This window comes from Pelodiscus sinensis, chromosome 6 (genome assembly GCF_049634645.1).
Source record: "Pelodiscus sinensis isolate JC-2024 chromosome 6, ASM4963464v1, whole genome shotgun sequence".
In the NCBI taxonomy this organism is placed as follows: Eukaryota; Metazoa; Chordata; order Testudines; family Trionychidae; genus Pelodiscus; species Pelodiscus sinensis.
The window spans coordinates 83850583-84930680 of record NC_134716.1 but is presented as its reverse complement, the minus strand read 5'-3'; the positions used below and the strand labels follow the sequence as shown (position 1 = coordinate 84930680).

Genomic DNA, 1080098 nt, shown 5'->3' with positions numbered 1-1080098 from the left:
GGTCTCTTACCTCTCATTTGGCGCCCTGGGGGTAAAGGGGGATGGTCTGCAGCCGCTGTCGCTGTCTTCAGTCGGGCATTGCTATCCGAGTCACGGCACCAAATTGTGGAAGAAAACATTGTCCTCACTCTGAGTTTGTAAGCAACAAGTAGCCAGAGGCAGTTTTATTACGAGCTGCAGCAAGGGAAAAACTGGTTCGGACGGGGGGAAGCCCCCCCCTCTGAGGCAGATCTTCGAATACAAGCAATTATGAAGCAGTTTATATACTGTCTATTAAATATAATAACAATAACAATTAGTCTCTTTCTTATTACAAACACTAATGGCTAACAGTTATTTAGTTCTACCCAGATGCTCTTTATCTCAAGGTCCTTACCAGAGTCAGCATTCTATCCTTATCTCCGTATGGAGGCGAGAAGCGAAGGCAGCATCTAATTACAGATCTCGCGTTGTCAGGCCACATACTTAGCTTGACTCTTGCTCTCTTGTTAACAAGACTAAGATGGCTGCACACAAATTCCTTTATTCCTTTTTCCTGCTTCCACAGGGCCTAAAACACATGGCGAGCAGGCGGGTCACTGTCATGGCATGTTGAAGACGCAGTCGGGCAGGTTACTGCCAGGGATGTATGTGCTGAAGCCGTGGCTGGACGTGGTTGAGATGTGGTTGAGAAGTTTCCTCCTGCCTTGCAAGAGGGCAGGTGCCTAGAGGGAAGCTCCAGCTGTTCAGAACAGCTGGCAGTTCTCTCTAGGTGGGGAGAAGGCAGGGCAAAGACTTCACGTGGTCCCCCGCCCCCAGACCAATCAGGGTCTGTGGGAGGAGGAGCATGGAAGTGTCCTGACCTTACCCCTTCTGCCAGAGGCCCCACCCCTTCTGGGGCAGCATGGGGGCCACTTCAAAAATTAATGAAGTGGCTCCCCATCTAAAATTATTCTCCACCCCTGCCCCAAGGAGAAACCTTGAGAAGGAGTCTTGCTGCTCCAAAGCCATGGGAGTCTCTGAAGCTGCCTCTGCCTTGCACCTCTATCCTACCTGCCTGATGTCAGGATCTCTCTATGAGGTCACCACCTCCCCACCACCTTTCTCTAATAGGCTGTCCTGCAATAGGCCTTTGTGATGTCACTGAGACACAAACTCCTCCCTTGACTCTGGCTAGCCTCTTTGGATGTTTGAGTGGCTTTCTGGGGATCAAACTGGCTGTACCATGAAGCCCCAGAGGCTGCTCCCTATGCCATGCTTAATTTTCCATTAATTAGAAAATTTTAAGGCCTGAAGGGACCATTAGAGCATCAAATCTTACCCCTACAGATCTCAGCCCTCCTGGTCAGCATAGTAACTCCAAGAACACACCAAAAGGCATCTAGTCTTCATTAGAAGACATCAAGAAATGGAGAACTCATCACTGGGTTTGGTAGTTTGTTCCAATGGTGAAACAGCCTCACTGTGAAATATTTGTGCCTTAGTTCCAAGATGAATCTGTCTATTTTCACCTTCCCAGCCACTGGTCTTGTTCTGCATAAACAACGAGAAGTCCTGTGGCACTGTATAGACTAACAGATTTATTGGAGCATAAGCTTTCGTGCGCAAAGAACCACTTCGGCAGACACATCACTTCATCAGATGGTCTTGCTCTACCTTTTTCTGTGATGTTAAACAGCCCTGGCATTTTCTCAGCAGGAAGGCACTCAGACACTTCAATAGACACCTTTCACCGACTGGGCTCCTTGCTGCCCCATCTCCAATTTGTCAACATCTTTTTAAAATGTGGCCCTAACATAGGCTGTAGTATGCCAATCTCAGTCTCGCTTATACTGTCACCTCCCTGCCCTACTCACTCGTCTGCTCAGATGCCTAATGATGGCTTTAGCCATATTCACCACAGCATTGCCCTAGAGCAGGAGTGGGCAAAAGGGCCTCCGCAGGCCGGATCTGGCCCACCAAGCCCTGTCGCGACCCACAGAAGCCCTGTCGCTTCCTCCCGCCCTGTGAGCAGCACACAATGCTTTGAAGCGCTGCACACAACTCGCAGGGTGGTAGGAGAGGACACGTGCTCCCCTGCACCCAAGCCCTTTGCGCTGGGGATAGGAGGAGCGTGCAAAGATCCCTCTGCCCTCCCCCCCCACCCTGCGAGGAGCACACAGCACTTCAAAGTGCTGTAAGCTCGTGCAGGGCAAGAGCAGGGCAAGGGAAGCTTCGTACAGCTCCCCCACCCTCAGGCCAATCAGGACTTGGGGACGGGGGAGGTTGTGATGGCTCCTCCTGCTCTGTGAGGAGCGTGGCGCTTTGAATCAGGGGCCTGCCAGGGGCATGGGTGCCTAGTGGGAAGGGGGGTATAGGGGTTTCCCCACCCCCAGACCAATTATGGTCTGGGAGTTGGGAAGCCCAGAAGCATTCTGGCCCCACCCCTTCCAGATTAGACCCCGTCCCTTCTGGCCCAGCCCGCGGCCACTTCAAAAATTTTTGAAGTGATCCCTGGCCCAAAATATTGCCCACCCCTGCCCTAGAAGCTCCTCTTTAGTGGCTTGCCCAGCATGACCCTAAATCCTTCTCAGAGCTTGCCTGGGTATAGTTCACCATTCCAGGGGCACGGCCTGCATGCGTTGAGGCTAGGGTAGAAACTTTCATTTGGCTCCGTGGAAATCTGTTTGGTTCTCATGGTCCAGCTTCCCAAGGGATCTAGATTGTGATATATCACTGCCCAGGCCTCAGCCTTATTTACCACTCTGCTTGTATTTTGTCACCCACGCATTATCGGCAGTGATGTCATATTTTGTTCCAGTTCAGTGATAATTATTTAAACAGTTAGTTCTTGAGAGCCTCTTTAGACTCCCTACTACCAATACCTGCCTTTCTCTGAATCGTTTCCATTTCCACTATCTGCTTTTTGAGATGTGTCACTGCAAACTGGACAGAGACAAACAAACAAACAAAACCCAATCAACCCCAAACCCTCACTGACACGAGAAGAAGAAAGACGCTCCACACATTCCCCTCACACACCAGAGCCCAGGCTAGATTTTGTGTGCTCCTGCCCTGTGGTTGGGCAGCGGGGGAACTGGAGCACCAGTGAGGGCTCCTCAGTGCTGGGGGAGGGGACTCTGAGCCTTGGGGGCTGGATCCAGGCAAGTCAGGGGCCACATCTGGACCCCAGGCCTTAGGTTCCCTACCTCTGATTTATATAGTGGCACAATGGAATTTTCTTTTATTTTCTATTCTGTTCTTAACATATCAATAGTCTTTGTGATTGCTGCTGCACTAGAAGCTTTCAGAGAATTGTCCATGGTGACTCCAAGATCTCTTTCTGGCATGGTATCAGCTGATTTAGAACCCATCATTGTACATGAATAACTGGGATTATCTTTCCCAAGGAGTGTTATTTTTGGACTTCTTAATGTTGAATTTCATTTGCCATTTTGTTGCCCACCCTTTGTAGCTCTTCACAATCTGCTTGGACTTAACATTCTTGAGGATCTTTGTATTACCTGCAAACTGCCACATCTCTGTTCAGTATATTCATTAATAATCTAGAAAAGTAGGTGAAGAGCACAGATCCCAGTACCAGAGCCATCCTCTCCCATAGGACTGTTCAGGGTGGACACTCTGGCTTTGGGGGTCCCCCACAGCAGTTCACCATGATTTCCTATGGACAGGATGATCCTCCATATGGAGGCTAGCTTGTGGGGGGCAGGGCAATCCAGTGGATTACCTGGGAGGCCTGGGACTGGCACTACGGGTTGGGCCACCATGCACTCACTACAGTGGCAGGAGCCACGGGAAGAAGAGTGACCCATGCATCAGTCTGCTCCACTCCATCGCCATCTTACAACTGGGTTGTCCTGTTTCACTGCAGTGGCAGGAAGCAAATTGATCCAGATCCACCAGGTTCCATTCCCCCAAGTGACACAGTCTTCTGATTTGTATTGATTGCTCTCTGCTTCCTTTTTTTTCCATGCGTGTGGGGAGGGGAGGGGGGATTGGCTTTCACTCACAGCTGTTTCCTCTTTCTTGACTACCAAAAAGCCACAATTCGAAACTTCCTTAAAGAACACTCAATTTTTTCAGTTTAAATTAATGTTTTTCTCAATCTAGAGAAATTAGCCCTTTTAAGCACCAAGGGTGTATGTGTGTATATATAAACTAATTGGCACAGTCTTCTGTTTACTCCTATCAAATGTAATCAGGTAACAATCACTGGTCCCTGGGCAACCACCAATTTCAAACCCCACTGATTAATTCATCTTTATCATAAGATGGCATACCACCAGGAATCTGATTTTCAGAAAGTATTGCAAACCCCTGCCTTCTGAAAATCAGGGCCTTTTACAGTGCTTCAAATTAAAAGCCAAAAAACTGAGCCAAATCATGACACTTCTAAAACTTTGGTCTAAATTCTTAGATACAGAACCAGTTTCAGCATGAAGTTTAAGAAGCATGCTCAAGTCAGAGAAGAACCCTGAAGAATGGAATGCAGCCAAAATGCAGATTCAAGATGGATCTAAAAATACAACTACTTTTTTTTTTTTAATTTCAGTAATGGGCAAAGTCATCAGAATTATTTTAAGAGATTAAATATATATCCAAGGAAGGTCACACTTTCTTAATTTGTTTAAAAGATTGAACTGCCACAGCAGATTTACAGACTGTAATAAACATCATGTTCTCTACACTCCAACCTTGTTATAGTATTTTTGGATTTAAAGCAACTGGGCATTGACGCACATTAGAGGGATAACTTTTTGCAATGCTTTCTTTTTTTAAGCACTCAATAGTAGTGTAAAATACAGGCTGATTTTCGGAAACATACCCAGGAGCTTACATTCAGGAATCATCAGGCATTCTAGAAGTCTTTATTCTGTCCCAATTGTTGTGACCAGTCAAAAGAACAGGAATGTGCACACGTGCATAGATTATTATGCATTGAATAGATGTTCAATCTCTGACCATTATACCACCCCCCAAGAGTGAATGGTGTCTTATACCGCCTAATTGGAAGCAGTTGGTTTTCCATTTTCGATTTGAGACGTGGGTACTATCAGATATCCATACAGCTGATATGAAAAAGACTGCTTTTACTTGTACTCTGATTCTACAGATTTCAACAGCTGTTCCAGGGAATATTTAGAGCCATGGTCACATTTCAGAAATTCACAGAGCAGATAATTTGTGACATGAACTTTCTGAAAGACCTAGTGTATCTGGATGACTTGCTCTCTTTGTGACCAGACTAGACCATAAAGAGAGAGACAAATGACATCTGCATTGCCGCCAATTCCTGCTAAATCCCAATCACCACCTAAATTGATTGTTTGTCATACACCTTCCTCCCGCTTTCTTGTGTGTTTTTTCCCTTCCCATACTGAGTTCTTATGTTTCTTATTACACAGAAGGAAAAAGGAAAGTGATAGGAGTCTGACTTAGTTAGCCATTACTGTGTATTTTGCAACACTGCTGTAAACCTGTGACCAGAAGGAGGCAAGTAAATGTGATGTCCTAAATTGCATGATGCTAATACATGCTAGCTCAATGTGAGCTAGTGTGCGTAGAAATGAGCTGTGCAGCCATGAAAACATGGGTAGTATGTGTTCAGAAGGTTCAGGTTCAGGCAGGTTTGTCCTCCATATAGCCATGCTATTGCTGCCCGTGCTACCATGGCTACACTATTATTTATATTCATGCTAGTATGTGTACGCAAGCTAAGGTTCACAACCCTAACACAGCATAGATGTAGCCTCAGAGTCAACATCAAAGATGACAGAAGCTGTGTTTTCCATCTTTCTATTCTTTTCCTCACCCTCCTTTTTTGTGCATTCATTTTGTTTGGTCTTTTAGAAAACAGGACTGGACTTTGGCAACAGCAGGAACTACCACAGCCACAGCCCATTTCAACTGCTTCTCTCCCCTTCCCCCCTCCCAAGGAGAAGTATTATAATCTAAAGTTTGCTAGGGGTTATTTCTAAACAGTAGGGGTTATTTCTAAAAAGTCTCCTCAACTAAACAGACAGGGAACAAGAGATATTTTTAAATGGCAGCCTTATGTAATGCTTTGTATTTCAACTTTAGCTGGTTTTCTCTGGTTTCTGTATCTTCAAACAAAAGTTAAGGTGGATTTTAATGGTGTGTTCACCATGCTACTCATTAAGCTGAGGTCTCTATATCAAACCCCAAACCTTTTAAAAATTCTATTGTCCAACAGTTTGGGGATCAGTTTCTCTCTTTGGGCCCCTTCTTCCATCTCAATTAGTACCATACCTCTGTGTCTGAACCATCTGGCTCCCTCCTCAGAAAGGGTGATGCCTACTCACCCCACCTCTTCCCAACAGCTGGCCTGGTTCACTACAGCTCAGATCAACATTCTTCCCTTTCACCAAATTCTGCCCCCACTTCTGGCGTCCCTGAGGCAAAAGACCACAAAAAGCTGTTCTTCTTCAACAATAGTTTATGCATAGGTGTAGTTAGTGCCCTATCAAATTCACAGCCATGCAAAATACATCACGGCCCATATAATCTGGTGTCCTCCCATGAGATCTGAGCTTTTGTGTGCTTTTACCATGTGGTATATAGATTTTGTGGTGGAAGATCAGAGTTTCTGAAATTGGGGGCCCTGACCCAAAAGAGAGTGGGGGGGGGGGGGAAATCACAAGGTTATTTTAGAAGGATCACATTTTGCCACCCTTATTTCTGCACTGCCTTCAGAGCTGGGCAACCAAACAGCGGAAGTTATAACGTTGACCATGTGACCAGCTCTGAAGGCAGCACTCTGGCAGCAGCAATGCAGAAATAAGGGTAGCAATAACATATCCATGTTGTCCTTACTTCTTTGCTGCTGCTGTCAGAGCTGGGTGCTGCTGCTGCTGCTGGTAGCTCTGCCTTCAGAGCTGGATTCCTGGCCAGCAGCCAACGCTCTCCAACTGCCCATCTCTGAAGGCAATACTACTGCTAGCAGCGTATGTGCAGAAGTAAGGGTAGAAATAACACAATCCCAGTACAATATCCTTGCAAACCCCCTCTCCTCCCACCCACCCACACAACTTCTTTTTGGGTCAGGACTCCTACAATTATAACACTGAAATTTCAGATTTAAATAGCGAAAATCATGACATTTACCATTTAAAAAATTATATGACCATGAAATTGACCACAATGTACTGTGAATGTGTTAGGGCCATTCACATAGCATCTACCTGCACCATGAAGAGGTCAGTTAATTTTCTTGGTAAACAAATCTAACAAAAATAATAATACCATAATATAATATTGGATTGTGACTTCTGTGGGCAAACAATGAGAATAGTTGCAATATAGAAGCCCTTTACAAGGCACAGAATTAACTTTTCTGTGAAGTTACAACAGATATACAACTATGATCAAAAATATTTAAGAACCTTAGGGGAGTGGATACTTTGGATTTATATAAACAAATACTGCCATGAACATGTTATTTAAAGGCAGTCAATGAAACACACTCGCCCTTATGTCAGTTGCACAGAATTGTGGTAAAATACAAATGCTGTATGAGGAGAAGAATTACAGACATCCACTCAAAAATCAGGTTAGCAGGAAAAATGAGAACCCTAATACTTTTTACTCCAATTAGTCACTATAGCATACCCTTGCTGGTTACTTCAAACATCTATGGTTTTAGATTTTTTCACATTAATATGAAAATGCAGAATAAAATGCTAGAAAGCCACAATGAACAAAGCCCCATATTTTCATTAGTTTTCTGCTGCTGTTACTTTTTGGGAGTAAAAAGATCTAATTGAAATTTCAAACATGCTCTTTTGAACAGTCTAACACAAAGCACAGTTGAATATTAACTTTATTATGTCTTTCCTGGATGTTCCTTTATAGAACTCATCGGTAAAGAAAAAGGCAATGATATAATGTAAATAGCTTGAGTTTACATGCAGAAAATATTTAATCGTCTCAGAGCCATTTCACAAGCTATTAGGATGCTGCACAAATGCAAAAGGATTTAATTCCAAATTCTCTTCCTGTCAACAGTACCAAGTATATACTGCACATTCTCTAGGTTTTGCTATGAGCATTGAAATTGTTTTTACGTGTTCTTAAAAGAAAAGGCACTTGTGCACTGACATTAGAATAAATTGCCATTCCCAGTACTTTGATTTTCATTAAGACAACTAATTTGTAGATATTAAAAGGAACATTTTGCATTATTTATTTTTTCCAAATTAGCAGCATATTTTTATATTAATGTTAATCCTTTCAGAACTATCAATCAGTTAACCATATTCAGAAAGCTTAGATTTTGAATGGATTTGTCTTAATCTTCATATATGTGATAAATATGCTAATCTAACCTAACAATCCCACAAGATGGTAAAATCATCCTTTTCATGTACAGAAGTAAGAGGAAATGAAACCACTTAGAAAATCTCTCAGTTTATCACTATGCCTTTATTATTTTTATGGCCTTCACTATGGTATATCACCATGGAAACAGAGTTCGTAGGTCAAACAAGCCTAACATTCCCTTCAGAATTAAAGGACTCTAATCATCAAGATGTCTGGAAAGAAGTGATTGCAGCAAATCCGAAGAGTAGTACTTCAGAAACTTAAATTCATCTTTTCTGTGATTACAGAACTTGGACATCAGACTTGCCAGGGCTCTCAAAGCTTTACATAACACCACCCTGAATCATGTGGATATTTTCTAGTTTCTAGCTGTGTTAGTTTCTGTTAATAGACACACTGAGACCTATTTATATTTCATGGTGATCACAGGCCTAACAAAATTGAATGTCATTGATTGAATGTCAGTGCCTGCATGGCCCAATAACTGAAGAGAGATGGGTAAAGCCATCCTTCTTCCTCTTCTCTACTACCAGTTTCTTTTTATGGTCTACTACTTTATGACTACTTTATAAGCAGTCTAGAAATATGGCATGTAAGCAGGAGTCATCACGTTGGTTTCATATGTTATGCAAAATGCAGCAAGCAACTACTATAATTATTATATTTGTCATTGAATTGTTGTTGATCTGACATCTCCACTTTGCTTTCATGTTTTTTTAAGGCACATGCTGTCAACATCCCACACCTGCTAAGTGCATAGATTAATTGGGTCTCAATGGCTTTGTGTAATCAGGGAATGGTTCGTTATCAACAGATAAAGAGGGTATGGTATGTAGGCTCACCTAGGACCACAGTGCAGATGGAAACATCATTAGCATCAATGTAAATTGTTGGGAACAGATTCAGATTCCTCCATCCTGTCAATTTGTGTTAAATGGTTCAAAGTTTTTTGAAAATTTGAGCTTCATGTGCTTTGTCTGGACAACTTACGTATGCCACAATAATTCTGGAATATCTACATCAGTGTTTCTCAATCAGTGTACCAGTATTCTTAGGGGTACTCGAGAGAAGTCCGGGGGGGGGGGTATGTCAACACAACTGAAATTTGGAGAAAACTGAATATTTGTTTTAAGTTTTACAGCATTTTATTATTTTTGTACTTGTAACACCCAAAAATTTCATTGCCTGCCTGGCTATGTTTAAGTTGATTAAACAAATGTGTTTCAATGGTAGAAAAAAAATGTGTGTGTATGAAAACTATAGGTACTGGGGGTACTTACAATTTTTTTTTAAAAGAGGTACTTTATAAAAAAAAAGGTTGAGAAACACTGGTCTACATCACCACTGAGCAGTACTCCTTCCTGTCCTCTTTCCGATGGGTAGGGTGGAAAAGGGAGAGGTCACAGAGAGCTCTATTTCAATTGTTTAAATACCTTATACACACAAACCCTGCAATATTCTATGCAGTGCCATACAAACCTCCAAGACACAGTAAATCCCAGGATGGGTGGCAGACACAAAAATAATATCCAACTCACAAGTAAGTCTCCAGGGTAGCTAGCCACCAGATATTCATAGTGATCAAAGCTCTCATCTTCCTGGGGCTACACTGCAATATCAGGACCATTAACCATTTAGAGGTATAGAAAAGTTTTTCTTTATTTTAAAGCTATGTATCTATTGCTGCTTGTTCTACATTTATTACCTGTATGAAGAACATTACCACCTTGTAGCTATGGGTCAATTCCAAGACTTTGCAGTACCTATTTACTTAAAAGGCATCCGATATTTCATACATTCAGAATGCCAAAATTAGATATGTGGCATGAGGGGGTAGATTTTAAGTCCCCTTGCTCCACTGTGCATATTGTACTGCCTCATGCAACATGTGTAAATCAGGAGTTACACCTATATCTTCATACTCACGTTCTCCCCAACCCTCCATAGGCCTGTCTGTGGGGGTTCCAGCTCTATGGAGTTGTAAGATGCAAGTAAGCTCCTTAAGAGTCTCCCCTACAATCTCCACAATAATAGAAGCAGTTGAGTGGCTAATTAATAAGCCAAGGACTCATAAAATCTGGTTCATGTCCTTGCTCTGCCACAGGCTTCCTGTGTAACTTAGTTTTACAGTTAAGAACTGAAGTCCAACTTCACTATTCCACAGAGAAGTTGTTAGGATACATACAGAAATGACTGTGATGGGCTCAGCTGCTGCAGTGATGGGGGCCATAAGCAGATAGGGGAACACACAAGAAGTTCATACAGCTAGGACTGTATTCACTTGTACTGCTTCAGCCTCTGAACTGTGAGAGAAGCTCCAGGGAAACTGCAGGAGCAGTACTGTCCCATACCCATTCAGTGCTTGGGCAGGACAATACTAACTGAATAAGCAGTGAGGCAATATTTTATCCTCAGTGTTCAATGCAGGCCCCGTGCCTTATTTATTCTACATTATTCAGAACCTTCTCTGAAGACAGAATTATTATTTTTCCCAGACTTTTTGATGCCACTCCTCACCATAGCATCTGGGGGCTTCACAAACATTAATTTATCATCACAACACACCTGTGAGCTGAAGAGGTGCTATTATCCACATTATACAGATTGAGAGCTAAGGCACAACGAGAGATTAAGATCAAAAGTGTCTTTTAATTTTAGGTGCCCAGTTTGAGATACCTAGAAACAGATTTTTCACAGTGTGTAGCATTATAGAGCACATATGTTCAAAGGATGCTCCCTTAACCTTCAACTGAAGCTGTGAGTACAAAATACTTTAGCAAATCAGACACCCAGGTTAAGTTGGGCACTCAGAAATTAAGAAACGCACAATTAGCAATCAGCCTTGGAAAGTCTAAACAAAATTACTAGCATCACACATGAACTCTGGGGCAGAGGTAGGGATAGAATCCAGTTCTCATGGAGAGCATTCCACTGCCTTAACCATGAGACTGCCATTTCTCTTCCTGCATTCCCCTAGCTGATTCACCACAGACCTTCCAACTTTGGCAACAAGTAAGGCTAAGACCCTATAGGCAATAGCCTCCTTTCCTACACAACCCAGAGCAAGTCTAACATGTGCACTGACTCAGACAGGGGTCCTGTGGGGAAAAAATGTATGCAATCGTGTAGTTAAAAACTATAGCAAAATACATGCATATGCAGGTGGGAGATGAGAGGGAAGAACATTAACCATAGGAGCTATGAGAGGATGGAGCATTTTTTCCCTCTAATCTGATTGCTGGAATTGGTTGGACAATTTTAGCTGAAACTTAACAGAAATGTAGAGGGATGTGTTGGGCAAACCCAACTATAGCTAGCAACACTTGTACTGCCTCTAGTCAGACAAGTGATTAAAAAACATGGGGATGTGAGCTAACTGGACTACCTCGCTGTAGTTAATATACTAACTGCAATTTAGCATTTGAATGGAACAGCACCATATTTTGCCCACCACAAACATTTTCTGACTTCAATATCAAGTACAAAAAGAAAATGACAAGCTTTTGCATCTGTTCACCAACAATGACTATTTTGGGACAAATAATTGAGGACAGGTTTTTTTTAAGTATTGTGTTTACTTTTATATTTGAAATTACAAATGAGATATAAGGTGCTTTGTTGAATCACAGTCTAGTAGTGCTTGATCAAGTGACAACAATAAAAATTCTGGTCTTGATCTCACAACACAGACAACATGGTTAAGTCTGCCCACTTAGCTCTGCCAATGTGCCTCCAATCTGATCTCAATAAGTGACTTCAGATAGGTTATAGTTTAATACAATCTCTCATGCCTACCAAGTCCAGGGTCTCTCATGGCACTGTCAACAAAAGTGCCGTTGATGGTGATATGGCAATTTGTTGTCATAGTTTGTGTGTCACACTTCCCCATTAGCACCTAGAAAGGGGCCACTAAATAATTTCACATATATCTACCAATAGCCATCAGATGATCACTTGGTAACTACCATGCTGGAATTAAATTGACAACCTAGAGTGGTAAGTTTGTTACCCTAAATTCACCCAGATCCACTAGGGTAATTGGTATTGCTCACCATCAAACAGATGGTGCTTGGTTTGGGACACTTACTTAATAGGACCACAAGTACCTACAGAACAATGCATCCTGGTTCTGTGCTGTGGTAACCAAAGTGCCTCCCCTTAAAGTGTGTGTCACACAAGGAGTTTTTGTAGCTTAAGCTTTAAAATGAATATTTTACTATTAAGACTGTTAAAGGTTTCCATTTTACATGAGAAAGATAACAAATTCCTAGTATTCTCACTGCTTTTATAGCAACATACTTTAAAGCGGTGACAGCAATGATGTCTGGGTGTGAGTCATATGTGAATGGCAGATAATTGAACAGCTGTGATGCCACTGTTAGTTCATTTTTCTGACAGGATTGAGCCCATATTTATAATTAAGCAAAATGCAACTCTCCTCCTCTCCTAATTTTTGTTTTCCAATCTACAGAGATAAATTAGTGTAGAGTGGTAAGGGAATATGGTAATAGACAGCTGCTTCAATGATAATTGGATGTATTTTGTTAAATTTAGATTTAATGCAGATTAAACTCATTACTCTCTTACCTAGAATCATTGAATATCACTAAATATTTGAACCAACTGGTGGAAAAGGAAAGCTTTGTTTTCAAACTTTATTACAACAACAGCTACCCCATTTACTCATCTCAATTCTTTATTGACCCATTCCAGAGATCTGTTAGAATTGCACCCAGTTTCAGAATACATTAATTTAATTGTTAATATATTAATTTAATTGTATTGATTATTCAAATATTTGAGGAGAATATATTTGATATATATGCAGAAATACTAAAGAAATGAGGATGACTAAATCCACAGTTTAAATGGAAATTAGACTTAAAGGTTTAACTTTGGTTACATCCAGAATGATGCGGACTTCTCACTCCACATGAAACATTTCCAAAAATAGTTGAGAAAATAGTTTTGGAAACCTCTTAGTATTGCTTCCCCCTTGGAAGACTGTGAAAAATGGTCTCCACAAGATTTGTGAATTTGTTTGGCCACTCCAGTGAATACATTTATTAACAGAGAACAGATTGGTTTAGCACAATGGCCTATGAAGGACAGATGAGAAATCCAGAGAAACTACAAGACATGAATAAAATTTATAACCATTTTTGGAAGATTCAGCCTTAATATTTATTATTTAATCCTGGGTTTCTAACAGATGAACTATTGAGACTATCAATAATAAATTGACATGAAAATCAAGAATGTATTTTGCAATTAAAGAGAAAGCTGAGAATCTCTTCCAAAATGTGATTCTTATAACAGTTCCATTAAGTCTCTAAAAATAAAAGTGGAGCAGACAGGACATTTTGAGTTTTATGATTCACATATGTATGTTCCATGAGCTGGCATGTCTGACTTTAGACTACAAGTTTTGAGAACTTGCTTTTAATAGCAATTCCAAAAAATATTCAAATATTATATCTGTGTAATGCAAACTCTCTCCTGCAGTGTGTAAGGTATAGCAGTAATTACTGTGAAGGTATTTGGAATGTCCCCTACTGGCAGTTGTATGTATCATGTCACAGGCACTGAGGGAGGTAGTTAGATGTGTAACTTTGAGCATATGGATAGTCCCATTAATACCAATAAAAACAATGGAATTGCTCATGTACTTAAAAACTTATGCACTTGCTTAAGTACCTTGCTGAATAGGGGCCTTAATACAGTGATCCCAGAAATATTCCAACATTATTTTCCAAATAAGCTTTCCTAAAATATTCACATTTGGACTGAGAACAAGTATGGACAGCTTCAGTCCAAAAGGAATTAAAATCTAACAAACACATCTGGGGAATCAACAAAAGTTCCTTCTCTCCTGTAATGTACTATGAATTATTCTGTGTTGGTATCACAGGGCATGATATTGTTTTAGCCTGAGAAAAGCATACAGATGCCCTAATGATAAGAGAGCAACCAGAAAGCAAAGACTGATGATGTCACACTTCCTTCCCTGTAGAGAGATTTGTGCAGAAGTAAAACAATCATTTACAGTCTAGCTAGGCGTGTGTGAGAGAGATTGTGATGATCGGTGGGAACTGAGTGTTATTTGCACTTGTGTGCAGAATCTGGATCATAGATTTTTCTGTGCTTTTTAGTCTCTCATCTGTCATGGTCTGTTCACAGACAGACTTACACTATGTGCTTGAAGGGCACCAGAAAATAACAACAACAAGGTCTATAGTGACTTCTCTCACCCATAAAAAAAAAGCTTACACAAATACTCTTTGTAAATAGCATCCATGCTTTTGCAGTCAGTCTTTAGAAGCTATGGATTTCCATGCTTGTACTGCACACTTAATCAAAGAGAAGTGGGAGCAAAGCTGTGACAGCTACTCAGTCTCAATGCAGCTTGTCCAATGAACACCATGCCGCTGTCTGCACAGTGATCATTCCACACTGGAATAGCTGAGCCTGCAATCACCTGCTTCCATTTCGCCTCTCCCTTGCTGTCTTTGTCCATATTAATCCATGGCCTGAGACATACTATTAATAGAGGAATTATGGAGATTCTCACACCAAAGAGGGCATGGCAGAGAACAAGAAGAAGTGAGCAAGCAAATCATTGGTTACCTGCAGCTGTGGGATATGTCAGTCATATGACTTTGCAGTTCAGAGACAGTGGCAACTCAGCAGTCCCCAGTCTACATGATGGGTGCTATAAAAGTGACGAGAAAAGAAGTGTGAGATCCCATGAAACCAAAGCAAGTAGGGTTGACATTTACATTTCAGGGGAGTTTCTACTTTTTAAAATTTATTTTCGATTGTGATAAAATAGAATCACTAAAGTCACCATGCCATCTACTAAATTATCTATGGCTAAGGCATGTGCCCGCAACTAATAGGACTCAGGAATTTGTACTCATCTGGGTCTATGAGAGGCCTTAGGGATTGCACTCACTCATTTGAACCATCTTTGCTGTTTAATGAAGTGAATATATCTTGTGCAGCACACCTGCTAAACTGGTGAGGAGACACTTGAATGGGGACATTTAGCAATATAAGACGGTAAACTCTTTTGGAGCATCCACACTATCCTTTTTGCACAAGAGCTCTTGCGCAAAAAGGCTTATTCCTCATGAGGAGAGGACTAACTCTTGCTCAAAAAGCCTTCTCTTCTGATGCTTTACTGTAAACTTTCTTGCGCAAGAATGGGCGTGTAGTGTGGATGCTCTGCAAGTTTTTGCACAAGAACATCTGTTCTTGCGCAAGAAGCCTGCAGTGTAGATGTAGCCTTTGGGGATAGAGATTATCTATTTGTTCTGTGTCTGTATAGCACTTAGCACAATGGGTTTTGGCTCATCACTGACTCCCAGGCACTACTACAATAAAAATCATAAATATGAATAAAAATAACCTCCTTGCCACAGCTGTTAAGTATTCACAGCTATTCCTGCAAAGAAAGGGAGATACAACAGGCTCAAGATAAACCTTCAGCATTGCCTCTCTCTTGCATATTCACTGTTATCATATTGACTAAAAGGTGTAGCCAATGTATAGTTGTGGTACAGTCTTAAAAATGTTTAAGAGACCAAATAACCAAACTTAGCTACATGTATTATCTAAGGATAGAAATACAATATGAAAAGTGACCTACCTACCCTCCTTTCAGGAAGCAACTCTTATCTACTAGCATGTTCACCTTACACAGGTGTGCTTCAAAGACACTAAAATGCTACTGGCTGAAATGTGTATGCTTTTACATTTATACAACCCTCGACACATTACAATTCACAACTGTTCCTTATCTTGTTTTCTTCCTTATTTGTCTCATCTTTATTTTGGACACAATATTTCAAACCAACTGGGGATAGCGGCAACATTCCAACCTATGCTAATACACACCATTGGCATATCTTGGCTTTGATATGGTTCCTATTTTCTAATGCCGAATTTGCTTTCAGCTCTGCAGATTATTGTAGGATATTTTCTGGGGATTAACAAAATTGTGGGGAAAGCACAAAGCATTCAGTTAACCTACCAACATTATATATTAGTGCACATAACACCCATTAGTATTAATATGCCTAACATATAACTTTTGGCTAACAATCATGATGGCATCTTAATATTTTATAGTAAAGGATCTTCTTTTGTCTAGACACACTCTTGCAGCAGGCACTGTTTGTTTGGGAAGGTTTGTTATTGTGGGATCAGATATATCTGTTTTTAGATTTTAAGACAAAGGCAGAGGTTCAGCATGGAAAGGTTCAGCCAAAGAAGAATTTCTGAGAAAGATCTGAGCATGTGAAAGCAGGGGGCTACCATAATGAAAGCTGAGTTATTAGCTGCATTACAGCAGAGTCTAGATGCCACGATTGGTATCTTATTGTGCCAGGCAGTGTGTGTACGCACACACACTCCTCCACTCTGATGAGCTTACCCTAGCCATTGGCATCACTGTGCAAAAAGCTGGGAGGACATACAGTATACACACATAAAAGGTACATTTTAGTGGTAATAGCAGATTTTTATTTGTTTGTTACCATTTCTATCCCTGTTCCTTCTACTTGGTATCACATAATTCTAAGTTCTATTGTTTTACTTTTACAAAAAAGCAGCTCTGTGTGTTTAAAGTGTAAAGTCCTCTGCTTATATAGCAGGCTGGTGTGTATTTTGTCTCTTTGGAACATGGTAACTTCTGTGAGGGTCCAGTGAGAGGGCCTAATCATACAGGGGAGCCTGGAAGGGCCGTTGGGAAATCTGGCAAGCAGTAACCAGGCTGGTACAAGCCAGAGTGGAGCCATAGTGTTGTAAGCAGGATGCTTGCATCAGGGCTCTGAGCCAAACCTGCCCAGCAGAGAAGCACCCAAGGATATAGAGTAGGTGGTGGCAAAATCCCTTTCTGGTCTGGGTGGAACCCCAAACCATGACAGTGGCTCCATCTGGAACTCCTAATTACCTGATAATCAAAAAAGAACCCTACAAAAATGGAAACAGACAAATTGCAAAGGAGGAATACAAAAGAGTAGCACACACATAGAGGCAAAATCAGAAGGCTAAGGCACAAAATGAGTTACACCCAATAAGTGCCATGAAAGGCAGTAAGAAGAGGCTCTTTAAACTACACCCAGGGGTGGCTAGTGCCTGTGGGAGGAGGGGAGGGACTGCAGGAAGGGCCACCCAAGGGGGCAGAGGAGTCATGTGGAATTCTAATATTTAACAGTGCAATTAAAATAGTCATTAATCATATTTGTTTTTAAATTGTGATAGCCCAGTGGTTCTCAAAGTGTGGTCCTTGGCTGCCTCCTAGGTGGTACATGGTTTGAGTTCAGCCCCCCCGCTGCCCCCTCTCCCATTCCCCCATGAGGCAGGGAGCCTGCGCTGCCTTCCCACTGTGTGTGGGGGGGGATGAGTTCTTTCCCCCTACACCTGGTCAGTCTCGGCAGCGCTCAGCGAAATAGCAACAGCCTGTGTACCACAGCACTGCTGGGAGCCCTCTAGCACTGCCACAGCCCAGCATCCAACCCAGCCCCAGGGAGCCCGCTCTGCGAGATGGAGATCTGCATCCACCTCCCCCTGGTGTGCTGGCTGCTGGAGAAGCCTTGGAAGCGGCAGGGCTGGCATCGTCACACTGTGGGGCTGGGGAAACATCCAGAGGAGCCCGGAGGCCTTTTCCCTGTGGGACCTGCCCATCCCACCTTCTACTCAGCAGTGCAGACAGCTGCATTTCCGAGGCAGGGAGGGCTGCTCTGTAGGGCAGAAGCGCTGAGCAGGGATCCTTCAGAAACTAGGGGAGGGGCTGCCTGTCTCTCCAGGAGGTCAGGTGGGTACAGCCAGAAGGAGCAGGGTCACTAGGAGCTCTGTCCCCCACCTTCACCGAAGAGCTGGTGTAAACCAAGAAATGCTTCTGTACTGCACTGGGTCCAGAGCACCCCACACCCTGGCTTGCTCTGTACACTGTGAAAAACTATCCGGAATCTCAGGATTTCCTGTGTTGACAAGGTGCCATTTGGGTTGCCATAAACAAAAAGCCAGTGCTGAGGACAACAGAGGAGCCCCCAGTGCTGAAATGGGTAGCAATTCTAAACATTTGGTTTTCTGGTTAGAAACAATAGCCTGTAGGATTATGCTACTTTGGGTATCAATATAGTATAGGAGCAATTCCTACTACCAACTACAGTCTTACAAGGGAGCAGCTCTCTACGGACTACCGGCCAAAGGGAACAGGGGTAAAAAGCCAGATAAGCATCCCCCCTCATGTCCAGACCCCCACACCCTAATCCCTCTCACTCACTCCCCTCTCCATTCTCCTTCCAAGTCCTTGCACCCCCATCTTGCTCCCACACCCCCCCTTGTTCCTGAACCCTCCCTCCTCACCAGACACCCTACCTCTTGTACACTCATGCACCCTCTCTCCTGGCCACACTCTGCACCCTCCCGTGCTCCTGCACACTCCCGTCTGGCCAGACACCCTCCCCACAGCCTGCTCCTGCACCCTCCTTCCCTACTGGCCAGACACCAATCCCAAGCCCCCTCCTGCACCCTCCTTTGCTCCTGCACTGCCCCTTGGCCAGACACTCACCCTGCTCCTGCATCCACTGTTGCTCCTGCACCTTCCCTGCTGGACACACACTGCACTCTCCCTTGCCCTTGCTCCCTTCCTGCTGGCCAGACTCCCAGCCTGCTTCTGCCCCCGACCTCCTGCCCAGATCCTGCACCCCAGTCCCTATCCCATTCTCTGGCATCTCTGTTCCACATACTGAACCCCTCATTTTTGTCCCCACCCCAGAACCTAAGGGGGTCCACAAAATCCACTAATTCCAGAAGGCCAAACAAGTAAATCTGGCCTATGGGAAGCCCTGAACTTCAGTCCTTCCTGTATCTTCCCCTTGCCCTATGTGGCTGGAGCGCCAAAGGAGTGAGGTGTCACAGTTGAAGGCCATATCAGTGAGGGTGGGGGGTGTTTTTGTAGGAGTTTTTTTGCTTCTCACTTGTGTGGTCCCTAACTGATTTTTCTACATGTCGGTGGCCTCCGACCCAAAAAAGTTTCCCCATTCCTGCCATAAATAAAACATTGAAACCTTTTTTGTTGGACATATATTAATATTTTACTTTATTAAAAATGAAGTTTGATAAACTAACATGAGAAAATTAAAATGTTTAATCTGTTTAATAATTTAAATTAAACCAGTCTCCCTAGATGGAGAAGCTAGACTCACTAGCAAAATGGCCTGGGCATAATTATGTAATTAATGGTGACTTTCCATTAGCAACCGGTGGTGTGTGGAAAGATTTGCATTGAGCCAGGTGGCCAAAAAGTTTGAGAAACTCTGTGATAGCCCTACATTAAAACAACACATAGGTACAACAACAACAAAATGAAGGGAAGCGTATGTTCTCTGTGCAGTGGGGAAGGAGAGGTAATGACTGATGGCATCAAGAATGCTGGGATGTTTAATCTCTATTTTGTTTCAGTCTTCACTAAAAAAGGTGATCGGTGACCAAATACTCAACAAAATTATATTAACAACAAGGGGGAAGGAAAGGAATGCAAGCCAAAACAGAGAAAGAACAGAATGAAGAATTTTTCAGTAAATTATATGTATTGAAGTTGGCAGGGTCTAATGAAATTCATTCTGCAGCACTTAAAGAACCAGCTGAAGCAGTCTCAGAACCATTAGCAATTATCTTTGAAAACTCAGAGGACAGAGAAGCTCCCAGAGGACTGGAGAAGGGCAAATATAGTACAAAGACAACCCAGGGAATTATAGAACATTCAGTCTAACTCTGATACCTGGAAAGATTCTGCATACAAACTGATTGTTTAATTTTTTGCACCTAGAGAAGAATAAAGTTGCAACAGCCAGCATGGATTTATTAGGAATAAATTATGCAAAATGAACGTGATTTCCTCTTTTTTATGAAGTTTCTGGCCTAGTGAATAGGGGAAGCCGAAGATGTGGTCAATCTTGCATTTAATAAAACTTTTCACACAACCCCACATGACAGTCTCATAAGAAAACTAGGGAAATGTGATTTAGGTGAAATTTTAAGGTTTACAACTGATTGCAAGACCATCCTCGAAAAGCAGTTAGCTGTCAATGGTTTACAGTCAAAACAGGGAAGGCATAATTAGTGGGGTCCTGCAATGGCCAGTCTTGGGTCCTACTATTCAATATTTCTGTTAATGACTTGGATAATGGAGCAGTGAGTATGTGTATAAAATTTGCAGATGACAGCAAGCTGGGAGCAGCTGCAAAAACTTTGGACTACATGAGAAATTCATAATAACGTTGTCAAATTAGGGTATATCTACACTACAGAGCTTTTTCCAGGAAAACGGCCATTTTTCCGAAAAAATTTCATTTACGTCCACACTGCAATTGCATTCTTTCGAAAGAAAATCAAAAGAACTGAAGAAGCCTTTTTCCGAAAGAGCTCTTTCAGAAAAAAGCGTGTGTAGACAGGGATGAGAGAGTTCTTTTGCAAGAAGAGGAAAGAGGAAAAAGCACAGATGCCCTAGTGGTCATTCCACCCATAGTTACCACAGCTTACATGTGAGATAGCATCCATTGAGTGTGGATGCTATCTTTAGAAAAAGCAGATCACTTTTTCTATGTGCTTTGGTAGTGCGGACACTCTCTTTTGGAAGAAATTTTTTCAGAAGCAAGATGAAATTCAACAAATAAAAGAGCAAATTACTATACTTAAGATGGGGAAAAAAATCACACACACAGGATACAAAACAGGAAGTAACTGGCTATTTAGTACTAATGATGAAGAGGATCCAGAGATTATAGTGGATGACAAATTTAATGAGGGTTATCAATGTGATGCAGACATACTCATACCATTCTGGGGTGTATTAACAGGCATGTTGTATGTAATTATCCTAGTCTACCCTGCTTTAATGAGGCCTCAGCTGGAGTAGTGCATATTGAACCTGGCTTCTGTCTCAGTTTTAAGCTGAAGACCCCCTTCTGTCCATCAGTCTGACTTGGGAAGGAATTCCCCTGGACTCCAGCCTCCAGTCCTGCTGTGGATTGGTCAAAGCCCAGATTGCAGTATGCATCCAGCTCAAGTGGAGAGTCAACTGCTAATATTGCATAATCCCTGGGGGCAGTATGGCCCAGCAATTCCATTCCAAAGCTTTTTAATCTCTTCCCAGGACCAGAAGCAACTCCTAGTTCAAATACAATTTCTTTCATGGCTTAATGGCAATGTGTAATCCCTACTTCTCCCATTTACATGTGGACTCAGCTGGAAATCCACTTAACCCTGGGGTATTTACTATGGTCAACTCTGCACCAAAGCACACATTCAGATTCTGGCTAACCTCTGATGTGAAGCAAACAAGACACTTGCCTTCAGCAAGAGCCCAAGAACTTATCACATCTGCAAACTTATGTGCAAGAAGCTGCAGCACTGGACATTGACTGGACCATGGAATAATGCAGAGAACAAATCAAGCAGCTGCAAACAGATTACTTCAAAGTCAAAGATTCTAACAGTGTCTCTGGGAATACCCTATGTTTCTGCCCCTTTTGTGAGAAATTGATCAGGTAGCAAGAACCCACGGTGGTTCATGACAATGGGCTGAGCAGAAACGACACCCTTATAACTCCCCAGTCTGGCTCTGCGCCTCAGTTCAGAAAACCAGCATGGTTTTGAATCTAGTCTTAGCAAAAAGGTTTCCCCTTCTGCTGGCAGACATTGTGCAGGATACAATAGGTCACAATAAATGCAGACTGCATTGATGAGCATGGCATACACTTTTTTTAAGGTGATGCCAATGGATTTCAATCTGTCAAATGCACATTCACCACCATCCTACAGCTACTGAGTGTTTAGACAAACTTTATTTTGCCAAATCTTCTGAAGTTAACATATGGTTACAAAGGCCACAGCAACAGGGAGTAAGCAGAGTCCCACAGAACAACAGTGAGGACAGCAACTCCATTTATAACAATGTAATTCAGTGGGAATGATGTCCCAGCTTCCCCATGAAGGTAAAAGTCCTGATCAATGGAACACTTTGGCATCATGTACCTTGCCAGCACATTTGTCAATAGTGTCCTTGAATCTGCACTCATGGTGGATTAGGACCTAAGTAATAATGAATTAATACCCTCTAAGGTTAATGTAATTCTTGCAGAGGGCAAACTATAGACTCATTTGTCCCAACAGTGACCCCATCACATATGGCCCGCGGCCCATTTGTTTGCAGCCCACAGGGCAGTTTGGGTTTATGCAGGGCTCAACACGAGGCTCACGGGTGTGATCCTTTGAACATGGCCTCCCCTGGGAACATGCTCCACAACGGCTAGGCATCTCTCAGGCGAGGTGAGCATTGAAAGACACAAGTAGACGGATTGGCTGGAATGGACGGGTACAGGATGTCAGCATTTCTAGCCAGGGAGGAGGTGATGGAAGCACCGGGGCATTGTGGGAAGTGCAGTACTTTGGGATAGTTAGCTTCCAGATGGATGTAGTGGTTTACTTCTGGCCCAGCATAGTGTCGTGGAGTTGGAAAGTTGGGGCAAGCTGATCATAAACCTTCAGGAATATCTGCTTCTTCATGTGAAAGTTCTGGATCCACTGCTGGTCATCCCAGGCCTGCACAACAATGTGGTTTTGCCCATCCCCACACCTAGTATGTGCTTGTGCCTCTGCTGCAGATGTGCCAGTCTACACAAGGGGGATCTGTGATTAAGGCAACAGTCATAAGCAGCACCAGCTGGCAAGTCAGTATTCCTTTTGAAGAGGGGCGAAAACTTCTGCCAGTAACTCACAAGCATCTCATGGATGCTGTGCTTGCCTGATTCTCAAAATAGAACTGACTGTGAGGTGGAGAAGTTCTTCCACGTGGCCAGGATCTGCATTAATGACTCTGGATCTTGGGAATGTGTGGACACAACATGGCTTGGCTGGATGTGTTGGAGGTCTAAAACCACTGAAAACATTTCCAGTCAACTCCCTTAGGACAGACACACAAGTTCTCTTTCTACCCAATGGTACACAGTGGATTTGGGTAGAGGGAGCACTCTGGATAAATTTCTCCTTCCCTGTAACTGGAAAGACGTATTTTGCTTTAAGTAAATTCTTTTAAAGGAAGAAAGAAAAATAACCAACAACTCATCAATCAACTCCCAGAGATCAGCCAATGACAGATATGCCTGGTCCCATTAGGCTAAAAGGGTTTCATAGTGTAGCTGTTCTATGAGATTAAGTAGCCTGGCTGACTTCAGACTAAAGAACATGAATTAAAATTATGATGTTCATTGATATAAAAGTGACGAACAACAAGCTGCAGATTTATTTCACAGGCAAGCTCTATATCCTGCCCTGATGTAAAGGCAATGCAATAGACCAATGACCAGAGAATTGGATTTAAAGATACAAATCTGCACGTCTGAACTAGATTAGAATATAAGATTTGATTTTCCAATGGCAATATACAAAAAGGATATTCTCTGCCCATGGTGTCTCAGTTTACATCAACAAAACCTGACAATCCTAAAATCACTCCAATTCTTCATGTAATAGATCATTTCTTTTTGTTGTCTCAAAGAATGAAACTAGGTCTGTTTGACCAGGCCTATTTTCCTTAAAGCCCTGTTCAATGGACATTAAATACATTCCAAACATTAAATTGGGGAATGCTAGATTTGAGGGTACTAGGGTAGAGGGCAGGCGGTAAAAACGATGAGAGGCTTCACTGGGTACAAAAAAGAATTAAGTAGGTTCATGGAAAATAGGTCCATCAATGGCTGTTACCTAAGATGGTCAGGGACACGACCCCATGCTCTAGCTGCCCCTATGCCTCTGACTGCCAGAATCTGGGACTGGACGACATGGGATGGATCACTTGATAAATGCCCTATTCTGTTTATTCTCTCTGAAATATCTGGCACCATCCACTGTGAGAAGACAGAACACTGGGTTAGCTGGTTCATTGGTCTAACTTAGTAGGGCTGTTCTTATGTCCCCACCCATATTTCCCAGAAATGCCAACCTAGCATAGAACGCCTAAATGAGAGTAACTGTACACACCAAGCTTCAACCTGACACCATAACACTTCATTCCAGGCCAAAGAATCCTGCATTTATTATCCACACACACTCTCCCCACCCCCACACATGTACATATGCATTAAGTACCAGTAACATTAAGCACAAATATTATAGCCTAAACTGGCCTATACCATAATCCTGTCTACTTATACTGTTTCCCATAGAAACTTGCATTTGCTGAAGCAAGTATTTGGTCCAAGCAGCTAGGAAACTTATCAAAATCAAGATACATTTGTCCTATATCTTAGTCACAGACCAGTATTTGGAATACTAATAACCAAAACAAAGAAAAAGAAGAAAGAGAACAAGTTAGGAACTGGGTCAAATGGATAGGTTGGATTTTAGTGGCATGGTAAGAAATGTGTAACTTATAAAATCATTGTATAAACAATGCCAACAGAAATGTGTAACTTTGGACAACTCCTTGTGTGTCAAGTGAATGTAACATCACTGCACAAGACTGTTTCCTGGAGACTGGCATTTTATTGAAACTTTTCCCTATACTACATTATTGGCTTAGTGCAATACACCCAAAAGACATTGGCTATTTGGCCTCTTGAGAATATCATAATAAACCAAGGTGTGGTCAAGCATCTGATCACATAATTTATCACCACCATGTTCTGAGGGAAGGCTGCGTCTTATATTTCCTGTCATTCATTCTCAGCACGCCTTGCTGCAGTCTACAATTCCCAGTTAGGGCTCCTTATTCTCATGTTAGATCAATTCTTACCCTGTCACAGGATAGAGCAATACAGAGACTTCTAGAAGACTCAAAGAAAGCTATGTACTAATATTTAAAAATGGTAAATGGAATGACCAAGGTGTTTATATTCCTGCTGATCTGCCATCAAACACAGACAAGCTCACGGACCAAGTGATACAGGATTCCATTAATGAATGACAATCAACATGGTTTTATGCAAAATAGATCCTATTAAGCTAATTTGTTTTATTAGTTTACAAGTTTGATTGATAAAGGTCATAGTTTTTATATAATATATTTAGACCTCAATAAGGCAAGTCACTTGATATAATGTAACATTGTGCTTAAAAAATTAGAAAGATAAAATTAACCTAGCCAGCTTTTAAACCATTTAATGTATGTTATCAGATAGGTCTCAAAATGTAATTGTAAATGGGGAATCATCCATGCAGGTATGTTTCTGGTGAGTTCCAAGGGATCAGTTCTAGGCCCTTAGTCTAATTAAAATATTTACTAATAACCTGGAAGAAAATATAAAATCATTGCCGATCAAATCTGCAGATGACACAAAAATAGGGGGAGTGGTAAATAATGAGCACATTGTCAGAAGTTAAGTCCCCTGCCTACACTAATACACAGTGACCATTGCTTGGTAGGCTGGATGCAAGCAAAAAATATACTTTTAATATGACTAAAAGGTACAAAATTAGGTACAAAGAATGTAGGTTATAATTACTGGGTTGGGGCTATCATGGGAAGGAGGTGGGCAGCCCTCAGTGGACAAAGAACAGGTTAAGAACTATTTAGAAAAGATGGACATACTTAAATCCATGGGGCCAGATCTAATGCATCTGAGGGTGCTAAGAGAGTTATAATTTCAGAGCCATTATCTTTGAAAACCTGTGGAGACTAGGGAAGGTCCCAGATGACTGGAAAAGGGCAAATATAGTGCTCATCTTTTAAAAAGGAAAGATGGACAATCCAGGGATCTACAGACTGGTCAGCCTCACCTCAGTCCCTGGAAAAATCATGGGCAGGATGCTAAAGGAATCAATTTTGAAGCACTTGGAAGAGAGGAAAGTAATCAAGAAGGCTATGTCTAGACTGGCCTCTTCTCCGGAAGAGGCATGCTAATTTCGAACTTTGGAATAGGGAAATCCGCGGGGGATTTAAATATCCCCCACGGGATTTAAATAAACATGGCCGCCGCTTTTTTTCTGGCTTGGGGAAAAGCCGGAAAAGAGCGTCCAGACTGGTGCGATCCTCCGAAATAAAGCCCTTTTCCAGAGGATCTCTTATTCCTACTTGAAAGTATTCCTACTTGAAAGGAATAAGAGATCCTCCGGAAAAGGGCGGCCATGTTTATTTAAATCCCACGGGGGATATTTAAATCCCCCGCGGATTTCCCTATTCCAAAGTTCAAAATTAGCATGCCCCTTCCGGACAAGGGGCCAGTCTAGACGTAGCCAAATAGTCAACCTGGATTTGCCAAGGGCAAGTCATGCCTGACCAATCTCATTCCCTTCTATGATGAGGTAACTGGCTCTGTGAGTATGGGGAAGACAGAGGACGTGTTATAACTTGGCTTTAGCAAAGCTTTTGATATGGTCTCCCACAGTATTCTTGCAAGCACGTTAAAGAAGTAAGGATTGGATAAATAGATTGTAAGCTGGATAGAAAGATGGCTAGATTGTCATGCTCAATGGGTAGTGATCAATGTCTCGATGTCTGGCTGGCAGCTGATATCAAGCAGAGTGCCTGAAGAGTCTGTTCTGAGGCCAATTTTGTTCAACATCTTTATTAATTACTTGGATGATGGGATGGATTGCACCCTCAGCAAGTTTTCAGATGACACTAAATTGGGGGGAGATATAGATATGCTGGAGGGTAGAGATAGGGTCCAGAGTAACCTAGACAAATTGGAGGATTGGGCCAAAAGAAACCTGATGAGGTTCAACAAAAACAAGTACAGAGTCCTGCACTTGGGACAGAAGAATCCCAAGCACTACTACACATGGGACGGAAGGCTGGGGACTAACTGGCTAAGCAGCAGATCTGCAGAAAAGAACCTGGGTATTACAGTGGATGAGAAGCTGGAGATGAGTCAACAGTGTACCCTTGTAGCCAAAAAGGCTAACACCATATTGAACTGCATTAGTAGAAGCATTGCCAGCAGATCTAGGGAAGTGATTACTCCCTTTTCAGCACTGGTGAGGCCACATCTGGATTACTCCACTTCTGGGCTCCCCATTACATAAGGGATGTGGACGAATTGGAGAAAATCCAATGGATGACAACTAAAATGATTAGGGGGCTGGAGCATGTGACTTATGAGTGGAAGCTGAGGGATTTGGGCTTATTTAGTCTACAGAAGAGAAAAGTGAGGAGGGATTTGATAGCAGCCTCCAAATTACTGTAGGAAGGTTCCAAAGAGGATGGAGAAAGGCTATTCTCAGCAGTGACAGATGGCAGAACAAGTAGTAATGGTCTCAAGTTACAGTGGGGGAGGTCTAGGTTGGATATTAGGAAAAACTATTTCACTAGGAGGGTGGTGAAGTACTGGAATGGGTTACTTAGTTAGGTGGTGTAATCTCCATCCCTAGAGGTTTTTAAGTCTCGGCTTGACAAAGTCCTGGATAGGTTGATTTAGTTGGGATTGGTCCTGCTTTGGGCAGGGTTCTGGACTTTATGACCTCCTGAAGTCTCTTCCAGCCCTATGACTCTATGCAAAGCAGTGACTCCAGAAAATATTTGGGGAGATAGTGAAGGATCAGCTGAACATGAACTTCCATTGTAAACAGGTAATTGTACAGTATCTCTGTATTTGGCACCAGTGAGACTGCCATTAGAAGATTACTTCTATTCACAACACACTGCATTCGATATTAAGGAGTGAAGGGCAGAATAGGCGTGGTTTGAGTCGAGAGATGAACTGAGTGTATCCCTGTGCCAAGTCCTGTAATCCCAATGTAATTAAAATGAAGGCTGCATTGGACATCAGACATAGTCCACCCATACAAAAGATTAAGTGGTGTGCAATTACCATGCAGAAATATGGCTGCTGAAGAGATGGACAGGCTTACCCAATTGTTAAGCCACACTGACAATCTGCTAATGGAGGAGTTACCAAAAAGCAAATTAAAACAAAACAAAACAAAACAAAAAACAGCAGACAAGAACACCAAATAGATACTCTTCAGAGGTTATATCTCCTATGGTTTATGAATTAATTTGGCAGCTAGTGACAGGTAACAGTTCAGATCCTAAATATTGTACACAAGACAATAGGGAAAACAGACACAAAATTTTCACATCAGTAGGCAAAAATGTAAAAAAAAAACCATCTGTCAGTAGAAAGACACTCAAACACAGCAGAACAACATGACTGATTCATCAATGAAATATTCATGCCTCAGTGAGGAGCCAGATGGGGGACATGGTGCATGGTGACTATCTCATTCACAATGTGTAAAGGAACCATGACAGATGCCATTCACAACATAAGAGTTTTGTGGCAGGCTAGTTGGCAAATTGTCCTGGCTTGCATTATAATCGTATAAAGAGAGATTTCTCCCTTGTGCCATGTTTGACATAAAGAATGTTATTTAGCTTATAATATCAAAAGTCCTGGATCTGTAAACTGCCTCCTGTCTTGCAGAAAAAGTGTCTTTAAAAAGAGACAAAACGTTAATCCCCAAACAACCCACTGCAGAACTGATGGCATTTGTTAAGGCTCTAGGAACTGTATGAAAATTAGGATGGATTTTGCATTTTTGCTGCCATTCCACCTTTGTTTTAATAAAGTCAATAAATTACTGTTACTTTGTACACTATTTGATAGCATTGAGTCATACTAATGGACAATCTTATACTATTGTATAGTATTTGCCTATTCTGGTAAACTAGCCAATTAGCCCATCATAAGACGGGATTTTCAGGTCTTTCCTTCATGTCGGTCTTCTCTCCTGAGCCTCCGGTCTCTCGCTCTGTCTCTCTTTCTCTCCTCCTCCTACTGCCTCCCCTTCTCTCTCTCAGCTCTCCTTCGCTTCCTGCCTATCTCTCTGTCTCTCTCTTTCTCTTCTCCCCCTCCTGCCTCTCACTCTCGCTCTGTTCTCCTCTGTCACTGTCGGGGATGCATGTTCGTCCAGGCCCCACCCCCTGGCCATGTACGTCACTGCCCCATCCCCCTTTGCCTCCCACCATGGCACTCAGCTGACTTCTGTGCCACTCAGTCAGGCTTTTGCAGGGGAGCAAGCAGAGCAAGTGGCCATTTGGGCTTCCCTGCGGTGGCCCAGCTGGGCGGCGCAGAAGTCAGCCGAGCGCCATGGCAGGAGGCGAAGAACATGACTCAGGCAACAGCGTCGCCCAGAGGGAACAGCCAGGGAGACAACAGCGCCACCCACAGGGAACAGCCAGCATTCAGGCAACAGCGCCACCCAGAGGAAACAGCCAGCATTTCAGCAACAGCACCGCCTAGAGGGAATAGCCAGCATTTCAGGCAACAGCACCCCCTACAGGGAACAGCCAGCATTTCAGCGTTACAGACTCTCAGACACTGGGCTACTATATATATGATTACTAGAGATAGATACATTTTTTGCCATATCATATCTATCATACTAGTTAGCAGAAAGCCTGTGCAGTCACATACATATGGCAGTTGGGTAATCCACTATCCATGCATTGTACCTCATATATACTTGGACTGAGCCATCGATTGATGGCATCTTCTAAGACGCCATTGATGAGCAACTTTGCCAGCCAAGGATTGGCAAATCTGATTACTGATTTGCATATCACCATGAGATACGCCATATGACTTCATATTGGCTTTTAAGATACTTTATAATGCTTATACTGACCATGACTAATAGAGTGATTTTCATGAACAAACTGGCCTTAGAAGACTGTCCGCAGGATCCATTTTTCATCCATCCTCATAACATGATCAATTCAGCGCTCTAAAGGCCTGTTCAGTGTAATGGTTGTTTTAACTATGTTTTTATGTGAAGTTCCTTGCGATGAATACATAACAGATGCTATAAAATAAAGATTGGATTAAACTAGCAGGAGGACAGTGACAGAAGCCTCATACTGCAGTTGTCTTGAATCAGACCATTATAGCAAATGGTCTGAGCATTGCCATTGTCACTAGTATCAGACCCTTCATGAATTTGAACACAAATGATTAACTCAAATGCACATAAAAACACCATCAGAAATACTACAGTGGGTTTTTTCTTTCATGAGTAAGAATTCAGTAAACATGATTGTGTCAATGAACTATTTGTGACCTCTCACTTAAAAAGATCTCACTGCAAAAATAAGAGCAATTTTTAAAATGCCCATTTAAATAACTCCTTTGAAGATCAGGCTTTTTGTGAGAGGAGAAAACTCTTCTGGATTCCACTTTGTCTATGGAATTCATGTGGGTGCAGCAGAGACTGGATTTACTGACCCTTGAGGACAAGCTGCAAGACTCATTTGTTTTGCCTGCTGATTGATGAGGGGAGATTGTTTTGGTGCTTGGATGGTTTTTCAGGATTGGTTATATTTTTGGCTGCCTTCAAATGATTTAGATGAAATTTGTATATAGAATTGTACATTGCCTATAGAATCTGAGAGATGCAACTGAAAAAAAAGGTTTTTTTAAAGTCTTTGCAAAGCAATGAATTGGTGCCCAATTGTGCTATAATGATTTATGTATCTTTTATCCCTCTTCATTTAAAAAGACAGCCAGATTTCTAAGGCCCCTATTTGTCCTTCCAACAGAAATGCCAGCCATCCAGTGAAATGGGAGTGTGCATTCATGATTCTAACAATACTGGGGTTTACACCTGTACAGTGCCATGGCTTTATAAGGTATATGAGGATAATTGTTTTCACAGTCAGAAAATTAAACTGATTTATTACAAAGGAACTAGAGGATTCTGGTTTCACAGAAAAAAGGAGGAAGGAGGATTTCAAGCTATTCATCAGCTAGATCATCAATTTCCAAATTTCCTTTATAATGAGATTGAGGTATTATATGCAGTTCAGTAGCAATGCAATACAATGTTTTCACTGAGTGGATTTCCCTAATGCTTTCAGTAGCTCATTAATGTAAGGAGTTCTGTGTGTGTGTGGGCAAAACTACCCTGCCTCACTTTATTTTTGGCTCCAATCCTGCATCTGCACAGGCAACTTCCTATGCAAAATTTGCAGGGTTCAGTCCTTGGTTGACTTTGAATCTTCTAAAGGCATTTTCACCTAAAGAGGGCAGCCAGTCCATCTGTGTTAGGTACATTTCTGTGGACCTATGCTTAAATTCTCTTTCACTGTGTAGGATATGGGAGACAGATAGGGTTCCAATGCCTTGAATTGCTAGTGAAATCTAGGGCAAATTGATCTCTGAGAGACCTGCCACTTAGTTCCTGATTCCTGACAGGACAGCAGACCCCGCTGAGAAATGCCAATATTTGCCCATCTGTGTTGGGGTATCTACACCTCATGCACTTCCAATGGTCAATATAGATCCCTAGGAGAGAAAGGAAGTGGGCCAGCTGAACTCAGATGTGGCTGCTGCTATAAAAAGGTTCTGATTTCAGAGACTTCAGGTCAGGTGTTAGGAGAAGGAAGATTCCATTGAGGGAAGAGTGCTGTTGCAACCGACAGCCAATGCAGCTGAAACAGAGCCAAAATTAGAGCATGTGGGATAAAATGACATTGAATTAACACGTGTGCTATTGAATTTATTACCATTTGGGGTCCTGAAATGGATGTAAGGTCAAATCAGGGAAATGAGACAGCAGTCTCCTTGTCTCGGACATTCACAGCTACAGAAAATCCAGACAGTCACATGGGATGCACACCCATTGGGTTGGCATCTCTGTATTTCTTTTGGAAAATTTGACAGCCCAGCAGAATCTGATCACAGTGCTGAATATATGCATCAAATTACTTTACTTAAATAAGTGAGATGGAACCCCACAGAAGGGCTTAACAGCAGAGGCATAATTTCAATAAAATGCAGGGGGGGGGGAGGCAAAGTTATGACAGCAAATATAATATCACATGGAATGTTCTGCAAATTTTATTTGGGGGGAGTGATGGAAAACTTTGATTAGCAGACACCTGAACCCTTGTTTTCTAATAAGTCATCCTAGTTCACAGAAACATATATTGATTTCATTAGTCCAAAAAAATACCTACCTTGAGGTTAGGGTTACTAGATAATTTTAAAAAAATACCGGACACACTTGATCTCAGATGGAGGGGGCGAAGAAGGGGGACTGGCCAGGAAGGGAGTGGGGCTGGACAGGAGCGGGTTGTGGGGAGCAGGGCTGGCTGGGGAAGATTGGGGATAGGGAGAACTGGCTGGCAGGAAGCTGGGCTGGCTGAGAAGGGGTTGGGGGGACTGGCCAGAGGAGATTGTGGGGGGGACGACTGACCGGCAGAAAGCAGGACTGGCCGGGATGGGGTTAGGGGAAGCGGGGCTGTCGTGGGGGGAGAGCAGAAGGGGGGAACCAGCCACCAGGGAGCCAGGCTGGCCGGGGGAAGCAGAAGAGGGAACCGGCCGGCAGGAAGAGAGGCTGTCCCAAGCACATCCTGATCCCGGCATGCTGCCCATCCCGCGCACGGTCCCAGCAGGGCACATGGGCAAGTCTGGCCCCAGAGATTCCATCCCGCCCTGGCTCCGCCCCCACCCCTTCTCTCTACTGTATAGTTGCGTACTGCCTGGCTGGTAGACACACTCATGCAGCGAGAGCTCGTCTACCAGCCAAGCAGTATGCAACTGCGTACTGATACTCATGATAATAATAAAACTTACTTAATTAGAAAATACTGAACATTTATAAGTCCGGTATTTTCTCAATTTGTTTCCCATACAGAAAGCTCAAATACTGGACTGCCCGGTTCAAAACCGGACACCTGGCAACCCTACTTGAGGTATGAAAGTCAGGCCTATGCTAGGATTCAGAGGGGTCGCCTACAATAGTTGTTGAATGCCTGCAGCTCTTATTGATTTTAACTGGAGCTGTGGATGCCCAACACTTCTGAAAGTCAAGCCTTGTTGTTGTTGTTTTTTAGTTTGGGCATCCCAAAACCCATCTTGGTAAAATATTTGTGTACTATCCATGAAAAGCCAGAATTTGATCTTGATTATTTGATTGTAAATCAGGAATATTTTAATGAAGTTAATGGAATTAGGCCAATATTAAACTGACAAAAGTTGGATGAGATTGCTGCTAGAAGAAAACTATATGCATGCAGAGTATTATCTTAAAGCTTTTCATAAAAAGTACACTACACAAATCCCTGTGACCTAAGGAAATAGCATTATCTCCATTACACAGAAGGCACATAGAGGTAAAGTGACTTTCCCCAAGGTGAAAAAGAAATGAGAAACAGAAACAGAAATTGCAAAGTAAGAAAGAATGGAAAAAATAAAGAATTCAAGAAACTCCTCGCAACTGCTGCTTACATGTTTAGTCCATCTGCCTCAGGAGGGCAAAATACTTAGTAAAACAAAAATCACGACTAGACTAAATCTTGTTTCTGAGAAACTGCGACCATTTCCCTTTCATATTCTACAATCCTGTTTGCCCATGAAAACCAATCTTCATTACTTGCAATTTTCTGGACTACCGGTAATATGTAATCCAGTGGTATATGCAAAATACATCTGTACCCAACCAGCTCCGGCTTGAATCACTCAGTGAGAATTAGAACCCATTTATCCATCAAAGTCATGAAGAATTATTACTGTTTGCAGAATCCATATAACTAAGGCTAATGTATACATGACCCGATGACATTCAGTTTGAACCTGTAGTGTCACCTTGCAACTCAACAAAACAACAATGGTATTTAGTCTATTCATTTTCCTCAGATCTGAAGTCCCCACAGATAACATGAATCAGAGAACCTGGGAGCTCCCCCACCCCTCCATAAAGCTTTCTTTAGCAAAGTAACATTACATAAAACTACAGGTATTTCACTTTTAAACTCTCAAAGTCAATTTAGTGCTATCAGTTTCCTAGCTAAAAATCTTCTCAACGTGTGAATTAGTAGCTAATGGAAGTTTTAACCCTCAGTCTTGGCTGGCTTCCTGGACAATAATGGAACATGAAAGCTCTAAGATTTATTTAAAAGGAGACTTCAGAGTCAACTGCTAAGGATTTCTGTGCACAGGATAATAGAATGGAAAGAAGGGCAGTTTTTTTCAATCATGTTAAAAATTGTATTATACTGCTATGTATTGTTCTGTTTCTGTGAGCACTATTCTATCATACATAAGATGCATTATAAATATTAACACTTTTTTATGTAAACATACCAATATATATATAAAACACATCAGGCTTTCACAAAGTCTGTTAGCACTTATCCCCACACTGACATTGTCTCCTCACCATCTTCTGTTTGAATTGTTTTCCTATTTCATTTGTCTGTTTGTATAGGGTACATCTAGACTGCAGGCTTCTTTCACAAGCTTTTCTGGAAGAGCTCTTCGGAAAAAACTTCTTCTGAAAGAGCGTCCACAGTGCCAAAGCACATCGAAAAAACAATCTGCTTTTTTGAAAGATAGCGTCTACACTGAATGGATGCTAGCTCACATTACACGCTGTGATTGCTATGGATGGAGTGGCCACCAGGGCACCCCGTGCTTTCTCCTCTTTCCGCTTCTTGAGAAAGAACTCCCTCTTTCCCATCCGCACACACATTCTTCTGAAAGAGCTCTTCCAGAAAAGGCATTCTTCCTCGTAAAATGAGGTTTACCAATATCAGAAAAACTTCTGTGTTCTTTCGATTTTCTTTCGAAAGAACTCGATAGCAGTGTGGATATAAGTGAAGTTTTTTTTCAGAAAAACGGACGTTTGAGAGCCAAATCCTGTACCCACTGACATCTATAGGAAAACTCCCACTGACTTTCACGGGAGCAGGAACAGTTCGTTAGATTGCAAGGGACTTGAGAGAGTAGACATTTTTTGACAAAATTTCTCAGCAAAATACAGTTGTCCATTAAAATAATTTTCTCTGGGAAAATATCAAAATTGTGCATGTTGTCATTTCCAACAACGTTTTTCAGACCTTTTCTTTTAGTGATAATTTAATTTTTCAACTTTTTGTCCTTTTTTGAGCTGAAAGCAAATGTTAAAATATCAGTATTTCCCACAGGATGGAAGTTTACTATTTCAAACAGCTCTGCAAGGTACCATGCTTCTTATGCAACTGTAATATATGCATAAATCATAATAAAATACATGATATGTAACCACATACACTATACATCTTCTTGCTGGTAGGGATATACACACTTTAGATTTACTAGTATCTTGTCTAGTCAAATTTTAAAGTACTGAGTGATAGATCTTACACTATATCTCTTGGGAGTTTTTTCTTACAGGCCAATAGGTATCATACTCTCTATAAATGTATACAAATTTATTTCAGGAGTGAGGAACATAATGTGATAGCAGGGTACCCAGCTTTTACTGGCATGAATATGGCAGCGTACCCAGCTTTTACTGGCATGAATTTGTGAGGAACATGTGTTGAGTTATATAAAGGCACAAATGGTTTACATTGGCCAGCGCAAAAGAGCACCAATAAAAGCTTTATATTGCATTATATCAAGCTGGATTTCCTTTGTGCCGAATTGTGGACAAACAGCTATTTTAGAATTCCTTTGGGGAAAAAAAGCATGGATGTGTTTCTTCATAGCACTCCATCCATTAAGACAAGAGTCCAAGTGTAGAAATGTAACAGAAAGCAAAATGTTAATTAAAAAATTAAAAACCTCAATAAATGATCAGAAATAGCTTTTCTGTTATTTGGTATGATTTGTAAGAGCTGGTATCTTTTGCTCTCATAGGACTAGAAAAAGTGCTGCAGCCACCTGTTAAAAAGGATGGGATTCCTAGCATTCCATATCCATTCCTAGCTCTGATGATTAAGAAGCTAGTGATACTTAAAACTGCAACCAGTCCAGAAACGATCCTGCATTTCAGAGCATTGTGATTTGATTGTTGCTCCTCACTTTAGTGTGTGTGTATAGGGATGGGGATAATAACACAAGTCTACATTTGTGATTTTTATAATAACTCTTTGAAAGCTGCTCAGTGACTTGCAAGGTTATTAATACTGCCTGATGGAGGCAGGCAGATGGATTAGTGAACAAACTACAATATTCAGCTTCAGTCAATGACAGGCCCAAAGTCCAGTGTCTCACAACCACTCAAGCCAACTGAAGAAAAAAAAGTGTTCTGAGGACTTGTCCCTGGGCAGCTGAGATTTAATGGCACAATAAGAAAGCATAGTTCTCCGAATTTTCAAGCTCAGGTCTCATACTCTCAGGTAGCTTAAAATGATATAAAATTGTTGTTGCAATTATCTCAAGGCATATCTCTGCAGTCTGCATTATCCAGCATAGTGTGCCATGCCAGGGGCTTTCAGTCTTGTTCTCTTGTTTTTCATGTGACTGACATGCACAGCGTGCTTTATGTTTAGTTTGGTCCTCTAACGTACATTGAAAGGCCACTGGCTCCACAAGTCAGAGAGTATAAATGAAAGCTAAGACTAGATCACAATTATGTTCATGTTCAAATAAAAGTTGGAATAGTTAAGTAAGAAAAATACAATCACGTCCATCTGGTTGGAAATCTACGTCTGACCATACATTACAGCAGTGACTATACCGTCACTAACATTATCTGTTGTTGCTCGGTATGATAAGGTCAATGAATATGCTTTGTATTTGGCCTGTCTCGCATATTTTAAAAAAAATACTGCAGTTTGCCTTACTACATACAGTATATAAACTTGTTTTACCTTAAATTAGTCATAATCTATTATTGCATATTTCCCAAAGAAAGAACTTTGTGCTCTAACATTAATTGTGAATTTCATGGTCGTTAAGACCTGTTCCAAACACAGAGTTCCATCAGTTTAACTGAAGCTATGGTCCTGAAACCCAGTTTATTTAAATCAATGTAAAATAAACATAGAAGCTCTTACATCACTTTAATTCCGACTGTTCTAGATTTATAGCAGTTTAGCTGTCATTGGTAAGCATACAAGTGCAAGCCTAAGATGATATAGCCAGCTTTAACTGTAAGCATGGCTCAGTCTAGGATTGGTGATATAAAATCTGGAACTGGGGCAAAACCATGTAGCATGGTGGGTACATCCTATAATTTAATGAATTATTCCCTAGTATATCAGCCTTACTAACAAAAGATTATACTTAATTTATGTTTCTTATGATAGCCAAAGGAACCAGAAAAGATCAGCAGGATCTGTTGGTTTTTAAATCTGGTACTTTTTGAAATCCAGGAGAGTCAAAATTGTGTTTTTTGAGTGTTAAAAACAATTACTGTGATGTCAAATGCTATTAATTATATTTTGTTCAATTATAATATTTTGTTCAATTATAATGCTCAACTTTGTGGCAATTTTGCATCGCTGACAGCTTGCAGTGTGGAAGCTTATTGTCTACAGAGGATTTAATATGGAAATATCAATCTTGTGTCATTCTTTTGCAGTGAACAGTTTGACAGTTGCTTGAATCTGCAACAAAATTGATTATTCTTGTTTTCGCTTTATAATCATAGAGGTAATCTTCCAGCACAGCAGTGGCTACAGTATTCTGCTTTTTCTTGTATCCCTAGCAACACAACTCCAGTTCCCTTAATCAAAGAGTTCAGGCTAATATAAATGTGTCACATCCCTCCTGAAGGCATATGAATCAAGGCATTTTCCACAGTATGCAAATACAACTAGGAGCATAGTCATTTGAGAGGCTGAGTGATATAATAATTGTGGGCCTGGGCCTATCCACTTTGGAAGCAAGGTTCAAACAAAGCCAGGTTCATAGGGAAATTAATTTGATGGTCTCATCTCTGTTATCAATGACTGATTGCTACAGCCTTAGTAAAAAACACCAAACAAATTAAAAGCACCCATTGTTTCTATTCAGGATTGGGTCACTTTGAAAATTACAGGAGTCAATGACTGAGCAGGCTGATTGACTGCAGGGTCAGCTCTGAGACGATTCACGGGGTAATGCTAGTGTCAATGCCCTGTCAAATATGCAGGCCCCATTCATGCTGTTTTCATACAAATATCCAAAGTGACAGGCAGGAGAGCATGGGTGGCAAAAGCAGATGATACTGGAATTTTGTATTCATTTTAATCCACCAGGATACTGTTTCCAATAAGAAAAATCACACCACCATATCAATATATGAAACAGCATAGGTGTTATTAATTTTATGTAAGATAAAAGATAAATAAGCTTCATGGAATAAATGTCTACGTTTTCTGGACAATCTCATGGGGTAATTTCCCCCATCTCACTAGCACAAAAAGGCATATTTTACTTTGTGTAAAGGTCAACATGAAAATACTAATTTAATCTAGTTCAGCCTACTGACCCTTGGTAATTTGTTTCCTGATATATAGAAAATTATTCAGGGAAAGAGAAAAAAGATTACATATAGCTGTTAAACATTAAGGTGACTGTAAGGTTGTTCTCATGTAATCATAATCTGTTTAAGTATTTAGCCCTCTACCGCTCCCATCCCCTCCCCACTTAGAGGTTGTGAACATTTTTTAGAGATGCATAGAGAGAGACACTCTGTACAGTTTGAATGCACTGAAAAGCTGGTTGACAAAATGGTGTCACCAGGAGAGCTTTGGCTTCCTTGACCACAATATGCTGGTCCAGAAAGAAGGACTGCTATGCAGAGATGATGTCATCTGTTGAGGAAGGGAAAAAGTGTATTAGGACATGGATTGGCTAACCTAGTGAGGAAGTTTTTAAACTAGGCTGACGGGTGACCAAAGCCCACAGGTAATTAAAAAACATGGAGACCTGGAAGACAAATCAGAAATTTGGAGGGGGGGGGGAAGGAAGTATAGGCTGTAAAGATAAAAGAAAGAAAAGACAGAACTGGCGAGTGAAAACAAACTAGTATCGTAATTATTTGTATGTTGTTGCAACTATGACATAGTGGTATCACAGAGACCTGGTGGGGTAATATGGATGGCTAGAATATCAGTATAGAGAGTACAATACCAAACTGGGAGGGGTAGCAAGTGTTTTGGACGATAGGATTATAATTCAAAATAGTCTGGACAACCTGGAGAATTGGTCTGAGGTAAACAAAATGAAATTCAACAAGGACAAATTCCACTTAGGAAGGAACAATCAGTTTCACACATACAAAATGGGAAACAACTGTCTAGGAAGAAATACTGCAGAAATATCTAGGGATAATTGTGGACCAGAAGCTAAATATGAGTCAATAGGGTAATACTGTTGCAAATAATAATAATAATAATAATAATAATAATAAAGCAAATATAATCATTGCATGTATTAACAAAATTGTTGTAAGCGAGACACAAGAAGTCATTCTTCCCCTCTACTCTGTGCTTATTAGGCCTCGACTGGAATGTTTTGTCCAGTTCTGGGTACTGCATGTGGATAAATTGGAGAAGCCCCAGAAAGAAGCAACAAAAATGATTAAAGGTCTAGAAAACATGACCTATGAGGGAAGATTGAAAGTCCTGGGTTTATTTAGTCTAGAAAAGAGAAGACTTTGAGGGAACATTATTACAGCTTTCTAGGGTGTTATAAGGAGAAGGGAGACATTTTTTTTTATCTGAGGACAGGACAAGAAGCAATGGGCTTAAATTATAGTATGGGAGGTTTAGGTTGAACAATAGGAAAAACTGGTCTGCAGGGAGATGGGGAGCAAAGCCTTGGAGCACGCCCGCAGCGGGACAGCCCAGGCACGCTTGGGCTATCCCGCTGCGGGCGTGCTCCAAGGCTTTGCTCCCCGTCTCCCTGGTCTGACCAGCAGACCAGGGAGATGGGGAGCAAAGCCTCGGAGCACGCCAGCAGTGGGACAGCCGCAGCGCGCCTGGACTGTCCCGCTGCCCGCGTGCTCTGCGGCTTTGCTCCGCGTCTCCCAGGTCAGCAGACCAGGGAGACGGAGCAAAGCCGTGGAGGACTTGGGCAGTCCCACCACCCCCGTCTCCCTGGTCTGCTGGGGGGAGGTGCAGCTAGTGCCCCCCCCACAGCAGACCAGGCTTTTCTTGCCTACCCCTGGGGTAGAGCAGCTGGGGGCTGCTGGGTTGGTCCCGCAGCGCCGCTCCGGACCAACCCGGCAGCACCCCAGCTGCTCTGCCCCAGGCGTCCCCAAGTCAGCCGCTGCTGAAACTGACCAGCAGCTGACTACAGGAAGCCCGAGGCAGAGTTGCTCTGCCCCAGGCTTCCTGGAATCAGCCGCTAATCAGTTTCAGCAGCAGCTGACTTGGGGACGCCTGGGGTTCTTAAGTTGAACCTGTATGTAAGTTAGAACTGGCATCCAGATTCAGCCGCGGTTGAAACTGATCAGTTTCAGCAGCGGCTGACGCCAGTTCCGACTTACATACAAATTCAACTTAAGAACAAACCTACAGTCCCTATCTTGTACGTAACCCGGGGACTGCCTGTATATCTGTATCTTAATAAAGGCTCTCCCTCTTCCCTGCCCTGTTTCTTCTGAGTCCATGGAAGTTTGGTGGGAATTTTTTAGTTAACTTCAAGGGGCTCTGGTCTGGCCCTGTGTGCTATTTTTGAATTCATAATCTGTTGCCATAGGGATGATTGTGATCTCAGAGTTCCAGCATTATGACTTCACTGGTGGATTGGAGGATGGTTGTGTATATGCGTGAGAAGTGGGGGCTTAAACATAATCTTTTTGAGAAGTGATAAGCAATTTGAGAATAAATGGATTCACTGTGGATTTGGTTTATATTTGTAAATATTCCTCCTGGAGAATGTGCCCTTTTCTGTAAAATTATCTTAGAGCGTTTTCAGACCAAGTAGAAGTCGTATTATTCTTTCAAGGAATCTAATTTGTAGTTGGTTAATTTAAAGAACAAATTAACACAAGGGGAACAGAATAATGGATGATTCAGAAAGCCAGCAGCAAAGCAAATAATCTAGTTCAGAAATAACTATCCTAGCCTAAAGAAAATAAGGAGGCACCTATGATTTAACATTCTTTCTGTATTTCTGTGAAAACAGCAATGGGACAAATAGAAAACTATATTTGTGTCTATATAGAGATATATAACATGCTCTGTGGGCTGAGAGAGATACTTTTTTTTACATTTCCCATTTGTGATAGATTGGCAAGGAGGTGGCCTCCGATTTTCATCTCAGCAACATTATGTTGTTCATGTGATTCAAAGTCACACTTTAGTAATCACCTTCCTCACTCTGAGGCCTACATCCTTTAGCTTTCCCTATGCTCTTTGGTAATGTAAAGGGGCTGGAAACTACCCAGACCAACCCAGGTGGAGGTTCCCCTTATGAGGTAAGTGTCAGTGGACACATTTGTGGCATATCAGACTCATGTCTACTCCTTATAGTGCCTGCCATAGGCAGGCCCACCAAAGGTGCGGCAAAGGGGGCAATTGCCCAGGGCCCAGCCATTTAAAGGAGCCCAGAGCCCCAGGCCCCTTTGAATTGCTGCTGGAGCACTGAGCTTTGAGGGCTTGGAGGGAGGAGGCAGCACCACAATGTGGCCAGGGCTGACAGCTGACTACCATCAGCCCTGCCCTTGGCACTACCCCTTCCACTCCAGCTCTGCCTCTTCCAGGGTGCAGAGCCACACCCCCCGCCCATGGGTGGTAGGTGACCCCATGGCTTGGGGAGGCAATCCCTCAGCCCTGTCCAGTCTGGTCAAGGCCCTGCCCCCACAATGTTTACCAAAGTCCAGTCACTGCTGGCTCCTACCCAGCCTCCTTGCCCCCCAATGTGGCCGCTGGCCCTTGCTTCCTGCCCCAGGGTAGTGCCTCATCCAGCCCGCCCCAGGAGCTCTGGAAAGGTGATGGCCACGGCCTCCCCTAACCCCCGAGGTCTGGTGAGCAGTGTGGCTCCAGTCTTCCCTGGGCCTGAATGCCAGAGAGGAGATCTGGGAAGAGTGATTCCAGGCAAGACCCATAACCAGGAAGTCCCACACACACACCACGGCTGAGCCACCATCTCCAGCACAGAGTGGCCACAGTGGCCTTAGCGTTGGGAAGGCAAGCGGCATTGCACAGCCCCCTGCCTGCTTACCCCACAGCCTCTGACATCACAACAGCAGGCTGGGGAACTCCGTGAAGGATGGGTGGGGCCAAGTAAGGTAGCTTGGGAAGGTAATGCCTTCGCCTGCCTAGGATACCCCCATGCCGCCCCCCCACTCTCACACCTTGACTCACGGCCCGCAGCGGCTGTTGGTTCCATTGGCCACAGGGTTTGTGTCCGGACTAAGCAGGTGCAGCCATAACATTCTGTGCACTGGCTATTCCTCGCTAGCATGTTGCCATCTGCCAGCCAAGAAGGTTAAGTGACCCCATACTACAAGCTGTTGGAAGGTTTCAGGAATGTAGCATTCAGGGGGTGCCAAGAATGAGTGTAAACTACAATACTTTGTGGAGTACCAGTTTTCTTACCAATTTAATCCTGATATGTTCCTGGCCTCACCATCTTACACCACCACTGAGACTACATTTACACTGCAACACTATATCAGGATATGGGAGTATCCTGAAATAGCTATCCTGCATCTTCACAGCAAACCGATTATTTTGAGCTCGCTCTTCCAACATCCCTGTAAATCTCATTCCACAAGGAGTAAGGGACATTTCAGAATAACAGGTTATTTCGAAATTTGGTACTGTGTACAGCATTAAATTACAAAATAAGCTATTTCAAAATAAGATTGAAATAAGATATGCAATTTGCATAGCTCAAATTGCATATCTTATTTCAAACTATGGTCCAGTGTAGACACACTGAGTAAATTTGGAGTAGACACTTCCATTGGCATTGCCTCCACTATATGCAGCATGTATTTGGACCTTTGCCTTAAATGGTATGAATTTAAATTCATAAATTATTAGAGTGGTTTGGAGCAGAGCTGCCCAACCTCTGGTTTGGTGTCTCTGGCCCCATCACTGTGGAGTCACTGCAGCTCCAACATGAGTGTGCTATAGAACTAGTGATATTATAACACACTGGCTATGTCTACACTCGAGGCTTCTTGCGCAAGTGTTCTTGTGCAAGCAGTCTTGTGCAAGAAAAGCAAGAAAATGTCCACACTGCCATGTGCCAGCTGTGCTTTTGCACAAGAGCATCCATGGCAGTGTTGACGCTCTCTTGTGTAAGAAAGCACCCATTTTAGCCATAGGGCTTTCTTGCTCAAGAAATCCCTGCCAAACATCCACACTTCCCTCTTGCACAAGAGCTCCTGCGCAAGAGGGCTTACACCTGTTAAAAAAGAGCGTAGCTCTTGTGCAAGAAGCCCTCTCTTACTAAGCAGTATTATACATTTCCTTTCGCAAGAGAGGCGGGCAGTGTGGATGCTCTTGCAGATTCTTGTGCAAGAACGGCCATACTTGCACAAGAAGCCTCGAGTATAGACATAGCCATACAGTGTAGATGCAGTGTGATGTTAGGCTATATTAGGAAAATACAGAAGGAAGGAGGAGGTGTTGCTTGCTGTAATGCCAACCAAGCACAGTCTTGTGGGCCCATGAAAGCCATGTAGGCACTTAACTCCTGTTGAAACTATGGGAATTAGGTACGTAAATATTTTTGAAAATCCAGGCCTGTATGCTTCATCTCCTCCTTCCATGTGCAAAATGGTATTGTTGTAGCCTCAGTGCAATTGGGTGATGGCAGAGCTTCAGCTGGAAGAATGAAGTGGCTGAGCTGCTGCAGCAACACAGGCTTCGCCCTGTCTATTTCTGCCTCTTCCTTGCAAAGAGTCCCACAAAGTGATAGTCCACCATGTGGTTATAGTGTATAAAGAGCCTTGTAGCAGGGTGAAAAGCATGACATTGAAATCAGTGGATGTTAGAAACCTAAAACATACCTTTGAAGATGGGCCTTAGTTTCTACTTCCAAATCTTAAATCCAGTTTCTTCTTGCAGCATGTGATATTTAGAAGAAGTAATACTGTTAAAGTCAACCCCACACCTTTAAAAAATGCTATGGCTGCTTCCCTCCAACATACAGTGCCAACAAGGCCTGTTTGTTGCAGGAAAGCGGCCATGGCGTTTTTGAAAGGTGAGGGGTTGACATTCACAGTATTGCTTCTTCTGAAGTATCACATGCTGCAAGAAGAAACTGGATTCAAGATTTGGAAGTAGCAACTATTGTAGTTATCACTGCATAAAATCCCCTTAAACAAAGACTTACAATAATAACTGATTTAATTTCTCAAAAGCAGATGGATCATGGTTAGGATTGGAAAATGTCCCAAACCAAGGAATACCAAAGGATAATCTCCAGATGAGTGAGCATTTTTAATATCTATCATATTAGCTCTGAGTAGTAATCCTTCTGAAAACAAACGGAAGGAAAAAAATCAATGTTTTTTAAATGATTTATGTAGTTTGGAACACAAGCTAGAATTCTATTGAAATGGATATGAAGCCCCCAAATCTCAGTGAGTTATAAATCAGAAAATCAATTTATGCCAGAATCCAAATTTTAATGAAGTGCCAAAGCCTTGACTGAGATCCAAAAGAATTTAACAAAATCCTTTCTAGCGTTTAAAAATGTTAATGTGACTACTTCTTTTTAAAGAGTCTACTTAAATGCATCAATATAAAGAATAAATTTGGTACTGCATGGAAATCTCCAGAAATCAATGCTAGTCTGTCTCCTAAATCAATATACATTATGGTAGCTCCCAAAGACTGAGGATTATGTACTGAAATAACTGCACCTCTCTGACACAGGTCAAAGTGACCAAAAAAACCCATCCATCTCATTCTCTTCTGAGATTCAAGTTTAGTTCCAGCTCTGAAAGCTACATCTCTGGGATAAAAAATATTTGTAAAAGACAAAAAAGATTTTTTTTTCTTTTAAGAGGAGAATAAATATCATGAACTTGGAAGGTGAACTTAGTGCTTGAAAGGAAGCGGATACACAAATCTGAAACAGTGAAGTTCATTCTGTGCCTATAAACTGGCTGGATTTTTCATCAGCCGGTCCAAACACAGTTTGGGGGTATGTGTGTTATATTGCTTTGTCAGCTGAAAAATGACCTGCCCGCTTTCTCTCTGAAGTGACACTCTACCATGCACAATGTTACCAGGCCACTGTGGAATCCAGCAGGGGACTGGTGATGGCTGACCATCACTTTGGGATCCCGTAGCAGCTTAGGGCTGTGTCTAGCCTACATGCTTCTGTCGGCAGAGGCATGTAGATTAGACAGATCGGCAGAGGGAAATGAAGCCGCGATTTAAATAATCGCAGCTTCATTTAAATTTAAATGGCTGCCCCACTCTGCCGATCAGCTGTTTGTCGGCAGAGCGGGACAGTCTAGACGTTCCCCTGTCGACAGAAAACCCTTTTGTCGTCCACCCCGTTATGCCTCGTGGGATGAGGTTTACCGGGGCAGTCGACAAAAGGGTTTTCTGTCGACAGGGGAACGTCTAGACTGCCCCGCTCTGCCAACAAACAGCTGATCTGCAGAGCGGGGCAGCCATTTACATTTAAATGAAGCTGTGATTATTTAAATCGCGGCTTCATTTCCCTCTGCCGATCTGTCTAATCTACATGCCTCTGCCGACAGAGGCATGTAGTCTAGACACAGCCTAAAATGTGGGAAAACAGGACAATTTAAAAATCTCTTTTGAGCTGAATGGCACTCATTAATATTTTCTCCTCAAGAAATTCTAGGTTCTGATTCAGCAAAGTATCAAACATGATTATTATTATGTATAAGTTATTGGTATTACTGTAGCTCCTTGGAGCCCTAGCCATGAACAAAGTCCCCATTGTGTTAGGCAGCATATAAACACAATATGAAGAGACATTTGCCCCCACATATTTTCTTAATACTAAGTAGACAATTCTGTCCCTAGCCATAAGTTTATTGCTGAATTAGAGCTTTAGCACATCATCTGACAGTGAAATAAAATGTCAGGGAGAATTACAGCTGCCAAGAAAGCCAAATATTTTTTGGGTTTGAGCTTTTCCCTTTTTTTTTTTTGTTAGAGAGATGCACAATTTGGTTTGCACTAACTACATCAATGGCATGATCTCAGCTTCCACTAAACTAGCATGTTTGGCATATAATGATTATTGTAGTGCCTTAGTTTTAATATACCAACCTTCATATTTCTAGAAGTCATCTCTCTTTGGTAGAAGAAGCAGCATTTTATATTCAGTCCAGATGCAACCCATTACAGAGGAGAAACCCATTCATTTTTTCCTCATGAAGACTTTTTTGTTCTCTCATTTCCTAGTTTTCTTTTAATCTACAATGGAAAAATCAGTCAAACTAAAAGTACAAGGTTGTTGTTTGTTTATGGAAAAAGGTATAGATCCAAACAGGGAACAATAAAACAAATCATGGCATTTAGTTACATCAAAATGAAGCTAAGATAAGGAAAAGCTATCTCCTATGTAATGGTCTCATAACCACAGACCGGTAACAGCTGCTAGAATGCTCTCACATTTTTAGTAAAACTTGCTTGCTCTGTTATTGCTGTACTATGTTATTTTTAAGCGTCACAAGTAAGCAGCGTGTACTAGATTTGAATCCAGTCTTCCAGATATTCTTGTTATTACTATTTGGGTCTCATGATTTAAGTACTTGAAAATATATATATATATATATATATATATATATATATATATATATATATATATATATATATAGTAAGATTTCATACTGAAATAGCACTGTAACAAAATCCCATTTCTGAGCAATTGATGCTGTATTTAAACCTCCAGTTAATAAAATGCTGAATTTTCATTCTAAAGTGACAATGAAATGTTATGTTTTGTGGCTGCATTACAAGAGGTTAGTCTTCATTATTAAAGTATTCTAGAATTTCCTCAGTTAAAAGAGAAGGTACCATAAGCTTTTCAAACTGCAATACATCTGGGGGCTTTCCTCTCTCACCTTGAAGTCAATCTCTAGATTCTTTATTTGGCAATACATGTCTACAAGGAAGATTCATGACTAGCATGTTAGGTTAAAAAATGTTTAATGATGTCTCCAAAGACTTACGTAGCAGCTGGATCTGATATTCTACACTGAAACTTCAGTGCAACTTGGAAGACAATTACTTATATAGGAAAAAGGATAAACCAAAAACATTTGCTCAAAGCCTTTTTATTAAACTAAAATATACTGCAAGAATAAACCAGGCAATTTTCTAGACTCACTCTCTTGTTGTCAGGCAATGGAAAAAAAGAAAGCAGTCAGGCAGTGATCTCCCAGTTCAGTGACCTGGGAGGGCCTCATAACCCAGAGATTTAATCCCAGTTTTCTTATGTTGTGTTTTATATGTGTGTATAAAAGAAAAGTGTTTTTAGTAAAATAAAAACAAATGAACGTATGCATCCTATTTTGTTTCACAAATAATTATAAAAGGGATGAGGGGGTCAGATTTTACAGTTTTCTTTATATACTCAGTTGTGGGTCAAGGCTATTATAAATAGTTCATAATAAACAGAATGACTGCATTAGTAGCTAAGGAGAAGAAAGGTTCCATCACAGGGCTTAGATTTCACTAATCAACTGAATAGAGCCATGAAACAAAGTGCAGAAAATAAAACTGTGTGAGCTGAACAACATTGTAGCCTGAAGCACTGATACATCCCCAAACTTCTGGAAGTCTCTGAGGTGGCTCATCCTTTGAGGCATTGGCCAATGTCTTATTAACATTTAAAACAAATCCAAAGCAAATAAACACTCACAAAAGTGGGAATTTTGTACATGTAAATACCCTGCCTGATTACAGGAAAAAAGCAGGAGGAGTAGAGGAACGGATATAGTCAATCCTACACCCCAAAAACAGGGATGGTGGCGGGCCAGGGACTCCTTTGAATTATAGATTATAATTTATGTAAACATTTTAACCAGTAAGCTCTAAAGCATGTAGTTATGCACATAGCTGGTCTATGTAAACATGCTGCCCTCCTGCACCTCCTTGTTTCATCTAGCTTTATATTATATTGTAAGCTCTTTGGGATGTACACTGCATTAGCACAGCATGCATCACAAATGGGCTCCAAACCCATTTGGCTCTGTAGAAACTACTAATAAGAATCAAGCCTGGTATATCTAGGTTAAGGTTAGAGGCCTTGATGGTATTCCTTTTAAATAAATAAGTCATACAATTCACTTTTAAAATACCATGCACGTATATGCTTCTACATTTAAAATACGATAGAGGGAAATGTCAATGAAACAAAGCTGATTATCGAAGAGCCATAAGGGAGCTTGCTAAGTTTGCAACACAATTCCTGTCCCTTTGCCTAATACTCTCCATTAGAAAAGGGAAACAGTTCAAAGAGTAACAAGGAGTCCCATTTATTAAACACTGGTCCTTCAAACACATACACACAATTAACTTCATGCACAATGGGACTACCCATGTGTAAAACCAAGTATGCACATATATATTTGCAAGGATAGGACCTAAGACAAAGCCACAATATATAGTTTGCAACATCTATAAGCTGTTCCAGGTGTTTCTAGCAGATTCAGACACGAGTTTTATTACTCCATTTGGAATGGATTTGTTTTAATAGAAGTTTGTCAGATACATTAGTATTTAGCTGTGACAGGTGAAGCCAAGTAATCTCCCCAACACTTCATTGCAGCTTGTGAATATTTTCTTGCAAAGCATCACGCTTTAAGACATGACTCACAATAATTTACTGCATTCAAAGCCAAATAATTACGTAGCTGACCTTTGTAAATCATGCGATTACTAAACTCTGTGGATATTAAGGTAACCTGCAGTTGAGTGAAAAAGGGGGCATCAGATGTCCCCTCACTGTTTTTGTTCAGGGGAAAGAAGAGGCTATGTTTTCTACAAGGCTGTCCTCAGGGGGAAGTTTTGGGGGGACACTGATGATGAGGGTACTTGGAGGAGGCAGAGAATGAGGCTTAGCTGAGAGGGAGGGGAAATGGCAGGGGTCTTTTTTCTCCCCCTCCTCCAGAGCTGCAGTCAAAGGCCGGGGAGGGGGTAAAGGTTTGAGGCAGGGAGGCTACTTCTCAGTGTGCTGGAAAGATGGCAGAGCCCCAGCCCTCCTGGACACTCCCTTGGTGATACAGATGTTCCCGGTGGACACTCTGCAGGAAAGTTCTCCCCTGTGGGCTTACTGCCCCCCGTGGTTAATCTCATATCATGTCCCTCCAAACAGCAGCCCCTCCCTTTGCATGTTCAGGAAAACTGTCCTTTTCCCAGGGCTTCTGACTGTCCAGGCACAACCAAACCCTGACCTTTTTTACCCTAGGAGAAAAGGATGCTGAGTGCCAGATTTGGTGGCCTAGCTCTTACTGTTTAGGAGGAGTTCTTGAACAAATGGACTCTCAGACACACAGACAGATGCACTTAAAAATACATACATAGATTTACTTTCTCCACAGCAGTCATAATTTTATAGACCTCTATCATATCCCCCTTAGTCTCTTCTTTTCTAAAATGAAAAGTCCCAGTCTTAATCTCTCCTCTCACGGCAGCCGTTCCAAGTCCCTAATCATTCTTGTTGCCCTTTTCTGAACTTTTTCCAGTGCTAAGATATTTTTGAGATGAGGTGACCACATCTGCACACAGTATTCAAGGTGTGGGTATACTATAGATTTATACAGAGGCAATAAAATATTCTCTGTCTTATTCTCTAGCACTCTCAAAGATTCTCGATATTCTGTTTGCTTTTTTTTTGACAATCATTGTACATTGAGTGGATATTTGCAGAGAACTATCCACAATGACTCCAAGATCTCTCTAAATTAGTCCCCATTATTTTATACATATAGTTGGGATTGTTTTTCCCCCGTGTGCATTACTTTGCATTTATCAACATTAAAATTAATCTGTTGTTTTGTTGCCCTGTCACCTAATTCTGTGAGATCCTTCTGAAGTTCTTCACAGTCTGCTCAAGATATTTAACTCCAAAGCAGTTTAGTATAATCTGCAAATTTTGCCACCTCACTGTTTATCCTTTTCTCCAGATAATTTGTAAATATATTTAATAGGATTTGTCTTGTTCTCTATTATAGGTTCAACAATTTCGTCCGAAAAGCACATAAGTGGGAGGAGTGAGCTGCCCAGGATTGTTAAAAGGGAGGTGACAGAGCAGATACTCACAGCCTAGTCCTTCCCACCCTCTCTGTCAGAGAAGGGGTGGGGAGTGTCATTTTCTCTACACAGAAGGAAGAGGAGAAATGTATGTCTGTGTTTGGAGCATAGGGGTAGTCTCCCTACCCAAATCATTGGTCCTCTGAAGGAAAAGTAACTTGGTTATAAAGTCTCAGTCCAAAACAAAGTTTCCAGACTTCTTTTGAAAAAATTGTCCATCTCAGGCAGCAATGGAAACCACTGGCCAGGCCCAAGAACTTTTTTGGCCTGATTTTCCAAGGAGGCTAATGAAAGTTGGATCCTCAGTTCTGTTCTCCATTGAAGGGAAAATCAGCTTGGAAAGGTAGCATATTGCTTAATAGATGTGTCCCCCTCCCCCACTGCAAATAACTTTTTAAAATATGTATCATTTCTCGTTACAAAGTATGTGCATCTGGGGTTTACAAGAGAATCTCAGAATAGGCTCCCAACTCCCATCACATTTCAATAGGAGTTGGAAACGTCTCCTGAGAAAATTCCAGCCAAAAATAACTAGAACATATTAAGCACAAAAGATAGATATTACAGCAAAATAGCCAAAGTAATACTTTACTATTAATGCCATTTGTGTCTAACTCAGGTATTAACAAGGCACCTCTACGATTCATATCCAATCTTAGAAACTATTTATGCACGTGTATGCTGAAAAGCCCTAGACAAATGTCTATATTCTAATGTGAACATGGGCAGAAAAGAAAGAAGATATATTTTAAAATAATTGAAGTGTCATAAAGTACTTTCTGGAGTAGGCATAAGCACAGGAATATAGATGGGGGAGCTCTGCATCAGAGTATGCTATGTCACTTTATCTGGGAAAAATGGAACTCAAAGTATAGCTACATTTTTAATAAGATTAATGTAAAATAGTATACAGATAAAACTACCTTGGAGAGCCTTGGATTCTGAAGTGATGTATAGTTGACTGGTAGGAGGAAGAAAAAAAAAAAACATTGCATGGATTTCAAAAGCCAATACTTTTCTATTTTAAAAGTCTTTACAAATATATGCATCCATGTGTGATTTAATCAGATACTGGAAAACTAAAACGGTGCATCACTGGCCCACTGACGTTGTGTTCTTCACAAATTAGCCATTTTATTGATGCAAAAAATTAGATATTTAAAACACTAACGGGTTGAGGGGAAAGCCTAGTGGTCCGAGCACAGGATAAAGAGACAAAAAATTCTAATCATGACTCTTAAATTCCTTCCCTTTGTGGCCCAAGGCAATTTATTTAACTTCTCCATTACTTGGTTTTCCGGTCCCTTAAATACCTACTTTGCTGATTGATGTACTGTGAGAATTAACTTTTTATTTTTTGTAAAACACTTTTTAAATGTGGCATTAAAAAAACCAGTTTAAGTATTGCTTCTAGGTATTTGGATCAAATGCAGCCTAAACATAGCATTTTCAATTCCTAATGAACTTAGGAATATAAGTACCATTTTCAAAAGAAATGCCTAATTCTCTGGTGGTTTTTAAATGAGACTGATGCTCCTAAATCACTTAGGTGCCTTTAAAATGTGACAAAAAATCTATTAAGAATGAAACCAAGTCTTCTGTCTTCTCCTTTACATGAGAGGATAAGGATTTATTAACTCTGTCCTGGATGAATGGCTGTCAGCCTACTGGGGAAGCACTATAATGAATATGTCATCTGAAGTTTGTTGGGTTCATTCTCAGCAGCAAGATTTGTCCTCCTGAGTGAATATTCATAAGAACTGCCATACTGGGTCAGACCAAAGGTCCACCTAGCCCAGCATGCTGTCTCCCAACAGCAGCCAATGCCAGGTGCCCCAGAGTGAATAAATAGAACAAGTAATCATGAAGTGATCCACCTCCTGTTGCCCATTCCTAGCTTCTGATGAACAGAGGCTAGGGACCCCATTCCTGCCCATTCAAGGTAATGGGCATTGATGGATCTATCCTCCATGAATTTAACAAGCTCTTTTTTGGAACTCTGTTAAAATCTGGGCCTTCACAACATCTTCTGTCAAGGAGTTCCACAGGTTGACTGTGCATTGCATGAAAAAAGACTTCTTTTTGTTTGTTTTAAATCTGCTACATATTAATTTCATTTGGTGACCCCTCATTTTTGTGTAATGGGAATAAGTAAATATTTTTTCTTTATTTATGTTCTCCAAACCTGTCATGATTTTATAGACCTCTGTCATATCCCTCCTTAGTCTCCTCTTTTCTAAGATGAAAAGTCCCAATCTTATTAATCTCTCCTCATATGGCAGCCATTCCAAACTCCTAATCTTTTTGTAGCCCTTATCTGAACTTTTTCCAATGCCAAGGTATCTTTTTTAAGAAGAGGCAACCATATCTGCATGCACTATTCAAGATGTGAGAATTCCATGGGTTTACACAGAGGCAAGAAGATATTTTCTGTCCTATTCTCTATCACTTTCTTAATGATTCCTAACATTGATTACTTTTTAGATGACCACTGCACACTAAGTGGATGTTTTCATTTTGCTGCCCAGACACTTAGTTTTGTGAGATCCTTTTGAAGCTCTTCACAGTCTGCTTTGGTCGTAACAAATATTACCACCTCACTGTTTAGCCCCTTTCTCCAGATCATTTGAGAAAACACTGAATAGGATTGGTCCCAATATGGACCCTGTGGGACACCAATTAGTTAGGCTCTAACATTCTGAGTCCCTCCCTTAACCTTTCCACTTCTCTTTTTAGTACCAGTGCACCACAGCAGTTGTTCTTGGGAACAGTTCAGAGATCACAGTTGCACTACAGCCCTTTCTTTTCATGGAAATGGTACTCCAGACCAGGACCAGCTCTGTAGTTCTTTCCCAGCATCATTCCCCTCCTTCCCGCTAAATATCCATTTAGAAAACGGTCAATTTGGAAAGAGGGAGGGGAAAAAAAAAAATCACATGAAGTCAACGGTTTGCTACAGTTTCTTCCAGCAGTGCCCAATTTTCTCTGAGTCACAGTAACAAAACACTTCTTTGCTACAAAATTGCTCTCAGCAAATTTGAACTCCTATTCCTCCTCCCCTCCCCCATAGATATGCTTAGAACCAAAATAGAGCATTAATATGTGTAGAGAGCTGAGACTACAAGCCAGTGTTAAGTGTAAAGAGGTGATTGAAAAAACTATATATTTGCCTTTTATAGTTCATATGAGGTAGATTAAAGCACGTTCTCTAAGGTCTTCCTGCTAAATACATGAACACAGACACCAGGCATTTGAGTTGTCTTTTCCGAGCATTCAGGTGAAGTACATGAGCATTCAACAACTTCATCTCAAAACTGTGGCAAATATTAAGGGAACCCTTTTTACTCTTTCTATCCTCCTATGTTTCTAAGAACCCTTCAGTGCCAGCTGGCAAAGGGTTCACTGTTTTGCTAGCAACTTCTATTAGGCATGCCAAACTCTTTACACCTAACATGCTGCTGTCTTTAGCATTTATCTGTAACAATATCTTGTGAGGTATCAGATGAAATGCAGTGACACTGTTCATTGATATAATTGCAAAGTATAGTTATTAACACTGTGAAGAATTATGTATACCTACTAACAGAGCTTAAACTCAACTGGAGCTGTTCAGAGAGGAACTCCTGTAAATTTAATCAAATGCCTGGAGTTTTTATAGTATGTTGTGGGGGATGTGATGTGCAACCTAGTGAAATGAGCCAGCTGCATGAGTGGCCCTACATCTCAGTGGGCTGCAAGACTGTCATAATTAAGACAGTCTCCCAGAATAGGGTAGTATTGCTAACTATGCTTGCGTACCTAGAATTGGCAGGATATGCCAATTGTACCCTACCAGCACTTTGATTTGATGCAGAGTGAGTGCATGACTCTCCAGTCAATGTTGTGTGCAATCAGTTCCTGTGTCCTTGCTTTATGCGTGTGTCAGTAAAACCAGTAGGGAAAAAAAACTGCTACGTGGATGGAAGCCAGCAGAATCTGGAAACCCTGAGCATGGGAAACAGTAAAGAAAATACCTTGCGGGCCACACATAGTGCCCTGATGGGCCCCAGAATGGGTTACAGGCCATAGGTTACCTACCACCGATGTATGCCCTGCCTCTAATTGTAAGCAGGGGGATGGTTCCGCTGTTGTGGTGAATTTTCCTGGTTCCTATGCTACCCCAGAGTATGATAGAGTCCTCATAAACCAAAAAATGCTTGGCCCAGCACTCCAAGAGTTTTGACCCCCAACCTTGCTGTGGTCCTGAGGGCAGGTACTAGGGTGTCCTGACTCCACGGTGCTCTGTCTGCACTGGACATTTCTCTGACCTACTGATCATTACATGCAATTTAAACAAAACCAATTTATTAAACAGCAATCAATGTTTTTAAAATAAGGCAAATAGAAAAGATTAAAAGGAAAACACACCACTCAGCTCTGCGGCATGGGGATATCACAAACAAGAGTCTTTGGAATCCAAGGGCAGTTCACTCTGTTCCTCACACATCCCAGGGCACCTTCCCAGGCCCTGGCTCTACTGCCCTGGCTCTTGCTCTGGCAATGGCCACACACCTTCAGTCTCTTGGGGGAGGGTCTGAAATTGGGAAGAAAGGGCCTGCCACCTAGAGCCTGAAGATGTCTGGTTCCCTCTGGCTGGCACAGCTCTGCTCTTCAGCTAACCTTGGCCCCTGCTGTCTCCTTAGCTCAGCCCCACTATGTCTAACCCAGGCAACACAATATATGGGCTGCTGCTGACCTCCTGGCTCCCTCGTTAGTCTACCTATCCTGTCAATCAAGCTGACTTGGAGCTTTGTTTTCTCTACATTGTTCCTGGGCACTATTGGTCTCAAGTTCCTGATTTCCCTATCAACCCTTTCTTTTGCCACCCCTCTCATCGAATACTGGGAGCTAGCCAACCAAGAAACTCCCACAGAGATTTAGTAATGGGTTAACAGTCCCCTTATATAAAATTAGGCTTTAAAGTCTGTAACTAAACCAAAGGAGAAGCAAATTTCTTCTAAACCTGGGGGAAGGTCGTTATCTCTCTGCAGCTGTAGATTAAGCCTTGTGAGTCAAAAAAACAAAAGTCATTAGGAAAAACAGGTTGGTGGAGGGGGTGGGGGGAGGATGTGAACTCGACATGGTACCAGCACTCCAGGGAACACACAACAGGACTATATTTCAAAAAGTCTATTGGACTATAAGAGGGGGTGCAAGGACACCCTCGCTCCCCTTTATCCATTTCCCTGAGAAACACGCTTATAGGAGGGAGGTGATTAGTAAATAAACTGGATTGGGTGAAAACTAGAAAGCTCTTCAGAAAGCCTTAGAGGGTGAGAAACTGTTTTAGACAAGGACTGTAACATATTAAATTAGTCAGTGTTAAATCTAGAAAGCATTTCATTCCTTTGTTTTATTTGTAGTCATTTCTGTTTCCATTCTTTTTCAATACTCACTGGAATCAACAAATCTCTGTTCTTTGTTTATAAACTTATATTTGTTTCCATTATAAATAAATTACAGTGCTGTACTGGTATAAAGGATCCAAAACAAGAGTTGTAACCTTCCTGCAGTATGTAGACCAGTGATTGGCAACCTGGAGCAGAGAGTGGGCCACATGAGTGGCCTTCCTTCATCTCAGTGGGCTGCAAGATTGTCGTGATCAAGACGGTCTCCCAGGATAGAGTAATTTTGCTAACTACACTTGCTCACAGAGTTTGTGCTCATTGCATCTAATCAATGTGCTGCTATGATTCAGAGGGAGCACGTGGCTCTCACAGTCAATGTTGTGTGCAATAAGCATGCACCTCACTTGACATGTCCTTGCTTTACGTGTGTGTCAGTTTAGTAATATTGGTAGGGAAAAAAAACTACATGGAGAGAAACCAATGGAATCTGGTAGCCCTGCATATAGGCAATGGTAAACAAAGATGTCTCATGGACCACACATAAAACCCTGATGGAACACATGTGATGCGTGGGCCACAGGTTAGCCATTACTGATGTATGCTGTCTCTTTAGCAGGCAACTTACCATGTAATTTCTTTGAGTGTCCAGTGACAATGTTTGGATGCTACAGGGAAACACTCTTCAAAGGAGGTTCAAGGATTGGGGTGCATCTACCATTAACCTGCAAAGCAAAATATTGACTCTGCCAGTTGTATGTGAGTGCTTGAATGGCTGACAGTGTACAAAACCGAATACCCAGTCGATAAAGTCATGCATGATGGAGAAGGAAGGTAACAAGGTGACTCACAGTCCTAAATGCCCCAAGTAAGCGTTCCCCGCCTACTGTCAGTCATGTGACATTGGCAGATAAGCTCAGAAAAACTTATCTGAGTGGGAGTTAAGGGCATCCTAGGATAAGGTGCATAACACTTCAGAGTGCACAAAATGCTCTTTCATCTGAGAAATTAGTAGCAAATTCTGGGAAAGTAAAGAAAGCTGGAGGCCAGGGTTCTGTAAAGGCAATTTCCTTGTCAATGCATTGGCGTATGGTACCACACTTGTGACAAGGTGCAATGCTTTATGTTTTGGTAAAAGCTCAGATGAACATACTGTGCAGACCAAATAGCACTTTAAAGTTTTCAGTGGGTGAAATGCCAGCTCCAAAGCAGAAGATGTCAGCAGAAAACTGTGAAGGTGCCCCAAGCAAATTTTGAAGACTGAGCCTAAGATTTATGTACTTCTGCAGAACAGTGTAGTGAAGCTTAAAATTCTCCTGCTTGTGTTCTAACGGACTCACCTTCAAAGCTGACACTGCCTCAGCTTGAAACCATAGGGGGAAAACAGCATGGGGGATTTTTGGTGAGTATTTTATTGCCATTGTTTGAAACAGTAACACTCATGTTGAAAAATAGCTTTTGGAGCAATTGATGTGCAGCTCCTCCAGTATAAATCTGACATAGAAAAGGTTCCTCTCACATAGTTTCTGGAGCCAGACTAACGCAGCCCCATGAACCAGCAAAATCTCATCAGTGGGCCACTCAGCATTACTTCATTCTTGTTCTAAACAGGAAAAATGGTTCCTAACCTGTTCCATAATTGCTGTCGTCTGAGATGTATTGCACATGTGCATTCCACGCTTGGTGCATATGCAAACAGCACATGGCTGAGGAAACATTTTCCCCTCAGCAATACCCATCTGGGTGTCTCGGGCGCCCTCTGCTGTCATGTACAGTGCATTCAGGTATAAGGAGCAGAGCCCCTCTGCCCCCCTGTTCTTTCTTCACACAACTCCAATGCAGATGGCCAGGAGAGCAGGTTGTAGAAAGAACAACAGTTACAGAACTGGTTAGTAACCATTTTTTCTTTGTGTGATCACATATGTGCAGTCCACACGTGGTGACTCATAAGCCATGAAACAGAAGGTGGGCTTGACATCTAATTGAGCAAAGACTGGAGAACAGCCCATCCAAATTTATCATCGTCTTTTAAGCCCTTAGTGCCTGGCATAATATGAGACATGGATGTGCAATGAGGAACAAGTTACTATTCTACAGTTGTCTAGAATTTCAGTTTGCACTAGAAATGCTGGAGAAGGCCCTTGAGATCTTATTGAAGGATCTGTGACTCTGATCTTAATTGGCAGGTTGACAATAGCTAGCAGATGCATGAGACAATCCAAGAAGAAATTCTTTGAGCAACAACTTGCTTTCATTCTCTCTGAATAGTTTAGAGGATTTACACAACTGCTTAGCTATCAAAAAAGAATGCCACCAATACTCTTACCGCATGGCGGGGGGGGGGGGGGGGGGGGGTAACGTACACTGCTTTCCCCTGCTTGAGTGTGGTTTCATGAAGAACAAAAAGTAAGAAAATTGGTTTTTGGACATAGAACATAGAGATCACCTTTTGGGACAAACTTCAGATGAGGGTGTAGGTAACCCTTGTCCCATACAAAGATTGTACAGGGAGGTCCAGGTTCCTATTCTTCTAGCAGAAGTGATGGCTACTGACAGTGCTACCTTACTGAGAGATGTAAAAGCAAGCAAGTAGACAGAGGCTCAAGCAGCAGAGCCATAAGTCTTGATAACACTAAGCTGAGGTGCCATGGGGAAACAATTATGCACTTGAGTAGATGTTTATAGGTTCCAGTATGGTACAATTGGCTTTAAACACAGCACATTTTGGTTTTAGTGTGTCATACAAGACAAATGAAAAGCTATTTGACCCCATTATCTTTAAAGTTTTGCTTTTACATCGCCTCTTACCTTTGCTCAACAGTCACCACTGTTCTTTGTCCTGTACCAATATAAACCTAACCTTGTTAAGGTCAGTGACAGGTACTGCAGCAATTTCCTCTCAGTGAAAAGGAGAGCTAATAAAACAGAGCAAGGAGAAGAAACAAGCATTTTAATCGTGCAAGTTTTCTCAAGCCACACCAAATAAAGCAGATGCTTATATAAGACCTACTTTGGATGTATTTCACATGGAGCAGCAGTGACATACACAATTGTGTATAATGTGTCAACCACTTAGAAATGCGTGGTTTTTGTAATAGCCAACACATAGATTTGGGGGAATCCTCTAGTAATGTGTGGAAAGGATGAGAAACAGACACTTTGGACCTAATACAGTACTCATTATATTTAGTGGAAAGTCTCCCACGGTCTTCAGCAAGTGATGGATCAGCCCCAGAATCAACAATTTCAGTGTATAGTCCATTATAGGAGTGCCTCCTGGGCTGTGTCTACACTGGGCCACTTATTCCGGAAAATCAGCCGCTTTTCCGGAATAAGCTGCGAGCTGTCTACACTGGCCCTTGAATTTCCGGAAAAGCAACGATGCTCTACTGTACAAAATCAGCCGCTATTCCGGAAGAACTATTCTGCTCCCGCTCGGGCATAAGTCCTTATTCCGGAACACTGTTCCGGAAAAGGGTCAGTCTGGGGCTGAAACTATGATGGAGACAGACTGAGGTTGCTGGGGCTGAGGGCTAGGGGTGATGGGCTCTAACACAAGGGGTCTGAACCACCCTGGCCTCGAATCCTGTAAACACACCACGTCTGTGCTGTGCTGCGTTGTATCCTGGAGGAGCAATAAAACCTCGCTATTCTACTGCTGGCAGAACCTGTTCTTGCTGCTACGGGGGATCAGGGGAACCCCGACTGCATCATCACATCTACACCTGAAATTCACCCAATGAGTCCCTGGCCATCCAGGTCCCCCATTGATCAACCCACAACCAGATTGTCCCACACAGAAATCCTCCCCCACACCTGGATCCTGTACACTAAGCCACCTCATACTTGGATCCTGGCTGAGCTGAGCCTGCTTCAGAAACACCCCAGCACCTTTCCCTTCTATGCTATCACCTGGTATAGAGGTATAAGGCCCTGGGGTGTTTCTGGAGCAGCCTCACCACCAAATCCATGTCTTGAAGTGTTTGAGTGCTTTAGGGTCATCTCCAACCATCGGGGCAGCCATTGGCTTGTGCTCCCCCCTTGCAGCACCGGAGGCACCACATTTATTTATTGACAAATAAAATGTGTGGGATTTTAAGGTGCGTGCAGAATTTAAAATCAACACAAACACAGAATTCCCTCAGGCCTAGCCTATGCACATGTACCCATGCCCAGCTTAACATGCATGGACACGCTGCATGAGTCTGGGGTACATAATGGTAGCAATATTCTGACAAGTATTCAAGGAAGAACACACATGTGTAGACAGTCTCAAGATGCATCTACACTGCACCTTTACACACACACACACACACACACACAGTCTTTGTTCATTTCACACACACTGTCTTTGTTCATTTGCACCGTACTTGCACTGTTCTTTATTGTGTTACAGAAAACCACACACCCACAACTACAGACGATAACAGAACTCATCCAACCACTGCGTACTCTCTACTTGCCAGTCAAGATTCGAGCGACTCTATCACCAATTCCACCATTGCACAAAGCAGGCCTGCGCATTGCTATCATGCATCATTGCGCATTGCACATCGCACGTCCGTTCCGTTGATTTCAACCGTAAGACAACGTCATTCACTTTGGTGCCAGAGAAACCAAGGCTGAGCCAGTGCAGCAGCCCATACCCGACCACACACACATACACACACGGCCTCAGCCGCCTCAGATTTATTCAGAAACATTTTGAATTTTGGTATTGTAGATTTTTTGGTATTAGAACAGTGGTCTCCAACCTTTGTACACCCAAGATCACTTTTTAAATGTCAGAACAAGCCAAGATCTACCACCCCATCCTTCCCCCAAGACCACACCCCTTCCTTGAAGCCCCGCCCTCTCTATTCTCCTCCTCTCCATCACTTGCTATCCTCAGCCCTTATATACTCTACACTGCCACTTTTTTTTAATTCTTCTGTAGAAAGAGGTTTTTCCAACATTTGGCCTGTTTGGATGGGACCAAATGTCAGAAAAACCCCTTCTTTCAGAAGCCCCCTTATTCCTCGTGGAATGAGGAGTACAGGGCTTGCTGAAAGAATACATTTGCTCTTCCACTAAAAAAAATGGAAGAACAAATGCATCCATGGATGCGGAAGAGTTTTTCCAGGATCTCTCTGGAATTCTGGAAAAACTCCTGCAGTTTAGCCATACCTTCACTGGCTTGAGACAGGATATGTGGGCTCTGGGGTAGGAATAAGGGATTTGGGTGTGGGGAGGGGTGAGAGGTGCAAGCTCTGGGAGGAAATTTGGATGCAGGAGGAGGTCGAGAAGGAGACGCTGGCTCAGGGAGGGAGCTCCAGGCTGGGGAGTGTTGGGGTCAGATGGAGGGTTGTGGTACTAAGACAGACACAGGCTTGTGGATGTGAGGGTGCAGGAATTTGGATTGGAGTATGTCAGGGGCTCAGGGCAGAGGGCTCAGATCTAGCATCTGGGGGTAGAGGGTGCAGCTGTGTTATGATGCTGCGGCCAGATTGGGGCTTGGCCCCAGTTGGGGGTTTGTTGGCCAGGCTTCATTTTTAAATAAAATACTGTGTCAAACACAAAAAGTTTCTGCATTGTCTTTATTTATGACAAGGGCAGGGAACCTGTTTTGAATCAGGGGTCATGGACTCACAAAAAAAGTCAGTTGGGGCCACACAAGTGAGATGCAAAAAAAAATACCCCCCCCCCCACAACCCCCCCCCCCCCCAAGCCTCACTAATGTGGTCCCAGCTGTACTGGTGGGAGCAGGAGACATGGTGATAGGGAAGGGTGCCAGTGGATGCTGCGGCAGGGTACCAGTGGGGGAGAGGGGGCAGGGTGCTGGTGGGGCGGGGGTGGGGGCAGAGTTCCACACCAGGGGGCAGGGGGCCAGAGGGGGCAGGGAGTACCCCGCACCCGCCTACTCCCAGGACTCCTCTCCCCCGTCCCCTTCCCCGCAGAGGAGAGAAAGCCCTGGTGCACACCTTCTCTGTAGACAACTCCCCCACTCCCTGCCCCACAGAGGAGGGAAAGCCCTGGCACGTGCCTCCTCCAGGGACATCCCCCCTGCCATGCCACACCAGTTCCTAGCATGCCATATACCTGGGGGAGGGGAGTAGCCACTGCACTTCCAGAGCCCCTGGAAGTGGTGCGCAGCTTCCAGACTTCTGTCCACCCCACAGGAAGCCGCCACTACCTCCATTGTCACTGGAGGTAGGCAATGGGGCTTCTTGGGGGTGGTGGAAAATCGGAGGTGGGGCCCCCCGAATGCCTCGCGATCGACCAGTCGATCGCGAGCAACAGTTTGGTGACCATGGTATGAGAAGCTTTATGGTGGGTAGCATGGTCCATTCAGTGGATGGCCCACCGGGAAATTCCCGGTATCCCGCTGGGCCAATCCACTTCTGACAGGACCCAAGACAACCACCTTTCTTGCCTTGCCCTAAGGCTGGGCCTGCTGTAAGGAGTGGGAGAGCATCATCTTAGCACTATTGAATAGGGACCAGCAGATGCCTTCAACGAGTGTGTCACAGGGTGACAGGACCCTCAAGCTTATTCTTCTTGATTGAGTGACCTAACGTCCACCATGGCTATTTTCAAAATGTCCCAACAGCCTCAGTTCCTATACCCTTCTCTTCAGGATATTACAGCCTAGCAGCCTCAGTTAATATATAAGCCCTTCTAGTCAGGGAATTATAGCCAAAAGGCCTAAGTCCATATATACCAGGAAAACTTCCCCACGTGGGGGTATGTAAGGAGTGAGTATGGGTACCCGGGCCCTCCCTCTCCATCAGGTCCCAGCCCAGGGCCCTGTTGGCAATGGCATGATCCACTGTTCACTCAGCGGGGAACCCTGCAGCAACACACTGAGTGCTCGTGGAATAATTCCTCACACTGGGCTGCTGTTAAATATCAGTTAATTGACTAGTCGAGTAATCAATGAAATTTCCATCAACTACTCAACTAGTCAGTAGGCACTTCCACATTCCTCCTTTGAAACGTACAAGAGACCCAGTGGGGAGGAATGTGGAACTCCGTGTGCAGCCCGGGGCCAGTGGGAAGTCCCGCTGACTCTGGGCTGCACATGGTGTGCCAGCTTTGAAACATACAAGAGTCCCCAGCGGACTCAGAGTCCCCCGCTGACCCCAGGCTCCATGCTGCACTGCAAGTTTGAAATGCCGCACGGAGCTGGGGTCAGCTGGGGACTGCCCAGCTGATCCCAGGCTCCCCCGCAGCATTTCAGCATAACCCAGGATCAGCTGGGGACTCCCCAGTTGATCCCAGGTTCTTAAGAAGTGGCGCGGAGCCCGGAATCAGCTGGGCAGTCCCCAGCTGACCCTAGGCTCCTCAGTGTTTCAAAGGGGCAGCCCCGCACCGCTGAATCTGGGCTCAGTGGTGCGGTGCTGCCCCTTTGAAGTGCCCGCTTCCTCCCCCTTTGCTGCCTCTCTCTGATAGCGGCATCAAGGGAGGGTGGGGGGAATAGCTTATCGGATAGTCAGTCATCTAGTCCTTAACATCCTTACTTCCTACAGGTACCTAGTAGCAGTCTTCTTTCTATGCTCACTCTCAATCTGCCACTGTTGTGGTAACCGCTCTCGGCCAGGCTGCTGCTCCTTGCTCTGGCTGCACTTCCTGCTCTGGAGCTCCCTCAGCACCTCCTTTCCCTTTGGCATTAGGCCTGACTGAGCTGCTCCAGAGGCTTTATAGTCACTCTCCAGTTGGAGCATGCCCAACATGGCTGTGGGAGTGGGGCTTTCTCTGCCAGCTACGCCAGTGTAACTCCGTCAGCTTCAGTGCAGTGTTGATACACCCTATCGAAGAGGGTCTGCTCATATGTAGGTCATTGCAGAATTGCTATTTGTCCCTTTCTCCCCTCCCACTGAAATATGTTGAAATTTTAGATCAGCTGCATAGCCAAAAAAGTATAACAGTAACGAACAACTATAAATTATCTTGTTGTGTCTTTCTGTTACCTTTGACAAGTGTTTCGAATCAGGTGTGCCACAAACAAAATGTATTACAATACCATGAAATATATGTTTACAAGTGGTAGAATTCGTGTGCAAGTAAAGATGTTGTCCAGAATTTCACAGTGCTTCTGAAAAATAAGGCACATACAAATTCATTTTAGAACTAACCTCAGGTTCACTACCACAAAACACTGATAAATCTAGCCAGGATCCAACAAAGCCACATGCTTAACTTTAAGCACAAAAGTAGTTCCATGATCATGCCCCATTAAAGGAAGTTAACTATTTGGGACTGATTTTCAAAGGTAATCAGCTACCTAAATTGCAGACAGGTCCCTCAGGGGATTTTCAAAGTTTTGAGTCAGGTACCATTTCAAGTTGCCACTATGAGTGAGCAGAAAGGATCATTGTTCAGTAGAAAAGACATAGCAGTTAGCAATCATTCCCCTACAGGTTCTGTAGCTATTGTCAGAGCTGTTCATGAAAAACCCAGTCCGGCCAGGCATTGAATACCACACCTTCTATAAGGTAGGACTTGGTGAGCTGGACTAAGCAAACTGTCTGTGTTTCAGTAGGACTAAATGTAAAGTCATGCATATAGGAACCAGGGCTACGTCTACACTGCATTGTAGTTAGAAATAAGATACGCAAATTGTGTATCCTATTTCAATCTTATTTCGAAATAGCTTGTTTCATAATTTGGCACTGTCTACACAGGGATGTAGGAATAACGAGCCTGAAATAACGGGCTTGCTGTTAAGATACAGGATAGCTATTTCAAGATACTCCAGTATCCTGAAATAGCATTGCAATGTAGATGTAGTCCAAGTGCACAGGCCATAGTTACAGGATGTGAGGGTCTCTATCCGGGCAAGTAGTGATTCTGAAAAAGGATTTGGAGGTCATGGTGGATATGACCTCTCAGTGTAAATAAATAAATAGCATCATGACCTAATGCAACCCTTGGATGTATAAATAGGGGTCTATTGAGTAAGAGAAGGGAAGTTATATTACCACCATATTTGGTGCTGGTGCAACTGCTGCTAGAATATTGTGCCCAGTGCAGTGTCCACAATTCAAGAAAGATGTTGATATATTGGAGAGGGTTCAGAGGAGAGTCAGGAGTGTGCTTTAACGATCAGAGAAAATCTAACTTAATGAGAAGGTGAAGGGGTGACTTGATCACAGTCTAAGGACCTACCTGGGAAACAGAAATTTGAAAACAGAGCACTACAATCTGCTAGACAATGGTATAACAAGATCTAATGGCTAGAAGTTGAATCTAGCCAAATTTAGACCAGAAATAAGGGGCACATTTTTAACAGGGAATAATTAACCATTGGAATAATTTCCCAAGTGTAATAGAATTTATGCCAGGACATTTTTAAAGTGAGAGTGTGCTTTTCTGAATGTTCAAACAGTAACTAAGTCAAAGAAGACGTTATGCAGGATGTCAAGCTAGATGGTCATAATCCCTTTGACTTTAAAGGGTATCAGACTAAAACAGACTTAAATGAGAGTTGAGGACATTTAACAACTTGCAGGAGGTATTCACAACCTCATAGGATCTGGTCCCTTATCAGTAGGTGTGCAATTGGATCATGAGTTAAGGGATGCAAAGTACTGTACTACATTTTTCTAAATTCCTCTGTTTATAAACCTCAAATGAAGCCTAGTACAAGAGATGGAAATACTTCAAACACACCTGCAGTAAGCATATTACGTGGGGGAAATCCCCAAATCCTGATGTTAAATAAAGTCACGGCTTCAGGTGTCCAGGTATTAAAAATTGTCTGAAGTTTATAGTTGAAGGAACAGTGCTTTTTCATGCTCAAATAACTCAAAATCATCTGAACATGTTCTTTTCAAAATTTCCATTAAAAATGGGCCAAGAACAAGCATGAGAAATGTCAGGTGAAAAAGTAATTGAGGAGGAAGTCATAAATCACTGCAAGTAAGGTCTTAGAATGAAAGCACCATCTGACCCATAACTATAGCACTGCTAGCACAGTGTTCTAACAAAATAACCCAACCCAGCACAACTATAGCAACTTGTTGTTCACACTGCTGCTGAAGCCATTAATTATGTAACTCCTGCAAACAGATGTTTTGCTTTCCGTGCACATCCACAGTTCCTCAACAGGAATAAGTTCTTGTTCTGTATTCCTACAATTAGCCAGTCAAAGAGATTATGTGTATCCATTCTGTTCTGCCAGCTAGATACAATGGCTCTATAAATGTATCCACTAATGGGCCAAAGGAGACTTTCCTTAGTAGCTGCAATTCCAGTAAGATTTTATGAGAGCTCCAACATATGAATAGATTCATGGAAGTTAGAGATAGAAAATACATGTTAAATCACAGAGATTGTGCCTCTGAAAGTGAAGGACATAGTATCCAGTATTAAATAGACTGTACGTGAAAAGGGCAATTCAGCCACCCATGTGTGCTATGGGAATTTACCCCTTTTGCTTGGTAAATAGTCTTTCCAAGTCCCTGTGTGATGGATAGGAGTGTTGACCAGCATTCGGTAACTAAAGGGTTAAACTTGGGTAACTAGAGAGTGTTGGCAGGGAGCCAGGAGAGCTAATGGGAAAGGATGAAAATTTTGAATTGAAAAGATATTCCTGCCTGCTGTTTTCTTTGTCAGAGTTTTAAGTTAGGAGCTGGGGAAACAAGATTAATTGAACCAGGCAGAACTACCATGCCTACAATGAATACTGGGAATGGAAATGAACTGTACCTTGAAGTACGGATTATGAGTAGATAGGAAAATGTCTATTTAGTTGAGATCAGGATATTTTCTTTTTTGTTGTTGTTTGGTTAAACTTCTCCTTGCTAAGTCCATGTGCCTCCCACCCCTACACTGTACCTAAGCTGTAGCCAAGATACCATTTTTCTCTGTGTTTTAATCTGCTCTTTGTTCTGTTGCTCTGTAACACCTAGCAACCAAGTATGCTTTATCAAGTAAAGCTTTTTGTTTGGTTACTAAAATCACCTCTTTAAGACTGAGGATAGAGGCATCAGTAGTGTTACTGAGCATGCTCATTATAAGCCAAGCGCCAAATGATGGGGGGGGGGGGACCAACCCCATCTGCCTCCCCTCCACAATCTCTATTCAGGGGCTACTAAGGCACTGGAAAACTCTACTTATTTTGGCACACAACTTAGCAGTTAGATACAGTGCTTTTGTCAGCTAATTCCTATCTAAAAGAAAGAAAATCAAATAAATATTAGACCCACACATCTAACACTAACATAGTCTGACATCTTTTGGCAAGTTATTTAAGGGACACAGGTTAGCCTTAAAATTTTAATGTATATTCTTACTTTGTTACTAACTCTGTGGAGAGAGAGAAAGAAAGTCAGGATTCATGGGCTCTATCTCACCTGTGAAAGAAGAGTGGGGTGTAGTGGCTTATAGCAAGGGGCAGATACATGTCAGCTCTAAGAACATCAGAATGCCCATACTGGGTCAGACCAATGGTCCTTTTATCTCTGTGTCCTGTCTTCCAACAGTAGTCAATGCCAAGTGCTTCAGAAGGAATAAACTAAAGAGGCTATCATCATTCATTCCCTGTCACCTATTTTGTTTGTTTTAAATCTGCTATCTATAAGTTTAATTGGGTCAACTTCTTCTGTTATGTTAGTGAAGGAATAAATAATGCTTCCTTATTCTATTTTTCCACACCATTCATGATCTTCTAGACCTCTAAACATACCCCCCACCCTTTAGTCATTTCTTTTCCAAGATGAAAAGTCCCAGTCTTGTTAATCTCTCCTCCTATCGAAGCTGTGCTTTACCTCTAATCATTTCTGTTGCCCCTTCTGTACCTTTTCCAAATACAATTCATCTCTTTTTAGACAGGGTGACCACAGTATTCAAGATGTGGGCATACAATTACTTTATATAGCAGCAATATGATATTTTGTCTTATCTATTTCTTTCCTAATGATTCCAAATATTGCTAGCTTTTTAGTTTTTAGACTGCCACTGCACACTGAACAGATGTTTTCAGGGAACTATCCACAAAGATTCTAAGATCTCTTTATTGAGCAATAACAGCTATTTTAGACCCCATCATTTTTGTATGTATAGGTGGGATTATATTTTTCCATTTGCATTTATCATCACTGAATTCTATCTGCCCTAGTGTTGTCCAATCATCCTGTTTTGCAAGATCCCTTTGTAACTCTTTGCAGTCAGTCATTGTTTACCCCTTTTTCTAGAACTTTTATGAGAAGTTTAACACTAGTGGTCCAAATGCAGATCCCTGCAGCACAACATTCATTCCTACTCTTTTCTCCCCAATGCTTTCATGATGAGCTCACAATCTTTCAGTTGCTTGAATGCCCAGACTTTCATTTTTCTTATTCACCCTGCCTCCCTCTCTTTAAAACAAACTTCCTGCTCCAAAGGCAAAGCTGCAAGCAGCTCAAACTCTGTTGCATTTAAGAGCAGCTTCTGGAGTCAGGACATGAGCTTTAAGTATAAAATCCAGGGGTTCAAACTTGGGGGCGGGACTGTTGTCTCCTTACCCTCTGATAAATTGTGCCCTTGCTTCCTACCTTGAATAAAAAACAAACAAAAACCAAGAAGTTCTGTCCTGTCCTATTGTGACAGGTCAGAATATTTGATTAATATTTGCTTGCTATTATAAGATATTTTAGGATTTGAGAAAATTACTTGTTTTTCTATTGAATATTTTAAAGGAATCCAGAATTGGAATTTTTCTTAAACATACCAAGTCACTCTGAATACAAAGTTTGTAAGATATTTGCATCTTTGTGCCCTTTAGCATATAATTTAACCTATACCTTTGGTGGTTCAAGAGGAGTTGGAGAAGGCTGTTTATACAGTTCAGAATCTGTCAAATTGCCCAATTATCATCTAGCCTCCCCAAGACCACCCCAAATCTTTGTCTTTCAAATCTTTCCTTAAAATCCACATCTTCAAACAATCCTTCCAGCTACCTCCTCATGGTAAACAATTCCCTTCTCACAATCCAAGCTCACAAGTGTTGCTCTGTGTTTGTTTAGTCATTTCTAGGGCTTTGATCACTCACACTTACTCATGTGAGTTGTGACATTCAGTTTCATACTTGAAATATGGGACTAGTCACATAAGAGAAGGCTGCCAAGATCAAGTCCCTAGAATGTAAATTCTTCAAGTTCTTCAAGTCAATAGCACTAGCTCCATGAGTAACTGTTGCCAATAGGAGTTTGATTGTATGTGTATGAGGCTATGTCTACACTGCAAAGAAAAGTCGGAAAAAGATACGCAAATTGCAAACCGCAATTTGCATATCTTTTTTTTTTTCCTTAAAGAGACTTTTCCTAAATTTGGCCCAGCTACACAGGGCCATATTTCAGAAAAAACTCCTCTTTTGAAACATCCCTTATTCCTCTCACTGAGAGAAATACAAGGATGCTGAAAGAATACGTCTGCTTTCTCAGAAACTGTTCAGAAAAAGCGGACATGTTCCTTGGACATGGCAGTGCTTTTCCTGGATACCTCCGGTATCCCCGAAAAGCTTTGCATGTAGACATAGCCTTAGGCACTGCATAGGCAAAAGCAAGGATGCAAGGCCCCTGAGCCAGAGAGTTTACAACAGAAGGGCTAGGTTCTATTTAGACCTGATATGTCTGTGCAGAGAAGTAAGGTTTCCTCCTATTTCCCTGCATGGTAGGGCCTGGGCAGGAGAAGAGCAGAGATTGCACAACCATATATTCCCTGTGAACAAGTGGACAGGGAGGGTGACAGTGGGTGAAACCACCACTCCATTGTGGTACACACCATCCAGTAAAACTCAGCTGATGTGAGGGAGGAGTGAGCTGCATCTCACAGAACAATTGGTTGGGCCTCAGAAGCCCCACTCCTGCTTACTCCATCCCTCCCCCATCCTTCCTCACTTTTACCAGGTTGGCATAGAGGGTTGAGGAGCAGGCTCTGGCCTTGGATTAAGGGATCTGGAGTGTGAAAGAGGCTCAAAGATGAGCTTGGGGGCAGGCAGTTGTGGTATCAGAGCAGGTTCTAGGTGCAGGCTCTGGGAGACTGGATGCAGGGGTGCTCAGGGCTAGGACAAGGACTTGAGGTACAGGAGGGGGTTCAGGATGTGGGCACCAACTGGGCACTGCTTACCCTCAGGCTCCTCCTGGATGATGGTGCAGTGGGGCTAAGGCAGGCTCACCTCTGCCCTGCCCCACTCCCAAAAGCAGCCAGCAAACTCCCTCCATCCCAAGCCCTGTTGTTTCCCCCTCTCTGCTCTGTGAAGCTAGAATACAGGGTGGGAGAAGGGGCCTCTTGACATCAGTGTTTCTCTTCTCCCTCCCCTGACCTGCACAGCAAGCAGGAGGCTCCCGGGGGTGGGGAGAGGCAGCTCCAAGGCAAAGGGCAGGAGAGGTGCAGCAGTAGGGGGAAGGGGCAGTTGATAGCCTCTTGGCCAAACCAGTCAGGATCACCTTTCAGAGGCTCCAAGATCTACTAGTAGATCCTGATCTACTGGCTGGTGACGACTGAGTTAGTACAAAACATACAGTCTTAACATGTTAAGAGCTTCCTCTTTTTTCCTCACAAGCCTATTACATTTAAGTAGAATGCATTTTAAAGTAACTACTAACACAACTTGTTTCTGCCCCACCATGCATTGTCAAAATTTCCCAAAATGTGTGGGATGATGGGAGACTGCACACTGGGATACCTATCCATGGTGCACAAGTACTTCTTATGATTATGATCAGTACCAGCACAAGGCACCTAATGTGTATAGGCATAAGTCATACACTAATTGTGGCAACTTTCTGCTGACATAACTTACATCAGCAAATGTTTGTAAAGCAGGTATGGTTTAGGTGTGCAAGACAGACACCACAAAAAATTACATTTAAAACATTTTTATTCAGAGCACTCTGCTTACTTCAGTGGGTCAGCACCATAATCTTCCACAAATATCAGGTCGGATCTCAGTGCAAAACCCCTAGCCAGTTGTAAAAGTAGATTAATATTGCCAGTTTGAAGAAAAATATAAAATACAGTGAGAATAACAATTACAGCAGTCAAAAGGAATCACAGTTGAAAGAAGGATTCATGGCATATTACTTTCTCCAGCAGGCATGCCTGTAAAAAAATGCCCAATGCAGGAAACAAAGGTGATAATGGAGTCAAGTGAGGAAAATAAATTCAAAAGCTCGAAGAATATTTTGCTCTGCAACTACTTTTTGAAAGTCATTTGTCTAGACAAATGAATACCAGGTAAAAATAAAAGCTAATTGATCCATCTTTCATGCACCTAAACCATACTCCTAAAACTGGAACGTCTATATGCATTGGAAAAAACGAATGGCTAAATACACAACAGCAAGCTGAGGAAGCTACTGTGCAAAATTTTGCTCAGTCGCATCCATATGAAAGTCCCGATTTTGCACCAGCATGTCAGTGTGGAATTTGGCTCAAATCTTGAAAAGCAATGTTAGGACCTGTTTGCTGAATATACATGGCTTGTTTCATCTAGGAAAAAACAAATTGAGAATAAATATGTAAGCAGGGTCAGGATAAGCTCTACCCTGAAATCTGGTGGTGAATTGTGGCAAATGGTGCAAAAAGACTTCAGGGGCTGATCTCATTTGCATAGGCACACCCACCCCGCCTAGTATGTGCTCACAGCAGCCCAAATGGTCATTTTGGCCACTGTGGGATCCCCAGTCTCTCTGTTATTGAGGCAGGGGGGATAAAGTGTTGTTACCCTGATTATGTGGATCACGGACAGTGGAACAGTGGAACTGTTTTATGACAGAGAGATTCACCATAAACTAAGTAGCACTCGCTAGACAAGGGGCATGGGTTCCAAACCTAGTCAAGCTGAGAGAGGCTAGGGACAGGTATTTGTAACTGGTGGTGGGACCCTATCTGAGGGTCTAAAACACACCGGTTGTATCCCCTCCTCTCTCCACTGTGGAATATCAGAATTAATTTGGATTCTATTAGGAGTCTAGTTGCCTAGTCAGAGTGTGGAGTTAAATCGTTCTCTCCTCTCTTTGTCTTCCTTCCCTTTGGCCTCTCGTAACCTGCAAAGGAATCCTTCATTCATTCCACACACACACCTTTGACCCTTCTTAAATGCCCTGCGATGCTTGCAACAGCATTAGCAATATACAATGCTGACCTGCGTCCCCAGGGGGACCCCTTGAGGGAGGGGTCATTAGGGTGTGACATGGGGTCCTCATTCTAATTACTATCTTATTGCAACAGCGGATCTAATTACTATCTTATTGCAACAGCGGATCAGTCCTCTCAAAGCACTGCATGTTATACTAAAGTGAACTCCCAAATTGTAGAAGCAGCTACACCCCCCAGACTAACAGGATGGTTCAGGGTCCTTTTTCTATTGCCCATCACCCTCAGCTACCCAAGGATCAAGAGTATGGCTATGGTTAACTATATCATTCCCAAATCGGTGACATTCAGCACTCCAAATAATATACAAGTTTCAGGGGGTAGTCGTGTTAGTCTGTAATAGAAAAAAACTTTTAAAGACAATGAATAGTCCTGCAGCATATTAGAGACAACAAAACACGTAGATGGTATGAGCTTTCATGGGCACAACCCACTTCTTCAGATGAATGGAGTTTAAGGGGTCCAAGTTCCAAATAAATAGCAAAGAAAGAGAATATAAGGTCATACATAGCCAGATACAGATTTTGATGCATCCCCCATTGGTTCCAATAGGAAGCTCACAATATAATATTTAGCACTTTATACTTGTTAACAAAATGGTGGATAATCTTCCTTCCATGTACTCAGCCCTAACCCTAACTGCCACCACTTAATATGTAGAGGCAGAATGGTCTGGTGGAGAGGACACTAGACTAGCTGTCAGAAGACCTGGTACCATTGAAATCAGTGATAAGAGTTCCTATGGAATTCGCTTGTGCCAGTATTCACTCCTGGTTTCTACTGCCAGTCTCACTGATCCTCCTTGAGCAAATCACTTGACCTCTCTTTATCATCCTGCATTTTGGCTGTTTTGTCCACATAGCATGTAAGCCCCACTGATCAGAGATGTGTTTGTAGAACAGCTAGCACAATAGGCTCCCCAATCTCAGTTGGAGCCTGTTGGCACTAAAGTAATATGAAAAACAACCACCATTGTTTTGAAAACAGGGCAGGGACTGTTTTAAAATCCATCTGTTTTCACAGAAGCTGAAAGTGGTTGCTGATGAAACATTACTGTTACCTTTTCTGACTTCTTTGATTTGCTTCCCTTTCAGTAAGGCTGAAAATGTCTTTCCATATTGTGCACCACACCCAAATCCTATATATGTTTTTAAACAGAAATTTTACATCTTTACAAAAAAAGATTTAATGGTTAGAAAAATCTAACAGTGAGTGGTAAAGAGAGTTGGTCAATTTCCTATAATGGGAGGGTCCTTCATGGACTCTTATTACCTACCAATATTTAGTGTTGCTCCATAAAGTTTCCAATATACATATATGAAGTTAAAATAGGATGTTCATGAAGATATTGGAAAGCCTAATTTTAAATTTTCAACTTTGGATAATTAATTTGTTCAATAATAGCTTTCTGTCAACTGTAGTCCCAATGTAGAAATACTTCTTGCCATAATTTGCCAATTGACATGTTGAATGGAGTGAATCTAACAATAGTAAACTTTACAGTGAAACTTTTATTTAAATCATTAGTTTTTTAAACGAACCTGAAAGATACATATGCCCACCTGGAAACAAGATCTTGAGATATTTAATGTTTCACCATCCCCTTCATTACTATGATTTTGAGGTGCCACAATAAGCTAGTGACAGAGCCTCATTTAGATCTCAAGAATGAAAACGCTCTACATTTCTCTTGATCCCTTTACAAAGTATCTGTCAGGCACCCCAGTATCCATCCTAACCAGTTCTTCCTCCTGGCTCATTTAGTGTGAAATAAGACTTGAACCTGCTTCTTTCTTCCAAGAGAGATGCAGGCAATAAACACTGTGCTATTTGATTTTGACAAAGCATCTGTTTTATGTATCAATGGAGACAAGTCAATTTAATAACTGACTGAGGGGTTTACTTCAGTCACACAATTTATCCTGAAGTTTTCTGTCACTCATCTTAGACTGCTACAGGAAATAAAAATGATCAGCAGCCCCAGTCCCCCATCCCACCAAAACCAATCTTCCAGCCCCATATCCCCTGCTCTTCCTCCCAGCCCTGATGTACTCAATCCCCTAACCCTTGATCGCCTTGCCCCAGTCCTCCATCACCACCCACTAGCTGCCAGTCTGCAGTTTTGGCAAGTTGCTCCACCTAATTTGCTTCCCGGTCCTCAGCACCAGTGGGCTTTGCCACTCAGGGTATGTCTACATTGCAGAGGTTTTCTGGAAAAACATCCATTTTTCCAGAAAAACTACACTAACATCCACACTGCAATTGGGTTCTTTTGACAGAAAGTTGAAAGAAAAGAGGGGTTTTTCTGACAGTGGTAAACTTCTTTCTACGAGGAAGAAGCCTTTCTCCAAAAGAGCTCTTTTGTGTGGACAAGGAAGAGAGGGGTTGTTCGAAAGAAGAGGCCTTCAGGAAAAAGCACAGGTGCCCTGGTGGCCACTCCATCCATAGTAATCACAGCTTAAATGCGAGAGAGCGTCCAATCAATGAGGACATTCTCTTTCGAAAAAGCAGATCACTTTTTCTATGCGCTTTTGCTGTGTGGACGCTCTCTTTTGAAAGAAGTTATTCTGGAAGCTCTCTTCGGGAAAAACTTCTTCAGAAAGAAGCCTGCAGTCTAGACATTGCCTCAATTAGCCTGCTCCCCCACCAGCCTTCTTAGCTTCCTCCTGCCCCCACTCCTAACTCCTGCCCCTGAACTCACCCTGGGGGAGGGGAAGCATGGTGCAGGTGCCAGGCTGTGCAGGGCACCAAAAATCTTAAGGATAGCCCTGTATGTACTGTTGTGGACCGCAGCCAAAGTGCCTAGATTGTACTTAATTGGATATCTACTGTGATCATGGGTTGGCTGCAGTGTCTGTTCACACAAAGGTTCTAAGGAGATTGGTCTCCTATATAACACAGGCCAATGGACTCAGGTTTGTCCCTTCCCTCCACTGAACGTGTTTACGTCTGTTTCACAGAGACTCTTGCAAATGTTGGCATTGTGAATTGCTATGCAATTTGGACAAGGCACATTTAAAAAATGCATCCTTCTTAAAGTTGGTCCTATCTGAGACCAGCTGTGTGCACTGTTCTGAAACGAAAGCAGGCAACTGAATCATCTCATCTCTAGCCTGTAGTAGATAGCATCTGTTTGAACAAAGTCTTTTAAACCGGCAATACTAGAGTTCTCCAGAATTCATACTGCATATTGGCTGCTGCCAACTCTTCCCAGAGATTTGTAGAATTCCTCTGGATCATGTGGAAACCCATTTCCACCCTCCCGGTCTGTTCAAGCAGAATAACTCTGATTATCTCTATTTTAGGGCCTGATCCAGAACCTAGTGAAATCAGTGGAGATCTCTGACAAACAAGTTTTGGATTAGGCTCTTAATTTGTAGAAGGTAATATTCCATAGAGTAGTTCTACTTGGTATGAGGTTCTAGATCTCAGGTAAGTGAGATAAGTGTTTCTTTCTTTGGCTGTCAAAAGCAATAAAAGAAGAATTTTTGAACTCTGAACACCGGGTGTAATAATTAAAGAACCACTTTTATAAATCACTTACAATTTCAAAGAAAAATCCTCTAGGGCAGATTTACCAATCCTGAGGTTTCTATTACTTTTTTTTTTTTTGTAAAGCTCAGAGACAGGACAAAAATTGTGTAACTGAATTTCTTCTATAAAATACATTCTTAATTCTAGATTGACTGTTCCATAATATAGCAGTCCCTTTGGAGGGAAGCCAGATACAGCTTCTAAATCTCTAAAACCAGTGAGGGATTTTAGCTTTAATAGTATTCTTAAAAGCACTTGCACACTGAGTAGACAATGGCACCGCTAGTACTAACCTCAAAAGAACAAAAGAGGAATACTTCAGCAACTCCGCCTTTCTTCCTCCACATTCCTTATCATTGCTTCTGGGATCTTTGTGCTATTAAGAGACAATATATGTATACAGAACTTGCAAAAAGCAGAAGAAAAGCATTACAGATATTTTGCGGTGCCTGTCAAGATTACATTGTACAGAGCAGAAGCTTGGTACATATAATTAAACCCTCCTGCCTTTATGATTACTAATTCCGCCTACAAAAGATCTCTAAGGGAATCACTTTTTTATTATCACAAATATAATCCATTTTCAACAGGGCCATCTTTCAGAAAGTGTCTACCCACCCCCAACAACCTCTACAGCATTTCCACACCAAAAACAAAACAAAAAATGTTTTAAAGAACACTTTATGGAGAACAAAAAACTTCAGTTATTTGATTATATAGTTGATTTATAGATGATCATTGCAAATGGGAGAGTAAAGGGGTTTGACACGTAATCTACACCTCCAGAGCATCGCTCTTGGTAAATACAGGTCTCCATCAATGTTCCCTCTAAGATTTTCAATTTATGTGTGGAACAAATATTGCTATGTGCACCCAGGCATGTGAAGATGTGCACCACCAATAGAAACACATGCTGCCTTCTGTGGTCAGCTGTGGGCACTCTGCCAATCATCTGAGCAGCACTGGAATCTCTCCTGGGTGGCCGCCCAAGTGCTCCTCTTACAGGGAGCACTGGTTTCCATTATCCTATTGCAGTCCAAACATTTTGAAGTTTGCTCTCTCCTTTGCATGCCAGTCTGGTGAAGAGGGAACATGAAAGGACTATAATGAATCCATGTTCTTGTACATACAGAGGGTGAAAAATAAAAGCTGTCATCTAAACTTTAGACATGCAATTTGCAGATCAGAAGTCTGTTTGGTAGGAAATACAGAGCTCTGTCAAATGAAGGCCTTTCCATTCAAGATAGTTAGTACACTCTGCAAGCCTGCCCCTAGAAGGTGACTTAGAGTGCAGTGTTAGCACCTCTGGTGAGATGCAGCATGTTCTCATCTTTCAGCTTGCCCATCGCCTCCTGCTGAAGTATCAGAGAATTACAAATTTTGAATAGATCTGGTTCCAGCAAGCAGTGCACACATTACGCTGTATATGACATAATGTTATGTCTTCTCAAAACTCATGAAGGTTCCAAAGTTCCCTCTAATTTTTTCCATCCATGGGTGGAATAAATGTTGTTATATGCAGCAAGGCATTTGCAAATGCACACGAGGAATAGAAACATATGCTGCCAGCTGTGTGCTCTCTGCCAATCAGCTGGGCGGCATTTGAATATCTCTTGGGTGACTACCCAAATGCATAATTAGAGGGAAAACTGGGTACCACTATGTCAGTTGTTTTTGTAACCACAAGATGGTGGTAAGTTGGTGAAGGGTAGCACATATGAACATCAAATTTACTCCTAACGAGTCAGGTTTTGTGGTAGTTTCTGGTTGTGGTGAGCAAACCATGCTTCCGGCAGATCAACATAACAGTGGCATTGGTGACTAAGATTCTAGGCTGCAAATTGCTAGTGAAATGAGAGAGTTAAAGCAGAACATGGACTGAGGAAAAGAATCATCAGTCAATGACAGCTATGAGAAATACTCTGCATTAGTCGTGAGATCTTTAGACCACTCATAACTGGTCTTCAGCCCATTCGCTCATTGCTGAATACTACAATTTGTCTAAATTTAATCATTGTAATTACATGACATTTTTCCTTTTTGTGGGGTTTTTAAACTAAACCGTGTGGTTATTTTTGTTGGGTTTTTCCTTTTGAAGTGATTTTTTGTTGAAAAGTCTGTTTCTGCCAATATATTTATTCTTATCCTAAGTGAAAATATGTAAATGCTAGACATTATTTTGTTTTGCATTACTTTTTTTCCTGAGCTGCTGTGCTGGATAGGTTTTTCTTCAATCCACAGTCCCTCCCCTTCTTTGTTACTCTTCTGATCAACACATCTGGCTTTTCTATGTCTAGTACCCATAATTTTGTTGCTTATCCCGTAATTGAGTTTAACATTCATCTGGCACTTTTTAGAATGTGCCAAGATCACCAGTATTTTCACTGGCAGTTTTAAGCTCAGTAAAGAACAGAATTGAGGCTCTCTCTCCAAGAAGTTTCACTACAATGTTGTAAAAGTTATAAGTAGCAAATCTGAAACATTATTTTATGGGGCCAAATGCTCTCCTCAACGGAGGGAAGCAAAAAACAGGGGTTCTAAATAGGAAGAGATCACAGAAAGAGAAGAACCAGTTTTGCACCTTCTTTGAGCCTCACCTCTCCATGTGAAATGCACGGACTTGGAGGAGGAAGACTAAGGACTGGAAAAAGCAAAGATAAGAGAACGTTGTGTAGTATTTCCCTTTATCCCCAAGAGGCAAGTTATTCTTTTCACATATGCGGTTTCTCACCTTACAGAAAACCCAAGAGCAGCAGCCATCTAGGATGTCCATAGGAGTATGACTTCTGCAAAAAGCATGCTACTAGAGATCAGGAGTCTAGGAGGTAATGCAGGAGCATGGAGACTCTCAACAGAGACACAAGTTTTGAGTTGAACCCGCCTTGCCTGTTCTGCTGGGGGAAGAGGCACTCTTACCCCCAAGAAGGAAAGATCAGCTCTACTGAACTCCATGTCCTGCGTAGAGGAACCCCCCGTAATTTGGCGCAAAGGCAGTGAAAGCTGAAGACGTTTCGGCCACATCTACATTGTAATCAGCTACTGTCATCATTGACTGTAAACATAATTCGTGTCCAGGCATCAGCGATTACATTTCTTTTAATAACCCATGGTAACATATTCACCTTTGTCTAATATCCTGGGACCAACATTGCTACAGCTACACTGCAACAACAGTAATCACGGTGACCCAATGAGCTTTGCTCCTGTAAGAGGCCTATGCTGGCACATGGTTGTTAGTGTGACATGATTACCTGTGTTTCCATTCACTTCTAAATAAAATCATGGTCCATGTAACTGAGGCTTTACATTATGTTTTTTTTTCTGCTTATATACAATTATTCAGAACAAGTGATGCATTATCCTTCTACTTACTAGACCTCATTGGTGTAACAGAGAAAGAACGAACAGTTCTAAGGGATGAAAGATTAAACTGTTCCTTGGAGAGGGCTAGAAGCCAGTCAAGACTGATAAAATCTGGATCGAAATTGGGAAGGATTCTCCAAAATGAGAAAGGTAAAGGAAGAGATTACTGTTTGTGTCAGGTCAGGCTGATTGAAGTAGAAATGTATTATGGTTACAAAGAATGCATTAGCTCCTAAACATTCATGATTTGTGAAATCCATCTTAGAAAAACAACTAGTTTGTAGGCAGAAAAGATGAGAAAAAAGTTAGATATCCATGGCTGGATTTGCATTAGGGAAATAACTAATACATTTTTGGCTTTGACCTGTTTTGGAATTTTATAGATAACTTCCCAGTCTTTTCTATTTCAGATTTTACTGATGACTTTCCACGTTCAGATCCTGTGTACACACACACACTCACACACACGTTAGCAGGAACAGGGCCTCTGGCGCTTGGAAATATTTCTTTATTATATAACTTCACCTACGAAACCCTGTATGTGATACCAAATTATATAATGGAATCCAAGTAATTTCAAAACAAAGAGTTCAAAATATTTGTTTCCAAAATGTCAAAATGGGTTATTTCAACATTATTAAAACTCTTTTCTGATTTTTCTCCACAATTAATTATTGCCAAAACCAACACAATTTCACAAAGCATTGCTGAACTGCATTCTATCAGAAACTGGGCTTAAGATGGTCAAGCCTTGTGGTCAGAAGCAGAATCAGGCATCTGGCAGTGGGTGCAAGCTAGACTAGGAGCAAGGGAATAGCAAGAACAGAGCTGAAGCAAGAGTAGGAGCAAGTGTACCTATGTAGTAGTAATATGTACTTGGTTCAAATTCCTCAGTGTGATAGTACCTTCATTGAAGGTCCCTCTGACTTTTAGACGCATGTCACAGGCTGACTGCTCAGTCTTGCTTGTAATCTAGCGGGTAGGGCAGCTTAATGAGTTAGTGACCTCAGCTACAGGAGATCAGGAATGCTTAAGTAGAGTTGGGAAGTCAGATTAAAGAAAGACTCCAGAAAAAACATAACTCTCCTGTAGGTAAGAGAAACTCAGGAATCTTAGACTTCAGTGGGAGAAAACTCTGAGCTAGGGCCAACAAAGAAGCAGGGAGATCCTTAAGGAAATTGCCAGAATCCCTGGGGAACAGCGACAGCATTAGCCTGATAAGGAGTCTTGAGTTAAAGACCTCAGGTCCTGAGAATCTACCAAATCACTAGCTAAGTTTTTTCCCCCAGTGGTTAATTACCGACACAGCTGAAACTCAGCATCTTAATTCTTATGATTCCATTAATATTATTATGAACACTGCTCTCTAATTTACAATTTTACCAACCATTATTTTATGCTCCCACTTTTTATGCAAACAGAATGTAAGAAATCATTAAAAAAGGGATAGAGTATCTTTTTTGCCTCTATACAAGTCCGTGGTACACCCACATCTTGAATATCACATACAGATGTGGTCCCCTTGTCTCAAAAAAGATACCTTAGCATTGGAAAAAGTTCAGAAGAGGGCAACTAAAATGATTAGGGATTTGAAACAGCTGCCATATGAAGAGAGATTATAAAGACTGAGACTTTTCATCTTAGAAAAGAGGAGACTAAGGGGGGATATGATAGAGGTCTATAAAATCATGACAAGTATGAAGAAAGCGAATAAGGAAAAGTTATTGACTTGTTCCTATAAGAACTAGGTGAAACAAAATACAGGACTATGTAGCACTTTAAAGACTAACAAGATGGTTTATTAGATGATGAGTTTTCGTGGGCCAGACCCACTTCCTCAGATCAAATAGTGGAAGAAAATAGTCACAGCCATATATCTGAGGAAGTGGGTCAGGCCCATGAAAGCTCATCATCTAATAAACCATCTTGTTAGTCTTTAAAGTGCTACATAGTCCTGTATTTTGTTTCAGCTACACCAGACTAACATGGCTACATTTCTATCACTATAAGAACTAGGTGTCACCAAAGGAAATGACTAGGCAGCAGGTTTAAAACAAACAAAAGGAAATTTTTCTTCATACAACATACAGTCAACCAGAGGACGTTGTGAAGACCAGGACTGTAACAGGGTTTAAAAAAGAGCTAGTTACATTCATTGAAATTAGGTCCATCAATGCTTATTAGCAGGGTTCGACAATTAGTGTAATCTACTCGCCTGTGGCGAGTAGATTACAAGCCGGCACAGCTGCGCAGCACAGTAAGCGCATGCACAGCGCGGTCTGCACACGCGCAGCGTGCCAAACTGCGCGGCTCGCTGCTGCTTGGCAAGCCCTGCTTATTAGGCAGGATGGGTAGGATTGGTCTCCCTAGCCTCTGTTTGTCAGAGACTGGAATTGGGTAACGGAGAGGGATCGCTTGAGGTTTACCTGTTCTGTTCACTCCCTCTGGGGCATCTGGCATTGGCCACTGTCAGAAGGCAGAATACTGGCCTAGATGGACCTTTGGTCTGACCCAGTATGGCTGTTCTTATGTTCACTATTTTGAACTCGCTCTACCAATAGTTGTAAAAAGGTAGCTATATAGAGCAAAAAAAACCCCAAACACCAGAACGTGTGGGTATATTTGCATATACTGGTACCGTGAGCTAAAACCAGAGTTAAGAAAATGTTTGACTAGTACACAAGAGGGACATTTTGGAAATGCCATAACTTTTCTGAATTTTACCAGCCTTCCTTGTAATGAAAAGTCTCATAGAAATGTTAGGAAACTTATTTTTAGGGGGGAAAATTAGGTTTGTTTTTTTAATAGCAATAGCCTATAGTGAAACATTAATTTCAGCTTTAACTAACAGCTTTCAAGTCTCCATAATTACTGTTAACTAAGGTTTATGGTTAATTGTAATCAGACCCAATTATGGTAATCTTGTACAGTGTTTTATCAATACAAAAATGCGTTATTTGTTGTTAGAATTAAAATAGCCTTTAATCATGCACAGCTTGATTCAATGACATAAAAAAGTTACCATGTAATCATGCAAAACAATATAGCTGACAGTCTCCATTTATTTCCTAAAATACCACTTTTCCAAGAGTCATGCATTTAGTAATTTAGTAAAACCATAAGACCAAACTAGACATTCACTATCCCCTTTAATACATCTGAAAGCCTTTTATTTAAAAATGGTGAGTATGATCAATTCATTGTCAGTTCCTTCAGTGTCTTTTTAACCTAATAACTGTAATAAACACATAACTGTTGTGGATCCTAACTGATCATTTTTGTCTTTGATCTAATTTTATATAGCTCAATACAATAAACTCCCTTCCCTATCAAAAAAGGCAACTTATATTGAAGGGGGGGAAAAAACTTCAATTTGTATTCCCTAAATATTAAAAAAGATACTGTAAATATACAGTTTATGTGGAAGATAAGGATCTATACCATGTGAGATAAAAGGAAAGTGAGAAAATTTTAGAATGAACTATAACTGGGTGAATAGGCAAAAACTTCTAATTTTCGAGGATTCTTACAGGCAATGTTCTATCAGCGATGTGTTTTTTTTACAGATCAATACATTTTAAGAATCAATAATGAATAGTGCATTCCTAGCCTACATTAATATGAAACCTATATTCCTACATATAGTGCTTAAAAGTTAATTTAAAGTGGTAGGAGATTTGTAGTAGATACTCCCCTTACACAGGGGAAGTTATCTGTCAGTGTAAAGATGGAAGAGGTTACTCCATTACCTCCTTGCCGGAACCTCTCCTTCATGCATCATGGGACAAAACAGCATACCAGAAAAAGACTCCACTATATCCAGGTTTCCACTGGCATAATTTATTGTTCCTCAAGTTCTTCACATCACAGGTGTAAATTGAACTCCATCCAACCCCCAACTTTAAATTATACTAGGGTCAGGCAGCTGAGAATCAGGGAGCAGCAATCCCCAATTATCACCTCTAATACCATTAGCTAACAAACATCCCACTCTCCCCACCTCTAATATCATCAATTCACAGACACTTACCTTCCTTCCTCCCCCCGCCCGCATTCCCCTCGTGTTCTGAAATGTGATTTGTCCTTTTCATATGTGTTCATTTTTTTAAATTGTATCCTTTGGTATATATGGTTGTGACTATTTTCTTCCACTATTTGATCTGAGGAAGTGGGTCTGGCCCACGAAAGCTCATCATCTAATAAACCATCTTGTTAGTCTTTAAAGTGCTACATTGTCCTGCATTTTGCTTCAGCTACCCCAGACTAACACGGCTACATTTCTATCACTGGCTTCCTAACAGTATCTGCTGAAAGGAGAATACACACAGTAGAGCATCAAGGTAACAATTACTGGACGAGAAAATGCTAGCTCTCTCAAACAACCTAGGACAGTTATTTGAGCTACATATAAAATGTGTTATTTTTGTTTTAATATCTTTCCTTTCCCATACACTTTGGCCTTTTTGCAGGTACCTCCTGCTACCTGCCTGGTCTGACACCCAAATTCTGGAGTCCTCAGGGAGTATTTTAAATAATAAACTTCATTAAAGAAAATAAAACCATAAGCACAGGAGCTCTGTTGGTCAGGCAGAGTCACAATGGGGCAAACAACACACTCTTAGGATAGCCTACTTGCAGATTGCCAAAGAATTGGCAACAGTGCACTATAAACAATTGTTCAATCAGTACAGAGAAATCAGGTAAATAAATCAGAAAGTGTTGCTGGGGAAAGCAAGAGAATGATGATAGGCAGAGCAGGACTAGTAATCTTCATCTGGATCACAATCGCAAGGCTTGGAGACCTGCATGCCTCCATCCAGGAGTTCCTTCTGCACATGTGCAGATCTGCACAGATCATATGGTGGACACCATGATTTATAGCACTGAGGTTGCACTCACTGCACTGGCCCTATGCTGATGGCACAGCTTAATAAGAGAGCAATAGCTATGCCCCAATCATCCACAATTGAATTACTTGAGCAGCACTCTACTGTGGGTGATCCCCCTATGTCTAGCTAGGACAGCTTTAGGGGTAAAGCAATGTGGGGCATAGAAAAGTAACATTAAGATCGATAAAAAAAAAAAGAACAGTGAGAAATGGTGTAAGGTATGAATGCACAAGGAATATTTTGAGCCTGCATTAGTAGACATTCCTGACTGGAGAACTATGAAATCTCATTTAACAACATTTTGAACTGTAGCATCCAGAAAATGATCAAGACTCTTGATAATGGCATACCAGTCTAGATCTTCTTTTTTTTAAAAAAGTCAAAGACCCGAGAGACACTAAAAATACAAGCAATGCAGAAAAAGCATCCATCATATTGTCAGTTTTATCTGCAAATAAGTCATTGATGCAAGTGCTACGCATTGAGTTATCAGACAAGAAACTGGGAAAAGGCATTATATGCATTTAGCATTGCTAGGACCCTATGGTGGAAATAAATCAGTGCTGAATAGAGTTAGTCTTATTTCATTATATGTTACAATACTACATGCAACAACAATACAGCTTTTCTAGCACTGACTGATTCATAAGCATAGGTTCCTCTACACAACAAGGCTTTAACTCAAAATAAACTATGCAAAATGAGTTACATCAGTTGTGTAGTTTATTTCGAAACTGGGAGCATCTACACAGTACCTATTTCAAAATAGAGGACTCTTCCTCCAACTTCCCTTATTTCTCACACAATGAGGGTTATAAGAGTTGGAGTAAGAAGTCCTCCAGTTTGCCAGCATTGTGACATTATTTCGAAATAACTGCCTTCTGTGTAGTTGAGGACTAAGTTATTTTGAAATAATGTTGCTGTGTAGACATACCCTAAGAAATGTCCAAAGTTGATTAGATATTTTTTAAAACAATATACAAAAGTGAACAGAGTGTATAAACACATAGGCTGTCAACACTGACCCCTCTTGTGCAAAAATACGCAAATGAGGAGAAGTGTGGAATATTGCTATGCCACATTTGCATAATTAATGAGGCTCCATTTTTCTCAAGAGACTTTCGCCCAAAAAGGAGCCATCTACATGGCTCCTTTTTGTGCAAAAAACCCCTCTTGCACAAGAGCTGTTCTTCCTGGGGTGGAAAAAAAGGAAAGACGGGGTTTTTGAACAAAAACAGAGCCAATTATGCAATTATGCGGCGATATTCCACACTTCACCTCATTTGCATTTTTTGCCCAAGAGCAGGCAGTGTAGACATAGCTATATTGTGTCTACAGATACTGACAAACTTTTCAGAAATATGTAAAATAAACGTAAAAAAATACAGTTGGATCAATTCTTTTCTAAATGAGAATATGGTTACTATACTCATCCAGAGGGCAGAAAACTAATTACATTAGATGAAAGTACTGTATCATAAGTAAAAATATGAAAAAAAAATCTGGTTTGAGACCATGGAACATAATCTAAGATGAATTTATAAATCAGTTGTTCACATGTAGAAGCTGAATCTTTTGTTGAACTTGAAAACAAAGTGTTCCCCGATGTTGTTCCATTATTTAGGTTTTTGCATCATTTGGCATTCCCGGAAACCTTTAAACATGGGCCTCCCTTGAGAACCAGGCAGATCCTCCACCTAGGGGTAACTGCAGGAAAGGTTGTGCAGTGGAAGGTATGCAGACAGAGTGTGAACATTGCAAGATGACCATGATTCAGCAAAGGATTTAAACTCTTATGTGAGGATACAGTTAAGCACATACTTAAATCCCACTCACTTCAATGGGATCATCTTTGCCTTTGAAAATCTCCCTATAAGCAAGAGTGAACCCTGAATCAGAATTCACGTCGTGTCTAGACGGCAGAGCCAGTGCTAGGCATAAGAAGACAAAGCAATTGCTTAGGGCCCCGAGCAGTTATTAGTTAAGATGTGTTAGGGAGCAGCAAAATGTTCCTGCTGAGGACTCAGTGGGCTAGCACCACCTCTGCTGGAAGATGCTCCCTCCACACACCAGAGAGATAGGCCAACTCCATGACTCATGCAGAGGAGGAAGCAACCTATGGCCTAATATCCTCCTTATCGCCTTTGGGCCTACTTAGACCCCCCATGTCACTGCATTTGAGCATTCCCTATGCTACTGTGTCTGCTCAGGATGTGTAAGAAGGGGAAGCTATGCTGATGCATTTTTGTATTTCTTGGCACCCACCTTACAAAGCTTTGCACAGACTGTATTTTAAAATGCTTTCTACGTAGACGTTTATTCAAATCAGAATGCTGGGACTGGGTTGTTTGGGATATTTAGCATTTTACTGCAATTTATATTTCTAAAGTGCTGTGTTTATTAAACTCAATTACATCTAATAAAACTTAATTACCCATCTCCCAGGGGGTGGAGTGGTTTAATCAGTTAATGTATATGTGATGCTTTGAGATTCAACCCAGACCAGTAAAGGCCTGTGTCAGAGCCTGCCCTGCAACTCTGTGCGTCTCACATGTGATGCTGCTGTGGCTCGCAGCCCTGACACCCATAGCCACATTTAATGTCAGCCCCTTCCAGTTGCTGCTCTGCCTAGCAGCTGCCTGAAAAAGCCTGGCTGGGGAGGAGACAGCTTCCGCTCCCAGCCCTGGTTCAGCTGCCAGGGGCCTCAGCACCCAAGCCAGGGATGGGAGTGGAAGTCACCTCTCTCACCCAGCCACCAGGCAGGGCTTCAGAGCGGAGTCTCAGCATCTGGAAGGGCCTGGCCCCACCCCTTCCACTCTTGGCATCTGAGCCATGCATCTCCCAAGGCCTGCCTCCTGCTTCTCTCCTCCTCCCATACCTCCAGCGTGCTGCCATCAGTTCAGATATCTGGTGGAGCTGTGAGCAGGAGTCAGTGTCTCTGTTCTTAGGTACTATGTAACACAAATAATGAATAAAATAATCTGAAAATGTAGTTTTGATTTCATTAGATGGAAATAAGGCTTCCCCTGATTGGCATATAAATTCCATGGAGTGCCCTTGGCCTGTTACTTGTGTGTGTGTACTAAGTGTAGAGGAAAATAAGGTGACAGACATCAGGGTATCCAAAGAGAAGTATCCGACCATGAGCCTCCAGAGGCAGGGCCGGCTTTAGGCCAATTTGCCCTAATCGGGCCCTGCGCCCTAAAGCCGGAAGTGTGCTGGCGTGCTGGGCGCACTGTGGGAGGGGGCGTCAGCCCTGGAGGAGGAGCATGGCGGCTTACCTGTGCTGCAGGAGAAGTAAGTCGAGAACAGGGAAGGTGGGACTCTCGCCTGTAGCTGGGTATTTAAAGGGGCTGTGACTTTTGTGTGTGTGCTGGTTTGGTTTTGGTTTCCCCCCTCCCAACAAAAAAATCCTGGATGCTGGGGCCCCGTCGAAACTGTTTGAATTGGGCCCCGCACTTCCTAAAGCCGGCCCTGTCCAGAAGCCAGCTACACAGAGGCAGTATTCCAGGCCATGGAACTGACCTGCTCCAGCTTCCAAGACAGTGAGGCAGTTTCCTTGTTGGCTAACGAGGTGTGACTTCTTACAAATCACGTATCCAGTGAAAAGAAAATGATTTTTTTCCGCTAGTACTTGAAACTGCATAAAGTATTTGCAGTTATTCTGATCCTTGAGAGAATGCCCATGCAAGCAATATTACCACCTTATCCATTGCATTTCATCCACTATTTCAAGCTCATCAGCTAACGCTTCATCCAGATGCCAATTAGGTTTCAAAATCAATATATCCATTCTGATTAGTAATTTGCCAAAACATTGCTATTCAGAGGGAGTTACAAGTGTGCAGCATTCTACAGGGCTGGGCACAATTTCTCCTCTTCCTTCAAATATTCATCATGTATCACGTCCCTCTCCACATCATCTATAATGTTCAAATGATTGAATTAGCAGAGCTCTATTGGAATCCATTATATTTATCCTAAATTAGAACATTACAATTCATTGACCAACAAAGAAATCGTCTCCACAGTGAGATACATAACTCTTCCAGTTGGAGTATTGTCAACTTTTTCCTCAGTTCCTCCAACATCTGAATCAGTTTTTCTTGGTCTCTTCTGAATTCATATACCCAGGCCATTACTCAACATAGGCATTTTCCCTACATTTACAATAAGGTCACAGATTTTAATCTTTGACTTAGATGCCCATACCAACATTCAAATAGGTAGTAGATAGATAAGGAAGTATGACATGGGCAGGAAGGGGAAAATGCACATTTGAAATAATGTTCTTTTTATGTAAGGGTTGATTCAAACTGTAAAACTCACTCATTTTGGAATTTTAATATATTCGTGATGAATATACTGATTGCTTAGACAAGTGCTTTCAAAAAGTGTATGGGGGGAACCTGATTACTATAGCAACTCACATTCTCTCTACCCCTAATACTATTAGGTGAATTACCTGAAAAATACCCTGAAAATTAAATAACTTGAAATTTGAACCTTTTTCCATTTTGTTTACTGAGATGTTCCGGGAGATTAAATGCAAATTTGTTTCCTCGACATCAAAAGAAATGAAACTGATCTGTGTTTTTCTGGCAGAGAAGCAATTACATTTAAGAAAGTTTTAAAAGCTGGTTACCAAGCAACTACATTCAGCCTACATATATTGTCTATTCATAATCTCCAGCAAAGTACAGAAAATGACAGGTTGTCACTAAAGAACAGGGACACACAGAATTATAGCATTCTTACTCTGTGTTCTTCCTACAAGAGAAAGTTCAATTATATCGTGCATACAGTGATGAGGTTGAATAACTGCAGTAAGTATAAAATGTTAGGGTGTCTCAGAAGGAACATGAAAGGCTGAAAGAAGCTTCAGAAAAATACCTCTAAAGCAATTCTACTGTGTCAGACTTTCTGAACAAGTGTTCTAAACAAGCCTCTCTAGGTAGAGATGGGGCTGGCGTTTTCCCAGAGTTTTGGAGAAGGACCATGCTTGTTTGTCATTCACAAACGAGTCCTGATTTTGCACTGAACATCACGAAGTCTGGCTACTGCACCCATATTAACTCAGCAAAACTCCCCTCGCTGTAGTCATCTGCCCATGTGATGTAAACTGCAGGACTGAGCCTATGATTTTTCCTGGGCTTCCAAAATAAAAACAACAGCAACCACCACAACCCAGCACAATCACATTCTTCGTTAATATGCTTTCCTGAAAGTCCATCCTTGGTTAAATTTCAAATTCCTGATGAAATCCAGGTCCCACAGAAGGCAATGGGAGTTTTGCCATTGACATCAGTGGAGCCAAAGTCTCAATTTGGATCTGTATGTCTAAAAGGGTGATGGCTGCAGAGCCTGATGAACAGACATTCCTGTCTTAAAAAAAATGTAAAGGGGTATATTTAACTATAAAAGTCTCTTACAAAAATACGGAAAATTGAAAACGGATATATCCGCAGGTTCAACAGAGACAGGAATTTAAGAACCAGTGAGTTACTCTGTTGAAGTAACAACAATGAGTAAGTGACAGAACCTGTAAATATTCAGCAGGTAATGCAGAATAAATGTTAGGGTTATCAGAAAATGTTACACTTGAATTGACAGTCTCTATTCTCTTTTCTGCTTGTTGAAGTCCCTCCTCATTTTCCCATGTATATTCCCTTTTGACTCATGTCTTATTCCAAGTGGTGAATTGTTGCACAACTTTGAACAAAATTTGTTGTACATTTTAAACTCAAACACGGCACAAGAGTTGGAAAACATAACACACACTTTTCTCATATGTCCCAGTAAAACAGTGTGATTGGATAACGCAAAACATCTGAAGATAAAAGCTTTAAAACTGTCTGTTTTAATGTTATAAGGGCCATATGTTCCATTCTCATTGAACTAGGGTTATGTCTAGACAGCAACTTTATTTTGAAATAACTAGCATTATTTTGAAATAACTTAGTCCATGTCTACACAGCAGGCAGTTATTTCGAAATAATGTTGAAATACTGTCAAGCTGGAGAACTTCTTACTCCGACTCTTGTAACCCTCAGGCTACATCTATAGACTGCAGGCTTGTTGCACAAGAAACTTTTTTCTGAAGAGATCTTCCAGAAAAACTTCCGAAAAAGAGCGTCCACACTACAAAAGCGCTCTCACAAAAGACTACCTGGATGCTAATTGCTATGGACAGAATGGCCGCCAGGACACCTGTGCTTTTCCTGTTCCCTCTTCTTCCAAAAAAACTCCCTCTTCCCTGTCCACACACGCCTTTTTGCGAAAGAGTTCTTTCACAAAAAGGCTTCTTTCTTGTAGAATGAGGATTACCAATTGCGCAAAAAAAGCCCTCTGTTCTTTCGATATACTATAGAAAGAACGCACTTGCAATGTGGATGTAACTCTGGTTTTGTCAGAAAAATTGCCATTTTTCCAGCAAAACTCTGTAGTCTAGACATACCATCATTGTATGAGGAGCAAGAGAAGTCAGAGGAAGAGAGTGCTCTATTTCAAAGTAAGTGCTGTGTAGATACTCTCAATTTTGAAATAAGCTATTTCGAAATAAGCTATTCATTTTACGTAGCTCAATTTGCGTAGCTTATTTTGAGTTAAGCCCTGATGTGTAGATGCACCCTAGTTTTCTGCCAATGTGACCCCGATTCAAGTTTTTAGTGGTTGGTTTCTTAACCTTACTGCTTTATGCAAGTTTTTCTCGGGAAGGGACAAAAATCATGATGCCTCCTCTACAAGTGCAGAGATCCTACATAGCATGCAAGACTTGGGACAACATGTCTCACCAGCAGTGCACTGCCTCGTTGTTGGGCACAGCACTATCAGCTTTGTTTCTCACCGTAAGCTTACTGACCAGCCTTGCTGCTGGTGGACATCCTTTGTCCTGTCTCTTGGTCCTCCAGAGGTGTCACTTTTTAGTCTAATAGCTATCAGGGTAAATAAGAGTCCAGTCTAGTAACAATCCAATAGCCTTGTGCCAGACCTTTAGCCCAGCTCTAAGCCCACTAGGCCTTATGACCCTGCTTCTTCCTGGACTTCTTCCTTCTGTGACCTGTCTCTAGGCCTTCCTCCCCAGCCCTCCAAGGAAAGGTAACAAAGAAAAGTCCCCTCCATCCCCCCAAAAATAATCAAAGTGTATTCCTGGCCTTCCTTCTTCGGAAAGTACTTGGTGAGCCATAGGATGGTATGCTGACAGCTATCATAAAGTGTTCACAGGAACCCTCTGCCAGACTCATCTTTTGCAATGGCTCTCCTTGGGAGCCAGAGCGAGAGATCAGTCCATCACCAAGGTCTGGTTCCCTTTTGAATGGGTCCTATCCATTTTATGACTCAATCCAAGATTGACATGGTTCACAAGCAGGCCCTAACGGGCGGAGGTGGGCTGGGGCCAGGAGGGCCATTTGGCCAAGACCTCAGGAGACAAAGGGGCCTCAAATTAAAGTTGTAATGAATTCTGTTACTGTAAAGTGATTTTTCTTGGTCTGAGGGGGAGTTTAAACCTTTAAAATTAGATATTTCTCTCTGCATAGGAGATTTTCATATTCCTATTTTTTCTTATGTGTCTTCGTATACAATAACCATATCAGGCTCAGCTATAAGCTACCTCTTCATCCAGTTTTAAAGATTAATCTAAAGGCTTTTTTGGTGGTAATACACTTTTAATTCTAGTTGTTTAATAAACTTTATAACTAAGCTGGCAATTGCCCAGTGTTCATATTCATAACACACCAGTAAGAGGAATTTAATAATGGGAACATGTTAGCAGATGAAATTTCAAGACTTTGAAATAAGGCTATCAGGACTGTAGTAAACAACACCCCCCAAACCATTATTATAGAATATTCATTGTGAAGTATATACAAATAAAAGTTTTGTATAACCAATAGCCTTTAGCAAGTTAATTTATTATGTGCTCCTGTGTTTTAAGAGAACCCCTTTATAAAAATGAAGTGAAAATTTTAAAAAGTGGTGCAATTAAGAGATGGCAAAAGCAACATAGTGAAACAGCAGTTAAGTGTTTAAATCCAATAACATCATTTCTCATAGAAATGACGCCTCAGCCATTGGACAGTGACCATACTGATAGTGACACTTCCAGTTCTGATAATGAAAACTTTGTACCCACAAATGACATTTCAATGCCACTGCCTCAAAATGAGGTGGTCATTAATCAAGACACAGAAATGCCATCAGTAGCGATAAACACAGAAACTGATAACTAGAAAAAACTCCTTGAGCACATATTGAATGTCATTCTTTCTCTCTCTGAACAGGGATTGGCTTTATTTGATTCTAGTCAATGTAACGGTAACCGAACAAATGGAAACGTTCTTAATATACTTGAGCTTCTTAGCAAGTATGACCCATTTATCAGGCCATGTTAAAAGTGTTCATGAATCACAAGAAAGTGGAAAATGCGCACAGTCCATTATCTGTCTACCAGAATACAAAACGAGTTTATTGAGCTGTATGGGACAACTGCAAACAACAATTCTTGAAGAGATAAGACACGTGAAGTACTTCTCAATTATTACTGATGTAACTCCAGACTGTTTTCATAGAAGAACAGATGACCTTGGTTATTCAATATGTTAAAATTGAAAGAACTTCAAAGATTTCAACTGAAGAACGATTCATTTTGTTTGATAATTTCACCTCAAAAAATGGAAAAGAAATCAGTGCTCATACATTAGAAATTCAGGAAGGCTTCAAATTAAGTTTTCAAGACTGTATTGGCCAAGCCTATGACAATGGATTCAGTATGGCTGGGAAGTACAATAGGCAGTCCTTCTTGGGCAAAATCCAAACTATATTTTCTCCAGTTGTGGCAATCACACACTAAATCTGGTCAGATTTGATTGTGCTGAATCATGCAAGGAAGCAATAACATATTTTGGAACAATCTAGCAATTAAATAACCTCTTCAGTAACAGTTCTCGAAGGTGGGAAATTCTGAAGCAGCATCTACCAGTTTCCCTTCATGGCATGTAGACAATGAGATGTTCAGCTTGAATTGATGGTGTAAGCCAGTTGCACAGCATTTGGACTCTGTGATAAAGGCTTTAACTGAGCTTAAATCTCTTGCTCTCATAGCACAGGCTCGCACTGAACATGTTAGACTGCGATTGGTGGAAAACTCAGATGAAATGTCAATACCTGTACTACTGAGTTTTCCACCAATCGCAGCCTAACATCTCAATCTGATGTAGAAAGGCAGTATTGGAGTAAATGTTTGCTGTTATTATTGACTCCATCAAATCTGGTCCTATAGTCAATTTGAAAAATGTGTTACTATTTATCTATCTGTCTGCCATTTCCTGGTGTGTTAGACTCTTTTTTATTTGATAGTTTCTCATCTGATCTTACCCATACTTCATCTTCCATCCTCTCCTCCTGGCTAGACCATAGAGAATTTCTATTAACAGAGCCTCTGCTAACCAATATCTCTGTCCAATCTATGTGCTCTTCCTCACTCATCGACTTTCCCCCAGCCCTTAGTTTAAAAACTGCTCTACGACATTTTTAATGTTCAGTACTATAGTCTGGTTCCATTTTGGTTTTGGTGGATCCCATCCTTCCTGTATAGGCTCCCGCTATCCCAAAAGTTTCCCCAGTTCTTAATAAATCTAAACCTCTCCTCTCTACACCATTGTCTCATCCACATATTGACTTAATTGTTAAAAAATAAATGTCTCAAGTGTTCATTTTCACATTCTTTTGGTGTTAGTGTGACCCTGTGGATGAGACATTAGATACTTTGGAGTCCTAGAATCATAGAACCATAGAACTGGAAGAGACCTCAGAAGGTCATCAAGTCCAGCCCCCTGCTCTAGGCAGGACCAATTCCAACTAAATCAACCCGGCCAGGGCTTTGTCAAGCCAAGACTTAAACACCTCTAGGGATGGAAACTCCACTACTTCCCTAGGTAACCCATTCCAGTGCTTCACCACCCTCCTAGTGAAATAATTTTTCCTAATATCCAACCTGGACATCTCCCACCACAACTTGAGACCATAGCTCCTTGTTCTGCCATCTGTCACTACTGAGAACAGCCTCTCTCCATCCTCTTTGGAACCTCCCTTCAGGAAGTTGAAGGCTGCTATCAAATCCCCCCTCACTCTTCACTTCTGCAGACTAAACAGGCCCAAATCCCTCAGCCTCTCCTCATAAGTCATATGCTCCAGCCCCCTAATCATTTTGGTTGCACTCCACTGGACCTCTCCAATGCGTCCAAGTTTTTTTTGTAGTGGGGGGCCCAGAACTGGACACAATACTCCAGATGTGGCCTCACCAAAGCTGAATAAAGGGGAATAATGACATCCCTGGATCTGCTGGCAATGCTCCTCTTAATGCAACCTAATATGCCATTAGCCTTCTTGGCTACAAGGGCACACTGTTGACTCATATCCAGCTTCTCATCCACTGTAACCCCTGCTCCCTTTCTGCAGAACTACTACTTAACTGGTTGGTCCCCAGCTTGTAACTATGCTCGGGATTCTTCTGTCCCAGGTGCAGGACTCTACACTTGTCCTTGTTGAACCTCAGATTTCTTGTAGCCCAATCCTCCAATCTGTCTAAGTCATTCTTGGCCCTATCTCTGCCCTTAAGCGTATCTACCTCTCCCCCCAGCTTAGTGTCATCCGCAAACTTGCTGAGGGTGCGATCCATCCCCTCATCCAGGTCATTAATAAAGATATTGAACAAAACCTGTCCTAGAACCGAACCTTGTGGCACTCCACTAGAAACCGACCGCCATCCTCACATCGAGCCATTGATCACTACCTGCTGGGCCCGGCCTTCTAGCCATCTTTCTATCCGTCTTACCGTCCATTTATCCAATCCACATTCTCTTAACGTGCTGGCAAGAATATTGTGGGAGACCGTATCAAAAGCCTTGCTAAAGTCAAGGTATATAACATCCACTGACTTTCCCATGTCCACCGAGCCAGTTACCTCATCATAGAAGCGAATCAGATTGGTCAGGTATGACTTGCCCTTTGTGAATCCATGCTGACTATTCCTAATCATTTTCGTCTCATCCAAGTGCCTCAAAATGGATTCCTTAAGGATCCCTTCCATGATTTTTCCAGGAACCGTCCTTCTTCCCTTTTTTGAAGATGGGCACTACATTTGCCTTTTTCCAATCATCCGGGATTTCTCCCGATCTCCATGACTTTTCAAAGATAATAGCCAAAGGTTCCGCAATGACATTTGCCAAATCCCTCAGTCCCCTCGGATGCATTAAATCTGGGCCAATGGATTTGTGTACGTTTAGCTTTTCTAAATAGTTCCTAACTTGTTCTTCACCAACCACGGGCTGTCCATCTTCATCCCATCTTGCGTCACTTAGCGCAGAAAGTCCAGGAGCCGACCTTGTCCATGAATACAGAGGCAAAGAAAGCATTGAGTACTTCAGCTTTCCCTGCATCATCTGTCACTAGGTTACCTCCTTCATCCAGTAGGGGCCGCACACCCTCTCTGATCACCTTCTTCTTGTTAACATGCCTGTAGAAACATCTCTTGTTATCCTTCACATCCTTAGCCACTCGCAATTCCAATTGCGCTTTCGCCTTCCTGATAACCCCCCCGGCATTCTCAAGCTATACATTTAAACTCCTCCCTGGTCATTTGTCAAAGTTTCCACTTTTTGTAAGCTTCCTTTTTGTGCTTAAGTTCAGCAAGGATTTCCCCTGTAAGCCAATCCGGTCTCCTACCACGTTTGCCTCTCTTGCTAGGCGTCGGGATGGTTTCTTTCTGTGCCTTCAATAAGGCTTCTTTAAAATACTGCCAGCTGTCCTGGACTCCTTTCCCCTTCATGTTAGCATCCCAGGGGATTCTGCCCATCATATCTCAGAGGGAGTCAAAAAATCTGCTTTTTTGAAGTCCAAGGTGTGTATTTTACTACTCTCTTTTCTTCCTTTGGTCAGGATCCTGAAATCTACCATCTCATGATCACTGCTTCCCAGGTTGTCACCCACCTCCACTTCCTCTATTAGTTCCTTCCTGTTTGTGAGCAGAAGGTCAAGCTGTGCACGGCCCCTGGTCGGATCCTTCACCACTTGTGTCAAGAAGTTATCCCCAACATTCTCCAAAAATTTCCTGGATTGCCTGTGTACTGCTGTATTAGTTTCCCAACAGATGTCAGGGTGATTAAAGTCCCCCAGAAGAACCAGGGCCTGCGATCTGGAAGCTTCACTTAGTTGTCCGAAGAAAGCCTCATCTACCTCATCCACCTGATTTGGTGGCCTGTAACAGACACCAACCACAACATCGCTGCTGTTGTTTGCCCCTTTAAACCTAACCCATAGACTCTCAACAGGTTTTTCTCCCTCTTTATACTGGGGCTGCGCTGGAGCCTCTGTTATTCTCTGCGAGGGCCTATTCACAAGTGCCCCAGATCAGAGTCACCTGAGCCCAAAGTTGCTCTTTAGTCCCTTTTTGCCTGGTGTACATCCCATCACAGAGCTGCTGCACATTAGCATGCATGTGATTTGGGGTGGGATGGGATAGAGGGGAGAGGACATTGGATCTACATAGGGGAGCCATGAGGCTGTTTTAGCCCCAACTCCAAAGTAGCATCTGCAGAACAACCCCATCTTATTCTGGGCTGAAGGAAGAATTCCTCCCTTATTCCATCTACAGATTTCCCCAACACCAGATGAGTTACTCAGGCTTAGCACTGGGGGCAAAAGTGTTCTCTGGAATTCACTGCATGTTCTGAAAAACACTCAGCAATTTAAATTGTGTTACTAATGGTGTTGGAAATAATAAAACAAACAGCTCATACGATGCAGACAGATCAAATGGTGAGAATTAGATTTTTCGGTTGAATGAGAAAGCATCAATTTCATTCTGCTAAGCTCCTGAAATAAATCTAAGGTGAATGCAGCTGAGAAGTTCTGTTTTACAGGTGGGTAAAATACTTCTAGCCCTAGCAGCATTCCCAATACAAGTATAGGGATAACCTGCTCAAACCAAAAATCTTTCCTAAAGGCATGAGAAAAAAAATTAACTGTATGTGTTACACTGTAGCGCACATGCTTGGTCCTTCTCTCTATATGGGTGGTGAGTGTACACATAGGGTATGTCTACACTACAACGTTAATTCGAACTAACTTAATTCGAATTAGTTAATTCGATCTAAGCTAATTCGAACTAACGGATCCAGACTGGAAAAACTAGTTCGAATTAGCGTTTTGCCAATTTGAACTAGCATGTCCACATTAAGTGGACCCTGAACCAGGCTTAAGGATGGCCGGAAGCAGTGCTGGCAGGGCATCAGAGAACATAGAGCGTGGAGATGCTGTCTCAGGCTAGCCGAGGGCTGTGCTTAAAGGGTCCCGACCCCCACCCTGGACAGACAGTTCTCAGGGGTGCCCCGCTTGCAAAGCAGTCCTGGCTTGGAGTGCCCGGACTACCCACACTGGGCACATCACACCACTCAGCCATTAGCCTGGCTGCACTTGCCGCAGGCTGCAATCTGGGGAGAGGGGGCAATTGGGGGGCTGCAGGAGAGCTTCCACCCTCAGGAGCCCGCAGAGCCAGCCCAGTCCTCCCCATCGGGGGCTCGTGCCCCATTCCTCCCTCACCTCCTTCCACTTACCCTTTCCTAGCCCCTCTTCTTGAAGTACAAAATAAAGATAACGTGTCTTCCAAAATGGAATCTGTCTTTATTGAACAAAACTGGGGGAGACTGGGAAAAGGAGGTGGGAGAGGGGAAGAGAGGGGCTGGAAGAGGGGAGGGCAACTACAATGATCAGGGGTTGGGAACAGGTCCCGTATGAAGAGAGGCTAAAGAGACTGGGACTTTTCAGCTTAGAAAAGAGGAGACGGAGGGGGGACAGGATAGAGGTCTCTAAAAGCAGGAGTTGGGTGGAGAGGGTGCATACAGAAAAGTTCTTCATTAGTTCCCATAAAGAAGGACTAGAGGACACCAAAGGAAAGGAATGGGTAGCAGGCTTCAAACTAGTAACAGAAAGTTGTTCTTCACAAAGCAAAGAGTGGAACTCCTTGCTGCAGGAGGCTGTGAAGGCTAGAACTAGAACAGAGTTTAAAGGGAAGCGAGATCAAGTCATGGAGGTTGGGTCCATGGAGTGGTATTAGCCAGGGGGTAGGAGTGGTGTCCCTGCCCAAGGTTTGTGGAAGGCTGGAGAGGGATGGCACGAGACAAATGGCTTGGTCACTGTCTTCGGTCCATCCCCTCCAGGGTCCCTAGGGTCGGCCACTGTCGGCAGACAGGCTACTGGGCTAGATGGACCTTTGGTCTGACCCAGGATGGCCATTGTAAACTCAGGGCTCAGGGTCGGGGGTCTCAGTGGACCCCCTTGATTTTCTTGCACATCTGCTCCTGGGTGGCTAGGCTGGCAGCTCTCCTGCCCTAGCCGGCCACTTTCCTGTGCCTAGTGCGGAGATCGTGGAAGAGGTCCACGATGTCTGCACTAGCCCAGGAGGGTGCCCGCCTCTTGCGATCCTGGGCAAGCTCCCGGGAGCTGCCAGCCTGGTCCCGTGAAGAGGGGGAGAGCTGGGGGGATCGGGTGGGTGGCTCGATCCATGCCAGGTGCAGGGTCTGCTGGCTGGGTGCTGGCAGGCTTGCACCTGGCATGGGCACCGTAGCCAGCCCGTGCCCCTTTAATGGGTCCGGGGCCGGGAGGGGGGCAGACGAGTTTCCCTGGTGTTGGCCAGAGTGGCCACCAGGGAAACCTGGGCAGGGCTAGCCTCCCACTAGTTCGAATTAAGGGGCTACACACCCCTTAATTCAAACTAGCTTGTTCGAACTAGGCTTAATCCTCGTAAAATGAGGTTTTCCTAGTTTGAACTAAGCGCTCCACTAGTTCGATTTAAATTCGAACTAGCGGAGCGCTAGTGTAGCGCCTATTAAAGTTAATTCGAACTAACGTCCGTTAGTTCAAATTAACTTCGTAGTGTAGACATACCCATAAAGACAAATGGGATCCAAGCCAGCATTTCTTGAACACTGATAACTTTCAGGAAATTGGCTTAGCAAGAGCTGCAGGTTCAATCCTGTGCTGTTCACTTGTGCAAACAAGCAACATGCAAAACACACACAACAAAACATAATTATAGTTGCAAAGTCAAACACTCAAAAGTTAGGAAATGCCAGAATTAAGGTTGCCCATGAAACCCAGACCAAACTAGCACAGAGCAACCCAGAGTGGCAGTTGTAGAGGTGCATGCCCAGTATAGGCTCAATCTTTGGAGACTTTAGCTACTACTACCACCATCAAAGAAGCTTCTACTGAGCAAGTGTGAGATGTGGATACATAACCCATTTTGGCTGAAACTGCTGAAGAAAAAATTCCACCTGACGTAGACTCCCACCTTGGAAAGTTTCAGCCCAAACAGATCAAGCTTGCCCAAGTTATAAGCATCTGAAGATGGGGGCTTATAAAGGGAAATGTTGTTGGGCAGCCTTAGTAATATGTGACCCTATGTATATATAATAAGAGCAAACTAAAAAAAAAAAAAAATTAGTACATTTAGCACCAAATCATCAGCTGCCGTAAATCCATATAACTGCACGTAGTCTGTGGAACTATGCTGATTGACATTGGTTAAGTATCTGGCACTCAGCTTGGAAAATAATCTATGCATTCCAACGCCTTTTCAAAAATTGTTAGCACTTTTTGAATTTCTTACATCTTGAGCCTGTTCTTTCTAGATTTCCAGTACTTCAAGCTTCCAGTGAAGCTAAAAGCACACCATAAGAACCATTTCTCTCCTAGTTTTTTCATTTCAGACTAGTCAGAAATTAGCAAAACATGAAAAATTAAGGCAAGTTTGTCTGCCATTAACAGCAAAAGACCATCACATATCATCAGTGCATGCTGGAGAGGTGCAGTGATTTAGCAGGAGTTCTGGGAGGTGCATATGTAACCCACACACTTAGGCTATGTCTACACTGCCGGCTTTTGACTGCAGATCATATGCAAATGAAGCACTGATTAGCATTTTGTTGAGCTTCATTTGCATAATCGATTTGAGCCATTTTTGCATAAGGTTTTTTGCACAAAAACAAACAGTAAGGACATTTCCTTTTTGTGCAAAAAAACCCTTTTTGTGCAAGATCCTTATCCCTCTCCGGGGAGGGGGGGGGGGAAAAGGAGGAGAAAAAGGTGTGTGCTTAATAATTTCTTTGTTTTGGTCTTCACCAAGAAGTCTGACAAAGGAATACCTAACATAGTAAATGATAGTGGGAATGGGGTAGGTTTAGGAGATAAAATTTAAAAAAAGTTAAAAATCACTTAGAAAAGTTAGATGTCTGCAAGTCACCAGGGCCTGATGAAATACATCCTAGAATACTCAAGGAGCTGATAGAGCAGCCTTTAGCTATCATCTTTGAAAAATCATGGAAGTTGGGAGAGATTCCAGAAGACTGGAAAAGGGCAAATCTAGTGCCTATCTATAAAAAGCAAAATAAGAATAATCCAGGGAACTACAGACCAGTCAGTTTAACTTCTGTGCCAGGAAAGATAATGGACCAAGTAATTAAGGAAAGGAATTCATTTGCAAACATCTGGAAGAAAATAAAGTGATAGGTAACAGCCAGAATGCATTTGTAAAGAGCAAATCATGTCAAACCCATCTGACATCTTTGATAGGATAATGAGTCTTGTGAATAAGGGAGAAGCAGTGAATGTGGTATGCTTAGACTTTAGTAAGGCATTTAACACTGTATCGCATGACCTTTTCAATAAGCTAGGGAAGTACAACCTAGATGTGGCTACTATAAAATGGGTGCATAACTAGCTGGATAACCATTCTCAAAGTAGTTATTAACTGTTCACTATCCTGCTGGAAAGGCATAACAAGTGGGGTTCCGCAGGGGTCTGTTTTGGGACCAGTTCTGTTCAACAGGTCCATCAACTATTTAGATATTGGCATAGAGAGTACGCTTATTAAGTTTGCCGATGATACCATGCTGGGAGGGGTTGCAACTGCTTTGGAGGATAGGGTCAGAATTCAAAATGATCTGGACAAACTGGAGAAATGGTCTGCGGTAAATAGGATGACGTTTAATACGGACAAATGCAAAGTACTCCACTTAGAAAGGAGCGATCCATTTCACACTTACAGACTGGGAAGCGACTGACTAGGAAGGGGTACTTCTGAAAGCAATTTAGGGATCATAGCTACCACAAGCTAAATATGAGTCAACAGTGTGATGCTGTTGCAAAAAAAGCAAACATCATTCTGGGATACATTAACAGGAGCGTTGTGAGCAAGACACAAGAAGTCATTCTTCCACTCTACTCTGCGCTGATTAGGCCTCAGTTGGAGTACTGTGTCTAGTGCTGGGCACCACATTTCAAGAAAGATGTAGAGAAATTGGAGAAGGTTCAGAGAAGAGCAACAAGAATAATTAAAGGTCTAGAGAACATGACCTATGAGTGGTGAACACTGAAAGAATTGGGGTTAGTTTGGAAAGGAGAAGACAGAGGGGACAGGATAGTGGTCTTCAGGAATCTAAAAGGGTGTCACGAAGAGGAGGGAGACCAATTGTTCTCCTTGGCCTCTGAGGACAGAACAAGAAGCAATGGGCTTAAACTGCAGCAAGAGAGGTTTACGTTGGACATTAGGAAAAACTTCCTGTCGGGGTGGTTAAACACCGGAATAAATTGCCTAGGGAGGTTGTAGAATCTCCATCTCTGGAGATATTTCAGAGCAGATTAGATAGACATCTATCAGGGATGGTCTAGATGGTACTGGGTCCTGCCATGAAGGCAGGGGACTGGACTTGATGGCCTCGAGAACCTTTCTAGTTCTAGTTTTCTATGATTTTATGATCACAATCCTTTGCAGAAATCAGCTATTATGCTGTGAAGTCCTTATACTGCCTCAGTGCAAGGATTCTTATTGTTCCTGGCTATTAATCAACTGGAGGAGGGGAGAGGTGGGAAAACATGACCCATTTTGCAAACTTACATGCATGTTCTAAGTATTTATATGAATTTGTCTTATGTGTGTATGAAAAAAATCCTATAAGAGGTTGAGATAGTGGAAATGTATGTATGAGCTAATTGATTAATGCTCTAAATAGACTCTTATAATTCATTATGTAAATAAAGAGCCTTTAAATAATGGCCTTTGTTATAAAAAATAGTTGTCCTAGAATTTTACTTGAGACTTAAAAAAAATTTAAAGACAGTGGATGATGTCAAAAGAATGCGCGTGTATCTATTTTTGTTCCATAAGAAGAATAGGAGTAGAGTCCAGAGGAGAAAAAGACAGCACAGAAAAAGCTGGTAGAGGAAACCTTACATAGGGATGGTTATGGTATAAATTGAAATGTTCAGGTCAGGCAAAGACAGCGATAAGTGATCAGAGAGGAAAAGAGCCTATTACTAGGGACATGGAGTAGTTTGAATAATTACCCATAGGATGAAATACAAATAAATAATAACAATGTGACTCTTCTTGTAGGAACAAAAAGGTGTGTGGCTATTACTGAAAACTCTCATAAGATAGCCTTTTTACCTGTATTAAAATATTCATGTTTTACAATATATCAAGTTTTAAATATAACAAACCAAATATTCACAGTGCAACTTTTTAAATTATTTCTCTTATATTACTGGCAGTGCTTCCCAGTCTGTTTCATGTTATCATTATTAGACACACATAGCACTTTACAAATCAGAGAGCAAGACACAGTCCCTGTGTTGAAATGCTTCATCTGAGTCCATGGTGTTGACCTCACCTGTCCTTTGCATGACAGAGTTCAACAACACAGTAATTCTAGCACCCTTCAATTAGCAAGCATATTCTTGAGTGCACTAAGGTACATCATAGTGTACACAATGTTTTCTCAAATGAGGGCATACTTAATAAAAACAAAGATGCATTATCTTGCTAGGTAGCTTGTGACTTGAAGTTGCCCGAGATACTGTACAGCGAGTTAATGCAGCCAACCTGTCCATAATAGCTGCTTCATAATAAAGAACAGTCAAAAACAAATGCTGGAACTAGGGGTGCTCCATTATATACAGGGTTTACAGTTTAGTTCAATGGATCTCAGCAGCCCCACTATACAAATTGTTCCAGCCCCCCTGCTGTCAGAGCTGCATGGTGTCTTTATAGTGTCAGCAAGTTTTCCATTCAAGTGTTAATAAAATAAGTCCTACTTGCTTTCTTCCATATAAACGGCACTTAATATAGGTAATAATATAGCTTAAAAATGAAGAACTTTCAGCACTGTAGCCAATGCAGCTACCCTGCCTTGGAGTTGTCGCTGGTCAGGCAGAGGCCATCCTGAGGGGTTCCTGATAGGTGGTCTTCTCCATCAATCATGATAAATTTTCAGCTGCACACATGCATGCATGTGTTCTCCTGTCTAACATGTTAACCACGAGCAATTAGTCAACGTGAGAGACTCCTGAGAGAGCTCCCAGAGACCACAAATCAGATAAGGATAAAAAAAAAAAAAAAAACACCCAAGTAGGTTTATTGCCAAGCGATGTACAATAATAGTTGTCAGCGAACAGACTCACCACATCCATTTACGTCATGACAATGGGCCCAACTCAAACACTCTGGACTATAGTATGTCTCCCACGGTCAGCCAACGGTCACCCTTTGGGGTGCCCTTTTATACACAGGTACAACCAAGTTACACATCACTGACGTATCAGGTTGCCACCCTCTGTCAGCTAGTTACCACCCCTTACCTCACTGAAGGGAGGTGAGGGGGTTCCATTACTATCCATCATTCTGTTTACTCAGACCCAGTCCTGAACCTGGGTCAGCGTGTCTGTTATTTGTGAGGGGGGATGTGTTGGTACCAAGATGTTTCCTAATGAGGTGTTCTGTTACAACCCCTCTGGAATGTGCTTCCAGCCTGTGCCTAGTACCTCCTAGGTATGAGTGTTTCTGCAACATCAGCCCTGTTCTTGCCAATTTCTGTGAGTAGGGCCTGCCTCTTGCTCAGAGCATCTCTTCGCTTTATATTAGCAAAGTCTTGACCACTGCTGTCTAGGCCTAAGGCCTCATACCCACCTGATACGTGGGCTTAAGTTTCAGACCCTCTTCTTACTACAGGAGTAAATTACATTATAGGAGGGCAACTAACTTTAAGTAGGTCTGACAGAATACAATTTAACATGATTACAACAGCTATTGATATTTAATTTTAAGCATTTAAATGTTCATAGTTGTAGGAATTTTATTGAGAAGGCAACACAATCATGATTTAATGACAGCAGACATTGAAATTCAAAATTTAAAGTTTTATAGTTATTAAAACACAAATTGTTATTACTTGTCAAAATATAATAGTAAATATCCTTAAATCTAATAAGCTCTCAAAAAAGCATTGTATTACTTTGTCTGCATATTAGAACTGGTCCAAAAATGCAACATCTACTGTGTCTTGTTGGATAAACTCATTCTTCTCAATATACAATGTACAGGAATTGGGAAATGTGATAGAATCTGATGAGCTTCCCATTTATGAGTAATTGATTACTGTTCTGAGTGTTTTGCCTTAATAAATATTTGTTAGACCCAGCTGCTGAGTAGGCAAACCTTAGTACAATACCATTATACTTACCTACATGCCTCTAGCTTTCATCCAGGACACATCACATGTTCCATTATTCACTGCCAGGCCCTAAAATACAACCAGATTTGCTCCAATCCCACAGACAGAGACAAACTCCTATAGGATCTCTATCAAGCATTCTTAAAATGTAAATACCCACCTGGGGAAGTGAAAAAACAGATTGACAGAGTCTGGTGAGCACCCAGGCATCAGCTTCTTCAAGATAGACCCAACAAACTAAACAACAGAACACTACGAGTCACCACTACAGCCCTCAGCTTAAAGTCTGCCAGTGCATCATTAACAATCTACATCCTATTCTGGAAAATGATCCCTCACTGTTGCAGGCCTTAGGGAACAGGCCAATCCTCACCTATAGACAACACCCTAACCTCAAATAAATTATTTCCAGCAACCACACATCACATCTCAAATACACTCACCCAGCAACCCACCCCTGCAATAAACCCCAGTGCCAACTCTGTCCACACATCTACACAAGCGACATCATCACAAGGCCTAATCACATAAGCCATCATATCAGAGGCTCATACAACGGCACATCCTCTAATGTGATATATGCTATCAAGTGCCAGCAATGACTCTGTGCCATGTCTATTCAACAAACTGGATGGTCTCTATGACAAAGAATTAATGGACACAAATCAGCTATCTGAAAAGGCAACACACAGAAACCTGTGGGAGAACATTTCAACTTGCCCCAGCACACATTAATGGATTTAAAGGCAGCTATTCTCTTTCAAAAGAATTTCAGGAATCAGTTAGGGAGCATCTGTGGAACTAGCCTTTATATGCAAATTTGATACGATCTCGCAGGTCCTGAACAAAGTCATGAACTAGATGGGTCACTGAATATACTCAAACCCCCATATGACAAAGGCATGGATACTTGAATTGACACATTTTTTCTCTCTTCCTTCTTTTCCCTCCTTTTGCATTTTGTATTTCAAATTCTGTGCCCTTTCCTCCACATTTGTCAACTGAAGAAGAGAGTTGTGCCCATGAAAGCTCATGATGCTATTTATATATTTTTGTTAGTCTCTAAGATGCTACAGGACCATTGTTGTTTAAATTTTCTTAATACAACAGTGCTCATTATTACTGAAACAACATGAGACGCTGTGTTATAGTAGCTCTGTGAGATCAATCTTTAGTGACACTAAAACCGCAACATGTTAAGTCCTCTCAGTCTTCACAAATCTATTATATATTTTGAAGAGTTTGTGGATTTGTTTGTGCAAAATAAAGTCATACTTCACAATTATCTACAGATACCAAATTTTACATAAACAGTCTTGACAGTTAAATTAGATGAATGCACTACAGATTGGACCTCCCTGGTCCGGCATCCTCAGGACCTGATTGGTCCTGGATGAGGGATTTTTCCCAGACCAGGGAAGGTCATTTCAGGTCCCCTGCTGCTGCCCTCCCACCACTACTCCTCTCCCACCAGGCTTCCTGGCTCCCCCTGCAATCCAGGTGAGCCATGCACTGGCTCCCTACCCTCACCCCTGTCACAGCCCAACTAACGTGCATGCCAGCTCTCCCCTGCAACCCACAGCCCAACTGAGCCACACACCACCTCCCAGACCCCACTCCCCTGTAGTATGCCAGAACTCTGATCTTGAAACATCCATGGTCATGCTGGACCAGAGATGTAGCCAGACCAGAGAATCACAGATTTTAGAGGTGCAACCTGTACTTTTTACACCAGACTACGCTGAGTGAAAGGTTTAAAATAATTATTTTTGTTTTTCTTAGGAAAAAAGTCATGACTATTCTGATTAGAGTTCATAAAAATATTTGCTAACAAAATTAAAATAGAGTCACCTATTCTACTATCATTTTAGTGATAAGAAAATTTTTACTGTTACAATCATAAAATAATTCAAATTAGTTACGCAAAGAGTAATGGAAGCTTTACGAGTTTCTGATTCTGATTTACTATGTATGGCAATTATTTAATAAAATGAATAATGTTTCAAGTTGAAATCCTACCAATTTAAAACTGTTCTTTTACTTCTCTTTTGGAAGCACATTAAAAACAATTCATTGTGTTTAATTTCTTAAACTTTCCTATAAGTGTAATTTATGCAAAATGACTTTGCCCGGTCAATGACAGGCTTCACCTGCTAGTTATAAATACGCTGTAGTAGGTGGGAGAGAGGAAGAAGGTTATCTAACTTGGTCATAAATATTTGTTTGTAACTGAAAATTAACATTCAGCGTTTTCCCCTCTTGCAAGTTTTAAAAGGCAATAGGTTGCAAAGTGTGCACATCTCTGGCTGACTCAAGAACTATTTATGGTTCACCCATGTGACTCAGACAACCACTGCCCCCAATCTCTATCTCAAGCTCACCTTTCCATTCAGCTATCCCAACTTCCCCAGTAATTGGTATGGGGGCATAGCTGCTGATCAATTGCTTCTAGGGAGATGATGATCATGGAATATTTCCTACGAATGACAAAACTACTGGTTAACACATTACAAAGGTAATTTCCCCTCTGGATATTCACATCTCCACACTAAGGCTACGTCTAGACTACATGCCTCTGAGGCTACCAGGCATAGGAAAATGAAGCAGCAATTTAAATAATCGCCGCTTCATTTAAATTTAAATGGCTGCCATGCTGAGCCGATCAGCTGTTTGTCGGCTCAGCGCTGTAGTCTGGACACGCGGGTGTCGACATCAAAGGCATTTGTTGACCACCCAGGTATGCCTCCTGGGATGAGGTTTACCTGGGTCGTCGACAAATGCCTTTGATGTCGACACCCGCGCGTCCAGACTACCGCGCTGAGCCGACAAACAGCTGATCGGCTCAGCGCGGCAGCCATTTAAATTTAAATGAAGTGGCAATTATTTAAATCGCCGCTTCATTTTCCTATGTCTGGTAGCCTCATCTACATGCCTCTGTTGCCAGAGGCATGTAGTCTAGACGTAGCCTAAATGCTGTGAATGACCCACTTCCACCCGGACTTGATTAGCTCCACTAACACAAGCAACTTCTTCCCTGCTTCTGTAACTTGCACTTCAATTCATCTAATGAAGTTGGTTTTACCACAAACCTTATGCCCTAATAAATCTGTTAGTCTCTAATGTGGCATAGACTCCTTATTGTTTTTACAGATACCATAGCCACCCCTCAGACAGCTAGTGAAGTAATATTATCAAAGATTTCTTTACAGAATGGAATAATTCAGGAGTACACAAAGGAATCCATGCAAGAGTAGATAGCAGGACATTTGTTCATTCAGTGCTTTCATTATTCTTAACGTTGTTGCATATTTACTGCTGCTGAGAAAGCTTTTTGTTCTAATTATAACAAGTTAGTGGTGTGCATCAACAACAGCTGCTGCTGAGTGAGTTTTTTTGCTATTAGTTACTAGTCCTGTATGCATTGTGAAAAACCCAGCTTCCCAGAAAGGGCTTCCATGTTCTCCTTTTCTGTCTCTGCACTCATGTCATATTTCCAAAAACAAAGCAATGTTTTTACTATTGTTTGCCATTGACAATAAGCATTTACAAAGTACCATACATGTACCAGGTCTACAGATATGTACTTAGGATGATCACAGCCTTGTGATCAGAGAATTAATTAACTCTTCCCGCATGGAGTCAGGGCTCATTTTTGCTCCTGTCCGTGAAGGGAATGTATTTTGCTGGTCTTCCTTGACATACTCATTGATCAGAGTATTTTTGATTTCTTCAAGGAATAATATGAACCAGGGGTCAATTGGCCCTGTAAGATAGATTTTACTCTCTAGGGGTATGTCTACACAGCAAAGTTATTTCAAAATAACAGCCGTTATTTCGAAATAACTTTCCTAGCATCTACATAGCCAAACCGCTATTTCGCAGTGCTGGGAGATAGGTGGGCCAGCAAGAGCCCCAACCCTGAGCTTCTCCTTCCCCTTCCTCCCCTCACCTCCCCCTTCCAGCTCCTTCCTCACAGGTTTCCCCCTCTCCTCCCCCCCTTCTTGCCTCTCCTCCCCCCACCCCAGTTATGTTCAATAAACAGAGTTTGTGTTTTGACAACACGTCTTTATTTAATGGGAAGAAGGGTTAGGGAGGAGTCAGTGAAAGGATGTGAGGGTGAAATGAAGCACAAGCCCCGAGTGGGGCACACCAGGGAGACTTTAGTCTTCCTCCGGGTGGAAGCTCTCCTGCAGGGCCTCCCAGATACAGACAGCCCCCCAATGGGCCTCCCAGCTGGCAGCCATGTGGGGCTGCGCATACAGGTGAGCCAAGTGGTCAGCCTCTGCAATCCATCCAGCAGCAAAGTCTCTCTTTCTCGCACAAATTATGCGGCACAACACACTGTCACCACGTGCGGAATATTCCGCTTCGATAGGTCCTGGTGGGTGAGGAGGCATCTAAAACGGGCCTTCAACCAGCTGAACGCCCCCTCCACCACGATGTGGGCCCTGCTGAATTTGGCATTAAAGGCCTGTCGGGAGGGGTTGAGGTTTCCCGTGTAGGACTTCATCAGCCAGGGTTGTAGGGGATAGGCCACATCCCCCACCAGGCACGTCCACATCTCCGACCCTGATGTGGCAGACGGGAAAGAAAGTCCCGGTATGTTGCCTTTGGCACATGGAGGAGTTGCGGTAAACCTGTGAGTTGTTTGCTTTGCCGGACCACCCCACGTTAATGTTCACAAATTGGCCCCGGTGGTCAGATGCAGCCTGCAGGTTGACTGAGAAGTATCCCTTCTGGTTGATATAGAGGGAGGCCTGGTGATCCAGGGCATGGATGAGGATGTACATCCTGTCAATTGTCCCCTCCACCCCCCACAGTTGGGGAAGCCCAGGGCGCCAAACCCCTCCATCATTGCATCCATATCACCGGTAGTGTGGGTGAGACAGATCAAACCCTCCTGTAGAGGGCACTTGCACCCCCTTCCCTCCTTTTCCCTAGGGCAGCCCATCTCCTCCTGGCACAGTGGCTGGAGGTTGCCATACCTACATGAGCACTGCTCCAATGGTAGGTCTCCCCACGCCTGTGAAAGTGAGGGATCATTCTCCAGGATGGGTTGTAAGTCACTGATGATGTGTTGGAGAGGTTTTAGCTGAGGACTGTAGGTAATGGCCATTGGTGTTCTGTTGGTTTCTTTCTTGGGAGGCAGGCCAGTCCTCGCCCACAGACAACCCACCAACCAGCAACTATACACCGCACCATAATAACGCTAACTCAGGAACCAATTCATTCAATAAACCTCGGTGGCAACTCTGCCCACATATATACACCAGCAACACTATCACAGGACCTAACCAGATCAGCCACACCATCACTGGTTCATTCACCTGCACATCTACTAATGTAATATACACTATCATGTGCCAACAATGCCCCTCTGCTATATACACATCGGCCAAACTGGACAGTCCCTACGTAAAAGAATAAAGGGACACAAATCAGATATTAGGAATGGCAATATATAAAATCCAGTAGGAGAACACTTCAATCTCCCGGGACACACAATTGCAGATCTAAAGGTAGCCATCCTGAAGCAAAAAAACTTCAAGACCAGACTTCAAAGAGAAACCACTGAGCTACAGTTCATCTTCAAGTTTGACACCACCAACTCAGGATTAAACAAAGACTGTGAATTGTAGTTAGCTAGCCAAAGCAGCTTCTCCTCTCTTGGTATTCACACCTCCAGATCAGCTACTAGAAGTGGGCCTCATCCTCCCTGATAGGATTCACCTCTTTATCTCTAGCCTGATTCTGGCCTGCATATTTATACCTGCCTCTGGAAATTTCCACTGCATGCATCTGATGAAGTGGGTCTTTGCCCATGAAAGCTTATGCTCCAACACTTCTGTTAGTCTAGAAGGTGCCATAGGACTCCTCACCGCTTCTGCAGTAGGTTATCTTTCGGCTGTATCTTCCTATATAAATTCCTCATTGGTGACCTAACGCATCCATCCTATTCTCAGGATCTTTCTATAACAGCTCCCCTCAAATGCTAATATTCTTCTCTTCGAATCTTTAATTCTCTCCCGTGTCTCACATCCGTACAACATGCTCCTAAATACACACATTTTCAAGATGCTCAGCTTCGTTCCTAAGCTAATGGCTTTGCTTTTCCAGATCTTATCCACCACCTTCAAACTAACTCTTGCTTTCGCTAATCTAGTCACTATTTCCTTCTTGCAGTCTAGATCATACGTCATGTTGCTCCCCAGATACGTGAACCTCTCTACGTTCTCTAGTGTGATCCGATCTACACTGATCTTCCTTCCTATTTCCTTATCTCCAAATACCATAGTCTTAGAATCACGTTAGATGAGGAGTGATACCTAAATTTTGTGAAGCTATCTCCCCATATTTCCCATCTTTATTATTTTTCCTCTCCTCAGCCTCTCTTTGTTCCTACCATGGAGGAGTTATAGAGAATGGCACCATTGGTGGAGTAGGGAGAGGGGTGGTTAAGGCTCAGATGCATCAATTGCAGTAAAACTCTCTCAGCCAGGACCATGCTGCTTGAGTCCAGGACACACTACTCCCAATGCCAAAGAGGTTCTGTTAGCTGCAGCATCCACATGGATTTTTGCTGTCTCCGCAATCTGTGGGTGGAGAAATGGCGTTGCACCAACCAATACAGGAGGCTCATTGGTATCAAGAAGTGACTTTCAGCTGGCCTGACCAAATGAATGTACCCCCAGCTCATTAGTATCATGTAAGATATTAACTGGAAGCTAATAACTTATTGATTATTACTAGTATTGTATAGTATGCATATGAAAGACAAATTCAAAACTAAAAACATATTAGAAACTACAATTACCAAACTGTATCATCCAGGATCTCAGATGCTCCCACACACACACCAGAGTGTGGCAGTGGTGGAACAAACAGGTTGCTAAAAATCAGAACTACAGAACCAGAGCTGCTCAACACCCAGGCACTCAGTGCTTGTTTGTAGGTTAGATGAAAGCATACAGTCCCAAAAAAAGAGTCCTAGAGCAGAGTATTTTGAGGCACTCAGTGTTGCAGGGCAGTGTTGCACCCCATGAGGTGACAAATGGTGTTGAAAGTTGCTGTTGAGTTCATTCAAAGCTTTGTAAGGATACGAACACTGATTACAGTCTACAAGCAGTCAAGGAAACAATCTCCCTAAGGGTGTGTCTAGACTACTGAGTTTTGTCGACAAAAGTGGACTTTTGTCGACAAAACTATACCTGCGTCTACACTACTGCTGAGTTCTGTCGACATAATGTCGACAGAACTCAGCAGTTTTGTCGATGCTGGTAAACCTCATTTTACGAGGCACAACACCTTCTGTCAACAGAGTTCTGTCGACAGAAGGTGTTATTGCCTGTAGGGTTGCGTCTAGACTACACGGTTTTGTTGACAAAGCAGCTTGCTTTGTCGACAGAACTGAATGTGTCTAGATGCTCTATGTCGACAGAAGTTTTGTTGACAGATACTGTCAACAAAACTTCTGTCGACAAAACCCTGTAGTCTAGACATATCCTAAGTACTGAACAAGGTCTGAACCACTGCTTCCAATGCAGCCAGCTGAAAGGGGAGAGCAGTCCTAGGTGTGGTTATGCTCCTTCAGTTGTTTAGCCCTGCAAGATAATCAACTGTTGATATGTAAATACAGCTCATGCTGTAATGGGAAAGGAATCCGGGGTGTGGTTGTGTAAATCCAGTTCAGCCAGTGCTATAGGCCTGATGGATGGTCAATTGTTGGAATGGAACGTAGTGTGGTTTAACTAAATTTTGCTGCTGTGGGGTCAGAAACCATGTTAACCCGAAATGTAGGAATTGTAAAATATGACCACCAGTGCTTGCAGGTGAGACACTGTCATTGTAAAGAGTCTCAGATGGACAAGACTTCTCCTTCCAGACTCAAGTGGACTAGACTGGGGGGGGGGAGCTTGAACCAGTAGACTATATGCCCTCCAGGTGTGAGCTTAAGACTGGTTCAACCTGTCTTTCTTCCCCCACCCCACCCTCTGTACTAAGGATAGACCTAAAACAAACTCTATAAGGAGTCTGTTATTTTGAATTATTATTCCAGTGGGGGCTGGAATCTTTTGGCCAGCCTAGGTGGTGGGCAAAGAGCTGAAATCACTGAGGAAACTGACAAAAAGCTGAAATCGCTAGGTTTGGCCCAGAGCCAGACCTATCCGAAGCAGCAGCTGGCAGGAGCAAGCGGTCAACAGGTGGCTGATAGGAATATAAGCAGGTGGCTGGCAGGGGCAGGCAGCCAACAGATGGCTGGCGGGAGCTGACAGTGGGCAGCCGATAGGAGCAGCGGCAGGTAACTAGCAGGGCAGCCAGCAGGAGCAGGCAGCCAGCTGGTGGGCGGCTGGTAGGAGCAGTGGCAGGCAGCCAGTGGGGCGGCTGGCAGGAGCAGAGGCAAGTGGTCAACGGAGGTAAGCTCTGAAAAAAAAAATCACTTCTGAGCTTTTATCTGCCCTGACTAAGGGCAGCAACTGTGAGTGGGGTATGGAGAAAGTTTGGGCATGCAAATGGGACACTGACATTGCTGGATTTGTGAGTCTGAGAGGCAAAGGACATTGCTCAATCCATTTGAGCTGGGACATTTACTCGTGATCTGGTTATGAAATCTGTTTGTGGTATTTTCCCAAGTTAATGCCATGTTACTTCTCTCCCTCTGTCATTAAAAGTTTCTTTTCTATGCTCAGACTCTGTGCTTGTGAGTGGGGAAGCATTGCCTCTCACAGGCACCCGGGGGGGGGGTGGAATTCTCACAGGCTACTGGGTGGGGGCTCGAGCCAGTTTTGTGAGAGATGGCTCAAAAAGGAACCCCTAGATATTGAACCTGGCCCTGGCTGCTGCTGAAGCTACCTGGCAGAAGGGTTACATAAGTTTAAAACAATATTATGTTTTGGAGGAGCTAGTGAACAGGAACATCTAATGGGATTTTCGCAGAAGAGTTTAGAGAGGGAGTTTGAAGGGAGCTAGATCCACTTGGATTCTTTAAACTCAACTAAAACCATAACCATCTGATTTTAAAAAAAACTATTAAGGAACTAATTAGATCTAGGAATAAAAAAAGAGAATGCAAGCAGAAGCCTAGCTGCCGAGTGGGGACTATCCATTTTTTTGCACACAATGTAATATGTATGATTATCTGCCCTCTGGACAGGCGGTATATGCCTGCATTTGGTGAAAGAAGCTCCTGGCCCTTAGAAACCATGTTCAGACTTTGGAGGCCAGGGTGACTGAATTGAAGGAGATAAGTGAGGCAGAGAGGTACATAGATAAGTCTTTCCAGGACACAGTAGATTGGTCCCACCTCTGGTCCAACAGCCTCTGTGTTGAGGAGGGTGAAAAGCTCAGGGAAGGAGACCATCCAATTAGAGTAGTGGGAAATGATCCCATAGTTGGAACCCTACTTCCAGATGATGTTGTGGTACCTTCTCGAACTCAGGACACCTCTCTGGGGGAGGGAACTCCAGTTATTAGTAATGGGCAATTCAATCATTACAAAGATAGACAAGTGGATTTGTGATGATCAGGAGAACCGTATGGTGACTTGACTGCTTGATGCAAAGGTTGCAGATCTCACATCTAGATAGAAACTTATGTGTAGTGCTGAAGAGAAGCTGGTGGTCATGGTACCAATGACAAGGAGAAGGATAGGAGAGAGGTCCTGGAGGCCAAATTTAGACTACTAGGAAAGAGACTGAAATCCAGGACCTCAAAGGTAGCATTCTCTGAAATGCTTCCAGTTCAACAGGCAATGGCCAAGTGAACAGGCAGAATTGCAGGGTCTCAATGCGTGGATTGACTGTGACTGGGACAGTGACTGAAATGCTGAAGGGTGAACCCATCCCCTCTCGTGGGCTGGAGCAATCCCGAGGCCCTAGACCCGGGGATAGACACGAGTGGCCCTTTCCCCGGCGGTGCTGTGAACGCCTCTGAGCCGTGAGCCGCATTCAAAAGCAGCGCCAGCCCAGCTGGCAGGGGAGAGCAGCACCGGCACAGCTGACCGGGGTGAGAGTGGCCAGAGATGCCAGGGCCGGGACACAGGCAGCAGGAGAGGCCAGGGCCAGCTGGAGACCATCCAGGGAAGCGGTCAAGAGCACAAGGGCCAACGCCAAGGCAAACGGAGACACCAAGGCCGGGAGGTCAGCAGCCAGCACGGCCGAGCCTGGGTCCCAAGCCCCAGGACAAGAACAGCACCCATGGGCGCCGGAACGGACCCTTCCAACCCACGGGGGGCGCACCCGGCAGAGGAGCCTTTGAAAGCTGTATTCCCAGGAAGTAGTCCTAGGATGGGGATGCCGACACGGACGGCAACCAAAACCCCCGAGAGGGGTGGTGAGTGACCTGCGTCTAACTCACCATTCGAGTGAGGTCAGTGTGGCCTCACCTTAGGGACCTGGGGCCAGAGCTCGGGAAGGCCTGAGTTCCCCTACCGCACATGAACCAAACGCTGTAAAGATAGTGAAGATCATCCTTTAGGAAGGATTTTCTTCCTACAGGACTCTTGTGAGTGGGAGAGGGAAAAAGATGCCCCAAAGTGGGTACGTACTATCCCCCACCCTCTTGTCCGCCGTGAGGGGACGGTCGGCTTGCAGGGAAAATATGCTACCCTACTTCGGGCTCGCCCTTTTATAGGGGAACGCCTATCACCTAGGACTTACAAGCCCAGATTAAACCAGGGATCAGGGCCTCCATGCCATTAACGTGGGTGCCCCAATCTCATATACCCTGGGAGTGGGGGTGGGCACATGACAGAGAGACTATAAACATTTTTAAAAAACCTTAGTAACAGGGGATTTTAATTAACTCCATATTCACTAGGTGTATGTGACTGTAGAAGAAACACCTTAAATGATTGTTTCTTGGAACAGCTGGTTCTAGAACTCACAAGAGGAGAGGCAATTCTTGATTTAGTCTTAAGTGAAGCACAGAGTCTGGTCCAAGAAGTTACTATTTCTGGAGCACTTGGAAATAGCAACCATAATATAATTCAATTTAATATCCCTGTTGTGGGAAAAACCCACAGCAGTCCAACACTGTGGCATTTAATTTCAGAAAGGAGAACTAACCTTGGGGATGTCTACACTACAGCACTAATTCGAACTAATTTAGTTAACTAATTCGAATTAGCTCATCTAGACTTAAAAACTAGTTCAAAGTAGCGTTTTGCTAATTCAAACTAGCATGTCCACACTGAGTGGACCCTGAACCGGGGTTAAGGATGGCCGGAAGCAGTGCCAGCAGGGCATCAGATTAGGACTTGGAGCGTGGAGCTGCTGTCTCAGGCTAGCCGAGGACAGTTCTTAAAGGGACCCAACCCCCACCCTGGACAGACAGTTCTCAGGGGTTCCCCGCTTGCAAAGCAGTCCTGGCTTGGAATGCCCTGAGTGCCCACACTCGGCACATCACAGCACTCGGCCATCAGCCCAGCTGCACTTGCCGCAGGCTGCCATCTGGAGGGGGGGGGGGGGGTCAATCAAGGGGCTTCAGGAGAGCTTCCACCCTGAGGAGCCCGCAGAGCCAGCCCAGTCCTCTCCATCGGGGGCTCGTACTCCAGTTCTCCCTCACCTCCTTCCACTTACCCCTCCCTAGCTCCCCTTCCTGATGTACAAAATAAAGGACACGTGTATTCAAAAATAGAAACTCTCTATTTAACAAAACTCAGGGAGACTGGGAAAAGGAGGTGGGAGAGGGAAAGAGAGAGGGTGGGAGAGAGGAGGGCAACTAAAATGATTAGGGGTTTGGAACAGGTCCCATATGAAGAGAGGCTAAAGAGACTGGGACTTCTCACCTTAGAAAAGAGGAGACTGAGGGGGGATATGATAGAGGTCTATAAAAGCATGAGTGGTGTGGAGAGGGTGCATAAAGAAAAGTTCTTCATTAGTTCCCATAATATAAGGGCTAAAGGACACCAAATGAAATGAATGGGTAGCAAGCTTCAAACTAACAGAAAGTTCTTCTTCACAAAGCAAATAGTCAACCTGTGGAACTCCTTGCTGCAGGAGGCTGTGAAGGCTAGAACTAGAACAGAGTTTAAAGAGAAGTGAGATAAAGTCATGGAGGTTGGGTCCATGGAGTGCTATTAGCCAGGGGGTAGAAATGGTGTCCCTGGCCTCTGTTTGTGGAAGGCTGCAGATGGATGGCACGAGACAAATGGCTTGGTCATTGTCTTCGGTCCATCCCTCCAGGGTCCCTAGCGTTGGCCGCTGTCGGCAGACAGGCTACTGGGCTAGATGGACCTTTGGTCTGACCCAGTACGGCCATTCTAAGCTCAGGGCTCGGGTCGGGGGTCTCAGTGGACCACCTTGATTTTCATGCAAACCTGCTCCTGGGTGGCCAGGCTGGCAGCTCTCCTGCCCTAGATGGCCACTTTCCTGTGCCTAGTGCGGAGGTCATGGATGAGGTCCATGATGTCTGCACTAGACCAGGCGGGCGCCCACCTCTTGCGGACCTGGGCAGGCTCCTGGGAGCCGCCAACATGGTCCCGGGAAGAGGCAGAGGGCTGGGTGGCAGCGGGTGGCTGGCTCAAGCCGTGCCAGGTGCAGGGTCTGCTGGCTGGGTGTTGGCAGGCTTGCACCTGGCACGGGCACCGTAGTCAGACTGTGCCCCTTTAAGGGCTCCGGGGCTGGGAGGGGGGCAGAAGAGTTTCCCTGGTGGTGCCCAGAGTGGCCACCAGGGAAAGCTGGGGAGGGCTAGCCTCCCACTAGTTCAAATTAAGTGGCTACACAGCCCTTAATTCGAACTAGTTAATTTGAACTAGGCGTTAGTCCTTGTGGAATGAGGTTTACCTAGTTCGAATTAAGCGCTCCATTAAGTTCGAACTAGCGGTTCGCGTGTGTAGCGCCTATCAAAGTTAATTCGAACTAATGTCTGGTTAGCTCGAATTAACTTTGTAATGTAGACATACTCCTCCTCATTTTGTGTAAACAGAAATTAAAAAGGTACAGTGCCAAAAGTAAAATCCCTGCAAGCTGCATGGAAACTTCTCAAAGACAAAATAATAGATGCTCAAGTGAAATGTATACCCCAAGTTAAAAAACACAATAAGAGAATCAAAAAAGTGCCACCACATGGCTTAACCACCAAGTGAAAGAAGCAGAGAAATAAAAAGGCATTTAAGAAGTGGAAGTTACATCCTAGTGAGCAAAATAGAAAGAAGCCTAAACTCTGGCAAATGAAGTGCAAAAATATAATAAAATAGAATTAGGAAGGCCAAAAAGGAATGTGAAAAACAGCTAGCCAAAAACTCAAAAAGATAATAGCAAATGTAAGTGCATCAGAAGCGAGAAGCCTGCTAAACAGCCAGTGGGACCAGCCCATGGGACAATCAAGATACTAAAGGAGCACTCAAAATATTCATCTCACTCAGACAAATGAATTGTGAATGTTAGGGCAAAATAAATCCCTGGATATACACACAGGAACAGGCTGGCCCTTAAAGTGATAAACACTCACTTCATCTGTTTGTCCAAGATTCTGCACTTCTCAAAATTACTTGGCAAATGAAGTTGACTAGCTCTACTTTCACACAAAAGTGTTCTGAAAGAAGTTACACGTAGAATTCTCACCTTCCACTATGTGTGAAAAGAATTATAAAACTCAATTATTTATATTCTAATTAAAACACCATTATCAGGAGCTGGAAGTGACCAGTATTTTTCCCTGGTGGCTGCCACTTTGTGCTCTGGAATCAAGTTTTTTTTCCTATAATTATTTTTTTAAATCTTCAAAGTTGTGAACAAAATCTTCAGCACGTTAATTGCCTAAGAGTCTGCCTCAGTCTAGAACTATTAATCTAAGGCAGTGCTTAACAACTAGGGGTACTCTTACCCCTGAGGTTACACACAGGTCTTTCAGGGGCTATAACTCCTCTAGATACTTTAGAAGAGGATACAGAAAAAGCACTTGCAAAGACAGCACAAATTAAAATTCCATTCAGACAAGGACTTGTTTATACTGTTCTATATACTATACACTGAAATATAAGTAATGTATTTATATTCCAGTTGATTTATTTTATAATTATATGGTAACAGTGAGAAACTCAGCAATTTTCCAGTAATAGCATGCTGTGACACTTTGGTATTTTTATGTCTGACTTTGTAAATAAGTAGTTTTAAAGTGAGCTGAAACTTGCATGTACACAAGACTCATCAGCCTACTGAAAAGGGAAGGGTAGTCTGGAAAGACTGAGACACTGTTCTGAGAAGTAGACACTGCCCCATTTATCTCACTGGTGTGTTCACTGTGAAGACTAATGATAGTAATTTAAATAACTGCATTGTTAACTATTTCAAAATGATCAAAGTATAAAGAGGAAATGTAACCTACTCATGTATCTTAGAAGTTTCTTAATTAATAGCATCAGCTCAAGAAACAGACCTTGGTGATACTGTAGACAGCTCATTAAAAACAGTTCAATGTGGAGCTGCCATTAAAAAGACAAATAATATAATAGGATGAATAAGAAGCGGAATAGTGAATAATCTGGAGATTATAACATCTTTATGCTTTAAACATGGGACTTAATTATACCTTATAATCCATGATACATCCTCATTTGGAATACTGTGTGCAATAGTCACCCCATGTCAAAAGGTTATTACAAAACTCATGGAAGTTCAGAGAAGGGTGAGAAGAATGATCAATAGCCTGAACAACACTTATATGAAGTGACAACAAGGAGTCCTGTGGCACCTTAAAGACTAACTGATTTATTTGGACATAAATTTTGGTGGGGAAAGATCCACTTTGTCAGATGCTTATGCCCAAATAAATCTGTAAGTCTTTAATGTGATCTAAGATACCACATTATATTTGCCGATACAGACCAACATAGCTACCTGTCTGATACATATAAGTAGAGATTGCAAAGATTGCAATTGTTTCTATGGAAAGAGAGAGAAACAAGTGGAGACATGGGGAAGTATATAAAATATAGTCTCAAGAAAGTAGATTGGGGATTCCTTAAACTAATGTGGGGCCAGATTATCCCATATCTGTTATGGAAGGGTTCTTTCTTCCTTCGCAGCATCTGCATCTGGCCAGTGTTGGAGACAGAATACTGGACTAGCTGGACCTCAGTCAAATCCCAATTCCTATGATGCTACAAGAAAGTAGGTTAATCATATGCCGATTTCTACAAGTTACTCTGAGAATCATCTTCCTTTAGTGTCTCGAATAGGTAGAAATTATATTTATTGTTTTCCACTCTGATGCTCATTATCATGAACGTGTTGTCTAGGATTTTGTGAATGGAAATAAAAACACATCAGTAACACGGGGATAATTATACAACTTCCTTTGCACAGTTCTTTGAGATCTGTGGATGAAAAGTACTATGTAAGAGCTATAGAAGAGTCATGGGATTTATCCTGGTATCCAAATGACCTCTAGCCGAGTCATACTCTTGTGTGGACAATTCTGGACCACAGTGCCTCAGGGCATCTATTCCTTGGTCACAAATGTGAGCCAAATGGCCACCACAGAGGCACACTGTAAGTAATAAGGACTGATTTATTTTCTGACACGTTCTCACCCTACAGACAGATATCCTATTTTATGTCCTGTTCATCAATTTTCACCTTACAAAAATCACCTCCTGTTCAACAGACAAGTAGTGGTAGCCTAATATATTTTAAAAAGTGTTTTTGGATGAGTCATACCTTTGGTGAACAAAATGTCACCAACAGTATACACAGAAAGAGAGAATAAATGTATTCCTTAGTCATTGCGGCAGTCACCGTTCATGAAAAAACAATTCATCTGACAAGAGGAAACATCTGGGAAATGAGTATCAGGCAAGAAGATTGAAACCCAATTAAAAAAAAAGGGAACTTCACCTTAAGCTTCTGTTGCATTTGCATCTTAGTATGATGAGAAAACAGAGCTTGGACCACAACTGTGATGTACAAGAGTAACTATGTCACTGAAATAAAATATAAAAAAAAAAAAAGACAAAGCCAACAATGACAGTTTAAAATCAGAACTGTGGACAAGTTAACAACTACAGATATCAAGCCCCAACAAAGTAGACTGAAGAAATGGAACTGTCTAAAGTAAAAGCAGTTACTGAACTACAATATTTATAGGGGAAATCCAAGTGCTCCCATATGAGGTAATAAACTTGGATGAGCAACTTTATCTGAACAAGTCTTCATGGGATTTTTAGAAACAATTTAAGATGACTCTACTGAAACTCCAGGCTGGTTTTCTTCTGTTTTGTTAAATTCTGCACAATGACGGAGAGCCAGGGTCTCCCAACCCCTCCTTTTTGGTCCCATGTCTTGATTTTTGAGGAGCATGTGTTTTTCAGAAAAAAGTAAATTAAGTGCTTAATGTCCACTATACACAAGAATGTTTACAGTGCAGCTCTCAAGTGAAGAAGTTAACTTTTTAAGAATTGCTTGTTATGGCAGCTTCCCCCTTCTGCAGCATTAGCTCTAATTACCTGGTGAGTGAGACTGCCAACATTGTTATAAACAGCTTGCTATTCTACCATAGCAGCAGAGCATGACAATGGGCATGATGAAAAGAAAGCTAAAAACATTAAAATGGCTACACAGCTTGGAAGAGATCTCTGGAAAAAGCGAAACGGTTCATTTATTTTATGGAACCACTCATCTGCACTCTAATTTCCATTCTGCTGCTTCATGGGTAATGAGATAGCCCCAGACACCATCCAGAACCTCATTGGTACTGCAGAGGTGGTCCTGTCAATTGGACACTTTTTGATACAGCTGTCTAAAATTGGAAACCCTGGCACACAACACACAATCAGCCTGAGAGGGAAAAAGTCCATAGCTTCACAGACAGCTTGTGCACAGTATCTGCTGCAGAATCAACCTACCCTCCCATGTCAACATCCCAATTAAATCATTCGGGAAGAACACGGATGGCACTGCCCTCAAAATGAAAAGTGCTTAGGACTTCATTTTTTTCTGGGCTATAGAAATCAACACCCTTGCTCTGTTAGTAAGAGCTTTATTGTTCGCATAAATCACATGAGAATATTAAAGTGTCCGAGTGTGTAAAGCGCCTTCACGTGGACTACTATATTCCTAATCCTGAAAGAGCCAAAAAGCAGCCTGTGATAGATAGCCCAATCAAATAGAAATGAGTTAGTTTTCTTAGTGGAAAAAATTACCCTATTCTTTTCAAGTAAAAAACAGGTAGAGCTTCTCACACATGTAAACAATGAGAGTAGAAGTATATACTGCCTAGACACCATGAAACGATCAGGCTGAAGTATATAGAGCCTGATTCTCCCGTTGCATTACAATTCTTAGACTATTGAAATCCTATTGAATCCGGGAGAGCTACCACTGAATTGCACGGGTGACTGCAGACTCAGGCCTGTACATTATTTCCTCAATGAAGTGGTTTGCCTTTCATTAATGGACAGCTATGGATAATGTCCAAAAAGGTTTCCATCGTCTTTCCATTCAGATAGATCAGCCAACAGCTAAGCACACTACAGCAGTAACTCCAGAATTGAATTTCCTGGTATTAACTGTCAACAGTAACATATCAGTTACATCAGTTCTTCAACAGCAACAATGATGGGAACAAACATTTTACATCCTACCTTCTTGTACAGCTAAATGGATGGAATTACACTGGAATCTCTGTAATCCACCAGACAAGGCATGACAAAGATGAGAGTGGCGTGCTTACCTGACACTCTGCATCCCCCACCACTCCCAGGCACCGCCCCCCTCCTCTATGGGAGCAGAAGGGAAAAGGCTTCATCTAGGAGATTAGGGAGCGGCAGTGTTCAGGCTTGCTTCCTCCACCCCCTGCCAAGGTCTGTACCAAGGGTGTTCCCAAATTAGGGACATCTGGAGTACAGAAGTTATATTATATTAGGTACCAAAAAGCCTTCCCTCCAAAAGAATAAGTAGGTAGAATCTTTCTCCATGATTTACCTCAGTCTCCTCATGTCCATTCATGAGTGAAATGTGATGGTCCCCCCTTTCCTGCACAATTAATACTAGATCTTTAAGGTATGAGGGAAGACTGAAAAAACTGGGCTTGTTTAGTTTAGAAAAGAGAAGACTGAGAAGGGACATGATAACAGTTTTCAACTACCTAAAAGGGAGTTACAAGAAGAGGGAGAAAAATTGTTCTCCTTGACCACTGAGGATAGGACTAGAAGCAATGAGCTTAAATTTCAGCAAGGGAGGTTTAGGTTGGACATCAGGAAAAACTTCCTATTGGGGTGGTTAAACATTGGAATAAGTTGCCTAGGGAGGTTTGTGGAATTTCCATCTCTGGGAGATATTTAAGAGCTGGTTAGATAGACATCTCACAGGGATGGTCTACATGGTGCTTGGCCCTGCCATGAGGGGAAGGGACTGGACTTGATGACTTCAAGGTCCCTTTCCAGTTCTAGAATTCTATGGTTTATTATCTTCAACAGATTGCATAACCCTTAAGATGCAAAGTGTCCCTAGACATATGCTTTCTTGCACATATGGGCTTACTGCAAGTTTTACATATTGGAAAATTTAGCCATAATGGAACTAAAAAGGTGCAGATGCCAGTCTACTAATAGCTGACTATGCAACGAGAGTAAGGTAATGTCTTTTAGTGGACCAACTTGCATTAACTCAAAATAATTTTGTGAAGTAGACATGGCCTAAGTTAGATTGGCATAAAGCTGCCACAGTTAGTAAATTGCTTATGTGCACAGACTTGGATCCTTTTGTTGGAGATGAGCATACTCCCCAGAAGTGCTTGTATTGATGCACCATCGCGAGGTACCACCACTGTCCAGTCTGGTGTCTTTTCAGAGGTTCTGACAATGTGAATGCCAGAGAGATAATTGCCTTTGTAGTGATTTTCCCTCTCTTGGTAATTACACCTCCCAATAAGCTACTGTGTGTGAATCATATCCACCCTGACTTAACAATGGTCCTACCCTTGATAAATATCGTAGAATCATAGAGTTGAAAGAGACCTCAGTGCATCACTGAGTCCAACCCCCTGCTAAAAGCAGAATCAACCCCAGTTAAATAATCCCAGACAAGGCTTTGTCAAGCCAGGACGTAAAAACCTCTAGGGATGGGGATTCCACCACCTCCCTGTGTAACCCATTCCAGTATTTCACCACCCTCCCAGAAAAATAATTGTTCCTAATATCCAACTTAGACCTCCCACACTGCAACTTGAGACCATTGTTTCTCGTTCTGTCATCTGCCAACACTGAGAACAGCATCTCTCCACCCTGTTTTGAACCCCTCTTCAAAGAAGAAGAGGGCTTCCAAATACCCTAAATAAGCCCAAATCCCTCAGCCTCTCAGCATAATGTTCCATAGAATCTCTATGGATAGTAATTCCATGCTCTAATAATAAGATAAGCAGTAGAGATATATTATCAACCACCTCACCAGGACAGTGATAGTGACTGTGAAATGCTAAGGGAAATGAGAGGCAGGGAGAGATGGAGGGGAGGGAGAGGCAGGAGGAGGAGGAGGAGAATACAAAGGGAGAGTGAGAGGCAGGAGGCAGAGAAGAGAAAGAAAGAGACGGAGAAAGAGGCAGAAGGCAAGAGAGGCAGGAGGTGGAGGAGAGCGGAGACAGAGAGGGGGAGGAAGTATGAGGAGAGAGAGACAGACACACAGCGCGAGAGACCAGACGCTCAGGAGAGAAGACCAAGGTGGATGAGAGACCTGAAAATCCCATCTTATGACGGGCTAATTGGCTAGTATAATAAGAAAAGCCAAAAAGGAGTTTGAAGAACAGCTAGCCAAAAACTCAAAAAGTAATAGCAAAATATTTAAATATCATGATTTTTTTTAAAAAAAAATCATGATATGCCCACATCTTAAATACTGTGTACAAATGTGGTCACCTCATCTCAAAAAGGATATATTGGCATTGGAAAATATTCAGAAAAGGGCAATACAAATTATTGGGGGTTTGAAATGGGTCCCATCTGAAGAGAGAATAGAGACACTTGGACTTTTCAGCTTAGAAAAGAGGAGTCTAAGGGGGGATATGATAGGACTCTATGAAATCATGAAAAGTATGAAGAAAGTGAATAAGGAAAAGTTATTTACTTGTTCCCATAAGAACTAGGGGGTCACCAAATGAAATTAATAGGCAGCAAGTTTAAAACAAACAAACAAAACGTTTTTCTTCACAGTACTCAAGACCCAATGCTGACTAAAGGGGAATCATTTCTGTAGATCTGCTGGCAATGCTCCTACTAATGTATCCCAATATGCTGTTGGCCTTCTTGGCTACAAGGGCACAATTGACTCACATCCAGCTTCTCAGCCACTGTAATCCCCAGGTCCTTTTCTGCAGAACTGCTGCTTTGCCTTTTGTCTTCAGCCTGTAGCAGAGCTTGAGATTCTTCCATCCCAAGTTCAGGATTCTGCACTTGTCCTTGTTGAACCTTATCATATTTCTTTTGGCCCAATCCTCCAATTCAGTGGTCACCAACCAGTAGATCGGGATCTACCGGTAGATCTTGGAGCCTCTGGACAGGTGATCCTAACTAGTTTGGCCAGGAAGCTCTCAGCCGCTGGCACTTCAGTTGCCCTTACACCTACTGTCATGCTGCTCCTGCCCTCTCCCTTGGAGCTGCCTCTCTGGGAGCCTCCTGCTTGCTGTGCAGGGTGTGGAAGGGAGAAGAGGGGTGGCACTTACGTCATGTTGTCCTTCCTCCCGCAACTTCTGTACCCTATCTCCATACAGAGAGAAGGGATTGGAGGGAGCTTGGCAATGCAAATCTCTGTCACTCTCACAAATACATACGTGGGGGGTTGTTGTTACTTCTCTTACTGCTAGCAAAGTGGTTAGTTTTGAGTTTTAACTGGTCTGTGCATTTCATCATTTCCATTTCTCTCTTACATGTAAATGTAATCCTTTGAGCAGCTCCCATTGATCAGTAATGGGGAACCGGGGCCAGTAGAAACTGTGAGCTCAGTGCCCTGTAGATGAGGGGCAGCACATGGTGCTATGGAGCATTGTTGTACATGCCAGCTGCTTTCAGGAGCGGTGCAGAGCCAGGGCAGGAGTAAGCCTGACTTAACCCCACTGCTCCACCACCCAAAAGCCATCTCAGTAAACGATGCTCAACTAGAACCCCAGAACACCTGTCCCAGCTGTGAACCTCCTCCTGCCCCAGACATGAGTCCCCCTGCAAACAAACTCCTTCCCAGAGCTTGCACCCTGAAACCCCTCCTACACCCCAATCCCCTACCTTGGACTAAACCTAGAGCCCCTCCCTCACTCACTCCAAACTCCTTGACCCAAGACCAGAGCCTGCACCCCAACCCCCTACCTAGTGAAAGTGAGTGAAAATGGGGGAGGAGAGGGGAATGGAGTGAGCAGGGTAAGGCCTCAGAGAAAGAGTAGAGCAGGTCAGGACCTCAAAGAAAGTGCAGGAAGGAAGTAGGCATGGATATTTGGGTGGGAGGTAGATCTTAGATTGCACTTAATTTGAAAAAATGATCTTCTGGTTAAAAAGGTTGGAGACCACTGCTCTAATTAGTCAAGGTCACTCTGGACCCTATTCCTACCCTCCAAAGTATCTACCTCTCCCCCTAGCTTAATGTCATGTGCAAACTTGATGAGGATACAATCCATCCCCTCATTCAGATAATTAATAAAGATGTTGAACAAAACCATCCCCAAAATTGACTTTTGGGGTACTGCACTTGATTCTGGCCGCCAACCAGAAATTTTGCCATTGATCACTACCCACTGATCTAGCCAGTTTTCTATCCACCTTACAATCCATTTATCCAAGCCATACTTCCTTAACTTGCTCACAGTACTTTGCCAGCAACTTGAAGTATGGATTGGATAAATGGACTGTAAGATGGATAGAAAACTGGCTAGATTGGGCTCAGTGGGTAGTGATTAACAGTATGGTGTGTGGATGACAGTCTGTTTGATACTGAGTGCCCCAAGGGTCAGTTCTGGGGCACTTTTTGTTTAACATCTTTATTAGTGACCTGGATGAGGGGATGGGTTGCACCCTCAGCAAGTTCATGGATAACACTAGGCTAGGGAGTACCTAGGGGACACTAAGCTACATAACTCCCTTTTTTGGTAATACTAGTACATATTATACATCTGTGCCTCTGCAATTTCTTTTCCAATTCATCTGATGATGAAGTGGGTTTTACCCACTAAAGCTTATGCCCCAACAGTCTATTAGGCTACGTCTACACTATATGCTTCTTGAGCAAGAAGTCTTTTGCACAAGAGTTTTTGTGCAAAAACTTCTTGCACAATAGCATGTCCACACCTCAAAGCACATTGCAAAAGTGATGTGATTTTGCACAAGAGAGCGTTCACACTGCATGGACATCCTTGTGCAAGAAAGTTCTGATGATCATTCACAGAATGGCCATCAGAGCACCTTTGCTTTTTCCCATAGGGAAACCCTTGAGCAAGAAACCCTTCTGGAGCATCCACACTTGCCTTTTTGCACAATAGCTGTAGCGCAAAAGGGAGTTATGCCTCATAAAAGGAGTCTTACCTACACTAGCAAAAGCCCTCTCTTCTTCCGTGTAACTGCTGATTTACTTGCGCAAATGCTCATCTGAGGTGTGGATGCTCTGCAGGTTTTTGCATAAAAACCTTGCAGTGTAGACATAGCCTTAGTCTTTAAGATGCCACGTGATTCTTCATTTTTGCAGATACAGACCAACCCAGTTACCTACCCCTCAGTGACTACATAACAGTGGTATCTCTATGTAAAGATGCAGAAGTCACTCCTCTGGCTTTCCTAAAGCTTTAAGCACTACCGGCTCATTCTCACTGCTACTTAGGATTGCTTGTGCACTGCCCCAGTCACAGCATCAGACGGAGGGTGTACGGCCTACTGGGGGTTACAGAAATTGGGAGGGAATTACTTGGTTGCATGAAATCAGTAGCATTGGCACTGAATGCTTTTCACAGGCGGTGGAGATTTTAGCTGATCTCTCACTCCTGAGAGTAACATGCACAGTGAGCACTGCTGCTGTTGGCATCCCAAAGCCACCTGGGTCCATATACTGCAAGACTGCATACTGCAATGATGCCTGTTGAAGTTATCACTGGGTGCCGTGAGAAAGCAAAAGAAATAAGGCTGCCATCCCTAAAAACCCTGTGTCAGAGGATTGCAGGAGTACTCCATGAAAGTTTCATCAAGATCTCTAAGGGGATTAGGGATATCCTTGTGTACATCTACACCCCTGCCCACAAACTTGAGAGGGGATTGAAAAATGGATAGCATTTCCCCCGCTCTTTTTGTACTACTACCTTTGCTAGATTGAGCAAATTAACAAAAAATAAAAAGCTGCGTCTTGCTCCACCCTGTAATGGAAAAATTTATGTGTACCCTCAACTGAGATTCCTAAACTCCTAGGCATGTCTTTTGAAGGTTTTGAGGTTTCCTCAGGATGAAGACAGAGCGATTGCTTTGTGAAGTGTATGCCCATAGAGGATATGATGTTTGTCTTGTTTTTCCTATCTGAGTTTATTCAAGAGCATAGTGCATTGGATGAAATACACCATGTGTTGTGATGGAACCAACCGCCAGTCATTTTGAACAGCTGGAGTTCCCTCTAGTATTGCACACTCCGGTGAGGGGAGGTGACTTCACATGCTCCCCCAAACCCGAACTGACCTGGTGGTGGGGGCACAGCCACGTGAGCCACATCAGACACTTTGACAGGCTAGATCCAGCCCACCAATGATATCTTACCCAACGCTGGTATAGGACCTTTCCTATCTTGAGAGGTGACTGGTGGGTGGGGGGAGTCCATCCCCTAGATCATCATAGCAGTGAAGACATGTCTGCAGGTTTTACATTTGTTGTTTCTGCAGGGGCTGGTGTCGCTGAGTTGGCGTGTCCTGTTCTGTGCGAAGCTTGATTCTGATCATGAGCTTGGCGAGGCAGAGGCATTGTTTCAAGGCCAGAAGAGGGGGTGTAGGAAGATTTCATTTAGGATGTGACCTCCATCAAGCATGGTTTATAATTGTTTGATGATACCCCACATGGGTTGCAATGATGTACAGCAAGAGGCGAGGATGTTGCCCTATACTGAAGCAGATTCTCTCATGGTATCTAGATGGCCCATTGCACAATGCAAGGTACTTCTCTTGTGGAGTGTCCTTGTTTGGTGAAGGCTGTTTTGAGTGTATTTAAGGTGGTATTTGAGTGCCTAAATGTAGGTAACTGATTTCTTCGTGTGACTGGGATGATTACTGGTTCTGTGAAAGTAGGTGAGGTGAGGTGACTGGTGGATTCATCAATATCATCTGTAGGATTCCACTGTTGAAGCGGTTTTTGTTATTGTAGACGTGCCCTCCGTCACCCTCTGGGGTCTGTCCGTTATCCCCCCTCGGTTACCCTTGTCTCGTGATCCCAACACCCCCAAGATCGCCTCCTGGCGTCCAAGTTAATTATATTGTCACTCCCCCAGGTCTCCACCGAAACGCCGGAGGCTTCGCTGCTCGCGATGGGGAGAGGGGGGTCCAGGCCCGCCCCCTCTCATGGACCCCAGCCCAAGGCCCTAAGGACTCGGACGTGATTCTCGTCCGGTCTAACTGGCGAGGCCGTAGCCGAAACACGCCAGTCCACAGGCTCCCTTCGCCCGCCCTGGGCTGCTTCCTCTCCCCACGCAGGTCTGGCCAGCCGCATCGGGGCTTACCTCCTCAGCTTGGGGCCCATCCATCGGCAGCCCTGGGGGGGGAGGGGGATGCTCTCGGCTCTCCCGCCCGCCCCCCCCCGGTCTCGCTCCCAACAGGCGTTTAAATTCCTGCACAGTGTCCCACTGGCGTGGCCCCTCCCGGCGTGGCGGGGGCGCGTTTCTGGGCCGGTGCCACGCCTCGCCGGTGACATCACCATCCTGGTGACATCTCGGGGGATCCTTGGCGTTCCCGGCCGGCGCGCTGCCGCCGAACAGCTGGGGCAGCGGTTTGCGGCTTGTGCGGGTGCCGCACAGGCAGCCGTTCGCGGCTTGCTCCGCTCAGGGCTCCCTGGCTTTCCCCCGAGAGCCGCCAAACAGGCGGTCAACCGGGGGCCCTTAGTGCGGGGCGCCTCTGCCCCATCACAGTTATCCTAATAATGGATGCTGATGCTGGGGTTTTCATTTGTCCAGCATTGAGGTAATGGATGGCATTTTATAAGTAATATGTAATACAATATGGAAACTACACTTACTTAGGAACAGCAAGGACAACTCACGTTAGGTTAAGAAGGTCAAAATATTATTATTCTGTAGTAGCATCTAGGAACCCTAGCTACAGCTCAGGACCCTATTATGCAAGCCACTATACTAAGAACAAAAAGCAGTATCATTATCAGCTGCATAGTAAGAAAATACTTAAATAAATGGAGATCAAATAGTTCTCGTTTTTCAGCCAAAGTCAGTTTTCCTACGAACATTTTGTGCCTAATGAAAACACGAAAAAATGCAATGAGGCCATTCTACCATTAGAATAGAATTCTACTCCCATATCTAGGAAGGCTAAACACAAAATGTTTTCTTTGTTTCCTCTTTTCCTTTATACTGGAACATTTCTAAATGTTTTATAAAAAGGGTTTGTGCCAGACTGATCCAAATTCATTGCTAGCAGAACGCCACTGAGTTATACCAGAGATAAATTTGGCCCATTATGTTGTATCTTTTGTCTGAGTTGGCAGCAGCAGCTCTCCCTTGTCACAGTTCTGTGCTTTTCAAAATTCAGTTTCAGTTCACTTATCCCCTAAGGCCCATGCCTTAGATAGACTTAGGTTAACTTGGTTTTACCTTGTGTGCTATGAAAAAATCCACTTACAGTCTAAGCAAGTAACATGCCAAAGTCAAGCAAACAATGTATTGGCCTGGCAGAAAAAGGCAAACTGCAATAGTATTTATGAAAAGATCTAGGGAAATTGCAATGTAAGGAAACATGCTGCAAACTGAAGGAACAAGTGCTGTTAACAGAATTGGAAAATCCTGTACGATTTGATAACCCACACTGTTTTTCAGCAGACTTACCAATACACAGATCTCCAAAAATGATAAAGACAAATTTTTCAGAGAAACTGGATATTAAAGCTATTACTTTATTATTACTATTTAAGAGTCATGAGGAAGAATTAGGATATCACCAGCTCATGTAGCCTAATGCCTATTCTGGCTTAAGTATCTGATATCAAAAGAAAGCCTTTATGTAAATATTGTTAAGAGAGGTATCTAAAACACACACACACACACACACACACACACACACACACTTCTGAAGTGGGTTGTGCCCATGACAACTGATGATACCGTCCACATATTTTGTTAGCCTTTTAAGTGCTGCAAGATTATTCGTTGTTCAAGGTTTTTCTTATAAAAAAAATAGGTTTACCAAACAAATTAAGAGCAACTGCTATTGAATGATATTAAATCTTATATCACCAGCTAGCCCAGAAGTAGACAAATACCAGCCTGCAGGCTGGATCCAGACCACCAGTGTTAAACTGGTGGCGACCTGCCAGGAGTCATTTATCTGAGCCTCCACGGGTACTGGTTATTCTAGCTCCCATCGGCTGTGGCTCACTGTTCCTCGCCAATGGGAGCTGTGGGAAGCAGTGTCCTAGTTTGCACCGCTTGCCACTGTGCTCATTGGCTAGGAACCATTATCCACAGCCAACAGGAGCTGCAAATCACTGGAATTTGCAAAGGCACAGGTAACTATAGCAGCAGCGGCCCACCAAGGGCTAACCCTAGTGAACTGCCACCATTTTATTGCTAACCCCTGAGCTAGCCCCCATACCAATAAGAAATAAAGTAGAAGCCTTCAAGAACAGTGTCAAGAAGAGCACTTCAGAATCAGCAGTGGGACTATTACAACAATAGTAAAAGTTGATCTTCATACCATCAAGGAAGTTGAACACGTTTACAATGCAATGATTTTTCCTGAACTACAGTGAGGAGACATCTTAATTTCAGAGACCAGTTTATGAAAGAGATATACATCTTTTGTCCTTAGCAATAACTATTGCTATTACAGACTTTTAAGATATCCAGGAACAATCACGTGTGCTATGGAGATTTGCATTGTAGAAATCTGTTTTAGGTATATTTAGTCAATAAACCTAGCCAGCATATAGAGAAGTATTTGAGAATATTTTTAAATAAAAAAACATTAAAAAAATAGAGATTTAATATATTAGGAATTGATTTTCAAAATTAGGGACATGGAAAAATAAGCATTTGATTGTGTGTAAATCCTTATCAGATATTCTGCACACTAATGGCCAGCAGTACATCTGACTGGCCTGTTATTTATGTAAATACCCAATTATTCCTGCTAATTAAGCATGCAATTGCATGGACTTTTTTTTTTTTAAATCACATAGGAATTTGAGAAAATGTACCCTTAGAACCAAGTTTTGTAAAACAAACCCATTTTCAATCTGTGCAATACAACATTTATATGTATATTAGCAGGTAATTTTGATGATGATTTTTGGTATGTGTTTATGCATATCCTTCCCATGTCATTCCATCCATAAGATGAGTTGGGGCAGCTACCCTAGGCCTCATGGTTTTGGGGGGCCCGTAGCATCTGCCCCAATCATCCTATGGACATGAGACCCAAGGGATTACAGGGGCCTGGTATGGGGTGACAGCAGGGGTCCCACACACACACGGTGGGAGCCTGAGTGGCCCAGCAGCCTGTGCTACCTTGCTGCACTGCTCTCCTGGCCCACTGTGCTCTGCTTTGCAACAGTGGTGGGATGCAGAGCACCCCAGCCGCAGGACACTCCAATTTCCGCTACCCTAGAGAAGTGGAGTACAGAAAGCCAGAAGGGTGGCACAGCAGGGAGGAGCAGGCTGCTGAGCTGCTCTGGCTCCCACCGCCCACGTGGTAAGTGGGGGGGGGGGGGACCACCCCTGCTGCCACCATGCTAGGCCTCCCCATACATCCCCAGGCCATGTTGCTTTGGGGAGGGGGAAGAACAGAGCAGGGGCAGGGCTTGGGGATGGGGATGGGGTGGAGCAGAGTGGTTGCACTGGGTCCCACACCTGGGGGGTTGGGGCTATTGCCTCAGGCCCTGCACCCTCCCCCGCCTTGGGAAGGCCCTGTTCCCATGCAGTTATATGTTTGCACAATAGATACATGTTCAAGTGTTTAACTTTCGGAAATGTGGCTGTCTTTAGAGGTTTTTCTGTTAGTAGGGTTATGTGCTTCCTGAGGTACCAGTTTTCAGCTTAGTACAACAGAACTATATCTTTCTATCAGTCCTGTTCCATGCCACTTTAACACACGGGACTATTACAAAATGCATTCAGCAACACAAGGTTAAGTTAAAAAATAGCTAAATGCCATTCAAAGCATGTACTCTTTCAGACTTAGAAGACCTAAAAATCAAACTGCAGTGGAAAAGAATCTTAACCTGCAAAGACTTTCCAGCATAATCAGCAAAAATGCTAATTAAGATCTCAGTGACAGTTTTTAGAGCCATGCTACTTCTGGATATAAATGTACGATTAATCAGTTATCAGGTGCATTCAGTTTGGCTAGAACTTTTAAATCAGGGTTGGTTCTGTTAATCCAGTTACCCTTTCTGTCAATTAATGAAAATTGTGTGGTTAGAATCTTTACAATATTTGGAAAAAAAAATCTCACCCAAAGTTTTGAAATCCCCTGTTGACCAAACCTACAAAATTGTTATTGCATTATTCACCTGATTTTTAAAATCTGAAGTAAAATAAAAGATCTGGGAAACTACTTCATCTAAATATATTTCTCCAGTGCTTAAACAAGGGAATAAACAAAACATGTCAATGTTGACTTCAGGTTCCACTAGAAAAGCACCACTGGAGTGTGGATAAGTGTTTTTCCTCTGTAAGTCTGATTTTCATTTAGAAATTATATTCAAGCATCTAATGTGCATGCAGATATGGGCCTCTATTCAGCAAATGACTTGTTCAGCCAAGAAAATGGTTTTTGCAAACTAGACAAACAAACAAACAAACCCCACCACTTAGAATGAGATGGATTTCAGCAGATTTGGAGTCCTTATTCAAAAAGCACCTCAAGTACAATGGGCAAGATTCTGGCCCGGCTGAAGTCAACAGGAAAAGTAAATTATAAGGAAAATGAGGAAAAACACTGTGGTGTTAATATGCCCAAACACACAGCAGACAAGAACTTTGCCTAACGGTACAATTCAAAGGGATCCATTTCAAAGGGTTTCTGGATCATAAGCAGGAGGAAATAGAACCCCATAGTTATCCATCTTTTACAGAGTAAAGGGAAGTCTGAGCGCCATGAAAGCTAGATCCTGGGGGGCTGGTAATGCTAAGAGATTGCTTTAAGTGAGAAACTTAGCTTAGAGGTTTTTAGCTTGCTAGCATTATGCATGGTCTCTGTTTTATTTGTAGCCATATCAGTTTCCACTGTCTTTTCTCAGTCTTACATTTCTACTTTCATTAATAAATGCCACTGTGTTTTGTCCTAAGTATATCTGAGGGCTGTAATATTAAGTAAAGTGTGAATGCCTAATTGAATCAAATAACTAGTGTGTACATGGTCTCTTTGGAGATCTCAAACATGGTAATTTCTGTGAATATTCAGTGGCAGGGGCTGGATGCTCCAGAAGGATGTTTTTCCAGAGGACTCAGGAACTGTGATAAACTTGCGAGTCAAAGCAAGGGCTGGCAGAAAGCTGAGGAGTTGTCTATAGTAGTTAATAAACTAGAGTGACAAGGAGCTATCACCAAGTCTAGGTCCAGCAAGTCTTTTTTTTTTTTTTTTTTTGCGCTAAGGCAGAGGGATAAGCAGGTCACCTAGAGATTGTCACACAGATATATGAAATATTGGGTTACCTAGTTATCCCATAACAAGGGGCTGGGTCTTGCACCATTACCTCAAAGCAGCCTGGGCTCAGGAAATCATAGTCACCCACCTGGCCTTCCCACTGCTCTGAGAAGAGAGCAAACATGTCAAACCACATGCTACCTTACTGGCCCACTAAAAGGCTCCATCCACTTTCAACTCCCTCCTGCCCACCTTCCCAAATGGTTAATATAGTTGCTTCACCAAGACGACTGTGCCGAATGCAGTGGGAAAGCCAACCTGAGCAATGGGAGTCCTCAATTTCTTGCTCCCCGTTTAGACCAGGTGTGCCAGTAGGGCTGGGAAGAAAAGCTGCTTCTAAGAGGATAAATTAGAGCATGGTGTGTAATGCTCATTCAACTGAGGAGTCCATGACAGTTTCATCCAGAACTCAACAATGAGCTGACAAATTAATACCTACTCCATATCATGCTCAAGCTTAATTTCTTGATTCTAAAACCTTACTGCCATTATAGTCAATCCTTTATAAACAATATAAAACTAGCCAATTAGCCCGTCGTAAGATGGGATTTTCAGGTCTCTCCTCCACTTTGGTCTTTTCTCCTGAGCCTCCGGTCTCTCGTGCTGCCTCCCCCTCTCTGTCTCAGCTTTCCTCCGCCTCCTGCCTCTCTCTCGGTCTCTTTCTTTCTCTTCTCCCCCTCCTGCCTCTCCCACTCCTCCGTCCCTCCCCACCCCCTTTCTCCTTCACCTTCCCCTCCCGCCGTAGTGCTTAGCTGAGTGTTGCCTGCTCAACCACGCTGCTGTGGGGGGGGGGGGGGGCGGTGACGTACATGGTCCCACCCCCTGGCCTTCTATGTCTCCACCCAACCCCCCCTTTCCCTCCCGCCGCTGGGGAGCCCAAATGGCCCCTTGCGCTGCTGGTTCCCCCGCGGCGGCCCCACTGAGAGGCGCAGCACTCAGCTAAGTGCCACAGCGGGAGGCGAGGGGGGGGGGGAACGTGGTGACATACACGGCCCCGCCCCTTGGTCGTGTACATCACCGCCCTGCCCCCTTTCCCTCCCTCTGTGGCAGCTCAGCTGAGTGTTGCGTGCTCAGCCGGGCCACCATTGGGGAGGAGGGGCGGGTAGGGTTGCCAGGGGTCTGGCATTGTACCAGACAGTCTGGTATTTGCACGCTCTGTCCGGAAAAAAAACAGAAGATACCGGACATGTGCAATGTCCGGTATTTTCTGATTTTTCTGGCTGTGCATTGGACAGAAACCTGGCATGGGCGGGGGGGAACGGCTGGGAGTAGGAGGCGGGGCCACAATTGCCACCGGGAGCCCTCAGTTGGTTGAGTGTGCGGAGGACGGGAAGCCTCCCCCTCACTCGTGCGCTGCTGGGACCCTGTGCGGGACAGACAGCAAGCGCCCAGGTCAGTCCTGCTCCCTGCCGGCCAATTTGCTCACCCTCCCCCCCCCCCCTTCCTGGCTGGCCGGCCAGTTCTCCCCTCCTGATCTTCCCCGGCCATCCCCCTTGCACACCCCCCAGCTCTGCTTCCCGCCAGCCCATTCCTCTTCCTCATCTCCCCGGCCAGCACTGCTGCACCTCTGCTCGCCCCCGCCAGCTCTGCTTCCCGACCTCCTTCCTCCCGGACAGCACCACTGCCCCCCCCAGCTGTGCTTCCTGCTCCTCCTTCCTCCTGGCCACCCTTCCGGCCCCCAATCCCTCCCAGCTGTGCTTCCCACTTCCCCCCCTTACTCCCAGTCAGCCCTTCTCCCTCCCGGCCGGTCCCCCCCGATATCCCGCGGCCAGCCCCCTTCCGCCCGACCCCCCCCATGACCAGCCCTGCTTCCTGTTACCCCCCCATCTCCCCCAGCCAGCCCCACTGCCCCCCCCCCCGTTAGCTGTTTCCAGGCCCCCCCCTTCCCGGCCCGCACCACTCCCTTCCTGGCCATTCTCCTCCCTCCCCCCCAAATGAAGCAGGTCGCCACTTGCTCCCCGTCGCTGCTTGCGCCCCGTCACTGCCCAGCTGAGCGGCACAGTGCTCAGCCGAGGTGCCATGGAGGGAGGGGAAGGGGGGGACGGGCTGCTGACGTACACAGCCAGGGGGTGTGGCCGTGTACATCAAAGTTACAGACTCACAGACATTGGGCTACTATCGATATGATGAGGTAGCTTGCTACATGCTAGGACTGAACATACATTTACAGCATGTAACATCTAACTGGGGGCTGAATTTCAAATGCCAGTAATATAAAGGGAGTGAAGGCAGATGCACCTTGGATATCACAATTTCACCATGCAATTTTTGCCTTTTATTCAAAGCAGCCACATTCACTTTGGCATATTGATGATTTTTCCTCTTTTCACCAAAGGAAGCAAAGCTAGGAGCAATAGGAGGGCAGAAGGAAGGTGATTTTAACTCTTACATGCTCTTTCTTGGTCTTAATGATTTTTCTACTGCTTCACTCCCACTGGTGTCTTTCACTCACATAGATGATCATGAACTCAGACTGTCATGGACTTACTAAAGCCTGTCCACAGTCTGCCTTAAACAGTAACCCACCAATCACCTTCAAACCCTTTAAAATGTAGATTTGATTGAAAACCTGCACCTTTAGCTTCGGACCTGTTTGAAGCCATGTGTTATACTTAACTGACCTCTCCTTTATTTTATCCCTGCCCCATCTGTTCATCATGGGTCAGGCCTTTAAGGCAACCCATTTTGGTTTTCACAATTCTGAATCCTTATAGATGACATTTTGTTTTCTCTCAGGTGTCAGCTTAAGACAATCTTTAACCATTTAAACTTTCATAATTACTAAACAACTTGCATATTTATATATACCTTATTGTGTTGCAGTGTCACTGCTCCTATTTCACTAGTTCACATAAACCCAAATCTCAATCTTTTCCTTGTTTCAGCCAGTAGTGACGTATCAGCACCATTGATGCTGGACAGCACCTATTGCTGACAAGCATTTTCAGTACACAGAGAACAGCTGTATGAGTTTGATAGTCCTGGTACTTGTTCAGAGGGACAATTCCCATACCTGGGTTCACAATTTAGAACAAACATTTTCAAAATTATATAGCAAAACATTTTATCGCATGGAATACCAACATCACAGTTTACAAGCATGTTAGTCTAACCACTAAATACATTCTCATCAGAAAAAGCACTCATCTTAACAAAACTAACATTAGGTGAACTCAATTGGTTTCCACCTGTAAGTTTGTCAGTTTAGATAAGATCTGTAGCCTGGACCAGAGTTGGGACTTGATTTACTGGCATCACAATACCATTTTGTACTTTAACTGTTAGGACATCAACCCATAATCATTCAAGACCATTTTCTTCCAACTTACCAGCATCTCTGAAATAGGTGATGCCATTTTTGCCACTGCCCCTCCCTTTGTGCCCATTTTATCCTTACTAAATAGGTTATAATAACCACTGATTTTAATATTCCCTTCATCATCAGATACCAATGGGTAAGGAATACAGCCTGCACTCTACTAATATACATTGGCCACAGTAGCTAAACCAGCACTGAATGGTCAGTTATTTAGTTACAATATAGGCCATCAGTAAACTTCCACACTCAGAGGTGCATCTGAGTCATAATGCTTTCTGGGGTTACTTGTGGATTGTTGTAGTTTAAACACCTTCGTTATTCAAGGCTGTGCCTAATTGCTTGTACAGCCTTTAATTGCTTGTACAGCACTTTGAAATTGTGACATGCTATAAGTATTATTACATAGAAATATGTTTGTGGTGGTCCTCAGGGACCAAGATACAATGACATGTGCCATATCAGAGACAGCACAATCTGCCTCCCCCGTGTGCTTCCATACTGCCCTAAACACCAATGCAAAGCCTTTCCGCCACCCCTATTGCACTACCTTGGTCTCACCTACATTTACAGATACTGCTAATGAACATTTATTTTTCTCATATTAAATAGTGGGTAAGTGCAATCTTTTCTGCCCTGCTACTGGGGGATTTGAAGGACAAGGCAAAAGAACTAATTTGGGCTCCTTTTGCATTTCTGCCTAGTGTCTGGAGGAGGCTAAGTAAGAAGAATACAGATCCCTCCATACTTCTTTTCAGCACCAATGCCAAAAGGGTCTGCCTTGTTTCCAAAGGATAGAGACTGATCATCCCTATAAGTGCCAAGCAAAGGGAACTTCAGGCTGAATGTAACTACTCAGACAGGCTTTCTGTCCACCAAGCAACAAAAAGTTATCCATTCACTCTAGTTTTTCATGAATTTCTGCAAATGTATCATTTCCCTTCTCAGCTCCCCAACACACATTAAAATACTTTTAACCTCTTACATCTGAACTTCTTATGTCAACCTTGCCTTGGTCAGTAATTGTCACATTTTCAAAAGATGTCTTTAATGTGTTTGCAGGCAATTTAAAGGATTGAATAGGCCAGTGAGAAGCTGGGCATTGCCACTGGAGTACATGACAGAATGTACACGTGTAAAATCCCATTAGGGTTCCCTTCGTCCATTTTTTACCTGCAACTAGTAAGCTGCTTCAAGAATATATCCATCTCTGATAGTCAAGAGTCAGATCCCTAAAAGGAATGCCAATCTCGGACATCTCATTTTTAAGAAGGGTATATGTGCCATCTCCATATCTTAAAAGGATCCCAACAACTGCTATATTAGAATAATGTATGGAGTATTTTTTTGTCAAGGATGTTTTACTACAACATACAACAGAGCTCAAAGACAGTCTTAAAAAAGATTGTAGTATTAAAATTATTCCATATTACAGCTCAGCGACTCGTTTCAATAGCATTTGAGTGAAGATTTCAGCAGCATGTTGAGCATGTTGTATTCAGAGGAAGGGATGATTTCCAGTTCCTGAGATGTTTTATGGGGTATGTGTGCACACACTGAAGATTAATTTCTGGAACAGAGAATGGCAGGATGGAGAAAACAGCCTTTGTTCCCTGAAGCTGGCTCATGCTGTTGCAATCAGTGCTGGCATTCATAACACACACACTCCTACATACACACTGCTGTGAGAAAAGCTTTTAGCATTCTAGTCCCTCTGTTTGATTCCCAACTGGAAGTGATCAAGCAACAGAAAAAGAGAGAGAAGACAACGAAAGGAAACTGAGATTAATGTATTATTTGCAATTTACATTCAATTGTTTTTATGTTTATAATAATTCAAAAACAAGGATGCCATGTTGCCAGTGAAAATAAAATAGTGTCTCTGGTCCAGGCAATAGGTCAGATCCTAAACCTTTCCTGCTCTGGCCCTTCGGTGCATGTTAGATGATACCTGGGGAGTCCACTAGGTTAAAGGGAGACCCTGGTCGATAGAGCTGACATAGCTATCACTATATCAGCCCTGCCCAGGCATGGAGGGCATGTTGGTCATGACAATGGGGCTTGAGTGCTGCTATACTTGAGAGATCATTATCTATTTCAATGTCAAAGGAGTTGTAGCAGCTACACCTGACTTAGAACATCTCTGAGACCACTAAGTTGGCTCTCTAGCCATTTGGTCTCCAGCACAATCTCAGAATTGAGGCAGGAGGACTCAAGCCACTCACCAGCTGTTCTGGTGCAACATCACTGCAGCTGAGAATCTAAGCCTATGTTTTTAACCTTAGGTTTGCCTCATGCACAAAATAGGATTCAATATTTCATTTCCTGATCACGTACTGTAGAATTTGAACAAGAATTTCTATCAAACTGCATTTTTCCTGCCAATTTAGATGGATATATAGTATCTGTATTTTTTTCTTTTATTTACATCTAAAAGGTCTAGCAGATCTTTACTGATTAAAGCTTATAATGGAGTGTGAGGGGGAGGGTGGTTCTGATCTTGTGCAAAGGAAGAGGTTGGCAAACAAGTTCCATGGAGCCCTACAATTTTCTTTAAAAAAAAAAAAAAAAAAAAGCAGCAAACTCCATTCCCAGGAATTCTCAGGGCAGTGGTGCAGAGAGCAGAACCTTCCATGATGCTCCCTGGATACTCCTCTTCCATCTGGCAGCATAGCTCCCTCAGGAAGTAGGCTGCAAAAATCTTCCCCCTGCAATTGCAGTCACTTTTTCCTGGAGAGAAGTACTGAGGACATAGAGGGAGTTAAGCCTGTCTGATGCAACATTAACTCCTTCATATTTACTTTTAACACCTGCTATGATCAGAAGAGTCAACAACACTAAAGCAGTTGCTCCAAGGCCCTGCCTCCAACATGACATACTACTGATCCTCAGGTACCAGACAGAGAATAAGGGTTTGAGCCTACAAACTGCCGAGTACTCTGGCCCTAGTCCAAGAAAACACATAAGCACTTCAATTTTAAGCATGTGACAACACATGCGCTTCAACTTAAGCACATGTTTAAGGGATCGCATTTGGGGATCAGGGCCAAAGCTTTTGGAGGACTGAGCCCCAAGAAACAGAGGATCTTCTGTGATTTAGACATCGGGCATCAGTTCAGGTTGCTGCTGTCCCTGCTCTGTGCCTTATTTTCACTTGATATTGCTCCCCTTCATTAACATGTAGACGTTACATGGACTTTTCAAAAGAAAATACAGTTTGAAAGGGTGCAGCTACATTTTGAGCAAACTATAATTCTTTCAGCCTGGCTTACAAACACCTGTCTAGATCTCTCTAGGGCATATAGAATACTCCACCATTTTCAGAGCTTGGTATATATCAAAGGAATGTGTGTTCTCTCCCCTGTAGCTCCCTGCAGTGCTGAGCCAGGCCAGGCTACTTGATTGACTTGCTTCCTCTCGTCCTTTTGGCAGCTGCATCCCACATTCACAAAGCAGTGGTCTTAAATCTATTCCAAAAAGAAAATGGTTGGTTGCAGCTTTAATCTAATGACCCCTAGTTCCTTTACACATGATTCATAATCTATACAATGCCTGCTGCCAAGAAGTTTAATAAGTGCCCAATTCTGATCTCCTGCCAGTGTAAGTCAGGAGCTGCTCCACTGAAATTAATGGCATTAGAAAAATGTAAAACTTGCTTAAGTGCCTGGGGAATATCAGGCCTGAAGTTTTAGAGGCAATGTTTTACATTATGAGCTCAGTTAACATGTATTTTAAACACAAAGGAATAAGTTTAGTCAGTGTCTGTTAGAGAAACACAGTTTTTGGCATATACAATTTATATACTGCACACAGATTAACCTGATAATCGATACAACTAAAAGACTTATAGTACAGTGCTAACAATTCTGTCAACACAGCCCTGCAAAATTCTATTCATCCAGGTGGATTTTTTTTTTTTTTTAAGGGAATGCAAAATATCTTCAGTTTTTTTAATGTAATTTTCATCCTGTTTGCACCTGGGCTGGTAAATTCTCACAACAATTTTGAAAGACTGCTTAAATATGTGTGTGCGCGCGCACACACGGGCACACATTCATACACCCAAGCCCTGGGCATTCACAGACACACATATATAGTTACAGCAGTGGATGCAACTAGGAACAAAGGCTACAGGGAACAGCGTTTAATGGATTGTGCTTACTGTTCTGGAACAGATTGAACCTCTCCGTGGCCTATGAGAAGACAATGTGAACTGAATTCAAACAAAGAACTGACAAAAGGTTTTACTGCAAGCTACATGGATAAAATAGAAGCTCTCAATTTACAGCTATAGATCATATTTCCAACTAAAGAATGATATTTCCAACTAAAGAAAGATTTAAAACAAACAAGGCATGTCTAGAAAAAGAAAATCTAGCTTATTTATTTTCCCCTAATATAGCATGCTACCTCACATGAAAGCAATAACCTACTTATTTTTATTTTAAGTGTTACTATTATGGTCTGTTTATTTTGTACTAACACAGTAAATTTCTTGTCATTCACAGAAGCTGCTATTCAGGTCTCTGCCCAGCACAAGTCCTTGCTGCTGCGGAACCAAATCAATTGTACTTATACCAGTGCTTGAAAATGAAGCATTCTGTATCAGCAAGTCTGTTTTGTTCTCTTTTACTCCAAATCAGCTATTCAGACATTTTTTCCTTCCCCTATAAAACAGACAGGTAAGGGAAAGATGTTTTCAGAGTTATTCATAATGGTCCTTTATAGCTCATGGCATGGGGGAAGAAGAGACACCTCATCCCTATCTAGGTTCCTCCCTTTGAGGCAAGGTATGTCAGCTCAGCTGTGGCTTATTGCATTGTATCTGATATCTCCCCAAGTAGTAGAGGAACATGAGACCCCACTTCTTCATAGTCAAATGACTCCTGCATTCTAGTAAGAGAATGAGCAAATTAACACACACACTACAGTATGGAAGCAACTCTCTCACTTTGCCATTCCACTCTGATACAGAAACCCCTCTCACACCAGAACATGACTGATCACATTTCTTACCAACCGAGGCTGCCAGATGAAAGCTGCGGTTTGGGGGACTGAAAAGGTTGAGGAGTTAACCCTTAAAAACGCACCCACATGACTAGGAACCTGATGGCAATTTGTCTCACACCAATGTAATTCAGGAGCCATTTCACTAAGATAATGGAGTTACACAAGCATAAAAGGGGACGAGAGATCAGAATCAAATGCCAGTTCTCTACAGATACAATTCTTTCCTGGATTCCTTGAATTCCAGCAGGTCTGTTCTATGTACAAACAGCCATAGCTGTCAACTCTGAGTGCTCTGAAGCACCCCTGGGAGAAGGGAAATAGTGGATGCTGAGCAGTCACAGGCAGCCAGCCATCACCTCCCACCTGCCAGTGGGCCCTGTAGATCACCTCTTCCCTTTCCAACCCTGCACCTTCCACCCAGCCACGATCAGCTGTTATGCAGTGTTCTAAAGGGAAGGGGGAGGAGCGAGGATCTGGCTCTCTTGGGAGAGGGAACTGAGCTGAGTGGGAAGGGGTGGGACATGGATGGGGGGGGGGTGGGAAAAGGTACGGTGAGATCTCGAGGAAAGAGTGGACTGGGGGTAGAGCCGGTGGTTGAGCATCCTCCTCCCTGAGCATTTTAGAGAGTCTGGGCCTGTGCTAACAGTTTTCACATCTTGAATTATCATCTGTAAACTGTGACACTAGAAATACTAGTGAGTTTTTCAGACTCAAGCTCAAGTCAAAAAAGTTATTGCTGTAGAACAGGACTGGGTATTTTTTATTCTAAGTCTGATTCCTCCCACCAGACACCCACATGCTAGTCATTTTGTACTGCCTGCACAACACATCCCCAGCAGAAAGACTCAAACAATTACCTAATGGTGCAGAACAAGCACGACAGCCCTCTCTGCTGTGCCCCCATTTCAATGAGGATATGTGCTGTATGACTCAGAATGAATCAGACTGAAGAAACACAACTGCAGCCTCAGAAATAATAATGACAGTGTACAATTTGGAACAAAGATTCTATGCTGTCTAATCATTGCCTGACCCCTAATTGCATTGCATATTGTATGCCTAATAGAATATACATGCATACTCATGGTCATGTTTTTAATAAAATAAATGCTGTTGCTTAAAAATACCCAGTCAAAAAAATCGAATTGTAATTTGATGTTTAGTGCATTATCAAATTAAAATAGTGAGGGATATGATGAAATCCCTTCCCCCAACACCATTTGGGCTAAATTCTGCCTAGTTCTGCATGGGAGTGTAGCCGTGACATAGTCCAAGTGATAAGGGGACGACATTGTCCTAGGCAGGATGGGGTGGCCCACTTTGTCCTTATTGCACTTCTCCCCACCCTTCTTCTCCCCAGCCAGTGCCTCTATTTTCACCCCAGTCTGTTTATTCCCTCTGCCTTCAAGCCCCAGGGTGCAGCCTATATTTTGCCCCTACTGACAGGACAGCCCCACCCAATAGTCAACCCTTGGGTCACTTTGGGAGAAGCCTGAAGCTCACCCACTTTTGGCAGGGCAGCTCAGTTCAATAGTCCCACAGTAACCCAAGGCAGAAGTCTGTTGAAGAGTCAGTAGATGGGGGATGTAAACTTTTCCCCTAACGGGGGGGGGGGTTGTCCAGGCCCTCCAACTCAATTGGACCCCAGCCCAGGGTCCGTTAGTGGCTTGCTCTCGCCACTCAGTCAGTAGGGAAATGCTAACTATAACACACGGACTCCAACAGTGGCTCACTCACCCAGTGACCATTGCTGCTCCTGGGCTGCTTCCTGCTTCCCTGAGTCTGTTTCACCACCTCCCTCTGCATTCTGACTACTTCGCCTCTCCGAATCTAGTGTGGTTCCCTAGATGCATCCAGTCTCAGTCTCCAGCCTATATGGTAGCATCCTGGCCTTAGGTAGTTGCTGGGGTTTTCAGTGAGCTGGCTCAGCACATCCTCTCCCTCCAGCTGCCCACCCCAACTGAGTTGACATGCTTCCTTTTATAGTAGTGCAGACCAAGCATGCCCAGTAAGATACAGGGAGTGTGGCCTCCTCTGCTCTCAGGGCTGAATTAATCACCTCCTGCTCAGTGCGGGGGTTGGGTGGGTTACACCCCATCACAGACCGATTATTACTTAGAATGATAGACTTCAAGGTCAGAAAGGACCAACATGACCATCTACTCTGCAACATGACACATTGCAGGTCATAGAGCATTCCCCCCCCCCCCCCAACCTACTCCTGCAACAAACCCCTAACCACCATCTGAATTACTCAAGTACTCAAATCATGCATAGCAACCTGGTATGACTAGGCTGTGGATTGCAGGTTCCCATGAACTCACCCTCCTTCCAGTGGTCTGCAGAGTCTACTTGACAATGAGCCGAGTGCCCGGTGCACCTTTTGGTAGGTTAGTAAGTCTAACTCCAGCACATGCTGCTAATCCTGTGGAAATGCTCCTCTCCCAGTTCCCCTCCAGCATAAACCACTGCTCAGAACCCAACTCTGGCTCTTCAAGCACAGATTTGGTAACTTTAAATAAAAAAAAAAAAAAACTATTCCCTTTAATAAAGTTTTATTAGAAGATAAAAGATTATCTTGGGTATTACAACTTAATAATAGAATCATTACATCCCTGTCTCAGGCTCCTATTCAGTGTCATCCTCAGTATCTATGTTCTGGTTTGTTTTTCTAAAGCTAGCCCTCTTGAATACACTGATGCATCTTATTACAGTGACTAGTCTGCACAATTCTTTCATGTATTTCTATTAAGTTCTATGTTTATATACTCCCATGTTTGCATTATATCCTCTTGTTTTCCTATATTTGTCACAATAAAGAGTTAATTAGTTCAAATTTTAACAATCTACTGTGAAAGGGTAATTAATCTTCATAAGGTCACTATTAAATAAATCTGTTTTTTCACTACTAGGAGGAAGTCCAATCTCCTAAGTCATTGCACATAACACAAAACCTTGAGATGTCCTACACTACACCATCTCACGACCAACTGCATCTTTTCAAAAGCATTAAAGTTAATGCAGTGCTTACCAGCACTTCTACACAGGGAAATGTTCCCTGGGGACAGTTATACTGGACCACTGCAGCTTCCCATTTTCAATCAAGAACATTTTTATTTGTTGTTTCAGTTTGTTACACATGGTAAATACCAGCATTTCACTTCTCCCTAAATGAAGGGCTCCCTCAGAAAGATTTTGGAGTTCTGCTCTGCAGGGCAGGAGAAGAAAGCATCCTTGCGCTCTCACCAACTCTATTTCATCATTTTCTTACCACTAAAAAGAGACTAAGTTGATTGTGAAGAACATGGATTCCTCAGCAGTCATCTGCTACAGCTTTCCTTTGTTTCACAGTTTCTTGATCTGCTCTGTTCCCTCCTTCAAGGATGACTACTGGGCTTTGCTTTCTTATTCAGCTGCTATGCTGCATCGGAGATAGGAGTGCCAGAAACTGATCAGAGACTGCAAGTTTATTCAGTCTCCTTCCTGCCTAATCCCAAAGTCATTTTCACATGGGGAGGGAGGAAAGACAAAGGATTATGACAGAACAAACCAACTCTGAATCTTCAGAAGTGTTTATTCTGCCACTTTTTTCCTTCCATCTTCCCCTCACACCAGTCCTCCTCTCTGGGTGCACGAAGCCCCTTGAAGTGCCATTTTCCAGCAGAAACAGGGGCAGAAATGAGGTGGTTACATGAAAAGTTAACCCCAACCCTTCCCTATCCCTTGTACTGCCCAGGCTCAGAACTGTACAGAAAGCAAGCTTCCCGTACTTCCAAAGGCACCAGGCAGTAAGACTGCAACCCTGGCCATAGGGAGGAAAATTCTGGCAGTCAGCCAGCAGGCACAAACATCGATGGGGCAGCAGAAAGCTCAGACATCCCTAGTTTTTATACTAGGCTTGCCTTCCCATGCTGACTGACGTCTTGCTCCAACCCCAACATCCCTGCTCCATTTCCCAAAATGGACACACACACACACACACACACACACACACAAAACCATCCCTCTTCAATCTAGCCTCACTCCTTCTGCCCTCCATGCACCTCCCTCTGCCTTCCTGCCCCCTTTCTTCTCCCTTATCCTCTTAATAATGTTGAAGGGAAATTAATAAAAAGCTCCATGTAAAAAAGAGCCAGAGAAAGCCATTTATGGTGCAAAGCGGGTCCTATAAATCCCAGGAAATATGCTACTTATTCTTAAGTGCCATCTACTGGCATCCTAGATATTAACTAATACTTACAGAAGCCTTGTGTCTGTGGTAACAAACATCCCCCTTCTTCTCTTTTAGCTAGTCCCTTCCTTAATCCCTCACCCCAAAATTCAACAAAAATCCCATGAAACTAGTTTGACATTAGAAAGCATTATCAACATCACACTGTTTAGTCTGCTGGTACATAGAGGTGACAGATGAATTGAGGCAGTGCAGAAGTGAACCCTAGTTAGAGTTCAGGAGACACAAACATTTATTTTACCTTTACAAAGCTCCTGGTTGAGTAGTTACAGATCCCAAAGCTTTGGTTTTACTACTTGGAAAACTAGAGCTAAAGCTAAAAAACAGCCATCACAACTAGAAGGAGGGAGATAGAAAAAGGAAAGCATGATGATAGCGATGGCACGCAAGCCTGGCAAAACAATAACCTAGAGATTATTTGTCTAGACATTAATTGTGCAACAATTAAAATTTCCACCAGCGAAGGCATATCTTACAGTTTCAAAGTTATCTTCTCAAATACTAATGATGAGATTTTCTTCAACTATATCAGTACAAACATGGAATAACTCCATTGACTTTAGTGGAATTACACTGAAATTTACATTGTTGTAACTGAGAACAGAGTGTGGACCTACATTTTAGGTGATTAGAGAGACCAATGAAGGAGATCATTTCTCCTGTTTTGGGTTCTTAAAAGGCTAATTTTTGTAGCATGTGAGCACCTCAGCACCTTTAGTGTACTAAATTCCATAACAGCTCTGCAAGACAGAGAGTATCATTCTCCTTGTTTTATAACTAGGGACCTCAAGCACACAAAGGCAGTGTGACTTTTTATGGATCACACCAGGAACCTGTGTGAGAATATGAACCCAAGTCTCCATTGGGTCCCTAAATGCTGGACCATTATTCCTCTGTAATTAAGTACACAAATATGCACAGCACAGATACCCTCAAAACTAAGTCAATGGGTTATTTAAAAAGGAAATTCTATGTTCTACAATGGCAACTCAAATATTTCAGAAGATCTTAATTTATTAAGCAGCACTACAATAATGCTAACTGTGTAATATAGACTATGGCACATTCACTGAGATTTAATACAGGCTTAATATCTATTGAGAGAGAAGTCTTCCCCCTCCCACCACCAGCACCCCCCACCCACACTAGATAAAAAAAAAATGTTAAGTTTTAGGGTCAGAATGGAACATTATGATCATCTGTTTGGACTTTCTGCATAACATCAGCAATAGATTATAATTCAATATTTCCTACTGCATCAAACCCATAACAGATCTTGGAATTACCAGCCATGTTTTAGAAAGCCATCCAGATAAGTAGAGTTAACAGAAATCTTACACATTATGCCCCGTGGTTAACTCATAAAGGAGAGCCTATAGAGAGGTTATTTTAGTCCTTAAAGTCACCATGGATTCTTATGGAACACTGCAAAGTAGTCATTATCCATTTGTATAAATCAACAAGTAGTCTAGATTTCCCTCAATAGCAGTGGTGTCAATCCACATCTTTAACAGATTGTTTATTCACAGTGTAAGCAATTCAATTAGAGTTCAATCAGACAGTAATCCACCTTTTAATGTTCAAGCCTTTGTTTATTTTGCATTTTAAATATAACTTGCACACAGAAAGCCACCACCACACTGCCACAGGAAATGGAATGGAGGGGGAGGTGTTGAAAAAAATCAAGACTGCTGCAATGTATCCAAACAATTCTAATAGGAAAAAAAGCATTACATGACTCTAAGGTAATGCAGTTCGGGAACAACTTCAGTTAACAGGGGACACTGGTTTAATGATTAAACTAGTCGTAATAAACATCTTGAAATCTTAAATATACCATTCATTGGTGCTCAAATTAAAAAAAAAAAAGATTAAGAAAAAGTCAAGCAAACTGTAGATTCTAAGAGGCAGGAAATACATTCACTTTGATAACTGTCACACAGTATAAAATCCTAGCTCTACGGAGGTCAACAGCAAAAGATTCATTGTTATCAGTGTGGCCATGATTGCACCCCTGGAATGGGTAAAACAATCTCTTCATATTGCATGACTTTCACACCTGCACAAAGCCCAGGTAAGATTTATTTTAAGTAGTGTTTAAATAGGTACAAAAGCCTAATGGTGACTTTCTACAAAGGTCAGTTTCACCCAGTGAGGATTCCCATTTAACCCTCTCTCACTAGGGGTAACAGAAAAGGAAAGGGTACATGATAACCACAGAAGGATATGGGAGAAAAGCAACTAGAAATTCACCTATTTCAAAAGGATCTGTTTAGACAGTGAATTGTCTGGCACGGGGAGAGGCTTTTTAATACCTATACGAACAGCATCTAGCTGCACAGTGGTCCCAGTCCCCGAGATAAATCTTTACATTACTGCAATTCTGGTGCCTATTTTGGAAGGCACCATGAGAAAGCCAGGAAGACATGAATGCATTTCAAAATAATGTTTGAAGACCAGGTCTCTGTAAAAAGATGTGTTCGCAATAGCCAAAAGAGATTAATACAATGACTTTAAGAACTGGCTGCCTAAGTGCACCATCAGTCAAAAGTACAATTTCCTGCTGAGTGGAAAGACCCATGGCTCCTAAGTCACTGAACAGAACATAGATCCTTACTCCATTTTAACTTCAAGTATTAAAGGATTTTCATTTTAAACAAGAAACTGAACTCTGTATCAACTGATTTTTGTAATAAGCTAAAGCAGAACTTTACAGAGGTTATTTTTTCATGAAAGGATCACAAAATCCAATGCAGAGTTGCAAGCCAATCAACTGCAGTTATACTTCTACTGAATCATTTCTTAAATCATAAGGATTTCCCTCACTAGTGTTTCTGCATTAAATATTCATAGGATGTATTTCATAGCTTTTCAAAAGCCAAAAGGCATAGTAAAGCAGAATTTTTGCTCATTTATCCAGAATGGAATCTTTTAAGAACAAAAATTACTTTCTGGGTCTTTTTGCTAAGGTATCCAGTATGGCAGTGTGCTAAGAAGCTTCAGTTTCCACCAGAGGAATTAAAAGTGATTCAATGGGACAACAATATGCAGAACCTCACAGGGAATCAACCTCTCAGTTCATATGAACTACTGTAGTGTATTCATGTCCTATTGAACTTGCAAAGGACAGATAAAGAGGAGTAACCAATTAAGCAGAAACCTGAACCATGCTGGACAGTAGCTTTGAAAAAAAAAAAAAATCTGCCAATACAGTTCCTAGTCTTTCCTCTCTTCCAGTACTCCAGCATTACCAGAGTTTCAAAAGATTTAAAAATCATAGTTTATGCTAAATTTCCAGAATGCTAAATTGGCAGTAAAACTACATGCACTAATAAAAATTAGTTTGACTTAAAGTACTTCATCTCACTGACAGGACATCCTGCCTTATGAATGGATGAGCCAGCAGAATCCAGGAACAGAACAACAAACATGAGCTGCAGCAGCAAGTTCTTCTGTCAGTGAATTTGTTTAATTATATTTAATTGATTTTCAGTTCTGAGAGATGTACACTCTATTAGTTAGGGTGATTATTGGCAGATATACCTCAACAATAAAAACAGACTCACGTGAACAGGAATTTCCCTCAAATTCAAAGCAGCAGGAGGAGGGTCCTACGCTATATTTTTCAGTTTTAAACAAAATAAGACAAAACAAAAGGATAAAGCATAACACACAGTAATATTGTCCCATTTTGCAAGACATTTCAACAGGAAATCCTTCAGATGAGACATCAGTAAAGAATTATCCCCAACACACGTACAAAAATGTCTGCATAGGCATCAACAGCAGAGATGCTGCCATATAAATGTACCATTTGCAAATTTAAAGGGCATATAAATTTACACATTAAAAACATGGATAACATATTTCCATCTACATTTTCCTATAGAAAGCACTAACTTTCTCCTTGGCTGAAGCAGTGAATAATTTGTTTTTCAACAACAAAAAGTGTGGCCACGTTACAAGGCTAGATATCCCATCTAAGAACCCTGTGAAGCAAGAGGAAAGGCAGTGGTTTTGCAACATTTTCTCTGTTTGACACCCCAGAGAACCCTCTGCAGGGGGGCCTCGGGCAAAAGGCACTCTGAGCCAGCATTAACCGGAGTCCTCCTCATTTCAAATTAGCTTTCTTAACTAGACTGATAATTCAAACTCTGGAAGATCGACAGCAGAAGCTTCAATCTTCCTCCGTTATGTAGACATACCCTTAGAGAAAGGTGTAAAAATAATGAAGATGCTACTAAAAAAAGTGAAAGCATCAACTTCAGATCCTTACTTGGCATTGCTTATCTATAGGGCAGCACTTCTGAGATGTGGGGTTATCTCCAGAAAGTCTGTTAACCAGAAAACTAAAAACCAAGACTGCCTCATTTTGTAGAAAATGCTGTTAACAATAACCATGCTGTAAAAGGGTTGAAGAAAGCTGATAAGAAAAAACAAAAAATGCACAACAACAGAGGTTCACAAGAATCAGAGCCTCTACAGGTTCAGGATGTTGTGTGTGTTTGCGATGGAAATCATTGGGAACAAAAGCCAATAGTTTCCCATGTAGTGGCTCATAGGGCATATGAAGCAGTTACTCCTGAAGAAAAGAATAACTGAAGGAACAGGGTAAATCTACAATACATTCCCAAAGAAAGGGAGGAGGATAAGGAAGAAACTTCAGTAACAGAAATGAACTTCAGTAACAGAAACAGGAAGGGAAATGGAGCATGTGACTAAACCTGCTAATCCAGAGGCAGTCCCATTTTCCACACAGATCAACTGGACTGCATAGAAAACCTCAGGAACTAATTGACAATAGTTTTAGCAAGTCAAGTTCATTATAGAGTGATAGAAACAAACTGTCATTCTGATTAATGATGAATAAGTTCTTCAACAGAAAATACGGAGCAATGAGAATATGTCCCTTTAAGGCAGGGGACATAGCCTCTGGGCAGACAGGCTGCACGTGCATCATCAGGGTTAGCCTGCTGGTAGGCTGCAAGATGGTTTGTTTACTGAGTGTCCACAAGCACAGAGCCCTGCAGCTCCCAGTTGGCATGATTCAACATTCCTGGCTAATGGGAACTGTAGGAAGTGGTGGCCTGGCCTGCAGATTCCCCACCTCTGCCTTAGCCAAAGCGATACATTAGAGGGAGCCACAAGCAGTTCTGACAGAGCCACATACACAGTAACACCACATTCAGAGTTCCTGAGCTAAATCTACAGTAAATAATACATTCTGGTCTTCCTATAGTCCTGACCTCCAAACCCCACCACAATGTGGCAAGTTAACAGGTTTGTTATAGGAATTACTGGGTGAAGTTTCATGGCTGTATTATGAGTAGGCCCTACCAAATGCACAGTCCACTTGGATCAGTTTCATGGTCGAAGAATTTTAAAAATAATAAATGTCATTATTTCAGATATTTACATTTGAAAGTTCGATGTTGTTATTGTAGGAGTCCTGATCCAAAAATAAGTTTGGGAGCAGGAGGTTGGTGTTCACAGGATTATTATGGGGGAAGCTTGCAGTACTACTATTCTGACTTCTGCATTGCTGCTGGTAGCACACTGCCTTCAAAGCTGGGCAGCTGGAGAGCAATGGCTACTGGCCAGGAGGCCAGCTTTAAAAACAGAGCCAACAGCAGCAAAAGTGCAGAAGTAAAGATAGCAGGATATGGTAATGCCATTCTTACTTTTGCACTGCTGCTGGGAGAATGCTGCTTTTAGAGCTGGGTACCCAGCAACAGCCACTGCTCTCCAACCACCCAGCTCTGAAGGAAATATAGAAATAAGGATGATATGACCACCCCTAAAATAACCTCGCAACATCTCTGAAACTCCTTTTTGGCAGGGCCCACAATTTGAGAACCATGGCGACAGACTCTCCCTGATGAAATCTGTACGGTACAGGGTAAAAAACACAAAAAAGACCAGATTTAATGGGGGAAGAGACCAGATTTCATGGTGTACAATGCATTTTTCATGGCCATGAATTTGGTAGGGCTTTTCGGTCAGAGGGAAGACAGACTTAAGTCACAATGGTCTTATTGGGTCTTAAAACATAAAATCTGTGACTTAAAAAGAAAATTAGTCACTATGGCTACATCTACACTGTAGACTTCTTGCAGAAAAGCTTATGCAAATGAAGCGCAGCGTGAAATACTGCCGCACTTCATTTGCGCAATTAATTAGCAGCCGCTTTTGTGCAAGAGGCTTTTGCGCAAAAAGGAGCCATCTACACAGCTCCTTTTTGCGCAAAAGCCTCTTGCACAAAGCGGCTGCTAATTAATTATGCAAATGAAGCATGGCAATATTCCACGCCATGCTTCATTTGCATAAGCTTTTCCGCAAGAAAGCTACAGTGTAGACATAGCCTATGTATATTATCTATATTGCAATGTAACAAGGCTGCAATTTGCAGTATATTGTTTACTTGTCCCATCATTAGGCCAAAAGTATTTTTTAAAACCAAAAAGACAGCTTTATACTTCTGGTTTTGCAAACAAAACTCCAGTAATTAGGCAATTTGACAATCAATATTATGTACCAACAAGTGAAAATATTTGGTGAGTGTTTAAGATGTGCTTTCTTCAAAGTAGTAAGACAACAAATTGACTATGCACAGAAATTATAGTCTTGTATATCTTGTCTTCTTTAATAAAAAAACAATCAAGAAGTTCAGTCCAGATTATCTGGGTTTATTGTTCCATTTTTTAAATGAAGCTGCTTTTAATGTTATAATGGAGTGGAAAAGCTCAAAGTTTTATGGCAGGCTTATGGCTTTAAAATGTGAAAATTTATCTGAAAAAATAAAGTTTATGAAAATCTTTGAACCCATACTTGAATAGTGAACACATGAATAGTGAAACAGATCTTAAAGGGTTCATATAACCTAATTAGAAGAAAAAAGATAAAGATACACATTTGATTCCTGCTATACCACACAATGGCCTCTTTTCAGAGAAAAAAAGCCTATTGTTTCCAGCTTGTTATTAAGTTAACACTCTGTCTTCATAGAATCTGCTCCTATTACACCTCTAGAACATTGTACTTGCTTCACACAGAAAATTCTGTTGGTGTTTTCTAAATTATTATCCATAATGTCTTTTGCATTTTTCTTGTCTGCCCTTAGAGAACAGCAACATGCCAAGAGAGTCCCAGAAGTCGGCATTAATGAACCATGACCTTTCTTTCCTAAAAATTTTATTTGCAGTCTTCAATCAAGCTGCTATTTTTAGATATGTTCTCCCCTAGATCCCTTAATAGTTACCAAGTCTCAGCAGATGTGAAACTAAGTGCTCTTTAATATTTGGTTGTATCCTTAGGCCCTATTTTAAATAATGAGGTTGCCATGCTAAATTGTCACAGACTACAAGAGTCTCACCAGAAATAAACAAATTTCTCAGAATTGCAATAAAGCATCTCTAACAACTTACTTTACTATTACTTACGGGCATAATAGAGCCCTGCCTGCTGTAAGCGGCTACACTCCATAGTAGTAGGTAGAGCATAGCAGAACTAGCTGCATGGTGGACACTAAAACATTCTATCAGCAGAGGATATGCTGCTGGTCTACAGCAGGCCCACTGACAGGGGAAAGACAAAGCAGGCAATTGGTCCCAAGAGTCAAAGGGGCCCAGACACCACTACTGTGGCAGCCACCAGAGCCCTAGCCTGTTTGCATTGCCACTAGAGTGACACTCTGAATGGCTCTGAGGTTTGGGTGGGGAAGGTACCTCAATCTGGGCAGCACTAAAGGCTGACTGCCCTTGGTTCCTCCCCTTTTGCCAAAGGCCCCATAGCCACCGTCCCCACACACCTTGACCTGGAGCTCTCTGTGGCAGTGGACCAGCAGGACCCACAGCCAATATGTATCAGGAAAAATTGCACCTAACTGTATGTTACAGATCCTTGAAGCAACATGTAATCCCTTCTCATGTGCACAACTGACCATACCATACACAAAGCAGAACAGGACTCACCATAACCCCTACTTAAACTGTGCCTCCTATAGACTGATCTCCCAATGTAATGTTCTCTAGTAGTAGGTTTGGAATACAACAGAATCTCAGTTACAAACACCAGAGTTATGAACTGACCAGTCAACCACTCACCTCATTTGGAGTCGTAAATACAAAAATCAAGGAGCAGCAAAGACCAAAAAAAAAAAAACACCACACCCCACAACATGAACAATACAGTACCATGTTAAATGTAAACTACTAAAATAATAAAAGGAAAGAAGTATATTTCTTCTGCATAAAAAGTTCAAAACTTTTGAAAAAACAGCCATAAAGTTTTCTTCAAAGTTACAAATATTTCAGTTACAATCAGCCTCCATTCCCCAAGAATTCAGACCTCTGAGGTTCTACTGTATTGTGCATTGCACTCATTATCTGACCGGAATGGAAAAAAAACCCCAGACCTCCCTGTGACCTCTTCCCCAACTACAACTAGATAGCAAAGAGCATCAAAATCATTACTCAATAAATGAAACAGTAAACTCTGGGTAACGGGCATGCCCCTTCTCACTTCTCTGCATGGATCTCTAATTCACTATCCAAATTAACTGCTAATTTTTTTTCAGGGATTTCCAGGGCGCTCTATTCCATCTATCCTCATACTTTTTCTCCTCTATTCCTCAACACTCTATATCAGAGATGGTCTTTCCCCTGAGAGACCTGTGCTGACCTTCCTCTTAAGTCTATTAATGTCATTAATTTATATCCCCCCCCCACACACACACACCACAAGAAAAATACTATTTGCCTCAATAATTGATCAGTTTAAAAATGACAGTTAGATTTCCTACTACAGTCAGCCTTTAGCCTTTTGACATTAACTATAATATACAGGGGAATAAAGACTAGAGAAATCTGACGTTCAGAGGATTTAACTATTACTGTACAGATATTTAATCAGGCACTTACCTCTGATATACCTCTGAGTGGCAAGTTACAGTATCATAGCTTTTTTTCTTTCCTCTGGTACCCTCTCTAGGCTTCTGACCAGCTTGGTGGATCTTCAGTGGCTTGGGCCCAGGGGTGAAAGTAAATTAAAATTTCTTACAGGTACTTTCCTATTACATTCCTGGTCCCTGCCAGCTCTTTAAATAGCTCCTTGCTGTCTTTTGCTGCAGCTCAGCCAGCTCTTGCAAGAACTGTGCACCAGGACACATCCCCTTACTTTCACCTCTGCTTGAGCCTCTGGCCAACTCAGAAAGTCCAAATGAACCCCTTAACAGGTATTAGACCTTCCAGGGTATAGACTTTTTCATAGGCGCAGCTTTGGTCTATTTGAAACCATGGGAAGGTGGGCAGGCAAAGCCCACCCCCATTCTAAAAGCCCCTCCCCAATAGGCTCAGCTTTGGGCTCTTTAAATTCAGCCCTTTATTCTAACTCCCAGAGCCTTGAAGCCTGGAGCAAACTTGATAAATGAGTGAACTAGAGACATCTGGTATGGAAAAGGAATTGCAAGCAGCTGAAGCAGTTGTTTGAGGAAGTTGAGTCTGGAAAGTCTACAGCGGAGTCAGCTCTAAGCCTCCCAGATGCAAGCTGAGCCCAGAGGAAGGTCACCCCCTAACAACTTATAAATAAAAAAATAACTCTTTCATTCAGCTAATCTCTGAGTAAGAATTATGCCTTGGAACAGATTTTTAGGAGTTTTACCTTTGTATTATTGTCAAAGTAAACCTATATCCCCGTAAGTGTGGCAGTTGGAAAAGAAAGTGTGTGGAATCTCTGTAAAAGATCCTGGAACAGGAAGAATAAAGGACAGATCAGAAGCATTTTGGCCACAAGAGGACAAATGGATACAGACCATCAGTCACAGGATTTATGCAACTTTACCTGAGGCTGCTAAGTAAACCCAGAACCACCCAATACACTAGCTTCTAGATTCCTATATAAACAGCGCTTCTCAATTCAGTTAGTTGCTGCTTCTTCCCTGGACCTCTTCCAATATTGTCCCTTCATCTTTATCTTCACCCTTACCTCAGGATTAAGGTTTCTTAGGTTTTCTAACCCTGAAAACCTTGTTATACAAAATGCAAGCAAAAAACAAACTCTGTGCCTTTCCATTCAGTGAGGTCAGTGAGACACATCTGTTTTAGAAATTTGTCCTAAATTTGAGGATAAATGTATATTTAATAGCTATGATAGAAAAAGTTATGTAACTATATTTACAATCATAGCTAGTCATTATAATCTGAATTTTAGCTTATATTTACTAAACAAACACAAAAGTGGGTTGTTTAATACATGCAAAGTCCAAGAAACAGTTGCGTATTTGCTATAGCAATGCAGAGAGATTCTTTATGAAGAACTGAGATGCCTCAAAGTAAAAGAAAACAGTCTGATAGGACTAGTGAGAGTTCTGGCAAAGTAGGGTAGCATAAAAAAAAGCTTAACTTTTTAAGAATACTTGACTGAGTGAGAGGATATAGATTTTTTTATTTTATTTACGTGAAAACTGTGGTAGGTGACAGTCACAGCTTCATATGCTATGTTACTAGAGAAATGCTCCAGCTTCTTTTTTGTCTGCCTGATCTCTATTCTGAACAAGCAGGAACTAGTACTTTAGAACTGGAGCTGCTAGTCTATCTACTGAGAGAGGGTGAAAAGTTTAGTCCATTAGCAGAAACCCAAAATTTCCAAAATGGTAACTTGGCAAAAGACCAAGTGTGTACATAAGGGTTGGCAGAATCATAACTCTGAGGTAAACAACAGTAGTGAGCATGTTAATAATTACTAACCATGTTGCAATACAGAGTGAAAGGGCGTGTCTACATCACACCCGAAGCTCAAAATAAGCTACACAATTTGAGCTACGCAAATTGTGTAGCTTATTTCGAGTCAATTTCGAAACAGATTATTTTGAAATGTGGTACTGCCACCAAATTTATTTTGGAAAAAAATCACTATTCCAAAACATCCCCTTCTCCTCATGGAATGAGTTTTACAGGGATGTTGGAATACCAAGCCCATTATATTTCAAAAGTAACAGGTACACTCAAAAGATGTGGAATGGCTATTTCAGGATACCTTTGGTATCCCAAAATAATGCTACAGTGTAGACATAGCCAAAGAGAAGTCAGCTAGCTGACTAGCTACCTGGTCACAGCACCCTCATGGAGGGCATTGGTCGTAATTCATGTTGCACTCCCCTTTAGTGCCAATGCCAGGGAAGCTAATAATCCAACCAGCAGACCAAATTCAATGATGAATCCTAGTCACATTGTGCATATACTAAGAAAAAGTGCCCTCATATCTGTTACAACTTTTCCTAAAGGTCAGTAGTATCAATCATAGCTCTGAGGTAAAGGTTGATATTTCATGCGTGCAAATGGGGTAATTGCTTAAAGAAAGATATACTCAGGGACAGAGTGCAGCAGGCAGAATTGGCTTTGGAGAAAGAGAGAGCAGAGGAAAAGGATGGCTGTAGAGGAGCTGCTACAGAGAAAAATGAAGAAAACCAGAGAAGAGCAAAGCTGACTGATCAGCAGTAGCAATGTCAGACAGCAGCTGTAACTTAAAGGGATACCAACGGATATATAAAGGAAGCCTTCTATTTTTAATTATAGCATAACTATAATGTAGAAATGTATATAGCTTTAGCATGTGTATACTTATAAGAATGCACAAAAATCTGATATTAATTGCAATTTACCTATGTAAATTTCAAAGCACCTTAAGTACTGCCCTCAGTGGTTTGTTGCAAACTGGCTATTTGTGACAAAATGCTTGAGTTGCAACAATTTAAATTATATGCTGTAGTTTGAATGCTTTTTAAAACTTGCATTAAGAAATTTGTCTAAGGGATTTTGTACCTTATTTAGGATTTGTAGAATATCTGTATTATGGATCATTAGGTACATGAATAAAAAGATGCTTTGTTTTATTACATTTATTATTAACAACATAGGAAACTTAGACCTCAGGAAGAGCAGATTAAGGAGAAATAGGAAAATCATTCTCTAGGGTGCCCAAAAATCCATTTTTCAGGGGGTAACAGCTGAGGTTGCTGCACCATAAAACAGGTGAGCAAAGATTTCTTTAGCTTCCAAGTTGGCTGGTCCATGGAGGCTACTATTGGTAAGCTTGGCAGACCCACCTGTGCTGCTCTTTTCCTCTGATCTTGTCGTTTTCAGGGGTAGAGTATAACAGAGCAGCAGCATCTCCAGCAGGAGCCATGAAGGCCTGGTAAATCTGTCACAAGGTCATGTCATAGAAGTACTCTCTTTTTGTTCTCTCAGGCTATGTCTATATTACAGAGTTTTTTCAGAAAAAAGGCTGTTTTTCCAAAAAAAACTTCACTTATGCCCACACTGCAATCATGTTCTTTCGCAAAAAAATCAAAAGAACAGAGCGTTTTTTCAACATTGGTAAACAGCTTTCTACATGGAAGAAACCTTTTTCTGAAAGAGCTCTTTCAGAAAAAGGCATGTGTGGAAGGCGAAAAGATAGTACTTTCGAAAGAAGAGGAAAGAGGAAAAAGCACAAGTGCCTTGGTGGCCACTCCATCCATAGTAATCTCTGCTTACATGCAAGATAGCATCCATTCAGAGTGGATGCTATCTTTTGAAAAAGCAGGTTGCTTTTTTTATGCACTTGGGCAGTGTGGATGCTCTTTTTTCAAAAGATCTCTTTCAGAAAAGCTTCTTCCAAAAGAAGTCTACCATCTAAACGTAGCCTCAGAAAATAAGTTTTGTCCAATACTCGTGCAATTAATTTGTAAATCTCAGGTTCTGTTTTTTCTAAACAACTCCTTTATCTGTCTGCTAATGTTTTGAACAGGTAGGCTCTCTTTATTTTGAATAAATTCACACATTTTTAAAGAGTAATAATCTCCATCTAAACTCTAAAGTACTTTTTAAAATAATGTAGAACTTTTGTCACTTGTGTGACTTCATTGCAAACCCAAGCTCCATATTTATTAAAAAAAAAGAATAGTTTCATTCTTCATTTTCAGCTAGCACAGTGGAGATGTCATTAGCACACAGTTGCATCTGTCAATGGAGAGACTAGATTACTTAAAATAAGTAATCTAGGCAGTAAATAAAAGTCCACAGAGAAAATCTAGTTGCTAGTTAATTTAGAGGTCTGTAGTGCAAACCCAACAGAAACACTAGCAAGAGAATTTAACCACAAATAGCCATGTAATTTCTTAAGACTAGAAGTTAAAGCTCTGTAATCAATGAGGGGTAATAAAGGAAAAGGTCCCAGACAGTGAGCGCCACAGTTCTGCACTTTAGAAAAAGATGCCATTTAGAACGCCATCATAATTACAGCTGCTAGTGAGAACTGAAGATATGTATTAATGGAGCTGTTTCTATCTACAAGGGAAAAAGAAATCCTAGGGTGCAAGTGAAAGGAACTCCCTTTATGGAGATGGAGAAAAAACTGTGTGCCAATCTTTAGAGAAGCAATTACTGTCAGAGTAGGAAGCAATAGGGCCACATATGGCAGATAAAGAGGAACATATTGTAAATTACAAGGGACCTCGGTCAGGTACTTGAAAAAATACTGTGAACAAGAAAAAGTCTTGCAGCCAGTAGCAGGGAAGTGGAAAAGATAATGGGCGGGGAGGGGGCAGATTAGCAATCAACTGCATTAGCAATCAACTGGGAGTCCCAGATCACAATGTTCTAGGGCAGAAGCTTACCACAAATGACAGTAAAGACCCAGTTAGCATTGGAATGCCATAGCTAGTAACAGCAGGCTCTGGAAGAACTCTTCCATTAAAGCTGTATTTTATCAATTTATTCTTGCCAGGGAGATTATGATCAAGACAAAAGTGAGAAATGCTATTCTTAGATCAGGTAGGACTGTTATGATATGGGAAAATATATCTACATTTAAATTTCTGGGACACTTATTTCATTAGGAACGCCCATAGGAGGAATCCTTATATCTGAAAAAGGCTCTGTATTCATAATCCAAAATAAATGTTTTTAAAACTGCCTGGGGGGAAATATTTGTTTTGACTTAATTGTGAATTATCATTAATTATGTAAGATGGAAAAGGAACTGGGGAAAGCATTCATGCCTGTCTCTAGATGGATGATATATCTATGCATGCTGTGAAGGGAATTCCCACATGCTGATGTTCTTTGGGCTCCTGTGACTAGATGCTGAGTGAGAGGAGAATTAAATACTGTCATAGGAGTTTAACACTGTAATCTTTATAGTTAATTAATAGAACAGAAATAGTTCCCCTCCAACTGAATGCTAGCTTTCCCAATGTATTTTCTCCTTCCTGAATCTTAGCAGACTCAATAGAATTGGAAATACTCACTACATTTATTTTCACAGCATTTAAGTTTCAATTCAGAGTAAAATGACATGGAATGCTTACACTGCTCCCCATCTCTTCCCTTTGCTGTTAGCATAGCAAGCAGCTGCACTTTTTCTTACTTCTTCTCCTTGGCCAGTGTTTCTCAAACTGTGCTTCACGGAGCCCGAGACATCTCCAGGGGTTCCGTGAGGTTGACAAACTGGAAACATCAATAGGTCTGCAAACAGGGGGGACAAAGTGGGGCACTTGCTGTGGGCACTCTTCATGGCTGTGAGATCTGGACGGGAGTGTGCTGTTGTCTGGGTGGTACTAAAGGCTGACTGCCCTCGATGCTGCTCCTTCTGTCTTCAACCCTGCCTCTTCCAGGGGTGCTGAGCTGGGCCCCTGCATACACATGGCCCTGGGGCCCAGCAAAACTGTTGGTCCTGCTGAGCATAGTCTTGATTCATAGCCAGAAATCTGGTGTTAAGTCTTACAGAGAAAAGGAGCTTCTCTGCATAAATAGGTAGAATTGTTCCATTAATTAGATGGCAAGTTTTAAGGAAAGACTTAGAATACTTAAAAAGGGGATCATCTAATTAAATCTTTTGACTTTGAGATAGTAATCTTACAGCAGGATTTAATCAATCTTAATCCACATTTCCATCATATTAGTTTTTGGGGACCACTTTACTTGATTTCATTTGTAAAGAAAGAAAGGATGGCAAACCTGAGAATCTAACACAGAGATGAGGAACCTAAGCCAGATGCAGCTCCTGGCTTGCCTAGATGTGGCCCCTGAAGCTTGGGGATCCCCCCCCCACCATCAGGGAGCCCTCATTGGTGCTCCAGCCCCTGCCCTCTGTCATCTCCCTGTGGTGCTAGAGCAACAAAATCTACTAGCCTGTGGACCTCCCGTTCCCCCCGCCTCCAGGCTCTGGTTTGTGAGCAGACTGTGAGGAGTGTCTCTTTCCTTCTCAGTCAGGGGCCACATCAGTGAGGGTTTGTTGGCTTCTCACTTGTGGGCAATTCCCAATTGATTTATCTGTGGTTAGCGGCTCCTAACCCCCAAAAGGTTCCCCACCGCTGATCTAACATGTTCACCACCACACCAGTAATAAAGACAACTTACTCCCCTGGAGACATACTGTGGCTGCAAGCTCTTCAAAATACTTCCCTCTTCTCACCAGCATCACCTCTGACTGGCCTGTATTCAGCTTCAGCCATCTGTTCTTCATTCAAACAGTGGGCCACCTTGGTGGTAGTGGTGGAGTCGTACATGATGTGGTCATATGTGGTGAAAGATAGGTAGAATTGTGTAGTATCTGCATATTGCTGGCATTTGAGTCTGTGTTGTCTGATCAGTTCATGTAGTAGTTGCATGTAGATGTTGAAAAGGACCAGAGAGGAACTGGTCCTTGTGGGGCTTTACAAGTGAGGTATATAGATATGGAGTTTTCTCAACACTACTTTTTGAGAGTGTCCATCTAGGAGGGACTCAACCATTTTATTGCATTACCTTGGATTCCTGCCACTTCTTTTCAGGCAACACAGAAGAATCTCAGGGTTAACAGTATTGAATGCTGCAGCGAAGTCTGGTAAGGTAAAAATGGTTATCTGTCATCAGTCCACTGACATGAGAAGATAATCCATCAGTACTGTTAAAGTGGAATTGAAAAAATTCCATGTCCTGGCCTGAATTCAGATTGTGTTGGGTAGGACTAGAATGTGAGCTTCAGTTAGGGCATGTCTACATAGCAGCATTATTTTGGAATAACACATTATTCTGAAATAACTTTGCAAGTGTCTACACAGCAAGCCTGTTATTTTGAAATAATTTCAAAATAACAGGTGGCTTATTTCAGATTCTGTAACCCTCATTCTACAAGGAATAATGACTATTCCAAAATCACTATTTTTGGGCTTGTTAAAGGATCCTGGAAAAGTAGTCTCATAGCTGTATGCCATGGCACCTGAGCTAGGAAAATCATTCCGTCTAGATGCAAAGCTTCTGGGGCCTTTTAAAACACTGCAGCCCTTTTATGAAGAACAAAGAAGCCAGGGAGGGTATGTGGGGAAAGGGCAGACAGCAAAGAATGTATTCAGAGGAGTATATGGAATGCTCCTGCTTATCCTACATAGTTTTGCTCATCAATAGTGTATATCCACAGGCCAGAAGTGCTTTTTTGGTGATGGTACTGCCCAGTACACAGTACCGGCACCTCCAGTCAGAGCTCAACAACTTTTCCCCTGGAGTACCAGCACCATTTTTTTTAACAAAAAAAGCACTGTGCAGAACCCAAGAGGGATGGGAGCAGTAGATCACAACTGTTCCTTCTACATATATACTTATTAGGTGGCCATGGGCCATCTGTAATAATACCATAGTTATTTGGATCTGGGGGGTTTCAAACCTGAGCTCTGCAATATTTTCTGTGAAGAGCAAAATCAATGTATTTGGGTTTGGCTAACATTACCAGGATTTGACCCCAATTACTAATTCCAAGAAATTGTGAAGATAGAGGGCATTTTCTTTGCCTGTCTGACCCTAGTACAGATTTCAGCAAGTCATGTATTTTGCCACTACCATAAATAAAACCCAGACAAACTATCTCCCCTCCTATGATGTGTGGATTACAGTAACTCTCATATATTGGAAGAACTTGTTCACAAATACAGCTTCATGACAGTGGTATATTGTGTTGCCACCTGGCATAGATGTGGTGTAAAAAAATCTTTCACTCCAAAGAGTATGTCTACACTATGGAACAAAGTCGAATTAAGATACACACCTTCTGCTAAATTAATTGCATAGCTGAAGTCAAAGTAGTGTAACTCGACTTTTGGCACTGTCTAAACTGCAGGAAGTTGAAGGGAGAACACTGTTCCTTCAACTTCTCTTACTCCTTGTAAAAGTAGGGTTACTGGCATCGACTGGATTACCCCTTTCACTTGGAATTAACTGTATTAACTAGACCACTGATTTGAACCCAGGAAGATCAACAGTCTCAGCTTCAATCTTCCGCTGTAGTGTAGATGTACCCTTTAAGTGAGCAAAGCCTGCCCAATTGCAAAGGCAAATTTCTCAGAAAAAAAGAAATCTCATAGGTGAAGTCAGCCTCCCAACCAGCTGACTCATGCAGTGGACTGAAGTTAGTTCTGATGGAAAAGACTGTCCTCCAATTTGTGATCTAATCCTGTGTTGAATTCCCCAGCTAGAGGATTTGACAAGGGGAAAAGTTAATGTGGTAGGCCAGGAAGTTACAGCACTCAAACTGAAAGGAAAAATGTACAGATCTACAATTGTCGATAACTAGAACTACAATCCTCCACAAGGTGCCAGAGAGATCCAAAAACATTGTGTGCCACACAATCACTCGTCTAAATAGGATATTGTGAAAGGAAGGATGAAGGACTGTTTCAGATTAATCATTTACATTTTTCTTTTCTTCCTTATCAGTTTCCAAACAGATCTGTACTTTTTCTAGTCAGAGATTATACTTAATATTCCTTTGCACAAAGAAACACTTAAAAGCAGTAATGTAAACAGTATGAATATAGTTTGTAAAGAAAGAAGACAGATAATAATGGAAGCAATTGTTATTTCTAAACAGTTTTTTATTGGTGAACAAAACAGGAAGTTAATATAATTGAGGTTTAAAAGTTTGTGTTCACAAAAAAAGAGTTGAATTGTTCTTTGCAGAGTCCAAAAAGTAATGTTATAGACTAGTGTAAACAAGAATTAAAACAATAAAAATTAAGTCTGATTTTCTGAAAGATGTTGATACCGTGCATTTTATAGTCATTAAATATTATACAGTTACAATAGAATTCTATGTCTGTGAAGGACAATGACACCATAAATACATTGTACATATACATACTACCATTAAGAGGTTTCAGGAGATGTTGATCTTTTAATCTCATATCAGAACTGACTTAATTAGTTGTGCTCTTCACAGTTTAAAAAACTAAAGTATCTTTACCACAGAAATACTTCGGTGCCTATTTAGCAAAATTCTTAATGAATGATGTTTAGACTCATAGACTCATAGACTTTAAGGTCAGAAGGGACCATTATGATCATCTAGTCTGACCCCCTGCACAGTGCAGGCCACAGAATCTCGCCCACCCCTCTTAGAATAATCCTCTCACCTATGTCTCAGATATTGAAGCCTTCAAATACTTTGAAGGCCCCAACATGCAGAGAGTCCTTCAGCTGTGATCTGTGCCCAATGCTACAGAGGAAGGCGAAAAACCTCCAGGGCCTCTGCCAATCTACCCTGGAGGAAAATTCCTTCCTGACCCCAAATATGGCAATCAGCTAAACCCTGAGCATGTGGGCAAGACTCACCAGCCAGACACCCAGAAAGTTCCCTAGACTACACTGAAGACTATTTGCTGCAGCAGAAATATCTTGGTTAACTGGTACGTCTAGACTACATGCCTCTGTTGCCAGAGGCATGTAGATTAGGCTACCCGACACAGTAAAATGAAGCGGCGCCAAGCTAGGTCATTCTACAGTACAAACTTCCTCCTACCAGACCTCTCTCTTTCCATTTTCCATTTCCCTTTTCCTGTGTGTGTGGGGTGGGGGACAATGGTTCCTCTCTCCCACTGGTCCATTGCTGTGGCCGTGTAGACAGCTGGCAAGTTTTTCCGGAAAAACAGCTGATTTTCCGGAAAAACTGGCCAGTCTAGACACAGCCATGTAGGGAAGCCCAGAAAGTAGATGCAAGGGGCAAACAAGGAAGCCCTAGATGCCCATGCAGTAGCTTGCTACCCATGTGGGACAGAAGGTGCATAAAAAGAGACTTTGCCTTCACAGACTGTAGGATTGCAGAGTTCTGTGCATGGACAGGTATAAAAGGAGACCCTGGGATAAGGATGATTCCTGTCAGCAGGATGAAGGATGACAAAGGGCATTGTGGATTCAATATTAGCCTTGTACAAAGCACCTTGATTAAGTCATAGTAGGGATAGGAGGGGCTGACAATAACTATTATATACATGAAGGTGGGGAGAGCACTTACTCTGTAGCAATTATCCACTTGGAAGTAGAAGGGAAGTTTAGATAGCAGCAAGCAGTGAGAGCGAAGTCATTGCCTTACTCAGTAATGCTAGGAAGTGACTGGACCTGATTTCCCCTTATGTAAAATATGTGAAGAATATGGAGGACAAGAACCCAACTGGTGGATTCATGTAAGAAGTTTACAAGTGTAGACTCTTAAATGTGTGCTCTGAGGCTAGTGGGTGATAACTCTAGATATACAGTTATAAGCTCAGAAAGATGCAACACACTGTGGCTGTGTCTAGACTGCATCCCTTTTCCGTAAAAGGGATGCAAATTAGACACATTGCAATTGCAAATGAAGCAGGGATTTAAATCCCCCCCTTCAGTTGCATAAACATGGCTGCCGCTTTTTTCCGACTTGGAGCTTTGCCGGAAAAAAGCACCAGTCTAGACGGGGATCTTTCAGAAAATAAAGCCTTTTCCGAAAGATCCCGTATTCCTTTTATTAAGAGGAATAAGGGATCTTTCGGAAAAGGCTTTATTTTCCGAAAGATGCCTGTCTAGACTGGCGCTTTTTTCCGGCAAAGGTCCGAGCCGGAAAAATGCGGCAGCCATGTTTATGCAAATGAAGTGGGGGAATTTAAATCCCCGCTTCATTTGCAATTGCAATGTGTCTAATTTGCATCCCTTTTACGGAAAAGGGATGCAGTCTAGACACACCCTGTAAGACTTGAGGAGGGGAAGAGAGAAACATGAGAAGGGGGCAGTGGACACCTTGAGAAGGAGGGCAGAAGTCTGACTAATTCCCAGGAAGAAGAAGGCCTGGATAGGCACGGGATAGAGAACGTGCTAAAGAGGGAAGAAAGGTGAGAGAGAAAGAAAGGGAGAGGTTCTGTCAAAGAAGTGGGCAAACCTACCCACTAGTCCAAAATATGGGCAAGATAAGTCAGGATACAGCTAGACTGGCGGGCGGGGGGCTGTGTTCAAGATACCAAAGTGATCCTGAAAAAACTCTGCTGCATCCAGGGAACACATTTGCTCTTCTGCTTTTTTTTGCAGAAGAGCAAATGTACTTTCGGAAGCCCTTTCACTGTTCATTGTACGAGGAAGAAGGGGGCTTTTGAAATAGGGGTTTTTTCCAACATCTGGCCCAGTCTAGATGGGCCAAATGTCAGAAAAGCCTCTTCTGACAAAAGAATCTGAAAAATTGAGTACCTTTTTCCAACAAAAACTTGTAGTCTAGCCGTATCCTTAGGGGAAGAGAGGGATCCCAAGATTGATGCACTAGACTAGAGGGACAATTCATGTAGGTTGATATGAGCCTGCAACCAAGTAAACTAGAGGAGAGATTTTTTGGGGTATAATCAATGGACAGAGATGGAAATGTGTGAAAACCTGCACCCTCAAATTGTACATTTTGTGAGTGAAAGGGAGGAGATCTTCACCAGTGTTACATGGAAGCCTAGCTCCAAAGAGAACAGTCCACTAGTAGAATCCCATTTCCATTAAGAGGTTGGGGGTGGACAGCAAAGAAGACTTCTTCTGAAGGCAAGAGAAGACCTCAGTTGAAATAAGCAGGGGAGGTCTGTGACAGGGCATTACTAGAAGCACTCTGGTCATAGATCTTGATGAAGCATGAAGAAGGCTACAGGCTCAGCTATAAGCAATTAAACTTTTTCTGTTAGGGAAGGAGTGGGCAATAGTTTTCACGGGAGGGGGGGCACTTAATGAATTTTGGCAGGTAGTCATTAGCGGGCTCCAACCCAGAAGGGGTGGGACCAGGGATTAGCCTCCTTCCAGAGTTGTCTGCAGCTGGAGGCCTTGATTTAAAAGGGCTCGCAGCTCCTGGTCCCACTGCTACCATAGGATCTTACTGCCCTAGCCACCATCTCTAAATTTGGTAGCACGGGCTGCAGGCTAAAAGTAGAAAGCAGCCATATAGAAAGCAGATGTCTTATGCAAATATAGTATTAATAAGTTACAGAGCAGCTTCTCTTACACTAGGAAAGACTCACTTATTAGGTTCCAAATTCCAGGGAAACTTATTGAGTATTACAATAACTAGTTTGTGTAACATAATTCAGACCAAACTTGACAAAAATGAAAATTTCATGCAGATGACACATCTTTTGAAGAAAAGGGGGTTCTGTTAGTACTAAAATGATTAAATCTGTGCAAAAACACAAACAAAAGCATAGAAAAATAAGAGCTACAGTGCTTAGACTTGTTAACTTTTCCTATATGGTTCAGTTTGTACAGATACTTTTTCTGGCTCCAAACCACTATTGTGACTCTTGTTTGACTAGAAAAGCCAGTAGTTGCAAAGGTCTAGTATAATTATCTTCACTCAGTGAAAATATCTGTACAAGCTACATGGCTATAGAAGTTAACAATGAAGACGATTAGTATTTTTGATTCACAGTAGGAATCAACAAGTTTCAATAGAAGTCGTCATTTGACAAAACCCAACGTGTGGGAGGAGAATAATTATTGTCATTTTCTCACACTCTAGGCATCTACAATTATCCCTTTCATTGTAGTAATCAGCTTCATACCCTTTGATCTCCTTTGCCTTTTATCCACCTAATTACGAAGTGATGGTGAAGGTTTGCACAATAAAGATTGGCTTGAGTAATCACTGTGAGCCTCCCTCAATTTTCAAATGCTTGCATCTCCTCAACTAAAAGCAGTCTTGTGTTGAAAAATTGACATCCCCATATTTTCTTAAAGGCCAAATATTGCCCTGATTGGTGAGAATCATATTACAATTTATTATTATTTATTATGGACCATTAAGTTTCCAAACCATTCTGTGAAGACATACACGGTTGCTTTAGTAAAGGAGCAACGTGCACTTCTTGCTGCCAACACAACATAGGCAGTAACTGGGAGCTTGATTATGTTGCTAGGTAGCAGCATGTGCCCATTAGGTATTCTGGCCTGAGGCAAGATAGCTTGATCCTGTCTTAATATTCAAATACTGAACAGGCAACCTTCCCTGCAATGAAGGTATTGTTGAGAGGGTAGATGGTGAAAAGCCTTGTAATTCCTTTACCCTCAACTGTCCACAAGGACTGATATAGACTTTAAATGGATGGGGATTTGTTACACTCAAATGGTTTTAGCATTTATGAATTAATCAGGGCACACTGAGGGGGAATAGTGTTTTATCCATGGTAATAATTTACTATATGTAGTTGGAAGTGTGGGGATGACCATGTGTCCTGGATTGGATTTTTCTTGAGGGTTGTAGATAGTTCCAGAGCACAGTGCCCTGGTGGTGCCAAGCACTGTAACCCTCATACAACCTGGGCTTGTAAAATCTTACCTTTCCAGCAAAGTGAGTATTTTCCATTCATAAATCTTACCCATGGCTTATGCAAACTTCACATAAGAATACAAGGCTGGCCATACTAGGTGAGACGAAAGGTCCACCTAGCCCAATATCCTGTATTCCAACAGTGGCCAATGCCAGGTGCCCCAGAGGGAATGATTGGAGCAGGTAATCAACAAAGGCTCCATCTCCTGTTGCCTAGTCCGAGCTTCTACAAAACAGGCTAGGTATACTATCTCTGCCCATCCTGACTACGAGCCGTTGATGGACCTATCCTCCATGAACTTATCTAGTTTTCTTTCGAATCATGTTATAGTACAGGCAGTCCCCGGGTTACGTACAAGATAGGGTCTGTAGGTTTGTTCTTAAGTTGAATTTGTATGTAAGTCGGAACTGGTACATATTTTCCGGGGGGACGGGGGCTGGAGTTAGGTGGAAAAGACCCTGATTCTCATACAACTTCCTTATTCTAAGAAAAACACATACTGTTTTGATATGAAGGTTTTTTTGGTTGATATTTTAATTAAAAATTGATCATAAGTTTCAGTGTTTCATGCTATATCCAAATCTTCCTTTTGGGGTACCTGAAAGATCCCAGTTATTCATTTAATAGTCAGAATCTTTGTTTTTTATAACCAAAAAAAGTTTATTCAATGCATATTACTGTTCCAAATAGAATTTGCTACAGATGGTTCAGAGAAATGGGTATTAAGTGTAATCAATAGTCATTGGAGAGCACAGTGAAATATTGATACAATCAAAGCCGTTGTTGTATTCTGCTGAGCAGAAAATGGAAATCCCTTCCTGTGAAGTGTGTATGTGAATTTATCCACAGGATTAATTTTAAAGAAAAATTCTGTGTTGGGAACAGGAGTTTAGCCACTGGTCCAGATGTTGCCATACCAAAGAGTCCTGGACCACAGAAGTTCAACCTGTAGTAGCTTTAGTTTGTAATATATCATTTAAATCAGTTTTTGTACAAAATGACTGGATAATAGCTAATGTGATGCCAATTTTTAAGAAGGGTTCCAGAGGTGATCCCAACAATCATAGGCCAGTAAGCCTGACTTCAGTATCAGAACAACTGGTTGAAATTATAGTAAAGAACAGAATGGTCAGACACATAGGTGATCATAATTTGTTGGAGAAAAGTCAACATGATTTCTGTGAAGGAAAATCATACCTCAACGATATAGTAGAAGTCTCTGAAGGGGTTCAACAATCGTGGAAAAGAGGGATCCAGTGGATACAGTTTACTTACCAGAAAGCCCCAGCCACAGAAGTTGCCAGCGGCTGAGAGCTCAGACAGTGGCTGGCAGCTGGAAAAGGGCTGGGCAGGGAGCCCTGCCAGCCAAGGGCAGAGCTCCATCGGCTGGAGACAGGGAAGCCCCAGCAGCCGGGGACACTGAACCACTGCTGGCCGAGGGCAGGGAGATGCTCCAGCCAGGGAAAAGGAGCAGCATTGGCTGGAGTACGGCAGAAGCCGGGAGTGGAGTCCCATCAGTGGCTGGGGCAGCACACTAGATGGGCTGGTGGCCATGTGGGGAGCCCTAGGTGGCCTCCCTGGTCCAGAAAACTTCCTCCTTTGGGACCACTCAGATCCCAAGGGTGCTGGACTAGAGAGGTCCAACCTATAATTCTTCAATTTCACAACTGAGTTTCTTCAGGGCTCTTGGGTGAATACCATCTGATCCTGGTGACTGTTTGTCAATTTGTTCCAAAATCTCCTTTAATGACAGCTCAGCATGGGACAGTTTCTCTGATTTGCCACCTAAAAAGAATACCTCAGGTTTGGGAATCTCCCTCACATCTTTAGTCATGAAGACGGATGCAAAAAATGTATTTAGTTTCTCCATAATGGCCTTATTGTCCTTGAGTGCTCCTTTTAGTGCTCTCCATCATGCTGTGGCCCCAGTGGTTGCTTAGCAGCCTTCCTGATTCTGATGTACTTAAAAAAATTATTGCTATCACTTTTTGAGTTTTTTGTTATTTGTTCTTTAAATTCTTTTTTGGCCTTCCTAATTATATTTTTACATTTTGCTTGTGGGAGTTTATGCTTCTGTTTTTCTCACTAGGATTTAACTTCCACTTTTTAAATGCCTTTTTGTCTCTCACTGCTTCTTTTACTTTGTTTAGTCACAGCAGCACTTTTTTGGTTCTCTTATTATGTTTTTAAATGTAGTGCATACATTTTAAATTGAGCCTCTATTATAGTGTCTTTAAAAGGTTTCCCTGCAGCTTGCAGGGGTTTCTGTTTAACTTTCTCATTTTGGTATAGTCCCCCTTTCTGAAACTGGGCTGCTGTGGTGTTTCCCCTGACACAGGGATGTTAAATTTAATTATATTATAGTCACTATTACCAAGCAGGCTGTCTATATTCACCTCTTGGACCAGACCTGTGCACCATGTAGGACCAAATCAAGAATTGCCTCTCCTCTTGTTTGTTCCAAGACTTACTTCTCCAAGAAGCAATCATTTAAGATGGCAAGAAACTTTATCTCTGCGCCCCATCCTGAGGTGATATGTATCCAGGCAATATAGTGATAGTTGACATTCCCCATTGAGTTCTTTATTTTAATAGCCTCTCTAATCTCCTTGAGCATTTCACAGTCACTATCACCACCCTGGTCAAGTAGATAGTAGTATATCCCTTCTGCTGTATTCTTATTATTCAAGCATGGAATTATCAGAGATTTTACAGTACTGTTTGATTCATGTAAGAGTTTTACTTTATTTGATTTTACACTTTTTTTCACATGTAGTGCCACTTCCCCAAGAGCATAATCTGTTCTCTCCTGATACATTTTGTACCCTGGTATTATTGGGTCCCATTGATTATCTTCATTCCACCAAGTTTCTGTGATGTCTATTATATCAATATCCTCATATAATATGAGGCACTCTAGTTCACCCATCTTATTATTTGGACTTCTATATAAGCACTTTTAAAAATTGCCCCTTTTTAGGTTTCTGCCATTGCATGAGGTAACTGAGTGAGATTTTTTTTTCATTTGACTGTTTTTCATCAGATCCTACATGAATTTTATCATCTTTTGCCTATTCAGACATAAAGAGCCAAGTTCATTAACAGATCCTCCTCTAAGGGATGTCTCTGTACAAACCTACTGTTCCTCCACACCTGTTGACTTTCCCACAACCTTTTAAATATTAAGAGCCAGCAAGCTGGTTCCATTTTGGTCTAGTTGGAGCCCATTCTTCCTGTATAAGCCCCTCCTGTCCCAAAAGTGTATCCCCTTCCTAATAAATCTAGATCCTTCTCCCTACACCATTGTCTAATCCACATAATGAAAATAGTAGTTTGAAAACATTAGTTTGCAACTACTATTTATACATTTTTCTGGAAGGAAAAAACCCCTTATAGCAAAAACATTTAAAATCTGCAGCTGCCCTAGTATTAAATAAAATATAACTAATACAGCAATAGAATCCTTGAATCTCTTTAGTCAGGATTTTGATGATGACATGGCAAAGAAATGTACCGGGTCTCAATAACCCTGAATGTGCCTTGGTAAAAAAAAGTTCCATTCCCATTGACCAGCTAAAAGAAGCATTTATTGAAAGGAAACTTTCCGATTGTTATTCCACATGAGAGGGACACTGTAATTTTTTGCTACTTGAGACGTGGCAGGTCTGTGGTTCAGCTCAAGCTGTGTTTGGCACAGGACCAGAGGCAGGTGGAAGCAAAGGTGTATGTGTCTGGCCTCCATGGAGACACTCTTGCAGCCAAGGAACACTTGCCACACACCAATCTGTGTGGGATGAAAACTTTATTTTGGGAGGGAGACTATGTATTGTTGGGAATAACATTTTTTGGTGGTTTGGTTGCTTCCATTTTAAGAGGTGTTAAAAACATTTAGAAATAATAGAAGGGTTTAAATAAAAAATCTCAAATACAATATATTCCATATTTGCCCTAATTTGTATATTGTGATGCTACCTTCTGCCATTACAGTAGGGTCAGGCTACATCTCAGGTTTATGTGGTAAGCTCTCTGAGCTAGACTTTGTGGGAAAGGTGACAGTTGTACCGCAGATGGTGTGGGTGTTACTAGTGTAACCTGAGGCCGCTCACCCTGTCCTACCACACGCATGATTTAAATGGTGTAACGGAGAGAAAGGGTCAAATATTCCCTATTTGTACGCAGGCCTAGACCTACAATCTGGGGCTGCCTTTCTGTTCATTATAGCCCCGGCACTTCGTGCTCCGAGCCAGCGCCGGGCTTCAGTGCACATGCCAGAGGCTACGAACCAGAGCGGCCCCAGCTGGGGGGGGGGGAAGGAGGCTCATCACTGATTTCCGCAAAGGACACCGGCCTACCAGGCAGCTGGGCCGGAGCATCAGCCACGCGCACCACTTGCCTGAGCCCAACCCTGCTCACGTGACACCCTCACGCCCAACTGCCCGTTCGCTACCCGCCTTACCGGCCCGGGCAGCATGACTGGCCAATCGGCGGGCGGAAGCATCTCTGCCCTGCCCACGGGGCACATGACGCCCATCAGAGACGGGCAGAGTGGAGACTGCATGCCCGCGAGGCCGCTAACCCCTGCACGCCCATTGGGGAGGCAGTTTCAGAATTAGTTGCGCACGCACTGATTGGCTGTGCTACGAAACGGCTCTCCAATGATAGGCTGCGTTACAAAAGCACTCGGAACCAATCTCAGTGGCTTTGGCTTATACCGATTGCAGTTTGAAACTGTCACGCTCCGGAGTCAGTCGGGGCCGCGCCGGGGGAGGCTGAGCCCGTAGGCGGGGGCTGCGCAGGTAGGGGGAGGTCGCGGGGGTCCTGCAGGGAGATTGAGGCCTCGCCAACGCCTGGGGCAGACACGAGGCGCTGCCTGGAGGAGGAGCAGCAGGAGGAGGGTGTACAGGGGAGAGACTCCGTGAGCGTGCAGACCCCCCGCCCTCCCCCTGGCCACGGCCCCCTCCCGGCTACTGCCCAAAGGCCTGTCCCGTCCTCTAGCCGCGGCCTCTCCTGCCTTTTTTGCCCCATGCCCACGGCTCCTCTAGCCCCATAGCCTCTGTCTCGCTGCCCCATAACTATCACTTCCCCGTCCCCACTAACCCACAGCTCCTACTGATTCCCCTGCGTCCCCGAGAATTGCAGCCCCCTACTAACTGCCCTGCCTGACCCATCATCACTGTGCCCCCCCCAGTAGCTGCTGTTCTTGCTGAACTTCCTTGTCCATTATTCAGTCACAACCCAACCCCCACTGAACTCTTTCCCATGTATGATTGTGCCTGAACACCATTAGCATATTTGTAACTTTTTTCTGAATTTCCATGTCCATTTGTGACTGATTTTCATTGAAATCCTGAAACTCGCTCCCCTGCAAACTTGTGCATAAATGAGTATCCCCCTTGATTCTACACTCCTGCCACTTCTTCCCTTACCTTGTTGTCCCCCAACAATATTATCCATGGCCATATATAGTTAGCTTTGTGGGTGCCACTTGCAATTATTGGCAATGCCCTGAGCATTACTATCTGTGCGCTTATCCACCACCTTTATGGAACATGTAACCTACATCAATATTTCAAATACAGTAGTAATCTCCTTCCCCAGTGGAAGTCCACAACCTCTCAGTTATATGTCCCTGTGTTTCCCCTCCCCTCCATGCACAGACTTTTGAAGATTCAGTAGCTTCTTCCTACCAGCATATCTTAGCAGTATTATTATTCAGTCTGATCTTGCTCTCACTAGTGCCCTTTGTAGCACTTGTTCACCTGCCATTGGAGCAATTCTACTAATAGTGGAAGCTGTAAAATGGATATTAATTCGACAAGCAAAGTACAAAATTCAGGTGAGGTGAGGTAAGGTGGTGGTGGGAGAGGGGGAAATGAGGTGACTCCTGGTTTATATGGAGGGAAGACAGATTTTTTTTCTCTCCTACAGAAAGACTCCACTATTAGAGCTGTTGTCAATACCACAGCACATTACACTTAAGTAAACATTGAACTGATCTCAAATCTTCACTTAAAAGTCAAGTGCTTTGCCCAATGAAATCAAACAAATAAATAATTCCCTGCCCTAGTTTCTCACTTTGAAAACAACAATGGATATATAGTTACTTAAAGCAGGTTGCTTTCTGCCAGTTTAATGATAAAATTTAAAAGGACCACTGGCAAACTAAAAACTATATTTGTTTGAAAATATCTACCCTGTATTTAAAAATTAGATTGCACACATTAAAAAATGAATTTTTTCTTCTGTTTTCTTTCTGTACTTTTAACTTGTATAAACAGCTAGTTTTTCCTGTTATCAGTCTGGTTCTTTTTATAAAAAACAAACAAACAAAAAAAAACCTTTCCCTTGCTTATAAAGTCACTCTTGTGAATGTACTTTAGACCAAAACCAAAAAAAACAACCCTGTCCTGTTCTCTTTTGCTCAGGTATAATGCTAATAACCATTCTCATAAATACACCAGATAATCACATTGACATGCCATACATTCACTAATCATTCCTAGCTCTCAAATTCATTTTCTCATACTTGACTCAATCGTTTGTTGCTTCACCCCATTCTCTTCTGCATACCCCGAAAATAATCAGTTTTCTTCTGTGCCCCACAAAGTTTCTTATCTCTCAGCAGGACTCTTGAAAGCTGCAATAGGTCAACACCTTTCTTCCCTTTGGGCCTCAAGTCCTTTGACTGCTCCATGTCCCAAGAACCTAGATAAGGTCTAACCTACCCATTTCCTTGTTTAAGAAAGGTCTCCAATCATTTTTTTTTTGTAATTAAAAAATGAAGTTCAGCTTCTGCTATTTTATAGAATTGTCTTTGTGCAGAATGTCATCAGATGAGGAGAAAAGCACAAGTCCAGTTTTGCCAAAAGACTCAGATCGAGGCAGTTCTGTCTCTTCAGATCTTCAGGTAGGACAGAAGCAATTGCATTTGAACCTCTTTTATGGCACTTTATTTGACAGAATGTAATTGTGAAGAAATGCAGTGAGTAACTTTCAGCGTTTTCTAATTTGTATTTATTTTAGGCATTATAATAGAGAAATAAGAATGCTAATGGAATGAAGCAAAATAGAGAATACAAGCACAATTTTAGTTTTTATAACAAATGTAACATTGCTAGTTTTTGTTCAGTAAAGATTCAAACTTGATGTAATTGCACAAAACATTTAATATATAGAGTATGTGTTTTGACTTAAGTTTAAAAGACGGCACATTTATCCCAGAAGTAAAAGACTTCTGCTTTCTTACAACTATTCACATTGGTGTGCATAACTAAATTAAAGGAATAAAACTGATATTAAGGCTAGAAAACATCATTATGTCTCTTGATGCTAGTGATTAACCAGTATTCAAGATCTTGAATGTTGTTTCTGTTAGGAGGAAAGAACAATGCTTGTAGTTTCTTTGGTGCAATCCTGTTTATTTACAAAGGATGTACAGTAAACTTCCGATAATCTGGCACCTTTCGGGCCCAGGGGGTGCCGGATTATCAGATATGCCGGACTATCGAAAGTGGGGGCTATGAGGAGTCCGGGGTGGGGTGGGGTGGGGGGTGCCACCCCAGACCCCTCATAGTCCCCCCTTCCAATAGTCTAGTTCTGCCCCAGGCGTCCCCGATTGAGCCACTGCTGGTCAGTTTCAGCAGCGGCTGAATTGGGGGTGCCTGGGGCAGAGCAGCTTGGGTGCTGCCGGGTTGGTCCAGCAGCGCTGAGGGGTGGCGCTATGGGACCAACCCGGCAGCACCCCAGCTGCTTTGCCCCAGGCATCCCCGATTCAGCCGCTGCTGAAACTGACCAGCGGTTGATTCCAGGAAGCCCGGGGCAGAGCAGCTCTGACATAAGAGCGGCACTATGGGACCAACCCAGCAGCACCCCAGCTGCTCTGCCCCAGGCGTCCCCAAGTCAGCCACTGCTGAAACTGATCAGCGGCTGACTCCAGGAAGCCCGGGGCAGAGCTGCCCTGGAATCAGCTGCTGGTCAGTTTCAGCAGCGGCTGAATCGGGGACGCCTGGGGCAGGGCAGCTGGGGAGCTGCCGGGTTGGTCCCGTAGCGCCGCCCCTTGGCGCTGAGTGACCAACCCGGCAGCACTCCAGCTGCTCTGCCCCAGGCGTCCCCAAGAGCAGCTGGGGTGCTGCCGGCTTGGTCCTGCAGCCCCGAGGGGCAGTGCTACAGTACCAATTCGGCAGCATGCCAGCTGCTCTGTCCCCGGCTTTCCCGATTCAGCTGTTGGTCAGTTTCAGCAGCGGCTGAATAAGGGAAGCTGGGTGCAGAGCAGCTCCAATTGTCCGGCAGCCCTGCCCTTCCGGGTTCCCGATGGTGCCGTACCATCAGGAGTGCCGGAGCATTGGATGCTGGACCAATGGAGTTTTACTGTACATAATTTCCTGTTTATCTGAACACAGTAGGAATCAAGTAGAAGGCAGTTTCTTTGCTTGATATTCTAAGTCTTTTTCTAGCCAGCTCTCTATCCAGAAAGTTCCCTTTGCTTTCTTTCAGAGTTATGCTGCAAATATTTCTCTGGTTATCCTTAGCTTTCTGTTGCCTTCTCTTTCTGATTCTGCCCCCCTAATCCTCATGCTCCCCCTAAATACCCAGTCTTCTGTATTTGCATTCTGGCACCAGTGAAACCTCTGTGCCCACATAGCTCAATTCCTAATTAATCTTTCCTGTAGTACAGGCAGTCCCGGGGTTACGTACAAGATAGGGACTATAGGTTTGTTCTTAAGTTGAATTTGTATGTAAGTCGGAACTGGCTCCAGATTCAGCCGTTGCTGCTGAAACTGACCAGGGGCTGACTACAGGAAGCTGGAGGCAGAATTGCTCTGCCCCCAGCTTCCTGGAATCAGCCACTGATCAGTTTCAACAGCGGCTGAATCTCGAGCCTGGGACAGAACAGCTGGGCTGCCAGGTAGGTCCCTGCAGGACCAACCCGGCAGCACCCCAGCTGCTCCTACCCCAGGGTCCACAACAAAAGCCTGGTCTGCTGGCGGGGGGGCGGAGGGGGCGAAGGGCGCACTAGCTGCGCCACCCCCCCCCCCAGCAGACCAGGGACACGGGGAGCAAAGCCGCAGCGGCGGTGGGGTGCCGCCCCTCTGAGGCTTTGCTCTGGCAAAGCCTCAGAGGCGCGGGACCCTGCCGCTGCTGTGGCTTTGCTCCTGGTGCTGGGGAGACGGTCCCCAGCAGACCAGGGGCACTGGGAGCAAAGCCGCAGCGGCGGCGGGGTCCCGCGCCTCTGAGGCTTTGCTCTGGCAAAGCCTCAGAGGCGCGGGACCCCGCTGCCGCTTTGCTCCCGGTGCCTCTGGTCTGCTGGAGACGGTCCCCAGCAGACCAGGGGCACCCGGAGCAGCTTTTCTCGCCCCGGAGGTCGAGGTGGCGGGACCGCTGCGCTCTGGGCGGTCCCGCTGCTTGCAAGCTCCGGGGCGAGAAAGCCCCGTTCGTAAATGCGGATCCGACATAAGTCGGATCCGCGTAAGTCGGGGACTGCCTGTATATGTTTCAGATGGTTGTTTTTATTATTTCAGCTATCTAAAAAAAGGGCTTCAGCTACACTGGCGTGTTCTCACGCAAAAACTCTTGCAGAAGAGTTCTTCTGCAAAAACTCTTTCAGAGGACAACGTCTACACTGGCATGTGCTTTTGTGCAAGTGATGTGCTTTTGCGCAAGAGCATCCATGCCAGTGTAGATACTCTCTTGCGCAAGAAAGCTCTGATGGCCATTTTAACCATAGGGTTCTCTTGCGCAAGAAATTCATGTTGCCTGTCTACACTGGCCTCTTCTGGAAAAGCTCTTGTGCAAGAGGGCTTATTCCTGAGCGGGAGCGTCAGAGTTCTCGCGCAAGAAGCCCTGATTTTATACATTAGAAAGTCAGTTTACTTGCGCAAGAACACGCGGCCAGTGTAGACAGGCAGCAAGTTTTTGTGCAAGAGCAGCCACTTTTGAAGGAGATCGCGCCAGTGTAGACACAGCCTAATTGTTTTCTGCATTTATCCTGAATGAAGGATAGATGAGTGAAACCTTAGTTCTCTCTTATGTCAGTGGCAACATTTCACCCCTCATCTCTGGCCTGTCTGATGGACAACTCAGAAAAATAAAGTACATTAATTTTTTTTATACGTAATATCTTCTGCTGCCTTGAGGATTTTAACAGAAATTTTTATGGTGGTGTTTATTCTTCTTTCCTGTTTACACATAGGAAATCTGTAGCGCCTTTCAACAAAAATACTCTCCTTAGTAATATCAATTTTATTCCTATAAAAGGAGATTGTTACAGATCTGGTTGGACACTCTTTGATGGCACATCAAATTGATGTGAGGGAATCCAGGCCCTTAATCCACTGTGTGCTATAATCTTCCTTCAGCCTCAGGCAGCTGGAGCACTATTTCCTCCTTTGGCTTCACTAGCATGCTTCCTGCACACTGTCTGCCACCCCTGCATGGAAATTGAGCTCTGCAGCTCACTTGCCTTAGGCCCTCCAAGACAAGCACTGACCCATAAAATACCTTAGTAACATAGAGATACCTCTCTTTCAGAATTCTACTGGCACTGAGGCTTCCTGTTTCCATTGTTATGAAGCCAAATGGTAGATATGGCACATAACAGATACTTTGCTGAGAATTGTATTCTGATTAACAAATATTGCACAAGAGTTCTTATCATTTAGAAAATAACAACAATCTACAACCTATCCTGGAAAATGACCCCTCGCTCTCAGAAAAAAAATATTCACTGTCTTTTTTTTTCTCCTTTTTTTTTCCTCCTGCCCCCCGCCCCTTCTCTTACTTATTCTTGGATCTGGACTTTTAATACTCTAGTCATCTGAAGAAGTGGGTTGGGCCCATGAAAGCTACATACCATCTACATGTTTTGTTAGTCTTTAAGGTGCTACTAGACTAGTTGTTTTTTAAGTTATTCTAAATGCAGTGCTGCTCATTAGCTCATGCTTCCCATTGAGTCATTAGGGTCCAACTCAGTTCAGGAAATCAGGATTCTTCTTGCATCATCAGGCTCCTACATGCCTGAGCTGGTGAAAAAACAAGTGAAGAGTTACGGGATCTGCTCCTGTGGGTGTTTTTTTTTTTTTTTTTTTTAAACCTTCTAGCCCCTCTCTCAAGTGACTTCTTGGTCATTACAAACTGTTGACCTTGTTGCTAGGGGATTTCTCCCTTGGCAAACTAGTTCTCTGGGTTGAAAGCCAGTTTTGGTAGAGCAATTACATTTGAGTGATCAAGTTAATGAGTTAGTAGCCCTATTTTGTTATCCCTTTGCCACCCACTTTAAAAATTTCAGTCCAGTGTGAAGGCAAAGGTGTCAAGAGAAACTGCTACCTTCAAAAAGGAGTATGCAGCTTGATAAAGAGTTCAAAATCTCATAAATCTACTAAACTGTACAAAAAAAATCTCAGATTATCACAGGTATACCCATGGGTGAAGGTGGATCAATTTTATTTGGAAAGCTTAGAAGGGAATGCTTTTGAGCTCTCACCTGGATATTCAATTCCTCCAGTCTTTCTCATTGACAAGAATTATTTTCATTAAAGAACTTGTTTGTTTTGAATGGGCTGTGGGTTTGTTTGTTTTTTGGGTTTTTTGTATTCTTAATTTTTCAATCTTTTCAGCATCAATAACATCAGTCCAATACTAACAAAGATTTATCTTTCTTCCATCCCTGGTCAGCAATGATGCATACTCATGCCACCTTGTCCTGCACAAAGTACAACAGGAAAAGAGTCATATCTTCACCCACAAAATAGAATTAATGTATTTTAAAGATTAAGAGCCCTGTTTTTTCCTGCTGTACCTTGTGTGGATGGCATGAGTAGGTATCATTGACAATCAGGATGAAATTGTGGCACACTGAAGTCTAGCAGAACTCTCATTAATATTTATTGGGTCAGGATTTCACTTTGGAGGTCAGTGGTTTAAAGATATCAGCCCATTCAAGTGGTACTATACTTACTTACTCCACATTTTTTGTACACTTTACTGATATATCTTGGAGAAAGCATCTGCATCCTCTCAGAAAAGGAGGCTGAAATGACTGGCTTTTGGAATACTTCAGTATCCATTCAAAAACCAGAATCATATTATGCCTATTTTAGCTTGCACACATGCTTTCATCCCCTTAATTTTTCCTTCAATGCAACAATTGCACAATTACCCAGGACTAAGTTTGTTCACACAGAAGTTTTACAATACAAGTGTTCTGTCAAAAAACTTAAGTTCCAGAAACCTTATATCTGAACTTGTCTTTAATTGTCCCAAGCTATGGATCTTACATCATATTCTTTGAGAATCTATTCTACAGGCAGCTATATCTTAGCTCTGGGGAGTTAATCCTGATTAGAAAAATTTCATTTTCTTTTCTTAAAGTAATCCCATTATTTCTAATTGTACAAATCTGTGTTGCTCCATCTCCAGAGTTAATATTTAAAAAATATCTATAGACTTACATACTCAGCCAAACAGGAATTTATTGTTTCAGAAACCTTTAAAACAGGTCAGCTAGACAGCCCACCTAGTTTTTCAGTTGATATGAGCTATTGAAGATGTTTGTAAAGCACTTTAAAAGGCGAAAAGTGCTGTATACGTTTTAAACATTAGTAAATTCAACCTAGTAGCATCTCATTCCTCACCAGAATTTGGACTATAGTACATGCTTAGTCCTTAATGTAGCTCTTGGTTCTTAAAGCCACTAGAAACCACAATTGATTGATGGAGTTTAAATAGATATTTCTGCTGACAGAAATCTACCGAAAATACAGGCAGTCCCCGGGTTACGTACAAGATAGGGACTATAGGTTTGTTCTTAAGTTGAATTTATATGTAAGTCGGAACTGGCTCCAGATTCAGCTGCTGCCACTGAAACTGACCAGGGGCTGACTACAGGAAGCCTGAGGCAGAGTTGCTCTGCCCCCAGCTTCCTGGAATCAGCCTGATCAGTTTCAACAGCTGCTGAATCTGGAGCCTGGGACAGAACAGCTGGGGCGCTGCCCGATAGGTTCCCACAGGACCAACCCGGCAGCACCCCAGCTGCTCTACCTGAGGCGTCCCGCAACAAAAGCCTGGTCTGCTGGGGGGGGGCGCACTAGCTGCGCCCCCTCCCCCCCAGCAGACCAGGGAGACCCGAGCAAAGCCGCCCAGGCGGCGGGACCCCCGCCGCCTGGGCGGTTTTGCTCCTGTCCCCCTGGTCTGCTGGGGGGGTCCAGCGGCTTTGCTGGACCCCCCCCCCCAGCAGACCAGGGGGACAGGAGCAAAGCCGCCCAGGTGGCGGGGTCCTGCTGCCTGGGCGGCTTTGCTTCTGGGCAAACGATCAAAGCCGCCCAGGCGGCGGCTTTACTCTAGTGTCCCTGGTCTGCTGGGGGGGGGTCCAGCGGCTTTGCTGGACCCCCCCAGCAGACCAGGGAGACCTGGAGAAGATTTTCTCGCCCCGGAGGACATGGGTGGCGACCCGCCGCCCGTGAGCTCTGGGGCGAGAAAAGCCCCGTTCGTAAGTGCGGATCCGACAGAAGTCGGATCCGCATAAGTCGGAGACTGCCTGTAGGCTAATTTTGGCAGCAAAAGAAAGTTTTGCCGGTTGATGCCTTTTAGCTTTCAGTCACTCAGTGGAATAAGTGAGCAATAATATTGATATATGATTATGGCTCTTGTTGAATCCACCATCAGAAAGCCTATCTACAAGAGCAATTCATCCATATTTCTAACACTGAAGTCACATAATGCACAGTCAGTCTGTGGAACTCCTTGCCAGAGTATGATGTGAAGGCCAGGACTATCACTGGGTTCAATAAGAGCTAGATAAATTAATGGAGGATGATAGTGCCATCAATGGCTATTAGCCAGGATGGACAGGAATGGTGTCCCTAGCCTTTGTGTATCAGAAGCTGAAAATGGCAACAAAAGATGGGTCACTTGATGATTACCTGTTCTGTTCATTCTCTCAGTGGTACTTGGCATTGGCCACTATCAGAAGACAGGATACTGAGCTAGCTGGACCTTTGATCTCACCCAGTATGGCCATTCTTAGGTTCTAAGTCAGAGGATAAGACAAAGGCATTGCCATATAAGAAGTTCAGAAAATAGACAGGACTATGTCTGTATTAAATTGTTACTGAATATCAGGCAAGTCCTGAGGTTAGCATGCAGATAGATAATAGTCCTCCTTACAGTTGGTTCAAAGTCTAGTCTAGTGTGGCATAATCACTATAGGTCAGACTTACAGAGGTACTTAATATGTATAAACTGCTGCTGCTTTTCTTAGAACTGTTAGTTTTTGCTTTTTTTTTAATTTTACCTTGTAATAATAGAATCCTGGAAACAGGACTCGATAGGTCATCTAGTTCAGTCCTCTGCACTATTACCTAGAATATCCCTGAAAGATGTTAGTCTAATCTGTTCTTAAGTCTCCACTGATGGAGATCCATAGCCTCCCTAGGTGATTACAGTGCTCATGTACACTGATAGTTAGGAAGATTTTTCCTAATTAACCTAAATATCCCTTGCTGCAATTTAAACCCCTTGCTACTTTTCCTGTCCTCAGTGGATAGAGAGAACAGTGTATCACTTCCCTTTTTATAACAGTTTTCAAGTATGTAGAAAGCTGTTACCCTGTACCCCTCAGTCTTCTCTTTAGACTAAACAAAACAAGATTTTTTTCTTTTATTCTAGACCTATAATCATTTTTGTTCTTCTTCAATTTGTCCACGACTTTCCTGAAGTGTGGTACACAGAGCTAGACACAATACTCCAGCTGAAGCCTTATCAGTGCTGAGTAGAATGGAAGAATTACTACTTGAGTCTTGTTTGCAAGACTCCTTCTGATACCATCCCAGAATAATGATGTTTGCTTTCTTTCCTTTTTTTTCCAACAGTATTACATTGTTGATGTGTGTTTGGTTCATGACCCAATATAACCCCCACCTTCCCAGGTCCTTTACAATGCTACTCCTTTCTAGGCAATCACTTCCCATTTTGTATTTGTGCAACTGATTAGTCCTTTCTGACAGTATTTTGCATTTCCCTTATTGAATTTAGGGATGTAATTGGTTAATAGGTAAGCATCATCCTCAACCGTTAATCAGTTAATGGGTGGTGCTTACTGGTTCTAGTTCACCAGTGGGGGCTAGGACAGATCCCTGCTTGCCACAGTTCACCAGTGGGGGCTGCTCCTACCCTGTGGTACCCACCCTGGACAGAGGAGTTTCAGCCCAGCTGTAGCAGCCCCTGTCTATGGCGGGCCTGTTCCACCCAGGCGGGTGAACTTCCTGCTTGAAGTGGGGTGCTGCTTCAGCTCCATTGTGCCAGGGGTTGAGGGAAGAAAAGCCCCCCCATCAGTTAACTTATTAAACATTATGTTTAACCAGTTAACCAATTAAACAGGATTTTGCATCCCTAATTGAATTTCATCCTATTCATTTCTCCAGTTTGACAGGATCATTTTGAATTCTAATCCTGTTCTCCAAAATGAGTGCACTACCTCACAGCTTAGTGTTGTCTACAAAAATATAAGTATATTCTCTCTGCCATTATCCATATCATTTATGAAAATAATTAATAGACCCAGATTCCGGACAGATCTCTGCAGAACCCCACTTGATATGACTGTCTAGCTTGGTAGTGAATCACTGAGAAGTATTCTGAGTATAGTTTTTCAATCAGTTTTGAACCCACCTTATATTAGTTTTGTCTAGGCTATATTTTTCTAGTTTGCTTATGAGAAGGTCATGCAAAACAGTATCAAAAGCCTCACTAGAGTTGAGATATATGACACCTACTATTTCCTACCTCCTATAGAACTTCTTATCCTGTTAAATAAGGATATTAGATTGATTTGATTTGTTCTTGATGAATCCATAGTGATAGCTACTTATCTCCTTATGTCTAGGTGCTTACAAGTTGATCGCTCCATTTTCTTTCTGGGTACCAAAGTTAAGGTAATTCCCTGGGTTTTTCTTACCCCCCCCCCCCTTTTTTTTTAAATAGATGAGTACTATATTTGCCTGTTTCTAGTCCACTGGCGTCAATTTTATGCTTAAACAAAGCACGCGAGATCTTTTATAGGGGAAAAGGCAGTACGCTGCATTTATTGAGAATATAACAGTTGCATATGCTTTTCAGTCACTCAAACACACAAACACCATGCACACACAGTCCTGCCAGATGATGTTATAGTTACCAGTCCAGAGACTGAGTCAATCTAGTGGCCAGCCAGATTGATCACAAGGGGAAGCAGGGCCTTTTGTCAGTCGTGGTCCGATGCTCTCCTGGAGTTGGTAGCAAGACGAACACAAAGTTCCATAGCAAGGCACCCTGCTTTTATTATCTTCCTTCCTCTGTTGAAGTCTATGGATTTCGCTCTGTCAGTTTGTGACCAGTTACTGTTATCTTGTTGATGTTAATCATTCCCAAAACATCTCCAAGAGGCTCATCCTGTCCTGGATTGTTAATCAGTTGGTTTTAGGGATGCCTTCACCTTTAGAGCCGTCAATCTGCAATCTGATCAATTCTTGACTGTGGGTACACACTGATGGTTCTTCTGATGCCGATATGTCTTTTCTCAGACTGTTTTTTACATTTTGTCTTCACCCGCATTGCCCCTCCTTTCTTGGCAATCTGGCTCTAATGGTGGCCTTCACGCCTTCATCTTTATGATGATACATTTCTTATTCACACACACAGTCTTTCACAGAAACCTTCAAAGGTAAACAGTACTGTTTTATATTAAGCAAAAGCAAAATCAAAACAATTCACATCGGAGGCCTGGGCCTTCAATATCTCTAATCTCATTAACATAGACACAATACCAAAATCCTGTCTCTTTACTTACTAAACTTTAAAATAAATATATATATATCTTACTAAAGGGCTTAGTTTAATAAAATATCAAATGTGTATGTTACCTTACATTGCTATGTTATTAATCCTAAAATACAAATATAAAAAGAATAAAACTTTCAATCCCAACATCAATCCCATCCTCTATGAGTTTTTATAGATAATTGCTAATGGCTCAGATTTCTTCAGCCAATTTCTTAAGTATTGTAAGATGTATTCCATCAGGCCCTGCTGACTTGAAGACATCTAGCTCTCTGAGTAATTCTTATCATCTTCTTTCCCTATATTAACTTTAGATCCTACCCATTTACTCTAATGGTCACTGGATGTGTCATCTGATCACACTAACTTTTTTGATGAAATCTGAAATAAAAAAGCATTTAATACTTCAGTCATTGCTGAGTTTTCTGGTATAGTATTTCCTATTTCATAGAATAATGGGTGTATTTGTGTTCTCAGAAATACTAATGTGGGGTTTTTTAATACTGCAAAACTAGGTGGCATAGGTTAAATAATTCCATCCTCTTTGTCTTCAAGTTCCCAATATTTTACCTCTAGAGGTCAGTGAAATTTTGTAGTTGATATTGCCGCACTGAAATAGCATGGGAGTGATATTTAGAGTATGGGTGTGCATTGGGGAAATATTACTTTATATCCACGTGACCATTAAACCATTGGATTTATTTTTATTCTTCACGTTTGTTGTCGGCCTCTCCAGTTCAACTGATGGGTTGCTGAAAGTTTTTGGGGGAAGGAGGAGGTTGTTATTCTTTTAATAGGATAGATATTTCTCCTTTTGGTGAACCACTTACAATGTTCATAGGACACATTAAATCTCAGTTTAATCTTCTTTGCTTGCTTCAATTAAAAAAAATACACAAATTCGCTTTCTGTCAGCAGTTGCCCTGTAACTTTTATGGCAAAGTTTCATGCCATCAATTTGACAGTTTTAATTACATGAGCAATACTTCTGTGATCTTGCATGTTAGATCAGTTTGGATATACCATCATATGTGTTCTTGCAAGTAGTGAATGGATTTTTCTCAGAAAGGAGAATTTCAGAGGGCTATCTATATACTCTACTTTTCCCTTGAGTTTGGTCTGAATTTTTTGAGTGCTCAGGATGTACATACAGTAAACTTCCAATAATACGGCACCTTTAGGACCCAGGGGGTGCCGGATTATCAGATATGCCGGACAATCGGAAGGGGGGGCTATGAGGAGTCTGGGGTGGGATGGAGGGGGATGCCACCCCACACCCCTCATAGCCTCCCCTTCGATAGTCCGGCTCTGCCCCAGGCGTCCCCAATTCAGCTGCTGCTAGTCAGTTTCAGCAGCGGCTGAATCAGGGATGCCTGGGGCAGAGCAGCTGGGGTGCTGCTGGATTGGTCTGGTAGCGCCGCCCTTCGGTGCTGTGAGACCAACCCAGCAGCACCCCAGCTACTCTTCCCCAGGCGTCCCCAAGAGCAGCTAGGGTGCTGCCGGGTTGGTCCTGTAGCCCCAAGGAGCAGCACTACAGGACCAACCTGGCAGCACCCTAGCTGCTGCCCCCGGCTTCCCCGATTTAGCTGCTGGTCAGTTTCAGCAGCGGCAGAATTGGGGAAGCTGGTCGCAGAGCAGCTCCAATTGTCCGGCAGCCGGAGCACTTCCGGGTTCCTGATGGTGCCGGACCATCAGGAGTGCCGGAGCATTGGATGCTGGACCAATGGAATTTTACTATATAAGCAGCATGATAGTGAAAAGAGGAGTGTGGCTAAGGCACATGATTGGAAATGAAAACATCTACATTGCATTTGTGAGTCTTGCCCCCTTCTTATTGTTGGCTTTTGAGCAGATGCATTAACCTTTATCAAATAATTAATCCTTTAACTCACCGTGCAGGGTTGCTAAGAAACTTAATTAATGGCTTGTATTGTGTAGTACCTTGATGTTCTAAAATAGAAAGGACAGTAGGAGTAAATAGTAATGCTGTATTAATTCACTAACAACTTTGAGCTATTGGTTGGATTTTCATTTCCTTGACAAATCACTGTACTCTGGTGCTTTTCTATTCCCAGAGATTACTGATATTTAACCGTCTCTGCTGTTGCAGCCGTTGTCATATTCTTAAAAAGAGATGAGAGGAAAGTAACCAGAAATCTTCTGTACAATAAATATCTGTTTGTCTATCTACATGAGCTAAGACTTGCTGTTAGCTATAATGACTGAGAGGAACTCTGTACTCTTTTGCTTTCTGTACCATTGATCAATCTATACTATGTTGGTGAAAATACCAATGGCTTTTAATTTTGTGGCTCTGATGTGAGTATATCTATGTTTGGTCCCCTACAATGTATGTGAGCAAAAGGAAGAATTTCAGTACAGAATTGTGTGAGTGAAAGGTAGGGTAAGATATTATCACAGATATTTTTACTAAAAGTCACAGTAAAGTCATGTGTGATAAAGAATAATTCACAGATTCCCATGACATATCTGAGATTTCTTATTAAAAATATCTGGCAAAATGAGAAGCTGGAAGCAGCAGCAGAGGCAGGTTGGGTGCTATGGGGGCTCCCACCGCCTATTGGGTTCAGAGCTCCAGCATCCCCCTCTACTGTGTCTCAAAACAGTCAGGGATCCCCCGCTGCCTGTGGTAGCAAGGAGTTCTGGGGGTACCTCACAGCTCCCTTTCTTCACTGGAAACATCAGGACCTTGCAATTCCTAGCCACTTAGGCTCACGGAACAGAAGTCTTTGAAAGTCACAGATTCCATGACTTCCGCAACTTTTCCATGACTTTTCTGGATTAGGAGGTTGCAGAATCACTCAGAATGCGCACACAGGTAACCCTTGTAGTGCACACACATTTTCCCCACATTAGGGTACCCGTGCTACCAATTCCAAACCTCCACACTGTTTTTTGGAAGCACCACATTAATCTGTTCCAAGATCTGGCAATAGCCACTTCAAGCTAGTGAAATACATTTTTCCCCCTCAAATAACTTATCTAAGGCATTTCTACCACGTGTTCAATGTGCCCAACCCTGCCACAGCTACACACTTTTCCCCCACCCTTCTCCAAATCCTGTCTCTTCACCTCCTGACATGATGTGACAATTTGGGCTAGAATTATTGCTGACCATTCTGCTGTGAACACAGCAAGCCACCCCATAAAATAAAAATGTACTATATAATAAACTTGTAACAAGCAACATGAGTTATTAAATCTTCATTGCACATGTACAAAGATTATGTTTAAGAATGTCAGTATGGTGGTCATTGAAGCAGTGTTGGTGCATTCATTTGAACTACTCAGGCAAGCATAAAATGGCTCCACAGAATTCCTCTGATTTCCCCCCCCATTTCCTCTCTTTATTGGTGCATGCACATTGTAGTAGTTCTACACTGCATACCTACACAAGGGAATAACATTCACAATTTGGGTCCCCCAAAGACTTTAGTGAGTGCCATGCAGTACCTTGGGTAAAAAATGGACCAGTTCAGTTTATTCAGACATGCATCACAGCAATAGTTTAATCTCTAGTTTGGTACAAAAAATCTCTACGTAGAAACTTTTTTTGGAAAACGGTTATTTTTGGAAGAGCTTATGTCTCTACCACCTGTAGCTCAAATGGCCACAAATTTGGGTCACTAAACCTACGTTATACCTTCCCTGAGGCATAACAAATTTCAAAGGAATCTAACTAAGCATTTCATTTTTAGAGAACTTTAAAAGCTCAACCTATCAATGATCGTCATGATATGATTTCAACTAGGGTGGTGGTGCAATGTTGCTATAATACAGGACAGATTTCTGAACACAGAGTTTACCTATAGATGCTTTCATACTACAGTGTATCTAAAATGGTACAACCCATTTCCAGTATGCCGTAAGAACACACATTGAAAATTACAGAATCCAAGATGTGGAGATTGCGATGGTGATGGGAAGCTGGATTGGTCTTTGATTTTATAATATGGTGTATAAAACACATAAAAAGTTAATACTTCAATGTCTTCCCATCTAAATTTGATTTGAACACTCTCACCAACTTTAAACAAAACCAAATCTCTCACCATAGCCATATTTGTAATTTCTCCCAAATATATTTTCATTATACAAACATTGAAACCTGATTTACTCTTCTAGTGTCTATGTGATGGGAATAAAACTGTATTTCTTCTTATACAATAAGATGTTGCACAAAAGCAGTAGCAGGCCATCTGATAACTTAAGTGATTTAAAGAAACATTTGTCCAACTCAAGCAGTTTTTAGAAGGCATTCAGAGAGCTTCCTAAAATAGCTGTAATTTTAGTTCAGCTACCAAAGAACTAGAATGTGTACTGTGTGCTCATTATAATGTATTAACTAGAATACAGTATGGGCTTTCTAAAATAGGAAATAAAAAAGAGCTAAAACGTTAACTCTGCCAATTAAATTGAAGTGAAACAGCTGAGCCATGAAAACATAAGTAATATTATTATTCTACCATGTAATACAAAACACTAATTTAAAAGCGAACATATCCATTTTCATTCCTTTCTTCTTGTGTTTGTGTTTAAAATCCACGACAGTAGCTTTATAATTATTTATCATCCTTTTGTGACAGGATGAATATGAAGAGCTGCTTCGTTATGCTGTTGTGACTCCAAAGTTTGAACCATGTGTCCTAAGGCAGTCTGAGCCTGCTGCAGAACTGACAGCACATGACAGGTTTTCGTGTTTAATGGATGAAGTCATCAGTCACCCTAAGACTCCAGGTAGTCTGTGAGCAGTGAGGGGAATGAGAAATGTGTTTATATGTCTGAATATAAATAGTATTCATAACATAAATAGATATTACCTGAGCGTCTGGTGATTGTATCATTTGAATTGCACTGGCTGATTATAATATGCAAACTTTGTTACTTTAAGAAACTCATTGTGATAAAGGGTTCTTTTAAATATTTGTTATTCTGGAGTTCAAAGCGTAGGTGTTGTAAAGTAGTTAAATCCTGTAGCATTGTTTGTTTAGTCTTAAGTTTTGTATGGAATTTTGATCTTTTTTTCTTAAAAGTACTCTTTCTGCTTTGTGTCTTTCTTTAGATTAAACCTACCTTGTGTTAGAAAATAAGCTAAGGCTGCTGCTAACAGTGATCCCAGAACCACTTTCTGTGGAGCACTCCTATTTGTCTGTGGAAAGCTGGCTGATTACATAGTGCTGGTGGTTTTCTTAATTTGTAATTGCTAAATCACAAAAAAAGAACTAAATATACATGAATAGTTTTTGTTTTCCTTTTAGATGATTGCCAGTTTCTATAGGGGTATTTTGCAATATGGAATGGGAGGGAAAGCATACAGGCAAATTACATGAAAATAATATAAAATTCTCCTTTTCACTTGCATCCATGTGCATATATGATTTGCTCTGATGCAAGTAATGGAGCACTGCCACTTGGTAAAACCATTCCATTGATGTCTTTGAACTGACAACTTTTAAACACATGAAACCAGTGCTATGTGTTACTTCAAAGTACCCTGGATAATTTTCCCTTTCATCTTATTAATAACATATATTAACTTCTCCTAAGAACATAGCTGTTTGTGTTGGAGAGCTGTTGTGAGAGTAGTTTGATCAAGAATAAGCATCATAAGATGAAGCAAAGCATTTTGTGTCTTGTCTAATGTGAAAAGATGCTCCAATTTAGAGCATTAAGATGCATTTTTAGTAGTAGTAATTTGCTGGATGTAAATAATGTTTGAATGGTATTATTGTTTTTACATTTTCAAGCAGTAACAACAATTTGTTGGATGTTCCAGGCCATAAGTCAATGCATTTCAGGGCAGTGATAGTAGCTGTGTCCCTCGTACTTTCTCTTCTACAGAGGTTTGGCTAGTTAATCTGTGTAGTGCCAGCCACATTCATGCACTCTGGCCAATAACAACCTTGCTTCTAGTTGCTCCTTCCCCTCCAAACACACAGATGCCACTTGAAGCAATCATTCATTTATAAGAGGAGATCAGTCTCATTAGTGCACCATTTCCAAAACGTCTCTCCAGTACTCTCTGACCATGGGAAGGAGTAGAAGGCAAATTTTTACCCTCAGTAAGAGTACAAGAGTGTCGGGGACATTGAAATGTGGACACATGAGGAATTTGAAAACTGATATTTGAGAACAATTAATGCTATCATGGAAAGGTTTAAGTGCAGTGAGTGTGTAGTTCTGTGCTTATGAAGAATATAGAGCATGAAGTGACCTTTTTGGAAAGAAAAGAGGTGATGAGGATGTCTGTGTATCCTGTATGGGAAGTGTATCAGTGCTGTGTAATAACATGTCTGTGCCAACAGTCACGGGTCTGTTCCAGTCATAGAATCCATGACCTTCATTACCAAATCGTATCCTTTGTCATAGAGTACTACATCTCTGACTCGAAGGCTGCGTCTACACTGGCCCCTTTTCCGAAAGGGGCATGCTAATTTTAAACTTCGTAATAGGGAAATCCGCGGGGGATTTAACTATCCCCCGCAGGATTTAAATAAAGATGTCCGCCGCTTTTTTCCGGCTTGTAGAAAAGCCGGAAAAGAGCATCTAGACTGGCCCGATCCTCCGGAATAAAGCCCTATTCCGGAGGATCTCTTATTCCTACTTCGGAAAAGGGGCCAGTGTAGACGTAGCCCTAGAGTGAGAGTAGATATATCTGGGAACAGGAGCCACGATGGCACAAGTGATCAAAATTCAATAGAATTTTTTTCTCTAGGCTACTTATCTCCCAGCACAATAATAGGGATGGTGAGGAAAACATTAACTGGTTGGTTTTATGTATTTTTTCAGTTTCCCTTTTTATAAAATGGGAATAATGAGACTCATCCCATTGGAAAACATTTTGCTATCTATGGATAAAAAGCATTATGAAAGAGCTAGGTGCTATTAACATGGTGATAGATAGGATTCAAAAACAATTGCAAAACTCTAGAATTCTAGGACAGTTCTAGAACAAGTTACTGGAAACCACCAAGTTGCTGAGCCTTTGAAGGTAAATGGGAAATGTCTCAGTTCTGTATCAGTTTTGAACAATATTACATAACAAATTCCAGTCCAAAAATACTACTGGTGCTGACTAGAGATTTCAAATCCAGCTATGGTGAAATCAGCCTCTGTGGATAGAGTTTTCTGGTTCATTGTATAATTTTCTTCAGAATTGAACAAATACAGTGCTTGATGCTGCCCTATGTTTGGAAGCTGAAGTTTGTATAGTCACTCCAGACCATGTAATTCCCCTCGTCAAATCCTCAGGATTAGTTCAGGGCTTTTTGCTTTTGGTGATGCATGTGTTTTCACATCTTTATTTTCAAATGTGTACTTTTTAGAATTCAATAAATAGAACTCTGTTTAATCTGGGTTGCAAATCCTCAGGTCCAGATAACAGAAGTGGCATTTGGGTGAGTGCCTTGTCAGGATTGTTTTCTCCTACAACACACTCAAATATATACTGCCTGTTTTCTTTTCAGAAATCTAGATTTGCAAATAAACCAGGGTAAGTCTTTTTACTTCAGTGCAGGCTGACTGCTTTAAAATGGATAATTTAATACCTCTGAATATTTATGGTTTATTTATTGTAATGATTTAGGCTCATTTGGTGAGTAGCAGTTCACCTATCACCCTCACCCAATTAATTTCTGCACATACTACAGTTAAAATTTGTCCCCTTAAGGAATCATTTATCTTTACGCTTGAATATAGAATTGCTCCACCTTAGCAGACTTAAGCTTAATTCTTACTAGACTCATCTTTCCACCATTTAAGTCTGCTAGGGACTATGCCTTATCTTATACTACCTCTAAAGTTTTGTTTGTAGTTATTTCAACTGATAGAATAAGTGAAATTTAGGTGCTTGTTGATCCTTGTTTCATAGTGGGGGGTGTTTTTGTTTTGATTTTTAAACACAAGCATAAGCTGACATTACATTATTCTCAGAGAAAACCTTCCAATTTATTAACCTGACGGTCTTCTTATCCTTGTGCAATTTTCATGGGGAAGCCAGACTATGTAATTGCAAGGCCAGAATTACCAATATGATTTTGTAGTCTGGCTCCATATAACACAGGCCATAGAATTTCCCTAAAACCATTCTTAGGGCATATCTCTTAGAAAAAATTCAATTCTGATTTTAAAAATTGTTGGTGATTGAGAATCCACCATGATCCTTGGTAAATTTTTCTAAGTTTATTACTTTTACCATCAAAAACATATGCCTTATTTCTAGTCTGAATTTGTGTAGCTTCAGCTTCCGGTCATGAATTGTGTTATATGTTTCTCAACTTGAAGAACATGTTTCTAAATATTTGTTCCCCATGGACTTGTAGGACTCCTTACCTTTTTTAAATCTGTTGTTCTCCGCGGCACACCTCTGACTGCCTCGCGGCATACCAGTTTAAGAAATACTGCTGTAAGGCATCTTTTCTGAATCCTCTCCAGTTTTTCAATATCCTTCTTGAATTGTTGACACTGGACCTAGAAACAGAACTCCAGCAGCAGTCACAGCAGTACCAAATATAGAGGTAAAAATAACCTCACTCCTCCTCCAAAATCCCCCATTTATGTATCCAAGGATCATTGCATCAGCCCTTGTGGCCACAGCATCACAGTGCTCACTTTTAGCTGATTATCCACTAACAGCCCAGATCTTTTACAGGGACACTGCTTCCCAAATTAGTCCCCCATCCTGTAAATATGGTCTGCATTGTTTGTATGTTTATATTTCACCATGTTAAAACACACATGGCTTGCTTGCATTCATCTTACAAGATGATCAAAATTCCTCCAAGTCAGTCACCTCTTTACTTCATTATTTACTACTTCCCCAATTTGTGTATTCTCTGCAAGCTTTATCAGTGTGTTTTATTTTCTTCCATGTCAGTTGATAAAAATATTAAATAGTGTAGTCCCTGCTGGACCCCATTGGAAATAGAGCTGCTCAATGATAGTTCATCATTTACAGTTACATTGAAACAAGTCAATCAGCCACTTTTCCTCCATTAAATGTGCCCTGTGTTCATTATATATTCTAGTTTTTTAATTAGTGTCATGTAGTACAAGTCAAACTGCTTCATTATCTTGTCCAAAATATGTCAGACTAACAGTCCTATTTTTGTTCACTTTAAAAAAAAAAATAGCACAACATTAGCGTTCTTCTATCTTGTAGACATTCCTCAGTGCTCCAAGGTGTACTGAAGATGAAATTATCAGTCTGAGCTCATAAGCCAGCTCTCTGAAAACTCTTGAATGCAAGTTATACAGACCTGCTGATTTAAAAATGTGTAACTCTACGAGCTTCTGCTTACCATCCTCCAAATATGCTAATGAATGGAAAGAATATTATCACTACCACATGAGGAGAATATAGCATCTGTTTTTCTCCAAATCCAGGAAGAATATTTAATGAGTCTTTCTGACTTTTCTCCATTATTATTGATGGTTCTACCATTTCCATATAATAATGGACCAGTACCATTGTTGGGATTCTTTTTGTTCCTACTATATTTCAAGAATTCCTTTTGTCCTTATCTCTGCTAGGTTTCCTTTACCAATTTTCTACAGTTCCTAACTTCTGTTTTATATTCCTCATTATCAACTTCCTCTTTCTTTCATTTTATCTCTCTCTATATATAAAAGATTTTCCTGCCAGGCGACAGAGTGACATTGGCCAGAGAGAGGGGGGTGGGGGAGGGGGCTGGTGAGCATAGCGAGCAGGTTGCAGTCCTCTAGTATATAATACATTTTGGTTTTTTTAATCCCATGTAGCCTTCTCCCTTAATTGCGGGTTTGTGATTGTTTGTGGGGATGAGTGTATCTGATGTTTTTAAGTGATTCCCATTTACTCACACTTTTTTCTGGTTTAAATTCTTCCTCTTAGGAGATTTGCCCTATATTTTTTTCAGCTTTGTGAAATTAGCTGTATTAAAGCACTAAGTATATAAAATACCAGTCTGGGTATTATTTTGCTTGCACATTATAAATGTGATAGAGTTATGATCACTTATTGCATAAAGGTTATTGTTCAAATCTGTAGGTAGTTTGCTAGAACTTACTAAAGAGTAAAATCTAAAATAGTTGAGATTCTTGTAGAGGTTGTAGACTTAAGTTAACTTACAATTATTTATATTAAAGAACAAAAGGGGGATCTTTGATATGAAATATTACTATTTAGCCTTTTACCATTGGTCCAGCTGTCTGTTGCAGTGAGGATTCTATAGTTTCCTTGTGATTTCATTCAAATCTAGAGTCTCCCTTGTGGGGGTGTATATATAGTTTTATATATATACCTGAATTTCAGAGCTCGTTGGAGGTGGCCATCTTTGATCTCTATTGGTCACATGTTAATTAAGTGCTTAGCTTTGAGTTGTTTCTCTGCTGCTTCCATCAATATCCAGTAGATGGCATTGATGTATAACAAATTTCTTCAATCATTTTCTTATCAGAAACAAAAAACAGGACTGTGTAGCACTTTAAAGACTAACAAGATGGTTTATTAGGTGATGAGCTTTTGTGGGCCAGACCCACTTCCTCAGATCAAATTGTGGAAGAAAATTGTCACAACCATATATACCAAAGGATACAATTAAAAAAAATGAACACATATGAAAAGGACAAATCAAATTTAATTGTATCCTTTGGTATATATGGTTGTGACAGTTTTCTTCCACTATTTGATCTGAGGAAGTAGGTCTGGCCCACGAAAGCTCATCACCTAATAAACCATCTTGTTAGTCTTTAAAGTGCTACATAGTCCTGTTTTTTGTTTCAGCTAGACCAGACTAACACGGCTACGTTTCTATCACTTTTCTTATCAGAGACTCGGATTCATTTCAAGGATTATATTTCAGTACTGATCCTCATTATTGGAATTTCCCCCCTTTTAGCAATTTCTTTTAATAATAAAAAATATCCTGATTTATATTTTTAAATATTCCTTCTTCCGTGTGCCATTCAAGTCCTATTACTTCTAGAGTGCCCCAAGTATTTACTATGAAAACCAACAGAATCCCTTCTCTTCCAGATTTTGATAGAATTTTCTTTGATTGTACAGAAGCATTTCCTGTTTCTTAGGGTTTGCAATAGAATAAGAGAGATTATCCACATGTAAAAAGATGTAGTTATGATTGATAAGGTAAGCAAATGTGCAAATTTGGGGTGAAACATTGGCAGGTCAAAAATAGATTTCCATGGTATATTGATTTACAGTGCAAACAAATTTGAGGTGGAAACTTGCAATTTGACTCTTTTGACAACACCCTACTCCCCCCGTCTCCCGTCCCGTCTCTCTCTCTTTGCAAGTTATTTCTTGTTTGGTTAACTTACAGCTCTCACATCTATCTCTTGATCTATTCACAGTGTACATAGGAAAATAAGGAGTTACCAGGCTAGGATTAGTTCTTGGAGTTTTCGCCTTCCCAACCAGGCTAGCAGAGATTTTATCCATATACAAAATTATGAGAGAATCTTCTCTGAAGAGTATCCCTGTTGGTGCTCCCCTATAGGTGCTTCAGCACCCTATACTTACATTTGAAGATTTTGTAGCAGCAGTACTCCAGATGGCACCACGTGTGCAGTTTCAGTCTTGCACTATGGCGAGAAGTTAACTAGCACACGCTGTCAACCATTCCCCAGTTCCTTCTCTACCACCTTTGGCTTAAGACAGAACACTAGCATCTCCTCTCCCTTTGTTTCTTGCTCCTTTTAACAAAACCCTTACCTTTTTGGTTTTTTCTCTCCTTTTTTGTACTCTTTTTAAAAATGTCTGGTATTTTGGCCCTCTTGACAGACTCGTCTTGGAACACGTTCCCTTCAATGTTCCAGGTTCCCTCAGTTTTAAAAGATGCTTAAAAGCCGGTTCCCCCGGCTCCAGCTCTGTGGGAGGGGGCAGAGGCACAGTGGCAGTGTTCCACCTTTGAAATGTAAAAGATTGAAATGCCATGTGGAGCCCTTGGCTAGCAGGGGACTTAAGTCCCCCACTGGCTCCAGACTCTGTGGCGCTTCCACTCTGAAATGTATGTTTCCAAGGCAGAATGCTGCGCGCCACTTCCACCTTTGAAATGTAGCAACAGCCGGGTGGTTTCTTGCTACATTTCAAAATGGAAGCGCCCTTATCGACTAATGAAATAGTCGATGGAAATTCCATCGACTATTCCATTAATTGATTAATCTAATTTTAACATCCCTAGTGTGCCTTTGCTCATACAGAGTGCACCTACCTGGCTGGCCGAGACCAATGTGGTTTCTTTAACTCGACCAAATGGCAATGGCACCATCTATAATTTCCCACAAAAGCTTATGCTTTTGCAGATACAAACTAACACAATTACCCTTCTGAGACTTGTGAATTTTATTTTTTGGAAAATAAAATTAAAATGTGCATGCTTCATTTGAATCATTATTCTGGGAATGAGGGGTTCAGTATGCAGGGTGCTCCAGGAAGAGAGGACAACCTCAGTCCTCGTACCACAGCAGTTTGGGGCCAGGTGAGAAGCTTCAGTGGGCACAGCTGGAGAAGCAATGCATGTGTCCCAGCTGGGGCACATACAGGTTTGTCTCTCCCCTGCGCTCCCCAGCTAGAGTAAGGAATGCAACAACAAACTGTGCACTTCCATTCACCCCCTGATGAAGGGGAACAGCCAGCATTGTTCATATGGGGGGGGAGGGAGTAACTTCAGCCTCCACCTTCCCTAAAGGATACATAGGGGAGAGGCTTGGGACTGGGGCAGTCCTAAATGAGGGGGAGCATGCCTCTAGCTATACCCTTCCACCATCCTTGTGATTATCTCTTTTCTGTATGGTTTTATGAGAAGCAATCCCTCTCCAGGCACATTCCATTTTCCTGGCACAACCAAAACCTTACTTTGCTTTAAGTTTTGATAGGAGGAAACTGTATATTGAATTTGGTGGTTGTAGCTTTTACTGTTTAGTAGGACTTCTTGAACAAACAGACTCTCAAACTCTCTCATATAGTAAATTTAAGCCCTTTAAAGACTCAGGAATCAACTTGTAACATTTTTGTTTTATCTTTAGTTTTAACGTCTGTAAAGGAGCCTTCACAGGCAGACATGGAAGGACTTTGCCCTGTTCGTTCAGGAGAGACTTCTTCACAAGGGTCCTCATCTGGTCCAAGAGAGATTGATGAGACTATAGTGACTGAGTTAACTCTTGCAGATGAAAAAGTGACCCAGATAGAAAGCATACTTGATCTCTGGAGTGGAAGTCTTAAGGTATTGAATTTCTACTAAACGTATTATCTTTATATTGAATGGTTGGCTATTGTGGCATTGGTAGAAACACGGCAGAAAATAGAATCTAAGGGCATGTCTACACTGCACAGTTATTTCAAAATAAGATATTCTGGAATAGTTATTCTGAAGTAGCACGTCCACAATGCAGAGAAGCCTCAAAATTAGTCCAAGACAGGCTTCCCTAATGTAGACGTGCTATCTCAATTTAGAGCCACAGGAGACACTGGGGAGGAATAACTTAGAATGGCCCTGGTGAGGGGCTGTTTAGAAATAGCAGCAGTGGAGCATCTATACACCCCTTATTTCGAAATAGCCATTTTGGAATAGGCATTATTCCTCGTAGAATGAGGTTTACAGATTTCGGAATAAGCTGTCTGTTAATTCAAAATAACGCAAGTTATCTCGAAATAAAGATGCAGAGTAGATGCACCCTAAGTAATTAGCTAACTTAACTCCTGCTACTTGATTGCTAAGTAGTTGAAAACATACTGAACTTGCACAGAGATGGTCTAATGATCTGTTTGCCTTTTGACTAGTGAACACTAAATACTCCAAGAATCTATTTTGTTCATGCAGTGGCAGCCGTAAGTGTTACTGTATCTGTGCTCCCAGAAATTTCCCCTTAAATTTCAAACCTGATGCATGTGCCACTGTCAGGATGAAAACTGTCTGTCAAGAACATTTATCAAATGGGAATATTCTTCCAGCCTCCCACCAGTGACCAAACTCCACATGTGTGAGACTCCAGTCACAGTAGAATAGTCATATTTTGAACATCTGCACATTCATGTTCTATTGGATTTCTCAGGATCAGCACCCTTTCAGTGGAATTTGTAACAACAGTGGGCTCTGCTGGACTCCTTGGAGTTTGGCTCCCTCTGAATGGAGCTGGATGTCTTGTAGGAGTGGCTTCCTCTTAATTACCTAAAGTACCTGATTTTTGCTCTTCTCCTCTTTCTTGCTGGCTTGATCATTCAAATTAAAATGGTACTTTCCCAAGTGTCACTGACATTGGCACCAAAATAAAATATTTTTAGATTATGATTGGATTCTCCTCCTTTCTTACACACTTTTAATAGCAGTATAATTATTAAATATTGTATGTGATCATAACTAGATGTCTCAGTCCATCTTGTAACGGGACAGAGATGTACATGCAAGATTCAGTGTAAATTTTGATGTCTGATTAACTGCTGTAAATTTCTAGGATTAAAAGAGTTGGGGAGAATAATTTTCCTAGTTTCATTAGTGTTACTTGCTCTTTTCAGACAAATGTTCTGACTGAACTAAGAAAATGGAAAATGGCTTTCATTGAACATCACAAGCTAGAAATGAGACAAGAAAAAGAGAAACATTCTGCGCACATGAGACAACTGAACAATCAGATGGAGAATTTGAGAGAGCTGCTACATACTTACGAAATCTCCATTGGTAGAAAGGATGAGGTAAGTTTTCTTATTTTGTTCTGTCTTCTATATTTAGAATTCTCTGAGATTGAATGCTTGTCTCTCTTAATTGTACTTTCACATCAGGAACTCAGTTTGCAACAGATAATGTAAGCAAATAAATAACTTTAGATTGCATTCCCAGAAAAGAAGTATCAGAGTAGCCATTGGGATGAAATTTAGCAATAGGAGAATCAAACCACATTGTCAGTAAACCATTCCTGTAATGCTTGTGTGTTCTCTAATGCCAATGGCAACAATTTATTTTTATCTCTAATTTATAGTTTCTCTTTCATGAAAACCACACTGTTTTGGACTGGTAATTACTAGAGGGCTTTGCTCCCTGTTCACTGTGCTTTCCAATCCTCCTCTTACAGGGGGGTAGGCAACCCCGGCTCTCCTCCCTTCCCCCGGCCACCGGGGAGGGCTAAGCTGTGGCTGTGCCAGCCCAGGTCTCTTTTCCCTCCACACCCCATCTCCAGCATGGGTCCCTTTTCTCCCTGATGCACCAGCCTGGGCCCCTTTTCCCCTCCTCCTCCACCCTGCCAGCCAGGGTCCCTTCTCCCTGTCCCCACCACTAGTCTGGACTCTTTCTCCCTGCCCCCCAACTCTAATACCCCCCCCCCACCCCTCACGGATGCGACCTGTGCCAGGCCTGGCTCTAACCTCCGTGGCCAGGGAGGTACAGATATGCCTGCCAGGCGCAGGGAGACGCAGGTAGCGCCGTGTGTATGCAGTGCTCCATGGCACTTGAGCCTGTTAATGTTTAAAAACTAAAGAAGGATCAGCCTTACTTAAGATATTTTTAATAGTATCTTTGAAATAAATGTAGCCTCTCTCAAAAAGCAAAATTTTCTTAAATATATTTTCCACAAACATCCATCACTACTGCATGATTTAAATTATGCATTGAGGTATAGGAATATTGCACTAATCATTAGCTAATTGCTTTGATTATAGAGTAACTCTATTCTGTTTATTCTACGATAAATGTATATTAATGGAATAAATCATGGAAATGTAGGAGTAGAAGGTACTTTCTGCAGGTCATCCAATCCATTGCCCTGTGATGAGGTGACCAAGTATACAAGACCATCCCTGACAAAGTGTTTATCTAACCTGTTCTGAAAATCTTCTAGTAATGGGAATTTCTCAGCCTGCCTTGGAAACTTATTCCAGTACTTGACTAACTTCTTAGATTTTCCATATCTTAGTATGAACAAAATTGGACACACTACTCCATGTGAGGCCTTACCATTGTCAGGCAGAGCAGAAGACATGGAAAGTGATTTCTTACTGACAATACTCTTGTTAATAAACTCGCCATAATATTTGTTGTGTTCATAACAGCATTACAATTGTGGCTCATTTATTTTATGGTCCACTATAAACCCCCGAACTTTTTCTGCAGTTCCACTGCGTAGCCACTTATTCCCAATTTTGATTTTTCCTTCTAAGGTTTAGTAGTTTGCACGTCTGCACAGAATTTCATCTTATTGATTTTAGGCATGTAAAAGATTTAACCAGTTACCAAGTAAGCATTAGGTTTTCCAGAATGCTTATTGGGTAACCAGCTAACTGGGCTGCCAGCCATGTCCAGTCAGCTGGCAGGAATCTGGCCATGTCATAGAATCATAGAATACTAGCACTGGAAGGGACCTCGAGAGGTCATCAAGTCCACTCCCCTGCCCTCATGGCAGGACCAAATACTGTCTAGACCATCCCTGATAGACATTTATCTAATCTACTCTTAAATATCTCCAGAGATGGAGATTCCACAACCTCCCTGGGCAATTTCTGCCAGTGTTTGACTACCCTGACAGTTAGGAACTTTTTCCTAATGTCCAACCTAATGTCCAATCTAAGCGATACTTATGTAGCAAATTATTAATAGCACAGTGTTTCCCAAGTGGTGGGTCCTACGGTATTAACATATTTGCCCTGTTTATATAATCTAAATTAACATTAACCCAGTTACTGTTCAGTATTAAACAGTGTTAAACACGGTCTGGGGTTTGTATACAGAGACCTCAGCCTTCTTAGTATCCAGGCAAACACATCATTAAATATCTTTTTAATCTTTTATTACAGATTAAGTGAGGTTTTCTGTTTAACAAAAGTTTTTGTTCCCTTCCCCTTTAGCTGAAAAGAGTTTTAGAAGGAAAACACCCTGTGTTTAACTGTCTCTCTTAAATGGTATCAAAGATGGTAACATTAATACATTTTGGAGAAAAGAGAAAGTAGTTGAGTTGGGCTGGAGTTGCTTCTGATGTTGTAGACTAATCCCATTTCCTCTCGAGTGATGGCTGGAATTAAGATGGAGCTGGTAGGGGTGGCCATGTCATTTCGATCTCTCTCTGGTTTGCTGTGATTAGGATATCCCTCAAGACAAAGATATGAAAGGCCTGTGCCCAAGAAGAGGGTGGTAGGGTGGCAACCATAATGATGAAGCTTGCTTAAGTAGCCTTCATCTGACTTTTCATTTTGCCTCCCAAACTTTCCTTTAAGGACCCGAAAAGGGAGTGAAGGATGAAATAGCCCCCGTCCTGGGCAAAGAGCCAAGATAGCAATGGATCCAGCGGGAAAAGCTGGGGCAAAGTTGTCGAGGGGAAAAAAAAAAAGGGAATTGCCCATTTAAAAGGAGCCCCCGGTTGGGTTTGGTCGAACAACAACAACAACAAAAAAACCCACATTTAGAGGCTTTTTGGCCACATTAGGCTCCTGCTGGCTGACACCATCTTTAATTCTACATCTTTCCTGGCCGCGCCGGACAGCTCCCCTGCCCAGGTCAGCACAGGGAGCTGGGAGGAGAGGGCCATTTTTGGGGGCGCAAGGGCGGCTTATGAGCCACGAGGGGAGGGAGGGCTTCGTGAGCCGCACCCTGGGGCGTGGGGAGGAAGAACTCATGAGCCTCGGTTTGGCCACGGCTGAAATAATCCATTCCCTCAATATTTTGTCCACCACTTAGGGTTAATATCTGGTACACCAGTTTTGGTTTATTACTTTCCGGTGCCACATCTTCTGTTTTTATGAAGCATAGTCCTTGAATCGTATCAACTTGGCCTTTCTTTTAGGACCAATTTGTTTTGGTTTTTTGTTTGTTTTTTTTTTGTCTCATCCTCTTCAACCTGTTTATAGCATTCATGATAGAAAGTAGATCAGGTTGCTTTCAGTAAACATTTGTTATGGATTATTGTAATATCCTATGAACTTTCATATATTCACAATTATGGTAAGTTTGTCAGCTCAGTTATTACAATCCCAAGATGGGTTATACACTCTGGTGTGGAGGAGGCTTGGGGCCATGGGTGTTGGAAAGCAAACCCACCTTGCACTTACCTTGCAGTGACAGCTCCTGTGTTGTGGGACTTGGCCTGGTGTACGGGGTCACAGCACTAATGAGGTCTGGCCTTGATTTTGGACCCTAGGTGGGTTGCGAAATTGTATTTTTATATTACTGGTTAAAAAGACACCCCTTCTGTTAGCTCACTGCGTTTAAGGGGCTGGGTGTAAGAAGGTGCTTTGAAAGGTCTGGGAGGTATAAACACTATCAGGTACAAAAAGAAAGGGCCTGAGGTAAAGAAGTCCTGGGAGGACTGTTTGGAAATGAGCCAGGGAATTGTAGCTGTCATGTAGCTAATGGTGGAGACATTACAGGCAGAACCATAGATCTTAGTTTGATGTTTAGTTCTTAATAGTTCTTCAGCAGATTAATTATCTTTGGCTAGAATGTAGTAAAACTTTTTAGAGACCAGCAGTTTTTCTGACCATCACACTAAGAACTAACATTACACTTAAGACAGACTTTCAATAAAACAAATCATAACTGTTTTTGATTTGCTGTGTTGTGTTTGAGTAAGATAAAGTCTGTGTATCCTTCAAAGTCTTTGCTTTCTTTTAATTCAGTTATTCCACAGTGTAGCATTCATGACATAAGTTTGCAGATGGAGGGGGAAATAACCATTTAATTTTGCTAAGTTACACAGTTTAAAAACTTAGTGGTGTGTAAGTGTCACTTAATGATGAATTTGAGTTAATTTTAGTCATAATCTGAACTTTAAATTATTGTTCTTCTTCTTGACATATTAAGGAAAAGACATAGTAGAAGACATAGTATTTCATTAAAACGATAAGTAACCCATCCAGCTAGAATACTTTCATTCACTCACCAAAGAGCATAAAAATATCTATCTAAATCTTCTGTTAATAAATATTTTGGCAGGTAATCACTAACTTATCCCATGCGCTAGATAAACAAAAGGAGAGGATAGAGTTAATGAAAAAATTTACCCGGTGGCGGATTCAGCATGTGGAGGCCAGACAAGAGGTATGTGTGCAAAACAGAAGGTATGATGATAAGCCTCTGAACTGAAAAGGGTCAGAGTTAGTGCAGCTCTTACTGCAATCAAAAGGAAGGAGACCTTTTCTATTTTGGTTTTGTGACAAAAAAATTTAGAAAGTTCAAGAGTACCCAGTCAAAAAAGAACTTGGTACTTAAGGAAATGCTTAAGGTAGGGACAAGTGAATCAGAAATCTGCTCTTTTTATTACTAATTACAAAAATATACTGTAGCTGATCACACTGTCAATTACCTATATATTAGTAAGGATGATATCTTCCCAGTATCTGCAGGAGCACTAATAGAAACATTCACTCTAAAATCCTGTCATTGAAGCCATTGCTTGTCTGTGAAATGTGAAAAATGCATTTCTTATTACCGGTTGATTTTGGTGCTGGTTTTGCAAGTAAGGTCTCTGTTGTCCTCTCCTCCTCTATATTTTGTGTCTCCACACTTCTTACTTAGCATCTTTGTCAGCTACTCTCCTGTAGACCTTGGAAGTTCTGTTAGCCAGGCAAACTAAACATACTAGCCCTACTATTCAGGGTCAGTGCCCAAACCCCTCTCACACTAAGCTGTTAATAAGGACTTTCTGGGTTCAAATTTTCAATAATGTTTTGGATGGTGTCTGAGCAGTCTGAAGCTCCACTTCACACACAACATCTCTGGCTGCTATAAGGGAGGATCATTTTCTTTCTTCTCCCTTCCCACGTAGTCTGCTGGTAGCTGTGAGGTTGGTTTGGACATATTTTGGCTACTTAGTCTTTCTTCAGCTTGTTCCTTTTGTTTTAATATCAAGTGGATAAGTGGATTTCCTGTTACCACTTTAGAAAATATTTTGAGTGTCAGGTACTTTACAATTTGTTTTTTTTTTTTTTTTAAAGGTACGAGTTTTAAGCCTTCAAAGCGCATGCTCTCTTTCTCTAGTAAAACTTGATTTTAACAATGACAACTGATACACATGACTCTAGTTACCATTATGACTGCAGGTGCTATGCAGTTCTTGCAGTAACTCCGTACAAATACCTTACACATCTAAAGCAGGGATGTTAAGTAGCAATTAATTTGCTAGTTGAGTAGTTGATGGAATTTCCATCAACTACTCAACTAGTCGTTAAGGGCTATTAAAGTGCTCACTTCCGGCTCATGCTGGATCTCAACTCCTGGCTGCTGCTGTGTGCTCTTAAAGGGACAGGGAGGAGCCACCGCGCAAGGACACTGGCTCAATCTCTGGTCCCCTACCGGGTCTCAGGACAGTCCTCCTCCCAACCCCACTGCCACTCTGCATTCTGAAAGGGACAGAGTATCCATCCCACCTGTCTCCACATAAGCCTCCTCTCCTTCCCCTCACGCCCCTTCCCTGCTGCCGCTCTGCTTTCTGTAAGGAACAGAGCAGCTGGTCCCAGGTCTCAGCACAAGGGCCCCTCCTTCTCCCCACTGCCTTCTGCATTATTAGGGACAGGGGAGCCAGCAGCGAAAGTACGCTGGTTCAGTGTGTTGGACCCACACGCTGCAAATGCTGCAGATCAGCGCCCTGTGGAAAAAAGCAAACCTTTCTTGATTTCACTGCATTTCACAGAGACAGACATAGTAGGCTTACTAAGAAACCTTTCCCTCCTGCCAAAGGAAACAAAGCACTTTAACACATTGCTGTGGAGATTGCTTGTAATGTAAATAAGGTCTTCATCCTGCAAATCCTGATTGCAGTTGTGCTTGTTACTTTACTTATGGGTCACTGAGGCACTCTGAAGAACCAAGAAACTACACTAGAAAACAAAAACCTGGTGACCGCCCTTATTGACTTTCAAAGCTTGGCCCTGTCCCCAAACAAATTGTAAAACCTAATGGTAGTCACTTGTCTGGAACCCATAGAAATTGTCTGGGAATAGGCAACTCTCCTAGTCACAGTGTCACGGCAGCCCTTAAGCTGGGGCTCAGAGTGTCAGGTTACAAATACTCCAATTCCTTTTGGAAAGGACACTCTAGTTGCTGAAGTTCTTGTCCAGCCAGAACTTACCTCTCTTCTCCCAGCCCCCTCCTCCCACAGCCCTCTGGGGCTCAAAGGGAATCCCACTCCCTTCTCATGCTGCCCAGTGCAGCTGGAGATCAGACTTTCTGTCTCTCCCAGCCCTCCCTCCCAAGGTGGGCTGAAATTGAGGTAGACTGTCCACTGCCTGCTGTCTCTTAGCACAGCTACAGCTATCACTTCCAGTGTCTCCCAGTCCCTGGCCAGCCTAGTTGGGGCTGCATGGAATGGAATGCTCCTCTGCCAATGTAGCAGTGGGGACTTCCCTTGGCTGTCAGGCTGGGATGCTATAGGTGGGCAACCAGTACTGAGCCAGGATCTTTGCACACAGGCTCCCCTGTCCCTAATAATGCAGAGCAGCAAAGGGATGGCTTCTGCTGAGACCTGTGGGACTGGTTGCTCTGTCTCTTTAAGAATGCAGAATGGCAGCAGGGAGGAGTCTTGTGCTGAGACCCACGGGACCAGCTGCTCTGTTCCTTTCAGAATGTGGTGATGCGGCGGGGGAGAGTTGTCCTAAAACCTGGCAGTGGACCAGAGATTGAACCAGCATCTTTGTCCCTTTAAGAGTGCAGAGTGGTTTGGGGGGGGTGGGGGAAATAGTGATCAAGTAGACAATAGTGCTACCCGAAAAGCTCCTGCTTATCAGATTGTCAACTACTCATGCACATCCTTAGTCTAAAGTGGTAGCGGTATATGTAGTGGTTTGTCAGCTAAAGTATATTTAAACCTCACGCATTTAAACTACAATATTTCATATGTTACACTATAATCCATTTAATATTACAAAACAACTTACCACATTCTATGTAAAGATCAAGGTGCTCATTAAAAGAAACGTAAATTTGGCAATATTTTACTATTTAAGGCATATGCAAATAAATTGGCGGACAGACAGTTCCAGACAGCTTTGATGAAGAGGGTTTGGGCAGCTTGGCGCTCTCTTAGTGAAGCAAGATGGAAAGAAAAAGTAGCAAAAGCATGTCAGTTAAGGGCTGAGGAAGTCTGTGTTCAGCTTTCCAATGATTATGAAGCTAAAATTGCAGAGGTAAGGATTTTGTGTGTGTTTGTTTTGTTTTGTTTTAATGCCAAATAATGCTTTGCTTTTCCTTCAGAGTGCCAGAAAAGCTCTACCAATTGCAGGATGGAATCAGGAGATCTGGGTTATGTAGGTAGCAGTGTTAGGGTATGTTTCGACTATATGCCTCTGCCGACAGAGGCATGTAAAATAGGCTACCCAATTTGGTCAATGAAGCGGGGATTTAAATATCCCCGGCTTCATTAAAATAAAAATGGCCACCACGCTGTGCCGTCTCAGCTGATCGTCGGCACAGTGCGCGAGTCAAGACGTGGATTGGTTGACGGGAAGCATTTGTTGACTGCTCCCTTATGCCTTGTGGAACGAGGTTCACAGGAGCGGTCGACAAAGGCTTCCCCTGTCGACCGATCGGTGTCTTGACTCGCACGCGCTGTGCCGATGATCAGCTGAGCCGGCACTGCGTGACAGCCATTTTTATTTTAATGAAGCCGGGGATATTTAAATCCCCGCTTCACTGACTACATTGGGTAGCCTATTTTACATGCCTCTGTTGGCAGAGGCATGTAGTCTAGACATACCCTTAGATTCCAACTTTCCAAGCCTAAGTCAGCTGTCACTTATGCTAGTTATATACCAATATAAAAGAAGTTTCTTACTGTGAATGGGTAGTTCTGTCATGTCATGTCATCATATAAATGGAAACCTATGTATAATTGTTTTTCTGTTGAAAGTGGATAGATAATTTTTCCCTGCAACTTTCAATTTCACACTAATGAAGATGCGTGAAAATTTAAACTAAGAGCTTTCACACATCAGACCACTAGGATATTCATTTTCAAGATGGTTACAGTTTAAAAAGAACTGAAAGAACAGTTAGAGAGGACTTAGGGTATGTCTGACCACATGGCTCGGTCAACGGAGCCATGTAGATGAGGTTTCTAGACATAGGAAAATGAAGTGGCAATTTAAATAATCGCTGCTTCATTTACATCAAAATGGCTGCCGCGCTGTGCCAATCAGCTGTTTGGCGGCACAGCCCGGTAGTCTGGACGCTCTGCGGGCGGAAGCCCTTGTCAACCGCCCCGGTAAACCACATTCCATGAGGCATAATGGGGCGGTCGACAAAGGCTTCCCTTGTCTGGAAGCTCCACAGTCAACTACTGTGCTGTGCCGCCAAACAGCTGATCAGCACAGCACGGCAACCATTTTGATGTAAATGAAGCAGCGATTATTTAAATCGCCGCTTCATTTCCCTATGTCTAGAAACCTCATCTACATGGCCCCACTGACGGAGCCATGTAGTCTAGAAATACCCTTATAAGCTTATGAAAACTTTGCCTGAAAACAGTTAATTTTGAAAATGTAACTTATGAAAAAATATCAGAATCCCTTGTTTTGCAGGTGTATAACTTGGTCTGTCTTTAACCAACATAGATCATGTTTTTCAAATGTTTGTTAAAATTATATATTTGTGGATGTAGTTAAAGAAGTTCATGAAAGTATGCCTTTCATGCTAAAGTTGCATACAGTGGCAAAAATAAAATTACAGATGCAATAAGACCGTCGAGGTGGGGTCAGGAAGAAGTATTAGCTATATTTCTTTCTGCCTCACCAGGGGATGGTATAGCAGTTAAATGAATTACAAGGATTTGACTTGGAAGTGACTAGTTTTTTGAATTTGGGGAAAGAACAGTGGCTTGCACAGACTTCTGGTCTGTTTGGGTATGGTAGCATCTGTTTCCTTCCTTGCCATGTACTTATCAGAAGTATCCAAAGAATTATGTTTCAGAGATCTATACTTAATCTTGTTTCTAAAACAATAAAGACTTGGAAGGAAAATACTACTCTGACAAATAGTTAAATGTTTTTTAAAGCTAAATATGGTAATTTTATGTATTCACAGATGCCTAAAATCTTTTTTTTCCTTTACTGTAGTTAAATGTTGCTCTAGAAGAGGCAAAAGCTGATGTCCTGAGACTGCATAGTGAAAGGGAACAGTATGAAGACACTATGAAAAAAGCCTTTATGCGTGGTGTCTGTGCCCTGAATCTGGAAGCAATGACCATGTTTCAGGGCAAAGAAAGTAGGACAGACCATGGTTAGTATTAAAAGTAAAATAAAAATATAGCACTGAATGGCATTGCTCACTTTAATTTACTCTTAATTAATTAGTTTACTCTTTAATTGGGGGATTTAAATAGGAGTATGACAACACCAGTGTTTCCTTTAAGCTGCCGGGCACCATAGTATCACAGGTGATAAATCAGACCAACCCAGGCTTAGGGCTCCATGCATAGAGCTGACTGATTGGGTGGGGCTGATTAATCTCTGCACAGCTTTGTTCCCAACCTTTTCCAGATGGGGATTCATTTTGACAATTCAGGAAGACTTGATAAGCCAGGGCAATTCAAAAAAATGTGTGAATGTGTCCTTAAGAGCCACCTGGGGAGACACCTGGTGACCCTTTTAAAATGTAATAGTGACCCATATTTGGGTCCCGACCCATAGGTTGGGAAACTCTGGAGACTTCAGAAGGAACACTGGACAACACTACACTTATCATGGATCAGCTTTGTTAAATTAAAAATGCACTGAATATATACATCAGCTGCCAGCTGGAGAGAGAGAAATAACAAATACCCTTGTGGCTGGCTGATGCTTCAACAAAATATTGCAGGATTGGAGACTGTAGCAAGTACGTAGACAATAATATTGGTCATATACACTCTCCATCCAGCTCTTCTTCCCCACCCCCACTCCTTCCTAATCTCACTTATTTGTTCTGCAGGGTGTTAATGTCTCTTAGAGATGTATATAGTGTCACTTACAAAAGTTGAGTATCAGAAGGGTAGCCATGTTAGTCTGGATCTGCAAAAGCGACAAGGAATCTTGTGACATCTTATAGACTAACAGATGTATTGGAGCATAAGCTTTTGTGGGCAAAGACCCACTTGGTCAGATGCATGTAGTGGAAATTTCCAGAGGCAGGTATAAATATGCAGGCCAGAATAAGGCTAGAGATAACCAGGTTAATTCAGTCAGGGAGGGTGAGGCCCACTTCTAGCAGCTGATGTGGAGGTGTGAACACCAAGAGAGGAGAAACTGCTTTTGTACTTGGTTAGCCATTCATAGTCTTTGTTTAATCCTAAACTGATGGTGTCAAATTTGCAGATGAACTGTAGTTTAGCGGTTTCTCTTTGAAGTCTGGTCTTGAAGTTTTTTTGCTGCAGGATGGCTACCTTTAAATCTGCTACTGTGTGTCAGATGTGTTTATTAGTAGTTTTATTTTTGAGTATTGAAAAGTGTGCTAGCTCTCATCATAGAAATTAGCAAAAACCTAGTCCCTGCTCCGAACAGCTTATACTTGAGTGTAGATGGAGATGTGATACAACAAATTAGGAAAAGAAGGGGGAAAAAGCGAGTGTATGTAGTAGCCATGGTACTAAGTTTTCAGTATCTAGAGGAGCTACCTTATCTTCCTTTTTTATTTGCTCTGGGAGCTGCTCAGTTTCAAGCACAGAGCAGCTCCATTTAGCTGCTTGCTTAGCAAGAGCAGGTCCCTCCCCCCACCAGTCAACTGAGCTCCCTGTCTGCATAGGAGCTTTGCACTTCTGAGTGGAGCTCAGAAACACACATCTTACAGGGAACTTAGTGTTTGAGATACTTCATTTAGCTTTGTCCCAGAACAGTAGAAAGAGATTCTCTTGAAGACCTGACTATAACACTTCTGCTATTAGGCAACCATTTTTTTAACTATTGGAGCATTGTGTTTCCACCAATGTCTTCATTATCTTCACAGCTGTACGCAGAATTCTTGGAATGGCATTTAACACTCAAACTGTGTATACTAATTAGTTAGCAACATAGTGGTGGATTTAATTTTAAAAACACTAAATATTTGAAGCTAGAGAACATTCCCTGCTAAAATAAGACACTAGAGGTTGGGGGGAATGTGAGAGAATTAATTTTTAAAGAATTAATGTTGTACAATAATTGGCCTTTATAGATCCTGCTGGTGCACACTAAAAGTTCCATAGTGAGCTTTAAAATAGTAATAAAAGAAAAGCTACTATGTTAATATGCAATAAGGAACTTTTAGTGCACACTAACAGGCTCCTGGTGTGATTTTTAACATACCAGCATTTTTCCTTATTTTTTTAGTACTAAGTTAAAAGTTACTTGGGAACCTTGGTGTGTGAACCAGCAGAATCTACTCAGACCAATCCGTGCACAGTTGTGTAGACAAGCCCTAGGTTTATAATTTGGAACCTTTAACTACTTTTTATTACTATTCTCATGATGAAAACCAAATTGGTTGTCACAAATAAAGAAACTAAACTTCTATAATGCATTATTATTTGATTACTTACTATTTTGCAAAATATTGTAGTTCAGCAGGTCTCCCAGTCGTTAGTGAGGGTGTATTTACACACCTGTGATATATACAGTTTCTCTAAAACTACAGCAGGAGGCCAACCAGAAAGGGGCTGAAGAAGGTTTTAAGCAGAAGCTCTACAGCTGTGGTCACCAACTGGTAGATCTTGGCACCTCTGACAGGTGATCCTGCCTGGTTTGGCCAGGAAGCAATCAAGTACTAGCACTTCAGTTGCCCCTCTACCCACTGTCATGCTTTTCCTGTGCTCTACCTTGGACCTGCTGCCCTGGGAGCCTCCTGCTTGCTTTGTAAGATCTGGGAGGGAGAAGTGGGAGGTGCTGAAGTCAGGGTATCTCCACACAGAGAGAAGGGGATGGAGGGAGCTTAGCAATGCAAAACTCCATCACCCACACACTGTGTGTGTCTGTCATTCTCACAAACACACATTGTTCTTCCCTCTCATCTCGCAACCCAACACATAAGCGGGGGTTGTTACTACTTTTACTGCTTTCAAAGTGTTATTTTGGGTTTTGACTGGTCTGTGCATTTCATCATTTTCATTTCTCTCTTTGCTTACATTTAATTATTTGAATAGTGAGTTCTAAAATGCCTAACCTGTCGTGGCTGAAGTAATTATCCCTGTGGTAATTGCTGCCCTGGAAGTGGTTGGCATGTCCCTGCAGCCCATGAGAAAGCAGGGGGTGTCCGTGTGCTGTCCTTGCCTGCAGACACCACTCCTGCAGCTCCCATTGATCAGTAATGGGGAACAGTGGCCAGTAGAAGCTGTGGGCTCCGTGCCTGTAGATCAGGGGCAGCACATGGCACCAGGAGCCACTGCTGTATGTGCCAGCTGCTTTCCGGAGTGGTGCAGGGCCAGGGCAGGAGTAAGCCTGCCTTAACCCCACTGCTCCACCACCCAGAAACTGTCTCAGTTAAATGGTGCCCAGCCAGAGCCTGCTTCCTGAACCCCTGTCCCAGCCCTGAACCTCCTTCTTACACCCAACCTCCTGCTCCAAACATGAGTCCCCTTGCACCCAAACTCCTTCCCAGAGCTTGCACACTGAAACCCCTCCTGGACCCCAGTCACCCCACCCTGGGCTATGCCGCTCCCACACTCCAGACTCCTTGGCCCAAGATTAGAGCCTGCCCCCCTCAACCTCTTACCCCAGCCTGGTGAATGAGGATGAGGGAGGAAGGGAGATGGAGTGAGCAGGGTGAGGCTTCGGAGAAGGGGTAGTGCTGGGGCAGGGCCTCAGAGAAGGGGCAGGAAGGAAGTGGGGCAAGGGTATTTGGGTTAGAGGTAGATCTTACATTGCACTTAAATTGAAAAAATGTTCTTGTGGTAAAAGAGGTTGGAGACCACTGCTCTACAGTGAAACAGGGAGTGGCAGAATAGCATTGGGGATTACCATACTCCTTTAGGAGGGCAGACTAAATGGTCAGTGCAGTGTCCCTTCTGGCTTTATAATCTATGAATTGGAAAATTTCACAATCCATAGGCCAAAATCAGTGATGACAACTCCTGTTTGAAGATTGCAACTGTGTGCCTGTGCGTGTCTCAAAGCAGAATTTGGCCACAATTCATTTCATTTTGGGAAGTGACTTACTTTTAAAAATGTCTAATTCAAATGCCTCTCCTTCCCCTTGCCATGGATGTATGGCACTAAGATCTGTGAATCCATCCAAATTTTATATTTTCTCTCTGTATATTTGAAGAAAAAGAAGTCAAAGCATGAACTCATGAATATCATTACAAAAACATGTTACTTTTTGTAACTAACATACACTTGTCCTATGTTCATACACTAGCCTTTTTATACCTTAAAAGTAATCCTTGTATATTTTTATTCCTTCTTCTGACATCTGACCTGCATATTGACTGTTGTTTTATCTAGATCTAGATTTAAATTAACCCATCATAAAAACAAAGCAAATATTATTAAATTGAAACATACATCAAGAGATTAAAGCAGAAATTTTAGGTTGTAAAAACTTGGAGTGATGAAAATTTAACTGCCACATGAGGTCACTGTAGTCTATGGAATGATCAGTCTCGATATCTCTTTTAGAGAGGGTAAGGAAGTAAACAAACATATTCTTGGCACTTGCTGTATTAAAGAAACTGTGTGTTCTGAAAGGGACAAAATGGGTTTGGAGAAGGTACTGGACTCAATTCTCCCTGACCTCTGCTTTGTGCAGAGTGTTGGGAGCTGGTTATGGCTTCCTGAATCTGTAGCAGACCAGTTCTCATGTCATTTTGTTACTTTGCTGATGCAGTATCCCTAAGTAATCTCGCAACAGTGCAGAAGGGCTCCAACATGTTGCCTTCTGCTTCCTGCACTAGGGTTGTAGTGGGGGAGTGTAGTGTAGGAGCCCCTCTGACCCTGGAATTCTCCATTGGCAAGGTAGGTCCCGAATCCTACCTATTTGCATAAGGGCTTTGGCTGTAACGGAGGATCTGGCCCTTGGTATATGCAAGCTTCTGAGAGAGGCATTCTAACACAGGAAAGCTAAATAAAATCATATGAAATAATAGCTGGATTCTTTTAATAAGATTATACACACATTTCAAAGGAACAGATAGGTTTTACTGTGACTCATCTCTCCTTCAGGCTTGCTGGTATTCGTTGGGTTTACCAGGTTATGTGCTGAGTGCTTTAATCTGTATTTTCCAATAATAGATCCAGTAAGTAGGAGAGAAGATCCTAGTACTAATGCCTCTGGTAGGCTCCCTCCTTCCCAGTTTGATCCTCCCTCACCACTACCTCCAACAGCAGCCACAAGTCCACAAGAGGAAATTGTAAGTACTATAGCAGGAATAGAATTTTAAAATATGCTATTAGAAAAAAGTAATTCATTAAGCTATTTAGGCATCAGGGTTTTTTCATTGAACAAACTGTGTATCTCAAGCACTGAGGGTATGTCTACACTACCCCGCTAGTTCGAACTAGCGGGGTAATGTAGGCATACCGCACTTGCAAATGAAGCCCGGGATTTGAATTTCCTGGGCTTCATTTGCATAAGCGGGGTGCCGCCATTTTTAAAACCCCGCTCGTTCGAACCCCGTGAAGCGCGGCTACACGGGGCACGAACTAGGTAGTTCGAACTACCGTTACTCCTCGTGGAATGAGGAGTAACGGTAGTTCGAACTAGGAAGCCTAGTTCGAACTACCTAGTTCGTGCCCCGTGTAGCCGCGCTGCACGGGGTTCGAACCAGCGGGGTTTTAAAAATGGCGGCGCCCCGCTTATGCAAATGAAGCCCGGGAAATTCAAATCCCGGGCTTCATTTGCAAGTGCGGTATGCCTACATTACCCTCCTAGTTCGAACTAGGAGGGTAGGGTAGACATACCCTGAGAGAACTGTTAGTGCTGTTTTTGAATTTGGATTATTTACAAATAATTCTTAAATTTTAGAAAAAAACTTGGATGTAAAAGCATGTACTATAGCATAAAGCACTGAATGCGCAGAGTTGTGAGGTTATGACTGCTATGTCAATTTTTCTCCCTCCCCCTCCACACAAGGCTCTAATTTTGTAAGTAGAAAATTTGTGAACTAGTTTCTTAGGACGAAGAAGGTCACATTCTTAAGCAGAATTGGCTTTCCAAGGTACTTTTATAGAAAACAGTTGCTGAGACTTAGTAAGAAATATATCTGAACTTGATTTAGTTTGAGAAAATAGAGTTTACATTAACTTCAAGGCTAGTTTTCAGCAATGTATTATTTATAAGGGATAGTGTCAACGTGGAATGTAGTCATTTTCAAAACCTAGGTTAAAAATATTTTCAGGTACAACCTCTGCCCTTAGGTCCCACTGAGAATTTGTGGTGCGTACCAATCACATTTTTCTAGTTTATTAAAGACCTGCACAAGCAGGGAAACAGTAAAATTGACTAAAAACAAAATAGTCAAACTGAAAAAATGTTGACATATTTTCCTTCTGATCTTTGTTACTGAATCTTGGATATTATAGACACTCATCTTTCTGACAATGTGTTAGTTTTTAAGTTGACTATGACTTTGCTTACTTACAGAATAAAATGTACCGGATAATTGAAGTGTCAGACTAATCAAATAATATAACTGCATTTTCAGTAAAGGATTAAGTATGATCCAAACTACAATTCCTCTATAAACCCTTTGATTTATTTACAGTTTTCATCCCATCTGGGCCACGCAAGTACTTCTCAGACCAGATTAGAATCAAATTCTCCAGTAATAGTCGCTAGTGCAGCTGTAGGATCTGGCATTACATCTGCTCAAAAACTGGTAACAAACTAGAATTAATGGATTAATGTTTTAAGTCATTGTAGGTGTACTAAAATCTGTCTTGGATCCTTTCTTGTATTTGGGGTAATATATAGAATTATAGGGGAGTTTGTCCAAGAGTTTAGGTAAAGGCATGGGCAGAAACTTGAAAATGCATCGGTTCATTTTAAATGGATTATTTGTTGTATATTAAGATAAAAATGAGAAAGACTCTTAGGAAAAGTAATGTGTGGGGTTAGGAAATAAAATGGTGACAATTTGATAAAAGTTTATACAAAATTATATATAGCACATCATGAGCAATTAACATTTCAACAACTGAAAGGTTGGTTTTTTTTAAATGAAATCTGCATTTTTTCACCAACTAGCTTAAATCTTTTCCTCATTCCTTCCTCTGCTCTTGTATCTAACCTAGTCCTTTTTTTCTTCCTTCTCCATATTCTCTGTCGCTAAGCTCCCTCCTTGTCCCATCTGATATTTTGCTCCCTCCTTGTCCCATCTGAACTTCTCTGGGGAAGGATGGAAGAGTGAAAAATTGCCGTGCCTTAGTTTAATTGTGTGTAACCTTTTTTCTGCCTGGTATATTATTGATTCAAGGACTGTGCTGGGCTGATGTGGGTGTCTACAGCTATCACTAGCTTACAGCCAGAAAGCAAAGCTACTATTGTTCTATACTGCTAGATTTGTCAAAAGAGCTGACAGAGGGCCCTTTCATGAGTAAGGTTTGCTATGCTTCTGCACAACAGTCATTAGCCACATGACAGTACTTACTATCATCATGATAGTGTCTTTATTTAGAATGGGAAATACCATAGTAAATGTAACTGCAGGTAATAAATACCTAATTTTAATTGTGCCCAATGTACAGAATTCCAAAGTTTATATACAATTATAGAGACTAGTTTACCTATAGTACCAATAAATTGTTAATATCTATAGCTAATACATCAAAGCAGCTGCTTCAGTGAGTTGCAAATATTGTATGTAGGCTTCTCTAATGAGTGTGTCTTGTTTATTTGTAGCCAATGGCAAGAGTAGTGACATCTGCTCAGCAGAAGGCAGGAAGAACAATCACTGCTCGAATCACAGGCCGATCTGATTTGGGACCAAAGAACAGAATTTGTAGTAGTTTAGCTGTAATGGGAGTCTCACCACCCATGAGTTCAGTTGTTGTTGAAAAGCATCATCCAGTCACTCAGGTAGGTCCAACTGATATTAGGCTGTAACAAGATAATTATTATCCTATCTACTAGTAGGTTAAAACTTGTCAAGATAAATAAGCGCTGTTAGAGTCAATAAGTATTTTTTTCCCGTTGGATGTGTGTCCTAAAAAAGACTTACATCAGAACGATGAGGGTAGGAAATAAATAATCCCACTTAAACTACCCCATTCTTTCCTTCTGGTTGTAATAATAGTTTAGAAGCCTTTGTAGTTGCTGTCCGTACCCTCTACACAACTGAGGTAAATTGCTTTTTTGGAAGTAATGATTGTGGAGATAGAGCTTGTGTATGAACTTGATTTAATGAGTGAGAAATGTGACTGGGCCAAAGGCAGCAGTTACAGCGTAAACCGACGAGCTTAAGGCATGGATCACTTAGTGTCAGGCCTTAACCAAAGAACTGTGTGGATGGCAACAAAGCAGGAGTGGAACCTGCTTTGTGCTGTACTTGGTTCTTGCTCCCCCCTTCACCATTGTGCACACATCCCTTTCCTATGCAGTGTGTTGTGTGATGGTAATGGAATGACCGTATTAATAAGATATTTGATAACCAGTATTAACAAGAAAAGAAGGTTTTGAGCAGTGGCTTTATTAACATAAAAAGATCATTCAAAGTCCTTTCTACAGCTAATTAGGCTGACCACGGTCAGAGCAAGAATCTTTGATCACATAGGATGTATATGAAGGAGACATCTAGCTTTTGAGTCTGGGTGCATGAAAGACTGGGCCTCCTTCAATGGTACTTGCCATAACAACTCAGCAGAGGTGCTTGAGCTCCCTTGATATAAACAGCTGGGTTGACAACAGAGCATTTGGACTCTACGTTGGTTTTTCCAACTCCTGTGGTTAACAGGGCTTGGATTTAACCTTCTAGCTTGAGGCGAGACACTTTTTCCAATGCACATTTGGGAAAGATACAAGCTCCTTAGCAATGGTGTTGTGTGCCCTGGGGCTCCTGAGGCCCGCTGTTAGCTTTATTTTTCTGAAGATGAGGATTGCATATAGATGGTCTTAGACAGGGAGTAGAATCTCAAAATTAGAGATGGCCGAAGCTTGGGAAAGGAACTTAAAAAATGCTAGTCTCCGACTAGCAAGGAAACAGCTTACCCCTTGGAGCTTTCTGAACCAAGGGATGTTTCAGGGTTCTGTCTGCATACCTTCCCACTTCTCATGTACAATTAGTAATAAATACATAATGCAGCATCAGCTGTAGGGCAGTGATGTTATGATTGAATTAATCTTTGGTTATTTAAAGTAGGGGTGTAATAGTGTAGTAGTTTAACTGATAAGCAAAAGCTTATATGTTAATGCTGTAGATGACACATTCTCTGCCTCCCCCCCCCCCCCCCCCCGCGCGCGCGCACACTTGCCAGTACATTTTTTAGCAGGCTGGCCAGCAGCTCGGCTCAGTCCTGGCTCACACTGGATCTGGGACTTGCCTCTGTTGCAGCTCTGCGTTTAAAGTGAGGAGCTGGGTGAGCAGGCAGCCCAGCTCGGTTCCGGCTTGTGCCAGGTCCGGGAGCTCAGAGTCCTCCTGGACCAGGCTGTTGCCATCCTGTGCTGCTGTCGCTCTGTATCAGACGCAGCAGCACGGGGCGGCAAGCAGCCAGTCCACAAGGGGTGCTAATTTTTAAATTGGCTTCCCTCACAGACCAGCTCCCGCCTGGCACCCCACTCTGCTGCCTCTGATACAGAGGCAGCAGCACAGGGCGGCAAGGGGGCTCCTCAGGAGAGGGGTCATACGTAGCACACTGGCTGCCACCTCTGCCCCCAGGGACTATAGGGTAGTCATCTAACTGATAAGAATTCATGAGGTTACTTGACTATTCAGTTAACCAATATTTAACATCCCTAATTTAAAGATTGTGTCTCGCTGATCATTTTAAATATGACTTAAGAGAGAATAACCAGTTACTGCAATAGGGAGGCCATCTGCCTGGTAGTGAATAACCTTAAGCATCTTAACAAAACATTTGCATCACAAGAGTAACTTTTCTTCCTAAGTGCAATTGGCATCTGAATGTTTTCAGGGAAGGAAGCCATCTTGATTTATTCACAAAGTATCCTTTAAAGGAATGTTGCTGTAACTAAATAAGGAGTTTGAACTAAACTGCCTGATCTTTTTCTCCGCTAATTACAAAAGCTTAGTACTGTTGTCTGTACTGTTTATTAAAACCTCAAAGCTAAGAGCAAACTTACTTTAAAAAGAATTGAAGCATAGATGGTGATGAATGGTCAAAGAATAAGAGAAAGTGAGGTCAGTGAACTATATTATTCCCCATCTGGCACCAGTTGTTTCTAGGGTTGTCAATGTGTTCCCCTGTATGCGGTTACACACAGCACCCTCTCCCCCACCCCACCGCCTCTATTGCAGAGGGGGTGTGTCTAGACTGGCAAGATTTTGTGCAAAAGCAATTGATTTTGCGCTAAATCTTGCTGCCTGTCTACACTGGCCGCAAGTATTTGCGCAAGAACACTGACTTTGTACTGTACAAAATCAGTGCTTCTTGCACAAATACTCCAACGCTCCTGCTCAGGGATAAGCCCTCTTGCGCAAGTATTCTTGCGCAAGAGGACCAGTGTAGACAGGCATGTTAATTTCTTGCGCAAGAAAGCCTGATGGCTAAAATGGCCATTGGAGCTTTCTTGCGCAAGAGAGTGTCTACACTGGCATGGATGCTTTTGTGCAAAAGCATCCGTGCCAGTGTAGATGCTCTTTTGTGCAAATACTTTTAATGGAAAAACTTTTCTGTTAAAAGTATTTGTGCAAAATCATGCCAGTGTAGACGCAGCCAGGGGATAGAGAGGTGGGACCTAGTGTACATGGAGAGCCAGCTTCCCATTGAGCCACCTGCCCTCCCACCAGGATGCTGCCTGCCCCCAACCTGTAAACATTTAGCCGCTGAAATTTTCAACTGCTACAATGTTTACAAAAATAAACACATTTTAACATCCCTGATTGTTTTTTCTGTTTATAGGTTCACGTTCACTGCATTCCAGCTAATTTAATGGGGAATTCAGTTTCTAGAAATTCTATTTATATCTTCATATTAAGAAGGCATCTTCTTTTATTTTTCAGCAAACTATATCCCAAGCCACTGCTGCTAAATACCCTCGAACTGTGCACCATGTTTCTAGTGCCACGAGTGTGAGACCTACTGGACACAATGGACGAATACCTCATAGCCAGTCTCATATTAACGTTCAGTCAATAAAAGTTGTGGACTAAGGAATAGTTTGAAATGCTTGAACTGTTCCTTCCAGGTGGACCGTTTTACCAAGTTGCAGAGTAAAGCTCTTCCCAGTGTGTTCAGATTGATGAAGCAAGGCTCAAATATACATCATGTTTTTTACCTTTTAAAAATCAAATTGTAGATACTCAAATGTTCTGAGGGTAAATAACCAGCAATTTGACTTGACAATGTAGCTCTTTAAGTGCAAGCTATGCCTGTTTGAGAGAACCCATTTTATAACATGTATACTTTATTTAAGAAAGTTGTTGGATGTGGTTTTTAATAAAGGATTAAAATAGATGTTTTTTCAGGGTTTTTTGTATAAAATGTTAATTACAGGTAGATTTAAGAAAATCGATGGAAGTGAATTCAGACAATGAAATTTAAGACTGTAGTACTGTACCATGTGAAATTGTGTTGGGATTAATACCAAGGAAAGAGTACAAAGCAAACAGCCAAGCTAATACAAGAAAGAAAATTATTCAACATAACCTCCTACCTTCTTCTGTAATCAATTTGGGGGTTCTTTCTATTTTTAAAACACTCATTTGGGTGGGTCTTAAACTCATGTTACAACATAGCCACTGTTCGTTTAGTGCCTTAGAGAAAGGGAATCTGGTTCTACTGTCCTTCGTGGGTGCAATGCAGGACAGTAACCCCATGGGGGGTTACATTGAAGACTGCAGAATGCTACTAATTCAGTGTATTACCACTTTTACCAAAGCACCAGTCAGACTGCTGGGAGATTTTTAAATGTACTCAGCTGTAAAAAAAAAATTGTCATTAGAATTTAATAAATGAACAAGTCAAGCATCGTCTGTAGCACCAAATGTAAGTTTGTTAAAATGGCCACATAGAGCTCATGACAAATGTTCAGTGCTCTCATTAGACAGAAGTTACCAGCAAGTATTACAGTAAAATATGTATTCACAAATAAAGCTGTTTTTAGGAAAAGTAGCACTACAGTTGCATCCACTTTCGATTCACACGAAGAGTGAGTAATCAGTATATGGTATTACATGTCCTTTTGCTGGATAAGTGTATCCCTATTATGAGACACCTGCCTATGTTATACTGAAACTGTATCTTGTATCTTTGTCCTGTGTAATCAAAAAATCTTTAAGAACAAACATCCACCCAGATAATGTCACTGAACAAGACAAAGCCAAGAAACTGTAATCCTCTTTGGAATTTACCTTAAAATGAGCTACATCTCAAGTTAGGCTGGGAGCTAGCCCATTTACAGACAAGATGTTGATTATTTATCCACATAATCCTCACTTTTGAAATACATGTGCTCTGCTTCTTGGCTGACAGGAAGTACATTCAATATCAAGCATAAACTGGTTTAAGCACAGTTCCAATATGGAATTATTGTAAGTCACATACAAAAACACTGTAGCATGTTCTATCACTTGGTGGAAGTCACAGAATGACAGTGTAATTGTATTTATTTTTATATGGGAGAGAATTACTGTTAGTGTAATTTCTTTCAAAGGTGAAATGTCCAAAAAAGGCAGAGTATGGAACTAACCAGGTGTAGAAATTTGTGTTGTAGCACTAATAATCCTTAAATAAAGAATTTTGAAAAAACTTCACAGGAGGTGAACTACATTTTGCAAACACAACAGAACTTGAGAATTACAAACACCAGAACTAAAAACTGACCAGACAATATCATGCAGGAACAGAGGACCAAAATAAAAGAAAGTAACATACTGTGTTAAACTACTAAAAAAAATAAAGGCTAGCAGCATTTTTCTTCTGCATACTAAAGTTTCAAAGTTGTATAAATCAATTTCCAGTTGTAAATTAACTCTTGAAAGAACAGCCTTTATGTTTTGTTCAAAGTTACAAACAACCTCCAGTCCCAAGTGGTTAGTAACTGAAGTTCTACTATAAGATCTTTTCTGGAAAGATTACTTATTTAGTCCATAGCCTATCCCAGCTGCTGCTGAAGAGTTCATGAAACAGCACACTTCTTAGACTCTGTCTCAGTGCTCCTTTCAGCTCTGATCTTCTCTGTAAAGAAAGGAAAAATGTTCTTACCAGACAGACAGTGCTTCTTCCCAGATCTAGTTAGACAGGTTTCCTCATGTCAGGCATGTCACTGCAATTGGAACTAGATTTGTTATAAAACAAGTCTCTCTCTTCCTCCTCCACCCTCCCCCAAACCCTCATGTAACTAATTGTTTTGCCCTACCCAATCAAGCCCAAAATCCCAGTAAATACAGATCAAATGGGGAGTCTTATTCTTTTGCAGGACTGCACTTATGATCCATCTCCCTCCATGTAGCTTGGTCCTGCATATTAAACAATAGCTTACCAGCTTCTTGTTGAAATCCTACATTCACCAGATCTTCATATATATGTTTGACTGGATTCCGGTGAGCCAGCAATATACCATGTAACCAGATGAGCAGCATTCGGTGTCCATGTTCCTTATAGCTCTTTTTTCCTATGCAATATACAACATACATGTCTGTTATATGCTTGGAGTAAAATACCCTGATACCAGCTGCTTTGGTAAAGAGATACCAATTGGTACAGCATTCCTCCAACTCTACTCATGTACTCATTTCCTTTCTGACCTAGAAGCAAGATGGAAACTAAGATGTCTAAAGATGAAAGACCAGCTTTTTAAAATAAATGTATTCCTTTATTATTAATGTGTGGAAATACAGTGTGGTGGACTAGTACAGAATCATCATGTGCTATAGAAATAATGAACTCAACACGATATGGTTACAGCCATGTCTATTTATATACTATTATACTTGGCCAAAGCCTTTCATTACCTGTCCACTGTTCTTCAATTGCTTTTATTTGTGCCTCTGTAAAATTCCAGAACAGGGCCAGCTTCTTCCATTCTTGAGGTTTTAACTGATTGTAAGCCAGATTCCAGAGACAGAAACGAATTTGCTTAGTCTGTGCACTGTGATCCTGTTTAAAGGATAAAATAAAATCTGGCACATCAACATGGTTTTCTGGATGCTCCTAAAAAACAAAAACAAAGATATTAAATAAGCTGCATAAATTTTAACTACAAATTCAGAACCAGTGATGAACATTTGTACTTGACTATCCTGGCAGTTAAACCATGTTCAGCTGTATACTTTGATATTCTCTGTCAGCAAGAAGTAACTTTCTTGGTGTATACATAATAGGCTACATCTAGACTAGCATGATTTTCCGCAAATGCTTTTAACGGAAAAGTTTTCCATTAAAAGCATTTGCGGAAAAGAGCGTCTAGATTGGCACGGACGCTTTTCCGCAAAAGCACTTTTTGCGGAAAAGCGTCAGTACCAATCTAGACGCGCTTTTCCTTAAAAAAGCCCCGATCGCCATTTTTGCGATCGGGGCTTTTTTGCGCAAAACAAATCTGAGCTGTCTACACTGGCCCTTTTGTGCAAAAGCTTTGTCTAGACACAGCCAATAAAGAATAGACTTTTACCCTGGTTTCCTAGCAGAGCTTTCAGGAGAGAAAAAATATTTGTTTTTGCTGACTGCTTATGGAAAGTGCTACTAATCTCAAAGTGTAGCTGACTACAGTTAACTGTAGATTGGACAGCATCTATATCCTATTGTTGTATGAGTTAAATGGAAATTAATATACTTGTAAAATTAAATGCTGCTTTCACCAGGAATCTTGCTATAGAATTACTATTAATGGTGGGCCCTGTCTATGCTACAAAAATGATTGTGCTTAAACAATTGTGACTAAGCCGCATAAGATTTTCTCTTGCCTCTGTGGACAGAGAAAACATGTTCAAACTACGTTTTAGGAGCTGTCTACATTAGGCACTTTTGGCAAATTTGCCATCATTGCTACTTTGATAAGGGCACTAGTGTAGCAAGTGAGCTGGTTGCTGGGCAGTTAACCACAGCAACATGTAGACTGTCTCTCAGAGTTAAATGACAGAACTCAGTGAGTCCTTGGAGCCCTTACTGCATTGAGGTTCTTATGACAGGAGCAGCTTCAATAGGAAATCTTGAAAGGATGGGGGGAGAATAAGGGAGTTGTGTCATTGATTTCAAAGGACCAGAATTATACCTCTACTGCAAACATCCATTAAGCATCTAAGCATGCGAATTCAATGGAACTGAAGTATATACTTAACTCTGCTCATAGATGGAGTGGGATGAGTGTTGTAAATCCCAGAACATTGTGCAGGAGAATAAGATATTAGCTGTGTAAAGCATCCATGGTATAGGATAGGCTTCTAGGAAATTTTAATTTAAACAATTTTTTCTAAAATAATGGTTCAAGACAATAGTTAAAATATTATAATACCTCCACTTTATTTCCTAGCAGGTTACATTGCAGGACAGTAAGAATTTTAGAATCTCCACCCTAGAGGTTTGTAAGGCCCGGCTTGACAAAGCCCTGGCTGGGATGATTAAAAGTTAGGGTTGGTCCTGCTTTGAGCAAGGGGATGGACTTGATCTCCTGATGGCTCTTCCAACCCTATGATTCAATACTCTACTCCAATGCCCTTGTCCATCTGTATTGATACTTAACCACAGATAGAATTGTAGTGCATCTGTTCAACTGTTTCACAAACACATGATTAAACATCTTTTCTGTCCTCAGACAGTTAAGAGAATGCATCGGAGGAGTATATTCCTTAATATTAGCTCAGGAATCATTTTCTCTGGGAATGAAAGGACTGACATTCAATTCCCTTTTAAGATGAAAGGAACAAGAATGTACATGACAACGATCCCAGCTGAACCAAACCCAGACACGCAGAAATTATGCAGCCTGTGGACTTGTTTTTCCCAAGAACTCAGCCTAACCTGCACTAATTCCCTGCAGCATTTGTTATCAGAAAGTATGAAGAAAGGACAAGTAATTTATTGTGTAGAAGCTTAGCATTGATAGGCAGAGGTAAAGTAGAGAAAAGACGGCAGAGTTACACCCTAAAGTACAACAAGGAGGCAAGCAACTGAATTCCTTAGTCTATTTATAGTTTCAAGGAACTAGTAAGAAACAGCAAACATTGTCAAAAGGCAAGTGGGTCCATTGTCTGACGGTGTGTCTACTGGAAGTAGTGGTGTAAGTCCACTTCTGATACACACCTAATGCTTAGGCTCTTATCCAACTCTATGGAGGTACCAACCCCTCAGTATGACGCCCCGCAGCCACCTAGTCTGCCACCTTCCTAAACAACTGCTGGCTGCTCTTTCAGCCCCAGTCTATGCCTAAGGGCTTTGTGGAACCAGTTGAGTGTGCCCCACACTCTTCCACCTCTGCTCTCAACGTGTCTATGTTCTGGCTTCCGGGACATACTCCAGACTCCTGATTCCTAACCTACAGCATTACAATAACACCTCAGCTTCCTTCTTCCCAATATTCAATACCACATGGAAATAGCCAAGATAACCCAGTTAGAATCTGCTTCTTTGGCTACTGGTCCCTTTAGGGCAGGGCTACTCAACATGTGGCCCACGGCCTATTTGTTTGCGGTCCATGGTGTGGTTTAGATTTACACAGGGCTCAACACACGGCCCGCAGGTAGGATCCTTTGAACATGGCCTCCACTGGGAACATGCTCCCAGGCGGGATGAGCATTGAAAGACGCAAGCAGACGGGCTGGCTGGAACAGGCGGGTACAGGGTGTTGGTGTTTCTAGCTCCCAGAGAGGAGGTGCTGGGAGTGCCGGGGCATCATGGGAAGTGCTTTGTATTCATGCCCATCAGTGTGAAAGGAGCTATTTGCATATATTTGCATATGAATTTGCATGTATATGCAACCACACTTAAGTTGCAGCCCTCGGCATGTGCTATCATTGTGGCCCCGGGGCTTCCACAGTTGAATAGCCCTGCTTTAGGGAGACAAAGCTATTTCATACCTGTTTAAAGGTGTAATACCTTTCTGCTTTAATAATCATATCAATGACGAGAGCATGGTTGCTCCTGGATGCAACAGCCAGTGCAGTTTTTCCTTGCTGAAAGCAGAGACAGAGTGTCAGCATGTTGTCCAACTGACAGGAGACTGATGAAATAGCAGGAATTTAGAATCTCTTTCTGAACTCTGATATTTGCAAAGAAAATGTTTCAATATGATATTTTATCTCCAAAGCATCAGGAAGTAAAGCTCCTTGCTTGTTCAGTGTTTTCCAGCTGCCCGCAAATGGACCCGTGGAATGTTTCAGGTATATGTGGTTGCTAAGGGTTAACAAGCATAAAGGATAACCATAGCATAAAGGATAAGCTTATGCCCAGAACCCTGACACACCGCGGCTGCTCACCTCTCATTCACTACTATGTGCCTAGCCTATAAGGACCCGGCTTGTTTGATGACATCATGCAGCAACTCCTTAGCTAGTTGAAGCGTATACACCTGACTAGAAGCTGGGGCTCAAAGTCTGGTATAGCCACCCAAAACATGTAAGAATCACTGCTTTAATTCTGGCCACAGAGCACTGTGTAATAGATCTGAATACATCTCTGCTACAAACAGTTCAAGGCCATGTAAATACTTCTGAGACTTTAGTGGTTTATCTCTGTAATCCGTTTATGTCATTGGATTTGCATTGAGCACAGCTGTCCCAGACATAAGCATTCTAGACATTTTCCACCTCTTTAGAGTTTAGGAGATCTTTCACATTAGAGGCTGATTTTCTTTCAGTCATAATTATAGGGCTCAGAAATTAAATTACAAAGCACTTTAACGCTCCCGCTATTATAAGTTTGCTAATATATACCTTCAGAATTCTAGCTCCCTGCTCCATTCAAGATCATTATAATTAGCCCATTTTTAGAGAGCATCATATTGGGAGCCCAAGAATTTACATCTCACAACATCCTTATCAGACAGAGCAAGTAGTCTGGAAAAGGGAAAAGACAAAAGACTTTAAGAATTTCCTGGAGCCCAGATCTGCCTGGTCACTCCCTGTTCACAGGAGAGCAATTCTGCCTTCTCTAACAAATGCTCATGCCATTAGGACACCTCTGACTATATTCAAGTTAGGTGACATCCTGACAAATGAGGGAGGAGGCATTCTTTCCTGGTCACTGCAGTGTCCAATAACCACGGCAGAATTTTAATGACTCTGGAGAGAGAAGCAAGTCCAAATTCTCACTTGTGCACTAAGCAGCAACTACATGCATCCAGGAGCATCCCATCGCCTCCTTTCTAGCCAGAAAAACTGAAGATTCAAGGTGCAGGAGGAGAGAGGGGCCTGGCAACAACACAATGTCAATCCAAACAGGCTGCCTTTTCCCCAACGCACACTAGTGAGCATGGACGGGAGTGCCCCGACCCACTCACCCTATTCCAACCCTATCCAGGCCCCAGACCTTCCCATGTCCTCAGTCAGTTCCACTCGCCCCACCCACAGACTGGGGAGCTGCAATTAGCCAAGGAATTTGTCACCCAAACAGGGTCTAATCTTGGTTTAAGCCTGGTATGGGAACCACAATTTTTGGCTCATTGTAGACAGGCCACTAATCGTATTGAAGGCTGCATCTCACACTAGTATGGGGCGTGGGGGGTGAGGGAATGGGCAGGACTGATTTTCGATGGGGGAAGGGGGATACTCCAAGAATTTGATAAGTGGTCAGGGAGGGAAAGGGCTGGGACAGGATTGGGGTACAAAAAGGGGTGTAGGTTCTGTGAGGGAGTTTGGGTTCAGGTGAGGGGTTCTGATATGGGGAAGGAGTGTAGGGGGGGAATTATGACATGAGGTTGGGGTGTAGGGTGCCAGGCATAGGCAGTGGCCGGGAGGCACTTAGTGTAGGGAGCACCCGGCTGACAGCCCAGTGGACCCTCAGGCAAACTCCCTGGCCGCTGCAGCCTCACATGCAGCTTAAAGTGGCCAGCTGCTGAGGTCAGCATGTGTGTTGGTGCATATACCTTGGTGGTAGGAGGGCAGCAGGTCTCTGTGTGCTGCATGCACCCGCAAGCACTGCACCTGCATCACCCATTGGCCAATTTCCGGCCAATGGGAGCAATCAGGATTATGAGGGGGGCAGGGACAGGTCACAAAGCATCTTGTGAGGCTGTAATAACCAGGGAGCCTGCCCAAGGGTCCTGTGGTTGGTGGACTGAATCCAGCCCGGGGGCTGCATTTTGCCCACCCCTGTAACTACCATCTTACCGCAACCTCAGCCATGTTACTGCCCTTTGAGTCATGGGTCTCTTCTCACATGGGGAACAAGTGGCTTTGTAGAATCAATATTGGCTTTTTGTTTTTTGCCAAGCTGCCTCAGTTTCAAACTGTTTATGTGAGGGCAGGTTTATGTAAGAAAATAACTTGTACAGTCAACAATTCAATTTATTCTTAATTTTTTAAAAAAGCTGCTAAAGAGTGACATTGGCTTGCCAGATACTTTAGAAGCGGCGAGGAGTCCTGTGGCACCTTATAGACTAACTGAAGTGTAGGAGCATAAGCTTTCGTGGGCAAAGACCCACTTCATCAGATACTTTAGGGCTCTATAGATGGCAGTGTATCCAGCTGAATCACCAAATTAATAACAGGACAAGAACATATTTGATGCTTTCCTCTTACTATGGGATTTTTCCATAGATTGTTTTGGTGCTTGCAGAAATCATTACAAATTATGGCTCTCTCTTTCCATCACATGAGGCACTAGCAAGGTAAGCAGGCACAACGCCACTGAAATTAACAGAGAAGCACATGCCTTTATTAGCTGTGAACCTGGCTCCAGATGTGTAGCTATATAACATCTGCAAACTGTTATTTTGTCCTGTTAGCCTTGTATTTTTCCAGCAGTGCTCTTTGATAGCAAGGTCAGTAACACAAACCCCATAACAGAGTAGGCCTTTTAATGTGATCCTCAGTGGAATTAGTTTTTAAGCACACTGAGTTTAGTCACATTTGACCTCACAAATAGCTTTCATGAAAACAAATGCAGATTTCTGTGAGTTGTAGCCACCTGACAGAGTTAAAGGGAAACTTTCTTCATAACAGCCACATTCTAACTATGCTCATTTTATGAGGAATGTTTGGAAACTCTGACTTCTACACCTCTTCAGAAAGAAGGACATAAAAGCAATGATCACATAACTGCAGCACCACGTGAATAATGCAGCATACCTTATCGGCAATCTTGAGATCACAGCCTGCCTTTAGCAGCAGTTCCACTAGTTCCACATTGCCCTGATCAGCTGCCAGGTGGAGAGGGGTTTGTTGCCTCTGCAGGAATGAATATAAAAAGGTGCAATAAAATAGTGTCCTCTTGAGAATAAAACACACCCAATTAAAATCAAAAGGGTTTCTGATGAGAGCATGCACTTGACTGGAAAACCCTGAGCAGAATGAAGGCATGTAGAAGCTGAATGATCAAACTATCAATTTTTTTTTATACAAACGAAAGAATGAGTGGAGCCTCTAAAACAAGGAATGTCATATGTTCAGAAATTTTTTGGCTTGTGCTTACATAGGTGAAAACTGGCAAAAGAGAAAAGCCTAAAATGTCTTGCCTTAGAAAGGTTTGTTTCAAAGTATCACCCATGTCATCCTTTCTTTGCCTGTTTAATTAACAAGCTTCATGGAGGGTACATTTTCTAAGAGAATTACAAGCAGATTCCATTTTGTTTACTGACTGTTCATATGGAATGAGGATCTAGATTGCACAGTTTAAGTACCATTGAAGAGTAAATGGGGGTGAAATTCACCCTGGGAGGAGGCTTTGTTTGGCCTGTAATGGAAGCCCTGTAGTGAAGCTATGCAGAGAGAAAGCAGTGGGACAGTCTTGGTGGAGTCCTCATATATTAAGGCCAGAAGGATGGCCTTAAACACTTTTATTAGTGCCACTTTATTGCAAATAAGGAATGTTATTTATGGGTCTGACATAGTAGAATCAGTGTATCTTTACACCAACCTTTGGCTTGTCACCGATCATGCTGCCCACTGGGTCCTTGCAAATTCAAGATTGTTTAATTCTCCTGTCTAATTTAGGAAATGTATGGGTCTGCTTAGAGTGATTTGTATGTCTTTAGAGACTAACAAAACATGTAGCTGGTATCATGAGTTTTCATGGGCACAGCCCACTTCTTCAGATGCGCATGATACCATCTACACATTTTGTTAGTCTTTAAAGTGCTAGCAGAGTATTTGTTGTTTTTTAAGTTTATCCTGTACAGACTAACTCAGCTACCCCTCTGAAGCTTTTATGTCTTTGTAGATCCATTATAAAAATAGCATAAAAGAATGTCAAGATTGCATGGCTAAATGCTCACAAATCAGGAAATGCCAGAGTTACAATTCCATATGCAACCTTATCTCTACCTTCTTGTATTTATGCACCGTGATACAGTCTTTGATTACATGATCACTTACTCTTTTTCATTAACTGTTGCAACTTTTTCCACAGTCTTAAAAATACAGGTGTAGAATAGTATCTCTTACTATCATGTATTTATCTGAGTGTGCCAGAGACAATAAAAGTAATTGATACATAAGATGAGCCAGAAAATTTTGCAGATGTGTTTATCTCTTTTACTACTTGAAAAATAGCATGGATCATGTTATTAAATTGTATATTATTTTTAATGTTTAGATTTAAATATATGCAAAATGCTGCCTCTTTCCAATTCTCAGTGTCCTGTAATATACTACAAATACCATCTGAGAGTTATAATAGAAAAAAAGCAGCAAATCCCACAAAACCCAATTATTCTTCAGAAAATCACATATTCACAAAGAGGTAGAGCAATCTTAAGTCTTATTCTTGAATCTTTCATTGGGCAATTTTAATTTTCTCTTGATGTAGTTTGGATGGAATTCCTTCATTGTGTTGCGTGGTTTAGTTTGTAAAGGAGAGAGAATACCTAATTTGGAACTATTTGGCTGGACCTGCACAAGGCTCCCATTAACCAAGGGTCAGATCAAAACTTTATGAATCGCATCAAGTTTTCAACTGTGTGGGTTAACTGGAGCATGACTGAGGCTGGGATCCTGCCAGCCTATGCCTCATACACCCTAGAAGATCACTTTAAAAGAAAAGGGGGGAAAACAGGATTTAGATTTTTTTTCTTCAAGGAAATAAATGTTCTTCCAATTAGCTAATATGCTGTGGTGGATCTGTCTTTTGTACTTAATATATTGCTAAAGCGCATCGCTCTTCTTGAGACAAAACTGAATATTCAAACAGGAATTAATTAAAGCATTTTCTGGATAGGTATCACATTGCTAAAACAATTCTAGCAGAATGTGTGAAATGAATAATACACTCATGAATAAATGGGAGGCAACTTCCCTCTTTTTGTAATTTGACCTCATAAAATGATATGTAAAACCAATACACGCTCCTATTTCAAGTGAAGAAAATGCATTGTCTTTTTTCAGTCTCTGATTCAGTATGCTTACGTGATTCAAGGCGTTTATATTGTAATTAACCTCCAAGAGGCTAATTACTACTGGAAAGTTTTTATTGAGGACAGCCAAATGCAGAGGAGAATTCTGCTGTAAAGAGAGAAAAAAAATGGACTGTAAGACTAGGACCATTTCATTAACAACAGCGTTCAGGTAACAGAGAAGCTCCATTAAAACCTGCCACTCAGATTAGAAACTTATTACATTGATCCAGTAATAATTTTTCCTAATTGTATTTTTTCATTTTGAAGAATCATCTGCTCTCGCAGCCCTAGAAGAAAGTCAGATTCACTAAAAAGCTTTTAGTTGCAAATAAACCTATTTGTTTTTTCACTCAAAATGTATCTCCTTGGCATCCAAATGCTTTACACCAGTGGTTCTTAACCGGGGTACACGTACACCTTGGGTACACAGGACTTCCAGGTATTACACGTTCATCTACACATTTGCCTAGTTTTACAACAGGCTGCATAAAACGTGCTAAGTCAGTACAAACTAAAATTTCATATACTGCTTCTTTATACACTGAAACATACGCACAATATTTATATTCCAATTGACTGGTATGGTAAAAATGAGAAAGGAAGTGATTTTTTCAGAGATAGTGTACTGTTATATTTTTATGTTTGATTTTGTAAGCAAGCAGTTTTTTAAGTGAGGTGAAACTTGGGGGTACACAGAAAAATCAATACTCTGGAAAAGCTGAGAGCCACTGCTTCACACAGTGAATGGAAAGGGGCCACAAAAGAAAAGAACTGCTTGAATTCTGCCTCAGGAATTAAGCATTCCCTGCTATATATTTAAAATAAAACTTTTCTAATTAATGATTGTTTCCCCCATATCACTGTAATGCTTAAAAAGTCCCTTTAGGCTTGCCAGGAAAGATATTAAGCAACTATTCAAAATCATTTGAACTATCATCTGCACTTAAAGCAAAGTGACTATTTTGCTTCAGAGAAAAGATATTTCACACATTTGCGCCCTGATCCACAACAGGATGCAGGCCACCAAAAGAGGTGCAGAGTTTCTGGGGTAGATCTAGTCACAAGGCTTAGTTTCTAGCTTCTTCCCACTTACTAATGACCCAAAAGCAGCTTACAGAGCAAACAGAATAGAGAAAAATATAATTATTCACTCCATAAAGCCTATGAATAATTCTTGGTCTGCAGATTGTCTGCAAGCAGTTCATAATAAGTATTTCATATTAAGGAAGTGCTGATATAGTTTTGATTGAACCCATAGGTCACATGGCATTATTTCTGTTTGCCCTAGCAACATGATTTGAGGATGCACCCGTCCAATCAAACTGGATGAACTGTGCATAACTGTGAATTACGTTTCTGGGAGAATACTCAAGTATACGCATTCAAAATCCACTCTCAAGGAATATTCTCTAACATTAATTTAAATATTACTACTTCAGTGAACATTCTTGCCAGTGAACTTGTTTGCTAACAATATCTGTGGAAAGTGAACGCAGCCGGAAGTGTGTTCAGTTTTATTATCCAAGAGATTATTAGTGGAAAAAATTATGAGGCATTTGCCCAGCTCTAATCACAGAGAGAAAGATGAGAACAGTTTGTATGTTGAACCTCTAAACCAGGAAGGTTTCTTGTAAAATAGCTTTAAAAAATCAGCCCCAGTTCCAGTTCATTCTTCTTTTTATAAAAATACCCCTTTTCTTCAAGTTTGTAGAAAAATAAAGCTCTTATCAAGCTTTTCACTAAAAACACTTTAAAGACCCCCCCCACACACACACAAACACACTGATTTTAACATTGTATAAGTTACTGTAGCCACAGAGAATCAATGCAAATAAGCTATGCTACTATGGCTGACTGATTTTTTAAATAATAAAATAAACTGTTTCTAAGACTTTAATGTTATCTATATAATTTCATCTCCTCCACAATGAAAAATAAACAGACAGCTAATAGTCAGTAGGGAGCATAGCTGTAACCATGTCAGTCCCAGATATGAGAGAGAGAAAGGTGGATGAGATAATATTTTATCTTGGGCCTATGATAGCAGGTGATCTGATGGTCCCTTCTGGCTTTACACTCTGACTCTACCAATAGCAGGTAAATTACAACAAATCTCAGAAAAGGCATTCAAGACAGATAAAACATACTTGACCACGATGGAAGTAACACTAAAATCGTAACTGCAATAGACTCACCTCTGATTTAGGAACAAGATCAATATTTTCACTGATAAGAAATGTGACTAAGGATGTATGTCCATTCTGTATTGCGACGTGCAAAGCATTACTATTGTGCTGAAAAACACATTGTAAGAAAATACTTTTTTACTACTGGAAAGAATTCAGGAACTTTAAAAAACCTGTTCTATTAAAACATCAATTGAAACAGATGAACTTTCATTTTAATTTGTGTTACTGTCAAAATTAGTCCCTTTAGTAAAATGATGAAGTTGGATATAAATTCACACATTTTATGACTGTCTCAAGCACTGTACATCATTATCAGACTTAAACACAGGTAGCTGGCAAAATACTTATCCAGCAATGCTAATAATTTACTGCTACTTTTTAATCTACCATTTAAAAAAAAAAGGAAGAATCAGTTTTATCAGCCACCTGTGCCATTGAAAATTAGGATTTCAATCTATCTCCTAGCCTTAGAGCTTGGTATGACCTTTATCAAGTAATTACATTCACATTTACACACTTTGAAAATCACTGAAGAATTTTCCTTCAATACTTCTGCTAACAGCAGCAAAGATGAAAACTTGAGGATCAAAACTAGTCATTCGTGCTGCAGGCAAGAAGAATTCACCCTGCTGATGACTTATCAAACACTGTAATTATTAATAGTTTCCAAGTCAAATATATCAAAATATGAAAGAGTTTTTGATAAATGTAACAGAGACTGTTCTGTTTGTTATCAGCACATGGTTCTGTTTTCAATTTGGTAGGGACCAAAAGGTTCACCTAAAATTCCTACAGCATATAAGCCATAAAACAAATCAAACTTAAACTTAAATACAGGAACCAGATGTGAAAAAACGGGCTTATTATTAGCTTAGTTATATAACCTGCCAAACATGCAGATTTTTCAAGTACTTCTCTTGGTTACATTTCCAAGCCATGTGTTATATTCTTGCATACATGTTAATTAAAAAAGCTCCAACACAATACTATATCAAGTAAACCTAGGTTATAATTTTCTTTTTCCATCTAATTTTAAAAACATTACAGTTCTCCATATTCTTAGCTATTATACTTATTATACAATGAATGCTACATCTGCCTTTAATATATAGGGAATAGACAGGATGTGGATTTTGTAGAGTCTAGGTTGTCCAGATAATATGTCTGAGGAATACTAAGTCCGTACTTTGTTTGAAATGTTGATATCACTTCCTGCTTCCAGTAACAGCTTAGCACATTTTTCATGACCTCCTTCAACAGCCAAATAAAAGGGTGTCTCTCCGTTCTGGCCCAACAAACACAATGAAAGAAAAAAATGTCAGTTCAAACTGTGCAATAGTAAAGTTGACGACTTATTATGCTATATTTGGTATAGACAGTATGCAAGCGTAGCCAGACTGATACAATGTAAAGGCAAAAAAACCTGTGGTCACAAATGTAAGCAATCTTTCAATATTAGCATTCGCATACAATGGTAATTAACAGCAAACATTTCTAACACAAATGTGCTCCTATCTAATGTGGCAAAAACACAGGCCAGCTATTTCTTAACATTTTTAATGTGCTCTTGGTTTTCTTTAACCAACATGCAAATACAGGGTTATATAAACTATGACAACAGATTGCAGGGACTGACATCCTACAATAAAACATTACTGTTACTGTGTAAACCATCCATTGCAGATGATACATGTCAGAAAGTACAGTTTTGGTCAATCCAATTTCATGAGTTTGTCCCCCCTTAATTTTGGAACCAGTTAAACAGAGCAGTAATCTACAGGACATTCTTAAATAAAAACCACCACCACCTCCACCAAGCCTTAATGGGTCTTCAACATAAATTACATTGGCTGCAAGAACACTTAATCCCTGCTTCTGATCTTTTATGGTCTATCTATGCTTATTGAAGATCACAGTATTCACTGCAGTATTAACAATTTCTAATACTCTTATACTTGAACTCTTGGTGATTTGTTGTTGTTGTTTTAGAAAATGTGGTGTTTGTGAAAGGAACCATGCCGACAACCTTAGGGGCTGAAATTCTCTGTATATCCACAGAACAAAACAGGCAATTACAACACAGGAAGCAGTACTACATTCACACTCATCTGCCAATCAAACTCAATTTTGGTCTACACTAAGAAGTTAGGTTGACATAACTGTTTTGGTCAGAGCTGTGAAAAAAATAAAATACACAATCCCTAGTCAGCATAGCTATGTCGACCTTATCCCCAGTGCAGACACAGATATGCTGATGGAAGAATGCTTCCATCAACCTACCTATGCTATTGTCCTTTGGGAAGGTAGTATTCTACATCAAAAGGGATCACTTTTAGGAATGAAGTCTCTGAGTCTGTTTCATCTATGACCTTGCCGCTGAGGCTACAAAATAGAGTTCAAGCTGTTAGAGATTGTTGTGATGCACTTTCCATTAGATATTGGAGTGATCCAACCAATTCATTTCAGAAATACTGAAGATTGGCCAACAGATTATAGTGTCTTTCAGACACAACTGACCTGAGCTGGATTCAAAGGGTGTGTCTACACAGTGGCACTAGCTCGAAATAAGTGACACAATTTGAGCTACGCAATTTGCGTAGCTTATTTCAAACTTATTTTGAGATAGTGCTACACAGCGCCAAATTTCAAAATAGACCGCTATTCTGACAAGTACCTTAATCCTCATGGAATGAGGTTTACTGGGACATTGGAATAGCAAGCCCGTTATTTTGATTGCATTTCAAAATAATGGGCATGCTGTTAAGACACAGAAAACATTATTTCGGGATACCGGACATATTCCAAAATAGTGCCATTATCTAGTCTAGACATACCCAAACAGTGATTTTGAGAAAGACTACAGCTTACTATTCATTCCCCTTCATCAACGAAGCTCTAGGTTTAAAGGTACTTTGATGAATTCAAGCTTTGGGCTGACCAGCTTGACCACAATAGAAATGAGATTATTTTTATGGATATTTGTTGATTCTAGATATTTTAATACTTAGTTTTCACTTGTCTTGTGTACCTTTTACCTTTATTCTTTATCTCCCTCAGCAGCTTTATCCTCACCTGATTGAGTTCATTTTTTTCTTCCCATTTTTGTAGCAGAACTTTTAGCACCTTCTGGTGACCATTTTTAGCAGCTAAATGCAGTGCTGTGTTTCCTTCCTGTAAATTAAAAAACCCAGAAACATACTGTAAACCCAAAATTAAGCAGAACATGCTGAAATTAATAAAAACTACTATCAATGGACTGTAGATAAGTAGTTTAATACAAAGCCCTATGGTCTCTTCCTCCAGCATACACAGAAAGGATTCAAAGCTAGTGGAATCAATTTCTCATGCAACAAAAAAGGAAGCAGCAACTTTACAGAATGTTCTGATGCAACCTTAATTCCAGCTTCCAGGTGTACACAGAGGAAGCCATACTAACAAGGGAGAGAGGGAAGCTCTGAGGATTTAATGGATGTCTCAATATGTCTTCAATTTCCCTGCAGTTCTCAGGACATCCATTCACTTAAAGGCCTGAAATTCCTTCCTATTCTGCAAGATGACAAAATCCCAATCCCCACAGGGACAATTCAGAGGAAAACCTATAAAGTAAATCTTGGAATGTCCAGTGGGATTTTTTTAACCCTTTCCATAGGTTTTTCTATGGAAGGGGACTGGGTCTAGCCCAAAAAGTGTCTTAAAAACAAAGTAAAGATTAAGGGTCAAAACCTCATCTAGTGAAAACTGGCAATAGTTCCACTCAAGTTAACATAGTCATCTTCCCCCTTCTGATGCCATCCCCTGATATGTAATTTAAAAAAAGAAAACAACAAAAAGCATCTCACGGAGCCATCCTAGCATTGGCCATCTGTTACCCTGCTTGCATGTTGCATATTGCCTTCTCCTCCTCCACCATTACAGCCTTTTCTGTTTGGAATGCAAGCCAATGGACACTTATTTCTCACAGAGCCCCCATTTCCATAGTATCTGAGAACCTCATTGTTAACGTATTTATTCTTGAAACTCCACTATAAAATAGGGAAGTGCTGATACCCCATTCTACAGATGGGAAACGGAGGCACACGGGGACGAAGAGCCAGATTTTTTAAGTTATTTGGGCCTCTAAAAATGCAGATTGGCATCTAGTCAGTTTCCAAAAGTTAAATCAATGAGGGTTATGCTCTTAGAGCCTCTCTACTTCATTAAGTACCTAAATGTCTTGAAAAACTGGCCCTATGGGACCTGCCCAAGGTCAAATAGAAAGTCTGAAGCAGCACAAAACTGAACCAAGGTTTCTCAAGTCCTAGGCTATGCATTACATCATCTTGCTCTCCAAGTATAAGAAACCTCGTTCCATGAAGTTTAACTGGTAATTTGAAGTAAGGGGTTTATTTCGGAATCGCCCTTCTCTGCCGCGTGTAGACGCGGGCAGTTCTTCCGGGCTAGTCAATTTCCAAAATGGCGACCACCTGGGAACATGCTAATGAAGCGCGGGATATTTAAATCCCACGCTTCATTTGCAATTTCGGTCGCCCTCATTAGCCTCCCTAGTTCGAACTAGGGGGCTAGTGTAGACATACCCTCAGTTATGCAAGTAACTCTACATTGGGCTCAACGTTATAACTTGTAAGTACCCTTTATCTGGATTTCAATGAAAAGAGGAGGCTTACCTTGTCTTTTTCAGAGGTGAACAGCTTCAGAGAAATCAGACTGTTTATCATTTCAACATGGCCTTTTTCAGCTGCCAGAAGAAATGGCCTTTTACCTTTCTTATAGAAAACAATCAATGCAGTTTTATTATTAAAAAGGTGACATTATCACAAAAATTTCACCAGGTATTAGAACCATGCTTATTTATTCATAATATATACATGTCATATGCAGAGGCACACAAAAACCTTGAGTACAGCTCCACACTTGAAAGGGAAAAACAATAACATGTCTTCAGTATACAATTTGGATTAAATACTTTGAACAAAACATGTGTAAACGGACCAGAAATCTTGAAATAGTAGTATTAGAAACTGAAGCTGATCTTCAAATATTTAATATCTAATTTTTTCACTGGTGTCTGTACAGCATTTTTGAGCTACTCAGAAAGGGACAGTTTAAAGATCCAAAAATTATTTTTATTAAATGTGCATTCGACAAGAATTTTGAAAACAGAGCCAGTTCTAGATACCTCTGAAAATCAAAAGAGAAGTGGAGAGGGAACTAGAGGAGCTATATTTTTATTCATCTTAACTCACCATAGTATTTTCAACCAAGTGCTAGCAAGCTCTCCTGTAACAATACTGTGGGAATTGCCTCTCCAGATCAGGCCATCTAGCCAGCCACCAAAAAGATAGCTAGATGCTTTAGAGGAAGATGCATGAAACTCCACAACAGACAATTATGAAATAATCTACCCAAAGATACCTCAGTGCAAACTAAGGGTGCATAGAAACTTGCGCAATTAGATTATTATGGCCCGCCACTGGCTTCAAAGGCAGATGTGGGAGTCCAGCTCCCTACATGATCAAATCCTAGATGACTACATTCCTGTGTGCAATTCAAAGAATTCACCACTTGCTAGATAAACCCTCAGGCTGTGTCTACACTGGCACCCTTTTCCGGAAATGCTTAAAACGGAACAGTTTTTCCATTATAAGTATTTCTGAAAAAGCGCATCTACATTGGCAGGATGCTTTTCCGGAAAAGCACTTTTTCCGGAAAAGCGTCCGTGCCAATGTAGACGCGCTTTTCCGCAAAAAAGCCCTGATCATCATTTTCGCGATCGGGGCTTTTTTGCGTAAAAGACTACTGTGCTGTCTACACTAGCCCTTTTCCGGAACAGTTTTTCCGGAATAAGTGGCCCAGTGTAGAGACAGCCTCGGAGTGGGACTCTGACAGCCAGGCAAAAGACTAACTGGAGAAAGCTCAGGTCAGCCCCTGATTCTCCAGAAAATCCAGGGAGTCTCTGTGTGATGAAGGTGATATTGTACTTCACTTCACAACGTGAAGGAAACAAGTGCCTATATTTTTTTAGGTAATTAAACACATGTTATACCTCATCCAGCTTGTTTAGGTCCATTAGCTGAAGTTCCTGGAGAAGATAATTCACTATTTCCACATTATTGTTCAGAGCTGCAAAATGCAGGACATTCAGTCCCTCCTAGGGAAAACACAAGCCAATTCTGTTAAACTAGAAAATTAGCCCGTCATAAGACGGCATTTTCAGGTCTGTCCTCTATGTTGGTCTTCTTTCCTGGGTCTCTCACTCCATCTCTCTCTCTTTCTCCCCTCCTCCTACTGCCTCCCCCCCTCAGCTCTCCTCAGCCTTCTGCCTCTCTCTCCGTCTCTCTCTTTCTCTTCTCCCCCTCCTGCCTCTCACTCTCTCTCCGCTCTCCTCTGTCTCCATCAGGTATGTATGCTTGTCCAGGCCCCGTCCCCTGGCATGTACGTCACCGCCCTGCCACCCTTTGCCTCCCGCCATGGCGCTTGGCAGACTTGTGCACTGCTCAGCCAGGCCGCCACGGGGGAGCAACCGGCCATTTGGACCCCACACTCCCCATGCAGCATAGTCCGCCCAGAGGGAACAGCCAGCATTTCAGGCAACAGCGCCGCCCAGAGGGAACAGCCAGCATTTCAGCGTTACAGACTCTCAGACACTGGGCTACTATATATATGATGACATTACATTTCTTCTCAAGATGAATATGTTTATTGTTGGTTAAAATTTGTCATCAACAAACCTGGTCCGTAGCCTTTTGGTCAGCACCTGCTTTAACTAACATTCGCATAATATCTAGGTTTCCCGACCAACTTGCAAGATGAATCGCCATCAGCCCATGCTTCAAATAAAAATGAACAAGGCAGAAATTACCATTCAAATACCTCAAACTACCATTCAAATACCACTATCTGATCTAATATGATTAATGGGATGAGCTGACTCAGTGACACAGGCTCCAGGACACCCTTGTTAACATTATTCCCAGACACTGAGGGACTAATGGTGGATAATATGGCCATAATTTTTCCAGGTGAACAGAACAGTTATCTCCTTTCGTTTTCATTTGTTTTTCCTGGATTTTTTCATCTCTGTTAAACCTCTTTAAGCTTGCTTTCTCTTTGTGCCTCTCCCCCCCCCGCCCACTCTTGCCAAAGGGATATGCATTAGGAGCTCATAATCTCCTTCTCTGCTCCAGCCTCATAGGTATTCTGTCTCTTGTTCTCCTAGGGTCCCCCATCTCTCTTCCTTTATCGTGAGTATTATTTATACAGAAGCTTCAGTCATGGACAAGGGCCCCATTGTTCTAGGCGCTAGACAGACACACAGCGAAAAGACAGCCCCTGCCAGTTTATAATCTAAGAAGGAGACAAGACACAACCAGTGGATACAGGCAGATGGGGGAATATGCATACACAATAAAGCAAATGGCTTAACAACCATATCCTGCCACCAACATTCTTCTGTTCAATCCTACCCCTTGCTCCCTGTCATAATCCCACTTCATCTCCTCTTTGCAAAGCAGCCTAGCTACTTGTTCCTCGATCTGTGATCCTCGTTTTCTGAAATCAGTGAGAAGTAGGCTACACTAGAGCCACTCAGCCAAGGAACTAACAGATTAAACAAGTCTGTTGCAGCAGTACAAGTGAATATGACAGAGGGACCTATCTACAGGATGGCACGGGGAAAAACCCCATCAGAATCAAGGGATCTGCTGTGGAAGCCTCTGGACACAGAACACTGAACAGACATGTGCTATTTGCTATTACGTTTCCCTGGTGATCAAGGATCACCTCCAAATTGAAAAATCCCACTTCTATCTGAAAATATTGTGCCTGCCTCAGCTACAGGCAATACTGAAAAAGGCTAGTGTGGAAGCCAGAAAAAAAGCAATTATTTTCCTCTTATTTTTTTCAGTTTACCAACTTAGTACATTTGTGTGTAGTCAGTTTCACTGTAGTGTTGACCCTCTTCCCCAGACTCTACAATAAGATGCAGGGACTGTGTCTTTATACACATTGGTAGAATGTTCAGCCTAATAGGGCTTTGTGACTGGGGCTTCAGGATGCTGCTCTAATATAAATATTAAACAATGAACATCCGCAACAGAGCTGAAAGTGAATGTGAAAGCTACATTGCCATTTAAAGAAAGAAGGTGGAAGGGTGGGATTGTGGCTCAGAGGCCTTCTCTACAGGACGTTTCTAAACAAACATGGGAGCACAAGACAGATTTATTTATTTGTTAAGGAGAGATTCACTTTCACACAATACTTTTCAAAAGGAGCTCAGTAAGAATACAGGCTTATGTAAGAATATCCATAATGGGTCAAACCAAAGGTCCATCTAGCTCTGTAGCCTGTCTTCCAACAATGGCCAAAGCTAGGTGCCCAGAGGAAATTAACAGAATGGGCAATCACCAAGTGATCCCTCCCCTATCGCCCACTCCAAGTATCTAGCAAAGAGATGCTAGGGACACCATCCATGCTTAAAGAAAAGTCACTTTTATGATTAAAGCTCCCATCCTTACAACCTCTGTGTAGGTGCTTAACTTCAGCAAGATTACATAAGCACTTAGAGTTAAACATGTGATTAAATGTTTGCAAGATGGGTTCCTTAAAATGTGTCTTCAATCATTTCTAAAACCTACCTCTCTGAACACTGCAGTACATTAGAGGTGGTTGGTGTAATTTCAGAAACATTAACCTGCCAGTGGCATTATTCCCCATACCTGCAACAATACTTTCTAGATGTACAATTCCAGGAATAAAGCCAAAACACAATGTATTATCTCCACAGATACAGTTTTAGACGTTATTTCCAAAGACCAACATGGACAGATAAGTAGAATAAAAAGGAAAAAATGCTTTTACATATAGTTCAGCAATTATGCTGAAAATTAAGAATATGTTTATTTCCAGGGTTTTAACTTTTATTAACTTAAATTTTACACCAATTTAAGAACCCCATGTGCTTTCAGTTATTTATTTGGAAAGTTATTTACGTGGAAAGGAATGAAGATGAAATTCATACCAGAATCAGAAAGAGAAAAAATGTTTGATATATCATAGCGTTTCTTATTAATTGCAAAGACAACTGATTGCTGAAGAGTGATTTATCTTCAAGCACATTATATTACTGTATGTGGATACTAAATTTCTATCTGTAAAGTTCAATTAACAGATATTTCCAGGGGGTTTTGGGTGGAGGGAGAACCAGGGGATCACCAACATTTACTAATTACATTAAAATCTTATCCTATCAAGACTAATTATAATCAAAACAAGATGCTGAGGAGAATGTCTAATGAGGCTTCTACCACACACCTTTGTAATTCTCAGCCTTATGATGCACCTAAAAATGTTAATGGTCCCAGTGAAATATATTAGGGATCATCTACATGAACTCAGGGAGGGCGTGAGACCCCAGCAGCAGAGTGGCATATATAGATGTGCCTGAGTCAGCTTTGATCTGGCTAGATCACAACTAGCTTAACAATAGCAGGGTAGCTGTAGTGCACCAGACTAGCCATTTAAGTATATATCCTGGGTCCTGGGCAGAGTTGTATTCAGGAGGCTAGCCTATGCCACCATCTCTGTTGCGGCAGCTAGTCTGCTGCTGTACTTGAGCTGTCATCTAGGATAATATGATTACATGGATAGTCCTGGGCCCAGAATACTCACTGAGTCCAGTCTTTCAATCAGTTGTGCACTCGCCTTATAGAAATGTCTCTTGAACCATATTTTCCTAGTTTGCTTATGAGAATGTGATTGTGTGAAAACCCCTACGCAATTCAGATATACCACAACCCTCTGCCACTATGCCAAACCTGACAAAGGAGGAAATTAGGTTGGTTTGTCATGATTTGTGCCTTGTTAATCCTTGATATCCTCTAGGTGTTTGCAGTCTGATTGTTTAAATTTTGGCTCTGGAATCTTTCCATGTATAGGAGTCAGGGTGACTGGTCTATAATTTTCCCAGGTCCTCTTTTTTCCCTTTTTCAAGATAGGTCCTATGTTTGCCCTTCCCCGGTGCTCTGGGACCTCTATATATGCTACACTTCATGGCTGCAGTGTAGACAGACCCTTAGTCATTGGTATCAAATGACTACAGTCCAAAGCCAGTTATCACTTATAAAACTGATCTGTTAATGTTATATATTATAGCTGTATAATGGGACGGCCCGAGACTAGCTGCCAGCAACTGGAGCCCTAGATGAACCATACAATTAGTGCCCCCACCTCCAAACCCCTCAATGATATTGCGCCACCATTTGGTGCCCCAGTTAATCTGGCGCCCTAGGTGACTGCCTAGTTTGCCTATATGGACAGGCCACCCCTGGCTATATTCATTTTAGAACACTTCATAGCTTTCATACGCATGGTTTCAGTTTGTCAGACAGAAAAAGGTACAATCACATGGCTAATTTGCTGTGAACTTTCTGAGCTCATAATAAGACAAGACTTACTTGTGTTTTCTTATTCTATAAATATTTAAGCTTCTGAAAGGCAAATCTGTTCACTTTCTCAGTCTTGCGTGCAAGTGGTTCACAATAAGAAAATCTCTGAACTGGTAGAGAAGTCAAAATTTCTGGGATGTACAAAAGTTAGCTAAGAAGCAGACCCAGGGCAATATTGCTCAGATGATTCATTTCTGCCTATCAAAAAGACCCCTGAAGATAGTCTAAGCCAGGGCTATTGAACATGCGGCCTGTGGCCTGTTTGTTTGAACACCATGATTTGGATTTATGTGGGGCTCAACATGCGGCACATGGGCGGGATCCTTTGAACATGGCTTCCACTGGGAACACGCTCCACAACGGTGAGGCATCTCCCAGGCGGGGTGAGCACTGAAAGACTCAAGTGGATGGGTTGGCTGGAACAGACAGGTACAGAGTGTCGGCATTTCTAGCCCCTAAGGAGGAAGTGCTGGGAGTGCTGGGGCATTGTGGGAAGTGCTGGCAACTTAGCCTTGTGGGCAGACCTTGAGAGGTGCTGACTGGCTCACGCTGGCCACATTTGGGTTCGGTGCTGCGGCTTAAGGCCTAATCTTTGTATTAATGTGTGAAAGAAGCTATTTGCATATTTTTGCAACCACACTTGAGTTGCAGCCCTTGGCATGAGCTGTGAGTATCACGGTGGTCCCCGGGAATTCCAAAGTTGAATAACCCTGCTCTAGGCTAATTGCTCCACCATGCTAAGGTCTCTTTCACCTGGGGCTCTGTAAGATGTTATTCTGTCTCACTTCTCTTGCTTTGTATGTACACTGACTGGGGCAAGAGGGACAGTTGTAAGTGCAGAGATCAGTATGCAGATGACATGGAATACTCTGCTGGGGTACAACCCCACTCTTCCCAGTGGGAAAGACTATAGCCACTCTGTGGGGAGACTTTCATGGTTCCTCTAAGCAACAGCTCTCCAGCAACAAGACACCAATGAGGCATTTCCTCTGTAGCACTCCCTTTCTTCAGCCCTTCTAAACCCTTGATTCCAGCCCTCTGCTGTATAGCCAGCAGGATCTCACTCTGTTGCTTCTCCTGCCTTTAACACTCTCCAGCTCTGTCTCTCTGTCTTGAGAATGCTGGACACGAATCCCCTAGCTTGATCTCCTACCTTCAGTCTCTGACAGCTCTTCGCTCTTGCTGACCAAGTCTGTCTGCTCAAACACTGCATCTCACCAGACCTCTTAGATCTGTGGTCAGCAACCTGTCAATTGCGATCGACTGGTTGATTGTGGCAGCACAACCAGTCGATTGTGAGGTGTTCAAGCCCGCCCTTATTACTCCCTCACCCCCAAGAAGGAGCCCACGCTGGTGCTACAACCTCCTGGGAAAATGGAGGTAGCTCTGACTTCCTGCGGCATGGAGGGGGAAGTCCCTCCCCAAAACCGCCGTTGCGCTTCCTGAGAAGTTGGATCTGGCGCGCAGCCACAGGACTTCCTTCCCTGTGCTACCTGCCTTCTTTTCTGCATGGGGGGGTGGAAAAGTCCCAGGGTTGCACGCCAGATTTGGCTTCTCAGAAAGTGTGCCTGCTGTTGTGGGGAGGAGAGGAGCAGCATGTTCACTTCCTGAGATGCTGGATCTGGCGCGCAGCTGCAGGACCTCCAGGTACTGGCTGAGCTGTCCCTGCCCCCTCCCCCTACCCAGATCCCCAGAAGTACCCTGCTCCCTGCCCAGGACCCTACCAGCACCTGGCTCCTGGCCAGACTCCCACTTGCACCTAGCCCAGTCCCTCACCAGCACCCTGCTCCTGCCCTGACTCCCACCAGAACCCTTCCCACTACCCACCAGCACCCTGATCCTGCCTCTCCTTCCTGGCCAGACATCTACCCCCAGCTTGCTCCTGTACCTATTTTCCACCCAGATTCTGCACCGCCATCCCTATCCCATTCACTGGCAGCCCTGTCCTGCATACTGGATCCTCATTTTTGGTCCTACCTCAGAGTATAGAGGGGCCCACAAATTCCACTAACCCTGGAACTCAGAGGAGTTAATCTGGCTGGAAGCCTTGAACCTCAGTCCTACCTACCCTCCCCCATATGGGGTTGGAGTGTCAGGGGAGTAAGGTGTCATAGTTGGGAGCCACAACAGTGAGGCTTTTGGGGGGTTTTGGAGGGTTTTTTTGCATCTCACTTGTGTGGTCTCTGACTGATTTTTCTGTGGATCAGTGACCCCTGACCCAAAACAGGTTCCCCGTCCCTCCCATAAATAAAGACAATGTTGAAACATTTTGTGTTGGACATAATATTTTATTTTAAAATGGAGCCCAGCCAGCAAGCCCCCAATTGGGGCCACGCCCCCATCTGGCCACAGCATCAGAACACTCCTGCACCCCCCACAGACCCCAACTCTGAGCCCATCATACACCAGAAACCCGTCCTGAGCCTCTCACATCCCCAAACTCCTGTACCCTCATCTCCCTAGTCTTCTGCCACAACACTCCTGCACCATCCACACTTTGCAAATCTGTGTCCTAGCCCATCATTCTCCCAGCCTCCCTGCCCTGAGCCCCTCATACAGCCCAACCCAAATTCCTGCACCCTCAGAGTCACAAGCTTGTGGCTTGCTCAGCACCCAACCCTCCACCTGACCCCCACAATCTCCAGCCTGGAGCCCCCTCCCTGAGCCAGCATCCCCTTCTCCAACTGCTGTACCCAAATTCCCACCCAAGAGCTCGCACCTCCTGTCTCAATCGAGTGAGGGCTGGGGACAGCAAATGATGGAGAGGAGGGGAATGGAAAGGGCGGGGCCTCAAGGAAGGGGTGGGGTCTTGGTAAGGGAGGAGGTACATCTTAGCTTGCTCAGACATTTTAAAAAGTGATCTTAGGTGTAAAAAGTTTGGAGACCACTGCTGTAGAGAACAGTAGGTGCTGCCCTACCCTCTTTAGTGGCCCAACGAGCCACAGGTTTGCTAAGCCCCTGCTCCTTTTAACGGGTCACACACCCTGCTACTCTATAATCAGGATTTACACAGCAAGTCCTTTTTAGCAATAGTTTAGTTTTAATCTAGAAAAAAAATGAAACAGGACAAAGTCTTGCATGAAAAGTGTATAAATATTTCTAGATATTTCACAAAAACATCTCTAATGTAATGTTTTTAAGAACTCCAAAACCTGTATTGGGCCCATAATGAGAAATTCTAAAAGGGGGGCTAGACGCAGGGGTGTAACACGTTGGATACATATTTTTTTAAATTTCAACACCTAATTATTCATGGAAATATTTTTATGAATTAAGGGCCATATAACTCAATCCAGCTATTTGGATCAACAGATTTCCCTTCAGTGCTTGTAAGTCAAACCTTGCAGCTCTGTGTTAGTGTAGGGAAGACAGTGACACAAAGAGAAACAAAACTGAAAATGGCTAATCTATTTTCACTCTATCCCAGCAGAGCGAAGCTCAAAATGGAAACAAACAGGATATTTGGTAAAAAGTGAATTACATTTTTTAAATTCTTTTTGTTTGAGATCTGTTCATTCTTAGCAACCCATAAGAAGTTTGCTTCATTAATATACCAGCCGGCTCTCCCACTGTGCTACAGCCACTCTACCTCATAATGCTGGCCAAAGTGGCTCTAAAGCTGACATAGTCTAGCCAGCCACCCCAGTGCAAGGAGTCTGTTGATGGCACTGAGACAACATAGTGATTTGATAGCACTGAGACAACATACTTCTCCCCTCTTAGCAGCCAGACTAGTGGGGTGTGCTGGAGAAAAGGGGACGTGGCCAGTGGGTCTCCAGTGATCCCTGCTTGCTCTGTCAGCCCACTGGGTGTAAATTAGAGCAGTCTCACAGCTGCTCTAAGTTAGACAGTAATCCAAACTCGTACACGCCCATCCCAGGATTGGGGAGCCGCACTGGTGGCATTAAATCACCTTTACACAGAAATTCCTCGTGCACTGTACAGCTGCGACTGCAGCAGACAAGGCTTTGGATCTTTTATTTTTTACCTGAGAGTAGTGGTGTACTTACCTTATCTGCAACATCCACTCTAGCTTTGTGATGGAGCAGGAAATCCACAGCAGAGATATGATTTCCTGCAACAGCAAAATGGAGAGCTGTGCGCCGCAGCTGAAATAAAACAAGCCTGGGCTGACAGGTATGTAATAGTTCTTTTCGCTACACAAATAATCAGGATTTCTGAATCCTCTGATCAAAATTACCAGCACATATTCATTTGCACAGTCTCACTTTACAATTGCCAAAATGTGCCATTGTCTGTATTTTTGTTGCCTTGTATTGAAAACAAATATGGTCTTCAATGAAATTTAGTTGAACCAGAGTCTATTAGGTATTTACGTGCCAAACTAATCCCTTCATTGCAGCAGGGTGTAAGAAATCACACATTGCTTAGAGAATGGAAATATGCTATGCCAGTGGTGGGCAAAAGGACCTCAGCGGGCCGGATCCAGGTGGGATCCGGGGCAAGGGAGAGTGTGAAACTTCCTCTCGTCTTGCCAGGAACACGTGGCACTTTTAAGAACGACGCACTGCTCGCAGGGTGGGGGCAGAGCAGAGGAGGCTTCACATGCTCCCCCTCCTCAGGCTCTAATTGGCCTGGGGGCAGGAGAGTGTGGGAAGTCACACACTCGGGGGAATGTGTGTGTGTGGGGGGGGAAGGTGCTCCCTCCCCCCTAGACCAATCATTGTCTGAGGGTGGGAAACCCGGAACTATCTTGGCCCCGCCCCTTCCGCTTGATGCCCCACCCCTTCCTGTGCAGCCCGGGGCCACTCCAAAAATTTCCCAAGTGACTGCTAGCAAAAAATTATTGCCCACCCCTGTGCTATGCTGAAAACATTCATTTTCACAATTTCCATTTTACGGTTTAATTTTAAAAGCAAAGGTTTAGGCTATTTCTATACTATAAGTGCTATGCCGCAGCTGTAGACCAGACCTAAGACTTATGTAATTAGACTTGTTTCTTGGTGATATCCTGATTTCTGCATATTTGTTTTTGATTTTATCTCTGTAATGCATGACTCAAATTCTCTTACTCAATATTAGTCACCTTTTCAATTCAACCTATGCAAACAAAGGTTTCCATCCTCCAACCCTATATGAGTAACTTTGCATACATGAATAATCTGAGTTCAAGGAGTCTACCCTTATGAAATAGGTGTGGTCCACACTTTGAAATGAGAACTGCTTAGTTACATTGCTCAGAGCTGTGAAAAATGTCATGCTCTGAGTACCATGAATAGCACTATGCATTTATGGAAACGCACAATATTCTCATTCAAAAGAATGTAATTTTAAAAGGATCCTTTTTTCTCTTTTCTGAAGGACGACTCAGGAATCCAGCTGTAGGCTACCCATATTTCCCCAGTTCAAAGCTGAGCATGTGTAAAAGGAGGCACATTTTTTTCAGAACTTGTGATGATTAAGTATTAGTTCAAACTAAATCAGACAGATTACACCTCAAAATTTGTTGCAGACTGGTGACCATCTGGGCTTCCCAAAGGGACAGAAATGCTGTGGATCAGGCGCCAAAAGGGACAGAGGCCCACTCCCTGTTACTGAGGCTTGCCTTGGGCTCAGGCCCATCCATAAGAGAATGGAAGGCAGGGGGCACCTCTCAGTTACAAGGCCCAGGACATGCCCCCCCTTTTCTCAAGTCCCTGGGCTGTGCCCCTTCCCGCCCACATGCCTCCTTTCTCATTTAACACAAGTCGGGGGATTACTAGAGGGCTGGCACAGGGCAGCAGCAGGGACTGCCCTCCCTCCATCTTACCGCGGTGGTGAGAGACAGAGCATTCCAGCAGCCTGTTCTGCCCCTCTCTGTTGCCCTATGTCCTCTCCATGGTGACAGGAAGCAGAGCACCCTGGGGCTGAGGTGTTCTGCTTCTTGCTGCTGCAAGAAGCAGATTGCAGCAGGCCAGGAAATGGCAGCAGGGCGGAGCAGAGCAAGCTGCCAGGTCACTTTGGATCCCACCACTGCGCTGTGTGTGTGTGTGTTTGTTGGGGGGGGGGGGAAGGGACACTGCTGCTGCCCCCTGCCAGACCTCCAACTCCAAGTAATCCCTTGAGTCCTATCCATAGGACTGTTGAGGTGGCCACTGTGGGGCCCCTGAAAGCACAGTGCCTGTGGCAGCCATCTTGAACCATCCTATGGATGGGACTGCTCTGCCTGGGCTAATATTCTTCTCCATGAAATGCTGCAATACCTACGGAGAACAGGGTTCTCAACAACATTTTTGGTGGCCTTAGAGCATGGTTACCAACTCTTTCTGGTGGCCACTCTGACAATTTTTCCTAAAATACTTTAACTTTAGAGAAAAAATAAATATGCACATATGCATGCCCATATCACTCTAATGTATTTAGGCAGGGTTTGGTTTGCAGACTCAATAGTAAAAATAATGTACAGTTGTGTCTGTTCTTTATTGGACCTACACACGCTAGAAATACAAGTTGCATGTATTTCTTTGGTTATTTCTTTTGCTTTTTTGTTCCTCCCCTTTTTCTCCCCAGCATGCTACCGAGTGGTAAGTCTGAAAGCTAGCTGCGAGGCTGTGAAAAGCGATATTAACAAACATACAAATATTACTTTTTGCAGCAGATTTACTTAGCCCCGGGAAGCCGGGAGACACATGGAGTCTGGATGGCAATGTGGGTAGGCAGGTAACGGGGGGGAGGGGAGGGGAGGAGTCAATGGATAGGGGGTTGGAGGAGACAGTGGGGGATAAGGAGGAGGCATGAGCATAGATCCAGTGCCTGAAGTCCCTGGGGTCACGGCTGTTGACCCGCATAGCTGCTGATGTCAGCCCTGTGCCCGGGGTTTGCTCCCGGCCTCAGGTTGATGGGGGAGAGGAGCATCAACAAGAATAAGGGGTTTGGATTTCAGCACACCACTCTTAAAAATGTTTCAGTGCCACTGAATAGACCCATTTTACATATGAGGATACTGAAGCAGAAGTTAAACTAATTGCCCAATGTCACAGAGTGCCAAGTTTGTAACTCAGAAGTTCCTTGTCCCACTCTTATACACTGATCTCTAGACCGTGAATTACAGAGCATCATGCACTCTCATTAAGCACAAGTGGAGGGCACTCTTCACCTGGCAACATTTGGGTACTCAACTGAACACCTGAAATATCTGTTCAGAGAATTTTCTACTAGGGGACATTTACCCTCCTCTTGCAGTCAAATACTTCGTATTTTTGAGATTTTCAATCTTATACAAAGCACATTTCTGACAATTAAACTGTCATACAGTATTTTATACTCACAGTATTTACAGCATTAATGTTAACATTCTTCCTAAGTAAATTCTCCATGGTTTCCAAATTATTCATTTTAGCAGCATGATGAAATTCTCTCTCATTTGGTAACACTGTAGAAAATGTGACAAGGTGGTTTATGATAAGTAAGAAATAGATACAAAAAACTTAAAATGACAACCCTTCTCCCCTTATCATTGGTTGTTTGGGATATGCACATCTCAGTTCAATACTGTATGTGAATTATTTGCTTTTTTATCATGGAATTGTTGTTACAAAATTACATTTTTCCCCCCTAAGCATCTGGTTGATCTCTCTCTAGTTCCAGTCCTTTAAGGACAAAAATAAATAGAATTTTCATTACATCTTTAATTGCACTGCTCAGAACAACAGTAATGCACGTATAAGTTCCTGTCACCCAAATGTGTCCCATCCCAAGGTCCTTTACAAACGTAATAACCGTCAGTATCAACTACAGGAATTATTTTACTCATTCTTTAAATATAGCCACTTCAGGAGTATAACCCAGCAATTATTTGAGAGACACGGTGCATGAGGTAATATCTTTTATTGGACCAACTTCTGCTGGCAAAAGAAAGAAACTTTTGAGTGGTATGCCAGCTTGCTTCTTTCACCAGCAGAAGTTGGTCTACTAAAAGATATTACCTCATACACCTTGTCTAATACCCTAGGACTGGCACAGCTACAACACCATTGCCTACAATAACTACATCACCCATCTCCATAATAATATAGGGCAAGAACTGTCAGATACATACATCCAAGCAAAACTGCTGGAGTAATTTAGACAAAAAGAAGGTGATTGGCTACATAGGAATTTGGCTGGAATACCTGAGAAAACAGAATTCTGATTTCTGGAAAGTTCAGATTTTTAGCGCGTTGGGCTTTGGTTTCATGCCTCACTCAAAGAGAAAGCACTTCTAGCACCAAAGTAACTTGGGGAAGCTGGCTTTTATTGAGTATTATCAGAACACAGCTGTAACAAAAGCTATTAATGTTTACTTAACTCAGAAAAGAGATTTCAAAAGAGATTTCAAAGAGTGAACACTAAACATTAGTCTAGCTAAAACAGAAATTTAAGGGCATATATACACTTAAAAGCTTAAAGTGCACAGCTGTAAGGTCTCTTGTATAGCCATGTTATGCCAGGAGAGAACTCTCCTGCTGACATTATAAAACCAGCACTTTACAACAAGTGCTTATGCCAGCAAAACTTGTGTCTCTCCGGAGGAGGGTGGGGAGGGGGTTATTTCACACACCCTACCTGAGAGACAAAAGTTTTGCCAACAGAAGTGTTAGTGTAAACATGGCCTTATACACTTCTCTATCAGCATACGGGGCTACTCCAGCTGGCCAGGGTCTGGCTATGCCGCAGATGAGGGGCTGCTCTGGCCAGCTGCAGTGGGAGGAGAACTATCCCCCTCCACCAGTTAACAGGTTACTGGGTAAGCGTACCAGTAAGGCTAATGCTTACCAGGTAACCAGTTAACTGGTTAATCTTGTGCTTCCCTACCGCAGATGTAGATGCAGACAGCTCATTTTTGCAGATACAGAGTGTACACAAATTTTATATCTAGAACCCAGCAAACCTGGGTACAGTAATTCCTCATTTAACACATGCCCGCTTAATACGTTTTCATGATAGCACGATTTTTTTTAGGGAACATTTTTTGAATTACATAACTGTCCCTGGAATAACACGATTTCCCCAGCCGACCCGTTGCCGGCGGCTGCGCAGGGCTTCCCCTGCCTCCCTGCAAAGCGGCAGAGGGTTCACTACTCGTCGTACCGTTCCCCAGGGACCCCCCCCCCCCTCGCCAGACGCAGTGCCGGTCCTGGCAGACCCGTCAGAGGGGCATACTCCCAACCCAATACCCCTCCCCCTTCCTTCCCCAGAGCTAAACACCTCCCCTCCCTGCTGTAACCCAGTCCCCTTTCTCCCCCAACCTTATGACCCGGTTCCAACAGACACCACCGCCTGAAATGCAACCCCCACCTTTTCCATTATTTTCAATGGGAAAACTGACCCTGCATAACACGTTTTCACTTAACACGATCATTTTCTGAAACATATCTATAGTGTTAAATGAGGAATTACTGTATCCACGGATATCTGCATCTGCAGATGTGAATGCAGAGATCTGCAGTTCATTTTGCAACTATAGAAGCAAACTTTGCATCCATACAGGGCTCTACCCATCAGATCCTAACACTATGATTAATGATGAATATAACACTATTTGTAACTTGTACATAGGTCAGTATAGAATTTCTATGCGCCTAGGTAATCATATCTTCAATTGTAACTTTGATAAAACCTGTAAAACTGATGTACCTTGTACTTGTGATGTATGTGTGGTCACTATCCTTGGTTTTTATGGGTATGTCTAGACTAGATGCCTCTGTCGACAGAGGTATGTAAACTAGACTACCCGACATAGTCGAAGAAGCTGAGATTTAAATATCCCCGGCTTCATTAAAATAAACATGGCCGCCGCACTGTGCCGGCTCAGTTGATCGTTGGCACAGCACGCGAATCAAGACGCAGATCAGTCGACAAGGGAAGCCCAACCCCTAGGTTTCACTGGGATGAGCAAGCAAGCAAACATACACAAACATCCTCCCCCCCCCCCAACCAAATCTGATGGTATGGGAAAAAATTCCTTCCCAGCAATGGCGCTGGACCTGCAATCTGCAAGGGCCCTGGCACCTGGACTGTGGCCTGTTCCCACTCGACCTCTTTCCCCTGAAGCCAGACCTTGCACCTGGCAGAAAAGAGCGAGCAGAGAAGTGGGCGAGGGTTTGAGGGACCAGGCCACATGGGATTGAGGTCATTTCAGGGCAGAGGGAGGGGCAGGACAACAACAAAGCAACAACTAATGCAGCCCACACCACAACGACCTAGTAGTGGAGGGAGAGTGAATGGACTGCTGGAAACCATCAGCAAACAGGGAGTTGCTCCAAGCACATGACTTTTATCTACTCCAAATATAATGCCAAATCCTATCAGATTGTATGGCTTGAAATCATTTACCAAAACCCATGAGATCTCAACCTATCCAAAAGCCCTAATGGGGCTGGAAAAAACACACTCCTGAATCTTTCCATGTTTTTCTTACTTCTAGCTTCCTACCATGTTATCCACAAAGTCTCATTACTCCGCAAGAAATACATGTTGCAGACTGAACAGAGTTGAGCTGGTTAAATAGTGGGGGAGGGGGAGGTTCCAAAAAGATATAATTTTTCATTTGCTCAAATTTTTGATGATTTTTTTCTTTTCTTTTTCTTTCCTTTGTCATTTTTTCCTCTCCCCTTTTTCCTCTTTGTGGGAGGAGGATGGGAAAATGAAAAATATGAAAAAAACCCCAATTAACAAAATTTCCACTGTCTAAAAAAGATCATTTACCTATTAAAATAATCCCCTTGAAATTTTTCTTCCAGCTCTGAATTTATGAACTATAGGTTATTCTCTAGCATCCATTCCCACTAGCCTCAAAAATGCTCTCTGTATGAGCTGCATGCAAGTAGGATACTACACCACTAGTCAGCAAGGCTACGTCTACACTGGTCCCTTTTCCGAAAGGGGCATGCTAATTTTCAACTTCAGAATAGGGAAATCCGCGGGGGATTTAAATATCCCCCGCGGGATTTAAATAAAGATGTCCGCCGCTTTTTTCCGGCTTGGGGAAAAGCCGGAAAAAAGCGTCTAAACTGGCCTGATCCTCCGGAATAAAGCCCTATTCCGGAGGATCTCTTATTCCTACTTCAAAGTAGGAATAAGAGCTCCTCCGGATCTCTTATTCCTTCAAAGTAGGAATAAGAGCTCCTCCGGAATAGGGCTTTATTCCGGAGGATCGGGCCAGTCTAGACGCTTTTTTCCGGCTTTTCCCCAAGCCAGAAAAAAGCGGTGGACATCTTTATTTAAATCCCGCGGGGGATATTTAAATCCCCCGTGGATTTCCCTATTCTGAAGTTGAAAATTAGCATGCCCCTTTCGGAAAAGGGGCCAGTGTAGACGTAGCCCAAAAGTTTTACTACTGACTGAAATGGGGCCAGACCTTCACCCAGGCTGTGTCTACATTGAAAATATTTTGCGCAAAAGCGGCTGCTTTTGTGCAAAAACTTGCTGCCTGTCTACACTGGCTGCGAGTTCTTGAGCAAGAACACTAACGTTGTAATGTAAGAAATCAGTGCTTCTTGCGCAAGAACTATGCATAAGAGGCCAGTGTAGACAGGCAACATGCATTTCTTGAGCAAGAAAGCCCGATGGCTAAAATGGCCATCAGAGCTTTCTTGCGTAAGAGAGCGTCTATGCTGGCACGGATGCTTTTGCGCAAAAGCACATATCTTGCACAAAAGCACATGCCAGTGTAGACAGACGCTGTCATGCTCAAATACTTTAATGCAAAAACTTTTTGAGTTAAAAATATTTGCGCAAAATCTTGCCAATGTAGACATAGCCCCAGTGTCCTGTCAGAGTTGTTTTGGGCCCTGATTCTGCTAAATGGATGTATGTGCTTACCTTCACATGTGAGTAGTCCCATTGAAATCAGTGGAAAATGTGTTTCCAATTAAGTGTGTGCACAAGTGTTTACAGTCTAAGACCCTGAACCTGCAAAAGGGGCCAAAACCAATGCCTCTGTTTCTCATCTTACCAGACTTGTAAAGATTGAGAGGTTCCAACAGATACTTGATGTGCATTATTTTTGAGACCTACATAACGTTTTATATACTGATCACGTCCTTCACAGCCACCATTGGTATGATCCAAAACAAAAACCCAGACCAAACCACCTGACCTCTTTTCTTCCACGTGGGATCTTGTTCCCCCACCCTTTGTCTGCTCCTCTTCTAGGTTAGAAGACAAACTCTCTAGGCAAGGGCTGTCTGTGTCAGAGACTCAAGGCCCCCTAATTAGACGTAACAGAAATGAATAATAAAACCTTCAAAGCTGTATGCGTGTGTGTCCTTGTATCCAAAGTAACTTTATAGCTTCCCTCCAATTTCCGTAGTGGACCAACCCAGAAGTTCAGGTCCAAACACGCCTGCCCCGGGGGAAGTCTGGGTCACCCTGTGCAGCTTGAGGCCCCGTCTAGAGCAGAGCAGACACCGCCCCGCTAGCCTGCGGTCAGGTGGCTCCGGTTTCTCTCAGTCCCGACTCACGAAAACACCCCTACGCCCATGTCAAAGTCCTGCCTCTCCCGGCCCGCAGCGGCACCACGTTGCCCTTCCGTGGTCAGCCCGCGCTCCCCGCTCCCCCCGGCAGCTGGGTTTGTGCAGCGCCGAGCCGCAGTCCTGCCTCACTCACGCGTCTCCTCGTCGGCTGCAAGTGCCTCCGCCGCCTGCGTCCCGTCCTGCCTGGGAATCAGTGCGCCCACCAAATCGCTCAGCGCCTTCATAGCGAGGCCCCAGCTCCTCTCCTTTACCCCCCGGAGACGCAGCCACCTTCAGGCAGGGCTGTGGGGCGAGCTGGCAGCCAGATCTACTCCCCAGGCTGCGAGGAGGGAGGTGCCCGCCGGCGGCAGCGCCCTGTGTGCGCAGGAGAAGCGTTTGCCTTTGATTTAAGTACAGCGAAAAACCGGTTCGTTGGGGTTGTAAGCTGTTATTGTGGGCAGTAACCGAGGCAGGCAGAAGAAATAGGCCCCTCTGCCTTCCCTTCCCCGCCCAGCCAGGCTGGGGGGGGGGGGGGCACACAGCAATGTACCCAAAACCATGCCATCAAAATACAATGCCCATCACTCCCCTGACCTCGCACCAGCTTTATTGACAGCTTGACAAAAGGAAAAGATTTTAAAGTAATTTTAATAAGGCACCGAGGAATAGCCACACACTTGATTTTGCTAGGTACAAGAGTCCATCTAATTGCTGCTTACTGTACAAAGCATGTCTCACTTTATCTAAACCTCCCATTAGTCTCTTTTCATACATTAAGATTGTAAACTGTTTGGAATGGGCACAGACTTTTATGGTACAGCTACATGAATACAACTAAATCAATGGTATACATTCAGTGTCTAATACAATAGGGTCCTGAAGGTACTCTACACTGCAAAGCTGGCCTATGTGGGTTGACTCAGGCCGAGGAGGCCACAAAACTGCAGTGTAAACATTCCACCTGGGATCCACCCTGTGCAGGAACACAAAACAATTTTATATTTCCACACTTTGAATCAGCTGATCAGGGCCATCCACAAATGTTTTGTTGCACTGAAGCCAATGCTGTGCTACTACGGTACAAATATATTTGTGTGCAAATACCTATTTGCACATGTAAATGGCTTTGCACATGCCACACCAGTATGCTTCTGTTGTCAAGGTGTGGCAGCACCATCAAACTTGGTCCACTCCCCACACTTATTTTAATATACAGCATATTAGCCACTTTTTATATATTAGTTCTAGAGGTAAGTAACCTTATTCTCTTTCAATGTGACCTTCTAAATACATTAATATAGTATTGTGCAATATTAATATTGTTTGATATTGGAAAACTACCTTAACCTATGCAAAAATATCATCCACCCACCTTGTGTTGTTGAAGATACTTTTAAATTAATTATTTTTGTCTCTGGCTATTAAGCTAAGTGCAAACACTTAAATTTTTTAATTCTTTAAAAAAATATCAGGAATTTACGTAGCATGTTTTCATCTGTTATTCTCACAGTGGTTTACAAATTAAGTGGAGTGGAATATATAGAATTCTGCAGTCTTGGCTACTAGTTTCAGGTTCTAATCACTGTGCATTGCGCTATTTTGCAGTTTTCTGTCACCTGGCTTAAATCTTGCCTATATAGTCATGATGAAGTACATAATCTTTAAGTACGATAACCTAGGCTTAATAATTTTATGGAAGGCAACAGCATCAATGTACATTCATAGACAATAAAAATGTATCAGTGTGAAAGTAAACATCTAAATATGAGAACAGGTGACTTACCATGTCACTGCTGAATCACAGATTTTGCTTTCAGTTGCTTATAATTCCTATGAGTCAGGTGTTCCAGAATAGTTTGAGTTGCAGATTTTTGAATAGTTACCTAGCACTGGTCACATCATACAGGTCTTAGTATTCCTTTTCCATAGTAAAATCCAAAGGATAACTACTTTCTACCTTGTGAAATTGGCACCATTGCTTCATAAAGAACCAGGGAAGTTGAGTATAAAATCCAGGAGTACTGGCTCCTAGTCCAAGGTTCTAATCAGTATCATATAGCACATCTTAACCTCTCTGCCATCTAACTTAATGCTTCCATTACAGCCATGACATCAGTGCTCAAACTCTGAAAATGATTAATCAGAACATCAGAGGAGGTGAACTCACCATGGAATTCACTAGCCTAGTGACCATTTCAGAACGGCATTTTCCAAAAGATAGTGTTGCCAGCTACTGAACTTACCAGGAAGCAGGGCAAAGGGGAAGCTGTAAGCCTCCCTCATTCTGTCCCCCTATGGGACTTTGCAGCTCATAGCTCCAGCAGTAAGGTTCATCTATGCGAGTTGAAGGCATTCATTTCTATTACAAAATGGTAGCCAAACCAGTAATATTAGGCAGGAGGTGGTTTATAGGCAATTAAAAAAGGGAACGGAACAATATAAAACTGAATCTTGGGTTGCTTTTTATAGGGATTAGGAAATTGAAGCAAACATTGCAGGAGCACAGATTATTAGATTTTAATAAGGAAATGAAAACATTAAAGTGTACATGATTCAGAACCCTCACATTATGCACATTCTATTAGCCTGTGTAACTACAGGACCTTGTTATTCCGGTTATTGTTACTCTTCTCCTTCCTCCTCACCCCTTGTCTCCTATTATTTGTTATGCCCGTTTGTTGTGTCTTGTCTTTAATCAGAATACAAGATCCTTGGTGCTGGGAAAATCTCAACAAAGGTATTTAAAAACAATGTAGCACAAAGGAGTCTGTTCCCACCTGGTGCTGCTGTACTATATATACAGGCAGTTCCCGGGTTACATACAAGATAGGGACTGTAGGTTTGTTCTTAAGTTGAATTTGTATGTAAGTCAGAACTGGTACATATTGTAGGGGGAAACTCTAGCAAAACATTTCCCCAGAGCTCAGTTTTATTCTCCCACACCTCACTTCCCTCAGTCCTTTATTCTCAAGCTGAGGTGTCTACTGAGAAAAGCCGCTCCGCGTCTCCCTGGTCTGCTGGGGGGAAGCAGCTAGTGCGGGGTTGCCTCACCCCATTTGTAAGTAGGGATCCGATGTAAGTCAGATCCATGTAACCCGGGGACTGCCTGTATAGCAATGTAACGTGGGGGCATGGCTGGGAGATCACTCACAGAACGCAAGCATGCAAGAGGAAATCTGTTCCCAGCCCCAAGGCATCTGTGAGGTATTGACCTGGCCCTCTCTCTTGGCAGAAAGTCCTGAGAGACATCTTCTACATTAGCCTCCTTTGGAATAGAAGGCAGAAGGATTCTAGTTGATTAGTAAGTATTGCAATAATTTCAATGTACGCGACTGCAGTAGTTCAGGAGTGGAACTGTAGAATTGCTGCCCATATTCTGCCCCTGCTGTCTACACCTTTGGAGCTACCACCAATAAGAGTAGCTTTTGGCCTGGGGGAAAAAAAACAAACCAGTGGTTGGAATATCACTTCTGGAGAATGGGAACGTGTAAGGCTGCCATGCCATCTAGTGGTCACCAAAGAGAACACCTGCTTCTGGTCCTATATGTTGGTTGTTCTGTTAATACAGAGTGCCAAATAATGGAGGCTCAGATAAAAGGGATTCTATTGTAATGGACTCTGGGCAATTAAAAGAAACTATCAAAATTAGTCACAGTAGTATCAAATGATGGTAAGATATTCTTTTGGTAAGATTAGTATAACACCCCAGAATTGAAAAATAAAAAGCAGATGACAAAATTACTGCAGATAATTTAAATTGATTCAATACTGTTACAGTGGCTTTGTACTCAGTTATTTGTTTCTGTTAATTTACATAATACAGGCAGTCCCCGGGTTACGTACAAGATAGGGACTGTAGGTTTGTCCTTAAGTTGAATTTGTATGTAAGTCGGAATTGGTACAGATTGTAGGGGAAACTCTAGCCAAACATTTCTCCAGAGCTCAGTTTTATTCTCCCACACCTCACTTTCCTCAGTCCTTTATTCTCAAGCTGAGGTGTCTGCTGCGAAAAGCCGCTTCGCGTCTCCCTGGTCTGCTGGGGTGGAGGGGTGCTAGCTTCGCATCTCCCTGGTCTGCTGGGGGGAAGCAGCTAGTGCAGGGTTGCCTCACCCCCGTTTGTAAGTAGGGATCCGATGTAAGTCGGATCCATGTAACCCGGGGACTGCCTGTAATTGAAAACAATTATTTTACACATGGATAGAAAAGATTAGAGCAAACAGTGGTAGTAACTGAAGTTCTTGACCTGAAATGTGTTTTTATTAACATCTAGAAAGTCCAGGTTTTTTTTTAAACTTTTCCTCATAGATCATGTTTTCTTAATCTTTTATCATTTTTGTTGCCATCCGCTGCACTTTCATTAGTATCTCCACATATTTTTTAAAGTGTGGCTGCCAGAATTGGACATGGGACTCTTCCCAGAGAGGCATAAGGATCTTGCACAAAAAGGTTTTGTGCAAAACGTCCACGGCCACACTGCTTGTTTTTGTGCAAAATCCCCTTGTGCAAAAACGGCTCAGAATAGATTATGCAAATGAAGCATGACAAAATGCTAATCAGCGCTTCATTTGCGTTGCCTCTTCTAACAAAAGCCATAGTGTAGACAAAGCTGAAGAGTTTATACTTTGCACTACTGCTTCTGAGGGAAAATAAACATTGCTGGCTAGGAGAAATTTGTTGGAGAAAGCAAATACTTAGTATGTCTAGCACAAACATAAGGGGAGATCATCTTAAGCACAACGCAGTTTCTATATGCACTGAGACGTGCAAATGTGCACCACCAGAAGAAACAAACATTTAGCTGTGAGCGCTCTGCTAATAAGCTGGGCAGCATATGAATGTCTCCTGGGCAGCCACACAAACACACAATTTACTGGGGACACTGGTACTACCTGTATACAAATTATTTAATCTAAATACATAGTTATACAAAGAAAAGTGTGTGTGTGTGTGTGTGTGTGTGTGTGTGTGTGTGTGTGAGAGAGTTATTAAAGTGGAAAAATGAAATTTATAGGCATCTTTTCTTCACAGTATTACCACACTGAATTTTTTAAAATGTGAATCTGTAAGAGGCTACAATCTTGCAAATGACTTCCCTTAAAAAAATAAAAGCAAAATATCCTGGCTGTGCCAATATATAGCCAACTCTGTGCTGTTTGTGTGTGCATAAATTAAAAGTCTTAAACAAAAATACTCCCCTGCATATATTTCTCTTTCTGGAGAAAAGACAAGAAAACAAAAGCAACAGATGTTATTCACATTGCTTATTGCACTATTACACTATATGAACCTATATAAAATAAAATGGAAAATATGTTGTATTTCAGACTAAATAGTCAGCAATATAGTGTGTGTGCATGTATATATATATCTATATATCTATATATAAAAAGCATTAAAAGCATCAAGCTATGCTTCTTGAAATATATAATCTATTTTCTAATGGCAGTTGAATTTTACATGTACACCAAAGAATAGCTCACTACATTTCCAGATATGAAGGAAACTCACTAATTTTGCAATAGTATTGTATTTTATCTATAGAAATAATGTTTACAAAATGCTTCTATGTCAACTGCAATGACACATTTGTATGGATGATGAAATAATTGCCAGTGCCAAAACAAACTTATTTCATCTGTTCAAATAATTATGGCTCTTTCCTTCTTTAACATGCTGCATATGTAAAACCTATTTCTAAATAAGATAGCCTCAGAAAAAAATGCACTTGCTTTCTTCCTTTTTTTTTAATATCCCTATTAACACGAAATAAAGTAATCAAGCAATCTAGATAAAAGTTTATTATACTGTTTTTAGAGAAATATAAATTGACACGGCCAAATTCATAAAATAGGAGTAGATGTATTTTTTTAAAGGAAAAAGTCTTCACATAGCTAACACACACATGCATTATTTGTGGTAAATATTTTCTTTTGAGATGCCATTTTACTTCATATTTTAATGATTAAAAACTTACATGTATTCATAAAAACCTGGTATATAACAAACTACAAGAAGTATTTTCATCATCTGTGTGTCTCCAAAGAGAATATAGGTGTGAACAATAGGAGAGCTATTTCCTTTCTTATATATTCAGGATTATTATTTCAATGTCATACATATTTGCTCATCAGTCACACTACACTGCATTAGTTTATCCTTAACTTTTCTTAAAGTGAATTTAGTGCTTTTGAAAAGTGCTGGGTTGACAACTGCATAGCCATCTGAAGCTCTCTATATCTCCACAAAACCAGTGAGGCAGAGTCAGTATATCCCAGAACTATTCTGGGGCTCTCTCACACTCTAGGCTTGTTTAAGGGATTGATTCTGCAAAGTTTTTGTAGTCAGTGGGTGTTGAGGTCACTCAGCGTACCACAAGAGTGCCCATGCACTGTTTAGACCTGAGTCCTATAAGCCTGACCCACCAGTTCCCATAGAAGTCAGTGGCACTTTTCACTAACTTTAACGAGAGTTAGATTTAGGGCCTAAACCTCTTGAGAATATCAGCACAGACATTGATGAGTACCAATTAATTGTTTTGTGCTGTGAATAGCTGGCCACTACAAACTAAATTCAGTCAAACTCATTTCACACTAACCAACTATCAGTCACTAATAACATAAGCTGAATTGCTAGTGATTTCCATATCCTGAGTTTTCATTATGTCAAGATAGAATAAAACCCATTCTTAGCATGCTCTTTTTTCCACAGGTACAATTTAGACAAAAACTACTGAGAAAAAATTATTTGAGTGAAAAATTAATTTCAAGCTCTGGTCTCTGCTAGATCACTTATTCTTTTGTCTCAAAAGTTTTCCTCTAATGGAGGTTTACAGTGGTTCTAAAGTGGGAGGTATCAGAGTCCAATCCTTCATCTACACCAAACGAATGTGAATAATAAAATGCTGATTATGAAATTCTTCATATATGATAAAGTGTTACACAATCATTTTAAAAATGTTTCAATTGTTTGTTTGGAATTGCTTTGTTTGGCTTTCTTTGATGTTGACTGTGGTGTCGTTAGTCCAGGCCTAAAAGAAAAAAATAAAACATTAGAAAAAAACAAACAGAAACACCCACCAAAAAGCCAAAACCAAATATAAAACCATCTGAAGTAACTTTTGCAACATTAATTAGACTATTAGCTTGACTTTCAAATACAAGTACATATACACTTGAGATCTATTGTACCTTTTTATTCCTGTTGTAGGATTCATATACTGATGTCCTCTGCCCATGCTTCCTAAAGAACAATTACAAACATCCAAAATGAATTCTTTAAACATAGACTGAACATAGCAGGCAGCTGCATGACTAGCAGAACTTTTAGGAGAAAAGTTCTAAGTGAAAAATTTCCTTCTTATTATTTTCTGAAGCAGTTGGATTGAATCTCTTACGAAGCAGATAACATTTGATCATATTTGTTATCCTGATCATACTGTCAGTTGTATTCAAAATAAGTAAAAACAAAAAAGCCTTTCAGCCCAACACCAAATTAAATACATTTGAATGTGATCACAGATTTCTGTATCATCAAAATGTAATACTTTTGAGTTTCAATATGGTCTACTAAAATTCATGTTTGTTTTACATTGTCTGTCTTTCTGGGAAAAAATATTGAAAAACCTTCACTAATATGCAGCATTTATTTTATACCACAGCTTGCCTGCACAGCTAGGAAGATCTACATCACTATTTTAGGAAATCATCTTTGTAAAGAGTCACATTCAGTATAATGCTGTTATTGTTGCTTTACTAATATGCTTAGAAATTTTCTCATGTTGGATCTAAAAGGAAGCACTTTTAACAGTTTCTTAAATATTAGTGCTAGGTCTCTAATCTTGTCCAACTGATTGAGCCAATTCCAAAGTTAAGTCTCTATAATAAAAAAGACAAAGTACAAAAGTAAGCCAGTTAATTGCAAACTAATACACAAATTGGTTCATGTCATACAAAGGAATATGGTATTTTTCAGATGCAAATAGCCAACCCCTTTATACCGGTCTTGTTAAAGTTCAAAAGCTGCATCAAACTCAGAAACCTAAAATGTACAAAACATTCCTTAAAATTCCTATTGCATATTGGATGGGGTAGTTTAAAAAGCTAACATTTTAAATGTAAATACTCACCAACTTGACTCTTAATGGGACAAACTATTTGCTCGGTCAACTCCTGGATAATGCCTTTATTTAAACAAATATCCACATGCCTGTTGAACAATGAAAGGTCAGTTGTTTTTTGTTCTGTATTACAGACTGGACAAACCAGAACATTGTCTTCGATGGCTCCAGAGGAGTGGGAAGGCTCAGTTTCTTGAGTATATTCAGGCTTTTCAACCTGTTCTGTATTTTCCAATGAAGTAATTTTGGAAGAAAAATTCTGTTCTAGGTATGTGTTACTAGCAGTTTCACTAAGCAGACTATGCTCTCTTTCCTTGCCAGTATTAGCTACTACTTTAGGGAATGCTTCTGTGCTAATGCTAGTGAAACTGTCAGCTACTTTTGTTGACTCGATCATATCCACTGATTTGTTCATTTTATTTTTTTGACATATTTCAGACATTTTCTTTTTACTGTCAGGAGAAAAATGATGTGAATTCTCCCATGAATTCTCACTCGCTGATATTTCTGCATTATCTTTTTCCAGTATCCCATTGAGGCACTTATCTATATGTCTGTTAAGTGCCTCTAAATTACTGCTTCTTTGCTCCTCAAAGCAAACAGGGCAAGTGAGGCTCTGACACTCATTCAAATTCTTTGAGCCTATGGTGTCATTTGTTTCTTCCACAGGATTTATCAATGACTTTATATCATGCAAGTTCTGCTTGTTTGCAGGTTTGTTTATAAGAAGCTCTTGGTTGCTTTCTTGCCTTGCAGCTCGCTTTTTATCAAAAAAACTCTCTCTGTGAGTTGTTTCGGAGGCTTTTGTAAAATGTTCATGGCTGGATTTCCCTGACTGAAGCAGAGCAGTATCTGTTTGTTTTCCTGGCTTTAAGAAATTGATAATGCTCCTCTGTTGGTATTTCTTTTCTTCTTCGTTTAGAAATCCTGATACTCGTACACCTGAACATGACAAACAAGACAAATAAAAAATGTAATTGTAACTGATCAGTAAAACTAAAACTTAATTAACACTAATGGGTATTAAAAAGTTTTGAGATACAAAGACACTCAATGCAAGTAGGTATTCGTTAGCTGATCATAAAGCAATTGCAATGTTACTACCAGTCCTGAAGATTTAAGAGCTATGTTAATTTTGTGTGGAATTTCAGTGCCATTAAAACACCATGTTGCCACATCATGTGATGCCATAAACTTCAGGTAGTCATGTAGAAAATGTTACAATCTGAAATTTAAAAAAATGTAGAAAACAACGAGTGGTCCTGTAGCACCTTAGAGTGTAGCAAATATATATAGTAGCATGAGATTTCATGGGCAAAAACCACTTTTTCAAGTAAGTGCAGCGAAAGGCATAGAACCCCCAAATTTAAAGCAGAAAAAGAAGGGAGAGGGGGAGGAAAAAACCTGTCAAATATAGTGCCCATGCTAATTGAGGCTAATAGAGTGGGCTGTAAGTGTCCCATATTTAGCTGTTGATGTCATTGAGTGTTAAATATGATGGTGTATCCAGTTCATGTCTTTGTTCAGTCCCTGGGAGATAATGTCAAATTTGCATATGAAGGTCAGTTCCTTAGTCTCTCTCTGCAGTTGGTTCCTGAAATTACTTTGTAAAAGAATGGCTACTTTTAATTCAATTAATGAGTGCCAAGGCAGGTTAAAATTAAGGATGTTAAATTCAAATCAATCAACTAATCAAATAGTCAATGTAGACCACCTTTGCCTTTGAAATGTAGTAAGAGCCCTGCTGGTGCTAGCTACATTTCAAAGGTGGAAGCGCTGCAGGGAGCACGGCTAGCAGAGGACTCAAACAGACCCCCGCTGGCCCCGCACTTCCTGCTTTTTAAATGTATAAGAGCCTTGGGAGGGCTCTTGCTATATTTCAAAGGCAGAAGTACTGCGGGGAGCATGGCCAGCGTACAATTCAAACAGTCCCCAGTGGCCCCACACTTCCTGCTTTTGAAATGTACAAGAGCCTGGAAGGGCTCTTGTACATTTCAAAAGCAGGGAGCACAGGGCCAGTGGGTGACTGTTTCTGCTTTAAATTTGGGGGTTCTGTCTCTTTTGCTCCACTCATCTGAAGAAGTAAGTTGTGCTCATGAAAGCTCGTGATACTATACACGCACACACACACTTCTTGTTAGTCTCTAAGGTGCTACAGGACCACTCATTTTTAAAGTTTTTTTAAGTTACAGGCTGACATGGCTACCCCCTCAGACTTTTAAACATTCTGAAATTGTTAATTAAATGAACAATCATGTTTATTGAAGCAGTGCCTAAAAGGTGAACCAAGAATGAGGCCCGATCATGTTAGGGACTACACAAAGAGCAGCAGATGGGCCTTACCTACATGACCTTACAATTTAAAAACAAGGCAGAGACATGATGGAGGAATAAGTTTAACACAGAGGCAGAGTGATCAATATGACAGATGATGTCATGTTAGGTCCACAGCTTTTTTTTTTGAGGGGGTTGGAAGAGTGAATTTAGGAAGGAAGAGGATTGACTAAATGGGAAAGAAAGGAAGTTCAGGAGAGCACGGAAGAATTGAGTAAGAGGGGTAGGTATGGACTGAAGCTGAGGTGAAGAGACTGTGACAAAGGGAAATACTGGAGCAAAACGCCAATCAGAAAATAAATCCCCACAAAACTGTAGAAAGTTCTCAATGTTCACATGTCCCTGCTTCAGCTGTTTCTGCTCCTAGAGGCTGGAGTATCTGGATGGCTACTATCTACCATATGGCATGGGAAGAAAGAAGGGGTGGCACCTTATAGATCCCAGTGGTCCCAAAATGTATGTGGGGTCTCACCTTCAAAAATGTGGATCTAGCTAGGGAGAGGCATAGGCCCAATTGGGCTCCATTTTACCATGCTCTCTCTGCTCCTTTTCCTACTAGCTGGAATGTCTGGCATGAAATTTGCCATTAAAATATTTATTCTTTGAACTTTTTCTTTAAACTGGGACATTATGTTTTAAAATTATGCCCAGTGGACTGTTTAGACTTAGAACAAAAATATTATTAATTCAGCAAGAAATCTTAACTTCAGACAAAATTTGATACTACCAAGTTATAATATTATCATTTAGGCCATTCTTCTGTCAAAAATGATAGAGCCACATACTCAACTTTTTCCTCCTACAGTGCAAAGGGGATTTATAGCTACTTGAAAGGAGGCAAAGCTGCGGATTTCCATGTCACAGAATGCCACCTCAATATTAGCAGAAGGGTGTTCCAGGACAGGGAGAGTTGGTAGAAAACAATCTCCACAGTGGAGCATAAGAACATAAGAATGGCCATACTAGGTCAGACCAACGGTCCATACAGCCCAGTATCCTTTCAGTATCCCTGGGACCCACTATCCACTAGTGCAAGTTAAAGTAACTTTGAAACTGCTCTAACTTGCACCAGGGGCTTTGCCCTCAACAGCTCTGAAGATTATATGGGGGGTAGGGTAAATCCAGCTATGCCACCTGTTCCCAGATATGCAGCATGCTTGCCCTAAGGGACTAGAGAAATCAGCCTAAAAAGGAAAAAAAAAAAAAAGTTAGAAACATTTTACCCATAAGTCTTAGCCGCAAAGGGAGAGGGGCAACACCATCAATTTCTGTCCTTAACATATCTTTAGCAAGAACAAATATTTCTTCTTCAGTAGAAACAGCAGCAAGCACAGTGGAAGCTCTTGTTTTTACTTCAAAACTCACATTCTTCAGTTTCAGGGTAACAGTTTTACCCTAGAAACCAAATTTTAAAAAGTTAACACATATGGTACAGAAGAATTTTTACAGTATAGTCATTTTTCACCTAGCTGAAATCTACTTCATTGTCAAAGCAAGGCTTAGAAGCAGGAGGCCAGATTCACTGCTGCATCCAACTTATGCTGGGCATAGCATGGGTGGTGGGCTGTAAAGGAGGCTGTTATCATAAGGTTTTCTACCGGGCTATAGCCTCCTGCCTGAGATGAGTAGCTTGGGGCTGCTCTGACCTGCACCCACTGGCAATCTGCATCTATCAGCTGCATATTACTAACGTACTCTGGCCAATTCCCCAGTCTCTACCCATTTCCCACATATCGCCTGGAATGGGAGTTGCCAGGCAGATGCCAACTATGCCTACATCTACTGGGGACTCTTCTGTACTTATGAGATGTCCAGTTACAGGCCTCCAATGTCTTTGCTCCCTTTAGATCACTCGAATTGTACAAAGGGAGCAAAACGGAGTAGAGAATCTGCCCTAATATTTGTGCAGGCAAATATGCATGTGCAATTCAGTAAGTGCACTCTAAATCCCAACAATTTGAAAATATGATTGTAAAGTGATAAAAGTAGTTACCATATCTCTCTTTCAACTCAAACAGTTTGGGTAGTGCTTTCAAAAGCACCTAAGCACTTACGAGCACTGCAATCAGTGGGATACAGGTCAAGTCACTTAAGAGTTTTAAACAAATTTACCTTTGTTATTTATCACAATAGAGGATTTTTCTCCAGGTTGTCACCTCATGTCTTTGCGTCACAACAACCTTCCATGGCTAAAGAGGACTGATTGGTATTTTTACGAATCTTTGAATGCTACTTTTTGCTTTACCATTAAAGATCTCTGTTGAATAATCTGAGGTGCTCCTTCCAGAAAATAAGTTAAAAATCCCTATATATAGTAGATTATGTTCATCAAAGCTATACTATCTCTCAGGAACTATATAGTCAGTAAAAATAAGACACAGGAATAAATCCTTTTATTGCTTTACAGTTGACATGCTTGGCCACAGTAAGGCTCCAGGAAATCAATTTTTTTATGCCACTTGATTGCTACTTTTGTTAATTAACACAGCTTTTAGAACAACACGTACAATATGCTAAATAACTTGGTGAATTAGTTTAATTTTAAAAGGATCTCACAAGATAGCCTCCTGAAGCTAAATGCAATTTTGATCTAAATATTCTAATAACCAATGAACAAAACAACAGAATCCTTTGAAGCCAGAAGGTAGGGCATGATAATGAAAAATGCTTTACTGCTAACAGCATACTGCAGCCCTGAGGCCTGACAGTACAAGAGGCTGATTTTATTTTTAAATCAGAAGAGAATGATTTAAATACCTTAAGTCCTTCTTTTTGCAGATCCTGGGCAAGATCTCTGCAAAGTTCTTGACATAAGCTGTACTGTTCTTCAGCTGTGTTAATTTCACTGAATGTCCTAAATAAACATAAAGATTAGTCATCCCCACATTTGCATTGTGGAATTATGCATCCTTTAGATTCAAATTTGTTCATGAACAGTTTAACAAGAAAAAAATTTTGTGGGTTGGAGGGTTTTTTTTTCAAGTCAGGGCATTAAATGAAAACATATGCACATTTAACAACTGAACAAAAGAGGTTTGCAAATCCCAGCTAACGAAGAAATAGAGTGTTGTAGTTACACTTCTCATTCAGTGTTTGAAAACATAATGAGATTTAGGTTGATGAATCCTTAAATGTTTACAAGAGAGAAAGCTAATACCAACTGAATTCATGGAGCCAGCCAAACATTTGTATGTAAGTCTCTCTGCAGTGTTGTGTAACATCAGAAGGAAGAGAGGATTAGGAAATAAATCCAAAAGCCAAGTATCAGATATAAATACTGCAACACCGGTTCTACGAAACAGATGTTATGGTAATTATGGCTAGTACCAGTGAAGAAAAAACTAGCTTTTTGCCAAAATTAATTAATTAATTCTGTCTTTGCTATACTATGCCAGGGAAAGGGAAATACCTTTTCTAGTGTGAATCTGGCCTCTCAGTGATCATAAGAAAGAAAGGCTGGTCTTGCAATTATAAAAGGTGACACTTATAGTTGTCTAATGCTTTCAATAATGTAACTTTTTTTCTGTTGAGAAGCTCTTACAACTCCGTTATTTGCAATAGGCTTTTGCTATTTGGCAGTGAGAAAGCCCCTGTGCTAGAGATGTTCCTGTTTCTTGTCCAATTTCTGTTCAAGGTTTGGCTGTGATTTGAATTGCTAAAAATTGCCATTTCCCTGTTGTAGCTTACATTCCTCAGAAAAATGGCATGTTGCCACAATAACTGAACCTGAATATTCTAATGTTGGGCCTGCAATGTTGCCAAAGCAGCTGCAGCAGTAGCACAGACAGCAATGGGAACACCAAATTGTTGCTAGAGCTGTAGCAGCATGAGGGGGATGGACAGGGAGAATGCTGGCCTCAGACACTTTCTCTTCCCTAACCCAATCAAGCACATGCTCCAGTAGCTCCTCTCTCCCTCAATTTTGGGAGCACTCCATGGAGCAGGAGATAAACTGGAGGAGAGGGCCATGTGAGTTGAGCTACCCTAGGGTATGTCTACACTACCCTCCTAGTTCGAACTAGGAGGGTAATGTAGGCATACCGCACTTGCAAATGAAGCCCTGGATTTGAATTTCCCGGGCTTCATTTGCATAAGCGGGGAGCCGCCATTTTTAAAACCCCGCTGGTTCGAACCCCGTGCAGCACGGCTACACGGGGCATGAACTAGGTAGGAAACTACCTAGTTCGTGCCCCGTGTAGCCGTGCTGCACGGGGTTCGAACCAGCGGGGTTTTAAAAATGGCGGCTCCCCGCTTATGCAAATGAAGCCCGGGAAATTCAAATCCCGGGCTTCATTTGCAAGTGCGGTATGCCTACATTACCCTCCTAGTTCGAACTAGCGGGGTAGTGTAGACATACCCCTACTTATCTCTCCCTGCCCCAGATAGCACATGGCCACATTTCTCCACATAGAAAAGGAGGAGTCCCTCCCCCCCTCACCTCGGGAGTCTGCACCAAGCTCTCCATGGCTACTCAGATCCAGAAATGTACAGTAGCTGCCAATAGCCTGTTCCCCCTGTGGGATAATCATTTTCTCCTGCTGATAGCTAACATGGTTAATCCTGTACCTGAAACTGTGTAGAAGTTTCAAAATTCTAACACAGAAGATGATGCATAACAGGGTGTTTGTTACAGTTGTACAATACAGATTTTGTTGTTTTCCCTTTAAACAACAAACCCCAGGAAGATGCACACAAAATGCCCCAACCTTTGCTAAAAGATTTTTTTTCATAGCAAAATTAAGCACGAGTTAGGAAATGCCACATTTACAATTACTTGTGCTATCTTAATCTTTCCAACTCGTGTGTACTGTAATACAGTGTTTAATTACATGATCAAAAACTATTTTTTCTGTAGGACCCATAGGCAAGGGAACTGATGGGAAAAAATAGACAAGAAATCTTGGTGTGGATATCAGGGAAAGAGGAGAGAATAAAAGGAAGGAAAGGAAAGGCCAGGTCAAATTTTGTCAGTTTTACCTTTGAAAAAAATCAGATCCAGAGCAGAAAGTGAACTGGGGGCAGGAAAAGGGAAAGTTTAAGAAAGGTGCCAAAGATTGCGAATATGTGGATGAGATTCCAGATATGGGATTATACCAGAGTGGAAGAGTTAAACTGATCTGCTTGGAGACTAGCAGAATTTAAAGAGAAGAGAACAGAAGTGACTGGTCTGGGACTTAGTCCATAACTGCATATCTACACTGGTGCACAATTCCCTAATGAAGCCAAGACCCAAGACACTTTTACAGATTTTATCACTGTTCACATATAATTCTGTGGAAGGTCACACAGCCTATAACGTACATCTGGAGAAATTACATCAGATCAGCATAAAGAGAAAAACATTGCTGCTGATGCTGATTTTATGGGACTAAAGGTAAATCATTTGTAGAATATAGTCAGAACAGTTCAGTAGAAAAGTAAGTAATTCAGATGCTCCACTGAAGCACAAAACTTATCCATATATACTTCCATATCTATTAAGACCAGTAGCTGCTTGCAGAACTGTTTACATAAATTTCCTCCTCATTACTTCTTAGATAATCAAAAGCCCCACACTTTCTCCCTAGATTATGTCCTAAGAAAAATGATGCTTTCTTCTCATTTAAAGCAATCAAGTGGAATGGAGAATGATGAGAAAAAAAGATGGAAAACTGAGAAGAGAAAAGTTATACAGTATCCCAAAGGCAAGGAGAGGAAGCTTGACTCTTACATAGTGAAGTCTAACTAGCTGTCCTAATATACATTAAATATCAACGAATACTTATAAAATTGTCCTGTCTGATGTCTTAGGTACTGGTGGCCAGTCTATAGCAGTGTTTCTTAAACTTTTTAAGACCAAGGAACACCAAACAATATTTTTTTTATGAGGAACACCAAGGATTATTTTGTTGGGGTGGGGAGGGGGAAAGTTGGGGGGAAAGAAGTTATTGAGCAGCAAAAAAAAAGAAGAAAAAAAGGGCGGGGGGAAATTTGCCTTTAAGGGCTGCCATTTTGAACTCTGTTGTTCTCTGCGGCACACCTTCGACTGCCGCAAAACACATTTAAGAAACACTGGTCTATAGGTATTTGCTAGGCAAGGTATTGACATATGTTAAGGGAGTAATGTAATGATCCTGCAAAGCTAATAGCCTAGCTAAACAAGACAGAAGGTCCAAATGCCTTAGCATATGCAGCTAACTAGAAGTAAAATTAAATCCTAATGTATCACAAAAATGAATGATATAATGATGCAACTGCGACAGGTAACCACAAGATGCTAGTTTATACCACCTTGGGATATTGTAAATTAGGAACATCAGCAAATGTCTGACCACAAGCATGCCATGGTAACTAACTGATGCATCTGCTAATGAGCTTGAGGTAAACAGATTGGTAACATATGGAAGAAAAGCACCCAACATTAGTAGTGTGAGAAAATACAAATAAGAAAAAGGGGAGAAGCCCCTACTGAATATGCATTAGGCCTAGTACATTATATCTCAGTCGGTGTGCCTTGGGAATTGTAACTTTTGGGAGGTGCCAGGATGATGACTATTGGTAATGATGGTGATAATGATAACCAACACTTTGGATTCTTTTGCAAGGGATGGTGAAAGTATACGGCTGCTCAGAAGCACATTCTGTATTATCTTGATTTACCTTGGTAGGTTGGAGTATTTGTGACTTAACTCATTGTGTTAATAATTTAAAATAATTCACATTCAAAAGGCTTTTCCTAAGTATGCATATTGCAACTGTGCACATCAAAGTTCCCAACTGAACAGCAATTCTGGGCCTGATGTTGGGACAAGAACCTACCAAGCCTCAGAATGATAATAGGCAATTAGTAAAGTAATCAATATAATTAATACACAATCAGTAGATCAGCGAACAAGTCAAACAAATGTGATGACTCTAATACATTATTTTACATTGATTTGTTTTAGTTAGTTATTAATGTTATCAATTTTTTGAATACTAATATAATCATACATACCTTTCAATACTCATACTTTTCCTTTCTCCATATCTTGGAAAAAAAGAAAAGTGTTTTTATGAATGTCAGTCATTTTCATACAGAATTTTTAATAATCTTTTCATAATTAACCAAGATTTCAGGATATAAATGTAATATTTTCAATTGGATTTGATTAACATTTGTGAGAACCATCCATAAATCAATACTGCAAGGAAATGGAAAACTGGGAGTTTTTCTTCCTCTTGAAATTGAGTTTATCACAGATGAAGTAAAAAACTGTAGCTCAGTAATGGCTGTTAATACAATTAACAATTTACACGATGCGTCAGCCATACCCATTAGTGGCCAGAAGGTCTTTGGGGTTTTAAAAACAATATATTACATAAAGTTCTTCCACTGTCCTGCCTCACTATCTCCTGCAAATTCCACTAAAATCATGAACATATCAGGCTTTTTTTTTTTTAAAGAAGAAAATCCTCTTTTCATTTGAATCAGATTCATCCTTTTTAAAAGTGATCTGAAAAGGATTTGTTAAAAATTAGGCTTGTGCAACTTTCAAGATAGATACAGACTTTATAAAGAACTATTTTGGCTTGTATTTGCCTGGATTATGAACATCAAGTTGGTACTCCAAAAAAATTAAGCATAATCATCTGGGAGGTCTCAGGAATATTTACCTGAAACTCAAACTTCTTTTGAAGGAACAAGTGTTGAAACTTTAACAAATGTTTGCTTTCTCCAAAATGTTCATCACTCAAGTTAAAAAGGTGTTTAAAAGACCAAAGAAAAAAACTAAGTTTTAAACAAACAGTCTGACCAAAAATCTTTTCCCTTTTTGATGACTGAATGTTTAGGCTCTTATAAATGTCCCTATTGTTTTAAGTTTTCCCATTCATTATGAAGTCCTCCAAACTAAGGATATTGAGGAGACAGGTAAGTGGCTAATCAGGAAGTCAATACATTCTGTATCAACTACACGATTAGTCAATAAGGTCCAGGAGCTACTCCCACTGCAGCTCTGCAGTTTAAATGGAGTAGGAGCTGGGCGAGCAGGCAGCAGATGAGCTGGCGCAAGCCAGGACTGAGGAAGCCCAGCTCAGTTCCAGTTCACGCTGGATCCAGGAGCAACTCCTGCTGTGGCTCTGCATTTTAAATGTAGTAAAAGCCAGGCTGGCATGTAAAATGCAGAGACTAAGTGGCCCCAGACCCAGCGCAAACCGGGACTGAGCCTGGCTTGCTCAGTCCTGGCTCGTGTTGGGTGCAACAGCCCCTGTCCACATGGAGACCTCCTCCTCCCACCCCCCCCTCACGGACAAGGGCTGCTCCTCAGGATGCAGAGCATCTTCTGCTCAGGGCAAGCGTGGACCCGCTGCAGGCAGAGGCTTCTTCGTGGCAGCCACCGTTGCCCCCCTCCCCCAACACTGCTGCCTCTGATAGAGGCAGCAACGTGGAGGGGCGGCGGCAGGTGGCACCAAAGAGATAGTGCTGGGGGAATTAGCTTTTGAGCCGGCTCCCCCCAGCACCGGCTCCTGAGTCTCCCCTTTTGCTGCCTCTGATACAGAGGTCATAAGGGAGGGAGGAAATGCGAGTAGTGGAGTAGTCGACTCAACTACACCCATACATCCCTACTCCAAACCAGTCAGGACTTTGATTTCTAATGTAATTAAAAACAAGAATTCAGACTTTCTTTATCCATCATACAGTAAATCTAGACAAGCTATGTTATCCTTCACAAATTACCTTTGAAGATATACATTTACGTTGTATTTTGGAAAAAATACAAATATTTGTGTTTGTACATATTGAGTAAGCTTTTGTGATATAAAGACTTTATTTTTCTTTTTTTAAATAAGTGATAGCTTACATTTATACTGTGCTTTTCAAGCCTAAAGGGTCCCCAAAATTGTTGCTGTTAAACAGTTGTTATTCTTTTGACTACAAATGAGATTATATTACAATCTTAAAGGAAGGATTTCTCATTCTGCTAATACCAGACATTCTGCTAATACCAGAGAAGCAATGGTTAGAACAAGAGGTGGTAATTTCACAAGTGCTTACGAAGCTTCGGAACTTAAGTCCTAGTGACTTTCAGTGAGATTTAGGCTAAGTGACAATGGTTTTAGGCTCCAAAATCTCTTTGGGTAAATCTCGTAGCAAATAGAGGAAAAAAAAACAAAATCAACAGCAGGGAGTCTCAGAGCCGAGGTTAACTGACTTAGGCTCCTGGGGCTTGCACTACAAGCTACAAATAGCAATGCAGATGTTCCTGCTTGGTCTGGAGTGCAGGCTGTGAAACCACAGCCCAACACGGCATGTCTACACTGTTATTTTAAGCCTTATCATGTGAGCCTTGTGACCCTGAATCATTTGACCCAGGCTCTAAGACTTGCTGTCGTAGGTTCCCTGCCACCCCCTTTCAATGAAAACGTACTGTCAAATGCTTCTGAAAATGTTACCCAAAAGCAACAGCTGGACAAACTTAAAAGAAATGGTTCCAGAATCTTTAAGTAGGGCTCATAAGTAGCATGGAAAAATATTAAGTTGAGGTTTTGAAATGATGGGAGGTATGTGCTGATAGGTTCCTAATGGAGAAAAAAGAGGGGCCAGTATTTGCTCAGAAACTATCAGGACAGCATTTAGAGCCCATGATAGGAAGAGCTTCAGAAAGATATGAAGAACGAACACTGATTTTGGGTTCTATCCCAACAAATTCAGTCAATAATACTTCCGCCATATTTAGAGAAGATACAGAAACTAGGGACAGATCTTCAACTGGTATAATCAAATTTAAGTCAATGGAGCTGTGACAATTTACAGCAGCTGAAGATTGGGCACTATGGGCTCGTCTACACTGGCCCCTTTTCCGGAAGGGGCATGTTAATTTCAGAGATCGTAATAGGGAAATCCGCGGGGGATTTAAATATCCCCCGCGGCATTTAAATAAAAATGTCCGCCGCTTTTTTCCGGCTTTTAGAAAAGCCGGAAAAGAGCGTCTACACTGGCCCCGATCCTCCGGATAAAGCGCCCTTTTCCGGAGGATCTTATTCCTACTTCAAAGTAGGAATAAGATCCTCCGGAAAAGGGCGCTTTTTCCGGAGGATCGGGGCCAGTGTAGACGCTCTTTTCCGGCTTTTCTAAAAGCCGGAAAAAAGCGGCGGACATTTTTATTTAAATGCCGCGGGGGATATTTAAATCCCCCGCGGATTTCCCTATTACGATCTCTGAAATTAACATGCCCCTTCCGGAAAAGGGGCCAGTGTAGACGCAGCCTATGTGTTTGTTTTGTGATCACATAGGAATATGAATAGTAAAAGCCTGTTAACGGCTTGGAAGAATACTTGTGAATTTCTTTGATTAAGAAATTGCAGCCACTTTTCTGTACGGCATGCGGGGCAAGCTGGGGGGCCTGCCTGGGGCTCCCCGCCGCTGGCCTGCAGGCCATATTTTGCCCAGGCCTTTGTTAAGATGATGCTTACCAGATACTGGTTAACCAGTACTGGGAACAGCCCCACAGGGTCAAAAGCAGGTGGGACCACATAGTGGAGCAGAAGCTGACCACTATGTGGTCCCACTAATCTGTGCTTGTCTTCAGAACCACTGTTCCACTGTGTCCAGAGGATTCAATGCTGGAAGCATTTGCTGGTCATTCTACTCATGTACTTCACAGAAAAGTATGTTGATGGCCTCCTGAGATTCTCTCATTCTAGAAGATCCTGAATACGCTCTGGATATATTCCAGCTTAAGGTGCACCATGGTTAATATGATTACCATAATGCTTTAATGCTCAATGGATCCATAATGGGTTCCATGCTTATGCTGCTATGGCGTCTGCACAGATAACCAGGGAAATAAAGAACATGAAAAGACTGTTTTATGTTGCTTTCAAGTGGAGAGGGGGGAGGGGGGGGAAGAGGAGACAAATGCATTATGGGATGCTGAAAACATATACCCAGAGCCACCTGTTACACAGTTTTGGGCCCAGTGTGCACTAAGAGCATAACCAAGAATACAAAGGGGTGCAGGAACTGCAGGATAGTTACCCATAGTGATTCATTCTCAGAGTTGATGGCAGCCACCTTACTAGGGACATGCTACTTCAAATTGTGTCATATTCTTGCACACAGTGGGAACACGCAACTTCAATTTTAAAAAATTGGGTGCTTAAAAAAAAAATCTACCTGATTAAATTTGACCTTATTTCAGTGTAAACAGACCTAAATTAACATTTGGTACAGTAATAAAGCAGGTATTTGTGTAAAATATTACTAATAGTCGCATTTTTTATATACGTGAAATCAAACAAATCTATCTTAGAATGTTCACAATGGGTAAGATGTAACAAACTTTTGGAAACATTTAATAAAATGTAAAGTACACACTGTAAAACATATACTAAGACATACTTTTCCAACTCTGTTGAACCCAAACCAAGTGAGACATCCAAGAAATTATGCCAAGATGTTTCAGAAAAAAGAAGGGAAAGTAGTGCTCTCTGCTGGTAAAGTTCTGTGCAAGTCAGAATTCCAAGCGCTTTTAGCATTTTCTCTGTTACTTTTCCTATACCAGGTACCTGAAGAACAAGAATTAATGGGTCTCAATGAAGTTGGAATTTTTGGATAAATGCTTACTGTTTAACATTCAGCAGAATTCAAACGAAACACAATTTTAGAAATAGGTTGATACTGAAGAAGTGAAATTATCTTTCAGATATCTTTTAGAATACTATCATTTACATAAGGAGGACATGAATATCTAGTAAATTTGATAATATTCTTACCTTTCTAATGGGCAGATCTTTAATGAAGTCCATTACAGACTGCCTATCAGGGGAGATTCTGTACTGTCCATTAGGTTTATTCTGATCACTGCACATTTTTGCTAACATCATATTTGGAGCAATTCCTTAAAAGCAAAACAAAGCAAAAGACATTTTAACCACAAGTCACAATTTTCCATTTCAATCTTCCTAGATTTAACAGTGTAAAATAAGTCATCCTATGCGTGGCAAAGACCAAACAAGAACAGGAAAGGAGATGACAGATGTAAAACAGAGATTTTCACCCATTTTTGTTATTATAGTCCTCTGGCACTTTTTGAAAATGTATGCATCTGAGAACTGCTGTGTATCACTTTAGCTATGCAGTAGTGGCACATTGTGTATAGTTTGTAGATCAGGTTAGGTATATAAAATGGACTACATATACATGCTACATATGTAATGAAGTGACAAGAGGTTAATTTTCTTTAAACAAAGTTTTCTACAACTTGATACATGATTACACATTAGCATGATAGTAAATTCAGTACAAGAGAACACTTGCTGCAGAAGTGAAGTTAAGTTTGAATCTAAATACGAATGAGGAATCTCAATTATAGTTCAGAGATATGGCAAATAGTTATGACACATTTAGCAATCTAACCCTTTTAGTAGAGCTTCACCAATGATGAGGAAGGGTAGTCTAGTGGTTAGGACACTACCTAGAACCTGGGAGACTAGGGCTCAAAACCTTGTGCCACATCTGGTCTTCTGTGGCATCCTTGGCAAGTCACTTAGCTTCTCTGTGCCTCAGTTCTCCCACCTTTAAAAAGTGATAATAATGTTCCCCTACTTCTGGAGGATGTTGTGAAAATAATTACATTAAAAACTGTGAGGTGCTCACTCAAGTGCTATAGTAATGGGTATCATGTAAATATCTATGAGAGATGGAATAGCTCTCTGTTCTTGAGAATGAAGGATGATATATAGTTTTTATTGATCTGTGTGTCTTTTTTGTTCTTTTTAGTAACTAAAGTGTCACAGATCCAGCCAGGCACTCCTTCCAGCCAAACCCAGGACTGCTGGGAATGGTGTTCAAGCCTCTGGCTCCCTGGATGTTTTAAGCTTCCAAAGTCGCAGCAGGCTGCAGCTCTGTTTTTTCTCTTGGCCCCTAGCACACAGCTTGGACACTGAATCTCAATCTGCTACCCGTTCATAGAGCTCCTGAGCCCATTTGTGCCTTTCGTTCCAGGGCTAGAGGCACTTGATCCCCAAGATACCTCCTCTTAGCCATACCTGTCCCCAAAATGACACCCCAAAGATGTAAAGCTTCTGCTTACAGTTTAGAACTCTCAAGAGATTACTGTAGTTGTATAGCATAAGACATATGCCCACACTCTACGCAGAGCACAGATCCTGCAGAACAACAAGTATTTAACCACAATGCCACTTCCTAGCTCACAATTCCCTTGTAAGTAGGCAGGCATTTCAGGCCTCATGCAGGCCGTTACATGCTAGGTGGTTTCCCTCTGTCATATGGGTACGTCTACACTGCAACACTATTTTGAAATAAATAGCATTATTCCGAAATAACTTCGTCCACGTCTACACAGCAGGCAGTTATTTCGAAATAATGTCAAAATATTGTCAAGCTGGAGGACTTCTTACTCCGACTCCTGTAATCCTCATTGTACAAGTAATAAGGGAAGTCAGAAGAAGAGTGCTCTATTTCGAAATAAGTGCTATGCAGATGCTCAATTTGCATAGCTCAATTTGCATAGCTTATTTTGAGTTAAGCCCTGCAGAGTAGACACACCCATAGAGTCCTTTTCCCACTTAGGAGACAGTGGTGTAGCCAGGGGCATGGGGTGGGGAGTTGCGCCAGGGCGCCATGCTAGAGAGGTGCCAATTTAGCAACGGAGGGAAGGACAGTGCTAGGAGTCCTAGGACCCCATGGGTGCCAGCTGGACAGCAGAGGAAGGGATAACACTAGGACCCCGCAGGCGCCATCCACTTCCATACCTGCAGGAAATCAAAACTGAGTGCAAAGCACCCGGCAGGGGCAGTGCACAGGGAAGAGGTTCAGGCTGAGCATGCACAGAATGCAGCTAGTGCACAGGCTCCATCTGCAACTACAACCCCCACAATCCCCTTCACCACCAGTCAGTCTGAGGTGCCTCCCATTGGGCCGCAGCATTTGGGGTCCTCACCTGTAGCCCGCCTCCCCCTCCCCCCCCCGAGAAACCGCAGCCCGCCGATTGGCCAGAGGGCATGTCAGTCTGGCTGGAAGGAGAATGACCCCATGCGGCAGCAGGATAGGCAAGGAGGGAATGGGGGGAGGGGCGCAAATTCTTCTTTTGCCCCCAGGCACTTAACACCCTTGTTACGCTTCGGATGGGAGATCTTACTTTCACCTGTCCCACACTTTTTTCCCCCTCTCTCATTCTTCCTCTGTTCCTTGTGAAGTATGCTATTTAACTCCTTCCCTACTAACTTCCTTTGTTTTGTCTTTTGGGCAACTTTACATTGTTCCTGCCTTCCCCTGCTGTCCAGCTGGATATATGTTAAAACTCATGTAACATGTACATATAACTTTCGAGTAGCAAAAGTACCATTGTTAACTTTAGCATTCCCCATTGTCCCTCCTGCAGAACCTATCAATAATGGCTGATTCACATACATACATACAGGCAGGCTCTCAAGATACAGCAGTTTTTCATAAATTGTATTGACAGAGCCTTAAATTGTCACACAAAATAACTAGGTTTTTACAGATGAACCTTATTGGTACCAACAGCTGAATAGCAGGTGCAAATAGAGCGATTCTTCTCTATAACCTTGATTGTTTAAAACTGACTGCTGTTTACAGTGATTATCATTTATATGTGCTGCTGATAGGAATCGTTCTGTATATCGCTTCTTACTAATACCATCCAATTAGCCTTCTTGATTGTCAGATTATTAATCAGTAATCACTTTTCATTTTTGTTAATCAAATCTCTAGCATACTTAAGAGGCCCACACCCCTATTTTAAACTGTGACTCAACCAGAAGAGGATGACATTTTAGAGAAATGAAACTTAGACTGTTTTTTTTGTAGTCGAGCAATACCGCTCCTGAATTTTGCAGGGCTCTATTCGAAGTACAAGCAGTCCCCGGGTTTCGTACAAGATAGGGACTGTAGGTTTGTTCTTAAGTTGAATTTGTATGTAAGTTGGAACTGGTACATATTGTAGGGGAAACTCTAGCCAAACATTTCTCCAGAGCTCAGTTTTATTCTCCCACACCTCACTTCCCTCAGTCCTTTATTCTCAAGCTGAGGTGTCTGCTGAGAAAAGCCGCTCCGCGTCTCCCTGGTCTGCTGGTTAAGTTGGGATCCGATGTAAGTCGGATCCATGTAACCCGGGGACTGCCTGTAATATGCTGGGTCTCATGAAGCTGTGTCCCATTCTATTACTTTCTTCTCTACCTGTACTTACATGTGACATTTCCCATGCCTATACGTGACCCCTTACCTGTGCTCCAAGCTCTGGAAGCTCTGATAACTTCTATACACAGATCAGCAAGTCATTAAGAGGTCAAAGAACATCTATCTGAACAAATGGGCGGAATACAGTTTGGGAGTTTAATCTCTGACACAGCCTAATAGGATTGATTCAGAGGGGATATCATAGATTGAGTTCCAACTGGCATGCTCAGTTGGGCAGGTACAAGCTGCACTGATTTAAAACTGGCACTGCTTTCAAAAGTAAATACTAACATATCTAGTAAACAGGGTTTTTTTTAACCTGTCACTGACAAAGAAAGCTCGAGCAAGGCATAGTGTGGAGAACTGTTGGAACATGCTTCTCTACATAGCTCTGCTAACATGTCTGTGTCATAAAAAGTAGCAACTACAGCATTTCCATGTTAAATCTATCTTTGATTAACGACTTCCAAAATCAGTAGCACAAGTTAAGATTTAAATGCAGCTGTCCACAGGTATAAGACAACTCGGTCATTTTTCTACATTAGCAGAGGGGTTATGACTGAAAAAGAAATCAGGAAGCAAAGTGATCTTGTGACTGCTATCATTAACCAAAATTATACAAGATCAGCAATAGGATTTCATTAAAGAAAAAAGTTTTCTTGTGGTTAAATAAAGAACAAGATTGGGTTCTATTTTTAACTCTGGAAGAGATTTCTTGTGTGAGCTTAAGCAAGTCACAAGCTTGTTGCTTCTGTTTACACATCTGTAAATGAGGTATACTTCCTTACATCAAAGAGGTGATCCAAGGCTAATTTTTTAAAGCTTGTAATGTACTGTGAGATCACTGGGCGAAAGGCACTACAAACATTCAAAATATGATTATTTATGTATGACTGTACCTGCACTGGCAGTCAATCCAGTTTTTTGCTCAATCCGAAAGCGAATTTCCTTCACAACTTCTTCAGCTGAAGTTCCAAAGACCACTGAATTTAGCAACAGTTCTTTATCTCTCTGTTCTTCATTGCACAACTGGGAAGTAGCAACAAGCTGTTCCTCTGTTATGGAAATGTTATCTTCAAACAATATTGGTGAGACAGAGTGTGCAGCTTCATTTGACTTTAGTTCATCAGTTGCAGTTACATCTTGTTTACCTACATTATAAAAGGGTACACAGATTAAGAATTCAACCTTCTTAATAAGCAACATACATTTTGTGAATTTATTCTTCTACACGGCTCCTGACAAAAGCAGGTTTAGCTATTTTACTTTTTTCCCCCATTTGCAAAGTTCAAATAATTATGTAGCTGAAATAATTTCAATTATCCCCTTTTATTAAAATATAAAAAATGTTACTTGTGGTTGGCCCAGGATTACATTTGGCCAGGAAATTTGAATTTCACTTTGGTGGGAAGCCATATTGAGATTTTTAGAAATGTTTTTGTCCAAAATTTAGATAAAAAGTTAAAACCTTTTAATTTTTAGTAGAAATGAAATTCTGCAATATTTTGTTTAAAAACACTAAAATGTTATCTCTGTGGGAATATTCTGGTGTTTCTAAAACAAGAGTGTCTAGACGTTCTAGTTCTGCAGCAGCCTGTGAGGTGGCCCCCCAACCAGGATACAGGAGATCCCAAGTTGCCTGGTACCTCAGCTGGTCTGTTGTAGCAGAATTCAGTCTCCCGGGGTTCCCAGCAGCAAGAACTACCCAGCCTTCCACGCAGCTCACTTGCTGGGCTACCAAGGAGACCAGGTTCATACTGCTGGGTAGGCTGTAGGAGAGCCAGGGAGCTTGTGAGCCCAGGTTCCCAAATTTCTTGTCATGTGGGCTGCTGAGGAACCTGGAAGAGTAGGTTACTCACCTTGTTCGTAACTGATGTTATTTGAGATGAGCATCCCCGTGGGTGCTCCACATTAGGTTGGTGCGCCACCACCGAGCCTCAGAACAGAGATTTCATAGCAGTGTCCCTGGGGCCACACACGTTAGGCTGCAGGCATCACGTATGCGCGTGCCCTGCCTCCCATTCCTCAGTTCCTTCTCTAGTCTGAAATAATGGCTTGAGAAGGCCAAGATCCTAAAGCAGAAGGAACGAAGGGAGGGTTGTGGAGCACCCATAGGTACATTCATTTCGAAGAACGTCGGTTACTATCGAGGTGAGTAATCTCTTCAAGAGAGAGATGTCCCCATGGGTGCTCCACATTAGGTGACTACAAAGAAATTTCCCTTTAGGGAGGTAGGGACTTCGGATCTGGCAGAAAAGCAGTGAAAAGAACGGCCTTAGCTAGTTTCAGGTTGGAAAGAGATCCATGTAAATGCACAGTGCTTTGCAAATGTGTGGTGAACTTTAATGGAGCTTATTGTGAGGCCCACTTGTTTAAGGTGCAGAAGTTGATGATGGTAGGTAAGGAGGATGTTGAGGGAACCAGCTGGTAACAAGGAAGGGAAATCATGGCTGGCGTGGCCATGCTGGAGCTATAAGTATGAGATGGGTCCTGTTCCTCCTTAGGAGGAAACACATAGGATAGGTGGGACATCCATGCGATGAGGAAGGCATCTCCCATTGATCCCTTGCCTATTCCTGCCCTGGATCAGAATAGGGGGCATTGACTGCTGGACTGTGTGGCAAACAAGTCTATGATAGGGTGACTCCACAGGCAGAAGATGTCCGTCAATATGTGTGGATTCATTTGCCACTTGTGTTCCATCGGGAGGGCTCTGCTGAGTGCATCTGCCACTGTATTCAGGGGGCCTGGAAGATGCACTGCAGTGATAATTGTGTTGTATTTCAGGCACCAGTTCCAAAGTCTTAAGGCCTTTGTGCAAAGTGCTCGAGATCAGGCTCCACCCTGATGATTTATATAAAGCACTGCAGCGACATTGTCTATGTACAGTCTGATGTGGCTGCTGGCAATTAATAGGAGGAATTTGATGCATGCATTCCTGACTGCCCACAGTTCCAGGACGTTTCTGTGCAAGTTCTTGTTGGTGCTGGACCACGGGCCCTGGCAGGTGTGACATTGTAAGTGGGCACCCTATCCTGTATGAGATGTATCTGTCATCATGGAGATAGATGGTTCTGGTGCATGCCAGGGGACTCCAGAACAAAGGTTCCATAGGCTCAGCCACCAGCGTAAGGATTCCTTTGCTATTTCTGGAAGGACTAGGGATTTGGATAGCGGACGGACATTGGGTTTGTACATCTGTCCCAGCCAGCTCTGTAAACATCTCGTGTGCAGATGCACATTGCTGACTATCAAGTTGCATCCTGCAATGTGCCCCAACAGCCAATGACATTTGAGTGCTGCTGTGCGGGGGCTGGATCGTAAGGTATTTACTGAGGCCACAATTTTTTGAAAATGGTCTGTAGATAGGGATGTGGTGGCCATTTTCGAATCGAGGCATGCTCTTATAAACTGTATTTTTTGTGTAGGAAAGAGCGTTGATTTGGTTTTGTTCACCTGAAGGCCCAGGTGTCAGAATAGGTGTCTTGTGACTGACAGAGAACAGCAGGAATTGTTGTGTAAGCGCGACTTGAGAAGCCAGTCGTCTAGGTAAGGAAATATGATAACACTTTGTTTCCACAGGTACGCTTTGACAACTGCCAGCACATTTGCCATAGATCGTCCGAATGGAAGCATTTTGTATTGGTAATGTTGAGAATCTACAATGAAATGAAGAAAACGCCTGTGAGCAGGGTGGATGGCAATGTGAAAGTATGTATCTTGCAAGTCGATGAACGAGAACCAAAAATCCTGTTCCAATGCTGGTAATATGGTAGCAAGCGTTACCATCTTAAATTTTTGTTTCTGAACAAATTTATTGAGGGCTCGAAGGTCTAGAATGGCCCCTAGTCCCCCGACCTTTTTTCAGTCATGAAGTAATGGGAGTAGAACCCTTGCCCCTAAATTGTGTGGGGACTGGTTCAATTGCCCCTATGTGTAAGAGGTGCTCTACTTCTTGTTGAAGAAGGATCTTGAGAGAGTGGTCCCTGAAAAGGGCCGGGGAAGTGCGTGGAGAGGGAGTATGGACACAAAGGGAATAAGATAGCCTTTTTCAATTATCTGCAGGACCCATCTATCAGAGGTTACATGTTCCCAGTTGTTGAAGAAGGGCAACAATCAATGATGGGAAGAGATTAGCTTGTGTTGCTGGTGTTAGAATAGGTGAGAGGCTCTCCAGACCCTTGACCTGATGATCAAATTTGCTTGTTGGACTGCTGCGACTGTTGGGAATTGGTAGAGGGAGGGAGGCAGCATTGGTTTCTGCCTCTGCCTCTGTTCTGTTGCTGCTGGTTTTGTCTATTGTAGTGTTGTGCATATGGAGGGGATCAATGTTTCGGGTAGGGCTGATACCTGTATTGCCTTTTTCTAGGTACTTGGTTGTAATTCTCCAAAGATCGAAGGATCACTCTGGAGTCTTTCATGGAGTGGAGAATTTCGTTTGTGTTCGCTTCAAACAACTTCTGGCGGTCGAAAGGCAGATCTACTGTAGATTGAATCTCTCTAGGGAATGGAGTGGAGCTAAACCATGATGCCCTCCTCATTACTACCACTGTTGCTGTAGAACGTATAGCCATGTCAGTGGCGTCTAAAGCAGCCTGTAATACTGTTCTTGCAATCGTGTGACCCTCGGGGTATGTCTAGACTATATGGCTCCGTCAACGGAGCCATGTAGATGAGTTTAGTAGACATAGGAAAATGAAGTGGCGATTTAAATAATCGTCGTTTCATTTACATCAAAATGGCCGCTGCGATGTGCCAGTCAGCCATTGTCAACCGCTCCGGTATGCCTCATGAAAGGACATTTACCGGAACAGTCGAAAAAGTCTTCCCTTGTCAACCATGGCGCGTCCAGACTGCCCCGCTTTGCCGCCAAACAGCTGACTGGCACAGCGCGGTGGCCATTTTGATGTAAATGAAGCGGTGATTGCTTCATTTTCCTATGTCTAGTAAACTCATCTACCTGGCTCCGTCGATGGAGTCATGTAGTCTAGACATACCCTCGGATACTAGAGCTTTGTAGTGTTGCCTTTTAGCTTCAAGAACGTCTACAACAAAGTCATTCAGCTTGGTGTAATTCCTGTAATCATGTTTGCTCAATAAAGCTGCGTAATTTGAAATGCGAAATTATAAAGTAGAAGTAGTAAATATTTTGCCCCCAAATGCGTCAAGCCTTTTGCAATCGCGGTCTGTTGGGGTAGACCAGTATTGTTACTGCTTGGATTTCTGTTGTACAGCTTCCACCACAAGAGAATTAGGTGCTGGGTGAGAAAAAAGAAATTCCAAACCTTTGAGTGGGACATAATATTTCTTATCAGTTCTCTTAGCCATAAAAGGGATTGAAGCTGGAGTTTGCACACCATCCTTGCCAGTTCTATTAATACTGGATTAATTGGCAATGCTATGTTTGATGGTGTTACTGAGTCCAGTATGTTTGTTAGCTCATGCTGATTTTCCACAATCTCTTGAAGAGGACTATTTAATTCAGCAGCTACGAGCTTAAAAAGGTCTTGGAAACGTGCAGCATCATTAGAAGTCATTGAAGCTGGGGCCAGAGACCCTCCCTCCACTGGAGGGGGGGGCTCTTTGGGTCAGGAGGGGTTGCTGCCTCCTGTGTAAGTTGGTCCCCTTCTTGTATTTGTTTGGAGGCGAAATACTGCACTCTGTGTCATTTCAGGCCATGCTGGTATTTCTGATAATATTGCCATTTATCCCAGTATTGGCAGTAGGGGTAAGGCTAAGGTGGAGGTACCTAGGGATTGCCATAATATGAAGGCATATTCCCAAAACTAGAAGAGTAAATACTCTGAGCTGGGTAAGGAGAATTCTCTGGTAAAAAAATCCCTAGAGAAGTCATCATCCGATTCGGATGAAGATCTTTCCTGGGAGAGTGATCTCTGTGATACTAACACAGTGGGAGAGCTCTCAGGTTGTAAAAATGGTGAGTTAAACGTGGATGAGACTACTAAGTCTCTGTGTTGAGTGTAATGCCCAATAGGTGTTGTCGGTGATGTAGTGGGGAGCACGGAGGATGAGGTGCTGAATTATGCCGAGGGCAGTTGTGCCGCATTAGGTGACTCTGTGGTGGCAGCTGAGGTGCCTGTTAACGTGATTGGCTCCACGTTCTCGTGCTGTGTTGGCAAGATCGTATCAGTGCTGGATGGTGCTGCAGCTAATGAGGCAAGCAATTTGAAGCCTGTCACCTTAGAGTGCATGCATGCTGTTTGTCTCTGCTGGGGGCTCCAGAGACGCCAGCAACATCATACATGCTGAGGCGCGGTGCTGCCACTGCTCTCAGCACTGGCTGTGAGGGAGATGACCACTTCAGTGCTGTAGCCCCTTGAGGTGCTGAGGTGACTCGCTTTTTGGCGGGCTTTTTGGATCCCCGCTGCTTGAGATCCTCAGTCTGCTGGCCCAGATCAGAGGCTGGTCGAAGCGAGTTTTCCAATAAAAATAACTTGAGGGGGAGGTCTCTGTCTTCCTGCGCAATATGGGCATTTCTGAGAGATATGCTGCTCTCCGAGGCAGAGGACACATTGTGAGTGACCATCCGATATTGGGATATGCTCTTTACATGAGATGAAGCACTTAAATCCCGGTGAGCCAGGCATGCCTATGGAAGGAGTCAGAGACTGCAGGAAGGGATTAACTGGGAGAAAGAAAAAAAACCCTTATACTAATAAATATTTTTAACTAACAAAGTAATTAACTATTTAAAACTCACTAACTAATTAATGAATTTAACTGGTTTTATGAAGCATAATCATGTAGACACGAAGCTAGGAAGTACTGCTGAGTCCATCTGTAGATGGAGGTAGTAGAGAAGGAACTGCAGAGTGGGGGCGGGGAGTTCGCATATGCATGATGCCTGCAACCTAACAGCGCATGGCTGCTGGTGCGTGTGTATAAAGCCCCAGGGACACTGCTATGAAATCTCCGTTCTGAGGCTAAACAGCGACGCACCAACCTAATGTGGAGCACCTACGGGGATATCTCTCTTTCAAAGCCTTAGTAATCTGTGCTGCTGAGGAGGTGAGGGGTTGCCAATGCAAGAGTTGTAAAAAGATACACATACAGAACACATAGCTTTTGATGAATATACATTTTTAACAGAAAAATATCCCATTGAAAATTTCTGATTAGCTCTATTCAACATCTTCTAGATGTACCCAAACGCATGAAATTCAGTGTGAGGCCCTGCAGTGCAGCTCGCAAAAGCACCAAAACTGGGAAGGTAAACAGAAAAATATTATGTACTTAGATAATATGGAAAATATTACCATATTAGAACAGCTAAGAGACTTGTTAAAAAGAAAACAGTAAAAGAGTGGAAAGAACAAGTGGGAATAGATGTGTTTGTGAGATCAAGTGTAAATTATACAGCATCGTGGGGAATACTCAAGCCCACTGTGTCTTTGAGGGAGAAAAAGAAAAAGAAAGGCTTTTTATGCTGATTATGGCCCATGGCAAGAGCAAAATAGCAATTCCACGTGTACTCATCACCTGAAGTTTGGGGAAGGGAATGTATGTGTGGGAAGAGCAGGGAAGGAGAGGCCACATAATAACATGTCCTCTCCTCCCCACAATTAAAGCACTTATGTCATTAAGGAAAAGGATTTCACTGTCAAGGTTCTAAAGGCTTATTCTAACATCAAAGAAATATACTGTGAAAGTGTCTTTTTTAATAATAATTTTTCTCCATAATAGTTGGAAGGAATTTTTATGTTAAAAACCATAATTTAAAAAACCAAATATATGCTACTATTGCAGCATATTAAAACTGATTATTAAAAATCCAATTATTAAAACAAAATTTAAACATTTTTTAAATTGTGATTATTTACTTTTGTGGACTTCACTTGACTTGGAAATTAAAATAGACTAGTCAGTCAGTTTCATGAAGTAGCAGAATGTTGCCATATCTGGGTTGCAAACACTGAAAAGAAATATTAACATCCAAAACAAAAAAAATTGTTCATTGAACTGTTTATAAAGTTCCTACAATATTTCTATTAGTACAGCTTTCAATTATTTTCTTTTAAATACACAAAGTCTAATACAAATTTAGGGGCAAATTACTTTAAAGATTCCCTTAAAAACATAACCTCAGTGTAAAAAAAAGCTTTGCTTATAATCTTATTTTAAAATATCTAAACCATTTGCCCTAAGTTCTCCTCTGAAAGAAAATTCTTTAAATAGACTTCTTTGCCAATGTCAACAAGAGATCTGCTATGTAAAGTTTGTAAGTCATTGCAAAATGGTAGATAAGATCCCAGGGGACACAAGTAAAAGACAAAAAAAGTTCAGGAGATTTTTGCAGTTTTTAAAAAAGAGATGTTATTAAGGCCAAAAGAGAAAACTATACTGATGCATAGGAAAGACAGGAAGTGAGGACACCCTGGCTTTCCCAGAAGATTTTCAGTGATCTGAAACTGAAACCATCATACAAGAAGTGGAAATTACATCAAACTATAAAGAATTAATATAAAAACAAAAGAAAACAAAAACAGAATCAAGCTGGAAGGGCATATTGAGTGGGATTTGGCACTGAGTCTGGTTCCATTCAATATTTTCACAAATGAGTTGAATAATGGCATAGGGAGTACACTTATAAAGGTAGAAGATGATACCAAGCTGAGAGGGGTTGCAGTCACTTAGGAAGACATCATTAGAATTCAAAATGATCTTAAACTAGAGAAACAGTCTGAAATAAATAAGATGAAATTCAATAGCAAATGCAAAGTATTACAACACTCAGTAAAGAATAATCAATTGAACAAATACAAAATGGAAATGACTGTCTATAAAGAAGTACTGTACAAAAGGAGTCAAGGGTGATAGTGGGTCACAAACTAAATAAGAATCAACAACGTAATACTATTGAAAAAAGCAAACATTGTTTTGGGACGTATTAGCAGGAGTGTTGTAAACAGGACACAAGAAGTAATTCTTTCACTTTATTCCATGCTAATTAGGCCTCAACTGGACTACTGTGTCTAGTTCTGGGTGCCACATTTCATGAAAGATGTGGATAAACTGGAGAAGATAAATAAAAATGATTAAAGATCTAGAAAGATCTTCCTGGCCTATTAGGAAGACTGAAAGAATTGGATTTGTTTAGTCTGGAAAAGAGAAAACTGAGAGGGAACTTGATAACAGCTTTCAATTACCTAAAAGGCTGTTTTAAGGAGGAGGAAGAAAAAATATTTTCCTTAACCTCTGCAGAATAGGACAAGAAGCAATGGGCTTAAACTGCAACAAAGGAAGTTTAGGTTGGACATTAGGAAAACCAAACAGTTAGTGTAGTTAACTACTGGAATAAATTGCCTAGGAAGGTTATAGAATCTCCATCACTGGAGATTTTTTAAGAGTGAGGTAGACAAACCCCTGTCAGGGATGATCTAAATGGTTCTTGATCCTGCAGGGGACTCGACTTGATGACCTCTTGAGGGTCTTTCCAATTCTAAGACTCGATGATCATTCTGGGACGTATTAGCAGGAGTGTTGGAAACAAGACACAAGAAATAATTCTTCTACTCCACTTCACGCAGATAATGTGTCAGATGGACTACTGTCCAGTTTGGGGCACTATACTTCACACAGGGAAGAGATGGTCAAATTGGAGAAAATCCAGGAGGAGAGCAACACAAATGACTGAACTCTAGAAAACATGACCTATGAGGAAAGACTGAAGAAACTGATGTTATTTGATAATAATTAGTTCTGCCTCAGAGCAGGTAACTGGACTAATTAACCTGTTGAGGTCGATTCCAGTCCTATAGTTGTATGGTTCTCAGTATCTGACTCTACAAACCTTTAACATATGGAACCACCACTGACTTCAATGCGAATTCCATGTCCTGAGGGTTTGCAAGTAGTATTAAAAAATGTAACCTGTTCATTTAAGCATAAACTGAGTTATTTTGAAGACAGACATGCCTAAGTGAACACTTGCCAATATGCAACACGTCTATAATGCCTACTTCATTACATCTCTGTTCTGATAGAAGATGGGCCAGTGTTTTTCAGTAGAATTGAAAGATTTGTTCTTGTTTATCTCCTCAGTGACCTTCTTGATATTTTTCAAATACTGAGAGATGGAAATGATGCCATTTTTGCAAAAAGTCAATAACTAGCACAAGACTTTGTCACAAAACTTTTTAATTGCCTCAATGGTAAATCCAGCCGTGGGAATTTGCCTCTCCACATTCAAATAGCAAATTCAGATATAATCATCTTTTAATCATTCTTTATTTTTGAAGAGTTATTTTCTGATGTATTTTTTTTCTTACACTTTAATGGAGCATGCCTCTGCAACATGGTTTCTCACACTTCTAAAATGAAGTTAGGGCTTACATACTATGGAGCTGATTGCATTGTGCTATAAAAGACTTATTCAGAGAAGAGATCCTCTATGATAGGGAACAGATTTGTTTAGATGTGAGAACTGACTACAAAGCCATAAACAATTTCATATCTATCTATCTAATTTCAAATTTACTATGCTAAATTGTAAAAGATAAATATCTATAATATTTAGTCATTTGGTTACCATTTTTTGCAATGTTTTCTCTTTTGATGGAGTAACTTCTTTTATCTTCAGGCCAGTTCTGTCTTTCCTCTAAGTACTCTGTTATGTTCAAGTAGGCTTCATCTAGGCCAATGGGCATAAAACTAGGATCATATTCAGCCAGTATTTCTCTAACCTTGATAAACACAAGGGAATACGTTTAGCTGTGCTGCAAGGGCAAAACATGCTGGTCTGCGTTAAAATGCATTTGATACTTTTGCAATAACATGCTTACTTTGTACATCCACTGTGACCAACCACCAGTATCATTATTGTAAGTATTTATGAAAAAAATAATCTACTGACATGACAAATTTCTACAATTTCAGTTTGTCATTTAAAAACAGCAAGTGAATATTACACACCAGAACAAAAACCAGGCACTCTGAGCAATGCAGATTTCACTGAAGAGGCAGCTGTGAGATGTATGCTTAAGTGGCTACATACTCTCACATCATTAGATTCACATTACACTGTGGTAACCATGTGAAAAAAGTTCAGGAGATTTGTTAGTTTATCCAAAACTTGAGATGCATATGTGATCTAATTCAGTTTTTATGTTGTGCTGTGATTTCCACTCACATTTGAAGGATACAATACATTTAATTTCACATATGGAAAACTAGTTGCCTAATAGGAGAAAACTTTAACCACAGGAAAAATAAATTGTGACTGACCGTTTGAAGATATTTTAATGTAGTTATTGAGGAGAGCAATGCTTAGTGCTAGTTATAGCTGTGACAATCATCATACAATTCACTTTGATTTACATATTGCAATTCTTTTGATAAATTACAGGAAAATTGTGGCTTCTTATACCTAAGATGTTATAATCATTGCTCTAACCACACCAATACAGGCAGTCCCCGAGTTACGCGGATCTGACTTACGTTGGATCCGCAGTTACGAATGGGGCCCTCCCTCTCCCTGGTCTCCAGCAGACCAGGGAGAGGAAGCAAAGTGGTGGAACACGTGGGCAGCGGACAGCCCAGACGCATCTGGGCTGTCCGCTGCCCGCGTGTTCCGCCGCTTTGCTCCCCGTCCCCCTGGTCTGCAGACCAGGGAGACGGGGAGCAAAGCAGAGCAAAGCCGCGGAGCCCGAGGGCAGCAGGACAGCCACGGCGCGTCTGGGCTGTCCCGCTGCCCCCGTGCTCCGCGGCTTTGCTCCGGACGCCTGTGGTACAGCAGCTGGGGCGCTGCCAGTTGGTCCCGTAGCGCTGCTCTGGGCGCTACTGGACCAACCCGGCAGCACCCCAGCTGCTCTGCCCCAGGCGCCCTGATTCAGCCGCTGCTGGTCAGTTTCAGCAGCGGCTGAATCAGGACGCCTGGGGCAGAGCAGCTGGGGTGCTGCTGGGTTGGTCCAGTAGCGCCGAGGAGCGGCGGCGCTACTGGACCAACCCAGCAGCACCCCAGCTGCTCTGCCCCAGGCGTCCCCAAGTCAGCCGCTGCTGAAACTGACCAGTGGCTGACTACAGGAAGCTCCTGCTCCGGGCTTCCTGGAATCAGCCGCTGATCAGTTTCAGCAGCAGCTGACTTGGGGATGCCTGGGGTTCTTAAGTTGAATCTGTATGTAAGTCAGAACTGGCGTCCAGATTCAGCCGCTGTTGAAACTGATCAGTTTCAGCAGCGGCTGAATCTGGACACCAGTTCCGACTTACATACAGATTCAACTTAAGAACAAACCTACAGTCCCTATCTTGTACGTAACCCGGAAACTGCCTGTATGTAAAATAGCCTCTCCTTACAGAACTAGTATGTAAAAGTACTGTTTTTAAATCGGATTATGACATTTCCTTGTATTAAAGGAATTTTCTATTTATTTAATGGAGATGAGTTTGACCTTAAAACCCATTTACGTCTATCAGATCTTTATCTCCCCAAACCACTCACAGTGGTCATGTCTGGTTTAAATATTTGAAGTTCTTATGAAATGCAAATAGCAACATCTTAGAGTAAATGATAAAAATACAATTCTGATGCTTATTTTTGTAGTTTAAAATATTTCATTTTCACTATAAAACGAGAATTTGAATCAAATTTTGTGATTTAAATCTTTAAGGATAGTCATGAGTCATTCCTCTTCTTGAAAGTGACTAAAAACAGGAAGTAACCTTTGTGCAGTAACAGTGGTTCTTCGAGATGTGTCCCCATGGGTTCTCCACTCTAGATGTCGGGCTCGTCCCAGCACCGCTGGTTCGAGGTTTTCAATAGCTGTAGTCAGCCGGACTGCACATACGCAGTCAGTGTATCGTGCCTTTCCGTTGTCACGCGCGGTCCAGTTCCCGCCAGTTCCTCTCACCACTCGGTATCTGAAATGAGAAATGAACAAGCCCCGGAGCGGGGAGGAGGGCAGGACATGGCGCATCCATGGGGACACATCTCAAAGAACCATCGTTACTGCACAAAGGTGAGTAACTTTCTGTTCTTCTTCAAGTGGTCCCTGTGGGTACTCCACTCTAGGTGACTGTAGAGCATTAGCCAGTATGTGCTCCAGATCAATGTTTATTTGCGACTGACAGTACTGCTGAGACAACCATTGAGTCCGCAGCTAGACGTTACACTCTTGCGTAATGCCCCATGAGCACAGTGCTGGAAGCCCAGGTGGCCAACCGGCAAATATCGCTCAGTGGGACTCCCCGAGCGAAGGCTGTGGAAGTCGCTACCACTCTCATGGAGTGAGCTTTCAGTTGTGAGAGAAGGGACCTATTTCTAATAGAGTTACAGGTGGTGATACACGAGCCTATGAGTCTTTCAATAGGTTGGCTGGAGAGCGCATTGCTCTTGGATCACTCCGCAATTGACACTATTAGCCTCTCTGTCTTGCGCCATTGTTGAGTTCTATTGATGTAAAAAGAAAGTGCTCAGTGCACGTCGAGAGTGTGTAGTGAAGCTTTTCTCTGTGATGGATGAGGCTTGGGATAAAAGGATGGGAGTACAATGGGCTCATTAATATGAAACAACGAGCAGACTTTAGGAGTAAAGGCTGGGTGAAAATGCAACGTGACCGAGTCTTTAGAAAATGATGTAAATGGTGGAGGTGCCATCAGTGCGGCCAATTAGCTGGCTCTGCGCGCTGATGTAATCGCCAGTAGAAAAACTACTTTCCCAGTCAACATTTGGAGAGATATGGTTGCTAGTAGTTCAAACGGAGGATAAATAATGGCATCGAGCACTAAATTGAGATTCCACGGGGGGTGGTCTACGAGGGGGATGAAGGTTTGTCAGGCCTTTCAGGAAACTTTTGGTGGCAGGGTGGGAAAATATTGAAAGTCCCTCTATGGGATGATGAAGAGCACTAACAGCTGCCAAATGCACTTTCAGAGATGAGATAGAAAGTCCCGAGTACTGCAGATGGAAGACATAATCAAGAATATGGTGTAGAGGAGAGCCATCGGGTTCCATCTGGTCGCAGGAGCACCATTGCGTATATCTGCACCATTTTGCAGGGTAAGTACTCTGAGTGGATGATTTTCTGCTGTGCATTAGGATGTTTTTTACTTGTTCCAAGCAAAGGTGTTCACCTGTCTTGAGCCAATCAGTCAGGTGCTGATACTCTGGTTTGGGATGAAGGAGAGAGCCCTGATTCTGCGAACAAAGATCTGGCAGAAAGGGAAGTGGGTAAGGTGGCACCACTGACATGTTGTGGAGAAACAGGTACCATGGTTGTCTCGCCCAGGCTGGGACCAACAGAGTAACCTGCGCCAATTCCACCTTGATTTTTTCCAATATTCTGGGTATGAGGACTGTTGGCTGAAATGCGTAGAGGAGTGCCCTCCTCCAACTGACTAGAAAAGCATTCCCGAGTGATCCCTTGTCGATACCCACCCTGGAGCAAAAACAAACAAACAAAAAGTCAACATTTCCTGTTGTGCAGAGTGGCAAACAGATCCACCACGGGTGTTCCCCACATGTGAAAGACACGTTGAATGATGTCTGTTCTTACTTCCCACTCATGGTCCAGTGGGAATTGCCTGCTGAGAGAGTCTGAAATCACATTGCTGGTGCCAGATAAGTAAGATGCTGTGATGGTGATGTTGTTTTGAATGCACCAATTCCAAAGTTGCACTGCTTCTGCACATAGGGAGCGTGACCTTGCTTCTCCCTGCTGGTTGATGTAATAAGTCGTGGCAACATTGTCCATCAGTACTCTGACAGTAGTGCCCATTATGTGCGGGAGGAAGTGTTTGCATGCACGGAACACAGCCCTCAGTTCTAGGAGGTTTATATGCAGACGCCTTTCGACATTCAACCATGTGCCCTGCACCTTCATTCCGTTCACGTGTGCGTCCTACCCAATGAGGGAGGCGTCTGTCGTTATCTGGCTGGACGGTTGCGGCTGATGGAATGGACCTCCCGCCATGAGGTTGTGTGCTTTCGTTCACCATCAGAGGGATCTTCGGACGTATGCAGGAGGTGCTACTATTTTCTGAATGCTGTGTTTTATGGGTACATACATGGTTGCTAGCCAGTATTGTAGGCACCGAAAGTGAAGTTGTGAATGAAGCAAGACAAAGGTAGTAAGTAGCAGCCATGTGATAGAGCAACTTTAGGCAGGTGTACACTGAGATTGTGGGGGCATTGGCGAGCACATGTATGAGGCCCTGAATTGCTTGAAATCTTTCTATTGGTAAGTACACTCTTGCAGCGAGAGAGTTGATCATGGCGCCTATCGACTTCATGCTTTGAGTCGGATCTAAAATGGACTTCTGCTCAATTACTATGAGGCCCAAAGTGTTGAGAGTCTGCTTGTCTAGCATCACCATCTGGGAGGTCTCCTGCCATGGTATGCCTTTGATTAGGCAGTCGTCGAGGTAAAGGAATGAGATGACATTTAGACAGTGGCCCTGCGGGCCAATGCTACGTCAAACAGTAGCACTCAGTATTGGAAGTGATCGTTTCCTATTACAAAGTGAAGGAATCGCCTGTGCACTGGGTGGATGGCAATGTGGAAGTACGCATCTTGCAGGTCAACCAGTTGTCGTTGTCGAGTGATGGGATTATGGTGGTAAGTGTCACCAGTTTGAACCGCTGTTTTCGAAGATATCGGTTCAATCCCTGCAGATAGATTGGCCTCCATCCCCCCCGTTTTCTTTTGCCTTAGAAAGTAGCGAGAGTAAAACCCTTTTCCTCTGAATTGATCTGGGACCCTCTCTAACGCCCCAATGGTGAGAAGGCAGTGAACCTCTTGGCATAAGAGGTCCTTGTGAGATGGGTCCCTGAAGAGGGACGGGGTTGATGGGAGGGAGAGAGGTAAAGGGGATTGTGAGTCCCGATCGTACGCGTTCCAGCACCCATCTGTCGGATGTTATAGTGGCCCACTGGTGGTAAAAGGAGCACAGAAGATGATGAAATCCGGGGAGGTGTTGGTGCGGTTTTTGACAATGTTTGATGTTGGTATACCCTTGACCAAGGAGTCAAACCTGCTGCTTTGACGATGATGGATTGACCATGCGTGCTGGTTGAGGGTACCTTTGTTGTGGTTGTTTGGAAAGCCCTTGCTCATCTGCCTGCTGCTGTTGTCTCTGAAACTGGTATTGGTACCTCCTCTGGTATGGGTAATACTGCTTGCATCAAAAGGGTGGAGTGTACATCCCGAGATGGTCATACAGGAATCTTTTCTGGAGTGGAGGACCTCATCCATCTTATCCGCGAAGAGTTTACGTTTGTCAAACGGGAGATCGTCCACTTTACCCTGCAACTCCTTGGGGACTTCTGCTGTGGCTAACCAAGAAGCTCTCATCCTGGAGATCGAGGTGGCCTTGGATTGTGCGGCCATATCTGAGACATCCATCGCTATCTGAAGCCCTGCCCTCAAGGAAGTATATCCCTGTTGGACCACTGCCTTCAAAAGTGGCTTTTTGGATTCCAGAAGATACTGCGCGAGATTGATTAATTTCACATAATGTGAAAATTATGGTTCGAGAGCAGGGAGGCGTAATTTGCGATGCGGAGGAGTAGGTTAGAGGATGAGTACACTTTCCTGCTGAAAATGTCCAATTTTTTGGCATCTTTATCCGCTCCTGTGCTCTTAGATTGCGGAGTCTTAGCTCTTTGCTGGGCCGCGTCCACTACTAGGGAATTAGGTTATGGGTGGTTGAATATGAATTTGAGTCCCTTTGATGGTATGAAGTATTTCCTATTAGCCCGTTTGCTCATTGGTGTCGTCGACGCTGGTGTTTGCCAAATTTCCTCTGTGGCCTCCATGATTGCTTCATCTCTGGGAAGTGTGATTTTGGATCGTTGCTGTGATCGTTTTCAGCAGACGGTACTGTTTGGACTGCACTTCCGCCAGCTGCACTTCCTGAGACTCAGCAACCCTCTTAAAAAGTTCCTGAAACTGTCTCAGGTCATCGGGGGGGGGGGGGGGGGAGGGGGGGGGCAGGGACGGACATATCCATAGGGAAGACTACCTTGTCTGGGGAAGATGACGACTGGTCTGTTGGTGAGGTCCCTTGAGGTTGGTTGTCACTGTCAGATATCTGCCCCTCCTCTAACTCTGATTGGTGTGCTTGTGTCGGAGGGATGTTGGGAGGCGATACCGTTGGTTGCTCTTTATGCTGTACATGTGTCGCCGATGAGGAGTGCCGATATCGTGGGGAGTGGCAGCAGCATGACGACCTGGCGTAAGAGCGAGCTCTGTGATGCTGGTGCAATCTGTGATAGCGGCTGTAATATCCTTCAGAGTAAACTGGTGAGGATCTTCTTGATGAGCATAAGCTACCATGCCTGCTATAGTAGCTTGTGAAGGGGGAGCTACTCGGAAAGTGGCTCCTGTGAGGTGAGCGTGTCTGTGCGGGTGTGTCTGTGCGGATGTGAACTATAATCATGCACAGACTGTCGCTGGGGTGATCTAGGGCTACGATGCAGTGAGTATGATTGTCTGGTAAGGCCGGGCTGCTGTCTTGTCTGTCTAGGGGAGCGGTGCACCGGCAGTGAGGGGGACGGTGCCAGAGAGAAAGCTGGGGATGGAGAGAGCGATGGAAAGCATGTTATAAACTTCAGAGTGGCTTTCGTCGGTACCGAGATGGTGCCGCTATCAGAGTCTTCTTGTTCTATTCTGATATCCGATTGTCTCGGTGCCGAGCTCTGCGGCAGTTCCTCAATCTGCGGTGCTGGTGTGCCAGGTGGAGTCGGCGCCATTGCGCATGGTGGAGTCGGTGCTTATGTTGGCTCCTGTTCCAATGCCTCTGGTGCGGACGTTGATGGCGCTGGAGATGGCTGTTCTGGCAGTGCCGATGCCTGTTTATGTGCGGCCTTCGATGCCGACGCTGAGTTCGGTGCCGATGTGGTGAGCACTGTCGGTGCCGGCATGGCTGTTTTTTTTTAAATGCACGGCATGATGGTCCCGGAGGCTAGGGGGGTGGTACCCAATGTGCCTGGCTTATCCCCCTTGCTGACTCTTGTCCTAGGAGCAGCTGGGAAAGAGCATGCGGGGGAAGCTCGTATTTTCTTCGGAACTATCACCCCGGGGGACGACACTCTTCGTTTCTGCACCACAGCCGTGTCAGAGGGCAAGGGTGGAGTGCCACTTAAGGCTGCAGGGCCTTGTCAAAGAGGATCATTTTCAGGCGCATTTCCCTGTCCCCTGTGTGCTCTTGCTGTGAGCGTGGAACAGTGGGCACACTTTTGGGGAATATGCGCTTCCCCAAGGCAATGAATGCACACTGCATAGCCGTCCGAGGCCGGCCTAGCCTCCCAACAAAGGGAGCACTTTTTAAAACCTGGTGAGCCAGGCCTGGTGGGGTCGAGGAAGGTGCCAGAGCCCGGAATGAAAACAAGGAATTAACTATAATCTCTAACTATTATTAAACTACTTATTTTTTTAAAACTATGAACAACAATAAGAACTGTAACCAACATGATATAACTAACCTAACTAATTTATAACTTTTAACAGGTCAAGGTCGCTCTGACTGAGGAGAAGAGGGGAGCTCCGCCAGCAACTGAGGATGGTTGAGAGGAACTGGTGGGAGCTGGACCGCATGCGACAACGGAAAGGTACAAACGGTGTGAGACACTGACTGCGCATGTGCAGTCTGGCCAACTACAGCTATTGAAAACCTCCAACCAGTGGCGCCAGGACAAGCCTGACACCTAGGAGTAGAACACCCACGGGGACCACTCAAAGAACATAGACTTTCCAACAAGTTTTGTTTGCTAATGTGAAATCAGTGTGCTATTTTCATTCAGGTCTGAGTAAAAATGTCATAAATGTAATAAAAGCAACCACAACAAATGAGAAGAAATGGGAATTTTCAGAAAGGGACCCAAGACTCAGGGCTTAAAGCAGGGGTGAGGAACCTTAAGAAAACAAAAAGTATTTAAATATATATAGTTGTTCATCGTAATGTGTTAATTGAATGGATTTTTTCCTTAATGAAAAGAAATGTACCATACTTTTTAAAGATAGGAAATAGTAATCATCTTTCTTCCCTCCTTAATTTTTTCCATTTTACTCCTCAGTCCATTCATTTTCTGGAAACAAATGTTGACGTCTTTTGAGATAATTAATACTCTTTGATACAATCTCTCTCCCAGGCAATTAGCATTCCATATGATTATTATGGTATGAAGTAATTCTCTCTGCACTCCCTATTAATACTAGGGATGTTAAATATCGGTTAATTGAACAGTCGATTAACATAATTAATTTTTATTGGTTAGTCAACTATTCTGTAGTCCCTGGGGAAGAGACCAGCAGCCAGTGCTCTCCATCCGCGTTCCCAAGGAGCTCCCTGCCACTCCGCACTACTGCCTCTTGATCAGAGACAGCAGCATGGGGTGCCAGGTGGGAGTTGGTCCACAAGGGAAGCCAGTTTAAAAACCAGCTCCCCTCGCAGACCAGCTGCCTGTCACCCTGCACTGCTGTACAGTGCAGGGTGGCAGCAGCCTCTGTCCCAGGGGAAAGGTGGGGCTGAATTCCCTGACCCCGCGTGAGCCAGAACTGAGCCGGGCCGCCTGCCCACCTGGCTCCTAATAAACTTGAAATGCAGAGCCGCAGCAGAGATAGGTCCCAGACCTGGTGCAAGCCAGGACTGAGTCGAGCTGCTGGCCAGCCTGCTAAAAAATTTACTAGCAAAGGGGGGTGGAGGAGAAATGCAGGTAGTCTGTAGCATTAACCTATAAGCTTTTGCTTATCGATTAATCGACTACATTATTATATCTCTAAGTTACACCTAGTTTCCTAATTATTAGACTACATGCAATGGTTTTGAATTTACCAGCATAACACCATCATCTGTTCATTACCTAAGTTTGAAAACCTCTATTACCTTATCTCTATTAATGGAAACAGATCAGGGATGAATTTGCTCCTACTGCCTGAAAACATTAATTTAAATGCAGTATTTAATTTACATTCAAAACCATGTTTTGAAAAGTTTAACCTTTAGAATCCTACGTACAAGTTTTGATTTACTATTGACTGGAGAAAAAAAAAAAAAACATTTACCACTATTGGCTAGAGAGATGTTCTTGTTGAGTACTTACCTGTTTACTTACTTCTTCATACTTTTTGAAGTTTAATGGCACTATAGTAAGATGTGGGCATAGTTTCTTTGCAATAAATCCAGGCATGGCTGCACGTACACCAAATCTCCTAGCATGGTAATTTGAAGTAGACTTAGCAGGGAAAAAAATAGATGTAGAGTTAAATAACCAAGTGAGTTTCAATGCATGCAGAAATTTTAAAGACTAATGTACAAAGCTATAAAGACAATGCTTTTTTCCACAGAACATCTATCAAACTGTAGCACCCAGTTCCACTGTAGATTCAGTATGTTATGTTCTATAGCTTTTAATTTATTTGCATTATGAGAACTACCTGGTTCTAGGAACTGGTAACTGGATAGTTCTCATCTCTAATTGGTGGGTTCAAATTAAGTCAAATTGTTAATTGATAAACTTATTTAACCGAAGTGTCTTCCATTTTTGCAGATCTTCTTAGTGAGGAACTAACTAGCATAATTAGAAACATTAGCAAAGGGCACACTTTTGACCAGGCCACAGACACTGTACCCATTTATCCAAAAGGGTGATCTCTCTTGAAGAGGGTTGAGTCACATTGGTTGAACATCATGTGGAAGCTTTCATGGCTGTTGTCTATGCCATTCTTGTTCCAGAGCTAAAGGACATCAGTCTTGTCAATCTAGCATCTTTAACATAGCACTTAATCTATACTCCTCTTCTTTGCTTTGGAGGCTAAGGCCTTGTCTACACTAATAACCCCCTCACCTCCCTCCCTCCCACAGTAATCTGATCTATGCAGCTTTAGCTATGCAAATAGTGTAGCTGAAGGTGCCATACTTCACCAGTTGTTTTCTATTCATTACAGTTAGTGGAAGCTAAGGATATTAAGTAGACAGTAAATGACTAATCCTGTACGTGATACAATTTGTATCAAGTACATGATTAGTTGATAAGGGGCTTCTGGGGCTCTGCAATTTAAATGTATTGGGATCCGAGCATGCAGGCAGCCTGGCTCCTACTACATTTAAACTGCAGTGCTGCAGTGAAGGTAGGTCAGGGCCCTGGTGCCAGGTCCAGGCCACTGTGGCACTGCCTTTTAAATGTAGTAAGAGCCACTCAACTTGTACTATATTTAAAAGGCAGAACCACGGTGCCACTGTGCCTCTGCTTCTCCAGCCCCACCCCATGCACTGCTGAGATAGTGCTGAGGGGAACCATCTTTTAAGCCAGCTCCACCCAGCACCAGCTCCTGCTCCCTGCCTCCCTTGCCACTTCTGATATAGAGGCACTGGGAAGAGGGGGGAGGGATGCAAGGAATCGACTCGACTACTCTTTTATATCCCTAGTGGGGGTTGCTCTCCCATAGACTCTGGCTACTGTTCTTGTCCTGGGGCAGTACCAGAGTCAATGGGAAAGCGCTCAGAGATCAATTTATCGCACCTAAGCAGATGCAATGAATCAGCTTTCAGTGGCTCGACTGCTACAACATTGAGCCACCATGTAGTGAAGTCAAGCCGTAAGTCCAATATTAATAACAAAAAGAATGTTAAATTAAACACTTGCTTGTATATCTGGTCCTCCAAGATCACATTCGTTCTAAAGTTAATAAAATTCCAATATGGTTGAATTTTTATTAAATGTAGGTAGGCATCCACCTTTAGTATACTCGAAGGAGCAGAAGAGCTAACTGAAACATGGGAAACAGACTGAGATATGACATGCTATGAGGCTATATAGGAGATATATAGAGAAAGATTCAATTATTTCCTAGGACTAATTTCAGTGAAAGACATGCACATGAAAGAAAGGTTAATTTACAACCACTTCTGCTCTATTCAGAGCCTATAAGTTTAATCTTGCAAGATGCTGACAACCCCTCAACTCTACTAGAGTACACAAAGTAAAAATGCCAAAACAATCTGTAAAAATGGATAACCTTGCTAAAGTAATCATAATTCTACAACTTCTTTGCTTCTATAGCATACTACATAAAATTGATCAAATTCTAGGTTGATTTATTCCCCATGCAATTCCACTGACTGAATTTGATGTACATCAGCACAAATGTTGGCCCAGTACATGATGGACCTCCCTGGTCCAGCACCCTCAGGACCTGAGGGGTCCCAAACCAAGGAGTTTGTTGGACCAGCAGAGGTCAGTGCTCCCCTGCTGGCTGCCCACTCCCAGGCTCCTCTCCTTAGGGCTCCCTGACCTGCTGTGGCCCCGGTAATGCTGGTTCGGCAGGGGTTCCTCACGCTGCTGCCTGCAGGCTGACTCAGCGTTCCCTCGGGTTCCCAGCTGGGATCGCTTAGCTTCTGCACTCCTGATGCTGCAGTGTACCTTGGAAGGGGCCACTTGTCTCACCCGCCTCTCTGCTAGCGTTGCCCCACTGCGGCTGGCGATTCCCTAGGGTTCCCCAGCAGGACCGCCTGCCTCTACCAGCCCTGCTTCAGCTGGGGCATTCTCGGCCAGCGCTGCCCAGTCACTCCAGCCCCGCTGCCACTGGGGGTTTCACGGGGTTCTGCCAGAAGCTGTCTGGCCACCAGCAGCCCTGCTGCTGCCAGAGGTTCCCTGGCCAGGTCTCCCACTGCGGCAGCCCCTCTCCTCTGCAGCCAGAGAGTCTTCAGCTAGGGCCAGAATTTGTCAATCGCCTGGCCCAACTGACACCGAGGATCCCCCTGCTGAGGCGGGGCTCCCCAGCCACGCCTGGCCCTGTTGACGTCAGGGGTTCCCCAGCCAGGTCAGGGACCCCCCCCCAGCTGCTGTCTGGCACAGCTGCTGCTGGTCCAGCCTGAGTTCCCTAGCTCCCACGTTGTCTCCCACTGCAGCCTCCAGTGCTCTTTGGTCAAGCAACATCCATGGACCACAGATACTGAACAAGAGAGCCCTGGGTTTGGGAGGCTCAACCTGTATGTACAAATCAAGCTAATCATAATCCACATCAGCAACATTTTTAGAATCATACAAAATAAATTCATCAGTTTATAAATTCTAAGGCTTTACTGGATGTTATAATGTAATTTTCATTTCACACTTCAGCTGATGGGAATTCTGCTAATAACAGAGTTGGCAGGCATCCAGTTTTCAACTGGAATGCCTAGTGGAAAAAGTGACTTTGGTGGCACCGGTCAGCACCACTGATCAAGCTGTTAAAAATACTGTTGGTGTGGGGCTGGCAGGCTCCCTTACCTGACACCAAGCAGGTCCTGAAGCAACAATATATCCCTCCTGTTCTTAGATATGGGGTGACTATGGGGCTCTGCATGCTTCCCCTGCTCCAAGAACCAGCTCTGCAGCTCCCATTGGCCAGGAACTGCAGTCAATAGGAGCTGTGGGAGCAGCACACACAGACTCCTAGATACCCCTACACTTACGAGTCAGAGGGACATGTCAACTACTTTCCAGCAATCACCTGCTACCCAAAACCAGCATCCCCTCCCAAACCCCAGTAATAGCCCAGAGACCCCTCATTTTAGCCTAACCAAGAAGCCTGCAACCACAGTCCAGAGCCTGTATTTGATCCCACACCGCAACCTCTTGCCTAAATCAGGAGCCCTCTCCCATACCCTGTACCATTTTGCCAAGATCCTGCTCCTGCATCACAAAACCTTCATCCTAGAGCCCACACACCCTTAGTCAGAGGCCCCACACTTCCTCTTGCAACCCAACCCCCTGCTCCAGCCCAGCAAAAATCAGTTAGTAAGCAAAGGAAGAAGAGAGGGAAGGAGAGCGGATAGAGTGAGCCGGGGGCAGTGCCTTGGAGAAAGGGCATGGGCAAAAAGGGGTTTGTTTTTCTGCAATTAGAAAGTTGGCAATCCTAGATAAAAATAAATACTAAAGGAAAAATGAGACTTCAAAGTGCAGCTCACAGGTCATGTGTTTAAAATAATTTGAAACTAAATAGTTTAAGTGCTTAGGCTCTCTATCAATATATTTTTCATATTTAATTTTAATAAATTGTTTTATTTGACATAGGAGCTATACATTAGATTGATATCTATACCTTATAATTTGGACAACCAGTGGGTGCCCTGCAGAGCTCTACGATAAAGCCTAGATGTCTCTTAACACCAAAATAAAGTTACATCACAAATAGACTATAGACTTCAACATACAATTCTCCACCTTGAATTAAATGACCAGGCCAAGAGCTTATATACTTTAAACAACTTTTCTCTTGTTCATAACATAACATTTTGCAAACTATCTAGTTGTTTGAAATGTAATATCCACATTTACACAGTAAAATAATATTTTCTCCATCTGTTTATTATGATATGCCTTTCTAATGTCTTTGTTACTTGTTTCACTGAATGTTATGTTATTTGGTCATGGTATTAGCTTGACATTTGACCTTACCAGCATACTCATCGATCCCACAGCTATAGGTTTTTCCTTCAGCTCTGGATTGTCTCTCATTTCTACTGATGCATAAAAGGCATCCATGTCAATGTGCACAATAGTACAGCTGAGATCACGGCTCTGCTCTAGATCCAGCGCATGTTTGTCAACCTGTGCAAAAAAGTGTATAAAAGGTACACAAAACACAGAAATTACAATTATATATTAGATTGGCCAAGGTGCCTCAGTCCAAACAAACGTAAAAGAAAAGCCTTGTTACATAGTAAGAGGAGAAAGTTTGTTTTTGCAGCAACTGGTTTTGTGGGGGGAAGGATGTAACTAACATGACAAAAAAATAACAGCAGAAAAGTTTGTCATATTTATACATTCATACACATACGTGCAAGTATGTATAATAGTCCACAAGCATACAAGTTGTATTTAGCTCTCATTCTGCAACTTATTTGCTAAAAGGAATACACTACTGAGTAATATGATATTCTTGCTCCTTCTAGTTTGCTCACAGCCCATTTATTTGAAGACTAATAGACCAGGATGTGCAATCAAATTACGTTCTTCCACATAGCAGTGCACAGCACATATCCTTGTTCAGTGAGTTGGGCTAGTCAAACTGGTTTGTATAAAATGTAAGGCACCAGTGGGAAGGGTAGAAGGTGAGGAGTTCAAATAACAGAGAAATATTTGAAAAAAATACGGAAAACAGCATGGTACAATATATAGAAGGGAAAAAAGTAATTATATTTAAATCCTCCAGGAGCAGACTTACATAGTTCTATTGTAACATTAATTAAGCAAGAGTTAAAATCCATGCAAAATTGTTAAAAGACATTTCTCTACAGTCTAATTAATTTATTTTCTTCTTTGTTAATTCTGATTATCTCATATTCTACAAACTCTGGATAGGGTATTCTCAAACGCAAATCATCTTTATTTATGTTGACTCCCACACTCCCAATCACACAATTTAATCTGCATTTCCAGATGCTGTCTTTATTACAAAACTTGTTTTTCCCCTACCTGCATTACTAACGTAATGCAATGTCTAATGATTCACTAGTGTCTTATGCCCATATAAAAACAGAGATGGAGACTCCTTTAAGCTAGTCACAAATTAAAAAGATGACTGTTTAAAATAGCAACAGCAGCTCATTAAAGGAAACATAATAAAATGAAGGCTTTGTAGAGTTACTTTTGAGAATCATGTTTGACCATAGCCATATTTTCCTATTAAAACTAAAGATGGTTAAAGACTAGCTTCTTCGAGGTAAAACATGTACATACGTTTACAAATTGTGTAGCCTTTTTTAAAAGAAAATTCTGATATGGAAGATTTTATAGGGGAAAAGACCTATATATTTTATAGGAGAAAAGACCTGAAAATCTGGCCATTAGACTTTTAAAATTCTTACATTTTTATATGTATTTTTAATCAAATAATTGAAGTTATTGTGACTTGTTCTTGACCACAGATGTAATATAGATGCCAAAAATTTCTCTCAAGTAGCATTTATGAAGTAAGAATGTAAAAACTTTAATTCTGTGCCTATTTATGTTTGGAAAAGTATTTGTCAGAATGGAAAGAAACTAGGAGGCACTAGTAATACTATGCTACAAGGAGACAGCAATATCATTCCGTTAAAAGCTAGGCTAGAAGCACATAAAAATGGAAAACACTTACTGTTGGCAACAGTTAATATAATTCAGAAGCTGGATACTTCTGCAAGTTTTAAATTAATCACAGTACCGAATAAATGAACATAAAAATAAAGCTCTGACCCTTCGCATCAGGGATTATTGGAGAACTTCAGACATTTGTGCATTGTGAGCAGACTAATCTCAATCAGTCATAAACAATTTATCAGAAGTGGAGCCTTACTCCATGTAGCATTATATAGGAAAACCTGGCCTGACTAATAAACCAATGACATTCTGTACATATGAAACTCCATCTTTGGCACTGATGATTTTATTTAAAAAAATATTAAAGTTTAATTTAATATTGTAAAATATTAAAGATAAAATGTGACAGGTTTACAAGTACCGTATATGAAAGATAATAGAGATTACTTTGGGACATTTGTTGTAAGAAGTGCTCCTTTACCCAAAGCCAACTGCAGAGGAAGAAGTCTAAAATAAAGGCAAACTAAAGCAACTTTATGTTTCATTTCTGACAGAGTCCCACAGCATATGCAGGTTCTCCTATATCAAAAAAATGCTAGACAAGGGAGTATTAAATTGCAGATTCTATGCATTTATAATGTTGCTGTGTCCGACGACATTGGGATACTATCGAGCAAAAGAAATGGCTTTTTAGAAATCTTGCATATTACAGTATCAATATTGACTGGACTTCTAATACTCCTGTCATCTGAAGAAGTGGGTTGCGCCCACGAAAGCTCATAACACCATCTATGTGTTTTGTTAGTCTTTAGTCTGTTGTTTAAGTTTTTCCTGTTACAGACTAACTTGGCTACCCCTCTGAAGTTTTTAAAAGAACTGTCATGTTAGTGAGCACCTTACAGAGCCCATTTGCCCTCCTTATACCATCCTACCTACTGATAAGGTTTGATCTGAAGATAAGAATTTACAGTGTTAAACAGAAGCATGAATCTAGCCTTACTTCTTAATTCTACATAAATTGTCTCGCCCTTTATCAAGTTGAGGAGAAGATTAGAGTATCTGGTTCCTGATCATAAGGAAATAATATCTGAAAGTACAGGTTGGACTTCCCTGGTCTGGCACACTCAGGACCGGAGTGCAGGGAATTTACTGGACATGGGGAGGTTAGGCCTTGGGGTCTCCCTGGGCTCCCCTCCTGGCCACTGTCCTGTCTACTGTGCTTCCCACGGCTGCTGACAGGGCTCCGCTCTTGGCTGCCATCCTGCTTCAGCTGGTGGACCTTCTTTCCCACAGATGAACTCATAGACAGACCAACAGATACACAAACTCTCTAATACAAATATAATATGACCTGACACGATGTGTGTTGGGAAAATAAATTCATTAATGTTTGTGAAGTAACACATATTATAGTGATGAGAGCCATGGAAAAAAACTGAGGAAATTAATAATTCTATAACCGGAGCTAAGTTAGACTAGCATATGGTAAACAAGATATGGGACCACATACTGAACAACAAAGATAAAATTAAACAGCTGCTCATACAGGGAATTCTGTCTATCCTGTGCACAGAGTGAGGCAGGGGTCACGTTGAAAAAAATAGTATGCAATCACGTAATTTTAGATCAAATCATACTGCATGTAAAGAAAGACAAATTAAGATGTTTGACTTAGCAACATCAATGTTCTTTTAATGTGATTTTTGTATGCAGTGCTATCTAGTTTCTGATAACACTGTCCATCAGTGCTGTACTTGAATACCTATGTAAAAATGCTTCTTTTGAAAAAGAGAAACATTTTCATAAATAACTCTGTTTCTTGCATGCATAGCTTTCTCAGCCTTTATTTCCTTCCACTGTACATGAGGGTCCATTACCAACACCCTAATAATAAAGGAAACCAATTTTTCTATTGTAAGCAATATGACTCTTTGCCCAGATTTTTTATTTGTAAAACTTTGAAAATTGCCATGACACTATCAAAGTAGGTAGCATGCAAAGATAGATAAATCAGCAGCATAAATAATAGGATAATCCTAGTTAAATTTTTCCTTAGCACTATAAGCCATCTTAAACAATACAGTACATGAATAAAACAGGACCTTAAAAAAAACACACACAAAATGTTTAAACCAAAATGACTGCTCTGGTATTTGTTAAGAAAATAAATGAGTTTCAGAGGAGTGCATTATGAGCAGTGTTCCTTCTAAGCTACGTGGCAACACAACCCCACAGCTGCTTAATGAGTCCCACCCAGCCAGGGACTCAGGACTCATGGAGCTACCTCTCTAGGGGAGAGGCATTTCTCCCTCAGCTATAGCAGCAGCTCCCTGCTGAGGGCATAGCAAGGAGTCTCTCCCAGCTGGCAGGGAGGGGATGTGTCCCTATGGGTTGGGAGAGATGCGCTGCTCTGTCCTCGCAAGAGATGCTGCTGTCACTGAGGGAGAAGCGCTCCTTCCCACACCAAGCAGCTCCATGCACAAGTACTGAGCCCGTGGCTGGGTGGGACTCATTACGCTGAGCAGCAGCAGAGCACTGCAGCTACTAGAGGGAAAACTGATCATGAGTATTGGACTTAATTTATTATTTGATTAGATGTTTTCACCATTGGGGGAAAAGGAGTTCTTGTTTTAGTTCCATTTTGTTCAGGTAAGGAACACTTCAAATCAAGAGTCTTATTAGCTATTTAAATGTTCTTCTATTCACTAAATATAAATTTGTATAATCAAAATGTTACGCAGGTTTTAGCTGCACTATTATTAATATCAAATGGAATCAGGCAACTAACAACTTGTGCACCACTTTGAAATTTTAGGACAAGTATCAATAATATACCCCTAAAAATGAATATTCTGTCTCCACTCTAAACACTTCCCAAACTGGTTAGTACCTGCAGTTGTGCTTTCAAAAGCTGTTGGCTGGTAATTTTATCTTTTAGCTGCATCATTTTTTCAATTCGTTGGTTAACTTGCTGATCTTTCTTAAGTTCATTTTCATAAAACCTAGAACCCTACCAGAAAATAAAAAGTTAACATACATTTGAAAGTCATTTCCTTATAATCTTTACAATAACTAAAGAATAAAGGAAGATGCATTTTATCTGCTAACGACTTATTTAAATGGAAAAAACCTTCACTGAAATAAAATGGACAGTTGTTTCCAATCCTATTAGAGAAGCAGATATAGCCTTATGTTTTGGTGTCTATATATTTTAAGGAGATTATATATATATATATATATATATATATATATATATATATATATATATATAGTGTCACATAACTGGGGCATATACAACAGACAACTGTAGTACAGGCAGTCCCCGAGTTACGCGGATCCGACTTATGTCGGAACCGCAGTTACGAACGGGGCTTTTCTCGCCCCGGAGAACGGGAGAGTCGGGACGCCCAGATGTGCCGCGGTCCCGCCGCCCGCGTCCTCTGGGGCGAGAAAAGCTGCTCCGCGTCTCCCTGGTCTGCTGGGGGAGAGCTCCCCCCAGCAGACCAGGGAGACGGGGAGCAAAGCCTCGGAGGACGCCGGCAACGGGACAGCCGTGGCGCGTCTTGGTGGTCCTGCCACCCGCGTCTCCCTGGTCTGCTGGGGGGCGGGGGGGTGCAGCTAGTGCACCCCCCCCCCCCAGCAGGCCAGGCTTTTCTCGCCGAAAACGCCTGGGGTAGAGCAGCTGGGGCGCTGCCAGGTTGGTCCCGCAGCGCCGCTCCTCGGCGCTACTGGACCAACCCGGCAGCACCCCAGCTGCTCTGCCCCAGGCGCCCCCAAGTCAGCCGCTGCTGAAACTGACCAGCGGCTGACTACAGGAAGCCCGAGGCAGAGTTGTTCTGCTCCGGCTTCCTGGAATCAGCTGCTGATCAGTTTCAGCAGCGGCTGACTTGGGGACACCTGGGATAGAGCAGCTGGGGTGCTGCCGGGTTGGTCCCCGCAGTGCTGAGGTGCGGCGCTGCGGGGACCTACCCGGCAGCGTCCCAGCTGCTCTGTCCCAGGCATCCAAATTCAGCCGCTGTTGAAACTGATCAGCGGCTGATTCCAGGAAGCCCAGGGCAGAGCGGCTGAAACTTCTAGCAAGCAACTATCAAAGTTCGGTTCCCTTATATATTTTGTGTACCTCTTCACAGTAGTAATCATCTTTACAAGGGTTTTGTTTGTTTTCGGAGGGGTTGAAAGGGAAGAGATATGGTAGAATTCCATACCAGAATCCACAGCTATATACACTTGATACTGTACAGTTTGTTGGTCTTATTCCCCAAAAATGTAGCTTTTAAAAGGCATGAGACTTGTTCTCATCTGACAATTTTCAAAATCTATCATGAATTTAGCTCCATCTCTCTCAATACAATGGCAGCAGCTGTAACAGTTTTGCAGGAATTATTTCTATAAATACCATATTGATGTCTCTAACAAAGGAATACAGTTTGAGGAAGTGCTGAACAGTAAGATCAGATAAAATATATGAAAAACTAAACTCTTTGTTTCATGCAAATATCCTTAGCATTGGATACACAAACAGTCTGCAATAGCAGAATTGTTTTAATGATATATTTTCCAAAGTATTAGCTCTTCCATAAAGCAAGAACATGGCAGTTATTAATTTACCATAAATGTTTAACAACAAATCTAGGGCCAGAAGGACCCCTCTTGCAATTAAAGGCTGTGTAAGAAGTAGAGGAAATTCTGAGAGGTTATACTTGCTCACTTATCCCTAGAGTCCCTGATGGGAAGAATCTGAAAACCCCATAGATTTGAGGGCACCTCTCAAGCTCCAAAATAGTTGTTGATGGGAACTGCACCACTGGTTGCGTCCTCCTGGGACACACCCTAATAAGGAAGTGTAGTCAGCCCAGAGCAGTTCTACTAAAAAAAATGTATACAACAGCAAACCATATTAACTTTTCTGGCAGAGTCCCCGTTGTTTGTGAGGAGGGTGATGAAAAATAATATTTCCTGTGTCACCCACATACAGAACACAGGAGGTTGCTGCCATTTATGCATGCAAAACTAAAAAATAAATAAGTAAAAAGCAAAACCCTAATGGAAAATATTATACAAAACGAACCTTTGTGGCTTCCATTATGATTTTATTTATTTTCTCTTTATCCAGTCCTTGCATTCCAGCCTTGTTATCATTGAGGCCCATTCTAAGGAGAAATCCATCATCATCATCAGTGTTACCAATTTTCTTTGTGCTGTCCATATCACAATGAAGTGAGTGCTTCTTCATACTTCAATAACCTAAAACATATAAGTTACATACTTGTTTCAAAATTCAAGTTGATGAATAAGACAATTCCACAATCACTTTCACTTCTGACATGCCAAAAACTGAGGTTTAATACTCAACTACGCACCACCAGTCACTAAACCAGAGCTGGGTAATAGTTTGTTGGGGGGCCACTTCAAGATTTTGGTAAATGGTGAAGGGATGCACTTTTCTATGGAGAGAATGTAGGGACTGAGATGGAGGTTGGATGAAGAAGGGAGCTTGGGGTAGGTGACTGGGATGATGGAGAGGGTGTCAAGTCTGAGACAGAGTTTGGGTTAAGGAGGGGGCTTTACCTGGGGCAGGATATTGAGGTGCAGGAAAGGATTCTTGCCCGGTGGAGGAGCACAGGAAGGGGTGCAGAGTCTGGGAGGAAGTTAGAATATGGGAGGGAGTGAGGTGCCTTTAACAGGCTTTGGCTTACCTAAGCAGCTCCCAGCCAGCAGCCCCAAAGTTAGGGATGTGAACGAGTACAGGCAGTCCCTGGGTTACGTACAAGATAGGGACTGTAGATTTGTTCTTAAGTTGAATTTGTATGCAAGTCAGAACTGGTACATATTGTAGGGGAAACTCTAGCCAAACGTTTCTCCAGAGCTCAGTTTTATTCTCCCACACCTCACTTCCCTCAGTCCTTTATTCTCAAGCTGAGGTGTCTGCTGAGAAAAGCCGCTCTGCGTCTCCCTGGTCTGCTGGGGGGAAGCAGCTAGTGCAGGGTTGCCTCACCCCGTTTGTAAGTTGGGATCCGATGTAAGTCGGATCCATGTAACCCGGGGACTGCCTGTAGTTGATTAACTACTAAGCCTAGGCTTAATAGTTAATTTAATCCACTACTCACATTTCTCCCCCCTTGCTGCCTCTGATACAGAGGCAGCAAGTGGGGGGGAGGGGGGAGAAGGAGGGGAGGAGCATGAGCTGGTGCTGTGGGGAGCTGGCTTAAAAGCCGGCTCCCACCCAGCACTGGCTCTGTGGTGCTGCCTGCCTCCTCCCCCACACTGCTGCCTCTATCAGCAAAGCATACTGCATTAAACTTACAGCTGTACAGTGGCTCTTTTTGTGAGAGACTGCCTTTCCAGATTCACTGTAACAACAAAAATCAAACCGGCTCTGCCCACCAGCATGTCACATTTATTTTATTGTAAATTAATAGATTTTAAGGTTAGAAGGCGCCATCATGATTTAGTGACCTGACTTCCTGCATGACACATACCACAGAACCTCATCTAATAATTTCCATATCAAACCCTAACTTCTGTTTGCACTAGATCATATCTTTCAGAAAGATATCCAGTCTTCACATAAAGCCTTCAAGTGATGGAGAATCTATCATGTCCCTAGTAAAGTTGTTCTATCTGTTCATTATCCTCGTTAAAAATCTGTATTTTTTTCTTGTTTGAATTTGTCTATCTTCAGCATGCAACCATTGGATCTCATTATGCTTGTTTTTGCCAGTATTAATCAATCAACTACTATCATTTGTTTCTTATCCATGTAGATGTTTGCAGACTATAAGCAAGTCACCATAACCTTTACTTGGATACATTAAGTTAATTGAACCTCTTAAATCTCTCGCTCTCAGCATGTTTTTCAGACCTCAAATTATTCTGCAATAAAAGGTAAATGAAATGCTGCACAACCAATTGTCACATGACAAAATCTCCTTTTCATTGGGTTAGCATCAAAAAGAGTTCTCAGAACAACCATCCAGGTATGAGTTCAATGAATAACAGAACATGTATTTATTATTGGAAGAGGATATAAAAGCTGCTCCTTCCTACTGCTGACTCAAAATCAATTTCACCATCTCCCTGGTCAAAGAGCACTCAGTTCCTGAACTTCCTCTCAGTTACTTCAGTCAAGAGTTCTTTCCCTCTAATAGAAGCCACACCCTTTCAAGGACTGTTTTTGGATGTGCTGCACACCCAGACTCAGCAACTACAGTTACTCTACTAAAACTACTAGAACTTCTCTAGCAAGATGCATGTGTAAAAACTGTTGCTTCCACAGCTGAGGGATTAGAAAGGAATAAGAGGGATCCCTTGCCAAAGATGTAAAGGCAGCCTACATTTGTATTTAGGCATTTATGGTTGAATTTTCCAACCAAAAATTATCACATGCAGTTGATGGAGGAGGAGGATTCTTCTACATGTTAAATACTCTGAAGACTTTGAAAACTGACCCAAAAGGATAAAAAAGAATTAATTTTTAATCTTGTGTTTTTAACTCATTCTCAGGATTTCTGAACTCCTGGCAGTATTGCATTCCAGCACATTTAGAAGGTTATATTCCCAATTGTATTATACATGAAAATTGAAAGTTTCTGCAGAAACTTATGAGTAACCCTATCCAAGGAGCTTCTTTATTCATTGTGAATGCATAGATTTATCACATCTGGAAGCATACCCATTCCCTAGTGATAGTGGTGTTCATTTTTGCTGAACTTTCCCCCATTTGGAACAGGAGACCAGCAGCATTTCGGTACTAGAGCAAATTACATTTTTTAAATGTAAAAGTTCTCTGATTAAAAAAACTTAAACATAATTATAATTAATGCATTCAATTTATTATTTGAGACATTTTTTTCAGGAGAGCCAAGACCAACTGAATAATAATCTACATGTTTTTTGGCTCTGTCCCATCAGAACGCAGACACCAGATGAACACCTCAGGTGCTCTGAGGACAGCTGGAAATGGGAAATGCCAAGTAGATCTGAGACTGGCTGAGTAACACTGTATGACTTTGAAGAATGTTTTCATACTCTCTCCACACATGCTAGTGCAGTCTAACATATTGCTGGGAACCACTAGCCCTTCAACTACAACAGAGCAGCTGGTCTCCCAGCTCAAGCTAAAAGTGCTGTTCCCCACATTTCAGTGATCACACTGAACTCTGTACAAGGTTCTTTATTATTTCCCTTTCAGTTAGACTAACAGTAGTTATACTAGTCCTGGCAATGTCCGATTGTGAGAATATGAGGGGAAGAAAAGCAATTCAGCAGCAGTATAGATAATAGACATTATAAATACCAATGGGTGTAATGACTTTCCCCCAAGAGATACCTCACCATACCTACATTTTATATCATTTCTCTCGCCTTACCCCTACCCTCTTTGCCCATTCCAGTCTTTGTGGCTCCTTCCATACTGCTTTCTAAGCTTGGATTGATCTTCGTTTCCCAGCATATCAGATTCCCATCTTCTCCTTATCAGAAATTATTTTAAAGACACAGTATTTTTGCAAAAGCTTCAAGCTTTAATTCAGGAGTGGGGTACCTTTTATGGGTCAATGGCTGCTGATCCACAGTGTATTTTGTGTGCTCTAGCCCCATGGTGGGGCGGCGGGGGGCTGGAGTGCCTGTGCAGGCTTCCCAATACTGGGGGGGGGGGGAGAAGCCCTGAGCTTCAGGGGTCAGATCCAGGCAAGCCAGGGGCCACATCCCACCCCCAGGCCTTAGGTTCCCTGCCCCTGCTTTAATTCATCAATCAAATCCCTTCATTACCTCAATATTACATAACGGGGGGGCGCCAAATGAAGACATCGGGTATGAAAAAAACAATAACCTTTTAAGATAACACTAACTCTGATCTCTTAATGCGTCTAGGTAGGGCCAGTCTTGTATAGCACAGAGCACATTATTAGTATTTAAACAATAAAGTACATAAATATAAATTAATCATTTAATTAGAATTGATAAAAAAAATCACTTATTGGAAGCATGACTTTAGTTCTCCACATGCACAAAACAGAGAAGGTGATTTACAGGTAAAATATCTTTCAGCTGCATGGTGCAACAAACAGAAACTGAAACTTTTTTAGGAAAAAAAAAAATCACATCACTGCACTCAAATGAACGGTGGAAGCAACAATAAACTAAAATGCACAGCACTGTAAAATCAAAGTAGTGGGAGATCTACCAGTTAAAGTGAAAAAGAATAAATTAAAACATGTAAAGAAACACTAGGGTGGGAGGAGAGTCGGGGGAAGAAAACATGTGACACTTCAAATACAAAGTTGAAGGAACAAGATGTTGCTGATATTCATGCAGAAACTGATAAGGAGTGCAGGTTAAAATGGACCAATGAAAATTAACTATACGTATCCTTGTCTGATTTTAAAGCAAACTGGGATTAAAGTTTATGACAACTGGAAAAAGCGTGAAAAGTTTTAGAATTTGAAGACACGTACATGAACATATTCTTCTCAAAACAAGAGGTAGAGCAGATAACTGCAAAGAACAATGCATTTTGGGAGTACTGTTACCACAACAAACCTCTGTAAGATTGCACTTTCAGCATTCTGTGCAAGTGACGCTAAATATTTCTCCTCCGTGTCCCACTCTGTAGAAAGAGTGTGATCAGAGAGGCCCATGAAGACAGTCAGCCCGAAACTGAGCACCAACTATTACTCCAATTATTGGGACCATGAAAGCTCATGATACCATCTACATGTTTTGTTAGTCTTTAAAATGCTACCAGACTACTTGGGTTTTTTTTTTTTAAAGTTTATCCTGTACAGACTAACTCGGCTACCCCTCTGAAGCTTTTGATTTTATAGAGACAGTCCTGATATTCAGGACTTTGTCTTTTACAGACATCTATTATTGTCTATCCTGTCTTGATTTTTTAAGCTTGGTATCTAGTCATCCTATTTGGGAGTGGAGGAACTGCTGTAACTTCTGGAGAATACAAGACTTTCTTCTGTGAGTTTCCTACTGAGGGTGAAGAAAAGTAACTGCTGTCCTTCATAGCTTGGTAAGAGGTACAGAACCAAGCATTGGTGGTGGCAGCTCAGAGGATGTTCTACAGGTGAGATGTACTCCACAGAATAAAAATTGGGTAATTTTCTAGAAGTAATTTTCTGATCAGAACTGAAGGAAGCAAACAGAAAGAAGCACTGCATAATAAAAGGAAGAGGCAATGCACAAAAGCTTGACAGAAGTCAGAGAAAGAAGTAGGGAATTTAATAGGACTGGATACACCAGAAAGGGAGCAGCCTGGGGAAAGCAGACAAGGAATAAGAACATGTGTGCAGAGTGACATTGAGAGGAAATGATTTTATATCAAGCACTCCTCTCCAAACTTAAAATAAGCATCTATTTTTGCTGCAGCCCCATAGCTTGCCTTCATTCAAATCCCAGTAATGCCTCACCAGAATTCTTTGATTTGCAGTTTGTGATGTGCTAAAAAATTAACTATCTTCATTCCAATGAGAGAAATGATTTACAGCAGAACCTACGAATTATGAACACCTGAGTTTTAAACTGACCATGCTACATTTGGAACCAGAAGCACAATCAGGAAGCAGCAGATCAAAAAAGTCATACAGTTCCAGGGATGTTGAATTTAGTTTAATCAACTAATTGACTAGTCAATGGATTTTTCCATTGACTACTTGATTAGTCAACTAGCGGGGAGCTGCAGCGGTGTTAGTTCCCAGACCGGGAGCTAACCCTGCCGTGGCTCTGCCTTTTAAATTAAGAGTCTGTTGGCTCTTAATACATTTAACAAGTTAAAGCACAGAAGGGACCCAGGACTAGCTGGGAATCAGTTGTCCTGGCTTGTGCTGGGTACCTCTGCTGCACTTTAGCCTTTTAAATATATTAAGAGCCTCTTGGCTCTTAATACATTTAAAAGGCTGGTGCATGGTGGCGGGGGGCAGAGAGGAGCCCCCACTACACTTTAGCCTTTTAAATGTAATTTAAAAAGCAAAGGCGCGTCTGGGACTAGGCGCAAGCCAGGAATCAGCTAAATCCCATCTGGTGTCCAGTCCCCGCTACCCCTCTGCCCCCCACGGAGATGGTGATGGGATTTTAAGGCAGCTTCCCTCAGCACTGGCTCCTGCTCCCTGCCCTTGCTCCCTTTGATAGATGCAGTAAGAAGTGGGGAAGTGACTAGTCGAAGGACTATCTGGATAGTCAGGGCTCGACAAATAGTGTAATCTACTCGCCCATGGCAAGTAGATTACACCCTGGAAGAGCTGGTGCGAAGCGATCTGCGCGTGCGGAGAGCACAGAACTGCGCGTCTGGCGAGTGGGGCCACCACTCGGCGAGCCCTGCGAATAGCTGACTAGTCGCTTACATCCCTATATAGTACAATACTGTGCTAAGTATATACTACTAAAAAAAGGGGGGGGTATTTTTTTTCTTCCATACAGTAAAGTTTAAAAGATGTGTTAAGTCAATGGTTGTAAACTTTTGAAATAGTCATAAATTTTTTTTCAGTTACCAATATTTCAGAAGCTTCAGCGGGGTAGCCGAGTTAGTCTGTAACTGTAAAAACTTAAACAATGAATAGTCTAGCAGCACCTTAAAGACTAACACAACATGTAAATGGTATCATGAGCTTTTGTGGGTACAGTCATCTGAAGAAGTGGGTTGTACCCATGAAAGCTCATGATACCATCTACATGTTTGTGTTAGTCTTAAAGGTGTGTTACCTACCAGCCCTATACTCTTGGGGAGCCAGGGAGTGAAGTGACACTCATGGAAAACCATCCCTCTTCCCCAGGCCTCTGCTAGAATCAAAGACAAAGCAATGAAAAGGCTGGAGAAGACACACCTAAATTGCTTCAGACAAGGGTGATAGAATAATGGAAACACCCCAGCCTCATCTGCGTGGAAGATAACACAGAAAAACATCTACATGAGCATACAGAATGGAGACCAGCTCTTCCAAAGCAGGAACCGCACTGAACTATGGGATACTGAAAGCAGAGAAGCACTACCGGATGGAAAAATCTGTGCTCCAGATGCTAATGAACCCAGGCCTGCTCACACCCAAATTAGTCATTATTAGACCAATTCTAGTCATAGATCCTATTGACTTCCAAAATACTGAAACTGCCTAGTTACATTATGAGCTCCTTCAAGCAACATTACCCATAACCAGGTGTGATCAATGTCTATTGTCTCGCCTGTTTAACCATAAACAAATTCAGTGTTTTCTTCGAACTACTGTCCTATCCCTATAAAAACTCCTACCTTTGCCCAAGAAAAACTGTTCTGATACCTGGATTTAAACTGCATCAGTTCCACTGAGACTTCTTCATCTCCTGTCTGATCATGCTGGGGGCTCTGCTCTGCTTGTCTCCTGCCCTCTGGATCCCCAGGTCCCTCACCATCTGGGAACCCTGATCAGTGCAAGCTGCATGGAGTGGTGAGGTCTCTCTCTCTGTCTTCCCCCTCCCTCTCTCTAAGCATAGCCTCTTCACTCTTCCCTATATAAACTGTTATGTGGTTAGCTAGCCCTAACATATGTAATCAGTTTTAATTTAGATTTAATATTGTAACTATTAGATTTAATATTGTAACTGTTTTGTGTGTCTGGCTCCCTAAATGTATATTCACTACCCAGAAATAAATAACTTTCATTGTTAAGCTGGTAGTGCTTCTCTTTCTTTCTCTTTCGCTCACTCTTCCTTGAGGGGTGTTTTGGCTTCTCCATTTGCTCTGCAACAATACTTTTACCCAGGCTAAAGATCCCTGTAGTGCCCAAAATCCTGGGGGGTTTGCTCATCATGTAGTTTACCAGTGAATGATTGTAGTGTGAAAGTGGGGATAGGGAAGTGCTGAACCTGGGGGCATATGAAGATGGCAGCTTAAAGTGCTGTTTAATCCAGCCCACTGAGTCCAAAGGCTCATGAGGGTGCAGTGTGGCATTGCTGTTAAACCCAGCCTGCTGAGTCCAGGGACACATGTGGGGGTCAGCTTGTGAGTGCTGATTACCCACTCCTCTCAGGTGTGCTCTGTTAGTGGGTGTGAGTGTGTGTGTGTTGCTAAAATGGGAAGAACCCCATCCTGAGGAACATAGTTCCTGCAGGGGAGCTCCAGTGGGAGGGGGAATTGGCAGCAGGGAGAATTCAGCTCCACATGAGAGCACAAGTAAGCACAAGCAGTACACTGATAGAATTGTTAACCTCTCCCCAGTCACATAAGAGTAACCCTAATAAATGAGTATACACCAGAGTATTGGGCAAATCTGGTAACAGGTGCTGCTAGACTACTCATTGTTTTTTAAGTTTTTCTAATATTTCAAAGTTTCCAACAACTTTTATTCCCAAAATATTTATAACTGAGTTTCTACTGTATAAACAAGAAAAAAAAGGCTAAAAGAATATTGCCAAGACTAGTAAATCTGGTGCAGGGCTGGCTGTATTGAAGTTCATTGGCATGTTGCATTTTACTCATGGTGTAATGGAGAGACATGAAGGAATATTGGGACTAGAAAGTGATCCAAGTAGAGAGAAAGCTTTGGAGAGAATTTATTTCCAAACAGGATGACTGAAACCATACATCACATTTTGCATACATCTTTTTCAAGGAGAGCAAATATGTAGCTCTTTAACAATTACAGTCTTCTAACTTAACAGAGACCAACAGAAAACATTTGTAGTGAGCTGAAAAAAAAAAACTATCCAAGAAATTCTACTGTTAATTAGTACCATGACAAAAACTGCAAAAGGTGCATATTGCCGTAAGGAGTCATCTATGTACCAAATAAACTAAAACAAAACAAACACACAAATGTACTAGTAGAAATAGCAAATAGGACATTTGCAGTCATTCTTTCTTAGGGGGAAAAAAACCCGGTTTAGAAATCAGACAAGAGCCTGATTTTATGATTTCTCGCAGTTCCAATAAAACTGTTAAATGACACCATCAAGATTTAATTAAAATGTGACACTTGGTATCATTACTGCATGTCCATAAATTAAGTTTCTAAGACTTTCACAAGTAAAAACAACTTTAACCATTCTTTTACCTCAGCTCTTATAGTATATTCCTATTTTCAAATGAGAACGAAGCAAAAGTGTAACAGTTACTAAGGAAGTTAGAACTGAATAGTTGAGTAACTGCATGAATTGTTATTGGTAACTTGACTATTTTATAGTCCCTGGGGGAGGGGCTGGCAACTAGTGTGTTCCTGACCCCACTCCTGGGGAGCCCCCTGCCTTGTGCTACTGCCTCTGTATCAGGGGCAGCAGCGTGGGGTGTCAGGCAGAAGCCGGTCTGCAAGGGGAGCCAGTTTAAAAAACCAGCTCCCCATGCAGACAGGCTACCTGCCGCCCTGCCCTGCTGCCTCTGTTACAGCGGAAGGTCTGAGCTCACTGCAGACAGAGGCTGCTCCATCTCCCACTGCCCCCTGTGGACACAGCTTGCTCCATGGGAGTCTGAGCAGCATCTGTCCATGGCAAGCTCAGGCCTGCAGCAACTTCCCCTGCCCCCCCTCTCCCGTTACTGCTGCCTCTAATAGACTGATAGAGGCAGCAATGTGGAGCTGAGGAACAGGAATTACCGAGGAGCCGGTGCTGGGGGGGAAAATCGGCTTGTAAGAGGCAGCAGGGGGGGAAAATGAGTGTAGTCGACATGATTAACTAATAAACTTAGGTTTATGAGAATCCTATAGTCAGCTACACATTGACATCTCTAATAGTTATCTCAACACACAAGCATTGGGAATGAAAAACACTAACGAAGACGGTGTCTCCAGGAGTGCTTTGGCTTCCTTGACCATGGGATGCTATTCCAAGAAGGACTGCTAAGCAGGGATGGGGATTCACCTTTCAAGGAAGGGGAAGAGAGTACAGTATTTGGATTCAGACTGGCTAACCTAGTGAGGAAGGCTTTAAACTAGGTTCAACGGGGCAAGTGACCGAAGCCCACAGGTAAGTGAAAAACATGGTGACCTGGGAGATGGCTCAGAAATGGGAGGGAACATGGGCTATAATAGCTGAGATAAAAGAGGACAAGGTAGAAGTGGGGGGTGGAGGGGAGGGAGCAAAATCAAATCAGTATCTTATATGGCTATATATAAATGCAAGAAGTATGGGGAATAAGCAGGAAGAACTTGAAGTGCTAATAAATAAAAGCAACTATGCCATAGCTGGAATCACAAAGACTTGGTGGGATAATACACACAATTGGAATATTCGTATAGAAGGGTACAGCTTGCTCAGGAAGGATAGGCTGGGGAAAAAAGGGAGGAAGTGTTGCTTTGTATATTAAAAATGGATACACTTGGACTGAGGTGGAGATGGACACAGAAGACAGACTTATTGAGAGTCTCTAGGTTAGGTCAAAAGTGGTAAAATATAAGGGTGATGTCATGCTAGGGATTTACTACCGACCACTTATCCATGCAGAAGAGGTGGATGAGGCTTTTTTTAAACAATTAACAAAATCATCCTAAGCGCAGGATTTGGTGGTGATGAGGGACTTCAACTATCCAGACATCTGTTGAGAAAGTAATATAGCAGGGCACCTATTATCCAATAAGTTCTGGACTGCATTGGAGACAATTTTTTATTTCAGAAGTTTGAGAAAGCTACTGGGGGGGAAGTTGTTCTTGAATTGATTTTAACAAATAGGGAGGGACAGGTTGAAAATTTGAAAGTAGAAGGCAGTTTGGGTGAAAGTGATCGTGAAATCATATCATGAAATCATAGAGTTCATTATTCTAAAGTATGGTAGGAGGGAGTACAGCAAAATAGAGACAATGGATTTCAGGAAGGCAGATCGTAGTAAACTCAGAGAGCAAGACTAAGAGGAAAAACAACTGATGAGAGTTGGCAGTTTTTTTAAAGGGACATTATTTAAGGACCCATAAGCAAATTCCACAAATGTGTTGCAATGGCAAAAAAAAAAAAAAAAAAAAGTTTGTGTGTCTGAAAACTGTAGGTACTGGGGGTATTTATTTTTTAAAAGGTATTTTATAAAAAAGGTTGAGAACACTGGCATAGAAAGTATGATTATTAAGCTTGCAGAACTGGGAGGGGTTGCAAGTGCTTTGGAGGATAGGGTCAAAATTCAAAATGATCTGGACAAACATGAGAAATGCTTTGAGATAAACAGGATGAAGTTGAATAAGGACAAATGCAAAGTACTCCACTTAGGAAGGAACAATCAGTTTCATATATACAGAAAGGGAAGTGATTGTGTAGGAAGGAGTACTGCTGAAAGGGATTTTGGGGTCATACTGGACAGCAAGTTAAACATGAGTCAAAAAAAGCAAAAACAGGAGTGTTATGAGCAAGACATGAGAAGTCATTCTTACGCTCCACTCTGTGCTGATTAGGCCTCAATTGGAGTATTGTGTTCAGTTCTGGGCACATTTCAAGAAAGATATGGAAAAATTGAAGAGCAACAAAAATGATTAAAGAACTAGAAAACATGACCTATGAGAGAAGACTGAAAGAATTGGGCTTGTTTAGTTTAGAAAAGAAGACTGAGAAGGGACATAATGGTGGTTTTCAAGTATCTAAAAGGGTATTACAAGGAGGAACAAAAATTGTTCACCTTGGCCTCTGAGGATAGGACAAGAAACAATGGGCTTAAATTGCAGCAAGGGATGTTTAGGTTGGACATTAGGAAAAACTTCCTGTCAGGGTGGTTAAACACTCAAATAAATTGCCTAGGGGGTGCTGTGGAATCTCCTAGTTCGAACTAAGGGGCTAGTGTAGACATACCCCTGGAGACTTATCTGGTAGTCGAGGCACTGTTCAACTAATTGCTCCCTACACTTGCTGTCTCTATCTTAAAAGCCAGTTCCCCCAGCACTGTCTTCGCAGGGGGAGGAAGGAAGGCAGAGGTGCAGTGGAGAACCCAGAGCGAGTGGAGATTGCTTGAGTCCCTGCTTGTGCTGGGTCCTGACTGCTGTGCCTCTGTCTTTGAAATGTAGCAAGAGCCATGGGTGCCTCCTCGTACATTCAAAAGGCACAGACGCAGCTGGGATAGCGAGCGCCCCAGCCCCCCTTTATTGTCTAATCAATATTAGAAATTCCTTTGACAACTTGCTTAGCTAATTAATCAAAAGTTAACAACCCTAATTGACATTTTTTTTTTAATTCAAAAGCTATGTTTCAGAGAGACATGATTTCAGGTGTTTAATTTGAGACATCTATGTGGGTCCTGATTATCAGAAAATGCTGAACCATCTGCCCTTAAAAAAAAAAATCAGGTCTCATTAAGATACCTTATCTTCAGCACTCAAAATCTCTAGTCCTGTCTGAAAATCTTGGCCCAGTTTTCAATTCCTATATTCAGCTTTATGAGCACATCACATTCTTTTGCAAATTTTGGATAAAATATTTAAATTTCTCTTTTTTGATTTTTCATTCTAGCTCTCTAAATAAAACATAGGCTACAAACCTGTAACAATCTCAGCTCTTCATCTAATGAGTCAACAGCCAATTGAGAATGTTAAGTTTGTGTATGTACACATACTATTATCACTATCCATCAGTTCTTCCTGCTAGCTCTATTCCTGCAAGTCTACAGGGGATTGAAACTGACAAGAATCCTGTTTTCCAGGTTATTCAGAAACCAGAGCTGTCATAAATTTCAAAGCTCCCTGCTCCCCCATCAAAAGAATGGAGCTTGTGACTCTGTGACTTGCATATTGGCATGTGTTTTTGTTTCTTGTGGTTTAATTCAGCTGATGATGTTCCCCAATAATTATTAAACTATTTTAAAGTGATTTAAACAGGCTGGTACATGAGAGTCAACCAACTGCAGTCTTCTTTTTTGTACAAGAATTTTCAGCAGCAAAGGGGGATATATTAGGTGCACAGGCATAAATCAGAGAGAAATCTGGAATACAATGTTATTGTTTCAAGATGAAATATGTATACATGAAATAAAGGCTATATTAAATACTGTAAATTGAAGTCAACAAAACACTGGATTTGGCAGAATAACTTTCCAGAACATAACTTCTTAATAAATATTTTTATTAAGTATTAAACTTCCCTCTGACTAACAAACGGATGGACATGCATCTTCTGTTGTTGCCCTAGAGATTCAAGCAAGTAATCAAAACTATGCATTTGGGAAAACTCCTTATGTTTATTGGCCTATCTTTTGTATTTTATGTACACTTATCAAGACCTGCTTATTCCTGTACTAGGAGGGTTGTAATTTAATTCTGTAATGGTGAGTACTCCCACCCTTCCATAAATGGAATCTTGTATAACCCTGGTGAGGGTTATGCATGTGTGATGAGCAAGACACAAAGTTTATTTGCATGGTTGCTACTGTCCCTTCTGTTTAGCAACAGGAATAAAGCCAATAAATGGATCACATAGTTAAAATCTTAATTAATAATACCTAGCTTTTGTGTATTTCTTTTCATCTGTGGTTCACAACCCACTTTCAAAAGAGATGAGTTTTAAAGTAGAACCCATAGGCCCCAATCGAGATATGGGCCCTGTTATTTTATGAGTCTGATCCTACAAGACATGGTCCCTGCTTCAGATAGTTTATATTGTTAAGTGATCTATTAAGGTTGGTGACTGAGGTTACTCTTAAGTCATCACCTTAGACATTTGCCTATTCTCCATATTTCACACATATTCTATCCTGCAGAAAGTAAGAAAGCAGGTACATGAGCAGTATGGGACTCACCAGTGGAGGATGGAGGATTTCACGTAGTACTGAACCATACTTGTGCCTAAGAATATGTCCTACTCATGCATGTGATGGAGCTTCATTTTGTACCCTTCTCTGAACTGGTTCAAGTATTATAACATCAAAACTCTGATCTTTCTTTATTCTCCGGTCCCGGTCATATGTGCCACATGGTTTCTTTACTTTGTAAAATACACTGTAAGGTTCTATCAAATGGATTAATAGGAATCTACCTCTCAGAGATCCAAAATAGTATCTGTTAATGTTTTAGTTTATTGTATTTTTAGTGGTGCAAAATATGGTAAGACTGAATTACATCACACACATACACACACACGAACGAGAAAAGTTGGGCTTTTGACAGCTCACAGTCTGGCTGGTATGTTGAGTTAAAGGAAAGGCTACAATTATCAGTGATGCTACACTGAGGGGTTTAGCCTGTTTGCCTATTCTCATTATTTGCTGTGGCTCTTGAGTATTTTTCCTGCCCCAGGAGTATAGCAAAGTGGGGAGGAAGCCCAGCAAAGTTGTCATGACAAATATATTTATTGGCATAATTGAATTCACACTTTCTGAATCCTAAAACAATACTGAATTATCACCACACCCTCATGGCAGTGCATTGTTGTCTGTGTTGTATTTAACTGTTTTCTGTTGTTTGACTGAGAAACATAAATGGCGTTTCACTATTCAACTAAAAATGAATTATTTCATCATTGCGGGATTTTTAAAGTTAAATGTTCTTGTCTGATTTTTAATCTCCGGTAGTGCTAAATGGCAGTTTCTTTAGGGTAATTTCTCACCTGCCTATCACTGTAAAGATCTTAATGCAATGAATGTTTTTCATCTGAGATATTCCAAGTACAGTATTTTTCTGAACTCACACCTGTGGCTGTGTCCAGACTCAGCGGTTTTTTCGAAAAAAGTAGCCTTTTTTCGCAAAAACTTCACCTGCGTCTAGACTGCAGCCGCGTTTTCAAAATTAAATCGAAAGAACACAACTTTTCTTTCGACGGCGGTAAACCTCATTGCACGAGGAAGAACGCCTTTTTTCGAAAGTGATCTTTCGAAAAAAGGCGTTCTTGAAAGCAAACAGGGCTTTTTAGAAAGAGAGCATCCAGACTCACTTGCTGCTTTCTTTCGAAAAAGCGGCTTGCTTTTTCGAAAGTTCCGCATGCAGTCTAGATGCTCTCTTTCGAAAGAGGCTTTTTCGAAAGTATCTTTCGAAAAAGCCTCTTTTGAAAGAGGCTTGCAGTCTAGACATAGCCTGTGTGATTATAGGTGGAGCTGACATTGCCTAATACTTTCCATTACAAAAGTATTGCTTGTAAATTTGCAAAACTTTAACCATTTGAGCTGAAATTCCCCATTGTAGGTGTCAATCTCAGGCTTAACATTTTATCTCCAAGTTTTAATATAAATGGTTCAGCTATTTCTGTAAATGGTGTTAAAGAAAAATAGTGTATTTATCCAACGTTGAAAAATTCGTACAAATATTTTATTAAGAGATCTAGTGCCTCCAGACTTTGCAATGTCTTTTTAACAGAAATATGTACAATTATATTCTGCATATTTTTTCAGCAACAGAATTTTTTAAATGTTTTATTTTTCACTTTTAAAAATTCCTATGTAGTGTTCTCTTTTCTGGAAATCATATACAATTATTATGGAAAGAAATCAAATTTTTAAAAATACTAAAAGCAATTTAAATGATAGAGCCAAATTTTGTTGTTTAAACATTACTGCTTAGAGGACAACCTTTAAAATGGTTTTAAATGTAAGAACAATTACAAAGTTATGTCTCTGAAAGAAAACAGGATACTGAAGGCTCTAGTCAACCTGTGTTCATGCAGGTCTTGGAAAAAGGGAATTAAGCATCATATAGGAAATCTGGGGACAATGATGGAAAAATAAGGAGAGGATAGTAGCATTGGAGAAAAATGTAGTGAACCTATCATTCATGCATTTAAAATTTAGTCTTTTTAAAGATAAATCATGATCACTAGTGCCCAGCATAGATACAACTTTTTTATCCACATCTGAGCCACAAAATAATCTGCAAATATAAAGCAGATATCCACGGAGTTGCAGGGCTCTAAAGCTCACCTATTATTTAACAGAACCATAAAAAACTATTTTTGAATTTCGTTTTCTTATATTTTATTCAATATATCATAGTTATGGAGCAACAGCAGATACTCGACAGATTATACTGATACTAGTTTCCATTATAAAACTAGTTTTTAAGTTCCCCACAACTGCTGTTTCTAGGAGACCAGAAGGAACAGTGTTTGGGGTAGGGAACTCCGAGGTCACATGGATCCTAGTCTGAAAATGGAGCTTTCTGGAGAAAGAGCACAGAAGGGGCATGGAATAGGGGTTGGGGACAAAGAGAGGCAAAACACAGAAAGTGAGGGCTGGTGACCAGAAAAGCCACAAGAGGATGTAGCACACTGAGGATGGCTGTAGCACACTGAGGATGAACAAGGCTGCACAGGGAATTAAGATGGAGCAGGTAAAAGAGGATCAGGGTATCAGGAAAAATAAAAGGATGAATGGAAGAAAAGCAAGATATGGACGTCTCTGTAAAGAAGCGTAAAACACTGGAAACACAGAGGTACAAGATCTGGAGACTGCAGAATAAGAGATAATGAAGTGATGTGCAGGATATTAAGAGTAGGGCATGGAGACAGTTACAAGGAAACAGGACAAGGCACAGAGAAAAATGCAGAATAGCTGGATTAATCACTGAAGGGGTGAGTTACAGGCTTAGTCATGAATAAAAACTTTAAATGCTTATCATTTTCTAGTCTGAAAGGATGGTGGATTCTATGGTCGTGGGAAGGTCAGACATTTTAACACTAAAGTGTTTTTTAATGTGGACTTTTTTTTTGAGACGTGTTAATTGAATTCAAATTAAACACACTTTCAATCTTTAGAGGGGTAGCCATATTAGTCTGAAACTGCATAAACAATGAAGTGTCCTGTGGCACCTTATGGACTAACAGATTTATTGGAGTACAGTACTGGAGGATACTAGAGTAGGGCATGAAGACAGTTGCAAGGAAACAGGAAAAGGCACAGAGAAAAATGCAGAGTAGCTGGATAAATCACTAAAGGGGTGAGTTACAGTTTTAGCATTTACTGGATCCAATAAATCTGTTAGTCTATAAGGTACCACAGGATTTTTCGTTGTTTACTTTCAATCTTAATGCTTTCTTTTTAAATGTGTTTATTTGGACCTCTGTCTGGAAGGTGTTAAAATAACATTTCCCAGTATATTTAATAAACGCACAATTTTACAATTAGACGCAAGACTTACTTGAATTAGAATTTTTTTTGAGTTTTGGCAACCTGGAAGTATTTCTATTTTTGGTAGTCAGTTTCTGTGAATAGCATATGTTTTGTTAACCCTTTTCTTCTTTATACTTAGGCCAAACCTTTATTATAAACTTCTATCAGCATAACTTAAGTCATTCCGGGGTGTGGAAAATCCACATACCTAAGCAAAGCAGTTATACTGACCTTAAACACCACCACCACCACCCTCCATCCCTTGTAGGCACCGCTATTTCAATGAAAGAGCTTCTCCCACTTGCACAGCTAACTCCTCTCACAGGAGTGGAATTATTAAGATGGCAGGAGCGCTCTCTTCTATTGTTTTAGCGTGTTTTCACCACATGTGTTTTAGCAGTGCACCTGCATCGCAGATAACTGTGTCAAAGTAAATTTGTAGTGTAGCCTTACCCTACTTATTACGAGTGGGCACCAGTTCTGGTGATCTCAAACGTGCAAAATGCATACAATGAACTATATAATCAATGCTACGAAGACATTTTAAATATAGCCTTTGTTACAAAGACACAAACTAAATTATCAGATTAATTACTCAATACTTTGTCATAAATTTCCCAGTTTAGAGGAAATGCAGTTTAAAAAAGCAATTCAGTGACTCATTAACACCAGCACCCCACATCTAAAAAGTGAAACGGATTGCTTTATTCAATATTTGATCTCTAATACAGATTATTTTAAAAATTAATGAAGTAGAAAATGATTATGCACAAGCCTTAAATTAGGGACGTAAATGATTAATTCCCAAGCATCGCCCTTACCCGATGATGTTTACCGGTTACAGTTAAGAAGTGGGGGCTGGAATAGCTCCCCACCTGCCACGGAAAAGGGGATGCTCCAGCCTGGCCAGAGCAGCCTCCGTCTGTGACAGGGGGCTGCTGTAGTCCAACCGCAGCTCCTCCCGTCTGGTCCTATATAACTGATTAACCATAAAGTTTAACTGGTTAACTAAATGAACAGGATTTTACATCCTTGCCTTAAATACGCTGACAATTTCCTACATCCATTTGTAAAACTGGAAAATTGTAGTGTGGCAATTTTCCCCCGGTTAATATTGATCACCTTGTAAATATACACTAATACCATTGTTCATAAATTACTTTGAAAAATAAATAAAATAATCACAAATCTTTGTCATTTTGTTTTTTGCACTGTACAATATTATGTGGCTAAAGTTTAGTACACTGATAAAATAAATATAAGGTGTGACTTTCTTTTTTGAATGTCAAGTTTGTAGTAAAGGTCCACCAACATGCTGCAAAAAGAGGCAAATTGTAAGATAATCAAAATGAAACTAAAACACTTTATCAGTGATCCACAAACTGTGGGGCATGCCACATGGGAGGATGGGGAAGAGCATGACCAAGCCCTTCAAGGTGTCCCTATACTACATATTAAACATGGTTTTGTTGGACCTAGATTTGGTGTTCTTTGAGATTTCACATTGTATTGTCAAAATTAGGGTCCTACCAAATTCATAATTCACTTTGGTCGATTTCTCAGTCATAGGTTTTAAAAATGATAAATTTCATTATTTCAAAATCTGAAATTTTGCATTATTGTAATTGTAGGGGTCCTGACACAAAAAGGAGTTTTGTGGGGTCCCAATGTTATTTTATTGGGGTTGCAGTATTGTTATCCTTACTTCTGTGCAGCTGCTGGCAGCAGCACTGCCTTCAGAACTGGGCAGCTGGACTAGGTCTACACTGCGGAGCTATTTCGGGATACTAAAAGTATCCCAAAATAGCTATTTTGCATCTAGTGAAGCAGCCCATTACTTGTAAATAGATTTTGAAATAATGGGTGGCTTATTCTGACGTCCTGATAACCCTCGTTCTACAAGGATTAAGGGGAATTTTGAAATAAGCTATTTCGAGTTAAGGGCACAGTGTATATACACCCCTGAAGAGCAGTGGCTGCTGGCCAGAAATCCATCCCTGAAGGCATATCTACTGCCAGAAGCAGCGCAGAAATAACAGTGACATTATATGGTATTGCCACCCTTGTTCTTTTACAGCTACCCGCAGAGCTAGGTCCTTAGTCAGCAGTTGTCACTCTCTGGCACCCAGCTCTAAAATCAGCAAGGTTGCAGGAATTATAAATGAGGTCCTACCAGGTTTTGGAACATATAGAAAAACTTAACAACAAATCACCGGGACTGGATGGCATTTATCCAAGGGTTTTAAAAGAACTCAAATGGGAAACTGTACAACTATTATCTGTGGTTTGTAACCAATCCTTTAAATCGGCTTCTGTATCTAATTACTGGAAGATAACTAACGTGACACCAATATTTAAAAAGGGCTTTAGAGGCGATCCTGGCAATTACAGACTGGTAAGTCTAACTTCATTACCAGGTAAATTAGTCGAAACAATAGTAACGAATAAAATTGTCAGGCATGTAGAAGAAAATAAGTTGTTGGACAAAAGTCAACATGGTTTCTGTAAAGGGAAATCATGTCTTACTAATCTATTAGAGTTCTTTGAAGAAGTTAACAAACATGCAGACAAGGGGGATCCAACAGATATAGTATACTTAGGTTTTCAGAAAGCCTTTGACAAGGTCCCTCACCAAAGGCTCTTGTGTAAATTACATTGTCATGGGATAAGAGGGAAGGTCCTTTCATGGATTGAGAACTGGTTAAAAGACAGGAAACAAAGGGTAGGAATAAATGGTAAATTTTCAGAATGGAGAGGGGTAACTAGTGGCATCCCCCATAGGTCAGTCCTGGGACCTATCGTGTTCAACTTATTCATAAATTATCTGAAAAAAGGGGTAATCAGCGAGGTGGTAAAGTTGCTGATGATACTAAACTGTTTAAGATAGTCAAGACAGAAGCAGACTGTGAAGAACTTCAAAAAGATCTCACCAAACTGAGTGATTGAGCAACAAAATGGCAAATGAAATTTAATGTGGATAAGTGTAAAGTAATGCACGTTGGAAAAAAAACCCCCAAATATACGTACAGTATGATGGGGGCTAATTTGGCTACGATAAATCAGGAAAGAGATCTTGGAGTTACCGTGGATAGTTCTCTGAAAACTTCCACACAGTGTGCAGCGGCGGTCAAAAAGGCAAATAGGATGTAAGGAATTATTAAGAAAGGGATAGAAAATAAGACACAGAATATCTTACTACCCCTGTATAAAATTATGGTACGCCCACATCTTGAATACTGTGTACAGATGTGGTCTCCTCACTTCAAAAAAGATATTTTGGCCTTGGAAAGGGTTCAGAAAAGGGCAATTAAAATGATTAGGGGTTTGGAACGGGTCCCATATGAAGAGAGGCTAAAGCGACTTTTCAGTTTAGAAAAGAGGAGACTGAGGGGGGAATAGGATAGAGGTATATAAAATCATGAGTGGTGTGGAGAAGGCGAATAAAGAAAAATTATTTATTAGTTTCCATAATAGAAGAACTAGAGGACACCAAATGAAATTAATGGGTAGCAGGTTTAAAACTAATACAAGAAAGTTCTTCTTCACACAGCGCATAGTCAACCTGTGGAACTCCTTGCCAGAGGAGGCTGTGAAGGCTAGGACTATAACAGAGTTTAAAGAGAAGCTAGATAATTTTCTGGAGGTTAGGTTCATAAAAGGCTATTAGCCAGGGGATAGAAATGGTGTCCCTGGCTTCTGTTTGTCAGAGGCTAAAGATGGATGGCAGGAGACAAATGGCTTGATCATTGTCTTCGGTCCACCCCCTCTGGGGCACCTGGCGCTGGCCACTGTCAGCAGACAGACTTCTGGGCTAGATGTACCTTTGGTCTGACCCAGTACAGCCATTCTTATGTAATGCCACTGACCAGCATTAAAACCACCCCTCTCCAGTTACCCAGCTCCGAAGGCAGTGCAGAAGTAAAGGTGGAAATAACATGACCCTCCTAAAATAGCCTTATGAGTCCTCTGCAACATCATTTTAGGTCAGGACCCACAATTTGAGAAACACTGGTCTCCCGGGTAAAAGCATGGCTGTGAGTTTGGTAGGACCCTATTTATAATTCCTGCAACCAGCGGTCACAGAACCATACTGCACTATGCAGGCCTTCTGACTCAGGTCTGCTGCTTGTCCTGCATACGTACTACAACATAAGATTGTCACAAAGATTCGGACAAGATTTGACTTGAACCAGAGCCACAGCACAACTTGAACTCTAACACTTCCCCCTCCCTGACCCAGGATCCTAGGACTTGGATTATGAATGCTTGCTAATTTGAATCTAATTGTTATGTGTGTGGATGGAAGAGGGGCAGCATTTGGCCTGTCCACACTAGACAGCTTACAGCAGCACATCTGTACTGATGCAGCTGCACTGCTATAAAATCTCCTATGCAGCCACATAAGAAAGAGCTTTTGTGGGCATAACTGGACCACTCTCAAAAAGGGATGGGAGCTATATCAGCAGGAGAGCATCTATCAGCCTTGCCCGGGTGGGGGTCACACAGCCCATCCAACTGAGATGAGTTTTAAGAACAAAAGTATTAGTGTAGACATAGTGCAGTGCAGACATGCCCTGACATGCCTGCAGGACATCTATCAGTCACACACAGTGCAGAAAGGATTTCTTTCACAGGCCAGAGGTTAACACACTTCCTTTGAGAAGAGCAAGGAACAAAGCAGTGAATGCCCTTTCGCCTCGCACCTACTGCCCGAAATCTCCTGCTTTGGGTCTGGGGCGCAGGGTGGTCTGGCTACCGATGGTTTCCCTCCCAGTGCCAGCAGCTCCTCAGTGACGCGAGTGAGCCCAGCCCCCCGGTGCCGACCCCACGGACGGAGGACGCTGCGGCTCGGCGCGGCCTGGGTTACCTGCGGACGGGCAAACGCATCACTTCGAGCTACCCCTGCTCTGTCGCAACGCAACACACCACCGCGGCTCTCAACTTCCCTGCCCGCTCCCGCCGCTTCCTGTCGTCTCATTGCCCCAGCCACGCCTCCACCTTGTTTAAAGGGGCCGTTTGTAACGGGAGAAAACACCGAACGTCTTCCCCAAGGGCCACACTGGGGCAGGGGGAACAGCCGCACGCGGGGGGTGGGCGATCGCCTCCTTGCCCAAGCTGGGAGGAGGAACCGTTCCCGCTCGCAACAGAGGAGCTAGAGGGAAGAGCAGGTGACAGGTCAGACATAGACCAGCCTCCCCACTACTGCCTTCACCGAAGCGGAACCGCGGCTAAGCTTTTGGGCGGGCACTGGGGAAAAGATGGGGGGAGGGGTGAGAGGCCGTAATTAGGAGACACACATACAACCCACCTAAAATGGCCGTTCTTAACTTTTGAATCAAGGGTGGCGGCCCTGCCCCCTCTCACTAGACTACAATTCCCAAGTTCCACCCCCCCCCCATTCCCAGCCTCCCAGGATGCATCACACCATCACGCTTCCTGCCCCTCCCTCCAGACTACAATTCCCAGCAAGCAATGCGCTCCCCCTGCCAAGTGGGGTTGGGGGGAGTTGGTAAATAGTGGCAGAGAGCGAGTTCCTAGAGTAAGATGGCGGCGGCAGCGGTAGCTGCGGTGGCGCTTTGAGTGGCAGTGGACACTACCCCTCGCGCTGTGGCTCTTACTGTGGGTCGGGGCAGCGGCGCTGCACTGAGGGCAGAGGCGAGGAGTCGAGTATCGGAGCTGCGGCCCCGGCAGCTGCAAAGAGGCCAGGCGCGGGTAGCGCCACCCCGGGAGCCGAGAGGTGTCGCCCAGGTAGAGCCCCCCCGGCCGTCGCTCCCGTCCCCAAGGCAGGAGGAGGCTGCTGTGGGCGGGGGCCGCTCGCTGTTTCCCTGCTCGACGGTGGCTGCAGGCGGCGCCTCCATGTCGGACAACCAGAGCTGGAATTCCTCCGGCTCCGAGGAGGATCCCGAAACCGAGTCCGGGCCGCCTGTTGAGCTCTGCGGGGTCCTCAGCAAGGTGAGCAACAGCAGCCCCTTTCCTCGGGGGGACTCGGAGTCTGCTCTTTCCCCGGGCGGCTGGGGCCGCGCGCACCCCCGCGCTACCCTGCAGAATTGGGCTAGGCTCCCGTCTCGCTGGCAGTTACCCGTGTGGAGGGGCAGCCCCGCACCCCTTCGCCCACCCCGCGGAGACACGGGGCTGGCTTGGCTGGGGCAGCGGCCACCTGACCTAAGAAAGCCTGAAAATGAGTCATTCCCCGGCAAACACCCACTCCCAGACCGCGGGCGGGGCTGTAACGGCCCACACATCCCGCGAGGGCGTCCCCTCCGGCCCTCCCTGCTGCCAGCGCAGCCCCCGCAGTTCTCCATCTCTCTCCTGCCGCTGTCAGTGCTCTCCTTCCCGTAAGCTAGGCGAGGCGGGGAGCCCCGCGGACAGGGTGTGCAGACTGTCTTAAAATCCATCCTGCAGACCGATGGGGGGTGCTCTCATAGTCCCCTTTCCCTTCTTAAATGGGTAGGCGTACTCTGCATGAATGAGTGTTCCCTTGTCTCCTCTTTCTTGATCCCCCAACTTGGCACCCCATCCCCTGACTCACCCTCCGCAAGCGTACATTTTGGGACCGCAGGCTTGTAACTAGACTGATGTAGAAGGTGAGCAGGGGCAGTGAGGGCATCTCTATTCATCAGGTTTTTGTCTGGAACCTGGCAATCCTATCCTAGCTAGTGTGCGTTACAAGCTAGTTTGGAAGGATAGCTGTGATGACTAGGATTGGACTCCAGCACTGAATCTGTATAGGGAGGAGAGAGAGTTCTTGGGGGTCACGAAGGAAACACTTTTTTTTCTTGCGAAGACTTTTTGCAGGAAATAGCAGCATGTGATGTGCCCTTACAAATCACTTCTAATCAATAGGAATACGTCAAAGAGGAGTGGCATGGCCTTTAATCCCGGCATTAAAACAGTGTAATAAAATACCCTTGCAGCAAGAGAACGGAGTAAAGAGGTGAAAAAGGAAAAATTGTATGGATTATTGCTTTTAAAAATTGTGGTGCTTATGCTTATCTGTGTAGGAATTAAATCTATTTTTACTCTTTTATTGCTGTGAATTTGATAAAAATGAATTGTGAGATATCGGGTTAGGGAATTAAGTTTTAAATAATGTTTTAAAGACTAAATGTTTTAATTGAACAATTTCAGTAGAAGAAAGTAGCTTCTCAATATATACTTAATGCCAAGAGAATTTAAATATTTTTGCATATCTCTCTATATTCAGAGGGGTTAAGGCAGAACTGAGTGGATGGGTCATGGGATATGGAGATCATGAGCAGCTCTGGATCATGAGTAGGGAAAACATGTGGGCTATATCCAGCCCTTCAGGGCTTTTAATCTGGCTTTCAGGATTATCAGTCTGGCAGTGCCGTGGGACTAAGGCAGGCTACTCCTGCCTTGGCCTGTGTCACTCCACAGAAGTGTTCGGCATATCCCTGCAACCCCATGGGCTTGGGGGTTCTACATGCTGTCCTCATCAGCAGGCACCATTCCCCCAGCTCCCATTGGCCAGGAATGGGGAACCATGGTTTATAGCTGTTGTGGAGACAGTGACAGCAGGCAAGGGTAGCTCATGGGGCCACCCGTTTTCCGCCCCCTCCCCCCAGGAGCCAACTACCTTAGGAGCAGAATGGGGCCAGGACAGGGTGGGAGCCTGCTTTGGCACTGCTGACCAGGAACTGCCCAAAGTAAGTGGTGCTTGGCTGGAGCCTGCACCTTTAGCCCTCTATTTCAGTCCCTGTCCTGAACTCCTGTCCTGAGCCCCCATCCCTGACCTAGCCTTACATTTATGGCCCACCATACAATTTCCCTAGAGCCTCAAAGTTTGCCCAGTACTTGATACTGAAAAAGTTATGTTACTATGTTTTTGTGAGGGAGTGAGACTCTGTTTATGAACTCTCCAATTAAAAAATATTTCTAAGATCATAGATGAGAGAAGTGCTGAGGAGAGGAAGCAGGCCTTGGCACTGATCTTCAGGATTTCATGTTTGATGCTGTGGAGGGGACAGGAAATATGTTTTTACATGATTCGGCTCAGAAATGTTGGGTTTATTACCCAAGATTTCTGCAACGTTATCTCCCTATTAGATGATTCAGATCATTAAGTAGAAAATCTGGTATTTGTTTCTAGTAGTATGCCATCAGTTTTAATATTGGCAAATGAAATGAATAAGAATTATATTCTAGGTCCTAATGATAAATTATCACGTATGTTAAATCCTAAAGAATTTCCCATACAAATGTGTCATCTTATAAATGCACTGTGTGCAATCTTTAGAGATATGTATGTAGTGCTTATACTCATATGATAGCTGTTGCCTTTACTGTTAGCGTCCAAGTGAAAACACATAATGAGAAATAATCTGAATTGTGAAATATGATAAAACCTGCTGCAGTAAATCTGCTGGAAGGTATTATGATTGGCTGACTTCAAATTCTTTGCTAGTTAATTCATGTCTTCAGTAATACCTGAGTCAAATGATTTTTTTATCTGAAATGATTGCAGCATAATATGTTTAGGTTAAGTTAAACATAAAAATACTTTTTAAAAATAAAACAATATTCCAAACCATTGATAAAGGGGTTACATTTCCTTGCATTCCCTGCAGTAGCTTAGGTAGTCAGGATTTCATCATTTTTGCGGGAGGGAAAAGCTTGATTGTACTGCTTGCCTGTAGAGGGAGTTCATGAGGAAGTTAATGTAAAATAGTTGCCATGTGAAATTAAAGTGCAATAGCTATTCTACTCTAACCCCTTTTGTGGTCACTCAGATTCTACACTAAGTGCCTGATCTAAGTACAAGCACTTAAGGTGAAAGAAGAGTGTCCACGTAAGGCATTAGTGTAGAATAGCTATTTCTGGGTCTTTTCCCTCATTACTCCAGAAAGCCCTCATTACTCCACAAGTAAGGGGAAAAGAAGCTAAGTATTTAGCTCTTCAATTTTTAAATGTATTTGCCTAAATTTGCCCATGCAGAGTCCTACTGATTAGAAATGTTGACCACATGAAAACACTTTTTACAATGTGGGGGCTGTTATCACCGAAATTTACTGGGGAGGGAAATGCATGTAGTCGACAGCATTAACCTATAAGCTTTTGCTTATCTATAAATTGGTTAATCGACTGCAGTATTACATCCCTACCTTGTATAAATGAATCTTTATATGATCTGGAGAATGAGACTTCTTAAAAGCAATATTTTTATCTTATGTAAACAGATATGAAAACTCTCTATTCTACTTTAATGGAAAGTTCTGCAACATCAAAACCAAAAGATTAGCTTCTAAGCCTAAAGAAGACAAAACCGAACTGTTTTACCAGTTATGTTTCTAATTTTTCACTGAACTATTCTGCGTTCATGAATTTAATTGTAATGAACATTTTGTTTTAGTTGGTTGTGATACCACTTCTACAATCAAGACATAATTTCAGTCTTATTGTTAATGAAGTAAAATTGGCTTAGGTTACCGTGCAACAAAAGTGGTTGAAAAGAATTGATGATTTCTGATCAAAGAGATAGCAAATTTGTCATTTGGGGAGAATTTTGAAAAACTGCATTTTTAATTTTTAAATTATCAGGAAGTTTAACAAGCAAACAAGGTGTCATCTCTTATCAGTATTTTTACTATTTGCAGACTTTGCTAGCTCTTTGAGATATATTTCTTTTTTCTTTATAGTGGACTAACTACATTCATGGATGGCAGGACCGATGGGTAGTCTTGAAAAACAACACTCTAAGTTACTACAAATCTGAAGATGAAACTGAGTATGGCTGCAGGGGCTCAATTTGTCTAAGCAAGGCTGTTATTACGGTAAGCACTACCTCACAGTTGATATGTTTCACCAGAGCTTTATATTATATTATATTATATTATATTATATTATATTATATTATATTATATTATATTATATTATATTATATTATATTATATTATATTATATTATATTATATTATATTATATTATATTATATTATATTATATTATATTATATTATATTATATTATATATTTTGTGATGCTATGTTGTCTTTTGTCAGTGATTTAAAAGTAGTATGTTTGGAACTGAACAGGGGCATATATGTAAGATAACAAAGAATACATATCCCGATCTAGGATGGAGTACATGATTGACTCCTTCACTTTTCTGACTCAACAGAATATGGTAAATAGAAGTAAAGGTTGTTTATGTAGGAGACTGAGTTTTCTTGTGAGGTGGCCCAAGCCTGTGTAATGAACTCCTATGAGGAGTAGGACCCATGGAAAAAAATCTCATCACCTTGTACTCCGGGTTCAAAATGATTCCATGATCTTGCCTTCTCTAATGTGTATGTGTGTACATGCCCATGCATATAAATATAGAAATATTAAATTGGGAACACTCCACGGTGTATGGTGGAGAGGATGAGAAAATGTATGATGAACATTAGTCATGTTGCTTATTTGCACTCTTAGAAAGAACCATGATGCTACGGTGATGTAGTGTTAGAATCTACTAGAATTCAAAAAAGTGAAGCAAGCATGGACATTTAGCATGGGATTAGGAGTAACGGTAGTTTGAATTAGGATCTTTAATTCGAACTACCTACTCCGTGCCGCGTGTAGCCGCGGGCATGTAGTTTGGACTAAGGGGGATTTTAAAATGGCGGCGCCCGGGAACATGCAAATGAAGCCCGGAATATTTAAATCCCGGGCTTCATTTGCAACTCCGCTTGCCCTAATTACCCTACCTAGCTCCAACTAACGAGCTAGTGTAGACATACCCTGAGTGAATTGTGTTATGGGAAATACCAGCATATAATTGAACAAAAGCAGTAATGCTTAATATTTCTGCAAGATGAAAGCCTATGTTTTATTTTTTTTAGAGTTGTAAAGTGGGGTGAGGTGAAAACTTTACTACAGGCAGTCCCCGAGTTACGCGGATCCGACTTATGTCCCCAGAGGATGGGAGCGGCGGGACGCCCAGATGCACCGTGGTCCCGCTGCCCGCGTCCTCCGGGGCGAGAAAAGCTGCTCCGTGTCTCCCTGGTCTGCTGGGGGGGAGCCCCCCCCCAGCAGACCAGGGAGACGCGGAGCAAAGCTGCGGAGGATGTGGGTGGGACCACGGCGCATCTGGGCGGTCCCGCCAACCGCGTCTCCCTGGTCTGCTGGGGGGGTGGGGGCGCAGCTAGTGCGCCCCTCTTTCCCCAGCAGACCAGGCTTTTCTCGCCGACGACGCCTGGGGTAGAGCAGCTGGAGTGCTGCCGGGTTGGTCCCTGCAGCGCCGCTCCTCCGTGCTACTGGACCAACCCTGCAGCACCTCAGCTGCTCTGCCTCAGGCGTCCTCAAGTCAGCCGCTTCTGAAACTGACCAGCGGCTGACTACAGGAAGCCCAGACAGAGTTGCTCTGCCCTGGCTTCCTGGAATCAGCTGCTGATCAGTTTCAGCAGCGGATGACTTGGGGACACCTGGGGTAGAGCAGCTGGGGTGCTGCCGGGTTGGTCCCCGCAGCGCTGAGGTGCGGCGCTGCGGGGACCTACCCGGCAGTGCCCCAGCTGCTCTGTCCCAGGCATCTAAATTCAGCCGCTGTTGAAACTGATCAGTGACTGATTCCAGGAAGCCCAGGGCAGAGCAACTCTGCCTCGGGCTTCCTGTAGTCAGCTGCTGGTCAGTTTCAGCAGCGGCTGAATCTGGACGCCAATTCCGACTTACATACAAATTCAGCTTAAGAACAAACCTACAGTCCCTATCTTGTACGTAACCCGGGGACTGCCTGTACTTATAAATAGTTCTGCTACAAAAGCTGGGGTTGAAGTGTACTTGAAATAACTACAGAAAACACTAATTTTGAAAGGTAGGTGGAAGACTTTTCCATTTGGATGTTTGGCAGTTAGAAACATCCATAATGCAAAATAATTGTTAAAAATTGCTTTACAGTTTTTTGTTGTTGTTGTTTTTTAAATGGCGCCTTGTCCTGAATTAAGGAGCACATGGGGGGGCACACCAGTGGGATGAACAAATATTTCTTTATTGGATATACTTCACTTGATCCGTTAAATAAGGCCAGGTTTTAACAAATTTATCTGATGCTAGCCAAAAGGATATAGTAGATGTGAAGTGGGATAGTCGCAGGGAGGTGGGTTTAAAGAGCTCGAGAAAAAATGCCATGTTGAGAAACAAAGTCCATCTCTCTCAGCCTGAAATCTACCTTCTGTTGTGGGTAGTACTGGAATTTCCAAATAATTGGCTGGTTTCCAGCCAATAAGAGTGGCGAGATTGTGCTGGGGGGGGGGGGGAGGGTAGGGACAGCACACGAAGCTTCCCATCCTCCCCTGTGTGGAGAGCCATGTTAAGCAGTAAGCTGCTTTCAGCGGCGTGGGGCTGGTCTGTGTCTTATTGGGGTGCGTTGTGTGCCCGGTTAAAAGGCTTTGCAGGCTGGCTCCTATGGCTGTATCTTGCCCACCCCTGCACTAGAAGCTTAGGAAAACTTGAATCCTCTAACCTTCCGAATGTTAAGGAAGTATAGTCTCTGCCACTTAGGGATGTTAAATATGGAATAATTGACTAATCAAATAGTTGGTGCATTTTGCATTGACTATTCGATTAGTCGATAGGGAGCCTCTGCCTTTGAAGTGTAGCAACAGCCCTAGGGACTCCCACGCTGACCCTGGGCTCCATGCGGCACTGCCGCTTTGAAATGCCCTGGGGAGCTCCAACACTCTAGAGCGCATATGTGGCCCCACTCCCGGAAGCATGGCGCGTGAGCGGCCCCACCCCCGGACGCCCGGCACGTGAACGGCCCCGCCCCTGGTCGCCCGGCAGCCACGAAAGGTTGGGGACCACGGCTCTAGAGTAGGGATGTAAAATCCTATTTACATAGTTAACTGGTTAAATGTTACATTGAACTGGTTAACTGATTACATGGACTACTCCAGCTGTACTGGAGCACCCACGAGCTGTGGCAGGCCCCATGGGGCTAGAGCACCTCTTGCCCATAGCAGGTGGGTCACTGTTCCAGCCTGTGCTGATTAAACATAACCAATAAATATCACCCATTAAGAGTGATTCTTTCTGGTTAACCTTTCATATCCCTATTCTAGAAGGAGTGCTTTCCACTTATGGTATTAGTGTCAGCAAATTGACTCTCTAACCCTGAATTCTTGAAGAAAGTATACACTAGTAAACTGAATGAGCATCAAATCAGATTTTGTTTAACAAATGTTCTGTGGGACAACTCAAATATGTGAATAAATCACAGAAGACTCTTCAAATGCCTCCAGTAAGGTGGCAAGGCAGTGGACTGGTAGATTCTCATTTTGGTTACTTGGTAATATTTTAAGAGTTCCCACTTACATGGATTAAGCATTGACAGCCTGGAGTTTGAGGAAAATATGACTGACTGACAAATTGAGTGTGGTAATTTTATGTTTCATCAATATAAAATAGAGTGAATGTCATCTAAGGATGTTTAGGTTTTTAAAAACTGGACAGGCGTAGTAATGTTTGGATTCTTGTTCAGTGAAAAGAAGATTGAGATTACATGGATGACAATTTACATTTACAATTAAGTTTCAATCACCAGTTTTTTAAAATCATGATAAAGGTAGAAAATGCAACTGAACATCAATCAAAATTAGAAATCTGAAATGTTCATCTGCTGTAAATAGCTATTTGCATGGAAATCTTAATGTTAGTCCTCATGTTTCCTATTAATAGCTACAACAGAGCTAGTTGCCTTAAGTATTTACACCCAAACTTTATCTATAAAAATTAGTAACATACAAGATAAATATTAGGTAAAGCTGGCCAGGAGACTTATCAGCAAAAATTGTTCTGTACTGTGTCTGCTCTCTGATGGAATCACTGGAAAATGGAAGTCTTGACTTCTCCTTATCAACAAATGTTTGACAGTGATGCTGAATTAGGGATGTAAGCAACTAGTTAACTATCCTATAAGCAAATGCTTATCGGGTAGTCGAGTAGGAACTTGAGTAGTTGCTCCCCCCCCCACCTTTGCTGCCTCTGTCAGAGAAAGGCAGCTAGGCGGAGGAGGATGAGCCTGTGCTGGGGGGAGCTGGCATCAAAGCCAGTCCTCTTCCCCCCCCCCCCCCCAATCACCACCTCTGCGGGGGCCATGGGAGGCAGAGGGCAGTGGGGGAAACAGTGCAAGCAGGGATAGAAACAGTTCCACTTGCACAGGTCCCACTGTTGCTCCTCCTTTGAACTAGCTTTGCCTATTCCTTTGAAATATATAGGAGCTGTGGGTGGCTCTTGTAATTTCATAGGGAGAAGTGCAGTGGGATAGCAAGCACCCCCGTATTGACTAACTGGATAGTTGATGGAAATTCCATCGACTTCTCAATTAATTAAATTTTGATTAATCAACATCCCTACACTGAATTGATAGTTAGAATCTTTTAGGAGTATCTGCTTGTATAGACCTCCAAGGGGTTAAATTTAGCTTATCTTCAGTAACTTATGAACTTTCCAGATCTCATAAGTGAGACAGTCATAGTTGTAAAAAAAAAATTGTAACTGCAAACAATGCAGGAAGTGCAGTGTACTGCAGTCTTGCCTCTGAATTGACACTGAAAACTGCTTCAGCATGATGTTAGAGGTGATGCAAATAGGTGATCTTTTTCGTATTAAAGAACAACTTCCACGATGTACCCTTTTCTTAAAAAAAAATAAAAAAAACCCCAAGTTCTCTTTTATTATGGCCAAATGGCTATTTTGGTAGTAATGCATACTCAAACCTTGTCTGAAGATTCAACTGGAAACTTTTGTACTTCTTTCCTACAAAGGATTCTTTAGTGCTTCTGGATCAGAGTTCCTGCATTTCATTTTTTCAGTAAGCTTTTGAGTGCAGAAAGTACCTATCCAGAATTATTGTAGTACTTCCATTGTAGTTTTCAGTATTAGAACAACAATAATGTTGTGCATGATGGTTACAGAGCCTCTCTGTGCTGAGATCTAATAAAAAACACAGCTAAACTATAGGCTTTAGATTAGAGCTCCTGCCTCGTTATTGTTTTTAACTGTGACCATAGGTGTTTCAGGAGACTTCTGTTGATTCTGGCTGTGTCTACCCTGTCAATTGACTTCAGTCATTTAGATGTGCCAACCCTTCTCCCACTCCAAAAATATGTAAGTTTTGTCATGGCATGTGCCAGTATGGACAGTGATTTGTTGGCAGGAGCACTCTTCTGTCAGCAACAATGTGAACACTGCATGTTGGGATGGAAGTATTTTGTCAGCAAGAGAGTTGACATATAGGAGCTACACTGCCTGATGTTTAGCAACATGGCTTTCAGTAAATGCTGTATCCTTTGTCTAAACCACATCTTTATTACAGCCAGGATCGAAGGAGTGGAGCTAGATGAACTAGTGGCCAATTTAGTGAGTTTAGTCAGGGCTACTCAACATGTGGCCCGTCGGCCATATGCAGCTCGCGGCCCGTTTGTTTGTGGCCTGCGGGGTGGTTTGGGTTTACACAGCGCTCAACATGAGGCCTGTGGGTGGGATCTTTTGACTATGGCCTCCATTGGGAAGATGCCCCACAACGGCAAGGCATCTCCCAGGCAGGGTGAGAATTGAAAGACGCAAGCAGATGGGCTGGCTAGAACAGACCGGGTGGGTACAGGGTGTCAGTGTTTCTAGCCCCCCGTGAAGAGGTGCCGGGAGTGCTTGGGCATTGTGGGAAGTACTTTGTATTTATGCCCCTGTCAGTGAGAAATAAGCTATTTGTATGTATATGCAGCCACACTCAAGTTACGGCCCTCGGCTTGTGCTGAGAGTATCATTGTGGCCCCTGAGGCTTCCAAAGTTGAGTAGACTTGGGTTTAGTGAAAACCCACCTAATCAACGTAAATCACATTCCAGGCGATTCCTTACCCCGCTGAGAATAGAAATGTAAGTCAATGAGAGAGTCTCCTGTTGACCTTTGTGGGATAGACACCACAGTTACTTTATCTAAGTTATGTCAACTCCAGCTATGTTCACATTGGTGGAGTTCTGTACGTTAGGTCAACTTACTGCAGTATACCTACCTAAAGCCTCTGCACTTCATACCATCGCTGCTGATGTGTGAAAGTCAGACAAATTGCTGAGAGATTTCTATAGTACCAGCTCTCCAGGGTCATATGGCTGAACAGAATGTGTATAGTATTGCTATTAGAGCTATGACTATAGTAAGGATCGCATTACTACTAAAATATATAATATAGCCTGCAAAATGCTTTGAAATCCTTTTAGAATAAAAAATGCCAGTTTTATAGAGCTGCTTTTTTGGAGGTGTGTGCATGATCAGAACAGCCCTTCAGCATGGAGCAGATTATTTGATTAAACTGTTGGGAAAATGTTACATTTGCAAAATCCTCAAAGAATCTTAAGCTCTAATGGCTATTATACTACTAGGCTACATCTACTCTGGCAGCTTCTTGCGCAAGAACTCTTTTGCAGAAGAGTTCTTATGCAAAAACTCTTCCAGAAGAGAGCGTCTACACTGGCATGTGCTTTTGTGCAAGAGCATCCATGCCAGTGTAGATGCTCTCTTGTGCAAGAAAGCTCTGATGGCCATTTTAACCATAGGGCTTTCTTGCGCAAGAAATTCATGTTGCCTGTCAACACTGGCCTCTTGTGCAAGAACAGTTGCGCAAGAGGGCTTATTCCTGAGTGGGAGCATCAAAGTTCTTGTGCAAGAAGCTCTGATTTTATACAGTAGAATGTCAGTTTACTTGTGCAAGAACACGCGGCCAGTGTAGACAAGCAGCAGGTTTTTACGCAACAGCTGCCGCTTTGGTGCAAGATCACTCCAGTGTAGACACAGCCCTACACTTTATTACAAGAAGTGACTCCTGCATGCAAGAATTTTCCCCTTAATATCATTGCTCCAAAATTCAAATAATCTGTAACTTCACTGCAAATGGGTTTCTTTATTAAAACAGTGTCATCAGGCTGTTTGAATCAGCAGTGATCCCTACATTCCATTGTACCAAAACTGTTTTTATTTTCAATTTGGCAGACCAAACAGGACATGTACATTTTCATGCTTTTGTATAGACTTTTCTCAATTTTTGCTTTATATTTACACTGAGATTGTAACCAAACCAATAAGAAAATCATGATATGGATATTGAAGTACATTGATAAGTAGCAACGATCATTCCTGAGATTTTTTGTAACATTTCATTTTAATGTTTTTATAGTGTAAAGAGATGTTTTAGACACTTAAATTGAGTGCACTCATGGCACGAGTAATCAGGATAAATGGAACTCATCCCAGTCAACCAGTTTCTAGGGATATTCCGTTAAGCAACAGTTTTCTTTAATGATAATGCTTTATTAATTTTCAGTTATTCTCCTGAAGTATCAAGTGGACTTACTGAATACCATTGCTGGACCTCAAAACTCCACAGGGACAGATTACTAAATAGAAAGCTCTGTAGTGGTAGTCTTCTGATATTTGGGAAGACCTTTCATGGGATTCATAAACCATCTACTAGCCTATAGATGGATTCTTAAGGGCTTGAGAAATGACCTCAACAGTAACAGTTAAAGAAGTGCAAAATTCCAGTTTAGTTTTAGCTGTAAGTCAGGACACAAAAATGTTCATATAAGAAAAGATAAAACTGATATATATATTTTCAAGCTTCTACTTTGACATTTCAAAGGATATAAAAAAAATTGGAATGTGACAATATTCTCTTCATTAAAGTCCAGTTAATGCTTATCAATACCAACTTTTTCTACAGACTTGGTAAATCAAGTTTTTCAGCAAGCTAACATTTCTGATTTTCCTTTTTATGACTTTATTTATTTCTGGATTGTTTATAGTATGGTGTTGCTTACCATTAATTAGTGGGAACTAAGGGTGAAAGAAAGAGGCTGCAAAATCCTTCTTTAAACAAATTGGCTTTTTAAAAAGTAAGAGAGGCTGTCCTAAATTTGTCACTGTGAACAGATGCACTGTGAATTTTCTGTGAAAAATAAATTCCTTTCACAGTCTCCATGTTTTACAACTTGAAAATGTAGTTTAATTTTTGAATGATTTCTTTCTTACTAATGAAAATAAGAACTTTGTGTCAAAGCTACCATAAAATTATGCTCAGCCACTATTGTTGCTCGAAATAAAAATTGGATTGGCATGCGTGTTTTTAAGCAGTCATATTTATAAAATGTAATTTTTAGGACTTGAGCTAATTAAAGTTTAAAAATGTAAAGCAAAACTTGAGTTAACAGTAGTTCTGATCTCAAAATTGTTTCTTGTATACATTTTAAAATAGAATACAATTGGAAACTCAAAATGGGCTCCTGGATTTATTCAGAATGAAATAAATCAATTTTTTTAAGTGCTGTTGGAGGATAAATAAGGATGAACTATCCTGGTAGCCCATTATGTGAATCTAGAGGCTATTTTTTCTAACTTCCACACTTTGAACTCCCAAATGAGTAATATTGCTAATAAAGAAATAATTATTATAAGTATAAACTTGTGACTTTTGTCCACTGGCAGGTTTGATTATGTACAGTCATATTTAAACACTCCTTATTTAATGTTTAGTTGCAACAATGGTCTGTTTTATAGATGTCTTGAATAGGAATAATGCCAGTGCTCAGATACCAAAGCAGTGGATTTGTGTCCAGAAAAACCTGCAAAAATCTAAACTCTTTACAGTAAATAACTCCTTTCCATCCCCTTAATTTTGTAAAATAAATAACCTTGTGTGTGTAGGCGATGAACTTATTTAGAAATGTAGACTGTACGGGCTGTGAAATGACTAACTAGATTTTGATATTTATTTGTGGGAGAAAGTGTTTAGGATTTCTAGGTTTTAAGACACATCTTAAATATGCAAATGGATAGAGGATATAAGATGGAAGTGGAGAAGTGATTATAAGCAGTGACCTTAGGTATAATAGGAAGATTGGACAGTAGTTAGAGAGGCAAGTGGGAGTCCTCACAAGAGAAGTTAAAGCATGCATGTATTGCCAGGGACAGAGCAGAAGGAGAGGAAGAGGTTAAGAAATAAAGTAAGGGAAGGGATGTGAGTCGGAACAAAGGAAAGTTGGGGATAGAAAAGGATGGGGTTACTGGGGTAAGTGGAGACTTCTGTGAGAGTTGGTCTCTGTCCTCCCTGTCACAGCTCCTTTCCCACTCTGGCACGATAAATGCGGAAGTGGGGGCTGGCAAAAGTACCTCAAAACCTTATCTTCCAGGTTTTGGAAACCCCACCCCCAAAATCTTAACCTAGATTTTTGGGAATAAAAACTCTTCTTCCACCACCCAAATATTGATACAAAAATCAGGGGAGAGATCACTTGGGAAATCTCACCCCTAAAGTACAAACCAGGATACACACATTAACCAATACCAGGTTAATAAAAATAAAAGAGAAGAAACTTTTATTATCACCACAATATCCCTGTTGCAAGCATAATGACTAGATAATATACTCATGAAGGGGAAACCCACCATGGGTCAGGCTTAGTTACAAAGGAGAGCAAAACCCATTTTTAAATGCACAGATATCAGATCCCATTTCCCAAATCATAAAACAATAAAACCGAACGGATTTATTTGAAATGTATCCTACTTACAGCTAGTGAAGAATTGTTTCTTGGGGAGAGAGAGAGACATGTCTGTCTCCTTCATTAGCTGGAGGGAACTGCCCAGGCCAAAAAAGAGGGAAAAACCAAAATTCCTTTGTCCCAGTTTGAAATTCCTACCCACATTCCTATTGGCTGCATCTACCTGATGGAGGTAAGGTTAACCCCTTTGTTCCCAGCTGCTGGCTAACCCTCATGATCATGACACTTCCCAACACACACCTCACTAATAATGTTTCTCTTTCATGTTCGAATGTTTCACATAACAGGGAAACTGGCAAAGTGCTATTAATGCACAAAAAATGAAAATGAGATTTTATTTTCATATTGGAATTACTGTGCCGAAGTGTTTACCATGGTGTATACCTATCTCATAGAGCTGGAAGGGACCTTGAGAGGTCGTCGAGTCCAGTCCCCTGCCTTCACAGCAGGACCAAGTACCATCCCTGACAGATTTGCCCCAGATCCCTAAATGGCCCCCTCAAGGATTGAGCTCACAGCCCTGGGTTTAGCAGGCCAATGCTCAAATCACTGAGCTAACCCTCCCCCAATGGTGGACTGATTTAAATCACATGAAAATCATTGGTTTAAATCAAGTTACCAAAAAAACTAAGATTGACTTTGTTTAGAGTGCACTTAATTTTGGACTAAACAAAAACAATTCTTTCCAGCTTGTGTCTTTATTTTGACATTTTTTTTAGTGTGCTGACGAAAGGAAATGGAAAGCACAGAACTTTCAAGAAGCAAAAGCTGGTAGTTAGGATGGGCAGACTAGAGCCATTAATAATTTTATGACACACTTTGTGTGTGCGCGTGCGTGTACATGTTTCTGAGGAGATGTAATTCTACCATTTTTTTAATGAGAAATTTTAGTATTTCTTTTGAAAAAAATCTGATTTAAATAAAGTTGGATTTTTTTAAATAATGGATTTTCATCCACTCTGAGTGTTACTAGCAGCAGTGGTAGGTAGATATTTGGAGAACTGAGATTTAATTAGCTAATTAAAGGACCATAATCTAACATTTTTGGTTACATGCTTGGAAGCAAAAAGTGCATCTGCTTTCTTGAGAATAGCACTGATATGGTGAGGGGTTCCTTTTCAGTAGCAGTAAATACATTTTTAAAAAGTGAAAAATGTTCATTCCACAAGTACTTACAGAATCAGTCTGTGTTGGAATGTTTTTTAATTACAAATATATTATTGTAACAAAGTGAATCTACAGTTCAGACAAGGAATTAATGATAAGTAGCCCAAAATATTTTTACAGTATACTAACTGCAGCTTGTATCCTTGAGGGAAAAATCATCATTTTGACTTTAGCATAATCATGTGTTAACCTATATCCCTCACGTTAGAATAAGTTAGCACTAAATAGACCACAATAATTGTGTATTATGATCACTAATTACAAATAAATAATACGGGTTGAATCTCTCTGGTCTGGGACTATGGTCCAGTAGGGCCATTGATGTTGCTGGACCAGAGAACCCATGGAGTCCAGCTGCACAAATAGGACCGCAAGGCCTGGAGATAAGCTGTGGTGGCTGGCTGGGCTGCAGTACCCAGCTGGTGACTAGAAAGGGTCTGGACTGGCAGCAGCACCAGGCTGGGGATGCAGAGCCTGGCGGCTGGGGCCAGCATCAGAGCTGGATCGGGAATGTGGAATCCAGTGGGGGAGCCCTGAGGGATCTGCTGTTGGAACCCAGGAGAACCCAGAATCCATTAGTAGAGGGGGCAGAACTGACCTCCCTTGGCCCACCAATCTTCCTTTTGGATTCCAGGGTGCTGGACAAGGGAGATCCAGCCGGAGTATGTATTATCATAGCTCTTAGAAACCCGGTCAAAGACCATTACACAAGAAATTTATATTAGTATTATTTTGTTATATTTTATGCCCTCATTAGCTATTTTTTAAGATGTAAATAAACGTTGAACATTTAGTCTGGCATTCTTTGAACCTGACCAGGGCAGGTCAATACTGTAGAGCGGCAATACCAACACTTCTGCTTCTTTCTTGGGTCTTAGAAGACACTCAGGGAAATTAGAGCTCAATAACAGCACAGAATACCAGGGGTCAGGACTGGTGGCTGTTAACAAACTTTATGGCATCGTGCAAAACTTGGCCACACCCATGGTAAGTGGACACCTGGCTACATAAAATGATGCTGGACCAACGAGGTTCAACTTGTATTAAATTTGACTGATTGTTGAGACTATTTGTTACTAGCAGTCTTTATCAGAACACATGATATAGGCCATCCATGTTTTCCATTAGAAATATACATCATGTTCCTGTTTGTTGTAGGCCAAAGGATTTTTGTTATGGAAAACTCTTCATATATATTCTGTCCATCTCAAATACATATATTTAGTAACCTGATAGTTGCATAACTGTTACAGCTGTTTGTGATTAAACAAAGCTTGCTCCTTACATATGCATCTACTCTTAATCCTGTAACTGAATTTGCGTTCATTTTCATAACATAATGGTTTTCCAAATATTGGAATTTCTTACTTGTAAAATGCAGCAGAATCTGGTCTAGGAAGGACTAACTATTAAAATGCTGTCTGTTTGCTATTGACTGTACACAATACGTAGTTAGCTTAAATATTTTTGTATTCTTTGCCATAAAATATACCCATATATTTTAGATTGTTAGCCTCTTGGGCAAGCTAATTATTTTGCAGTAACTTTCACATCATCTTTGCAAGCTAGACTCCATGTAACATTTTCCCATCAAATAAAAAATATCCTTATTACTACCAAAGAAATTAATCTCTTGGTTGGTATAATCTGGGGATCAATTTAAAAATGGAATAGTTACTGTATGTGTAGCCTGTACTCATGCATATAACTGTGCCTGTAAGTTAAGGCCTTAATGCTATCAACCTGTAGTTTTCAAGATCTGTAAAATAATAGCTTAGCTAAACTAATTAAGGCATAAGGCTCCAAAGTCTTAGCATAAGTAATGAAACAAAAGTAAACATAGATCAATAGGGGGCTGCACACTTGCTACGCTCACCATCCCCACCTCCCCTGAGAATTGTGGAGGGGTAAGGCAGCCTGACTCCCACCCCCTGGAGCACCAGATAGGGGGGAGGTTGCACAGCTCTACCCCCCCCCCCCCCCCCCCCGCCCTGAGCAGTGGAGCGGGAAGGCTGTGAGGCTCCTGCTCACTCTGCCCCCTTTCTCCCCCCGCCCCCCCCCCCCCCCGAGCATAGGGGGAGGCTGCGGGGCTCTTCCTTCTCCGGAACATCATGGGGGGGGGGGGGGTGCTGCTCTGCTCTTGTCCTACCCTAGCACCAGGGAGAGGGGAGGCCATGCAGCTTCTCTCGCCCCCCCCCCCCCCAGCAGCAAAGCTGCAGAGGTCTACCACCTTCCCAAGCATTGAGGAAGGGGAAGGTAGTGCGACTCTGCCCCCCTGGCTGATTCTTCCCCGCAATCTAGGGTGTGTGTGAAGGGAGGTGGGGAGGAGAGAGGCTTGTGGCTTCTGCATCCCTTTTCCCCCGGAGCACCAGGGAGAGGTGTAGGGAGTGGCTGTTTGGCTCCCATCCACCCTGAAAACTGGGGACAGAGAGAAAAGGTCACATGGTTCCATGCTTTGGCCTCGTCCAAGGCCTCCCCAGGAGGCAGCTGAGCACTGGAGAAAGGGAAGGGAGGAGGAGGAGGATGTCACTCTTGTCCCACAGGAAGCTTTTTTTAATATGTAGAGAGATAAGCTATCACAAGATACCTCTCATTATGGCTTATGATAGTTTGTTTTAGCTCATTCAGTAGACACTTTTTTATTAAGCTTCAGAGGTTTCAGGTTTGATCCCAGAGGCAACAGACTGCCATTATACTAATTTTGCAGATAACACTTTCCACAGGATCAACAGGACAAGATTCTGTACTCTGGTGGCTAGAGACCTACTACAAGAACATCTTGTCAAGTAAAATGTGTAATTTCAATAGTGCAGCCTCATTAAAATGAAGTTCTCTTAAATCAACTAACTGAGGCATATACATTGCTATTAGCTAGATAGTGGAGTATATTTCTGAAATAACCATTCCAATGTAATGTGTTACAGCTGGTTATTTCTTCTGTTTAAAAAAAAGTTTCATAAATAACCAACTTAAAGTGTATTGAAAAGCTGTGTAAAATTCTTTTTTTGTGAGTATATGTACATTAGTCATAACTGAAATGTAAAACATTTAATAACTTTGACATATATTAAAAATGCTCTTTTTTAAGTTAGATCAGGCTGTCATGTGTTTGGATCCTTTTACCTTAACCACAACTCTTGCAAATAATGGTGCTTGCCTACACACACACACGCCCTGCAAAAGAGTTCATACATATAACACACTAATAAGCATATTACACAGATTCTCCTCTTTGCTGATGTAGAGAGGGTGAGTTCTATCCCTCTTCTATAAAGCTTTAGCTGAAGCTATGGCAAGTCATGATTTTAGTTTTGGAGGCCCATATTTTATCCCTGCTGTTTGACATGAGGGCAGCTGTTACACAGAGTTCTACATGTATAAAGAGAGTAATATAAAAACTACATCATAATAAATTAGCTCTGCAAGTTTGTTTGATAGTGTTCCCTAGTTGTATTGGCTGCAGTCATTCTTTGATGCTATTTATTAGCTTCCCTGACTCACCAGCTGGACTCAGCATGATATCTTAATGAGATAGGAAGGAAGACTTAACAGCAGAAGGGTTTACAATACTCACCTAGAACTTGTATTGGTGGCAGGAGAATATGTTAATTAGTAGCAACAGCAGGGATTGCAGTTGCATGCAGCTAAGAAGAAATAACCCCTTCAAACCATTGATGCCAGGATTGGATCAAGTATTTCAGTAGTCTTGGTAATGTAGCCTTTCTCAATTACTGTGAATAACATCTTTTGGTCACTCAGGTCTGTAACCTAGTTGTCATGTTCAACTTAGGTCTCTCTATGACCTCAAATCCAGACTATTTAAATCTTGTATACAGTTTGTGTGTAGTTTTGCTTCTCAGGTTTTTGGCTAAGATTGAATGTAGTCATTATCAATATGGCCATGGAGCTCCTCATCTGAGCCAGCTCCGGTGGCCTGGCCAGTTTTGACCTGGATGGTAACAGAATTAATAATTTATGTAGACTATCTGTTCCTGATCACCAAAAGTTTGGACAGGCGCGGGCAAATGATTGACATTGTCAGTAGAGCTGTCAAGTGGATGGGCCTCTACTTCAAGGTCAAGAAGTGCCTCTCTCCGTATTGATGGCCATTTCAGGAATCTGGTTCGGGCAACACAATTCCTGATCTAGGGCGAGCCCTTGGCTTCCCTTGAGGAGCGGCAGGTATACCAGCACCTGGACACACCTCGAGAGTCCAAATCCAACAGGTCCCTGAGGAAACCATTGCGGAGATCCAATGGGATGTGGTCAGCATCAACTTGTCCCTGCTTGCACCCTCGTGTCAAGAACTTTAAGGAGAAACTGGACCAGGACAAGGTGTTGAAGGTAACTAGCAACTGGGACAGCAGTAACCATTTTGTCCCTGGGGTCAGCTTCACCCAGTTTGACAGGCAGTTCATCCACCAGACCCGGCTCAACTTACTTCCCTTCAACAGAGTATTCTCCACCCAATCCGCAGCAGGAGTTTGGTTGTGGCATAGGACTGGGATAGAGGTGCAGGAGGGGTTGAGGTCTCTGGGCAGCGCTTAACTCGCATGTTTCTCCAGAAGCAGTGACCTCTTCCTCCCTGAGGGTATGTCTAGACTACCAGGTTTTGTCGACAGAAGTTTTGTCGACAGTATCTGTCGACAAAACTTCTGTCGACAAAGAGCGTCCAGACACATTGAGTTCTGTCGACAAAGCAAGCTGCTTTGTCGACAGAACCCTGTAGTCTAGACGCAACCCGACAGGCAATAACACCTTCTGTCGACAGAACTCTGTTGACAGAAGGTGTTATGCCTTGTAAAATGAGGTATACCAGCATCGACAAAACTGCTGAGTTATGTCGACAGAACTCAGCGGTAGTGTAGATGCTGGTATAGTTTTGTCGACAAAAGTCCACTTTTGTCGACAAAACTCAGTCTAGACACACCCTTAGTTACTAGCTCTGCATGGTATCTCCTCCCACAGGCCCTGCCACTGCCTCTCCCGTTGGATATCGTTCACAGCCAATAAGTGTTTTGGTGTGGGATGTGGGGGCAGAACACAGTAGTAGGAGATGAGGGAGAGGGATGTTGCTACTTGTAGGGAGCCTGCCAGTCCCACTAACCCTATCCCTTCTCCTACCCCATGCATCCACAGCACCCCAAAGCAATATTTAGTCAGGGGTATGCAGTACAGGTCACAGGCTGCGAATTTTTGTCTCCTGCCCATGACTAACAGGAGCAGGTGATGGAAGTTTTGTGGGGGAGTTTAACTGGAGGAGGGGGTTTCAGAGAAGGCTAGATACATAATATTTTTAAAACTTTTCAAAGACACCATAATAAAGGCTCAACTTAAATGTATATACAAAATGAAAAAATATAGGAAGAGAACCTCAAAAGTGCCGCTGTGACTTAACCAAGTAAAAAGCAGTGAGATGAAAAGGCATCGTTTAAAAGTGGAAGTTAAATACTTGTGAAGAAAATAGAAAGGAGCATAAACTGTCAAATGAAATGTAAACGTAAAATTAGGAAGGCCAAAAAGGAATTTTAAGAACAGCTAGCCAAAACCTCAAAGTAATAGCAAAAAATCTAAGCTTGTTAAGGAACCATTGGGGCTACTGGATGATTGAGATACTAAAGGAGCAGTCAAGGACTATAAGGTCATTGCGAAGAAATTAAATGAATTCTTGGCATCTGTCTTCATGGCTGAGGACATGAGGGAGATTACCAAACCTGAGCTATTTTTTAAGTTACAAATTTGAATAACTGTCCCAAATTGAATTGAATTTAAACAAAACAGTCATCAGGACCAGATGACATTCACTCGAGTCCTAAAGGCACTCAAATGTGAAATTGCACAACGACCAGCTAGTTTGTAATCCCTCCTTTAAATCAGCTTGTGCACTAAATGACTGGAGGATAACTAATGTGATGCCAATTTTTTAAAAAGTTTCTAGGGGTGTTCCTGGCAATTACAGGCTGGGGAGTTTAATTTCAGTACTGGGCAAACTGGATGAAACTAGAGTAAAGAACAGAATTGTCAGACACACAAGTGAACATAATTTGTTGGGGGAAGAATCAACATAGTTTTTGTGTTGGGGTGGGATATAAAAGAAGATATAAAAGGTGTATAAAATCATGACTTGTGCGGTGAAAGTAAAGAAGGAAAAATGCAGTACAGTTGTCTGTAACCATACATACTCCAATCTATACTCCCTCCCCCATCCTTCCAATGTGGTCATGTCATTCATAAGTATGTTGCATACTACTGAAAGCCACCGCTATCACGGTATGTCTACACTACCACCCTAGTTCGAACTAGGGTGGTTAATGTAGGCAACCGAAGTTGCAAATGAAGCCCGGGATTTGAATTTCCCAGGCTTCATTTGCATCTTGCCGGGCGCCGCCATTTTTAAATGTCTGCTAGTTCGGACTCCGTGCCGCGTGTAGCCGCGGGCACGGACTAGGTAGTTCGGATTAGGCTTCCTGTTCCGAACTACCGTTACTCCTCGTGGAAGCCGCAGACACGGAGTCCGAACTAGCGGACATTTAAAAATGGCGGCGCCCGGCAAGATGCAAATGAAGCCCGGAAAATTCAAATCCCGGGCTTCATTTGCAACTTCGGTTGCCTACATTAACCACCCTAGTTCGAACTAGGGTGGTAGTGTAGACATACCCTCAGTGAGGTTTTCTCCCAAACAGAAATGGTACTATTTTTCCCTCTTCCTTTGGGCCATGTAAGCCCATAATGTGGGGAGCGCAAAGCATCCCTGAATTGCCCCCGTGCATCCAACTCTGTTTGTGATAAGTGCTCTTTCTGGCTGATCATACTGATGCAGTGGCCCTTTGTGGTCATAGCTCCCTCTGGAGGAAGTTACTTAACCTCTGGCTCTGCAAAAATTGTGAAGAGCACAGCAAGCCACAGTAATGCAGACAACATTAATACTGACATGTAAATGGATCTCTAGACACCTCCAGTGAGATTTATATGCCAAAAACACATTTAGCAACTATTCTTCATGTGCTGAATGTAAACAAACTGTCTTTTGTCAGGTCCTCTTAAATTAGGTTATCATTCTATAAGCCAAGGTAAAAGTGAGTATTCAGGACCCCTAAAATGATGGTGGAGACAATAACTCCATTTATGACCACGTCATTTGGTGGGAATAGTATCCCAGTCTGTCCATGATTGTTTTAAAAAAAAAAATATCCTGGCATTGTGAACTTTTCCACATCAGCCTTTGTAGACATTCATCTAGTGTAATGTAGAGAATCATTCGCTGTGGTACATGACCCTGAATACCCTTTATGGCTTATGTACTCGTTCTCCTTGAGGAAGGCAAACTGTAAGCCATGAATCCCATCAGGGACCCCAGCAAAAGTCTCATTTTTCTCAAGGTCAGTAATTACTTCAGAAATCTCTTATTGCTCACTGCATTGGAGGTCAACTATAGAAGCCTGGTTGCCTTGAAAGCTCCATCACCACCTTACTACCATCAACTTTCCAAATTCAAATTGATTTGCAGTGGACTTGTAGCAGTCTAGAGTGGTCAGTTTTTCAGATGGATATAGCCGTTTATCTGCTCTGGAAGGTCAGTTCAAGCTGCTTACAAAGTTCCAAAGCATAGCATTTTCATACAAAAGTTTTGGACCCACTGTTCATCAACCCAAGTGTGCATGATAAAATAATGTGATCACACCAGTCTGTGCCAGAACTGCCAATCTCCATATGGGTCATGAGAGGCTATAAGCAACACCACCTCTTGCTCCATGAAAAGGTCTGTCAGGTGTCTTTGGTGGATCAGAGAACACAGCTGAAATATCTACTAGCATTTCACATTTCTTGTATCTATTTACGGGCACAGGAGCGAAAGCAAAGGCAAGAGAAGGTGCCTCTATGTTGCTGGCTTTGTAGCTGGGACTCCAAGGACCAAAACAATGGCATGATATGATGCATTGCTAAGCTATTCAAAATTCTTGCAACAAGCAAGTTGAACAATCAAGTTTTCCCACAGTTAACCACAGTCAAAGCACTGGAGCTGTCAAATTTTGGAAAGGTGCTAGGATCTGTCTTCCGCACTATGAACATTAGAGCCCCAGTTTCAAGCCTTGTTTAGAAATATTTTAATGTAGGGTTAACAATTAAAGATGGCGGTAACAATTAATGTTGATGCTTAAGTCCTGGTTTCTCTAACCAGGTACACTTTTCTCTAACCCTGGTCAGCTGACTAAAGTGAAAACACTGCAGGGAGCACAGGGCCAACAGAGAACTCAAGTAGTTCCCCGCTGGCCCTGTGCTCCCTGTGGCATTTCAAAGCGACAGTGCCGCATGGAGTCTGGGATCAGTGGGGATTTCCCCAGCTGACCACGGGCTCCACGTGGCACTGCTGCTTTGAAATGCTGCGTGAAACCTGGGGCCAGCGAGGAATCCAGACCTCAGTTGGCCCTGGGCTGCATGTGGTTTTTCAAAGTGGCAGACCCTGGGCTCATGTGGTGTTGCCATTTTGAAACATCCACACAGCAGCTGCCCAGGTCTGTCCCTGGGCTCCACGTGGTGCTGCTGCTTTGAAGCACCCCTTTGTCTTCTCTGCCCCCCCCTTGTTGCTTCTTTCTGATAGAGGTGGCGGGGGCGGGGAGGGGGCAATGAATCGACTAGTGTGTTGACTATCCGATAATTTGCTTATTGGATAGTCAACTAGTCATTCACATCCCTAGTCGCAGGAGTATCAAATGTTCTGATGCATACTTCCTAGTCCAGAAATGCCCTTTGTATGTGCTCTCGGGGGCAGGCAAGAGCAGCTGATATTTAAAAATGATGTTGAGGGTCTGTGGATCTAGTGTTTTGTGTAACAGTATAAGCCCATGTTAGCTTTGAGCAAACAGTGGTTTTAAACAGAGTTGGTATGAGCATGAGTAATCAGCTCAAAGCATGTGACCAAAAATAATGACATTGAGAGTTACTGTGTTGAAGTTGCAGTGATCCTTGAAAATACTATGCCATCTTATTTAAGATTGGATTGAAGTAATAGAAATGAAATATGGTTAACTGTTTATTGAATGCAATAAATAATTGGCAATATAAGAAACTGCTTCATCTGGCCTTAAATGAAGTTCTGTAATTAGTAGCAATGTCACTTATTTGTAAATTCTCCTGCTGGCCCGTGCTTCTTGCATGCTTTGCTTTTGAAATGTACAAGGCCAGTGGGGGACTGCTTGAGAGAGAACTGAGAACTCTGAACTAGGGATGTAGGCAACTAGACGACTACCTAATAAGCTGAGTAGTGACCCGACTAGTTGCTTCCCTCTCCCCTCTGTGAAAAAGAGGCAGCAAGCAGTGGGCGTGGGAGCTAGTGCTGTGGTTAGCTGGCTTAAAAGATGGTCCAGCACCATCTCATGGGAGCAAAAGAGGCAAAGGTGTAGCTGGGGACCCATGAGCCAGAAATGAGCTGATTCCTAGCTTGCATCTGATCCCCCTGCTATGCCTCTGCCTTATAAATGTATTAAGAGCCTAGTGGCTCTTGATACATTTAAAAGTCAGAGCCTTGGTGGGGTGAGCTCCTGGGCTGGAGCTAACCCCATTGAGGCGCTGCAGTTTTCCCCTTATTGACCACTCAATTAGCTGATTACTTGCAATTTAACATCCCTACTCTGAAAAGCATATTGAATTTTCATACATAGTCTTAGCTGGTCTTCACATTGTGAAGGAAGTACTAGCTGAAAGAATGATCACACATACTAATATATGTTATCATTGGAACCAAGAGGTCTGTGTCATAGAAACTAAGATAAAAAGAGATGAGGCCAGGGGTTACAGAAGTGAGGGGAGAAATGCAGTCTCACTTGTGAGGAACCCAGAGAAGAGCTTTCCTTCCTCTGTTGTTTGGGTAAGCTTTGTGTCTTAACAGTTCATAATTTCTTTGGCTGGTGTGGTGAGAGTTCACCCTACTGTTTCAGCCCCTTCCCATTGGATGTGTCATAGGCTGCAGTATACCTCCTTTTCCTTGTTCTGTACCTGAACATGGAGGTGTTCCTAGATTGCATGCTGTGGCACCTTGAATATACTGCCATTTTGGAGAGTTGTGAGTAGTTCATGAGCTGACATTAATGAAATGTCATACTTCTATGCTTTTATAAACATTTTGTATTTAATTTTTTAAGTGCATGCATCTTCACAACAGCCCTGTGAGTAAGCTATTTTTCTCATTTTTAATAAGGAACTTAAAAATTGATTTGCCCAGGGCTCTACAGTTAATCAATGGCACAGCCAGGGATTGAAATCAGAAGTACCTGATTTCCAGCCCTCTGCCTAAATCACTAGACTAACTGCTGTGTTTTTTCTACATAAATATTGCCTGCAAAAAAACCTGTTAAAATGTTTACTTTGTAAAGCAGAGCACTTAAGTTGGGAAATGTCAGAATTAAGGTTGCCTGTGTGATCCTAATTTGGTTCCCTTGTGCATGTGCATTATGAAAGCCTATGCTTGCTTGATCCTATACTAGTCTTCAATATAAGGCAGGAATTTGTTGTCTAACTATGGTATTGGCCTCTCTTTGGCGTAATTTTTGTCACGTGAAGCAAGTAATTTATCAAGTAAGCCTCTTTGTCTGGCTCACTCCACACTCTAAATCAGGGTGGGCAACAGTTTTTGTAGGGGGGGCACTTCACCAGTTTTGATAGTGGTTCCCAGGCTGGTTCTGCCTCTGGAAGGGGCGGAGCATCAAGTAGATGGCACAGCATGCAGGGGAAGAGGAGGTTTCGCATGCTCCCCTGTGGGACGAGGAGTATGCAAAATCTCTTGGCCCCTGCCTCTGTGGTACCAGGGGCATGGGTCACCTATAGGGAACAGCCAGCCAATTTGATCAGCTGGTGGTTCCCTCTGGTGTCACATGCTCCTAGTGGGGGACGAGACTTTGTGTGCTCCCCTGCTACCAGGTCTCAGTTGGCCTGAGCGCAGAGGTGTGTGTAGCAGGGCGGCCCGCCAACCATATATTACTCACCCCGGTATCAAAGGACTCCTTTGTTGAGCTCTTTCTGTCCCCTGCTACTTTTTCCTCATTACAGAACTTGTTATATCCATCCATGGTGCTGTCAGATAGGCAGCCAAGTACTTACCAGTAATCACTAATTCCTTGCTGAACCAGCAGTAAACATAGTGGCTACGTCTACATTGGTCCCTTTTCCGGAAGGGGCATGCTAATTTTTCAGATCGTAATTGGGAAATCCGCGGGGGATTTAAATATCCCCCGCGGCATTTAAATAAAAATGTCCGCCGCTTTTTTCCGGCTTTTAGAAAAGCTGGAAAAGAGCGTCTACACTGGGCCCGATCCTCCGGAAAAAAGCCCTTTTCCGGAGGATCTCTTATTCCTACTTTAAAGTAGGAATAAGAGATCCTCCGGAAAAGGGCTTTTTTCCGGAGGATCGGGCCGGGTCGGGGCCAGTGTAGACGCTCTTTTCCGGCTTTTCTAAAAGCCGGAAAAAAGCGGCGGACATTTTTATTTAAATGCCGCGGGGGATATTTAAATCCCCCGCGGATTTCCCTATTACGATCTGAAAAATTAGCATGCCCCTTCCGGAAAAGGGGCCAATGTAGACGAGCCCTCTCATTGTTAATCACTGCTGTTCTACTCATCAGTGATTGTAGATCTTTGTATATGTGAATTGGTGACTAAAAATGGTTTGCTTGAAAAGTAGAAATGGACCTAAAATGAGGCACTTTACTAAAAATATTTTTAAAATTTCTTTTGTGACACCTAAGTATTCCTGAGTTTACTGAAATGCTGTGGTTAAGCAATCAACAACACTTATATCTAAAATGATCATACATTGTTTTATTACAACTTAATATGTAGCTGGCTTTGTGTTTGGGAAAAGAGAAATTAAAATAAATTACTATTGAACTTATATGTCAACCTTATGATGAAATTCGTTAAATGGGAAAAATGATGTAATATTAAGACTTTAGTGTGTGATTCTAAAATGGTTCATACGGCGTATTGCAAAGTATTTGCTACCACACTTAGTAATGTTTAAATATTTGAAAAGACACATGACAGGCCACATTTCAAATCAGCGTCAAATTATGTAAAGAAACTGCTTGCAAAGTATGTGTGCACTTGTAAACAAAAAGTAAACTTGTAAACTCAATGTTCATGGCCAATTTCCATTTCCTATGTGAAAGATGAATGTAAGTGTTTTCGGAGACTATATTTAAATATTTGGTTACCATATTTGAATCCTTGCACAAAGCAATAATACCTATAACCATTAAAAATTGATAGTCCTTGGCATATGGTGACTTCCGATGATTGTGGTTTAGGAAGTGTTTAACATTTAAAAAAAAAAAAAAACTTTTGTCAACTTATTGTCATTGGTGATCAGAGTGAATGTATTTGTTAATGTTCCATTGTGTATTTAAAAAAATTATTAGCTGTTTGATTAAATGTGATGATTTTGGAATTTTGAAGGGTCTTTGTGATCTGTCATACAATTTTTTGTCTGTTAACTAGCATTGCACCATTCTACAACATGAATGCAAATGTTTATTAGATGTAGCTTATGATTTTATCCTGTTGCCCAGTGTTTGAGTGCCTTCCACACAAAATCAGTAGTAGTAGACACAGTGGACTTCATGAAGTTACTGCTGCTTCTTTCTGTTTTGAAGTTAAAATTCAGCTTGTGATAACCATTAGATTTGCTTGGTTAGTCTGCTATAAAGTTTGTTTGCTTTTTATTTGAATGGGGGAAGAACTGTTTGGTCCCTGCTAGGGTAGATTTCCAAGAATCCTTCAGTGTTTTTAAATGTATCTTGAAGCAGTTGCTATACCTTTTCATCAACCTTTTCTATATACCAGTTGTTGGCAACCTTCTCAAACCAGGGCCTAATTACATCAAAATTCATAACAAGTGATCAACAAAGAGACGTATAAGAATACCCATTTGCATGACTGAAAATATACTTAATAATATTGATATTTGTCATAAATGAAATATTGTACTCGCAGACTTGATTTAATGGGAGTTCTGCTGCTACATGTTTTCACACATTTCTTTGAAGTTTACATCCTAACGGGTCAAATCCAGCTTCATGCATACATTCAGGCTGTCTTCTGTCAATCTTATGGCAGAAGGCTGCAGATGTAGGGGTGCAGGAGTCTGGGGATGTGCGGATATGAGGGGCTCAGGGCAGGAGGTTCAGGTAAATGATGGGCTCAGGGCTGGTGTATATAGGGGGTGCAAGAGTTACGGCCAGAGTCTGGGAACGTGGGAGCATGAGGGGCTTGGGGTTGGTGTGTGGGGAGTGCTGGAGTGTTATGATGTTGCGGCCAGATGGGGGTTGGGAGCTTGTTGGCCAGGCTTCGTTTTTAAATAAAGTAATATATTATGAGCAACACAAGATTTTAACATTCTTTCTTTATGGCAGGAGTGGGGAACCTTTTTTGGGTTGGGGCCACTGACCCACAGAAAAATCAGTTGGGGACCACACAAGTGAGAAGCAGCCTTTCCCAATTCTCACTGATGTGGTCCCCAATTGAAACACGTCACTCCCTTGATGCTCCAGCCCCATGGTGGGGGGAAGGGCATGGAGGACTGAGGTTCAGGCCTCAGACCAAATTTACTCTTCTAGGGCTCCAGGGTTAGTGGATTTTGTGCCCCTCCACAAAATGTGGGACCAAAAATGTGGGTTTAAATGTGCAGGACAGGGCTGCCAGTGAATGGGATAGGGATGGAGATGCAGGATCTGGGCACAAGGTGCGGGTAGGCAGGGGTGAGAATGTGAAGTCAAGGTGGGGGGTAGGGTATAGGAATAGGCTGGGTGGGAGTAGGGTGTCTGGCCAGCGGGCTGGGGGCTGGATGTCTGGCTGGGGGGAGGGATGGGTGAAGGTGCAGGGTCAGGGCAGGGGGGGGCACTTGTTTTCATGCTGCATCACAGTCACCATGTAACATACCCTCCTGCTGCTCCCATTTGCTGGAAGGAAGCCTCCAGGAAGAATTCACAGGGGAAGTCTCCAGGAAGTGTGTCCCAGGAGAAGGAGCAGCATGTGTAGAGCCATTTTTGGTTCTGCTTGTTCCCCGCACACCAGGGGAACGAAAAGGGCAGTGCATGGAGCATCCCCTGTTCCCCTGCACGCCAGATGTGGTGAGGAGGCTAGGAACTTTCTACCCCCACGCTACCACCAGGAAGCTAGTGCTGGCGATCCAATCTTGCGGGGGGCCATAAGGCTGTAGCGCCAGTGCTGGCTCCTTGCTGTGGGGGGAACTGGGTCGGGAGAGGCTGAATTGGGACTCCAGAAGAGCCATATATGACTCGTCAGTGAGCCATGGGTTCCCGACACCCGCTATATACAACGTCACTTTTTCTGTGAATTTTTGCTGGCTGTTTCCAGAGTTGGTGTAAATGTGTAACTGATTGGTCTAAGTCTGAGGGGTAGTTGTGTTAGTCCTGTGGTGCATCTGACAAAATGGTTTTTACCTGCTAAAGCTTATGCACAAATAAATCTGTTAGTGTTTATGGTGCCATAGGAAATTGGTTTAACATTTTTTTCAACTTAAGAGCTAATACTGTAATAGGAATTTAATTAATTCTATAGTTAAAAATCAAATAATGTGGTCTACAAACTTTCTAGCGAGACTATTTAGCATTCTATGTATGAGATGTAGCTAATCTTTATTATGCTTAATTCTAGCTGTGCTTTTCATATCCCCTTTTTTCCCTTCTACAGCCCCATGATTTTGATGAATGCAGATTTGACATTAGTGTAAATGATAGTGTTTGGTACCTACGAGCTCAGGATCCTGATCACAGACAACAATGGATAGATGCAATAGAACAGCACAAGGTATGGATTCTGATTTTTTTTTCTTTCAGAATTGATTACTCTATATCTGCATAGTAATACATCTGGATCTGCAGTCACTAATATAGTTATAAAGGTACATATGATTTTAAAAGATATGATATTCTTGAATGTAATTATTTAAAATGGCAAAGCTTTTAGAAGCATACTTCAAAAATAATGGAGCAAAAAAGCAAACATCAATCTTTCTTGAGTGCCTTTTAACTAATACCTTATTTTACCATAGTTACATCCATACATTTAAAAAAATGTGGTCTTTTCTGTCTGGTACAGGTGCTGTTCAGACTCATATCTTGCACTTATTCTTTCTTTGTCTTTAAAGCCACACAAATTGTTTACATCAGCACTTTCGGTAGGCACCGTTGAACACTTTACTCTGTGTAGACAAGGAATAAGAGACAATCCCTGTTCTGAGACTTTTAGTCTTTATTCATGCAGTGTCGAGCACAATAGGGCCCCAATATCTGGTATCCTCCGATGCTATGGTAATAAAGTAGAAAAAAATTAAATTAGTTAACCTAAGTGTTACCTTATTAACTTCCAGCAGTATTTTCATTGGTATATACTTTCCTTATCTGAGAGTAATTTTCTCCTTTTATCAGGTACAGTTTAAATAGCGCATGTGCATTTTCACTCTGAAATCTCTCTTGATTTTGCATTTGGTTGTATAGAAAGTTCTTTTGGAAAAATATACTGACTTGATTAAAAACACTTTTCTGCTAGTTTTTGGATATCTCTAACTGCATTGTGCCTTTTACGTCTTCACTTTAAGGTGTATCCAGCACACTTCTGAGTACAGGCAGTCCCTGAGTTACGCGGATCCGACTTAAGTCGGATCCGCAGTTACTAACGGGGCTTTTCTTGCCCCGGAGGACTGGAGCGGCGGGACGCCCAGATGCGCTGCAGTCCGCCGCCCCTGTCCTCCGGGGCGAGAAAAGCTGCTCCCTGTCTCCCTGGTCTGCAGGGAGACAGGGAGCAAAGCCTTGGAGCACGCCCGCAGCGGGATAGCCCGGGCGCGCTTGAGCTGTCCCCCTGCGGGCGTGCTCCACGACTTTGCTCCCCGTCTCCCGACCAGCAGACCAGGGAGACGGGGACCAAAGCTGTGGAGCACGCCCGCAGGGGGACAGCCCCGGCGCGCTTGAGCTGTCCCCCTGCGGGCGTGCTTCTCCCTGGTCTGCAGGGAGACGGGGAGCAAAGCCTTGGAGCACGCCAGCAGTGGGACAGCCGCAGCGTGCCTGGACTGTCCCGCTGCCCGCGTGCTCTGCGGCTTTCTCCACGTCTCCCAGGTCAGCAGACCAGGGAGACGGAGCAAAGCAGTGGAGGACTTGGGCGTTCCCACCACCCCTGTCTCCCTGGTCTGCTGGGGGGGGGGGGGGTGCAGCTAGTGCCCCCCCCCCAGCAGACCAGGCTTTTCTTGCCTACCCCTGGGGTAGAGCAGCTGGGGGCTGCTGGGTTGGTCCCGCAACGCCGCTCCGGACCAACCCGGCAGCACCCCAGCTGCTCTGCCCCAGGCGTCCTGATTCAACCGCTGCTGGTCAGTTTCAGCAGCGGCTGAATCAGGACGCCTGGGGCAGAGCAGCTGGGGTGCTGCTGGGTTGCTCCAGTAGCACCGAGGAGCCGCGCTACTGGAGCAACCCAGCAGCACCCCAGCTGCTCTGCCCCAGGCGTCCTGATTTAGCCGCTGCTGAAACTGACCAGCGCTGACTACAGGAAGCCCGAGGCAGAGTTGCTCTGCCCCGGGCTTCCTGGAATCAGCTGCTGATCAGTTTCAGCAGCAGCTGACTTGGGGACGCTTGGGGTTCTTAAGTTGATTCTGTATGTAAGTCAGAACTGGCGGTCAGTTTCAGCAGCAGCTGAATCTGGACGCCAGCTCCGACTTACATACAAATTCAACTTAAGAACAAACCTACAGTCCCTATCTTGTACGTAACCTGGGGACTGCCTGTATATACAATTAGTCCCAAATCAGAATTCTTTTTCAGCATTCTGATGGAGAGAGAATGGTATAAAATTTGAAATAATGTCTGTTTGGCAGTCCTCTTTGCATCACTTCTGGAATACCTAAAGAGAGCTCTTAACTTATAATGGATAGATTGGCCATACTGTTGGATGTAGATGACTTTTGTAAGAAACATAGCTGGAGCTGAACATATTTTGACCAAACCCCTTCTCTATTAACTCTTTATATGTTGGTCCTCTTCAGGAATATGAGGGGAAAATGGAACTTAAAAATGTGCTTACACTTTGACCTTGCTTGTACTGTCCCATTCATCATCCCTTTTGTCATCTTGGATTATAAATTCTTCACAGCAAGGACTGTCTCTTGTTTGGTATAGTGTTTAGCGAACTAGAGCCTCTGGCAAAACCATGATATGAGAAATACAGTTCTCCAACACTCCCCCAGTTGTTTGTTTCCAGGCCAGAAGGGTTCACTGTAGTAACATCTCCCAACTTTGGAAGCTTTGTTCTGCTAAATCAGTGACTTCTTACTATTTGCATTTCTCGTGTTATTGGGTTGTAATAGGAAAATGCAGATAATTCTTGCGCCCACTGGTGTGTTTGCCCCAAATTCTGTGCTAAGTGGCCAAGGGAGGTGTCTAATGAAAGCTTATGCTATGCTGATTCTATGTATGCTACTCATACACTTGTATGATTTTTTATATGTAAAGTTATGAATATGGGCTCTGTACTTGTATTTTAAATGTTTTCTGCCTGAGAGACCGCAATAGGCATCGACCACGTATTGTGAAGAGTGGTTATTCAGTGAATAGCTATGCTAAATAGCAATGATGCATGGATAATGGCTCTCAAATGTTGCCAGTTGACATGTGTGGAATTAAGCTGGTTTCCTAAAGGACATGGACAGTTCACTTGATCATGTGATCAACTCTGTTTTGAGAGGCACTCATACCTAGGAGAAGAATGGTTTTCCTGCTGCATGGGCAAGGTTATAGAAGATCCTGAGGGTTCCTCCATCTTGGTCTTCAATCCTGTTCTTGACTTCAGAAGCATCCTTCCTATGGACAGAGGGTCAGGAAGGATTTGTTGACCCATCCAGACAAAGGATGTACTCCAGAGGCTTTTAAGCTAATAAATTTGTTATATCTTTGCTAAGAGCCTACGTCAAGAACTTGGTGATTGATGTATGTAGTGTGTTTTCTTGAACAATCCTACTCTCCACCTTTTTTTTTTCCTTCTTTTAAAATCTAAAGGCTTGGCACAGTGTGCTCTTTTGGGTAAGATCTGAGGTATAAATTGACCTGGGACTCTGATTCTTTGGAACTGCAGCGAGGTTATAAAAACGAATCATCTGTGTAAAGAATGGTGTCAGTTGTGGCACAGGTAAAACTGGAGTGTCTAAGGGGATTGCTTCTGTAACTTCTTGCTGGCCAGATTGGTATGATGTGTACTTGGACTGTTTTGGTGCTGTTACAGAGAAGGACCCCAAGCTTGGGCTGCAAATAGCCCTGGTTTTAAATATTTCGCCTTGATTTGACCACCTCAGCGGTGCCCCCAGACCATCTGTTACATTACAGCATTCTGGAAGAGAAGTGGACTTCTAGAAATTATAGTCCACCACCTGCATCGGCTGTAAAAGATTGCATGTGAAATTCTGTTGGAGTGCTGGGACAGGACTGTGAAAGACAAGATTACCCTTGATTGTGGAAAGAGAAATGGATAAAGTGAAATAATTTTCATCCTTCCATTTGAAGGATTAGGAGTTATAGCACTAGGATATTTACTACCAGTCCTGAGAATTGTGTACACTGTGCTGGAAAAAGGCCAGTTTATGGGGAGGAGTTGCAGCAGAGCAGGGCTTCTCAAAATTCATTTCACTGCAATCCCCTTCTGACGACAAAAATTACTACATGGCCATGGCAAGGAGGTATGCAGACCAAGCCTCTCCCCGTAGGGCCAAAGCTGAAGCCTAACCCTTCCTCCCAGAGTGTGTGTGAAGCCAGTGCTTGAGGGCTTTAGCTCAGGGTGGGTGGAGGCTGTAACTTTGAGCTGCTCCACCCAGTGCTGAAGCCTTCACACCCCAGAAAGTCTAATACGAGGGTCTCAATCCACAATTTTGAGAGTAACTGCAATAGTGGATTAAATCCCTGAAGACTCTTAAATGACTAGAATTACCAGTACATGCCATTAGCACGAGTTTCACTGCTGCAAAACCAGATAATTGAACTTTTAGAATAGGGGATGGGGAACCTTAGGCCTGGGGCTGAATACAGCCCCCCCTTTGCCTGGATCTGGCCCCTGAGCCTCAGGGCCCACCCCAGCATTGGGGAGCCCATGCTGGCACTGCAGCACCCCAATGCAGAACTGGAGCACACAGTCTACTAGGCTGTGCCCTTCTAGGCTCTGGTGTGGGATGGGGAATGTGGGAAAATGTCTTTCTCAGTTGCGGGGTCACATCAGTGAGGATTTTTTGTTTTGTTTAGTTTAGCTTCTCACCTTTGTGCAGCTCCTGACTGATTTTAAGTTTAATATAAAGGTAGATTTCTGTTCATAACTTGGTTGGAAAATGGCAAAATATACATTCTAAGGGAAAGTGTACCTATTGAGGAAAGTGTAAAACAACCTAAGTATATAGCCGAACCCACAGTTGAGTTTTATTACTTTCTTGGTTAGTTAATGTAATACTACCAGATTGTATTGTTCAGAATCTGAAGTTGTTTTGGTGTTCCACCTTCTGTATAATCTAAATTTCCTAGGGGTTTTAAGTCTAGAGCAGGGCTACTCAACTTTGAAAGCCCCAGGGGCCACAATGATACTCTCAGCACATGTCAAGGGCCGCAACTTAAATGTGGTTGTATATACATGCAAATAAATTTGCAAATATATGCAAATAGCTTCTTCCACTCAATGTCCTGATGTTCCCCGCTTCACCTCTTGGGGTAGGCCAGAAACTCCGACACCCTGTACTCATTGGTTTCGGGCAGCCCTTCGGCTTCCATCTTTCAATACTCACCCCGGCTGAGAGAGGCCTCGCCATTGTGGAACCTGTTCCCAGTGGAGGCCATGTTCAAAGGACCCCACGGGCTGCATGTGGAGCACTCCATAAACTCAAACCGCACCATGGGCTGCAAACCAAACTGGCTGTGGGCTGCATGCAGCCCACAAGCCGCTTGTTGAGTAGTCCTGTTCTAGATCCTTCGCACTTACTGATTTTGATTATCTTCCTTTAACCTTTCTCATTCTATGCAACTCTGTCCGTGTGCAGAAAAAGTAAAAACTGTTGTTAAAATACAAAAACCAAACTCATTAATACAACAGTTCAGATCAAATCAATTCCTGTAATAAAACAACAAATTATTTAATAAAAAGAATTGTGTAATACGAGAAACCAAATACTCTTCAAAAGAAGGCTTATATTGTGCTTCAATATAACATACTTAGTTAATTCTCTGTCCTTGGAAAACCTCTTTTCCTAAAATGGATATTAACAAATTGGTGACATGTGGATTCTCAAGATGTGAAGATGTTTCAAGAGACTGTTCTATTTACCAGTCAATCCATCTTGGAGTATGATATCATTTAAAATAACCTGCAATGTGTGGGTAAATAAGTAGTGAAGGAATAGAACCTAGACACTGTATGTGAAGCAAGAGAGTTTATTACACAGACAGCGCTATCTGAGTGTCATGTAGCTTGTTAGAGCTCAGTGAACACTTCCAAACAATAGGTTGAAAATAATTATATAGGATGCTCAGTGGGCAGATTAAAGTGATTGGGGGGGGGGGGGGTGAGGGGCGTAAGATCCTGGATCCCTAGATAGATGCTAATTGTGAGGCAAAATAAGAGCAATAATATAAAGTTACATAGTGCTTCCAGTGAAACAAGTATTTAAACAAAGCAGACCTCAGTTATGTGTTAAGTGGTGATATATCTGTCAGCTTCAAGAAGGTATCTCTGGAGGATATGGTCCATCTGGGGATTAAAGCAGAGACATTAGGAGCACTTGACAATTGTGCATTTGCAGGGCTTGACAAATATGCTCGCCTGCGGCGAGTAGATATTACCAGCTGGCGAGTAGCTGCAGACATAGCTGCACACTATGGGCGGCACGGCCCCATCTGCTGGCCTGGTGCAGAAGCAGAGAGCCGCCAGGGAGGGGGAAGTGCCGCAATTGTCGCTGCCGGGTTGCCAGCAGGGCGTGAGCCAGAGGGCAGGACGCCGGCAGACATCAAGATGCTGGCGTAATGTGGCGTTGTGACGTGACTGCTGGATTCAAAAAGGCTCCAGCAGGCCTACAAACTGGAAGGCAGAAGCTAGGTAGGGGAGGAGGGAAAAAGAGGGAAGGGGCTTGTGCTGAGGGAAGGGGGCAGGTCAAGAGAAGAAAGGGGAAGGCACCAAGGGACAGGGTGGAGGAGAGACAAATGCCAGGGGACCAAGTGGAGACAATGAGGAAAAGGGCAGGTGGGAGGGGGGACAGGGTGATGCTGGTAGAGGAGAGGATAAGGGCCTTGGGGATTAGAGGGGGAGAGGGAGGTGCTGGGAGAAGGCTTGAAAGAAGAGGTGGGCATGAAAAAGGTGGGATGGAGCAAGGCATGTGTGAGGGCACAGGCATGAGGGGAACGGGGGCAGAGGGTGGTGAGGGGGTGGGCATCAGGGAAAAGGGGACAGGGGCAGTGAGGGAAGGGGGAGGCACCGGGAGGGTGCAGGGGTAAGGGAACATGCAGGTGCCCAGGGGATTCTGGGGGTGATGCAGAAGGGCAGACTCCTTCAGGGAAGGGACCAGCACCAGAGGAGAGAGGCAGAGCAGGTGTGTAGAGGGAGGTTTTAGGAGAGGGGATGAAGAGGGGTAGCTCACTTGATCAGAGTGGGGCTACTGGAGGAGTGGGCACAGGGGGGAAAGAAGGGCTGGTGGAGGGGGACAGGGTCTCAGGAAGGCTGAGGGCAGTGAGAAGGGCAGGAATCAGGACAGCAGAGGAGGGTGAGGAGTTGAGGGGGCAGCAGGCACCAGAGGAGCAGATGGAGCAAGGGGAAGAGACATGGCAGAAGAGGGAAAAGGTAGAGGTTTATAAGATATTTATTAATAACTTGTTAGTAATTACTGTTCTTATTCTTATTAGGAATTTATGCCATTAAAAAAACAATTTTTTTGGCGGGGGAGTGGCTAGTTCATTTTTTGTCTGGCGAGTAGGGTTTTGCATAATTTGTCGAGCCCTGTGCATTTGTTCCTTGCACCATTAAATGTTTCATGCCCTGTCTCCCACCCTGGACTAGGTCTGTAGGTGGGGGGATAACCATCATGTACTGTGTTTGTGTGCCAGTCCCAGACTCCAAATTTAGAATAGGGGTTCTTAACAGAGTATCATAGCCTGCCTCAGAAATTTTTATCCTACAATTAGTTTAGTACCATCTTTCTCTGAAATTTTTTTAATTAATTTATTTATGCTTATATTGTGGTGTTGGAATTATTATTAATAATACAAATAAAGGATGTAGCAAGGGATGTTAAATTGCATTTGAGGTAAACTTGTAACAGCTGAAAATTTCAGTAGTTACAAGTTGGGGGCAGGTAGCTCTCCACAAGCACCAGCTTCTGCTTTTCTCTCTCCCTGTGCTGCTGCCTCTAATATAGAAGCAGAAGAGGGGTAAGGGCATGCCTGTAACTTTGCACATTAACCCACAATCCCAGGCTCATTATTTAACCGTGTACACGTTAACGCGGGTGGAGGCCTGTGTGTAACCGTGCATGTTAACCAATGAGCCTGGGCTCATCCATTAGCCTTGTACACGTTTACATTTTCACATCCTTAAAAGTAACCATGACACTAATTCAACCAGAAATTTCTTTATTAAATATAAAAACCAAATAGTATCATACAGCTGCTCTGAGCATGCCTTAAATGCCTCAGTAATAACAGTGCGCATGTAGCATGGATCAAGTACGTACACCCAGCATGCTCAAACTCGTGTTGGATGTTTCTAATTGGGTCATAATTAAAACTGCTGCCTGAAGACCTTTGATTGGTTTTAAGCTTTACTTCTTTGTCCAACCTTTCTTTACATCCCATGTTGAGTTTTTAGAATGGCGGTAATTTTACATCATGGTCAAAAACTTAAATACCACAATTGAGTCACTTGCCAAATTCAGCAGCAGTAGCTTCCAGAGATGTACACACATAGTATTGAAGAGAGATCCTCCTACTATTTCATGAGTCTTGTTTTTTCGAGAGCTGCAGATTAATCAAATTAATTTAAAGCAATAGTGAACTTTAGGAGTCAAAGATGGTGTTCTAACATTGAGAACACCATTATGCGTTTCTCTTTCTAAATGCCTCTAGTCCCACTTTTGATTTAAACTGCAGTTTCACTATTGAAGATGGCAAAATTCTGTGTAACACATTGCTATTTAGTCAGTAGTTGTGTTTTGAAGTGTTCCATGTTTCTCTGATTTGGAAATCAAACTGAGTTTGCTAGTTGTACGTGTGTGTCATTGCTGTCAATTGAAAGTCTGGTTTTCTTACTTTCATTTTCATTGTTCAAGATCTGCCTTTTGATCTTAGTGAACAGTACTGTTGTGTGAACAAGAATAGAATCAATTCATATTTCCTGAGTTATTACCTCTTCAGTGATAATTTAAAATAAATCTCTCCAAAAAGTGAGCAGGTGTGACTTGAAAGTCTCATCTGGTTTCTCTTGCATTACTTTCAGCATTTTAAAATGGCAGAATAAACCCTTTTACAAAGAAATATGTGTACTTTATTAAACAATTCTGTCTTCCACGTAGTTAACTTATAGTCTTCCCTGTATATTAGGAGGGGAAAACTGAACAAATGGTTATCCATTGAGTACATCAGAAATCATGCCATGGCTTTAAAATCTTTTAAGGGAGACGGACATAAGTTTGACAAGAAATACTTTTTTTGTAAAAGTACACAGATCTCTTCTTAGAAGCTAGTTTAAGTGTTAGGAAATAAGTTGAGGGAAATGCACACATACTACATAATAGCTATCTAGAAGTATCTTAAGAGTATGTTAATATTTCTGCTATTAAGATAGCAAGATCAAAGGTGTGAACATTTATTATTTAGCAGGTCGTCCCACACACTCCTAAGTTTCAGTTTACAAGTCCCCTTATTTTGGTCTTGTGAAATGTTTTAAACATGTTGAAGTTTTTAAGAGTATAACAGTAGCATACTAATTTTGACTTTTTGTTGTCAAAATTGGCCTATATAAGTAAAACGGTGGGTTTGGAACTGTTTTATTGAAGAAAATGTGTTATTTTCCCTTATTGCAGATCACATTATACGCATTTGATTAAGCAATAGTTTCTTGGCCTTAGTAGGATGTTCTTTGTACTAGCTGTTGCATTATAATATAACAGCGTTATCAGTTCTAAGCAGTAATTGTGATTTAATAGTTGTATAACGCTTTGCTATTTGGTCAGTAGCTGATATGTACTGGATTTAGGAATAACTATAGATACTGACCATCTGCCTCCTTGACGATGACACCTACAATTTTTCTGAATTAGAAATTAGAATTTTTGCCTGAATTTGAAGAACCTGAGGAGGTCAGTACAGTGGTCCTGGCAACTCATTATCTCCATGCATTCATTTCCTTGATGGCATGTAAACCTCCCACCAATTACCATAATTTAAGTTTTTTGCAAAATAAGACTTGAAGCAGTTTATCACTTATTTAATACCTATTGTAATTGAGGAGAGAAAATTTTGAGCAGGAATTTTGTTCATATTCCAGTTTTCAACCCTTTTAAAAATAAACATGTATTGTCAGGTTGGCTTAAAAATTGGCATTTCAGTTCAGCACTTGGGGAAGGAACCTAGAGTGGAGTTTCTGGTGAAAATGCCTATTATTTTTATCAAGGAATTCCTGAGTTTTAGGTTCCCAACCAATACTGTTTGGGGATTTGTTTCAGTTTGAAAGAGTGTGAGTGTTTACATACAAACATAAACTTGGATAGAGCATTCGTATGACAAATGGCGGAATCTGTGAGCCAAATCTGGCTTATAACTATGCTGCACAGTATGGACTTCAGACTCCTGAGAACTGTACCTGGTTCTTGGTCATAATAGGGAGAGAGGAAATCCAGCCAAATTTGGCTATTATAAACATCTGAAAATTGTCATTTGTACATATTTAGTAGAGTTTGTTAGTTTGGTCATATTTTTCCAAACATTTTACTGTGCTCCATCCTGGGACTGCATGGAACTGGCACAAGAGCAGAGCAAGTAGACTCCGTGTTCTTCCTACTGGTGCTCAGGCATGACTGAAAATCACATGGGTGAGCAGCAGTAGGGAGACTGTAAAGTTAAGAAGAACATAAGAGGAGATGAAGGAATGGGGGAGGGGGTGTGCCAAAACATTATATTTCACACCACCACTTCTAACCTGAAGTGGAAATGAGAGCAAAAGGAGACTAATGTCATGGACAGAAGGCTTCAGATTAAAGGGTATAAGACAGTTGTATAACTGGAAGTTCACTTGTATGTAATAAACTAGGATTTCTAAATATCAGTGTTCCTTTGATACTCTTCGTAATTCTTTTTGCTCAAGTGTCAAAGGTAAGTACTGTGGATCTGTTTGGTTCATTGCTACTGATAACCCAGGTAGGAGTAGTCATGGTTTCTACATGATGGAATTTCCTATTCAGTACTTACTGCAAGCAGTCCAAATCCTGCCTTAACTAAGGCCTTCAGGCCATACATAGAAAATGAGAATAAAACAATAAATTAAAAAGCTGCTCTTTCTGTGAACACTGTTTATTCTGTGCAGCAAATGAGACGTGTCTTGTGGAAAAATAGTATGTGACCATGTAATTAGATTGTATCAATCTCTATCCTTCACTAGACTGACTTATGGTTGCTATAGAATTTTCTGACCTGTGAAAGTAAGTGATTTTTGTTAGGACATTTTAAGTCTGTTCTTTGGGGTTTTTTGGAGTCTCTAAAACACTCCCTCAATTAACTAACACACCAGCTCTTTCAGTTAAGGGCTTAAGCCTCCCAATATACTTTTCTGACAACCAAATTAATCCTTGTACAAAACTCTGCTTAACATTTCGGATATATACTCTTAAAAGTGTAAAGTTTCAAGTAGAAAGGGCTTTTAAAATCTTGTTTGGTCTTCCTGATGAAACTATTTTATATTAATTAACTACTAGGGTTTCATAATTAAAGTTGGGGGAAATTACTTTATTAACTTGAGCTATTTCTAAGTGGATACTTTTGGTCTGCTGGCTTGACTAATTCAAGGGAATTTTTAATCCAACATTGCATGGGATATTCATGGTTTTGTTTTTGTAGTGTAAAATTCTGTGTTGGTTAGTAAGTCGGCAGGTAGCTCTAAGCAAGTTGCTAAAGTTCCTTGTTAACAAAACTGTATTTGTAAGATTTACTCTTGCAAGTTATAAGGTAGGTGTTTATCTTTAAAGCATGAAAACCAAGGCTGTTAGAGTTTTGGTAACTGCATTCCGTTGTACTCTGAACGTAAAACAGTGTTGATTTAAACTGAACTTTAATTTCTTTTTGAGTGTGGTCATACTTAGAAAACACTGTTGCCTAGCAACATGGATGAGTGGCTAGTAATAGCAGAAATGTAAACTGTTTCAGGTTCAAGCATTAGAAGATAATTAGGGTATGCTACTCTGTATTTGTCAGGCATCTTAGCCTTTGTGTGCATTGAGGTTCCTCAGCCTTGGCCAAATCAAAGGCTTTCCAGATACAGCTTGTAAGATGCTTTTGTGTACTTTCTAAATCTTTGCAAATCTGAGGGGGGAGAATCTGGTTGATCCTTGCTTAAGGTTTTGCAGTCAAAATCATCTTTGAGTTCTTAAGTTTAATACAGTTTTTAAAATGGTCCCCAAATTCTGGGGACAACAGTGTGTCAAACTGAATTACTCATGTATCTGATAATCCATGTGTATATGTTAGGTATAGGGGAGAGAGTGAGGATTCACTTGATTTTACAGTTCAGGACAGTTGCCTAAAGATACTGTGCCACAGAATCCAATCTTGTCATTTATAAGTAGAGTGGAAGATGTGACTCTTGCTGTATTAATTCTAGATGCATTAAGTTGGCCAAAGATGTTAACATAACCTAGCTACTGTCTAATATGATGTTATACAAGGTTTGAGGATGGTCTTAGCCAGCTTACTCCCATAGTGCAAATACCTATAAACATAAAGAAAAGCAGACACGGGGCTTCAGAGAAGGAGAGCTTGAGAGGGACCGCAAGAGATGCCGCTGCTCAACAGGCTACCTGGTGAGAGTGAGAGTACTCACTTTTGGTGTGAGTGAGTTTGCTCAACTGTTTGAATTTTGTTTTTTGAATTCTGATTCTGATTTCAGGTGACTGCAGTTTCAGCTGCTGTGGCAGTTGGGACTGAGTGTTCCCTCAATTGCTCTCTTGATTGCATCTGGTCAGCCTTTCCCTGTGTGACTCACGAGGGGGCAGGCCTGGCCTAGGCAAGCAGGCTTTAAAAGCCAGAGGCTGAGTGACCAGGGGGCTGCAGACAGGGGAGTTTGAGAGAGAGTTTGACAGAAGGAGGCTTACAATGGTCAGGAAGACACGCAACACCTATGCCAGCACTGATTCTGTCTCCTTCACCTGCGCCTGTAGCCATACAGTGCCTGAGCATGGATACCTCTACCCAGATCCTGGTGTGGTTTTGCAGGGACTGTGGCTTGCAATTCCCACTTACTGATATCCAGGCTGGGGAGATCATCCAATGTGAAAGGTGCCTGCTGGTGGAAATCTCTCAGGCAGCAGGTGGGAGAGCTACAGGACAAGGTGGCTAGGTTAAGCAGCACCCGAATCCATGAGCAATTCCTGGACCATGTTCATGAGGAGACAGCTGAGGTAGCTGTGCCAGTACACAGGACTGCGGGCACACCACTGGTGGAGGAGGCGACAGCTCAGGGTGGACACTGACAGCTGGTTACTTCTGGCAGCAGGCACTGCTCCACCCCTGCACCAAACCCTCCCGCCATAGTACTAGGAAACCGTTATGCTCTTCTTTATACAGGAGATAAGGAATCACCCCCTACAACGGAGGAGGAGAAGCCTCATACCCCCAAGGTTGGGAAGTCTGCTGCCACCACTGCAAATAGGAAACATAGGGTAGTGGTGGTTGGAGACTGTCTTCTGAGGGGGACGGAGGCGCCCATCTGTAGCCCTGACATTTCATCTCAGGAGGTATGCTGTCTGTTGGGGGCCCGTATCTGAGATGTTATGGAGGCATTGTCAAGGATTATCTGGCTCTCTGACTACTACCCCATGCTACTCATCTGTGTGGGCAAAAATGATTCTGCGAGGTGTGACGCTGAGCGGATCAAGAGTGACTACAGGGCTCTGGGAGTAAGGAGGGAAGGAGTTTGGAGCGTAGGTGGAATTCTCTTCGATCCGTCCTGTCAAAGGTAGGGGCCTGGGCAGACACAGGTGCATCCTGGAGGTGAATGCCTGGCTGCGAAGATGGTGTCACCAGGAGAGCTTTGGCCTCCTCCACCACAGGATGCTATTCCAGGAAGGACTGCTAGGTAGAGATGGTGTTCACCTTTCGAGGAGGAGGAAGACCCTATTTGGACAAAGACTGGCTAACCTAGTGAGAAAGGCTTTAAACTAGGTTCGACGGGGACAGGTGAGCAAAGTCCACAAGTAAGTGGAGAACATGGAGACCTGGGAGATGGGTCAGAAATGGGAGGGAGCGTGGGCTATAATGGCAAAGAGAAAGGAGGATCCGGGCAAAACTGGGAGGCAAGGTCAAATCAGTATCTTAGGTGTCTATATATAAATGCGAGAAGTATGGGTAATAAGCAGGAAGAACTGGAAGTGCTAATAAATAAGTACAGTTGTGACATTGTTGGCATCACAAAGTTGGTGGGATAATACACATGATTGGAATGTTTGTATAGAAGGGTACAGCTTGCTCAGGAAGTGTAGACAGGGAAAAAAGGGAGGAGGTGTTGCCTTATATATTAAAAATGAACACACTTGAAGTGAGGTGGAGATGGACATAGGAGACGCAAGTGTTGAGAGTCTCTGGGTCAGGCTAAAAGGGGTTAAAAACAAGGGTGATGTCATGCTAGGAGTCTACTACAGGCCACTTACCCAGGTGGATGAAGTGGATGAAGCGTTTTTTAAACAACTAACAATATCATCCAAAGCCCAAGATTTGGTGGTGATGTGGGACTTCAACTATCCAGATATATGTTGGGAAAATAACACAGCGGGGCACAGACTTTCCAATAAGTTCTTGAACTTCATTGGAGACAAGTTTTTATTTCAGAAGGTTGAAAAAGCTACCGGGGGAAGCTGTTCTAGATTTGATCCTAACAAATAGGGAGGAACTGGTTGAGAATTTGAAAGTGGAAGGCAGCTTAGGTGAAAGTGATCATGAAAACATAGAGTTCATAAATTCTAAGGAAGGGTGGAATGGAGAGCAGCAAAATAGAGACAATGGATTTTGGGAAGGTAGATTTTGGTAAGCTCAGAGAGCTGATAGGTAAGGTCCTATGGGAATCAAGACTGAGAGGGAAAACAGCTGAGGAGAGTTGGCAGTTTTCCAAAGGGACACTATTAAGGGCCCAAAAGCAAATTATTCTGCTGTCGGAAAGATCGAAAATATGGGAAAAGACCGTCTTGGCTTAACCACAAGATCTTGCATGATCTAAAAATAAAAAATGGAAAGTAGGACAAATTACAAAGGATGAATATAGGCAAACAACACAGGAATGCAGGGGCAAGATGAGAAAGGCAAAGGCACAAAATGAGCTCAAACTAGCTATGGGAATAAAGGGAAACAAGAAGACTTTTTATAAATACATTAGAAGCCCGCTCCTCTCTCTTTTCTCCCTTGTACGACTGATGGATAGGTTTTATTTTCCGGTTCTGTTAAGCCCCTTATAGTGGGCCTGGGAATGTTAGGCCCTGGGACTGTGACTGAGAAATGTAGTTTTCTGATTGAGTCTTAGAAGCCCTCTCAAATAATTAATATGGAAATGGTGTATATATTTTTAGTGTATTTGGGTATAGTATGTTTGTATATACATGACACAACCTTATAACAATGTATTTGCTAGCTTGGTATTGTGATTTGGCCTTTGTGGTGCTGCTGATAGCAACACACTCCTATTAGGGCATGTATAGTTATCATTAGTATTAATAGCAGGCTGAGTGTTTTTAGTGGTTTAGAATACTGGGATAGGCAATGTTATAGTGTCCCACAGGATTATGTATATAAAGAAATAAAACAGAAATTTGTAGTAGTGACATTATAAATGAGGCCTTTATATATAAATGTCTTGTAATTAGTTACTAATCAATACTGTCCATTCATGTTATAGGTTACCCTTGCTGCCAGTTGTCACCCTCTGGGGTAAGCTTTGTTGAGCAGGGACCAGGAATAGCTAGCTTCTCTATTCCTTTGATTGCTGTGCTCTGTGCTATACCAGTAGCTGACATAAAGTTGTTTCTTATGGATACTGTCTTCCAGATAACTGGCTGAATGGACAGTGACCAATTTATTAATTATTGCTATGTTGGGATTTAGTGTTGGCTTCCAGACACTGAACAAAATAGTTTTGAATAACATGTTGCTAAGTTAGGGTGCAATGTCATTAATCCAAATCATAACTGGTAATAGGGAATTTCTTTACCCAATTTGTAGTTTTATGCAACTTAATTTATTTTTGTGTTTATTTTCTCTCTCTCTCTCTCTCTCTCTCTCTCTCTCTCTCTCTCTCTCTCTCTCTCTCTCTCTCTCTCTCTTTTTAAACCCATTTGTTCTCTTTTTTTAATGTTGGCTGCTATTTGTTGATTTTTTCACCTGTGATGGTTAAACACCTTGTACATGGTGTACAGCAACAATATAGCAATAATACAGTGATACAGCAATCTACGGTTGGTTTTACACGGTAGCCAAGCTTACCTTAAGTAACAATGGTTTCTAGCCGATTGCCAGCTTAATTGTACATGTATTGGACATTGAGAGAAACCATTTTTTATTTATAAAGCACTTAATTTTTCTTGCTGCTTAGGTATTGCTTCACTGTATACTGTTATCTCTTGGTGTATTTGTAGTGTGATATCTTCTGGTGGTTTTGGTCTGTAGGATAAACCTTAAACAACTTTAGTTGACATAATAAAAGTTTGTTTGTTTTTACATTTATCTTGTTTTAGTAACCCAAATTTAATAAACAGGTTAGTTTAGTTTGTTTATAATATAATAGGGACCAAGTGTTTTATAATACAAATTAAACTTTTGCAGTTGTTGTATAAATATTTATTTTCACTTGAGGTTTATTACCAATCTGGTCTCCCAAACATTATGCTTAACTGATAAAATAGTACTCACAATGTTCCATGAGAGAGTGTATTGTTTTCCCCTGCCAAACATATTAGTAATATATGTTTACCAGGCTTTTTAGAGTTAATTTGCTTGTGATAACAATTCCACTTTTGTGCTTTTAAACAGTTAGCAGCTACTATTTTCCTTCAACATCCTATAAAAGAAAATAGAATTTAAATCAAAATGATTTTTTAAAACAGGAGCATGTAAATACTTTGAGGAAATTAAACATTCATGACTCTTTGAGTATGGGAGTCAAAGGTGGAAACCTGTTGAAAAGTTTGGTTAGCTTTATGCATTACTGATAAGCTATTCTTAGAACTTCATCTAAAAGTAAAAACAAGCTTATAAAAATAGATACAAAAAATTAACATTTTGTTAATGTTACATTAACCTTAATATTGAGATTTCCCCTTATAATTTTCTTTGAATTGAAAAATAAATGTTGTTGCTTAATAATAATTTTTTGCAGGTGCATTTTGTTGAGGTAGTAATATATGTACATATTTTTAATTAGAGCTTTTTGAACTTTGCAAAAAAACAGTATTTATAATATGATTATATTCCAGGCATAATAGTAAAAAGTGAGGTAACACATCTTATTTTTTTAAAAAAAGGTATAAAATTGACATTTGTTGCACCAGAATAAAAACAGTCATGTGACACACAACGTACAAAAGACAAGATACACGACACATAGGACAACTTTCAATTAAAAAACAAATGGTGCCAAATTTACATTTTTAACTACACAAAATAAGACAAAATAATAAAAAATTGGAAAAATAAACAAAAGGGTTAAATGTTAAAATCAACAAGTTAATACCTTATTCAAAACTTTTATAATAAAGTATATTGTTTGCCAAATTTATTGTATTAATTTAGTAACTTATGTTAAATTTTATTTTAAAACTCTGCTATTCAGGTGTATTGAAATAAGGAATACCCATGTTAAAAATAACAGTTAATAGGATTACAAGCAGAGTCTGCATGTCTGTTGCTTAGCAACCTTATCTTTAGGAAAGTTGGGAGTAATTCCAGCTGTTGCATTCCTGAAGTAATTTACTGGTTTTATTCAAAGTAAAGTTTTTACCCCTTTTAAAAAAAAAATTTAATTTATTTTTTTTTGGTTCCTTGTTTTGTTTTAATTGCCTTATATTGTGAAGGCTTCTATAAAAACTGTCTTAACAGAGAGACACACAAAGGGAAAGGGGAGGAGGTGAGGAGCAATTTAGAAAGGTAGGGAGACTTGAGCCAAGAGTGTTTAACTCTTAAAGCTGTCTTAATGGGCAACAGCAGCAAACTGAGAGAGGCTATAAAGGAAAACGTACCAAGATGTAAGAATATTTCAGAAAAAAGGGTACGGAGTGGTCCGGCACCATTGCCTTCGATGCTACCACCTTCTCCCCAGCATGGAGGAAAGCCGGAGTCTGTGGCTTGACACACCCCTGGGCATAGGGAGAAAAAATGAATACACAAATATACAGATGCAATGTTGCTGGTCCACCAAAAGCCCCAGTAAGTAATTCTTAGGAATGTAAGCGACTAGTCGACTATCCAGTAAGTAAAAACGTATTGGATAGTTGACACACTGCTCAACTAGTCGCTTCCACACCTTGCTGCCTCTTATGACAGAGGCAACAAGGGTGGGGGAAAAGGAGGAAGTACTGGGAGGAGCTAACTTAAAAGCCCGTTCCCCTCCAGCTCCATGGGAAGGGACTGGCATAGTGGCAGTTTTCCAACTTTGAAATATCCCTGCTGTGGCTCTTGTACACTTCAAAAAAGGAAGCGCTGTAAAGAGCCTAGGGCCAGTGGGAGACTGAGTCCCCTGCTGCCCCAGGTTCTATGTGGCACTTTCTCTTTGAAATGTACAAGAACTCCAGTGGGGACTCTTGTACATTTCAAAGATTGAAACACAGCATGGAGCCTAGGGCCAGCAGGGAGTCCCCTGTTCACTCTGGGCTCCACACAGTCTTTCAATCTTGGAAATGTACAAGAGCCCCTGCTGAGGCTCTTCTGCATTTCAAAGGCGGAAGGTGCTAGTCTTTATCGACTCATCAAATACTCAATGGAAATCCCATTGACTAGTCGATTAGTTAATGGAAGTTTAACATCCCTAGTAATTCTGCCTCTCTGTTCTGTACTGATTAGGCCTCAGTTGGAGTATTGTGTCCACTTCTGGGTGCCACATTTCAAGGAAGATGTGGAAAAATTGGAGAAGGTCCTGAGAAGAGCAACAAAATTAAAACATGACCTATGAGGGAAGATTGAAACAATTGGGCTTATCATAGAATACTAAGACTGGAAGGGACCTCAAGAGGTCATCGAGTCCAGTCCCCTGCCTTTATGGCAGCAGCAAATACTGTCTAGACCGTCCCTGATAGACATTTATCTAACCTACTCTTAAATATCTCCAGAGAAAGAGATTCTACAACCATCCTGGGCAATTTATTTCAGTGTGTGACTACTCTGACAGTTATGAACTTTTTCCTAATGTCCAACCTAAACCTCCCTTGCTGCAGTTTAAGCCCATTTCTTCTTGTTCTATCCTCAGATGCCAAGATGAACAAATTTTCTCCCTCCTCCTTATGAAACCCTTTTAGATACCTGAAAATGGCTATCCTGTCTCCCCTCAATCTTCTCTTTTCTAAACTACACAAACCCAATTTTTTCAGCCTTCCTTCATAGGTCATGTTCTCTAGACTTTGAATCATTCTTGTTGCTCTTCTCTGGACCATCTCCAATTTCTCCACGTCTTTCTTGAAATGCGGTGCCCAGAACTGAACACAATACTCCAACTGAGGCCTAACCAGCGCAGAGTAGAGTGGAAGAAGGACTTCTCGTGTCTTGCTCACAACACACCTGTTAATGCATCCCAGAACACAACACACCTGTTAATGCATCATGTTTGCTTTTTTTGCAACAGCATCACACTGCTGACTCATATTCAGCTTGTGGTCCACTATAACCCCTAGATCCCTTTCTGCTGTACTCCTTCCTAGACAGTCGCTTTCCATTCAGTATGTGTGAAACTGATTGTTCCTTCCTAAGTGGAGCACTTTGCATTTGTCTTTATTAAACTTCATCGTGTTTACCTCAGACCATTTCTCCAATTTGTCCAGATCATTATGAATTATGACCCTGTCCTTCAGATTAGTTGCAATCCCTCCCAGCTTGGTATCGTCTGCAAACTTAAGGTTATTTTCTAAACCAATATCTAAATCGTTGATGAAGATATTGAACGGAGCCGGTCCCAAAACAGACCCCTGCGGAACCCTACTTGTTATACCTTTCCAGCAGGATTGTGAACCATTAATAACTACTCTCTGAGAACGGTTACCAAGCCAGTTATGTATCCACCTTACAGTAGCCCCATCTAAGTTGTATTTGCCTAGTTTATTGATAAGAATATCATGCGAGACCGTATCAAACGCCTTACTGAAGTCTAGGTATACCACATCCACCACTTCTCCCTTCTCCACAAGGCTCGTTATCCTATCAAAGAAAGCTTTCAGATTTGTTTGACATGATTTGTTCTTTACAAATCCATGCTGGCTGTTCCCTATCATCTTGCCACCTTCCAAGTGTTTACAGATTATTTCCTTAATTACTTGCTCCATTATCTTCTCTGGCACAGAAGTTAAACTAACTGGTCTGTAGTTTCCTGGGTTGTTCTTATTTCCCTTTTTGTAAATGGGCTTGTTTAGTTTAGACTGAGGGGGGACATGATAGCAGTTTTCAAGTATCTAAACTGGTGCCATAAGGAGTTAGGAGGAAAATTTGTTCTCCTTCGCCTCTGATCATAGGACAAGAAACAATGGACTTAAATTGCAGCAAGGGAGGTTTAGGTTCAACATTAGGGAAAACTTCCTAATGCTCAGGTGGTTAAACACTAGAATAAATTAATTAGGGAGGTGGTGCAATCTCCATCACTGGAAATATTTAAGAGCAGTTTGGGTAGATATCTATCAGGGATGATCTAGATCTGTGTTACTCAACATGTGGCCTGCAGCCAGTTGGTTTGTGGCCCGCTGTGTGGTTTGGGTTTACACAGAGCTCAACATGTGGCCTGCAGGTGGGAGCCAAAATAAAAAAGTAGTCCATATAATGGGCTTCTGTTGATATCGGTATGAGTAGTTAAATTCTTGTACTGTCATTGCTCATTAAAAGTGCTGTCATGTGTGGAAATTGGGTAAATATTGCATTTTATTATTTGATGAATATAGATGAGAAGATGAGAAGAACTGACTTAAATGGGACCCGTGTGTTGTTTAGCCTTGCCTTAATCTTTGTATTCATGCCCATCAGTGTGAAAGCTATTTGCATATATTTGCATGTATATGCAACCACACTTAAGTTGCGGACCCAGCTTGTGTTTTTTGTGAGTATCGATCTTGCCCTCAGGGCTCCCAAAATTGAGTAGCCCTTATCTAGACTGTGCTTGGTCTTGCTGTGAGGGCAGAGGACTGGACTTGATGATCTCTTGAGGTCCCTTCCAGTTGTAGTATTCTATGATATACCATCCCTTTGCTACACAATACTTTATATTCTGCTGCACTAAGGTATCCTTAAGAATTTGTGAAAAAAATCCCATCTAATTATTTTCAGTGCCTCTGGATCTAAAAGCATTTTTCTCTTTCATAAGCGGAAAAGCCAAATTTCTTAGTTCAAAGTCTGCAATAAACATATACACCTCATAGGGTTTGCCCATTACTAGAGAAAAAAGCCACTCTGTTAAATGTGACCTCTCCTACCTAGAGAGGTCACACTTCTTGTAAAGTCTTGTTTATCTAATTTAAGAGTACCCAACATAACACTTGAATATTGCATATTTGCTTTACTTTCTGTTGTTTTTGCTCAGACTGTATATTAGGGTGAGTACTTTTTAAAAAAAACCCTATACAGGCAGTCCCCGGGTTACGTACAAGATAGGGACTGTAGGTTTGTTCTTAAGTTGAATTTGTATACAAGTCAGAACTGGTACATATTGTAGGGGAAACTCTAGCCAAACGTTTCTCCAGAGCTCAGTTTTATTCTCCCACACCTCACTTCCCTCAGTCCTTTATTCTCAAGCTGAGGTGTCTGCTGAGAAAAGCCGCTCCGCGTCTCCCTGGTCTGCTGGGGGGAAGCAGCTAGTGCGGGGTTGCCTCTCCCCGTTTGTAAGTAGGGATCCGATGTAAGTCGGATCCATGTAACCCGGGGACTGCCTGTATTTAAAGCAGTGACACAACAGTTTTGGGAGGGTTGTTTATCATCTACTTCAGATAAGTGTTAATATTTTAGAACAACTATTGTGTCTGGTCTTAGGATAACTTGTTGATCTGTGCATAACTGGCTATTTGGAAGGTGCTTTTTGTTCATTTCCAAGTGCTAAACTATGTTAAAAGATTAAATAGGCTCTGCAGGGATGATAGTTACAAATAGGACATAAGGCTGTTGTAGTAATCAAGAAGCTGATCCAATAAAACGTGATCTCCTCCATCTTCCATCTCTAATACCCTGGGGCCAACATGGCTACAACTACATTGCATACATTAAAATATCAATACATGAACTTATTTTAGAAGATGTTTTCAAAGTAGTATCCACTAGATGGCATCAAACTGTTCTGTGGGTCAGGAAGAAATGTTTTCTGGATTACAGCCAGTACTATCTATATAAAGTAAGCTATGCAGAGAAATACTTGAAGTGGAAATGTAGCCATAGCTGTATATCTGAAAGTATATTTTATAACTAACTCGCTCATCTTAATTTTGGTGATCTATTTCCAGCTAGCGTTTGATAGGGATATAAAGAATGTTACTGTGTAGCTGTTAAAAATTTTAATGGTTACACGGTTCAGGCTCTGCAATATAAAGCTTATAACTTAGAGCAGTGTTTCTCAAACTATGCTCCGCGGAGCCCCAGGGCTCCGCAAGACATCTCCAAGGGATCTGCGAGGTTGACAAACTGGAAACTTCGATAGGTACAACACATACAATCCATGGACTGCTGGGGCTCTGCGTAACTACTATACATACAATCAGTGGACCTCTGGAGCATACATTTTTATGCATGTAAAGGGCTCCGGAGCTCAAAAAGTTTGAGAACCGCTGCCTTAGAGCATGCAGTGCAGCTGGTTCCTAGCTGATGCGTGCCAGGAGCCAGCTTATGCCAGCCCTGCTTCTGGGTAGCTGGTTGCCACGCTGCATTAGGGACTCTGATAGAGCCAACAATGTGAGGTGGCAGCTGGCTTCCCAGGAGCTGGACAGGCAGCTGGTGCACACCAGCAGGTGGCTTATAAGGCAGCTCGTGGCAGGCACTGGCTCTTGGCTGCCAACCCAACTCCCAGGGAGCTGGTTGCACTGCGGGCTTTCTTCCCCTTCCCTCCCCCCACCTCTGCATATCCTTGGAGCAGAAAGCCAGAGCTGGTGCTGCAGCTTCGCAGCTGTGCAGGCTCCCCACTGCAATGGGCTGGGTGTGTGTGGAGGGGCGGGGGGCTGAGCTCCCTCTCCACCCTGCTAAGGGAACAGCAGTATGCTGTCCAGAAGATTTCCACCCTGCAAGGGAGTGTGAAGACAGCTAAGTGCCCCCCCCTTATTCCCAGGCCCCCGTGCCCCATTCCTCCTCACTCCTTTCCTCCCATCAAGACCTTGCACCCCCAGCTTGCTCTGATACCCTCCTTTGCTCCTGCACCCTCCCTCCTGGCCACACACTGCTCCCTCCCTTGCTCATGCTCCTTCCACCTGGCCAGACACCCTACTCCCAGTCTGCTTCTGCACCCTACCTGCCACCCAGACCTTGCAACCTCTTCCCTTCTGCACCCTGCCTCCCTCCCAGATCCTGCACCCCATCCCTGTCCCACTCGCTGGTGGCCCTGCCTTGCACACTGAGTCCCTCATTTTTGTCCTTAACCCAGAGCCTAGAGGGGTTCATAAAATCCATTGACTCGGAACCCTAGAAAAGTAAATCTGGCCTATGGGAATCCCTGAACCTCAGTCCTCCTTGTCCCTGTGGGCCTGGAGTGCCAGAGAAGTGAGATGTCTGTTGGAGGCCACATCTGTGAGGGTTGGGGGTTTTTGAAGGCCCAAAGGGGGTTTTTTTTTTGCTTCTCACTTGTGTGGTTCTCAGCTGTTTTTTTTTTTTTTGTGGGTCAGTGCCGCGCCCCCCCCCTCCAAAAAAAATAAAGTTCCCCACACCTACCATAAATAAAGAAAACTTTGAAACCTTTTGTGTTGGATAATCATTAATAATTTACTTTATTTAAGATGAAATTTGTTTAAGCATTTTAACTTTCTCTTGTTAGTTTATCTTAAAACATTCTCCCAAGTTGTAGCACTAGCAAAATGGCTCAGGCAGAATTATGTAATTAACTGTGAGTTTCCATTAGCAACTGGTGGTCTATGGAAAGGATGGTCAGATGGTCCATGGGCCAAAACGTTTGAGAACCACTGAAATAGGGGCACCCCAGCTGCTTCTTCTCCCATCCCCCCTTCCCCCGAGACCACCCTGGGGCTCCCTGCTGCTCCACAAGAGAGATCAGGTCTGTTACCACAGTGGTGTAATCATCATGTCACTCTGGTGTCGATGATGGACAGACTCTTTGAGTGTTCCACATCCAAGCAGGTGTTGATTTACGTAGCATATTAAGATGCTACGTGAAAATACTTGCCATGTCCACAGGGAGGCAGGATGTTTTCTCTCCACAGAGAGGGTTGTCATGATTTGTGTGGCTGGGTAAACAAGTCTTGTGTTGTCTATGAAGGGGTGAGATGTTTTTTCTTTGAGTTTTAAGAGGTTTGTTTTTCTGTTTTTTGGGCTGCATGTTGCCTAATCCTGAATGAAGTTAGCTGTGAGTATGCATTTCTGAGTTATTCTGACACATGAAGTGAAACTTGTGCTGAAGACCCCATATGCATCAAGAGAAAACACTGCAGTCAGAAGTCAATTCGTAGTCTCTCGAATTTTCTTGAAAGATCGCCTCTATCAGGTAGTGGGGTTTTTTTACTGAATGATACCTTACATTTTCGAAGGGTGATTAAATGTTAACTGTATCTTCTTGGGTAATGTCAACAGGTTGCTTTGGGCCCAATCCTAACAAAGTTTAAATTGGATCAGGCCCTTTTGTAAGGAGATTGGGAAGTGGTCTCATTTGGCAATTATTAGTAGTTATTTACATAATATAGGCATTGCCATCATGGTATTGACATATACATTTCTCAGTAGCTTTACGTATAAAATAGCCCAGCCCCATTGATCTTCATGGGAAATGTATCGTTCAAACAGGGGTGATGAAGGTTAGTGACATGATCCCTGTAATTGTCACAGTTAGTTCGGTATTGTCATTCTGGTTTGGAAATGGAGGACACATGATTCTTTTACAGTAACTTCAAAAAATGCAGTTGCAGTCCACCTCATTAGGGATGTAAACTCCCATTAATCAGTTAACTGGTTAATGTTAGGTCACACTGGGGCTGCCACTGGCTCCCAGCCCGCTCCGGAGCAGACCCTGTCCACAGCTGGCTGGACTCCCTGCAGAGAGAAGCTGCTCCACACACTGGCACGGTCTCTGCCTGTGGGACCTATGGGTCTCCGCACAGACGGGCTGTTCTGGACAAGAGCAACCCTCTGTGGCACTGGAGCAGCCCTTTGCTTGCAGCAGGTGGGGACCTGCTCCAGGCCCCTCTGATTACCAGTTAACTAGAACTGGTAAGCATCATCCATGGGAAGTTGTCCCATGAAATTGTGGATAATTCTGGATGATTCCTAGGCCTTGAGTCACATGGGACTGCATCTACACTGCAAAGTAATACATTTTGGATTCTGGATCTCAGCTTGAAATGAGGTTGGGCCCCTGTCACTGCAGCGTTATGGGACCTTAGGTCTGGAGTCTGGGTTAATGCAATTGCAGTATAGCTTCATGGGGGACTCCTGTGGTGCACAAACCCATCTCTATCGGTAGAGGACAGTAGGAGGTTTTCTTAGAGGGGTTACTTGACACCCTTTACTTCTGGTCATATGACCATCTTGACACCAGAAGTATTACCCCCAGAAGTGGGACTTCCTGTGGCAGGTAGGCAGGGCCCAGGGCCAGACGGAGGCATGAGCGAGCCGGGCAGCTGCCCAGGGCGCCAACCGATGGGGCGTCCCTTACAGCTGCCATCAGGAGCTGCGCACCTGGTTCCCACAGCGCCCTTCCCCCCCATGACTGCTGGGCCCTGCATGGCCCGGCTCATGCGCTGTGCGCCTCGGGGGTGCGCTCCAGGCTGCGCGCCAGTGGCCGTGACCGGCCCACGCATGCCCCGAGTGCCCCAGGGGTGGGCCCCAGGCTGCGTGCCAGCAGCCATGGCCGGTGCGCGTATGTGCTGTGCGCCCTGGGGGGTGGGCCCGTGCCCCACGGGCGGGCCCGCGCTTGCGCCCAGGGGCGGCGCCCGGGCCCAGGGCGCCAAAAGGGCTCGGGCTGGCCCTGGCAGGGCCTAACGGGCCAGGGGCATAGCTAGCAGTGTAAGGGAGTGTGGCTAATGTGTCCTCATTTTTGGTTCAGAAAATATTGTCACCCTATTTATAGATCTCCTGCATTTAAAATAGGATTTAACCTTTTCACCCTCCTTTGATTCCAGTCATATCTGGAATTGTTTTGAGTTTTTCAGAAAACAATACTGGACTGCAAGACCTCTTTTTATTTATCTCCACCAACAGGCTTTCTTATCTTCCTTCCATTTATTTCCATTTTAATTTTTTGTTTTCTCTTCCTCATTTTACCAATTTCTCTGCTTTTTTTTGTTTTTGTTTTTGTTTTTTTTTGTTCTCTTTACTCCATCTTCCTTCACCCCAAGTTTTCTTGTCCTTATTTTGCCTCTTTGCTTCTTTTTTCCTCCTCGTGATCTTTTACTACTTCAGCTTTTAGTTTGAAGTCAACATTTAGTAGCATTTTATGTATGAAACAGTACAGAGATGATGATAGGATCACAGTATCCTGCTCAGTTTCTGTTTTGCCAATTCCTGGACTAATATTTAGATGAGAGGATAAATTGTCTATTTTACATAACAAAGCTACTCATGCAAAACTACTCTTCCAGCTTACTTGTATAAAATAGATACTTCTCTTGGTGCGCATGATAAATTATCTGCATTGGTGGACAAGCCATCTTTATTGATACACCTGATATGGTTAAACACATCTGCCAAGGCACTGTCAAAAACAATCAAGGAAACACAGGAAAGTAATTGCATGCTTTTTTTAAAGTAGGAGCGTTTCCCGGGAGTGCATACTTTGCTCTGGAGTATTATTGACCCACTTTAGGAAATGCTTAACTGAGAAAGGAGTATGTTCTGTGATGGAGGTCTACAATATGAATATCTGAATACAACAGTAAATGTATTACTGAAAGCTGCTTTCCTGATCTGTTTTGCTGCTGTCACCAGTCCTAGACAAGCAAAGAAGAAGTACATGAGGTTTTTGATGATACGCTTGTTTTATTTTCACATCTATTGTTGTGAAAAAGCATTCTGAAAGGGGTAATGGATTCCTTGCAGAAATATAGGAAGCTGGAGATGGTGTTGCAGTATATTAACAATGTCATTTTTCCATTTACTTGCGAAGCTAATATATATGCATGGAACTCAAATGAAATTGCATCCGGATTTTCAACATCATAATTTAGCATTAGTGTTTAATGCTGCATATTGATTGATACAACTTCCATGGCCTATTTGTTCATTTTTGAGCAGTGACTGTTTACTTACCCGTCATGTGGACTGTGGCTGCTTATTCTTTTTTCATCCTGGGAAAATAAGAATAATCTGGCTTGTATTGACATTCACCTCAATATAATTGAGTAGCTTCTTCAATAAATAGCTAATAATGATCTACTTGGCAAGACATAAGTGCAAGAGTAATCTGTGCTGGTTTACATGTTGCAGTACTAGAATGGTGGGGCTTTGCTTGATGCATGCATGCTTCCAGTATTTTTTTTTTCTAATTTCTTTCATGTACCTGTAACTTGCTGCTCAATTGTGTGTTTGCCAGTTGAAAAGAGAAACTTGCTTTTGTTTTTCTTCTTTTAGTCAAATTTCATTGCAATAATTTTATATTTTCCCTAGGGTAGTTACTAAAGCATAGTTCTAATACAAGATAATTATGTCAACAACATCTGTAAATGTACACACTTCTGTCATTCATATTTTTAGTTGTGTGCAGCTTAGTGTGCTGAGTTTGCTAATTATTAGTTGCAAAGATAGATACAGTTAGATATTTGTTTCTTATGTAGTAGCTTTTTGTTAAAATTGAGTTACTATGTTACTTATTTGTATGCCATTTTGAAGTCTGGAAAACTTGTAATGGAACTATCCAGTACAGTAGAAGCATAACTAATTGATTTGACAGTGTACTGCTGTAAAGTGTGGGTTTTTTTTTCATTTCCTCATAAGTGAAAATATGTGTTGTATTTGTAGATAAAGGAGTTTTCTTTCATCTTGAGATTTTATTCTGCAAATATAATATACAGGCAGTCCCCGACATACGCGGATCCGACTTATGTCGGATCCGCACTTACAAACGGAGCTTTCTCGCCCCGGAGCTCACAGGCAGCGGTCAGCCACCTCGAGCTCCGGGGCGAGAAAAGCTGCTCCCGGTGCCCCTGGTCTGCTGGGGACCGTCTCCAGCAGACATGGGGCACCGGGAGCAAACCCGCAGCCACGGCGGGTTCCCGCGCTTCTGAGGCTTTGCCAAAGCAAACCAGGGGCACCGGGAGCAAAGCGGTCCGGCGCCAGAGCAAAGCCTCAGAGGCGAGGCACCCCCCGCTGCCACTTTGCTCCCTGTGTCCCTGGTCTTCTTGGGGAGGAGGGGGGGGCGCAGCTACTGTGCCCCCCCCAGAAGACCAGGCTTTTGTTGTGGACCCTGGGGCAGAGCAGCTGGGGCGCTGCTGGTTGGTCCTGCAGCGCCGCTCTGGGCACTACTGGACCAACCCGACAGCACCCCAACTGCTCTGCCCTAGGCGTCCTGATTCAGCCGTTGCTGGTCAGTTTCAGCAGCGGCTGAATCAGGACTCCTGGGGCAGAGCAGCTGGGGTGCTGCTGGGTTGGTCCAGTAGCGCCGAAGAGCAGTGCTACTGGAGCAACCCAGCAGCACCCCAGCTGCTCTGCCCCAGACGTCCCCAAGTCAGCTGTTGCTGAAACTGACCAGCGCTGAGTACAGGAAGCCCGGGGCACAGTTGCTCTGCCCCGGGCTTCCTGGAATCAGCTGCTGATCAGTTTCAGCAGCAGCTGACTTGGGGTTCTTAAGTTGAATCTGTATGTAAGTCAGAACTGGCGGTCAGTTTCAGCAGCGGCTGAATCTGGACGCCAGTTCTGACTTACATACAGATTCAACTTAAGAACAAACCTACAGTCCCTATCTTGTACGTAACCCGGGGACTGCCTGTAATGGGCTCTAAAACATAATGGTAACTTGGACAGAAAATAATAATGGAAAGTTAGAAACATAGCACTAAATCCACTATCTCAAACAGTTTTATTTTCTGTGAAGCAAATTAAGACTTACTGAATTATATGGAATTGTAAGTATTAAAAAGCTTCAGAGGGGTAGCTAAGTTAGTCTGTAACAGGAAAAACTTAAAAAACAAAGTGGGTTTTGCCCACGAAAGCTCGTGATGCCATCTACATGTTTTGTTGGTCTTTAAAGTTCTACTAGACTATTTGTTGTATTTATTCAGTGATGTTTCCATCTTTAAATATAGATTTGATTTAAGCAACAAAATGATAATCATTCAGTAATTCTGGCTGACTCTTAAACATGGAAGTTCAGAAGCAAAAATGAAATGAAACTCTCCTTACACCGGATATGCTTTATCTGTAGACAGTTTAGATCCAGTTTTTGCATAGGCATATTTTGTCTGTCCTTGGGTTCTAAAACAAAATTTGAAACTCTCTCTTCAATTAAATTTCAGTAGTTCAAATTCGACATCTTGTTTAAATGCCACTGGTAAAGATGCCTGTTTTAAAACGAGATCCATATAGAATTTACTACCAGAGAAAAAGGGCCTATGATAAAATCATTTTACAACACTTTGTTATTGTCTAATTCTAGAGATGAATATTATATATTATTTACTTAATATATAATATATATTTGCCTGGCATTGAAGCTGGTCTGCAAAAGCACAGTGCATTTTAGGTGAATTTTTAAATGCAAAATTTCATGAAGATGCTCCTAAAGTATGTGAAGCAACAGCACAGGAGCCAGTAAGCAGGGCTGAAAACAAGCAAGTTGGAGTAGATATCTGTTGGAGGAGGGGCGGGGGGGAGAGGAAATCCCTTGTTCTGTAGGAATGAGTGAGTTCTTGTGTGTGGTTTCTATTTTGATTTCAGTTTGCAAAGTCTGTGGCAGTGCAGCAGCACTTTCCCGAGTCTCAGGCTGCTTCTGACTATGCTACCTGGGACACTCCTTGTTGCTCAGTGCACTAGACCAGTGTTTCTCCACCAGTGGCATGAGTACCCTTAGGGGTTCTCGAAGTCTGGGAGGTACATCAACACAACTGAAATTTGGAGAGAACTGATTTTTTGTGTTTAGTTTTACAGCGCTTTATTATTTTTGTACTTTTTTCACCCAAAAAATTCATCCCCAGCCCAGCTATCATTAAGTTGTTTAAAGAAATGCTAGAAAAAAATTGTGTGTGAGAAAACTGTAGGTACTGGGGGTACTTATCATTTTTTTAAAAAAGGGGGTACTTCATTTAAAAAAAGTTGACACTGGTGTAGACAACTACATCTGTCCTGTAGACTGCACGCTTCCCCCCCTCCGCTGTCTGTATCAGAGGTAGCAAAGGGGAGGAGGTGAGAAGCCGGCTCCCCATGGGCACTGGGTCTGCCTGCCCTGCACTTTTGCCTCTGGTAGACAGGAGCCAGTGCTGAGGGCAACCGGCTTAAAAGCTGTTCCCTCCCCTCCACCTCCTACACTGGCTTCATGGTAGAGAGGCAGCAGCGTAGGATGGCAGGGGGCTCCCTGGGAGTGGGGCCAGGAGCACTCTGGCTTCTGGCTCTGCCTCCAGGGATTACTGAATAGTTGTGTAATAGCTAAAATTTGATGCAGTTACACAACTATTCAATTACACACTATCTAACATCCCTAACAGACACCTCTACCACCCCAGATAACAGGAAATGAAGAGAGCGTGTGGGCCTTCAGGCTGTAGATGGTGTGGGGGTGAGGACAGTGCCCCCTCCTTATCCCTTCCCAGTAGTTTCCTGTGTCGATAAAGGTAGCCAACCAGCTGCTCAGAACCCACCAAATGGAGATTAATATAAGATAGGGAGTGTAGTTGTAAGGAGAATTTGAAGGTGGGTGTGTATGTGTTTTCTCTTCTTGGAAGGAGTTGAAAAAGGCTATGTCACCTACAGCGACTCAAAGAATGAAAGAGGAAATAAAAATGAGTGCTGTTGAAATAATGTAGCAGTACATTATTCTGGAGAGGGTACCCAAAAAGTGCTTCATTTGTGTGAAATGTCACTTGATTGAGCTGAGGTTTGCAGATGCAACCAGAAACAATTCCCCATCCCTGATTTAAAGACTTTTCAAGATTTTTTTCTCTTGTCACATTAGACCAGGGGTGTCCAAACTTTTTTCAAAGAGGGCCAGATTTGATGAAGTGAACATGCGTGAGGGCCGACCATTTTGCCTGACATTCTTTGAACCATTAAAATTAAATGCAAATTAACTATTTTATGCAAAGTTTATTGCAAACGGCAAACGACATAACACCAACTATACATGTTGTGTCCAAATATATTTATAACTGATTTAGACCAACTGACATTAACTGAGATTTTACAATGTATTCATCTCAATTGAAAAAAAAACTTGCCTACACTAATGTGAAGGGTGAAACTGAGATCTGGACTGCAGTACATAGGCTAGGTCTGGTTCAAAGGCAGTCCCTGATCTCAGCAGCTGCGGAGTCCGTCCCTGCACTCTCAGCCCCAAGGTAGAGGGCTTGCAGGGTCAGAGGCGGGCGGAGAGCGCAGGGCACGCTGGCCTCACGGCGGCCCGGGGGCAGGGCGAACCCGTAGCCAAGCGGGGGAGCGGGGCTGCGGACGTGCCCTACACGGAGGACTTTAGGACCGCAGCGGCCGCCATGGACGGCGGCGGCGCGGCCGGAAGCGGCGCCAGTCAGAGGAGCGCCGGGGAGCCAGGGGAGGGGGAGGAAGCGGGGGCTGTCCCTGCACTCTCAGCCCCAAAGCGGAGTGCAGGGGCAGGGTTTGGGACCGCCGCAGCGGCGGTGGCCCGAAGCGGCGCGCTGAGCGCGCCAGTTAAAAAAAGCACCGGGGAGCCGGGAGAAGTGGGGGGCCGTATTAAATCCGACCGCGGGCCACATTTGGCCCGCGGGCCGGACTTTGGACATGCCTGCATTAGACATTCTTTGACCACCTGTTCGTCTCCTTCTCAGGCAATCATATGTTTTCTCTCATGCCACTCCTCCTACATGGAGCATTGCCCTTGAACTGGTACTTAGGTCACTATTAACTTAATTTCCCTTTTCCAGATTTGCTTCTGCAGTTACGCCTATAAAAGTCAGCGAACTAATAAGGAAAGGTAAATCACTTTAAATTCAGATCTATCAAGTCGCATAAAAGGCTAAAGCATATGCCATCATGTGAACTTGTTACAATTGCCCCTTTCCTCAGTTCCTTTTGCTTCCTATTAAGGATGTTAAGTATTGGGCAGTTGACTCCCAGCTGCCACTTGGAAACACTGCATGGAGCCTGGGGTCTGGCCCCAGGCTTCAAGTGGAGCTACCACTTTGAAGCACCCTCTTCCCCCTCCCCCCCTTTCCTGTTTCTGTCTGATAGAGGCAGCATGGGAGGTGGGGAAGCATGTTGACTGGTCCTTCACATCCCTACTTCCTATTTGTCCTTTATCTCATCTCTTAAATTGGATAGTAAATTCTTTAGGACAGGAGTAGTATCTTCCCAGGTGGGTAGATAGTCACAGCACCTAGCACAAAAAAATCTTGAACCCAAGTGAGATTTTTGGCCATCAAAAATCTGTATACAGACCTACTTTTTTTCTGGTGACTCCTCTAGAATAACAGGGATAAATAAACTGAAAAAGAACAGCAAATAGTCTGGTAGCACTTTATAGACTAATTCGGCTACCCCCGAAGGGATAAATAACACCACAACAATTAAGTGGCAGGATTCAAATTGCTTTCCTCTTCACAGTCTGAAACTACATGTTAATGCCTGTAAACAATCATAAGTTGCTGTAGTTTTCTTGTAGAATACGATATGTAAATTGCTTGAATTAGGATGTAAATGCCCAAAAAATGGTGAATCTTTTTTCCAGATGACACAATTATATTTGGCTTTAACCCAGTTTGAATTAGAGATGTAAGCGACTAGTTACTGCTCCGCCATGCCCCGCTCCGCTGCCTCTATCAGAGAGAGACAGTGAGGCGGGGTCAGGAGCTGGTGCTGGGAGGAACCGGCTTAAAAGCCAGTTCACCCAGCATTGTCAGCTGATTTCCGGCTTGTGCCCAGTCCCAGACACGGCACCTCTGATTTTAAATACATTAAGAGCCTGTGGGCCTCTCCCCCTTATCTCCTCCCTTCCTCCTCCCCCTGCCCTGGCTGCACACCAGCCTTTTAAAAGGCACAGCTATAGTGGGGTTAGTTCCCGTGGTCGGGAGCTAACTCTGCTGCGGCTCCCTCACTTATTGACTAGTCGATTAGCTGTTTAAACTAAATTTAACATCCCTAGTGTGGATGCTGGAAAGCATTGTTGTATTTTATACATTGCTCTTGTTGAATATTGGGCAGCCTCTCCAAATTTGTAAAAATATTGTATATGTCCCAAAATGCTGTGCATTTTTGGGGAATAATGTAACATGAGTGTGTTCTAAAATTTACTCAAGCAGTTGGTAAAATGACCTTAAGTAAACAGTGGGTGTCAAACCAGGAAGTCAAAATTTCTTCCTTAACAGCTGTCCTGGTTGCGTGTTTTGTGGAATGCTTTGATTGCAGCAGTAGTTTATCACTAAACCCATGCTACTTCTTGGCAAGTAACTATTTTCCCAATTTTAGAATAAACATCATTGATTTGCTTTTATGGTATCTTTATTATTAAAAGACTTATTGCACTTGTTTTTAGACGGAATCTGGCTATGGATCAGAATCAAGTTTACGACGTCATGGTTCCATGGTGTCTCTGGTGTCTGGAGCAAGTGGATATTCTGCTACATCCACCTCCTCGTTCAAGGTTAGTGAGTGACGTTATATCAACATGATTTGTAAATACAGGAGACATCTGGAAAGGAACTTACATATGAAGAGACTTACGACTAACTCTCTTTGTTTAGCAGTATTAAAATGAAGCATCGGTAAAGATACTTTGACTTAATATTTTGAAGGTAAGTATTGCTTAGTTAGATACACCGTAGTAGAGGGATATTATAAATGTCCACATATCTCCATGCTCTATCAGTTTTAAACGGGCTTTTTTCCAGTAGGAAACAGTCAATCCTGCAGGAACAATTTACTTCTCTTCTGGCATGGTACTGAATAGCAGGGCATGAATTGAACAGGAACGTACAGGCAGTCCCCGGGTTACGTACAAGATAGGGACTGTAGGTTTGTTCTTAAGTTGAATTTGTATGTAAGTCGGAACTGGCGTCCAGATTCAGCCGCTGCTGAAACTGACCGCCAGTTCTGACTTACATACAGAATCAACTTAAGAACCCCAAGCGTCCCCAAGTCAGCTGCTGCTGAAACTGATCAGCAGCTGATTCCAGGAAGCCCGGGGCAGAGCAACTGTGCCTCGGGCTTCCTGTAGTCAGCGCTGGTCAGTTTCAGCAGCGGCTAAATCAGGACGCCTGGGGCAGAGCAGCTGGGGTGCTGCTGGGTTGCTCCAGTAGCGCCGCTCCTCGGCACTACTGGAGCAACCCAGCAGCACCCCATCTGGTCTGCCCCAGGCGTCCTGATTCAGCCGCTGCTGGAACTGACCAGCAGCGGCTGAATCAGGACCAGAGCAGCTGGGGTGCTGCTGGGTTGGACCAGTAGCGCCCAGAGCGGCGCTGCAGGACCAACCAGCAGCACCCCAGCTGCTCTGCCACAGGTGTCGGAGAAAAGCCTAGTCTGCTGGGGGGGGGGGGGGTGCGTACTAGCTACGCCCCCCTCCCCCACCCCAGCAGACCAGGAAGACACGGGCGGCGGACCGAGACGCACCGCGGTCCCGCCGCCTGGGTCCTCCGCGGCTTTGCTCCCAGTCTCCCTGGTCTGCTTTGTAAAGCCTCGGGGAAGCCGGCAGCGGAGCAGCCCAGGCGCGCCTGGGGTGCCCCGCTGCCCGAGCCCCCCCCCGCAGCTTTGCAAAGCCGCGGGGAAGCCGGCAGCGGAGCAGTCCATGTGTGTCTGGGCTGCCTCGCTGCCGGCTTCCCCGCGGTTTTGCAAAGCCGCGGGAGGGGCGGGGGGCTCGGGCAGCAGGGCTGCCCCGCTGCCCGAGCCCCTCTGCGGCTTTGCTCTGCATCTTCCTGGTCTGCAGACCAGGGAGACGCAGAGAGAGCCCCAGAGTACACGGGCGGCAGGACCGCGAGGTCCCGCAGTCCGTGTACTCTGTGGCAGCCCCGTTTGTATCTGCGGATCCGACATAAGTCGGATCCGCGTAAGTCGGGGACTGCCTGTAGTTCCCTTGATAGGAATAAATTTGGCTTAAATAATTTGGAAAGAAACAAGTGGCAACTCACTCAACAGGGCTAGAATGGGAAACTTATAGTCCCTCTAAACTGCATGGTTGAGTAGTGGCACAGGAGAGATTCAGTTGCTGTGCAGACAATTTGCAGAGGGTGTACATCTAGCAACATGTGTTCAGGTGCCCCTTCCATCCACTGCTTTGCAGCCATGTGCTCCTGCAACTGTTTGTGGGACGCTTCTGCCAACTATGCAGAGCAAGAGGGTGAATTCATTAATGGGGCATATGAATGTTTAGAATACCTGGCACAAACGTCTTGCAGTGATGGCTGCAACAGTACCATGTGAATGTCTGTTATTACTTTCAGGTAACATTGTAATAAAGTGAGCAGCACTTTCTTCTATAAATGCAAACCAACTTGTTTGCTTAGGAATTGGCTGAACAAGAAGTTGGACTGAATAGTCTTGTAGGCTCTACACTTGTACATTTTTTTATTGTTGCGATTATAGTTATGTTAAAAAAATGTACATTTGTAAGTTTCACTTACAAGAGTTGAGATTTCACTACTGTACTTGTATGAGGTGAATTGAAAATACTATTTTTATATCTTTACACTATCTTTATTATAAATTTGCAAAGTGAGCGCTGTACACTTTGCAACTAAAATTAATATATTTTAAGATAGGAAACATCCAAAAATTTAAATAAATGTATTCTGATTGGTTAACTGTGCAATTAAAACACATTTTTGAATAATTTGACAGTCCTAGTATAGAGTGCTTGAAACTAGCAATATTTTTGGCTAAGTTATGGTTATGGTGGAGCTAGTAGCAGGTGAGATGAGTTTAACAGAAGACACTTTTAACGTTTATTTCGTTAAAATCTTTTAGGTGGCAATAAACAGAGCACAGATATAAACTTTGAAGATCATTTCAATTGTTCATGATGACTTGATGAAAAATGGGTTCATACTGACAAAATAAGAATTCCAAAATAACTTTTCATTAACACTTTTCTTGTCTCACTGTTTTTGAAACCACCCCACGATGCTCCCCCATTGGCTGTGACTCCAGCTAGTGGGAACAGCGAAGAGCCTCCAGGCAAGCGATTTTCTGCACTGCCGTTCCCCCAGCCAGGGGAGGAGGAGTGGCAGTGTGTAAAGCTCCTTATTTGCCTCTGTCCCTGCAGTGGGAAGCTGGTGCTACAATTTCGTTGGGGGGTGGAGTAGAGCCACAGGCTGGATACCTAATGCAGTGTCCCGAGGCTTACCGGGGAAGTCGATAAAGGCTTTTGATGTTGACTGCCGAGCGTCCAGACTACCGTGCTGTGCTGACAAACAGCTGATCGGCACAGCGTGGCAGCCATTTTGATGTAAATGAAGCGGCGATTATTTAAATTGCCGCTTCATTTTGTTATGTCTACAAAGCTCATCTACATAGCTCTGTCGACGGAGCCATGTAGTGTAGACATACCCAAAGGTTCACAATTGTGTTGGAAGGGCAAAACAAGTGGGGTTCCGCAGGAGTCTGTTATGGGACCTGTTCTGTTCAACGTCTTCATCAACAATTTAGATATTGGCATAGACAGTATGCTTATTAAGTTTGCGGGTGATACCAAGCTGGGAGGGGTTGCAACTGCTTTGGAGGATAGAGTCATAATTCAAAATGATCTGGACAAACTGGAGAAATGGTCTGAGTTAAACAGGTTTAAGTTTAAGAAGGACAAATGAGAAGTACTCCACTTGGGAAGGAACAATCAGTTTCACATATACAGAATGGGAAGCAACTGTCTAGAAAGGAGTACTGCAGAAAGGGGGTTATAGTGGACTACATGCTAAATATGAGTTAACAGTGTGACGTTGCAAAAAAAAGCAAACATGATTCTGGGATGCATTAACAGGATTGTTGTGAGCAAGACATGAAAAGTCATTCTTCCATTCTACTCTGCACTGATTAGGCCTCAGTTAGAGTATTGTGTCCAGTTCTGGGCACAAAATTTCAAGAAAGATGTGGAGAAATTGTAGAAGGTCCAGAGAGGAGCAACAAGAATGATTGAAGGTCTAGAGAACATGAACTATGAGGGAAGACTGAAAGAATTGGACTTGTTCAGTTAGGAAAGGAGAAAACTAAGAGGGGACAGAATAGCTGCTTTCACGTATCTAAAAGGGTGTCAAAAGGAGGAGACACACACATTGTTCTCTTTAGCCTCTGAGGATAGGACAAGAAGCATTGGGATTAAGCTGCAGCAAGGGAGGTTTAAGTTGGACATTAGGAAAAACTTCCTAACTCTCAGGGTGATTAAACACTGGAATAAATTGCCTAAGGAGGTTGTGCAATCTCCATCACTGAAGATATTTAAGAGCAGGTTAAATAGGCATCTATCAGAGATGGTCTAAACGGTGCTTGGTCCTGTCTTGAGGGCGGGGGACTAGACTCGACCTCTTGAGGTCCCTTTTAGTTCTTGTGTTCTATGATTTTATGAACACCAGAAACACTAAGTCCAAAAGGCAGTAGTGTACTATAAGTCAACTAACACTTTAGTTCTCTTGAAACAGTCTGTCTCAAAGTACTGTTCACTTTCTGAGTTTCTTTATCTGAGCTATAAAAATATCTAGCATTTGAAAGTAGGAACCTGTTTATCCAGAGTATAATCTCTTAATTTGCAACTGTGCATGGTAAATTGAACAAAGCATTGGAGAATACACTGTACAGAAAATCCACAGACAAGGAAATGGACTGCATAAATGAATGCAGTAGAGCCTCAGTTACAAACATCTAGAAAACAGTGGTTCATAACTCTGAAATGTTAGCAGCTCTGAACAAAATACTACAATTCTTCTTTCAAAAGTTTATATCTGACCATTGACTCAATATGGCTTTGAAACTTTACTGTGATTTTTTTCCATTTAATTTTGTATTGATTTGTATTGAACAGTGGAGTACAATTTGCTTTTTTTTCCTCTAGTGCTTGCCTGATTACATACTTCTGTGGTTGACTAGTCAGTTTGTAACTCTGAGGTTCTACTGTAAGTGCATTAGGTCTATTATCTATGACACAATAACATATTGCTATAAAATACCATAATTTCTTTGACATTTATGGGATGTTAACTATAAACACTTCAGATAACAATAAGTGCTTGAAATATAACTCATATGCCTTTTTATTTTGTATAATTATTACTATACTTTCCATTATTAACTGTGTGCTGTTATTGGAAGCTATTCTTCTGTATTTACAGAAAGGTCATAGCTTGCGTGAGAAGCTTGCTGAAATGGAAACCTTCAGAGATATCCTCTGTAGACAGGTTGATACTTTGCAGAAATACTTTGATGCCTGTGCAGATGCAGTCTCCAAAGACGAACTTCAGAGGGATAAAGGTAAACTGAATAAAATTACTTAGAGTATTGTCCTAACTTGAGAGAGCTGCCATGTTGTGCAATCCAATTTCAAAACAGTAACATAACAATTAAAACAATGTTTGAGTCTATCCGCTATCTAGGTATTTTAATTTATTGTTCACGTTAATGTGTATTGAGCTGGACCGAATTATGTGTTGAGAGCTTTGTTACTCATGTTGGGTATATGTTGTAGTGCCTTGTTTGAAAGGTGGATTTTTACCTGAGTGCCCATAATCCCAAAGCTTGTAAACATATCTTGAATTGGTAGCTTTCAACAACACTGAAGTTTCAAGATATCATCAGAGTCAATAGCAGTGGCCTGTTGGTTAATTTAAAAAAGATCAGCTTAAACCCACAAGATGGTGGTCAAGCTTATATTTAATATTTCATCCTTCACCTTTATTATGACAAATTGATGGAATATTTGGAATAATGGATTATTTCTCATATCTGAGCTGCCATACCTAGGCAGTATTTGGTTGTTTAAGGTAATTTGTCTTAACGTCTTGGCCTCTATGGGTTTAACAGATCAGTCAAAAAAAAAAAAACCCCTACTTTTCTTCTCACTTCAGCATTCTGAAGTTTGTAAAGTATGGTAGGCCTTTCTCATTAAAATTCCAGAAAGTATATTTGTAAAGTTAGTTTATTTTGAAATTTGAGCCTTCTGTTGGCAGAAATTTTACTGAAAAGTGGTAACATTTGTAAAATCAGTAATATTGAAATTTCAGTGTATAGTTTGTTTCCATCCTGCTTTAATATTTTTTTTTGGTCAAAAGACAATTTGCCATATTAAATAAAATCAATAATATTAATGTTCTTCTTCGAGTCCTGGTGGGTGCTCTATTCTGGGTGCTGGTGCGTCCTTGTGCCGGTGACTGGAGATTTTTCTGGCAGTGCCCCACTGTGCACGCACCCTGGCGCTTCCTCATACCATTGGTGTCTGTTAGGTGCATGTGTGGCGTGGCCCCCTCGGTTCCTTCTCTGTCCTCAGCGTCAGACGGAGCTTCTTTCTCTCGCCCCTTTTTTCACAGAAAAAAACCCACAACAAAAATAGTTAATTCTTAGTTTTCCTCATCTTTCCAAGTTTTGAGTCCCTCCCAACCTTATAAAAGTTTTTTTTTTCCTTCATCGTTCACCCAGACTTCATTTTTTTTTTCTCTCCTCATGCCTGGATCCCCAGGCTTTAAATGGTGCGAGTCCTGCCGAGATGCTTTGCTCGTTTCTGACGAGCATGCCTCGAGCACAAAGTGTCTGGGAGAGGACCATCTGACGCAGAAGTGTGCACACTGCTCCAGTCTTACATCAAGTGCACACTGTGACTGTGTCAATAGGCTGAAAACCTATCTCTGCAAAAAGTCTCCTCAGCCACCATGGAAGATTCTCCTTCCAGGCCTAAACAGTCAGACGAGCCAAAAGGTATGGACAAAATTCATCCTTCTACCTCTTCTGGCAGCCAAAGGTGAAATTCCGGGTTTCCCTAGCCAGATCACTACCTGCTATACCCAGCTCATCGAGGGTGAGCATCACCAATAGGCCCGGCACCTCCAGCATGGCACCGCCTAAGTCGTCGGCACTACACAGGAAGGCCCACTATGAGCCAAAACAAAAACAATGAGCATTGCCCGTACCAGCCGAATCCGTCACACCCGCCAGGAATAGATTGGAACCGAAGCCAGCACTGGATGCAGCACTGAAAAGACCCCACACCGACATAGCTCCTCCCAATTAACTGTCCCTGATGGCACCAGTGGTACTGAGTATCACACACTCAGCTTTAGCATTGCCTCCAGATTGCGCACGGCACCATAAACCCCTCTCATCCAGGCCTCATTGGCACCGCCATCTCCGTGCTCATCAGTGCAGTCCATTCACTCACAGATCACCAGTCCCATCAATCTCCCCCAGTGAAGCTGGCACCAGGCCACACAGCCACTTCTCATCTCAGCACTCTACTCCAACTCAGCAGTACCTGCCTTGGGAGTCTTGTTCCTCCAGATACTCTCACTTGCCTCCACCACCCCCTTGGTACTCTCATCACTATCCATTGCCAACAGTCCCCTACCCTGGGAGTCAGGGTCTTCTCGTAGGGGCCATCACACGGCTCTGGCAACATCGAAAAGACCTTCTGTCTCCCCAACTCACGCGATGGGTTACAGCACCAAACTCTCGAGAGCCTGTTCAGTCTGACTTGGATAATTCTCTGTCTGACTTGGACAATTCCCCCACGCAACTCTTCCTCTTTGCCAGAAGAGACAATCATTTCTACCACTCCGCCTCCGTCTGACACTAAACAGTTCCAAGAACTTTCAAAAGAGTAGCTCTGGTGCAAGAACAGGACCTGCAGGAAATCCAAGATAAACAATATCTCTTCTTGTGTACTTACAGCCTCCCACATCCTTCAGGATTGCCCTCCTGATGGATGAAGCCATTATGGACTCTGCCGATAACAACTGACAAACCTTAGCATCCATCACCCCCACCAATAAGAGGGCTGACAGTAAATATTTTGCAAAAGTGACAAGGAGTCCTATAGCACTTTATAGACTAACAGATGTATTGGAGCATAAGCTTTCTTGGGCAAAGACCCACTTCGTCAGATGCATGTGGACAAAGTGGGTCTTTGCCCACGAAAGCTTATGCTTATAAGGTGCTACAGGACTCCTTGTCGCTTTTGCAGATCCAGACTAACCCAGCTACCCCTCTGATACTTGGTAAATATTTTATAACACCTAAAGGCATGGATTTCCTCTTTATACACCCTCCCACAAACTCCTTTGTGGTCGACTCAGTCAGATAGAGGGCAAAACAGCCCAACATGAGATCCACTGCACAGGACAATGACCGTAAATGGATGGACATCATGGGGTGCAAGGTCTATTCTTCAGCTACCTTGATTCTTAGAGCAGCAATTTACACTGCTATGCTGGCGGATTACAATTACTTCAACTATTCTAAACTCCAGAAGCTCTTACTGTTGCTCCTGGAGCACAAGAGGCTGATTTTGTTCAATGTCATGAATAAAGGGCATGCCATCTCCTACATGGCATTACAATCTGCCATAGATGTGGCCAACATTGCTGTCCAGATCAGTTTTAGCTATCATTATGCGGAGAGCGTCATAGCTCCAAGCATCTGGGGTACCTAGGGACCTTCAGCAGAAAGTCGAAGATCTTCCCTTCAATAAGACTGACTTGTATGCAGCGAAAACAGACTCCTGCCTGAGTCTCCAGACTCTGGGCATGTACATGCCCCCTTTCAAAAGAACAAGGTATAACATCTACCAAAGGCCCAGAGAACCATATTGTCCATAATCCAGGTAAGACTTTGGCCAAAAACACAGGTCTCAATTGTGTAGATATCAGCGCCAACAACAGCCCTTGACATCCCAACTTTCTTCATCGAAGCAGCAGATTTGAAGGTTTGGTCAAGAGCCAGAAAGACAGCCCCCGCTGCTGTCACACCACTAACTGAACAGCTACAGTTCAGTCACGAGTTGCAGCCCTTTTTACACCAGTGGGCACAAATAACATCAGACCAATGAGTATTGGTGCTCATCAAAGTCAGTTACTCCATCCCTTTTATTTCTTTTCCTGCTACCCACCCTCCTTCCCTGTCCTCCTTCAGGGACCACTTGCACGAGACCCTCCTTACGCAAGCGGCCCTCCACCTCCTACAAATAGGTGCGATAGTACCAACAGCTTTCCAAGGGAGAGGGTTTTACTCAGCAAACTTCCTAAATCAGGATCATCACCAAGATTAGAATAAAATGAGCCTGTGTGATCCTCATTGCACCAGATTGGTCGAGACAAACATGGTTCCCGTACCTGCACAGATTGGCGAAAGCAGATTCGTACACCTTTCCTCCACAACACAATCTTCTCACTCAACATCACAGCAGAGTTCTCCATCCTAACCTACACAAACTCCACCTCCCGCACGGCTCCTTTATGGCTCCAGAATGCCGAAAACACCTATTCAGATCGAGTGAAGCACATATTAATCAACAGCATGGGAGAGTCCATCAAGAAAACTTTACAAGTGGACCAGATTCTCCGAGAGGCTCAAACGCAGTCATTCCATGCCTCCTGATACCACCCCTATCTCCTTTATATTAGACTATCTGTTGGAACTAAAGGAGTTGGGCCTCTTTTAATAGGTAAAGATACAAGCAGCAGCAATAGTGGCCTTTCATTGGCCCACTGACAGTAACTCTTTCTTTTCAGATCCAATCACCAGACGATTCTTTATTGCTCTCCAAAATTCTTTCCTGTCTGTTCAGCCTCCAGTCTCCATTTGGGACCTTAGCCATGTCCTTAAGAGTTTGACTAAGCCACCCTTTGAGCCTCTAAAAACTTGCTCGTGGTTTCACCTATCCATGAAAGTTGCCTTTCTGGTGGCCAGCAAGAGAATGGGGGAGCTTGCTGCATTAATGGCAGGCCCTTTTATACAATATTCACTAAGGACAGAGTGACCCTTTGGCCACACCCCAAATTTCTCTCAAAGGTCCCTTCTCCCTTTCATATTAACAAACCCATACACTTACATGTGTTCTTTCCCAAGCTCCATGGCGCACCCTCAACGTCCACAGAGCACTTGTGTTCTACATAGATCAAACAAAATCATGGAGAATATCCCCCAGACTCTTCCTATCCTTGGCTGAGCATTCCAAGGGCCAAGCAGTCTCCTCCCAGAGGATTTCTAAGTGGATCTCATCATGTAGCCATACTTGTTATAGCATCCATAACAAACAACCACTAGGCACTATCACCACCCACTCAACTCAGGCTGTGGCCTCCACGACTGCTTTCCTCAAAAATGTGCTTCTAGAGGATATTTGCAAAGCAGCCACCTGGTCATCCAACCACATGTTTGGAAAACACTACACACTTACCTCTGCCATCGTGTCAATGGCTTTGGGACAAGCAGTGTTATCCTCAGTTGCAGGGCTCCAAACCTGCCTCCACAATTCAACTACTGCTTTGTAATCATCCAGAGTAGAGCACCCATGGGGGCATCACTTGAAGGAGAGTTACTCACCCTATGTAGTAAGGGGGGTTCTTCGAGATGTGTCCCCGTGGATGCTCCACTACATCTTCCTCCTTCCCCTGCTTTGGAGCCTTCTGGTCCACTGGCCGGGGTAGAGAAGGAATGGAGGGGGGCTGTACCACGCGCACGCCTAATGGACACCAACGGCGTGGCAGAGCACTGCTGGAAAAATCTCCAATTGCTGGCACAACACACCAGCACCCAGAGTGGAGTACCCATGGGGACACACATCTTGAAGATCCCCTGTTACTGCACAGGGTGAGTAACTCTTTCCTTGGTCTAAATTAATTATTCCAGTAGGAAAGTAGTGGTTAGACTCTGCCAGATGAGGAAAGCTTTTAGCGCCACGGAGAAGGCATGGCCTAAAGTTGCTCCCATGATAGAGACTTCAGAGGATCTATTGATTCAAGCTGCAGTTGAGCAAAGCACTCCCAAAGGGTACTCAGAGCATAATTAAGGATGCTCTCAAACTCCAAATAAGCAGAGCATGTAAGCACATGCTGAAGTGCTCTTTTTAATTGGAGGTGTTCAAGTGATTACTCATATAGATGCCAGTTAGTTGTGCATGTTGTATGCATAGTCAAAGTTTTTCCATTAGCAGCTCTGGTCGGGTTGCCGGTGGAGGTCCTTGGAGTGGTGCCCTCGTGGCACTGGATAAATGACCGTGCCAACCCTCCATCAGTTCAATTCCTTTTTATTGTCCATGATTATCATTGGAACAGAGCTCATTTGCTCAGCAAGTGTTTCATTGGTGTTCTCTTGCTACTCATTCTAGTTTGAAGTTAGTGTTATAGTCAGTTTAGTAATTACATTGTAGGTTGAGAACAGGTCTCTCCCCAATACCTAATTCCTCCTTGAGTTCCAGCGCAAGCCTTGAGCCCAAGGCTTTTACCCTGCAGTGCTTGCAATAAATGTATGCTCATAAGAGATCCCATGGCTCTAGCTTAAAGAGTCTGGGGGAGACATGCCAAACAGAGGTGCAAAATTTACAGGACTTTGCAGCCACGAACGGGCAAGATTTGCGCTAAAACCACGTCTCATGGAACCCACTCTTCGCCCACAGGCGGTTGTGCACCGCCAGGAACCATTGCAGAGTGTATCTGTTTTGTAGTGTTCCTGTATCTGTGCACAACATGATGCTAAGGAAGCCTTTAACTTCAGAAACCCTTGGAACTGGCACTCTCCAGTGTTCCAACCAGGAAAAGGGCCCTAGCTCTGATCAACTTCCCCAGTGCCACACAAGTGATGCAGGAATGCCGAAAAGAGGCTCTCACCAGCCCTGAAAGCCACAAGACTATCAAGGAGTGTATATCTGCACTCCAGCAATGACCTGGTGTCAAGACAACATGAATTGGTGCTCTTGACATCAGTGCCCCTGAAGGGACCATTTAATCTAGCATGTATCAACTCTCTGGCAAGGCAGTTCCAGGTGCGTTGTTAGAATCACCCTTTGCCCCGGACACTTTAGAACCCACCGGAGACCTAATTGAGATGATAACTGCCCAGAGTCTAGTTCTGAGTCAGTGCTTTTTTCTTTTCTTTTTTCTCTTCTCTTTTTTTTTTTTTGTCTGCTGACTGATTGTGTAATTAAGATTCCCAATGAGGTGTGTGTGGTTCCCCAGTCAGTTTGTACCTCTGATATAACTCTTAGGCTCTGTTGTAACAGAGAGAGAAAGAAACACAATTACATATTTTCCAGTGGACTCCAACATTGCATTTGTGTCACTCTTGAGCAAATTGTGGCCCTGGGCAACAGAAGTCTAAAAGTTTCCAATGCAAAACTAAAATAAGTAACTTTATTAATGAGGAAATGCTTATCAACCATCCAGATGCTACAGTAATATTTTCCTGCTCAATAAGAATTTGAAAAGAGCCCTTTTCTGTCATTATTCTGCCTTGCTATATAAATGCAAATAATCTCTTTCAAATTTAGTGGTTGAAGATGATGAAGACGATTTTCCTACAATGCGCTCAGATGGTGATTTCTTGCATAATAATAATGGCAGTAAGGAAAAATGTAAGTATTTCTAACTTTCCATTAACTCACATTTTCTCTAGATATAAAATATTCCAATTATTCCTGTCTTATAGAAATTATCATGACAAGCCTGGTGTATAAATCGAGGTCAATGGTTCTCAATTGATGGGCTGTTTGCAGTGCAGTCAACACACAGTTGCAGTGTATGTCACATCCTCAGGGCCATAGAGTTAGAATATTTTGTGGAAATTCAGCCTGTAGTGGTAAATAGGTTGAGAACTACTGATACAGAGATAATTTTCTGCTTGCTTTGTAAAACAGAAGCTTAATGATGTGTATATAGGAATGGTAACTCTTCATACCTCACTGATGAAAGAATTAAAATTTGTAACTTCACTAGTGAATTGCAGGGTCGAGACTCTGAGACAGTTGAATGTTCTGCTAACTAGGGATATAAAATTTTGATTATTTGGCTAATCAAAGGGCTAATTAGTCAATAAGTGTGCTTCTGCCTTCAAAGTATAGCAGCAGCCCCCCCCCAATTATTGCTACACTTCAAAGGCAAAAGTTCTACAGGGAGCACGGGGCCAGTGGGAGACTCAAGCAGTCCCCCGCTGGCCCTGTGCTCCCCGCAGTGTTCCAAAGTGGCAGTGCTGCATGGAGTCAGGTGGGGAAACGCCATGGCATCAGGCTCCCAACGGTGTGCTGCTGCTTTAAAGCTCCCCCTCCTCTTCTTATCCCTGTTGCTGCCTTTTTCTAATAGAGGCAGCAAGTGTGGGGGAGTGACTAGTTGACTAGCCTGTTGACTATCCGATAAGCATTTGCTTATTGGTTAGTCAACTAGTTGTTCACATCTCTACTGCTAACATCTGCTTTTGTGATTCTTACTCTGGAATATTTAATACAAAAGGCTGATCATAAATGTTAATGCTGTGAGCCTGACCACTTCAAATATTCTGCCATGCTTAACTCCAGGTCAACCCTACAAACTCTTACTAGAAATATGTTGGTCAGGTAATGATCAGGCATGATTTATAGCTGTGCCAGTAAAAGCCTCTGATGTGTATGCAGCTTATGGGCAAAACTGTGATTTTGCTAGTATAACTTACTAGAGGAATTACCTGGCATTGCTCAGGTCCTTAACTCAAATTGTAATTAAAAAAAAAAAAAGTAAGAGTCTTCCTGAAGCGCCTTAGAGACTAACAAATATATAAGTATCTTGAGCTTTTGTGGGCACAACCCTCTTACTCCCTTCTTCAGATAAGATGTCAAATCATTTTTTATTTTCTTCATTTAAATCTTTGCTCTGAGGGTGGGGCTGAGGATGAAGGGGTCAGTATACAGGCGGTCCCAAGGAGAGAGGACACCCCCATCCTTCTTGCACTGCAGCATCTTGGGGCCACGTGACAAGCACCTGTCCGTGATTACTGCAGCTGCAGCAGGCACAGCCTGGGAAAGGGGTCATGTGCCCTGGCTGGGAAACAGACACACAGACAAACTCTCTCTGATATATAGTAGATGTCTCTCTTTCCACCCTGGTACCTTGCCCCTGCCTCCCTGTGGTCATTATATAGTTTAACTGTCCCTGTTAGCAGATGCCTCCTTTTTTGTTGTTCATATCTGTTCACCACATGCACAACTGCCGGAAAGTTTTGACCATAGCTGCTACTCGTTCGGTTGGCTGTGGAGCACCCTGGAGTGGCGTATGTGTGGCACACTATATATGACCTGTCAATGCAACCACCTCTCTCAGTTGTTTCTTACCATTGTTGATGGCCAGGGCTCAACAAATAATGCAATCTACTCACCCGGAAGAGCCGGGTTCGGGCGATATGCGCATGCGCAGATCACCGGACAACATGGCTGGTGAGCAGGGCTCGCTGCAGTTCGACGAGCCCTGGTGATGGCTATTGGAACTTTGCGTCTCTTGCTTTGAAAGTGTCATGTGTCCCTAACGCTTACAGTTATTTGTTCTGTAAACAGTTCTGTTAGTAGTTAATTAGCAGTGGGAGGCAAAGGGGTTCCCCTTTTCCACATGTGCTTCCTTCAGAGCCTGGAGCATGCCAAATTCCTGAGGCTTCAAACCCTGTAGGTCTTTCCTCAAGTCTTTGTCAACTAGCGACCCCCCACAATTTGGCTGTGTCTAGACTGGCATGACTTTGCGGAAATACTTTTAATGGAAAAGTTTTTTAGTTAAAAGTATTTCCGCAAAAGAGCGTCTAGATTGACACGGATGCTTTTGCGCAAAAAGTGCTTTTGCGCAAAAGCATCTGTGCCCAGTATAGACACGCTTTTGCGCAAGAAAGCTCCGATGGCCATTTTAGCCATCGGGCTTTCTTGCGCAAAAAATTAAGGTGCCTGTCTACACTGGCCTTCTTAGAGTGAACACTGTTAGCCAGGGGTTCCCAAACTTTTTGACACGGGGACCAGTAAATCCATTCATGAGCTTTTGGAGGACCGGTAACATATATTTGCATATTCATTAAGCAAATGATGATTATTCAAATAAGTTGTTCCTGGTCCTCCTAAAGCCCCCAGTTCCAATGTTAGCAAAGCTTTTGATACAGTGACCCACAGTATTCTTGCCAGCAAGTTAAGGGAATATGGACTGGATAAATGGACTGTAAGATGAGATGGTTAGAAAGCTGGCTAGATCAGGGTTTCCCAAACTTTTTACTTTACTAAAAAAACGGGTTCCAACTACTGTGTTTTGCAGCCCAAAAATATAAATGCATATAAAAAAGAATAAAAAATGAATAAATTTTCGGTGTTTCACCCAGCTGCATCCTCCCCCCTGCCTAGGCCAGGGCTTGGGGGACCTGGCGCCGCATGGGCACTCCAGGAGACGGGAGCAGGAGCAGATTGGGGGTAGGATATCTGGCTAGGAGGGTGGGTGCAAGAAGGGGTAGGGTTGCCAGGTGTTCAGTTTTGTATCGAACAATCCGGTATTTGAAGGTTTTATCTGGGGAAAACTGAGAAATTACCAGACATATAAAATGTTCAGTATTTTCTAATTAGGTACGTTTTATAATTTTAGGCATATCAGTCCTTTGCTGCGAACTGCCTGGCTGGTAGATGTGCTCAGGCTGCCTGAGTGTGTCTATCTGCCAGGCAGTTCACAACTGTGTGTGTGTGTCGGGGGGGGGGGGGGGGCAAAATGGAATCCCCAGCAAGACTCACTCGTCTTCCAGGGTCTGCATGTGCCCGGGTCAGTCCTGCGCTCCTCCTTCTCCCCCCCCCCCCCCCCCCCCCCGATCTCCCCAGTCTAGCCCTGCTGCACCCATCCAGCCCTGCTTCCGGCAACCAGTTTCCCCCACTCCCACCAATCTCCTCCGGTCAGCCCTGCTCCCCCGACGACCCCCCTAACCAACCCCGCTGTCCCTGTCCAGCCCTGCTTCCGGCAGCTGGTTCTCCCGTCCTCCTCCTCCTGATCTTCCCCGTGCAGCCCTCTCTCCCTCCCCCCTCCCCCCCCAACTCTGGTTCCGCCGCCTGCCCTCCCCGATCTCCACAGGACAGCTCCGCTGCCTCCAACCCTGCTTCTGCCGCCCGCCCACCAGCCCGGATCTCCACGGGACAGCCCCGCTGCCCCCAACCCTGCTTCCTGGTGGCCGATTTCCTCCCTCCCTCCCCCCACCTCCTCTCAGGCTGCTCCTCTTTCCCCCACTCTGCTCCCCTCCCAGCAGCCACCAGGCATGCTGAGGCCTCATATTTTTTTTCCCACAGCCCATAGTTTGGGAAATGCTGCTGTTAACCATAACGTATCCTGGGAAGCAGGGAAAAGATGTGGAGGTGGATAATCAGCTGTGAGTTCTGTTGTGATACTCTAGCCAAAGCAGCTACGGGTTAAACCTCTCTAAACTAGAACTCTGCCTGATCATGGATGTTCCTGGATCGGAGAGTCCCAGTAGAGGGCCAGCAGCAGGAGCCTTGGGGAGCCAAAAGCTTAGGTTGGGTAGTGGCCAGGAGCTCTAGGCAGGGAGTGAGACTGTGGCAGTGGGGCCAGAAATTACCTCCTGGTCCAGCAAAATCCCTCATTCAGGACTGGTCAGTTCCCCAGGATGCTGGACAAGGGAGGTCCAACCTGTAATGTAATCCTTGAGTGCCTAAATGGGAATCTTCAGTAGGACTAGATTGATTGTTTGTTTTACCTCTATTTTGCATGGATGTGAACACTGCTGGAATAGTATGTCCAGTTCTGGCATCCGCTATTCAAAAGGATGTTGATGAATTGAATAGGATTCAAAGAACCATGAGTGGTTAAAAAATTACGACTCTTCATAAACTCAGAGTTCAGTCTGCTTAGCTTAACAAAGAAAGTTAAGAAGTGACTTGATTAGTCTAACTACATGGGAAACAAATATTAAACTTATAAAACAACGGATAATCTAGCAGCACCTTAAAGACTAACAAAACATATAGCTGGTATCATGAGCTTTCGTAGTCTTTAAGGTGCTGCTAGACTATTAGTAGTTTAAGTTTTTCCAGTTAGACTAACTCGGCTACCCTTCTAAAATATTTAATAGTGAGCTTTGTCATCTAACATAGAAAGGTATAACATGGTTCAATGGCTTGAAGTCGAAGCTAGATAAATTCAGACTGAAAATGAGGCATATATTTTTTTTTAGTGCTGTAATTACTCCTCAGAACAATTTACCAACAGCCATAGTAGTTTTTCCATCACTAGCATTTTTAAATCAAGATTGTTTTTCTAAATGATACCTCTAGGAATTATTTTGGGAAAGCTCTTTTTGCCTTTATTTTGGGGAAGTTCTATTGCCTTTATTTTGAAGAAGCTGAGACGGGAGGATCACTGTTGTCCCTTCCGTCATTGGAATGTATGAACCTATGAAATTACATGTAGTATGTTGTTGGTACCTGATATATCAGCTGTAGTTAAGGTCACAATGCAGTTACTGCTATAACTTGGCATACTGGCTTTAATTGAGATTACAGCCTTTTTATGCTAGGTGCTGCACAGATTCATAAGAGACTGTCCCTGTTCTGAAAAGCTTACTTCACAAGACAGGTAAAGGATGGGAAATAAGTTTTAATATGAATACGTTGAAGTATTCCCTTTTTAACAGTTTGGTAACTGACACACAAGATTAAGTGACTTGCATTGGGTCACAGAACGGTTCTGTGGCAGAATCATGTAAGTAACCTAGAGTTTGAGTCTGTCCCCCTGCCTTAACCATGATTTCGCTAATCATAATTTTTAATGAGGCTCCAATAAAAGCAACTGAAAATGGAAAGTTAACATAGATGTGGTCCTCATTGTGGACTAGTACCTTCACTTTGTTTGACAGCATTAAAATACGAAATGGAAAAAATAATTTTTGACAATAATCATTGTCACAGAGCTTAAAGTGCCTCCACCCCACTATATGACGTTACTGCAAGCCTTCTCCTTTCCTGACCTAATCAGGCATTTGTGGCAAAAACAAGCAGTTGGAATAGTTTTAGTCAGGGAGACTGCAATTGTTAGTTGAAAATAGACCCAATCTCTTCCCATCACTGTTCAGATCTTGGCAGAAAAAGTTATAAATACCATGATTTTAGATCTTTGTAAAATTTGCTGCATTCCTATTGTGATTTTTATATTGTTGATGTAGCCTAAAAATCATGAAGCCGATTAATAGTCAAATTCAGTTTTTCTAGGAAACAAGGCAATAGAGCTTCCTCCTTTAATCCCTCCTTTTGATACTTTCTATCAATCTCTGACTTCAGTTCTAAACTACTGATTTTCACTGCTCTCAGTTAACCCACTGCACCATTCCCTTGCTTGCTCACACTACTCTTCCAGTCTTCCATTCTTTCCCCAGTATTCTCTGTAGACGGTGGGAGAATGAGGGAGGTTCTGGCTTTTGTTCACAGCTTATGCATACCATATGGTAAAGTGCATTTAGGCAGTGTGTTTCAGCCAGTGGTACAAATATCCTTAGGGGTACTCGAAAAGTCTGAGGGCGAGGGGTACATCAACACAACTGAAATTTGGAGAGAACTGAATTTTAGTGTTAAATTTTACTGCTTTTTATTATTTTTGTACTTTTTACACCCAAAAGTTTCATCGGCCACCTGACTACAATTAAGCTATTTAAACAAATGTATTGCAATGGTAGAAACAGTTTTGTCTGAAAACTGTAGGTACCTGGGGTACTTACAATTTTTTTTAAAAGGGGGTACTTTATATAAAAAAAAGTTTGAAAAACACTTCACTAAGGTGTCCTGATTTCTAAAGTGCATAAAAGTGCTACACATGAATTTTTCCATGTAGACCCTGCTGGTGGGCACTAAATGTTCCCTAGGATGCTTTAATATAATAGCACTGTGTTATAGCCCACTAGGGAACATTTAGTGAGCTTTAATGTTGTATTGTTACTTTAAAGAGCAGTAGGGAACATTTAGTACACACCAGCAAGATCTACACAAGCCAATTAATACACCACATGTTTGTGGTATTTAGAAATCAGTCCCATAGTGTGTGTTACCCTTCCATGTAGACAGAGCCTCACTGCCCCTGTGGAACAATATTTTCTCCTTGAACACCTTTTCTCCTGTCCTTTCTCCAAATTAAAAATTTCTCTGTTATTCAACATGAAGTAAATGTTACCTGTATGAGAAAACAGTGTATTTTTGTATTCTAATACATATAGATTAGGGTATTAGAAGCCTTTGATTTATACTTTACCAATGACTTGAAACAATATTATAATCCTTAACTCTCCCTTCAAAAAGCTTCTTAATGCTGTTAAAGGAGGGAGTCTTATGAATCTCTACAGTATATCACTCACTGAGACCATCTGACACTCACTCTCCTTCCCTTTCCCCTTGACTGTAGGTGTTTGCAGTCTTTTTTTACCATTACAGAAAAGCAATTTCATTTTTTTTTCCCCACTTGAACAGCTTAGCCAATTGAAAGCATTAGCTTAGTCTATCAGGCAAATATATGTTACATAGGTTTATACCAACATTCTTCTGTTTTACAAAAGCATAAAATCTAATTTAAATGCAAAATAAATAAGTACTGTGACATACTGACAGACTGGAAGATTAATGTTATTTGCTGGGTAGCTGGTCATTAGTTAGATGAAAAAGAAACTTTTATAATTTAACTGTATTAGTTTTAACAGGGCAATTGCTTTTGCTTTCTAGTATTTGGGGCATTACATGTGCTATATTTGACACACATTTTGTCACATTTGTTTGAGCTTGATGTGTTATAGGTAAGTTTGTCACATTTAAGTGATTTGTTTAAATAGCCTTAGCAACAGATGGCTTGGCTGACAGCATGAAGTATTTGAAACTACAAAACTCACTGTGATTAAGGAAAATTCAACACACTTGCTGTAATGCTTACCTTTTAAAGATAATACATTTTGCATTATTACTATTTTAAAAAGTCAATTCTGTATTTAAAGCAATTTCAGTACTCCATTTTGCATTAGATTGCATTTTACATTGCTTTTTCAATACATTATCAATTAAATTTTACAATTCTGTTTTAATTAGACCCTACTTCAAGGTGTCAAAGTGCTATTGTTAAAAAGTATTACCACTCCCTCAACCCACATGATTTGCTGAGTAACACACATAGCAAGTACACTTGGGGAAATGCGTTACAATAAGATGAAGCTGAAGGAATTCATTCCTGCCTTTGATCCTCTTTCCTGGTCCTATGGATAGATGGGGATTGTTGGTATCCTTTATTTTTAATTTTGTTAAATGAACTTTATAGTCACTAACTAGAATACTTTTTAGACAGCTGGTTGTAATCTAAAGATTATGTGATACAGTATTCATTTGAGTCACTAAGGTGGGTATTAGTGTGAATGAATCTTATCTGTTTGTTTTAGTATTTCCTCATGTAACACCCAAAGGAATTAATGGCATAGACTTTAAAGGGGAAGCTATAACTTTCAAGGCTACTACTGCTGGAATCCTTGCTACACTTTCTCATTGTATTGAACTTATGGTAAAACGTGAGGAGAGCTGGCAAAAAAGACTGGATAAGGTACAAGATTTTCCATTCATTTTGCATTTTGTAGTTCAAGTTGTTTTTGTTTAACTTGAAACTTCAGTCATGATGAGGATGTTAACTTGCATTTGTATTCCATGCAGTTATAACTTGTGTTGCTGTTCCATGCAGTTATATAGAAACATTCAGGATGCCAAAGATTCATTCTTCTTGTACAGATCATGTAGCAGCATGTCATCCATCCTGTTCTACACTTCTTCTCACACCTCGTTCCCAAGACTATTCGTAAATGTAATGTTGACATGAGCTAACAGGTCTTCATAAGAATAGGCATATTTCATGTAATTTCCTAAGAGTAAGGTCACTCTTTTCTTGTGTTAATTGTAATGAGAGAATGCCACCACCTATCTTTGGCTAATCACTAATGGCAGTAGTGGTTCAAAATGAACCTTCAATACTGCCAAAGCCTGGATGTTACAGGGATAAGCTCTTCTCTCTTCAGATCAGGTTGCTGGAAGCATGTCTGTTGCTGCCACTTAAGTTTTTGATTCTCAGGGCCCAGCCTTCACTGTTAGACCTGCCACATGTGCAGTCCTCTAGTCATTTGCCATCTCTTGTTTGAATTTAGCATGTTACTCTATTGTGCATCGTGGTATTTGGGTCTTGCCTCAGTCTGTATAGTATGCAGGTATGTTAGCATAGCTTGGCAAATGGCATTTTACGAAAAACTGGATTTTGTTTAGCATGCATATGTCCAACATCTGTGCATATTTTAACACAGATAAGTCTTTTGTAAAGATAGTTTGTTGCTGCTGGTAGTGGTTAAAAAAGGAAAAAACCATGCCGTCAACGTGCAGTTGATTAGCTTGAACAGGTCCTCTAATTACTTCAGTGTCATGGTAGTAATCTTTACAAACTGTTGTGATTTAAATTCAGTCTCCTTCCCCATCCCTCTGCCTTATATGAATTTGAAATGTTTGATATAGAAAGCAGTTAAGATGTAATCTATGCATAAATGGAAAATAGCTTTTACTTTATTTGATTTGAGTTGGCTTCTAAGTTTTTAATATAAGATTTTAAAAATAATTTTATTTTTATTAAATTTGAGCTATATTAGAAAAAAAGGATTAAGCAAGGAAATAAATATTTACATAATGTCCAGTATCTGTTCTTCTGCCAGCCCCATGCTAAATCTTCATGTTGATTTCTTCAAATGTTCCTCTTCATATTCGCTCCTGGGAACATGGGCAGAAAGCATCAAGTGAATAGAGGAATCTACTATTATCAGTGCCTGTTACAGTGTTGAAGCACTCATGCTTCCCCTTCTGTCCCTCCTCCAGCATTTGAGCATGTTCTGCAGGCAGGCCTATACAAGGGGAGCACATTAGCAGTTGCTGTCTCAATTCTTTCCAGCTGCTGACTCAGATGGACATGAAACTTCTCTGGGTTTCCTGGGTCCATAGCAGTTTTTGATAAGAGCACATTCAATTGGTGTTAATTGTTAGTGTCAACAGGACATTGATGGCAGATCTGAAGATGGATACGCAGACTCAAGAGATGCACATCCCACCCCATGATCTTTCCTGCTTTGAATGCCAACACTGAATGTTTGAGAGGTTCAGTCTCCTTGTGTGGCATCTTAACTTCTTCTCTCAGAAAGAGAAGCAGAATAGACTCCAAGCCCTATTACTACAAGAAGCTTTATATGCTAAATCTAAAAGCTTCTGGAGAGGAAAAAGACCAGAGGCCTGAACTGGAACTGAGGATTTTCAGTTGCAGAAAGAGACCAGTATTGAAAGGGTCGTTCGCTTCACCGAGCTCTGATTCTAAAATAACTGGCTAAATCTTTGATCCCCGTTCCCAGAGCTGTACATTTTGACTGAAACAGTTTGCTTTTAATTTGTTTGAGGCCCTTGTTGATTTCTGACCCTTAGTTCTGAGGAAAAAGGTCAAAACTAAAAACATTTTGGTGCTTGGGAAGATTTCCCATTTAGGTGTGTAATAAGATCCTTCAGATTATGGACATGTGTATTTATGGATCCTGACATTAAGGACTTTATATCATTGAAACATTCCCAAGCAATGGGTCCAAGGAGACCGTTGGATCAGAGTATCTCATCACTTCCAGTTCCATCTATTGTTACTTCGCAAATACTCAGAACAATGTCCTTAGGATCCTTTTGATTTCTCACCAATATTGGAGAACTATACAAGATATTCTTTCATTTGTCTTCGTAGCTGATGCCTACTTCAAGTTGTATCATCTGTCCTTTCTGTCAGTACAGGATGGGTTCTGCATTCAGAAGACCTGGATCAGTCTGTCTATCCAGAAATTCAGCCATTTCCTTTACCTTCTAAGAATAATTTTTCTTAGGCAGACTATCATAAATGTCTTTATCATCCTGATTACATGATACCAGACTACAACAATCAGCAGGGTTAGTGGATGCCATCCTGAATTCCATAGTTGTGCTGGCTGACTCCTCTGTTTCCCTATCAGTCCTTTTCAAGAGCTACATTGTAATTTTTATGTTGAGGTAATGGTGTCTGTACAGAGCTAAGAAACTTGAATACTAGACTGAGATCTGAAAGTGAAACATAAATAATGCACTGTTGTTCCTGATACACTGTACAAAGAAGAGGAGGAGGGAGATTGACCCCAAATTGGACATTCAGCATCATGAACAGGAGTTACCTGTGGACTCCTCTTCTGATAGAAATGTTGGTATCAGCTTGATCTCCTTCTGAAGATGCTGATTAATTTCAGGAACTGTAGTCAACAGAATGGGTACTATTCTAAACATACCATCCGTGGCAGTAAGAGGACGCTCCCCACCCTGTCCTTGATATACTTGGTGTTACATCTTCTAACAAGGTATATTCTTGCACATTTTGGAAGGTCTCTGGCAACCAGGGATGCCAGTATGGAATAGTCCATCATCCTCTCAATCACTGTCTTAAAACAAACAAACAAAACCCCTCTGCATTGTTACAAACAGAACAAAAGTTTAAAATCTGAAAATTTACATTGTATTCTTAATGACAGAGAAGGGAAAATATTAAATTCTTTGGCAAGATAACTGTTTTTTTTTCCCCACTCCTCTGATCATGAGGAATGCTAACTGTCAAGCTATCATGGCTCAGTGCCAATTTCATCATTTGGACAAAATGGCACTTTTTACAAAGAATATTCCTGAAATGTATCCAAGATTAGTCACTGCTCCTATCGAAGGACAGAATGTGACCAAGTATAGTCTTAAGGCATCCTTTGAAGTTTCAGGTGTAGCTTCAATCAAGATCAGTATCCACTGTTAACTCTTTGCATGACACCCATTATGTTCTTCTTCTCTTCCCTTTGAAACAAAATTAAAAAATACGGATCTTCCATTTGTGGGAAGTGGTCTCTTCAGTTCTAAAATGGACAAAGTCCTAAGAGCAAATGAAAGATGAGATCAGTGGCTTGGGCTTAAGGTCTTCTGCAGTCATTGAATGCAAGAAATCTTGCATGTGCCTTTAGATATCAGACAATACTATTTACCTTGTTTGTTGTCTTCAAAATTATACTCAGAAAATTTCAGTATCTACAGTAGCATTCTACAGCTTCTCAACTACAGTGTAGAAAGTGAGCCTCCAAACCAGGGTGACACCAAAGAATTTTTCTTCTTGCTAATCCTCAAGTTTAACATCAAGATTGAGAGCTGCAAACTAATCTTGGATCCTTCCTCCATTTTTGAGGCCATCTATTCCATTTTAATAAGTTGGAAAATATTACCATTGATAGGATATGAACATAATAAAAAGAGTCATTTATTTTGAGCATGCCCCTTTCTTTTCTGGGTTCTCTCTCAAGAAGCTCTTAAACAGAAATTCACTCTTTACTAAAGGAAGCAATAGAGGTGGTCTTAATCTCATTGTTTTGAAGGCTAGAATAATGAATTAGATACGTAAGCTATGTTCATACTATAGTTTGTTGGCGTAAGAGGTGTAACTAAGTCTCTCACAAACTCCCAAGCAACATAAATTATACCAACCTGTGGATAGAGCTATGTCATCCTCCAACAAAGCTCGCAAGGGCTAGACTAAGTTGATGGGAGAGCTCTCATCTGTTGACTTAGAGCAAGGGTGGGCAAAAGGGCCTTTGCGGGCCAGATTCAGCCTGCTGAGTGGGTTAATCCAGCCCATGGACACCCTGTTGCTCCTCTACCCCCAGGCCAATCAGAGCCTGGGGGCAGGGGTTAGCGCACAGTCTCTTCCAGCCCTGCCCCCGCCCTATAAGGGGTATGGGGCACTTAGAGTCAAAGTGCTGCGTGCCCCTTGCAGGATGGGGGCAGGGCGGGAGGAGACTTTCCACACTTCCCACCCTGCAAGAGGCATGTGGTGCTTAGAGTTAATCACTAGCTGCTACTCAGCTGGCAGTTGACTTTAAGTGTGGCACCCCCTTTCATGGTGGGGGTAGGGAGCAAGAGACTTCCCATGCTCTCCCTGCCCCCAGGCCCTGAGGTTTCCTCCCAGCGGGCACATTGAGGGAACTGCCAGCTCTTCAGAACAGCTGGTGGTTCTCTCTAGGAGGAACAGGGGCAAAGACTTCATGCACTCTCCCAGCCCCAGGCCAATCAGGGTCAGTGGATGGAAAAGCACAGAAGTGTCCTGCCAGTGCCCCTTCCACCTGAGGCCCTGCCCCTTCTGGGGCAGACCAGGACCACTTAAAAAATTTCTAAAGGCCCCTCTCCTTCTCCCCCCCCCCCCCCGTCTAAAAATTATCGCCCACCCTTGGCTTAGAGTGTCTGCACTTGTAAGCTCTATAGTGTAGTCATAGTGTTCTGAAGTGGTCATCTATCTTTCATCATGTTTTCTCATAATATCTGATAAATAGCTTCAAAATCTGATGGTGTTCTTATAGGAAATTGAGAAAAGGAGAAGAATAGAAGAAGCGTACAAAAATGCCATGACAGAGCTTAAGAAAAAATGTCATTTTGGAGGGCCAGACTATGAGGTATGCATTGTGCTTATTTCTTTCTTTGCTGTAATATTTTTATAGATTAAATCCTTTCATGACTAACTTGTATCCTTCATCAGTGACACGTGTGTGTGTGTGTGTGTGTGTGTGTGTGTGTGTGTGTGTGTGTGTAAAAGTATCAAAACACTTAGCCATGTGACTTTCCAGTGTAACTGATATCAATATTCATTTAAATACTTTTAACAGAATTCATTAAATACTTACTTTCCAAACAGGGAAACTTGGAGGAAGGGTTTCAATCTATAAAGTTGTAGAGAATGAGAGAAAGGAGAATCTTGTTCATTTGAGTACACTTAGTGAGACTGACAGATATTTTTGTATTTGAAATATGTATTATGAACAACACTGAAAATAAGATTTTTTTAAAAAAAATCAGCTTGCTTCATACATTTGACAGCACTTTATGGATAGTAAGTTTTGCCTCTGCCCTCTTATCAGTTTTTTTCCTTTTTGTATGCATCACTTATATAGAACTGGTAAGAGAAAAAAAATTTGAAATAGAAAAATGTGATGCAAAAACAATAGTTGAACTTGAAGATTGGTAAAATATCTTAATCTAATTTAAATGTAAACAATTATTTTTATATTTGTTAGTGTCCCTTTAAACTGGTTTGTCAATTCCCATCTTTCTTAAAAACTTCTCTCAGTTAAGCTATCAACATCTAAGCGGCTTCCCACTCAAATATGGAGCTGGTCAAATTTTGCAGACATAAACCTCTTTGTGGAATATTATGAAGCTTGTGCACCCATAGTGCAGATAAGTTCAATTATAGGTTACGCAAACACTTTCATTTCCAAGTAGGTCACAATTTTGTAAATACAAAGGTGCAAATCCTGACTGAGAAATGAAGCATTAATACATTTCATTCGAGATGCCAAGCAATTGTTCTGTATATGGTTTTTTAGGTTCAGCGGCTATTGTGTGGTTCAGACGTACACAGTGCAGTTAATAAAAGGATGGAGTACAGAGGTGGACTTTCTGTTCCTATATCAGGGGTGGTCAATAATTTTTGAAGTGGGGGGGCATGTCAGAAATTTCGGAAGTGGCTGCAGGCTGACCCTGGAGGGGCGGTGCCTTGGGAAAAAGGGGCAGGGTTGAGAGCTCCCCTACCAGGAGCTTTGCTTGGCCTCAGGTCCCTGCCCCCTGACTTCTAGCCAATGGAAGGGACCTGGAGCAGAGTGGAGGATGCCAGGGGCTAGCCTCCTCCCAGAGTTGTCTGGGGTGGAGGCTTAGATTTGATATAACACAACTTGCAGTCCTTAGCCCCGCTGCTAACCTGCTGTCTGGCAGCTGCCTAGCAGGCACAAGCCCTTTGTACAGAAGCAGTCGAAAGGGCTTGTGCCTCCTAGGCAATGGGCCAGTGGGGCATTGTTTAAAGGGCTTGCACATGCCGGGTGCCTATCCACGGATATCTGCATCTGGGGACAGACATTTCTGTCCATTCAGGGCTCTATGTATCAAGTGGAGGTTTTAACAAATTTTGCCCCACCCTTCCCAAGCCATGCCCCTTCTGTCAGCAGTAGGGCGTGTGGGGTGTTGAAGGAGCTGCTCTGCTATGTTTATGCTGCAGAAGATTCCTCTACACTGAGGTATCTTCTCCTTTCCTATTAGGGACACAATCAGGTGGTCTTGTGATTAAAAAGCAGTTGCACTGCACCCCAGGATCTGGGCTGTTTTATCCGTAAGCACCATCTGAACTTTGAAATTTGAAATGAACTGATGCATGTTACACTTCTTACCTTTCAATCATGAAACGCTTCTCCACGTGGGAAGTTAGTGGCAAGCTGTAATAGAAGTCTAATTGAAGTGCATTACCCTGCTGCATATTAAGTCACCATAGGATCTTACTATAGTGCACTACGAGTTCCATAGTGTTGATTTTCTAAACACAGTAACTTAGCTACACAGCCCTGCAGTTGGGACTATCGTTATGTGAATTGAAGTGTGCACCATGTGGATGCTGCAGATGCAAACTAAAAGATACCTCGTTCATTTTAACGTAGTCCTGCTCAACATGGACTTAGGTACCTTTTTAGTTTGCAGCATCAGCATCTTCCCAGGGCAATTAGACTGTAGCAGTTTGGTGTGTTCTATAGGTCAGCCCTATAGTTCACACTGCAGCACAGTATAAACTTAGCTTTAGTGCACAAAAAGGTAGTTAAAGTGTAGCCTTATATCTCAAATTGCCATGCATTAAGTTTGTGTGTGCAAGCTCTAAGGTATGCTGTTGGTGTTCAAAGACAATGTTTTGATACTTTTAACATGTATTGTAGTCAGGAATTTTGGCTTTTATTGAAATCCATTAATAATATTTGTAAATATTACAAGAAATGAATTAGTTGAAAATGTCTACCTATTTTCCTGGAAACTTCCATAGATTGTTTACTTACAACAACTAAAAGGTACTGAATTTAAAAAAAAATCCTAAGAAATAGTCATTTCATTGCTTCAGTGCATTTCTTCAGTCAGTTCAATATTCCTCCATGCTGCCTCCTCCAACCATAGCTTTTCCTGTGAAATCTAGCACTGATTTAATAAGAACTAAAAATTTCAAAACTAAAATTCCTGGATTTCTGCAAGCCATCAGACCTTCATGTTGAGATAATGCTTATTTGAATTAAAAGTTGCTTTATAGATTTAAAAAAAATTGATTACCTTAGGGATTGATGAATGTGTGAAGTTTCTGAGGGTATTTGGAACTTGAAAAATGGTACAATTTACTTAACACTCACCAACTAACATTTTTATTACTGCCATAAGGAAATATTTTTAAAATCTCCTAATATGAGAACTTTGCTGTTCATTGCTTTCTAAAAAGCGTGCAAGTATATATGAAGAGGCATCCATTGAGTTTGTAATAAAATTCTCAACTTCTACAGCCTCACAAAATATCTTTCTCAGTTCCTCTGGCATCCAGTAACTGCCAAAGCTCTTTCCAATGAAGTGAACATAGTGTCCAAATAGCTTGGACTGCCATAGTCTGGATTCTAGTCACAAGATTTCTATATTTCCTTATAGATCTTACATGAGTTCCAGTACAAACATAGCAGTACTAATCTAATGCAGCTGCAAAAACTGACTGATGAAAATAGATTTCCACACACCTTCCATCCTTTCAGTGGATAACAAAACAGGCAGTCCTCACATGAGGGTATTTCCTGCTTGCATGTTAAATTGGACAGAATAAGATACCATAATTTCATCCAGTTATAGTAAGAATTTGCTTTCTTAAGCTCTTCTAAAAGCAGTTTGCCAAATATCTCTAGCTATGTCATGAATTTGTCAGCTGACTGAATCACAAGAAAAGAAATTAACTTAACAGGCTGCAGCAGATTCCAGTACAACACAGGTTGAACTTTGTCTCAAATATTGTCATTTCTGTAGTTCGGACCCAAGGTGGCTTTTACTAGCCAATAACACCAAATAATGGTGTTCAAAGGGCTTTTGTGCATTACTATATGAAACAGTCTTCTGATTTCATAAACTGGTGACTTTTTGCTTAAATTCAATGCATTTCTTCAAGATGGATGGTTGGTCTCCAATTATCTCTTAATGGTTATATGCATGTCCCAAAATCCTTTGCAAGTGGGTGGCTGGCATACATTCTGCATATGTTTTAGTCTGTTCGCCAGAGGAAAATTCAGACTGCTAGTGGCCAGTCCAGATGAGAGAGAAGAAAGGGTGGGTAGTTGGGGGCCCTCCTACTCCATTGAGTAGGGCAGGAAGGTAATCCACTTAATTCCTCTTAAAGGAAAAGCTGAAGAGCAAAAGGCAGTTACAGGCCATCTGCAGATTCTGCAGGCGGTGGCTTGTGTTCAGTGGCTTATGTTCAGTTCATTGTTTTGAGTAGGTTTCCACTCTGCTTCTGAAGTCTTTTGTCCTTCTGATTAGTACTTGATCTTGACCCAGAACTGCCTCATTTTGAAACTGGTTAGAATGACCCCATGATCTTCTGTGTCCCTCAATCCAACATTTTCTGTGCCATTGCCACGCTGTGTCCTCAGTCTGTCCCATGTCTCCTTCCTCACCCCGGTTTAGTCCACCAGCTAAAGACCCCAACATAGTGGCTGTCCACTTAGTAAAACTTAAGAACAAAAATGAATTTTGAATTTCTGGCCCAAGCCATTTTAGAAAGATGATTCAGTGTACAGTGTTAAAAAAAATCAGACTTTCCATGAAGACTCTTCACTGGGAGAAGAATAGTACACGCTATTAATATGTTCTTCTTACTATCCTATCTGAAGAAAACTTGAAAATGATCACATAATTGGCTTTAACATTACAGTATGGGTTATTATGGAGAAGTAGTTTCTCCATAGTGAGTCTGTAAAATAAAAAGTCATACGTTAACCCACAGAGTCCATTACATGGATTCATGCAAGAACAAGTAAAGTTGGAGTATTCATAAGCTGCCATCGGTAAAACTGATTTCATTGTGTAAAGTTAACAGGCAAAGTAACAAACTTTTTGAATCAATAAACAATCTGTTCTTTCAGTTTAGATATAGCAGGGGTCCAAGATTTTGCACGTCATATTTGTATGTGTTTATAAGGGGTGAATTGAGGAAGAACAGATTAGCCTTAAAAAGACTAGTGTAATGATCACATTTAAAAATAAATACATTTATCAGTAACCAGCATTGTCTGGGAGTGGTGCAGGCCACACCATAGCTTCCTTCTTGGGGCTAGGAGTAGAAGGGGAGAGGTCCATGCAGGCCACCTGTTGGCTTCTTCCCAAGATGGTGAGGGGCACGCAGGCTTGCCTGCCAGCTTTTCTGTGTGGGCAACAGGAGATGTATACTGTGGTGGCTTGGGGGCAGCTCCAGGGAGAAGCTAGCAGGCAGCCTGGGTAGCAGAGGCCATGCTGCTGGTCAGTGGCTGCTCCCCGGAGCAGTAGGGCTAACTGCCCTCGAGTGGTCATTCAGGAATATAACTGTTCCTGCTCTAACACCTCTTCCTTTCCATTTTATGGAGAAACAATCGTATTCCACACACATTATGTTGTCCTGGCACCACCAGACCTTGGCTTTGCTTTAAGTTATAAGTGGAAGCTGCATACCAATTTGGTGGTCCTAGCTCTTATAATTGAGGAGCTCTTGAACAAACAGACTCAGATATACACACAGACAGATGCACACACTTTAAAATCTACAATAGATAACATTTTGTGATCAAGCTTAAAAGAGGGAACTTTAAGACTTAAACTATCATGCTGATTTTTATTTTTTGCATTTTTCTTTGTGTGGACAATTAACATATTTTATGTATGTCCGCAACTTTTCGTGACTGAAATACAGCTTAATATTTCATTGTCTATGTGCTGAAATCCCTGTAATGGAATAATAATTGAAATTACACTTTATACTGGGATTTGCACAAGAATGTATGGAAATATTTGTCTTGGCTTTGTAAAAGAATAGTCAAATAGTAAACTTTGTATGTGTGAGTAATATGTAAAACCTTAATTTTAGGCCAAATTGGGTCTGATTGGTTTAAGTGTGAATTTCCTGGCTTTTGTTAGCTTGTGTTACAGCTCTTAAATTATAGCTCTTTAAATGCATTGATCAGAGTATTATTTTATTTTACCAATTAGTACTTTATTTTAAATGCCACTCTTAAGAATTTTGTTCAACTCAAGTAATGGCAAAAAGATTTGCTATTGTAAAAAATGGCTTTTGTGTAATGGGTTCATAAGTATATTTGTTTTGTGCTTCATCTGCAAATAAAATTAGAACTTTTCAGTGATAAAAATAAATGCAATTTATCAAACTAGCTGACTTTCATTTTTCTAAATTAAACTGTTTTCTGAAGTGTAACATTCATGTTTCCTCAATTTTCTTTAACTGTTTGTCTGTTTTGGTTTAGGAAGGTCCTAATAGTCTGATTAATGAAGAAGAATTTTTTGATGCAGTTGAAGCTGCTCTTGACAGACAGGATAAAATAGAAGAACAGGTATTAATTTTACTAAATGTTTTAAGAGGCAATTATGCTCCTATTTTTAAAAAAATACCATACTTCAACCAAAGATCTTTAAGTTTTTATGGTCCAAATTCTGTCCTGGGATACATTCACAGAACTCCTGTTAACCTTGGAAGGTATTTGCTCACAGGTGTATACACAGAAGTTTGACCCTTAGAATTTATATAGTAAAATACTTATGGTATACGTAGCACCCAGAGACCATGTTATGAATAAGGACCCCATTGTGTTAGGAACGGGTCTCAAAATCAGGGCGCACAGGCCATCTGCAGCCCGAGCCGTTCCACAGTCTGGCCTTCACAAAGCTGCTGGCACGTGAGTCCCCGTGGCCCTAGGAGAGGGTGTCTGTACTCTTCTCCCAAGTCCAGACCATGCTCCACCCTCTCCCTGCCATCACACCTCTTCTCTTAAGCCCCCTACTCTGAGAGATGAGACTTTGGGGATTACCAGGAGTCCTGGTGTGAGGCAGCAGATGGTGACACTCTGGTGGCAGGAGCTTCAGGGAAGAAGAGCAACTCGGCAGCTTCAGCTGTCCGCCATTTCTCAGGCCAGCCCGGTTGCTACAGCTCACTGCGGCAGTGACAAGTGGAGTTCCCCAATCCTAGCTCGGGCTGGTTTGGGAAATGGCAGTGGAGCAGAGTAGATGCTGCTGTTGCTCTTCTTCCCTGCAACTCCTGCCACCGTGGAGAATACAAGGGGTCCCGACCATTCCTGCTGGCCCCAGCCTGTCCAAGACTCCATGGGACCTGAGTATGGGGGATTATCCCATCCCTAGGATGGTTGGGGTAGCCACTGTGGGGGCCCCCCTGAAAGTGCAGGACCCAAGATGGCCATGGCGACTCATCCTATGGATGGGTCGGCTCTGCACATACCTCCCTCAGGCTATAGGGATATGTGCTCCAAAGACCCTGTAATCTAAATAATACCTATTAGTTCTTTGAATAGTGGCCCCTTTTGGTGCTCCACTTCAGGTACACATGAAGATCAGATGATTTCTAGCTGTTAATGTCCACTGAGCCCTCACATGCTTCCTTTACTTCCTTGTGGCAGATGGAAATTATATAGGGGCTAGGGATGTAAAATTCCATTAATTAGTTAATCCGTAAACATTGTTTAACTAGTTCACCACTTAAACAAGTGAGGCAGGGAGGCTGCTCCCACTACCTCTGGACTGAAGTGCCCCCCACCATGGGTGGGGGCTGCTCTGGCTGGGCTGGAGCACCCCTGCCTGCGGCATGCTGCTCTGGCCAGGCCCACTGTGGCCAGGAGCTGCAGGTTAACCATAACAGGTAAGCATTACCCGGTAAGGATGATGCTTACCGGTTAACCATTCACATGTGCATTGTGGATCTTTGACCTCCACCAGAGGAATCTGCTACTAGCGAGGGCCACCTCCTCCTGGCTTGATGATGAAGTTGAGGAAACCTCAATGGTGCCTGATCTGGAGAACTTTGGAGGTCTCAGCAACTAATGTGGAGAGTGCTACAAAACCTGGAAATTCAGGCTGAGGAGGTGGTCAAGTATTCAGACCCAGTGATGAACATTCTTGACTTCTTTGGTCCCTCCCTTATTGACCTACCTGTCAACAGATCCTACAGGAGACGACTAAAACAATGTGGTATACTGTTGCTGCCTTAGCATCTACAACCATGAGGAACAAAGAGATCCTTCATTCATGTATGTCTGTACTCACCCACTGCAATATTCCCTAGTAGTACCTAGAGTGAATGAGCAGGAGTGCCAGGGCTACTAGGGTCCCTCTCCAAAAAATCAGGAGCCTAAAAAGTTGGACCTCTTTGGGAGGAAAATTTACTGGGAGGGATCCAGTTCCATATATCAAACCACCAGGCTGTCCTCAGAAGATAGTTACAACTACTGCAGAGCAATGGCCCAGTTTATGGAGTTGTTACCAGAGGACTCCAGAGCTGGGTTCTCGTTGCTAGTGGAGGAAGGGAAACTTGTTGCCCATGCTTCACTGCAGGAAGTCCTTGATGTGGTGGATTCGGCACCCCACACCATGTCCTCAGAGAGAGCCGTGAGAAATAGATCCTGGCTGCAAGTCTCTGGGCTCCTATAGAAGGTCTAGCAAACAATAAAGATCTCCCCTTTGAGGGTTCAGCCTTTTTCTGAGAAGACAGATTCCTGACTACATAGCCTTAAGAACTTAAAGATCACCCTGAAGTCCTTTTGGCCTCCACACTCCAGCTAACTAGCAGACATATTTTAATTTGCAGCCCCCACCTTGTTTTAACCAGTCTCAGCATAGGTAAAACTTTCCTTGGAGGAAAAAATAGGAATAATAGGAAGGCCTCACCCATCATCAGGTCCAGGCTCAGGTGAGACCAAATAATTATCTGGCCAGAAGCAGACCTTTTGAAGGTACATCCTGGGGTGTTGGACCAACTCGGACATTGTATCCATCCCACCTTACCTTCAGGTGCCAGCTGTCCCCTCTCTACTCTGCATGGGCTCAGGTTACATTGGATCACTGGGTTCTCTGCCCTTTTAACCCTACTTCCCTGTCCATCATGAGCAACCTCTCATGCAGGAGGTGCACTCACTCCTAATGCTGTAGGAGGTTCTTCAGGACCTGCCAATCAAAGGCTTCTATTCCCAGTATTTCCTAATATAGAAGTCAAAGGTGGTCTCAGGCCAATCCTAGACCTGCAAAGATCACAACAAACTTATGAAGCCAGCTGAAGTTTCTCAAGATCTTTTTGGCGCCTTTTATCCCTCCTTTGGATCCAGGAGAATAGTATGCCACCTTTGATTTGAAGGACACTTAACTTTCATATTTCAGTCAGTCCCACAGAAGGCATTTCAAGTTCGTGGTAAACCGTAATCATTATCCATTCTCATTCTTCTGTTCAGCCTGTTAGCAGCTCCTCAAATATTTACCAAGTGCATGGCAGTCATGATTGTGTTTCTATGCAAGCAACAGGTACAGGTGTTTCCATACCTCAACAACTGGTTAAAGCACAAGTGGAAATGCAAGTCAGCTTCATGAGGGCTATGTTCAGTGACCTGGATCTTTTACTGAATGTGCAGAGTCAACCCTATTACTTGTTCAGAAGTTAGAGTTTATAGGAGTGGAATTGGACTTGACTCTGGCCAAGGCCTATCTCCCAGAGTTGTTTCTCAGTCTCTTAAGTGATGGCATTTGAAACCTGAGGTAGTTCTCTACCACCCCGGCAAGGAATTGCCTCAAGCTTTTGAGACACATGCCCAGGTATACCTATGTGGTACAACATGTCAGGCTTGGACTTTGGCCTCTTCAGGTGTGGCTGGCGTCAGTGTACTGGCTAATTGAGGACGCCGTAACAGAGTTGTTACTCTACTGCAACCAATCCTCGATTCCCTCCTGTGGTGGCTCAGCCCGCAGGGGTTCCCCTCATGGGTGATGGACTCATCGGCATTGGGATGAGGGGCACACTTACAGACCTCACAACACAGGGTCTCTGGTCTTGGGCAGAGCTCCCTTCACATCAGTCTCAGAGTTGAGTGGTATGCCTAGCATGTCATACTTTGAATTCATCTGGAAGAGAAATATGTATTAGTCATGATGGACAACACAGTAGTGATGTTGTATATAAATAGACAGGGTGCTCTCTCCCCTGTGCTAGGAAGGTTGCAAATTGTGTTAACTTTTGCATAGCTCACTCAATACACCTGGAGGCATAGTACCTCCCCGGAGTACAGAACGAATTGTTCATGTGTCTACCAATACCCACCCTTCTTACCCCTTTCTCGGAGCAGCCGCCAAGAAGGAACCATGGGCTTGGCAGGTCAGCAAGATGCTAAATCTAGTGCCATGATGGTACCACCCCAGGAGGTACTGGGACTGACCCAGTGGATACTTCCAAGGGGAAGAGCCTTCCAGTTTCTGTGCATGCAGGGGGGGGGGGGGGTGCATACTGCATTGGAAAGGATATGACATTTCAAAGAACCATTTTTTTCTATGCCTTCCCCCAGCACCTGTAATTCTAAGGGTGTTGAACAAGATCAGTCAGGATGAGGCCAGAGTTACTCTCATACCACCTACCTCACTTAGCAAGCTGGTACATGTAACTACTTGTGTTAAACCGTCAGTCAAGCTCCCAACCATTCGTCATCACTTGTCTCAAGATGGGGATCACGTGCTTCACCACAGCCTAGCAGTTCTCTACCTCATGGCTCCTGGATGGTTCTCAGGAATGCAAGTTTCCAGCTTTATGGAAGTGCAGCAAATGGCATTAAACACTGGAAAAACATGAATCCACCCTACTCATTGCAAATATGGAAAAGATTAATCTGTTTGGGATGGTGATCACTACCTCCAGCTAGAATCCATTCACATTTCACTCATTCTAGATTATCTGCTGGAGCTGAAGAGTCCCGGATTATCCATCTATTTGGTCAAAGTGCACCTGCCTGTCATATCAGCCTTTCATCTCCCTGACCAGGGACTTTCCATTTTTGCTCCTTGGTTATCATCCAGATTTAGTAAGTGTCTGCTCAGGGCGAATTGCTCAAATTCGAGGCTCCTTACAGCTCCCAGACTGGTGACCTTTCCAAACAGGCCACAAACCAGTCCCACTGAGCGCTTCAGCAGCCTGCCTGAAGCCTCATGAGCAAAACCCCTCCGACACTCCTCCAATATCCATGCCCCAAATGATCCCAGGCCTCATACACCGGTGGGGGGGAGGGTGTCTTAGAACCCAATCCCACCTACCCCAAACAAGTTCTGTCCAGTTACAAGAAACCAGCCACAGATCCCTGGTCAATTTACCCTCTGGATCTTACCCACAAATCACGCTGAGCCAATCCTTTAGCATCTAACATCTAATGGTTTATTATTACAATAAAGAAAAGCATGAGAGTAAGGTTGCTAAAGGATAGTACATTACATGCATCGAATCTCCCAGTTCTCGATGCAGGCTCTAGCAGAGATGTTACAGCTGCTGGCTTAAAAGTCCTTGTTGCACATCCTAGGATCAAGATGGGTCCACAGTTCTTCCTGGCTCTTCAACCCCTGCTGCCTCTGGTATGAAGTGCTAAGCTTAGTACCGAGATGGAGTCGACCGCATGGACTCTTTATACATCCTTCCTGCAGCAGGTCACTTGGCCAGTGGCCTATCCCTGTGTTCCCTGCTGGCAGCCCTCAGGTGTCAGCCCTCATTCTTTAGGTATGTCCTTGGCCCGTTGAGTGCCATTGTCCCACAGGGCCTTGCTAATTAGCATGTCGATAGGCTGGGCTCTGCCCAATGCTTGACCACATGCAGAGAAATATTCAGTATCCACACAGATTCCAGATTCCTAACTACACACACACATTATACAATCACATGACTAGCGTACATAGGATCAGCAGGCAGTAAGCTTCTCTTCAACATCCCACAGGGCCCTCTTTTATACCATTTTTGGGACCAACACCCCCATCTATGGGTGCAGCAGTAATCTGGCTGCTTCCCTCCAATTCGGTAATGTGACAGTAAGGTTCTAGGTAATTTCTTCCCCCACGTTAGACATCTCTTCCCACCTTGAAACATCAACCTGTTTCTCAGCCATCTCTCAAAATCTGCATTTGTACCAATGTCAGCCTGCTCCCTACTTCATTTATCTATGAAGCTGACTGTTTTAGTTGCCATCACATTGGCTCATAGAGTCAGGGAGATTGAATGGCAGGTTTCCCTCCCCCTTACCTTTTCATGATCAAGTTTCTTTACATCCTCATCCTAAGTTCCTATCAAACTTTATAATTGGATTTTCATTTTAACCAATCTGTCCATCTACCCCTATATTTTTCTGAAACTCATAGTTCTTAGCGAGAATCCTATTTCCATATTCTGGATGTTAGAAATGCCTTTGCCTTCTACCTGGATAAGACCATAACAGCTTAAGAGACTGCTTAAACTCTCTGTATCCTTCACTGATAGATCTGAAGAGGCACCTATTTCTGCTCAGACTTTTTGAAAATGGATGTCAGGTTGTATGAGGATTTGTCTACCTGTGTGAGTCAGCAAGTGCTTAGCTGTTCCCCTCCCCGCCCCTGGGGGGTGGGGGAGGGGGTTAGAATGCATTCAGCAAGATTGCAGGCAACATTTGCTACATTTTTGAAGACCATGCCTTTTTCTGAGATACATAGGTCTACTGCTTGGATTTCATACTATATGTTTTCAAAGCTTTAAATTCTGCTTCTTGTCATCAGTCCTATGCAGTGCTGGGTTCTGCAGTGCTTTCTTCAGTTCTGGAATTTGTTCTAAAACTTCTTCCTTTTTCTAAGAATAGTGATCAGAAGACACATAAAATGAAGTACTCATAGGCACACTAGTCAAAGGAGGAAGAAGTGTGTACCCCTCTGGGTGCTTCGCTATCTGCTCTCCTTTGCCTCTTCTTTTCGGTCAACACTTAGGGAACAACTGAAGCAGAGACCTGAGGGCAGTTTGCCCGCCCACCCACCACTTATGTAGCCTCAATATCTGCCACAAGGAGACACAAAGCACATCTGTGGGTCGAATGGACACTGCTAGTTCAAAATTTCCTATTGAAAACTTGAGAGATGCATGTATACCTGAAAAACAATGCATGGGCAAAAACAACTAGGAGTCCTGTGGCACCTTAAAGGCTAACAGATTTATTTGGGCATAAGATTTTTGTAGGCAGGGATTTCTCCCATGAAAGTTTATACCCAGATAAATCTGTTAGTCTTTGTGGATGTCTTTGCAGATACAGACTAACATGGCTACCCCTCTGGTACAGCATACATAAGGACACTCATCTTGAAGAATTACAGTTACTCCATAGGGTGAATAACATTTTGGGTTTTTTTATTTAAAAAAAAAAATTGGTATGAAAAAATGGGCACAATAAAAAAGGTCATACATCAGGACAGCATGAATAGTTTGCTTCTCCTATTATCACCGAAGCATTTCTTAATAGAAGAAAACTCACTTTGGCTGTACTTAAGTGGATAACGTATACAAATAAGTATATCCAATATACAATACACATTTCTTAAATCTAATTGCTGTTGTCCCCTGAAGTTTCTGTTACAGTAAGTGACCTGTGATACAGTAAAAGGACTATATAGCCCTCCTCTTACATATATCTCAGTTCTACTGCCACCTACTAAATACTTCACCAAACAGCTGCTATGTACTAATAACTTAAACTTGTTTCTTTTAGTCACAGAGTGAGAAGGTCCGATCACACTGGCCAACATCAATACCCTCTGGTGATGGATATTCTGCGGTGGGGACTCACAGATTTGTCCAAAAGGTGAGATGTTTCCCAGGATCTTTTCAGAATACTTTTTGTGAATAAAATCACTATTTCCATTCTAACTGATGCATTAATCATTGGAATTGGTGAGATCTAATTTGTAGATGTTTCTAGTAACTTTGAATGGGTCACTCATAAGCATTTGATGTATCCAGGATTGGAGAAAAATTTTGGGTGACTATTTTAGAGTATTCCTGGTTTGTAGCAAGCTTGTCATAGCTTATGAGATTAAGAAAAAAACACCAGAAACTTTATATTGTTTAAATATGCTTTTTCTTACATATAAAAAAATCATTAAACTTGTTAAAATAAAAAAGCTAGGACTTCTTTTAGGGTTGATTTGGACCACCTTCAGTATTACTGGAAACGCTACTTTTTTCAGGGCTGTCTTGGGAGTATAATATAAAATAGTTGCATGAAATCAGCTTTTGCTGCTGTGCTTGCTGCTTATGGTGTTTTTGTTTTTCCTTTTCTTCATTATCTTGTGCTTGGAAGTTGGTACTGAAAGCTCTGTTGTGCCTTTGTTCTGATTACTTGATTTTTTCTTTGTCTGTCTCTGGTAGCCCTATAGTCGCTCTTCCTCCATGTCTTCCATTGATCTAGTCAGTGCCTCTGATGATGTTCACAGATTCAGCACCCAGGTATTGTAAGAATATATAGAGTGGCTTTATATATCTTTTTTGCTGTATTTCATCTTCTCTCTAACCTGGGTTCTTTTTTCTGTAAATCACTTGACCTTGTTTTAGATAATTATAAGTAGGCCCATAGCTAGGAGTTCACACTGTGGAACCAAAAGATTGTGTGTCTACATTTTATTTGCATTCATATCACTCTTGTAGAGGCCTTAATCTGGGGAACAATGAAGGATTGCAGTTGGCACAAAAATAAATAGTGTGCAACTTCAAGATCCCTCATTTCTAACATAATAACTTAAAATAATAAAAGTGAAATAAAACTTGGTGGGATAGAGATAAATTAACTAAAAGTGATAGTTGCTTTTCTTGCAAGTAAATCATTTATTTGATAGCTTTTAATTTCCCAATTTGTTTTTAGTTCATATATCTGTTACAATCACCTTTAAGAAACTAAATCTGTCTACATTCCAACAGCACTGTTTGCACCTCTGAGATTTTCTATTTGTAATTCAGCACTAAAAGTTTATTCCATACTTCATTGGGCATGCACAGTTTGAATTTGGAAAGTTTTTTTTTTAAATACATTTTATTATCAATTTGTGGCAGATTGACCAAGACATGCAATACCAAACTAAATATACTTGTAGATCTGCATGTGCAAGCCAAACATTTTTAATGCCCCTCTTGAAGTGTTCAAGGGACAAGCTGTTGAAAGAAGCAATGGAAAAAGCTGTCCTAAGGTAATAACAGTATACCCTTCTGACAACTGAACAAAAGAAGGATGAATGCATGACTTGATCAAAAAAACTGACAAATTGCTTTGTGATGTAGTCTGTTCCATTTTAATTGTAGCTACCATACAATTGCTCAGTATACATGTGCTAATAAGCCATACCAAGACCCTCAGGGTGAAATTTAACAGTATTTAGACCAGTGGTTCCCAAACTTTTTGACATCACGCCCTCCTTTTTGATTTTTGAAAAACCCTCACCCCTTCCCTCGCCCCCAGCAAATAGCAGCAAAACTTGTTGAGCAAAAAAGGAACTGAACAGGGCAGCAAAACTTGATTTGGGGGGGAGGCTGGGTCGCCTTGTCGTTCTCTCCCCCCACCCCGTGGAATTTCTTCATGGCCCCCCAGTTTGGGAACCCATGATTTAGACATTGCTGTGCTCAGCATTGTATAGCCTAATTGATTTAGGGGCCTTTTTTATTTCCAAAGGGAGTTTGGGCACTTAAGCACAAAATCCTCCTAAATACCTTCAAAAGGTCTGGACCTTAGCCCTTATATTGTTAATAACAATAATTAAAGAATGGGCTACAGACCCGTTTTGATGAAAACTGTATTTTTACAATAGAAGACTATAAATGTTGGAAGACAGTTAAGTGCCAATAAGCTTCAAAATAATGAAAGATAAAATAGTGAAGACCTTACTGAATTCCCAAACTTGCCATTCATACAACTGGATTTTCCCTCTGCTCTCCATTACTGTTCATCAGGAAGAAAACCTGACTCTTCTTTCAGAATGTGCAAACCAGGAAAAACATTTCCAAAATTGAAAAACAGCATAATATTAAATGTGCATATGTAATAAACTCTTTCAATAAATGTTTTTCCAAAGCACTGTAATAATTTTAATTAAACTAAATTGATTCATCCAATTAATAAACAGATAGAAAAGACCAGTCTGGCTATTCAGTGACAAGAAGTCCATCATCAGGCATCAAATTTCTCACTCATTTCCAGGCTCCCTATTTCTACTCTTTAGGCATAGTTGGTGTCGGTAAATGCAGCAGGCTGATGCCACATGGTTGTCCCATTTCCCCCATCTGTGATCCTGTCCCTCCTTTGGTAGTTTGACCTTCTGGCAGTATGTGCAGGAGTCTCATTCTCAAGACTCCCATCATCAGTGTCTCTCATCACAGACACTTCAATGGTAGACCGGGGAGCTCACTTCAGGTCCCTTGGAACTTGGCCTCTGGTCTCAAATAGAGCTCATGCTACACATCAGCATCAGGGATTTCAGGGCTATTCACCTATCATTCCATGTGTGTAAGTTCTTATAGACAACCTGGGAGCTCTTACAGGTTCTTATAGACAACCTGAGAGCAATGTTTTATGTAAACCGGAAAGGTGGAGCACATTCCTCTCACTGTCAGGAACTTCTTAATTTGTAGAATTTTACATAACCCACGCAATAAATCTAAAAAACTCCTTATCTCCTGGGGTTTCGGAACAAGCTTAGCAGGTCACCTCAACAGATCCTTCTGCAACCGTCATGCATGTCTGTCCGTCCAACATATGAAAGGCATTTTCCAGAAGTGGGGGACTTGCCAGATAAATCTATTGGTAACAAAGGACACCAAGATGTGTCTTCAGTTTGGCTCCTTCCTGGGTCACAACCCAGTGTTGCACTGACTCCTTTCTCTTCACTTGGATGGACCATCTTTTTCCTGTGTTCTCTTTTATCCTGCTCCATATGCAGTCTCTTGCTGTAAGACAGAAGTGACAGGGTCTCATCTAGATAGACTTGGCCTGGCCATATAAGCACAGGTTCACCATCCTTCTAGACCTTTGGTGGAAATGCCAGTCCGCCTGTCTCCATTTCCATACTGGTTCTCCTACGACCATGGCCATCTACATCATCCAAACCTTGAGACCCTTCATCTCCATGGCTGAGTCTGCAGAACTAGCATGCTCTGGGACCGGTCACAGTGTGCTTTAAGGAATAGGAAACAGCCCACTAGTGCCACTTACATAGCAAAGTGGAAAAGTTTCTTGATCTGCTCAGTGCAGAAGAGAAGTTCACATATATAGTCAATAGTAAGGCCTAGCCATGTCATCTGTTAGGGTTTATCTAACTTTCGCCTTTGCCATTCATCCATGGGTGAATAGCCATTCTGTTTTCTCAAACTCCATTTGTAGTCTGTTACTCAAGGGCCTGGAGCATCCCAGAGGTATAGCAGCCATTCCCTCCCTAGAACCTCAATTTGGGGTTGACAAGGATAACCGGGCCTCCATTTAACATAACATGAGAATGGTCATACTGGGTCAGACCAAAGATCCATCTAGCCCAGTAGCCTGTCTGCCGACAGTGGCCTGCACCGGGTGGACCAAAGACAATGATCAAGCCATTTGTCTCGTGCCATCCATCTCCAGCCTCTGACAAACAGAGGCCGGGGACACCATTTCTATCCCCTGGCTAATAAATATCCTTTTATGGACCTAACCTCCATGAAATTATCTAGCTTCTCTTTAAACTCTATTATAGTCCTAGCCTTCACAGCCTCCTCTGGCAAGGAGTTCCACAGGTTGACTATGCGCTGTGTGAAGAAGAACTTTCTTGTATTAGTTTTAAACTTGCTACCCATTAATTTCATTTGGTGTCCTCTAGTTCTTCTATTATGGGAACTAATAAATAATTTTTCTTTATCCGCCCTCTCCACACCACTCATGATTTTATATACCTCTATCCTATCCCCCCTCAGTCTCCTCTTTTCTAAACTGAAAAGTCGCTTTCGCCTCTCTTCATATGGGACCTGTTCCGAACCCCTAATCATTTTAATTGCCCTTTTCTGAACCCTTTCCAAGGCCAAAATATCTTTTTTGAGGTGAGGAGACCACATCTGTACACAGTATTCAAGATGTGGGCGTATCATAGTTTTATACAGGGGCAGTAAGATATTCTGTGTCTTCTTTTCTATCCCTTTCTTAATAATTCCTAGCATCCAATTTGCCTTTTTGACCGCCGCTGTACACTGTGTGGAAGTTTTCAGAGAACTATCCACGATAACTCCCAATATATCTTTCCTGATTTGTCGTAGCCAAATTAGCCCCCATCATACTATACGTATACTTGGGGTTATTTTTTCCAACGTGTATTAATTTACACTTATCCACATTAAATTTCATTTGCCATTTTGTTGCCCAATCACTCAGTTCGGTGAGATCTTTTTGAAGTTCTTCATAGTCTGCTTCTGTCTTGACAATCTTAAACAGTTTGGTATCATCCGCAAACTTTATCACCTCACTGCTTACCCCTTTCTCCAGATTATTTATGAATAAGTTGAACAGGACTGACCCTGGGGGGACACCACTAGTTACCCCTCTCTATTCTGAATATTTACCATATATTCCTACCCTTTGTTTCCTGTCTTTTAACCAGTTCTCAATCCATGAAAGGACCTTCCCTCTTATCCCATGGCCATGTAATTTACACAAGAGCCTTTGGTGAGGGACCTTGTTAAAGGCTTTCTGAAAACCTAAGTATATTATATCTGTTGGATTCCCCCATGCCTGCATGTTTAACCCCTTCAAAGAACTCTTAATAGATTAGTAAGACATGATTTCCCTTTACAGAAACCATGTTGACTTTTGTCCAGCAAATTATGTTCTTCTACATGCTTCACAATTTTATTCTTTACTATTGTTTCAACTAATTTGTCCGGTACTGAAGTTAGACTTACTGATCTGTTATTGCCGGGATCACCTCTAGAGCCCTTTTTAAATATTGGTGTCATGTTGGCTACCTTCCAGTCATTAGGTACAGAAGCTGATTTAAAGGATCGGTTACAAACCACAGATAATAGTTCTGCAATTTCCCATTTGAGTTCTTTTAGAACCCTTGGATGAATGCCATCTGGTCCCAATGATTTGTTAATGTTAAGTTTTTCTATTTGTTCCAAAAAGTCCTCTAATGACACATCAATCCGGGACAGTTCCTCAGATTCATCACCCACAAAGGATGGTGCGGATTTGGGAATCTCCCTAACATCTTCAGCCGTGAAGACTGAAGCAAAGAAATCATTTAGTTTATCCGCAATGGCTTTATCGTCCTTGATTGCTCCTTTTGTATCTCGATTGTCTAGGGGACCCACTGGTTTTTTAGCAGGCTTCCTCCTTCTAATGTACTTAAACATTTTGCTATTGCTTTTTGAGTTCTTGGCTAGCTGTTCCTCAAAATCTTTTTTTGCTTTTCTTATTACATTTTTACACTTGATTTGACAGTTTTTGTTCCTTTCTATTTATCTCACTAGGAGTGGACTTCCACTTCTTTAAAAGATGCCTTTTTGTACTTCACTGCTTCTTTTACATGGTAGTTAAGCCATGATGACTCTATTTTAGGTCTCTTACTATGTTTTTTAATTTGGTGTATACATTTTAGTTGGGCCTCTATGATGGTGTCTTTAAAAAGATTCCATGCAGCTTGCAGGGATTTGGCTCTAGTTACTGTGCCTTTTAATTTCCTTTTAATGAACCTTCTCGTTTTTGTGTAATTCCCCTCTTTGAAATTAAATGCCAGAGTGATGGACTGCTGAGGTGTTCTTCCCACCACAAGAATGTTAAATGTTGTTATATTATGGTCACTATTCCCAAGCGGTCCTGTAATGGTTATCTCCTGGACCGGATCCTGCGCTCCACTCAGGACTAAATTGAGAATTGCCTCTCCCCTTGTGGGTTCCTGTACCAGCTGCTCCACGAAGCAGTCATTTAAGCCATTGAGAAATTTTCTCTCTGCTTCTCTTCCTGAGGTGACATATGTGCCCAGTCAATATGGGGGTAATTAAAATCCCCCATTATTATAGAGTTCTTTGTTTTGGTAGCCTCTCTAATCTCCCTTAGCATTTCAATATCAGTATCGCTGTCCTGGTCAGGTGGTCAATAATATATCCCTACTGCTAAATTCTTCTTATTGGAGCATGGAATTACTATCCATAGTGATTCTATTGAACATGTTGATTCATTTAAGATTTTTATTTCATTTGATTCTACGTTATCTTTCACATACAGTGCCACTCTGCCAGCTACATGGCCTGATCCATCCTTCCGATATATTTTATATCCCGGTATGATTGTGTCCCACAGATTTTCCTCATTCCACCAGGTTTCAGTGATGCCTATTATGTCAATATCCTCCTTTAATACGAGGTACTCTAGTTCACTCTTCTTCTTAGTCAGACTCCTAACGTTTGTTTAGAAGCACTTTAAAATATTGCCACTGTTTATTTGTCTGCCCTTCCCTGATGCATTGGATTCTTTTATATGTGGTTGTTTGTCTGCTCTGGGCTATTGTTTGTCCTCTCCCCTCCTCTTTCTGACTATAGCCTAGAGAATCTCTATCAATGGATTCTCCTCTAAGAGAAGTTTTCATCCGATTTACGTGCTTCTCTGCACCAATCGGCTTTCCCCCGTCTCTTAGTTTAACTGCTGGCAACACTCTCTGCTGTACCTGTCCTGGAAGGTGGCTTTCATTGAGGCCATTTTTACTGCCAGAAGAGTCTTGCCAATCCAAGCCCTTACTTTAGAATCACCTAACACAGTTGTCTTCAAGGACACAGTTCAATTGTGGCTACATACATCCTTCTTTACAGTCCCATAGTAACCAGGATATCTTCCTACCAGTCTTCTATCGATTTCTCAGAATCAGATCTAGAACAGCCTTTCCCCTAATTGCTTTCTTCACCTGCTATAATAAAAAGTGTCTCCAAGTACTTGTTGGATGATCTGTCTTGTACTGTATCATTTTTCCAACAGATGTTTGGGTAGTTGGCATCCCCCCATCGCCACAAAGTCCTGTATTTTGAATTATTTTGTTAATAAGAGTTTCATCCACCCCTTCTTCATGGATAGGGGATCTGTAGCAGACCCTCAAATGACATCATCCTTGTTTTTTACCTCTCTTATCCTTGCCTGGAGACTATCAGTAGGTCTGCCTCCCACTTCTGTCTTTTCCTCAGTGCGAGCTTTGATACACAAGTCAATTCCTGCTCCCTTTCCCTCCTGCCTTTCCTTCCTGAACAAGCTGTTCCCTTTTGTATCAGTAGTCTAGTCACATGAATCATCCTACCAAGTCTCTTCGATGCCAATTATATTGTAATTATGGTTATCCTCCAAAACTTCTAGTTCTTCCAGATTATTCCCTATCCTTGCATTAGTATACTAAACTCTAAGACGCTTATTACCTTTCCTATCTATATTCTCTCTTGTCTCTTCTTTGCCCCAACTTTGATTATCCATGTTCCCTTCCAGATTCCAACCACTCATCCAGGACTCCATGTTCTGGACTTACCTGTCAAGTTCAACCGGGACAGGAAAGAAAAAGTTAATTAAAGCCTGCCACACTAAATTAACCAATCTGTTACATTATTTCTTAAATATCTGTACAAAAATCTGTGAATCTTGATAAGTTATGTGCTGTCAGTACAGACTTCACATGCTACCCTTCACAGATAACATGAAAGTGTTGTATGAGTTTGTCAGGTCTGACACAAGAGTAGCTTGTAAAGAACAGTGAACCGGGAGCTAATTAGTACCAGTAGACCTCTGTTTTCTGAGTTCTGTGGAATGCTATGTTACTTCTGGGAGCTAAGACTAAATTGATTCCTTTCACTGTGGAAGTACTTAGATTCTAGCAATAAGGCTCCCAGTTCTCTCTCACTGTGAGAAACAAAAACCAGGACTATGTAGCACTTTAAAGACGAACAAGATGGTTTATTAGGTGATGAGCTTTCGTGGACCAGACCCACTTCCTCAGATCAAATACTGGAAGAAAATTGGCATGACCAAAAATACCAAAGGATACAATCAAAAAAATGAACACATATGAAAAGGACAAATCAAATTTCAGAACAGAAGGGGGATGAGGAGGGGAGCTAATGATAGTAGAGGTTATAATTGGGGAAGCTATCTTTGTAATGGGTAAGAGTTAATGTCTTCGTTCAGACCTAGGTGTAAAGTGTCAAATTTAAGCATGAATGACAGTTCAGAGGATTCTCTTTCAAGTCTGGTGTTAAAATGTCTTTAAAGCAGGATGCAGGTAATCAAGTCGTTGAGACAATGCCCTTTTTGGTTGAAATGGCAAGAAACTGTTTTTTCTTTGTGATCCTGTCTAATAACTGTTTTGTGGGCATTGATTCTTTGGAGAAGTGTCTGAGACGTTTGTCCAATGTACATAGCAGATGGACACTTTTGGCATATGATAGCATAAATTATATTTCTGGATGAGCAGGAATATGTGTTCTTGATCTTATAACTCAATTGGTTAGATCCAATAATGGTATCAGCAGAGTGAATATGTGGACAAAGCTGGCAGCGGGGTTTGTTGCAAGGGAAGGTTCCAGGGTTGGTGGTAGTGTGGTATGTCCTGTGGTTGTTGGTAAGAATCATCTTGAGGTTAGGTGGTTGTCTATAGGAGACTGAGTCCGTCTCCCAGAGCCTCTCGGAGTTTAGTATCCTGTTCCAGTATAGGTTGTAGTTTATTGAACAAATTCACACAGAAACACCTTCTGAACCCTGACCAGGATTGTTCTATCTGCTTTCCAAAATCCATAAACCTGGAATCCCTGGACGTTCCATCATCTCAGGTATCGGCATGCTCACTACTGGTTTATCCAGCTGTGTAGACTCTCTTTTCAATGCCTGTGCAACCAACACCCCCAGTTATCTCTGAGATACTACTGACTTCCTAAGTAAACTACAAAACATTGATAACCTTCCCAACATTCTTACCAACCACCACAGGACATACCACGCTAATACCAACCCTGGAACCTTGCAACAAATCCCGTTATATTATGGTCATGCCTATATATCCTTGGCTGGATAACCGTAGTCAGAGAGTTGTTGTTAACGGTTCTAAATCCTGCTGGAAAGGGATAACAAGTGGAGTTCCTCAAGGGTCTGTTTTGGGACCCGTACTGTTCAATATCTTCATCAATGATGTAGATATTGGGATAGAGAGTACGCTTATTAAGTTTGCAGATGATACCAAACTGGGTGGGGTTGCAACTTCTTTGGAGGATAGGGACATAATTCAAAATGACCTTAGCAAGTTAGAGAAATGGTCAGAGGTAAACAGGATGAGGTTTAATAAAGAGAAATGCAAAGTGCTCCACTTAGGAAGGAACAATCAGTTCCATACATACAAGATGGGAAGCGACTATCTAGGAAGGAGCATGGCGGAAAGGGATCTAGGGGTCATAGTGGACCACAAGTTGAATATGAGTCAACAGTGTGATGCTATTGCAAAAAGAGCAAATATGATTCTAGGTTGTATCAACAGGTGTGTTGTAAGCAAAACTCGTGAAGTCATTCTGCCGCTCTACTCTGCACTAGTTAGGCCTCAGCTGGAGTACTGTGTCCAGTTCTGGGCGCCACATTTCAAGAAAGATGTGGACAAATTGGAAAGGGTACAGAGAAGAGCGACAAGAATGATTAAAGGTTTAGAGAACATGACCTATGAAGCCAGGCTTCATGAACTGGGCTTGTTTAGTTTGGAAAAAAGAAGATTAAGGGGGGACATGATAGCGGTTTTCAAATATCTAAAAGGGTGTCACAAGGAGGAAGGCGAAAATTTGTTCCTCTTGGTTTCTGAGGACAGGACAAGGAGTAATGGGCTTAAAGTGCAGCAGGGGAGGTTTAGATTGGACATTAGGAAAAAATTCCTAACTGTCAGGGTGGTCAAATATTGGAATAAATTGCCAAGGGAGGTGGTGGAATCTCCCTCTCTGGAGATATTTAAGAACAGGTTAGATAGACATCTGTCAGGGATGGTGTAGACAGAGCTTGATCCTGCCTTGAGGGTGGGGGGCTGGACTCGATGACCTCTCGAGGTCCCTTCCAGTCCTATTATTCTATGATTCTATGCCAATTTTCTTCCACTACTTGATCTGAGAAAGTGGGTCTGGCCCACGAAAGCTCATCACCTAATAAACCATCTTGTTTGTCTTTAAAGTGCTACATAGTCCTGTTTTTTTGTTTCAACTGCACCAGACTAACACGGCTACATTTCTATCACTACACTGTGAGAAGTGGCTGCTAGAAAGGGTGTTTTAATAGCTATGAACAGAAAAACTGCAATGAACAGTTCAAACAGTGTACTGGTATTTGAACTCAAGACATTGACAATGTGTTTTAAGAGTTTTATAAAGCTTTTAAGTTCTTTCATCTTGGTGGTGTTACTACTACACTACTGTCATTCAATAATAAATTTCAGACCCCAGCTCCCCAATTTTCCACAATTGTGAAAAGTTAAAAGGATTAAAAAACCCTAAATAACATAGCCATCAAAACTATTTTAAAAAACCTAATTAGGCAAAGCCTAATTAATTTCTTAAATCCAGTAAAGATTCTATTACTCTAGAAGAATTTCTAGCTATCTTAGATGGTTTAAAGAACGGTTACTTAGAAATTCTGCTCATTTGGAGGTTGTAGACAATGCTGTAGAGAGAAGAGGGGAAGGAATCGTGTTTAAGAAATCTGTTGCCCAGGTCCACAGGAGGGTAACTTTCATGCCTGAGTTATAAAACATGTCTGTGGAGTAACATGTAATATTCTTTCTTTCTGTCATAATTATCACAGATCATAATTTCAATTGAAAAAGCAGATTTGAAAATGTGATCTGACAGGATTTGGCATCTATACTCCATGGCAGACACTATAAATGTGTCCCTTTCAACCCTGTTCATACCCCACTGCCATATACTTAATGGATGCTTTTGATTCAGACTGAAGGCATACAAATATGGTAGTATTTATGTAGTTAAAAAGAAATGAATGTATATTAAATACATTTTTCTGAAGACCACAGTAATTCACATACAGCAAGCAGTTTTTTAAATGTTTAAAATATTTTTAAAAGATGATACATTAATGAAGTTTTTGCATCTTATTTTATGGCATGCAAGCATATTGGAGATTAAACTAATTGACAGTGTCCCTTTAAATCAGCCGCCAACCCAGGATGCAACTGAAAAACCATAGCAGCTTGTACTAATAGAGAATACTAGGTGTTCATTCATACTTGGTTTTCCTTCACTGCAGCCCATAATCTTTTGGGACCTCTAAATGCCTACAATATGATATAACTTTCTTAGGGTATGTCTACACTTGCCCCCTAGTTCGGACTAGGGAGGCAAATGAAGCATACCGAAGTCGCTAATGAAGCGTGGGATTTAAATTTCCCGCGCTTGATTAGCATAGTCGTGGCTGGTCGCAATTTTAAAATGCCGGTAGCCCGAATTAACTCACCGTGTATAGATGCGGTAGTCCGATCCAAATCCCTTTCCTTAAATTAACTGTTACTCCTAGTGCAATGAGGAGTAACAATTAACTCGAGGGAAGGGTTTTGGATTGGACTACCGCGTCTATACACGGTGAGTTAATTCGGGCTACCGGCATTTTAAAATGGCGACCAGCCACGACTATGCTAATCAAGCGCGGGATATTTAAATCCCACGCTTCATTAGCGACTTCAGTGTGCTTCATTTGCCTCCCAGGTCCGAACTAGGGGGCAAGTGTAGACATACCCTTAGAGTAGGAAACTGGTGGCTTTGATTTGGTTTTATTGCTGAGATTCTTAAATTCTCTTTGTTGTTTGACGTAAATGATAAAAAATTCTGCACTTCAGTGTGCAGTGATTCTGTTTATCCTTTAATGGCAACTAAAATGGTTAGGAGTTCAGAACAGCTGCCATATGAGGAGAGATTAAAAAGACTAGGAATTAGAATTTCATCTTAGAAAAGAGGAGAGTAAGGGGGAATATGATAGAGGCCTATAAAATCATGACTGGTGTGGAGAAAGTAAATAAGAAATATGGAAAAAATTATTTGTTCCCATAACACAAGAGAGAGGTAATAGTTAGCAGGTTTAAAACAAACAAAGGGAAGTATTTCTTCATGCAGTGCACAGTAAACCTGTGGAAGGAACTCCTTGCCAGAAGGTTGTTGTGAAGATGGCTGTTAGCCAGGATAGGTAGGAATGGTGTCCCTAGCCTCTGTTTGTCAGAAGCTGGGAATGGGTGAAAGGGTGAGGGATCACTTGACTTGCTGTTTCATTCATTCCTGCTGGGGCACCTGGCATTGGCTATTGTCGGAAGACAGGATACTGGGCTAGATGGACCTTTGATCTGACTCACTATGGCTGTTCTAATGGCCACTATCTCTATAGGACCAGATCACCTCTTAAATATTATAATAGAGTTAATACCTTTTCCTTCCCCATAGGTAGAAGTAAAAACTTGAATAGTTAGTCCACCTATTAAAGATGTGTTGAGAGAGATGGGGTGGGTGGGAAAAGCTTGTAGATAGAATTTACTTTATTAGAGATGAGTTTTGCTTTTGGTTCTGAATGCAGCAAGGTCTTTGCTAACTTAACCTTCACTGGTTGTGTGTGCGTTTCTTTGTCCAGCTCTTGCACTAGATCCATTGCTAATACTTTATAGTGATTTCTGATATTATTGTGCAGTGCCCTAAATGTCTTGGCAAGGGGGTTAGCAGGAACGCTTTATAATTGTTTCATTTTTTCTTTACAGGTAGAAGAGATGGTGCAGAATCACATGACTTATTCTTTACAAGATGTCGGAGGAGATGCCAATTGGCAGTTGGTAGTAGAAGAAGGTGAAATGAAGGTAAATAAATTGTCGCACAATATATTATAACTTTTTTTTAATCTATATTAAATGGTACTGAAATCTGTCTTTGTAACATTAATGCTGATACAGGGCTGTATTTTTATAACCTTAGTCCACATGTAATTACATAGATTTAAAACATGACTAATGGAGTAAGGGTCTGTCTGTCTAACTATTTTATATCTTTTAAGTACATACAATATTCTTTGTAACTTTATACCAGACATTTCATTCCTTTGCTAAGGGAGGTGACTTTACCTAATCACCTTCTCTTACTGAAGGTTCCATATTAGACTGGCTTTAGCTAGCTGGGGTTTGAATCTACCCCACACTAGAATGCCACAAACTGTGTGGATTATGCTGATACGCATTAAAAGTTTTGTTAATGCTTTTCATCTAGTCTTCATTGAAATGGGACTATGTCAAAGAATATTAAGAAAATCTATTTCTTTCAATGGTTTTGCATATACACACTTATGAGTACTGCAACACTTCGTGATGCCTTGCAGTAGAACCACCTTCTAGCAGTGTCATGCACCCCTCTCCTTGGTAGTACTGATGGTCTGAAGGAAGCCTACATGCAGGCGTAACACTCTCCCTACCTTGGTTCCTTCCATGCACATGCCTGGAAGGAGGATGTGAATGTTTTTGATGTCTTTGGAGTCAAAACCTTTCTCCTCTTAGTGTTAGCTTTGTTAGTATAGTTAGTGACATCCTCAGTTATGGTAGAATTGAAGAAGCAGAAGATGATGGGGCATAAGAATGTGCTTTCTGTCTAGCTGTCTTCGTAGCATCTGACGACCTTGTGCACACTGAGCCTCAAAAGTTTGAGAGAAGGACATTTGCATTCTGGGTGTTCAGTTTCAGACCTTTTCTCTGAAGCCCACAAGGATAAGCAGAGACTCCTTTTGGAATTCTTTCTTCTCAAGAAAGCACAATGCTAGAGTCTCTGGATTCAATCAATCCTCCAATCTAGGGTGTACTGGTAGGTCTGAACTGCAGATAGATACCTGTAATTGGCCTGTGCCAAGTGACTCACTCAGGCAAAAGGACTACTTAATTGCAGTATAGATGTGGTATCTGCTGTGACCATCAGGAGGCATGCAGCAAAGCTAAAGGTCACAGGATTCTAGGATCTTACCTAGGGATGTTAAATTTAGCTCAATCAACTAATCAACGGATTTTGCATCGACTAGCTAGTTGATTAGTTGATAAGCAGGGCAGCCACAGCAGGGCTAGCTCCCGGCCCCAGGAGATGGCCCCGCTGTGGCTTTGCCTTTTAAATGTATTAAGAGCCAAGCAGGCTCTTAATACATTTTAAAAGGCTGAAGTGCAGCAGGGGGAATCCGGCACAAGCCAGTACAACTGATGTCCCCCACTGCACTTCTGATTTTTAAATGTATTAATCGCCCAGTCCCTGCTACACCCCTACTTCCCTTGCCCCCCCCTGTGGAGACGGCGCTGGGGAGAACCGGCTTTTAAGCCGGGGAGTGGAGAGACCCCTTTAGCTGACAGTGCTAGAAGAAGGTTTTACAGGTTGTATCTCCAAAACCTGGCATTCTCTGGTCTGGCAAAATCCATCATTTGCACTTCTAGTGCTACATTTCTATGCTTCTGTGACACCAAAGGTAAGTATATCCAGATCCTTTACATCTAGAAGAGGGGCTTGTACACAAACATTTTGTGGCAAGCAGGGGTGTGAACTAACTGTCCATGTGGACCCTATGCACACTAAATGAAGGCTACTTACCTGTAACTGCAGTTCCTTGTGAGGGTGCAACATAGTCTCAGTTATGGTGATGCCTTGCAATATGGCTGGATCTCCATCGTCCAGCACCATCCGGACCTGTCCCGCCCCAAACAAGATAATTGGCCGGACCAGTGGAGGTTTCCTGCCATCAGCTCCCAAGCCCGTTGCCTGCTGCCCCAGCAGGCATCCTGCCTTGCCCCCCTCCACCTCTAAGTTGGCTGGGCTGCTTGCTCAGCTGCTGCCAGCTTTCTGGGCAGCAGAGGTTCCAGCTCCTGCTGTGGGGCACCAGCCTCACACATCTGTGGGCAGCTGCAGGGGCTCTGGGCCCGGGGTTGCTGTGGGGCTCCGGCTCTGCACTCTAGGAAGCTGCTAGGGGACTCTGGTCTTGCGCTGCCACAGGGCTCCAACCACAGCCCTGAGCTCCCAGGGATTGCTGCGGGCCTCCAGCCCCGCACCAACCCATGCTGCTGGGGGACTCCAACCCTGCACTGCCACGGGCTGCTAGAAGCTGCTGCAGGGCTCCAGCCCTGGTCTTGTGCTGCCCCGAGCTGGGCTGCTGACCCTATTGCCCCAGCTAGCCCTCCTGCCCTTAGGCTCCCGGCTCTCTGATCCAGAAACCATCACTTGAGAAGTCATCCAGTACACTGAGGCAGGACCAAATAAACCTAGACCATCCCAGACAGGTGTTTGTCCAACTTGTTTTTAAAAACTATCAATAATAGAGACTCCATAACCTCCCTTGGAAGTCTATTCCAAAAATTAAGTATTCTTAAATTTAACTAATCTAAATCTCCCTTGCTGCAGATTAAGCCCATTGCTACTTGTCCTACCTTCACTTGACATGGGGAATAATTAATCAATATCCTTTTCATAACAGCCCTTAAACTTACTGATAGACTGTTATCTGGTCCCGTCCCCTCCTTCTTTTTTCCAAACTAAACATGCTCATTTTTTTTAAACCTTTCCTCATAAGTCAGATTTTCTATATCTTCTTATTTTTGTTGTTCTCCTCTGGACTCTTGCCAGTTTGTCCACATATTTCCAGAAATGGGCACAGTTCTCTCAGTTTGAGAGGAATTAACAAAATATGGATTTAATTTAGTAAACGTAATTACTGCTTTTTTTTGGTAACAATTCAATATTGAAAAGCTGACATGACATTCCCATTTCATAACTCCTCCAAAGTTGCTACTCATTTTTTCTTCTTCCTAAAGATTTAGGGAATATAATGATTGCTGTTCAAGTAGATGTATCAGATTGTCAGTTAACTAAAGGATTCTTTGCCCTATGTCTTCACACTATGGAAGGAAAAAGAAATGAAAATTGAATGTGTACTAAATGCTCCTCAGTAACCAGGCTCAGGGTTGGGATATTCACCCCTAATTATTAAATGTTAGTTTAACAGCAGGCTTGTGTCTGACATTTTCTTTTTGTCTAGGACATCCATTCTCCACGTAAGTCTTTGGGTCCTCTTGGACTCCATCCTGGTAGTAGATGTAAAGATATCTATAGTAGGAGCGGGGAAAACATTTTCATCTGTAGATGACCAGAAAATTGAACCCTATCCTGTCAGACACCAGAGCTAGCACTGAAATATTACAGTAATGCAAATCTATGTAAAGCAAATCTATCTATGGTGCTATCGAAAGCAAATTAGTTTCCAACTCTGTTGAATATTCCAAATAGCCTGGTTAGTGTGGACATCCTTGTAAGGTCCTCTGATAATTCTGAATGTGTTGTAAGACAGGATTGACTCTGGCTCTTGTTTAGATGGTCACTTTTAAATATTTCATAATATACTCTTAAATAACTTTTTTATTTTCCCTTTCTCTCTGTGTCTCTTTGGCTATGGCTACACTGTGATTTTTTTGCCACAAGAGGCAATGCAAATGAAGCACGGATTAGCATTTTCTCACTCTTCATTTGCATAATCTTTCGGTCTGTTTTTGCGCAAGGGGTTTTTGCGCAAAAAGAAGCAGTGTGGATGTTTAATTTTTGCGCAAAAAACCCTTTTTGCACAAGATCCTTATGCCTTCCAGTTAAAATATTAACAATTGAAATAGCATGCGTTTTTGGGGGAGAGCAAGTTAAATCCACTTTGCCTAGGATTTGTTCAGTCATTTTTATTGCTGTTTAATGTAACTTTATTTTAAATGGACTGTCAAATTAGATCCTCAAGCCGAAGCACAAATATTCAAAGCAGTTTTAGCATTTTCCACTGTGCATTTCTTTTGTACTATTTTGTATTTGCCCAAAGGTGTACAGAAGAGAGGTGGAAGAAAATGGAATAGTCCTAGATCCTTTGAAAGCCACACATGCAGTTAAAGGTGTTACGGGGCACGAGGTCTGCCAGTACTTCTGGAATGTTGATGTTCGTAATGATTGGGAAAGTAAGGACTCACTTTCTTCAGTCATGGCTGTTGGTCTGAGTGTTTAAAACTTTTATTTAATTGATGTGTGTTTGTGCTTGTACACTGATCTAATTCTTTTATTTTTAGCAACCATTGAAAATTTCCATGTTGTGGAAACTTTAGCAGATAATGCAATCATCATTTACCAGACACATAAGGTAATAATCTGTCATTATCTGACATCCAAAACATTCCAAAGGATTCCAAAGCACTTAACGCAGAAACTGCTATAGCTTTCGTTAAATATAGTCCCCTCTATTGTGAAACATGGCAACTATTTAAAAGCACTATACACAAATTTAGGATAGGAAGTGAAAAATTCTGTACCCAATTTGTTTCCTCAATTTTGAATTTAACAAAGATAACAAAATATCACAATTAGTCTTGCATGTATGTTATGGAGCCTTTAGGGTCTAAGCCTTTTTTTCATCTTTTTAAAATAATAGCACCTCCATCAGCTTCTCTAATGGCATGTTGGAGCATTGGATCACTGCTGACTCGGGAAGAGTCCTGAGTCATCAAGATCACTTCCTGTAACAGTGGGTTTTTATTTGAGGATAGTCCTGGCTGTAACTGACCGCGCAGTTTGAGAGAACTCACAAGGTTACATGTTCTGAACTAGTGTGTTACAAGTACAATATTCATTTTGTAATCTTGTTTAACTAGTTCCTAAACACGTTTGTCAGAATGCCCATATAATTAACTGTTTAAATTGGAGTGGTCAACATAAATTGAGCACTGGAACCAAACATAAGAATACTTTTAGTAGCTTAGATCCTGTTTCATATTTCAGGAGGGAGGGATAGCTCAGTGGTTTGAGTATTGGCCTGCTAAACCCAGGGTTGTGAGTTGAATCCTTGAGGGGGCCATTTAGTGACCTGGGGCAAAATCTGTCAGGGATGGTACTTGGTCCTGCCATGAGGGCAGGGGACTGGACTCAATGATCTCTCAAGGTCCCTTCCAGTTCTGAGATAGGTATATCTCCATATTTTGAAAAGAAAATGGATTATCAACTGTTATGAGCTTGAAGAAACTTTCTACTTCTTTTTGTCAAACTCAAATTTCTCTACAACAATATGAGTTTGGCCAAATAGTTGGGCAGATGTTTAATTGATTACTTCAGGCTGACATCTGGGCAGTAAACATTCCCATTTTTACCCTTTTCCCCCTCTATTTACTCTCTCCCTGCAGAGAGTATGGCCAGCTTCTCAGCGGGATGTTCTATATCTGTCTGCTATTAGAAAGATACCAGCATTCAGTGAAAATGATCCTGAAACTTGGATTGTCTGTAACTTCTCTGTGGAACATGATAATGCCCCTGTAAGTAATTCCTCTTAATATTATCAAACTGTGCTTTCAGAAGTTTTGTAATTCAAAATATTAAATACATTGTAATTGATAAAGCTGTCACCTTGTTCTCTTCTAAATGCTACCTTAAATCTGTCTTTGCTCTGATGCCTGCAAATCATCACTTTTAGTATTGGTTAGTCAAGTGGACAGCTGATCTTTTTAGTTGGGACTCTTTCCTCCCTCTCTTCCTCCCATTGAGCCTTACCACATTTTTCTATTTCATTCAAATGTCACATCCTGTTTACCAGCTAGACTGTAAGCTCTTGAGGGCAGAGATTGCTATCTTTTATTACTTGTTTTGTGCCTTGCCTAGTACAAATCTTGATTGCAGCTCCTAAGTCTTGTTGTAATGTAATTATTATTTTGACATTCAGATTATAGAAATGCTGGTAGAGGATATAAACTTTGTTTAATACTTGTTAAATGTTTAATTTCTTGGCAGCTGAACAATCGATGTGTTCGTGCCAAAATAAACATTGCTATGATCTGTCAGACGTTGGTGAGCCCACCAGAAGGGAACAAGGAAATAAGCAGAGACAATATCCTATGCAAGATTACATATGTAGCTAATGGTATGTATGGCTTTTCAATATAGCATTTTTTACTTTACTTATAGAAGGTTATGAATGCTGGCAAAAAATAAGATTTCAGGGTTTTCCTGTTTTTATTTTTAGATCAACATCTGTGAATCAACTGTTAGTCAACATCTGAAAGAGCCAGCGTTGGGAGGGGTGCCACAGAGAACACGGGTGAGCATGGACTGCTTGAGTCCCTGCTCACCCCATGCTCTCTGTGGCACTTCTGCTTTTGAAATGTACAAGAGCCCTGCAGGGTTGAGCACAAAAGCAGAAGCTCCCACAGTGGGAACCAGTGCAAGTGGGGTGTGAAGCAGTTTCCCATTGTGCCACTGCCTTCCCTGCCCCCCAGCACTGCCCCCTCCCTTGCTGCCTCTCTCTGATAGACACACCGAGGGGCGGGGGGGGGAGCGACTAGTCGAGTCGACTAGTCACTTACATCTCTAGTAGGGGATATTATAAAGCTATGGTCACCAACCAGTCAGTCGTGATTGGCTGGTCGATTATGGGCACACTGCCAGTTGATCGCAAGGCAGTGTTCCCAGCCTGCCCTTGCTCCCTCCACCCCCAACAAGGAGCCCACTTTGGTGCTACAGCCTTCTGCAAAAATGGAGCTAGCTCTGGCCTCCTGCAGCGTGGGGGGAAGGAGGGAGTCCCTCAGTTCCATGCCAGATACGGCTTCTCGGGTGTTGGGGGCTGGGAGGATGCGCTGAGTGTTCGTAGGATTGCCAGGTGCCTGGAATTTTTGCCTCTTGGCCAGGGAAAAAATCAAATATTGGACATTTTAGGTGTCCTGTATTCTCTGTTTTTTTTACCGGAAAGGAGGCGAAAATACTGGACTGTCCAGGTGAATACTGGACACCTGGCAACCCTATGCAGATCCTGCCTCAGAGATCCTTGTCCCTAGAAACCCCCCCGGTACCAGCTGAGCTGCTCCTGCCCCCTCCCCCTAGCCAGATCCCCACCAGCACCCGGCTCCCGTGCCAGATCCCCCACGAGCACCCTGGGCCCTGCTCTCTCCCTCCTGGCCAGACGCCTACCCCCAGCTTGCTCCTTTACCCTAACTTCCACCTAGATTCTGCACTTCCATCCCTATCTCACTCACTGGCAACCTATCCCACACATTGGGTCCCTCATTTTTGGCCCCACCTCAAAGCAGTGAAGGGCCCACAAAATCTACTAACCCTGGAACACCAGAAGAGTTAATCTGGCCTGAGGCCTTGAACCTCAGTTCTACCTACCCTCGCCCTCCCCACTTGGGGCTGGAGTGCCAGAGGAGTGAGGAGTCTCCAGTTGGGGCCACATCAGTGAAGTCTGGGGGGTTTTGGAGGGATTTTTTTTAACATCTCACTTGTGTGGTCCCCGACTGATTTTTCTATAGGTCAGTGACCCCTGGCCCAAAACAGGTTCCCTGCACCTCCCATAAATAAAGACAATGCTGAAACGTTTTTGTGTTGGACATCATATTTTATTTAAAAATGAAGCCTGGACAGCAAGCCCCCAGTTGGGGCCAAGACCCCATCTGGCTGAAGCGTCATAACATCCCCCACAGACCCTAATCCTGAGAGCATCATACACCTGAACCCCCTACCCTGAGCCCCTCACATCCCCAAACTCCTGCACCCCCACATCTCCAGTCTTCTGTCACAACACTCCTGCACCATCCACACTGCAGATTTGTGTCCTGAGCCCCTCATACACCCCAGCCCAAACTCCTGCACCCACACATCAACAAGCCTGCAGCTTGCTCAGCACCCCAACCCTCCACCTGACCCCAGCCCTCTCCTGCTTGGAGCCTCTTCCCTGAGCCAGCATCCCCTTCTCCATCTCCTCCTGCACCTAAATTCCCTCCCAGAGCCTGCCCCTCCTGTCTCAACCCAGTGAAAGTAAGGGCTGGGGACAGCAAATGATGGAGAGAAGGGGGATGGAGAGAGTGGGGCCTCAAGGAAGTGGTAGGGTCTTGCGGGAAGGGATGAGGTAGATCTTAGCTTGCCCTGACATTTAAAAAGTGATCTTGGGTGTGAAAAGGTTGGACCACTATTCTATGTGATCAGTAAACTGAAATAGAGCTTTCAATTGGTATAAAATTACAGGTGTTGAGGGAGTCTTAGTACAGACACTCATTAGGGATGTGAAAGATTAACCGCTAAGCATCACCCTTAATGGCATCTGGAGCAGCTGTCCATGGCGCAGCCTGGGCACATTGCTGGCAGAGGCTGCTCTGGGTGTCCAGAGCTGCTCCTGCCTGTGGAGGTGGGCTGCTACAGCCCAGGCCATTCTCTCCCCCCCCAACTAATTACACGGGATTTTATATCCTTATAACTATTGAATTAGTAGTTACCAAGAAATGTTGATTCTGGTTGCAAAGGGATGAATAATCAATGTTAAATAAGTAATTTGTTTTGTCAATGGATTAGTGTTGAGTATTTGCGAGTCCAGTCATATTTGTGTTTGTTTTAGTTTTTCTTTTGTTTTAGAGTATAGCTTTTATCTTTATTTTTAGTGAATCCTGGGGGTTGGGCACCAGCCTCAGTGTTACGAGCAGTGGCAAAACGAGAATATCCCAAATTCCTGAAGCGTTTTACATCATATGTGCAAGATAAAACAGCAGGAAAGCCTATTTTCTTCTAGTATTGACAGGTATGTGCTGAACTTTTTGTTGAGTTTTACTTTCTGTATACGTGCCTCTAAATATTAAAATCAAAACAAAGCTAGATAATCTAGAAATGTTTGTTATAGTAATTATCACAGCTATTGCAAGTTTAGCTATATTTTGAACTATACACTTAAGTGAAATTAATAATAAACCAATGTATTTTCTATACACAAAGAAATAATATGGATATGATTAGTTGATTTCCTACAAAAAAGTCTTTGGACAAATTTAAAAAATGTATTTTTGAATTATGGTTGATCTTTTGGCCTCAGTGAAAATGTAGTAAACCAAGATGCTTTGAATAATAGGATCACCTATATATTGGATTAAACAGGTTGACATTATAAACATTTAGGCTTCGTCTAGACTGGCATGATTTTCCACAAATGCATTTGCGGAAAAGTGCGTCTAGATTGGCACGGACACTTTTCTGCAAAAAAGCCCCAATCGCCATTTTCACGATCGGGGCTTTTTTGCGCAAAACAAATCTGAGCTGTCTACACTGGCCCTTTTGTGCAAAAGCTTTGCGTAAAAGGATTTTTGCCCGAATGGGAGCAGCATAGTATTTCCGCAAGAAGCACTGATTTCAGACAGTAGGAAGTCAGTGTTTTTGCGGAAATTCAAGTGGCCAGTGTAGACAGCTGGCAAGTTTTTTCGCAAAAGCACTTGCTTTTGCGGAAAAACTTGCCAGTCTAGACACAGCCTTAGATTGTAGATTTCATTTTTAGTCAACTAGAAATGCAAGTAGAAAAGATCAACTATTCCTTTTTCATCAAATATCTGCCAGAATCAAACCAAAGGTTAATATTTGGTGTCTTTTAGAACAAGATAATACAGTGTACTGAATTTTAAACTTTTGTAAAAAACTGAACGTTGACATTCAAACTGTGGGGCTTTGTCTACACTGCAGGGTTTTTGTGCAAGACACTTTTTATGGAAGATATCTTCCGCAAAAACTACTTGTGCAAAATCGCATCCACACCTCAAAAGCGTATCACAAAAGCGATGTGCTTTTGTGCAAGAGAGCATCCACACTACATGGACACTCTTGCACAAAAGAAAATTCTGATTGCCATTCACAGAATGGCCATTAGAGCACCTGTGCTTTTTCTAATAGGCTCTTTTTGCGCACGAAACCCCTTTTGATCATCTCCACACACCTTTTTGTGCAAGTATTCCTGTGCAGAAAGGAATTATTCCTTGTAGAAAGAAGTAAACCTACACTGCAGAAAGCCCTCTGTTCTGCCATTTTACTGTACATTTTCTTGTGCAAAAATGCACTTGAGGTGTGGACGCGCTGCTGGTTTTTGCGCAATAACCCTGTAGTGTAGACATAGCCTAGGACCATGGTCACCAACCAGTAGATCGCGAGCTACCGGTAGCTCTCAGGGGCTCTAAGAGTAGCTCTTGAGCCCTCTCGTAAATGTACTGCGCAGGCATGCAGTTCAATTAGATTTCCTCTCTGGAAGAGCAGCTACTTACCAAGCAACAACACAGGTGAGTAGCTGCGAGGAATGGTGGGAGCTGGGAGGTCGGGAGGGCTGAAACACCCCAGCCAGATGACTGTGGCTTTCAGCTGAAAGAGGCTGCCCAGCAATCCAGCTGATCAGCAGCTACTCCTCTGCACCTGCCCACATGGAGTTTGAGCTGAGCGCCATGGCCAGCTGGCCGGGCAGCCACTTCTCTTCCCTCCAGCCCAGCTGCCCTGCGCTCAGCCCAGGGAGGCTGAGTCTAGCTCCAGCTGTGCTGGAGCAAGCTTCCCGGGCTGAGCGCAGGGCAGCTGGGTGGGAGCGAAGCGAAGCGGCTGCCTGGCCAACTGGCCATGGCACTCAGCCAGGGTGCACCAAGGTCCACGTGGGCAGGCGCAGAGGGGAAGCCGCCCGATCAGCTGGAGCGTGATTCAGCCTCCTCCGGGCTAAAGGCCACAGCCAGCTGGCCAGGCAGCTTCTCCTCTGCGCCAGCCCACTTGGAGCATGGTGCACCCTGGCTGAGTGCTATGCCCAGTTGGCCGGGAAGCCGCTTCTCTTCGCTTCCGCCCAGCTGCCCTGCGCTCAGCCCAGGAAGCTTGCTCCAGCACAGCTGGAGCTAGGCGCAGCTGAACCGCGCTCCAGTTCATTGGGCGGCTTCCCCTCTGCGCCTGCCCACGTGGACCTTGGTGCACCCTGGCTGAGCACCATAGGCAGCCCGGGCAGCCGCTTCTCTTCGCTCCAACCCGGCTGCCCTGCGGTCAGTCCGGAGGGAGCGCGGGTCGGATGCTTCCCTCCGTGGCTGGTGTAGGGAACTCCCTGCCCCCAACATTGTTCCCTCTTCTCTGCCCCAAACTTGTCCCCCGCCCTCATGGCCCCCTGTTCCCTCTCCCTTGCCCCCCCCCACCCCGCTGCAGAAACCTGCCCCCCCCCCGCAGAAACTTGTCCCCCAGCACCCTGCCCCCCTGCAGAAACCAGTTCCTTCTGGCACCCTGTCTCCTACTACAGAAACCTGTCCTGGCACCCTGCCCCCTCTCCCCTGCCCCCACTGGCACCCTGTTCCCTGCTCCAGAACCCACTAGCACTCCTCCCCAGTACTGTGTCCCCTGCTCCCGAATGACTTTTCTATGGGTCAGTGACCCTTGACTCAAGGCAGGTTCCCTGCCAGTCTTATAAATAAAGACAATGAAGAAACTTTTTTGTGTTTAACATAGTATTTTATTTAAAAATGAATCCTGGCCAACGAACCTCCAATTGGGTCCAAGCCCCCATCTGGCCACAACCATTCCTGCATTCCCCCTTCCCCAGACCCTAGATCTGAGCCTATCAAACACTGGAACCTCATGCCCTCAGCCCCCCACATATCCCAACCCAAATTCCTGCACCCTAACATCTGCAAGCCTGTGGCAGCTTAGTATCCCAACACTGCCCAGCCTGGAGCCCCCTCCCCGAGCCAGTGTCCCCTTCTCCACCTCCTCCTGCATCCAGATTTCCTCCCAGAGCTTGCACCTCTCACCCCTTCCCACACCCAAATCCCTCATTCCCACCCCAGAGACTACACATCCTGTCTCAACACAGCAAGGGTCCAGCTAGACTGCAGGAGTTTTTCAGGGTTCTGGAGATATCCCAGAAAAACTCTTCTAAATCTAGGATTGCGTTTGTTCTTTCACTTTTTTAGTGGAAGAGCAAACAGGCTCTTTTGGTCACCCCTATATTCCTCTTTCCACAAGGAATAAGGTGGCTTCCAAAAGAAGGGTTTTTTTTCTGACATTTGGTCCAGTCTAGTCAGGCCAAATGTTGGAAAAACCTCTACCTACAGAAGAATATATATTTTTTTTAAAGCAGCAGTATAAGGATTGGGGATAGCAAGTGATGGAGAGGAGGATAATAGAGAGGGCGGGGCTTCAAGGAAGGGGCGGGGCGGTTAATCTTGGCTTGGTCGGTCATTTAAAAAGTGATCTTGGGTGTAAAAAGGTTGGAGACCACTGGCCTAGGAGTTTATCTGCGTATTCTTTGGGAGTGTTCACTACCTATTAGTCAAAGCATGTACTTTGAGAGACCATAGTAGTTGATACAATGTCCATCAAGGTTTTACTGGACCATCTTGTTCTTTTACATTGCCTCATTGGCAGGGTAGCCCTGGTTCAAGATGTGTTAAAGTGGTTCCAATGGGATTTGCATTGTCATAAAATGCAAAGGGTCTTGGTGGGTACAGGCAGTCCCCGGGTTACATACAAGATAGGGACCGTAGGTTTGTTCTTAAGTTGAATTTGAAGTCGGAACTGGCGTCCAGATTCAGCCGCTGTTGAAACTGACCAGCAGCAGCTGAATCGGACACGCCTGGGGCAGAGCAGCTGGAGTGCTGCTAGGTTGGTCTGGTAGCGCCGACCCTTGGTGCGGCAGGACCAACCCGGCAGCACCCCAGCTGCTCTGCCCCAGGTGTTCCCAAGTCAGCCGCTGCTGAAACTGACGAGCGGTGAGAAAAGCCTGGTCTGCTGGGGAGCCGGGGGGGGGGGGGGGCGCACTAGCTGCGCCTCCCCCCCCCCCCCCAGCAGACCAGGGAGACGCGGAGCGGCTTTTCTCACCGCGGAGGACGCGGGCGGCGGAACCGCCGAGATGCGCCGCGGTCCCACCGCCCGTGTCCTCCGCAGCGAGAAAAGCCGCTCCGCGTCTCCCTGGTCTGCTGGGGGAGGGAGGCGCTAGCTCCGTGTCTCCCTGGTCTGCTTGGGGGAAGTGCCCCCCACGCCGCCACAGGCGGCGACAGTGGGGGAGGCACCCCGCACTAGCTGTGCGCCCCCCCCCCGTTCGTAACTAGGGGTCCGACTTAAGTCGGATTGACGTAATCCGGGGACTTCCTGTATAGTTTTCAGTTTTCACTATCTTTGATACATATGTATCCTTACAGGGCAGGGTTTCCCAACCTATGGGTTGGGACCCAAATATGGGTCTCCGTTACATTTCAAAAAGGTCACCAGGTGTCTCCCCAGATGGCTCTTAAGGAGCCATTCACACATTTTTTGAATTGCCCTGGGTCACTAAGTCTTCCTGAATTGTCAAAATGGGTCCCCATATGGAAAAGGTTGTGAACCGCTGTTATAGGGAGTGAGTATCTATGGTGTACATGGAAATAAATTATATCTGACTGAATTATCTATTCAAAATGGCATGTGCTAAATATCAGCAAAACAAAGCAGCATGTGAAACCAATTTTCAGTCATTCTCAGGGCAGTCTGGCTATATTACTAGCAGATCTGGGCTTTTATTGACTGGAATATTTTAGTATGTACTCGTGTGATATTAGATTTAGATTACTACAATATGCTTCATTATATATGTCATACCAAAACGCTACATTGCCAGCAGTTTATTCTAAATTTGGCAGTCCTGGTATTATGGTGGATTGACAGTGGGTTTTCACTTGTATGTTGTCCTGATGTCTCACGGTTGCCTGTTGCTTAGGTTTCATTCAGGGTACAAAATCCTAGAAGTCTGGGTCCTTTGATCCTCTTCAGCAGTGTTTCTCAACCAGTGGTACGAGTACCCTGAGGGGTACTTAAGAGAAGTCTGGGGGGGTAAGTCAACACAACTGCAATTTGGAGAACTGAATTTTTGTTAAGTTTTACAGCCCTTTATTATTTTTGAACTTTTTACACCCAAAAATTTCATCGCCCGCCCGGCTACAATTAAGTTGTTTAAACAAATGTGTTGCAATGGTAGAAAAAAAATTGTTTGAAAACTATAGGTATTGGGGGTACTTATGTTTTTTAAGGGGTATTTTATAAAAAAAAGGTTGAGAAACACTGCTCTTCAGCAATGGTAGTTTGTCCCTGTAGATTTTAGCTCACAACTAGCTTTAGAGGCATTTAGTTACAGAAGGCCTGTCTGAAGTATGAATCAAAATGTAGGCCGTGATCAAACAAGCAAAATTTGGCGACAAGATATTGTTTCTAAATTGTACTTTTAGAATGTTTCCTAACTTTCTTGTTTTTTAGTGTTCTGAATGTATTATGCTATGTCCTTTCCATGCTTTCCACAGTGATTGGAACAAGACTGTGTGTGAACATTCCATGTTGGAGAAATAAACCAAATTGAAGCTCCAAGCTGGAACATAGGATCTACAGTCTTTTTGTGGCCCAAGACCTAGGCTTCGTGCTCTGAAGTGAAGAAATGCTGCAACACCATGAGGCTGAACTTCTAACACTAGCTGTCTTCTGCTAGCTCTCCTTGCTGAATCAGTGTGTAATTGTAAATACATGTATTGATACATGTATATGGATATATTTTTATTTGCTTGCTTTAGAGGAGAAAAATACAAACTTTAAATCACCACTGGGATTATTGCTTCAATTTTAAACAATTTGCAAAGCATTTGTTTACTGTGGCCCTTCATAAGACACTCATAATTTTCTGGTTTTGTGCATGCCTAAAAAGCACAAAACACAAAATGCACATATAGCATACTGTATGTGCTTTATATGCACAAAAACCCGTGTGGTATTTTTTCCAGGTTTGCAGTAAAGTCTAGGTGATCTTTTGACAGGGGTTTTGTTTTGCTTTGTATAATCAATCATAGTTCATTGCTGCTGGTTTCTATAATGAATCATCTTATGTAAAATGTCTCTTAATTGAGGGCTGTCAATATCCATATGACTTTGCCTTTTCTGTTGTCTTACTCCTATGAAGACCTTTGGTTCTGATGGAGGAAGAGTGTGAAAAAGCTTTATTTTTCCCCAGATCTTTATATTTCTATTGTATTTTAGTTATGTAATATGTGCTACAGAATTTATTGAACATTATTCAGAAATTTCTAGATAGATTCTATATGAGGGTGAGAATGTGCCTGAAAACTACAACAGTGATCTGTCCATGTTATGTTACATGTGGACTATAGGTTTCATGAAACGGCAAGAAGGTACCCTGTAATATTTATTAAAGCAAATTGGACTACATAGGACAACATTCCCAGTCTGCAAGAGTGAGTACATTATTTCCTGGTCCTGCACAATTTTGTGTCTCATCTTAATGTAAGCCATGCTCTGAGGTAGGTTTAGAAAATCTGAGTTGCATTAATATTTACTACTTGATCAGAATCTTAACAAAGCTATAAGAATCCAGATTCTAAATGAAAAGTTCCCCTTAGTTGCTGTGAGAACTTGAATGCAAATATCTGCCTGCCTTTGATCTCTGGAAATAGCCATGAGGAATGGACTCTGGGGGCAGAGACTAGTACTCGAGTAGACATCTCGTTTGGTGTCCTTTAGATGGATATAATTCAGATGCATTTCTTGGGCACTTGTATATGTCAGATATATTTTTTTCAAAAGAAAGCTTAAAGTCTTATTTAATATAGTATTGCAGGTGCCTGGAGAGAACTATGTAAGAGTAATTTAATGAAGAGTTGGCTGATAAATGTCTATCTGCACAATGTTGTAAGTAAATTACTCCTTGTGTCTTAGTTTTTTGTATAGAGAGGTGCAAACACACATATATCACATGGTTACACACATACATGCAGATTTCATGCTCTCTAAAACTTTTTTCTCCTCTTATGTTTGCCTTCCTCTAAATGGTGTGCATGGAATATGCCTTATTACAGAATCATTCTGTGTTTGATTTGAATATGTAGAAAAGTGCCTATATGGTAATGCTAGTAAGGCAAATAAGATTAAAATTATCCATGTTTACTACATCACCATAAGCATTTTACATAGTGATGTTAAAAATTTTATACCTCAAATGTTTCATCTTTTTGCAATCAACTGAAAAATGGTTCATTCACCATAGCCACTAATGGGAACTTTACAAAAAGTCCTAAGCCCAAAGTACAAATTACTCCTTATTTGCCATTTCTGGTAACTATCATTCAACACAGGCAAGTAACTGTTTCTTAATTTAATTGGATAGCTTTATTTTACAAACGTATGGAAAGTTTACAAAGCGGTATATAAATCTTAATATCATTAGTTGCATTTGCACTAAATGTGATGTACTTTTGCAATTTATTCTGTAAATAAAATTACACTAAAGATATTTGTAAAGAATACATTTTACTTTTAGATAAAAACACTGATCCTCCACTACAGCTAGCCCTGCCCACTCAGAGTTACAAGAAGCTTTTTATGGGATATGCAAAGAGTAGCTGGTTCAAAGTACTGCCTCTTCAAATAAAAGCTTAGTCTGTAGGCTTTTTCTCGTGTGTAAATGACTATTGAGTATTCATTATTCTCTTTCTTCCAAAAGAGATCTCCAAACCTTTTTGGCCTTTAATCTCTCTCCCGTCAAACATGTGGTCTTTTCTCTGCCAATTAACATGTCACCGTAACCATATGTGGTAGGTACTGTTGATGACCATGAGCCCCCGATTCTATACTGTAATTTTTGTAAGTTAAATCGGTTCATTTTAATTCAGTATATTCAGAAATCAGTGAATGCTACAATCATCTTCAAATGCGAGTGTCCCTTAGCTTCCGTTGTCTGAGAACCTGGCTCTCTCACCAAATTAGATCTTCACCATGACTAGATACAGTTTTGTTGGGAATGAAGGGATGGAGGAAAGAAATTCTTCAATAGTTTTCTGAATCTGAATAATCTCATAAATTTCTTTTTAAAAAAGCCATTGCACCTTTTGAGAGGAAATCACCTTTTACCTAATTGATCTGAGATGATTTATCTGAAGTTTGTGTTGATTTTCTTAAATCAAATTGTCCAATAAACATCTTTCACCAATATTTTTTGGCAGTTGTACAGATTAAGGTGTATTTGAATTGCCACTGTTCATCCACAGACTCAAAACCATAAACCATCTTAGTAACGTGAGTGCATAGAGTGTAGCTCTTTCTCCTGTGATAGCTTTCTGATCCTGGTAAGTTTTAAAAATTAAAAGTTTGCTCTTCCATGTTACAATCACAAATTAAAAACCAGTATTTAAAAAATGGAAAAAGTATTAAAATATTATGAAAAATAGTTCTGGTTTGTAGTTATTTTTAACATTTTAGTACTTTGAAGAAGTAGAAAGTCATGCATAACATTTTAGTAAAACAACCAAAACCTTGCATATTTCTCAGTCCGGGGTCTAAGAAATTAGCCTGTTGTAGAATAGCTATTTTACATTTACTGTGGTCACCTAAGGAAAACATCCAAAGATAAATTGGATTGATTTGTAAAATAAGATTTCCTCTGAGGCATGTTAAACGATGTTACAGGTTACTTTCTCTTTTACCGATAACTCTAAAACTCTCAGTAGGAGAAGGATTTTAAAATACTTATTTGACATTTTTAAGTAACTTAATTTGAATTTGTATCTAACTGGAGAGTTTTATTTATATTAGTTGTGCCAAAATGACCCTGGCTCCATCGCATCTCCCTGAATGTTCTTTGTGCACCTAGAGGGCATGCCCTATAGTTTGGGGATTACTTGTTTAAACTTACCTTTCTTTGCCTTCTCCTTGTTCCTGTACCAAGTGCACCTCTTTCTCCCAAGCGTCTGCTAAACTGTTGTTTATGAAGCATGTGGCTTGCTGGTTACCATTTTGTTTGCATTTCTATGATTGTTTGACTCTTTTTTTCCTATCAATTGCATCCTCCAGTCACACCCATTTGATAGCACTGGGCCCAAAGAAAGATATAGCTCTTAGAACTGTGGTGCATACAAGCTCTTAACTACTAGTGATAGAAATGTAGCCAAAACAAAAACCAGGACTATGTAGCACTTTAAAGACTAACAAGATGGTTTATTAGGTGATGAGCTTTCGTGGGCCAGACCCACTTCCTCTCATCACCTAATAACCATCTTGTTAGTCTTTAAAGTGCTACATAGTCTAGTCTAGCTGAAACAAAACCAGGACTAACATGGCTACATTTCTATTACTATCCTATAGTGAAGGAATTAGTGATGAGAAAAGCAGCTTTCTGGAGCAATTTCTCATTTTAATCTTTCATAATAAATAACTTAATGGCGGGAGCAGCCAATTCATTAGAACAATTCATGAATAACCCTCACATTATTATCTAAACCAGTGTGTCCCAATTTTATTTGGCCACGGAACCCTTTTAAACGCAAAAGAATTTTGCAGAATCCCTAATAACAGTCTAAAATATGGACATCAGTGCTGAGTAGTGACATTGTCACCACTCTCTGGCTAAGCTGGCATTACACAGGGACATTTATCATGGCAAACACAAATGAAAATTGTTTTCAATAAAATTAATGAATTTTTAAATATTAATTATTTTTAAATAATAAAATGTTATTGCAATGGAATTTTCTTGTGGAACCCTGGGATTCCATGGAACACCATTTGGGAAACACTGATCTAAACAAAGCGCTATCTTGAACTACATAACATTAGTTTCAAGAACTCATCCTGGGAAGAGAGTAAAACTCTTCCATGACCTCAACAGTCACATACAGGTTAGCTAAAAACAAGTTTAGAAAATTAATTCAAATTTATTTAGTTTCCCAGTCATTTAAAAAGCTTTTTCTTCCTAAATTAATTTTTAAATTTTTTTGAACAAACCTTACAGAAATTTTAAAACAATTTCCACCTCAGATATGCTCTTGCCTGTTTGATTTATTAGAGGATTTCTCTTTCCTTCACTCACTTTTTCACTGTCTCTGAAGTGAAATATGAACACACTAACTTTCAAGTTTGTATTCAGCTTTAAAGTAATTCTTTTGAGCAGTTGGCATTGGTAATTAGGAGATAAATTTGCCCTTTCTTAATAAGAACCAATACAATTTTCAAAGCTGTAGTGTATTACCTATGGAAAAGATTAATTTGAAACCATTACACATCTTTTCTTCTTTTATAGACAAGTCAATAGAGGGAACGGTGGCAGCTGAGCAAGACCAAGAGATACCTGCATATGTAGACCCATGAATGGGTCTTCTCAGACTTTTACTGTTCTAGTATTTATGTATTTTATTTAAAAAATAGTGATTATGCATTCTAAAAATTACCCTGTGGAACTCAGTCTAAGAGCCATTAGCATTCTTGAGCTTAGCAGAATCTTTAAAAAAAAATGCATTCGAAGATTGTACAGGCCAAAGATACTTAAAAGTAATGAAACTTCTTGTTTTGCAAATAAGCTAACCAGGAACTGTAAATTGTGAAGTCTCTCCATTCCATTTAATCTTGAAGAGGTGTCACACTTAATACTATACAAACATAAAGCATATGTTTATTCATTGTCTGAATATCTGCATGGATTGTCTGTGTACAGCACTTAGGACAGTGGAATTCTAGTCTATGGTATATCAGAACAGCAGATTATTTTGTACAACGTACTAATTATATTTTTTTCCGTAGCAAAACCACATTAAAAGAGGCATTTGCACTGGAGTTACCATTCTCTGGATAGAAACAAGTGGAATTTTTTCTCCACAATAAAAATAGGTGCTGAGGATGAAAATGAACAAACTGTACACACACACACACACCTTCAATGTAAAAATGTAGTGCTATATAGCTGTGTTGGTCTCAGGAAATGGGAGATATAAGGTTAGTGAGGTAATATCACTTGTTGAACTAATTACAGGTGGGGGGAAGGGGGAAAGTGAAAAGTTTGAGCTACACCAAGCTCCGCTTCAGAGCTGGGGAAGTAATTTAAAAGTCATAGCTAAAGGTGGAATAGATTAAGCATAAGGCGTTAACATACATACATACATTTCACCTTGTATTTAGCTGTGGCTTTCCTGTTACCTTTGCCAGGTCTGGAGAGCTCTGTGTATATTTAAAAGCTTCTTTCACCAACAGAAGTTGGTCCAATACAAGAAATATTACCACTTTTGCCCTCTGAGTCAATGAAGAAGAGCACATTGTGTCCAGTGATACAGCAATATCAGTGGTACTCAAGTTATGTGAGAGAAGCCACTCTCTCAGCCACCATGAACCAAAAGAGCACCATGACTAGTTTACCCTCTGCACCATTCCACCAAATATGTAGACACACAGATTAAATATACAAGTATAAATATAATACTTTTTTCAAATATTCAATACAACCAAAATATTTTGCTTAAACCATTAGTTGCGTAAGCACACCTAGCTGTTTACATCTCTTGTATCTTCAGCTCTTGTGCTGGGATCAAGTAGAGGTCTTTCTCCAGGATGAGCTGTGAATTAGCTGTTCTCTCTGGGAGGGAGCCGTGGAGAGCCACATGCAGCTTGCAAACTGCAAATTGAGTATGGCTTGATCTATATCTCAGGCAAAAGATTAAAGAGTCTGAGTCTATGTACCATCAGGAGTTTAGCCTCCAAAACCATTTTCAAATAGACATGTACTGTTTCCCATTTAGGGTATTAGAGGCTACGTCTACATTGGCATGATTTTGTGCAAGAACTCTTTTGCAGAGCATCCGTGCCAGTGTAGACGATCTCTTGCGCAAGAAAGCTCTGATGGCCATTTTAACCATAGGGCTTTCTTGCGTAAGAAATTCATGCCTGTCTATACATGTTGCCTCTATTCCTGAGCCAGTGCACTTATTCCTGAGCCGGAGCATCATAGTTCTTGTGCAAGAAGCACTGATTTCATACATTAGAACATCAGTGTTCTTGCACAAGAACTCGCAGCCAGTGTAGACAGGCAGCAAGTTTTGGCACAAAGGCAGCTGCTTTTGTGCAAGATTGCACCAATGTAGACACAGCCAGAGAGTGTTTTCTGATGTATACAGAAGGTGTAAATATAGAAGACAAAAAGCATATCTTAAAAGGGTACCATATACCCTGAAAAATAATAACATGCTTGAATACAATAGGAATAGGTTTATTTCTTGAGTGAGATAATAAAGGACACTCAGTCCATTTTGGGCCCATGAGAAAAACTACATTCTGTTCCTAGGAAAATAATCTTAAGACAGGGTCAATTGATATCAATCAAAAAAGAAACTTTCATTTTTACTTATTTTCCTAAAGAGAAATTGAGCGGCATAACCATTAAAATACAGTGATTTGCAACTACCAGCGATAGCCTTTGTTAAATTCAGTACTTCTAATTAACACATCTGTTTAACCAATAACATACCCTAATGTCCATTTATTCAGGTTCTCAGTTTTCTTGTCAGAAAATGAGAAATGATAATTTACTGATTTTTTTTTAACTCATTTGTGTCAAGGGGCATTTGGATGGGTGTTTGAATCAAATGAACAAATGTTTAAAACAGCTTTCTGAAATAAAACAACCTTATGCTAGATACATAACATGTTATGAAGCAATTTTTCTTTATTTAAAACCAGACAACTTTATCTAGTGTTGCCCAGGTGCTTAAGGGCAGGGGCACTGGTGGTGGGGGGGGTGAGGAGGGCTCAGGACAGGGGGTCCCATCCAGTGGAGTTCCACTCCTTCCTCTTCCCCCCCACTCCATCCAGTTCTGCAGCCAGGGACTGGGAAGTGAGGGTTTACAGCAGGAGGCCACTTACCCACTTTGGTGGCAGGCAAGATGACAGAGCCCCAACCCTACTGGCCTCTCTCTTGGTGGTGCCTGGAAGGTAGGAGGCAACCACCAGTGGTCCCTCTACAATATAGCCCTCAGTGGCTGCTCTCAGTATCATGTCTGTCCATCCTCTGTGCTGCATATTATGGAAACAGTCCCAGTCCTGGGACTTCCCATTTTCTTGGCACAACCAACCCAATCTTGGTTTAAGTTGGGGTAAGAGGAAGCTGCATACCAAAGTTGGTGGTCCTAGCTCATACTATGTAGGAGTTTGTGAGCAGATGCACATATTTAAAATATATAGAAAATGTACCCACCATTGCTTAGGTTCTTAATTTCCTTTTTTGGAAAATAAACTGAAAAAATACATGGTTCATTTAAATCACTGTTCTGGGCTGAGAATGAGGGGGTCAGTATGCAGTCTGCCTTGGGGAGAGAGGAAAACCCCAGCCTTCTCTCACCACAGCAGCTTGGGGCCAGAAGTGAAACATGGCTCTCTGTGGCTGCTGCAGCTCCAGCAGGCACAGATGGGGGAAGGGATGCATTTCTCTAGCTGGGCCAGATACAGGTTCATCTGCCCCCTGTGCTCTTCAGCCAGTGTGAAGAATGCAGCAAACTCTGCAGTTTCCCTTCGCTCCCTGACAACAGAGAACAGCTAGCAATGTTCCTGTGCAAGATGGATGGGAGAGCTTGAGCCCTCCTCCCTCATTAAAGGGAACCTAGGGGGTAGGGGACTCAAGTAGTCCTGGAAGAGGGGGTACTCCCCACCTGCCCAAAACAGCCTTTTTCACCTGCCTGGTGATTGTCTACAACTGACATGGTTAGGTCCAGTGATGGTATCTCCAGAGTAAATATGTGGACAAAGCTGGCAACGACGTTTGTTACAAGGGAAAGTTCCAGTGTTAGTGTTAATGTGATATGTTCTATGGTTGTTAGTGAGAATCTTTCTGAGGTTAGGTGGTTTTCTATAGAAGAGTACAGGTCTGTCACCCAGAGCCTCTCGGAGCGTAGCATCATGTTCCAGTATACAATCAAGGGCTCATATTCCTGTATGTCCAGCAATGTGATATGCCATCATGTACCAGCAATGTCCCGCTGCCATGTATATTGCACGTCACCAAAGAATTAATGCTCACAGATCAGAAATCTCCACACACACAAATCCGTCAGCCAGCATTTCAGTCAAACTGGCCATTCCCTTAAAGGCCTTACAACATGCATCTTTCAACAAAAAGACTTTAACACCAGATCACAGAGGGAAACCTCAGAATTGTATTTATGCTAAAATTTGACACATTGTGAATGGGCCTTAATTGAGATAATTATCTTACAGATTACAAAGACAGCCTCCTTGCCTTTTTATATTCATAGTGACCCCAGATTGCTTACTGTAAGTCAATTTATTTCCTCCTTGCTTGTCACTCCCCCCTACCCCCTTCTGTTCTATGTAGCTGATGTCAGTTTGTACTTTTTTCATTGTATCCCTCTGTAATATAATGGTCATGCCAATTCACTTTCAGAATATGATCTGAGGAAGTGGGTCTGCCCCACGAAAGCTCATCACCTAATAAACCATCTTGTTAGTCTTTAAAGTGCTATGAGACTTTTTTGTTAGTCTGATCTTGGTAAAACAAACACAGCTACCTCTCTGTTACTATTCTGTCAAAAGCTGTCCCTTTCTCCACCTGTTACCGCAATGAGGTTATAACTACCCAGTCCCCATTTCTCATCCCTTGCTGCCCCCAATGGTCATTATACAGTATAACTGTCCCTGCTAGTAAACCTCTCCCTTTCAGTTTTATGACAAACAATTGCATTGCAGGCATATCCCATTGTCTTACTACAACTAAACCTTTACTTTGCTTTAAAGTATGATGAGGAAGCTGCATACCAAATTTCGTGGTCCTAGCTCTTACTATTTAAGAGGAGTTCTTGAACAAAAACAGATGGACAAACTTTCAAATATATATTAGATTAGTGGTCTCCAACCTTTTTAAGCATGAGATCACTTTTTGAATTTAAGTGCAACCCAAGATTTACCTCAAACCCAAATATCCTTATGCTGCCTCCTTTGTGCCCCTTTCCCAAGGCTTCACCCCTGCTCACTCCATCGTCCCTCACTTTCACCAGATTGGGATGCAGGTTCTGGTCTTGGGTTAAGGGATTTGAAGTGCAAGAGGAACTCTAAGCTGAGCTTGGGGAAGGCAGTTGGGGTGCCAGAGGGAGTTCTAGGTGCAGGCTTTGGGAGCGTGTTTTGATGCAGGAGTGCCTGGGGCTAGGGCAGGTGCTTGGAATGGCTGGGTGTGGGGGAGGATCCATGACTGGGTTAGGGTTTCAGGATGTGGGCTCCAAATGGGCACTGCTTACTTCAGGTGGCTCCTAGGTGGTGGTGAAGTGAGGCTAAGGCAGGCTCACCCCTGCTCTGGCCCTGCACCTCTCCCAAAAGCAGCCAGCAAACTCCCTTCATCCCAAACCCTATTGTTTCCCCTCTCTGCTCTGTGGAGCTAGCATACAGGGTGGGAGTGAGGGCATGCTGACATTAGTGCTCCTCTTCTCCTTCCTCTGCCCTGCCCATTAAGCAGGAGGCTCCCTTGGTGGGTGGAGGCAGCTCCAAGGCAAAGGGCAAGAGATGTGCAGCAGTAGCAGGATGGGCAGTTGAAATGCCTGCACTTGATAGCCTCTTGACCAAACCCGTCAGGATCATGTCAGAGGCTCCAAGATCTACCAGTAGATCCCAGTCTACTGGTTGGTGACCACTGTACGGCTGTGTCTACCTTGGCAAGATTTTGCGCAAAATCTTGCCACCTGCCTATACTGGCCACGAGTACTTGTGCAAGAACACTGACGTTCTAATGTAGGAAATCAGTGCTTCTTGTGTAAATACTCTGACACTCACGCTCAGGGATAAGCTCTCTTGCGCAACTGTTCTTGTGCAAGAGGCCAGTGTAGACAGGCAAAGTTAATTTCTTGCACAAGAAAGCCCGATGGCTAAAATGGCCATCGGAACTTTCTTGCGCAAGAGAGCGTCTACACTGGCATGATTTTGCGCAAATACTTTTAACGCAAGAGTTTTTACGTTAAAGTATTTGCGCAAGAGATGTGCTTTTGCGCAAAAGCATCCATGCCAGTGTAGATGTAGCCTACTAGTTTAACTTGAAGGATTAGCTCTAAGAAGTGAATTGGTTGGTTTTGGTTAGTATGGGCCAGATTGTCAAAAGTATTTAGATGCCTATATTCTTCAAGAAGGTAGAACTCGTCCTTTTACACCTTTTTATTAATAAACTGGAAGAGGAAAACAAATTCTGGGTTTTTTCAAGTCCTAATTGGTGTCTCAACTTTGAGTCATTGAACTGAACAGAAAAAATGTCCCCTCTGTACCTACATAAAAAAAATCACTATTCTCAAAGGGTAGTTTAGCACTTTATTTCAAATGCTGAAGGCAGTGACTTCCACCAGTTCATTGGTCTGACTTCAAAACTGAGAGCTAACATGTACTACTTGATTATTTATTTAAATTTTAATAGATTATAGTAAGGTTAGGCATAAGCCTTGATGCAAATCTAAAATTAAATTTGATACAAGATGTGCTAGGACTCTAGATACATAGATGCCTGCACCTGTACTATGAAATATAGCTTCAATAGACTGAGAATTGTTGGTAGCACTCCCTATTCAGTTACCTTAGCTGCAACTGACATCTTCATTGGTCACTCACATGCCCACACCAGTTTTTGTGCAAATGCTGTATCAGTGTGCCAGCTGGGATGTGATGTTCTGCTTACCTCAAAGCACTTGGTAGTCACCAAGAATAATTTATTCTGGCCAAATTCCATCATGGATAATTCTACTGTCCACCTAGAAGTCCTTTGTGCAGTTTCATCTAAATGTGATATTCTTCATCAGAACCTATCCTTAACTGTACTGTTGTACTGCTGTATGCCATTCCACTAAAACAGAGTTCTACAGCAAGGGTGGAAGTGAAAAGATTGCTCTGTGCATGTTAGGAAACATTCACAGTTAACCTAGTATATCTTTACTGGCATTAATGATAATTTTTTCAATAAAGTACAATTGTAAAGTTACTGTACGTTATCATAAATATTAGCCCTGAAAGAAGTCAGCCGAAAGACTTTTTCTGGAATTACAGTAACAAATACTTATTATTTGACTACAGAACTCAGAGGCACAGAATAAGGACTTGTTTAAACAAACATCTCAGAATGGTTAACAACAAAATGATCAAAACAGTCAGGAGTTCTGTGCACCTGCTGGTCAAATTTTTTTTTATTGACCCCCAATTTTACCACAGCAGAAAACTGAAGGAAAAAATTGCTAATAGTAATACACAAAATTCAGGTGTTATTTCACTATGATTTAACTCAGGCATCAAAGTATTCAACCAAAAACAAAACAGAAATATGAAGTAATGTAAATTTGGTGCCCAGAAATTTGGTTTTCCTAAAACTGACTTTTTACAAAACCTTAGATGTACAGAATTTTTTAAAATACCACTTTTAAATATCTACAAGCTTCTTCTGCAGACATTTACAAATAGGTAAGAAGCAGAAAAAGGAATTGACTAGAAATCAGAGAAACTGATCAGATTATTTTCATAGGCCCAGTTTACTGAAGTACCTAAAATAAATAGTCTTAAAAGTAAGTTATGTTTTGAGAGTTCAGTTTTGAAAACCAAGTCCTAACTAAGGAAACTAGCTTTTAAAAAAAAAAAATCTATATTTGTTGAAGGGGTAACACCTTTTGCCTGAAAAACTAATTTTCATCTTATTTGTAACACTAGCAGATAAACTAACACCTAAGATTGCTAAGTTAAAAAAAAAAAGTGGGAAAAAAATACATTCCTCTTTTGGCAACAGCGTGCAGTCAGCTCCACTGTATTACTGATTCTGATAGTTGTATTTCCTGTCTCATGAAATAATATTAAGACATCTCTCCTCCATTATTTGGAGAATGAAACTGGTATATAAACTCTTGTCCAGTCTTTGCATGAAGAGGCTGTTAGAACTAGATTATTTGCTGAGTCCTTTACATGAGCCTTTTGGGGTCAATTTTCTCCAGATGAACTAAAGGCTTTAGCTGCTCAGCAAAGTTTCGCATGTCATCAGACACTATGTCTTGTCCTGCTGGAGCTACAACACTCAGCTCCACAAGGTAGGAGAGAGACAAGGGCTCAATGCTATCAGTGTTTCCTGGAATCAGGATGCGAAAGATCTTGTACACTACAATCTTCATGATACCCTTGCGGAACACATGGCCCTTGGCAACAAACTCATGGTCCATGCGGAAGCCCATCTCCACCAGAAAGTCAGTAAGGTTCTCTGATGTGGCAATGTCAACACAGTTGCGCACCAGAGCATGGCGGTTTTTGTCTCCCATTTCTGGCTGTCCCAAATAGCGCAAGTGCCAGGGTGTTCCAGTTTTGTCCATGGAGCGCCGTGCCCTCAGGACAAAGGGACTAGCCTGCTGCCCTTTCAGGAGGAACACCATCTCATGATCCAGAAACGTCTCAGGTTCCATGTTGTCACACAAACCACGCAACCGGTGAAGGAGGCTCTCTAGGCTTTGATCCAAAACACTTCCTGATTTAAAACAAGATAATTATTTCACCACTGAAAAGCTTACTATTGTCACAAAGATTGCATGGTTACTTCCAGCAGTGCATGGGATATCCCAAACTATCTCACCATATTAAAAAATAGGAGCAAATAAGCAAACAATGCTCATTTTTCAAAAAGCAGAGGCTGCAAAAGCTGCAGGAAATATATACACAGTGCTCTTTCTCTGGGAATCTCAAAGCATTTTACAAAAGGAGGATTATTCCCTTATTTTATATTTTCTAGAAAAGGAATCAGAGGTGTACAACACCTGAATGACTTTGCCCAAGATCAGACAGTAAACAACAGTCAGGAAAATAACTTAGTTCTAACTGCTTGAACACACTCCCTACACATCAAGGACCTGAAGGTGCACTGCTGCTGGTTTTGAATGTCTGCATGCTGCACTGTAACTACAACAGCAGCACACAGACGCCAAGAAAGTTAATAACTACAAAGAAGTTTATCACCAAATCGTTCAGAGGGATTTGCCACAGAACCAAAAACTACAAGGGCAAGAGCAAAGCCCAGAACAAGTCTGCACTAAGGGACTATCCTGCACCAAAAAGGAGTTTGGAAAGGGGAGGGGGAGACGGTCCCTAGGAGTTCCTCTTGGAGTCCAGGAGTTAGTGCACGGTCAGAGCCAGATCCCTGCTGCTGGAGCGTTAAGCCCTAAACGTCAACCTCTTCCAGAAAAGGACCTTCTCGCGGTATGGCCGCCTCTTCCCCAACTGCAACGCCTGGGGCGCAGGCAAGCTGGGCGTGTTCAGACGAACCTCGCGGCCTGTGGAACCCGAAATCAAACGCACCTTCCCGCCGTCTTACCTTGGAGTAAATACTCCATCATGTTAATGGTGCCGCCAGTGACGGGCATCATGGTAACGGGCGGGGCCTCCATGGCTTTGGCTTCCCTAGATGAAGCACAAAGAAACCAGGCCCATGACTGCAGCGGCCGGCCAGGCGCGGGGAGCCCCCCGACACGGCGGAGGGGCCTGGGAGGGGGCGCCCCCCGCAGCCCGAGGGGGACAAGCGGCGCAGCCCGGCTCCAGCCTGCGGCTCGGCGCAGGGAGGGGGCGCGTGGGAACCGGCCCGGGAGGGTCCTGGGGCCCCCTGCGCAGGGCGCACGCTCCCCACTCACCTCTAGGGCGCCGCGCTACACGGGCTGCTCCCTCGCGCCCAGCTCCGCTCCGCGAACCCCACCTCCACCGCCCAGGCCCAGCGGCTTCCTGCGCATGCGCCGCAGGCAAGCGGGCGGAGTGAGGCGGCGGGGCGGGGTTCGGTTTAGTGCGCGAGATGCCCCCCCCCCTTTAACCCCGCCCGGCCCCCCTGGGCTGCCCCTCCCCCTCGCCTTGCCCGAGGCGCCCCAAAGAGGCTGAAGTTGGTTCTCTGGCCCAGCTCCTTAGCGAGAGGGGGAAGAACGTTCTGGGGTAAGAGTCACGCGTCAGAAATGGCGCCCAACGGGCGGGCAGGCGCGCGAGGGAACGGTCCTTACTGCAGCCGCCACGCAGCCAGGGCCCGGGGCCCAGCACTGTGGGGCCCACAGTTTCTGAACCAAAGTTAGGCCCACGTCAGCCACGCCCCCGAGCCCCATTCGCCCCACCCCTCCAGGCAGTGCGGCCCGGCCCGACGGCCAAGCGAGCAGACGCGAAGGGGGCTCTGTGACCCCGCTAAGAGCTCTCCCCTGTCCTCCCAGTAGCGATGGGTCTGGCCCCCGCATGCAACTGTACTGCAAGAGCATTCACTTGCATTGCATTAGCGCGAGGGGAGAGGCTGAGGGACTGTTCCCGCTCAGATTTTCCTCCCACAGGCAGAGTGAATTTTGTCTTGTGCATCAGTATTGAGTTCATGGGCGCTTGTTCCCATGTGCAAGGGTGGATGAGGATTTTGCGGGGCCCAGGGCAGCACAATTTCATGGGGCCCCCCCTTGGACACAGCGCATGTGCCGTGCGCAGGGCTTCTTGAAGCGCAGGGCCCGGGGCAGCTGCCCCACTCGCCCTGCCCTATATCTGCCACTGCCAATGTGTGCCACTGTGGCAACCAAGTTATTATTAAATATCTTGTAAACCTCTCCCTTTTCCCTCCGCTAACATGTCTCCCACCCTCCCTTCGCCCCACTTATTCCCCTGGTGCCTGCTGCCCTCCACCCCTCACCCTCCTCTGCTGTCCTAGCTCTTGCCCTTCTCACTCCCCTCAGCCCTTTGGGGACCTACCCCCCTTCTCCTGCACCAGCCCTGTGTCCACTCCTCCTCTAGCCCCACTCTGATCATCCGTAGCTACCCCTCCCCATCCCCTCTCCTAACACCTTCCTCTACCCCCCTGCCCTTCCTCTCTCCTCTGGTGTCCGTCCTTCCCCTCCCAGTGTCTGCCTTTCTGCTTCACTCCCACAATCTCCTGGCACCTGCATCTTCCCTTACCTCTGCGCTTTCATGGTACCTCCCCCTTCCCCTGTCCCTCCCTGGTGCCCACCCCCTCACCACTCTCTGACTCAGTTCTCTTCATGCCCCTCTGTGCCCTCACACATGACTTGCTCCATCCCCTGCCTTCCTTATGCCCACCCCTCCTTTCAATGCCTCTTCTCCAGGCACACACTCCTCCCCTCTCCTCTTCCTTCCTCTTGCCCCCATTGTCTCTCCCCTCTCGTCTCCCACCCCTGCTGACTTCTCCCCTCCTGTCTCCTCTTGGCCCCCTAGCATTTCTCTCTCCTCCATCCTGCTGCTTGGTGCCTTCCCCTTTTTTCTCCTGCCTTGGTCCCCCACCTCTTCCCTCAACACAAGCCCCTTCCTCTTATTTCTTCCCCAGCCCCTTCCCTCACCTTATGCCTTCCAGAAAGCAGTTTGCAGGGCTGGAGCCTGCAGTCTGGCCCTAGAAGCCCCCGCAGCTCCTGCCGCTCCCGGGGCAGGACTGCATGCTGGGACGGCAGCAGAGGCCCCCTGTGGTGCTATTTTTAGTGCTGCAGACTGCCAGCTCCAGTTGGAGTCAAGCAGCAGCAGCACAAGGCCCGTCCCAGCGAGACTGCCCAACTGGAACACACCTCAGCTGTTTCCGTTAAAAATATTTGCGCAAGAGAGCATCTATACTGGCATGTACCTTTGCGCAAAAGATTTGCTTCTGTGCAAAAGCATCAGTGCCAGTGTAGACGCTCTCTTGCACAAGAAAACTGCGGTGGCCATTTTAGCCATCGGGCTTTCTTGCACAAGAAATTAACTTGGCTGTCTACACTGGCCCTCTTGAGCAAGAATACTTGCACAAGAAGGCTTATCCCTGAGCGGGAGCGTCGGAATATTTGTGCAAGAACCACTGATTTTGTACAGTACAAACTCAGTGTTCTTGCGCAAATACGGCCAGTGTAAACGTGGCAAGATTTTGCGCAAAAGCAACTGCCGGTCTCCAAAGCAGCCCAAAGGATAAGGAGGTGGTGCCACCAAACCAGGACCCCATGCAGCAGAGGCAGTCCCACAGGGGGAGGGAGAGAGGGATGGGCCATGTGCCACCAGAAGCTGGCCCAGCTTCCCTATGCGCCCTGCTGCGGGGGAGAGGAGGAGACTGCCGTGCCACGCCAGTGTCTTTATCAAGTAGTGAAATATCCAGCAGGGCTTTCCGGGACATTTCACTACTTGATGGGGCACCAAGTCAGAGTATTTAAAATCGGGACATATGGTCACCCTACCCATGGCTGGCCCCATGAGAGTCTGTGTCCCAGCCCCAGGCTGCTCATCCTGTTTTGAAGGAGCGGATAGAAACTGCAGAAAGAGCTCAGGCTGGCTGGGGCTAGGGGAGGATGGAGTGTCCCAGGCAGACTTCAAAACGGAAATTTTTTTGCTCAACAAGTTTTGCTGCTATGGGAAAGGGGGGTGGGAGGGAGAGCATGTGAGGGTTTCTCAAAAATCAAAAAGGGGTTGTGATGCCAAAAAGTTTGGGAACCACTGTTCTAAATGAACCACTACATAACCCAAAGATTACATCTTCCACAGTATGGTACCAATGTCACACCTCTGTCCCTCTTCTATACTGTAGCTAGGGCTTGCATAAGGAGCTGGGTTTTGACTGACTACATGACAAAACAAAGCCTCAAATCACCCCAAGTGACATTCCACATGGCCATCAGATTGTTTTGAAGGAGCTGGGATATGTCTCTCTCTACCCTCCAAATGCTTCATTCTTAAACATCACTTCCATAGGATGGAGTAAGGGTCTCAAACTCCCCACCTACAGACCAACCCTAAATAAGTGATTGCGCAAACCAGCTCCAGACTTCTGCGAGGGGCAGTCCATTAACACCTCCAACCCCCGCTCCTTCCTCCATGGCACACTGTCCTCAGAGTACATGGCTGTGAGGATCACAGGGTGCCTGATGTGCATGATGGCAGCAGTTCCAACCCCTCCTCTCGGAGCTTCCCATGGCATCAGGAGCTATGGGGAAGTGGAGCATACTGGGTGGGTGCACTCGCTCCACTTCCCCTACAGCTCCTGATGCCACAGGGAGTGCTGAGGGGGTGTGACTGCTGCTGGTGGAGGTAATTGCCAGGACAATGGCAGGATTGGCCAGGCTTGGGGGCTAGTAACAGACAGGCCCTCCCCAACCTGGATTGTGCAATCACTCCGGCAGGCCCTGGCCCATGGGCTGCGAGTTTGAGACCCCAGGTGTAAACCATCCATGACAGGTGTTTGTCTAACCTGCTCTTAAAAGTTCTAGCCAGAGTGCAAAAGTGCATTTTTGTGTCTAGGGTCACACCTCTCTCTTAGATGACCATCAAAGACTTTGCAAAAAATTTCTGTTTGAGCACACCTCTACCCATGTGCCAAATGCTAGACAAAAAGTCTTCTTTTTTGAAAAGTGCTAAGTGTCCAAGATCGGCCTCAATGAAAAGTGTTACATTTCTGGGATTGTTCACATACTGTCCTTTGGTGGTATGGAGAATACTTGCGGAATTGCAAGTACTTAATACTGTAGCTGAGTGTGTTTAATATTTTTTAGTCACTTATCTCTGTCTATGTATAAAACAAGTACTATGATACCATCAGGCTCAGCCAGAGAGAGGGAGGGGTTGGCAAGTGTAGCAAGCATGGAGCTCAGCACCCTAGTTCTTAAACATATCACAATTAAGCCAAAATGCTTTTCCATTGTTTTACTGAAACTGAAAAAAGTTTTCTGTACAAAAATGTACACAATTTAGTAACAGTACAAAATGTTAATTCTGCAAGACAGAATGTCAGTTACATTCACCAAAATAAACACCGAACCACCATTTATTGCCAGCTCAGTGTTACTTTAAACAATAAATCACTGGTTTAACACAGAAACAAAGCAGTTTCAACTCTGCATAAATAAGAAAAACGATTAATAACAATACTGCAGAAAGATAAACATTCATGATAATTTACATGCTACCACAGCATACCTAGCATGTAGTATGTCTTCAGGCTTGCATGTTAGCTTTATGAGATCTACACAATTAATATTAGAATTGATGTTCTACAAAACAAATCCCTCACAAGTTATACTAAGCTGACACATAAGGAGAACAGCATTCCCTCTCTTTCACTCCCATGTCCCTGGAATGCCTGGGTATCCCCATAAAAAGCCTGAACTGCTGACACCATCCTTCTAATAAAAAGGGATGTTCAAGTCCACTTATAGTTTTCCTTCAATGACTGGTCAGGATAACTATTGCGAATAGCCACTGATACTTTTTTCCTCAGTAGCAAATCAAACCAAAATAGACCTACCAAATGTTTCCTGCATAATGTTAAGAAAAAAACTGTATTACCTTATGGGTCCAAATACAGTATTTAATGGACAGCTCCATTTATTGTATTATTTTTTCTAGTAACATTTCAATGGCTCTTGTAAGTTTTCATAACAAAAGAAAGTTGGATTTTTCAGAAAATAAATTAGTTTTTTCACAAAGAAACACGTTTAAAAAACATAAAAACAACTGCAACATTAAAGACACATGATTTTTCTGGCTTTATTTCATCTCAAGTTAAGCAGAGGCCAAACGCCTATCCTCCGGAGAAGTGGTGTCAAACACCAAAAATTATTAATGTGTACACAAACTTCACTTTAAAAAGATAAGATTTTAAAAGTGTAAACATATGTTCTTGATTTGCTTCATTTGAATCCTTTCCTATTTACAGAAAAAGTTATGTAAAAATGGTTTTAATGTCATCAAAGCTCTAAACCAGTTGATGTGTAGTCATTTTTGTATCTGTATCATGAAAGTTTTAAAAAGCCAGGATACGTTACTTTTACCTGAACAAAATGCCCAACCAGTTGAATTGTAGTGGTTTCATACCTCTATTAAAGAATTGCAAACATTTCTTCACTTTGTAGCAGTAGATCTTCTTGAAAGGAAAAATGATTTAAGTCAGTTTAAGGAGCTAATAGTTAAAGGAACAGCATCAAGTGAAGTACTATAAATAGATCAGTGTTTCTACAAATTAATGAGAGACTCAATACAATTCTCATAACCTAAGACCTAAGCTTAAAACTTGAACCAACAAAATTAAAATCAGGAGTTCATGGATGCAATAAGACTGCTGCTATCACTTTATATTTAAAACCTACTTTTTTTAAACCAGAAAACAAAAATCACAAATTACATACAAGCCAATTTTAACCAAATCATTTTTTAAACATACAATTACACTACAGAGCTTGTTTTCCATCTCAGTCATCATTAGGAGTTCACTAGTCAAAAAACCTCTGGATCCTTAATGACAAAGCTGACTCTTCAGAAGAACATGCGTAAACTAAGAGAGATTCCAAAAACTCTAAAACCTTGTTCAATACAGGTGGGATTTCCATAAGAGTAGTAATGTTTAACTGCAGAAGAAAGTCATAAGGAGGATTTTCATTGATCACAAGTCTGTTGGATCTTCTCCATTATCTTCCACAAAAATCTTTGTACCGAAGATTGCTTGTAAAATTCATAAATATATATTATTCTTTACTTCTGATCACTTGCTATGCCAATGGTTCACTTCAACACTACTTTTTTCAAGCTGCTTTCTTGGTGCAGGTTCCTTGAAGATCTTGTAGATTTATTTTTGACCTACCAAAAATATTAAGATAAAAAAAACAGTGCTGACCCCAAATGGTTTAACTGTTTCATGTATCATTGTTACATATTGTGCTGTATGTGGGGCAGAGGAAGAAGCAGAGACTAATACTAAGCTTTGCATTTCTTACCTATTGTGAATCATATGGCTTTTGACTAGATGTCCAGCTGCCAGTGCTGCCATTAATGATAATTCCCCTGCCATTACTGTAGCACATACAATTTTAGCAAGCTGACGTGCATTTTCTCCAGGATTGTCTTGGCTTGCACCCTGGACCCCTAGCATCTGTAGGCAAAAATATGCTACATTACACTTTAAAACCAAGCACTGGTAAAGATACACTTGTGTTCACTTAGAATTATTTAATAGTCCTTACTAAATTATGTAAAACAAACCAGCTTTTAAGTCTCTCAGACATTAAAAAGTAGCATTTAGCATCAAAATTAAAATGCATGGATACTGTTTAGAACTGTCTAGTTAGCCATATCTGAAAGCTTACTCAAGTTTGAAAAACACTTGTATTACTTAGACACACAGTCTATAAGAGAAGCAGAAGGAGTTTTGGTTTTAAAGGAAGTTATTTTAATTTTCTTTGATGCTTTTTACCTGCAAACAAGCTTGCTGTGGTAGCAAATTGGTCCCTCCACCAACTGTTCCAATTTCTATAGAGGGCATTGTGCAGCTGATATACAGATCTTCATTTGTGGGACCAGTTGACTCCATCAGAGTGATGCAGTTAGAGCTGCCTACATTCTGTGCTGCATCCTTAAAATCAGTATAAAAACATTTAGTTCTATTATCTTTAAAAACATGTATATATAAAAACAAAACCCAACAGTGCTGTGAATTAGCTGAACTTACCTGTCCACAAGCGATGTAGATAGCTGTGACAATGTTTGCTGCGTGAGCGTTATAGCCACCTATGCTACCAGCCATTGCAGAGCCCACCAAGTTTTTGTTTATGTTAACCTCAACCATAGCTTCTGTAGTAGTCTTCAATACCTAGACAAAGCCATATGCTTTTAGTGTATTTCTCATTAGACAGGGTATTAATCTCCCATGTTGTATAGTATTAGCACTTACACTACAATTCTGAGGAACTTGCCTCAAGACAGTTCTTTAAAATGCAGATTTTCATTTAAAAAAATTAAGCTCTTAAAAGTTGCTAAAACTTTCCAAAACATGAACGAAATGCAGTCCATTGCACAAATATTTGCCTGAGTCTGCAATGCAGACATTTACTTGAGTTTGGAGATAGCCTGAAACAAATACTTCTAAAAGATCAGGTGAACCGCCTCATTTATTTCAATGGAATGTTGACATTAAATTTTAAAAACTTAAGTGATGACAATATAAAAATACTTTTGTAGAAACAGCCTATTAAAGAGCTATTGTAGTGAGGCGGTTGAGTGTCTCCCCACCATCCCAAACTAGAAGGGGAAGACCACTTAATGTACCCTGGGGGGCAGAGCCAGATCAGTCTTGCTCTGCCTCTATGGAAACAGAAGGGTAGGTCTGAAGTTTAAATGCTGGAACTGGGAGCTCTGTTGCGGCCCAGCTGCTAGGAAACTGATGTTCCTCCTGGTTCCTTGGGCTAGAAGACTGAGTGAGTCTAGAGGTGGGAGATGATTGGCCCAGACCACTGTCTGACATTGACACCAAGAAGCAGTGTGGGGCAACTGATCCCAGATACTCCAGGTTCACCTGGAGGGGGAGTATAGTGTGGCCCAGAGATAGTTGGAGTGAGTCAGTGTGTTTAGTGTGGATTCCCCGCTGACTTGGTGGCAGAAAGGCTACTACCATAGGGCATTGGGCAGGAATGCAGCAGAGTAGGTGGGCCTGCACCCCCTCTGCCACCAGCCCTTCCTGGATGGCAGCTTTCCCCTTGGTAGAGGTCAGCTACCAACTTCTTGTTTGTTGGTCTGCCTGCAGCCAGGCCAAGTCCACTGACTCTGCCCCCCTGAACCAGGGCCTGAGCTGGACTATATCCCTGCTCTGCCTAGTTACACCAAGCCCACTGACATGGTTTTGTCCTGTCCTGAACCAGGGCCTGAGCTGGACTATTTACCTGCTCTGCCTGCAGCCAGGCTGACCCCAGTAACTCTGGGTTTGACCGGCTCCACCCAGCGCAGGGGCTAGTGACTGCTTGTACTGAGATGGGTTGGTCCCCTCTAACCCAGAGCAGATGTGTGACCCCATACCAATCTACTACAACTATGATACCTTAGACTGAGGCAGGTTGATGTTAACTCCAGATAGCAAAAACCCTCAATTGTCTCCATCCTAGCTTGTCACAACCTCCAGTTTCCCCAATGACTTCTACAGTGCAGTTACACATTTTTAATACAAAATTGTGCAGTAAAACTAAAAATTAAAAGTCTACACATTAAGTCTACAAATTAAGTCAGAAGAAATACTACTGAATGTATTATTCATTTGCATGTTTAATTCAATAAAAGCCTTTCACATGCAAGTCCCAAATAATTTCCAGTCTTATGCACTTTGGCATGTAGCAGAACTCAGGCCAACTGCTGCAGATTATTCCAGGGTACTAACTATAAATATTATTAAAACTGATCTGAATATCAGGTAAACAAATTAGATCTATTAGACTGTGGAATAGTCTTTCAAAAGAATGTGTGGAAGACCCACCACTTCAGATGTTTAAAATTACAGAGCTCTAAAGTATACTGAATGAAAATCTTCTGCTAGTAAGTCATTTTTATCTACAACTTCCATGATCCTACAATAATGCTCAAAGTGAAGAATGAATGTTATGTATGACTTATAAATCTCAATTTCAAGTTAATCATTTTATAAAAATGTAGTTTGATTAGAAAAAAATGTTTTGTTTTTTTTTCCTTTTTCAAGATGAATCAAAATGGTACTTACTTCTCTGACTACTTTGGCTGGAATGACTGCTTCACAGACCACAGACTTCCCCCTTCCTTCTATCCAATTTATGGCAGCGGGCTTTTTGTCTGTACAATAGTTACCACTAATAGCTAGAACTTGGAGATCAGGAAACTCTTCTTGCAGTCTTGCAAGTGCTTTTTCAGTACCCTGACAGAAGCAGATGTAAATGAAGCGAAACTCATGAGGGTTGCATTAAAAACACTGGATAACTTAACTAATACTTTACTAACCATGGAGACAGTAAAGACAGCAGGGCTAGACTGAACCTTTAGGCTCAGCCCCTTTGCAAGGGAAGGCATATAGCTGTGCTATCCCGGAAGCAGCAATGGGAAGGAATTATTCCTCACAAAGGAACCTCTACTCCCTTTTTGGGTGAGGGGGGCTAGTGGATAGGGATAATATAGGCATTACTCTGCCCCATCTCACTCTTTTGTTCATAGGGGCAACAATGGATTCACAAGCTGTTGCTCCTCCCCACCATGCATGGTGTCTCATCCTGGAGAGATCCTAAATGGTTGCACAGGTATCTAGAATCCACGCCTCCTCTAATTCTCCAGAGTGGCTACACAGGACCAGAGAGAACTAGCACTTAGCAAAGTCTGCATACAACATGGATCTTAATACTCTGGGATCAATTCTTCTCTTCATTATGAGCTGGGGGAAGGAGGAGAGCCTGAATTGCATTGCTTCCATGCACAAAAAAGGCAGGTTTTTTTATACAGGCAGTCCCCAGGTTACGTACAAGATAGGGACTGTAGGTTTGTTCTTAAGTTGAATCTATATGTAAGTCAGAACTGGCATCCAGATTCAGCCGCTGCTGAAACTGATCAGTGGCTGATTCCAGGAAGCCCCGGGGCAGGGGCTTCCTGTAGTCAGCCGCTGGTCAGTTTCAGCAGCGGCTGACTTGGGGACGCCTGGGGCAGAGCAGCTGGGGTGCTGCTGGGTTGGTCCAGTAGCGCCCCTGCTCCTCGGCGCTACTGGACCAACCCAGCAGCACCCCAGCTGCTCTGCCCCAGGTGTCCTGATTCAGCCACTGCTGAAACTGATCAGCAGCGGCTGAATCAGGACTCCTGGGGCAGAGCAGCTGGGGTGCTGCGGGACCAACCGGCAGCGCCCCACCTGCTCTACCACAGGCCCGGGGCTTTGCTCCACGTCTCCCTGGTCTGCTGGGGGGGGGGGCGGAAGGGGAGGGCCACTAGCTGCGCCCCCCCCCCCCCCCAGCAGACCAGGGACACGGGGAGCAAAGCCGCAGCAGCGGCGGGGTGCCACGCCTCCCGGCTTTGCTCCAGGTGTCCCTGGTCTGCTGGAGACGGTCCCTAGCAGACCAGAGGCACCGGGAGCAAAGCAGCAGCGGAGTCCCGCGCCTCCCCAGCTTTGCCAGAGCAAAGCCTCAGAGGCGCGGGACCCCTCCGCCTCCCCGGCTTTGCTCCGGGTGTCCCTGGTCTGCTGGAGACGGTCCCCAGCAGACCAGAGGCACCGGGAGCAAACCAGCAGCGGCGGCGGGGTGCCGCGCCTCTGAGGCTTTTCTCTGGCAAAGCCTCAGAGGCACGGGACTCCGCTGCTGCTTTGCTTCCGGTGCCTCTGGTCTGCTGGGGACCATCTCCAGCAGACCAGGGACACCGGGAGCAAAGCCACAGCGGCGGCAGAGTCCCGCACCTCTGAGGCTTTGCCAGAGCAAAGCCTCAGAGGCGCGGGATCCCTCCACCTCCCCGGCTTTGCTCCAGGTGTCCCTGGTCTGCTGGAGACGGTCCCCAGCAGACATGGGGCACCCGGAGCAGCTTTTCTCGCCCCGGAGGTCGAGGTGGCGGGACCGCTGCACTCTGGGCGGTCCGGCTGCCTGCGAGCTCCGGGGCGAGAAAGCCCCGTTCGTAAGTGCGGATCCGACGTAAGTTGGATCCGCGTAACTCGGGGGCTGCCTGTATAGTCATTTTAACCCTCCCATTTTCACTGCGCAAGTATTACTCTTTATTATGATCAAGACCACAAAGCTAAATCATTACATACTTATTTTATATCACTAGCAAGAGACACTGCCTGTCCTAGGTAAACTGCCTAAGGTAAATAAAGCAAAGGTAAAAATTAAGCATGTTAGTGTGTACCTGTTTACAGGATTAACCGATAAACCTGAGGTCACTGGTTAATCCTAATGGTTACACCCCACTCCCCTTGCTGCCTCTGTATCAGACGCAGGGCGGGGAGAGAGAAGGCAGTGCTCGTGGGAAGCCAGCCTGGCTCCCACCATGTACTGGCTCCCCCCACCCCTTTGTATCAGAGGCAGCAGCACTGGGGAGCGAAGGTGGGGGAGGTGAGAGACAGTGCTCAGGAGGAGTTGGCTTAAAAGCTGGCTCTCTACAAGCATCAGCTCCCACCTCTCCCCCCTCCATGTAAATGTGTAATTTCAAAAAAAATTCAGCAGTTACATGTTTACAAAAATCAGGTTTGTTAACATTCCCAGTAAAAATGCAAGTTCACATTGGAAGATAGTTAATAAGAATTAAGTGGAAATACGATTAATAATCATTTTAATTTCTCATTCTTGTAAGCCTGCTCTGCCTATTTCATATTTAAGTACTTCATGGAAAAAGTAAATTTTAATCCTAAAAAGCACCATGAACCCAAACACAGGACTCTGATTCTGGATGGCCTTTATACAAGCCCCAGAAAAAGAGATGGGGAGAAGAAGGAGGGAGGAAGTGGGCAGATAGTCCTGTGTCTGTTTTCTTATTTACATTCTCTGTAAGGTCATGTAAGATAGGACAACCTAACTCAAAATTATTTTAATGGCATTCTTTAACTAGCTTTTTAAAATGCTAAACAAAAAGATGGGGCCTTACTTTTGAGATCATGTTCATTCCCATTGCATCCCCCGTTTCAGACTGAAAACGGATATAAAGGTTACGACCAGCGAGACTGATGAGAAGCTTTTGCAAACGAGCAAACCTATAAATAAAAGAAAATCAACTGATTACTTTCAAACTCCTTTTCTCTTCCTTATCTTGCTAAAGACTATAGACTGCTTTTCAGCTGTATATATGACAGTAAGCCTTTAGTCTGGATAATCCTGCTAGGTAGCAGGCACAATGGATGCTCCTCCTCCTGCTCTATGCTCAAAACTAAATCAGCACCTATTACCAGACAAAGTCCTCTGACTGCTGATCCAAAACAAATGTGAAGAACATTTACTACTCCTGAAAATATTTGTCCTGGTTTCCTTAATTTCTCTAACCCTGCAACCTGTGAAATGCAGAACCTTTGTGTTATAGTTATCTAATTTCAAACAATCCCCAACAAAAAAAAAAAGTCTGGGTTAATGAATATTAACTACTAAGCAATCTAGCAATTCTTAATAGTGATAGAGATGCCGCCGTGTTAGTCTGGTCTAGCTGAAACAAAAGACAGAACTATGTAGCACTTTAAAGACTAACCAGATGGGCCAGACCCACTGCCGCAGATCAATTTGTGGAAGAAATGTGTGCTTTTTTTTGATTGTATCACTTTGGTATATATGGTTGTGCCAGTCTTCTTCCACAATTTGATCTGAGAAAATGGGTCTGGCCCATGAAAGCTCATCACCTAATAAACCATCTTGTTAGTCTTTAAAGTGCTACATAGTTCTGTTTGTTTTAGCAATTCTTAAGTCTGTTATATAGAGACACGGTGTCTAAAGCAGTGACAGTTAGGGCAGGTCCCATAAGACCAATGCTATAGCTAAGCACAAACTTGAAGGAACTACACATTATTCAAATAGAAGCAAAGATGATTCTACACCATGGCATCAAGCCTTGCTGAAACATGCCTCTGTGTACTGCTGACCTCCACATGCTTTTGTGGAACATGACTTTGATTTTCCAGAGATAATATGCAACAACAACTATTAGGGAGAGATGGGGATAAAAGAAAGCATGGCACTCTTGCTTAAAATCATGTTACTTTTTATACTTCTCCCCACCCTGTCAGTTCTGGTGTTAGTGATCAATATTCTCTTTAGCCCTAGAATTAGAGAAGAACACATTTATAATTTGAAAGATTAGATTCCAAGCTCTCAGGTGATGTACAACATTGATTTTAATTCTACATGTGTAGGATATCGACTACAAAAGTCAAGTCAGAAGTGATGTGTGTGGTTTTGGAGGTGAGAACTATCAATGGTAATCAGAATAATAGGATTTTAACTTCCTTTTTCTTGTTGTGATAGAATTCCTTATTTTCCATGGGGATATAATATTTGTTTATAGCCCTAATGATTAACCAGATATTGGACATGAAAAATGTTACTGGTTACTTAGATCAATGTTATGTTAGATCTCTGAATCTAGCATATTTATTGCATCATAATACACCTAAAGCTGGAAGATTTCTGTATTTTAGTGTAGATGTACGTAAGTAAACGCGTTACAGAAATTCATGTTACTAACCTACTTGTACTGTCAAACGCATCTTTGATTATTTTAAACCCTTTTGAGTTTTCAAGCCAAGCCTTCACTTCTGCAGACCGGCAGGCAGACGGTAATCTTACAACAGGTCCTCGAGTCATCCCATCTGCTAGAATACGGCTATTTGCTCCTCCACCAAGCTAAGACCAAAGGGGTAAATAAATAAAATTCCTGGGAATTAATGGCAATTTTTAAAAACTTTAATGAAATAGATATCTATCTTACATAATTCACTTTGTGTTAAGTGATTGGCTCTTAAGCAAGGAAAGGATCTAACCATCTAAGACTGAATTTTACTTACACATATTGCTCTGCACCCTCTGTTTGTGCTTGCTACGAGACAGCCTTCCGTTGTTGCCATTGGAACCTGAAACTCTTTGCTATCCAGGAAAAGTGGCCCAGCGACACCTACAGGAATGGGCATGTAGCCAATCACATTTTCACAGCAAGCTCCCATTACCTTTAAAAATGTTAGAGTCAACAATCATTAAGGATATGGCACTGCAGTAGCATGTTAAGAAACTGATAACAAATAGTCATCAAATAAAAGAAATCAAAATTAACCTACTTTATCAACCAGCTAATCCATAAATTGCAACATTCTTACACAGCAATATTGTACAGAAAGTTGGAAGTGTTTAGTAAAGCTTGAATGTAATCTGAAATTCACTGAAGTGTTTATCATTGAAGTAATGTATAGTAACAGATAAAACTGCAGAAGGAATTATTTATATTAGTGAATGCTATGTACTTTCATCTCTTAGGAGAGTTAGTGTACTAGCTGAAAACTCTATTAAAAGTAACAATCTGGAATTTGAATAACTTTCTTTTTATTATGTTTCCACTCATCCCAGTAAACTCATCCAAGGTATTATAAAAGCCCTATACTGAGATTAGGGAACTGCATACAGCAATACATATGTCATTAATAAATAATTGTCCTTTTTGATCATGCTTCAAAATATTAAGTACTCAATACTTATGCAGATAAGAACTTTCAGACAGGAACTGAAAAAATATCCATACAGTGTTTGTATGAAAACAGAATGAAACTATAGTTGACAGATATGTCTTAATTCCTTGGAAGTGGTGTACACAAATTATGATTTTGAGAAGACTTTTGGGAAAACACAAAAAAGGAATCACCTTAAAATTTAAAAATTAATTCGCTCGTGGTTTGTCTCCATTATACTTACTAAAGAATAATTGTAATGCCTGTAAGGAAGATAATGCAGGGATGAAGGTTCAGGGAGCTTCTGAGATAACATCTGCCTGCGAATAGATACACCACGTTCCTGAGTTTCCATCAAAGTTTCCAGTTTGTAAGCAGGAATGTGCTTAGCATTGACTAGATTGATGACTTCTGCATCAGTAAGGAATTTTGCACCTTTCTAGAAAATTTAAGAAAAATAAAGTTGTGTGTTTACACAAGCTGCACTATACATTTTAATGTTTCCAGTATTACTAAGGTTACCATCCTCTTTACTTCTGCAAATCACATCTACAGAATTTTCTTCATTATCAACATTAGTAAACTGCATCATATAAAGAAAATCATTCTAAATGAATTTGGTCTGTATCAATCATGAGTACATATAAATCAAAAGCTAAAGAAACTAACAACCTTCACCCAGAGTCCCAAGCTACAATTTAAACTCATAAATGCTTTCAGATTCAGAGTGAGGCTTTTTAGAGCCCAGCGCAGATACAACATTTTTTATCTGCAAAAATAAACTGCAGATTTCCAATGCGGATACCCACAAACATAAAGCGGATATCCGCAAATTTGCAGGGTTCTAAGTAGGAATGTGAACAAGTAACCGGTTACCTGGTAACTATCAACCTTACAGGTCCCTGCCCACAGCAGGGCCAGAAACCTGCTGCTTGCAGCCCAGGGCTGGGAGCCTGTTGGCGGTGGCAGCTCTAGCCCCAGGATCCCACTTAGTTGGTTAACTGATTCATTGGTATTTACACATCCATTGTTCTAAAGCTTTTACTCACTGTAATGTAAGTATATTGTAAGTACATGCTTACCATCAATTAACCTGCAATACCTAACCAAACTAAGAGTTGAGTATAGATTACAATTTAATTTCCGTTACAAAATACAGGCAGTCCCCGAGTTACGCGGATCCGACTTATGTTGGAGCCGCAGTTACGAACGGGGTTTGCTCCGCGTCTCCCTGGTCTGCAGGAGACCAGCAGACCAGGGAGACGCGGAGCAAAGCTGCGGAGCACGCGGTGCGTCTCGGTCCGCCGCCCGCATCTCCCTGGTCTGCTGGGGGGGGGAGAGGGCGCAACTAGTACGCCCCCCCCCCCCCCCAGAAGACCAGGCTTTTCTCCGGATGCCTGTGGTAGAGCAGCTGGGGCGCTGCCGGTTGGTCCCGCAGCGCCGCTCTGGGCGCTACTGGACCAACCGGGCAGCACCCCAGCTGCTCTGCCCCATGCGTCCTGATTCAGCCGCTGCTGGTCAGTTTCAGCAGCGGCTGAATCAGGAAGCCTGGGGCAGAGCAGCTGGGGTGCTGCTGGGTTGGTCCAGTAGCGCCAAGGAGTGGCGCTACTGGAGCAACCCAGCAGCACCGCCTCAGGTGTCCCCAAGTCAGACGCTGCTGAAACTGACCAGCGCTGACTACAGGAAGCCCGAGGCAGAGTTGCTCTGCCCCAGGCTTCCTGGAATCAGCCGCTGATCAGTTTCAGCAGCAGCTGACTTGGGGACGCCTGGGGTTCTTAAGTTGAATCTGTATGTAAGTCGGAACTGGCGTCCAGATTCAGCCTGTTGAAACTGATCAGCGGCTGATTCGAGGAAGCCCAGAGCAGAGCAACTCTGCCTCAGGCTTCCTGTAGTCAGCCCCTGGTCAGTTTCAGCAGCGGCTGAATCTGGACGCCAGTTCCAACTTACATACAGATTCAACTTAAGAACAAACCTACTGTCCCTATCTTGTACGTAACCCGGGGACTGCCTGTATCATTGTTTTTTTTCAGGATGAAAAGAGACTCTTACACCATAGAGCAAATCCTTGGGTAGTATTAATTATCACAGATCAATTGAAAGTAATGTATGCCAGCTGAGTTTCTGTGTATAGAACTTTCTAAAGAAAACAAATTACTGTATGTACAAGTTCATAAATGGAATTTTCTCTAATTTTCTTGGGGGAGGGAGGAAAGGTGGGGGGGAATCTGGTGGTCTGTAGCAGTAGTCCCCAAACTGTGGGGAGTGCGGCCCCCAGGGATGCAAAGGAACATTCAAGAAGGTTGAGGGAGGATGGGGGGGGGGGAAGAGAACTACTCCCCACAAAAAGGATGGAGGGGGAGTGCCACCCAGCCCTGCTTTGGCCCTACCTCTGTCCCCAGCCTAAGCCCAGGCTCCTGGCTCCACTCCCAGTCCCTGACCACGGCTGTGCTCCCAGGCCAGCTCCAGACTAGGCCCCTGGCTCTGACACCAGCCTTGGCCCCCTTACCACTATCCGCACCTCTCCTTCTACACCCAGCTCCTGACCTCAGCTCCTGTAAGGGAAACGCAGGCAGGTTTTGAGGAGGGGTAGGGAGTAACATTAAATGTTTGAGAACCACTGGTCTGGAGAAAGCACAATACCGTCGCATGGGGAATCAGAATCCAGAACTTCTATACTGTGGTAGACTCACAATCTCAGAGATTTCAAAGAGCTTGAAAGCTGAGGGTGAAGAAAACGGAGCATCTTGTGTTGCTCCCAGCTAGCCACCGTTAGCAGATGTATGGACTAATGCTCTAGCTCGTCATGAGCAGGAAAGCTACCATAACAAAATGTGGGGTGGGGAGCGGACACAGTAACAAATATTTTTTTCAAAAATAATGGGCAAAAACTGAATTTTTGGCCATATGCATTCTAGAATCATAACATATACAAACAACTGAAAAGCAGAAATTGACTGGACCAGAAATGATATCTGAAGTGTATTTTGCAATGGGTGTACTAAAAGTGTAACCATACTATTTACACACATATTCAATTGTAAAAGCAACTGAAAAAATTGTAAAAGCAAAAAAACATTCACAAATCATGGTTTCACTGTGACATTTTTAAATATTTATAATGTTTTAGTTTTGAACTACTCAGTAGAACCGGAAACCTTGTAGTTTTCATTTCTTACCTCTGGATTTCCAAGTATACGTAAACATTCTTCAGTGGAGCGTGGCTCTTTGGGCAATTCAATTTCAGGCTCTTTTCTGTTAGGAAGAGAAGTAACCATAGGGATGCAACTACCAACCACAAAGGTAGCCTTGGCTGATGGCTCTGCTAATACAGGTTTCATGATTTCAACTGCATAAAAACAAATTAAAATTGGAATCCAGATTACAAACATCTCAAACAGACTCAAGTTTTTTAGTTGCAAAATAGCCCCAGCAGGATCAGCCCCCGGTACCCAAAGTACCTAAATATCTATATTACCTTCTCTCTCTTTGGAAAATAAAGCCTCGTCTACAGTGAGGGATTTCTGACTATTTTTCAGAAGTCCAGATTGTTTTCTGCAGCAATTATCAGGAATCTTTTTATGAACTATCAAGGGAGATGTTATGGGGTTCTTCAGTGAGAGTGTGGACTCCATCTCCGTCTGTTCAAAGAAGATGTATTTCACAGCAAGAAGAAGAGCTAAGCCAAGAGTGATTACTTGCTCAATGTCCAAACTGGTCATGCTGAAGGAGGATCAAATAATAAGTAAATTTAAATGTGTTTTGAATATATATACACAAACATTTGTATATCACTATAAACTCACACACTTCTTTAACAACCAAGCAGGACTATCAAGCTATTACCTAAAAATACATGCTGAAAAGCTAACCTGCAACGTTTATATAATCTTGTATATACAGCTATACATTTTATAAAATGTATTATAATCATCCATTTGCTTTAACAAGAGCAATATATTGATCATAATGTATGCAATTATTAATACTCCAATCACTCTACCCTCTTTACATCAGATTATTGAAGTATGTTACTATAGAAATGAAACAACATGGCACTCCAGGATGTTTGGAGAACATCTTTTGAAACCCTAGCAAAGATAAATATATCAAATCACTCCAAAAGTGGGCCATTCAACAACTGAATAACTGATTTAACAATTCTCCTGCTAAATGTAGTGTGGTTTATTATCTCTTGCCATGCATGGCAGCTATTATAGTGGATACGGAAATTAAGCTGCTTAAATAGGTAAGGAGAATCAAGAGATTTTAGGGGCTGATTTTCAGAAGTGATAGGAATCCACTGCTCCCACTGTGGATTTAATTGAGTTGTGACTGACAGAAGTGCTGACAATAAAGCTCACATTTCTGTAATACTCGAAAAACATTAATGAAAAGGGGAGAGAACAGTGACAATGTTTTTCTCAGGCCTTGGAGATAGGTGGCGGATGTGTGGGAGAAGTTGTGCCCATGTTTGTAGGGAGAAGGGAAGCTGGTCCAAACACATGACTAGACAACATTAGACAAACACAGTCTCGCCACAGTCAATCAGCTTCAATTTTTCCTCTCCCACATAATGTGTCTTAAAAGATTTGTTTAGTAACCAATATAAAAGACGTTGTACTTGGGAAGTAAAATAAGAAAAGAAATCCACTGTGGTACAATCACAAAATTTAAAAATGATGCCCCACCTCTTCAGCCTGTCTAAGCCTGCTCTGAAATATGCCAGCATTGGACCTAAAGCAGAGATTCTCAAACTTTTTGGCCTGTGGACCACCTGGCTCAATATAAATCTTTCCATGGACCACCAGCTGTTAATGGAAACTCACCATTACTTACATAATTATGCCCAAGCCATTTTGCTAGCACTGCAACTAGGGAGAATGGTTTGATTTAAATTATTAAACAGACTGAGCATTTTATCTCTCTCATGTTAGTTTATCAAATTTCATTTTAAATAAAATAAAATATTAATTTATGTCCAATACAAAAGGTTTCAATGTTTTCTTTCTTTATGGCAGATATGGAGATTTTTGTGTGTCAGGGGCTACTGACCCACAGAAAAATCAGTTGGGGAACACACAAGTGAGAAGCAAAAGAATTCCCTGAAAAAACTCCACCCTCACTGATATGGCCCCAACTGAGACACCTCACTCCTCTGGCATTCCAGCCCCATGGGGGAAGGGAAGGGACAGGGAAGACTGATGTTCAGGGCTTCCCATAGGCCAGATTTGTTTTTCTGGGGTTCTGGAGTTAGTGGATTTTATGGATCCTGTTTGGTTCTGGGGTGGGGACAAAAATGAGCGGTTCAATGTGCGGGACAGTGCTGCAAGAGACTGGGCTAGGGATGGCGTGCAGGATCTGGGAGGGAGGATGCAGAAACAGGCTGGCAGTAGGGTGTCTGGCCAGCGGGAGTGAGCAGGAGCAAGGGAGTGTGCAAGAAGCAACAATGGATACAGGAGCAAAGTGGAGGTAGAAGTGGAGATAGGGTATCTGGCCAGGGGCAGGGAGATGGAGGCAGGGAGAGCGTAGGGCTAAAGCTGGAGGGCAGAATATCTGACGGGGTTCAGGGAGAGGGTGCCCCTGGACATAAGGCTGGGGTCAAGGTGGCACGGGGTGGGGAGGGTTTCAGGGAATATCAGAATCATAGATACTAGAACTGGAAGAGACCTTGAGAGATCTTCAAGTTCAGTCCCCTGCTCTCACTGCAGGACCAAGCACCACCTAGCACCATGGGTTCCCAAACGGGGGGGCATGCTGCTGGGGGGGGCTTCTCAAAAATCAAAAAGGGGGCATGATTCCAAAAAGTTTGGGAACCACTGGCCTAGACCCTAGATCATCCCTGACAGATGTCTATTCAATCTACTCTTAAATATCTCCAGTGATAGAGATTCTACAACTCCCCTAGGCAATTTATTCCAGTGTTTAACCACCCTGACAGTTAAGAAGTTTTTTCCTAATGCCCAACCTAAACCTCCCTTGATGCAATTTAAGCCCATTGCTTCTTGTCCCATCATCAGAGGCCAAGGAGAACAATTTTTCTCCCTCCTCCTTGTAATACCCTTTTAGATACTTGAAAACTGCTATCATGTCCCCTCTCAGTTTTCTCCTTTCCTAACTAAACAAGCTCAATTTTTTCAGTCTTCCTTCATAGCTAATGAAGGGGCAGGGAGGCTGGGCATGGCCCAGCAAGGCAGGGGTGCGCGGGTAGGTGACCCCAGGGTGTCCAGTACTGCAAGGGATGGATTTTCACAGGGTCTAGTCCATGGCGTCCTCAGGGGCCGAGCCACTGCTCAGCTCCTCTCCCTAGACCGAGTTCCCGTGGGTGCAAAGCAGTTTTCCCTTTAACATTTTCTATCCTTGGGCGGGTTGAATTTTCTTATATACACCACCCATATTGTAGTGTCAATGTACACCACCAATACAAACAACACACACACACATACATACATATATACACACGCAATATATGTATACATATATTTGAAGCAGTCCATATATGTGGAATGAAATAAAACAAGACACCTGTGATTAGTTGCAGTGAGGTACCCTTAGTGACTTACAAAGGTGCTGTCTGTCTAAAGGTAGGCAATTAGCCTTCTTCCACTGGAGGAAGAGTAGAAGCTCCAGAACAAATTACCACATGGCTTCAGGGTTTGTAGATATTTGCATGTTTCAAAGAGCTTGCAAATAAGTCCTGCAGCACCTTAGTACTATTCACTGTTTTTTTCAGCTACAGACTAACACAGCTACCTCTCTGAAACTGTTAATGGCTTAAAATAAGAAAGAAAAGTGTCTTTTAACACCTATATGCAAACTTTGTCTGAAATGCATGATGAAAACAACAGAGGTAGTAGTGTTAGTCTGATCTTGATAATCATGTCTGAAATGTAAACATGCGAATGTCCTAGCACAAACACTCACACACACACCTGGCTTTCCCCCATCCTCCTCCCCCAAAACCAGCCTAACAAACCCCGAACAAACTGCCCCCCGACTCCATCTCACTACACAGATGTCAGCACTCCCCATCTACCCTATGCAATCAGTCAGTCCCTTTACCTCCCCCTGCCCAGATGAGGAGGATTGAAGAGACTGCTGGGTTTCTGCCTGTCTCCTCTAGCAGATGGGATTTTCCCCCCAAGACAATGAATTATTCCCTCCTCCCAGCCATTCATTCCCTGCTTATCTGCTGATTGTCTTCCATTTCAAACAAAGGGGCAGGCAGCATTTAGCTGCTGTTTACAGAGGCCCATTCTGCCAATCAGCTGATCTCTCTACCTGCTCAGAGCTTTGAACTACTGGGCATGCAGCTTAGAGAGAATTTTGGTGAAAAGCCCAGAAAGGCCTTGAATCCCCCCTGCCTCCTACATGTACAGGATCCTCAGTCCCAGAGTTGCTTCCTCTCACCGCTGACAGGCATGGCACAACTCAACCTGCTGCCAGGGAAGTGGGGGGGCACTGGCTGCTCATGCACCACAAGAGCCTGACCGGCCACGCCTTGCACAGCCCAAACTGCTGCCTGCCTCACAGGAACAACCGAGGGAGTGCCAATTTTACTATGGTGGCAGCCCTCCTCCATGTGAAGCTTCATGGCCCGCAGGAATATGGGGGTGAGTTTGCTTTCTTCATCTCCCCAGCTGCTGGCCGGAGCTGCTGTTGCAGTCTCACGGCTGCGCGCCAACCACGAGGCTGCAGCAGCAGCAGCACGGGCTCCCCTCTGCATGGAGGAGGAAGGGTGAGCTCCCGCCATGGACCACCTGGGAGACAGCCATGGATCACTAGTGATCCGCAAACCACACTGAGAACCATTGACCTAAAGTAAAGTTATGGCATATGAGGATTGCTAGCCCTGATTACACTCTTTTTACCACAGCTAGACTGTGGATCTTATACAGGAATGACGATGGAATGCTATGTCTCAGAGGGTATGTCTACACTACCCCGCTAGTTCGAACTAGCGGGGTAATGTATGCATACCGAACTTGCTAATGAAGCCCGGGATTTGAATTTCCCGGGCTTCATTAGCATAAGCGGGGAGCCGCCATTTTTAAATCCCCGCTGCTTCGAACCCCGTGCAGCGCGGCTACACGGGGCTCGAACTAGGTAGTTCGGACTGGGTTCCTATTCCGAACTACCGTTACTCCTCGTGAAACGAGGTGTACCGGTAGTTCGGAATAGGCACCCTAGTCCGAACTACCTAGTTCGAGCCCCGTGTAGCCGCGCTGCACGGGGTTCGAAGCAGCGGGGATTTAAAAATGGCAGCTCCCCGCTTATGCTAATGAAGCCCGGGAAATTCAAATCCCGGGCTTCATTAGCAAGTTCGGTATGCATACATTACCCCGCTAGTTCGAACTAGCAGGGTAGTGTAGACATACCCAGAGGGAACTCCATATGTAGGGAATCTTATAGTGACCAGAGCTAATGGATTTACAGCTGCTCTGAAAAAAGAATCTTATAGTGACCAGAGCTAATGGATTTACAGCTGCTCTGAAAAAAGAATCTTATAGTGACCAGAGCTAATGGATTTACGGCTGCTCTGAAAAAAGCTCTGCCTTAAAAAGTAACCTGAAAGCACAATAGAATAAGTCCCAACACATGGAAGATGCAACAGAATACTTAGAAGGACTAAGACAATCTCTCACCGAGAAAGATAAAATTGCCATAGAGAAACATTAGGTTCAATTCTCTTTGGTGCATTTTCATCCATTCCCATTGTATTTTCTGATGTACTGTTCTGAGCAGATGGTTCTGCTATCCAGCGACTGTGAGCATGAACAAGAACCAGACCTAAAGACTTAAAAAGGAGAGAGAACAGTCAAACCTGTTTCCAGCTGTAAGTAACCAGCAACTCTAATAACAAGCAGCATAAAAGTTTTGTTTTTGTTTTGTTTTTTTTAAACTTTTCCACGTCCTCTTACGCTTAAATCTAAAGGATGGCATTGATAACATGCAGGGAATGTAACTTTACAGTAACTGAGAAATATTTATGCATACATTTAATTATATGGATGCTTTTCTCTAAAGAAAGGGGGGGAAAAAACCACATACCATAATCATTTTAACCCTCTGAGTTACAGGGTTTGGTTTGTTCTCTTCTTCCTCCAAAACACGGGCAAAATGACTAAGCTGCCATATGGGACGCCCTTCACGACTTTCACGAGAAAGCTATAATTAAAAAAAAAAAAAGACGCAAGTGAGCTTTTTACTACTATCTCATTTGAGAATTTGATTAAGAGTGTCAAACAAAAAAGTGGTACCAGTTTAATCTAAGTCAGTTTTAAAAATCAGTCCAGCCTCCTATGTAGGCACTTTCTTTTTGCTTTAAAACTGGCTTGTTCTGGTTTAGCTTACAATGACTCCGGATCATCTTACCCTAAGCCAAAATAAGAATATCCCTGCAGCCTTTTGCTAAGTCATTTAAAAAATCATGTCTTTAGTTAAACTGCCTGAACTTTCTTCTGCACACAAGTCTGTTGTTACAGTTGAGCCACTTAATTCCACACTGAACACCTAATGGCAATACAGGAACCAAGAAAAAATGTAAGACCCAAACGGGAGGCTCTCAGCCGAAAATGCTCAAACTTGTGTGTCTAAAGATAAGCCTTTAAAATCCATAAAATGACTTAGGACCTTGATTCACAAAAACCTCTTTATTCAGGAAAATATTTATGCATGGCCTTTCCTGAATTGGGGCCTGGATGTGGCTCAATTTTCAAAGAAGCTGAGCATCCACAAATCTCACTGAAGTCTATCTGAGCAAGTGAGAACTGTCCAGCAGTTTTGAAGTGAACAAAATAAAATTCATACCATTTAGGTGCTTAAATACAAATATAGAAATGTAACTTTAGACAACAAATCTTGACTAATATAGTCATAGTGCCTGTATATCAAATATCCAGAAATCAAGATTGAAATCCACAATGATGCAGCCCTCAAAATATGATCCTCAGTGTTTCCTAGCATTAGATTAGGCTTGAACATCATACTGAAAGCTAAAGACTGGAATGCTGACCTTACATGTTAATTACTGGAATTGACGTACAAAAAAAAAAAATGTAATTTTTTGCTCTGTTCTATTCCAAAGTTAGTTGTAAAAGGGGATATTACCCAGGACATAATTTCTTTCTGTTTTTATGAGAAATGTATTCCTCCAAGCACACAATTTACTCAAGTTCATTAGAGGTGTTATTTGTGTAGATGCTATTACAGAAAAATAAAACTGAACACACACAAGAAACTATACGTTTTAAATATTGATAACTGGAAAATTATTTACCATTATTATTTTCAACATCTAAAAACTACTTCAGACTGACATATCCCTGCAAGTTATAACTTTGATTATGACTCCTCTTGAACAAAGAAATAAATGTGTAATAGGATATACATTGAGAAGGCTAAACTTAAGTGCCATAAAGAAAAACAGGATACCAGCATATTGTATACTACTGATGCCATCTTGAAACTAGTCTTACCTCTAATACCAAGGACACACAAGCAGGAAAGAAAGTCATGAAGACAAAGTAGTTGGCAAGAACAGACATGCAACCAAAGCAGCACATGATTTCAAGTTGTCGCACTCCTATATTAAAAAGAAGAAAACCTTCTTACATGTTGTGCTTACATCTTACATAATATGCTTTCTTTATGATGAAAAGGTATTACAATGATAGCACAATGATAAGTTTAGTTTGTACATCAGAGAAGGGAATGATTAGTTAATTACTGGAATTGACGTACAAAAAAAAAATGTAATTTTTTGCTCTGTTCTATTCCAAAGTTAGTTGTAAAAGGGGATATTACCCAGGACATAATTTCTTTCTGTTTTTATGAGAAATGTATTCCTCCAAGCACACAATTCACTCAAGTTCATTAGAGGTGTTATTTGTGTAGATGATATTCTTATTGATAAACTAGGCAAATATAACTTAGATAGGGCCACGATAAGGTAGGTGCATAATTGGCTGGATAACCGTAGTCAGAGAGTTGTTGTTAACGGTGCTAAATCCTGCTGGAAAGGGATAACAAGTGGAGTTCCGCAAGGGTCTGTTTTGGGACCCGTACTGTTCAATATCTTCATCAATGATGTAGATATTGGGATAGAGAGTACGCTTATTAAGTTTGCAGATGATACCAAACTGGGTGGGGTTGCAACTTCTTTGGAGGATAGGGACATAATTCAAAATGACCTTAGCAAGTTAGAGAAATGGTCAGAGGTAAACAGGATGAGGTTTAATAAAGAGAAATGCAAAGTGCTCCACTTAGGAAGGAACAATCAGTTCCATACATACAAGATGGGAAGCGACTGTCTAGGAAGGGGCATGGCGGAAAGGGATCTAGGGGTCATAGTGGACCACAAGTTGAATATGAGTCAACAGAGTGATGCTGTTGCAAAAAAAGCAAATATGATTCTAGGTTGTATCAACAGGTGTGTTGTAAGCAAAACTCGTGAAGTCATTCTGCTGCTCTACTCTGCACTAGTTAGGCCTCAGCTGGAGTACTGTGTCCAGTTCTGGGCGCCACATTTCAAGAAAGATGTGGAGAAATTGGAAAGGGTACAGAGAAGAGCGACAAGAATGATTAAAGTTTTAGAGAACATGACCTATGAAGCCAGGCTTCATGAACTGGGCTTGTTTAGTTTGGAAAAAAGAAGATTAAGGGGGGACATGATAGCGGTTTTCAAATATCTAAAAGGGTGTCACAAGGAGGAAGGAGAAAATTTGTTCCTCTTGGTTACTGAGGACAGGACAAGGAGTAATGGGCTTAAAGTGCAGCAGGGGAGGTTTAGATTGGACATTAGGAAAAAATTCCTAACTGTCAGGGTGGTCAAATATTGGAATAAATTGCCAAGGGAGGTGGTGGAATCTCCCTCTCTGGAGATATTTAAGAACAGGTTAGATAGACATCTGTCAGGGATGGTGTAGACGGAGCTTGGTCCTGCCTTGAGAGCGGGGGGCTGGACTCGATGACCTCTCGAGGTCCCTTCCAGTCCTATTATTCTATGATTCTATGATCCTTATTCCCTAGATTGTGAAAAGAGTGCACGTTAAATCAAGAGTGATCTTTCATTGTATTTCAACATCATTAAATATTTGTAATGTATCGATGTTGAAATATAAATGCAAGATTAGGATCTACAAATGCAAGACTAGTACCTACCCAGTTCATGTCCAACTGTCAAGATCTTGGAGTAGCATAGTGTCTTTGGGAGCTCCTGTGGTCCATAATAGTGTTTTGTGTATGTCAGATCAATGATTATGCAAAGTTCTTTCTGTTCCCTAATTTTCTCAAGGTCAAAAGGAGAAAAATCTGTGTTTTGGGGCAAGTCTCCATTCAAAACGCTTTTTTAAAGGAACTTTGAAGGCAATGAACTTAGTATCAGACTACTAGATGGTGTACCTTTAAGAATAATACAATCATCTTATGTAAAATGTAAATTTGCATTAGTATTTTAAAGCTCTCAGTGCTAAATTGAGGTGCTAAATTTGCAGGTTTCAGATTGTGACTCCTCATTCATCTGTCTGCCAGAAGCTGATTTCAAAGTAAACTTTAATCTGTGATATTTGAGCAGAGGTAATCAATAATGTATTTAAGGAATCAGGAAGAGTACTAAACTGTGGCTGTTCTCTTGTAACCATTGGGCATATGAGCAGTTAACTTTCTTCTGAATTTTGCTATATAAACTAAAAAAAAAAAAAGTTGAATATATTATGTTGAATATGTTAAATATTAAACATTTTCAGTCTGCCCTATGAGCATTTCTGTAATTAAAAGTTAAATGTATCCCAAAGATATATTTAAATAACATTAATTTGAAAGTAAGAAATAGGGGGCTCAGGTAGGCAGGCTAAAATATGTTTTCAAGGTTAAAGATGATAAAGGTTAGCTCTATGTAAGCTCAAAACTCTCTCTCTCAAAGCAACAGAAGTTGGTCCAATAAAGAATGGGGGGCTTGTGCACTTTTCTGACGCATGAAAATATTTGGAAAGGTTTTTATAACTCATGACACCAAAATTGGTTTTACATTAGAAATTCAGATCTTGTCTCGCCTACAAGACTCTGTAAGGACTGAAGAACTAATGAAATAACAATAGGAATGAGACCTGAGAAACTGAGTGGAAGGACTTTTTAGTCAGACTGTTAAACAATGTTTTTGTTAATATAAACAACTGACATTTAGGACAAAAGATATCCAAGTCTGAGGTGGTCTCCTCACCTCAAAAAAGATATTTTGGCCTTGGAAACGGTTCAGAAAAGGGCAACTAAAATGATTAGGGGTTTGGAACGGGTCCCATATAAGGAGAGGCTAAAGCGACTGGGACCTTTCAGTTTAGAAAAGAGGAGACTGAGGGGGAATATGATAGAAAGTTCTTCACACAGCGTGTAGTCAACCTGTGGAAGTCCTTGCCAGAGGAGACTGCGAAGGCTAGGACTATAACAGAGTTTAAAGGAAAGCTAGATAATTTCCTGGAGGTTAGGTTCATAAAAGGCTATTAGCCAGGTGATAGAACTGGTGTCCCTGGCCTCTGTTTGTCAGAGGCTGGAGAGGGATGGCAGGAGACAAATCGCTTGATCGTTGTCTTCAGTCCACCCTCTCTGGGGCACCTGGTGCTGGCCATTGTCGGCAGACAGGATACTGGGCTAGATGGACCTTTGGTCTGACCCAGTACGTCCATTCTTATGTTCAAGTTACAGATTCAGCATCTTAAATTCTTTGATTAAGATATAAAAAGCTAAAAAAATAAATCCTCTGAAATATCCAGTCAGTCTCACAGCAAAACCATGAAAGGTAAAGTGAACAAGCCTGAGTTTCAGGCCTTGTTTATACATCAAAGTAGCAAAAGTGTGCAAACCTATTTTTTTTTTTTAAAAAAAGAAAGATTCCTTAGCAGGGCATCTTTAAACTTTTGTGAGTGGCATTCAATGCCAATATGCAAGACAGCTAAATCTGAAAAATGAAAAAATGCATTTAGGCCTTATTGTAGATTTATGACTTCAAGTTTATTTTTAAAACAGCCAAATTATTTACATCTGAAAAGTTCTTCATAAAAATGCTTAGTACTTACATTTCCTAAAACAAAGATCTACTACAGAGCCAATGAAGATTAAAAATGGAGAAAAGAAAAATGTAAATAAAAGTTTGGTTTTTGTAGATAAAACAGATTAATAACCCTTAAAAATTAATGTTTCTAAAATGAATTACATGTTAAAACAATATGAAGGAGGCATAATGATTGTTATTTCATGTTTAATAGATTTTATAAGTTTCATTATAGTGGGAGAGTTCAGTTCATTCCAAATTGGTAGGGAATGAGTGTACAAAATAAATATTGTACAAAATAAAGACTCCAACCCTGTAAAATGATCTGTGCAGGAAATTCTTGAACCAATGCAGTGTCCTACAAGAATTCAATGGAAATCACCATTTTCTTTCACGCTCATTAGCACCTACAAGACTATTCACATCTGTTTTAAGGTAACAAAAAGCAATTCAAAATATAAGCAATGACTATAGCTCCCTAGTTGTGCCAAGACACTGAAATATGACCACTTAGAACATCTATTGTTAGCAGACCTAGGGATAATAAACATCTTATCTGTGATTTTTTTCTTAGCTTAGGATAATTAGACTTCTGACTGTATTACTCACCTGACATGGTACCAACACCAATCACAAGACACTCAACAAGTGCATCGAGAGTAAAAGTAGGACCTAAAATTGCCATTCCCCGTGAAATATTTTCTCGTACTTCATCCTAAAAAACACAAGAATTTCTATCAATTAAAATAAACACAAAATGGAAACAGTCATGTATTTGCAAAGTTTTATCCTTAGACTGCCTTATGACAAAGAATGGGATGAGTCGCATTAACTTTTGATTTGTGTAGAAGTGAATTGTAAAGACCATGGTGATCAAGCAAAAAATATACTAGAATAGGTATAAGCAGGGCTCGACAAATAATGTAATCTACTCGCCCGTGGCGAGTAGATTACACCCTAGAAGAGCCAGCGCAGAGCGATCTGCGCATGCGCAGAATGCAGAACTGCGTGGCTGGTGAGCGGGGTTCGCTGCCGCTTGGCGAGACCTGGGTATAAGAGTCCCCATCTTTTCTTTATATAAAGCGTGGAAATCAAGGTTATAAGCATGGATTAAAAAGGCTTAACACCTTGATTATATATGTGACTATGGCCTAATACAGACACGTGAGGTTCATTTCTCAAATTCTCTTAAGGCTGATTCTGTTCTTTAATCAATCCAAAATTGATGTTAGCCTTTGATAATCATTTTTATTGTTTCACCATCTACGTAATCTGATGAATGACTGTACAACTCTCCATTTTTGGCTAGAAATTATTCTAATCTAACAGATTTACCTGGTGTTGCTCAGGTTCTTAACTCAAGTAAGCTTTTTTTTAATAAAAGGAAAATGTACGTGCTTTATTTAAATGATTGTATTTTTCAAAATTATAGTGTTAGATTATGAAGTTAATTTTTATTTTGGATTTCTTAAGGGGAGGGAGGAGTATTAACATTTTTCCATATAATTTTTAGTATATTTTTTAAAATGGGAATTCCATCAAGTGCATTTTTAACATCATCCCTATAAAACATAGTAAATGACAAGAGTTTAACAGAAAAGGTCTATAGCCAATTTGGTTTTAAACAACATTTTCTTCTGTCTTTCAAATCTTAAGTACTGAGTTAGCTGTGCCAAAACAGAGCACTATTCCAAATTTTTCCATTTTAACTCTTTTCTGTAAAGTTCATTAAGATGCAATCCTATTTCAGGTTCATCCTGTTTTTCTGGCTCATCTTGGTTCAGACTCGTTCAACATTTGCTCAGTTATGTAAGTTTTAAAGACTCAGTGATCATGTCTCTCTTCTATTTGCTTTTATGAGAAGTAACCCCTTTCCAGGCACATCCTGTTTTTCTGGCACAACCAGACTCTTCCCTTGATTTAATTATAAAAGAGAAAGCTGTATACTGAATTTGACGGTCGTAGTTCATACCATTTAGCAGTTCTTGATCAAACAGACAAACTCTCTAAAATATATAGTAGTTTTTTTTTTTTTTAATTTAACTGACGTAGACTTCTGGTAACATTTATTCAAGAGACTAGTACACAAACTTTAAGATAAAAATTAGTGAACACTTCAAGTGAATGCATGAGTCTACTTGAGTTTTAATCCTTTTTAAAGTAGTTCAGTAGTTTTTACATTTAAGTACTGTGCTTTCTATAATAAAACCTAGATTATTCCAGATCAAAGGCTATGCCACCAACACAGCTTTCTTTCCTTTTTTATCTTATTACAGGTTGCACCTCTAAAATCTGGGATTCTCTGTTCCGGCAACATCCATGATCTGGCATAACCACAGATGTTCCAGGATGAGAGTCCTGGCACACTGCAGAAGGTGGGGGCCAGTATTCCCTCTAAGATTTTCCATCCATGAGTAGAGTGAGTTTGTCTTGTGCACCAATATTGACGTGATGTGCTCTTATTTGGATGTGTGCCACTATGGCAGCCAATAAATGTATATTTATTTTATATAAATATAAAATATGCATATTAGTATAAATTACACACACACACACACACACACACACTCACTCAAGGGGACTGTGCCCCCTGCTCGCTATGCTTGCCAACTCCCCTCTCTCTGGCGGTAGTAAGCCCCGGATCTCCCTGCTCTCCCCCAGCCACCGGGCCAAGGCCAGGCCAGCTCTAGCTATCCCCCAACCCACTGGCCAGGGCCAAGGCCAGGCCAGTCCCAGCTCTCATCCCCGCCCCTCCCCCCGCACACCTGTACTTCAATTTCATCCCCCTGCCTCCATTCCTACACTCACCATCTTCCCTAACCCCTCCCCCACACACTGCCTATCCCTACCCCCACCTTCTTCCTCCATTCCTACACCCCCATCCTTCCCTAACCCCTCCCCAACCTTCACACTGTCCATCCCCCTGCATCCATTCCTATATCCCCCTCACCCCACCATTCCCATATCACTCTATCCCCCTTCCTCCCTCCCTACACACACCCTGTCCCCTCCCATGAATTCATTGAGCTGCATGCACCCCTTCCCCCCAAGAGCACCACCAGGCCGGGCAGCCCAGCCCCAGCAGCATGAACCACAGCCCTCCCACAACCCAGCCTTTCTGAATGAGGTGTTGGGGCAGCTTTGCTCCATAGCAAGTCCAGGGAGCCTGGAGTGCAGAGTGGAGGCTCTGGAGAGCCTCAGAGCTCAGACTTGCCCCGCTCACAGCGGGCCCAGGAGAGTGTGGCCCAGGCTCAGTCAGGCACACACAGGAAAGCCATGCGACAGGGGTGTGGGCAGGGCAGGCTAGGGGCAGGGCCCAGAGGCAGGTGGACACTGGTTCAGTGGGCGCACTAAGCCTCTGACTCCCCCGCCCATTTCATATCACTCTGTCATCCCACAGGAAAAGCTTTTTATAGAGAGAGATCATTTAAATTATGTAAGAAAAAATACCAAAACAAAGGATAATGACCCTTCACTCACCCACCCTGAAAAACCACCCAGCTTGGCACCCAGTCTCACTCCCACCCAGCCTTGCTCCCACTGTTCCTGCATCCATGGGCTCCCCAACCCCTACAGCCCCATTCTGTGCACGCTTTACCACTAACCCTGCATTGTGCCCCCTTTGCCTCTAACTTCTGCAGTGCCCCCTTCATCCCAACTCCTACACTTTTCTCCCAGCTGTGTCCCCAACCCCCAGCCTGTGCCCAGTACCCGCCACCCACTTTGCCCAGCAACACCCATACCCAGTTGCCCCTCACTCTTCTGGCTGTGGTGCCCTGGGCATGGGCCCAATATGCCCACCTCTAAGAACAGCCCTATGACAGGGCAACCGCCAGCCATGCAGCTCTGCTTCAGCTGACCCCACTATGCAGCTCCAGCCCCAGCAGCAAGAGCCCACCATGTGGCAGCTCTGGCCCTGGCCCCGCCATACAGCCCGCTCTGGATGCAGCTCCAGCCCTGGGGAAGGGCTGATGTTAGGGCCAGGGCCATATGATGGCTGCCCAGCTGCTCTTGGGGCAGGGAAGACTCTTGCCACAAAACTCCGCCAAATGAGCAGTTGAGCAATCATTGTACAACCCTGATAAGAAGGTGGGCGGGACTCAAGTTATTGGTGCATGCCCACGCAGGCGCGCACCTTAGAGGTAACTATGGTGGGGGCCCGGGAGCCAGCATGTGGCTCAGTTAGGCTGCAAGTGGGGGAGGGGGGAGAACCTGGTGCATGGCTCATCTGGGCTGCAGGGGCAGGGGGATGCCAGGAGCTGGCACAGGGCTCAGCTGGGCTGTGGCAGGGGGAGCTGAGCAATGACCTGTGGGAGCAGGGACTGAGCCAGAGTCTTCACATGCCAGCTCCCATCTCTTAATATAGCAGAGCTGCAGCTGGAGAGGTGAGGGGGGAAGCAACTAGTTATCAGTGCTAACCAATAAGCTCCTGCTTATCCGTTGGTCGTTAATCACTTACATCCCTAGTCCCAAGGGTGCTGGACCAGGGAGGTCCTACATGTACTTGCATCATCGATTTTTTGAAAAATCATTTATGTCTATAATAATAAAAAAGCAATTTCACTGAGGTATGTTTTATGCAGATATATTCCCATTATGAAAAATAATTCTTCCACTCAGGGCATTTTTAAAACTACAGTATCTCTCACTATAACATCATGTACGGCAGGGCTACTCAACATGCGGCCCACGGCCCATTTGTTTGCGGCCCACGGTGCAGTTTGGGTTTACATGGAGCTCAACACATGGCTAGGAGCTGAAACAAAAAAGTAGTCTATACAATAGTCTTCTGTTGATATGTGTTTTAGTAGTTAAATTCCTGGATTGTCATTGCTCATTAGAAGTGCTGTCACATGGGTGGAAATCGGGTAGATTTTATTAATAATCAGCAGAACTGACTTAAATGGGGCCTGTGTGTTGTGTAGTCTTACCTTAATTTTTGTATTCATGCCTGTCACTGTTAAAAAAGCTATTTGCATATATATTTGCACTTAAGTTGCACCCCTCAGCATGTGCTGAGAACATCATTGTGGCCCCTGGAGCTTCCAAAGTTGAGCAGCCCTGATGTACGGTAACAATTAGGTTATCGAAAGCCCGGTCCGTAGATCCCACCTGCAGTCCCAGGGCGGACAGCTCTCTTGGTCCCAAACAAAGCTCAGTGCCCCACTGTAGCCCTGAGGGGCTGCAGAAGCTATCATCTCCGCATCCCTCAATCTTGCAGGGCCAAAGGAGTTGTCAGACCCCACTGTGGGGCTCAAGCTGACAGATACCCTGTCCCCTGTCTCTTTTGCTATAATTAACCCCTGGCTGTAACAAACAAACCTGGATCCCCAAGTGTTCATTAGAACATAAGAACGGCCGTACTGGGTCAGACCAAAGGTCCATCTAGCCCAGTATCCTGTCTACCGACAGTGGCCAGCACCAGGTGCCCCAGAGAGGGTGGACCGAAGACAATGATCAAGTGATTTGTCTCCTGCCATCCCTCTCCAGCCTCTGACAAACAGAGGCCAAGGACACCATTTTATCCCCTGGCTAATAGCCTTTTATGGACCTAACCTCCATGAATTTATCCAGCTTCTCTTTAAACTCTATTATAGTCCTAGCCTTCACCGCCTCCTCTGGCAAGGAGTTCCACAGGTTGACAACACGCTGTGTGAAGAAGAACTTCCTTTTATTAGTTTTAAACCTGCTACCCATTAATTTCATTTGGTGTCCTCTAGTTCTTCTATTATGGGAACTAATAAATAACTTTTCTTTATCAGCCCTCTCCACACCACTCATGATTTTATAGACCTCTATCATATCCCCCCTCAGTCTCCTCTTTTCTAAACTGAAAAGTCCCAGTCTCTTTAGCCTCTCCTCATATGGGACCCGTTCCAAACCCCTAATCATTTTAGTTGCCCTTTTCTGAACCCTTTCCAAGGCCATTATAGCAAGTATACTAGTTAGGGACAAATAGGAGCCTTCCTTCCTCCACAAGAAGTATTAAATGTAGATTCTTAGGTTTATAAAATCTCAGGATTCAAAAGGCTGAAACTTACTAAAATGCTAAATTATTTACAGTGCTAACAGATATTGTAAAAACTAGCCTTGAGGGATTTGATTAGCTGACAGAGCTAAACAGATTTACTATCACAGAATCAGCAGCACAAAAATAGTGTCAGGGATGGCATGGAGTAAGTAGAACCCTGCAAACCCGCAAAGATCTGCTTTATATCCATGGGTATCTGCATCTGCAGCTCATTTTTGAAAAGAATCAGTGGAAGGGAGGGAGCAGGATTGACCCACAGGTCCTGCTCATTGTAACTAGAAGTAATAGACCCCTTCACACTGGCTACAGTAATGCATGGTGTTTCGACAGGTGGGATTTAAAGGCTTGGTTTTGTAGGTAGCATATGGGTGAAGTGTAAATGAACTAGGCTTAATTAGTATATTATAATAATCTTCTATTAATTGTTTTTGCATTGAGCTGTATTAACTGCTTTAGAATTTATAGTATTTAAGGTTTAAATTGGGTGGTGCTTTTGAGACTTGTAAAATTTAAACAACTATATTAACTGCTTAAAGCTTGCAATAAATAAGAAAGTGGTTAAGTCTCTCTGGAGTGTCCTGGTTTCCCTTGGATCTAAAAATCGAACCACATGACAGTAGGAAGACCTGACATAGCATTAGTATGTATATTTTACGTTCATTATTATTAGTATGTATATTTTTGTTCATGTGCTCATATATCTTGAAGTATTAAGTTCAATAGCTACATTATAAAAAGTAAGGCTGACCTGTGAGTTGGAACTAAGTGCAAATTTGGCTAATGCACTGGCTCGAGATAGATCAATCAGAAGCAGGAAAAATGGTAAAGCTTCACTGAAACAAGAGACAGAGGAACACATTAATGATGCAATACCAAAGTTTAAAAACAATAAACTTGTGAATTATACACAATGGAAAATCATTTTTAAAACAGCAGCTAATCATGTTAATATATCAATGATGGAGCTTTAAATAATTTAGACAAGAACCATGCTTTACATTAGAATTAAAAAATTATCCAACACAAGCACAAGGATTTCAAGCCATTTACATTTTTAAAAACCTTGAAATGTGCAGTACTTACTTCAAGCCTGTCAATTCTTTATCTAGGAAGTGAATTACCACTGTACTGAAAACAAAACTTGAGAAGATAGTGAAGAGGCCAGCAATACCTTTAAAAATGAAAGAATTGCAATTTTAGACCTTTCCAGACTGAAATAAGAAGGCACTGAAACCTAAACATTTCACAAACTAATTTTCTCCTCCTTCTAAAGGACTGTGTTCATACGATTTTACACTACATACATCTCTTTTTCAGTAATACTGTACACAAACATCTCTGACTCAAGTGTTTAACTGTTACTCTAGCCCAGAGGAACTTTTCAACACTCTGCTCCAATTTAATCTGTTTTGGAGGTAATGGGTTTAAGTTCAGATTATATATTTTACTTGAGAGGCTTTTAAATCAATGGCTGAATATGAAGTAAGAGGACTTTTCTAACCCTATCATTTATGAATGATCACAGTAAAATATCTATTTTGACATATGCATGCTTATTGTACATACGTAAAATACAGAATTCAAATTATTAAGAGATATTTAGGTTTGTTTCAGCTTCCCGCATCTCCCCTTGGCTGCATACGGTGAACCAGAGTCAATGGGAGCTGCAAGGCTCTGTGACCATGGCGCCGGTAAATGAGAAACCTGCTAACTGGCCACCATAGTGTGTTTAAAGTGATTTTACAGGCCTCTTTGAGAAACACTGGTCTAAGGGAAATTTATTTTCCTTTGGCTAGTTTTAATAAACACTAATCTTTTTTACCCTTTAATAAGAACATTTGAAAGAACATGCTCTTTGGAACAGATCCTATTTTCTTCACAAACTTAAACTCCCTCTTGACATTCTGTGTGAAAATCACAAGCACGTGCAAAATTCTGATGAATGGGATTTAAATGTGATTTTTTTTTCAATTATAAGATTCCCCAAAGAGAATCACAGTTTTTGGCTATTCAGAGTGTGAATAGTTCTACATTTTAACAAAACTGAAGATCCTGAGGAATCCTAGGCACAAATCTCTTAGTTCTTCACTAGAGAAAGGGACTTCATCCTCCCAGATTTCTCATGACATCACAGAAGTGGAAACCGGATGAAGTTTTGTCAATGCATACTTCAATAATTAAATTTTTAAAAAGTTATATACTCCCACCTCACTTCTGAGACAGTCAAAACTTCAATAATTATTTCACTTTTAATGTTTTAATACTGAAATGTTCATCTTGTTACTTATTAGAGGGACAGACTGATCCCACTATATGTTTGAACATTTATTTTCTAACAACCAACAACACTATTCTACAACCAAGCAACTAAGATAATAAATACAAAATAAGATACTCTACCCAAAATATATTTTGATCCAAGCTGCCTTAGATTCTGAAACTGGAAGTATATATAAAGGATTGCTATACAGCGTGTGATTGTCAGGATTATGATGTCACTGCTAAGAACATCCTATTTGAAATAAAAATGGCTTTAGTTGACTCATTAAAACACAATGAAAGTTTAACAATTAAAAGTGCCATACATTTAAATTTTTGAAGCTGCAAAATAAAAATTTTCAATTGTTTCAATTAAAATAACTGACCATACTATATCAAATTTTACAATCTTTAAATATTGCAAAAACACTGAAGTGTTCCTAGTCTACCAAGTGCATTATGATTAAGAACTCAAGTTAACAAAGATATACTATGTCACACTGTCTAGTAACTGCTTATGTCTATCTAAAATGGGAAAAATATGCAAAAAGAATTACTTCATTTCTAACATTTTAGGCAATTCCCCTCCCTCTGTCCTTATTCTATGAGAAAAATCTGCACTTTAAGAGTAGTTTAAGGGTTAAGTAGTAGATTAACTATAAACAAAATAAATTTAACTTCTTACTTCTTCAAATTTTGGGCATTCATAATTCCAACCACAGATCTTGTCATTACCAGTGAACATCTTCATGGACATCATACAGATGGTGAGAGTTATAGTCCCCACAATAACTTCCCATGGATGAGAGGCAACAAAAAGGCCATGCACTCGAAAGAGTCTAGACAGCATTTTCAAGCTTGTTTTTCTACACCTAGAACATGAAACAAAAGAAAATTTAGTACAATTAAGTAAAAAACTTAAAAATGGAAAAAGAATGAGCACTGTTTAATTTCTTCCAAGCTATTACTTTCCAAATCAATCTGTTTTAAGATATTAAGGAATCTCACCTCCATCTCCATATATGTATTGCCTCTCCTGTTCTGAAAACATTTTCTACTGTATCTGCTTCTTCAGATTTCCCCAAGAAAGTCCTTCCTATCTCACCAGTAAACACCCTATTCTTTTTCTTTTCAAAGAGATCTACTCAAAGCCCCCACATTTCTATTTCCAATCTCACTTCTGTCCTCTTCCATCCACTGAAAACCATTTGCAAATTTGACCAACCTCTTACGTCTGGCCAGTTTTACTTTATCCTTGTTCTCCTCGAGCTCACCTCTGTCCTTGTTACAGACAGCTGCTTCATCTTCCAAATACTCTCCTCAATGGCAGTGACTTTGAACTCTCCAGGTGATGCCTCTATTTTAGGCTCTTGTGCTAGCAATGGCAGGGAATTAGTTTTAAAGACACTGGTGTTTGAGCTATACTATTTCATATAACCCTGTGTACTGAATGTTAGCATTGTCATTAGTGCTACTGTAGCAGCGGTAAATTTTCATAACAAACTCAGTGTAGATGAGGCCTCAAGTTCTTATTTCAATAACTACATCTTCTTTTAGAATCTCAACAAGCATATTTAACCACTCTTCTACACTCTCCATTTGGTTGCTCTCATTCACTCCAGTATCCACTAGGGATGTAAACAGGTAATCGGTTACCCAGTATCACCCAGTAAAGGTGATGCTTACTGGGTAATAGTTAACTAGTTCCCTGGAGAGCAGCTCCCCACCCACGGCCTGCACTAGTGTGGGGTTCAGAAGCCAGGAACCAGGAGCCAGCAGAGCCAGCCACCTGCCCCAGCACAGGAGCTGGAAGTGGAAGCCCAGTGGGTTGAGGAGCTGGAGCATTGAGATCCCACTAGTCAGTTAACTGGTTAAACGTTAGGTTAACTGATTAAGCAGGATTTTACATCCCTAGCTTCAACTATTATCTTTATAATCAACACTACTTACTACTAAAACTATCACTCTATCCTGATTTTTCAACTTCTCTCCATTTGAGCATCTCTTCATCAGCAGCTCAAACATCTCTTGGACACCTTCCTCAGTGACACCTCAAATCCGAAGGTAACTTCCCTCCTACTCTGGCTCACTTCTCTATCAATGCTGACAACTTGCACTATCCTCCACAGCAGTCATTCTTACATATTTAAAGCCAGACCCTCCCTTCCTCCCTTTGTATTCAGTCCCTAAATAAACCATAGGGATGACAGTGTGTAGATTACAAGATTAATTGATAAACATAGGCTCACTGGTTAATTCTGTTTACTACACGCATTCCCCCCTTGCTTCTTCAGTATCAGGCAGCAGGAAAGGGGAGGGGCAGGAGCCAGTGCTCATGGGGAGTCTGCTTTTAAGCCAGCTCTCCCTGCTCACCCCCACACTGCTCCCTCCGAGAGGCAGCAGCATAGAAGGTGCGGGAGCACAGGTGGGAGCCAGTACACACAAGGAACTGGCTTTCAAGCCAGCCCTCTGTGCATGCCAACTCCACGGACCTGCCTGCCCCCTCCCTGCTACCTCCTACAGAGGCGGTAGGAGGGAGGCAGGAGCCACCTGCTGTCCCCCCGGTACTGCTGCCTATATCAGAGGCAGCAGCATGGGACAGAAATTGTGCTGCGAAGCAGCCTCTGTCTGTGGCAGGCCTGGGCTTGCTGCAGTTAGAGGCTGCTCTGCGGTAGCAGCCCTTGGCTGGGAGGGGCTGAGCTCCCCGCAGAGGCTGTTCTGTATCCCACGGAACAGCCTCTGTCCACGAGCTGCGGCCCGCCATGGACAGAATCTGCTCTGTGACAGCAGCCCCTGTCCGTGGAGAAGTCAAGCTCCCTTTGGACAGAGGCTGCCCTGACCCCCATGGATAGGAGCTGCTGCCATGGAGCTGCTGCCATGGAGCAGCCTCTGTCATGGAGAGCTCAGGCATCCCAAGGACCGAGGCTGCTGCTGCCCCAGATACAGAGGCAGAAGCACAGGGCGGCAGGTGAAGCTGGTCTGCACAGGAAGCCGGTTTTTAAACTGGCTCTCCTTGCAGACCGGCTCTCGCCTGCCACCCTGTGCTGCTACCTCTGATAGAGACACAGCAGCATAAAATGGCAGGGTGGTCCCTGGGAGCGGGGCTGGAAGTGCACTGGCTGCCAGTCCCACCCCCAGGGACTATTGAACAGTTGTGTAACTGCTAAAAAGCTATTGGTTACATGACTATTCTATTACACACTAATACCCCTACTGAATAGTGCACCTTCCTTTTTCTATAAGCCTCATTAAACATGTATCCTTTTCTTTTAATGCCTCCTGTTAAAACTAGGGATTTAAGTCAAGTCACTACTCAACTACTCGCTCTCCCTCCCCTCCCCCCCAGTATCAAAAGGGGGAGCAAGAGTCGGTTCCCCTTAGCATTGACTCCATGGTATGAAAGCAGGGAGGCAAAGGCACAACAGTCCAGGATCCGGCAGACGCGATGACTGCTCAGTCCCAGTTTGCGCCAGGTCTGGGGCCTACCTCCCTCTGTTATGAAAACGACATCCCACACTGTTTGCTTTCTATTGTACTTTTGGATTCTAAGCTCTTCAAGGATATTTACTCTTTCTAAGGTTATGCAAACAGACCTGTAATTTTATTGCACGTTACTGGATGTTTCTGTGACAAGTACTTCTGGAATTTGTGGCTTATTTTTCCATACCATGAAATCAATTAATTTTAAATAACTAAGATGAATGTTTAAATGCTTGGTACCTTAAAATTACAGTAAAACTCCATTGGTCCGGCATCTGACGGTCCGGCACCATCAGGAACCCGGAAGTGCTCTGCAGCCGGACCATTGGAGCTGCTCTGCCTCCAGCTTCCCCTATTCAGCCGCTGCTAAAACTGACCAGCGGCTGAATCGGGGAAGCCGGAGACAGAGCAGCTGAGGCGCTGCAGGGTAGGCCCCTAGCGCTGCTCCTGGGGGCTGCGGGACCAACCCAGCAGCACCCCAGGCATCCCCGAATCAGCCGCTGCTGAAATTGACCAGCGGCTGATTCCGGGAAGCCCGGGGCAGAGCAGCTCTGCTTCAGGCTTCCTGGAGTGAGCTGCTGATCAGTATCAGCAACGTCTGACTTGGGGACGCCTGAGGCAGAGCAGCTGGGGTGCTGCCGGGTTGATCCAGTAGCGCTAAGGAGCGGCGCTGCGGGACCAACCCAGCAGCACCCCACCTGCTCTGCCCCAGGCGTCCCCAAGAGCAACTGGGGTGCTGCCTGGTTGGTCTCGCCGCGCCAAGGGTTGGCGTTACCCCAACCAACCCGGCAGCACTCCAGCTGCTCGGCCCCAGGCGTCTCCGATTCAGCCGCTGTTGGTCAGTTTCAGCAGCGGCTGAATCAGGGACGCTTGGGGCAGAGCCGGACTATCGGAAGGGGGGGCTATGAGGGGTCTGGGGTGGCACCCCCCCCCCCACCCAGACCCCTCATAGCTCCCCCTTCCGATAGTCTGGCATATCTGATAATCCGGCACCCCCTGGGTCCCAAAGGTGCCGGATTATCGGAAGTTTACTGTAATTAGTACTGAGATTCTAAAATCACTAGGCCAAGGAACATCTTTGCATTGTGTGTATATTAGTCTAACACTCTGAGGACCCAATTGCAGACTGGGGCCTTATGAATTTCTGTAACATAAATGATCTAAAAAAAAAAAATCAATAGAAATTAAAAGTAGCAACTCTCTCCCTAGTCTGCAGGAAAGCAATATGCCTTCTTCTCAACACACATATTCTCGGACAGCAGAAATGCTACAGTCATTCAACAGAGATGCACAAGCCAGCCTGCAGAAGTGTTTCTCTCCAGGCTGAAGAGACCAGGGCCTCAGCAGTTATCACAGTCTTTTTCTGTCCAAGTACTCCCCTTTAAATCACAGGGCTGGGTCACAGCAGCAAAACATTTCTTCTAACACTGGTTTAAGTCACCAGAAACTCTCGAGATTTGAGCTATTTGTAGATATTTTTTTGTAGTTCTGTTTTCAGGAGATGGGATTCAGAACCGTGTATTTGTTGGCCAAAGTGTTTGTCAGAAATTTTTGATTGCATTGAGAATAATAAAGTTGGTTATGGGTGATCAGGACAGGAAAGAAGGTGGCAGGATTTCTAGGGTTCTATTGTTCAACACCACCTAAAAACGTAGCAGAAAATAAGCAAATTGAAGGTTGAAATGTATAGTAAACTGGGTTTTCTTATTTTTAAAATAAGATCTTGCTAATTTCAAGCCAAAAATCAATGTAACTATGCACATTTCTTAAAGCAAACAAGGGGGCTGTGCCCGGTGCTCACTATGCTCATTGCCTCGCCCCCGCTTTTGGGACCCTGATTATGTCATTCTGTCATGTGGAAGGAAAAGCTTTTTATATAGAGAGATTCAGAATGTACAGGCAGTCCCCGAGTTACGCGGATCCGACTTAGGTCGGATCCGTACTTATGAACAGGGCTTTTCTCGGCCCGGAGAACACGGGCGGCGGGACCGCCCAGACGCGCCGAGGTCCCGCCACCCGCGTCCTCCGGGGCGAGAAAAGCTGCTCCGCGTCTCCCTGGTCTGCTGGGGGGGGGGGGGTGAGCAGACCAGGGAGACACGGAGCAAAGCTGCGGAGGACCCGGGCGGCGGCACCACGGCGCGTCTCGGTCCCGCGTCTCCATGGTCTGCTGGGGGGGCGCAGCTAGTGCGTTGTCGTCCCTCCCAGCAGACCAGGCTTTTCTCGTGGACACCTGTGGTAGAGCAGCTGGGGTGCTGCTGGGTTGGTCCAGTAGCGCCAAGGAGCAGCGCTACTGGACCAACCCAGCAGCACCCCAGCTGCTCTGCCCCAGGCGTCCCCAAGTCAGCCACTGCTGAAACTGACCAGCGGCTGACTACAGGAAGCCGGAGGCAGAGTTGCTCTGCCCCGGGCTTCCTGGAATCAGCCGCTGATCAGTTTCAGCAGCAGCTGACTTGGGGACACCTGGGGTAGAGCACCTGGGGTGCTGCCGGGTTGGTCCCCGCAGTGCTGAGGTGAGGCGCTGCGGAGACCTACCCGGCAGCGCCCCAGCTGCTCTGTCCCAGGCATCCAGATTCAGCTGCTGTTGAAACTGATCAGCGGCTGATTCCAGGAAGCCCGGGGCAGAGAAACTCTGCCTCGGGATTCCTGTAGTCAGCCGCTGGTCAGTTTCAGCAGCAGCTGAATCTGGATGCCAGTTCCGGCTTAAGTACAAATTCGACTTAAGTACAAACCTACAGTCCCTATCTTGTACGTAACCCGGGGACTGCCTGTAATTCAATATCTTAATACAATCTAAATGTGACTTTTTAAAAAATTAAGATAAAAATAAGCAACATATTTTTATGAATGCTACTACATTCAGCCATGTTAGAGCTTTACTGGTTAATGATGCCATGACATGATGTTCTTAGGTTAGGAACAAGAGCCCATTGCTGGCTGATGCAATCATTTTTACACAGGATTTGCAATGAGGCATATTGTGTTTCTTATCAATAATTACTTGAACAGTAACAAATACTAGATATTTTGCATATTTCTTTAACTGCAAAAATAAACTAAGTCAATTTTTCTTAACAAATTTGATACACAAGCAGATGTTTAGACTTTGCTCTTAAACATCTGAAATGGCATCTGAAGTGAAATTTGCTTTGGAAAACAATTAATGTCAATTCATTTGCTCAGAACAGTAGAAGTGGTGGAGATTATGTTGCTAGCCTTGGTTTCTTTGGAAAGCAGAGACAAAATCCAGACTGTCAGATCACTAAACATTTTGCCATTGATTGCAGTGGCCCAAGAATTTCACCCTAACAGCCTGGAGATCATTCCCAAATTCTAGTTTCTTTGTGGGAGAACATTCTGAAACATTTTTACCATTTAATAAACAAGTTATAATAACATCTAATTATTCTAGCCTTTTCAAACTCATTGTCTGTTACCATTAAGATATTCCTATATTTTGACTTTTTAAAATTACAAATACATTGTGTTTGCTCTGATGGAAGCCATACAAGTATTGCCAACACTTTATAGAATAACCAGACTAATATTCCTTTACAATGTAGTACAGATAATCACATGGAGAGAAAAGAGGAACCTAAAACAGACAGACAAAGTAGAACAAAAGAAAAAATACCAGGAAAAAACATAAGGGAATGTTCTGCTAGCAAACAGAAATATGCATATTTTCCCTTTACAAAAGCCGTGTTTACTCTTACCCAACAAAATGTGTTCCTCTAAATGTCTGATTTTCTGTCCTGTACTAGTTTCAACAATTCTGACAGTACTGAAGCTACACCTACCAGACTAGAATTGCCAGGATTGCCTCTGGAACTTTTTTTTAAGTAGCAGAGTTACATAAGCTAACTTCCAGTCATCTGGCACAGAGGCCAATTTAACAATAGGTTACACACCATTGGGCACTGCTGCAATTTCACATTTGAGTTCCTTCCAAACCGCCCATGGGCTCCACCTTAGCTCACCACCTGCATTACTAGCTACATTACAGGCTGCGCTCCCGTGAGGTGGTTCCTCCCAGTCAGCAACACAACTGCAGACTAAGGCGGGGTCAAACCGGTGGCTCGCTGTGCAGGTTGTGGAACTGATGCCTGAACTCCCCCGGGTACACGGGGTAGGCACGAATCAGTGACATGATTTGTTGGATTGTACCTTCAGCAAGTTTGCGGATTACACTAAGCTGGGGGGAGAGGTAGATACGCTTAAGGGCAGAGATAGGGTCCAGAGTGACTTAGACAAATTGGAGGATTGGGCCACAAGAAATCTGATGAGGTTCAACAAGGACAAGCGTAGAGTCCTGCACTTGGGACGGAAGAATCCCAAGCATAGTTACAAGCTGGGGACCAACCAGTTAAGTAGTATTTCTGCAGAAAGGGACCTGGGGCTTACAGTGGATGAGAAGCTGGATATGAGTCAACAGTGTGCCCTTGTAGCCAAGAAGGCTAATGGCATATTAGGCTGCATTAAGAGGAGCATTGCCAGCAGATCCAGAGATGTCATTATTCCCCTTTATTCGGCTTTGGTGAGGCCACATCTGGAGTATTGTGTCCAGTTCTGGGCCCCCCACTACAAAAAGGATGTGGATGTATTGGAGAGGGTCCAGCGGAGGGCAACTAAAATGATTAGGAAGCTGGAGCATATGACTTATGAGGAGAGGCTGAGGGACTTGGGTCTGTTTATTGTGCAGAAGTGAAGAGAGAGGAGGGATTTGATAGCAGCCTTCAACTTCCTGAAGGGAGGTTCCAAAGAGGATGGAGAGAGGCTGTTCTCAGTAGTGACAGATGGCAGAACAAGGAGCAATGGTCTCAAGTTGAGGTGGGAGAGGTCCAGGTTGGATATTAGGAAAAACTATTTCACTAGGAGGGTAGTGAAGCACTGGGATGGGTTACCTAGGGAAGTAGTGGAGTCTCCATCCCTAGAGGTGTTTAAGTCTCGGCTTGACAAAGCCCTGGCCGGGTTGATTTAGTGGGGATTGGTCCTGCCTAGAGCAGGGGGCTGGACTTGACCGTCTGAGGTCTCTTCCAGTTCTATGGTTCTATGATTTGCCCCCAACAAATACAACAAAGACGCGGTGTGATGGTGCCTGCGTTGGGTGTTGGCCCGAGCGGCACGTTATGACCGTTCCCCCCTGCCCCACAGCCCGAGCCACAGGACACTTCTCTGCGCCCGGCTATGTACGACGAGAGGGGCTCCGGCTGTGACCTTCCCTGCGGCGCGCCGAAGGGCGGAGCGGGCATGTCCGAGATGAGGGAACACTTGCAACTCACCCACTCCGGCCGCGGGGGCTTCCCCCTTATCCAACCGCCCCAGGCTCGGGGGCACCAAACGGTGCCGGGGTCAGAACCCACTTACCGCAGCCGCTCTCAAGATTTCGTTTTAACGCAGGCCAGGCCCAGGCGGCAGCGGTCCCCCGGCGCGGAAGGGCCACTGTCGTAAAAAGGCCTGTCCTCACCACGCCTGACAGAAATTCTGCCCCTTTCCCGCCCCACAAGCCCCGGCGTTCGCTGAATTTACCTGATAGAGCTCGCGCTTGCAGCTGCTACCCTTCTCTTTCCTCTCGCGCGGCGCGCCGCAGCTCACTGACTGAAGCAGCCGCGCGCACCGCAACAAGGACAACCCCAGCGCGCGACTCCCCGGCCGCCGCCATCGCCCGATCGCACAACCAATGGCGGGCGCCCGGCACGACGCGTCACTTGCCCGTTGCCTTAGCAACCAGCCAGCGAAGCCGCACAGCGTTAGATGGATCAGGAGGGGGAAACGCACCATCTCGCCACGGGCCGCACTATTTCTCATTGGACAACAGACTGGGGTTTATTTGCATAAGGCTCTCTACTGAGCAACTGGCTACGCTACCCAGTAGCGCAGGGAGGCGGGGCTGCCTCTCTCCTGCTGGGGGGGGGGGGGGGGGGCGTGGAGCGCAGGGTCCCATTGCTTTGCTTTTCCCGGCCGGAATAACGGCCGCCCCGGGGGCCCACCTGCCCGGCCACAGTTGCTCCGTGCCAGGCTCAGGCCGCTCCCGCGCGTGGCTCTGCGGGAGGGAGCTGGCTTGGCCCGCAGCTCTCTACGTTACATCCCCGGGAGGCCGGGGCAGACTCCGTCGGGGCCACGCGGCCCCGTGTTCGCACCGACTTTGCATCAGGCCCTCACCCCATCCCGATGTGACTGGCCCTGGGGTGCTGGTTGGCAGGCGCCTGCCCATCGCCTCGGGGCGCCGCCCTCGAGCCGGGCGGGGCTTCTGCCTGGCTAGCGCGGTGCGCTGTCCGCTCCCTTTCCAGGGGGCTGGAGCAGGTTCCTCGGGTCCTCGAGGAGCAGCCCTGTGGCACCTTAGAGACTAACCCCTACAATGAGCTTTCGTGGGTAAAACCCATTTCATCCAAAGCGCATGATATCATATATTTGGAAAGCTTCGGGGGGTAGCCGAGTTAGTCTGTACAGGATAAACTTAAAAAGCAAATGGTCTGGTAGTACTTTATAGAGTAACAAAATATGTACATGATATCATCTACATGTTTTGTTAGTCTATAAAGTGCTACCAGACCATTTTTTTTAGTTTATAATATATTTTGTTAGTCTTTAAGGAGTCACAGGACTTTTGTACATAGTTATCCCTCTGAGACTTTTTAATATGCTAGTCTGTATCTTCAGCTGCCTATGACTTGTTCCAACTTTGCATGCCCCCTTTGGGGCAAGAGCTTTAGTGTTGCTTTTCTGGATGATCCCAGTGTCAGGGACAGTGAGTTACATGTGCCCCTGTTCCACCAGTGTGAGAGCACAGGGGCCTGACTCCACCAAAGTTTGGGTCAGGGAAGAGACCCAATCTTTTAAGAGGGGTCCTGTCGCCACGCTCACCCTTTCCTGTATACCCACCTGCTAACATAGTCTAAAGTCTGCGCACAAACTCCTTCCTAGAGCCTGTCCCCTTAACCCTTCTGCATCCAAATTCCCACCCAGAGCCTGACCCCTCACAACTTGACCACCTGCACTCAACCCTCCTCCTGTACCCAGTCTCCTGCCCCAGCCCCCAAACTCCCTCCCAGAGCCTCACCTCTTTTGCACCCCAACTCTCTCAGAGCCTGCATCCCCTGCCACATCCCAGTCGCTTGCCCCAGTCCAGAGCCTGCATCCAGCACCCAAATTCCATCCCAGAGTCTGCACCTCAACTGCTTTCTTTCACCCAAATTCCCTTCCAGAAACTTAGGCAGTAGGGGAGGGCAGGATTTGGATTTGTTCTGTGCAATTCCAAAAATTCTGAATATCTGCTGCCACTGCCCAGTGGTCCATTCAGTACAGTGTGCTGCCCTGATACCATGGGCTGCCAGATGGTTCATGGCAAGATGCAAGAAACCCCAGAATGGACAGTTCTCTAATAATCTCCCTGATGAAGAAAAGGTTTGGCCTGATCCTAATATGGCTTGGTGTATGTCTTGAAGCGTGCAATAAATATTTTTTGAAAATCCTATCTAATTTAATTGGATGTTTGCATTACCCATATAGCTGGCATATCCATTTTTAAATCTTATTAAATTCTTGCTCTCTGTGATATCGAGTGGCAAGGAATTGGACAGTTTAACTATGTGTTGTATAAAAGTATTTTATCAGTTTTACATTTATTGCCTTTCATGTTCTTGCACTAAGAGGGTAAATAGGAGTGCCGGATAAAGCTTATCTTTCCCATTCTTTTTTGTTGTATACATCTCTTAGGTTTCTTTGTACGTGTCTCCTCCCTAAAACAGTTCTGTTGCTTTCAGTCTCTTCTCATACAGAAGTCCATTATCTCTGAACCCCTTCTATCTGTTATATGTGTTTTTGAGATAAAATGAATAGCCAACCAATTTTCTAAATAAGTACATCTTTTCAGGGTTATTTCCTGTCCCATTTCTTATTCATTCTAATATTGTTTGCTATCTGTTGTTGTTGTCTGCTATGCATTGAAAAAAGGTTTTCATTCTATTGTCAATGAAAACTACAACTTTTTTCTGTGGTGTTACTAACTTTAGAACACAGTGTTCTGTATTAAATAGTTCATATTATTTTTCCTAGTTCACTACCTTGTCTTTGTCAGCAATTTAATCTTCCATCATATTGTCCATTCACTTAATTCTTTTAAGCCTCTCTAACATTCTTCTGTCTTTTCTATCCTTGATTAGCTAAATAACTTTGTGTCATCTGCAAATTTTACCATTTTTATGGGTCAACTAAGCTCCATCTCATAAATAAATATATTAAACACCAAACCCTGAATAGGATCTGGAGACTCCCCTATTGTTAAACTTTTGCCATACTTAAAATGGAATATTTATTCATTTTTTCCCCTTCACAACTCCCAGAGGGAGTGATGGGCATAAAACCCATCCCTTCACTGTGTAGTTTGCCATTTAGGCCTAATTTCTGACCCACCAATTGATTCATTGATGCCCTCTGGCACATACTTCATATTAATCAGGACTGAAAGGAATACAATCCTCGAATTACATGAACAGGCCTTGTTGTTTGGACTAATTCAGTCTGTCTCCGTCTTGTACCTTTTCCCATCAATACATATTTATTACTCAAAGATTCACCTGATGTTGCTTGGGACCTTCAGGGTAGGGGGGTTCAGGTGCAAGAGTCTGTGCAAGAGGTGGGAGGAGTAGGAGTGCTTGGGGCAGAGGGAGTGCAGGAGTCAGAGGACAGAGTGGGGGCAGGGGGCTGGGAGGACTTACCAGGGCTGGGAGGACTCACCCATGACGGTGAGAGCAGTACTGCAATGGCAGCTCCCGGGGCCATGTTGTCTGCTAGTGGCTCCTCTCCAGGGCGAGGGGCTGGAAGCTGTGTTGCCTGGCCTTGGCCTGTGTCTCCTCTGGGGCGGGGGAAGCAGGCTTCCACTGCCTTGACCTGGCTTGCATCTGCTCCCAGAGAAGGGGGATGGAAGCACGGGACTCCACTACCTGGCCCCAGCCCACGTCTCCTCCAAAGGAGGAGGACCAAAGCTGTACTGCCCAGCTCCACCCCAGGTCTCCTCGGGAGGAGAGCAGGGCTCTACTGCCTGCTGTGGCCCATGGCTCCGCTGCCCAGCCCCAGCCTGCAGCTCCTCAGGGAAGAGGGCAGGGCTCTGCTACCCAGCTCCAGCCTGCTGCTCCTTAGTGGGAAGATGGGGGTCCCCCTCCGGTCCTGCAACTGAGGATGGGGGGGGGAGTGATTTGGAGCATGGGGCCCATTTATATGTGACCGGTGGCCATTAATATGAAGAACCCCATCTCCAGATGGCCACTCTGTTCCGGGTGCTGCCACCACTCTGTACTCACTCTGCAGTTTAATTGTCCTGTCCCCTCCATTCACTGCCCTGAGTTGTCATTGCAGAGCATAACTGTCCCTGCTCTCAGACCCTGTTCCATGTTATGGAAAACAATCCTGTTCCAGGCACTTCCCATTTTCCCAGCACACACAAACCCTGACCTTGCTTTAAATTAGGATAAGAGGAAACTGCATACCAAATTTGGTGGTCTTTTCTCTTATGGTTTAGGAGAAGTTCTTGAACAGATGATCTCACAGATGGACAGATGGACTCATAGATGCGTAAACTCTCTAAAATATGTATATGGCTACAAACTCTATAAAATATGTATATAGATAGGTTATTGTAACATTTTCATAAAGTTTCACTCATTCCTTATAGTTAAGCTCACAATTATGGTAAATTTGTTGATCTGCTGAGCACGAGGCTCCTTCACGGACTACAGTTCCCAGAAGGCATTGAATCACCCTTTGCTTGCTCCTCCTGGGGATTCAGTGCCTCAGAAGTGGGAGGAGTTGCTGGGCATAGGGGCAGGGCTGCCTGGAGGAGCTGCCTGAGGGGAAGATAGTGGCTGCCTGGAGGAGGCTGTGGACTGAAAAAAGGAGACATGCAGGAGGAGGGTGATACTAACAGTGACAGTGATGAGACAGTAGTGGAGGGCTCAGTAACTGAGAGTGATCTAGATGAAGAGGAGCTGCACGCGAGGAGGTGATAAATATATATGTGTAGGAGCAAGTGTGACTTCAAAAATGAAAGTGTTCTCCTGGGAAGAACTAAGTGTTGCACCTGTGACATTTAGAGGTATCGCCTCTGAAAACAAAACCCCTGTGAGACTGGAATCTACCTCCTAACATAAACCTGACTAAAATCCTAAAAAATAAAATGGTTTTAGAATAGCCTTCCTAGATTTGTTGTTAAATATTTATTTTCAGGCTTTCTGTCACAGGTTAAAGTATGAGGGGGAAAAAATCTCCAGAGCGTATTCCAGAACCCTTATGTGGAATAGTAGTTTATTCTAGAAATAGTCCCATTGATTTTTATGGGCTATGATATTTATGATTTTTAAGAAGTAATGTATTTCTCAATGGGAGTAAAACTATCAGGATCCAACCCAAAGAAACAAAAATCAATTATAAAGACATAGGTAAAATAAAATTATTGCAAATGTAGACATCTTGATGCTTTGGTTACTGAAAAATTAAATATGCCAAACAACTGTGCTCTTACTGTGTATCTCCTAGGAAATGTGGTCTACATTTTTTTGGAAATTTATAAACACAAAGATGTGTTCATGACTTGTGTCCATCTATGGCAGTTTTCAGCTTGATACAGATTTTTACAACCACGTTCTAAACTTTTTGAAAAATGGTGTTTGCCTTAGAAATGATCTCGCATCGTTATAATGTCATTTAATAACTGATATTAAAGGGAAGGAATAGAAATACTGGCTTTGATTAATATTTCGTTGCTTGCGTTTGTACCTTTTGATAAGAGGACAATAGAACAATTTGTAGGTCATGTCTTTTTATTTTTTAAAGGTTATCTTTTGCTAATAAGGACTTATCTCTAAAAACTGAAACCATCTTTGCTGCCAAAATAAGAAGAGTAAATGGAGGTAAGAAATTCTTCTTTATTCGGTGGATAGTATATGTTGTTTTTCCTGAGACCTGTATTTCTCTGACACTTTCTAAACTAGTTTTGCACAGTATTTTTAAGCAAAATAATTTTGCATCTCTAATAAAATTTGAATAACAGATAATCTTTCAGTCCAGATTTTCAATATATTTGAAATAAATGAATTTGAAACAAAAAAAATTGTTAGTTCTTATTTTCCTTCTGTACATTGTTACTAAGAAAAATGTTTAAGAAGAATAGGGGTAAAAGAGTAAGGGTTAAGTATAAAGGTTTTCTACAATAGCTCCTCAAAGTAAGATGCATAAACAAATATATGATGTTATAAAATTTCATTGGGACCTCTTTGCATTGCCTTCCATAATTCATCCTCATGTAATCACTTTTGAGAAATGTGATAATTCCATATTTGTGTCAGCAAAAACTTGGCTGGCAAAGCAGAATTATACTGCCTGCCTTGCAAATATTTGAACTGTTCTGAACACAAAAGACCAGTGTGCAGAACTCTAGTCTGGCTTTCTGTTTGTTTCTATGTCCAATTCATGATATTTTTGCTTATTTTTAAGAACCTCATGGTTTGAAACCTGTCCTTCTGAGAGATTACCTCTCACCTTATATTGATTTATAGTAGGTAGAGATCTGATTCAAACCCTGGGATGTCAATGTGTAGTCAACTAAATGGTTAACCGATAAGCCACATACTCCCCCTCCTCCCTTGCTGCCTCTGATACAGATGCCAGCGCAGCCTCTGTCTGCGGGGAGTTCGGGCCCTCCATGGACAGAGGCTGCTGCTATTCTGTGCTGCTGCCTCTGATAGAGAGGCAACCATGCAGGGTGGCCGGGGGCTCCTGGAGCGTGGGGCTGGGAGCACATTGGCTACTGGCCCCTCCCCAGGCACTATCCAATAGTCATGTAACTGCTAAAACTTGATGCAGTTACACGGATTATTCAATTAATCCACATCTAACATCCCTAATTCAAACTCCATTGAAGTCAATCGGAGTCTTTCTAAATGGCTATGATGTTCTTGGCATCAATTACTGGAGCTGAATTCTCTGAAATCTGGTGATAAGAGTTTTGTTAGGAAAGAAGATCATGTGTGTGGAATTTGCACCTTCTGGTTATCCACTAGAATTAGAATTTCAGAGTACAATTTAAGGTGTGTCTATTTGGCTCATTGTTAAGCTTTTAGTTTGTGGGAGTGGGGAGTTGTCTGTGCTTTGTTGTTGTTCCTGTTATTATGATGATTGCATATTAATGGAATTTCTGTTCAGCCCATTGCAGTTGTTAGCACATCAATTTCATGACAAGAAAATATGTGCTATAGTAACTGAAGTTAATAAAATAATCAGTGAAATAATATGGATAACAATTTTTGGATTTTTGCAACATAAGGGATCAGAATCAACAGAGTTGCACTCTGTATTATTCTAGAGCTGAGTTTTTCTCAGTATAATCATTCAGTAATTTTAATCTTCCCACCTCATTTTGACAATTAATGTGTAAAGATGAGTACTATCGTTTATTATATGCGTGAGGACACTGACTAAAATTCCAGAAAAATCTATTGTCAGATGTGAATCACATTGTGTGATGTGTAGCCCATGTTTTCAAAATATTGCCTGCAAAAGAAATAATCTTTTTACCCTAAATTATTTTATTTTCAATTCTTGCATCTGCCATATTGATTTTTAGAATCTAGTCTAATAGAGGTGACTTTTGTGAAGGAGTGATTTGTTAAATTATTTTTCAGGCAGATGGAATTTGCAGAAATTCCTTGAGTCTGTGTAACAGTATCATAACAAAAGTGACTTGAACTACCTGGTTTTGTGTTTAGTTTTAGAAAACCTCTCCCCAGAGATTCAGCTTGTCTGTAAATTCAGCAATGATCTAAAAAATGTGACGCAAAAGAACCATATAAATCCGGTATGTATAGAAATAACAGCTTTTCAGCTGCACAAATACTGCAATGAATCATTTTATTAGAATCACTCTGCCTTACTATGTTCTTCCCCCTTCCGTATGTGTAAAGAGCCAGAATGTATGTAGTTTTTTATGGAAGAAGTAGCATCAAATCTGCAATATATGCTCACCCCAGGAATACACAGAAATGTTTCCTCTGGAGTTTTATGGGTGTGAAGCTTGCTACTGTTGCAGGAATAGGGCTGCAATAGAGGTGTTGAGGTATGGGAGCAGCTGTGCTTTGTAACACACGCCCCTCTACAAGTGATAGATGGAAGGTAGATATGCCTAAATTAGTGTTACCAGAATGCACCATTGGTCATTCATAACTGTTAACACAGAATATGAATCAATCTTTTTGGAAGAGTTATTTTTTAAAACAAAAGGGATAATCTGTTGCTCAGTACCTATTCTAGCTAGGTTGTTAGTGATAATTCCTGCTCTGAAATCTACTAGTATTACATAACAAATTGCCCAATGTTAATAATTAGCCTGTAAAATTACCTGATGCTCCAGTTCACAACCAATTTTTTCCACCTGCAGTTGACAGGCTGACAGTATGTGTAAGAGGAAACTCTACATTGTTATCATGGATATCCCTGTCCTCTATGAGAATTTCTTTAGACCCCAGTTATACCTGTATAGTATATTCCTTTGTGTGAACACTCCTATTCTGCTATGAGTGACTTTTTTCAGTTTAGTTTAATCCTCTTCCCAAAAGACATAAAATAAACCAAAAGAAAGAACTCTTAGAATAAGAGGGCCCATACTGGCAGGGAGCAGGGGTGGGGAGAGGGTTGTAATACATATATAACTCGTCGATTTGTAGGCATCCTTCAATCCCGAAGGATCATGGGTTTGCGCCCCTGTTGGACTGATTCGAGCAGCATCTTCTGTGGCTGTGCAATCCAATCTGGGAATGGCAGTCCTTTCCGCACTGTGAGCAGCAGTAGGCAGATGTCGCTCTGGTATCACGGGCACTGATCTTCCTGAGGGCTCTTTTGTCTTCCACTTCCTTCACCAAGGTAGTTTCATACATAGCAAGAGCTTCCTTCACTCTCTGTTTCCAGGCATATTTGTCTAAGGCAAGCGAATGCCAGGTGTTCGCACTGATAGAGAGAGCACTGAGGTCACGCTTGCACATGTCTTTATAGCGCAATTTAGGTTGCCCTTTCGGCCTCTTTCCAGACGCCAGTTCGCCAAAGAGAAGGTCCTTCGGTATTTGGCCATCCAACATACGTGAGACGTGGCCAAGCCAGTGCATACGCCTCTGTTTGAGAAGAGTGAACATGGAGACAGTGCCCGCCCTCTCAAGCACTGTGCTATTGGGGATCTTGTCCTGCCATGAGATACCGAGTATACACCTAAGGCAGCGCATATGAAATATGTTGAGCTGCTGCTCTTGTTTTGAGCACAAAGTCCATGTTTCACTGGCGTACAACAGTGTGCTCAAAACACAGGCTGTGTAGACCTGCACCTTGGTGTGTACAGTGAGCTTATTATTGGCCCATACTCTCTTCGTCAGCCTGGAGAACATTGTGGCGGCTTTTCCAATGCGCTTGTTAATCTCGCTATCAAATGACAAGTTGTCCGAGATCATAGAGCCTAGGTACACAAACTCATGGATGACTTCCAGTTCGTAATCTAACACACTGATAAATGGCTCGTTACCCACGCTTTGGCCCATCACCTGGATCTTCTTTAAGCTGATTGTGAGGCCGAATTCCATACATGCGTCTGCAAAGTGAGTTATGAGTGACTGCAGTTCCTGCTGAGTGTGAGCAGCAATAGCTGCATCGTCAGCAAAAAGGAACTCCCTTAGACGCTTCGTAAGCACCCTGGTCTTTGCTCTAAGCCTCGACAGTTTGAAGTGGTTGCCGTCCGTTCTCATGCGGAGAAAGATGCCCTCTGTAGCAGTTCCAAATGCATATTTGAGCAAAACTGCAAAGAAGATACCGAACAGTGTTGGATCCAGCACGCACCCCTGCTTCACTCCGCTGAGAATCTCGAAGGGTTCGGATGTGGATCCATCGTATACGATGGTCCCCCTCATGCCATCATGGAAGGCCCTAACAATGCAGAGCAGAATTGGAGGACAGTCGATCTTAGCCAGAATTGCGAACAGATCTTTAGTACTGACAAGGTCAAATGCTTTGGTCAGATCGATGAAAGCAATATACAAAGGTTTGTTCTGTTCCCTGCACATATATAACTATATTAATTAAAATTAATACTTTAGGCTAAAAGTACTTTTCAGTGTAGACAAAGCCTTAGTTTTAGGTTATCAATAGCATTTCTAATAGTTTTTGTGATTAAAGCTGTTACTTCAGCCCTTTCTGGAGTAGCAGCCTATCCTCTTTAATTGGAAGATGCAGGTTGGAAGAATACCTGAGGGAAGAAAGCATGGTTAGAAATAATTTGGGCTAGGAGAATGAATTCACTAAGGAGGGTGAATTTGAGGCAAGGAATTCATTTCACAAGTAAAATAGCTTGTCATTTCGCAAGTAAAATAGCTCAAGATTAAGGGTATTACAATTTAATTATATATTTTAATTCTGACTATATTTTGTCTTCCGAATAACTAGCTGATATGCCATAACAATATTTTACATAGTAATCTGGTCTAGCAGAATTCAGAGTTTCACTGATAACTGCTGTGTTTAGATCTTCCAAAACCACTAATGATAGGAAGAAGCTAGGTGTATAATAATGCTGAAAAATTAAATCACTGAATAGTTTATATTCACCAAGTTGTTCCAACACTTTTTCCTCCCAGATCGCTCATGAGACGGGTGAAATTGAGCAATCTCAATCTCTGCTACAGTGAGTATAACATGCACTGAACAAATGACATTCAGGAGAACAATAGTTTTCCAGCATACAATTTCCCTTGTAACCTCATTTGGATAGGATATTCTTTCCAGCCTTGAATTATAAAGTAGTTTTACTTTTTGCTAATAAGCAGTTTAATGCAAGAGATGGCTTTGTATCAGTGATGGTGAAACCATTCTTGTGTCCATTCCTATATCCATATAGTATGTAGTAGTTAGAATAGGTGTAACTGAAAAAAAAATAGAATAAACTTCCTGACACTGACTTTATTAGACCTTTATTAGGAATGGCCTATGCCATAGAATACTTTCTGGAATTGCTACCACTTGGCACAATTAGTAGACCACACAGAATCCTAAAATCCAGTTGGGAATAATCTATGTTGGCAAGGAAATAGGTTGATTGGTTGTTATAATATAGTGATACTCAGTGTTTGGGAACCAAAGTAGTGATCATTGCTAATCAAAAAAGCTATTGTGGTATGAATTTATTGTTTACTTTACTGTTGTTCTGTATTTATATTCTATAATACGATGGGGAAATATTTAGTTATTTAATTCTTTTGCACAAAGGCACAAGCCAATATAGACACTCTCTTGCGCAAATACTTTTAATGGAAAAACTTTTCTGTTAAAAGTACTGACACCCTGCACCATTGGTCCCCATACTTTTTAGGGTTGTGCTCCCACTGTCCATACTTTCCTACCTCCCCACCAGGGCCAGGGACAGGGCCACAACACTGGGGTGGAGGACAGACAGGAGTAAGGGGGCTGGAGCTGGGTACAGAATCAAGGCTAGGGGGTAGGGCCAGAAGCAGAGCTGCAGCCAGGCAACAGTGGGAGCTGGTAGCCAGGCCCTCAGACAGATGTGGAGCCACACTGAAGCTGGATTTAGGAGTTAGGTGTGGAACTGGGAGCTAGGTCTGAGACTGGGGGTGGCATGGGGCTGGGTGGTGCTCACTCTCTGTCCCCTATAGGGGCTGGCCAAATCTGTTGCAACCCTCGAGTATGCCTCAGTGCTAGCCTAGAAGAGGTGCACCCCATAGTTTGGGAACCTCCACTCAACACACTATTGTAATAACCTCTATATAAAATATGCCTTGTGAGGTATCATTTGAAAACAAATAACTCAGCAGGTCAATAATATCTGTTGAAATGTGTGTAGCAACATTTTATGTAAAGTTATGAGCATATGTTTACCAGACAAGTCTGGGAAGGGGATAAGCCTGTTCCTAAATAATGCCTCTAGTTAGGTGTCCTCAAAGTTGACTGACCTGTCAAGTGGCCGTTCTTTGGTAATAAAGGTGAGCCAGGAACAGATCAATCTGCATTTTAGCAAGCAACAGTGTGGAATCTCTTTAATCATGAAATTGCATGTCTCCATCCTCGCAACAGGAAGGAACTTTATATATAACTTTAAGGAAATTGCATTTGAAAAGGTCTCTTGACTATAAATAAGGGGCAAAAACACTCCAGATTCTCCCCCATCTTTCTCATCCAAGAAGACAGGAACCAGCCTTTGGACTTTGGGAGGGGCTCTGAGGTTAGAATTTGATCAGCCTGGTTGCTGGGAACGTGGAAGGATTTTATCTTGAACCATGTCTAGTTTAAGCCTTAGCTTATAGCAAGCGTTTTATATTTATTTCTCTTGTAACCCTTTCTGACTTTAATACTTTGTACTTGTATTCTCTTAAAATCTCTTCTTATAGTTAAATAAACTTGTGTTATTTTTTAATTAAAACTAATCCAGTGTTGTGTTTGCGCTGAATAGCTTGGTAACTCCAGTTAAAGTAAATAAACTGTTGTGTATTGATGCTTTACAGGGGCAACAGGCCTTTCATATCTGAACTGTCCAGGTGAGGGCTGGACAGTGCAGAACATGTGTTTTGGAACAGGGATTGTGTTGGCATCACTTTTCAGGTAATAGTTGAGGCTGTTACAAGCCAGAGTGTGGCTGTTGTGGCAATTCGAGGATACAAATAATAGCCAGCCTTATTTAGGTAATTGAGAAGTGTACTTTACTGATTACGTTTGTGATTAGGGAATTTATGCTTTTAAAAAACCTCAAGTATTTCCACGAATAATTGCAAGGAAAAATTACGTTCATTGTCTTAACCTCTGCAGAGACCAGGGTAAGACAGGGCTCAAAATTTTATCCGAAGTATCAGAACAGGCAAAGCATTTTTGTTCATTGCCCTTTGAATGACAATCTCTTAAAATTATATTTATTTGTTTTTAGGGGTACAGTATTTATTACAAAGATTCCTCACCTTGATGTTCCTCAAAATGCTGCAGTAGGTAAAAAGCAAAATTATTCAGTATGTATGTTTTATGTTGTAGAAAATAGCCTAAAATACAGTTACTCTCAATTTAGCAGAAACAATTGAGAAATTCTAAATGAGTATGCATATAGATTTATTTAGGATATATCCATTTGTGAACTTTGAGACCAGCGGGACAGATTTTTAAAGAAACTAAGGTGCCTAAAGAAGAACTAAGTGCCTAAATCCACCACTTACACACCCATGGCATTTTTAAATCCATTTGCTTAACCCCCTAGATCAGTGTTTCTGAAAGTGTACCATCGAAACACTTTCAGAAGCACTTTATGTTTGTTTATGTGCCGGTGCCACGGCCACGGAGCCTTGTGGCTTCTATTGGCTCCGTTTCATTGTTTGCAGCCAAGGGGAGCCGCAGGAAGAGGTGGCCGGCCCATGCTGCTTCTTGCGGCTCTCCTTGGCTGCAAAGGATGAAATGGAGCCAATAGAAGCCGCGAGGCTCCGTGGCCATGGCGCCGGTACATAAACAAACCAGGGAGGCCAATTAAAGTGTTTCTGAAAGTGTTTCCATGGTACACTTTCAGAAACACTGCCCTAGATGACTGTGTTCCTGTCCATTAGCACTGAAACACCTAAGCACTGGTGTCCTAAGTGCTGCCACTACCCCATAGCAAATGGTTGTAGCTTTGTAACCCAGTAACTGTTACCTGGAGCAGGGGTAAGTGAGGATGGCTGTGCATGAACATGCTGCAGACAAAGATAGGAAAGAAAGTGGCTAGCCTTGGGACCTGTCCCAGAACTTGTTGAAAGTCAACAGTGCATTCCTACACTGTACCATCTTGAACTAACAGCTAACTCTGAGAATAACAAAAGAATAATAAGAAGCAAAAAGCACAAAAAGCCTAGAACATCCAGGCCTGATAGGCCTGTTAGGAGATGCAGGCATAAAAGGAATGTTTATGGTACACCACCTAATTTCCTCAACCTCACAATTGTCTTTCGCATTTCCACTACAGATGGCTACAGGAGAGTTGTTGAAGGCAGGTATATTCAGGGCAGTCCCTAAGGGTGTTTGCGTCGCAGGGAAACCCCTCCCCTTCCTCCAAGTTCTGTCCCTGCTTCATTTCCTTCCCACACCTGCTCTGCAATCCTTCCCTAAGTCCCCCCACCCCGAAACAACATGACTTGAGGAATTACCGAGGGACCTGACATGGGTTTGGCCTCCCCTCCCCCGCCGCCCTGCACTCACCAACGTGGCAGGAGCTGTGGAAATCAGCAAATTATGTACTTGTTTCCATTACACAAGAACTAGAGGTCACAAAATGAAATTAATAGGTGGAGATTTAAAACAGACAAAAGGAAGTGTTTTTTCACACAACACATAATCAACCTGTGGAACTCTTTGCCAGAGGATGTCCTGGAGACCAGGACTTTAACAGTGTTAAAAAAAGAACTAGATATATTCACAGAGGCTAGGTTCATCAATGGTTATTAGCCAGCATGGGCAGGAATGGTGTCCCTAGCCTCTCTTTGTCAGAAGCTGGAAATGGGTGACAGGGAATGGATCTGTTCTGTTCATTGCCTCTGGGGCACCTGGCATTGGCCACTGTGAGCAGACAGGATACTGAGCTGGATGGACCTTTGATCTAACCCAGTATGGCCATTCTTAAGATCAGCAGCCTTCTCCGCTCCTCTGCCTACCTCTCAGATGGGTCGCTCTGCTTCATCATGGCAGCAGGAAGTGGATCAATCTGGCCCCGGCCCACTTCACTCCCCAGAGCCTGCATTGCTCCGCTTCCCATCGCTATGGTGAAGTGCAGCGACCCAGCTGAGAGATGGTGGCAGAACAGGCTTCTGCATCACTCCATTTCCTGCATTTCCAACCACCGCAGTGAGTGCAGAGAGTCAACCCCCTGCTGCCACCCTGTGCCAGGCCCTCCAGGTAATCCCCCAAGCCACTCTGGGCCTCATGGGGTAATATCAATATGGGGGACCATCCCATCCATAAGATGGCTCTTGTTATGTTTTCCCTGTATTAAACAGGTCCCTTTTCTCTGGGTAAGCTAAAAAGGGTTAATCCAGAACATTCAGGAACTTTCTTGAATCAATTAAAGCAGGCTGGCCAATAAAGACACCTGGAGTCAGTCAGGAACCTCCTGATCAGGCTGATCAGGACACCTAGAGCCAATTAAGAACTAACTAGTTCTAGTTAAAGAGACTTCCCTTCCACTAGTTCATTGTGCACACAAGAAGTTGGGGGTAAGGAGGTGCTGTGGAAGATCTGGAAGGTTCAAATGTTGTCAGATACCAGAGAAAGGTCCTGCTGTAAGGAAGATGCTAGGGATGCACCATGGGGAAGTAGCCAGCAAATTATAACTGTCACACAGCTGATACAGGGGACATTACAGACAGATGCCATCCACAGAGTCCCCGGGCTGGCACCTCCGGAACCCAGGCCCACCCTCTATTCCCCATTTCCTCCTTTCCCCCAACTCCGTACTTGCCATGAGAGAGTTGGTCCAGACAGTAGGGAAGGACTATTTTGGAAAAGAGTCCCTGGTCCACCCAGAGGGGCAACAAAGACTGGTGGGGATTGGTCTCCTCTCTTTCCCCATGCTAGCCAGTGATGAAGGTGGCTAAATAAATGGCACATTTGTGCCCCTGGGAAAAGTGTCTAAACTGAGGGCCACCATGAGCCTCCAAGGCAAGCAGTCTGCCCATAAGCATGGAACTCACCAAAGCAGAGAAGAAGCTTTGTCACAGAGATTTCTAGAAAATAGCTACAGCACTCAACTGAAGATAAAAGAATCTGAAGTGCTTTCCTCAATTTGAAGGATGTGGTGTGGAGCATGTTATTGGAAATCTTAAAAGAGCAACATTCCAATGTGGAAACTAAAGAACCTGAACTTCCAAACAAGAAAATCAACTTTATGCAGGTGGAATCTGACTCAGATGATGAAAATGAACATGCATTAGACTACATTGCTTTGGATCATTATCAAGCAGAACCCAACATCATCATGGACACGTCCTCTGGAATGGTGGCTGAAGACTATAGGGACATACAAATCTTTAGCACATTTGGCATGTATATACCTTGTGATGCAGGTTACAACAGTGCTATGTGAACACTTATTCTTGCTTTTAGGTGGCATTATAAATAGGTCACTATTCCATGGAGAACCTAGTTTAAAGCCCTCCTCACTAAGTTAAAAAGCTTGCTTGTGAAAGATGCTCTTCCCTCTCCCTTTGTTCAGAAAATTTCATCTCTTCCTAGCAATCCTCCTTTCTGGAACAACATCCCATGGTTGAAGAATCCAAAGTCCTCTCTCCAACACCACTTGTGCAACCACACGTTTACCTCCACAGTTTGCTGATCCTTACCCAAGCCCTTTCCTTCAAGTAGGAGGATAGACAAGAACACAACTTGGACCTCATCTTCCTTGATCCTTTTTCCCAGAGCCACATTGTCTGCAGTGATCTGCTCATCATTCTTGGCAGTATCATTGGTGTTCATGTGGAGAAGTAGGAAGAGGTAGTAGTCCGATGGCTTGATCAGTCTTAGCAGACACAGACACACCCTGAATTCTAGCTCCAAGCAAGCAGAACACTTCTAGAGTTTCCCAGTCTAGATGGCAGATGGATGACTCTGTCCCCCTCTAGAAGGGAGTCCCCAAACACCACCACCGCCACCACCTGTTTCCTCTTCTTGGGATGATGGTCATGGAACTCCCATCCCTAGGACTGTGCATCCCATGACTTTCGTTCTATGGAGTCATCTTCTGATTCCTTTCCTCAGAGAATTCTTCCAAACCATTCTCTGCTGTAATACCTGGGCAGAGAGCCTGAAAATGGTTTCTTACCTCTGTCTGCATGAGAGGTACATGAGTTCTCCTCTTTCTTCTGGAGGTCACATGCTGCTAGATTTCCTTCCTGCTTTGCCCTCTCTGATTCTTCAGCATACTGTGCCTGCAGTACTAAATGCTGACTTCTGACCCAAAAGTCTTCATTTTCTCTGATGCAACGCAGGGTGGATATTTGGGCTTCTGGTCCTTTTAACCTTCTCTTCCAATATGGAGACCAGCTTGCACTTCATACCAATGAAGTTGCTTTTTATCCGCTGGAAGACTGACAAACATGACACATCCTTTGCAGGTCACAATAGCTGATCGCTCATTATCCATATTGTCTTCTTTTTAGGAGCTTCTACAATTTCTTCTAGGAGCTTCACAGAAGACTGAAAAGCACAAAAACTCTGTAGGAACTTCCCCCAGGCGAACTCCTCCTGTTGCTTGTCCTCTGTTTGATGCTCATACAGTTCACAACTGGCAAAAAGCAGTTGGCCTGGCTTAAAGCCTTCCCTCCATTCAACCACTAACAGCTCACCTAGAACAAATGCACTGCCAGTTCACCAAAATTCAAACAGTCTCACTTTTCACACAAATCAATACACAGTCAAACCGTCACTGCAGCTAGCTCCAGTCAAACAAATTGTTACAGCAAACAGACACTTGGATATTCACCCCATCAGCTCACACCACCATCACCCTAACGCAACACTTATCGTAGCTCCTCTTGGATGGTTCCCAGAAAGATTCCATTTGTCTGTTCTCTACTCGTTGTTCACTCAGTTGTTATCTGGCTGCTTTTTATAAGTTTGCTGGTTCAAAGCAAGGTGCCTTCTCCCCAGCTAGACGATGAAAGCTCTCTTTTACGTGGCGTGGGATATTGTTGAGACTGACCTCCTCCTGGTGTTGCCTTTGCCAGTCCTTGGGAATCCTTTGAGACTGTGGACAAAGGGGCTTGGATTAGATGAGTTTACTGGCTCCGCATGGAGTGCTTGCCTCCCTCTCTCTCTTCATTTGCTCCTCCTCCCTGGCCCTCAAGAATAATGACATGAAAGCATGATGGGAAGCTCAGCTCACCATTCTTTCTGTCCTACGTCTATAATTTGTTTCTGTCTGGGAGCAGGGAAGTGGAGCGTGTCTTATCAAGTGGCTTGGGCTCCTGTGAGTGCTCAGGTAGACACCAGAGGGAGGGGAATAGAATATATTTTGTTTTCCGATGCTTGTACTAGAGAGTGGAAATGGCCAAGGGACAGTAGAGTAGTCAGTCAGATGTGTGTAAGGGCTAGTCAGCCTTTCATCACTTTGTAAGATGTCTGGTTAAGCAGGGCAGTGCTCATTTCATCTTTTAAAAGTCCCATATATAGCTGCTTCAATAACCCCCATCTAAATGAATAGGGAGAAGAGTGCCTAACTGGCACCTATCCTGGCTCTTAAAATTCCCCAGGTCATGAACCATTTAGAGAATGGCAAGATTGACATGCTAAGGCCCTAAATTATGTCAAGTTAAGAGGCCCTGTAGCATTACCATAAATTGTGTATTGTTCTAACAGAAAGGAAATGAAAATAAAAAGAATAAAGTTTTATATTTGCATATACATTGATACATAGGATGCAACTAAAAACTAGTAACTTTTTTATATTTAGAGGCCCTTCATAATCTGAGGCCTTAAACTATATGTTACTTATCTTGTGCATAGATCCAGCACTCATTTAGCAAGTTCTGTCACATGGCACTAAATAGACAGTGTCCAAGTACCTTTAAAAATCTGTCCCTTCTTTTTTCAAAGATGTCCTGGAGCACAAGTTACATTATTTTTCATATAGTGTTGGGATTGTGTAACTTTTGCAGTTTGTTATAAAATCATTATTATTCTTTGTTTTCCTAAGACAGTGTTTCCCAAAGTGTGGTCTGCAGTCCAGTACTGGTCCTTAGAAAAAAAATACCGGTCCTTAGAAAAATTATCGTGCATGATCCAATTAATTTGTGTGACGGGGTAGCAGCACCCTTCACTGCCGAGCATGGTAGCGCGGCCCTCTTGGGAGAGAGCCCGCCACTGCGGCGTCTCTGCCACGCATGCTCCTGGGCGGCGGGACTAGTTCCAGAGGGCACTAGGACCCAGAGAGAAGGACGGGTGCTGGGTGCACTGATGCAGAATGTCCAGTGCCAGATGCGGCCAGGAGAGGCAGTGCTAGCCAATAAAGTGGCCAGGATTGGGACTGGAGGGGGGAGCCATGTGTACTGACGCAGAACGCCCGGTGCTGGATGCAGCCGAGGGAGCCAGCGCCGGCCAATAAATCGGCCGGGATTGGGGCCAGGAGGGGGAGGGGTTGAACAACCCACCAGACAGGTAGGGCCAGCGACACAATTTATTTGCATATTCAGCATTTGCTTAATGAATATGCAAATATGCAAATAAATGTTACCGGTCCTCCAAAAGCTTGTGAATGGGTTTACTGGTCCTCAATATCAAAAAGATTGGGAACCACTGTCCTAAGATATTCATATACTTCTAGATTGATGCTGAGTCAATTGTGCTAGCACTGCCTAATAAAATTGTACTCTACGGATGTGCAAAGGGAAGGGAGGATGTAAGAACTGCAGTTTCTGTGGCTCCCTGTGGTCCTTCATAGCACTTCCAGGGCTCAAGACACCCTAAGAGGTGTCTGTATTAGGGAAGTTAAATATAGGTTAATTGAATAATCAAATAACCTAATGAATTCTTATTGGTTAGTTGACTATTCTATAGTCCCCCAGGGTGGCGCTGGCTGCCAGTGCACTCCGGCCCCACTCCCGGGGAGTCTCTTGCCATTCTGCGTGGGGTTTAAAAACCAGCTCCTTTCGTGGACCAGCTGCCTGTTGCCGTGTGCTGCTGCCTCTGCTACAGAGGCAGCAGCAGAGGGTGACAGCGAGGGGAATGCATGTAGTCTATAGCATTAACCTATAAGCTTGTGCTTACACTATTACATCCCTAAGGGTATGTCTGCACTACCGCCCTAGTTCGAACTAGGGTGGTTAATGTAGGCAACCGAAGTTGCAAATGAAGCCCGGGATTTGAATTTCCCAGGCTTCATTTACATCTTGCCGGGCGCCGCCATTTTTAAAGCCCCGCTAGTTCGGACTCCATGCCCGCGGCTACACGTGGAACGAGGTGTACCGGTAGTTCGGAATAGGAAGCCTAATCCAAACTACCTGCTCCGTGCCGCGTGTAGCCGCGGGCACGGAGTCCGAACTAGCGGGGCTTTAAAAATGGCGGCGCCCGGCAAGATGCAAATGAAGCCCGGGAAATTCAAATCCCGGGCTTCATTTGCAACTTCGGTTGCCTACATTAACCACCCTAGTTCGAACTAGGGTGGTAGTGTAGACATACCCTAAAATAATAGAGCTGAGAGTGTGGAGGTTGTGAAAAATATGCTGCATACCCTGAAGCAGGTGATGGTAGTTGATTGGTAGCCTTTGAAGGCACAGAACTATGAGTCACACATATAAGAAAACAGGAGGTAAAAGTAATAATGTAATATAACTAAGTCAGAAAAAAATTGTTGTTAAATAGAGCTTTCTTCACCAAACTAGATTAGCTTAAGCCAGGGACCTCAACAAGAAGTGTGAAGGGAATTTGAAACTTCAACATCTTATAAGAACCAGGGAGCCCTTAATCAAAAAAGGCTGAGAAACTCAAAAAGTGCAATTCAGTGACAGGAAATTTGACAAATATTATTTTATTTACCATTATTATAGGTATAGATACTGACATGTTGGGATTTCAGAAAACAGAGAGTAAGGTGAGTTGATTGTTTCAGTAGAATGCATGTAAACAGTTTCATTTGATTTACTTAGCATTTACGGAGTATTTTCTGGAAAAAAATGTGGCTGTATATGTTTAGAATATTTAAAGGAAAAATAGAAGTTTGTCCAAACCCACTCTGAAGCACATGTTCTTAATACAGATGCATAATTTAGCTTGAGGGCAGTTTGTGGAGGGACTATGAGAGCTGTGTCAGAAACTGAAATAGACACAAACTTGTAAACAGTGAGGCTTCCTTTAATGGGTCAGAATGTTGACCTAGATGCTGAAGCTCTAGAAAGCCTAACCTCCCTTGCTGGCAGACTCATAGTTACTGAAAGTGGTTGCAATTTTCCCTTCCCAGAGAGTTAAGGAGCAGCAGGTTTGTAGAAATTGTAGTGGTGCCTAGACCTGTCTATGACTCTGGAAAGGAGTTTGGGCAGGAGATCTGGGATACAGGCTCTGGGATAGACACGGGATGCTAGGTGCAGGCTCCGGCCTAGGATAGGGTGTGTGACTGCAGGAGGGATTTAGGGGAGCAGGCTATGGGAGAGAGTTTGGGACTGGAGGGGATGCAGGGGAGAGGGTGTGGGAGAAAATTTGGTGGCAGGCATGAGTAGGAGTGTGATACTTATGTGGAGTACCCCCACATGGCGATAACTCCTAGTTGGGTGTCTCCATATGCTGCTGACCACAGGACCACCCCTGCAGCTCTCATTGGCTGCAGGGACATGCCAGCAGCCATGCAGAATGAGCAGACAGGAAACACTCTTGCCCTTCTGCGCTGCCGATGGTGCGGAGGGGGGCCCCCGTGCCGTTTTAAATTGGTAGACCAAGGACCGCACCGGGGGAGAGGGGTGTGCACAGGAGTGGCAGGCAGGGCCAAGGGACAGACCCAGGCCCAAACTGTGCTAGACCCAGGTCCCAGGCCAAGAATATTCCTGGTGCCTGGGCATCATGGATCCATATAACTCATTTGCATGCAGGTGTGTAGTAATCCATAAAGTTAGCAGTACTAAACTTGGAGCTGCTTCTGATTGGCTATTTCAGGGAGATGCATTTTTGCAACTCTTTTATCCATGGTGTTGAATCCAGAGTCCTGTATTATCATGCACACTAAGTGAAGCTTTGTTTCTATTCACTTCACTAGCTTCCTGCCACCAGTGAGTGTGGGGGCAATTTCCTCCCCTTCTCCCAAACCCCTTCCATGAGCCAGGGAGCAGAGTGGTCTGGGGGTAGGCTCTCTCCCCTTTTCCCCACCGCTGGTGAGTGCAGGGGTGAGCCCAACCCCTGCTGCCTCCTTGCCCTGCTTCTGTTCCCCGCAGCTCCTGACCCCATAGCGCTGCTGCCCTTGAGTACTTCCCACCACTCATCTGCAGAGGGGCCGACCCCTTGATCCCCCCCATGGAGGGTGCAAGTATTCTGGCTATACAGGGCACCAGAACTGGTAGGAATGGCCTTGCTCCAAACCCCCTCATCCTTGGCCCCATCCCAGAGCCTGCATCCCCTGGAGCCTACATCCCCTGCCAGCCAAACCCCTTATCCCAGTCCAAAGTCCCCTCCCACGCCCAAATACCCTCCTAGAATTTGCACACTCTCACACACCCCTGTGCCCCAGTCTGGAGCCCCCTCCTGCACCTCAGCCTCCTGCTCCTGCCTAAGAAAGTGAGGAGGGATGGAGTGAATGATAGAAGGAGGGGGATGGAGTGAGCGGGGCAGGGCCTCTGTGAAGAGGTGAGCCAGTGGTGGGGCCTTGGTGAAGGGGTGGGGAAGGAGTCTCCAAAAAATGTTAAATCAAAATGGCAGAGTTGTTGACTCGAGTCCCACGACTTGAACTTGAGTCCGACTTAAGTCACCTAGGTGACTTGACTTGAGACTCAACTCGGGTTCATTGTTTGTGACTTGAGATTCGACTTGAGACTTGCTAATTTTGTTAAATCGACTTGGTGAAAAATTTGTCCGAAAATGCCGATATTGATGGCTTGCTTGTACAAGAGTGACTTGACATTTTTTAAATTAAGACTTGAGACTCGACTTGGGACTTGACTTGAAAGTGACTTTAGGTACTCAAGACTCGACTTGAGACTTGAACTGTGGTGACTTGAGACTCGACTTGGATTTGACAATGATGACTTGAAGACAACACTGCAAAATGGTAGTCCTAAAGTATTACAGTAGTTCTCAAAACAACATTAACATCCTAAAATGATTCTGAGGGGTAACCGGAAAAACCCAGCTGCAGAGCCAGATGAAACAGGAAAAACTTCAAAAAACAACCAATAGTCTAGTAGCACCTTAAAGACTAACAAAACATGTAGATGGTATCATTAGCTTTCGTGGGCGCAATTCACTTCTTCAGATGACGGGAATGTTGGATGTCCAGATCCAAGAATAAATAAGGGAAGGAGGGAGGGGGCGAGAAGGAAAGAGGAGGAAGAAAAAAAGAGACAGTGAGTAGATAAGCTTCAGAGGGATAGCCGAGTTAGTCTAAAATGACTAGTTGGGTTTTATTGATTTTGACAGAATAACAGCCCTAACTATTTATTCCGCCATTTCTCTATCTTCTGAGTTTCCTCACACCCTAGTATCTTGCAATAATCTTTTTTTTTCTAATGTTCTCTCAAAAGTTGGCCATTATTGGTGTTTCAGAACCTGTAATTCTTCCTTAATTAATCCTGTGCATACAGTGCACAGGCCCAAGATCAAGCACCTTATTGCATTTAACTGCGAGTGCTTCATATTGTAAAAGGTAGCTTTTCATACTGGATCAGATTGTCATTTCAGAGTCCCTCCGTGCCTCAGACCCTTAAAATGTTGTATAGTTATAATAATTTAAGAATATTCTTTGCCTCTTTTGGAAATCATATTTATGGCATGACTAATCATTTTCCTGTTATTTAACAAATTTGCTTTTCCTATTCCCTTTTGTATACACACTTGCTAATAAATCTTTTAATTTTAATTTGCAACCTTGGTTACTGGATTATATCATAGTGCTGCAAATTTAGTCTCCATAGAGGACTGCACGCTCCAAGTTCTTAAAATCCATAAATAAATATGAAGAAGGTTCTTCTTCTAAGTGATTTTGTCCTCTCATTGTTTTATTACTACAGGTTAAACCTCGCTGGTCTGGCACCCTCGGAACCTGACTGGTCCCGAACAAGGGGTTTTGCCGGACAGGGGAGGTCCCTCCCCTCCTGACCCAGGCGCCACCCTGCTCCCACTGCTTCCCCAGCCCCCTGGAACTCTCTAGATGCCGCTGGCCCTGCTGCTACCAGGGCTGGAGTGCCATGGCCAGAGTTCTGCAGGTGGGGCAGAGCTCCGCAGTGGGCAGTGCTCTACAACCAGGGCAGAACTGAAGCTGCCTGGCTCCTTGACTGGGGCCAGAGTTGCGCAGCCAGGACAGAACTCTGCAGCCATCTGGCTCTGCAGCTGGGGCTGGAGCTGCACAGCCAGAGCTGGAGCTCCATGGCCGGGGCCAGAGCTCCTGACCATTGCTTCTAAATGTCGCACACTCCTTGCAGGGCAGGGCGGGAGGAGACTTCACATGCTTTCCCCAGCCTCCAGGCTTTGATTGGCCTGGGGGCGGGGGAGCAGCAGGGCCTCCACAGGCTGGATCAACTTGTTTGACAGGACACATCCAGCCTGCTGAGGCCCTTTTGCCCATCCCTGCATTAGATGATCATTATAGTCCCTTCTTACTTAAATATGAGTCTAAATTAGAGATGTAAAAGCTTAATCGGGTAACCAGCTAACCGATAAGCTGATTCTTATTGTTTATCAGCACCAGTTAAACTCTTCATAGGACTTCTGGGAGCCACGAGGTAGTGCGGAAGCTGCAACAGCCCTGGCAGCCCTGCAGCAAGCCAGGTAGTCGTGGCAGCCCCAGCAGTCCTGATGGGCTGGGAGTAGCGGCAGCCCCAGGAGATCAGGAGCCATGGTAGCCACAACATTCCCATGGGGCTGCAAGTTGTGGCAGTCTCGGGAGCTGCAGCAGCCCTGGGAACCATGGTAGCCCTGCAGGGCAGGGAGTCTTGGCAGGGCTGGGAGTGGCGAGAATCTTGGCAGCTACAGGAGATACAGCTGTCCCAGTTGCCATGCAGGGCTGGGAGTCTTGGCAGGGCCAGGAGTGGCAGGAGGCCCAGCAGCTGCAGGAAACACAGCTGCTCTGGTGGCCAGGTGGGACCAAGAGTTTTGGCAGAGCCGGGAATGGTGGAAGCCCCGGCAGCTGCAGGAGACGCAGCAGCCCCAGTGGCTATACATGGCAGGGAACCCCAGCAGCCCTAGGAGCCTCTGCAGTCCCATGGGGCTGGAAGCACTGGCCATGGCACCTGCTCTGGGCTGGGAGCTGCAGTAAACAGTATAACCAATACAATTTCTATCATTTATATAGTTAATCATTTTAAAGATTTTTTTATATCCATAGTCTAAATAGCAACTATATTTACTGTACTTTTTGCATAATATTCAGTGTTGGATGTGGGACAAACTTTCTGAACCCTTTCATTAGTTGCATGTGATTTAAAAACAAAACATAGATATCATAATGTATCTGCAGTCATCTGCACTTCTACTATTTGTTTTGATTATATAATGACTTAATGTCCTGCTGAAAAAGAAAGAGAAATCAGCCTGAACATTAACATGGGACACTAGTATCTTGAGAGTAGGATGAGACCTTTGATCTCGCAATAGTGGTAGATTTATTCTGCATCTTATCCTGAATCTTAAGTAATAGGGGTGTCAACAACTCAGTTTATTCAGCCATTATGACTATTATTAGGGTCGATAGGCATTTTTCCATTGTGGGAACAGGGCCATGTAGCTTTATCCAAAAATTGTAAACATAATATTGTGAGTATCAATTAACTATAAAGTAAGTATTAATTACGTGCTTTTACAAATATTTCTCCATTTTTGTAAACATTTTTTCTTGTAGATTTCACAGCAATTAAACGATGAAGATGACTCTCCAGAAAGAAGCCTACTGTCAAATGCAATTGTACAAGAGGCATTCATAGATCCAAAGGAATATATACCACCAAATGTATTTCCAGAGAAAATATATTTAAAAGATTGTCAGAGTGTGGCTATGACCACTACAGAGATAAATACCGGGGTAAAAAATAATTCTCTTGAGAAGTCTGCAGCTGACTTTATTTTGTCAACATCAGAGAAGATTTCCAGGGAAACATTAACTTTACAAAATATAATGACAGATGAATTTGAAGTTAGAGATTTGCTGAAGCCACTTAGTGATTCAGAGAGTCCAGACTTGACAAACCCCTTGCACAACACATTAAAGTGTCAATGTGATGCTCTATCTGTAGATATATCAGTAAGTGAGAACAGCAGGGACCTGCCACTAGAGCTTCTGACAGCGCTGAACTCCTTTTCAGAATCTGTAGTGGGGGAGGAAGGAGAGGTCAATAAACAAGAACATTTGAGATCAGAACTCAATATTTTCCAGACAGATAATTGCAGTCAAATAACTGATAATAATTTTGAATCTCAATTTCCTATGATGCAACTGGAAGACATAAAGTCATTAACAGAGTCTGCATTTCAGGATACTTTATATGAACAAGTATGTATATATTTTAATATTTTAATTGAAATGTTTTGTATATCTACTATATATTTTAGAGAGTTTGTGCATCTGTCTGTGTGTCCGTCCATCTATTTGTGAGTTCATTTCTTCAAGAACTCCTTCTAAATGGTAATAGCTAGGACCACCAAATTTGGTATATAACTTCCTCTTATCATAACCTAAAGCATTGTCAGAGTTTGGCTGTGCCAGGACAATGGGATGTGCAGGAATGTGGTTGTTTCACATCAAATGGAAAGAGGGAGTATGAACAATTATACACACAACTGACCACAGGTAAGCAGCAAACACAGGAGACATTTGTACTCTAGAATGACCACAGGGAGCAGCAAGCACTCCAGCCCCAGCAAGCAGCCGCACACCGTGCTACACAGCCCCTGCCAGCCTGGGCTGCACCTGGGGAACAGCTGTGCACCATAACGCACGGCCCCACTGGTCCAGGCTGGGAGCAGCCAACGGGCAGGCTGTGCAGCCCCAAGGAGAAGCTGGAGAGCGGCCCCTGCCACCCTGGGCCAGCCTCAAACCCAGGCAATGCTGGGTAAGTCCTCTAGTCTTACAATATTTTATAGAGAGTTATTTTTTTCTAAGCTGTTATTTAATTTTGCTGTAGAATTACTGTGTCTGGAATTTATATTTTTATTATGTTGTTTTTTATTTAAAATCTACTAATTGAACTTATAGAATGGAGAAATCCCAATAAATTTTGTCTTCTTGCTTCATGTACTATGCAGTGTTAGATACCGTAGAGTCAAGCATCTCACAGATATGTAAAAATAGAAATAATGTCTTTTCTTGCCTGTAGAATGACTAGCTTGATTAGCTGAAAGGATTGTTATATATGTATGATTATATGTGTGAGTTTGTGTGGTGGTGGTGGGGGGGGAGAATTTACTGAGGGAAAAATGTTGAGGACAAGCCATTATTTCAGTATAATTCTCCTCCCTTTGAGACGCTCATGTGGGTGGAGGTTACCAGTGGTCTTTTTTCCTTTCCTGCCCTGATGAATTCAAGTTGTACACTGCTGTTATCCTTACACAGCAGTCATCCTGCAGAGAGGATCCATAGCAGGTTAGAAGCACAGAGGCAGAGGGACATTAAAGAAAAGAACCACTTGAATCTCCTGTCCAAGTGATCTTGAGGAAAAGAGGAATAGTGGTAGCAGGAGGAAACCCTATTTTATTGAGAGCAATAGACCTCCCTTACAAGTGTTGAGCCAGATTCACTGTTATGCTCCAGCTTCCTAGGAAGCATAATTTTGGTGCTATAAATCAACAATAAACCTGGTTATTGTTATCTAGTTAAGATAGTTTACAGCTGTTTTGCTTCTCCAGAGCAGCGTGAAGTATACTGAAAAACCTGATATTTTATTAATAACACAAAATAATCCTAAGTATAATGAAGCGTACAATAAATGAGATAATTTCAAAGTTCCAGAAGACTCATTCCATCAGAATTGTGACCTCTTACAAGGCTTGTTTCAATAAAGTATTCATTTCTGATGTCTGTAGAGTGGCTGCTTGGAGCTCAGTATATGGGCTTGTCTATACTTAAAACATTGTGATGCTTCAGTGTCAACACTACCTGCTCTAAAAGGAGTAGTGTAGGTAATCCACCTCCCCAAGAAACAATAGCTAAGTTGATGGAACAATTCTCCAGACAACCTAGAGCTGGCTACACAGTGACTTAGGGTAGATTCACTGTTCAGCTCAGGATGTGGATTTTTCACACTTTTGACCAACATCATTAAACCAACCTAATTTTCTAGTGTAGTTTTGCTTCCAGTCATTCTTCAGTATTGCAGTTAAGATTCTGGTCTATATCTTTAGGGAAGACAACTGTGTAACTGCCACCAGGTAGAGTTGAAGCCAGGACCTTAGTTTAGGAGCCTCTACAGCTTGAGCTATAAAGCCAGCTGGCTCTCATCTTAGGCTGTAGAGCTCCCTTGTTCTTATCCTTTCACTGTACGTGGTCTAAGTGCCACTACATGGGACAGTGAACCACACTAGGGGTATGTCTACACTATCCCGCTAGTTCGAACTAGCGGGGTAATGTAGGCATACCGCAATTGCAAATGAAGCCCGGGATTTGAATTTCCCGGGCTTCATTTGCTCTTTATCCATGTTTACCTATATACCTTAAATGACACTTTGCTTTTAGCACTGCATGTCATAATCCAGAAACAGCATTCCTTTTAATATAATGACTACCAGTAATTTGAAAAAATTCTTTTTGTCACAGCTTGTAGATGACCAGAAAAACCAGGACTTGCTAATTTCAGATTGCAGGAATGTTGCCGCTAATGACGAACAAGCTAGTGAAGGAAATTCATGTTCAGTAGAGAATACCTCAGGTGTAGAAACTACCAAAACAACTTCATGTACATTAAAAAAGTCAACTCGATTAAGAGAAAACTGTACTAAAAAGCACATTGAAGAAGCTTCTAATTGTCAAAAAACACCAGAAGAAACACATCAGAGAATATGTAGCAAAGATGAAGAAAGAGGAAATAAAACTTCATCTAAAGACTTTGGGTATGATATATATACACCATAAAAGGCTTACTTCTCTTCATCCATGAATTGTTTGTGTCTCTATTTAAATGTGCATTTAAGTTGTATGAAAGGTAAAGATTTTACATTTTCTGTAAACACTCAAGGGTATTTTTACAGTGATTTACAGTAAAACTCCACTGGTCCGTCATCCAATGGTCCGGCACTCCTGATGGTCCGGCACCATCTGGAACCCGGAAGTGCTCCGGGCAGCCGGACAATTGGAGCTGCTCTGCGCCTGGCTTCCCCGATTCAGCTGCTGCTGAAACTGACCAGTAGCCAAATGGGGAAGCCAGGGGCAGAGCAGCTGGGGTGCTGCCAGGTTGGTCCCGCAGTGCCGAGGGGTGGCGCTACGGGACCAAACTGGCAGCACCCCAGCTGCTCTTCCCCTGGCATCCCCAAGAACAGCTGGGGTGCTGCCGGGTTGGTCCCGCAGCCCCGAGGGGCAGTGCTATCGGACCAACCCGGCAGCACCCCAGCTGCTCTGCCCCCGGCATCCCCAAGAGCAGCTGGGGTGCTGCCAGGTTGGTCTCACAGCACCGAGGGGCGGCGCTACTGGACCAACCCGGCAGCACCCCAGTTGCTCTGCCACAGGCGTCCCCGATTCAGCCGCTGCTGAAACTGACCAGCAGCAGCTGAATCGGGGATGCCTGGGGCAGAGCCGGACTATCAGAAGGGGGGCTATGAGGGATCTGGAGTGGCATCCCCCCCACCCCAGACCCCTCATAGCTCCTCCTTCCGATAGTTCAGCATATTTGATAATCCAGAACCCCCTGGGTCCTAAAGGTGCCAGATTATCGGAAGTTTACTGTATATTCCAGTCAGGGGCAGGGAACCTTTTTTGGGTTGGGGGCTGCTGACCCACAGAAGAATCAGGCAGGGGTCATACACAAGTGAGAGGAAAAAAGCCCCAAAACCTCACTGACATGGACTCCAACTGAGAAGGAGAAAGACGCTCTCCACATTCCTCTCTCACACCAGAACCTAGGGGAGTCCAGCCTAGTAGATTTTGTGTGTTCCAGCCCCGCAAGGGATGGCATGGGGCTGGAGCATCACTGCAGGCTCCTCAGTGCTGGTGAGAACCCTGAGCCTTGGGGTCCAGATCCAGGTAAACTGGGGGCTGCCTCTGGGTCTTAGGTTCCCCACCTCAGCATTGAAGTTTTTGTGATCATGCGTAGTACGCATCTGCACATAATTATAAACCTTTACAACTTAATTTAAAAATAATCTCGTGTAAATATTACATTGGTGTTTATAGAGTGCAGAATATTTGTCTTAATTCTAAACAAATCTCTCATCAATAGAACACAAGATTTTGCTTGTAAGGACAGCAAAGAACTGCATTCAGAGCTGGAAACCAGTACATACCCAGGATCAACTATAGATGGAAACGCCAAGGATGAGCAAACAAGGAAAAGCCAAAGGCTTGCAAAGAAAATTAGTAAGAGATACTTCTGACATTTATTTGCCAGATAAACTACCCTTCTGTTAAGTGATTCGAACATACTGAACCAAAAAAGTATACATTTGTTAGATAGCATTTTCAAAGACACTGAAACGTGGATTTATGAACTACCTTTTTTAAAAGCTCCATATACATCAGTTTCAATAATACTCCACAATAATTTGTACAAGTTTTTATTCCATAGTTACAGTACAGAGTCGAATAATAGACCTGCTTACACAAAACCTTCATAAAATTTAAGAAGACTTTTCAAGAGTGAAAATCTAATTTTATAACATTGTTACTGAAATGATTGAGTATTCAGAAACACCAACACACACAAAAAATATAGATATAGAACACAAATATATGTCCTGATCCTGCATTTGGATCCACAAATCAAACTCCTATGCCTGTGCAGAGTCTCTCTGAAGTCCATCTGACTCAACATGCACAGGATAGCATTCCCGTGGAGCAGATGGCAGCTTTCAATCTCTTTCATGTACTTTTATAACATCTTTTGCAATTATTTCTGTGCACCTCATGCTCTGTATTACATTTAGGCTGTGTCTACACTGGCATGGATTTCCGGAACTGCTTAAAACGGAATACTATTCCGTTTTCAGTTTTTCCGGAAAAGGAGCGTCTACATTGGCAGGCTGCTTTTCCGGAAAAGCCCTTTTTCCGGAACAGCGTCTGTGGCCAATGTAGACGCACTTTTCCAGAAAAGAGCCCCGATCGCCATTTTCGCGATCGGGGCTTTTTTCCGGAAAAGACTACTGGGCTGTCTACACTGGCCCTTTTCCGGAACAGTGTTCCGGAATAAAGACTTATGCCCGAGCGGGAGCAGAATAGTTTTTCCGGAATAGCAGCTGATTTTGTACAGTAGAGCATCATTGCTTTTCCAGAAATTCAAGAGCCCGTGTAGACAGCTCACAGCTTATTCCGGAAAAGCGGCTTATTTTCCGGAATGAGTGGCCCAGTGTAGACACAGCCATAGTCTCATAATAGCCTGTAAAATAGAGAAGTCTTGTTAGTTCCATTTTTACGTCTGAGGAACTGAGGTGTAAAGAGACTTGCTAGGGTTTTACAGGAAGTCTGCAACAGAGCACAGATTTAAATCTGGGCCTCCTTACTTCTTTTCAAGCCCACTTACCACTGGACTATAATTACTTTTAAGATTGGTGGGTTACTATTATTTTCATTTATGTAAGTCAAGTTTGGCTTTAACTGTGTCCCTAATTTAAGAACTTTTATGAAGGTATAAGTTATATGAGCTACAATAGTAGTATCATATTTGTTATTTGTAAATTTTGCCATTGCTCAGCAGTACAGTTTTCATGAAGGATTATCAGTATTTCCACTATAACCATGTTTTTGACGGGTTTTCTAATCAGATAACTAACATGTTTAAAATGAAGTCATCAACAAGTTTTCATTCAAGAGCAAATTTTTTTTAAACAAAATATTCAAAATAAAACTCACTTTTGTGTTTCCATCGTGACTGGGTATGACCAAATCCTATTGCACAGAGCAAAGTTAATGTAAATGGTCTTTTCTTACATTTCAAAATATCAGCAGGCTGAAGTTTGGAATCTTTAGCCACAACCATCGGGGTGCACAAATAGCCTACAACCACAGAATATGGAGAAGGGTAGCTCTCTACTCCACATGAACAAAATTTTAAACTAGTGGGTCTGCACAATGCATGTCCTTGCCACACCTCCTGCCTGTCCAGAATCCATGCCCATCCAGGATCCTTCTGCCTTCTAGCATAGACAGCTACCCTGGAACACTTCTCCACATCATGAAGGGCAAAGCTGAGGCTGCGGCTTTGCTCGCGGTGCCCCTGGTCTGCTGGAGACGGTCCCCAGGAGACCAGGGGCACCGGGAGCAAATCCGCAGCCGCGGCGGGTCCTGCGCCAGAGCAAAGCCTCAGAGGCGAGGCACCCCGCCGCTGCGGCTTTGCTCCCCGTGTCCCTGGTCTGCTGGGGGGGGGAGGGGCGCAGCTAGTGTGCCCCTCCCCCCAGCAGACCAGGCTTTTGTTGTGGACCCTGGGGCAGAGCAGCTGGGGCGCTGCCGGTTGGTCCCACAGCACCGCTCTGGGCACTACTGGACCAACCCGGCAGCACCCCAGCTGCTCTGCCCCAGGCGTCCTGATTCAGCCGCTGCTGGTCAGTTTCAGCAGCAGCTGAATCAGGACGCCTGGGGCAGAGCAGCTGGGGTGTTGCTGGGTTGGTCCAGTAGCACTGAGGAGCAGCGCTACTGGAGCAACCCAGCAGCACCCCAGCTGCTCTGCCCCAGGCGTCCCTAAGTCAGCCGTTGCTGAAACTGACCAGCGCTGACTACAGGAAGCCCGAGGCACAGTTGCTCTGCACCGGGCTTCCTGGAATCAGCAGCTGATCAGTTTCAGCAGCAGCTGACTTGGGGTTCTTAAGTTGAATCTGTATGTAAGTCAGAACTGGCGGTCAGTTTCAGCAGCGGCTGAATCTGGACGCCAGTTCCGACTTACATACAGATTCAACTTAAGAACAAACCTACAGTCCCTATCTTGTACGTAACCTGGGGACTGCCTGTATACACAAAACACAAAATTGCTAATTTAGGTGCCATAGATCTGGTAAGAAAGAGAGGAATGACTATATACTGACTGCTTTTCTTTTAAGGGACTGTGGCTCACAATAGCAGATTTGATCGTGAAAAAGATTTAATACACTTTGCCTTAAATGTAGACAGCCAAGAGTTTAAAACAACAGCTGTTTAAAAGCCATATTGTTTTATTCTGTGCATTGAACCCATTTGATATCAAGAAGAAATTGCTGCAAAATTTATGGAATTAAATATCTTTAGTGTGTGTGATTTATGTTTACCTATTTTATTTGAACAACATTCTGAAATGTCTGTTTTTGACAGGTTAGTAGTTGGACAAAAATTCGTGTTGACAAGATTCTTCTTCGAGTGCTTGCTTATGTCCATTCCACTTAGGCGTGCACGTGCCGCATGCACAAGTTCCAGAAGCTTTTTACCCTTAGCAGTACCCATTGGGCCAGCCAAGGAGCCCCCTGGAATGGCGCCAGTATAACCACGCATATATTCCCTGGCTGGCCCTCACCCCCTCAATTCCTTCTTACCGCTCATGATGGTTGCTGGAACGCTTGGCTTGCTATCGCAAGTGTGCCCTTAGCACTCTTATCTCTTGTAAATAGTTCTTAGTGTTTTGAGTTTCTGTTGCTAGAGTTGTTAATAGATAGTTCGCTCCCATTTTCCCCCCTTTGTGGGGGATATGCCAGGGCCTCAGGGCTTCAAACCTTGCCTGCACTGCTTGAAGCCTATGCCCTGCAGTGACCCACACAACGAGTGCCTAAAGTGCCTGGGGGAAGGCCATTTGATGGACTCCTGGATGATTTGTAAATCCTTTAAGCCAAGGACTAAGAGAGAACATGATTCTAGACTCAAGCTACTCCTGATGAAGTCATCACTCCAATCACCAGCACCGGAATCAGCATAGTCGATGAGAAGCCCACCAGGGTCAATCCGGGACGTTGAACATATCTCAAAGCACTTCACGGCATTGGAGCACTGGCCGGTGCCAAGGCACCGCTCCCAGTCCCCGGCATTGAGTGCACGCAAGATGGTGCGAAGAAGGAGATCACCCTTGAGACAGGACCAAGGGGCGCATCCGCGAGGGGATGCCCCGAGGCTTCATCTCCAGTGCACCATCCGCACAGACCGAGCCCTGCATGGGCAAGCAGCATGGAGGCCCAGGACCTGTCCATGGAGGAGGTCCCACAGCCTTCAACCCCGGATACGTTTTTGGCAGCTCGGGAGCTGATAGAGCTCACGTCCTCCCCAGGCTGGCACCTCATGGTACAGAGGTGCGCGCGGGCTGGGAACGCCATGGGGTTAGGGTGGCTCTGTCACCTCCTTCGGTGCCACCTCCCCCATCACTCGGGATGTGAATCAAGTCTGGCACTGACTGTGATAACGGCACCGACCCCGCCAGTGCAGGATCTGTGCGGATTAGGACAACCGTCCCTCCAGTGCCACCAGCGCCACATCTCCCAGCGCCAGAGTCTTTGTCTATGCTCCAGCTGGCACCGCCACTGCCACACCAGGGGAAACCATTGGCTATGGCACAGCACAGCCACTGTCATGAGCAGGCATCATCTGAGGACTGCCGTGGTCCACATCGGAATGCTCCTCTGAGTCAGATGTGGAATCCTTGTTGTCTAGGGCCTCATTGCGTTGTTCTGCCAGGTCACAGAGGTCGAGGTCCTGGCACCGATCCCGGTCTTGGTGTTGGTCTCGTTCGCAGCACTGCTCAAGGAGGGCCAGTCCGACTACGGTGCAGTCATAGTCCCCGCAATAGCAGCCACCTACTTAGTGGCCCTTTTGGGCCCCCTGAGAGTACCACCAAGCCCAGGGCCAGGGCTCTTCCAGGTCAGGATCGGTGGTGGCCTCGTCATACTCAGACCATAGGGCTACCCCCTCAGCTACCCCACTAACAAGAGGCCCTGGTCAGAGAGAAGAGCCAGCCTCCCGGGGTTGAGTGGGGACTCTGCACGTCCACCTCAGCAACCACCCTCATTGGGCTCTAACCAGATGCAGCCCACTCAATCCCTGCCAACTGTGCCTGTAGAAGGGCCACCACCGCAGAGGGACTCCTCGTCCTCATCACCAGATGAAACCTTGGCGGACCCGTCCCCAGCTGTGCCAGCCATGGACATGCAAACGCATCAGGGTCTCCTCAAGCGTCTGGCCCAAAACTTGGGGGTGCAGGCCAAGGAGGTCAAGGAGGATGCGGATCCAATGGTGGACATACTTACAGCTGATTCCCAGCAAGGATCACCCTCCCTCTCAATAAGACAGTGGCAAAAATTACAAAAATCTTCTGGCAGACACCAGCCTCCATACCACCGACTCACTCAAAATGGGGTCGAGAGATGGTACTTTGTGCCATAGGCCGGGCATGAACCTCTATTCACCCATCCACCCCCTGGCTCAGCGGTGGTGCATGCCACCTGCCAAAAGGAAAGGCAGGGTCAACTGGGTCCCATCCCTAAGAGTAAGAAACCTAGAAAACTAGATCTCTTAGGGCGAAAGGCTTATGTGACGGCTGAGCTGCAGCTGAGAATTGCAAACCAACAAGCAATGCTCAGCAGATACGCATACAACTCTTGGGCGGCTGTCAATATGTTTAAAGCCAAGCTCCCTCAGGGGTCCCAACAGGAATTTGAGAAGGGAAAGGTGGTCTCTAGGATGGCCCTTTATGCTGTACTGGACAGAGCAGATTTGGTGGTATGATCAATGGCCACGGGCATAGTTAATGCACAGAAGCTCGTGGCTTCAGGTCTCTGGCATTCCCCCTGAAGTATAGACAACGCTTCAGGATCCGCCTTTTGAGGGGTAGGGACTTTTTTTGGAACAGACTGATAGCAAGTTACACAGTCTTAAGGATTCTAGGGCAACATTGAAGTCCCTGAGTATTCATACCCCCGCCCCGCAGTGTCTCTCGCTGAACGTGAGACCACAGAGGCGGTACCAACAAGGCTCCAGGTTTGACAACAGATGGAGGAGTAGGGGGAATAATGCCGGAGGCCCCAGGAGGTGCTCTTGTTTGGCCTCCGATCAGAACCAAGGGCCCCCTAATAACTCCTGGGGCCCAAGGTCAGGCTTTTGAAGGTGTGTCCAAGGATGGAGTACCAGCCCCAGTGCTAGATCGCTCCTTCTCAGACAGACTTCCCCTTTCCATCATTCCTGGCGCTCCATCACTTCGGACCAGTGAGTCCTCGACACCCATTCCTCTCTTCCCTTCCGTCCCACCCTCCTCCTTGTCCCTCTTCTGGGACCTTCTTCGTCAGGAGGTCACTTCACTCCTCTCTTTGGGGGCGGTAGAAGAGGTTCCCCTCATATTCAGGGGAAAGGGATTTTATTCCCATTACTTCCTCATTCCGAAGTCCAAAAGGGGCCTTCGCCCCATTCTAGACCTCAGAGGGCTCAACGCCTTCATAAGGAAATCAAGGTTCAGGATGGTGACGTTAGCCTCCATCATTCCATCACTCGATCTAGGGGACTGGTACGCTGCCCTTGATTTGAAGGACACATATTTTCACATATCCATTGTCCCTCTCCACAGACAGTTTCTGCGTTTTGTAGTGGGTGGCGACCACTATTGCTTTGTGGTCCTGCCATTTGACCTTTCCTCTGCTCCCAGGGTGTTCACCAAATGTATGGCAGAGGTAGCTGTCTTTCTAAGGAGGAAAGGGCTCCACTGGCTCATAAGGGGTCGTTCCAGAGACCAGATACTGTCCCATATTGCGTTAGCCAGGGAAACCTTCTCCCAGCTGGGTCTTATGTTAAACCCTCATCCCCACTCAAAGGGTATGTCTACACTACAAAGTTAATTCGAACTAACAGACATTAGTTCGAATTAACTTTGATAGGCGCTACACAGGCAAACCGCTAGTTCGAACTTAATTCGAACTAGCGGAGCGCTTAATTCAAACTAGGTAAACCTCATTCTACGAGGACTAACGCCTAGTTCGAATTAAGTAGTTCGAATTAAGGGCTGTGTAGCCACTTAATTCGAACTAGTGGGAGGCTAGCCCTCCCCAGCTTTCCGTGGTGGCCACTGTGGGCACCACCAGGGAAACTCTTCTGCCCCCCTCCCAGCCCCGGAGCCCTTAAAGGGGCACGGTCTGGCTACAGTGCCCGTGCCAGGTGCAAGCCTGCCAGCACCCAGCCAGCAGACCCTGCACCTGGCATGGCACAAGCCAGCCACCCGCTGCCACCCAGCCCTCCACCTCTTCCCGGGACCAGGCTGGCGGCTCCCGGGAGCCTGCCCAGGTCCACAAGAGGCGGGCGCCCGCCTGGTCTAATGCAGACATCGTGGACCTCATCCACGACCTCCGCACTAGGCACAGGAAAGTGGCCGTCTAGGGCAGGATAGCTGCCAGCCTGGCTACCCAGGAGCAAGTTTGCATGAAAATCAGGGTGGTCCAGTGAGACCCCCGACCCTGAGCCCTGAGCTTAGAACATAAGAACATAAGAATGGCCATACTGGGTCAGACCAAAGGTCCATCTAGCCCAGTAGCCTATCTGCCGACAGCAGCCAACACTAGGTACCCTGGAGGGGATGGACCGAAGACAATGACCAAGCCATTTGTCTCATGCCATCCATCTGCAGCCTTCCACAAACAGAGGCCAGGGACACCATTTCTACCCCCTGGCTAATAGCACTCCATGGACCCAACCTCCATGACTTTATCTCACTTCTCTTTAAACTCTGTTCTAGTTCTAGTCTTCACAGCCTCCTGCAGCAAGGAGTTCCACAGGTTGACTATTTGCTTTGTGAAGAAGAACTTTCTGTTATTAGTTTGAAGCCTGCTACCCATTCATTTCATTTGGTGTCCTCTAGTCCTTCTATTATGGGAACTAATGAAGAACTTTTCTTTATGCACCCTCTCCACACTACTCATGCTTTTATAGATCTCTATCATATCCCCCCTCAGTCTCCTCTTTTCTAAGGTGAGAAGTCCCAGTCTCTTTAGCCTCTCTTCATATGGGACCTGTTCCAAACCCCTAATCATTTTAGTTGCCCTCCCCTCTCCCACCCTCTCTCTTCCCCTCTCCCACCTCCTTTTCCCAGTCTCCCCGAGTTTTGTTCAATAAAGAGAGTTTCTAGTTTTGAACACACATGTCCTTTATTTTGTACATCAGGAAGGGGGGCTAGGGAGGGATAAGTGGAAGGAGGTGAGGGAGGACTGGGGTACGAGCTCCCAATGGGGAGGACTGGGCTGTCTCTGCGAGCTCCTCGGGGTGGAAGCTCTCCTGCAGCCCCCCGATTGACCCCCCTCCCCGGATGGCAGCCTGCGGCAAGTGCAGCCGGGCTGATGGCCGAGTGCTGTGATGTGCCGAGTGTGGGCACTCAGGGCACTCCAAGCCAGGACTGCTTTGCAGGTGGGGAACCCCTGAGAACTGTCTGTCTGGGGTGGGGGTCAGGTCCCTTTAAGCACAGCCCTCGGCTAGCCTGAGACAGCAGCTTCACGCTCTAAGTCCTAATCTGATGCCCTGCTGGCACTGCTTCCGGCCAGCCTTAACTTTGGTTCTATGTGGACATGCTAGTTCGAATTAGCAAAATGCTAATTCGAACTAGTTTTTAGGTCTAGATGCACTAGTTCGAATTAGCTTAGTTCTAATTAACTAATTCGAATTAAGTTAGTTCGAATTAGTGCTGTAGTGTAGACATACCCAAATAGAGTTTGTGGGAGTGAGGCTAGATGCCACAATGGGGTGGGCGTCCCTTCCGAGCTCCATATTCATGTCCATAAAGGACATTATTCAGCGCCTCCAGGCCATCCTTATGACAATGGCGAGGCACTGCTTGAAACTATTGGGTCACATGGCGGCACGCACTTACATGGTGCAATATGCCAGGCTGCGCCTCCGACCCCTTCAGGCTTGATTGTCAAGGGTTCCTCTCACGACCACATTGATACTGTGTTTACTGTCCCTCCGGAGGTCCTGTCAATGTTGGACTGGTGGCTGAGGGAGAGCAAAGTGTGCTATGGGGTCCCCTTTGCTCAGCGCCCTCCCTCGATGCAGCGCAACACAGCAGCGATGTATTATATCAACCCACATGGGGGTGCTCAATCTTCTCCGCTCTGTCAGGAGGCTTTAGCCCTTGGGGACCTTTGCATTGTGCAGGGGGTTCACCTGCAGGTGACCTACCTCCCAGGGGCCTGCAGTACCCCAGCAGACTGCCTCAGCAGGGCCTTCTCGTCGCACAAGTGGTCTCTCAAGGAAGAGGTGGTGCACCTTCTTTTCTGCAGGTGGAGAACTCCCCTACTAGACCTTTTTGCATCCCAATCCACCAAGAAGTGCACCTGGTTCTGCTCTTACTGGGGCTAGGGCTCAGGGTCAGTGGGGATGCCCTGGCAATGCGGTGGCCAGCAGGCCTCCTTTACGCCTTCCCCTTCTTTCCCCTGGTTCATAAGGTTTTCCAGAGGGTCAAGAAGTACAAGACAACATTGATTCTCATAGCCCCAGCCTGGCCCCACCAACACTAGTATACCACGCTGGTGTCGCTATTGGTGGAGGATCCCATTGCCTTCCTGCTCTTCCCGGACCTATTGATGCAAGAGCTCAACCGGAGCCTACCCGAACCTACATTCTCTCCATCTCATGACTTGGAGGATCCTTGGCTGCGAGAGGGGAGCTCCTCTGTTCAGACCCAATGAGATGGATACTGATGGAGAATAGGAACCCCTCTACCAGGGCGACCTATCAGGCCAAGTGGAGGAGGTTTTCAGCATGGGTCATACAGAAAAGTGGGGACCCTGTGCAAGCTCCCTACTCTTAGATTACCTCCTCGACCTCAAGCAGCAGGGGTTGTCCACCTCCTCAGTAGGTGTACACCTGGCAGCCATCGCAAGGGGAAGGAGGAGGCTCTGTCTTCATCCATGTCATCGTCAAACATTTTCTGAGGAGTTTGGGTAAGCTCTAGGTTAGGCAGCCCATCCAACAGTAGGACCTAAACTTAGTGCTCCGGGGACTTATGAGGGCCCCTATTGAGCCATTGGCTATGTGCTCTCTCTCTCTCACCTATCCTGAAAGGTGTCCTTTTTTATGGCTATCACCTCAGCTAGAAGAGTATCTGAGTTGCAGGCTCTTTCTTCAGAGCTGCCATAAATGGTGTTTCATAAGGTCAAGGTGACCCTACATCTGCACCCCGCCTTTCTACCTAAAGTAGCATTCCTGTTCCATATGTCCCAGGAGATTTTCCTGCCAGTTTTCTATCCGAAGCCGCATGCAGATGAGAAAGAGCAAGCACTACATATGCTAGATGTTAGGAGAGCTCTAGCCTTTTCTTTGGAAAGAACAAGACAGTTTTGTAGGTCTACTTGGCTCTTTGTCTCTATAGCAGACAGAATGAAAGGCCTCCCGATGTCAGCTCAGTGCCTGTCCTCATGGATCACGGCATGTATCAGTGCATGTTATGACCTAAAGGAGAAGTCGGCCCTGCCTCTCACGGCCCACTCTACCAGGGCCCAGGCCTCCTCAACAGCATTCGTGGCACAGGTGTCAATCAGACATTTGTAGAGCTGCCACATGGTCTTCGGGCCATAGTTTCACTAACCATTATGCAATTACACAACAGGCTAGACAGGATGCAGTTGTTGGCAGAGCAGTGTTGCAGTCTGTTTCTTCTTAGGATTCTGACCCCTCCTCTGTGGGTATTGCTTGGGAATCACCTAAGTGGAATGGACATAAGCAAGCACTTGAAGAAGAAAAAAAGGTTACTTACCTTGTAACCGTTGTTCTTCGAGATGTGTTGCTTATGTCCATTCCAATCCTGCCCACCTTCCCTTTGTCGGAATGTCTGGCAAGAAGGAACTGAGGGGATGGGGAGGCAAGAAGGGGGGTTATACTGGCACCACTCCAGGGGGCTCTCCGGCTGGTCCAATGGGTACTGCTAAGGGTAAAAAGCTTCTGGAACTCATGCACGCGGTGCACGCACACCTAAGTGGAATGGACATAAGCAACACATCTCGAAGAACAACGGTTACAAGGCAAGTAACCTTTTTTTTTTTTTTCAGAAAACTTGTGTGCTAACCAGTGCTGAAGCCAAAATGATAAACAAAACATATTTTTCAGTTTACCAGATCTTTATTTTATGTTTTTCAGCAAAACAAACCTCTGTTAAAAAAATTTCAAATACTGCACCTGTTGTCTCCATTACTCTTTCAAAAATCAATAGGAAAAATCTCTTTGGGGAGACATTACTGCATAAAGCTGTTGCTGACGATGATACAGACCTTGTATGCAAAATTATAAAAGTTGGTGCAAATGTAAATACACAGGACTATGCTGGTAAGTTTCATTTCTAGTTAAAAGATAATTTACAAACAAATATATAGGCCTAAGTAATAAATGTTCATGGTACAAGATCACAAATGAAGGATGTTTTAGAGTTGATCCACCACTTTACTAAATTCTTAATAGTTTATCTTGGTAAATGCTCATAAGACAGGTGATAAATGTGCAGACCCATATATGTAATATATACATTACCTCCAAAACTCAATATTAATGTATTGATTATTTTCATCCTTCTGGTATGCACTCTATGTAAGACAGTCTAGAATTTGGCTTGATAGATTCAGTGTTGTTCATTTTGGCTATGTCTAGACTGCAGCGCTTTTCCAGGATACTGGAGGTATCCAAGGAGCACGTCTGCTTTTTTGGAAAAAATTTCAAAGAAGCGGATGCACTATTTCACCATCACTTTAAACCTTGTTTTACAAGGAAGAAGGGATGTGTTGAAAGAGGACTTTTTTCCAAAATTTAGCACCGTGTAGATACGCCAAATTTCAGAAAAGGCTCTTTTGACAGTAAAGCAGAAAAAGATATACAGTTTGCGTACTGCAAATTGCATTTCTTTTTCTGATTTATCTTTGCAGTGTAGACCTAGCCTTTGAAGTTAATGTGAGTTTTGCCCTTGCCTTAATGGGGAAAGGGTTGTGTTAAATTTCAATATCTAGAAACCACCAACATTCTAGATATCTCCGCATGTGGGGAGATGGTTGATGAAGAAGATGACTTTGGTTAACAAGATCTAAGTGTGCTTTGCTGCAGGTAGTAGTGGAAGGAGGATTGGAAAGTAAGGTGTGATGCATTTCTGTTGTTTCCCCAAGTTCACTCTGTCAATTCAGTAAGAGCACTGCCACACAGTGAACTCACACAAAGCTACACTCAGTAGCTCAGGGCTTACATACTGTCTTCATCTTTCCCAAATCGTCTTTCCTCCATTGAGTAGAATTGCTACTTTGGTGGCAGAGCCAAGGTGATGGGGAATGAGGGCTAGTGCCCCTGCTATAGAAATATTAGAGAGGCTAATCTATGTTTCCGCCCTGACATATCATTCTTTTCAAGCTGTGTGCATGCTTGGAGGTGTGGAGGCAAGTGTGAGACTGGTAGGGCTGGAACAGCTGCTGTGGCTCCTGGGACTAGCCTGGGGAACAGATAAGTACAGCTACCTCCCACCAAGTCTCAGTAGCTCCCCGTGGTCCCAATGCAGAGAATCCAGACTGCCCTCTCAGCCTTAGATTTCCCTCTGTCCCATGCAGAGCACCTTTGCTCCACCTGTTACTCAACCTCTGATTGCTACAGTTCTGCTCTCCACAAAGGTGAAAGATCGATTTTTTCCATATAACTAGAGAGGGAAGTAGAAAACAAGTAAACATTTTTCATCATATTACTTCTTTCTTTCTAGCCATTCTTCAATGTTCTTAAAGCAGGAGGTCAGACTAGATGTTCATGATAGTTCTTTTTGGCCTTAAAGGTCTACGAATTTATAAATTTAATGATGCTTGGAAATACTGAAATGGAACAGCCATACAGTCCCACCATTATTATTTTCTAGAGTCTGTTCCTGAGATAGGGACATATGTTGTATTATACATAGCTCAGGTTCTTTATTTTTCCACTTTTGTAATTGCAGTGAAAAGGAAGTTACTCACCATGTGCAGTAATGACTCTTCTTCGACGTAGTGTAACTTCCTTTTCTTCTTCAGGTAATGTCCCCCTGGGTGCTCTGCATAAGGTGACTACAAAGCAGTACTCACTATGGGTATGTCTACAGTACCCCGCTAGTTCGAACTAGCGGGGTAATGTAGGCATACCGCACTTGCAAATGAAGCCCGGGATTTGAATTTCCCGGACTTCATTTGCATAAACTGGGCGCCGCCATTTTTAAATCCCTGATCGTTCGAACCCCGTGCCACGCGGCTACACGTGGCACGAACTAGGTAGTTCGGACTAGGCTTCCTCATTCCACGAGGAGTAACGGTAGTTCAGACTAGGAAGCCTAGTCTGAACTACCTAGTTCGTGCCGTGTGTAGCCGCGCGGCACGGGGTTCGAACGAGCAGGGATTTAAAAATGGCGGCGCCCAGTTTATGCAAATGAAGCCCGGGAAATTCAAATCCCGGGCTTCATTTGCAAGTGCGGTATGCCTACATTACCCTGCTAGTTCGAACTAGGAGGGTAGTGTAGACATACCCTATGACTGGTGGGACTCAGAGGGTATGTCTAGACTACATGGCTCCGTCGACGGAGCCATGTAGATTTGTTTGTTCGGCAAAGGGAAATGAAGCCGCTATTTAAATAATCGTGGCTTCATTTAAATTTAAATGGCTGCCCCGCTCTGCTGATCAGCTGTTTGTTGGCAGATCGGGGCAGTCTGGACGCTCCCCTGTCAACATGAAAGCCCTTTATTAACCTCCCCGGTAAACCTCATCCTACGAGGCATAACGGGGAGGTCGATAAAGGGCTTTCAGGTAGGCGTGGGAGCATCCAGACTAGCGCGCTGAGCCGACAAAAGCTGATCAGCTGTTTGTCGTCTCAGTGTGGCAGCCATTTAAATTTAAATGAAGTTGTGATTATTTAAATCGCGGCTTCATTTCCCTCTGCTGATCAGCCTAATCTACATGGCTCCATCAACGGAGCCATGTAGTATAGACACACCTAGAGTGACTGCTTTTCAGCAGCAGATAGAACTGCAGTAGCCACTGATGTGTCTGCCACCAGCTAAGGCCTGATGGCATCACGCTTAGAAAACGTGTGGTGAGATGAGCAGGTGGCTGCCCGATAAATGTCTTTGAGAGGCACATTGCTGAGGAATTCCATGGATGTTGCTGTAGCACAGTTGGAGTGTGTTCTCGGTGCCGCCCTTAGTGATTTGTTGCGAAGGGACTGGCACTGGAATATGCAACCTGCTATCAGTTTGGAAATGCATTGTGTAGAAATTGGGTTGCCCCTGGAGTCGTTTGCAATAGAGATGAACAGACGTGGGGACTGTGACGTAGTGGGGGTACTTGCTGGGATGTGGTGACCCCTGCTGTCTGGAGCAAGACCCAGCAGGGAAGCCCCACTAGGCAGAGGTAATGCCAAACTTGTTGAACCAGTGGCCAGACACCCCCCATGGAGAGGAACAAAGGAAGGTGGAATGCTGCCCTGGCTGGGGGGGCAGGGCTGGAAGAGGGCTAGTTAGTTCCTGTCTGGAAGGCAGGGAATAAGGAGCTGGGGAGGGGGCTGGGACTCCCCTATCTCAAGGGGGGGCACTGAGGCCTCTTAGCCCCAGTTCCTGTAACCAGATTACATCTGTGCTGGAGGAGCAATAAACCACCCTCAATTCCACTGGCTGGTGCAGTCTGTTTGTGCCATTTCGGGGTGCAGGAGACGGGGAACCCCCAACGCGCCATCACAGGGACTTGCAAAACTTCTGAGTTCTGTCGATATAAAAAGCCAAAGCCCGTCTGACATCCAAGAATGAAGAATGGCATGGATAGGAGATGTATGTAGCTTTGGAAAAAATGCAGGTAGGACTATGGGCTCATTGATGTGGAAGCAGGTACTGACTTTAGGTAGAAAAGCTGGATGTGGTCTCAGAGTCACTTTGTCTTTGGCAAAGACGGTGTATGGTGGGCCCACCATTAGGGCTCCTATCTCGCTCACCTTCTTGCGGAGGTGATGGCCACTAGAAAAAGCACCCTCATTGTGAGGAGTAGGAGAGGGCATGTGACCATAGGTTCGAAGGGAGGTCTCATAAGAAACTTAAGCATCAGGTTTAGGTTCCATGAGGGCGGTGGGGTCCTGCAAGGGGATAAGGGTTCTGGAGTCCCTTCAGAAATCTGGTGACTGGATGTGTGAACAGTGATGACCCCTCAATGAGGTCATAGAAGGCCGCAATGGCCGCCAAGTGTACTTTAATGGATGAAATAGATAGGGGGCCACTCTTCAAGCCATGTAAGTAATAAAGTACTGTATGAAGTGGGGCTTTGCCAGGGTTGACATGTGTCTGATGACACCATTTTTGCATGTAAGTTTTTCTAGTAGACTGCCTCCTGCTATGTAGAAGGATGGTTTTCACTTGTTTAGAGCAGCCCACTTCAGCTCCACAGAGCCAGACAGGAGTCAAGCCTGGAGGTGAAGGGTCTGAGGATAAGGGTGAAGTAATTTGCCCACATTCTGGGAGAGGAACCTTTGTGGAAGAGGATATGGTGGTTTGATGGACACGCGCTGAAGGTATGGGAATCAGGTCTGTCTGGACCAAGATGGAGCTACTAGGATGACCTGAGCTCTGTCTGAGTGGATCTTGTGCAGGATTATGGGGACCAATGGCAGTGGAGGGAAGGCAAAGTGAATCAGTTCGTCTCATGGGATTAGAAACGCATCGCCCTTGGATCCCCTGCCCAGTCCTGCTTGGGAACAGAAATGAGGGAATTTAGTGTTGCTCATGGTTGCGAAAAGATCTGTCATTGGAAATCCCCACCTGTGAAAAATGGAATCTGTCACCACTGGACGGAGTTCCCACTTGTGATCTATGGCAAAATTGCAGCTGAGAGCATTGCCATGACATTGTTGACCCCTGGTAAATATGCTTCCCTTAAAAAGATCCCATGCTAGATACACCAATTCCAGAGCCATACAGCCTATGCTCAGAGGGATCAGCAGCAAGCTCCACCCTGTCTGTTTGTGTAAAACATGGTGGTAGTATTGTCCGTCAGCATGCGAACGGTGCAGTTGTTGATGGTCAAGACAAAGTATCTACATGCATTTTGGACAGCTCTGAGCTATAACAGATTGATGTGCAGCATGGCCTCATGAGGTAACCATTTGTCCTGTATCATATGTTGGTGTAAGTGGACACTCCACCCTATCAGTGAGGCGTCGGTTCTGATCTGTAGTGATGGTTCCGGTTGAAGAAAGGGGACCCTTGAGAGTAAATTGCGGGGGGATGACCACCATTTGAGAGAGTCTAGTGTTTGCTTGGGCACCAGAACCAGCTTGTGCAACGGGTGCTATAATGGTTTATAGACTGTTGCCAACCAATGCTGGAAGACATGGAAATGTAGGCGTGCATACTGGACCACATAAGTGGTGGCCTCCATATGGCCCTTCAGTTGGAGGCAAATATGGGCCATCGTAGAGGGGTTCACTAATAGGGTGTCAACTAGGTCACTTAGTGTATCAAATTGTTGTTGAGGTAGCTATGTTTTGGCTGATATAGAGTGGAGCTGTGCTCTTATGTATTCCCAAGTCCTGCACAGGATTGAGAGTCAACTTGTACTCGTTTAATAGGAGTCCTAACTAGTTGAAAAGTCTTTTGGTCTTTGACACCACTTCTGTTGCCTCAATTCCAGTGCAACCCTTTATTAGGCAATTGTCTAGGTATGGGAAGATCACAACCCATTGACGTCAAAGGTATGCTGTGACTACTGTTAGGACCTTTGAAAAAACCCACGGGATGGAGGATAGGCTGAAGAGGAGGACCTAGTATTGGAAACGATCATCCCCCATGGTGAATCTCAGGTAGTGTCTGTGTGTAGGATGTATTGAGATGTGAAAGTATGTGTCCTGCAGGTTGAGGGCTGAGAACCAGTCCCTTTCTTCCACTGTTGGAATTGGAACCTCCTCTGTAGCTCCCATCTGGAGAAGCTGATCGATCTCTTGCTTGAGAGGTATCTAGTGAGAGGGGTCTCTGGAGAGGGACTGGGAAGGGGGGAGGATAGGTGGAAGTGAGGTGAACAGGATTGTATATCCCGCTAGGATGATTTCCATAACCCGCTGGTCAGATGCTATTGCGTCCCAATGATGAAGGAAGGGACATAGCCTGTGGTCAAATATATGACTGATTTTGCACTGGTTAAACAGGGAGGTCGGGCAGACCTTTGACCAACATTTCAAATCTGTTGTTTAGAAGCCTGTACACCAGAGGAGCGTAGTTGTTGTGAACACCTCCTCTGGATACGTTGTCTGGAACAGCCGGCGGAGGAACAGAGCGCTGCTGGGGAGATGGAACTGCGGCGATTCTCAGCACCGGGCTGCCTGTGTGCAGCTGCGGCGTGAAGAGGTGGAGCGCCAGCAGATGCCAGGATGCTGGCATGACATGGCCCCGCTGATTTTAAAGGTCCGCGGCAGCTCGGCTCTGGCTGCATGTCCTCGGCAGCTGGCTGCGGCGCGCGGTGGAGCCAGGCCCCGCCCCTCCGACTCCAGTCCTGCCACGGCCCCAGCCCCTTGCTGGCAAGAGACCGCTTCCCTGTGGGTTGGGAGTGAGGGGTGCTTGTCCATAGGGAGGGGCTGGACAGGGCAGGGAAAAGGCTGCTGTGACCCAGCAGCGAGTGAAAGGGGGAGTTCACTTGAAGCGCCTTTGCCTTTATGGAAAAAAAGGAATGAAAATGCTATTTGCTATTCATAGGTCTAAAATGCTGGGACAAAAATGAAAACAAACAAACAAAAAAACCCATTGCAAAATGCAAACGTGTAAAAGACAACAAAAAAGGGGGCGAGGAATGTTTTGCTTGGCCCTGGGGGAGGGAAAGCAGTTGGGCTGGGCTGTGGGGAGGGTAGGGGAGTGGAAAAATATGGGGAAGGGGCTTGTGCTGAGGGGAAGGGATGGGAGGAGGTCAGGAGAAGGAGAAGAAGAAGAAAAAGAAAGGGGAAGGCACCAAGGGACAGGGATGCAGGAGAGACAAATCCCAGGGGGCCAAGTGCAGACAATGAGGAAAAGGGCAGGAGGGGAGATGTCAGTGGGAGGGGGAACAGGGTGATGCTGGGAGCGGAGAGGGTAAGGGCACTGGGGGTTAGAGGGAGGAGGGGGAGGTGTTGGGAGAAGGCTTGAAAGAAGGGGTGGGCATGAGGAAGGTGGGGATGGAGCAAGGCATGTGTGAGGGCACAGGGGCATGAGGGGAATGGGGGCAGAGGGTGCTGAGGTGGTGGGTATCAGGGAAAAAGAGGGCAAAGGGGGAAGGGGCAATGAGGGAAGAGGGAGGAACCAAGAGGGTGCAGGTGCCAGGAGATTCTGGGGGTGAAGCAGAAGGGCAGACATCTGCAGGGGAGGAGCCAGCATCAGAGGAGAGAGGCAGGGCAGGTGTGTAGAGGGAGGTGTTAGGAGAGGGGATGAGGAGAGGTAGCTCACTTGATCAGAGTGGGGCTACTGGAGGAGTGGGCACAGGGGGGAGAGAAAGGCTGGTGGAGGGGGGCAGGTCTCAGGAAGGCTGAGGGCAGCGAGAAGGGCAGGAGGCAGGACAGCAGAGGGAAAAGGTAGAAGTTTGTAAGATATTTATTAATAACTTTGGTGATATTTATTAAGAATGTATTAGTAATTACTGTTCTTATTTTTATTAGGAATTTATGTCATTAAAAAAAACACTTTTGGGGGGGTGGCGAGTCCCTTTTTTGTCTGATGAGTAGGGTTTTCCATAATTCGTCGAGCCCTGCTCATGACCACAGCTGAAGCAGTTACTCTTGTTGCTGTGTCGGCTACATCAATTGCCGAGAGCAGCGCGGTGCAGGCTATTGTGTGCCCCTCACGGATGATCACTCTGAGGATGGGTCTCTTGGATTCTGTCAGGTGTTCCATCAATTCGGCTAACTTCGAGTAGTTGTCGGAATTGTGGTTGGCTAGAAGGGCGGAGTAATTCTCTATTCTGAGTTGCAGGGTGGCCAAAGAGTACACCTTTCTGCCAAATTGGTCTACCCTCTTGTTGTTCTTTGTCCCCAGTGTTCTGTTTAAACGGAGGGACTTTTGACTGTTAGTTTGCTGCGTCTACCACCAATGAGCTTGGTTGAGGGTGGGAAAAAAATAAGTCTAATATTTCTTGTCCACTTTCTTACATATTGGTTGGGCTGATGCAGGCATCTACCAGACATCATCGGACACCTCAATGATAGCCTTGTCTATTGGCAACACAATCCTGCCCTAGAATGAAGGACGAATGTTCTTTAGGAGGCAGTGTTGTTTCTCTTGAAGTTTCACTTCCTGTGTCATAGCTACCCTCTTAATAAGATCTTGAAACTGCTTCAAGTTGTCGGAGGTATGTGCGTCCTCAGGTACTGTAGGCTCCTCAAGGGAGGCAGATTAATTGTCTTGTGGTAGTTGAGTGTTGTCTTGATTGTCCAAGAGCTGGCACTCCCTCTCCTCTGTCTCTGGCATGGTGAGGAGAGTGTGAGATGGTGAATTTGGTGGAAGCCTTTTCGGCACAGGGAATGGGTTAACCTGCTGATGTGTAGATGGTCCCCAGTAGTCCCAGGATACCCAGTGGGGTGGGTAGTGCCAGTCAGGGTGCCACTAGGGATGGTACAGGCATTCCCTGTAACAATGGTATTGTTGGGACATGGTGGGAAATGAGTGTTGCGAGGAGAACATGCTTCTCCTATCATATTCATATGCCCCAGGGTGCCCCTGCAAGTGCAGGGATCTCCTGTAGTCTGGAAATGAACACTGTGGAAGGGGTACTGGAAATTGTTCTCTTGTTGGAGTGGGTGGGCGGTGCCTTCCTCTATTTCCATTTTTCGACAAGTCTTTTTTATTTTGACTAATGCATTGCCGTCAGCCTGGGCTGGCTGCCTGTTGATAGAAGCCTCCACCATGGGAGATGCTGAAGAAGCTGGTGCGGCAGGAGGTGGCGTCGGGGATTTGAGGGGCTGCTTTGAAGCTGGCTTCATGTCCTCCTCCGGTGCCATGCTTTGGAGCATTTGCTTCGGCACTGGTGCTTGTTTGTACTCTCTCTACGGTACTGAGGAGGAGTGCACAGGTACCACGTTGAGTTTCAGTGCCAGGGCAGTGGCGCTTGATGTGGCAGCAGTGATCTAGCTGGTAAGACCCTGTTATCCTGATGTCTCTGTGGTGTTGAAGAGGCAGATTTCTGCTTTGGAGGGTCTGCTGATTGCCCCACTGAGGGCTCACCTGCTGGCTGCATAGCTTTTTTTAAGAGGATCATGTTCAGCCTGAGTTCCCGATTCTTTCTGGCTCTGGCTGTTAAACTGCGGCAATGATCGTGCTTTTGAGAGTGTGTGCAACTCACCCAGGGATTTTATGCAGCTTCTGTGGCCATCAGAGACCAGCATTGGGTCATTGCAGCTGCGGCACTTTTTAAAGCCCTGAGCACCCGGCTTACTGTTGGCCGTTAACACTCATGTTTGAGAGCTGTGGTGTGGGTTGTTCTTGCTTACACCAACAGTCGGTTTGCAGTGAGGCTTGCTGCTTGTGTCTTATCAAGCAGTTAATTTGTTTCTTCTTTTCTTCCCTTTTCTTTTTTTTTTTAAGTGTGCGGTTGACTAGATGAAAGTGAAGCCTCCACCGCTTGAGTGCTACGCTGAGGGAACAGCTCCTACTGTTCCCCCTTTTTTTGTTTTTAAATTTCTTTGCAGTGGCAAGAATGTAGCAGAAGTTACTGTAGCTGCAGGAGGTCAAAAGATCAATAGGAGAAAGTAAAACCTCCTGTGAGGAGAGAGAGAGCCTGAGGCGGGAGGAGAGCTCCATCCGTGACCAAGGGAGGTAGAAGAGGAACTAAAGGGGGGAGTCAGGATGCACATGAAGCGGCCAACTGCCAACAGTGCAAGCCACCTGCTCTGCGGTCATGGCCCGACTGCTAACTGCTATGAAAAAGCTCTGATTCTGTGGCTCTGGGGATGACCCGTCACCTTACATGGACCATCCACGGGGACAACATTCAAAGAAGACACTTTGTTATCCAGCACTCTGTTAACAAGAAATCTTTGTTAACCAGCATTGCCCCCAGCCACAATATCACTGCGTCTTCAAGTGCCTGCATCTGACTCCCGTTTGTCCAGCCAGTCATTGCAGGGCTTCTGACAGCTGGCACTGCCAGCTGACATCATCAGCAGTTGCCTCCTTCCTTCTCAGCCTGCCTTGAGCTGCTGGGAATCAGATCTGCCGGTAGCAGGAAGGGCAGAGCAATAAGCTTTGTTATTAAGAACATTCAATTAACCAGCAACTCCCACTCCTCACGAGTGCTTGATAACAACGCTTTCACTGTGTCATCTTAACTCTGACAGCCTATGTAAAAAGATTGTTGGATACAGTAATTCCTCATTTAACACTATCGATATGTTTCAGAAAATGATCATGTTAAGTGAAAACGTGTTATGCAGGGTCAATTTTCCCATTGAAAATAATGGAAAAGGTGGAGGTTGCGTTTCAAGCGGTGGTGTCTGTTGGGACCGGGACATAAGGTTGGGGGAGAAAGGGGACTGGGTTACAGCAGGGAGGGGAGGTGTTTGGCTTTGGGGAAGGGAAGTGGAGGAGAGGGGATGGGGATTGGGTTGTGAGTATGTCCCTGTGACAGGTCTGCCAGGACCTGCACTGCGTCTGGCGAGGGGGGGTCGCCAGGAAACAGCGTGGCGAACCTTCCGCGGCTTTGCAGGGAGGCGGGGGAAGCCCTGCCCAGCTGCTGGCAGTGAGCTGGCTGGGGAAACCTAGCCGCTGGCCTGCAAGCGCAGGCGGAGGAGAGGGGGCAAGGCGTCCAGCGAGGGGGAGTCAGCGAGGAATGGCGCAGCAAGCGGCGAACCCTCTGCCGCTTTGCAGGGAGGCGGGGGAAGCCCCGCGCAGCTACTGGCAACGGGCTGGCTGGGGAAATTGTGTTATTTCGGGGACAGTCGTGTAATTCAAAAAACGTTCCCTTAAAATAAAATCGTGCTATCGTGAAAACGTGTTAAGTGGGCACGTGTTAAATGAGGAATTACTGTATATCTGTATCGCAACTGGAGGTATATTTCCCAATTTAAGTAGACCTATGCATGCTAGCTGTGCTTGAGCTAGTGTGTTAAAAATAGCAGTAGCCTGGGCTAGCCACATGAGTACATATCTAGGACCTCAGATAAGGTTGTACTCAAGTGGCTAGCCCAACCTGCTGCACATGTTTCTGTAGCTCTAGTGCTAGTAGCACATGTATGTCTACCCATGCTAGTAATTACACGTCCCAACTGCTGTATAGACATATCCAAAGCATAAAGTTTTATCCACAGAGGTATGCAAAGACTAAGGTTTCTCTCTTTTTTGATTCAATTCACAATCTAATATCTACATTTGTTATCGCATGCAGTTCTTAGGCAAGGGCAGATTTTGATAATTGGGACCTCTCACCTACATTACTTTTGAACCATATAAAAACGTGGTCAACTTATTCTTAAAATATTGCAATTTCAAATATATTTAGATTATTTTAAAAATTAAAACTTTGTCAAATATTCTACATAACTGATAACAATTTGTGTGAAGAATATGAAATGTAAGATTTAGCTGAATATTTTACTTTGTCATAGGTTGGACTCCACTACATGAAGCCAGTATAGCAGGTTTTTATAAGACAGCAAATGAGCTTTTGAAAGCCGGAGCTGATGTTAACTGTAAAGGAAGTGAACAAGTAACACCAATACAGGATGCAGTTAAAGAGGGCCATTATGAGGTACAATTTCTATATTTGGGCACAAACTACATTTTATACATCATAAAAATTCTGGTGATTGGGTCAGGGAGGTCACATAGCATTTCAGTTTCATTTCATATGTTGCTAATTATTTAGAATTTAGGGTTATATTTTAAAATTTGAGGATATAAGGAGTTCTTGCTGCCTGACTTCTGATAAAATCATGAGCAACATTTTATAGATTTGTTCTTTAGTGTATGATAGCAGAAATTAGCTGTATTTTTCTAACTTTTGGGGGGATACTTTACTAAATAGTATATTAAAATAGCACAGAAAAATAATCTAAGTTGATAATGCTACAAATCTCCTGCTTCAGGTTGTACGAGGACATCAAAATATACATTACTGCACAATTGTATATGGTGTTTGTACTGCCTTTTGAAGAGAGTCTGCTGTTGGAGACAAAATATTTAACTGAATATGTGTCAGGGTTTTGATCTGAACTGACCAATATTTTTTTCTGTTTTTTTCCTACAGTAAAACTTCAATTGTCTGGCATCCAGTGGTCCGGCACTCTCAATAGTCCGGCACCAACAGGAACTCGGAAATGCTCCGGCCAGCCAGACTATTGGAGCTGCTCCGCACCGCTCCCCCAAGTCTGCTGCTGCCGTTGCTGAAACTGACCAGCTGTGGACCTGGGGAAGCAGCGCAGAGCAGAGCAGCTAGGGTGCTTCTGGGTTGGTCCCGTAGCACCGCCCCTCACCCCCCTGCTCGGTGCCTGGCAGCACCCCACCTGCTCTGCCCCACAGCTTCCCCTAGTCCGCCACTGCTGAAACCGACCAGTGGCGGACTTGGGGAAGCCCTGGGACAGAGAAGCTGGGGTGCTGCTGGCTTGGTCCCACAGCACCACCCCTCACCTGAGCGGCGCTGCGGGACCAACCCGGCAGCACCCCACCTGTTCTGCCCCACGCTTCCACAAGTCTGCCGCTGCTGAAACTGACCAGCGGTGGACTTGGGGAAGTCACGGGGAAGAGCAGCTGGGGTGCTGCCGGGTTGGTCCCGCAGCGTCGCCCCTCACCAGCATCTGGTTCGCCCCACACCGCACTGTTCCCCGCCAGACCCTCCCCCCTGACCCATCACAGCCCCCCTTCCAGAGTACCTCCTGATACTCCGGCATATCTAATAATCCAGCACCCCCTGGGTCCCAAAGGTGCCAGATTATCGGAAGTCTGCTGTATATGCATAACAAGTGGCTGCTAGAGCACAAGTTTAAAATTTATGAGTGTAGGTTTTTCCAGCTACCTTATCTCCTACATTTGCTCTGCCCTTTCCCTCATTCTTGCTACTTCTACAGTCACTCATAATTTCTATTTCCTTCCTCTCCATTGACTGTCATGTGTTCAAGATATCAGTTATGAAAGGAGCCAGAAGACACCAAGGACAAGCTCCACCTATACTATTATACACAAAATAGTAGAGAGAAACAAAACAGACTTACATATATCTGTTCAACTAAATGAGGTAGTTTTAGCACAGACATTATAGTAACATCTACACTTAGGATAATACAGAAGGGTACATCTACACTAGCTCGTTAGTTCGAGCTAGGTAGGGTAATGAGGGCAAGCGGAGATGCAAATGAAGCCCGGGATTTAAATATCCCGGGCTTCAGTTGCATGTTCCCGGGCGCCGCCATTTTTAAATCCCCCTTAGTGCAAACTCCGTGCCCGCGGCTACACGAGGAGTAACGGTAGTTCAAATTAGGATCTTTAATTCGAGCTACCTACTCCGTGCCGCATGTAGCTGCGGGCACGGAGTTCGGACTAAGGGGGATTTAAAAATGGCAGCGCCCGGGAACATGCAAGTGAAGCCCAGGATATTTAAATCCCGGGCTTCATTTGCAACTCCGCTTGCCCTCGTTACCCTACCTAGCTCGAACTAACGAGCTAGTGTAAACGTACCCCAAGGTATTCAGCTTTAAGGATATAGACATACATATACTTATTTCTGTAAATCACACGCAGTTCCACAGTTAGCAAGCTTACAATTTCCAGATGGGAGATCATAGACCTGTCTTTCCCCATGTAGAGAGGTGTCCACAAATGCATTTGCTGGTAAAAACAGGTTCAGCTTCTATTTGCAGCAAGTAAGTATGTGAGAATACCTTACCCAGTCGCTCCCACTGATTATCTTTCCTACAATTATATTTATACTCGGCTTGGTCATTCTAATAATATCTACCACTTGATTACGTATTGTATAAGATACCTAAAATGCCCAATGCCCTTATTTGGGGTACATCCTGCTACTCAGGATGTTTCAAAAACTGTGTGTGTGATTAACAATTTTATAGCTGCACCTACAATGCCCAGTGTCCTTATTTGGGGTTATCAGGGCTCAATTCCCCAACCTAGCACTTTGAGTATAGATATGGGGGCCAACTAGCAGAATAAATTCTGTAAGAACCTATCTCTGTATTTCCCAGAGACAAACTTGTCCAGACTCAGTTTTCCTGAGACCCAAAAAGAAAGACGATTGGTTGCTGTCACCATCAAGTGTAAATAAAAATATAAAATAAACCATTTTCCAGGGAAGAGATCCCTTCCTTGAGGCAAAACTCTCCCCCGCCCCAACCTCCATTTTGCTTGGAGTTGGGAAAACAAACAGAGATAATCCGCAGAGAACAAGGGGGCTCTGCTTCTCCCAGGTAACTTAGGCACATAGGTTTAACGACATAAAAATCAACTAATACTGGTTAACCAAAACAAAAAGAAAACCTTTTATTATTAAAACAAGACTACTGTTGCAAGCATAGTAAATGACTAGTTGTTAAAAGCCATGGAATTAGACTCAAGGAGAATTGCTGGGTAGTAATTCCTTAGTTACAAAAGAGAAAAACAGTTAACCAGCTCAGACATAATTTCCAAACCCCCAAACAAGAAAAACAAGAAAACCTGACTATCTAAAATTTTCCCTACTTACACATTTCAGTGAATTCAAGGAGTCTGTTTCTGGGAAAGTCAGTCTCTCCTGCTACCTAGGGAAAAACTGTTCTACCCAAAATAAAAGAAGAGAAAAAAAACTCTCTCTTGGTTTTAAATTCCTTATCTGCATTTCATTGGCTGAATGCCCAAAGCCCCCTCCTTCAGGTGCATCTCTAGAGTTTCTTAACCCTTTTCTAACTCTCTAGGTAAGTAAGACTCTCCTTTGTAGCTCCTATTCATGACGGGTACATCCTGCTTCTCAAGATGTTGCAATAACTATATGCTTGATTAACAGTTTTATAGCTGCATCTGCTTTTTCTTATCAGAAATAAAATATACCAGTTTACTTCTGCTTCTTTGGGAGCCTAACCCAGAATTCAAAGGGGCGGCAGGAACTGTGGGATGACTGCGCACAGTGCATCAGTGTTAGGAGTCAATATTATCCATGGCAGTGAGAGACACTCCATGTAAGGATATGTGCCTTCAACTTTATAAAATTGGATTCTAAAAGTCAACCTCAATAAATTTGACCTAATTTTGTAGTGTAGAGAATTTAGAGGAAGGCTCACTATAGATTCAGTGCTCCTTTATTTTAAATCTCTCTTACCATTGGCTGAACAGGGGAGGTCAAGAAAAAGCTCTGTCAATGACAGAATCACCTACAAACTGTGAATTTAGGAAGAGCTCTCCTAGGGCATGTCTACACTAGGAAATTATTTATGAGGTAAATAGGATGAAGTTTAATAAAGACAAATGCAAAGTGCTCCACTTAGGAAGGAACAATTAGTTTCATACATACAGAATGGGAAGCAACTGTCTGGGAAGGAGTATGGCAGAAAGGTATCCAGGGGTTATAGTGGACCACAAGCTGAATATGAGTCAGCAGTGTGATGCTGTTGCAAAGAAAGCAAATATGATTCTGGGATGCATTAACAGGTGTGTTGTAAGCAAGACACGAGAAGTCCTTCTTCTGCTCTGCTCTGCTCTGCTCTGCGCTGGTTAGGCCTCAATTGGAGTATTGTGTTCAGTTCTGGGCACCACATTTCAAGAAAGATGTGAAGAAATTGGAGAGGGTCCAGAGAAGAGCAACGAGAATGATTAAAGGTCTAGAGAACATGACCTATGAGGGAAGACTGAAGGTATTGGGTTTGTTTAGTTTAGAAAAGAGAAGATTGAGGGGGGACATGATAGCAGTTTTCAGATATCTAAAAGGGTGTCATAAGGAGGAGGGAGAAAACTTGTTCATCTTGGCCCTCTGGGGATAGAACAAGAAGCAATGGGCTTAAACTGCAGCAAGGGAGGTTTAGGTTGGACATTAGGAAAAAGTTCCTAACTGTCAGGGTAGTCAAACACTGGAATAAATTGCCCAGGGAGGTTGTGGAATCTCCTTCTCTGGAGATATTTAAGAGTAGGTTAGATAAATGTCGATCAGGGATGGTCTAGACAGTATTTGATCCTGCCATGAGGACAGGGGACTGGACTCAATGACCTCTCGAGGTCCCTTCCAGTCCTAGTATTCTATGATTCTGTTTCAAAATAATTTATTTCAAAATAATAACTCCTAAACTAGCTATTTTGAAATAAGTGTTATTCCTTGTGGAAAGCAGAAGTTATATCAAAATAACCACCCCTTATTTCAAAATAATGGGTTTGGAAGTATGGATGTTCCACTTGTTATTTTGAATTAAGGGGAGTCACTGTAGACCAGGGTCTAATGACTGGATGAAGAGGATGAGATCTGAGAACTAAACTGCCTCGGGGATATGCAGAGAGAAATACCCCCCAATAGTGCTGAAGTGAGGGAGCAAGGAGTCAGTCCCAGAAAAGAAATAATTAACTTACAAATCTTCTAAATTGTAAAAATAATTGTCATAAACATACTTGTTAGATAATAAGTAAAGCTGGACAACATTACCATGGCTTTTTTCAAAAATTTGAACTTTTAAAAAATAATTTAAGAAATCACCATATTAACAAGGTTCTATTTTTGCACCTTGATTTTTAGAAAGGCAGCTGGTTACTCACTGAAGCAATATTTCAAAAATGAAAAAAATGGAAGACTTTGTACAAATGTGTATTTAAAGGAATGTTTGGGAAGCAATAACTGGTATTGGTAAATTCCATTACTGGGTATTTTAAAACTTTAGTGGTATTTTAACTCTAATGGAAGGTATTGCTGTGTACACCACAGAGAAGCATATATGAGGAGAGAGGAGTGAAAAATAAAATGCTAGAACAAAAAAAGAATCTGAAAAGTTTTACCTCTAGGTGGCAGAGTTACTACTTTGGTATGGAGCTGATCCTTTACTCAAAAATGAGAAGGGGAAGTGTGCCTTGGATGAAGCCACTGATCAGCATATGAGGAAACTACTTGAAAGTTATATAACTAAATCTAGAAGACGTTCAACATCAGGTAAGAATGAGCTATTCTGGCATATTCATTGCTAAGAGATAGAAAATAATAGAACTTCATCTGTCATATTCCCTAATTGATAGCTAACAGTTCTATGGGCTGTACTTTCTATATATAGTACTTGGAGCAGAGTCCTCTTGTTGATTGGTTTAATTAATATGCAAGCTTGAGATGACATTAAATAAGGTGATTAAGACTGAGTACTTCTTAGTTGTGTTGCATTTGTAGGTATTTGAACAATAATGTATGGACTATACTGCCTGGTAAACTTCTCCTGCAACATACTACATTTTAATGAATGACTCATAGGAAGTTGAAGAGTCATCATCTGGTAATTCAGTTTCCTTCCATTGTATAGTGTAGGAACAAAATCCCTGCCATAAGGGCAGATATGATCTCAGTTACATCTGGTAAATCAGGAGGGCCAGCCGATCTCTGGATTTATAACCATGGAATTGAGATGAGAGCATGTCCCATAATGAACAATTGCTTGGCAGCATATTTTTAGTGGACAGAGGATTGTTTTATCCCATAAAACAGTTTTCCTTTTGGCCATTTATTGTGTGTGAAAGATGAGTCTTACTCATCTGTTCCATACTCTAATTCCATCTGCAAAAATAAGACATTTTATTATATATGCAGGCTATGGAGTCATAGAATCATAGAACACTAGAACTGGAAGGGACCTTGAGAGGTCATTGAGTCCAGTCCCCTGCCCTCATGGCAGGACCAAGCATTGTCTAGAGTAGACCATCCCTGATAGATGTCTGTCTAATCTGCTCTTAAATATCTCCAGTGACTGAGATTCCACAACCTTCCTATGCAATCCACTAGAGTGTTCAACCACCCTGAAGTTTTTCCTAATGTCCAACTTAAACCACCCTTGCCCATTGTTTCTTGTCCTATCTTCAGAAGCCAAGGAGAAAAATCCCTCTCCCTCCTCCTTGCAACACCTCTCCAGACACTTGAAAACTGCCACCATGTCCCCTCCCAGTCTTCTTCCCTCCAAACTAAACAAGCCCAAAATCAAGTGGGCTCCCCCTCCCCCCGCCCCCGAATAGACCTGGCCCCCTCATGCTACCCCAGCTACCTGGGTAGTTGTGGCCCCCACTTAGCCCCAGCCACCCCACCAGGGGGTCCCCGAGCCAGCTGATAAAGGTATATGTAGGCAGCTGGTGCCCATTGGAAATTAATGAGAACTGGGTATCAAAGGACAGACCTAAAGGAAAGATTTGCTAGTACTGCTGTATCAGCAAACCCGCCTACTGATGATGTAGCTTCTACTGACAAAAAATGCTATTTCCGGTACATCTTATACAAGTTCCCCAACCCAAATCAGCTGTGCCAGCAAACATACTTTTATGCTGGTATAACTATGTTTACACTAGGGTTTTGGGAGTATAATAATACTGTGAAGTAAAAAGGCACCCCACTCAGCCAACACTAACATGCTGGCTAATATTTCTAGGAGATTGTTGGCCTGACTCCGTTTTGTGCCATTAAAAAACTCGCCCTATAAATCTTGGGGCTGATCCTAAACTGGCATAAATCAGTGTTGGAGGAGCTCCTCCCACTGAGCGGGGAGGGAGGAGAACGGGCTCACTGGGGCAGCCACCCTCCACGTGGCCCTTGGCCTAGGCCTAGGCCGAGCACCGCAGCTGCCCATCATGCAACCCTGTCGGCTGGCACGTGTAGCGGCCGCCAGAGCTGGAACCAGGGCCGCAGTGAGACTGCCCCAGTAGGCACAGCCTCACTGTGGCCCTGGCTCCAGCTGCAGCACACCTGGCTGCCAGCTGTGTCACTCCCCCTGCTGCTACGTGGGGGGAGAACCCCAGTGGGCAAGGCTCATTAGCAGGTGAGGGTGTGACCTTGCAGAGTGCTGCAGCCGGGCAGGCACAGACTGGCGGTTGGGAACTGCTGCGTTAGCATGTCCCCCCCTTGTTCACCTCTTCAGTCTGTCTGTGCAGGACAGCTTTCCAGGTTGCCGGTCATTCCTGTTGCTTTTCTCTGAACTCTCTAGCTCTGCAACAGCCATTTGGAGGGAGGGGTGTGTTCTTGCCACAACTGCACCGTTGCCAGAAGAGGCCTCCTGGCTGACTGACAGAACAGTGATTAGTCCAAAGAATACGATTATGCTATCACATTCCTTATGCACCAGCACATTTGCTTTTTTATCTCAGCCAGGCCTTGAACAAGGGTCTCTGCTGGGCTGAGTGACACCTAGTCAGTCCCCTTTGTGAGTTAGAAACCTGTCAGGTTTACCAATACAGTAATTTGCCTTTTCCCTCATATCTTTTACTTCACATTTAGTGCCATTGTATTTCATTTACCATTGTACACTGCCCAGGGACAGCTCCCCTGGTGCCAAGTTGCAGCCACTTCTGGGGTCGAGCAGCTGGGGAACACCCCTACATAACACTCCATCAACAGTAGCTGCTATACTGAGAGTGCACCATTCAGGGTAGTGAGGTCTTTCTGAAGTTCTTCACCATTCTCAGGTCCTGACTAACTAACTAAGTGCTTGTGTATGGCCTGTATTCAATTCAGGGAGCATCTGTTACATTTTTCTCATACATCGTTGCTTAAACACTAAGGTGACAGTTGTCTTAAATATCTGAGTAGAATAGTTGTTTTGACTACAAATTAAGGAGGAAAGGGCTTTCATGTTATATAGTGAATTCCATAATGCAGTGGTTCTCAACCTTTCCAGACTACTGTAACTGTTTTCAAGAATCTGATTTGTCTTCCATACCTCAAATTTCATCTCGCTTAAAAACTACTTGCTTACAAACTCAGACATAAAAATACAAATGTCATAGTACACTATTACAGGTGGGACCTCCCTGGTCTTGCACCCTTGGGACCTGAGTGGTCCCAAATCACGGAGTTTGCTAGACTAGAGGAGGTCTAGGCTCCCCTCCTGGCTGTTGACCCTGCTCCTGGGGGCCAGACCAGCCAGTGGGCTCTGCTCCCAACCCTGGTCGGGGCTGTACTGTCTGCTGCCGGCCCTACTACTTGCAGCCCTGTAGAGGCTGCACTCCCCGCTGCCAGCCCTGGCTGGGGCTGTGCTCCCCTCTGCAAGCTGCTGGCCTAGGCTGCACTCTCCGCTGTGCCAGCCCTGCCCCAGGCTGCACTCCCAGCTGCTGGCCAGAACTACACTCCTGGCTGCCAGCCCGAGCTGTCTCAACACTTGCCCTGCTTCCTCTGGCCTGTGGCTCAGGCTGTACTCCCATCCACCAACCCAGGCCAGGGCTGCGGTCCCAGCCTCCAGCCTGGCTGAGGCTGTCCTCCCCACTGTGAGCCTGGATGGGGCTGTGCTCCCCACCGCACTGGCCCTGCTGCTGCTGGCTTCACTGGGGCTGTACTCCCCACTGCCAGTCCAGCATGGGCTAGGCTCCTGAACCTGGCCAACTGGGGCTCTCTGTCCAACCAATATCCATGGTCCGACACGGACCAGAAAGCCCCAGATTTTAGAGGTTCAATCTGTATGGAAAAATTGTTTACTTTCTCATTTTTTCCATGTATTTCTAAAACAAATACATTGAAATATAAATATTGCACTTACATTTCAGTATATAGTGTAGAGAGCAGTATAAGTCATTTGTGCGAAATTTGAGTTTATACTGACGTCATTAATGCTGTTGTAAAAATAGGTAACTATATAGATGAGTTGATGTACCCCTGAAAGACCTCTACATTAGGGATGCGAAAGGTTAACTGGTTAACTGGTAAGCATACCTTGAACGGGTAATGCTTACCGGTTCCGGTTAACTGGTAGGGGCTGGAGCAGCTCCCTGCCTGCCTTGGGCAAGAGACTGCTTCAGCCCCATAGGACCCACCACAGCCCTTGCCCACAGGGGGCCTGGCCCAGCTTCCCCACCACCACTTCAGGTTGCATGCTGGCTCCCTGAGGCTATGCCTACACTGCAGGCTTTTGCCAGCAGAGAGTATGCTAATGAAGTGCTCATTAACATTTGTCACGTTGTCATTTGCATATTCTGTGCTGATACTTTTTGCGCAAGAGGTTTTTGCGCAAAATCAAGCAGTGTAGACAGGTTGTTTTACACAACCCCTCCCCTTTTGCACAAGATCCTTATGCCTCAAAAAAGGAGGTATAAGGATCTTGCGCAATAGGGGTTTTTTTTGTGCAAAACAGACCTGTCTACACTGCTTGTTTTTGCGCAAAAACCTCTTGCACAAAAAGCATTGGCACAGAATATGCCAATGACAGCGCGACAATTAATAATGAGCACTTCATTAGCATACTCTCTTCTGGCAAAAGCCTGCAGTGTAGACATAGCCTGAGAGTGGGGTTGGCAGGAACTGCCGGCCCACTCCTGGGAGCCAGATGCAGAGCCCACAGTGATGCCTCCCGCTGAGCAAGGCCAGCACAAGGGTGTTGGGTGCAGTGAACTCTGCGGTCAGTAGCTGGTGCTGGGGAGTAGTGGAGGGGTGGGAGGCTCAAGGGGTTAGAGCTGGAACTGGTGGGCTCTGGGGCCGAGGCTTTTCATACTAAGGCTTTTTCATATGCAATGTTTATTTTCATCTTTGAATATTTGTTATTTGCATCATGATGATGCAAATATGCAAATAGAATGTTATCAGTCTGCCAAAAGTTTGTGAATGAGTTTGATAGTACACAGTATAAAAAAGGTTGGGGATCACTGTCTTAGGAGAAAGTTCCCAGCTTTGAAAAGGCTGGGTTTTGGGGATGGTTTGTTTGTTTGTTTGTTTTACAGTTGATGAAGCTATAAATACTGGAATGTAAGATCACAGTAAGCTATGAATTTAATGTATGATTTATTTACATAAATATCTAGAGCTCAATCCTGTCCCCTATTCCAGCTCATTTATGCAACGCTAGCAACATAAAGGGATGTCGAGAAAGCTAATTTAAACAAGCAGACAGGAGCTAAACTGATGGTGTGAGAAAATCCCTGGCAGGTGTAGAGCTGATGAATTGGCTTGTACACCTTCCTGTTTCTTTCTGTGGTCCAGTGTACTGCTGGGGATGGAAGGGACACAACTTGAACAACTTGTGAACTAGCTATCACTGGCTTCAGAATGGCCTGTTAAGTGCCACTACAGAATGTATGACTGGTTACAGAAGCTTTTCAGCTCCTCTAAAATCACTTGAGGGCAAGACAGGCTACCAAATTCCTCAGGTATCAGGAGCTTAAATGCACATTTACTCCTTTTTCTCCTCAGCTGTACCAAATAGATTTCTGGTGCAACTGGAGATCTGAGCCTGTGATTTTAATGTCTGACTTTTTTTTAACCTTATGTTTTTTTGTTATTTCCAGATAGCGAACAGCTGTTAGGTTATAAGTAGGAATAAGAAATCCTCCGGAAAAGGGCTTATTTTCCGGAGAATTGCATCTAGACTGGCGCTTTTCTCCGGCTTATCCCCAAGCCGGAAAAAGCGGCAGCCATGTAAATGCAAATGCCACGGGGGATATTTAAATCCCCCGCAGATTTGCAATTCCGACTGGTCTAATCTTCATCCCTTTTGCGGAAAAGGGGTGCAGTGTAGACACAGCCTATGAGTATAGGATGCTGTGCTTGTAAAGCAGAGAATTGTAATTTTCTTTCGATACTGATCCCTTCAATCTGTCCTTTTACTTTCAGCTAAAAAGGATGTTGAGAGCACATTAAATGTTCAAAAAATGAATGACAGGAACCAGGTAACTTTTTTTATTTTTTTAAGAAACAATCTTTGTCATTTGGTGGTGAAGAGTCATGCATTTGGAGTTCTACAATAAAGTATAATAGAAAGGTAAAGCATTTCTGAAATGCTCTTCAAAATCAGTACATCCTACACATTTGATAACGAATAATATCTGTGGCATATGATGAGGTGTGGAAAGACCTTTTTTCCTAGTTGCTGTAATTTTAAGTGTTATGGTAAATGTCTGTGTAATTTACCTTGGTAGAGACTATCATTCTCAGAAACACTGTATTAAAATATAAGTGTTATCATTCTTTCTGTGTTTTACTTACATCTAAAACACTGTTTTGTAATTTATTGAGGATAGGCATTCACCAGAGAAACAGAAAAATAGACCCTTTATTTGAAAAACTTATTATTGATGCTTTCAACATTTAGCTTAGTTTTTGTTGTGTTTCTGGTCCAGGCAGATCACCAGATGTGAAGTAATCATTAAGACAAGTCCACTAGAGGTCTAACATATTTTATGACTGCAGCATTGGATTTACAGTTGAATCAGCAACCTAGAATAAAATATAACAAAGCAATCTACCAGAAAATGAAGTTAACAATATGTTTTGTTTTTGTAGCTGGAAGTACATTCAGGAAGAACAGTTCAGAATTCATATGTTGGTAATAATAATGCATCAAAGCAAGGGTTTATCAACTTTGAACAAAGTAGCAAAGAGAATTCAATAAGAAATGTCAAAAGATCCATCACCCGAGGATTTGAGGATCATAAATTGTTGAAAGGAAGAAAATTAAAAGATACAAAACTGATTCCAAAAAAGTCAGCAGGGACTGCAGAAAAGATTGAATCCATTGAGAATGTCTGTGAGTACAGGACAAATATATCTCCTCCAGATACATCTAGAGACAAAACAAGAAACAGAAGCCACAAAATATATGATCCTCAGGTTGGACATAGTAACAGTGGGTTTACAGTTAATACCTCTTTCTCCAAAAGAATAACTAGGTCCTCTGCACATTGTAATTATAGTTCAGATAACATTTGTGAAGTGGGAGAAAAGCCCAGTATACCCAAACAGAAAGAAATGCAAAAAGAACATGTCTTATGTAATAGCAATACTTCAGTTTCAAAAGAAAAGGAAAATACTTGTGAAAGCAACACACTATCAATAATAATGACAGACCAAGTAACTAGTTTACCGTGCACTGAATCCTCAAATTCTGTAGTAAAAGCATTTACAGAGCATTTTGAGAATGCTGAGTTAACAGAAATTGACCCTCACTCAGTACTTTCTTTGTGTGAAGAAATCAGTGTACCTCTGGTGACTGCAGAGCAATGTTTAATGAATCAAAATAATGAACACCATTATCTTAACTACAATAAAGATGGTAGCATGAGTGACAAGAATATGATTTCAGCTAAGAGAATGAGTAGTAGCCACTCTTTTGAAGAAAACATTTACATTGAGAATAATGAATTATCAGACCAGTTTCTTTATTCTGAAAACTCCAGAGATCAAATTAACGTTGAGATCGATAGAGACAGAATTAATGAGGCGGAACAAAGTTTAAAATACTGTTTACCTCTTTTTAAAGATATTTCTTTACAGGGAAACCGATTAGAATCAGGAAATCTAACTACATTTTCAACACAGGGAACTCTAAACTTTACTGATTCAGGCGATACAGTCCTAGCTGAACGGTATACTGAAAATGAGATTCAAAACATTTATAAAAATAACTCTAAGGATGTAGATAAATGTACTGTACAAACACTTCAAACAGGTACAGAAACACTTTCATGGCATGAATTTCCAGCAGCTGTTAATAGACTTAGTGATTCTCAAAGTTCTGAGAATTTTAGCATCAGTGTGCCGATTCCTTTTGCTCATCAAACAGATGATGGAATGAGGGTGGTGCTAAGTGAACAAGAGTGTACTGAAAGATGCTGCACTGAAATAATTGAAAATGAAATGAATTCCGAGATTAACACATCGACAGCTTTACAGCTACATAAAAAAGAAGCATTTCAAGTAAAAAGAATGAGACAGAACTTTCAGGAAATCACCTTAGACACAGATTTATATTCCACTAATTGTATGAACAAGAAGTCACTTCATCCATCTCAGCTGGTCCAAGAAACAGAGCAGGAATCTTCCCAAAAATCAGGTGAACAGTTTTATTTTAAAAACATTTTAGGAATTCTCTGCAAGCATGTAGTTTGAGATAGATCTTTTAGAGCAGCACAATAAGTGCTGAATGTAGACTAGCACACACAGAAGGAAAATTCATGAATTGTATTCCAGAAATATTGTCAGGGACGCAAAATTAATTGATTGGCCATATTTTCAGACAAGCCCCATGTAGTTATTTTGTTAATATCAAAATATAACTGTAAAATTGAGCACTCTAAATTAAATACTTTTTCTTAAAAAGAAACCAGATGAAAACACATTTTCACTGAATAAATTTTGAATTCTTATTTATTCTATTTTTACAATTTTCATTGAGGAGTGAACAGTGTTCGTAAAATGTTCATAATGCAAAAACATTTCCAAAGATTTAGATAATTATTAGATCTGTCAATTGACCTGCGTTAATGCCTGCGATTAATGCAGGACAGAATTAACGCATTAAAAAAATTAACGCATTAATTGCAGGTGTTGCGCTGCCTGGGGCAGTGCAAGCAGAGCCGGGGATCAGCTGGAGTGCCCAGCTGATCCCCAGAGCTGCATTGCATAGCCCCTTTGAAGTGCCACTCCAGCACTTCAAATAGGCTTTGCAACAGCAGAGCCGGGGATCAGACCCCAGCTGATCCCTGGCTCCTAATGCACTGCCCCTTTGAAGTGCCGCTCCGGCACCTTAAAGGGGCAGCACTGCATGGAGCCTGGGGTTAGCTGGGGACTTCATCTGACACCGGGTTTCACCTTGCCCTGTCTCTTGGAAATGCCGCCCTGGTGCTTCCAAGGGCCAGCACTGCATGGAGCCCGAGGTCAGCTGGAAACCCTGATCCTGGGCTCCATGCAGTGCTGCCCCATTGAAATGCCACCGTGACACTTCAAAGGGGAGTTGCATGCAATTAATTGTGCAATTAATTGCAATTAATATTTGTAATTGCTTGACAGTCCTAATAATTATATCATAAAAGTACTTTACCTACACCATATAAACACCTTTGCATTAATTTTTATCATCAGTTAATAGAACTAATGTTTCTGAATTAATGAATCAGATACTTTAAGTCCTTTTGTTAAAAAAAACAGATGAGGGAAGGACAGCTGAGAGAAGTGGAGAGCAAAGCACTGGAAGATGTTGCATTGAGAGAAATGAAGCTGAAAGGACATCAAAGAATAACACACCTATAATGTTACAATTACTTGAAACAGAAACAATCCAAACTAAAAGAATAAGACATGACCTTAAGGAGACCAGCCAAAATACAGATTTATGTGCCAATAACAGTAATTCACCTAGTCTATCACAATTCAGTCAGACAGCAGAACAGGAAATGTCTGAGCAATTAGGTGAGTATGTAATATTTGTATAAAGGTATGGATTATTTTTCAAGATTTATAGGAAGGAGACATGGCAATTTATAGGTGATTTAGCAAAATAAGCAGAGTGCATGAAGCATATATCCTATCCAACAAATACAAGTATGTAAACCATATATTGATAGTTATTATGTAGTTATTGGAGAGTAAGCATTTAAAAGATATTTTTACTGATAAAGTTACAAGAATTAACTAAGTGTTAAGCACTTTTTCATGGTATTGGTACTTATTTTTTAAAAGGAAAAAGAGCTGATTTAAAGGGCTTGTGTAAATTTACAAAAACATGCAGAGTACAGACACTGAATGTTAGCTAGCATAGGTCTAGCATAGAACCTCTGACAAGGATCACCTGTCCTCTTTTGATGGTTAAAGATTTCTTTGTGGGCAAACCTGGAGATCTTGCAAGGAGGGCTAAATAATAATTGTGACCTGTTCAGATGTTCTGCAGTTGTTATGCTGAGAACACAACAGTTGTATGTTTACACTATTTCTTTTTCTTTCTACTCATCATCCACCTCCAGCGGTGTAGAAAGCTGCCTGATCCTCTTGACTCTGGTGGTTACAAACAGCCAATCCTCCTTTCTGATTTCCACTCTTGCTGAATCCTTAGTGACCATTTCCTTTCTTTCTTTAATCTGTGATGGTGATGCTTCCTCAATCTAGCTAAGTACTCCTTAGCTTCTTTGATGCTCTGCAGTGTTCGTAACTGTTCTTTGAAGCATTAATTCTTCTTTGAGTGGTTTCCCTGTGGGTGCTTCACTTCAGGTGAAGGGTCGCCCTGAACTGCAGATCGGAGCCTTGCAAAGCAGTTTCCCCCGTTGGGCCGCATATGCTCAGGGGGCGTCTCGAGATGCTCCCGCCTCTTGCTAGTGCACAGTTTAACCCCCCTCCCTTTCAGTTCCTCTTCAACCACCCTCATCAGCGGACAGAGCAAACAGGAGCTCCCTGTCAGTCTCTCAGACCATTTTACTATTAGTTAGGTTTAGTCACAGTTGCTTCCCTGTTGTACCTCCAAGTTAGTTTCCCTCGTTTTTCAAAAAAAACCCAACTTAATAATAATAAGAACAAACCTAATGAAAATCTCCCCTCAGGGGATTTGAACTTGCTTCAGCGCGAAGCCCCGGTGAACTGGGGCTCGCCTGGTTTCTCTACGAAAAGAAAAGAAAGAAAGAAGAAAAGAGAAGAAAATGATGACAAGAAACAGACAGAAATAAATAAAAGAGAAAAATAACAGAATAAGAGAGAAGGAGGAGAGAACTGGATATGTCCGTCTCCTGAGGATTTAAGAAATGTGACCAGTGCCATGAGCTCATAATGGCTTCAGACGGCCATACAAAATGTATTCGCTGCCTGGGGGAAACCCACTCACCGCACAGCTGTACACACTGTGCTTCTCTCACAGGATAGAGAGCTCCACCTGAGAATGATTTTGTTTGAAAAGGCTTTACAGCCTGTTGAAGGACAGGGGACAACCCGGCAGGAGCTCCCCCCCACCTCCCAAAAACACTTTGAGACAGAGATCCTCACTATCCTGCTCTCTTCCAGCTTCTTCCTCCCCAAAACGCAGCGGGGATGCACAGGAGAGCATGAGGACCCCTGCTACTAAAGCAGCAGCAAGATCCTTATATTTAGCACCGGGACTGGTGTGCACCACCTCGGAGCCAGCCCAAGAGCACTCCAGGCAGCCAGCACGGGATGAAAAGCTGGCACTGCTTCAGTCCGCGGTGCTGCTTCAAGCCGCGGCACCACAGAAGAAGCAATCCCACCCAGCAAAGCCGGCATTGGCTACATCTGTGCAGCATGACACAGCACCCAGCACCGACAGCAAGCACAGATAGGCAGCCAGATGAAGCTGCTACAGAACAGCCCCAGGAAACGACTGACACTCACAGCAGGCAGCAGCATCCATGCCTGCCTTCTACTGAATACTCACCTGTGAGGTCTCTACCAAGACATTCCCCACTCAGATCTATGTCACCAATATCACTTCATGAAGGTCTCTTGCCTGATGATGACCGGCACTCAATATTCTCCTCATGTCACACATTGCCTAGGAGGTCTCATTCTTATCACTACAGGGCTGGACCACAGCAGAGCCCATGGTACCCATACTGGCCTTATCCACCCCCACCTTATCAACCACACTGGGAACACTGGGACCCATATAGATGCTAGCCCCCAACCCACTCCACACCATCAAGGAGACGCTTGCCCCAGCCACAGCCCCAAACTCCTTCAAGGCGGTCAGAGGAGGATGGACAAATTTTGGACAATGAATCAGACATACATGCAAGAGACGTCACGCACTCCGATAACCTCATGTCGCAACAGATGATGCGGTTATACCATCAGACACTGTAGCAATTGTTGGCCTGAAACAGTTTCAAGAATTATTCAAAAGAGTAGCGACAAGTCAACAAGTTTCCTTGCAAGAAGTACAGAAAAAACAGCACCAATTGCTAAAGAACCTACATCCTACACTACATAGCAAGAGTGCCCTGCCAGTAGAAGAGCCAATCATGGAAACTTCAGAAGATCTGTGGAAAACACCTGCATCCATTCAACCAACTAATAAAAGGGTTGATAGAAAGTACTTTGTTCCACCAAAAGACAACAAATTTCTGTTTGCACATCTACAACCAAACTCATTAGTTGTGGAATCACCACAACAAACAGCTAAATTACTGCAATACAGAACTGGCAACGTAGACAAGGATCACAAGAAGCTAGATTTATTTGGCAAGAAAATATACTCCTCTTCCACCTTACAACTAAGAATCTCAAATTATTCTGTTCTGCTAGCAAATCATGATTTCGACAATTATTTTAAATTGGGAGAACTGATGCCATGTCATTCTGAGTCCAAAACATCGATTTTGAAAGCAATAGTCCATAAAGGGCATACAGTCGCTCACATCGTTCTTCAAACTGCAATGGATGTCGCTGACACCGCAGCCAGAGTGACAGCTACGGCGGTGGTAATGCGCAGGGCTTCCTGGCTACAATCCTCCGGGGTTCCCCAGGAACTTCAATCCAAAGTAGAAGACTTACCATTCGATAAGCACAAGTTATTTGCAGCTATGGCAGATGAAATTCTCCACAACAGCAAAAATTCAAAAACCACACTTCGCACTTTGGGCATGTACACACCACCTTATAAACAGAGACATTACAACCCATGTAACCCATACAACCGAAACAGATACGGGCAATACAATCAACCACAGAGGCCCTACAAAGATACCAGACCAAGGCAATGGGCTCAGAGAAGACACCCCAATCAAGGCCGCCCTCCAACTACTCAACCCTCAAAGCAGCAGATTTGAAGATGTGGTTGAGAGTCTGCAAGACCTCCCTCACGATCTGACACCAGGACAACATAGCCATCTTTTTACCCACCGGTTACGTCCGTTCCTTCCACAATGGAAATCTGTAACATCGGACAGCTGGGTTCTAGAGATAATTCGAGTAGGGTATTCCATCCCATTTACTACTATCCCACCAACCCTACCCTCCACCCCGTCCCTCTTCAGGGACCACTCTCACAAGACCCTACTAAAACAAAAGATCCATTGGCTCCTTACAATTGGAGCCATAGAAAGGGTACCCAAGGAATTCCACGGAAAGGGGTTCTACTCAAACTATTTCTTGACAGAGAAAAAATGGGGTTGGAGACCTATATTAGACCTCCGCAAATTGAACAAGTTTCTCAAGAAACAATGTTTCAAGATGGTCACACACACAACGAACATTCCTGCGCTAGATCAAGGTGACTGGTTCGCAGCCCTCAACCTGCAAGACGTGTACTTTCACGTAGCCATACATCCAGCTCACAGATGCTACCTACGTTTTACCCTTGGACCAGAATGCTTCCAATACAAAGTTCTCCCTTTAGGTCTTTCATCAGCTCTGAGAGTATTTTCTAAGGTACTAGTAGTTGTTGCTGCATACCTCAGACAACAGGATGTCATCATATTTCCCTACCTAAACAACTGCCTTATAAAGGGATCATCACGGGACGAAATCGCATCCATGAGCACAACCACAGCCCTCCTCAGTCGTCTAGGCCTTCTAGTCAGCGAACACAAATCAAGCTTGCACCCAGTCCAAGACATAGAGTTTATTGGCGTACGCCTGAACTTAATCACAGCTCGAACATACCTACCTCAACAATGTTTTACAACTATATAAGAAATTATAAACGTGATATTTACAACCCCCACCACCACAATACTTACCTGCCTCTGACTAATGGGGCACATGGCTGCCACTACTTATGTAGTTCACCATGGTCGCCTACACTTTCGATGCTTTCAACTTTGGGTAGCAACCATTTACATCCCATCATGATACCCTCGGAACAAGAAGGTTACCATTCCACCAAACATCCTTGCATCCCTATGATGGTGGACAGTACCAGACAGTCTTCTGTTGGGGGTTCCATTCCAACAAACCGAACCCACTATCCAAATTACCACGGATGCATCCCTCCTCGGCTGGGGAGCACATATGGACAACCAAGGAGTTCAGGGCAGGTGGTCTCCAAGCAAGACATCACTACACATCAACCTCCTCAAACTGAGGGCAGTAAGAAATGCCTGTGTACATTTTGCTCCCAAAATTGCCAATCACACAGTCTGCATCCTAATGGACAACATCTGCACAATGTTCTACATAAACAGGTAAGGTGGAGCCTGCTTCCTCTGAGCAGAAGCTATCCACCTGTGGAACTGGTGCATCCGCAACCCAGTCACTCTCATAGCATCCTCCCTTCCTGAGGTGAACAACCCCAAAGCGGATTCTCTCAACCGCAACTTTACCTTAGATCACGAGTGGGAGTTACACACAGAGGTCATCAATTCAATATTCCACCAATGGGGATGGCTATCTATAGACCTCTTTGCTTCTACCCAGAATACCAAGTGTCCCCAGTTCTGCTCATGGGAGGGACTTGGCAAGCATTCTCTGGGGAATGCCTTTCTCATCAAATGGACAGCTCTCCTACACTATACCTTTCCCCCCATACTGCTCATCTCAAGAGTCCTACGCAAAATCTGCAGAGACGAAGCCCTAATCATCCTGATAGCTCCAACGTGGTCCTGTCAAACTTGGTATCCATACCTCTACAGCCTCCCTATCCATTACCACACTGAGCAGGCCTTCTATCTCAGGACAATGGGAGGATACTGCACCCACAACTCCATACCCTATATCTCCAGGCATGGCTTCTCTCTGGTTCACAGAGATAGAGGATCGATGTTCTCAGCAAGTGAAGGAGATATTCCTCCATAGTAGGAGATAGTCCACATGCAAAACTTACCTGCAAAAATGGACACGATTCTCTCACTGGTGTCAGCCGGCCAAAGCAGAACCCCGTGTCTCTCCATTAAATACCATCCTCGACTACATTCTAGACCTTAAAGCATCGGGACTATCAATTTCTTCTCTAAGAGTACGTCTACACTAGCCCTCTAGATCAATCTAGGAAGGCTAATGAGGGTGACCAGAATTGCAAATCAAGCCCGGGATTTAAATATCCTGCGCTTGATTTCCATGTTCCCGGGCGGTCGCCATTTTAGAAATTGACTAGCCCGAAGTAACTGCTCGCGTTTACACGCGGCAGTGAAACGGGATTCCAGAATAAAGCCCCTAAATAGAATTAGGTGGTAAACCTCATTCCACGAGGAATACCACCTAATTCGATTTAGGGCTTTATTCCAGAATCCCATTTCACTGCCGCATGTAGACGCGAGCAGTTACTTCGGGCTAGTCAATTTCTAAAATGGCGACCGCCCGGGAACATGCAAATCAAGCACAGGATTTTTAAATCCCGGGATTGATTTGCAATTCTGATCGCCCTCATTAGCCTCCCTAGATCAATCTAGGGGGCTAGCGTAGATGTACCCTAAGAGTCGACCTCTTTGCAATAACAGCATTCCGCACCTCGGTGGATGGCTTTTCCATATTTGCCCATCCTATCACAAAGAGATTCCTTAAGGGACTTCACAATGTATACCTACCCTATAGGGCCCCACCCCCCTATGGGACCTAAATCTTGTCCTGGATCACCTCACCAGGCCTCCCTTCGAACCACTTGCTACCGTGCCACTTCCTTTCCTTTTTATGAAAGTGTGCTTCCTGCTAGCCGTCACCTCGGTTAGGAGAGTAAGTAAACCTGGGGCATTAATGGCAAAACCCCCATACACAGTTTTCACAAAGGACAGGGTCACATTGAGGCCTCATCCAGCATTCCTACCAAAGGTCTGTACGGAATTCCATGTGAATGAACCCATCATACTACCTACTTTTTTCCCCAAACCTCACGCCTCATAAAAGGATGCTAGCTTACATACTTTAGATATTTGACAGGCTTTGGTCTTCTTCTTGGAAAGAACAAAACCATTCCGTAAATCCCAAAGACTCTTTATTTCCATCGCTGAACAATCCAAAAGCACACCCATCTCATTACAATGCATTTCGAAGCGGATATCGACATGCATAGTCAGATGTCACACCCTGGCCAGCAAACTGCTACGATGCCCACCATGAGCACATTCCTCTTGAGCTACAGCTGTTTCCACAGCCTTTTTGACAATGTTCCCTTAAGAGACATTTACCAGGCAGCTACATGGTCATCAGACCGTACCTTTGCCAAACATTATGCCATTTTACCACAACTCAGTGCTGATTCTGCGGTTGCTACAGCAATTCTGTCCATCACCGCTAAACACTAATTCTGGCTCCCTCCAGCCACGCATATTGAATACTGCTTTGTAGTCACCTGGAGTGGAGCACCCACGGGGACACCACTCGAACAAGAAAAGGGAGTTACTCACTTCGTGCAGTAACGAGTGTTCTTCGAGCTGTGTGTCCCCATGGGTGCTCAACGACCCTTCCTTCCTCCCATCTGCTCAGAGTCATAGTTACTCGGGCAGACACGAGGAACTGAAAGGGAGGGGGTTGAGCCATGCACTAGCAAGAGGCGGGAGCATTTTGAGACGCCCCCTGCACATTAGCGGCCCAACAGGGGAAACTGCTTTGCAAGGCTCTGATCTATGGCTCAGGGCGACCCTTCATCTGGAGTGGAGCACCCACGGGGACATACATCTCGAAGAACACTCATTACTGCACGATGTGAGTAACTCCCTCTTTTTTTCATTAAAGCCACAAACTTGCTGTTTATACATAGGAAGTCCCTTCTGTCTTCAAACAAAGAAGTAGACATGGTACGTTCACCGTAGATTGCAGTAATTATTCCATCACTGGTCATCACTGCAAATTTACAATGAGTATAGAACTGTAACTAGAAAGAAAGCTTCTCACAGTACCTACACCAGACTCCTTCCAAAACTCCTGTTTGCTACACCTGTTTGACCTTGTGACAGGGTGCACCAGCCCCACACTGGGGAAGCCAGGCTTAAACAGGCCCACCTGGCTGAAGTAGTCCCACCCCCACAGCCCTGCTGGGAATGCTCAGACTGCAGCCCAGGTATAAAGTCCTGGGGAGAGACTCAGTCTAGGCTGGCTTTTGAGGAGGGAGGAGGTACTGCTAGGGCTCCTAGAGGTGAACCGCCTTGGGACCAGCCCTGGAGACCAGCCAGCAGGACACCAGAGAGACTGACGAGGATCTAGAGGAAGGACCCTGAAAGGAATCTGGCAGAGACTGGTAGGAAGTAGCCCAGGGCAGGAGATTGTATCCCAGAGGAGCTCAGCATGTTGCAGTGGGATTTTCCGCTGAGTATGCAATGGACTGTGCCACTGCTAATAGACCTTGGACTGGGAACTCGTAGATTAGGGAGGGCCTGGGTCCCCCTACCCCCTCCTCAATCCTCAACCTGTGGGGCCAATACTTGTTGTTATAGACTTTTGCTACTAGGCTGCCCTGCCCCAGTAAGAGGGCATTTGTTTTTGACTACGGCTGCTAGGCCGCACTGCTCCAGGAGGAGGGCACTTGTTATGGACTACAGCTGTTAGGCCGCACTTCTCCAGAGAGGGGGTATGGGTGTTTAGGACAACAAATGCATTATCATATGAGCGAGGTTAGGATGAGATATATAGGGCCTCAGAGGGGTGTATGCAAAACCTCACGACCAAGCTGTATAATATTTGCATATTATTATTTGCGAATTATTTTATTCTTCCATTCTGTATTTCTGGTTGTAGTAGGAAATTTTCATCAAAACCACATGACTTTCAGTGTAATCTCTCTAGAAGATCATTTCAAAGCTCAGCTCTTCTCTCTCCCTCTCAGTTGAGAATTCTATCTCCAAAAATCTTTTATTCTCTTAGAATTTTGTTAGTGGAATGGATCCATAGTAAAGCTGTTTTGATGAATCAGGGAAGGTGATGCTGTCACTGGTGCAGCTGAAGGCACTGAAGACTGGAACTGTAGCTTTCATCTGTAAGCAAAAGCAGATTGGTAATCACTAAAAGAAAGAACAGCATGGGTGATGCTTCTTGGCTTACACTTCTTCCTCATTCATCATCTTTGTTATCCATGATGGTTGCTGTTTTTTCCCTTACCTTATCTTTTCTATGCCCCTTTTCTTTTCTTTTTGGACTTTCTGTTCTGAATAGAAATCTTTTGTTCCAACATTGCCGTATATGTAGTGATCAACTTGAGTATGCTCTTCACCCATCTAAACCACTCATTAAGTCCTGGTCATTCCTTTTTGGTTTACATAGAACAAAGTAAAAATTGTTAAACTCTCTTCCTTCAGTTTGGTCAATCACAAGAGTCACATGTTTCTCAGGAAATGGTTAAGAGGTTGGTACTGAGATTTTAAGTATTTGTTAAACCATGGATACCATCCAGTTGATTTTTTTTTATTTTTAACTCTGCTTTTTACATTTGATAGGATTTTAATACTAAAAGGGTCACATGGACAGACATTTATATAGAAAGCAAACAAGAAATCATCCAATAATTTGGATCCTGAATTAGCCAGGTATTGTCCTTTCCCACTCACAATGCACCTGAGGATGCACTCCAAAGAGAACCATTGTTATTAACCTAACACTTCCCCATTGAGTTGCTGCAAAAGTTTTTTTTAGTAAAAACATAAGACTTTTGTGCATGACAACTTCACTGGAAAACTTTGCTATTATTTGTGTTCATTTGCAGCCATTTACCAAGACCCATTAACTTAATGGGATTTTTTTTCTTTTGGTCTACCTCTCTAAAATCTCCTTTGGACATCCTCCCAGGAGCTTAAGGAAGAAGCAGGAACTGGAGAGCAGATGATTGATTTCAGAGTTCACAGCCAGAAACTTTTAGGCTAAAATACAGTACACTACCTTGAAGAAGAAAAAAAAAAAGGTTGAGTTGAATGGATACATGATGATACAAACTGCCATTGTATGCTCCAGAATCTCAGCTTTCATTTAGAAGAAGTAATTCCCCAGCCTTTAAGACTGCAAAGATAATGTGAATCAAGTGCAGCTGATACAATAATATATATCTGAGTTTGCAGAGAGAAACAATAGTGCAGATTGGTGTGTATTTTGCCCCGTTCATCTTTAAGGAGTGTCATTTAAATGTTAGGATTGCTAATCTGCTCTAAATTACAATTTATGTGGGCAGTAAGAGAGTACCACAATGTATTTTTTTTCCTCTGTCAAGAAGGATCCTATCCCTACAAATGCAAGGAACTGAAGAATCACTGAGGAGAAGATAAACCTGAAGGGATCAACCAAGCCCATGGGTTTAATTCAACCCCATGTAGAGGGAGACAAACCCATGGAGTGCAGTACAGTAAAAATCACTATAGTTTGAACTTCTTCACAATCTGCAGAAATTTTCATCTAATTTTGACATCTCAGATAAGCAAAGCTTGTTTTCTGGAGAGAGCTTGAAAGGATACTATTGTCTTTTTTTTTTCTTTTCTTTTTTGAGTTAGACTTTGACCTCTAAAGAAAGTTGGAACATCCACTATTCAGAGACTAATGGTTCCATATACAAGGCCTAAAAATTTGGACTTGAGAGGAGCTCTGCAAATGCAAGTCCTTCAAAAGGAAAGAGGAACCTAAGGGTGCGTCTACACAGCAGTGTTATTTCAGGATAACGTCAGTTTTTCCAAAATAACGTAGTGTGCATCTACACAGCAAGCCCATTATTTTGAAATAAATTAGAAATAATGGGCTTCTTACTCCGACTCTTGTAACCTTCTTTGTATGAGTAAGGGAAATAAGGGGAAGAGTGCTATGTTTAGAAATAACTGTTGTGTAGACAGCGACAAAAGTTGAAATAAGCTTTTTCGACTTAAGCTACACAATTAGCGTAGCTCAAGTTGCATAGCTTATTTAGAGTTTAGCCCTGCTGTGTAGATGTGTCCTTAGATACTGTCAAAGGAAGCAATAATCAGATGATGTACGTTGGATGGCAACTGGTGATTGGGATGTTCGTAACCAGGGGTAGTAAGACAGAAATATGGTGTCTGATGTTTCACATGCATGATAAAAAGAGAATAAATTGTTTCAAGTAAACATTACTGAAATGGGAATTCTAAATGAGAAAAATTGTTTGATTTTTTTTATATGGATTTGTTTATCTTGCCAGTTACTTTTGTGGACAAATGGTAATTGTTTCATAGCATGGTTTTTAGAAAAGAAGGAAAGGATATGTTGAGCACTGGAGAGACTACTGACCTGAATACCTTGGCTGTGCGCACTTAGAGATTTTCATAGGTTGTCTCTTCAATTTTATTTTGTCTTTACTCTTTTTGTAGAATCATTGAATGAGCTGGCAAATTTACACATCATTTTTGCAGGTTTGTGTTTTGTGAAATTGTTTGTTTAGTTACCTGACCTTTTCCCCTTATTTGTGTAATTGTGTAAAATATATGTTTATGCAGCACACTGTCTGACACGGCAGCGCTTGCCCTCCCAACGGTCATAGGAGCACTTCCTGCTCCCATCACAGCACCAAGGAATCCCCTCCCTCCCATTATCAGGGGCAAAACTTCAAGTGAACGCTGCCTCAGCAGCACAGGCAGTTTGTTTACAGTCAGTAGAGCTAAACACACCCATACTCCCCTCATTACCTACACGGATCACAAAGGCCTGGCAATTTCTTCCACTTTACATTCGCCTATTCTGACTGATAACATATATCCCCAATCTCTGACTACTCTGACTCCTCCTCCCCCCTCTCAGGGAATGGGGAAGAGTGTGCCTGCTTTTTCTCCTTAGCCATAAACTCAGGGCTCTATAATATCTGCTTATCAGAAACAACCAGATTTTCTCAGAGCTCTAATGGCTCCCTGGGCTCCTTATTTTTGGATGACACTGCCTATGCTTTGTCTCCCACAGTGGCAAATGTTTAATCAACCCCCTCAACAACATAGACAAAGACCATGTAAGACCAAGCATATGGCGAAACCCTGCTCTCCCTTAACCCTGTCACCCCATAGGTCTATACGGGGAAATGACAGTGAAAGCCATTGTTCTCTAATTTCGACTTCTGTATCTCTACTACATTTAAATGCAGTCTCAGGCATGGAGGAGGCAGTTCTGCCACCTACCTCTCATAGCACTGACGATGTTTCCTCTTTCCAAGATCTCTTTAAAAGAGTTTCCAATTACTTGAATATATGTATGGAGGAAGTTCAGGTTTCTCAACATGAACTCACTAACATTCTTCAGACCAGCACAGCAACAAAGATTGCACTCCCTATTAACCCAGCCATTCTGGAGCCCGCTAAAATCCTGTGGAAAACACCTGCGTCCATCCCACCAACATGCAGAAATGCAGTTTGAAAATACTGTGTTCCCCCCAAGGGTTCCCAGTTTCTCTTTACACACCCTCCCCCCAATTCCCTTGTAGTAGATGCTGCGCAGCAAAGAAACAAACAACAAGTTCGTGGAATGAGGAGTACAGGTAGTTCGGAATAGGAAGCCTAGTCCAAACTACCTAGTTCGTGCCGCGTGTAGCCGCGGGGCACGGAGTCCGAACTAGTGGACATTTAAAATTGCGGCGCCCGGCAACATGCAAATGATGCCCGGGAAATTCAAATCCCGGGCTTCATTTGCAACTCCGGTTGACTACATTACCACCCTAGTTCAAACTAGGGTGGTAGTGTAGACATACCCTCACTCAGTAAATATGACTTTAATAACTACACAAAATTAAATACTTTTATTGAAGATATCCCTGATAGCAAGAAGGCACAGTTTGAAGCTCTCGTCTCAGAAGGTCAGATAATATCACAAATAGCCCCGCAAGCACTTGACGCAGCAGATACAGCTACCAGGACTACGGCAACAGCTGTGACTATGAGACGAGTCTCTTGGTTTAATTCTTCTGCCTTTCCCTCCAAGTACAACTATTGGTAAACGATCTTCTGTTCGATGGGGAAAAGCTGTTTTCTGCAAAGACCAATGAGTTGCTCCAGTTGATGAAGGATTCCAGAGCCATATTGTGGTCACTCGGTATCCAAACACCTAAGACAAGACCAAGACAATACAGGTACCAACCATATCAGAGAGCAGGGTCCCACAATTCACTTACCAGTATCAGAGGCAAGACCATGCTCCATACCACCAGAGGGGGTAGAACAGGCAACATAGACGTCGCCCTCAGAGTAATAACCCTAATCATTCATCCCAATCCAACAAGCACATTTGAAACAACAGTCGAGAAATGTAAAATGACACCATATGCACCAGAGCTTGAGATCAGTTCCAAACCTTTCCGTTTTTGTTTATCACCATTCCTATCAAATTGGGTAGCTATTACCTTTGATAAATGGGTAATTCAAACTATCTCTCTAGGTTACACCATCCCCTTTCTCTCTCCCCTCTTCCTCAACCACCCACTCCATCCCTCTTTAGGGACCCCTTTCATGAAATCATACTACAATAAGAGGTGGACCACCTGCTCCAACTAGGAGCCATAGAACCAGTGCTTAAGGAGTTCCATGGAACTGGTTTTTACTCACATTATTTTCTTGTAGAAAAGAAAACAGGTGACTGGAGACCGATCCTTGATCTTTGGTTACTAAATAAATTCATAAGGAAACAGAAATTCAAAATGTCACCCTAAATATCATTATCCCAGCTTTGGAGTCTAGTGACTGGTTTTCTTCTCTCGACTTACACGACGCATATTTTCATGTATCCGTTCGTCCCTCTCAGGCGTTTTCTCCGTTTCACTCTAGGTCTCCAACACTACCAATACACGATACATCCTTTCGGTCTCTGCAGTGCACCCAGGGTATTTACGAAGGTGCTAGCGGTTGTCGTCGCTCATCTCAGAAAATGTGGAATCACAATCTACACGTACTTAGACGATTGCCTTGTCAAGGCAAGGACCAATCAAGACTGCTATCAATATACCATCATTGTGTTAAACTGCCTTCATTCATTAGGATTCCTAATAAATTACGGCAAATCAACACTCACGCCAACCCAAATAATCCAATTCATTGGAGCACAGCTCAATAGGATCACAGCCAGAGCCTCTTTGCCTACTGACAGATTCATCCAACCTATGCGTAGGCATCCCTTTTCAAACCCTAAGATCCCTCTGTAGTTATCACTACAGATGCAACCCTTCCAGGATGGGGTGCTCGTACAGAAGGCCGTACATAACATGGTCTGTGGTCCCTAGCAGACCGTGTGCTCCACATCAACGCCCTCGAACTCAGGGCAGTTCACCTGGAATGCCAAGAATTGCTGCCCAAAGTCACAGGGATCCATGTAAAAATATATACAGACAACACCGCATGCATGTTTTATATGAATAGGCAAGGCGGCACTTGATCACACACCCTATGCTCGGAAACCATAGCACTTTGGAATTGGTGTCTAGCCTAAGACATTCGCATATCTGCTTGTCACCTCCTTGGGGTCCTCAATTCAACAGCAGATGCCCTCAGCAGAGCGCTGCCACAAGAACACGAATGGGTACTCGACTATGTACTCCTCAGCGACATATTCAATCAATGGGGTTTCCCAGATATAGATTTACTTGCCACCACAACCAACAAAAAATGCCCAACCTATTGCTCCAGGGTGGACATGGGGAAAGAGTCCTTTGGGGATGCTCTTGTTATAACTTGGAATGCGCCCCTGCATTACGCCTTTCCCCCATTTCCTCTCCTCAACAGAGTCCTCATAAAAACTCTGAAGGACAAAGCAAAAATTATCCTCATTGCACCCTGCTGGCCTCGACAACCATGGTTTCCCCTCCTACACAGGCTGGCACGGCATCAACCAATCACACTTCCAAATAATCCCAACAGTCTGCATCAACCAAGGATTACATATCGTCACCCTCAGTTTTGGACACTCATCTCAAGGCGTGGTACCTGGATGGTTCACGGGCATAGAGCTGCAGTGCTCCCAACAAGTCCATGACATCCTATTACAAAGCAGGGTGCCCGCAACAAGGAAAACATACGTGAGCAAATGGACTTGATTCGTTCAGTGGGCGATCTTTTGTAACATACGGCCGCATGACGCTCCACTCCCTGTGATCTTGGAATACCTGTTACACCTCAGACAGTCACATCTCTCCCTCAGGGTCCACCTAGCAGCCATTACAACCTTCCACGCACCAGTGGAAGACACCATAGTCTTCGCACACCCGATTTCTGAAAGGCCTGCAGGCTCTCTACCCAGAGGTGGCATCCCCTCAAGAACCATGGGACTTACACTTGGTATTAACAACTCTCACAGAACCGCCATTTGAACCTATGGCGACATGCTCCCTACGCCATTTATCTTTAAAGATGGAATTCCTAGTAGCAATAACCTCAGCCCGCAGAGTGAGCGAGATGGCGGCCCTGATGGCGGAACCACCCTTCATGATCTTTTTAAAGGATAAGGTCACAATGCTACTGTATCCAAAATTCTAACCTAAGGTGCGCTCCCCTTTCCACCAGTATCAGACAATACACTTACCAGTATTTTTTCCAAAACCCCATGCCAACGCATTTGAAGCTCAGATGCACACCCTAGATGTCAGAAGGGCTCTCTCTTTCTACCTCGACAGAACCAAAACTTTTAGATCTTCTTCTCAACTTTTCATCTCCATTGCACATCATAGTAAGGGAAAACAAATTTTATCACAGAAATTGTCACATTGGGTCACAGAATGCATCGTTACTTGCTATTTGCTGAACGACTTACCTTTGCCAATTCCAATCCGAGCAAACTCTAAAAGAGTGGTTGCCACATCCATCTCTTACCTGAGAAAAAATTCTACTGCATAACATATGTGCAGTGGCTACATGGTCTTCAAAAAGCTCTTTTGCAAAACATTATGCACTCACTTCAGGACCCCTCCATCATACTAAACTAGCAAAAGCTGAATTACAAATGGCATACTTACCCGGGAGCGGCCCAAGGCGGGCTGCGACAGCTGGCGCCCCAGGGGGGTGGCACGATAGGCACCCCCGCCTGCCTGGCCATCAATGGCCATGACATCATCATGGGGCGCCACTGCACCCTGTGATGTCATCATCAGGCGCCCAGGCCAGAGGCACTCTAGACAACTGCCTAGTTCACCTAGGCTCACGGGCCTCCCCTGTACTTACCTGATCCAAAATACCTACCTCCATAGGAAAATAGTGCCCCCAGGGACGCCTCTCAAAGAAGAAAAGGAGGTTACTCACCTTCCTGTAACTGACGTTCTTTGAGATGAGTGTCCCTGGGGGTGCTCCACTACTCTCCCTTCCTCCCCTCTACTTCAGAATGCCCTTATGATAACATCTATAACACATTATTTGCCAGGTTCTGGATAGAAAAGGAACTGAAGGGGGGGGGGCTGTGCATGAGCGATGGCACCGAGAGAGGCTCGTGCGCGCCACACATGTGCAGCCCTCAATGCACTGCTAAGAATAATCTGTCAAGAAACGGGATGCTCAACACCTAATGTGGAGCACCCTCAGGGACGCTCAACTTGAAGAACGTCAGTTACAGGAAGGTAAGTAAACTCCTTTTTCAAATCCTTTTCAAATGCGTTTTCAAATTGCGTTTTCTCCATCATTATACATAGTATGAAAGGTGTATAATATAATTTGCACAAAGTGAAATATGTGTTTCACACTGCTATTATACAGCATATTATAGGTAGTTCATAAAGACAATGTATCTGATTTTGTTTCAGTAACATCAGTGTAAATCTAGGGTAACTTCACTGAAGTACAGAAATTATTCTAAACGTACATTTACAGTGTACTCTAACCTGCACTTATCAGGACAGTGTTCAGCAAATTATGAGTTTTCAATTATACTTCACAAGGCATACTTTGTTACAAAATGTATCATAGTCATGTAAAAGTGGTGAACATAACAGTATAGACTATGACACTGTGTTATTAGGAAAACTGTCAGCGCACCTCTCAGTACGTGACCCTATGCAGCTTCCCTCCCATTTCTGTCTAAAGGAGATGAAGTCCAGGCAAGCAGTAATATCTCCTGAAATCAGTCCAGAGAACTGAGGAGGAATTTGGGAATAAATGTGCCAACCTTCCTGTTGCTATACTATGTAGTTGTGCTGGATAACTATGTAATTTCCTTCTTCCATCTTAACCCTGTTGTGCCTTTATTGCAAATTGTCTGATAGTAGATTGTAAACTCTTTGGGACACGTTCCATATGTACTCGGTCTTATTTTTTCCTAAGTAATAATAACAATTAATAATTAAGACAGTGGAGCTGCATAGAACTATTTGAAGTGAAACAGAAGCTTGGCCTGGTTTTCTAATGAGAAATTTTGATGTTCAATATGTCTTTAGACTCTTTACTATCTAGCAAAAAAGAGATAATAACTGCACCTACTCAGCCTACCCATATTACAAGAGCTGGGATAAAAAAGAGAAATGTCAAAGGGGAAAGTCGCTTGCACCTGGCTGCCAAGAAAGGAGATTTATCATTAGTGAAAACTCTAATAGCATCTGGAGTATGTGTGAATCTAAAGGATCATGCAGGTTTGAATGTTTTAAAATTCCTTCTTTGGTCATACTCTCGTTCAGTGTTTCTTAAACTTTTTAAGACCAAGGAACACCAAACAATAATTTTTTTTATGAGGAACACTAAGGATTTTTTTGTTGAGCCAAAAAAAAAAAAATGTCGGGGGGAAAGTTATTAAGCAGAGAGAAAAAAAAAGGGAGGGGTCGCCTGTCCCTTTAAGGGTGGCCATTTTGAATTTTGTTCTCTGTGGCTCGCCTCCAGCTACCTCACAGCACACCGGTGTGCCACGGAACACAGTTTAAGAAACACTGCCCTAGTTATTCAGTTTCGTGGCAATTAAGAGACACATCTTTCCTAATAAAACTCCTTGAGAGATTGGAATGAAGATATTTCAGAAATTAACTTCTCTTCATTATTGGTACCTATTTTATTGAACAAGGAAGTAGCAAGGATTACTTTATTAAGCCATTGCTATCTTTTAATTTGTATTTGCAATCTTTGATACATATGAATATTTTTTCACTATTGTGCAGGGTATTGACCAGCACATAAGACAATGTTATATAGATTATAGAATCATAGAAGATTAGGGTTGGAGAAGACCTTAGGGGGTCATCTAGTCCAACCCTTCTTCTCAAAACAGGGCCAGCCCCAACTAAATTATTCCAGCCTGGGCTTTGTCAAGCCTCGCCTTAAAAACCGTTAAGGGTGGAGTTTCCACCACCTCCCTAAGCAACCCATTCCAGTGCTTCACCACCCTCCTAGTGAAATAGGTTTTTTTTCCTAATATCCAACTTAGATCTCCCCCATTGCAATTTGAGACCATTTCTTCTTCTTCTGTCATCTACCACCACTGAGAATAGCCTGATTCCATTCTCTTTGGAATCCCCTTCAGGTAGTTGAATGTTGCTATCAAGTCCCACTTCATTCTTTTCTTCTGAAGACTAAATAAGCCCAGTTCCCTTAGCCTCTGCTCATTAGTAATGCACTTTATCCATGTTTGTTGCCTTCTGCTGTACTCTCTCCAATTTGTCCACATCCTTTCTTCAGTGAGAGGTCTAAAACTGGATGCAGTACTCCAGACTTGGCATCACTAGTGCCGAATAGAGGGCTCTTCCCTGAGTCTGCTGGCAATGCTCCTACTAAAGCACCCCATATACCATTAGCTTTCCTGGCAACAAGGACACACTGTATTTACGTACTTATATGAATGTGTGTGTGGCTTCATATCCATACACATCACATCCTGTAGTGACATCCATATAATAAATTGCTCAAGTATGTTATAAATTGTAGACTCACTGCATTTGTCATGTACTGTATCTCACTTTCACTTTGCCCACTTGGTTTGTGAATGAAGTGACATTGCTCACAAGTAAAGTTATCTACATATGTAAATGCAGGAGAGCCACTTAAGACAATTCAGGGTTTTTTTTAAAGTAAACTGTAAGGTAGGAGTTTCCTCCTTTCCCCCCTAAATATAAAATTTCCTCCTAAATTACACAGGCCTTCATCTCAGGATGGCCAGCATTCCATTCTGGATCCCTGATCAATTTAAAGTGTGATACCATATGATGCCAACACGTCTAGAAATGTGATTATCAGTATTTATGTTTTTGATTTCTGACATTTCTAATCTATAACTTCTTTGCTGCTATTACTTCTGATAGCATGACTGAAAAGCAAATAATACATTCCTTTAGCCAGTATTGTTTCAGAAAAACAAAGAAATCTGTCAGTTACCAGTCTCCGACCAGAAGTCTGACATAGTCACTTTTTATACAAAAGAGTTTATAATTATCAATTTATGCCCTGTGTGGGTTTTTAGACATCAGAATGACAATCTAAATTTTGATTTGGTTTCTCTAGGCTGGACAGCAATTCATGAAGCTTCCAACCGGGGATTTACTGAGGTGATCGTAGAGTTATTAAAAGCTGGTGCTGATGTTAATAGCAAAAGTCTGGATGGGACTTTGCCAATACATGATGCTGTGTCTGGCGATTATTTCAAGGTACAATTCTAACCATATTACCATGCCTGGCCCTGATTTTCAGTTATGGACATGCAAATGCCACAGTTGTGCATGTAAAAGAAAATGATGGTTTAAATAACTAAATCCAAAAATATTAATAGTGTACATATACAGATTTGCATTAAAATACATAAATGTACGTTTTTAACCTGTCAAAATTCAAGTTTAACATTGAGTTTCTGCTCCCACAAACAATGACTATAGGAGCATCTAAATCAGAGCAGATAACTGCATTTCTTCTGCTACTTTATGTACTATTGATGTTAACTGTAAGAACTAAAGTCTGCTCTGGAGTGTGCATGTAAAACTCCCAGTGAAATAATGGTAACCTCATGGCAGGACCAAGTATTGTCTAGATCATCCCTGATAGACATCTGTCCAAACTGCTCTTAAATCTCTCCAGTGAGTGAGGAGGGTCATGACCCACAGTTTGAGAAACGCTGATATACAGCTTAACTTTAAATACTTAAATAGTCCCGCTAACTTCAATGGGACTAGTTATGTGTTTAAAATTATGCATGTTCATAAGTGTTTGTAGAACTGGGGCCAAAGTCATCATCACATACCAGTGATAAAAAAAAATTCACTTATGTTCTGTATCTTGTTTATATATATATCCAAAATAGTTATTTGATATTTACCAAATTCTGTTAACTTGAAACAGATTTATGATGCTTTGTGCTGCAGATAGTGACACTATGAAGTAGGGATGTGATAGTATATATAGTTAAACAGTAAACTGATGAGTCTGGGCTCATCGGTTAACCTTCACGGTTACATGCAAGCCTTTCCATCTCCTCCGTACTGCTGCCTTTCCTACATACTGCTGATACAGAAGTAGCAGCATGGGGTAGGCAAGAGCCGGTGCTTGCAATCACTGGCTCCCCACAAACACCAGCTCCTGCAGAGCTACCTGCGCACCCCCTGGCACAGGAAAGCTGGCTCCCTGCTTGCAGTAGCTCCTGCAGAGCCGCTTCCTCCTTCCCCCACATGTAATCTTGTAACCACTGAAAAAAACACCCTCATTTTAACATCCCTACTATGAAGATGACAAGCTAAACAGACAATTATGAATTGGTCATAAGAATGGATATACTTGGTCAGACCAAAGGTCCATCTAGCCTAGTATCCTGTCTGCCGACAGTGGCCCCAGAAGGAGGGAACACAACAGGTAATCCTCACATGATCCCTCTCCTGTCACCCATTTCCAGACAAACAGAGGTTAGGGATGCCATTCCTACCCATCCTGGCTAATAGCAATTGATGGACCTAACCTCCATGAATCTATTTAGTTCTTTTTTGAACCCTGTTAAAGTCCTAGTCTTCACCACATCCTCTGGCAAGGAGTTCCACAAGTTGACTGTGCTCTGAGAGAAGAAAACCTGTATTTTGTTTGTTTAAAACCTCCTGCCTATTAATTTCATTTGATGACCTCCAGTTCTTATACTGTGGGAAAGGGTAAATAACTTCTCGTTCTCTTTTTCTACACCAGTCATTTCATAGACCTCTACCATACCCCCCCTTTGTCTACTCTTTTCTAAGATGAAAAATCCAAGTCTTTTTAATCTCTCTTCATACGAGACTCATTCCAAAACCCTAATAATTTTTGTTGCCCTTTTCTGAACTTTTTCCAATGCCAGTGTCTTTTCTGAGATGAGGCAACCATCTCCATATGCAGTATTCTAGATGTGGGCGTACCATGGTTTTATATAGAGGCAATAAGATATTCTCTGTCTTATTCCCTATCCCTTTTTTAATGATTCCTAACATTGTATATGCTTTTTTGACTACTGCTGCACACTGAGTGGGATATTTTTAGTGAACTATATCCAATGACTCCAAGATCTCTCTCTTGAGTAGTTGTAGCTAAATTAGTCCCCATTATATTGTATGTATAGCTGGGATTATTTTTTCCAATCTGCATTACTTTAAATTTCTGAACATTACATTTTATTTGCCATTTTATTGCCCAATCACTTTCAGGGACAGGTGAGCAAAGCCCATAGGTAAGTGGAGAACATGGAGACCTGGGAGATGGGTTGGAAATGGGAGAGTGCATGGGCTATAATGGCAGAGAGAATGGAGGGTCAGGGCAAAACTGGGAGACAAGGTCAAATCAGAATCTTAGATGCCTATATACAAATGCAAGAAGTATGGGTAATAAGCAGGAAGAACTGGAAGTGCTAATAAATAAGTACAATTGTGACATTGTTGGCATCACAGAAACTTGGTGGGATAATACACATGATTGGAATGTTTGTATAGAAGGGTACAAGTTGCTCAGGAAGTGTAGACAGGGAAAAAAGGGAGGAGGTGTTGCCTTATATATTAAAAATGAACACACTTGAAGTGAGGTGGAGATGGACATAGGAGACGCAAGTGTTGAGAGTCTCTGGGTCAGGCTAAAATGGGTTAAAAACAAGGGTGATGTCATGCTAGGAGTCTACTACAGGCCACTTACCCAGGTGGAAGAAGTGAAAGAGGCTTTTTTTAAACAACTAACAATATCATCCAAAGCCCAAGATTTGGTGGTGATGGGGGACTTCAGCTATCCAGATATATGTTGGGAAAATAACACAGCGGGGCACAGACTTTCCAATAAGTTCTTGGACTGCATTGGAGACAACTTTTTATTTCAGAAGGTTGAAAAAGCTACTGGGGGGGAAGCTGTTCTAGATTTGATCCTAACAAATAGGGAGGAACTGGTTGAGAATTTGAAAGTGGAAGGCAGCTTAAGTGAAAATGATCATGAAATCATAGAGTTCACAATTCTAAGGAAGGGTAGAAGGGAGAACAGCAAAATAGAGACAATGGATTTCAGAAAGATGGATTTTGGTAAGTTCAGAGAGCTGATAGGTAAGGTCCCATGGGAATCAAAACTGAGGAGAGTTGGAAGTTTTTCAAAGGGACATTGTTAAGGGCCCAAAAGCAAGCTATTCTGCTGTGTCAGAAAGATAGAAAATATGGCTAAAGACCGCCTTGGCTTACCCACGAGATCTTGCATGATCTAAAAATAAAAAAGGAGTCATATAAAAATGAAAAGTAGGTCAAATTACAAAGAATGAATATAGACAAACAACTCAGGAATTCAGGGGCAAGATTAGAAAGGCAAAGGCACAAAATGAGCTCAAACTAGCTACGGGAATAAAGAGAAACAAGAAGACTTTTTATAAATACATTAGAAGCAAGAGGAAGACCAAGGACAGGGTAGGCCCACTGGTCAGTGAGGAGGGAGAAACGGTAACAGGAAACTTGGAAATGGCAGAGATGCTTAATGACTTCTTTGTTTCAGTCTTCACCAAGAAGTCTGAAGGAATGCCTAACATAGTGAATGCTAGTGGGAAGGGGGGAGGTTTAGAAGATAAAATAAAAAAAGAACAAGTTAAAAAACACCTAGAAAAGTTAGATGCCTGCAAGTCACCAGGGCCTGATGAAATGCATCCTAGAATACTCAAGGAGCTGATAGAGGAGGTATCTGAGCCTCTAGCTATCACCTTTGTAAAATCATGGGAGACAGGAGAGATTCCAGAAGACTGGAAAAGGGCAAATATAGAGCCCATTTATAAAAAGGGAAATAAAAACAACCGAGGAAACTACAGACCAGTTAGTTTAACTTCTGTGCCAGGGAAGATAATGGAGCAAGTAATTAAGGAAATCATCTGTAAACACTTTGAAGGTGGCAAGGTGATAGGAGACAGACAGCATGGATTTGTAAAGAATAAATCATGTCAAACCAATCTGATAGCTTTCTTTGATAGGATAATGAGTCTTGTGGATAAGGGAGAAGCGGTGGATGTGGTATACCTAGACTTTAGTAAGGCATTTGATATGGTCTCGTATGATATTCTTATCAATAAACTAGGCAAATACAACTTAGATAGGGCTACTATAAGGTGGGTGCATAACTGGCTGAATAACCGTACTCAGTGAGTAGTTATTAATGGTTCAAAATCCTGCTGGAAAGGCATAACAAGTGGGGTTCCGCAGGGGTCTGTTTTGGGACTGGCTCTGTTCAATATCTTCATCAACTATTTTAGATATTGGTATAGAAAGTACGCTTATTAAGTTTGCAGATGATACCAAGCTGGGAGGGGTTGCGACTGCTCTGGAGGATAGGGTCATAATTCAAAATGATCTGGACAAATTGGAGAAATGGTCTGAGGTAAACATGATGAAGTTTAATAAAGACAAATGTAAAGTGTTCCACTGAGGAAGGAACAATCAATTTCACACATACAGAATGGGAAGCGACTGTCTAGGAAGGAGTACGGCAGAAAGGGATCTAGGGGTTATAGTGGACCACAAGCTGAATATGAGTCAGCAGTGTGATGCTGTTGCAAAGAAAGCAAACATGATTCTGGGATGCATTAACAGGTGTGTTGTGAGCAAGACACGAGAAGTCCTTCTTCCGCTCTACTCTGCGCTGGTTAGGCCTCAGTTGGAGTATTGTGTTCAGTTCTGGGTACTGCATTTCAAGAAAGATGTGGGGAAATTGGAGAGGGTCCAGAAAAGAGCAACAAGAATGATTAAAGGTCTAGAGAACATGACCTATGAAGGAAGGCTGAAAGAATTGGGTTTGTTTAGTTTAGAAATGAGAAGACTGAGGGGGGAGATGATAGCCATTTTCAGGTATCTAAAAGGGTGTCATAAGGAGGAGGGAGAAAACTTGTTCATCTTGGCCTCTGAGGCTAGAACAAGAACCAATGGGCTTAAACTGCAGCAAGGGAGGTTTAGGTTGGACATTAGGAGAAAGATCCTAACTGTCAGGATAGTTAAACACTGGAATAAATTGCCCAGGGAAGTTATGGAATCCCCATCTCTGGAGATATTTAAGAGTAGATTAGATAAATGTCTAATAAGGAATGGTCTAGACAGTATTTGGTCCTGCCACGGGGGCAGGGAACTGGACTTGATGACCTCTCAAGGTCCCTTCCAGTCCTCCTATTCTATGATTCTATGATTCTTTGGTGAGATCTTTTTGAAGCTCTTCATAGTCTGCTTTGGTCTTAACTATCTTGAGTAGTTTGGTATCATCTGCAAATTTGCCACCTCACTGTTTGCTGCTTTCTCTAGATTATTTATAAATAAGTTGAATTGGATTGGTCCCAGTACAGACCCTTGGGAGACCCCACTAGTTACCTCTCTCCACTCTGAAAACTTACCATTTATTCCTACCCTTTGTTTCCTGTCTTTTAATTAGTTATCAATCCATGACAGGATCTTCCCTCTTATCCCATGACAATTTATATATATTTAATAAATAAAAATTCAAAAGTATAAGACATGGAACTAAGTAGATAAATGCCAAAAATACTTGTAAGAAAGATTGTTGTGTCTCTCTTCTCCTCCCTCATATGTTTCTTTGTCTTGTTAGAATGTTAACTCATCAGAACAGGAACTGTGTCATCTAATATGTTTGCATAGTATCTAGCACATTTTAGGGCTACTATGATTATAATAATTAAGAACTATGTTGTAGGCAGTCAAAATTCTACTACATCATGGAGCAAATCCTAATGAGAAGGATAAGCATGGGAAAAATGCTTTGGCTGAAGCCTGCAGTGATGAAATGAGAGAATTGCTTAAGTCTTATGGTGCTACTGACAGTGAAGTTGCTTATGAAACAACTGAGGTTACTGGTATGTTGGCTATTTCATAACGTTAATAACAGAGTTGTATCTTTGTCTCATGGAAACAAACATACGGAAAAATGTTGCAAGTTTGCTTGATTGTTTCCATGCCAGGCACAGGCATTTTCTAGTGATAGTATATCATTGATAGTTATGTATCTACTGCAGGTTGGACCTCCCTGGTCCTGCACCCTTTGGACCTGATTGGTCCCAGATGAGGGATTTTGCCAGACCAGGGGAGGTCATTTCTGGGACAGATATTGCCGGACCAAAGTGTACTGGTTTATAGAGGTGTAACCTGTAGAAGTTTTACCCAGCGTTGTTTGGGTCTTAACTCAATTTAAAAAAAATTAAAATGTGCATGCTTTATTTAAATCATTGCTTTAGGGTGGGGCTGGGAATGAGGGGTTCAGTATACAGGCTGCCAGAAGGAAAGGGGACTACCTCAGTCCTCTCTCACCACAACACCTTAGCGCCAAGTGAGAAGTGCCTCTCCATGGCTGCTGCAGCTCCAGCAAGCACAGCTCAGGCAGGGTGCATGTCCCCTCGCTGGTACAGGTCAGGTTTGTCTGTCTTGTGCTCCCCAGCCAGAGTGAGGAATGCAGAAAACTGTTCACTTTCCCTTCACTCCCTGATGAAGGGGAACAGCCAGCGATGTTCTTGTATGAATCCGGCGGGAGGGGGCGCTAGTCCCCCTCCTGCTCTCCCTAAAGGATACGTGGGAGGTAGAAGGAAGGGCACGTGCCTTGGGACTGAGGCAGTCCTGGATTGCCTTGGGGCTCAGCCAGTCCCTTTCATCTGCCTGGTGATTCTGTCTCTTTCTGTATGGTTTTGTGAGAAGCAATCCCATTCCAAGTATCTCCCATTTTCCTGGAACAACCAAACCCTTACCTTTGTTTAAGAGGAAGCAGTATACAAAGTTTGGTGGTCCTCACTCTTTCTATTTAGGAGGAGTTCTTGAATAAACATATAGATGGATGGACAGACAGACAAACAGACTATTTCAAATATATAGTAGATATCATTAAGACAGTCAAATGTATGTTACAGATTGTTTCCTGGTAAAGTCAGTGCAGCTAAACAAAGATGTATTTGGTCCTTTAATTTTTGTTAGTTTTCTGTATTTCTCCCACACAAAGGGTATGTCTAGACTACAGGCTTCTGTCAACAAAGAGCGTCTAGAATACATCCAATTCTGTCGACAAAGCAAGCCGCTTTGTCGACATGGCAGTGTAGATGCAAAGTACAGTGTAGATGCAATAATGCCTTCTGTCGACAGAGCTCTGTCGACAAAAGGTGTTATTCCTCATAGTATGAGGTTTACAGCTGTCGACAAAACTGCTGAATTCTGTCGACGTTATGTTGACAGAACTCAGCAGCAGTGTAGACGCAGGTATAGTTTTGTCGACAAAAGTCCACTTTTGTCGACAAAACCCTGTAGTCTAGACACACCCAAATCTTGTAGTTGTGCATCCAGAACTGGAATAATGTCTTAGTGGGTCTCTAAAACATAGTATTTAGCTAACTTGATTTTATTTCATTTGCATATACAATGTTGCTTTTATATTATGGTCTGCTTTTGAGTCTTAGGATACATCTACACTGCAAGCTTATTTCAGAAAAAGCTAATCTGGAAGATATCTTCCAGAATAGCTTTTTTCAAAATAGAGTGTCCATGCTACAGGGAAGCCTCAAAATTAGTCCAAGGCAGGGTCCCCTAATGTGGACATGCTATCTTGATTTAGAGCCCCAGGAGAAACTGGGGAGGAATAACTTAGAATGTCCCTGGTGAGGGGCTATTCGAAATAGCAGCAATAGAGCGTCCACACACAGCCTCTTCCAAAATAGCTTTTTCGGAAGAGGTGGTGTTCCTTGTAAAATGAGGTTTACCATCATCAGAAAAAGGCCTCCATTCTTTTGATTTTTTTTTTTTTAAATAATGCAATTGCTATGTGGATGCTTGTATTGTTTTTCCAAAATAACTGCCGTTATTCCAGAATAACAGTGCATTGTAGATGCACCCTTAGTAATTTGAATAATTGGCATCCATTGTATTACATTAGTTTTATACGAATATTACCATAATTATATTAAAATTATATTTATTTTCTTTATTAATTGTGTGTGTATGGTGGGATATAGGCCCTAAAAGGTCAAGAAGACCAACACATACTTGTTATGATTGCTGTAGAAAGGCTGATGTTCCATTGGTTTTGCACCAAGATATGACCAGAGAGAAATGTGGCACAGTAAGTATAAATATTGAGTTTTTTAAATATTGCTTTACAGTGCAGTACATTTCTATTCTGTATATAGCTGTGTTGATTGAATAATGTAACTATACCATGTGTTTAGATAAACTAATGATCCCTAAAATGCATGCCGAGAGCACCAGCACGTTCTGAAGCTGTGTGAACACACTAAAGAAAAGTTCAGTTTGTGCAATCTATCTCCATCTGTTTCTGTTCATGTTCCTGTGCATCTATACTTCCTGTATAATTACCATGCTACTTTCACAAGGTTGGAAAATCCCAGGATCAATGAAGTCTCATATATATCACCTCAACTGGCAGCACTAGAGGTGATGAAAAATGCCTGTCTTTAAACTATTAATACCTAGAGCACTAAGCAGTTCATTGCAGCCACAGTTGCTGCTGAAAACACTCATATTGTACTGCAGAAATAAAACAAAAATTCTGGACCATATGGTTACACAGGAAACTTTGAAACCATTAACCAAATGTAAATTGATGCAGTGTTTTGCTCCCAAATCTGCAAATAGCCTGAAAAATGGCTTTGAATATCAACATTAATTATTTCACTGCTGATCATTTTAACAGAAGCTCTCAGCTAATGTGCTTATCTCAACTGCCTCTCACTTTTCCACAAATGCCAGAAAACCCAGGTGCCTCATCCCAGCTGTCAAAATCTTCAGCTTACCCCGACAGCTTTTGTGATGCAGTTAGGCTTGTCAGTACAAAAATCTTCAACATAACAAAAGTGTAAAACATGAGAAAAGATTGCATAGATTGAATTTAATATAATAAAGCACATGGGCTGCTGTAGTGGTTACATACTAGTTTGTTTTCATACTTAATTATGACTCTCTGTTTTCTCTTTAAATGAATCAACTGTGACAGTGTGCTGTGGAAGCCAAGAATATTGCCACAGAATTTAGGTTCATTATACAGTACCTCGTATTTACCTTTGTAACAATAAAATTAACTATGTTTGTATTTGATAGCATGAGTCCATTATTGCTACATTACAAGATATAGAAAAGAAGCAGGAAAAACTGTTGCTGTTTGAATTAAGAAACACAAAAGATGAAGGTAGATGTGAATTTAAGTTCAATTTTAATCACCGCTCTATAATATGCTATCATTACTCTAATATATTGCAAAGTAATAGTATCTTCTTCCGGAAAATACAATTTGAGAAAATGGTTCTAGGTACTTACTATTCAAGACTTTTAAAGTAGGGGTTCTCGACTTTTAGTATATGTACCTTTCAGGGTGTTTCAGTTATTATCTGGGATATGCCAGATGATAAAAACAAGCCATTTTGTAGAAATGAAAATATTACCTTTTCAGTTTGAACAAATCAGTTTAGGCATAAAAACATGAGTATCTGAGTAAAATCAGCAAGCAATAGTCACAAAGAGCTCAGTAACTCAAGTTCAATACTATTGATAAGGATCTCTTATTCATGATTGGACATAGTTATTTTGGAGCCTCGCCATACCTACGAACTATGCATGTATATGCACAAATAAATACAGCATTTTCATTCCAGTGCAATTATAGAGAACCCCAAAATTGTCAAAAAATAAAAAATGTGTTAGGCAAAATGATAGGGCAGATTCATAAGTGCTGGCACTGGGAGGTGTAAATTACCTTTGCCCCCTGGTTCCAAAAACAGCTTAATCTCAAAAGAGGATATCTAATGGTACAGACCTCCTGCCATCTCAGAATTTTTGCTGGCACAAATCAGCTTCAGTTTATTGCTGCAGATTCATAAGAGACATGCTGGCAGACATGGCTGAGGGAATTTACTTAATAAGTGCATCTTCTGGCTTCACTCAACATTTTGCCTTCCCAGCTAGTGCTGTCCATTTTCTGGCAGATCTGCCCATTTGTGATCATTCTCTGTTTCCCTAAAGAAGGAAGTTATATCTGTTGTTCATCATTGAACCCATTCCTAATGTAATTTCCATTGTTGGGGCCCAGTATTTACGTTTGCACTAGCAGAAGCCAGCATAAACTCAAGCTGAATATAGACTCGTGTCTTTTAAACTAAAATTGAGTTCCCGCATAGGTCAACAGATACCTATTAAAAGAAACATGAGCTAGAGAAAAAGTTGTTCCTGTTTATGGAAAAAGGGAATGAAAAATATGTAGGTGATGGTATCTAAAAGCTTTTCAAGTATATTTACAGTCAATTGCTTAGCAGTGGTGGACTAGTCAATCCAACCCATGGGGTGTACAGCTAACTAACTAGATAAAAGTTGAGAGCTGCTGCTCAAAATGATTACATTTCCTTGTGTTTGAATAACCAGACAAGCTCCTTATATGACTGAAACAGAAATCCACCCAGTTTCATATAATGGAAATAAAGAGTATTAGACCTTCTCTGGCTAAGGTCACAAGAAAAATTGTCCTGATGTTCTTTATTTAAGTCCCTTGTGGCAAAACTAAATAATTTGGTGCCATTTAACATAAAAAATAGTAGTCACTCAGGAAGAAGCATAAGAATGATCAGCAATATAAAGTTGCATTGGATTTATGAAGATAAATTAGCAATACTATTACATTCATTATACCCAGCTCTTAAAAATACTGTGATCTGCCACTTTAATAAACACGGTATGTTCATACTTCACTTATTTTAGTAAATAATACATACATATAAATAAATACAGTAATATGGAGAGAATCAGCTTCCTGGAAACATTCAATGAGTTGGTTTTTTTTTTTTCATCCTGTAAATGTTCCCTTTTCAGGTGTAATGGTTGATAAAAACAAAAAAGTGTATTTCCTGGTAACTTAGGGGTTTGATTTTATTTGGTTATCAGATCATCGCAGTGGCCTCAATGGGAACATGTTAGTGTGATGCTTCCTGGGGATGCCCAGGGTTGTGAGGCACCTTGGTGCCACCTGCTCTTAGTGGGAATGAGCCTTCATGGGTCAGCTCCATGAATGCCCTGTCAATAGGCATTCTTCTTCGAGCAGTATCCCTGTGGGTGTACTCCACCTTAGGAGTGCTGCAGCATGCCTGGCCAGAAGCTTTTACTAGCAGTGGCTTTGACAGCTAGCTCGCACATGCGCAGAAGCGCTACACGCGCTAGGCAGCTAATGCGCATGTGTGAGATACGGTCACCTCAGTTCCTTCTCTGCCGCCGGCGGCATCGGTTGGAACCCACAGTGCACTTGCAGATTTCTCCTCAGAGAGACAGCTAGTCTTCTCCTTTACTTAGTTAGCCTTTTCATTATATTTTTATTATATTTTTACTATCCTTCAAAAAAAACAAAGACCAAGTGTCTCCCTCAAACACGGAGACTGGCGCGGGCTCCACGCCCTGTGCTTCCCCTTTCTTGCACCGAGGAGTTTCTTTTCTCTCAGCTTCAGCTCTAGCCTCCTCACATAAAGCTGAGAGATTTTTTTTTTCACAGATTTAAAAAAAAATTTCCTAATCTTTTTCACAGCATTCTCCCAAGCAGGGGCTCTGCTTTAAATGCTGTTTTCTCCTCACGGGCTGTCAGTCACACTGCCAGGCTAGCACTCTCAGGCTATGTCCACACTACGGTTTTCTGCTGCAAGAGGCAATGCAAATGAAGTGCTGATTAGCATATTGTTATGCTTCATTTGCATAATCTCTATCTCCTCCCAAAACCCAACCACCCACTCAGTCCCTCTTCAGGGACCCATCTCACGAGACTATTCTACATCAAGAGATTGACCACTTGCTCCATATAAATGCAGTGGAAAGAGTTCCACAACAATATCAAAACACCAGCTTCTACTCCCAATATTTTCTCACGGAGAAGAAGTCAGGGCACTGGAGACCCATTCTCAGTCTGAGCTCTCAACAGATACATCCTGTTCCAACGCTTCAAGATGGTTCCCTCTCCACCATCATACCCTCCCTCAACAAAGATGACTGACTGGTGACTCTTGACCTCCAAGACGCGTACTTCCATGTGCCCATACACCCTGTGCACAGGAGGTACCCAAGATTTACTGCAGGGAGACATTTCCAGTATACAGTATTTCACCTATCCATGGCACCAAGGGTTTTTTCCAAGATCTTTGGCAGTTGTGATGGCCCACCTGCAAAGACAGGGAGTGTCAATTTATCCATATCTTGACGATTGCTTTATAAGGAACAAGTCATTCCAGGAAACTCAGGACTCAGTCACGACCATCATGTTGCTCCTCTGTTCACTTGGCCTTCAAATCAACCTCTCCAAATGCCAGTTCCAACTAACCCAAGTACTAGAATTTATAGGAGCTCAATTCGATTGCATCCATGTTATCGCATCCTTATCCCATCAGAGGTTCCTTGCAATATTACAACTAGTACAGCTTCACACCATGGCTTCACAACTTCCTGCCAGGGCATGTCTCCAGCTACTAGGCCATATGGCAGCAGCGACAACAGTTGTCCTGCATGCCAGATTACACATGAGGTCTCTACAACACTGGCTGAGCACAGTAAAGTGATGTTGGGTAAATAGCCTACACAAGCTGGTCTCACTTTCAAACATGGTCCAACACTCCCTCCAGTGGTGGTCAGAAGCACAAAATGTGTGCTGGGGTCCCCTTCCACAGGGAAGCCCCATAGTTCACCATTACCACAGATGCATCGCAACAAGGCTGGGGAGCTCACCAGGGTACCCTCACCACACAAACACAGTAGACCCACATGCAGGCCACAATGCACATCAATGTGTTCGAGCTTTGGGCAGCATAATATGCCTGCCAGCATTTTGTGAACCATATTTCCAACTTCACAGTGCAGATCTTTACGGACAACCAACCTGCAATGTTCTATATAAAGAGGCATGGAGGGGCAAGGTCCTACCCCCTCTGCAGAGAGGCAGTCTGTTTATGGACTTGGTGCATCACTCACAACATAATATAAATTGCCTCACATTTCCCTGGCAAAGACAATATAACCACAGAGGGTACATCTACACTAGCCCCCTAGATTGATCTAGGGAGGCTAATGAGGGCGACCAGAATTGCAAATCAAGCCCGGGATTTAAATATCCCGCGCTTGATTTGCATGTTCCCGGCCGGTCGCCATTTTAGAAATTGACTAGCCCAAAGTAACTGCCGGCGTCTACACACGGCAGTGAAATGGGATTCCGGAATAAAGCCCTAAATTGAATTAGGTGGTAAACCTCATTCCACGAGGAATACCACCTAATTCGATTTAGGGCTTTATTCCGGAATCCCGTTTCACTGCCGCATGTAGACGCGAGCAGTTACTTCGGGCTAGTCAATTTCTAAAATGGCGACCGGCCGGGAACATGCAAATCAAGCGCAGGATATTTAAATCCCGGGCTTGATTTGTAATTCTGGTCACCCTCATTAGCCTCCCTAGATAGATCTAATGGGCTATTGTAGACGTACCCAGACAGACTCCGCAGGAATTCTTCTGTGAGTCACGAAGGGGAACTAGACCCCTCATTCTGCATCAAATCTTTACACAATGGGGCTTCCTGCAGATCAACTTGATGGCCACCAGTGCCAATAAAAAGTGTCCATGCTACTGTTTATGTGTGAGCATTGAAACACAATCCCTAAGGGATGCATTCACGTTACACTGCAGGACAGCCCTACTATATGCTTTCCCCTCCATACCGCTTCTCCATCAAGTAGTCACCAAGGTATGCTTAGACAATGCCAACGTCATACTGATAGCTCCAGACTGGCCGAGACAAACCTGGTATACGTATCTACCGCAAATGTCAGCCAACCACTCACGGCTCCCACATCTCCCACGGCTCCCACATCTCCTCACCCAATGTCGCAGTCGCCTTCAGCATCCTCATCTCCACACCCTGAACCTTCAGGCCTGGCTCCTCAATGGCTCACTTCACTAGAAGCAGAATGTACAGATGAAGTCCCAACATATCCTCCTTAGCAGTCGGAGAACATTCACTCGCAAAACTTACCTGTTCAAGTGGTGTCGATTCTTCACATGGCCTCACCTCCACAATCTTGACCCATCTTCCACTCAATTATCCGTGGTCCTGCAATACATAACCGAACTCAAAAACTCGGGGCTTATCTACCAATCAAACCTCTGGCTCCAGCCTGGGACCTCAGTTTGGTTCTGAGGGGCTTAACTCGTAAACCGTTTGAGCCTATGCCGACCAGCTCCAGGCTCCGCCTCTCCATGAAGGTGGCCTTACTAGTGGCAATCACATCTGTCAGGAGAGTCAGTGAAATTGCGGCTCTGATGGCAGACTCTCCTTTCACCACCTTCCATAAGGACAAGGTAGTCCCCCAGCCTCACCTTAAGTTCCTGCCGAAGGTGCCCTCTTCTTTTCACTGTAACAAACCCTATTAACTTACCAGTCTTTTTTCCCAAACCCCATGCCAACCAGACAGAGGCCATACTCCACACAATTGATTTATGGAGGGCAGTGCCATCTCGAGCCATTCTTGCTCCCCGGGCAACGGGCGCACGGCACATGCGCGGCTCCTCCCGCCAAAGCGTGCGGCTCCCCTTACAGCTGTAATCAGGTGCCACGCGGCCCCCGCCCCCGGGCTGTAACGGGTTCCATGCACGGCAGGGGTGGGGGCTGCACAGCGCCTGATTGCAGCTGTAAGGGGTGCCGCGCGCCTGGGGGCGGGGGCCGCGCAGCACCCCTTACAGCTGCAATCAAGCACCCCCCATAGGTTGGCACCCCGGGCAGCTGCCTGGTTAGCCCCCCCCTTAATCCGGCCCTGACGGAGGGCCATTGTGTTCTACCTGGAAAGAACCAAGCAAATTCAGAAAACCAACAGGTTATTCGTATTAAACACCGAGCAATCCCAGGGACACCCCATCTCATCCCAGAGGATCTCAAAATGGATAGTGGATTGAATATGCTATTCTTACGCATTCTTTGGTAAAGAACCACCTGCAGAACCAGGGCAGCATCAGCAGCCTATGTACAGGGTATCTCTCTGTCCGATATATGCAAATCGGCCATCTGGTTCTCTACTCATACATTCGCTGCTCACTATGCTCTGGACTCCTACATGTTCAGAGAAACTGTGTTTGGACATACAATCCTTACCATGGTCCAAAAGGACACGACACTGTCCAAAGCTCTCACCTCCAGTGGATAAACTGCTTGTAGTCACCTAAGGTGGAGCACCCACAGGGATACTCCTCGAAGAGGGATACTCACCCTCTGCAGTAACTCGATGTTTTTCGAGATGGGTGTCCCAGTGGGTGCTCCACCACCCACCCTTCCTCCCCTTTGTTTCGGTATTATTTCCATACTTTTCCGGGGCAGAGAAGAAACTGAGGTGACTGTACCTTGCGCATGCTCTTTAGCCGCCTAGCACGTGTAGCGCTTCTGCACATGTGCAAGCTAGCTGTCAAAGCCACTGCTGGTAAAATCTTCCAGCCAGGTGTGCTGTAGCACCAAAACACCTAAGGTGGAGCACCCACAGGGACACCCATCTCGAAGAATGTCAGTTACTGCAGAAGGTGAGTAACCCTCACATACAAACAATGCCCTCCAGGCCCCCTCAGAACACGTTTCCTTTACATGTTACTAATGGGATATTTTAATCTTATGGGTGTCCCACTGCAATGCTTAGCCCCTGATCATTGAACACTCACAGAATTACCAGACCTGCTCCCAAAGGAACAGAACACAGCAGCTTACCAGTTACATTATACTTAATAGACAGTTCTCATATTTGTCTTTAGTGATTCTAAGTATATGTTTATTTAACCAAGAACCGAGATTCAAATGATAGCAAGCAGAAATAATGGAAACAAGGATGGAATATAAGATAAAATCATAACACATGTACTAGACCCTAAACTTAATTAACAAAACACTGTCTTATTTAATTAAGTTTAACTCTAATGTATTTCCAGTATTTTTAGCCACGTCTGGCTGTAATTTTTTTTCACTAAGCAAGCATATAGTTAAACAGCCTACTTCTTCAATGAAGGACCACCGGTGTCTCCTTGTATTTTCCTTATATAGCAGACTGATTTTTTATCTTAGTCATAAACCAAAAACCCTCATGTTGTTTGTACATTTTTGTAGATTTTGTGATCACCTTTTGAGTTTTCATTCTTGATTAGCTGTTGATTTTGCATGCAAATAAACTTCTGCTGTAAGATACACCTTAGCTACCCTCAGAGACATTCTGGTGACCTGTCTTATGTACCGTACGAACACAATTTTCAGTATATGTACATAATTCCTCACATACTATGCATTTTGCAACATCTGTGATGGGGAGTGTGACAAAGGCTTTCAGTAGAGACCTTACTTGACACTTTTGGGCAAACTATGTGGCTATCAGATTTAGGGGGATCCCTGTAAACCTTTTTCATGCCTGTGTCCTCTGCCATTTGGCATATAGAGATTCCTGAGTCAAAGTTGGTAACTGCACTTGTGATGGTGTTGAATCTTTGCCAGTTGAGACCTCGCATTTTTCTATTGTATTGTCAGCCAAAAAAAGGGCATCTAATATGAGCATTTAAAAATTATTCCTTCTTTTGTTTCAGAAAGAAATACAGGCAGTCCCCGGGTTACGTACAAGATAGGGACTGTAGGTTTGTTCTTAAGTTGAATTTGTATGTAAGTTGGAACTGGTACATATTGTAGGGGAAACTCTAGCCAAACATTTCTCCAGAGCTCAGTTTTATTCTCCCACACCTCACTTCCCTCAGTCCTTTATTCTCAAGCTGAGGTGTCTGCTGAGAAAAGCCACTCCGCGTCTCCCTGGTCTGCTGGCGGGGGCGCTAGCTTCGCGTCTCCCTGGTCGTCTGGAGGGAAGCAGCTAGTGCGGGGTTTCCTCACCCCGTTTGTAAGTAGGGATCCGATGTAAGTCGGATCCATGTAACCCGGGGACTGCCTGTATAGCTAGCAAACTTAGTTTCTAATCTCTTTTTCTTTTACAGTCTTTTTCTCTGGTGTATGTTTTGATACAGTATGTAGATCCTTCCATGGATATAAAATGTATATCTATGGCTGTGGATAGCCACAGATATAAATTGGATAGCCGCAGAGCTCTGTTGGGAACTTCAGTGGCAAAAGCAGCAGCACGTCGGGCCACCACTCTCCAGTGTGTCTGTATTGCTCCCTAGCCATGCCTCCTGGGCAGGCACCAAGTTCATTGACAGCTGTCCCTGGTCATGATAGTGTGTGCAAATGGCGCACATGCCTTCAGCCAGGAGATGCAGACCCCTGCAGGGATGGGTCTCCTATCTGGGAGTATGTGAGCTACTTGTTCACACTAGTGCAACTAGGGACAGCTGCTGGTGAGCCTGGTGCCCATCCCAGAAGTTGGGGCTGGGAGCTGTACAGCCATGCCAGAGTAGCTGCCCATGCGGGGCACTAGCCCAACATGCTGCTGCTTTTGCAGCTCCCAGTAGAGCCCTGAAGCTCTGCAACTGCAGATACCCAATTTATATCCATAGGGATACCTGTATCTGCAGATATAAATGTTGTGAAACTATTGTGCATTGTTTCAGATATCATATTTGACTTGGAGAAATAAAATCCTGTCTATTCTCTAATACATAAAATATTCAATGTATCAAATTCTTGCTTCTGTAATTTTAATGGACCCCATCCTCAGCTGGTGTAAGTCAGCATAACTGTTGATTTCAAAGGACTTCAAAAAGATTTCATTGCCCATCAACTTTAACCTACACAATTTCTTTAATTACTGTCTGGGTGCGGGTGTACTGTATTTCCCAACTTTCCAAAAACTGAGCTAGCTAAACAGAACTTTCTGTGGAGAATTTCATCCTGAGTGCTTATAAATCAGTGACTCATAATGTTCATGACAGTATCACTTAGAGTAGACATAACAATATTTTCATTCTCCAGCTTTGTTTTTGTTGCTTCAACAATTATAATTATTGTACTTCTCCCTCTCACTTCAATAATAATTTTGATTATGTTAAAATGCTAAACAGGACTGTATATTCATGGCTTGTCGCAGATACAAGACACTTTGAATGAAGTGCTTGCCAAACAGAAAGCAGAAAGGGATGTCCTAGCTAAAAAATACAGGTAAGTGGAATGTAAAGCATGGTATTTTGGAATATTTATTTTATAAAAGCAATACTGATGGATCTTGTTAGAAGGCCAGCAAGCAACATAAAGGTAAAACTGTGTGGTCCTAACTAGGGATGAAAGTGACTAGTTGCTTTCCCTTCACCTTGCTGCCTCTATCAGAGGCAGTAGTTGGGGAACAGGAGCCAGTGTGGGGGGAGCTGGCTTAAAAGCCAGTTCCCCCTGGCACCATCTCCGCAGGAGGCAATGGGATAGTGGGGACCGAGCGTGAGCCAGAAATCATCTGATTCCTGGCTCATGCCCCGTCCCAGATGCTGCACCTCTGCTTTTTAAATGTATTAAGAGCCGAGATTTAAAAGGCTGGTACACAAATGCGGGAAGGGGGGTGGGGAAGAAGGCTGTGTGAGCTGGGAATCCCTCCTGCTGCATTTTAGCCTTTTAAATGTATTAAGAACCAACAGTCTCTTAATACATTTAAAAGGCAGAGCTGCAGTGGCTCCCCCGCTTATTGACTAATTGACTAGTCCATGGAAAATCCATCAACTAGTCAATTAGTTGATTAAAAATTTAACATCCCTAGTCCTAATTCAGTTTTTTATTAATAACTTTCATTGGAATCAGTGGTTTTTGTGCCTGAGAATTAAATAAATAAAAGCTTAAATAAAAAGGCAGATACAAGGTGAGAAAAAAGGATATGACGGAAGATCAGAAATTGATGAACAGGGATATTAGACTAATTACCCAAGGTCACAGGGGAAATCTGTGTCATGGCTTGTTTCCACTACTGGGTGGATTGACACTGCGGCGATAGATCCATCAGTGGTCAATTTAGCAAATCTAGTGAAAATTCACTAAATCAGTTGCCAAATGCACACCCATTGATTCCAGTACTCCATCAGAATGAGACGCATAAGGTATGTTGACAGGACAGTTTCTCCTGTTGACCCAGTGCAGTGTAAACACTGCAGGTAGTCAACCCAAAGTATGTCAACTCTAGCTATGCTATTCACTTTAGGTCAACTTTAGCCTATATTGTAGACATGCCCTCAGTGTCAGGGATTGTACCTAGTTCTCCCGACTCTAATAGAAATAATCAAATGGAAGGGCAAAGCTGGTATGCAATTAATTACATTCCCAACACCTCAAAACATTTTTCAGTTTAGTGCTAAAGAACAGTGGCTCTCAACCTTTCCTGTCTGTTGGCTCATGGCTGCAGACTCTGACTCTAACTGCTGGGTTTGGGCATCCATTTACAGTCGTGACAACTTGTTTGGACCACAATAGCAATAAGACTGAGTCTAGTGCAAGAAGGACAGACCTAGAAGCACAACTATAACCACTAGAAGCATCAGATTCTCCCAGATTCAGGCAGAGGCAAGGCGTAGTGGCCTCCTGTGCAGTGTACTTCTGTTGTCTTACAGTGGATGCAGAGTAGAACAAAGCAGCACAGCTTGTGCGTAGAAATATAAGATGGACTGGGACACACAGAGATGGATGTCATCCACATGGATAATTGGCTGTGGGAATGAAGGGAGAAGAAAAGAGGTTCTCTGCAGCCCCACTGCCCAGCTACAGTGATGTCTGCTTATTTGTCATCTGCTGAATTCATGCAAGCAGATCTAGCTCATCAGCAACTCACATCTGACAAAGCAGACTGGCACCTTCAATGCCACCTGTGCTTCTGCTGTGGTGAGCTTGGTCACACTGTCTCAGCCTGCCCAGTACATACTCCAAAAAGCATAGGGATACTAGGTATCCCAGGTATAGTGCAGAGGAAATGGCAAGGACCTTGAAAGGAGAGAACTTCCCTATAACCTGTTTCTTTTTGAGAGACACCCTAACAATTTGTAGATGCTATTCACCTGCATATCCTAGGGGATCCCCCAATGGATTCTCCTGCAACAGGCCTCATTGATTTTGGAGCAATGGACAATTTTAGAGATGCAAATATAGCTCAGGCCCTACAGCCCTCTTTCCCCCCACGCTTGTTATGAAAGGCCATATCCAACACAATTGAATCTATTGATAATTCCCCACTGTCTTCAGGTCCAGTAGTGGATGAGACTGTCTTCCTGGATGTTTTTTTGCAAGAACATAGAAATAGTACAGTTTAGTGTAATCCATTCCTCGTTCCCCCCTAATCCTTGGTATCTTCTGGTCTACCTGACATGATCCACTTGCTTGCTGTCAATAGAAGAAGGTCACTTCCCTTTCGAATTCTTTCGACAACATGGCAGATACTAGTGAACCTTTCATACAGACCAAAGGAGGCTCATGTAGTATATTCAGGAGGGGAACTATGGCACTTACTCTCCCTACTATGTTGACATCTTTGAGAAGAATGCAAAAAAATTCTCCCCCACATCATGACCTCAACTTCCCCATAAAACTGAAGCTAAGGGAAAAAATATTATTTGGATGCACACATGTAATGTAGAAGTCAGAATTGGTGGTGATGAAAGAATAACTTTAAGAAAACCTGTCTTGAAGGTTCATCTGCAAGTTTACTTCACCAGCAAGTGCCTTTTTGTTAAAAAATAAGGTCAGTCTCAGTCTCTGCACTAAACTTGAGAAGTGTGCATTCAGTCAGAACTCACCTGAGTTCCTGGTTTTGTATGCCTCCAGAAGTCATCAAGATGAATCAACTTAGGGTCCAGGCTATTTGCCATTTGGAAATTCCCTGCAGTGTGCGTAACATACACTGTTTTTTAGATTTCTCCCATTTCTACTAGCAGTTCATATTCAATTTTTCAAAGGAAGGCATGCCCCTCACTGCTCTACTCTGGAAAAATGCCCAGCCCACATTTGAGCAGTTGAAACTTGCCTTTACTACCACTTCAACATACATACTGACTTTGTGGATGCTCAGTAGCTCAAGCAAAGCTTGAAAGAAAAATTAGGGGGTGTGGTGCTCAGCACCCAGAGGGCTAGCCAGGACAGATGCTCTAGTGGCCCTAGGGCTGTCCTGCCTGACAGCTGTTGAGGTGAAATAGGGGTGAGACCCACAGGCACAGTGTGGGAATAGGGCTTCTGGGTAGGGAGCACAGTCAGTGCAGGCCACCCACTGGTAAAACCAAAAGTCAGCAGTGTCAGCACCTATGCATAGAGCACATCCACATTTAAATCCGCAAAAATGAGCCATGGATATCCACATCCACATCTGCGGCAGTGTTCCCGGTAAGCTGAGTGCTTGGGTGGCAGCCTGGGAGAGATTCAGGTGCTGCCCAACTGATTAGGCGAGTGCCCACAGCTGCCCAAAGCTGATAGCATGTGTTTTTATTGGGGGTGCACATTCACACTTTCCTTGGTATACATAACAAAATTTATTCTGCCTATGGATGGAAAAATTAGAGGGAACACTAATCTGTGGATGCAGATATCTATGGATATAAATGGATAGCCATAGATTTGCAGGGTTCTACCTATGCATTCCAATAGTGGCCCATCCAAACATGATGCAGGCTTGTATTGTGGAAGCTGATTTGGGCAGTCCTCTTCCCAGAGGCATGGATTGAAGCAAATACAGCACCTCATCATGTATTACTCAAGAAAACTCACCCATGCTGAGTGAAACTAGGATATTTAGGGTAAGGAGTTCCTTACAATTAAGACCACTTTCAAAGAGTGGTAACATTATTTGGAAGAGCTCACCAACTGGTCCAAGTACTTACCAATTATAAGAATTTGGACTCCTTGCATAGGACCAAGCCTGTAAATCAGGGATCACTCCAGTGTGTCATATTCTCCTGGTTCAACTTTGCCTGGAAATCAGAAATGGCAAGGCAGACACGTTGTCCCAAAGATATGGCTCCGACATACAAAACTCCAGTTCAGAACCAGCCCGTATTCACAAGTCCGATAATTTTTTTAGTCAAATGTGCTGCCAGAACCTCCTCAGCCACTTTCCCTCTGTTTCCAAAATTCAACCTAGCTAGATGGCCATTGTAAACCAAATACTACAAGATACCCAGGAGAGGATCATGTTCAGAAGGGACTGTATGTATGTTCTCTCAGGACCTGTGAAAAGGGTAGATCTTCAAATGGGAGATGACTACACTCTGTTAGGACACTTATGGCAATATAAAACTCTCCAATTTATTGCCCTATCTCTTTTGATGGCCCCACATGCACTCCATGATAGCGACTTTTGTATCTTCCTGCACCAAGATCCCACACCAGAGAACCTGTAGTCTTCTCCAACCTGGACACAGCATCTTAGCTATGGGAGGCCATTTCCTTGGATTTTATGATGGGATTACCAGAATCCAAACAAATTTTTAGCCCGTTTGTTCGGTATTTTTTGGGAGACCATCTGGCAACCCTAACAGGCAGAGTTTAGGCAAGCAGCTCCAGCCAGCTTCACAGGAGTGGGAGGGAATGACCTCAGGCCAACTCTGCATGGTATCCCATTTCCCTAGTCTAGAGGGATAACCCAGAAAGATTTATGTATCCTCTGTGCATTGGCCTCTGGTGATACAAGGATAGAAGATTGGCCAGTGACTGATTCAGTTTCTCAGTTCCTCTGCTACAGATGCAAAGTAAATCAAGACTATTACAGGAATTTCAATGGTTCCAATTTTGCCTCCAGGGTGAAAAGGAACCTCCAGGGTTCCAATTTTGCCTCCAGGGTGACCTCCTCAGGGTTTCCCTGCATATACTGCTTATTATGCATAAGGATTAGGATTTGAACCATAAATTTTACAAACAATAAAAAGGTTATTCAATGTTTGGGCATTGGCAGAGTCTTTTTTTAAAGTATATATATATATATATATATTTAGAGATTACACACCCTAATACTTCTTTGTATTTTGTATTCTGAATTAATCTTTTGCTTGTTTTTATTTCCAATAGGGCTTCAGTGGAATCTTTTAAACAAGGACCATTGAGGGAACAACTAGTTAAACTTGCCTCTAGGCAAAAGAGTCTTTTGATTGTGGCACAAAACCAGAAAGAACTAGGCCATAAAATAAGAAACTATAGGAATGCAAAGCAATGCAATCTTTATAGGCAAAGAAACAAAATTAAATCTTTATGGGCAAAGAAACAAATCTCAAACTCAGGTATTTCTTATGAAAGGGATGACAGAGATGATCTGACTGTTGATAAAAGAGTGCATCATGATGTAGTTACAGTAAACATGGAACCTTATGCCAAATTGACTAATGGAAACCCTGTAGAAGGCACATTTTCAGATCAGGAATACAGCCAACATCCAAACAGCTGCTTGGATGAGACAGGAGCAAATGAAGAGACAAGTACAAGCAAAGAGGTTTCTTCCCATGCTTTGACATATGAAAACAGGGTTAGAGAATATATTTTTGATAATATGTCAGGACCTATAGATACTACAGAAATGATAATGTCGTCTTCAGAACCTATTATTTGCACTACTCAAACAAAGTGTTCACAGCAAGAACAAAATAATTATATAGCAATTCCAGTACAAGTAAGCAAGTCACCAAATCCCACTCCAGTAACCAGCTCATTAAATATTTCAGAAGCTGAAAGCTTTGTTATCACTAATAATACCCATCAGTCAACCGCTGATTGTCAGCAGGTTCCTACTGGTAAAACTCTGCAAAGATATGGACATAGAAATGAAGCTTCCCAGAAGCAAGCAATAGTAGTGTCAGAATCTGCAGAAATCGCTCCTTTTACTCTTCAGCAAAATATCTTCCAAAATAATAGGATTTCACATAATGCTACAGGTCTGGTGTCATGTATACCTTATCCAGTAAACATCAGTCAAAATTCTTCTTCCCAGTATTCCAATAATCAGGATAGTGAACAACTGCAATTGAACTGCAGAGGAAATCGAAGGAGAAAAAATCGACTGAAAGATCTGCTTCAACTAGGAAAGATTAAGCCAGGAGAAAATGTTCTAGAATTCAAACTGCAGGTAACTGATTTATTGCCAAACTAATGTAATTATTAGAAAAAATGAAAAGAAATAAACCACATTTGAGAAATCCTAGGACTGGAAGGAACCTCAAGAGGTCATCTAGGCCAGTCCCCTGCACTCTAGGCAGGATTAAGTATTATATTGACCAGGAGTCTGCAACCTCTGGCTCATGAGCCAAATATGGCTCACTTAGGAGCCAAATATGGCTCATAGCTCAAGTTCAGCCCTCTCTCAATTCCTTCTCCCCGCAATGGGGAGCCCATGCTGGCAATCCAGTCTCACGTCCCCTGCAAGATTGGAGCCAGTGCTGGCTTCCTGCGGTGGGGAGGGGTGAAGAAAGCCCCGAACCTCATTGTGCGATTGGGAAAGAAGCAGAGCCACAAATGGCTCCGCGAGCACTCACCCTCCCCTCTCCCCTTCCTTCAGCTGAGGGAACAGCAGCTCACCGGTGTGCTGCCTGGAGGCTTTTTCCGCTGCTCCACTGGTCAGAATCTGGCCAATGGAACAGTGAGAAGCCATGCCTGAGATAGGGAGCCTGAGAGCAGCTCAAGGCTCAAAAGCAAGTAAGTGCTGCCCAGACCCTGCACCCCAACCTGCTCCTGCCCCCTCCTCCTTGGCAAGACACCCACACACTGCTCCTGCACTCTCCTGCTGGCCAGACACCTTATCCAAAGCCCGCTCCTGCCCCCTATCCATTGGTTAGACCCTACCCCCAGCCTTCTCCTTTCCCTTGGCCAGACACCCTACTCCTAGCCTGCTCCTGCATCCTACTTCCTATCCAGATCCTGCACCCCCATCTCTATTCTACTCACTGGCAGCTCTCTCCCATCCACTGGAGCCCTCATTTTTGGCCCCACACCAGAGCTTGGGAGGGGGCACAAAATCTACTAACCCTGGAACCCCAGAAAAGTTAATCTGGCCTGAGGCCTTGGACCTCAGTCCTCCCTGTCCCTCCCCGCTATGGGGCTGGAGCACCAGGGGAGTGAGGTATCTCAGCTGGGGGCCACATCAGTGAGGGTTGGGGATTTTAGGAGGATTTTTTTTCTTTGCTTCTCACTTGTATGGTTCCTGACTGATTTTTCTGTGGGTCAGTGGCCCCCAACCCAAAAAATGTTCCCTGCCCCTGCCATAAATAAAGACAATGTTGAAACATTTTGTGTTGGACATAATATTATCCTTTACTTAAAATGAAGTTTGGTAAACTAATATGAGAAAGTAAAAGTGCCCAGCCCCCATCTGGTCACAGCATCCTGTCCCCGGCCCTGACAGGACAGGCCCCACAGTCTGGCCCCCATCTGGCCACAGGAAAGGTTGGCGATGGTAACCCTCCTCCTGCTGCAGCACAGGTCAGAGAGGAGGTCACAGTCCAGCTGACGTGATCCTTGCCTAGCCTCCTGTTCAGCTACTGCTGCCCAGGTGCAGCAGCCTACCTTCAGCCAGGTAAGAAAATCCAGCTCCAGGGTCCCCCAACCCATACTCTACTTCCCATCCCAGTGCCCTGCCCTGAGCCCCTCATATACTCTAACCCTGACTCCTCCATACCCACAGCCACAAACTGCACCCCCAGCAGCAGCAGAAGTCCCTTTAAATAAAGTCTGTAAGTACAGTTGTTTCATTTATGCTGTTACTAATCATTATGTCAATTATCAGTAACATTAAGTTGTATATTTTCAGTCATGCAAATGGGTATTCTTACATACTGGCTTTCTGTTGACCACTTATTCTGGATTTTGATGTAGTTTGGCTTTTTGATTTGAAAAGGTTGCCGACCCCTGATATAGACCATCCCTAAACTGCTCTTAATATTTTCCACTGACGGAGATTACCTAACCTCTCTATGCAATTTATTCCACTGCTAAACTACTCTGGCAGTTGAGAAGTTTTTCCTAATGTCTAACCTAACCTTTCCTTGCAATTTAAACCACTGCTTCTTGTCCTATCCTTACAGATTAACCAGAACAATTTACCTACCTCCTCCTTGTAAAAGCCTTTTAGTTACTTGAAAATTGTTATCGTATCCCATCTGTCTTTTCTAAACTAAAAAAAACCAAACTTTTTTCAATCTTCCCTCATAAGTCATGTTTCTAGACCTTTAATCATTTTTATTAAATATATCGATCATTGTTCTGTACCAGAGCAGTCCGAGTATTACATTAATCTGTAAATATTGAAATAAACTTCTGTCTGAATAGCCAACTCTAGTAGTCACCCTTATCCACTCTACTGATTGAGTTATTCCTCGGTGAATTTTGCTTGGAGACCTGAGGTTGCTGGAAAAGGGCTAAATGACCACCAGTTTATTTTTCCCACACAATTATATTTTAAAGTTGGAGGTGGGCTAAAATCCTTCTAACATACTAGACAAAAGACTATTTCAAACACACAGTATTAGAAAAACTAATACTACAGATAGGTGCCAGTTTTCAGTGCATATAGAGGGATAGTCTGAACTTCTCAAACCTATAAAGAAAAAAAGGGCTGTTGCCCTTTTTGACCAGAGCAGTTATCCAGTATTCAAGTTGTGTTGGTAGTTTCTGTTCAGAGAAGAAACAGATGAGACTCAAGTATTTCTTTAATGCACTCCTGTTTATTTACAAAGAATGTACATGAAGTCCGACTTTCCTGAACACAATAGGAATCAAACAACTGAAGACAATTTTGCCCTTTTTTGTTTTGTTTTAATTTTGTTAATTTCTAAGCCTCTTTCCAGCCAGCACTCTTCCCTAAAGCACTTTTTAGAGCTTTTTCTTATGGCTACACTACAAGTGGAACTCCCTTCCCTGTGTGCTCCTGTGGTGATTTTGGTGCTGCTTCCATATGCACAGCTGCAGCGAAGTCAGTCTGCCACCTGGTGCCTGTTTTCAGTACATCAAAATCCCCTTGGATTGCATGGCCTGAAGCCCAGGCTTATATACATTCTGTTTATTGGGTGATGTTTTCCCTTCAGCTATTACTAAACACAGTAAGCTGGTGTGATTGCCCAACTCCTAGCGTAACAGTATTTTAATTTAGGCCATCTCTATAAAGCATTTTTTAGTGAAAAATTTGTCACTCGGGATGTGTAAAAAGAAAAAAAAACACCTTTGAATGACAAAAGCTTTAATGATGAAAAGCACCAAGTTTGGACAGTGCTTTGTCTCATCAAAAAAACTACTGCCCCTAGTTGGGAATTATTTCATTTTATTGGCAGGAGAGCTCTCTCCTGGCAAGAAAGAGCAGCTATACTGTGCACCTGACAGTGGTGAGACTGCAGCAACACAGCCATTTGATTGTAAGGTGCACAGAATAGACATAGCAAAATGCAGGACAATGTAGCACTTTAAAGACTAACAAGATGGTTTATTAGATGATGAGCTTTCGTGGGCCAGACCCACTTCCTCAGATCAAATAGTGGAAGAAAGTAGTCACAACCATATATACCAAAGGATACAATTAAAAAAAATGAACAAATATGAAAAGGACAAATCACATTGCAGAATAGGAGGGGGATGCGGGGTGGGGGGGAAGGAAGGAAGGTAAGTGTCTGTGAATTGATGATATTAGAGGTAGGGAGAGTGGGATGTTTGTGAGTTAATGGTATTAGAGGTGATAATTGGGGAAACTATCTTGGTAATGGGTGAGATAGTTCAAATGTTTGTTAAGTCCTTGTTGGAAAGTGTCGAATTTTAACATGAATGACAGTTCAGAGGATTCCCTTTCAAGTGCAGATGTAAAAGGTCTTTGTAGCAGAATGCAGGTGGTTAAGTCATTGAGAGAGTGTCCTTTCTGGTTAAAATGGCAAGAAACTGTTTTCTCTTTGTGATCTTGTCTGATATCTGTTTTGTGGGCATTAATCCTTTGGCGAAGTGTCTGAGATGTTTGTCCAATGTACATAGCAGACGGACACTTTCGGCACATGATAGCATAGATTATACTTCTGGATGCGCAGGAATATGTGTTCTTGATCTTATAACTCACTTGGTTAGGTCCAATAATGGTATCAGCAGAATGAATATGTGGACAAAGCTGGCAACGGGATTTGTTGCAAGGGAAGGTACCAGGGTTGGTATTAGTGTGGTATGTCCTGTGGAATAGACATAGTTTAGAAATGTGTTCAAGAGCTTCCTTAATCTCTTTATTAAGTATCTTCAGCACATAACAGTGAATGTTTATTCAATATTTACAGATCAGCTTTTAATAAGATTTTCTATCAGGAGTCTTCTAAGAAAGTGTTACAGTGGGTGAAATGCTTTTCTGCCAAACCATGTAACAAATAGCAGCATTCAGAATATTGTATATAGATCAGCTTTTGGTCACTTTTTTATGATCTGTTTATCATTTACTGTCATTGCTAGCAGCAAAATAGATTATTCTATTCTAGCATTCTAATCAGAGGTAGAGCCAAGCCGTAGAGTTGAGAACTGAAGTCAGTCTTCCTCAAGGTGCTGGGATTTAAGCCTCATCTACACTACAAAGTTTTGTTGCCAAAAACTGTGTTTTGGTGACAAAACAATGGGAGCCTGCACTACAATGCAACCTTTGTTGTGAAAAATGCCACACCAAATTCTGCCACTTGGACAACCATGGAGCTGGTGGATTTTATTAGTAAATGGGGAGCAGTGACCCACAGGAATTGGTACACGTTTGGGCAAATTTCTCGACGCTTATGTGAAAAGGAATATGATTGGGACTCACTGCAATGCAGACCAAGATAAAGGAGCTGAGGCAGGTGTATCATATGGTGAGGGAGGCAAACTGTTACTCCCATGTTGTGCTTAAGACCTGCTTTTTCTATAAAGAGTTGGACACTGTCCTCAGTGATGACCCTACCTCCACCAACAAGAGTCTTATGGATATTTCAGATGGCATGGAGGCAGCAGAAAGAGCATCCAATTTGGAGAATGAAATAATAAATGACATGGTTGAGCTAGACAAAGATGTGGCGCTCCCAGCAAGGTCGTCCAATAGGGTAGGCTAGGAACTATTCTCAACTTCTGAGTTGCATATCCAGTCTGAGTAGCTGTTCTCCAGGAAGCAGGAGATGAGATGCAGATTAAGTGGCTCTGGTGTGCAGAGCTGGGTTTAGAGTACAGAAAAGTTGGAGGCAAGCTATGTTGTGGTGAGCAAGACATTGTCCTGTATAACTAATCAGTATGGCCAAGCAGAGTGATGATGCACACTGAAATCTTGATGGAATCCTCCAGAGAGATGTTCTAGAAAGTTTCACAGAGGTACTTATTATTCTCCTTTGAGTGGTATCTCTGTGGGTGCTCCACTCAGGTGTCAGTGTGTCCTCGCATCAGTGATTGGACCCCCTTCATGCATGCCTTCAAATTCTAGGGCACCTGGCAGTCACCATATATGTAGTATGGTTTGCAAGACTCCACATGCGGTGCTTACAGGAATGGCTCGCAAATGTGTACATTCTACATCAACACAGCCTAATCAGATGAATGATGATTCTCCTGTTAGTACTCTCTCTGAGGCCGTGTCCAGACTCAGGGGTTTTTTCGGGAAAAGTAGCCTTTTCCCGAAAAAACTTCCCCTGCGTCCAGACTCAAGCCGCGTTCTTTCGAAATTATTTCGAAAGAACGCGGCTTTTCTTTCGATGGCGGTAAACCTCATTTCACGAGGAAGAACGCCTTCTTTCGAAAGTTCCTCTTTCGAAAGAAGGCGTTCTTCAATGTAAAGAGGCCGTCTTCGAAAGAGAGCATCCAGACTCGCTGGGTGCTCTCTTTCAAAAAAGCGGATTTCTCTTTCGAAAGATCCGCCTGCAGTCTAGACGCGATCTTTCGAAAGAGGCCTGCAGTCTAGACATAGCCCGATAGTGGGTATGCTCAGGTGGTCACATTGCAAGACACGTCTGCACATCAACATACGAGAGCTCAGAGCAGTTCGCAATGCCTGTTTCCATGTCCTTCCGATAATTTGCCGCAAAACCATTTGTGTCCTCATGGATAACACACCCTTCATGTTTTATATCAACCGACAACAGGGTGCCCAATCATGCTTATTATGTGTCGACGTGATCAGGTTTTGGAACGGCTGTATAACAAACAACAGAACGCCAATGGTGATATACCTACTGGCCAACAGAACATCATGGAAGATACACTGAGCAGACATTTTTCAGAAGAACACGAATGAGAGCTCAGTCCCATGATCTTACACTGCATAGTCCATCAGTGAGGGTTTCCAACAGCAGATCTCTTTTCTCCCATAGCCAAGCAAATGCCCATATTTTTGCTCCAGGGTGGGTCTGGGCAGGAACTCTCTGGAAGATGCATTTCTCCTACCATGGACAGCTCCACTTCTATATGCCTGTCCACCAATTCCCCTGGTTCCCAGGGTAATTCACAAGATCTTGCAAGGGTAATTCACATCACCCCATCCTGGCCCAGACATCATTGGTTCCCTTACCTACAGTACCTCTTGAGCCATGAACCAATACCTTTCTCAATCCTTCCCAACCATCTGTCCCAACGTCAGGGACAACTCTGCCACCCCAGTCGCTGAATGCTCAGGCTCACTGCATGGTTACTCCATGGTTCCAGTGTGAACTACCCTGCACTCCCCAGGTGAATGCCCTATCCCCTAAGTCCCTCCAGAACCCACCCCATCTCCTTACCTTCAGCAGGTCCCTTCTCCTGCCTTCCTAATGTGGGCTGCCCTAGGAAGGGAGCTGGCTCCCCCTAAAATTATATAGCCACTGGTCTTCACCTCACGCCTCAAGACAATGTAATGCCACCATTCAGTGCTGGTTTCCCTACCCCCAAAAGCTGCTCTGTGAATGCCAGAAGCAATGCTAAGTTGCTGATGTCCACATTGCACAGAATGCCTAGTACCTGCGAGTCTTCCTCAGTCAGGAACTTCAAGAATAACTGTGTGATGTCCTCACAGCACTGAACAGAGCATAGGAGAGAAGTATAGGAGTCATCCTCTCTCACTGAAGATGCTGGAATGCACAGCAAAGAATGGCGGATGGCAAAGAAGTCAGGAACCATTGGAGGGCTGAGACAGAAAGCAGTGCCTGACAAGAAGTTTTGCGCAATCCCAAGATGTGCCGCACTCTGTTCCACATTCCCAAAATGCCTAAAATGACAGATAGTGTTGCTAGGCACTGGGGGATACATTCCCATGGTGCATTGCTCACGCTGTTGACAATAGTACCTCCAGTGTGAACACAGTCTGCCAACAGAGGGAGCAAGTATGAATACACTTTGCTGACTTTGCTTTTGTCGATTTTTTTCATATCATTGTTAGTTTTGTCAACAAAAATTGGTAGTGTAGACAAGCCCTACTGTGTTCCAGTTTAGACATTCTATAGAGATGGAGAAGCCCTACTGTGTTCCAGTTTAGACATTCTATAGAGATGGAGCCAAGCCACAGATTTTGGAGAAGGTGGGCCACTGTTTTCCTGTCAGGCCCATCTCTTGTTCTAATACAGTGGTCACTAACCGGTCAGTTGTGATCAACTGATCGATTGTGGTGGCCAGCTGGCCGAGTGGCTGCCTCTCTTTGATCCAGCCCAATTGGAGCATGGAGTTGAATGCTACAGCTGGGCTGAAGCAAAGAGGGTGAGCCTCCCAGGCAGCTGCCCCTCTTTGTTAACTTGCTGGCTGGAAGTGGGGGAGAGGGAAAAGAGGCATGTGTGCACGCACATGCATGCGTCCCCATGTGTCCCCAGCTCTTGTCTCCTGCTCTGGGAGGGGGCGGGGCCGGGCCTGCTCCACAGCACCAGGGCTGAGCAGCCAGCACGCGTGGCGTGTCGGGGACTGGGCTACTCTGTGCTGTTCCTTGCAGATTGTGTGTGGGGTCAGGAAGCCTCTTCACCAGTGTCCCACTGTGCCCGGCCAGGCTGCATCCAGCCCTGGGCAGCCCTGGGCTCTGCCTGCCCCAGAGCTGCTGCCTGCAGGCAAAGGGCTGGGCTGGGCAGAGAAGAGACTGTGCCCTACCCCAGCACTGCTGCCCTGCCAGTGGGTGCGCCGGGAGCATAGGGATGTGGGGACAGGCGGGGGGAAGGAGAATGTGGGATCAGGATGGGAGGGGCCCAGGGATTGCACTGAGGGGCATGGGGTGATGCAGGGCATCAGGCTGGGGGGATCATGGAGCTGAGGGGAGTGAGGCTGGAGCAGAGGGAAGATGTGAGGGAGGATACAATTTTACTTTGCAGAAGCTGCACTTTCCTTTTCTCCCCATTTATTTGCCTCCATCCCCAACTAGCTATTTGGCTGCATTCTCACCCTTTCACCTTTTCTGCACTACTCCTCCAGCACCCCTTCCGTTCCCAATCTCCCTCTCATACTGCCATCCCACACCCTCTCCTGCCACCAAACTCTCTTCCAGACCCTGCACTCCTCACCCTGTCCTGCACCCGACCTCCCGCCCAGATTCTGCATCCCTATCCAACTTGATGGCAGTCCTGTCTCACACATTGAGCCCCACATTTTTGTTTCCACCCCAGAGCCTTAGGGGAGTCCACAAAATCCACTTACTCTGGAACCCCAGAAAAGTAAATCTGGCTTATGGGAAGCCTTGTACCTCCATCCCCCCTGTCCCTTCCCCTCACCCCATGGGGGCTGGAGTGCCAGAAGAGTGAGGTGTCTCAGTTGAGGGCCATATCAGTGAGGGTTGGAGGGGTTTGGAGGTTGTTTTGCTTCTCACTTGTGTGGTCCCCAGCTGATTTTTCTGTGGGTTAGGGGCCCCCAACCCAAAAAAGCTTCCCCACACCTGCCATAAATAAAGGAAACATCAAAACCTTTTGCATGGGACATAATAATTTACTTTATTTAAAATGAAATTTAAAAAACTAACATAAGACAGTTAAAACGCTTAATCTGTTTAATAATTTAAATTAAACCATTCTCCCCAGCTGCAGCTCTAGCAAAATGGCATGGGTGTAATGTAATTAACGTTGAGTTTCCATTAGCAACGGTCAGTCTGTGGAAGGGTTTGGAGAAGACAGGGCCTCAAGAAAAGAGTGGGTCTCAGGGAAGGGATGGGGTAGATCCTGGCTTGCCCTGGCATTTAAAAAGTGATCTTGGGTATAAAAAGGTTGGAGACCACTGTTCTAACAGTTTAACCCAACACATTGCAGTCAGCCTCACCTTGTTAGAGCACAGTTTAAATTAAACCTTCCTTGACTGATTGTTAAATGATTTTAAGTCCAATGTAGATATCCAATGACAATGTAGATCTGTAGTCACCAACCAGTAGATCGCGATCTACCAGTAGATCTCAGGGGCTCTAAGAGTAGCTCTTGAGCCCTCTCTGAACTGCGCACCTGCACAGTACATTTACATTAGATTTCCTCATGTAATGTAGGTGGGGCTTCAAGGAAGGGGCGGGGCAGTAGATCTTCGCCTGTTCTGAGACTTAAAAAGTGATCTTGGGTGTAAAAAGGTTGGAGACCACTGATGTAGATTGTCAAGCTACATGTTAACTATACTGGAAATACATAAGCAAAATTACTCAGTTGCATAAGTGTTTGCAGGATTGTATTATTCAAGTAACTATACTTGTAATCTCTCCTAAATAACATTGTATAATATAAAGGCCATCAAATTCTCTTTTTTTAATTATCAAGCTTAATATTTGTGTAGATAATGATTTGGATGTGTTTGTACTGTATTTTTAAAGTTGTGCATACAATGAAATGTATCTGTTTACAACTGAGGGTGTGTCTATACTACAGAGTTTTGTTGGAAAACGAACGTTTTTCTGACACTACTTTCGTTATATCCACATTGCAATTGCGCTCTTCCAAAAGTAAATTGAAAGAACAGAGGGGGGTTTTATGGCATTGGTAATCCTCTTTTTATGAGGAAGAAGCCTTTTTCCAAAAGAGCTCTTTTGGAAAAAGGGGTGTGTGGATGGTGAGGAGGATTTTTTTTTCAAAATAAGAGGTCTCCAGGAAATAATATAGGTGCCCTGGTGGACCCTCCATCCAAATTAATCAGGATTCTGTAGTTCCTGTCTCTTGGTCCCTCTTAAAGCTGCAGGCACCATGGACAAGCCTTGTGGCAGAAAGCTGGCCTGAGAGCAGCATCTCACCACATGGCTCTCCCTGCCACAGGCCTTGCCACTTATGGCCCAGCCTCAAGCCCCCTGCAACTTTCCTGGCCCTCACAGTGAGCAGCCCCAGGGATCCTAGGACCCACCCAGGGGGACCAAGAGGTGGACACCCTCTTGGTCCAGAGCGGAGATCCTGTCCCTCCTTGAGCTGAGTGGCGAGGAGGACACTTTGCAGGATCTCCGCTCTAAGAGGTGCAATGCCAAGATATTTGAGTATATGGCTGAGTCCCTGGTGGAGCATGGACACCCACCCCAGACCTTGGAACAGGTCCAGAGTAAGGTAAAGGAGCTCCGCCAGATATATGTCCAGGCCAGAGAGCACAGCTTGCACTCCGGGGGAGGACCCCACACCTGCCCCTACTTCGACAAGCTGCACCAGATCCTTGGAGGGTGGGGAAACGTCTTCCCCACCAATCGTGATGGACTCCAGCCTGGCTGGAGGTCACTTCAGAGGAGAAGCAGGAGGACCAGGGCCAGCCAGAAGAGGAGGAGACAGAGACAGTGACCCTGTCCCTGGAGCCAGTGCCTGTGAGCCAGGATGTCTCCCAGGCCTCATCAGATGCTGGAGAGGGATCTTCAGGTGAGTGGTCCTAGTTTGTCACACACACAGGGTGGGGGAGACTGGCACACAGGGGACGGGATATGAGTGTCACTCGGGCTGCTCAGACTGGACATAGTGCTGCAGTCGGCACACATGGGACTACGTGCAGTATTAGTGTGCAGCATGCGGATGCAGCAGGCAGCCCCTGAACATGGGTGGGATCCAGCTGCCAAGCTCAGGGGAGGCCACACATGTCCTGCCCCGGGGGGAGGGGAGGCAGTGCCTCACATGTCCTGCCATGGGAGGGGCCCTCCCAGCACCTTCCATGACTGGAAGCAGGCTACCCACAAGGACGCAGGCATGACCCCAGACACACTGAGGAGTGTCACACACATCACACTGGAATGCCTGAACGTGTGAGGCACCACCTGCTCCCATGGGCAGCACTGCAAGCTGCAGGTGTGTGAGGGGACACCAGGGAGGGCCAGGCTGCTCCTGACTCATTTGCTGCCCATAAGGGGATCCCACTGTGGCCTGACACTTCCCTGGCCTACTTGTCCATGGGCCCGGGAGGGGGGATTGGGAAGCAGGCAGCACAATCCCCTGGGCACCTCGGGGCCCCTGTGTGGGAACACATGGCCTTGTTCCTGGGACATCCCCCTCCTCTGCCCTGAGAACTATTGGTCGCTACTCACAGAGGAGGGCACAGCCTCAGGGGCAGTGTCTGCATTGATGACTAACCACTCTCCCTCTGTGTTCTCCACAGCTGGACCAGCTGGAACTAAGGGCTGAACCACATCACCAGAGCCAGCCACCAGAGCCCGGGGGCCCCAAAGGCACGACATGCAGCAGACCCTGGCACAGAAGATCTGCAAGGACTCCCAAGTGGCGAAACCACGCAAGGGACCAGCTCATGCAGCACTTTGATAACGTGTGCCACCATGTCACTCATGATGGCACAACTGCCTGCTGTTACTGCTCCTGGCTTCCACCCTCTCCTCCCCCTGCTATGCCCATTCCCCCTCTGCCTGCCCCCCAGGTGATGCCCATGTCCCCTCCTTCTGCCCCCCCGCCATCCCTAACCCCGCTCCAGCCCCCCCTCCTGAGCACTCCACTGTCATCCCCGGACCCACCTGATCCCAACTCCGACGAGGTCCCCGCACCCGAGGTGGCACATCTAGCTGCCCCCCTTTCCCTCCAGGTTTTGAGCCCCCTCCACCCACCTTTTCTTACTGTAAGATAAATACAGACTTCATTTTGTTGGAAACCAAACAGGTGTGTTTATTGAGAGGTCATGGAAGGGGCGAAGGGAGGGGTTGTTGTGCTTCCCCACATCAAGGTGGGGCAACAGGCACCTGAAACACGCCTTGAGGTGGCCAAAGGCACATTCCACCTGGATCCAGGCCTGGTTTAGGGGGGCATTAAACCGGTCCCTGCTGGGGTCCAGGTGGCTGGTATAGGGTTTCATAAGCCACAGCATGAGGGGGTAGGCCACCTCCCTCACAATGAACAGAGGTATCTGCACATTCCCAACTGCAAAGTCATGGAGGATGAAGAATGTGCTCACCTCCAGCTTGCCATAGAGGATCGAGTTTCTAAAGATGCAGGCATCATGTGCCCTGCCCAACCATCTGACAAAAATGTCCGTGAAGCGTCCATGGTGGTCAACCAGGGCCTGCAGCACCATGGAGAAGTAGCCCTTCCTATTAATATACTAGGCCACTTGATGTTCTGGTGCTTGGATCGGGATGTGAGTCCCATCTATGACTCCAGTGCAGTTCTGGAAACACAGGGTGGCAAATGCGGCCACGATTGGGTCCAGGTCTCCCAGGTGGATGACCCTCTGCAGTAGGATCGAGTTGATGGCCCCTACGATCTGCAGAAGGAGACAAAGAAACACACAAAACAGCTGTTAGTTCGAATTAACTTTGTAGTGTAGACGTACCCAGATAGACTAACACTTCTACCCCTCTGAGACTAGTCCTACTAATAATCCCTATTCTGGGTTGCCCTATGGAACTCCCTGGCCTGTGTCTCTGCAAAGCTCCAGCACCAGCACTCGGAAGCAACTGGTGACCTAAAGCTCTGACTGAAGTGGTTCCGGGTAGTCTTTTATGCAAGAGAGCGTCCAATCAGTCTGGATGCTTTCACGCAAAAAAGAAGATCACTTTTTCGATGTGATTTTGTGTGTAGACGTTCTCTTTCAGAAGAAGTTTTCTCGGAAGATCTCTTCCAAAGAAAACTCCTTCTGAAAGAAGCTTGCAGTCTAGATGTAGCCTGAAATATTTATTTCAATTTATGATCATGGCATGAGTTTCCTTAAAAATGTAGAATAAAGAAAAGATGCAAAATAAATCTAGCTGCAACTTTTCAGTTGATTTGAACTTTTAGAATGTTGCTTAAATGTTAAGGATATTCATTTTGATTTGTCAATTTCATTTCAGTTGTTTTTCTTATTTTCATTTTTTAGGACTTCAGTCATAAAGTCACTCTTTTGGAAGATGGCAAAATCAGAACGAGTGATAATAGAACTTACGGGAATCCAGTTCAGTGGGTTAAAGCAGTGTTAGGAAATGATATTTCTGTGAGCTGGAAGTATGTGTGGAATAAGGTAGGCTCACTATCATTTCTAAACAATCTCTTACGAACTACTGTATTCTTTTGTAGAAAAATAACCCATCTCACTCTTACACATGATATTAACTTTGTGATCAGATGATAGGGAATTCCTCTAGTGTGAATGTTCTAAGTCATAAAGTACCAGACATCTAAGAACTCCCTCAAGATCTGCCAGCACTTTTGCAGCATTTGTCCCAGCTCATATGGACATTTGAACAGCTTTGCCCATCTTTTATCACTGGCTGCATCCTTTTAAAATTGCATTTTGTTCCATCAAGACACCAGCTCTCTACAAAGTGGACACTGCAACTTCTCAATACCCTTGGGGTATGTCTACACTAGCTCCCTAATTTGAACTAGGGAGGCTAATGAGGGTGACCGAAATTGCAAATGAAGCATGGGATATTTAAATATTATTCCTCCTGGAATGAGGTTTAACAGCTAATTCGAATTAAGGGCTTTATTTTGAACTCCCGTTTCACTACCGCGGGCAGTTATTCTGGGCTAGTCAATTTCCAAAATGGCAACTGCCTGGGAACATGCTAATGAAGTGCGGGATATTTAAATCCCGCCCTTCATTTGCAATTTTGGTCGCCATCATTAGCCTCCCTAGTTCGAACTAGGGGGCTAGTGTAGACATACTCTTGGATAGCAAATCACTGCATAGCTGCACCCTTATGAATGAGAGGCCAATGTTGCTTGCTTGAGAAGCACTCCCTCTATATGTATGTTGTATCCAGTTTGTATAAATGAAGCTCTGAGCATCATCTAGCCCAGGCCTGGACAAAATACCCTCCCTGGGCCAGATTTGGCCTGCCAAGCTGCCAGAGCTGGCCCACGGATGCAGTCTGGAGTCTCAGGCAGATTCCCTGCCTGCCTTCCACATGTTGCTGAGAGAAGTTGCTGCCATGTTCTGTTTGAACAGCTGCAAGCCTTCATGCACTGCTCCTGCCCCAGCACAATCCCATTGGCCGGGAGGCATAAGGGATCTGTGAAAAAAGGCTTTCTTTCTCAACAGATCCCCCTCTAGACTGCCGCTTTTTGCTGACAAAGTGCTGAGTCTGCAAAACGCGGTGGCCATTTTTGTGCAAATTAGGCACGGGATATTTAAATCCCTGCCTCATTTGCAATGTCGACCTGCCCAATCTGCATCCCTCTGCCGACAGAGGGATGCAATCTAAACATATCCATTCATATTTCAGCTCTATTTGATCTTAAAGATAAGATTTTTTTAATACTTGAGTTTGTGTCTTTTTATTTCTTTACAATAAATAAGGCTTGAAGAGGTTAAAGCATTTTTCCCGCTGATGTTTTAAGCTTATATATATATATATATATATATATATATATATATATATATATATATATATATATATATATATGAAGTCTATTACTCTCTGTTTTCATTGGGGGGTGACTCAGAACATGTCTATAGTGAGCTCTAACTCCTTTATTACAAGGGGTAATGGAAAAGTTTAATTAAATGGTGTTAATAAAAATATAAAGAGCTTTAAATAATCTTAACTATGCCTTAATCTCTCAGCTGCCGGTCTTTACTCTCTTGACTCTTATGTTATCCTTTGACTAGTTTAACAATTAAAATGTTTGATTTTAAAATGCTAAAAAATTTGGTTCTATTGTAGAACTCCTTTTCTTTCCATCCTCCATTTCTTCTTCCAGTGTTTGCTCATGTCCATTTCAGCTAGGTGTTCGCACGCTGCTTACATGGATTCCAGAGCTTTTTCCCTTAGCAGTTCCCGCCGGGCCAGCCAGCGAGCCCCTTGAAGTGGCACTGGCATATTGACATATATATATATACCCCTGCTGGCCCTCCACCCCCTCAGTTCCTTCTTCCCACCCATGATAGTAGCTGGAGCACTGGACTCCGTAGTTAGTCTGTCCCTTAGTGTTATGCAGTTCTTAGTTTAGATTAGTTTAGTAGTGTAAATAGTTTAAAGTTGACTGTTCTTATCAGGGGAGTTTTCCCTGTCTTATCTCTCTCCTCCTGCAGAGGGGCTGCATGGTTTTAAATAGTGTGTAAAGTTCTCTTAATCTATGCCCTGTGGCGATCCGCATGACTCCTGTCTGAAGTGCCTAGCAGAGGGCCATCACACAGACAGCTGTCAAATTTGCAAGAACTTTAAGCCGAGAACGAAGCGGGAGCACAATTTCCACCTGAAGCTCATTTTGATTGAGTCCACCCTTCAACCAGCAGCTCTGGAAGCGGCATCAGGTGTACGCAGCGAGCCGACTTCCCTTATAGAGCCTTCCTTGGCTCCAAAACACATAGCACCAGAGAAGCCTTCATCATCAAGGCAGCGGTCACAGTCTCCAGTGCTATCCAGGAAGAGGCAGCACAGGGGAAGATCCCCTACACAGCACAGCCTCAGTGTAGGCCACATAGATGGGCATGCGGCCGAGTCAGTGCATCAGGCAGCTCCCATACCACATCAGCACTGGTTGACCTCGATGCGCAGGGAGAGTCCAACACTGGACACGTTGATTGAAGAGGTCCAGTAGCTGTCAACTCCAGAGGCCTATGATGCGGCATGTGAGCTCATAGAGCTCACTTCATCCCCAGGACCAGTCACTATTACTGATGACAAACAGTGGCCTTCTCTGCCACCACCGGAACCAGCCATGCTGCCAGCACAGCCGAGAGCTCCTGTACACACACCACCCCCACAGCCTATGCCAGTCCCCATACTGGCACCGCAGCCACCCTCCATACTGGTGATTGGATCAGTGTCACCAATACCACCGGCCCCTTCAGATACCAGGGCACCAATTGCATCAGCACCACCTCTCATGGCACTGCACGCTCTGATACTGAATATGAGACCACCCTACACTTCAGTGCTGCTGGTGCAGAGCCACCCGATGCCACCACCAGCACTGCCAATTACATTACTGGCACTGACCCATAGATGGAAACCAGCAGTGATGGGCTTAGATAGGTCATCTCATAGCTCTCCGGTACCATCACAGCACCGCCTTGTTCAACCTCGGACTATTCCTCTGAGTCAGATGCAGACTTGGATGTCTGCTCAACATCACCTGTTATGAGTTTGCAGGGCGAGAGGCACCCCTGCAAGCTCATAACAGGTGCAGGCCTCGTCCATGGCGTTCATCGCTCAAGTGCCCATTCTCGAGATCTACAGGCTAGGGATGATGCAGCCTTTTGTAGGGCTGTGTTGCAGTCCACTACAGATTAGGCTTCTGACCCCACCTCCTGTGGTACTGCTAGGGAGTCACCTAACTGGAATGGACATGAGCAAGCACTCATGAAGAAGAAAAAACAGTTACTTATCTCATAACTGTTGTTCTTCTTCAAGTGATGTCGCCATGGGTGCTCCACTGTAGGTGCTGGGCTTGCTCCAGCACTGCAGAATGGAGATTTTTCCAGTAGCAGTACTCGGCTGGACTGCGCATGCACGGTGTTGTCTCGCAGCGTTCGCGCTCTTTTGTGTGAGTGAACAGTCCGGTCCTCACCAGCTCCTCTCAATTACCTCAGGATGCAGACAGAGGGAACTGGTCTCCTCAACTTCCCTCCTTATTGAGAGATTGTTCTTGTTAAAAGTTACTATTCTTCCTGGTTTTACTTCTTCATATCATTCCTCCTAATTTAAAAAAATAATAATACCCTGAAGTTTTTCCTCTCCCGTTCCTATGTCCGTTTTTCCTAGGATCCCCTACAAGTAGTTTTACATAGTTATATATATAGGATAGAGATAGTTTCTGGTTCAACCAAAAAATAAATAAATCTTTTCCACTTAAAGATTGGAAATGTCGTCCTCGCCCGGCTTTAAGAAGTGCGACACTTGCCACGAGGCAGTGCCCACCTCTGACGGACATTCCTCATGTATCCACTGCCTCGGGGAAGCTCATGTCCCACAGAAGTGCCTACACTACACAAAATTGACCACAAGGGCCCGACGGGACAGTGAAATGAGGCTGCAGATGATTTTGTTTGATAAAGCCCTCTAGCTGATGCGCTCGGAGTCAGCCTCAGCAGATAAGCACCCAAAATGTAGGACTTCGTCTCCTACTGCTGTTTCACCCAAAAGATTGTGGGCATCACCGGCCAGGTCTTTACCAGCCACTTTGCTCGGCAGAGTTAGCAGAGGAAATAAGCCCGGTACTTCAGGCACTGCGAAGCTGCGTCTAAAGACCTCTGCAGCACGAAAAGCCAAAAAAACAGCAGAAGCGGCACCGACAGCGGCACCAAGGGTTGCCTCGGCACTGCCCGCTACTAAACCTTTGGTACCGAAGGACTCCTCCATGCTGAGGTCATCATCGGCACCAGTGGCGGCGACTTTGGCACTGGCGGCTACCTCTGTTTCAGAGCAGGGATCAGCACCGAGATCTACGGCACCGGCACCAGTGGTGCTGACTCCGCATACAAGCAGCACTGAACCACATCTCTCAGCACTGAGTACTCCTCCACACCGGAGTCGTTCCCGATCACCAGTATTTTCACTGGCTCCGTCGCCTTCCCCATCGGCACCGCGCTTCCCGAGATCTTACAGCACAGGGCGCCGCCAATCACCATACTCTCCATACCACAGGCTGCCCTCCCCATTTTTAGCAGCCTACAAGGACCACTGTCAATCCCATCATCGACACTTCTCTGGCTTCCTCTAGAGCATTGTACATCCGCACCCACTCTCCCCGTTCTCCTCACACATGCCATTGGGAGCACGGCCAACTTACTTATTCTGACAGGTGCTCACCACTTGACAGACTTTACCACCGTGATGACCGTTACCACCATTATTCACCCAATAGATACTCGTACCACTATAGGTCCAGATTTCATGGAAGGTCATACTGTGACTGTACATCTCCCAGACACTCCCCAACTCCAGCTCCTCCCACCCCAATGGGACAACCTGCATCTCCACAACAACTTCCATCAGAGCCAGATGATACCCACCTTTCCATCACCGAGAAGCATCCACCGGAAGCGTCCCCTACTGACCTTTCTTATTCTCCAGATGAAGCCATCATCCCTGGAGATGTTTCCCCGCTGGACGACCTTTGGCAGTTCCAAGAGCTCTTCAAGTGGGTGGTGGTAAGCCAGGAGATATCGTTGGCTGAAATAAAGGACAAGCAACATCGTCTTCTCAAAAATCTCCAGCCCCAACATAGATCGAGGATAGCTATACCCCTGGATGATGCAATATTGGAGATTGCAGAAGAAATCTGGCAAACTCTGGCCTCCGTACTGCCGAGCAGCAAGAAAGCTGACAGGAAGTATTTTGTACCTTCTAAAGACATGAATTCCTCTTTACCCATCCTCAGCCCAACTCCTTAGTGGTGGATGCGGTCCATCAAAGGTCAAAAATGCCACAATACAAACATGCCTCTTCAGACAAAGACACAAAAAGACTTGATTTATTGGGTAGAAAAGTTTATGCATCTGCAACGCTCACACTCAGAATAGCCAATTACACCGCACATCTCTCCAATCACATTTCACAAAGCTGATACCACTGCTGGACCATCTACCAGAGTCCAAAAGGTCCATATTAAAATCAGTTGTGCAGGAGAGCTACATGTCGGCGAGGACAGTGCTCCAGATAGCAATGCAGGTGACGGATATAGCAGCCCGGTCCATGGCTATGGCAGTAGTCATGAGGTGAGCATCCTACCTCCAGGCGGCGGGGGTCTCAAAAGACCTACAAAATAAAGTCAAAGACTTACCATTTGATAGAGACAAATTATTCGCCGAAAAGACAAGACAGCGTGTTACATTTGTCCAAAGACTCACGCACCAACCTTTCGGACATTGGGTATGTATACCCCACCATACAGGAGATGTTGTTATACTCCTTACCAATGGCGTTGCGATTACCCATATGTCAGGCAGCAGTGGCAGCAACAACAATGGACCTTCAATCAGCAACGTTCGCGCCAAAGACCCCAGAGGCGTTGAAACCTGGGCAACCGTACACAGACCCCACTGAACAACAAACAGCAGGTTTGATGTCTTGGTTGGGGGTACGCAGACAGTCTCCTACAACAGCAGCAGTCATCACTCTCACCTCTTCCACCAATGCCTAAGGCTGTTTTACCACCAATGGGCCACAATCACCGCAGACAAGTGGGTGTTGGAAATAGTTCAATCTGGATATTCCATACCCCTCCTCATTATTCCCCCCACTACTCCCGCCCCTATCCAAGGCTGGCTTTAGGAAGTGCGGGGCCCAGTTCAAACGGTTTTGGCGGGGCCCCCCACCCAGGATTTTTTGTTGAGCAAAAAGAAAACCACCCACACAAACCACAACCACACACAAATATCACATCAGAAGTAGATCTGATCAAAATGTATACCAATGTAGTTGAACATTTAAAAAAATACCATCCTTTATTATGCAAAATTTTACACAAAATTAAATCAGTTGCCTTAAGTGTAGGTCAAATATTTTCAATTGCAAACTATCCAATTTTTTCAATAAAGTTTAATTTTTAAAAAGTTACCAGGGAGCGTTGCAGTTTTCTGTTACAATGATTTACTTTTTAAATAGCAAAAATTCAGTCTTTGTTAAGAAAGTGTTAGTTCTGTGGTCAAATTCCAGTCCTTGATTTCACTAGGTAATATGGTACCTCACCACACCATTGCCTCCTTTGCACTGCCCTTCAACACATTGCCTGCATGTTGAGTCTAAGGTCAGTCTACACAAGATTTTATCAATGATTTTTGCTCAAGCGATCACTGAGACAAGACAAGGACTCTCACTTGATTCTAGTCAGCTCTTCCTTTAAACACTGGGGCTGCATCTAAACTGTCATGATTTTCTGCAAATGCTTTTAACGGAAAAGTTTTCCGTTAAAAGCATTTGCAGAAAAGAGCGTCTAGATTGGCACAGACACTTTTCTGCAAAAGCACTTTTTGTGGATAAGCGTCCGTGCCAATCTAGACGTGCTTTTGCGCAAAAAAAGCCCCGATCGCCATTTTCGCGATCAGGGTTTTTTTGTGCAAAACAAATCTGAGCTGTCTACACTGGCCCTTTTGTGCAAAAGCTTTTGCGCAAAATGACTTTTGCCTGAATGGGAGCAGCATAGTATTTCCGCAAGAAGCACTGATTTCAGACAGTAGGAAGTCAGTGTTCTTGCAGAAATTCAAGCGGCCAGTGTAGACAGCTGGCAAGTTTTTCCGCAAAAGCAGCTGCTTTTGCGGAAAAACTTGCCAGTCTAGACACAGCCTGGATGTAAAGGGTCAGATATAACTGAGGATTCCCAAATAGACTCTACGCCACCAGAAATAAAACCTGTTTCCATCTTCTGTGACTTTCAGTTATATGTGACAATTGATTAACAGATGGCAGTAGATAGCTCATTCAGACCACTGGCTGATAATAGTTAGTCACCCTGACCAGTCATTAACCAGAGTCATGGACTCACCCTACTCTCCATTGTCTCTATGATTCTCTGATGACCTGTGACAAAAAAGGAGGGCGGAAAGGGAAACTGAAGGGAGAGACCTCTCTAAATTCACCAATCAAAGAGCAGTATTGCCAACCCAAAAATCACAAGGAACGCCTACACAAAGTTATGAGACTGGTCTACAAATCATAAGATTTTTTTAAAAATAAAACATGTGGGATTTTTATTGGCCTTTTGTTTGCGTATTTAGGGTTCATGTTTTAAAGCTTTCTTCCTTAGCTGTAAGGCCCAGAAGTATAGAGAACGTTTTTTAAATGGAAGCTGAGATTCCTACATAATCAATTGACTCCAGGTCTTTAGAAAAACACCAAGGCTGTGTCTACATTGGCCCCTATTCTGTAATAGGGATGCTAATGTAGCACTTTGGAATAGGCAAATCCGCGGGGGATTTAAATATCTCCCGCGGCATTTGCATTAACATGGCTACCGCTTTTTTCCGGCTGGTAGATTTCAAAGTAGGAATAAGAGATCCTCCGGAAAAGAGCTTATTTTCTGGAGGATCGCGTCCAGACTGGCGCTTTTCTCCGGCTTATCTACCAGCCGGAAAAAAGCAGCAGCCATGTTAATGCAAATGCCGCGGGGGATATTTAAATCCCCCGCGGATTTGCCTATTCCAAAGTGCTACATTAGCATCCCTATTACGGAATAGGGGCCAATGTAGACACAGCCCAAATGTTTTGAGACTCATGGTAAAACAGTGGAGGAATTCTTGTGACCCCATACTTTGCCCACAGTATAAATAAAAAAAAACAACCACACACACACACACACACACACACACACACACACACACACACACACACACACACTATCTTCTCCACTACACATCCTGATAGATACTGCAAATGAGGAACTGAATTCAAATGAGGAAATGAGCTCCTGATATGAACAGGTATCATCCTAGTTTTTCATATTTGAGATGGGTTACCAGGAATCTTGATCCATGCATTTATTGGATTGTGAAAGAGAAAGGAGGGGAATTAGTGTAGATAAATGTTCAAATAATAATACAAAAAAGCCTGAAGGAATTAGGACAGGGCTCCTACATCTCACATTCAGAACTGACTAGGTCACTTATGACCAGATTTTCAAAGGTGTGTAAAGTTCAGATAGCTATCTTTGAAGATCCGAGTTGGCAACTGTCTCTTTAGGAGCTTAATTACCTTTGACAATCTGAGCTTAGATTTCCAAGTCCAGTTTTCAAAAATGACTTTAGTCACTCAAGTGCTTTTGAAAATTTTAACTGGGGGCCTAAAGAGACAAAAATAGACAAAAGGCAGGAGATATGGTATTCCTTTTAAAAATGTGTGACATCTATTTTTAACTAAATTTTATATTATTTTTCTCCCAGGGGCAACTGACCCCTCCGGCCCCCTCACTACGCCACACCCCCCACCTTCCTGCAGATCTATCATCTTATGCATGTGCAAGGTCTGTGAGAGCCGTCCCATGACTCTGCAGTTAGTGTCTGCCGGCTTCTGGGTGGTGTCTCAATGCTGCCACATTCACCTCCAAAGAGGGGGCTTCCCAAAGCAGGCCCTTGCTGCAGACCCCCAAGGCATCCACAGGTCCAGTCTCCTTTCAATGGGCCCACTTCCCAGGACTCATTGATCTTGGATCTGGCTTCCATCCCCTCTCCAACCTTTGCATCTGCCCAGAGGTGCTCACCTTCCGCCTTATCCATTCCCACATCATTCACCCCACAGGGACATTCTCTGCTTCACTTGTCCTAGGGACTATTCTACCGAGACGCAACACAAAGTTTCCATGTAAAAGGACTCAATACAAAGCTAAAAACTTCAATGAGAGAATGATTAATACGCTTCCCTTCTACGGTGGAGAGCACATATGGGCACCATATCCGCCCAGGGCCGACGGTCACCATCAGAGACACAACTCCACATAAACCTTTTGGAACTTCCAGCAATCTTCAATGCCTGCAGATACGTTCACGACCACATCCACAATACCACAGTGAGAATCATCACAGACAATGTCGCAGCAATGTATTATGTAAACCATCAAGGCAGAGCTTGATCCCGCTCCCTCTGTGCGGAAGCAGTCCGGTTTTGGAACTGATGCATTCACCACGGAATCACACCTGTGGCGTCTTACTTACCTGGAACCACGAAAGTTGCAGTGGATTTTCTCAGCAGGCACTTCGCTCTGGATCATGAGTGGGAATTGCACAATGGGATCCTCCATATTCTCGCCCGATGCTGGGGCACTCCCCTAATAGATCTCTTTGCCACTCATCCCAACAAAAAATGCCAAAAGTACTGCTCCAGAACCAGACTCGGCCCCAGCTCTCTAGAAGATGCATTCCTCGTCAATTGGAAGGGACCAATTGGAAGGGGTGGGGTAGCCCCTGCACGGCGGAGGGTTACTTTTTGATTTTTACAGCTTGAGCTCGGGCCCAATAGGGTCCAAAAGTACCTTAAAACCTTCTCCTGGATGAGGAGCTCTTATAGTGTCAAAGTCTGGTTGCGGTAGCTCTTATAGTGTCCAAGTTTTTAGCGCACAAACTTACAAACATTCTCCTTTATATATTAGATTTGTACTTTCTTCTGTGGTAGATTTAGTACATTATGTATCGGTCCTCCTTCAGCGTTGGCTCTTTAACTTTCCCACAACAATGCATGTTTCCTTTTATCTTTTTAGATCCTGGGAAGCTTTGTTAAGGCACAACAAAAGAAAAGGTAGTTGGATCCTGACAAAACTAGTAACTCCTCAAAACCCAAGTAGATAAAACCTTTTCCCAGTACCAAAATGATTGTATGTGGGATTGAACTCATGTGTCATGGCTAGTAAGCTCCCATAGATCTGATATTCAAAATTAGACATCTTGCAAAAATTGCATTTCATGTATGCATTATTGATACCAGGGATGTGAAAGTGTAAACTGTTACATGCAGTGCCCCTCCCTCACACTGCTGCCTCTGTATCAGAAGCAGTGGGGGAGTGATTCTGTGGGAAGCCAGCTTAAAAGCCAACTCCTTGCGAGTACCAGTTCCCTCTTGATCCTTCCTTCCACCCCCGCTACTGCGTCTGTATCAGAGGCAGCAGTGTGTGTCGGAGGGAAGACAGCTCTGCAGGAGTCAGTGCTTGCAGGGAGCCAGCTTAAAAGCTGACTTTCCACGCACACCAGCTCCCAGGGAGTGGCATCCCCCCCTGTGTAAACATGTAACTGCTGAAATTTTATAGCCGTTACGCATTTACCAGAATAAATACATTTTAACATCCCTAATTGATACAAATTATGTATTTAAAAATGTACTTGCTATAAGTAGTAGCATTCGCAGATTAGACCCACACTTGCATGCACCTAATTTCAAAATAAACCTAATATTTTTTACTCTTATATCACGAAAACACAAGGTATATGAAATAACTAATAATTTATATAGATTTATTTGTACACAGGTCACATACCTTGGAACAGAGCTGTCAAAAATTGAAGAAGCATGTATTCCTAATGAACCAGAATTACCATCACAACAAAAACAATCTTCTGGTATGTACAGACTAAAACTTAATTTCCAGTTTGACTGGAAGTAGCAGAAAGTGGTTTTTAAAATGCTCAAACTTCCACAGTTCACTCACTCCTTACTAATTTGTTTTGGGAATTACCCTTATCACATGCCTTGGCTATGAAAGAGTTATTTCAGAAATTGATCTGCATGGTAAAATAAATATTCCCTTCTCTCCTTAAACAGTGCAATGTGCTGAAGGAGTCATTTTGACTGAATACACTGAATGCAAAATAATTGTATTTAAAATTATTTAAAATGTAGAAAAATTAAAGTTTTATTAATCATTGTAATTGTTGTGCTAAAATTCAGGTATGTAAACTATGCTTTTCAAACAGAAGAAATAAACTGTTTAGGTGAAGACCCCTAGAAATTCTCAAAAGACAAGTTATTAACCTGAGTTTTTATCTCTCTAATAATATACATGGACAATAAAGCAAAGTATATTAATTTGAAGATCCACAAAGGGACTTAGGCATGGCAACACTAAGTATTGCCACAGCTAACCTTTAAGCAGCTAGATGAACCCAAGAACACCACTGCAACGCACAACACATGAGTTTAGTGCCTGGGTTCTCGAAACATTAACTCAGGAGAGTTCCCTTTAAGATTTTCCATCCATGAGCGGAGTTAGTTATGTGCGCGTGTGTTGATGTATGACACCTGCCAGCCAGTGTTCTGTAGCAGGTGGGGGAGCAGAATTTTTTCTGTTCTCTCCATGGCACACCTCCAGCTGCCTCGCAACATACTGATGTGCCGCAGAACACACTTTAAGAAACGCTGCATTAGATGGCCAACGGGAGATGCCAATCAGAGGGGTGTATACTAAGTCTTGTCCATCTAACCAAGATATGCACCTAAGTCCAGTCTGCAGGAGATGCCTCCTCTGCTAGCAGTCTACACACCAGGGGCAGATAGGCATGCCTTTCTCATAAATTGCATGCAGGGCCTGATCTGGCAGATATTCTCAGAGGGCATCTAATCATACAAAGTAGCTGAATGAGGAGAAATACCTCCGTTATGACCATTAGCTCTGTGGTTAGGATGTTCACTGAGGCTACGACTACACTATGAGTTTTCTCCGCAAAAAATATGCTAACGAGGGACTCATTTGCATGAGTTGTGATCTCATTTGCATATTTTCTGCTGATCCGTTTTTGCACTGGGGAAAAAGGGGGTTTTGCTCAAAAAGAAAATGTCCACACTGCTTGTTTTTGTGCAAAAACTCAGTGTAAAAACGGATCAGCAGAAAATATGTAAATGAGATCGTGATTCATGCAAATAAATCCCTCATTTACATATTTTTTTGCCGAGAAGACTCATAGTGTAGACATAGATTGAGGATGTTTAACTCCCCTTTTACCTGATGAGAATAGATTTGAATAGAGTTCTGCCACTTTCAGTCACTGAGCTAAAGGTTATAAGGCAAGTCTTCCTCCTCCAGCAGTTTTATACAGAATTAAGAACACATTTTTTCTAGTGAATACAAGGCCTTATACATTACCTTTGTCTTTGCCATAGCTGGGGGATCAGGTCCAAAAGTTTATCTCAGTGTTAGTTCAGTCGTGTGATGAATTGTTGACTTCAGTGGATTGCATGGATGTGAGAGCAGAATTTCCACCACTATATGTAATAGTGTGTATTTCTGTTCTCCTTGAACCAAATCATGGAATCTTTATGTAGCTTATACTTTTGACTCTTCTTCAGACAAAATTTACATAGCGATCAATAAAAACAATAAGGTGTCTGGTGGCACTTTAAAATCTAACTGATTTATTAAGAGGAGTCCTATGGCACCTTAGAGATTTAACAGATTTATTAGGGCATAAGATTTCATGGACAAAACCCATTTCATCAGATGAATTGGAGTGAAAGTTACAGAAGCAAGGGTGTATATAAGGAAGAAGTTGCTTGTGTTAATGAAACTAATCAAGTCAGGATGGAAGTGGGTCATTCACAGCATTTGGTGTGAAGATGTAAATATCCAGAGAAGGGAAATTGCCTTTGTAATGCATTAACCAATTGAGATCCTTATTCAATCCTAAATTAATAGTGTTGTATTTGCAAATGAATTCCAGTTCAGCTATCTCCCTTTGTAACTAGTTTTTTAAATTATTTTCTAGAAGGATGGCTATTTTCAAATCCATTACTAAATGTCTGGAGAGGTTACACTTGTTTTTGCAGGAAGGTTACTCGTTGTTTTGGCAAATGAAGACTAACACAGCTATTCTTCTGAAGTTTATTAGGGTATTAGATCATAAGCTTTCGTAAGCTACAACTTACTTCCTCAAATGCTGAAAAGAAAAAGGCTAAAAAAAAGATACAGAGATGGGACTGTGACATCAGTGCTAGTTGAATCAGAGCAGATGTAGCTCATCTCCAACAGTGGTGAGAAGTTCAGAATACTTGAATGGGAAATTACCTATCATAATGCCAGAACCACTCTATGTGTTTGTTTATACTTGTGGGCTACGTCTATAATCCAACGCTATTTCGGGATACACGAATATCCCAAAATAGCTATCCTGTGGCTTGACAGCAAGCCCGTTATTTCAGGCTCACTATTTCAACTTCCCTGTAAACCTCATTCCATGAGGAGTAAGGGACATTTCGGAATAGCAGGTTATTTGAAATTATGAAATAAACTATTTCGAAATAAGATTGAAATAAAACATGCAATTTGCGTAGCTCAAATTGCATATCTTATTTTGAAATACAGTGCACTATAGGCTTAGCTGTGAAGTCTAACCAGTTCTATGGCTACTGCTATAGTGAACTAGCCACACACAACCGACCAAATAGCCACATTTTTCAAGCCAACTAGCCACACTCAACCACCAAATAGCCACATGTGGTTAGTAGCTAGTGATGAACCAGAGGTTCGAGGATTGTCTAAGGGTGGATTTTTGTGGCAAGGGACTGGGGCTGCGAAGGAGGAAGGCCCGAGACTTAAATGCACTTAACCAATTACAACTTTATTAACTACAATTTGATTATATTAAATCACTGTCTCTGATTCGTCTTAGACAGCGCAGCATGCAAAAAAAAGAATATAACAAATAAAACCAATACAGCAATAATAAAATCTCCTCCTGTAGCCAATCCTTCCATGGTTATCTTTGAACAGCTGGTGCAGTTAGTCATTAATCTACATATACTTAACAACCTCTAAATATGAAATGGTTAATACAATACAGTAAGCCCAGAAACGATTACGATTCACAGACACAAAGTAACGCGTAGCATGCTCCGGATTCGTACACCCTTTCGTGATTCGGTGGGTGGGAGGTGGCCTTGGGTGATCAACCCCTCAGCCAGGCTGGACAATACGTGCCTTCTATTTTTTGATACGGAACCTCCTCGAGCTTAGGGCTCAGGGTGCTTTATACTATAATTTTGACATCCGGTGCCATATTAGGGTTCAGCTTTAGCTGAAACAATGATTTGATATCCGGTACCATATTAGGGTTCCTTCCTGTTTGATATGACGTCTGCCTCAAGGCATTGCGGTCAGTGCCTGATGCAGACATGACTGGCACACGTGAAAGCTAGCTATGTTTTTTCTTTCCCTGTTCCAGGTGCTTGTTAATTGGTGTTTTATGACAGCTCATTTCCTTTATTCCTATCTTGTCCTGTTTTTAGTGCTCGTTAACCTAACTTTTTTCCCTACTCTTATCTTCCTGGCCCAGGTGCTTGCCAAGTTCAAGTTCCATTTACTGGGGACTGCGCTGGGGCTTGAAGGCCCCTGGCACGGGTGCTTGCCAAGTCCAATTCCGTTTACTGAGAACCGTGCTGAGCACCCGAGGGAATTCAAGCTCTGTCTCTGGATCCGCTTCAGCGGCCTGTGTTTTTCTTGTAAGGGACTTTTGTGTGGCAGTATGGGCAATACGCGCGAGGCCGTGGTCAAAAGGACCTGCTATACGACAGCTAGCATGTTGGAAGCACAGGTTTACATGTTTGTTGCATATGAATTCTAGCTCAGGAGTATTTCTCTGCAGTCTGTTTTTGCAGTTTTTCTGTCTAAGAATGGCAACTTGCAAATTTGAGCAGGGAGGTTAAATACTTCCCCACTAGATTTTGGCTTTTGCCATTCTTAATGTGTGATTTGTGTCCATTTATTCTTTTGCAGAGAAACAATCCAGTTTGTCCGATGTACATGGCAGAGGGGCATTGTTGGCACATGATGGCATATATTATATTAGTAGATGTGCATGTGAATGAGCCTTTGATGGATAGCTGATGTGGTTAGATTCTGTGATGGTGTCACTAGAGTAGCTGTGAGGACAGAGTTGCCAACAGGGTTTGTTGCAGAGGTAGGTTCCTGGATTAGTATTTCTGTTGTGGTGTGTGAAATTGGTAGTGATTGTTTCCCTCAAGTTGGGGGGCTGTCTGTAAGTGAGGACTGGCCTGCCTCCCAAGGTCTGTGAGAGCAAGGGATCGTCATCTATGATAGGTTATAGATCCTAGAGGACGTGTAGGAGAGGTTTTAGCTGGGGACTGTAAGGGTATGTCTAGACTACATGCCTCTGCCGACAGAGGCATGTAAAATAGGCTACCTGACATAGTCAATGAAGCAGGGATTTAAATATCCCTGGCTTCATTAAAATAAAAATGGCCGCCGCGCTGTGCCGGCTCAGCTGATCGTCGGCAGAGCTCATGAGTCAAGACACGGATTGGTCGACAGGGGAAGCCTTTGTCGACCATTCCTGTAAATCTCGTTTCATGAAGCATAAGGGAGCGGTTGACAAAGGCTTCCCCTGTCGACCGATCCGCGTCTTGACAATCAGCTGAGCCGGCACAGCGCGGTGGCTATTTTTATTTTAATGAAGCTGGGAATATTTAAATCCCCACTTCATTGACTATGTTGGGTAGCCTATTTTACATGCCTCTGTTGGCAGAGGCATGTAGTCTAGACATACCCTAAGTAATGACTAGTGATGTTCTGTTGCTTTCTTTGTTAGGCCGGTCCTGTAGTACAGTAGTTCCCAATTGCCAGTCTGTGGACCAGTGCCAGACCATGAACTGCTGATTGCTGGACTGTGGCACGCTACTAGGCCACACCCATGTCAGTTGCTCCGGGCCCAGGGCTGGGGTATACCCTGGGAACGTGGCTGATGGCTGCCGGGGCTGAAGCTGGCTGTTTGCGGCAGCTCTGGGGTCTGGAGCTGGGGTACACCCAGAGCCACTTGCACAGCTGCCGGCTTTGGCTCCAGCAGCCACCACGTGGCGGACAGCTGTTCACAGTGGCTCTAGGGGCTGGGCCTTTGATTTTAGGCAAATATGCAAATGAATGTGCATAATGATATGCAACTAAAATGTTACCCATCTGCCTAAAGTTTGTGAATAGGTTTGTCAGTACATGGTATAAAAAAGGCCAGGAATAATTGGTGTGATAGATGACTTCTAGGTATTTAATAGAATTTTACTAAAGAAAAGCCATGTAAAAGTTAATGTCCAGTCCTGCAATTGACTCAGCTCCTGTTAATGTGACTATATGGGGGAACAGGGGACTAGGCATGCACAGCAAGTTACAGAATCTCACACTACATTGAGAATGTTAGGATGTGTTCCTGTGTTTAATTGTAAGCCATAATGGCATCAATAGGTCTCTGTGTTAATGTAGGGGTTTGGTAACATTGTAAATTGCAGAATTCAGATTTTGCTGATCTGGAACATTAAACATCACACCACAATGGCGGTCCCTTTTTCAATCCACAAAGAAATTTCTGCTATAAAATGCATCTGCAAAGCAGGATACATTCGGTTTGTTAGAATACATTTGTTTAATTCTCTAATTAATTTCAATTCTGTAATTACACTAATTATATTTGTAATTATACGTACTTAGCTCACTAAGGGTATGTCTACACTACCCCGCTGGTTCGAACTAGCAGGGTAATGTAGGCATACCACACTTGCAAATGAAGCCCAGGATTTGAATTTCCCGGGCTTCATTTGCATAAGCAGGGCTCCGCCATTTTTAAATCCCCGCTCGTTCGAAGCCTGTGCCACGTGGCTACACGCGGCACGAACTAGGTAGTTCGAACTAGGCTTCCTAGTTCGAACTAACGTTACTCCTCGTGGAATGAGGAGTAACGGTAGTTCGAACTAGGAAGCCTAGTTCGAACTACCTAGTTCGTGCCGCGTGTAGCCGCGCGGCACAGGGTTCGAACGAGCGGGGATTTAAAAATGGCGGAGCCCCACTTATGCAAATGAAGCCCGGGAAATTCAAATCCTGGGCTTCATTTGCAAGTGCGGTATGCCTACATTACCCTCCTAGTTCGAACTAGGAGGGTAGTGTAGACATACCCTAAGAGAGCCCAATTAAGTCAAACTTTTTCACTCAAGCTTTATCATGAATCTTTGTTTCATAGGACCTGCATGCACTAAATAACATATCAGTTTGTGGAAGAAATTTGTCTTAATTTTTTTCACTACCAGGGATGAATTTTGTAACACTGGACCCAGGCAGTTCCACGCAGTGCCACCTCAATACCAGTAGCAATTCCACCTTTCAGTGCTCCAGGGACTGTGAAGCAGACAATATGCTACAAAATGTTCCACTACTTCCACAAATAGAAGAAACAAGAATACAACCAGCCCTTGAAATAGAAGCTGTGGAAGTACCATTTATGTTGAGAGAATTAAGAAGTAAGACATTTTCTTTGGTACTAGCTGGGAAGCCTCATGGAAAGGAGAAGGAGGAAGGAGGCCGGCTCCCCATTCTTACAGGCTCCCACCTGCCCTCCCCAGCCCATGCTGCTGCCTCTGATACAGAGGCAGCAGAGGGGGGAGGGCAGCAAACTCCCCGCACATACCGGCTCCCACAGAGCTGCCTCCCCCTTGCATGTAAATGTGTAACCACTGAAAATTTCAGCGCTTACATGTTTAGCAAAATAAATGCATTTTAACATCCTTTGTCCAAAGATCCTGGGAGACAATGGGTAATCCAGGAAGTATCATTTAATACAGAAATGTTAATGGTTACATTCATATCTCTAATGAATATAGGAAAAGACAGAAAATAAAGTTCAACTAGGGGGCTGCATCCCATGCTCACTATGCTCACCAACCCCCCTGTCTCTGGCCACTTTCATGGACAGAGAGCCTGATGACATTATTCTGTCATGTGGTAGGAAAAACGTCTTTATATAGAGAGAGAGACAATTATTGCATATGACTGTGGTGTTTGTGAAGATTTTTAATGAAGGATTGTATACTGCATTTCTGTCAAATTAACAATTACTTAACAAGTGGCCAGAGGACATAGCTATCCAGAATTAATGATCCACAATTTTCAGATGTTTTAGAAAGAAATATTTACCATCAATTGCTATTCTCTCCAGAAGCATAATTTTTGTATGAACAAGTAGTTATTCCTTGCCATGTGAGCCAAGGAAATCTTTCAAAGTAGTGAATTGATAGGTGCACATACATACCCCTTGAATCCAACATTATGTAATAGAGGACAGGAATTCCAGCCCCTTAACCCTGGTGCTCCTTGTGGCGAAGTCGGGCCCCCCTGGCAAGCGCTGCCGCCGCCGCCGGTCCCCTCTCTCGCCTGTATCCCTCACCCACAGTCTTGGCCCCCGAGTCCTGGTCCCTCTGTCCTGGCCCCCGGGCTTGTGGCCGCCGCGCCCGGGCTTTCGCTCAGCCCGCGGGCTCTGGCGGGCCCCCCGCTCTCTGCCCCGCTCACGAACCGGCCGCGGGGGTTGGCCTTCCGTTGGGCCCGACCTTCGGTCCTCCTTGGGACCGGAGGTGGAGCCGTCCGTCTTCGGGCTCGATCCTCCGTGCCCCAGGCTGGGAAGTCTCGTCGCCCCAGGCAAGGGCTGCGCGGGTCCGGACCCCCTCCTCCGGCCCTCCGGCTCCTCCGACTCCGCTTCCCCGGTTGCCTGCCGAGTCAAAAGAAATGCCGGCAGCCCCCTTCCCTTCTGGCCCCTCCCCCTTTTGAGCTGGCATGCCAGGGGCGTGCCCCTCCCCCTTGCGTCTCCCGTCCGCCTCCTCCTGGGTCCCTCCGCCTGCCGTGCCCGACGTGCCTGCGGCCGCGTGCCCCCACTCCTCTGCCTGGGTGCTTTTCCCCGGGCTCAGCTCTGCCGCACCGCTCGGCACCTCCCCGGGGGCGGGGCTGGCAGTGCGGGGAGCGTCTTCCCCGTCACACTCCTCTATAGCTCCACATTCTTATCTTATATTTTCAAAGTAGGATGGAGGGAAAAGGGTCACTTTGGATCTACTGATGCACTACATTCAGAAAGGATCAGTTACAAGTAAATAAACTTATGTTCATCTTCATATCATAGCTTTTACAGATTCTCATTTTAGAAGACCAGCAAACAGTGGCAGTCCTTAGGGATGCAGAATACTATTGTTTAAATAGGGAGTGAAACTCTATGTTCTCAAATCAGGTGTTGTATGTGGCCTCATCAGTAGAATAATGTTTTGCAAAAGTATGAATTGAACTCTAAGTTGCCACTGTACAAAATTAGTTAAGGGAACATGACAGGCAAGCTGCGGGGGCTCTTATCCTTTGATATGCAGAGACTCTGGTGAGCAGTGTCAAGCGCACCAGCAGGGGAGGAGGGAAGGAGGAGAAGAGGGCAACTCTCTCATGGCCTGGTGATTCTAAATGGCTTGGTGGCCGTGGTGGTCCTGGGCCCTTTAAATTTCCAGAGGAGTGCTACACAGCATGCTCCAGGCAGTTCTAAAGGCTGGGGGGAGGCGGTGTGGTGCACTCTGGGTGGCACTGAGGGATGTCTGCCCTGCCCTTACCCCTTTCACCCAAGGCTCTGCCCCTTTGGGAGTGCAGAGCTCCCCCCACCCCCCACCATTGCCCGGGGCTCAGCATGGCTGTTGGCTCCCCTGATCAGTGTCTAATAAATGAGAGAGGGAACCATTGATTGATTGATTAGGTGGCTTAAGTCTTTTTGGTATAACACTAGTTATGCATAACCTGTCTTAATCTGGATTGAAATACCTTGACTTTTCTTCTCCTCCCACAAAATGACACAAAACTTTTTGGAATTGCTACGGTTTTTATCTGTGAAGGAATTATTAACAACATTGTTTTAATATCTAAGGGTATGTCTACACTACCACCCTCGTTCGAACTAGGGTGGTAATGTAGGCAACCGGAGTTGCAAATGAAGCCTGGGATTTGAATTTCCCGGGCTTCATTTGCATAAAGCCGGGCGCCGCCATTTTTAAATGTCCGCTAGTGCGGACTCCGTGCCGCACGGCTACACGCGGCATGGACTAGGTAGTTCGGACTAGGCTTCCTATTCCGAACTACCGTTACTCCTCATCCTCCTTGATTGGATCCACCTTGTCATCTCCAGCCTGATTCTGGCCTTCATATTTATATCTGCCTCTGGAAATTTCCAATACATGCATCTGACGAAGTGGGTCTTTGCCAACGAAAGCTTATGCTCCTACACTTCAGTTAGTCTATAAGGTGCCACAGGACTCCTTGCCGCTATCCCTTTCCTGTCCTCCTCCCCTGCCGCTGCCCTCCCCCCCCCCCACTCTGTCCCTCTTCAGGGACCCCTCTCACGAGCTACTATTGAAGAAGGAGGTATCTGCACTTCTGACCTTAGGAGCAGTTGAGCCCGTTCCAAGGGGGTTAGAAGGGAGGGTGTTTTACTCTTGCTATTTCCTTATCCCCAAATCCAAGTGGGGGAGGGGGTCTTTGTTCCATTTTGAACCTAAGGAAGCTAAATTCATTTGTAAAGAACACAAGGTTCAGGATGGTCATCCTCACCTCAATCATTCCCTCCCTAGAGAAAGGAGACTTGTATTCTGCCCTTGATTTGAAGGTTGCGTATTTCCACATATCAATAATTCTGGCCCACAGAAAATTTCTAAGGTTCTTAGTTGGTCAAGACCACTTTCAGTTCACAGTCCTATTGTTCGGCCTCTCCACAACACCAAAGGTTTTAAACCAAGTGCATGGTTGCTGTATCCGTCTTTTTGGAGAAGGCACAGGATCCAGGTGTTCCCCTACCCTGATGACTGGCTAATCAAGGGGTCATCCAGGGACCAGGTCCTCAGCCACATTGACTTTGTCAAGGCATTATTTTGCAAGCTGGGTCTCCTTACTAACAAGGAGAAGTCCACACTCAACCCGACCCAGACTATAGACTTTGTTGGGGCTCACCTGGATTCTGTAATGGCAAGGGCGTCCTTCCCCAAAGCCATGTTTTTACCATCAGGATGATAATAGAGTGCCTCTGAGCCTCGAACCTTACAATGGCACATACATGCATGAGGCTGCTAGGCCACCAGGTAGCCTGCACCTTCGTGGTACAACATGCCAGATTGTGGCTTCGACTCCTTCAGGCATGGCTGGCAATGGGACACAACCCAGCGTGAGCACCTCTGGATGCACTAGTCATAGTGCTGGAGGAGGTTCTCTGGTCACTAGATTGGTGTCTACAGGAACAGATCATGTGTCATGACGTCCTGTTTGCCAGATGGACCCAGTCAGTGCAGCGGGTAACCGATGCATCGGCCACAGGTTGGAGAACTCACTTGTCAAACCTCAGAACTCAAGGTATGAGGTCTCCCAACAAGGGCTCTTTCCATATAAACGTCAAAGAGCTCAGGGCTGTCAGGCTGGCCTGCCTGGCATTTCTACCCCACCTGAAGGACAAGGTAGTATCTGTGCTGACGGACAACACTATAGCCATGCACTATATCAACAAACAGGGTAAGGCTCATTCTTCTCCCTATGCACGGAAGCCTCCCATCTATGGGACCTGTTTATTGTGCATGGGATTCACCTGAAAGCATCCCACCTTCCAGGGCACTGCAGCTTCTTAGCAGACAGGCTCATCAGGTAGTTCAGCGCCCACGAATGGTCCATCAGGACGGACATCTTGGATGTCGTCTTCCAGAGGTGGGGTTATCCCCTTCTCGACCTTTCACTTCCCAGGAAAACGGCAAGTGCTCGAGCTACTGCTTGTATCTGGGGCAGGGGAAATGGTCACTGGTTCAGTAGCCCTCCCACCTTCTCTGCACATTCCTTCCCTTCCCTCTACTGTACAAGGTCCTCCTGACAATCAGGAGGTATGCAGCATCAGTCATCTTGATAGCTCCAGCATGGCCACGCCAACACTGGTATCCCATGCTTCTGGACCTAGTGGTGGAGGGAGCCCCTCATGTTACCGTTGGTTCCAGACCTGATCACCCAGGACTTGGGAGAGGGGAGTCTATGCCACCCAAACTTATCAACCCTCTACCTGGAGGCCTGGAAACTTCATGGTTAACTGGGCCAGAACAACTCTGTTTGAAGGCAGTCAGGAGGGTCCTTGTGGAGAGCAGGAAACACCTCTAAGAGGGTAACTTACAAAGCTAAATGAAAATGCTTTCCACTGTGGTTTAATGGGGCAGGGATCGATCCAATGAGGGCCCCTATCCCCCTCATCCTGGACTATCTCCTTCACCTTCGGCAGCAAGGCCCATCAACTTCATCCCTTTGGGTCCACCCAGCTGCCATTATAGCATTCCACCTGGGTGAAGGGGGCAGGTTAGTTTTTCTAAATGCACTAATTAAGCGATTCCTCAAGGGCATAAATAGGCTATATCCATACGTGTGCCAACCTTTGACCATGTGGGACCTTAATATGGTCATTACAAAACTCATGAGCCCCCCGTTGAACCCTTAGCCACCTGTTCCCTGGAAAAACCTCTTGTGGAAGTTAGTGTTCTTGGTGACCATACCTCAGCCAGGAGAGTGTCAGAGCTGAGAACCCTCACATCAGAACCTCCTTATACAGTTTCCTTTAAGGAGAGAGTTAGGCCTCCCCCCCCCCCCCCCGTCGTTCCTGCCCAAAATTGTATGGCATTTCCACATGTCCCAGGACATCTACCTCCCTGTTTTCTTCCTCAAGTGCCACTCAACACAGAGAGAGCAGTCCCTGCATTCTCTAGACGTGAGGAAGGCCCTAGCCTTCCACATCAATAGGACAAGAGAGGTTAGGAGGTCACCACAACTCTTTATTTCTATAGCAGAAAGAATGGGGGGGGTCTCCCAGTGTCAACCCAATGCTTGTCCACGTGGATGACCTCCTGTGTCAGGACCTGTTATGAGCTTGCGGAATTGGCACCCCTGCTTACGGCCCACTCCACAAGGGTGCAGGCCTCATCGACAGCGTTCGTCGCACAGTTGCCAATTCTTGAGATCTGCAGGGCAGCAACATGGTCCTACATTCATGCATTTACAACCCATTATTCCATTGCGCAGCAGGCTAGGGATGATGCAGCCTTTGGTAGGGCTGTGTTGCAGTTGTAGAATAGGCTTCCAATCCCACCTCCGGTGGTATTGCTAGGGAGTCACCTAACTGGAATGGACATGAGCAAGCACTCATGAAGAAGAAAAAACAGTTATTTACCTCTTTCATGGGTCTGGCCCATGAAAGCGTGTCACCTATTAAACCATCTTGTTAGTCTTTAAAGAGCTACATAGTTTTTCCTTTTGTTTTAGCAAGATCAAACTAACACGGCTACCTCTCTATTACTAGTTACTTACCTCGTAACTGTTGTTCTTCGAGATGTGTTGCTCATGTCCATTCCACATCCCACCCACCTCTGCTTTGTCAGAAGACTCCAGCAAGAAGGAACTGAGGGGGTGGAGGGCTTCTAGCGGTATATATGTGCTGATATGCTGGCGCCACTCCAGGAGGCTCCCTGGCTGGCCCAACGGATACTGCTAAGGGGAAAAGCTTCGGAATCTGTGCACGCAGCATGTGCACACCTAACTGGAACACATCTCGAAGAAACACAGTTACGAGGGTTTTTTTTTACCCCTTTAACCTAACCCTGATATTCTCAACAAATCTGTCTCCTATGTCCATCTCCACTTCAGTCCAAGTGTATACATTTTTAATATATAAGGCCTCCTCATTCCCTGTGCAGTCCTTCTTGGAACAGCATACTGTTGTCAAGGAAGCCAAAGCCCTCTTGGGGACACCATTTTTGCAGCTAGGCATTTACCTCCAGAATGCCCCATCTGGGCCCCTACCATTGACCAGAAGAACTGAAGAGAACACTGCCTGCTTCCAGACTCCTGCACCTGTACTCCCTGTGGTCACTCTTGATCTACTCGAGAGTATCATTTGTGATCTGTCTTGCGGTATCCTTTGTGCCCACTTGGATGAGTAGCATGGAATAGTACTCAAGGGGTCAAAATCAGCTTCATAGTGGGAAATTTCACTACTGTTGGATCAATAATTCTACTATAAATTGGGAGTCTACCAGATAGAAACTGTACTGGAGGAACCTGAGTGTATTAGTCAATCAGAGAATGACTGTAAGTTACCAACATAATATGGTCATTAAAAAAACCCCCCACAAAAATGATCCTAGAATGAGTCAGGTGAGGTATTTCCAGTAGAGAGAGGGAAGTATTCATATCATTGTACTAGGCACTGGTAAGACCTCATCTGGAATGCTGTGTACAAATTCTAGTCACCCATGTGCAGAAAAGATTAATTCAAACTTCTAGGTGAAGAAAAGAACTGCTATGATGATCAGGGGATGATGAGGAGGCTATTTTAGAAGAGTAGAATAAAAGAGCTGACTTGTTTTGCCTAGCAAAACAAAGGCTAAGAAGGGAGATGATTGCTTTCAATAAATACATCTGGGTGGTAAACACTAGGGAAGGTGAAGTGCTATTTAAGCTAAAAGAAAACACAGGCACAAGAAAAAAATGGATACAAACTAGGCATGAATAACTTTAGGCTGGAAATTAAAAGATGTTTTCTAACCATCAGAAGAAGTTCTTCCAACTGAAGTAGTGTAGTCAAGCAATCTAACTAGTTTTAAAATGCTTCAGAGGGGTAGCCAACTTAATCTGTAACGTAAAAAAATTAAAAAACAACAAATGGTCTAGCAGCACCATAAAGACTAACAAAACGTGTAGATGGTATTATGTCATGGGTACAACCCACTTCTTCAGATGAATGAAGTATTAAAAGTCCAGTTCAAAAATAAATAGGGGTTGGTGGGGGTGGGAGAAGGAAGGGGAAAAAATAGTGAATTAGAGTGTTCATGTTACATGAAGCTGATAGAGAAGGTGCAAATTGTTCTTAAGTACCCATTGTTTGGTTGGTTAAGTCATTAGGATGTGGAAGGAAGTATGGAAGGTAGTTTTAAAGGGAGTTTGATATATTAATGAATGGGATTACCTGGACAAGATGATCAGGAGATCACTTCCACGCATATGTTTCTATAAACAAAATACAGGACTATGTAGCACTTTAAAGACTAACAAGATGGTTTATTAGGTGATGAGCTTTCGTGGGCCAGATGCACTTCCTGAGGAGTGCTACATAGTCCTGTTTTTTGTTTCAGCTACACCAGACTAACACGGCTACATTTCTATTACTATGTTTCTATAATAATGAGAGCCCTTAGCTCCAAATTGTTTTCAATATTTTACCTCTGAGGTAATGGATTAACAGCTGTCTGTCTATCTGAATATGATCTTCAAACTGCTTTGTGACTTCCATCCAGTACCACTATTTTTATCAGTTATTTTTCAAATACATTACTTACAGTTAGAAAGGTAAGTGACTCCCTCTAAAGCTACTGCCTACTGTTTCATAGATTGGTTGGTAAAGGTCTTTGTGTGAACAGCATTGTAATAACTTCCTGAAAGACCACAAACAATGTATTTGATGCTGACAGTCTTTGTTTGCCTGGGGTACAGGGTATGTGAATAATATGCTAGACATCAGATTGTAGTTCCTTAGTACTTTTTGTTCTTTTGTGTCTTGTGGTCTGAAATGAACATATTGAAGAATTGTATTCAGTGCTATTGTAGTCATATTTGTCCCAGGATATTAGAGAGACAAGGTGAGTGAGATACCATTTTTTTATTGGACCAGTTTCTGTTGGTGAGAGACAAACTTTTGAGCTTTGAATGAGAACTCTATGTAAACTTGGAAGCTTGTCTTTCACAACAGAAGTTGGTGCAGTAAAACATATAACTTCTCCCACTTTGTCTCCCTAATATTGAAGAATAATCTTTAATGTAACTTGGTCCCATTGAAATCAAAAGGAGCCTTACCATTATTCACACCATCCAAGATCCTTCTTTCATTATTTTTTCAGGGTTGGGGTAAAGGTGTTTTTTGTCAGAAGGCCTGTATTGAAGGACAAAAAGGCTGTGTTTCATTTGTGTTAGCTCAATGTAGCTTAACACAACTGAAAAGCCCATTAAGATGCTGGCTTACACATCTGAAGCCTGGGGAGAATCTAGGCAAAACGTAGCCAGTTAACATGTTAGTATGCCTCTTAATTGGGCTTTTTAATCACGTTAACATATTGAGCTATCAAAAGTCCAGCATACATCCTTTTTGTCTGCTAAGAAAAGACCAGAGAGTCTTGGACATTTGAAGAGGGCCTGAACACTGATCTTTTCATTCTGGTGCCACTCTTCTCATGCCAACCCACTTCCTCTGCCTAAGAGCCACTGTTAGCTGTAACAGCTTTGCTATGGTTAGCAGCTGTTAAGTTTGAGTGCTGCCCCTCCCCATTACTTTCAGCTGTGCTGCCATTTCTTCAGTGATAGTTTTAGTATCCAGGAGCCCCATCCAAAATATTCTGACATGCTGCTGTGATATTGCGTGCAAATGTTTTTAACTAAGAAAGGATAAATAAAACAAAATATAACTCTCCAAAGGTCATTGACTACTGGATTTGATCAGCAAATTCTATACTGCTGCTGAGCTTCTGCCTTGTTACATCTTTCATAGTTGAATTTTTATAATGTGCCATTTCTAATGTTTTAAATAACGCAAACTAAAACTCACAGAACCAACTTCTACCCTCAGGTACCCAATCTTCTTCACTTTATGCATTTTAAAGAAGGCTCCAATCCTGAACATACACAGGTGATTAGTATTAGAGCCTTGGGCCTGATCCTGCAATTTACTGTGCACAGTCGCACTACTACCTCCCATGTGCAGCCCCACTGAAGCTAATGGGGCTCTGTTAGTGCAGCAATGTGCCTTTACTATAAATTGCAGATCAGGGTCTAAGATCCTAGGATTGGGGATCTGTCAGAGTTAATATGTCTGTAAAGAGTCATCTATACCTATGATCTTATATAAATAATAGTAAGTATAATTGGATCTTATTTTAATGTTTGTTTTTTCCCCCCAACAGAATCATCCTTCCAGTCAGATTCTGTAAAAAGCTCCATAAGCTTTCTTCAGTTAAATGAAATAGTATTAATAAATGATGAGGAATTTCTTCCATGTCATATAATGGATCAGCACTGGAAGTTCTATATGGAGTGTGAGAACTTTGGATTTTAGTGACTCTTCTGATTTATAACAGTTTTTCTTCATAATCAGTTAAGAGTAAACCTTTTTCTAATTAAATTGCCTTGTTATTAGCATTTAATCAGCTTCCTTAGCCTGGTAGTCTGAATGTGAACCAGATAAACTAAAGTATTACCCATTTGCAGCAGTTGAAGATAATTGTCAGTGCTGAACTCATGTTTTGTTTTACTACTAACACAAGGGAATGTAGAGGCAAAGCCTTAGTGTAAGTGAGTGCAACTCCACTGACTTCCGTGGCATTGTATCTGCTTATATAAGGGCAAAATATATCCTCCCTTGGCCAGATAAAAGCAGCACGTCCAGTCACTTTTGCATCTAGCCTTAGAGGTAGTTTGCTTGAGCGCATGACACCCTAAGTGACTGCAAAAGTTCATGTACCAATATAATCAATTTTGTTAAGCACAAATTAAGATAAGCAACTTTTAAAATAGTTGATTGCTTTGCTTTACATGACCTAGAAATATATAAACATTTCTAAAAGATGGCTTTTCTTTTTGTAAGGGGGATGCAGGAGGGTGGTTAAAAGCAAACCTGAAGTTAAAAAACACTTGAAGTTCTCAAATGGGGAGTTTCCCTGATTGTCATTTCAAACTGAATATATATCTGATAATGTAAGCAGTAGTGCATGGAAGTGAGTGCAGTGAGGTCATTTATTGGTCATGTTTTTTTAATTGAAGAGCAGCTCCTAAATTCATTCCAGCTTCCTGTGGATTTGTATTTGTTTTAATTTTAAAATGTCTGAGTCTTCCCCTATTATAGAACGTTTGACTATTACCACGACAATGATCTGCAGTCAAACTGAACTTTTATCTTTCACTCCCTGGATTACAAGAAATAGGAAAAAAATGCAAAAGGTAAATACTTAGAACTCCAGAGAATGGATCAGAATGAGATACCAAAGCAAAAATATGGCAGCCTGTAATGGTTATTTGGGGTGTGCATTAACTGTCTTGAGGGGAGTTGAGTACTGCCTTAGGCAAAAGGAGACCATAAGGGCATGATACAGGGGAAGGAGAGGGATGCTTCTAATGGGGAGTATGTTAATATTGTGCCCTGTCATGCATTAGTAGTCATTGTTCACTGATAAGGCCTCAGAGATGGGGGAAAAAATACAAACCATCATGAAGCCAAAAAGCTAAAGGCTTTTGAGTAGTATATATTTAATAAAGGTCTGTTTCTACATATAAAAAATAGAACCCGTTTTTCTTAGCTGCTACAATAGAAAAATTGGTTTGAAGTTAATAGTTACTGAATATTGTTCATGTCTTCTTTAGAGGAGGCTACAATCTTATTTAAAAATGATCTTTGATCATCAGATCTACTGTATTGTTTGTCTGTTTAGAATGTGTTCTATGTTATAAGGTATTTAATAAAATTGTTACCCTTAACTATAAGATCTTGCCAGTATCACTTTCTTTGTCAGTATAACAACATTTCAAATAATCAAAGATTGACAGATGGTGACAAATATTGGATCACATGCTGATTCATGGGGTGTGAAGAACACAAAGTATTATTTGTAAACTGTTTTATTGACTCTGTCAAAGTAAAGCTTTATATTCTTTGGGTAGTTTTTGTTTTGTTTTGTTTTTTATTTCCCCAGTGTTCACATTAGGAATGTGAAAGGTTAACCGGTAAGAATCACCCCTAGGTAATGCTTACCAGTCCCCCCCCCCCCCCGTAATCATTGGGGGATGGAGCAGCACATCCACAGGCAGGGGCTGCTCTCATGGAGCAGCTCTGTTCGCAGGAAGCCCAGGCCTGCCATGGACAGGAGCTGGGAGCCAGTGGCAGCCCTAGCCCCAGTGTGGGGCTGGGGCAGGAGCCCAGCGGATTGGGGGCTGCTCGAGCCAGGCTGGAGTGTTCCCTACCCCAGATCCTGCTTAGTTGGTTAACTGGTTAAACGTTAGGTCAGTCTGACGTTTAACCAGTAAACTGATTAACCTGGATTTTACATCCCTAGTTCACATAGGCACTTTAATACCGTATTTTCCGGCGTATAAGATGACTTTTTATGCTAAAAAACATCCCCCAAAAATCGGGGGTCGTCTTATACGCCGGGTATACAGGCAGTCCCCGACTTGCAGGTACGAATGGGGCTTTTCTCGCCCCGGAGGACACGGACTGTGGGACCTCGCGGTCCCGCCGCCCGTGTACTCCGGGGTGAGAAAAGCTGCTCCGCGTCTCCCTGGTCTGCAGACCAGGAAGACACGGAGCAAAGCCGCGGAGGGGCTCGGGCAGCGGGGCAGCCCAGGCGCGCCTGGGCTGCCCCGCTGCCCGAGCCCCTCCGCGGCTTTGCAAAGCCTCGGGGGAAGCCAGCAGCGGGGCAGCCCAGACGCGCCGCGGCTGTCCCGCTGCCGGCATCCTCAAAGGCTTTGCTCCCGGTGTCCCTGGTCTGCTGGAGACAGTCTCCAGCAGACCAGGGACACCAGGAGCAAAGCCAGGGAGGCGGAGGGGCGCTGAGGCGCTGCCGGTTGGCCTTTTAAGGGGGGGTAGTCTTATACGGCGAGTATAAGACGAAAACCTATGTTTTAACTAGAAAATTAGGGGGTCATCTTATACACCCAGTCGCCTTATACGCCGGAAAATACGGTAAGTAATAGAGTTTAGGTGTTAGTTTGACAGCAATAAATTAATCTGGCCTAACTGCTGATTAATAAAATTAATCCAAATCCACACACTTTTTTATAATTTAAAGAAATGGTTCATGAACAGGGTGGTGTTTCTGTAAATGCTTTACTTTTCATTCCAGCTAAGCTTTTGCATTAAAATGTGAGCCTTTACAATCACAAATTAAAGAAGCATAGCTCATCCTGCTTTAGTGAGACTCTATGTCTGTGATACATTACACCCCCAGATTACAGGCAATAGTGACTAGTCCTCCAACTCTCCACATTCAACAACTGGTTGACTCCTCTTATTTAGTAAATAATGTCTCCTCTCCTATGCTATGAAGGGAAGAGGGGTCAGGAAGGAGAATTCAAAGAGGAGAAATTAGCTGATCTTCCTGTCATTGTTAAAATTTCAGACGGGGGGGGGGGGAGGGGAGAGAGCTTTCAGAGATCAGGAACAGCCCGTGAAGCAAAAGGGAGATGAAAATAAGTGAGGAAGAAAGCAAAGGTGACTGACAAAAGAATAAGGAGGGGGAAACAAGAAAAAAAGAAGGTAGTTGGAGACCAGACAATGGAATATAGATTAATAGATTTTAAGGCTAGAAGGTGCCCATTATGATAGTTTGACCTCCTGAATAACACAGGCCATAGGTTCTGAAAGAACTACATAGTGAAGAGAAGCAAGGGAGAAGGGACAATGGAACAAGAAACAAAAAGGACAGAGTAAAATTCACCTAATGCAGAAGGCCTTCTGTCAGGTCACAGGGCCAGGCCCCAACAGGGTTGTGGATTTGCTTGAAGACAAATTCAATTAGGGATAGATAGTTGCTTGTATTAATCTCACTACATCTATCATTACTATTACAGGCTTAATACTGCCAAATGGTTACACAGCTACTGCAAAGTAATACAACAATCAGCACAGGCAAAGCAATGCATATGAGAGTAACAGGTACTTGGAAATGCTTACACCCTTTCAGGTCTGCGGGGAGTCCTGTTCACACCCAGCCACAGTGGACGTGGCTCCAGCTAGGGGGATTCAGGGTACCCTTTGAGGTTTAGGTTCCCAAAGAGACTCAACAGACATGAAACTCCCTACACTAGTGAATGTTATTCAGAGAGAACAAAGCAAATCAAGAGACATGGAAAAGTAAAGGCTAGATTTTTAAAGACTATTTAGATGGCTAATGATGCAGATAGATGTCTAGCGGAATTTTAAAAAGCTCCTGGGATGAGGCATACCTGGGAGGTCGACAAATGCCTTTGATGTCGACCGCGGAGCGTCCAGACTACCGCGCTGAGCCGACAAACAGCTGATCGGCTCAGTGCGGCAGCCATGTAAATTTAAATGAAGTGGCGATTATTTAAATTGCTGCTTCATTTTCCTGTGCCGGGTAGTCTAATCTACATGCCTCTGTCGCCAGAGGCATGTAGTCTAGACATACCCTAAGAGATCTTTATTTATACTACCACATAATTGTTCAAGGCCTTAGAAATAAGGATAAGAATTGTCTCGTGTTGTCTCATACTTAAAGGCTGTGTCTACATTGGCAAAATTTTGCACAAAAGCAATTGCTTTTGCGCAAAATCTTGCTGCCTGTCTACACTGGCCGTGAGAATTTGTGCAAGAACACTGACGTTGTAATGTACAAAATCAGTGCTTCTTGCGCAAATACTCTGATGCTCCTGCTCAGGGATAAGCCCTCTTGCGCAAGAGGCTAGTATAGACAGGCAATGTTAATTTCTTGCGCAAGAAAGCCTGATGGCTAAAATGGCCATCGGAACTTTCTTGCGCAAGAGAGCATCTACACTGGCACAGATGCTTTTGTGCAAAAACATGCCAGTGTAGACGCAGCCAAAGTGTAAGCTTCTTGGGAAAGAGGTAGTCTTTTTGTTCTGCAGTGGTAAGTAGATCTAAGTATGTTGACTTCAGCTACCTCATTCATGTAGTTGACTTTGCATAACTTAGATTGAGGGCATGTAGTAGTGTAGACTAGAACTCAGTGTACCTTTTCTGGTTTAAGATGCACATACTGTCCTATCTAGACAAAGCCTTTGTTTCAACAAAATCTTGAGCCTGTGAGTTCCACGTATTCATTAGATGTTGTATACAAAAGTTATTTTATTAATTTAAAACGTGTTGCATTTAAGTGTTGTTGTTCCCTTGCCCAGTAACCAGCATTTTCTGAGGACTGATTCATGACCCTTATTTTTTCATTACACATTAGATCCAGTGGATAATCCCTACCAGCCATACCCCATACCTGTGTATTTTCCATAAATTCCATAGTCACTGTTGTGTATGAAATGGGGGCCCCTTGGCAAAACCAGAAGTTGAATGTTGTCCTCAGAAAAATTGTAAGACTTACTCTGTAGAGACAAAGCTGACAGGAAATTAGGCAAACAAATGTGTATCCTTTTTCATGGTTTCAAGTAATGAAATGCATATTTAAAGTCACTTTTTCAAAAAAGGAAAATACTGGAATAAAGACAATAACTAATTGCTACTAAAAACGGTAGGTGAGCTACATTTTTTTTATTATTATTATTTCACTGTTGCCAGCCCCAAAGTCATGGTGGGGGCTAGGGCTTATCCATAAATTATTTTGTGGTGTTGGATTCTGAAATTTCACTTCTTTGTTTTTCTGTAACAAATTGTAGGGGGCGCCTCAATTTCGGTAACACTTGCTCAGTCAAGCCTCTGGTTTTTGCACATAAAATAAATGCTTTCCCTAGTCAACACTTCACATTATCATAACTTCCTGAATCCCCTAGGGTTTATCTAGAGTGGAAACAGCCTATGTTCGTAGAGCACTGATGCCAATTTACGTTCTCTCAATAACTATCAGCATAATAAACCCTATGCAAAAATGTGTCCCTTAAAAAGAAGAAGTAACCAACCACAATATTTCTAAGCATATCTGCTCCCAAATTAGGTCACAAACGTGAACAGAAAGGCGTTACTTGAGAATTACATAGATTCATCGCTGCAGGGTTTTGAGACTCGAGGCTGTGAAACTGAGAAGCCCAAGGCAGCATATTAACATTGAACTTCCGCCCGTGTCAGCGCTAGTCTGATTGCCAAAGTAATCCAGGAAGAGGTGGGGGAGGGCCCCTCTCCTCCAGGCTTGTGGGGGTCCGATGGGCGCGGTGCCGTGTTCCCCTTTCTGGCTTGCCAGAGCCAAACAGGAGACCAGCGTCAAGACACAGCTCCCCGCAGACAACGTGCAAAGCTGGTTACAAAAGCGAGCCCCGCCCGCCAGGGAGCCACCCCAGCAGCTCAGGACTCGGGGCAGGAGAGAACGCTCGGGAACGGGCGCGGCCTCGGGGCACAGCTGGATTGCGGGTCCCCCCAGCGTTTCTACCTCTCGCCCCTCCGCGCCGGGCAGAGTGAGGAAGGCGGAGGCGCCCAGCGCGTCACTGGGTGCTCAGCCCGCCCCGTAGACAGGGCGGGAGAGCCCGGCGCGCCTCCCCCAAGTAGCGGCAGCACCGCTGCCTTAGTTCCGCCCGCTGCTCACAGCTGCAGCCCGCGCCGCTGTCCAGCCCGCAGCCTGGGCACCCCGCTCCGCAGTGAGTCCGGCCCGCCGGGAACTTTCCTGCCCCCTTGTGCTCAGAGCCGCTCCCCGGCGGCCGGGAAGGCGGCGCGTGCGAGAGGAGGGTCACAGCCCCTCGCCAGCAACGCTGCTGGGACTTCCCTGGCCGGGGCTGCGGGGTTCCCCTCGGGGGAGGAGAGGAGGAGCCCGCCCGGCCGCACCTCGGGGCCGGGAAGCGAGCCGGCTTCTCCCCGCGGGCTGGCCCGCGAGTCACACTTAGTTTGCGTGGCAGGACTGGGCGCCCCAAACTTTCGCCCAGGCTCCGCCCCGCCGCGGCTAGGAGCTAGCGGGCTGGGGCGGGGCGGGCTCCTGGCGGGTCGCGTCCGGAGCTGCTGAACCTAGCGGCGGCGGCGGCGGCGGCAGCAACTTCTGCCTCCAGCCCCCCCGGGACCGCGGCTGGCGGCGGATAGACAGCGCCGGGGTCTCGGTCAGGCGCGTCCGCTGGCCGGCTGCTTGGCCCGGCTTCGCGGAGCTGTAGCCGTGCCTGGGGGCCGCCGCTGCCCGGATCAGCACGGGAGGTGGCAGCCCCTGAGGAAACCTGGAGGGAGCCCCCCTGGGACTGGAGGCCCTAAAGCTGCTGATGTGTCTGCGCGCGGCCAAACGGCCGCACAGGTAAAGGGCGACTGGGTTTGCTCGTGTGAAAGCCTGGTGCTGGCGGGCCCGGGGCATCGCACCTTCTCGAGCCTGTGGGGGCTACGGTAGATCCGAGCCCAGGGAGTCACACGCACCCCAATATCACGCCTTGCCGGGGAACCAGCTGGCGCAGGATTATCATCGGTGACGGTAAAAAAAGAAAAGAGTAGTTCTGTAGTGCCTTGGAGACTAACCTTGTATATAGTATCATGAGCTTTCCCTGGGCAAAACCGGCTTCCTCCGATGAGTGACCATGTTAAATATAATCGTTCAGTGGAAGCTGCTGAGATGCTTATTGCTAAGGACGGTGGGGTAGTCATTGGTACCCACTGTGTCCTAGAGTAGTGGTTCTCAACCAGGGTATGCAGAGATCTTCCCAGGATGCTTCAACTCATTTGGCTATTTGCCTAGTTTTACAACAGGAGACATAAAAAGGACCAGCAAACTCTGTTCAAACTAAAATTTCATACAGTGACTTATTTTATACTGCTCTACATACCAGGCACTGAAATGTAAGTGCAGTATATTTTAATTGATTTATAATTATATGGTAAATATGAGAAAGGAAGCAATTCAGTTAAAAAGGTGCTGTGACATTTGTATTTTTATATCTGATTTTGTAAGCAAGTAGCTTTTAAGCAAGGTGAAACTTTGGATGTACAAGACAAATCAGACTCATGAAAGGGGAGTCTGGAAAGACTGAGACCACTGGAGTTTGTAAGTTCTTTCAGGCAGGTAATGTTTTTCTCTATAAAGTGCTGTCTACATTTTTTGGCACAATATGTACAATTCGTGGACAAACATTTAAAAATGGTTGCATAATTTAGGATCCACAGTCCATAGTTCTGTCCAATTCTGGTTAAAGTCCTATTAAAAAGTAATTAATAATAAATATTCTGTGCCAGATGTTCCACCAGAATGGCATGGTACTTTGCTTTACTAGTCACTTCTTCGTAACTCATCATCTGGAGAAGATGTATGTACGTATTTACAGGTAGCTCGTAAGAATTATATTGTGCATTTACATTTTCTGCTTGCGATTCAGCTCTATGCACCACACTTGTCACTCCAATTAAATAAGTGAGACAAGGAATGGACATGGTAAACTGGAGAGACATCCACTGGTGGCCCTGATTCTGCTTTCACCTGCTCCTGTTTTACACTGGTGCAGTGTCACTGAATACTCCTTCCACATATAGGTACAGGTTGTACCTCCCTTAAGCGGGACTCCCTGGTCCAACAACATCCATGGTCCGGCATGGACCATGGGTATTTCTGGACCACAGAGCCCAGGAAGAGGGACGTCTGGCAGCAGGGCAGGAGCGCCATAAAGGGCATCCACGACTCAGCCGGGAGCCCTGACTCGGCGGGGTGGGGGAGGACATTCTGTATGGTGGGGAGTTCCCTGGCCCCAGCAGCTGGGGAGCTGTAGCCTGGCTGTGGCCAGGGAGCTCCGACCCCAGTGGCAACCCCATCACCAACCAAGGAGCTCCGACTGCATTCTGGCTCCAGCAGCTGGGGAACTCCAGCTCCAGTGGCAGCCAGGGAACTCTGGCCCCATTTCTCCACCCAGCGGCGGATTTAGGGCAGAGCGAGCGGGGCGGCTGCCTGTGGCCCCGCGTATGCGCCGTGTCAGAGGAGAGGCCCCGCAAAATTTCACTGCCCGGGGCCCCGCGGTGCTGCCCTGGGCCCCGCGGCACTCTCATCCGCCCCTGCCTCTACCGCTGCCACAGAGCTCTAGCCCAAGCAATGGAGCCAGGTGGCTGCAGAGCTCTGGCTGTGACACTCCAGACCCAGTAGAAGCAGGGCCGAGGAGAGCCCCGGGGGGCAGGCTGGAGCTCTACCCAGTGGCAGCACGGCCACAAGGGGAACGATGTTTCCTGGTCTGGCAAATCCCCTTGTCCAGAACCAGTCAGGTCCCAAGGGTACCAGCCCAGTGAGGTCCAACCTATATAATCAGGAGGAGGATCAGAGCAGTGAATTCAAAGTCTTGGATCATCTTTTATGTAGTTAAATGAAATATATCAAGAGTCTTTCTCCAAGATAGAGATTCTTTGTTTTTGTCAGTAGTGTAATACTAGAGATTTCTGATAGGAATACTGGATGTTTTAAAAATTAATTTGAGAGGAACTGTCAAGCTCGTAAAAATGAAGAACTGGTTTTACTGGCTGTGGTCAGGCATTCAGATTACTTAAAACTCATTCTGCTAATGCACTTCTAGTCTGACCTGCAGCAATCATGTCTTACTGTTCCAGTCCTAGGCCTTTTTATGAGCAGCAACTGTTAATCATGCCAAATTCTAAGTGGTATTGTAATGGGAAACCAACATTTACAAAGGAGTTGCTTCAGCCATCCAAACTTGTTTATCATTCAATTTTAGGTCTCTGCAGAAGGAAGGCTAATGTGTTCATCTGTAGTAGCATGTAGCTTTCTAGTACATTTATTCTTGTTAAATTCTAGACTAGTTTTTTCCTAGTACAGGTAACTTTTTTACTTGAAGTGCTAATCTAAGCAGGAGATCATTTCCCCCTTGAGAAGAGGAGTTAGCAATAAAGGGAGAGTTAGTGAACTCTCCTTCTTCCATGCTGTAAACATAATCATCCTATCCCACAGAAAAACACATGGTGAGAGCCATGGGAAGCACAGTTACCCATGAAGTGTCACATAGTAGGTCAGATCCTCAGCTGATGTAAATCACTGTTTCATTTACTTTCATATAGCCACACTAATTTACTTCAGTTGAGGATCTGGTCCACAGAAATATCCCTAAATTATGCAAAGGGCTGGAGTTTGCCCTCCTGTGCAATGAACAGAGGGTTCCATACATATATCCTGAGGTCTATGAAGCTGGGTACTTTCAGTAACCGGGTTTGGTTCTTTAAAGGATTTGAAACCACAGACAGAGGAATACTTCTTTTTAGGGTCAAACAAAGATATTTTTATTTTTTCTATTTACTTTATAATTAATTTTCCATTTAAATCAATTCACTATTTTTTATTCTTTTAAAACAATATAATATACAAAGAAAAAGTAGAAAAACAGTACAGTTGAAAAAAACAAGAAATAACAACTTCTCCTACAGATTTACCCTCCTGATTTACCTTTAAACAATTTATGGAGTTAACAAATATATAATACTCACGTTAAGAAAAATAGAAGCATTGCTTAGATTCAGGAGATATTCTTTTATGTTTTTCCTTTCTTTGGATTTTTCGTTGCAACTTACGACTGGTGTTGCTCCCCTTTTGGAGCTTATGTGTGGCAGCGAGATTCAACGCCGGGGAGAGAACCCTGGTTGATCAGACCTAGCTTTTTGGATTCGCAACCCGTCCACTCTTGGTCTGTTTCAGCCAACCTTCTATACCCTGTTTCGGTATTTTGGTACTTCTCCACTCTCCTGACAATTGCTGACGTTAGATTTTTGTTGTCTCATTCTGCCCTTACAAAAACTTTGTCTGCTCCATTTGGGGTAATCAGCACTTTGTTGCATACTGCTGTCTCAGTTACTTACTTCCCTAAAAGTGGGGTTATTGTTGGTCATCCAATCAAATTTTGTTTTTATTTTTATCTCCTGTATCTCACAATGCTGCCTTTCCTTTACACTTACAATTAAACTGGTGCTCATTTGACATATTCTGGGTAGGCCTCGATACCTTCCTTTCACAGGTACATCTGTGCATTGGCATTGAGCATTCAGCCTGACTCTGTGGCCCCATGAACTCAGTAGCCCAGCTTTATTGGAGGTAGGATTCTCGGTAGCCCAGCTTTTTTGGAGACATGCTGCCAGAGTTTCTTCCATAAGCAGCATCTGATAACCCCTTCACCGCCACCCATGAATGGGGATTTCAAGGGACAGTGAAAAAACCCTTTTGACTTCGGGCTACGTTGGCTATTTTGTAGATTCCCATGAGTTATAAGGAAAGCAGTACATGCCTAGCTCCTCTCCACTTGAGGATATCTGATTTTGGAAAGAGGAGGAGAAAGAAGGAACAGTAACATGAGTCTCAGAGCAGGGGTTCTGGAGCTGTGGTAGCAGCTGTTATCTTGTAGTGGCTTCCATCATATATAGAGTTTACAATTTGGTTCAATGGCTTTCAGCACCCCCACTGTAAACATTGTTCCAATGCTGCTGGTTAAGTTAGAGATGAGAATTATTATTACAGATTATTTTATAGACAAAAAGGGCTAATATTTTCAAAAGCACCTGGATGATTTAGGGATGTTAAATATTGGTTAATTGAATAGTCGATGAACCTCATGAATTCTTATTGGTTAGTCGACTATTCTGTAGACCCCAGGGGTAGGGCTGGTAGCCAGTTTGTTCCTTCCTCACTCCCAAGAAGCCCTCAACTACTCTGCACTACTGCTTCTGTATCAGAGGCAGCAATGTGGAGAGTCAGGCAGAACTGGTCTGTGAGGGGAGCCAGTTTAAAAATGAGCTCCCCTTACGAACCAGCTGCCTGTTGCCCCGCACTGCTGCCGCTGATACAGAGGCAGGAGCGCGGGGTGGCAGCATCCCCCATCTGGTGTGGAAGGAGGCTGAGCTCCCTGAATCAGCAGGAGCCGAAACTGAGCCAGGCTGCCTGCCTGTCTGGCTCCTAATACTCTTCAGATGCAGAGCTACAGCGGGCGTAGGTCCCAGACCCCAAGTAAATGAAGACTGAGCCTGGCTGCTGGCCAGCCTGATTAAAAAATATACTTGGGGGCGGGGGAGAAATGCGTGTAGTCTGTAGCGTTAACCAAAAAGCTTTTGCTTGTCGGATAATGACTACACTATTACATCCATAGGGTGATTTAGAAACTTTAGTCCTATTGAAAAGCAATGGAACTTACACTTTTAAGTTAATTAAGTGCTTTTGAATGCTGCAAGGAATTTATCATTCAAAAACAGATGCATACAAGATGATGCATTGGGAAACCCAGTTAACTTATTGAAGGTGTTCTGATTACAATAGCACCTCTGAGGTTGAAATATATTTCTTTCTAAATCCATATGAATCAATATTTTAAAAACTGAACATTTGAGCAGACTATTTCTCCGTTTATAACTGCAACTGATCTGAAGAAATAGTCTGATTCTCTTCCTACAAATACAGGAACTGCTTAGTAGTAGAACTCCACTGACTTTTCTGTTTTACCCTAGTGTTTTTGACAATAGAATCAGGCCTAAGATGTTTCAAAGTAACTGCTATCTAATAAAACATAAGTTTCTTTACCTACAGTTCTCCAAAATTGTAGTTTTCATGTTTGCCACCTTGAGATACAGCACTTCAGGTACCATTGGGGAGATACTATGTTCCATTGTATGAAGTATTAAGAAAATGAGTGACTAAGCATCAGTGTGTTAAGTGGTACATTTGAACAAGAAGACTGAGATCAAATTTTTCAGATTGCAAATGTTCTTTTACATAGTTCTTCTGCCACCAGGAAAAATTCTAAGTGCCAACTGAGGTCAGTGTGAGTATTTAGAAGATGCCAATAGTTAAAGATAGCAGTAATGTCACACAATTCATGCAAAAATGGGTAGCCGAAGGATTTGCAAGCTGCTTAAATTATGAAATAAATATCACCGGCTAAACAGATGTGCTTATTACATAACACTTCCCTGGCTACTGTATTTAATTAATTTTTTTTCTTTGCAGGCAGGAATGTTCCTCCTTGTCCTCTCACATACATGGCTGCATGCTCGATTGAAGCATACTTAAAGAGAATACTAAAGTTTGGAACACTGTTTGTGGGTACTAGGAGGATTGAAGAAAAGAACTATTGTTGTACATCCATTCAGTCATGATGTCTTTCAAGCAAAGCTTCCTAGAACACTTTCCCAAGGAAAGAAGATAAAGCAAAGTCCAAAAGGTAGGTTTAGACTGAACTTTGGTTTGAGCAAAGTTGCTGACTCAGCAGATGTAAGTTGGAGTTGTGAGAGTTTCGTCACCTGTACGGAATAATAGCCCTGAATTATATGATCCACAGATAAGGTCCAGACCAGTGCCTCCATAAGGAACTCAGTAGCAATGTGAGCTCGTTCATTCTAACAGAGAACTTGTGAGTAACTAGTGGAAGGTGGCTGATGACTCAGTATGTTTTGCTTCCACTGCAGCTTTGCTGAGGCTTCCCTAGCTGCCCTTTGTTGTTTTACAGGGAAGCATAAGTCTCTCTCTTCTTTTTTTTTCTCATGCCCTCTGCAAGCACACTGCACTCTGGCCAGGTTAGCCTCACTGTCACCTTCCTGTCTCATAGAAAGCACATCAGGTGCTCTCAGATCAGGTCATGTTTAGTTACTTATCCCTAGTCTTATACTTACTTACTAAACTCCCCACTTCTTCCCCCTCCCGCTGGCTTCTGCATCTCTGGCCCTCAGGTGACATGATACAATAGTCTGGGACATAGGAGGAGAAGGAATTTGCCTACTGAATCTTGGGGCATTACACCTGTGAAGTCCCAGTCAAATAGTGTCACAGGGGATCTCAACTTTGCTTGAGGGGAAGGATAGTTTGGTGGTTAGAGGAGTAGCTTGGTACTCAGGAGACCTAGGTTTATTTCTATGCCCTGCCACAGATTTGCTGTGTGACCTTGGACAAGTCACTTAGTTTCTCTGTGCCTCAATTTCCATCAGTAAAATAATAATAGTTCTTCCCTCCCACATAAGGTGTTGTGAAGATAAATGTATTAAAATAATCAGGCACTCAGATACTATGGTGATTTTGACCATATAAATACCTAAGACAGATGGAAAAGAACGTACAGGAAATTTAAAGAGGACTGAGTAACAGATAGACAAGTAAAATACTTAATGTTTGGTGCATCTGGTTCTTTAGGAAATGAGAAATAAGTCTGTGCATCACATACAGTAATGAATGCAGAGATAGAACTAAGTCACATATGGCACCAATAAGAGACAACCACAGTTAATCTTAGATAAATTAGCAATTTCCCTGCATCCTTTCTCAAAGATAAGATTTAAACGAATTGCAGGTAAGGGCAGAAAGACCACTCCAACTGCTGGAGTGTTTCACTAGACTCCAAACACTACTGAATGGCTAGAAGGAAAAGTAGAAATAAGATGCACCTTTTCTGTTTTCTATGTATTTCTGGTGCTCTGCAGCATGCTGTAAAATCTCCTGTTTGTTCCTTAAGACTCCATACCAATGTTAAACCTCCAAGAGCTTAACATTGGGCAAGGAAATAAATGGATCATTTAAGCATGCCCCAATTTAAAACTAAGGCACTAAAACAGGGCATTTTTGACATACGGAGCCCCACAGCTAGAGACCCAACCAACAGCATGTGGGTAGTAGACATTGTCCCTCCATTGAAAGTCTCTGTCATTCACAGAAAGCATATTCATTTTAGTAGTTTAAAGTATTCCTACTGCATGCAGTGCATTAGAAGAGCTGAACAAAAAGGTAGATGATACACTACAAAGCAGATAATAGGAACAGATGCTTCTTTTTAGTTGGCTGTCTGTCTTGGGGAAGCTCACTCAAGTTGATAAACCAGAAAAATGAGGCAACTTTGTTTGTTTCCTTCCAATACAAAAAATATTCCTACAGAAGCTCTGAGGCTGATGATAACTTGCAATGCCAACAAGGACCACTCAGGAGCATTAAATGATAATATAGAAATGAATTAACTCTGCCAGCAAGCATCATTAAATCAAATGGAGATAAACAAGTTCTTCAGCCAACCAATTAAATAAAAGCTTGGAAGAGCCTATCACCATCTCTTCCTTCCATCCCAGGAATATATTCTTATCCTTTCTCTAATCGAGGTTTTATTTGGAGAGAGCGGAAAAAGACCAAGAGACCCAATAAGGTACTGCCTTATTTTGCAGCACTACTAAGAAAAATTTCAACAGATTGCATTTCTGGGGGGAATAGGTGCATATTAAGCAACCTGAGAGTGCTGGATCTGCTAATTGAAGTTAGAAGGGAGAGCTCATGACTTTTATTGAAGAATGGCTGCTGGAGGCTTGGTCACGGAGGAGTTGTTGTTTAGATTCTAGAAGTACCCCAATGTATTAGGCATTTTCCAATCAAAGAGGAAGATAACCTCCAAAGACCAACAAAAGGTAGAGGAATGCAATGCCATATCCAAAGGTAATCTTGGGTACAGCTTATTAGCTGCAAGATGGTATTTAAGTTCATTTAATGTTAAATATATGGAGGCACTTGCCCTCACTCATCATCATCATCATCATCATCTTTACCTCCCTTCGACACCATTCCTTAGTTTCAATTCCAGTGTCCAAACTCTCCTACCCTCCATGATTCCTTCTCCTCACATAAATGAGTGCTTCCCTCTGGCTATGTCAAGACTGCAGGCTTCTTTCGAAAGAAGCTTTTTCAGAAAAGATCTTGCGAAAAAACAGCAAAAGTGCATTAAAAAAGGAATTTGCTTTTTTGAAAAATAGCGTCCTATCTTGCATTTAAATTGTGATTAGTATGGATGGCGTGGCCACCAGGGCACCTGTGCTTTTTCCTGGAGGCCTCTTCTTTTGGAAAAAACCCTCTTCCCCATCCACACATGCCTTTTTTCCAAAAGAGCTCTTTCGGAAAAAGGCTTCTTCCTCGTAGAAAGAGGTTTACCAATGTCAGACAAAACCCCTCTGTTCTTTTGATTTTTTTTTTTCAAAAGAATGTGATTGCAGTCAGGGGCAGCCCGTGAGCCTAGGCGAACTAGGCAGTTGCCTAGAGTGCCACTGGCCCGGGTGCCCGATGATGACATCATGGCCATTGATGGCCGTGCAGGCAGGGGTGCCTATTGTGCCGCCTGCCTGGGGTGCCAGCTGCCACAGTCCACCTCGGGCCCCTCCTGATTGCGGTATGGATCTAAGTGACATTTTTTTTGGAAAAATTACTGTTTTCCCAAAAAAACCTGCAGTGTAGACAAACCCTCACATGCATTTAGTTCCTGCAGAACATCTGCAGAAAGGCTTCTCTCAAGATGTGATAGTGGGCTACATAACCCCTCTTCTCACCCACTGTGCATCTGTGAGCTAAAGCACTGATCATTCACCTGATCTGCCTCTCCTTGTTTCACAGAAATGGAGACCAAATTGCACCATGGTAATGTTCTTAGAGAGGATGGTGCATTTCAGATAGTGATGAGGAGAGAATTCTGCCTTACAGAGGGTTCGTGTTTTATAAGAGTCCAAATTTCTGCTGCAGGTAGTATTACATGGTGCTCCATGTCTAGCCAGAATAACCACTCTGAACCAAACATAAGCTTGGCCATATGGATGAAGAGCTAAGTCTGCACTCATCAACCAGTTGTTAGTCCAGTGTGCTACCAAAACAGCAGTTACCACACCTGCCAAGAGGTACAGATTGATGGTAGTAAAATCCCAGTGCAAGTTTGTGTAGCTGGTGACATGAAGGAGGTAGTTCCTGGACATTGTCTTCTATATTTTAAGTACTTAGAACACAAGCTCTAAGTTAGGTGCAAGAGACAGTGTTAAAACTTCCACAGGAAACACTGGCAGAATGCAGGGCAAGAATGGTATGGGGGAAATATTGTCGTTATTCTGGGTGTATAGTTCAGGCTGCTCATGAAAGTTGTAGTTGCATCAGCTAGTCACAATTATGTTGTAAGGAGATATTTTGCAAGCTTTCCTGCACAACCACTGCATCTCAACACTGTCCTACATCTTCCAATATTCTGTGCACAGCCTCCCTCCCCTTAGCAGAGCCCGTACATTGTCACAATTGGGTATTATCTACACTGCAATAAAAGATCCATATGGCACAGCTGTGGCTGGCACAGGCTTGTGGATCTATAAAACTACTGTGGGCCAGTTTGGTCTGAGGCCTGGGCTCTGAGACCTGATCCCCTTGTGGTGTGTCAGCCTCCTGTGCTCAGGTTGAGGCCCAGTCCCTATCAGCAATTTTTAGTTCCACGAGCCTAAGGCATCTGACCTGGGTTCTGAGACATGATGCTATGGAGTTTGTATTGAAGTATAGATGTACCCTCTGATATGGACAAATCCTAGGGCTTTGGATACAAAAGTGAAACCCTTAAGATAGGATTTTACCCACAATTCCAGAAATAGAAACAGTCAGCAATTGAATCATACTGAATTCTTCCTAGCAGGGTCAGCAAGACAGTGTGGTGAGACTACATATTTGACAGACCCATGTGGGGCACAGAACCAGTTATAGTTTCCATGCCACATGCACAGAATATAACGAAGGATATGAGGAGGAAATCAGAAAAGGAATTCTGCCATTGCTAGATACTTTATGATCACAAATAATCTCAATCAAAGATGCCATCAATACCACAGCACCATTTGAACAGAAATTAGAAATATGCCAACTATTTGTGAGAAAGGTTGGACAAGAATCTGGGTAGAAACAAATACGATAGATCTGACCATTGACATGTTTGTTTCTCTGAGCAGGTTAGATCCCAAACTGTGATTCAGAAGACCTTCAGGTCTGAGAATTACTAAAGGACTTCATCAGAGCTGTCTCCCTCTGCGGGCAGGACTGAATGATCTTAACATATAACCCAAACTATGAAGAAATTTGGATTAAAAAAATGGTTTAAACCGTGTAATTGTTACTTTAAATTAATCATTGGAAACTGGTTAATTCTCAAATGAACAGTATGTCATCTGGGGGCTGGCTGTTTGTTTCTAAAGTGGCTCATGGCCATATAGGAGTCCAATGCAAGAAGGCAGTGAGGCCTTCTGGAATGGCTTGTCCTCCTCCCAAGCTCTGCAATTCTGATATGACCCACTACACACATTAGTAGTTCAGGAAGTAGCTGTTTACACGGTAAAGCAGGCAGGAATCAGTACTGAGTATAGAATAGCCTAATTCAGGAAGGAGTTAGCAAGAAGAGCAGGGAGGCAGTCATGTGTTCTTGTACACAATCAAAGTAACTAAGGCAGGTGGTGTGTGAAAAGCTCATTGGCATCACTTTTGATTTACACAAAGAGCCTGGGATACGCTGTTACTTTGTGTACATAGTTTATGGTAACAATAGTAATAAAGGAACTGCAGTAAAACCCAGTTGCCCAAATGCTCCTTATGTAAATTGTTAGTCTTAGTCAAATGAAATCATGCCTAAGTCCAAGTCTTCAGTTATAGCCTTACCACAAGTCCACAGACTACGTTTATTAGCCTTTTCTGGATATTTAAGTCCCTAAACATGTTTAGTTTATTTGAAGCCCAATTTAACCCTTTCTGGCCCTAAAACCCAGCTGAAATAGCAGTGCTGCTGTAGAGCTGGTCAAGACAATCTGCTGCTGTAGGCAAAACTTCAGTCTACTGTCCCTTTGAGAACAGACTTTAAGGGTGGGAGGATATGTTGAGCCATCTGTTGGTTCAGTAGTGCTTAGATGCCTATAGCTAGAATGTGCAAAGCCTTCATGCAGAAATACACCTTCAGTCTTGGCCCTGAAATGCCAAACTCTGTTCCCGTTCATAGCAATTTCAAGGCTGTGAATCTCATTCAGAACTTCTGTATGCCAATTTTATACCACTTCAGTCTCCCAGGAGTTACTCCGCAGTTGAGGTCAGAAACAGAATTAATACTCCTGATTGCCAGAGCACTGGAAATCAGAAGTAGTAGCTAGGGATGTAAAATTTAGATCAATTAGCTAATCGAATAGTCAATACAATTTGCATTGACTATTCGATTAGTCGATAAGGGCACCTCTGCCTTTGATGTGTAGCTATTGCCCTAGGTGAAAGCACGGTGGGGAGCATGGGGCCAGGGGAACTCAAGTTTGAGTCCCCCACTGGCCCAGTGGTCCCCACAGTGTTTCAAAGCGGCAGCGCCGCATAGAGCTCAACTGAATCCGGGCTCCATGTAGCTCTGCTGCTTTGAAATGTGGCAGGGAGCCCGGCATCAGGCTCCATGTAGAGTTTCAAAGCAGCAGTGCTGCTTGGAGCCCAGGGTCAGTGGGGTGAGTCCCCAGCTGATCTGGGCTCCATGCGGCGCTGCTGCTTTGAAGCACCCCTTCTCTTTTCCCCACTTCTTGCTGCCTCTTTCTGATGGCAGAAAGGGTGGGGGGAGCAATTAGTTGACTAACGTGTCAGCTGTCTGATAAGCTGTCAGCTGTCTGATAAATCCACTTGCCAAACCCGCACTGTGCATGCGCCAGACCCGCATTGTGCATGCGCGTGCTGCCGGTGAATGGGGCGACCAGCTGAAATCTACTCGCCATGGGCACTGATTTGTCGGGCCCTGCCGATAAGCATTTGCTTATCGGATAGTTGACTAGTCGTTCACATCCCTAGTAGTATCTTGAAGAACTTAGATACTATTTTGACAAACCCTACCTATTGATTAGGTATCTAGTTTACAAAAAGTACATGGAAAAGGAAGAAAATAGGGTGGTTTGTTTTCTTTTCTCAAATAGCCTATAAACAGAAATCAAACTTAAAAACTCTTCAGAGAGATTAACTCTTTCCCCACTGGGGACACCCATTATCTTATAATTACTGTAAAATGTTCCTAGAGATCATGTGATAACTTCATACCATACAGTGGAATTTCCAGCTCACGGGGTAAAATCTTGTAGTATAGTGAATGCTAGCTTATAATGGTTCCCGTGCACTGTAGTCAATAACGTTGTCTTCTGTTCACGAACTATGGGCCAAATTATTTTCATAGATATGGTTCCCTAACTTAAATAAGAACTGGATGCTTGCTGTGGAATATTGTTATTCCAACTGGCATGCTTGCCAACGGGGGCAGTTGCCCCAGGATTCACCAATTCAAAGGGGCCCTGGGATCCCGACTGCCTCTGCTGCTACTGTGCCAGTGCCCAGAGCCCCAGGCTCTTTAATTCACCGTTGGAGCACCTCACTGTCTGCTTGGTGAAGCTCTGAGGGCTAGGAGGGCATACTGCATTCTGGGTGGCACGGAGAGTTGACTGTCTGATGCCCACACCTCTGTCTTGCCCTGGGGCCTGTGGAGGTTGTTGCTTCCCCCGCCAACTAGATTTTGTCCAGAATACCAGTATTAAACACACTCTTTAAAATGTCAAGTGGGACTTTTATTGGCCACCAGTGGCCAAGACACAAGGTTTATGGTTCCTCTGAATAAACTACATCTGATGTCAGTGGATCCCGTCTCTTCCATCTGATATCAATGTTCTAGTTGTAGTGTGATTTTCCAAATCAGCAGCTACACAATCTAGAGATTTGCTGTCAGCCAAAACAACTGTAACTGATATCTGTGATCTGCAAGTGGACAGTCAGAGTCAATAGCTTTTGGTTATACTCCCTGCACTCAGTTCTGCTCTCAATTACACTGCTGAAGCCTTGTGGCATGTAGATAATAAAGGGCAGAATTTGCCAGCCCTCTTTCCTCAGTGCCCACAAGAGGATTCATTTTTTGTTAAATGGGTATATGGAAGACTCTTCACGTTTTTATGAATGGGAAACTCTCGATGTCCTTTCAATCAGCATTGTCCAGCCAGATGGTGGAACTTACTATTTCAAAGAAGCCAAGAGACCACAACCCACACTTAGAGGGGACAGGTTCTCTGCCTTGTTCCACTCCCTTTATGCCTCTCAGGCTGACAAACAGCAGGGGAAAGACAGTAGGTGCTCCAAGTGCTCCTGTCTCCTATCAGGATCCTGTCTGAGGGCTGGGGGGGGGACAGTGGGAGGCAGTAGGGGAGATGAGGCAACCAAAACAGAACACATTCATAGAATTGTAGAATACTAGAAGTGGAAAGGAACCTCAAGAGGTCAAGTCCAGTCCCCTGCCCTCACAGCAGGACCAAGCACCATCTAGATCATCTCTGATGTCTATCCAACCTGCTGTTAAATATCTCCAGTGATGGAGATTGCAAAACCTCATTAGGCAATTTATTCCAGTGTTGAACCACCCTTGTCAGTTAGGAAGTTTTTCCTAATGTCCAATTTCAATTATTTCCACATAGAAATCACAAGGCCTGGCTCTGGAAATGCATGTTGAACTCCTAAACACACAATTTCTTCTTAATCCAGTCATCTCTGAGGATCACAATTTAGAGCCTGGAGGGCCGGAGATTGGACACCCCTGCTTTGGACACAGTTGATTTCAGATATGCATGTGTCAAACAAAAACGTCGTCGGATGAACTGCCCTGGATATGAGCACTCTACAGATATTGGTACTGTAAATCTGGGAAGGGCTTGCAAACTCCAAACTGAGCACCTGAGACCGTTTAGTGTTATCACAGCTGTCTCCTCTTGGCAGGCAGGGGGATGTAGAATCCATTACATTTGTCAAGGTCGCAGCATTGAGTCACCTACAGAAAGTGTAGGACAGGGCTACTCAACTTTGGAAGCCCCGGCAGCCACAGTGATACTCAGCACGTGCTGAGGGCTGCAACTTAAGTGTGGTTGCATATACATGCAAATAATAGCTTCTTTCACACCTACAGGCATGAATACAAAGATTAAGCCTTAAGTCACCACACCGGACCCAAACGTGGCCAGTGTGAGACAGTCGGCACCTCTCAGGCTCTGCCCACAAGGGTAAGCAGCCAGCACTTCTCACAATGCCCTGGTGCTTTCTGCACCTCCTCCCTGGGGGCTAGCAATGCCAACACTCTGTACTCATCTGCTCCACCCAGCTCATCTGCTTGCGTCTTTCAGTGCTCACCCCGCCTGGGAGATGCCTCGCTGTTGTGGAGCATGTTCCCAATGGAGGCCATGTTCAAAGGATCCCACCCAGGGGCCGTGTGTTGAGCCCTGCATAAACCCAAACCACCCCGTGGGCTGCAAACAAATGGGCCGCGGCCCACATTTTGAGTAGCCGCGGTGTAGGTGAGCTGTTCCCCTAGAGCAGGGGTGGGAAATTTAAGGCCCAGGGGCCAGATTCAGTCCCTGGTTTGCCAGGATCCAGCCCCCAAGGCTCAGGACTCCCCCCAACATTGGGGAGCCCATGCTGGCACTTCAGCCCCCTGACGCAAACTGGATCCCCCCTGCTGCACTTCTGCTTTTTAAATGTATTAAGAGTCAGCCAGCTCTTAATAGATTTAAAAGGCTGATACGCAGCTGGGGGAGAGGGGGGCGTGTGAACAGGAAATCAGCTGTCTCGGCTTACACTGGGTTCCCCACACTGCACTTCAGCCTTTTAAATGTATTAAGAGCCAACACATTAATACATTTAAAAAGCAGAGGCGTGGCATCCTGGGACTGGGTGTGAGCCAGGAATCAACTGATTCCCACCTCATGTCCTGTCCCCGCTACTCCCCTGCTTCCCCTGCCCTCCCGTGGAGATGGTGCTGGGTGAACCAGATTTTACTGGCTCCTGCTTCCCCCCGCCACCTTGCTACCTCACCCATTGCTGCTTTGAGAACTGTTTCTGAATAGTGTGTATGTTGAGAGAAGGATACAGTTTTGATTATCCAGCATAGAAGATAACTGCAGTGGTATTAACTGGATTTGTTGTTGCTGGTTTAAGGAGGGAGCGGGTCATGTGTTCCCTTGGCCCTTCTTTTCTAGATTGTTCCCCATAAGCAAAGCTCTGTGTCCATGGAGGGTCCTTCCACAATGTTCAAAGTTAGGACAGGGGCAGAATTGGAGCAAGAGTTCAGTGGAAGTTGACGACTCCCACTCCGTGCAGGCTGGGAGAGATTAGTATGCAGAGAGTCCTCTCTATGCATTCATCTTTGAAGATCTTCTTCCTGAGTGTGACAGAATCTGACTGGCCACCCACTAAGGGATATTTGGAGAAGCTTGCGGGGTAGGCTGTGCTAGGCACATGGTACTGTATTTAAAGAGCTGTGACTCAGTTGAGTTGCTGCAGTGATTATCATACTTTAATTTTATTTAGCACATTTTTCCAAAAGAATCTCAAGAACAGGTTTGTGTTTACATTGTGCAATGCGTTGTCTGATACTTCACATCAATGGGTTAGTCTACAAACTAATATTCTAGGTGAGGCTGCATATGTCTCAGTAGGATTTCAACACCTTCTGCATTTTTGTACTAACAACTCTTAGTTAGCCCTGCCTTTGTGACTCTGTCCTCTCTGTGTGTTTTGCTCCAGTGTATCTAAGGCAAACTCACAGTATAGATGCACTGCACTGGTGCAAGTCTGTGTGACTTATCCAGGTGAATTATTGGGATTAGATGTACAGGTGTAAACCCTGTATTGCACTAATGTGCTATCTATGGTGTGCAAATGGCTGGGGTTTGCACAGGTCTAACTACATCAGTGTTGCTACATTAGTGCAAACTGCTGTAGTCTGCCCTGCTTGGTGACTGCTGAGGAACAATTGCTGCTAAGGAAGGACATGATCCTGTTCTCACAGTTGATTTACAGCAGTGAAACTCTACTGACTTTGTTGGAGCAGCAACTGATTCACTCTAGCATGAGATGTGTCCAGCTAGTTTCCTATAGACAACAAAAAAGGAAGTGGTGTGAGGGTTAAGGCATGTTCTTCCTTCTGGGGCTTATGATGTGGCTGCACTGCAGAGAAGTCCCTGGCAAACTGCAAAATTCCTCTCCAGCCCCTGGAGGAATGCATGGTGGATCAACACCAGTTTGAAGGGTATAATGTGTATCCCCTGTACTCTGGCTCAATGTCACTTGTGAGGAGCAGGTCTCATCTTTACTCCACCTCTTTTGGATTGGCTACAGCCATTTAGATTAGCCTCTCTACATTCAAAGAGTGCCAAGACAGAAACTGTACCTGTCCCCTATTGCAGTAACGCAAGGAAGCGAGAGGCGCATCTGGTCTCTTTCTCTTCTCTGTTGCCCATAAGCACAAGGCACAAACTATGCCAGATTATTTGTGGTTTTCTTCATTTTAAAGCTGCTCAAACCTGTGTCTTGCAAAAATCCCACAGGAATGGAGGAGGATTCAGCTGTGGGTCCATCTAAAATGTTGTGTCAGTGACCAAACCCACATGCGGAGAATAGCCATGTCGTGTCAAATAAGATGCCTGTTGACAGTTTCTGCCCTGAACATCTGATGGTTAGTGGTCAGCACATGCCTCAAAACATGATGGTTCATATGTGCTAGCCATACTTGAATCCTGTCTCATGTAATAGTGGATGTTCTCATTTGCCAGAGCTCAAAGCATTGGAGCTCTTGGTCTCTGTGATACAACATATAATGAGCCTCTCTCAAGGTTAGAAAGTATTTCCTCAATCGGTTTTAAATGTGTTGCTTATCAGTTTCATGGTGTTCTTGCATTATGTGGAAATATAAATAAAAGCACCTGAATTACAGTGTCTCATTACTGTGTACACTGCTAGCAAGTGCCTGCTCTAACTTAAGACATACTAAGCCCTCACTGGGTCCTTAGGGTTTATCTTTAGTCAAGTAGATGAATTATTACAACTACCAAGTGGCATAAACTTTGTGGGATCCAATAAAATGGAGCCTTCAGAAAAAGGTGGTGACTCCCATCTCCCTTTCTACCATAACAATCCTACATAAGGGGGAAAAAATGATCCCTGCATGTAACAGGAACTTAATGGATTTAAAAGAAATTGGAACTTAGAGGAATGGTATAAACACTAGAGATATGTTGTTAGGTGCAGCCAGAGATTGTTTTAGATAGGGAGAGGCCCAGGAGAAGAGTAAATGTAGGCATTTCTATTCTCTATAGGTTCTTACACCACTCTCATCTTCATAGTATCTCAGCATCTTCCAATAGCTCATTAAGCATCATGACTAAGCCTATGGTTTTGTCATGGGGATTGCAGAAGTCACAGAATCCATGACTTCCAAAGAGCTCTGTGACTTCAACCTTGGTGGCTGGGAGCTGTAGGGTCCTGCTATCTCCTGCAGCATCAGGAAACCGTGAGGATTCCCTGCAGCCTGAGGCAGTGGGGCTCCCAAGTTCCAAATTGCCATAGGCAGTGGAGGGTACCCAGTAGCTCTTTACTGAGGCAGGCAACAGAAACACTGCTGAGGTTCCCCACTGCTGCAGGCAGCAGAGGGACCCTGCAACGCCCAGCTGCACAGGGGCAGGGAGACCCTGCAACTCCAAGCTGTAGTTGGTGGGGTTCCCCAAAGCGCTCAGCAACCCCAAGATGCCCATCTCCTTCCCATTTTATCATGGATATATTCAGTAGAAGACAGGGACAGGTCATGGACTTCTGTACATTTTTCCTTATTGCCCATGACCTGTTCCTGACTTCTACTAAATACACCCATGACAAAATCTTAGGGCACGTCTTCACTCACCATGCCAGAGATCGCTCTTCTGCTGTTTTATTTAACAGGTCTAGTTAAGACCAGTAAATTGAATGCTGAGGGCAACTCTGGCCGGGGCGTGTACTTCTCTCAGTGGCTCCCATCAGCCTCCCTCTGTGAAGATGGTGCCAAGCTCGGGTTAAAGTAAGGTGACTCTAGCTATGAATTCTATGTAGCTGGAGTTGCGTACCTTAACCCGACCTTCCTGGTCTAGTATAGACCTGGCCTTAGAGAGAGAGAGAATGTCAATCATGATTAAGGCTATCTCCTCCCCCCCCCTTTTCTCCAGAGGGAGAATGCTGTATGCAGGGGAGTTTTATTTTTTGGTAGGGTTTGTTTTTGTTTTTTAAACATACATGCTGCTTTGTGTGTGTTAGGTTGAAAAATGTTGTGTACTTGAAATTAAAATAATCAAATTTGTGATGAACTGGCCCCTGTAAGAGCTTGGTCTCCTGCACAGATGAGGTGGACAGCTCCTTTCTGACAGAGAGATGGAGTTGTCAGCCACAGTCATCGCCTAAGAAATGTAGGCAGTCTTTTAGATATGCTGAGTACAGGCTACTGAGTATCTTGGAGATAAGAGCAGAGACCTTGAACTTGACTTCATATTCTATGGAAAGCCAGTATAGGGAGCAGAGATAAGTCTGATGTGCTTGCGATAACCATGTTGCTAAGGAGAAGTGTTGCAGTGGTTTGTGTTAGCTGTAGGAGCTGATGACTTCATGTCCAGGTTTATTGCATTGCTTTAACCCAGATGGGAGGCAAGGAAGGTATGTCTGAGTCCAGCTCATTATCCATCAGACATAGTCTCCAAGCCAACAGGAGGTGGTAGAAAGCATTTCTCACAGATGCTGTTGTGTGAGAGCTTAATGTCAGTGAGAAAGCCAAGGGAAATCCTAAACAATTGACTGAATTGAACCATTGGGCCATTAGGAGAAGGAGTTACACCTGCTCTGTTCAACTACCCACCTCTAACCTGCCAATGACATAAGGGAGGGCTGGGTATAGGTAGTATAGAGACAGTTACACTGGCTTTATGCCACTTATGTATTCACATATTCCTGAGGCCAAACGCTATGTTCAAAAGCTATTCAGAATCCTCTTATTTCATTTCAGATATCTATATAGTTGTTAGTCTATTTATCAATCTGTACTGAGACTGGGTCACACGTGATTTCACAGCAGTTTTGCAAACCAAAAGCAGAATAGTACTTCTTTTGCACATTTCCTGAAGAAGGCTTTGTCACAGCAGTTTGCATGTGTCCTTTGCTGACTGTGCACTTCTAAATTTTTCAAATTCAACAAAAACATATAACTATAAGGTAACAAAGCTGGCTGCTCTTTCCTTTCCTATTAACCACAAAGCCATATAGGAGTAGCAAAACAACTTATTTTAGAAAGGAAATGTTGGAGACTGCTCTATGCATGAGCAGTTCCATTAAGAAGGAAAATGGAGTTATAACTAATACAGCACCTGGATACAGACTCCTGTCTCATTTTAATCCAGTAATAGACACGATGCTCTTCACACTTTGCTGCTAAAAGCAAAATAAATAAATAAATAAAAATGGAGAAAGGCTCATCATGCTTCACTTTCCTTGCAATGAAACCCAAGTTCGAAAGCTATTACATAGCAGATGGCTTTGAATATGCTGTTGCATAATGGAAACCTTGGCTGTGCCTTTGCAGCAGTCTCCCAGAGTTCTAGGAGACAGGAGGGTGCATTATAAGCTTCCCTGGATGATTGCCAGGGCTAGGTCCAGTCTTACCTCCAATTCCTTTGTGGTAGTTGGTGCCACCATCCAGAAGCAGCCCTTAGATTCCAGGGAGGTCAAGGTCTTCTGAGCAAGATTCCACCATATCTAGAGGTGATGGGGGAGGGAAGTGCCTTTCTCTTCTTCCCTCTCCCCTCCCCCCCATCACGTCCAGGTATGGTACACTTACACATTAGCCAGCCCTGATGCTGTCAATTAAAGAGGACGCTCTGTTTGATTTTTAAAGCATTTGCTTTAATTCTTTATTTTTAATATCAAAAGCAATATTTAAGATATCTGAGCAAAATAAACTATATTCAGTGGGATTTTAGTCAAGGGCTAGTTCAGTCCTACCATCTAGTAGTAAGAGATGAAAATTGCACTTCTGTACCACCAGACTTACTCCTTAATTCTTCCTTGGGGGAGAACAGGTGGAAGTAAAAGGGAGTTGGCAAATAAAGCATGTGATCCAAATAACCCTACTCCAGCTGAATATTATCTTACTCTGCAGTGTTCCATTGACTTCACTGGGCTAATTCATCACAAGGAACAGCTTGGTACAAACAAAGCTGGCAAAAATCAGCCCTGAATTAACATGTTTATGATTTGATGCCACTAAGTACGGTTTAATATAAGAAAATAGTAGTGTTTTAATGCTGTATATTTCTACTGTTGTTTTCAAGCTGTAGCCAGATCAAAGTGTTTGTTTTTCTAGAAGAAGCTGAAATTGTCTTTAGTGTACCCTTCCATGATTAAAATTTCACTTGTCTGCTATCTTCCTACAGAATGAAGAGACGTAAGTGTTCTTACAAGTATCCCATGAGGTGGAAGATCCTGATCCTGTTTTTAACAGTGTGGCTGCTTTCACTTTTGAAACTTCTTAATGTTGAAAGACTCCTATTCCCTCACAAAGGTATTTATTTAGTAGAGCATTTTTTAAGCACCTCTTCTTATGTTAGAAACAAGTACTCCCATCTTAGAAATGACTTCCAGTATGAAATCAATTGTTCATATATATATGAACAAGAACCTGGTGAAATTGGCAAGAGTTTAGAGATAAGAAGAAAAGAAATTATTGATTTAGATGATGAAGACGTTATAGCTCTGACCAGCGATTGTCAGGTGTATCGTACTCTTAGAGGATACCACCTAAAACTGGTTTCACCAGAGGAGGAAAATTTCCCATTAGCCTACTCTTTGGTTGTTCACAAAGATGCAATAACAGTTGAAAGACTTATACATACAATATACAGCCATCAAAACATTTACTGCATCCATTATGACCAAAAGTCTGCTACTACTTTCAAATGTGCAATGGACAATTTAGCTAGGTGCTTCCCCAATATTTTCATTGCATCTAAATTGGAGACAGTGGAATATGCACACATTTCTAGGCTCCAAGCAGATTTGAATTGTTTGTCTGACTTGATGAAGTCATCAGTTCCATGGAAGTATGTTATTAATTTGTGTGGTCAAGACTTTCCGTTGAGATCAAACTTTGAATTGGTATCTGATTTGAAGAAACTCAATGGAGGAAACATGCTGGAGACTATAAAGCCAAGTAGCAGCAAAAAGGACCGATTTACATATCACTATGAACTTCAGAAAGTGCCTTACGAATACATGCAGATGCCTGTAAAAACGAACATTTCTAAAGATCCGCCCCCTCATAACATTGAGGTTTTTGTAGGCAGTGCCTATTTTGTTTTAAGTCAAGCATTCATCCAATATATCTCTGAAAATTCTCTTGCTAAAGACTTTTTTGAATGGTCCAAGGATACTTATTCTCCAGATGAACATTTCTGGGCAACTCTTGCACGTGTGCCTGGAATACCTGGGGAAGTTTCAAGGTCAGCTCACGATATAACAGATCTGCAAAGCAAGACTCGCCTGGTGAAATGGAATTACCTGGAGGACCACTTGTATCCTCCATGTACTGGTACGCATCTTCGCAGTGTGTGCATTTATGGAGCAGCAGAGTTAAGGTGGCTTATAAATTACGGACACTGGTTTGCCAATAAATTTGATTCCAAAGTGGATCCTGTTTTAACAAAATGCTTGGCAGAAAAACTTGCAGAACAACAAAAGGAATGGGTTTATTTGTCTTCTGAAAGCACTTTCATGCACAAAAGTTCTTCAGGTGTTCCACTATAGCAGTACATCACACTTAGTATTATCCAGTGACTGAGTCTCCATTGCTTTGACCTTGTACAGTCTTTTATGGGGTGCAAAATGCTACCAAATCGAATGTTCCTTCTGCTCAACTGTAAATGATTACAGAAGGTGCATGAGAATCAGGCCCCCAGACACGAAGTTATATGTCATGCCTTTGAAGGACCATTACATTATTCACCATAACAGCACTGTGTCACTAATACTTTTGAAGGTGGGTCTTCTAAAAATAAGCTGCGCTTTTGAATGGTTTTGGGGGGGCTGTTGCACTACCTGTGGTAATGAAATGTTTCAAATTAAGCCTGCCTGTGCAATTGATAGGATAATTCCTCGTGTCTGTCCTCACACCCTTCTTCTTCTTCTGCTTCAAAATATTGGAACATAGGAAAGAAGATATCCAGGTCTGCTACCTCAGGAAAGCTGGAAGTAAAAATTCCAGCTTCTGAACAAAACTAAAATGAGTCTAAAGAGAAAAGTCTAATGACCATTGAGCCATAGGGCTGATCCTGTGAACCCTCCACTCCCAGTCAATGGTAGATGAGGATGCTTAGCCTTTTGCAGGATTGGATCCATAACAATGATTTTTGCAATGTGAATATGATTGGATTGATCCTGGAACCTTGCCCATTGCATTAGAAGTAGCAGTGTTCTCATCTGTCTTTGCAATTAGTTTTCCTCTCTCTCAATTTTATGTTTCCATACCTGTGAATTTTGTGATAGTTGATAGAAGTGGTATTACACAGAGTAGTTCTTTGACTTCTGTATGTATTAGCCAGAAATGACAGATTTTGGAGCTCTACCAAACAGAAATTAGTGCCAGAAAATGTATTATTCCATCTCCATTGTCATCTCCTCCATTAGAAACATTCTGATGCAGAACCAGAGTCATTTAGAGCAGGAGCACCAATTTAGGATGGTGCACAACAAAGGCAGCTTCTAATGAGCATTCATTAGAAATTTGGTGTTGCATTAAAACACAAAATATTGACAAGCCCAGATCCTGAGTTGGGGCTGAGGATCACAGCTTGGGAGGGGGCTATATAGAGCCACTTTTATGCCACTTTTGTGCTTTCCAGATCCTGGGCTGATCTGTGTCAAGTCAGGCTTTCACTACAGCTTAGAACCACATGCTTCAGATTGCTTTGTCTGCCAGTGAACCCAAGGATTATCCTGATAGCTGGGGTTCTTGGGGCATGATGGAGCCCTTGCCATCCCCTTTCTCTCAGCTATGCCCTGCTACACTGGAGCCCAGGAGAAGTGGTGGGGAAGGAGCCTGTACAGCAGCTGTTGTAACCCCAAAGTCTGACTATGCAGGAGGAAGTCATCTGGGACCTGGGTCTGCCACCAGAAGAGCTTTGTACTGTCCCAACACTGCCCAGCATCTAGCTCAGAGTGTTAAATAGCATATTCTTCTTGTCTTTATACATCCATGTAGTGCTGAATTAATAACCATGCCCTGTTGTCTCATTTAGAGACTGAGACCATCACGGCTTTTGATGCACAGTACCCATGGAAAGTGTTTTAGCTGATTGCATGAAATTGTGACTCATGCTGGCAGAATTGTGGACATACATAATTTGAGCCAGTGATTCAGTCTTAGCTTTAGCACATAGGGTAGCCATGGACTAAGCCCTAGTGGTTTAAGAATGGCACTGAATGTCAGGAGTCCTGGTCTTTCCTCCCAAATCTATCACCAATTTGCTGTGTGAAGTCACTTAACTTCTGTACCTTAATTATCCCATCTTTAACATGGAAATAATGCTGTCCACCCACCTTTACGAAGCACCTAGAGATCTGTGTCTGAAGAGCCTATTGTAACAACTTCTCACCAAAACTATTTGAGACATCAGTGAAATGCATGGAACACCATTTCCCTTGATGTTTTGGTTTCTTACATAAATAAGAATTTTTTGTTAACTTCATGCAATTTAGGCTGATAATCTGCCTTTGGTACCATTCTGGTTTATCATGATAATATGCTGCATGGGGACTTTCTAGAATGTGAATTATTGATTGTATTTATGGAATTGTGTTACCACAATTAGGCTGTCATATCATGAAAGGCAGTCAGGGTATTAGAGGGTCAAACTTAGGCCTTGTTTATATAAGACAATTTGAATCAGTTGAACTAAATGAGCTTCAGAACACATCTTTAGTTAAGGCACTATGTATCTATGTGCATGGGTGCCAGGTTAGTATAATTTGTATTGTGCCCAGATTGGGTCCAAGCAGAGCCATAAGCTGTGGGGGTCCCACACTTCAGGGGGAGGTGGGGTCCAGCATGGCCTGAGAGGTTAACAGGGGGTCTAGCATTGGCATAAGCAAGCAACCTAGCCCCAGTCCACCCTTCCTCTGCCTGACACTATTCCACCCCAAGACCCAGTCCCCTTCTACACTGTTCCCCAAGCCGCCACCAGCTTCTTTTTGGCTTCGGCCCCCTCCCAGAGTGATGCTGAGAACCAGCAGGGTGGGCTGAGGCCAGATCACTTATTGCTGCTGGTGCCAGGCCTCTTGCTAACTGCCCAGGCCATCTTGGACTCTGCTTCACCCTGAAACATGCCCCTCCCGTCTCCCCTCCCCCCAAGCTTATGGCCGTGCTTGGACCCATTCTGGGCACCACCAACAATTATAAAACCTGGCACCCATGCACACATGTATATTGGCTTAACTAAAGATGTGTTTTAAAGCTCATTTAGTTCAGCTGATGCAAACTGTTTTGTGTAAATAAGGCCTAAGTTTGACTCTCTGATGCCCTGACAGCCTTTCATGATATGACAGCCTAATTGTGGTAAAATGTGGGGCTTAGGGCAGTTGTCCTGATTCATCCTATGGAAATATAAGTCCAAACAGTGGTGGAGCCGGGCCTATGTTCCTGAATATTAATGGAGCACAGGCATCAGGGTCCCATATAACACTCCACCTGAGTCTGTGAGCAAGGCCTTATAGACTTCCTAGACCACAGAAAATAAGGGAATGTAGAGGTGATGCTGGATGCTAAATTAATGTCACTGGGGCCCCCATTATGCTACATGTTCCTCAGAAATATTTGAAATTATGTGTGCCGAATTGTAAATATCATCATAGATATCTGTTTTTTGTGAAGATATAATCCGAAACCATTCTACCTTGTGGTGTGATGGTCTACAAAATGTTTACAAAAGCAATCTGTCTCCAAAATTTTAAATTACATTTCTGAATTATTTCCAACCCCTAATTTGTAAAATTTAACATAAGCACAGTTCTGCCCATTGTGGTTATCACCTGTCTCCAGCTTCTCATCCATCTCCTTCTCTTTATTGTCACTTGTTTGAAATGACTGGCATGAGCCTACCTATTGGCTTTTCCATTCTTGAGAAATGTGGCCATATCAAAGGTATGCTGAGAAAGTATAAAGTTTAGTGTGGGCAGAAACTTAACACACACATTTATTAATCGGTATTACACTTCACTGGGGAGTTTTTGCAGTTCTTATTAAAGCTAGAGAAACCTCCCACAGCCGCTACAAAAGTCTTCTGTATAAGTTCTTGTCCATAGTATTTTGAAACAGGGGTGCCATTTCATATTTTGATTGGGGTAGGAACAACTTTATCCATAATTCCAAGAGTTATTTAGGCACTTGAAAATTCTTGTTTTCTGGCAGATAATTTAGCAGCTAGCTGACAGGAGTCCTGTATCGTATTCCTATATAAAAGAAAGACAACTATTAGACCCACTCAGCTCTAATAACATGTTCTGGTATCTTATGGCAGTCATGTAAGGGCACTGTTAGGTTTAAAATTTTACTATGCCTTCTGAACTTGTTACTAACTCTGCAGAGAGAGAGAGAGAGCGACCCTATCAGAACTCGTGGGTTCTATCTCAGCTCCGGAATGGGAGTGAGGTCCTAGTGGGTTACAGCAGGGGGCAGATACATCTGGTTCTATGTAAAAACATCAGATGGCCATACTGGGTCAGACAAAAGGTCCATCTAGCCCAGTATCCTGTCTTCTGACCTAGCAAATGTCAGGTGCTTCAGAGAGAATGAACAGGCAATCATCAAGTGATTCATCCTATCACCCATTCCCAGCTTCTGGCAAACAGAGGTGAGGGACACGCAGAACATGGTGTTGGACCTCTGCCCACGCTGGCTAATAGCCTTTGAGGGACTTTTTCTCCATGAACTTTAGTTATTTTTTTATCCCTGTTACACACTTGGCTTTCACAACATCCTCTGGCACAGAGTTTCACTGGTTGACTGTGAAGAAATATTTTCTTTTGCTTATTTTAAATCTGCTATATATTAATTTCATTGAGTGACTCTTAGTTCTTATATTATTTGAAGGAATAAATAACGTTTTCTTAATCAATTTTTCCACATAATTCACTCTGCTATCATCCTTTTAATCATGTCTTTTTTCCAAACTGAAAAGTCCCAGTCCTTTTAATCTCTCCTCATGTGGATGTGTTTGATACTCTTAATAATTTTCGTTTTCTTTCTCTGTACCTTTTAAAAAGCCAATATATCTTTTTTTTTAGATGAGTGATGAAATTTGCACACACTATTCGATACGTGGGTGTTATATCATGGATTTATATAGAGGCAATATGATATTTTGTCTTATTATCTATCCCTTCTCTAATGAGTTCAAATATCCTGTTAGGTTTTTTATTACTATTAGACATGGAGCAGATGTTTTCAGACAACTATTCACAATGACTCCACTGTTTTAATTAGCTGACCCCACCAATAAAGAACACATTGTTTTGTATGTATATTTGGGATTATATTTTGCCATATACTCTGCATTTATCAATATTTAATTTAATCTGTCATTGTGTTGCCCAGTCACCCAGTTTTGTGAAATCTCTTTGTAATTCTTTGCAGTCTGTTTTGGACTTAACAATCTTGAATAAATTTTGTTTTCATCTGCAAATTTTGCAAGCTCGCTGTTTACACTTTTTTTCAGATCATTTATGAATGGGCTGAATAGCACTGATCCCAGTACAATCCCATGGTGGACACCACTATTTACTTCTCTCCATTCTCACAATTTATTCCATCCTTTTTCCTATTTTTTGACTGGAGTACCCGACAGTGCTTTCAGGCTCATCTAATCATCTGTAGCAAAATGTAGGACAATGTAGCACTTTAAAGACTAACAAGATGGTTTATTAGATGATGAGCTTTCGTGGGCCAGACCCACTTTCTCAGATCAAAAAACCTGTAGTTTACTTCAATGACAAGCCTTTTGTTATCTTAATCTCCCTGTCTCTGTTTATAAACAAACTCCCTGCCACAAAGGATGTGCTGCTCCCAGCTTTGGAATTTATCACATATCACACTCAAGCTGTGTTGCCCTTAAGAGCTCTATCTGAGGCTAGAGTGAGATTCCTAGTATAAAATTCTAAGAGGGCTACAGCCCTCCTTCCCCAATGGTGCCCCTGTTTTCAAATGGAAAATATATTTGCATCATCAGATAGCTTTCCATGTTTTCATCCCATTAAATACAAGGGGTCAGCTCCTGGTCCCATTCCCATCTCCTTTGCACAGCTCCAGTAGCACAAAGCAAGTGGAAAACCAGCTTAACTGGCCAACTGGGGCTTTTCCCAGAGAAGATGTCCAGGCAGTCAAGGATATTACCAGTAGATAGAGGGCATGAACATTGTTGCGGCTTCTGCAGCAAACAAACATAGAACACTGCTCAAGTTGCTACTTGGCTCTCCTAAGCTGTGCTGGGGCAGAAGAATTAGTCCCCCAGGATCAGGGCGAAGGTACTTTTAGTGGCTGGAAATGGGGGAGCTTTTTTGTTGGAGGGTACTACATGCTGAGTACCTCCTTGACTATGTTCAGGATTTGACACAGATTTCATCCAAGTAAATTATTGTGAATGTCACAATAAAGCTAATTTGAATGTGACAACATCTCAGATTGTATTGAATTTCGTCTTCTGTGGTTGGTATGAGTAGTATACACAATCATTTAAGTACACTTTTATTTACTTGTGAAATATAGGTATAATCATTCCACTCCTTCGTGTCTCTATCATACAGTTGATCAGAGGCAGCTATTTTAGTAGCTGCTCCTTTTAAAGGTAGAGCAGTTGAATAAGTATGATACAGCTGAGAGTCGGAAACAAGACCCTGCATCCAACTACTCCAAGTCTTGGGAAAATTTAGAATTTGTAGCCCAGGCATATCTCAATTGTTGCCCAGCAACTACAACTCAAGATTTTTGAACATTCTTTATCCATTATCACCTGTTATGTCTCTATCTCGCAGTTAAGAATGTGAACATACATGATTATGATGTAAGTAAAAGAAGGCAAATATCACTGGTGGGTTGGTGCCCAGCTACTAAACGACTCCCAAATGAGTTGCAGAGTGAACTCTCCTCCTAGCTAGTTGCTAAACCTGTTTGCAGGAACTTCTCTCTGCTAAACCAGGGTATGTCTACACTACCACCCTAGTTCGAACTAGGGTGGTTGATGTAGGCAACTGGAGTTGCAAATGAAGCCCGGGATTTGAATTTCCCGGGCTTCATTTGCATGTTGCCGGGTGCCGCCATTTTTAAATGTCCACTAGTTTGGACTCCGTGCCCGGGGCTACACGCGGCATGAACTAGGTAGTTCGGATTAGGCTTCCTATTCCAAACTACCGGTACACCTCGTTCCACAAGGAGTAACGGTAGTTCGGAATAGGAAGCCTAATCCGAACTACCTAGTTCGTGCCGCGTGTAGCCGCGGGCACGGAGTCCGAACTAGCGGACATTTAAAAATGGCGGCACCCGGCAACATGCAAATGAAGCCCGGGAAATTCAAATCCCGGGCTTCATTTGCAACTCCGGTTGCCTACATCAACCACCCTAGTTCGAACTAGGGTGGTAGTGTAGACATACCCTGGTTTAGCAGAGAGAAGTTCCTGCAAACAGGTTTAGCAACTAGCTAGGAGGAGAGTTCACTCTGCAACTCATTTGGGAGTCGTTTAGTAGCTGGGCACCAACCCACTAATGATATTTGCCTTCTTTTACTTACATCATAATCATGTATGTTCACATTCTTAACTTTGGTAGAAATTTACTTTGTAGGGGATTTCTGGAGTTTAGCAGGCAAGTGAATTTGCTGGTACCTTTGGCTCCAGTCCTAAGGTGTCTGAGGCATACACTTTAAGTAGAACAGGACTATTACTGTTAAGCACATAAGTCTTCACATGATTAGTGTTCAAACGGCCCAAATTTTGGTATCATGGAAGTCAAAGGCAGAACTCTCATTAATGCCAATGGAACTAAACTTTGGTACTAATGGTCCCAAGCTGATTCATTTCCAGTGAAATCAATGGAAAGATTCATGTTGACTGCAAGGGGATATTTAGATTGGGACTTTAAAAGTTTAGCCAGCAGATTGATCAACTTTAAAAAATAGTCACAGCCAACACTTGTAACTGTCATGATAATAAATGGATTGGTATGGGGGCGGCAGAGAGGTTGCAAATTTGAGTATGTGGCTCTCGCACAAATTTGAATGCGTGGTTCATATTTTCTTTTGTGGTGGAATAAAAGGATTTTCAAGGGAAGAATAGCAAATATAGAAAATGAACACATTCTATATTTGCAGTTAAAAAAAATCTCAGGTGAGACTTTCTATGACTGCTCCATCATATTAGACTGTGGCATTTAGTTCAGAATGGGGACCCAGGAGAAAAACAAAATGCAGGAGATAGAAATGAAGAATAGATGGTAGCCTATTGTGAATTAGCAGTGTGACCGTGATTGTTATATACAGGGATAGCATTTGTTGATGTTTTTGTAGAACTTAAATAGCTCTTGAAGGTATTGATTTCTGTTTATGTGAAAATGATGGTTTCCTTTTCCCTTCAGAATAATGTAATCAATATGTATTTTATTCTACTAGCTACTGAAAATGTTCTGTGTTTTTGTATTTCAGAATAGACTGGCACACCTTTCCTTGTAAAGCTTTCCAAAAATGTTTGATTTCAATGGGCAATACCTTTTGGCAGATGCAGTGCTGCTATAATGTTTGCTCCCTAAATCAGTTTTCCATTCATCTGTGTTTTACAGGATTTCACTTTATAGTGCTCTTGATGAAAGATCAAGTGGACTTTGCGATCTTTCCTTTAATGAATGGTGGTAAAAGGGTGCAGTAATCATAATCTCAAACACACAACAACCCCTTTGCAGAGGTCAATCCATCAATAATATATGCTCGAAATATACATAGAATGTTATGCTGTACACTCATCTGAAGAATCACAAAGGAATTTCTCAAACCAATTACAGAGGAACACAGGACTATGCAGCACTTTAAAGTCTAACAAGATGGTTTATTAGGGGATGAGCTTTCGTGGGCCAGACCCACTTCCTCAGATGAAAGCTCATCACTTAATAAACCATCTTGTTAGTCTTTAAAGTGCTGCATAGTCCTGTCTTTTGTTTCAGCTAGACCAGATTAACACGGCTGCATCTCTATCACAATTACAGATGGAATCTCCAGAGCTGGAGTTTATCTACAGATTTGATACTGTTAGCCTGGGCTTACACAAAGACATAAACTGATAGACGCATTACGAAGCCAATTCTCCTGCCATTAACATCTGCATTACCACATCAAAAGCTATGTATGGGACACATCCAGCCCACTTAATTAGCCTCATTAACACAGGTTTTAACATGTTGCCACTCTGAATTAATCATCTTCCAGAAGAACAATGGAGACAGGGAAACGGGGGAGTGCATGCAGCCTCTGGCATGGGGTGAAGGAAATATGGGACTCTGGTATTGGGAAGGGGGTATATAAAGGGCTACAGAACCCTAGAGTCTGTGAGGAGGTGAAATTAAGGAACTCTGATATGGGGGACAGGGCACAGAACCCTTAAGATAAGAGGTGAAGAACAGGAGATCCAAGTATGAAGGGGAAGGGGAGCGAGAGAGACCTGGCTCTAGATCAGGAGAGAACAGGTGAGTGACAGAACCCTTGACATGGGAAGAGGAGAATGGGGAACCCTGGTGTGGGAGATAAGAGGGATGCAAATAAACAGAATCCGTGGCAGGGTGAAATTGGGGGAATTGCAAGGAGTCCCTGCAATAAAGAGGGATGGGTAAGGGATGCACAGTGGAGGAGTCCCTGGTGTTTGCAGTGATCTTGATCTACACAAGCTACAAAGCATGCGACTCCTGAGTTACCTGAGCAGGGACTGCAGGGGTTGGCACATAGGTCAGATCAAAACAATTCATGTCATAGGATGGGCACCCCTTGAAAGGAAAGATCAGGAACTTGCCTTAGGGCAAGCTTTCTGGAACTAAAGGAGTCTTGTATTGTCCTGCTTCACCCTTGCTTGTGGGGACAAGCAAGCCAGAAGAGAGCAAGCAGAGCACTGCAAGAGGTGAGCAGTTAGAAAAGGAGAAGTGTCTGGGGGGAGGGCAGAAGACACCCTTTCCATCACTTCTCATTCTGCTGATTCAGTGCGTCACCTTTCTGGGCCAGGTGCTGGTTTCTGTATTCACATGATTAGAGTTTGACTCTACTGCGCCACTGAATAAGGAAGGCAAGACAGGATCACTAGCATCCCTCAAAGCATCCCTTCCTCCTTCCCAAAATCTTGACAGAAGATGGTCTCTTCTGAAGGAGAAGGAGAGTGATTGCTTACTCTAATCACATCTATGCAAATAGCATGCCTTTTGGAACTCCAGGTGTATGTCTTTTGAGTCAGTCAATTATTCAGGACAGGACCATGGGTTTTTGATTATATAGCAGCAAGGATACTGATAAAACTCAGAGAAAAAGTTACAGAAAAGGTGGGGAGTACAAACATTATGACTCATTGCTGTATACATAGTTCTCTCTGAAAATGCCGTATTCAAATGACCCTGTAAGATCTTCCTAAGTTACAACTTCTTGGTTGTTAAGGTAATTGTTGGTTCAATATATAGTTGGGTTGAGATTCACACAGAAATCAGCACCAGACCCAGCGGCTGTAAGTGAACTGGTCAGTTGCCGTTATTTATATTGTCATAGCACCCAGGAGCTCCAGTCACAGACCTGGACCCTATTGCATGAGGGGCTAAACAAATGCAGAACAAAAGGGAAAGTCTACACTACAGCTGGGAGTGAGCTCCCAGTCTGGGCAGGCAGACTAGTAGTGGGGTCATACTAGGAATAGCATTGTGGACTTTGTGTCTGTGGTGGAGACTCAGGCTCGCTCCCCAAGATCAGACTTAAGGAATGAATAAGCTTTAGCAATGATGCTGCTGCCTGGGCAACCTTGCTAATGTTAATGTATTTGCTCAAGCTCTGCTAGCATGAGTCTGTGTGTCCACTGTGAGAGACTTGCTCCCAGCTGCAGTGTAGATATGCCCAATGAGGTCTAGTTTCTCAGATGAGATGTTCAGGATTCAGACAGTATGCCTAGGGCAGAATGGAAAGAAAGCTCATTTTCTGACAACAGAGCTGGGCATAAAAATGTCTTAGCTGGGAAGTCTGCAAGTGGAATTTCCTGTGTGCAATTCTACTTGGAGGTTGTCATCACCTTTTCTCGGGGAAAAAAGGACTTGAGTACATTTTGAGGAGAAAAGAAATGGACTTGAAGAAAGTTGCCTAAAGCTGCATCCATTTTTCTTCCCCAAGGAATCAGACCCATTGCAAAGCCTTAAGAGTCTGCTCCTGGTTGGCAAAGGGGCAACAATAATAATGAGAAGATTACAAAACTTGGGTCGGACAGGGCAGGAAACATGCAAGGATCAAAGGGTGTCTCTAAACTACACACATCGAAAGTGCAAATGAAGCCAGGATTTAAATATCCCGCACTTCATTTGCATAATGGTGGCCGCCGCTTTTTTTTCTAAACGGGGCTTTTAAAAAAAAAAACGGCACTTTAGACAGGGCATTTTTGACAGAAATGCCCCATTTCAAAAGATCATGTAATCCAAAAAATGAGGAGAACAGGATCCTTCGAAATGGGGCATTTCTGTCGAAAATGCCCCATCTAAACTGCCGTTTTGGGGGGGTTTTTTCCCGAAAAGCCCCTTTTCGAAAAAAAAGCAGCGACCACCATTATGCAATTGAAGCACGGGATATTTTAAATCCCAGCTTCATTTGCACTTTCGATGTGTCTAATTTACATCCCTCTGCCTACAAAGGGGTGTAGTTTAGATGTACCTTAAGAGAATAATAATTTTCTTCATTAAGAAGTTAATTGGCCAAGGAAGTTCAGTGTTTTTATTGGAGTTTTCTATGTTGCTTATTTAAAGGAGTGAAAATGTGAGAAAGAGGTGACTGATTTTCACTCTTCATCTAATGCAGTCTCTTAACAGGAACCCAAACACTTTTGCATTTATTTTTAAAGAATTCTCCGTGGGCTACAATTAGAGACTGCATGTCACAATGTATTCTGTAATAGTGAAATTTCATTAAATGCAGCAGCTTTTCTGTTATTTCCCCTTTTCTCTGTCTTCTGCTGTAGTTTGTTCTGTAGGCTGGAATGACTTTTGCTTGAAGTAATGAAAGAAAGAGCAGAACATACAGAGAGACATCCTGGTAGCATTATTATTACTGTACAATAATGTAAAACGAGCACAAACAAACTAGATAAAGGGAAGCTAGATAATTTCATGGAGGTTAAGTCCATAAAAGGCTTTTAGCCAGGGGATAGAAATGGTGTCCCTGGCCTCTGTTTGTCAGAGGCTGGAGAGGGAAGGCAGGAGACAAATCGCTTGATCATTGTCTTCAGTTCACCCCCTCAGGGGCACCTGGTGCTGGCCACTGTTGGCAGACAGGTTATTGGGCTAGATGGACCTTTGGTCTGACCCAGTACGGCCGTTCTTATGTTCTTATGTAACTAGTTCACAGAGGTTCAGTGAGCTTTATTTGTCCATAAACATAAAAGGAATTGGAAATCTCACTATCAGAAACAGACAAAGTCCAAATATATGAACACCAAATTACTGATTACTCTGGGAAGCAAGATGAAAAATATCAGGGGTTTGCATTTTTCTCTGACACATGGAGATGCAGATTCAAGGGAGCTCTTAAACAGAGATGCTCTTCTTACAAGGACGCAGAAGGGTTTCACTGAATCAAGAGATGTTTCTTTGAAGTTAGCATTATGTTTGCTCTTTTTCATGACATTATTTCTTGTCTTTTTGCTATAGCAGTCCCCCACTCATTAGGAACTGTACAGATATCTGTATTAATTAATGAAAACTATTATCGTGAAGTCCAGAACATCCAAGCCTTTCCTGGGCATTTAGCAAAACAACAGATGAGCACCAGGTCTTTATGGTTTTGACTACACTTAAATGTTTAAAGCGCAGCTGCAACAGTACTACTGCGGCAGTGTTTTAAACTGCATGTGGCCATGGCACGACAGCTGGGAGAGAGCTCTCCTAGCACTCTAGATAAACCACCTCCATGAGGGGAGTACCTAACAGCACTGGGAGTGCAGCTTACAGCACTGTAATATGTTGCACTTGCGGGGGAGGGGCATGTTTTTTCACACCACAGACCCAGAAAATTACAGCACTGTAAAATCCCAGTGTAGACTTAACCTATGAACTAGGGAAAAAATAAAAGTGAATTGTCAAGGGGTGAATAGACTGTCATGCTATTCCACCCACTAAAGTGTTAACAGGGAGACTAGCAGTCTCCTCAACTGAGACTAATTGCTGGGAGGGGGAGGAGGAGGAATCAAAAGGCTGCAAACTAGAAGACACCTGTGGCTGTCAGAAGCTGAGGAGAGATTTTTTTCATAGACTGGCAAGAATATTCCTGAGAAGTTGGCTTTCCAGAGTGGGAGAATTGAAATGTGAGTCTGAGGAAAGCCTTCAGGAAAGATGAGGTAGGAACCAGCAAGGGATTGGGAGGAATTGGTTTTAGCTATTACATACAGGGTCCCTACTCTGTAGCGAGTAGGCCTGGATTCCTCTGCCTTCTACTGCCATGGAGATATGAAGAACTTTGGAACAAGGGGGTTAAGGCCATGTGGGGCTCTGGGACTGCTGACTCTCTCTTAGAGTCACTAGACTCCTGACTCACTGGATTCTTTAGTGAGACTCTTAATGACCTGGTTGGAGTCATAACAGGAAATTATCAATTGTAGAATTAAATGATTATTTGTGGGATGGGGGAACCAAGCCAGAGTTGGTGCAAAACCTGGAAGAGCTTGAGGGAATGCCAGCTGGTTAAGGCAGCCAGACAACTTGCTACCTAAAACATCTTGGTTTGTTTTTTTCTAGTTCTTCAAGACAGTGTTACTCTATTCTTTTGCTAATACCTAGGAAGTGGCTTAAATATTCTCGACTTGTCTTTTAACAAATAGGAAAGTGTGAACTTTTATTTAGTCCCATCACAGTTGTAAGGCTCTTGCTTCACCAGTCTGTCTTAACCAGCCAATGCATTTAGACTTGTACCTAAGTCTCAGTCAGATGACAGTAGTGAAAGTAGATGCACTGGGTCTGTGTTTGTGTGTCAAATGGCCAATGGATGCACGGATAGAAAATGATACACAGTGTAATGTAGTGTATCAATTAAGACAATGGGGGTGAAAGTAAACATCTGGGTGTTGGAGTAAATCTTTTAAACTGAGTCTTCCCACAGCTGGTCAAAGTGTCTATATCTGCAACTGAGTGTGGTCTTGTCTGTGGGCTTTGCTAGAGGAGGCTGGAGAGCCTGACTCAGCAAGACCAGGTATAAGGGGGCCCATGTTTGGCAGAGTAACAGAGTAACTGTTAAATAAACTTAACAGTAACATATCACTGGGACCAGATGGCATTCACCCAAGGGTTCTGAAAGAACTCAAATGTGAAATTGTGGAACTATTAACTGTGGTTTGTAACCTATCCTTTAAATCAGCTTCTGTACCCAATGACTGGAAGACAGCTAACATAACACCAATATTTAAAAAGGGCTCTAGAGGCGTCCTTGGCAATTATAGACCAGTAAATCTAATGTCATTACCGGGCAGATTAGTTGAAACAATAATAAAGAATAAATGTGTCAGATACGTAGAAGAACATAATTTGTTGGGCAAAAGTCAACACAGTTTCTGTAGAGGGAAATCATGTCTTACTAATCTATTAGAGTTCTTTGAAGAGGTTAACAAACATATGGACAAGGGGGATCCAGTAGATATAGTGTACTTAGATTTCCAGAAAGCATTTGACAAGGTCCCCACCAAAGATTCTTGTGTAAATTAGGTTGTCATGGGATAAGAGGGAAGATCCTGTCATGGATTGAGAACTGATTAAAACACTGGAAACAAAGGGTAGGAATAAATGGTAAATTTTCAGAATGGAGAGGTGTAACTAGTGGTGTTCCCCAAGGGTCAGTCCTAGTTCCCATCCTATTCAACTTATTCATAAATGATCTAGAGAAAGGGATCGTTTCTCGAAAGCAGTGATGTGGCAAAGTTTGTGGACGATACTAAACTGTTCAAGGTAGTCATGACCGAAGCAGACTGAAGAACTTCAAAAAGATCTCACCAAACTGAGTGATTGGGCAACAAAATGGCAAATGAAACTTAATGTGGATAAGTGTAAAGTAATGTACATTGAAAAAAAATAACCCCAATTATACATACAATATGACGGGGGCTAATTTAGCTACAACTAATCAGGAAAGAGATCTTGGAGTTATTGTGGATAGTTCTCTGAAAACATCTACGCAGTGTGCAGTGGCAGTCAAAAAAGCAAATAGGATGCTAGGAATTATTAAAAAAGGGATAGAAAATAAGACGAAGAATTATCTTACTGCCCCTATATAAAACTATAGTACACCCACATCTTGAATACTCCATACAGATGTGGTCTCCTCACCTCAGAAAAAATATCTTGGCATTAGAAAAGGTTCAGAAAAGAGGAACTAAAATGATTAGGGGTTTGGAATGGGTACCATATGAGGAGAGGCTAAAGAGACTGGGACTTTTCAGTTTAGAAAAGAGGAGACTCAGGGGGGATATGATAGAGATATATAAAATCATGAGCGGTGTGGAGAGGGTGAATAAAAAAAAATATGTACTTGTTCCCATAATATAAGAACTAGAGGACACCAAATGAAATTAATGGGTAGCAGGTTTTAAACTAATAAAAGAAAGTTCTTCACACAGCGCACAGTCAACCTGTGGAACTCCTTGCCAGAGGAGGCTGTGAAGGCTAGGACTATAACAGAGTTTAAAAAAGAGCTAGATACATTCATGGAGGTTAGGTCCATAAAAGGCTATTAGCCAGGGTGCAAGGAATGGTTCCCCTGGCCTCTGTTTGTCAAAGGCTGGAGAAGGATGGCAGGAGACAAATTGCTTGATCATTGTCTTCGGTCCACCCCCTCTGGGGCACTGGCCACTGTCAGCAGACAGGATACTGGGCTAAATGGACCTTTGGTCTGACTCCATATGGCCATTCTTATGTAGAGAAGGGGGTTTGGGAGTATCTAAGCAGTTCAGATGACATCCTAGGGTTTGTGACCCATCACACGCAGTCTGCCCCATTATATTTCAAGGAAAAGTGTTTCCCTTTGCTCACAAACCATGCTTATTCCTCCATTTTATTTGCTCATTTTCATTACAGCAGGAATGTGAAGGAGACAGAGACACACAGAGAGAGATTTGACATGTCAAGAAACAGTGCCAGTAAAATTTAGCAGAAGGAGGTGAATTCTTTACACCACAAATCAAGTAGGAGAGATATTTGGGGGTGGGAGGAAAGAAGGGAAACCAAATCAGTTTAAATAAATGTCATTCCAATTAATTTTAAAAGTATCCAGATCCTGACTAATACCAACAAAGCAGGAATAAAATGCGTACTGTTATTATCCAGCTGGACAGTGCTTTCTTTAACCAGAGTGCACCATTTGAAATTTCATGGTCACTTTTAAGAACACACTCAACAAAGCTGTAGAGGGTAGAAAGGAGGAATGCTTCCTACAATCCACTGTTTTGTAAAAAATGCGTGTGATGAAACCATAAGCACATCTAGAGCTTGTTTGTTGCCAGTCATGAGACAACAAGGAGATAGAAAAGCTTCTGGCAACACATGCAAATGGTCAAACATCCTCCCCAACAATTGAATAAGATTTATGCCAACCAACCGTTAGGTCTGTTTCATGTTCTTGGGACTCATCCGCATGGTATAGCTTTCAAAGCAGTCTCAGTTGTTTAGCTCTGAGAACGTTATATTGAGTGTTTTTATTGGTAAAAGTTAAATGATCTGCAATATGATTGTGTGAACCATTATTTCATGTGGGTTTTTAAATGAAGATGTTTTTTAAAAACTGTATGCATCTACTTCATAAACTGGTCAATGTTCCTTCCTACACTGCGCTCATTGTCTCCATATGAAACCAAGACCTCTTAGCCCCTCTTCTGATGTTAGAAAGCCACTGGAGCTACCTAGGTGGCTCCATCATTTTAAAACTGAGCAATCTTTGCGTTCTTCCCCTCCATGGCAGCAAAGTTTTACATTCTCCTTTAGGGAGGAACTTTGGAAATCTGAACAGTAGGGAGTCCAGAAGATATCCAAGAAATATTACATAGTGTGATAGGTTGAAATATAAGCCTTCAGCTAATGTGAAGTGAGTTGTTGGTCTCAGCCCTGTTCCTGGACAGGTCTTTATAGCATAAGATGATTTTTCCCACACAACTGGCGGTGACTGGTACCATTGCCAGCTGTACCGGTATCCCCCGCCCAACAAGAGCTGATCTCCTCTAGTGAGATGCTATTTACAGTCAATGTTGTAATTGGATAGAAAGGAGGTTTCACTCTTTAGCACTTGGGACATAACTCCCTAGGGGACAGTATAATGGTCTCAGAATTACTGGGTGTTGCCAAAGATGTCAAACTGTCAGTCATGTCCATCATGCAGACCTTTAGAAGGGAGGAAAATGAGGTGCCTCATGTTACCTACCAGCCCTGTGCTCTTGGGGAGCCAGAGAGTGACACTCATCCTCCTCCCCCAGGCCTCTGCTAGAATCAAAGACAAAGCAATGAAAAGGCCGGGGAAGACACACCTAAACTGCTTCAGACAAGAGTGATAGAATTAAGGAAACACCCCAGCCTCATCTGCGTGGAAGATAACACAGAAAGACATCTACATGAGCATACAGAATGGAGACCAGCTCTTCCAAAGCAGGAACCGCACTGAACTATGGGATACCGAAAGCAGAGAAGCACTGCCAGATGGGAAATCTGTGCTCCAGATGCTAATGAACCCAGGCCTGCTCACACCCAAATTAGTCATTATCAGACCAATTCTAGTCATGGAGCCTATTGACATCCAAACTACTGAAACTGCCTAGTTGCTTTGTGAGCTCCTTCAAGGAACATCACCCACAGCCAGGTGTGATCAGTCTCTATTGTTTTGCCTCTGTTTACCCATAAACAAATCCAGTGTCCTCTTCAAACTATTGTCCTATCCCTATAAAAACTCCTACCTTTGCCCAAGAAAAACTGTTTTGATACCTGGATTTAAACTGCATCAGTTCCATTGAGACTTCATCTCCTGTCTAATCGTGCTGGGGGCTGTGCTCTGCTTGTCTCCTGCCCTCTGGACCCCCAGCTCCCATCACCATCTGGGAACCCCAATCAGTGCAAGCTGCATGGAGAGGTGAGATCTCTCGCTCTCTCTCTCTCTACCCCTTTCCCCCGACAAGCATAGCCTCCTGACTCTTCCCTATGTAAACTGTTATGTGGTTAGCTAGCCCTAACATTTGTAATCAGTTCCAATTTAGATTTAATATTGTAACTGTTTTGTGTGATTGGCTCCCTATATATGTAATAAATAACTTTCATTGTTAAGCTGGTTGCTTCTCTCTCTTTTGCTCACTCTTCCTCAAGGGGTGTTTTGACTTCCCCATTTGCTTTGCAACAACGCTTCTTGTACCCAAACTAAAGATCCCTGTAGTGCCCAAAATCCTATGGGGTTTGCTCATCATGTAGTTTACCATTGAATGACTGTGGTGTGAAAGTGGGGATAGGGAAGTGCTGAACCTGGGGGCTTATAAGGATGGCAGCTTAAAGTGCTGTTTAGTCCAGCCCACTGAGTCCAAAGGCTCATGAGGGTGCAGTGTGGCATTGCTGTTAAACCCAGCCTGCTGAGTCCAGGGACATAGGGGTCAGCTTGAGTGCGCTGATTATCCAGTCCTCTCAGACGTGCTCTGTTAGTGGGTATGAGTGTCCATGTGTGTTGCTAAGGTGGGAAGATCCCCATCTGAGGAACCTAGTTCCTTCAGGAGAGCTCCAGTGGGAGGGGGAATTGGCAGCAGGGAGAATTCACCTCCACATGAGAGAACAAGTAAGCACAAGCAGTACACTGATAAAATTGTTAACCTCCCCCCAGTCCCATAAGAGTAACCCGAATAAATGAGTATATACCAGAGCATTGGGCAAATCTGGTAACACTCAGGGTATGTCTACACTACAAAGTTAGTTTGAACTAACGGATGTTAGTTCGAACTAACTTTCATAGGCGCTACACTAGTGCTCCGTTAGTTCGAATTTAATTCGAACTAGCGGAGCGCTTAGTTCGAACTAGGTAATCCTCATTTTACGAGGATTAATCCTAGTTCGAACTAGCTAGTTCGAATTAAGGGGTGTGTAGCCCCTTAATTCGAACTAGTGGGAGGCTAGCCCTCCCTAGGTTTCCCTGGTGGCCACTCTGGCCAACACCAGGGAAACTCTTCTGCCCCCCTCCCGGCCCCGGAGCCCTTAAAGGGGCATGGGCTGGCTATGGTGCCCATGCCAGGTGCAAGCCTGCCAGCACCCAGCCAGCACCCCCTGCACCTGGCACGGCACGAGCCAGCCACCCGCTGCCCCCCAGCCCTCCCCCTCTTCCCGGGACCAGGCTGGTGGCTCCTGGGAGCTTGCCCGGGACCGCAAGAGGCGGGCACCCGCCTGGTCTAGTGCGGACATCGTGGACCTTGTCCACGATCTCCGCACTAGGCACAGGAAAGTGGCCATCTAGGGCAGGAGAGCTGCCAGCCTGGCCACCCAGGAGCAGGTGTGCATGAAATTTAAGGTGGTCCACTGAGACCCCCGACCCTGAGCCCTGAGCTTACAATGGCCGTACTGGGTCAGACCAAAGGTAAATCTAGCCCAGTAGTCAGTCTGCCAACAGCAGCCAACCCTAGGGACCCTGGAGGGGATGGACTGAAGACAGTGACCAAGCCATTTGTCTTGTGACATCCCTCTCCAGCCTTCCACAAACCTTGGGCAGGGACACCACTCCTACCCCCTGGCTAATAGCACTCCATGGACCCAACCTCCATGACTTGATCTCACTTCCCTTTAAACTCTGTTCTAGTTCTAGCCTTCACAGCCTCCTGCAGCAAGGAGTTCCACAGGTTGACTCTTTGCTTTGTGAAGAACAACTTTCTGTTACTAGTTTGAAGCCTGTTACCCATTCCTTTCCTTTGGTGTCCTCTAGTCCTTCTTTATGGGAACTAATGAAGAACTTTTCTGTATGTACCCTCTCCACCCAACTCCTGCTTTTAGAGACCTCTATCCTGTCCCCCCTCCGTCTTCTCTTTTCTAAGCTGAAAAGTCCCAGTCTCTTTAGCCTCTCTTCATATGGGACCTGTTCCCAACCCCTGATCATTTTAGTTGCCCTCCCCTCTCCCAGCCTCTCTCTTCCCCTCTCCTACCTCCTTTTCCCATTCTCCCCCAGTTTTGTTCAATAAAGAGAGATTCCATTTTTGAACACAATTGTCCTTTATTTTGTACATCAAGTAGAGGGGTTAGGGAAGGGTAAGTGGAAGGAGGTGAGGGAAGAATGGGGTACGCGCCCCCGACGGGGAGGACTGGGCTGGCTCTGCGGGCTTCTGGGGGTGGAAGCTCTCCTGCAGCCCCCCAATTGCCTCCTCTCCCCAGATGGCAGCCTGCGGCAAGTGCAGCCGGGCTGATGGCCGAGTGCTGTGATGTGCCCAGTGTGGGTACTCCGGGCACTCCAAGCCAGGACTGCTTTGCAAGCGGGACACCCCTGAGAACTGTCTGTCCGGGGTGGGGGTCGGGTCCCTTTAAGCACAGCCCTCGGCTAGCCTGAGACAGCATCTCCACGCTCTAAGTCCTCCTCTGATGCCCTGCCGGCACTGCTTCCGGCCATCCTTAAGCCTGGTTCAGGGTCCACTTAATGTGGACATGCTAGTTCGAATTAGCAAAATGCTAATTCTAACTAGTTTTTTAGTCTGGATCCGTTAGTTCAAATTAGCTTAGTTCGAATTAACTAATTCGAACTAAGTTAGTTCGAATTAGCGCTGTAGTGTAGACGTACCCTCAGTGACTTCCACTGAGAAGACGTGATACGGGCCATCCTCACTAGAAGTCCAAGATACATTCCAAAAAACTTGGACTTGTAGTGAAACAATTTAAGGTGGGGAATTTTTTCCCTGCGACTGACTTCCGTTTGCACAATTTTTTTTTTTTTGGCATGGCTTAAGAGTGGGGAATGGGAGGACTTATAATGCATCAGTTCCTACAAGCGTTAATGACTTTAGTGCGGAACGGATGCATACTGGGGCGACTTATAACAAGGACGCCCTGTACCTGGCTCTGCCGAACATGATTTCCTTCAGCTGTCTGGGCAGAGTTGCTAACTCCAAACTACAGAGGCTTTGGCTACAATAAGCAAATGATTGAGTGGTACAGGGGACCGTTTATGGCTCACTACTCTGTGTGGGCAACTCCTGCTCGGCCTGATACACTCACTATACCTAACATGCTGTTCATATAATCTGTATTTAAAAGTAAGATAGAACTGGAAAATTAAGAATTCAAATATCATTGATCTTTTTCTGTCACGTATGGAGGGGGTATGTGCAAAATTAATGGATGTGTGCTAAATTATATTCTTAAAATGTGTTTGGCAAGCAATGCTTCAGCCCAGTCTGCCTGAGATGAAAATGTGTATTTGCTTGACTGACCAGCTTGGTTGCCAGGCAGAGGCAATGAAGGCATATTTATTTACATAAAAGGCAAACAAAGCCCTCAACCTAGCAGGTTGGGGAAATGGTTTCTTAGCTATAAAGACAGAAAGTCTGGACCTCAACTGATAGTAGACAGTATTATGGTATCATAAAAATGTATCTCCCAAGGTCTTTCCTGAAAGTTAATAGGGATGTTGTGTATAGTTGTTTAAATGATTAACCAATAAGCCTGGGCTCATTGGCTATCCCAGATGACTACATGCACTCCCTCCTCCCCTCTGTATCACAAACACTGGATCCTGCAGAGCCGCTTGCTGTCCCATCCCTGTGCCGCTGCCTCTAATAGCTTTCAAGCTGGCTCCCTGCATGCTTTAGCTTGAGCCGCTTGCCCCCATGCTGCTGCCTCAGGGGTGGGGTGGGAAGGGGGTGTGCAGGCAGGAGCCGATACATGTGGGGACCAGCTCCACAGAGCTGCTTGCTCCCCCCTTGCTGCCTCCCACAGAGGTGGAGGGAGAAGGAGGGGTCAGAGGCAGCAGTGTGACAGGGGGCAGGCAGGATGCCAGAGCAGCCTCTGTCTGAGGGGAGCTCAGGCCCCTTGTGCACAGGGGTGACAGACAAGAGCCAGTCTGTGCTGTTAGCTGGCTTTGTCCTCGTAGCTGCAGCCTGCCATCCCACACTCCTGCCTCTGATACAGAGGCAGCAGCATGGGGTGGCAGGGGGCTCCCCGGGAGTGGGGCTAGGAGAACACTGGCTACCAGCCCTGCCCATGGGGACTATTGAATAATTGTGTAACCAATAATAATTGGTGTGGTTACATGATTATTAAATTAAATGGCATCTAACAACCCTAAAAGCTGTCCACCCCAGTGGCTAATATCATCGTGAAATGCATGTATGAAAATGCAAAGGGGGAACTATGGACACTTAATGATATTATGCTTTAAAGTCTGTGGTCAAACACATGGGCTGTGTCTACATTGGCATGATTTTGCACAAAAGCAGTCACTTTTGCGCAAAAACATGCTGCCTGTCTACAGTGGCGGGGAGTTCTTATGTATGAAATCAGTGCTTTTTGCGCAAGAACTATGATGCTCCCACTCAGGAATAAGCCCTTTTGCACAACTGTTCTTGCGCAAGAGGCCAGTGTAGACAGGCAACATGAATTTCTTGCGCAAGAGAGTCCAATGGCTAAAATGGCCATCGGAGCTTTCTTGTGCAAGAGAGCGTCTACACTGGCATGGATGCTCTTGCGCAAAAGCACATATCTTGCGCAAAGGCACATGCCAGTGTAGATGCTCTCTTGCGCAAATACTTTAACGCAAGAACTCTTGCGTTAAAGAGTATTTGCGCAAAATCTTGCCAATGTAGACGTAGCCATGGAGAAACAGGTTTTCTCTCCAACAAAAGGGAAGGCAGCATCTACCAGTCTCTAATGCAATGAAACAAGGCATGTCCAACAATTAAGCAAGGAGTGTCCAAAAACAATGGGACCCCCATTTACATTCCAATCACCAAGGAGATAGGAAGCCCACAGGGAGGGAAGAACATGCTAAGATCATCCTGAATCTGGGAACAAAACAGTACATTTGGGAAGATATCAGGTGAGAGCAGAAGCTATCTTGGCATCCATCATCTGAGGCAGCAGTTCCCAACCGCCAGTCTGTGGATTGGCACTGGGCTGTGGCAGCTGTGGGGGTTGCGGCTGGGATACACCACCCAGCACCCCCCCCTCCTGTTGCAGCTGTTGGGAGAGGTGTGTCTTGCCTCACCTCTCAGCCAACCAGGACCGCGCAGGGGCAGGGTCTCCTCCCAGACCTGGAAGAGCAGTTTCTGCATGGCAGGAGGTTATATATATCTATACAGGCAGTCCCCGACTTACGCGGATCCGACTTATGTCGGATCCGCACTTACGAACGGGGCTTTCTCGCCCCGGAAGTCGGGGCGAGAAAGCCCCTTTCGTAAGCTGCTCCGGTGCCCCTGGTCTGCTGGAGACCGTCTCCAGCAGACCAGGGGCACCGGGCGGGTTCCCGCGCTTCTGAGGCTTTGCCAGAGCAAAGCCTCAGAGGCGCGGGGAACCGCCACGGCTGCGGCTTCAGTCCGGGAGCCTGTGGTCTGCTGGGGACGGTCCCCAGCAGACCACAGGCACCCAGATTGAAGCGGCAGCAGCGGCGGGGTCCCTCCCTCTGAGGCTTTGCCAGAGCAAAGCCTCAGAGGCTCTGCTCCCCGTGTCCCTGGTCTGCTGGGGAGGGGGGGGGCGCAGCTAGTGTGCTCCCCCCCCCAGCAGACCAGGCTTTTGTTTTGGACTCTGGGGCAGAGCAGCTGGGGCGCTGCCAATTGGTCCTGCAGCGCCCGCTCTGGGCACTACTGGACCAACCCGGCAGCACCCCAGCTGCTCTGCCCCAGGTCCTGATTCAGCCGCTGCTGGTCAGTTTCAGCAGCGGCTGAATCAGGACCCTGGGGCAGAGCAGATGGGGTGCTGCTAGGTTGGTCCAGTAGCACCCAGGAGCGGCGCTACTGGAGCAACCCAGCAGCACCCCAGCTGCTCTGCCCCAGGCGTCCCCAAGTCAGCTTCTGCCGAAACTGACCAGCGCTGACTACAGGAAGCCCCAGGCAGAGTTGCTCTGCCCCGGGCTTCCTGGAATCAGCTGCTGATCAGTTTCAGCAGCAGCTGACTTGGGGACGCCTGGGGTTCTTAAGTTGATTCTGTATGTAAGTCAGAACTGGCGGTCAGTTTCAGCAGTGTCTGAATCTGGACGCCAGTTCCGACTTACATACAGATTCAACTTAAGAACAAACCTACAGTCCCTATCTTGTACGTAACCCGGGGACTGCCTGTATAACTATATAACTTTGGCTTACAGTCATTTGAATCTTGTGACCGTTACTTTTAATTTCCTTTTAACTTCTCATTTTTGTTTAGTTCCCCTTCTTGAAGTCTGTGGTGAGTTTCCTTGGCACTCCTCCCTCCTTCCCCCCATGAGGAAGTCACTATTGCTGAGAGGCTCAGTTGTATTCACTTCCTGAACCAAACCCTGTGCTCCGCTTAGGACTAAATCAAGTATTGCCTCTCCTCTTGTGAGTTCGAGGCTGAGTTCCTACAGAAAGCAGTCACTATTGGTGTCTTAAAAACATTATATCTACATCCTGTCCTTAGGTGACATGTACCCAGTCAATATGAGGGTAACTGAAATAAGAGATGACATGTCACTGTTGATAGTGGCACAATTTGAAGGTTCTGGTGGTGTGCAGCTGGGTTCAGATGGCAGGGAATATAAACCTTGGCTGAAATCTGGGAGAGCACATGACCTGGTGTGGTCTCTGTGTCCCCTCCCCCCCATGCATCACCTCTGATTGAAATTCCCTCATTTTACTGGGTCTTCTATTAGAGTGATTACGGAAACATCCCTGAACATTTCGCAATCATTGTCACCATCCTGGTCAGGTGATCAGTGGTATATTCCTACTGGTATACTCTTATTAGTCAAACTCCATAGAGATTCCAAAGTACAGTTCAATTCTTTTAAGATTTTTACTCTATTTGATTCTATCTTTCACATCTGGTGCCAGCCCCCATTTTCACCATTGTGACCTACTCTCATTCCTATCTATTTTGTACCCTACAGTGTCCCATTAATTATCATCATTCCACCAATTTTCTGTGATGCCTGTATATGACAATATCCTTCATAAGACTGAGCTCAAGTTCACCCCTCTTAGTCTTTAGACTTATTGTATTTGTATACAAGGGGGTGAAGGAGTCAGGGCAGGCCTTAGAGCTGGGAGAGAGAGCAGGAGGCTGGAGGCATGGGGGTTGAGAGAAGGAGGAGAAGCTCAGAATGTGGGGTCTAGTTTGAACCAAAATACAGGACTATGTAGCACTTAAAGATTAACAAGATGGTTTTAGATGATGAGCTTTCGTGCGCCAGACCCACTTCCTCAGATCAAATAGTGGAAGAAAATAGTCACAACCATATATACCAAAGGATACAATTAAAAAAAATGAACACGTATGAAAAGGACAAATCACATTACAGAACAGAGGGGGGATGCAGGGGGAGGGGGAAAGGAAGGTAAATGCCTGTGAGTTAATGATATTAGAGGTGGGGAAGGGGAGATGTCTGTGAGTTAATGGTATTAGAGGTGATAATTGGGGAAGCTATCTTTGTAATGGGTAAGGTAGTTGGGGGTCTTTGTTCAGCCCCCTGCAGAGAGTGTCAAATTTTAGCATGAATGCCAATTCATTCTAAGTGCTAAAGACTAAGTGCTACATAGTCCTGTATTTTGTTTCAGCTACACCAGACTAACACGGCTACATTTCTATCACGGGTCTAGTTTGGTGTGACTTTCTCTGTCTTTCCCCCTTCCCCAACTGCCAGAGGCCTTCTGTCTCTCAGGGTATATCTACACTACAGCACTAATTTGAACTAACTTAATTCAAATTAGTTAATTCGAACTAAGCTAATTCAAACTAGTGCATCTAGACCTAAAAACTAGTTCGAAATAGCGTTTTGCTAATTCGAACTAGCATGTCCACATTGAGTGGACCCTGAACCGAGGTTAAGGCTGGCCGGAAGCAGTGCCAGCAGGGCATCAGATTAGGACTTAGAGTGTGGAGCTGCTGCCTCAGGCTAGCCGAGGGCTGTGCTTAAAGGAACACAACCCCCACCCCGGACAGACAGTTCTCAGGGGTTCCCTGCTCGCTTGTCTAACTTGATGAGGGACAGCAAAGCAGTCCTGGCTTGGAGTGCCCTGAGTGCCTACACTCGGCACATCTAAGCACTTGGCCATCAGCCCGGCTGCACTTGCCGCAGGCTACCATCCGGGGGGGGGGGGTCAATTGGGGGGCTGCAGGAGAGCTTCCACCCCGAGGAGCCTGCAGAGCCACCCCAGTCCTCTCCATTGGGGGCTCGTACCCCATTCCTCCCTCACCTCCTTCCACTTATCCCTCCCTATCCCCCCTTCCTGATGTACAAAATAAAGGACACGTGTGTTAATAAATAGAAACTCTCTTTATTGAACTAAACTGGGGGAGACTGGGAAAAGGAGGTGGGAGAGGGAAAGAGAGAGGGTGCAAGGGGGAGGGCAACTAAAATGATCAGGGGTTTGGAACAGGTCCCATATGAAGAAAGGCTAAAGAGACTGGGACTTTTCAGCTTAGAAAAGAGGAGACTGAGGGGGGATATGATAGAGATCTATAAAAGCATGAGTGGTGTGGAGAGGGTGCATAAAGAAAAGTTCTTCATTAGTTCCCATAGTAGAAGGACTAGAGGACACCAAATGAAATGAATGGGTAGCAGGCTTCAAACTAATAACAGAAAGTTCTTCTTCACAAAGCAAAGAGTCAACCTGTGGAACTCCTTGCTGCAGGAGGCTGTGAAGGCTAGAACTAGAACAGAGTTTAAAGAGAAGTGAGATCAAGTCATGGAGGTTGGGTCCATGGAGTGCTATTAGCCAGGGGGTAGAAATGGTGTCCCTGGCCTCTGTTTGTGGAAGGCTGGAGATGGATGGCACGAGACAAATGGCTTGGTCATTGTCTTTGGTCTATCCCCTCCAGGGTACCTAGTGTTGGCCGCTGTTGGCAGACAGGCTACTGGGCTAGATGGACCTTTGGTCTGACCCAGTACGGCCATTGTAAGCTCAGGGCTCAGGGTCGGGGGTCTCACTGGACCACCTTGATTTTCAAGCACACCTGCTCCTGGGTGGCCAGGCTGGCAGCTCTCCTGCTCTAGACGGCCACTTTCCTGTGCCTAGTGCGGAGGTCATGGATGAGGTCCACGATGTCTGCACTAGACCAGGTGGGCGCCCGCCTCTTGCGGACCTGGGCAGGCTCCCCGGAGCCACCAGCCTGGTCCCGGGAAGAGGCGGAGAGCTGGATGGCAGCGGGTGGCTGGCTCGAGCCATGCCAGGTGCAGGGTGTGCTGGCTGGGTGCTGGCAGGCTTGCATCTGGCACGGGCACCGTAGCCAGCCCGTGCCCCTTTAAGGGCTCCGGGGCCGGGAGGGGGGCAGAAGAGTTTCCCTGGTGGTGCCCAGAGTGGCCACCAGGGAAAGCTGGGGAGGGCTAGCCTCCCACTAGTTTGAATTAAGTGGCTACACAGCCCTTAATTCAAACTACTTAATTCGAACTAGGCGTTAGTCCTCGTGGAATGAGGTTTACCGAGTTCGAATTAAGCGCTCTGCTAGTTCGAATTAAGTTCGAACTAGCGGTTTGCTAGTGTAGCGCCTATCAAAGTTAATTTGAACTAACGTCTGTTAGTTTGAATTAACTTTGTAGTGTAGACATACCCTCCCTGTCCCATCCACATCCCTCTCTGGCTGCCAGGGGTCTTCCCTCCCCCCACTTCCAGCACTGCAGCCAAAGGCTGGGGGGGGAGAGGTTTGGTGCAGGGGAGCTACTTACCCAGTCTGATGACAGACAAGATGGCAGAGCCCCAGACCTGCTGGCCTCTCTTAGTGGTACGACTGCCCTCAGTGGTCACTCTGCGGTATAGCTCTGCCTTGTGGGCTCGCTGCCCCCAGGGCCATCTCAGTATCACGTTCCTTCTCTCTATGCCTTCCTTTCCATGTTATGAAAAACAATCCTATTCCCAGCACTTCCCACTTTCTTGGCACTACCAAACCCTGACCTTGCTTTTAGTTAGGATAAGAGGAAGCTGCATACCAAATTTGGTGGTCCTAGCTCTGACCATTTAAGAGGAATTCTTAAACAAATGTACTCACAAACAGACACACAGATGGAGATTCACAGACAGATGCACAACTCTGTAAAAGATAGATACATAGATTAGATAGCTGTAGCAAGAAATTTGGAACTTTTTTTGTAGGGCTGACGACACAGCTGTCAATACAGTAGTCCGGTCTCGATTGAAAGTGAGCTCTTCATGGGGCTAAGTTTTTAAAAATCCTTTCACTAACAATGCAGAATATAGTTGTTTCACCTATTTATAGCCTTATTTTAAAAGATTATTTTAAGAGTCTTCAGTCTCACTGGGTCATGCATCACCAGAAATAAACATCCTCAACGAACACGTATCAATAGGTGCCATTTTTGCATCATCACTTCTTTAACACTTCCCCTTATGTCTGAACAACACTTCAGAGAAGAAGACTAATTTCTCCTATGTTTATATTCCCGCCTTCCTAAAGGAATCTGATGCCTGATAAGAAGTTCCTTCTGGAAACTCCTGCCAGCATAACAGTGGAAAGTTGCAAACCTCTAGTAGCCTGAGATGGTGTTTAAGCCTCAGTTTGCCAGGCACCATGCAGGATCTTTCACATGGAATTTAAATTTTAATTAAATAATAGGTGGGAAAAATTAAAACGTGAATTACAATCTATGGAACAAATGTGATTTTCTTAATGCCATGGATGTCTTCTACTAAGTATGCACCTTTTGTCTCTAAATCAAGGGTCAGCAACCTTTTCAAATCAAAGAGCCAAACTACTTCAAAATTCAGAACAAGTGTTCAACAAAGAGCCAGGATAAAAATGCCCATTTGCATGACTGAAAATATACAACTTAATGTAAGCAGGGAAATGGTCCCACTATTGTGGGGAACTTTCCTGGCTTCTATACTACCTCGGTGAAATGGACCAGCGAAAGTATCTGAGTCCCCGCTTCCACTTCTTTTACCCAAAGGCCTCCCTGACCCTGAAGGCTCCCCTTCCACTCTCCTGAGTAGCAGAGTCCTCGAAATCCTAACAAGGCTGGACCCAGGTTTTCTGGGGCTTAATCCCCCACCTTGTAGTCACTTAGGGCAGGGGCTAGGGTGTCCCCACTCTGGGGTGCTCTCTTCACATTGGATGCTTTCTTGATTCACTGATCATTACATACCGTTCAAAACAAATAAAATTTATTAAAGAGCAACTGATTAAAAAGAAAAGAATAAGGAAAAAATGAGAGAGGTTAAAAGAGAACACATAGCCCCGCTCTGTAGCACGGAGACATCACAAACATCAGCTTGCAGAGTGTAAGGACAGTTCACAGTCTGTTCCTTATACATTCCAGGGCTCTTTCTCAGGCCCTGGCTGTGCTGCAGGGGGGGCTGCAGGTTGGACACACTTGCTCTGGCAGTGACCACATGACTTTAGGCTCTAGGTGGCAGGACCGATCTCCCAGTTGGAGTTACAATCCCTCTCCAAGTCTGGCCTGCAGGGCCTCTTGGCTGGTGACATGTCCCTGCCCAGAGCCTCTTCCCCCACCCCTCCCCTTTGCTGGTCCTAGCTGCTCACCACACCCTGCTCCAGACTATGCTGCTTTGCCAGCCTCCAGCTCCTTGTATAGCTTCTCTGACTCCTTTGGCTCTGGTCACTGCAGGTCTGCTTCTTAGCACAGGGTCTGCACTCAGTGGGCTGTGTCGGCCTCTGGCTCTGTTACTGCAGGTCTGCTCTCAGCCCGCTTGCTCTCCTTGCTGCTCTTCTTAGCTCTCTTCCCCTTGACTCTGAGACCCAGAAAATCCCAGCTCACATGAAGGATGGGACCTGGCCACCTGATTCCCTCATTGGCCTGTCCAACCTGTCAATCAAGCTGACCTGGAGTGTTGGCCTCTTCCCATTGTCCCTGGGGATTGTCAATCTCAGGGCCCTGATTTCTCATGGACCCGTCTCCTTTTGGTACTGGGAGCTGACCAACCAAAAACTCCCACTGAGTTTTAGTAAGGGGCTAACAGTCCCCTTACATTAATATTATTGGTAATTGACATGACGATTAATAGTAGCATAAATGAAACATTCTACTCACAGACTTTATGTAATGGGACTTCTGCTTCTGGGGATGCAGTTTGTGGATATGGGAGTACAGGAATTGGGGTGGGATGCATGAGGGGCTCAGGGCAGGGGAGGGGTATGTGGGAAGTGCAGGAGGCAGGGCAGGGGGCAGGAAATAGAGTATGGGAGGGGAGAGGACTGGGGCCGGATTACCTTACCTGGCCGCTGCTGGGCTGCTGCACCTGGGCAATAGTGGCTGAACGAGGGGGCAAGACAGGATTGCTGCAGTCAGATCGTGGCCTCCCTTCCTACCCATCCTGCAGCAGGAGCGGGGCCACTGCCAGCCCTTCCTGCGGCCAGATAGGGGCTGGGGACTTATTGGCCAGGCTGCTGCAGCCAGAGCCCAAGCTGGGCCACCACAGCCGGGCTGTTGCAGCAATCACAGGGCTGTCAGGGTCTGCCCCAGGAGCACGTCAGCTGGGAACAGACTGTGGCAGTCAGATGGGTGCTGGAGCCAGGCCGCCGCGACCAGATGGAGGCATCTGCTGCCACTAGTCCCTCTCACTATCCCAGCTGGGAGCACTCACGCGTCCCCTAAGGCACGTCCTCAGCTGGCCCTTTAAATGAGCAGAGTCCCCCAGCTGGCTCTTGCCACCATAGTGCAGCCAGTTCTTACTAGGGTGCACCACCTCACTTTCACCTCTGGTTAAAAGTGAAGTAGAAAAGACCATCTTGACATGAGTAATTATGCTTTTTTAAAATTTTGAATTATTTTCATTTTAATTTTAAAATTTGCATGTGTTTTGGGAATGACAGAAGAGCCATTTTGGGTTCCGCACTGAGCCATAGGTTGCTGATACCTGCTGTAAATCAACACCAACAACTACAGTGGTGTTACACCAGAGATTAATCTGGTCCATCAAATTTCTTTATGATAAGCTTATGAAAGATGGATTGATTGAAATCCCACTGATACTACTTCATCTATTTCTTCAAACCATGATGCAAATCTGAGCACTAAAACATGTGAATCATGTTTTACGATTCAACTCAGTACGGCATCTAATAAAATATAGTTTGTGTAAATTTTCTAGATAACTTGATTTTTATTTATGAAATAGTACATAATACTCATTACCTGTGTCAAGCTGCAGATGCAGCTGCAGTACATTAGGAACGGTAAAAACTAAATCACATGCACAAACAAAATAACACTTATATTTTATGTAACATTTAAGATTTAGTTTAGTAAATGTTTCACATTTGCAGTTGGAGCAGTGTCCTGAGTTTCAAGCTGACAGATGTCCTTAACCTCTTTTTTTAAAATTTTCAAATGTTATTAATTCTAACAGAGAAGTCCTCAGAACACTAAATGTACCAGTGTCTTTAAAACATCTACAACTAGCTGTCATATTCTCCACTGTCATTTTGATTTTTTTTTTAATTTCATTTATTGTTATTCACCCTGATCTTATGTACAGAAGCCTTACGATACTCCATTGCCAAGAACTTCCCAGCAGTGCACACTAGCATCGCAACTCTGAGGTTATAAATATTTTAGATTTCAGTTAAATGAACTGTCAATGACTTTTATTACATGAATATAGATTCCACTCTTGCAACTGGCTCTGTGTGGGATCCCCTGAAAGTGCCAGGATTCATACTGACTTAAGTGGGATGCTGTACTGGGGGAGAGGTCTATCCACAGAAGCACAGTTGCATGATTAAATTATATTATTAGACGTAAAGCAGGGCCAAATACAGACCTAGGATAAGAACGGAGTTCAGTAGAGTGACACTTGGTTTTGATTGTTGTTGTGGGTTTTTTTACATAAGGTGTGAATTTTGTCCATAATGTTGGAAACAGCATTTATCATCCAACCCAATATATTTTGCTATTTTTAAATAATCTTGGTCATTTCAAAAGAGCAACACACTTGACCACCTTGCTAATGCATATGTTTAAGTATCCGTGGAGGTGGGGGGTTGTTTTGTTTTCTTTTTCCTGTCTATTACACTATTGCATTAAAGGATTTAAAATACAGTATTCCTCTAGTTTGGTCTATTTCTAGCATTAATTCTCCAGCCACTCTTTTCCTTATGGAACACAAGGGTCACTTCTACATTGTCAGTGATACCAGCATAGCCTTGGGGTGAGTTAATTTGTTCTCACTCTGCATGCTGACTGAGTGTCTGCATCTGAACTGCAGAGCAAAACCATTGCAGAATCAAGCATAAATAATTGCTTAAAATTTTCTCATCAACAGATCTGTGACCTAAAAAATAAATAGATATTTAGAATCTGAAGGCTATATATTACTAGGCTAAGTCACATAAAGGAAGACTAAATGTGTAGGCTATGCCATTTAATAGTATCTCTTTTAACTATCTGACTTATTTACTGAAAGACATAACTGTAGCCTATTAGGTGGGTCCATCATCAAGTTTAAGTAGACCTCTTTAGATATCATGGGTTATATTAAACATGAAGGCTATGTCTAGACTGGCATGATTTTCTGGAAATACTAGATTGGCACGGACGCTTTTCCGCAAAAGCACTTTTTGCGGAAAAGCATCCGTGCCAATCTAGACGCGCTTTTCCGCAAAAAAGCCCCAATCGCCATTTTCGCGATCGGGGCTTTTTTGCGGAAAACAAAGCTGAGCTGTCTAAACTGGCCCTTTTGCGCAAAAGTTTTGTGCAAAAGGACTTTTGCCTGAATGGGAGCAGCATAGTATTTCCGCAAAAACACTGACAATCTTACATGAGATCGTCAGTGCTTTTGTGGAAATTCAAACGGCCAGTGTAGACAGCTGGCAAGTTTTTCCGGAAAAGCAGCTGATTTTCCGGAAAAACTGGCTAGTCTACACACAGCCGAAATGTACTTGCCATTTTGTTGGTGTATTCTTGGTATATACAGCATGGCAAATCAAGTGAAGTAACATCTTTTGTTGGACCAGCTTCTTTCTCCCTCACCAGCGGAAGTTTTCAAGCTTGTACAGAACTCTTCTTCAGGTCTCTGTAGCTTGATGGCTCATCTCTCTTACCAGCAAGAGTTGGTCCAGTAAAAGAGATTCTCACCTACCTTGTCTGTCATATCCTGGGACCGATATGACTATGACACAAGCTGCTAGGATGTCATTCTTTGTCACTTGTCTGATATGATCTGCTTTCACACTAGTAGAAAACACAGCAGGAGATAGGGCACACAATAGAATTGTTAGCATGCAGCAGCAGAGTCCACATGGCTAGTTAATGTGTACAGGCTGGAAGCACTGTAAACTTACCCAGCTTGCCACATAGACCATGAAATGTCTATAACAGGATCCCAATCGGATCACTAGCTAATTATAAGGTGGTGCTTATGGCAATAAGCACCACAAATAAAGCCACTAGTTCCATTGCAGATAAGATTCAACTGGAAGCTCAGTTACTTGGTTTAGCACATACCTCACATAAGTGAGCTCAAAATGTACAAATCCTGTTATTGACATCTGCCATTTCCTAAAGCACATGGGGCATAATAAGGTATATTGCTAGTTTTTGGCGGGGGTCAGGGGAAAGAGAGAATATGAGCAGGATATTGACTCAGGGTATGGAAACCTTGTTTATTGTGATCTTCTAAAATGTTCATAATGCTCACTGTTGTGTAGCTGGTTTAAATGCTAGGAAATATCTGTAACGCCTTTTAGATCTAATGGCAAGCCATAAGTGACTGTCTATCTCTATCTAATTGGATCCAAGGGGGAGGAGGGATTCAGGCTTGTGGGAATCTGTTTTCCCTATAGAGTAGAGATACCAGCTACCAGGGTTTGAGGAATGATTACTAATGTATGTTAAATGCTTTGAAGTGCTAATAAGAATGGTGTATATTCAAATGCAGTTTGTAAATATTAATAATACTAATAACTTTGTCTCAGATAAAACCTATCAAATCTGCTCCCCTAAAATGCATTTTTATTCTTTTGTTGACTCCTTTACCCATCTACTCCCTTCTGAACCTTTCATTGTGGTGTTCTCGTCTGTGTTTGTCTCTGTGGAAGAATTCCACCACGAAGCATAGTTGATACTGCTTGTCTGTGAGATGCTATAGGAAAATAAACTTGTTTTTACTAAAAAGACTCATGAGCTATTGCCAGTGGGAAAGTGAGAGCTTTTTTGTTGTATTCTCCCACTCCCAAAGCACAACACATAAAGTAATGGTCATCCTACACAGATCCAAAGATCTGGCTTCGTGCATATCTAAACACCTCCAACATTTGGGATGAAATCAAAATTCATATCCAAAGTTTGGGATTGTGCCCCAGCTCAAGTATTTTTTAAAAGACTTATTTACAAGAATGGGCCTGTGTAGGAAATGAGCTGACCGTGAGTAATTCCTCTATGGTGTAACTTCTTAAGAATACATTTGATTCCTTCATGGCTGCACTCCTTGGCATATATCTGCAACTAGCACATGCGTGGTGAATAATACAAAAGCCACTGATGTGATATTTATTTCTGGAAGTTTTTTGTTTTGCTTCAATAATTTATTAAAATGAATCATGCTTTCTGCATCGGCCTTGGGAATGTCTGCAGTGTGCAACAGCCCATAAAAGGTCACTCTGAGGCTCTTTCTCTATTGGTTTATAACAACTTCTTCCTTTCCCTGCTCTAAAAAAAAAAAAAAAAAAAAAAAAAAAAGTGGGGGTGGGTGGGAAGCAACTTGCTCACTGTGTAAAGATCTGTCTATTATGTTAGAGACGGCTCCTGTCATGTCTGCTCTGCAATTTTCAGGGTCATTCTGGGAGAGTTTGTACCCTCACTGATGCTGGAATAAACTGTTCTGTGCATTCTCTTGCAGTGTCCAAAGAGCCCACAGAGAAGCTCTTGGGAAGCTTGTGAGGACAGTCATGTAGAGCAGCAGGTTTTCCCAAGGCTGAGCATGGGTGGAGCATAAGATATTATGCTTGAGAATCTGGGACAACTAGAACATACACCATCACCATGAGTACAATCCATTCTTGATTCCATTGATACTCAACACACAGATACCATGACTGCTTTTTAGAGAGTTAACAGAGGATCAGGGGTGGCCTGTGAGCACAGGCCGACTCAGCCATTGGCTAGGGTGCCATCTTCAACAGGGCGCCCGGGGTGCCCAATGATGACGTCACGGCCATTGATGGCCGTGCAGGCAGAGGCACCGATTGCGTGTTCCGCCTGGGGCGCCAGCTGCCGCAGTCCACCTCGGGCCACCCCTGCAAAGGATATTGGACAAACAGTCACTTTGAAATGACTTTTCTGTCTTCTCTGCCTACTACATTTACCTACTTCAGGTATAAACATGCACATTCTTATAAAAGTCATCTGCACATTTGCATGATAAAGTATACAAATATTGAAGCAGGTGATATGCAGCCCAGTTTGTGACCTAAGCTCCTTGGGCTAGTAATAGCTAGGCGTGTTTATTCATCCTCTTCTGGTTGTGGAGTACAACACTTCTCTGGGTTACCCTCAGCCCTCCTGGCTAATGCTCGGAATGTTATTGATGGGCTCCAGAGAGGGAAAAAACATCTAAAATTATTGTAATTGTTCCTGCATGTTTTGTAATGGAGCATCCAAAAGACTTTCACAAAATGTCTGAACGTCTCAGGAATCAGTTGCCCATCACCAAACTGCATCCACTTCTGTGGTGGAATGGAACACTTGTTAAACAGTGCACAGCTAAGCTGAGCAACAAGGTAGGAGAGGTAACTGGAAATAATACCATATTCAGTTCAAAGCTAATTGAAAAAAGGAATCTTCATCTCATGGAAATTCAACACTTTGTTCTGCTTTAGGATAATAATCGGTCAAAATATTGAAGCTTTTCGCAGAATAGAAAGTTCTGAACTTTGATTCAAGCATATTGAAAAGTATTAGCATTCAAAACTGAACCATTCCAGTTTGTCTACCCAAAACTAAATATTTTCTTTCAGGTTGTATGGACATTAATATGGTTCATCATGGGAGTTCTATAGGTGTGGTGCATCATAGGTGGTGTAGGCCAATGACACATTTACAAGCACTGAGTCCTTTAAGAATGTGAAACTAGAAAGTATCCTTTATCGGGGGAGGGAGAGGCGGGGGGCATACAAACATGAAACTTTTCTTTACTTAAATATCAGAAAATTAGCATCTCAAATCAGTGCAGACAGAGTCTGCTCATCACCAAAGTTTTACAAAGTAATTGTCCAATTTAAGAAGGTCCAGATCCTTTAAACGCATCATAAACTCCACCTACCTAAATCCCTTACTCCTGGGTCATCCCAGTTAGATTCAATGACAGGTAAGGTGTGGCTCTCAGGCCAGTCCACTCCAGTTGTGCAGCTAGTTGGTCTAGTTCAGTGATACTAACTCTGTATAGGCTGGCCTGGTGTGCAGTCAAGTCATTTTAACACTATAGACATGTTAGGTCATTGCAGAGCCTGTGTTCAGCTGCTGTGCTACTACTGATCCATTTAGACTTTCTTGTAAAATCAACCCTGCTCCACCTCTGGTCTGGTCTGGCTGCAGCCTGAGCTAGTTTCATGTCTCCAGAAGGGGGCAAAGCAAAACAGAACCCTTGCATGCATCTTGGCTGCCAGGGTAGAATCTTTTCTCCACCTTGCTGAGCTTTACTTTTTTTGTTACCAAATCAGAGTCCATGATCTGTAAGCTCAATGTGACCCACTCATTCCAGGTAGAATTTCTATGCCCTTTCAAGACCACAACACCAATCTGTTTATACAATTAAAACATAAATAATTCCAACCAATGCAAATACTGAACAGATGGAATTATAGGTAAACTGAAAGGTAAATCATGCTGGCCAGATATGACTCTTACCATTCTGCCCTCTAAAAGGAGAGGAAGATTACACCCCTCTAAGGCCTCTGGCCTAGGGTCTTAAATTAGGATTCAGCCCCTTATATTTTTGGGGTGAAGAAATGACACATTCTTCCTTGACCTCCAGCCATAATGAGCTTGGTTTTCCTATTCAAAAGAGTCCAGAAGCACAGCCACCCTTTAGTTCAGCAGTGATTCAAAGGGAGTAGGTGCCACCAACTGAATCGACACATTCCACAACCAGCAACACTTTGGCTAGTGATGTCCCAGGAATGCCAAACACTCATTGGGTTTAGTGTGCATGCTCACAACAGAAGGTGGAATAGTTGCAGGCAAGTGAAACTAGCCCTGCCATTCTTTGCTAGTGGGAAGTTTGCTATGATTAGCAGCATTTCGTATTACTATGGGCAAGAAAGGGGAGGGTTGCAGACTGCCACATTTAAAACTGGGCCTGACTATAAAACACAAATGTGATGGCACAACATATGGGTGACCCATTTCTTCTTTGATGCAGCGATTGAGTTAACATGCATTAAGCATCTGGTTTTAATATGTATTTATATCTGCAAAAGCTGTTAAAATATTGCCCAGAACATTTTCAGAGCATGTTTTGTTCACACGGATTATCTCTGACCTTGGGAAAGCATTCAGTCCAAAGTCACTCAAGCTGTAGGCATGGTAATAGCATTGTGTGGAAGTTTCTCCTATATGTCCAGGATGTCAGCCTATCTGAGAAAAGGGAACTGAGGTTGCTAAGAATAATGAAGACAATTATTTTAATGCTAATTTACACTGGGATTAGCACACCACACTGTAATATAAGTGGGTAATTCCCATCTGTTATCACAAACTAAGAGTATATTGTCAAATGACATGAGAAATGCCACAAACAGAGAATGATAAATATGGCATTGTCACATCCTGCCACAGAAATCAGTATTGGGGCCAGTCTTATTTCATATTTTCATCATTAGTCTGGTAGTGAGAGTAGGCAACACAGTCATGAATTTTGTGGATGCTACAAAATTGCAAAGTGTCTGAATACCAGTGCAGGCTGAGTAATAATATAAAAGGAGTTGGGACCTAATCCAGTAAAACAGTTAAACACTTGCCCATTTGAAAACTGCTCAGGTACTGAAAATTAAGCACGAGTTTAACTGCTTTGTAGAAGATTACTTATAGTTAGGAGATGAAATTGGATTCTGCTTGATAAAATGCAAATTACTGTATTTGGGAGAGGACCTCAAAAACCCTAGAAGTTAGAGGGACAAGACCAGGTCAGAACTGATCCCAGGGGTACCCTAGTGATTATGCCCTTCCAAATTGACTGTGAACCAATGACAGCTACTCTCTGGGACTGTGTCTACACTGGCGGGTTCTTGCGCAAGAACACATCCACACTGCCATGTGCTTTTGTGCAAGAGCATCCATGGCAGCTCTCTTGCGCAAGAAATTCTGATGGCCATTTTAGCCAGAGGGCTTTCTTGCGCAAGAAGCCCCTGCCATGCATCCACACTGCCGTCTTGCACAAGAGCTCTTGCGCAAGAGGGCTTACACTTGAACGTAGCTCTTGCACAAGAAGCCCTGTCTTCCGATGCTGTACTGTAAGTCTTCTTGCACAAGAACGGGTGGGCAGTGTGGACGCTCTGCGGGTTCTTGCACAAGAACCCGCCAGTGTAGACATAGCCTGGGAGTGGTTTTCGAACCAGTCATGTCTTCACCTTATAAAGTAGCTCCATTTAGGTTTCATTTCCCTAGTTTATGAGATCATGCAAGTCCATAACAAAAGCCTTACCAAAGTCTAGATATGCCACATTTACCATGTTTCCATTCCCTTTTTCCCCCGCTCCTTCCATCCACCAGGCTTGTTACTTGTCAAGGTTGTTAGGTTGCTTTCACATTATTTGTTCTTGTCACATCCATGCTGTTATCTCACCTTTTTATCTTCTGGGTGTTTGTAAATGTAATTATTTGCACCATTATCTTTCCAGCTACCAAAGCTAAGCTGACTGCTCTGATATCTTTAGTTTCCTTTTTTAAATGGCACTATGTTTTCTCTTTTCCAGTCCTCTGGAATCTCTTCCATCTTCCATAACTCTTCAGAAATAATACTCAAGGAGCTGACTGAGAAGATATGAGCCATTAGTGATTAGCAGACGATTATATCCCTGCTGTAGAATTTTATAGCGTGTTTTTTTAAACCTCTATAGAAATGTTGTCCCTTTATTTAAATGATGTTTTTAGAAAATATTTTACAAGGTTCTATAGACAGATACGTTTCTTTCCTATTACACTAATATATAATTTTACCATAGGGGAATAAAGAACCTATAAATGCAGGTGGGACCACTATATACCAGACTTCCCTCATCTGACAACATCTGTGTCTGGCATTCATGGATACTTCAGCCCTGGAGCACTCATGGGGAAAAGCTGGGGGGCCCTGTGCTCAGCAACTCTTCCCTCACTCTGCCAGAGCTTCCAGAGTACCACAAATAGTGCACTTGGTGGAATTCATGCTCAGGGAGGGAGAGGAGCAGGGACTGGAGGTGCTCATGGGAAGAGGCAGGGCAGCTGCAGGGTGGAGCCCAGTGACTGTCAGGGTGGCAGTGCTCCCGGCCTTCACTCCCTCTTTCCCTGAATACGCCTCACCATTCCTGCTCCATCAATGTTGGCCCCTCTGCTGTCACTGGAATGGAGCCCCACTACCATTGGCAGCAGAGGGGCCAGCACTGACCTCTTCTGGTCTGGCAAATTCCCTGGTTTGAGACCAGTTAAGCCATGAGGGGACTGGACCAGGGATGTTCAACCTGAATTTTCCATTTAATATTAAATAGCAAACTAGCACCTATAGTATTTTTTTGCCAGTAACCAAAATACTGACCTCACCTGTCCATAAAATATATTCTTGACTTGTACAACTTTATTTTGAATAAGAACATGGAAGGTATGGCAGAAGAGAGGATGCAGACTGATATTAATAATTAGGGTTCCTTGCCTTCTGTGGGTATGTCCAATATGTTAGGCAGCCCGTAGCACCACTGAATTGTTTTTGGAAAGGTGTGACTTAGGAGCCCAGAAATCCCACACAGGGGTGAGAAGGTATTTATCTAATCTTATTGGGTCAGGGAGCTCTGCTTCTCAGGAGCTTCATCCAAGGACTTTTCTATTTGGAGGGGGAAATCACAGCCTGTACTTGTCTCTTCTATGAAAGTCACTACTTGCTTCCATCCCCTTTAATATGAAAAAGCCACTGGCCACTATTGCTAGGTGCTGAGACTTCTAATCAAACAGGAAGAAAACTGGGCCTCCAGCTTCTTATACTTTCATGTCATTTATATTACAACTCCCTCTGCCTAACACCACCATAAGGAGAGGATGGGCTGCTTTTGATATATTTTCTTTGACAAGAAGCAAAATCGGCAAGCTCACTAATCCAGTTTTGCTGAGGGCATGAGACGCTGTCTTTATGCTCAGCTAACCGAAGTTATACATTCAGATGCGGGATCCCTTTTATTTCGTTAATATCACCCAGCTGCCTGATCTAGGGCACAATTAGCCCAAGATGTCTTTCTGCACGTCTTCTAAGAAGTGCTGACTTGACTGACTCATCCCTTTTGATCACGTCAGTCAACAATTTTCTCAGAGGACAGCTCTGGGGGAGTGTTATGCTTATAAGAAGAGCACAGGATCTTTTTCAGGGTATAAGGCCATATTTATTGAGTACAATGCAAGAATCAGCATATGCATTTCGATGTTGGCAGGACTGGATGCGCGCGCACGCAATTTATAGTTACCAACCTGAGGCTTTAACCAACCTAGTGGCCAATTAGACTGAATGCAAGTGTGTGTGCAGGGGAGCCAGGTTCAATTGTTTGCAATCCGATGCTCAGAGGCTGCTTAGCAGGATGAACCCAGAGAACCATTGCAAAGAAACTCACTTTTACAGTAGTTTGTCCCCATTCAGGTCTATGGGTTTTGCACAGTCATGTTGTAATAAGTGTTTAGATTGTTTTCCTTGTCATCCGCATTTTAGATGATGTTTTCAGTAGGGTTACCATACTTGAACTTTCAAAAAAAGAAACACACCTGAGAGGGTGTGTATCTGCATCTACCAACTCACATTGTATTAATGTGTTATATACTATATATATAGTATTATATATTACCAGGGCTCGACAAATAATGTAATCTACTCGTCCATGGTGAGTAGATTACACCCCAGAAGAGCTGGAGCAGAGTGATCTGCGCGTACGCAGAACCACACGGCTGGCAAGCGGGGCTCACCGTTGCTTGGCGAGCCCTGTATATTACTATTGTGTATATGTTTATATATATATATATATATATATATTTTAATACATGAGTTATATAGTTTTCTATATAAATTATTGTATTAGTGTTATACTGTATAACACATTAATACAACATGAGTTGGTAACTACTGATAGGGTTGCCAGGTGTCAGATTTTGAACTGGACAATCCAGTATTTGAGAATGGAGTATCTGTCCAGGAAAAATTGAGAAAATACTGGACATATAAATGTCCGGTATTTTCTAATTAAGTTTTATTATTATCATGAGTATCAGTATGTAGTTGCATACTTCCTGGCTGGTAGACACACTCACACTGCGTGTCCACCAGCTAGCTAGTATACAACTACACAATAGAGAGGAGGGGGATGGGGGCAGGGTCAGGGCGGGATGGAATCCCCAGAGCTGGACTTGCCCGGGCACTCCGCTGGGTTCGTGTGCAGAACAGGCAGCACCCCGGGATCTGCATGCACCCGGGCCAGCCCCACTTTCTGCCGGCTGGTTCCCACCCCTAGCCTCACTCCCTGCCAGTTCCCCCCAGGCCAGCCCAGCTGCTCCCCAATCCCCTACTAGCTAGCCCTGCTTCTTGCTGGCCGTTCCCCACCCCTGATCTGCCCTGGCCAGCCCCGTTCCCCCTGACCTCCTCCCTTCCCATCCCCACCCCCATCTGAGATCAAGTGTGTCTGGTATTTTTTTGAAGTCTGGTAACCCTAGATACTGATCCACTCCCTCTTAGGTGTGTCCTCTTTTTTTTTTTTTTGAAAGTTCAAATATGATAATCCTATTTCAGGGACTTGCCTCATACTGGTTTTGGTCACATCAACATATCTTGACCCAGAGGGAGGACTTTTGTCCTCTTAAGGGTTGTCAATTCTAACTTGTTTAGAATTGGGCACTCTGGGTATGGACACCATATTTTCTGAACCACAGTTAGGGACACAGTAGCCATGATTCCTGGCCCCCCTTAGCCACACACCCTGCCACAAGAAGTCCCACCCCTGGAAGTAGTACTCTCGGGGTCAAGATGGACACATGACCAGAAATAAAGGGTGTCGTGTGTGTCAGGTGCGGTCACAGACAACCCCTTGGGGGTGCCTCCCGGGGTGCTGACACAGCCACTCTCTGGGGCTCCTCGCCATCCGGTCCTGCTGGGCCAGCTCTGCTGGTCTCCCCCAGCCAAGGCCCCGAGATGAGGTTCCTGCCCCCAAATGAGAAGCAGTACAGACACTGAACCATTCCAGGTCCAAGGAGAGTGCAGTTTAGGGCTCAGCCTCCTGAGAGAGCACTCCCCAGATGGGATCAAACCCCAAAGAATCAGGTAAGCCCCCTTTAGCAATGACAGGGGGATTGTGCACACTGGTTGCCCCCCCAGGTAACAATGGCTTACACTGGGTTTGATAGAAGATAAAAATGGTTTTATTAAGTTGAAGCAGTAGGATTTAAGTAGTCATAAGAGAAAGTAGGCAGAGCAAAGTAGGTTACAAATAATCAAAAGAAACAAAACCGCTTGGCTAATTCTCCACTGAAACCTCAGTGCAAACTTAAACTCACCCTAAAACCTCTTTTCCAGCTGCCACTCTAAACCAGGGTTCTCTTCCCCACCCTGTGGCCTCAAGCACCTTCAGGTACAGCTCAGCCAAAAGACCCAGGCCTCTGCTTTTCTATTCCTTTTGTTAAGGAGTTGAGGCCACTTCCTACCAGCCACTGCTCAGACTTAAGGACAAAAGATTATTTAACAGTGACTCATCTAGAAGTTGCAGGTAACACCCTCCATGTCTCCCATTCACATATTTGAAACTCACCAAGTATTCCCCACTCCATGGCTACGTCTACACTGGCATGATTTTCCGGAAATGCTTTTAACAGCATTGGCAGCCGCTTTTCCGGAATAACTTGCTAGTTGTCTACACTGGCCGCTTGCTTTTCCGGAAAAGCAAGGACGATCTACTGTAAAATTGTCAGTGTCTTTCCGGAAAAACTACGCTGCTCCCGTTCGGGCAAAAGTCCTTTTCCGGAAAAACTGTTCCGGAAAAAGGGCCAGTGTAGACAGCACAGTAGTCTTTTCCGCAAAAAAGCCCCGATCACGAAAATGACGATCGGGGCTTTTTTGCGGAAAAGCGCGTCTACATTGGCCATGGACGCTTTTCCGGAAAAAGTGCTTTTCTGGAAAAGCATCCTGCCAATGTAGACGCGCTTTTTCCGGAAATACTTATAATGGAAAACTGTTCTGTTTTAAGCATTTCCGGAAAAGGGTGCCAGTGTAGACGTAGCCCCTGTGTCCACTCCTCCTCTAGCTCCACTCTGATCAGCTACCCCTCCTCATCCTCTCTCCTAACACCTCCATCTACCCAGCCTCTCTCCTCTGGTGTCCATCCCTCTCCTTCACATGTCTGCCCTTCTGCTTCACCCCCATAATCCCCTGGCACCTGCATCTTTCTTTACCCCTGCACCTTCCTGGTGCCTCCCCTTTTACCCCCCTTTGCCCCAGTTCTCCTCTCACCCCTCTGTGCCCTCACACATGACTTGCTTCATCCTCTGAGTTCCTCATGCCCACCTCTCCTTTCAACCCCTCCTCCTCCCTCTTTCCCCTATTGCCCCTCCCATCGCCACTGACACCTTCCCTCCCATCCCCCCTCCTGCCCTTTCCCTCATTGTCTCCTATTAGCCCCCTGGCATTTGTCTCTCTTCCACCCTGCCCCTTGGTGCCTTCCCCTTTCTTCTCCTTCCTGCCCCCTCTCCTCACTGGGAACAGGACACTTAGGGTGCGTCTAGACTGGCAAGATTTTTGCACAAAAACTTGCCAGCTGTCTACACTGGCTGCTTGAATTTGTGCAAGAGCACTGACGTTTTAATGTAAGAATTGAGTGCTTCTTGCAGAAATACTTTCACGCTCATGCTCAGGGATAAGCCCTCTTGCGCAAGTATTCTTGTGCAAGAGGGCCAGTGTAGACAGGCACCTTAATTTTTTGCGCAAGAAAGCCCGATGGCTAAAATGGCCATCGGAGCTTTCTTGCACAAAAGCGCATCTAGATTGGCATGGATGCTTTTGCGCAAAAAGTGCTTTTGCGCAAAAGCATCCTTGCCAATCTAGACACTCTTTTGCGGAAATACTTTTAACGGAAAAACTTTTCTGTTAAAAGTATTTCTGCAAAATCATGCCAGTCTAGACGTAGCCTTAGGGTATGTCTGGACTATATGTTTCCGTCGACGGAGCCATATAGATGAGTTTATTAAACATAGTAAAATGAAGCGGCGATTTAAATAATCACCACTTCATTTACATCAAAATGGCCACCGCGCTGTGCTGATCAGCTGTTTGGCGACACAGCGGGGCAGTCTGGACGCACTGCGGTCGACAAGGGAAGCCTTTGTCCACCGCTCCGGTATGCCTCGTGAAATGAGGTTTACCGGAGCAGTGGACAAAGGCTTCCCTTGTCGACCGTGGAGCGTCCAGACTGCCCCGCTGTATCACCAAACAGCTGATCAGCACAGCGCGGTGGCCATCTTGATGTAAATGAAGTGGTGATTATTTAAGTCGCCGCTTCATTTTCCTATGGCTAGTAAACTCATCTACATGGTTCTGTCGATCTCATGTAAGATTGTCAGTGCTTTGTGGAAATACTATGCTGCTCCCGTTTGGGCAAAACTCTTTTTCCGAAAAACTTTTGCGCAAAAGGGCCAATGTAGACAGCAGAGATTTGTTTTCTGCAAAAAAGCCCCGATTGCGAAAATGGCAATCGGGGCTTTTTTGTGGAAAAGCGTGTCTAGGTTGGCCACGGACGCTTTTCAGCAAAAAGTGTCAGGATGCTTTTCCACAAAAGCAATCTAGATGCACTTTTCCGAAAATGCTTTTAAAGGAAAACTTTTCTGTTAAAAGCATTTCCGGAAAATCATGCCAGTCTAGACCTAGCCATCCGCTTTTTTGGAAATTATTCCGGAAAAGCGGACGAGTTCCTTGGACTCTGCAGTCTAGACATAGCCTAAGATGGTATACCTGCCCTAACACTTATGGGGCCTTTACAATACTGCCTCTTACGGTAATTAGGGAAGGTATTGCAATGTCTTTCCTTTTCTCTCTTCCAATTCATTCAACTGGGCTTATAGTCTGGTGGTTGATTACTATCCATTTTTTCAGTTTTTACATACTCTTCCTTCCCTTGGTATCTTTACTTTGTGCTTCAAATTAAGTCTCTTTTTTTATTCCCAAAACCACATAAATCTTGTGTCCCATGTATTTTTCCTTTAAATGTGCCTTTACTACCTCTGGATGTCTTCTTGTTAAAGGAGTGGCATTGCTTGACATCTGTCCTTCTGCAACCCTGGTTTTTGTAAACAGTTACAATGTTTGTTAATCATTTTCTGCTTAATGCAGTATCCTTTAAAAAAAATTAAAACGTGCAACAAAGCTAGGAACAACATAAAACACAGTGTTTGTCACAACAGATCCATGGTATTCTGAGTTACTAGTTAGTTGGAACCAGTTTTTTCTGTTTTTTCCCCCCTAGAAGACAAACATTTTTCTACCCCTTTGAGGAGGCAGATTACTGCTTAATAGACACCTTTCTTTTACAAATATCTTCAGTAATACTTGACAGGTAAGAGAGAAATTACATCCATACTTACCTGTGCTTTTGTCTATAGGCAAGCCACTTTTTAATGGCTTCTATCTTTTAAGGGGTTAGGGTGAATTATCCGACTGTTCAGTTACTAAATTTATGAGGTTGTTTACCTCGGTTTCCCTTCTTATACAGCTGACCAGTTTTCTAATAGGCTAGTAACAATGTTCTCAGTTATTATCTGTGGATAAACTTAAAGTTTAGCATAAGGTTTTCCAATTACCATTCTAGAATGCTTATTTTCAAAAATCATATACTGTGGCTGGGTGACCCCATTCTTGGGTCCCAGTACTCCGCTCAGTCCTTCATCGGACAGTCTCAGTACCGTGCTATTAGCCCTTGGCAGGGTTTCAGCTCTGATCCTTCAGCCACAAAGGGCATTGGAGCCAGTGCCCCAGGGTCAGCCTGGGCTGCCAAAACAGTCCTTTCCAGCTCTCAGCTGGGCTCTCAGATGGCCAGGAAAAGGAGGGCCTAAAATCCCTGTTTGGAGTGCCTCACCCCCACTTTTCTATCTCTGGCAGTGTTGCTGTTACCTTTCTTAGTCTGTTCTGGTCTCTTCTTACTCCACTTCTTCCTTCCTTCGTTTCCTCCCACCCCTACAAGGAAGTTTCCTTCTAGAAGGCTCCATGGCAGCCTCACGTGAGATCAGTCAAGGCTGTTGCTGCCTTGGACCTGCCTTTCTCTCTGTCTGTTGTAGTCCTACAGCCTGACCCTGTCACAATACATTATACAATGTTACAGGGTTAGTGATTGACATTAAATTTATTCCAGTGTTAAACAGTAACATTAGCATCAAATATTATGTCTCTTAATGTGACCAAAACCAGTATCTTGTTATACCCTGCTTTTTATTTAGACTTTGTGTCTTTGTGGTTAGTGTATTCAATGCCTTTTTGAAATATTTGCATAAGCTTTAATTTAATTATGTCCTTGTGGGCTTGGTAATTAAAAGGCAGGGGTATCATGCATATAAGCAGACCCCTCTTTGTATTTGTCTTCAGATTTCAGTACTGTCTGCGCATACAAAATCCTCAGGGTTAGCCTGTCCCCTTTTATTCTTTGGCTTAAAAGCAAGGGAGTTCCAACTTTGAGGCAAACATAAAAATTCATGTTTAAGAGACGTGTCGTATGTGAGACTGTGTGATAAGCTGTTCCCTTCTCCTCTGCTGACGAAGCTATAGTGTTTAGTGAGCTATCAGTCATGTATAACAAGCACATGGAGCGAGAAGCTGTCCATACAGACTATTGTGAGGAGTGCCATAGACTTTGACACCATCTACCATTAGGTTTTCATTCATGTTCCAAGACTTCTTGGATCCAGTTTAAGAGAGCTTGATCTGGCTGACTGAATCAGTTCAGTTTAGCAGAAAGACCACGTATACACTGCATATATTCCAGCAGCACAGAAATGCTAGCTGCTATGTTGATGTCTAACTTATTTGTGTTGCAAACTTTCCTAATTTTTATTATCTTTTTTCTTAAAATCACAGGCCATGGAACTATGTGACTGTGGGCATCAACTCTGTGGGGGATTTTAAAGTTCATTTTCTAGCCCTCATGGATATGGGATAAAAAATCCAATAAGTGAATCCGTGAATCCTAAAGACTCATAAGTAGACAAATAAAAATTCCCAAATGTACTTGGCTTAAAAATCATGAGATTAGTATTTAAAATCTCAAATGTGAAAGCTTTGACACATAATGCCAATCCTAAGGGTTAAAAATGTGTGTAAACTCAGAGCAGTAAATTGCCTCTTCTGAGTTTGCTATATGTTGAATATATAATGAGTTGCAAATCCTCTTATGCATAAAATGCTTTTCAGTAGCAAAATAACTCAGACATTTTGAATATCTGAGTTGTCTGTAGTTCCTTGTAAGAAAGTAACTAGGAGGTAGGGGAATCAAGACTGCAGATTCTTTGGAACTTGCCTGAGAGAGTCTGAATATTTGTCTCTCCCTCCCATGTGCACAGAAGGAGTTACTATTTGTCAAACTATTAAAGTAGTACTGTATGTATTTTTCTGAGGCTCTTATCACTCAGTTTTGGGAGTGGTATTTTGTGACTCACCCTTATCTGTACATACACACATTTCTTTTTAGTATGTGTATGTGAGTTTTTGGTTTTAAAATCATACACTGCAAATGGAGCATATTATGTTCCTCCTGTGATCTTTAGTCAAGACCTGGCTTTCCACTGCCTGGTAGGGATGTAAGAGTATAACCATGTAAATGGTTAACCAATAAGTATCAATTAATGGGTTTGTTACAGTAAAACTACCCTTGGCGTGCACTGGCTTATGCTGTGTAGATCCTTCAATGCAGCTGGTTCCCTGGGAGCAGGGCCAGCAGCCAGAGCTCGTGTGTGCCAGGAGCCAGCTTATATTATTAGCAGCCCTGGCTGTGTAGGGCAGACCAGCTGGATCCCCACCCTGGATGACCAGGGCAGACACAGCCCAGGTAGGCAGCTAATTGGTTAAATGTTTCAGTATTCGTTGGTTAACTAATTAAACAATTTACATCCTTACTGCCCGGATTGTAAAAATGCTGCTAGATCAGAATTGTCCAGATAGAAGCACTGGTGGTAGTGTTTTACATTTCCTTGGCACTTGCATGTTACAAAGCAGTAAACAGGCCACTTCGTTTCACAGAATCTTTTCTTGGTCAAAACTTCCATTGACATCAGGATGTTGCCTGAATTAAATCCTTAGTATTTCCCTTTATACACAACGTGGTCACTTGGGGATTTTGAAAATAACATTGAAACTCCACAAACTGTGCAAACGTTTCCCTGGCAGAATACAAGTGCCAAGTCTGCTTTCATTGTAAACCAGTAGAAATCCAGGGGATCTGTTCTGCTTTCAGTTAACTTACCCTGGATATAAACTGGAGTATTTGGGCCAAATACTGCTCATAATGTTCTCAGTTGGCAGCAAAGCACTTCATAATGCTCCAGCTGCTCTAATACACATGCATATCACAGCTATATCTGGGCTGTGCTGCAGCCCACAATAGTCTGAATGGCCACTTCCCCTGCTATTGCTGATCCGTTCCCCAAATGCCCCATGCCAACTGTTAAAAAATGGGAGAGGCACCAGGATGTACACCAGTCCTACATTACTTGTCATTCTACAATGGGAACCTTTCCTCAAGGGCCACAATCTGACCTCTTGTTCTCCTCTTCAAGGTTGTAAGCAGCTCAGCTCTTGTTATATTTATGTGCTGAAGTAAGACTCAGTATTCTTACCTATATCATAGAGCTGGAAGGAACCTTGAGAGGTCATCAAGTTCAGTCCCCAGCCCTCACAGCAGAACCAAGTACCATCCCTACAGATTTGCCCCAGATCCCTAAATGTCCCCCTCAAGGCTTGAATTTACAATGTTGGGTTTAGCAAGCCAATGCACAAACCACTGAGCTATCCCTCTCCCCCACTCCAGTATGCTCAGTCACACACTCTGCTAGCCTTTGCTCTTACCTGATCCCCTCCCCCCCTCCAGTATGTCCAGTCACATACCTAACCATTCCCTTTGGCTCATTCTTTTCTCCACACCACCTTCTCAGAGATAAATACATTGCCTGTCCAAGTAGCCCCTAGGGTTGCCAGATGGTTGAAACAAAAATACTGATTAAAAAAAACCACCAACAACAACACTGGGAAAAAATTCTGTTGAAGAGAAAAAAAAAAAAAAAAAAAGGACTCCAAGACTTAAGCAAATATAAATATATATAAACACAAAACAGCATTAAAACAGCATGTTCAGTGAGTGCAGGGATAGGAACAGGGGAGCGGTTGAGCACTACGACCCAGAAGAGTCATTTCTTCCTCTTGGTCTTTTGCCAGCAGCCATTTTGTGCCAGCAGCCTTGGGGAACCAGGTAAGCATCGGGTCTGGGTTCGAGGGGCTGGAGGTATTGGGGGCTAGGGCGGGGGAGGCCGGGCTCTGAGTGTTTGTAGGGTTGCCAGGTGCCCAACATTTTTGCCTCCTGGCCGGGGGGGAAAAAAATCAGAAAATACTGGACATCTTAGGTGTCCAGTATTTTCTGATTTTTTTTACTGGACAGGAAGTAAAAATACCAGATTGTCCAGGTGAATACCGGACACCTGGCAACCCTAGTAGCCCCATGGGTTTTGTTTGTTTCTTTCTTTTGGTGACTCAATCTATAAAGTTTTACTTTTGGGCCCCAGTATCATAGCCTGTAGCCTGTTGGGATGCATCCCGGGGAATGAGGGGTGTCCCCCTCGGGGTCTGTGGGTGGCCACTGCAACCCACTACAGGCTGCGGTCCCTAAGCAGTTAGGAGCCCAGCCCTAACACAGGGCAAGGGCTGCAGTCATTAAACAGTTAGGGAGCCAGGCCCCAAATGCAAGGGAGGCTAGCACATTTAAACAGTCAGTAATAAAAGAGCTAGAGGCCCAGCCCTAGGCAGGGCAAGAGCCTCACACAAAGTAAGCCAACCAGTAAGCCCTGGTAAGTAGTCTGTCTCCTTGTTCAGAAGGGATTCAGGCACTTTGCCTGTGGCTGCAAACCGCAGGAGGGGAGATTGCCACCCAATCAGGAGCTGGCAAGGGGGAAGCAGGCCTTCCCTACACCACCGCGTCCCAGCCCAGGGCCTTCCCTACACCACCGCGTCCCAGCCCAGGGCCCTTACAGCAGCCAAGCAGTTGGCTGCTGGATCAGCAGGGATCCTGGTCCAAAACACATTGACCTGTTATGTCAGGGTCAGCGAGGGTGTACACTGCAGCTCGCTGACCTTTGGCCAGACCAAGGTCAGCTGTCCCTGGGCCGGCTCCATTTCTCCCCTCCTTGTATGGTACCTTTAGTTGGGGCAGGTCCTCAGGGCTGCACAGGTTGAAGTCCTTTGTCCAGATACTCAGGCCCTCTAGGTTATCCTCCAGGAGAGGGCCCAGTGGCCCTGGCCAGCCATCTGCTTCCCCCAGGTCCAGTTCCTCGCTGGGTTGAACTGAGCAGGCTTCTGGTTCCCTGTCAGTCTGGGGCAAGAAAGCCGCTGGCTGGCTGGAGAGAGAAGGCTTCTGGCAGAGCCCCAACTGACCTTGCAGCCCTGCCCCCTGGCTTCTTCCCAGGTGAGTCATCCAGGTGAGCCCGCCATGGATCAGGGCATTTCCCTCTCAGGGTCTGGAGGTGGCCACTCCAACCCACTACACAACCCTCAAGAAGGCTTTACTCAAGAATTAGCTCAAAAGAAATCAGTGGGCCAGATTCTGATTTGGTGACTTTTAAAAGAGCCAGTTTCACAAAGCTGAAAACAATTGAGGAAAATCAGTTGGGAGGAAGAATTTAATTAGAAAAATGTGAATGGAATTGGGAACTGCTTAAGAACATTTTACTGAATGCCCAAAATGACTCAATCAAGGAAGAAGTTAATATTGGTTTTAAAAACCACCTGGTTTAGAGGGAAACTGATGCAGCTAAAGAAAATAAAGAAATATGGAAGAAAGAGGAAGTTTATAGTAATTAGGAGTGTAGGACACCAACAATGGTATTGGCCCATTAGCAGTGGCAGCTGGTCAATACAGGCGAACTAGGCGGTCGCCTAGGGTGCCAAGATAAATGGCCGTTGAGGGCTTTGGAGGCAGGGGCGCTGATTACACGCTGATCGTGTGTTTCGCCTAGGTTGCCAGTTGCCAGCAGCTCGTCTAGGGCCTCTCCTGCCCATTAGGACATCAAAATGTTAGCATTATCAATAATAATAAATGCAGAAGCATTCAGTAAATATCTACAGGCAGTCCCCGGGTTACATGGATCCAACTTACATCAGATCCCTACTTACAAACGGGGTGAGGCAACCCCGCACTAGCTGCTTCCCCCCAGCAGACGAGGGAGATGCAAAGCTAGCGCCCCCACCAGCAGACCAGGGAGACGCGGAGCGGCTTTTCTCAGCAGACACCTCAGCTTGAGAATAAAGGACTGAGGGAAGTGAGGTGTGGGAGAATAAAACTGAGCTCTGGAGAAATGTTTGGCTAGAGTTTCCCCTACAATATGTACCAGTTCCAACTTACATACAAATTCAACTTAAGAACAAACCTACAGTCCCTATCTTGTACGTAACCCGGGGACTGCCTGTATTTGGGGAAAACAAATAATGTAATCACATCATGAGATACCATACTACTTTCATTCCATTAGTACCTCAGGAGGATGTTAAACTATAGCTACTAACTCTAGACATTAAATCAGTGGGTCCAGATAACTTGCATCCAATTTTTTTAAGAGATGGCTGAGGAGCTCTCTGGACTATTGTTTTTCAATAATCTTGTAACACTGGGAAAATTTCAGAAGATAGGAAAAAAGCCAATATTTTAAAAGGGTAAGCGAGATGACTGAGATAACTACAGACTTCTCGGTCTGAGATTGATCCTGGTCAAGATAATGGAGCAGCTGATAAGCCATTAATTAAGGAGTTAAAGGAGGGTAATGTAACTGATGCCAATCAACATGGATTTATGGGAAATAGATGCTATCGAAACAATTTGTAATCTCATCAAGAAAAGTACCAAGTTTGGTAACTGTAATATGGATGTAACCGATTTGTAAGGCACTGACTTGCTACAGCAAGATATTTTGCTTAAGCAGCTATAAAATTAATATGTCACACATGTAATGGATTAAAAGCTGGCTAACTGACAGGTCTCGCAATGTCACAATGTAAATGGGGAATCATCAAGCAGGAGTGTTTCTATGGGATGCCACAGGGATTGGTTCTTGACAAGGTATCCCTATCGATATGCAAAACATGCAGCTGCATGGGACACCATGAAATCTGGGGCACCAAATTGCCCCAAATGTCATGGTGCCCTGCTCAACTGGATGCTACATGTGGGCTCTGCCAGCCCCAGACCAGCCCTTCCCCTCCCCCTCCAGGTGGCAGTGAGCAGTGTGCGCATGGGCCAGAGGACTCAGGAAGAACAGCCCCCCAGAGTCCTTTGGCTCATTCTTACTCTGAGCTAGTGTGAGTATAAAGAGTAGTGTAGCTCAAGTAGCAGAGGCTGTGTCAAATACAAATCCACCTGAAATGGGTAGATTTGTACTCAGCATAACTAAGCGAAGTCTTTGCTCCTGGTGCCTAGGCTTCTGGGCGAGCTAGTTGGGTGTGTGTTTGTATGTGCGTACTTTCACCTCTAGATAATCAGGTAGATGTGTTATCAATCTATGACCTCCATTACCTAGACCTTAGTGCATCCCGTCCTTCTCAGCACTTTGCACAACCCACATTTGCCATGCTTGCTTATCACCTGCTGTGTGACCTAAGTGGTCCCATTTCAAATTAAATTTTTCTCTATCATTGATAATCGTACTTGTCCAAGTCATCCTAGGTCTTCCCTTCTTTTTTGTTGGATTTTCTGGCTATCAAACTGAGAGCCACAATCGATAGTTGGTTATCATCCATTCGTAACACATGCCCTCACGACTGATGTTTTCTTACAAATTATTTGCAATAGAGACCTCGCTTTAGTCATTTTTCTGAGCTCATTGTGTTTTCTTTCCTCATAGCTTATTTTTTATATTCTCCACAAGCTCTTATGATGAAAAGCATCTAACTTCTGAGCATCTGTTTGCTTAAGTTGCCAGATTTCATGACTGTAGGTTGCTATGGCTACAGGGATGGCTGAGTGGACGCTTAGTTTTGTATGTAAGAATTCAATATTACGTTTCCAAATGTTCCTAAGTTTACCAAAAGCTGCGTTCACTTTGCCAATCCTTATTCTTATTTCCTCGGAGCATGTACCATCTTGGCTTATTGTGCTTCCAAGATATTTGAATTGATCTGGCAGCTGTTCATTGTCAGTTTTGATGTTTAAATCCACATCTCCAATTATCATGATTTTATACTGAATCACAGTCCTACCTTCTCCATAATTTCTTTAACTTAATTTGTGCATGCTTGATGCCCTTCATCATTTTTATTTAGAAGAGTAATGTCATCAACAAAATCTATATCAAATCTCAAATGATTCCTCGTGAAGCCATATTGATTATTCTTACATTGTTTGAGACCATAATCAATGATGAGCAAGAACAAGAATGGAGACAGGATGTACTCTTGCCTGGCCCCTGTCTTAATTTTGGATGACTTACTTAATGCTCTATCCATTTGAACACATTTTGAGTAAGAATAAAATGCCTTCCTTACATTGGTAAGTTTCATCGGAATTTCATACTGCCTAACAATTTTCCACATTGTAATCCTATTTACAGAATGCTTTTTGAAAGTCTATGAAATTAATACCCAGGGTTCCTTGAAATGAATTTGCTTTCTCATTAACCCTTTTTAAGGTGAAAATCGCATCTGTTCATGAATCTCACTTAAAACCAGATTGTTCCTTCCGAAGAATGGTATCTACTTTTCCTTTCATCCTATTTAACACAATCACATCTAAGAGTTTTTCTGTGATGGAAAGAAGTCACTCCTCTCCAGTTCAAGCAGTTTCTTAAGTCTCCTGTTTTCAGAAGCTTGATAATTCCAAGTGTCTATTCTTCTGAAATTTTCTTCTGACCATATTTTATTGCATAATGAACATACTTCTGTTGCCAACTCTTCACCCACATATTTGAGCATTTTGGGTTGAATGCTATCTAACCTTGGTACCTTGTTGGTTGTTAGCTTGCGTAAAGCTTTCTAAACCTCATTAACTTTGATTTGAGATGCATCGATGTCTAACTCTGGCAGTTCCCCTTCGTTGATCTCAGGCTAAGTTGCTGGATCAGGCTGGTGAAGCACTTCTTTGACGTATTCAACCCACCTATTCTCTTGTTTTCCTGGAGTCTTAAGAGTTTCACCACATTTCCCATTTACTGGGACTCTGTTAAAGTTAAAACTATACCCTGCAAGCCAGGGGTGGCCAACCCATTCTGGGCAAAGAGCCACAATAGCAGTGGATCTAGTGCGAAGAGCCAAGGCAAAGTTGTTGAGGGGAAAAAAAAAAGGACTTGTACTTTAACCTCCTTAAGAAAACGTATTTAAACGTGTTTAGAGGCTTTTTGGCCAAAATAGGCTCCTGCTGGCCGATGTCATCTTTAATTCTCCGTCTTTCATGGCCACACCAGACAGCTCCTCTGCCCAGGTCAGCACAGGGAGCCAGGAGAAGAGGGCCGTTTTTGGGGGCATGGGGGTGGCTTACGAGCCATGGGGGGGGGGGCTTCGCGAGCCGCACCCGGGAGTAGGGGGGGAAGAGCCGCACTCACGAGCCTCGGCTAGGCCACGGCTGCTGCAGGCTGTTTTAAGATAGTATAGATAGTTCTAGAGTCATTTCTTTGTTTTGTATCTTCATCTTCCTTGGCCTTGCTTTCTATCTAATTCTGTTGATCCTTTTCACAGCAAATATTTACTTCTTTGTCAAGAATTCTATAGAATAACCTTAATTTGAAACACTTTACTTATCTGTTTTCTCCTCTGATTATTGTATTCCCATGTTTGTGCTGAGATCCATTGTTCTTTGATGGTCCCTCTTTTTCTACCAGTCATCTTTTCTGCTGCTTCAATGATAGCTGTTTTAAAATGGTCCCCACATTTCTCTATGTTGTTTGCTTTATAGTTTGAGAGCCTCAAATCTGTTTTTAAGCTCAATCCTGTACACATTGAAAGATTAAGGCTTGTTAATATCAGGGGGACAAAACGATTATTTATTCAGGTGGAAGTAAACATGAGCGAGGAGTCAGAATTATAATGAATATGGCTGTGAAACAGTCACTAATGGCCTGGCAGCTAGTATCAGACAGGGTACATACAGTGAGATTTAAATCCAGACATGTGAAGTGTACTGTAATATGAGTATATGTACCCACAAATGATGCTGATGAAGAGAGTAAAGACAGTTTCCACACAGAACTAAAAAGTGTGATGACAGTAATACCAATCCATGACCTAGTGCTCATTATGGAAGACTTCAGTGCCCAGACTGGAAAGGAGAGGAGAGGCTGGGATCTTAAATTTTGATTAATTGACTAATCAAATAGTTGATGCAATTTGCATTGACTATTTGATTAGTCGATTACGGCGCCTCCGCCTTTGAAGTGTAGAAACAGCCCCAGAGCTGTTGCTACACTTCAAAGGCGAAAGTGCTGTGGGGAGCACGGGGCCAGTGAGGCAGTCTCCAACTAGCCCCATGCTCCCTGCAGTGTTTCAAAGCAGCAGTGCTACGTGGAGCCTGTGGTCAGCAGGGGAGGCCACAGCTGATCCTGGGCTCCATATGGCGCTGCCGCTTTGAAACACTGTGTGGAGTCTGGGGACTCCCCAGTTGACCGTGGGCTGCATGTGGTGTTTCAAACCAGCAGCACTACATGGGGTATGTCTACACTACCACCCTAGTTCGAACAAGGGTGGTAATGTAGTCAACCGGAGTTGCAAATGAAGCCCGGGATTTGAATTTCCCGGGCTTCATTTGCATCTTGCCGGGCGCCGCCATTTTTAAATGTCCGCTAGTTCGGACTCCGTGCCACGCGGCTAACCGCGGCACGAACTAGGTAGTTCGGACTAGGCTTCCTATTCTGAACTACCGTTACTCCTTACTTCACGAGGAGTAACGGTAGTTCGGAATAGGAAGCCTAGTCCAAACTACCTAGTTCGTGCCGCGTGTAGCTGCGCGGCACGGAGTCTGCACTAGCGGACATTTAAAAATGGTGGCGCCCGGCAAGATGCAAATGAAGCACGGGAAATTCAAATCCCGGGCTTCATTTGCAACTCCGGTTGCCTACATTACCACCCTAGTTCGAACTAGGGTGGTAGTGTAGACATACCCATGGAGCCCAGGGTCTGGTCTCAGGCTCCACACGGTGCTGCTGCTTTGAAGCACCCCCTCCTTATCCCCACCTTGCTGCCTCTTTCTGATAGAGACAGCAGGGGGGAGAACAACTAGTTGACTACTGTGTTGACTATTTGACTAGTCATTCACGTCCCTACTGGGAAACAGTTATAGGCCCTCGTACAACTGAACATTCTCTAGAATCCTAGAATGTTGTGCGGAAAACAATTATTTGCAATTCATATTTTCAGATTAAACACATTCATAAAGACCTGATTATCCCCAGACGGTCAAATACAAAATGAAACAGACTATATGTATCAGTCAAAGATGGAAAACATCTGTGACTAGATGCCAGAGCTATTAGAGGAGCAGATATAGGAAACCTCTATTGCAGATGGCTAGCATTAGATTAAAATGTAAAAAGCTGGAAAAGAAGGTTAGCAGATCCAGGCTATTTGACATGACCTCCTTTTGCACCAGTATAAATCCAGAATCACACTATTGACTTCAGTCAGATCAGAATCTGGCCCAACAAGATTCATTTCATGAATAAGAACTACTTAGCTGAAAAAGGGATATCAACTTCTAAACTCATTGAAGCAGGGAACACATCTTTCCTCTGTTAAAGATCACTAATTTATGGTTCATGATTTCATTCATATTTTATCTTAGAAGTTTGATCAACTTCTGAAATAAAGAATGTAAAAATCACAAAATTGGATTTCAGTGTTTGGAATAAACAAGTCTCTTTCAATGTGTGGGTGGGGTTGTGGTGTGAAATATTAAACTAATGAGAATCAATTAGAAAATGTGATTGTAGTGCTGTAATACAGGAGAAAAAGCATCAGGGAAAAATCAATAGATTATATTAACACTCAAGATAGTTATAGCTAGTTTGCTATTAAGCGCTAAGGCTGTGCATTTGTGTTTCCTCAAAACATGAGACCAAACATTTAGTAGGGCAGGCAATTTTCTCCATGGGGATGCAAACACTAAGTACTAGATGCAATCAATGAATTGTGAGAGGCAGACAAATGGGTTTCCAGTTAAATGTTTCCTAGCTTTGTCTACAAGTGCAATACAGGAAACAGTCTTTTTTTCTGTCCCCCCAGACGAGGGAAACTAACAAGTTCTTTTGAGCTTCTGCAAGAAGAATTGGCAATAGCAATGTATTTTAAATCTCCTGTATCATATGTCCTATGACCTGGTTAGCATTTCAGTGTACGTGAATTTTCAGTACATGGGACACACATTGCAATATAGATGATTCTATGGTCCTATACTTCCAAAATACATCTCAGTTGTTTACCAGCAATAAAACTCATTATTCTGATACAAATGCCAGTCAAGAAAAATACTAATTATTGACACTTTTCTCTACCACCCACTTGGACATTAATTAATTATCATCATGATGCTTCTCCAGAGTGGGACCGAAGTCAGAATTTAGGAATTTCTGGCCTTATACTCTGATCATGAGACCATCCCTCTTTAACTGTTAAGAAGATACACAGAATTGTTGCATAAGAGCATTTTCACTAATGCAGGATCAGGCTGTCCTAAGTTCCTTATGCTGCATCTCACTTTCTACTTATTTTAAGTGCAACACTTTGCCCCTAGAATATGCAGAGTCAAGTCCTAAAATGACACATGAATAGAGTAATCCAACCATTTTTCAAGACAAAATCCTTTTCACTGGTTATCCCTGATGATTCTGATTCTGCAGTGCCTTGCACCTTGTGTAGCTACTTCTAGCTGTAGAATGCTGCAGTCTGATTTGGTATCATGGGCATAAGCAATGCAACATCAGGCTACTGAACTAACTTGTCTCAGACTCTAGTGAGCCCCCTTCCCTAGTCACCCACTAGACATGCTGAGAGAAGAATCCAAACCGTTAGTGTTCTGGATCCCTGGGGTATTTCAAGCTCCCGTAGCTTGAATGGAGGCCATCCACGGCTACATCTATGGGGTCCTTAGTTGCACTCTCAGGGTACGTCTAAATGATCGCGGCTTCATTTAAATTTACATGGCTGCCACGCTGAGCCGACAAACAGCTGATCAGCTGTTTGTCTGCTCAGTGTGCTAGTCTGGACGCTCCCCTGCCGACATCAAAGCCCTTTGTCGGCATCCCCGGTAAACCTCATCCCACGAGGAATAACGGGGCTGCCGACAAAGGGCTTTGATGTCGGCAGGGGAGCATCCAGACTAGCGCGCTGAGCGGACAAACAGCTGATCAGCTGTTTGTCGGCTCAGCGCGGCAGCCATGTAAATTTAAATGAAGCCGCGATCATTTAACTGGACAGTCCAGTATTGGAGCTTTCTGTTCAGGAAACAAGTTGAGAAAATATAAATGTCCAGTATTTTCTAAATAAGATGTAATGTAGATTGTGATGTAATGTCAAGTGTGTCCAATATTTTTGTTGAAACCATCTGGCAACCCTACCACTACTGAACATAAATTGTGCCCTGTAGTGCATGGATGTTTTAATGCTGAGAATTACCTTATAAGAACATGTGATTGTTTCCTGTAGAGTCAAGTGGGCTCCATGGTAACATATTAGAACTGGGGTGTGGACAAGTTCATTCAAAATGGGCTAGAAACTGAATGCAGATAGAACTTGAGCAGCTCAAAGACCAAAGATGGTTTTTCTTAGTGGTTAGTGAAGCTGGTTCCTGTGACTCTAGCCTCCCAAGCAAAAAAGACTAAACCACTTTCAACAGAGATCGGCTTCCCACTTGAAGCCGCACAGCATTCTATATTAAACTGCAATTGCAACCCCGTTAGAGCATGCTGCACCTCTGAAAACCAGTCATTAGAGCTTTGTGAGGCAAGGACTCCTGGAACAGGTACCCTACCCTGGCGCTGAGTGCCCCCCAGGCCATTTAGTTCTTTCCATTTCCCCTGCTTCCTAAGGCAGATTGAAGTCTTGTCATAGTTCCATAGATTTAAGGTCTTCTGATACCATGACCTTTTAGTCTGATCTCCTGTATTGCATCATCCCAGCTTGAAACACCCCCCTCCCTTTGCTCCATGTTCAGATATCAGGTTCTGAGAAGCCCCTCACTCCTGGCCTGAATTAACAGTCACAAGAAGTGTTGATGAACTGACTCTAAATTTAAGGCTCTCTCCTACAAGGGACTGATTGCTGGGGTGGCCCATTGAAGTCTATGTTGGTTGAAGGCAATCAGCACATTCTATGCTTGGGTCCTGAAGGCACCTGAATACTATGATGCTGGGTGTGGTATAAGAACCTGACTAGCCTGAAAGAATTAATCACCTACTGATGTGACAGATTTGGGAGGAAGGGCTTGTGTGAGTGAAAATGGTACCAAGTCTGCTTTGTACAAAGGCCAGTCAGAGCTGTTGTAAGTGGCAAACTGATAATTCCACCTGAATAAGAAAGCACTGGGTCTGTGTGCTGGTCCTACTCTACTCCTCTGCTCAGCCTTTGATGTAGGGAGCATAGTAAATAAAGGGTTTTAAGTGCAGCAGGATGTAATATCAAGCAGCATTGGGACCGTTCAAAGTAGTGCTGGGTGGGGCTGAATCAGCCCCTGGATCAGAGAAGGAAGGCATAAAAGTACAGGTGGTATAGCCTTTTATAATAACTAAAGCCCCTAAGTTTGAGTTATTGCTATTGGTCTCAAGGCTTTTTAGTACAGATAAAACAGAAACCTAAGAAAACAAAAACCCGGGAGAGAATGCCTTCAGTAGACTGAGAAAATGCAGCTGTTGCAGTAGTCTATTTTTCCCCTTGGCTATGGGAAAATTAAAAATCATATCAAGTTAATAACACTGAAATATAATGTATTATGTGTAGTAGTAAACTAGGGAACCTGATAATCAAATCTGATATAATTAAAACTGTGTATAAAAGGGAAGTCAGCTATGCGTGATACAGCTGTGAGCAAAATATTGTAAATGTTTACATCATGGACAATCCTGTTCAGGAAAGAAAGGAGTTCCATTCATATTGATTTCTCTTAGTGTAGTAACAGTGAAGAAGTGAGGCTAGTATTTGCTGTCAAGTATGCTTATGCTATCCAGTTCACTAAATATCTGTATTGAAAGGAGTCATAAATAAAAAGAACTGAAATCAAATAGTATGTTTATAAGCCCACTCAACCACAGAGTGGAACAATCAGAAATTAAACTTTCACGAATAAAGCACAGAGACTATGTCTACACTATGGGTTTTTTAGTGGAAGAGCAGACGTGCTCTTTCGGAAGCCCTGTCTTCCTCTTCCCACGAGGAAGAAGGGCTCTTCCGAAAGAAGAGGTTTTCCCGAAATTTGGCCCAATGTAGACAGGCCAAATTTTGGAAAAGCCTCTTCCGAAAAAACTGTTGGAAAAAGGTACGCAAATTGCATAGTGCAATTTACGTACCTTATTCCGATAGATCATTGTAGTCTAGACATAGCCAGAGTCAGCTCCACCATACATACTACGATCCTATTATTCTTGTTAAACAAGGAGAACAAACTCAGAAGATTTGTACAGCTGTTCTGGCTTGGAAACAATTCTTGAAGGACTGTAAAACCAAGTTTAAAGAACATCAAAGAATATCGAGTGATTGTGTCAACTGTATCTACTTTAAACTGAACATTTCAGCAGCTAGAAGAGTGTTGAAGAAACTGCAACATGAGAAACATAATTGCAAAATTGTCTAAGTAATGCACCACAGAGAGGCCCAGAAAGTGACTTGCGGAAATAAACTGCTGCCTGCAGCTTGCTAGCCAGTGTTCAAGCTATGTCCCAAGACTGTTGTGCCAACAGTTGTGGCCTAATGTCTTTTGCCAGTTAGCATGACAAGAGGTGCTATGCAGAGCCTGGAAAATGCTGCTCCCTCCCACTTGTAAGAACTCAAAAGCTGATGTCCTTTCTCGCCATCCAATCAGAAAACAGAACAGCTCTCATTTTAGATGGATGTTCTGAATCTTCAGAAGATGTATTGATCACCATATGCTTGGTCTATGCCAGCACATCTAAGAAGAGGAGCCAGGTTAGATCACCCTTCAGCACGTCGCTTCCCAAAAGCCAAATATACCTAGAAGGGGGAAGACTACGTCTCAGGACAGCCACACGAAGGAGTCCTGGTGACATCACACACTTATTTTGGATAGGCTGGCACCTTTAACTGTCTCTTTATATTTTCCAGCAGTTCAGGTTGCCAACTAGGGCACCAGAAAGAGGCAACATTTGTGCCTTATCTTTGCTCTGCCTGTGTTTGCAGTGTCAACTCTTGCCTGCTGAAAGCTTATGGCTGAGTAAACATTGCTGATAAGTAACACACAAACACATTCTTGTATAATCAGTCAACTGACCACTTCCTGAAACAGGGAAACTAATTAGTGAGGACGTGTACTAAAGTTGTAAGGCTTGAAAAATCTCAGAGGGGTAATCATGTTAGTCTGCAACTTTCCAGCAGCCACACATTACACCTCCGATACACTCACCCAGGAACCTATCACTGCAACTAACCCCATTTCCAACTCTGTGCACATATCTATACAAGTGACATTATCACAGGATCTAACCACATTAGCCACAGCATTGGGACTTATACAACTGCATCTTTAATGTAATATATGCCATCACGTGCCAGCAATGCCCCTCTGCCATGTATATTGGCCAAACCAGACAATCTCTAAGACAAAGGATAAATGGACACACATCAGACATCAGAAATCGTAACATACATAAACCTATAGGGGAATATTTTAACCTTCCTGGTCACTCAGTCATGGATTTAAAAGTAGCCAAGAATTTCACTAACCAATGAGAGAGATTCTGCAGAACTGAAATTCATCTGCAGATTTGACACCATTACTCTGGGCATTAACTGGTTGGTGTGTTACAAAGCCAATTTCTTCTGCACTCAACAGGTGGAGATGTGTGCAGGTCAAGCAGCAGCTGCAGACTCGTGAGTCTGACTGACCTTGTGCGTTTCCTGTTTTGGGATGATGTGTGGAGTCTGCATCATACGCCATCGTAAATACGAGCTGCGGACATAAATTAGGGGGTTTTAGGAGCTATCTTGCATGAAAAAAAGGTTGTAAATGCAGGGGGGTGTAAGTCGGGCAGTTGTAAGTTGGGGGTCGCCTGCATATGTTTCTGTTATTTCCACTCCAATTCATCTGATGAAAGTGGGTTTTGCCCATGAAAGCTCATGATTCTATTAATATTTTGGTTAGTCTCTAAGGGTACGTCTACACTTGCTCCCTAGTTCGAGCTAGGGATGCAAATGTAGCCAACCGAAATTGCTAATGAAGCGGGAATTTAAATATCCCACGCTTCATTAGCATAATCTCGCCCGTGCGTTATTCCGCTCAGCAGCTGATTCGAACCAGGAAGTGTGCTCCGGGACGCGTTAGTTTGAATCAAACCCCTTGATTTGAATTAACGTAACTCCTCGTTTTAACGTTACATTTTTTGAGGAGTAACGTTAGTTCGAACCAAGGGGTTTGAGTCGAACTAACGCGTCCCGGAGCGCACTTCCTGGTTTGAATCAGCTGTTGAGCAGAATAACACGCGGGCGAGATTATGCTAATGAAGCGCGGGATATTTAAATCCCCGCTTCATGAGCAATTTTGGTCGGCTACATTTGCATGTAACTAGGGAGCAAGTGTAGATGTACCCTAAGGTGCCATAGGACTACTCGTTGATTGTAAGGGTTGGTGAGACTCAAATCCAGCTCAGCAAAGCTACCAAGTAATAGACACCTCCACACTGCTATGCAGCAGCTGTAATCTGGCTGCAACTGGCAAATCACAGCAGACCATACCACAAGAAAATCTCACATGAGAGCCAAGTAGTAGCTGTCTTGGAGACTTTCAGTTGGCCCCCTACAACCTCATTGGGCATACCAGGAAGCATCTAAGCAATGAGACTTGCTAGAGAGCTGCCATGGTTGGGGACAGAGAAGAGAATCAAACTCCCAGCATGGACTTTGGTTCTGGCTTGGATTCTGACCCTTGCTCTGCCTCTGAAAATGGACCCTCAACACAAGTTCTCACCACTGACCTAGGCCTGGAAAGGTGACCCCTGATAAGCTTGTGTATGTGTCTGTAAAGAACTCTCACAGTATGCATCTTTGTCTTGTAACAGCTTTCAATTGAGATTGCTGTAAAGTAGCTCTCCAACTGAACAAGTTATTATTAACTAGGACTATAGAATACTGTATGTGTGTCTACCCTAGTGTCATGTTGCATTTTAAGGGGAGCAGCTAGATTACTGCTGCTTTGCCCCAAAGTCTATACAAAGGGGGCCATATGAAGTGTCAAATGAAAGCTTATGTTCTACTGATTCCATATTTGCTACTCATATAATTGTATGATGTCAGTATGTGGAGTTATGAATATGGACTCTGTGCTGATACTGTAAATGTTCTCTGCTTGAGACAGAGTGATGGGCCTGGACTGCCTGTTGTAAAGAAGGAATGTCAAATGAATGACTATGCTAATTACACAGCCCCAAGGACAATGGCTGTCAAGGTGCCCAATACACACTTGAGGAATGTGTCTGGAAACTTACAATCAGTCAGGGCATAATCGCTGCCAGCATGTGAAACACAGACATGTCACTTGACTATGTGACCTGCTCCAGCTTGGGAGACACCAGGAATGGATATAAAAGTGCCGTGAGGCGGACTACATCTTGTCATCAATTCTGCTACTGATCCCAGGTGCAGCCTTGCAAGGGTTAGAGAGCCAGGAAGGATTGCTGACCCATCCTGACATAGGGTATACACCAGAGTCTTTTAAGATAGCAGTTTGTAACATGTCTGCTGAGAGCCTACATCAAGAACTTGGTGATTGGTGAAATTAATGTATTCTCCTTTACGACCTTTCTTTCGTTCGTTCGTTAATAAACCTTTAGATTGGCCCAGTGTGATCTTGTGGGTAAGAGCTAAAGTGTAAATTGACTGGGAATCTGTGCCTGGTTCTTTGGGACCAGGAGAACCTGTTCGAGGTAGATGAGATTGGGTTCTATAACCCCTCACCTGTGTGTAGGCCTGGGGCTGATTGTGGCACAGAGAGAGCTGGGGTGTCTGAGGGATTTTGCTCGTGAACATTCCTGCTGGCTGGATTGGTAGCTGGAGCGCTCGGTGTGACTGGTTTGTGGCCTATTTGGGAAAGGTCTCTAGTCTAGGGCATTAGCAGCCCTAGTGTTGACCCGGTCAGTCACACCTAGTTAATGGTTTCACATTGCCTATCAAGTTTGGGTATATATAGACATAAAACAAGACTATATGTGCAAACTTTCTGAACTGCTCTCAAGCTGATCACAAATGTCAAAGTTTATTTTGGGTAGTTAGTGTTAGGCAGATCCTGGGGCTAATATAAGTAACTGGAAATCAAGATAAAAGGTATTATACTCTTTGTTATCTGAAGATCATAGGTTCTACTTCAGGACAGATTGTACTGTAATAGTCATGTTAAGCCAATGCCGGTTGTGACTTTAACTCCTTAGACCAGTGGTCACCAACCAGTAGATTGGGATCTACTGGTAGATCTTGGAACCATTGACAGGTGATCCTGAGAAGTTTGGCTGGGAGGCTGTCAGTGCCAGCACTTCATCTTCCCCTCTCAGCACTGCCATGCTGCTCCTGTGCTCTGCCTTGGAGGAGCCCTTCACCCCTGGGAGCCTCCTGCTTGCTGTGCAGGGCACGGGAAGAAGAGGAAGGGTGTGTGTGCTGATGTCAGGGTGCCCCCCCTCCACCCTGTACCCCATCTCCACAGAGCAGACGGGGGCAGAGATGGAGAGAGCTTCCTCATTGCTTTTGGGAGTGGTGCAGGGCCCGAGTAGGGATGAGCCTGGTTTAGCCCCCTGCACCACCACCCAGAAGCCACCTGTGGTAAGTGGTGCCCAGCTGGAGCTGGCATTCTGAACCCCAGGCCCAGTTCTGAACCCCTCCTGCACTCCAAACCCCTGCCCCCAGCCTCATAAAAGTGAGTGAGGATGGGGGAGGGAGGATGGAGTGAGCAGGGACAGGGCCTTGGAGAAGGGGCTGGAAGGAGGTGGGGCAAGGGTGTTTGGGTTTTAGGTAGATTCTGGATTGCACTTAAATTCAAAAAGTGATCTCATGCATAAAAAGGTTAGAGACCACTGCCTTAGACACAGCAGCTAACGATGCTGCATGTTAGCTACCTAGACTTTTGCTAGTCTCCACTTAGATTTAAACAATCCCCTTGGAAACTCAATCCTCTTGACCCAATTAAGCAGACCCTCAGATATTAGATCTTTTTCACTGTAATGTCACAGATCATCCAAATTCTTCTGTTCCAAAAGGATCAGACACATACCACAGGTCAGCTCCTCCTTAGATCTCTCTCCTTTATTCAAAAAGGCAATGTTCAGTCTGATCCTATAAAAAATATACACTATGTAGGCTTTATTAATTGAATGAAAATAAAGCAAGAGAGGCTTGCACACTGCTAAAGATGCAGGCAGGCAAATTCAAACTTTGATTATCTTATAAAACATCTGTTCAACTTAACACAGTCTAATAGGTCTGGATTCTAAGGCTTATCTCAGCTAGGGTTCCTTTACCAGGCATGCTGTCTTTGCATCCTGGGACCAAATCTGGTGAAATGAACCTTGTTTCCTTAGTTATCAGGGAAAATCCAGCCATGTGACCATTCTGATACTCAGGCTCCCAGATGCAAAGGTGGGGTGAGTGTGTGGGGTGAGGGTCCACCAGGAGGAACTCTTCAGTGAAGTCGTTCTGGAAACTTGTCCATTCTCCATTGTCCTGACAATTGGTTTCTCTCTGCTGTAGTGAGAATTGAGGAGTTTTCCAGGGACGCGCTGCTTTTTATTGAGTAATAGATCACTCTCTCCCCTAAGGGAGCTCTTTCTATAGATGAAACTCAAGAACAATTAATGCCTTTTGTTATCCCGAGGTCTCGTCTGTCCCAGCCATGTGAGAGTTATATAACACAAATGTAGAGACATTACACTTAACAAGACAAATCTGGAGTTCAGCACATGAGTATTATAGTTGTCCATTCACCAGCAGTTAAAGTCCTAGCACCGAATACTTTATTTCAGTTTTAAAAACTTTATATTCCAGCAGTGTTAAACATTACAGTCTTAGTTGATACTTAGTGGCCCAAGCTCACAAAAAGGTTGACTATATAGACTTATTGGGAAGGAAATTTTAGTCAACTGGCATGAAAGTAACCATCCAAATTCTGATCTGGCTTGAGGATTTTTTTTCTCCTCTGAAGCACTCTTGGTCGAAAAGCTAAGCAAAGTCACCTTCCCACAATAGTAATTAAGAGTAAATATTAGTCTCTATTGTGGTTATGTAATTTGATTCTGAAAGCTGAAGTGTTACATTGATCAATTTTCTAATTTATGTAGCCAAATCATAATCAATATAACTTTTGCCTTCTTATATCCTATAGTATTAGTGGCTGTTTTTCTGGCTGATTTATAAAACTAAATTCAACTCTTGAGTCCTTTTCTTTAGTTAAGCAAGTGAAATGAAAAGAACCATAAGAAAGATGATACAGGAAATCAGTTAAGTTTAACGAAGGTTTGTTTTATACCCTATCTTTTTTGTACTGTGCTGGGTACAGCTTGGACGGACTCAACATTTACTAACTGTAATCTGATTCAACAGTGGAGGGAGTTCAGGTCACCAAGCAGATTTTGAGTTTTTTGTTTCTACCGCAAGTGAAAGAAACACAAATTCTTTCTTCTGCAGATAATAAGGTTTGTGTCTCTCCTTGGCAATAACAATCCAAAAAGTAACAAGGTGTGGGGTTTTTTAATCATGAGGGCTCAGGATAGACATAATTCCTTCAGTAAGAAGCTGGTTGCACAGACCTGTTTTCCATCTTTACTTTCTGTTCCAGAGGATCCCCTCTGAAAACACTTCATCTGGCTTGATGGTTTCGTGCTGTGTATTTTGAGGTTGCCATCCTGGCAACCTAGATTGTTGTAAAACCTAAAATTAGCTAGTTTATTGGGAACCCAGTTCAAAAGCAGCACCTTTAGTAGAGTCAAATGTAAATCTTTAATACCGAAAAAGCACTTTTTAAAGTTGCCGGGTGGATGTACTTTATTTAATACTAGTTCCATAGCAGTGGTGTGGACAATGCCTTTGTGAGTACAGCAGTGTTACTCTGGATTTATAGTCCTGTGACTGATCAGAATTTGGCCTCCCAAATTTTACTTGGAAACTACCAAATAGAGTAATCCGAGTCCTTTGATTGCACAAATGAGTGTAACAGTTTCCTGGCTAACTTGTGACTGAGGCCACACTGCAGAGAGAAAATGAACTGCACTCTCATCTCTTTAGTGACCCCTCTCATTGCAAAATCTCTCCTGCTGGCTCTGATCACAGCACTGTTCTCTGGCAGCTTGAAGGCCTCCTCTGAGCCATTCCCAATGCTGCTCTTCGGTTGTCAGAACGCAGTTGAGTAGCAAGCATGCGGCACTTTCGTTCTGTAGCCCAAGCACTTCCCCTTGAGAGAACAACCTCCTCTAGCATTAGACATGTAACTTTTGATTTTCCTCATCATGACAGCCTTCTCTGACAAACAGGGCACACATTATAAAATCTCTTTGGTGTGGTTACTTCTCATAGATTGGGCCAGGGGTAGGAACAAACATTCTGTTGCATTTACTTGTGCTAAACATATAAAAAGGAATTGTGGTTAATTCAATGGAGGATTATTTCTTAAGGCAGTCTGAGGAACTTGTCTGTTATATTGTCTCTTTTACCCTAATGTGTCTGAGTATTTTTAAAAGTGCTTGGTTCTGACCTAATTCTGCTCTGATTGAGTCAATGGGATTTTTACATGGATTTCTGTTCTCTGGCTGTTCTCATCCCTGTGGCATGGGAGCAGAATAAGGCCAACACTGAACACTTTTGGAAATCCTGACCTCTGTTTCAGTAATCTATACAATATGGTCTAGTTGTCAGAGCAGGGGACTGAGAGCCAGAATGTGTAGAAATGATGTCCCTGGCTTCTTTGTCGGGCTGGAAATGGATGACAGGAGAGGGATCACGTGATGATACCTGTTTCTGTTCACTCCCTCTGGGCCATCTGGCATTGGCCACTATTGGAAGACAGGATACTGGGCTAGATGGACCTTTGGTCTGACCCTGTATGGTTGTTCTTATGGGAGCCAGGAATCTGAATTCTGTTTCTAATTCTGCCACTGATGGCTTGTTTTAGTGGTGCATTGCAGCACTGTGTAGGGGAAATGATTTCTAAACGTGCCCAGAGGCTATACACTAACAGGCCCTTGTGGACCCTGATGAGATGCACTAAAAGACTATGTCTACACTCACAGCTTCTTGCGCAAGAAATATGTAAATGAGGCTAATTGTGGAATATCACCGAGCCTCATTTGCCTACCTAATGAGCCGCCCTTTTTGCAGAAGAGGCTCTTGCGCCAGAAGGAGCTGTCTACATTGCCCCTTCTTGCGCAACAAAACCCCTCTTGCGCAATGCCGCTACGCCAGTTATTTTCAGGAATAACGGCATTGCACAAGAGGGTTTTTGTTGCACAAGAAGGGGCAATGTAGACAGCTCCTTCTGGCGCAAGAGCCTCTTCTGCAAAAAGGGCGGCTCATTAGGTAGGCAAATGAGGCTCGGAGCTATTCCATGCTTAGCCTCATTTGCATATTTCTCGTGCAAGAAGCCGTGAGTGTAGACATAGCCAAAGTGTTCCTAGTGTGCATTAAGATAGTACCATTTCAACATCATTATGTTCATGTGCACTAGGAAACTTTTAGCAGGGTCTACATGGGCCAGTTAGAGCACATCTACACAGCAAGGCTAAAGCCGAAATAAGCTACGCAATCGTAGTAGCTGAAGTTGTGTAGCTTTAGTCAAAATAGCATATTTTGGCTTGTCTACATAGCAGGAAGTCTGAGGAAAAGTACTCCTCCTTTGACTTCCCTTACTCCTCATGAAATCATGGTTACAGGCGTTGGAGTAAGAAGTCCTCCAGTTCAACATTATTTCGACATTATGTCAAAATAACTGCTTGTGTGTAGACACGGACTATGTTATTTCAGAATAACATCAGTTATTCCAAAATAACACTGCTGTGTAGACATACCCTTAGTGGGCAACACGTTGAAGTACGTTAGGCCTTGTCTTCACTGACAAGGTGCTGTGCAGTATCTTTATTGCTCGGGGTGTGAAAACACCCCACGTTCCAGAACACAGCAAGTTACAGTGCTGTAAAGCACCAGTGTAAAGCAACGTTCAGTGCTGGGAGCGGTGCTCCCAGAGCTGTTAGCTACTTGTCTCTCGGAGATGATTTACCTAGATTGCCGGGAGAGCTCTCTCCCAGTGCTCTTACTGCATCAGTGTGATCACAGCAAAACAGCTGTGCCTCTGACATCACACTCCTCTAGTGCACAGTCCCTTAGTGGTTGAATCAGAAAAGGAATTGGTGACTTTGGACACGACACTTAATCACTGTGCGCCCATTTATCCATCTATAAAACATTTAGCTATTTCATGGGGGGGGGGGTGTAAAGCTTAAGCAACAGTATTTGTATAGTGCAGCATTTCCCAAACTATGAGTACCGGGCTGCGGCAGAAATATACCGGGCTCAGCATGGCTGCTGAGGCACTGCGTCCCGGAGCCCTGGCCCGGGCTGCACAGAGGATGCAGCCGTGAGTTCCTGCCTCCCAGCTGGCCTGTGTGGCGCCACGGCCCCGAGCCCTGGCCTGGGTTGCCCGCAGAATTCAGCCGGGAGTTCCTGCCTCCCAGCTGGCCCATGTGGCGCCGCATCCCTGAGCCCTGGCCTGGGCTGGATGGAGGATGCAGCCGGGGTTGCTGGATTGTGGTCTCCATGGGTGAATGGCGGACTACTTCCTATGGGATTTGAGTGGCTCCTCCAGGGGGCGGGCCCTCTGGGGCAGCACAGTGCTTTGGCAGTGCCAGGGAGCGCAGGCCACCTGACAAGGGCAGGGAAAGGGCTTCGTCTCCCCAGAAGCATGTGTATTTTCATGCAGCTAAGCCTGTGTCATTGGTTTTCTTGTCCCATGATACAGCAGCCTCAGCTTGTTTCTGCACAGTGGTACACATCCTCTTAGGTTAACTGCTTAAGCTTTCTTCATTTACTTTCAGTAACATACCCTCTCATTTTCATCTTCAAAATGGATAAATGGCTGAAGACGGTGACTGTAAATACAACATAAAATGTTTGAATGATGTGCAGCCTAGTACCAGTGTGCAGCCTAGTACCAGTGAGATTAAGAAGATAAAAATTTCTTGGATCCGCAATTATTCTGATGAGTATTTGAAATTTGGTTTTATAAGTGTTGGTAGCGATAATCACTTGCCATTATGCCTAATCTGTCACACAGAACTATCCAACGAGTGCATGAAACCATCAAAACTGAAACGCCATTTGGAATGCAAATATCTAGAATACGCGAGTAAGCCCATAGATTTTTTTCATAAATAAGATAAATTAATTAGCTTTTGCTAAAAAAAGCATGAAAAGTGCACTTTCAATGGGCTCTTCAAATGAAAACTTTGTGTTGGCTTCATATGAATTTTTACAGAATAGTCAAGTTTTTTGCATTACAAGTGGATGAAAGCACTGATATAGCTGATGCTGCCAATTTGATGTGCTTTGTTAGATATGATTATGAAAGCTCCATTCAAGAAGATCTCTTATTTTGTAAACCACTTCCAACAAGAACAACGGCTGCCGAAATTTTTAAGCAAATCAATGATTTTATTATTCAAAGCGATATTGACTGGAAAAAGAGTGTTGGACTGAGCAGTGATGGGGCTTGAGCAATGGCAGGGTCTCGCACTGGGCTTGTCCCACGGATTTGAGCTGTAGCGCCTAACTGTGTATGGGTGCACTGCAGTATTCACAGAGAGGCACTAGCTGTGAAAACTATGCCATCACTTTTGAGTTCCACTCTTCAAGAATGTGTGAAGTTTATTAATTATATAAAAGCTCGTCCTTTGAATTCCAGAATCTTTACTGCTTTGTGCAATGAATTAGGAAGTGAACATGAGCATCTCTTACTACATTGTGAGATTCAATGGCTATCGAAAGGAAACATTTTGAAACGACTCTTTGAAATGAAGGATGAAGTTTTATTGTTCGTGGAGCGACACCCTCCATCAGCAAAAGATGTTATATTTACATTTAAAGACAGGCCATGGCATGTCAGGCATCTTCTGCCTCAATTTCCCCTTTCACAGTCCCTATTAACTCCATGCAATTTCTACTGATTAAATGCCGTGCAGACTATTTAATTAATTCTGTTTCATTTCTGTATTTAGCATCTTTCTCCCTTTACCAATACCCAGACATTATTGTAGATTTTGCATGCAAGTTGAAGTCCCACCTTCCTCTTTCACCATGGTGATACATTACTGAGTAATGCACATATAGCAAAAAAATAAATTAGTGCAATTGAGGGGGAATAGATTTTTATGTTTAAAAATAATTGTTAGATGAGATTCTAATATGAGAGAAAGAATACAAAGAGACCCCCCACATTGAAAAAATAATATGAAGGATATGACATGTTTCTCCAATTTATGCCTCTTAACTGTATAAGAAAAGAGGGGAAAACACAATGGAATTCAACTGAAATAGAAATGAGAAACCAATGGACTACATAAAATATATTTTTGTGCTCTGAAGAGGAACATCTTAGCTTAAATATTACCTACGAGTTAAGGAAATCCCCCTGAACTAATCAACACTGATGGCTGGCTGTCCTGTGTTTTTTCAAAGTTTCACAGGTAAATCTATTTTAGATCATCCCCTTTATTACTGTTCCTAGAAACTTGTCTGCAGTCTGACCTTTGAAACACTGAACCCTGCTGGTGGGTTCATAAAGAGAATGATTCATATCTGATAACCATGATACTGACAGTAAGGCTATGTCTAGACTGCAAAGATGTCCTGAAAAAACTCTGCTGCATCCAGGGAACGTGTCCACTTTTTCGGAACACTTTCCAAAAAAGCAGGCACATTCTTTTGGTATCCCTGTATTCTTCTGCATGAGAGAAAGAAGGGATGTTCCAAAAGAGGGTTTTCCAAAATTTGGCCCCATATGACAGGCCAAATTTCAGAAAAGCCTCTTCCGAAAAAAAAAGAAAAAGATAAAAAATTGCGGTTTGCAATTTGCCTATTTTTTTCCCAAAAAAAAAAAAAAGTGCAGTCTAGGCTTAGCCTAAGAAGGGAGGATGTTTGGTTAGATCAGGGAATTGAAAATCAAATCCCTATGTGTTTTTCTCAGTTCTTCTTGGGCCTGACCCATAGCCTTTTGAACTAATGGGAGTTTCTGACTTCAATGGGTTGGAATTTGTTTAGTCAACTTCTTTGCCATCAGAAGGCTGTCTAAAAGTGGTTCTTGGACATGGGCACTAATTAAATAGGATCCTGAATATACTCAGGATAGCACTGCATAGCTCAATTTGAGCCAACTAAACACTGAGCTACTTCTACACTGCAGGCTTCTTGCGCAAGAACTGTTTTGCTCAAGAGTTTCTGTGCAAAAATTCTTGTGCAAGAGTGCATCCACACTGCCATGTGCTTTTGCGCAAGAGCACCCATGGCTGTGTGGATGCTCACTTGTGCAAGAAAGTTCTGATGGCCATTTTAGCATAGGGGTTTCTTGCGTAAGAAACCCCTGTTGCCCGTCCACACTGCCTTCTTGCGCAAGACAGATTATTCCTCATCGGGAGAGGAATAACTCTTGCGTAAGAAGCCCTCTTTTCTGACGCATTACTATAAATTTATTTGAACAAGAACACATGTGCAGTGTAAAGGCTCCATGGGCATTTTTGTGCAAGAAGCCTGCAGTGTAGACATAGCCTGAGAGCAATGCTGTGTTTATGCTTAAACCAGTCGTTCTCAAACTTTTTGACCCGCGGCCCACCTGACTCAATGCAAACCTTTCCACGGACCACCAGTTGCTAATGAAAACTCACGGTTAATTGCATAATTATGCCAAAGCCATTTTGCTAGTGCGGCAACTAGGTAAAATGGTTTAATTTAAATTATTGAACAGATTAAGTGTTTCAACTTTCTCATGTTAGTTTATCAAACTTCATTTTAAATAAAGTAAAATATTAATTTATGTCCAACACAAAAGATTTCAATTTTTTCACAAGATTTTCTTTATGGCAAGGGTGGGGAATCTTTTTTGGGTCATGGGCCGCTGATCCACAGAAACATCAGTTGGGGACCACACAAGAGAGAAATAAAAAAACTTCTCCAAAAACCCCCAACCCTCACTGATGTGGCCCCCAACTGAGACACCTCCCCCTCTGGTGCTCCAGTCCCACAGGGTGAGGGACACAGACAGGGAGGACTGAGGTTCAGGGCTTCCCATAAGCCAGATTAACTTTTCTGGGGTTCTGGAGTTAGTGGATTTTGTGGACCCCCTTAGGCTTTGGGGTGGGGACAAAAATGAGAGGTTCGGCGTCTGGGATAAGGCTGCCAGTGAGTAGGATAAGGAATGAGGGTGCAGCATCTGGGCATGAGGTGGAGTGCAGGAGGGGGTGTGGTTGCAAGGGCTGGGTGGGAGGTTGGGCGCAGAAGCAAGGGCTGGGTGGGAGGTTGGAAGTAAGGTATTTGGCTGGAGCAAGAGCAATGGAGGGTGCGGTTTGTGGCCAGGAGGGAGGGTGCGGGAGCAACAGTAGATGCAGGAACAGGATTGGGAGTAGGTGTCTGACCAGGGGGAAGGTGCAGGAGCAAGGGAGGATGCAGAGTCTGGCCAGGAGGGAGGGTGTAGGAGCAAAGGAGGGTGTAGAAGCAAGCTGGGACTGCAGAGTGTTGGCAGGGGAGGGGGGTTGAGTGAGAGGGATGGGGGGGTCTGGGCAAGAGAGGGGGTGCTTACCTGGCTTCACACCCCCATCGACCAGCCAATAGAAGCAGTGGGGAAAGCCTCCAGGCAGCACATCTCTGCGCTGCCATCCCCCCAGAAGGATGGGGGCAGGGAAGCTCCTATGCTGGGGAGCCCATGCTGCTGTTCCAGTCTTGCGGTCACTGTACAGTCACAAGTCTGGAGCACCAGCTCCGGATTCCTGCTTGGAGGACACAGGGTGAGGTGAAGAAAGCCCCGTCCTTCCCCACCACACCTGGCTCACAGAGACAGGCTGAGGAAATGGCTCTGGGCACAGCCATTGGGAGCGGCAGCACACCAATCCACGTGCTCTGCCTCTCTCTGCAAGCCGGGTCTGGTGGGGAAGGACGGGGCTTTCTTCACCTCCCCTCCAGTCCCCCATGCCCTCTGAGTGGGAAGCCAGAGCTGGTGCTGCTCTGCAGTCACAAGGCTGGAGCAGCAGCGCAAGCTCCCTATTGTGTGGGGGAAGGGAGGGCTGAGCTCGAGCCATGGGCCACACTTTGAGAACTACTGGCTTAGCCTGATGTGAAGGCTCATTGGCCTTGAACCCAGGCCCACAGACAACACTCAGGCCACAGCAACCCGTTAGCAGATTACTCCAGTAACTAGGAAAGGGTCCAATGGGGCTAGCTTGCACAGAACCCTGCCACCAAACTTGCTGATTGAAAGAAATATCCAGCCTCCCAATTAACTAAGGAGTACTAGATAAGCCAGGAAGTTTTCTGAACAACTAGAGGACTCATTGGCTGACTAGGATGGTGCTTACTTCCTGTTTAACTGAAACCAGTTCCCCTACCTTCTCCTGAGTCTTGTCTACCCCTTCCAGATTCCTGTCCACTCAGTCTGTGCTCTTGTGCCCTGCTCCTCTGTTTTGCCCCTGACTTTGTCTCTCTGGTTCTGCCCATTGGTCTGGTACTTGACTCTGGCTCTGTTCTTTGTTTGGCACCTGATGCAGCCTGTTTTTGGTTTGGTTTGATGGCTCTGACCATTAGGCATAACTGCCCATGCCCCAATCACTGTAGCCAGTGTGAAAGAGAATATAAAATAACAATGAGGATTCCCATTGCATCTTAGAAACTAACAGATTTATTAGTGTATAAGCTTTCATGGGTAAAACCCACTAATCATCTGATGAAGTGGGTTTTACCCATGAAAGCTTATGCCCTAATAAATCTGTTAGTCTCTAAGGGCATGTCTACACTAGGAAACTATTTTGAAATAACTCCCAAAATAACTATTTTGAAATAAACTTATTCCCCAAGGAAAGTAGGAGTTATTATTTTGAAATAACCAGCCCCTTATTTCAAAATAATGGGCTTGGTAGTTTGGACGCTCTGTTATTTTGAAATAACAATGTAGACCAGGGCTAAGGTGCCATTGGACTCCTTGTTGTTTTTGCAGAGACAGACTAACACCGCAACCTCTTGGAGACTAGAAAATAGCAATTATTGCAAAATATGTAACAAACTTACCTCATCATATAGCTTGGGCTTGCTATCTGTATGATATGGATGGACACCCATGTTCAAGAAATATGTGCTCAAATTGGAACAAGTGCAGAAAAGGGCTATTATATTCTCCATTCCCAGAGTTATCCTATCTTATGAGAGGAATCTAAAAGAGCTTAGCTTATGTAGACTAGCAAAACAATGGCGGAGAGGGATATGGTTGCTTTCTACAAATACTTCAGGGGAAAAATACTAGGGAGGGAGAAGAGGCATTTAAGCTACAGGACAATGTTGGCACAAGAACAAATAGCATAAACTGGCCATTAATAAATTCAGGCTGGAAATTAGAAGACGGTTTCAATGTATCAAAGGAGTGAGGTTCTGGATCATCTTACCTATGGGAGCAAGCAACCTAACTAGCTTTAAGATGGAGCATGATAAGTTTATGAACAGGACGATATGATGGAGTTGCCTTCCATAGTAACAGACCAACCTCCCTTTTCCTAATGCATTAAATATCTCCTTGTCACCTGGATTCCCATATATATCTCAAAACAGTCTTTTTTTTCTACACTTACTTGATTTACATTTGGGTAAAACAAAGAAGAAAAGTTCCATGGAAGTACAGGCAGTCCCCGGGTTACGTACAAGATATGGACTGTAGGTTTGTTCTTAAGTTGAATTTGTATGTAAGTCGGAACTGGTACATATTGTAGGGGAAACTCTAGCCAAACATTTCTCCAGAGCTCAGTTTTATTCTCCCACACCTCACTTCCCTCAGTCCTTTATTCTCAAGCTGAGGTGTCTGCTGAGAAAAGCCGCTCCGTGTCTCCCTGGTCTGCTGGGGGGGAGGAGCGCTAGCTTCGCGTCTCACTGGTCTGCTGGGGGGAAGCAGCTAGTGCGGGGTTGCCTCACCCCGTTTGTAAGTAGGGATCCGATGTAAGTCGGATCCATGTAACCCGGGGACTGCCTGTAGTTGAATACAAAAAGATATATCAAATCACAAAAAGTAAAGGAAAATAATTACATCTTTACAGTAGTCAATATCCATTAAGGACTAGTTTTGCCTGGCTCCTTTTTATAATTCATATTTCACATGGAAATTGAAGTTTCCAACTAACGAATTTTCCTTCACATCCCTATTAAACTTCATTTAAAATCGAATTACTAAATGCTGATAATATTTTGTGGAATACAGGTTGATTTGGAGGAACACTTGGGTATCTTTCTACAGTCTAGAGTGGGAGGTCACTGCATTTACCATGTTAGTACCTGCACAGTTTATAGAAGCTTCTTCAGTGTTCTGTTTACAGTGAGTTAAGAGAGACTCAGCTTTCATATAGCCATATGTGTAAAGTGACATTGTTGGAACAGTCAGTAGATTTATGACAAGGGTGTTTTTAACTACAATACACTTTGTAATTTGTACTCTTAAATCATTGCCAATGAGTTGGCTTTAAGTTCAACTTCCATGATATATAATAAAAGTTTAAACAGTGAGTCACCTATTAACAAAGGTATGAAATGGTTTATTGTTGCCTAAAATTGGCACATATGAGGTGGCTTCATTAACTATGCAAGCATGAGGCTGACAGTCATCTTTAGAATATCTTAAAGGTAGATCTTGATTTGTTTTGTTCAGAACGCAAGGTAAATTCATTCTGAGGTGTTCAAAGTTCAGTACTGTTAGGTCCCTGGGAAAAGTTTCTGACTGTCATTTGACACCCCTTCTTTTTCAGTTATCATCTTGCTGTTTGGGAGGAAAAGCTACTCGCCTGCGTGTTTGGAAAGATGCACAGAATTTAGCCCAAATTACTTGATTGCCTTTCTCTATAGTTGCTGAATGGTGTCTAGAATAGGATGTTGTCTGATCTCCTGAGGCAGAAAAGTGTCTTTGCCATAAATCAGTTTGAAAGAAATAAAAGGAGATCTCTGTACTGCTCCAGGACTTTAGTAGGTAAGGCTGTTCTGAGTTCATGTAAAATGTAACCCATTTCAAACATTGAATGATAACTGCTCAATAATCTGAGAGTTTAAAAAAAAAGTTTAAACTTTTTTTTCTCTGCGTTTTGAATCCAAGAAGTTAATTCTTGGTTTCTTTGCAAGCCAGGTAAAATGGCTGCTTTTTCTATCAATGAGGTAGAAGTACTTGGAGGACTTGTAGGAAATTCAAATTCTCTCACCTTTTGTAAGGCTTAAAACATAAGCACATGAGAACGGCCGCACTGGGTCAGACCAAAGGTCCATGCAGCCCAGTGTCCTGTCTTCTAACAGCAGCCAATACCAGATGCCCCAAAGGGAGTGAAGAGAACAGGCAGTTATCAAGTGACCCCTCTCCTGTCATCCATTTCCAGCCTCTGACATACAGAGGCTAGGGACACCATTCCTGACCATCTTGGCTAATAAATATTGATGGACCTAATCTCCATGAATTTATCTAGTTCCTTTTTTGAACCCTGTTAATGTTCTAGTCTTCACAAGCATCTTTGGCAAGGAGTCCCACAAGTTGACAGTGCACTGCATGAAGAAAAACTTATTTTTGTTTGTTTTAAACCTGCTACCTATTAATTTCATTTGGTGACCCCCTAGTTCTCATATTATGGGAACAAGTAAATAACTTTTCCTTATTAATTTTCTTCATTTTATAGACCTCTATCATATTCCCCCTTAGTCTCCTCTTTTCTAAGGTGAAAAGTCCCAGTCTTTATAATCTCTCTTCATAAGGCTTGGTGTAATGTGCATGGAAAGGAGTGGAGATTTTACATTATAGTAAAATGTGAATACTTTTGTGTCCTTGGAATGTGAATGTCTCAGGGGAATATCAGCCTGGAAATTTACTAGTCTCACTGGATGGTTGCCTGAGAACGTCACCTCTGATGTTCTTGTATTTCATATAAAACTAACAGACTTACCCACCATTGTCCAGGTCCATCAGGGCAGGGATCTGACCATGCAAGGGTGCAGGAGTCAGGGCAGAGTCTTGGGGATGTTGAGGGGGGCAGTGCAGGAGGCTGGAGTTGGGGGTGCAAGAGTGTGGTCTGGGGGAGAGGAGGGGCTAAGGGCTTGAGGTCCCATCTGGCATGGGCCTTTCTCTCCCTCCCCAGTCTACCCTGGCTGCTAGGGGCATTTTCTTGCCCCCCAGCAATCCCCAGCTGCCAGGGGCATTTTATCTCTACCCCCCAGCCTTACACCCAGCCACCAGGAGTGTTTTCTCTCCCGCCAGACCTCCCCCCCTCCTTGGTGCCAAGGGGATTTTTTCCCCCCTCCCCGCCCCCGCAGCACTGTGGCCAAAGACTGGGATGAAAGAAAGAATTTGGGGCAGGGGAGCTAATTGCCTGATGTTCTGGCAGGCAAGATGGCTGAGCCCCAACCCTGCTAGCCACTTTCTTGGTGATACTACTGCCCTCAGTCACCACTTTTAGTATTGTGCTCCTCCAAACAGCAGTGCCTCCCTTTGCGTGTTATGGAAAACAGTTCCATTCCTGGGGCTTCTGGTTGTCCTGACACCACAAACTCTAACCTTGCTTTAAGTTATGATAAGAGGAAGCTGCGTACCAAATTTGTTGGTCCTAGCTCTTACCATTTAGGAGAAGTTCTTGAGCAAATGGACTTGCAGACAGACATGTAGACAGACCCACAGACTCTAAAACATATATATGTATAAAACAGGTGTACACACACACACATATATAATACTCTACGTTTCTGAGGCTTCTTGAAATAACTGGACTCTCATGCATTCCTGAGATAAAACTGGATGTCATTTGTGAATTCAGCAGGTTTTTTATGTTCATTATCATCGCTTTTAACGGTATGAATCTCTGAAAAATCTAATCACTCTCCTAAAAAGGTCAATGGCTAGAGCAAACCAAAGCAGTGAGTAAAGACAACCTTGCTTGGGGCCATTCTTTAAGAAAAAGTGTCTGATCAGGAACCATTCAAATAAAGGCATACCCATGAAGAATGGTAGAACAGCTTGCTGGAGGTTATAAATTGATGCCCAAACTTAAATTAATTCAGGACTATAAACATATGGTCCCAAAAACTTCTGTCAATGACAATTGGCCAACTTGATCTTTACCTAATATTATATATTCTGGATTAAGTATTCTCATCAGAATGATAGATAATCTTTAAGCTTTTTTAAAAATCTGTTATCAGTACAGCTGTTCTGCCTTTCTAACAGGAATTAGACATTTTTTCCCTTTTTAAGGAAGCAAGAGAAATTTGAAATAGTCAAGACACTAGCAACACCTGAAAAGACTGAAAGATCTTGCTGCCCAGCCCTAGTAATTGGAGGGTTCCTTATAACATTTTAAATTTTATCAGTTAATTCTGTTTCAAACTCTTCTTTCTATTCTTCAGTGACTTGCAGGATTTTTAAATTATTCCAGAAATTACATATTTACCTTTCTGTAGGAATTTCTGGGGGAAGGGAGAACTTTTTTGTAGTAATTTTTAAAAAGTATGTTCCTAGAGTTCTGCTTTTATTGTCTAACACTCTAATTGTAGGCCTCATGTAGGCTGAGTCCTCACTGAGTTGATATGTTTGAAAGCATTTATTTCCAAATAGGAAAAACAGTTGCTGAACACACTGAAAGAGCTGCTTGTGCCTTCCATGTGATACTGTTGTCAAGTTACAGCTATGCAGGAGATTTACAAAAGCTCCAAAGGATTTAGAAACACAAGTCCCATTTAAAATCAATGGGATGTGAGCCTGATGTGCACTAGACTTTTGCTGGCATAGCAAAGTTGGTTGGGGTGGTTGAATTTTTGGAGTGGGGGTTGGATGCAACACTTTTTTTGCCAATATAACTGCATCTGTGAGAGTTATTTTTCTGGTGTAGTTTCTGTGTGTGAGGAATTGCTATATTGACAAAAGCATTTTTTCCATAGTATAAACTATGTTTACACAAGGAGGGTTTGCCAGTGTTGTGATACCACCATAACTATAGCAACAACCTTTTCCAGACCTTCCTTTGCATTCCTAAATCTATTAGACATTTAAAAAAATCTTTCCCTCCATGTTTTCAGCGTGAGCCTTTGTCTCTTTGGAAGCAACAATCAGTTGTTGTTGATAGGATTTCAGTTTCTTTTCCAAGATCATATTCTTTATTAGAAAGGCTATTTTAATTTTTGTCATACATATAATGGGTGATTTCTCTTGTTACTCACACAAAATTCTTTATTATTCTGTAAGGGTGCCCACCTTTACCCAGTTTCTAGAGTTCAAGGTATAATGCTCTTAAATCAGGTACCCATCCTTACCCCAGTCATAGGGCTCAGACATAACCATGTTAATTTACAGGCATGATAGCAATAAGGGGGTGGTCAGGGAAGGTGCGGGACCCTTACTGGATGAGGGAGGTAACCTAGTGACAGATCATAGAATCATAGAATAATAGGACTGGAAGGGACCTCGAGAGGTCATCGAGTCCAGCCCCCCGCCCTCAAGGCAGGATCAAGCTCCGTCTACACCATCCCTGACAGATGTCTATCTAACCTGTTCTTAAATATCTCCAGAGAGGGAGATTCCACCACCTCCCTTGGCAATTTATTCCAATATTTGACCACCCTGACAGTTAGGAATTTTTTCCTAATGTCCAATCTAAACCTCCCCTGCTGCACTTTAAGCCCATTACTCCTTGTCCTGTCCTCAGAAACCAAGAGGAACAAATTTTCGCCTTCCTCCTTGTGACACCCTTTTAGATATTTGAAAACCGCTATCATGTCCCCCCTTAATCTTCTTTTTTCCAAACTAAACAAGCCCAGTTCATGAAGCCTGGCTTCATAGGTCATGTTCTCTAAACCTTTAATCATTCTTGTCGCTCTTCTCTGTACCCTTTCCAATTTCTCCACATCTTTCTTGAAATGTGGCGCCCAGAACTGGACACAGTACTCCAGCTGAGGCCTAACTAGTGCAGAATAGAGCGGCAGAATGACTTCACGAGTTTTGCTTACAACACACCTGTTGATACAACCTAGAATCATATTTGCTTTTTTTGCAACAGCATCACACTGTTGACTCATATTCAACTTGTGGTCCACTATGACCCCTAGATCCCTTTCCGCCATGCTCCTTCCTAGACAGTCGCTTCCCATCTTGTATGTATGGAACTGATTGTTCCTTCCTAAGTGGAGCACTTTGCATTTCTCATTATTAAACCTCATCCTGTTTACCTCTGACCATTTCTCTAACTTGCTAAGGTCATTTTGAATTATGTCCCTAACCTCCAAAGAAGTCGCAACCCCACCCAGTTTGGTATCATCTGCAAACTTAATAAGAGTACTCTCTATCCCAATATCTACATCATTGATGAAGATATTGAATAGTACGGGTCCCAAAACAGACCCTTGAGGAACTCCACTTGTTATCCCTTTCCAGCAGGATTTAGAACCGTTAACAACAACTCTCTGACTACGGTTATCCAGCCAATTATGCACCCACCTTATCGTGGCCCTATCTAAGTTATATTTGCCTAGTTTATCAATAAGAATATCATGCGAGACCGTATCAAATGCCTTACTAAAGTCTAGGTATATGACATCCACCGCTTCTCCCTTATCCACAAGGCTCGTTATCTTTTCAAAGAAAGCTATCAGATTAGTTTGGCATGACTTGTTCTTCACAAACCCATGCTGGCTATTCCCTATCACTTTATTACTTTCCAAGTGTTTGCATACGATTTCCTTAATTACCTGCTCCATTATCTTCCCTGGGACAGACGTTAAACTGACCGGTCTATAATTTCCTGGGTTGTTCTTATTCCCCTTTTTATAGATGGACACAATATTTGCCCTTTTCCAGTCTTCTGGAATCTCCCCTGTCTGCCATGATTTTTCAAAGATCATAGCTAAAGGCTCAGATACCTCCTCTATCAGCTCCTTGAGTATCCTGGGATGCATTTCATCAGGACCTGGTGACTTGCTGACATCTAACTTTCCTAAGTGATTTTTAACTTGTTCTTTGTGTATCCTATCTTCTAAACTTACCCTCTCTCTGCTTGTATTCACTACGTTAGGCACACCTCCAGACTTCTCGGTGAAGACCGAAACAAAGAAGTCATTGAGCATCTCCGCCATTTCCAAGTTCCCTGTTACTGCTTCTCCCTCCTCGCTAAGCAGTGGGCCTACCCTGTCCTTGGTCTTCCTCTTGCTTTTAATGTATTTATAAAAGGTCTTCTTGTTTCCCTTTATGCCTGTAGCTAGTTTGATCTCATTTTGTGCCTTTGCCTTTCTAATCTTGCCCCTGCATTCCCGTGTTGCTTGCCTATATTCATCCTTTGTTAGTTGTCCTAGTTTCCATGATGTGGGAAAAGCTGAAGTACTCAATGCTTTCTATGCCTCTCACAGATAAGGTCAGCTCTCAGATTCCTGCACTAGTCAACACAGTATGAGAAGGAGTTGGGCAGCCCTCAGTGGAGAAAAAACAGGTTAAGAATTGTTTGGAGAAGTTGGACATACATAAATCTATGGGGCCAGATCTAATGCATCCGAGGGTGCTGGGAGTTGGCAGATGTCATTGCAGAGCCATTGGCCATTATCTTTGGAAACTCATGGGCTACGTCTAGACTACATCCCTTTTTCGTAAAAGGGATTGTGGAGGCAGGAAAAGGGAATAAGGGAATTTGTGTGCAGCCATCTTGGTCTTGTTAACAAGAGAGCAAGAGTCAGGCTAAGTCTGTGGCCTGACAATGCGAGATCTGTAATTAGACGCTGCCTTCGCCTCTCGCCTCCATATGGAGATAAGGATAGAATGCTGACTCTGGCATGAGATAAGGAGCATCTGGGTGGAACTAAATAACTGTTAGCCATTGGTGTTTGTAATGGGAAGGAGACTAATTGTTATTGTTATTATATCTAATGGACAGTATATAAACTGTTTCATAATTGCTTGTATTCGAAGATCTGCTTCGGATGGGAAGGGGGGGCTCCCCCTGTCCGAACCATTTTTTCCCTTGCTGCAGCTCGTAATAAAACTGCCTCTGGCTACTTGTTGCTTACAAACTCAGAGTGAGGACAATGTTTTCTTCCACAGGATGTAAATTAGACATATTGCAATAGCTAAGGAAGCAGGGATTTAAATCTCCCCCGCTTCATTAGCATAAAAATGGCTGCCGTTTTTTTCCGCACGGAGCTTCGTCGGAAAAAAGCGCCAGTCTAGACGCTGATCTTGTGGAAAATAAAGCCTTTTCCGAAAGATCCCTTATCCCTCTATGAAATTTACATCCCTTTTACGAAAAAGGGATGTAGTCTAGACGTAGCCATGGAGATCAGAGGAGGTCCCAGACAAATGGAAAAAGGCAAATGTACTGCCCATCTTTAATAAGGGAAGAACCACCATCCAGGGTACTACAGACCAGTCAGCCTCACTTCAGTACCTGGAAAAATCATCACCTTGAGGTGATCCTCAAGGAATCCATTTTTGAAGCATTTGGAAGAAAGGAAAGTGATTAGGAATAGTCAACATGGATTCACCCAGGGCCAGTCATGCCTGACCAACCTGACTGCCTTCTATGATAAGGTAACTGGTTCTGTAGACATGGGGAAGTCAGTAGGCATGATATACCTTGCCTTTAGCAAAGCTTTTGATACAGTCTCCCGCAGTATTCTTGCCAGCAAGTTAAGGAAGGATGGACTAGATAAAGGGACTGTGAGGTGGATAGAAAGCTAGATAGATTGTTGGGCTCAATGGGTAGTGATTAATGGCTTGATGCATGGCTGGTGCTCGGTATCATGTGGTGTACTCCCAGAGTTGATTTTAGGGCAGGTTTTGTTCAACATCTTTATTAATGACTTGGATGAGGAGATGGATTGCACCCTCAGCAAGTTTGAAGATGACACTAAGCTAGGGGGGAAAGGTTGATACGTTGGAGGGCAGGGATAGGGTAGGAAGAGAGTCCAGAGTGACCTAGACAAAGTGGAGGATTGGACCAAAAGAAATCTGCTGAGGTTCAACAAGGACAAGTGCACTTGGAATGGAAGAATCCTAAGCACTGCTACAGGCTGGGGACCGACTGGCTAAGCAGCAGTTTGTCAAAAAAGGAACTGGGGATTACAGTGAATGAGAAGCTAATGGCATATTAGGGTGCATTAGGAGGAGCATTTCCAGCAGATGTAGAGAAGTGATTATTCTTCTTTGTTCTACACTGGTGAGGCCACATCTAGAGTATTGCATCCAGTTCTGGGGCCTCCAATAGAGAAAGGATGTGGACTCATTGGAAAGGGTTCAGCAGAGGGCAACGAAAATGTTTAGGGGGTTGGAGCACATGACTTAGAAGGAGATGCTGAGGGATCTGGGCTTATTTAATCTGCAGAAGCGTAAGGGAGGATTTGATAGCAGCCTTTAACTACCTAAATGGAGGTTCCAAAGAGGATGGAGAAAGGCTGTTTTCAGGAGTCACAGATGGGAGAAGAGGAGCAATAGTCTCAAATTGCAGAGGTGGAGTTGTAGGTTGGATATTATGAAAAACTATTTTGCTAGGGGGTGATGAAGCACTGGAATGGGTTACCTAGGGAGGTGGTAGAATCTCAATCTCTAGAGGTTTTTAAGTTCCAGCTTGCTAAAGCCCTGGCTGGGATGATTGGTCCTGCTTAGTCAGGGGGTTGGACATGATGACCTTCTGAGGTCTCTTCCAGCCCAATGAGTCTATGAAAATGAATCTAATTTAGGCACCCACCATTACCCTTCCATGGTGTCAGAGTATAACCTTACACTCTGTGGCTATGTCTACACTGGCAGCTTCTTGCGCAAGGGTTCTTGTGTAAGAACTCTTACGCAAGAAAACGTCCACACTGCCATGTGGGAGATGTGTTTTTGCGCAAGAGCATTCATGGCAGTGTGGACGCTCTTTTGTGCAAGAAAGCTCTGATGGCCATTTTAGCCATAGGGATTTCTTGCGCAAGAAATCCCTGCTGAGCGTCTACACTGCCCTCTTGCACAAGAGCTCCTGCGAAAGAGGGCTTTCACCTGTTAAAAAAGAGCGTAGCTCTTGCGCAAGAAGCCCTCTCTTACCACGCCGTACTGTAAATTTCCTTGCGCAAGAGCGGGCAGGCAGTGTGGACGCTCTGCGCATTCTTGCGCAAGAATGACCGTACTTGCACAAGAAGCCGCGAGTGTAGACATAGCCTGTGGGTTTCAAGGGTCTTCTACCAGTGAAAAAGCCTCATGCAATAATATCCTGTTTAATCTTTATTTATTAACAATTACCAAAGAGAATGAACTTTTCTTGATGACCCATCAGTACCAGGTCATCTGGAGGACTCCACTTTCTATATGGTGTGGTTGGCAGGGTGTTGTGGTCTAGCAGCTCTGATCTTGGGGTTGTGTGTTATTAACCAGCCCCTGTGCTCTTGGGGACCAGGGAGTGACAGGGAGTAAGATTCTTGCCCTTGTGATTATAGAGGAAAGTTTGAACACACAAATACTTAAGGCTTGAAAAGCAGAAAGCAAATAAAGAGAATCTCAAATTTAATATTTTTTAAATCCCATGATTTTAAGCCAATATACTGATGGGCAGAGACTCCTGGCTCACAGATTTTGTATGCTTGGGTGGACAATACTAGTTTATGTTTATTCATTGTACCTATTTGAAATATTTCAATAGTCTCCCCTGTGGCATTCAGCTAGCATGCCCTTCACGCCAGAGCAGCTATCCTGGCCAATTAGTAATACCTCTGTTTTCAGTTTAAACAGATTTTTACCAAAAATTCCTGGGATTTACAAAAAAGGATTATTCAGTTATTTTTATTTTCACCCTTCTTTTGTATCATTCAAATATATAAAAATAACATGTTTTATTAGGAAAATACAATACATGTCATGAGATACGTATTTCAATAATACATTAGTCTGTGTGTGTATGCAAAGCTGCCTGTTGAAATAAGGCTATGTATAAGTCCAGAAGATGTGTTGCAAATCTGAACATATTGATGAATCTCACGCCCACCACATATGCTTTTCAAGCTGTTATCAAATCTTTAAACTGTTACCAGCTACTCTAAAATAAGAAGAAAATGAAAATCTACCCAAATATATTTCAGAATACAAGGAAATATTTAAAAGAGTCATAGAACAGGAAGGGTCCTCAAGAGGTCATCAAGTTCAGTCCCCTGCACTCGTGGCAGGACCAAACACTGTCTATATCATCCCTGACAGGTGTTTGTCTAACCTGCTCTTTAAAATCTTCAATGATGGAGATTCCACAACCTCAATAAGCAATTTATACCAGTGCTTAGCCACCTGACAGTTAGGATCTTTTTCCTAATTTCCAACCTAAACCTCCTTTGCTGCAGTTTAAACCCATTGCTTCTTGTCCTATTCTCAGAGGTTAAGGAAAATAATTTTCTCCCTCCTCCTTGTAACAACCTTTTAGGTACTTGAAAACTGTTATGGCTCCTCTGGCTTCTCTTTTCCATACTTAACAAACCCAATTCTATCTTCCCTCATTGCTCATGTTTTCTAGACCTTTTAATCACTTTTATTACTCTTCTCTTTTCCTTATCCAATTTGTCCATGTCTCTCCTGAAATGTAGTGCCCACAACTAGCCAAAAAACTCAAGTTGAGCCCTAATTATTGTGGAGTAGAGGGGAAGAATTACTTCTTGTGTCCTGCTTACAACACTCCTGCTAATGCATCCCAGAATTATGTTTTCCTTTTTTGCAACAGTGTGATGCTCTTGATTCATATGTAGCTTGTGGTCCACTATGACTCCTGGATCCCTTTCTGCAGTACTCCTTCCTAGGCAGTCATTTCTCATTTTGTAGGTGTGAAACTGATTGTTTCTTCTAAGTGGATTATTTGCACTTGTCCTCATTTACCTCAGACCATTTCTCCAGTTTGTCCAGATCACTTTGAATTCTAATCTATCCTCCAAAGCACTTGCTACCCCTTCCAGCTTGGTTTCATCTGAAAACTTTATAAATGTGTTCTCTATGCTATTATCTAAATCATTGCTGAAGATACTAACCAGAACTGGACCCAGAACTGATTCCTGCAGAACCTCACTTATTATGCCCTTCCAGTAGGACACTGAACCATTTATAATTACTCTCTGAGAATGGTTACCCAGCCAGTTAAGCACCCACCTTATAGTAGGTCCATCTAGGTTGCACTTAAGCAAAAACAGAAAAGGATGAACTTGAGTGTATGTGCTGCCCATGGTGTGGCCCAATTATTAAATGTAAGCAGTGACGGTTTACAACAGTAAACTGTTCAAATGAAAAGTTTTATATGGGGATTAGAGATGATGGGATTGTGTTTTTTGAGTTCTGTTTTAGTTCTGCAGCAAACAACATTGATGAATGGAATTCAAAGTGCATCTAAACAAAAACACAATAAATAAAAATACCACCAAATAAATCCCAATATTTACCCAGAAAAAAATTAATAAAAGTGTTTGGCACTGATTTTCACCTGTTTTTGTTGTGGTGATAATAAATACTGATACATTCCTGGGAAAAATTAAATAAAATTAAAATTAAAAATGAAGAGCCCTACCAATTAGTAGGGAGTTGTATTCACATGAGACAAGGGAAATCTACAAGATCATAGCATTACTATTTCTTTGTCCTCTTTCATGGGGACTAGGCACATGTTTATCAACTCTAGTGAGAAATCATAAAAGTGATTGAGTTTCAAGCCAATATCTAATAACAAGACCAGCAATAGATTATTTATATGATGGGTTCAGACCATGTTTGTGGGAGAGCCTTGCTTTCAATTTGGCATGGATCTCAGTATGCAGTTGCAAAGCACATTGGCAAAAGGCCACATTGTTTAAACATCCATTAAGGGGTAATGAAGCATTGCATCAATTAATGCAAACGTTGATCAAAGTATGCTTTCAGAAACTCAAAACCTTTGAAAGGAATCTTGAAATGGACTGACCCAGTTGCTTACCAGAAGCAGAGAGCTGTACAGAAAAGGTGGGTGGAGACTCAGCAGAAGCAAAAGTGAAGCTCAGTTTCATAGCATCCCTAATGTAAATCTTTATGTATAACATATGGGAGCTGCAATTGCAAAAATGTGATCTTTTTAGTTCCCACTCTGCTGGAAAAAAAGAAATTGAATTGTAAAGTGGTTACAAGTTTCTATCTGGAAATTGTTACCTCTGGATATTCCCCAGAACTGCAGCATGGGAATTTAATTGAATAATTTTCTTGAAAATATGGCATTTTGTCTAGATACCATTTAAACAGCTATCTTTAAAAGTACTCATAAGTTTGAGTTTCACTTGATATTTTTTACCTCTCTACAGTATGAAACAAATTCAACCATGTCCCTGAGGCAATGGTTACACCAGAGACAAAATTATCTCTATTTTTTAACAGTCTATAAGGTTTTTTTCACTATTAATAGAATTAAATGTTGGATCTTTTCCCTATAAATACCTTTAACATTCATGATTGTATTTTTCATTGTTGTATCAAATAATTCTTATTTATACTACTTGATTGGTAGTTCCCCAGTGTAAACCTGGAGATCTCTTTATTTTCAGAAAGATATGACAATACATTTATTTCTGACATCTATTAGCTAGGTTATAGCTGATTATTATTTATTATGCATCACAGTAGCAGGTTGCTTGCTGTCCCCTAGTGGCTAGTTCATTTTAATAGTTCAGTATGTTCATTATGGTTTCTTCCACTCTAACAGAAAATATGAAGTGATTTGTGTTAATTTTACATGACACAAACTAACTGTTAAAACATTCACCAGAACATACAGTAGCTGCATGATAAAAGTCTTATAAAATAATTAGTAATCATTCATGTATTGGTTTAACTAATCAAGATAATTTCAGAATTTGTACAGCAGCTTTTAACAAAAGCTAATGGAAAATAAGTATAATAAAATCAATAAAATCAACTAGAGAGAGCAAGGTTTATATCTTCTGAAGTGATTATTGTTGTTTAGACTGCGTGTGAACTTGCTTAATCTCTTCCAGAAAGGAAAGGAAATAACATTGGAGAAGGCAGAAATGGCACATAGAAATTTCTGTACTCATATTCTGGAGTGAAAAATAACTTACTTTACTTTGATTTTCAAAAGCCCACATATACATCATGCTCAGAATTCTGCTAGGATACCACAATCACGTCACAAAATGACATCAAAGCAATGTTATGTGGAATCCCTTAAATTATAATGCTTTCCCAAAACATAGGAGTTACTGTAGCTCCTACTGTAGTCAATGGCAAAAATGTCAACAGACACACTTTGCTTTGTCTGCAGGGATTTTTGCTGCACATATCATGCAAGGAATAGTCTTGTAGCACCTTAAACACTAACAAAACATGTAGGTCGTATCATGAGATTGTGTGGGTACAACCCACTTCTTCAGATGAATGGAGTTATTAAAGGTCCAGTTTCTAAATAAAGAGGGGATGTGGGGGTGGGGGAGAGAAAGGAAAAAAAGGAGAAATAGTCAATTAGAGTGTCCATGCTATGTGAAGCTGATAGAGAAGGTGCAAATTGTTCTTAAGTACCGATTGTTTGGTTTTTTTATGTCATTAGAATGTGGAATGTAGTGGGCCATCCAGCCAATGTCTTTGTGATAGGAATCAAATCTGTGAAGGAAGTTAAGTTCTAAGGCTTCCCTGTGCAGTTGGCTTGTGGAATTGGCCTGAAACAATTTTACAGGTCGTAATAGGGAAATCCGCGGGGGACAATTCCTACTTCGAAGTAGGAATAAGAGATCCTCCGGAAAAGGGCTTTTTTCCGGAGGATCGGGGCCAGTGTAGACGCTCTTTTCCGGCTTTTCTAAAAGCCGGAAAAAAGCGGCGGACATTTTTATTTAAATGCCGCGGGGGATATTTAAATCCCCCGCGGATTTCCCTATTACGACCTGTAAAATTAGCATGCCCCTTTCGGAAAAGGGGCCAATGTAGATGTAACCCCTGTGAAATTCTTCAAGGGTCTCCTTCCCATGGGTCCATATGATGAAGATGTCATCAATGTAGAGTAAGGATGCTAGGGGGTGAGAGCTGAGGAAATGTTGTTCAAGATCAGCCATAACGATGTTGGAATATTTTGCAACCATGTGGGTGCCCATGGCTGTGCCATTGACTTGAAGATACAAATTGTCCCCACATCGGAAATAGTTGTGGGTGAGGACAAAGTTGCAGAGCTCTGTAACAAGGTGTATAGTAGTGTCATCATGGATAGTGTTCCTGATAGCCTATAATCCATCTTCATATGGAATATTGGTGTAAAGAGCTTCTAGGTCCATGGTGGCCAGGATGGTGTGTTCAGGAAGATTATTGATGATCTGTAGTTTTCTCGGGAAGTCGGTGGTGTCTTGAAGATAGGTAGGTGTGCTGGCAGCATAGGATCTGAGGAGAGAGTCAATATAGCCAGATAGTCCTGTTATAAGTGTTCCAATGCTTGAGATGATGGTTTGCCTGGGATTTCCAGGTTTGTATATCTTGGGTAACTGATAGAAAACTCCTAGTTGGGGATTAGAGGTGTGTTTGTGCAGATTTGGTCCTGAGTAGTATCAGGGAGCTTCATGAGCGGTTGTTTTAGGGTTTTTTTGGTATTCTCATGCAAGGACTGTTAGCTTTGGTGACATGCATAGGAAAGAGATTGTTGAATGCTGACTCCTAATTCCTGTGCTCTAACTCACAGTAGTGGATCACAGAAGCTTACCTTTGCACCTAGATTTTTCTCTATACTCTTCTGGTTTTGGATTCATTAGGGGGCTGTGCACCCTCCTCACTATGTTCGCCGACCTGCCTCTCTCTGGGGTTAGGTGTTGGGGCAGGACTGGACTGGGGACAAGTGTCTGGCCAGGGGGAGTGGGCAGGAGTGGGCTCGGGAGTGCAGAGCCTTTCAGCACCCTGGCCAGCAACAGGAGCAGTAGAGAGGCCCTCTGAGTGGAACAGAGTGGCAGCCTCCACTTCAGCCAATCAGATGCAGCAGGAGGATATAAAAGGAACTGCTAGTCCAGGACCTGTCAGTTCCTTCCTGGAGCTCAACCCAGGCAGGCCTCAGAGCTGACTGGGGAACACCACCACTCCGGACAGTTCCGAGTGGGACCTGGGGCATCGTTCCTGGTTGGAGCCAGGTCTGGTGGCTGAAGGCTAGCCAAGAAGCCAAAGACAACCCTGCAGAACCCCAGAGAAGGGGAACTCAATCACAAGGGAGTTGTGAAAGGGCTGGATGAGATAACATCCCAGGGAAGTGGCCCAGGGATGTGACAGCAACTAAGTACCTTGAAACTCAACAGGTAACTGCTACTTATAGGATCCTTGGGCTGGGACCCAGAGGAGTGGGTGGGCCTGGGTCCCCCCAACCCCCTTGCAAACTGTACCCGGGGGTGGGGGAGTAAAAGAAGAGGCCTGATCTCTGGCCACTTGTTGGACCTTACCTCGCCTGAAGACAGGCGAGTAGAGACTATAAGACTCCCCTCAGCCACCAAGGGATGCGCGTCGGAAGGATGGAACCCTTTATAAGTGCCCAGACAGACCTCTGTCCAAGCTCTGAACCTCCCCTTATACCCAGTCTCCTGCCCCAGATGTGAATCCCCCTGCACCCAAACTGCTGCCTAGAGCTTGTACCCTGAAACCCATCCTGAACAACAATCTCACACCCTGGGCTATGCTCGGAGCCCCTCCCACACTCCAATCTCTTTGGCCCAAGACCAGAGCCTGCACCCCTACCCCAGTCTGGTGAAAGTAGGTGAGGATGAGGGAGGAAGGGAGATGGAGTGAGCAGGGTGAAGCCTCAGAAAAGGGGTGGGAAGGAAGTGGGGCAATGGTGTTTGGGTTTGAGGTATATCTTACATTGCACTTAAATTGAAAAAGTGATTTTGTGGTTAAAAAGGTTAGAGAGCATCGGTATCAAGCAAGGCAATTAGTCTAGATTTCATTTTAGGGCTACAGAGTAATCCTCTTGTCTGTGTAACCCTCAAAATGTTTAGGTCAAAGTCGTGTAAAACTTGGGGAGCAGCACTCTGGAGTGGCAATAAGGCCCATCCCATCCCCTCTGCTAAGAGGTGAAAGCTGAGCACATATGTAATATTTAGTGTGGGTATTCCATAAAGTCCCAGGTGCCAGCCGTGTCATTTTGTGAAAATCTCAGCATTCATTTCTTAAACTAAGGCTACATCTAGACTGCACTGTTAAATTGGAAAAAGATATTCAATCTGAGGTACACACATTTTTTTAATTTACTTTTGAAAGAGGCTTTTTTGAAATTTGGCACGTCTACATAAAGTCAAACTTCAGAAGAAAGTGCTCTTTTGAGCCATCCTTTATTCCTCATAGATTGAGGTTTACCGGAATGGTGAAAGCGCAGGTCTGTTCTTTTGAAACAATTTTTGAAAAAGCAGACGTGTTCCTTGGACGCGGCATTCCTTCTTTGGGATACCTCCGATATCCTGAAAAGCAATGCAGTCTAGATGTAGCCTAAGTTTCTAGTTTTCATGGTTGTGAAGGAATGTTTGAAAACATTGCCCAAGTTTATCTAAAAGGCTCAAAAGCCAAAAACCAAGTAAAAAAAATGGTCAGTGGGATGCTTTTAAAAACTGCCATGATTTTAATCCACTCATGATTTTGTAGGGCCTTACTCAGGATAATGCTAGGGGCTGGCAATCCTGCCAACTCTAGGTGGTGGGGAGTGATCGTTTGTGATGAACTCTTTTAAACAGAATGAGATGGAATATTTTCTTAAGTGGGGTAGGTTGAAAAGAAAAGCGGATGTTTGAGGCAGACACTGGTTGTGAAAGAATATAACTGATAGCTCCACTCAGGGGAGGACTGGATTGTTATGTGAATGGAAAGTAGGGGAAATTGTACTGACCTTTTAGCATATTACTTTTTTGTTTGTATCTGTTTCCCTTGCTTTTTACGTAGTACGCATTCCAGAACTGTCTTCTAGTCTGTGTGTAGAGTGCCTACCACTGGGAAGCACCAGCTGGGGTCTTTAGGTGCTACCAAAACACAAACAAACTAATAATTCTAGTAAAAAATAATTCTATTCATTTGGGGAACTATGATGGGATGTTTGCCCTACACCATCCCTGAAAACTCCGATGGGGCCAGTTAGTGTGACAAGCTGCTCATGAGGGGATTAGTTTGGTGAAGCAATCCCTGAATGGAAGGCAAAGCTCAGCTGAGCAAGTGTGAGCTGGGCTAGTAAGCCATGACGCTCACATCAGAAATGGCAGCCTTGAGGAAGTCTGCGGACACCCTCTGTGCATTAGAGAGGGAAGAAGAGTGCCCAGGGAAAGAGTAGAAACCCTTGGGCTACGTCTACACTGCAGGCTTTTTGTGCAAGAATGACTGTTCTTGCACAAAAACTTGCAGAGCATCTACACTGTACATGCGTTCTTGCGCAAGTAAATTTACAGTACAGCGTCGGAAAACAGGGCTTCTTCCGGAAGAGTTATTCCTCTCCCCACGAGGAGTAAGTCCTCTTGCACAAGAGCTCTTGCACAAGAGGGAAGTGTAAACAAGCAACATGAATTTCTTGCGCAAGAAACCTCTATGGCTAAAATGGCCATTAGAGCTTTCTTGCGCAAGAGAGTGTCCACACTGCCATGAACGCTTTTGCACAAAAGTGCATCTCTTGAGCAAAAGCACATGCAAGTGTGGATGCGCTCTTGTGGAAGACCTTTTGCACAAGAAATCTTGCGCAAAACAGTTCTTGCGCAAGAAGCCTGCCGTGTAGACGTAACCTTGGAGCCTGGCCTTGAGGGAAGGAAGCATTGAGAGGGGTAGAGAAGAGACCCTGTGGGAGGCAGAGTAAGAAGGAGCCCAGTGAGAGAGCAGCAAGTTTGGGGATTGAGCAGACTTTGGCTGAATGTTGTAGAGACCCTGAGCTGGAACCTGGAATAGTGGGCAGGCCTGAATTCCTCTACCAGCCACTGCTGGAGTGGCATAGCCTGGAGAGCAGCTCCAAGGAGGCTTTGTATCCCATAAGGCAGGCCTGGGCAAAATACAGCTCATGGGCTGAATCTGGCCCACCAAGCCACTGGATCCAGCCCGTGGAGGCAGCAAGGAGCCCCGGGCAGGCTCTCCAGCTTGCCCATCAGCCCCACATATCGGGCAGAAATGCAGCTGCTGGCCTCAGTTTCTGATTTAAAGTTTTAGGAGCCGCCCCAATGGGAGCTGCTTGTTGGAATAACAGGCAGCTAAGAAGAATCACGTCCCCTCTCCTGGGCTGAGTTATTCATGAAGCACATGGCCAGGCAGCTGGCAAGTAAGTCTCTTGGGCACCGCCTACTTCTGGTACCACAGCCCTTTCCTGCCCCAACTGTCTGCCCACCCCCCACTCAACATACCCAAACCCTCTGTCCCCCTCTTACACCCATACCCCCTCCCAGATCTGGCACCCCAGTCTCCTGCCCCAGATCACAATCCCCTCCTACCGTAGGTCACGTCCCAAACCTCTGCACTCCAGTCCCCTGCCCTAGGTCACAACCACCTGCTTCATCCCAATTCCCTCCAGTCTCTCTCCTGCACCCCAGTCCTCAGGGGTGGATGAGGATTTTGCGGGGCCCAGGGCAGCACAATTTCACGGGGGCCCCCCTTTTGACACAGCACATGCGCGGGACTTCTTGAAGCGCGGGGCCCAGAGCAGCCGCCCTGCTCACCCTGCCCTATATCCGCCACTGCCAGTCCCTTAATACAAGCTCCCTTCTGCACCCAACATCCATCCCAGACCCCACATCTCCATTAATATCACGGAAGAGTGCGGCCTTGCCCACTTTCCAAAATCTTGAAGTGGCCCCCCATCAAAAAAATATTGTCCACCCCTGCCATAAGGGGAAACTATATAATGATCTGGAAAGAAGGTCCAGTCACAAGGAGGGCCTGCAGTTCCTGAAGTAAGAAAGGGGCTGCAAAGAGAGAGAAGCCAATTGGTTGAGAGTCTGCTAAGTGCGTCATTGGACATAGAAGAGAACTAATGCCCAGAAAAGCCAGGAAGGGGTGCTGCTTGCAATGAATGAGAATCCATGGCAACTTGAGGGGGTTTTTTCTCCAAAGACTGGCTACAGGCTCCCTCAATGCAACCATTTCTGTTGCCTCTTCCAGTCTTTATGCTATCTCAGCCCATGATTGCTCAGATGAACTTCATCTTCCAATCAGGGATTGCTTGTCCAGCCTAATCTCCTCATCTGCCACCTCTCACACTAATTAGCCCATCTTCTGCTTTCATAAACCTTTCAGGGCTGGTGTGGGGTGAACATCTCATCACAAGGACATTTATTCACCTAAATCGTCATTTATTTAACAGGAGAGCTTCTTCGTGGGAGCAATGGATGTCGGAGGGAACAACCTAAACACAGAATGAAGATTGTATGTAAAATTCACTTTGCAAACAAATATTTAAATATCTCCATCCCACAGACACATGACTTTCTGTATATATCTACATAGCCTCACACTTTATATTACTGTGTTAGAAGTCTAAGCTGGAATTTTCAAGAGCCTAAATTCCATTGAACTTCAATGGAATGTGCGCCTCAGCCTCGCTTAGTGCCTCTGAAAATCCCAGCCCTAGTAATTATTGCTGGCAAAAAGATGTGCTAGCATTGACCTGCAGCAACAGGAGCAGTAATTATTAATTATTACTTCTTATTGCAGTAGTTCCCAAAACCATAGTCAGGTCTCCATTATGCTAGATGTTACATAAACAGATAGGCAGACACAGTCTTTGCTGTGAAAAGTGTGCATTGCTTTTGGAGGGGTGCAGCAGCTGAAGCTAGTCTTCCTCTTTTCAGCATTGGAACCTTAGTGTTTGTGTAAGACTGTATCTCATGTAACATTTAACAGATTCCTGTTCTTCATGATTTTTTAAAGTATATTTCCTCTTCCTTCGATCCATTCTTTAGTGCACGCAACAGTGGTTTGTTTTGTTGAGCTCCAAAAGGGGAGAATAAGACATGAATTCAGTTGTTTCCATCTGCTAGGCACAATAATAATAAACCAATTTATTTGTTATTGGATTTTTCCCTAAGGGTGTGTCTACCCAACAAAATTATTTCGGAATAATGGCCGTTATTCCAAAATAACTATGCGAGCATCTATACAGCAATATTGTTATTTTGAAATAACAGACAGCTTATTCCGACTTTTGTAAACCTCATTCTACGAAGAATAACACCTATTCTGAAATAGCTATTTCAAAATAAGGCGTGTGTAAACGCTCCACTTTTGCTATTTCAAAATAACCCCTCACCAGGGACATTCAAAGTTATTCCTACTGGGGCTTTAAATCAAGATAGCACGTCTACATTAGGGAAGCCTGTCTCGGTCTAATTTTGAGGCTTCCCTGCAGTGTAGACATGCTATTTTGAAATAAGCTATTTTGGAATAACTGTGCAGTGTAGACATAGCCTAACAGTCCAGAAAAAGAAAAGCTCTGCTCATTTGTCTACTGCTCTGTTAGTGTGGGGCCAAATGTAGTCTTTATATTTAAGTCAGTGGGATGAATTTGGTCCACTGACCATATCTCATAAAACATATTTTATTTTCAGAGTCAGACATGGTGCATTAAAAGAATATCAGAATCTAATAATAGAAGGGGAGCTGACAGCATCCACAGGCCTCCGGGCTAGGTGGAGAGGCCTGGTTCCATGCTCTCAAAAGGGGTGGTGCCTTTGGTACCACCTGGAGTGCGGTGCATCACTTCCCAGCCCTCAGAACTACATGGTGTGCACTGTGCAGCACTCCAGCATCAATTTAAAGGGACCAGGACTCCTGCTGCCACTACTGCCACAGTAGTAGTGGGGATGGTTGGGAAGGCCAGGCCACAAGGCAATTGTCTCCTTTGTCGTCCCACATCTTGGCAGACCTGAATAATAGATGCCTCAATAGTCTTTTTTTTTTTCAGTAAGACATCCACATAGCAGTGAAATAAGTTTTTTGTAATACTGACTCACAATGTAATTAATATAATCATAATGAAATTCTATGATCTTCTGTAATGAGTTCATTTATACAGATGAATGCAATTTTTCACAACAGAAAAGCATAAATCACAGAACAGCTTTTTGGTCTAAAATTACATTGATTCTCTTAATTTGCTATGTAACTTCCTGCACACAAGATAATTTCTTCAAATAAGACATTGTTAGTGAATCATGTCCAAGTATAAACCAATTGAAGGCCCTGATTCAGGAAAGCATTTAACCACATGCTAAGTTGTTTCTATTCTGAAACGTGTTTAAGCATTACTTCAGTAGGACTTAAGCATATATTTAAAATTAAATACATGTATAAGCACCCTTCCCGGATAAAAGCTGCTTTCTTAAATCAGTGACAATGACAACATAAGTTCTTTTCAACTGTTTTTGCAATGTATGCTCATATCAGGGGGAATTGGACACCTAATTCTTTTATGCAATCCCACCCCAAGGACATCAACAAAGTGCATGATAAGTAAAGAAGCCAAAGGTCTCTGCTAAATGCAAAATATTGCACAGACAATAGCAAAAAAGAAACAATATCAAACACTATCAAATATGTTCTCATGCTGAGGAAATGTACCAGTTCCTAATTCAACATGCTACAAAAAAATCACACAGGGGCATCAAATATCCATAAATTCAGCATAATGATTGCAAGTTCCCACTCTAAGGGCCAGAAATGGGTGAAGTATTCATGGTTAAAAGTTGTGTGGGGGGGTTTAACTAAAGTTTCATTCAACATTTGCCTTTTCTGGTTTTTTTTAAAACAATTTTCATGTTCAATAGTCATGAAATTAAAATCTCACTCTTCAAACTTCCCAGTAGTGAATTTTCATTCTTAAGAGAGTGGGATTATTAAATAGATTAAGCAATGGGCTGGTAGCAAGGGACACCTGAGCGCTTTCTCTCCCTACCCTCCCATAACCGTCACTCTCTGACTCTATCTTACTTGAGTAGTCCTATTGATTGAATGGGAATTGGCCCATTACTCAAGTATGCCTTTCATAGATTCATATAATGTTAGGCCAGAAGGGACCACACTGTTTAACTTTCTATATAACACCAAACATTACATAGGACTTCCCTGAATTAATTCCTGTTTGAACTACAGGGCTTTTAGAAAAATAACCAAAATCTATTTTAAAATTTTTAGTGATGGAGAATCACTTAACTGCTCTTTATTATCTTTTCTAGTATGATTTTTGGCTAACTGACTAGTACCCCAATAATGTGCTTTATCTGTTAAGATGCTGATCCATAAGCATTCAAAATAGTTTGCTTCTGAGCTATCATTATTTGGAAGAGGGCTGATGAGAGTCTTCACTGGGCCCGGGCTGGAGAGAACCAGGTCTGGAATTCCTGGAAGCAGTGTGGCTGGGAACAATCCTTCCCCGGCAGCCATTCAATGCCCCTGGGACCACAGTGCACACACTACTGGGGGTTTCGGTGGTCATTTAAAGGGCCCGGGGCTTCAGCTGCTGCTACTACTAAGGTGGCAGCAGCTAGGAGCCCCAAGCCCTTTTAAATTGCCAGGTCTTGAGGCAGCTGTCCCCTTTGCCTTCCCTCCCCCTCTCTCCCCCACCATTGGCAGCCCCAACTTAGAAACAAATAATGCCATTTTTATAGAGAACACCACACCCTATCCCCTCCTGCCTGTTTGGTCCTTTCTAAATATTTTAAAATCACTGGTTATAACCTTCTAATCATGGGAATCTCCCTTCCAGGGCTCAGTAATATTAACTAGGTTGAATATACAGAGGGACCCTAGTATATATCGGGTCTGCGTTCTTAAAAAGGGTGACAGATACTGAAATGACTGACACTGGGGAATTTTTCCCCATAAGAAATAATGGAATAAGGAAAGGATGCCTTCACAATGTCACCATGCTCGCCTATGACAATGGCCTCTCTTCTGACCATGTTCCAGCCTGTTCTTTCCCCTCTCTCCCAGCTCCTCCTGCACACTGCTGAACAGCTGTTCCATGGCATGCAGGAGGCATTGGGAGTGAGAGAAGGAGTTAAAAGGAGTTAACTGGTAGATGGGAGATGCTGGGGGCACCCCCAGAAAAGTGATACAAAAGGTGAAACGAGTAAGTTGCAAACAACAGATGTGAGGACCCGGATTGGCATGAATCGGAACATGTTCCCCTACTGATGAGCGACAGGTGGCTGAGGGAGAGATGTATACCAGAGACCCTCTGTATGTTCATAAATGGGCAATATTTCAATTTCTTTTTTTTTTTTTTTTTGTTACTCAGGCACTTAGAATTGGTATACAAAGAATTAAAACAATTCTTCTCTTCGCATCTGTTGGAGCCTTGATGAATTTTGTCCTCAGTCTCTTTTTTCTTCCTGTTTTCATCCTTGCCTTTTGGTGAATTAGTTTAGTGCTCTCCTGACTGGTGTAAGCAGGCTGTCCCATAAAAGGTTGGTTCACATTCTACTGAGATGGAGACCATCCTGTGCCCCTGGAGGAGAGAGCAATGTTCTACAAAACTAAAGCCCTCTTCCTTACACCGCTTACTTACACAGTGGTTCTCCTTAAAAATCTTTTTTCTGTCCTCATTTACTTGTGGGACCGGAGTGATCTCCAAGAAGATGCATAGATATTTTTCTCCCTCAACATTCTCAGGTTCTCTGAAGTGGTCTCTTATCAGTGAGGTATGCTGTGAAACAATAATAGTGCCAGGGGCTGCAGAATGCCTTTGAACTTTGTGTATGTGTGTGGGGGGTGGGGAAGGAGATAGATTTGCATCATCTCTCATTTTAACCTCCTCTTCCCTTGTCAGGTTCTTCTCTCCCCACCAGCTCAACTACCCTCTCTCCCTGCCTATGAACCCAAGTCTGAGTGGTGCTGTAATCCCATGCACCAAGTTGCAATGCCACTAGCTCAGATTTGGCCTGGCTGCCCCACTGTCATGACTGGGCCCATGTGGCCGGACCAAATTTGATTGAGTGCTGTTGGAACCTGGCACCCAGCGTTAAAGCACCACTCTGATTTAAGCAGGTGGAAAAAGTGGTTGGGCTATGGTACAGGTGGTACACCCTAGTTCTGTGGTCTATGGTTGGTGCTGATACGTATTATCACCAGTAAATCCTTGGCCTCCCATTTCAGAAGCCTATCCAGTATTCTAGTACGTGTGAGAAAACAGCATGCCAGAATGCTGAATGTTTGCAGAATGTTCTTTCCATACTTCTTAGGAAAAAGCCCCCAGGAAGGATCACCTGCATGGTAGGTTGGACCTCTTTGTAGGCACTTTTAATAGTCTTGCATGTTGGGCTGAGCACCCATCCACAACTGAGCCCTGTACACCTCTCCATTGACTTGGCCAGTAGGATCTTCAGAGATATCTTCCTCAGTTTCCATGCTCCGGTTCTAGTAACTACTGGAAACTTCTAACAGTGTGGAATCTCTGTCTTCTCCAATGATCACAGCATGCCCATACTACTCTGTTTCCAACTGTGGAGAAAGCTGCTTTGTTGTTTTGCCTCAGGTAGTTATGGAATGCGAAGCCTCCTCTCTGGTTTCTTTGTTTCCTTTGTGGCTTTAGTTCAAGAATCTTTTTTTTTCAGCACAACCACCAGCTGGCACTTCAAACTGTTACCCCAAAAAATTCCCACTGGAGACCATCCAGGGTTACACGAGCATGGGTTTATTGATAAACTAAAGAAGATACAGCTGCCACCAAAGGTTTAAACTAAAGAGGGAACCAGCTATCTCTCGCACACACACAAACAAGTACACACACACCTTCATTCATTTGCTTATTCACATACATTCATTCCTGCCCTCAGGCATTCACACACTTACACAGGCACATGGGTTGCAGAAGGAGCCAAAGCATGGTGGTTCTGAAGGGTCTGTCTGCTGATCATGGCTGGGGAGCTGATCAGGAAAGGAACTGGCTGTATGTAGAAAGAAGAGCTTCTCAGGAAGAGGGAAAAAATGTCCTTCTGCCACATGCTCGCTCCTTTTATTGCTCCTGTGACTCATCCACCTTTGTCACCAGAGAGCATGCCCAGACTTCCCTTGGTCCAGCAGAGCATCAGTCTGATGACTCATCAACATGTGCCCAGCCTTGCACCTTCAAAAACACACAAACACACCCCTCTCTTCATTCACTCAGGGGAGAATGCAGTTTAGAGCAAGTTACAAAGTAGCTGAGAGTTACAAAGTTGCAAAATTTTACAAAGATTACAGCAAGTTGCAAGGTTTAACAAAGATTACAAGTTGCAGAGTTTAAAAGGCAATGCAGTTACAAAGCTTCAGAGAATCATTTACAAATCAATAGTAATGAAATGACACAGAAGACGATTGCCCCCTCTCCCCAGCAATGCAGTCAGCAGATTTTTATCAATCTCTAAGTCATGTGTTGGCAGGACCTTATAGTTCAGTGTATTTCCAGAAAATGCATGTGTAAAATCAAGTAATAGCTCAGGCAGGGGCTTTTTATGCAACACACACCACACCTAAAAAGCAAGCCTTTCACACTCCCTCCAGAACTCCTGTAATACAGATGTAGTCATGTTAGTCTAGTCTAGATTAAACAAAATACAGGACTATGTAGCACTTTAAAGACTAACAAGATGGTTTATTAGGTGATGAGCTTTCGTTGGCCAGATCCATTTCCTCAGATCAAATAGTGGAAGAAAATTGGCATGACCATATATACCAAAGGATGCAATTAAAAAAAATGAACACATATGAAAAGGACAAATCAAATTTCAGAACAGAAGAGGGTGAGGGAGGGGGAGGTCAATGTCTGTGAGCTAATGATATTAGATATTGGGGAAGCTATCTTTGTAATGGGTAAGATAATTAGCGTCTACATCGTCCTGTTTTTTGTTTCAGAACTCCTGTGTTTGCCATTTCTATTTGCCTAACAATCAGTGGCGCTGTAGCTCATTACTCAGAATACAACGTATGCACCAATAAGTTCTGCTGGCTGCTGAGTCTGATGTACGAGTGACAGTCCTGCCCTCAAGTAGGGTACACCCACGCACTAGCAATGCTCTGAATTCAAGCAGCTGATATTTTCCTCTTCTTATGACAGTCACCACAAAGCTTGGTCCAGTCTGCATCACAATGCCTCACTCCATTTACAAGCTGACTCCACCAACCAGGTTGGCATTTTGCACTCCTTTTGCAACCATCCACAGAGATTCCAAAGGACTGAAACATTTTATTAAAGCCTAATGTTTCCAAGAAAGTTTGCGGTACCCAAGTTAAACAGGAAAGCACTGGACATCTGGGATCAAACTTAGGCTATGGGAAGTTACAAATATCAGTTTACAGAGTTTGTGAGATCCATAGTATACATAACTGGCATAGTCCCAGATTGAGGTGTGTGAGTTTTAAAAGCAGCAGAGAATAAGTGATCTTGGGAATGTCATCCCTAACAGGTGTAGAGTCACAGCTTGTAGTGCTGAATTGCATACCACATGGGTGGAGTATATTCCTGGTCTTTTGTGGGCCTTCTGTGGAAGGAAGTGGGCCTGTCAGGGAAGAAAGTGGGTTTTATCTCTGTTGCTCATCAGTGGTCTTGTTCACTCATTCTGGTACTGACAGTGGCCCATGATGTGCTCCATGTAGATGTCTCTGGACCACTGGATAGTATCAGATGCCATCAGCTGCCTCATGAACCAGACATAGTGCCAAACGATGCTACACACTCACAGCACTGATTCGCTGCAGGGGTCCTATGCACTCAGGTCTCCCATGATTAGGACATGGATCTGAACTTCTGCAAGCATCCTGAAATCTGTGCAGTGGTCTACCTCTCTTTCTAGACCCTTTGTAAGTTTCAGAATACTGCACATGCTTTGGGACCCTGTAAACCAGCATTCCAATATTATCTAACAATACCCATATTGTAAATATCTGCCCTCTTTTACAGATGGGAGAACTGAGTCTCAACAGGAATAACTGTCAGAATGATAAATGGTCTGGTAGCACATTATAGATTGACAAAAAATGATGATGGTTGGGTGCTGGAGAAATTGAGACTGATACACGACAATCTCATCCTTCATTGCACAGAAAATGGTGACCGTGATGAAGTCTGTCTGAGGTTCTGTTTGCCCCTCATTTTGAGGGTTCCTGAGTCTTTGTATGCGGAGGGGGTCAGAACCAGGTATTATGTACCTCTGGCTCTTACACACTAAGGGTGTGTCTGGACTACATGCCTCTGTCGTCAGAGGCATGTAGATTAAACACATAGACAAAGGCAAATGAAGCCGTGATTTAAATGATCGTGGCTTCATTTACATTTACATGGCTGCCGCGCTGAGCCGACAAACAGCTGATCAGCTGTTTGTCCGCTCAGCGTGCTAGTCTGGACGCTCCCCTGCTGACATCAAAGCCCTTTGTCGGCAGCCCCGTTATTCCTCGTGGGATGAGGTTTACCGGGGCTGCTGACAAAGGGTTTGATGTCGGCAGGGGAGTGTCCAGACTAGCGCGCTGAGCGGACAAACAGCTGATCAGCTGTTTGTTGGCTCAACGCGGCAGCCATATAAATGTAAATGAAGCCGCGATCATTTAAAGCACGGCTTCATTTGCCTTTGCCTATGTGTCTAATCTACATGCCTCTGACGACAGAGGCATGTAGTCTAGACACACCCTAAGGCTGTGTCTAGACCGCACCCCTTTTGTGGAAAAAGGATGCAGATTAGACACAGCGCAATTGTAAATGAAGTGGGGATTTAAATCTTCCCCGCTTCATTTGCATAAACATGGCTGCCGCTTTTTTCCAGCTCGGGGCTTTGACAGCAACAAGCGCCAGTCTAGATGGGGATCTTTCGGAAAATAAAGCGTTTTCCGAAAGATCCCTTATTCCTGATTTTAAGAGGAATAAGGGATCTTTTGGAAAAGGCTTTATTTTCTGAAAGATCCCCGTCTACACTGGTGCTTTTTGCCGGCAAAGCCCCGAGCTGGAAAAAAGCGGCAGTCATGTTTATGCAAATGAAGCGGGGAAGATTTAAATCCCCGCTTCATTTGCAATTGCGCTGTGTCTAATCTGCATCCCTTTTCTGCAAAAGGGGTGCAGTCTAGACACAGTCTAAGGCTACAGGGAATCCACAGAATTCTTCCCAACTTCACTCAGCATCTTCTAGGATAAATTCAGCAAGATTGGACTCTTTAAGCAAAGACCATTCACAGGCTTTATATTTAAAAATCAACCATGTTTGAACATCTTAATTAAGATTGGTTGAAAAATTGGAAATTACCAGATCAGAGAGAGAAGCCAATTTCTTTCATAAATTTAACCTTTAAAAAGCTTCAAACAGTTTTAGAACAGCACCACCTAGAGGAAAGAATAATAACTTCCCCACCAAAATGTAGCTTATAAATCATAGCTATACATTTATACACATCAGACCTTTTCTTTCCCAATGCTGCTCCCACGGAAGTTAGTGGCATAATATACAAATCTCCTAAACAGATAAAAGTATAAATTGTTGCTCCTTCCAGGTTAGCAGGCATCCATTTAATTTTTTTTTACATATTCAGTTTTGGTGTACAGAAACTGCACCCACTTTCCTTCCTGACATTAGTGCTGCGTTATGATTCAGCTTTGACCAGAAAGCTGCCTCTTACTATAGAAAATGCCTAGTCCTAGACAAAGGACTAGGGACCATGCCACCCTTTCCTCCAAGACCCCATTCCTGTGCTGCCTCTTCTCCTCAAGATTACCCCCCACACACTCTCATCATAGACATAGGAACCTTCTTACTGTCTGCTGGCATCTGTCACTACGAAAGAAGGGTCACAGCCAGGATAGCTGAAAGGATTTCTGATGAGTAATAATCTACCAGGGTATGTCTACACTACCCCGCTAGTTCGAACTAGCGGGGTAATGTAGGCATACCGCACTTGCAAATGAAGGCCGGGACTTGAATTTCCCGGGCTTCATTTGCATAAGCGGGGAGCCGCCATTTTTAAAACCCTGCTGCTTTGAACCTCGTGCAGCGCGGCTCCACGAGGTGTACCGGTAGTTCGGAATAGGAAGCCTAGTTCGAACTACCTAGTTCGAGGCCCGTGCAGCACGGGGTTCGAACCAGCGGGGTTTTAAAAATGGCAGCTCCCCGCTTATGCAAATGAAGCCCGGGAAATTCAAATCCCGGGCTTCATTTGCAAGTGCGGTATGCCTACATTACCCCGCTAGTTCGAACTAGCGGGGTAGTGTAGACATACCCCTAGAGATGAAGTCTAGGCTTTAGAATGCACATTATGGTTTGGTTTTATTTTATATGTAACAATATGTTTGCAGTAATTCTACTTACCATTACTTGAATCTCTATGCTTTAGTAATACACTTGTTTCTTGTGAAATCAAACATAAAAGTGTAAGTGCTGTGAATTAAGCAAGGCAGTGAACTAAGATGGCTCTGCTAAGCTTGGGTTTTCTGCTTCTTTGGATGTAGTGACTTCATAGAATCATAGAACACTAGAACTGGAAGGGCCCTCAATAGGTCCTCATAGCAGGACCCAGTATTGTTTAGCCTATCCCTGATAGACATTTATCTAACCTGCTCTTAAATATCACCAGAGATGGAGATTCTACAACCTCCCTAGGCAACTTATTCCAGTGCTTAACCACCCTGACAGTTAGGAAGTTTTTCCTAATATCCAACGTAAAGCTCCCTTGCTGCAGTTTAAGCCCATTGCTTCTTGTTGTATCCTCAGAGGCCAAGAAGAACAATTTTTCTCCCTCCTCTGTATGACACCCTTTTAGATACCTGAAAACCGCTATCATGTCCCCTCACAGTCTTCTCTTTTTCCAAACTAAATAAGCCCAATTCTTTCTGTCTTCTTTCATAGGTCATGTTCTGTAGACCTTTAATCATTCTTGTTGTTCTTCTCTGGGCCGTCTCCAGTTTCTCCACATCTTCACCTTTTTAATCTTGCCCCTGCATACCTGTATTGTTTGCCTATATTCATCCTTTGTAATTTGTCCTAGTTTCCATTTTTTATATGACTCCTTTTTTATTTTTAGATGATGCAAGATCTCCTGGTTAAGGCAAGGCGGTCTTTTGACATATTTTCTTTCTTTCCTACACAGTGGAATAGCTTGCTTTTGGGCCCTTAATAATGTCCCTTTGAAAAACTGCCAACTCTCTTTGGTTGTTTTTCCCCTCAGTCTTGCTTCCCATGGGACCTTACCTACAAGCTCTCTGAGCTTACCAAAATCTGCCTTCCTGAAATCATTGTCTCTATTTTTCTGTTCTCCCTTCTACCATTGCTTAGAATCATGAACTCTATGATTTCATGATCACTTTCACCCAAGCTGCCTTCCACTTTCAAATTCTCAACCAGTTCCTCCCTATTTGTTAAAATCAAATCTAGAACAGTAGCTTTTCCTCCCAGTAGCTTTTTCAATCTTCTGAAATAAAAAGTTGTCTTCAATGCAGGCCAAGAACTTATTGGATAGTTTGTGCCTCGCTGTGTTAGACTCCCAACTTGGTGAATACTGCGACTGTACAGTGGATAAGTGGCTTGCCACTCCACAGAGATACTCAGGGTACTCAAGTATGACTATTGCTAACCTAAAGAGTAGCAGTGGGGTCTCTGAGGCCAAGAGGAAAGGGTTTGTGCTGACAGTGACTTCTGGGGAATGGAAAATTGGTTGAACAGCTGATTCCCACCAAGCACAGACAAGATTTCCTCAAGCAAAGGGCAGGTGCTAGGTTGGTGTCCCAGGAAGCATCACACAGGGGTGGAGAGGATGCCAAGAAAACAAGAAGTCCTCTTGAGCTGTTTCCATCAAAGTCCTATTGCTTTTTAAGTTAAAATTATATAGTCATATCCAGGGCTCGACAAATAATGTAATCTACTTGCCTGTGGTGAGTAGATTACACCCCGGAAGAGCCGGCACAGAGAGCAGAACCGTGTGGCTGGTGAGTGGGGCTCGCCACCGCTTGGCGAGCCCTAGTCATATCTGATTTCTAAAAATCCTGTAAAAATAAGCATCCTGTATTTGGTTAAATGTTACACCTGTGTCTGTCTGTCAGTCTTAGGTACTTTTCTGGCCCTATGAGTGCTGTGACCCTAAGCAGCTCTGTATTCACACCTTCCACATGACTGTAATAATCATTGTACAAAATATCACTTACAAGGTATCATTTGAAAACTAATACCTCACTGGTCATTGTGTGATATATGTACACAGCGTGTATGGTTTATAAACTGGAATTAAGACTAAAGTGTGTTTAAACCAGGCATGTCAGGGGAGTTGCTTCCTTAGAAAAAGGAACGTGTATTCAATTCTCTGCAAAGCCAGGTGTGATAGGACCCAGAGTACAATCTGGACCAACAAACCACACATGTCCCCTCAGTTCTCCAACTTGGGATGCCTTTATGCTGCTTACTATCAGAGCTATCACTGCTGGTCTGCTCACAGTGTCTCCAATCTATAAATTTCTCTGTTATATTGTAAAAACAATGAGGAGTCCTGTGGCACATTAGTGCTATAGCCAAACACTCTTGAATTACACCAAAGGGCAACACCAGCTGTAAGAATTATGATACCTATGGGCAGATCTCAAGCTGCATGACTGAAAGGGGTTATGACAGAGATGCACTGCAAAGTGAAGGAGCTGTGAAATGTCTACCACAAGGCGCAGAAAGCAGCCCGTTGCTCTGGTGCTGCACCCACAACCTGCTGGTTCTACTGAGAGCTGGATGAAGCCAGGGGGAAATTGTGGATGAATGTACTGAGGGGGACCCAGAGGACAACTCTGCATTCATGGATGCATGCAGTCAAGAGCTGTTTTCTACTCCCGAGGAGGCGAGCCAGTTGCAGCAGTCGGAGGTTGTGGAGGATGTGCCCCGTAAATGGGTTTGATTTCTGGAAGTGTTCAAGTGAGTTTCTGGAAGCAGGAAGGTTGCAGAATGTAGGGTTGGGTCTGTGTCTTGCTGCTACCAACACAGGGCTACACAGATGTGGAACAGGGCCTCTCACTTCACAGTAATCTGCCTCAAAGATCACACTGTAAATGTCATGCAGCTGTGGGGCCGTGCGTCTGCATAAATTTTCTGGCAAGGCTGCTTTGTTCACTATCCCATTAAGGGTAACATTCCCTTGCCACTGTGCCATTAGCAGGAGAAGGACCATCGTGCCACGAAAGAAAAGCCATGTATGGGCCCGGATGGAACCTGCAATTGACTAAAAGACCCTTCTTTGCTTCCTTGCTCACCCTAAGCAGTTTCAGTTTGCCTTCAGGGATTTAGCCTTGGGATAGCCGTCAGCCCTCATATTGCCCGCTGGGAGGCTTTGCAGGGCCAGAAAAATGCTTGGAAGAAGTCGGGAGGAGTCAGGAGGCTGCTTCTGACAAGAAAGAATTGAAGGAGCAGAAGGAGAACATGGAGCGGCTCCTAAACATTATGGAGCACCAAGTGGAAACACTCCAGGCACTGCTAGCACCACAGACAGCAGCTGCGTAACTGGCCCTCGCCAACAGCCAGAATCCCAAAACTATTTTCCATATATTCCCCTGTCACCACCAACACAATCTGGCCACCAACTTGTCCCCAGTTAGCATCTGCTGCACTCCTCACCTGCCCACCCAACCTCCACCCATGCAGACTCCACAGGCACCCAACGCCCTCAACAGCCATCCACATGCAGTTTAGCTCTGATGAACTGCAGCCCCCATTTCACAGCACATCAGATGGCAGGGCTGCATATGAACAGTGGAGATATAAAAAAAATCTATGAAGCTCTCAAGGTCTGCCTCATCTCCTGCCCTCTCCCTTGCTCCTTGCTTATCTGCCTCCTTTCTTCCCTTCCTCCCATGCACCAAGTGCAGCTGAATCCATGTGAAGCATGATACTACATTTGTTAAACTTAAAAAATAATAAATAGTCTGGTAGCACTTTAAAGACTAACAAAACCTGTAGATGGTGGTATGCGCTTTTGTGGGCACGCTCTACTTCTTCAGATCATTTGTTGTTTTTAATAAAATGAAAGTCTTTTGTTTCAAAGCCATCTTTATTCCATTACATGAAAGCAAGCAAGCAAGCATACCCCAGCAAAGCAATGGTCACTTTCACAGTAAGTGCATCACACAGACCAATCAGAGTAACCCCCTAGGGGTATGTCTACACTACCCTCCTAGTTCGAACTAGCGGGGTAATGTAGGCATACCGCACTTGCAAATGAAGCCCGGGATTTGAATTTCCCGGGCTTCATTTGCATAAGCGGGGAGCCGCCATTTTTAAAACCCCGCTGATTCGAACCCCGTGCAGCGCGGCTACACGGGGCACGAACTAGGTAGTTCGAACTAGGCTTCCTAGTTCGAACTACCGTTACTCCTCATTCCACGAGGAGTAACGGTAGTTCGAACTAGGAAGCCTAGTTCGAACTACCTAGTTCGTGCCCCGTGTAGCCGCGCTGCACGGGGTTCGAATCAGCGGGGTTTTAAAAATGGCGGCTCCCCGCTTATGCAAATGAAGCCCGGGAAATTCAAATCCCGGGCTTCATTTGCAAGTGTGGTATGCCTACATTACCCCGCTAGTTCGAACTAGCGGGGTAGTGTAGACATACCCTAGCAGTGTAGCCACTGCATGCCCACTCATGGCAACAAATATTATTGACTTTCAGCATCACATTGCTGCCTTGAGCCATCCCTGATCCTTACAGCTCTGCACTGTGCTCCTCTAATAGCCCTGGTCTCAGGCTGTTTAAACTTGGCTTCCAGGAACTGAGCCTCAGTGGTCCAGCCCTGAATGAAACTTTCACCCTTCTCTTAATAAATATTATGGAGGGCACAACACATGGCTATAGCCATAGGGATGTTATCATCAGCCAGGTCTAGCTTCCCATACAAACATCACCACCAAATAGCCAAAAGCACACTTTACAGTCATTCTGCACCTGCTCAGACTGTCATTGAACTGCTTCTTATTGTTGTCAAGGTTCCTGGTGCATGGCTTCATGAGCCATGGCATTAATGGGTAGGCAGGGTCTTCCAGGATTACAATGACCATTTCCACTATACCCATGGGCTACGTCTAGATTGGCATGATTTTCCGCAAATGCTTTTAACAGAAAAGTTTTCTGTTAAAAGCATTTGTGGGAAAGAGCGTCTAGATTGGCACGGACACTTTTGCGCAAAAGCACCTATCTGTGCCAATCTAGACGCGCTTTTCCACAGAAAAGTCCCGATCGCCATTTTCGCGATCGGGGCTTTTTTGCGCAAAACAAATCTGAGCTGTCTACACCAGTCCTTTTGTGCAAAAGCTTTGTGCAAAGGACTTTTGCCCGAACAGGAGCAGCATAGTATTTCCACAAGAAGCACTGATTTCTTACATGAGATTGTCAGTGTTCTTGCGGAAATTCAAGTAGCCAGTGTAGACAGCTGGCAAGTTTTTCCGCAAAAGCACTTGCCAGTCTAGACGCAGCCATGGTGATCTTCCGGTCCTGGATGAAAGTCCCTATTTTCAGCTTCCTGAACATAACAGAGTTCCAAAAGATGTGAGTGTCATGCACCCTTCTGGTCCAGCCTGTGTTAATGTGGGCATTTCATGGACAGTGATCCACAAGTGCCTGCAGAAACATGGAGACATACCCATTGTGTTTAATGTACTCAGAGGCTAGGTGGTCTGGTGCCAGAATTAGAATCTGTGTGCCATCTATCACCTCCCCGCAATTTGGGAAGCCTATTTGTGCAAAGCCATCCACAATTTCAGGTGCATTGCCCCAAGTCACATCTTTCAGGGCAGAGGATGAGTGATGGACCTGCAAACTTCCAACAACACAAGTCCATTGGTTGACTTTCTCACTCCAAACTGATTGGTGAAAGCTGTCTGGATTAGCTGGCTTCCACAGGGCTTCACAGAAGCATCCCCTGTCTGTGGGTGGTTCAAGCTATTCTGCATCCTGCCTCTGTCCATGGGGAGCTTGGATCCCCCTCCCCATGGATAGAATCTGCTGCCACCCCATGCTGTTGCCTCTGTATCAGAGGTAGCAATGTGGGGCAGGCAGCCAGTCTGTGAGGGGAGCTGGTTTTTAAACTGTCTTCCTTCACGGACCAGCTTCCCCTGCCACCGCATGCTGCTGCCTCTGATACAGAGGCAGTAGTGCAGGATAGCAGGGGGCTCCCTGGGATGGGGGGTCAGAGCACACTGGCAGCCAGCCCCACCACTGGGGACTATCGAATAGTCATGTAACTGCTAAGATTTCGTGTGATTACACGACTATTCGATTACCCAATATCTAACATCCCTAGTCTCAAGTAGTCAGAAAACTGAAATGTTCGTTCCACTGAAAATTGGCATTCATAATCTTTTTCATTCTGAATTGGAACCAAAAGTCCAACCCTTGTTTGTTTTTGATTATTTACATACAGGTTGAATCTCTGTGGTCCAGGACTCTCTGGGCTGACAACATCCATGGTCTGGAAGGACCATGAATGTTTCTGGACCAGAGAACCCCAGCCACAGAGGTTGCCAGCAGCTGGGAGCTCAGCCATCAAGCAGCCTGCAGGGCCGGTGGCCCGGGAGCCTGGCCAGCAGCCCTGCTAGCTGGCTGCGGAGCTCTACCAGCTGGGGACAAGGAGTATTGCTGGCCAGAGGGCAGGGAACCACCATGGTTAGGGAGCTCTGCCAGCTGGAGTGGGGTGGCAGCCGGGAGTGGGGCCCCACCAGTGGGCTGGGGGCAGCACACTGGCTGGGTTGGCGGCCAAGAGAGGAATCCCCAGGAGAGCCCAAGGCCTGACCTCCCCTGGTCTGGCAAACTTCCTCCTTTGGAGCCACTCAGGTTCTATGCCGAACCAGGGAGTCCAAACTGTATTTAGTTTTGAAGTCAAATCACTGTGTTTCAAAACAAAGACATTTTATCTTATATATATTTGTAAATGTAACTGGTGTCTAACAACCCACCAGCTTGGACTGGCTGCTGGGTAGAGGATTTAGAGAGTCTTAATGAGTACTTTGGGAGACATGCAGGCTTCCTACACAGCCAAGTGTGCATACTTGTGCAGCACAGTTAACATCCTTTGGAAACTTGGTAGTTAAGTATCTTGTTAAAACAACCCATACTGAATGTGTGTAAATCTGCATAACTCAGCAAACTCTCAGCCAGTTTTTGCCCGCACATTTAAACCCTCTCCTGATTAAAACAATTATTTTGAAAATGTAATGACATTATTCTGTTTTCCACCTTTTGGAAGCTTGCCACAAATCTTGTGCTGTTTTTACACTGTGGCCATTTACCATAAATGTCAGATTTTTTTGCACTTGACTAACTCAAAAATGCCTTAAATTTTGAAATTCAAGGCTGGTATATTCTTGCTCTTAAGTAAGCATTGAAAACTAATTGTTATATATATATATATATATATATATATATGTCTGCAAATGCCTTTTTGTGTTCGGCTGCAAATGTATTGTTAATTTTATGTTTCTGTTTGCGTATAACTTGTACTGATTGCATTTGATATTCAAATAGGCCCTGTGCGTATTTGGAAAATTAGTAAAACTCTCTGTTTGGTAACACTTGCATACATGCTAACTTCTCCACAATGATTGTCCTGCAGTTTTCCTTCCCTTAGGCTTGTGAGATGTTACTCTTATCCAAACTTTGTATTAAAAAAGGGGAGGGAGAGGAAGATGGTCTGCAAATCTGTGTACCTTATCAAAGAGTATTAGCCTATAACTGTAGTGTTAGCTATACAGCAATATATACGAGTATAGTTACATCAATGTAGTGATACCTGCATAACTCCCTGTGTGGAAGCTCTTAAGTTGCTTTAGAAGTGGTATAAACTAAACTGAAAAAAAGCATTCTAACTCCAGAATGTGTGTGTCCATGGAGATTGTTATGGTGATAAAAAATTACAGCAGTATTATTATATCAGTATAGTTATATTCAGGGCTTGAGAAATCAGTGAATCTAGTTGCCCGTGGTGAGTAGATTTCAGCCGGTCACCCTGTTCACCAACGGCGTGCGCATGTGCAATGCAGGTCTTGCGCATGTGCAGTGCGGAGCTGGTGAGTAGATTTTGCTGTGGTTTGTATAGCCCTGGTTATACTAGTGAATTTCTCCATATAGACAAGCCTTGAATCTTTGACTCAGTGTCTGCAGACTAAAAATATTAGGTTAGATGTAACCTTGCAATTAGGTCTTCAAACAACCATGAAGAGGTGAGACAGTTTGATCATTTGGTATTTTTGAAGGTCTTCTTTTAAAATGTTGTTTAGGGCTGTCAATTGCAGGACAGGATTAACATGTTAAAAAATTTAACGTGTTAATTGCAGGTGTTAATGCTGCACTGCCTCTTTGAAGTGCTGCTCTGGCACTTCAAAGAGGTTTTGCAACAGCGTAGCCAGGGATCAGTCCCCAGCTGATCCCCGGCTCCTAATGGGCTGCTCTTTAAAGTGCCAAAACAGCACTTCAAAGGAGCAACACAAGTGGAGCCCCTTAGAAGTGCCGGAGTGGCACTTCAGAGGGGCTTTGCAATGTAGAGCAGGGGATAAGCTGGGGACTTCAGCTTATCCCTGGCTCTGCTTGTGTGTCCCTTGGAAATGCCACCCTTGTGCTTCCAACGGGCAGTGCTGCATGGAGCCCTGGGTCAGTTGGGAACTCCAGCTGATCCCAGGCTCCATGCAGTGCTGCCCCATTGAAATGCTGCCACGGCGTTTCAAAGGGGAGTTGCATGCGATTAATTGTGATTACATTTTTTAATTGCACGATTAATTGTGATTAATTTTTTTAATCACTTGACAGCCCTAATGTTGTTATTCATTAACAATGACAACAGCAAACCTGATGATGTGTGCATGTGCATGTGCGCGCACATGCAAGCGTGCATTTGTGTATCAGTCTATGGAGTTAATTTTTCTTTGTAAGTTTCTAAATGAGCCAAATGAATTAATGAAAAAGTATTTACTATTGAGGTATTTAAGATGTTGAACATTTTACTTGCATTTACAACCTACCACAGCACTGCAGTTTTCCCCATTACTGTGAGGCATTTTTCAAAAGTCCCTTTCAGCGGAGGTTAGTGAGAACTCATACACAGAGACTGGCTTTTCAAGTATTTTAACCCCTTCTGACATGACAAATATTTTTCCTGCCCCCTTCTTCCTCCCATCCCAGCCTGTCACTGTCTGCCAGTGATCATATTTCCCTTGATTTCCTTAAGTGACAAATCCAAGCCCCCACTTCAGTTATGTAACAGTTGAACATGTGGTTAGATGAGTATTCAGGCGCCTGCACTGAACACATGATGTGATCACAGTCATGGTTGGTGCATGTAAGAGGTCAGATGAGGCTAAACCTCACCTAAAAAAACTGCCCATGCAGGGGGGAAATGTGCCGATGCTGTGTGCATCACCCCTGCGGAGCCTTGCTGGCCCACCGCTGCCTTTGGAGCACTGGAAGTGAAGCTCCATAAAAGTGGGCTCTTCCCACACTGTGCCTCTTATCCTAAGGCCTCCCCCTAGCTCCTGCTTGCTCCTCTCTATCGCTTCTCTCTCCCCCTCCCAATCCCAGTTGTTCATCTAAGGCAGGAAAAAGTGATTGGGCCATGACAGAGTGAAGGCAGAGTCTTGGTGGGAAGAAGCTGAGCAGGAGCAGGGGGCTTAGGAGCACAGCCTCAAGTGCAGGACCATGGTCCAGGTGCCGGTGCCCCACTCCTCCACTTTTAGGTAGCTTCTGCACTCACTTGTGAGCCTCCCTAAGTGGAAGATTCATGTGTAGCCTATGATCACAATATACATTTGTATGTATATTGGGCCATTTAGCCCTGGGAGGAGATTGTGGCAGGAGGGAAGAACTTGTCAGACTGAAATGTTGTTTGTCAGGCAGGGGATATGGTGAGATACTTGTCATCTTTTCTTTCTCTTCCTCTTTGTTTTTTGAAAAATATGGCTTATACTTTGTATTGCAACAGTACAGGCAATATCCGGGTTACGTCAGTCCGACTTAAGTCGGACCCCTAGTTACGAATGGGGGGGGGCGCAGCTAGTGCGGGGTGCCTCCCCCACTGTCGCTGCCTCCGGCGGCGCGGGGGGTGCTTCCCCCCAGCAGACCAGGGAGATGCGGAGCTAGCGCCCCCCCCCCCCCCCAGCAGACCAGGGAAACGCAGAGCGGCTTTTCTCGCCGCAGAGGACGCGAGCGGCGGGACCGCCGAGACGCACCACAGTCCTGCCGGCCACGTCCTCCGTTGCTAGAAAAGCCTGGTCTGCTGGGGGGTGGGGGGCGGCGGCACAGTAACTGCCCCCCCGCAGCAGACCAGGGAGATGCGGAGCGGCTTTTCTCGCCATGGAGGACACGGTGAGAAAAGCTGCTCTGCATCTCCCTCGTCTGCTGGGGGGGCGCAGCTAGTGCGCCCCTCCCACCAGCAGACCAGGCTTTTCTTGCTGACGCCTGGGGTAGAGCAGCTGGGGGGCTGCTGGGTTGGTCCCACAGCGCCGAGGTGCGGCGCTACTGGACCAACCCAGCAGCACCCCAGCTGCTCTGCCCCAGGCATCCCCAAGTCAGCCGCTGCTGAAACTGACCAGCAGCTGACTACAGGAAGCCCGAGGCAGAGTTGCTCTGCCCCGGGCTTCCTGGAATCAGCCGCTGATCAGTTTCAGCAGTGGCTGAATTGGGGACACCTGGGGTAGAGAAGCTGGGGTGCTGCCAGGCTGGTCCCCGCAGCACTGAGGTGGGGCGCTGCGGGGACCTACCCCGCAGCGCCCCAGCTGCTCTGTCCCAGTCATCCAGATTCAGCCGCTGTTGAAACTGATCAGCGGCTGATTCCAGGAAGCCCGGGGCAGAGCAGCCCATTCCAGGGCTCCCCTCATCCAGGTCATTAATAAAGATATTGAACAAAACCGGTCCTAGAACTGAACCTTGGGGCACTCCGCTAGAAACCGACCGCCATCCTGACATCGAGCCATTGATCACTACCCGCTGGCCGCTTCTAGCCATCTTTCTATCCATTTTACTGTCCTTTTATCCAATCCACATTCCCTTAACTTGCTGGAAAGAATATTGTGGGAGACCGTATCAAAAGCCTTGCTAAAGTCAAGGTATATCACATCCACACTGACTTTCCCATGTCCACAGAGCCAGTAACCTCATCATCGAATCTAATCAGATTGGTCAGGCATGACTTTCCCTTTGTGAATCCATGCTGACTATTCCTAATCATTTTCCTCTCTTCCAAGTGCCTCAAAATGGATTCCTCAAGGATCCCTTCCATGATTTTTCCAGGAACCGAGGTAAGACTCACCGGCCTATAGTTCCCTGGATCGTCCTTCTTTCCTTTTTTGAAGATGGACACTACATTTGCCTTTTTCCAGTCATCCAGGATTTCTCCCGATCTCCACGACTTTTCAAAGATAATGGCCAAAGGCTGCTCAATGACATTCACCAACTCTCTCAGTATCCTCCGATGCATTAAGTCCAGACCCATGGATTTGTGTACGTTTAGTTTTTCTAAATAGTTCCTAACCTGTTCTTTACCCACCATTTTTAGCGCATTAGTACGGGAGCCCACCTTGTCCATGAATACAGAGACAAAGAAAGCATTGAGTACTTCAGCTTTCCCCATATCATGTCACAAGGTTACCTCCTTTATCCAGTAGGGGCAGCGCACCCTCTCTGATCACCTTCTTCTTGTTAACATGCATGTAGAAATCTTTCTTGTTATCCTTAGCCAGTTGCAATTCCATTTGCGCTTTCGCCTTCCTGATAACCCCCCGGCATTCTCGAGCTATACATTTAAACTCCTCCCTGGTCATTTGTCCAAGTTTCCACTTTTTGTAAGCTTCCTTTTTGTGCTTAAATTCACCAAGGATTTCCCCTGTAAGCCAATCCGGTCTCCTACCACGTTTGCCTCTCTTGCTACGCATTGGGATGGTTTCTTTCTGTGCCTTCAATAAGGCTTCTTTAAAATACTGCCAGCTGTCCTGGACTCCTTTCCCCTTCATGTTAGCATCCCAGGGGATTCTGCCCATCAGATCTCTGAGGGCGTCGAAATCTGCTTTTTTGAAGTCCAAGGTGTGTATTTTACTACACTCTTTTCTTCCTTTGGTCAGGGTACTGAAATCTACCATCTCATGATCACTGCTTCCCAGGTTGTCACCCACCTCTACTTCCCCTATTAGTTCCTCCCTGTTTGTGAGCAGAAGGTCAAGCTGCGCACGGCCCCTGGTCGGATCCTTCAGCACTTGTATCAAGAAGTTATCCCTGACATTCTTCAAAAACTTCCTGGATTGCCTGTGTACTGCCGTATTGGTTTCCCAACAGATGTCAGGCTGATTAAAGTCCCCCATGAGAACCAGGGCCTGCGATCTGGAAGCTTCGCTCAGTTGTCCAAAGAAAGCCTCATCTACCTCATCCATCTGATTTGGTGGCCTGTAGCAGACACCAACCACAACATCACTGCTGTTGTTTGCTCCTTTAAACTTAACCCATAGACTCTCAACAGGTTTTTCTCCCTCTTTATACTGGAGTTCAGAGCAATCATAGGGCTCTCTTAAATATAGTGCAACTCCTCCTCCTTTTCTCCTCTGCCTGTTCTTCCTGAACAGTCTATACCCTTCCATGACAGCGCTCCAGTCATGCGAGTCATCCCACCAAGTCTCTGTTATCCCAATTAAATCACATTTCTTGGACTGGGCCAGGGCCTCCAGTTCTTCCTGTTTGTTGCCCAGGCTTCTCGCATTAGTGTACAAACACCTCAGATAACCAGTTGATTGCCCTATCTTCTCCATTCGAATCAGGGGTCCTCCTTTGTTGCTTGTTCCTCTTTGCATTTCTTCCTGGTATCCGACTTTCCCACTCCCCTCAGGGTTTTGGTCACCATCCCCCGATGAACCTAGTTTAAAGCCCAAGGATTGCAAGCCTGCCCATGAAGATGCTCCTTCCTTTCTTGGTTAAGTGGATCCCATCTCTTCCTAACAATCCTTGTGCCCGGAACAGAGTCCCATGGTCGAAGAAACCAAAGCCCTCTCTGTGACACCACCTGTGCAACCTTGCATTTACTTCCTCAGTTTGATGATCCCTGCCCAGTCCTTTCCCTTCAACAGGGAGGATGGACGAGAACACCACTTGTGCTTCGAATTCTTGGATCCTTCTTCCCAGCACTACATAATCCGCAGTAACCCGCTCAAGGTCATTCTTGGCCATATTGTTAGTTCCCACATGGAGAAGCAGGAAGAGGTAGCGATCCAAAGGTTTCATCAATTTGGTAAGCCTCTCAGTCACATCCTGAATGCGAGCTCCCGGTAAGAAGCACACCTCTCGAGATTCCAGGTCCGGACAGCAGATGGATGGCTCAGTCCCTCTTAGGAGGGAGTCCCCGACCACCACCACCCATCTTTTTCTTTTGGGGGTGGTGGCCGTGGAACCCCCATCCCTAAGATTACACATCCCATGCCTTCCAGTAGATGGTGTTCCCTTCCGGTTTCTTCCTTATGAGGTCCCTTCCAAAGCATTCAGCACTGCAGAGCCTGTGGAGAGAGCCTGAAAGCGATTACTTACCTCTATAGCATTGGGGGGATTCCCGTGTTGGCCTTTTTCCCCTTCTAGAAGTGACATGCTGCTAGTTCTCTTCCTGGTCCCTGTACTGCCCTCTTTGGTTCTTCCACCTGTCATGCTTGAAGGATTAAACGCTGCCTTCTATCGAGGAAGTCTTCATCCTCTCTGATTGAGCGTAGGGTCGACACTTGGGCCTCCAGTCCTCTAATTTTTTTCTTCCAAAATGGCAACCAGCTTGCACTTAGTTCAGATGAAATCCATTCTTTCTTCCGGGAGGAAGACAAACATGACACACTCCGTGCAGGTAACAACAGCAGACCCATCCATCGCTGCTGTCCTGGAGAAGGGATTTAAAAAGAAAGGCAAGAGAACCTCGCCCCCTTCCCTCTGCCCTTCCCAACTCCCTCTCTGAACTCCCTGTTAGCACTCACCTGTGCGCAAGCTCATTGGTCACTTGTCCACTGCCTTATAAAGCCCTGGAGTGCCTGAAAGTCCCTCCCGCTACCAAGGCTCAGCCAATCAGCATGTCATAGCTATCTCTTTGCTTTCAGTATTCCCTGTAAGCTGTGTGCTTGGGTGGCCACTCAGGAGAGATTCAAATGTTGTCTAGATGATTAGCAGAGCACCCAGAACTAGCAGCATGCTTTTCTACAGGCACATTCACATTTGCCTTCATGCATATAGCAAAATTTATTCTGCACACGAATGGAAAAATTAGAGGGAACATTGCTGGGTTCCCTGAAGAACTGGATGGATGAAACTTGGACATTAAAAGTGCCAAGGGAATGAATCCTGAGCAACCGAAAGGGGGAGGTATTTTTATTTAAAGATCCTGTTTTATTAACAAACATGCTTAATAGACGCAATAAAAGATTTTTCATACACATCTCTGTCCATTTTACTGAGGGATACTGAAGGTTTTGCTCCACTTCCCTAGTCTTCCAAGGAGTCATCCAGCAAAAACTAGGAATAATACATTGTATATTTCTGATAATCCTAAATAAACAACAACAAACAAAAACTACTATCCAGTCTTTCTTCTGCTTCTTGAGAAGCAAAGATACTGTTTTGGTCATTTTTGCTCTGTTCCATCATTTAAGAATTTAAATCCATGAAAGTGAGGATGTTCTAATTTTCAGGTACAAATGTTGCTGTCATGTTGTACACATGAAATATGGAGCATTTCAGTCAATGTTTATACTTTTAGATGTGTGCTTTATTTACAAGTTAGTAAATAAACCCAATGTGTATGACATTAACTCAGGGGCGGAGAGACGGGGGAAATGTTCCCTCTAAGAGTTTCCTCCCATGAGCAGAATGAATTTTGTGTTGTGCACCAGTACTGAGTTCATGTGGCTTGTTTGGATGTGCCACTGTGGTACCCAAGTTATTAATAAATATCTTATAAACCTCTACCTTTTCCCTCTGCTGCCATGTCTCCCCTTGCTCCATCAGCTCCCCTGGTGCCTGCTGCCCCCCAACCCCTCACCTTCCTCTGCTGTCCTGACTCGGACTCCTGCCCTTCTCACTGCCCTCAGTCCTCCAGAGACCTGCTCCCCTCCACCAGCCCTTCTCTACCCTCTGTGCCCACTCCTCCTGTAGCCCCATTCTGATTATGTGAGCTCCCCTCCTCATCCCCTCTCCTAACACCTTCCTCCACACACGTGCTCTGCCTCTCTCCTCTGGTGCTGGTGCCTCCCTTGCAGGTGTCTGCCCTTCTGCTTCACCCCCAGAATCCCCTGGAACCTGCACCTTCCCTTACCCCTGCACCCTCCTGGTGCCTCCCCATCCCTCACTGCCCCTGTGCCCTTTGCCCTCTTTTTCCCTGCCCCTCATGTCCCTGTGCTCTCACATATGCCTTGCTCCATCCCCACCTTCCTCATGCCCACCCCTTCTTTCGATCCTTATCCCAGCACCTCCCGCTCCAGCCCCCAATGCCCTTACCTTCTCCTCTCCCAGCATCACCCTGTTCCCCCCCCCCCCACTGACACCTCCCCTCCTGCCCTTTTCCTCATTGTCTGCACTTGGCCCCCTGGTATTTGTCTCTCCTCCACCCTGTCCCTTGGTACCTTCCCCTTTCTTCTCCTGACCTGACCCCCTTCCTCTCAGCACAAGTCCCTTCCTTTCCCACCTCTTCCTCCTGTTTTTCCCCTCCTCTCCACCTACCTTCTACCTTCCAGTTTGCGGGGCTGGAATCTGTGATCAGGCCCCAGCTGCTTCTGGGACTCCAGACCACATGCCGAGCCTCAAGCTGGGCCACACAGTACAACTCTGGGCCGAGCGCTTTTAAAGTCCCGGGCCGTGATGTCACGCCACGCCCGGAAGTCTCCCCTCTTACCTGTTACATAGCATTTGAGCACGCCCTTCCTGGCTGCCTGGCCCTGACTCCTGTAATCACATCACATCTAGGCTGTGCTGTATCCTGGAGAAGCAATAAACCCTCTATACTCTACTGGCTGGCGGAGTCTCATCTTGTAGCAGACAGAATCATTTGCATAATCACGTTCTGGTGCTGTTTCGAACAAGCGCCATTTTGAAACTGAAACCGCGGTGTAGATACGGGTTTTCTGACAACGGGGCAATTTTTTCAAAAGATCCTGTACTCCTCATGGTGCTTGTTTGAAACAGTGACAGAACACAATTATGCAAATGAAGCGCAGGATATTTAAATCCCCACTTCATTTGCACTTTCAAAACGTCTAATTTACATCTCTCTGCCAACAGAGTGGTGTAGTTTAGACACGGCCTATAAGGCCCTGTTTTCAGTTTTCTATAATAGTTTTGCAGAGTTAACAATTTGGGTTTCAGTTTTTCATGCCAGGTGTCTGCCTCAGCCTGATATTTTTTGGAAAGTTACAGCATAAACTGTTCAGCCACTTCCAAGAATGAGGTTAGGGAAAAATATACTGTTTTTCATCTTTTTTAAAGTAGCAACCTTTTCTCTGAGAAGCTTTAGTGCCCTCCTTAGGAGTAAGGACTTAAACTTTGGCAGAGATTGACCAACTTTGGTTAGGAAATATGCCTTTTTCTATGAAGGCCTGTTAAAGCCTTGAAAAATTTGAAAAATTTCTGTTTGAACATGCTCAGACTTCTTAAGGGTTTTAGCAGTTAAAATCTCTGATGATTGCATCCTCGCTGAGTAGGCTCCAGGTGCTCACAGCTCTTAGGGTGTATCTAGAGACTACAGGTTTTTTTTGAAAAAAATGGCCTTTTTTCGAAAAACTTTACCTGCATCTAGACTACCGCCACGTTCTGTCAACAGTAAATCAAAAGAACATGGCAGTTTTGTTGATGGCAGTAAATTCTATGAGGAATAACACCTTTTTTTGAAAGTCATCTTTCGAAAAAAGGTGTTATTGCATGAAAACAGGGCTTTTTTGAAAGAGAGCGTCTAGACTCTCTTTCGAAAAAGTGAGCCGCTTTTTCGAAAAATCTTCTTGTTGTCTAGACGCTCTTTTTCAAAAGAGGCTTGTAGTCTAAACGTACCCTTAGTGTTAACCAGACTTCATGCGTACCATCACCATATTGACCATGCAGGCTCCAGCCCGGGGCAACAGGAGCTAAAATGGATTTTTTTCTGATTCTTGTTCTGGACAAGGGTGGGCATGGGGACAATAAGGGTATATCTACACATCAGGGCTTAACTTGAAATAAGCTACTCAAATTGAGCTGTCAATTGCATAGCTTATTTCGAAGTTGGGAGCATCTACGCAGCATTTATTTTGAAATAGAGCACTCTTCCTCCGACTTCCCTTAGTGCTCATACAATGAGGGTTACAGGAGTCCGAGTAAGAAGTCCTCCAGCTTGACAGTATTTCGAAATAATTGCCTGCTGTGTAGATGTAGACTGAGTTATTTTGAAATAATGTATACATCTGTACAATATATCCAAGATAATATTTATGTGAGAACATAAATTTTTGAATTTCCTTACTTTTGGATGTCAACCAAAAATGATATCATAATATCATTCTTACCTTTTATTATTCTACAAAGTAGCATATTTTGCAGTATTTTGTAGCTCTGTGTAACAGCACTGCAGGAGTAACAAAACATCAGCAAGACACATTGATACCACGAAAGCTCATGATACCATTTACATATTTTGTTAGTATATAAAGTGCTACCAGACCTTTTGTTGTTTTTTAAGTTTATCCTGTACAGCCTAACTCAGCTGCCCGCTGAAGCAGCAGATAAAAGACAGTAACAATCAAGTCTGGATCCTGCAAGCAGAGCTGTGTGGATGGCTCTTGGAAGCCACAGGGTGCCCCATTTTGCTGTTTTGTTACAGACCAATTCCACAAGTCAAATACAGAGAGAAGAACTGGAACTCCACTTCATTCACAAGTTTAATTCTCATGCAGATGGTTTAAATCCCGACACTGGATGTCTGGGACATTATCAACCAAAAAACAAACAAGGAAGGTGCCAATGGTTCTTGATGTCTGTATAGAATCTGTTGTTAGTCTATTAGCACCTTAAAGACTAGATAGTTATAAGGGGCTGATAAGAACCATTAGTTTGCACTTAAAGAGGAACAGTATTTTTCCCTGTGTTTTTCCCTTTGAAACTTATCTACCCCCTGCCTCTTTTTCTCTTCCCTCCTTCACTTCCCCCTTACCCCCAGTCTTTCCCCCTTCTTCCTCCATTTATTCTTGGTTCTGGACAGCCAACACTCCCGTCATCAGAAGCGGACTGTGCCCACGAAAGCTCGTGATACCATCTACATGTTTTGTTAGTCTTTAAAATGCTACCAGATACAAAGATACGCTTAAAGCCTCTCTCAAGTCCCTGGATATTGACACGACCTCCTGGGAGACCCTGGCACAAGACCAATCAACATGGCGCACGCTGATCTACCAAGGCTGTCAAACATCTGAAGCCAGAAGGACAACCATAGCACAAGAGAAGCGAGCACTCCGTAAAGCCAGAGTTGCAAAAGCTGCAACAGTGGTGCCCACACATGTCTGCCCGACATTTGGTAGAACATTCCGTGCTCGTATCGGCCTTATCAGCCATTTGCGGACACACCATGAACAGTCCATAACCCGTTAGATGTCAAGGTCCTCTTCGAATACGATGGACGAACAACAACCAGACTATTTGTTGTTTTTTATGTTTTTCCTGACAGACTAACTCCGCTACCCCTCTGAAGCTTTTGGTAATATGATGTTTTTCAGTGAAGATACAGTACTTGAAATATAACCGTTATAAAATGATATTGTGTGTGTGCCCTTCTCTCCCTGTTGTTATAATAACAGGCATCTTTGTAAACGACCATTGCCTTCAGCAATAAGTGGGGTGACTACCTGGCTCTTATATTAAGGGAGGCTCCAATTAGATGTCTACCATCCAACCTCCCATGGATGTTAATTTAGAACGCATCTTGTGCTGTACTTGGGCAGTATCTAGGCACAGGCTTGCACCGTGCTACACTCGGCTATTTTGTACCATGAATCAAGCATGCAGGGCGGTCTCTGACAATAACCTGTGTCCTGCTCTTCTCTGTGGTTGCTCTTTATGTCCCTGACCGGCAGGCGCTGGCAGTCAGGGCAATACAGCCCATCCCCGGGAGTGCCCCCGTCCGTCGGGATACGTGCAGGCAAGGTGTCTGCTTTTGGACTATAACCACGGACAAGTCAGTGGCTCCGGTATTGTCCTTGCCCGGCCCTGGCCCCTGCTGCGCAGAAAAAGGAGGCGCAGCGCCGGTGCCGCGTGGGCAAGGCTGGCAGGGCCGGGAGCGCGGGGCTGCCCGCGGAGGGGAGGGAGCCGCGGGTGGGCGATGCAGGAGCCGTGCGTCAGAGGGGAGGCGGCGCGGCGCGGCGGGGGGCGGCAGGGATGAGCTGAGGCGCCGGGCAGCGGCGCGGAGCAGGGGAAGGTGCGAGCCACGCAAGGCAGCGGCGGCAGAGCCCCGCGCTGCAGCCTCCGTGCAGTCCCGCAGGCCGAGGTGAGAGCGCGCAGGGCCGCGCGGCGTGTGCGGCTAACCTGGCTGCGGCTGCCCAGCCCCCGCCGGGCCTGGCTCGCAGGCTTCCTCCGCGGCCGGCCAGCGGGGGGCCGCTAGTCCCGGGGGCGGCGCGCGGGCGGCGGGTCTCCCCGGGGGCAGGTGGGCGGGGAGGCGCTGGCCGGGCGCGGGGGATGCTGCGCTGCGGGTGTTCCCCTCCCCCGCGGCAGGCCGGTGCGCCAGGTGTGCGCTGGCCCCCCCTCTCCCGTGCTCCCCACCGGGCTCTTGGGCCTGCGCCTCCGGGGCTGCAGCCGCCGCGCTGAAAGCCTGCCGCGTGGAGCCCTCTCCCCAGCTGTGTGTGCACTGAAGGCCTGAAGGCAGCGGCTTCAAGATGGGGTAGTAAAAATCAATGGCGATGAGTTTGGGATGGATGGAAAACCAGGGTGACTCTAAAGGCCTCCGTGAAACACATCACATTCCTTCATTGATTCGTTTGTAAAGAGGGTTATAAACCCCCAGCCTTACAATCGCTCCTTCCTAACCTAGATGAGGAAGGTTTATTATTACCTTTGCTCAGGCTCCATCCTAACACACAAGGAGCTAGATGTTCCATTATGTTAAACACTTAAAAAACAACGAATAGTCTAGTGGCACCTTAAAGATTAACAACATATGCAGATGGTGGTATGAGTATTCGTGGGTGCAACCCACTTCTTCAGATGACAGGAGTATTAAAAGTCCAGATCCAAGAATAAATAAGGGGGAGGAGGGAAGAAAAAAGGAGGGAGAGCCCCCCCCATTTATTCTTGGATCTGGACTTCCAACACTCCTGTCATCTGAAGAAGTGGGTTATGCCCATGAAAGCTATACCATTTACTTGTTCTGTTAGTCGCTACGGGGCTAGTAGTCTATTTGTTGTTTTTTAAAGTTTTCCCTGTTAAAGACTAACTCAGCTACTGCCCTGAAGCTTTCCATAATGCTAAAGTTTATGTAAGTTTATCTTTGCTCTAAGGAAATGGCCACTTCTCTGGCCAAAGCTATTTAATGCAGCCAGGTGGTGTGTGGTTTTTTGTTGTTGTTGTTTTTCTTTTTTTTTGCAAAAAGTATATATTGTACAATGAAGCCTTTATGGGATGCATCTTCTTTGCCCCATGAGCTACCATTGATAAAGCAAAGAGGTCTTGGCTATAACTTGTAATGTCTAGTGTTTCTTCAAGCTGATTTGGCTCTCTACAAGTGGAATGACTCCATGGAAATCAGATTTAGAACAATGGCTTTCACCAACCTCAAAGGAATTCTCAAGCATAATATACATAATACTTATTTTTAATTCCTGTGTCTGAAGAGTAAAGTTCTCAATAAATCCAGTTTTTAAAATAACACCAAATAGGAAACTACCATTTTGTAAGTTTTATGAGCTTTGATTCATTTCCCTCTGCCCCTCCTTAATCATGTGCACCCTGAGGAAAATTAGTCAACTGTGGAAGTCAGTATTGGCTAGCTGATACTTACTGCTTTCTCTTTTTGGATCCAACTTTCCCCCCCTTCTCTTACCTACTGGCTATTTGTTCAGTAAACAAGTATTCACTTTGGTATATCGTGCATCACTGTTTGCTAAAGTGTGGTGTACCTACCTATTCCAGATTTTAAGTGGTGTATTTATTATAAATTGAGGTTAATTAGTTAACCAAGAAGTTATAGGAGGGTTAGCTCCCAGGGGTGGTACAAGGTAGAACTAAATAGTCCCAGCTCATGCTGGATCTGGGACTGCTGTGGCTCTTTCAAGCTGCGCTCCCTAGCACCAGTTCCTGCTCTCCCTTCCCTTGCTGCCTCTGACACAGAGTCAGCAAGGTGGGGAAAGCAAGTAGTTGACTCAGATACTGGATAAGCCTTTGGGGCAGTCCACTACTGCCTTACATCCTTAGGCTATGTCTACACTTGCGGCTTCTTGCGCGAGTAATATGCAAATGAGGCTAAGCGTGGAATATCACTGAGACTCATTTGCATACCTAATGAGCCACCATTTTTTTCAGAAGGGGCTCTTTCGCAAGAAGGAGCGTCTACACTGCCCCTTCTTGCGCAAGAAAAACCCTCTTGCGCAATGCCGTTCTTCCTGTCACGTAATAGGTGTAACAGCATTGCGCAAGAGGGTTTTTCTTGCGCAAGAAGGGGCAATGTAGACACTCCTTGTGCAAGAGCCTCTCCTGAAAAAAATGGTGGCTCATTAGGTATGCAAATGAGGCTCGGCAATATTCCACACGTAGCCTCATTTGTATATTACTCGCACAAGAAGCCCTGAGTGTAGACATAGCCTTAGTGTTCATCATGGCAGAAGTATCAGTGTAATTAAATTAGTGCTGTGTCACTGAATGGTTGGTGAAGGGTTACTGGAGATCTCTGTAGTCTGTCTTCCTCCTCCCTCAACCTTTTCATACAGTAATTGAGTACCTTGTCAGTTTATTGTTCCAAGTTGGTGGTATTAGCTGTACCAGTACTTTTCCTGGGTTGGTTCATCAGCTTCTGTATAATTTAAACTTTCAGTTAAAATAATTTCTGATTTATTAATTTAATGGTTCCAAAGCAAACTTCATGAATATGAATTTGTCCATTTCAGTTAGTTGGAAACAATGAGTCTGCAAGAGGTGTGAAATCTTCAGTTAATTTTGAATGTTTAAGGATAGTAATTTGTTTGAAAAACAATTATTTTAAACTGCTGAAGATTTTTGTAGAAACCATCTGAAATACTCTGGGACTATGGGCATTACTTCTTTTTAATATTAAGTTTTTTCCCAATGTACTTTGCTGTATTTTGAGTTCCTATTCATGTAAGTGTTTTCAGAAATTTGGTAATTTGACTGTGTGCGCATCCCAATCCTTTACCTTAACATAGAGAAGTGCTTCTTCCACCCTCCCAAAGTTGTAACCTATTCATCAAATCTTATCAGTCAGTACATTCCAGAAAGTATTATTCATCCTATTGTGGTCTGTGAAATGTAAAATTTGGGACAGATAGTAGCTTGCATGCTTTTAATAATGTGAGGTGCATACTCATGTCTGGCACTTAAATCCATGCATGGTATTCTAGTGTGTTCACACTGTAACATTGAGCTGGTAAGAAAATTGTTTGTAAATTAAGAAAACAGTCAAACCCTTGCTTAGAAGAAGGTCGTTATGGGTATAAGCCATTCTTAGTGCAAAGGGACTGGATAACTTCTCCCTACTTGCACCCTTTTAAAGTCTGCTGAAGTAGAAGGCACAAAAGGATAGTTATGCCTGGATAACTATTGTCTGGCATCCCTGCTGTTTTGTTTGCACATAGTGACTTTTTTTTTCAAATGACAGAATACACTCAACACTTACTTAGTGATTACAAATAATAATGTTAACATTTTGTTGTATTTGAAGCTCTCAAATTGTGATCAGTTTCAGCAAGAGAGGTTTTAAATATCTCCCTGGAATTCATTCCCTCAGTCTTCTCAAAAGTGAGAAGCTTCAGGGGGCAGCCGAGTTAGTCTGTACAGGATAAACTTAAAAAACAACAAATGGTCTGATAGTCTATAAAGTGTTAACAAAACATGTAGATGGTAGCATGAGCTTCGTGGGCACAGCCCACTTCTTCAGATGACCAGAGTTTTGAGTTTAGGATATGCAGACCCAAAATAAATAGGAGAGAGGAGGGAAGGAAAAAAATGGAAGGGGCAGGAAACAAGGAGCAGAGGATATAAAAATATCAAAGGGAAAACCAAATAGGTAGAACTGGTAATCTATGAGCACCAAAGACTGGATAGTTAAAAGAAGCAGATAAGGATCATAGGATAGCAATTAGAGAGGAAGGGTACTAATGCAAGAATCTACACCAGTGTTTCTTAAACTGTGTTCTGTGGCACACTGGTGTGCCGCAGGGAACAACAGAATTCAAAATGGTCACCCATAAAGAGGCAGGCGACCCTTTTTTGGGGGGGCGGGGTTGCTCAGTAACCCTTTTTCCCCCCCAACCTTTTTTTTCCCTCAAACAAAAATCCTTAGAGTTCCTCAAAAAAAAATTGTTTGATGGTCTTTAAAAGTTTAAGAAACATTGATCTACACAGACAAAGAGCTGTTGGCACCTTCATTGAATGTTAGGTTGATAATGTCCTAGGCATCTGTTATCTCGATTGAGGACACCATCAGTGTGAGAATTGACTTTGTGGATGAATTGTAATTCCAACACCTCTCTGTGTATTTGGATAGTAGAATTGGTTTGTGACAAGACAGCCACTTGAAGATCTTTTAAAGAGTAATTAGATAGATTGAAGTGTTCCCCAACAGGTTTCTATATGTTCCCTTTACATATATCTGATTTGTGTTCATTGATTCTTTCTCATAGGGACTGTCCAGTTTGTCGAATCAGTGGGGCATTGCTGGCATTTGATGACATAGATCAAATTACTGGATGTGCAGTTAAATGATTTTCTGATTTGGTAGCTTATGATGTTGGCTCCAGTGTTGAATTCGCTTGTATAGCTATGTGGGCAGAGTCGGCACTGCAGCTGATTTCAGGGTTGGGTTCCTGGGTGCTTATGATGTGGTTGTGTATCATGGTTACCAGAAATAATTCGTTTCAGGCTGGGGAGTTGTCTGTAAGCGAGAATAGGCTTTTTCCCCAAGGCCTCTGAGAGTGAAGGATCATTTTCCAAGATGGGTTGCAGATTGTGTATAATGCTTTTGAGGGGGTCTGAATTGTGGACTGTAGATAATAACAAGTGGAATTCTGTTATTTTCTCTTTTGGGTCTGTCTTGAAGTAGTTCATGTCTGGGTACTTTTTTGGCTCTGTCAATCTGTTTTTTCGCTTCTCCAGGTGGGTATTTCAGTTTTAAGAATGCTCTATAAAGATCCTGTAGGTGTTTTTCTCTGTCTGTGGGATCAGAGCAAATCCGGTTGAATCTTAGGGTTTGGCCGTATATAATAGATTGAGAAATGTGTCTGGGATGGAATCTGGAGTCATGAAGGTAAGTGTAGTGGTTGGTAGGTTTCCGGTATATGGTGGTAGAAACTTGTCCATTATTTAACTGTACTGTAGTGTCCAGGAAGTGGATTTCTCACGTGGACTGGTCCAGACTGAGGTTGATGGTGTGGTGGAAATTGTTGAAATCCTTTTGAAATTCTTCAAGAGTCTCTTTTCCATGGGTTCATATGATGAAGATGTCACCGATGTAGCATAAGTAAAGTAGGGTATTAGGGGATGAGAGCTGAAGAAACGTTGTTCAAGGTCAGCCATAAAGACGTTGGCATATTGTGGTGCCATGCGGGTACCCATGGCTGTGCCGCTGACTTGAAGATACAGATTGACTCCGAATTGGAAGTAGTTGTGGGTGAGGACAGTCGCAGAGCTCTGTAAATCAGGTGTGCAGTGCTGTTATCGGGGATGGTATTCCTGATGGCCTGTAATCCGTCATCTTCATGTGGAATGTTGGTGTAAAGGGCTTCTATGTCCATAGTGGCCAGGATGGTGTTTTCAGGTAGATTACTGATGTTTTGAAGTTTCCTCAGAAAGTCAGTGGTGTCGCGGATGTAGCTAGGAGTGCTGGTAGCATAGGGTCTGAGGAGGGAGTTGATATAGCCAGATAATCCTGTGGTGAGTGTGCTAGTGCTTGAGATGATGGGCCATCCGGGATTTCCAGGTTTGTATATTTTGGGTAGTAGATAGAAAGTTCCTGGTCAGGGATTTTGGTGGGGGAGGGGAGGGCGATGTTAATGTAAATTTGTTCCTGAGCAGCATCAGGGAACTTCATGAGCAGTTTTTTCAGGTTTTTTAGTATTCCTTAGTGGGATCACAGGAGAGAGGCTTGTAGAATCTGGTACTGGTGAGTTGTCTGTTTGCCTCCTGTTCATAATCTGTTCTGTTCATGATGACTACAGTGCCTCCTTTGTTGGCCTCTTTGATTATGATGATAGGATTGTTTTTGAGGCTGTGTATAGCAGTGCGTTCTGCATGACTGAGGTTGTATGTTATATTTTGCTGTTTGCTGATAATGTCAGCTCGAGCATGTTTGTGGAAGCAGTCAATGTAGAAATCAAGACTTTCATTATGACTGTTAGTGGGAGTCCACATAGAAACCTTCCTCTTGTGGGATTGGCAGGGGGAATAGTAAGGTCAGGGTGTTGTACATCAGTGTGCTAGAAGTATTCCTTCAGGCGGGGACAGCAAAAATAGAATTCCAGATCCCCACAGAACTGAATTATATTTATGGGAATGGTAGGCCAGAAGGAGAGTCCGTGGGATAGGATAGATTCTTCTGCTGGGCTAAGACAGTGGTTAGCTAGGTTGATGATGTTATTGGGTGACTCAAAAGTATCTGGAATGAGAGATCCTGAGGCATATAGCAGTTTGGATAGTTTATTGTCCTTTTTCTTCTGAAGGGAGATGAAGTGGTCCTTGTAGGTGATTTGTTGAATTGTAGTAAAGTCTGGAAAAGATGAAGCGTGTGTGGAGGCTTCATTTTTAATAATAGTTTCTAATGTAGAGAGCTTCTCCTTGATTTTTTTTCTGTTTGTTATATAGAATGCTGATAAGGTGGTTCCTTAGGTTTTTTTTGCGAGAGTGTGGCATAATCTCTGGCTCTAGTCCATGGGATATGTAGATTGTAGTGGGTTTTTCACCCGTAGGCCCTTAGGTACAATGTCCATCTGTTTGCATTTGGGAAGAAAGATGATGTCAGTTTGGATCTATGCGAGTTTCTTTGTGAAGTTGATGGATTTCCATTCCATATGGCTGAATGCAGTGCCTTGCATGTTCTGAAACTTCAGGGGGTAGCCAAATTAGTCTGTACGGGATCATTTTAAAAAATAACAAATGGTCTGATAGCACTTTATAGACTAACAAAACATGTAGATGGTATCATGAGCTTTCGTGGGCACAGTCCACTTCTTCAGATGACCGGAGTTTTTGAGTTAAGGATGTGCACACCCAAAATAAATAGGGGGGAAGGAAAAAAATAGAAGGGGACAGGAAACAAGGAGCAAGGGTATGAAAATATCAAAGGGAAAACCAAATAGGAAGAACTGGTAATCTATAGGCACCTAAAGATTGGATAGTTAAAAGAAGCAGATAAGGATCATAGGATGGCAATTAGAGATGAAGGGAATTCTACTAGACAAATACACAGAGGGGGGTTGGAATTACAATTCATCCACAAATTCAGTTCTCACACTAATGGCCTCCTCAATTGAGATAACGGATAGCTGGGACATTCTCAACCTAACATTTAATAAAGGTGCCAACAGCTCTTTATCTGTGTAGATTCTTGCATTAGTACCCTTCCTCTGTAATGTACCTGAAGCTCATAGATTACCAGTTCTACCTATTTGGTTTTCCCTTTGATATTTTCATATCCTTGCTCCTTGTTTCCCACCCCCTTCCAATTTTTTCCTTCCCCCCGCTCCCTTCTCTCCTATTTATTTTGGTCTGCACATCCTAAACTCAAAACTCCAGTCATCTGAAGAAGTGGGCTGTGCCCATAAAAACTCCTAATACCATCTACATGTCTACAAAGTGCTACCAGACCATTTGTTGTTTTTTAAGTTTATCAAAAGTGAGAGACTTTCAAAGGTGACTTAAAATTATTCCAAAATTAGTGAGAACAGACAGGACTAACTTATTTTCAAAATACAGGCAGTCCCCGGGTTACATACAAGATAGGGACTGTAGGTTTGTTCTTAAGTTGAATTTGTATGCAAGTCGGAACTGGTACATATTCTAGGGGAAACTCTAACCAAACATTTCTCCAGAGCTCAGTTTTATTCTCCCACACCTCACTTCCCTCAGTCTTTTATTCTCAAGCTGAGGTGTCTGCTGAGAGAAGCCGCTCCTCATCTCCCTGATCTGCTGAGGGGGGCGCTAGCTTCGCGTCTCCCTGGTCTGCTGGGGGGAAGCAGCTAGTGCGGGGTTGCCTCACCCCGTTTGTAAGTAGGGATCCGATGTAAGTCGGATCCATGTAACCCGGGGACTGCCTGTATAGAAAAACTGGGAGTTTTATTTTTTATAAATAAAAATTGAACCATTATGCTATGAGTCTAGTGAGTAGATTTCACAGGGAGCTGTCATTTAGTATTCTACATATTTGCTTGTACTGCCATAGGGTGCTATGTATTTTTGAATAGTAAAATGATTTTAATAAGAGATTCATGTTGTAACATGGGATCAGGTCCTCCAATTGCATGCATGTGAGCAGACTCTTGTGCTTATGTGGCTAAATTGGCAGCTGTGGGTCAGGATGAACAGAACTTGACACTGCTGTTTATATTTGTGAGCTTTCATGAAGTAAAATAAAATGAAGTTGATAGGTATGCTTCGTTAACATGTTTTACCAAGTTTCTTTAAACTTATGCACTCACTGGGGTGTGAAGGGAAAGGGAGAGGAATACATAACCAAGAAGGGTGGAGCCTTCAACAAATCAATAGCCCCTGGAGCAATGTTAGAAGAATGTGTTTTATTTGAAAACAACATAGATGATTTTTCCTATTATGACTTCAGTGGCCATTTCTAGGCATGATGGCATAATTTTATTTCAATGAACTTTAACTGGTATTGAATGTTGTGCTAACAAAAGTTAGCTTATGCTTTTATACACAGGCTATCAAAATACCACAGGCATTCTATTAATACATTCTGATGTGTTACTAGAAGACAAATAATTTGTTTGGCTCTGTGTAATTCCGTACATACAAGCAAGGGAGTTTAGAGAGTAAACAATTCCTAGTGAATGGCAGCTCTCATAACTTCAGTGGAAATAACCCAGTGCTTACTCTTTTATTGGAACTTGGGTGATTTCTAAATTGATGATAAAAATTTATCAGAGATTTTCAAGTGCATATTAATTGTTCATCACAGCAGCAACATAACCAGTGTCATATTGCAGCATTTCCAGACAGAAGGAGGGCTCAAAAATTCTGAAATTGGCATAGAAATCAATAAATTCCCAAAATGGGGGCGTTGCCTTATGGAATTGGCATTTTAGGGTTCATGACTTCAAGCTTCTCTGTGAAGGTTTAAGGGCTAAAAACTTTTAACTTTTTTCAATGAAAGCAAAGATTCTCTGCTTTTAAAAATTTACCTTAATACCTTAGCTTTAATAAAAATACCCCCCAAAAATCACAAGGCTTGAGATAAAATCATGAGAGTTGGCAGCCCTGATATTGGAACAGACTAGCAGTCTATGTACTACACTATCTTATTTGAAGCAGTGGTTTGTGCAGCATGCTTTGGAGGAAGTAATGCTTTTTCGATTGTACAATTGCTTAAAACCATCCCTAAAGTACATATGTGCAGCTGTAGCATTGAGGTGTCTCAGCTCTGCTCTAACTTAAACCATTCAGCCATTTTTGGATATCTGAGGATACTTTGTAACGTGAGAGCCTATTTTTACACTGGAATGGGACCAGAAAAGATTGAACAATTAGCAAATTGTAGGTTAGCTTGAAGAAGTGATAGAAGACACAAGCTTGGGAAAGGGAGTATAGGATGCCCACAGAGGAATGTGGGGCTCAGGAGAGTTCCAGAATGAATAATGAAGAGAAAGATAGATATAGTAGGGAGAGGATTGTATATGAATTCCTTTCACCTACCAATCAAACAAATTATCATCAGTCTTGTCTAGAGTTTTTGTTTGCATTGTAACATGTTAATTGGCTGCCAGTTAATATGTTAACTAACATTTTTGTATACACCAGTGTAGCTACTTCATTAGTGTTTGTTCCAGGAAACAGTTTGTTCCTTCTCATGTTTCACTTCTATTTTTTGTTACATTGTGTCATCCTTAAAACAGAAGAATTAACAACAGAATACAGCATTAAAAGTATGGCTGTACATAACCTCTGAGTTATGAAAACCTTGGGAATGGAAATTGTAACTCTGAATTTTTCATAACTCTGAACCATGTGTTAGGATGATTCTTCAGAAGTTTACAACTGAACATCGACTTAATAGAGTTTTGAAACTTTACAATGCTGAAGAAAAACGCTTCTTTTAGTCATCTTAATTTAAATGAAAAAGTATTGAGTTTTCTTACCTTGTCAGTTCTTTAAAACTTTCCCTTTAATTTCTTTACATTTAACACAGTACTGTACTGTATTTACTTTGTTTGTTTCCTGCTACCTGATTGCATACTTCTGGTTCCAAATGACATGTATGGTTGACTGGTCAGTTTGTAACTTTGAGGTTCTATTGTATCATTGATGTTCAGTGGGGGCATTGCAAATTATTCGGAGGTAGTGCGTGTCCTCTGCTTAAGCCTAACATCTTACTTACTTCTACTCTACTGCTATAAAATACTAGAAGATTTACTCAGTGTTACTTAGGTCCTTAACTCAAGTTTTGTTTTGCTTGTTTTGGTCTGGGGCTGGGGATGAAGGATTCAGTATGCAAGCTTCCTGGGGAGACAGGACAACCTCAGCCCTATCTCATCATAGCAGTTTTGGTCCAGGTAAGAAGTGCCTGTCCATGGCCACTGCACCTGGCACTGCGGGGGGACAAACAGGCACACAAACAGACAAACTCTCTGAAATATATAGTAGATCGCTGTCCCTTCCTCCACCCTAAGCCCCTGCTGGCACAATGGGATTATAGCTGTCCTGCTACCCATCTCTGGCTCCTTGCTGCCCCCTGTGGTCATTGTATACTATAACTGTCCCTGCTAGCAGAGCCTTCCCTTTCTGTTGTATGCAAAACCCTTATATTCAGGGCACATCCCATTGTACTGGCACAACCACACCCTTACCTTGCACATGTGATAGAGAAGGCCGAGCCAGTTAGAGGGATAGAGCTGATGTAGTGGCTAAGCAACAGACTAGGAATACTATCTTTATGGCTGCATACTGAGTGATCATGAGTGGGACAAGAAGACAAGAGAAAAGGTTGTTGTGTTAATCAAGATGATGACACCATGGTGTTTGGGGGGGTTTTTTTTGGTCTGTGGATGAATAGGAAAGGTTGTTTCTTAAAGCAGTGGTTCTCAGAATGGGATTGCGGGCCCTTCTGAGTAAGCCACTGGTGGGCCTGCGATACTTTACTTGTCTATAGCCATGGAGCCTCACAGCCAACACAGTTTCCAGCCAACTTTGAAAATCACCGTCTTAGAGATCTTATAGATTGTTTCTGTATAAGCCAGTTATGGGAGAAGGGAGGTCTAGTTGAAAATGATGAACAGATTATGGACCTACTGTGTAACAAGAAAGATGGCAGTGTTGCCCACAGTGATAGAGAAAGAAGCTAATACAAAGGATTAGTGGGGTGTGAGTGAGTGTATGTGTAGAGATTAAGAACTCTGTTTTAGCCTATGCTGAGTTTGAGCTGATGGCTAGATGCCTCTGAGAGGAGGTATCTGAGAAACCAGTTGAGATTTTAGTTTTGGCAGAAGGAAATAGGTCTGATATCAAGGGGTAGACTGGTGAGTTGTTAGCATAAAGATTTTAGTTAAATTTGTGTATGTGAATGAGGAAAAGAAGAGGACCAAGGACGGAGCCCTGTGAAAACCTAGACAGTTGGAGGAGAGGTGAGGAAAATCCTATAAGCTTTTAAAAGAGCAGTTAGGTAGAAGAAATTGGAGTTGAAGAAGCCATGGAGAAAATTCCAAGAAGAAGAGTGGGGTCACCAGTATCAGGCAACTAGCTGACAGGTCAAGAAAGATAAAGATGGAGTCCTATCATTTTATAGATTTTGGTGAGAGTGGTTTCAGAGCAGAGCAAAGGGTGGAAGCTGGATTGGAGCGGGTCTAGGATGGCATTGGATGGGAGGAAGTCCAGACAGCTATTGTAGACTGTGCATTCAATGGGGTTAGAGATGAAAGGGAGAAGGGCCATGGATGGAGAGACAAGTGGGGTCAAGTGTGGATTTTTTTAAAGACAGGTGTGTTACCCACACACAATTCTCTTGTCACTTCAACACTGAAGGGGAATTCACTGTTACCCAATTCCCAGGGCTCAGGGTATAACTTCCTGTGAGTTTGCAGGACCTTTTACCAGTGAAAGAGCCTTACACAGTAATATCCATACTCTCTATTAACCATTACCAAGGAACCAGAATATACATGCTAATCATTCAGTGCCATGCCTATCAATCCTGATCAAGGCAGGGGAACTTTCCTTGTTGGCTTTATTAGACTTGGCATGACAACTTCCTATATCCTTCGAACAGTTCTCTTCATCCAGCGAGCCAAAGCTATTATGCTCGCTTATAAAGACAATTGTATTATATTTCGTATACTAGTTGAAGAAGGTGACCACCCTAAAAATATTTTTCACCGGGAGTGATGGTGTCCTGCATCTGCAATAGTTTGTAGTATGTGAGATTACAAATGTTACATTGTGGTACGATTGTGGTTTAAACTTCAAATAGTTTACAGTCCATACAGGTACATAGTATTCAGAATTACAACTTTTAATCTTTGTAATTTGTAAAAACATTTATTAACTAAGTGAGTCATAACATACAGCTCCTTACAATCCACTGCAACTGTTGGACAATGACTTCTCACACAAACACATCCCTTTCTCACATATAAATCAGCTGAGTTTTATTCAGTGAATGTATCAGACCTATATCTTTGGGTTCATTTGTCTCTTTTTCTTGTAAATTTTGATCCTCACACAAACACATGCCAGATTTTCATGGGCCACATATGGAAACATGTCAGTGGTTTTCCATTGTTAGTTTTCTTTATATGCCCAGGAAGAATACATGACAGTAGAATACATGACAGATTTTTTGTTGTGGATTTTTTCATATCAGACTCAGTGGCAATTTTAAAATTTAATTTTATCCAGAGGCTTTGCAATATATGTTAATATCAATGTCCCCTCCTAGTTGCCACACACATCCCATAAAATTTAATATCCCACATTTTGGAATCAATTCAGGCATCCTCAGTGGATTGATTCATTTTTGTTGTTTCTGCATGAACTTAAGGCAGTCGGTATTATATTGTGGTTTTTGGTCTGGTACAATTTCCTCTGTGTTAGAGAATCCAGTCATTAACAACAACCGAGATTGTGATGTGGCTTCTGGTGATAATCCACCCATTATTACATTATAGTTATGGACAAATCCCTTTTCCCAACACACGAAACAGCTAGTGTGATTGAACACTAATGGATTGATCCAACATTGTGCCATTACCCAGAAATTTTTTTCCACACATTTACTATATGGATGTCAACAGGCTGGAGAATAGGATTAGCTATCATAGAATAGAATCATTCAAAAAACATGCAACATAAAACGCATGCACGCACACAATTGCAACAGTAGCTTCCTCATAATTGTTCCTGGGTCACTTGTGTTCTTCAGCTGTGCTAGTCTTTTCTTAGAAATCTGAAAGACAAAATACACATTTTTCTAACCTTCCCTCACCCGTGTGGAGCTAATTAGAGGTTACTTCTTGAAATCCCCTTTCCATGGTTTAAGCTGTGAAGAATTGAACCATTTTAACTTTGGCTTTTTTATCCTCTTTGACCAGATTTCTACTTGGTATACTGTTAGGCTGACCTTTTCTACAATAAGTGGTCCTGTGGCACCTTAGAGACTAACAAATATATAGTATCATGAGTTTTTGTGGGCAAAACACACTTCAGATCATCTCTTCTGAAGAAGTGGGCTTTGCCCACAAAAGCTCATGATACTATATAATACATTTTTGTTAGTCTCCAAGGTGCCACAGGACTACTTGTTTTTAAAGTTATACAGGCAGTCCCCGGGTTACGTACAAGATAGGGACTGTAGGTTTGTTCTTAAGTTGAATTTGTATGTAAGTCGGAACTGGTACATATTGTAGGGGAAACTCTAGCCAAACATTTTTTTTAGTTTTGGATAGCATAGGGAAAGGTTAACTCCCCTCTAATGTTTGTTTTGCTGTCTGTTCCCCTGTTCAGAAGATTTCACATCTATTTCTGTCTCTGTGACAAACTCAGGACTAAAGGAGTAACTCATCAAATACCAAACAGCTCTGCACCATGCTTTGAGCTAATAGCTTTATTTCCACACACCACCCAGGGTTCTAGGAGGAGGGTCCTTTTTTTGCTAACACAATGAGGCCAGCACTTTGTTTGTTTTGGTGGAGTCTTTGTTTGCCCAGGGAGCCCAGCATGTATAGGGGGAGGAGGGGCGGAGAGGCTGCTTTTGTCTGCTGTTCGGCAGCCTGTTGCTCAGGGGAGGGGGCAGCCTGTTGCTGGCAGGGGGGGAGGGGGGAGGCGTGCAGGATGCGAGGCCGCGGGGGGGGGGGGCAGCGGGCGTGGGGAGGCACTTTCCCTCTGCCCGGCAGCTCTGCGGGATCCCTGTCCCTGTGGCCAGCTGCTGCAGGCAGAGGCCAGTTGGAGCCGGCCGAAGAGGAGGAGAAGGTGGATTCTAGGACCCAGGTGAGCGAGCCCCGGGGACGCTGCTGCGCTCCGGGAGCCCGGCATGTATAGAGGGGAGGAGGGGCAGAGAGGCTGCTTTTGTCTGTTCGGCAGCCTGTTGCTCAGGGGAGGGGGCAGCCTGTTGCTGGCAGGGGGGTGGGGGGGGCAGCGGGCGTGGGGAGGCACTTTTCCTCTGCCCGGCAGCTCTGCGGGACCCCAGTCGGAGCTGGCCCGAGGAGGAGGAGGATCCTAGGACCCAGGTGAGCGAGCCCCGGGAATGCTGCTGCGCATGTGCGGGAGTTGCCTCACCCCGTTCGTATCTAGGGATCCGACGTAAGTCGGATCCACGTAAGTCGGGGACTGCCTGTAGTCTAACATCGCTACACCTCTGAGACTTCCCCACAATATTCACTGAGACTTCCCATTTCATTCCCAAAGAATGATATAGCACCTGATCTCCAACCTCCCATTCAACAGGCTTTTTTTTCCCTTGCCCAGTCATCTTTTTTTATATTTTACACCCAATTGTTCTGCTATTTTCATGTAGATTTCTATTAATGCTTCTAAAAGAAACTGGATCTATGGATAATTTAGCATTTGGGTTGCCATCCATCTAGAATATCAACATCTAATCACCACTGTTTTGGGGTGTTCTCATGTCTCTTCTTGTCATTGCTACAAAGGGAGTATAACCATTACTTGCTGGGATTAACCTTAAGGCCATTAGAATCATAGGCAGCTTTTCATCCCAATCTTTCCCATTTTTTTACCATGTTTTTTAGCACATCCGTTAGTGTGATTCATTTGTTCCACTAGTCCTGAGGACTGGGGGTGTCCTGCTATGTGGAACCTTTGTTTATGCCTAGTATTTTACACAGCTCCTGCATAGTTTCCCCAATGAAGTGTGGTCCTTGGTCCAAATTAATTTCCTTTGGCAGCCCCCACTGGCTAAAAACTACATTTATCAGTTGCCTGGCTATAGTCAAAGCTATGTTAGTTTTTGTTGGGATGGCTTCTGTACATTTTTTTAAAGGGATCTACAGTTACCAAACAATATTTGTTGTTGTTCCTTGGAGCAACTGTTCTATCTGTGACTGGGCTCACAGACCCTCGATCCTTTGGTGAGCAACAGGACACTTTTGTACTTGTGGTCTGCATAGACCATAGCGAATTGCAAGCAATTATTACACCACTTTACATCTTCCCTTAAGTGGGCCACCATCCTGTATCATTGATCCTTTCCTCCATTGTGTTCACTCAAAAATGCCCTTGCTTTAGGGATGTAAGCAACTAATCAACTGGTCAACTATCCAATAAGCAAAAGGTTATCGGATAGTCGACACGCTAATCGACTAGTTGCTTTCCTTCCTCCTTCCTGCCTCTATCAGAAAGAGGCAGCAGTGAAGAGTGGGAAGAGGAGGTGGTGCTGGAGGTAGCCAGCTTAAAAGCCAGTTCCCTCCAGCTCCATGGGAGGGGGCAGGGCTGCAGTGGCAGCGTTCCATCTTTGAAATGTACAAGAGTCCCCACTGTGGCTCTTGTGCATTTCAAAGCTGAAGTGGCCCATGGGACCAGTGGGGTTCCCCACCAGTCCCCAGGCTCCAAGCGGCGTTTCAATCTTTAAAATGTACAAGAGCCCCTGCTGGGACTCTTGTACATTTCAAAGGCAGAACACGCTCTGCAGCACTTCCTCCTTTGAAATGTAGCAACAGCCGTGGGTTCTTGCTACATTTTAAAGCAGAAGCACCCTTATCAACTAATCGAATAGTTGATAGAAATTCCATTAACTGTTCGATTAGTTGATTAATCTAATTTTAACATCCCTACCATGCTTGTGCACATATTGAACCAAATCAGCTCTGACCTTTTTAGGCACCAACCACCTTTTAGATCTAAAACATTCTTGAATTGAGAAGGGTAAGAACCAGAAGAGAGAGAGGTTAAGACAAAGAATAAGGGTAGGGATGAGTGGATGCAGGGCAGATCAGGAGATTATAATAAGAATATGTACTATGAAATAAAATACATTTTGCTCTAGTTAGTCATATCTCTGTCATTTAGATGTTCTATTGGCAAAGACATACTACTGTTTTTGTGATATAGTGCATTATCTGGTAGCTTGAGTGATAGAGATGGAAGATGACTCAAATAATTTTCAGATTGATGTGCTCTCCATTCAGATTTAAATATTAACTGTACCTGCTTCAGAGGCTCTCAAACACAGATTTTTAATTAATTTAATTTAAAAGACTTCTGGCCTATTCTCATTATAAGAAAGTACCCTGGGTGTTAATGGGTAAAAATCTTAGAGTGGAGATTACATAGGAAGAAATCTAGTGATTTCCTTGTTATAACAAGAATACATGGGACAGAGCATATAAGTTCAAGCCAGCATGTAAATATTGTCTATCTGAATTATTACTAAAGAAACTTAGCCCCTGCTTCAGCAAGGGTATGTCTACACTACCCCGCTAGTTCGAACTAGGAGGGTAATGTAGGCATACCGCACTTGCAAATGAAGCCCGGAATTTGAATTTCCCGGGCTTGATTCGCATAAGCCGGGCGCCGCCATTTTTAAATCCTGGCTAGTTCAAACCCCGTGCTGCGCGGCTACCCGTGGCACGGGGTTCGAACTAGCCGGGATTTAAAAATGGCGGCGCCCGGCTTATGCAAATGAAGCCCGGGAAATTCAAATCCCGGGCTTCATTTGCAAGTGCGGTATGCCTACATTACCCTCCTAGTTCGAATTAGGAGGGTAGTGTAGACATACCCCAAGATACTTAATCATGTGCCTAACTTTGCTTGAATAACTTCAGTGGAGTTAGAGGTTTTAAATGAGGCGCATATGCATAAATACTTTAATTGGGGCTTTAAAAAGCAGTTCTAGAATATGCTTGCCTTAACTGAACTTTATCATACCTGAGTTTCTAACCATTAATTATGGTCCCAATTATGCTTCTATTGAGGTTATTGTTTTTTGCTATTGACTTCAATAGGAGCAATATTGGACCCTAAATAGTTAGTCAATGTTGATAAAGCACTTCAAAGATATAAAGAGCTGGGTAAGTGGTGTTCTTCATATTAAATAATGTATTTGTTTGTCGCCAGGGCTTGTGTTTTACTCAGGATGTGAATCTAAGGTAGGAGAAATTTCTAATGATGTTAATAGAAATAGTTACAGTAAAACTCCATTAGTCCGGCATCCAATGCTCCGGGACTCCTGATGGTCCGGCACCATCAGGAACCCGGAAGTGCTGGGGCAGCCGGACAGGCTTCCCCCATTCAGCTGCTGCTGAAACTGACCAGCAGCTGAATCGGGGAAGCCAGGAGCAGAGCAGCTGGGGTGCTGCTGGGTTGGTCTGGTGGCGCTGCCCCTCGGGGCTGCGGGACCAACCCGGCAGCACCCCAGCTGCTCTTGGGGATGCCTGGGGCAGAGCAGCTGGAGTGCTGCCGGGTTGGTCCCGCAGCGCCAAAGGACTGCGATGCGGGACCAACCCGGCAGGACCCCAGCTGCTCTGCCCCAGGGGTCCCTGATTCAGCCGCTGCTGAAACCGATCAGCGGCTGATTCCAGGAAGCCCCGGGCAGAGCTGCTCTGCCCCGGGCTTCCTGGAATCAGCCGCTGATCTGTTTCAGCAGCGGCTGACTTGGGGACCCCTGGGGCAGAGCAGCTGGGGTGCTGCCGGGTTGGTCCCGCAGCGCCAAGGGGCGGTGCTACGGGACCAACCGGGCAGTACCCCAGCTGCTCTGTCCCAGGCGTCCCCAAGAGCAGCTGGAGTGCTGCTGGGTTGGTGCCGTAGCGCCGCCCCTCGGTGCTGCGGGACGAACCCGGCAGCACCCCAGCTGCTCTATTGCAGGCATCCCCGATTCAGCTGCTGCTGAAACTGACCAGCAGCGGCTGAATCAGGGACTCCTGGGGCAGAGCCTGACTATCGTAAGGGGGGGCTATGAGGGGTCTGGGGTGGCATCCCCTCCCACCCCACTCCAGACCCCTCATAGCCCCCCTTCTGATAGTCCGGCATATCTGATAATCCGTCACCCTCTGGGTCCTAAAGGTGCCGGATTATCGGAAGTTTACTGTATATATAAATTGTTATACTGACAATAGCATGGTGTGTTAAGCATCTAGTTGTATTTTTAACAACTATAAGTTAAAAATATTTGGCAGTAGTGACCGAATGTCGTTTAGTAATACATGATAAAAGTAGGCACCTAGAAGGAGGATGGTGATCTTCCATCTTAATACTAAAAAATTAAAATTTTAATCCTTTCTCAGAGTTAGACTCCTGCTTCAGCACAATATCGTTTAATGTAGTAGTATTTGAATGAAAAAAGTCCATAACGTAGTAGTTTACATGCTGATGGCTTTCTTTTGCAGAACTGAGTGTTTAGATTCACATTTAAAAAAAATACACACTTTGAGCCCAATCCTATTGGCCTTGCACAAGCAAAATTGTCACTGATCTCCACTAAATTCTGCTTATGTGAGGATTATTGAAATGAGATCCTTTATCTACAAAAGGGTTTCGTGTCTCTGTTGTGCAAGAATGTTAACATTGGCGATTGTCAAATTAGCATAGACCTGACAAGGGCAAAAACAAACAAAGTACTGTGTCTGTCAATTTCTGTTTTTCAAATCAGAAGCTCAGATTTGTCTCTGGTACTAACCCAGAGCAGTGTAAGAAGCTTGAAACAACAGATTACAAATAATGTCGTTGGTGCATTAATCTGATGCACTTGGTGGATGTTGACAGTGTTTTCTAGGCAAGAGATTTTATTCTTTCTCAGCAGTATAAAGCTGGGTGTATTAAGAATCTGAGAAGTTACTTGTCTTCATATGGACTCTTTCCTTAAAAAGAGAGAAAATACAGCACTCAGATTCACTATGTTATCACAAAGGGATTATGAAGAAAATTATGTAATCAAGGTTGGTTTATGCATATTTTTTAAATAGGAATACATTGAAATCTGCACCAAGAACTTTCTTTTCAGCTTAGTAATAGAGATGACCTTTATCTATTTATAAAAAGGATTAACAAAACCTCAGGGATATTTTTGGGGAACTTCTTGTTCAATTCAGACTTGAGGTTTCATTATGTATATTCTTGTTTGGTTTGATATCCTGTTGTAAGGCTTTTTTTTTTTTTTTTTAGTTTTTAAATCTCGAAATTCAAGTTTATGTAACTTGTGTGGTTTCATTGTTTGTAGTCTTTTAATAGTTTAGTAGAAGAGAAAAGCATCCCTAGTATAGTTTATATATGTAAGATAAGGAGTCAGAAGACCTAATTTTATTTTGTGCTTTGTCACAGGTCTCTTTTGTAGTCTTGGGAAATTCCCTGGGTAAAGTCATGGACGCAGTGGGCATAGTAAGGCTAAATTAATTAATATTAGAAAATTGTTTTGAGAGCCTTTCATAGAAGGCATTGTAGAAATGAAAACTGTTTATCAGTTCTTTTGAATCCATTGTTTTCATTTTGTTCAAATATTTGATTAATATTCTCATCACTTCGTTTCCATTTGTTTGGGGTCTTTTAAAAATGTTTTGCAATAGAAGGTAGCTGTTCTTTCAACATTAAAAAAAACACAGCACAAAATGGAGTGTATGACCAACAAAAGATTAAATAATCCAAAAAACTAACTGGATTTTGCATATTTATAAAAATAATCTTTTTCCTTTTTATAAATATGATGATTGGCTTATCTAATTTTTGAAGCTTCTGCTTGGATTTGTATACATTACTTTTAAAAATCAATTTTATTTTTTAAATCTTATTTGGTACTTAATTTAAGTTTGTGTGGCAGACAGAGAAATTTGTTAGGGAAGTGCAAATGCTAAAGATGGTAGTGAAAATAGTAAGCTAAAGAGAGTTGCATTTGTGTGTGGTTAGTTTCTATTCTGAGTCATCTAAATGCAGAATTGGTTAGGAGTCCTACAGCCATTTTGCAATGTTTGATATTGTATAAAAATGAATACATTCCATTACCTAAGCGTAGAAGTTTTACTTGCTTTAATGATGTGATGTGGTTCATAATATTTGAAATACACTACGGAAGGTGCAAAACAAGTATTTTTGAATAAATTTTAAAAACCACAAATGTTTGGTTCTTAAAATTTTGGGTTGTTTTTCAGCTTTGTGTTGTTTTCATTTCTTAAGCTTAGTGATATCAGTATGCAGACGACTACACAATTAACCAATAATTCTGGGCTTATTGGTTAATCTTATCAACTATACTTACTCCCCACCTCTTGCTGCCTCTGTAAAAACCAGCTCCCCACCAACACTGGATCCTCCTGTCCTGCCCCACGCTGCTGCGTCTGTTAGAGAGACAGCAGTGCAGAGTGTGAGGGCTGCAGACAGGCGCCAAAATGCACAGAGAGCTGGCTTTCAAGAGGCAGGGGTGAGGCAGAAGGCAGTGCTGGGGGGAGCCGGCTTAAAAGCCAGTTCCTCCCAGTATGAGCTTTGTGGTGCCACCTGCGGTCCCCCACCCTGCACTGCTGCCTGTATCAGAGGTGAGGGGTAGAGGGGGCGCAGGGCAGGGGAGGCTACCACAGAGGCAGCCTCTTTCTGTGACGGCCCAGGCTTACAGCAGACAGAGGCTGCTTTGTGGCAGCAGCTCCTGTCCCCCGGGAGACCGAGTTCTCCATGGACAGGGGCTTCTGCCATGGAGCAGCTTCTGTCTGTGGGGAACTCAAGCCCCCCTGTGGACAGGGGCTGCTGTCACGGAGCAGCCTCTGTCCATGGGGAGCTTAGACCCCTCACAGATAGGAGCAGCAAGCAGGAGCCAGTCACATTGGAAGTTGTTTTTTAAACTGGTTCCCCTCGCAGACTGGCTCTGCCTGCCACCCTGCACTGCTGCCTCAGATACAGAGGCAGAAGTGTGCGGTGACAGGGGGCTCCCAGGGAGTGGGGTCAGAATGCACTGGCTTCTGGCCCCGCTCCTGGGGACTATTGAATAGTTGTGTAACCACTAAAATTTCATACAGTTACGTGACTATTCAATTACACGCTATCTAACATCTCCACTTAAGCTACGGAGTTACCAATAAATGCAGGTATACACCCGAGTCAGTAGAAAGACTGCGTGGTTCCTGCGGGCAGGCTTACTGATGCCTTGATGTACAGCTTTACTGGGATGCCCATATGACATATTTTGACCATACAATGATAACTGTACCAGTTATTTTTTATTCTACTAATGTTTCTTGGTAGATATTTTAATATTACAAGCTGGTGATGTATTTAAATAAGTAAATGTTATCTGCCTCATTATCATAGTCTCACAATCTAATGAATTTATCCTCCCAACACCAGGATTGTTCCTAGTTTAAAAAGTGAGAACTGAGGCATAGAGAAACTAAGTAACTTGCCCATTGACACTCAGGGAGTCTTTGGTAGAGCAGGGAACTGAACCTGCGTTTTCTGAGTCCTATGCTAGCACCTTGACCACTGGACTACTCTTCCCCTCATATTCCTAACAAGGAACCATAAAATAGTTTTAAGTACTATCAGTCTGTGACATGCAGCCTTAGAATATGTAACAATATCACTTTTTTAGTTTCAGATTGATCATCCTTCATTTTTTCATGCAGGACTCTCTGTACTCTAGGGTTTATACTGCACCTTATTGAAAGCTGAATTGGCTAAGTGCAAGTTAAGCATCAGATGTCAGGGTATTTTTTAAAATCAGAACAGATTTGCATGGCTTTTGAGCCACCCTATCCTTTCAGAAAATGTATTTTGGAATAGTTTGCTTGGAGTTTGCCCAGGTTTAATGTAGCTGTTGACTTTCTAAATATTTTCCTTACAAGTAGTGAAGTTTTTGTATTTTCCCCCAAAATATAGATATTTGTTTAGGGGTGTTATCCCTTACCCCCTTAAAAAAAAAAGATCTGAAAACTCACTGATCTGATAGGGACTGACCCTCTTATTTTCAAAACAATCTGATTCTCCTTTTCAGTATGGGTACTTTCTTGTGCATGTGATGTTGCTTTGTATAATTTGTATTTAGGGCATAATTTTACTCTGAGAGTATTGGCCTGAAACTCTCAATTATTGTAATGGGCGTTCCACGAGCATAATTGACTTTGTTTTCAGACAACTTTCCATACTGAAAAACAATCAGCAGTTGAGCTATAGCAGCTGATGCTGGCCGTTACTGACTGTTAATTTTACATTGGGTAAAGATAGGCATGGGTATATTTACAGGATCAGAACATGGGCTATTCCAGTGGATAAAAAAATAACAAAATATTTAAATTAAGACAAAAAAGGAACGTGTCTTGAAATATATCGGTTATGGTTTATGAATATTCTAATAAACTCCCCTCTAATCTCTTTTTCACCTACCTATTACAGTAAAAGATTGACAATATTATTGCTTAAAAACTCACTCTCCTACAGTATGACTTCCTTCCTCTTCTGTTATAGTCTGTTTGTATATAGTAGAACGTTGTTGATTTTGCCCTCAATCTATGGATATATGTTCATGGTGGTGATCACAAAATCAAAAATATCCTAGAGCTATCTGCCTCCTTTATCCCCTTTGTGAATTGAACTGAAATAACCCCCAAGATTTTTTCCTTGTATGGCAGAGTACCTCATTTTTTGTCCCAGTGCAGTTACCAAAATGTAGTAAAACTTTGCTTTAGAAGGGGAAGGTTTACATCAAAACTTAACAAATATTATCATCTGGAGAGTGAATGATGTGACTCTTTATGATGATGATTTTGTGTGCACACACACACGCATTGATGGACAAGAATACAGGATCAAATTTATGGTGCTTTTTCAGAAATGAGACTGAGAATATGAGTCATAGTTAATAATCAGACTCAAAACTTGAATGAATTTTCAACCTTGTCTTCATTATTATTAAATACATGGGAGATGATTTTTCAGCCTTAACACTAGGGATGTGAAAGTGTAATTGTGTACATGATTAACCGATGAGCCTAGCCTCATTGGTTAACCTTCACGGTTACATGCAGGCTCCTGCTGCATGCAGGGAGCTGCCTCTGTCCCCCACTGCTGCTCCTGTATCAGAGCAGCAGCATGCGGAAGGGGGCAGGTGGGAGCCGGCTTAAAAGCTGTCTTCCTGTGCACACTGGCTCCTGGGGAGCTGCCCCACGTGTAACCATGTAACCACTGAAATTTTCAGTGGTTACATGGTTACTTAAGTAAGCACATTTTAACATCCCTACTAAACATTTAAGTTAATGAAGGTTTTGTGTCTGGTAATTGAGGTTTGCTGGAAAGTCATACAGAAACATCATGCTCACTCATTTTGTTAAATATTTCAAGGAGCTTTGTGAATTGATCTCAGGCACTCTTTGCTATCCAGTCTCTCTTAAAAAGAGGTTGTGCCTTTTCTAGCATAGTAATTTATAGGGGCGGAGGAAAAAAAAAAATCTCTCTCTCTTCCATGCTGAAGGAAATGTAACACATATGACTTCAGTACAATGAATTTTAATATTTTGTGCAAGTTGCTTGCATTTAAAGTGAGAGTGAAATTTTTGTTTTAATAAAAGAATAAACTGCATTATTTGCCTAATTAAAAAAACAAATTATTTGGGCATTCTTTCCCCTTTCATGTCCATTTTTCATGAAAGCTCTTGATGAGTTAGATTGCTTAAGGCTACATCGAGTTTGCTCATTCAGCCAGAATATGTCCTGGCCAATCAGAGGATTATCTCATGAACAGAACACCGTTTCACAGGATGTGACAAGGATTTGACATGACAGTTTTACAGTCACATAGCACACAGAAGCTTAAAGAGACAGAGGCATGATAAGCTTTGTGATGAGGACCTGCTTTGCTCCTGGTGCCCTTTCATTCCCCAACTCCCTCTCCAAAAAAGTCCAAAACCCAGAATTGTGATGGTATACAAGGCTTTCTCATCTGAAAAACTAAATAGTAATTCACACAAATATGGATTATATAAGCAACTTCTTTCTGGAGATGAAAGCCTTCATGGTTTTCACTTTCTAGAGTCTAAAAGAATCTTGAAAATGTGAAATGTATTGTTGTAGCAGGTGGGAATGGAATTTGCTTATTACTGGAATTGCTTATTATTGGATTGCCTTCAACTGATTATTCTCTCCATTAAAATTCCTAAATGATAGTTCATTGGGCTGCTTGCTGGTCTTCAGAGAGCTGTTGGCTTGTGTCATGTTGCTGGTCTCTCTTCTTGTTTCCAGCTGCTGAGCTGCCCCAACAGACATCAAAAGATCCATTAAATCCTTCTCCATTTAAGCAATTACTATTATCTTTAATGAGAGTGAAGGTAGTCCACAAGACAGACTCTAATGCAGGGATGGACAATAATTTTTGATGGGGGGCCACTCCAAGCATTTGGTAAATGGTCAAGGGCTGCATTCTTCCAGTCTGGGTTAGAGACTGAATACAGAAGGGAGTTTGGGGTAAGGGATTGGAGCACAGAATGGAGTGTGAGAGCAGGGGAGTGGGACAGGTAGCTCCCTGGAAACTGGTACACACAGGGATCCAGCTTAAAAGTTAGTTCCCCATGTGTATGGGCTCCCTCCTGCCCCCTGTGCTGCTGCCTTTGACATAGAGGCAGCATTGGGAGGGCGACAGGAGGTTCCCCAAGAGCCTGTGTGTAACTATGAAGATTAACCGATAAGCCCAGGCTCATCGGTTAATTGTGTACATGGTTACACTTTCACATCCTCCTTCACATGCTGCCTGTCTTAGAAACAGGCAGTTCCTGTTGGCTGTAAACTGGCAAATGGGAGCTGCAAGATTCTTCTGGGGGCATTCATGAGAAGCTTCTGCCCCCTCCCCTAGGCTCACAGCATTCATAGAAGCACATAGTCTGGTAGCCTGCTTTCCTGAATGCTGAGCAGGGAAAGCAGGGAGCTTGGCTGAAGCTGTATTTGCTTGGCCCTACTCTAATGAATTACCCCATAAATGTGCTTTAGAACTGTTCCTTAAAAGATAATCTGTAGCTGTCAAGGCTGCTTTCCTTACTCTGGGATGATGAATGCAGAAGTGGGGGCCTGCAAAAGCACCCCAAAATCTTCTGTCTCCAGGCTTTGGTATAAAAGTCCCCCCTAAAAGCCTAGATTTTGGGGATAAAAATCTGCTGCCACCATCAAGTGCTTTTGAACCCCCAAACTGGGGTGGACACTTGAAACCAACCCCAGGGGCACCCCAAGCTCTTTTCTCCAAAGATTGCTGTCTGTGGCTGCTTTCCCCTAGTCAGAGTCATGCAGATCCCACAGACAGATTTTCCAGGACACTGAAATGAACCAATACCAGGTTAATAAAAAAAAAGAAAGAACTTTTTTTTATCAAAACAATACTCCTGTTACAAGCATAGTTGATGGGCTAAATGGTAAGAGCCACCAATTAATAAACTCATGGGGAATTTTCCCATGGGCTCAAAACTTAGTTACAAAAGAGAGGAAAGCCCATTTCTAACAGCACAGACATCATATTCACAGTGCCAAACCATAAAACAATAAAACCTAGTGGATTTATCTAAACTTTACCCTACTTACAGATGGTGAAGAGTCTTTTCTTGGAGAGAGACATGTTGTCTGTCCCCCTCAATATTGGAGAGCAAAACTGGCTCAGAGACAAAGGAGGGAAAAACCCCAAAATTCCTTTTTCTCAGTTTGAAATCCCTATCTGCATTTCTGTTGGCTGACTGCTACCTGGCTAGGTATAGTTAAATCCTTAGTCCCCAGGCTGCTGGCCATCCCTCATGACCATGACAGTAGCGCATTCAGATTTATGGATGATGAATAACAATAATGGTCAGGCTTTCCGCTGTTATCTACTATAATAGAGCTGTAAATACAGTTTTCTTACACAAACACTGTAAAGATCTGAGTTGGAAATTCATTAGCTGAATTGAGGAAAAATGTAGGAGGGAATACAATTGAGAAGTTAGCTTTTTTATTTTACATCATTTACTTCTGCTCTCCTTGTTGCTGAGTTGGGTACATGTTAAAAAAACTCAGAAACAGCAGGGATCAGGACTCATTAAATGGTAATCAGTTCTTGTTGATAGAAGACATTTTCTTTAAGGATGTGAAAGGAATGTTCTACCTATTATTAATATTTTCCTAAAACATGAACCAATTATTTTTTCATTTTTAGATGTAAACAATTATATTGCTTTGTTTTAGTTTTCACAATAGCTTAGCAATCAAAAAAATTCATTCAATAAGCCAGTTGTTGCTTCATGCTTTGTATTTTGATTTTGCCTTTTCCCCCGCTAAAAATGCCAAAAACAATAGCCTAGAAAGACTTACAGAAATAGTAGACTAACAGGAAATCTGTATGTTAATAGTTCAACCTCCTCCTTTATTGCAATGAAGGTTAGCTTTTGTCATTGTCTCTTAATCTCCTGAGTGAACTGCTCCCTTGTCCTCTGCTCCCTAATTCCACTAGACAGGGAAGGATGAAATTTAATGTGGAAGAGGTTGGGAAGTCAGAAAAAGACAGGAAGATTCCCAGGACAATCTTTATTCTTTGGGTTTTTTTGGCCCCATTGAAAGGACCTTTTGCTGTATTGTCAGTGTTGTCTTGTGTTGTAAAGGTTGTGAGAGTACCAATAAAGGAAATCAATCCCCTCACCTGAGATTCAGCTAATTAGGCACAGGTGGGGCTAAGCCCAATTCCTGTATGTGGTAGGATAACTTTTTGACAGTAACCATAGAGGTCTAGGCTGGCACATGTTTACTATCTTATTGCCATTAGTGCTTGTACTGGGGAGTAGGGAGGGAGTAGGGGATATTGAGCATTTGTGTGATATTGAGAGTATGGTGCATGTATTGGAGTGAATGGAGAGCAGAGGTATTACAGAGGCAATGGTGGGCACAGGCAACAAAGAAATCCAAGGAACATAGTAAATTTCAATACAGATCAAACCAATGGTCTGTCCTATTTTGTGTGTATAAATTATGTCTGTGTGCTACTTAAACCTGGAAACCCTAATTATAAGAAATGCCTGCTAAAAGATGCTGGATTTTGTTAATACAGTATTTGTGAATGTTGCAATGTAAGCGAGTGTAAATGAACGCATAAAACTATAATTCCTGTGATGCATGGACACTGAGATGTAGGTGTCAGCGCTCTCTCTGAGGGGGATCACAGTCTGTTTCATTTTTCTCTTCTTGTTTTTGAATTGTGGTAATGCTCAAAAACCCTTACCAGATTAAAGTCTCTCTGAGTTAGGCATAGTACAAATACACAGGAAGGTTGCAAGTCCTGGCTTGAAGAACAATATTAGACTGCCTGACACGTGGAAAAATTTGAAAGATAATTAGTATTTATTTAGGCAAAGGGTTTGCCATGAGTTCTTGGACAGAATCTTGGAGAGTCCTGGTGAGCACTCCTGGGTGAGTAGAGAAAGTAAGAAGGATTCTTTCCCCTCTCCCCCCTTTTCTTCTTCCCTTTTCTCTCTCATTCTCATCACTGATACTTAGAAATTCTTACTATAGGTGCTGTTACTGTCTTTCTATTGAACCAGCCCCTCTACATGCAGGTTTCCCACTGGCAAGGAGGCATGCTGCTGCCTATAGTGCTGATTTATCAGAGTTGAGGGACTAGTGGAAAAGTACAGGCAATGGCAATTTCAGGAAGAGAACTTCAAAATAAAACACACAGACCAGTGAAGTCAGTGAAGCAGCATGGTGAAAACAGGCAAGGAAACCTTCCCACGACCTGTGCTTGTCCTTCAGACCATGGACAGACATCTACATGGATCCATTGGGCAATCCTCTTCTCCCTATTTTTCCCCATACATAGGTGGGGACTAGGCATGTAAACAACTGGTCGAGTAGTTGACTACTCAGTAAGCCTTATTGGGTAGTTAAGTCACTACTTGACTAGTCGCTCCCCCCCCTTTGCTGCCCCTGTATCAGAGGCAGCAAGGTAGGGGAGCAGTAGGTGCTGGGTGCTGGGGGGAGTCAGCTTAAAAACCAATTCCCCCCCCCCAGCACTGTCTCTGGGGGTGGGGCAGAGGAGGTAGAAATGCAGTGTCTGGGACTGGGTGTGAGCCAGGACTCAACTGTCCCAGCTAGTTCCCAGTTCCAGACCACTGTGGTTCTGCCTTTTGAAATGCAGTAAGAGCCTTGTGACTCTGACTATATTTAAAAAGCAGAGCCTCAGTGAACTCCCTTATCGACCGATTGAGTAGTTGATGGAAATTCCATCAACTACTAAATTAGTTTATTATCCGCTATTTAACATCCCTAGATGGAACATACGCCTTGTTGTGTTGTAAAGCTGTAGACATGTGTGGAGAAGATTCTGTTCTTTCCAACGTCCATGCAGTACCTTCTGAAAAAATGGCGGGCACCACGTTGGGGACCACTGATCTACATGTTTTGTTAGCCTTTAAGGTGCTACTAGACTATTTGTTGTTTTTTAAGTTTGAAAGAGGCTGTCATTCATGCTCCTTGCTCCCAATAAAATTGTATGGCTTCTCTGTAGAGAAGTGCTAACTAATAAACTCATTCTAATTTTAATTTTAGTAGGACAAAATATCTGCAGGCAGATACTGTATAGTATATCTACAATAACATACTCATGTTCAGTTTTTTAGGGGGATGGCGTTCCCGGTGGACATGTTGGATAATTACACTCATGAAGATTTGGAGAATTCTGCAGAAGACTATATGTCTGATCTTCGATGTGGGGATCCAGAGAATCCAGAATTCTTGTCTCTTGCCAGCAACATCCAAGTAAGAACCAATAAATAAATCGGTTCAGATTGTCTCTTTATTTGCAATGAAATGTAGAGGAAAAAAAAAGGAAGGTAAATCCAGTCTATCTCGTGATTTTAATATTCTGATTTTAATATTCTGATGTTAATAAATTATTGCATTTTCTATATATTTTATCCATTTTAAACTGTATCTTTTTATTTTGGAACACTAAAAAACATGTTTTATATCACCTGGATGTTTGTGTAAACCACACAGATTATTGGTTGATGGATCTATATATATTGAACAACTCTTTTTAATTTTAAATCTCAACTGGTGAGTCAAGCAAACTCTTTGCTAGAATTTATCGCAGAAACGCACATGTTTAATTTATGCTAGCAGTTACTGCATCTAATTGGTTGCTTATGCCTCAGTCTGGCAAAGTGATCTGCTTGGATGTACCTTTACTCCTATAGGCAGTCCCATTGACTTCCAAAATGGTGTCTATATTGGATTACCAGTATTTGTCCTAAAACTTTTCCTGTTGCCATCAGAGCAGCTGTACTAATAAGAGACAAAACACTGGAATTTTATTGATCTGGCCCTCCTTGCCTTTAGCACATAGCTTGTCTTTGTGAAATAGTGGTCAAAATCGGGTCTGCCTATGCAGGCTCTCCCACTTGTATTACAATAATGTGACATTTTAACTAAAGAGTCTAGAATAAGTGAGGTCAGCGGGAGTAGGGCTCCACACTTGCAGATCCCTTTGCAGGAGCAGAGTGTCAGGCATTTTTCTCTAATCATGCTAAAAGCAGATGCTGTGTGTGTAAAATAAAAATTCTGAGCCATAACATACCATGATGTTAAAACTGTTTAATAAGCAAGCTAATCTTTCTCATAGTTTGAATGCCCAGTCATTTGTTCACCACACAAACAGTGCTAATATATACTTTATATAGGTATTTTCTAAAACAACATAATTAAATATTATAAATACTTGAATTTAAATAACTTCAGAATTCTTTTGATGAAGATATTGAACTCTTAAAACTAAGTGGTGCCAGTTTTCATATGTTGTTACCTTCATGCCACATTTCAGTGCTCAATTGAACATTTGGACACTGAAGTGCCTATTTTAGCACCAAAACTTGGGAAATACTGACCTGTTTTAAAGATGACCTGGCTTGCAAGGGAAGACCGTTTAGAATTGTGTATCAGGCATATCAAGTATTTTCTTTCTTGTTTCCTGGATGTCTTGACTTAGAAGAGTCTACAAAAGGTATTTGAGGTTTTCTTAGTCCTTAATTGAGGATGAGATGTTGAATCTTTAAGAAAGACAGCTTGTCTTCCAGTTGTTCATACAGATTTTGAGTCAAATGGCTATGAACATAAATAAAATAGCTTTCCCTCTCAGTAGAGATTCACTTCCTTGGGGTCAGATGATAATATTAGGGTGAGCTTTGTTCAGAGCAGGGCCTAATAGTAGAGAGAACAGATTGATGTACGAGCTATATGCTACTGTTCCCTGGCACAAGTTAGAGCAGCCAGAGATCACTCCATCATGCTCCTTGTCAGAGGCGTTGAAGGATATTAAGCAGTGGAATCCCCAGTTGGTTGCTTAGGGTATGTCTGTGTTGCACTAGAAATAAAATATATTTAGGGGCAGTGAATAACAGCTCCTGGGTTACTACATTGCTGAAACAGGAGTATAGATGTTGCCAATTGGGCTCTGAAAGCCATTCACCTTCCCCTAGGTTTCCGAGCCTAATACAGTAAAACTCCGATGGTCTGGCGCTCCTGTTGGTCCGGCACCATCAGGAACCCGGAAGTGCAAAGGGCAGCCGGACTATTGGAACTGCTCTGCCCCCAGCTTCCCCAATTCAGCCGCTGCTAAAACTGACCAGCAGCTGAATCGGGGAAGCCCGAGGCAGAGCTGTTATGCCCCGGCTTTCTGGAATCAGCTGCTGATCAGTTTCAGCAGCAGCTGACTTGGGTACACCTGGGACAGAGCAGCTGGGGCGCTGCCGGGTTGGTCTCGCAATGCCAAGGGTTGGTGCTACCAGACCAACCCGGCAGCGCCCCAGCTGCTCTGTCCCAGGCATCCTGATTCAGCTGCTGTTGAAACTGACCAGTGGCTGATTCCAGGAAGCAACTCTGCCTCAGGCTTCCTGGAGTCAGCCGCTGGTCAGTTTCAGCAGCGGCTGACTTGGGGACACCTGGGGTAGAGCAGCTGGAGTGCTGCCGGGTTGGTCCAGTAGCGCCACTCCTCGGTGCTGTGGGACCAACCCGGCAGCCCCCGAGCTGCTCTGCCCCAGGCGTCCTGATTCAGCCGCTGCTGAAACTGACCAGCGGCTGACTCCAGGATGCCGAGGGCAGAGCAGCTCTGCCTCCGGCTTCCTGGAGTCAGCCGCTGATCAGTATCAGTAGCAGCTGACTTGGGGACACCTGGGGCAGAGAAGCTGGGGTGCTGCCGGGTTGGTCCAGTAGCGCCGAGGAGCAGCGCTGCGGGACCAACCGGCAGCGCCTCAGCTGCTCTGCCCCAGGCATCCCCAAGAGCAGCTGGGGTGCTGCCGGGTTGGTCTCGCCGCACCAAGGGTCGGCACTACCGGACCAACCCGGCAGCACTCCAGCTGCTCTGCTGCAGGCGTCCCGATTCAGCCGCTGCTGAAACTGACCAGTAGCAGCTGAATCAGGGCCACCTGGGGCAGAGCCGGACTATCGGAAGGGGGTGCTATGAGGGGTCTGGGGTGGCATACCCTCACCCCACCACAGACCCCTTATAGCCCCCCCTTCCGATAGTCCGGCATATCTGATAATCCGGCACCCCCTGGGTCCTAAAGGTGCCGGATTATCAGAAGTTTACTGTATTCAGCCTGAATGGCAATATCTACTCTGCTGTTATTAGTGCCATTGTGCGAGCCTAAGTCGATAGGACTGGGCTGTAGGACTTGCTCCCTTGGGATGGTAGGGTTTTTTTCCCCTCCAAAGGCTGGCCTTTTGAATTTGAGGAAATTGGTAGTTTTGTTTGTTTTTTTGTTTTGTTCTGGTCTGGTTTTGCAGGTCACCTTTAAGCATGTTTGAAAACAGTTTCCTTGTCATCTTTAGCATGTTCTATATATTTTACTAATGCTATAGCAAGAGTCCATTGAACCATTCTAAACTCTTGTTTCAGATTCCTATTAGCTTGTCAACCGTAGGCTTCGTTCCTCTTTATGGTGGAGATCAGACTCACAAAGTTCTTGCTTTATTTGCACCTGAGGACTCGCTCACAGGTTTCATTTTAAAATTCTAATCTAAATGTTGTAACATTTTGCTTCTGTGACAAATACATTTAACCAATCATTTACTCATTCCATTCTAGCTTGCAATGACTAATTACCTTTTTCAGCTTGAATGCAGTGTCCATTACCTTCACTTTCATATTATTGTTAATTTCTGTTGTAGATTCTTATCCACATTTTAAATAAGTGTGAAATTATTGTACTGATCAGAGCAGAACCAGCTAGATTAACTTTGGAAGAAATGTAGCAAATGAAAGGTAGAGATTTGATGATTTAATGTTCAAAGGCAACATGTACTTTGTCTTAAAAAAGCTTGAGAGGAGAGAATTTGATACTCAGCCTGTCTTCCTCTGTCTATCCAAATTGAGGCTACTACATTGGTTTTCCTTTTTTGTCAAGCAGGAATTGAGTTCCTCTACAGATCTACCAATCCAGGCCCCTTCTAGCGTACTGCATGAAGTTCCGACTCATTACCTTTGCCTTCAAGACTAGGGATGTTAAGGACTAGTTGACTATCCGATAAGCAAATAGGACTAGTCAATTCCCCTCCCCCCGGCTGCCTCTATGAGATAGTGGCAGCAAAGTGGGGGAAGAGGTACTTCAAGTGGCAGCACCACACAGCTGAGCCGCAGCTCAGCTATGCGGCATTGCCCCTTTAAAATGCTGAAAGGGCTGTGGAGTCTGGGGTCAGCTGGGAACTCCCCAGCTAACCCCGGGTTCCGCACAGTATTTCCCCAGAACTCGGGTTCTGGGGAAATGCCACGTGGATCCCGGGAGCCCCCCAGCTGACCCCGGGCTCCATGGCTGCCCCTTTGAAACGCAGAGGTGGTGTTTCTAAGGGGAAGCTACAGCGCAGCCTGGAGCCCAGGGTCAGTGGGGACTCTGAGTCCTCTGCTGACCCTGGGCTCCATGATTTTGAAATGCACAAGAACCCCCATTGTGGACTCTGGTACATTTCAAAGCAGGCACCAGCATGTAGCCCGAAGTCACAGGTACTTTCCATTGGCCCCGGGCTGTATGCGGAGTTCCACATTCCTCCTTTGAAATGTACAAAGCTATGGAGAAATTCCATTGACTACTCAACTAAGCAATTAACCACAATTTAACATCCCTATTCAAGATCTTGTGTAACTCAGCTGCAGCTGCCTTTTCTTGTGGCATTTACCTTCCAGTGTTCCACTATGACAACCTCAGTGCTATTCTTATCTCCTTCTCTAGTTCTGTCTCTGAATTTGTCCGTGCTACCTTTAAGTACAGAATATCTCCCTCATGCTGATCACCGTCCTATCACCCTCTCCACTTTCATCTCCCTTTTTGAGATTCACTCTTTCTGTCATGACCACAATAGAATAATTAAACAAACAAACAAACAAACAGCTCTTCTATTATTTCTCTGGGTCCCAAGCATATTCCAGAAACAGCAAGTGGGGGGAACGAGAACTGGTGCCCCATGGGGGGCCAGCTCCTGTGGAAACACCTGCTCTCCCACTCCTCTGCTTCCCACAGAGGCAGCAGCACGGGAGTGGGAGGCAGGTGGAAGCTGGTGCTTGAGGGGGGCCACCTACTCTCCTTCCCGTGTTGCTGCCTCTGATAGAGAGGCAGCAGTGGGGGGCTCTCTGTGGAGCCACCTGCCCCCCCCCCATGCTGCTGCTTCTCCCTAATCTGCACTAAAAGCAAATAATTGAATTAATAATGCTTCTTACTGTATCTTAAAAGATGTCTATTATGATTTGGTAACTAGAGTTGTATAACTAATAACTTTAAAGACTTATCTTAAGTTGTAAAATGTCAAGACACACTAATTTTTTTATATCCATCTTTTTCCTTTCAAGCTATAGCCCTGTATCTTGCTGACCAATGGTGGGCCATCAATGATATTGTGAGAACATCTATCCCTTCTAGAGAAGGGCTTCATCAGGTAAAGCGCTCCAGAATTGTATCTTACCTGTTTTTCTCTTGTAAGGTCAAATTTATATATAATTTTAATAGGGATAGCTCATGATCTGAGATGTGTTGCACATTTTGATTTGATTTGGAAGTGAATCTAATAGTGCAAAGAAATGGGTGGACCATCTCGCATAGCGGGAACATCAGCAGAAATTGAGACAGTTGTGCTCTTTCATGTCTTAGTTTTCTATTTAGCTGAATTCTTCAAAACAGCATTGCTCTTGTGAAGCAGTCTCTCGTGAAAGATACTTTACCGTTAATGGTTTAAGGGCTACCTTCTGAGACCCATACTGTCTGAGTGCCTCGCAGTTTGACACATCATGCGAGTTGTGTATGGTACTACTGGAAAAGCTTGTTGGCTGTGCTTCTTTCTTTCTTTCTTTCTTTCTTTCTTTCTTTCTTTCTTTCTTTCTTTCTTTCTTTCTTTCTTTCTTTCTTTCTTTCTTTCTTTCTTTCTTTCTTTCTTTCTTTCTTTCTTTCTTTCTTTCTTTCTTTCTTTCTTTCTTTCTTTCTTTCTTTCTTTCTTTCTTTCTTTCTTTCTTTCTTTCTTTCTTTCTTTCTTAAGTTCATTGTCAATTGCTAAGAGTATCTTTCTGATGGACAAGGCTGGATATGAGTTCAGAATATTTCAGCATTCCTGCCACCACAGGCCTCTTTGGTGCCCCCATGTCCAGTAGAATCGATGCAGTGTTGTTTGCTTAATTTGTTTAAATAGATTTTGAGTGCAGCTCCCTGCTTCTGCATTTCTTTCAGTGTGAAGTATAATTGCAGTGTGTGTGAAGAAATGAAGAAAACTTGGTTAGAGCACAAGGGGGAGTGGAATTCCTTGTTTCCCAGCACAGAAAATCTTGATAATAACTAGCTGCACCACCTCCCAAAATCTGCCAGTGTTACACTTGCAGACGAGAGACCATTATAAAATTGGAGTTTCATTAAAATTAGTATTACAAACAAAACTGTTTGCATATGCCCCATTTCAGTTCTTTGAGAGCACACACAACTTTTGAAAGCTGTATTCCCATTCCTTGTAAATATAATATTGTCCCAGTATTTCTATTAACAATATTTAAAATACAGTTCATCCACTTGACTTATGATCTTGTGGATGACTTCTAATAATAGTCATTCTCAAGTGATTCTTTGAATCATGCCTTTGTCACCATCAGTTCTGGTACTGATTATGGAAGCTTCTGGAGCTTTCTTCAGTTGATTTCACATTAAGAAGAATTTTTTTGCAGCAATTTTAGTTTCACTATTCTACAGAATAGTCAGTTCTAAACATGTTAGCACCCCAAAGACACTAGTACCTTATGAAATAATATTTTTTATATGGTCAGTGGTCTAATGATGTAACTCCAAGTTTTTCTTTGAGTGATAGTCTCTGTATGGGTTCCTTATGTTGAATTCGCATGCGTACCATGTGCCTGAGTGTGCAGTTTTTTGCAAGCTGTGTCTATTGCTCTTTTTGTGCTCCAAGCCAGGAACATAAAAAGTGTGGTGAGTCAGTGCCTCTTCAGATCCTTTTTACCACCTCATGGCCAGAGTCAGAATCTTCAGTATCCTCTTTCCTGTTGTTGTTGTTGTTGTTGTTTACTGCATCATTGTGGGAAGATATTATATATAGTTATTTTAGTAGTCTTTATACTCTATTATCTACTGTATATTTGAGTGAGTCTGTCTATTCAAGAACTCCTCTTAAATGGTAAGAGCTAGGACCACCATATCTGGTATGCAGCTTCCTCTTACCATAACTTAAAGCAAGGTCAGGGTTTGGGTGTGCCAGCAAAATAGGACGTGCCTGGAATGGGATTGCTTCTCATAAAATCATGCAGAAGAGACAGAATCACCAGGAAGGTAAAAGGGGCTGGCTAGGGGTGTGTCCCCCTCCCCCAGCCCTGAGCCTCCCATACCCAGCTGTCCTTTTGGGAAGGTGGTCAGAGGCTGAAGCTCCTCTCCTCCACAATTTGTGCAGGGATGCAGCTGGCTGTTCCCCTTTGTCAGGGGGTGAGAGGAAGTGCACAGTTTGCTGCATCTCTCACTCTGTCTGGGGAGTACAGGGGGCAGATGAACTTGGACGTGCCCCAGCCCAGAGACATGCTCCCCTCTGCCAGCTGGAGCTGCAGCAGCCATGGAGAGGCGCTTCTCACCTGGCCCTTAGCTGCTACAGTGAAAGGGGGCTAGGTGAGCCCTCTTTCCCCAGGGCAGCCTTCATACTTAACTTCTTATCTCCAGCCCCACCCCAGAGCAATGATTTAAATCCATGGTGTCCAGCATGCTAGCCACTAGCTACATGTAGCTATTTGGCATATAGAATGTGGCTAGTTCGCTATAGCACATTTCAGAACTGGTTGGACACTATGGATTTAAATGAAGAAACACAAAAATTAAGTTAAGGATCTGAGCAACACTGGGTAAATCTTCTTGTTGTCTATATAGTATAGCTAGATAGTATTTTTCCCCATTTTCTTCCCAGCCAAGGCCTTTTTCCTCTTGAAAAGTTTGAGATTATGTCCACAGCCTTGAGGTTCAAAAACTTTCTGCCCTCCTTTTTGGTGAGTTATGAACATCTACACTGCCTCTACAGCCTGGGTGAAACTCATAGTTTTGCCATGTGTGGTGTCTACTGCTCTTTTCCTCCCAGAAGTCATGAGTGTCTAGAACTGAGACTCAAAAAAGACTCATGGAGGAGACCTGGGCCACCCTTTGTTGATCAGTCTCCTCAAGTGGGCATCACCCCTCGGAGCATAAGAATGGCCATACTAGATCACATTAGACCAGGTTCATCTAGCTCAGTATCCTATCTTCTGCCAATGCCAGGTGTCCCAGAAAGTACAAATGGAACAGAAAATCATCAAGTGGTCCATCCATTGTCTCCCATTCTCAGCCCCAACAGAACAGGAGCTAGGAATGCCATCGATGGACCTATCCTCCATGAATATATCTAGTTATTTTTTAACCCTATTATAGTCTTGGCCTTCATACCATCCTCTGGTGCAGAATTCCACATGTTAACTGAAGAAATATTTCCTTTTGTTTGTGTTAAACCTGTTGCTTATTAATTTCATTTGTTGACTCCTAGTTTTTGTGGTATGGAAAGGGATAAGTAACTTTTCCCTATTTGTTTTCTCCATGCTATCGAATTATATTATGGTCATTGTTGCCAAACAGTCTTGCTATACTCTTGGATCAGATCCTGTGCTCCATTTTAGGACTAAATCATGAATTGCCTCTTTTTTGGGTTCCAGGATCAGCTGCTCCAAGAAGCAGTCATTTAAGGTGTCAAGAAATTTTATCTCTGCAGCCCATCTTGAGGTGATATGTACTTAGTGAACATTGGAGTAATTTTTTAAAAAATTTAATAGCTTCTCTAATCTCCTGGAGCATTTCATATTCACTAGGACTATCCTGGTCAGGTGATCAGTAATGAATCCCTACTGCTATATTCTTATTATTAGAACATGGAATTACTATCCATAGAGATTTTGTGGTACAGTTTAGTTATTTTAATATTTTTGCTAATCTAATTCTAGCATTACATAGTTACTAAAAGACACAACATAGTTTGCAGTGCAGACAAGAGGCATAACTTAATTTGTAATGCTAACAAGAAGCAAGACCTGACAGCAAACAGTGTTTAACTATGAGAGGCAGGAGAAAATTATATAGGACTTACTTATCTTTATACTTGTATTCTTATAGCAACATTAAAATACTACATTTTGGCTAACTTGGACTGGCAGCCCCAGTGTTTTGCTGTAAGTGGTTGCCCCATGAATTGGGGGTTGGTAGCAGGCAGCCCAGATGTGCCTACTTTTAAGATACAAGTACTGAATTGTGCCTATATTGAGGGTTTTTTTAAATCTCTGCTGCCTGATTGGTTGCTTCCAGTTTTATGTGGTGGAAACTGGTCAGTTCATAACTCTGGTGTTAGTATCTTTTGACGTTTTAAAATAATTATAATAAGTTTTTGGAAATAAGGGCAACCTCCCAAAGAAGCCTGCTTCTAGGCCTCAGTGGATAAGGGCAGATTGATGGCCAAAACTTCTCACCAAGTCACAGTGGATGTGACAGATACTGCACCTAGATTCTAGAAGGATGCAGAGTGCCTTACAAGATCTGCCCCCTCAGCATTTTCAATCAATTTCTTGAGAAGATGGAAGAATCTCTTCACTCCCTTAAAGACTCCAGGACAAGACTTTGCTTATTAGGCATGTACACCCCTTCCCTAAGAGAAAACACCACAGACAGGGGTATAGGGCAAGAATGCCTCTTCAGCCATTTTACCACGACCATACAGGAAAGACAGGGTTCATAAACCCAGGCACATAGTTGGGTTAATAGCTTCTCTAATCTCCTGGAGCATTTCATATTCACTAGCACTATCCTGGTCAGGTGGTCCGTAATGATATCGTTGGCATTAATAATTTACTCATTACAGGAGGATTCATGAGTCTTGACATGGAAGATACATCTTTTCACATAGACATTCATGCCATTGGGGGGGGTGGGGGGGGCACATGGCCCTTTAGAACGTCCTTACATGTTGACCATGATCCTTGGTACCATCATCTCTCTCTTTTGACAGTAGTGCCTCCAGTAAGGCTCCTTCATGCTGCCTCTGTCCCCTGCTGCCTCTATCCAAGCATCCCACGGAGCAGCCTCTGTTCGTGGGCAACCTGGATCCCCCATGGACAGGGGCTACTGGAACCCTGTGCTGCTGCCTCTGTATCAGAGGCAGCAGTGTGGGGAGGCAGGAAATCGATTTGCACAGGGAGAAGGTGTTTTAACCGGCTCCCCTCATGGACAAGCTCCTGCCTGATACCTCGTGCTGCTGCCTCTGATACAGAGGCAATAGTGCAGGGTGGCAAGGGGCTCCCTGGGACTGGGCCTCGGGTGCTATTAAATAGTCATGTAACCAATAATATTTTATGCAGTCTACATGACTATTCGATTGTACAATAGTTAACATCCCTATTTTAAATCCCACGTTTAGTCTGATAAATCAGACTAGTTAGGCTTAACTTGCCCTTTTGGTGAGAGTTTCCATGCTGTCTTGTTTTAAAGTCTTACTTTAAAATTTGGTTTTGTTTTTCTGAGTTGTGGGTGATAGATTTTTCATAGAGGTTTGGCTTTTAATTTTTCCACACATTTCTGAAACTGTATTTTAACAGCCTTAATTTTTCAGCACTGTTTCTGAGCACTGTCTCCTTCAGTTGTTCCCATTTGCTCCTTTGTTCTAGCAGTAAGATGCAAAAGCTTATCTTTTAATCACAGCACTCTGTACAATCCTTGAGTTGATCTTTCAAGTATCTTCTTATCTATTTGATTAAAGCAAAATTAGGCTGACCATATTTCCCAAGTGAAAACAGGACATGCTATGTGGGGCTAGCCTGAGCCCTTCCCTCTCCATGCACAGGGTTGGTCCAAATCACTCACAGGAGCCCCCTCCCAATGTGGGGCTGGCATTGTCGCTGCCCTGAGCCCTATCTGCTCCATGTAAGATTGGGGATGATATCTCTGCTTGCCTGAGCCCTGCCTCCTTCCCTCCCTCTCCCCTTGCTTAGGGCAAGTATTGTTGCTTGCTCTTTTGTATGTTCCTCTGCACCTCAATTTTCTGACAAAACTGGGCATTTTCCCATTTGCTCTTGCGAACTGATCGAGTTAGTAACAACAAGTGGGGACAAATTCCTGCTTTTGCCAAAAGTCAGGACAGGGCTTTAAAAATGGACTGTCCCAGCCAGAATGGGATGTATGGTTGTCCTAAGCAAAATGTGTTTGTGTTTTTGTTTTGTTTTTTTGCTGAATTTTCACAACAGCTTGTCTCAGATTCTCATCCTTTAGCTGATAGAAAGTGTGCCAACCTCCTCGGGGAGGTCTTCTAACTCTTTCCCACCCATAATGCTTGCAAATTCTTAACTCTTCCCTGGCAGCTTTTCCTAGAATAGTCTACAGCAGCTTCAGGTAGGTTCATCTCTTAAAGAGGTCAGATACTGCATTTAGCGTCTCCTATCTGTGCTTAAGAGTTACATTCCCATACAAAAGACTATTCCAAAGCTGGAGTTTAATCAAACTGAAAGAGCAAAAAAACATGGCTTGCAGAAGCCCATTGCTGCGTAGTCCTTTTAGTGCATATGCAACTTTTGCTGCTGCAGCCAGAGCTATCTATTTGCTTTTGACCCCTTTATCAGGCCTTCAGTCCAGTGGGATAGGACACAGGTAAATCTAACCCCAACATATCTCTGTGAATGTTATATGTCTACTTCCAGCAATGATGGAGAAGTATGTTATATGGTCCCTCCCAGAAGATCTGAGCACATGTTCTTTGTAGCATTCCAAATTCAAATTCCTGCTAGCCTCAGAAGACTAACTGACACAGTGTTGTTGTATTTGGTAAATGTTTCTTAAAATAAAAAAAAATGCTATGTTCATTCAAATTAAAAAACAAACATAAAGCCTTTAAATCATCCACACACCTTTTTAACATTAAGGTGTACAATAGATGTGATCTAATCTCTAATTTTATACACTGCTTATCACTATGGCAATTTCTTACCCTCAAAATGTGAGGCCTGATCTTTCAGAAGTGCTGAAAATTTGCACCACTGAAAATAAACCCCGTAACATCTAAACTTCAACTAAATTATTGTCATTTTAACTGTTGAACATTTAAATGTACTTGTGTTTCCATAGGTGAAGACTCTTGGAGAAAGAGTGGTTCTGTATGTTTTGAATCGAATTATTTATCGCAAACAAGAAATAGAGCGAAATGAGATCCCCTTCCTCTGTCACAGTAGCAGTGACTATGCTAAGATTCTGTGGAAAAAAGGAGAGGCCATTGGGTTCTATTCTGTTAAACCAGCAGGTAAAAACATTTAAGTATTTTTTTTAATAAAGCAATGGAAAACCAAACTCCTTTATCAGACCTTTTAAACTGCACTAATGGTATGATTGATACGTGCATCTCTTTCTGAATTCTTAAGAGCAGGCAAGGTTCTAGGCAAATTTTTCAAAAGTGACTTTAGGGTCCTAAATCACTCTGGCTTTTTTTTAAAAAATTGCCCGTAGTCTTTGCAGTAGCTGTTATGGGTACTAGACTATGCCCAGGACTTCAGGTTTCAAAATTTTTGCTTCATTTACATACTCCTCCATCAGCCATGCTTGTCAGCGTTGCCCACCAAAACCCCACATTGTGGTAAGGTACAGTCTCTGCTGCTTGTTCCCCAGTTGTACCTGAGAAATGTGGAAACTTTAAGTAGAACCTAACAGAAAAGGCTTTGAGGCTGCGGTAGAACCAGGCCCGGGGACTTCTCCCAGACTTCAGCCTGTCTCAGTAAAGTGAATGCTTCATGTCCCGGGGTCTGACCTCAGGAGTGAGAAAGTCTACTCTCAAAAATTTCTCAGTGGGATCTTTTCACAAAGATACGGAATATTTTCATAAATATAAAAGTAAATCTTTCAAATCCACTTAGAAGAAGTTGAATAGAACCCTGCCTAAATTGAACAAGTCTTCTAGCTCAATTCAGGAGAACTTAGAACATCCTAAGTTTCAAAGACTTAACAAGAAAGCCCATAAATCTAGGATTCTGTTGGTATCAGAGCACAATTTGGCAACATTAGTGTACCTTCCATTGTCAGCTGATCTCGAAGCGTGACTTCAAACAGTGTACTCACCAAACTGGGAGTCCATGAACACCATAGTAACTGTTGCCATGAAAATATTATAATTTCTGCTATGGTGGAAGACTCCATACCAAGAATGCATGCATTCCTTTCTCCTCACTGGACAGCATCATCATTACAGATACTTCGATAAGTTAGGGAACATGTATTGGCAAGCACACAGCACAAGGCACTCTATCTCAAGAGTCCAATCAGAAATCTCCTAAGCTGTCTGTCACTGTAGTGGAACGTGTTTGGGATCAAACTATGTCAAACTATGAACAGTATGTCAGGCTGTATTTTGCTCTCTCCACCTCAGTCATGGGGTAATGGCTCATTCCACAAGAAGACACGTGACTTCTATGGCATAGTTTCAGGAAGTACCTCCACTTGATATTTGCAAGAAGCCTACATGGCATTTTTGAGGTGTTTTGTTTAGTACAGGACTCCTTTGCTGATATATGCTTTGGAATTGTAGTCCTTTGTACTTCTCTGCCATCTGTACCCTCTCACCCTCCTACTTGAGTACTGTTTGCACTCACCCACATTAGAATACACATAGGGACCAGTACTCAAAGTAAAAGAGAAAGCTACTTACCTTTGTAATTGGAGGTAATTCAAGATATATGGCCCTGATCTGTATTCCACTACCTGCCCTTCTTCTCTGCTGCTTCGAATCATCTTTTGATTTTCTACTAAAGAAGGAACCCAAGAGGCAGTCAGTCTGCCCCACTCCAGTCTCTTTAGTTGGAGGCATGTGAAGAGTGAGGGCACATGAGCGGACTGACAGGCTCTGCTTTTAGAATTCTGCAGCTCTGGGTGCATGGAGCGCGCACACAGTGAAATACACATAGGGACCACATGCATTGAAAAACCTCCAGTTACATGGGTAAGTAGTTTCTTCTTATACCCCATCATTCAAGACAGAAATCTTGTCCAGTGTTCTACCCTTTTAACACTGAAGATGTAAAGTAGTGCTGCATAAAGATACATTAAGAGTCATGTGGGAGAATTTGTTGTGCATTGCTTAATACATTTTGGTCATGGTCATACCAGTTTGGTGAGGATTAAATTCACCCAGGCAGTGGAAGTTACAAACATTAATACTGCATCGTGCATGTGTACAGTCTGATCCTTCAATCCCCTTGCGTGCAGAACTCCAGTTGATCTCAAAGTGGGTTCAGGGTTAGGTCTCGTTATTGCTGTTCTTTGTGTGAATTGTGCTAGTGCCTAGGACCCCAGTCACAGATCATGACCTTGTTGTGCGAGGTGCTGTACAAACAAAAATGATTGGCCCAAAGAGCTTACATTTAACTAGCATGTTTCAATGTCATTAACATTGCTCATAGATTGTTCTCTCATATTTTTTCATTGCTTAAATATACATTATAAATTCCCTATGATTGTTATAAAACTTGATTGCATTTTTCACTTTTGCTGAATTAAATCTAACCTATTTGTAGATAATTTGTTGATCACAATGATGGCCCTCTTTAATAATAATACTACTAATAAATAAAAATATCTAATTTTGGACCAGAGTGATATGATATGACATCCTAAATTTATCCTACTCTCAATAGTAGGTTTTTGGATTAACTTTAGGGAAATTTGTGGTGAATTGCTACTATTGTACAGCAAAGTGAAGCCCGCTGGGCTTCCCGGACGGCGGTGGTGCGGGGCTGACCGTAGTGTCCAGCCATACGGTCAGCCTCAGCCATCCAGGCTGGCAGGAAAGCCTCCCCCTTTCGCTCACACAAATTGTGGAGCACACAACATGCTGCCACCACGGGAGGGATGTTGTGCTCGGCCAGGTCCAGACGGGTGAGGAGGCATCGAAAGCGGGCTTTCAGTTGCCCGAAGGCCCCCTCCACCACGATGTGGGCCCTGGTCAGCCTGGCATTGAAGGCCTGGCGGGAGGGATTGAGGTGCCCCGTGTACGGCTTCATCAGCCACGGCTGCAGTGGGCATCCCCCACCAGGTACACGGGCATGTCCACGTCCCCGACCCTGATGTGGCGGTCGGGGAAGAAGGTCCTGTCCTGCAGCCGCTGGCACACGGAGGAGTTGCGGTACACCCGGGCGTCGTGTGCTTTGCCGGACCAGCCCACATTAATATCCGTGAACTGTCCCCGGTGGTCACACACGGCCTGCAGGATCACAGAGAAGTACCCCTTGCGGTTCACGTAACGGGATGCCTGATGTTCCGGGGCACGGATGGGGATGTGCGTCCCGTTGATGGCCCCCCCGCAGTTGGGGAAGCCGAGGGCGCCGACTCTCCGGATGACGGCGTCCGGGTCGGTGAGGCGGACCATCCTCTGGAGCAGCACCCGGTTGATGGCCTTGACCACCTGCGGAGAGAGACACAGCAAAGCGCCAATCAGTGGGGCGCCCTGGTGGCTGGGAGCGTTTGTGCCCTGGCAGTGCCCCGCGCCCCCCTCCCGGAAGCAACCCCCCTGGCGGCGTGTAGTACGGCCGGGACAGACCGACCCCTCCAGTGCGGGGCGCGTTCGCCTCCTCCCACCCCTCCTTTGTCCCTGGGGCAGCCCATCCCCTCCTCGCAGCCCCCCTCCCCCTCCGGTGCGGTGGCCGACGAGTGCCATGCCTGCATGAGCACCACTCCGACGGTGGATCTTCCCATGCCGAACTGGTTCCCGACGGATTGGTAGCTGTACGGTGTGGAGAGCTTCCAGAGGGCGATGGCCACCCGCTTCTGGAGGGGGATGGCGGGCCTCATGCGAGTGTCCCTTCTGCGCAGGGCAGGGGGGCGAGCCACTCGCAGAGCTCCAGGAAGGTGTCCCTCCTCATCCTGAAGTTCTGGGTCCACTGTCGGTCCTCCCAGCGCTCCAGGACGATGCGGTCCCACCAGTCGGTGCTGGTGTCCAGTTGATTATCCGGTAATAAAATGCTAGTCACGCCCTCTCTTCTCCCCCCAGCCCCCGGCTGCCTCTATTAGAGAGAGGCAGCGAGGGGGAGGAGCAGGAGCCAGTGCTGGGGGGAACTGGTAAAGCCAGTTCCCCCCAGCACCATCTCTGAGAGGGCCAGGAGAGGCAGAGGCACAGAGGGAAACAGCGCGAGTGAGGACTGCTTTTGTCTCCACCCCTGCCGGTTCCTACTGTGGGTGCTTCTGCTTTTGAAATGTACAAGAGCTCTGCAGGGCTCTTGTACATTTCAAAAGCAGAAGTGCTGCAGGTAGCACTGGACGAGCAGGTACTCAAGCTGTCCCCGCTTGCCCCATACTCTCTGCGGCGCCCCCTCCCCCCACTGCCTCTATGAGAGGAAGTAATGGGGGGAGCCCAAGCACCATCTCTGGAATACTGCCTGCCCTCCTGCTGCCTTTATCAGATAGGAGACACTGCTGCGAAACAGCCCCCTGTTCACAGGGGTCCCAGCAGGGAGCTGGGCCCCCCCATGGACAGGGACTGTTGCTGCCAAGGAACCACTGTTTGCGGCAGTTAGGGTAAAAACCAAGCCATTATATGATGTCGATGATTTAAAGCTGTGACAAATCAGTGATGAAATACTGATGTATGGTTTCCCCATAATTTCAGGAAGCCTATGTAGCTCCTACCTTACCCAGAGCTATCAACTTCCAGTGCTGGACACAATGTTTGTGAGGAAGAAACATCGTGGGAAAGATTTTGGGTTAATGATGTTGGAGGATTTTGTGGATTCCTTTACTGAAGACACACTTGGTCTTCGCTACCCACTGTCATCTTTCATGTATGCAGGTAAATTCTCTAACTTTTTTCCTCGTCTTCTCCCTCAATTCAACGTGGAAGGAAGAGATTAAATTTCTTAAAGTTCATAGTAGGGGTGTAAGAGACTAGTTGACTACTGATGCAACTAGTCACTTCCCCCCTTGCTGCCTCTATCAGGCTATGTCTACACTACAAGATTTTTGCAGAAAAACAGCCATTTTTGCGTAAAAAGCGGCAGACTGTCCAAACCTCAAGGGTGTTTTTGTGCAAAAAAAATTACGGTAAATCAACAGGACAGAGGGCTTTTGCCTGTAGAGTTATTCCTCTCTCCACAAGGAATAACTCCTTTTTGCACTACAGCTCTTGTGCAAAAAGGCATGTGTGGATGCTCTGCAGGGGTTTCTTGTGCAAAAAGAGCCTATCAGAAGAAGCACAGGTGCTCTGATGGCCATTCCATTAATCAGAGCTTTCTTGCGCAAGAGCGTCCATGCAGTGTGGACGCGCTTTTTCTCAAAAGCACATTGCTTTTGCGATGTGCTTTTGTGGTGTGGACGTGCTTTTGCGCAAGAAGTTTTTGCGGAAGATCTCTTCTGGAAAAATCTTGTGCAAAAACCCTGCAGGTAGAAAAAGCCTCAGAGAGAGGCAGCAAGAGGGGGGAGCAGGAGCCAATGCTGAGGGGAGCCAGCTTAAAAGTGCCCTTATAGACTAATCGAATAGTCAATAGAAATCCCGTTGACCATTTGATTAGTTAATTAATCTAAATTTAACATCCCTAGTTCATAGCAGACTTTAAATAAATATAAAATATGTTGCTATTCAGTGAACCTTAAAAAGTCATATGGAGAATGTGTATGTTGCTTTATTTTCTTGTAATCCTTGCATTTCTATTGGTTAATGTTATAGCTTGTTGATAGGTGCACTCTCTTGTTCTCTCTGACAGTAAACAGAATACACCCATGTGATTTGCCTCATTCTCCTTTGATCTAGTTCTAGAGTTGAACTGTAGTCAAAATGAAATCTGAGTTTTAGAGAGTCACTAGTGAGAGGAGAGAGCACATTTTCTAGGTGTGCCTGTCTGTGGGCACCCTGCTCCCTCTGACTCTGTTACTTCTGTAATTGCAGACATTACTTGGCTGAAAGTGCTTTGCCCAAAACAAGTCCATAATGTTTCCCCCTTTATTTTTAAAAGTAATAACATAGATGAGTTTAATGTTATGATTAAAATACTTAGTATTAAATAAGTGGAAGGGTGCTGTGTTTCAGGGGCTGGCTTGTTGAGGTCTTGCCACCAAGGTAAAAAAACAGTCCAAACAAGTGAAATAATGGAAGTGTTCACATATATGTGAGAGACAAGTACTGACAAGGGTATGAGAGCTAATGTTACCCCAGAATATGTGTGGAGTTGGAAGAGAAGAGTCGTTGGTTCCTGAGACTGTTATGTCCCAAAGCCAAAATATAAGGGCAGTTTAATAAAATATAGAGACTCTTCCTGCATTCCCACAACAAAGCATACTGGGTGTAGGAATCCTCTGGGGTTTCTGCCTGCTCTTTACTGCTGGGGCAATGTCCAGAGATTAAGGAGGATTCCGAATACGCTGTGTCTTCTGCCCCCCTCCCCTACCTGCAGAGATAAGCCTTTAAGAGAAGGCCTGCACCAGAAATAGTAGCTGATTTACTCTGAGGAGAGCAAACTGCTCCACAGAGTGATCAGCTCCCCCCACCTATTGCTAGTAGCAGCTGCCTCTCAGCTTTAGAGTAAGACTAGTTAAACTAAGTGGGAGTGATGGGGGTCATATAAATGGGTAGTTGCTAGCATTGCTTTTCTGTGGATGTGGGTGATACCTGCTGTGGTGTACTTTCCTCCCAATGCATGCTTTGGTTGAGTTGTGTGGAATGTGCCAAATGAAAAGATTCACTGATAGTATTTTAAGAGGAGAGGGGAGAGGGAAATAAAAAAGATTAATGGTGAGTGTGTTGTAGTAAACAGTGCCAAAACCAACTCCTCTGTACTCCAGCAAAGTACTTTACATGGGTGCTGTCAGCAACATTGATTGACAGAATCTGTTGGCTATATGCACTGTTCAAGAGCATATCTCTGATATGTAGACAAGTTTAAATCCTTGTTCAGTGTAAAATTCTCTAGAAACAAATAACCTTGCAACTTGTGTGTAAAATAACAGGTAATACTGTACATTTGTATTCATTTTTAAAAGTTGGATTTCAAGGATATTTTTTTATTGAGAAAGAAAATTTTCTTTGCACCTGTAATCTGAAGCGGGCATAATGAGTGAGTATTTTGTACTGCCCAAAATGCTTACTAGAACTCGGGGGAGAGGGGAATCCTATAGTCCCTGCCCCCTTAAGGTTACATCTAGGGATATGATTCAGATGATGAAAATGAACATACATTGTCCTCACTGCTTTGGATCATAATTGAGCAGAATCTGTCATCAGCATGGAAGTATGTCCTCTGGAATGGTGGCTGAAGCATGAAGAAGCATATGAATGTTTAGCATCTCTGGCATGTAAACATTGAAAATCTGTTCTCACTTTCAGGTCACTTCGTAAGTAAGAAGTGAGCAGCATTTTGCCTTGTAAAAATAAACAAACTTGTTTGACTGAGTGATAGGCTGAACAAGAAGTAGATCTGAGCAGACTTGCATGTGTTAAAATTTTACATTGTTCTATTCTGAAAGCATTTTCTCACATAATTCTATATTTGTAAGTCCAGTGTTCATGATAGATTGCATTATAGTACTTGTAATGGGGGAATGTAAAAATTATATTTTTGTTTTATAGCACTAATATTTATCATAAAAATAAAGTGAGTACTATACATGTATTCTGAATTGTAAATGAAATCATTTGAAAATGTAGAAGACATCAAAATATTTAAATAAATAGTATTCTATTTAATAGTTGTTTAACTATTGTTTAATTGCTATTCATTTTTGAGCTAATTGTATGAGTTAATTGTGATTGGAAGCCCTACTTACAATCTAAATTTAAGACAGTACAATGATGGAAGGTGCTAAGAGGAATGGACTAAGATCTTGAAGGATGAGGGTTGCAGAAATGTTATTATCTAGTTACTCAGGTTAGATATGCACATCTTGGTGACTCAGTTTCTTTTTGTTTGTAATGCATTATAAATATGATAAAGTAGAAGTCAGACTATAATTGAGTGATTAGGATAGTGTTTTGTAATTTCTCAAGCTGAGTTACAAATACACCTAATGGGTACTGTGGGTTGGTTTTGTTTCTGTTTTTTCAGCTTGTAAGCAGTATTTTGAAAAGTACCCAGGGGATCATGATCTTCTATGGGAGGTTGAAGGAGCAGGATACTGGTTCCAGAGAACGCCTATTACAAGTGTATTGCAGAGAGAAACACTTGAAACTGAAGGTAAGATGCTTTGGAAACAGAGCCAGGAAACTATTGAGACTTGAAAAGTGAAGTTATATTGTACAGTGATTAGCCTACAGTATTTTTTGTAAACAGCCCCGGTTGTGAACAATCTCCACTGAAGTCATTGGGAAGACTACAAATGGCTTAATTAGTAGCCAGTTTGGGCCTTATGTCAGTTTACATTCAGAGTGGATAACAGGTTTTCTGCATTTTTTTTAAAAAATGTATTTGCATTTTTTTTCTGTTGAATTTTTCTAAGAGCAGGAGCCTCTCAAAAAGAAAACAACAGTTCCCAAACTGAAGAGTGTTTTCTGCAGTCTGCCATGGAATCTGTAACAGGAAGCGAACAGAGCACCAAGATGGAAACGCAGCTAAGGGTAGGTACACATGTCTATGTATATATCTACAAAGCAAGAGTAGTCTTCTTATAGCTTCATGTTCTTCTAGCTTCCTTAATTACTTTTTCTGTAAAATCTTTTACTGAAGAGAGAGAGACAGGTTTCCAAAACAGAAGTGATTTTTTTTAAATAATCCATTTCTAATGTCTAATTAGAGAATGATGATACTGGATAAGATTTTGGGAAAAATCCATGAATTTAATAAAAGTGTGTGTGGCTTGTTCAATACTCTTTCTTTATCCCTCGCTTTTCTTTATCCCTCGCTTTCCTCTCTCTGTCTCTGTCTCTCTCTCTGTCTCTCTGTCTGTCTGTCTGTCTGTCTGTAAGTCTTTTCAGGAATCAAGTTGAACTTCCATTATCTCTTCAGTGTTCTCTGAACCTAATTGCTTGGACCTGAGCATTTCTTTTGAGCCATCCAGTCTAGGGATGTTAAATATCAGTTAATTGAATAGTCGATTAACCTCATGATTCTTATTGGTTAGTCAACTATTCTACAGTCTCCAGGCAACCCTTATTTGGGGGGAAGCTCCTGGACCAGGCATGAGCCAGAACTGAGCCTGGCTGCCTGACCACCTGGCTCCTAATACACTTTAAATGCATAGCCGCAAGGGGGTAGGTCCAGGACCCAGTGCAAGCCGGGACTGAGATGGGCTGCTGGCCAGTCTGTTAAAAAATATACTGGCAAAGGCTGTGGGGGGAAAGTGTGTAGTTTATAGCATTTACCTATAAGCTTTTGCTTATCGGTTAATCGGCTGTACTGTTACCTCCCTAATCCAGTCAGACAGAACCCGTGGCTTTTATCAGAGAAACCTTATATACATAGTTGTGGCTTCAAATCAATCACAATCGAGAAGATACATATGAAATTTTGTTGAACAAAATTGACGTGGGTGTCAGGAGCTATGAAAGACAGATGCTTTTGTTACACTTGGACTAATGTTACCTTTTACAGTGAAACAGCTATGAGCTTTGCAGCTGGCTACCCAAGAGTGGGGCTGGCAGTTCCTGGGGAGCCAGCATGTAACTTGTGTTGAGGGGCCAGGCCCATCACGGATAGGGGCTGCTGCAGCCAGCCTGAGCAGCCCTTGCCTGTAGTAGGCCCCTCAGGATGAAGCAGCCCCCTGTTTGGGGTGGGCGGGGAGCTGCTCCAGCCCCTACCGGTTAACCATATACATCCCTAGTTGGGATATGAAAGCATTTCAGTCAGGAGAATACAATCTCCAGTGGTTCAGGCTTTAAAGAACAGTATGTTTTTCTGCTTTAGGTTGATTCCCAAAAAGGCAAAGAAATCTTAGATGCCCATGCAAGCACTTCTGAAGGTAAAAAATAATGTTGAACATCAGTGTTATGATTCTTAAATTCTATAAGGGTAATGGCCCATTTTCATCATTACCTTTAACTTCTCTGTGCCTTGATTTAGTCATCTGCAAAATGGATAAAACACCAATACCTCTTTTAGAGGTGCTGGTGGCCTAAACAACATATGTAAAGTACTTGGATAAATGCCAGTATCGTAGATTTATTTTGATCTGTTTAAAAAATTCTCATAATGAAATGCTTTTTCAGTTAGGCCCTGCATATGCCTACCTTTTACCTAAAATTGTTTTACCTAATAGATCTGCGTATTGTATGTGTATTCTTTCATTTGCATTAATTTTGCTATATCTTTAAGAGCTTGGTATTACTCCTGTTTCCACTCGAACACGAAGCAGTAATTTAAAACGTCCCAGGATAGGAAAGAGGAGCCAGGAATCTGAAACTGAAACTCCTTCTGGAGAGGATGAAAACCTTTGGATATCAGGAAGCAGGTAATGTGTTGTTTTTCATTTTGCCGTTTTAGTGGTATTAGTTGTCGGTGCCCACTCATGTGGTACATGCTATTTCCTGTCCCATTAGAAAGTAAAACTGATATACCCTCCTCCTGCTTTAGTCTAATTTGCAGATTACTTAAAAAAAAAAAACCAACAACAAAACTCAAGGGAAAAAACAAGCTGCCACCTCCAAAGTGATCACAAGAAAACAAAGATTTGTGCTTACATATCAACTCAGCAGACACTGGGAACAATATACACAACACTGTAGTGACTAGCTACACATTGAACACTTTTTATTGTATTGGTATCTTGAAGAATCAAAGTTTAAATATACAACTGTGAGAGTGTTGTTGGGTGTGTGTGGTATTTATAACAAGGGAACATAGCTTAGCTTTTGTATTCTGATTTCTCTCTTGTATATTACAAAAAAAAAAAAAACACACCACATCTTGAAAGGCTACTAAGACCATGAAACATTGATTGCACAGGCTCCCAAAGAAAAGATGAGCGTTTTTTGTAAAAAGCAGATTAAAAAAACCAAACCAAAACAAAAAAAAAACCACCTAAAACCCCCTCACTGACATGAAGAGAACTTTACTTTTTAGTTAGATTCAGAAACTTGTTTGGATTGATAAAAAGTATAGAATGGATCAAAGGAAGCTGGTTGTATTTTGTTAAAACAGTATTTCTAGTGGATGCCAGAGAACCAAGAGGCCAAATTACTACTTTGTAGTAATTGGAATATAGTTTTTGTAAAATGTCTGCATTCATGAAGCATGTCCATATGATATCTATTTTCATCACTGGAAGAGGAGGGGAAATGAATATCCTTACTGAAACCTGACACAGTTCAAAAGACTTCATGTCTAAAACAATTGCCACTCAAGCTACTCCAACAGTTAAGTCGTATAAGACTGATACTGGTATACCTGGGTTGGGTGAAGTTCGGTCTCTTTCCGCAAAATCCAGATTTTCTTACAGTAAGGGATTATTAGCATTTTATAACTTCCAAAGCCTATAACCTTTGTGAAACTATTCCTGATTTCTAATTTTGAAATCAATGAAAGCAAGATAGAGGCCTCTCTCTCTCTCTCTCTCTCTCTATATATATATATATATTGCTGCAGCAACAGTTTAGTTGAACAACTATCTAGTTAGGAGTTGGCCATTTTCAGTATTTAATGTTTATTTTGGTGGGTTCTACACTTCTGTATGATGAATGTGTGCTATAATAATTAACTTGTAATGGAAGGAATTTTTCATTATGAAATGGTGTCACTGAGATTAATCTAAAATAAAAAGTGTTTTATTTTCTGTTGCAGATTGGAACCTGTAGCACATACATCTGAAAGCTCAGAAGAGTTAGGAGAAGAAAATGAAGAAATTGTAGATGAAAATGAAGAAGAAACAGTTGCTGACAATGAGGACCAATCAATATTGGAAACACAAGAGTTATGTACATCACCATCTGACAAACAAAATGAGAAAGAGGTAAATCTCAAATGGGTGGATACACTCAGTCCAGATAAGATCCAGGTGGTGGTGATATGTTTGAGGAGGCTTTCCATCCTTATCTGAGCAGGAGATTGCTGCAGTCTTTTGTATCAAATATAGTCTTTGCTACTATATTTGCCTTTGACAACTCAGCGTGAAATTATTGCAACACACGTTATCAGGGATGTAAGGGACTAGTCGACTAGTTGCTTCCCCCCTCCTTGCTGTCTCTCTCAGAAAGAGGAAGCAAGGGGGGAGGGAAGCAGAGGGAGTTCGGGGGGAGCCGGCTTAAAAGCTGGTTCCCTTTCCCCCCTTTTCCCTCCCCCCGCCAGCTGCAGCTCCATGGGAGGGGGAAGGGATGCAGCAGCAATATCCCAGCTTTGAAATGTACAAGAGTCCCCAAAAGAGCAGGGGCTCTTGTGCATTTCAAATATTGAAGCGCTGCCCTGCGTGGAACCCAGGGCCAGTGGGGATTCCCCTCTGACCCCAGACTCCATGCGGGTGCTTCCACTTTGAAAGTTACTTCAAAGGTTGAAACGCTGCATGGAGCCCAGGGCCTGCTGGAGCTCTTGTACATTTCAAAGCAGAAGCACCCACATGGAGCCTGGGGTCCATGGGGGAACTCCCTGTTAGCCCTGGGCTCCACGCGGTGTTTCAGTCCCATTGACTATTCTATTAGTTAATTAATCGAAATTTAACATGCCTACACGTTATGTGGAACTACATATTAAATCCATTTGGAAGATGAAACTGGTACAGAATTAGTCAGGGAAACTTCCTCCATACTATTGTGGACATTAGAGTTTAGTTTAGTATCTCTGGCAATATAAAGTAGTTGGAGCAGAGGCCAAAAACTGGTCTAATATCTCTGAAGAAAATTAGATGATCTTCAAGGAACTAATGGCTTGCTATGTATCAGTGACACTTTTAAATTTTGGAAATACTCGCTTTATTTTTTTTACGCTTGAAAAAAGCCAAAAGATTTTAAAAAAACCCCATAAATACGACTGTTTTCACAATAGCTTTAGTCTGTAACAGAAGCTGTTAAAACTAGAAATAATACTGGTGTCTTGGGAAAATCTCACATTCTGCTGATCAATGTCTCTATGCAAAAACTTCAGAGAGGTAGCCAGTTTAGTCTGTAACTGAAAAAAAAATTTAAAAACAACATACACTTGCAGCACCTTAGAGTGCGTTCACACTGCACCATACCTCGAAATAAGATAGGCAATCTGAGCTATGCAAATTGCCAGGGCTCACCAAGTGGTGGCGAGCCCCACTCGTCAGCTGCGCGGTTCTGCGTTCTGCGCGCACTCTTCCAGGTTCTTGCCACGGGTGAGTAGATTACATTATTTGTCGAGCCCTGCAAATTGCATATCTTCTTTCAATGCTATTTCGAAATAGCTTATTTCGTCATTTGATGCTGCCTACACAGTGCCAGATTTCAAAATAAAGCATTATTCCGAAACGTCCCTTACTCCTCGTAGAATGAGGTTTACAAGGATGTCAGAATAGCGAGCCCGAAATAACAGGTTTGCTGTGAAAACATGGGATAGCTATTTTGGGATACTTTAGTATCCCAAAATAGCACTGCAGTGTAGATGTAGCCTTAGGGTATGTCTACACTACAAAGTTAATTCGAACTAACGGACGTTAGTTCGAACTAACTTTCATAGGCGCTACACTAGCGCTCCGCTAGTTCGAACTTAATTCGAACTAGCGGAGCGCTTAGTTCGAACTAGGTAAACCTCATTCTACGAGGACTAAGCCTAGTTCGAACTTACTAGTTTGAATTAAGGACTGTGTAGCCCCTTAATTCGAACTAGTGGGAGGCTAGCCCTCCCCAGCTTTCCCTGGTGGCCACTCTGGCAAACACCAGGGAATCTCTATTGCCCCCCTCCCGGCCCCGGACCCCTTAAAGGGGCACGGGCTGGCTACGGTGCCTGTGCCAGGTGCAAGCCTGCCAGCACCCAGCCAGCAGACCCTGCACATGGCACGGCTCGAGCCAGCCACCCGATGCCCCCCAGCCCTCCCCCTCTTCCCGGGACCAGGCTGGCGGCTCCTGGCAGCTTGCCCAGGACCGCAAGAGGCAGGCACCCGCCTGGTCCAGTGCAGACATCGTGGACCTCGTCCATGACCTCCACACTAGGCACAGGAATGCGGCCGTCTAGGGCAGGAGAGCTGCCAGCCTGGCCACCCAGGAGCAGGTGTGCATGAAAATCAAGGTGGTCCAGTGAGACCCCCGACCCTGAGCCCTGAGCTAAGAATGGCCGTACTGGGTCAGACCAAAGGTCCATCTAGCCCAGTAGCCTGTCTGCCGACAGCGGCCAACCCTAGGGACCCTGGAGGGGATGGACCAAAGACAGTGACCAAGCCATTTGTCTCGTGCCATCCGTCTCCAGCCTTCCACAAACTTCGGGCAGGGACACCACTCCTACCCCCTGGCTAATAGCACTCCATGGACCCAACCTCCATGACTTGATCTCACTTCTCTTTAAACTCTGTTCTAGTTCTAGCCTTCACAGCCTCCTGCAGCAAGGAGTTCCACAGGTTGACTCTTTGCTTTGTGAAGAAGAACTTTCTGTTATTAGTTTGAAGCCTGCTACCCATTCCTTTCCTTTGGTGTCCTCTAGTCCTTCTATCATGGGAACTAATGAAGAACTTTTCTATATGCACGCTCTCCACCCCACTCGTGCTTTTATAGACCTCTATCAATTCCCCCCTTCATCTCCTCTTTTCTAAGCTGAAAAGTCCCAGTCTCTTTAGCCTCTCTTCATATGGGACCTGTTCCAAACCCCTCATCATTGTAGTTGCCCTCCCCTCTCCCACCCTCTCTCTTCCCCTCTCCCACCTCCTTTTCCCAGTCTCCCCCAGTTTTGTTCAATAAAGAGAGATTCTATTTTTGAACACAATTGTCCTTTATTTTGTACATCAGGAAGGGGGGCTAGGGAAGGGTAAGTGGAAGGAGGTGAGGGAGGAATGGGGTACGAGCCCCCGATGGGGAGGACTGGGCTGGCTCTGCAGGCTTCTGGGGGTGGAAGCTCTCCTGCAGCTCCCCAATTGCCCCCTCTCCCCAGATGGCAGCCTGCGGCAAGTGCAGCCGGTCTGATGGCCGAGTGCTGTGATGTGCCCAGTGTGGGTACTTCGGGCAATCCAAGCCAGGACTGCTTTGCAAGCGGGGCACCCATGAGAACTGTCTGTCCGGGGTGGGGGTCAGGTCCCTTTAAGCACAGCCCTCGGCTAGCCTGAGACAGCAGCTCCACGCTCTAAGTCGTCATCTGATGCCCTGCCGGCACTGCTTCCGGCCAGCCTTAACCCCGGTTCAGGGTCCACTCTGTTTGGACATGCTAGTTCGAATTAGCAAAATGCTAATTCTAACTAGTTTTTTAGTCTGGATGCGTTAGTTCGAACTAATTTGAACTAATTTGGTTTGAATTAGCGCTGTAGTGTAGACATACCCTTAGAGAGTAATAACAAATGTAGATGATATCAATTTTGCCTCTGAGTTAGTTACGCTGATGTTCCGAACAACAGATGTGTCTAATTTGACTTAAAAATATCATTTTAGGAAACTGAATCAGAGCCACTCAATGGTGAACTAATGGAAGAAACTATCAAAACATCACTCATGAGTGAAGAGGAAACAGCTAGTGAAATACTAGATGGTGAATCCAAATTACAGTCTGATAATCCAGAAGAAGAATCTTTAACTCTGTTTGTTCCATTAATCCTTGACTCTTCAGTGAAATCTTCTGAAGATACAGCATCAGATAAGGTGAGGGAAGTACAACAAAATGATACTTTAGGTCTTTTTTCCTACAATGCATATATTAAGCTAATTTATTAAATAAGTATAGACTCTGAATTATTTGCAAAAGGAATTACCAGAACATATAGCAAAATCCATAAATAAAAGTTACTTCAAAGGTTGAAACGCTGCATGGAGCCCAGGGCCTGCTGGAGCTCTTGTACATTTCAAAGCAGAAGCACCCACATGGAGCCTGGGGTCCATGGGGGAACTCCCTGTTAGCCCTGGGCTCCACGCGGTGTTTCAGTCCCATTGACTATTCTATTAGTTAATTAATCGAAATTTAACATGCCTACACGTTATGTGGAACTACATATTAAATCCATTTGGAAGATGAAACTGGTACAGAATTAGTCAGGGAAACTTCCTCCATACTATGTTTAGTAGTAATCAGTAATAAATAAAATAAAAGGAGTTTAGTAATATGCAGTGCAAGGAAGCTCTGCTTCCTAAAACTAAGGAAAACAATGCTTTGGTCCTATCTCCCTTAACAATACTCATGTACACCTCTGAGAAATAACTGTACTCAGAGAGTAGTTATTAATGGTACACAATCCTGCTGGAAAGATATAACAAGTAGGGTTCTGCAGGGGTCTGTTTTGGGACCGGCTCTGTTCAATACCTTCATCAACTATTTAGATATTGGCATAGAAAGTATGCTTATTAAGTTTGCAGATGATACCAAGCTGGGAGGGGTTGCAACTGCTCTGGAGGATAGGGTCATAATTCAAAATGATCTGGACAAATTGGAGAAATGGTTTGAGGTGAACAGGATGAAGTTTAATAAAGACAAATGTAAAGTGCTCCACTTAGGAAGGAACAATCAGTTTCACACATAGAGAATGGGAAGTGACTGTCTAGGAAGGAGTATGGCAGAAAGGGATCTAGGGGTTATAATGGACTGCAAGCTGAATATGAGTCAGCAGTGTGATGCTGTTGCAAAAAAAGCAAACATGATTCTGGGATGCATTAACAGGTGTGTTGTGAGCAAGACACGAGAAGTCATTCTCCCGCTCTACTCTGCGCTGGTTAGGCCTCAGCTGGAGTATTGTGTCCAGTTCTGGGCACCGCATTTCAAGAAAGGTGGAAAAATTGGAGAGGGTCCAGAGAAGAGCAACAAGAATGATTAAAGGTCTAGAGAACATGGCCTATGAAGGAAGGCTGAAAGAATTGGGTTTGTTTAGTTTAGAAAAGAGAAGATTGAGGGGGGACATGATAGCCGTTTTCAGGTATCTAAAAGGGTGTCATAAGGAGGAGGGAGAAAACTTGTTCATCGTGGCCTCTGAGGATAGAACAAGAAGCAATGGGCTTAAACTGCAGCAAGGGAGGTTTAGGTTGGACATTAGGAAAAAGTTCCTAACTGTCAGGGTAGTTAAACACTGGAATAAATTGCCCAGGGAGGTTGTGGAATCCCCATCTCTGGAGATATTTAAGAGTAGGTTAGATAAATGTCTATCAGGGATAGTCTAGACAGTATTTGGTGCTGTCATGAGGGCAGGGGACTGGACTCAGTGACCTCTCGAGGTCCCTTCCAGTCCTAGTATTCTATGATTCTATCTTGGGGGAAGGTAGCCTTTTTCAAAAACTCATCTCTCTCTCTAGTAATGTCTCTCAGTGTTTAGACTTGATAAAATGAATAGGCAAAAGTAAAATATATTGCACTAATTAATTGCTGAAAGTATAAGAAACTTTATTTTTTTTGTAATACAATAACACCTCATTGTGCATGGTACTGCACACAGATCCAATGGTTCCTGTTGCAAAGAACATTACTATCTATCCAAGACAAGAGATAAATACAGACAGATGGGAGAACACAGAAACAATGAAACAGTGTTGGTCACCATGACACTGTGGTCTCAGCACAGCAGCATCTGAACTGTTGTGAAGTTTTTTGTAGGCCTCGTGGCAAAAGAGTTCAAGAGATTTTCAAGGAGGATGATGTAGTTTTGTGGATGTGTGCCAGGAGCTTCCCCCAAGAGTGGGGAGCAGCACAAGAGAAAGCACGAAGATTCTGGTTTGAAAACTGAACAGTGATGGTAGCTGGCATTATGGTCTGATTGGAGATGGGAGCTGACTCTTTGATACTGAAAGATGATTGGTAGGGTGTGGATAGGTCTTGAAGGGCCTTGACAATGAAGACAAATAGCTTATATTAGATACAGTAGAGTGGGAGATTGACACCTCAAGGAATGTACAACTTAAAGGCACAATTATAGGCACCAAACAGAATGTTAACTATTGGAAAGGGTACCGAAAATCCAGTGTCCATATACTTATTACCTCAGCACTAATTTCGAAGTGTGCCCCGTTGTGTGTGAGTGATCCTCTGAATGTTTGAATTTTCAAAGTTTTAGGAAAAAGCAGAGCCCTAAACCAAGAAGCTGGCTAGTGAGAGAGGGTAAGGAGAGGATTGTTATGTATGCATAATACTTTGAATTGCTGAGTGCTTCCAAACGCCCATTGCAAGCTGAGGTGTTCAGCACATTACAAGGGATGGTCCAGAGTCAGTGTATCAGCTCAAGAATGTGTGAATTGTTTCCTTGACTGTTTTTCCCTTCAGGTTGTGAACACAACTGATTCAGAAATACTGACGGAGGAAAGTATGGAAAAAGAGGGTACTGAAGAGGAGCAGCAAGCAGCCGAAAGGAAGAAATCATCTGATGAAAGTGCAGATACTATAAGTTCAGTGCCAAAGGAAGAACCATCTGATAATGGCCTTTCAGACTCTGTGGTAACTGAAGCACTAGAAGAATCTGCTTCTGAAAATGTATCACCCAATGCATCATCTTCCATGGAAGAGCAAAGTGAGGAAGCAGGGCATGACTCACAAGAAACCCCTGTTGTCCTTGGTCAGAGTTCTTTGATAGTGGTTGAACTTGAGGATGTGTCATTCCAGCAACATTCAGAAGGTCAAAAGAACCAATCAGAAGAGCTGTCTGAAGAGTCTTCTGAGCAGATGGATCAGTACTCACACACAGCAGCGGAGAGAGTTGCTGACAGCAGCTCAGAAGAAGCAGAAATTGAGGTACCAATAGTAGATCGGAGGAACTTACGAAGAAAGGCCAAAGGATACAAAGGACCACCCAAGAAGAAAGGGAAGCCTGCTTAACAATGAAGTCAATTGCTAATACAGCTATTTGTAAGTTATTATTTTGTTTAATTTAGGGTATTATTAAACTGCATGAGACACAGGATACACATGTATTCAGAAGTTTGGGTTGGACTTCCCTTTGGGATTCACCACCCTTCCTTAACTTTTCTTGAATTTTTAACCAATATATAATGAGCTTCATCAGGGTATGGAAGTAAATGGAGAGTCTTTTCCTTTTATAAAGGATAAATGCTGAATAAATGAACAGTTGTGCTAGTAAAGCAACAGAATTTACTTTTAAGATTAGAATTGTTAGAAGAAAACACTGTCTGTGAAATCCTAAACTTGTTGACTTCAGTGAGGCGAGGATTTCACACCAGATGTTCATGAAATTGTATTCTTTGCTTGAGACAAACCCACACAGACTACCAGAAAATAGAGAGAGAGAATGTATGGCATAAATAATGATAGCAAGATGAAGGGTGCATACATGAGAACTTACTCTTACAACTTAATGGGTCAAAATAATTTGCACAGTGCTAGCTGTTTTTTCTCTAGTATTATGTTTTAGGTGAACTGATTTTTCCACCACTTCTTCCAAATTCCGTTTACTGTTCATTTGAAGGAATATCAGCTGGCTCCCTGATCTGAAGCACTGTCAAAACAATGTCTAGCAGTGTTCTGTACAATAATGAAGCTTTTTAGTGGAGCATTAATGAAGCTTATATATGGTAAGTTATACGTTTATAGTTTCAAAATTCAGCATTAAGCATACATTTTACAACAAATACTTTTACTTGTGCATTGAGTTGCTAGCACATTTACAGAACTGTTTGGGTTACCACCCTAACTATGTACCTGTGCTAATATGTTTCTTGATCATCTTTGTGTCACATTGTGGAAAATAACCTTTCTACTAGAAATGGGCTAAGTATGAAGTGCTACCTGCTATCTTCCAAATACTTGGCTGGTGCATTCAGCAGCTGTTGGACATGATGTATATCAGGGGCATGACTCCTGTAGATCCCAAAAATTCCAGGTATACCATCACATTTAATTAGTGTAAACTAAATCAGGTTGCAACAAACATCCTGTATTCCAAATTATTGTCTTTGTGTAAATACCAGGAAATTGTTGCAGTTAGATGAAAAAGTGAAGTAGCCCTGACTCTGATGTAATTCCTGGGATAACAACTTTCCATTTGGGTGGTACTTGGATAGTAACATCCAAGCTTGCAGCATTAAGACTGACAGTAGGCAGAAGAGAAAAAAACAGACCATTCCCACATGTTTCTAAAAAATCCTCTTTATCTTCAGAGATACTTCTAACACATTTGATTCAAACTGCAACGTCATACAACAGTTATGAATTTTTAAATCACCATTTACTTCTATCCAATAATGAAGCTCCTGCAATAATGGGTAAAAACTCAGGAATAAGAAAGAACAGTGGTGCATGCACAGAAAGGAAGAAATGTGACTATTTGTATTCTTACATATTTTATAAAATAGATGAGCAAAAGTTGGCTCCTAAATGTCTCAAAATTGGAGGTACCTACTTATTTCTCTTTAGAGTTTATAAATAAAAGGTTCACTTGAATAACATCAATGATCTTTTAATTTTTATCCTCTATGAAAAAAGTATAAATATGTGTTTTGATTTTATGGATGTACAGTTTAACTTTTTAGCTATTTTCTTATCTATCTTAGTTAGCTGGTGAAACACACTTGTTCTTTTAAACTACTTTCACTCATTTTAAAATGAGGGTGCAAGTTTTTTAGAGGCTTGTACTGCATATGCTCTGGAATTGGGATGCATAGAATCATTGAGTTATATCTGTATTTCTTAGTGTTAAAATTTTTCCTGTCAATGTACATTTGTTATATATGAATATCATGGCTGAGAAGTATAAGCAGAACTTTTCTTGTTTATAAATATTCAAGTGAACCTTCAGCTTTTCTAAAACCAATTAAACATTTTCTAAGCACACAAGAAAAACCTTCTGTTATGTATGCTGTGGCTTCTCCTTTAGTGTTAAGATCTGTTGTAAAAATAGACAGTTTGAAAACACTGCTTTTTTTGTTACAAGAGTTGAACTTGTTAGGGGCAGAGGATTGACTTAAAAAGATGTGGATTTTGTGTGTGTCTATAGTACGTTTTAAAAAGTGGAGGTATGAATGTTATTAGGCTGCTAGTTGCAAACAGTTACACTTTGGGAAAGAGTGATAGACTCGTGTTCTTAGTAGATACTTACAAAATATCTACTTTTGATTAAAACTCAGTTTCATTTTCAATTGTTAAATGACAACATTTTTTTAGATAATGCACCCTGGCTTGCACATTTAAAATCAGTTCACTTGCATGTTTCCCTCGTCATCTAGTTAACCCAGAACTATCTTATGTTAACATATCCTGTTTCCAGTTCTTTGAACATTTGAATTTGCAGTCACACAATTAATACCTATTGCTATTTCAACAGTAAAAATCCACTTGACTTCAGTGGCCACATTGGTGTAAATTGAGTTCTTCATTGATGTCCAAAGCAGTTAACTTGTATAAAACTAGCAAAACTAAGACCAGAATCAGGTTGTTGATTATTAGGAAGATCTGAATATGGAGAACAAGTTCATAATTAGCCATTCTGCTGCTATCAGAATTCTTATCAGGGAAATCCTACAATTCAAGAAGATTACATCAGTGATTTGGCTAAATGTCTCATTTAGTATTTGCTATCTTATAATTAATAATGAGCTGGTGAAATCAAGCTACTCGTACAAAAGCATTAATTTGCATTACAATGCTGAAAATCCTAAATTACAACATTGCATAATCTCACATATACCTTCTGCTTTGCTATTACAAAGAGAACATCTCCATTTACAACTAAGCATGTCAATTAAGACCTTAAATTTGCAAAATAAAATTATTCTATTTTAGTCTTAACAGAAGTAAAATACTGCCTTCTTGTTTCAGATTATCAGTGAATGGTTAATTTTTTTTATGTCTTACTACACCAGCAATTCAAATCTGAACAGTGTTTGATTTTTATACAGTTTGGATCAAATGTTACTAAAACATGCTGTGGAACAATATATGGACAAACTAAAGATAGTGGTATTATTCTTGAGCCTTTTTTAGACTAGAAACAGAGCTTAAAGAACACTAACTTTTGATCTCAGCCTCATCTTTAGATGATAAATAGTTTTGTATTTGAATCTAACATTTGTTCATGTCTTATTGTGTTGCTCACTAATTTTCATGGAGATTTGTTTTGCTTCCCACAAATTCATATTCTTTGCTTTGTAGAGAAATATTTACTGTTCTCATCCTGTTTCCCAGAACCTATCATATTAAACTTACATTCATATCTTCTTTCAGAAATAAAATTTTATTTTTAGCTTGATACATGTTGGGTTCCCTATCTTTGCTATTCCCCCTCCCCCATGTTATCACACTATTCCATGGACTTCAGTGATTAGATATCATTTCAGATGACAACACCACTACCTAAGTTATACATACACAAGAAATACACAGTTCAAGTGTCAGCTTATGTGCTCCATTCTGATAAATGATACACCATTATCAAACTTTATTTCCAAGGAGACACATTAAAATTTATTTTAATGAATGTGGTGTTAGGTGTTTTCTAAACATGTGGTAGTATGTTTATAAATCTCTTATGGAAGATGTATTGCTATTCTGGATTACTGTGTTAAGTCTTGTTATAGTATTTTTAGTTTTTCTTTTGGTATTGTCTTGATGGCTACAAAGTAGTAATTAAACTTACATTTTTGTGACTTTTCTTTCTTGGTTTCAGTATTTGTTGTTTAGCAGAGGGGACACATATTTTCAATCACTCTAGTTCATGAAGGTATAGTTTATAGTTCTCCAAATGTCAGTATTTAACTGTTAAATTTAATCCATAATTTAAATACCGTGGAACTTCGAAAGTTCACTAACCAGAGTATAGAATACATATTAAAATAACTTAGCTTTATAAATATGAAGGTTTCATCTAATGAAAACTACTGTTCAATAAGCCCTAAGATTGCAGTCTTAAAATGTGAACTGTAAGACAAAACTGATTCCCTCGCTGATCCCTACTTCATAGCTTCATATGTCTACATTTCATCTTTTTTTATAAATTAACTTCAAACTAAACCACTAGAGGTATAAAGTACAATGATTAATTTCTCCAGTCAATGCAGAGTTAAAGATTCTTTAACCTCAGGTTTAAAACAGTAACAAAATATAAATTGCAACATGATCTTCCACAGGTTGGAGGAACAAAAACTTAAATTGAGAGAAGGTAAATGGCACGTGTAGGTCCTAATCCTGCAACAGCATCTTTGCAAGTGGACCTACCTGAACCCCATAGTGAAGTTCATGTGGCACCAGGAAGATATAATTGTAGGACTAAATCCTTACTGGAAGCAACTTTATTGTGCAGTTAAAAATGGATTGTGTTCACAGTATGAAAACAACTTAAGTTAAAACATGCATTGTGGTCCCCGCTTATGAAAACAGTTACATAAAAATGTTTCTCTAATTGTCTTACTTGCCATATGTGAAGATTTAACAGATTCAACTGGCATTTCTGATATGAGAAGTGGGAGGGATTGAGGCCAGAGTCTCTCTCAAAAATGTCTTCCCCCACCTTAAGCAAATATTAGTACACACTATATATTTGCTTATGATCCTCATTAAATTCAAATCAGTCATGTTACTTTTTTGTTCATTATATGAATGTTTATTTGAAAACTACAAGTAACCACTTCGAAGGCATAAACTTGGGAAATACATTACTGACAAGATTTTCTTAAAATAGACTAAATTCTAGCTTTAAAAAAATGCAGTGAAGCCAGTCACTGCATGAACACAACTTTAGATGGAAGCTTCTGCAGTTAAATTGCATTTAGTTTGATCCATTTAATGGCAGGTTTTTTATGGACTAAGTCCCAATTCTGCAGATCCTTGTATTGTACATATGCTTCATTTTATGCTTGTTAGCAACTTTTTGATACATGTAGTACCACCAATGCCAAGCATTCAAATAAATGAGTCTGGTCCAGAAAAATCACTGTCAGGAATGTTTTAGGCATCTTGGCCTTAAGCCTCAAAGGTCTTGACATCAATGGAAGCTGGCAGCCTAAATACCTCTGGGGCTCTGGAGCTTTTTTTTTTTTTTTTTTTTTTTTTTTTTGAGGGCTGGAACTTTATATTTAAATAAAAAATGATTCTACTGTAATCACTGGACTACAAGAGCTGGTCCTTGAAGAAATGAAATATGCCATGAGCTTGCAATAACGTGTTTAATATAAACCCTGCTGAAAAGTGGGATTACAGACTCAAATATGCATGCAAATGTTTGCAGGTTTGGGGGCCTTAATTTATATTCTATTTTGTATGTTGCTTTCTATTATAAAAGCTCTATCTTTATACCAATAAAGAGTTAGAAATGTGATAATGCTGCGTAGGCACCTGCAATGATGTAGTCTACATGCACAAAATAACTTATTATTGCAAGTTATTTCGTTGTAAAGGATTATCTCTGGCTTCTTATGTCAAAATATGATACAGGCAGTCCCCGGGTTACGTAAAAGATAGGGACTGTAGGTTTGTTCTTAAGTTGAATCTGTATGTAAGTCAGAACTGGCGTCCAGATTCAGCCGCTGCTGAAACTGATCAGTTTCAACAGCGGCTGAATCTGGACGCCAGTTCTGACTTACATACAGATTCAATTTAAGAACCCCAGGCATCCCCAAGTCAGCTGCTGCTGAAACTGATCAGCGGCTGATTCCAGGAAGCCCGGGGCAGGGGCTTCCTGTAATCAGCCACTGGTCAGTTTCAGCAGCGGCTGACTTGGGGACGCCTGTGGCAGAGCAGCTGGGGTGCTGCTGGGTTGCTCCAGTAGCGCCGCCGCTCCTCGGCGCTACTAGACCAACCCAGCAGCACCCAAGCTGCTCTGCCCCAGGCGTCCTGATTCAGCCACTGCTGAAACTGACCAGCAGTGGCTGAATCAGGACGCCTGGAGCAGAGCAGCTGGGGTGCTGCCAGGTTGGTCCAGTAGCGCCCAGAGCGGCGCTACGGGACAAACCGGCAGCGCCCCAGCTGCTGTACCACAGGCGTCTGGAGCAAAGCCGTGGAGTACAGGGGCAGCAGGACAGCCCAGACGCGCCGTGGCTGTCCGCTGCCCGCATGTTCCGCTGCTTTGCTCCCCGTCCTCCTGGTCTGCTGGAGACCAGGGAGACGGCCCGTTCGAAACTGCAGATCCGACATAAGTCGGATCCGCGTAACTCGGGGACTGCCTGTAGTTGGTGTGTATAAGTGCCAAGGGCTTGAAGCAAATGCAAATGGAGTAGCTCAAGATAAGTTAGCTTTTAAATCTCCTTGCTTGGAAGCAAAAAGTTATGCTCTCAAGCCTTACATCCTCCTCTGATTCAGCTGAGATTTGGGAGTAATGATTACAATGAAGACCGTAGGTTCATGCATATCCATCTCTGGCAATCCTTACATTAAAAACATATGAGTGATGGAAAGAATCTGTTCAAAGTGCATAGGCTTTCAGATGGCTAATACTTGCAAGTCAGATTCTTTTCCCTTCTTACTGCAGTTCTGACTTTAGAATATTTAGTAGCAAGTACTAAAATGCTGGTACTATAACTTGTGGTCACTTATCACTAGGAAGCTAGACCTCTCTCCTTCCGTTGTCCCAGGTGACAATGGGTTTTCTCCATTAGTTTACAGATGAACACCATCTGAAGAGTCTTAAGATATACAGCTCCATCAACAAGTAAGCTGGATCTAGGGCAGAACATGCTGCATGTGCTGTGCAGTTGAAAATCAGCATTCTTTGCTGAAACTGCTTGGCCCTCACTGGAACATAATCCTCTGTATCTGGGATTTCCTCTTTTCTTTTGTACTTCTTTAGGACCCCAACAGGCAGTTTGTATGACTCTGCCTTTTATTTCTTACTGTAAAGAACCTCCATTGCATTTTCTTTTAAATTTAGGCAGACATTCTAAAACAGGAGCGGGGAAACATTTTTTGGGGCAGTGGCTGCTGGCCCACAGAAAAATCAGCAGGCGGGAGAGGAGCCCTGAGCCCCAAGTATTGCATCTGGCCCCTAGACCTTTGGTTCCCCTGTTCTAAAGAGATCCTGAGTTACAAGTTTCAGGAGAGCAATCATCACTTTCAACTAATAAGTTTAGAAAAAATAATTTCTCAAAACAAAACAAACACAATTGGAAAGCTGTGAACAAATTTATTCTGGTGATGTTCAATGGATCAAACAGTTTGTATTTGTAGAATTTGCAGGAGCCGTCCTCTTTTGGGTTCAAGTTTGATGGTTGGTTTGTGGAAAGCTAAAGGTTTTAAATTACAGGTAACCTTCTTGATTTACTTGTCTTGATTTTGTAAGAGTCCATATACAATATTTAGTAACTCCCATTCAAACAAGTAGGACTGCATTAATGCAGCCATCATTTTCTGGATTGTTAGTAACTTGTGCATATTTCCCTAAAGAAAAGAGGAAAGAAAACAATTTTGAACAAAAGTATAATTTTCCAACAACTTCTATTACTATGAAAAATAAACAATCCTGAAAATCAAATATATGTAAGAAGAGCCATATTGGTTCAGACCAAAAGACCTATCCCTCCGTGAATTTATCTAGTTTTTTTACATTGTTAGTGCCTTGGCCTTCGCAACATCCACAGGTTGACTGTGTTGTTTTAAATCTGCTGCTAATTTAATTTCATTTAGTGACCCCTTAGTTCTTGTGTTATGAGAACGTAAATGTATTTATCTTTAAAAGTTCCCACCACCAATCCCACCCTATTAGGCGGGTAAAAATACGGCTTTCCGAGCCTCCAGACCACAGGTACCTCAGGCAGGCTGTGCTTGTAGAAGCTCTCTGAATACTGTGAGCCTGGGGTGCCTCGCCTGGAAGCCTCTTCTCACACTGCCCTTGTCCCCAGAAAAATTTTGCAGCTCCCACTGGCCAGTTTCCAGCCAATGAGAGCTGCCTGTTTGGAGGACAGGCAGCACGTGAAGTACCTCCACCTCCAGGGTCACAGTGTTCAGAGTCAGCCGCCCATGCCCCTGCAGCCAGTGCAGGGGCATGGAAGACAGGGAGCCCAGCTATGGAACCATCTGGGCTGCTGGCCACAGCCTGCCTCTGGTACCCCAGCTCAATCTTCTGTCCCCCATGTAACCCAAACCCTTTGCACTCCTGCACCCACAAACCCCTCCACACACACCTTGCACACCTACCCCCTAACCAAAATACCTACATCATGAGACTTCAACTTAGCATTTTTAGCTTAGTTTGAAAGCAACCTCCAGGACTCTGGATGCATGACTGAGTCTATATTTAACCACACTGAAAAAAGTGGCCTCTAACACTAATTTGCCAAGTCTTGAGTTCAGGAATTTGTCCTCTGCAACTACACAACTAGAAACAATAGTCCTGATCCCGCAAACCCTTATGCATATGCTTGAAACTAAATGAACTACTCCTATTGCATAAACTTATGCATTTGCTTAAATTTTTTGCAATATTAAGGTTACTGGTTAATAACAGCAGAGCAAACAAGAACCTTGAACTCAGAGCCAGCTAAAGTTATTTTCAAGTGTATTATATTGGTGATTTTGGACCCTTAAGCTTTCAGTTCACCTTATAACTGTTAGTCTTAAATAATTTAACAAGTTTATAACAAATTAGATTCAAATCTTTATTAAAATTCTAGATGAGCTATAGAATACAGCTGATAACGTCTTGTTAGATACTTACCCCAGATGACTTTTCCCCCTTGTGTCACAAGGCCAAGCTCACTTACGTTCACCTCAATAACAGTACCTTTGGTAATTACACCCAATGTTGTGTACAGAGGGGAAGAGGGATTCTTCTTTACACCAAGGATTGGCAGACAAAAAGTAGCTTTAAGTTCAGGATGTGTTACATGAGCCTTCTTGAAACGTAAGCCCTGTTACATAATCATAAAATTATTAAAGCCATCACTTAAAAAAAAAAGTTAATCCTCTAATTACATTATTTCCATAATTTTCTTTAGTTAAAGGAATTATTGAAGTGATTTGGTGGTTGTTGTTTTTTAAATCAGCTGTCTATTGTAAGTTGTCAGATTTATTCAACACTGAAAAGATCAGCTTGATTAAATTCTTTAGATACTATTCAGATTTGTTCATTTTCAGTATGTATCACTGTAGAATTAGTATGGAAAGAAGGATACTTGCTGTTGCAGTTTTCTATATGCTGAAGAAATCAGGAGCTAATAGTCAAGTATTTCACATTATTTTTAGGCTCAAGTTCTTAGTTTCTAAGTGTCCCTTGTAAAACCTAAAACAGCCATTCTTCCCGTCTCACCTACTGCGGGATTATAAATCTGAGGCTGTCTTTACACTGGCGCGATCTTGTGCCAAAGTGCCGCTCTTGCGCAAAAACTTGCTGGCCGTGTGTTCTTGTGCAAGTTAACTGACGTTCTACTGTATGAAATCAGGGCTGCTTGCGCAAGAACTATGATGCTCCCGCTTAAGCCCTTTTGCACAACTGTTCTTGCGCAAGAGGCCAGTGTAGCCAGGCAACATGAATTTCATGGTTAAAATAGCCATCAGAGCTTTCTTGCACAAGAGAGTATCTACACTGGCATGGATGCTCTTGCGCAAAAGCACATCTGTTGCACAAAAGCACATGCCAGTGTAGACGCTCTTGCACAACTACTTTAACGCAATAACTCTTGCGCTAAAGAGATTTTGTGCAAGATCATGTCAGTGTAGACGTAGCCTGAGAGTTTTACAGAACACTCTTCCATCCAGACTTCACAAAATACTCTTCCAGGGAGACAAGTAAAATTAACATTTACTGAAGGAATCTGAGGAACTGAGAGATGCAGTGACTTGCCCAAAGTTACCTAGCATGCCAGTGGTAGAGCTGGAAATAGAACCCAAGCACTGAATCTCAGACCCGTGCCCTATCAGCTGGGTCACTGCCTCTCCTGAAAGAACTCCGGGGGTCTCCTCATACATCAGATTTCAGTTGGTTAGACAAATACCTCTCGAGGATAATCTAGATTTACTTGGTCTTGCCTCCACGCAAGAGTCTGGACTAGAATACCTTACAAGGTCCCTTCCAGCCACATATTTCTATAATTTAGGCTTTTACGAGGAAACCACTAGAAATGTGGCTACCTTACAACAGTTTCAGCCTTAGCGTGGAGATTATCAGTTTGTCACACAATCCATGACCTCCATGATTTCAGGACTTTGGCAGCATGCTTGGGCTGTTACCCCTGTGCCGCAGGGTGAGTGCTGAGAAACAGGGCTCTTGCTTTCAGGCACCTGCCCTCTGCTCTAGCTGTCAGTCCTAGCTCTGGGGATTGGCCGTTAGTGCTGGGGTATCAGGCTTCCATGAATTCCTGATTGCCATACACTTGCGACCTTACTAAAAATAAGTGGTAAAATCTAAACTAATTAGCAAAGTACATTTCCTCACTGGGAAGAGTCACTTAACAAATATTATGTACCAATTCAATGCTTATACCATATCTTTACACAAGTAATTTACCATCGGTCGAATAAATCGTTCATATTTAGGAGGTTTTCGAGTAAAGCCATCCCCAACAAAGCAGACTTTGGTAACCATCCTCTTCCAGGCCTTCTTCTTTCTCTTTCCTGTACGGATGACCTTTAAAACTTCAGTTTCTCCTTGTGCACGGACTTTTGGCACAGGAACTTCCCATTTCCCCTACAAAGAAGAGCCAGTAGTATTACTAAAGTGTTAGTACATGGAAGGGAAGAGATATCAAAGAATAAAAAAGGGAAATTATAATTCCTCCTTTTATATAACCAAGGTGTAGCAATTCTTAAATATTATTGTATTAAAAACATTTATAAAAAGACATGTCATTCTGATAAAGTAGGACAATTAGCATAAGGAACACTATTGTCTCAAACATTTGAATTCTTTATATCAGTCAATATATATTTAGCTCCTTTTCTGGCATTTTAAAAAAAGCGATTGATTTTTCCCTCCCCATATTCTATTGGGGTCTAGGATGATTTGACACTGTTGCTAAATGTCATGAAAGTTACTGTATATGCTTGTTAGCTATTTTTCTGACATTCTCCACCATTAAGAGTTTTTGCAGGCACAAATATACTGAGTTTTACTGGGAAAAAAAAAAGAAAGCTTAACATGCCAATTACGGATGTTAAAACCGTTAGCTAATAGTGCTTAACTGGTTAATCATTTTAACCAAGTTTCACCACCTATCCCCGCTATGGCCATGAGGTTCCACCATAGCTGTGGCTGCTTTGGCCAGCGCGGCACGGCTGGCCACTGCCTGAGTTAACCAGCAAAGACTAGTTAAACAGTTAACATACCAGTAAACCTCATGCTTACCAGTTACCGGTAATATCCCTTATGCCAATCAAACCTGCACAACTATTCAGACTGCCTCCTGATTGCAAGTGAATGGTTATTAAACAAACCCCAGGAACAGAAATTATCTGTATTTCTTCTGTTGTTACATACAGCTTTTTCTTTTCGTTTCTGTTTGATCATGTTGGAGAGAACTTTCGCCCGGGACTGGCCCTCTCTATCCAGCAGGTATGCTGGTACAGCTCCTTCTGGGGTTTTCTCATCATTCTTTTGCTTGGTGTTTCTTTTTTCATGCATCTTAATCCTAGAAGGAAAACCAAAAAGTATTCAGAAAAACATCCTGATGCTGTACGAAAAACATCTAAAGCTAGAAGGCCATATCACACTTAACTTTCAATATAAGCCCTAGGTATGCTCAGAAGCTCTCTTTTAAAGATGTAACAACTTTTCAACTCCAGGATTTAGGACCAAAACTGACTGTACAAAATGCTGTGAAAGGGCCTAGTGATGTGACTGAAAAGTTAACTGGTAGTTAGTGCAGGAACAGCTCCTGCCTGTGATGGGGAAAAGGGTGAAGGGACCCACTCCAGCCAGCCCACCCCCTTTAATAAGTTAACCACCACAATTAATTAGCTAACCAATTAAAACAGGATTTTACATCCTAAAAGGGATATGCTAAATCAGTGGTCCTCAAAGGGTGTTGGTGACCCCTTTTGCATAGCAAGTCTAAGTGCATCCACTCAAACTTTTTTTAAACTTTAAAAAAAAAATATCACTATTAAAAATGCTGGAGGTGAAATGAGGTTTGGGGTGGAGGCTGACAGCTCATGACTTCCCACCTAATAACCTCTCAAACAGGGTTGTGAACACCAGAGCTGAATAAACTTTTCCTCTAATTAATTCAGTTATAAGTTGTGGGTAAAAATGTCAAATACAAGTATGATTTTAACTTTACAGATTAGTACAGTAATTTAAGATCTTAAGTGTTGCACCACTTCTGATACATTTAAAGAAGGCAGAAAAATATCTGAATAAATAGGAGAGTCATGGAAAGGCCCTAACCCATTACTTAATAATGATGTTAGAAGCAGTTCCAGTGTTTAATGTTCATTATTGGTAGTGCTAGTGCTAGATACTAGGTCCACTGCTAGCATTGAATAGACGGGAGAGCAAGGAGAAATATTTTAATTATGGCACAGAACAATTTTGTTCCTGTAAATATGCATTTTTGAAGCTGTAGTGCATAATTTAAATGGGCCTCCTCTACGGATCGTAGCTTAACATTTCATAACTACATCAACTACTCTAAGTCACAACCTTGAGCTATCATGAGATTTCAACAATATCAATGAAAACATGGATACTCACGTCTTTTTCATTTGTATCTTCTCAGCATGGCGCTGCTTATGGTAGAGTTTGGCCTTCAACCCAATCAATTTCTTGGCCTTCTTTGACCGTTCATGAGCCTCACGGCCCTCCTTCTTCCTCTTCTTCTCATGGTAATCCAAGCGATAACCGTATCGCTTGCGGTGTAACTCTATGTAATCATTCTGTGGCTGTAAAAGCAAGGAATATTGTTTAGAATTTAGTAAAGTGTGTCAAAGAAGCTTTTTGCACAATATACTCAATTTCCTCTCATCTTCAATAGTTTGTACCACAGAGCCAACATTCGCTATGACTGAATACTTCTTAGAGATAGCTGATGACAGCATAATGTGGTTACAACAGGTGCAGTGCACATACAGTGTCTAGATCCGCACACACTTGGTTCCTGAGATCAGCGTAGTGAAACTAAAACAAAACTTACTCCCTCACTCTGAAACTTAGCTGTTCTCATCCTCTCTCCAGAGAGATAAAACAAATGTTCCCAGGTTTATTTGACAACATACTTCCTGGATGATCAGTCTGTGTCTCTGACTTAATTCTCATTATGAAAAAAGTGGATCTAATAATCTTTCCCTCTCTTAGGTTGATCTTGTGAGGCTAAACACCCATAAGGCACGACTATGGTAATAGAAGCCATATGTAGAATTGACGACATAGGTAGATATGTCAACCTCTCATATCCTATTTGCAATGAATGAGATTTATCTATGATCATGGTTCATGCTCCACTTCAGGATGACTCAAAAGAGAAGTCCTGTATCCCTCTACAGACTGTGGGGAACCTGTCTATATTAGCAAAGGCCTATTATATTGAATTCTGCCATCATCCCCTTCCTCATGCCCTACTTGAACCACACAGAAAGCAATGGTGGCTTGTGTGCAATGATAAGCACTGAAATTATAGCTCAAATTTACAAGATAGTCTTTTGAAATATCTGCCTATCAATACAGTGAACTGGGTCTCCAACATTACAGGATCAGACCATCCCCCAGTTGTTACAAAACAGGTATAAATATTATCATCTTCCATCCAATCAAAGAAAAGCAACAACCAGATTAGTTTACTAAATTTTTGTTTGCAGGAACATGATTCATGTGGTGGCCGAGCATCCCTTCACAGACATGGAGCTGGGGGGGGCGGAGCACAGTACCAAGCTGTCTATAAGTATGGCAGCAGGGACTGTAGATTGAGACCACCTGGATCCAGGGCACTGGTCTGAACTAGGGATGTTAAATGTTGATTAGTTAACTAATCAAATAGCTGATGGGATTTTCACCAATGAAGTCGATAAGGACTAGTGTGCGGCATGGAGCCCAGTGCCAGCAGGGAGTCACCCACTGACCCTAGGCTCCATGTGGGTGCTTCCTGCCCCCTCCCACGGAGCGGGGGAGAACCGGCTTTTAAGCCAGCTCCCCCAGCACCCTCTCCTCTTCCCCCTCCTGCTGCCTCTTTGTGATAGAGGTGGGGGGGGGGGGAGCGACTAGTCAACTATCCCATAACCTTTTGCTCACAGTCCATTAGTCCCTGTAAGTTACAGCCCTCGTCTGAACGGCGGGGCGCGCCCCAGAAAGGGGGAGGGCAGGGCAGCAACGGGGAGAGTCCCCGGTGGCAGGGAGGGGGACTCCGGGTCCACGCCGCGCTTGCCCGGAGAGCGAGGGCAGCGGCTGTTTCGGGACGCCCCGCTGCTCTCGGGACAAGTAAACTCCGGCTACGCCCGGCCCAAGGCCCCCTCCCGCCGGCGGAGCCGCTCTTCACCCCTCCCGGCGCCCCCTCACCATGGCGGCTCAGCGCGTGGGGCTGGGGCCGTGGTGGGCAGCTCGCGCCTCAGCCACCGATGCTCCCCTACGGGCGCCGCACGAGAAGGAAAAGACTGGTGCGTCTGGAAAACGGCTCCGAGTAGAGCCACTTCCGGCCCCGGTAGTTTCGTTCTGCCTGTAGCGAGCGCTACACGTCATCTTCCGCTGACGGCCTTCGCTTCCATGCGCCTGTCGGCGTGGAAGAAAAGCTTGATTCGTGGCCTGGCAGGCTAATCATGGGCAGAACTGGATGGAACCTTCCTGCGTGGGCCCGGAACCTGGGAAGAGGGGTGGGCGGGGCTGACCGGGAGGCAGAGAAAGGGCACCGCGCCGCCGAGCGGTCGGGGAATAAACTTCCTTATCACAGGCTTTCTGGGTGGAGTGTAATCGGAAGGTGGCGGGGCCAGGCGGAAGCGGAAGTGAGCTGCTGCAGGGTCGCGGGGTGAAGGGTCAGACTTTCCCCGGTGGCCGGCAGCGGGGCCCGAGCGGGTGCGCCGTTGTAGGTCAGCCCGGAGGGTCGCGAGGCGGCTCTGGCAGGAGGGGGTGTCTTGGCTGCGGCCGGTGAGTGTCGCCAGGCAGTGGAGGCCTGGGACCGCGTGTGACCCGGCGAGCCGCTCTGTGGAGAGCCCGGGGGTGCCGGGCCCAGCGCCCCGCCTGCGAGGGTCACTGAGGAGTTTTCGGTGTGGCTGGTTGCTGGTGGCGGCTAGGGGTGTCTGTGGGCAGACGACTTCACGATTAACTGATACGCCTGGGCTACTGCATCTCCCCCCTTTGCTGCCTGTGATATAGAGGCAGTAAGGGGCGGAGTGGGAGCCGGTGCCCACAAGCACTGGATCCTCCTGACCCTCCACCCCTGCCCCTGATAGTCAGCAGTGCGGAGGGTGAGGGGGCAGGAGGGAACTGACACGAGCAGAGAACTGGCTTTTAAGCAAATATTCTGCATGTGCCAGCTCTGTAGAACCCCCCCACCCCATCCCCGGCCTTCCCTCCCTCTGCAGGCAGGGGCTGGTGCCACTCCATGCTGTTGTCTTTGTATCAGAGGCAACGGTGCAGGGCCTCAGGTGGGAGACAGTCTGTGCGGGAAGACAGGTTTTGGACCGGCTCCACTTGCCACCCTGTCCTGCTGCCTCTAAGAGGCCAGGTGGGATCCCTGCCAGTTAGGGAGGCAGTGACTTGCCTGAGAAGTCTGTGAAATCTAACCCTGTCCCTGAGGCCCAGTTTAGTGCCTTCCCTGCACAACTTGCCTGCCTTTCTGCTGGCATTGGAGTTGGTGATGCTTGGGGAATTTTTTTTTTTCTTATCTCCCTTCTCCTTAGAAGCTGTGATTGACAACAGGCCATTTACAACTTGTAATTGCACCAGGTGTTGTTATTACAGAGACAATATATTCTTAAACAAAAGATGAAAATGTAAAAAGCAAATGTACATGGAAGCTTTAAGCAGATGACTTGTCCTGTGGTAGTGCACAGTGTGCTAACTTGGATTATTTATATGGAAAAACACTAGATACTAATTTAACCACAATTTCCTTTATTAAGTTTGAAGGCCAAAAGGTATTTTATGCAATTCTGACAAACCTGCATAATATCCTAACAATAGGCAATCATTACTCTCAATAAAGTATCTAAGTTTTCATAAGCATGTGATATTTACAAGTAGGTTGGACCTAGAGGAAGATGTCTTATTCTGGCATGCTCCATTCTGACACACATCCTTCAGATTCAGGGCTTGCTTTATACTCTCCGGCTAACTTGCTAATTTTAGCAAAAAACTAGTTTGAATCTATTTATTCTTACTGTCTTTTTTATGTCCTCCCTCCTTGATTATCAACAGAAGAGAGAGAGGGTGTGTGTGTTTCTTTAAAGACAGTTCTTTTATTTGTCTTGTTACAGCAATTTATTTTATTACTTTTTGAACCATGCATTCTTCAAAACCTACAAGTAATAAGTAAGATTACTTATTATTCTTACGGTCTTCTAGGATTTTGAGTCTTTGAGTCTGATTGCTATGTAATGGATTTGGTGCTAGGGATGTTAGCGACTAGTCGACTATCTGATCAGCAAATGAAGAAGTTGACTAGTCACTTCTCCTCTCCCTTCCTTTGCTGCCTCTATCAGAGAGAGGCAGCAAGGGGTGAGCAGGAGCCAGTGCTTGAGGCACTGGCTTTAAGCCAGTACCCGCCACCCTCCCGGCACCGTCTCCACAGGAGAAGGAGAGGCAGAGGCACAGTGGGGAAGCAGTGCGAGGGGGGACTGCTTCAGTCTCTGCTGCACTGTTCCCACTGCAGGCACTTCTGCTTTTGAAATGTAAAGAGCCCTCTGGGTTCTTGCACATTTCAAAAGCAGAAGTGCTGCAAGGAACATGGGTGAGCGGGGACTCAAGTAGTTCCCGCTCGCCCCATGCTCTCTGCAGTGCCACCCCCAGCTGCCTCTATGAGAGGCAGCAAGAGGTGGGGGACAGGAACCAGTGCTGGGGGTGGGGGGGGGAGAGCCACCTTAAAAGACAGTTCCCCCCAGCACTGTCTGTGGGGTGCTGCCTGCTGCGAAGCAGCTCCTGTCTGCAGGGCCCTTCCCCTGTAGACAGGGGCTGTTGTCACCAGGCAGCCTCTGTTTGCGGGCGGCTGCATGAGCAGCCCCTACCCGTGGCCAGCTCTGGCTTCTGCGAACGGGCTGGTCCAACACCAGCCCTTGTTCGCGGTGGACACAGCTGTCCACCACAAACATGGGCTGGTGTACTCAGCGTGAGCTGGGACTGAGCAGTCCTGGCTAGCACTGATCGATGAGCCTCTGTTTTTTGAAATATAGGAAGAGCTCAGTGGCTCTTACTACATTTAAAATCCAGAGCTGCAGCCCAGGTGTCTCCGGAGCCAGCATGAGCTAGGACTGCTTATTCCTGGCTGGAGTGGGCTCCTTTAGTTACCCCCACTGTGGCTGTGCACAACAGCACTTATCTACTAATTGTATAATTGATACAAATTGTATCGACTATACAATTAGCCAGATAATTGCATTTTGACATCTTTATTTGGTGCTATTGGAAAGTTGAACTGGTACTATGCTGTTGCTGTCAAACAATATTTCCTTCTCGCAGTTAATTAGAGGCACACTATGCAGCTTAGCCCTGTAGTCCTGGAGTTTCATGGGCTGTTTGGACTGGATTATGTCCCATGCTTTTAAACTGAATACATAAATAATTAAAAAGTAAGTACTGGCATATTTTTTTCATGTAAATCAATTTTAGCAGCTGTTGGCTTTACTGTACATGAGAACTTCTGTTACAAATAACCTCTATTCACAGGTATTTGTAACTGAAATATTCATAACTGAACAAAATGTTATGGCTGTTTTTTGAAAAGTTTATAACTGAACATTGACAGCTTTGAAACATTACTATTCAGAAGAAAAATGCTGCTTCTTCCCCCCCCCCCTTTTTTTTTAAGTAATTTAACACAGTAGTGTACTATATTTGCTTTTTGTCTCTGCTGATGCCTGGTTGTGTACTTCTGGCTCCAAGGTGTCGTAGATTAATCAATTCTAACTGGTGTTTGTAACTCTAAGGTTCTGCTGTATGCATCTGATAAAATATGGCCCCATGCAGTTCCCATTTAGGCATGTGAGAGTTTTCCTATTGATTCGAATGTAAACAGGTCAGATACTTAATTTGAATCATAATCTTTTTCTACAGTATTTGTTTATATTGGCAGGGTACAGCTGTAGATTGCAGAGCAACAATGTTAAGAGTTCTAAGGAGACTTTCTGTGAATGTCCTGAAAGCATCAAGTGTGTGCAACAAGGTAAGTTTTTCTCAGATTTTTATTTGCCAGAGAGCAGTTGCTTGGTATTTTCTTTTAAGCAAAATGGGATACTTTAAGCAATCTGAATAACTCTATATATTTAATGTCAGGAATTAAGCTTAATATGCATTCTGTTTCAAATATCAAAATAGGTTTTTATTTTACAGTTTGTGAGGAAGTTCAGAAATAAGTAGATGGGTTTTCATGTGTATATCTTTACTTCAGTGAAGTGGTAATTTCAGTAAAATGTTTTGTTTATATGTGTAACTCCAGTGAGGCCCAGTATGCCATTTGGTCTCATTCCCTGTATGTGTTTGAACTAGGGATGTGAAGGGTTAACCAGTAAGCCTCACTGTTAACAGGTGAGGTTTACTGGTTAAATTTAACTGGTGGGGCTGGAGCAGCTTGGTGCCTGCCGTGTGCGAATAGGGGCTGTTCCAGTGCAGCTCCTGCCTGCAGTGCACCCTGATTCACCAAGGACAGAGGTTGCTTCGGCCGGGACACCAGAGCAGCTCCTGCCTGCAGCAGTGGTGAAAGTGTTCCAGCTGTGCTGGGCACCCCCTCCCCACTACGCACAACCCTTTCCCCGATAGTCAGTTAACCAGTTAAATAATATGTTTAACTGGTTAGCCAATTAAACACGATTTTACAATTCTAGTTTAAATACTGTTCTTACTGACAGTACAGGCAGTCCCCGACTTACGCGGATCCGACTTATGTCGGATCCGCACTTACGAACGGGGCTTTTCTCGCCCCGGAGCTCACGGGCGGCAGGTCGCCACCCGTGTCCTCTGGGGCGAGAAAAGCTTCTCCCGGTCCCCCAGGTCTGCGGGGGGGCGGGGGTCCAGCAAAGCCGCTGGACCCCCCCAGCAGACCAGGGACACCTGCTTGTCAGTTTCAGCAGCGGCTGAATCAGGACGCCTGGGGCAGAGCAGCTGGGGTGCTGCTGGGTTGCTCCAGTAGCGCGGCTCCTCGGCGCTACTGGAGCAACCCAGCAGCACCCCAGCTGCTCTGCCCCAGGCGTCCCCAAGTCAGCCGCTGCTGAAACTGACCAGCGGCTGATTACAGGAAGCCCGAGGCAGAGTTGCTCTGCCCCAGGCTTCCTGGAATCAGCCGCTGATCAGTTTCAGCAGCAGCTGACTTGGGGATGTCTGGGTTTCTTAAGTTGAATCTGTATGTAAGTCAGAACTGGCATCCAGATTCAGCCGCTGTTGAAACTGATCAGTTTCAGCAGCGGCTGACGCCAGTTCCGACTTACATACAGATTCAACTTAAGAACAAATCTACAGTCCCTGTTTTGCATGTAACCCGGGGACTGCCTGTACTCTTTAACTTTAACATGTATTTTCATTAGGCTTTTAAAATTGTGTTGGGTTTGGATTTGGTTTTGGTCTTTGACTCTAACAAGTAATGCTGAGATGCCTGCAAGTGTCCAAATATTATTATTCAGAATAGCTGAAGCAAGAGATGCATGAAAATGTTATCAGACTATTCATGCATTTCTTGCTGCAGATATCATTAATAGTCATTTTAGGAAAAGGACAGTGCAAGGAGTTACTACAATTTTAAAAAAAGTATTTCTACAAAGTAACTATTTTTAATTTTTTCCCTTAAAGTGTATATGCTGCAGGTGGTCAAGAACGATCATTGTAAAAAGATTAAAATCACAAGAATGTCATGAAAGAAACTACAGCTTTCCGCCAGGTAATATTTTAAATTATTGTTGAATTTTTCTTAAGTTGCTTTTCACTTATACGTAGTAGAAAGAAAATAGAAAAAAAAATCTTAAATTATACTGTTATAATCTTATTGTTCTATAACCATTGTATATAACATTAGGTATATCAAACAGGAAAAGAGTAGAGAAGAGGCTCAAGGGCACAGCAATGAGGCATTGCATAGTAGAAGGCATAAGAGGAAAATGTAAATTCTTTAGCAAAAATGAAAAAGAATCAAATAATGGGCTAAGTGTTCTGGAAAACTAGCCTTATGGTTTGAAGTACTCAGTAAAGATAGGATAACTAGTAATATCAAGATCTGCCTTGAGCAAGTAGCATGTGAAGAGAGAGAGAGATTCCTGATCAGAGAGAGAAAGATTCTTAGCTCCGTGAAGGACAGTTTCATTACTGAACATTTGTTAAAAGGGGGCTGACCAAAAAATTTCTGTGAAAACAAACATTAATTTAAATTTCCTGTTCATTTGGGAGGACACATCTGCTGGCAACTTCACTGCTATTCAATATTTTCATTAAGGGTTTGAGTAATGTGTGTTTATAACATTTGCAAGATGACACTGAGCTGAGAGGGGTTACAAGCATTTTGGAATACAAGTTCCCTCTGAAAACTGGAACTCTCTGGTCTGGCCACATCCCATCATCCAGCAGGACCATGGATGCTCCTGGACCAGAGAGCCTGGGAGCTGAAGGGCCAGCTGGGGGTGGGGACAACAGGGTTGGCAGCCTGGGGGCATCGTGGGACCTGCCTGGAGTCCTGCAACAGCATAGGGCTGGAGCCCCATGACGGCCCCAGAGAGTACAGGGCTGGAGCCGGAGACCCAGAGCAGCCCCAAGGAGCCGACAGCAGCTGGGTGAGCAGCCCAGCCAGGTTTGGTGGGTGAGCAATGCAAGGTGCTTGTTGGGGTAGCCTGCCAGCAGCAGGCAGTAGACTTGGGGGCCAGAGGTAGGGGACCTCCCCTGGTATGGCAAATTCTCTCATTTTGGAACTGGTCAGGTCCCAATGGCGCTGGATCTGGGAGGTCCAACCTGTACAGGATTAGACTTCAAAATGACCTTGACAAATTGGAGTGTTGGTCTGAAATCAAAAGGATGAAATTTTAGCAAAGTCAAATGTGAGGTACTTATTCTTAAGAAGGAAACATCAAATTTACAAGTACAAAATGGCAAATAAACTGCTTAGGAAGTATTGCTAAAAGGATCTGGGGATTATAGTGGGTCTCAGACTGAATATAATCCCAACAGCATGATGTAGTTGCAAAAAAAGCAATAGATTGTGGGATGTATTAATGGGGTGTTGTATAAGACAAAGCATTTAATTGTCATATATTAATTGGCAGTGGTGAGATTTCAGGTTTCGTTCATGCGGTGGGAATTGAAGTTTTGACTAGTGCTTTTTTTCCTGCAGTAGGAGATGTCAAATCTTTGCGTTCTATCATTACCCCTCCTATATCTAAGTAAGTAGTGCCTGTTAATATTCTGTATGTAAGCAATAGATACAATGGTGATGTGTGTTGCAGAAGAACCATAGAATATTATAGTGACCTCTACTTCAATCCACTCAGGCTCTAAATTGTGCATGATGACAATTCTCTTTTTTTTTTAATGGGGAGTCGAGGGTATATCCCCATCAATAAATCCAAGGTGGCAGGAACCAATTGTGTGTTTGGGGGGAAGGGGTTCATGTTGGTGGATTGGGAGTCTTTATGTTGACTTCAGTGGGCCCTTGATTGGACCCTCAGAGAAAAGGTTGTTATATATGCTGGTTTGACTTCAGTCTGTTCTGATCTTGGTAATGTTTGCCAGTGAGAACCTAGTGACATGCTGTCTAGCTGTTTGTTCTCTGATTCCAGTGCTTGATATCTGAATATAAACTATAGTACAAACATGTATTCCCTGGTTTTTAATCTTCTTAGTACTGTCCCCATCTGTTTTGAAAATAGTTGATTAGTGGTGATGTGAAAGAAACCCCAAGACTATATTTCTGCTGTTTTTAACATTGAAAAGTTATACATACTACAGTTATGCACAAACTACATCATTGGTGAGGTGAATAGGGATGGGGAAGGAGCTACCTTTGACTGTTGATTATGAAGTAATATATTTGATCAGAACCACAATATTGCTGAATAAAAAAACTACATGAAATACTTTTGCTTACTTTATGCAGAATTCGTAACATTGGCATCATGGCTCACATAGATGCTGGGAAAACGACAACCACTGAGAGAATGTTATATTATTCTGGATACACAAGAGCACTGGGAGGTTAGAATTTCTGCATTTATTTCAGTTACTTTGAGAAGCTTAGCAGATATTAATGTAAAATTAGAGGTTGTCCTGTAGAATAAGTTATACTGAAATTATATATTTTGTACTATGCTGAAACACAATAAAAGTACAATACATATTCCACTATATAGAATAATGTATAACATGGGCGGGTTTTTTTTTTTTGTTTAGTCCATGGAATTCTGGGACACTTCAGTGTCAATATTTGCAGTGAACGTAACAAATCCTAGGATAGTAAGAAACTTGACAGCTTCAGTTTTTAATTCTTAAATGGCTTTTAATTGGATTAGCTTCAAATTCCAGGATGCCCCTCATTTATGCATTGTATTGTTCACAGAATGTTCTAGACACATTCAGATGAAAATGCTAGTGAGATCCTCAGGCTTGCTCCAGAATGCCACATAACAGGGACAGAGTGGTATAAAAAGTGCACAGGAGTGCTTCTGTGCTCTGGTGAGCTCTTGCTGCTGGATTAGGGATTATCTGATTGAACAATTTAAAGTGGCTCTGAGACTCTGTTTTAAAGTTACTCAGGACTTGGGAAAGCACAAACCAGCCCATATCAATCCACAGCAGTGAGGAAACTGAACAAAAAGGTGGCATAAATGTACCTTTGCTTCCCCTTTCTCCGTTACCACTCCTCGGCTGTATTCAATAGTCTTCTACCACACCTGAGGATTCAGCCATGAGTGCGGAGGAGAATTTAATTAGATAATTTTTTTCCCCAGATTAACTTCTCTTCAGAAATCAGCTGGTTACCAATAGCTTTATCATTCTATTCCCTGAATCAAAAGCAATGTTCATGTTTTGAAAATATATAGAGTAGACAAGGTCTAGGATAAATAATCATATTTACTTTGGTCCAAGGCAGATAACTTTACATTTTGAATTATGTGACCAAACTGTGCATATGTTCATACTGATAGATGTTGATGATGGGGACACAGTGACGGATTTTATGGCGCAAGAGCGAGAACGTGGTATTACCATTCAGTCTGCTGCTGTTACTTTTGATTGGAAGGGCTATAGAATCAACCTGATTGACACACCAGGTACAGTATTTTGAATATGTTCTATCAGGCTTTCTCCTGCTGGTGGTCGGGCGGAGTAGATGGGCTTAGGTAGTTTAGAAACTGAATCTGCAATTTCAGAGGGTTCAGATGGATGCTGGGCCTAACTGTTGCTGTGGTTTTATGAAGAACAGGTTAAAGAATATTTAGATAAATTAGGTCTATTCCAATCTGCAAAGGCTGATGAAATTCATTCTAGGATACTTAAGGAATTATGTTTAAAACGGGGGACAAAGATGACCTGGGGAATTAGACTAGTCAGATGAACTGTGATACTTGGAAAAGTATAGAGCAATTTTTAAGCACTATGAGGATAATGGGCTAATAGCCAGTGTGCATTTATCAATAACAAATCTTGCAAAACCAACTTGAATTCCTTATTTAATAGGGTTTCTGGCCTAGTGGATGTGGAGGAAACAGTACTTGTGATGTATCTAGATTTGTAGTTAGCTTTTGGCATGGCCCCATATGACAGTTTCATAAGCAAACTAGGAAAATGTGATCTAGATGAAATTATTATAATGCAGGGAGAATAACTGATTAAAAGATCATACTCAAAGTAGTTATCAGCGGTTTGCTGTCAGACTATCAGGATGTATCTGAAACAGGTTGGACCTCTTGGGAGGTCACCTGAGATGCCACTAAGTCAGCCTCTTCTGCTAGCCTGGGTCTTCTTTACTTGGGCTTGCTGGGCCAGGCTCAAAAGATCATTCTAGCCAAGCACACAGGTAGGGCAATGCCCAACAGCAGAATCATACAGATGCTGAGATCAGGTCTGTGAAGGTTCAACTTAAGGGACTTGCCACAGCACATGGATGTGTATCTCTCTCTTCAAGTGCAAACCCAAAATTATATGAAATTTGACTCTTCCCTCCATGTGGAGGAAGTTATGCACAACTTCCTGCCCCCTGTTAGAAACGGCATAAACTGGGTTCTATTATAAATCAGAAATACCTTAACTAACTATAAAAGGTGTATCTTAAGTGGTAAAAGAGGTGTCAAACAAAACAAAGCAGATTACTAAGAAAATAATACAAGGCATGCTAGCTAAGCTAGATTCACTTAAGAAATTGATTACAAATACATATTCCTCCCTCTAGATATTGTTTTAAAGTTCTTCACAGTCCAGGGGCATTTTTTTAATTTGGGTCCAACAGTTCTTTTCTCCTTCCTCCACCTCTCCCTGCCCCCAGTTTTAGTCCTCTTGTTTTCAAGTATCTTTTTGGGTGGGGAGATGGAGGAGAAGCAAACTGAAGACCTTGGTTGTTTTCCACTCTCCCTTTATATAAGATTTCCATAAGGCAGGAAACCTTTGTTTGATTCCCCCACCTCCCAGTAGAATGGTTCAGTCCAAGATGGAGGTTAGCATCAGGTGACCAGCGGTATGTCTACACAACAACATTATTTCAAAATAACTTAGTCCACGACTACACAGCAAACAGTTATTTCTAAATGATGTTGAAATACTGTCAAGCTGGAGGACTTCTTACTCCAAATCTTATAACCCTCATTGTGCGAGGAGTAAGGGAAGTCAGAGGAAGAGTGCTCTATTTTGAAATAAGTGCTGTGTAGACGCTCCCAATTTCAAAATAAGCTGTTTCGAAATAAGATATGCAGTTGACACAGCTCAATTTGCTTAGCTTATTTCGCGTTAAGCCCTGCTCTAAAGACACACCCCGGGTTACCTGACTCTGTAGCATCATAATGCCAAGAGTCTGTGGCAGTGTGGAGCGTTCACAGGAAGGCCAACCCTTTTTCACAGTCCATTGTTACTGATGGGCCATCAGCTGTCTGGTTTTTCTATTGTTCTTCTGGAAGTGTTAGCAGAAGGTGTCACCCAAAGTTACATAGTTGAAATATAAATAGTACATAACTGATATTCCTAACTTTGGACACAAAAATGATGCATGCATGCAAACAGGATAATCATATTCAGTAAATCAGACCTTTCTAACGATACCTTACTTGAGTTATCTCAATACATTGCATTTAGATCAAGCATATTTTCATAAAGAATATGGAATGTCATGGTGTCTAGTAAGTTCTACATGGTTACACCTACGTCTGCTGCTGTTCAGTATTTTCATTAATGACTTGGATAATGGAATTGGGAGTGTTCTTATAAAATTTGTGGATGTTACCAAGCTGAGAGGATTGCAAGCACAGTAGAGGACAGGATTAGAGTTCAAAACAACTTTGACAAACTGAAGAATTCATCTGAAATCAGCAAGATGTAAGACAAGTACAAAGTACTATATGTACAAAGGGAAAAGCTCAAATGTACAACACAAAATGGGAAATAATTTGCAAGGCAGTAGTACTGCTGAATAGGACCTGGGTGGATCACAAATTGAATATAAGCCAATGGTGTGACACACTTGCAAAAAAAAAAAAGTTGTAATATTCTGGGGTGAATTAACAGGAAGGCCATGCAAGACTGGAGGTAATTGTCTTGCTCTACTTATTGTTGGTCAGGCATTAGCTAGAATATTGTGCCTAGTTTTGATTGCCACACTTCAAAGAAAGATGTGGATAAATTGGAGAGCGGCAAGGAGACAGACACAAAAATGATAAGAGGTTCAGAAAACCTGGTTTACAAGGAAAGGTAATTAATTCTGGGTGTGATTACAATGGAGAAAAGAAGACTGAGGGAGGGACCTGATAACATTCTTCAGATAAGTATAGGGCTGTTATAAACAAAAGATGATGATCAATTGTTTTCCATGAAGGTAGGCAAAAATAAGCTATATGCTTAATCTGCAACAAGTGATATTTAAGTTAGATATAAGTGAAAAATTAACTATAATCAGGGCTCGCCAAGCTGCGGCGAACCCCACTCGTCAGCCGTGCAGTTCAGCACGCTGCTCATGTGCAGACCGCACTGCGTGTGCGCTGATCATGCTGCGGCTCCGTGCCAGGCTATAATCTACTCACCCATGGCAAGTAGATTACCTAGATTGTCGAGCCCTGACTATAATGATAGGTAAATACTAAAATAGATTACCAGAGGAGGTTTAGGAATCCCCATCATTAGAGGTTTTTAAGAACAGTTTAGAAAAATACCTTTATGGAGAAGTCTTAGGTGTACTTTGTTCAGTGACTTCTAACGGTCCTTTCCAGACGTATTTTTCTATGATTCTGTAGTGTAATGTATGCATGTGAGCCGATAACACTTGATATGAGCATTTTTATAAACTTAAAGAATTGTTACCATTCTGACAGAGTGAAAAATGTTATATGTAATATACTGCTTTTACCTGTTTGAATAATGTTACAGCATTTTGTAAATCATTTAGGTCATGTGGATTTTACAGTGGAAGTTGAACGTTCCCTGAGAGTGCTGGATGGTGCAGTAGCTGTGTTTGATGCTTCAGCTGGTGTGGAGGTAAAATTACTCTGAAGATTGTGCCACATGTAATGTTTTTAAATCGGCTGAGGTAGCTTCCTCTAACACCCTGTTCTGTGTTCTTGTGTTTATGCTCTGATGGATGCAGTCAATCAAAATTTGGTTTCAGAAAGCCAGTCACTTAAATTGAGATGTGATTCCATGTGGAAATTATGACTTTTCTGTGGTATTGAGAACTTTCTTGCTCCTGATGGCAGCAAAAATAAATGTGTTCCATGTTGGTACTTTGTAAGAAATACAGAGCTCGTTAAGATGTTTTGACTAGCTTCATCTGTGGGAAGAAATAAATAGGTGTTAATATTCTTACATAAAATGTAATTGTAGAGAATTATTTTAATTCTCTGCCAAAATGCTGTTTCTCCAAGTCACTCTTGGAGTGTCTAGTGTGACCATTAGATCAGAGTCCAGAAGCCTGGTGGACAGGCCTGAATTTGATTTTTCCTTGTGGCACTACATGGCCACGTCTACACTGTGCAGAAGATTGATGCCCCAGAGATCAATCTTCTGGTATTCATTTTAGCTGATCAAGTCTGGACCCATAAATCAAATGCTGAAGGCAGCACCGTATGGTGTTTGGTACTCCTCATTTTGTGAGGAGTAGGGGAGGCCTACGGGAGCATTTGCTCCTGTTGTGACCTGCTGAGAGGATGGTGAAGAAATGTGATTTAAGATACATTGACTCCAGCTACGTAATTAATGTAGCAGGAATTGCTTATCTTATTTTGACCTTTCTCAGTAGCTTAGACCAAGCCTATGTACTGCTATGATGGAGAAGCTTTTTTTTTTTTTTTTTAAGCTAAGAGTTCTCCTATTACATGGAATACAGGTATTAACTTCCCATGTGTGTTAAGAGACTAGACTTCTATATTTCAATTATTTCTAATATACCAGATTTAATTTGCTTTAATAAAAAATATTAGAAATGCCCAGCAATGTGCAAGTTGCATTGATTGCTGTAGTTGTGCTTGCCCAATTGCAATAAAAATCAGTGGCCCATCTGTAGCTATACTTTATGTGCACTTCACCACTGTGTTAGCAATATGTATAGTGTATATACTTACTAGGTTTTTATTCTTTAAGGCAGTGGTTCTCCAAGTGCGGTGAACTCAGCCCACCTCCTTGCAGTGAGGAGCCCGTTCTCCCGCTTGAGACTCATGGTTGCTACGCAGCTGCAACAACAGCTCCAGCTTTTGGCTTGAAGGGAGGGGAGATAGAGGAGGTGAAAGAAGCCCCAACCTTCCCGACCAGACCTGTCTTGCGGAGCTTGATCTGCCTCTCTCTGCGATCTGGGTCTGGCAGGGAAGGTCAGGGCTTCCTTCACCTCCCCCAGCTCAATCCTCCAATCTGAAGCTGTTTTTGCATTCTTGCGGCTGTGCAGGCTGCTAGGCTATAGCACCAGCACCGGCTTCCCACTCAGAAGACGCATGGTGGGGAGTGTGGTGTGGCAAGGTGTAGGGCCAGGGCAGCCTGGTGAGTGGAGCAGGCAGCAGCATGGAGCTGAACGTGGGACCCTGTGCCGAGATGCTGCAGGTGACCAAGGAGGCCTTCCACGGCAGCAACTTCAAACTGGCAGCTGAGATCTATAACTCACAGCTAGCTGAGCTGCCACAACCTGAGCTGGGCCTCTGCCTGCGCCGGGGAGGGGAAGTGTTGTACACCGTCCAGTTGGCCTGCTTGTTCCCTGAGGAGCTGCGGGAGCTGGCTGAAAGCCTGGCATCCTGCCTTGCCAGCTGCCCTGAAGGGGTGGGTGAGGTGTTGGGCAACCCTGCCTGCTGCTACCCACTGGTGCTGCTCAGCTGCCTTCTGTGTCAGCAGCTGTAGTGCAAGCTGGTGACCCTGCACTATGGCCACCCCTGCTGCACGGAGCTCAGCGACTGTAACTGCTGCCATAGGCCCCGATGCGCTGCCACTGACACACCCAGCCCCTGGATCAGCATGGTGCTAGGTGATCTGCCAGAGCTTGTGTCACTCGAGTGGCAGCGTGGGCACCCCGCTGCATTGAAGAGGAGGGGGGCTGAGCTCCCCCCCCCCCCCCCCCACCCTGCTGAGGAGAACTGCAGCACGGTGATGTGCTGTCCAGAGGCTTTTCTTGCTGCTCCCATTAACCTGCCAATGGGAGCGCTGGGGGAAGGCAGTGTTTGGGAGCAACGGGGACCACCCCTCCATGCGCAGAATTATGCACCCAATACCCCCCACTCATCCCCTCTCCTTCCACCAAGACCCCACACCCGAGCTTGCTCCTACCCTTGTCTTGCACCTTCCCTTGCCCTGCACCTCCCCACTGTCCAGACACCCAATTCCCAGCCTGCTTCTGCACCCTCCCTCCCACCCAGACCTTGAACCCTCACCCCCTCCTGCATCCCACCTCTTGCCCAGATCCTGTACCCCATCCCTATCCCACTTGCTGGCAGCCCTGTCCCACACACTGAACCTCTCATTTTTGTCCCCACCCCAGAGCCTAAGAGGGTCCACAAAATCCATTAACTCTGAAACCCCAGAAAAGTAAATCTGGCCTATGGGAAGCCCTGAACCTAGTCTTCCCTGTCTCTTCTTTTCCCCTTGCCTGAGGCTGGAGTGCCAGAGTAGTGAGGTGTTTCAGTTGGGGGCAACATCAGTGAGGGTTGGGGCTTTTTGGAGGGTTGTTTTTTGTTTGTTTCTCACTTGTATGGTCCCCAGTGGACTTTTCTGTGAGTCAGTCGCCCCACATAAAGGTCCCCCACCCCTATCATTCATAAAGAAAACATTGAAACCTTTTGTTTGGACATAAATTCATATTTTACTTTATTTAGAATTAAATTTGATAAACTAACCTGAGAAATTGAAACACTTAATCTGTTTAATAATTTAAATTAAACCAGTCTCCCTCACTGTAGCACTAGCAAAATAGCTTGGGCGTAATTATGTAATTAACGGTGAGTTTCAATTAACAACAGGTGATCCGTGGATAGGTTTGCATTGAGCCCAGGTAGTCCATGGCCCAAAAAGTTTGACAACTATGGCTTTAAGGAGTCCCTCACAACACTTAGATTTTCTTCCTCATTTTGTCTCTGTCAACCCTTAGGCCTCAATTTGGAGCACAGTCTTCCATCTTTGAGAAGTCTAGATGGGACCAGGCTCATTTTGGAGCCCATCAATGCTGTAGTTTAACATGTGAGGGAGCAGTGGCTGAGCAGTTCAATTCAGAACCTACATATGCTGAACTCGCTGTCTTTCCAAGCACTGGAGCAAGAGTTTGAGATGAGAAAATGAATCTGGGTTTTGAATATCAGTGTATTGCCATTCAGCCACCAGGACAAGCCTTTTGATGGTTTCATTTTGCTTTAGGCACAGACTCTCACGGTGTGGAGACAAGCAGACAAGCATCATATACCACGGATTTGTTATTTAAATAAGATGGACAAAAATGGGGCAAGGTACAGAGACCACTTTATTTATATTTATTTAGAAATATGAAGCACATGACAGGTGGCTGGCTTGGGAGGCTATTTCTAATTATAATGAAGTGGCACATTTTATGAAGTAGAGTTGCAAATACAGTGAGGGTGGTAAGCACAAAATTATAATGCTAAACCTTTTTCAATATATATATATATTTTTAAACTGAAGAACTTATTTTGCAGTAAATAAGATTAAACTGATGTATATCATTAGAATTGGGTCATTCTTCTTTTTAACATCTGGTATTGTTTTTTAATATAGTTTTACCTATGCTGTTGACAGCATCAAGCAAAAGTTGAAGACAAAACCTTTGCTTTTACAGGTAAACTAAGAAATGTAATGTTAATTATTTTAAACTTTATTGTATTGTTTTATTTGCTGTGTTTTATATAAAACAATTATAAATACATGCACACCATGGAGGTAGCTTATAAATAACAATTTAGTGCTCATTATTTTCAGTGTTAATAATTTTATTGTTAAATCTGTATGGCAAGTTTTATCTTCATACTAGTGTTTCTTAATTGTGTAATTTTCCTTTCTCTTTGCAGTTGCCAATTGGTGAGGCCAAAGCCTTTAAGGGACTAGTTGATGTAGTGACCATGGAACAAATTATTTGGCACCCCACTTCTAATCTGGATGATGGAAAGGTTTTTGAGCAAAAACCCTTGATGGAAACCACTCACCCAGAATTGTTCAAGGAAGTCAAAGATACAAGAAATGCCTTAATAGAACAAGTAAAGTTTCTAAAGTAAATATGTAAAGTACTTAAAATATATTTACTTTTAAATTACTCTGAATATCTACGCTGCTTTCCTTGCATCACGAGATTTCAAGGCATTTCGCGAACATTAATAAATAACACCCTCAAACCTACTGAAACCGAAGATGGTGACAAAACTGTCACTAACTTGAGTGTAAGCAGAAGTGATCACTTTAGTCTCCTATGTGACAAAAAGAGGAACAATCCCTATTTTACGATCACATAGGAATGACAAAACTGAAGTGAAGAAAGAGCTTCGCTAAGCTCATGCAGGAAGACCAGGACAGAGCTGAGATTAGAAGAACCTATATGCCCTAATTCCTAGTTCTTTGGGTTAGTCCTTCACTTACGCAGATAGTAATTTTTAGAATCTTTTCTGCACTACTGTGCTATGAAGACTAGATAAAAGATTAATTTATATCTACATAAAAACACAGGTGATATGGTTGGCTCAGTTTAAGTTGATACTTTTTGGGCCCAGAGAATAAATATCAGTGTTTTCTTCTAGCTTTATATTCTATGACTCTGACATTTTAAACAGGACAAAAACTCTGTGAATAATGTGTTCAAAGAATGTTTCCTGAGCTATGATTTTGATGTCCCACACTGTTCCAAATAAACTAATGAATTGTAATACAGGAATAGCTGTATCTAAATGATTTTGCTGTATTCCATTGAGGTTTATTCTTTCAAAATGTGGGGGTTTGCATTGCTGTTAGCTCTTATGATATTTACAAGAGCATTTATTGTTAAGTGCAGAATAAGCAAACTAATGGATAATTTTATAATTTCAAATATTTGTACTTATGCAAGTTAAAATTGTGGTATAATCTGACTTGTAGGAAAAAGGCCTTCAGCCATGCATTTGTAGTATCACACAACGGGATAGGTAGAGTGACATTGATCACTTCACTTAGAGAAATTTGAAAATGCTCAAACTGAGGTATGGGAGATTTGTTTTACTTTCCTTACAAAGTCACACCAAAAAGGTTATTTAACCACCCAGTTTCTCAGATTTTCCACTTGTAAAATGGATAGTAGTGCTTCACTACTTTCAAAGGACTTTCATTGCTATGCTCTATAAAAGGTGCTACATAAGGGCAGAGTGTTTTGTTTATTTACTGGTTCTTCTCAAAAGCTGTATATAAGACTTGATAGACCAGTGATGTTGTTTGATGATTGGATAACTTTGTATTTCTAAAATGTTTTGCTATCCTTCATTTTCCATGAGTGAGAGCTGTCCACTCAGTACTAATCTATAATTTAATAATTGGAACACAGATCTGGTAAAAAACATGTAGCCTTTTCCTTTCATTTTATATATTCAGCTAAAACATATAAAATATATTACTTTTCATGTTTTCTGTTTTAGCTGATCAGTGTCACTGTTAGCTAGAGGGAACATAATCCTTTACAAGTGTGAAACATTTATTCTAATTGAGCCCTTCAGAGCTGTCACTGTTGATTGGAATTTTTTAGTCTGAGAGGTGATGGACTTGTATTGTCTATGCATCTGAGATGTTGTCCAGCAACTTTAGACGAGCCTGTAGTTTCCCCTTTCTTTCTTTTAAGACACTTTTTTCCCCCATTGAGTCTCTTTTTCTCCACTGTGGATTCATTCCCCAGACAATCCCCTGAAATCACAGGTAGATTCCTAAAGTAGCTAAAAGGAACTGAAAAAGTTTATTATACCTAATGGTTGGGACTTGGTAGGGAGTGCATATTGGCAAGCTGGTCATTTTAGCATTTAATGTGTTTTATTATTTCAACATTTTCTTTCTTCATAATGAAGTGCATTGCTTTGGCCTACTCATTTAATTTGGTAGCATATGAAAGTATCTTTTGTTATAAACTAGAGATCACAACAGCTAATCAGCTAATTTTGTTATAAATTAGGGATGGCTAACCAGTAAGCCATCACTTATTGGTTAATGGTCCCAGTTAACCGCAACAACTACCTTCCCTCACATACTCTGCATTTAAAACTTGGATCGGGTGGCTGGATCAGTCCCATTCCTCCAGTCGGAGTTTTAAATGAAGAGCACACGGGAGCCTCCTGCCGCCCCATGCTGCTGCCTTTGTATCAGAGGCAGTAGTGTGGGGCAGCAGGGGGCTCCCTGGGAGTAGCACCAGGAGCACGCTGGCTGTCAGCCCTGCCCCTGGGGTGGAGAAGCATTGAGTAAACACGTAACTACTAAGAAATTTAGCAGTTACACGATTATTGAAATAACCAATTTCTAACAACCTTGTTAATTTATAACAGATTCTGTAACCTAAGAAGGAAACATTTGTTTTAACTAGGGATTTAAAAGAGTAGTAGAATAATCAACTACCAGATAAGCGTAGGCTCTGCGCCTGGCTCTTACTACATTTAAACTTCAGAGCCCCAGCGGGGGTAGCGAGCGCATTCCCCTCCCCCATCAACTAATTGGGTTGTCGATGGAAATTCTCTTGACTATTTGATTAGCTGATTAATCACAATTTAACATCCCTAGTTTTAACAATGTATTTAAAACCTAAATTTTCTAAGATTAAAATCGTTTTTATTCAAGTTCAGCTTCTCAGTAACTCATTTAATCTCTTCACTCAAGCTCATCTGAAGAAGTGGATTTTGCTCATGATATGTGTGTGTGTGTGTGTGTGTGTGTATATATATATATATATATATATATATATATATATATATATATATATATATATATATACACATACATATTTGTGTTAGTCTCTCAGGTGCCACAGGGCTACTCATTGTTTTTAAAGTTATAGACTAAAAGGGCTACCTCTGAGTAATTTCATCAATTCTGCATCTTGTTATAATACATTTAAATTACATTTGCTAGACTTGGAATTCCTAATCTCTAATGTTTGCAAAAACATCATTCTGCATTAGTTTTCTGGTCCAAATAGCTAGTGGCAATGAGACAATAGTACAATATTATAGTCGCAGATAATGTAGAAATATTCTCTCTTGCAGGTTGCAGATCTAGATGATGAATTTGCGGAGCTGGTTCTAGGAGATTTTAGTGAAAATTTTGACTTACTTCCACCTGATAAGGTAGTTTTTTACTGTCCAGTTACTATATATTTTTACCGGCTGTCATTTTGATTATGAACAACAGAAAAAAATATATAGTGTGTGTGATGCAGGGAGTATGCATTCTATATTGACCAGTGCTAAAAAAAAAAAAAAAAGATTTAAGCTTCAGACATAAGCTACTGTAACCAGCTCTAGGTTATAAGAAGTGTCCTCATAAGATTTGCTTCCCCAGGTAGTTTCCTTTTTGTTCTAGTACCAAAACATTAAGCCAATTTAGATGATGCTTTAAGTGCTGTAAATTGAATAAGCTGTATTATGTGCAGACTGTATAATTTTTCAAAAGCGTCTAGTGGTATATCTATATTAAAAAAGACTCATGGCATCAAGTTTCTGAGTCCAGACCCTGAGACTCAATAAGTGGGGATGATTTTTGTCCACCAAGAAACTACCTGATTTATAATCTACAGTTATAAATTATAGGCATGGTTCTGTGAGGAAAAGCTCTTAATTCAAATCAGTGGAAAGCCTATATATGGATGACTTCTGGACTTGTGCTTTAGTTTTTCTCACTGCTTCCTTAGTATTAATTTTTAAAGGCTAAATACGTGACTTGAACATACACTTCTCTCCTTTTGCAGTTACAGTCTGCAGTACGTAGAGTAACGCTGGCTCAGAAAGCAGTACCCGTGTTCTGTGGAAGTGCATTGAAGAATAAAGGAGTCCAGCCTTTACTGGATGCTATTACTATGTATTTACCAGCACCTAACGAGCGTTCCTATGATTTTCTGTAAGTATAATGAAAAGACTAAGTAATTTAACTGTTTGGGAAGATGAATTGGTAAAATTGCAAAGAGAAAATGTAGAATTGTTTGTGATTTTCAAAATCACAAGTATTTACTGTAGGTTTTTATCCAGTAGGAATGCTATTTTATGCAGAGAATAAGATTTGTAGTCTATACCCATGTACTGAAGCTACTTGGCTAGTACTATCCAAAATGTCTGTGTGTATTTTTGACTGCAAAACCAGGTGTTTTTACAGTTGTACACCGCCTTTCATCTGTGGATCCAGATGTTTTCCAAGGAGGGTAAATATTGTCCATTTTTTTTTAGGTGTGGGAACTGAGACACCAAGAGACTAGGTGTATTGCCAAGGTTACTCAGTGTGTTAGCAATGAAGGCGAAAATACTGTCTCTTACCTTTGTAGTTGTCTAATTGCTGTTACCCATTTAAAAAAAGGGGGGGGGGGGGAGTAGGCCAGCTTTTTACTATGTTTGTCAGAGTGAACTGTTGCTTTTTCAAGGCTTAGTGCATTTGGAAACCATACATGTGAATTATTATTTCATGGTTTTGCGGGCTTGATGCTTTTGAACTGGTGCATTCTTGTTAATAGGAGCAATCATTGGCTAGGCACTATTATAGAATAACCCGAGGTACTCCAAGGCCTTGTCTATACTAACCCCCACTGTAGATATACTTCAGTTATGCAAATAGTGTAGCTGAAGTCAACACATTGCAGCGTCTTGCGTGTGGTAAGGTTGGTGGGGGCTGGCTACTTTTCTGGTTGAATACTGACATTGACTGGAGAGAGCTTGGAGATCAGTTGATCACGTCTAAACAGACACCATAAAATGACGGCCAGTGGATCTATCATTGTAGTAGAGACAAGCCTCAAGACAACTTCCTGCAGAGCACAAAGGCCTTGCATGAGCCCTCTTCTGTTACTTTTTTGAGGTGAAATAAAGATCTGACCACCATAAACCTGCAAAGCCCAATAGTTAACATCTCTGATATCCACTGATTTACATATTTTAGCACAACTATTTTTAATTGAATAAATTTACATGGTAAATAAAAATTCCTGCCTCTGAGTTAATAGCTACAAATACCAAACACATGATATCTTAAATTAGTGGAAATACAGCTAACACTGGAGTTAAGATGTCATGTGTTGGGTTTTTTTGGTTTCATTTTTTATTAGTGAGTTGTATGACATTGCTCTTCTGATTTGTTGTTTGTTTTACAGGCCATGGTACAAAGATGATTTGTGCGCCCTGGCATTTAAAGTTCTTCATGATAAACAACGTGGGCCATTAGTTTTTATACGCATTTACTCAGGCACAGTGAAACCACAGTCAGCTGTATATAACATCAACAAAAATTGCACGTGAGTAGGAGCAAGAAAAGATGTTAATTGATGCATGGGTATTTGCATTTGAGTAGTAGATAACATGAATCATTCATTTGCAGAGAAAGAATGAGTCGCCTTCTGCTGCCTTTTGCTGACCAGCAAATAGAAATACCTTCTCTAATGGCTGGCAATATTGCCCTTACTGTTGGGCTAAAACAGGTAAAGGAAGATGTTTGATTTTTCAAGAGAGTTTATTTGAAAAGTTAGTTACCCCAAGTATGAAATACAATATCATGTTTTCTTTTTGTTTCAAATATTTTTAGATTTGACTGTTATAAAATATTTAAATTAACTTAATTTTAATTATTAATTTTTAATAAATGTAGTTCTGTTTCCTCAGTTTTCTGTATATGTCTATTTCCATGCCAAAGTGATTGTATTTTTAAAATATTAAAAACTTAGCTAATGCTGAATCAACAGCCATGTAATTAGAGTTTCTGATGATCTTCTGATTTTGGTTTATATGTAATTATGCAAAGCGAACCTATAATAACGACTTAGTTTTTATTATAAAGAGCGTACAAAACAATTATTTGCAGACAACCTGATGTATCAGTTGTTGGTGTACTTTAGAGTGCCACTGGAGATACCATAGTGTCATCAAAGGCTTCTGCTGTGGCTGCAGCCCGTCGAGCTGGAAGAGAAGTTGGGAGAAAACCTGACAGTGAAAGTGAAGTAGACAACCTTGTATTGGCTGGTGTAGAGATCCCTGAGCCAGTTTTCTTTTGTACAATAGAACCACCTTCGATGGCCAAACAGCCAGGTACAACACCGCTACTAAAGCATTTTCAGAGCTATGCTATACTAGACCCTTGATCTATGAACGTGCATGCAATTCAATTTCATCAACTGTATGCATGTCTCAGTAATACATTAAGGCCCTTGATGGTCTTTTGTGAGTGCTAAATTCTATAAGTTGAGTGCGCTTTGCTACTGTTCTTTTTGCAATTTTTTTGCCACCTCTAAATATTAGAGGAGCAGTTCTTAAACTTTAGCAACCTGAGGACCTCCAAGTTCTCCCACTCTGTCCTGTCCCCTTCCCTGAGGTTACATCCCCCCACCTGTTTTCTGAGGCCCCGCCCTCCCTCGCTTTCCCTCACCATACTTCACTTTCATCAGCCTGCGATGAGGCTGGGGGTGCGCTAGGAGGAGTGGGGGAGACTCAGAAACCTCCTTCTCCCTCTCCCCAGCCAGGAGCTGCAATGACATTGCTTTTCACTTCTGGGAACATTTCAGAGCCAAGGTTCCCACTTTTTCCTGTCCTTCCCAGTTCCTCTTTCATGTCTCAGGGAAACTCTCAGATTCTCCTGGAGTGCCTTCAATGACCCCCAGGAGCCCACAGACCACACTTCAAGACATTCTGGATTAGATGATTTATTCTTACCTCATTTAGGAGGAGGAGAAAGCTGCATTTTTGTATTCCGTTGTCCATTGCTACTTACACAGTTAGCTTTGGCCTCTTGCTGACAGACCCTCTTTTCTGTCTCCTTAGTCCAACAGAGCCTAGATTTGTTTGCTATCGGAACTTGAAGTATTTCTGTCTGGTCTCCTGAATTCTTCGGGAGTTGGAGGGAAGGGGTGCACAATGATTGAGTGGATTGTCTGGATATTGACCATTTGATTGCAGGATTTTTCCAAAGATTGTAAAGTGCATAAACAAGCCCAAACTATTGGTTTGTTACTTTATTTGAAGATTTATCCAACGTTGTTTGGGTCCTTAACTCAATACATTTTTGTTTTTCTTAATTTAAATTAGGGATGTAAGCAACTAGTTGACTATTTGATAAGTAAAAGCTTATTGGATAGTCAACCAGTCCCTCGACTAGTTGCTTCCCCCCACCCCTTGCTGCCTCTATTGGAGCCAGCAAGTGGGGGGAGCAGGAGCCAGTGCTGGCGGGGAGCTGGCTTAAAAGCCGATTCCTCCCAGCACTGTCTCCAGGGGAGACAGTGGAGTAGCGGGAAATGGGCATGAGCCAGGAATCATCTAATTCATGGCTCATGTCTAGTCCCAGACACGCCTCTGCCTTTTAAATGTATTATTGGCTCTTAATAAATTTTAAAAGGTTAAAGCACAGCAGGAGGGACCAGTGCGAGCCGGGACAGCTGATTCCCGGCTCACACAGGGCCCCTTCCCCCTGCAGCTCCCAGCTTATCGACTAGTTGATGGAAAATCCATTGACTAGTGGATTAGTTGATTAAACTAAATTTAATATTGCTAATTTAAATCATTGCTGTGGGGTGGGACTGGAGGTGAGGGGTGTTGGGTCTATAGGTTGTCCTAGTGCTTTTTTTGTAAAAAAGGTGCTGGTACTCCAGGGGAAAAGTTGTTGAGCTCTGGCTGGAGGTGCTGGTACTGCGTACTGGGCAGTACCATCAAAAAAAAGCACTGGGTTGCTCTGGGGAGAGAGCCCCAGCCCTCTCTCACTGAAACAACTTGGGGCCAATTGAGAAGCACTTGTCCATGGCCCCTGCAGCTTCAGTGGGCACAGTCAGGGAGGGATGCATGTCCCCCAGCTGGGGCAGATCCAGGTTCATCTGCTCCCTGTGCTCCCCTGCTAGAGTGAGGAATGCAACAAACAGTGCACTTTTCCCTTGCTCCCTGATGAAGGGGAACAGCCAGCAATGTTCCCATACAAATTTGATTGCTGGGGGGGAGGTTCAGCTTTCTCTTTCCTCCTGCTCCTCCTCCCCTGCTGGGCAGTCTTGGATTGGGGAGTGTACCTCCAGCTAGTCCCTTTCACCTACCTTAGTGATTCAGTCTCTTTTCTGTATGATTTTCTGAGAAGCAATTCCATTCCAGGCACATCCCATTGTCTTGGCACAACCAAACCCTGACCTTGCTTTAAGTTAGGATAAGAGGCAGCTGCATACCAAATTTAGTGGTCGTAGCTCTTGCCTTTCGGAGGAGTTCTTGAATAGACAGATGGACGGGGACATAGACTCAAATATATAGTAGGTTTTTGGAGCTGCAGTTTTCTAGTAGTTAGAGCAAAGGTTGGGGACTTAGTTTGTTTTGAACTCCACAGCTGACTTTCATTGAAACCAGAGGCAAATCATGCTTCAATTTATGATGGGGAAACTGGATATTTTCCTATTTTGATAAAGTGCTTTCAGATGAGCTGAGAGAGTGCCAAATATTACTTGGACAAAAGGCATTTTGAAACTAGTACATCAGTTACTTTTATTACACTTTGTCTAGCTCAAGAACCCATTACTTGGAAATGAGGCAAACTGTGGTTCTATACTTTTCTTGTAAAGGCTGCCTTGGTATGGTTATACTTTGTGCATGGAGTAAAGAAAACAACTTCTTCAGTTACCAGAGACTTTATCTAGAATCAGATGCCACAGATAACTGGAAATAATCTGATATTGAGAGTTATCTCTAGCACTCTACCATATTTATGGCCATGAAAAGCGTGTCATGGGCCATAAAATCTGGTCCACACTCCCCTTCCCTCCCCCAGATGAATTCTGATCTTGTGTGCTTTTACCCTGTACTATACAGACTTCACAGGGGAGACCTGCATTTCTGACATTGGAGGCCCTGATCCAAAAGGGAATTGCAGGGTTGTTGAAAGGTTATTAGAGAGATTGTGGTATTGTCACCCTTCTAGTTCTGAAGGCAGTGCAGTGGCCAGGGAGCAGTGGCTGTTAGCTGGGCTCTGGGTGGATGCCCAGCCAGCAGCAATATAGAAGTAAGGGTGGCAGTAACCTAGCATACCACCCTTACTTCTGCACTGCTGCCTTCATAGCTGGGCAGCCAGAGAATGGCAGTTGCTGACTCAGGGCCCAGCTCTGCAGGAAGCAGCACAGAATTAAGGGTGTGTGTCAATATCATACATCTTTACTTTTGCGCCGCTGTTGGCTGTGGGTTTGTTTTGGATCCTGGCCAGCTTCCCAGCTCTGAAGACAGCGCCATGGTCAGCAGCAGCACCAAAGTAAGAGTAGCTCTACCGCAACCCCCCCTCCCGAATAAATTTGTGACTCTCCCCAAAACTTCTGTTTGGTCAGGATCCCTAAAATTATAACCCCATACAAATTTCAGATGTAAGTAGCTGAAACCATGAAATTCATAATTAAAAAAAAATCCTATCACCAAAATGCACCTTAAATTTGGTGGGGCCCTAATTATCTGTGACTAGAGTTGATTTCTAGTGTCTGAATTTTATCGTCAAAATCTTTTTTTGTAGAACCTCATAATACCACTGATTCCAACTAAGGATAGAATCTGATCCTATGGGTGAACATTTTAGTCACAAATTACTAATATATTTTCATATATGGCAATATTTGATATTTATACACAGACTTGAATAATGCCTTGAACTCCCTTCAGCGTGAAGATCCAAGTTTGAAAGTGAAGATCGATCCTGACACTGGACAAGTAAGATTTGCTGATACGTTGTTGACTTAAGTTTCCTAATTCCTGTAGTTATAAGCAGTTATTTTAGTGTTCTGAGATCTTTGGTGAAAGGCACTATTGTTCACATTATAAATGTAATAAATATTGTGTTAGATTAGACCAAAATTAAACCTATAACCATGACCCATGGAGGGAGTGAGATTGTAATCTTGCCTTCCTTGCTTATGTTCTCTAAATAACGTATCTTTTATCAGTCTTTTTTTTCCTCCTCTCAGCTCTATAAGCAAGTTCAAATGATGTTTAAATTGCAAAACTAATATAGTGTGGTCTTGTTTTTTTAAGTAGCATCAGCAATAATAACCATCTCCACTTAAGTATTTTTTTCTGCTAAATCATTGGTCACCAACCAGTAGATTGGGATCTACTGGTAGATCTTGGAGCCTCTGACAGGTGACCCTGACTGGTTTGGCCAGGAAGCTATCAAGCGCTGGCACTTCAGTTGCCCCTCCACCCACTGTCCTGCTGCTCCTGCCCTCTGCCTTGAAGCTGCCCCCTGGGAGCTTCCTGCGCAGGCTGTGGGAGAGAGAGGAGGGGAGTGTTGATGTCAGAATGTCCCTCTTCCCCCCGCTCCTGTACTCCCATCTCCACATAGAGAGAAGGGGATGGGAGGAGCTTGGCAATGCAAATCTCTGTCACTCTCACACTGTGTCTGTCATTCTCACAAACACACACTGTTCTTCACTCTCATCTCCCAACCCAACACATACGTGGGGGGTGTGTTACTACTTTTACTGCTTGCAAAGTGGGTTATTTTTGGTTTTTGACTGGTCTGTGCATTTCATCATTTTCACTTCTCTCTTACACTTACATTTAATTCTTTGAGTAGTGAGTTCTAAAATGCCCAACCTGTCATGGCAGGAGTCATCCCATTATCCCTAATTGCTGCTCTTGGAAGTGGCTGGCATGTCCCTGCAGCCCCTGAGAGAAGCAGAACTGGGGGTTTCCACATGCTGTCCTTGCATGCAAACACCACTCCTGCAGCTCTCACTGATCAAAACGGGGAACTGTGGCCAGTAGAAGCTGTGGGCTCAGTTCCTGTAGATGAGAGGCAGCACATGGAGCCATTGCTGAACATACCAGCTGCTTTCAGGAGTGGTGCAGGGCCAAGGCAGAAGTAAGCCTGCCTTAATCCCACTGCTCCACCACTTGGAAGCTGTCTCAGTGAAATGGTGCCCAGCCAAAGCCTGCTTCCTGAATCCTGCCCTGGACCTCGACCTCCTCCTACACCCAACCTCCTGCCTCAGAAGTGAGTCCTCCTGCACCCAATTCCTTCCCAGAGCTTGCACCCTGAAATCCCCCCTGAAGCACAATCCCCCACCCTGGGCTAAGCCTGGAGCCTTTCCCACACTCCAGACTCCTTGATCCAAGACCAGAGCCTGCACCCCTACCCCAGCCTGGTAAAAGTGAGGGAGAATGGGAGAGGAAGGGGGATGGAGTGAGCAGGGTGAGGCCTCGGAGAAGAGATAGGGCAGGGTCTCAAAGAAGGGTCAGGAAGGAAGTGGGGCAAGGGTATTTGGGTTTGAGGTAGATCTTACATTGCACTTATATTGAAAAAGTGATCTTGTGGTTAAAGGTTGGAGACCACCGTGCTAGATCATCTGAAATGGTGCTTCCTAATGGTTGTTTTGGTTTCACTTGTAATATCTGGGCTTTTTATAGAATTTCTAAAACATTTAGAAAATATGAACAGTACAATACTTGCAAGCCAATTCCTAGCGTAAATAGTGCATCCCAAAAGCTCCCCATCTGTGTCTGCAGTAACCATGAGTGCAAGTGTTCACTTTTCTCACTTAATTTATTTGTAATTCACTTCTTTAACTAGACTATTCTCTGTGGCATGGGAGAGCTCCACATTGAGATTATTCATGACCGAATCAAACGGGAATATGGCATTGAGACCTATCTAGGACCTCTTCAGATAGCGTATAGAGAAACCATCCTAAACTCAGTCCAAGCCACAGGTAAAATGAGAGAAGAGAGAGACACTAATTTTCTGTCCTTTTACCTTGTTTACTTATTTTTAAATGGTCTTCTAATGATGTGAATAGTTAACGTTACTTTTAAATGGAGTGTGGAACTTATAAATTTTCTCAGATATGTGCTTCACCTTCCTTACAGATACCTTGGACAGAACAATAGGAGATAAACGGCATATGGTCTCCATACAGCTGGGAGTAAAACCCTGGGTAGGAGAGAGATCGTTAATAACACCACTCATTGAATATACTGACAGTTTCATTGAACCACTTGAAAAAGACATTAAAGAAGCTATAGAAAATGGAATTAATTATTCATATCTTCAAGGTAAAAAACCATTATGACACTAACATTTTTGTGTGTATTTGAATAAAATAGTGCGAGTGCTATTAGGAAGGCTAAGATTTTGTCATATTTTTAGTAGAAGTCAGGGACAGGTCACAGGCAATAAACAAAAATTCATGGAAGTCTGTGACCTGTCCCTGACTTCTACTAAAATATCCCTGACAAAATGTGGAGAGGAGGGATTAATATCTATAGCTGCTGAGGCTCTGGAGTCATTCCTCCACCCCGCACTTGTGGCTGGGAGCTGCAGGGTCCCCCTGCTGCTTCGTATCTGGGAGCTGCAAGGGGGCTACCAGCTGGCAGCTTGGCTGAAGTGGAAAATGTTAGAGTCTCTGGAAGTCACGAATTGCATGGACCTCCATGACATAATTGTAGCCTTAGCCGCTAGCAAGAAGGGCTTCATTATAGCCCCAAAACTAAAATGCATTATGATAGCACTATTAAAATGATGGGTACAAAAGCAAATTTTCAGAATCCGTTCAGCTTCTACAGTATGTGCTGAATACCCTTTCACTCAGATGCTGGAGGGAATTTGGCACATTTTTAAAACCTCACTTTTTTCCTTCCTCTTGGATACCTTGATATTGAACCTCACTTGGATTTGATTCCATATCCAGTATGTATTATTCTTATGACATCCATAAACAATGGTAGTGTAATGGAAATGACATAAGGTAGGAGGCAATAATGAAAATGCATGTTATCTGGCTTGTTTTAAGATGCTCTCTGAAGGTATCAAATAAAAAGCTTTGCCTTACTGCACAATATAGACCTTTTTAAAAAGAAAATATTAAATTGACCTTCTATATAACTTCATTCTGTAGTTGCAATGCTGGTTGATGTTTGTCACCATCTCCCTGAAGTTAACAGAAATCTGAGTCTTCGAAAACCTCCTTGGCCAGCACATAAATGCCTTGAGGTTTCAGTCACTTTCCCTGTACTGCTAAGATGCTTGGCTCAGAACATGATGGAAAACACAAAGCAGGATATGGAGTGAAAGAGCTGCATGAGCTAGAAGGGAAATTAAGAAATAATGAGAAATTGAGTGTAGCAGTAGTAATACAAAAGAGAGCAGAGCACAAATTCAAAGAAAGTGAGAGAGTTAATGTAGACTGAGTCACTGATTCAGATCTAGCCATTGCCCAGATAGCAATCAAGTGAGTACCTTCAAACGATATTCACCTGAAGTCCAAATACAGATAGAGCATCAAGTTAGTCAGACATATTGTACTGATTGATTATTGGTATTCTGTTTTTATTTAACATCTTTTGACATCACAACTATTCTCTTATGGTGTAAGTTAATAACATGGCCATATTGCTCTTTGCTATAGTAAAATCCATGGGAAGATGGAACAGTAAGGGAAGAAAAAAGCTTGAGGGAAATATTGTGTAGCTCCCCTGTAATATTCTGACGCTATCAGGAGGTCAGGGTTTGCTCTCCAGTCCTGCTATATGTGTCACAAACAGGTCTCTGACAGTCTCAGGCATACATCCCCTCAATTAAATGTGAATTGCAGAAAAGATGATCTGATCATAATATCTCTCTTTTGGAAAACATATGGGAGTGCTAGCCTGTGTATTTGTGGTGTGATGAGGTAGGATAGGATGAGGGGGGGTTTCCCCAGGCCCCGTCCTCACCAGATATGGGCCTCTGCCTACTGTATTGTACAGATCCATGTTCTGCTAAGGAGGCTTTTTAGGATTTGGGTGCCATGGAGGCAGTTGACCTCACTCCAGGAGGGTTGCAATCTATATTTGGATCAGGTAATCAACACCTGCCTTTTGTTATAACAATTAATGAAGAAAACTCCTATTTTTGACTAAAGATGTAATGAAATTCATGTTAATCATAATTAAATGGTCTTTCTTCCTATGAAGACTTTTAGCAGTTAAGCCTATTCTGAAAAGGATCGCTTTTTAATTCTATGGGTACGTCTAGACTACGTGCCTCTGTCGCCAGAGGCATGTAGATTAGGCTACCAGACATAGGAAAATGAAGCAGCGATTTAAATAATTGCCGCTTCATTTAAATTTACATGGCTGCCGCGCTGAGCCGACAAACAGCTGATCAGCTGTTTGTCGGCTCCGCGCGAAAGTCTGGACGCGTGGGTGTCGACATCAAAGGTATTTGTCGACCACCCAGGTATGCCTCCTGGGATGAGGTATACCTGGGTGGTCAACAAATACCTTTGATGTTGCCACCCGCGCGTCCAGACTATCGCGCTGAGCCGACAAACAGCTGATCAGCTGTTTGTCGGCTCAGCGCAGCAGCCGTGTAAATTTAAATGAAGCGGCAATTATTTAAATCGCTGCTTCATTTTCCTATGTCTGGTAGCCTAATCTACATGCCTCTGGCGACAGAGGCATGTAGTCTAGACGTACCCTATGAGTAATGTATAGAAACAAAATAGACTAATGCATTCCAGGAACATCATAAACATCATTCTGACAAATGTTGCTTATAATACTGTTGACCAAGAATGAAAGATGATAAATCACAACTTTACATTATGATTTGACTATCTGCGCCTTTTGGCAGAGTTGGACAATGATAAACTGATTCTTGGAGCAAGGAATAATACAAGTAACCCTACTACCTAAATAGGCCAGAAGGAATGTCGGATCCTTCAGGTTAATCCAAAAATATATTTTCCATAACTTAATATTAAAATCAACATGAAATGCTGAAATGCTAACACGTTGGTTTTTGTTTGTCTAGGACCACTCCTGGGGTTCCCAGTTCAGGATGTAGTAGTGACCTTGTATTCCATGACTGCACACTCTGAAACTTCCCTGCCAATGATTTCTGCTTGTGTTTCTCGTTGTATGCAAAAGGTATATTTTCTTGGCATGTTACAAAATCAGAATTGCTTTTCAAAAGATAAGAAAGATTCTAGTACAGCGTATGAATTAGTATTTGCCTTATGCTCTTCTTGGCTGTCTTTAGTGGCATGTACCATTTGCCAGCTTTGGGTATAGCAATATACTCAGTTTTGTCACCTGAAAAATGAGTGTTATGGGCTTGGCAATGGATTCTCAGTAAATTGGCTCTAGTGCTTAACTGAGTGAGCTATTGGAATGTAAAACATGCTTGCCTGTAGTTACAGTATTAGTAGGGTTTTTTTCCCAAGCTATTTTAAATACCTATAGAAGCACTGCATAAAACTGTATAGTTGGTTGGAATTAAATACGTTTCTTAACATCCCCTCTGCCATCACCCTTTTCCCCCAGATTATTGTGGATTTCACTGTGCAAATATGCACGTAAGTTTTTGGCACTGATTTTTTTTTTTCATGTGGCTGTTTTGGGGTTGCATTAGAGATTCAGTGTAATATATATGTCTTGTATGGAGTGAAGTCAGTTGTATTCCTAGCTTAACTGAGCTCCTCTATGGTCTATATTTTTCCCTTTCAAAAATTCTCTTGTCCTTTTTAGCCTTGATCTCATGTGTTAATCTTCTAACGTATTCCTCATCTTGTTTTAGTTTTTTTTTTTTTTTTTTTTTAAAGGGTATGTATGCATACACGCGTATCGACATGGCATAGGTTCGCTTTTTCTCTGCTCTCATACCCTTCATAGGAGCATGTGCCCTTGAATGTTGGGAGTATGAAACAGAAGTTAGGATTTTATAGCCCTAAAACTATTTAATCAGTTAACCAGTTAAATGTTATGTTTAACAAGTTAATTGCTTACATGGAGATGGACAGAGGCTGCTCCAGTCAGGCTGAAATGCCCCCTGCCTGCAGTTTGGTGGGCTGCTCTGGCCAGGCCAGGCCGTCACTTACCAGGCGATGCTTACCAGTTAACCATTCACATCCCTAGTATGGATGTTTACGCTCAAATGCCTAACTGTTTAACTGATAAGTGGATTCTTATTGGTTAATAGTGTTGATTACACTCAGTGAAGCTTCTTCACTGGGAGACGAGCAGGGAGCCCCTCCTTTATATTGGAGAGCCTGCAGCATGGCTAACTTTGTAACCACTGAGATTTTCAGCAGTTAGTTACCCTAATACACGATTTTTAACATCCCAAATCCCTCGTTAGTTTCATTATATAATCCACACTATAGAAGAATTACATCTTAAAAGGAGGAGTAATGGTAATTTATTTCTTCTCTATTTTAGGCTTTGAAGAAAGCCAGTAAACAACTGCTGGAACCCCTAATGAATCTGGAAATTACAGTGAGTGAAGATCATCTCACTGCAGTGCTTGGTGATCTTGCACAGAGGAGAGGCAGCATACAGGAAATCCAAAGTCGGCAAGATAACAAAGTAGTGGTTGCAGCTGTTCCACTAGCAGAAATGATGGTATGTGGTCATGTTAATGGTGAAAGCAAAGTAAAAAATGTGCCTGCCCTTTTCTGATTCTTCTTGATATTTATAATTTTTCACATGATGAAGTTAGGAACCGATACTTCTAATTTTGCTGAAGGAATCAAAAACCTCTCTGGAGATACAGTGTGGTTCATATATGCTGACCCAACACTTGTTCATTTGATATTGGGAATATGGATATTTCATTTTAGACACCAAGTGAGAGAGTGCATTTATTAAAAATACGTATTTTTCTAGTGATAGTCTTTCTCCAGCTGAATCACTCTCTAGTAAACTAAACCATGGCAGAAAACTTTCTTCATCTCTACCCAAACATAAATTGATTGATTATGGTATACCTATATACTTATAAATATGGTTGTTGGGTTTTTTTTGGTTTAGGGCTACTCAACAGTTCTGCGCTCTTTAACATCAGGCTCAGCAACTTTTACTTTGGAACTTGCCAGCTACCAAGCCATGAACATTCAGGAGCAAAATGTGCTGCTTCAGAAGAAAAGTGGATTGGTGTGATCACTTGACTCCATAGGAGAACATTAAAGATCAGATTCATGCTTAGAAAATATATGGGAAACTATTTGCCAGGTTTTGGTGTACGTTGTTAGTGCTGTCTTAAAGTAACTTGCTTTGACTGTCCAGTGGAAGTGGCAAAGAAGTGTTGTGAGATCCTGGAATTGCCTGGTTTGCATGGAGGCAGTTACAGGCGCTAACTGGAATGGACTGTTTTGATATGCACCATATTCTGTACTGTACTTCACATGCCCTAACAGTCAGAGCCGCTATCTTCCTGGAAGATAGCATTTCAAATCCTCCACAAGGAACAATGATGCCTCTTTCTGTGAAAGTGAGCACTACATGCAACTTGATGAATCATATCAGAACTGTTTCACTTAAAGTATGTAGGAAAATTAGTTTTTAAAATGTTACATTTACTCAGATGTGAAATATTAACTGTTAGTCAGTGTCTTCTATTGATCTAGCTTCAACTGAACAATGAAAGCTGCTACTCTCATTAAAGGGTTTTAAGCTGAACAAACAAGAATTACTTGCCTTAATGTTGGAATGTTTTATGAAACAGTAGCACAGACACAAGGTGAGTGGCCCTGTGTAAGTTTGTCTTTCACCAGCAGAAGTTGGTCCAATGTTGCTTCACCCACCTTCTGTTTCTAATATGCTGGGACCAGTATAGTTATAACAAACTGTAGATCAGGCATCATTGTTAAACTACTGAAACACATTTAGATAAAGATAGAGTGCGGAATATTTTATGTAAGACAAACTCCTTTGCTGGAAAGGGAGAAGTGTTGGTTATGTGCAAAATCTTTCCACAAGACCTGGGCCTCACTGTGAGCTTATTCAAAGGAAAAATTCTTTTTGCTGCTAGCATTGTGTAGAAGTGCAAAGTCCAGCTTATATGAATCTATGACCCTTAACTAAACAAATGATTTTAGGGTAATGTATATCATAGCCAGTCAGCTCTGGATCAGTACTTGGCTACCTGAAATTTAGTCTTAATCCATAGGTTGCAAAGTACAGGAATATGTGAGGTAGTAGCTTGTATTGTTAGCATACTTTACAGCTGTAACAAATTAAATGATTTATCAAATGTGTCTTCAGATCCCTTCTTGTCAAAAAGTATATCAATAACTTGCCTTAAGTGGTAAACTCAAAATAAGCTATGCTAATTGCTTATTTTGACTTTTGGCACTGTCTATACAGCAGTTATTTCAAAATAGAGTTTATTCCTCATACAGTGAAGGTTATAGGAGTTGGAGTAAGAAGCCCGTTGTTTTGAATTTATTCTGAAATAATGCTGCTGTGTACACATAGCCTTAAGCTCTGAGCCTCTAGGCATCATGTTCTGTTGTCCTTTACTGCCTAATGTTGAATGGTCTTCTAGTCATCTTGTTAGGATTGTCATGCTCAAGGCTTATAGAATGAATTCCTGTTGACAGAATGGATAGTGAAGAATTCCTGTTGACAGCTTTATGGATAGTGATATCTAGATTGGGTGCTAGTAGCTGCTATTTTGAATTATGCATATTCAATAAGAATAAAACCTGCTTGGTGCATCATAACTACACCGCCCATTAAGCGCGTTACAGCCAGTCCCTGAGTTACGAACGCGATCCGTGCTTATGAACAGCGCAGTCACATTTAAATGAATGGGGTCCGACTTACGAACAGATTGAGTTACGACCAAGTGTTTGGTACATAGCTCGTTCGTAAGTTGGGGACTATCTGTATACAGAAGCTTCAGCAGACGAGTCCTTGACTCTTTGTACACCTATTGTGATTTATTATTGTATTAATATCAATTTCTGTAACTTTAAAACATCTGACTTCTGCCAGAAACATACATAACTAACTTCCAGCTTTTCAGGATCTATTTTTTCAGTGCAAATCTCAGGTGCTGAACGTGCAGATTCACTTCCTACAAAGGAACTTCACATAATTTAGTGAAATCTTGCTTCAGTGATTACAGTTCTCTAATTTCATGATCACAGTATCCGACATACAGGGGTTCAGCTGCTATTCCACGTCTGTAAAAAAATAAAATATATAAATGTGTATGGTATAAGGCAAGTAAGGAATTAGTGCAAATGATAAGGTATGAAAGTACTAGCTTTGTTTATGGAGCAAATTAAGCCTGAGCAGGCAAAGTAAAATGACTTTGAGGGGATGAAAAGATGGCCCTAACCAGAGCTTTAAATGGCACAGTTGGCTTATGAAGTATGCTACTGTGTGTGGTCTAATCTGAGACACTGGCATATTATAAATCTTAAGTACAAGGTGCTCCAACTGTATGGAGGAGCATCAGCACAGCCTTCTTGCCATTTGAAAACAAGCAGCATACAGGAGAAGCATAAAAACAGACTACATTTTGCCTTTATATTCAGCTTTAATTACTTTTTGGGGGGGTCTGTTTATAGTGCAGTATAGCATTGAAGTATCAAGTTCACTCCATTCTCACTAAATTTGTCTTTGGTCTTTTATTTTATTCTATTTTTGGGGTAGCAGTGTAGGAAATACTAAGGCTTTAAAACCACACTTGATGGTGTAGTAGATCTTTAACTGCCCAACAATGTTTTATATAGAAGCTGTGGTGATGAATGTTGTGCAAATAAGATGTGCAGTATGGGTTGAAGAAAGTTTGAGGGGGGGGGGGGGGAGAGTGGTAATATTCATCATTGTTGCTAAAATGATCAACAGTGCAATATTTAATGTTTCCATCTAAACAAAACGTCAAAGCTACAGTGAAAGGAAGAGGTAGTTAATATTGCACACCTCTTACAGCAGGTTTAATGGAGTCTGCAATGAGGGATTCTAGATAAGGCATGGTTCTAGGGAGCTGGGGTTTAGCTACCAACCCTACAGACCTGCACTTGCAGCTAGGCTTCTGTTTTCCTGCATAGGGAGTTACAGCTGTCACTGAACAATAGCCATTGCCTTTTATCACCACTGTACCAGCAGTCACTGAGGTTGTATGTATCTTTCCACTGAAGATTCAGACACTGATGTAACCACCCCAAACTACAGGAATAGCTAAGACCTTAAATCCTTGGTTAAAAGTTTTTACAATGGTAACTTTACTACTGAGAAATGCCATGTCCCTCCTCCCTCCAGGATTTCACTATTCCAAGATAGCCCTTTGTAATAGAGTTGAAAGTTATTTAGATCATTTACATAAGGAAGTAGTTTTGAGTAACTTCTGCATGATTCTACCTGTAGAAGGCACTGTCTGGTCTATAAAAGTCTGACAGCAACATTCAGCACAGGCTTAAAATGAGGGAAGTTCTGGCCACCTCAGTTCCTTTCTGAGACTAGTTATAAGTTTAGGACCTATGCTCTGGGCCTGGAAAGATTCAGTTTCTCCCACCCAGCATTGCAGTGGTGCATTAGCAAAGCTGTCTCCGTAACAACAGAAGGGAAGCTTCAGTCCATACATCCTTACTGGAGCAGGGGAAATAGGCTCGCAGTCATTGTCTTTTGGGAGTTTTTCTTTGGCCTGCCTAGCAAAGAAAAATGGTCAATCTATGGCCACACGATGCTGACTGTAGGGAGATATTCCATTGTGGCTATGAAGTTTAATTCTTCCTCATCCCATGACTTTAGACTCTCCCAAGACCTGGCTCAGAGCAAAGTTGGGAGTCCTTATTAACAGGAGGCACCTTAGATCAGTAGCATAGGCAGAATGGCTTACAGAGTTACTCAGTTTACTAAAAGCTAAGCATTTTAAAATTGGTTTGGGGTAAGCTAGTGTAAGTTACTGTTTGGTTTCCAGTTCCAGTTGCTAACTGTTTGCTTTTGTTGTCCCCATCCTCTCAGACTACTTTGGGGCACTTTACCTTTTAAAAAACTGGAATCCTCTCAGCAGTCAGACCAGCTTGTGGTGGCGACAGGTCACTTCTGAACTTGACATTTATAAAACTGCTGCAGAGCATCGGCTAAAATACTAGCTGTGATAGCCGCAAATCATAAGCAGCAGATAATAGCTACAGCCGCTCCCAGAGTTGCGAACGGTCGAGTTACAACCGTCCGCACTTACACTCAAAAGCTCCCATGGAGCGGTCGTAAAGGCGGTCCCCGAATTACGAACGTGACCCGCGCTTACGAACAGCGCAGTCGCGTGTAACTCAATGGGGTCAGAGTTACGAACGGATCGAGTTATGGCCAAGTGTTTCATCTGTAACTCGTTCGTAACTTGGGGATAGGCTGTATTTATCCATTCCTGGATATGTAAGTAAGAGTCTGAATAGAAAGACTCCCTACAGTCAGCACCATAGAAAGGTTTAAAAATACCTGGAAAGAACATGCATTTTATTTCAGTTCCTAGATGTGTGGATAAGGCAGCTGCTGATCCTCTTTCAGCAGGTCTATTGTGGATGTAATACAAACTAGAGCATTTTTTTCCCGGAAGAAAAGTTTCTGCACATTGTTAATAAGAACTCTCCAAGCAGGAACATTTCTCCTTAGACCCGTGGCCTCCATGTATGTGACCTTGGCTGAACATGAAGGAGTGTTTGAACAGCCTATAGGCAGCTTTTTTTAGAAAGCTCCTGAAACTCAGACCATTTGACAAGTGTGACTATGCAGCGGTACTACAAACTAGAGTGAGCTACATTTATTGGAAAAGTAACTGTTCTATCCAAATTTTAGAATTGAAGACAGCAAGATAAATGCATTATAAACAGTGAACTGTTTCCAAGTGAGCAACGTAGAATCACAATTTCAAACCACTATTCAGTATTTCTAATAAATCATGGAACGGAGAGTGACCCTGTTATCTTACCTGACCATGCGACAACGATGCTTCACTAGTCTGTTATAAGCATCCCCTATGTTAGTCACATTTTCACTGCTCCAGAGCCTCTCCCCGACAGCACTTGCTCGAGGCCTGTACAAAGACATTAAATCCAGAACAGAACAAATTTAATAATGGGGCTTAAGCCCACAGGAAACATTTTTACTGCTGACCTGTGTTAGCAACCAAACAGCTGTACAAAATGCTGCAGTGCCTTCAACATATGCCTAATGCTTGCAGCTCTTCACTGACACTGATTAATCAAACCTCATGTTTGAGCTGTTATTCTGATCTCCTCAGGTATGCAATTCTACCTCAGATGCACAATTGGCTAAAGGTAGGTTGGATTTTTTTGGCCTTCTCAAGTATCACGGAATTGGCCAAAATTGAAGATGGGAATACCTGATAGCATGAGATTGCTCTGAAGTGGTACAGAGAATCTTCTTTAATGCCTGGCTAGTGAGTCCTGCCCACACACTCCTGGTCAAACTAACTGACCCATCTGAATCAAGAAGGGATTTTTCTCCCAGGTCAGACTGACAGGGACTTGAGGACTTTCACCACCTCTGCAGCCTAGATCATCTGTACATCTCAGCTAATCCATCCCCAGGGATTAATGCGGGGTGGGCAATAGTTTTTAATGGGGGGGCCACTCCCAAGACTTTGGCAAGTGGTCAAGGGTTGCATTTCTGTGGAGGGATGAGGGGTCTGGGAAGGAGGTTGGGTGCAGAAGGGAGCTTGGGTGCAGGAGGGGATTGTCATCTGGGGCAGGAGCTTGAGGGTTAGGGTCCAGGTGAGGATACGGGCGCACAAGAGGATTCTGGTCTGGGGAGGTGTTCTAGGAAGGGGTACACGGTGTAGGAGAGAGTTGTGACCTGAGAAGGGGGTGCAGAGGGTTTGGGTGGTGATCTGAGGCAGGGGAATGGGGTGCAGGGTCAGGGAAGGGGGGTATGGATACAGGAGGGGGTTCAGGGCCTGGGAGGGAGTTGTGATCTGTGGGAAAGGGGTACAGAGTTTGGATGGTGACCTGAGACAAGTAGTTGAAGGGGAAAGAAAGTGTGGGGTGCCAGAGGCAGGTTCTTTCTGGGAGGTGCTTACCTATGTGGCTCCCAGCCAACAGTGCTGCAGGAACCTGAGCTGCAATTACAGGCTGCTCCATGTGGTTCTGCTCTTAGCAGGGTGCGGGGAGACTTCACACACTGCTCCTCTAGCAAAATTTTTCAGCTCTTATTGGCCAGAATCTGGCCAATGGGAGCCGAGAGATTTTGCTGGGAGGCAGGGCAGCGCACAAAGCCTGCCTCCTTCAGCATCCAGAGCAAAGAGCAGCCAACCTTTAAATGAAAATGATCAAATAGTCCCATACCATAATCTTGGTGTCAGGTTAGTTGCATCCACAAATTCTCCCCAAAGGCAGGCTTCTCCACCTATCACCAGCTTTTTTTGCTTTTCAGATCCTGTGTTCAAAGCACAAAAACAGCATGGAAATTAACTATTACTCCAACTGCAGGTAACAGGCAACTGCTATAAACTTCACCTCTGATAGGTTTGTTTTTTTTTTTGGAAAAATCTACATTCAGCTATCATGCATGTCCCAGCCTTTAGAAATATATCAGTCTGAGGTGGGCTTGCAAGCTTAGCATTAACTAAATGAAGTCTTGTGTCTTAAGTGATTCAATATGGCTTCAGAACATGTAGAGCATTCAAGTACCAGTAGGCATTTGATGGCAAATAGGAAGTTAGGTGTATGGATCTGAAGATTGCATCAACTATGAAAAGCAGTTGCTGTTAAAATGTATTAGTTGGGGATGTCTTAAGCAGGTATTGCAAATAGCTGCACCTTTTTACAGTGTATTAGTCTCCCAGAAAAAGAGCCACCTGGACACCCCTTCTTCCCCAGGCATCAGGACCCAAATTCCAGACTGAGCCACACTGTCAGAATGCTGTCTGTTACAGCAGTTTTTAGCGTGGCAGCGTCAGCCCCTGTTGCCTAAGGCTACTGGCCCAGGCTGGCAGGTTTGCTCCAGCAGGCTCCAAAATGCTATGTAGACATACCCTGTATAGCCAAGGGAAAAATGTTCATGTATACAGAAAAGCCACAGAAAAGTTGAAATAAATAATTTAAAAGCAGCTTAACACACCACTGAAGTTTAGTGGCTGTACGTTGTAGTATTTCTTCCAATCCTGTCCATAACTAATATAGTCTAGGTACCAGGGGGCTGCCAGGATTGTGGTGAACCCAGCTCTCGTTACATTGCTTAGTTCTGTAGTATACAAATTTCCAATCCACACTTCAACTATTGTGTCAGATTTTATCTAGAAAAAATAAGAAAACACACTAACATAAGTAAATGGCTATATATGATTTTGCAATCTGTTGTCACTGAATGCCTGAGTCTAGTTTCAAACAAAGGAGTGGTTTGTTTTAGTAGGACCAACATTTCAAAGATGTCAGATTTCCATTCCTTGTTTTCCTCTAAAGAAATGAGAGCATTCTTTAAAGTTAAGTTTTTAGTGTATCAATGTGATTGTTTTAAAAGGAGATTGTAACAAGATGAAGTCAAACATATATTTGAAAGTAAATGCCTTAATGTTGCTCTGAATTAAATAAATGAATGAAATAAGGGACTTGAGATATTAGTGCTATTCCAATGCAGTTAGAGTGCAAAGTTATTGATCACAGAGCAATAACAAGTGAATACAAGTGAATAATCATACACTTATTATACAAGTGAATAATCGCTGCACATTCCCACACCTATCTAGAAGTTCTAATGTCCTTATGACTATCAGTTTCAAATCAAGTGCTGTAGAAAGAAGCTTGGTAAAATTCCTGTTCTAGCAATCTTACTGTGGGCAGCACTAGGGGCAAACAATCTTAACTGGCTTCAAGACTGAGCTTTATAAGTTTATGGAGGAGTCTGATGGCACTGCCTATAATGGCACGTAGCTGATCTGCTGCTAGCAGCTGCAGATCTCTCCAGTGGCTGGTGATGGGGCACTAGACGGGGAGTGCGCTGGGTTACTACAGAGAATTCTTTTCCTGATGTCTGTCTGAAGGGCCTCGCCCACGTGCATTAATGGTGGATTCTTTAACTTGAAGTATTTACATCATAATTTGAGGACTTCATTGGCACAACCAGAGGTTAGAGGTCTGTGACAGATGTGGGAGGTTCTGTGGTCTGCAATGAGCAAGAGGATCAGACTAGATGATCATGATGGTCTCTTTTAGGGATGTAATAGAATAGTTGACTAGACTACTTGCATTTCCTCCCCTTCCTCCTGCTGCCACTATCAGAGGCAGCAAGCAGGGGAGGGGGAAGGATTTGGGGGGTATCAGATCATCATCTCCCGTTGCCCCCTTGCACCGTGGAGGCAGAGGTATAGCAGGGAACCTGGTGCAAGTGGGGACTGAAGCAGTCCCCTCTTGCGCTGAGTTCCCCACTGTGCTTCCCCCCCCCCCCATCAACTAATCAAGTAGTTATGCAATAAGCTGATTAATCAAAATTTAACATCTGTAGTCCCTTTTGACCTTAAAATCTGAGTCAAGCTAGGCTCCAATTCTGTAAAGTTTCAGCATCAATACAGTTCCATTGGTATCAGAGACTAAATTAAAGGCATTTTGCAGTATTGTGTTTAAGTGATTTGTCTATTTTGTCAGATCTTACCTTCACACCTTTATCAAACACCTCCTGCCAGACTATGTATCCTTTGTTAACAGAGGAAACAATACCCAAGATTCTAGAATTTTAAAACATAGGATTATAGTTAAAAATGGTAGTTCTTAGATCACCTAATTTTAATGCAAAAATACTACACTTGTGTGATATTTATGCAGCAATAGGCTCTCAGCCCAATGTATAGTGTTGCGTAAGGCCTACAACAAAGCCTGATCTTTGTATTTCTTGTCCTTCACCCATCTGCCTTACACAAAAGACACAAGCTTTAAGAATCTTCTGAAAGGGAAGGATTAACACAAACCAGTGACTCTAGCCAGAGATTCACAACTACAAAGGGGTGTGGTTTTTAGTTAGAAAAAAAATGCAGGGTATAAGTTAGCTCAAAAATGTTAAGGGATACAAAGGTTAAATCTGGTTACTTCTATCAAAATATTAAATTACCACAGTCAACTCAAACCGAAGACATTTAAATGACAAGACACACATGGATATATATTTAGAGCATGCTTATCACTAGCACCCAAGCATCTGAATGTTAAATCTGCACTGCACCAAAAAGTTGTAAGTCTCATGCTCTGTATCTGAAGAGGAAAAATGTGTGGTCTTGTAATTCAACCCCTCTCCATGCCATCATGCACACTTACTAATAAACTAGGTGTTTTTTAGGGCTGACAGAATTTGAGGAGGGGGACAGGTCTGGGAAGAAAAAATTAGGGATGTTAAAATTAGATCAATCAGCTAATTGAATAGTTGATGGAATGTCCATCGACTACTTGATTAGTCAATAAGGTCAATTCCGCTTTGAAATTTAGCAAGAGCCTGCCCAGCTGTTGCTACCTTTCAAAGGCAGAAGTGCCCCAGCATTCTGCCTTTGAAATGTTCAAGTGTCTTCTGCTGGCTCCATGCTCCAGGTGGGACTTCTGCTTTGAAACGTACAAGAGTCCCAGGAGAGACTCTTGTACACGTCAAAGGTGGAAGGCCACTACTGCACCTCTGGAGCTGGAACTGGGGGGAACTGGCTTTAAGCTGGCTCCTCCCAGTACCCCTTCCTCTCCCCCCGCCCTCACCCCAAGCACACATTACTGCCTCTGATACATGTAGCAAGGGGGGGGGGGGCAGAAGCGGCTAGTCAAGGGACTAGTTGACTATCCCACAAGCTTTTGCTTATTGGATAGTTGACTAGTTCCTTACATCCTTAGGAAAAAAGTTTTATTAAATATGCTGGTGAAAGTGAAAAACACAACTTACTTCTCAATATAGTAAGATTCCAGTTTAGCATAGTCAGTGCCAAATCCTTGCTGTTTCATAAACTCTGTCACATCAGGGTTAGATTTCCTTAAGAGGGGAAATATTAGAAGTGTTACCCTGATCCCTTACTAAGATTCCCAAACCCAGTTAGACAGCTAGCTATGTGTTGCTGCTACTGCTATCCCTTTGTAGGAGCATGACATGAGCTTAAATGTTACAAACTAGAGTATAAGGCTAGGCAGAGAAAAGCAATTTCCTTTCACAGAAATTTTTGGTAATTCAAAATTTGAACTTTTAAGTTTTGTTCCAAATCAGAAAAAGGAATGTGTTCCCAGCACTGGAGCACTTCAGTTGGCAGGCCATTCTGAAGCCTGGGGGTCCCCTTCTATGGCAGCCTACCTAGCAGAATATCTTGAAGAACAGGGTAGGGCAGCAGGCAGAAATTTAAATCCTTTCTAGATCAGGCCTAACGTGACCGTGTTGATATTTTAAAATACAGCTGTATTGTATGTATGAAATGTTAAATTACTACAGGTCGGACCTCCCAAAACCAGGACTCTTTGCTCTGGCAACATCTGTTGTCTGGCAGGACCACAGATGTTCCTGGACCAGGGAATCCCGGCTGGGAGCCCCAGTGGCAAGAGAGCTGGCAGCTCAGAGCCCAAAGAGGCTGGGGCTGGGACCAGGGCAGGAGTCCTGGTAATGCAGCTGGGACTGCAGCAGCCCTAGTAATGGGAGTGAGGATGTGGCAGCCCCGGTAACAGAGCTGGAGCCACGAACTCGGAAGCCCTAGTAGTGAGGCCAAGGACTCAGCAACCACAGCAGCTGCTGGGACTGGCATTGGGGAGGGGAGGTGTGACCAGTTGTTTGGGACCAGTCAGGTCCTGAGGGTGCCAGACCAAAGAGAAACCAACCTATAGTACCGTGATGGATAACTAACATTTTCCCAATTCTAGGAAAAATTTAGTAAAGCTGGTTGAAAAAAATTTCAGTGGAACGTGTCAGAATTTGTCAACTTGTCAAAACAGAAACATTTCAGAGACTGATTTCAACATAGGTTCACTGGAACCATTCCTGCAAGGCATCTTTCAGAACCCAATTACTGTATCAATAGTTACTCTTCCTAATTGCAAATGGGCTTTCTGAAATATTCAGTGCTCACTACCTTTAAAGTAACTTAACTGGTGCAAACTAACAGCATGCAGCTATCTGTACTATTGTCCTTTTACCCCAGTTGGGCAGATGCAAGAAAGGCAAGGGTTTTTTTTTGTTTTTTTTAATTAAGAGGCTGCTTTTCAGTATTCAATGTCTTAATTCCTCTAATCCAAAAATTAGAAGTGGTATATGAAATAACATTTCTCTGCAAGACTGTAGCTTCCTTTTGCCATATGAATTTTAAAGGGATCTTTCTATTTTAATATTACTTTGTTATTTTGAGTAAGACATTCAAAAATGGCCCGCTCTAATTCTTTCACTGCCTGGAATTTGCAAACACTTCTCCCTATAATGCATGTTGTAATAGCAGCTATGACTGGGAGAAACCTAAAGTCATGTGACCCTGTTACATCAAACAGGGAAAAGCTGAATTACTTTCTGTATGTATCAATGAACGAAATGCCATAATTGCTGACTTTAGACAGATTTTAGATGCCCCATCCCTTTATGCTTTGAACTGTCACATCATACCAACAAGAGAAGTCCACTTCATCTCCTCCCAAGTGGACGTAGGTATCAGGAAATACTTGGCTAATTTCTTGGAAGAGATCCGTCATAAAATGATAAGTTGTATTCAAAATGGGGTTAACAGGACCATAAGAACCACTCCGGTGTTCTCCATTGTAACATGGTGTGAGAAGGTCTTTCTGACCTAATAAAAGAAGCAATTAAGAGGATCTGTAGCAGCAGCAGCAGCAAGTAGTTCTGTGGCACCTTAAAGACTAACAGATTTATCTGGGCATAAGCTTTCAGGGGTAAAAACCACTTTGTCAATTGCACGGAGTCCGCAGGATTCCTCATTGTTTTTGCAGATAGAGACTAACAATCTTACCCCTCTGAAACTTGATACCTACAGCAATCACTTCAAATACTAGTGCTTCCCACCAAAGCTTTGCTCCTGGGTACTTGTGAGGAGGCATGTGCAGGTTCTAACAAGAAAATGTCAGGCTGTTGGAAAGAATGGATGGTGGAAAAGAAATGAAGGACAGTCGGGGAGCCAAAGCCCACTATTGGGAAACTGGAGTTCGGTCCTAATCCCAGCTTTGCTACCAGCTTTCAGTGAGACTTAGATCAAGTCACTGAGTCTGCATGTCTCATTTCCTCATCTGAAAATGGAGCCTGATTCCTTACATTGAAGAAGGGAGAACAGACTTCATTCAATCCACTCTGCAAAGTAACATGCAATCCTCCAATGCTAGGCTCTACCTGGGCACGAAACCATTGGCTCTCAATTTCATCTAGTACAACATGTTGCAGGACAGCTCCTTAACATAGGGTACTCTGTGCACTTCACACCTGACTTCTGCTTTCTATACTGGCTTCCCATTGAATTTCTAATAGAGTTCAGGGGCTCAGTCCTTATCTTCAAAGTGCTCCATGGCCTGGGCCCAAGATACCTAAAAGACAGTTTAAAGATGCAGAACAAAGATTGGGGTTGACAACTTTGCTCTTCTGGCACAATGAAACACTCCATAAGAAACTTCACCGCTATCCATACCAGTTGGAAGGCACCTTTTCTTGGATTTTGCCTTCTTGAATATAAACACATAGCGACGGATCTATTTAACAAACAAAACCCCACACAACCACCTTATCAAATAAGACATTTCACCTCACACACTTCCCTCTCTGGTGAGGTTGAGCAAATAAACATGTGAAAGATGCATAGTCTATTGCTTAATCTTACCTTTGCCCCAAGATTGTGTATGTCCCGGGGTATCAAACTCTGGGATAACCCTAATGCCTCTTAACCGAGCATACTCAATCACCAGACGGACATCAGTTGGAGTGTAGACGTGATTATAAAAATAAGATCCCTGTGAAATGTTCACATTTAAAAAGAATGTTTATATAATATACAAGGAACATGCAAAAAACTTTTACTGAAATTTTGTAATCCCTTTCCTGACAAAGTCACAAATAATGTGCAATTACATTCAGGGATAAGTATGGTCTAGTAGCTCTGGCAGCCCAGCGAAAACTGCATTTTTATTCTGCAAGAATGAATGGTCTACACTTAGAGATTTACTCTGATCTAGATCTTGCTTAATAAATGAAATCAGTCACTGGCTTCCAGTTACAAAAAAAGTCTGATTCACCAACTGCCTTGTTCAAAGAGTCATGGGCTTAAAGTACAAAATAATTGTTTCACTAGACATCTCTCCAAACCCATCTGGTCATACCTGCACTACTGGTTCTGAAATATTAATGGAAAATGCTGATTTGAGTTGGGAGGTGGAGTCAGTTTAAAGTTACTATGTCTCTGGTTGTCTGTTTCTTTCTGCTGCCTGATCTGGAACCACTATGTCTATTTTATAGTGGGGCTCGTCTACATTGGCCCCTTTTCCAGAAGGGGCATGGTAATTTTTGAAATCGCAATAGGGAAATCCGCGGGGGATTTAAATATCCCCCGCGGCATTTAAATAAAAATGTCCGCCGCTTTTTTCCAGCTTTTAGAAAAGCCGGAAAAGAGCGTCTACACTGGCCCCGATCCTCCGGAAAAAGCGCCCTTTTCCGGAGGATCTTATTCCTACTTATTCCCACCCCCTGCATCCCCTCCATCTCCCCAGTAGCCCTGTTCCCAGGCAGCCCCTGCTGCTGGCTGTAGATCCCATTCTCATCCCCCTGCAGCCCTGTTCTGTGGCATCGCCTGCCATGGGTCAGTAGCCCTCATTCCCGGATGCACTTCTGCTGAAACCCTATCAAGCCATGAGTGGTGGGGCTCAAGATGAGAGCAGCAGGGCTTAATCCTGCATTCCTGGAGCTCCCCTTGGGGGAGAAGCCTCCACAGGCCATGGGCAGAATCAGGGCCAGATTAACCTTCTGTAGGCCCTGAGCCAAAAACTTTTGTGGGCCCTCAGGAGGTAATGGAGGAGGGCATTGGGATGCCAGTCACAAGAGCAAAGGGGCATAGATGGCAGGGGCAGCCCTGCTCTGCCCAGGGGACTATTTACAAACTCGCAGTTCTCAGGCATATATACAGTGGCCTGACCAGACCTATGCTGCCAGTATGCCCCTTTCTCCTGAAGGCAGGGTTGTGCCATGCTCCGCAGCTCCTTGACTTAACATCCCCCCTATAGCTAGAGCCTGCTGGAGCCCTGCCAGACACACAGCACCCTGTGTATCACCCCTGCCCACAGCCCCACCGCAGATACCTAGAACCTCGATTGCCTAGACCCCCCCCCAAACACACATTTATTTCCCGTCACCTCCCAGCCCAGTACACACACAACGAGGCCCTCCTAGAGACCCACTCCCCTACACCCAGCCTCCTGAACAGCAAGATGAGGACAAGGCAGGCACTTCTAAAGAGCAGTAACCACTTAATTGCAAGTATATTTTTTTACCTATTAGTCATAATAATGCAGTATTGTCTTTAATGGGTGCTCAGTCAACTTAATGTTATTTTGAATGTTTGTACTGCATTTGAATTTGCTTACATCCCAGCAATTTTATCAGGTGTCCCGTACTTGGCATAGGGAAATATGGTCATACTAAAGTTTCCAGAAGTTAAACAATCTATTCCAAACTTGGTGAACATCAAAAAGTAAACCACCTAAATGAAAGACATCTCGACTTTTCTGTAGTTGTTTCAATTGCTATATTTAAGATTAAAATACTTTAACATTTTAAATCTAACCAGTGTTAAGTGACATGAGAAGTTTTCAGAACATGTCAGTATTAGAGTGAATGGGTTTACTGTACTTTCCTATATATAGGAATTAATGTTCCTGTCAGCTATTTTCTACGTTGTTTGAACAAAGAAAACTCCAAACCATAGCATAAGTGTCACAGTAGCCTCCAAAATAACAATTGAAGCTGCTCCCCCATCTGAAATGGCAATCCTGTGACAGACGCCTAAATATTTTCTTGTAGTGGATTTTATGCCAAAAAAAAAAAAAAAAAAAAACATTCCATTCCTGCATTTGACTCACCTTGCCACTCAACTCAGGGAAAGTGGTGCTCTGGTAAGGGAATGAATGGTCATCTACTATGTGCCAGTGGAGAACATTAAACTTGTTAAAAGCCATGGCATCCTGTAATGAACAACGCAAGATCAACATTTTAGTTAAGCACTTCACTGTTTGAAGGGTGCTACTACTGGTCCTGCTGTAGTTTCAGCTGCAATATTCTGCACTGTCTTATGGAGCATTGCAAAGTATCCTTGTCTCCTCCCCTGCTACATACATTCTTAAATCCTAAATAGGGGTGGCCCATCCATATAGTCAAACTAGGCGGTTGCCTAGGGCACCAAGATAAATAGGGCGCAATGGGGTGTGAAAGGGTGGCATAATATCGTTGAGGGGTTTGGAGGTGGGGGCGCCAATTGCATGGTTCGCCTAGGGTGCCAGTTGCTGGCAGCTAGTCTAGGGCCGCTCCTGATCCTAAATGCATTTTGTATATGCTTCTAGGTGTATTTCTTGTTTTTTCCTATGTAGTCATCCATTGCAGAGAGTCACTCTGATTCTAGTTGACTGACTCATAGGAAAGTAACTTCCAAAATAAGAAACTGAAGAGTATGAATTTCACACCTAATCCTGCTAATTTTTCATGTAATGCTAGTCAGCTAGCACTGTCACCACCACTCTCCGCTCCCTCCACCGTCCCCCTATACCATGGGTTTGGATGCAAGCAGTGTGCCAAGGAATTCTATAGTTTACACATTTCTATTTTGTGTGCAGCTGCATTTTAATTAACTGTTTCCTCATCAGGGTTGGTTTTCCCCCCTTATGTTCACAGTTATGTAGGCAGCAATACTGGTGTTCTGGAAACTGGATACAATTGAGATTTCCCACATTATTACAAGCCCACACAGAGAGTTGTATTACTTAGAAACTGATATATGGGATTTAGGATTAAAAAAAAATTACCATCTCTTTTTCAGGTTCTCTCTTAAGCCAAGACCTACACCATTTGTAGTCCCTCAAAATTGTGGTATCCATGATAGAGCAAATATTTTAACTGAATTGGTAATTGCCTGTAATTCACTGTTGGAAGGCAAGTATGGACTTCAAACATGTTTAGATAGGAAGTTGAGTAGGGATGTCAAATTTCGATTAACTATACAAGAGTCCCCACTGGGGCTCTTGTACATTCAAAGTGGGGAGTCCACCGCTGACCCTGGGCTCCACGCAGGCCCTTCTGCTTTGAAATGTACAAATGTCCCCAGTGGGGGCTCTTGCATATTCAAAGTTGGCTGCCACTGCACCTGTGCCCCCTCCCACGGAGCTGGAGCTCGGGGGAACTGGCTTTTAAGCCTGCTCCCTCCAGCACCCTCTCCTCCTCCTGGGCTGCTGCCTTTCTGTGATAGAGGCAGCAAGGGCGAGGGAGGGAGAGGAGAAGCAACTAGTCGACTAATGTGTCCACTATCCGATAAACTTTTGCTTATCGGATAGTCAATTAGTCGCTTACATCCCTAGTTATGAGGGAAGTGTTAAAGAGCAAGAAGGTTAGTCGATAGCAGAGCCATTGAAACGGAATACATTTAGGAAAAAATGAGGAAAACAAGGAATATGTGGATGAGCTTTAAAAATAATGCAAGTCTTAAGAATCAACTTACATTTGTTTAATTTTCTTAGTGTTAAGATGTCAGCCCTTTTAGAGAAGAGCAACAAATGTCATTTTGATTAGAAATGCTGTGACTGTGCAGTGAGTCTATAAATTACTCACTGGGCAAACACTTGGTTTTCTGGGCTCCAACTGAACTCTAAAAACAAGCATTTTAGAGGTCAAACACACACTGAGTCAACATACTACCTGACCTATATCTACATGCACTAGGGTTGTCCCCTGTTCTCAAATTTACTCCATCTGTGCTCCAGAACTAAGCACACAATTCAGCATTAAAACAGCAGGAAAAAAAAGAGGTAGTAGACATGTAAGGAAGTTATATATTCTCACATTCAAAGGCTTCTCTACACAATCACAGGTACGTATTTCCTCTTCCATTAAACCACAGTGCAGGAGTGTGGAGGGAAAGAAAGGGACCATAAAGCCCAAAGCTGCATGTGCTATAATATAGTTATTGGAAAAATTATGTTCCTTTCCACTAAAACAGTGATCTGTTTGAAGTGAATCTGAAATCTTTGAGATAAATCTAACATTATTGCTATTCCTTTAAATGCATTACCCTCAAGGGTGGGCTCAACTTCAAATTAGGTAAGAATGCAAAAAGCCTTATAATCAAGTCTGTTTACATGGCTCCACCATTTGGATAGAGGATGCATGAAGTGTAGCATGCATTAAAATGTTATAGTATAACTCCACTGGTGGACACTGCAAGTGCAAATAAAAATATGCAAATGAGCCACCTAGTTTATGCCCACAGCATCCATCCAGTGGCGTTATAGTTTAAGTCCTGCAAATCCACAAGTACCTGCAGATATCTACATCCATGGATGTGGATGTCTACAGCTCATTTTTGCAGATATGGATGCAGTTACAAAATTTGTATCTGAACCCTAGAAATTTGTAGATATCCACTTTATATCCATGGATATCAGCAGATCATTTTTGCAGGCAGAAATTTTCTATCCATGCAAAGCTCTAGTTACAGTGCAGCACACTAATGCATGCTGCAATTTACACACATCTAAGTCTGAACTACGCAGCCTCTATTTAATGGGCTGGAGAGAGAGAGACCCACACAACCCTATCCTGAAAGACTAGGTTGTCAAGAACATCTACATCATTTCTTAGTTGTAAAGCTCACAGTTAGAACACATAGTTTGATGAAAGAGAAACCTTTTAGGAGTTCAAAAACCATGAACTGTAATGATGTGCCTCTATGGCTCTCTGAATACTATGAAGATGTACTGGCAAATCAGATTAAGAGCTACGAAAGAATCCAGAATATTACTAGATGAAGATGAACTTTAATAATAACTCTTGTTGAATAGGTTAAAACAATTACATTGAAGTGGGTTACAGTACAATCAAAAGGAAAACTACTTGTGACTTCATTGCTGTTTCTAAATAATGGAGACAACTTGGTTCTACCCCTTAATTCTATTTTATTTGTGAACCACTTCAGATACTTTTAAAAATATTTAAGTGTTTCATTTTTCTCCTTCTCCCCAACCCCTGCCTCCACTCCTGGCCAATTTCCTCTCTTGAGGATCATGATGTAGATGCGGAGGTCACTTCCAAATCAACAGGAAGAAGGGCTATCAATCAACTCAAAATAGGGGGGGGTACCTCAGGTTAAGACTTCTGGAGTGTCTAACCACAGCAGGTATCTTCTCTGTATGACGATAAGGAAAACAACCTAGTTAGGAGCAGCAGAGCAAGAAATACACTAAAATCTCAGGAGTGCTTTACAAAGTGGGATACTACAAAGTGTCTCCCCTTTCAGTTTGGTGAAGTGGAATAAGAAAGTGTGATTTGTTTGGAGTCTCACACTAAATCAGTATATTACAGAACCCACATTTTCCTGTTCCACATTCTCTTATTCAGGCCACTAAACCACACTAACCTTCCAATAGCTCTATTCCCGTAGCCCTTAAGTGAAGTCCTAATATAAAAAAATATTAATTCAATAAGGTCTCTCTTGCCCACTCCATTAAACAGTTAAAGGCCATGCATTATCCCATTTACTATTGAGAATTCAACTTGACACTATTACATGAGAATATTTGCTACTCATTTTTTTAAAAAGAGTTTTTTGACAGTGCCTTTACATTTGTATGCATGTAGATACTGAACAAATTACACTCCCCCACCCATTTCAGTTTTCTGGACCTTTAGTGTAGCCACTTATTTAAATAAGTTATAAAATGTATTTGAACAAGGTGATATTAATCCCTCTGCTCTAAATTTAAAGCTTTTCCATCAGTCTATGCATTGCATCAGTTTCTTTTCAGATTAAAATTTACAAAGTAAACCAAGCTATATGTGTACACAGAGGAAATTAGACCAGGGTAGTTTTAGAGGCTTCTAGGCAATTCTAAGTTGCCTAGCAATAGAAATAAGTGTTTGTCAAATGTCTCTTGGTGTCTAGCACTAATTGCTTTCCTAACAAATAGCCACTTAAGCTTATTTTATAAATGTATAGCTTTACAGTGACAGATTTAGTGAAGTTTGTTGAGCTAAGGTGTAGAACAAGATCAGCAGACATTTGAGGAAAACCCACCAGTTACTACAAAACGCCAACTTACCAGGTTTGTAAGAATACTTTTGAGGGGTAGAAAGTGTCTTGATGTATCAAGTAAGATTCCTCTGTGGGCAAATCTTGGGTAGTCAGTGATTTCTGATTCATTGATAAGGAACTATTACAAACAGGATTTGAAGAATTAAAAAAATGTTAATTTATAATTGTCATATAAGTTTACTATTAAGTTCAGCTATAGTGCAGTATACAGAAATATAGCTCAAATAAAAAACACCTATGAAGCTTTAAGTTAACCAAACATCAAGAGAGAAGTCTACATTAACTAGCTTCAGAGGACCATTTAGGAAAATAAGACATCATGGAGAGGAGCATTTGTGTTGCCTCTAGTCTAGAAGTTCTGTAGTGCTGTCCCTTAATAATAGCAGCGTGTGATTCTATTGCTACCAAGAATTTGGTTTTATTTAATAGCTATACTCACACTCCCGTAATCATCTTCATAGACCAACTGGCTGAAGGTTTCCAAACCTAGAAAAATCAAAGAGAACGTTCTCCACAAACCTCAATCTAAATACTTATGTCACTAAAACAGTCAAAGATGAGACCATTAGAAGCTTAGATGCCTGAAACATGTTTTTTTAGCTGTCTTTTGAAATATATTCTCCTCTCCACCATACACTGCATCTCTATTCCCTCCAAGTCCCAACTTTAGTTAAATGGGAAAAGGAAACTTTTAATCCTGAAGAGGTTAACTTGTATCCACTATTCTAAGTGTATTAACTTGGAAAAACTTAAAACAACAAATAGACTAGTAGTATCTTAAAGACTAACAAAACATGTAGATGGTATCATGAGCTAAGTTGAATTGCACTAAGACTGTGCCACTGCATGTAATTAATCTTCTAAAGCAGGCATGTCCAAAGTCTGGCCCGTGTTCCGGTTTAATACGGCCCCCCAGGTAATTTGGCAATATCTATCTTTTATGGCCCCCAACGAATCCATATGTATTGAGATGAATACATTGTAAAATCTCAGTTAAAGTCAGTTGGTCTAAATCAGTTATAAATATATTTGGACACAACATGTATATTTGGTGTTATGTTCCTGTTCATATTTTTTGAACTTAAAAGTTGACAGACAATCTTTATTACCAATAATATGTAATGTACTTTACAATGTTCCTGACATATATTTCAGCTTCCTGGATTTTTTTTTTTCATCTGGCCTTCAGATATGAAAGGCAGAGTGATTTAACACCTGTTTAGATTGGTCATCCATGTGACGAAATGAAAAGTATGCCGTTTGCAATAAACTTTGCATAAAATAGTTAATTTGCATTTAATTTTAATGGTTCAAAGAATGTCAGGCAAAATGGTCGGCCCTCACGCATGTTCACTTCATCAAATCTGGCCCTCTTTGAAAAAAGTTTGGACACCCCTGTTCTAAAGGATTGGAAACCCACAGGCATACAAGAGCTCACTAAGCTTGTGATTTGCAGCCAAGAAGTTCCAAGATACTGACAAGTCCAATTGCTCATATTTGAATAGAAAGAGTTGCAGAATGGGGGAAATTCCAGATTCAGTGTGAAATAGGGATGAAAGCGACTAGTTGACTATCCAATAAGCAAAATCTTATCGGATAGTTGACTAGTCATTTCCTTCCCCCCCTTCCGCTGCCTCTAATAACCAGTTTAAAAGCCAGTTCCCCCCAGCACCATCTTTGCAGGGGAGGCAGGGGGTAGCAGGGACTGGGCACAAGCAAGCTGATTTCCTGCTGGCTCTTAATAAATGTAAAAGGCTGGTGCGCAATGGGGGCAGGACCCTAAGTGAGCTGGAAATCAGTTATCCCAGCTCATGCTGGGTCCCCTCCTGATGCACACCAGCCTTTTAAATGTATTAAAAGCTGACAGGCTCTGTATACATTTAAAAGGCAGAGCTGCAGAGCGGTCAGCTCCCAGGCCAGGAGCTAACCCGGTTGCAGTTTCCCCGCTTATCGACAAGTCAATGTAAAATCCATTGACTAGTCCAATGGTCCCCAACCTTTTGGGGCTGCTGCACGCCCGGGGGCGGGGCCGCCCATGCGCTGTGTGCCCGCGGGCAGGACTGCCCATGCGCCGTGTGACCGGAGGGCACACACAAATGCCCCAGCGGGTGCCATGGTGCCCGCGGGCACCGCATTGGAGACCACTGGACTAGTCGATTAGTTGATTAAACTAAAATTTAACATCCCTAGTGTGAACACTCAACTTCACATCAAGTCTAAGAAGGATTTGGACAACATCCTTCTTCTACAAGATATAGAAGAACAGAACTTTAAACAGAATGATAATGTTGATAGGTGTTTTGACGACATTCACTTACTAGATAATTCAGAGTATACATTAGTAGTTTTACGGTTTTCTCGCCAAGAATTTGATTTAATTGTGCAACCAGGAATACTTCCCTCTATGGTACTGAAACCCTTAGATAGCATATCAACATCAACTTACCTCTTAATGCACCCCAGACCTTTTCTGCCTTCAGTACTGCCATGGGTTCTGTTACACTTAACTGATCTTTGATGGAAATTGACAAAATACAAGTTATTGTCTTAACAAGATGAAATAGAGATTCATTACATTAAATAAGAGACAATAATGACTTTAATATAGCGCTAGAATGGGACTCTACAAATCCTAACATTTATCTACAACAACTTTTAACTCTGACTTCCGTTGTTTTTAACAGTGATGGTGATCTGTTACTTTATATTCACATAGGTCATTTTGCACATGCACCAGTATATTTATTAGCAACGAAAATTCCTTTTGTTACTGAAAAGGGCTAATTACACCCAATGGAAGGAAAGCAAGTAGAGGTGCAATATGGAAAGAAGAAAATTATTTCAGTAAATACTTCCTATATTTCTTGAGATTTAAATACCACAGTATTTATGCTAAGAGGTTACCTCATCTGCGTGTGTACTGATTTCAGGGAGGAAGCAGGTCTGTAAGAGGATGAAATTCATCTCCCCCCCTACCCTATCTTTCAGAATTTGAACATTTAAGTCTTGAAAAATATTGAAATGTCAGTTATTAGGATGTAAGTGTTGTCAATTAACTGATGAGCAAATGCTTATTGGTTAATGCTACAGACTACATGCATTTCTCACCCCCGCAAGTACATTTTTTTGGCAGGCTGGCCAGCAGCCCAGCTCACGCCCAGCTTGTGCCAGGTCTGGGACTGATCCCTGCTACAGCTCTGCATTTCAAGAGAATTAGGAGCCAGGTGGGCAAGTAGCCTGGCTCTGTTCCAGCTCTCATCGAGGCTGGGAACTCTGACTCCTTCCCCTGGACAGAGGCTGCTGCCACCCTACACTGCTGCCTCTGTGTCAGAGTCAGCAGCGCAGGGCTACAGGCAGCCGGTCTGCAAGGGAAGCTGGTACAGAGGCAGCAGCGCTGAGTGGCAGGGGCCTCCTTGGGAGTGGACTACAGAATAGTTGATTGACCTCATGAATTCTTATAGGTTAATGGACATTTCATTAACCGATATTTAACGTCCCTATTAGTTACTACAGGATCTAACACTATCATAAGTGGAATGTCCACACTTAAGCAGCCTTTACAATGAACACCCCACTGGTAAAGGTATAAATAGCAGGGCAGCCCATGAGTTACGGCTTAGGTGCATATAGCACTCTGCTTTCCTGAGTCCTAGGGTGTATACCATACATGGTGCTTTATGGACCAAAGCAATGGGCTTAAACTGCAGCAAGGGAGGTTTAGGTTGGACATTAGGAAAAAGTTCCTAATTGTCAGGGTGGTTAAACACTGGACTAAATTGCCCAGGGAGGTTGTGGAATCCCCATCTCTGGAGATATTTAAGAGTAGGTTAGATAAATGTCTATCAGGGATGGTCTAAACAGTATTCGGTCCTGCCATGGGGGCAGGGGACTGGACTCGATGACCTCTCGAGGTCCCTTCCAGTCCTAGTATTCTAGGATTCTATGATTGTTTCCTGTATCTATGCTGTGGTAGCATCCTATTACTTCCATGCTGTCTGAGTTTCACCCTGCCATCAGGAAACACTGCAGAAGTGCTAAAAGGGTCTGGCAGTGGGGAAAAGTTCTGACAGCTGAAGCTTTCGCAGTGACCACAGATACAGCCTGCCTTTCACTGCGATGCAGTGCTGTATCCTATGCGCTGCCTCAAGCATGGAAAAGCTTAGACAAAGTGTAAGACTTCCACCATTTAACCTGTTTATCTGGAATGTAAACTGAAGAAGTGACTGACCAATTTATCTTCTAAGACAAGATAAAAACTCATCAGGCTATAAAGCAGCAATCAGTGTCAAGCTGCTGCAACCGTGAGGTTCGCAAGATCTTTTTATTCCTTAAGTGAACCTATTGTTACTCAGTATCATTTGTAATCCACCTTTAGATAAGTTGCTGACTGTTACATTCCAATGATATGTGTGCTTGGAAAACAAGTGCCAGTGAGGAAATTGAGTGGAACTTAAACTTACAGCTGTGGAAGGAAAAAGCAGATCTCTAGAAAGCTGGAATGTATGATTGTAATGGACTTTTTCCTTCACTCCCCTGCTATCCATAGTTCATATCCTGTCAGATACTCACAGGCCTCATTAGACGTGATGTTGGGATAATTGTCACACTCAGAATCTTTGGAGCTAATTATGACTTGAAGCTGCAATAACTCTGTTCCAGCATGAAGCGGCCTTTGACCCCGATTTTGCCATTGGGAATAACCAAAGATGTAATCATAATATCTGCACAAAGAAGCAAAACCAAAAAAGGAAGCTTTGAAGTGAGTAGTGGGCTCTCTACCCCACCCTTGGTCCCCACATTCTGTGCAATGGAGCTAGGGAAATTCTGTTCAGGGAATCACTAGGGATGTCAACATGTAGACAACTACATGATTAATCCATAAGCCCAGGCTTCCCCCTCAGTATCAGAAGCAGCAAGGTGGGGGAAAGCAGTAGCACTCAATCTGCTTCCCCCCTTTTGCTGCCTCTGATACAGACACAGCAGTAGGAGGATCAAGGAGGCAGGTGGGAGCTGGCTTTGCACACCTGCCTGCTCCTCCCTACAGAGGTCGGGGAGAGGCAGGCAGGAGCAGGTGCTGGGGGTGGGAGTGGGAGTAGGCCCAGGCTCCCTGCAGACAGAGACTGCTCTGCAGCAGCGCCTATCCGTGGGGGTCTGAGCTCCCTATGGACAGGGGCTGTTGCCGCACAGCAGTCTCTGTCTGTAGGGAGCTCAGGCCACCACCCCTGGGACAAGGGATGCTGCCACCTCACACTGCTGCCTCTCTTTTTAAACTGCCTCCCCTCACAGTCTGACTTTCAGCTCCCCTCTCCTGCTGCTGTCCCTGACAGAGGCAGCAACTTGGGATGAGACGGGCTCCTGGGGCCAGAGCTCACAGGCTGCCAGGCTCACCTGTGGGGATTACTGAATAGTCGTGTACCTGCTAACAACCCTAGGAACCAGGGCCACCCACCAATGAGCAGCTAGTTATAAAACCAATCAGGAGCCCGTCCGCAGAGGCTCAAAGTCCAGCTGCCTCTCCCCTCCGATGCGGTTGCGCCTAGGAGAAAGGGGAAGTCGCCCTCTGCTTTTCAACCCCGCACAGAGAGCGCCCCCCCTCAGCTGAGCGGGGCCGGGCGGGCTACGGAACAAGCCCCCGGCTCCGCCGACCCCGCCCGGATGGCAAGTGCCGGCCGCGCCCCTCACCTGCGGAAGGCGTCCTGCAGGAGGGCGCAGCCGGGCCCCGCCGTGGAGCCCGGGCCGTGCACCAGCTGGAAGCGGCTGGGGGCCAGCTGGAGCTGGCGAGGCAGGATGCTGAGCGAGCGGGGTAGAGGCCAGAGGGAGCCGGAGGGGGACTCGCCCGGCTCCAGCGGCTCCTCCTGCAGCAGGGGCTCGGGCAGCGGGGGGCGCTGGTGCAGGCTGGAGGCGGCCAGCGCGGCGGGGGCGCACAGAAGCGCCAGGAACAGGCAGGCGGGCTCCATGGCTCGGTGCTGCCTTTGCGATGAGCGCGGGCGGGCTCAATCGATCCCCGGGCCCCGCCTCCGACCCGTCACGAGGCAGCGAGGCGGAGCCGGGCTCCCTGCCTATGGGGCTGGCGCGGGCGCGGCTTCCCCGTGATGCTGTTACAAGGGCCGATTCCTCCTTCCCCCAAACTCTCAGGCGCCGCGCGTTGCCTCGACCGGGACGCCCGCCACGTGTCGGGTCAGCGCGCTGGGCTGCTGCCTCTGGTGGGGTTGTGTTAATAATTCTCCTGGGCGTGAGTGCCACACCCCGCCTTGGAAAGCGAAATGCCTGAGTTCCTGGGGTCGGACTCTTCTCTGCCCGCCCCCTTTTCTTGCCCTTTAAAGAGGAAACCCTCCTCTCCAGTACACTTGAGCAAAGCCTGGACCAAGTGAATGGGAGAAGTTGGTGGATCTGGTTACCCTGCTGCAGCAGCAAGTGACTCTCATTTCATCGCAGCTGGAGTAATGAGGATGACTAGTCCAATAGGCACTTCTGCATGCCTCCTTTGAAATGTACTGGAGCCCCTCGTGTGACTCTCGAACATTTCAAAGGAGGAGTGCAGAACTTTGTGTGCTGCATGGGGTCAGCGGGAAGTCCTGGTGGGGGCTCTCGCGCTTTTCAAAGCAGCAGCGCAGCATGGAGACTGGCGTCAACAGGGGACTCGGGACGGCTGCTTTTGTGGAGAAACTTGCCAGTTGTCTATACTGGCCGTTTGAATTTCCGCAAGAACACTGACTTCCTACTGTCTGAAATCAGTGGTTCTTGCGGAAATACTATGCTGCTCCCGTTCGGGCAAAAGTTGTTTTGTGCAAAAGCTTTTGCGCAATAGGGCCAGTGTAGACAGCTCAGATTTGTTTTGTACAAAAAAGCCCCAATCGTGAGAATGGCAATCGGGGCTTTTTTGTGCAAAAGCGCGTCTAGATTGGCATGGACGCTTTTCCACAAAAAGTGCTTTTTGCGGAAAAGCGTCCATGCCAATCTAGACACTTTTATGCAAATGCTTTTAACAGAAAAGTTTTCCATTAAAAGCATTTGCGGAAAATCATGCCAGTCTAGACGTAGCCACCAGGTTCCAAACCTCTCTGAGGCGCTTACCTTCTAAACAGGGGCTATAAAATCAGTTGTAAGAAAGGAGAAAACTCCAACAAGGTTTTTCCTCATGCTCACATACATTAATCCTAATTCTCTCTCAGTCCCCAGGGAGAGCCCTTGAGAAGGAGCCCTGCTGCTGCAAAGCCATGGGAGTCTTTGAGGTTGCCCCTGCCTTTCACCTCTGTCCTGCCTGGCTGTTGTCAGGGTCCCTCCCCACTAGTGTCCCCTAATAGGCTGAGGTCTTGCAAGAGGCCTTTGTGATGTCACTGCCACACTCACCTTCCCTTGTAAGGCTGGTGTCCTGACCTTGGCAGCCTCTTTGAATGTTTGACTGGCTTCCCCTGGATCATCACGCTTCATGACGGCTGAGTCTGGGGATGAAACTGGATGTACAGTGAAGCCTGAGAGGCTGCTCCCTATGCCACACTCGGTTTTTCATTTTCCAGTTGACTTTTAAGGTCAGAAGGGACCATTAAAGCATCAAATCTGACCAGGGCTGGCCCACAACATTTTTGGCACCTGAGGCGGGGAGCTCAAATGATGCCCTCATGCCTCCTTGCTGCACCAGCAGCAGACACAATTTTCTACACTCTGGGTCCTAATGGTGCTCCCTCTTCCACACACACACACACTCTGGCACCTGAGGCAGCCACCTCAGTTTGCCTCATGGTAAGGCCAGCCCTGAATCTGACCCCTGATATCCCAGCCCTTCTGTAAATCATGGTTGCTATGTTTTTATTCAAGCACACACTACAAAGGCATCTAGTATTCATTAGAAGACATCAAGAAATGGAGGATCTGTCACTTGCTTTGGTAGTTTGTTCCAATGGTGAATTCTCAGCGTGAAGAATTTGTGCCCTATTTGTAAGATGAATTTGTCTGTTTTCACCTTCCAGCCACTGGTCTTGTTCTGTCTTTTTCTGCCACACTGAACAGCTTTTTAATATCTGACATTTTCTCTCTAGGAAGGCACTTAGATATGTCAATGAAGTCACTTCTCAGCAGAGGTAAAAGTAAGGCAGTGCACCCTGGTGCGTCACTCCAGTAAGAACTGGCTGTGCTCCAGCAAGAGCCAGCTGGGGCACTCTACCTGTGTGAAGGGGCCAGCTGGGGGCATGCTGTAGGAGATGATGCAGTGTGTGGGGCTGGCTGCTCCCCTGGCTAGTCCATCAGTGCATACTCTGCTATGTGCCCACTCTTGGCTAGCAGGTTCTCCCATGCACACCCTTACCCATTTCCAGCCAGCACTGGCTGGTGGCTGCAGTGGATGGTGAGCATGGGTAAGCAGTGGCTGGTTACATATCACCTGTGCTGCCCACCCAGCTCCTCTTTACATGTTTTCCCTCTCACTATCCTCTCCCTGCTGTGCCCATTCACCCTCCTCCCCAGCCCCCTTCTTCTCCAAATTCCCCCAGCAGGGGGCGTCCCACTCATAGTGCTATGACCTATGTGGAGAATCAGCCACAGTCAAATTATTCAGCTCACTAACAGCCTGTCTGGCAGGCTCCTTCCTTCCCCAGCTGCCTCTGGTTGCACTGGGACTATGGGCGTCTGGTAGCCTAGGCAGGGGAAGGCTTTGCCTTACCAAACAACCAGGCATGGCCCTGCCCACACTCTGCCCCCAGAATGCCTGCTGTAGGCATTCTGGGGTCGGAGTGTTGCTACCCCCAGCACCTGCCCTCCGCGCTGATCCAGACCAGGGAAGCTGGGGAAGCATGCCACCCTCCCTCCCCAGGCTCTGGGATCTGGGGAGGGCGTGGGCCAGCTCGGGCTACGCAGCCTCCTCCCTCCCTGGTGCTCCGGGGAGGCTGGGGCATGCATGCTCTTCCCCTTCTTGTGATGGTGGGAGGGCACGTGTGTGTTCGGTGCACTTCCCCACCTCCTCTCCTCCCCATGGTGGGGGCAGGGCCTCAGTGGAGGGGATGGGGCTGTAGGTGAGACTGGGTCCTGCCTGGCTAGCTTTTCCATGGCTAGCACCCAGGGAGAGCTCAAGCTCTCTGTCCCAGGGCACTGGCCTGGAAGAACCAAGCCCTGCATGTGCCAAAGCCCCACATGGAGTGGCAGAAAGCTTCTCCACCTCTCAGTTAGCTTCCTCCCCACCACTCCAGAGCCTATTTCCAGCCTGTTTATGACCGAACTCTGCATGTCCCCAGCAGGGCCGGCCCGAGGCATTCTGGCGCTCCGGGCACGGGTGTGCGGCGCCGCCCCAGGGCGCACGGCACATGCACAGGTCCGCCCCTGGGGAGCGGGCCCGCCCTCCTAGGGAGTGTGGGCCCGGCCCCGGGGTGCATGGCACAAGCGCGGCCCAGTCCAGCCCGGCTGTCGCTGCTGGTGTGCGCACCGGGCTGTGTAGGGCCCCATGGCCGTGGGGGGAAGGGCGCTGCTGGCCGGCACCGCGGAGGTGCGGGTGGGCCAGCACTGCAGGAGCCGGGCACGCGGCACCTGATGGCAGCTGTAAGGGAAGCCACGTGCCCCTTACAGTTGCCATCAGGTGCCCCCCATCGGTTGGCGCCCTGGGCAGCTGCCCGGCTCGCCCATGCCTCTGTCCTGCCCTGGTCCCCAGAGAGAGGTGCTCCACACCCTCTTCACATGCTGCTCACTGTCCTAGGTCTGTCTCATCCCCACGGAGTGCTGGGCTGCACTGTCCCTTATGCACCCTCCCAAGCTGAGCCACCAGTTCTGGCCAGGTTGGCTGAAGCTCCTGCAGTCCGGTTTCCTGGGCTCTGGTGCTCCATGCATCCTTGGGGCTTAACTCCTTCCTGCCTGGGCTTTAGCCAGGGAACAGGAGGTGGCGAGGTTGTGTTGGTGGCCAGCAGCAGGTTGGAGATGTGAGCTGCCTTTCTACACTGCAGGCAGGAAGGGACAAGCTGCTTCTGGCGATAGGAAGGCGGGGGATGGTAGGGGACAGATGACCTCTGGAAAAACATGGGCCAGGTCATCCCTACCTCCACCCCCACCCCTATTTCACTGGAAGCAGATCTCAACCCTTCCCTCCTGCACAGTATGGAAAGGCTGCTGCTTGCCATGTTCTGGTGTGAACCCCAACAGATATTTGCAGAGGGGTCATGTGACCCTGCATACCCCACACATGTTGCCTTGAGAAGATCAGGTGCCAGGAGACATGGGTCCTTTCCAGGGACCCAGCCAGGCATTGGAGAGCACTGGGTAGGAAAGGGTGGGTCACGTTGGCCAGTCACTTCCATATCTGTTTGTGAGAGGTGTACCTGAGTGTGTGTGTGTGAGTGTGAGAGAGAGAGAGAGAGAGAGAGCGCAAGCGCTAGCTCCATGCAAACCTCAAAGATAAGAAAGGATCTAAAAAGAGTACAGCTAGCTAGGCAGTATTTCTTTTTAACAGGGGCCCGGTCAACTTGATATTAATTTGAACATTTATACTGCATAGTTCTGATTGATTGGCATTGAACTCACCTGAATGCAAACAGTTTTACCAGGTGTCCCATATTCAGCATAGGAAAATCTGGTCACTCTATTTAAATGGATCTTAAATCCATACTGTCAAAAGTTGCCTACTTTTAAAAGCAATTATCAGAGAAGTCAGGAACTGTGATGAGTGTGGTATAAATAACTGGCCAGGTAGACATATGTAAAAAGTCCATAAACAGGGTCCGCCTTCTTTATGTTATTGAATCTTGTATCTGGTGAGATTCCCACAAACAAAAGCTCCATTATAACCAGGTAAGCATGAGTAGGAGAAAGACAGCCACACCAGTGATTCAAAACAACAAACTGCATCCTCAAATCTCCCTTAAGAGTACTAGAAATTGCCAGCACACATGTGACATGTCCATGTACTTTGGCTAAGGTCAGCATTGAGGTTTTGTGCTGTAGTGCATGTTAGTGATGTGTGTAGTATGTGAGTGCTGTGGTTATTTTAACTTTTTAGAGGTAAAAGGAAGTTATTTGGAGAAGTGTGGGAATGGCTAATGGGGTGTGTGGGTGGTGAGACATCAGGGGTGTCATTTTTGTTCCTCCTCCCTATGAGTTTTCAGGATGCGATATAATCACATATAATGTTCTATACCCTGACACAACTTTCTCCCTCTCCTCCTGAGTTTTTCTCAAATGACACCACTGGGAGACATATTAAAGAAGGCCCCCTGAACTTGTAAGTTCCTATTTTGAAGGACTTGTGTGGGTGGATGTTACTTTTGACTGCTTCTTAAATAAGCTCTGGCTTGTGGGAACTTCCTGATTTTGTTTAATTTGTATTTGTATAGAATCCTGTAGGGGTTAGTAACTTGGGGGAAATGAGAGCTGTTGGAGAGCAGAGGAAAGAGGAGTTCAGGGATGGAGTAGGAAGGAATAGTAAGTGTGGAGAAGGCGGGGGGGGGGAGGTTTTGCTGTTCTCCAAGGAAATGGGGATAGAGCAGCTAGGGTTAGTAGCTGAGAGAAGCTACAATCTCCACAGACGAACAGTCTCCAGTCTCATTGGGTATGTTGTCCACATCACAATTTAACAGCCCCCCAACTGGCTGGGCTTGTGAAGCTCTGGCTATGGGGCTATACAGTTGAAATTTAGACATTTGGGCTTGGGCTGGAGCCCAGACTTTGTAACCCTCCCTGCTCATGGAACAGGAACATGTCACAGTGTATCACAGAGACTACGAAATTCCAAGACACCACTATGAGTGTTGGGCACATGGTTTGAGTTACAGCATGGGTTTAGTCATGGGTGGGGAACCTCAGGTCCCAGGCCTAGATGTGGCCTTCAGCTTGCCTGGATCTGGCTCCCAAGACTCAGGGATCCCCACCCCCTGCATTGGGGAATCTGTTCTGATGCTCCAGTCCTCCTGCCACCCACCCACAAGGCTGGAGTACACAAAATCTACTAGCCTGCCCCCCGCCCCCAGGCTCTGGTGTATGAGGGGAATGTGGAGAGTGTCTTTCTCTTTCTCAGTCAGGGGCTTTTCACTCTGCTTCTCACTTCTCACAACTGATTTTTCTGTGCGTCAGTGGCCCCCCCACCCAAAAACGGTTCCCCACCCCTGATTTAAATGCTGAATCCAAATGCAGCCTCAACTGGGGTGACATTACTATGCTTCCATGTGCTAATGCTAGCAAATGTTTTTGCTAAAGTCATCTTCCGCTTTGGCCCATTCCAGCTTTCTGCTGCTAAGACATAAAGCACCCTCGGGAGGTGCTGTAATTTATGCCAGGAGCCATTTTGGCATTCACAGCAGCCTGGAGACATTAGGCTACAGTTTCTAAAGAGGTAGCAGAAAGCCACCTCCACAACTGTTCCTTCCCCAGGGGTACAAGGTTTGTGCTGTGTCTCTTAGTACGTCTACACTGCAAAAAAAACCTGGCAGCAAGTCTCCAACTCTGGGTCTACAGACTCTGGGCGCCCATGGCTCATGTTACAGTGCTAAAAATAACTATGTAGACATCCCCTTTTGGCTGGAGCTCAGGCTCTGAAATCTAGGGAGAGGAATGGGTTTCAGAACTGAGCTGGAAAATCTTCCTGGCTATTTTTAGTGTTGGAGCACAATCCCTATAAGCCTGAGTCTGTAAACTTGCTGCTGCAGAGTTTTGTTTTTCTTTTTTGGAGGGTGAGGGGGGTTGCAATGTAGGTGTACTCTTAGGCTTTGTCTATGCTACAAAGTTTTGTTGGGAAAAAGTAGCTTTTGTTGATAAAACGGGAGGTGTACACACTACAAAGCTACTTTTGGCAGTAAAACTGCTGTTTTGCTGACAAAATAAAACCACCTCAATGAGAGGAATAATGCTTTTGCAGCAAAGTTAGTGACAAAGAGGCCATGTAGACACTGCTGTTTGTTTTGTTGACTGAACTGGCTTCCTCCAGTATCCCACAATGCCTGCGGGGACCACTCTGCTAATTGTTTTGATCTCTGCTGCTCTGCAGGCATGCTCCCCTCCCCTTTCAAAGCTCTGGAAATATCTGACAGCTGAATTAGCTAATCCATTTGGGGAACAAAGAACAAATTATTAATGTGGAACATTCCTGTTTTGCCCTGCATTAGATAATAGTTGCAGGCTGACTGCTGTTGTAGGGAATGGGAGGAGAGACTGCTATGTTACTTTGACAGTCCTCAGCAAGGACAGCTGACCAGGATGCAGCTCCCACCAGCTGAGGAGGCAGTGGGAGAACTCAGGGGAAATCACAGACCCATAGGCAAGTGGGTAGAGCAGGCTGCTTTGGGAGAGACTGCAGTACAGAGAAAAGCTGAGGTTGGTGTATGTGTGTGCGGGGAGGTGCCCCTCCCACTGCTGTAGGATAGGTCCAGCAGCCTATTATCTCCCTACCCCAGACACACCACTCTCCTCTCCCTCCCCCAAACACTTAAGTTGAAAAAAACAGCAGACAATTTACTATGATACCCTGAACAACCAGTTTGAGAAACCTGCATCATGTGACACTGTACCTGCTCCATAAGGCAAACCCTTTCCAAAGCACCATTTGCCCAGTTGCATGGTGGGGGAGCTACCATAGTGCACACTAGGGTTGCCAGGTGTCCAGTTTTGAACCGGACAGTCCGGTATTTGAGCTTTCTGTTCGTGAAACAAATTGAGAAAATACTGGACATATAAACGTCTGGTGTTTTCTAATTAAGTAAGTTTTATTATTATCCTGAGTATCAGCACTGCATGAGCATGTCTACCAGCCAGGCAGTACACAAGTACATAGTAGAGAGGAGGGGGGCAGGTCCGGGGTGGGATGGAATCCCTGGGGCTGGGCTCACCTGGGCACTCTGCTGGGACTGTGTGTGGGATGGGCAGCGCCCCAGGATCTGTGTGCGCCCGGGCCAGCTCCGCTCCCCGCCGGCCAATTACCCCCCAGCCAGCCCCGCTTCCCCCGACCTTCCTTCCAGCCAGCCCTGCTTCCCACCAGCTGGTCCCCCCCCCCAATCTCCCCTGGTCAGTCCTGCTACCCCTGACCCCTTCCCAGCTTCCCTCCAGCTGGTTCCCCCCTGGCCAGCCCTGCTCCCCTCAAGCCCCTCCCAGCCAGCCCTGCTTCCTGCCGGCCGGTTCCCCCTCCCCCGCCCCAGCCAGCCCCGCTCCCCTCCTGGCCAGTCCCCACCCCCATCCCATACTGAGATCACATGTGTCAAGTATTTTTTTGAAACCCATCTGGTAACCCTAGTGTACACTCTGCCCCCTACAAGGAGCTAGTGTGGACATGCAACAGCCATTTTAATTAAAGTTACATAACTTTGCAGACAAAACTTTGTAGTGTAGACAAGGACAAAATCTCACTCCTTATCTGACTATTCTTCAATGTTTTATCTTGTGTGGATTGTAAACTCTTTAGGGCACGAAACATGTTTTTTTCTATGCTTGTAATAAAGACTTATGTGCAGCCCAAATCTGACATATTTAAAACGAGGGACAGTAGTTAATGATACTTTGCATTTCTATGGAAATTAAAAAAAATATTGCAAGCAGCAGTCATTCAGAAACTAGAGGGAGCTTGTCTGTTCTTCTTGCTAACAGAGCTATCCTCTAGATCTTGTATAGAAGATTCTAGGCATTTATCTTAAAACATTTATAGCCCTTTGCCTTGAGGAAACCTTGAAAATAAAAACTAATTGCTAAGATAAAAAAAATTGAGCTAGGCTCCACTTCTGAGGCAGGCAGATGGAGTGATGTAGAGAGCTTCCCTCTCACAAGTCGTATGTAAAATGCATCAGTGAAATGCAGGGAGTATCCCAAAGAATCCTCTTGCTAAGCAGAGTGGTGTGATAGTTTTGGAAAGATATTGGGTGTCGGAGTTAATGCAAGGTGGTGGCAAAACAATTATGGCAAAATGGTGGTAAAATAATCATGCCAAAATACTTCCAACACGCAGAGAGGGCACCCACAATTGTGACTGCAGCAGCTGTTGCAGAAGTGCACACCCTCTCCCCCACTTCACACCATTATTTGCAGGTGCTCATTGGGGATTCCCCACATTGTAATCCTTTGCCCTGGCAGCCGCTCCAGAAGTAGACAGGGCAGGAGGCATGGAAGAAATAAAGCTTGCCATTGCTGGGTAGAATTTTGTAGCTACTGCAGCTTGCCTGCTCCAACTGGAGACAGCCTGCCCAGCCAAAGGTTGGAACAGCTGGAACTAGCACTTTTTTCCTACATCCCAGCCAGGACAGATTCACCCCTCCACTGACCTGGAGAGACCTTTATCCTGATCTCTCCACCATCCCCTTCCTCCATGGGAGCCCATTAGATAGGGGAAAACTGACCACATCATCTCCTTACTGACCACTCAGGCCAATTCCAGAGAGGGCCAACTCCTGTCTTACCTAGCCCTGGTACGTGCACAGAGCAGATAGTAACTTGCCTACCACCATTATGGCAGATGTGAGGAACATCCACTGGGTGGGAGAGCCATGTAAACAGAAGCAGCAGAAACTGCCTAAAGTTGTGGGTGGGGAGGTGCGCATTGGTGCCCAAAGTATGGTCCCACCCTCCTGTGCTGCTACTTCCATCCAAAGCCTGACCTGTGCCAGCCTTTCTTCCAGAGCCCCCACCCTTGTGCCTTCCCTTCACTCTGAGCTCCCAACCTCGTGCCATCTCTTCTCCCCCAGGATCTCCTCCCCTGCTCACTACTCTCCACTCCTCACCAAATACTCACCCTTATAGCCAGTAAAAAGTAGTTAGGACCTCAGACAATGAAAGGCTTGTAAGTCATTCCTACCCATTTTTTATCATTGAAGTTATTTACAGTTTATAATATATGAAATCACCAGGCTTTTGGGAAAAGTTTTGACCTTTTATCAGTCCTAATTAACTTGTGGCAAGTGTGCCTGAAATAACATAGTACTGTACCTGTATATCATGCTGCTAAGTGTCTCAAATGGAGTCTTAGTCCTTTGGGAGAGGACTGTGCAGACAGGGACACAAGGTGTGGTCTGATGTGATGCAATTCCTGTATATGGTCTGAAGTACTTGAACAAAGATCCATGGACTTTAATGATATTTTTTCTTAAATCCCTGATTTGCAAGTGTTTCTTCCTTGATAAAAATTAATGCCTAAAGGGACCATTGTGATCATTTAGTTTGACCTCCACTACCACCACCACACAAAGTACAACCCATAGTATTTCATCCAATATTTCATTGTACTATGTATTAACTTGACAGTGGTGCCAGATCTCACTAGTAAGTTTATTACAGATCTCTCAATATTTAGTGTCTGTCTTAAAGCTACAACATCAGTATTCACATGATTCCATGAAAATTTCTGCTTTTTTTAAACAGATGTCCCAGCCCTCATGGTTGTGGATGAAAGCTTGAAAGAAAACCTTACAGGCTTGAAAGCAAATAAGAAGATGCTGATGTTTACTATTTAAAAAAAAAATTCATGATATTTTAGCCAGTCTCAATGACTTTCTGAGGCCTGACTCCTGTATTTTGAACATTTGAGGTTGGCAATACTGCTTGCACTAATATTTCCAGTTTCAATTACATTACAGGCAGTCCCCGGGTTACGTACAAGATAGGGACTGTAGGTTTGTTCTTAAGTTGAATCTGTATGTAAGTCGGAACTGGCATCAGCCGCTGCTGAAACTGATCAGTTTCAACAGCGGCTGAATCTGGACGCCAGTTCTGACTTACATACGGATTCAACTTAAGAAACCCAGGCGTCCCCAAGTCAGCTGCTGCTGAAACTGATCAGCGGCTGATTCCAGGAAGCCTGGGGCAGAGCAACTCTGCCTCGGGCTTCCTGTAGTCAGCCCCTAGTCAGTTTCAGCAGCGGCTGAATCAGGATGCCTGGGGCAGAGCAGCTGGGGTGCTGCCGGGTTGGTACAGTAGTGCCAAGGAGCGGCGCTGCGGGACCAACCCGGCAGCACCCCAGCTGCTCTACCCCAGGCGTAGGCAAGAAAAGCCTGGTCTCCTCGGGGGGGAGGGGAGGCACTAGCTGCACCCCCCCCCCCAGCAGACCAGGGAGACGCGGGTGATGGGACCGCCCGTGTCCTCCAGGCTTTGCTCCGTCTCCCTGGTCTGCTGACCAGGGAGACGGGGAGCAAAGCCTTGCAGCACGCCCGCAGCGGGACAGCCCAGGCGTGCCTGGGCTGTCCCGCTGCGGGCGTGCTGCAAGGCTTTGCTCCCCGACTCCCTGCAGACCAGAGAGACGGGGAGCAAAGCCTTGGAGCATGCCTGCAGCGGGACAGTCCAGGCGCGCCCGGGCTGTCCCGCTGCGGGCGTGCTCCGCGGCTTTGCTCCTGGTCTCCCTGCAGACCAGAGAGATGGGGAGCAGCTTTTCTCGCCCCGGAGGACGGGGGCGGCGGGACTGCAGCGCATCTGGGCGTCCCACCACTCCAGTCCTCCGGGGCGAGAAAAGCTCCGTTCGTAACTGCGGATCTGACGTAAGTCGGATCCGCGTAACTCGGGGACTGCCTGTAGTTGCTTGATCTGTTACTTGTGTCTGCATTTATACATGAAATAGTAGGTAAGTGCATCTCTAAATGTGCAGCCTTTGACATTTAATCTACTAGCTTTATTTAAATGTATCCCGTTCAATGTAATGGGTGAATGAGACTCCCCATCACTTGTCAATGTCACACAGAATAACAGAAATGTTTCACGTAGCATAATCTTCTATCTCTCTCCCTTGCCCCTTGAAATGAATGTACTTCAGCAACAGTTTTGACAGTACTCTTGTCTACAAGTTATAAAACATCTGGAAAATTAGACTAAATGGATAAAACAGTTCTATGTAATAATATGGATCTGGCATCCACACAACCACTATATAACGCATTTTTTAATGGACCAGATGTGGTATTTATGTGTTATGAACAACAGAGGCATGTTCAGTCATGCTTTTTATTGCATTTAAATGCAAGGTATATTTTAATAACTCTCAAAGGGAGTTGTATTCCACTGATTAGAAACTGTCAATGTGTTGGGTATAAACCTGAAAAAGCAAGTGAATCTGTCACAAAACTGCAGATATAATTTAAGCTGACATTAAACTATGCACTTATTGTGAGATGGCTTTTAAAAAAAGAGAACTCCACTAATAAATTTCCATTTACTATTCCAATGAATGGGATGCATGAATCCTTTGATCTTGCAGTTGTTTATGTCCTTACTAGGCCTGTGTTCTGTTAAATTTACAGCACTATGAAATAATTATTCCTTTATGTTTATTCTCCAGCCTTTCACATTTTCTCATTAAGATAATAACTTTGCATGTGAGCCACCTGCACAATCTCTGTTTTTATAGTCTTACATGGAGGTTCAGTGGGATGAATTTAACATGTGGGATAGAATAGTTACTCCATCCACCTTATTTTTATGACTGCTGATTCCCCAGCTGACTTTAAAAGTAGCTAGCATTGATACTCTTGTTTTCTAGTCCTCTTTGCCTCTCTTCACCTTCTAAAATCTCTGTTATTGTCAGCCTTACTCATAATTATTTCAATAAGAGCAGAGCCTAGTTCTATAAGGCCTTGATTCTGGTCTGTCTCCCGACTATACCACACATCCCTACTATTATCTTCCTTCTTTGTTGAAGTCTCTTTTGTTCTACGTCCTTTATTTCATTTTCATTTTCCTCATTTGAGCTCTCAATTTCAAATTAAATCTAAGTGAATAAATGACTTTTGGTTTCAGTAGCCAAACTAAAGAGAAAGAGTAAAATGTATTTAGTTTTGAACTAAAACTGAATGTTTTCCATTTCTCTTGCCAAAATGAAACAACAAAATTTCACTTAGGTTGAACAAAACTTTTCAAATGTCAATTTGAAGTATCATTCCAAAACATAATCTCAATTTGAAACATTGATCCAAACAAAATGTCAAATTGGTTGGCTTTGACATTTTCAAAATGACATTTCTGAAATTTTGGTTCTTGCTTTTTCTTTTTTTTTTTTTAGCCCATGTCTATGAATAGTTTCATTGCCCAACAAAATATATTTTCAGCAAATTTACTGTTTGCTGAAAGCTCTTTGCTCTGTCCTGTTTCTGTCCTCTCTTTAACCTTTTTTTATTGCATTTTTAACTGAACATAACAAACACAGTCTCAAGAACATATACCAAATACACTGTATGTGTAGTCCAAAATGGCTGCTTTATAGACCACACTGAGAAAAGTGCATGAAGTGAGAGAAGGCTGAACTTGTGTAAGTTGCAAGTATACAAAATATTATTCTAATACTCATAGAACATCTCTCCTTATGCTATTAACTTTTATCACGCAGACTGAGGGAGGAGATGTTGACTTCACTTCTTAGTTAAGGAATCTTCCTTAACTTAATAAAAGGAACCCAGGTGACATCATTTGCATATTTATCTTTCATGGGGGTGAAGGCCAGAAATCTTGGGAATATTTTTGAGCCCGAACTTGCTTTTTCCTTCTACGTTTTTCTTGTGTGTACTTCTAGTACAACCTCTACAGCATGGCCAGACTTCTTTCTAGTTTTAACTCTGGCTCTGCTGAAATCCTTTTTCATAATTTAAGGTAAACCACCAGTGATGACAATGGGAGTTTGAACAAAAGTGAATAAATTGCTCATCATTTTGCTCCTTGTTTTCCATTTAAAGTACAGTACAAGGCTTCCAGGAATGCAACATGGAAAGAGAGAGTTACTATTATGAATTGTATTATAAAGATCCTTAGACAATAGGATTAACATAACATTGAATCATGATCTAAAGTTGCCTGAGGACTATAGCTTACTATATAGTTGCTGAAAAAAACCAATACTTGTGAAATGTCTTGGGAGAAAAGGGAAATCACTTTTAAATAATAAGGAAACCCTAGAAAATGTCAGTCTTCAAATAAGGTAAAATATATTTAAAGTGGATTCTGGATTGTAGAAGCTCTGGAATGATTTTGATTGCACCTTAATAGTAATACTGTTTTCTTTGTAATAAACACCATTAACAGATGTTCCTTCCTGTGTTAGTAGTTAATAAGCAATCTCTTTTGTTCTCTGGGTTCTAAAGATTGTGTCCTGCATGTGCAGCAAAGGAAACCATGTGATATATACTTAATATTTCACATGTCTTTTGATCAGTGCAGCTACTGCCATTACCTGGGTAGGGTTGCCAGGTGTCCGGTTTTGAACCGGACAGTCCAGTATTTGAGTTTTCTGTATGGGAAACAAATTGAAAAAAATATAAATGAGAAAATATAAATGTCCGTTTTTTTTCTAAATAAGATGTAATGTAGATTGTGACGTAATGTCAGCTGTGTCTGGTATTTTTGTTGAAACCATCTGGCAACCCTATACCTGGGATGTTCTGTGTAAAGCTAGTCTGAATTATATTTACTGGAATTAATAGGTGTCTGTTCATTAACCCGTGCCATAGGCCAAAGGATTCTATTAGTCAACATAGTAAAAATACTAAGTCAGATATAAAAATAAATATCACTAAGTTTTTAGAACTTTCCCCCTTTGTTTTTCACTCCTGCTGGTGACTTCAAATGCACGTGGCCATTGGACCCCTGACTCAGGGAAGGATGTTACTCCAGTAGGGGCAAGAGGCCTAAGATCGGGGCAAAGACAAACTTAAAGGATCCTTGGGGAAGAGTGTAGGTAGAGGCGGGTGCTGGACTCAGATGGGGCATAAATAGACTAGGAATGATGTAGTCACCCAGCTGAGATGTTGGGGTGAGAGTGTTGTTTATGTTCTGGCTTTTCTGTTAATAAATGAGATCCCCACTGAGGTGCACCCTTTAGCATCTACTGTCTGTTTGCACTTGCTAAGACACTGGATGAAGGGAAAATGAAATGAAATGGTTCAGAGGGATAGCCATCTTAATGAGTAATTTCAAAAACAAGTGGTCCCATGGCATCTTAGAGATTAACCAAAATATTAATAGAATCATGAGCTTTCGTGGATTAGACCCACTTCATCAGAGCTCTGGCTTATCGCATTTGAATATTCAATGTAAAAGAATGAATCTCCACACTTTTAACCCTTGCTTTTTCTGGGTTCATGGACTCAAGTGCATTAATTCTTACAGAAAGGAAGATGATTTTCCTATAACAGATGCGGTTTTAATTATTTTTAAATAACAAATTTAGAGTGTTTCTCATCCCTTCAAATCTCTTGCATGTAATAATAGCCGAGAGCCTGTGATTAGTTGAGTTAGTACGCCGCCTTTCAAAGGCTGATTGTTGGCTAGTGTCACGAATCAGTTTCACTTCAGAAAGACAGGAAAACCTTTATTTAAAAAAAAAATCTCCCATGAAACCTTAGAGCTTTTGTGGGTAGGATTCTAACCTGTCAGCTCTGGAGACTTGGACTTGAATTTCCTATCTGGTTAAAAAATGATTGGGGGAAGGGGCTGATTGTAAGGCCTGAGTCTGCTTCTGTTGACCACCCTGAATTTTTCCATTGACTTCACTGGGAGCAGGACTCGACTCCTCATAAAGTCATTCCATAATGTTTCATGATTGGCAGTCTCTGCTTAAGAAGGACCTAGACATAAAGAACAGTAAAAGTGGCTGAAATGTATTGGTAAAACTTTGCTTCATTGGAGCTGGGATTTGTTCTTAAATGAATATTGACTATGCATTTCTTCCAGAAATGTGAGTTAAATTGGCTTAAACTAGTACAACCAGAGCCATCCCATCCATAGGATGCTTCGGGGCAGCCACCACAGTCCTTGCACTTTGTGGGGTTCTGCAGTGAGCGCCTCAACCATCCTATGGATGAGTCCCAGGGCAGCCTAGGGAATTACCTGGGAGGGAGGAACCTGGTGCAGGATGACAGCAGAGGTTGCCCTCCCCCCTTAATCACAGGGGCAGGAGCTGGAGCTACATGGCAGCCTGCTCTACCCTGCTCTACTGCCCTCTCCAGGCTGCTGTGCTTGGCGCTCCAGAGCCCTCCACTTCCCACTGCTGCAGAGAAACAGGCCACAGTGGACTGGGAGTGGGCAGCAAGACATCAGAACAGGCTGTGGGGCTGCTCTGGCTCCCACTGCCGTGATGAGTGCAGAGAGGATGGAGGAGGAGAGACCCCCAGCTGCTACTGCACCCCAGGCCTTCTGGTAATCTCCCAGCTCAAGTTGTTCAGGGGAGGATCTTTGGCAAGAGGGTGGGGTAGGGGTGAGACTTGGAGTGGGAATGGAGCAGAGGTGGGGCAGTGCTTGCGTCAAAGGATTTCCCTGAACCCCATGCCTGGGGCACTGGAGGGGTCGCCTCAGGCCCCATGCCCTCCTAGGGATGGCTCTGAGTACAACTAGATTGAAGTGGAAAAACTATGGTCTGCAGCAGGCATCAACAGATCAGACTGATCTTTTGACAGCTCCAGCCATCTGTATGGTGCCTACTAAAATAAAAAAGAATTGCATGGTGATTGGATTATATAAAGAGTGTGGGATGAAATTCTGCCCTTAGTCACACTTTTGCAACTTTACTGAAGTCAATGGAATTGCAATGACTATGTAGACTCTCATGGTACATCTACACTGTGGCACTATTTCAGGATACTTCCAGCGTCCCAAAATAGCTATTCCGTGTCTTGACAGTGTGCCCGTTATTTTGAAATAATAGGTGCATTATTCCAACATCTCTGTAAACCTCATTCCACGAGGATTAAGGGACATTTTTGAATAGTGGTTTATTTTTAAATTTGGTGCTATGCAGACAGTGCCAAATTACAAAATAAGCTATTTCGAAATACAGTCGAAATAAGCTATGCAATTTGCGTAGCTCAAATTACATAGCTTATTTATAGCTAAGGGTGCAGTGTAGATACACCCTCAGTAACTCTCTGCAGCACCTCTCGTCTTTATAGACCCAATATTGCAAAACTAGAAAGAGGTGCTCAGAGAAATGGCATGTTCAAACTATCCTGGGATGGAGAGAGGCAGACAGACACATGAGGATAGAGAAACACAGAGAAAGAGTTGAGGAAAACAGTGACAGTCATGGGTGTCTTATGAATGAGGATTGATTGATTGCAAAACTCCCATTTACTTAAATGAAGCCAGGATTTCACTCTCTTTTTAATAACTTTGTTTATTCTTACTTCTGTTCAGAAATTGTCCAACCAATCAGTTTATGATCAAGTCTCATTATCTTGGCCAACATTCTGTTTTATTTGGAAAGTTTTGGCATGGTTCTCTATGTATGTGCATCTGTTGGCATATTTTAGTGTGTTTTGTGTGTGTACTTTATCATGCACATTATTTCATAACCTGAAGCCATAAGAGGGCGCTCGTGTTTCATGCAATTATATACAAATACAATTTCACCTGTAGGTATCTTCATGTCCAGTATATTCAGCGGCATTACTACATGTTAGAGGCTAGAAGTGTAGGAAATATAGGTATAAAGTTCCCAGTCTGCGTTTTGTGGCTGTAACCAATGAAAAGTAATATTGAATGTCTAGCAAATAAACAATTTCTTGAGTTTAAGTCATGTCCTTGGTTGTATAATCTGTTTTGCCATGTAAACACTAGCCTGGGTTTTGTAATACTTTGAGTAAACATGGCTAAATCATAAGTCAGAATAAAGAAAAACTGAACTTCTGAAAAATAAAGGAATTTAAATAATAGCCTTTATTTACATTTATTCTAGAATGATAGTGATAAAATTCCATGTAGTTTCTTGCTTCAGATACTTGGATTTTTTGTGTTTTTTTAAATTTAATTTTGTACAATGCGACTATCACTTCTATGCACACTGTAAAAACTGTAAAATACAAAAAAAAATTCCATAAATTATTCATTTGCTTAGAATTACATGCAATGACATCATTTGGTCAAAAATAGAATGGTAACTGCAGCAGTATCTCAGACTGTTTAAATGTGATTCAGGTTATATGGTTCTTTCTAACTCTAAAGACAAATTTTTAGTAGGGTCACTCAAAGTAATATTAAACAGGACTACGTAGCACTTTAAAGACTAACAAGATGGTTTATTAGGTGATGAGCTTTCTGGGCCAGACCCACTGCCTCAGATCAAATAGTGGAAGAAAATTGTCACAACCATATATACGAAAGGATACAGGCAGTCCCCGAGTTACGCGGATCCGACTTATGTCAGATCCGCAGTTACGAATGGGGCTTTTCTCGCCCCAGAGGACGGGAGCGGCGGGAAGCCCAGATGCGCCGTGGTACGCCGCCCCCGTCCTTTGGGGCAAGAAAAGCTGCTCCCTGTCTCCCTGGTCCGCAGGGAGACGGGGAGCAAAGCCTCGGAGCACGCCAGCAGTGGGACAGCCGTGGCGTGCCTGGACTGTCCCACTGCCCGTGTGCTCTGCGGCTTTGCTCCGTGTCTCCCAGGTCAGCAGACCAGGGAGACGGAGCAAAGCCGTGGAGGACTTCGGCGGTCCCACCACCTCCGTCTCCCTGGTCTGCTGGGGGGGGGGTGCAGCTAGTGCCCCTCCCAGCAGACCAAGCTTTTCTTGCCTACCCCCTGGGGTAGAGCAGCTGGGGGCTGCCGGGTAGGTCCCGCAGCACCGCTCCGGACCAACCCGGCAGCACCCCAGCTGCTCTGTCCCAGGCGTCCTGATTCAGCCGCTGCTGGTCAGTTTCAGCAGCGGCTGAATCAGGACACCTGGGGCAGAGCAGCTGGGGTGCTGCTGGGTTGCTCCAGTAGCGCCAAGGAGCCGCGCTACTGTAGCAACCCAGCAGCACCCCAGCTGCTCTGCCCCAGGCATCCCCAAGTCAGCCGCTGCTGAAACTCACCAGCGGCTGACTACAGGAAGCCCGAGGCAGAGTTGCTCTGCCCCAGGCTTCCTGGAATCAGCTGCTGATCAGTTTCAGCAGCAGCTGACTTGGGGACGCCTGGGTTTCTTAAGTTGAATCTGTATGTAAGTCAGAACTGGTGTCCAGATTCAGCTGCGGTTGAAACTGATCAGTTTCAGCAGCGGCTGAATCTGGACGCCAGTTCCGACTTACATACAGATTCAACTTAAGAAGATACCTACAGTCCCTATCTTGTACGTAACCCGGGGACTGCCTGTACAATTAAAAAAAAATGAACACATATGAAAAGGACACATTTTTTCCACTATTTGATCTGAGGAAGTGGGTCTAGCCCACGAAACCTCATCACCTAATAAACCATCTTGTTAGTCTTTAAAGTGCTACATAGTCCTGTCTTTTGTTTCAGCTACACCAGACTAACACGGCCACATTTCTATCAAAGTAATATTGTGAGATCGCTTTTATTTTTTCAGACTTTTTTTGTCAACTTCATCAATCTGTTATACCAGGTACTGCTTTAACAAGAGTGTTATATGCTTTTCAGGCAGGTTTTTCTTTGGTTTGTTTTTATTTTGGTCTGACCTTTCTGCTATTAAAGTCAATCTGAACAGAATCAAGCCCTTCACATGATCTTATCAGATATTTCATACTTCATCAGATTACACCTTACCACTGTTGCCTCTAGTAGTAGGCTGGGATAGACAATGAAAGAAAGACTGTAATGTAGTTAAAACATGGAACGAGAAGCTGAGAGACCCTATGTTTTGTTGAGCTCTGCTACAGATTTCCTGCATGATCCTAAGCAATATACTTAATTTTTCTGATCTTCTCAGTTTCAACATCTGTAAAATAGGTTTAATGCTTACCTACTTCAGGGGGCTTTGTGAGATGTAATTGACTGACATTTGGACAGCACTTTGTGATCTCTGCTCTTTAGCAGTCAAAAGTATTGTGATCTCTGCTCTTTAGCAGTCAAAAGTATTGTAACTATGTATTGTGCATTAATTATTTCTTAGCATCAGATTGGTAATATGTTACTACTGGGCCCTCATTGATTCCCAACAAACAAAAGGAAAAATACATCTAATGTATTTGGACAAAAGAAAAACAGAAGTGCTGGCCAGAGTGTAACTGAACTCATAGAAGTTCAAGTGGATTCTGTTTTGTACTTGCAGAAAGTTGCCATTTGCATGCAATTCTGGCTGTTAGATGTGCAGCTATGCAGTTTGCACCCCACACATTGTTCATATGAAAAGTGCACACACTAAATTGACATGCACAATTGTTGAGGCCATGTTTGAAAAGTTGACATATATATGCTTGGCTGTTTCTCCACACCTCACCTGTGTATTTCAAAGATCATTCATGACCATTAAGAAAAAATGCTACAAATGTGTTGATGTGAATGTCAGGGTGTTCCTTTATGTATCATAGGAGACATATTGATGCTTCAACATGTATTAATTAGATGTCAGCTTCTCTACATTTACAAGCAGGTGGCTGCACTACAGAACTAGCCACTTAAATGCCATTTAGTTAGACAGTACTTGACAGGCAAACAGTTCAGAATACAGATTTTTAAAATGCAATATGCTAATTTTAATGACACTACTCTAAACAATTTTTCTATCCAGAATTGTGAGATGAAGAAACTTACACTTTTTCTGGCCACTAACAACATATGTGAAAGATGTGCCTTATATTTACAGAAGAACATACTGGTTAACACCCTCTGGTCATTTAGTAAGCAAAGGTTAATGCTTTCTTTCATTTGTCTGTATTATTCCATTATGAAATTATAGTATTTCCTCCTCTGTGTATTCAAATGAAATGAACAACCTGCCTTTGTAATTCTGAGTGAATGTTAGTATCTATGTAGAGTTAAAGGTAGATTCTGAAAAGACTTTGTGAAGAAAAGTAGTAGGTAAATTTCCTGATATAAACTTTGGTATTTCTTCTAATGTATATTTCAAATTCTTTCTAGTTTAATGTAAGCTTTACCTTTTCTATATCCCAGGACATAGCTGATTATTAAGGGGAGAAAGTATTGCCTGTATTTCCAAGCTACTGAGAGTCCATTTATTAAACTAGGATATACATAAATTTTCATACTGCAATGGTTCCCCTTCAGGTATGAACATGTTCAGACATGCTCTGGAGATTTGGAAAATTGCCAGAAAATATATAGCACAAATAAAATAGTTTTCATTTTTGCCACTTTTGGCAATGATCAGATCTCTAATTTATTTTAAAACCAGTAATCTAAAAGCAAAAAGAACTTTATAGATGCAAATTAACAATCAGAACAAATGTCTTTCTAATGATATTACTAAATATAGTTAAAGTCCTGCCTGCCCTATATGTATACCAAGCCGACTAGGTTGAAACGTGGGAAAATATGCAGTGCACACAGAGGCTTATACCCAACTAATTTATCGAAATGAATATATGTAAAGCAGAAAGACAACTTAAACTTAGACTAGTTTAGCCTGTAATTATGTAGATTTTTTTCATATGCATATTGTTTTCCCTTTAAAAGGTTTTATTATACATAACAATAGAGACTGCAGCAGCATTACAGCAACAGTGAATTTCTCTTTTGCTCAAGTTATTTTTGAAAAAATGCTACTGGTTTCAGTGAAGGATTAAACCTCACAAAGAGTCTGTAACCTTGTTTATAATGCATAAATTATATGGCAAAAATCCAAGACAATTGTTTCCTGTAGGCACAAGAACAGTAAAGGCTCAAATAAATGCTATGAGGAAATAAGTAAACTAATTTAAAACAGAAAACAAAAGTGTCCCCCTAAATCAATCTAGTTCAGCTGAAATGGGTGGTGGAGGCACTTGAAGATTCTCTAGGAGAAATGCTGGGAAACCACCTCTGTACTTGCTGATGTCCTAAGGCATTCAAAAGTTAGATCTAAACCACAGAAATAACTTATCCAGATGACACATTACATTTCTGTGAAAATACTATGGAACCAGGGGAACGTAGCCAGTCTAATTGTCCAACTTCACAGAGCAAAAGCAAAGAATTGAGACTCCAATGTAGCACTTTCCTAGTCTGGCAGGAGCTTTCAAAACGTGTCCATTTGTTGATATTCTCTTGAGGATCTGCAAAGTTCAGATGGCCTCCGAGGTAGTGCTTTTTCCAGTTGTACCTGGTAAATAGCTCAGCAGTAAAATGGATAAAGCTGCATTCACACAAACTTGCTTTCAAATAACTCTGGATCTGCCCAGAATCCATGGAATTCTCTGTTAGAATGTCTCTCAATACTGACATGCCCCATGTCACCATGCAATCTGACTGCCTCACAAGGACACAACAATATAAATAACGCTCCTTTTTTTCTTCCTTAGCAGCCTGAAATAAATCTGAAGCTCTGTCACGAGCACACATTTCAGCTCATGTGCATCACCTACTGTTCTAACGGTGCTGCAAGTCTTGTGCACAGTATATAAGGCTTAAAGTAAGTAGGAATTTTGCCATTGACTTTAATAAGTGCAGGGTCAGGGCCTGACCTACTTGAGGGGATACAATGTGAAAGTGTGTGTGGGAGGGGGAGGAGGAGACGGGGGACATGTAATAAGTGAAGTCCTAAAACTAACTTAGAAAAGTTTGAGACAAATACAAAGGTCTAATTTTTTAGACATTAGTGCCCCAAGGTCCACCCATTAAAAATATGCACTCCGGTCAGATGTACAAAACAATGCACACCTTTTAAATACATATACAAACTGGTACTTATAAATGTGTAAACAAATTCTGAGACACACACTCCTTCTATTTGTCTGTACAAGTAGGTTTGTTGCACTCAGGGTGAGTACAGGTACATTTTACTTCATATGCTTTAGGGAAATGTGGCCATAATGTGGAGATAAGCAAAATCCTTGATCATTCAGGGACCTGATATATTCTATTATTTTATTTAATTATTGTTCATGACTAAAAGTCTTTAAGAAAAAGACTAGCTGAACCACTGAAGTGATTAATGAAGAGGACTATCTGACTCTAAGAGGTTAGACTAGGATCCCAGAGGGGCTGAGGGGGAGCTCCATGCTCTCAGAAGGAGTGGAGCCTTGGGCAGAAAGCCTTCGCCAGCCCTTCAGTACTACCTAGAGCATGCAGCAATTTAAAGGTCCCTGGGCTCTGACTGCTGTCACTGTTGCAGTAGTGGTTGGGTTGGTGGGAGCCCTGGACCCTTTTGAGTCACCAGGTCCTGGGGCAGTTACTCCCTTTATTCCCCCTCCATCAGCGGGCCTGTTGGATCCCAAATTGTCATCTGTGGGGTCCTTGAGGATGACCTGGGAATGACTTCTCCACCTATATCAGTTTTCTGCTTCCAGGCTTTTTTCCTTGCAGTCTTCATGGCTATAAAAAATAGGTCTTTCTGCTGGGGGCCACTGCTACATAGGAAGAGAAGAGGAAAATGGGAGTTGTCTGTAGGGAGCAGAGACACCACTGGGGTGCAGGAGAGAAGCCAGGAATTGCCAAAGGAGCTGGTTGAAGTAGGAAACCTAGCATCAGAGGAAATGAAATGTGCAGAAAGGACAAGGCACTAGTCCAAATAGACCTTCAGTGTGACTTAAGTGGTACGGGTTACTTGAGGAGCTTGGCTTGTTTAGTCTAATCAACTGAAGGCCTGGGGGACTGAGAGATATGATTGTGCTGTATAAATACATCAGAGGACAAAAACCAAGGGTGGGTGACACGTGGGAGAGGTCCCCCCATTTTGCCAGGATTGGAATCGGGAGTCCAGTGGCACTGCAGAGCGGTGCCTGGGAAAGGCACCAGCAGCTGGCAATCCCAATGATCCCCACTAGGTGGAGCCCAGAGCTGGGAAGCAAGTTTGGGCTGGCTGCTCAGCTCTCTTGCAGATGGGTGCGGACAAGCAGTTCTGTCCTTTCCTTTCTGGCAGCCGCAGTTAAACCTGCTCAGGTACATGTCTGGGCTAGCCTGCGTGAGTGCCACTGACTGGGGTGAGCGAAGGAAACCCGGGGAGTCGGGGCAATGGTGGCAGGGGGAGGCAGCAGGACAAATGGGGGGTTATGTAGGGGACCAGGGAGGCAGCAAGGGCAATGGGGATGAATGGGGGGCTGGGGAAGGCAGTAGGATGAGGGGCCATGGGATGGATAAGTAGGGTGCTGAGAGAAGGGTGGGCATCTGATGGGGGTTGAGGAGGCAGGGGGAAGTGGGGGAAAGCAGCAGAACAGTAGGCATGGGGGGGACTGTGAGAGGTGTAGGGGAGGCAGTGGGTAAGGGAGGCTGTTGGGTTCGTGTCTGGGAGAAGGCTGCAGGAACCATGAGCAATATTCCTTGTAAGCTGTGCACTTCTGCAGCCCTTCAGGAGAGATTCAAATGCTGCCTCGCTGATTTGCAGAGCATCCACAGCTAGGTTTTGTTTCTACTAGTGATGCACATCCGCACACGCCTTGGTGCCCATAAAATTATTCCACACATGGATGGAAAAAATTTGCACATGAAGGGAAAAGAATAGAAGTAACATTGGCCATGGAGTGGTTGGGTTAGGCAGTGTGTGTGGGGGGAGGGAGAGAAATCAGCAGAGGTCAGCAGGAATATGGGATATGTGGGGGGAGAGACTGGGGGAAGCAGTGGGGTCAGGGGTGATAGTGGGGTATCTGGGAGAAGCAGTGGGAATGAGTGGAGATGGGGGAATGGGCAGGCCTGGGGAGGCCACAGGGGAAACATTGGGTTGGGGGAGGCAGCAAGGGGATGGGGGGATGTGTGGGGGAACGGGGTTGGCAGCGGTGATCGGAGCAATGGGTAAGTGTCTGGGATAGGCAGAGGGGCCAGAGCAAAGGGGGAACCTGGGGGGGGGCAGAGGAGTAATAAGAGGCTTGGGAGAAGCTGGGGGCCCAGGAGAAGCATTAGTGTCCTGGGACAATGGATGGGGGGGGCTGGGTGAGGCAGCAGGACTAGGGTGCCAAAATACAAATTTGCCTCTCTGGTTATCATTTCCCAAGGTCAATCCTGGTTAAGGGTGAGCAGTCTTGTATTTTGGTGTCCTGGCCCCCCCCCCAGTCCCTTTCCCCCTCCCTCTTGTCTCTGTGTGCTATGATTGGAGTCTGAGGGCAAGGAAGGGTGTCTTGGCAGTTGGCAGTCATCATGAAGTTGACTGTGGCTGTAATGGTGGGATTGTGTTCCCCACTCTCAGCAGTTACCAGTCACTTAAAAGTTAAGGGACAATGTTGCAACAAGAACAAATGGATATAAACTGGTCATCAACAAGTTTAGGTTTCAAACTAGACAGAGGTTTCTAACCATCAGAGGAGTGAAGTTTTAAAAGTTCCATTTCCAAGGGGCCAGGGTGGGCAAAAAAAAAAAAACCCTCTAATTTGGCTTCAAGACAAAGCTTGGTACATTTATGGAGAGGAGGAGGATATGATGAGATTGCATATGGGCCATATGCCATTGTAGGCAATTGCTAGTAGCAAAAATCCTCACAGTTGGAGATAGGGCACTAGATGGGGAGAGCTTGGAATTACCGCAGAGAATTATTTTCCAGGTGTCTGGTGGGCCTTGTTGATGTGCTCAACATCTAATTTATCTCCATATTTGGTGTTGGGAAGGAATATTCCTCAAAGTCAGATTGCCATAGATCCTGGGAATTTTTCATCTTCCTCTGCAGCATGGGACACGAGATGTGCTAGTTTAATGTAAATGGTAGATCCTCTGTAACTTGAAATCTTTATATTATGATTTGAGAACTTCAGTGATCATGATGGTCCATTTTGGCCTTAAAGTCTATAAGCCGAATTTGCCCCACAAGGCTACCGAATTTCAGCCTGAAGCAGGCTTTATTTTGCTCTGCATTTCAAAGCCATGCAGTGAGAACATCTAATGGTGATAGCCAATCCCTAGAAAGCAATTACAATCCCTGGAAGGAAATATAAAATAGTTTCCCCCCTTCCTCTCAAAAGTTGAATTATTTTCCTTTTGTCTTTTCCCATAAAATGGGCAATCAATTTGTCACTAAGAATCACTGTATTGTAACCATCTTTCCAAAGGCTTACACATATCTTTGGCATTAAACAAGAAAATACTTTACTAAATCAAGCTATATCCAATGGGAATTATATTTTAGAGGCAGATTGGAGGAACCCATAAAAGTAAATTGATAAGAAAAGCAGGTGTGGACCATTGAGAAGCGTGCATGGCTGTATCCTCCTGAGACATGTCTGACACTGGTATGGCTGTTGTACAGTGTTAATTAGATCATTCTAATTAATTCAGTCAAAGTGTAAATTAGGAAGGAATGAAGAAAAATTACTTTTGAAGGCTGCTAATACATTTAACCTCATGCTGTTTATTTAGCAGTCTAACAAAATAATGATGTTAAGAGTCTAACAAGGCAGCAGACCAGGACACAGCTGTTAATAGCTTTAAATATGAGATTGCAGTCTGTGTTACAGGCATGTATGCCTGATCTGGGCTGGGGGTTGGCTGGTGCAGCTATATCAGAAGACTGTGGTAGTGTAGATGTGCTTCATATTGGGGGGGAAACCCTACACTGTTTCTGGTGTAGTTTATACCATTGTTCTGAGTGAAATAAGCTATATTGGCAAATTAACTTTTTTTTGGAAGTATAACTGTGTCTACACTAAAAGTGTTTTGTTAAACCAGATGGATGTGTCTACACTGGCATGAATTTCCGGAAATGCTTAAAACGGAATACTATTCCGTTTTCAGTTTTTCCGGAAAAGGAGCGTCTACATTGGCAGGCTGCTTTTCTGGAAAAGCCCTTTTTCCGGAAAAGCGTCTGTGGCCAATGTAGACACGCTTTTCCGGAAAAGAGCCCCGATCGCCATTTTCGCGATCGGGGCTTTTTTCCGGAAAAGACTACTGGGCTGTCTACACTGGCCCTTTTCCGGAACAGTGTTCCGGAATAAGGACTTATGCCCGAGCAGGAGCAGAATAGTTTTTCCGGAATAGCAGCTGATTTTGTACAGTAGAGCGTTGTTGCTTTTCCGGAAATTCAAGGGCCAGTGTAGACAGCTCGCAGCTTATTCCGGAAAAGCGGCTGATTTTCCGGAATAAGTGGCCCAGTGTAGACACAGCCGATTAGTTTAAATGGTGCAACTTCTGCAAGAGGGTCAGGCCATACTGGCCAACTCCAAAATTCTAAAGCCCCTTAAGACAATGGGAGACTTTCCAAAACTCTCATTGGGCACTAGATGGGGCTTGATTTCTAGGGCTGTGTCTAAACTACATGGCTCCGTCGACAGAGCCATGTAGATTAGCGTTGTTGGCAAAGGGAAATGAAGTGGCGATTTAAATAATCGCCGCTTCATTTAAATTTACATGGCTGCCGCGCTGAGCCGACAAACAGCTGATCAGCTGTTTGTCGGCTCAGCCTGGCAGCCATGTAAATTTAAATGAAGCGGCGATTATTTAAATCGCCGCTTCATTTCCCTTTGCCTAATAAACAAATCTACATGGCTCCGTCGACAGAGCCATGTAGTGTAGACGTACCCTAGGAGACAACATATTTTACAAGAGGCTGCTTACTCTGCTTGAATTCTGAGAATTTCACATACCCAAACAGATGTTAAACATATTGTATTACATAGAGATGTGCAATATCTTAAAATATCTGTATCTCTTGTGCCTACTTTTATAATATGATTTGGAAATAAATAAAAAAGAACAAAACTGTGTAACAAATTACCCATTCATTTGCTCACCCTTTCACCATTTTGTTTCCCTGTGCTTATCCTTAGGATCCCTAGAATTCCTCATGATGTGCTCCTGCTATAAATTGATTGTGCACATATATGTATTCTATGGAACATTTTGAATCCAGACATATAAATGAAAAAGGAAACATATTATGAATTGACCATTGGCTTGTTTATATCATAATAATTTTAGATGTCTTTTCTTTCATTTTGAAAAAAGAATGCACTTCCCAAACTGTCCTATTCAGTGATCTTAAGTTACTTACATTTTCTTCTTGTACCTATTACAGACTAAAAACAACCCAAGCGAAACAAACAAAACCCCACACCAAACGCCCCTGCACACCACCTTACATATCTTGATATAAAATTCTTCATACTTGCTGACAATATCAGATTTCTTTTATCTATTAAAATGCAACGAGCTGCTTAGTGTCTTTATTATGTAGCTAGATGTTTATTTCTAAAATGAGATTTCTTGCCAATTACTTTTTTCCGCTTTGCTAATTGGGGAATAATTAAAATCAAGCCGAAGTCTGCGCTGCTTAATTACTTTATTGTATAAGCGTTAAGCGGTTAAAAAACTAAAAAAGGCTGAATGGAAACGCAATCACACCCGAGTGTTTTATCTCTGCAGATAGAAGGAACCCCGGCGTGCTGTTTCTATGAGCATTGTAGTTTGCTTTGAATCATGCGCTGCCGGCTATTGGTTGGGAAACACGTGGAGGGGGCGGAGGGAAACGCAGTGCTGGCAGAAACTAGCAGCTCCCGCTTGCCTATATCCCAAACCGATAGCGTCATCGCGGTAGTGTCTAGTGTTCCCAGGTTAGCAGTGGACGCTTGAGGCGCAGCCGCCTGCGTTTCTTCCCGGGAGGAGGATCCTAGCGGAGTGCAGACAGAGTAGCTAATAGCTGCTTTGTTCTGCTCCCAGCTCCGTCTATTAGTTGTATCGTCGCACAAGCGAAGCCTTTTAAGACCCGACAGCCCTACTTGGCTTTCCGTTTCCTAAAGCCTGGCTCCCCCCGTGTGATCGATTCCCCCTGTTCTCTGGCATTGCACTACTAGGCAATGCGCACAGTGGGGAATCGGCACAGCTGCATTTCTGCACATCAGAGCGTAACCCTTTTTATACGCAGTCGGCTCTGTGGTGGTTTTGCTCAGTGGTCTCCTCGTGCACCCTGTGAACCCCTCATGGAGACCATCTCGTAAAACACACCCCACGGCAGCCCTAGAGACGCAGTGCCTCTAGTAACAAAGCTGGGTTACAAAGCCTTGTCTGTAGCCTTGTGCATTAGGACCAACCCCGTCTCATCCCTTTGGAGCCCTGGCTGGCAGGGTATCCCTGCGGGGTGGTGCGGGGCAATGGAGACTGCATCGATGCTGGGGCAGAGCTTGCTGCAAGAGGCCGGAGAAGCCACCTTTGGAGCCTGTGTCCAGTGTGCCTGTCCAAGGGAGGAGGGAGGGCTGTTGGGGCCCCTGTCTCAGTGCAGCGGGAACCACCGGGGTGGGGAGGGAGACGGCGGAGTCCGGCTCGGCGCTGGGGCAGCCCTTCCTGGCGGGGGACACGGCACACGTGGGTCGCGCGGGCCCTCCTGTGTCCCGGGCTGGGCGAGCTGCCCCTCCCCGCCGCGGAGCCCTCTTCCCTTTGTGTCCCTCCCCCGCGGCTGGCCTCCGGCCCATGTGACAGCATCTCTCGCTGCGGCTCCGTCTGTTAACTCGCGTCCTCCTCCGCCAGCCCGGCCCTCCCCTCCCCTCCCCTCGTGTCACTCAGCCTCTTTGCATATGGGCCCCCCACCCACAGGCAGCCCATATACCCGCTTCCCCGCGCCGCCAGACGCGCAGCAGCCGGCGAGCGGCCGCCTCCTGCAGTAGCAGCGGCAGCGGCGCCTCCAGTCCGCGCAAGCGCTTGCCCGCCCGAGTGCGGCTGCCCGCAGCCCCCGGCCCGGCGCGGAAGGGAGGGAGGAGCGAGCCGGAGGCGGCTGGCCGCTGGGGAAGGGGCGGGACAGGCTCCCGCAGCCGCTCGCCTGCCCGGAGCTCGGAGGCAGGCGGCAGCGCGGCGCCGCGGCGGTAAGTTCCTGCGCGCTGACCTGTTGCGGGTGGCCGGGCGGGGGCTGCTGCCCGCAGGGCCGAGCCGGGGCTTGGGCAGCGCTCGGGGAAGGGCGAAGCGGCGCTTCCCTCCCTGCCGGCGGTGACAAGGCAGGACACGCGTCTGCCTTCCCCAGCCGGGGGAAGAGGGAGGCGGTGGGCGGAGAGGGCTGCCCCAGCCTCCGCGGGGCTCGCTCCCGGTCTCACAGGGGGCCCCTTGCACGGGCAGCTCTCGTGTGGGTTGGCAAGGAGCGGTGGCAGCGCGCGGCAAACCTCCGAGCCCGGCAGACTGGTTCCCGGCGTGGATCAGCTGCCGCTTCCATGGCTTGTGTTGCAAAGAGTCAGAAACCTGCGCGGGAAGCACCCCGCCGCTGCGGCTGTTAAGTGGGGAGACACTTTCACCTCAGTGTCGGGCTCATTTTCAGCTGCCTCCTAGTTTTACACAGACCTGTCATGACCCGAGTCTTGGTAGTGAGCTCCAATGGAATATTGAACGACTGTGTGGGCTTGATGGTAACCTCACACCAGCCACACGATATTCTCTATACTAGTAAGCATCCCCTGTTCAGTCCTGAAAGCAGGTCCTGCTGTTTGTGCACCATGTGCCCATTACAACACTGGTGGATAATTATTTGCACTAACCGTTAGGTATTTCTGGTATGTGACTGTCTTTGGCAAATAGAAACAGTTGCTTCCCTTAATGCTAGATACTGACCTTAAATATTGACTTCTTGTCGTTTCCTTTTCAAGTTTCTCAAATGACTAATTTGGCAAATACACATAAGAAATGTCAGTTGACTTTTTAATAAGTCTGAGTAACCAGAATTAGAATGACCATGGACTTCACTTTCAGAATCAAATGCAGAACCCATTCCTTTTTTCTTTGAGGAAGTTTTTCATCCACAACCAATACAATGTTCATGTACACAAAGATAAAGTAGACATTGCTAGAAACTGATTATGATATTTCTTCTGCAGGTTGGGAAGAAACAGATACTATTTTGAAGTACCAGAGGTGTTCAGATACTATATTGAAGGGCAGCATATAGACACGTGGGTATATAGGTATGTACTGTCACACAGTCATTCAGAAATGACCTGCATTTGCCAAAAAAACACACCCCAAAACCCCAGGGACTGTACCAAAAAAATGCATAATAAGTGATGCCCCAATTTACGCTTCATATTACTTCTGTGTAAGTCCATGGGGTTACATAGAAGATCTGTCTAGACTACAGGGATTTTTTTTGAAAAATCTTTACCTACATCTAGACTGCCGCCGTATTCTGTTGACAGTAAATAGAAAGAACGAGGTGGTTTTGTCAACTGCGGAAAACCTCATTTTACGAGGAATAATGCCTTTTTTTGAAAGTGCTCCATCGAAAAAAAGCACTATGTAATGCAAACTGTGCTTTTTCGAAAGAGAGCATCCAGACTGCCTGGGTGCTTTCTTTCGAAAAAGCAGCTTGCTTTTTCAAAAGTACTGGTTATAGTCTAGACGCTCTTTTTTGAAAGAGGCTTTTTGGAAAGAGGCTTGCAGTCTAGACATAGCCAGTGTTAGAAAGGGGTTGACTGTAAATGTTCACAGCATCACTGCAGACTTAGGAATTTGAAGAAGGGATCAGTTCAAACAATGGGCAGTTGAGCAACAGTGACTTTTTCCCCCAGTATCACTTTGGAGAACAGATGAGATTATAGTGTTTTAAGAGGAAGTTGTATTTTGTACATCATAAATGTTCAAATAACAAATCACCTTTTTTTATTTGAGTGAGCCGAGACCTTCTACAACCTCTTGTGCTACCTCTTAACAGCTTTAGATTCTGAACACTGGGTACTACCAGATTTGAGGTTGCTGTGACAAGTAGCTGGTTGAAAAGTATGTTGATTCAGTCTCTTAGTTCAATATTTATTTAACAATTCATGATAAATACATATTTCTATGGTACTGACCATTTGTCCTTTACATTCAGATGTTACTGTTTCTAAGGAAAAATTGCCTGAAGGGGGTTGACTCATTTTATTCAAGATGAACACTTGGTCAGTGACTATGTGAATTACCTTTGCTGAAATATTTGAGCTTGCATAATTTGCAACAAATAGAGAAGTCAGAGATGTCTGTATATTTGTATTGCTTTGAAATATATGTAACATTTCAGAACAAATTGCATTGTCAAAAATTGCAAATCAGACTTGTTCAGAAAAACACTACTTTGCTAGTAAATTATAAGGAGTCTTTTAAATAGTATTTTGCCTCTATATTGACTGGTAGAACAACTTGAAAACCTTTGGTGGGACTTGAGGGCAAAGATGTACAAATATGTATCTTTTGTTCTGTTTGAGGAAATATGTTTAACTTCTTTCTTCTAAAGAGGCAACTTTATTGTGACACAGGTAATGCTTTTGTTACATTTTGCTAAAGAGAAATTCATGAATAGTGCAAGTAATTTAATAAAAAGAGCTTTGGTTATAGAAAGATCAGATCTTGTCTTAGGATATTGCCATGTCCAAAATAGAAATGAGGTGAATCCCTGTACTTCCTATCACATGATAGTCTCAAAGGGGTTTTCATCTATTTTTTTTTTCCCAGCTACAATCTGTATTTCTTGCTAGGGGTGTGAGTGGGCTTGGGCAACATGCAGTGATCTGCACTTTCCTACCTCTTTGACACTTCTCTGCATATGGTGTGGAGTTCACTACTCTAAAATATAGGGATAATGCTAGTTCCTAGTTCAGAGCCTGATCCTGCAAGGTTCTGTGCAGCCATATCTCATGAGAAATCACAGCACTCCTGTGGGATCAGAACACACCTGTATATGTAATGTCTGAACTTTCCTTTATCAATGCCTCTATGATTTTTTTTTTGTATTATATGTATTTAGTACTGAGTGCTGTCCAAATGCTTAGCAGCAGATCAGGAAGGGATACATGGTCTAATCTTATGAAATGCTAAGTGCTGCCTAGAGATGTTGAGTGCCTGCATCTCCTGTTGTCTTCAGAGAGTGGGAGCTGAGGTTGTTCCATGCTCCACAGGAGTTATTCAGCCTCTTGTGGAATTGGGCCCTAAATGTGAGGCAGACCAGTCCAGAAAGACATACAAAATGTTGTATATTGAATCATAACTTATGAAATTACAAAATCGTTGTGAAGTTTTTAAAATCTGGCTCCACAGTGTTTTCCAAATGAGGGCTGATCTTCCTCCTTTTGCCTCTAGTCTACACTATGGATGCACCAACATCCAGAGCCAGGATCCTCTCTGTAATTCTATAGCTTCAGCAAATCTGAAATTGAGGCGCATATTCAGTATAACCTTTGGCAATGGGGTAATTGGGTTTATTTAGTCCTAGATTAGTGTTTGTGACTCTTGAATGCCCTCTGAATGTTGATTTTTGTCAAGTACTGTGATTATATTTAATGGGTAATTAATTACACTTACACGTGAAACTGGTTACATGTATTTTAATAGCATACTTGGCTATTTCTACTGTGCAGTGGTTATAGTTACTGTAGTTAACCTAAAACATTGATCCAAAGTGTATTGTGTAGTTCATATTTTTCTGTCACCATGAAAAGGGCTTGATCTAAACCTTTCTGAAATAACTGAAAAGATGCCCATAGATTTTAATGGACTTTGGGTGAGTTTCAATAAAGACAAACACTATGTACTTCCCATGTTGTTCCTTTTTTAAAGTCTTGATGACAATCATCAGGAAATTAAGTTCCAGCTTAAAGAAAGAGTAGTTGCAGCATTTTGGTGCATATTTAAGCATGAACATGAGTGAAAGGCCAAATTTAATTTAATTTTTAGAATGCCATAGAAATTAGGGATGTAAAATCCCATTTAATTAGTTAACCAGTCAAATGTTTTGCTTAACCAGTTAACTGATTAAATAGGGAGGGCCACTCTAGCCCATCCCCATACTGTGGGTGGGGACTGCTTCAGCCAGGCTGGAGTGCTCCTGCTCATGGAGCACTGCGGATGGAGGCTACGGCTGGAACACCCCCAGACTTGCCGTGGGGCCTGCAGAGCTAGAGCAGCCCCCCATACTCCAGCCTCCACCAGTTCACCAGTTGATTAACCATTCACATCCCCAATACAAACTTCTGAGGCTGTTCAAATTCTTATGCAGTCTCTTTATCAGAGTGTTAGTTTGAGGCCATCCAGCAAAGTGTTTCTCTAAAAAACATAAACCTTATGGAAACAGAATGATCTGTTACTAAGCTGTTAATTAATACATGTTCAGGAATATAAATGCCATGAAATTCCCCTCAATCAGAGAAGCTGAACTTCACCAAACCTCTCTTCTCCCCCACCCTCTACCCAGGTTATAGAGCACCCCTGAAAGTGTGACATGATGGCCACCAACTATGTAATCACCACCAACTATTTAGAAGTGTTTTGTTCAATGCATCTCTGTAGATGCAAATCCAAAGCCCAGGCCCTGACATGTCCCCATATCACAGAGATCATGGAGGGCAATTGAATCTTTAGCTGGTCATTAATAAAATAACTAGGCATTAAAATGGGAGCAAAATAGTGTTGCTTTTGAAAAGACAGGCGTAACAATGTAGAATATTGATTTCCCCTACCCCCAAAACAACTGCTGACCGCTTGTGCTCTAAGAACCTAACACGGGGATTGTGGAATAGCAATTCGGTATTAATTTCAGCAGATAGTACTATACTATGAAGAATGTAAGCACATCTAATGTCACCCACTAGCAGGCTACCACTGGACAGATACAAGATGTAGATTTCTGTAATATTTAGCCAAGATATTGTAATACAACTCTCGTCACGTAACAATATCCTTGCAATGCTACTTTTCTCTGTCTTACCTTTCCCATTCCCTGATATTGGATATGGATATTTAAGAAAAACATCAAAATGGATTAGTACATTCTTTATGATGATTATTATTATTATTATTTTTTTTTACAGTCCATAAGATATTCTGGAGAATGTTTCAGGGTGTGTGTGTGTGTGTGTGTGTGTGTGAAATGAATCAGCTGTGCTACACTGGGGAAGGGTGAGAAAATCAGCTCTAGGTTTTTATTTGTCCTCTGTCTTCCTTGTCCTGAAAGTAGGAGATCAGGTTTCCCAAGATAAACCTGCTCTTGGGCAATAGTAGATGGGGCATCTCTTTTAAGAAACTCATCAAGGCAAAAAAATAAACTTATACGGAAGTATATAATTATTTGTCCTATGATGTCTATAATAGGCTCAAACCTTTCTTCCTCCTTAACCATGATTATCAGGGATACCTAAAAAATGTTTATTAAAAGAAGTATATCTTAAACATTTGTCATGCAAATCCTTACTCTTACCTAATTTTTGTTTATTTTTAGGTGTGGCAAAAAATGTCAGTCAGCATGCATGAGAACCGCAAATCTAGAGCCAGCACTGGCTCTATAAACATATATTTATTCCACAAATCGTCATATGCTGATAGTGTTCTTACTCACCTGAACCTTCTACGCCAACAACGGCTCTTTACAGATGTGCTTCTCCATGCTGGGAACAGATCATTCCCTTGCCACAGAGCTGTTCTAGCTGCATGTAGTCGCTATTTTGAAGCAATGTTCAGTGGAGGACTTAAGGAGAGCCAGGCCAGTGAAGTCAACTTCCATAATTCTATTCATCCAGAAGTCTTAGAACTTCTGCTGGACTATGCGTACTCCTCCAGGGTTATCATCAATGAGGAGAATGCAGAGTCCCTGCTAGAGGCTGGAGACATGTTAGAATTCCAGGATATCAGAGATGCTTGCGCAGAGTTTCTGGAGAAGAACCTTCATCCCACCAACTGTCTTGGCATGCTTCTGCTGTCAGATGCTCACCAGTGCACCAAGCTTTATGAACTCTCTTGGAGGATGTGTCTTAGCAACTTCCAAACCATCAGTAAAAGTGAAGATTTTCTCCAGTTGCCAAAAGACATGGTTGTGCAGCTCCTTTCCAGTGAAGAACTAGAAACAGAAGATGAAAGATTAGTATATGAGTCAGCTATTAACTGGGTTAACTATGATCTGAATAAGCGCCACTGTCATCTCTCTGAACTATTGCAAACTGTGAGACTGGCTCTCCTACCAGCCATTTACCTTATGGAGAATGTTGCAATGGAAGAACTTATCGCTAAGCAAAGGAAGAGTAAAGATATAGTAGAAGAAGCAATAAGATGCAAGTTAAAGATCTTACAGAATGATGGTGTAGTAACAAGTTTGTGTGCCAGGCCTCGCAAAACTGGCCATGCACTGTTTCTTCTTGGGGGCCAAACCTTTATGTGTGACAAGCTGTATCTGGTGGACCAAAAAGCAAAGGAGATCATTCCAAAGGCTGACATCCCAAGTCCACGGAAAGAGTTCAGTGCTTGTGCTATCGGCTGCAAGGTGTATATCACTGGGGGCCGGGGATCAGAAAATGGAGTCTCCAAAGATGTTTGGGTGTATGACACTCTTCATGAGGAGTGGTCAAAGGCTGCTCCCATGTTGGTGGCTAGGTTTGGGCATGGTTCTGCTGAACTCAAACACTGTTTGTATGTAGTAGGAGGGCACACCGCAGCAACTGGTTGCCTTCCAGCTTCCCCTTCTGTATCCTTAAAGCAAGTAGAACAGTATGACCCTGTGACCAACAAATGGACAATGGTTGCCCCACTTCGAGAAGGAGTAAGCAACGCGGCTGTAGTTAGTGCAAAGCTTAAGCTATTTGCATTTGGTGGCACCAGTGTTAGCCATGACAAGCTGCCCAAAGTTCAATGTTATGATCAATGTGAAAACAGATGGACAGTACCAGCCACCTGTCCCCAGCCCTGGCGCTACACAGCTGCAGCTGTTTTGGGTAACCAGATTTTTATTATGGGTGGAGATACTGAATTCTCCGCATGCTCAGCGTATAAATTCAACAGTGAAACATACCAGTGGACTAAGGTGGGAGATGTGACAGCTAAACGAATGAGCTGCCATGCAGTAGCATCTGGAAACAAACTGTATGTAGTTGGAGGTTATTTTGGAATTCAAAGATGCAAAACATTGGACTGCTATGATCCCACATTAGATGTATGGAACAGCATAACCACAGTGCCCTATTCGCTTATTCCCACAGCATTTGTCAGCACATGGAAACACCTCCCCTCATAACTGTATGTGTTGCTGTTGCAGCTAGTCAGGTAAGAAACTATACCTATAATACAAATATAATAGAACTTAGTGCTCATAGTGCTTTTCATCCGTGGAGCTCAAAGGAGGGTAAGTAAATTATTTGCATTTAGCAGTAAGGAAAACTGAGGCACACAGCTGTTAAGTGACTTCTCCAAGGTCATGCATCAAATTATCTCACAGAGCCAGGAATGGAATCCAGATTGCTTGGTTCCCAGTACCATGATCTCATCACTAGATTGATCACTTGGCTTCACAGTTTAGATGATGAATATGTTACTTCTACTAGGTATGACACTGATTGGGGGAGGAGGGGGAGAATTTGTTAAATCATTAACAAAGCAAAATGGGGAAAACTCAGACCACATGTAGCTTCTGTCTTGTATCCTCTTACTGGCTACTCTAAATTCAGCTTTGCTTGTTTAGCTGGTTATGTGGCTCTGCTATAGATGGATTGTCTGGTGTGTTTTTTTTTCTTCTTCATTTGGAAAACCACTAAAATATCTGAGCACCTAGAAGTTTTCATGTCAGTTTGTATCAACACCACAAAACAGTTAACTTGCATCAAATTAAAATTGATTTTCATTATTATCACCCCCATCTTTTCATGAATTGTATCACTTAAGCCTCTGATATTTTCTAGGGTACTTGTGTTATTTTGCATTAACACAATTGTTTGTGTTGCATTAACACAATAGTTTGTAGTTTTTTTTTTTTTCTGAGAGACTGCAATGCAGTCATGACTACAGATACATTCTGATGGCATATTTAACCCTCAGAAACAACTTATGTTACCTAAATGAGCCATGCTCTGTGAGTAATAATTTTTAAGGGATTTGAATACTGCAACTATAAAACCAGCCAGACTGAAAAAACTATTAAAGGAAAAACAGTTTAAAATAGCGTAATCAGCTCTGTATTAACTTCTGGAGTCATCTAGAAACTCCAGATCAAAGTAGGTGCCTCAGAACAATAATACAGTAAATCTCCAATTGTCCGGCATCCAGTGGTCTGGCACACCCCATAGTCCGGCACCAATTGGAACGCGGAAATGCTCTTGCCAGCCGGACAATTGAGCTGCTCTGCCCCCAGCTTCCCCAAGTCCTCCGCTGCTGTAACTGACCAGTGGCTGACTGGTTGGCCCCCCAGTGCCGCCCCTCACCTGAGCTGCGCTGCGGGACCAACCGGGTAGCACTCCAGCTGCTCTGCCCCCGGCTTCCCCAAGTCCACTGCTGGTCAGTTTCAGCAGCGGCTGACTTGGGGAAGCCGGGGACAGAGCAGCTGGGGTGCTGTTGGGTTGGTCCTGCAGCGCCACTGCGTAGTTCCCCGCCGACCCCACTCACCACCCCAGACCCCTTATAGCCCCCCTTCCTGTATGCCGGCACCCCCTGGGTCCTAAAGATGTCGGGTTATCAGAAGTTTACTGTAATACCAATCTGCTTTTGTAGACTTACATAGCATCTTCCTCTTCAGAAGGGTTGTTTTGACAGGATTTTACTGGCAACTGGACTACAAGGAGATTGCTAGTTGGCTTCCACACTAAATAGCGGGATACCCCATTGTTCTTGTAACAGGGTAAAACTGATCATTTGGAGAGTCTGGAAATTTTTCACCCAGTGGTATGCTGAGGCCTCATGTTTCAGTTTTCCCTTTGAGCTGAATGGGAATTTTGGCTAAGTAAGGAGTGCATTTTTGGACCACTGCAGAATAGCAGTGCTGAAATGCAGTAGGAAATGTAGCGAGGTCATGTTTTCAGTGACACTTTCGTTCTTTAAGTTGAATACCACCTGTAACTTTTTTCCATCTCCCTGCACAATTTAGTCTTTGAAAAACAAAACCTTGAATTTAATCCAATTTTTTGCATACACTAGTGGCTGATCATATCCTGGGTGTCGGTGAATTATCACACATTTCCGATAACTTAAAAACTGAGCAAATAGAAGGCTATGTTTCTTTCAGAGTCCTTCCTTGCTTGCCGGAAAGCTAGGAATATATCTTTAAATCCATACCATTTAGCCAGTTTCTATTATTACTCATTTCAGCAGTACTCAGTGTTATCAAGTAATGAATGCCTAGATTCAGAATCTGTGCCAAGAAAAATATTGACTTTTATTCTTCTAAGATTGACTTCATTGTTCTAAAATTTACAGCACATAAAATTGAGATGTTTTTTTTTCTTGAAAAATAGTAGTCCAGGTATAATGGCACTAAAGGTTTTCTTTTGCCTTGCAATATCCTGTTAAAGGCCATTATTTTATCTTCACTAACCTATAAGATAACTAGATGAATGCAGCTGTAAACTGAAAGCATGCTCATCCAGCTAGTTGTGGTTTTGTGTGTGTGTGTTTTTTTTTTTTTCTTCTTCTTCTTCTTCCCTGACTCCCGCTGTTCTGTCAGTGGGTGGGATGGACAAAAAGGAAATTACTTCTGATTACCCTCTGTTTTCATGGTGTTGTGTGGCCTCAGCTTGCCACAGATTAGGAAGATGTTAGTCTGCTTTGTTTCTTACTTCAAACTTTGCTCTTCTGAGTAGATTTAGTTTTATTTTCCCTTTGCAAAATGGTCTACTCTTTGTTAATCATCCCATGACAGGAAACATTATTTTGGCTTCAGTGTTGAGATAAATTTTTCACGAAGGGAAAAAACAACACACTAGTCTGAAAAATGTCTAGGCAAGCCTAATCAGCAATAAGAAACTGCAAAAAATTACATTGGAAATAATGAAAAGAGTCTGTCTTAAATCCAATTTCAGGCTAAGGTAGTGGTATAATCTTGTCGTTTTAGGCATTGCAGCACTACAGGGCTACATTCTGCTCTCCTGCATATGTTTTCAGATTAACTGCATTCAGTTCAGTAGAGTTGGTTTGCATGTGTGCACCTTTGTAAATGACTGCAGAAGCTGTCTCCTAAATTCTAGCTGTGCTATCTAAATCTACTATAATAATGAGACTGATGCCTGGTTTGGAAAGTGAGGTTTGGAAACTTGCTCTTAACATAGATTTCATAATAAAATATAAAAGCCATCCAGGAGTTTTATTTTTCACTGAATAATCAACTTCTGGAAAAGACTCCAGTGTGGAGGAGTTGAGGCATGGTGCATTGTTGTGAAAAGAAGCAAGACAAATTTCTGCTATAATGAATGGAAGAGAAGGTTTAAATAAGGGGATTAATATGTCCTTTTTCTCTACGGTGAATAAATCTCATTTAGAGTTCTCCATGGTGAACAGAGGACATAGGTGTGAGCCTTCCCTTTCTCCACTCTACCCTCCCTGCTCTTTTTTTCAGTATCACTCTGATCTAGTTTGACTTGGTCCGTAAGTAGAATAAATCGATTACCCTAATAATTTTTTAGGCTTTTCTGGAAGAGAGAAGTTGCACAAGGTTGTTTTCTTTAAGCACATCCCCCTGACATTTTTTGAGAACGGGAAAAACAGTATGTTGCAAAATCCAGCAAAAATAGAAGTATTGACCAAATGCTATTTAACCTTTCATTTGTAAGGGCTAGAATCACGGTGGAGTCTCTGTGTTTAGTAAGGATGTTAGATATTGGGTAATTGAAGAGTTGTGTAACTGCATGAAATCTTAGCAGTTACATGACTATTCGATTAGTCCCAGAGATGGGACTGGCAGCAGGGTGGCAGATGGAGTCAATCCACGAGGGGAGTCATTTTTAAAAACAATTCCCTGCACAAGACTAGCTGCATCTGTGGGACTCTTGGACCCCTTGCAGACAGGGGCCACTTCAGGGCAGCCTCTCCTATCCCCCTCCGTGCTCCTGCCTCAAATAGAGGCAGTAGCGGGAAGGGGGGCAGGCAGCACCACAGAGCCGGTGCTGGGGGGAACCAGCTTTTAAGAGGCAGCAAGGGGGGGGGGGAGAAATGCGTGCAGTTGACAAGAATAATCTTATAGTTGAGTAGACGTTAACGTCCCTAGTGTTTAGTCACTATTGGAGTCTCAGGAGCTCCTTGCAGAGTAAGGGCCCACCAAGTAAAGGAGGTAGAATGTGACTGTAAATGTGATGGATTAGTTATTGCATTGAGACATGTTTTGGGTCTAATGAAAACCTTATTGTCTGTTGTCTCACAAGAATCCTCTAAACCTTTTCTCTCTCTCCCCCCCATTTCTTCTTCTTCCAGTTTACACCATTATTTTGAGAAGAAACTTGGAATTTCAGCTATAGAGAAATGGTTTTAATGAAGAAAAGTCATTCAGAGTCTTTTGAATTTGAAGAAAAATATTTGCACCTTGTAAATTATCTAACCTGAATATGAAGGAATGGGAAGAAAAAAACCAAACCTCTGTTTGGTGCATCAGCACGTGGTTTCAATATGAGAATGAACCTATGATCTGATTCCTTGTTCAAGTAGTTATGGATTAATGTCAGAGTTAATCAGATCTTCAAAGGGAGAGGGTGAGGAAAAGGAAAACAATGTACAGAACTTTCCTTAATTGTGCAACCTACAACTCTCGATTTTCATGGACTCCACTGTGAGTGCATGAAATTTGAAATGGTTGTCACTGCTCACTGTGACGGTTTGAAGTGTCAGCACCAGCTGCCAGAGAAGCAGGCGGGGTCTGAAACAGTGAGATGTTGCTGTGAATGAAGATACAGCTGTGTCACTGCAGAATACTTGCTACAGGAATGAACTTGTTTATAGGCAGTGTGTGAAGAATCCATTAGATAACCATGTTGTGTTGTCCTAAAGTTTTTGCAATAGTGGGGAATTAAAAAGAACTCATTTCCCCTAAATGTTCAATTTCCCTTTGTCCCTGTATTTATAAGTGACTTAAACTGTCCTATTCCTCTTATGTTACTTGTAGATATAGCTATTTATTGTTCAGTGCTTGCATGCTGAAACAACACCTTCAGTTGTCTTCATGTTGTAAGGACTTGTGTGTATTATTGTATGTTTTGCACATTTTGTGGTCTGTTTAGCTCTGCTGCACAAAAAAAAAAAGAAAGAAAAACTGTTGAGTGAATAATAGTTTGAGGTGGGAGGGAATGAATGGATGGCTTCCTCAGTCGGAAATGGAAGGACTGCAAGGCAGCGTCTTAAATTACATACGTACTAAAGGAAAAAGCCATGGAGGTCACTTTCTCAGGCCACTAGCTCTCCAGGTTAGATGTGGTGTATCCAGTAGATAGTGTCCTTGTTACATTTCATTGGCCTGCTCATGCCTTTGAATTTGGAGCTGGCCAAAACCATTTACAGTTTTCTCTTTATGCAGACTCTCCATTAGCTAGAACAGGAGAGGGGAAGGGATGTGGCCCCCAGCTTGCCTGGACCTGCCCCCTGAGGTTCATCCCTCTCCACCAGTATTGAAGAGCCCGCACTTGCGCTCCAATCCTCCCGACAGTGGGACTGGAGCTCACAAAATCTACTAGCCTGGGCCCCCCTACGCTCTGGTGTGCGAGAAATGTTGGGAATGTGTCTCTGCAGTTGGGGGTCACATCAGTTAGGGGTTTTCTGCGTGTGCGCGGCACCTTGACTGATTTTTCTGGGGGTCAGTGGCCCCAACTCAAAAAAGGTTCCTCACCCCTGACCTAGAAGATGCCTAGTTTCTGTACACAGGGCCCTGAGAAAGGCATTGGCCAAAAAATTATTTATTTATTTATTTGTGTGTGGGTTTAAACAATGAGACATTTACCATAACCACATTTACCTGATTGAGTGTAATGCGGCTAACTCACAAAATTAAAACAGATTAGTTCTGAATTATGTAAAAAACAAAACACGAAAACCCCTGTGTCTTGCATTGACAGTTTTGGCTCTTCTCTCTGCATGGATGAAGGGGTACTATAGTGTCAAAGACCCAGGCATAGCACAGTTGCTGCAATGATGAAGCATAAAAAAATTGAAAAACTAGAATCTAAAAATAATCAAGTTTTGGTGCATCTTTTACTTTCACACAGCTTGGTGAGTCTTCAAACATTTGGTATAGAGAAATGTCAAATAAACCAAAGGATTAAACAATTTCATTTGCTCAGCCTGTTCTGGAGTCAGGTATGCATATACACATCATTTTTTAAAATTTCTGTTTCACAGATGCTTTTCTTGCCAGATTTCATTGTGAAGCATGTGTTGTATTTTTCATAAGTCTTTTGAGCCCAGCTTAATAATGATGTGCTCAACAACATAGTTATAGTATTCCGTTGCAAAGTATACGTAAAAAGATTCTTAGTTGCATGTATGCAAAAATGAAAGTTATAAAAGGTGTTTGCATTTCTTTCTCTTACGGTGCAATCACTGTACTTTTTAAAGCTTACCATTACCATGAAACATTAACAGTGCTCACCCTTCAATTTTTCTCACAAAGGAAGAATTTTTAAAGGGCGACCCATGGTTTGACAAGAACAGGACTCCACAGCACAAGTTACTATTATAGTGCCACTAAGTTGGGTTGAGCAGTTAAAAAATAACACAGAAAAGGGGAATTTATTTTTAAATTTCCATGTGACTTTCAACAAATGACATGCTGCTTAGGAAGAGCATCCTCTCATAAGCCCATACTTCTGAGTTGCCCCAATAAAGAAAATGGGCTGGATTCGCCACTTCTTGGTATGTTGGGTAGTCAGTCATTCACACTTGAGCAGTATGGGTATAAAATGCTCCCGAATACAAATCGTTGCATAGGTGGCACTGGCTATACAAGTTACAACAGAAGTGAAGTGCTGGGTCCAACGGAACTGCTCATTTAGTAACTAAAGGTATATCTGCTCAAACCTGTTAAATGGAGGGATGTAATTTGACCTTAAAGCTGCCCCATACATTGCTTATGACAAAAATCTGTTTTATAATACCATGTCACTTTTGAAAGGATGAATTTTCTGCAGCTGTTTTCAAAGACGTGTAGTGCTTGATTAATTCCTGTGTGTAGGCTGAAGGAAAAGAAGTCCGGGTGGGCCTCAGGCGCTGCAGGGAATATTCTGAGCTTCTGCTCTTTGAATTGATGTGGGAATTCTGCCTTACTACTTGACCATTCTAGTCGTGCAAAACATCCCACACTTTGAAGCAAATGCAATTCACAGCAGAGTGCACACAAAAACCTTGGCATAGGACGGGAAGGTTCCTCTTATTTTGTGAGCTGGTTGCTGTAGAAACTTACAACAAAGGACAACCTTCCACTTCTGGTATAATTGTGTAGACCCTTTTCTCTAGGCCTGACACCTGTCTAATAAGAGTGATTAGAGCTGAATAATGCCTCTTCCCTGGCTATTGAAGATGTGGTTCACATACTAAAAGAAAATTACAAGTGAAGAAGGAAAAATGTCTGTGTTCTGTCACTGTTTGCTACTATATGTTAAGGTTTTGTAAAACTGGATTTTTTTTTTCACAATGTGAAACTTAAGGTCAATAAATTATTAGAGATTTTCTCTTGAATGAGTAGTTCCTTTGAGGGCTAGGGTTCTGTGGTTTTTTTCCCTTTTTGCTTTTTTTTTATTGTAACATCTTTTTCTTAAACATCTTTGACATGTAGTTTACTGGTGTGTTTTAAATGCTGCAGTTGGACTTAGGTTTGCCAGATGGTTTCAACAAAAATACCAGACACACTTGACATTACATCACAATCTACATTACATCTTATTTAGAAAATACTAGATATTTATATTGTCTCATTTCTATTTTCTCAATTAGTTTCCCGAACAGAAAGCTCAAATACTGGACTGTCTGGTTCAAAACCTGACACCTGGCAACCCTAATTGGACTTGCTCTGTTCCCTTTGGTCTGTTGGGCCACTTTACTATAGTCTAGCTCTCAAAAGTTCAATAGGTGAGAGCTTTAAAACCACTAACATTAGGAAATGTTGGCATTGTATAAAACATTTTAATACATATAGACTAGAGGCTGTGCCCCCTGCGTGCTATGTTCACCAGCCCTCCTCTCAGTTGGGGAGGGCCTGGGGCTGAGGTTGCTCCAGCCCTGGCTCGTCCCTCCACTCCAGCCACTGGGGAATGTCCGAGGCCATTCTGGCCCCGGCTCTCCACCAGCTCCAGCTCTCCCCTTCTTTAACCCTGACGGCCAGGGAGGGCCTTAGGTGGGCCCGGCTCCCTTTCCCCGTCGGCCTCCATGGAGGGTCCAAGGCTGCCCCTGCCCCAGCTCTCCCCCACTCGAGAGGCTGAGGCAGCCCCAGCTCTTGTCCCACCCCACCCCCAGCCGGCCCTGGTAGCTGGGGAGGGGAATCGAGCAAGGTTGCACCTGGCTTTTCCCCTAGACACCAAGGAGGGCCCAGGACGGGTCTGGCCCTTCCTTACTGTCCCTGGCTCCCAGGAGAGGCTGGGGCAAAGCCGCATCACATGGCAGCCCCGGATCTGCCACATTTCCCCGCAGCCTTTGCAGCCCTGGCTCTCTCCCCTCTGCTGTCAGGGGGGCGGGGTAGGGCGCGGAGAGGCTGGGCAGAGCTGAGGCCTCACCAGCTAAGGCCAGGGCCAGTTGCTGGGGTGTGGAAGTGGGAGGGGAGTGAGACCAGGCCACTCCTGGCTCTACCCCTTTCCCCCCATTCCCCTGGGAGCCTCAGCTCTCTCGCCTCTCCTTGCCAGGCCCAACTCTCTCCTCCCGGCTGCTGGGGGGTTTGGGTGAAGCCTCGCTGTAGCAGGCCTGTCTCTTCCCCCCCCCCCCCCCCCATCCTGTCGCTGAGCGGGTACTGTGCTAGGTCCGGCCAGAAGCCATGCGGCTCTTCTCTTCCCCCCACCCACCCCAGCGTGGGGGAGGAGCAAGAGGGGAGGCTGCATGGCTCACATCTCCCTGGAGCACAGGGGTGGCCGCAAGGCTGAGGGAAAGGTTGTGGGAGAAGGGAGGGGCTCTGTTGTCCTGCAGAAAAAGTTTATATATATATATGAGAGAGATATGTTAGAATAAAATCTCCCCCCCCCCCCCCCCTGAGTAAAAAGTTTGGCCAGGCTGCTCTTGCTGTAGTGGGCTGCAGTACTCCTCAGGAGAAACCGGCTGCACCCTTCCTGCATACCATTGCCTTTAGAAAAAGGGAAGGTGTGAAAAGGGGAAAATAGCCTCAGACTCTCCCACCTTGGTGTGAGAACTGCGGGGCTTACCTGGTTGCATGAAACCTGCTCAGTTTCGGCCCAACCCCTGAGACACAGACCCCCACTTGGTGACCATTGGGCCATATATGGTAATATGCAAGCGCGGGAAAGCGATGTGCAGATTTGGGGATAAATACCCATCACACAGTTCGCTCGAGGAGGTCTTCGCAACACACATACCACCGTGCATGTGCCTTCCCGTATACTCCAAAGCGCTGCCGGCCTGATCAACTGACCAGCCACCTCCCCCGACTCTCGGGCGTAACCAAGGCCTTCGCAACCGAACCGATATCTTTGAAATGTTCCGTGTGCTGTGCAAGTTGGTATGTATGATTTGATTTTTATTTGTTGTATACGCTTAGTGTTGTAGTTGGTTTTGGTAGTACATAGAGTTTGTAGTTATCACTGTTATTTAATTACTGTAGCTGGATATCTTTAGAATAGAGACTATTCCCCTTGCCATTCCCATCCTTATATTTCTGACACATTTAACTAGAAATCGTAGAATAAATATAATAAATACTGTAAATTCATTATTAACACGGTCTATTAAAAATCTTAGAATAAATACTATAAATTCATCACTGTTATAAATAAATATCTTTTATTTGCTAAAACGGTCCACCTGGTTCTGTCCTTCCCCCCTTGGGTATGCATCAACGGACCTGTGATTGTGTGAGAGAGAGATGTACACATATATCCAGCACTGTTCTACTAATGCTATTCTGTTCTATAATACCTAGGATTCCTAAACATTTTACAAACTGAGGCCCTAATCCCACAATGAGGCCCCTGCATATGTACCCCAGGGATTTGCATGCACAGGTTTGGGTCCCAATAGCCCCATTATCTTGCTTGGGGAGAAAGAATTCACTTGTCAACCTGTTGTTATTCCTAGGAGTTCTTGCTGGAAGGTGGAGGAGGAGGGGATTATTTCCTGGGTAGAAAGAAACTGGCTGTTCTACAGTTCAAAGACACAAGATGTAACCTTGGACTGTTGCCTGGTCTCACTGGCTCCCACTAGTCTGTAGATAGCATAGCTGCCATAGCTATAGTTTCCCTACCATGGTTGTCCCCAGAAATACTCTGCAGGATAAGGATGAAAAGCAGTGTGACGTAGTAGCTAGAGCGCTGGGCTGGGAGTCTGGAGATGGGTTCTGCTGCTGGGTGCTAGTCATGTCACCTCTTCATGAGCCCATATTAAAAAAAACTTGGTAGCTCATGAGTTAAAGAACTGATTTAAAGCCCACTGAAATCAATGGCCTCTCTACATTGACTTCACGGGTCTTTTGATCAGACACTGTGTAGATATATGGCTTCCCCTTAGGTAGTGTGGTTATGTATGTGCAATCACTTGTGTGAACATAATGAGACAAATACATCTAAAATCAGACTCCAATTGATACTGCAACCTACAGTAACCTATTATGTTTAGGAGTGCTCAGCCCTGGACTAGGTAAAGTTAACCAACATGGCTTGATCAACATGATTAGTTGTTTACAATCCACAGAAGGATGAAACAAATTAGTTGGTGGAATAATTATGACTAATAAAAAAGTCAGAAGCAATCATACTCTTCTGAGACAAAAAAGGTTAAATTAATGAAGTAAATTATTCCCTGCACACTTATTTGTTCAACACTACTCTGGCTTCTGTATTTACATCCAATCTGGTAATAGGCACTGTGAGCAGCACTGTGCATGGCCATGTTGACTCCGATTTGAGCACCACCAGCATTGTTTCCTGCAGCAAAATAGAGTAGAATGGATGGGTTTCAAAAGGACAACTGATGCCTACTGCCAGTGCAGAAGGCTAAATGCTGCAACTTGATGGTACCAAGGGGAGAAAGCTAAAGCAGAGTAAGAAAAACATGTGCATATAAGATGGCAGGCTCATCAGAGCTTTGTCAAAAGCAGGTAAAGTATTTTCTGCTATAGTTTTATGAAAATAAGGTCTAATTAAGCTTTTTAATCTGTTGTGTATATATAATATGAATGTGTAGGCACGTGCCTATAGCAATACTCTGGTGTGGGAAGCAGAGCAGACATCTGGGAGCCAGTTAGGTTCTGTGGCTCAAATCCTCAAAGTTATTTGGGGTCCACATTTTTCTTGAAATTAATTGAAGTTAGGAGCTTAAATACCTTTGAAGCTCTGGACCTTTGATTCTATTGGTCAAGGCCATCCCCTGGAGAGGATGTGGGGCCCAGGACATAGGTACCAAGTTTTTTTCTGCTGAGGGTGTGCTCCTCCCAGGCCTTGCTCCTATCCATCCTGTCCCCTAACACCTAGCTCTCACCCTCCCTCTTCTCACCCCCACTCCTTCCCCATCACACTTCTTCTTACCCGCATCCTGTCTCTTCCACAGCTCTTCCTGCCTGGCCTTGCCTCTTTCCCATGCAGTTTCGGCTCCTTCCCCAAACATGTTGTGACCTCACTCTCCTCTCCTACCCAGCACCTCCTGACACCAAGAAACATCTGATCTGTGGCAGGTGATAGGCTTCGGGAGGAAGTAAGAGGTGCTGAGAGGCAGGGCCCACCAGCAGGCAGGAGGCATTGGGAAGGGGAAGGTTTTGGAAAAGAGTCTGCTGGAGGTGGTCACCCCGACTGGCTGTACCTTAGGGATGGCTCTGCTATTGGTTGACCCTGCCGCCAACATGAGTTAGTACAGTTTACTCTAACTTTGATTACGAGCATAGTGTTTCTGTTAGCTTTTACACAAGTGGAGGATTGACGTGACACAGTCCAGCTCACCCTGCTCTCATCATCCCTGCCATTGCTCACTCTTCTTCTTTGTCTGAATGGTGCAAAAGAGCTGGAGCAGAAATTCGACTTTTGCCTTTTATATGTGTTTATGTGTACATATACGACATACACAAATACACACATATATCTTATAGGTAAATGTGTGGTGCACACACAGATTTACATTGTATTTATAGGCTTGTTGTTGTAAATGTATAAAATACAAGTTTCCTCAGTGTCTAAGACATGCACATAGGTGAAACCATCTGTCCAGTATGTGTTTTTAGTGGTGGTCTATGAATTTTAAAGCATCGTTATTTGTTAGAGATGGTACAGCTAGGAGTAAGAATCAGCCTCAATGTGTAAGGCAGGAGTAGGGAACCTTTTTGGGCAAGGGACTACTTGACCCACAGAAAAATTAGTCGGGGCAGCACACAAGTGAGATGCAAAAAACCCCTAAAAAACAAAAACAAAACCCCTCACTGACATGGCCCCTGATTGAAAAGGAGAGACACTCCCTACATTCCCCTCCCACACCAGAGCCTAGAGGTACCCAGGCTAGGAGATTTTGTGTGCTCCAGCCCCCCGAGGGAGAGGTGGGGTGGAGGGGGGGGCGGAGAAGAAGGGAAGGGCTGGAGTGCCAGTGTAGGCTCCCCAATGCCGTGGGTGGGAGCCCTTAGCTCTGGGCCTAGATACAGGCAAGCCAAGGGCCGCATCCAGCCCCCAGGCCTTAGGTTCCCCACTCCTGGTGTAAGGAATTAAAATGAGTTGAGTAAATTAGAAATCTCTCACAATGATGTTGAGGCTATGCTTCTGGCCCAGCAGTGTTTTCAGAATCTCAGGAAACCAAATGAGACAAACTTTCCCTCTTTTTCCTTTTTTGGTCCAGTTGCCCTAGCAACCATAATCTTTATCTCTGAAGAGATGGGGAGCTCTGGAGGAGGGAGAGCAGTTGGAATTTCAGCTAAACCCTCTGCTAATCCTTTTCTTATGTTATCAGATTTGTGCTGTTCAGTTATTTCACACTTGCATACTAGATGGTGCAGGGGGAAGTGTTTGATATTTTATAAATTTTAAATCACCTTTTATTGATCATATGCAGATCCCTTGAGTCAAAGATAAAATCTATGGCTGACTGCATTTAATTTTAATAAAACTAGACAGCAAAGATGGGTGAGGCAATATCTTTTATTGGTCCAAATTATATTGGTGAGATACAAGCTTTCAAGCTTACACAGAGCTCTTCTTCAGGTCTGAGGAACTTTATGGCTGTGTCTACACTGGCCACATAACCCGTAATAGCTATGGAAATGAGAGAAGTCAGAATAGGGAAATGCGCGGGGGATTTAAATATCCCCCGCGGGATTTAAATAAACATGGCCGCCGCTTTTTTCCGGCTTGGGGAAAAGCCAGAAAAGAGCGTCCAGACTGGCGCGATCCTCTGGAATAAAGCCCTATTCTGGAGGATCTCTTATTCCTACTTGCAAGTAGGAAGTAGGAATAAGAGATCCTCTGGAATAGGGCTTTATTCCGGAGGTTCGCGCCAGTCTGGACGCTCTTTTCCGGCTTTTCCCCAAGCCGGAAAAAAGCGGCGGCCATGTTTATTTAAATCCCGCGGGGGATATTTAAATCCCCCGTGCATTTCCCTATTCTGACTTCTCTCATTTCCATAGCTATTACGGGTTATGTGGCCAGTGTAGACACAGCCAATGAGAGTGTCAGAAAGTGTCAATACAAGGTGGAACAGATTGTTTAGCATGAAATAGTTTTACACATATTTCAAGGAACCATTCAACCCTTTAACACACCTTTAACACACCTCTTATCATAGGTTGTGGAAAGCAGATGAGGGTGGCGGTGTGAGAGGTTATTTGTGGGTTCTTCCTAGGGTGACTATATATTCTGTTTTGGCCACAACTGTCCCTTTTTAAAGCCTTGTTCTGGCCATCCCAACTGTTTAGGCGAAAGTGGGCATTTGTCAAAAAAGTGGGATACAGAAGAAAATGCCTCTACATTGGCCACCCTCCCTCACAGGGAGGCACGGGCCAGGGCAGCTTCGTTGGCTTTTCTTTTTTCCTTTGGAACACATCCTTAGCTCGTCCATCTTACATTCACTGCTGTGCAAGTTGCCACCGACATCTACTTCTCCTAACAAATCTTCTCTGCTTGGAAGCAGCAGGTCAGAAGGAGCATGACACCTGATTAGTTCCTCCATCACTTGCCCTGGGAAGTTGTCCTCAACGCTCTCCACAAACTTCCTAACTGGTTTGTGCACAAATGTTTTGCTCTTCCAGCAAATGTCACAGTGATTGCAGTTCCCTGTGAGAACCAGGGCCTCTGATCTGAGGACTTCAGTTCATGAAGTTCATAAGAACATCTGTCAGTTGTCCAAAGAAAGACACATCTGCCTCATCCTCCTTGTAAAAACAGATCCCCACCAGCGGAGTCACTCTAATCTTACCCAAAGACTTCCAATGGGATTGTCCATTGTTTCAGGCTGAAGTGATGAACAATCATGCTGTTTTTTTTACATACGGTGCAATTCCTCGAACTTTTCTCCCTTGCCGATCCTTTCTGAGCAGTTCATGTGGTTCAATGGGTGTGCTCCAGTCATGCAAGTTACCCCATCAAGTCTCACTTATTCCAATCACATTGTAGTTCCCATTCTTTCCTGTTTGTTTCCTAGACTTCTTCCGTTCATATACAGATACCTAAGATAACTAGGCAGTTGCCTTATTTTCTCTGTATGAATCATGAGTCTTTCTCTCTTCTGCCCTTCTCCTCATGTTTCCTTCTGGTATTCCTTAGTTACCACAGGGCTTAGGTCTCCATCTCCTGGATAGTCTAATTTAAAGGCCTCTTCATTTATTTGGCAAGCCTGGCTGTGAAGATGATCTTCCCTCTCTTTGTTTGCTAGATCCCATCTCTTACTAACAATTCCTGGAACACCATCCCACAGTCGAAGACTACAAAGCCCTCTCTCCATCCTCATTGTGGTCCCTGTCCCTCACAGGACAGTGAAGCCTGGAGGATACAATCAAGTAGCTGCACTCGTACGTCATTGCAGGTCATTTCAGCTTGAGGGTCATGGTGAAATCCTGGCTGCTACCTTCTCTTCCAATCTGGCACAGTCTGAAGGAAGCTCTAGAGTCTCAAGAAGCCATCTATTTGGGGTTCAGTTAAGTTTTTTTATTGTGATATGCACCCAGGCAAGCTCAGATATGCACCAACAATACAGATGTTTACCAGTTGTGTGCGACTATGGGCTGTCTGCTTATCAGTTTGGTGGCATCTTCATCTCTCCTGGAGGGCTGTTCAAGCGTTTAGCTTTCAGGGAACACTGGTCAGAGAGTTCTTCCCTTTTGCAGCTGCTTTGTCTTAACACAGTTGCACTGCATGCTTCTAAACAGTGCAATGAATTTCTTGAGAAAAGGGAGTGAACATTTGCCAGTGTTACTCAGAGCTAGCGTTCAACTTCACAGTTAAACTAGTGACAATGTGCATAACATAAGCCTCCACTTTGTAGTTTATGTTATTTCTTGCTTACATAGAAATTCTGTATAAACTGTGCTGTATCTCCTGGATTATTAATGACATCATCATCAAATACTTCTAAAATTGACGTTGACAATGACTAGTTTATAAGGTTTATTGCATGTCCATGAATTCCAGAGATGTTGTGTTTTGCAAAGTTTTCATGTCAGTTGTCATTATGGTTTTGCTGATGGGTCTGGCAAACCAAGCTCCTCCACTTTCACTATATAAATCCATGGACATCTTGAAAACTGTATGTCGTTCTGGGCACCCAATCTCAAATAAGCTAATTTGAAACTGAAAAAGCAACAGGGACCAAAGTAACCAAAATGATTAAGGGCATGGAACATGATTCCATATCAGGAGAGATGAAAAAGACATTTTCAAGTTGGAAAAGAGATGACTGAGAGGGGATATGATTGCAGTCTATAAAATCTTGACTGATGTGAAGAAAGTGAATAGGAAATGTTATATACCCTCTCTCTTAACTGAAAAACCAGGGGTTGCTGAATTACATTAATAGGCAACAATTTAAAACTATCAAAAGAAAGTACTTCTTCAGACTGTGCACAGTCAGCTTTAGAAACTCCTTGTCAGAGGATGTTGTAAAGTCTAAAACTATTTAAAAAAAGAACTCGATAAGTTCATGTAAGCTTTGTCTGTTATGTCCATGTTGATTAGCCATGGTGGGCAGGGATGCAATAACATGCACTGAGTGTTCAAAGTCTTTGTTGGCTAGAAGCTAGGAGCAGACAACCAGGAATGGATTACTCAAAGATTACCTGTTGTGTTCTTTTCCTTTGAAGCACCTGGTATTGGCTACTGTCAGAAGACAAGATACTGGACTGCATGGATCATTGGTCTGAGCAGTGTGGCCATTCTTATGTAAGAATTAATTATAATAATTAAAATATGTAGTACAGGAACTCCTCAAGGTAATGATCTCTCCAGACAGAAAGTATGTGACAAAATGACCTTCACAAACTATACATTTTTTAAAATTTGGCCTACTAGGAAACATATATGTGTTTCTCAGTAACAAATCAAACATTCTGAAGCCAAGTCACTAAAACATAGATCAAGAAACAAATATCTCTTTAACATGTCCCTCCCTTCTTCCTCCATCGTACCTCACACTTGTTGTCATTGGTCAGTGGAGACAAAGATTTCAGACTTGCTTTCATGTGAGATCACCTCCCACCCTGTGGATCTGGGGGCAGAATGTACTTCACTCATTCATCCAGCTGTTTGCATTCACTCCATCGCTCCATCACCCATGGCCCTGCATTATTAACTTCTGATGCCACCGGCTCAGATGCAGCACGCCCTCTGCAAGTCAATATCTTAAGGCAGCACCGGTCATACAGGTGGGCCACCTACCGCCATGACCTCCCAGGAAAGTCAAGGGCCCAGGTACACTGCACTGCAGGACAGATATGTGCACTGCCAGATACTCATGGGGAGCAGTGTGCCAAAATACAAGTTTTCCCAGGGTGTCATTTTCCCTAAGGTTAGCTCTGCTGCAGGTTCCGCCCAGCTCTCAGTTATTTCAGTTTTCAGTGGGCAAGCCCTCACTGATAGTGTGAACTGGGCAGTCTCTTCAAGAGAAACATTGTCCCACAACCAGTTTCAGCACTTAGACCAGATTTTTAGAGAGTGCAGCTCTATTAGTCACTGTAGAGTTTAATCAAGCTTAGTTTAAAAGAGGGGAGTGGGCAGGTCAGATAGTGCCTGTGACTCTTAGACAAAGTCTATACGAACAAGGAACACACAGGTTCCCCCTTCTCCCTTTCAGTCACTTTCCACTGAGATCAGGCATCCAAATCGCCTGCTTAGCAAGCACAGTTCAGTTGCCCACTTAGCAGTGAAAGAGGTCCTGGGGCTCAAGCAGTTGGTTTATCACTAGCTGTCACAGGAGAGCTCCTTATAAATCATAATTTGAAAGTATTAGGTTGGACAATATCACTGAAATAATTGTGCCAATATTATCATAAAAAGCAACAGCTGTGTGAAGAAGCTAATCTTTCATCGTACATTTCAAACTTATGCTTTTTCAGGCATGTGTATTTTACCCTGCACATGCTTCTAAAGTGTATTAATGCTTCAATTTCAATGGGGAAATTCAGGGAGATGAGGTCTTACATTTTCCCTAAAGAGGGAGCATAGATAGAGAAATCCCATTATGTAGGTTAAAGATGTCTTCACACATGTAGCCATGCTTATGATATAGGGAATGGTAGGAGTCCCTACCATTCCTGGAGGCCAAATTTACGCTGCTAGGTACAAGATCGAAATCCATGACTTTCATGGAAGCATTCTCTGAAATATTTCCAGTTCCACATGCTGGGCCAGTTAGATAGGTAGATCTGCAGGGTCTTAAACTGTAGATGAGACAAGGATGTAGGGAGAAGGGGGTTAAACTTAACAGGAACTGGGGACCCTAGTGGAAGTTCTTCTTCCTTGCCAGAGGTTGCTGTGAAAGCCAAGGCCCTAAGAGAATTTTGTAAAAACCCTAAATTCTTGGAGAGTGGATCCACCCATGTTTTCTAGGATGGGCAGGGATGAAGCCCTTAGCCTCTGTTTGTCAGAAGATGGGAATGGGCAACAGGGAGGGAAAACTTGATGATTACCTCGTCTGGTCATTCTTTCGGAAGCACATGGCACTACCCAGGATGATCATGCACTCTGGACCATCTGCCAGATGACACGGCACCTGCCATTGACCACTGCCAGATGACACGATGCTGGGATAGCTGGACCCTTGGTATGACAAATATGGCCCTTGTGTTCTAATGATCTTATGTTCTATTATTGTGTTGCCATGGTAAGCATGTTCTAGCATCTCTTGTACCCTAACTGAAATTCCCCAAATACACAGGCTCCAACAACATTGTGTCATGGATACTGTTGCCCCCACAATATAGATCCTGTCTACTGGACACGGTTGCCCTGGTAGCCAAGGCCTGAGCAGCAACCTTCCCTCCTCCTCAATCTCTTCTCCCCTTTCTGTGCTGGGACCCATTCAGACCAGAAGTGTGCAACCTCTGGCCCCTGGAGCCAGGGCTTTGCACTTCCCATCTTGGCATTTAGGGGGCAGGTGGTGCTGCTGCTGCCAATCAATGCTTGGCGAGTCCCAGCCAGAGAGAGGCAGAGAGACACTGGATGTGAGAGATTAGAATACCCCAGTGTGGGGAACAGCTGTGCATCATGGCATGAGAGAGCATGGGGGCATCCCCTGCATTCCAGTGCACAGGCTAGCATGGGAAGGAAGGTTTCTTATATAATAATTAATTACAATAATAGAAATATTTACTACGGGAACTCCCTTCTCCAGATTGTGAGGATGTGACATTATGACCTCACAAATGATGCATTTTAAAAAATTGGGCCTACTAGTCTAGATTTCCCAGTCACAAATCTACCATTCTGGAGCCAAGACACTAAAACATAGTGCAACAAACAAATATTCCTTTAACATGTCCCTCCCTTCTCCCTCCACCATAGCCCACTTACAGTTGTTGGAATCATCAGTGGTGATGAAGAATTTAGAGGTGCTTTCATGTGAGATTATGGGGGCAGAAGGTCTTTCATTCATTCCTCCCGCTGTTTGCTGTTTCCTCCATCACCAATAGCCCTGCATCATCAACTTCTGAAGCTACCTGCCACTGTGTTCTCTGTAAGTTAGTCTTGAAAGCAGGGCTGACCTTAGGGGTGGGCCACCTACCTGGGTGACTGCCCAGGGAAGCCAGTGGCCAGGGTAAACTTGCAGCAGCACAAGGATAAGAACATAAGAACATAAGAATGGCCATACTGAGACAAACCAAAGGTCCATCTAGCACTGTATCCTGTCCTCTGACAGTGGCCCCAAAGCCAGGTGCCCCAGAGGGAATGAAAAGAAGAGATAGTCATCAAGTGAGTCCTCCCCTGTCACCCATTCCCAGCACTTGACAAGCAGATGCTAGTGACATTGTTCCTACCCATTCTGGCTGATAGTCCTTGATTGACCTACTCTCCATAAATTTATCTAGTTAGTTCTGCAGTGCCGGGGACCCACAGGGAAGCAAAGGTATAGTTTCCTCAGGTGCTCTTTTCCCTAACCACATTTTAGATGTACAAAGGCTCATCCCCAGTAGAAGTTAAGTGTTGGGACTGACCCTTGAATCAGATCAGGCTAAATACAGTTCTGCTGCCTTCTACTCATACAATAAGCAGAACTTTTAATTACCCCTGCTCTCAGTAAAGAGATTTGTAACTCAGTACCGGCCAAAAGTGATCTCTTGGGCAATACAGCTATGTCTGCTTGACCCCTACCCAGAGTAGGTGTGTTCCTTTAAATACAGCCTGGTCCTAAAACCTTCCTCACACCCTTTGGTTTATCACTAGCTGTCACAGGAGAGCTCACTCAGACCTTCCTTATAAATTATAATTTGAAAGTATTAGGTTGGACGACATTACTGACATATTTGTGTCAATATTATCATAAAAAGCAACAGCTGTGTGAAGAAGCTAATCTTTGATCGTACATTTCAAACTTTTGCATTATCATGTATAGAATCATAGAATACTAGAACTGGAAGGGACCTCGAGAGGTCATCGAGTCCAGTCCCCTACCCTTTTGGCAGGACCAAATATTGTCTAGACCATACCTGATAGATATGTGTATTTTACACTGCATATGATTCTAAAATGTGTATTAATGCTTCAATTCCAATGATGAAATTCAGGTGAAATGGGGTCATACATTCTCCTTAAAGAGGGAGTAGGGATAGAGAAATCCCATTGTGAAGGTTGAAGTTGTCTTTACACATATAGCCAGGCTTATGTGTGGCTGGGTAGGAGCCTGTTGCCATTTGGAGGTAGGAACCAATGAGATAGGGAATAGGCCCTTAAGGCTAAATTTAGGTTGCTAGGTAAGAGACTGAAGTCCAGGGCTATCTGAAATTTTTTCAGTCCACAAGGAAGTCTTATTGGACTGGTAGAATTGCAGGGTCATAGACTATGGATGAGACAATGATGGGGGAGCAGCAGAAATGTATTATGAATTGGGGACCCTGCTAGGAGTCTTTTGTTCCTTGCCAGAGGTTGCTTTTAAGTCTGACACACTAATAGGTGGGGATGTAAGTGAGAAGCCGTGTAAGTAAGTTTATTGGTTATCCAAACTGCTACATGGCTGCACTTAGATCTCCGTCTGGTTCCTGGGGAGTCACCTACCGGCCCGTCCTGCTCCCTTTGAATTTTTAGCAGTTACGCAGTTAATGAATAACATGCATTTTAATATCCCTACTAACAGAATTTTTTAAATAACCCCCCCCCCCAATTCTTATAATGTGGCTCCATCAACATTAGCCAGCATGGACAGGGATGATGCCCCTAGCCTCTGTCAGAAGCTGGGAATGGACAACCAGGGAGGAATACCTTGATGTTTACCTGGTCTGGTCATTCCTTCTGAAGCACCTGACATTGACCATTGCCAGATTACAGGATTCTGGGCTAGCTGGACCTTTGGTCTGACCAGTATGGCCCTTGTGTTCTCATGGTCTTATGTTCTATTACTGTGATGCCATGGTAAGCACATTCCAGTATCTTTTGTAGCCTAACTGGAGTTCCCCAAATACACAGTTTCCAGAAGGACTGTTTCATGGCTACTGTTGCCCCGACAATGAAGTTCCGGCATTCCCTGTCTTCTGGATGCTGTTGACATGGTAGCAGAGGCCTAAGGAACAACCTTCCCTCCTTCTCAATCTCCCTTTCCCCTTCCTGTGCTGGAACCCATGCAGAGCAGGAGTGTGCAATCTCTGGTCCCGACAGCCAGAGAGCTGCACATCCTATCAAGGCATTTAGGGGGCGGGCACTGTTGCTGCTACTGGAGAGAAGCAGAGAGATGCCATGTGTGGTAAATTACAATGCCCCGATTCTGGGAGCAGACATGCCCTACAGCACAAGAGAGCATGGGGGGAAACCCCTGCACTCAGATGCACAGGCGAACATGGGAGGGTGCACCTGCCATGCCTGCTGCACAGAATAGCAGGGGAGGGTGGATTTGCCACACTCTGGTGCACAGGCTAGGATGGGAGAGGGATAACCCACTGCAGGTGGGAGAGGGGGGAAATTGAGCATGCCCTGATGTACGAGGTACATCAGGTAAGACCTGGGCTTAGACTCTGGGTGGTAAGAGGCATGGGATCCACCTTGCCCCAGTGCATGGGGTACTGGGGAAGTGGAGACTGGCTGTGCCCCCTTGCATAGGATAGTAGAGGGGGGGATCTGCTGCACCAGCTGTACAGAGTAGCAATGGGGAGGGGGGCCGAGCCCCTCAGTGCACTGTGTAGTATAGGAGAGAGTTGAAGACACTGCACCTGCTGCATGGCCTTTTGTAGGACTTCAGTTTTGTTTGTTGACTAATGCCTCTGCACTCCCAGACTTTTCAACATAGTCTGCCAAGGTCACACTTGCTTTATCACTACCGGCATTGGTTTAATTGTCCATGTGAACTGTACATGGTAAGTGAACTTGTTCAGTGCCTGGAAGGTTTGGTTATTCACTGTGATAGCAGGCTCATTTGATTGAAACTGTGAAAGTGACTGACCTGCTGTCAAATGGTAAAGCACCTGGAGCAGATGCTATACTAGAAGAAGTCTATAAAGTTGATACTGGCTGAATTTTTCCAGCCACTATGGACTCAAGGAGCTGTACCCCAGGAGTACAAGGATGCCTCCATCTTACACTCATACAAGTGGACTGGTAACGCACAATCCTGCAACAACTATCAGAACCTCTCCTTGTGGTCCATAGCTGGCAGAATTCTCACCAAAATTCTCCTGAATTACTTTGTGCAACATTGAACAAGGGCTCCTGCCTGTGGCTTCAGGAAAGGATTCGGGACCACAAGTACGGTGATTGCACTTCATCAACTTAAGGAGAAATGCCAGGAATAGAACTCCAAGCTGTGTATGACTTTCATTGACATGACAAAAGGATTTGATACAGTAACTTGGGAGGGCCTTTGGGAAATCATGGCAAAATTCAATTGCCCAGAGAAATTCATCACAATGGTTCAACAATTCTGTGATGGCATGGTCTCTCATGTTATGGATGACCGTGGGTTGTACCCATGAAAGCTCATGATACCATTTACATGTTTTGTTAGTTTTTAAGGTGCTACTAGACTACTTGTTGTTTTTTAAGTTTTTCCAATTAAGGTTGCACCAATAAAAAAATACTACCTCACTCATTTTGTCTTTCTAATATCCTGGGACCAACATGGCTATAATGACACTGACTACACTGAAAAAATAATAATATGGCCACAGCTATAAACAGTAATACTTTACATATCTCTAATACCTTGTATCATATTTCAAAGTGATTCATTAATTGATGTGGTTTAAGAACAGCCCCTAATATATAAGAAAAGGAAACTGAGGCACAGCGTGGCTAGATGACTTACCTTGAGGTCACATTAGGCAATCTGTAGCATAGCTAAGGCCCAAACTTGAAGCCATGTCTACATTACAAAATTATGTTGATTTATCTTATAATGGCCCTGTGATGGGGTGTCTATGCCCTGCACTGAAGCAGGTGGGGTTAAGACCCTGTAGGCAGAGGAAGTCTTGCCCCTTGACCCAGACTGGGCATGCTTCAAAAGCTGGGGCAGTATAAAAGGCAGCAGAGCAGCTCAGTCTGGGCTGCCCAGCAAAGGGGAAGGAGCTCCAGCCAGAGCTGCAACAGCCAGCGATCCAGACAAGGGGAACTGAAGTTCCTGGAGACTGCTGCCACACGGACCCAGTGGAGCCCCAGGGAGAAGCCACTGCTGTGGAGTTGGGAGACCTAACTGCTACATGGCATCAGGAGCGGCCCTAGACGAGCTAGGCGCCCGAGGTGAAATGCGCGATCAGCGCCCCCTGCCTTCAAACTCCTCAACACCATTTAACTTTGGCACCCTAGGTGACCGCCTAGTTCACCTCTATGGATGTGCCGTCACTGCGTGGGATGACGTCTCAGCACTGGTAGGAAGCAACCCAGGGAGGGTGCAGGAGCGGTCTCTCCTTCCCAGGTACACTTGGTGTGTTTTGTCTGGATTCCCCCCGAGGGAGTGGTAGACTGATCTACTGCTCACAGGGTCCTGGGTTGGGACCCAGTAGAGCAGGGTGGGCCTGGGTCCCCCTACCAGAGCACTAACCCCAATCCCACTAATTCTGGGCCTTAGCTCACATTACCCTGAGATAGGAGCTGCTTACAGACTCCGGCTATTAGGCCACACAGTCCTGAGACTCAGGTTGCAGCTAGACTCTGGCTACTAGGCCATACTGCCCTGTGATTAGGGCTATGTACAGATTCTGGCTACTGAGTCGTATTGTCCTGAGCCAAGGGCTGCCTACTGACTCTGGCCTTTAGGCCACACTGCCCTGACACCAGGGCTGCCTAGAGACTCTGGCTGGTAGGTCATACTGCCCTGCGCTAGAGGTCACTAACAGACTCTCTGTGCTATCCTGAGATAAGGCTATTTACTGACTTTTGGCCAGTGGACTATACTGCCCTGTGAGCAGGGCTGTTTATGGACTCTGGGTCAGCCTGGGACAAGGGAATATTCACAGACTATAAAAACAGACAGCTACCTCGCGGCTGAGCTGGTGGCGTCCGCACTCCAGAATATACTCACACCTGTGACAGGGAATGCATACACTGCCACAGGCCACCTCCATATTTCAACAGCTTGGATGTGTGCACACTTGGCTCCTTGTGTCCGTATTGTCTGTGTATATATTGTGGGACAGCTCCTGAAAGCCAGTAACAGTGGACACAAACTGCACAGTATCTACACTGACACTGCAGTGATATTACTACATTGACTATGACACTATACTGCTTGAGGAGGTTTCATCTGAAGAAGTGGGCTGTGCCCATGAAAGCTCATGATACCATCTACATGTTTTGTTAGTCTCTAGGGTTCTGCAAGACTATTCGTTGTTTTTTTTAAAGTTTTTAGGCAGAAGCCAAGCTTATGTTAACCTACTCATATGCAGTAGTGTGAACCAGGCCATAGTCTCTCCCTTAACTTAAACACAAGACTATTGTGAATAACATTCCGTTTTCCTAGGGCAATATTTCTCAACCTTTTTTTATAAAGTACCCCTTTAAAAAAAAAAGTACCCCAGAACCAGGCACCCTCAGCCCCGCTCTTACCCAATGCCCTCGCCTCTCCCCCAGAGCCAGGCCCCAGACGTATGTTAATCTTACCTTTGAAGTACCCACTCCCACCACCTGGCTCTGCCTGGCTTGCCGCATGAGCCTGGCACCCCCCTAGCGTAGTGGCTGAGGGCAACTGCCTCCCGCCTCCCCTCGCTATGCCACTCAGCAAAAGCTTATTGCGCCACTTCACTGCCTTTTAGCTCCTCTCCACAGCACCACAGGGAAGGGGTGACAGGGATAAGTTGTACTGAGCTCCTGGTGGGGATGGGAGTAAAGCGCATCTCCAGGTTCAGCTGCCCTCCCTGATGGAGCACCCCAGGGAGGCTGCCGGAGAGAGGCGGCTCTTGAAGAGAGGCGGCTCTTGAAGTGATTTTTTTTTTCTCCTTGCCCAAACCCACCCCCCCGCTTAGAACTGCCCTGGGTCTCACTGGAGCCACCACAGCCACATGCTTTTCCCGCCAGGCACTGGGGTCCGTGCACAGAGTGGCTGTTAACATCCAGGCACGTGGCTCTGAATGTTCAATTTGACAGGCATGTGCCATCACCCCCTCCCCAATTCCCCTTTGCAGGGCAAAATCCTGGACATTTTTGGCCAAATTTCACTTGTGTTGACCCTCCAGACTTCTCTCGTGTACCCTTTACCACTGGTTGAGAAACACTGTCCTAATGGATATCAGTTGAAGTTTGGGGCTTCTCAGGAAGATTGGCTGTGGTAACCTATATTTTTGTTCATTAATTTATAGCAGGGGAGGTAACTAAAGTGTGCACAGAACTGATGTATCTGAGACTGAAATGGAGCTGTAGAAAAATGCCACAAGGTAAATAAAGTGGCTGGCACTTTGCTTAATAGGCTCATGAAAGGAACAATGGCTCTTTCAGGAAGATGGTTACACTTTAGCTAGTTAAGGATAGCTGATAGGAAACAGACAGACTTAGGGACTTGAAACAAAAGAAAGGACTATGCAGCACTTTAAAGACTAACAAGATGGTTTATTAGGTGATGAGGTTTCCTGGGCCAGACCCACTTCCTGCTGATAGCATAGTATTTGCATGTGAGAAAAGTTATCAAGAGCTGCAAGATGCTTTCAGACACTAGAAACTTTTGGTCTCTGTTCAGAGGAGTCCCTATGCAATAGGAAATGAATATACAATTCTGATTGTTCATCCCAAAGTGATATATTTATTCTCAATTATAAGAATAGAATTATCTCATTTTAAAATTAAACAACAGGGCCAGATTCACAGGTTGCTTGTGCAACTTTCATTTTATCTCAAACCCAGCTCCCTCACCTACCCCACTCCACAGCTACACAGACTCCTCCCTCTAGATTCTATAGACACATACCTCTATACATGGTAGGGATGTCAAGGAGTAATCAACTATATGATTAACCAATAAACCTAGGATTATTGATTAATCTTGTCAATTACTCACATTCCTCTTTCCTTGCTGCTTCTGTATCAAAGGCAGTGGGGGGGGGGGGGGAGCAGGAGCTGATGCTGGGGGGAGCCGGCTTAAAAGCCAGTTCCCCACAGCACTGGCTCCGAGGTGCTGCCTGTCCCTGTCCCCCCTGTGAAGAGCAGGGTGGCAGGGGGCTCCCCGGGCATGGGGTCAGAGCACACTGGCTGCTGGCCCTACCTCTGGAGACTATTGAATAGTCATGTAACTACAAATAATTTCTGCAGTTATGCAACTATTCAATTACGTGATATCTAACATCCCTAATACATGGCTGCATTTCATATACCCTAGAGCAGTGGTCTCCAACCTTTTTACACCCAAGATCACTTTTTAAATGATAGACCAAGCCAAGATCTACCGCCCCGCCCCTTCCTTGAAACCCCACCCCTTCCTTGAAGCCCCGCCCTCTCTATTCTCCTCCTCTCCATCACTTGCTATCCCCAATCCTTATACTGCTCCTTTAAAAAAAAAATCTTCTGTAGGAAGGGGTTTTTCCAACATTTGGCCTGTCTAGACTGGACCAAATGTCAGAAAAACCCCTTCTTTTGGAAGCTCCCTTATTCCTCGTGGAAAGAAAAATATAGGGGTGACCGAAAGAGAATGTTTGCTCTTCCACTAAAAAAGAAGAACAAATGCAACCCTGGATGCAGAAGAGTTTTTCTGGGATATCGCTAGAATCCTGAAAAACTCCTGCAGTCTAGCCGGACCCTCGCTGAGTTGAGACAGGATGTGTAGTCTCTGGGTTGGGAATGAAGGTTTTGGTTGTGGGAAGGGGTGAGTGCAAGCTCTGGGAGGAAATCTGGATGCAGGAGGAGATGGAGAAGGAGACACTGACTTCGGGGAGGGGGCTCCAGGCCGGGCAGTGTTGGGGTCAGATGGAGGGTTGGGATACTAAGCAAGCCATAGGCTTGTGGATGTGAGGGTGCAGGAATTTGGGTTGGGATATGCGAGGGGCTCAGGGCAGGGGGTTCCAGTGTATGATAGGCTCAGATCTAGGGTCTGAGGCAGGGGAATGAAAGAGTGGTTGTGGCCAGATGGAGGCTTGGCCCCAATTGGGGGTTTGTTGGCCAGGCTTCATTTTTAAATAAACTACTATGTCAAACACAAAAAGTTTCTGCATCGTCTTTATTTATGAGAATGGCAGGGAACCTTCCTTGAGTCAGGGGTCACTGACCCATAGAAAAGTCAGTCGGGAGCAGGGGATACAGTACTGGGGAAGGGTGCTAGTGGGTTCTGGGGCAGGGAACAGGGTGCCAGTGGGGGTAGGGGAGAGGGAGCAGGGTGCCAGAAGGACAGGTTTCTGCAGCAGGGGCCAGGGTGCCAGTGGGGGAAAGGGTTCTGCAGAGGGGAGCAGGGGGACAGGTTTCTGTAGTGGGAAAGGCAGAGGGACAGGTTTCTGCAGTAGGGGACAGGGTGCCGGTGGGGACTGGTTTCTGCAAGGGGGCAGCGTTCCAGGAGGGCAGGTTTCTGCAGGGGGGAGGCAGGGGAGAGGGAACAGGGGGCAGGAGGGCAGGGAACAGGTTTGGGGTAGGGGAGAGGGAACAAGGTTCGGGGGCAAGGAGTCCCCTACACCAGCCACAGAGGGAAGCCTCTGTCCCGTGTTCCCTCCAGGGCCAACCCTCCCCCCGCCGCGAAAGAAGGAAGCCCCGTTGCGCGCCTCTGCTGGGCCTGACCCCCCCCCCCCCACTGAGCAGGGAAGCCCACCTCTCGGGGGCAACCCCCCCTGCACATGCCTGCCCCAGGCTGAAACACACACCACCCCCCATGGCACAGAGAAACCCCGCGCATGCCTGCCCCGGAGACAACTCACGCCTCCTGCGCTGGTGCAGAGAAGTCACCATGCTCCTCTTCAGGAGCCACGGCCCCCTCCCGAAGCGCACCTGACAAAGCAGCCAATGCACTTCTGGAACTCCCGGAAGTAGCGCTAAGCCAAGGGACTTCCATCCACCCGCAGGAAGCTGGCACTACCTCCATTTTCGCTGGAGGTAAGTATTGGGCTTCTCGGGGGTGGGTGGAAAATGGGAGGGGGCCACGGTCAACGCCTTGCGATCGACCTGTTGGTGACCACGGCCCTACAACCAGAAAGGAATAGCAAGACTTGCAAACATCAGAAGGGAGGGAGTTAAAGTGGGTCACTCCATATTTGAAATTACACCTCTGTGCAGATCTATTGTGTGCAAATTACTCCAGTTTAGACTCCTGTACTGTCTCAATGTGCATGTGAATATATATTAGTCTAAGGGAGTCTGGTCCCAACTCATCCATCATTTGAGCTTGTGGTGCAGGTACAACGGGGTTGCATAGCAGCAGATGTAGAGCCTCCCTCTTATTCTGCTGGTTCTGCACCCTTCTTCCTTTGCTGCAGGGAGTGTGCTGGATGGGGTAAGCTGGGGAAGTGGAAGATGTGGCCAGAGCATTTCTGTGCCTGAGCTATTCCTTTCGGCAGCACCAGGATACTGGAGGCACAAACTGCCCCTCCTCAGCATCCCTGTGCCGGCCCAGGGTGAATTGGGGTCTCTCAGTGTGAAGGGCTACGTCTAGACCGCATCCCTCTGTCAACAGAGGGATGCAAATCAAGCACTTCGAAATTACTAATGAAGCAGGGATTTAAATATCCTGTGCGTCATTAGCATAAACATGGCCGCCTCTTTTTTCAAAATGGGAGTTTTTTTGAAGAAAAAAAAAAACAGCATTCTAGACGTGGATCTGTCAAAAATAAAGCCTTTTTCGACAGCTCCTGTATTCCTCAAAAAATGAAGTTGACAGGATCTGTTGAAAAAGGCTTTATTTTCGACAGATCTGCGTCTAGACTGCTGTTTTTTCGAAAAAACTCCTTTTCGAAAAAAGCAGGGGCCATGTTTATGCTAATGAGGTGCAGGATATTTAAATCCCTGCTTCATTAGCAATTTCGATGTGCTTGATTTTCATCTCTCTGTTGACAGAGGGATGCAGTCTAGACGTAGCCAAGGTGTTTAACTTGCACATTACCTCTGAATTCGATCCTGTGTCTGAATCTAAATGTGTGACAGCCCTGGAATGTGTCTCATGCTACCTGAACAGCTTTATCACCCCTTGCCAATTGGTTTGCAACTTAAACAGTATTTCTGGCACATCTCAATATCTAGTGGCTTCTGGTTAACTCTGCAGTTCCCTAAAGATTCCAGAGTCATTAGGTAAAATCTAATGTGTTGTGTTAGGTAGCATGTGGTTAACTCTAAAAAGCTAAGAATCATTTCTCTTCATTTGATGTGAAACACTTTTATTTTAGAATAGAAGGTTTTGGAACAATAGAGTTTCTGTAAATAGCGTTGTGGTACATACTGATTTTTAAACATGCCTTACATGATTCTTACAGTTGTTGCAGACCAAAAGCAGGGGGCTGCAGGAGTTTGGTGGAGGGTAGGTACACTGGTAGTTGGGTGAGTGGGTTCCTGTTCCCAGAATAGGCTGCCAGAAACTGTTGCTGAGCAACCAAGACAGGCGGGCACCCAAAACTCATTAAGAGTTGGCCTGCAGCTCAGCCTAATGGAACACCTGCCCCCAGTTAAGGCCTGCTGGCCCAGTATAAAAGGTTTCCCCAGGCAAGATGGGGGAAGGAATAGAGGGATTGACTGGAGAGCAGGAAGTGTAAATAGAGGTAAAAAACTACAGGTTGCAAGCAGGAGGAGTTTTTTCTCCAAGATGCCAGGGAGTGGTTGGGGAAGTGGCCCAGGGAGAGGCTGCTACTTGGTGGGGATAAGGGCAAGAGCTCTGCTGGTGGCTGCCATCTGGGGCCCTAGGCTGAAGTAAGTGTGTGGGCCTGTCCTCTCTTCCCACCCCTCCCCCCAACCTTCCCCCCTGGCTGGTGGACAGCCAAAAGTGACCTTTGGACTGCAGAAGGGTTTTTCCCCTCCAACCTAGTGACTGACTTGTAGTGAAAATGGCTCATGAAGTGGGGAACACTTGCCTCTGAGAGAAACAAGAAGCAGTGATAGGGTCACTGTGAGCCTCTGAGGCATACTAAAAATCTGCCAGGAAGTGCAGTACCCAAGGGGCACAACTAGAGCTCTGCCACACAATGTAGCTATCAATATAATATCCAGTCATGTTTATTTTTCACTTTAGATGTAATTTGAGGCTGAGTGAAGATCAAAGATCTTGTAGTAACAGAATGAGCTAGATTTCCTATCCCTATAACTAAATGAAGTCAAATCATTATTTCACCCCACCGTTGTTTAATCCCTACCACTCCAGTTCTTCACTCATGCATGTCTTTCCCTAAATCACATTTTTGCAGATTTTTTGCATAACCGTGTTACCAAGAGTCAATGTCATTTGCTAGAGACAGTGTAGGATCTTAACAATGGCAAGAAGCAGTTCATGTAATTAGACAGCAGTTATGGGCAGATGGTTCCATCCATGTTTGCTCTAACGTCTCTTCCCAATACCAATGAGAATTCCGATCTGCCTGTGTGTTCCGATAAAGCTGAAAGGAGTTCCCTGGACCACCTGCAGTCTCAGTGGAAGAGTCCAAAGTCCTTGGAAATGCTCTCAGAAAATGGTTCAGCCTGCTAGAATCTAATCCCCTCTCTAACAAGGCTTTCATTCAGGCCTTCCCACAGATTACCATATTTTTTGGCGTATAAGGCGACTGGGCATATAAGACGACCCCCTAATTTTCCAGTTAAAACATAGGTTTTGGCCTATACTCGCCGTATAAGACTACCCCCCCTTCCAAGGCAACACCATTTAATAACATCAGATTTGATTTAAATAATTTTAATTAAAATGGTTTTGACTTACCGGTACTTAAAATCCTTCAAAATCCTCATCATGTTCATACAAAGCCTGCTCAGGTTGGCAAAGGTTGTAATAGCCTGCCTCTCTGACTCAGCCAATCTGAGCAGGCTTTGTATGCATTAATAGATGACATCGCTTGCCGTGATTGGCTCAGCGCGGTACATACAGTATCAGCACAGGGACGTTCTGTATGTAGCCGAAGCTACAGTACTGTATTAGGGCACATCCAGCGGGCTAAAAGGTAATAATAGGGACGTTCTGTATGTAGCTGAAGCTACAGTATGTTTATACCCGATGTATAAGACGACCCCCGATTTTTGGGGGATGTTTTTTAGTATAAAAAGTTGCCTTATACGCCGGAAAATACGGTATAGAAGGTCTGGTTTCTCCTAACTCTTTCTGCTACAAACAAGGCTCTCCTGCTTTCAGAGGTCAAGTTCTGATTACAACCCCAGAGAATTTATAGGTGGCTTTTGGTCCTGACTCTAGACCTGTGTTCAACTGTAGACAATACAAATAAGGCTGTTCATAAACTCTTCACAACTCCTTCTGTCACCTGATAGAGTGACTCAGCCCAGTCCCTTTGTCTAATCCATTTCAAAATCTCAAAAAGGAAAAAGCCAACTTTTACATAAAAAACTTTTGAAAGACCTTGGTAAATGATACTGGATTATTAACCATTTATATAGTCATACTCTACACAGAAAGTACATGCAAATAAAGGCTATAGAAGCAGCTTTTTAACTCATCTGAGAGAACCACACATTCTTTAATGTTTTTCTCTACGGTTTGAAAAAGTGAGTTTTTTTACATCCATGGACCTGTGCTAATTTATACCAGCTAAGGATGTGACCAATGAAATAAAATCTTTTTTGTCCTCTTACAATCTCTAATAAGTCCCTGATCCTGCACAGATTATGCATGACCTTAACTTTACACAGCAGGAGAAATCCCATTGAATTTTATAGGATTACTCGCAGTCCATAAAGTTAAACATGTATGTCTTTGGAGGATTGGGTTTAGATTGGTAAAAAAGGCAAAATAGTCCCAGAATTTCCCAGTGTATTGTTTCAGGACACTGCTTCTAATTCAGTCAAGGGACCTGCAAGCTGTTTAATTTTAGTTTTTAAAGTTTGAAAACAATACTTTTGAGAAAGAGAGAGAGCAACAGTATTATTTGAACTGCTATGATTTGACATCAGAAATTGTGTAACTTCTGATTACATGGGATTATAAATGCACCAGAGGGTTTTCTCAGTAAATATTTTCAAAATGTTAGAATTAGATTCTATTTAAAGTTTCCAAATCATACAGGTGGTGCACAGAGTAATGATAAAGCATGCAGTGCAGCAACATAACTAAGCAGCCCCTGGAATTTACATTAACTGGTAAAACAGTAAAGCCTATTGAGAGCACCTCTAAGACTGCCTAAATGGCATGCTTAGCTGCAGTAGCTATGGGTCAGGCAACTGAAATTTATATTGCAATGCATTGGCTCTACAGTGGGTGCATTCATTTAAGTGGCCATGGGGGTAATTAATTCTTCAAGATGAACTGGATGGCAACACCTTCCCCATGCAATGAATCAATGTTCCTTGTAAGATGAGCACTTGCATGGCCACCCAGAAGAGATTCAAATGCTACCCAGCTGATTAGCAGAGTGCCCACAGCACCCACAGCCGGCACCATGTGTTTCTATAGGTTGGGCACATCTTTACATGCCTCAGTGCACGTAACAAAATTTATTCTGCATATATATGCTGTGCGAGAAGAATATGGAGAGCATCTTTCTTTTTCTCAGTCAAGGGCCAGTGATGGTTTTGTTTTTGGGGGTTTTGTTTGGATTTTTTTTTTGCTTAGTTCCCAACTGATTTTTCCTGGGGGTCAGTGGACCGCGATGCAAAACAGGTTCCCCACTTCTGCTTTAAACCTTGAGTATATGGCAATATGAAAACACTCGATCATGTACACTCCCAATTCTTGAGGTGGAGAACATCTATGTCTCCTCACAACCTTGAGGGCTTGTCTCCATTTACCAGGAGATCCATGCTGTGGAGATTGATCTCCAGGGTTCAAGTTAGTGGGTCTAGTAAGGACCCACTAAATCAACTGCTGATCATGCCTTCATCAACTCTGATATCCACCAGGTCTCAAGGAGGAAGGAAAGTTGGCCGAAGGCCTCCTGCAGTGGGGACACCGCAGAAATTCAACTAAGGTACGTTGACTCCAGCTAAGCTATTCATGTAGCCGGAGTTGCATATTTTAGGTAGACTTTCTTCCCTAGTGTAGACCTGGCCTGAGGTACAAGGACTCTTAAGCCATCTGTGGGAGTTTTTCTGAGTGGTTACTTCATTGTGTTTACTGACAGCCCTTGGAAGGGGAGGGCTATCTGGTGCTCAGTTGGAGGACTGAGCCTGTTATGACCAGACTGATATGCTGAAACACACGGACAATTTAGAGCAGAATCCTGGGTGAGCGCTGTGGCTTGGTCCAGGATCCAGGGAGTGCCCTCTTGAAGGACCCTTCATGACAAGAGCAAATAATTAACCAAAAGCTCCTCTATCTAGCAAAGAAAGGTATGAAAACTAAAACAAGACACTCTCGACCAGAAATAAAGTGTACACTGTTAACAGTGACTGTGATTTTTCCATTGGAACAATTTACCAAAGGTTGTGGTAGAGTCTCCATTACTGCCATTTTTAAATCAAGATTGGATGTTTTTCTAATAGATATGCTCTAGATTATGCTGGGGAAGTTCTACAGCCTGTGATATTCAGCATCTGACTAAATGTTCACAACACACCCTTCTGGCCTCGGAGTATATGAAAAATCAAGTAGAAAAAGCATCAAAGTTAATTACTTCTAATGTTCTCATGACTTTGGGTACAGTCAGTTCATATTGGAGCAAGTTGAGTGCAGGCTGGGCTCTTCTGCAGTACGTGATGTAGAAAGCTAGCCCAGGTAGGTTTGGGACCCAGTTCCAGGAAGCCTGCAATCCACCAATTCTCTTCTATCTTCATTCTCAGGCATTTCTTCTTTAATCTTAAGCAAGTTATTCTTTCTGGCTAAACCTCCAGATGTCATAGAGTGGTCTACCACTGACCAGTTTAACCATGCTAGAGGAGGTTGTGAAGATCAGGTCTTTAACAGGGTTCAAGAAAGAACTAGATACATTCATGGAGGTTAGGTCCATCACCGAGGATAGGTAGGAATGGTGTCCCTAGCCTGTTTTTCAGGGGCTGGAGATAGATGATGGGAGAGGTATCACATGAGGATTACCTATTCTGTTCACTTCCTCTGGGGCATCTGGCATTGGCTGCTGTCGGAAGACAGGATACTGGGCTAGATGGACCTTTGGTCTGACCCAATATGGCTGTTCTTATGTTCTTATTCCATTTCCTCCTCTGTAGCAGAAATCACAGTCCCTGATGAAGACATTTATTGTCTAATATTATCTTGTCAAGTCCTCCCTAGTGTAAATTGTTGCACCGTCTTTCCCTTCAATGGAACTCAAAGCTCAGTAAGTTTAAATCACTTCAATGGAGCTGTGCCAGTTTATATAAGGAGAGAATTTGTCCACTTTATTTATCACTTATATTTCCAGTGTTTTGCATAAACATTAATGCTGTATGTAACTGCTAGAGTCGGTGAACCAAACTCAAACCACTGAGCACAAAATTCTATTAGAACCATGTGGTAGCCCCTACATGTGTAGATCTCCCGCTGTCCTCTTTGGGAGCTTCAGCATGTGGTGTAGGGAGAGCAGATTGCCAGAACTGAGCATGGCTGTGTAGACCGCAGAGAAGAATTTTGTCCTCATTCAGTTTTAGCCCTGAGTACTACATTAAAAAACACAACCATTTGAGGGTATACGTTTTGTCTAAAATGACACATGATGGGGATGGAAGTAAGAGCTTTAAAAAGGGGTTTTCTAGCAATTAGGGATGGGTTACCTACACTAGTCTTGACAGCTGAATTTGGCACCTAAATTGGGAGGAGTTAGACTACTGAAGTGGTAGTGGCCAGGCAGCAGAGCCTGATCTAGAGTAGTGATGAACACCTGCCATTCAATCTGATTTCAATGCATACCTCTCTGGATAGGATAGCATGACCAGATAGCAAGTGTGAAAAACTGGGACAGTAATAGGGACCTATATAAGAAAAAGCCCTGAATACTGGAATGTCCCTGTGATGACCAGATCCATAATTAGGATTCTAGGAACTGCTATAGTGGCTTTTCTAGCTCAGGGGCTTCTCATTCAGGTTATACAGAGTTTATATCCTGGAAAAACTCTGGCACGTCCAGGATAAGTGTCCGTTTTCTCGGATTAGTTTCGGAAAAAGCGGGCGCGCTTTTTTGGAAGCCCTGTATTCCTCATTTTATGAGGACTACTGGCTCTTCAGAAAGAGGAGGTTTTTCCCACATTTGGCTCCGTGTAGATGGGCCAAATGTTGGAAAAGCCTCTTCCAAAAAAAGAATCGGAAAAAGGTACGCTAATTCCTGTTCACAATTTTTCTACCTTTTTCCGAAAATAACCTGCAATGTAGACATAGCCTCAGGGGCCAGTACTAAATGCTTCAGGATTAGTGCAAAAACCAGAGTAACCAGGGGTAACCTGTCTCCAGAGAAAGTTTCCTCCTAACTCCCAATAGTTAGAGCTTGTCATAAGGTCCTGAAACATGAGGAGTTAGCTCCCTTCCAATATTTACTCTAATTACTCTGGATATTCCTGGTATGCACATAAATGTGTAATCCTTTATTCAATTATTTCATAGCTGCCACAACAGAGTACTTCCAGGAAAGATGACCAATGGATGTTCAATACTTTATGTAAGTACCCTATTGATATAATCTTCATAGTAATCTATTCAGATTAATTTTTAAAACATTGGGTATGAAAATTCATTTCCATACACAGAGCTTTTAATTTTATTTATTTACACAATATGTGTCTATACCATTTACTGGAATACTGGAATGTCATTACAGCAGAGAGGCGTTTACTTCAAATTTGCACAAAAACTTGGCTACAGTTGTATTTTTAACACCATATGTGGAAACCATACCCAGGTCATTTCAAAGGATTTCAATAGCACTATATATTTTTAAATAACCTCCTATCCTTTGATTCACTTGTGGGATGGGCAATATTAATTTTGAGAGTTCCATATATTTTCATCATTGACCAGCGGCTTTGACCATAACTGTACCACCTGGGAGTGTGGATCCTAAATGTGTTGATTGTTTAAAAAGGCTACATAGATACAATGCACTACCATGCCTTCCGGATTGTAATAAAAATAAGGATTACTCCTTTTACAGTAGGACATTTTTCAGGAAGAAGGGCATTTACGCAAGTGGGGTTTTTGCACAAAAAGGAGCCGTCGACACATCTCCTTTTTGCACAAAATCCTCTTGCGCAAAAGTGGCTGCTAATTAATTATGGAAATGAAGTGCGGCGATATTTCATGCCATGCTTCATTTGCATAAACTTTTCCGGAAGAAGGATACAGTGTATAAGATATGTTGTTCAGGAGTGTGCATAAGCCACTGCCATGAGGGACATAAGTTACTCCCAATGAAGTGCTGGTGTGGAGAGCTTCTCCCATCAAGATAGCTACCACTTCCCATGGGAGGCTGGCGATAGGAGAGCTCTCTGACATCAGCTTAGCTTGCCTGCACTTCAGCACAACTGCATCAGAGCAGCTGTACTTCTGTAAGCTCTGTAGTGTAGCCCTAGCCTACATATAGCACATGAGACAAAAGATGGATTGAGGCAGACTGGCAGGACTACAAGAAAACAATAAGGAACCTGGTCAGTGTGATAGACAAAACTCCAAATAAAATTAATAGAAATGTGGGGTGTGGACTTAATACAGGATTGTGCCTGCTGTCTGTATAAAATCAGCTATGCTAATCTGTTACCATGGCACCGGTATCTTACAGGGAAATATCTGTCAGTTGTTACAGGTTATACCATGATGACATGAAAGGCTCCGTAAAGGACAATTTGCATTCGATGGTATACTATACAAACCACAGGTGTGTAAACAGGATTGTATCCCTCTTGCAGCACAGAGATGCTGGCTTGTTTACCTGTGCAATACATAAAGCTCAAATGCAAATCACAGTGAGCAAAGTCATCATGGCCTTAATGACTCCTCATTGCCATAATCAAATAATACCTTTGGACATAGACCTTGCTTTTGTGCTTCACAGCCTGCAGGGTGGATGAACACTCCTTTATAAGGATAGGGAATTGCCCGTCAAAAGCACAGGTACAGTAGTCTGTGGCTACAGAGCTGCAAAGCAAGCCAGCATGACTGTGTAAAGGTCTTCTGAAAGAGTTGTTGCACTGCAGTAACAAAAGTGTTGGGACTTTAAGCCTTTTAAACGTGAGCTAATTTGTATTTAATATCTATGCAATGCTGTGAAAAGACCAGGTAGTGTATACGTGTTGTTGGTTTATGTTTGGACTAAACCATTGACCCAAATCGACTGCAGTGCCAGCTAGAGCTATTTAGTATGAACACAGAAAAAGCTGTCTTTCAGCTGAATGATGTCTCTCCATTTTTCACTCCCACCAGTTATCTGCAAATATCTGCAACCATGTTTACTTTCAACAAATGTTCTAGCAATTCAGTTTAATGGCAGGTTAAAACATACCCAAAATACAGAACATTTTCTAGGGAAAATGCTTGCAGACTCTAGACTCAGATTTCACTTTGTTTTAAAGTGATCACTGTTGTGTATAGAATAAGTACAAAAGGGTTAATCAGCTCTGGCTATGTCTAGATTGCAGACCTTTTCTGGGATACCAGAAGTATCCCAGAAAAGCTATGCCACAGCCAAGGAAAGCGTCCAATTTTTCAGAACAATTTCTGAAAAAGTGGACGCGTTCTTTCGTCATCCGTGTAATTCTCATTGTATGAAGAAGACGGGATGTGTTGAAAGAGGAGGTTTCAACAATGTAGCACAAGTATACCTAGTAGGGTAGCCGGGGTAGCACAGGTAAGAGTAGCAGAAGCAGGGCTCAAGTGTGCTAAGTACATATGCAGTGGTTTCAGGGTGTGTACTTGGCAAAGCCATGCCTCTCCTGCCACTACCTGTGCTACTGCAACTTCACTGCTATTTATATGAGTACTCGCTTTGTGAGAGGTAGTGTGTGTACATGCACATGAGCTGGGGAATCACATCCTCACTAGTAGTGTAGATGTAGCCATATACAAGTCTAATGTTGCATCCCCCCCATATTCTGACTTGCTTTGGCTATTGAGTGGCTAGCAAATGATTCAAGGTCTTAGTGTTAGTATTAGAAGCCTGAAATGTAAATCAAGTCTACTCAAGGGAAAACTTCCCATTATGGTGGTGGAAATTAGAGGTAGTTGTTGCAGGGCATTACTCTGTGGTGGGCAAGAGGAGCTGTGCTGGCTGTTCATTTACTACCCTCTGCACAGTGGAACTTAGGAGTGCATGGAGTTGTGGGGGCGATGCTCTGGCAATGCTATGTATGAAGCCAGTCAGCACTGTGGTGCAGCACCTCCTCTTTCTTAGCCTGCTGTTGCCAGGGCAAGAAGATCACAGTTTTGACCTTCCTCAGAGCATTTAGCATCCTTGTCTACATCATGCGCTGTATGCCGGAAGTCTGCCCGGACAGGGCTCCCAGGGAAGCCAGAGGGCTTTGTACCACAACTTCACTCAGCAGTGACTCTCAGGCAGCGTATACAATGGAAGATTTATTAGTTGCCAGGGACACACAGTAGACTAGATCTTGGCAGTCTTCTATAGAAAACAGGAGCCTTCACCCAAGTCCATCGGGGGGGGGGGGGGGGGGGTAGAGGGAGCCCAAATCAATGCCACTGGCCCTCCCTTTGCATCCCCCAGACAGCTGAGCCTGACCTGATTCCAGCTACCTGGCCACCCCAGGTCTCCTCTGCTCCTCCTCTGGTCTTTGTCTCACTTCCAGGGGCAAGAGTCACCTGGTCACATCCGCCTGCTGGTTGCATCCCCCTCCTGGGGCTCAGGTTACGAAAGGGCCGGCCAGGCTTGCTGACCAGGGGGAAGGGCAAAGGGGGCAGTTGCCTTTGGGCCTGATGTTTCAAAGGGGTCTGGGGCTCCCAGGCACCGTTGCTTCTGCCATGGCAGCAGCTGCAGCTAGAGCCCTGGGCCCTTTAAATCACTAAGTGCCTCCTGGAGAGGCAGGGCTGCTGCATGGCACTGAAGGCTGGGGTGTGCAACACTGTGGTCTGTGTGGAGTTGAGGGCAAAATTATTGGGATAATGAAATCAAATGCATTTCTCAAATAGTAGTTGCTCATCGCCTCTTATATTTATGCCAAACATGCAGTCAAGTGAATTATTCAAAATAACTCCACTATGACCTGTTATGTGTCAGGGGACCACCACTTGACTGAAGTGGACTTTTTAGCTTGATCATTGGCTTCTGGTTAGTAAGTTGTCCAGATATTTTCTGTGGATAAAGCTCTTTATTGGGCAATTGGACAGAAACTATATTCTCATGGAATGAGAACTCCGAGCATAATTATTATATATTTATTAATTATCCTGTCTTCTATAGACATTTACTATATTTGCATTAATGTAATCACGGTATAGTGGCTTTCAAGTTCACTTCTAGTGGTGCCCACACTCTTTCTAACATAGACTTTGCTCTCCATATTACAATGGCTTTCTTTGGCTATTGTGAGAGCCAAATTCCTGATAATTGCTTTTCTCACAAGGCATAATCAAATATGGAATTAGTTTGCAGCCAGGTGGTAGCTATTGGCTATGTGAGTACATGGCATGACTCTTGCTGTGTAATCACTTATCTGGCTTTTTTTAATATGAAACTTGATCAAATAATATTTGAAGAAAAAATTGTAAACACACCTGAGAATTACTTATTGAGTTCAGTGTGATTATAAATTAATCTACATGCATGGGATGATACATTTTTATTTTCTATTTGCTATATAATGCAAGGCAATGAATGTTTTTCTCATTTACACTGGTATAACAATAGTGTGACTTTATTGAAGTAAAAGGAGAAGCAGCTGTCACATTGAGTGAAGGATGCTCCATATGCTTAGACACTAGTACAAAAGTGAAAGCTCCAGATTACTCAGCAGAGGCTGACAGCTTTAAAAGGACAAATGTGGTGCAGAGAATTAGGGAGAGGCTTGCTTGTAGGAGGTTTGTACCCCCCCCCCACTGTTTGTGTTTTCACTAGCTAGTCACTTGCACTAGCTAGTGAAACACAAACAGTGGGGCAGAGTAATAGGAAAGGACATGTGCATGGTGTTTGTCAGTTGTAAGCTAAAAGTGAATATAACAAATGGCAAGATTTGGAGGTATGGAGATGCAATCTTTCAAACCTGTAGCTGAAGGGGTCCTTGAATTATGAGGGTCCCCATTTGCTGACATCATCCTAAAGTTAACTCAGCACTATGGGTTCTGGGTGTGTCTGAACCGGGGTGCGTAAGACAGCCTCCTTGGGCCAGATCCAGCCCACCAAGCTGGTTGATCCCGCCTGTGACTGTTCAGCCACAACCCCACCTCCAGCCCAATTGAAACCTGGAGGAGCATGTGAAGTCTCCTCCTACTGCCAGGAGCTTGTGGCTTCTAGAGGGAACTGCCAGCTGTACAAAACAGCTAGCAGTTCTCTCTAGGCACAGGGACAGAGGGCAAAGACACCATGCACTCCTTCCACTCTCAAGCCAATCAGGGTCTGTGGGCGAGGAAGCATGGGAAGTCTCCTGGTCCCACCCCTTCTCCCTGAGGCTCCGCTCTTTCTGGGGCAGCCCGGGACTACTTCACAATTTTGTGAAGTGGCTCCCCTTCACAAATTACTGTCCACTCCTGGTCTGAATGCATTAACTGATGCAAATAATACCTGCAGAATAAAGGCCACTAATGTCTTCATTTGCCCTCTATGGGAAAAGATCTGGTTGCCAGGCTTCCTTGCCCACTATATGGGTAAAACAGCAGATTGGTGGATACCTCACTTAGCAACTAAGGCACAGAAGGGGGTGAGGAGAAGTATCTGGGTTGATGAGTATGGGGATAGTGAAGGGGTTTGAGTGGTGGAGAGGGGGAAGGATTGAATAAGCAGATGAACAACTTCCAAAAATATCACTCTGAGTGGCTGCAGAATTTTTGAGCATCCCTGCAGAGGAAGGAAGGTCTAAACAGAGACAGGGCTGCTGAAAGAGACTATACCCCAAGTGTAGGTATTACTAGAGAGGAGGCCACCCTTGGAGAACTGGAGTGAGATAGCAGAGAAATATGATATAGATAGAACAAGATGGAGCAAGCCAAAAAGGGCTTTTGAAAACCCAGGTGGGTAGTAGAGGCTGCAAAGACTACAGTGTGGGGCAAACTCTAACTTTATTTTGTAGAGCAGGGGTGGGGAACCTACCTACAGCCCACAGGACAGATCCAGCCTGCAGCATAGCTCAGGGCTTCCACCCACAGCAGGAGATGACAGCACCTGTAGTCCAGCCCCACTGCAAGTCTCCAAGCCCCCAGTACAAGCTGAGCCCTGGGGCCCCTGTGAATGAGGTCTCTCTCTGTCTTTTTTTCCCAGGGTGAGAGGGAGGCCAGTGAAGTTTTTTCAGTTGTGGGCCAGGCTAGTGAGAAGTTGTTTTGTTTTGCTTTGCTCCTCACTTGGGGGTCAGGTCAGTGAAGGTGTGTTTTTTCCCCTTTTTTCTTCTCACTTGTGCATGGCCCCCAACTGATTTTTCTGTGGGTGAGTGACCCCTGACTGAGAAAAGGTCACTGTCCCCCCCCCTTTTTTTTAAACAAAATATGTCTCAAAATATTTTTCACAGCTAAGTGAAAATAGAAAACAGCCAGAGGGAGAGAGCAGTTAAGAGGTAAAGGCAAGTGAGGAAAGATGTCTTTAGATGAGAAATGGGAACACCTGGCTGGATCAAAAGGGGAGATATAGGGTGCTGCTGTAGATGGCAGGAGCTGTAGAGGAGAAGAGTGTTATGCCAGTAATGGTTAGTTTGAGTAGAGGGACAGAGAAGAGAGAGGGGAGTAGAGAAACAGAATGCCCTGGAAACTATAGGTAGTTAGTGTATGTGTTAGGGCCTGATCCAAGTCCTTGACTTCAGTAGTTTGGCAATCTGTTTTACATAGAAACCAGATTGAGACTATGAATTGAATTCCCCCAGGAACTAAGAACCACCTCAGACATTCTTGCTATTTACTCCAAGTGCCAGGTGTATAAATGAGTCAGAACAGGCAGCTATAGAGTAGTATAATCTTCACTTATACCAGTATATCTTTCCTGTGTAGATAAAGCCTTACTGACTTGTTTCGGGTCACTCAGATGGACTGTGGTAGAGAAGGGATCTGAACCTAGGTCTACCTTCTCTAAAGCAATAACCAGTAGGCAAGCCAGTCTGCATGGAAAGTTGATGAGACTTCTCACAGTGATTAAAATCAAGCATGCGAGTAATTCATTACACACTCATGTCCTTGTGTTGAAATTCTCCAGCCATCTGACTGGATTGTGAGCACTTTCTCTTTGGCTAGCTTGACAGTCATGAAGCTGCACTAATAGGCTGTAGCAGCAATTCATTCTCTCTCCCCCGTACAATATGCCCTCTTCCATATGCTAATCAGTCCTCACTGTACAGCGTGTTCCTAAGCATTCTGACTATGATAAGACTTCCATGCTGAGTTACAAAGGAATTCCCTTTCTTCCAGTGCCTCGCTACTGTACACTATCCCCACCCCTGAGCACAAGAGAATGAGTACGCTTGTGCATTAGCTGCAAATCCACACAAACGGTGGCATGTGGATCACTTATAAGCCCAGTTATGTTTGTGAAGCAGCTGTGAAATATGCAGACTGTGTACAAAAGGAGAAAAGCTTTTCAAAACGCATGCATGAGCCATTTCTAATAAAGTGAGACGGTTGTTTTTAATTAGAGCCAAACAAATAATTTCAGGCCCTGTTGTCTATTTTTGGTGGTACTTCCTAATTTTCTCTTTTCTCTTTACAAATTTCCATCATAAGAAAGGCTTAGGAAACAGTCTTCAACCACTAAAATGAGCATCCTAATACTGAGGATGAGATTTAGAAAATCCCTGTAATTACTTGGAACCAGATTTAATTGAAAATACTCGTTAATACCCCCTTTTAAATTAGGCCTTAATTAAAGATGGTGAGGTGCTGTTTAAGTACAGCGAAGGACTTTAATTTCCATCAGTTCCCAGTTCCACTGGAAGCTGACTTTGTGGAGCTATGGGAAGGTCTCATTCTGAGATCCGCATAGCTATGTATTTCACTTGTTTGTAATGGGAAATCAGATGAAAGGGGATTTACCTACTGTCAACTCAAGTATCATGTAATTAAAAAAATCACATTTGGTTCGCTACTTTTGTGGGATCATCACCATATCCTGTAGATGTGTGGTATGTCTCTAAACTCAACTGCACCTTCTGGAAGCTAATCAGAACAACTGTCATATTAAACAGACAATGCAGGTATAATGTTTATAAACAGTCCCAAACCCCCTTGATATTAAAACAGTGCTAGGACTCCAGACCATGAGCAGCTGTTTCTTCTCTCCCTACCCCCTAGGAACTCTACATCTCTGTCACTGCATTGCTATTTCCTCTTGTCTGCTAGTCATCAGTCTTAGGAATATACAATGGTGCAGTTTCTCCCTCTTCCTGTGAAATCTGCTTTAAATTCTGTTTACCTGCTTGAGGCTCAGCAAGTCATCTTTGCCTGAGCACATACGGAATTCACAACTCATTAACAGTTTGTGTTAAAATTCCTAGCGGAAATGTTTTCCCGAGGGAGGTGCAAATTATATAAAACTTTGATGTAAACTAAAGAGATGTTTTGATGAAGGGATTACTGTAAGAGTTTGCCTGCCTTGCAGCCTAGGAGTAAATCCAGTCCACAGTTCTCTGCAAGAACTCAGTATACAATATCTTCACTTTAAACATTCATGCGAGCTCTTTATGGGTATCACTTAGCTTTGTTCAAATTGCTTACTTCCAAGTGTGAAAATGAAGCTGCTGTTCAGATGGGTTTCACCAGCTATCATCATTCAAAGAATTATTTAAAACCAATCTCAGTGAGAGGTGGGTCAATATCAAAATGTCCCAGAGCCCCAGCCGTAATCAAAATGCTCCTAATAAGCAGGATGAGCTGACACAACTGATGCTCATTATCATAAGGAGTTACACATCGCTGACTGCCTGGCGTTGGCTCTGAGGCCAAAGAGAAGTTTAGGCTATGTCTACACTACGAATTTTCTCGGCAAAAATATGCTAATGCAGGACTCATTTGCATGAGTTGCGATCTCATTTGCATATTTTCTGCCGATCTGTTTTTGTGCTGAGGTTTTTGCACAAAAACATGCAGTGTGGATGTTTCCTTTTTGCGCAAAAACCCCTTTTCCTGCCAGATTAATAAACCTCCTTTTTTGGGGCATAAGGATATTGCGGGAAAAGGGGTTTTTGCGCAAAAAGGAAACATCCATGCTGCTTGTTTTTGCACAAAAACCCCAGCACAAAAACGGATTGGCAGAAAATATGCAAATGAGATCATGACTCATGCAAATGAGTCCCTCATTAGCATATTTTTGCCGAGGAAACTCGTAGTATAGACATAGCATTATTGAATTAGCTGTGGAGGAGGAGGAAGTGGAGGAACAATGATGCATCACATGACAGTTTCTGTAGCTAGGGGGACGTTCTTCCAGAGCACTTCATTGGTGGAGACAGGTGCCAACCCTGGTCCATTGTTAGCGAAAGGTAAGTTTTAGATGCACTTTAGTTTGAAAAGCACTTGATAGGGGGAAGAGCTGAAAAGAAGGCTTTACACCACCAGTGGCTGCAGCATGTAAAGTGGCAGAGGACAAATGCCTGTGAGTGGAGGGGAGCCAAGACCCATGAAAAGTGTCAGCTTGTATCTAATGGGAACACTAATAACAGGCCGTGTTGTGGCATGCTATTGTGTTCATGTATTATGTCTAAAATGCAACTGTGTTCATTTTCTTTGTTCTTTTCTATGTTTTTCCCACTCCAATTGCCTACTGGAAGGAAACTCTCCCTATTGGCAGGCATAATTGTCCTTCACATGATTTATTTCATCCTCCTCTGAACCCACTTGCTCTGGTCTCTATCCTACAGAATAGACGACTAGATAAGCTACTGGTGGCAAGGCAATTCTCTCTTCAGAGTTGTCATGGAAGAAATGATTAACAAATAAGTTTAATCAGTATCAAAAGAAGATGCATCCTTTAGTGGAGTGCCACCAACATACAGTTAGCTTGGTAATATGTAAAAGCTTCACTTAGGCTTGATTCTCCCCTGCTTTGCACTTTGAGTAATCTACTTAGACCTGTGGAAAGAACATGTAAAAACACTACCAGATCAGAATGGTTTGCACTTGCTAAGGCAGTTGTGAATCAACCTCAGTGCATGTACATGGCTAGTTTCAGCCTGCAGATAAGGTAACATGGATAGTAGGATTGTCAGCTATCCTGATGTATCAAAGGCACAAGTCTCTTACATCAGGAGCTGATGATATATTTTGGACTTCAATAGTATGTTGTAGGCACACTGAGGATAACTCCACTGGTTATTAAATGCTCATTCCTATGGGGCTATCACCACTGATATATAGGTTTGCTTTTGTTTTCTCCTTTTGGAAGACATAGTTGGATGCTCCTCTGCCTTCTCCAGACTCTGCTCAGAATGGGGCTAAGGGGAAAGGGTGACAAAGAATGAATATAATGAAGCCTCTGCTTTTCAGAACTACTACAGTGTGGTGCATAACAATGATTTAGTTTCAGAGACCTCTTCAATGATATCTCTACAATGATTCTTGACATTAGCATTTCACTTCAGGGCTGGTACCTCAGCCATCAATATAAGCTTTGGCACTGTCTTCCAAGGAAACAGAGTCAGGCTCTCCTTGGAAGAAGGGAAGTGAGACTGTCTGCAACTGTTGCTGTTCAGTGATATCACTAGTTTTCTTGGGTAAATCAGTTGTGGGGAACTGGGTGCTCACGGTAAAGGGTATAGAGAGCTGGCTTGCAGTGACTGCATGCTGTTGCTCTTTGTGACCTGGTCTCTATTAAGAATTGCTGCTCTTAGTCCTGTTCTCAATGGACTAGTGGTGCCCATATCTCAGAATATAACAACCCCTTGGCAATAAATCTGACTCCACCGAAAGATGCAGAATTATGACTATGGAGACTGCATTACCTCCTGACTCTGACAGGTGCCACTGTCTCAGTTATGCCTGGATACAAAGGAGATGCCTATCTCCAGTGCTGTGAACCTACAGTCATTTGAGAGCACTCAACTTTATATCAAAAACACAAGGTGGTTGTTGCTATTTCTGTCTCATTAGCGTGTTGGCTGCCAATGGTTTCCAAGCAGACTTCATAACAATAGCCACAGAATGCAACTTTGCTGTCAGGGCTGCTAGCGATAATAAATGTGGGCCTTAAAGGAGCCATGAACACATCACCCCATGTGTAGTACTTTCTTTTCCTTTGTGTGAAGAGTTGGTTACTACTGCTGTCATCGCAGCTGGTCATGCTGGAGCAAAAGGAAACTGCTATTTACTGTACTCAATTAGCCACAATAGAGCCCAAGGAGAAAGGCATAAAGTCTTTTTTCAGGCTCTTAAGTATAGAGAAAATATAAACTTTAATTATACTATTTGCATTTAAGAAATTTGGTCCTGCTTAGCCCCTTTCCCAACAGTAAGCAGGCTGGCTACATAAGATATTAGTTTTTCATCTGAGTAAAATATGCGTGTGGCCTGAAGCAAAATGTCAAGAGCTACAACTAAAGCAAATATGCACTTCTGGTGTCATTACTCCAAGGCTTTAATTTGTGTGTAAAATATTCAAATTCCTGATGAAAGTTGGGGTAACCTTTTTAGACAGCAGGCTCCATCTTTTTTTTTCTTTGCAAAAGACAAGTACACGGGATGATTCATCTAAGGCACAAAGACCCTGAATTCTTCCCCCAGTATAAATCAAGAATCATTCCACTCACTTCAAAGTGGTTAAACCAGTGGAGAATCTGGTTTAAAATGTGTTTATATGACCATGGCAGCATTTTGAGGCTGATTAGTATTGCCAAATGCTAACAGTCGGCTATGGTCACACACCGATTTTCTAGGATTACTGAGGATACTTTGAACACCATAATTATCAAAAGTGCACTTCCATCATAGCCAGTCTTTTAAAGGGATTGTCCTGCATTTTGCTTCAACTACCCCAGACTAACACGGCTACATTTCTATCACTTTTAAAGGGATGTTTGCTAACATTTATGTCAGTCCCTTTTTCTTATTTGCAAACGCTCTTTTCTGTCTTGCTCAAATATTAATTAAAACACTTCTTTTTAAATGGCACTGTTTAACATTTCACTTCCTGTCTTGCTTCCATCCTGTCAAATACAATTCCAGATAACTAGAACCACTTGTCTTCTGTGATCAAAGTGATAGAGAGTCTTGTGTTCTCAAGACTTCTGGGCACCGTGTCAAAAAATCAGCCATGTCATGAGTGTAATAGGTAATTCACCTTGCTATACTGCATTTTTTCCAAGGAAGGGGGTAACTGAGCAGATCTCGGAAGCATATTTTCAAGTGTGATAAGAAATACAAGGGCAAACAAAAGCCAGAGACAGAGAGCCTTTTTCAACTTTGCAACTGGGAAACAAACAAAACAATACAGATTCACAGATCTTAAGACCAGATGGGACCATAGGATCATCCTACACTGACCTGTTACCCTAGAGAATACAGGCCATAGAATGTCACCCAGTCATTCCTTCAGTAGAAGGAAATATTTTTTTCCTTGTAATGTAAGTGGTCACTGCATGTGATCGTTGCCTTGTAACTTATTTTTAATTGAATGAAATGCAGAGTAAATTTACTAGTTGTCTTCCTGATTTTATAGGCTTTGAGGTCAGTGACCTGCAAACTCCTTTATGATCCCTGTGTTCTGAGGAGAACCCTGGGGCTGAAGTCAGGGTGACCTCAGAGCCTCAAGAAAATCTACAGGTCAATAACCTTTTATTTCTGACCTATTTAACTGGCTTTAGTGGGCCATGAAGGCCTGAATGCCAGCTTTTTCAGATTCCTGGGAAGCATCAAACCTCCTGAATCTACTTCTCTTTGTTGTTCTCTCATATTCAAGTTGCTGATGTTGCAACAGCAACTCTGTCATGTATGAGAGGAAGCTTTGGGACATCAAGTATAATGCAGCTAGTAGTGTCTGACAATGCAGTCAAGCAACTGAATAATTGTGTCTGCCTTTGCAAAAGAGTCCCTACCCACTCCTCAGCTGATTCTCCTTGGAAAGTAGCAAATATTGTTATATGCATTGATTATCATTTAACTCTCTTTGTCAGGTCAAAGAGTCCATCTTTCACAGGGGCTCTTTCTCCCATCCTCTAGTCTCATTCTCCATAAAAACCCCCCACTGCTTTCTGTTCTCCTCTCTCCACCCCCATCCCTGCCTCCCTGCCACTTCTCCCTAAGGTTGCATTCTAATGGCTTCTCTTTAGTGCACTTGTTTTAAGTATGATTTCTCATATTTTTCAGTCTTCCATTCTTCAGGATCCAAAGCACTTCAGAACCTATGGGCTTGATCTTCATTCTCTGTTTGAAGCCAATCACCAAACTTGTGCTGGATTCAAGGGAAGCAAGATAAGTCCTAACTGAACTCAAGGTTTTAAGATGGTATCTTTTGTACAAGATGGGCTGGAAGTGTTTTGGCAAGAACAACAAGGCAAATCACTATTCTTAAGAAAAGTGGCTTGGAAAAAGACAAGATCTGGATTTTGAGGGGGGGCCTAAAAAGACTTTCATCTGATCAGTTGGATTTAGCTAGCATTCGTTATCTTGAAAGGCTCATGGTGAAAGTTAGGCTTAATGAAATTTCTCTTTCTCTCTCAAATCATGAATGGGGTAACAGAAGTTTTCATGACAGATCTAGTTCTTGTGCTCTATTTTTTCACCATCAAAGTAAATTGTAAGTAATAGTAGTTCTGATGGAAGAATAGACTCTCTTCCATGTAACCTTGGGACAAACTGAAGTCCTAACTTCATCTTATTCTGCCTCAAATTCCTACAACTAAGCCAACAATGGGTCAGAATAACCATATAAAGAAAACATACTGAAATGACAGCATCCACTTACATAGCTGGCTCCTAATGGAGTACAAAGGATAAGCAAATCGTTCCAGAACTAAGGCCCTCATTCATTGGTTTGAAAGTCATTGTTCTTTTTTTCCATACAAGAGCAGGCCAAGCAGCCTGCCTCTGCTAGGTTTTACCTAAAAAATAAGGTTATGTATGCTGTATTTCTATCACTTTAGAATTTTCAAATTTTTCTTGAGTTTTGGCCTTTATCCTTATCTCTTGCTTAATGCTTCCAGGAGCAATTATTTTTCCCTTCTCCTCCAAAAACAAAGGGAAGTTAGGGACTCTAATCAGGTTTATGCATTTGAAAATATTTTCTCTTTTAAAAAAAATTAAATAAGCAGATATATCTGTTAATTTCTTAGGGGATCAATAGAGTGTTCTTGATTTCAAGATGGAATGTGGTGAACTGTGGCAATCTCTGATTGGGGTAATGGTCTCTAGGCCTGCCCGATGCTTGGATGATAGTGCATAAAGCCACATTTGCCTCTTTGTTTAGGTACACTGAGCACTGCTCTGGCTCACTGAGGATTGAATCTATTTTGTTTAGTGTGTTGGAGTATTGGATTACTTTGTCAACAAATGTGGAAGCAAACCTGTGCACTGTGGAACTGCACAGGCATCAAAAACCGACTGGATGAAAACATGAATGGTACTTACTATTTACAAGCTCAGTTAGTCTTGTAAGCGTGTATGTAGCTAATAAGAAAGGTTGTGTATTGCTTCTGGCTTGGTCTGATGGGTCTGCAGATAGAGCTTGAGCCAAGCCAACAGAAATTATTTGGAACCTTTCCAGAGATCAGACTCATAGAACATTATGTTGCTATTTAAGAGTTCCTGCTTTTAACCTTGGGAACGTGCACCACTCAATTCATTGAGGGTATGTCTACACTACCCTCCTAATTCGAAATAGGAGGGTAATGTAGTCATACCGCAATTGCAAATGAAGCCCGGGATTTGAATTTCCCGGGCTTCATTTGCATAAAGCCGGCCGGCGCCATTTTTAAATGCCGGCAGTTCGAACCCCGTGCCGCGCGGCTACAGGTGGAACGGAGTAGCTAGTTCGGATTAGGCTTCCTAATCCAAACTAGCTGTACTCCTCATTCCACGAGGAGTACAGCTAGTTCGGATTAGGAAGCCTAATCCGAACTAGCTACTCCGTGCCACGTGTAGCCGCGCGGCACGGGGTTCGAACTGCCGGCATTTAAAAATGGCGCCGGCCGGCTTTATGCAAATGAAGCCCGGGAAATTCAAATCCCGGGCTTCATTTGCAATTGCGGTATGACTACATTACCCTCCTATTTCGAATTAGGAGGGTAGTGTAGACATACCCTGAGACTTCAGTGGCATGACTAGCAATAAAAGTGCATCACCGAAGTGTAAAGGAAAAAAAGCTGAGAATTCAGGGATCGCTTGGAAAATCTGACCCACAGGGGAGAGTCATACACTGTCTGAGGTTTTAATTCTCTGTGTCCATTTTGTCACCAGTATCTATTCCTGATCCAGTAGCAGGTTGCTACATGTCACAAGGCCATTTCTGCTCCCTTTTTTGTTTCTCCCTATGTCAGGCTGTTTTTCCCAGTTCTTATTGGTGCTGCCAGTACAAACGAAAGTATCACCTCTTTTGGTGCAATGTGGCGTGATATGTGTGTGTGTGTGTGTGTATCTACACATACAGGGGCAGCATCTCAAAATAATGGGTTTGGTGTGAGGAAACCTCCTATGACCTCTTTTTAAATTCTCCACTATCCCTTCCACTAGTTTGTGTTGAGAGCCACTTGTAATTAAGCCTTGCAATAGACTTCCAAGAGAGGATGTACAATCCCCTTCAGTGAAGATTTTTAAGAACTGGTTGGGCCAACACTTGCCAGGGATGGATAGGTTTACTTGATCCAGCCTGGGCATAGGAGGTTAGACTTGATGACTTCTTGGTTTCCCTTCCAGTCCTCCATTTCTATTTGCTGACAGCTGAGGAAGATTGAGTCTCAAGTACTGGGTTCTGGGAAGTATACTCTGGTGGGTCCAGACACGGGCATTCCATGTTGTCTTCATTCCAGTCTCCTCCAACTAAGTGTGTATAACATAAAGAAGTAGTAAGGAGTTTAACAGCTCAGACTGTTGTAGTATAGATCAGCGTGACTTAGCATATATTTTTTTCAAGTAGCAAAAACACAGCCACTGGAACTGGCAGGAAATACATTTGTAACTGAAAGTTGTTTGAAATGAAGGAATTACATTAAGTAACAACCTTGTCACTTCTTTATGATATGGTAACCATAAAATCTGCTTGTGCCTGTCACCACTTAGTGTATCTTGTGGTACATTTCATGTATGTGAAGTATGTTACAAGATTTCAAGAAAATCATTTTTCCTCTCATCCCCTGAACAACAGTCTTGATATTTGTTTTGCTAACTTGCATCAATCTCTGCTATATGCAACAAAAACCAAGTTGTTTGCAAGGCAAAACTGAAAAGTGATGCTTTTCTAACCCGGCCTAGTGGTTTGACTTGGATAGCTATGTCTTTAAATTCTAGCAGCCTTTATAATGGCATCTCAGCCAGAGGTTAGCAGTGGACCTGCATCTAGTTAATGATTTATAGTTCTTAAATGCACATTTTTCAGATAAAATTCTTGGTATCACAAAAGATAAAAACCACCTGGTAAGAACTCAGATGTCCATATTATCTTTGCTCCTCAATTCTCCCTCAGCCTTCCTTACTGATCAAATATACTCTCTATGCAGGAGATTTTGCCTTCCCTTCAGAAACAGAATCCATAGGTATAACTAAAACATGACAGGTTTGGTGTTCTAAGAAAAATATCAGCTTCATATAGAAATACCTCCTGAGAAATGCAGCCTTGGGAAGATAGCTCCTCCATTTCTAGTATGAGGAACTTCACATTAAGGAGTATGTAAATGAGTAGGAGTAGACAGCATATAATTGTGGGGGCAGAAAAGGGGGGAAGTTAGTAACACACTTGTTTATTTGGTGACTAAATCTTACAGTTTTCTAATGAGGATGGCTGGAAGTCAAACAATTCCTGACCATCTCAACTGGTGAAAACTTTCTCTTTTTTGCAAGTTTTGAGATCTCAAAACCAGCCACATGGATTTTTATGAATAAACTTAATTATTTACCTATTGCTCTGAAAATTAAGTATGCCAAATGTCAACCAAAACAAAGGAAAATAATCTGAGTGCTTGAAAACAGAGTTTTCTTAGTTTCTGTAATTTCCACTCCAGTTCATCTGATGAAGTGAGTTTTACCCATGAAAGCTCATGAATCTATATATTTGTGTTAGTGTCTTAAGGTGCCACAGGGCTACTAGTTTTTAAAGTTACAAACTAACATAGCTACTCTTCTGAGACTTGAAAACAGAGGGTTATTATAAAGTACTTTTGTTGTCACAGCAGTAGTCTAGTGACTGCAAACCATAAGATCACCAAAAATATTTAAATGTGTTTTTGATGCATGTGGTTTTACAAAAAACTTTCACTCTCTTTGCACTCCTTCCCCCCTATGAATTAATAACAAATATATTTTCAATTGCAAAGGTCTTAATTTGCCACTAATTATGGAATGCAGGAAGCACAATGCTTAATCATTCAGTCAGTGCTTCCACTGCAAATTCTTCAGACCAGTAACAATTTCCCATTATGTCATTCTTACTAAGATAGATGTGGCTGAGTGATAAGCCTGGGGGAGGGAAGCAGAGCTGCAAATGAACGATGCTCTGTGCATAGCAAAGCCTTATAGACCTTGTCTCTTCTAGTCTCTCTGATTTATAATTGGGGATTTTGTACATTTGATCCTATATCTGTAAGACATGACGAATGAAAGAAATGAAAATGTCATTTGTTTCTTACCCTGGTGACTTATGTGTTATTAAGTGGGTTCTGCTGCACAACGAAACCAGTTTTCCTTGACAGATTGCTTTGCCCGTGTATTTGATTTCGATTTCCCATTGAATAGTGCCAAATGAAATCTGTTATGTTTTAAGTTGCAATATGACTTTCCCCACTACCATCATATCAGTCATCCCACATCTCTTAACTATATGCCTTAAAAAGTACAAAGCACATTTTTCAGTGAGATATATGAACCAAACACTGTTTATTATGAAGGCTGATTTATCCAAAGTGAAACACATAGGATGCTCTTAAGTGATGATAGCTGGGTTTCCCTGGTGAAACTGTTTCTTCTTGGTATATAACTGACAAATTGTCTGTTTCTGTGAAATACATTTTTTTAGGTATCTAGTCACACAGTATTTAAAACAACCATCCAATTCAGAAAAAGATAAATTAATGTTTGGCAGAACTTGTCCTGAAGATTACCAGATGGTCTCTCTCTCCCTTTGAACTTGTTCCCTTTAAGACTAAAAGACAAACTCAGATTTGGCTGAGCTGCCTTTTCTGAGAAGTTTCAAATGTATCTTCTCATTTCCTGTTAGAGGGCTACCTTGTAACAGCAATAAACCAGTCATTTTTGAGAATCCCGACTGACAGTGTGCAAGGAGAGAAACCCTTTACCTCCTCAGATATAGTCCAAAATCAATAGCAAGTGGTCAGTTCTGCTAGGTACCAGTTGCACTCAGATCCTGTCCAGCTTCCCATTTTGAAATGGACAGAGGGCTCTTCTGTACATTGAATGTATAGAACTGATATTCACTTTCCTGAAGTATGGGAAAGAGAGCAGAACCTGGTGAAGGCATAGAAGGGCACTATTGACACCTGGAGGGAATGGCAGGAGAGCTAAGCAGGGCATATTAGCGTGGGGAAGGTGAACGCTGTAATCACTGCCATTCACCTGGCTATTCTTGCGAATGTTCCCAGGCTGAGTTCCCTTCCTTCTCTGTAAGGCCATAAAAGAAACCTCTTCACAGGCTAGTCTTTCCTTTTTCAACTCCTTTGGGAGAGGAACATCTGGCATTGCTAAGAGCTATGCAACAATACTGAGTACAGACATGGGAGAGACAGCTTTCATCCTGTCTAGAGCCAACATTACAGTGACCAGCACAATGGAATGACTATGGGACAGACTAATGAAGGAGCTTGTGAAAGTGCAGCACCCCTGCTGTCGGTCTGTCTGCTCTCTGGTCTCCTCTAGTCAGGATGCATTCAGAATGTTTCAGCTAATGGTTTTAGTCCAACAGTCAAGGATTGCTGGCAGATGAGCTCACAAGCCTTTTACAAACTGAGGTAAAATGTTCAGGGCTTGTTCCTGGTCTATACAACTGCAGGGTTAGGTTGACCTAAGCTGCTTTGTGTCGATCTAACTGTGGACGTATTTTAACTTCAATTTGACTCCCACTGGCATGAATGCCTTTCAGTGAGTTAATTTGATAACCACCCTACCTTCCCAAGCAATGTAGAATCACAGTTGAAGTAATTATGTCGATGTAGTGTCAGTGAGGAAACTACATTGCTTATGTTGACTGTTGCTGGCTTTCTGGAGCCATCCCACGATGCTCCATACTGACAATGCAATCAATACAAGTGCTCCTAGAGAAGACACACACTGCGGACCCTAGGAGCCAAGTATGCATGCAAGTGACTTAATAACTCTCAGGGTTGTACACTGAGGTAAGTTAGGTTGATGTAATTTTTGCAGCATAGACATGGCTTTTATAATATTTATATTAGAAATCTTTATTTCAGAGATGTAGCTGTGTTAGTCTGTTTTGGCAAAAACAAGGGATCCTGTGGCACTTTAAAGACAAGGGTATGTCTACACTACCACCCTAGTTCGAACTAGGGTGGTAATGTAGGCAACCGGAGTTGCAAATGAAGCCCGGGATTTGAATTTCCTGGGATTCATTTGCATCTTGCCGGGTGCCGCCATTTTTAAATGTCCGCTAGTGCGGACTCCGTGCCACGCGGCTACACGCAGCACGGACTAGGTAGTTCGGCCTAGGCTTCCTAGTCCGAACTATCGTTACTCCTCATGAAACGAGTAGTTCGGACTAGGAAGTAACGGTAGTTCGGACTAGGAAGCCTAGTCCGAACTACGTAGTCCGTGCTGCGTGTAGTCGCGCGGCACGGAGTCCGCACTAGCGGACATTTAAAAATGGCGGCGCCCGGCTTTATGCAAATGAAGCCTGGGAAATTCAAATCCCGGGCTTCATTTGCAACTCCGGTTGCCTACATTACCACCCTAGTTCGAACTAGGGTGGTAGTGTAGACATACCCAAAGCAATTTATTTGGGCATGAGCTTTTGCAAGCTGAACCCACTTCATCAGATGCATGAAACTGATGAAGTGGGCTCCAATCCACAAATGCTTATGCCTAAAAAAATTGTTGGTTTTTAAGGTGCCACAGGATTCCTCTTTGTTTTTACTTTACTCGTGTTGGCATTTGTCTTTGGTGTTGTGACTTTAAACCACCCTGAATGGCTGAAGAAGAGGCTTGAGAACTTGAAAATCCGCCCCCCCCCCGCCATCTTTGTAAAGAACATTTAGAATTTGTGTTTCCACAAGGAATAAGCCTTCTTGCACAAGAGCTCTTCCACAAGAAGGTAGTGTAGACAGGCAACAGGGGTTTCTTGCACAAGAAAGCCCTATGGTTAAAATGGCTATCAGAGCTTTCTTGCGCAAGAGAGCATCCATTCTGCCATGGATGCTCTTGCACAAAAGCACATCTCTTCCACAAAAGCACATGGCAGTGTGGACATGCTCTTGTGGAAGACCTTTTGTACAAAAAAGAACTCTTGCACAAAACAGTTCTTGCGCAAAAAGCCTGCACTGTAGATGTAGCCCTAATGTTTACTTTACCCCCCCCCCCCCCACCACCCTGCTGATTGCTTTCCTGAAACTTGCCTGGGAAGACTCACACTATCTAGATTGTCAGCCAAAATCCAGGAAACATGTTTAAAAACACCAGTGCCTTTCTCTCTTGGGATGATCTGGTGTACATCTATTGCTATCATGAAACCTTATCCTGTTCTTTCTTCCTTCCAGTGATGCTGAATCTGAGGCAAATAGATCTCAAGACTCATGCATCAATCCATAATAACTTTTATTTCTACAGCGTCCATCCAAACCTAAAGGTTTCTGTCACTTCTCCTCTGGCATTTATATTGCACTTTGCTCACATAGCACAGTGATATTCCTTTTAACTTCAAAGATTTGACAGAGCAATGTCCTATGCCACTGTGTTAGTGTGTGTGTGTTTTAACTGTAGGAAGGCCCGGTCACAAGTATGTCTTACTCTGAGTTCCTAACAGGAAATAATTTCCTGTCTTTGGCTTGTCTTTATCCCATAGTGACACGTAGTTTGGGGCCAAATCAAAGCCTGATGATTACCTAAACTGTGCAGGATTGTAAATAATGGGTCCAATCTTGGCTTCACTGAAATTGATGGGAGTTAGGCCACTGACCCAAGTGGAGGCAAGATTTCACCCGATACATTTGAATCCTGTGAATTGTATTTATCAGTGGTAGCAAAGCTGACTCAGTGATTGGGGATATTGTGTGTTCATTTTCCTTTGTTTTGTTTCCCCCTATATGTAGCTTTGACTGTTCTGACTGTTCCATAGTTATCAGTGGTTATGTTCTTGTGTGCTGTTTCACCACTGGTCAAGCAGGGTTATTTCATGTATAGTCAATCCTAGAAAAGCATAAACTACATGGAGACATCTGATGGACTCTCTGTGACTGGCAAGATGATGTAGTTACAGTGGCACAACACCCTTCTGTGGACACTGGCATGTGTCTAATATTGATTTAGAAGCTAAATTGATATCAGATCACTTTTGGCCCAAGGCCGACCCTACCAGTGCTGGTGCTCTATGTAGCCCAGCACTGGCGTACCCCTCTCCCCGCCTGGCGGGGAGAGGCCTATAGGCAGCAGATGCTGTGTGGGCAGGGGTTTGCCAACTTTCCCAGACTGTATGGACTGGACACCATTTGCTGCAATGGTGTCCGATCCGGGAGAGCTGGCAACCCTGGTGGTGCGGGTGGTGATGAATGGCATGAGCATGGGCCAGAGGAGCAGAGGGCAGCTGTGCTGCTGGCTGGAGAGAAGCGGCTCTTCGTAGGGGAAAGTGCTGCTTCTCTACAGCTGCTGGCTATACAACTGCCCCTGGCTTCCTCTGGTCCATGCTCACACCTCTCTCTGATGCCTGTTGAGCAGGGGCTGGGCACTGAGCTGTGGCCGGGGGTGGGGGAAGTCAGGATGGGGACCGCATCCCATTCCTAGGCATACGCAGTATAGGGCACCCCTATATTTAGTGGTGCCTCATGTAGCTGTGTATGCTGCATATGCCTAAACTTGGCCCCCTCTTAGCCACTCTTATGTTAAGTAGATGATGTCCATGGCTGAACCGATTTTTAGAAACTAGCTTAATCAAACTGGTGCAACTTCTTTACATAGCCTAGGGCTGAGAGATGACATGGTGGTCTTCAGGGCTGTGGAGAGACAGTTTGGAGGTAGAAAAGGGAGCCCTTAGTGTGCAGAAACCAGACTGTGGGAGCTGTTGTGTCTGACAATAGTAGTCTGGAGGCTGCTGCAGTTCTGGGGGAACCAGTGGTCCCAGTGGATGATATGAGCAGTAGAGCCTCAGATAAAATTAGTAGGAGACTGTATTTACAACTGTGTGTAGTATCTCTTGTAAGTTTGCTGGCTCATACTCCAAGTCTGGGATAAGTTGTAATGTCACTAATTCTGTGCAAGGCACTGCCAAATACAAGCCTTGTCCAAAGGAGCTTATACTCTACAACGTAGCCATAGGCAAGGGGAAACATGATGCAGCGGGGGACCAAAAAAAATAAATAAAAAAGCTTCAGAGCACATGGAACAGGTACTTAGTTGACTGTCCTGGATTAGCATTTGTTGGCCTTATGGAAAATCTGGATCTTTAGGAGTTTGGTTAAGCAGAGAGTAGGCATCAGTGTCCCCTGTAAGCTGAGCACATGAGCAGCCACTCGGGAGAGATTCAAATACTGCCCAGCCTATTATCAGAGCACCCACAGCTGGCAGTATGTGTTTCTATTGGTGGTGCGCATCTGCACATGCTTTGGCACACATAACAAAATTTATTCCGTGCATGGATGGAAAAAGTTAGAGGGAATATTTGTAGGGACCTGCTCTCCTGAGGCTGTGGTGCATTGCATACAGAGGACGGAACAAGGAGAAATACTTGGGGGTGGGGGAGCTGGTTCAAGACTGAAATGAGCTTCCAGAACTACAAAGGACTAGGACAAACCTCATCACCTTCTGTTCAAAATGCAAGACATATCTCTTTGCCCTTACCTTCTCGAGCAAATGTAATGCCAGCAGACCCCGATCATCTGCAGGTGGAATTGCACTAAGCTCCAGAGGTCCAAGGATCATGAGCTAAAAGCTAACTGCCTCTCAGCTAAGGCTGGAGAGCAGACTCATTCTCTTTTTGTAAGGGGTCTCAGTGCCACTTACAGTACATCACACCCAGTAGTTACACAAACACCTAGCAATGTGCATATAGATACATAAATCCATCCCCAAGCCAAACATTCCAGTGCGAGAGTTCTCTCCCACACTTCTCCCTGTCTGTGGAGAGTGTGACAGATGCTAGTTATGCTCCTGCAAGTCGTCCTGGAAGGTGCTGAGATACAAGGGCGATGAATGTGGTAGCAGAATCTTGCTCAAGTGAGGGAAAAGAACTGAAGAAGGATATGCTCAGGCCTCCATCACTAAGGGAAGATGAATAAAGCCTGACTCGAACTTGCCCCCTTTGTGCATGATGCTGTACAAACATGAACAAAGAGATATTTGCTGCCCTGAAAAGCATAGTGAGAAACAACACCCAGTTTATATGGGGGATTTTTCAGGGCCAGAAGAACAGAAGTTTCTCACAGAGTGTTGCTGTTTCTGTTTCTGCAACAAATCTAAACCTTTCCTGAATAATGAACTCACTTCAAATAGCTTCTGAGTACTCACCAGTGAATGTTTGAGGTGTGGGCTCACTTGCTTTCCAGTCTATTGGGAAATAGTCTCAGTTTACTCATAGTTTGGCAGGTAACCTTTTCTCATGGGTATCTGAGCTATTTTTAGATCTAGCTGACACATTTCTAAAGGCCCATTAATGAGTCAGGAATGCTCATCCTAAGAATGGGTATTTGTTGTTCTCTGTTCCAGGAAAGCAAAACTATCAGTGATCAAACAAAAGATTTATGAGACTAGCGTGAAGAGTTTTATAGATAGTAACCATGGAAACCAGTTAATTAGGACTAAGCTGTCAATAAAATATTCAGTATCCTCTTTGGAATGTGCCTGTATACTGTGCTTTGCCCCAGAAATGGAATTACAAATGTACAGAACAGTCCCAGCTTATTTTAATGTCCTGTCTCACTTGGTTACTTCAACACCTGTTTGCCTCTGGGTGTTTTTTTTATCTCTCTCAGCTGAAGAGTCTTTGGTTTTGTTTCAATAAACAATAAAAGTCAGGAAATAACTTAGTGGAGGGTGTGAAGGGGAAGTCCTTCTTATAAATGGTTCACAGTCAAGCACGAGAGCTCATTATTTGCCAGGATACCTCCAAACCTTTCTATGTATTGCTAGGGTCTGCTCCAACTCCCACTCTAGGGGATTGCAGAACTTCCACTGAGGTAAACAAGAGCCAACTCAAGCCTCTAAAGCCCAGGCAGCAGCACTGGTATGAAAAAATAACAGAGTTTGAGGACACTAGGAATGATTGTCATTTTCCGCTCACAAAGAGCATCACCATGCTTTCAGATAGTTACTTTATACTGTGTTTTGTCTCGTGATATAAAGTGAAACAGACACTCTGCTCTCCTGCCACTTCAGTGTAAATGAGGAGTTACTCAGTTGTAGTGAACCAAGCTGCACCGGTGTCAGCTGAGAGGACATAAAAACAGCCCTACTGGATCAGATCAAACGTTCATCCAGTCCAGTATTCTGTCATCTAACAACAGATGATGCCGGTGCTTTAGAAGGATTCCTGGTCTCCAAGTGATAGTGTGTGCGCATTTGTATCTCTTCCATAGGAGGCTGTTGCTGAACACACAATGGCAGCTGCCTTTGCAACTAAGTAGGAGCCCTTCTGTCAGTTGAGGAAAGGGAACATAGGCTACAAGGTATAGCAGGTACAGCACAAGCTGCATACTTTAATGCATAAACTGCTGAAGTAAGATCCAACCTGAATTTTCACTTAATATTCAAAACAAATCTTTTCTGAGCTTTGCAAAAACCAGCAACTAATTCTTCCCATGGCCACATCTTTCATTCTTGCTTTTCTCAGCTAGAGTTGGAAACAGGAGAACCAGGTTCTCACAAGGGAGTCTGTTTTGAGTCTAGCCAACCCAAGTGGAAGCAGAAAGCCCTGGGATATTTGGGACAGAGCCTGTTCTCAAAGGACTTCCTGTGGCTTAACAAAGCCATGTGCAGATCTGTTCTTCCCATTCCTGTGCTGATACTGAGATTAGCAATGGCAACCTCAAGCATACAGATGCCAAATGGATTAGTTTAAATGGATTAGTAGATTTTATTCACATGCTTCTGTGAGAAGGGATAACGTGAAAGGAAATACTTTTTTTTTCCACTTCAAAGGTGATTGAGTAGATAAAACAGATCGAATTACACCACTTCTGGGTATGTGCAAGTACCATTGTCATAGCATTATAGTCATTACACTAATATTATGAGAGATTTCAAACACGTTACCTCCACATCCATGTGAGTTGTACTCTTGCTTTACTGCGGATTTACATCCAGACTGGCTCACTGACAGGGGGCAGAAAAGGGGGCTACTGCCCCCGGGGCCCAGCGATTCAAAAGGGCCTGGGGTTTCCGGTTGACGCCAATGCTACTACAGCAGCAGTGGTGGCCAGCAGCCTGGGCCCTTCAAATCACTGCCAGAGAGCCAGGTAGTGCACTCCATGCGGCTTTGAGGGCTGCCCGGAGAGTGGGGGAGCATGGCGCCATGCACTCTGGCAACACTGATGGCTGGCTACACCTGGCCCTGCCCCTTTTGGGAGTGCGGAGCCACCTCCTGATCTTGTCTAGAGGCCCAGCAAGACCCCATGTATCCAGAAACACTACTGTAGATCCAGAGCTGTGGCTTTTCTAGTGCACTCATTTAGCACCAGTGATTCCAAATCAGGTTTGGGAAGAAGGCTTTTCTAGAAAGGAACTTCAATAATGATAGGGCGGATAGACCTAACCTGAAGGGGCAGATAGACCTAAACTGAAGGATTAGGGTGGTAGGTTAGCAGTTAGAGTTTAACCAAGGTCTCCTGTGCTCTTCCACAGGCTTCCTATGTCACGCTGGACAATGTCACACTGGACAAGTTGTTTAGCATTGGTCTCAACTCCCCACTGGCAAAATGAGGATATTACAGGGCTTCCCAATGTCCTAGGAGTAGTGTGAGGATGAGTACCTCAGATTGTGCGGCTACATTAAAGGAATCCTCCTGTAAGTACCGGAAATAGCATTCTCTCAGATTAGTTTATAACACACAATGATTTCTTTTAAAAAGGAGCAGCCTTCCTAATGGAGGCTACAATGCTACTAAATTTCTAGGGCTTGAGCATCTGCAACTTCCATGGGTGATTCTGCGGTGATTGTGGGTGTGTATACCACAGCGCATCACTGCCTACACTTGTTGGATCAAATAATTTGCTAGCATAATTTTAGTAGCATTGTACCTGCAGAGGATTTATCTGTCTTCTCCTTTCTGTTTAGGTAGCGGTTTAATTTCAATACCCTGCCTGCCTGCTCAGTTTTGAACATGAGTGGTGCATTTCAATCACGTAATCTTTAAAAGCCTAAACTAAATGGAAAAACATAAATGTACATTCTTTGACTGTCCCATTTATAAGAACTTGTCACACAAGATGAATACCTGGGGGGAGCACCGTTCTCCAAAGTAGGAGGTGGACTTCTTAATCAGAAAGCCAGGAAAAGCTCAAACTTGTGTTCATCTGTCATGTCTTTTCACTTTTCATTTGACACCCTGATGCTGCAAAGCATCATAATCCTGAAACGTGGCATTTAAGCATGATTTATGGTGATGAAGTGCTTTAGATTTATGGTATTAGGTCACAGTTATAAAAGCTATTGTTCTCCTAGGAAGGCGTGGCTGTATTTATCATGGGAAGAGATGAATTGTGTTTGTTTGAACAGCTTTCTTATTTCACAGAAAATTTAAAAAAGAAACCCTTAAATAACTGTTAATTCCACTCAGTGTTTACTTATCTATTGGCAACAGAGCAAAAAGGGAAGAAATCTGAGTACAAGACAGGGTGCAGAGCCAGAAAAATAAGGCTCTGGTTCAAGATTTTATGGTGAGAACTAAAAGTTTTCAGTGTGACTCCCAGCTTTTCCAGATGAGATTCATGACCTATAAACCCTATCAACAGTTGGGAGAACTTTAGTAGAAGTCTTTCCACTTGCCCTCATTCTCAACAAGTATTGTGGTGCACATCCATTCAATATTTCTGGCAAATTAAGTATTTCAGTTTCACAGGGTTTCTCAGACTATGGGTTGCCCAAAGGTGCATGGTGAGGGAGAGCATGCCAAAAAATTGCACCATAAGCCCCTGTCCCTTTATAAATCTAGAACAATAAATTGTAGACAAATGCAGTGGGGATGTGAATGTGTGTGCAATAAGCTGCTCCAGCCTCTTCTAATAAAGTAGAACCTGTGTATGCCTGGATTTACAGTGCAAGCTGGTTTAGGCCTTAGTCTGCTCTAGGCATGGAGAAACATGAGCATGGCTTGGAGCCACATTTCTTCCCTATTCCCTTATGTCCTGTACCAAGCCAAATTGGCAAGACCCAGGAGTCTGGTACTTGGGCCCCTCTTTCGTAATTGACATTCACTTTTTGAAATGTCATAATTAAGTGACAGTTTCTGCTGTGCTTAAAGTTACAGAAGTTTGGCGATAGATATGGGTGAGTGAAGTAGTTATATACCTAATCCCCTATGTAGACTGTTAGATCATGGGGAGAAGCTTTCCCATCAACATAGCCACCATCTCCCAGGGGTGTGGGTAAACTGCATTCGCCCATGACATAGGCGAGTATCTTATCTAAAGAGTTACACTGGCATAGCCAAACTGTTGTAGTGCTGCACATGAAGACAAGCCTTAGGACTTGTCTTCACAGTGTGGTGAATAGGCACTGCAGCAATCAATCAACTAGGCATAGATGTTTGATTATATTGCTTCTGCTTAGATGCAATAACTCTCCAAGACTCTCCTGTGGACTCCGGTACTGTACTAGGATGGGAAGAGTAGCAAGAGTCGATAGGAGAGCAGCCTCCATGACCTTATTGCACAGAAGACATTGCAGTAAGTACATCGACTTGGAGTTGCGTAGGTGAGATCGTTGGGGGAGTTTAGTGTAAACAGGGCCTTTGTCTGAAAGGGGATCACTAGATCCAAAGATTTGGGAGAGCAGGTTTTAGCTCATGTCTCTAGAGTAGCTCTTGTTCTCCCAGTCAATGCTCCTGCCTCCAGCAAGAAAGCTCATCATTAGCAGATGGTGCTTGGAAATGATCATGCTACTGTTGGTGCAGTTCTGACCCAATTCATTGACAGGAATTAATGTTCCATTGCCAGAACAGTGTTCATTCAAAAACTGGCTGCTCCGGACTTTAAAAAAGGCTTATGAAAGACACTGCAGTGTTCTATTTCATCACAGAGCAAGGATGACATAGCAGCAGTTGTGCAAACCTCCCCACCTGGCTCTACTGTGGGAGGGATGAAGTTCAGGCTTTATGTCTCTGCAACAGATGGCTGATACTGCCAGCAACCATGCTGGCTATAAATGGGGCTTTTCATGTATTATCACCAGTATGCAAAGAAATGGGCTAAAGCTACAACTAAACATGTGACTGTAATGCCAAATGCCACAGGAAACTGCCTTCCAGGAGCTTAGAGAAAGAAGGTGGGTGAGGTAATACCTCTTGTTGTGCCAGTTTGTGTTGGTGAGAGAGGCAAGCTTTCAAGTTTTCACAGAGCTCTGGGAAATGTGCTCAGTGTTACAGCAAAATAGAAGGTAAAAAAGACAATAGTGCCTAAATAGTTAATACATATTTCAAGGAACCATTCAAAGTGAAGTGGCCTGTTAACACTGCTACTGTCACAGGGATCCAAGAGTTGGACTATTGATGATAAACAAAGGCATGATTCTTGCAAAACTGGTGTGGAGGATAAGCCATGTGTTCCTGAATGAGCAGAAAATGTACTCCCTGTCAAATATACATTGGAGTGTTATTCATGCTTTTCCATTTAACATGTTCAGTGAACATTTAAGGCGTGCCCCCCCTTTTTTAATTAAAAAAAGGCCTGTTGTGAAAGTTCTGGGGACCATGTGTGCCAGAGCCAAAGGATCAGATGAATTTGTCATCCTAAGAAATATTTTTCATGTAACGATGGGTTATTGTGCCCAGAAAGAATTTTGGTGTAAACTGAATTTTCACCTGTTTTTATCCATGAATATATAGTCTTAAATTGTTCGCCATGGGCTTTTCCGAAGCCACATCTGTTGAGATAGATCTATTACATTTATATTGTATTTTTTTATGCCAAAACGTAATGTAATCTGAAAAAAAATAGAAATCTTCATAGGAGAACTATCCCACCCAATACTCTTATTGTGGTGAGGAGGAAATACAACAGCTGTAAACAGATATAAGAGTCTATTGTGACTGTGGCTTAAATTGCCAAGAGACCAATTAACACCTTGTTGTTAGGATTAACCATTGTGATGTTTGTAAGAGCCTTAAATTGGTACCTTTTTGTAGTTCAAAGCATGACTACACTGCAGTTACAAGGGAAGTAGAGATCAAAGAGTTTACAGAACAGATAATTACATGAAGGTAAATTCCATCTGATGAAGGAAACTGCAGAAGCCTCCTAGAATAGCAAATAGTTTGGCACAAAGTAGCATGTAGGAGTGTGAGCAATATAAAAGACAAGCTTATAAAGGGAAAACGCCTCTTCTCAAATGATTGGGTGAACTGGCTTTTCTAAAGTCACTTTGCTATATGGGGCAGCTATTTGCTGTATCAGCAGCTCCCATTATAAAGCTTTATTTTCAGGGGTTCCTAACTCAGCTGAAACTTAGCACACAGGAATCTCATTGTATTTGAAGATTTTTAAGGTAATTAAAGAAAAAAACCAACCGACCAACCATGTTTAGTTTTGTTGTGTTCATTTGGATTTTTCCCCTTGAATTTTGGTCCTGTGCTCTGGATATATGTGAGAATAATGGAATTCATCTCATTGCCTCCATATTGTCGCAGTCCTTCCAATGGCATCTCGCCAAGTAAGAAACATATTAAAATAAATAACCCTGTGCTGGTTAAATTGGATGTTGTATGTTTTGGATGCTATTGTCTATTTAAATTAGACTGTGAGTCTTTTTGTGCAGGGCCCTCTGGTTTTGAAGGACCAAACTGCTTGTTGGCCTTGAGTAAAGAAGTCTGTTATAAATGGATGCAAATAGCACCATGAGTCTAAAGCATTTCACTTTCAGAATAAATTACCTTTTTGACTGATCTTGCATTTACTTTTCATGCAGTTGCAAGATGTGACTATTTCATGCCACTGACAGCCTTCTTCTAAGACAGGGTTGGGCAATAATTTTTGCAGGGGAGCCACTTACAGGGTTTCCAGATGGTTTAACCAAAAATACCGAACACCTCCTCCCCCCAAAAAATGGGAAAAAAATTCTGTTGAGGAAAAAATAAAGGGGGAGACCAAAGTTGTTGAGCAAAAAAAAGGACCCAACAACAGTTATTAAGGAAAAAAAACAAAATTAAAAGTCAGCATGGCCCCTTTAAGAAGAGGCTTTTTTTTTTGCTGGTGGCCATTTTGTTTTTCTTTCCAGCCACAAGACAAGCCCCTGCAGAACCAGGTAAGCTGGTAGGAACCGGGGGCTGGCAGCTGGGCCCAGTTGCTGAGTGTGACATAGGATTGCCAGGTATCTGGTTTTTTCGCCTTCTGGTAGGGAAAAAAACATCAGAAAATACCGGACATTTTAAGTGTCTGGTATTTTCAATTTTTTTACCGGACAGGAGGCAAAAATACTGGACTGTCCGGGTCAATACGGGACACCTGGCAACCCTAGCCACTTAATGAATATTGCTGTGTGGACATGGGCCAGCTCCACCCCCAGAAGGGGCAGGAACTGTGATAGAAGGGGCAGGGTGGGTCTAGCCTCCTCTCAGATGTGTCTGGGGCTGGAGGCTTTGAATTAAAAATACAGTAAAGGGCTTGTGACTCCCGGCCCTGCCACTACGATGTTGCCTGGTAGCTGCCCAGGATTGCTGCAGCTACTTAAAAGGCTTGTGGCTCCTGCTCCTGAGAGGTAGCACTGCGACTGTGAATCCTTTAAATAGAATCCTGCTGCCTGAGCCACTGGCTGGAAATTCATTGGTTGGCGCAGGCAGCAGGATATAAATAGAAAGCGGTAAGAGGCAGTCCACGGGCTGGATCAAACTGTTGGGTGGACCAGATCAAGCCCCTAGGCTGCATGTTGCCCAGCCTTGTTCTAGCAGTATCCTTGGCTTATGGATTTGAAAGGGTTAAATTTGAACTCTATATTTCAGGGCAGGGCAATAACAAACTGACATCCCAATACAGAGTTGACTTCCCTCATCTTCCTGAAGCACTTTAATTTGTAGTGGATCTTTTTGGATGAGCTCTTACAGCTGGTCTAAACAAAAGAAAAAAGATAGCATTTATTTAAAAAGGCATTTAGTTAAACAAATACAAAAGGCTGTGTGGGCACTCTTATTTCAACCCCCCCTGCCCATGCTCCAGTAAAATGTTCGGATGCCTCGTTCCAAATTCTGCATCAGTTTAATTGGGACTTCATCTCCTGACTGTACTGGGGGTTCTGTTCTGCCTGTCTCCAGCACTCTCAGCCATCACCCCCAGCTAGGAACCCTGATGGATTCAAGTTTCACAGAGTGATGAGATTCATCTCCCTCCTATCCCTTCCCTTTTTAGGAGGAGGTGGTGCTGTTCATTATCCCATTCACTCTGTAGCAATGCTCCTTGTACCTAAGCTAAAGATCCCTGCAGCGCCCAAAAATCTTGTGGGGTTTTCGTGTGTGTGTGTGTGTGTGCGCACGCACGCTTATTTATCTGATTCTAGTGTGGGAAGAACCCAGACACTGGGAAACTAGGCCCTTCAGAATAGCTCCATTGGGAGGGAATTTGTAGGAGGGAGAAGTAGAGCTCCATGTGAGAACACAAGTGACATAAGAAGCACATTGATAGAATTATCCAACCTTTCCCTCCACTTCCTGAAGAGTAACCCTAATAAATGAGCCTACTCCAAAGTAATAGGCAAACCTGATAACAAGGTGGCTACTTCAGTAAATTAATATTTTTAGTGAATGTTTTTCAGAAAGGAAAAAAATGCGGTTTCTGCAAAATCAAAACTTTCTGTAAGAAACTTCCAGTTTTGCCAAAAGTATTTGGGATTTTTTTTCTTCCTCAATACATTTTGTTTCCAGGTCAGGCAGCCTTTCACTGAAATACTTTGGTCTGTGAACTGAATCAAACCTGTCTGTACTACATTTCCCATGATACTCCACAGCCTTCCCTCTGAACTATTGTGGGAGTCACGTGGCCACAGTGCATCATGGAATATGTAGTCTAGTCCAGGGCTTGTCTCATACAGGAAAATGAGGGCATCTGAACTACAACTCTCATTTGGCATAATGGCAACAAAGGGGGATACCAATTAATGTCAAACTGAATGAACTGAAACCAATTACTTCATTTTGGTTCAAAAAAAATCAAATGGTATCAATATTTCCAAAATGACTTTTTTTTTCAGAATTTTTTCATTTTGTGAAAAAACAGCATCTTTATTTGGGACAAAATCAAATGTGGAAAATATTTGTATTTCTCCTGGTATGGAGACTAACTCTAGTGCCTGCATTTCAGTGGTGCAGTGAGCAACAAACGGGTGCAGAGAAAAAACAGACATTACTCTAAGCAGAGCCTCTCTCTCTTTAACTGAGCAAGCTGTTGGAGTTAAATTACAGCTTCTAATCTACTCTTATTTCATGCTGCCATATACAAATAAAAGAAATGAAAGTGCATGGTTATGCTCTGGAGTTGTTTGCTTGGAGCAAACATACGGTCACTTTTAAACATCCGAGTATAAAACTCCCAGAAGTTTGATGGTTTCAGATGCTGTTTTATGCTCACAAAACTCCCCAAAGGGCCCCTTCTCTAAAATGTGAAGTTTGGGTCCAAAGCACCACACTAGTGCTTTAGACCCCTTGAGTGGAAAAGGAAAGCAACAATGTGTTCTGACTGAGCAAAATCAGTTTTGCACACACAAACAATAGGGAATGGCAGCTAAGGAAGGGGAACTGCAGAAAGGCATTTGGGGGTCAAAGTGGACCATAAGCTGAGTCCATAAACTGAGTCCATAGTGTAATACTGTCACAAAAAAAGGAAACATCATTCTGGGATGTATTAGCAGGAGTGATGTAATCAAGACATGGGAAGTAATTCTTCTGCTCTACTCTGTGCTGATTGGATCTCAATGGGAGTATTTTGTGCAGTTCTGGGTGCTACATTTCAGGAAAGATGTGGACAAATTGGAGAAAGTCTAGAGAAAAGCACTAAAAATGATTAAAATGTGATCTATGAGGCATGATAGGGAAACAATGGAGTTTGTTTAGTCTGGAAAAGAGATGACTGTCAGAGGACATTAATTGTTTTCAAGTATATACAAGGTTGTTACCAGGAGGGAGAAAAATTGTTCTTATTAACATCTGAGGATAGTAGAAGTAGCAATGTGTTTAAATTGTAGCAAGGGATGTTTAGATTGCACATTAAGAAAAATGTCCTGTCAGGGTGGTTAAGCACTGGAAGAAATTGCCAAGGGAGGTTATGGAATCTCTAACACTGGAGATTCCTAAGAGCTGTTAGTTAGACAAACATCTGTCAGGGATGGCCTAGATCAGGGGTGAGCAATAACCTGGTGGTAGTTCACTAGGGTTAGCCCCTGGTTGGCCACAGCTGCTATGTTTACCTGCACAGCCATAGGTACTGGTGATCTCAGCTCCTGTTAGCCACAGATCATCTTTCCTAGCCAATGGGAGTTGTGGGAAGTGGTATGGACACCACTTCCCACAGCTCCAATTGGCTGGGGGAACAGTGATCTGCAGCCAACAGGAGCTGTGATTGTTGGTACCTGAGGCTGTGCAGGTAAATATAGTGGTGGGGGCCTGCCAGGAGCTAACCCTGGTGGACTGGATATGGCTTTTGTGCTCTAGAGCCCACCTCTGCTCTAGATAATGCACAATCTTGCCATGAGTGCAGGGGACTGGATTTGATGACCTCTCAAGGTCCTTCCCAGTCTTATGAGTATATGAAACCTGTGCTTTCAAACAGGGGTAAGCCTAAGTCAGTGTTTCTCAACCAGCGGTACGAGTACCCTTAGGGGTACTCGAGAGAAGTCTGGGGGGTACATCAACACAACTGAAATTTGGAGAAAACCGAATTTTTGTTTTAAGTTTTACAGTGCTTTATTATTTTTGTACTTTTTACACCCAAAAGTTTCATCGCCTCCTCGGCTACGACTAAGTTGTTTAAACAAATGTATTGCAGTGGTAGAAAAAAACTGTGTGTGTCTGAAAACTGTAGGTACTGGGGGGGTACTTTTATATATACTTTTTTTTTTTTAAAGGGATACTTTATAAAAAAAGGTTGAGAAACACCGGCCTAAGTGATATAAATCACAGCTCTCCCAGCCCATGTTTTGGGTGTGGGGGGCTGGTGCAGCTCTGCTGATTGCTGGAACTCTGATGGCTGAATGCAGGCTACGGCATGGAACTGGGGATGAGGTGTTTAGAGTTCAGGAGGGGTTTCTGGGTTTGGAGGGGCTCAGGACTGGGACAGGGGATTGTTGGGACACAGGTTTGTCTCTGCCACCTCCTGGTCAGTGATGCAGTGGGATGATAAGGCAGGCTTCCTGCCTATCCTGGCACAATGGACCGCACTGCACCCTGAAAGTGGCCAGCAGCAGGTCCAGCACTAGAGGTTGTCCCACCCCCAAGGAACCTGGCTTCCCACACACATTTGCCGGTTCCTGGTTTGTTGCCAGGCATTGCTGAGCAAAAATGGATGGAGCTCATTTTGGACTTTGGTTTGAAATAAGATTGGCTTCATTGTTTGGCTTGTTTTGCTTTTTTATCTAGTGAGAGTTAGCTACTCGCCTCCACCTAGGAATCGGACTTGCTGCAGACCACTTTCAGGGCACAGCACCGTGTGCAGTGCAGAGACAAATGGGAAGCTGATCTTAGTGCCTCTGCTGGTCAGCTGATCATCCTACAGCAAGGCGAACCAGTGCTTGACTTTCCACAACCCAACACTGGGCTGCAACTGGTACTTTGAAAATCACTGTTCTAGTGAATGGGAAACAGTACGAAGTACGTCTAAAAAGGGAATATAAAGCTTTTGAAAATGGTAACGTGCATAAGGGCTGCTGGCAAAGGATCACTTGTAATAAATTATCTTTTGTGTTTTTACTCGTTAAAGGGGCAGATCCATAAAAATACTTGGCTTTCTGGATTCTCTTAGCCTGGTATGTGATATCTTTTTACTTCTCCACTGAGGCCGAAGGGGAGATGTTCTTATCAAAGAAACCGATTGCAGAGGAGTCCTGAAAAGACTATTTAAAAATAAAAAGTAGATTTATTGGCAGACTTACAGACTCTTGTCTATTCCCTCTGATGCAGCATCAGGGGAAAGGGAGCAGGTTTTGATGATTCAGGAAAGTTTCATCTCTTCTGAGATGCTGGGATGAAAGCATGCAGCCTCTTGGGGTTACTGGGAGTAAAAGGTTCACAGGGACATAAATTTGTCTAAATTCAGCCCTCTCTTGGTGTCATTTGAGTTACAGTGGGGATGAATTTGTACCATAAACCAGGGAAGCTTTCACAGACATGCCCCCCTGCATTTAGATGATATGAATTTAATAGGAGGCAAATGGGCTTGACTTCCTTGAGAAGACTCTCCAGAGCTATTTGCAAATCTGGTTTCATGGGAGTTGAAAGGATTTATAGGCAAAAATCACAAACAAATATTAACAACAATACAAACAGGAAAGTCCAGAACGGATTCAGGGGACAGCTTCTCAGGCAGGATATTGTTCTGTGTGAGGGATGCTGAGTCACACACAGCATGATCGCTCCCTGTTGCTGTGAATAGGTTCTTGGCAAATTTTGTGTCCAGTTTTGCCTCCATGTTCTCTTATGACCCCAGCCTCTGCTGTCTATTCTTTCCCCACTGGATGCAGGAAGACCCTTGCTGAGATGAGCCTTTGGCACCAGTCGTTTCATAAAGCTTTTGATTCTGTACTTTTCTAAGATTTCAGTGGGAATCCCAGGGTGAGATGCTGCAGATCTATCCTGTGGAGACGTGATTTCTCCTCTCTCTGCCTATTTCATCAGCCGCTGGAAACATATTAGAAAAATGGAGCCAAGCTACAGGAAGCAGTTTCTGATGCTAAATCACCTGGATGAGTGCAGGAAACCAAGTTCCATAACATCCCTTAGGCGCATTCTGTGGCACTGAATGTCAAGCCACATTTTAACTAAACCCTGTGTTTCTTACAGTGTAATGGCTATTAATACATAGCACTTAATGATAAATGTCCTCTCTAGGCATGCGTTAACGTTCTGATACTGGGCTTATCAGCACTTGATCATTTCAACAGGGTGGTAATTCCCAGTCTTTGAGGCCATCAGTCACTTCCAGTGGCTTTAAGGGGAAAGCCTGGCTGAATAGCCCTTGCTATTGAACAGTCTGCCTTGGAGCTGTGTGAGATGACTCCCTTGAGGAGGCTTTTGTTCTCGGAACCCCAGACATCCTCATTTATTGTGTGGAAGTTCGGCGGGGCACTGAGCCGACACAGGTCTTGACACTGCCTGGAGTGATTGTACTCCAGCCATGGGAGATAGAAATTGTCATTTGCTTGTTAGCCTCCTGCTGGCAGAAACTCCATTTCCCTTTGTTTTGACCTGAAGCCTCCCTTTCCCTCTCCAGACTCTTAAAGATTTCTCCATAAGAACAAAAGAAGGGGGTTCTCGCACAAGAAAAGGGTTTCCCCACAATAACTAGAGTCACAAAGACCTGAATGACAGGATTCGGCCATCTGACAAACAGCTGGATTCAAGAGTGTTTGCAGGTTTAAATAGAAACCATTGTACTGGGTGTCTGTGGAACTGCTCACTCATTAGATCAGTTTTCATTAGGTTAATGAACTTATTGGACCTGATCCTGCTTCTGCTTTAGGCAATGGGATTCATTGAGCTGTAGAGTTTAAGGATAGAAAAGAACATTATATCATCTAGTCTGATCTCCTTTATATCACAGGCCATTACATTTCACCCAGCTACCCCATACGAAGCCCAACAACTTGCCTGAGGCGTGGACTTTTGAGCATTGTAATCCTGTTACAGGGACACTCTGCCTCTACACAAGGAATAAGCATGGCTTAATACTCTTAACATAATTTTTAAGTTAATATTCTATAGTCTTATTCTGTCTTCTTTGTTCCCTCCGTATGTGTCAGTGTTTTGTAGCCAAAGGGAGAGCGGCATCCTTTGTGGGAGACAGGAGACAGGACTTTATAATCACTATGAAAGGGTTCTGGATTGAGGTTCTTACACAGAGCCAGAGCATGTGGGTCCTTTTGGCTCTCTATATACACGGGGGTCTTAATCAGTGTGGAGGAGTTGACAATTGTGCTGATCAGTTTCTTCAAGCATTCTCCTGGGCTGCTGACTTTTAAGGGAAAAAATGTTCAGTTGCCATGGTGTTTGTTGCCAGGAGGGCTGCTATTTTGCAGTGATTATCGCATACTGTCTTTTCCATAGGCAACGTGTATCGTGTTCTCCTGCCAGAAGGTGTTAGTGTGATAAACAATCTGACAAGTGACAGTGAAAGCTTGATTTTTGTTTTGTCTTTGGGCTTTAAACATATCTGTATTTCCATAGAATGGAAGGGCATCATTGAAAGACCAGAGATTAAATGGCAAATAAATAGATAACAAAAAGATGGCAGGTAAAAGGATGTTTAAGAAGTCAGTAGTTGTAACTGACTCTGCATGTGCAGGACAGTTTTAGGGACCAAAGAATGGAATCTGTGCCTTCCACTGTGATCTGCTCAGACCTTTGCTCAAGACTCAATGGAACTGAATTTATCTAAGTGGCACGTGTGAGAGCTGTGATGGCAGAAACAAGCACGCTCTGCAATTCCTGTTGCTGCTGCTGATCACCTCCGTAGTTACTGCTTGTGCAGTACTGAGCAGAGATGTTTTGGAGTATGCGATTAAGACAGGAAATAAAAAACATGTCAGGAAATAACCAACATATTATTTTGGTCTCATAGAGAACATGGAGCCTTGCCATGCTGTAATGAAATTGCAACATGGTGGTGGTTTCTTATGTGCATTAGAGACCCAAACCAAGATCAGAGTGTCATTGTCCTAGGCAATGTACAAACACACAGCAAGAGATGCTCTCTGGGGCAGAGAATACACTCTGAACAGACAAAACAGACCAAGAGGGGGCAAAAATAGAGTATCATCCTCATTTTACAAGTGGGGGACTGAAGCACAGGGATTAAGGGCTTGTCTAAATGTTGTGAAGAAATTATCTAAGCTGCCTCCTTGTGAAGTGGTAGCTATGTTGATACGGGAAGCCCTCTTGTGCACTGGGAGTTCTGTTGGCATAACTGCATTGCTTTGGGGCCTAGAGCAACATACTTATACCAACACAAGTTTGTACTATAGATATGGATCAGGTTCTGTCTACACGTGGAACTAGAGGTGTAATTCCCAAACTTCAGGAGATATGCCTAGGCTAGCTCTGACTAAGCAGGAATTTACAGAATGAATATACATTAATTTTAAGTATGTTTGGCCAGGTTGATTCCTGCTTAAGCTGTACTGACACCAGTAGAAGTTACCTCGGGATAAATTGGGCTCAGTAATTTTATTACTGTCTTCTAGTATCATTCTTCTTCATTTAAAAAAAATGTAACAGTCATAACTATTTTAGCGCACTGCCACAACTGGCTGTGTTGTCTCCCTTTGGGGCACCTAATGTATTTTTTTCAGCCTTGACATCAGTGGAAGAAAACAACAAAATGAACCTAATTTTGTTAAGAGTTACGATGTTCTCTCTCCCCTCAGGCTGATGTTAGTCATTCCAGGAAACACTTTGCTCTACTGCCCTAAGTCTTCCGTGTATAAAATCAGGCTTCCACGTGGTCAGTCCATTGTAATCTCATAAGTTTAACACCTATAGATGGATTTCATTGAGAAATGGGTAACAAACTGCTAAGGTTTCTTATTCTTTTTAATAAATATTTTATAGACGTCTTCAGAAATGTCAGACAAAACAAATAACAAGACCATATAAATGAGATACTTTTAATTCTTACAGCAACATTCAAGGGGAATATCATATAATTAATTTATAGTGTTTGACTCTTAGCTAACACTTGTTGCAGCATTTCATGTTAAGTTCGTCTAAATATTTATGACCCAATCATAGACTTGTTTAATCTCTGGACACAGTTCTGCATGTCAAAATTATCTTGGGGGTGATATCAATTTCACAGTTTGATTTAGTTATGTGGTTTAAGGGTTTGCAATGATGTAAGAGAGAAGGTAACACGGTTCTCAGATTCAAGCCCAGACAAAACTAAAAAGACCCAAGAAACATAAGAAAGCAGTAGCTTTAGGAAACAGAAGGAAAAGATACAGAATAAGAGACCCCAGCCTGGCTGTTCATCTCCAACCTGCCATCCAAAAAACAACAACAACAAAAAATCTCGAAACTCCCTTTGGATGCCCAAGGTCTAGTCTACCTGAACAATCAATTCTCAGGAAGCTGGAGTGTGACTCCAATCTGCACACAGAATAACTGTGTGGGTCCTGCTGACATGCACTAACAGCTCTAGATAAAAGAATGTTAATGAATTGTTATTGCTTGTCAGCAGGACCTACGCAATTATTCTGTGGCAGGGCAGATTCATACCCCAGCTTTCAGTGAACTAAATCTTTGTTATAAAGAAGCCCTACATTTTTAAAAGGGGCTAATAATTTTGGTGGCCTCTTTTCTGGGTGCCCAACTTAAGATCTCTTTAAAGAGATCAGATTCTCAGAAGATGCCCCCCTTTTAAAGAGTTTCAAGATAGGCAGTCAAATTGCTAGCTACTCCTGAATGTTTTTGGAGTTGGGTCTATCTACAATAAACTCCTTTCATGTAGAGTTGCAATCTGTCCTTTGTGTCACTTAGCTCAGTGCATTAAATATATCCATAGGCAGATAAATCAGCCATTTCTGGATACCTGTTCCTAATTAATAGGAGCCTCATTGAATAACTACATAGGTCCTCATCCTTCCACGTTTAGAGGATGTTCAGCACCTCTGCACCATACTGTAACTTAATTTACAAGTAAACAACCCCCACACAGCATCCTTTTCTCAAATAGCCCTACAGCACTTTACCAGTTGTTCTGCAATTAGTTTTCCCTCCCCTCCTACTCGCTAATGTGTTGACCTAAGATCAAGAAGACCATTCACCAAAATGCACCATAAAGCTGACTCTCCCAGGTAACTTATTTCTCCTTTCTGCCATAGGTGTTAGTAATAATAGCAGCAGATGTTGGCAAGCTGCAGTGCTCCTTTGGCTCAGCAATGTGGAAACAGCCTCTTGCCATGCTAGCAGGTTTCCCTGCTAACTGGCCTCTTTGCCTACAGCTATGCCAGCTGTAGCCCCTCCCTGTGCTACTCCCAGCCCCCTCACTCACACACCTCCCAAACAAGACCCTGCATCCCCAGCCTGCTCAAACACTGCCCTACTGGTGTCTCTGCTCCCAGCCTCTTGCCACGCTATCAATGCCGCCGGCAGACTTCCCTGCTGACTGGCCTTTGCGAAATGGGGAACGGCAGCTCTGTCCCCATGCGTCCCCTGCAGCAGTGTCAGCTTGCCTCTGGCCCACGCCCAGCCTGCCAGGCCTGTGCACCTGCCGTGCGGCTTTCCGCTGGGTGGCCAGGCCCAGCCACAGTGCTTGGGAGCCACGCTGCTCTCCTCTCTCCCCCCCCCCCCCCCAAGCAAGTGGCACTGGCGTGTGCCAGTGACCCGGGCCAGGCCTCTGGCTCAGGCGCATGGTCCCGGGCCCACTGCGAGCTAGGCAGGTCTTGGCCACACCCAGCCCCTTGGGGACAGCGCAGTTATCATAGAATCATAGAATACTAGGACTGGAAGGGACCTCGAGTGGCCATTGAGTCCAGTTCCCTGTCCCCATGGCAGGACCAAATACTGTCTAGACCATCCCGGATAGACATTTATCTAACCTACTCTTAAATATCTCCAGAGACGGAGATTCCACAACCTCCCTGGGCAATTTATTCCAGTGCTTAACCACCCTGACAGTTAGAAAGTTTTTCCTAATGTCCAACCTAAACCTCCTTTGCTGCAGTTTAAGCCCATTGCTTCTTGTTCTATCCTCAGAGGCCAAGATGAACAAGTTTTCTCCCTCCTCCTTATGACACCCTTTTAGATACCTGAAAATGGATATCATGTCCCCACTCAATCTTCTCTTTTCTAAACTAAACAAACCCAATTCTTTCGGCCTTCCTTCATAGGTCACGTTCTCTAGACCTTTAATCATTCTTGTTGCTCTTCTCTGGACCCTCTCCAATTTCTCCACATCTTTCTTGAAATGCGGTGCCCAGAACTGGACACAATACTCCAACTGAGGCCTAACCAGCACAGAGTAGAGCGGAGGAATGACTTCTCGTGTCTTGCTCACAACACACTTGTTAATGCATCCCAGAATCATGTTTGCTTTTTTTGCAACTGTCGCGAGAATCACAGGTCCGATGATAAATACCCAAGGGGGGAAGGACAGAACCAGGTGGACAGTTTTATCAAATAAAAAATATTTATTTATGACAATGGTGAATTTATAGTATTTATTCTAAGATTTTTAATAGACCGTGTTAATAATAAATTTACAGTATTTATTATATTTATTCTATGATTTCTAGTTAAACGTGTCAGAGATATAAGGATGGGAATGGCAAGGGGAATAGTCTCTAATCTTAAAATATCCAGCTACACTAATTAAATAACAGTGATAACTACAAACTCTTTGTACTACCCAAAACAACTACAACACTAAGCTTCTACAACAAGAAAAAATCAAATCATACATACCAACTTACACAGCACATGGAATATTTCACAGATATTGGTTCGGTTGCGAAGGCCTTGGTTATGCCCGAGAGTCGGGGGAGGAGGCTGGTCGGTTGATCAGGCTGGCAGCGCTTTGAAGTATACGAGAAGGCACACGCATGGTGGTACGTGTGTTGCGAAGACCTCCTAGAGTGAACTGTGTGATGGGTATTTATCCCCAAATGTGCACATCGCTTTCCCGCGCTTGCATATTACCATATATGGCCCAATGGTCACCAAGTGGGGGGGGGGGTCTGTGTCCCAGGGGCTGGGCCGAAACTGAGCAGGTTTCATGCGACCAGGTTGCGGCCGGTTTCTCCCAAGGAGTACTGCAGCCCACTATAGCAAGAGAGGCCTGGCGAAACTCTTTTACTGGGGGGGGGCAGTTTCTTTTCTCTAACAGCAACAGCATCACACTGCTGACTCATATTCAGCTTGTGGTCCACTATAATCCCTAGATCCCTTTCTGCCGTACTCCTTCCTAGACAGTTGCTTCCCATTCTGTATGTATGAAACTGATTGTTCCTTCCTAAGTGGAACACTTTGCATTTGTCTTTATTAAACTTCATCCTGTTTACCTCAGACCATTTCTCCAATTTGTCCAGATCATTTTGAATTATGACCCTGTCCTCCAGAGCAGTTGCAACCCCTCCCAGCTTGGTATCATCTGCAAACTTAATAAGCGTACTTTCTATGCCAATATTTAAATCGTTGATGAAGATATTGAACAGAGCCAGTCCCAAAACAGACCACTGTGGAACCCCACTAGTTATACCTTTCCAGCAGGATTGTGAACCATTAATAACTACTCTCTGAGTACAGTTATCCAGCCAGTTATGCACCCACCTTATAGTAGCCCCATCTAAGTTGTATTCGTCTAGTTTATTGATAAAAATATCATGCGAGACCGTATCAAATGCCTTACTAAAGTCTAGCTATACCACATCCACCGCTTCTCCCTTATCCACAAGACTCGTTATCCTATTAAAGAAAGCTATCAGATTGGTTTGACATGAATTGTTCTTTACAAATCCATGCTGGCTGTTCCCTATCACCTTGCCACTTTCCAAGTGTTTGCAGATGATTTCCTTAATTACTTGCTCCATTATCTTCCCTGGCACAGAAGTTAAAATAACTGGTCTGTAGTTTCCTGGGTTGTTCTTATTTCCCTTTTTATAAATGGGCACTATATTTGCACTTTTCCAGTCTTCTGGAATCTCTCCTGTCTCCCATGGTTTCCCAAAGATGATAGCTAGAGGCTCAGATACCTCCTCTATCAGCTCCTTGAGTATTCTAGGATGCATTTCATCAGGCCTTGGTGACTTCATATGCTGCACCCCAGCCACTTCTTCAGGTCTCTGGAGTGGCTGCTCTGCGCTTTGAGTTCCCTGGCCTCATCATGGAGCAAAGCTGTCCCAAGAGCCAGCCCATTCAGAAATTCTGGGCTGGGGGTGGGCTGTGGCTCCTGCTGCAGTGGCTGGGGCTGTGCTGCTGGCCTAGTGGTGCTCCTGGGGCTGGCGGGCACAGCTTGATGAATTTGTGGGAGGGGGCAGGGTGTGCATAGGGAGGGAGGAAGGGAGATGGGCTGTGTGGTAAGGAGTGGTAGTGTGGGTGAGGGGGATATAGGAATAGAGGCAGGGAGATGGGAAGGATGGGGGTGCAAAAATGGAGGAAGGAGGTGGGGATAGGGAAGAGGAGGGGTTATGAAGGATGGGTGAGTGTAGGAATAGAGGTGGGGGTAGGGATAGAAGGAGGGGGATGGGAAGGGAGAGGGATTAGGGAGGATGAGTGGGTGTAGGAATGGAGGCAGGGAGAGGGGATGGAAGGAGGGGGATGGGCACTATGTGTTGGGAACTGGGAGTGGTTAGGGAAGATGGTGGGTGTAGGAATGGAGGCAGGGGGGATGGCCGTGTAAGAATAGAGGTAGGAGGTGGGGGTAGGGATGGAAAGAGGGGGGTGGGCTGTGGGCCATGGAGTTCCAGGATAAGGACTAGTGAAAGTGGCCAGTGGGAGGGAGGTTGGCAAGCGTAGCAAGCAGGGTGTGCAGCCTCCTAGCTAATTTTGAAAATATATTTTTATCTTCAGGATGCTGCCTATTTACCTAGCTGCTACTGCAACCTTTTCTGTTTTCTGCTTTTGAAACAAGCTACTTCTCATTTGCAAAGAACCATTCTGAGGTAATGTGCCAAGAATTATGCTTTCTAAATTAGGGCATGAAGTAGGAACTGGGAGAAATCCATTCAGCACAAAGCAGCATTTGCCACCCAAAGAAGGAGCCAATAATATCTAATTAACGTAGTCTCTCTAGGAACACTGAATGTGTAGCCTCACCCATGTGTTGCTACGGGAAAAAAGCGCCTTCATTTGCATTTCCCTGATATGCTGTTTTTCAGTAAATGTATGAAGAAGATGTGAACAGATGGATCAGATTGTTTCTTAATTCTGAGGGTTAGTTGAATAATGGTCTAGAATGGAGTCATATATAATGTGAGGTGTGACACCTCTTCTCAGCTCACACATCTCTTGGTAACACTGATTTGGTCTGAGCCCCATTTATTGCTGAATATAATTATTTTTAAATCTGTATGTTATAAATAAAGCTATTTCCAACTGAGAAAACCACTTAGTTTACAAAGAAGTTTTCTGGCTGACACACTCTGGCACAAATGGAAGCCTAGTGGTTGGCACACTTCCACTCACTGTGCACAGATCAGACACAAGCAACAGAGGGTCAGCCTGTCTCTAGGTGCGAGCTGCCAAAAACTGCAGCACATATGAAAAAATTGGCCCTCAAAAGGAATACAGTCTTTAGGAAAATGATGGGAGGCAGTTGGTTGACTGAGAACTTGTTAATGGAAATAGCACATATGGAAATCACAGGCTGGCTTAATCTCTCTAATTTGTTTAAAATAGTATATAGAATTCAGTTTTAAATATTGACTTGTCCTGGTGCTTACTGAAGGCAAAGTTGTTGACACTTCACAAAAACATTTTTATTTTTATGTATCCCAAGTGAAAATTCAGGGGAGGTTCCCGAGCAGTGATTTCACATCATTAAGATGTTGTTTAAAAATGGGGGAGAAGGGGAATAGTCACCTTCCAGATATATTTATATGTAACTAACTGACCCAAGCTAGGTTCTGGTACATGGAGCTTTCTATGGACAATCATTTGAGCTGAGATCCAGAGGTATTCTTTGAAAGAACAATCCTGTGAGACCCCAGGGAGCTTTATGTGGCTCAGATAGCTTTGGTGTATAGCTTGCTTCTCCTGCCTTCACTAATGTATCACTCTCCTTTGCAATTTCTTTCCTTCCCTGTCCAAAAGTTGCAGCTAAAATCCAAAATCCTCTTCTTGTCTTGTTGTTGTGAATTCCCCTCTCCTCCCTTCACTAGTTTCAGCTCTGCATGAAGTTTTGAGTCTTCACTCAGACCTCTGTGCAGATCTAATGTATGTACAGGCAGTCCCCGGGTTACATGGATCCGACTTACATCGGATCCCTACTTACAAACGGGGTGAGACAACCCCGCACTAGCTGCTTCCCCCCAGCAGACCAGGAAGATGCGAAGCTAGCGCCCCCCCTGCAGACCAGGGAGACACGGAGCGGCTTTTCTCAGCAGACACCTCAGCTTGAGAATAAGGACTGAGGGAAATGAGGTGTGGGAGAATAAAACTGAGCTCTGGAGAAATGTTTGGCTAGAGTTTCCCCTACAATATGTACCAGTTCCGACTTACATACAAATTCAACTTAAGAACAAACCTACAGTCCCTATCTTGTACGTAACCTGGGGACTGCCTGTACTACATAACCAGATGGTGGTTAATATGCTTTGATTTATCTTGTTTTTCATTCATGAACATATTATTTCTATGTCAGGATATAAGGATAAAATTTAGAGGTGAATATAAACTGGTGAAAATTGCATCTTTCAACCCTGTCAAATGTAGCAGTAACCCACTTGAAAGCCATGTCTTCTCTAGGGAAAGTTTCTATCAGAAAGTACAGGTTGTATCTCCCTTAACCGGGACTGCCTGGTCTGGCAACATCCCTGATCTGGCATGGACCACAAATGTTCCTGGACCACAGAGCCCAGGGAAAGGGAGGTCTGGCAATGGGGCAGGAGTGCCGTAAAGGGCGCCAGTGACTCAGCCAGGAGCCCAGAGTGTGTGGGGTAGAGTGTGGGGACAGACCTGCCAAAAGCCACGTAGGCAGACTGTGGCAGGGCAAACACATGAAGGTAGGTCTCCCACTGTTGCTAGCACTAGTTGAGTTCCACTAATGTTTGCAATGTTGGGAGTCCTATTGCAGAAAACTGGGTTGTGGCTAACAGCCAGATGTCTGGACGCACTAGTCTGGACGCTCCCCTGCCGACATCAAAGCCCTTTGCCGGCAGCCCCGTTATTCCTCGTGGGATGAGGTTTACCGGGGCTGCCGACAAAGGGCTTTGATGTCGGCAGGGGAGCATCCAGACTAGCACGCTGAGCGGACAAACAGCTGATCAGCTGTTTGTCGGCTCAGCGCGGCAGCCATGTAAATTTAAATGAAGCCGCGATCATTTAAATCGCGGCTTCATTTGCCTTTGCCAAAACAACAAATCTACATGGCTCCGTCGACGGAGCCATGTAGTTTAGACGTACCCTTAATGTCTCCCACTGTTGCTAACACCAGTAGAGTTGAAGTGACCACATGTGAGCCCCATGACAAGCCATCCTCCAATGGCTCTTGAATATCATGGTGAAGACCACAGTATAAATGCTGAGCAAGATTAGTCAATAGGCTTAAACCAGTTCCCTTGGAGACCCTCTGACTGTATTGATTCCAAG

General features: G+C 43.3%; 13 protein-coding genes and 2 long non-coding RNA genes across 65 annotated transcripts; 7 read left to right on the top strand and 8 right to left on the bottom strand.

Moving 5' to 3' along the window:
- Positions 1 to 14551: 14551 nt before the first annotated feature.
- On the bottom strand, positions 14552 to 155805 carry LOC142829925 (uncharacterized). Of its 2 annotated transcripts, none has more exons than XR_012904851.1 (3): positions 155376 to 155805; positions 46250 to 46396; positions 14552 to 15031 (listed from the first exon to the last, which is right to left on the bottom strand). It is a non-coding gene; the product is annotated as an uncharacterized LOC142829925 (long non-coding RNA). The 2 variants fall into 2 exon arrangements; XR_012904852.1 differs by lacking the exon at positions 14552 to 15031 and adding an exon at positions 38331 to 38839.
- Positions 155806 to 173714: 17909 nt separating this feature from the next.
- On the top strand, positions 173715 to 221366 carry POC5 (POC5 centriolar protein). 9 transcript variants are annotated; one of them, XM_006124258.4, is made up of 13 exons: positions 173715 to 173850; positions 175877 to 175961; positions 184932 to 184980; positions 190471 to 190621; positions 198908 to 199104; positions 200394 to 200570; positions 204793 to 204897; positions 207801 to 207980; positions 209907 to 210069; positions 215028 to 215146; positions 216500 to 216613; positions 217636 to 217812; positions 220913 to 221366. In XM_006124258.4, exons 2-13 carry the CDS (start codon positions 175888 to 175890, stop codon positions 221060 to 221062), a joined length of 1656 nt encoding a protein of 551 aa, XP_006124320.2. In that variant the 5' UTR covers positions 173715 to 173850; positions 175877 to 175887; the 3' UTR covers positions 221063 to 221366. The 9 variants fall into 9 exon arrangements, with proteins under 9 accessions (XP_006124320.2, XP_006124323.2, XP_006124327.2 ...); XM_006124257.2 differs by lacking the exon at positions 173715 to 173850 and adding an exon at positions 173859 to 174890; XM_006124259.4 differs by lacking the exon at positions 173715 to 173850 and adding an exon at positions 173864 to 173969.
- On the bottom strand, positions 185607 to 194353 carry LOC142829924 (uncharacterized). The gene is made up of 3 exons (XR_012904849.1): positions 194216 to 194353; positions 187756 to 187813; positions 185607 to 185739 (listed from the first exon to the last, which is right to left on the bottom strand). It is a non-coding gene; the product is annotated as an uncharacterized LOC142829924 (long non-coding RNA).
- Positions 221367 to 222950: 1584 nt separating the features above from the next.
- On the bottom strand, positions 222951 to 263093 carry ANKDD1B (ankyrin repeat and death domain containing 1B). 6 transcript variants are annotated; one of them, XM_014574156.3, is made up of 15 exons: positions 257615 to 263093; positions 252295 to 252398; positions 249037 to 249135; positions 241313 to 241411; positions 240628 to 240732; positions 239249 to 239347; positions 237657 to 237755; positions 235771 to 235869; positions 234591 to 234689; positions 232406 to 232498; positions 230132 to 230230; positions 226922 to 227017; positions 223865 to 224063; positions 223393 to 223524; positions 222951 to 223088 (listed from the first exon to the last, which is right to left on the bottom strand). In XM_014574156.3, the coding sequence occupies exons 1-15, from the start codon at positions 257703 to 257705 to the stop codon at positions 223030 to 223032; spliced, it is 1572 nt and encodes a 523-aa protein (XP_014429642.2). In that variant the 5' UTR covers positions 257706 to 263093; the 3' UTR covers positions 222951 to 223029. The 6 variants fall into 6 exon arrangements, with proteins under 6 accessions (XP_014429642.2, XP_014429643.2, XP_014429641.2 ...); XM_014574157.3 differs by having other exon boundaries at positions 223865 to 224009; positions 232406 to 232501; positions 257615 to 258090; XM_014574155.3 differs by having other exon boundaries at positions 232406 to 232501; positions 257615 to 258085.
- Positions 263094 to 263243: 150 nt separating this feature from the next.
- Positions 263244 to 336271, bottom strand: POLK (DNA polymerase kappa). Of its 2 annotated transcripts, XM_006124268.4 has the most exons (15): positions 335946 to 336271; positions 314180 to 314355; positions 312002 to 312121; positions 307489 to 307641; positions 303151 to 303282; positions 293644 to 293797; positions 283994 to 284245; positions 279647 to 279771; positions 279273 to 279439; positions 274887 to 274919; positions 270668 to 270764; positions 269134 to 269305; positions 265586 to 266518; positions 264648 to 264699; positions 263244 to 264487 (listed from the first exon to the last, which is right to left on the bottom strand). In XM_006124268.4, the coding sequence occupies exons 2-15, from the start codon at positions 314342 to 314344 to the stop codon at positions 264403 to 264405; spliced, it is 2640 nt and encodes an 879-aa protein (XP_006124330.1). In that variant the 5' UTR covers positions 314345 to 314355; positions 335946 to 336271; the 3' UTR covers positions 263244 to 264402. The 2 variants fall into 2 exon arrangements, with proteins under 2 accessions (XP_006124330.1, XP_075788405.1); XM_075932290.1 differs by lacking the exon at positions 303151 to 303282.
- Positions 336272 to 336380: 109 nt separating this feature from the next.
- On the top strand, positions 336381 to 467543 carry CERT1 (ceramide transporter 1). Of its 2 annotated transcripts, XM_006124266.4 has the most exons (18): positions 336381 to 337030; positions 340735 to 340869; positions 366493 to 366609; positions 400075 to 400182; positions 404849 to 404987; positions 411988 to 412071; positions 419886 to 420043; positions 424908 to 425000; positions 430890 to 430976; positions 438168 to 438260; positions 438827 to 438904; positions 451207 to 451302; positions 455313 to 455445; positions 455554 to 455624; positions 456658 to 456786; positions 457259 to 457388; positions 459895 to 460031; positions 465550 to 467543. In XM_006124266.4, the coding sequence occupies exons 1-17, from the start codon at positions 336935 to 336937 to the stop codon at positions 460020 to 460022; spliced, it is 1875 nt and encodes a 624-aa protein (XP_006124328.1). In that variant the 5' UTR covers positions 336381 to 336934; the 3' UTR covers positions 460023 to 460031; positions 465550 to 467543. The 2 variants fall into 2 exon arrangements, with proteins under 2 accessions (XP_006124328.1, XP_006124329.1); XM_006124267.4 differs by lacking the exon at positions 438827 to 438904.
- An 8805-nt stretch (positions 467544 to 476348) lies between these two features.
- MED18 (mediator complex subunit 18) lies at positions 476349 to 479833 on the bottom strand. Its single transcript, XM_075932301.1, has 3 exons — positions 479695 to 479833; positions 479382 to 479467; positions 476349 to 478541 (listed from the first exon to the last, which is right to left on the bottom strand). The coding sequence occupies exons 2-3, from the start codon at positions 479452 to 479454 to the stop codon at positions 477988 to 477990; spliced, it is 627 nt and encodes a 208-aa protein (XP_075788416.1). The 5' UTR covers positions 479455 to 479467; positions 479695 to 479833; the 3' UTR covers positions 476349 to 477987.
- A 29-nt stretch (positions 479834 to 479862) lies between these two features.
- Positions 479863 to 675282, top strand: ANKRD31 (ankyrin repeat domain 31). 8 transcript variants are annotated; one of them, XM_075932281.1, is made up of 28 exons: positions 479881 to 479983; positions 509711 to 509769; positions 510237 to 510335; positions 530555 to 530631; positions 532486 to 532574; positions 535387 to 535433; positions 537681 to 537739; positions 545305 to 545348; positions 550290 to 550937; positions 553197 to 553489; positions 554812 to 554948; positions 565638 to 565823; positions 577078 to 577220; positions 582434 to 582578; positions 588207 to 588262; positions 588876 to 590424; positions 591519 to 591779; positions 608551 to 608742; positions 610595 to 610737; positions 616238 to 616397; positions 618531 to 618637; positions 619633 to 619720; positions 628564 to 628660; positions 633518 to 634565; positions 647633 to 647773; positions 658654 to 658744; positions 665202 to 665411; positions 674925 to 675282. In XM_075932281.1, exons 3-28 carry the CDS (start codon positions 510280 to 510282, stop codon positions 675074 to 675076), a joined length of 6219 nt encoding a protein of 2072 aa, XP_075788396.1. In that variant the 5' UTR covers positions 479881 to 479983; positions 509711 to 509769; positions 510237 to 510279; the 3' UTR covers positions 675077 to 675282. The 8 variants fall into 8 exon arrangements, 7 of the variants coding, with proteins under 7 accessions (XP_075788395.1, XP_075788396.1, XP_075788394.1 ...); XM_075932279.1 differs by lacking the exon at positions 479881 to 479983 and adding an exon at positions 488677 to 489057; XM_075932280.1 differs by lacking the exon at positions 509711 to 509769 and having other exon boundaries at positions 479863 to 479983.
- Positions 485521 to 525414, bottom strand: HMGCR (3-hydroxy-3-methylglutaryl-CoA reductase). Of its 4 annotated transcripts, none has more exons than XM_075932286.1 (20): positions 525257 to 525414; positions 516936 to 517122; positions 516392 to 516503; positions 515075 to 515162; positions 514740 to 514824; positions 508570 to 508675; positions 504395 to 504501; positions 502968 to 503084; positions 502562 to 502713; positions 497395 to 497639; positions 497096 to 497265; positions 494164 to 494358; positions 493269 to 493427; positions 492950 to 493107; positions 491369 to 491474; positions 488511 to 488681; positions 486480 to 486620; positions 486225 to 486383; positions 485749 to 485903; positions 485521 to 485611 (listed from the first exon to the last, which is right to left on the bottom strand). In XM_075932286.1, the coding sequence occupies exons 2-20, from the start codon at positions 517098 to 517100 to the stop codon at positions 485557 to 485559; spliced, it is 2646 nt and encodes an 881-aa protein (XP_075788401.1). In that variant the 5' UTR covers positions 517101 to 517122; positions 525257 to 525414; the 3' UTR covers positions 485521 to 485556. The 4 variants fall into 4 exon arrangements, with proteins under 4 accessions (XP_075788401.1, XP_075788402.1, XP_075788403.1 ...); XM_075932287.1 differs by lacking the exon at positions 525257 to 525414 and adding an exon at positions 525095 to 525239; XM_075932288.1 differs by lacking the exon at positions 525257 to 525414 and adding an exon at positions 523444 to 523464.
- A 5466-nt stretch (positions 675283 to 680748) lies between the features above and the next one.
- Positions 680749 to 710372, top strand: GCNT4 (glucosaminyl (N-acetyl) transferase 4). Of its 8 annotated transcripts, none has more exons than XM_075932300.1 (5): positions 680749 to 681920; positions 687585 to 687798; positions 695916 to 696060; positions 696334 to 696427; positions 702647 to 710372. In XM_075932300.1, exon 5 carries the CDS (start codon positions 702648 to 702650, stop codon positions 704013 to 704015), a length of 1368 nt encoding a protein of 455 aa, XP_075788415.1. In that variant the 5' UTR covers positions 680749 to 681920; positions 687585 to 687798; positions 695916 to 696060; positions 696334 to 696427; position 702647; the 3' UTR covers positions 704016 to 710372. The 8 variants fall into 8 exon arrangements, with proteins under 8 accessions (XP_075788415.1, XP_075788412.1, XP_075788414.1 ...); XM_075932297.1 differs by having other exon boundaries at positions 695849 to 696060; XM_075932299.1 differs by lacking the exon at positions 695916 to 696060.
- Positions 710373 to 753152: 42780 nt separating this feature from the next.
- FAM169A (family with sequence similarity 169 member A) lies at positions 753153 to 891863 on the top strand. 14 transcript variants are annotated; one of them, XM_075932270.1, is made up of 14 exons: positions 753153 to 753282; positions 799730 to 799791; positions 857749 to 857895; positions 861032 to 861131; positions 862973 to 863058; positions 869778 to 869949; positions 874297 to 874476; positions 877721 to 877849; positions 878117 to 878229; positions 879515 to 879569; positions 879923 to 880058; positions 881387 to 881555; positions 885127 to 885333; positions 887930 to 891863. In XM_075932270.1, exons 2-14 carry the CDS (start codon positions 799783 to 799785, stop codon positions 888476 to 888478), a joined length of 2052 nt encoding a protein of 683 aa, XP_075788385.1. In that variant the 5' UTR covers positions 753153 to 753282; positions 799730 to 799782; the 3' UTR covers positions 888479 to 891863. The 14 variants fall into 14 exon arrangements, with proteins under 14 accessions (XP_075788385.1, XP_075788390.1, XP_075788384.1 ...); XM_025185260.2 differs by lacking the exons at positions 753153 to 753282; positions 799730 to 799791 and adding an exon at positions 828367 to 828483 and having other exon boundaries at positions 887930 to 888508; positions 889086 to 891863; XM_075932275.1 differs by lacking the exon at positions 861032 to 861131 and having other exon boundaries at positions 753157 to 753282.
- A 3844-nt stretch (positions 891864 to 895707) lies between these two features.
- NSA2 (NSA2 ribosome biogenesis factor) lies at positions 895708 to 903175 on the bottom strand. Its single transcript, XM_006124280.4, has 6 exons — positions 903024 to 903175; positions 901230 to 901417; positions 900015 to 900165; positions 899046 to 899225; positions 897258 to 897450; positions 895708 to 895981 (listed from the first exon to the last, which is right to left on the bottom strand). The coding sequence occupies exons 1-6, from the start codon at positions 903024 to 903026 to the stop codon at positions 895914 to 895916; spliced, it is 783 nt and encodes a 260-aa protein (XP_006124342.2). The 5' UTR covers positions 903027 to 903175; the 3' UTR covers positions 895708 to 895913.
- A 188-nt stretch (positions 903176 to 903363) lies between these two features.
- On the top strand, positions 903364 to 937464 carry GFM2 (GTP dependent ribosome recycling factor mitochondrial 2). Of its 2 annotated transcripts, XM_014574162.3 has the most exons (22): positions 903364 to 903605; positions 906135 to 906244; positions 906748 to 906837; positions 908454 to 908541; positions 909979 to 910027; positions 910741 to 910838; positions 911789 to 911914; positions 915229 to 915317; positions 918663 to 918751; positions 919038 to 919098; positions 919328 to 919513; positions 922517 to 922597; positions 923218 to 923366; positions 924604 to 924744; positions 924828 to 924927; positions 925342 to 925531; positions 929076 to 929152; positions 931014 to 931152; positions 931310 to 931495; positions 934236 to 934351; positions 935642 to 935824; positions 936233 to 937464. In XM_014574162.3, the coding sequence occupies exons 3-22, from the start codon at positions 906775 to 906777 to the stop codon at positions 936359 to 936361; spliced, it is 2340 nt and encodes a 779-aa protein (XP_014429648.2). In that variant the 5' UTR covers positions 903364 to 903605; positions 906135 to 906244; positions 906748 to 906774; the 3' UTR covers positions 936362 to 937464. The 2 variants fall into 2 exon arrangements, with proteins under 2 accessions (XP_014429648.2, XP_075788380.1); XM_075932265.1 differs by lacking the exon at positions 906135 to 906244.
- Positions 937465 to 938124: 660 nt separating this feature from the next.
- HEXB (hexosaminidase subunit beta) lies at positions 938125 to 961667 on the bottom strand. The gene is made up of 14 exons (XM_075932266.1): positions 961125 to 961667; positions 960012 to 960163; positions 957889 to 957954; positions 955882 to 955928; positions 955450 to 955560; positions 951229 to 951330; positions 948981 to 949110; positions 947765 to 947945; positions 946079 to 946165; positions 944819 to 944891; positions 943292 to 943466; positions 942517 to 942607; positions 941142 to 941246; positions 938125 to 938391 (listed from the first exon to the last, which is right to left on the bottom strand). The coding sequence occupies exons 1-14, from the start codon at positions 961397 to 961399 to the stop codon at positions 938328 to 938330; spliced, it is 1659 nt and encodes a 552-aa protein (XP_075788381.1). The 5' UTR covers positions 961400 to 961667; the 3' UTR covers positions 938125 to 938327.
- Positions 961668 to 990677: 29010 nt separating this feature from the next.
- ENC1 (ectodermal-neural cortex 1) lies at positions 990678 to 1005471 on the top strand. Of its 4 annotated transcripts, XM_075932263.1 has the most exons (5): positions 990678 to 990926; positions 991923 to 992009; positions 992713 to 992820; positions 996290 to 998100; positions 1002226 to 1005471. In XM_075932263.1, exon 4 carries the CDS (start codon positions 996302 to 996304, stop codon positions 998069 to 998071), a length of 1770 nt encoding a protein of 589 aa, XP_075788378.1. In that variant the 5' UTR covers positions 990678 to 990926; positions 991923 to 992009; positions 992713 to 992820; positions 996290 to 996301; the 3' UTR covers positions 998072 to 998100; positions 1002226 to 1005471. The 4 variants fall into 4 exon arrangements, with proteins under 4 accessions (XP_075788378.1, XP_075788377.1, XP_075788379.1 ...); XM_075932262.1 differs by lacking the exon at positions 992713 to 992820; XM_075932264.1 differs by lacking the exons at positions 991923 to 992009; positions 992713 to 992820.
- The last annotated feature ends 74627 nt before the right edge of the window (positions 1005472 to 1080098 follow it).

Coding starts and splice junctions, on each gene's coding strand:
- POC5 (XM_006124257.2), top strand. CDS start 174,854: ATGGATATTAATTCGACAAGCAAAGTACAAAATTCAG. Junction 210,070..215,027: donor AGAAAGTAGGACAGACCATG/GTTAGTATTAAA, acceptor TTCCAATAATAG/ATCCAGTAAGTAGGAGAGAA. Junction 215,147..216,499: donor CAAGTCCACAAGAGGAAATT/GTAAGTACTATA, acceptor ATTTATTTACAG/TTTTCATCCCATCTGGGCCA.
- ANKDD1B (XM_014574155.3), bottom strand. CDS start 257,705: ATGAAGGCGCTGAGCGATTTGGTGGGCGCACTGATTCCCAGGCAGGAC. Junction 235,870..237,656: donor AAAAAAATGAACTCAATCAG/GTGAGGATAAAG, acceptor TTGTTGGGCCAG/AACGGAGAGACACCCTTTTA. Junction 223,525..223,864: donor AATTGAAGAACAGTGGACAG/GTAATGAAAGGC, acceptor TATATTGCATAG/GAAAAAAGAGCTATAAGGAA.
- POLK (XM_006124268.4), bottom strand. CDS start 314,344: ATGAAGAAGCACTCACTTCATTGTGATATGGACAGCACAAAGAAAATT. Junction 293,798..303,150: donor ATGAAGAAGTAAGTAAACAG/GTAAGTACTCAA, acceptor GTGTTTATCAAG/GTTAGAGAAATACTGGCTGA. Junction 266,519..269,133: donor TTTGCGGCTAAGACTTATGG/GTAAAATGTTTC, acceptor TGTCATGTTCAG/GTGTACGAGTATCAGGATTT.
- CERT1 (XM_006124266.4), top strand. CDS start 336,935: ATGTCGGACAACCAGAGCTGGAATTCCTCCGGCTCCGAGGAGGATCCC. Junction 420,044..424,907: donor GGCAAAAAAGACTGGATAAG/GTACAAGATTTT, acceptor GTGTTCTTATAG/GAAATTGAGAAAAGGAGAAG. Junction 456,787..457,258: donor TGGAACATGATAATGCCCCT/GTAAGTAATTCC, acceptor ATTTCTTGGCAG/CTGAACAATCGATGTGTTCG.
- MED18 (XM_075932301.1), bottom strand. CDS start 479,454: ATGGAGGCCCCGCCCGTTACCATGATGCCCGTCACTGGCGGCACCATT. Junction 478,542..479,381: donor GATGGAGTATTTACTCCAAG/GTAAGACGGCGG, acceptor GTTTTAAATCAG/GAAGTGTTTTGGATCAAAGC.
- HMGCR (XM_075932286.1), bottom strand. CDS start 517,100: ATGCTGTCTAGACTCTTTCGAGTGCATGGCCTTTTTGTTGCCTCTCAT. Junction 491,475..492,949: donor GCGTTTGACAGTACAAGTAG/GTTAGTAACATG, acceptor TTTTATTTATAG/GTTTGCTCGTTTGCAAAAGC. Junction 485,904..486,224: donor CACAGCAAGCTTGTTTGCAG/GTAAAAAGCATC, acceptor TTTTGCCTACAG/ATGCTAGGGGTCCAGGGTGC.
- ANKRD31 (XM_025185255.2), top strand. CDS start 529,624: ATGCAGGAGGAGGGTGATACTAACAGTGACAGTGATGAGACAGTAGTG. Junction 532,575..535,386: donor AAAAGAACCATATAAATCCG/GTATGTATAGAA, acceptor TTTTCCTCCCAG/ATCGCTCATGAGACGGGTGA. Junction 553,490..554,811: donor ACTTCATCTAAAGACTTTGG/GTATGATATATA, acceptor TCTCATCAATAG/AACACAAGATTTTGCTTGTA.
- GCNT4 (XM_075932299.1), top strand. CDS start 702,648: ATGAAGAGACGTAAGTGTTCTTACAAGTATCCCATGAGGTGGAAGATC.
- FAM169A (XM_025185260.2), top strand. CDS start 828,397: ATGTCCCTGACCGGCAGGCGCTGGCAGTCAGGGCAATACAGCCCATCC. Junction 828,484..857,748: donor TCGGGATACGTGCAGGCAAG/GTGTCTGCTTTT, acceptor ACTCATGTTCAG/TTTTTTAGGGGGATGGCGTT. Junction 880,059..881,386: donor CTTTGGATATCAGGAAGCAG/GTAATGTGTTGT, acceptor TTTCTGTTGCAG/ATTGGAACCTGTAGCACATA.
- NSA2 (XM_006124280.4), bottom strand. Junction 897,451..899,045: donor AACGATTTATTCGACCGATG/GTAAATTACTTG, acceptor ATTATGTAACAG/GGCTTACGTTTCAAGAAGGC. Junction 895,982..897,257: donor AGGGGGAAAAGTCATCTGGG/GTAAGTATCTAA, acceptor TCTTTTCTTTAG/GGAAATATGCACAAGTTACT.
- GFM2 (XM_075932265.1), top strand. CDS start 906,775: ATGTTAAGAGTTCTAAGGAGACTTTCTGTGAATGTCCTGAAAGCATCA. Junction 910,839..911,788: donor ATACACAAGAGCACTGGGAG/GTTAGAATTTCT, acceptor TCATACTGATAG/ATGTTGATGATGGGGACACA. Junction 935,825..936,232: donor TTCCACTAGCAGAAATGATG/GTATGTGGTCAT, acceptor TTTTTGGTTTAG/GGCTACTCAACAGTTCTGCG.
- HEXB (XM_075932266.1), bottom strand. CDS start 961,399: ATGGAGCCCGCCTGCCTGTTCCTGGCGCTTCTGTGCGCCCCCGCCGCG. Junction 951,331..955,449: donor AAAGTATTCTTACAAACCTG/GTAAGTTGGCGT, acceptor TGTTCATTACAG/GATGCCATGGCTTTTAACAA. Junction 943,467..944,818: donor TGTTTGATAAAGGTGTGAAG/GTAAGATCTGAC, acceptor TATTTTTTCTAG/ATAAAATCTGACACAATAGT.
- ENC1 (XM_075932264.1), top strand. CDS start 996,302: ATGTCAGTCAGCATGCATGAGAACCGCAAATCTAGAGCCAGCACTGGC.